The 1153433-nt window shown below is 37.9% G+C and overlaps 4 protein-coding genes across 6 annotated transcripts; 2 read left to right on the top strand and 2 right to left on the bottom strand.

The window, feature by feature from the left end:
• The first annotated feature begins 18089 nt into the window (after positions 1-18089).
• Positions 18090-237618, top strand: LOC150074994 (sodium/potassium-transporting ATPase subunit alpha-like). 2 transcript variants are annotated; one of them, XM_090388740.1, is made up of 21 exons: positions 18090-18219; positions 73247-73390; positions 86621-86680; positions 88008-88211; positions 97779-97892; positions 97978-98230; positions 107434-107702; positions 122662-122860; positions 134567-134678; positions 139243-139375; positions 141492-141684; positions 145944-146119; positions 151558-151694; positions 171093-171310; positions 187200-187301; positions 194281-194435; positions 200802-200896; positions 212672-212846; positions 218821-218951; positions 228164-228265; positions 237158-237617. In XM_090388740.1, exons 1-21 carry the CDS (start codon positions 18196-18198, stop codon positions 237276-237278), a joined length of 3117 nt encoding a protein of 1038 aa, XP_090244866.1. In that variant the 5' UTR covers positions 18090-18195; the 3' UTR covers positions 237279-237617. The 2 variants fall into 2 exon arrangements, with proteins under 2 accessions (XP_090244866.1, XP_090244867.1); XM_090388741.1 differs by lacking the exon at positions 18090-18219 and adding an exon at positions 43778-43918 and having other exon boundaries at positions 237158-237618.
• Positions 237619-244299: 6681 nt separating this feature from the next.
• On the top strand, positions 244300-876441 carry LOC150074993 (sodium/potassium-transporting ATPase subunit alpha-like). 2 transcript variants are annotated; one of them, XM_090388637.1, is made up of 21 exons: positions 244300-244380; positions 402601-402744; positions 432628-432687; positions 454727-454930; positions 482107-482220; positions 482340-482592; positions 485382-485650; positions 499681-499879; positions 506792-506903; positions 550812-550944; positions 565326-565518; positions 597431-597606; positions 610450-610586; positions 650262-650479; positions 736307-736408; positions 760818-760972; positions 809134-809228; positions 821531-821705; positions 832940-833070; positions 857139-857240; positions 875887-876441. In XM_090388637.1, the coding sequence occupies exons 1-21, from the start codon at positions 244348-244350 to the stop codon at positions 876005-876007; spliced, it is 3126 nt and encodes a 1041-aa protein (XP_090244763.1). In that variant the 5' UTR covers positions 244300-244347; the 3' UTR covers positions 876008-876441. The 2 variants fall into 2 exon arrangements, with proteins under 2 accessions (XP_090244763.1, XP_090244762.1); XM_090388636.1 differs by lacking the exon at positions 809134-809228 and adding an exon at positions 808299-808393.
• Positions 876442-900669: 24228 nt separating this feature from the next.
• Positions 900670-992123, bottom strand: LOC150074992 (cell adhesion molecule Dscam1-like). The gene is made up of 18 exons (XM_090389164.1): positions 991907-992123; positions 946417-946755; positions 943734-944033; positions 943203-943457; positions 942801-943082; positions 938827-939090; positions 936249-936587; positions 931528-931824; positions 929208-929393; positions 928169-928264; positions 924735-924746; positions 919360-919451; positions 912986-913169; positions 908311-908451; positions 907242-907272; positions 906725-906888; positions 901444-901644; positions 900670-901292 (listed from the first exon to the last, which is right to left on the bottom strand). Exons 1-18 carry the CDS (start codon positions 991959-991961, stop codon positions 901132-901134), a joined length of 3399 nt encoding a protein of 1132 aa, XP_090245290.1. The 5' UTR covers positions 991962-992123; the 3' UTR covers positions 900670-901131.
• Positions 992124-1069360: 77237 nt separating this feature from the next.
• Positions 1069361-1127525, bottom strand: LOC150074991 (uncharacterized). The gene is made up of 3 exons (XM_090388250.1): positions 1127392-1127525; positions 1077435-1077523; positions 1069361-1071093 (listed from the first exon to the last, which is right to left on the bottom strand). Exons 1-3 carry the CDS (start codon positions 1127394-1127396, stop codon positions 1069610-1069612), a joined length of 1578 nt encoding a protein of 525 aa, XP_090244376.1. The 5' UTR covers positions 1127397-1127525; the 3' UTR covers positions 1069361-1069609.
• Between the last annotated feature and the right edge of the window lie 25908 nt (positions 1127526-1153433).

Below are 1153433 nucleotides of genomic sequence, written 5' to 3'. Positions count from 1 at the left end.
ACACGATGTCAGCAGGACGACAGACGAGGCAACAGGTTGTATTTTCATTTATGACGTGTTTTCAATTTGATTGCGTGCATGAACATTGTGGTTGATTAAAAGCAGCATGTCTGAAGGGCCTGGAAATTATTGATAGATATGAGTAGCTCCTCACATCCAGGAGACAAGTTTGGAACTCTTGCCTTAAGAGCCAGTCTTAGGTCCTCGTAAATGGAGCATTCAAAAAGGATGTGAAAAGAGGCTTCCGGTAGCCCACATCGACAGGAGACCGTATTAGAAAGTCTGAATTGGTCATTTTTTTGTGTTAAGCGAACCACGTCCAGTTAGTATGTAGGAGGTAAACAGTGAGGGTGAAAACCATTTTCTGATGGATGATTGAAGTAGTGTAGTTACGTTAGGAACGACTTTTTTGGTAATGGCTCCTTTTTCGGTAGAATGCCATCTATTCTGCCAGGTGTTGACTAACAAATTCGTATCGGGTTCGTTCAGTTTTGGGATCAGCCTGAGGATTAACAATGATTCCCTGTAATTCCGTAGAAATGCCTCTGTGGATGTAAAAACAAAGACCTCTAAACACAACATGCAGGTCAAGTGGTATAGTGCCCGCAAGAATCCGTAGAGCTGGAGTTGATGCTGGAGTCGGCAAACATGAAGTAGGCAAAGGAGAAAACAACGTTAAATAATGAATAATTTAGTTTGTACAGTTTTAAGTGCAGTACGTCTAAACCAGACTGGCAACTTAGGTTGTAATTGGGATTATGGCAGAATTATAAAATAAATTATAAAATAAAAAAGCATTATAAAATAAGCCAGTAGGGCTTTGGTGTTCAACCCCCTTCCCCGTCTTGTGTGGTAATTCGGAGCAGCATTGCAGTAAAACTCTTAACCTTGACGGACAGATGTTGAATATGTGCAGTAAAGGAAAAGCGGTCATCGATGAAACTCCTAAAAATTTAGTGCAAGGCGAACAACCTGGTGAACAATTTGGTGCTTGGTAAAGATCGTCTCTGAGACAGACTACTTCAAGTTACAAAGGGCTATCCAACGCAGGAGCCATGGCAAGGTAAAATGGAGCTCGCGTACTGGGAACCACCTCTCTGAAAATGTGTGTTTGAAGGAAGATTTAGATCCATATTGATGATCATTAATTAGATGGAAGGTTTCTAGGTAGTTTGAACAACTGGTAGCAATGGATTTCTCCATTACGTTGGAATGAGTAGCAAAAGTAGTTTGCCACTATGTTTAAGAACTGACTGAGCAAATTTCCAAGCAGAAGGAAAAACATCAGTGGAATAAGAAAGTGTAAAAAGACGACACAGAACCAGGAGCAAGCTCAGGATTTACAAGTTTTGAGAACAAGTGGAGAAACGCCAGCTGGAGCCAGAGTTCTCTTGACATCAAATCATTCAGAATTTTTTTTTTTTTTTCTTCTAACATCGTTGTATCGGAAGACCACGGTAGGATGCTAGAAAGTCAGTATATTAATTATTTTTTTATTTATTTCTCTTAATTCTTTATTAAGATTTGTTAAATATGATAAATTGAAGTTCATTTAATGAATTTCATTTCTCCGTGGTTATGTTCCCGAGTCTAATGTACGAGAAGGAACACACGAAGAAACTAATTATGCAAATTAGAGTTAAATAAATTATAATAGTCAAAGCAAACCAAATGACGGAATGAACATATTGAAGGAATCAATTACTGTATTTTTAATTTGATTATTACGGTATATTGGTATTCTTGATTATTACGGTATATTGGTATTCAAACAGCAGAGTCTGAATTTTTCCAAGTACAGTATATTCTAATTGTAGCATTAATTTGCCACTTTAGTTTCGTGGTATATTTAGTATACCATTTTCTACAACAGTCTTAATTACAGAATTTTTTAGTAAATATTCAATGTGGATTTTTGGTGGCGCCTTCAAATTCTTAAACATATACAAAAGACGGTCAGAAAAGAAAAAATAAAGATTCGACAGCACTGACTATACTGTTTTTTATTTCTTGTAAAAGATGGCAAGCTTAACTTCGAGTTAATTAATCAACATTTTGGAAAGTAATTTTTACTTTATGTTAAAAACTGTTTTATGCACCCTCATTAATTAACTGAATATTTTATTAATTTCAATAGATATGTTACTTGCGAGCAACTGACTTGTAGAAAATACTACCGGCTGCAAATGTAAATAATTTTTAGTGCACGGTTCTTGTTTGTTGATTTAAAAAAAAAAAAAACTTATTATCGATTCGTTTTCCATTTTTCCTGGATAAACTACAAAAACAGAACAATACATGACTCTGAGCGAAATTATCTTGTAAACTGTAACCCAATTTATTCAATACACAAACCAAGTCTTCGTTTTGTTTTTGTATTTTTTTTCTCTCAAAAACATTTCTATTATACTTCCTTTTTAATTTCCCGAAGACAACGGTTTCTGTTTTTTCAATCCACGAATCTCAGGTCTTCGCGTATGACGAGATACGTTCACTGTCCCTGAAGTGGAAATTGTACACTCTGTAAAGTGCTGCCATCTGTAGTGCCGGTTTATATTTATAAAGCTAAATTTGTTCGAATGGATTTCGGAAAAATCATTTAATTGGTAGCATGTGGTTATGTCGATATGCAAAATTATTCACAATTGAAATAAAATCAAATATCAACGCAGTAAGTTTATAAAAATGAAATTAAGTATTTACTTAACTATAGAGTAGCCGTTTACTTAGTTGTAGAGTACCAAATAAATGTAACAATTTCTTGATTTAAAAAAAAAAAAAAATGCCATTTCTGTAAAATTGCCAATTTTTGGAAAACAAGATTTAGAGCAGAGTTACTATAGAAGTGGCTGTATCCATAGGTCAGTTCTCTGGGAAAGCAAACCTTATCTTGTTTGGTGGGAGGAGGAATAGACTGAACATGAGAACCTTTCCATATTTCCCTCTGGGATATTTTATTTTTAATAAAAAAAGAATATTATTGCAGATATACAGCTTTGCGGTGCAAGAGCTAAGTAACAGGTTATCTGAGAAAACGTTATCTGTTCGGTTATCTACCGTTTTGGGTTCTAGCTGGTTGTTCATTTTGTTTCGGGGTTTTTTTATTCGTTTGGAAAACTATTTTTAAGCATGCCGAGAATTTCTTCCAAGTAGACGTAACCACTGAGACGAGGGCAATCAAAAGTAGTTATTGGTTGTGGCGCCGAGTTGAGAAACATCACTGTCCCTCTGGATTCTTGTACGGTTGGTACCTAAGAGTAGGTGACTTCTTGAGTTGTCTCTGGTTGATGTGTGGTGCATTAATTGTCTCAGAGATGAGCTTGGCCTACTGGCCAAAATCATCTCTCAAGAAAATTGGCCTTTATTTTTTAAAATCAGATTTAGGTGTACCTACCCCAGAAACGGCCTACAAGCGAGAGTTCTTAATTCTAGTGGTTTTGTATGTGCGTGTCACCAAAAGATACAGTATTATATGGCAAGGAATTTGTGGACACTCCGACCAGATTTCACGGACATACATTAGATTAGGGTAGGTACAGCACTGAACGTGGTTTATAATGATTTTGACTTTTTTGGATTTTTCTAGCAGGGATAAGGAGGTGATTATTCCCTTGTATAAGGCAATGGTTAGGCCACATCTTGAGTACTGTATACAGGTCTGGAGGCCTCATTTCAAGAAGGATGTAGAGCTGCTGGAACTGGTACAGAGAAGGGCAACAAGATTAGTGAATGGAACAAAGGGTTGCTCTTACGAAGAAAGGCTTAAGTTTTGCAAATTACAGAGTCTGGAGACTAGGCACCGGCGAGGTGATCTGATAGAGGTGTATAAGGCTTTGAATGGTTTGAGCATGCTCAATGCCAATGGGATTCTTCATCTTGCTCAGAATAATCACCTCAGAGGGCATAAATTCAAATTGAGGAAGGATGGATGTCGGATAGATGTGCGGAAATTTGCCTTTGGCCAGCGGGTGGTTGGTTGGTGGAACCGACTTCCATCACTTGTTGTTGAAGTTGATAGCCTAAACAAATTTAAAGCTCAACTGGACAGGTATTTCGAACGAACGGAGGGGTGAAATGGGAGTGGTGTGTTTTTTTTTTTTTTTTTTTTGTTGGCTGATGCTGAATAAGCTTTCTTTCTTGCATCATATGCCTCTGCTAATGCTAAGCGAGAGTTCTTAATTCTAGTGGTTTTGTATGTGCGTGTCACCAAAAGATACAGTATTATATGGCAAGGAATTTGTGGACACTCCGACCAGATTTCACGGACATACATTAGATTAGGGTAGGTACAGCACTGAACGTGGTTTATGATGATTTTGACTTTTTTGGATTTCGCGTGGTACATGAGTAGTATTGACTGAAATTTAAATTTGTATCATGGGTGATGCCTAAGTGTGTGTGTGTGTGTGTGTGTGTGGCGTGATTTTTGGTTTAATGAATTTGGCTTCTTCTGAAGATAGATTGTGGGATTAGTTCAAATAGACAGTACTGTATTCTTAACGTTAACATCAACAGTAAACCTTCCAGACAACGGTTAGTGAGGTAACTTTGTAATAATAATAATGTCCTCGTTGGGTTTAATGGACAAATTTTTCTGCCTCCTGAATATCGACCAGCTCCAATTTCAGCACATGTTTTGTTGGACCCATAGCGGTTTTAGATCTAGTTCCACACAGAATCCTTGCTGTAAAGTCGAAACAGCAGCTCCAATCCTTTCAAAATGGCAATATTTATTTAGGATTTTCTTGCATATTTTCACTAAATCTTTTTAAAATAATTAAATGCACTTGGCATAATACTTTAAGAGTTTAATATCTATATAATATCGGTGTTTAGATACACCATAGACACTCTTAAAAAACTACAAAGTAGTTGTTGTGGGCATCATTTGCTCTTTCTCATATTGTGCTCTGCCTTCACGACGAGTTGCCATGATACTGCACTACCTCAAATAAGTAACGCTTCACTAATAGAGAAGACTATTGTTACTTATTCTCAGTGAGTACCACCACCCAGACATGTTTCACGGCTATTGGCTTATCATCAGTGGGTGGGCAGGTACCCTAGTATTGCAGACATGACGACCCAGTTGTGAAGTTAATCGCACAATGAGAGATGCCAAAAGGTGTATAAGATAATATTTATAATATAATTGTGCGATTAACTTCACAACTGGGTCGTCATGTCTGCAATACTAGGGTACCTGCCCACCCACTGATGATAGGCCAATAGCCTTGAAACATGTCTGGGTGGTGGTACTCACTGAGAATAAGTAACAATAGTCTTCTCTATTAGTGAAGCGTTACTTATTTGAGGTAGTGCAGTATCATGGCAACTCGTCGTGAAGGCAGAGCACAATATGAGAAAGAGCAAATGATGCCCACAACAACTAAATCTAATGTAAATTGTGATGATGCATTGTGATGTTTGGGAAACACTACTTGAGAATATAAAGAAGAATTTAATTCGTGAGGTATGTTACTTGATAAATTAATGAAATGTAACGCAATGCGTACCTTACTAACTTTTTATTTTTAGAATTAGAAAAATCAGACAAATCTAGAAATTCAAAATTGTGCTGTTAACCTTTAAGTTCAATTTTATAAAAGGGAAAATCACTTTTCAAGATGTAAGGTTTCATAAAATTGCGCAGAAGGTATAATTGTGCCTTTGCTACCTACCATTGCAAGTTTGTGATCGGTGCAACAAAGTTCTTCATATTTTCATGGTATTTTATCTACGATGGATGGTTCAGAGCATAAGATTTCAAACAAGATGCTCTGACATTTTAATCAAAAATAAATGATTTTGCGATTCTTATGTTTGATTTTGTTTAACGGAGAAATAGAAAACAAAGTTTTCGATGTGTGTTTAGATACATTTAACAGTATTTTAATATGAATTAAGAAATGTCCGAGGTGCAGAATTGTCTTAAGACAATTCTGCACCTCGGACTTAAGACAATTCTTAAGACAATTCTGCAGAATTGTCTTAAGACAATTCTGCACCTTGGACTGGTTATAAAAATGTGTTCCACGGAATCGTGGAGTTTCGAATGGTTCTAAACCATTTCGTGGCCAGAAAAAGCACTAAAAAAAAAATCCGGTTTAGAGAACGACATATTCGATCTTCGCAAGAGGTGAAAATTGGAAAGCGACAGCTCTTGAGGTATATTAATCGAATCATAGTTTATATCAAGAAAATCCGTGACAAAGTAAATTTAGTTTTTCCATTCCTGGAAGAGGCTCTCTTTCTTGGACACTTATTAGGCTCTCCGATACGAACTTATCTTACAGGCAAAGTAGGTCCTGAAGACAAAGCCATCCGTACATATCCTGTCGATATGCGGGACAAAACAGAATAACGGAGAAAGGATGTCTTAGGGTTATGAACCAGAACAGTATTCGAGTCAGTCGTACGACGACAGTTGTTGAAATGTTTGAAGCAGAAGGTAGTCCGGGTGAAAGGATTATTGGCTCCAGCAGAGAAAAGGCTAAGAGAATAATGGGAAACAATAAAATATTGGTAACTGCCACAGTCGATTCTAAATGAACAGCTAGTTGGTCTCTTCGCTGGAAACCGACATACAGCTACCCAGTGGCGGATTTAACACTTGAGAGGCCCCTCCTCTAAATATTTTCGGTACCTCCTCTAAATATTTTCGCATTGTACGCGCACGTTTTTACTATAGCACGCGCTCTAGATTTGGTGTCACGGTTTTAATCATTTTGGTTGAGCAATTCTTTCATACATATTTTAACTAATGTTTAAATGAAAAAAATGGCACAACTAAGCATTAATGATAATACTTCAGATTCACTTAGTTCGCATAAATATTTCATATAATACGTGGGGATATTCGCATAAGAGTTTACTAACTTCTCATATTAAATTATAGTTTTATTCAGTAACGGTAGTAATGATGAGTGTAAAAATTAAAAATGAAACAATTTTACATTTTTTTGAGACCTGAGATTTGAGGCCCCCTCTATTTAAGAAGCCCCAGGCGCGCGCATCGTGCGCCTGTGCGGAAATCCGCCACTGCAACTACCTTTAATCCTTCTTTCCTGAACAGGACGGTTGCGGCCTCGTCACAAGACTGGCTTTTTGTCACTAGCCATAAGCTCTGGAAGGCCAAAGGGTTTTTTTTTTTTTTTTGGGGGGGGTGTTAGTGCAGTAATTTCTACACATACTGGGAGAGAAGAGGTATAAAATTGAGAAGCAGTGAAAGGGAAAACAAAGTATGGTTCATGCTTATCCACGAATGATTTTTTAAACAGTTTATCCAATATGAGTTTTTAATTATTTAAAATTTTGTTATGAAGTTAACTGTTATTAATTCGCCAACATATATAGAGGGGTAACTGGATTATTATTAATTCGTTTTTAACTGAAGTAGAAGTGTTTCCATGGCGACATTATGTTCATATAAAACCATAGATGCTTCTACTTAAGGCTGAAATATTCTCGTCAATACTTTCACTGTTATTATTCTAAAGAATAGCCTGATACAAACTTGAACGTCATATTTGTTAAATATTCAAGTAGAGAAGACTTCTATTGGTTCAAATATAGTGGCTTTCAAAATAATTAAAAAAAAAATTAAAATTAAAAGCTCAAAAAGCAAATAATTCATTTGGGCTTCAAATGAAATATCAAATCCCACAAGTGAGGGGGGTTAAAGGCCTCATAGACCCATTATAGCTTCGAGATTTCACTATCTTCAAATGCTGCCAACAAAAACTCCTCTGCATTTGGCAATAAACCACTGTTTTGTTATAGGCCAGTCGTCCGCTACAGATCTAGGATGGCCCACATATACTCACTAGACTTCAGGTTAGTCAATTCGGGCAACAGAACCTTGATCTTGAAAGCGTTAGAGCCACAACACCAGTTCTTTTTTTGAGTGTAGTAAACTCTCCATTAAAGATAGTCCTCTCTGTCTTCCTGTGCGCTCGTGGTTAGCACACTGGCTACGACAGCTTTCTTCCACATATTTTCTCCATACTGTGGTCGAATGAGTCAATCTAGGGCGGAGGTGTAATTTATTCGGAACGAGTTATTCCGGGTTTTCCTCCCACACATACACGCACATTGACTTAAAAAAAAAAAAAAAAAAACCTCTTATTTATGGACATAACGCACATAGCCTATGTTGATCCCTATATTGAACCTTCTGTTACTCTTTGGAAAAATAAACTGCTTCCTTTAAAAATATTTAAACTACAATGTACACTGAATGAAATACTTTTCAGTATACGTTTCAAATTAGGGACGCCCACTTCATTGAGAGAATTTTCACTTGACTTGTATGACATCCAATTGTTGGTAATATTTTTATAAATATAAAATATACAAATCTTCTTTCGTATCTTGTCAGTAATAAAACATTTTTCTAAAAAAAAATTAATAGCAAAATTATTGGTATCCAAATATTTTATGACATATTTTCCCATTCCTCTTCTTGCAACCTCTCAACGAATTAGCATCCTCCACGCTAGAATCTGTGGATTATACAGACATCTATTGGAAGAAATGCTTACTGCTAGTCAAAAACAAAAAGCAGTATTGTTTGTTGCAACGTACAACTGGTTATGAGTAACCTTGCCAGTGTAGTCTTCGTTGTAAGATGGCTCAGTCTGCTCTCCCCAGCCAAGAAGAGCAGTCGCTCGCATCTTTGACATTAAGATATTATCGCCTACAGGTGAAGAGAATTCCCCTTCTTTCCGTTTCCGTTTTAGTCTCAGCTGGTATGTAACCTCATATTCAACCAAACTCCTTTTTCTAATGGAAAATTTGAAATGGTGCCAAGAATGGTAGAAAACAGTGGAAGATAGACAACGTTCCCAAGCTCTCTGTTCCCACTCCCTCCTTTCTTGCGAGCCATGACGTCACTGACGTCACTAATGATGATAAAAATATGATAGGCTTTTCTTGCGAGCTAAACAAAGAACTCGTTGTACGCTTCTTTCTACATTTTGTTCTGCGCAAATTTAGATTTCCCATAATTGATTATCCTACCAAGCTTTTGGAACTTCTGTTAGTTAATAATAGCGTTTATCACCTGGAATATTCCATCTGGGTGAATGTGCAGCAGAAGACAAAACCCTTAACCCAGAAATCACGAAAATGCAACACAGCAAATGAGAATTTTAGATATTTCTTCCACTATAAATTCAGCTTCAGTATTAAATTTTCAAAACAATCGGACTTCTATCAAGAATAATTGTTTTCCAATCTTAATGGAACGGCTTATTTTTAATTTTGTTTCTGACCCTATATGGCCGTCTCTGGGACGGTCACATAGGGTCAGAGGTATTCATAAGTTAGAGAACACAGAAGATGTAGCAATCAGACAGGTGACTTGTTGCTTCCAAAGAAGTGTGAATAAACTTGGCAAAGTAATTAAATGGTTTATTATACCATTTCTGATTCTTTTGAAAAGTTGTTAAATTTCTCTTTTGAAGAAATGCTCCAATTCTGAGATTGTTTGTTTTATTATAATAATTTTTCTATTTCGCTATTCTATTAATTGCACTTACGAGAATTTTGTAATTTGTGTAATAAAGTAAAATTTTGATGGAAATTTGCTAATTTTTCAATAAAAAATTCCCATTTTAAAAATTATCTATCTCTAAGGTTTATTAGATTTTTATAGAGGAACAGTTGTACTGGAAAAAGAATTCGGTTAAATAGGACGTAATTACTAGATCGTATGTATAGCTTAGCTTAATTTTCAGCACTCACCTCATAGTAATCCGCTTATCTGGTGGAGAGTTTTACCACATAGTGGCTATAGGATTCTAATAACTTACAGGGATTATGGGTTTAAAATTAAGTATAGGACGTAATTTTAATTTGTATTTATTAATATTTTATGACTTCATTATGCCGTCTCCTGTCCTTTATATGTGATATAAAGTTAGGCTTCATTAAGAAAATTATTAATGCCGTCTCCTGTGATATAAAGTTAGCAGCTGCAGAGAAAGTAATCTTCGTAGATGATATCTTGAAAATGGTAAGGTACCGTGAATAATAATAAAATTCTACAACGAATCATAATCAGCAAATACATTAGTGAAGTAAACACTATTACCTGTTGGAAATCTATTAGAAAATTTAGCGCCACCTAAAGGCGAGACTTTATTACGAATTGGAACTCCTGCCGCAACCTAATTTTGGATAAAATAATTATTCCATCGTTTTAAGTTATTGCAGTTCAGATAAAGTGACCCAGCTCTTGTTTTAAGGAGAAAGTTCATTATGCACAGTCATAGTCAGTCAGTAAACGCTTCATGTTTCCGGGCCCCTTGAAGACCCTCGTGTAACGCTTCTGCTGAATCATCGCTTAGCAATGGTTCATTCGATGCACGGTAAGTTTCATGTGCAGTTGGATGGATCGTGACTATCCTTGGCTATTTCGGTGATACTCTTTTACACAGTCACGCGATGGTAATAAATTAACCAAGGAATATTCAGAAAACGTTCCTGTTTCTTTCTCTCCTACTGCCGCTCAGATTTAGCCACATATCCAGGTTACATCTTTAATTTATTATATTTTCATTTCCTTTTTTGCCATTCTTGAATATATTGCACTTTGAAATTTTCTCTTGGAGTCCAGGCCTATCTTTGATCATTCCTTTTTCTAGCCCTTTGAATAAAATTTTTTTTTGGAATTTACACCAAAGATCGGGTTAGAATACGATGAGGAAAGGTAATTATTTATAGCCATAAATGATTCTTAAGCACTGCTAAAAAATAGTTGATATTTCTGTAGATTGGCAAAGTAAATACTTTGCCGTTACCTTATTCCGGAAACGGCAAACGAAGCCAGGGGGTTTCTTGCTAATATACAAGGAGAGTAAGATTTGAGTAAGGTGAGGTGAGGGGTGATTGTCTCAGTTCGACAGACATAGAATTAAAAAAATTACTTAAGTGAATCATTATGAATACATAAATGAATCATGGAATATAAATAAATAAATAGGAGAATGCATAAACAGTCGCATGACTAAAACACAAGGGGAGTGACATTTTAGGAATGAAACGACATAGTATGACAATATTACAAATGCATATGATGAATATAGAAACCGGGAAATAGTCACATGATCAATTGGTCAGGACCTTTCTTTTACTAATCTCGATCTGGTAGTTGTTTGGCAGGATGGTGTACTCACCTTGGACAGTCTGTCCAGGGTGAGGAACATACCTATAGTATTGGAAAGGAACACCCGGTCTACATATTTTATCATGTTCCTAGGTGGCTGCATTGTAGTTTGGTTATGTCGACGGGGTCTGCTGGAAGTTGGGTGGTGAAAGACTATCTCAGCTATGCTAGGAATTTCTATCTTTTTGATTGATGAGTTTTGAAAGGGTAGAAATGTTCATTTTGATTAGTATCAGTTGCCAGGGTACCCAATCTAGATTTTCTTGAAGGGTACTTCTAGAGGTGGTAAACATGGTGTGGGTACTTCTAGAGGTGGTTTCCTAGGTAGTGGTTTAGCCACCTCAGGATCCAGTATTCCACAGTTAGGAACCTCATGAGATTTTCAACTGGCGCGGAAGTCCATACAGGGGAGGCATATAGGGCGATGGAAGAAACGCATCTCACCACATAGCGTGTTACGAGATTAGAGCTTTGTATCCCTGTCAGTTCCTGTTTAACACGCCACAGAGCCCCAAGGGTTTTCTTTCTTGCCTTTGCGAGGTGAGGGGCAAAGGTGAGTTTTTCATCCTATATCATACCTAGGTCTTTGTATTGTTGCATTCTTTGAACAGGATGCCCATTGAGGACAACACTGTTATTCTTCAGCATTTTCATAGTGAATGACATTTGAGCGCTCTTGTTCGGATTCAGGGCAAGTCCATTTAGAAACGAGGCAAAGTCTTCAAGTTGTCTGGAAACATCCTTTGCAATTAACTGTGGATTGCGATCATCACTGGAAGGAATGGACATCTTTAGGTCGTCTGCATATGAAAGGAAATTGTCATGTAGCGCCAGATAGGAGTCAATGGTGGCAGCAAAAAAAGTAAAGCAGAAAGGACTCCACCCTGAGGTAGCCCTCAGGATGTATTTTAGGACTGTATTGTCATGCAAAACTTGTTTGCCCGTTGGTTAGTAGAGCTGAAACTGTATCAAGAAGGGAGGCTCCTGATCACATGGTAGTTATGCAATATTTTAGTAGGGTTTTGATGGAGAGTCTGTCAGATACAGAAGAAATATCCATGAAAATTACATCTACTTGATCTACACTATTCAGAGCGCGTTGTATTCGACCAAAGGTCTCAAGAAGGTTGGTTGTGATTGATCTCCCCTTAAATGTTGAATGAAGGTATGCTGTGCGATGCCTAAAGCAGTGAATACCAAAGTACTTTAAGAGTGCTTTTTCAAAATTTTTTAGGGTGTGGCAACTAATTGAGATGGACCTGTAATCCTTTGCAGCTTTGGGATGTGCCTTTTTAGGAACAGGTTTTGTATAGTACAGCTTCCACATCTGCAGGACGTTGGCGGTTTGCAAGATGTTATTATATGCTTGAAGGAGAAACTTTGTTTGGAAGACTGTTGATGGCCTGAGTGTATTGTATTTGTTCCTCGGACATAGCTAGCATTTACATCTACACTATCTTTTCCCAGATCTTTGAAAGTGTTGAGAGCCCATTCGATAGAGTATGTTTACTTATTATTGTTTCCTTATTTGTTCCGACTCTTCTGTTTGAAGCGAGCCTGTTGTACAGGATTTGCCTGTGAGCTTGAACCTTAGCTCTCAAGCTCCTGCCTGATGGTATATCGTCCTGTTTTGTTCCGAAGGATATTTTCTAGAGGCCCTATAGGTCCTCTGTTTTATTTTGTGAAGAGGGCTTTTAGTTCAGTTGAGAACTACGGCTTTGTCCAGTGGCAGATGCGGACTTCTCTAGCCGCTCCTATTTCAGAAATTTTTTTTTAAGGTGCAACGCAAAGGAGTTAATAATCTCTGTCGACGCAAAGTGTGTGATTGCGTGCCAGTCAACTTATTTCAAATATTGAAGGATATCGGCTTCTTTGATGAACTTGGCGAAGAAAACAATCTTGCGTGTAGATTTGGTAGAGTGCCTTCCGACAGAGGAAGAGTGTATGTTGGTTGGTAGCTCAATAACAATAGGTGAATGGTCCGAAGAGAATTTTATGTGGGAGAGAGCGCTCCTAACTCCGATTATGTTGTGAAATAACATGTCTAGCCGACGGGATCCTCTTGTTTGGTGATGTGTTCCATTATGGCCATATAGGCTCAGAAGTTTCAAAATAGACTACAAGACTGCGATCGCAGATTCTTTACATCTGGAAGAGGCCCGGGTGTGAGTTGAAGGAATTCCTTGCGTTTGTCTGCAGAAAAAGAGAATCAGATTATACAACTAAAGATACAACATAAAGAAATATCACATTACGAAGAGTCGAAGATAAACAGGCTCTCACGGTCAGTTAATTTACAAACTGATTTTTTTTTTACTGATATGCATCAATTTCTTAAAATAAGGAAATAATATTTGTACAATATTAAGACAACTCGCGAATAAACGTAAACATTTGCTAATTATTCTGAATACTGTAGATCTAATTTATTGTAGATCTAAATGTTATTTTGGTCAGAAGTCGAGAAATCTTCAAGCCTCTAGCCCAAAATCTTTATAACAATTAATTATCATAAATACATCAAAAAAATATAACGTTTCACGTCCGCACTTAAGCCTTCTGCAGGGAGGAATCTGTTTGCAATACGGAGGCAATTCAAGTTTTCCCTTAGGGACGGTAAGGTTCTGAGCATGTGAAAGAGAGGCAGTTCCCGATTTTTGAAAGGTTTTGTGTCAGCTTCGTAGTTCTGACATGAAGTGGCAACTTCTGCTTGTAGTTTAACTTTCTGAACAGTACTGGGTGAATAATCCTATAAAAGTATTTTTGATGATACCTCCTGATCTGTGACATGAAATAGATGTTTTATAGTCCATCTGAGCAGTTTTTGAATGGACTGCATATATGGGTGAAAAGCAGATTTGGAAATAAATGTTATTGCTAGATCTCTGTGCTGAGTAACTTGAAGAATGGCTGTCTCTTCAGGGAGAAAGAACTATGATTGCAGGTTTCACGGGGTTGTGGTGGGCGGATAAATTCCAAGTAATAACAAAGGTTACTAAGAGTTCTGCTGATTCTGTTGTTAACGTGCTGATCTGTAGGATTGATAAGAGTAACAATTTATGTCATTAGCATAGTAAAAGCGTATACCCTTTAAAAGTATGTTAAATGAGAAGATTCGCGATTACAACACAAGAGTGATGTCTGATACCACGAGCAGTCTGATTTTGTTTAAGAGTGGCAACCAAATGATTTATGCTCACGGGCAGGTGTACACGGTGGCAGTGCCACCACTGTTTTGAATAAGCCCTGTATAAGCGTAAGAATTATGATTAATTTGAGAATATCTAATTCCGGAATATCTTTGTCAAACAAACAATTCTACCAACTAGACTAAATTGAGGAACTATAGTTCCCTGTACTCGGTGTAACCTTGCGTTGCTTGATGATCAGTAGCCGAATTTTTCATAACCTTAAAAAACATGCGATTATAGACTGCGCCAAAATATTAGCCATATAAGGCAAACGGTTTCAAGAAAATATTTGGAAAATTATCCCACGATTACCAGCAAAATAGTGTCTTCGTGCACAACATTGCGAGCGCAGAACAGTATAATTCTCTAAATATTTCTTCATTATCTTCAGATAAGATTCAATAATTTAATTTAAGCCCGATATTTATTAATCTAAATTTAAAGACCATGAAAATCTGTGGGAGGACACGCTGCTTCTCGATCACTAAAATCGCTTCTGATCACGTGCTTCGACAATTCCACGTGACCTGGGCCATGATAGCATTTCAGTAAGAACTAGTGCGATGAGAACGCCGTCAAAAAGGTCGGAGGAATTTTCTTCTATTTATAGATCGTCGGCTTATTGCCGTGAAGCATTAACGGGAGCACTCCGTCAGTGCCCCAGTGAGATAAGGAGAGCACGTAATGTTCACCTTAAAACTTTAAGCACACACCCGCCACGTGTGCTTAACAGTTTTCTTTGTAATGAGGAAAAGATATTCCGTGTTAATATAATCCTCATCCATCCTGCTAAACAGTTTGGTGTAACTTGTATCATCTTGAGGCAGCCCACTGAATCCAGAAAAACATAACTATTGGTGACTTCACCATAACTTTATTCTTAAACTTCTAATCCATTTTTACAAGTACTATTATTATTTGTGCAATGCGAGGGCCTGTTTCTGTTTGTGTAAATATGCGAGGGCCTGTTTCTGTTAAAATAAGCGGTCGACAACCATTGGCGAGAGCTCTACTCCATTGGCATTTCGCTTTAAACTGAGTGAGATGCATTCGGCAGTTCAATATATATTTATGCGCTGTTATAACGCTCTCTATAGTGTCCCAGTACTTTTGATAAAATAGTGTATACTAGGACACCAGATAACAAAATTTAGAGCTCGAAATACAATAAAGGGGAAAGAAAAAGTAGTGTATTAAATACCAAGGCTGTCTGAAGAGTATAGTAAAATGTTTTTGGGGTGAACCATAACATACGCCTTCCCTACCCACCAGAAAAAAATACAACCTATTACTAGACGCTATATTAAATTTTTTGACAATTGGGTCACTGAACTAAAATAGCTACAATATTTGTATCGATGAACTGCGAGCAGTTAACCAATTTTCTGACTGATTTAACCAAAAAGAGACTCGTTGCTTAGACGAAACCTTATTTTGTTTGGTGTAGAATAAAAGTTGAAAAAATATGGCAAATGAACCAACGAATGGGCCTACTCCAATACGGAACGCAATGAGCAGATGATGATGGCCGGAGGGATTAGTTTAGAGTTCAGGGGATCTGGGTGCAACAATTAATTTTGGGAAAAAGGAGAGTAAGCAGGAGAAGGAATGCTTCTTGCATGGATTGAGGGGCCGTTTTTAGTGTGGTGCTCTTGTGCATTGCATTAATTGCATTTCCTTCCTCCCCTACAAGGATCTGGTTTTTCATTCGGTGTGCAAGAATAAAGATTACAATCACTACTAACCGTTAATCTGTGCGTGTTATAATCACTGTCTTCTCCAAACCGGGTTGGAAAGGTGGGTTCAAATCCCGTCATTGAAAAGAGGAACTTTTACGGGCTTTTTTAGCTAGTGGCCGAGCTAGACAGTTGGAAACTCGGGTTTTACTTCCAGAAAAACAGGCAAATCGACCATAGAAATGCAGAAATTTTGGTAGCAGGATAAGGAGGTGATTATCCCCTCGTATAAGGTAATGGTCAGGCCACACCTTGAGTGCTGCATACAGATCTGGAGGCCTCATTTTAGGAAGGATGTAAAGAACTAGTACAGAGAAAGTCAACAAGACTGGTGAGGGGAATAAAGGGGGGTCTCTTACGAAGAAAGGCTTAAGTTCTGAAAATTGCAGCGTCTGGAGACTAGGCACCTGCGAGGTTATCTTATTGAGGTGTATAAGGCCTTGAATGGGTTGAGCAGGCTCAATGCTGATGGGATTCTTCCTCTTGCTCAGATTACAAACCTCATAAACTGAAATTATGGAAAGACAGTTGTCGAATATATGTGCGGAAATTTGCCTTTAGCCAGCGGGTACTTGATTGCTGGAACAAACTCCCATCTGTCGTTGGGGAAGTTGATAGCTTAAGTAAATTCAAGGAAGAAATGGACAAATTTTTGGAGCGAATGGATGGGTGAAATATGATTAGGTGACTACGTGGGAAAGTACTGCATCAGTGTGCCTTCACGTACGTGTCGTGTTATGCGACTAAATGTATTTTAAAAATCTTAATTTCCAACTTACTCGTAAATTTGGAAATTATGCCACAGAAATAAACTGATAAAATTAAAATTCATCACTTAACCGAGTTTAATTTCAACAGAACGTGAACAGAGAGCCAAATTACTTAGGTGGAATATGTTGTACAGCAGGATCAAGAATACTAATAGTACATTAGTATTCTTGATCGTTATAAATTGTCAATTTAACCCATAAAACTAGAAGCGAATGACGTGACACAGACAAAACATTTTAGCGATGAACTTAAAATTAAGAGTCTTCTTTTATAAATTTTTTATATAACAATAAAATAAATATTTCTTGAAATATTTTGGTTATTAGTTTGAAAGAATAAACCGACTCAATAGAATTAGTTGTGTTTTGAATTTCTATATGGAAATCCAGCTTCGGTAGCTAATGTTGCTCAGTGTGGTTAGGTTATCGCCAATAATAAAGTAATAGTCTATTTTGAACCCCAAATCCATGCCCGAAGATGGATTTCAATATATAAATCCATCCGAAGAAACAGTCATTTTATTAAGTTAACAGGTTGTTTAGGTTTAATTGTATTAATTTATCCTTACATGCCTTGAGATTTAAATGTTTCAAGTGAAAGTGTGTTATATTAAATATTCTCGCTTAAATGTTTTCTTTTCGCTTTTGGTGCACCCATTATAACAGCTCAGTTAACAACTGGTATAATGGGTGCACCAAAATTTAAAGTAAAACTCGTTATTTTCTCTTATATTTTAATGAGTATAACATTAAAGTATAACGGAAAATATAATCTTACATAATATGTGCAATATATAATTTCAATTAAACACATTCACAATTTTGGAAAGGTATAAAATGTCTTCCGCATTTCTTTGGTAAATAAAACCATAAGCTAAGGTTTCGTGGAATTTAAGCCTCCCCCCCCCCCAATTTCCTGAATTAAATATTTACCCTTAAATTCTTAAAGCCCCTCTAGGTAAGAACAATTTCTGCATATGGAACATTCCCCCTCTAGCTTTTTTTTTTCCTGCATGCGGAGCTGAAGTGACTCTTCAGTTTTCAGTTAACCGTGTTGACAACTTCCTAGTGCCTGTGACCCATTATCGTTCTCAAGCATTAAGATCACCATACTATTACTCGCAAACTGCAATAAGTCCTTTCTCGGAATACAGTGACAGCAATAACATACGCAAAGCCTACTGTATGCACGTTCATATGGCCCTTAACTGTTGAGTAACTTACTGGTCTCACAGGATTCGCTCAGCCAGTGATGTCATCAGTTTGCGTAGTGAAGGTTATAAACAGCAACATCGGGTACACACTCTGCTGCTGCTCACATACGGAGCATGTCTGGGAGTGCGAAAGATCAGGTATAGTGTAATAATATTAGTAAGCCAATATTTCTTTCATTTTTAAAGTTATTGGTGTCACTTCGCTTCATGGTTAGAAATCTTAGTAAGCTTCTGGTTGAAGTGTGTGCCGTGTATGAAAATAAAGCGAGAATACATATTAGGATAAATGAGAATGACCTATATGTTTAACCTCTAAAATAGTTTGTAGGAGTTCAGAAATAGCCTGCATTGAAACTAGGGTGAATGAGAAAAATGTCTTAATTTTTGCATTTAATATATTGATCTGAATATTATTAATAGGGGAACATCGCCAAAGAGAGAAATTAGTAATTTTTCGGCTCTTAGAATTCTGTGATTTAATAAAAATCATACAAAGATAATATGAAGTGACTCAATAACAGATTTTGTTTTTGTAACAAGCGACAGAAATCGGAGTGATATATCCAAATATTTGGATAATCATTTTGGGTTTAAACTTGCCTGTTTCAAGTAAATTTTAATTATAAATTACTGTAAAATACAATTTCAGCAGTACGACGGAGTACACTCAAAACTTTGAACTGTTGAAGTATTAAAAAAAATGGGAAATTACTCTTCCTATTAAACTTATTATGAAGTAATGCGGAATACATTAATAAACCTCTGAATAAGAATCCAAACGGCACTATCCTTCTCCCAAAGTGCACTTCATAACCTGTTGAATTGCCCCTTTTACATAAAACAACCATCGTATTTACTGTGATGTGGACGATGCGGTGATTTTTTTTATATTAGACAACCAGAAGGCACGCCTACTTTTGGTTAATTTTTTTCCCTCTCTTCGATAGGGTTTCTACCCTTTTCTTACACTCGAGTGGTACTTCCACCGTACATTGTAAAAGAAATAAAACAACTTAATATGATTGTTCCAGATGAATTTGTGGCTTAAAAATATGTATCCTATAAGTTAACTCAGCATATTTTTTTTTTTCACAAATCTGAGAAGACTGAGTTAGTGAAATGATTCAGAAATCCTGTTCTATAAGATTAATCGCAATTTTTCTCTTTATTAACGTATGACATTAACTCATCGAGCTAACTAACTAATTTGAACATCATGTAGTGGTATTAATACGGTTTTTTTTATCGTATTCTCAAAACGATAGTCTTTCACTCATAACAGGACTTGGAATGGACGAGAACTCACAGGAACACCGTTTCAGTTAGTCTTTACTCATTTGGTAACGCCATTTTAAATTGCCTTTTGTTCTATTATCGTTCCGTTTCTTATAACTTCACTTCCGAACCCTGAATTGTAATTTCCATAAAAGAATTGCGTGCTGTATATTTTAATAGGCTATAAAGCTTCACTCGAAGGTTCGAAATACCCCTAGTAATGAAACTGTAAACAAATTAGTTTCCTAACTGTAGGAAACGAAAATCCGTCAAATAATAAAACAGTTTCAGGTGGCTTCTACAGCTTCAATTATACCAGCTATTAATTTGCTAATTAAGGAAGGAGGAAAACAAACACCTGGAAGAAAACAAAAGAACTGCAAATAACTTCTGTTAGACAAATGAATTTACTGAAATTGTTTAATGAATGAGGCTGCACATATCTCAATATTCTCTATCGATTTGGTTGTATTATGTGGCTAGTGATCCCACAGCAAGACCACCGCTACCATTCAAGCGAGAGAGAGTTCAATGTTGGGTATAAGCGGGAGTAGCAGGAAGGTGATGCGCTCAATAAAAAACTTTCTAGTGAATATATGACAGAAATTACTGAAAATTCTCTCAGCCCATGACAATGGGCTGAGCGCATTTTCAGCCAACTGCAACATACACAGCAGGCAACGAGAACCAGCAATAGTTCAAGCAGTATACGCTAATAAGTATAAGTTTGGTGCTTCCACCGCATAGCCAATCCCCACTACACACACCGACTACCATCTCTTTAATTGTGTGGACCTTGTTTTTGACCTCTGAACTGCTGTCTTCGTGAGAAAAAATTTGCAACTGAAGTTGTACAAGCTGTGATAGTCTAGCTGCAGTTGCTTTACTGACACTGTGTAATCAATCGACTACGAAATCGCACTGCGGGACGGGCATGAACTGTGGTGAAATTACATAAATATTGACTCCTATATTTCGTACAAGCGTTCGACTTTCCTTCTGACATAATGATAAATTGTCCTTCGTCATTTAAAATAATATGGGAAAGAGAAATGTGATCACCCATCCAGACAATTATTAAGGCTAAAAGTTGTGTTGAATGATGCAAGGCAGACTTAGGTCAGTCTACCTTGTATGGAAGTTAAAGACGGGGAGTATAAACAGCCAAGACTAGTGCTAAAAATTGCAGATCGTTTCTACTTTAGTCGAAAAAGAATATCTGATACTGAAATTTATAATAATTCTGTGTTAAAACCATTTGAAGACATCGATATTCAGGAACACATAAGAGTAGACAGGGTAGCGACCTAAAGCATTGATTTTTACATCATTGCTACGCTGTCAAACTAGCTGACAAACATCAACTTCCAGAAGTCTTTACTCACCAAAATTTTAACTCATTTTTACTGACAGGAGTTTTAAATTTGTGCATTGTCTTCGATATTATTATTATTTTTTTGCCACTTGTTAAGGTTAATCTGGTACTGCGTTTATCAGTTGAGATGAATTTAGATGACTCCTGGAGTTCATGATATATATCCAGTAATTTTGAGGTTGTCAGGGATTGTATTGCACCATTGAAGTTAATTATGTGGGCATCTTTGGATTCGGGAGAGATTCATTTGGACTGGAGAAGTGCCAACGTAACACCAATACATAAAGGCGGTACTAAGAGCGAAATAGTTAAGTAACTACAAACTGGTTACTCTGACTTCAGTGGTAGGGAAAATTTTAAACATAATGATTAAGAGTGCAATCCAGGAGCGTATGGCATTCTGAATAACACACATGGTTTTTGTTTTAAGGGAAAATCATGTTTAGCTTACAAGGTAAGTTATTTTGATACAGTTACTAATGAGCTGGACCCCAGGGATCAGTTCTTGGACCACTGTTGTTTCTAATTTTCATAAACGATATCGATGATGACATAGAAGGCTTGATGTCAAAATTTGCAGACTACTTAAAGATTGGTAGAGTGGTTAATGATCAGTACCAAGCAGCACTCCTTTAGGATGACTTGAACAGGCTTGAATAGTCAGAAAAGTAGCAGCTATGTTTTAATACAGCATCCCCAAAATAAATTACACACTTTGTGGCAGGGCCGAGCTGAGCCATTTTAGTACCTGAGGCAAGAATGAAAAATTGTGCCCTATTTCTAATCATGGCAACGTTGGCAATTATTTAATCTTTCTTTTGGCGCCCCTTTAGGCTTTTAATCTGAGGCAAGAGCCTCGTTCGCCTCTATTTCGTCGGGTTGAATTAAAAATAGTAGAAGAAAGGGATCTCGAAGGTCTAATACGGGAAGATATAGTCCATGGTGTTCTATCAATGATTTATCGAATGCTATCCTGTAGAGATAAGGAGGTGATAATCCCACTGTATAAGGCAATTGTAAGACTACATTTGGAATACTGTGTTCAAGTATGGAGACCTCACCTGAAAAAAGGCATTGAGCTTCTTGAAAGGGTCCAAACACGCCCAACAACTTGAATGGTGAGATCGGAAGGATGACGACCGTATGAGGAAAGAGTCCGAATGTGTAGGCTACAGACTTGGCAACTAGGCACCTCAGAGGTGATCTGATTAAAGTTTATAAGGCTCTGAGAGAAGTTAGTAAAATGAAAATGACAATTTTTACTGTTATAGAAAATTCCAGAACTCGGCGGCATAAATTCAAATTACAGGGGAAGAGGCTTAGAGTAGATTGTAGGAAATTTTCTTTTATTAGCGAGTCGTTGGTCGCTGGAACACGTTGCCCTCGCAGGTAGTGGAGACTGACAGTTTGCATAAATTCAAAGGTCAACTGAATAGTTATCTATGTGAAGAGAAGAAAATAATTTGTATTTTCTTATCTGCTCCTTTTTTTTTTTTTTCAGCCAGTGCAGCAAGTCTCTGCCTTCCTTGCACTGTACGGCTATTACTTTATATTTATACACGATTATGTGAAAATCTGCTTAATTTCGAAAGAAACAGCCAATTTCCATCGACAATCTGTTAATTCCCACTGTTTTTTTCTGATAATTCTATCTGTTGCTTGAACCACCACTATCATCACTCTTAATCAATTGCTCTGTGATTCTTGCCGCCTAAAAAAAATTATATATATATATATATATATATATATATATATAATAAGTGTGTGTGTGTGTCCATCCGCTTCTTGCAAGACACTTCCTAATTAGAGAATTCTTTTTATTTCTTTTCCCTATTTTGTCACAACTGCTCTTTCTGTCTTTGAAACTCTGCTTTCTCTAATTAAAAATTTCTGCAGCGAAATCATTTTTCTTTGCGATTTTGACGTTACTAACTCCAACTGGCATAATTCTCTAGTTATACGGACTACGTTACTAAAGACAATGAGGATATTGTCATTTTTAACAATATCCTCATTGTCTTTATACAGCCCGTTCATTTAGTAATTGTATTAACTTACAGTTACAAGGGAGACTCATGCTTTTGATGCACCATTAAAAAAAAAAAAAATGCACTCCTCACTTAAGTACCGATCTGGCTGATTTTTGAATTGATCTAGCAGAATAACAGACTATCCTAACTTTAGACTAACCATAGCCTAAAGTTTTCACCATTTTATCACCAACAACCTTTCAAAGTACATAATTGTTAGTTGTCCTGGATTCTCCAATGGAACCACTATTCTATTTCCTGTCATGTGGCATTATAACTATGCTAAATGGGATGAACTGCTTCCTTGAATTCTTCTTTTACTTGAATCCTATCAATTAAATTATTCGAGTAGGAATAAAATTATTCATTCTTTATTCCAGTCTGAACTTTCTTCCTTTATCTCAATTATGATTTTTTTTCAAAAAAGTGTGCTAATTCTCTCCGGGATTAAGAATATCACCAGCTTCATCTTTTGCTTATACAAAGCGCACAGCATTTATTTGGATTTATCAATAAATCCAAATTTAAAACTGAAAATTAGTATGGGCAAATGATGCAAGAAAGACAGTTCATGCAGCATCAACCAATATATAAATAAATATATCTTATCTTTCCATCCCCTTTAATAACTTGCCTAATTCTTGCATAAATCAATTCAAATTATCCACTTCCACAACACCAGATGGTTAGGCTGCGTGGTTATAATAACTGTCCTCCCAACACCGGGTAGAAAATGATCCGTTAGTGACGCGAGTAACTTTCATGACCTGTATGCCCCCTTAAACTTGAATTTTCGGCCAGTAAAACAGGAAAATCGACCAGAGAAATTCAGAAATTTATGGAATACATTGTACGACACATGGGCATATAAGTTCTTGGGGCGCCTCCGTAGCCAGGTGGGCAGGAGCAGCAGCGCGTAGCACACGCTTCTTAATTAGACCGGGGCCTGTGACCACCAAATACAGAGGATGCGGAAAGGTCAGGGAATGACAACCGCATATCTCCGGAGCAATATGGCCTTGGTTGCTAATGCTCCTAAAAAATAACTAAGTTCTTGGGCAGCACTAATATTTAACGTCTTTGACACCAGAATTGTCCAACAATCAATTCTAGTTTGTTCCAAAAATTACTCGTTGGATGAAAGAATTTCGCACATCTGTCCTGCAGTCATCTTTTTCAATTTAAGTTTAGAAGAAGAAGAAGAAGAACTCTTCATTGCATACAAAATGCACATGTCTCCGTGTGTGCGTTTTCTGATAAAGAGTTAGAATACCATCATTAATTTTCTCGATCAATTTAAAGCCTTAAATACACAAATCAGGTCTCCTCGCAAGCGTGTAGCTACCAAGCGCTGCAATTTGCAAAACTTGTTTTTTTTGTGATAAGAGTACCCTTTTTTGTCGTTGAAATAACCTTGTTATTGTTTTCTGCGCGCATTCCAATTAAAATGAAGAATATCCAATGTACACTCCTTAATATGAGGCTTCCAGACCTGTATTCAGTACTCAAGATGCGGCCTAACCATTGCCTTATAAAAACGAATAATCACCTCCTTGTCCCTGTTGGCAAACTTACTGTATATTATTGAGTTTTTTTTTTTTTTTTTTTTTTTTCATGGAAACCCCAAACACGAGATATATTAAAATCCATGGTATTTAGTACCGTGCGTGGATTGGAGGTTCAGAAGACGAAAGAAGAAGATATTTGTTGACATTAGACTTTAACTTCTGTAGACTGTAATTTTCAGGAAATGCGCATGAAGGAAGGTTGCTCCAGAAAACGGCAGTTGAACGAATAAACGAGGAAGATAAAAAGTTGGTTCTGTGAGGTTGAAGTTGGACAGTAAATGGATGTTGACTGGTGGCGGCACGTGTTCGGACTGTTATGAACAGAGAGAGCGGGAATTATAAAAGCCAATTCAGAAGAACAGTGCCCATGGAAGTATCTATAGAAAAGGCACGCAGCAGAAACAGTACGTCTGAGACAGCGAGTGGAGAGACTCAGAGACGAGTCATTAATTAACTTAACTTCCCTCTTCGGGATGGAATCTAGAAGCCTGACAGGGGTTATGGGAGCACCGCTCCAGATTTGGGAACAATATTCCATGGTAAGGTGGATTTGCGATTTGTACAGAGTTGAACAGCTGTTTGGAAGAAAAGTAACGCCGAGAGCGAAAGAGAAAACCAAGTTTTTTTGGTTGCAGAGGAAGCAATACTTCTAATGTGCTTGTGCCAAGAGAGATTAGAAGTCAGAGTAATCCACAAAAGAGATGTATATCATCTTGCCTAGAAATCGGAGTGTCACCAAAGATAAGCATAGGAGCAGAAGAATCCTTTTGATATAAGACAGGACTGAATTTCAGAAGGATTGAAATCAACTAAGTTGTCGTTGTATTTGCCCCACTGGAGAATTACCTAGAGATCGGCATTTAAGAATTGGTAGCAGATTTTCAAGAAGTCGAAGCTGATTGAGCAGTGCAAGGTTTCTCAAATTGGAAAGCAATGTGCTATTATTAGCTAAACTATGGATAGGATTTCCGGTCAATGGAAGAAGGTCATTAATATACAAGAGGAAAAGAGTGGGAAAAGAACTGAACCTTGGGGAACACCAGCATTAGTGGAGAAGTTAGAAGACAGAGCCATCTACCATCACCCTCAGTGAGCAATCAGAGAGAAAACTGGATAACCAATTACAAAAAACAGTTGGCAAACCATAAGATGGAAGCTTGTTTAGAAGACCTTTAGGCCAAACACGATCGAAAGCCTTTGAGATGTCAAGAGCAACTGCTTGTATTTCACCGAACTTTTCCATTGAATTTGTTCATAAATGGGTAACATAAGCCAAAATATCACAAGTGGATCGACACTGACGGAATCCATACTGGCGATCGTTGATCCGACGGAAGGTTTCTCGGTAGTTTATAAGAGATGGCGGTTAATTGATTTCTCCATTACTTTAGAAATAGTAGAAGTAATTGCAATGGGACAATAATTGGATGGGAGGGATTTATCACCCTTTTTAGGAACTGGCTGGATATGAGCAAATTTCCAAACAGAAGGAAAAACACCTTTGGAATAAGAAAGTGAAAAAAGGCAGCAAAGAACAGGAGTAAGTTCAGGAGCACAGGTTTTGAGAACAAGTGGAGAAATACCATCAACACCTGAAGCTTTCTTAGCATCAATATTCGTGAAAATCCTTCTGACATCCTTTTGACGGAACGCCAAAAGAGGCATTGAATGGAGCGTGTTGGAAATGATGGGAGGTGTTTTGCCAAGATCATTAATACATGAGTTGGAAGGAAAATGGGATGCTAGCAGGTCAGCTTAATCCTTGGCAATAGAACCATCTGGTTTTGACAGAGGTGGGAGCAGAGATGGGCAAAAGTTGCGGCCAATAGCTTTGGCAAGAGACCAGAATGCTCGGCTACCATTAGGGCAAGAAGCAAGTTTTCCACTCTTAGCCTGTTCAAAATCTAGTTTGGACTGATTAATAACTGCTTTACTATTGTAGCGGGCTCTGGTGTAGGCAGGAAATGAAACTGAAGAATTGCAAACAAGCCAATTACAATATGCAACATTCTTCTCTTGAACAGCACTCTTAGCAACCTCACTACACAACTCAGTGAATTTCATCTAGAACTGTACAATTACCCTTAGGGCCTATTCATTTCCCCACGACCTTGAGAATTATACTACCCAATTATTGTTCTGGAATTACTGATACCCGTATTCCAATCCTTGATATTCTTCAGTGTAAAACGTCAATTTCCAACCCATCTGTTTAAGCTTTCTAGCTATTGTTTAAGTAGCATACTTTGATTACTGTCATTTACTATTCTGCCAACCTTTTTATTACTTGAAAGCTTGATATGCTTTCATCAATATTGTTAATAAATACTGTATCTTCGATACTTACCTGGATAACAGTAGGGGCCCATCACTGAGTCCCTTGAGGGACTTTACTAATAGCAGCGCCCATTTATAATCACCCCTGTGTTCCATCACTCGACTATTGCTTTCTCCATAGCAGTAGCTTGCCCATAATACCACACTGCGGTGATTTGTACAGCAGTCTTTCGACGTGTGAAACGTGTCGCGAAGGCTTTATTGAAGTTTAAGCGTATGATATCAAAATTATGTTTGGTATCCAGTTCTTTTTGTTACTGTATCAGATTAGCTAATCAGATTCTTTTTCTTTGTCTATATAAAACACACTCAAAAAGAGTTGAGCATTTCATATACTGTAGTACTCATAATCAAATCCGTTATTACATCTTTCTTAGTTACTTCAGGCCAAGGCAGGAAAACAAAAAGCAATATTACCATAGCCAGGATTTTAAATAGGCGATAGAAAAATATAATGATATTTACAAAAAATAATATGCAATTTAAGCAGATTAAAACAGATTGTTAGAGGTTGCCAATTGATCAGTAAGGAACTGAAATAAGACTGAACAGGATGCAGTTTAAGCAACAAATTTAACATCTTGTTCTTTCTTTGGAAAAGAACGTCCGCAATCTCTTTGGAAAGAGATTGCAGCCTATTTCGAATTGTAAGCCTTGTTAGCAAAGCATCTCATTATTATGAGAATAAATTTGTTCCTGACGTGGTGCATAGTAGAGATTTTTATTGCGTTAAGCCTTCTTATCCTGTAGTTCAGGAACTGAAGTTGCAAACCATTGTTGCAATTCTTCTATACGTGGCTAAACAGGAAAAACTTGTTTTCTAAACCCATTTCGGTTTTCTAAACCCATCCCAGTGCTTCGTGTGCGTTGAGTATACTTTTATATGAACAAATAAAACAAAATACGAAGAAATTTCCTCGTTGTGTGTTTTTCGTAGGTAAAAATGGTGTACATTATTTGGAGTTTATAGGAAGTGTAGAGGACCGACACAGTTTGTTTGAATGCCTGTAGCAGTAACAACCATTTTTAATGAAACTGTTTAAATGTAATTATGATTAAATGAGGTGATTTCTCTCAATTTTCATTAAAAAAAGACAGCTTACTTGAAGGGTACGTAGACGACATGATTGAACTGCCAGGTTGTCTACGGCTATTGAACTAGGCGAGAACTAGTTTTTTAATATACCGGGATGAAAACAAACTTTTCTTTAGAGAAAAAAACTGTTAGGTGAACCAAATTACGAGTGAGATTTGTGAGTATAATGCGCTTTTAATTGTGAAATAGTAATGTTTTAGATCAGCTGACATTGACAGTAGAAACCTTACAACGGAAACCATTTGTGGAATTAGTGATCGTCGTAGGCGATGTTATCTTAAACAAAAAAAATAATTTCTGTTTATACTCCGGGACAATTACATAAGGCCAGAGGAATTCAAGGTAGAGCGAATCCGAGGATATCATTATATTTAGTATTGAGCTTGAACCACGATCACTCAAACGCATATACTCTTCTATCCTTGAGCTTGAGTCGATTTCGTTCAAATTTTCCCCACATGATTACTTATAGAAACTTATTGTACCGAACTAAAATTAAATAGTTAACTTGTAAAAAACATATATAAAAAAAAAACATTTATTGCAAAAATAGTTTACCATTGTAAGTAATATTTACAGCGCCATATTAGTTTTAATTTAAAGCACATTACGTAAAAAAACAAGCTGTAACGTGCTAACAGAAATTAAAGGTTAATTAAGCAGTGTTTTTTTTATTTTTTTTATGTAAACCCCAAACACGAGAGGTATTAGAGCCTATAGTACTTAGTACCGTGCTTGGGTTTGAGGGTGAGAAGACGAAAGAAGATATTTGTTCACATTGGACTTGAACTTCTGTAGATTGTAATTTTCAGGAAATACTTGTGAAGGAAGGTTGTTCCAGAAAACGGCAGTTGAATGAATAAACGAGGAAGATGAAAAGTTGGTTCTGTGGTTTGAAGTTGGACAGTAAATGGATGTTGGCTGGTGGCGGCACGTGTTCCGACTGTTTCGAAAGAGAGAGCGGGAATTATAGAAGCCAATTCAGAAGAACAGTGCCCATGGAAGTATCTGTAGAAGAGGCATGCAGCAGAATAAGTCTGACACAGCGAGTGAGCAGACTCTGTTAGAGATGAATCATCAATTAACCTAACTGCCCTCTTCTGAATGGAATTAAGAATCCTGAGAAAGGTTTTGGGCGTACCACCCCAGATGTTGGAACAATATTCCATGGCAGGGCGGATTTGCGATTTATACAGAGTGAGCAAGAAGAGAGAGAAAGAGAAAACCAAGTTTTTCAGATGCAGAGGAAGCAATATTTGTAATGTGCTTGTGCCAAGAGAGATTAGAAGTCAGGTAATCCCCAAAAGAGATATATCATTTTGCCTAGAAATCGGAGTGTCACTAAAGATAAGCAGAAGAATCCTTTTTGCGAGTATAAGACAAGACTGAGTTTTAGAAGGGTTGAAATAACTAAGTTGTCTTTGCCCCACTGGAGAATTACCTGAAGATCGGCATTTAAGGAATTGGTAGCAGATTTTCGAGAAATTGAAGCTGATTGAGCAGGGCAAGGTTTCTCAAAATGGAAAGAATAATGCAATGTGCTATCATCGGCAAAACTATGGATAGGATTTCTAGTCAATGGAATAAGGTCATTAATATACAAGAGGAAAAGAGTGGGGGAAAGAACTGAACCTTGTGGGACACCGGCATTAGTGGAGAAGTTAGAAGAGAGACAGCCATCTACCATCACCCTCAGTGAGCGATCAGAGAGAAAACTGGATAACCAATTACTAAAAACAGTTGGAAAACCATAAGCTAGAAGCTTGTTTAGAAGACCTTTATTCCAAACACGTTCGAAAACTTTTGAGATGTCAATAGCCAACTACTTGTTGCACCGAAATTTTCCATTGAATTTGTCCATAAATGGGTAACTTAAGCCTGAATATCACCAGTGGATCGACACTGACGGAATCCATACTGGCAATCGTTGACCAGACGGAAGGTTTCTAGGTAGTTTAAAAGTTGGCGGTTAATTGATTTCTCCATTACTTTAGAAAGAGTAGAAGTAATTGCGATGGGAGGTATTTGTCACCCGTTTTAGGAACTGGCTAGATATGAGTAAATTTCCAAGCAGAAGCAAAAACACCTTCGGAATAAGAAAATGAAAAAAGGCGGCAAAGAATAGGAGTAAGTTCAGGAGCACAGTTTTTGAGTACAATTGGAGAAATACCATCGGGATCTGGAGCTTTCTTAACATCAAGATTCGTCAAAATCCTTCTGACATCCTTTTGACGGAAGACGACAGGAGGCATTGAATGGTGGGAGGGGTTTAACCAAGATCATTAATACAGGAGTTGGAAGAAAAATGGGATGCTAGCAGGTCAGCTTTATCCATGGCTGAAGTGACAACAGAACCATCTGGTTTGGACAGAGGCGGGAGCAGAGATGGGCAAAAGTTGCGGCCAATAGCTTTGGCAAGAGACCAGAATGCTCGGCTACCATTAGGATAAGAAGCAAGTTTTCTACTCTTAGCCTATTCAAACTCTGGTTTGGACTGATTAATAACTGTTTTACAATTGTTGCGAGCTCTGGTGTAGGCAGAAAATGAAACTGAAGAATTAGGAACAAGCCAATCACGATATGCAACATTCTTCTCTTGAACAGCCTTAGTACATTTATTGGAAAGCCAAGGTTTAGATAAAGGACGAGATTTTAAAGTGTGTGAAAAAGGATTCCATTCCTGCAAGAATAATTTCATTCACACGATCTGAGCAAACGTTGACATCAGAAGTTTTGAAACAGTAATCCGACCAAGGAAAAGAAGAAAACAAGTCTCGCAGGTCATTCAATTTTTCATTCTTGTAATGCCAAACAATACGAGGTTGGGAATAGCCATGAGATAAAGGCTCCATTTGAGAAGAGACAATCACCAAGTTGTGATCGGAGGTGCCTAAAGGACCTCTCACTTCGACCGTGTACTTAGAAGGATTGTTTGTGAGAAAAAGATCAAGCGTGTTCGCTGTATGATTAGGATTGTCCGGTATTCTTGTGGTAAATGAACAATCTGCGCCAGGTCATTAGTAATTGCAAAAGCCTCAGCATTTCGACCAACTGGGTCGGTGTGACTAGAAAACGGAAGCCAGCTGGAGTTGCGAATATTAAAATCACCAAGGAAAATTACCTCACTGTTAGGAAAGTTGGACTGGAGAAAGTCAAGTTGCAACGAGAGGAAGTCAAAGAGCTCCAAGTGATTATTGGAGTTGGGAGAACGGTAGAGACAACAGATGAATTTGACACAATGAGGTAGAGAGATTTTAAGCCAGAGAAGATCAAAGAGAGGAGATTCCAAATTGCCAAGTCTCTGACAGGGAATATCAGAACGGACATATGCACAAGTACCACCTTTGAGGCGAAAGGATTCATACAGCGGATAATTTGGGCAACTGAGATGAGCAGTAGTTGAATCAACCGATAACTGAGATTCTGTCAGAAAAAGTACATGGGGTTTGGCAGACTGCAAGTGGAAATGGACATCGTTGAGATTAGAATTGAGACCACGTATATTTGTGAAATGAATTAGGAAGTGCTTGGGAGGTTTAGATCTTTTCGCAGATAAGCTTGCTCTATTAGTTTGACAATGTTGTATTCAATAGTAAGAAAAAGTGGGTGGGACATGCTGTATGAAGTAATGAAATTTTTGGATATGGCGTACACATGGTAAGAACATACCCAGATCCTTGACATAACGTGGCCTTGACAATGCTCCCCGCATACACACTACTGTGACTCCCTCCAGTCACTATCTGGCAGAGTAGAGGTAGCAAGATTATACACTAGCTGATCCGGAAGCCTCCTAGTGAGTTACCAATAGGTTCGGTCTGGTGTACTAACTAGCGGCCGGCCTGCGAACACCGTTTTAGAGCTGTACAGTCGAAATGTAAGGAATATTGGATCTCGCCACGATGTTCATCATAACCTCAAGTCATCAATCATACTGCATGATGGAAGAGATAGGGAAGGGTTGACCGGAACTTAGCTCTAGAGACTAAACATGGGTTCCACCACTTCAAGCCTCCAATAAGCAAAGTGGTGGTATTGCACCGGTTGATGAGAGTCATCTACCACCTAGTACTGCCTGGTAACATAGAGGGGTGGCATTCCTCCATGTGGTGTGGGCCCCACATCTCGATCGCTGCTTACGTTGATTCACACCTGGGTGGTCACCCCCCCATGTACTTGTGCATGGAGGTTATACCCAGGATTACTAACAGTCCCACCATCGTGAAGGTGCAGAGGATTTGGCTGTCACAGACCGTCCGGACTTTGCCGAAATTGGGTCCACTTGACTTGAGTGTCACCCGAATATCAGTTCCATCAGCGTTTTAGACTCCCAGGTAGCAAGTACAGCTTGTCTTGCATATCTGAGGGAATGTCTTTGAGAACCTCAAGGACTATTGCGTTAAGCGTTGTTAAATTATATTAATTTTCCTTAGTATTCGTCAAATCCTTGGATGGCGCTGCGACTCTTAATCATCTTCAGTCAGTAACAGAGAATTGTTAATGTTTTTAATTTTCAATTTTTGGTATGTTTTTTTTCAGATTTAGAATTGAAATATTACTCCTTTTAAGTGTATTAATCTCTAGGCAATCATATGCTTACATTCCACGCCCACTGAGATAAGTATATTTTCTGATTAAAGCGAATTTTATCCTATTAGGCTTAACTTGCTTCTAAAAATTATCTTGCGAATTAAACATTCGCAAGATAATTTTTAGTTTATGCCGCTCCGAAATAACTAGTAGGCTTAGTGTTTTTTTTTTTTTTTTTTTTCCTCCTCATTCAAATCTCTTGCCAAAGCCGACAGCCCATGACTGTATCCAGAGTATCAAATTTTTTAGGTGCTTAGCATATATATATATATATATATATATATATATATATATATATACACACACACACACACACACACACTTATTTATACATTATTACTTATTAAATTATGGTACTACTTGGAGCATAGGTTTGTAGTGACCCCAACCAACCCGCTAGTTATATATAAATGTAGCCCTGGTATGGATAGCCTTATATATAACTTAGATACATATCTAAGTTATATATATAATTTATCATCACTATATATAATGTGTGGTTTGTAGAGTAAATAAAGTGTCTGTGAAAATGGAAATGAAAAGTACACAAGGTGCCAGAACTAAGAGTTTAAGGCAGTGGTTTTCAACCGGGGTACCGCAACAACATTCCAGGGGTGCCACGTAATTTCGATTTAAGTTACTTAAACTTATTATTTTTTAAAATTTATATGTTTATTTCATTATAAAAAGGTATACAGTATCTTTTTAATTTTGTGGTGATCTATAATTGATGTTTACTTAGTACCTCTATATAAAGAATAAAATTATTATCTACTGTATATATATAATTTGTATTATGAAATGTAATTTTATAATTATATTATTGTAATAACTATCATATATATATATATATTTTAATATTATATATATATACAGAGAGAGAATCGGATCTAACAGGCAGAAAATTAAGTAGGGGTGCCGCAAAATAAAATAAATGACTTAGGGGTGCCGTTATTAAAAAAAGCTTGAAAACTTTAAGGGATGGTGGAAGTGAAGTAGCGCTTAAACAGATGAAAGAATTTGAAAAACCTGGTGTAAAAATGAACTGGAACTGAGGGGGGGGAAAGGAATATACAAGAAAATAAATAAATAATGAATATAGTTTTATTTATTTATTTTCTTGTATATTCCTTTTCCCCCCCTCAGTCCCAGTTCATTTTTACACTAGGTTTTTCAAATTCTTTCACCTGTTTAACCACTACTCCACTTTCTACTATCCCTTAAACTTCTCTTAGTTCTGGCCTTGTGTGCTTTTCATTTCCATTTTCACAGACACTTTATTCTACAAACCGCACATTATTTATATCCTTTTGCTTCCTCTACTGCTGCACTGCTCGTTTTGGAGCATTAGACGTACTATAACTTTTGTTATTTTCCCTTTTCTGCTTATGTTGCTTCTTAACTGTTATATATATAACCGTCCGTATTTACTTAACAGAGGGACTCGCAATGGACGGAATTTCGTTATGTCGAACAAACAGAAAGAGTTCGGAAATTACTTTTAATCATACAATTTGTATGGAAAAATGAAGTTCATATATTAAAAGTAATTTTAATGCAGTATTATCAGCTTTAAACGGTTCGTGCACACTTCGGGTATTATGCAAGATTCGTGAAAGTGATGCTTGGGAAGAGTTGCATATTTACGAGATGTGGGAATAAAGTTTCCGGACTAGTGCTGTTGCGGTCATGTTTAATGAGTTTGAAAATAAACGGAAGTGATATGTTGTGTGTTCAAACTTCCTATAACAGATGGTGGTACAGAGATTGTCCAGTAACGAAAAGTGAAGTTTCGTTACTAGCGTTACTTTCCCTGTCACGATTGTGCAATGCTGCAACGAACGAATATCGCTTTAAACGGAAAAATCTGCAACGGAAATTTATGAAATATTAACTGTTTATGGTGATGAAACGTTAAGTCCTACCGGTATGTTTGAATGGTAAAAGCGGTTCAAAGACGGACGTGAGAATGACCCAAGAAGTGAGTGTCCGTAGTGCAACCTCTCGAAGTGTGGACAGAGTTGAAAAAGTTCGGGGAGCTGGCAAGGGATTGGCGTTTAACCTGCAGAATGATGGCTGAGGAATTGGATATGAATAAGGAGGCAGATTCGTCAATTCTGCACGTCAATTCATAGAATCAGCAAAATTTCATCGAGACTTGTCAAGACAATCCTAATTTCCTCGACTGTATTGTCACTGGAATGTTAAGTGTTTCAGTACCACCCCAGACGCCAAGCGTCCGAGCATGCAGTGGACATCAAAATCATCACCAAAGCCGAAAAAGTTTTTTTCGTTTACAGAAAACCAGGATCAAAACTAATCTGATCATGATTTTCGACAAACAATGCTGTGATTCCCAAGTGATTTGTATGTACTTGGGGGGGGGGGGGAAGAGTCAATGTTATGTTTTACGTACAGGTACTTCAAAGACAATTGAAGGGCAATTCCGAGCAGCAGGTCCTTGTATGACAATGCCCCCGCCCATCCTGCATTTGTTGGGAAGACATTTCTGACGAAATTGGCATTGTGCAGCTATACTCTGTCAAGCTAGCACCACTGGACTTCATCCTCTTTCCGAAGGTCAAAATTGCCCTCAAAGGAAAGCAATTTCAGGATTTTGAGGATATAAGGAAAAACGTAACCGCCGAACTGAACATTATCTTGTTGGAAACCTTCGCTGACTCTTTTCAGGAACTTTTAGAACGGTGTAATAAGTGTATTCAGTCAGGTGGCAATTACTTTGAATAAAAATAAAATTATTTCTGAGCTCCTTTGTTTTGTGTTATTTTTTATTGCACTAGCCCTGGAACTTTATTTCCACACGAAGTGTGTGGGGGGGGGGGGGAGAGAAAGTGTATGGGAGAAAAATAACTATTATACAGTTATCATTAAACTGAATGGTTAAGTTTAGAGAAAATAAAACTAATACAGTTTCTTTCTTTTTTACTTAGGGGGAAAAGACTTTGTTTCGGGTTTCATAATATATAAAGAATATTGTCACATCCGAAAGAGCAGAAACTAAAACATTTTAATAAATTAGGATACAAAATATTTACAGACAAACCAAACAGGATCTTTTTTCGGGACGATAGTTCCCTTCATCAGCTATATACTGTATGCAGATACGTTCAAATGGAATATCAAATAATGTCGGGTGTGGTAATCTATTAGACAAGTGAAGCGCGTGCACGAGGTTGGTGAATTGAAGGAACATTAAATGGGTTACTGTCAGAATCATACTTATTGCTGAGAATGTGTTCGTCGTATTGCAAGACAACTGCCTCCATAATTTGGTGCATGCCACACATCTGCTGCGATTGAAAACATTATGGCATCTGGTTATATGTAGTGCTTCAAGCCAAGATCACTGGCAGTAGTTGTATGACTGGTCAATGATTTCGACATCATGTCGGGGTCGTTGTTCAGACCAATAGTGTTCCGTGACTGCAGAGTGCCCGGTCAACAGATCGGAGGGTCCTTTCATGCTCTGAGACGCGATTTTGGAATCTTCTACCAGTTTCCCCTATGTTGTTGTTGTTTGGTTTTTAGGAGCATTAGCAACTAAGGCCATATTGCTCCGACCCCACGTAACTACCGAAATCGGGGCAGGTAATACGGTATACAGAATCCCTACATAAAAGGAGGGGATAGGTGTTTTCGCCCTAGAGATGAGTGATCGTAATCCTCTCCTTTTTACGTAGCGGTTCTGTATACCGTTTGTTTGCTGTTTGGTTTTTAGGAACATTAGCAACATGGCCATATTGCTCCGGGGATATGCGGTGGTCATTCCCTGACCTTTCCGCATCCTTCGTATTTGGTGGTCACGGACTCGAACCCCGGTCTAATCAAGAAGCGTGTGCTACGCACTGCTGCTCCTACCCACCTGGCTACGGAGGCGCCCTGTATACCGTATTAACTGCCCAGATTGCGGTAGTTGTTACGTTGGGGAAACTGGTAGAAGACTCCAAGATCGCGTCTCAGAGCATGAAAAGGCCCTCCGATCTGTTGACTGGGCACTCCGCAGCCGCGGAACACTAGTGGCCTGAACAACACTACCTCGACCCCCGACGTGATGTCGAGATTGTTGACCAGTCACACAGCTAACGAGAATGTGGGATGTATACGCATGCCAGCGTTCGGCGTATTGCAAGACAACTTCCTCCATAACTGGGTGCATGTGCACACCTCTGTTGCAATTAAAGACACTGCGGCATCTGGCTTTATGTATTGCTTCTAGCCATGATCATTAGCATTAGTAGAGGCATCCAATGCAAGAAAGCAAGCTTATGCAGCTTACTTTATTTAGGCTGAGCTGGACAGGCATTTGGAACGAAGGAGGGGTGAAATGGAAGGTGTTTGTTTTTTTTTTTTTTTGGCTGATGCTGCATAAGCTTGCTTTCTTGCATCGGATGCCTCTACTAATGCTAATACTAACGATCATGGCTAGAAGCAATACATAAAGCCAGATGCCGCAATGTCTTCGTTGCAACAGACGTGTGCGCATGCACCAGTTGCCTTGCAATATGACGAATGCTGGCATGTGTCCCACGTACGCACACTACATTCTCAGCAGCAAGTGTCTGATTCTGATGTTCCTTCAATATACCAACCTCGTGTACGCGCTCCACTTGTCTAATACATGGTGATCATTGATATTCCATTTGTAACGTATTATTTGTATATATATAGCTGAAGAAGGGACCCATCGTCCCGAAAGCTTATATTTTTTGTATCCTAACTTATTAATGTTTTAGTTTCTGCTCTTTTGGATGTGACAATATTCTTTACATATAATACAGTTTTATTAAGTTTTCTATAAAGGTATAACTTAGTTCTTAATTGATGAGAAGATGACTATATTTACTTTTCATTTCTGTTAATCATACAAAATCGGGGGGGGGGAGGGACATTTAAGAAAAAATTGTCTCGGTAAATCTATTTTAGTAGCTGTTTCTTTTTCGAAAGAAATGCTCTCCATAAGATGGAAAATGCCTGCGATTAACAAGGCAAAAAGGTAAACGCTGTGAACTGCGACTGAGATACTAACACGATAATACTTAGACATAAGTAGCAAGAGAAAAAATAAAATAAATGAACAAATTAAACTGTCAAAAAAATATAGTACAAAATATTTAAAATCAAGCGGTTCCAATGTTGCATTTCGAGCGTAAGATGCAAAGAATTGCACAACTTAAAACCGCACCGATGCATGGGCTTCAGTCCTGCGTATAACCGCAAAGAGCACTGAACTGGTACTGTTGATCTAGTACACAAGAGGACAGCAGGACCACACATGTTTTGCTTTTCATAATATGCTGTTTTATTCATTTATGGGCATGATTTTCGTGAAATCGTTATTTATGTTACGCATGTCCAGAATTTATTAATTTCAGCAGGATATATTTAAATATTTTAAATTATGAGCCTTAATATTGTATCTTTATGAAGAAATTACGAGCTTTATTCTTATTGCAGTATTTTGCTGGAATTAATGTAAGTTCTGAACATCTATACCATTAATATAGATTTGGATAAGAAAACCGTTTAGTTCAAATTGAATATTATTTCATTCTGCATTAGTTCATTCGAAGTTTATAATGTAAGCGGAAATACCGTGAGTGAAAAGTTTACATTTATCTATTAGTGACTATTAATTGAAATGAATTTTTTTCTCTTCATAAAAAATACTTGGTTTATTAGCATTTATTTTCTTTAGCAAATGTGGAAAAGGGTTTTAAAAATTTGGAAAAGTGCATTCTTTTATAAGAATGCACTTTTCCAAATTTATTCAAGAAATTGCGACGTCGCAGAGAGTTGCAACATGTTCAGTGAATTATCTCTGGATGTGGTACTGCATGAATATCCACTTATCTACAGTCAATCTGCATTAAGGTCCATTAAATAAAAGGTGTTTTATGTGTTTCGTGGCGTTTTAAAATGAGTGATTTCAGTGAGCAGCGAATTTGTACCAAGCTTTGTTTTTAATTACGAAAAGTGCAACAGAAACCCATTAAACGCTAAACTAAAGATAACTTTCAAAGAAGATGCTATGTTGTTCACTGGTTCGAAAAGTTAAGAGGGCTGTATGTCCGCCGAAGGTGAGCTATCTCGTCAGACCACATCCAAAAGTTCGAAACTCCACTCTACCCAGGCACTTTCGGCCGATATCTATCTCAACGCTCCTGAAAATCCTGGAAAAAACTATGCTGCCCACCTTAATGAATCAGATTCTTGGAGATAGGCCGCCACAGATCCACCAGAATCCGAAACCGATCCACAGTGACGAACCTCCTTGCAACCACATGTAATATATTTGATCACTATTGGTGATATGCAAAAGATGCAATTTATTGTCCGCCTTTGAACAGCAAGAGGAATTCGCAGTCACGTACCTGGATATTGCAGCTGCCTTTGACGCCATCAACGTGTCAGCGCTCCTCAGATTACTGGAAGACCACTATCTAATCCAAGGTAATATCCTCTGGTTCATAGCATCACTCCTCGATGATAGGCTACTACAAATCGATACCCATGGACAATCGCACAAGAAGGCGATTTCTGCTGGTGTTCCGCAAGGAGGAGTCCTATCTGGCTTATTATTTACAGCTATCATTGCGCCTCTTGTCCGTAACAATGAGAAAATCATCACCTACGCCTATGATATAAAACTTCTAACGCCTATTGCTTCCAACAATCACCTTGAAGCTACAGCAAGCATTAATAATAGTCTCAACGTCACCTCTTACCTCAAACAGTATGGACTCTCGATCAACCCACAAAAAACAAAGCTAATGGTGTTCTCTCTCAGACCAACCCTTACAATAATAACCGCAACACTCGATGGAACTGTAATATCTGCCACTCCTACACACATACGGATTTGGGAATAGTATTTGACCCAAAACTCCGGTTTCATGCTCATGTAGACAAGCTCACTTACAGAGCAGCCTCTCTCCGATGGCTAGCTAAACAACGACTAAATTATGTTAAGGAGCCTCGTTTAATTAAGAAATTCATCAGAACAATAATCTACTCTCCACTCCTCTATGCTGCTGAAGTGTGGGCATCAGCTGCTACTACAATGAAGAAACCAATCCTCGCTACAGAATTCTGGCTACTTAAATGGGCTAACCGGAAAGCTTGTCTCCCACCACAGGACAGAACTACAGCCTTAGCTACTTCACTGGGGATGCAGCGACTGACTGATATCATCGAAATACAACGACTGATAGCTACAGTTAAAATGATCACGGGTCAGATCTCAACACCGTCCATTTGGGATTCGTGTTACTGGCGAATACCGAAGCCAGAACTTCGGTCAACCCCGATGCTCTGCTCGAGGAATCGGAGGCTTCATATCTCAGACCGCTTCCTCCCAAACCAAATGCTACCTGAAGTACAGCACCTCGACGCTGACTTGCATAGGTTTTGCAGCAATAAAACCTACAGGAAAGAAGTGTTAGCAGCTCGCTCCAATCCCAGAATCGAATAAGAAGTTCGTGCGTCCTCCACACCATCTACCAAGCTCTCCTGTGCCACGACAAAATTCGTTTGACAGAAGTGCCATTCATGTATATTAGATATTTTTATTGTAAATACAATTTTTAAATAATAAAATTGTAAATAAGATATTTTTATGTAACTTGTAAATATAGTTAATACTGCGTAATGGGAGGAAGTGTTGTTTACATTTTTAATTTTACAGTGTGCATTATCGATTATCTATTCTGACGTGAGCATCATCTATTATCTATGTGCATTATCTATTAACTAATTATCTATTCTGATGTGAGACGTTGGCCGTGACGGGACAATTGCAACTTCACTTACATCTATTATATACATTGTATTCATTTAGTTGCAATAAAGATTTTCTCTCTCATCTTCGCTCTAGCTACCCTTCAAATTCATTCATTAACTAGTGATTCAGTCACTCGTGAATTGATCAGATTTAACTATCCACAAAGATGCTAGTGAATTTGATACTTCTAATGGGAGCTATCAAGTCTATCTTAACAAGATTTGGGAATGCGAATCCTTTCAACCAAATTTATGCCTCTCAACCTCACTGATCGCAAAGAACCGGTCGCGTGTGGAATCTTCGTCGAAGTGCTGCTAACCCATACTTTTTTCTTCCATCATTACTGATGAGAAATCATGTGTGTATGGTTTATGACTCTGTATCAAAAAAGCCCAATGCTTTCCATGGAATATTCCATCTTTTCCAAAACCTAAAAAAACAAGACTATCTGTCAAACGTGAAAGTTATTCTTATCGTATTTTTTTTCACTCGCAGACTATTGTTCATTATGAATTTGGTCCGCGTGGTCAAACAGTAACCATGAATACTGCAAAAGAGTTCTACGGCGATTGCGCAGTGCTATTCGGAGAAAACGGCCTTCGGCGAATTGACTCTTGGTCATTACAACGTCCTTGTGCACTCGGCGCGTTCCAATCAAGAATTTCTTATGATAAACCCCATCAGTGTGTTCTGCCATCCGCCTTACTAGGCTGATTTAACTCCCTGTGCGTTTGTTTATTTATTTTTTAAAATAAAATTTAAAGCTTACCCCCCCCCCCGAAAGATCACAAATTTGCAACTGCTGAGGAAATTTATTATTTATAGGAATTATTAATAATTCCACAAAAGTAGCCTATCACGTATGCTTCCACAGGTTGCATAAATGCTGGAATCTGTGTCAAGGAGACTACTCCGACGGTGATCTATCAAAATAGCCGGTAAACTTCATTTCCCAAATATTAGTTCAATCCTTGAACTTCTTGATCGCCTCGTATCATTTACAATACCTCAGTGCTGTTCTAGCAGGCTTTCCACACTGTTGAATTTCCTGTTTTTCTTTCTGTATTACAACTCTAGATCCTTTGCATGTTCAACAGTGCTGAATGTGCATATAAATTAAATAATTTTTCTGTTTATACTCCGGGACTACCAAACGGTCAGAATTCACAATATAGACAGAATACAAGAACCAGCACCGTATTTAGCAGTCACGGGCTTCAACCCCGTTCACCCAAGGCACTTGTTCACCCAATACACCCGCACGCATGACCACTCGCCTATATACTGAATTTATCTTCGGATTAACTTGGGACGCAGTAACAATGATCTCTGTCCTGTATGCTCCTAGACTTCTCCATGATTGTTTGGTAACTTGTGAACGTGGTTCCGTTCAGAGGCTGTCGTTCGCTCCTTTGCCATTCAGCCTTCGTATATCTTTTTCTCTTTCTTATCATGTTCCAGATAGAGGTCTCGGGTAACTTGAAAGCCGCTAAAATGTGTTAACACTATCTTCAATTTGGCGCTCGAATAGTTTTCCCCGTTAACTCTCTGAATTCCACGTGGCATGTCAATTGAAAGATGGGAGGAGAAAAAGAGGGGGATACCGAACAAGATGTGTCCCGTAGGTCAGTTTATATCCATGCGGCACCACACTCACTGGTCAAAAAATAATTATAAATCTTATAACGAAAACAGATAATTAAACGTACGGAATCAAATGTAAGTTGTCACATTTTATGATCACAAGTTTTTGGTATCAGATAAATACTGTACTCTTAACTTCGACTTCTTAGTCGATCCGATGATGGACCAAACATGTGATCTTTCTAATTTTTAGAAAGGTATTATTATTGGAGCACATTTTAACAGGAGCCGCGATTGAAAAAAAAAAAAAAAAACACTGGTGTGTCGAATATGATATCTCAAAGTAGACAATGGGTAGAAGACAAAAGGAGAATGCAGTCTTTAAAAGGAAGAAATACGGCAAAAATTCGGTACTCCAAGAACGATACCGTAGGAATTTAAAGTGAATTGTGTGTCAGAAGGTCCACTGTATATAAAATGACTGAAAAAGTCAATTTAGGCGAAGAAAGACTTATTTCCAACCGAACTGTGCGGCAGGAGTAGAAGAAGCTGGGATTTGGTAGTTGTGTGCATATACGAAAACCACTTTTTTTCTGTAAAAAATCGGAAGATTCGACAGGAGTGGTGCCGTCAGGGACAAAGATGTGGTCTGATAAGTCTCGATTTACATTTTGCCCCAATGGCTGGGTGAAAGTGTGGCGTAAAACTTGTGAAGCCAGTTTTAGATCCCGACTGTCTAGTATGCTCCTCTCAAGCGGTTGAAGGCGGTATATTTCTTTTGGTACGGACTGCTCCATACCGCTTGAAGGTCGTGTTACCCCCAGTGAACATCTTTCTTTCGTATCGCCCCAACTTCGCCCTGCATTGCGTCATTTTTACCAGGAATGCGACGAATTTTTTGAAGATAACGTGACTATCTACCGCTCAAAAAAAAATCTCCGAATAGTTCGAGGAAAATTCCGAACATCTACCTTATCTGCCTAATTCTCCAAACCTGAATCCAATTGAGAATATCTGGGATATGTTGAGAGGGCAGTTCAGCTTCGCAGTTCTCTACCAACCACAATACAGCAACTGACAAATATCCTGATGGAAGAATGGTCAAATCAAATCCTTCTTCATTCACCTACTGGAATCTATGCTACCGCTACTGGTGGGGGGGGGGGGCTGTAATTCTAGAAAAAGGTATTGAATAATCATAATAGATACTGAATGAATGTTTCTAATTTTTTTTGCAAGTGGATATATAACGTTCTTCCACACTATTCGCGTTGTCGATATTTTACGTATGCAGTTATCTTAGTGTCCTGATACTTTTGATAACCTGCAATATTTTACGTTCAAACTATTGTTACGTATGATTACAATGCATTTCTACCCAGGTTTTAGATCATGCTATTCAAACTTTCTTTACCTGTGTTAGTAAATAAATCTACCAACTGTACCTTTTCGTTGCGCGCAGTTGACGCTGTTGCACGCTACACTTAAATTAAATATGCATTTCCAGCACGTACATAAGGAAGTTTTTGTGTAATCCGAAACAGTTTCTCTTCCCCATATTCGACGTTTCCATTATTCGAGACAACTAGTATAGAAATTCGTAGTTATATATATATATGTTTTTTTTGTATTCCTTTAGAATAGTTTCAGTCAGTGGTCCTCAAAACGAAAATACGTGATTCTGCTGAGAATGCATTGACAGCTTTGTGAACTATGAACTCCTGCGTGTGTAAAATATACGTATAGCTTTCGAAAGCCGTGCCAGTTACGTATGCTTAATCTAGGATGTGTGCATAGGGAGCTTGGGGGGAGGAGAGTGAAAAGAAAGAAGATAGAGTACTTATTTTATTATTTTTTTTTTACATTTTATAAATGTACATGTTGCTATGTAGGAACTTTTCTTAAGGCACGGAAATGAAACATGAAAGAGTTGAACGAGTTCAAGTGAAAATGATGATTGCACAATCTAAATTGATTTAGAAGAACGTGGCGAAATTACACATGCTCGTTCTGATGAACACTTCCTGCAGGAGAGTTGGGTCACTTGTGCAGTAAACGTTGAGGTGTTTGTATATAGCATTGCTATTTTTTTACTTTCTGCGAGGGATAAAAAAAGAAGTACGCAACTTCGAACCAGACTCTTATCTACTGCGCTAGCCCTGAGGGTACATGCAACAGAAGGTTAGTGTTTTCATAATAATAGAGGGGGGGGATATAATTTATTATTATTATTACCAGCTACAAAACAATAAAACGTGCCTGAGGGTGCAGCCACAGAGCATTATTACACAAGCTTCAAAGCAGAAGCTTGGAGTATACATTTCCAAAGTAAAGAGAAAAGTAAATGTACATAAAAAGAACAGTAAATTGAAATCTACAGATAAAAGTAAATAAATAAAAATAGGACTGATCCTTCCTATTTAAGTGAACAGGTAGGAGTAAGGCAGAGCACTGATATTTCTTCACACACATTACACAATCAGAATCTTAGAACTTGCAAGAAGAATCGATTTTAAAGTTCAGGTAACGGATGAGGTTAGCAATTTCAGTTGCCTCTTGAAGTGTCCAGAGGTGTCAAATATCTCCAGATTTGCTTTGTCGATTGATCTTGCAGTCCTGTTATAGAAGTTGTGGTATCCATAATTTGTTCTTGCATAGGATGGTTTCAGCAGTGGATAGTTTCTTAAAGCTCTGAATATTACGTCAGTGGTGGATCATCATCGCTTTACAATAAAACGGGGATTACCTTCTCAAAGAAGGTAGACTTTGGATAAGTGGCAAAGCTACCTATCCGCCAGGTTTATCACCCAAAGTAGGCACGGGAGGGGAGCCCATTGGTCAATCTTGTTGAGGGCTCTTCCTCCTCGCATACAAAAAGTAATCAGAGCAGTTGGAAAAGGAAGCGAAACAATATTTTTATTTACATATTGCTCAACCAAGAGTGTATTAAAGGTCGGTTTGGCAATTTAAAACACTAAACCTTCGCCTTCAAAAGCGGGATGGTAATGCTTAGAATAATCCCCTCATATATGAAACAAATTAACATTAGTGGGAACAGTAAAATTGATTACATGGTAAAACTGAGATAATGTTGGAACCCAGACCCAACAACATCGTTCATTCAGTTCAAAGATCCAATACCATGCAGACAATACAAAAGGAAAAAAGCAGTAACGCCATTCCAGAACCGAAATAGCAAGTCACCAAAGAAAGATGGTAATCAGGATCAACAGCGATACATCGGAACTGAAAACAAATTGCATAACCACAGAATTTTATATATACAATTTGTGCACGCTACTAGGTAGGTACACCTACCTAGTAGCGTGCTAAGCCTCCTTAGCTTTCAAAACAGCCTGAATTCGTCTAGGCATGGATTGAACAAGATGCTGGAAACGTGCAGGAATGGAGTACCATGCAGACATGCAGTATATCACGCAGTTCCTTGAGATTCGACGGAGGTGTAGACCTGCAGCGAACAGCCCTTTCCAGCTCATCCCAAAGATGTCCAATAAGATTGAGATCTAGGGACTGAGTGGGCCACTGCAGTAAAGAAAAGTCTTATGTTCTTGGAACCATTCCATAAGTGATTCGGGCTTTGTGCACAGGCGCATTATCCTGCTAGAAGTAACCATCTGACTGAGGATAAACTGTCAACATGAACGGATGTACTTGGTCAGCAACGATGTTTAGGTACGGTGTGGCAATCAGACGTGAATGTATGGGTATCAATGAATCCAACGTGTGCCACGGAAACATTCCCCACCACGTTGCACAGTAGTCTTCAGACATGACGGGTCCATGGATTCATGTTGTTTTTGCCAAATTCTGAGCCTTCCATCAACATGATGCACCAGGAACTTTGACTCGTCAGACCAAGCAACTACTTTCCAATCCTCGATAGTCTAGTGCTAGTGTTGCTGTGCCCACAGGAGGCGTGCTCTCTTGTTCTTCATTGATAACAAAGCTACGCGATGTGGCCGTCGGCTGTTGTAGCCCATTCGCAAGTCGGCTGTTGTAGCCCAGTGGTCCGTTGCGATATTTTGTTCTGCGCACTTAGGTTGTATTCTGACGTGATGTGCGACATTGTGGCCAGTCTGTCTACTTGCACAGTTCTAGCCAATCCTCCTCTGACCTCTCTCATCAACAAGCGATTTTCTTCCATAGGTGTGCCGTTGAAAGGATGTTTTCTGTTCATTGCACCATTCTCGATACACCCTTAAAGCTGTGGTGCGTGAAAAGTTCGGGAGAACTGCCGTTTCAGAGATGCTTTGTCCAGCACGTCTTGCACCTACTACCATGCCACGTTCGAAGTCCGTTAGATCACTCCTTTTCCCCATTCTTGCTACGGTTTGTACGCTTAACTGATACTAGAAAAGGTTGTTCTGCTGCATTTTGCAACGTTGGGGGACAAACCATTTGTGTGCACAGACGGGGTGTACCTAATAAAGTGGCAACACAGTATGTTTGACTTTAGCGAAAACAGTGACTGTTATAATTTTCTCTTTTGTTTTTCTTAGTGACCTTAATGTTCAGATCGAAACACAGGAATTCTAAATGGGGTAGTACTATTTGAGTGGCCGATATTTTGTTTCAAGATAGAAGATTAAACGTATCCCTGTTTTCAATGTCATTATAGTTTAGCTTGTTTTCTAGATTCTAGTTTTGAATCTAGGTACATACGATTTCATTCAATGAAATCGTATGCGTCTATTTATGATTAGGCAAGAAACATGTTTTTTGTCATAAGTTTTTTTTTTTTTAAGCTGTTTACTTCATAATTGTGCAAGTTTATTCACCGGAATCATTAGCCTCTGCCTCAAGTTGTTCGCTGCCCGACGTCTGATGTTTTAATGCGGAAGAAGTGGACCCAGAAAATACATTTAAGCATAGGCGGCGAGAGTCAGCAACTAGCCCACCCAGACAAATACTCGCTGGGCCCGCCTTCCCCATTCCTCTTTACTGTAACTTATGACAGTGGTGGAGCTTTCCACACCGTATCCAGGCCAGAGGCAGCTGACCTTTGTCAGTTGCCTCTGGCCTGAATACGGTGTCAAAGCCCCTGCATTTCAGTTTCACATAATGAGCAGCTGTTTTTATTTTAGTATTAATAGTGGCAAATTATGCAAGAAAGGAAGCTAGTTTGTACATCATCTGGCCACTGCTTTCAACGGTTTGAATTTATTCAAACTACAGGCATGGCTAAAGGCAAATTTCGGCACGTCTATCATGTAACAATCCTTTTTCAATTTGAATTTGTCCCTCTCATCGTGTAGTGATTTTTTTATATGCTAGATTTCTTGCTTCTAATACGCATCCTCCTTCTGGGCTTCTAGCACAAAAAAAAAAAACTTCGCTCGTATTTTTCAAAGGCAAAACACCCGGAAGTTTATTCACAGCCATATTATTCTTACAGTAATTTTTTTTTTTTTTTTTACTGGAGTACTCTTGTTATTAGCACGAAAGGATAAGAGACAGTTTTCGCTTAAACTACAAGAACTTCTAATACTGAAACATATATTGGAAAATCAGTACGCCCATCTTGAAATTTGAGTGTAAACAATAACTGATGATCATAAATGAACATTTTGGTCCTCGTACCAAAACTCTCTACAGCAACTAAAAGAACACGCTGAATATAACATAAATCAATTGAAGCTACATGCCAACTGCATTCAAAATTCAACGTTTCACCCTGCTGATATGTCCGATCCTACAACCTTACAATGCGAAAACCCATTCAAAGCAATCAAATTACGCTTGCAATAAACGCAAGGAATTTAAATGCAATCTATATTCCATTTGCGCAAAAAATATAGTATGGATATGGACACGGAGGCTGCATATTAGATTTGAACAGTTATAGGAACTGAAGTCCTCTGTGACAGTATGTTTGTTTCTCTACTTGTCACTCGTTGGGAGAGGTCTAGATTCGATTCCATTCGATGATTACAGAATCCTTTAGAAATTCCTCCAATCGAGGGAATTTCCAATTGCTATAGTAAGCCAAACTCCGGCGGTGACAGTAAGGTTCCCCCCCCCCCATACCTCCTTCAATTACTCTTGGTTTTGTAGCTCGCACAACATGTAAACCGGCCGTGAACATCCACTTGCACAGCCATTCTAAACAACGGACAATATGGTCTAAGTCCCAGAGCTCTTAAACCAATTTGCATAACGGCGAAATTGTTTTAGTTGGTAACTGTACTTTATGAAGACGGTGAAAATGATGTTATTTATTAAAAATAAGTTAGTTTCTTAATATTTTGCGAGGGGTATTTAAAAATAAAAATACATTTAATAGTAAAAACCATGAATTTAAATTATTTTAAGTAGTTTCATATTTAAAATGTACCTTAATTGTGTGTGTGTTTGTGTGTATGTGATAGTTCTCAATTTGCCCCATCGAGTAAAATGTTTTTTTTTTTAAGTACTTGGTGATTTTTCGTTGCTTATGATTAACAGAAAAATTCTTAACAACCTAGACAGTTTCGTTGGATGAGAGCCAACTACAACAGCAGGCGTGACGGAGAACTTCCTCGTGCTTTCTTAGATGGAGGACTTTCTGAGATTATATTCACTTCCCTTTTCTTCGAATCGTTCGTCGATCAGAAATTCAGATTTAGCTGTCTAGAATAAACAGCAATATGAGCTTCCATTAATCATGTTTTTATGTTGCTTTCGGTCGAATCGAGCAATTAGACCCTCCGTCTTTGCTTATTATTATATTGGAAATTCTTTAATTGCAAATACCGATACGTTCAAGGACTTAGGTGTCCTATTTCGATCTGACCTTCATCCTCTTTCCATGTTGATCCTGTAATATCATACTTCCAAACTTCTTGGCTTAATTAAAAGATTCCCTCCATTTTTTAAGAGTGACAATGTTTTTGATTATTGTGATATTTGTTCCCACAACAGGAATATCTTTCTCATAGACTTGAGAATTCAAATGAAATTCATTAAATTCTTTAAGCTTTCCAAATCGCTTTTCCTTTCACTGTCGAAACTATAGAGCTCTTCGTGGTCGCTTCGGAATCGTTCCTCTTCACTCCAGACGACAACTCCACGAGTTTCTTTCTGCCTATAATATCATAAACTCTATTATCGATTCTCCATCTCTTGAACTTTTCACTATACCCCGCTTGAATTCTTGTTAAAAAAAAAAATTTCTCACTGGCTGTACTCAACACTTCTTAAAAGTTAGAGGTTCCGTTTCCTTCAGGTTTTGAATAACCACATTTTGTATATATTGATGAATACTGTTTTGTATTGATTCTCTAATTCTTAGCGTTCTCCCCATTATCTGGGGTCTGCTTGTCCTATGGGTGAGAAGTTTGTAAATAAATAAATAAAATGTTATATTACTGTGAAATATTTTTGGATTTGCCTATTTTCTCAAAAATCTTGCAATTTTATATTTGCGTATTTTCTCAAATAACCTTAAATTGAAAAAAAAAAAAAAAAAAAAAATTCATTTATAGGCACGATTTTCTGATGCCACTTGACCTTTTAACAGATATTTATTTAAAGTATACCCAGTAAAATAAAATAAAATATTTCCAGAAGCTTTCGGAACTCGTGTCCCTTTCTCAACTGACAGAATTTTTTTTTTTTTTTGAATACATTACAAGCAAAGTGTGGCACGTTACTCATTTGTCATTGTTGTAGCACGGACGTGTGCTGCCTTGCGCCAGTGATCATCCATCAATAAAACGGTTGTCTCCAGGATTGGATGTATACGCATGCCTTTCTGGCGATTTAATGCCTTAGGGTTGTTCATTATGTTTAGTGACTCTAGCCATAGGCGGTGGCGAAAGTGTCGCGCGTGGTCCACTATCTCAAAGTCGCGCTTGGGGTCAAGATCGTGGTTGGTAGCCCAAAAATGTTCTGCAAGCGCGGACTGGTCAGTTTCGGCAAGCCGGATTGCTCTGTCGTGTTCCGTGAGGCGATCCTGGAGACGTCTCGATGTCTCACCTACGTAGCAACTGTTACAGGCCCTACAGGTGATACGGTACACTACATTGCTGCGTAAGACAGGTGTGACAGGGGTCTTCACACTGGAGACAAGTGAACGTAGGTTCCTACCTGGTAATTGTACACATTTTATGTTGTAACTTCTCAGGATCTTCGAGATACGTCCTGACACTCCTGGATAGTACGGAATGTAGGCGGATGATATGCCGACTTGCTTCGGAGGTCTTGGGTTGGAAGTAAGTTCTTGTGCCTGTAACAAGCATCTGTTTAGTACATGGGATGGATAACCGCATCTGGTTAAGTCCGCCTTCACACGGGAGATCTCGTTACGTCTAATTGTGTCGGTGCTGGAATGGCTCCAGGCCCTGGAGAACAGGGTGTGGGCAGTGCTATTGAGATGGCTTGGAGCGTGGCCGGACCCGTAGTTGGTGAATTGACCGCACCACATGGGTTTGCGGTATACTGAGGTCTCTAGATGTGGGCCTACGCGATGCACTAGCACGTCCAGAAACGGGAGCGAACCGTCCACCTCTGATTCTACGGTAAACTTGATGAAATTGGATAGAGAGTTGAGGTATTCTAGTAGTACCGTTTCAGAACCACGTGGTATTATGGTAAAAATATCGTCGACATATCTACACCACGTTGTAATAGGTGTAGGTGGGTTCTGGTGTATCTGCTTCTCCAGATCTTCCATGGCGATGTTAGCTACTACGGAACTGACAGGGGCACCCATAGCAGTGCCATGTACTTGTTTGTAGAGTGAGTCTTCAAAGGTGAAGATGCTGCTAGAGAGGCATAGGTTGAGGGCGGTACAGATGTCATCAGTATTGATGACATCTGTACATTTTATTGATGGATGATCACTGGCGCAAGGCAGCACACGTCCGTGCTACAACAATGACGAATGAGTAACGTGCCACACTTTGCTTGTAATGTATTCAAAAAAAAAAAAAAAAAAAAATTCTGTCAGTTGAGAAAGGGACACGAGTTCCGAAAGCTTCTGGAAATATTTTATTTTATTTTATTTTACTGGGTATACTTTAAATAAATATCTGTTAAACTATGGACCCCAGTACTCCAGGCCCATTTGTCACTATTCGATCACTTTATGGCCATAATACCTACAACGATTGTGCACAGTTGCAAAAGTGCTTCCTCTCAATAGCTCGCTACAGGCAACATTTACGCTTCGCCCACAGATGCAAAAGCAATCGAATTATACCTAAAGGGTTCCGATACAAAGCCCCGTTCCACAACTCTCATATGGATCGTGCCTGCTTTAACTTCAGCCTGCGCACGTTAAATTTATGGATATCCCATCTCCACCGTGAAATCAGGAACGCTGACTACAACAAGTCCAGACTGTTACAACATATACAAGGTAAGGTCTCGCCTATTGTATTTACAAACCTTATACATACCATCTGCCATCGGGCTAGTCAGACCTCGGATACCTACCGTTTACGCCAACAGCGCAAGTTCATAAACTTGAGCATAGAAACTAACTCCTTAAAGACGAACACTCGTTCAGACGACACGACTTCTTTCGTCTTGAATCTAAGTAACAAACAACTGTCCAACGAGCAGCTGAGTGTTTTATCAAACGGTATGAAATTCGCCGTTATACCATCGAAACCTCCCATCACACAGCTCGCTATGGGCATAGAAGCCAGTATTACCAACCTTCCCGAAGAAACTGCCAACGAGATCCGATTCAAGACTGCCGCAGTCCTCCGCAACACTCGAAAAACGTGCTCAAACCTCAACCACCGCCAACGTGCCGCCCTGTCATCTATAAGAAAAGACAACTCCATCGTTGTACTTCCTGCGGATAAAGGGCGCCGGACTGTTGTGCTGGACCGATCAGCCTACCGAGAGAAAGCCTTGGCCCTATTACTCGATCCTAACGTATATGAACCTCTACCTGATCCTCCCGTTAAAGTCTTGAAACGTCTGGAAGCAAATGTTAATAAACTTGTCCACGCATGGCTTAAAGATAAGAAGATCCCGACCGCGACTCACCATCTTCTGCGTGCTACTGGCTGCCAACTACCACAATTCTACGGATTACCAAAGATCCATAAACCGGGTATTCCTCTCAGACCTATAGTGTCTTGCTGCAGTGCCCCAACGTATGAACTGTCCAAACACATCGCGAGCCTCCTCTCGCCTCTTATAGGTAATACATCTCACACCGTTAAAAACAGCAGTGAATTCATTAACACCATTAAGGACATTTCAACCCCTGATAACTCTGTCATGGCATCATTTGACGTGGTTTCTTTATTCACCTCGATTCCCGTCCAACAGGCCGTGCACTGCGCCAGAAGGCTCCTCGAGAGCGACTTAAGCCTCCAATCCAGGACGTCACTATCCACTGATGACATCTGTACCGCCCTCAACCTATGCCTCTCTAGCAGCATCTTCACCTTTGAAGACTCACTCTACAAACAAGTACATGGCACTGCTATGGGTGCCCCTGTCAGTTCCGTAGTAGCTAACATCGCCATGGAAGATCTGGAGAAGCAGATACACCAGAACCCACCTACACCTATTACAACGTGGTGTAGATATGTCGACGATATTTTTACCATAATACCACGTGGTTCTGAAACGGTACTACTAGAATACCTCAACTCTCTATCCAATTTCATCAAGTTTACCGTAGAATCAGAGGTGGACGGTTCGCTCCCGTTTCTGGACGTGCTAGTGCATCGCGTAGGCCCACATCTAGAGACCTCAGTATACCGCAAACCCATGTGGTGCGGTCAATTCACCAACTACGGGTCCGGCCACGCTCCAAGCCATCTCAATAGCACTGCCCGCACCCTGTTCTCCAGGGCCTGGAGCCATTCCAGCACCGACACAATTAGACGTAACGAGATCTCCCGTGTGAAGGCGGACTTAACCAGATGCGGTTATCCATCCCATGTACTAAACAGATGCTTGTTACAGGCACAAGAACTTACTTCCAACCCAAGACCTCCGAAGCAAGTCGGCATATCATCCGCCTACATTCCGTACTATCCAGGAGTGTCAGGACGTATCTCGAAGATCCTGAGAAGTTACAACATAAAATGTGTACAATTACCAGGTAGGAACCTACGTTCACTTGTCTCCAGTGTGAAGACCCCTGTCACACCTGTCTTACGCAGCAATGTAGTGTACCGTATCACCTGTAGGGCCTGTAACAGTTGCTACGTAGGTGAGACATCGAGACGTCTCCAGGATCGCCTCACGGAACACGACAGAGCAATCCGGCTTGCCGAAACTGACCAGTCCGCGCTTGCAGAACATTTTTGGGCTACCAACCACGATCTTGACCCCAAGCGCGACTTTGAGATAGTGGACCACGCGCGACACTTTCGCCACCGCCTATGGCTAGAGTCACTAAACATAATGAACAACCCTAAGGCATTAAATCGCCAGAAAGGCATGCGTATACATCCAATCCTGGAGACAACCGTTTTATTGATGGATGATCACTGGCGCAAGGCAGCACACGTCCGTGCTACAACAATGACGAATGAGTAACGTGCCACACTTTGCTTGTAATGTATTCAAAAAAAAAAATTCTGTCAGTTGAGAAAGGGACACGAGTTCCGAAAGCTTCTGGAAATATTTTATTTTATTTTACTGGGTATACTTTAAATAAATATCTGTTAAACTATGGACCCCAGTACTCCAGGCCCATTTGTCACTACTTGACCTTTTGTTACTTACGATCGTATAACCAATAATTGGTTTCAAGCAACCAACTATACAAGTATTGGTTAACGCTGTTTGGCGATATTGGTATTTCTTTAGGTCGCTATAACACTGAAAATTTATGATATGCAATCATATCGTGAATCTTCAGCATTATCCTACTCACTAATATTTTCTTCGTGGACTTATCATAGATGCAACAAGATCTTTTGTCTTTCATCAATGAGATTCTTTTTTTTTTTAATACTGTTATTCCCCATAAAACAATAGAACAGTATTATATTAAATCAGAAATCCTCATGGAATTCCTTGCGTGAAACGTGTCAGGATTTTGATTCTTTTGTTCTTGTGTTTTTAAGAATACCTCTTAAATCTATTATACTTCTTCAAAACCATTCGTGTTTGTCCCTATACTTTCCCTCGAGTTTTGCTTCTAAAAATTATATATCGTTTGAATAGTCATAACAAGGAATCCATTCTGGCATTAACACAATACATTAATTTTAATTATGAAAATTGCGTTGGAATAACCGTATTTATCGCCAAGGTCGCATCCTATTGTGGTGGCGAATGATGCAAGAAAGCAAGTTTTTATACAGCCTCAACAACAACAAAAAAAAAAAAAAAAAAAAAAAAAGACTTGCATTTCACCTATTCATCCCTCCAATAGTTTGTCTAGTTCTTCCTTGAATTTATTCAAGCTATTACCCTCCACAACAGATGGAAGGAAGTTTGTTCCAGTAATGAACTAAAATAATAAATAAATTAATTAATAATAAATAAAAAATAATGTTTATACTCCGGGACAACCGAACGGTCAGAGGAGTTCACAAATAGACAAAATACAAGAAACAGCACCGTATTTAGCAGTCACGGGCTTAAGGCACGTGTACTTATGTACCCGCGCGGCTAACCACTCGGCTACGGCGGCTTTGGCCAAAGGCAAACTTCCTTGAATTTGTGCCCCCTCATGTGTATATGAATGTAGTCTGAGCAAGAAGAAGAATCCCATCAGCATTGAGCTTGCTCAATCCATTCAAAGCCTTAAACGTTTACCTCAATTAAATTACCTCGCAGGTGCCTAGTCTCCAGAATGCTGCAATTTTCAGCCTGAAGCCTTTCTTGGTAAGCGCATACCTTCATTCTCCTCGCCAATCACGTTTCCCTTCTCTGTACTCGTTCTAGCAGCTCTACACCATTCTTAAAATGAGGCCTCCAGACCTGTATGCAGTAACCAAGACGTTACCTGTTCATTAACCTTATACAATGGGGATAATCACCTCCTTATCCCTGCTAGCAAAATTCCTGAAGATCATTGGCACAAAACTCCATGAGCTGTCCTCATGTGGTTTTGTCAATGCATTAAACTTGTACCATAATGTAACACATCTGGCAGCCTGTCTGCATTGCTCAGAGAGTTTCATATCCGACTACACAATTACTCCCAGTTTTTTTTTTCATTTTCCACTAGCTTGAGTGTAGTGCCACACAGTTGATACGTTACTCTGGGGTTACTGTTATCCATATGCGGTACTTCTTAACATTTGCCAATGTTAAACTTTAGTTGCCATTTCTCAGCCTAATTGTGCAACTTTTCTAGATCCGTTGAAGTAATATACCGTCATTCCTGTAATTAACCACCCTGGCAAACTTGGACATTAAGCTTGATATGCCTTCATCAATATCATTAATCAATACAGAAATAACAGTGGGGGACTCCACAAAGAGCAGTGGCCATTGGGTACCACTGTCTTTTCCCACTCAACCGTAATGTAGTACATCAATATAATTGATATTATCCACAAGTAGTATTGTGTGAGACAGAGAAGGTAAATGAATTTCTTCCGATGCATTTTCTTGGTATACGTGATCAAACCGAATCGTGAACAACTTGCTTTTTTTTTTAGTATGTTTTTCAAAATTGACAATAAAATTGAAGTATCTAATATAAATGAGATAAATGATTGCTGGAAATGTTACCTTTTTATATTAAATAAGTAACGAATAATGTAAACGATTTTTAAATAAATGAAATATTCCCGGTAGAAATTTCGTTCTGTGATCGCAGAACTTGAAATTAGCGTAAAAATTGCCTTTCACGTGCATTGTGTTAAGAGTTACGCCAATCTATTGAAATAACAAAGTATCCGTTGTTGATAGGTATACAAAGTTCGTACGCTGTGGAACTAAGTTGATAAAGGCCAAAGGTCCCTGCATGCCTCTTTTTGAATAGATGCATGCTTGATGATTGTGGATATCACAGGTGATATCCATAATCATCAGGCAGTTTATCAAAATTAAAATTGCTCTAATTGTGATTGGCTTCCACATGTAATATTAGTAACACCCTTGGTTTATATTTGTGTAATTACATGTATTTTTTTATAATTAAACTTAAAATTTAGTTTAATTTGATTATTAGCAGCAACATCATTTTATTGAAATGTTGACAGATAAGTGCGCGGAAATCCTCTACATTCAGAGCTCAATTGGGTGCATGCTCCTAGCTGACCTAATAACATTAACCGTATTTTTATTTCCTCTGGTCCAGTAATAGAAATTAATTAAACTTCTTTATTGCTGCAAGTACGGTACATGTACTAGTGACAATAATTCTCATCACGGCCACGAGTTTTACATTATATATGTGATTAAATTGGCAAAAATTACAGTTACATGGGAAATTGAGTTACACAAAATTAAACATGTAAAATGAAATTATAATAATAGGAAAATATAAAGAGGAATTGAACGTCGTAACCCAGTTTGGAGGAATTTATTCCAGTTCCACAGATGTAATCCACTCGAGGAGCATGTGACTGTATTTGTAGTCGGTAGCCATTTTCTGTAGGTTGACTCCAAGACGGAGTAGTGCCTGAATTTTGGGGAGTGCCTGGGCAGGTAGGGAACGGCTACACAGTTGCAACCGGTTGTATTTGAGGATTAGTGTGGACTCCGAACTCAAGGATGGCAGAGGATTGTGCCACTGACAGAAATCCCAGATGTTTAGGGCGTTTATGAGTCCTATGTACATTAAACGCCTGCTGTCAATTAACCTCGGGAGCCTGGGTACATTTAGCCGCTCAGCCATGTCAGTTATTCTCAATTGAGGGGGTCGGCGATGCTTATTTCTGGCCCATTTCAGGGTCCAGTATTCACACGAGAACACCGGTTTTTGAAGTGAGGGCGACGCAGATGCCCAAATTTCAGCAGCGTATAAAATAACCGGATAAACAGTGGCTTGAAGATATCTGGTAGTGGTTGCGGCATCGTTGGAATGAAGTAAGTGTAGCTTTGTTTTCCAGCGTAGAGTGTTAAATCGCTTCCGGAGGTATTTTGTGTGAACATGAAATTTCAGCTTCGGATCAAAATAGACACCGAGATCTTTATGATTGGGATGAGAGTACCCAAAACGGATGGTTGAATTACTGTTGGTTGCTGTTTCAATGAGTAAATCATTATTGCAGATTTTGAAGGGTTAAGTTTTAATCCAAACATCTTCAAGTAAGTTGAAAGAGTGGTCAAGTTCTCTGTGATTGAAGACGTAATTGCCATTGGGTTTGCAGACTGGGATTAAGATAAGAAACTTTATATCTTTGGCATATATTAGAGCATCATCACGGGGACTCATGAAAGGAATTAGAATGGCTGAGAAGAGAAGGCCAGACAGGATGCCACCCTGTGGGACTCCTGCATTGATTTTTCTTGTAAAGTGAGTCTTCATTGTGAGGTGAACACTTCTGTTCCTCAATAAGGCGGTGAAGAAAGCTAGTAGGTCTCCATTAATCCTGAAGAATTACAGAAGACTAAGAAGGGCTGTGACGTCTATGCTGTCAAAAGCAGCTTCAGTATTGGCGTACAGAATAACTAATTCGGATTTAGTTTCGAAGGCTTAAAGAATTGATGTCTGTGCGGCCATGAGGTTTGTTATGGTGGATCTATTTGCGAAATGGAACTGTTTCGGCTTCTGTGGCATCAGCTGTTTATTTAATGAGTACCTTTTCAAGAAGTTTGAGGAGGGTGGAAGAAGTTGAGATTGGTCTGAAATCTTTTAGGTTTGTTGTCGCTTTAACACATTATCTACCCGAAAATACATTTCTCTGAATACTGTGCGTGTATTCAGTGAGGTTAGTTTGTTTGTTACATGACGAAAAAACTGAATTTGCATGAGGAGAAGGCGCCTCCGTAGCCAGGTGGGAAGGAGCAGCAGTGCGTAGCACATGCTTCTTGATTAAACCGGGGTTCGAGCCCGTCACCACCAAATACGGAGGATGCGGAAAGGTCAGGGAATGACCACCGCATATCCCCGGAGCAATATGGCCTTAGTTGCTAATGCTCCTAAAAACCAAAAAAAAAAAACAAACAAAAACAGCATGAGGAGAATAGAGATACCCATGATCCTCCGAGAATGACCTAGTTGAGTTAGTTTGTGGAAAGAAAATACTGTAGTCCATCTTTACTTTTTCACTCATAATAAAGCAGAAAAACCGACCATAGAATACCGTTTACACACAATATGCCGATAACTCATAGCCTTATCTGTTTTGGTAAGTAAGGTTTACTAAGGCTATGAGATATCGGCTTGTTGTATACGTTTCGCATACAACGATTAGTGTATAGGAATCGGAACCTTTGGCGAGTAAGAATCACTGAACGATGTTTTAATTTCACATCAACTGTGCCTTTTTATAATTTATTGCTGTGGAACATATATTTTGCATGGTTACGGTTTGATCTCTGATCCTGTATCATCGCATATGCCAGTGATCTAAGGATCAAAAGAAAACTAAGCACTGCGTTTTGATTTTCTTTTTAATTTGTAATTTTAATTTATAATTTTTTTTTTTATAATTTGTTTAGAAAACTTGTGCTATTATAGTATGTCTGAACGTAACGAATAGAGTATAAGTCATCAGCGAGAATATTCCCGTTTTTTACAAAATTAGAGAGAGAGGGGAAAAAAGAAAGACTGGCATATTTTCCAAGCAGTGACAAAACTACTATACCGCTAGGTCCCCCACCGCGGAGGGGGCACTGGATTTGACATTGCTGTTAGAACATATGTGAGCCTCTGTGAATCTCGCTGGGCTTGCAGGAGTTTTTCTTTGCTGTTTCCATGACAAAGAATAATAATAACTAATCTCTTGTCGCAATCTTCTTTATCCCATAACCTGCTATTTCCATTATTTACTTTTCGAACTTATTTTCGACATTCCCAACAAGCCCTTTACTTCCTGTATTACATTTCATGTTCTCATTCAGCCTCCATCCCTTTACCGGTAGTCTTCGGTATCCTTTTATCTTTCACAACCCAATTCTCGTGTTGCCCTCGTGGGTGGTACAGTTGGTATAATCACCAACGCCCCCACACCTAGCGGAAAATACCCGAGTTCAAATCCTTTCAAAGTTGCAAGGAATTTTTATGGATCTTTTCACAACGTGGCCAAGTTAGTCAAGCAAGGGTAGGGTGGTTTTTCTCCCAGCAAATAGTAATTTGACCACAGAACATGCGCAACTTGGCCTAAGTAGTTGATGCACCTATACCACAACAACAATTCTCATATTAAACAACTTACATTTTATACTGAAAATCGCATTAATGGTCAATTCACTATTGGAGGCGGTGTTTATTGGTTGCTAGGTAATGACAACACTTGAACAAGATATGCCTTAGCACATTATGTATGGGTAATCTGGTTGCACAGTTCGGTAATTTCTGCAGGGCTTGCTACACAAACATGTTTTTGTTGTTTTTTTTAGCAGCCTATGAGCAAATAACCCGTGGATACATAATATATTAACAAAAAGGCCCATGGGTGTCGGTGAACTAATAACTAATAGTACTGTAATGTCAATTTACCTGTCTTAATGAAATAAAATAAATGAATGGATTTAATAGTAAAACAAAACATGTTAGCTAACTCAATGCTAATTCTAACATTTTTAAAATCTCACGAGAAGCTTCGGGGTTGTATGTTCCTTAACTCATTTGAAAAGTAAGCCGGGAGGCCTTAAAATAGCAAGTTGAAAGAAAGGAGGGAGAGGGAAACTGTGGGAAAGTAATCATATAATCGGTTGGGCTCCGGGAATAGCAAACGCCAAGTGCTCAGCGATGTTTCGCGTTTTGTTCATGTTGTACATACAGGCGGAAGTGTTCATCCCCGTGCAACAATATTGCCGGTCTATTTACCCGATAGTCTCCTGAGTTCCTTTATTTTTCCTGGCTTTTAATGAACAACGAAACATGCAATCTATATTGTGGCTCGATAAATCTTTCTGAAAGACTTGAACACACAATTTCATAAACACCCGACCACGAGAATATGGACTTGTTACATGGGGACGGATAGACATATTTAAAATACACGTTCGCAAATACGCGTCAGGCATTTGCAAATGTATCTTACATTTAATTGCAAAATATACATTTATGCAAAAATTAAAAAACAAAACAAAGAACGATACTTTTCTATATGCTTTCTTAGGCTTCATTTCAAACTAGTCGTTCTATCTGTGGTTTTTAACAATGTAGATTATATTATTATTAAATACCCTGATAATAATCAACATAACCGGGTTCAGTTTGATTTTTCTGAGTCACATCCCGGACAGTATGCTTTCATTTGCCAACGCTACATTACCCCAATATCAATGTTTCCTAGAGTGCACCTTTTACTTCTTTTCCTTATTTTTATTAATTTAAAATTTTTTCTTTGTGATAGAACATTAAATTTTAGTCAATAGTCATACAATAGTCAATTTATAATCAAAATACTTATTTCGTATATCTCGTGATATTTGTTGATGCTAATCCATCGCGCTTGCCCATATCCATTTGTGCGTGATTTTTTTGTCCCATTTCCGTTATTTTTCCGGTTAGTGTTTTTCTTTCGAAAATAATAGACTGTGATAGAATAGTACACATTCATGGTAGTAACAAAACCATGAACATCGGTTATGGATATTTACTTGCAGAAATAGCGCACTGCATGATGTGATTTAATATGGAAATATAAGAGTATATAGACTTTTTATTGAAGTGCCAGCGTTTGTTGTTCTCTCTCAACTGCATGTAGTCTTAAAAAATCCTCCCCCCATGCAAGGGGAAGAAGCTGTTGTGAATCTTCACTAAATAACACTTGTTTAAATTGCATATTATTTGTAATAATATGATGTACAAGTTAGTGCAAATGCATCATTTTAGTACGAAGCAACCTACTAAAGTACTTTAAAATTGGAGGCGCCTCCGTATCCAGATGGGAAGGAGCAGCAGTGCGTAGCACACGCTTCTTGATTAAACCGGGGTTTGAGCCTGTCACCACCAAATACGGAGGATGCGGAAAGGTCAGGGAATGACCACCGCATATCCCCGGAGCAATATGGCCTTAGTTGCTAATGCTCCTAAATAACAAACAAAAAACTTTAAAATTGGCATTATTTAAGTATATCTCATTGTAAATACCATCACAACAAGATATTGCCCCATGAACCATGATAGTGCACCACCTCGAATAAATAACTCTTCACCAATGGAGAAGACTATTGTTACTTACTTTTGGCAGATACCACCACAGTTTTTTTTCTTTCTTTATGTAAACCCCAAACACGAGAGGTATTAGAACCTATAGTACTTAGTACTGTCCTTGGGTTGGAGGTTGAGAAGACAAAAGAAGATATTTGTTGACATTGGACTTGAACTTCTGTAGACTGTAATTTTCAGGAAATACGAGGCACCTCCGTAGCCAGGTGGGCAGGAGCGGCAGTGCACACGCATCTTGATTAGACCGGGGTTCGAGCCCGTAACCACCAAATACGGAGGATGCGGAAAGGTCAGGGAATGACCACCGCATATCCCCGGAGCAATATGGCCTTAGTTGCTAATGCTCCAAAAAACCAAACAACTCAACTCAAACTCAGGAAATACGTATGAAGGAAGGTTGTTCCAGAAAACGGCAGTCGAATGAATAAACGAGGAAGACGAAAAGTTGGTTCTGTGAGTTTGAAGTTGGACAGTGAATAGATGTTGGCTGGTGGTGGCACGTGTTCGGACTGTTTTGAAACAGAGGAGGAATTATAGAAGCCAATTCAGAAAAACAGTGCCCATGGAAATATCTATAGAAGAGGCATGTAGCAGAAATAGTACATCTATGAGACAGCGAGTGGAGAGACTCTATTAGAGATGAATCATTAATTAACCTAACTGCCCTCTTCTGAACGGAATTAAGAAGCCTGAGAGACATTTTGGGGGCATCCCCCCAGATGTGGGAACAATATTCCATGGTAGGGCGGATTTGCGATTTGTAAAGAGTGAACAGCTGTTTGGAAGAAAAGTAATGCCCGAGAGCGAAAGAGAAAACTAAGTTTTTTAGATGCAGAGGAAGCAATATTTGTAATGTGCTTGTGCCAAGAGAGATTAGAAGTCAGGATAATCCCCAAAAGAGGTATATCATTTTGCCCAGAAATCGGAGTGTCACCAAAGATAAGCATGGGAGCAGAATAATCCTTTTTGCAAGATATAAGACAAGACTGAGTTTTAGAAGGATTGAAATCAACTAAGTTGTCTTTGCCCCACTGGAGAATTGCCTGGAGATTGGCATTTAAGTTATTGGTAGCAGATTTTCAAGAAGTTGAAGCTGATTGAGCAGGACAAGGTTTCTCAAAATGGAAAGTGGAATGCAATGTGCTATCATCAGCAAAACTATGGATAGGATTTCCAGTCAATGGAAGAAGGTCATTAATATACAAGAGGAAAAGAGTGGGGGAAAGAACTGAACCTTGGGAGACACCGGCATTAGTGGAGAAGTTAGACAGCAGCCATCTACCATCATCCTCATTGAACGATTGGAGAGAAAACTGGTTAACCTATTACAAAAAACAGTTGGCAAACCATAAGATGGAAGCTTGTTTAAAAGACCTTTATGCCAAACACGATCGAAAGCCTTTGAGATGTCAAGAGTAACTGTTTTCATTTCACCGAACTTTGCCATTGAATTAGTCCATAAATGGGTAACATAAGCCAGAATATCACCAGTGGATCAACACTGACGGAATCCATTCTGGCACTCGTTGATCAGACGGAAGGTTTCTAGGTAGTTTAAGAGATGGCTGCTAATTGATATCTCCAGTACTTTAGAAAGAGTAGACGTAATTGCAATGGGACGATAATTGGATGAGAGGAATTTGTCGCCCTTTTTAGGAACTGGCTGGATATGAGCAAATTTCCAAGCAGAAGGAAAAACATCTTTGGAATAAGAAAGTGAAAAAAGGCGGCAAAGAATAGGAATAAGTTCAGGAGCACAGGTTTGGAGAACAAGTGGAGAAATACCATCAGGACCTGGAGCTTTCTTAGCATCAAGATTCGTCAAAATCCATCTGACAAACTTAGCAAGATTATACACTAGCTGATCTGGAAGCCTCCTAGAGAGTTACCAATACATTTGGTCCGGTGTACTAACTAGCAGCCGGCCTGTAAAAAGGTGTGGGATAAAACTGTGTTATCCACATCTCTGGCCCTATTAGACTTTGGAAAGCAAATAGGTAGAAAAAAGTGATAGTAGGAGAGGAAGAAAAAGAAATGACGTTGAAAGAGGAAAGGGGCAGTTTCTCCTCACTCATAAATCCCTCGAATATGCAATGCTTTCCCATTGGGAAGACTGTTGTACCTATTCTCGGTAACCCAGGCAGCATCAAGCTCCTGCAAACGGCTTTTTTCGAGGCTTATTGGCCTCGTCGGTGGGTGTGCAGGTACCCTGGTGTTGCAATGATGACAACCCAGTTACGAACTATGACTCCACAATATGAGAGATGCCTGATGGTGTGTAACTAGTTATTAGACTAGTTAAATGATGCCAATTTTAACTATTTTAGTAGGTTTCTGCTTACTAATATGATGCATTTGCCCTAACTTGTACGTCAGTGAACTTTTACACAACATGAGGCTTTATCCCTAAAATGCTTGCAATCTTGATAACTAGTGCACACCATCAGGCATCTCTTATATTGCAGAGTTATATTTCATAACTGGGTTGTCATCATTGCAAACCAGGGCAGCTGCTCACCCACCGAAAGGTCATTACCATTAGTAGAGGCATATGATGCAAGAAAGCAAGCTTATACACAATCAGCAAAAAAAAAGAAAAAAAAATCCCATTTCACATATCCATTCGCTCTAAAAGTTTGTCCGGTCCTTCCTTGAATTTATTTAAGTTATCAACTTCCACAATGATAGATGGAAGTTTGTTCCAGCAATCAACTACCCACTGGCTAAAGGCAAATTTCCACACATCTATTCTACAACTGTCTTTCCTCAACTTGAATTTATGCCACCTCAGGTTTGTAATCTGAGCAAGAGGAAGAATCCCATCAGCACTGAGCCTGCTCAACCCATTCAAAGCCTTATACACCCTAATCAGATCACCTCGCAGGTGGCTAGTTCCAGATGCTGCAATTTGCAGAATTTAAGCCTTTCTTGGTAAGATCCCTTCATTTCCCTTGCCAATCTTGTTGCCCTTCTCTGTACTTGTTCTAGCAACTTCACATCCTTCCTTAAATAAGGCTTCTAGACCTGTATGGAGTACTCAAGGTGGGGGCTGACCATTGCCTAATACAAAGGGATAATCACCACCTTATCCCTACTAGTAAAATTCCTGTATATCATTGACAAGACAGCATGACCTGCTCTGGCAGTCTGTCTGCACTCTCAGAAAATTTCATATCTGACTGCACAATTACCCCCAGGTCTTTTTCATTCTCTGCCATCCTGAGTGTAGTACCACACAGTTGGTACATTTCTCTGGGGTTACTTCTGCCCATATGCAGTATTTTGATAAATGTCAAAGTACTTTGAAAAATGTTAAACGTCAGTTGTCACTTCTCAGCCCATCTGCCCAACTTTTCTATATCCTGTTGAAGTAGCATGCTGTCATTAACAACCCTGCCAAACTTTGACATTAATCCTGATATGCCTTCATCAATATCATTGATAAATATACAAAACAACAATGGGGCCCAACACCGAACCCTGGAGGAGTCCACTAATAACATTAGTCCACGAAGAGCAGTGTCCATGGATTATAACTCGGTCCTCTTCCACTCAACCATCTTTTTATCCATTATAGCAACTTGCCCTTTCCTAGATCAACTGAATTCGCTATGGCTTGTGTAAAATTGTTCTTACATTTTATAAGAAGAGTTGTTGTTGGTATGAAGTTTAATAACATGGGTTACTGAGGCAAATTTGTGTCAGTTCATAGTTTATTTCGTATATGTTATAGGAAGAGAATGATGTGATTAGTATTTATGTTAGTTAGAATGTTAGACTTCTAAACTTCCTTTACAAAATTCACAGCTTTTCTTTCTGGCCGATTGCATAAATCAGTGAGTTGTTGCCTATTGTACCTTTTTAATTGTAACGATAGGCCCTGTACATTTTTAAAGGCTAATGTTGCCGCCAGACCTGCACAATACATTGCTTGTATTACAAAAATGGGTTAAGATACCACAGAATTTATCCATATTGTTTAAAATTTTAAAAACTGCGAGTTTAAAATCATCATAAATTTTAAACAATTTTTGACAATGAGGTGCATTTGCAAGACATGTTGAAGCTAAGAGGTAACTCTTAGCTTCAGCATGTCTTCCTTCTCTGCTTCCTTGCCTCTTAATGAATGGATTTTCACGAAATTTATAGAAAGTTTTGCTGCTTTTGTTATTAAGCCTCATTAAAATTGGACCAATAAAAATTCCAAAATTAAGCAATTCTGTTTTCATATATATTCTTTGGTTATCCATAGACTGATTAGCCGAAGCACTAGAAACTGGGAGTGTGCTAATTGAAAAATATGGCAGAGGCACAGGAAAGAATTCAAAGTTAGCACTGCTGTTATTAAAGTTAGGTGTTACAAGGGGATAAGGGTTAGAGAGGCCAAATTGGACCTGTTTCTTGTAGTTCTCATTTTCTATCTACAGCATCCCCCTCCCCTTTATTTTATTCAACAGGTTATAAGCTAATTTATAATAATTCACAGTAGATACAAATCCATGGATTATTCAAGATCTAGTGCGTTTTGTTTTTTAATAAAACTGATACTGCAACAGTTCTTTTCATCTACTTCAAGATGCATTGTCTCATCAATGCAGGAATGTGCCAATTTCTGCCAGGTACAACTTTGGGATAGTTATACAGCCACATGAAGACAGCGGGTGTAACTTCATTTCTGGACTTAAAATCTGTACGATATTTGAATATTCTGAATAGACTGTTAGACTGTAACACTAGATAAATGTAACAAGATTAATTAATCTAGGTCAAAGGGTAATGGTAATTCTAAAACGGTTTTCATGGCTGGTCATACGTTGTCAGGAACGTAACTGCTAGAGTGAAGATGGGAAGAGAGTGCGACCACAGTCGAATCCACCAAACAGAGTTTCTATGAGAAGTTCCAAAACTAAATTCGGTCCACATAAATTTCACCTTAAGGGAATCCATTTTATCTCATATTACATTTATGCCCACTTGTTCTTGGTTACGTTTGCAGTTTATATCTCTGAACAGTTAATTCAAGTAGATAAAATTAAAACACTGAAAGCAAAGATCCGTATGTATAAAATATATTAGCCAAATGTGATTTAGTAATAAGAACCCATAACTTTTCGATAATTATTGCCAATAAAATAATAAAAAATAATAATTTTTTTATTTTAAATTATATTTCACATAATTTGTATGTATACAAGTACAGATGAAGTATCCATTTACCTGATATGAATAATTTTCATGTATTTAGATAATGAAATTCTGTTTCTCAGCATAGACCTTTTTTTTTTTTGTTGTTGTGAACATCACACTGACTGTTGAATCAGACTCTTGTTCAATACTGTGTAAGGTTGCATCTAGGGCATTTTTTTTTCTACTACATAAAATTGTAGTTTTGTGTTTGGTCCAATCTCTTTTTTAATATTTCAGTCCTCCTGTTTCTGTCTTGAGGGAGCGGTTAATCCGGTGAATCGGTTAAGGGGCTTCTATTGTGCTTTGAGATGCACTATCCAGCAGTACAATGTTGCTATGCCGCAATGCTACTTCTGCATATTGGATTTGCGAAAGCAACTGAATATCTGCACTTCACACAATACTGGTAATAACCTCTTGGTAAAGCCACAAGTTGTAATAAGGGATCTTTTAGAAGAGCGTGTTTGCACAGCGGATCTTTTGTGGAAAGTTGAGTTACAAGGCAGACAGATGGACGGGTAGGTGGAGCATGTATAACGCAACGTAAAGCACGACCGATTTCTATTAATCTGATCAGTCTTGTCTGAACATCAGAAATGGACACAATTTAGTTGTATGGTCCATCTTCACTCTGTTTATTTAATTAATAAATCAAAAAAAGAAACCCCTGCTGGTGTGTTCATCCTTGTCGACCAGGCTGACAACTGTTTTTGTTTCTTCTGTGCATAAATTACCCCAGTTTTCATACATGGCTTGCGAAATTTCTCTCCACAAAACTGCCTTCCCTTCTCTATTACTGTATTCCTTCGATCTAGTATCGTACAGTGCTGGATGTTTTCAACTTCAGTAATAAATTTTTAAATGTCTAACATGTAGATGATTTATCCACAGAAGATGGATAAGTACTTCTTGTCAGCCATGGTCAACAAGATAGGATGAACCCACCATTGGCAGTGTCTTTTTGATTTATCAATTAAATGAACGCAGAGTGCAGACAGACAGTACATAGTGTTGGGGTCAGGTGCCACCTGTGGTTTCCCACATCTGTGCCATATGTATGCTGTGAAGAAATACAGTACTACTGTAAATGCCACAAAAGTGTTGTGTGTGGAATGTGTAGTATTGTTGGGATCTGTTCTGGCATTTGGCCACAGGATCCCTGGTGGGATCCCACGTTGCCTGCACACATTGCTAGGGGTTAGCCAGGCTGCCCATTATTCTCTGGCTTGTCTCCGCTAGGATTGCCTGAGCTTCCTGGACAAAGACAAAAAAAAAAAAGTAGTCAGGGGAGTACAGAATGTGTACATGACAAAGGGTATAGCTAGAAACATGGAGGATGTAGGCAAAGGCATCCTCCAGGTTATTGATGGAGCAGTAGGCTCCATCAGGTGAAAGGGAACCTCATAGAGGAGCATAGATAAGACACACAGAAAGAGCTGCATTTAAGTCACCATTTGCAAATCAGGTGGCCAGAGGTGGGCAATGATTCCCATGGATGTTAGTTTGTGGTTAATTGATCCTTGTCTGGTAATGAGCAGTGTGACATTGGAGGCAAATTGCTGCTGTGGATAAAGGGGTGGCTGAGGGGGAGAAGACAGAGAGTGGTAATCAATGGACACTGCTCGTCGTGGACTAATGTTATTAGTGGAGTCCCTCAGGGCTCAGTGTTGGGTCCATTATTGTTTTCTGTATTCATAAATGATATTGATGATGGTATATCAAGCTTAATGTTGAAGTTTGCAGACGATACAAAGGCAGGCAGGGTTGTCAAGGACACAACTGACACTATGCTGCTGCAACAGGATCTGGAAAGGTTGAGCAGATGGGCTGAGAGGTGGCAAATGAAGTTTAACATTGACAAATGTAAAGTACTACACATGGGAAACAGCAACCCCAGAGAAACGTATCAACTCTGTGGAACTACACTGACAGTGGTAGAGAATGAAAGGGACCTGGGGGTAGTTGTGCAGGCAGATATGAAGTTCTCTGAGTAGTGCACGGGCTGCAAGAGTAGCTCATGGTGTATTGTCAATGATATATAGGAATTTTTCTAGCAGGGATAAGGAGGTGATTATTCCCTTGTATAAGGCAATGGTCAGGCCACACCTAGAGTACTGTATACAGGTCTGGAGGCCTCATTTCAAGAAGGATGTAGAGCTGCTGGAACGAGTACAGAGAAGGGCAACAAGATTAGTGAATGGAACAAAGGGGTGCTCTTACGAAGAAAGGCTTAAGTTTTGCAAATTAGTGTCTGGAGACTAGGCACCAGCAAGGTGATCTGATAGAGGTGTATAAAGCATCGAATGGTTTGAGCATGCTCAATGCTGATGGAATTCTTCCTCTCGCTCAGAATAATCACCTGAGAGGGCATAAATTCAAATTGAGGAAAGACAGATGTAGGATAGACGTGCGGAAATTTGCCTTTAGCCAGCGAGTGGTTGGTTGGTGGAACAGACTTCCATCCCTTGTCGTGGAAGTTGATAGCCTAAATAAGTTTAAGGCTCAGCTGGACAGGTATTGTGAACGAACAGAGGGGTGAAGTGGAAGTGGTTTTTTTTTTTGTTTTTTTTTTTTTGGCTGATGCTGCATAAGCTTGCTTTCTTGCATCAAATGCCTCTACTAATGCTAATGCTAATGAGGTAGGTGGGATAAAGACCAGGAAAGACCAATTTAGAGACTTGAGAAATACAGCATTCACATCTGGTATAAATTTCTTAGTGATTGGGCCCTTGTCTGTAGCAGTCCATCTGGCCTGCGAGGTCTGAAGTAGTAGGGTGGCAATTTGTTTGTTTTACTGATGGAGTGCCTGAGGATATGCTGATAGACAATAGTGAAAGCCCATCGAATTATCTCCAGATTTAGTGGAAGGATGCCCACAAAAATCTGAAGGGCTGGGGTACTGATCGTGTAGCAATCCCTAGTAATAGTAAGAAGGATGGTGCACTGGATGGTTCCAAGTTTACACTGGTTGTGTATGTAGAGAGCAGCCATGTGAAACCAGACTCCATATCCATATGTTATGAAGGGAAGGAAAATGGATTTATACAGAATGACTTATCCTTTAAGGATGCATCAGTTCAGTTCCCAAGTGAAGTACATGGTTCTTTGGCTTGGTGGTTTCTTTCATTTCCGGCTATACCAAAATGTCTTGGGATTGAACAGAACATTAGCCTGGTTGGATGCATTGCAGGCAAGTAATTAGCCTATGCATTTTATTATAGGATGAGAGGAGACTGTATTACTTCTTATTAGCATTAGTAGAGGCATATGATGCAAGAAAGCAAGCTTATACAGCATCAGCCAAAATAAATACTTCCTACTTCACCCATCCATTCATTCCAAAAGGGTTTTTTTTTTTTTGAGCCTGCTCAAACCATTCAAGGTCTTATACACCTCAATCAGGTCACCATGCAGTTGAATAGTCTCCAGATGCTGCAATTTGCAGAACCTTTCTTGGTAAGAGCAACCCTTTGTTTCTCTCACCAATCCTGTTGCCCTTCTCTGTGCTTGTTCCAGCAGCTCTACATCCTTCCTAAAATGAAGCCTCTAGACCTATATACAGTACTCAAGGTGTGGCCTGACCATTGTGTTATCACCTCATTATCCATGCTAGCAAAATTCCTGTATATCATTGGCCATGAGCTGCTCTGGAATCTTGTTTGCACTGCTCAAAAAACTTCATATTTGACTGCACAATTACTCCCAGGTTTTTTCATTCTCCAATACCCTGAGTGTAGAACTGCACAGTTGGTACTTTACTCTGGGGTTGTTACTACCCATATGCTGTACTTTAAATTTGTTAATGTTAAACTTCAGTTGCCACTTATCAGCCCATGCACAATTTTTCTAGATCTTGTTGCATGTTGTCATTACTTTGAATACAAACCCTGCTAACCTTTGTATCATCTGAAAACTTGGACATTAAGCCTGATATACCTTCCTCAATATCATTACCTTCAGATCTAGCAGAAGGATGCCCACAAGAACCTGAAAGGCTAGTTAATTGTGGTAAATTAGTGGAGACCATGAAATGCAGTGTCCACTGATTTCCATTGTCTTTTCCCACTCAACCATCCCTTTATCCATTGCAGAAACTTGCCCTTAATGCCATACTGCTTCAAATTGTATAGCAATCTTTCATGTGCAACAGTATCTTTTCTGCAACAAATTATTTTTTAGCATCCAGTCGCTTTGTGACCACATTGTAGTATCAAATCAAATTGGTCAGACAAGACTTCCCCTTAACAAACCCATGCTCTATTTGAACTATAACTGCAGTCTTGTCTAGCTGATCCTGCAGTGCTTCTTTAACCAGTGACATCTATTATAGCAGATGCTTGGACAGGTTTCAGAAGCTATAATAAAAAAATAATAATAATAATAAGATAAAAGTAAAATGTTTCACCAATAAATATAAATATTCAAACATAGTGCTGAACTTAACATGCCCTGCATTAAAATATTTATTGCTTGTGAGTTACTGATTGTACAATTAAGTAGTCATCATTAAACAGGCACAATTTAGAAATCACCTTCCTAATTGTGCTTTTAGTCTAGTTATGTTCTTTTTTTTATCTGAGTAACTCTGAAATCCCAACAATATCTGCATTTGTCTTAAAATTCATACTTATTTATACTTATTCATACTTACTTCAAATTCATATTTATTTACTATAATTCAACATTGGTGTACATGAAAATATATGTGCACTCGTAGTTACCCTAACATAACCCATGTATTCACTTGTTTTGTGATGAGTCCTAGCAATTCTTGAAATACCTAGTGCCTAGCACTTAAAATGAGAAGCAGCTTTCAAGGCTGCTGCTCATTCCAATAGAAGTAGTGCAAGAATCATTATCACTGTCACCTCTACCTGTGACTGTTGTTAATCTGTAAGTCTATGTATCCCCTGAAGCTACCAGTTTTCTGACCCATCTAACACTGCCTTGATAGCATCAGCACCCTTTTTCCATTTAAGTGTATCCCATCCCTGTAGAAGCAGTCTCTCTTGTTAACAAGCACAGATCACACTGAGAAAAATTGTACCTCACAAAACCTTGCACAATCTCTCCAGGGCTGGATTGATTGACAAGGCTCCTATCATATACTCCCTCCTGTCATGGCTGGGCAGAATTGCAGACCCCTTCAAATTTAACCCTAACTTGCAACTTTTTTCAACATTGACCTGTACTTGTTAAGCAAGTCTGCAGGTGTCATTAGTGTCACTGTGTCATTAATGTCACTGTGTACAATAATATTTTAAGGGAACCTTTTTGTTCCCTTAAAAAATAAGCCCCTGCCCAAAGTTGATGGCACTGATAAGGTACATTTGTTTTAGATCTCTTGTGGGGTGGGGGGGAGCAGAATTTGTAGTTTTTCTACTAGTTTTTCACTATCAAAAAGCTTCTCAAAGATACCACTCTGCCTTTGTACTATCAGGAAAAATAAATTCCAATATACAGTAATTTGTTTAACATCAGTTTGTTTGTATTCCAGGAGGGAGATGTTGCAAAAATACCCTACATTACAATAAAAAAAAAAAAAAAAAAAAAAAAAAAGCCAAAGGTAATCACATTTTACAATTCTATGAAAGGATGTAGGGAGGTGACAGACTTTCGATGAGTTTGCTGCATATAATATCAGCCAAAATACCCTATGCAGGTCCATTTTCAATTATTATTTCTTAATGAATTTAGCAAGCATAAAGTTGCAAGTGACATTTTTGTCACAATACATATACAGATGGTAATATGGGAATTACAAGTATGTTTGATATTCATAAGAAAAATAAAAATGATAAATGTAATTTGGGGAGAAAAACTTTCTTTTTGCATTTGAGTTATTGAGTTTTCTTATATCGCAAGATTGTATATTTTTTGCATATACAATTGTATATATTTTTACATATACAATTGGAATGAATATTTTGAAATATTTTTTTTGTAAATAGTTGAACTTAGTCTGTGTTGGATCAGGACTGTCTTTTCCATTAGGCACTGTGCTGCCAAAGGCCTATGAAGTTTATGGCTTACAAAAAACATAGGGCCTGAAAAAATATAATTCAAATACAATTTAGTGATTTTTTTTTTTTTTTCTTACAAACTAATATTTAAATACAGATTTCCAAGAGTTTGTATCACAAGTTAGTGCTGGAATAAGTTGTGTACATAACTTCAACACCAAATTTGTACAATGCTTTTGAATTTCTTTGAAAGCAAAAAATTAGATTAAATATAGGGGCATTTCAGTATGTTTGATATAATATAGTGAAATCAAAGAATGAAAAGTAAATAGGCCCTGTAAGCTTTAAGAGACCTCCCTGTATTGGATAATATCAAAGGTTTTGTAGTAAATGCTTCCAAACTTAAATTTGATAGAGATTGATATTTTCACATCTCTATTCTGTCACCAACGTTTTTTTTTTTCTGAAGTTTTAGGCATAATTAAACTTGTTTTTTGTTATAACAAATATTTTTAGTGGCCAACAAGCAGTTACAAAATTTTGAATTGGCAAAAAAAAAAAAAGAAGTAAAACTAATCATTTTATTAGTTTAATTTTTTAATGGGTTAATTCTGCAGCCAGTTGCTTGAGTGGGAGTAGAACTCTTTCATTTCCAGTTGTTATATATGTATATATATTTTTTTTTTTTTTTGCTGAAGCAATTGGTTGCCTTTATGATATATAGTGGTTTTAATATTTAGCACAATTTTTTTTAAATTCTTTAAGTTAAATCATTGTTAAATTTAATCAAGTTAAATCACTGAAATGTTCTCAATTTTTAGATTAATTTAAAATGTTATTAATATTTATTATTATTATTATTAGCCACGTGGTACAAGGAAGCCTGAGGTTTATGCTGCACCAGCCAAAAAAAAATTCCCGAGTTACCCCCCTGTGTGTGTGTGTGTGAGAGAGAGAGAGAGAGAGAGAGAGAGAGAGAGAGAGAGAGAGAGAGAGAGAGAGAGAGAGAGAGATGATGATATCCAGCTCAGGACCCTGGGTTTGCCAAGCCCATACTCACCAGATGTGAGCCCCCGAGGTTTCTATGGGAACATTGAATTATTGAATTATTGCCTTTGTCTTTTCTTTTAGTCTGGACGGTCAAATAGTTATCGTGCTGCAGTTTCATCAAACATGTCCAAAGATGGCAGGGCTGTCACTGATACTAATGCCAAGGGGAAGAAAGGCAAGAAAGGAAAATCTGATCTGGATGAACTCAAACAGGAAGTCACTATGGTAAGCACAATGGCTCTTTTTTAAGTAATTCTTATTAGCATTTATTTCTTGAATTAAAATTGAAAAATTAATGGGGGCAGGGTAGGGGCAACACTCCCATTGACAAACTGTGTATAATTACTGTAACTTTTTTAGAGTAATTATACTTTGAATTTGCTTTAATATTTGAGGTTACTTAAAAAGTAATTGTAAGCATATTATACACACATACACACACAGTGGTACTAATTGGTTGGTTTTATTTGATTAAATTTGGTTAAGTGTTATTATTAACAATCTATTGCTAGTTCAGAATCATGTAGGAGTTAGTAACAAATAGTAATTGATACTTATATTAAGATTTGCTTATTCTTCATTCTGATATCTTGAAGAGTGTATCAGATAATATATGCAAATTATTCTTAATTTGGTAGGGAAAATAAGCAGGATGCAGAACCATTTAAATGGTAAATGTATGACAAATAGTATTATTTAATTCATAAAAGGCCAAATATTGGAAGGTTAGTTAGTATTAGTAATGGCTGCATGGTGCAAGAAAGCCTACGGCTTAGGCTGCACCAGCCAAAAAAAAAACTAATAATTAATAAAAGAAAAGGAAATTAAACCTATCATCCTATGCGTTTCCCCTTACCCGAAGGTACTATCCAGATGACTTTTGAATTTCCCCAAACTGTCAGCCTCTACCACCCATGTAGGCAACTTATTCTTAGTAATTTATTACTTGCTGGCTAAAATAAAACTTCCTGCAGTCCAATCTAAACATCTCTTCCCCCCTCGTAACTTGAATTTATGTCCCCTAGTTCTAGCATCATTTATAATCTTGAAAATTTCGTCCTTATTCATTTTACTGATGCCTCTCAGAGCCTTAAACACCTCAATCAAATCTCCTCTAAGGTGTCTAGTTTCCAAACTCTGCAACCCACATATTCGAAGTCTTTCTTCATAAGGACTTCCTTTTGCCGATCTCACCAGGCGAGTTACCCGTCTTTGCACCCTTTCAAGAAGCTCGATGTCTTTCTTTAGGTGCAAGCTCCATACTTGAACACAGTATTCCAAGTGTGGTCTAACAAAAGCCTTATATAATGGGATTATTACGTCCCTATCTCTACTTGCAAAAGTTCAATAGGACACCATGGGCCTTCCTTGCAACCTGTTTACAATGCTCAGAGAATTTCATGTCTGACCGTATCGTAACACTCAAGTCCTTTTCCTCCAGTACTGGGTTTAGTTGAACTCCACCAAGTGAATAAGTTATTTTGAGATTACTGTTTCCCAGGTGTAATACCTTACACTTTGTTGGATTAAAGCATAGCTGCCATCTTTCTGACCATTCCTGAAGTCTATCTAGGTCTCTCTGAAGCTCAGCTTGACAGTGACTACTCTACCAATTTTAACATCGTCTGCAAATTTAGACATCACGCCCTCTATCCCTTCATCAATGTCGTTTATGAAAATTAAAAACAACAGTGGTCCTAATACTGATTCTTGGAGAACCCCACTCCTTACATCAACCCAATCTGAGGAATAGCCATTTATCACAATCCTCTGCCTCCTGCCCTGAAGCCATCCTGATATCCATCTAAGGATTTTCCCAGTGATTCCAAGCTGTTCCAGCTTATAAAGCAACCACTCATGTGGACTGAGTCAAAAGTTTTGCTGAAATCTAAATAAACAATATCGAAATTATTCCCTAAATCCAGCTCATGAGTGACCCTTTCAAAATAGCAAACCAGATTTGTTAAACATGATTTTCCCTTTACATAACCATGCTGAGTATCTTGAATTTCAATTCTATCCAAATGATTCTGAATTCCACCCTTGATCATTGCCTCCATGATTTTCCCTACCACTGAAGTCAGACTGACAGGTCGATAATTTCCCACTTCACTCTTAGAACCACACTTATGTATGGGAAATACATTGGCACTTTTCCAATCCAACGGAATTTCCCCAGTGTCTAATGATGCTCACATAATTAGCCTCAATGGTTCAATGCACTCACTTGCCGCCTCCCTTAAGATTATAAGGTATATTCCATCAACTCCAGGAGCCTTACTGGCCTATAGGCTCGAAAGTTTTTTTCATTAAATAATCTTGCAAAATTTCAATATCATTAATTACATATTTTTCAACTTCGCTCCCACAATTTCCCATTGCCACAAAAGGTTTTTCTTCTGTAAATATCGATGCAAAATAACTATTGAATTCCTCAAACAGGCCTCTGAGGTTGGGTATATTCATATTGTAGTTTTAAATGTTTCCACCAACCTTGTGTAGAAATAAAACACAACGAAAACTTTAATCTTGATAACTATGTATTTATAATAAATTATATTTGCCTGTATTTACAATAAATTATATTTAACTATACAACTAAAATATATAGAATATACATTTAAAATATACTGGGTTAAGAACAATGCATCTTTAAATACCAGCAGGTTCACGGTACTCATCACGTGTTTCATTTCCCATGTGTTCCGTTCTCTTGTGTTATGGTTCCGGTGTTCTGGTTCCATAGCACAAGACAACCGGTGTTCCGGTTCTCTTGTATTATGGACGATGCTATCATCACCGATCGGGCACATAAGTTCTGGGACCGCAAGTGGCTCGGGAGTTTGCAGATCTGTTCCACAGTGAACATTAATAGAGATAGAGGAACGCGGATCCATCCCCTCTTTGAGGCTATTATCCTCAGAAGGGATGGACGGTTCCATATGACCCACTTCCGGTTCCATAACACAAGAGAACGGAACACATGGGAATGAAACACGTGATGGGTACCGCGAACCTGCTGGTATTTAAAGATGCACTGCAGAACAAAGAAAATACCGCTGAAGAAGGCGGCAGGAGTCTTCGAAAGCTAATGTTTTATCGCTTTTAATTTAGCATATTTTAATGTATTTTATGGTTCTATTGTTCTTAACCCAGTATATTTTAATGTATATTTTATATATTTTAGTTGTATAGTTAAATATAATTTATTGTAAATACAGGCAAATATAATTTATTATAAGTACATAGTTATCAAGATTCCAGTTTTCATTTTCGTTGTGTTTTATTTCTACATAAGGTTGGTGGAAAACATTTAAAACTACAATAACTGTTGAATTCATCTGCAACGGCAGCTGGTGTATTTAATACTATCCCCTTTACCTTACGTAAAGGTCCAATCTGGTTTGTCCTGCTCTTCTTAGCATTTATATATGTAAAGAATTCCTTATCCCCCTCTTCGAGGCGCCTCTTCTTAGCATTTATATATGTAAAGAATTCCTTATCCCCCCCCCCTTTGAGGCATAGTCAGGTGGGCAGGAGCAGCAGTGTGTAGCACATGCTTCTTGATTAGACCGGGGTTCAAGCCTGTGACCACCAAATACGGAGGATGCAGAAAGGTCAGGGAATGACCACCGCATATCCCCAGAGTAATATGGCCCTAGTTGCTAATGCTCCTAAAAACCAAATAACAAACAAACCCCCTCTTTGCTCTGTTTGCTAGCGATTTCTCATAAACTGCCTTTGCCTGTCGAACCTTTTCTGTGGCTCTATTACAGATCATTTTGTAGCTGTTATAGGCTTCAGTACTTTTTATTGCTCTAACTTTTCAATGCCACCTTTTTCTGCTCAAGTAATGTGGCAACTTCACTATTCATCCAACTTGGAACCCTCCTCGTAGAGTTTTTTTATTTTTTTTAATGGTAAATACGCATTCGAGGCATCTGTGACTAATGTTTTAAAAGCATACCACAGTTCATTTGTATTCGTTCTCTGTGCGATATCTACCCAGTTAATAGAGGCTATGTAGCACCTTAAGGCATCGTAATTTCCTTTTTTGAAATTATAACCCATTCCTTTGCCTTTTACTTCTCTGCTCTCTCTCTCTCTTTCTCTTTTCATCATCCACCATAGAACTCAGTGATCACTTCCTACTGCTGGTTCCTCTATTGTCAGCCCTGTAATGTCATCTGATTCATGGGTGATGAGGAGGTCTAGGATATTCTTTTCTCTAGTACTTTCCCTGACATGTTCATACAAATAACAGTGATCTAGTTGATTTAAAAATTTTGATCCCCATGTCGAGTTTCCTTCCCATTTTCTCCATTCAATTAGAGGCAAATTGAAATCGCCCATAATAAGACATTGATGCTTACTTGCCCATTCCACTTGCATGTAGAGGCTTTCGTCATAATCTTCACAACCACATGGTCTGTAGATCACCCCTACTTGCATTATACCTTTGTTTCCAACTATCTCACACCATACAGATTCTGTACTAGCACGTGAAACGTCTGAATCCAGGAAAGCTATCGTCGCACACAGGCTGCTTCTGATAAGAAGCATTACACCACTACCCCCTTATATCTACCCTATCCTTCCTAAATACATTATACAAGCCATACTGAAAGTCATCTCCTCCTATTTCCAGGTGGCACCATGTTTTCGTAAGCCCTATTATGTCCGCATTACTTGTTTTAACCAGCAGTTCGAATTCGCTCATTTTATTGACAACACTTCTAACATTACTATATAAACAATTAAGACTTACTGTTCTTGTATATTTAACAACCCTTGAAGTTTTTTAGGCTCTCTTCCCTGGCATTAGATATTATCTAACGTCAGGGAAGAGATATGTCCAGTTGGGGAAACAGATACAAACTCTTGAGGTATGTGCAAGAGTTACTTTGACCAATATCAGATAAAACGCATGTCAGTATTACCCACATTAAATTGAATGGGTTAAGCACACTGAATTCTGATGCGATCCTTCCACTTGTTCAGATTACGAACCTAAGGGGGCATAAAGGACAGATGTAGAATAGATGTGCGGAAATTTGCCTTTAGCCAGTGGGTGGTTAATTGCTGGAACAAACTTCCATCTGTCGTTGTGGAAGCTGATAGGTTGAATAAATTTAAGGAGGAACTGGACAGGCATTTGGAGGGAATGGTGTGTTTTTTTTGGCTGATGCTGCATAAGCTCATACACTTGCTTTCTTGCATCACATGCCACCACCACTACTACTACATCCCCCTAACTAGCAATTTCCCTGAATCTTTAAGGTATCCTCAATAATACTGGCAAAAACATTTGCGCCACCTTTGTTTAAGTGTATCCCGTCTCTACAAAACAAATTTCTTCTACCTACAAGTGTGGGCCAAGCTGATAGAAATTTCCCCCCAAAAGCCTTGCAGAGCCCTTCAAGTCTTGAGTTAATCCACAAGGCTTTTAACATATAATCCCTCCTATCATGTATGGGCAGAATTGCAGACACATAGACATTGTGGCCTAGCTCACGGCATTTCCTCAGCATGGTCCTGTATTTTTCTAACAAATCGTCAGATCGTGTACATTTAATGTCATTAGTCCCCACATGAATAATAATATTCTCTTTACCCCCCCTTAAAATCTGATAATCTGTTGGTGACATCATTAATAGTTGCTCCCGGCAGACATACCCTGGTTCTACTCCACCTATCCTTATTACAAAAAATATTCCCTGTTTCCCTGATAATAATCTCCTAATAAAACAAAGTCCTTTTGAACCAGAGTAGTTTGCACTTGGTTTTTCTGTTTTGAGGCCCGAATCGGGAGTGCATCACTTTGTAGATTACTGGAGTCTTAAGTCTTTGACTAGCTCCCAGATGCATTATTCTCGAGGGCAAGCACCCGTTTTTTTCAGTGACTCAAATTGTTCCATCAGTGCACCAAATTGTAATTTAAGATCAGTGCACTGCTTACATCAATCACAAAGAAAATAATCTCCAGGTGAGCTATGATTAGTCACCAGGTTGACCTTGGAAAACATTCCACAGGTTCCGCAACGGATTAAATCATGACTCACATGGAAAAGCCAATGGTGATTTACATGTGAGTCACGATACCCTGTGATGTCTGTAAGGTAGATCTCGTAATTACCATTATAAAATTAGCTAAATATCAATGGAAATTAACTTTAAAAAATGATATCTATAATATTATAAAAATCAAACTGTTACAGGAAAACCTATAACAATATAATCCAACAATATACTAAATAAATCAAATATATTTAAAAGCAATAATTAACAGTAATCCAATCCACTAAACTGAAGATCCCTGACGAAGCGTGTCCACTCATCTTGAATGCCAACACTCGAGTGTAATTTTGGAGGGATGCTCAGACTATGTTAATTAGCAGTGCAGACCCATTTGAATGGGATGAGTCTGGCTCTTTAAGGCTAGATAGCCTACTCAGAAAATTGCTGTTCATATTAAATGAGATTCTAAGGTAGTTGGTCAGTGTTGCTATTAGGGAATAACAGAATACACCCAAGTTCTGGAGCATCTAGACAAACTTCAGTGCATAAGGACCAGATATCAGTCGGCTGCACCTCACAGATTTGGCTCTTAGCAGACATAAGAAACAACATTAATAGACAAATGACAGAGTCAGATTTTCATTTACAATGTAATAACCCCTCACTACTTCTCATCTTGTATAGTAGAGGGCTGGCATGATTGGTGGCAATCAGCTGGTCAATTATGATGCATAGGCAGAACTTATTTTTCTAGTGAATGCCAATTCCAGAAATCTTCATTAATTAATATTATAATTCTACAACCAACACCGGTTAAAAAAAAGTTTTAAAAAATTGATGGGTTAATCTTGAGACTAAAAATAAAGTGAATCTATTGCTGTACAAAGATCTTTCTCCAAAATCATATCAGGCATCTTATGGATTCAGTGCCAAGAACATGATGCACCTGGTCATTCATTAATTTGTTCATGGTAGAATAGCTTAAAGTTTTAGATTAATAAAATGTATATTGGTACAGGTATATGAATGTTCATAAGATGAATCCTAATATGACAATTGCAGCAGGCAGTGAACAATACTTTAATAGCTGTGATCAGTAATATAGCAAACTCTTGTAGGCCCTAATGCAAAATTCCATTTTGGGATTTCCTATTATTAATTTCTGTAGTTAAATGAATGTCGGACAATTTGGAATGTCTCCTTTGGCTGGAAGCTCCTATGTATTGCACCAGTTCACAGCACATAAGCTATGCCACTGGCTGATCAAGTAAAAGTTAAGGAGAAGAGTCTGTAAGATTTGAAAATGACTGCATAGCTACTGTGAGGCATTAAAGAACCAAACTTCAACATCATGTATAATGTTTGCCAGGGACATTCCTCCAGTGGTCACAGTTAAAGGAACTGTTACTCTAAAATGCAATTGGAAATGATATTCAGGTCCCACTTGCGAGTCAAGTGAATCAAATTTCAGTAAAGCCCAGTCATTCTGCAACAAACACTTCCCCTGCTTGAACATTCACATTAGTAGAACTGTTTGAGGTATTGCTCAAAACATCAAAGGCAGATATTGTTGGGATATCAGAGATGTGGTGTCACACAGATATAAGGAATGCAGAACTGGAATTTGGGGAGTACAACGTCTACAGAAAGGATAGACTGGATAGGAAGGAACGAGGGGTTATGCTATTAGTTAAGAAATACATAAAATCCAAGGAAGTGAAGCCAGTGGACATCGCTGGACAGTGCAGTGTCGAGTCAGTTTGGTGTGACATAAGCATTGGGAGATCAAAATTGAGAGTAGGAGTGTGCTATAGGCCTAATGACTCTGATGGGTATAATAAGATACTGTACAGGGAAATAGATTGGGCCAGTAAATTAGAGAGTCTTATAATGGGAGATTTTAATTTCCCAGATATTGACTGGAATTTGGGGGCTTGTCACTCACACACTAGCAAGGCTTTTGTGGATTTATTGGATGATTGTTTTCTACATCAGCATGTTCGGGAGGCAACTAGAGGGAGGAATACTCTTAATTTGATTATCAGCAGTGATTCTTCATGCATTAAGAATCTGCAGATAAATGAACCACTAGGTGGCAGTGATCACAGTGTGCTGAAGTGGGATTTACTCAAAGAGGTAACTACCATTAGGGGTAAAGGGAAGGGTTATTGCTTTCGTAAAGGCGACTACGATGGACTGAGACAGTATTTAAATTCTATACAGTGGGAACAACTGATGATATTACCAACAGCAAATGCAAAATGGGAAGCATTCAAAGAACTTATTTTGGAAGCTACTAGGCTTTACATACCAACTAAGAAATATTGTTCAAGGTTTGGGCCTAAATGGATGTCAGATGAACTGATGAGGCATATGGCAGAGAAGAAACATGCATGGGATACATACAAATTAACACATGACACAGAAGCCTATGATAGATACAACTTAATCTGTAATCAAGTTACGAAGGAGGTTAGGCAGGCGAAGGCAGATTACGAGAAATCTTTGGCAAGGGATGTAAAGAAAAACAGCAAAGAGTTCTTTACTTATGTAAACTCTAGAAGGAAGGGGATTAATCAGATTGGTCCACTTGATATCGATGGATCAACTGTTGATGATCCTGCTCAGGTAGCTAACAAACTAAATGAATATTTTGCATCGACATTCACACATGAGGAGTTATTTAGCGAGGGAAAAGCCAGAGGTGTATTCAACTCTAGCAGTAAGCTAGAGAATCTTGTAATAACTGAGAGTAAAGTGGAGGAGAAATTGTTGAAGATAAACACAAGAAAGGCACCCGGGGTGGATGGGATCTATCCATTTATATTAAAGGAGGCAGCAGAGGAAGTAAGCAAACCCTTAGCCATAATTATGAGAGTTTCCTTGGACTCAGAGGACGTACCCACAGACTGGAGATGTGCAAATGTGACCCCAACTCACAAAGGAGGATCAAAGGCTGACACAAGTAATTATAGACCTGTGAGCTTAACGTCTGTTCCAGGAAAATTAATGGAGGCACTGGTTAAAGAAGCACTGCAGGATCATTTAGACAAGACTTCAGTTATAGCTCAGACACAGCATGGTTTTGTTAAGGGGAAGTCTTGCCTGACCAACTTGATTGGATACGATGATGCAGTCACAAAAGAACTGGATGCAGGGAATAACTTTGATATTATATACTTGGATCTTAGAAAGGCGTTTGATACTGTTGCACATGGAAGACTGCTACACAAATTGGAGCAGTGTGACATTGGAGGCAAATTGCTGCTATGGATAAAGGGGTGGTTGAGGGGGAGAAGACAGAGAGTGGTAATCAATGGACACTGCTCATCGTGGACTGAAGTTATTAGTGGAGTCCCTCAGGGCTCAGTGTTGGGTCCATTATTGTTTTCTGTATTTATAAATGATATTGATGATGGTATATCGGGCTTAATGTCCAAGTTTGCAGACGATACAATGGTTGGCAGGGTTGTCAAGGACACTACTGACACTATGCTGCTGCAACAGGATCTGGAAAGGTTGAGCAGATGGGCTGAGAGGTGGCAAATGAAGTTCAACATTGACAAATGTAAAGTACTACACATGGGAAACAGCAACCCCAGAGCAACGTATCAACTCTGTGGTACTACACTGACAGTGGTAGAGAATGAAAGGGACTTGGGGGTGGTTGTGCAGGCAGATATGAAGTTCTCTGAGCAGTGCAGACGGGCTGCAAGAGTAGCTCATGGAGTATTGTCAATGATATACAGGAATTTTTCCAGCAGGGATAAGGAGGTGATTATTCCATTGTATAAGGCGATGGTCAGGCCACACCTAGAGTACTGTATACAGGTCTGGAGGCCTCATTTCAAGAAGGATGTAGAGCTGCTGGAACGAGTACAGAGAAGGGCAACAAGATTAGTGAATGGAACAAAGGGGTGCTCTTACGAAGAAAGGCTTAAGTTTTGCAAATTACAGTGTCTGGAGACTAGGCACCAGCGAGGTGATCTGATAGAGGTGTATAAAGCCTTGAATGGTTTAAGCATGCTCAATGCTGATGGGATTCTTCCTCTAGCTCCGAAAAATCACCTGAGAGGGCATAAATTCAAATTGAGGAAAGACAGATGTAGGATAGACGTGCGGAAATTTGCCTTTAGCCAGTGGGTGGTTGGTTGGTGGAACAGACTTCCATCCCTTGTGGTGGAGGTTGATAGCCTAAATAAGTTTAAGGCTCAGCTGGACAGGTATTTTGAACGAACAGAGGGGTGAAGTGGAAGTGGGGTTTTTTTTTTTTTTTTGGCTGATGCTGCAAAAGCTTGCTTTCTTGCATCAAATGCCTCTACTAATGCTAATGCTAAAGTTTGCAGATGATACAAAGGTTGGCAGGGTTGTCAAGGACACTACTGACACTATGCTGCTGCAACAGGATCTGGAAAGGTTGAGCAGATGGGCTGAGAGGTGGCAAATGAAGTTTAACATTGACAAATGTAAAGTACTACACATGGGAAACAGCAACCCCAGAGCAACGTATCAACTCTGTGGTACTACACTGACAGTGGTAGAGAATGAAAGGGACTTGGGGGTGGTTGTGCAGGCAGATATGAAGTTCTCTGAGCAGTTGATATACAGCAATGGTCAGGCCACACCTAGAGTACTGTATACAGGTCTGGAGGCCTCATTTCAAGAAGGATGTAGAGCTGCTGGAACGAGTACAGAGAAGGGCAACAATATTAGTGAATGGAACAAAGGGGTGCTCTTACGAAGAAAGGCTTAAGTTTTGCAAATTACAGTGTCTGGAGACTAGGCACCAGCGAGGTGATCTGATAGAGGTGTATAAAGCCTTGAATGGTTTAAGCATGCTCAATGCTGATGGGATTCTTCCTCTAGCTCAGAAAAATCACCTGAGAGGGCATAAATTCAAATTGAGGAAAGACAGATGTAGGATAGACGTGAGGAAATTTGCCTTTAGCCAGCAGGTGGTTGGTTGGTGGAACAGACTTCCATCCCTTGTGGTGGAGGTTGATAGCCTAAATAAGTTTAAGGCTCAGCTGGACAGGTATTTGGAACGAACAGAGGGGTGAAGTGGAAGTGGGTTTTTTTTTTTTTTTTTTTTTGGCTGATGCTGCATAAGCTTGCTTTCTTGCATCAAATGCCTCTACTAATGCTAATGTTTTTTTGGGGAAAAGAAATCCTGGAGTCCCTAATAAACAAGGGGTGAGGTTCAATACTAAAAAGACAGTGTTTTGATTCAATATGACATGAAATTTTCCATTCAGTATACATGGTGTGTTAGGAAGGTAGGTTGTGTCCTGTCTATGATTTATAGAGCCTTTGCTTGTGGGGAGCAGGATATCATTATCCTTGTGTACAAAATGATGGTTAGACTTCATTTAGAATATTGTATTAAAGTCTGGAGAATGTACCTAAAATAATAATAATAAAACTTCTATAGAGGATTCAGAGATGCAAGACCAGATTCGTGATGAATGAAAAGTTTTTATACACATATCAAAAACAGCTTACATGGTGAGAACTGCAAAGTTTGATAACAAAGCATCTAAGGGGAGATATGATTGGAGTGATGATTACTTTGTAGGAATAGTATGAATATTATTTTATTTATTTGTTTTTGGCTGATATAGAAAAAGTTTGCTTCCTTACATCATTCAGCCTTACTAAACCAATCAGAAACCTTGGTTCCAAGGCTTTTGATTTTGATTGGCATTCTAAAAAAAAAAAAAAAAAAAGTTTCCATCTTTTTCTGCTTTTTTTTTTTATTTGGGTTGCCATTTTTTTTTTTTTTTCCAACTACTTATTGCAAGTAAATTCAGATTTTTTTTTTTCCCCTCCCTACTCATTTCCTTGATTATTAATGAATTCCTTCCACTGACTGGAGGTTCTGTCCATAGTTTGCTAATGATAGCTCTATACCCTTAAACAAAAAATTATTTTTTGAACAATGCACAGGTAAGGATTTTTTATTATTTTTAATAAGGCTGATGCTGCATAAGATTGTTTTCTTGCATCATATGCTAATACTAAACTTGCTAGTTTAACCAATATTTAACTAATAAATAAATGCTGAGTTGCACTGATTAGTTTATCTGGACAGGTCATTCTTAATGCACATTGCCTTTTGTACACACTAATCCTAATTCCCCTCCCCGAACTCCCATACAGAAATTCTGAAAGATACTGTTTTGCTCTTACTGTTATGAATACTCCTCATATTATTTCCACTGTTTTTTTTATTAATATAATTTTATTAATCTCAAATTAAGTGATGCATACTGACTTTACACTTAATTTGAGCAGTTTCATTTCCATTTAAGGGTAATTTTAAATAAGTTTAAATGTCATTTTTGTTTTATTTCTTAAAATAGAAACAATTATTAACATTCTACATAAATTCTTCACATATTTGGTGTTTGGGACTCAGGTGTTGAAAGAGGAGTGAGTTTTTTGGGAAATTTCATAAAAAAGAAAACTTTGTACATAACTTTAATATGTTGTTATATCCTTATTTTGATGTACTTGTCCAACACAGGAGTCAAATTTGTGAAATATGAAATCATTCAGAATTTAAATTCATAAATAAAACCCATCTCTACATATAGTATTTATTTGGTTCTATCAGATTCTGGATCTGAATTCTAGAAAACCTCTTCGATTTTGAATTTTATAAGTCCAAAATCGGATAACTGTAGTCAGCAGGTGGTCTATTCTTCCAATTTCCAAGCTGTTTTCATGCTGCCATCTGTGGAACTATCTACATTTAGTCAGAAACATGGATAAGAGATGTTTACAACTAACTGTAGACAGTTTATTCAAGACAATTCATATTGCTGAAGGCAGTGGTGTATCCAGGTATCATCGTAATGGGGGGGGATCATGGCGACCAGACTTGGAGTTTTTTTTTAGAACACCTCCTGCGTTCTGTTTCGTTAATTTCAAATTTTTGGTTGGGGGGGGGGGGGCATATGCCCTTTCTGCCCACCTGTGAATATGCCCCTGACTAAAGGAACCTTCAAAATGCAGATCTATGTACATACCCCCACACCCTACATGTGAAACACATAATTGACATATGTACCACTATCATTATGGAGATAATTGTGAAGTGAGCAGGTACTATGGAGTAGAAGACCTGTTTATTACAACCAAGACAGTACATGGCTGGGCTTCATTTTCAAAGTATTCCTGCTCAGTATGATTATGTAGGATATAACATAATTACGAGCCCTTGTAAACCCCTTGCATTTTCCTGATACTATTTATTGCATCACTTATATGCAGTTCAGTTTACTGTCAGAATGTGTTAGTCTTCAGTGCATTTTTTGCCTCCATCTGTTACCATGTGTGAAAGAAATTTTGATACGTTATTCCAAAACACCCTGTGTAACTAAATAAAAATGATTTTAATGAATAAAATTATTAATTAATTTTATCCTAAAATAGGATGAACACACTATTCCAGTTCAAGAGTTGTATAGCAGACTGAAGACAAATCCTGACACAGTAAGTTATGCTAAATGTAATTTTTCTGTGGTTATTAATGTTCATTAGTTAATTTTTTTTTATTAGTGAAATTTTCATTATCGATTGTTCATTAGAATTTAGTTTGTGTAACTGAATATTTATAGGTTTGATCAAAGTTCAGTAGATGATCTTATAATTCTGAATGCATAGTGGCAGTTAAAAGATTGAGCAAGCTTATAGCAACATCTTTTGAGCATGTGCACAGCAAGTTTTAATTTGGTACACTCCAGTCTAACAGAAAGTTGCTTTGGTGAACATTAGTACTCTTTTCTACACATGTAATGATTATGATGAAATTTTGAACATGTGATTGTTACAATAAATTTAAATTTGGAAGGTCAGCTGTGGAAACACATGAAATGATTGTTGTAGTTTACAGCGATATGATACAAAAATGGTTTAAGTGGTTTCAAACAGGGTTTTTTTTTTGCATGAAAATGAAGAATAAAAGCAGTCTTCCAAATTCCAACACTATTAAAATGTCAAAGTCTGTGGCTATTTGAGAAATTAATAAGGAATATTTTTTCATCTGGTTCAGTTCAGGTAATTTTAACCAAGGGTTTAGGTATGAGGTGAGACTGCCAATTTAGTTCCATACATTCTTGCTCAAAATTAAAGACAGCAATTTAAGTCCTTATTTTGGAGTTGTTCAAGCAAACTGTGTCGGATCCTATATTTTTAACAAAAGTAATAACAGGTGATTAGTGTGTATGGATATGACCCAGAGACCAAGGTAAAAGAAAGGTGCAGCAATCAAAATCAGCATGAAAAAATGCAATCAGTATGTGAAAGACATACTGATTGCATATTTTGACAATGAGAGGATGGTGTTATCAGAATTTATTCCGCAAGGTGTTACTGTAATATAGTCTACTACCAAAAAGTTTAAAATTGTTGAGATGCAGTCTGTCATAAATAATCAGAAAATTAGCAATATGGTCAGCTCCTTCATCACAAGTGTGCTGTATTGCAAGTTACTCACCATCCAGCAGGTTTTGATTGAAACTGACATTCCTATCATACTGCACCCACCTCATTTGTCTGATTTGGTACCATGAAAATTTTGCCCATTCCTAAAATTAAAACAGGAAGTGAAAGGAAAACAATTTGAGTTGATTTAAAGAGTCTAGTCTTTCACCTTCTCAACCTTCAACCCATGCGTAGTACTAAGTACTATAGGTTCTAATAGCTCTCGTGCTTGGGGTTCTCATAAAAAAAAAAAAAAAAAATTCTATAATAAAACTTGACTTTTTTTTCTTTTTTTTTTTTGAATTGCTTTACACGCCTTTGTTTATTTATATTACAGGGTTTGACAACACAACGTGCAAAGGAAGTATATGAAAGAGATGGACCTAATGCATTAACTCCCCCTAAAAAGACTCCAGAATGGGTGAAATTTTGTAAGAACCTTTTTGGAGGTTTTGCTCTTCTTCTGTGGATAGGTGCAGTTCTTTGTTTTATTGCATACTCCATTCAGGCAAGCACATTTGAGGAGCCAGCAGATGATAATGTAAGTTTTATCATTCTTAATAAAACTATTATCACCAAATTTATATTATTATAGTAAACCCTCAATTTTATAATCTAATAGGAGAAGAGGTGTCCTTCATTGCAAAACATCCATTAAATCAAATCCCCCCCTTCCCCCCACACACACAACCATTTGTACTCTACGTTATTGAAATTTAAACACGCAGTTAATCTGTTTAAATTTATTAGGAACACTAAATTAAAAAAAAAAAAAAAAAAATTACCTTGACTTTATTGGATGATACATATGGTACATAGTTAGCAGAAGATAATTTACCAGAACCGTAGAGTAGTGCTTGGAAGAACTTTTATTTAGAGTTGGAATTAAGAAGCCAAAGTTTAAATACTAGTGAATCTTCATAGTCAGACTCCTTAAATCTTCATAGTCAGACGCCTTACTTATTTGTAATATCTTGCACAGTTTGGTGTCTTGTTCATGACACATTCCTTACAGATGCAAGATGCGCACACACACTTTTTCTTTTCACCAGTCTTCTTAGGGACTGTAATAATACACTATAAGTGGAGTTATAATAAAGAAATATTATAATAAACAGGACACAAATGAACACTCAGTGCTATGGCAGCAACTGGGATGCTTGCTGTTGTTTGCCATGACTCAAGAGTTCCAGGTTTTGCACAATCAATATACACTCCTGTACCAGCCAACTTTTTTTTTTTTTTTTTGTTCCAAGTTCCCTGTTAAGTTCCAGGTCCTTGGCGCCTCCGTAGCCAGGTGGGAAGGAGCAGCAGTGCGTGGCACATGCTTTCTTGATTAGACCGGGGTTCGAGCCAGTCACCACCAAATACGGAGGATGTGGAAAGGTCAGGGAATGACCACAGCATATTCCCGGAGCAATATGGCCTTAGTTGCTAATGCTCCTAAAAACCAAATAACAACAACAACCCAGGTCCTTTAAATTTAGGTCTGTAAAATTGAGTGTTTACTGTATTATTATATTATAGCCTATCTATTTTCTTTTTTTCCTCATAAAATAATTGGATATAGTTATATATATACTGTAACACTTTGGGTTTTTTTTCCCAAGTTCTAAATTTTTTACATTTTTATGACATTTTTCATTCTATAGAATATTTTTAAATTTAAAATGAAAAATTAGTATAACTAATTAAAGTACAGTATCTGACAATGCTGCAAGAAGTGTATAACAAAAATCAGTTTCTTGAACATAAACAAATAATAAAAAAAAAAATGCTGCAATGAAGAAAGAATACCTTAGTGTGGGTGCAAAAAATATATTTTTTTGATGGGTAATAGTAGTATACTGACTACAACCATTTATTTTATAAAAGGATGCACAACTTAACACTATAATTGCTATCTGTAAATATTACCTGAAGCCGCCTTTGATCACAGTGCTTAAAATAGACTTAAGTTATTTTTAGCATTTTATTATAAGCATTAACATAAGGTAAGTGGCAATGGTGCATAGTGTTGTGCTTATGGTTAATATGCATAAAAGTAATATTTTTGATATCAAAAATTTAAACAACTTTTTTGCTGAGGAAATAAACTGAAGTTTAAAAATTAATTTGCACAATTTAAACAAATGACAGTTCCCCCCCCACCCAAAGTTCCTGTACACTTTCTGCATGCATACTTTTATACACAGTGCACATTTCTGTAGTTTTGTTTGCCTTTGAGAGGTTTGACATGGGCACTACTAGCCTTAAACCATCCATGCTTTGTTTTATTATAATATAATACTGTGTCAGACTTCTTTGTATCATTACTTATTGCAACACTTGTATGACGTGTACTCATGATGGAATTTTTATTTGCTTTGGCCTGATAATCCATCAGAAAATTTTGAAAACTGAAGCGGAATATAATTCTGCCTTTTTTTTAATGGAAGTTTGAACTTCTTTATCAGCATGATTCATAGTTCCCACTATAGTAGGTTTTTTTTTTTTTTTTTTTTTTTGACTAATTTCTTTGCCAATTCAAAACTGGTAAAGTAGATATCAGTGGTTACATTTCAACTTTAATTCAAAAATGGTTCCATTAGTTTTAGGACAACATATTCAGAAAGTTTTGTAGTGCTGTCATGTGCTAGAGGGTTTGGTCTTTTCCTCTTCATGCTGAACAGGCATCTTGAAGAGAACCCCTATACACGTTCGAGACTACCTAAGTGACGTAACAGGGCTTACCATTGAGAAGGTGTACATGAGTGAATTTTAGGGAGGCAGGTCAACTGGACTTCTCCTAAATCTTCTGAAATAGAAAGATATTGGATCCATCAGATCCAGCTAATTGGTGAAGATTAGAGCTGGAAAAAGAATCAGAAAATGTGAATTTAAATATCCTTGGTTTGGCTGAAACAACAAGAAGGAACAAATCACTTATAAGTTTATCAAGTGGAAATCTGCTGTACACCAATGAAAACAGTGAAAGGAGCGAAGGTGGAGTTGGCTTTCTTGTCCATAAAGATATAAAAAACAAATTGGAATTCAAAAGTACATTACCAAGTGTGTCAAGACTGCTACTCAGGATTTCTAAGAGATACAAACTAAAGGTTATAATGATTTATGCACCAACATCGAGCCATGACAATGAAGAGGTTGAAGAAATGTACACTGAAATTGAGTCTTCTAGGTGAGCAGAAAACCCACTACATTATCAGTATGGGGGGGGGGCTTCAACACTAAGGCTGGAAAGGGACAAAATGGCAGAAAGGGGAACTATAGGAAATTTTGGAATTAGTGAAAGACTTGTGGAATTTGCAGAATCTTGAGGAATGTCAGTACTGAACCCTTTTTTTTTTTTCAAGAAAAGGGGGAACAGAAAGTGGACATAGAAGAGCTCAAGTGGATAAACAACAAATGAAATAGACTTCATCCTCATTAACAGAAGATATATTGTGAACGATGTTACTGTCCTGAACAAGGTAAATGTTGGAAGTGATCACAGAATGGTAAGATGTGCACTTGATATTGTAAGAAAAGAAAGGAATTGTAAGAAAAGAAAGGAAAAAACTGACTTGAGTAAATAATACGAAGGTCTTTGAGATAACAGAACAGGAGAAAAACCAGTATGTACTAGAACTTAAGAACAAGTTTGAGCTTCTGCAGGACCAAGATATTGATGAGGAATGTTACAACTTTTTGAAAGTGATAAAGCCCAAGAAACTATAGTTAAAAGGGAAATCCAAAGAAAAAAAAATTAGTCGAGAAAAACTTGTCGTGATGAACCAAAGGCTACAAATGAAGAGTAACATAAACACTCACAAGGACAAAATTGAGTATACTGAGTTATGCAAAGCCATTAGGAAGAGACTCAGAGAGGACATAACATTTAATACAAGAAAAATAGAACAAGCATTAAGGGAAAACAAAGGACTTGTATTAGCAGCCATGAGCAGTAATACAGAAAGACAAATGATACTGAAACTGAAGAATAGTGATGGTGTGCTTATAAATAACGGAGAGGGAGAAGGCATAATTCAAATAGCAGAAGACTACTACAGAGAATTATACAAGGAGTGAGGGAATGTTGCCAGCAGTGGAGAAGATGGATATACCTGATATCCTTCCCAATGAGGTAGAACATGTGTTGAAGAAAATGAAGAATCAGAAAGCTCTGAGGGAAGATCAAGTTACTGTACAGTTGTTAAAATTGGGAAGAAGAGACATGACACACAACCTGGCAAGACTTTTCACAAAATGCGTTATAAAAGGCGTGATGCCTAAGAAGTGGAATAATGCAATCATGATTTTGCTGGTGCCTTCATAGCCAGGTGGGCAGGAGCAGCAGTGCATGGCACATGCTTCTTGATAGACTGGGGTTTGAGCCGTTACCACCACATACAGAGGATGCAGAAAGGGCAGGGAATGACCACCGCATATCCCCGGAGCAATATGGCCTTAGTTGCAAATGCTCCTAAAAACCAAATAGCAAACAAACATTGTTTTGCTGCATAAGAAAGGAGATAAATCAAAAATTGGAAATTATAGACCAATTAGCTTGTTATCCCACATCTACAAGTTGTTCACAAAGGTCATTACTAACAGATTAGAAAGAATACTTGATTGAGAATCAACCGAAAGAGCAGGCTAGCTTTAGGACAATATTCTGAACTATGGATCACCTTCTTGTAATATCACAGCTAACGGAGAAAGCAAATGAATATAAAAAAAGGCATATGATGCAAGAAAGAAAGTTTATACAGCATCAGCCAGAAAAAAAAAAAAAAACCTCATTTCGCCCATCCACTCACTCCAAATGTTTGTCTAGTTCTGCCTTGAATCTATTTAAGATATCAACTTCTACAATGACAGATGGAAGTTAGTCAGCGGGTCATTGATTGCAGTTGACAAAAGGCAAACTTCTGCACTTCTGTCCTACAACTGTGTTTCCTCAATTTGAATTTATGCCCTCTCAGGCGATTATTCTGGGCAAGAGGAAGAATCCCATCAGCATTGAGCATTCTCAAACCATTCAAGGCCTTATACACCTCAATCAGATCTCCAGACACTAATTTGCAAAACTTAAACCTTTCTTCATAACATGGTCTTGGCGCATTATAGCCTTAGTAGCTAGTGCGCCAATAAAATCAAAACCAACCAAATCTTCATAACAGCCTTCCTTGCACATTGGTGCAAGGAAGCCCGAGGCTTATGCTACACCATTATGCCTGGAATTTGTGGATTATGAAAAGGTATTTGACTCCATACAGCATAAGGCAATGTTTCTGTTTCGGGCACTGGAAAGGTAAGGCATAGATACCCCATATATTATGAATTTGAAGAAAATATATGGGAATGCTACCTCCTTCAGTAGACTAGACAAAAACAGTAGCAAATTTAAAACTGAGAAAGGAGTTTGACAAGGAGACATATCTCTGAAGTTGTTTACTGCTGCCCTTGAGGAAGCTTTCAGAAGATTAGATTTGTCACAGAAAAGTCAGTGTGAATGGAGAGTACCTAAACCATTTACGATTTGCAGATGGCATTGTGGTCATAAGCCACAATCCCAAAGAATTAGAGGAAAATCTTTATCAGTTATGCAGAGTTAGTAAGGATTTTGGACTAAAGATGAATATGGCTAAAACAAAAGTAATGATGAACAAGTATGCCACAGAAAGGGATATAATCATTGAAGGAGCAGTAATTGAAAAGGTGGATTCATATACTTATTTGGGACAAGTCATTAGCTGTAATAATGATAATTGGCTGGAAGTCAAGAGAAAATAAATTTCAGATAGATACATTCAGGCATATGATGCAAGAAAGAAAGCTTATACAGCATCAGCCAAAAAAAAAAAAAACCTCTTTTCGCCCATCCACTCACTCCAAATGTTTGTCTAGTTCTGCCTTGAATCTATTTAAGATATCAACTTCTACGACAGATGGAAGTTTGTCAACTGCAATCAACGACCTGCTGACTAAAGGCAAACTTCTGCACTTCTGTCCTACAACTGTCTTTCCTCAATTTGAATTTGTGCCCTCTCAGGCGATTATTCTGGGCAAGAGGAAGAATCCCATCAGCATTGAGCATTCTCAAACCATTCAAGGCCTTATACACCTCAATCAGATCTCCAGACAATGTAATTTGCAAAACTTAAACCTTTCTTCATAACATGGTCTTGGCGCATTATAGCCTTAGTAGCTAGTGCGCCAATAAAATCAAAACCAACCAAATCTTCATAACAGCCTTCCTTGCACATTGGTGCAAGGAAGCCCGAGGCTTATGCTACACCATTATGCCTGGAATTTGTGGATTATGAAAAGGTATTTGACTCCATACAGCATAAGGCAATGTTTCTGTTTCGGGCACTGGAAAGGTAAGGCATAGATACCCCATATATTATGAATTTGAAGAAAATATATGGGAATGCTACCTCCTTCAGTAGACTAGACAAAAACAGTAGCAAATTTAAAACTGAGAAAGGAGTTTGACAAGGAGACATATCTCTGAAGTTGTTTACTGCTGCCCTTGAGGAAGCTTTCAGAAGATTAGATTTGTCACAGAAAAGTCAGTGTGAATGGAGAGTACCTAAACCATTTACGATTTGCAGATGGCATTGTGGTCATAAGCCACAATCCCAAAGAATTAGAGGAAAATCTTTATCAGTTATGCAGAGTTAGTAAGGATTTTGGACTAAAGATGAATATGGCTAAAACAAAAGTAATGATGAACAAGTATGCCACAGAAAGGGATATAATCATTGAAGGAGCAGTAATTGAAAAGGTGGATTCATATACTTATTTGGGACAAGTCATTAGCTGTAATAATGATAATTGGCTGGAAGTCAAGAGAAAATAAATTTCAGATAGATACATTCAGGCATATGATGCAAGAAAGAAAGCTTATACAGCATCAGCCAAAAAAAAAAAAAACCTCTTTTCGCCCATCCACTCACTCCAAATGTTTGTCTAGTTCTGCCTTGAATCTATTTAAGATATCAACTTCTACGACAGATGGAAGTTTGTCAACTGCAATCAACGACCTGCTGACTAAAGGCAAACTTCTGCACTTCTGTCCTACAACTGTCTTTCCTCAATTTGAATTTGTGCCCTCTCAGGCGATTATTCTGGGCAAGAGGAAGAATCCCATCAGCATTGAGCATTCTCAAACCATTCAAGGCCTTATACACCTCAATCAGATCTCCAGACAATGTAATTTGCAAAACTTAAACCTTTCTTCATAACATGGTCTTGGCGCATTATAGCCTTAGTAGCTAGTGCGCCAATAAAATCAAAACCAACCAAATCTTCATAACAGCCTTCCTTGCACATTGGTGCAAGGAAGCCCGAGGCTTATGCTACACCATTATGCCTGGAATTTGTGGATTATGAAAAGGTATTTGACTCCATACAGCATAAGGCAATGTTTCTGTTTCGGGCACTGGAAAGGTAAGGCATAGATACCCCATATATTATGAATTTGAAGAAAATATATGGGAATGCTACCTCCTTCAGTAGACTAGACAAAAACAGTAGCAAATTTAAAACTGAGAAAGGAGTTTGACAAGGAGACATATCTCTGAAGTTGTTTACTGCTGCCCTTGAGGAAGCTTTCAGAAGATTAGATTTGTCACAGAAAAGTCAGTGTGAATGGAGAGTACCTAAACCATTTACGATTTGCAGATGGCATTGTGGTCATAAGCCACAATCCCAAAGAATTAGAGGAAAATCTTTATCAGTTATGCAGAGTTAGTAAGGATTTTGGACTAAAGATGAATATGGCTAAAACAAAAGTAATGATGAACAAGTATGCCACAGAAAGGGATATAATCATTGAAGGAGCAGTAATTGAAAAGGTGGATTCATATACTTATTTGGGACAAGTCATTAGCTGTAATAATGATAATTGGCTGGAAGTCAAGAGAAAATAAATTTCAGATAGATACATTCAGGCATATGATGCAAGAAAGAAAGCTTATACAGCATCAGCCAAAAAAAAAAAAAACCTCTTTTCGCCCATCCACTCACTCCAAATGTTTGTCTAGTTCTGCCTTGAATCTATTTAAGATATCAACTTCTATGACAGATGGAAGTTTGTCAACTGCAATCAACGACCTGCTGACTAAAGGCAAACTTCTGCACTTCTGTCCTACAACTGTCTTTCCTCAATTTGAATTTGTGCCCTCTCAGGCGATTATTCTGGGCAAGAGGAAGAATCCCATCAGCATTGAGCATTCTCAAACCATTCAAGGCCTTATACACCTCAATCAGATCTCCAGACAATGTAATTTGCAAAACTTAAACCTTTCTTCATAACATGGTCTTGGCGCATTATAGCCTTAGTAGCTAGTGCGCCAATAAAATCAAAACCAACCAAATCTTCATAACAGCCTTCCTTGCACATTGGTGCAAGGAAGCCCGAGGCTTATGCTACACCATTATGCCTGGAATTTGTGGATTATGAAAAGGTATTTGACTCCATACAGCATAAGGCAATGTTTCTGTTTCGGGCACTGGAAAGGTAAGGCATAGATACCCCATATATTATGAATTTGAAGAAAATATATGGGAATGCTACCTCCTTCAGTAGACTAGACAAAAACAGTAGCAAATTTAAAACTGAGAAAGGAGTTTGACAAGGAGACATATCTCTGAAGTTGTTTACTGCTGCCCTTGAGGAAGCTTTCAGAAGATTAGATTTGTCACAGAAAAGTCAGTGTGAATGGAGAGTACCTAAACCATTTACGATTTGCAGATGGCATTGTGGTCATAAGCCACAATCCCAAAGAATTAGAGGAAAATCTTTATCAGTTATGCAGAGTTAGTAAGGATTTTGGACTAAAGATGAATATGGCTAAAACAAAAGTAATGATGAACAAGTATGCCACAGAAAGGGATATAATCATTGAAGGAGCAGTAATTGAAAAGGTGGATTCATATACTTATTTGGGACAAGTCATTAGCTGTAATAATGATAATTGGCTGGAAGTCAAGAGAAAATAAATTTCAGATAGATACATTCAGGCATATGATGCAAGAAAGAAAGCTTATACAGCATCAGCCAAAAAAAAAAAAAACCTCTTTTCGCCCATCCACTCACTCCAAATGTTTGTCTAGTTCTGCCTTGAATCTATTTAAGATATCAACTTCTATGACAGATGGAAGTTTGTCAACTGCAATCAACGACCTGCTGACTAAAGGCAAACTTCTGCACTTCTGTCCTACAACTGTCTTTCCTCAATTTGAATTTGTGCCCTCTCAGGCGATTATTCTGGGCAAGAGGAAGAATCCCATCAGCATTGAGCATTCTCAAACCATTCAAGGCCTTATACACCTCAATCAGATCTCCAGACAATGTAATTTGCAAAACTTAAACCTTTCTTCATAACAGCCTTCCTTGCACCAATGTGCAAGGAAGCCCGAGGCTTATGCTACACCAGGAAAAAAAAGTTCCCGAGTTACCCTGAGAGAGAGAGAGAGAGAGAGAGAGAGAGAGAGAGAGAGAGAGAGAGAGAGAGAGAGAGAGAGAGAGAGAGACAAAAGTAGAAGGGAATCACCAAGAAAGAGAAGAATGATGATATCCAGCTCAGGACCCTGGGTGTGCCAAGCACATACTCACCAGATGTGAGCCTCCGGGGTTAAACTCTTTGTTCCATTCACTAACATTTTACCCTTCTCTGTACTTGTTCCAGCAGCTCTACATCCTTCTTAAAATGAGGCCTCCTGACCATTGCCTTATACAAGGGGATAATCACCTCCTTATCCTTGCTAAAAAATTCCTGTATAATTCCTGCTAGAATAAATTCCTGTATAAGTTCATATCATTCCCCTTTAATTCTGTTGTTCCTCATATGGCAACCTATCTTCATGAATAATTTGTCTATGGCTTATTTATCTAGGTACATTGCTACATGCTGTAGTTCACAAAATGTTCAGTGATGTGTATTTTTTCTATTTTAGTTATTATGAAGCTTTTTTTCAAAATGGAATACACACACACACACACACACACACACACACACACACACACACACACACACACACACACACACACACTCATTCATGCAGCTAATGGCCTGTCATATAGAAACTTTTATATTTATTATTTTTTCTATTACAGCTATACTTAGGTATTGTGTTGTCAGTAGTAGTGATTGTGACTGGTTGTTTCTCATATTATCAAGAAGCCAAAAGCTCAAAAATCATGGAATCCTTTAAAAATATGGTACCACAAGTAAGTAGTATTCTTTATTTTTGTAATATGTAATTTAAAGTTTGGCAATTATATTTTAAATCACTTTGAATATTTTTTCCTATAGTATGCTGTTGTTCTTAGAGATGGTGAGAAATTAACACTTCCAGCTGAAGAAGTGGTTGTTGGAGATATAGTAGAAGTAAAAGGTGGGGATCGTATTCCAGCTGATATGAGAGTAATTTCAGCACAATCTCTCAAAGTTGACAATTCATCTCTCACTGGTGAATCAGAGCCACAGACAAGGACACCAGAATCGACCAATGTTAATCCTTTAGAAACAAGAAACTTGTGCTTCTTTTCCACCAACTGTGTAGAAGGTAAGATATAGTTACGTAATATTGATTATTTTATTCCTTTCCTTTATGAAATCATCTTTCTGTATGAAATCAAAATTAGGAGCACAGATTTGCTTGTTCATGTGTCACCATGATCCAATTTTGTTCAATTACCATAAAGAAGGTAAGAATAAATCTAGAAGAGCAGGGTGCTGCCTTAATGCAAACATCAAACTGTTCTGTTCTGTTTTCATATTCTTTCTGTATTCACAGTTTAGTGAAATTTATGAGCAATGCAAGTGGCTGAAAAAAATGCATAATTCCAATAGATGTCTTGCCTTTAATCAGATTGTATTGCCTATCACCAGGCATTGATGAACAGTGTCATAATTTATTTTAAAAGTGGTCATAGTATTAATGACAAGAAAGATTTTAAACATAAATATTCATGTGTAGTCACATTATAAGATTCTGAAATTTTCTACATGAAAATCAGCCTATGTGCTATAAGCATTTTGAGGTAGTGAACAGTTTCCTCCCCACACTGTCACTTCATGAAATTTTGCATTTCCAGGGTAGTGTAAAAGTTCATATTTTGCTTGTATTATATTCAGCTTTTGAATTTGAACTTTTGAACTCAGCTTTTGAACAAATAAAATCTGAAAAAAGGAAATATAATACTTTGATCCTTTAATTTTTTTCTAAAGTCTGCTTTCTTGCATAATTTAGCCATATTAATATTCATTCTTTCCTAATGTCTGAATTTTTCTTCTTTCCTAATGATATTCAATAGATAGGTTTTTTACATTCCTGATAGGTAGATGGACATATTTTTCAGTATTCTCTAAATATAGGTTTCTCATAATTTTGTGCTTTATAGATGTTGCTAGTATTGGCAAAATTATACAAGGAAGCTAGCTTATAGTATTCTGTCATTGATCTATGTAAGCAAAAATAAACTTATTGCATTGCTTCAGTTGAAAGAAATTCCAGTATAGAAATGTAAATTAGACTTCACAACATTATTGGGGATGCTAAATACAAAGTGAGCCTGAGGCCATTCCTGAGGGCTTCAACTATTTCATCAAATAGGTGAAATAATTTGCATATTTAATGCCTGGTGCATTAATATGCAAAAGTGATTATTAGTAAGGGTACAAGAATGCAACTCAACTCTCGTAGTAGTAGTGGAAAATGATGCAAGAAAGCAAGCTTATATATAATCAGCGAAGAAGGGGGTAAGAAAAAAAAAAATACTACACACTTCACCAATCCACGTACTCCAAGAATTTGTCTACTTCTTTGAATTTATTCAAATCATCCACTTCAATAACAACAGATGGAGTCTTCCAGCAATCCTACATCTGCTGGCTGAAGGCAAACTTCTGCACATTTATTCTGCAACCATCCTTCCTCAACTTGAATTCATGTGCCTTCGTGTGTAGTCTCAGCAAGTGGAAGAATACCATTAATATTCAGCTTACTCAATCCATTCAAGACATTTAAACACTTCAAGCAGATCTCCCCACAGGTGCCTGGCCTCAAGATTCTACAATTTTGCAAAACTGAAACCTTTCTAGGTAAAAGCACCCTTTTGTTCCATTAACCAGTTTGTTTGCCCTTCTCTGCACACATCCCAGCAGATCTACATCCTTCCTAAAATGAGGCCTCCAGACGTGTGTAAAATACTCAAGATGTGCTTAACCATGACCTTGTATAAAGGGATAATCACCTCCTTATCCCTGCTAGCAAAGTTTCTGTATATCATTGACGAAACTCCATGAGCTGTCCCGGCAGCGCTGCTCAGAGAATTAATCATCTGACTTCACAATTACCCTTCCCCCAGGTTCTTTCATTTTCCACTACCATGTGAGTGTAGTACCACACACGTGATAAGTTACTCTGGGATTACTTCTACCTATATGTTAAACTTCAACTCAACTGCCATTTTTCAGACCATCAACCCAATTTCCTTTGAACTTCTTGAGTAGTAGCTACAATGGAGTGTACGCACGCACATACATACACACACACACACACACACACACACACACACACACACACACACACACACACACACGTTTTTTTTTTTTTCTTTAATCCAGTCTGAATTGCAATTCGTTGCTAACTACAATGGATTCCTGTTATTTGGGCCACCAGTTAATCGAGGCAGCCATTTATTTGGGGCAATTCTAAAAAAACAGAACCCAATTGAGAAAATAGCCAGGGTTTACTTCGCTTAATTGGGACAACGTATTGTTTAATCGAAGCAGGAGAGAGCACTGGAGATTACCCTACGATTGTCTCCGACCGTACCGCATGGTTTGGTTGGATTTCTGGAGATCGCAACCATAAAACAATAAAAACAATTAGCAGTCACCTGTTTATTGGGCTTTTCTGTTAGAGCAATCTTTCATAAACAGATAATAAACTCGATCTTATTGAATTTGAGATAATACCGACAGCTGGAATTCTGTGGGTTTTTATGGTGATATGTGTTTACACTTGCATGAAATCTTCAATCATAGAAAAAAATTAATTTTCAGAATCTTCTCTTCATTCCTATTTTTAAAGCTTCGTAACTTGTTACTCAGTTCTCACTTGCATGTATCTTGTTACTTGCAATTTGGGTGTGCTGTGTTCTTTGTTATTGATTGCTTATCTTTTTACTGTTTTAAATTTTAACCCCCACCCACAAATGTCAGTGAACAAATATGTCAACTAGTTAGTATGTACATATTACAGTATGTATTAATTACTCCGATTAACACGTATATTCTTCAATTTTCATGTATCATTTAATTTTTTAATTGGTAATGTAATAAAGGGTAAATTTGTGCTTAATATATCTTTACTTTTATAGCCTGTAGATAACATTCCTCCTATCTATTTTCGCTAATTAGAATCGCTGTTTAATAGAATTAAAATTCAATTCACAAACGTGATCACAATGACTGGCGCTTACTACACATCGTATAGTGAACGGTACTTTACTATGATGACTCCATCGTAACGTGACTTTATTGTACAGTGAACCAATTGTAAAGCAGGAGCCCATTGCATTTTTAACTTTTTTTATGTAAAACTTCGGATAATTGGGGCAGCCGCTTAATCAGGCCAAAATGCAATAGTCCCAATTTGTCCCAAATAACCGGAATCGACTGTACTAGTATATTCAAAAGTTCAACTGGAATTCAATAGTACGTCACCAAGGGTGTCAAGACTGTTACTCAGCATTTCTAAGAGGTACAAACTAAACATTATAATAATATGTGCACCAACATAGTCATGATGATGAGGTTGAAGAAATGTGCATATAGTCATGATGAAGAGGTTGAAGAAATGTGCATCGACATTTAGAGACTTCTAGATGAACAGAAAACTAATTACACCATCATTATGAAGAACTTCAATGCTAAAGTTGGAAAGAGACAAAACAGCACAGAAGAGGAAATTTTGAAAGAGGTGAAAGACTTGTGAAATTTGCAGAACCTTGAGGAATGTCAGTAATTAACCCTTTTTTCAAGAAAAGGGTGGACATGGAAGAGCCCAAATGAATTAACAACTAATGAAATTGACATCATCCTCACTAACAGAAGATATATTGTGAATGATTTTACCATCCTGAACAAGGTAAATGTTGGAAGTGATCACAGAATGGTAAGATGCACACCTGATATAGATGTAAGAAAAGAAAGGAAAAAACTGGCTCAAGTAAATAATATGGAGGTCTATGAGATAACAGAAAAGGAGAATAAGCAGTGTGTACTGAAACTTAAGAAAAATTATCTGACGGGATTATCCACTAGGAATTCGTCCCTCCTGGCCAGACCGTCAACACAAAGTTCTACTGTGATGTCCTGAGGTGTTAAGGGAAGCCGTCAGGAGGAAACATCCAGAAAAGTGGCACGCAAAGAGCTTGGTCCTTCATCATGACAACACGCTGGCCCACATTGCTGTGGAACAGTTTTTGGCATCCAACAAAATGACAATTGTCCCCAAAGCCCCTTATTTGCAGAGTTTTTTTGGTGACAATGTGGGAAGAGGACTTGTTTCTCTTCCCAAGAATGAAAATAAAGCTGAAGGGTTGAAGATTTGACAGCATAAAGGTTATACAAACTGAATTGCAGGTGGTGCCGAACATACTTTCGGGATGCATTCAAATTGTTGGAGAAGCACTGGAATCTTTGTTTACGCTCTCAAGGGGACTACTTCGAAAGTGACGAATAAGACCCAGGGTGAGTCTAATTTATTTTATCAATACATTTTGGGAACTATTGGGTAGCACCTCATACATTAGGAAAGGTGTGATGCCTAAGGAGTGGAATAATGCAATAATAATTTTGCTTCATAAGAAAGGAGATAAATCAGAAATTGGATATTATAGACCAATTAGCTTGTTGTCCCACATCTACAAGTTGTTCGCAAATGTCATTACTAACAGATTAGAAAAAATCCTTGACGAGAATCAACCTGGCTTTAGGACAGAATTCTCAACTGTGGATCACCTTCACATAATATCACAGCTAATGGAGAAAGCAAATGAATATAAAACACCATTATACCTAGAATTTGTGAATTATGAAAAGGCATTTGACTCCATACAGCATAAGACAATTTTTTTTTTTTTTTTTTTTTTTTTTTTTTTTCAGGCACTGGAATGACAAGGCATAGACAACCCATACATTGATTTTTAAGAAAATATTAGCATTAGTAGAGGCATTTGATGCAAGAAAGCAAGCTTATGCAGCATCAGCCAAAAAAAAAAAAAAAAAAAAAAACTCACTTCCACTTCACCCCTCTGTTCGTTCCAAATACCTGTCCAGCTGAGCCTTAAACTTATTTAGGCTATTAACCTCCACCACAAGGGACGGAAGTCTGTTCCACCAACCAACCACCCGCTGGCTAAAGGCAAATTTCCGCACGTCTATCCTACATCTGTCTTTCCTCAATTTGAATTTATGCCCTCTCAGGTGATTTTTCGGAGCTAGAGGAAGAATCCCATCAGCATTGAGCATGCTTAAACCATTCAAGGCTTTATACACCTCTATCAGATCACCTCGCTGGTGCCTAGTCTCCAGACACTGTAATTTGCAAAACTTAAGCCTTTCTTCGTAAGAGCACCCCTTTGTTCCATTCACTAATCTTGTTGCCCTTCTCTGTACTCGTTCCAGCAGCTCTACATCCTTCTTGAAATGAGGCCTCCAGACCTGTATACAGTACTCTAGGTGTGGCCTGACCATCGCCTTATACAATGGAATAATCACCTCCTTATCCCTGCTGGAAAAATTCCTGTATATCATTGACAATACTCCATGAGCTACTCTTGCAGCCCGTCTGCACTGCTCAGAGAACTTCATATCTGCCTGCACAACCACCCCCAAGTCCCTTTCATTCTCTACCACTGTCAGTGTAGTACCACAGAGTTGATACGTTGCTCTGGGGTTGCTGTTTCCCATGTGTAGTACTTTACATTTGTCAATGTTAAACTTCATTTGCCACCTCTCAGCCCATCTGCTCAACCTTTCCAGATCCTGTTGCAGCAGCATAGTGTCAGTAGTGTCCTTGACAACCCTGCCAACCTTTGTATCGTCTGCTAACTTGGACATTAAGCTCGATATACCATCATCAATATCATTTATAAATACAGAAAACAATAATGGACCCAACACTGAGCCCTGAGGGACTCCACTAATAACATCAGTCCACGATGAGCAGTGTCCATTGATTACCACTCTGTCTTCTCCCCCTCAACCACCCCTTTATCCATAGCAGCAATTTGCCTCCAATGTCACACTGCTCCAATTTGTGTAGCAGTCTTCCATGTGCAACAGTATCAAATGCCTTTCTAAGATCCAAGTATATAATATCAAAGTAATTCCCTGCATCCAGTTCTTTTGTGACTGCATCATAGTATCCAATCAAGTTGGTCAGGCAAGACTTCCCCTTAACAAAACCATGCTGTGTCTGAGCTATAACTGAAGTCTTGTCTAAATGATCCTGCACTGCTTCTTTAACCAGTGCCTCCATTAATTTTCCTGGAACAGAAGTTAAGCTCACAGGTCTATAATTACTTGTGTCAGCCTTTGATCCTCCTTTGTGAATTGGGGTCACATTTGCACATTTCCAGTCAATGGGTACCTCCCCTGAGTCCAAGGAAGCTCTCATAATTATGGCTAAGGGTTTGCTTACTTCCTTTGCTGCCTCCTTTAATATAACTGGATAGATCCCATCCACCCCGGGTGCCTTTCTTGTGTTTATCTTCAACAGTTTCTCCTCCACTTTACTCCCAGTTATTTCAAGATTCTGTAGCTTACTGCTAGAGTTGAATACACCTCTGGCATTCCCCTCGCTGAATAACTCCTCATGTGTGAATGTCGATGCAAAATATTCATTTAGTTTGTTAGCTACCTGAGCAGGATCATCAACACTTGACCCATCAATATCAAGTGGACCAATCTGATTCATCCCCTTCCTTCTAGAGTTTTCATAAGTAAAGAACTCTTTGCTGTTTTTCTTTGCATCCCTTGCCAAGGATTTCTCGTAATCTGCCTTCGCCTGCCTAACCTCCTTTGTAACTTGGTTGCATATCAACTTGTATCTATCATAGGCTTCTGTGTCATGTGTTAATTTGTATGTATCCCATGCATTTTTCTTCTCTGCCATATGCCTCATTAGTTCATCGGACATCCATTTTGGCCTAAACCTTGAACAATATTTCTTAGTTGGTATGTAAAGCCTAGTAGCTTCCAAGATAAGTTCTTTGAATGCTTCCCATTTTGAATTTGCTGTTGGTAACATCATCAGTTGGTCCCACTGTATAGAATTTAAATACTGTCTCAGTCCATCGTAGTCGCCTTTACGGAAGCAATAACCCTTCTCTTTACCCCTAATGGTAGTTACTTCTTTGAGTAAATCCCACTTCAGCACACTGTGATCACTGCCACCTAGTGGTTCATATATCTGCAGATTCTTAATGCATGAAGAATCACTGCTGATGATCAAATCAAGAGTATTACTCCCTCTAGTTGCCTCCCGAGCATGCTGATGTAGAAAACAATCATCCAATAAATCCACAAAAGCCCTGCTAGTGTGTGAGTAACCAGCCCCCAAATTCCAGTCAATATCTGGGAAATTAAAATCTCCCATTATTAAGACACTCTGATTTACTGGCCCACTCTATTTCCCTGTACAGTTCCTTATTATACTCATCAGAGTCATTAGGCCTATAGCACACTCCTACTCTCAATTTTGATCTCCCAATGTTTATGTCACACCAAACTGACTCCACACTGCACTGTCCAGCGATGTCGACTGGCTTCACTTCCTTGGTTTTTATGTGTTTCTTCACTAATAGCATAACCCCTCCCCCCTTCCTATCCTGTCTATCCTTTCTGTAGACGTTGTACTCCCCAAATTGCAGTTCTGCATCCCTTATATCTGTGTGACACCACGTCTCTGATATCCCAACAATATCTGCCTTTGATGTTTTGAGCAATATCTCAAATTCATCAAATTTATTTACTAAACTCCTAGCATTGGTGTACACGCAAGTATACCTGCACCTGTTTCTATTCTTAGCTACCCTAACACAACCCATGTGTTTACTTGTACCGCAATGGCTCCCAGCAGTCTCTGAAATACCATGCATCTTGTTTTTCAGGCTTCTGCTCATTCTAATAGAAGCAGTGCAAGAATCTCTTTCACCTCTGCCAGTGGCTACTGTCAATCTATTGGTCTTTGTCTCCCCCCAAGCTAGCAGTTTTCCGACCCACCTAACACTGCCTCGATAGCATCAGCAAATATTCTTGCACCCTTTCTATTTAAGTGTATCCCATCCCTGTAGAAGCAATCTCTCCTGTTAACAAGTACAGTCCAGGCTGAAAAAAATTCTACCCCTTGAGCCTTGCACAATCTTTCCAGGGCCGAATTGATCGACAAGGCTCTCATCATATACTCCCTCCTATCGTGTCTGGGCAGAATTGCAGACACTTTCAACTTCAACCCTAATTCTCGGCTTTTGTTCAACAGTGACCTGTACTTGTTAAGTAATTAATGTAAATATATGAGAATACTGCCTCCTTTATTAGACTAGACAAAGACAGCACAAAATTTAAAATTCAGAAAGGAGTTTGACAAGGAGACACTATCTCCGAAGTTGTTTATTGCTGCTCTTGAGGAAGCTTTCAGAAGATTGGACTGGTCGCAGAAAGGAGTCAATGTTGAATGGAGATTACCTAAACCATTTATGATTTGCAGATGACATTGTGATCATAAGCCAAGGTCCCAAAGAATTAGAGAAAAATCTTAATCAGTTATGCAGAGTTAGTAAGGATTTCGGACTAAAGATGAATATGGCTAAAAAGCTAAAACAAAAGTAATGATGAACAAGTATGCCTCAGATATAATCATTGAAGGAGCAGTAATTGAAAAGGTGGATTCATATATTTATCTTGGACAAGCAAAGATAAATATATGAATATCATTATCTGTACTAATGATAAATGGCTGGAAGTCAAGAGAAGAATAAATTTCAGATGGATACCATTCAGGAAATAGTCACATACTGAAGAGCAATATTCTAATTTGTCTGAAACGTAAAATAATGAACCAATGTATATTCCCCACTATGACTTATGGAAGTGAAATTTGGGCACTCGCCAAAAGAATGGACAAGAAGCTGAAAACTACAAAGCAGGTAGAATGGAATGAATTATATTAGGAACCAGATTGTTGGAAGAGAAGAGAACTGAAATGGACTTGGGCAGGGCTCAAAGACATGATGACAGATGGAATAAGAAAATAACAGAATGGTACCCAAGAGGAGCTAAAAGAAAACCTGGAAGTCAACAATTGAGATGGACAGATGAAATTTGCAAGTTTGCAGGTTGTAAATGGATGGCCATTGCACAAAACAGGAGGAACTGGAAAAATGCTAGAGAGGCCTTCATCCTGCAGTGGACTGGTTGTTGGTGATGGCTGTTGATAATGACTAGTATATATTTCATTTTATCTTCTTTTATAGTTTGGAATTATAAATTTACCAATTTTGAACAATAATAATGTCATGTTTTATGACACTAGGTATTTACTCATTTCTGTAACCACCTTTTTCAATTTCCACCTCTAATAGAGCATTTGCATGTGAATTGCATGATTTGCTTGTTTTAATCACTAGTTATATAAAATGCATAGACTTTGACTTCCTTCTTTCTTCACTTTCTAATGCTTTTGTGTTCTTTCAGGTGCTGGCAAAGGTATTGTAGTCAACACTGGTGATCGCACAGTTATGGGTCGTATTGCTAATTTAGCATCAGGACTTGAAATGGGAGATACGCCTATTGCAAGAGAAATTGCTCATTTCATCCATCTAATCACTGGAGTAGCTGTATTCCTGGGACTCAGTTTTTTTCTCATTGCTTTCATACTTGGTTACCATTGGCTTGATGCAGTTATCTTCTTGATTGGAATCATTGTGGCAAATGTTCCTGAAGGTCTCTTAGCCACTGTCACGGTATGTTTTATAGTAAATATAAAGCTATTGGTATTTTTATTATTAATATGGAAGAAGCATAGTTCATTATCCCCAAAAGAGATCTTAATGTTTCAAAACTTCATTTAAAATGTTACGAAGACTTTATTGATAATTTAGAGCATTGTTCAAAAATGGATTACTTCAGGAAACACTAAAAATTGTTTTAAGAAACTATTGTATATTCTGATTTCTGTTTTAGTTTTACATATCACATTTCTGTATGATGGTGATAGGCTAGTATGAAAAATTGAAATGAGACATCCATGATTTGATATAGTCATTTGATATATCATGATTTACATTCAGCTAAAAATAAATTTTTAGTTGTAAATTTGATATAAATTTTATTTATGAAAATATTAACTGATAAATTGCTTGAATAAAATGCAGTTTTCTTAATATAAGAAATTGCCTAGTACTTTTTCTTATACTCTTCTTGTATAAGAAAAACTATGCCACTTATTTACAGTAATCTGACTCCTTATCACTATTTTTCTCACAATTTAGTCTTTAAACTGTAAATATTCAGCTCATCTGCTACTTTTGCTGAGCATTCTATGAATCTTACTTCAATTAATCAAGGATATATCTGATTCACTCTTACTTTTTTTTTTTTCTTTTGTTCATGTATGAGTAGAACTAGTCTCCATTATTAGCTCTTTGTTAGTAATTTCTCATACTCTACTTTTGCTTATCTTTCTCCATCAGTGGTTTTGTACCTGTATATCTAACTGTCCCATCCTTTTTCTTTTGCTCAATTAAACTCGTAAACCCTCTTTTTCCATCCATTTTGACAGCTTTATTTTGGAACTTCACCGTAACAAAGAACCAGTTGCAAAGAACACAAGTCTCTTTCTGCCAGCTTAGGTCATTAAAAACAGCAGTGTTCAAGAAGGTAAAAATAAAGCAATGAGTAAAATTAGAATATTTTGACATTCATGACATGCTGTAATGTCTTAATGGGAATTGTCTTAATGGTAATGTCTCAATGGGAATTGTCTTAATGGTAATGTCTCAATGGGAAACAACGGAAGATTAATGGATGCTTCCAAGGCTGTTTCCTTCCTTTCACGTGGTGGCAATGTCTGTTATACATTAGTCAGACCTAATGATTTGCTGGAGTGTTATTAATGGCTTGTGGAAAAGAGATTTATCTGCGTTTTTCTATATGTTGTTGGACATGATTCCCAATTCTTGTATTGAAATCACCTCTTTCAAAAAAAAAAAAAAAAAAAGTTGTGCAAGGACAGTAGAATTTTAATCCTTTATTACAGCCTTAGGTGCCTATTTTGTTTTAAGTTTTTATTCAATATAAACTCCTCTAGCTTGTTTGTACTGGGGTATTGCTCTTACTTTTTTGGTTGATAATAAATCATTTTATGTATAATCTTCTCTGATGCAACTGAGAGATCTGCATAAAATTGTATTTTCTTCATGTGAGAAATCTTCAGTCAATCCATACAGAAGGTTGGCACGCAGTGTAATTAGTAGTACTTGCTCAGATGACCTTTTCACAATAACTAGCTGAAAAGTAAAATGCTGGCAGCATCCAAGCCAGATAGTATTGCTAATAGAAAAATGAATTCCAATTTTTTTTTATTTATTATTTTATTATTTTTTTATAGCAGAAGAAATCTCTGCCCTTCCTGTTTTGCTTGCCTGTATACAGATGTTGATGACTCTTCTCAAAGTTTTGAATTTCTCACATTTGGATAATGTGAGAATGTTATAATTATAAGTGAATTGCACCAGAAGCATATTTTGAAGCATGTGTATTTCATCGCTTCAAGTAGAAATCTTCATTTCTACTTGAAGTTCTACTACTATAATCAGGAAAAATAAATAAATACATCAGGTAATATGTATACCCATCACTGGCCTACTGGGTAATTTACACAGTTTTTCCCAGGGATAACACAAGAAAATATGGCTTGGATTTTATGCCCATTCTAATTGTGGCAAAGCTCAAATCATTCAAATCCTTATAAATTCAAATTGGATTCAATCAGTCCTCCACAACACATTTGAACATACAACATAAAATTAAAAAAATAATTAAAAAATTTTAAAAAAATAATAAAAACATAAAATATTTAAAATAAGTTTAAAGAAAATCTTTATTTGCTACCATTGGCACAAAGATCAATCAAATGACCCAATAATAGAAAAAAAAAAAAAATTCAAGGGCATGGTAGAAAAAGAAATACCAACCATAAAAATTCTCTCCATATGAAAAAGTTACCGTATTTCCCCATGTATAAGACGCACCTTAATTTTGGAGCCCGAAATTTGAAAAAAAATGTATTACATTAAGTTATTGAACTCAAGTTTTATTCATCATAAAATTCATACAACTCCTCATCACTGTCAAAACTCCCATCCATTAGCTTGTCTTCATCTGTGTCTGATGATGAATCACTGTCTTCATATATTGCCTCGTCCTCGGTTCCATCTATGGCATTTGAAATGCCACACTTCTTAATGACTTGACAACGATCTCAATCTTGATATTATCCCAGGATCTTTTCACCCAGGTACAAACTTCTCCTATAGTTGGTTTCTTCACTCTTCCTGCTAGTGTCAAATTGTCCCCAGAAGACTTCATCCATTGGTTCCATTCGTCTCTCATGGCAGCTTTGAAGGGTTTGTTAATGCTGACATCAAGTGGTTGGAGCTGGGATGTCAAGCCTCCAGATATGACGGCAAGTTTGTTTTTTGCTCTGCAGCAATGTTCTTTGTGTTTTTTGTTATGTATGCCCAGAACTGATCAAGCACCAATAGGGCAGGTTTGCATAAGAGCCCACCTGGTCTCCTGCTCCAAACTTTCTCAAACCAGATCTTCATCCCATCCTGATCCATCCAACCCTTGTCATGAACGTAGAAAATCACTCCTTGAGGAATGTCTTCTTTTTGCGTTTGAAAATCAGCATAGGAGGCAGCTTGGTTCCGTCGGCACAACAAGCTAGAACAACTGTATAATGGCTCTTTTCATGTCCACTTGTCTTCACAGTTACAGTTTTCACCCCCTTCTTATCAACAGTTCTGTTAATTGGGACATCAGCATTAATCTTGCTCAATCCATTCGAACAGGGACTTACAGGCAAGAAAGAGTGGTTTATATTGAATTAATAAATAACTATTCAATAATAGTTAATTTATTAATTCAATATAAACTACAAGTAAGGTGAACATCAAAATTACAATGATGTCCAATTCAGAGTATAAGTTGAGACTATATATTTTGCTTTTATAGTGTTAGTGAATGATGAAACATTAATGATGATAACATTGTATGCACTAATATTAGATAAAGGTGAAATATTTAGATATGACAACTTATTGAAGTTCTCATATCTCAATATTTCTAAGATTTGTTCTGAGTACTCCTCCCCCAGGATTGAAACATTTGATCTAATCTTGCCAATGTGAAAACTAGCCCTATCAAAGCTAAAAAATATTGATAGGAAACAAAATCAAAAACTTATGAGGCGCTTGAACAGCTTCAAAGGATCAGAAATACTAATTTAGTATTTTAATGAAATATGCTCAGTTACTAATTGAAGGAAAATAGGTAATACTTTCAGAGTTTAAAGAGATGATAGTTAGGACTGCAAAGGAAGTATTGTCAGAATGAAAGAACTACTTTGAAGGCCCATTCAACATCAGAACTAACACTGAACTACAGAAAAAACACCTGCAGTCTGTGTTGATCAAATAATTAATCATGAAGATTTTGTACTCAACAAAATTTTGATAGCAATTGCAAATTAAAAAAAAAGCTGACATATTAGTTGTTTTGGATGGTGTTATGGCAAAAACTTTCAAACGTGAAGGTCTTGCTCTTGTTTCCCAACTTAAATCTGTAATTGTCCATCGCATCATTTTTGGTTCCAGAGAGCAATGGAAGAGCGGCTTTATTATTCCAATCCCAAGGAATAGCTAGTCATTTTGAGTTATTAGACTGCGTAGAGTAATTTTATATATATATATAATGATAGTATTAAGAAGCTAAGTAATCATAGAGGATGGAGAGTAACAGTACAAAAAGGAAGATAACATTGATTATGGATCAGGGACACTGCATTAGCAAAACATACCATATAGCCATAATGTTTATATATATATAGTATGTAGAAAGTGTGAAGATTTTTTTTTAATCCTATTGAATCTACAGTATACACCAGAAGTAAGTGAATTCGACAAAAAATTTTCATCAAATTCATATATATGAATTTGATGGTGAATATATATATATTTTTTCACTTCCACAACAACAGATGGAAATTTGTTCATCAATAAACTGGCTAAAGGCAAATTTCCACACACCTCTTCTGCAACCATCCTTCCTCAATTTGAATTTGTGTGTGGTCTCAGCAAGAGGAAGAATCCCATCAGCATTAATCTTGCTCATTACATTCAAAGCATTAAACACCTCAATCTGATCACCTCACAGGTGCCTAGTCTCCAGATGCTGCAGTTTGCAGAACTGAAGCTGCCTTTCTTGATAAGAGCACCCCTTTATTCCACTCACCAATCTTGTTGCCTTTCTCTGTACCCATTCCAGGAGCTCTATATCCTTCCTAAAATGAGGCCTACAGACCTGCATGCAGTATTCAAGATGTGGCCTGCACATTTGCTTATACATTGGGATAATTACCTCCTTATTCCTGTAACAAAGCACCATGAGCTGTCCTGGCACCCTGCCTGCACTGCTCCGAGAACTTCATATCTGACTATACAATTACCCCCTGGTTGTTCATTTTCTACTACCCTGAGTGTAGTAAAAAAAAATTTTCCACAGTTTTTTTTACTACATTCAGTTAGTACATTACTCTGGAATTACTGCTACCCATATGCAGCATTTTACATTCATCAATGTTAAACTTTAACTGCCACTTCTTAGCTCATCTGCCTAATTTTTCTAAATCTTCCTGCAGTAGCTTAGTGGCATTAACCACCCTGCCAACCTTTGCATCGTCAGCAAGCTTAGACTTAAGCCTTACTCATTGATTGCCCCAAATACAGTAGTGACTGACAAACTGTTTACTTCATTTCCCACAATGAATACTCTCTCAGTTTTGCTGACCTCCTGGCAATTTTGCCACACATTGCCAAAATGTTGCCATTATTGGGGTGCGAGAGTACATGTGAACAGACAAAGTTTTTATGGCTGCAGCAAATAGAGAAGTTTTTGCTTTTTTATTGACTTAAATTGGCATATTAATTTATTTTTTAGAGTTACTTTATATTCCTAGTAACAATACTTTAGTTTAAATTGAATTTTGAATTTTTGTCTATTGAAATGCACTGCTTGTTTGATGTTTGTGGAGCAATCAGGAACAGGATATTGCCAACGGGAATGTCTTTGTATGTGCGTGCAATTTAAGGAGTCCGAGGAAATCGGGCACTAACTCGGCATTGTTATGGGCTCATATGAGAGCTTGAAGGACAGGGTGGATGGCCTAGAAGGATTTAAATTGAGGGCCCAACAAGCTCTCAGCTGCCCACATCAATGCCAGAGCATGCACTTGGACATCATGCAACGCAGCAACAACCCCCCCAAGGCAGAATGCACTGGTCCCAAAGGAACTAGTTGTTGTAGGTGACTCTATTGTTGGGGAAACGGGGAACATATTGTGCAAAAAGGATAGATGGAACAGAAACAGGGTATGTCTGCCAGGGGCAAAGGTTGATTACGTTTTAGGGCAGATATCATCCTTTAAGGGCACAAAGGGTGATATTGTTGTACACGTTGGCTGTAATGATATTAAGAGTAGGAGACCGGCAGAATTACTTAACAAGTACAAGACAATGCTGAAAAAAAGCCGTGAGTTAGGGTTGAATTTGAAAGTGTGTGCAATTCTGCCCAGACACAATAGGAGGGAGTATATGATGAGATTCGGCCCTGGAGGGATTGTGCAAGGCTCAAGGGGTAGAATTTTTCTCAGCCTGGTCTGTGCTTGTTAACATGAGAGACTGCTTCTACAGAGATGGGATACACTTAAATAGAGGGTGCAAGAATTTTTGCTGATGCTATCGAGGCAGAGTTAGGTGGGTTGGAAAACTGCTAGCTTGGGGGGCGGATACATGGACTAATAGATTAACAGTAGCGTAGCCGCTGGCAGAGGTAAAAGTGATTCTTGCACTACTTCTATTGAAATGCAATTGAGCAGCAGCCTGGAAAGCAAGGCAATGGGAATTTCCAGGACTGCTGGGAGTCATGGTGGAACAAGAAAATACATGGGCTGTGTTAGGGTAACTAAGAGTAGAAACAGGTGTATGTATACTTGCATGTTCACCAATGCTAGGAGAACAGATAATAAATTCGATGAGCTTGAAGTGCTAGTTAAAATATCAAAGGCAGATATTGTTGGGATATTGGAGACATGGTGTCACACAGACATAAGCAGTGCAGAACTGGAATTTTGGGAGTACATTGTGTACAGAAAGGATAGACAGGAAGGGAGGAGGGGTTATGCTGTTAGTTAAGAAACACGTAAAATCTAAGGAAGTACATCCAATTGATGTTGGTGGACAATGCAATGTTCAGTCTGTTTGGTGTGACATAAGCACTGGGAAAGGAAAAATGAGCGTAAGTGTGTGTGTGTTATAGGCCTAATGAATCTGAGGAGTATAATGAGCAATTGTGCAGAGAAATAGTGGGCCAGTAAATTAGAGTGTCTTATAATGGGGGATTTTAATTTCCCAGATATTGACTGGAATTTATCGGTTGGTCACTCACACACTAGCAAGGCTTTTGTGGATTTATTGGATGATTGTTTTCTACAGCAGTATGTTCGAGAGGCAACTAGAGGGAGTAATACTCTTGATCTGATTATCAGTAATGATTCTTCATGCATCTAGAATCTGCAGCTAAAGGAACCACTAGGTGGCAGTGATCACAGTGTGCTGAAGTGGGGGATTTACTCAAAGAGGTAACTACCATCAGGGGTAAAAGGAAAGGTTTTTGCTTTCGTAAAGGTGACTACGGTGGTCTGAGACAGTATTTAAATTCTATACGGCAGAACCAACTGATGATGTTACCAACAGAAAATTCGTAATCGGAAGCATTCAAAGAATTAATCTTGGAAGCTAATAGGCTTTTCATACCAACAAAGAAATTTTGTTCAAGATTTAGACCTAAATGGATGTTTGTCAGATGAACTAATTAGACATGTGACAGAGAAGAAAAATGCATGGGATACATATAAATTAACATGTGACACAGAAGCCTATGATAGATATAAGCTGGTCTGTAACCAAGTTACAAAGAAGGTTAGGCAGGCGAAGTCAGATTACGAGAAATCTTTGGCAAAGGATGCAAAGAAAAACGGAAAAGAGTTCTTTACTTATGTAAACTGTAGAAGGAAGGGGATGAATCAGATTGGTCCACTTGATACCGATAGTTCAACTGTTGATGATCCTGCTCGGGTAGCTAACAAACTAAATGAATATTTTTCATCAGTATTCACACATGAGTTATTCAGGGAGGGGAATGCCAGAGGTATATTCAACCCTGGCAGTAGACTAGATGATTGTGTAATAACTGAGTAAAGTGGAGGAGAAATTGTTGAAGATAAACACAAGAAAGGCACCTGGGGTGGATGGAATCTATCCAGTTATATTAAAGGAGAGAGCAAAGGAAGTAAGCAAACCCTTAGCCATAATTATGAGAGTTTCCCTGGACTCAGGGGAGGTACCCATGGACTGGAGATGTGCAAATGTGATCCCAATCCACAAAGGAGGATTAAAGGGAGATACAGGTAATTACAGACCTGTTAGTTTAACTTCTGTTCCAGGGAAATTAATGGAGGCACTGGTTAAAGAAGCATTGGAGGATCATGTAGCCAAGACTTCAGTTATAGCTCGGACACAGCATGGGTTTGTTAAGGGGAAGTCTTGTCTGACTAATTTGATTGGATACTATGATGTAGTCACAAAGGGACTGGATGCAAAGAATAACTTTGATATCATATATTTGGATCTTAGAAAAGCCTTTGATACTGTTGCACCTGGAAGACTGCTGCACAAATTGGAGCAGTGTGGCATTGGAGGCAAATTGTTACTGTGGATAAAGGGATGGTTGAGTGCGAGAAGACAGCGAGTGGTAATAAATGGACACTTCTCTTAGTGGACTAATGTTATTAGTGAGTCCCTCAGGGTTCAGTGTTGGTTCATTGTTGTTTTCTGTATTTATAAATGATATTGATGATGGTACATCAGGCTTAATGTCCAAGTTTGCAGATGATACGAAGGTTGGCAGGGTTGTTAATGACAATACACTTCTGCAACAGGATCTAGAAAAGTTGAGCAGATGGGCTGAGAGGTGGCAAATGAAGTTTAACATTGACAAATGTAAAGTACTACATATGGGAAGCAGTAATCCCAGAGTAATGTATCAACTCTGTGGGTACCACACTGACAGTGGTACAGAATGAAAAGAACTTGGGGGTAATTGTGCAGGCAAATATGAAGTTTTCTGAGCAGTGCAGACGGTCTGCAAGAGTAGCTCATGGTGTCTCGTCAATGATATACAGGAATTTTTGTAGCATGGATAAGGAGGTGATTATCCCCTTGTATAAGGCAATGGTCAGACCACATCTTGAGTACTGTATACAGGTCTGGAGGCCTCATTTTAAGAAGGATGTAGAGGTGTTGGAACGGGTACAGAGAAGGGAAACAAGATTAGTGAAGGGAACAAAGGGTTGCTCTTACGAAGAAAGGCTTAAGTTTTGCAAATTACAGTGTCTGGTGGCTAGCCACCTGCGAGGTGATCTGATTGAGGTGTATAAAGCCTTGAATGGTTTGAGCATGGTCAATGCTGATGGGATTCTTTCTCTTACTCAGAATAATCACCTGAGAAGGCATAAATTCAAATTGAGGAAAGACGGTTGTAAGATAGATGTGTGGAAGTTTGCCTTTAGCCAACGGGTGGTTGATTGCTGGAACAAACTTCCATATGTCGTCGTAGAAGTTGATAGCTTAAATAGATTCAAGGCAGAACTTGACAAACATTTGGAGTGAGTGGATGGATGAAATAAGGAGGGGGGGTTGTTTGTTTTTTTTGGCTGATGCTATATAAGTTTGCTTTCTTGCATCATATGCCTTTGCTAATGTTTAGTTTTCTCAAATGGATACAGTGCTGTAATGCAGTGTGAACTTTAATGACATTGATACAGATACATTGTATTTAACCTTACTATAGTTAGCTGCATTATGGCCTTGTTGCCCTTGTGCCATAAAGCCTATAAAAAAAAACAAACAGGCATTAATCCTGATATACCTTCATCAGTATCATTAAAAATATGGGAAAACAATGTGCCCAGCACCAGAGCCTGGGGAACTCCACTAATAACATTAATCCACAAAGAGCAGCATCCATTAATAACTACTCTTTTTTCCTTCTCATCCATCCCTTTATCCATAGCAGTAACTTGTCTTTATGCCACACTGCTCCAATTTATACAGCAATCTGTTAAGTATCAAAAGTATCAAACTTACAAAAAAAGTATTAAAAGTTTTCCTGAACTATCTAAGTTTCTTGCGATGACCGACTAACTGATTAAAATAAATAAATGATATATACATAAGATAAAACAGAGGTAAAATAAGATAAAAGTGTTAAAATATAATATAATAAAAGCGTTAAAATACATAGAAGCTTTCGAAGCAAAGTCTCTCTTCATCAGGTAGTCAGTGAATGGTGTACTTCAGCATATATTGATGGTTACATTAGCAAAAGTCAGCTGGGCATGATTATGTATCATGGGTCTGGTGTCAGTAGAACAGAATTTCATACACGTGATGACTGCCAGTGTTCGTAGTCCTCCAATGCTCCATAGCACTGCAATGTAGTAGATTCTATAATAGGGTATAAGTGAACTCCTCTCGTGCAATTCATAGTACTATTATTGGTAGTTATGTGTAGCGCTTCAAGCCATGAGAGCTGGCGGTAATCACGTGAATAGTCAGCGATTTCAATATCCCTTCAGTGATCAAGATTGTGCTGCTCAACCCAATAATGCCCTGCAACTGCTCAGCATTCAAAATTAGTGGTTCACAGAGCCACCTCATGCTCAGAAACCCAGTCTTTCAATCTTTTACCAGACTCACCTATATAATATCTCCCCCCCCCCCCAATCCGGACACGTAATGCAGTATACAGAACCACTCTGTAGGAAAGGAAGAACAGATGTTTTCGCTTTACAAATAAGACTGTAATTTCCTCCCCGGAAGTTGCACACATTGTATATGATGGAGACACAAAATCCTAACAAGATGTTCCGATATGCCCAGATCATAAGGGATTTAGGCGGTAGAGATAAATTCATTGACGAGAGGAGGATTAGATTGCTCAACAAATTTGTGAGCTTGAAGCTCACATCTATCTAGAACATGAGGTGGATAGCCACAATTTAAAGCTCTGTCCTAATTTTAGAAAACTGCAAGAAGGGTTAGATTGCATAACAAATTTGTTACGCAATCAAACCCTCCTTGCATCAATTAATTTATCTCTATTGCCTACATCCCCTATTATCCAGGCATATCAGAACATCTTGTTATTATTTTTAGGATTTTGTGTCTCCATCATATACAATGTGTGCAACTTCCTGGGAGGAAATTACAGTCGATTTCTAAGGTGAAAACACCTGTTCTTCCTTTCTTATGGGAGGTTCTATATACTGCATTACGTGTCTGGATTGTGGGGGTGTTATGTAGGTGAGTCTGGTAGAAGATCGAAAGACCAGGTTTCTGAGCATGAGGTGGCTCTGCGAACCACTAATTTTGAATGCTCCACAGTCGCCGAGTATTATTGGGTTGAGCAGCACAATCTTGATCCCCGACAAGATATTGAAATTGTAAACTTCATGTGATTATCACCAGCACCCATGGCTTGAAGCAGTGCACATAGCTACCAATAATAGTACTATGAATCACACAAGGGGAGTTCACTTACACCCTATTATAGAATGTACTGTATTGCAGTGCGATGAGCGCTGGCGGTTATCACGTGTACATAATTCTGTTCTACCAACATCAGACTTGTGATACATGATCATGCCCAGCTGACTTTTGCTAATGTAACCATCAGTATATACTGAAGTACATCATTCACCGACTAGCTGATGAAGAGGCACTTTGCTTCAAAAGCTTCTATGCATTTTAATGCTTTCATTATATTTTAACACTTATCTTATTGTATTTTAACGCTTTTATCTTATTTTGTCTCTGTTTTATCTTATGTATATATAATTATTTATTTTAACCAGTTAGTCGGTCGTCTCAAGAAACTTGGATGATATGCAATCCAATGCACAAGGCCTGTTTACTAAAACTTTCCAGAAATCCAAGTATATGATAGCAGAATTATTTTTTTCTTCCAGTTCCACTATTACTGCATCATAGTATCCAGTGAGACAGACAAGATTGTCCCTTAACAAATCGATATTGTAACTGCACTATAATTGCATTCCTGTCTTGATGGTCTATACTTCTTTAACCAATGACTATTGTTTTCCCTGGAATAGAAGTTACGCTAACAGGTCTGTAATTATTTGTCATCATTTGATCTCCCTTTGTGAATTGGGGATACATTTGCACATCTCCAGTCCATGGGACTTATCCTGAATCCAAGGATGCTCTCAAATTATGGCTAAGGATTTGGTTACCTCCTTTGCTGCCTCCCTTAATATAATTGGATGATACCATCCATTCCAGATGCCTTTCTTATGTTTAACTTCATTTCTCTTCCACTTTCCTCTTTGTTATTACAAAATCATTTAAATCAAAATAGTTTAGTTAAATGTTTGCAGCAAAGTGTGTTTATTCTTTAAACACTTTGTACAAATTTTATCATCAACACTACCTATTGAAATGCATGTGATTTTTTTTTTTTTTTTTGCTTTTAGAAAACTTACAAAAATATGGTATTAACTTAGGGTTACAATTATTACTAGCAGAATGTAAACTTTAATTGGGAATGGGGGTTAGATATTTACTTTTTTTTATTTTTTGGTCTGAATTTGAGGGGATTGGACAGTGCAAACCTGAATATATTTAATTTTCTTTTGTTTGTTTGTTTGTATAAATTGTATTAGGATTTTCTGGATTCTTAGTATGACAATACTTAGCCTGGCAATATTTTGTCATTCTTTTAATGGAATGGCAAGAACTAGAAAGAAAAAAAGGAAATTTTTAAATTTTGCGGAAGAAAATCAAAACTATCTCTTCTTCAACTTGTCACTTATTGATGTTGTTTAGAGTATCCTAACCAGCAACCTAATTCAGCATAGAAGTGGCTTTGTCAAAACTAAAATTTTTGTAAAAATTTAAATTAGGATAATTGGAATAGTCTGAGAAATAATTTTTATTAGATGATATGCTGTTAAATCAAATTATGGTTTGATTCCTCCTATAGCAGTAATATTTTTAAGAACATTTGCAAACATAATTGCATTTGTCTTCACTGTCTCTTGATCCATCTGTTAAACCCCCCTTCATGGATTATCCCGATATATCTCATTTTTAGTTTTAAACATTATTTGGAACTACACGAAATATCTCAGGATACAATAATACCCCCAAATTTAGGATTGAAACATATTTTCTCAGGATTTTCTTACGTCTGGCAGCAGATGACTGGCTTTCATTTTACTTATATTTATTTATCGTACAGCAATGTCAGAACAGTAGCGCATATTCCTGTGTCACCAGTAAGCAAAATAAAATTTCCATCCTAAATTCTGAATACTGATAAGCATTAACTAATTAGAAAACTATATTAAAAAATTCGCCGCCCTCTTGAACTGCCACCTGCAAGCAATGCTTATGTCACCTATCCACTTGTGATGGCCATGTGTCAGAATGTAGTTAGTTCATGATTGTTGCTTGTGGTGGGAGGTTACTGCTTGTGCATTCCACTTGATTTTTTAAATTTATTTATATAATGAGTAGTGAAGATGTTTTCTGTTCCTTTCTTTTAGCTCAAGCGCTAATTTATTTTAAAAAATCTGTATAATTTGCAGACTTCTTGGCATACACAAGATAACTCTGGATAGCCGAAATGCATTAATTATTCCTATGTATTTTCTACTAAAAAATTTATAAAAAACACAAAACTATGCAATGAGTATTTGCATGATGTGTACTTTTAATCTGTAAAATAAAAAAAAGTTGATCTGTTATGGCACATTTTCAGGAAAAAAATGTTCTGGGAAGGTGTTAAAGAAAGATATATATCATTTTTTTTTTTTTTGGGTTATCTGAAATTTTATTAAAATCAGGCAAAGAAATCTGGCTTTTTGCTTTTTTTTTTTTCTTTCTTCTTCTTACATATCACATTGGTTATCCATATAATTGTAGCCAACACACTAGATATGTTTGTGCAGCACTGATTGGAGGAATATGACTGATACGAAAACAAAACAAATTCTCAATTGAAACACTGTGCATATTAAAGTGACTATATTTTGTAATTATTTAAGCATTTTGTTATATGCATCTAACCAAAAAGTACTTTTATATATGAATAGTTAGTATTAATGGTAAAGTTAATTATTTAGTTACATTCATCACAAAAAATCAGAACGTTGAATTAATTTAAGAAAAATTAACACAAGGTGTTTAATTACCTGACTTGTTTTATGTATAAGTTGTTTCATAATTTGTTAAAAAATTTACAATTTTATATATAATTTTTATCATTTTAATAACAATGTTTTTTAAATCAGTATAACTTGAAATATAACTGTTATTTGAATTTGTTGTCAAACATATATGTATGCATGTATATAATATACAGTAAACTCTTGATTTAATGGACTAGTAGGGGAGAAGGGGTGTCCGTTAAATCGAATGTAATTTGGGGGGGGGGCATTTTTTATTTTTCTTAATGTAAAAAAAAAAAGCTTTAATACAAGATACAGTACTGTACAATATAAAATTATTTTGCAATTTGGCCTTTGATTTACGGATATCAGAAACAGTTTTTTTTTTTAAGCTGTAAATTTCACAAACACATGCTATTGAGATGCCTTGTTCTAATTTCTCGATTAGCTCTAATTTCTGTGCCACATTTAAGTTCACACGCTTTCTTTTAACTCCTCTATCACTTGATGCCATTTTAAATTGTAAGGATTGCAAAATTATTTAATAAATAAAGTCACAATTCAGAAATCACAGAAAAACTTTGTATACAATCTGACTGCACGATAGCTTGGGGCAGACTGAGACTGAAACAAAGCGAGTCGGTAGACCTGCAGTTTAGTGTCCCGAGTCACGTTCAGCTCACAAGTCACCGCCTGCTCTTCTGTAATCTGGAAAAACAGCTATTTGAACACGTTTTCAGAAAGAATAAAAAATAATTTCCGACTACAATTTCCTGAATTTGATTATAAAAATAAAAGTAGGTAATTATCAAAACAATAATGGAAATAGGTAATTATCAAAACAATAATGGAAATAGGTAATTATTATTAATTTTTAATTAATAATAACACTGAAGTTTTGTATAACCTAAAAAAAATGATATGGTCGAGAATAATATGTACGTTACTGTATTATTATTTGTCCAGTCCATTAAATCTGAAATCCGTTATATCAGGGTCTGTTAAATTGAGGGTTTGCTGTATGTACATATAAAATAAAACTTCAAATCTGGCTGCTTCTGTAATTTTATATTAAAAACAAAAATGTTAATAATAATGTTTGAGTTTACAACAAATAAAAGGTACATCATGGCTGGAAGCTAGGTACTTTAATCTAGAAATTACTCCATAGTCTCACACGTCACTGCTGTTGTTCAATTATTGTAGATTACATACAGCCATAGGAAACTTTATTTTTTTTTCCATAAATATGAAAAAGTTAGATGAGATTTTAATGAGATTTTACATATAATTTATTTTTCAGCTTTTGTTTTTAAATTTTTTTTCTCTAGGTATGTTTAACACTAACAGCCAAAAGAATGGCCTCTAAGAACTGCCTAGTGAAAAATTTGGAAGCTGTAGAAACTCTAGGTTCTACTTCAACCATCTGTTCAGATAAGACTGGTACCTTAACACAAAATAGAATGACTGTAGCTCACATGTGGTTTGATAATCAGATCATTGAGGCCGATACTACTGAAGATCAGTCAGGTTTGTTAGCAGTTGTGATGACTTTAGCATCTTATTTTATGCTAATCTCTATAACTGGTAAAGCAGTGTTTCTCAACCCTATTCATATATATGAAGAAATTGGAGGTCAGCTCTGAAGAGTTAAATCATTACTTAAATATTTTTAACATTTTATTAAATGTGTTAAAATTCTTATGGAAAACTTATAAATCACATACGGTGACAGTTTACAGAGTATATTATTTATAAGTTTTCCATAAGAATTTTCTTGAAATAAAGGTATGTTATATAATTAAAAAGGTTGAGAAACACTGTGGTAGAGAATTTGTTTAGTAAGAGAAATTTTGCAAAATTTATTGTTGCTAATATGAGTGCAATTTATTGTCTTTTCTCATTAAGTATTCTGCTTGTGGTTTTAGAATAGATCTCTTGGATTTCCTTGGCTTCTGCTTCAGTTGCCAATTGGTTTTCCAGTTTGTTATTATTCTTATCCACCTATCATTCTTCATGTCGGCTGTTTGTTTTACCCATTCTTTTTTGTTTTTTGCATCCATTCATTAATAGGTTGAAAAATTTGTTTCCTGATTTCTTTGCTTTTATTTTATCTTTTATTGTTTTATTTTCCTTTTCATTTCTGTAGCTTCATTTATTTGTTTTGTTTTGCTTTATGCTCCTTACATAGCTGCCTACGTTCTGGATTTACAATGTCTTTTTTACTCAATTTGTCCCTTTCTCCATCTCACCATCAAAATATAGTTTGTGACAAGGAGATTCTCACTCTTTTTTTCAGAAACAATTGTACTTTTTTTTTTCTTTTTTTTTTTCTTTTTTTTTTTTTTTTTTTGGCTTAAGTGACTACATTAAAATCAGAATTTTCTAAAAAAAAAAAAAAACTGAATTTCTCCTTATTTTCATTAACAAATTGGCTGTCAGGTGTGCTAATCTACATTGAAAAATAGAAATGCAGGATAAAACCTTGTTTTCTGTAATGAAAACAATGCTGTAACTGTTTATTCATACTTGTATGGTGCAAAAATAATTAATGTTTTTCAATAAGATAACAAAGAAATACAGGTAAAATTTCAGAAGATATATATGAAAGATTTTTCCATGTTTTGTGAAATTTGAAAATTATAATGTGTACTGTATGTAGGTGTGATTTATTTTAGCAGTGGAGAAATGCAATTCAATCAGACATTTCAACAACATGCAGTGCATAGAAAAATGCAGAAACCGTGTGGCATTTCATAGTGACAATGATGTTATACATACCAAATGTTTATTTGCATCTTGTCATAGCACAAAATCTTCCTCCTAAGTTATGCTTGTCATGCAGTTGCCTTGTTCTAAAATGTTTCCCAATTAGTGAAATAACAAAAAAAAAAAAAAAATAGTTGTGGAAGAGCAAGTACAATAGATAACAAATTACATAGATAGGGAAAGAAGCAGTACTTATGGCTCTGAAAAGCAGGCCATTTTCAATTATAACAGATAACATTAATCAAATTGATTTCAAGCTGTATCCTATTTTGGTGGCCTTTCATAATAATAATAAAAAAATAAAAAAAATAAAATAAAAAATCATCATTTGAGAGTAGCTTGGTCTCGATGACAACATTGAAAGCTCTACAGAATACAACATTGGGTTTCTTCTTCTGAGCAACCTGAAAGCATGTAGGGTTCCTTTTAAAAACTGCACTTAGTATTGATAATGCACATTTTATTATTGATAATAAAACTTGGCTCTGTGGTTGTGAAAGAAAAGATCAAGTACTTGGTGGTAGTGGGCTGTCTTTGCTATCTTATTAAGTGAATGAATATTTGATGGAAACTTCTATCTGGAGAGGTGCTAAAAAGTAGGGTGGATTTAAATTGATGTATGCCACTGAAGTAAAAAAATAAATAAATAATTGAAGCATATGTATACGTGTTGGTTGTCTTTGGTGAAATATAACTAGAATGTAGAACAGTGGCAAAAGTTCGACAAAGGTATTTAAAGAAATAAGTTAAAAGTGATGACAAAAAGCCATATGAGTGCATTACCAAATTGAAAAGTACAACAGGCAATCCCTAGTGAGCACCATTGACTCATTCCAAATCCTATTCATGATCCAAAAGAAGAAGTTTTTAAAGAAGACAAATTAATGAACTCTTCAAGAAAACTTCTGGTGAAAGCAATTCTAAACAGGCCAAACAAGCTCATAATTGTCATGTTATCACTTTTGAAGAATGTTTGTTCGTGTTCCTCTCTTTTGCTGATCCTTGAGGAACTCCGAGGACTTTTACTTAGAGAGTAACCATTAATTGCAATCCTCTGCCTTGCAGTCACTGTACAGTCCATCTAAATATGTTATCCATGATCCTATTTCAGCTTATACAGTAACCTCTTATGATAGACTAAGTCAAATTCTTTGCTAGAATCCAAATTAATGTGTTAAAATTATTCTGTACTTCCAACAATTAGTGGTTCTGTCAGTATAACTAACCAGTTTGACTCATTTTTGCTTATCACCTCATGATTTTCCGTACCACTGAACTCAGATTGACTGTCTAATTATCCACTTTGCTCTTAAATCTCAATAATCATCTTTATTGGCAATACATTTTTGCTTCACCAATTCAAAGCAACCTGTAGAGTTCAATGATAATGAGTACTGATGGTGCAATATGCTCTCTCACTTCCTGCCTCAAAGTTACTGTGGAATCTTACTTGGCTTAGGCTGAAAAGTTTTCCTAATAAATATTCTTCTGTAATTGCAGTATTACTAATTTTGTATTGCTGAGTTTGACTTAGATGGCTAGAACAAGCTGTCATCCATTATTGTAAGGGATGGATCGGTGAAAAAAATTTTTTTTTGGCTATCATAGCGCATGCTTTCTTGCATCATATACTAGTTTCTCTTCACAATGATCTTGTCAGACACGCATTTTTGTCTGTCAAGATCAGTGTTATATACACATTCAATTCATTGGCAAAACCAGCTGGATTATGACTTCCCCACCCCATTACACAAGGAGCTGATCTGATTTGTTCCTTCTTAATATTCATCTGTGCGTAAACTGCATCCCTGCTCTTTCCATTTCTGCTTATCAGCCTTTGTTGGCCTAATCTTTCCAGTGGTACCACTACTGATAAAATAAGCTGCTGTAGGCTTCAGTACTTTTCATCATCCTAACTTTCCTTTGCTACCTTTTTCTGCTCTGTTAAGCTGGTTGCATTGTTATTTGTTCATTTTAGTATCCTTCTTACACTGTATTTTCTTAATGGTATATATATTCATTCATGACTTCTTTGATATTGCTTTCAAGTTATTCTGAAAATTTGATGTATTTGCCCTCCCTTCTCCTATTATCTGCCCATTTGATACAGGCAATGTAGCATCTTAAATTAAGTCCTTGAATTAAAACCCAGTTTTGCTGATGGTCACATTCCTGGTATTTTCCCTACTTGCTGATACAAATAACCATCATTTAGTTCATTTAAAAATTTTGCCACCCATGGAAAGTTTCTTTCCCACTTGTAGTTATTAAGAGACAAATTAAAATTATATGTAATAAGGCATTTAGACTTGCTTGCCCATTCCATCTGCAACTAGAGGCCCTTCTCATAATCCTCCTGGTCTGCATAACTTCACTCTCATTTCACATTTGCTTTAATGACACATTGATTTAATGCTGGCACATGTTCCAAAAGTGGGAGAAGTTTCTTTTCATACTTTGGTTCTAGTCCATACTTTGCAAGGTGCAATCATCCTAGGTATCGAGATATCCTAACATTCAAACTGAAATAAAATCATAAAGAAACTAGTGATGCTCTCCCCTAGCAGTGCAAGTACATATATATCTGTCCAAAGAGATACACTCGTCAAAGGAAGAGTGCTGTATCTACAGGAAATGAAATGGAAAAGAACAGACAAGCACCATTTCTTTAGGGAATATCATTATTTGTAAATTCCTGAAGGATCATATTTCAGTCATTGACTACTGTCCAGCAAAACATCAGCAGATGTCTCTATATGGTCTGGTTGCAGAATGTAAGGATTTACATTCTACAACCAGACTAAATTTGAAATACAATCCTTTTTGAATTCATAAATGCAGATGTTGACACTCTTCCTTTGGTGGGTGTGAGGATGCATCTCCTTAGCTGGAGAGTCATGTGTTTTCACTGCTGGGAGTGTGTCAATTTTTTAAAATGATTTTATTTTAATTCAGTTGTTAGAATGTCTCATTATCTAGGTAGCAGAACTGCACCTTAACAAGTATATAACCCTAACTATTGCATTAATTTGCCATATTAGTTTTGTAGTATAATTACTATTCCTTTCTTCCACATTTGCCTCTGAGATTGTTTTCGTAATATAGAGTAAGTACAAAGGACTTATTTCTTTATGTTAACATTTTTAGTTTTGAAGTAGGTCACAAACTATTTTGAAGTAATTTCTGGCAAAGAGTGCAAACAAAATTACATCCTTCATAGGTGTGAAAACCATATGCAGTGGAAAAGTTTTAGATCAGATTGAAAAAGTGATCAGAATAATGGTATAGGGTATAGGGAAAGTTCTTTCCATATACCAATTATTCAGTTTAATATATAAAGAAAAATGCATGATTAGGCAGCAGACTGGATACTGGATTTCCAAAGGCATAAGGTGCTGGTCCCACAGGAAGTATATACTGTCAGTGACTATCATCAAGGAAACAGGAAATATTTTGTGCAAAAAGGATAGGAGGAATAGGACTGAGGTATGTCTACCAGGAGCAAAAGTTAATGATGTAAAACAGTTGTGGAGCACACAGTTGCTTTTACAAAAGACTGGCTCTTAATGTCATATTTGTTTATGTACATGTTGGTATTCTGATGCTATTAGGAATAAACAATCTTAGGATTTACTTCATAAGTACAGAGCAATGTTGAGAAAGAGCTGTGAGTCAGGATTAAATTTGAGTATCTGGATGCAACACTAGCATGTTAGAGAGGTAACAAAATAAAGAAATACTCTTTATCTGCTTATCAGCAGTGACACTTCGTGCATTAAGAATCTCCAGACAAAGGAACCAGTAGGCACTAGTGATCACAGCCTCCAGCCATGGTAGGAGGGAGTACATTAAGAGAGCCTTGTCGATCAGTTTGGTCCTGGAGAAACAGTGCAAGTTTCAAAGAATAGAATTTTTCTCTATATAGTCTGTTTATATTAAACAGAAGAGGCAGAGTTTACAGAGATAGGATACTCTTAAACAGAAACGGTGCATGAATATTTAATATTAATGTAGTGTTAGATAGGCCAGAATACTACTAGTTTGAGGGTGGAAAGATTATGTAGACTGCATAGATAACATTAAGTCAGTTTGGTGTGATATAGCTCTGGAATAACAAAAATTTAAAGTAGTGATATATTAGAGGCCAAATGATTGTGATGATTATAATAAATGGAGAACCAGTAAATCAATGTCTTATGATGGGGATTATAACTTCATGCATATTGACTGGAACTTATGGGTTGGTTATTCATACAGTAGCAGAATTGTTCTGGATTTATTGGATGGCTTTTTCCAATACTAGAATGTTAGAGGCATCAAGAGAAAGCAATACTGGTGATCAGCAGTAACACTTTGTTTCCAGATAAAGGTAGCATTGGTGGGCAGCGATTGTGGTGTACTGATGTGGGATTTATTTAAACATAACTAACTACTGTCAAGGATAAAGGAAAGGATTTTGCTTTCATAAAGATGACTACAGTGGTCTTTGACAGTTTAGATTTTTTCACTGGTTAGGCCAACTTGAAGATCTTAACAGCTGTAAATTTTAAATAGGAAATGTTCAGGAAGTAATCAGTCTAAGCTTTTTATACCAAATAAGAGATTATTCCTGGTTTAGACTTAAATGGATATTAGATGAACTGATGAGACTAGTGACTGAGAAGAAAAATGCATGGGATAATTATTTTAAAATGAAGATTGGTGCAATAAAGCATCATATGTATCATTTTAAGCAATTGCTATTCTATTATTAGCATCATATGTTTAAGAGTGTAAATATTCTATATAATATTGGTGTAAATACACCATAGAAAACTCTTAAATGAAGAACTGTTTGTAGTTTGAAGGGGCATCATTTTATCTGTGTCTCATATTGTGCTCCTCCTTCACAACGAGTTGCTGTGTATTGCACTACCTCGAATAAGTAATGCTTCACCAAAAGAGAAGACTATTGTTACTTAGTCTTCTCTTTTGGTGAAGCATTACTTATTCGAGGTAGTGCAATACATGGCAACTCGTTGTTGAAGGAGGAGCACAATATGAGATACAGATAAAATGATGCCCCTTAGAGTTTTCTATGGTGTATTTACACCAATATTATATAGAATGGGATAATTATATATTATCAGAGGACACCTACTGTAAGTATAATCTAATCTGCATTCAAATGGAGGAATCATGCCAGCAATTATGAAAAATACAGGTCTGGAATGAACAGGCATTGAATAGTACAACAGATTCTCAAAAGTAAATCTGCTGGAATGGGTACAGAGAAGAGCAATGAGATTAATGAGTGAAGAACAAAGTGGTACTCCTGCCAAGAAAGACCAGTTCTGCAAATTGGAGCATCTGGAAACTAGGCACCTGTGAGGAGATCTCATTGTGGTTTATCAGGCTTTAAATGAATTGAGTAAGTTAAAAGCTGATGGCACCATTCTGTTTGATCAGACAACACATATGAGGAGACAATAAATTTAAATTGAAAAAAAGGATGGTTGCAGGCTATATTTTTGGGAATTGGCCTCTTTAGCCAGCAGGCAGTTGATTTTAAGAACAATACACTCCCACCTAGTGTTGTGGAAGTGGATATTTTGACCTAGACAAATTCTTAGAGAGGATGGAGAAGTGATATGGGAAGGGGTTTTTTTTTTTTTTTGTTTCTGATGATGCATAAGCTTGCTTTCTTGTGTAATTTTTCACCATTAATACTAATATTACTAAATCTTTGGCTGAGAATGCAAGAAAAAAATAGTAGCAAAGAAATCTTTGCTTATGTTACCACTAGAAGAAAAAAGAATGAACCACATTGGCCCATAAGATGCTAATGGCATAACTACTGACAGCTGTTGACATTGCTGAAAAACTAAGATTTTGCATCTACATTCTTCGGCAGAGAAACTTTAGGGACATAAATACCGTAGCTGGGAGCCAAATGATTTTGTGATAACTGAGAAAAAAGTGGAAGAGAAAGTGCTGAGGCTAAAAGTAAATAAGCCACCTGAGGCTGACAGAATGTATCCAATTACATTAGAAGATATAGGAAAAGAGATAAACAAATCTTTATCCACAATAATGGGAGCTTCCTTGATTTCAGGGGAGGTCTCTACAAATTGGAGATGTCCAAATATCCCCCCCCCCTATTCAAAGGGGAGGGATCAAAGGGCAAAGTGAGTACTTATAAATCTGTAAACTTGCCTTCTGTTCTCAGAAAAATGGTGTCAGTGGTTAAAGAAGTGCAGGCTCATCATAACAGAAAAAAGCAATACTTTTGATTTGATTTTCAGATTGACACTTCATGCATTAAGAATCTTCAGACAAAGGAACCATTAAGCCATTTGTTCTAACAATTAAGCCAAGTTTACTTCCATGTGATATTGTGGAAGTGGGTTTACTTGTGGCTTTCTGTTTTTTTTTTTTTTTTTTTAATTCTGTTATTTTCTGACTTCTTGCTTCATTTATTTTGCTTATTACTATTCACCTGTTCCTCCTCCCCATCCCATTTTCTCTTATCCAGTTGTATCCTGCACTATCATCTTTTTATGCATTTGACTACTCCAGTAGTCAAATGCATAAAAAGATGATAGACAGGACAGGAAGGCAGGAGGGGTTATGCTGTTAGTTAAGAAACAAAATCTAAGGAAGTGCATCCAATTGATGTTAGTGGACAATGCAATGTTGAGTCTGTTTGGTGTGACATAAGCACTGGGAAAGGAAAAATTAGAGTAGGTGTGTGTTATAGGCCTGATGAGTATAATGAGCAGTTGTGCAGAGAAATAGTGGGCCAGTAAATAGTGTCTTATAATGGGGGATTTTAATTTCCCAGAGATTCACTGGAATTTGTAGGTTGGTCACTCACACACTAGCAAAGCTTTTGTGGATTTATTGGATGATTGTTTTCTACAGCAGCATGTTCGGGAGGCAACTAGAGGGAGTAATAATCTTGATCTTGTTATCAGTAGCGATTCTTCATGCATTAAGAATCTGCAGATAAAGGAACCACTAGGTGGTGGCAGTGATCACAGTGTGCTGAAGTGGGATTTACTCAGAGGTAACTACCATCAGGGGTAAAGGGAAGGGTTTTTGCTTTCATAAAGGTGATTACGGTGGTCTGAGACAGTATTTAAATTCTATATGGTGGGACCAACTGATGATGTTACCAACAGCAAATTCAAAATGGGAAGCATTCAAAGAAATATTATTGGAAGACACTAGAATATTCATACCAACTAAGAAATATTGTTCAATATTTAGGCCTAAACGGATGTCAGATCAACTAATTAGACATGTGGCAGAGAAAACAAATGCATGGGATACATATAAATTAATAGGTAACATAGAAGCCTATGATAGACATAAACTGGTCCGTAACCAGGTCACAAAGTAGTTTAGGCAGGCAAAGGCAGATTACGAGAAATCTTTGGCAAAGGATGCAAACAGAAACAGCAAAGAGTTCTTTACTTATGTAAACTGTAGAAGGAAGGGGATGAATCAGATTTGTCCACTTGATATCAATGGTTCAACTATTGATGATCCTGCTCAGGAGCTAACAAACTAAATGAATATTTTGCATCTACATTCACACATGAGGAGTTATTCAGGGAGGGGAATGCCAGAGGTGTATTAAACTCGGGCAGTAAGCTAGATAATCTTGTAATAACTGAGAGTAAAGTGGAGGAGAAATTTTTGAAGTTAAACGTAAGAAAGGCACCTGGGGTGGATGGAATCTATCCAGTTATATTAAAGGAGGCAGCAAAGGAAGTAAGCAAACCCTTAGCCATAATTATGAGAGCTTCCTTGGAGTCAGGGGAGGTACCAGTGGACTGGAAATGTGCAAATGTGACCCCAATCCACAAAGGAGGATCAAGGAGAGACACGGGTAATTACAGACCTGTTAGTTTAACTTCTGTTCCAGGGAAATTAATATAGGCACTGGTTAAAGAAGCATTGCAGGATCATCTAGACAAGATGTCAGTTATAGCTTGGACACAGCATTGGTTTGTTAAGGGTAAGTCTTGTTTGACCAATTTGATTGGATACTATAATGTAGTCACAAAGGAACTTGATGCAAAGAATAATTTTGATCTCATATATTTGGATCTTAGAAAGGCTTTTGATACTATTGCCCATGGAAGACTGCTGCACAAATTGGAGCAGTGTGGCATTGGAGGCAAATTGCTGCTATGGATAAGGGGATGGCATTCGAGGTAAATTGCTGCTATGGATAAAGGAATGGTTGAGTGGGAGAAGACAGAGTGGTAATCAATGGATACTGCCCTTCATGGATTAATGTTATTATTGGAGTCCCCCAGGGTTCAGTGTTGGTTCCATTGTTATTTTCTGTATTCATCAATAATATTGATGATGGTATATCAGGCTTAATGTCCAAGTTTGCAGACGATACAAAGGTTGGTAGGGTTGTTAATGACAGTAAGTACAGTACACTACTGCAATAGGATCTAGAAAAGTTGAGCAGATGGACTGAGAGGTGACAACTGAAGTTGGACTTTGACAAATGCAAAGTGCTGCATATGGTTATCAGTAACCCCAGTGTAACATACCAACTGTGTGGTACTACACCCAGGGTTGTGGAGAATGAAAAAGACCTGGTGATAATTGTGCAGTCGGATATGAAGTTTTCTGAGTAGTGCAAACAGGGTGCAAGAGTAGCTCATGGGGTCTTGTCAGTGATATATAGGAATTTTGCTTCAGGGATAAGGAGATGATTATCCCCTTGTATAAGGCAGTGGTCAGGCCACACCTTGAGTACAGCATACAGATCTGCAGGCCTCATTTTAGGAAAGATGTAGAGCTGCTGTAATTAGTTCAGAGAAGGGCATTGAAATTAGGGAGTGGAACAAAGGGTTACTGTTACCAGGAAAGACTTAAGTTTTGCAGTTTGCAGAGTCTGGAGACTAGTGAGGTGATCTGATTGAGGTGTATAAGTCTTGAATGGTTTCATCAAGCTCAGTGCTGATGGGATTCTTCCTCTTGCTCAGATTCCGCTCCTGATGGGTATAAATTCAAATTTAGGAAAGAGTTGCAGAATAGGTGTGTGGAATTGCCTTTAGCCAGTGGGTAGTTGATTGCTGGAACAAACGTTTGTCTGTCCTTGTGGAAATTGACAACTTAAATAAATTCAAGGAAGAACTAGACAAACCTTTGGAGCTAAAGCTAATGGATGGGTGAAAGTGAAATGGGAAGGGGTTTTTTCCTGATGCTGTATTCATGCTTTCTTACATCATATGCTTCTACTAATTCTAAATGTTAAATGATGATCAGAGAACTAGTAGCTATGTTTTAATGCTGCTAAATGCAATGTCTTACACTTGGGGAATAGCAACCCACAAATAAATTATACATTTAGTGGGGTTGAATTAAAAACAGAGGAGTAAAAGGACCTTGGAGTTACAGTACAGGCAGATACGAAGTTTTCTGAAGAACGTAAACAGGAAGTCAGGAAAGCCCAAGGTATCCTATCGATGATTTATTGAACACTAACCAGTAGTGACAGGGAGGTCATAATGCCACCTGTGTAAGGCAATTGTATGACCACATTTGGAATACTGTTTTCAGTTATGGAGACTTCATCTGAAAAAAGACATTGAGCTTCTTGAAAGGATCCAAAAACAGGCAACTCTAATGGTGAGATCAACGGTAGGATGACTGTATGAGGAAAGACTCCAATTACATTGACTACAGAGCTTGGCAACCAGGCACCTCTGAGGTGACCTGATTGAGGTTTATAAGTCTCAGGGAGGGATTAGTAAAATGAATGAAGATGGAATTGTCACTGTTATAAAGAATTCCAGAACTAGGGTTCATAAATTCAAACTACAGGGATTTGGGTTTAGATTAGATTGTGAAAGTTTTTTTTCTTTTAGCCAGTGAGTTGTTGATTGCTGGAACAAGTTGCCCTTGCAGGTGGTTGAGGCTGACAGTTTGAATAAATTCAAAGGTCAACTGGATAGTTACCTGTGTGAGAAGAAAGCTTTTTTTTTTTTTTTTTTTTTTTTTTTTGCGAATGCAGCAAAAGCCTGTGGGTTCCTTGCACTGTATGGCAAATACTATTACTGCTGTTACTATTTGAGAAGAACATTGTTTTGGTGATTACTACATTAGCAGCAGCCGACCGGGCTAGCCCGGTGGGTCAAGTACCTGCCTAGCAACCCAAAGGTCGCGGGTTCGAATCTCACCTCGGGCTTGGATCAAAGTACTGCAGCAAAAACCTTGGGAGGTGCATTATGGTCACAGAAGCCGGTGTGCCAACAACTACCAAAAAAAAAAAAAAAAAACATTAGCAGCAATTTTGTAGTGAGTTAAATACTTAATAAACAAATTTTTAAAGTTGTTTGTATGGTATGTGTGTTTATTTCATACATAATCTCATGTATTTTTTCTTTATTTGTGTGATCGTTATTTTGTTATATAAATACTAATTTTTATTTATTTTTTTCCAAAAACAATAAGGAGTGCAGTATGATAAAACATCACCCGGATGGCATTCCCTTTCCCGAGTAGCCTGTCTGTGCAGCAGAGCAGAATTCAAACCTGGGCAGGAAAATATACATATATTAAAAAGGTATCTAAATAATAGTATTATTGACATTTATTTAAATGTATTTTGATGATACTAGTTCTTTACAAGAACTAGTATCATCAGAATAGATACCTTTCGTTGTCAAGTCATTTAAGAAGTGTGGCATTTGAAATGCCATAGATGGAACCGAGGATGAGGCAATATATTAAGACAGTGATTCGTCATCAGTCACAGATGAAGATGAGCTAATGGATGGGAGTTTTGACAGTGATGAGTTGTATGAATTTTATGATGAATAAAAGTTGAGTTCAATAACTTTTATGTAATACATTTTTTTTTTTTTTTTTTTTTTTTTTTTCAAATTTCGGGCCCCAAAATTAAGATGCGTCTTATACATGGGGAAATACGGTAATTGCTTAAAGTAAAATGAGAACAGAAGTTGAGTTAAAAAAAAAAAAAAAAAAAAAAAAAACCCTCCTAAATCCTGAAAATCAACAGATTGCATGAGTTTAATTCTGAACAAAAGGCATAATGATATATTTTAATTTTTCATTATAAGATAAACTAGGAAACATTGCTGAATTATTATGAACTTAATCGATAACTCAGCAACGATGCCAAAATAAAAAGTTTATTTAACAACAAATAAGCAAAGTAAATTAAATAAATCTTAAATTAAGTGTGCCCATGCTTTTGGTCCACCCAGTATATATTAGGTTGATATTTACATAAATCAAAGAAGCTATTCAACTTGATTGTGGCTAGCACTGAGTCATAACTTGAGTTCTGATTCATGCTGTGTATGTTAACCTGACATCTAATTTAAAAAAAACAAAGTGAATATTGTGCAAATGTATTCAGGAACTGACACTGCATTTTAACATTACTGAATTTGTTGCAGCTTGCTTTTGATTATAAGCAGCAAATGGATCCACAATTTTGTATTAAAAACAAAATGTATTTTTCTCTAGAGTGAATCCTCACTCTAGACATAGTAATGCATGAATTTCCCATTTATCTGCAGTCTGTCTGAATTGATGCATGTTGAATAGAAGGCATTTTATGGTTTAGCTGCATTTTAAATTGTCCGATACTACTGATCAATAAATTTGCATCAAATTTTTTATTAAATTAGGAAAATATGCATGTAGAAAAACCCAAGGAAATTAAAAACAGCTTTTCGAGAAGATGCATTGTCCATTGAAGATGTTCCTTTCACTGACTACCCTTCAATTTTATCCTGGCAGCAAGTTTTTGCATGTTAGGATCTTTGCCAACTTGCTACTGCTCATGATCAACATCTTGTTCCATCCATCATTACTGGTGATGACGAATAATGGTTGTATGACTATCACTGAGAAACAAAGCCCCAGTCCCTTCACTTGGAAGACTCTGTTCTCTCCAAGGCAAAAAAAAAAGCAAGACAGTCCCAGTCAAATGTAAAGATCATGCTTATTGTATTTTTTTTTTTAATTGAATGGGATTCTTCATTATGAATTTACCCTGCATGGTCAAACAGTGAACAAGAAATACAGTAGATTCTGGTTATTTGGGACACATCGGGACTAGTGCAATTTGGCCCAATTAAGTGGCTGCCCCAATTATCCAAAGTTTCACGTAAAAAAAGTTAAAAATACAGTGGACCCCGGCTTTACAATTAGTTCACTGTACAATCAAATCATGTTACGATGGAGTCACCATAGTAAAGTACCGTTCACTATATGATGTGTAGTAAGTGCCAGTCATTGTGATCACGTTTGTGAATTGAATTTTAATTCTATTCTAATTAGTGAAAATAGGAGTATTCTATTCTAATTAGCAAAAATAGGAAGAATATTATCCATGAGTTATAAAAGTAAAGATATATTAAGCACAAATTTACCCTTTATTACCTTTCCAATTTAAAAAATTAAATGATACGTGAAAATCGGAATAATTAATACGTACTGTAATATGTACATACTAACTAATTGACATATCTGTTCACTGACATTTGTGGGTGGGGATTAAAATTTAAAAAAGTAAAAAGATAAGCAATCAATAACAAAAACACAGCACATGCACAAATTGCAAGTAACACGATGTGTGCAAGTGAGAATGGAGTAACAAGTTATGAAGCTTTAAAAATAGGAATGAAGAGAAGATTCTGAAAATTAATTTTTTACATGATTGAAGATTTCATGGAAGTGTAAACACATTTCACCGTAATAACCCACAGAATTCCAGCTATCGGTATTATCGCAAATTCAATAAGATTGAGTTTACTATCCGTTTATGATAGATTGCACTAACAGAAAAGCCCAATAAACAGGTGACTGCTAATTGTTTTATGGTTGTGACCTCCAGAAATCTGATCGAACCACGTGGTATGGTCGGAGACAATCGTAGGGTAATTTCCAGTGCTGCAGTCTCCTCTGCCGATTAAACGGCACATTGTCCCAATTAAGCAAAGTAAACGCTGGCTATTTTCTCGATTGGGTTTTTGTTTTTTTTAAGATTTGCCCCAAATAAATGGCAGCCCCAATTAACCGGTGGCACAAATAACCGGAATCCACTGTATTACAAAATAGTTCTATGGTGACTGCGCGATGTTCAAAGAAAACTGACAAAAAAAAGTGGGAATTGGTGCTTTCATCATGATGGAATTTTTCATTCATGAATTTCTTGTGAAACAATCCAACACTGTGGGTGATGGAGTGCATCACCTTATCCACCATACTCACCAGAATTAGTTCCCTGTGATGTTTTGTTTCCCAAGCCAGAAACCTGCTTGTAAAGTCACAGATTTGTGAAAACTAAGAAAATTATTCAGAATGTGACACAGGAATTATGAGCTTTACAAAAATAAGCCTATCAGGAATGTATCTAATAGTTTCAAAAGTGCCAGAATCTCTGTGTGTGTGTAGTCTCAAGGAGATTTCTTCGGAGGCCTATTGGAATAACTGGTATTCATTTCCCAACTATTAATTCACTCTTTGAGCTTCTTGATCCTCTTCTCAAAGGAGGTTGCACTCAATTCTTGTTTATTATTAGTAGTGGCAAATGAAAGCAAGCTAATATGTACCATCCATAAAAAGAAACTACCCCACATCATTTGTTCATTCCCTCTGACAGTTTGTCTAAACCCTTCTCAGATTTATTTAATCTACCCACTTCCACAATACTCAAAAGTATTCACCAACAATTAGTTACTCTAGCAGGAAGAAAATCTTTGCATATCTGCCCCGCACAACCCAATTTCAGTTTAAATTTATTTCCCCTTGTGTGTGTCTTCCAAGAAAGTGTAAGGATGCTATCGGCATTTAGTTTACTTGATTCATTTAAAACCTTTCCTAAACACTTCAGTCATGTCTCCTTGCAGATGCCTAGACTCCAGATGCTACAATTTTCAGAACTGAACTCTTTCTTGGTAAAAGTAACATTTTGTTTTTGTTCCCTTGATTAATCTTGCTGCTCTTCTATGCACCCATTCCAACAGATTATATCCTTCTTAAAATGTGACTACCAGATCCATATGCAGTGCCCAAGGTGCACTGCTACCTTTTGAGGAATAATCGCCTTGTCTCTGCTGGCAGAGTTCTTGTTTATCAATTACAGAACCCATGAGCTAACCTTGAAGCCTGTTTGCACTGCTTAGAAACCATGTCAGATGTACAATTACCCTTAGGTCTTTTTTGTTCTTCACTACCTTTGTCTAAACCCTTTGTCTATACTGTATCTTGTGTATTTAAAATGTTAAACTTCATTTGTTACTTCTGTGCCTATCTGCCTAATTTCATAGGTCTTGCTGGAATAGTGTACCCTAATTCCTGTCATTAACCACTGCCACCAGCAAACCGAGACATTAAGCTTCTCATTAATCTTTTATTTCAGTCCTCCAAGTACAGCAACTTACACTAATCATCAAGCAAGCTGATTAGCGGTCATAAGCTTCCCCTATTTACTTCATTAAATTTGTATATGATAACTAAGATTTTTTTTGCAGTTATCAGCTTGCCTTCTTTTTGGTTTACTTAATCTGTTTTTCATGAGACTTGCAAATTTGAGTGGATTTCATAACATAGTATCTCCCCCCCCCACACACACACACAAACATGTCAAGATAACTTATTTGATATGCATGCCCTCCTCCCAAAGAAAAATTTTCAGCAGTGCATATATAACATCTTTTTTGGAGCAGCAGCCCACAAAGGGTTACCAGGGTTTAGCAGTTAAAAACAATTTTGTGGGAGGGGAGGCTTCTACAATTGATTTAAAAGCCACTGCTTTTATGCCTTAAGAGTCATAATTAACACAGAAGCCTGCTTGCAGCAGATTTCTGGTTGCACTGTTATACCTTGAACCAAGAACAAAAATTATAAAATAAATAATTAGGAAAATTTTTTTTCCTAAAGTACTGATGAATGTTAATGATAAATTTGCTAATTACATAATTCTTAAAATTCAGAATTACATAATTAATTTTATATGAATATAGATAATGAATTTAAGAAATATTCATTATTACTAGTTATTAATGATCATTATGGCAGTGCTAATTTTTATTATTGAATACTGTATTTTATTAATTATATTAAGTTTCTCATTTCTATTCAATATACAATAGGGACTGCACTGGTGATGCATCTGAATCTGCAATTTTAAAATGCATGGAATTGGCTGTTGGTGATGTAGTAGGATATCGTCGACGAAATCCAAAAGTGTGTGAAATTCCTTTTAACTCCACCAATAAATATCATGTAAGTCTTTAACCTTGTGACATTTCCTGCATTTATTTTCGTAGTAATAATTTAAGTTTTCTAGAGTGAAAGAATCAGCTAAAGCTTCTCTATTTCCTATTAGATCTTGAGCCCCACATCTGTTTGCAGCATGACAACTCATATGACAGTTTTATGCATGACAATTTGCTGTATATGCCAATCTGTATGACATTTTGCTCTATATGATAATTTAGTTTTTGACAGTTTGAACAAAAATCAGTGGCTATGAAAATTTTGAGTATGACAATTTGGTGAATTCCATGCAATAATTTGTATGACAAAGCAAGTATTTGTTTTTGTCATACAGCAAAATGTAAATTTTGATGTATGATAAATAAATGCAAATTTTTAACATACTGTGCAGTAAATGGTTAAATTAGTGATCATGATATAGTTCATGTTTTTATATTTAATATTAATTGTACTTTTGTATGACAGTATTATCTAAACAAAATACTGTTTTATTACCACCTCTTGCTCACTCTCTCTTCTTTTTTTCTCTGTCTATTTGTCATGTTTAATATAAAAGTTGATGAACTTTTTGATTGTAACGTGCATATAGAAGTTTTACACTATTCAGCATGGTACCAAAAAGAAAGCTACAGATTATCAGGATTATCAGTAATGGATAAAGTCTGTAAAAGGGCTTCTTCCTAATATGCTCTATATATTTAGAAAATATAGATGCAATTTCAAAACAAGCAGAACACACCTAGTCCCTCAGCAATATAAAACTAATGAGAAGTGCTGGTTATTTAGATGTAGAATGGAGTGTTTAAATGTTTTTTTTTTTTTCAGCCCTTAGAAAAGAACATTCCTTTAAATGAAACACTTATTAGTGAAAAGGCTGAATGAACAACCAATTTGCTAAAGAATCTTAATCGTGGATGACTAGTAAATTTCCAAAAATAAACCATTTCATTTTATGAAACATTTGTGGAGAAAGTTGAAATGTTAGTGAGGAGACCTATAATGGATGCCACAAATTCCTTTGAAATTCTAAATTATTACGTTCCTACTAATATATTCAATGCAGAGACTGGTTTTAAGAGTTTTTGCAATGACACTAACTTTTAAAGGTGATAATTATAGTAAAGAGCATTTAAACCCTTCTTTTAGCAACAACATGAATGGAATATAAAATAAATCTTTGACGGCATAATGCTTCTCAGCTGTAAAAAAAAAAAAAAAAAAAACTCTCCCTACTTCTTGAATCATAAGGATAACAGCTGAAAATTTTCTAAATAGCTGCTTAAGCTAGATCGTATCATAAAAAATAAAACAAAAAAAAATTTATTGATAACTGCACTGCTTCATACAGCTATTCCTACATTAACTGTTTTGTCTACTTTATTCCTCCTACATTAATATCTGCTTTATTTAAACTCCTGGCACTAAACACTACAGCAAAATATCATTCAGAATATTAAGAAAAAATATCACGGTAAGGTCATACAGAAGGGCATTCATGCCATAACATTGGATGACAGAAATGCTCTTGGAATCGTTCTACTGCAGGCTATAAGAATAGCAAGCAAGGTAAAGCATGACATGCTGTTACTGAAACACAAATTCAAATTGTTTCAAGTTAGATTTCCAATAATAAGATGCATATTGTGAAAAGGATGCAAGTGTTCCAAGCAGTAGATGGATGGAACACTTCTGTTCCTGCTTTGGGCATTAATGAAGCAGTTTCATTTGACAGTTTTGTAAATCTTGAATTGTGATGTTAGAATTAGCTAATTCAGAGTCTCTCAGGTATGAACACAAGAACAAGAGTGTGAAATGAGGACTGTGACATGAGGACCATGTTGAAGGAATTAATATATCCACTTGCTAGGAAGCATGGAAATTTATATTTTAAAATAGTTCTACATTTATAAGGTGGTTTTTGTTTATTTTATCAATTTGAGTGGTAAAACAGTATTAGCAAGGTCTACTGTATTTTTAAAGTTTTATTTATAGAGTAAGTTAATTTTAATGTTGAAATTTCAGTAACTCTTTTTTTTATAATCTCACTTCATTGAGACTGTATATAAAAGCATATCTATATGACTTTAAAATATATATTTATTCTTTATTTTTTTGTGTATAGGTGACAATACATGATATAGATGACCCAAATGATCCTGGCTATTTGCTATGCATGAAAGGTGCTCCTGAGCGTATTTTGGAACGGTGCTCAACCATTTTCATTGGTGGAAAAGACAAAATACTTGATGAGGAGTTGAAAGATGCCTTTAATAATGCATATTTAGAATTAGGAGGTCTAGGAGAAAGAGTAATTGGTATTTTATTAAAATTTATATTTATTTATTTTTTTTTTTTTTTTTTGCAAAATAATTTTTGCTGTGCTCTCAGTTAAAGGACTTTTTTCTTTTTTTTTCCAGTAGTTATAAACACATAGCAGAAAGAAAAATCTTCATATATAAAGAAAATGTATTTAATCCAAACATTGCTAATACAGTAAAGTACAATTAAAAAAAATAATAATTAATGTACAGGAAGATGATCCTTTTTTTACCAAATATTATACATATAAAATATGTATGCAAAGAGCAAAAATATGCAAGATTACAAACCTACTTGATTTGCACTACACACAGTATTTGAGACAAAAATATATCAGAACTTTGTGAGATAACCCTTCTCTGTCTGCAACTTTTTGAAGGGTGCTAGATTTTTGAAATGAAATGCAGAATTATAAAGAATAGAGTACAATTTAAAAAAGAAGAAAAGACTTTCATCTGCTGAAACTTCATTTTGTCAGGAACCAAAACTAACTTATGGAAAAAAAAAACTAAGTGATGTAGCACTTTTATATGAAGAGTATAAGGAGATTAAAAATAGAACCAGTGGGGAGATAAGAAAAATAAGAGTATTGGGATAGGTTTCAAAAGAATTAGAACATGATTTCTGTTAGCACAAAAAATAAGATTGAAATCAAATGAATATCATGGGTAAATTATTTTAAAAAATTATATACAAGTGAAGGGCAACAAATATTAGAAAACAAAGAAAATAAGATCAGTGAAGCAGACAGAATTAAATTCTGAAGAAATTAAAGGAATAATAGGAAAACAGAAAAATAGGATAGTACATGTAGAAATAAAATAAGTTATTCAAATATTGAGGAGAAAAGCTGACTATAGAACTAATAGAATTATTGAAACAGATCTTCAAAGAAAAGAACATAAGTGATTGGCAAAAAAATAACCATACCATATATAAAAAAGAGATAAGCAATTGCCAGAAAATTACAGGAGTATCATCCTCACTAACAGAAGATATATCGTGAATCATGTTACCATCCTGAATAAGGTAAATGTTGGAAGTGATCACAGAATGGTAAGATGTACACTTGATATAGATGTAGGAAAGGAAAAAACTGACTCAAGTAAATAATACAAAGGTCTTTCAGATAACAGAAGAGGAGAAAAAGCAGTATGTACTGGAACTTAAGAACAAGTTTGAGCTTCTGCAGACTGCTTAGGACCAAGATATCGACGACGAATACTACAACTTTCTGAAAATGATAAAGCCCAAGAAATCTATAGGGAAAAAGAAATCCAAAGAAGAAAAAATTAGTCAAGAAACACTTGTTATGATGAACCGAAGGCGACAAATGAAGAGCAAGATAAACACTGACAAGGAGAAAATTGAGTATACTGAGTTATACAAAGCCATTAGAAAGAGACTCAGAGAGGACATAAGAAGATTTAACACAAGAAAAGTAGAACAAGCATTAAGGGAAAACAAAGGATTTAAATCAGCAGCCATGAGCAATAATACAGAAAGAAAAATGGTACTGAAACTGAAGAATAGCAATGCTGTACTTATAAATAGCAGAGAAGGCATAATTCAAATAGCAGAAGACTACTATAGAGAATTATACAAGGAGTGAGGGAATGATGCCAGCAGTGGGGAAGATGGATTGCAAATTAGCAACACATATGACATACATGATATTCTTCCTGATGAGGTAGAACATGCATTGATGAAAATGAAGAATCAGAAAGCCCCGGGGGAAGATGAAGTTACTGTAGAGTTGTTAAAATTGGGAGGAAGAGACATAACACAGAAACTGGCAAGGCTCTTCACAAAGTGCATTGGCGCCTCCGTAGCCAGGTGGGAAGGAGCAGCAGTGCACAGCACACGCTTCTTGATTAGACCGGGGTTCGAGCCCGTCACCACCAAATACGGAGGATGCGGAAAGGTCAGGGAATGACCACCGCATATCTCGGAGCAATATGGCCTTAGTTGCTAATGCTCCTAAAAACTAAAATAATAACAACAACAAAGTGCATTAGAAAAGGTGTTATGCCCAAGCAGTGAAATAATGCAATCATAGTTTTGCTGCACAAGAAAGGAGATAAATCAGAAATTGGAAATTATAGACCAATTAGCTTGATATCCCACATCTACAAGTTTTTCACAAGGGTCATTACTAACAGATTAGAAAGAATCCTTGATGAGAATCAACCGAAAGAGCAAGCTGGCTTTAGGACAGGATTCTCAACTATCGATCACCTTCACGTAATATCACAGCTAATGGAGAAAGCAAATGAATATAAAATAGCATTATGCATGGCATTTGTGGATTATGAAAAGCAAATTTAAAATTGAGAAAGGAGTTTGACAAGGAGACACAGTATCTCCGAAGCTGTTTACTGCTGCCCTTGAGGAAGCTTTCAGAAGATTAGACTGGTCGCAAAAAGGAGTCGATGTGAATGGAGAGTAACTAAACCATTTACGATTTGCAGATGACATTGTGGTCATAAGCCACGGTCCCAAAGAATTAGAGGAAAATCTTAATCAGTTATGCAGAGTTAGTAAGGATTTTGGACTAAAGATGAATATGGCTAAAACAAAAGTAATGATGAACAAGTATGACACAGAAAGGGACATAATGATTGAAGGAGCAGTAATTGAAAAAGTGGAGTCATATACTTATCTGGGACAAGTTATTAGCTGTAATAATGATAAATGGCTAGAAGTCAAGAGAAGAATAAATTTTGGATGGAAAACATTCAGGAAATATAGTCACATACTGAAGAGCAATATCCCAGTTTGTCTGAAATGTAAAATAATGAACCAACGTATACTCCCCACCATGACTTACAGAAGTGAAACTTGGGCACTCACCAAAAGAATGGAAGAGAAGCTGAGAACTACACAGCAAAGAATGGAAGGGAAGATGAGAACTACACAGCGAAGAATGGAACGAATTATATTGGGAATCAGACTGTTAGACAAGAAGAAAAACACTTGGATTAGGCAGCAAACTCAAGTAAAGGACATTCTTATCAAAACTAAAGAACTAAAATGGTCTTGGGCAGGACACATAGTCCGAAGACATGATGACAGATGGACTAAGAAAATAACAGAATGGTACCCAAGATGAGCTAGAAGAAAACCTGGAAGACAATGGCAGAGATGGATAGATGAAATTCATGAGTTTGTGGGTAGTAAATGGATGGCCATTGCACAAAACAGAAGGAACTGGAAAGTTGCTGGAGAGGCCTTCATCCTGCAGTGGATTGAAAATGGCTGATGATGATGATGATACAGGAGTATAAATTTATTGAACACTTCATTGAAAAGTATTAAGTATACTTTTCAATATATATACTTGTATACTTACCTTTGTAAGCAAAAGTATACAAATTGTATACAAAAGTATACAATTCAAAAAAAGATATTAGAAAAATTAAATTACCAATTAAGTGATGAGCAGCAAGGATTTAAGTAAAAATATACACTTTAACAACATATGCAGCTGAAACAAGAAATACAATAGCTAAAATAAATAAATGAAACCATAGAAATGAAAACACTAGGGAAAATAACTAAAAAAATACTAGGAGATAAAGTTAAAAATTAGGAAATCAGAAAACAATGTAAAATTCAACCTATAAATGCAAAGTAACAATATCAGGAAAAAACTAACAAAACTGCCCACAGATCAAGGCTAACCAATGCAATCTTTCATTCCATAATGAAGGTTGTCTTCTCAACCTTTGACTCCAAATCTTGCAAAGCTGGTTGCAAGCAAATGGAGTCAAGTGTCTGGCAAAAAGGCCTAGATTACCTAATTTCATGTATATTCCTTCGTTGAAATATTGTATTATCTAGAATAAACTTGTTTTTCATTATTCATTCTGTTGTTTATTCAGACTATTCTCAGCTGCGAGTATCAGTCAGCAATGAGCAACAACTGAGAAATTAAAAAGCGTCTTTAGGCTTAGCAATGGCAAGGTTTGTAGGTTGTGTGTGGTCTGTGGGAGGTACACTAATACAGGAAATGGTCTTCGGCCCAAATGAGTTTGACACCCCGTCTTACAACAATAAAACTTAAATTTTATAAACACTTCCACAATAAAAGCATACCTTCATCATATTGTTTAGTACAATTTCTTTAGTATGGTTTTTATTTTAAATATATAAATTTATTTTTACAAGTTACAACTTCTAGTATGGCATTCCAATAGGAAAAAAAAAAAAAAAAGCCCTGCTTTTATATTTCTAATTGTCTGAATTATTCCAGGATTCTGTGATTTGAAATTACCTGCTGATAAATATCCTCATGGGTATCCTTTTGATGCTGATGAGCAGAACTTTCCATTAGATAATTTACGTTTCATAGGCCTGATTGCAATGATTGATCCTCCACGTGCTGCAGTCCCTGATGCAGTTGCTAAATGTAGAAGTGCTGGCATAAAGGTAAATATTTTATATATACTATATGTTGTGATTATATACAGCATTCCCTTGACTGGTGATTGTAATTGGTTTCATGAAAATGATGATAAACCAAGTTATTATTAATCATGTATACAAAATATGTGATAATATTCTTAATCTGTTCCAAGACCAGCAGAACTTTTTCACAGAAAAAGTGCTTTATAATATAGCATTTCATATTAGTTAGTAAATATTTATGCTAACATTGTTGCAAGATATCCCTCCTCATAAGTCTGATTGCAGAGAGCAAACAGAGCTTTTGAATTGCCATACTGGAAATTCATAAGCTCTGCTCCATGGAAGGATATTGCAATCAATCCCTTCACCTGGTTCCAATGATACAGAATTCTTTTGGACTCTAATGCAATTGCCATAGAATCATCCTGTTCTCTTTCTACTGTTATGTTCAATCATAGACTAACTGTTGCAGTTCCTCAGTGGTGGTCTCCCTTTCATGAGACTGAACCAGGTAAGCATCTTCCCCATCCACTTTAAGTTGTATAGATTGTCCAAAAGAGAGAATTTCTTGAATAATATTAGAATAAACTTTGAAATTCTCAATCTTTCTGGTTAGCTGGACAAAGATTTCTAAAACAACAATTCAGGCAGTGAATTGTGACTTCTTGCCATAACATTTCTTACACCCTCCAGGATATTGAGCTTTGTCTTATAAATTTTATTCAGTGTCATGCCCTTACCACTTGAAGTTGCTTCATGGCATTTCCTAAACACCTTTATATTATGCCTCTTGAAGTTGACTAACACTTAGTATTAATAGTGGAAAATGATGCAGAAAAGCAAACTATGTAGCAGCAGCCATAAAAAAAATCCCATTTCACCTATCCATTCCCTCCAGTTTCTATTTCTTTCTGAATTTATTCAAACTATCCATTTACACAACAATGGATGGAAGCTTGTTCAGGCAATCAACTACCCATTGGCTGAAGACAAATTTCTGCACATCTATTCTGCAACCATCCTATCTCAATTTCAATTTATGCCTCCTAATATTCATAGTCTGAGCAAGAGGAAGAATCCCATTAGCATTGAGCTTACTCAATCCTTTCAAAGCCTTAAATCAGGTCATCTTGCAGGTGCCTAGTGTTCAGATGCTGCAGTTGGCAGAATTGAAGCTTTTTTTGGTAAAAGCACTCCTTTGTCCCACTCACCAATCTTATGAAATCTCGCTGCCTTTCTCAGTACCAAATCCAGCAGCTCTACATCCTGAAGTGAAGCAGCCAGACCTGTATACAGTACTCAAGATGTGACCTAACTATGGCCGTATACAAAAGGATAACACCTCCTTGTCCCTACTAGCAAATGTGCTCACAGATATTGTAGAAATGTTGAAAAATCATAGTAAAATTTTGCCATATAAAGCAATAAACTATCTGCACAATTTACACAACTTTGATTCTTTTTGCTTATGTATACATTGTTTATTAAGCAACAACACAAAGTCAAGTTATTCATTGCATTAAAAAAGTGTAATTTTGCACACCACTGGTAACTGTTCCTCTTTACAGGTGATTGACCTTGTGTTGGAGCTGTTTCATTTAAGAAAGTAGGATAGATACACACGAACACTTTTCCAAGAATTTTTTTAATTTAAACAATACAATACAACTTTACAGTTAACTTTTTAAATTAGATAATAATCGTAGAAATTATTTTTATTATATTAAAAAAAATAACTATTCTAGAAATAGAGAAGAGAAATGGAAAAAATTATAGAGACAGATTACATTTTATCTGTTTGAAACATATTTAACCTGTATGGCCCTGTATTTGAGGCAGTATTTATTTTTGTGTGTTTCTCAGAAATTTAACTTAGTAAAATATATAATATATTTTGGCATTAGCATTAGTAGAGGCATATGATACAAAAAAGCAAGCTTATGCAGCATCAGCCAAAAAAAAAAAAAAAAAAACCGCTCCCATTTCACCCATCCGTTAGTTCGAAATACCCGTCCAGCTGAGCCTTAAATTTATTTAGGCTATCAACTTCCACAACAAGGGATGGAAGTCTGTTCCACCAACCAACTACCCGCTGGCTAAAGGCAAATTTCCGCACATCTATCCTACATCTGTCTTTCCTCAATTTGAATTTATGCCCTCTCAGGTGATTATTCTGAGCAAGAGGGAGAATCCCATCGGCATTGAGCATGCTCAAACCATTCAAGGCTTTATACATCTCTATCAGATCACCTCGCCGGTGCCTAGTCTCCAGACACTGTAATTTGCAAACCTTAAACCTTTCTTTGTAAGAGCAACCCTTTGTTCTATTTACTAATCTTGTTGCCCTTCTCTGTACTTGTTCCATCAGCTCTACATCCTTCTTGAAATGAGGCCTGCACACGTGTATACAGTACTCAATATTGACTTATACAAGGAAATAATCACCTCCTATCCCTGCTAGAAAAATTCCTGTATACCATTGACAAGATGCCATGAGCTACTCTTGCAGCCCGTCTGCACTGTCAGAAAACTTCATATCTGCCTGCACAACCACCCCCAGGTCCCTTTCATTCTCTACCACTGTCAGTGTAGTACCACAGAGTTGATACGTTGTTCTGGGGTTACTCTTTCCCATATGTAGTACTTTACATTTGTCAATGTTGAACTTCATTTGCCACCTCTCAGCCCATCTGCTCAACCTTTCCAGGTCCTGTTGCAGCAGCATAGTGTCAGTAGTGTCCTTGACAACCCTGCCAACCTTTGTATCGTCTGCAAACTTGGACATTAAGCTTGATATACCATCATCAATATCATTTATAAATACAGAAAACAATAATGGACCCAACACTGAACCTTGAGGGACTCCACTAATAACATTAGTCCACGACGAGCAGTGTCCATTGATTACCACTCTGTCTTCTCCTGCTCAATCTCTTTATCCCTAGCAGCAATTGGCCTCCAATGCCACACTGCTCTGACTTGTGCAGCAGTCTTCCATGTGCAACAGTATCAAAAGCCTTTCTAAGATACAAATATATAATATCAAAGTTATTTCCTGCATTCAGTTCTTTTGTGACTGCATCATAGTATCCAACCAAATTGGTCAGGCAAGACTTTCTCTTAACAAAACCATGCTGTGTCCGAGCTATAACTGAAGTCTTGTCTAGATGATCCTGCAGTGCTTCTTTAACCAGTGCCTCCATTAATTTTCCTGGAACAGAAGTTAAACTCACAGGTCTATAATTACTTGTGTCAGCCTTTGATTCTCCTTTGTGAATTGAGGTCACATTTGCACATCTCCAGTCTATGGGTACCTCCCCTGAGTCCAAAGAAGCTCTCATAATTATGGCTAAGGGTTTGCTTACTTCCTGTGCTGCCCTCTTTAATATAACTGGATAGATCCCATCCACCCCGGGTGCCTTTTTTATGTTTATCCTCGACAATTTCTCCTCCACTTTCCTCTCAGTTATTACAAAATCATCCAGCTCACTGCCAGAGTTTATTTCATCTCTGGCATTTCCCTTCCTGAATAACTCATGTGTGAATGTAGATGCAAAATACTCATTTAGTTTGTTAGCCACCTGAGCAGGATCCTCAACTGTTGATCCATCAATATCCAGTGGACCAATCTGATTCATCTCTTTCCTTCTAGAGTTTACATAGGTAAAGAAATCTTTTCTGTTTTTCTTTGCATCTTTTGCCAAGGATTTCTCATAATCTGCCTTTGGCTGCCTAATCTCCTTTGTGACTTAGTTACAGACCAGCTTATATCTATCATAGGCTTCCATGTCACCCATTAATTTATATGTATCCCATGCATTTTTCTTCTCTGCCATATGTCTTATTAGTTCATCTGACATCTATTTAGGCCTAAACCTTGAACAATATTTCTTAGTTGGTATGTAAAGCCTAGTAGCTTCCAAGAGAAGTTCTTTAAATGCGTCCCATTTTGAATTTGCTGTTGGTAACATCATCAGTTGGTTCCACTGTATAGAATTTAAATACTGTCTCAAACCATCATAGTCACCTTTACGAAAGCAAAAACCCTTTCCTTACCTTTTACCTCTTTGAGTAAATCCCACTTCAGCACACTGTGATCACTGCCACCTAGTAGTTCCTTTATCTGCAGATTCTTAATGCATGAAGGATCGCTACTGATAATCAAATCAAGAGTATTACTGCCTCTAGTTGCCTCCCGAACATGCTGATGTAGATTCCAGTTCTGCATTCCTTATATCTATGTGACACCACGTCTCTGATATCCCAACAATATCTGCCTTTGATGTTTTGAGCAATACCTCAAATTCATCAAATTTATTTACCAAACTCCTAGCATTGGTGTACACGCAAGCATACATGCTCCTGTTCCTATTCTTAGCTATCCCCTAACACAACCCATGTGTTTTCTTGTACCGCAATGACTCCCAGCAGTCTCTGAATAACCTGCATCTTGTTTTCCAGGTTGCTGCTCATTCCAATAGAAGCAGTGCAAGAATCACTTTCACCTCTGTTAGTGGCTACTGTTAATCTATTAGTCCTTGTATCCTCCCAAGCTAGCAGTTTTCTGACTCACCTAACACTGCCTCAATAGCATCAGCAAGTATTCTTGCACCCTTTCTATTTAAGTGTATCCCATCCCTGTAGAAGCAGTCTCTCCTGTTAACAAGTGCAGACCAGGCTAAAAAAATTCTACCCCCTTGAGCCTTGCACAATCTTTCCAGGGTCGAATTGATCGACAAGGCTCTCATCATATACTCCCTCCTATTGTGTCTGTGCTGAATTGCAGACATTTTCAAATTCAACCCTAATTTTACTGAGCATTACTACTTCATAAATTTTAAAAAAATATCATGTATACTCCAGAATGACTGCATAGTCGGAGGAGCATTCAGAATAGTAAACACAAGAACATCACCATATTTATTAATCATATAAACTGGAACCACAGTCAATTCAAACATGTGTAATACATGTCATATGTAATACATATGACATGTATTTCATTTGGCTACATGTTTATTCACTATTTATTAATATTATTGTATTTACCTTAAAATTAATGTCATTTGTTCATCTGTGTAGAGCTCCTACATGATGTGATAACTGCTTGGCTGTCACCTACCTATGCAACCTACTGATCAATTTTAGGAAAGACAACTTTTGTTTTAAGGGGAAAAATTATTTCCTCTGTGCGCTAAATTTATTTGCACTGTGTGTTTATTTTTTGTCTGAATTTCTGTGCGTTTCCTTATAAAATCAGTCATTTTTGCCTCACCTAGTTATTTCTATGCAATTGGTATCCTTACTAATTATCCCATAAATATTTGAGTTATTTTATTTTATTTATTTTATATTTTTTTAGCACACCCCTACCCAATGATGCATGTTCATTCTACCATTGTGAAGTAGTTGAGTGGTACATTACCGACTCCTGTAATATGAATGCTGTTTTCTTTTAGGTTATAATGGTGACTGGAGATCATCCCATCACTGCAAAGGCCATTGCAAAATCTGTGGGTATAATTTCAGAAGGTAATGAAACTGTTGAAGATATTTCCATTCGCTTGGACATTCCAATTGAAGAAGTTAACCCAAGGTAATAAGTTAATGTTTTTTTTAATTATTTATTTTAACCTTTGTTGATTATTGGGATAACTTTACTCCTTTTTTTCTTTATAATTTGTTCTTACTTTACTTAAATAATTCTGTTCATTGATGAGTCACTTGCACTGCTTTCTAAGATAATTTTTTCATCATACAGTTTCCTGTTGAATAGGGTGAAAATATATCAGAGTTGTTAATATCTTGTACAAGTTTAAATCCATTTATTTAATGCCTTGAATACTGACTGTTTTTAAAGTAATTTTTAAATCTCTTGAAATCAAACACAGTTTATCATTTTTCCAGTGAAAGAAGTTAATCATCTAAATCAGTTAATTCATGTATAATCAATTGAAGATAGCTTTGATATATGGTTTGGACATAGTGTGCATAGTGTTAGGGTCAGGCACCACCTGTGGTTTTCCACATCTGCACCGTATGTACACTGTGAAGAAATACGGTACTACTGTAAATGCCAGAAAAGTGTTGTATGTGACATTGTGTTAGGATCTGTTGTGTGTCTTGGCATTTGGCCACAGGACCCCACCAGGAGAGATTGCTTCTACAGGGATGAGATTTTTGCACTGCTTCTATTGGAATGAGCAGAAGCCTGAAAAACAAGATGCATGGTATTTCAGAGACTGCTGGGAGTCATTGCGGTACAAGTAAACACATGGGTTGTGTTAGGGTAGCTAAGAATAGAAATAGGTGCATGTATACTTGCGTGTACACCAATGCTAGGAGTTTAGTAAATAAATTTGATGAATTTGAGGTATTGCTCAAAGCATCAAAGGCAGATATTGTTGGGATATCAGAGACTTGGTGTCACACAGATATAAGGAATGCAGAACTGGAATTTGGGGAGTACAACGTCTACAGAAAGGATAGGAAGGGAGGAGGGGTTATGCTATTAGTTAAGAAATACATAAAATCCAAGGAAGTGAAGCCAGTGGACATCGCTGGACAGTGCAGTGTCGAGTCAGTTTGGTGTGACATAAGCATTGGGAGATCAAAATTGAGAGTAGGAGTGTGCTATAGGCCTAATGACTCTGATGAGTATAATAAGAAACTGTACAGGGAAATAGAATGGGCCAGTAAATCAGAGAGTCTTATAATGGGAGACTTTAATTTCCCAGATATTGACTGGAATTTGGGGGCTGGTCACTCACACACTAGCAAGGCTTTTGTGGATTTATTGGATGATTGTCTTCTACATCAGCATGTTCGGGAAGCAACTAGAGGGAGGAATACTCTTGATTTGATTATCAGCAGTGATTCTTCATGCATTAAGAATCTGCAGATAAATGAACCACTAATTGGCAGTGATCACAGTGTGCTGAAGTAGGATTTACTCAAAGAGGTAACTACCATTAGGGGTAAAGGGAAGGGTTATTGCTTTCGTAAAGGCGACTACGATGGACTGAGACAGTATTTAAATTCTATACAGTGGGACCAACTGATGATGTTACCAACAGCAAATGCAATATGGGAAGCATTCCAAGAACTTATCTTGGAAGCTACTAGGCTTTACATACCAACTAAGAAATATTGTTCAAGGTTTAGGCCTAAATGGATGTCAGATGAACTGATGAGGCATATGGCAGAGAAGAAACATGCATGGGATACATACAAATTAACACATGACACAGAAGCCTATGATAGATACAAGTTGATCTGTAACCAAGTTACAAAGGAGGTTAGGCAGGCGGAGGCAGATTACGAGAAATCTTTGGCAAGGGATGCAAAGAAAAACAGCAAAGAGTTCTTTACTTATGTAAACTCTAGAAGGAAGGGGATTAATCAGATTGGTCCACTTGATATCGATGGGTCAACTGTTGATGATGCTGCTCAGGTAGCTAACAAACTAAATGAATATTTTGCATCGACATTCACACATGAGGAGTTATTTAGCGAGGGGAAAGCCAGAGGTGTATTCAACTCTAGCAGTAAGCTAGAGAATCTTGTAATAACTGAGAGTAAAGTGGAGGAGAAATTGTTGAAGATAAACACAAGAAAGGCACCCGGGGTGGATGGGATCTATCCAGTTATATTAAAGGAGGCAGCAGAGGAAGTAAGCAAACCCTTAGCCATAATTATGAGAGCTTCCTTGGACTCAGGGGAGGTACCCACAGACTGGAGATGTGCAAATGTGACCCCAATTCACAAAGGAGGATCAAAGGCTGACACAAGCAATTATAGACCTGTGAGTTTAACTTCTGTTCCAGGAAAATTAATGGAGGCATTAGTTAAAGAAGCACTGCAGGATCATTTAGACAAGACTTCAGTTATAGCTCAGACACAGCATGGTTTTGTTAAGGGGAAGTCTTGCCTGACCAATTTGATTGGATACTATGATGCAGTCACAAAGGAACTGGATGCAGGGAATAACTTTGATATTATATACTTGGATCTTAGAAAGGCTTTTGATACTGTTGCACATGGAAGACTTCTGCACAAATTGGAGCAGTGTGACATTGGAGGCAAATTGCTGCTGTGGATAAAGGGGTGGCTGAGGGGGAGAAGACAGAGAGGTAATCAATGGACACTGCTCATCGTGGACTAATGTTATTAGTGGAGTCCCTCAAGGTTCAGTGTTGGGTCCATTATTGTTTTCTGTATTTATAAATGATATTGATGATGGTATATCAAGCTTAATGTCCAAGTTTGCAGACGATACAAAGGTTGGCAGGGTTGTCAAGGACACTACTGACACTATGCTGCTGCAACAGGACCTGGAAAGGTTGAGCAGATGGGCTGAGAGGTGGCAAATGAAGTTCAACATTGACAAATGTAAAGTACTACATATGGGAAAGAGTAACCCCAGAACAACGTATCAACTCTGTGGTACTACACTGACAGTGGTACAGAATGAAAGGGACCTGGGGGTGGTTGTGCAGGCAGATATGAAGTTCTCTGAGCAGTGCAGACGGGCTGCAAGAGTGGCTCATGGTGTATTGTCGATGATATATAGGAATATTTCTAGCAGGGATAAGGAGGTGATTATTCCCTTGTATAAGGCAATGGTCAGACCACACCTAGACTACTGTATACAGGTCTGGAGGCCTCATTTCAAGAAGGATGTAGAGCTGCTGGAACGAGTACAGAGAAGGGCAACAAGATTAGTGAATGGAACAAAGGGGTGCTCTTACGAAGAAAGGCTTAAGTTTTGCAAATTACAGTGTCTGGAGACTAGGCACCAGCGAGGTGATCTGATAGAGGTGTATAAAGCATTGAATGGTTTGAGCATGCTCAATGCTGATGGGATTCTTCCTCTCGCTCAGAATAATCACCTGAGAGGGCATAAATTCAAATTGAGGAAAGACAGATGTAGGATAGACGTGCGGAAATTTGCCTTTAGCCAGCGAGTGGTTGGTTGGTGGAACAGATTTCCATCCCTTGTCGTGGAAGTTGATAGCCTAAATAAGTTTAAGGCTCAGCTGGACAGGTATTTTGAACGAACAGAGGGGTGAAGTGGAAGTGAGTTTTTTTTTTTTTGGCTGATGCTGCATAAGCTTGCTTTCTTGCATCAAATGCCTCTACTAATGCTAATCTGATTCATGGGTGATGATGAGGTCTAGGATATTCTTTTCTCTAGTACTTTCCCTGACATGTTCATACAAATAACAGTCTAGTTGATTTAAAAATTTTGTTCCCCATGTCGAGTTTCCTTCCCATTTACTCCAATCAATTATAGGCAAATTGAAATCATCCATAATAAGACATTGACGCTTACTTGCCCATTCCATTTGCATGTAGGGATAAGGAGGTGATTCGTCATAATCTTCGCTTTCGTCATAATCTTCGCAATCACCTGGTCTGTAGATTATTCCTACTCACATTATACCTTTGTTTCCAACTATCTCACACCATACAGATTCTATACTAGCACGTGAAACGTCTGAATCCGGGAAAGCTATCATCGCACACAGGCTTTTTCTGATAAGAAGCATTATTCCACTACCTCTTCTATCTACCCTATCCTTCCTAAATACATTATACAAGCCATACTGAAAGTCATCATCTCCTATTTCTAGGTGGCACCATGTTTTCGTAGGCCCTATTATGTCCGCGTTACTTGTTTTAACCAGCAGTTCGAATTCACTCATTTTATTGACCACACTTCTAACATTACTATATAAACAATTAAGACTTACTGTTCTTGTATATTTAACAACCCTAACACAACCGTTGAAGTTTTTTAGGCTCTCTTCCATGGCATTAGCTACCTGCTCACTTGAAACGTTTCTGCTCCCAGAACATCTTGATAATATGTCCAGTTGGGGTAACATAAGAACTCTTGAGGTACGTGCAAGAGTTACTTGGACCAATATTATCAGATAAACGCATGTCAGTATTACCCACATCCCCCCCCCTAACTAGCAGTTTCCCTGAACCTTTAAGGTATCCTCAATAATACTGGCAAAAACTTTTGCACCACCTTTGTTTAAGTGTATCCCGTCTCTACAAAACAAATTCCTTCTACCTACAAGTGTGGGCCATGCTGACAGAAATTTCCCCCCCCCCCCTAAAGCCTTGCAGAGTCCTTCAAGTCTTGAGTTAATCCACATCCACAAGGCTTTTAACATATAATCCCTCCTATCGTGTCTGGGCAGAATTGCAGACACATAGACATTGTGGCCTAGCTCGTGGCATTTCCTCAGCATGGTCCTGTATTTTTCCAATAAATCGTCAGATCGTGTACGTTTAATGTCATTTGTCCCCACATGAATAATAATATTCTCTTTACCCCCCTTAAAATCTGACAGTCTGTTGGTGACATCATTAATAGTTGCTCCCGCCAGACATACCCTGGTTCTACTCCACCTATCCTTATTACAAAAAATATTCCCCGTTTCTCTGACAATGGAGTCTCCTAATAAAACAATGTTCTTTTTAACCAGAGTAGTTTGCACTTGATTTTTCTGTTTTGAGGTCTGAATCGGGTGTGCATCACTTGGTAGATTGCTGGAATCTTGAGTCCCTGACGAGCTCCCCGATGCATTATTCTCGAGGGCAAGCACCCGTTTTTTTCAGTGACTCAAATTGTTCCATCAGTGCACCAAATTGTAATTTAAGATCAGTGCACTCCTTACATCGATCACAAAGAAAAGAATCCCCAGGTGAGCTATGATTAGTCACCAGGTTGACCTTGGAAAACATTCCACAGGTTCTGCAATGGATTAAATCATGACTCGCCCGTAAATCACCATCGGCTATTTCTGTGTGAGTCACGATACCCTGTGAAGTGTTTAAGGCAGATCTCATAACTACCATTATAAAATTAGGCTAAATATCAATGAAAATTAACTTTAAAAAATTAAATGTATAATATTATAAAATCAAGCTGTTACAGGAAAACCTATAACAAAATAATCCAATAATATCTAAATAAATCAAATATTTAAAAGCACCAATCAACAGTAATACAATCCACTTAACTGAAGAGCCCTGACGAAGCGTGTCCGCTGAACTCGACTGCCAACACTAGCATTAAGCATGAAAAACATCGTTGGTCTGTGCTGAGTGAAATGTTATAGGCCTGCTACACAAAAATGCCTTGCTCTTTGTACGAGTAGGACAATCAGACAAGGAGTAAATACAGTAGATTCTCAATTTTCTGGGATAGATGGTAAAAAACAAATCCCAGATAATAGATTTCCCGGTTAATCCAAAAATACAAAAGTCCCCGACATACGTAAGAGATACGTTCCAGGACTTCTTACCTCGTCGAGTTTTACGTAATTTGGGAATGACTAGTAACATATTGCTACTATATTATTATTGACAAATCTGAATTCCGAACGATACTTGTTAATGTTTGGCCATTTTCATACATGCTTATTAGTTTAATTTTCTGATCCAAATCGATGGCTTTCGTTTTGTTGATTGATTTACTCTGTCACTTATTCTCTTAGTCAGCACCATGATAATGGCGAAACTCAAATTTTCTGAAAAGAACTTCACAGGGTTAAGCGGGAAACACACTAGTATCACCTCACGCAAACTCACATTTTACTAAAGCACATTTCTAGAGGTCGCTACCATTAAACAATTTGCACCTTCTGGGTTACTGGGCTTAAAAGTTCATGCATCTAATTATAAACAGGTAGTAAACTCTATCTTATTGCATTTGCGATAATACTGATAGCTGGAATTGTGTGGGTTTTTATGTTATTGTGGTGAAATGTGTCCCCTTCACTGAAATCTTCAGTCATATAAAAAAATAAATAAATTGTAAGAATTTTTCCTATTTTTTTGCTTGTTACTCTGTATCTCACTTGTGCATGCAGTGATCGTCGTTATTGATTCTTATTTTATTTATTTATTATTTTTGTTTGTTTTAAATTTTAGAATCCTAAAATAAAAAAATAAAAAATTGAGTGAAAAAATATTTATGTAAAACATTAGTTGCGTAAGTTGGGGACATACTGTGTCGAAAAATGTTCAGCAACCATATGTAAAAAATATGGCGATAGATAAAAAAACTTACCACGCCCTACTTGCGTGTCCAATACGATGCTTCCCTTTATTTTTTGCGATGTCGATTTTAAGTCTAATACCTTCCCTTTATTTTTTCGATGTTGCATTATGGTTTGGTCATCAATGTTATAATGGTTCATTAGAGATTTAACAGATGCACTGTTTTCAAACTTTTGATTAATTTCAAGTTTTTGTTTAACCGAAAACGCAACTCTTTTGCATTTACCCATAATTTTCGCGATTTCTAAACAAAAAAAAAAATTTTTTACTATAAAAAATTCTGGCACCCCTGACATAAATAACGAAACAAAATTGGTCCTTTTGTGATGTAATAGAACACAACAATCGACGTGATGCACCAAAACAAACTAAACATTTGGTCACTTTTTTTTTTTCCTTTTTTTTTTCCTTTTTTTTGAGCAGTGGGGATTGCAAGATAATACAGGGTGTTCGGAAAGTCACTGTGCACTTATATATTTATTAACAGAAGTGTTTCAATATAGAATACAGGAGGTAAATATAAATGATAATTATAAACAATGTTGAAAGTGACCCCTCTTAGCATCAATACACGCTTGGATCCTTCTTATTTTGTTTCTAAACACTGCTATCAGTTGCTCGCTTGAAATAGACTGAATGAATGCTGTTATCGCTGCTTTCAAGTCATCCAGCATGTGCGGACAAGCTCGATACACTGCAGATTTTGCTGCTCCCCATAGATAAAAGTCTGATGGATTTAGATCTGAGGAGCGTGGGGGCCACACGTCTGTTGAAATAATGCAGTCTCCAAATCATTCCTTTAATAACTGCATAGATCCATGAGATGTGTGGGCAGTAGCACCATCCTGTTGAAACCATGAGTAATTGATTTCATCACTTGTCATCTGACCGATGAAGGTGTGAAGAATCTCCAAACAATAGCACTCGCTGTTTATTGTGTTCTTAAAGAAAATAGGACCAACAATTCGACGTCTGGAAATCGCAACCCACACACCAACCTTGAAATCATGTAGGGGTATTTCGTGCAAAGTGTGAGGATTATTGGATGACCACAATCTTGAATTTTGTGAATTAACATAACCCAAGAGATGGAACCATGCTTTGTCGGTAAAAAAGGTCACATCCAACGCATTAGCTATATTCTCTTCGATAAATCGATTAAACTGTCTGCAATAGCATATTTGTTTTTCGTGATCAGTTGCTTTCAGTTCATGTACGGCCATTATTTTGTATGGTAAGAGCTTTAATTTCTTTCTGACGGCTTTATGAGCAGCTGCTGAGCTAACTTCCGTAATGATTTTGTTGGACTTAGCTCAGCAGCTGATTCCCATCGACCACCCATCGACCACCCAGAAAGGCTGTCAGAAATATCCAATAGTTTCTCCTCTGATAGCTTTTCTGGCCTTCCACAGCGTTTGACGTCATCCACTGCTCCTGTTTCCCGAAACTTATCGACAAGGTTATAAACTGTATTGCAATGTGGAACAGGTGTATCTGGGAATTTGTCAGCAAATCACTGTCGCACCACATCTGTGTATCTACCACCTTCTCAGAATGTGTTCGACAAGCCATACACGTTCTTCAGTTGTTAAAACCATATTGGGATCAAAATCTGAAATATAAACAAAATATGATTAGAAAAGTGCATGGTGACTTTCCGAACATATTGGGATCAAAATTTGAAATATAAACAAAATGTGATTAGAAAAGTGCACAGCGACTTTCCGAACACCCTGTAGGTACACTAATCTCCCAATGACGACTTAATGCCGCTTGTTGCTTATTTATGACTTGCAAAATATCTGTTTATACTTATCCTAGTTATTACTTGAATTTTTTGATTTCTGGCTTTTTTTTTTTTTTAATTTGGAGTCTTGAAGTATTCCGATTAATCCGCTTCCTGGTTAATCGAGAGTCTGCTGTACTGTGATGTCATGATCTGGCCGAAGAGGGGCAGTTTGTTGCCTGGACAAAGAACATAGTTCATAAATCACTGGTAGCCCCCTCCCCAAACTGTCTTGCTTCCACCCTTGCACATCAAACTGGGTTTGTTGAAACAGTTTGATGGGATGTACCTCAGGAACATCCCAACTTCAACTACCTTTATACTAAATTCCCATCGACCACCCAAGAGAAACTAAAACAAATATTTTTGTTGGACCTTAAATTTGCAAACCAGTGAGGGACTTAGATTTTCAGGGACTATGAATAAAAGAGAAAAACAGGCATGGATCAGCTTGTCTGTTGTTGAGAACTTCTTAGGGAACAACAAGGATCCAGACTACAAGAATATAGTTGAAAATGCATTGGCAAACTTCAAGAAGTTGGGCTGCAACATGAGTGTCAAGGTAATTTTTTACACTCCCACAGACTTCTTCTTAGCAAATCTAGGTGTTAGTGAAGAACGAGGTGAAAGGTTTCACCAGGATATTAAAGACATGGCATGAAGTGAACTCTACATGTACATAAAGTGATCACCAACCATGTGCACTTGAATATATTCATACTGCAAGTTGGGTCCCCAAGATTCTCCTCATTGGACCACTGTTATTCAATGTGTTCATCAATAGTCTACCAAATTTTATTAACAATCCTTGTTTAATGTAGTATATTCTTCCAGGTGATGCCAAAATCTGCCCCATTATCAATGTGCAGCTTGATCATCATTGATTACAAACTCTAGACACTATCTCTGGATCCAACTCAGAGGCTCACTTTGAGTTGGTTCCTTCAGTAAAATCCAACAAAATGTCATTCTCTGCTCCCAGTTCTACCTCATTGATCAACTTTCTATTCTTTATAAACTCCATGGTTATTAGCATTAGCATTAGTAGAGGCATATGATGCAAGAAAGCAAGCTTATTCAGCATCAGCCAAAAAAAAAAAAAAAAAAAAAAAAAAAGACACACACCACTCCCATTTCACCCCTCCGTTCGTTCGAAATACCTGTCCAGTTGAGCTTTAAATTTGTTTAGGCTATCAACTTCAACAACAAGTGATGGAAGTCAGTTCCACCAACCAACCACCCGCTGGCCAAAGGCAAATTTCCGCATATCTATCCGACATCCGTCCTTCCTCAATTTGAATTTATGCCCTCTGAGGTGATTATTCTGAGCAAGATGAAGAATCCCATTGGCATTGAGCATGCTCAATGCCAATGGGATTCTTCATCTATCAGATCACCTCGCCGGTGCCTAGTCTCCAAACTCTGTAATTTGCAAAACTTAAGCCTTTCTTCATAAGAGTAACCCTTTGTTCCATTCACTAATCTTGTTGCCCTTCTCTGTACCCGTTCCAGCAGCTCTACATCCTTCTTGAAATGAGGCCTCCAGACCTGTATACAGTACTCAAGATGTGGCCTAACCATTGCCTTATACAAGGGAATAATCACCTCCTTATCCCTGCTAGAAAAATTCCTGTATATCATTGACAAGACACCATGAGCTACTCTTGCAGCTCATCTGCACTGCTCAGAGAACTTCATATCTGCCTGCACAATTACCCCCAGGTCCTTTTCATTCTCCACCACTGTCAGTGTAGTACCGCAGAGTTGATACGTTGCTCTGGGGTTACTTTTTCCCATATGTAGTACTTTACATTTGTCAATGTTAAACTTCATTTGCCACCTCTCAGCCCATCTGTTCAACCTTTCCAGATCCTGTCTGGGGAGATGTGGGAGAAACAAAACAGCATCTCAAAGATCATCTGGGTGAGCACACAAATGCGATAAGAAATGCAAACTATAGTAAATCCGCCGTAGCTGAACATTTCTGGGAGAAGCAACATCAAATCTCCTCAGACGAAGCTGTCATCACTGATCGGGCGCATAGATTTTGGGACCGCAAGTGGCTCGAGAGCTTACGAATTAGTTCTATTGAGAATAATATAAATAGAGATAGGGGCACACGCATTCATTCCCTCTTTGAGGTGGTAATCCTTGGAGGGGATGAACGTTTTTGCCTGAAGTGCTCCCGAGCCACTTCCGCTTCCGACGGGAACAGTATACGTTTACGTGAGATGCACCGCGAACCTGCTGGTATTTAATGATGCACCGCAGAATAGAAGTACACTGTTGAGAAAGAAGGCAGAAGCCTTTGAAAGCTTCAGTTAGTATTTTAGCGCTTTTAACCGAGTATATTTTATTGTATTTTAAATTTGGTATTTGTATTATCACCTTGTATATTTACTGTATATCACAGTTGTCTTATTTTAAAATTGCTATAATATGGTATTTTGTTTTGTTTGTAAATAAATTTATTGTAAATATTAAAATTTTAAGAATTTGGTTTTTCGTCTTTCGGTTTTTACTTCAATGGTTGATGAGAAACACTAAAAAAATTATAGTATGAATATACCCAACCCCAGAGGCCTATTTGAAGAAGTAAGCTAGAGAATCTTGTAATAACTGAGAGTAAAGTGGAGGAGAAATTGTTGAAGATAAACACAAGAAAGGCACCTGGGGTGGATGGGATATATCCAGTTATATTAAAGGAGGCAGCAAAGGAAGTAAGCAAACCCTTCGCCATAATTATGAGAGCTTCCCTGGACTCAGGGGAGGTACCCATGGACTGGAGATGTGCAAATGTGACCCCAATTCACAAAGGAGGATCAAAGGCTGACACAAGTAATTATAGACCTGTGAGTTTAACTTCTGTTCCCAGAAAATTAATGGAGGCACTGGTTAAAGAAGCACTGCAGGATCATCTAGACAAGACTTCAGTTATAGCTCGGACACAGCATGGTTTTGTTAAGGGGAAGTCTTGCCTGACCAATTTGATTGGATACTATGATGCAGTCACAAAAGAACTGGATGCAGGGAATAACTTTGATATTATATACTTGGATCTTAGAAAGGCTTTTGATACTGTTGCACATGGAAGACTGCTGCACAAATTGGAGCAGTGTGGCATTGGAGGCAAATTGCTGGAGGCAAAAGGGGTGGTTGAGGGGGAGAAGACAGAGAGAGTGGTAATCAATGGACACTACTCATCATGGACTAATGTTATTAGTGGAGTCCCTCAGGGTTCAGTATTGGGTCCATTATTGTTTTCTGTATTTATAAATGATATTGATGATGATATATCAAGCTTAATGTCCAAGTTTGCAGACAATACGAAGGTTGGCAGGGTTGTCAAGGACACTACTGACACTATGCTGCTGCAACAGGACCTGGAAAGGTTGAGCAGATGGGCTGAGAGGTGGCAAATGAAGTTTAACATTGACAAATGTAAAGTACTACATATGGGAAACAGCAACCCCAGAGCAACGTATCAACTCTGTGGTACTATATTGACAGTGGTAGAGAATGAAAGGGACCTGGGGGGTGGTTGTGCAGGCAGATATGAAGTTCTCTGAGCAGTGTAGACGGGCTGCAATAGTAGCTTATGGTGTATTGTCAATGATATATAGGAATTTTTCTAGCAGGGATAAGGAGGTGATTATTCCCTTGTATAAGGCAATGGTCAGGCCACACCTACAGTACTGTATACAGGCCTGGAGGCCTCATTTCAAGAAGGATGTAGAGCTGCTGGAATGAGTACAGAGAAGGGCAAAAAGATTAGTGAATGGAACAAAGGGGTGCTCTTATGAAAAAAGGCTTAAGTTTTGCAAATTACAGTGTCTGGAGACTAGGCACCAGCGAGGTGATCTGATAGAGGTGTATAAAGCCTTGAATGGTTTGAGCATGCTCAATGCTGATGGGATTCTTCCTCTTGCTCAGAATAATCACCTGAGAGGGCATAAATTCAAATTGAGGAAAGACAGATGTAGGATAGACGTGCGGAAATTTGCCTTTAGCCAGCGGGTGGTTGGTTGGTGGAACAGACTTCCATCCTTTGTCGTGGAAGTTGATAGCCTAAATAAGTTTAAGGCTCAGCTGGACAGGCATTTTGAACGAACAGAGGAGTGAAGTGGAAGTGGTTATTTTTATTTTTTATTTTTGGCTGATGCTGCATAAGCTTACTTTCTTGCATCAAATGCCTCTACTAATGTTAATGCTAATAGTGATTGCCATCGAACTCAATGGAATTTTTTCCTAATCTTGTGGCACACTGGTTGGGAACCACTGATCTAGACCATCACCAAGATCACAACTTTGTGATGGTCTCTTCTGCAGTGAAGCCACTCTCTCGTGTCCATTCTCAACCTAGTTTCATTTGGCATTATCGGAATTCAGGATGGCATGAATTTCATGATGTTTGTTCTTTTCCTTATTTGGATTGCTGTTTTAAATCCCTCCGAATCATGTCAGTGAAATTAATTTTGTAGAGATGAAATCCTTTATTCCAGATTCCATCCTAAAATTTCATCCTTTATCTAAACCTTTGCTTTCCAAGATAAAAATGTAGATAAGAATTCTTATCTTGAATGTGCTAAGGGCATTCAAGATAAGAATGTTGCATATTGCAACTGGCTTATATCCAAAATATCCCTCTTCATTTGCATGCAAAAAGAATTCTGATTCAAAAGGATGATGGTAATCTTGTTCCAACTCATAGCAGCATACTTAACTTCAGTACCCCTACTATGATGAAAGCTGGTTACCTAAATTGTCACATTCATCCATTTATTCCAAATCCATAGGATTTCTAGAAGTGCAAAATGTGCAAAATGTTTGAACACTTGCAGGCAACATGTCAAGATGCCACAGTTTATCCAAATTGTGTCAAAGGAACACATACAAGCAGACTGCACAGCAATATCTTCCGTCTTCTCGAACTGCAGTGGCAATCACCTAGCCTACTTTAAAACTTGTGAACCTTTTAAATTTGGGAAGAAGATGGAAAAATTTAAAGTTAAACACAGTTGGCCTATCAGAATGCAAAAAAGTAAATAATATCCCAACTAAAGATCTAATATGTCATTACTACCCAAAAGTGACAACTGGCAGCAACCCAAACAGATTCTTCAACCCCACCAAATGTTTCTCTAGCTGACTGTGCTCTCGACAGTGACATAAGAACAACAATTGGTTGACCGAGCTAATAAAACTCCAGTTTGCAACCTAGCTATGGTATCACTACTCTGCAGATAGTCTAAACAGCATTCTAATCCAAATGACTTGGTCTACAGGAAATAAACTGCAACATTCATATGTGGACACAGATGACATAAGTACCAGGATGAATCACTTCTAGAGATCCATGCAGACAAAGAAATGGATATTGGTTATCCAATCTTCCTTAATAAAGAAAAAAAAATAACTGATATCTGTAAAAAAAAAAAAAAACAAAAAAAAAAAAACACCTTCCATCTCTAAAGTTAAATAGTGCAGCACATCTTGCAGTGGAATTGAGAGGTCTCAGATCCAACAAAATGAAATATATGACCTAATTATATGTTATGAGCCTGTAGGCACTTTCTTTCAAGAAACGGACTTGATGCTACAAGTATCCCGTCATTAAATGCTACACTTGTATATCGGTGGGATAGAAACACTGCATCCTCTACTCACAGAGGCCTAGCCATTCTGATAGGTAAAAAAGTTCCCTCTCAGCATATGCCCTTGCAGGTGCCTTTGGAAGATAGAGCTGTTAGAATATCAATAGGAATTTCGATAACCCTTATGTCAATATATTTCTCACCAAATCTGACAGCTTCTTCTAAAGAACTTGATACATTTATATTGCAGTTAAGAATTCTTTTCTGTTTATTAGGCAATTTTAATGGGCATCATCCCTTTTGGGGATCTGCTGGCATGGATAGCAGAGGGCAGATAACTGAATATTTATTAGATAACTAGTCTCACCTTGTTAAATTCTGGCTCACACGCTTATATGAATTTTTCCATAGGAATCATTTCAGCCATATATCTCTCCATGTTCCCCCCCTTTCCATACACAGAGTGGTCAGTGTATGGAAAGGGGGATTATACTTGGCTATCTCTTTCACTGAACAAATTATCTTTTTTCATCCCATTGATAATACTACAGAACATATCAGAATCCAGATATCTGTAGCCCTTGCTGCTATATTGCAGTCCTCTAATGGTTCATGTTATTCCACTGATGATTAGATAAACTAACCAATTGGTGGGATGATGCTTGCAATAACACTAAGCACAACAAGAACAAAGCACGGAACTTGTTTTTTAGATTTAAACCACCATAAACTTCAGCTTACAAGAAACTTAAAACTAGAGCACAACAAAATTAGACACAAAGCAAAAAAAAGAGATAGATATCAGATTGATTTGGAAGAAAATATAACTTAATGGAAAATATCCTCTGATTCACTCTCCAATTTTAAATTGGAATGGACAAGACTTTCTAATCCCAGTGAGACTGTAAATGCCTTAGCTGAAATGTTTTCCAAATTATCTATATCTACAATTACTTCATATGATTCACCCTTACAAAGAATCACAGCAGTAGCAGAAAATTGCAAAATAAATTAACACCAGCCCCACTCTCTTTCTCTCCTCCCCTTATAATCAACTCTTTGCAATACCTGAGTTAAAAGAAACTCTGTATAATACATCTAACAGCCACTGGTACAAATGGGATATAGTACATTGTGCTACAGAAACTAAGCGAAACAACTCTGTCCCTTTTGATTCTTTATAGTTGAATATTCCATAAATTCTTATCCCTCATCCTGGCGACATTCAATTATTGTAGCTAGGGAAAGATCAGTCATCTCCACATAATTAGCAGCCTATTTCACTTGCCAGTGTTTAAGTAAGATATAGAGAAAATGGTACATGAGCAGCTCACATAGGTTCTATTTATATAATCCAAGCACTTTTTTTTTTTTTTTTTTTTTTTTGTCCTCGCTTTTCCCCATTATATATGGGGTCAGCGTTTTTATTGTTTTGGCATGAAATTTTTGCGGCCGGATGCCCTTCCTGATGCCAACCCTCACCCTTTATCCGGGCTGGGGATATGCAGTGGTCATTCCCTGACCTTCTGCATCTTCCGTATTTGGTGGTCACAGGCTCAAACCCCGATCTAATCAAGAAGCATGTGCTACGCACTACTGCTCCTGCCCACCTGGCTACAGAGGCATCTTATATAACTTAAGCACTAATAAATGAAAATCAGTATTATTTCTGACAACACAGATGCTAACTTGACCTTATGATCAAAACTGAAACTAGCATTTCTAATGCATTCATTAGGAATGAGCAATCTAGTCATGGTCAGCCTGGACATAGAAAGAAAAAGCAAGCATTCATGGCAGTACAGGATTCTCAGCAATCTTCACACCCTTGGACTGCAAGGTAATTTGCCACTCCTAATCCAAAGTTTCCTCCAATATAGAAAATTCCAAGTCTGGTATCAAAATGTTATTTGTCAGACTATACTCAGGAAGGTGTTCCACAAATATCAATACTGAGTACTACTTTTTACAATTAGATTAAATGGCACAATGTAAGATATTCCAAATACCATAGAAACCTATGTGTACACAAATTTCCAGGTCATATAAACCAGCTGAGAATATCATTTAAAAAAACTGAATGTCCTCAAAGACAGGACAGGAAGGGAGGAGGGGTTATGCTGTTAGTTAAAAAACACACAAAATCTAAGGAAGTGCATCCAATTAATGTTGGTAGACAATGCAATGTTGAGTCTGTTTGGTGTAACATAACCACTGGGAAAGGAAAAATCAGAATAAGTGCGTGTTATAGGCTTAATGAATCTGATGAGTATAATAAGCAGTTGTGCAGAGAAATAGTGGGCCAGTAAATCAGAGTGTCTTATAATGGGGTATTTTAATTTCCCAGTGATTGGAATTTTTCGGTTGGTCACTCACACTCTAGCAAGCTTTTGTGGATTTATTGGATGATTGTTTTCTATGGCAGCATGTTCAGGAGGCAACTAGAGGGAGTAATACTCTTGATCTGGTTATCAGTAGCAATTCTTCATGCATTAAGAATCTGCAGATAAAGGAACTACTAGGTAGCAGTGATCACAGTGTACTGAAGTGGAATTTACTTAGGGGTACCTACCATCAGGTGTAAAGGGAAAGCTTTTTGCTTTCATAAAGGTGACTATGGTGGTCTGAGACAGTATTTAAATTCTATATACATTGGGACCAATTGATGATGTTACCAACAGCAAATTCAAAATGGGAGGCATTCAAACAAATATTATTGGAAGCTACTAGATTTTCATACCAACTAAGAAATATTGTTCAAGATTTAGGCCTAAATGGATGTCAGATGAACTAATTAGATATGTGGCAGAGAAGAAAAATGCATGGGATACATATAAATTAACAGGTGACACAGAAGCCTGTGATAGATATAAGTTGGTCTGTAACCAAGTCACAAAGGAGGTTAGGCAGGCAAAGACAGATTACGAGAAATCATTGGCAAAGGATACAAAGAAGAACTGCAAAGAGTTCTTTACTTATGTAAACTCTAGAAGGAAGGGGATGAATCAGATTTGTCCACTTGATATCAATGGTTCAACTATTGATGATCCTGCTCAGGAGCTAACAAACTAAATGAATATTTTGCATCTACATTCACACATGAGGAGTTATTCAGGGAGGGGAATGCCAGAGGTGTATTAAACTCGGGCAGTAAGCTAGATAATCTGGTAATAACTGAGAGTAAAGTGGAGGAGAAATTTTTGAAGTTAAACGTAAGAAAGGCACCTGGGGTGGATGGAATCTATCCAGTTATATTAAAGGAGGCAGCAAAGGAAGTAAGCAAACCCGTAGCCATAATTATGAGAGCTTCCTTGGAGTCAGGGGAGGTACCCATGGACTGAAGATGTGCAAATGTGACCCCAATCCACAAAGGAGGATCAAAGGGAGACAGGTAATTACAGACCTGTTAGTTTAACTTCTGTTCCAGGGAAATTAATGGAGGGACTGTTTAAAGAAGCATTGCAGGATCATCTAGACAAGATGTCAGTTATAGCTCGGACACAGCATGGGTTTGTTAAGGGGAAGTCTTGTCTGACCAATTTGATTGGATATTATGATGTAGTCACCATTGTATCTATTGCTGATGAAATCATACTGGCTATGAAATTATATTGGCTTATGTTAGTATCTTTGGAAAAGTTTGAAACTTAAGCAGTTGCTCTTGAAGTTTTCAAGGGTTTTGATTGTCTTTGGCATAAAGGTCTTCTGAACAAGCTCCCATCATGTGGGTTGCCAACTATTCTCTGACCACTCAGTATGATGATAAATGGATCTGTCTTCTAACTTCTCCTCTAATAGTGACAAATGGGCCTGGAGTACTGGGGTCCATAGTTTAACAGATATTTATTTAAAGTATACCCAGTAAAATAAAATAAAATATTTCCGAAAGCTTCTGGAAATATTTTATTTTATTTTATTTTACTGGGTATACTTTAAATAAATATCTGTTCTCCTCTAATGCTATATTTCCCAGGATTCAGTTCTTTCTCCCACTCTTTACCTCTTGTATATTAATGACCTGCTGACTGGAAATCCAGTCCATAGCTTGTTGATGATAGCACATTACATTCCACCTTCCACTTTGAGAAATATTGCCCTGCTCAAATAGCCTCAACTTCTTGAATATCGGCCATCAATTCTTTAAATGTCCATTTTCAGGTAATTCTCCAATGTGACAAAGAAAATGTAGTTAACTTTGATTCTTGGTAAACAGTATCTACTGCAATACTCACCTTTGACACTCGTTTTTAGAAAAGATCACATATCTCTATTATTGAATACTTATACCAAGAGATTATTAATTCTAATCTCTGCTGGCATACATAAAAAAACAATCAGCGTGTGTGCCCTGTATGCACAAAAGTTGTTTTATTTTATGTGAAAACATCTATGGCGGCAATGGTAACAGGTATTAATATCCCATTTAGGGGATAAACACCCTAGGTATATCCACCTAGGAGGACAATGGGCAGGGAAAGCAAATATATTCCTCCCATTTCCCTGACAATAGAGTCACCGACAACAACTAGTGCATTCTGCCTTGGAGTGCCGCTATGTTGCCTGATGTTCAAGTGCCAGCTCTGGCATTGATGTGGGTAGCTGAGAGCTTGATGGGGACCCTCAATTTAAATCCTTTGAGGGGCATCTACCCTGTTCTTCAAGCTCTCATAAAGGCCCATAATGCTGAATTGTTGCTAATTTCCTTATACTCTTTACATCGAGCACCACAAAGATAGCTCCACAAACATCAAGCAAGCAGTACATTTCAAAAGGCTGTGATTCAGAGGACAACCATCACCCTCAGTTCTCTCCTGAGCCACAGCACTTCCACTACCTAGATGTCATAATAATGATGCCTAACATATAAACTTCGGTATATCTTAAAATTAAACTACGTAGTAATGATGCAATTGTGTTAAACAATGTCATGGTTTTATTAATTTTTATTAATCAATTACTAAATCTTTCTTACCATCCAAAGAACAGTACTGTTATTTAACTGTTAGTACTGTCTATTATATTAAAATTAATATAGAATTTACATAATGGTTAACTATTAATTATCTGATGATTAACTCTTGTCCAATTCAAAAATAGTAAAGAAACTTAATAAAATAAAGTTTAAAAGTAAGAATGTGTCATTAAAGTAACAGCAGCTCTATTATTAACTTGGAGTACAGAAAGTATCACAGTATCTGAAAAAAATACAAAATCCTTTAAGAATGACAGTTACACTCTACACTAGTTGGGGTTTTTTTTTTTTTTTTTTTCCCTCTCACTGATTTCCATTTTGTGACTTATCTCTGTATCATGCTGCTAAAAGAACATCTGAGAGAATATTCTTCTGTAATGAATTTTTCAGCCTGAAGCATGGGCTCCTCAGGTGGGAATCTTAATTGTTCTACCCTAAAGCTCTAATGCATTCTCTTGACACTAAAATTTATGTGTGAAAAATGTTTCTAAAATATTTTTAAAAATGAAATTACAGTTCTAGGAAATGGGAATTTAATGTTATTGTTTTCTAATTTCTTAGAGATGCCAAAGCAGCTGTTGTTCATGGAGGTCAACTTCGTGAATTTAGTTCTGTTGAACTAGATGATTTAATTAAATATCATACAGAAATTGTTTTTGCTCGCACATCACCTCAGCAAAAATTAATTATTGTGGAGGGTTGTCAAAGGCAAGGTGCCATTGTGGCTGTAACTGGAGATGGCGTTAATGATTCCCCAGCTCTTAAAAAAGCTGATATAGGTAAAATGGTACATAATTTGCATATACAATGTTTTCACTTTAATTACTTTTTTTGTGTGTGTGTGTGTGTGTGTGTGTGTGTGTGTGTGTGTGTGTGTGTGTGTGTGTGTGTGTTCACTTTTTGTTATTTATTTATTATATTCATGTGTGACAAGCAGGAATTGATTAAGCACATTAAAATGAAGATTACATTTGCTCTATCTTGTGAAAGCACTTGTTAAAATACAAGTAAATTCTGTTTTTATTATGTACAGTATTGATTTTTTATTTAAGAATTAAAATAGTCATTTTAGATGTTGGGCATAGCTGCCTCCTGTACATAGCTTTGAGCAAACTGCATCGATCTCATTGTGGAGGCACTCAGTTATAGATTTTTTTTGGTGTTACACCAGTCTAAATAAAAGGTTCTATTTACATAAAGAAGTACATTTCTATTTTATTTAAAGCTTTATGCCACTACCAAATTTTGATCTTTTTTGAGATCTCACTGGTAAGCAGGTTGGCATTGTGAAGACTTCAACAACTCATTGGTGAGATGGTGCAGTAAGCAAAGCTGACAAGTGGGGGGGGGGGTCAAAAGCCTCAATTTATGAAATCATAAAGTCATTGTACATTCTGGGCATAGCCTCTTTATCTACATACTTGGGAGAAAATTTTGCCACTAAATGGCAAAGTTTTCTTGCAGATTTTCTCTTGATCTCATGTTATGGAGGCACTTTGCCACAAGTCTCCTTGTCATTGCATTACTCTAAATAAAAAGCATGCTCCATTGGAGAAGTATATTGCTTTTTATTTAAAGTAGATGCTAGTAAATTAATAAGAGGAGTTTACCTCAATATAGTACGTGGAACACTTCCGTATGATACCCTCTGGAGGGTATCATACGGAAGTGTTCCACGTACTATATTGAGGTAAACTCCTCTTATTAATTTACTAATATTATTATCAACGTAGAACATATTGAGTATTACAGCTCTGATTCATACTATCTAAAGTAGATGCTTAAAATCCAAACAGTTTTTTATTTTATACACAAAACACTTGGTTGAAGCAAAAGGAGCCATTACAAACCATCAAACCCTCAACTTAACTCAAAGTTGACTGGTCTGCCCAGACCCAGGTTTTGATCCTTTTGGTTTTTTTTTTTTTTTTTTTTTTTGGATTTTAACAGTGGCCAGGGAGGCATTGTGATCTGAACAACTCATTGATGAAATAGCATTAGTAGAAGCATATGATGCAAGAAAGCAAGCTTAAACAGCAATCAGCCAAAAAAAACTTTCCATTTGACACATCCATTTGCTTTAAATGTTTGTCTAGTTCTTCCTTGAATTTATTTAAGCTGTCAACATCCACAATGACAGATGGAAGTTTGTTTCAGCAATCAACCACCCGCTGGCTAAAGGCAAATTTCTGCACATCTATTCTACAACTGTCCTTCCTCAATTTGAATTTTTACCCTCAGGCAATTAATTTGGGCAAGACCAATTCCATCAGCATTGAGCTTGCTCAAAACCATTGCCTTATACACTTCAATCAGATCACCTCACAAATGCTGCAATTTTTAGAACTTAAGCCTTTCTTGGTAAGAGCAACTCTTTGTTTCCCCTCACTAATTTTGTTATCCTTCTCTGTACTCATTCCAGAAGCTCTACATCCTTCCTAAAATGAGGCCTCCAGACCTGTATGCAATACTCATGGCCTTATACAAGGGAATAATCACCTTATCCTTGCTAGAAAAATTTCTGTATATCATTGACCAAACTCCATGAGCTGTCCTGGCACCCTGCCTGTACTGCTCAGAAAGAAAACTTTATCTGACTACACTATAACCCCCAGGTCTTTTTCTGTTTTTAATATTCTGAGTGTGATACTGCACAGTTGGTATATTTGTATTTGTCAATGTATAACTTCATCTGCCACCTATCTGCCTAACTTTTCTAGATCCTATTGCAGTTTCATAGTGTCATTAAGAACCCTGCCAACCTTTATATTATAAGCAAACTTGGACATTGAGCCCGATACAGCTTCATCAATATCATTGATAAATACAGTAAACAATGGGCCCAACACTGAAACCTGGGGACTCCACTAATAACATTGGTCCACAAAGAGTACATTGATTACCACTCTGTCTCCTCCTGCTCACCATCCCTTTATCCATAGCAGCAACTTGCCCTTAATGCCATACTGCTCCAATTTGTACAGCAATCTTTTATGTGCAACAGTAACAAAAGCTTTCCTGAAATCCAAGTATATGTTATAAAATTTTTTTTTTTTTTGCATCCAGTTCCTTTGTGACCACATAGTATCAAATCAAATTGGTCAGAAAGACTTCCCCTTAAAAAAAATCGTGCTGTGTCTGAACTATAACTGCAGTCTTGTCTAGATGATCCGGCAATGCTTCTTTGACCAATGACTCCATTATTTTCCCTGGAACAGAAATTAAGCTAACAGGTCAGTAAATACTCGTGTCTCCCTTTGTGAATTGGGGATACATTTGCACATCTCCAGTCCATGGGGACCCCCCCCCCAAATCCAAAAATGCTTTCATAATAATGTCTAAGGGTTTGCTTACTTCCTTTTCTGCCTCCTTTAATATAACTGGATAGATCCCATCCACCCCAGGTGCCTTTATGTTTAACATCAACAATTTGTCCTCCACTTTGCTCTCAGTTATTACAAAATCATTTCTCCCTGTTAGAGTTTGATAAGCTTCTGGCCTCCACTTCCCTACAGAATTCCTCATGTTTGAATGTAGATGCAAAATACTCATTCAGTTTGTCAGCTGCCTGAGCAGAATCATCATTAATATAAAGTGGACCAATATGATTCATCCCCTTCCTTCTAGAATTTACATCAGTAAACTCTTTACTGTTCTTCTTTGCATCCTTTGCCAAAGATTTTTCATAATCTGCCTTTGCTTGCCCAACTTCCTTTGTGATTTCACTACAGTCTAGCTTATATCTGTTATATTCTTCTGTGTCACTCGATAATTTATATGAATCCCATGTATTTTTCTTCTTTGCCACAAGTGTAATTAGTTCATCTGAGATCCATTTAGGCCTAAACTTTGAACAGTATTTCTTAGTTGGAACAAAAAGCCTCGAGATAATCTTTTAAGATTATCTCAATGAATGATTCCCATTTAAATGCTGTTGGTAATATTATCAGTTGGTCCCACTGTATAGAATTTAAAAACTGTCTGAGGCCGCTGTAGTCAACTTTACAAAAGCAAAAATCCCTTTCCTTTATCTTTGATGATAGCTACATATTTAAATAAATCCCACATCAGTACACTGTGATCACTGCCACCTAGTTGTTCCTTTATCTGCAGATTCTTTAATGCATGAATAATCACTCTGGTTACCTCTTGAACATGCTGCTGTAGAAAACAATCGTCCATTAAATCCACAAAAGTCTTGCTAGTGACCAACCCACAACTTCCAGTCAATATCTGGGAAGTTAAATCCCCATTTTAAGACATTCAGATTTACTGGCCCACTCTATTTCTCTGTTCAGTCATTCATTGTACTCATCAGAGTCATTTGGCCTATAACACACTCCTCTCATTTTTTTCTTTCCCAGTGTTTGTCACACCAAACTGACTAAACAAATCCACAAATGTGATATGCAAGATAAGGTAGTAAGTGAAGTAGTCTTAATTTCAAGGCAAAGCCTCAACCTATGAAAGCTATAAGAAGTCATTGTACATGTCAGTCATAGTGTCTTTCTCTGCACAACTGTGAGTAAACAGGTTTTTTTTTTTTGTGTCAATCTCATTGGCCCTTAGTATTGCTATCCATACTGCTATCCAAAACTGGGTTTGGATAGCAGTATGCATTTTTAAATAAGAAGCAATATACTTCTACATTGGAATAGTGCCTTTTATTTGCCTTTTTCCAAGGCAATATAAGGCAAAGTGCCTTCACAACATGAGATCAATTCTACAAAGTATAAATGTACTACAAAGTATAAATTTATAAATGATATTGATGATGGTATATCAAGCTTAATGTCCAAGTTTGCAGACGATACAAAGGTTGGCAGGGTTGTCAAGGACACTACTGACACTATGCTGCTGCAACAGGATCTGGAAAGGTTGAGCAGATGGGCTGAGAGGTGGCAAATAAAGTTTAACATTGACAAATGTAAAGCACTACACATGGGAAACAGCAACCCCAGAACAACGTATCAACTCTGTGGTACTACACTGACAGTGGTAGAGAAAGAAAGGGACCTGGGGGTGGTTGTACAGACAGATATGAAGTTCTCTGAGCAGTGCAGATGGGCTGCAAGAGTAGCTCATGGTGTATTGTCAATGATATATAGGAATTTTTCTAGCAGGGATAAGGAGGTGATTATTCCCTTGTATAAGGCAATGGTCAGGCCACACCTAGAGTACTGTATACAGGTCTGGAGGCCTCATTTCAAGAAGGATGTAGAGCTGCTGGAACGAGTACAGAGAAGGGCAACAAGATTAGTGAATGGAACAAAGGGGTGCTCTTACGAAGAAAGGCTTAAGTTTTGCGAATTACAGTGTCTGGAGACTAGGCACCAGTGAGGTGATCTGATAGAGGTGTACAAAGCCTTGAATGGTTTGAGCATGCTCAATGCTGATGGGATTCTTCCTCTTGCTCAGAATAACCACCTGAAAGGGCATTAATTCAAATTGAGGAAAGACAGATGTAGGATAGATGTGCGGAAATTTGCCTTTAGCCAGCGGGTGGTTGGTAGGTGGAACAGACTTCCATCCTTTGTCGTGGAAGTTGATAGCCTAAATAAGTTTAAGGCTCAGCTGGACAGGTATTTCGAACGAACAGAGGGGTGAAGTGGAAGTGGTTATTTTTTATTTATTTATTTTACTTTATTTTTTTTTGGCTGATGCTGCATAAGCTTACTTTCTTGCATCAAATGCCTTTACTAATGCTAATGCTAAAGTAGCAACTCATTTTATTCACAGATGTATACAGATGTATGCCCAACATGTACAATGACTTTTTCAAGCTTTCATAACCTAAAGCTTTTGCCCTGAAACTAGATATTATCATTCTTCTCTTTCTTGGTGATTCCCTTTTGATTCTCTCTCTCTCTCTCTCTCTCTCTCTCTCTCTCTCTCTCTCAGGGTAATGTGGGAAATTTTTTTGGCTGGTGCAGCATAAGCTTCAGGCTTCCTTGCACCATATAGCTGGCTAGTAATAATAATATTATTCCAGAGGTGACTTGCAGAGACCAAAAGTAGTAACATCCTGTGTAGTGATGGAGGATACATGTGTCACTGGAAGCAAAGCTCAGATTGTTGATCATTTACATAAGTTTTATAGAATTTTATCTCACTTTTTATCTCTGCTATTAATGAATGCAGATTAGCCTTTGTTTTTATAGAATTTCTGTGGTGATTTTCCTTTGCTTTCAATGCCTGTGTATTCAATTCTATATACACATGTATTCAGGGCTGTTTTTCCTGTTTTTGGGTTTGTTAGTTATTCTGGGGTTGGAAAAACACCAGAATGACATGTGGGAAAAACACTACGCCTCTGTTTGAGACTAGCTAACTTTAATTCAAGTGAAAGTTGTCAGATTCCTCTTGATCATTCTCCATGATCAATCTTTTTAAATTCACATTGAAGAGGCTTAAATAAAGTAGCTAGCATTTTGAGACTTCTAGAAGTCAAAAATATGGATTTCTGAAATCTTTAGGGTGCTATCTCATATGATGGCTGTATTTCTTGTGATTTATTCTACAAGTGGAGATTTGAAAGTCAGACTGTAAAACTGACCATTGTATGAAGACAATTACAGTCAGTCCTCGTATAAAACGATAGTTGTTTCTAGAAATCCTCGTGCAATGCAAAATCGTGCAATATAAATAACAGGCCCTGTGGGAAAAATAGGGTTAGGTGCCAACCACCCAAGATTGAACACACATTTGTAACCAAAACATTACCAAACACAATTTAATCGTAATAAAATACTTACGTATTTTATTACAACTTATGTAATAAAATATTGCTAATGCTTTTGCTTCTATCGTAAGAAAACTTGTTTTTTTGTTTGATTTTCTATCCAAACAGATGACAGCCATTCCATCTCTTCCAATTCTGTGTCTTGATCTAATGGATTTTAATTACACTTTGAGTTGTTCCTGCTATGAAAGTTGTTTTTATTTTCTCTGCATTCTTTCTAATTCTCGGCATTGCCTCATTTAGGCCAGTAGCATGTGCAATATCACATGGTCTTAATTTCACTCAAAGTGTTTCAAAATTTAATATTTTTTCTCTATTAACAGAGACGGACTGGCCATAAGCCTTACGGGGGAAATCCCGGTGGGTCGGTGTGATTTTGGCCGTAAACGCTAGTATGAGGCTGCTACAGATTTTTCTGGGTAAGAATGTTTGACCCAGTCCGCCTCTGTTTATCGATATTGCTTTTCTTTTTCTCTATGAATCTGTAGTGTCTTCACCAGGATGCTTCCTTTTCACACCTTTTAAGTATTTTACTCATTTTTAGGGAATAAAGCACAATTACAAAATGAGGAGGCACGCTTGATATACGTAAACAAAGCTGCGTGCGTGTAGCAACTGAATAAACAACACCGTAAAGGGAGAGACACACTAACGCCTCACTAGCTCACATTTTACTAAAGCACATTTCTGGGGGTTACTACCATAAAACAATAAACACTATTTCCAGCTGCGTTTCTGCTAGTGGAATCTGTTATAAACTGGTAGTAAACTTGATCTAATTGCATTTGCGATAATACCGATAGCTGGAATTGTGTGGGTTTTTATGTTATTATGGCGAAAAGCGATTCCCCTTCACTGATATAAAAAAACATAAATACATTTTCAGAATCTTCTCTTCATTCCTATCGTGTTGTGTTCAGTTGGGGGTGATTCTGCATTCGACTGCCATTTCTTGTAAACACAAAGGCGAATCGTGCATAAGCGAATTCAGTTCGTGTTATATATGATATCGTTCCCCTAATTATAAATCGTGTATGATCGAATTCATGTAGTGTAAACACGTGTTATACGAGGATTGACTTTAGATCCAACCTGGCATACTGCATGGACAGATTCAATATACTGTCTTATGGTGATTTAAATTGGTAATAATGTTTTTGAAAGTTGACTCTGTTCAAAGATATTTAAGAATGTATGCTACAAATGTAAAAGGTTAGTACTGTAATTCTTTGATTGACTTGTCTGTGATATTTGCAATTCAAGTGGATTGCAGAATACTAATAGAGGTTAGTTTTAAAGGAGAAAAATTTGAAAACTTTGTATCATTTCATTCAATTTTTCTGTTACAAGAATCAAGTAACAATTAGAAAGAAACAAAAAAAAAGATTCTGGATTTCATGTGTACCAGAAGTAATAAAAACACAACCAACTTTATTATCCATACATGGTGGGCTCAACTGTTATCGTCATGCTTATAATATCCTGATTTACAATCTCAGTTAGTCATTTATAGAAACACATCAATTACTCAATTTCTTATTTAAAAATTGACTCGTTAAATTCTGGTTAATATCATAAACTTGATTCTTTGTTGAGGCCTTTCAAATGATATATGATTTATCTTTGTAGATGCATAACTTGAAACATATTGTAAACAAACATATGTTCAAGACTAATTCAGATAATATATTATAAAAGATTACCTAGTTTGCACACATGGTGATCAGTTTTGTGAGTGTCTGTGAAGAACAGGTTCAGTGTTGATATTTCTGGCTTCAAATGTGGAATAATTGTGGGATGACACAATAGTTGACATAACCCCAGGGGCTCCCATCTTGTGAGTATGGGCTTGGCACACCCAGAGTCCTGAGCTGGATATCATCATTCTTCTCTTTCTTGGTGATTCCCTTCTGCTTCTCTCTCTCTCAGTGGACAATATGGCCTTAGTTGCTAATGCTCCTAAAAACCAAATAACAAACAAACTCTCAGGGTAACTCGGGGATTTTTTTTTTTGGCTTGTGCAGCATAAGCCTCAAGCTTCCTTGCACCATATGGCTAATAATAATAATATTTAAATGCTCTCATTCTCTCTTGTTACAAGTCTGCCGTGGTTGAACAACCAGCCATGTGGGGTCAACACCTGTAGTGAGTGTCATGTCTCGTCTCCTGATGCAGCACAGTAGCCCAGCTAATCACCCAGTATAATGCAGGAATATCAAGACCAACATCCATATGGACTGTGTTTCAGACATGAGCTCATGTAAGCTATGGCAGTTGATGGCCATCACAGAATAACTTGCTCACTCTGAGACACAAAAACCTTGCATGAACACATCAGCATCAACACGGAACCCCACAAGGCATTCAATGGGTTTTGTTAATACAATACCCACAAAGTAGGAACAGGTGCATGTATTATTGTAGCAGGATAATTAATGATTTTGTAATAACTGAGAGCAAAGTGGAGGAGAAATTGTTGAAGTTAAATGTAAGAAAAGAACCTGGGGTGGATGGGATCTATTCAGTTACATTAAAGGAGATGGCAAAGCAACTAAGCAAACCCTTAGCCATAATTATGAGAGCATCCTTGGACTTGGGAGATTCCCATGGACTGGAGATGTGCAAATGTATCCCCAGTTCACAAAGGGGGATCGAAGGGTGACACGAGTAACTACAGACCAGTTAGTTTAACTTCTGTTCCGGGTAAAATAATGGAGTCATTGGTTAAAGATGCATTGCAAGTTCATCTAGACAAGACTGCAGCAATCATTCAGACACAGCATGGGTTTGTTAAGGGAAAGTCTTGTCTGACAAATTTGATGGGATATTATGATGTGGATACAAAGGAACTGGATGCAAAAAATATTTTGATATCATATATTTGGATTTCAGGAAAGCTTTTGACACTGTTGTGCATGGAAGACTATTGTACAAATTGGAGCAGAATGGTATTAAGGATAAGTTGCAACAATGGATAAAAGGATGGTTAAGTGGGAGAAGACAGAGGGTGGTAATCAATGGGTGCTGCTCTTTGTGGACTAATGTTATTAGTGGAGTCCCACAGGGTTCAGTGTTGGGGCCACTGTTATTTTGTATATTTATCAATGATATTGATGAAGGTATATCAGGCTTAATGTCGAAGTTTGCAGATGATACAAAGGTTGGCAGAGTTGTTAATGACAGTAATGGCAGTGTGCTACTGCAACAGGAGCTAGATAATTTTGGCAGATGGACTAAGAAGTGGCAACTGAAGTTTAACCTTGGCAAATGCAAAGTACTGCATATGGGTAGAAGTAACCCCAGAGAAATGTACCAACTGTGTGGTACTACACTTAAGGTGGTAGAAAATGAAAAAGTCCTGGGAGTAATTGTGCAGTCAGATATGAAGTTTTCTGAGCAATGCAGACAGGCTGCCAGGGCAGGTCATGGGGTTTTGTCAATGATATATAGGAATTTTGCTAGCAGGGAAAAGGAGATTGTCCCTCTGTATAAGGCAATGGTCAGGCCATGCCTTGAGTACTGCGTAAAGGTCTGGAGGCCTCATTTTAGGAAAGATGTAGATTTACTTGAGTGTGTACAGAGAAGGGCAACAAGATTGGTGAGGGGAATGAAGGGATCCTCTTACCAAGAGAGGCTTAAGTTCTGCAAATTGCAGTGGCTGGAGACTAGGCATCTGCGTTGTGATCTGATTGAGGTGTATAAGGTCTTGAATTGGTTGAGCATGCTGAATTCTGATGGGATCCTTCCACTTGTTCAGATTACGAACCTAAGGGGGCAGAAATTCAAATTAAGAAAGGACAGATGTAGAATAGATGTGTGGAAATTTGCCTTTAGCCAGCGGGTGGTTAATTGCTGGAACAAACTTCCATCTGTCGTTGTGGAAGTTGATAGGTTGAATAAATTTAAGGAGTAACTGGACAGGCATTTGGAGGGAATGGTGTGTTTTTTTTTTTTTTTTTTTTTTGGGTGATGCTGCATAAGCTCATATACTTGCTTTCTTGCATCACATGCTGCTACTACTACTTGCATGTACACCAATGATAGGAATATAGTTAATAAATTTGATGAGCTTGAAGTGCTAGTCAAGACATCAAAGGCAGATATTGTTAGGATATCAGAGATGTGGTGTCACACAGATATAAGCAGTGCAGAATTGGAATTTGGGGAGTACACTGTGTACAGAAATGATAGATAGGACAGGAAGGAAGGAGGAGTTATGCTGTCAGTTAAGAAACACAAAATCTAATGAAGTGCATCCAATTAATGTTGGTGGACCAAAAAGACTTATGTCACACCAAAAAGACTCAATGTTGAGTCTTTTTGGTGTGTGACATAAGCACTGGGAAAGGAAAAATGAGAGCAGGTTGTGTTATAGGCCTAATGAATCTGATGAGTATAATGAGCAATTGTGCAGAGAAATAGTGGGCCAGTAAATCAGAATGTCTTATAATGGAGGATTTTAACTTTTCAGATATTGACTGGAACTTGTGGGTTGATCACTCGCACAATAGCAAGACTTTTGTGGATTTATTGGATGACATGTTTTCTACAGCAACATGTTCGAGAGGCAACCAGAGGGAGTAATGCTCTTGTTCTGATTATCAGCAGTGATTATTCATGCATTAAGAATTTGCAGATAAAGGAACCACTGGGTGACAGTGATCACAATGTACTGATGTGGGAATTACTTAAAGATGTAACTACCACCAAGGCTAAAGGGAAGGGCTTTTTCTTTTGTAAAGGTGACTACAGGGGTCTCAGACAGTTTTTTTTTTTTTTTAAATTCTGTACAGTGGGATCAACTGATGATATTACCAATGTTGAATTCTAAATGGGAAGCCTTCAGGGACTTAATTTTGGAGGCTACTAGGCTTTTCATTCCAACTAAGAAATACTGTTCAAGGTTTAATCCTATATAGATGTCAGATGAATTAATGAGGCTCATGGTTGAAAAGAAAAATGTATGGGATGCATATATAGTATCAGGTGACACAGAAGCCTATGGCAGATATAAACTAGTCTGTAATAAAGACACAAAGGAAGTTAGGCAGGTGAAGGCAGATTATAAGATCTCTTCGTCAAAGGATGCAAAGAAAAACAGCAAAGAGTTCTTTACTTAGGGTTTTTTTTTTTTTTTTTATGTGAACCCCAAACACGAGAGGTATTAGAACCTATAGTACTTAGTACTGTGCTTGGGTTGGAGGTTGAGAAGACGAAAGAAGATATTTGTTGACATTGGACATGAACTTCTGTAGATTGTAATTATCAGGAAATACTTATGATGGAAGGTTGTTCCAGAAAACGGCAGTTGAATGAATAAATGAGGAAGATGAAAAGTTGGTTCTGTGGGTTTGAAGTTGGACAGTAAATGAATGTTGGCTGGTGGCGGCACGTGTTTGAACTGCTTTGAAAGAGAGAGCGGGAATTATAGAAGCCAATTCAGAAGAACAGTGTCCATGGAAGCATCTGTAGAAGAGGCATGCAGCAGAAACAGTACACCTATGAGAAAGTGAGTGGAGAGACTCTGTTAGAGATGAATCATTAATTTACCTAACTGCCCTCTTTTGAATGGAATCAAGAAGCTTGAGAGAGGTTTTGGGGGCACCACCCCAGATGTGGGAACAATATTCCATGGCAGGGCGGATTTGCGATTTATACAGAGTGAGCAGCTGTTTGGAAGAAGAGTAATGCCGAGAGCGAAACAGAAAACCAAGTTTTTTAGATGCAGAGGAAGCAATATTTGTAATGTGCTTGTGCCAAGAGAGATTAGAAGTCAGGGTAATCCCCAAAAGAGATATATCATTTTGCCTAGAAATCGGAGTGTCACTAAAGATAAGCATAGGAGCAGAAGAATCCTTTTTGCGAGATATAAGACAAGACTGAGTTTTAGAAGGGTTGAAATCAACTAAATTGTCTTTGCCCCACTGGAGAATTACCTGAAAATCGGCATTTAAGGAATTGGTAGCAGATTTTCGAGAAGTTGAAGCTGATTGAGCAGGACAAGGTTTCTCAAAATGGAAAGTGGAATGCAATGTGCTATCATTGGCAAAACTATGGATAGGATTTCCAGTCAATGGAAGAAGGTCATTAATATACCAGAGGAAAAGAGTGGGGGAAAGAACTGAACCTTGGGGGACACCGGCATTAGTGGAGAAGTTAGAAGACAGAGAGCCATCTATCATCACCTTCAGTGAGCGATCAGAGAGAAAACTGGATAACCAATTACTAAAAACAGTTGGCAAACCATAAGATGGAAGCTTGTTTAGAAGACCTTTATGCCAAACACGATCAAAAGCCTTTGAGATGTCAAGAGCAACTACTTGTGTTTCACCGAAACCTTTCCATTGAATTAGTCCATAAATGGGTAACATAAGCCAGAATATCACCAGTGGATCGACACTGACGGAATCCATACTGGCAATCGTTGATCAGACGGACGGTTTCTAGGTAGTTTAAAAGTTGGCGGTTAATTGATTTCTCCATTACTTTAGAAATAGTAGAAGTAATTGCAATGGGACAATAATTGGATGGGAGGGATTTGTCACCCTTTTTAGGAACTGGCTGGATATGAGCAAATTTCCAAGCAGAAGGAAAAACACCTTTGGAATAAGAAAGTGAAAAAAGGCGGCAAAGAATAGGAGTAAGTTCAGGAGCACAGGTTTTGAGAACAAGGAGAGAAATACCATCAGGACCTGGAGCTTTCTTAGCATCAAGATTCATCAAAATCCTTCTGATATCCTTTTGACGGAAGACCACAGGAGGCATTGAATGGAGTGTGTTGGGAATGGTGGGAGGTGTTTTTCCAAGATCATTAATACATGAGCTGGAAGAAAAATGGGATGCTAGCAGGTCAGCTTTATCCTTGGCTGAAGTGACAACAAAACCATCTGGTTTGGACAGAGGTGGGAGCAGAGATGGGCAAAAGTTGCGGCCAATAGCTTTGGCAAAAGACTAGAATGCTCGGCTACCATTAGGGCAAGAAGCAAGTTTTCTATTCTTAGCCTGTTCAAACTCTAGTTTTGACTGATTAATAACTGCTTTACTATTGTTGCGAGCTTTGGTGTAGGCAGAAAATGAAACTGAAGAATTAGAAACAAGCCAATTACGATATGCAACATTCTTCTCTTGAACAGCCTTAGCACATTTATTGGAAAACCAAGGTTTAGATAAAGGACGAGATTTTAAAATGGAGTGTGGGATAAAGGATTCCATTCCTGCAAGAATAATTTCACTGACACGATCTGAGCAAACGTTGACATCAGAAGTTTTGAAACAGTAATCTGACCGAAGAAAAGAAGTCTCGCAGGTCATCCCATTTTGCATTTTTGTAATGCCAAACAACATGAGGTTGGGAATAGCCATGAGATAAAGTTTCCATTGGAGAAGAGACAATCACCAAGTTGTGATCTGAAGTGCCTAACGGACCTCTCACTTCGACCGTGTACTTAGAAGGGTTGTTTGTGAGAAAAAGATCAAGTGTATTGGCTGTATGATTAGGATTGTCTGGTATTCTTGTAGGTAAATGAACAATCTGTGCTAGGTTATTAGTAATTGCAAAAGCCTCAGCATCTCAACCTTCTGGGTTGGTGTGACTAGAAAACGGAAGCCAGCTGGAGTTGTGAACATTAAAATCACCAAGGAAAATTACCTCACTGTTTGGAAAGTTGGACTGGAGAAAGTCTAGTTGCAAAGAGAGGAAGTCAAAGAGCTCCAAGTGATTAGTGGAGTTGGGAGAACGGTAGAGACAACAGATGAATTTGACACAATGAGGTAGAGAGATTTTAAGCCAGAGAAAGATCAAAGAGAGGGGATTCCAAATTCCCAAGTCTCTGACGGAATATCAGAACAGACATATGCACAAGTACCACCTTTGAGGCGAAAGGAATCATACAGCGAATAATTTGGGCATCTGAGATGAGCAGTAGTTGAATCAACTAACTGAGATTCTGTCAGAAAAAGTACATGGGGTTTGGCAGACTGTAAGTGGAAATAGACATCGTTGAGATTAGAATTGAGACCACATATATTTGTGAAATGAATTAGGAAGTGCTTCTAGGTAAACTCTAGAAGGAAAGGGATGAATCAGATTGGACCACTTAACATAGATGGGTTGGCTGTTGATGATCGTGCTCAGGTAGCTGATAAACTGAATGAGTATTTTGCATCTACATTCACACATGAGGAGTTATTCAATGAGGAGAATGCCAGAAGTTTATCAAACTCTAACAGCGAGCTAAGTGATTTTGTAATAACTGAGAGCAAAGTGGAGATGAAATTGTTGAAGTTAAACATAAGGAAGGCACTTGGGGTGGATGGGATCTATCCAGTTATATTAAAGGAGGCAGCAAAGGAAGTAAGCAAACCCTTAGCCATAATTATGATAGCTTCATTGGACGCAAGGGAGGAACAAAGGGCTATTCTTACCAAGAAAGGCTTAAGTTCTGCAAATTACAGCACCTGGAGAGTAGGCACCTGCTGGGTTATCTGATTGAGGTGTATAAGGCCTTGAATGGGTTGAGCAAGCTGAATGCTAATGGGATGGGATTCTTCCTCTTGCTCAGATTAAGAACCTGAGGGGGCACAGCTTCAAATTGAGAAAAGGCAGTTATAGAATAGATGTGTAGAAATTCACCTTTAGCCAGCAGGTAGTTGATTGGGGGAACAGACTTCCATATTTTGTTGTGGAAGTTGATAGCCTAAATAAATTTAAGGCTGAGCTGAACAGGCATTTGGAACGAATGGAGGTATGAATTGATAAGCTGCTTTCTTGCATCATATGCTAATGCAAAGTCAACTCATTGTATAACAGTGTGCAATTTTATTGCTTAAGCTAGGCAATGCATCGCACCTATGCTAAGTATGATGTGAAGACAGGTTCTCAAAACAATTATGTAACCTGTCTATAGTAGCTGCAGTGATTCTGTTAACAATCCTGATGAGGTAATCATTGGATTTTATGCAATATAAGGGAGAAGGATAATTAAGCTCATGGCCTGACCATGAAAGAAAATAACACAAATTATTTTTCAAAATCTCTGCTACTGTAAACATTTTTTACAAAAATCTTTCAACATTGTTATCCCTTGTTTTTGTAGGCCATGTATTGGATCTCCACCTAAAGTTCAGCATTGCTAATGCTGAACTTTAATATTGTTTTAAAATTCCATCCCTGTCTGGTAATTTTTTTATTAATCTGAACCCAAAGTTCATTCCTAGTTTAATCTTAATCATTCACCTTCCCACAATATGCCTTTCTTCCCATTATAATTTATATTGGCAATAAAGAAAAAAATCATAAAATATTACATTTTATGATTTTTGCTTTATTGCCAAGATAAATTAATAATAATAAAAATATAGCTGTTATCATATATGGTATAAAGTTATTCAAAAAAAAAAAGTAATTTTTATTTTCAAAGTTTCTTTATTAAATGATTATTGGTCCATTTTAATGGGAAAAAATTAAGAATGGTAAAATTCTGTTTGTACCACTTTACTTTTAGCACTGAGATTTTTAATGTATCATATTCTATTTTTCAAAAGTTTTTCCATGTTTAATTTTTCATAGGGATACTACTATGTGGTGAGTCTAAAACCAGTAAATAGACAGTACTTAAATTAGCTATAAAAATTGTTTCTCTTATAGAATTTTTAACCCTGGGCCACTTAGTCATAGACACTCTGAAGGTTTGTTTTTTTTGGGAAGGAAATATCAGAAGGAATGCTGAAAATTGTAGAATTTTTTACCTTGAAGAACCATTTTTATTTTTCCCTTGCCTTCTAATAATTGGTCCACTCCTTCCTTAACCCTTTATTGGTCATATGGGTTGATTAGAAATTTGGCACAATTACTTAAGGGTTAAGATTATGGAATATTATATATTCATCAAGGATTGCTTTCAAACATTCTATTTTTAATTCTTTAGGAGTGGCTATGGGAATTGCAGGAAGTGATGTAAGCAAACAAGCAGCTGATATGATTCTGTTAGATGACAATTTTGCATCAATTGTAACAGGAGTGGAGGAAGGTTAGTATTTTTATACCAGTGGTTCTCAAACTATGAGTTGAAAATATTTTTGTATCAATGGTGGGACACAAATACACTCCACGTGAGATACACTGTAAGTGTCTTAATATTGTACATATTTTTCAAATAAAATTCATACACTTTACCTGGATTCAATTTTTTTCTGTGGAGAGACTTTCTGCTCTCACTGAAAACTAAGGACCAACTACTGAGCCTGTAAGGACTTGTGCTTATACTCATCTTAGAGACAAATACCATTATCCACAATGGATAATGGTATTTATTTAATTGGAAAAAAATTGAATTTTATATTTGTTGATGTTAATTCTGCTTGTGACTTTAGGCTTAACGTTGGTATGGGAAAGAGTTACCAATGCACATCGTTGATGCTAAGGTAAATGTAACAAATGAAAATGCCTACAATCTCTTTAATCTTCTATCTTCCATCTTTGTGAAGTTAACTTTGTTTTTGCATGAACATGGCTATGACTGAAACATAGCCATGTTCATGCTCACTCTCAACAAGAATTCATGTTTGCCTCTCTCTCTCTCTCTCTCTACTATTATACACACATTATTGCAAATGACAGCACCATTGCTCTTGCCTGTAAATAACCCAGAACAATGAAAAATATTGTAAGAGAGAAGAAAGATATAACAGCTGTACAGATATAGCATAGCATGCTCTAATGCTTAGTTTTTTGCTAATTTAAAGTGTTTGCAATGTATTTTTTTTTTTTCACTGAAGTTGATGTTCCTTGCTCTTTTTAAATGCTAATAATGTGGTGTCATTAGAGAAATTCTGTGATATTTTTTACATGAGAGTAACTAAAAAATTAAATGTTTATAGTTGAGACACACAAAATATTTGAAGTACAGTATATGTTCCATTCATGTCTGATATTTTAGTGTGCAAGTTAAACTTTGTATATTTTGAAAACAAACACCTGAAAGGAGATTTTAACCAGAATTCAAATTTTAATGGTAAAGAGGTTAAGAGAAACAGAAAGCACTATTTTCTCTATATGAAATAACAGTTAAGGTTGAGAATCAGGTTGAGAATTTCAGCTCAGCTCATTGCATTGTGATATTTGATGGTAATTTGGAATCAGAAGTATAAGCTTCAGCACAAGTTTTCTGTAAGATTTATCAAGTTTGAGAGATATGAATATTTATTTAATTCCTTTGCAACTTTTGTTATTTTCCATTGAAAGACACTCTTGGAATTAATGACTCCTATTTCTGGATATAAAATGCTAAGCTTTTAGTTAAAATTATTCTGGAATCTGTAATTCTTGCGAGAAAAGGGCAAATCCCAGCTTAGTACTTGAACTGTTTATGTGAATTTTGATATTTAGTCTGTATATATATAACTTTGGTGCATGCAATCAAAAGAATTCAGTGAATCCATTTAAGATTCACTGAATTCTTTTGACTGGACAGACCAGAGTGCCATAGTTTTTCAGATTGAAAAGTAGTAAGTTAATATATTTTAAGAAATGGCTTTGCATGCTCAAATGCAAACAGATGGGACTGAAGGTACTGACATAAGTATATTTGGTGATACAATCACTGAAAAAGAAGGTTCATTAGTACCTTCTTTTTCAGGAAGAAGCCCCAAGTATATGATCAGTTTTTTTTTCACCTTTTTTCTGATATATATAAATAATTGAGTATCATATGTATCCCCTTAAAGGTAATGTTTAAAACATTACATAGGATAAAAAGGTATTCAGTTGATGAAATAGTTTCAATAAATGAAAGATTAATGAGTCAGGTATGACAGATGCACCTAAAAGTGCAAAACAGCATTAAAGGATGCAAGAGTATATATAAGTTTGTATTAATATATTGAATAAGGTGTTTGTAAAATAATAAGAGGAGTTTACCTTAATATAGTACGTAGAACACTTCTGTATGATACTCTCCAGAAATTAAAACGGAAAAAATCAACAACTTACCGGTACATTAGAGTAAAATATAAATAATTAAAAACCAATTTAACACAATTCAAATCAATTTAAAACAATTAAACATCAATTTAACGCAAGTAAAAAGAATCTAACGAAAATATTCAAAACGATTTTCGGAAGGAAAACGATTCTAATTTCATTTTCGTTGCTTTTTAGCCGTTCACTTTTCTTCTACTACTATAGACAAGTATAGAAACACAGTTCCTGATACATGGTCAGGTGTAGTCCCTTGATGAAATATCTGATCATGCATCAATATTTGTTGCAGCTGACATCAGATCAGCCACTTTTGCCTATATTCGACCATTACCTAAATACGTTCCCCCCCCCCCCATATCTGATGACAGCTGTACCACTTTCTATTTTAATTTTTGTTTTATTGGTATTTTGCTGTACTAATTTTTCTTTACAGTTTTCCAACCTTCTATTGGCTTAGTAATTTAGCCCATAATTTTCTTAATTCATCATAACTTTTAGGATATTAACATTCTTTCACCTTTCACATATCTACTACATTTTTTCAACTATCCTCACCCTTCTAGTTACTGGCACTTTGTGTAACATTCATATCCATTTATGCATACCTTACTCAATATATTAATACAAACTTATATATATATATATATATATATATATATATATATATATATATAAATGAGTGTGAGAAAGAGAGAGAGACTTAGATTCTTCTTACTGGACTGACAAAAATGATGGCAATGATTCATTCCTGTTTGTAAGGAAGAGCGAGTCTTTATATTAAACTCATCTGTACTGGGGAGAGACCAATGGTTATGCTGAGCTTATAAGGTCTCTAATAAATAAATTTTCCCATAAACAATTTCTAATGTTTGTTCTACCAGATATTTTCACTGTTGCACAGAAATTAAATGAAACTGCTGCTGAGTGTTATGATCACTTTCTCTGTTTAAAAGGCATGACAATCTTAGATATTGATAGTGTATTTGTCAAAAGACTGTTGTTGCATGGCTTTGTTTTGGGAACAAGTGAGGTTAGAATTGATACTGTAAAGGTGTGTATATGGTATTTAGAAGATCTACTGCAGAGGTAAAAGAGTATAAAGCACATGCTGCTTTAATGCTGTTGCATGTTGCTCATAATTCTTCAAATAGGCCTCAGTGGTTGAAAATGTTAATTTTTTTCACCTGAACTTGTTAACAGGAGAGACTGTTTCTACAGGGATGGGATATACTTAAATAGAAAGGATGAAAGAATATTTGCTGATGCTATCGAGGCAGTGTTAGGTGGGTCGGGAAACTGCTAGCTTGGGGGGATACAAGGACTAATAGATTAACAGTAGCCACTGGCAGAGGTGAAAGTGATTCTTGCACTGCTTCTATTGGAATGAGCAGCAGCCTAGAAAACAAGATGCAGGGTATTTCAGAGACTGCTAGGAGTCATTGTGATACAAGTAAACACATGGGTTGTGTTAGGGTAGCTAAGAATAGGAACAGGTGCATGTATACTTGCGTGTACACCAATGCTAGGAGTTTGGTAAATAAATTTGATGAATTTGAGGTATTGCTCAAAACATCAAAGGCAGATATTGTTGGGATATCAGAGGCGTGGTGTCACACAGATATAAGGAATGCAGAACTGGAATTTGGGGAGTACAATGTGTACAGAAAGGATAGGAAGGGAGGAGGGGTTATGCTATTAGTTAAGAAACATAAAATCCAAGGAAGTGAAGCCAGTCGACATCGCTGGACAGTGCAGTGTCGAGTCAGTTTTGTGTGACTTAATATTGGGAGATCAAAATTGAGAGTAGGAGTGAGCTATAGGCCTAATGACTCTGATGAGTATAATAAGAAACTGTACAGGAAAATAGTGGGCCAGTAAATCAAAGAGTCTTATAATGGGGGATTTTAATTTTCCAGATATTGAATGGAATTTGTGGGTTGGTCACTCATACACTAGCAAGGCTTTTGTGGATTTATTGGGTGATTATTTTCTACATCAGCATGTTCGGAAGGCAACTAGAGGGAGTAGTACTCTTGATCTGATTATCAGTACTGTAGTGATTCTTCATGCATTAAGAATCTGCAGATAAAGGAACCCCTAGGTGGCAGTGATCACAGTGTGCTGAAGTGAGATTTACTCAAAGAGGTAACTACCATTAGGGGTAAAGGGAAGGGTTTTTGCTTTCGTAAAGGCAACTACGATGGTCTGAGACAGTATTTAAATTCTATACAGTGGGACCAACTGATGATGTTGCCAACAGCAAATTCAAAATGGGAAGCATTCAAAGAATTTATCTTGGAAGCTACTAGGCTTTACATACCAACTAAGAAATATTGGCCTAAATGGATGTCAGATGAACTAATGAGACATATGGCAGAGAAGAAAAAGGCATGGGATACATATAAAATAATGGGTGACGTGGAAACCTATGATAGCTATAAGCTGGTCTGTAACCAAGTCACAAAGGAGATTAGGCAGGTAAAGGCAGATTATGAGAAATCCTTGGCAAAGGATGCAAAGAAAAACAGAAAAGAGTTCTTTACCTATGTAAACTCTAGAAGGAAAGGGATGAATCAGATTGGTCCACTGGATATCAATGGTTATATCCAGTGGATTAATCTGATGATCCTGCTCAGGTGGCTAACAAACTAAATGAGTATTTTGCATCTACATTCACACATGAGGAGTTATTCAGGAAGGGAAATGCCAGAGGTGAAGTAAACTTTGGCAATGAGCTGGATGATTTTATAATAACTGAGAGGAAAGTGGAGGAGAAATTGTTGAGGATAAACATAAAAAAGCACCTGGGGTGGATGGCATCTATCCAGTTATATTAAATGAGGGAGCAAAGGAAGTAAACAAACTTTTAGCCATAATTATGAGAGCTTCTTTGGACTCAGGGGTGGTATCCATAGACTGGAGATGTGCAAATGTGACCCCAATTCACAAAGGAGGATCAAAGGCTGACACAAATAATTATAGACCTGTGAGTTTAACTTCTGTTCTAGGAAAATTAATGGAGGCACTGGCTAAAGAAGCACTGCAGGATCATCTAGACAAGACTTCAGTTATAGCTCGGACACAGCATGGTTTTGTTAAGGGAAAGTCTTGCCTGACCAATTTGATTGGATACTATGATTCAGTCACAAAAGAATTGGATGCAGGGAATAACTTTGATATTATATATTTGGATCTTAGAAAGGCTTTTGATACTGCTGCACATGGAATACTGCTGCACAAATTGGAGCAGTGTGGCATTGGAGGCAAATTGCTGCTATGCATAAAGGGATGGTTGAGGGGGAAGAAGACAGTGGTAATCAATGGATACTGCTCATCGTGGACTAATGTTATTAGTGGAGTCCCGCAGGGTTCAGTATTGGGTCTGTTGTTGTTTTCTGTATTTATAAATGATATTGATGATGGTATATCAAGCTTAATGTCCAAGTTTGCAGACAATACAAAGGTTGGCAGGGCTGTTAAGGCACTAATGACAGTATGCTGCTGCAACGGGATCTAGAAAAGTTGAGCAGATGGGCCGAGAGTTGGCAAATGAAAAGTACTACATATGGGAAGCAGCAACCCCAGAGTGCCATATCAACTCTGTGGTACTACACTGACAGTGGTAGAGAATGAAAGGGACCTGGGGGAGTGGTTGTGCAGGCAGATATGAAGTTCTCTGAGCAGTGTAGATGGGCTGCAAGAGTAGCTTATGGTGTATTGTCAATGATATATAGGAATTTTTCTAGCAGGGATAAGGAGGTGATTATCCCCTTGTATAAGGCAATGGTCAGGCCACACCTTGAATACTGTATACAGGTCTGGAGGCCTCATTTTAAGGAGGAGGTAGAGCTGTTGGAATGAGTACAGAGAACGGCAACAAGATTAGTGAATGGAACAAAGGGTTGCTCTTACGAAGAAAGGCTTCAATTTTTCAAATTAGTGTCTGGAGACTAGGCACCTGCAAGGCGATCTGATTGAGGTGCATAAAGCCTTGAATGGTTTCAGCATGCTCAATGCTGATGGAATTCTTCCTCTTGCTCAGAATAATCATTTGAGAGGGCATAAATTCAAATTGAGGAAAGACAGATGTAGGATAAATGTGCGCAAGTTTGCCTTTAGCCAGTGGGTGGTTTGTTGGTGGAACAGACTTCCATCCTTTGTTATGGAAGTTGATACCTAACCTAGCCTAAATAAATTTAAGGCTGAGCTGGACAGGTACTTGGAACGAACAGAGTAGTGAAATGGGAGCAGGTTTTTTTTTTTTTGGCTGATGCTGCATAAGCTTGCTTTCTTGCATCATATTCCTCTACTAATGCTAATTTGCTATATCAAAAGTAGAAAAGCTATTAATAATATGAATGGAAAATCAGATTCAGGAGTGAGTGCCCCTGAGTCTAATGGCCATTCGAGCAAAAGCAGCAAGTGTTTATGAAGACATTAAGGATAAGTACAGCCAATTTCGTGGCAAGCAACGGGTGGTTTAATAGTTTCAAGCATCACACTGGTTTCCAAAACAAAGTATGCGGTGAAATTGCCAGTGTTAATTCTGCAGCTGCAGAGAAATTTTGTGATGTGTTGGAAAAAACCCTTCTAAATCTCTACAGCCCTCAATTTCCGCAGCAGCATTCTTATCAGCTGGAGAGTTAATTCTGGCAACAATTCTCGAAAGGTAAAACTTGCTGACGGTTATGCCTGTCTCCTCTCTCTTTTTAGAATTTTGTACACTTTTGTAATTTTTCCTGCACATGAGATAAAAAAAAAAGAAATGAATAAATAATTCTATTTATATGTTCGTCAAACATTTCTTTTTTGCTTCAAACAAATTCAGCCTGCATAGTTGCAAGTGCTGCATAAGCATTTAGGGAAATTCCAACTTACCTTGAATTCCGTGGAATGCAACCCTCAACATATGTTGGGGAGTGGCTGTAGTTGTATATTTTGTTTCAATAAAATATATAAAATGTATGAATTGTACTAAAATTCTATGAATTCTAAAGCAATTAATTCAAATTTTCTTTTTCTTTTAGGTCGACTAATATTTGACAACCTTAAAAAGTCCATTGCCTATACACTAACTAGTAATATACCTGAAATTACTCCTTTCCTTTTTTTCATTTTGTGTGATGTTCCACTACCACTAGGAACAGTTACAATCCTCTGTATAGATTTAGGAACTGATATGGTAAGTGCGAAGCATGTTGCCACATGTATTACTTTAAAGGTTTTTATTATGAAATAGTTATTTTTAATGCACATAAGCCTGAATAGTAATATTGCACTGTTATTTTTTGTTTGTTATTTGGTTTTTAGGAGCATTAGCAACTAAGACCATATTGCTCCAGGGATATGCGGAAAGGTCATTCCCTGACCTTTCCGCATCCTCCGTATTTGGTGGTCATGGGCTCGAACCCCGGTCTGATCAAGAAGCGTGTGCTACGCACTGCTGCTCCTGCCCACCTGGCTACGGAGACACCTATATTGCGCTGTGTTAATCAGAATGCTATTATTATATTTCAGATTAACATTAAATCTGATATTCAATAGATGATTACCACAAGTCTGTATCCCTTCTTGTGGATCTAATTATTAAAATCAGCTAAACGTTATGTTTTTTTTTTTTTTTTTTCATTTAGATTAAAAGGAAGACTTGACTTTATCTGTTGTTACAGATGAATGTCTGGGGGAATAAAGAATTTCTTCAGAAGTTCCTAAGGAACTTCAGAAGAGAAAATCTTTAATCTAACTGATTAAAACAGTGTTATACTTTCAAACAATACATAATATTAAGTGCTTAGTTTAATAATTAGACTCGCAAGAAGGGACAGAAATGTGTGGTAATCGCCTATTGAATATCAGATTTATTGTTAATTTGAAATATAATAAAATTATTCTGATTAACACAGTGCAATGTTACTATGTGGTCACAAAAGAACTGATTTAATAATTATCAATTCCAGTTTTAGTTGCAAAAAATAGCTTTGAGATCTAAAATTCCAAAAGTATACATCAAATAATGCCCATGTGGAAGGAACTAATGGACTACCAGAAAGGAATAATAGTTGAATTTAATGACATGACCTAGGTAGGCATAAAATAATAAGTGAGAGAAACTTGCTTATGGCTGGTTACCCTCATCTTGCCACCAGAAAATCACCTGTTTGGTGCTGCAAGCAGAAATGCCCACAGGCAAACCTATAATTTTTTTTCAATGACATAAAGCAATGCATGCCATGAAAATTCACGGAAGAGCTCTTCGTTAACCCTCCATAACAATAACAAATGCACACTGTCAATTGGCATGTGGATCCTGTGGTGTTATTAGTTTCTCTCTACACCCATCCAGTCCGGTGTCTTGTTTAGTACATAGAATGGTTACCGTGCTACCTGAGCATGTTTTCCCAACTGTGAATTTAGGTGAACAAAGGTATCTTCGTCTGAGAGTGGTTCTCATGATATGAACTCGGTGTAGTGCAATGGAACAATGAATTTATGCAATATATGGAACCATGAATGCTACATCGTACATTGACTTCCTAGACTGTCCTTTATATTGTGGTAATTTTATGGAAGCAGCCCATACACCTTGCAACATGACACTACTTCCCTGCCACAAAGTAATGATTATAAATGTATGTTTGAATTTATAATCAAACCAAAGAATGCAGGGAAGCAAAACTCATTCTAATCAGCTAAAGTTCAGTACTTAAAATTTTTTAAAAATGTTCAGTACTTAATTCTGTAATTTTACTTTCATTAATTAATAATAATTTCAGTAATTATTAATGAAAGTGCATTTAGAACTTTTCATTTTAAAGAAAGTTCTAAACGCACCAGTTGTGCACTTTTTAAAATTAAGTGCAAAGCATTGTAGTTAGACATACCAAAAAAAATCTCATGTATACCCTGTATGCATGAAAGATGTTTTATGTGTAAACATTTTTGACCACACCTACTAAATTTCAAACTAGAACCGAAATCATGAACAATGCTCACGCCCGCTACTTACTCTACTGAATCGATGTTAGTGATAAATAGGATATACATGCTGCTGCTTACTCTACCGATGGTTTGGGTACCCTCCATTCACATTGACCCCTATCTGTGACCAGTCTAATCTTCTGAAAGCTTCCTCAAGGGCAGCAGTAAACAACTTCGGAGATATTGTGTCTCCTTGTCGAATTCCTTTCACAATTTTAAATTTGCTACTGTCTTTGTCTAGCCTAATAAAGGAGGTAGCATTCTAATATATTTTCTTCAAAATCATAATATATGGGGTATGCCTTGTCTTTCCAGTGCCTGAAACATTGCCTTATGCTGTATCGAGTCAAATACCTTTTATTAATCCACATGCCAGGCATAATGGTGTTTTATATTCATTTGCTTTCTCCATCAGCTGTGATATTACGTGAAGGTGATCCATAGTTGAGAATCCTCTCCTAAAGCCAGCTTGCTCTTTTGGTTGATTCTCATCAAGTATTCTTTCTAATCTGTTAGTAATGACCCTGTGAACAACTTGTAGATGTTGGATAACAAGCTAATTGGTCTATGATTTCCAATTTCTAATTTATCTCCTTTCTTATGTAGCAAAACTATGATTGCATTATCATTCCAACTACTTGGTATGTAGTCTCGCCCTGTATGTTGTCATATTGGTCTCTAGCTTCGCTATTTCACAGTATGCTTCCATGATGTATGAATTCATTTCGATGCTCCACTTCATGGGTTGGCATTTTCTTCCTTCCTGGATGGTCACTAGTGCAGTTTCCCTGGAAGCACTTCCAGTTGGTGGGGCTGTATGGTGCCCTCTTTTTGCGGTAGCAATACGGAATACAGCGGCACTTGCTCCACTGTTTTTCTCGAGAGACTGTCTTTGACTTCAAGCCAACCCCTCTGCCTAAGGCCTCAGTGTGAGTGGCTTTATCCTGCGTGACACTCAATGCAGTATGATTAGTATTTCTCTGCGACATCATCCATCTATGGAGGTGGACCTGTTTAGCTTCAGCTTTGTCCAGTGGTAGTTCTCGGGAGTGACACCAGATGATGCCACAATCTGCCTTAGCTGACACTCCGACATTGGGGTAGGTAATCCACTGGAGCAACTTTCACAATGCTTATTTATTTTAAATTAATTTATCTCTCTATACATTAAAGTTTTCCTCCTAGTGATATTTATTCGAGCCAATGGGAGAAGAGGGCGAGGCAATTAAGTCACTACAAATGCAATTAATTATTGACAACTGGCTCCATAACATTCACCAACCTCGTGCACGTGCTTCCCTGTCTAACATTTGTTGTTTGATTGTAACGTTTTTTATATTTTAATGAATATTTTATATTTGTGAATACAGTAATTTAGTAGTTTGTAAATATTTCAGTGAAATATTTTAGTTCTGCTCTTTGGGATGCAACAATATTCCTCATGCATTATGAAACCCGAAGCAAAAGGCACTTTTCATAAGTGACCTATGTAAACATGGGTAAATAATTACATTGTGATATTTATGCCACCTTGAGAATTTATTCCACGCACTACAAATGCACAGGTAAATAATTACAAAGGTCATTTCCTGATTGGATATCATTCATAGTGACAGTGTTTTTTTTTGCCTGGTGGCACCTGGGGTCTCCCCCAACTCTGCGTTTTTACTCTGTGTAGAATACAATACTCTGTATAAGGCCAGGGTGTGTGTGTTTTATGAAGTATTAGTGTGGGTCATTGTTCATATTGTTTTTGTATTTTAATGTATATTTTATATTTTAAATACAGTAATTTAGTATTTTGTAAATATTTATATAGTTTGTAAATATTTCAGTAAAATATTTTAGGCCTGCTCTTTGGGATGCAACAATATTCCTCATGCATTATGAAACCTGAAGTAAAAGGCACTTTTCCTAAGCACCTACACTTTGCTGCCACTTTATTAGGTACACCTACCTAGTAGCGCATTGAGCCTCCTTCAGCCTACAAAACAACCTGAATTCATCTAGGCATGGATTGAACAAGATGCAGAAAACGTGCAGGAATGGAATACCATGCAGATATTAGTGTATCACACAGTTAGTTCCTTGAGATTCGACGGAGGTGTAGGCCTGGAGTGAACAGTCCTTTCCAGCTCATCCCAAAGATGTTCAATAGGATTGAGATCTGAAGAACTGAGCGGGCCACTGCAGCTCAGAAAAGTCGTCATGTTCCTGGAACCATTCCATAGTGATTCGTCAGACTTCGACTTGTCAGACCAAGCAACTGTTTTCCAATCCTTGATAGTCCAGTGCTGGTGTTGCTGTGCCCATAGGAGGCATGCTCTCTTGTTCTTCATTGATAACAAAGGTACGCGATGTAGCCATTGGCTGTTGTAGCCCATTCGCGACAAAGTGACTAGTGGGCCATTGCGATATTTTATTCTGCACACCAAGGTTGTATTCTGACTTGATGTGCGATATTGTGGCCCGTCTGTTTGCTTGCACAATTCTAGCCATGCTCCTCTGAACTCTCATCAACAAGCGATTTTCTTCCACAGGAGTGTCATTGAGAGGATGTTTTCTGTTCGTTGCTCCATTCTCGACATAAGGCCAGGGTATGTGTTTTGTTTGTTATTTGGTTTTTAGGAGCATTAGCAACTAAGACCATATTTCTCCGGGATATGCGGTGGTCATTCCCTGACCTTTCCACATCCTCCGTATTTGGTGGTGACGGGCTCGAACTCCGGTCTAATCAAGAAGCATGTACTACGCACTGCTGCTTCTGCCCACCTGGCTACGGAGGCACCATATGTGTTTTGTGAACAATACTCTGCATAAGGCCAGGGCGTGTGTTTTGTGAAGTATTAGTGTGGGTTGTTGTTCCTCTGGCCACTTAGCCTGAGGTCCTGAGCCACTAAAATTCCTAGTTTACATCACCACCCTGGGGAGGCTGGCGGGGTGAATCCTGGTGTAGCCTAGGCATCCATGGAGAGCCCAAAAAATATATATATATTGGAAAGGAGATAATGGGGAGATAGGAAGAGGGTGGAATAAAAGGAGTAGAAAACAGAGGGGGAGCAATATTTGAGGCACTCCTGATTTGAAAGGGGAGACAGTGAGAGGAACCCTGGTACAGGATTCCCATCCTGGTCCAGAGGGTGGGAGTTGAAAGTGGGCGGTGGGGTGAGCCACCATGCAAAAGTAGGGGCCACCCAGGGTGGGGGAAGGAGACTCAACCACCCCAGGTGGTAGGAATAAAAGAACACAGGGAAAGAGATTCCTATGGTGGAGTATGCTCTTTGTAGCTCTGTCCCACACTGGCCTGGGGGTTACCCTAATGGCCAGTGTCAGCATCCCACACCATACCAGCTAGGAAAAGCTATAGCATGGCGTCATCTTGGATAACCATGAGGCCCCTGAGGGCCTGCATAGCCATCAGTCTGTTCAGTAAAGAGGGTAAGATAGAGATAGAACATGCAATTAATAACTTTAACTTTCACTCAACATACACACAATTTTACTTTTTATAGTTTTTTCTTATACTTTCTATTTTCTTTTATATATTAGATTAGATATCGATCAGTGCATTTTGACAGGTGTGTCATTTACGTAGAAAATGATTTGACTTACTCCATCATACCTCAGAGCTGTATTGAGTATTACAGCTCTGATTCATACTACCCCTACATATTATTTATATCCCTTGCTTGCCAACCCCCGCATGCACGGGGGTTGGCAAGCAAGGGATAGAGCCCCCTAGTTATTGTGTTCTAATTTATTACTATTATTTTATCGGTCTACCAGCGTGATAGAGCCGCGTTCACTTCTGCCAAGGTGGGACTCAAACCCGGGTCCATCAGGCTGGTAGTCCAGTGTCGTAACCACTGGGCCATCATGCCTCTTTTGTTGTTGTTGTTGTTATTAAGTTGTATTGTATTATTATTAATAATAATAATTTCTCTATTAATAATTTATCAATTTATTAATTAATAATTTATTAATCTTAATTTCTTTATTCTGGATTTTGTTAGCCATCTCAGTTAACAGCTAGCTTTCCTAATAGAACCTTGGATAATAAAGGTCCTACTGTATGCATCAGAAGTAATTTACACTCACTTTGCATTAATAAAGTAATTAAACAAAATGAAATTTAATATGGTAAAAAAAAATTATAATGATGTAAATTACAGAACCTGAATGAATGATTCTATGAGATTGTTATCATATTGTAGTCTTCCCCAAAAACCCTTTCTTTGTTTCAGCTGTCCTTTGTTTCTATACTTTCATTCTCTTATTTCGCTGCCCTTTTTGCTTATACAAAGTATAGAAACAAGTTGTAGTCTTGTGGCATTATTATATTATTTTAAATGTATTAAAAAATGTAATAAGAAAATTGGCTTAACCATGAAATTAAACAATTTATGTTTCATTCATAACCTTATATTGTGGTTATTTTCTTTCAACCAGTTCATTTTTTATAGATTACAATTTATGTATTATGCAATATAAATCATGCTTAATTCATAGCAATGTTAAGAAAGAATTTAATAAAGAACCTACAGAAAATTAAATGAAATATTTTGTACAGGTTCCTGCTATTTCACTTGCATATGAGCATGCAGAAAGTGATATCATGAAACGTCAGCCACGTGATCCTCTAAAAGATAAACTTGTAAATGAAAGGTAAGTATTACCTAGTATTATAAACTGAGTTTTTTTTTTTGTTTTTTTTTTATTAGGGAACATGAAGTAATGTTTAGTTTGTTCACTAATGGAGCTAGGGTTACTATGTATCAATTTCCAGCTGGGATTTTAAATGTTTTCCAGTGGTTTTAAGACATCCTAGCATTTACACTGAGGTTTATTTTATTCCATTTTGGTTGTCTGTGAACAGACACACAGAAACACTTGTATAGATGTGTGATAGACATAAGCATGGGTGAATATGGCCTAAAATACAGCTGTAAAATCAAAAATAAGAATCCAGTTTGGTGCAATTGGCCTTTTGCATTAACTAAAAAGAAAAAAAAAAAAAACATTCACCCAGAAGTAATTGTGATAGAAGGTTGAAATAAACATCATATATTACACTTTTTCAACATAGTCACTAGACAAAATGACACATATATGCTACCTCTCAATACACTTCTGCAGGCCAGTTTTGTAGAAGTCCTCTGACTGTCATTACCAACTTGGCAGCAGAAATCGCCTCATCAGCAGCAAAGTTTATTCTATGAAGAAACTACTTCAGGGCAGGAAAGGGCAAGAAATCTGAGGGTGCAAGGTCAGGGGAATAAGCAAGATGCAGCAATATTTCAAACTTACATTTGTGGGCACGTCTCACTGCAGCATGCAAGGAATTCACAGTAGCATTATAGTGTAACAAGAAAAAACCTTTAGACAGCTTTCACCCATTTTTTTTTTTTTTCGTTTATTGCAGCATGTAGCTTTATGAGGAGATTGGAATAATACTTGTCCATGACAGTAGATCCCTTTTGAAAGTAATCTGTTAGTATTATACTATGCTGATAACAAAAAAAACTGACAGCATCACCTTACCAGCACTTGGTTGCATCATTGCCTTTTGGTGGGGAGTGATTATGTATGCTTCCATTGTTTTGACATTCGTTTAGTTTCAGGATCATGGTGATGGATTCAAGTTTCACCCTTGGTGACCATATATGAAAAAAACTCCTTGTTTTTCCTGGCACAACAACAACATTCCATGTGCACATTGTGCCATTTCCTTCTTCTGGTAAGGAGTCAGAAGCCTGAGAACCCATCTAGCAGACACTTTACTCATATGCAGCTGTTGATGGATGACATTCTCCACAGACCCTATGCTAATTTGGAGCTCTGCAGCTAGTTCTTTTAAATATGGGGACCTTCTAGGATTAATGCCTCAAGTTTTGCAACACTCTTCTGTTACATCAGTTTCTGGGAACCCTGGTATTTCTTTCTCATGTACTGAGGTTCTTCCATATTTGAATTGTTTATACACCAGATATGAAACACATTGTAACCTGGGCAGCCTTCTCCATAAACAACAAACATTTCTTTTGTTTTTTGTTTTGGGTGTTTTCCCTTGCAGAAAGAGGGACCGAATTGCTGTTTTTTTATTCCATTTTATCTTATCCATTATGACAATTCACTTTATTCAGTGCTGCAAAGGAAATAAATGAATTGAGAGATTGAAATCAAAATTTGTATAGTTGCTACAGAGATTTCAAAGTATCAACCAAAAAAAAAAAAAAAATGGTGAATACAAATCTTTTTTTGAGTCCCTCCCCCTTGTATAAGCATTATATGGACAAGACATACTTGGTTTTTGAAAACAATGAAGTTTGGTGATGGTAGCATATGGTATGGGCCTATTTTATCTTGTTCACACTAGGTTCACTAGCTGTTATGGATAAAATCATGAATACAGCTAGCTACTTTGACATTCTGAACCCATCTGCTTTACATGAATTGTGATAATCCTTAGGAGGGTAGCCATATTTGTATCCTGACAATGCTCAGCACCACAAAAAATGTATGTTCTGTGCAATAGTGATTTGAGTTGCATATTGTGGTGAACCTGCCAGTCTAATTGTGAATACCTTTTGGATGTTTTGGAACAACAGCCAAGAGCAAGATTGCTTTCTATTCCAATGCTTCCTATTCCAAGCAGAGAACTGGTTACTTCTTTACATCCAGTGCAGAGTCCATGATATCTTGTTTAAAATAATTGAATCTACTGAATACCAACTACAAGGCTTCACAGAAAAAGACGTGCCAATTTATGCATGTTTTTACACTGTTTCAAACTCCTGTGTTTTTGTTTTGATTTCATTGGTTTTTATGAAGAAATTGGTATTAGTTACAATCCAGAAGGGTGGAGTCTTTTCATAAACATTTGAAAGATGTGTTGCTTCACATTTCCCAAGGATATATACACTTATTGATTCCTGTTGTGTATTCTTTCTGTTCATGCTAAAGAAGACTATACAAATGTGAAGCATGAGTTAGAGAAGATAAAGTATGACCAGTATAAATAGGATGTGGTCATACTTGACTAGTATCCCATTTATACTGTGGACTTTAAGTTGCTTGGGCTCTTTTGGTTTGCAAGGTGGTTTCACTACGTTTTCATGCTTTTTCTGCCTCTGGGGCAGTAGGGCAAGAGAAGAGAATGGTATGCCAGGACAGGTATACACATATAATGTATTAAATAATTCCTCAGTTCCCAGAAAAGTCACTCCATATCAAGCTGGTACTAGTCAAACAGTTTGTTAAAACATGTCATCCTGAGATGACACCTTTAGGTATATACAATCCATATTTCTAAAATTGTTTAATGCAAAAGTGAAAAGTGGCATATTTATAGAAATATTAAGCAGTGGCTCACAAGAGCTGGAGGACAAAATGACTGATGCTGAGCAAAATGTATGGCAGTCTTTTTGCCTTGTAGCGAATGGCTTTCTTGGTAACATTAAGAGTGAAAGTTATAAGGCTAGTTGGCAAGTTTATTGAAAATTACAGAAAAACGATACTTCTGCTTCATTTTTCTGTAACATCATTCAAGCTCCATTACTTGCATGTTCACCTGGATATTTTCAGATCAAACTTAGGCAATGTTTGGGAGGAGCTTCCACCAGGACACAGCCAGTGAAGAAATGGTAACAAGGAAAGTCAAATAGAGCTGAGCTGTGATGGTTAACTCTATCTGGTTCTTGGTTTAGGATGATCATACTGGCCATTATTCATGGACGTTCAGATGACATTTTTCAGTTTTTTTTTTTTTTTACTGAGTAGGATTACTGCTTTTTAATTTGATTTTCTTGTTGTTCACTTGTAACAAAGATTATTGCTCTATTCTGCACAGCTGTTAAACATTGTTAATAAACCTGATATAGACTCAAGCGTTTAGGGCATAAGCCTCAAGCTATGAAGGAGTCTAGACTATGTATAAATATAGTGCAAATGCATCAGGAATACATAGCTATATCTGAATAAATCAGATTATTAATAAAACGGCATCGTTTTAAGTTATATCTCATATTGTGAATACCTTCACAACGAGTTGCCATGATATTGCACTACTTCGAATAAGTAACGCTTCACCTAAGGAGAAGACTAATGTTACTTATTCTCAGATGGATACCACCACCCAGACGGCACCGTTTCAGGGCTATTTGGCCCTTCTTCGGTGGGTGGGTAGGTACCCGAGTGATGCAATGATGGCAAAACAGTTATGAAGTATAACTCCACAATATGAGAGATGCCTGATGGTGTATCATGTATTTAGACTCAAGCGTTTAGGGCATAAGCCTCAAGCTATGAAGGAGTCTAGACTATGTATAAATATAGTGCAAATGCATCAGGAATACATAGCTATATCTGAATAAATCAGATTATTAATAAAACGGCATCGTTTTAAGTTATATCTCATATTGTGAATACCTTCACAACGAGTTGCCATGATATTGCACTACTTCGAATAAGTAACGCTTCACCTAAGGAGAAGACTAATGTTACTTATTCTCAGATGGATACCACCACCCAGACGGCACCGTTTCAGGGCTATTTGGCCCTTCTTCGGTGGGTGGGTAGGTACCCGAGTGATGCAATGATGGCAAAACAGTTATGAAGTATAACTCCACAATATGAGAGATGCCTGATGGTGTATCATGTATTTAGACTCAAGCGTTTAGGGCATAAGCCTCAAGCTATGAAGGAGTCTAGACTATGTATAAATATAGTGCAAATGCATCAGGAATACATAGCTATATCTGAATAAATCAGATTATTAATAAAACGGCATCGTTTTAAGTTATATCTCATATTGTGAATACCTTCACAACGAGTTGCCATGATATTGCACTACTTCGAATAAGTAACGCTTCACCTAAGGAGAAGACTAATGTTACTTATTCTCAGATGGATACCACCACCCAGACGGCACCGTTTCAGGGCTATTTGGCCCTTCTTCTCCCTATTGTGGAGTTATACTTCATAACTGTTTTGCCATCATTGCATCACTCGGGTACCTACCCACCCACCGAAGAAGGGCCAAATAGCCCTGAAACGGTGCCGTCTGGGTGGTGGTATCCATCTGAGAATAAGTAACATTAGTCTTCTCCTTAGGTGAAGCGTTACTTATTCGAAGTAGTGCAATATCATGGCAACTCGTTGTGAAGGTATTCACAATATGAGATATAACTTAAAACGATGCCGTTTTATTAATAATCTGATTTATTCAGATATAGCTATGTATTCCTGATGCATTTGCACTATATTTATACATAGTCTAGACTCCTTCATAGCTTGAGGCTTATGCCCTAAACGCTTGAGTCTAAATACATGATACACCATCAGGCATCTCTCATATTGTGGAGTTATACTTCATAACTGTTTTGCCATCATTGCATCACTCGGGTACCTACCCACCCACCGAAGAAGGGCCAAATAGCCCTGAAACGGTGCCGTCTGGGTGGTGGTATCCATCTGAGAATAAGTAACATTAGTCTTCTCCTTAGGTGAAGCGTTACTTATTCGAAGTAGTGCAATATCATGGCAACTCGTTGTGAAGGTATTCACAATATGAGATATAACTTAAAACGATGCCGTTTTATTAATAATCTGATTTATTCAGATATAGCTATGTATTCCTGATGCATTTGCACTATATTTATACATAGTCTAAACCTGATATAGTATTATTGCATATTTACTCTTTCATTCTGGGAAAACAGATGATGCCATTCAAAAACTAAAATTGTATTTGGAATCAGCATATCCAAATTTATAAAGAAACACTGAGGAATACAGATAGCATTGTACATTTGAAAAAGGCATTTATTCTTCAAAACATTCTTACTTTTGTTCCACTGAATTGTTTATGGACAGAATTAGTCTCTTTTCTTGTGAAAGGCTGCACTGTCACATATTTGCATTTACAGTCATTTGAAAGTTCATTTGAAAGCACTGTTGGAATGCTGTGGAATATAAGATTTAATCAAGCAATTTCTGTTAGTTTTTACACGATATAAATATTCAAATATCAGCATACACACCAATGTTATCAAAAACCTTTCTCAATCTTACCACTATATTTTGCATAGAATGTTCAAGAAAAGCAGCAGAAATACTGCCATTCACTTCCCTGTTAATTTTATCCAGTTCAACAGTTAGTATTAGGCTGTAAAATGCAGGAAAACTAAGCTTTTGTTGCATCAGCCAAAAAAATTTAATTTTTATCAATACAACCTTATATACCTTTTATCATACTCTTCTTACCAGAAGGTACTTGTCCAGTTGCCCCTTAAACTTTACCAGACTGTCAACATCAATGACCTTCAAAGACTTTATTCCAGTGTTTATGGGCACCTCCGCAGCTAGGTGGGCAGGAGCAGCCGTGCGTAACACACGCTTCTTGATTAGACTAGGGTTCAAGCCAGTGACCACCAAATATGGAGGATGTGGAAAGGTCAGGGAATGACCACCACATATCCCCAGAGAAATATGGCCCTTGTTGCTAATGCTCCTCCTAAAAAAAACCAAATAACAATAACAACCAGTGTTTATGCTCCCTGTTTTGTCCTATTTCATTGTGAAAATTCCACACTCATTCAATTTGCTCTCCTCCTCTTAATGTGTTATACACCTTGATCAGATGTCCTCTGAACTGCCTTGTTTCCAAGCTCTGTAACCCACACCTTTGTAATCTCTCTTCATGCAGATGCCATGTTGCTATTTGCACTAGCCAGGTCGCTTGTCTTTGAACTCTATCATGAAGCTGAATTTCTTTTCTCAAATGTAGCGTCCAAATCTGAACACAGTATTCTAGATGCAGTCTCACCATCAGCATGTGTAATGGAACTATAACCACCTTTTCCCTAAATCATTGATAAAACTGCATTTGCATGTTTCAATGTTGCATTTGGTGACATTAAAACATAACTACCATTGCTCTAGTAATCTATGAAGCTTTTTCAAATCTGAAGAACAGCCTGTTTTGCATTGTTTTAACTACCCTTTCAACTAGGGATCTGCTGTCTTTTCAGACACTAGTCTATCTGAATAGATTTCCCCTGCATATAGCATATACACTGCAGAGCTGAATGCTGTATTTTTAGCCTTGAGTCACATAAGAAATCTCAGGTACCAATGGTTTATTTATACACCATAGAATACTTTGAGTGTGTTATTAGGCTTTATCAGCAATGAAATACACTACTCATCCAGTTTTTCTCAATTTCAGCAGAAGATACATTCTCTCTCTCTCTCTCTCTCTCTCTCTCTCTCTCTCTATGAACATGAATTTGATATCTGCTTCTGGTGAATCTATAGCCATATTGGGATTATATGGCTGATACTGCAGCCAAATCAGCAGCTACCACAAATACTCTTAGCTTGTCATTCCTCTATACAGACTTACAGGCAAATAATACAAAATATGTTATAATTCCAATGGCAAGTTCATGGTATGAACAGATTACAAATAAATTACGAGGAAAACTTGAAAAGTTCGTGGACTGAGTTTGAAGGGCTTATTTGAGGGATCTGCTAACATGTAACTTTTCAACATAGTACCCTTTGGGGTCAATACACTGTAGTCACCATTACTGCAATTGATTCGAGTTGTGAAGAAAGTTTTCTCTTTGAACTCCAGGAATGCGTACACTACAGCAAAGACATCAATACCAGTGAGAAAATGGATGCCAGCCAAATCTTTTTTCAAATTAGGAAACAGATGAAAGTTCAGTGGTGTTGAATATGGGGGATGGTCCAAGATTTCAAAACTGCACTCATGCAGTGTAGCCAAGGCAGTGACAGATTTGTGAGCAGACATATTGACCTGGTGGAACAAGACTCCTTTGCTGAGTTTTCCTCACCATTTATCTTTGATGTTTTCATACAAATACCTAAAAAGGTCTGCATAATTATACCCTTGTGATTGTCTTGCCATTCTGAAGTTAATCCACTAGCAACATTTCATTAGCATCCCAAAAAACCAATGCTATCATCTTGTCAGCAGAAGGAATCAACTTTGCTTTCATTGGAGGAAAAGAAGAGCTGTGTTTCCACTGTTTGGATTGCTCCTTTCTCTCTGGCTGAAGTGATGGACCCATATTTCATCCATGGTCACAAACCGTTCAAGGAAATTTGCTGGAGCTGCTTGAAAATGATGCAAATATTCAGTGTTTGCGCATTTTTGATTTACAGTCAACAATGTTGGGTGCTAACTCCCTTTTCAGAGTGAGAACCTGTTATTATCTGGTAGACATTCACCTGATATGCTTAAGAAACTATTACTTGTCAATCACTCATCAGATCATGTACACTGTCAACAAATTCAGAGTGATGGTTGTCGCAGATCTTCCACAGTGTGGATCATCTTCTGGACTCTTCCCCCCCCCTCTCTGAACTTTTTTTTTTTAAACTTCCCTTATATACTATAGCCTGTAATCAAGTAGCCTAGTCTGCACAGGAATTAAAAAGAGGAAATTCTAGCTTGGCTTTGCATAGAAGTTATCTTGCACATTCCTTTATGATTAGGGCTGACAGCCCTTCCTCCCATGTGCAAGCCTTAACACCATTCTTATAATCAGGTGCATTTTAACTAAATGTCCAGTTTTTTGTGCATAAATTTTGTTTTACTGCTTTTAACCATCTAACTGAGCCACATATACTCAATCAGATTTTTTCTGACAGTGACAAATTGTGTTGTACACTTTTTAGTTGTACATTTTTTTTATTATATGTTGTCTAGTCCTTTTGTTTATATATTTTTTGATTTGGTAACCTATTTCTATGTTACCTATCACTTGTTAACCACTTTGAACTTGGTTTGTATACCAAGGCCTGAGATGCCGAGGCATCATAAAACAACAAATCACAGTGGATTTCAATACTATACCCTTTATTCTGGTCTATATAATTCAAGATCAGAAATAAAAGTGGCCTTAAACACAACCTTGAGGGATCCCACTTGGATCCCTCAAGGGCTCCAACCTGGCTCTTTCTGAAGAATGATCATTTTAACAATCTTCTGTCTCCTGTCCTTCAGTCATTCCTTTATCCACTTCAGGATTTTGCCTGCAACCCCAGTAGACTCCAGCTTGGACAGTAACTTCACATGTAGAGCCATGTTAAAATGCATTGCTGAAGTCAAATTATATATGTAAAAACTGTTCCTTGTATTCAACTTCTCTGTGACCACAACATAATAATATATCAGGTTGGTCAAACATGATTTTCTGTTTACAAATCCATATGATTAATTTAGGACACTCTGCTTCCTCAAGATCTTGTGCTAAATCTCTGATCATAGACTCCTGACCTTCTCTGTCACTGAAGTGAAACTAAGTGGTCTGTAGTACTCATCTAATCCTTAGTTCTCCTTTGTGTATTGGAAAGACATTGTCACTTCTTCAGTCCAAGAGACTTAGTCCTAAATCATAATTAACTCCAGAGGTTAATTATGAGATATTTACCTTAATGTATAAACAGTAATATGTATTGGTACATTGACAAGAAAAATACCATCAGTACCTGAGCCTTACCTACTTTCAAGCTCAGTAGTTTTTGTTATTCTCTTGTGTAACTTAATATCACATGTATTACAGTGTCCTGGTATATTAGCACCATATTCCTGCCTGGAAAGGGACTTTCTGCTATAAAATTCAAAACAAAGTATCTTATTTAGCTCACCAGCAGTATCACAATTATCTACAGTTTTCGCTTTCTACTACACATAGATCCTATCTAGTTTACTCTTTTTCCTCTTCATATTTCCAAAATTCACTGGGATCAAATCAGGTTAGGACCACTCTGTTAGCCTTTTATTTCTCTGTTATTTCTCTGTCTGCCACTCCATTCGTCAGGGAAGTTAATAATAAGCCAGTTTCACACAGGGATACTGAAGTGTAGTGGAACACAATTGTAAATAAAAAATAATTTTCTCTACATTTCAGTAATATATGAACTCGGGAAAAACAAAGCTTTGAAGTATAGTTGGGGTATCTTTCTGAATTCATCTTACCTCAAAAGCTACAGGTGGCTAAAAATTCTGTGAAACATCATCCCAACCATGTTGTTACTTTGGGAAGTTTTGTCTCTTTGCTGTTTCATGTGGTAAGTTTACTGTAATGTCTGTTATTTCTGTTAATGAAGTATCCAATAAGGAAAGTGCAAATACTGTAGTCAAATCTGACCAAATAATGGTATCTAAAACATTTTGTCAGTCTTCCAGCCAGGGCTGTTTTTATCATGTTGGTGATTGCAGAGCACTTGGAACTAGGGTTGGGCACCTTTTCTTAGATATGAATATAGAGTTCTCTACTGTGGTTAACTGTATGCATTTTTAAAATTTTTTTTATTTTAGTGAAGTAAATTATTATTAATATTATTTCTAATGATGTGCATTAAAACTTGAGTGTGTATATACTGCGTGTCGGTAAAAGATCTGAATGATTTCATTCAGGGGAAACCTGGCATGGTAGACTTAAGTGCCAGAACAAGAATAATTTCTTATGCTCTTTGTAAACATTAAAATGAAGTGCATATTGGCTACTATGTGCCACTCAAAACATCCCTTCAGAGAAACAGTGAACTAACTTGACTCTCAGTGGAATTCTCTATAATTGGGGCGGCCCAGGACAAGAGCCAGGTAGGCCCATGTGGAAAGACTGCTCTGCCTTGAGCCATCCAAGAATGAAGTTTGCTAACCACATCCTGCAATCAAAATCCTCTGAATAATCCTCCACACTACACTGCAGGTAGTGTGGTTTCAATTGGCGATTTCCACTTTTGGCATGTGTTTTGGAATTTCTCTGGTAATTAAACCTTGTTTTATGCAGATGTGCTGCTAATGGATTTCTTAGGGCTTTCTGAAAAAAAAAAAATCTTTACTATCTTAATTTCTTCATCTGATGAAGTGGGTGGTTGTCTTGAACTGTGCTTTTTATGTCACAGATCCAGTTTGTCAGTTGTTTTTGGTAATGACTTTTAATTATTTCCAGCTTCAACATTGAATTCCTTCCTCATTCAGTTCACCAACATCTCTGAAGAGCTATTACTGACTCCCAGACTTCATACTGGCTGCAGTAATTGCTGTATCACTGATACTCAATTGTTCATCCATCATTTATCTAAAACAAAAAGAAACTATAATCCAGGATTAATTCTATGCATACTAAATACAAATTATATGAGTAAAAGACATTTAACTCCATAAGCAGTTAAATTCTTAGTTTATTTTTTGAATTATGTCTTCATACACTTTAAGTATTAAAACTGTTCCATGCGTAAAATTATCCCTGTGTTCAACCACTGCACAATTCTGCTCTTATTACAATGATGTTTCAGCCCTGACTTTGGAGATGTTTACCAAGTCTTCTAAACAAACTGACATGTCCTATGAAGTGATTGCAACTATCTGCTTCATGGAACATGCCATTCCACCTAAACTTAAACTATCAGGACAAGAGCAAGGTGTGGATAGAAACATCATTATACTAGAACAGAATTGTCTAGTAGTCAGTTGTGGGACTAATTTTACCTACACAGTTTTAACAACTAAAGGTTTAATACCCAGTAACCATGGTTTTAATAGCCAGTAAACTAACACATTTTTTTATCTGACTACTTACACGGGGTTACGTTCTTTTACTCAGTAATTTATACTTAGTATTCATGGAATTAATTGTGCATTTCCAACAATATTTATGATTTAAAATATTTACAATGCTTCCTACAGCAGCATTTTAAATATTTTTCAATCACCCTGTATTATATATCAGACTTCCCTATTGAACGTTTTTGTATAATTTCTAATGTAATTTAAAGATATAATAGTAAAAGCTGTGCACTCTTGTGGAATTAGTTCTCAGTTTTTCTTTTGAGAGATGGCACAGATGCATGTTTACATCTGAAAATTTCAGGATTCAGTGTTGTAAATCTGAATTTGTTGATGATCTTCTTTTAACCTTATCTATATTCTGCAAGAATTTAACTCTTTGACATTTATTTATACCATAACTTGTCTTACATTTACTAAGCACTTGTAATTGATCTTGACCTCAGTTGCACTTTTGCTCATAATAGCCATAGATCAGAAAAAAAAAAAAAAACATTGAATCAGTGTTTCCTTTTTAGTTTCATGGTGTGCTTTACTTCCAAGCTTCTTGCATGTTAAAAACACTGATATTGCCAATCATAAAAATATCAAACATCAAATTCCACATTATGCTAGCTATTTGCTAGCTAAAATAGAGGGATCCCTGATTTTAATTTCAGATGTTATGGTATTTTAATAAATATTATTTTTAAAATAGTTTTTATGAATTCACATTCACATTCCTTTTAGTTTATTGGCAAATATGCCAATAAACTAAAAGGAATGTGATTTTGTTATTTTTTTGGTTAACTTACAAGGCTATAAAATTACAAATAAACCTGCTTTGATTACAGACTAATTTCTATAGCATATGGTCAGATTGGTATGATGCAAGCTGCAGCTGGATTCTATGTCTACTTTGTTATTATGGCAGAAAATGGATTTTGGCCCATGCGCTTACTTGGTTTACGTAGAGAATGGGATTCCAAAGCTGTTAATGATTTAGAAGATTCATATCGTCAAGAATGGGTAAGAAAATTGTCAATGTAGAGCAATATACTTCATTTCTACTTAGAGACTTTCTATTTAAATTAGTCACAGCTTAATTCAGTTAATCTGAGACTATTTCTATTAATTTGACTTACTAAATTAATGATATTTAAAAAAATATTTAAATATCTAATTTAAAGATACACTACAGAATATCTGAAGCTTGCTGTTGTACCTTGTAAAAAGTGAATGCAAGTAGAGTTGCAAATGGATCAGTGTTAAGTTCAGTCTACTTTTAAAATTTGTAACAGAGTTTAATATGTCTTCACAATATGACTTGAACTACAAAGCATAAAATGTATAATCAGTGCTTGAATTGGTTGATGTTCTATCAGCCAAAAAAAAAAAAAAATCTAATTTCACCCATCCACTCGCTCCAAATGTTTGTCTAGTTCTGCTTTGAATCTATTTAAACTATCAACTTCAACAACAACAGATGGAAGTTTGTTCCAGCAATCAACCATCTGCTGGCTAAAGGCAAACTTCCACACATCTACCCTACAACTGTCTTTCCTCAATTTGAATTTATGCCCTCTCAGGCGATTATTCTGAGCAAGAGGAAGAATCCCATCAGCATTGAGCATGCACAAACCATTCAAAGCCTTATACACCTCAATCAGATCATATTGCAGGTGCCTAGCCTCCAGACACTGTAATTTGCAAAACTTAAGCCTTTCTTCATAAGGGCAACCTTTTGTTCCATTTACTAATCTTGTTGCCCTTCTCTGTACTTGTTCCAACATCCTTCTTAAAATGAGGCCTCCAGACCTGTATACAATACTCAAGGTGTGGCCCGACCATTTCCTTATACAAGGGGATAATCACCTCCTTATCCCTGCTAGAAAAATTCCTTTATAACATTGACAAGACACCATGAGCTACTCTTGCAGACTGTCTGCACTGCTCAGAAAACGTCATATCTACCTGCACAATTACCCCCCCCCCAGGTCCTTTTCACTCTCTACCACTGTCAGTATAGTACCACACAGTTGATACATTACTCTGGGGTTACTGCTTTCCATATGCAGTACTTTACATTTGTCAATGTTAAATTTCAGTTGTCACCTCTCAGCCCATCTGCTCAACTTTTCCAGATCCTGTTGCAGCAGCCTACTGTCATTAGTGTCATTAACAACCCTGCCGACCTTCGTATCATCTGCAAACTTGGACATTTAGCCTGATATACAATCATCAATATTATTAATGAATACAGAAAACAATCAACTCCCCACTGGCTGAATTTAAATTTCTGCACATCTGTATTGCAACCATCCTTCCTCAATTTGAATTTATACCTCCCTCACATGTATGTAGTCTGAGCAAGACTAAGGATTCCATCAGCATTGAGCATACTCAATTCATTTAAAGCTTTAAACACCTCAGTCAGATTTCCTAACAGGTGCCTACTCTCCAGAATACAGTAGTGTGTGAAACTGAAGCCTTTCCTGGTAAAAGCACTCTCTTGTTCCCTCACTAACCTTGTTACTTCTCTTTGCACCTGTTCCAACAGATCCACATTCTTCCTCAAATGAGTCTTACAGACCTGTATGCAGTACTCAAGATGTGGCCTAACCATTTCCTTGCACAATAGGTTAATCATTTGCTGATGCTATCGAGGCAGTGTTAGGTGGGTCGGAAAACTGCTAGCTTGGGGGGAGACAAAGACTAACGGATTAACAGTAGCCACTGGCAGAGGTGAAAGAGATTCTTGCACTGCTTCTATTGGAATGAGCAGAAGCCTGAAAAACAAGATGCAGGATATTTCAGAGACTGCTGGAAGTCATTGTGATACAAGTAAACACATGGGTTGTGTTAGGGTAGCTAAGAATAGAAAAAGGTGCATGTATACTTGTGTGTACACCAATGCTAGGAGTTTAGTAAATAAATTTGATGAATTTGAGGTATTACTCAAAACATCAAAGGCAGATATTGTTGGGATATCAGAGACGTGGTGTCACACAGATATAAGGAATGCAGAACTGGAATTTGGGGAGTACAATGTGGATAGAAAGGACAGGAGGGGAGGAGGGGTTATGCTATTAGTTAAAAAACACAAAATCCAAGGAAGTGAAGCCAGTCGACATTGATGGACAGGGCAGTGTCGAGTCAGTTTGGTGTGACATAAGCATAGGTAAATCAAAATTGAGAGTAGGAGTGTGCTATAGGCCTAATGACTCTGATGAGTATAATGAGATACTGTACAGGGAAATAGAATGGGCCAGTAAATCAGAGAGTCTTATAATGGGAGATTTTAATTTCCCAGATATTGACTGGAATTTGTGGGTTGGTCACTCACACACCAGCAGGGCTTTTGTGGATTTATTGGATGATTGTTTTCTACACCAGCATGTTCGGGAGGCAACTAGAGGGAGTAATACTCTTGATCTGATTATCAGTAGTGATTCTTCATGCATTAGGAATCTGCAGATAAAGGGACCACTGGGTGGCAGTGATCACAGTGTGCTGAAGTGGGATTTACTCAAGGAGGTAACTACCATCAGAGGTAAAGGGAAGGGTTTTTGCTTTCGTAAAGGCGACTATGATGGTCTGAGACAGTATTTAAATTCTATACAGTGGGACCAACTGATGATGTTACCAACAGCAAATTCAAAATGGGAAGCATTCAAGGAACTAATCTTGGAAGCTACCAGGCTTTACATACCAACCAAGAAATATTGTTCAAGGTTCAGGCCTAAATGGTTGTCAGATGAATAATGAGACATATGGCAGAGAAGAAAAATGCATGGGATACATACAAATTAATGGGTGACATGGAAGCCTATGATAGATATAAGTTGGTCTGTAACCAAGTCACAAAGGAGATTAGGCAGGCAAAGGCAGATTATGAGAAATCCTTGGCAAAGGATGCAAAGAAAAACAGAAAAGAGTTCTTTACCTATTTAAACTCAAGAAGGAAAGGGATGAATCAGATTGGTCCACTGGATGTTGATGGTTCAACAGTTGAGGATCCAGCTCAGGTGGCAAACAATCTAAACGAGTATTTTGCATCTACATTCACACATGAGGAGTTATTCAGGAAGGGGAATGTCGTAGGTGAAGTAAACATTGGCAGTGGGCAAGATTATTTTCTAATAACTGAGAGGAAAGTGGAGGAGAAATTGTTGAGGATAAACATAAAAAAGGCACCCGGGGTGGATGGGATCTATCCAGTTATATTAAAGGAGGCAGCAAAGGAAGTAAGCAAACCCCTAGCCATAATTACGAGAGCTTCTTTGGACTCAGGGGAGGTACCCATGGACTGGAGATGTGCAAATGTAACCCCAATTCACAAAGGAGGATCAAAGGCTGACACAAGTAATTATAGAACTGTTAGTTTAACTTCGGTTCCAGGAAAATTAATGGAGGCACTGGTTAAAGAAGCACTGCAGGATCATCTGGACAAGAATTCAGTTATAGCTCAGACACAGCATGGGTTTGTTAAGGGCAGGTCTTGTCTGACCAATTTGATTGGATACTATGATGTAGTCACAAAAGAACTGAATGCAGGGAATAACTTTGATATTATATATTTGGATCTTAGAAAGGCTTTTGATACTGTTGCGCATGGAAGACTGCTGCACAAATTGGAGAAGTGTGGCATTGGAGGCAAATTGCTGCTATGGATAAAGGGATGGTTGAGTGGCAGAAGACAGAGAGTGGTAATCAATGGACACTGCTCAACGTGGACTAATGTTATTAGTGGAGTTCCTCAGGGTTCAGTGTTGGGTCCATTGTTGTTTTCTGTATTTATAAATGATATTGATGATGGTGTATCAGGCTTAATGTCCAAGTTTGCAGATGATACCAAGGTTGGCAGGGTTGTTAAGGACACTACTGATACTATGCTGCTGCAACAGGATCTGGAAAGGTTGAGAAGATGGGCTGAGAGGTGGCAAATGAAGTTTAACATTGACAAATGTAAAGTACTACATATGGGAAACAGTAACCCCAGATCAACGTATCAACTCTGTGGTACTACTCTGACAGTGGTAGAGAATGAAAAGGACCTGGGGGTAATTGTGCAGGCAGATATGAAGTTCTCTGAGCAGTGCAGACGAGCTGCAAGAGTAGCTCATGGTGTCTTGTCAATGATATACAGGAATTTTTCAAGCAGGGACAGGGATGTGATTATTCCCTTGTATAAGGCATTGGTCAGGCCACACCTTGAGTACTGTATACAGGTCTGGAGGCCTCATTTCAGGAAGGATGTAGAGCTGCTGGAACGAGTACAGAGAAGGGCAACAAGATTGGTGAATGGAACAAAGGGTTGCTCTTACGAAGAAAGGCTTAAGTTTTGCAAATTACAGAGCCTGGAGACTAGGCATCGGCGAGGTGATCTGATAGAGGTGTATAAGGCTTTGAATGGCTTGAGCATGCTCAATGCCGATGGGATTCTTTCTCTTGCTCAGAATAATCACCTGAGAGGGCATAAATTCAAATTGAGGATGGACGGATGTCGGATAGATGTGCGGAAATTTGCCTTTAGCCAGCGGGCAGTTGGTTTGTGGAATAGACTCCCATCGTTTGTTGTTGAAGTTGATAGCCTAAATAAATTTAAGGCTCAGCTGGACAGGTATTTCGAACGAACGGAGGGGTGAAATGGGAGTAGTGGTTGTTTTCTTTTTTTTTTTTTTTTTGGCTGATGCTGAATAAGCTTGCTTTCTTGCATCATATGCCTCTGCTAATGCTAATTTCCTTATCCCTGCTGGCAAAATTCTAGTATATCTTTGACAGAATCCCAGATATGAAGTTCTGTGAGCAGAACTTCATATCTGACTGCACAATTACTCCCATGTCTTTTTTAATTCTCCACTACTCTGAGTATGATATTACCACACAGTAGTGGTGCATTAAACTGGGATTACTGCTACCCATATGAAGTTGCTTGCATTTGTCAATCTGCCCATCTGCCTAATTTTTCTAGACCTTGTTACAGTAGCACACCTTGATTATTGTAATTAACCATTGTATTGTCTGCAAATTTAGATATTAAGTCTAATGTGCCTTCATCAGTAACATTTAATAAATATAGAATACATGCCCAACATTGATTCCTACGTGACTCCATTAATAACATCTAAGAAGAACAGTATTCATTGATAGCCACTGTCTTTTCCAGCTCGATCATCCCTTTATCCAGAACAGTGAGTGCTCAGCACTCACTAGTAGTGTGTGATTAGAGTGCATGACACATTTTTCATTACCGGTACAATATCTCGAATTCTAACTTTTTAGAATGTTCGAATAGTATGACTGCAACAATACAAGTGTTTGTCAACAATTTCTTTTTTTGTCTCTCATTTTCGTTATGTTCCATTGTTAGGTGCCCCCCCAATAGCTGTGTATGTTGTTTCAACTAAAAGATCAGGTACCTCAGTCGACGCTGTTTTTTTTAGAAACATTTAGATATGTTGAAATTGCAAGTATTCATCTCTTACTTTAGTCATCATAAATCCATTATACCTTGCGTTCCAGCTGAAATTATGAAAATTTATGAATGATCAATAAAATATTTACAATACAAAAGCTCTTAATTCATAATCAATACATATATACAAATCAAAATACCTAAAATAAACGCAAAGGATATTTCACATAAAACCATCTACTGTACATGCTCAGAACATATACCACTTTTTTTTTTATGTTTAGCTTCAACAATTTGTCTTCCCCTTTCCTCTCTGTTATTACAAATTGTTCAGCTCCCTGTTAGAATTTGATACACTTCTGGCATCCTCATCTATAAATTCTTCATTACTAAAAGCAGCACCCCATGCAGGTACCACTCATGGGCAACAGTTTTAAATATGCTGGAGCACTATTATTCTCCCACCAAGTACTAACTTAAGTATTAAAAATGCAATCCTTTATATCATAATGTTATCTGTAATATTCTATAATTGAATTTATAATTATTCCTTTTCCTCTTTTTTTTTTTTTTCTATGCCTACAGACATATTTTAATCGTAAAATTTTGGAATATACTTGCCATACAGCATTCTTTGTGTCCATAATAATTGTGCAGTGGGCTGATCTAATAATCTGTAAGACACGTCGAAACTCTATTGTTCATCAAGGAATGAAGTAAGTTAAGGATTGTTAATTTGATATTCTATTAGCACATTAAAATAAAAAATATTCATTACACAATATTTATTTTTATAAGTAAATAGTATTTGAATATATTGGTCATGCAAACTTTTAAAAAATTTCAGGTTATTGTACTGAAGAAAAATAAAAATATTTCAATATGTGCTTTAGTTTTATAACTAAAAAAAAATCCTCAAATAATGATACACAACTATAAAGAAATCTGTACTTGTCTGTGGTTTCAAAAGAATAATTGTATAGGTATTGTGAAACATTACACTACTCCATAAATCTCTTCTATTTCTGAAAAGAATTTATAAGTGCAGTCTTCTTATGGCCCATGTATATTTATTAAAGGATAACTTTAATAAATATGCAATCCGGCTAAGCAACTTATAAATCAGAATAGTAGTAGACCTCATTGTATTGTAATGTCATCAACTGTATAATCACAGGAGTATTAAAATCTCTAAAAAAAATCATACACTTAAAAACAACCAAGAAAACCTGTTGAGGCTTCTGCATTTTTTGCAAATGAATTTTGCAAAAAAAAAAACATTTACAGTTTTGTAACCCACTGAGTTGAAGTCCTTAGCATTTGACACTTAGGCACAAAAAGGATGTCTTTCCTTTCCTTCCCTTTTCCACTAATCAAATGCATAGAGCAGTAGTGCACAGATTATTCAAGTATGCCAAATTAGTTTATTAAACTAATTTGGATTTGTGTGAATATAATTTGATTTTTGCAATGCTTTTTATTTTGTTAATTTTATACTTTTCCTTGGTTATCAGATTAAAAAAAAAAAAAAAAAAAGCTACATGCTGATATGAAAAATATAAAAAAAACTAATGTAATAAAATAGTACTGCAGTATATGGACTTCACTGAAATACAGATGGTTGCATTTGGTGAGGTTCTGAATATTACTTTTTTTTGTTTAATTTCTTGTTTACTGTGGTTGTTCAAACTTTTTAACTACATATTAGAGCTACCCTGATTTGTTGACCATCACTGGTTGACAGATCCCTAGGAAATCCTACAAACTGAGGCCAACAGTCATCTTTCTATGCAACAAACTATGAAGAGTTCACCATGATTTCCTCTAAGTTTCTAAAAGGTATAAATACTTTAGATATTGATCCCACCCAGGTTTTTAAAAATTCAAAATGTCTGTTTGAATACACTAGTCATATTTTACAAAGCAGATCTTAATTTAAAGCACATAGCCTTTTTTGTTTTCTGAGAAGAGTCCAATGTCCTGTTTGTCTCAACCAGGCTTTCTCTAAAATTGTATATGAACTGAATGATCACTTTGTGTTCCATACTGCATATCAGTTATTCTGTTAATTTTAACATTTTCTTTTTTATGTAAGCCCCCCTTTTTATTGCTCCAAAATAGTCTAAGCCTTACAGAGGAGAAACACTATATATTATAATAAATGTACATTAAATATGAATAAAAAATAGAGTATAATACAACATATATTAAAAAACAAATTGAAATTGAGTGACAAACTTGAAATAATTAAGAAACTAGAAAGTGATGTGAGCAGTGCTGTTCTAATGGAAACATACAACATCAGAAAGTCTACAATTTACGATATAAAAAAAGGCAAAGAATAAAATTCTAGAATTCACAGCCTCATCTGAGCCTTACAATAAAATTGCTGAGAGAAAAAGTTTACATCTGCCAAAATTAGAGAATCTCGATAAAGTGTTGTACGAATGGTTTTGTTAAAATGATCGGAAGGTGTGGCAATTTCTGGGCTGATGCTTATTGCCAAAGGAGCAAATGAATATTGAATCAGAGTGCACATTTAGTGATGGATGGCTTAGGGAATTTCAAGACTCTTCATGGTATTAGACAGTTAGATATTGCTGGAGAAAGACAGTCAGCTGATACACAAGCAACAACAGAATACAGAACAACCATTTGAAAAAATTGTATCTGACTATGACCTTACAGCTGATCAAATTTGTAATGCTGATGAAACAGCAGTTTACTGGAAGTGTTTTCCCACAAAAACTTTGGCTGGAAACCAAGAACGAAATGCAACGGGGTTTAAGCTTAATAAGGAAAGAGTAACTGTTCTTACGTGTGCTAATGCTTCAGGTCAGCATAAAATTAAGCTTTTGGTGATTGGCATATTTCAGCACCCACGGGCCTTTAAAGGAATGGTGCACTTACCTGTGACCTATAAAGTCCAAAAGAATGCTTGGATGGACAGAGATATATTTTGCAATTGGTTTGTTCATGATTTTGTTCCATCAATTCATCAGAACTTGAGAAAATTGGGGAAGCCTGCAAATACAAAGTGCCTGCTACTTCTTGACAACTGTAGGGCCTACCTGCATGAATCAAAATTAGTGTTTGATTGCGGGAATATTTTTGCATGTTACTTGCCACCAAACATAACACCGTTAATTCAACCCATGGATCAAGGAGTCATTAGGAACTTTAAATGTCACTATAAAAATGATTTTATGATGAAAATGATGCATATGAATGTCAACCCTTCAGAATTTCAATGCAGTTTTACAATCAAAGATGCAACATTATCATTCACGACTGCATGGAATTCAGTCAAGCTTGTAACTCTTTTGGCGAAAGTTATGGCCGAACGTGATGTTTGAAGATCTATAATCTGATCGAGATGAAGATTTTGAAGGATTTCACATAAAGCTGAAGGCATCCGAAGTAAAAGAACTGATGGAAACTGTTAAATTATGTACAGAAGACAACACTCTACTCAGACTTAATGCTGATGATATAGAAGAGTGGATATGCATTGAAGATGATGTTGAAGCTGCAGAAACTTTCACTGATCAAGAAATTATTCAAAGCATTATAACTCCTGATAAAGATAGAAAAGAATTATTCAGAAGAATCTGGTGAAGAAAATGACAAAGTTGAAGAAGAAAAGACATCTTGGGCTACTCCATAAAAGTCCATTGAAATGGTTATTAAATTTATGGAACAGAACCATGCTTCATTCTTCAAGACGTCATGCATGCGCACATGGTGCATAAGAATTTTATCACAAAGAAATTAGAGTTGTAAACAAGATGATATATGAAAGTATTTAAAGAAAGCAATAGAAGCGTCAAGCAGTGCAGCAGATAGAGTAGAAGCTGCAAGCATTCCATCCACAAGCAGTGCAACAGATGCAACAGAAATCGTGGAAAAGAACAAATAAATATTTGTTTGTTTTCCAAACTTTATATTTTATATGAAAATGTTTTTTTAATAAACTAAAAACAAATAATTTATATAAAATATGTATCTTCTGATTTCATTTATATACTGTATTTTTCTTTTGCATTGTTCATTTTTAAACCCTTTCAAGTATTACACGCTCCTTTTTTTTTTCTGTGAAAATTGTTTACATCTTTGTTAGATGTTGACTTTATTTTTCTTTAAAACTGTGCATTTCAATATATGAAGCATGCTAATGAATAAACTGTCAAAATTTACCTAGTCATCTCTTCTTTATTCCATCTTAAATTTGAATTTTAAAAATACTGCCTGAGAATTCAGCAAATCTGAAAACCCGGATCGACCCAGCCCCCGAGCAGTCCTGATTTTCGGATTTCTATTGTGTGTGTGTATATATATAGAAAAGATGGAGTTGGTTGCTCTAATACTTTAAAACTACTTGGAAATGGGTGCCATCGAGGGGTGCCGCTAAATTTCTTTCAATTGGCTTAATTTTCTAAATTATTTTAGGAACGTTCCTTCAAAACTACCCTCTTCTTCTTTATCCCTCCCCCATATATATTTTTCTGTTATGTTATTTTATTTGACTAAGTTCTTTTTTACTCTACTGGTTTGTCATGCTACTGTCAAATATCCTATTTTAATTTAGCTTATTATAAGCAACATGTAGTAGTGGATTGTGCTTTTCTGCTGCCACTGATGTTAGCTTTCCTACTATTTTTTTTATATTATTTTAAATATATATTTTATTAATTTCTATCTCTTTATTTAATTTTTGGATTAATTTTATCATTTTATATATATATATATATATATATATATATATAGGTAAGTGGATTGAGCTGCTGAGATACTGGGAAATTTTGGATTGAGCCTCCTGTGTACATAGAGCAGAAAACCTCTTGAATATCACACAAATTTTATAGCTTGCATTTTTTAAATTTGTGTGTTTTTTTTTTATGCATGAACTATTTTGGTCAATATTTGTTTTCCTGATTTATCATGTATTGTGTCTGGGTACAAATGTACATTTGCAGGCTGATTTGCATGTTATAAGAACTGAAAAAGATGGGGTTGGTTGCTCTAATACTTTAAAAATGAATGCCCCTCCCACTTCTATTACATCTGCTTCCTCTACATCTAGGCTATCCATCAACAGATCACACCTATCATGTCCCAATGTGCTTAGCTTCAGATAATCGTTTTTTGAGCACTGTTAAATTAATCATTTACGCATTCATAATTTACATTACTAATTTTTCCTATTCTTATTGCTTAAATTTTTAAATTTAACTATTAAACAAATTTAATAGTTAAATTTGTTGTTTTTCAATTCATGTGGAATGTAACCATTCCTTTTTATTCCATTACTTCAAACATTTGCTGTTTTACGGTTCTGCCAATTGAGGGTTTGCTTGTCCCCAACCTCTATGATCAGTAAAGGGATATACGTGATTAAAAAATATATAAATAAATAAAACAAGGGTCCTCCTTAAACTGTTTCCTTGTCCACTTTGAACTGCCAATCTCACCCTGCTGGTTTTCAAAAGTAAAGTAGCAAAAATAATATTTAAACATTAAATATTATTTAATGCTAATAAATATATTTTAGAGAAATTTGATTTATATAAGGCAAAAGTACCTACATTTAAATAAAAAGAAATCAAGGAACTAGCTGTAATCCTTTGGTAACACAAAGAATTTTATTTAAAAATGAAATATAAAGTTATCCAGCAAGTAACACTAATGTGAGTACAATCTCAGAGCTATATGCACCTAGTTGGGGGGGATACAAGGACTAATAGATTAACAGTAGCCGCTGGCAGAGGTGGAAGTGATTCTTGCACTGCTTCTATTCAAATGAGCAGAAGTCTGAAAAACAAAATGCAGGATATTTCAGAGACTGCTGGGAATCATTGCGTTACAAGTAAACACATGGGTTGTGTTAGGGTAGCTAAGAATAGAAACAGGTGCATGTATACCTGCGTGTACACCAATGCTAGGAGTTTGGTAAATAAATTTGATGAATTTGAGGTATTGCTCAAAACATCAAAGGCAGATATTGTTGGGATATCAAAGACGTGGTGTCACACAGATATAAGTAATGCGGAACTGGAATTTGGGGAATACAATGTATATAGAAAGGATAGACAGGACAGGAGGGGAGGAGGGGTTATGCTGTTAATTAAGAAACACAAAGTCAAAGGAAGTGAAGCCAGTTGACATCGATGGACAGGGCAGTGTCGAGTCAGTTTGGGGTGACATAAGCATAGGGAAATCAAAATTGAGAGTAGGAGTGTGCTATAGGCCTAATGACTCTGATGAGTATAATAATATATTGTACAGGGAAATAGAGTGGGCCAGTAAATCAGAGAGTCTTATAATGGGGGATTTTAATTTCCCAGATATTGACTGGAATTTGTGGGTTGGTCACTCGCACACTAGCAAGGCTTTTGTGGATTTATTGGATGATTGTTTTCTACATCAGCATGTTCGTGAGGCAACAAGAGGGAGCAATACTCTTGATCTGATTATCAGTAGTGATTCTTCATGCATTAAGAACCTGCAGATAAATGAACCACTAGGTGGCAGTGATCACAGTGTGTTGAAGTGGGATTTACTCAAGGAGGTAACTACCATCAGAGGTAAAGGGAAGGGTTTTTGTTTTCGTAAAGGCGACTATGATGGTCTGAGACAGTATTTAAATTCTATACAGTGGGACCAACTGATGATGTTACCAACAGCAAACTCAAAATGGGAAGCATTCAAGGAACTAATCTTGGTGGCTACCAGGCTTTACATACCAACTAAGAAATATTGTTCAAGGTTTAGGCCTAAATGGATGTCAGATGGACTAATGAGACATGTGGCAGAGAAGAAAAATGCATGGGATACATACAAATTAATGGGTGACATGGAAGCCTATGATAGATATAAGTTGGTCTGTAACCAAGTCACAAAGGAGATTAGGCAGGCAAAGGCAGACTACGAAAAATCCTTGGCAAAGGATGCAAAGAAAAACAGGAAGGAGTTCTTTACATACTTGAACTCGAGAAGGAAAGGGATGAATCAGATTGGTCCACTGGATATTGATGGTTCAACAGTTGAGGATCCTGCTCAGGTGGCTAACAATCTAAACGAGTATTTTGCATCTACATTCACGCATGAGGAGTTATTCAGGAAGGAGAATGATGTAGGTAAAGTAAACATTGGCAGTGAGCTGGATGATTTTGTAATAACTGAGAGGAAAGTGGAGGAGAGATTGTTGAGGATAAACATAAAAAAGGCACCTGGGGTGGATGGGATCTATCCAGTTATATTAAAGGAGGCAGCAAAGGAAGTATGCAAACCCCTAGCCATAATTATGAGAGCTTCTTTGGACTCAGGGGAGGTACCCATAGACTGGAGATGTGCAAATGTAACCCCAATTCACAAAGGAGGATCAAAGGCTGACACAAGTAATTATAGACCTGTTAGTTTAACTTCTGTTCCAGGTAAATTAATGGAGGCACTGGTTAAAGAAGCACTGCAGGATCATCTAGACAAGAATTCAGTTATAGCTCAGACGCAGCATGGTTTTGTTAAGGGCAGGTCTTGCCTGACCAATTTGATTGGATACTATGATGTAGTCACAAAAGAACTGGATGCAGGGAATAACTTTGATATTATATATTTGGATCTTAGAAAGGCTTTTGATACTGTTGCACATGGAAGACTGCTGCACAAATTGGAGCAGTGTGGCATTGGAGGCAAATTGCTGCTGTGGATAAGGGGATGGTTGAGTGGCAGAAGACAGAGAGTGGTAATCAGTGGACACTGCTCAACGTGGACTAATGTTATTAGTGGAGTTCCTCAAGGTTCAGTGTTGGGTCCATTGTTGTTTTCGGTGTTTATGAATGATATTGATGATGGGATATCAAGTTTAATGTCTAAGTTTGCAGATGATACAAAGGTTGGCAGGGTCGTTAAGGACACTACTGACGCTATGCTGCTGCAACAGGATCTGGAAAGGTTGAACAGATGGGCTGAGAGGTGGCAAATGAAGTTTAACATTGACAAATGTAAAGTACTACATATGGGTAACAGTAACCCCAGAGCAATGTATCAACTCTGCGGTACTACACTGACAGTGGTGGAGAATGAAAAGGACCTGGGGGTAATTGTGCAGGCAGATATGAAGTTCTCTGAGCAGTGCAGACGAGCTGCAAGAGTAGCTCATGGTGTCTTGACAATGATATACAGGAATTTTTCTAGCAGGGATAAGGAGGTGATTATTCCCTTGTATAAGGCAATGGTTAGGCCACATCTTGAGTACTGTATACAGGTCTGGAGGCCTCATTTCAAGAAGGATGTAGAGCTGCTGGAACAGGTACAGAGAAGGGCAACAAGATTAGTAAATGGAACAAAGGGTTGCTCTTACGAAGAAAGGCTTAAGTTTTGCAAATTACAGAGTCGGGAGACTAGGCACCGGCGAGGTGATCTGATAGAGGTGTATAAGGCTTTGAATGGTTTGAGCATGCTCAATGCCAATGGGATTCTTCATCTTTCTCAGAATAATCACCTCAGAGGGCATAAATTCAAATTGAGGAAGGACGGATGTCAGATAGATGTGCGGAAATTTGCCTTTGGCCAGCGGGTGGTTGGTTGGTGGAACCGACTTCCATCACTTGTTGTTGAAGTTGATAGCCTAAACAAATTTAAATCTCAACTGGACAGGTATTTCGAACGAACGGAGGGGTGAAATGGGAGAGGGTTTTTTTTTTTTTTTTTTGGCTGATGCTTGCTTTCTTGCATCATATGCCTCTACTAATGCTAAAGAACATCTGCTGAGAACATGGAAATTAATAATGAATACAGTAATAGACACTCTTGAAAAACAGACCCTTGCTGCCACAGCTATTTCTGGGAATTTAGACCAAAATATATCTTAAAACATTCCATGCATTCTCTATGGCAGCACCACACCCCCAAAGGCAAATACTTTATTCTGATTTAACCACTTATCACAAAAAAAAATTTAGTTAATGCAGAATAAGAGGTGAGTTGTTTTTGAAGGTGCTTCCAAACCATTGGAATCAAAATTACTATTGAAGTTTGATAACTAAAAACCCTGGAGCTATAACTCTTCAGTCACTTATAGATGAAAGGAATATATGCTCATTTAAGTTATCGTTATTTTATTATAATCAGCTCTTAATTAACTTAAATAACTTGTTGTTTCCAGTATCAGAAATGAATGCCTTTTAAAGACCTGGTAGACCTTCATAAAAGGGATTCATTTTGTGCAAACAGATGATAAAAACTGCTGGGTAAAAATTTCAGAATTTATTGAGCAGTTTTTATCATTAACTTAGTTGTGGAAAATGGGAGACACCTTATGACTAGTGAAAATTTCAGTACAAAACATTGAAAACTGGGAAAAATCCAAGGAAACTGGTTGGTGCATACTCTTGTGTACACCAACGGTCAGAAGAATGATAATTTTACAGCCATACTTCTCTAATTTAACATAAATAATGATGTAGATAGAAATTCAAAACACTAGTGATGAAGATGCTAAAATTGATGAGGTCATCATTGTAATAGGTTTTTTTTTTTTACTAAATTTCACCCTCTTTACTAGTTAATATTTCATAGAGAGTAGGCAGGATAAGAAGAAATTCAAAATTCGTGCTACATACAAAAAAAAAAAAAAAAAAACTTATTAAATGAAATAAGTTATTTTGTTCAGCTTTACTTGATAAGTATATAGTATAAGTAGCTTTTAACTATATCAAAAATTGGTAACGTAAAAAACAGGAATAAAGGATATATATAAAATATGTTGAAATTCAGAGGAAAGGGGGGAGGGGTTCACTTACTGAAAGAAGGCTGAAAATTCTTGATATTCTTGATACATATAACAAGTGTAGATCTTTCCAGTATTACTGCTTGATTCTTTTGACGTAAGCAGATATTTAACTTTTTTCTTTTTTTTTTTTTTTAATAGAAATCATGTGCTAAACTTTGGCTTACTTTTTGAAACATGTCTCGGAGCATTTCTTTGTTATACTCCTGGAATGGATAAAGGTCTTCGAATGTATCCTCTGAAGTAAGTGTGACAGTTTTATTTTTTATTTTATTTGTACTATTATTAGAGTATTTAGTAATTACATAAGGAAAGACAGATAAAGTAAACTAGAATTCCTTTTAATTTTCTTAATTTGGATTAGAAATTTACCCTGTAATTCTGATACTTAATTACTTGAACCACCAGTAATTGCTGCTTTTTTTCCCCATCTTAACTTTATATATACTATTTATGTGGGCATAAAGCATTGTTCATTAACACAGAATTAACAGAACTTATTTATGCACATTAATTTTTATAATAAAATTGACCATTTCAAAATTCTCATCCAGTTAAATTTCATGTTGTTTATTTTTATTTTTTAGAAATATAAAATTTAAATTCTGATCCTGTTAGCTTAATTGAAGCAAGGATGATTAAATCCTATGATTGTAACCAAGGCGAGTGCTCACACACACACACACACACACACACACACACACACACACACACACACACACACACACACACACACACACACACACACTCTCTCTTTCTCTCTCAGCTTTGTAAAAATATACAATTCAACTTCAAAAAAATGCTAGAGTGTAATAGCTGTTAAAGATGACACATATTTGAAGAAAGTAGCAAGAGAAGAAAAAAAGGGCATAAAATATGTACAAAGATTTCTCAACAGAAGCTAAGTGTGTTGTTGCTAATGTTTTATCCTTTCTACTTTAAACTTTTTAGCACAAGATGCATTGAAGGCATATCCACAAGAACTGAAATATATACAGCTATAAATTAGCATTTCATAATTATATATTTTTTTACTAACTTAAATGCAGAGTTGGTTTCAATTGTAATTCGTGTGTATTATATCATCATCGTGATTGTCAGCCAATTTCAATCCACTGCAGGATGAAGGCCTCTCCATCATCTTTCCGGTTCCTTCTGTTTTGTGCACTGGCCATCCATTTACTACCCACGAACTCTTGAATTTCATCTGTCCATCTCTGTTGTTGTCTTCCAGGTTTTCTTTTAGGATTCTCTTGGGTACCATTCTGTTATTTTCTTAGTCCATCTGTCATGTCTTTGAGCAGTGTCCTGCCCAAGTCCATTTTAGTTCCTTAGTTTTGATTTTTTTTTTATCGTATGATGTGAGCAATACACGAAGGAACCAGTTTTTTACTGCTTCCTTTGTGTATCATGGCCGTGAGGTCCAACCAGAGAGTACAGCACCATCAAAATATCCAAGCCTGAGGCGGGATTCAAACCCGCGACCTTTGGGTTGCCAGGCAGGCACTTTACCCACCCAGCTAGATCAGTCGGCTTTAGTTTTGATAAGAATAACCTTTACTTGTGTTTGCTGCCTAATCCATATGTTTCTCTTATCCAATAATTCGTTGGATAAGAGAAACATAATTCGTTCCATTCTTCACTGTGTAGTTTTAAGCTTCTCTTCCATTCTTTTGGTGAGTGCCCACATTTCACTTCCATAAGTCGTGGTGGGGGGGAGTATACATTGGTTCATTATTTTGTTTCAGACAGATTGGGATATTGCTCTTCAGTAAATGAGTATATTTCCTGAAAGCTGTCTATCTGAAATTTATTTTCTCTTGACTTCCAGCCATTTATCATTATTACAACTAATGACTTGACCCAGGTAAGTATATGAATCCACCTTTTCAATTACTGCTCCTTCAATGATTATATTCCTTTCTGTGGCATACTTGTTCCTCATTACTTTTGTTTTAGCCATATTCATCTGTAGTCCAAAATCCTTACTAACTGTGCATAACTGATTAAGGTTTTGATCTAATTCTTCAGGATCATGGTTTATGATCACAATGTCATCTGCAAATAGTAAATGGTTTAGGTACTCTCCATTCACATTGACTTTTCTGTGACCATTCCAGTCTTCTGAAAGCTTCCTCAACAGAGCAGTAAACAATTTCAGAAAAATTGTCTCCCCTTGTCGAGCTCCTCTCTGAATTTTAAATTTGGTACTGTCTTTGTCTAGTATAATAAGGGAGGCAGCGTTCTCATATTAGCTGTGATATGAAGGTGATCCATAGTTGAGAATTCTGTCCTAAAGCCAGCTTGCTCATTCAGTTGATTCTCATCAAGTATTCTTTTCAATCTGTTAGTGATGAGCCTTGTGCACAACTTGTAGATGTGGGACAACCAGCTCTCCAGTTCTTTCTGTTTTGTGCAATGGCCATACATTTACTAACGAACTCTTTAATTTCATCTGTCTATCTCTGTTGTTGACTTCCAGGTTTCCTTTTAGCTGTTCTTGGGTTGGGTAACAGAATATTTTCTTAGTCCATCTGTCACGTCATGTCATACCAATCATATATTGGGAGGTTATATATCCCCACTGTCTTTTTACTTTCATTTCATTTTTTTTTAATTTTGACCAGAAATGCCTTTCATATAAATCTATATTCATTGATTAATTTATTTTTATTTAATTTGCCTTCAATTACACAATCTTGACAAAGGTTTTATTCATCCTTGATCCAGCAGTAGCTGTGCAGGACCTGTCAGATGACTCATGAGAAAAAGTTCTGTGTGTTTTTTGTTCAATGATGAAATCATTTCTTTGTTCAAGTTGTTTTTAAAGCAATATTTTCAGAGTAATTGCATGAAAGAATCAGATGCAACATGGCCATTTTTCCAACTTTTAGTTTCTTTTAGGCACAAAGTTGGAAAGGGGTCATGCTGCACTGAGAAACTAAACACTGAAAAATTGGAGTGTCACAGGTGAAACTCCAATTTTTCAATTGTGTTGAATAATTGCTGTTCTACTTCATTATTTTCCTGGCAGGGTTACTATTAGTTTAGTCTATTTCTTAGAAGTAATAACAAATAAAACCCTATAGATTAAAAATACATAATGTCCATGTTTTTCTAAATCAAGAAAATGCAGAAAGTTATGCTCTAACTTTCTGAATAAAGCATAGTCTTGGCCTTGGTTGGAATAGTTTAGGGCTCCCAGAATAATTAGCCAAAAACAATAAGTGATTGGAAAGAGATGTGACACCACCCTTGAATGGGTTGTTCCTACCCTGCAATTCTTGTAATTATTTTCTTTATCAGTTTGTAAATAAATCCTCCAGTTTTCAGTAGTTTTTTATATACAAAACTATTGAACTTTTTAAATGGCAAGTTATATTCTAATCATTTTACACACACACACACACACACAATTTAAGTTTTATCAATTAAATTGAATTACCTAATAGTTTCATGTTTATATTTTATGATTAATGTTTTAGATTTCATTTTCAGCAGAATTAATAAAGGTTTTTGCTTGTATTCGTAATACAAAAGCAAAACATTTGACCATGTGTGCATGTACAATTTTGAAATTTCATGCTCATCAATTTTCTGCACAGAAGATGAAAGTGACTATTAGTTTCATGTTTATATTTTATGGATATAACTTTTTTCACTTGTAGCAGAATCTTTTTTTTTTTAATTATGTGCAAAAAAGCACAGCATTTTTAAAGTATTTAAATTTTTTATTAAAAACATAAAGTTAGATATAAGTATGGGAATCTATTAAGAAAATATATTATATTGATATACTGTAAGCAGAATTTTAAAAAATCCAAAAACTTTTTTCGATAAATAAAAAAAAAATAAAATAATAAAAAAACATTTGTCACTGTTAGCTGCTGTATGACCCCCATTTCAATAAACAGGAGCATGACCATGACTTGGTTAAGAATTTGTTACTAGTCAGAAAGTGGTTTTCTTTTAGCTGTTCTGCTTCGATTTCATTGGTTTTTGTGAAACTTATCCATTTCTGGCCTGCAACAACTTTACAGTATCCTCAATGTAAGGAATACTGGATTTTGCCATGATGCCCATGATAATTTCAAAAGTCACCACTCTTATACTGCATGATGGAAGAGATTTCATCTTCACTGCCCTGGAGACAAAATATGTGATTTAGCACTTTAAGCTTCTGATAATCAAAGTTGTGATATCACAACAGATGATGAGTCATCTACCACCTAGTATTGCTTGGTGACACAGAGGAGCTGCATTCTTCTGTGATGTGGACACATCTCAACCCATATTTACTTGGTTCGAATCTGCTTAGTTAGATATGAACTACCCATGAACCTTGCATATGGGGGAGTTATATCTAGGATTGCTAACCCCAGGGGCTCATATCTGGTGAGTATGGGCTTGGCACACCCAGGGTCCTGAGCTGGATATCATAATTCTTCTCTTTCTTGGTGATTTCCTTCTACTTTTCTCTCTCTCTCTCTCTCAGGGTAACTCAGAATTTTTTTTGGCTGGTGCAGCATAAGCCTCAGGCTTCCTTGCACCATATGGCTAATAAAATAATAACAGTACAACCATCATGAAGGTACAAGCAGAGGATGTGGTAGTCACAGAACAACCAGACTTCATTTAAATTTGGTCCACTTGATTTACAAGTGGAAATATTAGTTCCATCAGCATTTTAGACTCCCAGGTAGCAAGCTCTGGTAATTATTTTCTGTGATGTCTGTGACAAGCTTCAGGGACCAAAAGTGTAACTAACTTTTAAATCTGTGGATAAAATAAAATATACTATAAAATAAATATTTAAACTATGCACAATAATTAAAACCTGTATAAAATAAAAATTACTCTATTCATTTAAAACTTTAGAAGGTAAAAATCGTATAACACTATATACTGAAATTATAATAAAATAAGTCAGGGTGAGAGCTTTCATCAATTGATATTGTCTTTCTTGGTAACTGATTCTATATCTGCCAGCCTCTTAAATACAGAATCAAGACACAGACACAGCTGTGCAATCTTATGGTGGCATCTGAAGATAGTTAATGATTCCAATTGGAATCTTAAAAACATTTCTAGATGTCGCCATAAATAACCATATGACTGTCTGTGTTTTGTGATTGTGTATATAACAGCTACTAGATATAGAATAAATTGAGGAAAACTATCCATTATTACTCTTTTATCATGGCATAGTTATTTTAGTATATAGTATTTTCCATTTTTAATGTCTGAATTTTAATTGTACATTTTATGCAGATCCTAATTATTGTACATAGTGTAAATATTGATTTTAAAATATTTTATCTGTGGATTTAAATTAAAGAGATTCTTTTTACTTACAGTTTTTGTCAATGTTTTATATAGGGTATTTTTGAAAACTTCTCATTAAACTTTGAGAGTTTGTTCTAATGAGTGACAGATGGAAAAAAAGGGTTGTAATGGATATTATGTCTGGAAACATTTCCTTTCCAAGTTATAGCCCATTGTCTTTTTTTTTTTTTGTGTAGTGAAGATAAGTATGCCTGCGAATAAGTAATTTTGTAAATTTTGTAGGTAAATTTAAATCATTTGCATATCTGACATTTGATAATGTACATGCATGCATGCAAATTTTGGAAGAAATTCATCTACTCCTGAGTAAGGTAACTGTTCTTAAAGTGAGGCATTGGTTTCTCTATTTATCAGGTATACTGAACTTGCCTGTAAGTGACTCATTATTTTCTCTTGTTATTTCCAATCAAAGTGTTATTTTTTACTTTAACTATCAATAATATTTGTCAGAATCAGTGTCCTCCCTGAAATAATTTTGAAAGAAATGCTATAATTTTTAGTGCTTCTTGTAGAAAACACTGAGTTAAAGATATACGTTATACTGTAATGATCACAATGTTAAATTAATTATATCCTTAGCTATATGCAAAAAAATTATCAAAACCTTCAAACTACTTATTTATTGCAATTAAACCCTGCTATTCTTCTGTACTACTGGTTACGCTGAAACTCTGATACAATAGTGGCATGAGTAGCAAGTTGTAACTTACAAAAACACTAGCTAAATTTAAAAAAATAAGCTAACAAATGCTATTAAGCCTATTTAATCTATTTGTAAAGCACAAATTAATATGCTAATTAATCAAAAATACGATAAAAACTGTATAAAAACTTATCTGTTAGCAGGAGCTCAAGAAGTCAACATCCTTACACCTATAATCTCATTCCCAGACCCCCAGATACTATGATGTGGTCACAAAGGAACTGGATCCAAAAAATAATTTTGATATCATATATTTGGATTTTAGGAAAGCTTTTGATACTGTTTCCAATGGATGATTACTGTACAAGTTGGAGCAGTATGGCATTAAGGGCAAGTTGTTGCTATGGATAAAGGGATAGCTAAGCGGGAGAAGATAGTGGTAATTAATGGACACTGCTCTTCACGGACTAATATCATTAGCAGTGTCCCCCAGGGGTCTGTGTTGGACCCATTGCCATTTTCTGTATTTATGAATGATATTGATAAAGGTATATTAGGCATAATGCCTAAGTTTGCAGATGATACGAAGGTTGGTAGGGTTGTTAATGACAGTAAGGACAGTATACTAGTCCAACAGGATCTGGAAAAGTTGAGCAGATGGGCTGAAAGGTAGCAACTGAAGTTTAACACTGACAAATGCAAAGAGCTGTACATGGGTAGCAGTAACCCCAGAGTAACATACCAACTGTGCGGTACTACACTCAGGGTAGTGGAGAATGAAAAAGACCTGGAGGTAATTGTGCAGTCAGATATGAAGTTTTCTGAGCAGTGCAAAAAAGGCTGCAAGGTGATTATCCTCCTTGTGTCAGGCCACACCTTGAATACTGCATACAGGTCTGGAGACCTCATTTTAGGAAAGATGTAGAGCTGCTGGAAGGAGTATAGCAAAGGGCAATGAGATTAGTGAGTGGAACAAAGGGTTGCTGTTACCAAGAAAGGCTTAATATTTGCAAATTACAGTCTGTAGATGAAGCACCTGCGAGAAGATCTGATTGAGGTGTATAAGGCCTTGAATGGTTTGCACAAGCTCAACGCTTATGGGGAATTCTTCCTCTTGCTCAGATTCCATACCTGAGGGGGCATAAATTCAAATGGAGGAAAGACAGTTGTAGAATAGGTTTGGAAATTTGCCTTTAGCCGGTGGGTGGTTGATTGCTGGAGCAAACTTCCAGCTGTCATTGTGGAAGTTGACAGCTTAAATAAGTTCAAGGCTGGAGTGAATGGATGGGTTGGGTGAAACAGAAAGGTTTTTTTTTTTTTTTTTGGCTGATGCTATGTAAGCTTACTTTCTTGCATCATATGCCTCTGCTAATGCTAAATATGTTTAAAAAAAGTCAGATATGTGCTTAAAAAGTTCTCATCACTGCATGTTTTCAAATATTGTAGGTTAAACCAAGACTTTATTGCTGCTAAGTATGGTACAAGTACTAGACACAATAATACTCATTATGGTGACATATGGTCAGGAGTTAAAGCTTCATTTCCTACATTCCCATTTAGACTTTTTTCTTTGAAACTTGGGAGTGGTCTCCGATGAACACTGAAAGGTTTCACCAAGATATGAAAATAGAAAAAATAAAAATGAAGTCCAAATATGTTGGCAGACTACTGTTGGAATCTCATACGAGAGACACCAGTGGACAATGTAATTGGTACTGGCATGTCAAAATGGCACACGTTTCTCATTTGGGGAAAGGCGAATGGGAAAAGCAGCAAAGTCCATAGTCTTTACCAGAAAACATTTGCATCCAAGAATACTTTTGCAGCCATTCATCTAAATCTTTGAGAGAGATGATCTTGTGCTCTTTATGCTTGTTACTACTGAGTAGAAAAGAAACAGAAAAGTACTAAGAGCTGCTTTAGAGGTACAGATGGAGGATACAATCAAGAAGGATCCTGTAACCAGTATGAGATGTATCAGTAGTATTGATTGTTCTACAGTCAACTGTATAGACGATTCATGAAGAGCAACTGTAAACAAATTGATGAATGGGATGAACAGGTATTGTGGGTTTTTTTTTTTTTTTTGGTGATGCTGTATGATCTTGCTTTCTTGTATCATTTGCTACTATTAATACTAAACCTCTATTAATATCATGTGCAGTGAGTGCAGGTACTCTCACAAGATAATTTTCATCCATCATGCTTTGATTAGTGGCTTCTGCAGCAGTGTATTGAACCTTTTCTCCATTTATTGAATGAATCAAAATATGCCATTATGAATTTTCACAATCATCAGGCACAGGAACACCTTCAAGTTATCACTCAGTCTCAACATCAAGTGGTTTCACTGGAACATTTCTACTGGTATCATTGATAAATACCTGACTGGCCCATTTTTTCCCCCTGCCACCAATGCTCACTTGCCAGGATTGCAGATTTTTCTTGAAAAAGGAACTGTCTACATTGCTAGAGCTTCTATTGGAATAATGCCATCAAATGTGGCATCATGAAGTTCCAGCACATTTTAGCCTCATTGCTTGAGAATTTAAATAAGTATTCTCAGTAAGTATCCTGGCTGTTAGATTAGTAGAGTTGGACCAACAGTATGGCCTGCACTCTCTCAGTTTCTTACAAGGAAATCTGAAGACTTGCTTACACTGCCCTGGTTTGTAATGCACAAGTACTAACCATCCATAAAATCTTGGATGGTTATCAAACAATTCAGAACACTGAAAAATTTCAAACCTGTTTCCTCCCACCCCTACCCCATTTCGTGTTTGCAAATCTAATTAAATATATTCAAATTTGTCACAATTTTAGTAAATCCTGATTCTGCTGTTGTTTTGTTTAAATGGCAATGTTAAGTAATAATGTAGTCTTAAAGTTGAGTGGTGAAATGGCATGTTGCCTGTGTACATCTTTATGCTTGAACATGCAGATGTACAGGTATTTGATTAGTGACTGATTCAGGCATGCACTCCAGTAATTCATAGAAGCCACAACAGTTAATGCTGCATGGCCTTTGTTTGAGTGATTTTATTTTTCACTGCAGGTGCTAGGATAACCTTTCTGAGAACTCTTAGAATAATATTATTGATAATGATTGTATTAGCTGTTTTATTTGAATTATGTTCTTCATGCAGGATCAATTGGTGGTTTCCAGCAATTCCTTTCTCCATACTAATTTTTGTCTATGATGAATTAAGAAGGTACATCTTACGGCGCAATCCAGGAGGATGGATAGAACGAGAAACTTATTATTAAATCTGTTGTAATATTAAGTTAAAATCATCTTATGAATATTCTAATACATCATTGCATTTAGACATGTTTTTGTAAATTCACTTTAAAAAATCATCTTTTTTATTATAAAATGTAGATATTTTCTGATGTTTTTATTGGTAACTATGCATTGGAAAGCATAATAGATTTTATAAAAATTTTGCCTGCTTGTAAGTATAGCTCAACATGTAATTAGATATGAGCAATTTATTAAAAAATCAGATTTGAAGATAATAAGTATATAGAATAGCATTCTGAATAAACACTGGCAAACTTTTGATCTGTTCTGGTATTGATTAAAAAAAATTTATATTTTTAAAACCTTTTTCAAACAGTTTGAAAAAAAATGGAAGCATATGGTTGTTACGTCTAATTTTTATATCCACAACTTTTTGTTAGTTGTGGATATAAAAATTTGCATGTTAATATTTTATTTTATTGTAACCTCATGAAATTGAATAACTTTGTACTAGGATGCTTAAAATAATTGGTAACTAATTTGAGCAGGTGATGATCAACAGTTTTTAACTTTGTAATATTATATTGTATCAGGCTTGGAAGTCGTTCAGACTTTTAGACACTCATTTAAAATTGGTAGCAAGTCTGATCATTTATGGTTAGCATAATTTTTTGTATCATGAAATAACAAAATTTTATAATTATGGTTATAATTTCAATGTATTGTACATTATTAATTGACTAAGTATAAAATAAGTTGCACGGAAGGTTACATTAATTAATAAAATAGTTCCTTGTTTAGTCACCAGTTATAATGATTTAAAATTTAAAAAATTAATTTTTGTATGATTTACCTGCATGAAATTGAGTATAGTAGGTGGCATAAAAAGTTAATGATTATTATAAAATTATAGTTAAAGTTATCAAGATTATTATATATCAGGTATACATACTTTATTACCAGGCTTGATGCTTTTATTTATCAAAAATAACATAAATAGCCAAGAGTGACTAAATAGCCAAGAATAATGATGCTACTAAACATTATTTTTAGTATAAAATCGTTCCTTGATACACCATGAAATCTTTGTATAGTAACATCCTCAGGGAGCAACAGAAAAGCAGTGTACTTTTCATTGTGTAGTTCTGCTGTATCTGTTTATACCACACCAAAAATGGTGTGTTTTTTGTTCATAAAAAATAAATAAATATAAAGTGAAAGTGTATTTGAATTATTCTTGCCTCTACTTCTGTCACATTCTGATATTGCCATCACTTAACTTTCAGTGGATGTGGAATAATGCACAGATAGGCTGAGTAAAGTTCACTGCATTTTGATCATCAGTGTATAAAACAGTTTTAATTTTATACTACTATATGCTCAAATGCAGAAGGAAATTCCTCTCCCTACCACTTGGGGAATTCCCATCATAAATAATTCACTATCTTGAAAGTATGCAAGATCCTAAATGGTCATATATTCAATTGAATAAAGAGAGAACTTAGGAAAGAGCTATCCTCTTAGAGTGAAAAAAAAAAAAAAGTACAGTAATCCTTCCTCAACTGTGAGTTGCCAGCTGCACATACGAGATAATGCAGTTTTATATTCATAAATGAAATTTTACAATTCACTTTTTTCTTTTTCAGTATATGCAGTTCAGTCCAGTTTGCTTAAACAAAGAACATGACAGCTGGTGCTCTCACTTCTTGTAGATCAATGGTATGGGTAGTGGGTAGTGCAAAGGGAGGAGATTTGCTTTTATGGCCTATACCCAGTGGCTATCAAACTTTTGTCACTCAAATTACACTATAATCCCAGCAAACCTAAAGAGTGATTGGCATTGGGCTCTGAGTTTTTTTCTAATCTCAGCACCACACCACAGTACCAAGATGTAGTTTGGGAACCACTGCAATCTATCTGCTCTGACTCACTTGTCAGTACCATATAGCATTGCTTGTGAAGTATCACAACCTCCCTATAGTTTTTTGTACTTTTGACTAATATTAAGTGTTTTGTAGACATATTTTGTAACACCTTGAAGATTTCAATGTTTTACCATGTCAAGTGGCATGACCCAGGAGTATAGTAGACATTGTGTGCATGTGTTTTGTAGACATATTTTGTAACACCTTGAAGATTTCAGTGTTTTATCATGTCAAGTGGTATGACCCAGGAGTATAGTAGACACTGTGCATGTGGGCACAAATGTGTAAAAACAAAACAAAACAAAAAATTCTGTTTACATTCTAGCACAACCACTAGGTCAGTGAAATTTACAATTAATAATTATAACGATGAATATAATCATTAACCATATTTAACAATCACATGGGCTTGAATCACAGTCCACTCAAACTCATGCCTCATCACATGTGACTACTCAGCTATGATCTTGTTCCATCATCTTGCTCTTGTCTTTTCCTATGTATTGTTGAACTTAACATTTTTCTTTTCTATAAATAGAAAATTAAGTTTAAATGGGTTTTTCCTCCAATGTGATTCATATATTTTCTGGGGACCTTAATTTTATCCAAATGTGTTATTTCTCAGTTAGCACCTTGTTAACTGATTCTAACTGATTCCTGTAGTGCATTTGAATCATAGAGCCAAGTGAATATTAATCTCTAAAAACTTTTAAATTGTCATGTCATTTAAAATAAAAAATAAATAAGTAACCAACCAAAAAAAAAGTAAGCCTTGTCATAATTGTGGTACACGGCTGATTTTTTGCTGAAAAAGATATTTTAAAATTATTTTATTAAAAACCTCAATTATTTTGGGATAGGCCACTTCAAAATGACTTAGAAGCTAACTTGAGTAAGTGATATCTAGTGGTTTTGGTTGCTAAATGAAATTATATTCTGTTCTAGCATTGTTTTAAAAGAAAAGTAATCTATCACATACCTCCACAAATACAATTTGTGAAGGATGTAGTTTTGAACAAAAATATTCCAGTATGTGTCCTCACAGTCAGATGAACTGTAAATGAAAAGTTTTTAAATGAACTTCATTTCCAATTTGTACCCCATTCCAGTGATTGAAGTTGGTGAAATCTGGGGTAACATTTTTGGCAGTCTTAGAGGTGAGAAAACTAACTGAAATGTGATATCAAATGAAGAATTTCAGAGAAAAATGTTCTTCCTTTCTTCCAAACAAGGTGTGGTGAAATTATTATTGTAATAATGGCAACCAGAGGACTTGTACATACATGGAGAATATCAAAATTACTAAAGACAAAATGAAAATAAATGGCTTGGAAATTATTTTTTAATGGGTTTTTTGGTGCATATCCTGATTTTATTTATGGCTTTTAGTAATTCATTAGAAATTCTCTAGAACAATGTTGCTTAGTCTCCATGACGAACTGATATTTATTGTTTACAATTATTTAAATTTTTAAATTTTTTAAAAGTTTAAATAACAATACAATTTTAATAAAGATTTTAAATATAATAATACAATGAGAAGGAACTGGGATATTTCCCAGAGACACTTAATTTTAAGAAAATAAATATTATTCAGGAAATATGCATAATAAGTGGTTATTTTTAATACCTATATTATTTGAATACTTAATTTTTCAGTTTTATTTGTTGTATCTCTTATCTCAGCTTCATGAAGGCAGAGAATGACTGTAACTATACTAGTACTGTAAACTCCCTCACTAAAATTCTTCCAGAATTTTAGTGAGGGAGTTTACTCTTGTAAATATAACTTGTAAATATTTAGGAATGTGACTAATTATCTTGTGAAGAAATAATATTCTCATAGAAAGCATGAAATCATTTTACCCCTTAACAGAGGTTGTGGGTTAAAGAGAAGTTATAAACAGTTTTTCTTTATATATATTGAGGTGAATTAGATAAGGAAGAAATTGTCGGGTTAAAAACAAATTGTAGTTGATACTGTAGTTAATACTTTTTAGTTAGATTAATATAAATGTTTGAATGGCACGTTGCAGGGTTAACTTGGTCAAAGTACTTGAAATGAAAGCACTTCACCTATGTAAAGTCGAGTCTATTTACCATATTTATTAATAGAATTTAACAAACAATTATGAATACTCAGAAGAGAAAACATCCATGAAATGCATACATTTGTTAGATTCTTTTAATAATAAATTGATTCTAAACTTTACACGGGTGAAGTGCTTTCATATTTCAAGTATTTTTGGGCTACATTTTTAAAAGCAGAAATAAATGGATGTGGCAGGTAGCACCTGTGAGGCAAGACACAAGGTAAACAGTTCCCATCTCAACATTTAGCATCTGATCAGTTAAGCATTAATGTTTAGAATGATTATGAAGTTTTTGGATGCCCATATTATAAAAATTATCTGAAGCTAATAACTGTAACCCAGTACTCAATCTCTCACCTCTCTAAAAACATTTCTGATAATGTAAATTGACTATTGAAAGGACACCTTATTTGGCTTGCATTACAAGGAGAATGTACATTATATTACGTGATAGTTTATTTAATATTTTAATAACTATTAACACTGAAAGTGCATTTTTAGAAAAAGCAGAACAAAAAAAAAAAGCATGGAGAAGCAGAGATTTTTTAAAAATAAAAAAATAAATGTACCATTTTATATTTAGTTGCCAAGACAACTAGATAGTCTTAAACACATTAAGATATGAAATGCTAGGAGGGGGACACATCAGATAAAAATCTTCACAGGTGGGAAGGAAGGGGAGGAAGCATAAATATTAAAAATTATAAAGTTTTCATAAAAATGAATTAGTTTCTACTATTCAAGAGTCCCTTAGCCAGAGTAGTTTGAAGTTTTTTTTTGTTTTTTTCCCCTTTAGTTGGGCCTACTGTTATAGTTACCACTACACTGGGTTTAAAGCATGCCATATTTGGGTTCTCAATTTTGTTGCTCATGGGGGTGGGATGGGGGGGGTTATGTGAAATGTGATAGTTTTATTATATGTTTTTTAGAAAAATTAACTTGCAGTTGTATGGTATAACCACAACTTCTGGCCATGATAAGGTCCTAAACTGGAAAATGGTTAATAGTTATTACAAATTAAATCCTTGTAACTTTTTCCTAAATAAATACATTTTAATAAATATAAATAAATAAATACTTAAAAGTAATCCAAAGAGGGCATTTTGTGTGTATTAAGTTTTTTCCTAATAAATATTTAACTAATTAATTTTTAATTATAAATATCAAAAAATATATATTTTATCCAAAATATGGGTATTACTTTCACTTACCCTATCCAACAAATTGTCAGATTTGTTGTCGGATAATGAAAAAAGACGTGAATTCTGTTATACGATAAAAAAAATTGCACACTGATGTTACTAACTTAAAAATGGAACAATGAAAAATGGGAAGGAGCGAAATCTTTTCTTGGCCTAACTGTTTTCTGGCCCTGCAATAAAACATGGGTTTCTAAACAGTTGAATAATGAAATTTGATTATTTGTAACCAACTTCCTCTTGATCGTGATGCAGCAGCAGCAAACATCATTCGCGAAATGTATTAATATTGTTTTATCCATTACTAACATCAAGAAAATCTGTACGTTGTAATATTTTAATTTCTTTGCTTGACGTGTTTCTCTGTATTTACGCCGAAAGCACACGTTTCGTCCTCTTTAGTTTTTCCCTTCTTTAAAACGGCAAACACGACGTGTATGTTTCCGTAGGTTAATTCTGTTCTTCGGGTTATTCTCTCTTTCAGGTTAGCACTTTCTTTAGTTTTTGCAGAAAATCACTGTAACGAACCTAAAAATATGATAAACGTACACTACTTTTTCATTCAATTTGTAAATCAGCGTTTCCCAACTTTGTTTCCCGCATTCCATAAACGAGTGTGTTCTGTTTGAACTCTTGTTAGTTTACAGACATCCTACGCATATAATCAAATCAATTTTATAATGCGAGTCTTGTAAAGAATAAATTTGTTTACTATGTGCAAAGTTAAATTTAAGCATAAATCATTCCAAAGTTTACGTTTGGAATGATTTTTACCTAATTAAAAACAGTGTTGTCAAGAAAAAAATTATTTTATTTCATTCTAACAATTCGCTCCTCCTTGCACTTCCACACCCTCCCACGTCTCCTCTAGGTCACTGAGTAGCCAATGAAACCGTTGGTCTGAAAACAGAAAAATTTTGACAAATTCTGTCTTTGCTTAATTAACTAACCCACAGCTAAGCATAAGACAGACACCTGCCTCAGACTGAGTCACAGTCTGAGACATTTTTTTTTTAAATTCATAAAGCATTTGCTATTCTGTTAACTAACTTAAAACACACACACAGCTTTTAAAAAAATGTTACTTCCATGGCTTTTGCTTCGAATTTAAGCCGAATTATTTTAAAATTATTGTTAAAACTTGAGTAAATTTGCATAAGCTGGTATATGATTCGAATAGTGGCGCGTCATCCAGTGGATGCAGCAGCACCATGAGCTTAAGGTCACCGGGACCCGAAAGAAATATTTGGATAAAAAATAACATTGCATCAGGGCCCCGAGCTCAATGCAAAAATGAAAAGAAAATAGACAAAAAAAAAATTGAACATTAATGCCCATGCTCATGATTATACGCTACTGGGTATAACATCGGATGATCCATTGCTTGAATATTTTCGCTACTTAAATTGAAAAGCATTTCATGCTTAAAGCAAGAATGTCGCGTTCAGGAATATTTTCAATATCGAGTGTAAATTTTAAGAAACTAATGATCTCTTTCGATCAGTTGTTGCAGTAATCGCGTATGACCTACTTATGACAGTGGGGGGCATTGGTAGTAAACGAGTTCAAATATCAATGAAAACCAGTGCCAAACTGGTTTCCATTGATAATGAGTTCATTAAAAATATCAACTCATTAGTACCATATTCTTGCTATTAATTTCATCAATATATGTGCGACTTATGACTTTTTTATACTTCTATATCTTTCTCCGTATATCTCTATCTCTATTGCGTGCGTCCCCTGTATTCCGTGTCCTTTAACGGAATTGGTGCAGTTAGCTCTCCATAGGGATGACGTCATCGATGTAGTGTACCCGTGATTTATAAGAATCTGCTAGCTGTGTCCGGTATCATTCTGGTGCAGAGGGAGAAAATGGCTGCAACAGAGAACAAACCCGACGACCAGGTTAGTTCATTAAAAATATATTCTTAACATTTACTTTAGCTATATATTAACGCGTTAAAATTATGATTTCTTTTTTCATTCAACTACCTTACTTTATCCATTTCCGAAAAGTGCGTGCTTCTGTTTCAGTAAAATATCTTGTATTATGTAATCAGTTGCATGAATTCTAAGTTAAATACTAAAACGTTTGCTTTTATTCTGTTTTAATATCAACACGCGAAGATTCACTGTGCTTCTGAATTCAGTTGTCTGATTTCGATTTGGATATCGAATAAATTGTTTTATATTAGTAAATAATTACGGCATCAATTTCTCAGCTGTTAATTGCTGCAAAGTAAAAAAACGTAAACTGGGGACTAATACATCCATTACCATGACTCCAGCTTAATATATATATATAGTTAAATGAAATATAAAGAAGGGTGCAAATGTTATAAACTTGGAGAATTTTACGTATGGAGAGGTAGATGAATGTGTATAGAAAATCTTTATTCTGCAGATTTCTCTATATATTTTTTTAAAAAGCTCATTTATGGAATAGAAACTAGCCTATATCTTAAATGCTTGCTTCAATTGTTACAAGACTTTTTTTTTTTTTTAGAGCATTTTAGTATTATCATTTCATTTAATAAAATGAAAATAGAGAATATGGCTCCCATAATCCAAATTATTCATAATTCAATTTCGCATTTCCTTCTTAATTGTTGGGCTAAGAATTTAAAAAATAATAAAAAGTATATATACATATTTCAATAACCGAACCTTCCGCATCGTTCATTCAAAACAAATGTAGAATTCATATTTTTCGAATTGTTACTTTCGCCAGATGACCGATCCGAAATCCATGACAGATTAAATCAAAACTTGAAATTTTCACATTGTTTGGATGTGTTCCAGATGGAATGTAAAATATGTTAATATCTGTATTAGCATTTGTTTACATGAATATATTTCCGTGCTTTGCTCTGTGAAGCTTAGCTGCTTTGCAGAGAAGTCTATTGTGCAGGAAAGTATTTGAGCGAAAATCCAGTGCCCACGTTACCATAAGTATTGGGACGTAAACGTACCCGGTTCAGCACCTGCAATTGCGTTCTCCACTTCAACCAACCACATGTCCTCTTACAATCCTGAACAGCATTACCGGTCTTAGCGTCTCGCTTTATGTGTGGGCGTCTCTCATTCGAAGACGCATCAACTGAAAGAGGAGATATGGCATCGGTATATATTTTTTGTGTGTTGATCTTTACTATTTTGAGAGAGGAAATATTACATAAAGTAGGTCACGCATTAGTTTCCACATCATTGGAGAAAAAATCAGCATCGATAGGTTTTATTCTAATGTTTGAATATTCATAATAAGTCTCTTCATTTCTAGCGTTTATTATTTTGATAGATGATGCATACTGAACAGGGAAATAACAGCTAGGATCTCGTGAAAGAGTTTATACCACATCTTAGTTTATGAATAAAAAATTAGTAATATTACTTAGCGGTTGTTGAATTTTTTTTATTTTATTCCAACAACTCGAATTCCATCTCTGTACATGATTTATTTTCGATTTCCGGAAGAAAGTAACGGTTCTTAAAAGAAACCAAGCATTAATTATGTGGAATTAATGCTTAGTTTCTAGAAACAAAATATGTACAAACGAAGTATTGTTTGTATATATTTTGTTTTATTTATACAAACCAAACAAAAAAATATCGAACAAAATATTTAAATTTTTATTAAACACACACCAGGAAGTGTCGATAAAGGGACACGAAGCCTAAGAAGAGAAATTTGCAAAGGATTAAAAAAAACCTAGTGGTATCTTCGTGGTAACAAATGACTGCAACGTGCACAAGAAGTTAAGTGTTGTTACTGGAACAGTAACAACACTTTATTTAGTAATGTAATTTAGAAACGGATTTGTTATCGAGCCCTATGAATCTGTGAGCCAAATTGACAAATTTTTCAATAAGTAGTTTAGACATTTGTTTTATATCCAAGTAATTACCACAAACCAACAGCCACGTAAAATTAACGATGTTGCTAATTTTTGCTGTTCCTAAGTTCACAGGATCGTCGTTCAGAACGTGTGCTGCGTGCACATTTTTTTTTACCATACATATCCCGACTTGTCTTGCTGTTGAATTTGTTATAAATTTAATATAATTAATGTTATTGTACAAGATGTCATTTTGCTATTACCAGAGGTTCTATCCATTTGCAAGACAACGGAAACTATTGGAAATTATTTATGATCCAAATTCGTACATCCCTGGAAATGTTCTTGTGTAAGACATTTATTTATTGGAGAAGCGTGTGTTAACTTCTGAAATATGGTAAGATTTTGACATAACCATTACCTCCATTAAAAAGATTAAGAAAACGGAAGTGATGTGGCAATCAACATGTCGCAATGATAGCTGGGCTACGTCAGTTTTTTCTAAAAATGTTTCTTAGATCCACTCCTGTAATCTTTCCCAAGATGAGAGGAGTGGATTTTCCATTAACGATTAAAGGAGACCCAAGTATCCTTAACTTCTGTTACACAATATATCATGATCAATATAATTATACAATGGATATATTGTATAAATATAATATATCCATTACGAGGGGTGTAACGATCAATAATTTCTGCTAGTGATGTATTCCGGTGGAACCTTAAAATTTAATAGATTTCCTCGTATTCTACATTACTAATTCATTAGCTGGGTAGAGGGAATGTGCGAAATTAGTGAGATGTAGTGATGTATTCAAAGCTAGCACCATCACTCAACAAAGAAAATCCTTCTTGTATTCTGATTTCATAAAGTTTTGACAAATACGAGAGGAAATTGTAAATGAAATTTGGGAAAATTCCCAGTTTTTTTAGCATTTTCGTTAACTTCATTATTTGGTATACAAACGGGTGCAAATATATTGGATAATTACGGTGAATGCGTAAATACTGTATCTCATAGTATTCAAAAATAAAAATTACTGAAGACAAACTATGTACATGTTAACGTAATCGAAGGATACGTGCACAGGATGGTTATAGTTAAACTTCCCTATACAGAATTTTTGAAGAGCGATATTTTAAAGGGTATACAATTATACCGAGGATGCTGATAACTTACAGAAGAGAGAGAGAGAGAGAGAGAGAGAGAGAGAGAGAGAGAGAGAGAGAGAGAGAGAGAGAGAGAGAGAAAGAAAAAAAAAATCGATAGTCCACCACCACGGACTGTGCTGTTGGTCATATTTTTTCAATGATTCCATGAGATTTTTGGAGAGAGTCCGATCGATCGATGATCGTAAAATCATCGATTTGTTATAGTTTGATTTTCATTTTTTTTATAAAAAAGGGCCAGGTAATATATAAAAAAGTGTTGGATAAAGGTTTGATATATTGATAATATATCTCAAATCTTTTATCCAATATACTGATGAAGAAATATAAAAACTTCAGAACTGTCTAGAGCAGTGGTTTTCAAAGTTTGTTCTGCGCAACCCTAGAGTTCTGCAAAGAAATCCCAAAGGGATTCTTCAAATTTTCCGCTAATTTTTTAACAATCATTTTCTTTAATTTGTACGAATGCAGAACTTTTTAATTTATGGTTAATTATTACTATTTTGAAGATATTAGGAAGTTTCAGATTGGTTTCGCAGAAGATTTAGATCAGCAAAATGGCTCCGTAGCAAAAAAAAAACTAGTTTTAAAAAGCCTTGCTGTGGGGAAGACCTCTGATTTCTGTCTTTCATCCCAATATTTTCAAACTTCGTAACGTTTTCAGTGGCGGTAACGTATCCTCTCTCCACCCATTCGTGCAAGGAATATCAGACAATTTCTTCCGCCATTGTTTGCTGTATTGGCCCCTTCGCGGGGTATAGCACAATGATTATAATTACCGTTCTCCCACACTGGGAGAAAACATTGGAGTTCGAATCCCGTCAGTGGCGCAAGGAATTTTTCGGGTAAATCGACCGAAGAATACACTCATAGAAGCTGCGTTTGATTACGATATGTATGTATTGTCGATTATAGCGTTACTAGCATTCTCACAATGCAGCTTCACGAGGAGAGCATGCGCTGATAAAGTCAGGGACATGTTTCGCACTATATTTGCAACACAAGCTATTACATAGGGAAGTTGCTATTAGCCGCTGTCTACAACTATTCAGTACACCTGCATATTTAGGTCACTTTGGCCCCTGATTGCAGACTATTGAACTGATTGATTATTTTATTTATTTATTTATTTATTTTTTTTTTTTTTTGCAAGTTTCGTTGCATTTCCTTTAATATAGTACATCGTTCTCCGAGCAACCCCTTATATGGAAAGTTTAATTATAACCACTCCATATATATGGCATACATAAAAATCCATAGTATAACATTCTTCCCATTCATAAATGACAAAATTGAAACCAAGTTTATAGAGTGATACACACTCTGACAGTAGGGAAATAGATCTGACCGACCCTATGCAATGTATCAGCAGTTGATACGGGTTGCCGGGAGTTGTACCAGCAGTTGATATGCGTTGCCGGGAGTTGCTTTGTTGCATTCTACTGGATCTTTCATAAAGTCAACTGTGGTTCTTTTTGTGAAAGACAGAAGTTTATTCGAACGAAAAACCGATAAAGGAGACCGGAAAATGTGGTTATGCTGTCCCTGCAAATGAAATTGGAAGTCCAAGCAGCGTATGTCCACAGAGTTGCACAGCCTTGCGACACTATTGATGCAAGGTGGCCATGGAAGAGATCTGCCCATCGTTCTTGAACTCGGGTATAGTATGATATGGAGCGAAAAGCTGCTCTAATACAGTTCACTTCAGGCAATTTCGGAGAATTCCCAGAGTGCATCTTCATAACAGAAAGGAGGAGGTACATTGGACCACTTCGTGTGGTCCAATGTACCTCCATTTCCCACATCCATATTTTTGACAATTTGGGATACTCTGAAACTGAATTTCTCATAACAACACACAACCCCAATCGTGTAGCCACCTGCCTAGAGGACTGGGTTGCATCAAACCGATTTGAAACCTGTGAAACAGCTTTGGGATAAAGTGGAATGTTATATCGAGTACAGCTGACGACTGCGTTGAAAAAATATCAACGAAAAATGTTACTTCCCTATTGCTGTAATTTAATTATAAACATTCAAAGAAGTATCATGATTGTCATTAAACTTGAAAACTAGGCTCACACGTTATAAATTCCAAATAATAACATCAGTTAAAACAAATACTTAAAAATTATTCTGCTAACCTTTACCTTATGTTGTCCAAATACTTTTAAGGGTACTGTACAATATACCAGTATGTCTCCCCCCCCCCACCCTTGGAAACTATTTTTTCATATAATCTAGCAAAACAGGCAAACTGATCAATTCTGGAACCACAGACACAACCACTGTTAAGCGTTATTATCGCTAGAATAGCGCATGCCGTGCTTCGATTCCATTTGATACTGAGCTGTGACACTTTTTACATATTATTTTGTAAAATGACGCTTCGCCACTCGAAACCCGAACTAATTGTGTGGTAAAATGATTTGGTAAGAACAAGGTATTCGTGGTGAATATTCACATTTCATCCACCCGTAACTGTTCAGAAAGTTAATAGGATTTCAATGCGCTAGTTGTGACTGATTGGCTTATTTAAAAATGCTCTCACACATGTATATGTAAATAAATTGTTTAATTATATTTTGTAAGCTAATATTAAAAGTATAGTTCTACTTTTTTAAGTAACTCACCTCACTATCTGTTGTGCTGAATGATCATGAAAAGATAGAGGAAAGAATTTTGAAATTTATGATATATAAGTTCGTTTAAAAAAATCGACCTCACTCATCCTGAAATTCATACCAAGTCGAAGCATATCTGTTTTTTTTTAAACCTAAATAAAACTGATTATTATAAAAACTGAATTTAATTTACTTTACGATGACATATGGAGTTACTTCTTTGAAGATAATTCATCTCGTAGCAATAAAATTGTCCCAAGATGGATTATTATTTTATCTTTGAATTATCTAGAAATTTTATTTTTAGAAGGTAAATTTTATCATTAAAGATAAAATAATGTTACAAAAAATAATTCGTGTTGTGGCAGTTTTATTGCTAAACAGGTGCGCTTCGACTAGTATGAATTTCAGGATGAATAAGGTCTCTGCTTTTGAAGAAAACTTACATCTCATAAGTTTTATCAAATTCTTTCGTCTGTCTTTGTATGATAATCCAACAGATAGTGAGATAAGAAACTAAAAAAACTTATTTTTAATATTAATATTATCATACAGTAACTAGCAGCCATCGGGACGTAATTAATGTCAGTATTATATTTTAATTATGGGGGAAGTAAGTCACTACAAGGAACTTGGTAAAGGTAATTGCATTTTGCCAACAACACACAATTCAAACAATAGGAATGATTCTTATTAAAAAGCAGTAAAATTCTTTGTAGATTCGTTGCGGGGGGGGGGCTTTGAAAATGGAACGGGGAGAGATTTTCGTTGGTTAGTCTCTCCCCCATCATATACGGTTTCTCGTTTTAGCGTACAGTTCACCTTTATTATTTTTCAAGTAACACGAAAGTGGGAACGTCACTTCCTTCCTTTTATTGCCAATAAAATAAGGAGAAAATGTCTTCCACGAAAAATGAACATTCACTGAACTTCTGGAATGTACAGACTACCACTACAAATGATTTATTGCAATGTACTATGATTAGTAGTACATTGTACCAACCGCGAATATTTTTATTAATTAATTTTACTAATTGCCAGTGTACTAAAATTTTGTTTTTTTTCTTATTTCACCTGCCAACGCGAATATACGTCTAGAAGTTATATGTACTTTTTTAAGTTGGATGCCGGAATGCAATATTTCAAATATGATTTCATAATTCTTTTATTAGTATAAAACTGAGCTAAGATGCTCAATACGTTCTACGTTGTATTTCAATATTTGTAGAAGAATAAGAGAAATTTACCTCAATATGATGCGTGGAACACTTCCTAATGACACTCTCCAGCAAATAAACGAATATAAAATTAACGCAAAATGATTACAGTAAAAAAATAATTTAAAGAAGTTAAATGTAAATTTTGAAAAAAAATTTAATTAATTTTATTACTGTAATAATTTTGCGTTAATTTTATATTCGTTCATTTGCTGGAGAGTGTCATTAGGAAGTATTCTACGTATCATATTCAGGAAAATTTTTTTTCTTATTCTTCTACAAACAATTCTTTTATTTGCTTACAAACAATAACATATTTTTTCCTGCTAACAGAAGTTCATTGCCAGTACACATTCCGAGCCTTTGACTGCCTGCTTGCACTGCCAGAGAAACTGCATATTTTCTTGTATCATAACCCCCTAAATTTCTCGTACTAAACCACGTTTAATTTAGCGATCCCCAGTTATCCCTGCAGTTTCTTTCCCCAAATGCAAAACTTTACATTTAGCGCAGTCGGCGTCATTTGCTATCTTTCACACCGTTAGTCGGTTTCTGATGATGCCGCGTATTTTTTAACCGAAAACTGTTTCATTCCACGAAACAGTACAACCGATCACTGAATATATGCCATATATATAAGTACTATAAACTTCCACCTCATGTCCTTAGTTGCCTCGGCAAAAATACTTAAAGAACGCGATAATATACGTGTATATACAATATCCATATAATATGGTTTTCTGCTTTCGAATAATTGATCCGCACAAAATCAGTTATGTATATATATATATATATCAAACATAACTTCAATAAATAGTAAAGAAAACTGCACTTGAAGAGAGAGATCCCGACAGATAATTTTATTTCGATCTGCGATCATGAAATAAGTTTAGCATAGGCACCAGTAACTCCTCTTAGAACATGTCATTTATTTCTAAGCCGTTTTTTTTTTTTTTTTTACACTATTTAATCCATTCAGATTATCGCATTTATCAGTAACCGCTTTCGTGATTTTAAATATTGAATTTCGATATTTAAAATCACGAAATCGGTGATTGGGTAACACTTAAAGCTTTCCATTTATTTTAAAGATCCAGTTTTCTAGAATGGTTGTCGTTGCTAAAATGTGTGCTCTTCAAATAACAACATCCCTCTGCATAGTTTTCGATATTTGTAAACTAATTGATGTTTTTAACACTGATTTCAGAAATATTCGTGTTTTTTTTTTTTTTTTTCTTTCATCACATACCATTTTTCACAAATCACTTTTTATTTATGAAAATGCAAGCACGAGAGGTATTAGAACCTTTAGTACTGTGCATGGGTTGGAGGGTGAGAAGATGAAAAGAGATATTAGACTTGAACTTCTGTAGATTGCAATTTTCAGGAAATACGTATGAAGGAAGGTTGTTCCAGAAAACGGAAGTTGAATGAATAAATGAGGAAGAAGAAAATTTGGTTCTGTAAGTTTGAAGTTGGACAGTAAAAGGATGTTGGTTGGTTGCGGCACGTGTTCGGACTGCTTTGAAAGAGAGAGCGGGAATTATAGAAGGCAATTCAGAAGAACTGTGCCCATGGAAGTATCTATAGAAAACCATGCAGCAGGAACAGAACGTCTGAGACAGAGTGACTCTGTTAGAGATGAGTTATTAATTAACCCAACTATCCTCTTTTGAATGGAATCTAGAAACCTGAGAGGTTTTGGGAGCACCACCCCAGATGTGGGAACGATATTCCATGGTAGGGCGGATTTGTAAAGAGTGAATAGCTGTTTAGAAGAAAAGTAACACCGAGAGCGAAAGAGAAAACCCAGTTTTTAGATGCAGAAAAAGCAATATTTGTAATGTACTGACGCCAAGAGAGATTAGAAATCAGGACAATCCCCAATATAAATGTATGATCTTGACTAGAAATCGGAGTGTCATCGAAGATAAGCATAGGAGCAGAACTTAAATTGGTCATGAATTGTATTGTCGAATGTATTTAGGTGTAAATGTTAAGAATTTGAAAATTAAATCTTCATGTTGGCAGTACTACCTAGTCATATGTTTCTTGACCTTGAGAGCTCCATGCAGCATTTCTGTTTATCAATGTGATCTCAGTTTATTTTTGAGATTATCGTGTCAAACTAATGCTGAAAAGTAAGTAAAATGACTTCACGCAAGCGTTTGAACAATCATCCGAACTTATTTTGTTATATTTGTGAAAGTTATGTAGCCCTCAAGCAAGAGCAAGATTTTACAGAATTTTTAAAAAAAAATGTATATTGTGCTTATTTTGGGGTGAAATTTGGTGACCGAGACAAAAAAAAAAAAAGAAAAAAAAAGGGGGCTCCACATAGTGAAAAGTAAAAATTACATATTAAAATTGTAAAAAGAAGACTATGCCATTTACAATCCGATAATTTGGCTGGAACCTACAAATCCCTGATGACTTACTTTTGCTTAGTTAATCTAGAGGGATACAGTGCAAAGAGTCAGAAAGGGTATGGTGTATCTTAATATTCTATCTGCCATTAGAATAGTTCATGCCCTCCACTTATATTGCAGAATGTAGCAGCAGAGAGTGCTGACAGTGAAGCTTCTGAAGATGAAACTTTAGTTTACATTCCGGGAGACGTTGAGTCCGGCCCTCAACTTTTTTCACAGCATGAACCCAATGATCTGGTAATAGATTTAAATTACCAAAGGAATCTTCAGAACTCCTTAGTTCTAGACTTACATCAAATTCTTTTAGCTCGTGGGACATTTTTTTTATGGTACAGACACAGAGAAATTTTTTTCAGTAATACAAATGAATTAATAAACTATTTAGGAATTAGTTACAGTCCTACACAGTGGAGACTTTTTACTGACTCATCAAAGTGGAGTCTCAAAGGTGTGTTGCTCCACAATGGCAATAAATATGGGTCAATTCCAATAGCTCATTCTGTGCGCTTGAAAGCAACGTATGAGAATTTGAAGAAAACACTGCAGCCGTTATCAATCCACTGCAGGATGGAAGCCTCCTCAACTATTCATGTTGAGGGAAATGGACCATAATCTACTACGCTGTTCCCAGTGCCTGTTGGCACATCAAGTATTTAGCAGTCAGGACTTGAACTCCGGTCTACTCAAAGAGCGTGTGCTACTGCACTCCCGCTCTTGACCACTCGGCACTTGTTGACAAATATTAAGTATAAAGAACATGGTTGGTTGGCCTGTGCTGACTTTAAAGTGAAAGGCGTGTTACTTGAACAGCAATCTGATTAAACAAAAATGCTTCGTGTTTTTTTTTTTTTTTTTGTGTGTGTGGGGGGGGGAGCTGTCGAGCGAGGAGTAAGTGCTAGGATGTCAAGGTTTGACCAGAGAGGCGTAATTTGTCGCTGGTTCAAAGAACATAATTCATAAACCACTGATAGGCCTTAAAACTCCCTCCCTCCAACCTTGCGTATCAAACTGGATTTTATGAAACAGTTTGTGAAAGATTTACTTCAGAAAGGTCCCTACTTCAACTACCTTTGTGCTAAATTCCCATCGATCACCCAAGAGAAGCTAAAACAAGGTGTTTTTGTTGGACTTCAAAATTGCAAACTGATGAGGGACCGAGATTTTGAGAGAACTATGATTAAAAAGAGACACTGATTAACTTCAGATCTATTGTTGAGAACTGCTTAGGGAATAACACGTATCCAGACTACAAGAATATAGTTGAAAATATGATGCCAAACTTCAAGAAGTTGGGCTGCAACATGGTGTGAAGATAATTTTTTTTACACTTCCACATCGACTACTTCCCAGAAAATCCAGGAAGTGTTAATGAGGAACAGGAAAAGCTTTCACCAGGACATTAAAGACATGGAGATGAGGTACCAGCGGAGGTGAATATCAACATCATGGTTAACTATTGCTGAACATTGAAGAGGGACTATGAAGTAAAAGGATCTGAAAGAAGATCAAAGAAACGAAAATTTGACCCATCGTAGATCAGTTTTTTAAAATAGGGATGGGTATTTAGTGGACTTTTCAAAACACCGCCCTTTTTAATAGTGTTTTCGCAATTAAAAAAACAGTATGGTAAAAATAACTATAATTCCAGTGCACAAATTCTGCCAAAATTAATATAAATTAGTGGTGTTAAATTTTGAAAAAACTGAAGTGATGAAAACAAATGGAAGTAGTCTTTGAAATCAGCATTAGAAATTGATTCAGAAACTTTTCTGAGAAAACATTTATTGTAAACTCTACTGACTTGGTTGTCGTGCCGGAGTATAAACAGAAAATTTATTTATTTATTTATTATTTAGTGAATTTTTTTTTTTTTTTCTCGAAATGCAGAGTAGTGTGATCTTTTAATAAAAACACTAATAGCATTAGTATTCGCCATATAGTGCAAGGAAGTCATAGGCTTTTGCTGCACTGGTTAAAAAAAACAAAAAAAAAAAAGTAGATGAGAAAATACTGTGCAAATTTATGCTTCCTTCCTCACACAGGTAGCCAAGTTGTCATTTGAATTTATTCAAACTATCAGCTTCAACTACCTGCGAAGGCAGCTTGTTCAAACAATGACTCACTGGCTAAAAGAAAACTTCTACAATGTAATCTAAACCTCAACCCCTATAATTTTATAAACAAAAAGGTCTATAATTTTAATTTGACCCCTAGTTCTGGAATTTTTTATAACAGTGAGAATTCCACCTTCGTTTATTTTACTAATCGTCAGAGCCATGGGTACCGGCAGGATATTTTGCAAGGTGGTGCATGTGGGAATGAATTATTTGTCCACCAAATTTTCGAATACATGCAATATCTTAATTAAATCAACTTTGCCTGATTTAAATATACAGCCGAGCCAACATTTCGTGTAGAAATTTTGTTTTAATGTTTCAATAAATTAATGAAAATATTAAAAATTGTGTATTACTTCGAAATCCAAATGTGGTGCACTTGCAGCATGCTGACGGCGCCCATGCCCAGAGCCTTATAAACCTCAAACAGGTCACCTCTTTGGTGCCTGGTTGCCAAGCTCTGTAGCCCACATAATCGGAGTCTTTCTCATATGGTCTTCCTCCTGCCGATTTCACCGTTCGAGTTTCTCGTGTTTGGACCCTTTCAAGAACCCCAGTGTCTTTTTTCAGATATTGTCTCCATACTTGAACACTGTTCCAAATGTGGTCTTATAATTGCCTTATACAGTGGGATTATGACCTCCCTATCTCTACGCTATAACGTTCGATAAATCATCGATAGGACACTATTGGCTTTCCTGGCTGCCTGTTTACACTGTTCAGAAAACTTCATATCTGCATGTAGTGCAACTCCCAGATTCCATTTTTCCACTGTTTTTAATTCAAGCCTCCCAAGTGTATAATTTAGTTGTGGGCTGCTGTTCCCCAAGTATAAGACCTTGCATTTAGCAGCATTAAGACAGCTTCCGCTTCTCTGACCGTTTTTGAAGTCTGTTCAGGTCATTTTGAAGGAGTGCTGCTTGGCTCTGATCATTAACGACTCTGCTAATCTGTACATCATCTGCAAATGTCGACATCGCGCCTTTTATCTTTTCGTTGATCTCATTTATGAAAATGAAAATATTTTCATGAGGGACTCGACAGAGCCTCTAGGCGCAAGAACCGATCCTTGAGGGGCTCCTCCTGACGTTACAGCAATCTGAAAAATATCCATTAATCACAACCTTCTGCCCTGCAGCCACCCAGCAATCATCTTAGAATCTTACCAGTAACCCAACCTGTTCAAGCTTAACAGTAAACTCTCATGAGTGACCGATTCAAATGATTTGCTAAATTCAAATAAACTATATCGGAATTGTTCCCTAAATCTAGCTCATGAGTAACTGTTTCAAAATAGCCTACTAAGTTATATAAACATGGTGGTTTTCCTTAACAAAGCCATGTGCGTCCTTCCCAATGCTATATCTATCTAAATATTCCTGGATTGCACTCAATCATTGCATCTAAGATTTTTCCCACCACTGAAGTCAGACTAACTGGTCTGTAGTTACCAAATTCACTCTTAGAATCGCCTTTGTGTATTGGCGATACGTTGGCACTTCTCCAATTCAAAGGAATCTCCCCGGAGTCCAAAGATAACCTCAATGAACTTCAATGGTTCAGTACACTCCCAAAAAACGACAGGATATATGCTATCAACTTCAGGAGCCTTTGTGCTCAAAAGTTTTTCTAATTACGAGATCACTAATTTCATATGGTACAGCCTCTTCTCAGCATGAAGGGTCTTTCGTCAATCAATGAAGACCGATGCAAAGTGTACATCTTCAATTCATCCACAACATCAGCTGGGTTATCTAAGACTTTCCCATATCCAGTGCACAAGAGTCCAATCTGATTCGCTTTTTTCCTTCCTTGTATTCACGTACATGAATTCCTTGTCCCCATTCTTTGCTCTCTTAGCCAATGCTTTCTTTTACGCAGCCTTGGTCTCCGGAACCTCATTTGTGGTACTATTACAGATCATCTTTTACCTGTTGTAGTGTTCAGTACTTTTATTGGTGTGCAACTGTCCCATGCTATAATTTTCAGCTCTGATTGACCAGCTAGCTCCCCCAGTCATCCATTTCGGCATCCTCTTCCTTCAATACTTTCTTAAAGGTACCTACGCGTATCTATACTTTCTTAAAGGTATCTATGGCTTCTGTGATTTTTGCTTTAAAAGTATTCCATAATCCAAATGTATTCGGCAATTCGCCCAATTCATAGCTGCCATATAGCACCTTAAACTGTCAGTCTCATTTTTATAAATAAAATTTCAGAATAAAATAATATTATTTTTTAAGATTTTAGAATAGGATTTTTGTTTCAAAGAGGATATAATCGGGCAATGAAACGCTGAAAATGTTATGCAGAAGCAGGCGGCAGTAGCTAAATTTCATTTAGTACAGCCGTTCGCAATTAGTACACAGCGGACCCCATCGTTTCTTCAACCAATGCATCATGTGATGTATATCAGAAGTTGATCTTCTCAAATAGGTTATTTTTAATCGATTGCTTTTTGTAACACAAAAGACTTGCGTCATGATACAAGGGGGATGGAGGAATCCCTTAAACTCCAAACTAAAGCAGATTAAAGACGTGGCGAATGACGTCAACAGCTTTCACCTCGTCCCTTTGTTCAACCCTCGTATCGTCTTCAGCCGCGCCCATCTGCATGCATTTCCTTGCATGAGTTATTGTTCTTAAAGAGCAACTTATCTTCCGGGGTACAAATTTTAACATGGCAAAATATGGCACACCATGCGCAACACTGCAGTTTTTTATAGTTTCTACTTAAGCTTTCGCTGGCCAGTCGATAAATAGTGATAAAGAATTTCGTGCCACGCTGGTTTCTGTTTTTTTTTAATCCCGCGAAACACGTAAGATTTTATTCTTATTCGATTAGTGCAGATAACATGATAAACTGCTAGTAGATTACAAAAGCTGCAGTTGCAGGCAAATACGTTCGAGTTTTAAAGAAAGAAAACGACCTTATGTAGAGGGAGTATTCCTCAAAGAGATGCAGTAAGATTCTTTTTCATTGCTAAATAGCACACACACACACACACACACACACGTTGTATTGCCAGAACTATCCAGACGTCCCTTAAATTTGGAAAAAAATGAACTATACCCGCCATCCACCGGTCAGGAATAGTTATAAAAGCAGCTGCATTCGCGGAAGTAAGTAGATCAACGAAATACAGTGGATAGATCGAGGCAGTGAGCTTAGGGATTTCCAGTGGGAAGTCATCGTTTGATATATGAGCAATCGATCTGTTCGTTCCAATGCAGCAAAACTACAACACCCTAGATCAACGGTGGCTGACGTAATCGCCAAATGTCATAGTGCTATAACTGAGAAAGGGTATATACTGTTAACCAGGAGTTCAGGGAGTCTACAAGAACTGATATTAACACGATTCTTATGGAGCTGTATGGCAATGGATTGCAGTGCACAGCGTCCACTTGGTTGGTGCACAGTCCATCGCAGTTAGTCCTTGGAATGTCGAAAAGCTGTGACGTGACAAATCACGGCACACGGCCTTTTCAATCTGAAGATAGTGTCTAGCAGAGTCTGGGAGAACATTATTAACCAGTGTGTTCTGCCATCCAGGACCCTGAGCTTATGAGGCCTAAAGGATAAGAGTTTGTGAGCCATTAAGAAAGAGTTGCACCACCCAAACTCGTGATATGCCCTCCTGCGGGAAATCACAATTCAGCAAGAATTGGCAGTCTGCATCTTTGGTATTTAAAAAAATAAAAATGAAATATATGGAAGTGCGTTTTTTGTAATATTTCGCGGAAATTTAAATATCAAAATATATATTAAAGAATAAATTTCATGGTACACGTAACTCTAATAGCACTTGTGCGAGTGCCGTATTACCCAGTAGGCACATGCCTCTGGGCCCACTTTCGTGAGTTGACGTTATATAGAGAGTATTAGGCAACTAAAATCAAAAAGAATAAATAGAAATATCGGTTTTTCTTGTTCTAAAGAATTGAAATAACTGTAATTAATAATATGTATGTATGTGTGTGTGCAATTTTCACACATATATAGTAAGGTAACTATTTCATTTTGTCTATTACCATTTGGCTCCCAATCTTAGAATCCCTGAGGCCTGCTGATTGATTATGAACATTGGTCTTGGTGCCTACAGGTTGTTCTAGAGAGTCTTTCCGCCACTAACTTATTCAGGCGATGCGGTCAGTTGCCTACTGTTCTCTTTCTCTCTCCTACGAAATTACCTTTTGGTGAATTGCTTTCTCCTCGAAATATGACTTTTTTTTTAAACGTGCAATTGAAAATATTTCAGCATTTCTGAAGATTTTTGTTTCACACGCATCCAGTGAATCTTGTGTAGTTATAAGAATTCGTTAAAACTGTTTCAGAACGCTTGTGCCATTCTGAAAATTCTTTAGGAAAACTTTGCTTTTAATTTAATTAAAGGGAAGATATTCGTTCGGTGATTGACTTCCATGAGCAGCAATAACGAATATAAATGGTCTGTTCGATATGCAGAAAGAAATACGAACGTATGCCATTATAATTAAAAAAGGCTTTTTAACGTCCATTTAAAAATTAAATCGAAGAAAACTGCGTTTGACTCAGGTTTGAGCTGAGGTAATTGAATTACCTAGTATCTTTCTCAGCTATTCGAAAAGAGTGTCGGTTACGTCCATATTTTCCTGCTCTTTCGAAAAATTAAAAAAATATATTAATTTACTGGATGACACTTATTTTATTAGATTAAATTAAGTATCATCTAATAAATTAATATCTTTGTTCAGCCGGCAAAGCATGTAAATTTGCCTGGTGGTAAAATATAAAAAATTTCTAGCATTTAAAATAACCATCTCAATTTAAATTAAATGTTTTTGATAATTTTATTTCTCATCTATCCTGATATTAGGATACGATAATTAATTACAAATATGCTCTATCTTGTAATCAGCAGTAAAAATTTGAAGAACTTTTTCTTGTAAGTTTTAACAACCTGTTTAATATTTTTTTTCAATACGTTAATATAATTTCATCATTATGCTGCTGATATAAATTTTATTTAACGTAAGATTTATATAAAATTAAATACATCTTATTAAATAAGATAATTAAGATCGAATATAATCCATGCAATCGTATAGAGTATTATTTAAAAAAAAAAAAAAAGAAAATCAGCATTGGGTTATAATTAATCGGTTATAATTAATTGGGTTATAATTAATCGGCACCACTGTAAACCAGGAAAAACTGGCCGATTGTTATATCGGCATGAAGCTATTAACCCATAAAAGAAGCTACAAGAAAAGTAACTTTAGCGAAAGCTGGGGTTGTTTCGCCGCATACTGGTAAACGATGAATTTCCAGGAAGCGTTGTGTGTGCCTTGTGAAGATATCGAACATAAACGAGCGTGCACGAAACAGGAAACACGTACAATTACGACCAAAGGAAACATCTCGTCATGCAATGATGAGTCTGTTATAGAAAATATTTTCAATGGGTCGTAAGTACTTGTAAAGAAATCAATGCGGAAGTACTTGCAAGAAAATGGACCAAAGTTTTTCCTTAACTGTCGTATAATGACCATCTTGAAAAAAGTTTTGGATATTAGGACAATATATGATATTACATGGCTGAAAATATTTAGAGTCCAGCGTTTGTGTATTTTTGAAAATGCTCTTGAATAAAAGATGGACTGCCTTTTATAAAACAAACGAACCAGGGATAAAGTACACATCAGCCACAAATTCTTACAAAGAATTTTTTTAAGATAAACAAAGCCTATCCGAAGGAACATATTGAAATTACATTTTATTTCTGTACTGGTAATATTTAGTATATTCCGAGGGTTCTCAAATTCACTGCATAAATCTTATATAAAAATAAACGAAACAACTTACGACAAATGAGTTTGTTGCCTTTCTCTTTTAGTTGATTTGTCCTTAGCCACACCAAAATCCAAAATTTATATTCTGTTTAAAAAAAAATCCGAATAAAAATGTTAAAACCTTATTAACTGGAGGACACCTCCCGAGCTGACGGAAGTGTGCTTCCCTGATAAAATTTATCTTTTGAGATCGGAGATTTAGAAGCTGCCCGTGTCTGTTTACCATAAACGCTTCATGCAGTGCTTCCTGTTACTACTTGATTTAACAGCTGCTATGGGGTGGAGGAAAGTACAAGTTTCTTGAACGAACGCGAGACGTAGATCTTTCAAAACGACTAGTTAGAGCTCGATGATGCCAAAACCGCCGTGATTTCTAAATTAATTTTTAATAACACCACGTTTAGTACTCTCCTCGCCAGGCAGAACATGCAAGGCTTCTTCTCAATTACCTACAGCATTAGATCATTAGAATCATCTAGAGATTGATACGGAACTATCTGTTAATTGGAACATACTAGGATTTGCTAAAACCAGAAGGAGAGTAGTAGTAGTACTCATTAACTAAAAATGACCACTATTTGTGTACTCTCTCAGGTTATGAAAGAATACGAATTCTTATATATTACCATACACTGAGTAATCAAAGAATTATAACCACCTCATCTGTAAGGGACTATGCTGCATAGCTCGAGTATATAAAAAGCCGAACAGCTTCGTATGCTACAGCAGTGGTAATTTGCATCTGGTCGTGCAAGTCAAAGTGATAAAGCAGCTCCCGTTGATGACGTGAGGAATTTTTATGGGCTTTTTAACAATGTGGCTGAGTTAGTCGGTCTTAGGCGAGGGTAGCATGGTTTTTTCTCGCCTCACACTCAAAAGTATAAAGTATGATTAATGGCGGTATCCGAACCGTCAGTTAAACTCTGTATGGGGTTCCACAATAGACGACCCAAGGTACACCCCTGATTATTCGTCGACATCGAATGCGCTGGTGTCAACCACACGCCGGTTGAACATTGGAAGACTGAAAACGAGTGTGTGTCGGTTGGATGAGACGAAATACCCGGTGCAACAGCCTACGGACGCCTTCGTGTGTAGCGCCAGCAATACGAGTACAATGGGCCCATCGTGCATGGTACCCACTATCTAGGCAGGTGGCGGTAATTGCTTAATACGGGGCATGGTTTGCTGGAAAGAACTAGGATTCCTTTTGCGTGTGGACCAGCGTTTCACTGGTGGGGGTATATCGATAGCTCTTGTCTGTGCGTGTAGCACAGTGGTATCGTCACCGTCCTCCCCACACCGGATGGAAAAGGCCCGGGTTCGAATCCCCTCAATGACGCGAGGAACTTAATGGGCTTTTTTCACTCCGTGGCTCAGTTAGTCGGTCTCAGGCGTAGATGGCAAGATTTTTTTCGCGGTAACTCTGGTTTTTCGTCCAGCAAAACAGGCAAATCGACCAGTGAACACACGCAATTTACGGACATAATACACAGTGCACGGCAGATGAATTTAATTATTCGGGTGACCTAAAAATAATAGGTTTGTTTTTTGTTATCGGTAGCTCTAAGGAGACTATGTACACTTTGCCATGTTGCATTTTTTCCCGGACAGAAACGGGATCTTCCAAGACTACTCAGTTTATTTTTGAGGTTATCGTGTGTCTTTCCAAAAATGAGTAAAATGTCTTCACAGAAGTGCTTGAAAAATTCGAACTTATTTTGTTGTATTTGTAGAAGTTATGTAGTCCTCAAACACAGACAAGATATCACAGAATTTGTAAAAAAATGTGTATTGTGCTTATGTTAGTGTGGAACTCGTTAAGCAATGGGCTCGACATAAAGTTTTCCGAACCTATGTTGAAACAGTGGGATTGTGGAAAAATGGTAAAAAGAAATATGCCATTTGAAATCCCATAGTTGGGCGAGAACTTACAAATCACTGTGATAACGCTTACTTTTGCTTAGTTAATGTAGAGAGGATACAATGCAAAGAGTAAGAAGGGCATTGTGTATCCTAATATTCCATCTGGCATTATACCAGTCCCACATGGAAATAACCTGCTGATTCCATACCCTCCATACACTTGTATTGCAGAATGTAGCAGCAGAGAATGCTTACAGTGAAGCTTTCGAAGATGAAACTGAAATCTACACTCCTGGAGACATTGAGTCCAACCATCAACTGTTTTCACAGCATGAACTCAATGATCTGGTAAGGGATTTAATACCAACAGAATCTGCAGAACTTCTTGATTCTAGCCTTAAGTGAAAAAATCTAGCACATGAGACGTTTTTCTCATTGTACAGACATAGCGAACAAGAACCAGTCTCCTACTTTTCTGAGGACAATTCTATAGTTTTTTTGCAATAATGTAAATGAATTAATGAACTATTTAGGAATTAGTTACAATCCTACATGGTGAAGACTTTTTATTGACTCATCAAAGAGGGATCCCAAAAGTGTATTGCTCCGCATTGGAAATATGGGTCAATTCCAGTAGCTCACTCTGTGCATTTGAAAGAAACATATGAGAACTTGAAGTTCTTGACAAATGTTAAGTATGAAGAACAGCATGCTTCGTGTTGGCTTTAAAGTGATAGGTATGCTACTTGGACAGCACCTACAAAAATGCCTGCCTGTTTTTTTTTAGAACATTCGGGCTACACAAAAATGCCGTTTTTTTTTTTTTTTTTTTTTGTTTGAGTGGGAGAGTCAGGCAATGGGTAAGCACTGCATTGTCAAGATCTGGCCAATAAGCGGCAATTTGTTGCCTGGATCAAAGAACATAATTCATAAACGACTGGTAGACCCCCAAAAATGCCCTCCTTCCACCCTTGCCTATAAAACTGGATTTGAAGAAACAGTTTGTGAAAGCTTCACCTCAGGTAGGTCTCTGCTTCAACTACCTTTGTACTAAATTCCGTTGATCACCCAAGAGAAGCCAAAACAAGGTATTTTTGTTGGATCTCAAATTCGAAAACTGATGAGTGACTGAGATTTTGAGAGAACTGTGAATAAAAGAGAAAAACAGGCACGAATTAGAACAACTGGAATCTAGACTACAAGAATATAGCTGAAAATATGTTGGAAAACTTCGAGAAGTTGGGCTGCAACAGGTACATTGTGTCAAGGTACATTTTTTTTTTTGCACTTCCACAGCGGAAAATCTAGGAAGTATTAGTGAAGAACAGGTGAGGGGTTTTACCAAGACATTAAACACGTGGAAATGAGGTACCAGTAGAACTGAATGTCAGCATAATGGTCGACTATTGCTGGATGCTGGTGAGGAACTGTGGAGTAGAGGAATGTGCAAGAAAATCGAAGAAACGAAAATTTGATGCATCGTAGATCAGTTTTTAAAAAGAGGTAAGCGTTTAGTTGTCTTTTTAGCCTTACCCTTTTTAATAGTCTATTTAATATATATGCAATAAATACACGTTGAAAACATTTATTAAAAATGACAGTGTAGTAAATAAGTCTCGTAAAAGTAGCATTTGTTGTTATTTCAGCGCACTTCTGCCGAAATTAATAAAAATTTCTGAAAAATTAAATATTCTTTCGCGATTTTCGAATAAACCTGACGTTGAGGGAAACAAACGGGTCATTTTTGAAAATCAGCATAAGAAAATGATTCAGAAACTCTTCTTTTTTTTTTCTGAAAATCCTTCAGCGAATTTTTTTTCAAAATGCAGAGTAGTGTTATCTGTTGACTCCAATTGCAAAAGGTTTCGACTTTGATCATTTCAGGGTGTGGTGAGTCCCTCCCTTTTGAAAGTCTACGCTCAGTGGCCAAAATCCCTTGTATTCCACTAATATTGTTACTTATAGCAGGTTCTTTTATATCTATTCCTGATAAGTGGATCTAATCCCTCTATTTGTTGTTATTTGGTTTTTAGGAGCATTAGCAACTAAGGCCATATTACTCCGGGGATATGCGGTGGTCATTCCCCGACCTTTCCGCATCCTCCGTATTTGGTGGAGCTCACGGGCTCGAACCCCCCCCCCCCCGGTCTAATCAAGAAGCGTGTGCTACGCACTGCTCCTGCCCACCTGGCTACGGAGCCGCAATAATCAATTTAATCCTACTTCCCAGAAGGAAGTAGGATTAGAGTCCCATCAGTGGGCAAATAGACACTGTGAAGATCTAAACACCATCTCACATATTGTGAATATATCTAAAAAAAATTGGGATGCTTGGGGTCTTCAAAATGAGAAGCCCAACAGAATTGGCCAAGTGCCTCCACAATATGGGATCGACACATTAAGTAGCAAACAGTTTTATCACAAAGAGAGAGAGAGAGAGAGAGAGAGAGAGAGAGAAAGAAAGTGTTTCTGGCATGTACATTTATTTCAAAGAACAAGGTGAACGAAACAACCAGTCCACAGTACTGAAGTAAGCTGGATGGTCCCCTCTTGTCCAGCAGTGGACAAGAGGGCCCTTCGAGCCTGATTGTTTATGTATACATTATCGATCTTTCCTATTTTGTGGATTAATAATTAATCATCATATTCAGCTATTATCCATCCACTGCAGGATGAAGGCCTCCTCACGTTTCCGGAAACTGTGGTTTTGTGCTTTCTGTTGCCATTGTACACCAGCAAATTTCTCAGTTTCGTCGATCTACTTCATCTTTGGTGGAGTTTTCTTGGGCGTTTAGAGTCAAGCGGTATCCATTCCAAAATTCGTTTGGTCCATCTATCGTCAGTTCTTCTTCATATGTGACTTGCCCATTTCCATTTTAAGCATTTTGTTCTTTCAATGTGATGTCACAGACCTTGGTTGTTGGCGAATCCATGCACATGTTTTTCGGTCTTTTTTTTTTTTTTTTTTTGGTTATTATCAAAATTCAGCGCTTTGTACTTCTCTGTGACCCTCAGTCTTCATAAAGCTTTGACATTCAATGGCCATGTTTCTGAACCATATGTTAGGACAGGGAGTGTACATTGATCAACAACTTTTCGTTTGAGATAGTGTTAAGTTTGTCTTGAAGACTATATTAACCTTTCCAAATGTTAAATAGATTCCTAATAAAAACTATCAAACATCCACTCCAAGTACTGTTCTTCATCATCCGACACCGCCTGCTAGGGACATATTGAAATATTTCAGAGAAGATGCGTCCTCAACTAAATGAGGTACCAAATAGACCTGCAAGATGTCGTGCTTTGTTTTGAACGCCATTGTCTCCAACTAAGCACATTCCATCATCGCTGCAGTGTATCCATCTGCGAATGGGTTCTTTCCACAAGCCACAGTTGTAAAAAAACTGAGTGAATTCAACTTATTACGTTGGATTTTCCAGTCACTACATCACAATCTAAAAAGTACGCACCTATGAGATAAGGTGTAATGAGCTCTTTGGAATCTACAGCCATCCAGTTTGCAACAACTGTGGGAAGTTTCTGAGTTAAGTTGGAAGCATCCCTGTCGCACGCTTTCGACACCTCATTGAGTCATGCCACGACAAATCCAGGTCGTTTTTAGAGCTAAAGGGAGATGTGTTAGCTATGTGTAAATATCATCCTAGAAAATGATGATTATCGTAGATTTGTGTCTTGAACATTGATTTATAATGTAAGTGTCTAGAAAAAAGATATTATTATCATTTGCTTATAAACTGAAGCGATTAATAGGGAACGCTGGAGAGGAAGAATTTGTAACTGACCTTATAAACCATTGTTGCAGCAAAAGAAAGTAGAAATCAAGGAAACTGAAAGCAAAGGGCTGTGATAAGACTTTGATTAGCCACTTATTTTTGCTTGCGAAGTAAATGGGCTTTCTTAATCTTCTGCTTATAAATAGTCCTGCTAAAAGGGAGGACCAACCAAACAACTGTTATTGGAGAACCATGGCGCCAGTTTCTAAGCACTCTGTCTTAAAGGTTTGCGTTTCATAGTTGTCATAGCAACGAGGCACAACGGAGCGGATCATTCGGCCTTTATATTAGCACAGTAAGTTGGTAGCAGTTAGTTGAATTTCCAGGAACCTACAATACAGAGATGGATGCTTAATTGTCTTGAGTGTAATGAGCCGTTCTTGCTTTGGGTATATCGGTTACACTCTCTTTCCTTTGTTACCCTGTGCACTTCATCACAAGATTGAGTTGTAAAACATTTTAACAAGAGCTGACTGACTATTATTTGATACCCTCAATTGTCTTAATGACATTAAGCAAACACTGTTTGGACACGCATTCTATTTAAACTGCAACTGAAATGACTTATCGCGTATTAAAATCAAGTGTCCTAGAATCTTATTCATTACATCCTTCGACGAAGAAGGATGTAATGAATTAAAATACCATCTAATTTTATTGATTTATTCATTGACTGAGTTCGAGAATATATAGAATATTTAGACAAATTCGCTTATCTCTTAAAAATAAAATCGTAATGAACTCTTGAAATCAGACTGTTGCACAGTGCACATACTGGGTATAGGGCCGTGGGTGTGGCCTGCATGCGAAAAGGTCTCAAATTCTAATGGGGGGGTGGCCCCCTTCAGTACTTCCTATTGGGTGAAAATGCCCATTTATGAAATAGACCTATGTCAAAAAATGAGACCCGAGAAATATAACTTTTTTTTTACAATTGTTCATTCAAACCATTCATAAAGAAAAGCGACCCATTCGAAACAAAATATGCTGTAATCTTGAAATAGATCTTTCTGTTGTTGCCGTGATACCAGAAATAGTTTTAGTTGTACCAAGTGAATTTTAAGAAAATGTTTTTATTTTATCTTAATGTAAAATATTTATTGTATATTCCAAGATGCACAATATCTTGGAATATACAATCAATAAAGGATTGATATTAGATTATATTCTAGTTCTTCCATTTGATATTGAAACAAACAATTTTGAGAAAAGTTTCTGTAGTCCTGAATTTTCGCATAGTTTCCAGTGCAGGCAAAATTTTTGCAGAAAATCAATGTACTGGTACGCTGTTCTTCTACACGCTGAAACAGTTTCGAGATAAATGATGCCAAAATCATTTTTTCTCACGCGAGCAATAATACGGCGAGGTTCGTGATTTCGTCTTTTTCTTGTAAATGATATAAAACTGCTCGTGAAGTCCAAGTATATCAGCGAAGAGGGAAAAAAATTCAATGTACTCGAAAAGAAGAAAAATGAAATCTTCGGCCGAGCAGGAATAATAAAATGGTGTAATATTGTGAGGAACTTCAACACAGACGTCACACAACCTAGATCTCTTCTATAGACTGTATTCATTATCTTGTAATTCCATCTAGAAGTCTACCTGGATGATCTTGGAAGTATTTGCCTTAGAAAATCTTCCAGAACCTTGATTCGTTTGTACCTTAGAGAAGAGAGCAGTAACTCCATTCTAGAAAGTGTAAAAATCTTATAAATCTTAGACAACACAGGAAGCACCGCAGTAAACAAAACTTGTTTTAGCATGTGCTTCAAATGTCCAGCCAATATTTTAACTTTTGTTGTACATCTGAGCCGTGAGCTCTCCACTGAGATTAGATGCTATTAAAAGCTGCTCGATAAGTTCGGCTACCTTAGCTTACATTTTACGAGTATTAAGTTTCTTGTTATTTTATTTTCTTTTTTCGAATTATATCCGATTACAAATCAAAACTGGACTTAAGGAACAAATCATTAATTACAATATTGTAATCATCTTAATTTTGTTTAGGGAAGGAAGACACCAAAATTCTCAGTGCCGAGAAGTTTTGGGATACCTAAATTTTAAGTTACTGTATCAGAATTCCATAGATTATTTTATTTTAGAGATGAATCCTTCAGTCCCTATGTAGACGACAGGATTTCGTTAAAATTATCCTTCAGGATGACGAATTTGTTCAAATGATGTGCAACTTAAGGGATAAAAACTGAACGCTGATTACGGAACAGATCAGAAAAAGGATTCGAACGTAAGTTTCTATCCTGGCGACAGACGAAAGAATCCGAATTAAAATAGAGTAGTTTAAAGAAGCAGACAGATGTGAACATGAACAAACGATGAGGGTGCGGTGTTAATGCGTCACATGGTAGAAGTTGGAGCATAATCGATTTCACGTCAATGCGGGACACGTCTTTTGGTCACCCCAGAGTTCTTCTGCGAGATACTGAATCGATCCCCGGCATTCTGTTTCATATATGTATATAGTTTTCAATGGGTCTGTCACATGTTTGTGTTTCCAAAGAAGAGGTCTGTGTTTCTTAACGTGGATTTTAGACCGGAACTCCTTTGCAGTAACAAGTATGGATGTAGATCACTGTGGAATGAGAAGGTTTATGCAAAACATGAAATTGTTTTTCATCACCTCGTGTTAAGTGTAATCAGTAGTGAAAAAAACATCAATCAAGGATTTTTAGCCATTGATTAAACATATTAGCTATTTTACGTCTTTGGTGAAATGGAATTCCTCAATTTTTATGCGCATGACTCTTTATGATGATAGCCAAACACATTCTGTCAACCGCTTTGACCCTAAAATTCTAAATATATTCATAATTTATTTTTACTGTAAGAGTACAAAAAGGTTTTTACGAACATCTAATTTCTGAAAATTTGTTTTAATTAATTGCTAAAATTTTTATTTTTGAGTAATATACGCTCGTTGCACAGAACCGTGGGAAAACCTCGAAAAGCTGAGCCCTTAAGTGGGCTCAGCTTTTCGAAGAATCCTTTCCTTTTACTGACGAGCAACATTTTACGGACTAATCAGTATTTTTGGCCCCCCCTTCTTATTTTTATGGACTATTTTATTACTTAAATTTTTTTATATTTTGGACTAATGTAGAAAAAATTGGTCAGTTACTGGCTGGCCAAGCGACCATTTAAGCAGTAAAATTATCTGTACACTCTGTCACATTACAGTAAGTATTTTTTCGCTCATTGCATGTAGTTGTTTGCCTTGCCATAAAAGAGCATTTGCCCTTTAATAGGTGACAGCAGTTGTCGCAGATCAATAACTGATGCAGTATGATAACGGCAGCCTCCCGATCGTTGCAAGGACTGACTCCACGTTTCCCCCTCCCTTAAGTCGCATTATTGAACCATGCCGTGACCTGCTGCTCTACTAGTGCCTTCCGATCAATAGAAACGGCGACGCTGATTCTGGAGCCACCCGCATATACTCCGCAACTTCTCTGCCATGGTAACTGTTTCAGAAGTCCTATCCAAGCAGCTGCGCAGAACGGCGGTCATCGGGCCCGACTTAGAGACATACCGACTTCCTGCAGAAATAATTTATGAGCCCTTGAAATAGATTTGAAATAGAAGTCGTTAAGTTTTCGATGAAGCGAAATTGGATTTTGATTTTTGGACTTTTGATTTTGTGCAAGAGTAAATTTTCACATTTTGGGATGTCTTTTGTTTATTCCATTATCAGAAATGCATATATTTTTTTCTCATGTACGCTGCATTACTACAGTAACCCTAGAGCACTGAAATCGGAGTTCTTCATTACACCAAATAAGACAGACAAACAACGCAGTCATAAATGATACATTCATATTCACACACTGGCCAAAAAATACGAACGTTTATTTATGGAATTGGGCCCCATCTGTTTCGAATAATAGCAAATGTGCGGAGCAGTATGAATTCTATAAGGTGTTTTGGTCTAATTGTATCCATTTTTATGGCTCCTGCTGAACGTGCACCGACGATAAGACCTTTTTCAGTCTGATATATCACGCGTATTCCCCATTCTAGGTTTCAGATTACTGCAGTCGAACAGCCTGGGCAGTCTTTATACTCAACGAGGCAACACGTACATTTCCTTAGTTCAGCGATGACTCCACTTCCTCCTTTTGTTATTTTATTATTTTTTCCCGTAATTTCGAACTACAAAAACTCCTCTACTTGAAGGCTTTCGGGATGATGTCTGGTCATACGTGCAGACGGAACGATATGGATGCGATACAAGATGGCATTGATAAGAATATAAAAAGTAAAGTGTATCCGTTACACCTGAAAATGAATTAATCTGAACATGTCTTATGTCCTTAAATTATGTGTTCTCTGGTCGATTTTCCTGTTTTGCCGGACGGATAATTGGAGTTTCGTAGGTGGAGAACCTTGGTATCCACGCCTGGAGACCGACTAACTTAGCCAAGGAGTGAAAAAAGCACCTTAAGTTTCCACCCGGTGTGGGGAGGACGGTGATTATAACCGCTGTTGCAACCGCGCTATTTTGGTAAGGATATAGAACCTTTCTGGACAAATATAGTTCCAGTTCTTTCTCCAATGAAGATCGCGTTCCACGTACGATGGAGGTGAGAAACAGCACCATTATTTGTTATTCTGTTTCTTTAGCATCCTCTCCAGAATTTCTCACAAATGCTCCAGCATTTTGATATGGATTTTGAATGGAACTTGATAATGATGTTGCTCCAATATTAATCCGATTACCGGGTTAATACCACAACGGGTAACTTTTAACCTATAGGGTTCCCTTCAACCGGAACTGATTGCTAAATTACGGAGTCGCCCAGTATCTTGAAGCAATGACACTCCCCTCCAGTGGAATGAGGGATGCCATACCATTCCAGAAATATGCACTCAAATCATCACGGAATAATTTTATATCCTAAACAGTATGCACACACGCGTGTATTTGAAAATATGAGAAGATTCGTTTTTTTGATATACTATACACTAAATAATTATTTAAATCATAAAAGGGTACGTCAGATAACTCTTAAATTGTGAGTACGATATTTAGAATTTGATTTTTATTTATATATTAATATATATTTTTTAAATCTTTCTTTTACAGCACCATTATATTCTTATCAAAATGTTTCCACAAATAAGCTTTTTGTTCCTCTTAATTACAATATATTATATTCTTCTTCAATTATTATTTATCTCCTCTCCCAAATTAAGAATTCTGCTTCTTTGCTTATTATTACTTTAATTACGCAATCATCAATAAAATGAGTTCGCCATTTTTCATTTTAGCTCGCATTACTCTGATTGGTAAAATGTTCTTTTGTTCTCAGTTTTTAATGCTGTCTTCACTTTAGTCAATTATTATCGCTGTAATTATGTCTTTCCTTTATTTTCTTTCTCTTTTTCCATATCTGATGATTTTTTAGGATTACCTCAATTTTTAAGATTTTTAGCTCTATCCTAATTTCTTTTGAAATCAGATTTTGCATTTTTGAACAGTTCTGTGGTTCTATTTAGATCGTAAAAACTTCTATATTGCTCTGGATGCTTATTTGTAGTCACTGTTAAAATACAGATTTTTACAGATCTGATGTTTATCAGAAACGCTACATTAAGATTTTTTTGTGATTCTTATTGGGGTTTAAAAAAGGCAGGTGTCGTACGTCATTAATTCCATTCCTATAACATCAGATTCTCTAATAGATGGCACGTTATGGCCACAGAAGCCAATTCTACTGAACAAAAAAAAACCTTTAATTGAATTAAGCTGGAGAAGTGTTTATAATTATCAAACTTTATGTTGAAAATAAATAATTCTTTACTAAATTGAAACAAGGGCCGTTACGCGATTATATTAATAATAAAACACATTTTCCACCTGAAAAATAGGATTAAGAATTAAGGACTGAGAAACTTTAGTCGTACTTCCGATTATTTGGCTACGTTTCAAGACAATACAACTTCTTGTCTTCAGACCTTACGGTTGTGAAAAACTTAACCACTAAAAAGCCGCTTGTAAGATTTATAATATGATATACTGTACTATAATCTTTTCTGGCCAGTGTCCCGACATGAATAGTCCACGAACATTACAGAAGTACATGCATCACCGGTCGGCCACCCAGGAGTGTCGAAGGATTGGGGGGGGGAGACATTGATCAAGAAGACCGCTTCTATTGACGTAAGTAACCTCAGAACAGTTAGTCGGTCGCTTTGTCTAGAAAAGCCAAGCATGCTCTCCGAAAAGTCTTGCTTTAGTGTTCAACGGACAAAGTTAATGTACAGTGGTGGATGTAATGCCCGAAGGAATTGTCCTCTAGTGGAGTGGAAGGGATTCTTTGGTGCCAATGCTGCGTGTTGTGATTCTGGGAATTACAAAAATCCGAACGAATTTAAGTAAAACGGTGTAATTGGTCCGTTCATTTTCTCTTTGAAGCTCTCGCAAGAGACGAAACCCTTTACGTGGTTTTAAGTTTTCTCCAATAGCCATGTCGATAATCGATATCTGAAAAACGCATCAATCAGAAGCAAATCGAAGTTATTATTACATTTTGACACATACTGAACGACGATAAACAGCAGTAAGTTTATAATCAGTGTGGAATTTGTACGAAAGGAGAGAATATAACTTTTTGCATAATATATGTCAAAATTATTATCAGGAATTCAGTTGATTTCTTCTGCGAATGCAGAAGAAATCAACCGAAGAAGCTGACGTTCAGAGAGATCTGCTTGCTCCCTTGAGCAAGCAGATTTCTCAAGACCTTAATATCGTATTTGTACGATGGAAACGTGACATCAGACTTTCTTTAGATCATGCTTAAGCCATTAATGAAAAGATTGAAGCAACGGACCTAGTGGCGAACCCTGGGGAACGCCCCTCTCCAGAGCAAAGGATCAAAGACGCACGATGTCACGCCTGTCACAAACAGACTCTAAGAGAGAAAAAGAGAGAATCTCTTACCCAAGAAAAACTATCCATTACACCATAAGCCAATGTTCTGAATGTCTTTACAAACTTGTACACCATACAAGATTTATGATCGAATATTTGAATGATTGCTTTCTCCAAATTCTCCTGGGTATTGACTTCATTTTTTTTATTATTATTTACTCACTGCCTCAGTCATTCAATCTGCCGATCGCTTTTTCAGTCACTTCTAATAGAGATAGAAGACTGAAACTTTGTACATATTCCTAATTCGCGAGACAATGCATTCTATAAAGCGGTGTACCATTACATTTCATATATCGGCTGCCTGGATTTATACCTAACCCAGATTTTGGACCTTTTCCACACTTCTTATTTGGTTAGAAGGGTGTAATTATCCTTGATGGCCTATTTAGGCCAATGAGAGTCCGAGGCTAAAAACGAAATGAGATTGTTCCTAATAACATTTCAAGGATTTTACCAAAGTTGCGATGAGGCGTTTTTGTGGCCCTCTCTATAGTCACCCATAATTACTAGAGTAATTATTGGTGAAAAAAAAGCCCACAGGTTCCTCGCGTCATTGAAAAGATTCGAACTTCAGCATTTTCCACCAGGTGTGGGAGGTCCAGGCTACCCCGAAGGCCCTGGGCCATAGGGATTAAAGACTATGGAAGAAGCAAAATTGTTTTTGGTTCTAACAAAAAGAAATTCTGCTTATTTTATGGCGAATAATCTTATTTTTGAAACACATTTCGACATTTATGTCGTACCACCTTTAAACAACAACGCGTTTAATTTACTTCAAGGATGATGAGGGTAAATTAGAAGTGCGCATCTGGGCCGCAGGAATGCCTTTAAATTTCCTAAACAGATATTTATTTATTACCTTAAAGAAATACAAAATATGGCAAAATCTATTTGTGATAAAGTATCGTTGCCTCAATTTAATACCACATTCGTATTCAATTATTAATAAGGCTGGTCGAAAAACAACTACTCAATAATTGAGGTGATCTGAATCGATAGTGAAAAGCCCCCCTCTTCAAATTGCACAGGGCAATTTAGCTACTCGAGGTTTTCATCTAATCTTGGTAAACAAATGTGTCTGTCGCAGTTATTGATCGCAGCCAGATTTGATCTTCTAGATATAGCCTTAACGTTTCCCCCTCAAGGCATTTAAAACTGTCTTCTGTGGAATATCCAGGCATGAGTGACAACCCGAGCACTGAAAATGACTAAACATGACGTTGAAGCAATTTCATAAACAGTTTGGGATATTTTCTCATCTCTGATCGTAAAAATCTTTATCTTTCTTTCTGTCTTCTAAAGAGCCAAGTGAGAAGAACCCGTTTTTTACGAGGGTTAAGGGTAATACGCTTTTCAAATGTTAATCATTTCACAATGGTTAAAATGGCGAATCCAGTTTTCATCCCAACTATCATCAGATTAGTTTGCTTGTTTCATGGCTCGTTGTATGATGATTAACTGATTTCAGCCTAAAATATTTATATTGCATCGTGAGTAGTTATTTTATCTTCCTTTGACAGATACTATTTAATTAAAATGCACTCAATCTACCTTTTTTAAGATATTTTTAAGATAGGGTCTTACCTGATAATCGTTTAGCGCAACATTCACATATTGCTTAAAAGCGAATTAAAATCGCTTTCAGTATTAATTTGGCACCGAAAATCTGAACTAGTTTAATAGCCTAGAAGCCCGTGTCTTCTGAAAACCAATCTCTAATCCCGAATGTTCCGTTCACTGAAGAATATGGAGTTCTCTTGTGAACTGAACACGTGCATGCGTAAGTGTAAAATGTGTTAGCAGTCTGACGGCACCAGGGGTTCCCCCCCCCCCATCTCCACACTGTATACTCTGTTTGTGCATCACAGTACTCTGTGGAGGCCAGAGATTTAAAAGTGTGTGGGGAGTGGAATGTCGTTCTTCTGACCATTTAACTGTTGGGACCCACCGTTGCCCACACTTTGCCACGAGGAGGCAGGTCAGGCACCCAGTAGATTTTTAAGTACTCTGGTAGGCCCTGCCACCTAGTTTCCGAAGATTTCAGTGGCAAAGACCTATAAAAAAATGGCAGCATTGCGGTGAATTTACAGCCGAATTGGGGTATAAAGTGAGATGGAGTTAAATTTTGCGCTAGTTCAATTAAGTTACTTTATGGGCATACTCGGTAAGTTAAGTTTGAGTAGGGGGAGAGAGACTGAAGGATGGGGGGACAATAGGGAAGGCGTCCCCATGAAGATCAGTGGGGACAGGCCCCATCAGGAGAAGAGGGGGAGGGGAAGAGACGGGAATCATCCACTCTCCCCCCCTGCCAGGGGATGGAGATTTAAAGAAACCAGGTTAGGGCACCCGGTTTAGATCGCCAAATGGCAGAAGGTCAGATTCAGGATGTGGTTCTTCCTAACACCCCCAAGTTGGGGGGGGACTTAGAAGGTCATTCCATTAATTGGTATTTATTATTATTAGCCATATGGTGCAGCATAAGCTTGAGGCTTATGCTGAACCGGCCAAAACTTAAAAAAATTCCCGAGTTACCCTGAGAGAAAGAGAGGGAGAAGTAGAAAGAAATTACCAAGGAAGAGAAGAATGATGATATCCAGCTCAGGACCCTGGGTGTGCCAGTCCCATACTCACCAGATGTGAGCCCCTCGGGTGATTTTGTCATACTTCAGTTGTATTTCCAGTTCTCCCATTTGCTAGTTTCGGTTTTGGTGGGGAATCTTGTGCTACTACTTGGCGCATTGTGGGTAGTCAGTTCTGATCCATCAGATATGAGGTTGATTTAGGAAATATCCATCATCAGTGTCGTGTCGCCATAGGCATCCTCCTCTTTGTTCATTGCCTTCTCTATTTAGTAGCGTCAAGTTTAGGTGTCATTTCTGGGTGTTCAGTTAGTAAGGATTTGTTGATAGGGGCACCATTCCCTTACTTAGGTTCCTTGCTGCTCTTTTCTTTCTCATTTGGTGCAGATAGCCGAGTGGTCAGGAGCGGGAGTGCAATAGCACACGCTCTTTGAGTGGACCGGGGTTCAAGCCCCTGACTGCTAAATACGGTCGATCTGCCGACCAGCGTGGCAGATTATGGTCCATTTCCCTCGGCATGAATTGTTGAGGAGGCTTCCATCTCGCATTGGGTTGATACTGGCTGCAGTTTTTATGGTCTGCTTTGTTAATCTCCATGCATGGTTATGCAGCGCAATCAATGCCCTCCTCCTTGCAAAAAATCCTGCACGAACTTACTGAATACTTCTTCCGTGTCCGGTAAAAGGTGTTCCTGGTTACGAAGAAGGTATGTGAATATTACCAGGATGCTTCGGAGATCCTGGTAATATTCACATTCATACACCGATGGGTCAAAACATTGACGAGTCATCGCGTCGTTATGCAAATCGAAGCAACTGCAGGTGAACTACGGCTCGGGTCTGGAGACACGATATAGAAAGCATGTGATACTGAGCTCCGTTAATCAGTATTACCCTTGTTCTTCAGATGGGAAGGCAGCGGACTTAAGCGAGTTTGACAAAGGCCAAATTGTAATGGCCAAACGACTGGGTCAGAGCATATCCGAAACGGCACAGTTGGTGGGATGTTCACTGTCAGCCGTGGTTAGTATCTACCAAAAGTGGTCCGAGGAGGGAAAACCCACGAACCGTTGGACGACCACGGCTCATCGATGCTTGAGGTGGGCGAAGGGTCTCTCGAATGGTACGTGGCGACAGTGGCGCAACTCGCCGGTAATTGGAATGCTGGTGACGGGAGTAATGTGTCACAACACACACTACATCGAATCCTGCTGAAAATGGGGCTGTGTAACCGCAGGCAGCTCCGAGTGCCCACCTTAACCGCGGTTCACCAGCGACAGCGCCTACAATGGGCACGCGAACATCGAAACTGTACCTTGAGTGATTAGAAGAAGGTCGTCTGGTCCGATGAATCACGTTTCCTGTTGTACCATGTGGAGGCCTGGAACGTGTGCGTGTGGAAGTGATGGCGTTTACCTGGGGAAGTGATGGCGCGCCCCTGGATGCACTTTGGGACAAAAACAAGCCGGTGTCATGCTTTGAGCGATGTTCTGCTGGGATACTCTGGGTTTTGTCATCCATGTGCCAGGCACTCTGACGTCTACCACCTACGTAAACATCATTGCTGACTAGGTACACCTTTCATGGTAACGGTCTTCCCCCTCTGGTGGTGGCGTCTTTCAGCAGGATAATGCTCCATGCCACACCGCCCGGATTGTTCGAGACTGGTTTGCGGAACATGAGGAAGATTTCCAGCTATTGCTCTGTCCTCCAAATTCCCCAGACATCAATCCCATCGAGCATCTGTGGCTGTTGGAACAGCAACTCCGATCTGCGGCGTTTCCACCACGGACCTTACAGGAGTTAAAAGATCTGCTGGTTACATGTTGGTACCAGAAGACACATTTAGAAATCTTGTAGCGTCCATGCCTCGCCGGGTACGAGCTGTTTTCGCTGCACGTGGAGGACTAACATCGTATTAGGTAGGTGGTCATAATGTTTTGGTTCATCGGTGTACATTGTGTTGCCAAGTCTCTAACTCTGCATCCACAATTTGGGCCATCTACAATTCTCATATTTAGCTTTGCTTTTATGGCACCATAGCCCGTCAGTAGGTATGTAGTGTGTAATCCTGGGAAGAACCAATGTGGGGTTCTGTGCAGACTCTGCTGACTCGAGGTATGAATTTTCTTGTGATTTCTCCTTTACAGGAGTTAGACCACCTCTCTTGCTATGCCTGCCGCAGGGCACCAGCCGCGTTTTTTCCTGTTACCGATTTTTCGCCGGATTTGTTGTGTACCCTGTGAACGTCTTTTGGATTCCTCTAGAGAGCATGTACATTAGCCCACAACAACCACTTCTTGATCAAGAGGAAGCACGCCCGTCAGGGTCTGTAGGTCATGGGTGCTCACCATACAGCAGGCACGAGTTATAGTTAGTAGAATATTTCTCTGGATGGTGTCAAGAATTCTTTTGTTAACGGTTGTAACTGCCTTGGTAAACCTTCTATGCGAGCGGTAGATTATTGCCAGGATAAAATTCGCTTTGTAGTAGAGTTCCAGAGTTCTTCGATTTAGTCCCCAGTCTCTTCTAGTGATTCTTGCAATCATGGCCGTGTATTTTCTTAGTTTCTCCTTTCAGTTTCCATTTCAAAGTAAAAGAGTAATATAAATGAAGACTGAAAATTTTAAATTTATTCCCATGATCGTTTAGGTGGTAGGCTGCATTATAGAATACCTTTTAGAGTTATCGGGAAGTCACATTAGCGATATTAAAAACAGTGTCGTGAAGTGTACATAATTTTTACGTGTACGCGTGTTTTCTCAAAACCTTAACAATCTCATTACCTCCCACGGTGCTACAGAAACCAACAGGTGCAAAGAGTTGTAGACAAATGGACTCACGACCCCAATAAAAGGGGAAAAAAACCCAAAAAGTGTGGAAACAAAGCCACACACGGGTAACAGAATTGCCTTCTCATTGATATGCGCCATTTTTAACGGGAGATTCAAAGGCACTTAAACTGTATCCTATAGCCAAGGATATACCGTAATAATAATAAATGTCACAACATCCGCAATATGCCTTCACCTGCTCAAGTGTATTATGTTCATGAATTGCATGTGTTTCTTGATCGATCTCTGCAGACCTTGTCATCTACGCCTGAGACCGACTAACTCAGTCACGTAGTGAAAAAAAAATCATAAGTTGCTGGTGTCATTAACGGGATTCGAACCCGGACCTTTTCCACCCGGTGTGGGAAGGACGGTGACAATGCCACTGTTCTACCGCACAGACAATATCCAAGGATGTCTGCATGCAAAGTGTGTTTAGGGTCAAGCGGCACCAGGGGTTTCCCCCATCTCCGTGTAGTTTACATTGTCAGGTGATAAAGTACAATGTAAAGGCCAGAGATTGGCCATTTAGCCGCCAGACCTCTGCTGAGGTCCGACGTTGCCCACCCTTCGCTCCGTGGAGGCAGACCAGGTACCAAGTAGTTAGTTTACTCTGGCAGGTCCTGCCACCTACTTTCCTAAGATTTCAGTAGCGAGGACCTAAAAAAAAAGTGTGGGCGTACGCTAACTTGCAGATATAGAAGGTGGGAAGACTGAAGGCTGGAGGGGGTGGGGAGAAAGACAGAAGTATAGTGTCGATAGTGAAGGCGACTCCAATCAGATGTGGGGCATGGGCATGCCCCACCGGAGTAAAGGAGAGGGCTGGCGAGCAGCGGAGAGGGAAGAGACAGTGAGCCAGGCAAGGGAGCTGGCTCAGATCGCCTGTATGGCTCTGCAGTAGCATTTCTGCTATTTGTTATATCATGGGTAGAAATGTCCAGGCAGATTCCAGCGCCAGGGCTGGCTGTCCATTGTGTATATGTCACTCCCAGAATCGGGTCTCATCAAGGATAATTTTGGTTAGCTAGGTTTCCAGCTGAGCTCAGTGCTCTTTAGTTGTCTGTCAATCGGAGATTTTCACTTACAGTCCCACTGTGTCAGATCAGCGTTTTAGCAATTTCTAGAAAGCAGCTCCGTCTTGGGTAGTTGTCATATTTAAATGTCCATATGGACAGTGTCTTTGCCAGTTGTCCGGTCCGTGGATTTCAAGTTCGGGAAAGAGTCTCTTTAGATTTTCTCTTCTGTTTTAGCCATTCCTGGGGTGGGGTTTCTTCCAAGTAGTTGAGTCCTAATAGGCGGGTATCCGTGTGATCGAGCTTCTCTCTGGATCTGGTTAGGAGCGGAGATTCGTGGTTGCCTTGGTTGTGGTACAGGGAAGGTCCTTCTTCTGCCGAAGAAGTCTTGCGCGTATTTGGTCAGAGCTTTGTAGCTGTATTCCTCTTCCAGTACACGGTCCTCCTGATGTAGTAATACATATTGGGTCTCTGTAATTGAGTCTCTGTCGTCGTATAATTTACAATGGTGAATCAGGCACTCCCACGTTTCTGTCTGTCCATAGTGGCAGAGAGGTGTGTCACTCAGTCCAAAATCTGATAGCTTCTCTCATGGCACCGTGGCCGGTGAGCAAGTATATAGTTAGTAGTCCTGGTGAAAGCCAGTGCGGATATGTTGGGAATACAGAGTGTACTTTTGACACGAATTTTCGGGTAATTGAACCCTTTGGTAAATTTTCCCAACATGTTTGCCAAGTTTGTTGGAGATGCAGGGTTAGTCTCTTCTTTTCTCTTTTGGTGTCATTTGTCAGATCTATCGTAAAGTTCTGGGTAGCAGTTTGAACAACTTCCGAGTCCAGGGGAAGGGCGCCCATGAGGACCTGGAATGCGTGCGTGCTGACTGTATTGCATGCTCTGGGTATAGTGAGCAGAATGTATCGTTGCGTAGTTTCTGACTTTCTTCTGTTTGTTGCGGTTATTGCTTTTGGATCCCAGGCTCTCGATGCATATAGGATGACTAGCCGGAAGATTGTTTTGTGGTAGAGGATGAAGGTCTTCTTTCTCAGGCCCCAGTCTTTGCGAGTTATTCTCGCGAAGAGAGAGGAATATCTTCTTTGTTCCGGATGTAGTTAATGTGGGGGGTAAAAGATAAATTCTTGTCCAGGATGACGCCAAGATACTTTAACTGTGTTGTTAATTTAATTGTGATCCCTTGGATTTTTATTTGGGGGGGGGTCTCCTGATGTCCAGTGCCCCCGAAGTAGTATTGAACTCGTCTTTGTTGGGGATATTGTCAGATTAGTTTGGCTTGTCCATTGTTGCAGGGCAGCAAGCGCCTGGTTTGCGGTGATTTCTGGTTGAGCCCTAGAGTCCTCGGCGAGCATCAGGCGACAAGGTCATCTGCGTAGGCCTGTGTCTTAACATTCCCAATATCGAGGTTTAAGAAGCCGCCCAGGACCACATTCCAAAGAAGTGGGCCTAGGACAGAGCCTTGTAGGCATCCTCTATCTTGAGACTGAGCAGTACGGGGCTGTGACAGTGATGGATCTATTTGACAGGTAGGTAGCAATGCAATTATAAAGATTGGCAGGTTAGCCTCCCGGAGCCTGCCGAGGACGCTTGGCCACCATAGGGTATGAAACACCCCAGCAAAATCCACTGCTAAGACAAGAATGTATTTTCTTTTTGTTGCTGTGGCTGCTTTCATGATGTTTTCCAGGACATCAACAGTTGAGTGTCCTCTCCGGAAACCACACTGGTTTGGAGATTGGAGTCCTGAGTTGGTAGAGTGATTTTCAATCCTGTTCCGCAATAGGTGTTCCAGGAGCTTGCTTAACACTTTAAATAGTGCTATGGGTCGATAGAACCCCGGGAGGTCCTGTCGCTTGGTAGAGTTTTTTAAGATAAGGCGGAGCGCTGCTGCCCTCCATGCGAGGGGGAAGTATCCTTCTTTTAAGCATCTGTTGAATAGAATAGAATAGAATGTTTAATTTTTTTTTTTTTTTTTTTATGAAAACCCCAAACACGAAAGGTATCAAAACCTATAGTACTTAGTACCGTGCATGGGTTGAAGGAGAAGTATGGGGGGGGGGGACGCCGGAAACTTTGCTCTAGAGACTAAACATGGGTTTCAACACTTCAAGCCTCCAATAAGCAAAGTGGTGGTATTTCACCGGTTGATGAAAGTCATCTACCACCTACTATTTGCAGCACGATATACATACAATTAGTCACGTCACGTCACGGCATGGTGGTGCCCGGGGTTTACAAAGCATATTTACAAAAGAGATGCACATGAGAAAAACATAAGTTACATCAGATTATTGGAAGGCAACAAAGCACAGTTTTACATTTCCAGTTCGACGAGGATTCCCTTCTGTATTTTTTATTGTTGACCCTTTTTGGAGGTCCCCGTCGATGGCTTACAGTGAGGGTAGCATTTGCTTTGGCAGGAATCTGCCAGTTAGTACTAGCCGGTTACAGAATGCTAGCAGCTGTGCTGAAGACCGGAAATAAGGGGGAGGAATGCGCCAAGAGCAGTGATCCCAGAACTTCGTCTCTGTAATTTTACCGGTGGCCATCTTGATGGTGAACAGCAGCCTTCTTTCTCCGATGTAGTGACCTGGTCTTGGCGCATTATAGCCTTAGTAGCTAATGCGCCAATAAAATCAAAACCAATCTCCGATGTAGAATCGGAACCTCCCTAGTTGAAGGGCTTCTGCTAACTGCGTTGATCTGAGAGCTGGAGGAAGGTGGAGTTTGCTGTTGGCCCATTTTAGAAGCCATTCGGCAGAGAATATTCTTTTAATGTTGCATTCGGCAGCCGAGGCCCATATCTCTGAAGCATACAGTATTGTCGGGTAAAGGATTGATACGATGTATCTTTTTACCAGTTGTGGGTCGGTGGTGTGGAGCAGCTGTTGTTTGGCGACCCAGCGTAGTGAGTTCAGCCTCGACTGTATGAGGTTTACGTGATCGTTGAAAGATAGTTTGGAGTCGAAAGCGACCCCCCAGATCTTTGTGCGTTTGAACACTTGGAACTGAGGAGCCGTTAAGCACAGGCTCCAACGTTGTTGGGCTGCGCTTTAGTGAATAACTTATTTGTGCCGATTTTAGGGGGTTGATTTGGAGGTTGAAAATATTGAGGTAGTCAGCCATGTCCTGCAGTTTGCTAGTGATTTGCTGAGTGGTTTCGGCTGCCGAGTTGGATGGCGATATCCTAGTAAGGAGCTTGACATCGTCAGCATATGTGATCCAATTGCACTTTTGGTCACAAACGGCACCATGAATGCTGAGAAGAGAATGCCAGACAGGACCTCCCCTTGAGGCACACCGGCAGTTATGTGACGCGTGAAGATCTTTGTTCCGATCTTTAGAATAAGGGTCCTCTTGGATAGGAGAGATTCTAGGAACCAGAGAACATCGCCGCGAAAATTGAAGTAGTTTTCTAAGAGACGTACGAGATTAGGTATATAGATGGCATCAAATGCAGAATGGATGTCAAGATATATAACTGACAATTCCTATCTTTGTTCAAAGGCTTCTAAGATGTGCAGAGTGGTTGTTGCAAGGTTAGTTATAGTTGACCTTCCTGATATCCCATAGTGTATTTGCTGAGGACTGTCACAGAGAATTTGGTGGGTGACAGACGGTAGCTGTGCTTTCTCCAGAATTTTTAGCAATACAGAGGTGCAAGCGATGGGCCTATGATGTTGGCTTGGGCGCGTCGATTGTTGGTGCTTAGGAAGGGGCCAGACAGAGTACCTGTTCCACTTGTGTGAAAAGAAATGAACTTCGAGGCATCTGTTGTATAGGTTGAGGAGTGAATCGAAGATGAAGACGCTTAAGCATTTGATTATGAACTGGGGGATGCCATCGTAACCGTTGGTTGCTGTGAAGGGAGAGTATTAATGGCCTGCATCAGTTGTTGCTTGGAAATTCGGATCGTAGCGAAACTATCAGTGGGATGAGAGTGGTTGAAGAGTGGTAGAGCTGGAGGTTGATTAGAAAATCTGGCAACGTAATTGAGCCAGTCAACTGGGTCGATGTTGCTGGAAGAACTAGGCTTTGTTCTGTAGAATGGTTTTCCCCTTTTTAGGGTTGTTTCGAGGTGCTTCTTAATTGCAGCTGATTTGTTTCTGTTGAATTCGGCCCTGGCTTTGGAGAATGAAATACGGTCTTGGACATCGCCGGAAGCTTTCCATTTGGCGTGTAGTGATTGTTTGTAGTGGAAACTTTGTTTGAGTTGGGGAGTCCACCACACTCTGGAGCACGGAGTAATGGTGACTGTCTTGGTAGCGGTGTGAAGGGCTATGGTATTGATCCATTTGGTCATTAGATCGAATGCTAGGCTCAATTCACATCTATCTAAGATGTTCCATGGGACCGTGGATGTAGCTTCAATGCAGAGTGCTGGATTCAGAAATTTTGGAGCGGTGACCTTTTGCACAGATTTGGTTTTGGGGGTATTGAAATATTTTTTGGGTAGAACTGTAAATATTGGTTGGTGGTCTGATTGAAACATGTCGGCTGTGGTTTCTTCGAGTTGTCATATCGCCGAAGAATAGACTATGTTCAGCAGGTATTGGTCTCTCGTTGGCTAGTAATTAACTTGGAATATTTGGATTGATTGGAGAGATTCTGTGAGCCGACTTTTGAGGTGTTGGGTAGATGGCGGAAGATGGAAGTCTCCACATACGATATGAGTGACTGTTGGGTGTAGATTATTTATTAACCAGTTAGTGGCTTCATCGATAGCCATCATAGGAAAAGATTTAGTATTTGATCGGGAATGGCCTCAGCAGCCATTTTTTACGGTTTCGGGCTCCAGGAGATCCACGCCTGGTGTTTTCTTGTTCCGTAGTTTGGCGGCTGCATTTTCCAGGTCAATCCTGGTGAAAGGCTCCTCTCCTTTTGCCGTGGTGTAGGTACTGTTTTGGCATAGCAGCAGTTGTTTCGGCGTAATTGGGTCCTGGTGTTCCAGAAACATAGCGTCGAAGATGTTATTAATGGAGTCTTTCCACGTCTTGGTATATTCTCCCTGTGGCTTCCTGGTTGCTGGGATAATTTCACCTCATGGTAGCTTGTTCGTGGTCACACGAAAAACCACTCCCCAAGGATCATTGTTTCCTCTTTCAGAGACCAGGTGCTCCCATGCACGCTGCTTCCGTTCCCCGATCTTAGCTGTGTATCGATTTCTGATTGCGCGGTATTGCTCCCGCAGTGCCTCCACTTCAGCAGTAGGCCAGCTGCGCCTGGAGCGTTGGAAGCTTTTCCTGGAGGTGTTCATCTCCTGTCTGAGTTTTTGGAGCTTTGGAGACCACCAGCGGACGGCCTCTGGGATCGGTCATTTCTTTTTGATAGCTCTGTCAGCAGCGTTAGTGATTAGTCTTGTTATTATACTTTGATGTTGATCTAGATTTATTCTATCCGTTTCAAGTGTATTGGCAATCATACGCAGCGTCTCCTGGAACATGGGCAAGTCAGCCTTGTGGATAGCATATCTAAATTGCTTTTGCCTCGGTATTGTTGTTTTGTTTATGGATCGGTTCAAGTTCAACGTGATTGCTCTATGATCAGATGTTGTCCAATCTTCGGTAACCGTCTACAAGGTAATGTGGTCAGCAATAGATCTGGTGGCCAGTGTAATATCTATTGTGGTTTCCCCCATGGTGCTGGAGAAGGTCGGTAGATTATTTGGTCGGTTTAAGATGGTGAAGAAACTGTTTGCGTGGAATTCCTCAAGGCGCTGTCCGTTTATAGCACCACGTCGTTCTTGGGTTTCACTGTGCCATGCAGGTGAGCGACAGTTTAAGTCTGCACCAATAATTATTTTTGCGTTCATGAAGTCTGTACATATGCTCTGCAAATATGTTATGTTATGGTAGGTAAGATATCGTCTCTGGCCTGCAGTAGAGTGAAACCGCTTAGAATTCGCCCAGGACTGTGACAATGTGAGAGCACACCGCTCAAGGGAGACAGTAATTTGTTAGTTTGGTTACCGCGTAGTTAGGGTTTCTTATTAGAACCGCTGCCCAAGGGGTTTCCCCATCTATTTGGGCAATTTTGTAATTCAGGGGGTATTCCCTGACCTCTTTACTGTGGGTGTAGGGCTCCTGTATAAGCAGGATGTCTGTTCTCTTCATCAGCTTTTTTGGTTAGCTGACCTGCTACTGCCTTGGCTCTTTGGGCATTTAGCTGGACGAAATGGACCTGGTTGTTGTTATAGTGTTTAAGACGTGCTGCCCTAGTCCAGTCTTAGTTGGTACATTCCCTTTGCTTTAATATAAACAGGGCACTTATTATCCCTGATTGAATGATCTGTTTGCATTTGTTGGGACTTACAGTTCACGCATGTTGGCGGTTCGGCTTTTTTAGGGCATTCCTTGAATTCGTGGCCCTTTTCTGCGCAGTGGCCACATGTGGGAATGGTTTGAGCACAGGTATGTGTAGTGTGTCCGAATCGGCCATATCTAAAGTACTTGGGGACCGTCACGTGCTCATTGTAGCGATGACCGGCCCAATTTATAAAAACCCTAAACACTATAACGTCTTAAACACTATAACAACAACTAGGTCCATTTCGTCCAGCTAAATGCCCAAAGAGCCAAGGCAGTAGCAGGTCAGCTAACCAAAAAAGCTGATGAAGAGAACAGACATCCTGCTTATACAGGAGCCCTACACCCACAGTCGGTTTATGGTCTTCCATGCTGCTGGCGAGAGTTCTACCACCCAATTTGTGGCAGTCCCTGACCTGGATTTTGTCTGGTACCGTGGTGTTATTAGCGTCGTCGGGTCGACTTCCGGATGATCTTGTTGCAGGTTTCTTATGTAGAATTCTTCCTGGAGTGTGTTAGTTCTTTGTCCGTATCATATATGATGATACTAGGCCCTTTTCTTCTAGGGGCCGCTGCTTCCAGGCCTAGAGTGGGTATTTTCGGGTTTGTTATTATCTTCGGGGCATCTTCTTTGGTCAGGGTTTCTATTATGACCCCAGTGTTTCTCACTTTGCGGACAGATTTTATTCTTGTTGTTTTTAGATCTTCTGCCAGTTTTGTTATTACGGTATTTTTAACCGCCTCGCTTGTGACGTGCTCTTTTGTGAATGTTGGTCGGAGGATGACCACTTTTGGAGTTGGTAATAGCGTTTTGCGCTTGGTTATTGCTGCTGGTGCCCCCTGCGTATTTGTCCTCAGCGCTTGGGCATATGTGGGACCGCGCTGTGGCATTTGGTTTGCCCCACATTCTTTGTATGCTTCTAGACACGTGATGGCTCTTTCGCATTCAAGATGTGTGTTCACTAATATTGTGACTATTTGGGACCTAAGGCTAGCTGATACTCTACTTGCGTTTTCCTTGAACAGATTTTCAAGGATCGTCTTTAGTAACAGGGATTTCTAGTAAACCGTACCCTCCGGCAGGGTAGAATCCAGCGGTGGGTCCTGCTGCTTGGCGTCACTCATTTCCTTCTGTTGACATGCTGTGTCCAAATGCTCTCTCGTCACTGTCTGGGATCCTTTCTTTTTTCTAGTTTTCCTTCCATGTCGACGCCGTCCGGATAAGCGGGAACTGTCCAGATTGGCTGGAAGTGGTTTGTGGAGCCTGCTAGAGCTTAAGATTTGCTAGCAAACGATGTTGGCCACAAGTTCGTAGGCCAATTTGGTGGCTACCACTGAGCCGTTTAAGTTTTCGGCTGGTCCCCCAGTCGTTTGGGAGGGAGACGGCCTGTTATTAAAATGCCCCTAGACGAGTGGGATCATTTCCTTAGGGAAGGGGGGGTATCTGAAGACGGCAAAGACGTGGTAGCATTGAAAACATTGGTAGGCGCACAGGGAAGAAGATAGCTCGTTACCATTTTAAGTCTATGGTGTGGGGAAAGCACAACAGTCATTATTTCTGGTTCAGATAGCACACGATTTTACACAATTCGGTGGTTTACGGTACAGTTTGGTGGAGCGGTCTTTCAGCCCAGTTTTAAACACAGTTTGGGCAACTCCCCAGTCAAGTGTAAACTACTAACTTGGCTTCTGCTTTATATCAGTGCCTCTCTATGGCCCTTCTGCCAGCCACATGGTGACCATTGTAGTCTGACAACAAAGGACACAGATAGAAACCCTGGTAATTTACTAAATTCCCAATAGATAATATAACTAACCTCACCTACGGAATCCTCCAGATAAGTTCTTTCGGGTGGAACACCTTTTTAAACTAATTAGACATTTTAAACACTTAATTTCCGCACAAATTCAGGAGCGCGAAATAACGTGTCCGGTCGTAACGGTAGCCATATTGGCGATCCTGACTTGCATGTAGTATATGCGAGTCACACTGGCCGAAGAAAGGTGCCCTTTCATTTGTCTCTCATAAGTAGCACAGTTGGTAAAATCGCCGTCTTCCCCACATCGGATGAAAAAGGGCTCAGTTCAAATCAAATCGGTGACGTGAGGAATCTTTGTGGGCTTTTACCATAACGTGGTTGAGTTAGTCGGTCTCACGCTAGGGAGCATGGTTTTTTCTCCCGGAAACTCTGATTTTTCGTTCAGCGAACAGCAAATCGACCACAGAACACTCCAATTTACAGACAATATATACGGCGCAATACCCTACAGCAATAACATCATCTCACAAATGAATGGCAAGATGACACTATCCGAATGGATCGCCCACATGTCAAGATTCACCACCCCACAACTCAGTCTTTCCTTGAACTGAATGAAGATAATAAAAAATCAATTAACGAAGCAGATGGTCGTCAACTCTATCCCTGTAAGGGAAACAGCTGGTTCTAATGGCATACCGCATTTTGTGCGGAGGACTCAGTCCCTGCCTTATTAACCGTCTTACCACTATTTTCAGTGCCATACTCAACGAAAGCACCTTTCTGCTGTTTTCAGACGTCAGTCGATGCGACCAGGGGCAACTGCCTTTGGTCGCATAGCCTAAAGTTCCTTGAGAAAGTTTTATCACAGCTTACGCAACTGGCTTCCGCTGCAGTTCCTATGCTGCGAAGAACGGATCTATTGTCTCCAACTAAAATAATTCTTTCTGCCTTTGGAAACAAAGAAACACAGTTCACAAAAGGTACCTTTTTGTTTCTGTAACCTGTCTTTGAAGATATAATACTCAATGCCGAAAAATAGAAGTTGAAAGCTGTTTATTTATAAGGGGATATTTAATTTTTTGAAAATATATGGGAAGGAAAGTTATTCCAGAGAATAGAAGCAAAAGGAACGAATGAGGAATTAAAACAGTTGATTTTGTGAGTTTGTAGTCAGACAAGTGAATATATGTTGACTCGTTGTGGTACGTAATCGAAGGGATTGGAAGTGACTGGGGAATTACAGATACCATTTCAGAAGAATGATGCTCATGGACGTATCTAGAAAAACCAGAGTGAAAAAGAAGACAGTGGAGAGATTTTGTAAAGGATGGGTCATTAATTAGCCTGACTGCCGTCCTTTTGAACAAAATTTAGGAACGTGAGGGAAGTTTTGCGAGTACCACTCCAGCAATGGGAACAATATTCGGCGGACTTGTGACTTGTACAGATGGAGTAGTTACTTAAAAGAAAATTAACGCTGAGAGAGGCAAAAAGTTTTTTTATGCAGAGGAAGCATATTTATGATATGCTAATACCAAGAGAGATTAAAAGTTGCGGTAATGCCTAATAGAGATGTGTGATCTTATACGTGTATCGAAATCCGAGTGTCACTGAAGATGAGCAGTGGACTCCTTTTGATGTGAAAACATCTTTAGCGGCACCTAACAAAATGAGCTGTGAGACAGTTGTGTATTATTGTGGTCAAATATTTGTATTTAAGTGTTCAATGTGTAATAGCCCCAGGGGTTCCCCCCTCTCTGCGTTTGTGTAGCACAGAACTCTGTGAAGGTCAGAGGTTTTCAAAAAGTGCAAGTGTGTGTGTGTAGGGTCTTGTTGTGTTGCTCCTCTGAGCGTTTAGCCCTTAGGCCCTAGTGGAATCCCCGTTGGGAATCAGTCTCATCCCACACTTCTCCCCGAAGAGGCAAGCCACGCATAGAGGGATCGCAGTAAGTACTCTGGCAAGCCCTGCTGCCTAGTGTCCAAAGATTTCAGTGGGAAGCACCTTAAAAAAAAAAAAAAAAAAGGACAAATTAGAGTATGGGTACAAGACTAAGGGGGCAGGGAAGATAGAAGTATGTGGCCAAAAGAGTAGGTGACCCCAAAGTCAGTGGAGGCCCTCCCACCAGGCAAAATTAAGGTGCAGGGCAGGGGAAATGATAGGCATGCAAGGGAGCATGGCGTGGTGGCAGCAGAGCTGCGTGTAATCACATTTGGTTAAGTTCCGGTCCAGTTGAGTAAAGTGCATAAATGGTGGTCGTAGGAAATGGTTCCACCCGAGTTTAATGGTCACATCCCAGCAAGCTACGTCGGGGGACATGATCACTGTCTAGTTAGGATGAAAAGTCCATTTTTATTGAAAGATTCAATTCCAGGTAGCCTGGAAATGACTGAGAGAGGTTTTTACAATCCAATGTCCGAAAGTCTCTGGGTGTATATGTTCAAATCATATCGGTTGGGTCCTATTTAGGTAAGTCAAAACCTAATGTCGCCATGGTCCTTGAATGGTTGGTGACAGAACATCTTAGTGAATTAGGCAGGTGGAAAAGCCAAATAGCCTGATTTCTTTTGGTCATTTGGGTAGTGTTCTCTTGGGTGATCCTTGGGTCATCATTTGTGTGTTACTAGGGTGAGGGATGCTCACACAGGTTGTGTGAGCATCCACAGGAAGAGCTCACTAGAGTTCCAGTGTTTGGGTACTGTTAGGATTGTTATGGAGTAAATGTTCGGCATCTGGTAAGGAGTTCCGTTGCGAAACGATGGAAGGCTTTATACTGGTCTTCATCTTCTGGGAGCCAGTGCTCTTGATTTTTGGGAGAATACCGTATGCGAGTGATTAGCAAGCAACGAATATCTTCACACAGCTTGCATTCAAACATTAAATGTTCCCAGATTTTCTGAAAGGCCGCAGTGACAGAGTGAGTTGTCAATGATTCTGTAAGTGGATAGCTTTGCTTTGATTGCATCTTGTCCTATTAAGAGATATGTTGTGAGCATTCTTAGATAATGCGATGTTAGTTTATTAAACCTCGAGCAAAAAACCAGGTAGGTGAGCTAGGATATACGGTTGAACCTCAGAAATAAAGCGCCTGGTAATTTCGCCCTTAGTTGAGGTGCTCCATCCATCTTTGCTACTGCAGGTGGGTGAAAAGCCACATTTTCTCCAGGCTCCTTGTGTTCGCAGGTCCAATGTAAATTCCTGGAAGGTGGTTGGACAGTTGGTATAGGACGCCACATCGTACTACCTCTAAGCTAATTTGAGTGAGAGGGCACCTGCGGTGACTTGCAGGGCGTGGGTGCCTGTTGTGCAGCAGGCATGGGTTGTGGTGAGTAGGATAGATCTCTGGATGGAATTGAGCTTCTTCTGATTCACTACTGTTGTTGCTTTGTTATACCAGATTGCACTTGCGTAAGTTATGGCCGGGATGAAAACCGCAAGTGTCCGTTTCCTCAGACTCCAGTCCCTCCGAGTGACTCTTGCTACTAGACCTGAGTAGTTTTTGATCTTCTGTTGTATATAACAGAGATGGAGATTGAAGGATAGGTTCTTGTCTAACAGTATGCCCAGGTATTTGAGTTCAATTTTTAGCTTGACTGTTGTTCCTTGGATTTTGAGGCTGCCTAATTCGGTTAAGTGTCCCTCGCAGCAACTAGCAGGTCTTTGTCGGGAGATTGTAAGTTGATTCGAGAATGCCCATTCCTGGGGTTGTTCTAGGGCACTGTTGCCTATGGCCTCTAGCTGGGCCCGATTGTCAGCCGCCAGCATCAGGACAAGATCGTCCACATAGGCTTGCGCTTGCACTTCTCCCAGGTCTGTGGTCAGGTATTCACCCAGGGTAAGGTTCCACAAAAGTGGTCCCAGGACTGAGCCCTGTGGGCAGCCTCTGTGAATTGAATTTCAAACTTTAGCGTAGGGCGCTCTTACAAATATTTATATTGTTGCAATCGTACTGTTCTACAAATGGATTTTTGTAACCTCTTTCAAGCCAAGGGATGTTTTCACATAAAACATCTTTTGTGCATACAGGGTACATACGCAATTTTTTTGTAATAAGAGAGGAATGAGTTTTAGAAGGATTGGTGTTAATTAGTTTTTCTTCGATCTATTGCAGAACTACCCGGAGTTCAATTTTTGCAATGAACCACTCTTTTTCCACTTGGATAATGCTAAGTTAGTTTATTAAATTCTTTTCACCAAATTACAATAAAGTGTTACGAAGGTTCAGGATTCTTGCCGGATCTCATCATCAGATTAGACATGGGCTCTTAACAGCTCTCTCAACTTGGCCCTCATGGATGACACAGTTGGTATAATCTCCGTTCTCCCCGTATCGGGTGGAAAAGACCTGTTTGTTTTTTTGATTTTTTTTTTTTTTGTGTGTTGTGTCTTATGTAAGGCAGCCCCTAAACGTTTGTTCGAATTCCGTCAATGGCGCGAGAAATTTTAATGAGCCTTTTTCACAACGTTGCCGAGTTATACGATCTCAGCGAGGGTAGCACCATATTGTATATTATATACAATATGGCTTAATTTGCTGATGCGTATAAAACCCTACAAGGACTAACCACCTTTCTTTCACCTTTGCTTGTCTAACGAAAACTGCTCCATGCATGGAGCAGCGAAATGCAAGGAAAGCGTTATAAGTGAGATCCTCTCTTTGGAGGCTATTTTTCATATTTCATCAGTAAGTATGCGAAAAGACATGAAAAATTACAGACTGGTTGAGACTCTAAGAGAAGAATCATTAATCATCCTGACTGCCCTGTTTTTAATAAAATCTTGAGAGAACTTTGAGGGGTGTCACCCTTGATGTTGGAACAACATTCCGAGGTAGGCTGGATTTGCTATTTCTACAGAGTGAGTAGTTGTTTAGAAGACACGTTAGAGAGAGAAAAAGGAAGTCCAGGTTTTTTGATGTAGAGGAAGAAATATTTGTGAAGTCCTTTTATTAATATTGATTAGAAGTCCCGTTAATCCCTCACAGATATATGTTAAAACAATGTCAAGGAATATAAGTGTCATAGAAGCAAAGCGTAGGAGCAATGGAATGTTTTTTTATCGAGAAATTAACTGAATTTTAAAAGGGTTGAAGTAAACTAAGTTGCATTTCTCCCCTTTGGAGAATTACCTGTAGATCGGTAGCCCTCGTGGGTAGCACAGTTGGTAAAATCGCTATCATCCCCACACTGGGTGGAAAAGACCACACCTAATAGCAAATGTAACAATAATAGCAAATTTGATGTTGAAAACACAGAAGTCCTCGGTAAGGCATTAATCAGTTGAAATTGAAATCCCTGGCATTGCTGCTGTGATGGTATACTGTATATCACTTTTGTATACAATAAATTTAGTCTTTTCAAGCAAACTTCGGTTTCTCTTTTATAAAAGGCGTGCCTAAGTACTGGTATTTTGATGAGTTGAATATTGTAACACAAAAAGGAGTTTCTTTATTTCTTCATTAGTTTTGTTTTTCCTCCGTAACCTTTAATTAAGTTATCACGCTTTTATTCTATTAATCCCAAAGGCTTCGTAGCGGCTTATAGAACAGGTGTGCAAAGACAGGTTTGAGTGTGTGATGCTTTTATAAGTTCCATGAATTCACAACACTTCTGAAAACTGACTCGAAACTACAGCGATTGAAGAAATAAATAGGCTGTTTGTACGTTCTTTTTCCCTTTTGGTTTATTCCCTAAGTAGCTTAGAAAGTACATATTAATGTGCCGCTGAACAGATCCTTTCTCTCTCTCTTTAAAGTAATCAAACCTTCATACATATGACTTTTAACGATCTCGAATTTCTTTGAAAAGTTTTTTCTTGGAGCTAATTTTAAATGTTGTATGATATTTTCACTATACACCGAAGTAAGCGGTGCACACCTATTTTAGTACACTTCATGTGCATTTGACATTTTATCAGAACTCCTCTTTGTTCTCCTTCTCCGAAGAAATCGAAGATAGCATTACCTACCAGCATCAGGTCTCTGTAACTAGGTATATAGACTGACAGCAGATATCTAGCAGTTATTTAGGGCACATTTATGAAGGTAAAATGGTTAATCGATCTACAAGGATAATAGGGGTCAAGTGGGCGGAAGACTCAGCAATAGTTGAAGTTATGTTTCTATCTGTGTGTACTAAGAATAGCTTGTAACTGAGAAAACGGAGTCAGCTTAACTCGTTCATAGTGGTCAGCACCATCAGATCCATGTAGTAGTGCTTTCAGGAATGTGACAATAATCTCCCCCTACTTTCGCCAAAGTAATCCACCCTCGCAGTAGCTGAATCTCGATCCAATAGCACATGCGCGTAAGGATGTCGAAAAGGCCATCAGGCATGTTCCTTCGCTCTCCCACTTCCGCCATTATGAGGGACACTATTCAACGTTGAAAATGCCGAAGAAACGTTGCTGCCATGTCTTTGAGCTCATAACAAGGCGCGAATAAATTCGTACAAAGTAATTCGGCGATACTTCTAATAAATTGTCCATTGAATGTATAAACGAACGGAAGGAAAACAATAACTCTGCACCATGAAAATTGTGACAGTTGTAGCATTTGTTTAATCTGTATTCGTCACTCGGATGTTAATTCTACCAATATTTCCTCATCTCCATCTGCCGGTGTGTGTCGCTGCAGTTCAGTTCATGTTCATTATTTAAAAGCTAGCACTCAAACCACTAGTTCGGTGTCTAAATATGTATCCATGCATTAAAGAAATATTGCGGTAGAAACAACTTCATCTCTGCAGCGCCATTAGAATGGAGTAGCGGGCACTGTTAGATGGGGCATGGTAGAACAGTTTTCTCTTGTGTAATGGCCCTAAACGCTATGCCATAATTTCAAGATGACAGGTGCGTTTCACCTACATGGCAGTTAGATGTAACTCTGCTTTTCGTGGATATCACTTCTAACCTTTTTTTAATTTCTTTTTTTATTTTATTTTTGCCTTTTTTTGTTTAGGAATTTGTTTGGATTTTGGGCTTTAAATTTTAACGACAAATACGACGAACTGGATTCTGAGTTAAACCATTGGAAGAGAGATTATTTTACACGTAAGTGCATCGTAACTGCTTTTTGTTTTTTAATGTAATGTCAATATTTTAATTAATTTTTGTGTGACTACTGGGGATATTAATAACTATTTTTACTGCATATTACTTCTTTTTTTTTTTTTTGTAATTCTAACGTAAACTTCAGATAAGCGTAATTTTGCATTAGGATTTTTAAAAAAAGCCAGCCTCTAACCTGAATTTTTACTGTTCTTTTTAGTGAGAAATCGGTGTTAGAGGCTGTAACGTATTGGCATCGTTTTAATTACACGTGTCCGAATATTCCGAAACTCAAAACATAATATATATTTTGTATATTAATTATAATATGAAAGCGTATAAACATTTCATTTATAAATCACATGCTGAGGATTTAACATTTATGTTTATTAGATTTATGTTAAGAATTAAAATTTACTCAGATAACACTGGTATGATCACGTACTAAACTTTTTTTTTTTTTTTTTTTTTCTAATGTATTCTTTCTTTTATGTAGTCTGCAAGTGTGGACGCAATATCTTAATTAAAAATAGAAAAAAATTTTAATGACCCTTGCACTTAGGAGAAGTGATCAAAATATGCTGGGGGCTGACTTTGTATCTTGAAATTGCAGCGTCGTGACAAGTTGCGACTTGTCGAAACATGTCCAGACCTCAAGAATTATACACCTTCTCAAATTGCAGCGATTCTGCATCTATTTTCGAATCGCTAACGATTGAATCATTAGCAATTCCAAAAAAGAAGCTTATCAGCAACACTTCCAGAAAAGTTACAGAATCGCTGCAATATGAGACGGTTTGTACGGTGCATATTCAAAGAAGTGTCATCCGAATAGCTGGTAGTCATCATCATCATCATTTCCCAAAAATTAGATCAGTCAAGTCCCTGAACTTTTTGATCACACAGCGTACAGATATACGTTGTGTGATCAAAACCGGTACAGTAACTACTATTATAACTGGTTGCCTTGGTGAAGAAGAACGCTACAGTCGGACATAATCCACCCCTTAAGGTGCCCCTGAAGTTGCACGGCACATAGTAACCCGTTACTATGGGACCAATAAAGAACGTCTCTAGCGGTGGAAAAAAATCTTGGATTTTTATATCACTTTTTACGTTATGGAATACATGAATAATGGATATAAATAACGGGTATATTTATTGCTGGTACTTCTAGTAGTGGCCGGAAAGAGATGAAAAAAATTAATGAAAAAATAAGTTTGAAAACGATATTGAGCAGGCAAATTTTCCATACTTTTTAATGAAGTGAATATTGATAAATTAATTTTAATTTATTGGAACATGCAAGCTTACGTATGTCACTTAGGTACTTTACTAAACCGAAAATCAAAGACCTATTTTAAGTTAGCTGACTTTTGGAAACAACTTAGTGTTCCTTATCTCTGCTAGCAAAATCCCTGTATATCACTGACAAGACCCCAATGACCTTCTCTGGCAGCCTGTCTACACTGCTTTGAAAACTTCATATTGTGCAGTCAGATATGAAGTTTTCTGAGCAGTGTACACAGGTGGCAGAGCAGATTATCGGGTAGTGTCAATGATACACAAATTTTTCTAGCAGGGATAAGGAGGTAATTATTCCACACCTTGAGTGCTGCGTACAGGTCTGGAGGCCTCATTTTAGGAAGGATCTAGAGTTGCTAGAGCGAGTACAGAGGAGGGCAACAAGATTGGCGAGCGGAACAAAGGAGTGCTCTTATCAAGAAAGACTAAGTTCTGCAAATTGCAGCGTCTGGAGACTAAGCACCTGCAAGGTGATCTGATTGAGTTGAATAAGACCTTGAATGCTTTAAGCAAACTCATTGCTGATGGGATTCTTCCTCTTGCTCAGATTACGAACCTGATCGGGCATAAACTCAAATTGAGGAAAGACAGATGTAGAATAGATGTGTGGAAGTTTTCTTTTAGCCAGCGGGTAGTTGATTGCTGGAACAGACTTCTGTGGAAGTTGATAGCTTAAATAAATTCAAGGAAGAAATGAACAAGCTTTTGAAGCGAATGGATGAGTGAAAGGGGAAGTGGTTTTTTTGTTTTATTTTCTTTTTTTTTTTTTGTTTTTGTCTGATGCTCTATAAGCTTGCTTTCTTGAATCATATGCCTCTGCTAATACTAAAGACAACAAATGAAATTCTTCGGGCTGGAGCATGTGCATGATGTCCAACTGCAGAAAAACCTTGACAACTAAAAACAGGTCTATGAATTTTATATTTGGTAAGGTGGTGCACAAGTGATATATGTACACTTGCATGTTTCATTTAATTAATTTACTATTTCATACCACGTAGGCCATTTGCAAATTTTGTAACTTCTGTAGATTTCATACTTTTTTTTTTTTTTTTTTTTTTTGTAATATTTTTCGAGTGCGCATGTCAGTCTGTGTTTGAAGTAATTGACTAGCACTTCTATTTCGAATGAATAATGTTGAGATAATAAGAAATGAATGGCAGAAAAAAAAACAATAGAAGGAATGAAGGTAAAAAAAGTCTTCACTGGGATTGAAGGTGACTTTGCACACTTCCAACACACGCTAGCTTTATCGATCAACCTGCTAGAAGCAAAGAGCATCGACAGTGGATAATTAAAAACTTTTTTAAAGGGCTTGTGGAATGCTAGCAACATGCCTTGTACCTACTACTGTTTTCATATTTGAACCTATTTTTTTTTAAATTTATTTGCTTTTCAAATTTACTTTTTTGAAATTTTTTCTTTTCAAAGAAAACCTTTTCTTTTGGTCATCTTTCTCCACCGTATTCATTGACTGACTTTCTCCTGTGTATAATTTTTCTTTGTTTTGAAAATGAAAATTATTTTTGCGTAAAGATTAACTACTGTATTTAATGACCACCCTTATACAACTTGTAATTAATAATATAGTTTATTAAGCTTATCGCCTAAACCACTATACATTTAAGGTGACGCTTATTTTTGCATGATTTTTTAATATTCCTTTTGGTATAGTTTCCTTTTCAAAAATTATTTATTTTTATAAAATGTGTGTTATTCATCCTCTTCATATAACAAATACACCATATTTTACTAAGATTTAACTCTCACCAAGTATTGCCAATGCGTAGTATTACGAATTATACTTTGGCCACTATGTTTGGCTAAAAATATAGTACTGGAAATGCGCCGAAGTTGAAAATACAGTAATCAGAAATGGGTTGAAACAACACCAGATTGATCTGGCAACCTTACAATTATAGAGGGCAGCAGACAGCAAATTATGCCACATGTATTTCGGACCGAAATTTTTCAGAAATTGAAACTTGTAACTCCTTCTGGAGAGATCTAAATTCGGATCCCGCTGATATTAGAGGTGAATTTCTTAAATACCTCTATAAAAAGCTTGAATATAATCTGCTTTAGCCATAAAGTATTCCGGATTTTGTATTTCTTAGCAAGTACAAATCAGCTTGTGAACACAATACTACAGCCATAGTAAATGCTATTGAAGATGAAGCGCTGAAATATCAGACACTTATTATACCTCCAGGTGGTGTTTGACATTGTGGACATAACTGTAATTCACTTTTACGAAAATCACTTCCTCATTAAGGAAAATATGTTTTATAATTATTTTTCTGTCAAAGAGAACTCTACAGCAGCAGCAAAGAGTGTATACGATAACGTTCACTCTCCAAGTGAACAGAGGTGCCTTGCAAGGAGGAGTACTTTCAGAATTCCTATTCACGGTGATCCTGCTCCCCTCCTTTCGTGACTGTCAACTTCCCATTGGTTTTCTCCGTAATTTAACTCTAAACATTTTCACTATAAATAATTTATCAAATAATTGGGAGACTAGGAGTCAGACAACCATCGTTGATACCATCAATCACGAAAAAGTTTATACGAGTGAAATAGATAAAACTGGGTTCAGTTAATGCAAACCATCGACAAAAATTGCAGTTTATTTTCCTATTCCTCAACCTTCTACTTTAAACTTCATTTTTAATAGTAGAATGTGCCCTATCTTTGAGGTTGGGGTAATCACCGAAGTCTTTCTAATTAGATTTCGTTTAAAAGGCCTTAACTTATTTTGAAAGACAATCTATCTTAGAATGTTCGAAAATTTGGATTTTGGTTGTTGCATAACGTTAGTAAAAAATAAAATAAGTCAGATCCAAACTCTTTTAACCATCTTCCAGGTATAGATAATACTTTTTTTTTTCTTTGCAATGAGCAAAAATGGGTTCCTGTTTGGCTTAAAATTTACCATTGATTTACTTCAACTTTACTTAAATAATCAGTAAAGTGTGTTTAGTGTCAAACGTCAGCAGGGGTTTCTCCCATCTCCGTTGCTCTCATTGTAGGTGTACCAGTTCGCTGGGAAGGTCTGAGATTTAAAAATGTACGGATATTGTATAAGTGTAGTGTTGTGTATCTTTGTTCATCTGGCCATTTAGCCCCTATTCCCCTGATGGGGCCCAATGTTGCCCACACTTGGCCTCGTGGAGGCAGACCTGGTACCCAGTAGTTTGAAATTTTTAATATGGCAGGCGCTGCCACCTAGTTTCCTGAGATTTCAGTTGGTCATGGCCTAGGTAAAAAAAAAAAAAAAAAATGGGGGGGGGGGGAATAACGCTAGAGCCAAATATGGTGAGCGCGGTTGAATTTTATCATGATTAAATTTGAATGTGTGTGTGTGGGGGGGGGGGTGTACGCTAGTGTACAGATAGCGTAGGGGAGGAAGACTAGGGAGGAAAAGACAGAAAGATGGGGATGATGTAGAAGACTACCCCAGGTAGTCAGTGCGGCATGTCCAGGCCTAATCAGAAGGAAAAGAGGGGTGGCAAAGGAAGAGAAGAGACAGGAGGGTCGTCACCTCCCCCCCCCCCAACGCCGGGAAACTTGGAGTAAAAGGAAACTGCGTAAGGGCGCCGGCCCAGATCACCAATGAGGCCTATGTGTAGAGTGGAGCTGCTCTGTCAGGTCATTAGTCGTTCCTGGTACTGCGTCCCGTCCTTGACATCTTCATGTCCAATCTAGCGGTGTCGTTCCTGGGACAGCCAGGTCCTGTCCAAGCAGTGTAGTCGTACTAGTAGTGTGTCAGACATGGTTGGTTTTGGAGCCTAATCCACGTTCCAGACAGTGCAATTGATGAACCCTGGCAGTTGAGGTTTGGTAAGGGAATTGAGTTTGAAGTTTGTCCATGGAAGGAATCCCGTCTTGTGAAATTGTATCTAGTAAATCAGTAGAGTGTAGAGTGCGTTGTGTCAAAACGGCACCAGGGGTTTCCCCCATCTCGCAGAGATGGGGGAAACCCCTGGTGTAGTAAATCAGTAGTAGTATCTTATGTAGGACTGCACCTGAACGGCAGTTCAACTCCGCTAAACCTGTAGTAAATCAGTACAAGGTACAAGGTATTCGTGTAATGATTGCGGCCTCCAGGGTTCCCCCTATATACCGCTGTATCTTCTGTAGTTTATTTATAGCCGGCAAGTGTGTGTAAATGTATGTGTGTATGTTTTAGTGTAGGTTCTGATGGGTGTTGTTTGCCGGCCCTGGAGACTTTGCAGCCTGGAGGCAGGGGGGAAGCCACCTGCATCCAGACTCCCGTACCTTGCCACGAGGAGGCGCTCCAGGGGTTAGTAACCGCAAAGAGGGTTTCCAACCAGTGGTAAACCCGTGAAAGTTATGGGAAGGAGAAGTAGGACAAAGAAAGAAGAGAGATATTCTCTTAAGAAAGGAGCAGAAAACGGTAGGATGAATTAACAACTAAGAACAGAGAGGAAAGTTAGGTTTTCTCCGACTGGAAGAGGAGCCCAACCTCAGCCAGCCAGAGAAAGGAAAACTCAAGAAACAAATTTAATTGTGTCTGAGACACCAAGAAAATAACTTAACTTAACTTAGCATCTAATTACAAAATTTTCCAAAAATTTACAGTGAGAAGACAAGACTTCTGAGAATCCCAGAAGAACTTGTCTGAACAATAGTTGGTAAGAGTTTTAAACAGTTACACTAAATAACAAGCAATCTAATAACCTTCAGTGATTTTGTTAGAACTGCATTTCTAGTATCTTAACACACAATGAGGAAAACTTGAGATTTAACAAGGCTATTAACTCCGAGAGTCATAATAAAATTAAGATCACAATTACATAAAAAGAGGAAGTTGTAATTCTAAACAATAATTTTTTTTTTTTAATCCAAAATTTTGAGTTAAACAGGATGAGCTGTGTTTAGCATCTTTCGTCTTCTAAACACGGAGTTAGCATAGTTACAAAAAGCTGAGAAGGATTCTGATGTTTCCAAAAATTTTGGGAAATCATCTAGGGTGTAAACATTAGTGTCTAACATGAGCTGGTAATGTAAATCTAAATATATGTTGCAATTTAGGACTAAATGTTCCACCGTCTCCTCAGCTCCACAATGACAAAGAGGAGAGGGGACCAGTCCAAACCTAAAAAGGCGGGAGTTAAGGCCGTGACCCGTAAGAAGAAAAGAGGAAAACAGTCCTGGTTGAAGCCAGGAAAGATTCTTAGATTTTACAAAGACTTTAGGAAGGAAGGAGAAAGTAATTCTGCCAAGGGAAGAGTCATCCCAAGAGAGCTGCCACTCATCAAGGGCTAAACTGAGCAGTCGAGAAACTTCAAGGTCGGTAGAGTTATTATAATTATTTTCAAAAACACCAATGGAAGCAGGGGTAAGACGCCTCCTGTGAAATTTAAGAAATGCAAGGATAATTTCTAAATGAATGGGAAGGCGCCCATTCAGAACTAGCAGGGCATCAGTAGAAACAGTTCTACATGCCCTGCTCGTGGCCAAAAGGAAGGATCTTTGCGTCTGTAGAAGAATTTTAATGATGAGAGAGTTTTGAACACGGGAACCCCACGCACCCGCGCCATATGTAACAATTGGGAGGAATATAGATTTGTAGTATAAACCCAATGTTCTAGATTTGAGGTTCCAAAGAGATCTGGCAATGTGAATTAACCAGCCAGTAGTTGATTTAATTTTTACCTTTAGGAATTTGCAGTGTGGAATGAAAGAAAGACGATCATCAATCACCACCCCAAGGTATTTAAATTCACGTACAAGCTTGATTGTCTGGTTGAGAAGCCTCACCACAGGAGGACGATTACGATTTAACAGACCTTTTAAGAGAAGCTGCTTTGTCTTAGATACAGAAATCGAAAGTTTATGAAGTGAGCACCATATGTGTAGATCATCCAAGATGTTGTTAGCCTTTGTTTCAAGCTCAAGGCGAGAATTCCCAGGGATCAGCAGGGCAAGATCATCAGCATAGGCAATATTAACAATATCACCATGAGGGGCATTTAGCCATCCATCAAGGACCACGTTCCAGCAGACTGGGCCAAGAACGGATCCCTGAGGACAACCCCTAGAAACCGGTCTCGAAACCGAGCAGAAGCCCGATGAGACCACAAGGTTCCTATCTTGAAAGTAACTGGAAATAAGGCTATAGATAGGACAGGAAACCTCGGCCCTTCGGAACCTCTCCAGGACGCTCTGCCACCACAAGGTGTCAAAGGCCCCTTTGAAGTCAACGAAGAGACCAAGAACGTATTTTGCAGGAGATGTTCTAACAGTATTTAAAAGAAGATTTATAGCATCTGTAGTTGATCTGCCCTTAGTGAAACCAAACTGGGAAGAAGAGGAGAGATTCCTAGAAACATAGTAGTCTTTAAATCTTGCAACAAGAAGTTTTTCCAGAATTTTCCCAAGAAAAGGAAGAAGAGAGATTGGCCTATAGGAGGAAGGTGAGTCAACGGGTTTAGCCGGACTCTTAATTAGCAGTTTAAGATTGGCAGTCTTCCAACGATCTGGGAAGACACCATAAAGCAAACACGTATTCATTAAGGTAGCAATGAGACAGGGTTTAGTTTTCCAAGTGCGCTTTACGATAGAGACCTCAAGATTGTCAAGCCCAGGACTTTTGCCACAAGAGAAAGGGTTGACCACTGTATCGATTTCCTCAACGGTAAAAGGAGGTTCATTTGAGGGGGCCTTCAAAGGAAAGATGTTGAAGACGAAACAGAGTCTGGTCATTACTTTCGAAGTATCCTGTGGAAGAAGTTCATCTAAAATCGCTTCAATAGATGCAGACCAAGTGAGAGTTTCAGAGGAATTGGGAAGTGAGATTGAATTCTGTGGGGTATGCAGATGTAATTTTGACGCAAGAACTTTGTGAGGTAGGCCCCAGGGATCGTTTTTAATAGTTTTTTCAACTGATCTATCCCATGCAAGAGATTTCTCCTTCCGGATAGTGTTAAAGTAGTTGCTTCTAGCAGCTCTGTAAATTTCAAAGAGCCTATTCAGTTCTGCAGGAGGCCTATCAGACCTTTTGGCCCTATTTAGATCACGTCGAGCAGCCCTGAGAAGACGCCGAAGAGCAGTAAGACTGGCAGTCCACCACGGAACAGAGTTTATGATTCTTTTCCTCTTTACAAAGCTAAGATCAGAGGCCTTGGAAATAAGTTCAGTAATTTTCATTTCCAGAGAATTAGGATCTAAGGTAGTAGTATTTGAAATGAATTCCTCTGTAGCCAGACTGAGGAGATTAGCATCAAAAAGAGACCAATCCGCGTCCTTTGTCCTATAACGAGGGGTATCATGATTAAAACGGGAAGGAGAAGGTCTGAGCGTGGTGACCAGATCAAACGTAATGGGGTGGTGATCGCTACCAGACCAGGAAGGACGAACCAACCAGTTATTAATACCTAAATTAAATGGACGATTAGATATGGTTATGTCAATAAACGATTGTCCCAAGGCATTTGAGAAGGTGGGGGGTTGACCTCTGGTGTTATGGACTATAAGGTTTTTAGAGATGATAAAATCTTCGAGTAACTCACCTTTGGGACAGGATGTGTTACCACCCCACATTGGAGAGTGAGCGTTTGAGTCAGAGGAGATTAAAAGTGGTAAACCCGAAAGCCTAAATAAAAGGTCCTCAAGATAATTAAGGAAAGGTTCAATAGGTTGGGAACACCTCATATAAAGAGAAACAAAAAAGAATAAGCCAAAAGATCCTTCAAGACAAGCACAAGCTGCGAATTTAGAGCATAGGCTTGAAATCTTTGTAACCGTAATCGACGGATCAGCAATGACCAGGGCCGCCCAAACCCTGGTCACCGCAGCACGACCAGCACCAGAAGATTCTGGAATAGACTGCACGATCCGAGACTGAAGTGGGAGACCTTTAACTACGCCCTTAAAGGAGTATGGCTCTTGTAAGGCCAAAACAGAAAACTTATGCAATGAAATCATTCTATATACATCATTAACAACTGCCAGACTACGTTGGCAGTTTAATTGCAATATCTTAACACTAAAATTTACATTATTATTTTGTGTTCTATTCATAGTCAGTTCTTAATTTGGTCTGTTCTTGCGCCCTGAAAAATTCGGGGCAAGTAGTATCTTTGTAGGAATGATTTGCAGGTTTCTTTCTGAGTTTGCAATTTGGACATACGGTCGGAGAGGATTTATCAGGGCACTCAGCAATTTGATGTCCCTGTCTTGCGCAGTGGCCACAAGTATTCTCTTTAGATCTACAGTTCTTGGATGAATGTCCATATCCAAGGCACTTGAAGCATCTGGAGGAGACGACAAAGTCTTTCACGCCATGCACCGCCCATCCGATATAGACTTTGGAGTTTCCACGTAGGAGATGACGTCTAATAAAACCTGAGACCTCCACGACCCAATGCTGGGAGCCCAACAGGCGTGCATTCATCTTGAATCTCAGTTTGATGCTGTTCTTGAAGACTTCCCAAGGAATGTCTGAGTCGCTAAAGTTTTTCTTGAAAAGATCTTGAAGAAACTCCTCCTCGCTAACGTCTTTGTTGATATCGTAAATTATTACCGTTGGGTTGAGTTTCCTAGGAGTGTCCACTGAGAACTTTAGCTCCTCAAGCTTCTTACAAGACTTGAGAAAGTCTAGATCTGCTTTAGATGCGGTCTCGATGATAATGCCGCGTTCGCAAACCTTGCGAACCGCTTTAATTTTAACAGTGCTGAATTCCTCTTTAAATTTGGAAGTGATTTCCTTTTTAACCTCTTCGCTCGTCTTCAGCTCAGAGGACTCCGTGGCGCGCACCAGAATGACATGTTGCGGTTTAGGTTGAGGTCCAGTAGGTGGTGTTGGAGCCAGTGAAGCCGCTTTAGCATAGGTTGGTGTTTCCGAAGGCTTAGGATCCGGGTTTAAAGGAACACCTTCAGGCAGAACCTTGTGGCATTAAATAGCTTTAAATATTTTTGTTCCAGTATGGTAAATATTTCCATCACTTCCAGCTGTGTGGAAGCAGGGATGTTTTCCTCTTTTTTAAGAGTTTCAATTAGGCGATATTTGAGGGCATACACGACGTCGCAACACTCCATCAGCGTTCCCTCGGAGTGATCCAAAGATGTGCACTTTAGAGGCTGGTCCATTGTGGCAACTTTAGAGTTTATTATGCCAGTGGTTTTGTCGGGCATCAGAGAGGTGACTTGAGGAAGATCCAGTGTGGTATCCCCTACAGGGGACATTTTTGAGCTGGTTAGGCATGGAAAGGCCACACTGGTAGATCCCAGGCTCTTGTCACTAGGGCGTGCTGGAGTGGAGGTGACCCTGGTTTGTTTCTTTTTCTTAGGGATATTTCCCTTTGTGAGATTGTCATTCTGGGAGGAAGGATCCTTCTGTTCAGGCCGGATGGTCAGGAGATCTGTACTTAGGACCACTGGTTCAAGCACTTCAGATAGATTTTGCTTCCTGACTTCCGGGGAGAGAGAAGGGGTTCCACTCTCAGAGAAGCAGGACGATGAGGTTGTGGAGTCAAAAAGATTTTGTTTCCTAATTCCAGCTGAAGGTGTACGAACTCCGGGCTCAGAGGAGCAAGACGAGGAAGTGGTTGTGTCGAGATCTTCCATTGCAAAATTTCAGACTGTGTGGGCTTTTCTAAGGAGAATCAGCTAATCACCTCTAAAATGTTTTTTTTTTTTTTTTTTAATGCTGGATAAAAAGCTAAATTTTTAACTGTCAATATCTCGGCCGGTATTGGTCCTACATGGCTAGGATTTGGAGGCTATATGCACGGTGTTTAAAGGATGCTTTCCACCAAACGGACGTATATAACCAAAGTTCTGGTTATTTGTTGACAAGTTATGAGCGATTTTCTTTCTTGGCCACCAGGGGGAGCTGGCGCTGCGTGGGATGACAGAGGAGAAGAAAACAAACCCTATGGTCCAAGCCCGAGATCGATCGGGCCCCTAGGGACTGAGTAATAGCAGTTTCAAAACAGTGTGTTCCAAGCCTTGTTGGCTCCTGTGATATCAGGCCCAGCGACTGTGTCCCTTCAACAAAGGAACATTACAGTAAGATCAATTTAGGCAATATGTGAAACAACATTATATAGCAAAAATATCATCCCACTACTAAATGGTAATCTTTAAAAACATATAAGTACATATACCCTCAGTTTGTAATGTTCCTAATATTTTGCCTTCAAGATACACAAGTTGAACGACGTTGTGGCACTCAAGATGTCCGCTCGTCCAGTTTCTATGGCGTTCGCTCGAAATGGCGGCCTCCGATGGGGGCAGCCATGTTGTATTCCGTTGTCTTGGCAACTGAGGGGAATCGTGATTTAACTGTGGAAGCCCCAGCCAGCGACGTCACAGTGGCTATCTTCTTCGTTCCCGCCCGATCCTTTGTTTGGACTTCGGGGAAGAAGGGCAGTATGACTACTGTTGTTTTGCTAATTTTCCCGTGTGTATGGGCGTTGCCTAAATTTTCATTCTTTCAGGCTGGCTATTGATGCAATTAACATAAGAGTGGTGTCCCCTGCATCACCATCAGCCTCCCAGTGTTCCAAAAGGAGAAGGCACTTGATCTCCACAAGCGTGTGTGAGCAAGTCCAGATCAAAAAAACTTACACTGTCAGTCAAATATTCTATATGAAGTGAAATCTAGGTTTCCATGTTAAAGCTGCGGCTGAAACTTATTTGAACCATTATTTTTGATCGGCTGCAAAAGCGCGAATATTTGACTGGCAGTAACAAAAAATATCTCATCTGACTCACCAAACCTTATTCTACATGAATCCAATATCCAAATGCCAAAATTTTAACTTTTTAACACATTATGAATTCACTTTTCAGGAGCACGTTTAATACATCCGTACGACCGTGGATGCGCCACCTATAGTCGGAGAATTTATTAAAAGAAACTTGGAAGAAGTGGTTAAAGTTTTGGATCCAGATAATACAAAACTGCATAAATTGATCGCACAGGTTCCTATGTCACGCCGTACAACTGAGCGTCGTATTGGTGCAATTAGTAAAAATGTTGAAAATAGTTTGATGTGTGATTTGAAAAATTGTACAGCATTTAGTTTAGCTCTCGACGAGACTACAGACATTCAGGATGTTCCACAATTGGCCGTTTTTGTCCGCTATGTATCTGCAGACGTAAATGTGAAGGGAAAAATGTTAGACCTAGTAGCTCTTATCGAAACAACTCGCGGTATCGATGTTAGAAATGCGCTTGATGAAGTAATGAATAGGTTTGAATTGCCTCGTGATAAACTTGTAAGTGTTGCGACTGACGGAGCGCCTGCAATGGTAGGGAAAAACCAAGGTCTCATTGGTCTTTTAAACAGCGATCCTAAAATTCCACGTTTCTTACCTCTTCACTGCATAATTCACCGCGAGCATCTCATAGCGAAGTACTTCAAATACGAAAATGTGTGGAAGATTGTTTTGCAGATTTTGAATTTAATTAGAACAAATGCCAAAACACATCGTCAATTTAAGAACTTTTTAGAAGAGTTGCGAGGGAATGACGAAACATGTAGTAAATCAGTATAAATTTACTTAAAATATTACTATTAATACTGCCGATCGCATTGTAGGACCTCAGAACGGTCAAACGTTTTGTCAAATAAAATCGCCACTATACTGCAGAAAAATCACTTGAATGGCTCAGTAGTGTATACTCTCTTCCAATCTACTGGGCGATTTGACCTTAGGGACAGCAAAGATTACGCTTCCATACGGATTGCATAGCTGAAAATAATTAATTTCCCAACTGTAGTTAATTTCAGCCATGGAAAATTAAAGTAAAAGAAAGAAAGAAATATTACTGTCTTTGCATACTACCCAATTGATATATTGGCATACCCCCAACATCATTATAATGTTCTTGTTTATACCCCGGCACGACCATCAGATCAGTGGCGTTTACAATAAATCAATCAATACAAATGTTAATCGTATTTAGTAATCACCGGATTGAACCCCGGTCCACTGAAACAGCGTGTGCTACTGCACTCGCGCTCTTGACCACTCGGCTACGTCAGGGCTAAGTCTTGTTAGCGTCTTCCGCTCAAGAAGAAATCTTACAGATCCAGGACAACTTAGGAAAAACCTAAGTAGGTTGTTTCCAGCGACCAAAAGCCAATATCTGAATTATGCTCGAAAGAACTGTGCGATTTACTGCACTAGAATACTATATATGCCAGAAACTATGCATAGAAATATACGCTGTGCTGCCACTTTATTAAGTACACCCCCTGCTGTGCACAAAAATGGTTTGTCTCACAACGTTGGAAGTCACATGACCACAATTGTGGATATATAAATGCAGCAGAACAACCTTTCTAGTATCAGTTAAGCGTACAAACTGTAGCAAGAATGGGAAAAAGGAGTGATATAACGGACTTTGAACATGGCATGGTAGTAGGTGCAAGACGTGCTGGACAAAACATCTCTGAAACGGTAGTTCTCTTGAACTTTTCCCGTACCACAGTTTCAAGGGCATCCAGAATGGTGCAACGAACAGAAAACATCCTCTCAACGGCACTCCTGTGGAAGAAAATCGCTTGTTGAGGAAGAGATCAGAGGAGGATGGCTAGAATTGTGCAAGCAAACAGACGGGCCACAATGTCGCACATCATGTTAGAATACAACTTTTGTGCGCAGAACAAAATATCGCAACGGATCACTAGTTGCACTTTGTCGCGAATGGGAGCCGACGGCCACATCGCGTACCTTTGTTATCAATGAAGAACAAGCGAGCACGCCTCCTGTGGGCACAGCAACACCAGCACTGGACTATCGAGGATTGAAAAACAGTTGCTTGGTCTGACGAGTCGAGGTTCCTGGTGTTTCATGTTGGCGGAAGGCTCAGAATTTGGCGAAAATAACATGAATCCATGGACCCGTCATGTCTGACGACTATTATGCAAGGTGGTGGGGGCAATCTTATGGTGTGGGGAATGTTTTCTTGGCACACGTTGGGTCCATTGAAACCCATAGATTCACGTCTGAATGCCACATCGTACCTAAACATCATTGCTGCCCAAGTGCATCCGTTCATGTTGACAGTTTATCCTCAGTCAGATGGTTACTTCCAGCAGGATAATGCGCCGGTGCACAAAGCCCGAATCACTATGGAATAGTTCGAGGAATTTGACAATGACTTTTCTTTGCTGCAGTGGCCCGCTCAGTTAAGTCCACGGACCTCAATCCTATTGAACATCTTTGGGATGAGCTGGAAAGGGCTGTTCGCTGCGGGCCTACACCTCCGTCGAATCTCAAGGAATTGCGTGACACTCATGTCGGCATGGTACTCCATTCCTGCACAACGTTTTCAGCACCTTATTCAATCCATGCCTAGACGAATTCGGGCTGTTTTGAAGGCTAAAGGAGGTTCAGCACGCTACTAGGTAAGTGTACCTAATAAAGTGGCAGCACAGTGTATGCGAATAGTGTATATTATGTCTATAAATTGTGTGTCTTATCTGGTTAACTTGCCTGTTTTGCTGGATAAAAAACCTGAGTTCTGGGGGGGGGGGCTTACTGTTTACGGTCTAGACCGACTAACTAAACCACGGGCTTTTTCCACGCGATGCGTGGAGAATTATAACCACTGTTCTACCCCGCTAGCAGGTTCTACTCCTGCTAGCAGGAGTAGAACCCGGTTTGGTTTTCGGCTGGATACCCGCATCCTTGACAGGATACGATGATTCTACGTCCTGAAAAGTCTCTTTTATTACCGTTGTGTACTAGGCTATTTTTTGATGAGTATTGCATTTCGGTTACCCTGCACACGTTTTAGCCAGTTGTTCCAGAGACCACCAGTAGAGATCATTAATGGATGCCGGCTGGATAATGCGCATCTTCTGACGTTCGGTTTGCAACCCTCGCTGTAGTTTTTATTGAAAGAAATTAGTAAGTAGGCTGGTATCGCGGAAGGGTTAAAGATAGGCGGATAAACTTCCCTGGAGATTGTGTAGGGGTTGGAAGTAGAGTCCAAGTCCCCTCCATGGAAAAGTGCTGTGGCTGAGTGAGGCGTTTTCAATAGGGCCCGTGGCAGTTCTCGACGTTCTTTACTAAGGGGTGGTGCCCTAACGGAGTCATGATGTATTGGTACACGCTCACTTTCCAATATGCCTATGAGAAGGTTTGTTTTGTTATTTGGTTTTTAGGAGCATTAGCAACTAAGGCCATATTGCTCCGGGATATGCGGTGGTCATTCCCTGACCTTTCCGCATCCTCCGTATTTGGTGGTGACGGGCTCGAACCCCGGTCTAATCAAGAAGCGTGTGCTCCGCACTGCTGCTCCTTCCCACCTGGCTACTGAGGCGCCTTCTATGAGAAGGATCTTTGTGAATCCTTTTATAAAAATAAATGAATAAAAAATTTATTATTTTCGTTTTTCTAGATTTCTGCATTCCTTCTTTCTAAGTCGCTAAAATTTGTTAATTTCGAATTTCTGTGTGATGCACCGAATTGTCGCGCATACACCAAATTGTGGTACTCGGAGTTTTCCGAGTTTAGCCACCAGTTGTGTTTCACCAAATTGTCTCATACAGCGAATGTCATGCTCCTAACTGTTGTACAGCAAATTGTCTTGCAACGAATTGAAAGGGACTGCAGGCGAAGGTAACATGGTTTCCTTTTCAACCAAGTGTGTGGAATGCGGTGATTCTACCAACCGTTACCCGCAAGGGTTGGGCTGTGTGCTGATCGATGGTCAAAGCGGGGATTACATAATATTAAAATTATGTTTTCAGTCACGCATGCAAGTTCCTTTTGATGATCCCAATCCTTTTAATAACAGAGGTTCGTGCTATTAAAATTGTTTGTATGCCTTTTATAAAGTGATCGTTTCAGTTAAAAATAAAATAGTTCCTATAGAAGTTATCTAATAAAATTTATCTGCTGCTACAGGAAATGTTTTCCGAAGATGGCGTAGATATTTCAAGGAATCTGTTAGAACTTCTGATATCACAACTTTATGATGCACGCTGTTTGGATGTTTTCCTTTTCATTGTGCTGCTGGCTTGACCAACGAACAAGGCTGCTGAGAGGAAAGCATCTAAATTTAGTACGTTATCAGTACACCGTACCGTAGAAAATCGAAAACTTAAACATGAACGAATAATGATAAGTGTTGCCAGATAACTCGTTTTCTTCAACCCAGTTATCTGACACACTTCCTCCTTGCATTTCTATGCAACTATTGCGTTTTTCCAGGACTGCGGATCTGTTGTACTTTTAGACAAAGTTTTTGTTAAAGGCCGTCATTCCAACCAATAATTTTGAGCGTTCTGCTAGCCGTGACTTCTTTATCCTTCCCTTGGACCGTCTCGGAGCGCTTGAAGCAGAGTTCGTGCTGACAGAACGTGAATTCTATTTCCACCGAAGCTAATATAATTAAATTGAAGCTAACATAAGCAAACTGTCTTCTAAATAACGCCGTAATATTATACATAATGCAGTACGCAATAAATTTTAGATGAGAACTGCATATTTCATTATTGGTTCAAAATTACCTGCTTTGCACGTGCAATAGAATATTTAATTGCGATATAAGAATATCCGAGCTAAGTAAGTGGGATGTAGTTAAGCAGGAATTTAAATATTTCAATAAGTTCACAGTATGTACAGAATATCCCCTGGGGCTCACATCTGGCGGGCTTGGCACACCCAGGGTGCTGAGCTGGATATCATCATTCTTCTCTTTCTTGGTGATTCCCTTCTACTTCGCTCTCTCAGAAATTTATTTTAGCTAGTGTAGCATAAGCCTCGGGCTTCCTTGCACTATATGGCTAGTAATAAGAATAAGAGTGAATTATCAGCACGAGGGGAGGAGACAAATACTGCCACAGCATCACTATTACTCAAGGAACCTCCACCAGAGGTGTCTCAATGTGTGCGCTGATCGTAGAGCGCAGCACGATCTGCTGTTGTATAAATTAATTAAAAACTGCGGAGGCATAGCTGGGGGTGGGCAAAGACGCAACTGCGAAAGGTGCAGTCCCGAAAATAAATAAATAAATTTTCTGTTTATACTCTGGCACGACAACCAAGTCAGTAGAGTTTACAATAAATCGTCAATACAAATATTTATCGTATTTAGTAGTCACGGGCTTGAACCCCGGTCCACTCAAGGAACGCGTGCTATGCACCCTCGCTCCTGACCACTGGGCTACGTCAGAAAGAGCAAAAAATCGATAGAAAATATAAAAAATAACGAAATACGGCGCGCAATCTTAATGTGCCACATGCTGACTGCCATGTTCATCATAATAAACAGTTTTAGTACAGTATGTGCGTTTCGTTTACTTCTAGCCGGGGAAAATCACAACTCGGGAAATCTGTTACTTCGCCCATGCGCTATTGAACGTTGACATCCCGATTAACCATTTACGAATGTCGTAATTCATTAGCTACTCGTTAACTTTAATGTCACATCTAAGCATCTTCGACATCGCTTAAATTTCGGCCACATAATTGCAGAACAATTTGTGAAAACTTTTTAACGTTTAACTTCTGGAAAGTTGAAGTTCCAGGCAAGGCACATTGATAAAGCACTTGCGTTTTCTGACAGTTCTGACTTGTCTTAGAAGAAAGGGGCAGTGGGATGATAATTCATGCCGATGATTGCTATTTCGAATGGCATTGCGGTTTTTGTATAAAGGACGCGAATTTAAACCGGAATGAAAAATCATTCGCTTGAATAATTTAAAAATCCCGTTAGAATTTGCTGATGAAGGGGCCCATTTAACCCTGAAAGCTTCACGCCGTTTGTTATTAAAAGTTTTTCACTGGATTATACAGTATTTATCTCTTTATGCAATGGAATCCAGTACAACAGGCCATTTATTTTCAAAATTATTTCATTAAATATCGGTCTGATCAAGAAAAAAAAAAAGAGAAATTACGCAGTGAAACGGTTATGTTCTGATACGAAAGAGGAGATTGAAAATGGTTGCAGCAAAGGGACAAAAAGTTTTAAGCTAGTGGCTACAGATAAGTTATTAATAAATAAGCGAACACTTAATAAAATTATTATTATTTTTTTATTTTTTTTTTTTTTTACATACATACATTTTTATTACATATATACACAGATATAAACACTTTCTATTTACAATCGTCGCATTCTGCGTAAAAAAAAAAAAAAAAAAAAACAATTTTAATTATACAGCTTCACTTGCAAGCAATGAAACAATAAAAGATATACTCTGTTTGTGTGTGTATGTATGCGGATGTACTTGTTTTGGGTGGCACCTAGACGTTTAGTCGAACTCCACCTTGGAAAATCTGTGTTGATAGAGAGAGAAACTGTCTACACTCTACAGCGATCAACACCCTGTCAATCACTGCCCATTTCTAAGCATGAGTAGTTGTGCCTGCTTCTATTATCTAGTGCTGCTGCACCAATTTGTCGTCCAGTGGAAGGAGTGCAATACCAAAGGACAGGAGCTCTCAGGCTGCCCAACCCGAGGGGAAAAAAAAAAAAATAATAATAATAATAATAAAAATAAATAAATAAAAAAAAAAAAATAAATAAATAAATAATAGTAATAATAATAAAAAAAAAAAGTTAAAATAAAATAAAAATATGTATAGTTAATACCATTATATACATTGAATGTTGCTACTAATTTAAGAACACAACAGTTAGTTTCTAAGTTAACAGCTGTTTGACCTAGTAAGGTAGAAATATAAGTTCATGAATACATCACTCTACTGTCCACTTCTAGAGTTAGTAAACAAGGTGCGTCATCTTTTAAACACCTTGTCAGAAAAGGATTGGAATGCTGCAAAGCTCTTGGCATCTTGAATCAAAATATCGAGGTTGTCAGTCCTAATAGGTTGAGTGCTGTTAAATAGTTCTTGTCTGAAGTCGTCATAAGCCGGGCAGTAAAGCAGAACATGCCTCCAATCTTCTACAGCCCCACAAAAACACAAAGGGTCAGGTTCAAGTCCAAATTTACACAATTTATCCCGTAGTGAACCATGTCCAGTAATTAAATACGACGTTGTCATAGAAGGATAAAACCATCCCATAACTTTCTTATTTACAGCAAATGTTGCATCTTCAATGAACTCCCTGGTAGTGAGTCCTGTTTCACTGGATTGCCATCTGTATTTCCACTTCTCAGTGAATTTTGTCCAAAGATTAATTTTCTCCTGCCGAATGTCCGTGGCCGGATTACTTGCAATGTCGAGGATTTGAGTTGCCAAACCTTTCTTTAAGTTAGAAATCATGCCTCGGTATGCCACATAAAGGTCAATCGGAATACAACCTGAGATCACTTGTAAAGCATTGGTTGATGTCGTTCTGCAGCATCTGTGTGTTGCCAATATCATCTTTCTCTGCAATGATAAGAGTTTGGCCTTCACTGTGACGTGAGTAACCCTAGGAAACCATATGGCAGCCGCATATACTACAATTGGCAAAAATATAGCCTTATAATATAATGCCAAAGTTTTGTGCTTTATACCCCATTCTGCTCTTGAGAGCCTAATCACATTGGCAGTAAACTTGTTAATCTTTTCAGCTAAGTTCTTTACGTGGGGGATAAAAGAAAATTTGTCATCAATTATGAGACCAAGATATTTATTTTGAGAAACATAAGGAATTTGGACATTGTTAATATGGAGTTTAGGAGGTCTGTTATAATCCAGTTTATTGTTGAAGATCATCATTTTAGTTTTCGTCTGAGAAATTTTTAATTTGTTTATTCTAGACCATTCCAGCAAATCATCCAGGATTTCTTTCCCATATGTTTCTAGCATAAGTCTTGACCTGCCTGGTATGCACAACGCTAAATCGTCGGCAAATGCTATTTTATTGCAAATTTGACTTTCTTTTAGTAACCACTGGTCTAAAACAGAATTCCAGACGAGAGGCCCAAGGACCGAGCCTTGTGGGCATCCTCTGGAGATGAATTTTGAAAATACCAAGTGTTGTGAGATGACTTTTATCTGCCTATTTGAAAAATAAGATCTCATAACCTGATATAGTAAATCATCACATTCTGCCTCTCGAAGTGACCTGAGGGCGCTCTCCCACCAGAGTGTATCGAAAGCGCCCTCAAAGTCGATAAAAACAACCATCATGTATTTTTTGTCTGTAGTTTTGCATAGATTCACCAAATTTCTGATGGCATCTTCAGTGGAGGAGCCTTTTTTAAAGCCGAATTGTGAATTAGAACTCATATTACTTGCAGCCAAAACCTTCTGCATCCTAGGCGCTAATAATCTCTCATAAAGCTTTCCAAGATTTCCTAGAAGGGATATTGGGCGATATGCCTTGGGATCCGTTGCCAATTTTCCAGGCTTTCTGAGCATCTTTACTAACGCAATCTTCCAAAAATTTGGAAAAGTCCCCTCTAATAGGCATTTGTTGAAAACATTCAACAATATATGTGGAAAATATTGGTGAAATCTTTTGATTGCCACATTTTCAACTAAGTCCATTCCAGGACATTTTGACTGATTGATTTTAGAAATTGCAAGTGCAAGTTCATCTAGACTAAATAGTTCTGTGTCATTTGATCCCTTGTAAGATCCGTTAACGAACCTTATGTGAGCTTGTTCGGTTGTGTCTTGCTCTGGGTGATCATCAGGGAAAAGTCTCTCTATAATAGCTTCAACCGTGGAGAGCCAATCAGTAGTCAGACTTCCGTTAGAGTAAACAGACCTATATATCTCAGGAGTTGCAAGTTTGTCACGACAAATTTTGTATATTAATCCCCATGGGTCAGAATTTCCTGTCTGGGACACTAGTTTCTGCCATGAGGATCTTTTGGCTTCCGCAATAGCTTCGAAATATCCCTTACGTAATTGACAATAGACTTCTTTTAGTCGCCTAACGTCTGTTTCTGTTAAGTATCTGTGCCTCTGGAAATTCTTCCTTGCATCTATAACCCGTCTTCTCAAAACAGATAACTGGGGATTCCACCATGGGGTGGAGCCAGGTCTCCTAACTTTCCTTTTAGTGGATTCAGTCAAAGCTCTGTAAAGAGTGTTTTGCACAAAGTAAGCATATTCTACTGCAGATAAACTGTTCAATTGTGCAATTTTATCATCTGAAAATTCTTGTTGCAAGACTTGCTTAAATTTGGTCCAGTTCGTGGTTCTCATAGAGAAGCGGTTTAAATCCTGAAGGTGACCTGAAGAACCTCCATCCGTGCCATTTAATACTAAATCAAAAGTGATAGCACGGTGATCGCTATTGCATACATCCGGGCAGACCATCCAGTTTTTTACATGCTGCGACAAGCATGGAGAGGAAAGGGTGAGGTCTATGTTAGACCGTCCGTGAACGTTCCAAAAGGTTGTTGGCATGGCATGTTTGGAAGATTATGCACATTCCAATGGTTAGTCAATATAAATTCTTCAAACACAGAACCTCTAGCGTCGTTGCGTTCGCTAAACCAAAGTTGAGATTTTGCATTGGAGTCAGTTGAAACCAATATATTTGCACTAGGAAAAGTGCTTAAAATTTCTTCCAAAAGGTGCATTGGTACCTCGATATTATCATTTGGAGCGCAATATAAAGAGACCATGTAGAAGTCTAAAAACTGGGTAGAAATATGGATGCAGGTAGAAAAGGATGTACAAAAACGAGATATGACTGTTACAGTTAGAGCTCCATTAAATACAACAATGGCAGTTTTTGGCTGCTTGGATTCATATGCAACGACTCTAGCTACTAACGGGTATCCAACAACGTGATATAATTTATCCGTTTGTCTATACATCGAGTAGGGCTCCTGAATAGCCAAAATGTCTACTTTATCCTGCAAACATGAAGCTCTTAGTTCATCTGCAACGCAACGTGAACGTTGCGCGTTCACCTGCATTATTTTTAGGAAGTATTTGTTGGTAGATCTATTGTAATTTAGATGGTTTATTTGTGTATTATTCATTAGCAATTTTCAGTCTTGCAAGTTCAGCTGCCTTCTGATATTCTGGGCAGAGTGGATCCCTTACAGAATGTGCATTGTCCCTGTTCCTCCTCTTACAGTTTATACATCTCGGGGGTTGTTCTTTATGGGGGCAATCTGAGTATATATGTCCCCCAGCCGCACAATGACCGCAAGATACAGTCTTGTGGGTGCAAAACTGCGTGTGGTGACCAAATCCCAAGCAACGGAAGCATTTTGTCACTATTGTAAATTTCCTGTATTTATGGGCTGAGAATCCCAAGAAAATTCTATCGTTTTCTAAAATATGTCTAAATAATCTCGGTGAGAGACCTATCACCCAATTTATCACTTTTGTCTTTGTACCGGAGCTAAAACGTAACATCACCTCTTCCTGAATTTCTTCGAAAGTAAAGCCATAATCTTTAAGATTTTTCATAAAGATGTCCTCTACTATTTCTTCCTTAGTCAAATCTCTTGAAACGTCATAAACTAGTAGTGTAGGAAATGTCATTTTTGGTTTGTCCGACTGTAGTCCAACATCTTTGAATGTGGATGATTGTCTAAGCAGCTCTAAATCCTCCTTGTTAGATGTTTCAACGATCACTCCATTATTTCTCACAATTCTGACGTTTTTAATTTTTAAATTTTTATGTTCAGAACGCAGAGATTTGGCTATTACTTCTTTAACCTCCGTCCCCGAGGCCAGCTTGGAGCCGTCCACCGGTCTAAAGATCGCCACATGCTGAGGGGCACTGATTTGTGTTGTGACAGTTTTAGCTTCCATAAGTATCCTATCTCTAGAGTCAGTTATATTATAGTGTTGCTCTCGTTCCACTCTATCTCCTTCAGAATACATCTGCTTCGTTTGTGTCGAGCTGATCCTGACTTTATCGACGTAAGATTGCGGTAAAGGTGGCATCAAACCAGCCTTTCCACTCATGATTTGGTCAAACATATTAGCTCTTACTTGTAGTTCCTCTGTCTTGACTTTTAACTTCTCATTTTGAATTATCAATGACGTGGTAATAGTTTCCATTTCTGCCCAAAAGCTATGGATTATGTTTGAGGCTGCCTTAGTTACTTTATTGGTTTCAGCAGCCATGAAATCACTCAAGTTTTTCCTTATTTTCGTCAAAGCCACCTGCATACTAGCACTATCTGCAAGGCATTCTGCATCAATCGTAAAAACTGGGTCTGTCTTCGACTTATCAGTATTCATTTTTTCCGGACGTTCTTTGTCTTTTATGCCCTTATCCTCAAGAACACCCTGGTTAACCTGAGAAGTAGACGCGTTAAATTCAGAATCGCTTTGTTCAATATTTACACAAGAAGTCGTACTTTCAGCTTCGGTGTCTTTGTCTCCTGACTCAAAACGTATTGTTTTATGAGAAGTGGAGGTAGGTTTAACCCGATCCTGAGCCAGAGGAGGTAAATACTGCTGTGTCAGTTGAGTAACGTGATTAGCGAGGGCGTCCGTAAGCGCGTTAATCAACTCTCCATAGATCACTTGGCCACTCTTATCGCCATTGCCTTTATCAGGATTCAATATAGAGTTTTCTGATGTGGTCAGATTTTCCCTTTGAGAGATGTCTGGGGGTGTAATTCCTACACTTTCCTGATTATCCTGGGTAACTGGACTTTCTGTCTCTTCTCCAGATGTCAATTCTTTAGTTGTCAGATCTGGTTTTGTGTTAGTTCTCGCGCTGCCACGACAAAAATCACAAGACCATTTTAGTCGCCTTTCTTTCTTTAACTTTTTAAATGAGGGACCTAGGCAGACTGTACAAAAATTACGGCTACATGTACAGCATTTAAAGATGGCCTCAGGGTTCTGGTGGCAGATAACGCATTCCTGTGTCATTTTAGAGCTGATGTCCCTTTCAGATTACATACTTTAATTTTAATTTTAACTCGCTTCTACACTTGCCTCTGTGTTACGGTTAAATTTTGCTGTTTGTGAAATTGACAAAGAAACTACTCGGGGTCTACTCTTAATCCTCTTGTCTTTGTTCTTAGTTACTTGCTTCAGGAGGGTTATATCCCTAGGGTATTAACCCTACTCAGTGCGGTGAGTACTTGCTAGTTTAGTGCTTTGCTATTGGCCAGTATACATCAGACCATTCTTATGATTTTTAGTCTTGCATACAAGAAATGACAACAAAATATCGTCCATCTTGGAAAAATTCATTGTCGCAGGCCAAAAAGGGAAAATTATAAAATACTTATCTTTGGCTGGAGCAACGCAGCTGAAATTTCATGCACCAGTAGACAGGCACTTACTGATGACCTCTGTATCACTTAAACGGTCGAGCATTCACTGTAATTCACATAAATCACCTTTAATTAGGAGCACGAAATGCACCAGGTATATAACTAGACGCCACCTGGCGGGGTAGCAATTAATAAAATTATTAAGGATAAACAATGTTTTAGCGCCTCTGCTGGCTGTTATTGGTAATCTGGAGAAAAGAAGCCAGTTGCAGATGCGAATCGCAGTCGCCATTATTGGAGTGAAAAAAAAGTAAGAGAAAGTTTACAGTGATGTGGGGAAAACAACCCAGCAAACAAATTATAGTGTAGTGATTTGAGTAGAGATATTTGGAGACAAGACAGATTTAAAAACAAGAGTAAGTTAAAAGTAAATAATAATCAATTTATTTAATTTTAGATTCATTATTGTCACTAATACGTACTAAGTTTTTCGGCCTTGGGATACGAACTCATGGAAAAAATTCAGTTTTCTCGTCCTTAAGGAAATAAAGCGTAATTTGTTAAAGATTATACAGCAATCTAAATTAAGTTTCCCAATAAATGTAAGAGCCTAAGTTCCACGTGTCTTTCGACTATGCTAAATGATATTTTTGGCATCTTGGAAAAGTTTTGTGGGCTCCAGCTGGATGCGATGTCGAAAATTTCAGCTCTTGCTTTTAGAATAAAGCCACTAGCTGGCTTTTAAAGTACCTCAGGGACGTGTACCACTCTAAAAAGGTAGGCAGGAATCTCCTTTGAGAAGAGAACGAGTCATTCTAAAACTAACAGAGTTCGTCTCAAATCTTTCCGAGTCTTATTTTGAGTAAATGCGAGCCATTCCAGAATTCATAAGAGAAACATTCGGCATTAATGAATACATCATTATTAGCCGTTGAATTAAGTACTGTACATTACGAAGATTGCTAATAATAAGGTCGAATAACGCATGACTTGTACGAGCGAATTAATCAATATCCTACGCCACAGATCAACCCGCAGTTTTTTTTTTTTTTTTTTTTTTTTCGTCAGTCCATTTCCGTTAATAAGTTCGGACGTCCGCGTGCACTTTTTGCGATTACCAGCGCCGCTAATCTGTCTAATAGTATGTAATATCCTAAATACAGCGAATGTTCAAAGCATGCTAATGTAGTGGAAGCGCGCAGATGTAGGACTCTGCAGTTTTAATTAATTTATACAACGTAATGGAAGTGCACGGAGAATTTCCTTTGGATGTATGAGGCCGAAGGTTAATGTTGATCAGAAAACAAAGGGAGAAAGGAAGCCGAGAGTGGCCTGAGTTTTGTTGTTGTCATTACCGTCACCCACTGAGAAGAAAAGAAAAGAAAGTTAGCAAACTTCCCCTTTTTTAAAGAGAAGTTTACTAACCGTAATATAAATAATAATATTACTATATTATTATTTATAATATTATTATATTGTTGTTATGTTATTTCTCCCTGGTTGGGGATTTCGCCCTGTGACCGGTACTGGTATCAAGTGCACAGGGTGGTTGCTATATTTTGTGTTACTGTTTTGTCGTGGAACTCTCTGATTATCCTACAGGTGTTCAGGATTGCGATTTTCTGAAGTTCCTTGTATTTGTTCTCTTGGAGACCTATTGCTGCTAGGCTGTTATGTAAGGTCTTTGGTACCATACGGATGGTTGACACAATGATCCGGATGGTCGTTAGCTGTTGCATATGCCGCATCGCTATGATCACCTGTGTTAGGTCCAAGTACCTGATCTTTTCCTCGTGGATTTTTAGGAGGTTGCCAGTTTTGGGCAACGCTGTGTCAGTCAAATAGGTAACATTTTCCTTCTTGTGGGCAAGGGTTATATCCGGCTTGTTGTGCGGGATTGTCTTGTCGGTTATTATGGCGTGGTCCCAGTACAGCTTGTGGGTTGGGGTCTCTAGTACAGCCTGGGGTCGTGCTTGTAATACAATGCACTTTCTTTGATCAAACTAGTATTTCCTCGCTAGTTTCTGTTGTATTATCCTGACTATCTGGTCGTGTCTGAGTGTACTCCGTCTGGATCACCTTCCATCCTGCGGTGATGTGTTGGATCGTTTCTTGGGTCAGGTGGCATCGTCAACACGTGTCATCTAACACTCCGAGCTCCTTGGCGATGCATTTGCTATAGTTCCTGGTGCTGATTACTTGCGAGTTTCAAGTTTCGGCGATGAGCGGCCCGCTCGTGAGCCATGCATTAAAAGCCATTTTATCTATGTGATCCTGATGGCGATCACTGTACTTGTCTGTCATATCTTCTTTGCCCATCTTTCTAGCTTCGTTTGTTCCATCTGGACAGCAGGGGACTCCTCGCTTAGGTTTATTGGGGTATCCCATTTGTCTATTTTCCTTATGATCTGGTAGAGTGCTGCTGCTGTGTTTTTCTGGAAGTAATCCTTCAGGTTGGCTATCGCCGTCTTCTGTTGCTCGATGAGATCAATCAGGCCCTTCCTCCTTCTTCCCGAGCTATTGTTAATCCCTCCATGGCCAACTTCTTCCCGTGGTGTTGGCTGCTCGTGGTTACCATTGTCCTTGTCTTTCTCATGATATCCTCCAGCTCGGTGTGCAATCTATTATCCCGAAGGAGTATATTAGCAGTGGGGCGGCATAGGTGTTTATGGCTTTAACTGTATTCCCTCCGTTCAGCTTTGCTTTGATCAGGCTTCTGAGTCTTTGTGATGGTATTTTTCGGTCAAGAAGGCCTTGATCTCCTTGTGCTCTAACTGCTGAGCCTGCATCATCCCCAGGTATTTTTAGGTCTTCCCCTCTGTCATGGCTTTGATCTCTTTACCAGTCTGCAGCTTGTAGTGTTTTTCCCCTGCTGCAGTCCGTGGGTCTTGCATTTTTGTCTAGACCAAATTCCATCCTGATATCAATGCTGAATTATTCGGTGATCCGGAGTTTTTACTGGAGTTACTTCTTGGTTCCTGCGTAGAGCTTGATGTCATCCATGTACGTCAAGTGGAGGAGGGTATACAGGTTTTTTCTTCCTCCTTTAAGGTTATATCCATGCTTACTGTTGTTGAGCATGGTGAGTGCTAGACAGAACCACAGTGGGCTCAGGGCATCATCCTGAAAGATTTCTCTCCTGATGGGGTTCGGTCTGTTGTGATGTTCTCGAACTTGATAGTGGTACTCCATTTCGCCATGGTTGCAATTATTATATATAATGTTATTATTTATTTATAATTTTATTATCATTTTATAATAGTCGTAATATTATTTATAATCCTTTAATCGGTTTTTACACCGATATTATGTAGATATAAATAATCCAGTATCGCAATAAATCTGAGGTCAGAATGGACAGCATATTTCATTATTGGAGATAAGATATTTAATTTAACGAAATATACATAAACTACAGTGGGATGTCGATTTTTGGAATTTCGTTTATCCGAACAAATCAAGGAACGAACGGACAATTTCAGCTGTATGAAATACTTTCATACAACTGAGATGGAAACTAATTTTTTTCGGTAAATTTAGGTGTGATAGACTTATGCGCAGTAAGCCACGTGTTTGCTGATGTTCGGGATTCTGTTTGTGTGAAACATTCTTAGAAAGAAATTCAGTTTGCAATGCTGAATTGTGAACAAGAATAGGATTTATTTTTTTGCATTTATTTCATTCTGTATTTCTTTTTGCGTTTATATATCTTCTGTTCTTTAAAAGGTCATTAAAAGTTGGTTTTTAAGTTATACGATGTTAAGTGAGGACTCCCTGTAATCTGCTATTTATATTTGTAGAGGAGTAAACTGTAACACATGCTGTTGCAGAAACAGCAGTGTAGTGTTATCCATCAGTGACAAAACTGGTGCCAGTTTGACGGCTGAATATGGAAATATCTATTTCCGACATTGAAAATCGATATCCCATTGTATACGAATGAATAATATATCGAAATAATATATATCAACCTACCTGCGTTGTCTTCTTTTTACTTTCCTCCTTAGTCATTTCCAGGAAATAGGGGGAATTTCCAGCAGTATGAAAGCTTCTAACTGATAAGTGAAAGTTAATTACAAAAAAATAGTTTCTAGGTCTAATTTTGTTTTCTTTTCCTAATAAATTTTAATATTCGTAGATTTTCCATGAATAATGGTAGATCTGCGATGTTACCTCATATATAGGGGATGGGAGAGAAAACAGATTGACTTATTTTAGCTAATGGAAGTCGACACCTAATGACAATAATGAAACTTTGCCTAACCAGAATTAGGTGTTCCTAATTTTTCATCTGACCTAATAATAATCTCTGCAAATCTCAGGAATTAAAAATATCTGTTAGAGAGGAAATGGATTAATGAGAAGTGATGTCGCATTAATAGGATCGAACTTTAAAGTTAGGTAAATTTGTAACTTGTCACAGCATCATAAAAATATAACAGAATACAGTACAACCAAATAAAATTTACAGTAATAACCTGTGCTAAAAGTTTTAATCTATATTTAGTTATGACTTTTCTAAAAGAGATACGGAGATTTGTATGGAAATTTCAATTTCTGCTTTATCTCCAACCTCCTGGTAAAGATGTCGTGGATGCTTATGGCTCTAACTCAGGAATTAAGAAAAGTAGTGGATTTTACGTGTCTAGAATTTCCCATGAATCCTTCAGGCACTGTTTATTAAGTTTCAAATAAACGTAAAATTAAAAGCTGTACTGTTGATATTAATTGGCGGACATTTTTATTAGCAACTGGCTTCCCTCCCTGGAAGCCAGTTGCTAATAAAAATGATCTGATCTGATCATTTCTGATCGCGTTTTCCTTTATCTGCTCATTCTAGACGCGCCTGTAAACCCCTCCCCCATGGATCAGAAACTGAAAGAATGGGCTATTCGGGTTTTTAAGTCACCACAATATGCAAATGCTCACAAACACGCTTGTACAGGCGCAGTACTTTGAAAGTACTGCTTAAGATTCTGATGCCGTGAAACCAACAATCATGGAGTCCATTAGTTACAGCAATGAAGTAAGCCAGCTCCCTTCCCTTCCCTTCCCCCTCTTGAGGGGTGCGTTGTTCTCATGCATCGACACCTTGGCTGCTTTACTTGTTCCCGCTCTCTGCTAGATTTACCTTGCAGTTGACTTTGAACGACCTCATCGAATAATCTTCCACGCATGCTCGCTGTGAATCCGTCCTCGTAGTGCGGGGTTGTTTTCACCTTAGCAACGAGCAAAATTATTCTGAATTAGGTCAAAGTGCATTAGTTAAAGTATATGCAGTGCCACATTGGAAGATCAGGTTTTCTTCAATTTCTGCTTTATCTCCAGACAGCTAAATGTACAGATAAGATTAATTCTGCATTTGTAATTATTATTATTTTCATAACAATTGACAATTTAATGTTTTCATTTACTCCCAGCAAATTTATGCCTTTATATTATTTTATCCTCGTTAAAAGTCTGTCTGCTTCTACCTGTTCTTATTTTAGTATAGCGTCCAGTAAAGCACTCTTGAAACCGAATGTTTCCCTTGAATGAATGATGTTTGCATGGCTAAAATTTACAGTAAGAACCGATTTTTATTCTGCAAAACAGGTAGCTTTTTTACAAGCGCCTCTGCATACATAAATTTCAACTTAAAATCAAGATATTTCAAAAATTAAGTTTCATACTTTTTCAAACAGGCAAAAACGTGCAGCTGAAGTATGTTGTGTAAATTACTGACATTATTTTTTTTTATTTTCTGAATCTGCAAAAATAATAATAAAAAAATAAGTGAGAGTCCTCCACTTTCTTGCATCATTAAGCCATTATAATACTAACTTTCTTGAACTGGGAATTTTTTTCGTATTTGTACTTGAAGCAGCTTGTAGTGTTGCGACTAGACTAACAAAGCTTGCAACGTTGAAGGGACGAGTTTTGGGGTAGCACAAATGATTTTCTGGAGAAACACAATGTCGATGACTATTCTCGCGCCAAAAATTTTAAAGTTCCAAAAAGCGTGCGAAGTTGTTCCTAACGATCGAAGAGTGATAGCAGAATAACAGAGGGAGGTTGGATAAAGAAAGTATGCGTCTAATTTTAACCATCAATCTTGAAAAGAAGGTGTGCGCGAAGATGGTACCAATAAACGTGATGTGTGACCAACGTCTGAAGCGAGAACAGGCGACCTTCTGGAACAAACTTCAAGCAGAACGAAACTAAATAACATTATTGAAAGGGACGAAGATAGATATTTCAATATAATTATGCCCATCGTTTTCTTTGATTAAAAAGAAAAAAACTACTCAATTTGTTTCCCGAGGACAAACTGTCAGTCAGACGTCTATGAGGCAATTTCCGATGAAAAAAATGATCTTTAGATGGAACATCCTTCCTATTTATCACAACAAGCTGATTATCGATTTCTATTAAAATTTCACTGAAAGAGACATTTGTTTCTGGAGGAAGTCCAGCAAAGTACGTTGAGGACACAATTGATATCAGTAAACGAGATTCAGAAATGCTTCCAGTCGTAGCACAAAGAATGGCTTCGTGTAGAGGTGCCCGAAAGCTGCTGTAAAGAGGACAAAAGTTAATAATTGCTTAGCTCAATTTTAACTCTCAATGCTAAAACTTTCTAGCCACACCTTATATCATAAAGTACAAATTACTTGAACGAATTGTTCTCAGACGGCTGGAAGTCCAAGAGAAGAATAAAAAATTGAAAGTTTTCCTAAGAAGAATATTAATCTATCGCGATTCACAGTAATGGAATTTTGTTTAACCTTTTCAGTGACAGACAACCAAGTACAATACGGCGAATTAACATTGTACTGTGTGTATGTATATATACAAAAAATTAAAAAACAGAATTAGCTAAAAATCCTTTATATTTTAAGGTTTCTAAATTGCGTCGAGTTTTCTTTCCTCCCCCCCCCCCATTTTTAAACGACAGATGGCGCTTTTCAAAAAAAAATTATAACAAATTTTCTTAACATTTCAAAGTGATGTTGCTGCGAAAAAGTCCGGAAGTAATATAAAATGAAATCTGAAACTCCTACCTTGTAGCAGCCGTTCTTCTTACACGCTACCTCACATTATCCCCCTGAGGCTTGGTTGCAGTTGTGATCTTATCGGTCAAATGCTGTTTTTTTTTTTCCCTTCCCCATTCCATCTTATCTAGCTTTCCAACCATAAGAATTTCCAAAGCATGTTTTCTTTAGCAAATCAAATAATAAAGCCTACCCTCTTTTAAAATGCTAAAATGTACTCATTTTATCATTGGGATTTGCGAAGGAGGGAAAAAAAGTACGTTTCAAAAATCATTTATAAATAAAGGCCTCATTACATTCACGTATGAAATTTCCTCTTTCGAAATGTCTGAGTAATTCAGTTTTAATGATGACTTATGAAACAATTTCACGAAATCACGATTACTTTCTTTTCTATCTTGTCCAAAGGTTCATCTTATACAACGTTTGATCACGCTAATGCTCGTCTATTCCTTGGCCCAGAGAAAAACTGCAGCTCAAAATAGACAATCAGGAACGATCGATTTAATTTGTAATGAACGTCAGAAAAATTGTTGCTGTTTTTTTTTTTTTTTTTAATATATATTCTTATATCTACAAAATATGAAGCGGATACGCAGAAACAGAAAACGTTCTAATGCAGTTAAACTGTCCTTGAAGCTTTTTGATTCTTCTAATTTTACTATTCAGAAATTAACGTACCATACTTATAGTTTACATAAACTTAGACGTCAAGAACTTGAGTAGACAGTGTTTAGTAGCTAAAGTGCTTTCGATAAGTGTCATGATTTCAGGCAGCTGAAATGAAAGTTAATAAAATCATAAATTGTACTTTTATTGACGAAGTGCTGAATATACTTATGCAGTATCCGATGCTAGTGACTATAAACTTATAAAATGTCAACGTGACCTACTTGACTTGGGAAGTAATGGCTATTAATTCGAAAATGGATTTCTGAAAAATAGAATTTTAGTACTGTTCGTTCACTGTTTTTTTTAATTCCGACTTAAAAAGCTTACCACAAAATCGCTCGCTCTGCCTTACATCTTCTACTGATATTTCCCTGAAATATATCATTAGAAAAGACAATTTACAAAAATTAAATTATGTAAGTATAACATTGGAGGGGTTGAAATTAATCTGATTTTTCCTCATTTGTACAGAGTTGTCCAGGAATAATAAAGTGACATTTTAGAAGCCTTCCTTAAAATATTACGCATGAGCTATCTTTTAGTAATTTGAAAAAAGTAATTTGAAAATTTAATTTTCAAATGTAATGACTTTTTTCTGAAATATTACACGAAATTCATACACGAGTAGCGTTAGTATATTTTAAAATAACGTACTTGCTTTTAACGTAATCAACCAGGATATTACGTCACTGGAATCCCCAGGCGTCATCTCATTGCGAATATGACGCGTACGAATTTACATTATTTATTTACATATTTAAAAATAACAATAGGACACATTCCAACTCTACCAATGACATGCGCGCCCTCCCAACACACAGGTGTAGAAGAACCATTCAGCGTAAGTTGGAAATATAATAATAAAAGAAACTCGATTTTAAAAAAAAAAAAAATGAATAAAATAAAAGAAAAGCAGCGTAAATTTTGAATAAAGAAGGCTGGGTCTCATTAAGTTTATTTTCGGGCAGCGTGTTGTATACTACTGGAATAAACTGCTTGCAACAGTGGTCGAGGTTGATAGTTTAGTTCGGTGAAATTCAAACCCGAATTCGATAGGCACTATTTTGGCGTCGGGGAAAGTTTTTTAATAATAAATTTATTTTTTGCCAGATACAGCAAATGCCCCAGTCTTTGCTGCCGTTGTTGTTTTTGGCACAAGGGCGTCCTGGGCCTTTTTTTTTTTTTTTTTTTTAGGAGCATTAGCAACTAAGGCCATGTTGCTCCGGGAATATGCGGTGGTCATTTCCTGACCTTTCTGCATCCTCCGTATTTGGTGGTGACAGGCTCGAACCCCGGTCTAATCAAGAAGCGTGTGCTACGCACTGCTGCTCCTTCCCCACTGGCTACGGAGACGCCTGGGCCATATTTGCCTGTTCATGGTTTGAACGCTAAAACTGTATAAATAAATCTTCCATATTATGGTTATTCAGAGACGATGATATAAATTTATGCATTTTAAATATTGAAACAGTTCTTCAAAATTGGCATCATTGCCCAGAATCTGTGACAAAGTTAATGGTACCTGCAAGTTGATTAGAGAGTTAAAGCTGTATTTCTAGTTACTTCACTGTTGAGGACATTCAGTGAGGATTGTTAGCTGGGATTCTTCTTCTTCTTTGGTCCTTAGCTGGCAGCTGGGGGAGGCGGTTGGCCACGCAACCAGTATGCTGCTGTAGGTGCCGCAGGGTTTCGGACTTGCTCTGTGATGTTCTTCCATACCTTACGATCCATGGCTTCAGTCCTGGCCTGGTTAAGGTCGAGACGTCGGCTCTTCAAGTCATCTTCCACTTGCTTGGCCCAAGTTTTCCTAGGCGCGGTCCGTTGGATGCTCCATTGGGTGGGTCGTTGTCTCCAAAGGAGTGTGGATGGTATTCTGTTCGTGCCCATTCTACATACGTGGCCAAACCATCTGAGCCTTCGCTTCTGGATTTGGTCGGAAATGGTTGGTTGCTGTTGGCATCTGGCGCGGATGGTATCATTAGTGATGCGGTCGCGAAGAGAGATGCCCAAGATCTGCCGCAGGCATCGCATTTGGAATACCTCAAGTTTGTTCAAATCTAACTTGAGACAAATCCATGTTTCCGATCCGTAAAGAAGAATGGGCAGGATCAAAGTCCGGAAGAGTCGGATTTTAGTCTTTGTGGAAATGTTGGTCCTCTTCCACAGACACCATTTGAGCGAGGCGAACGCAGTGGCCGCCTGTCCAATTCTGCTGTGGATTTCCATGGTGGATGCAACTTTCTTCTCCTGGACCAGCGACCCAAGGTATTTAAAGTCCTGCACTTGCTCGATCTGGACGCCTTCGAGATAGATGGTGGCTTGCGACCCATCTGTTGTCAGGGCCTTTGTCTTACCAGCATTGATCTTCAAACCGTATGGCCAGGCAATGCGGGCAATGTCGTAGAGGATGTCCGTGGCTTCAGCGTCGTTACCGGCAAGGATAGCACTATCATCAGCAAACATCAGGTCAGTCACATAGTGATCCTTGTCATATTGTATGCCCTGTCTGTTTCTGAATGCTTGCCTCATAATGGCGTCGACCACGATGTTGAAAAGCAACGGGGAGGCTACATCCCCTTGGCGGACTCCAGTTTGGATGGTAAATTCCTCAGATAAATCATTCTGGATGCGCACCTGGCTGGTTAAACCGTTGTATGCAGTTTGGAGGAGTGTGATGACTTTTCGAGGTACATGTTCAACCTCTAGTAGTTTCCATAAGGCAGGCCGGTGGACACAGTCGAAAGCAGACTTAAAGTCAATGAAAACAATGACGGTTCGCTGTCCACACCGGATCCTCTCCTCCATCAGCTGACGAATGGCAAAGATTTGATCACAGCATCCTCGCCCGGGTCTAAATCCTGCCTGTTCTTCTCGACTGGTTTGCTCGCGATGTTTTTGCAGTCTTGACTGGATGATCTTCATAAAGACCTTTCCGATGATGGAAAGGAGGCTGATGCCACGGTAGTTCTTGCAGTCCCGGTTATCACCTTTCTTGTGGATCGGTACGATAATGGCTTTCCTCCATGTTAACGGAATTTGTTCAGTGCACCAGATGGTTTTGAGGAGTGAGTGTAGTCGGCGAAGCAGTACATCTCCCCCGGCTTTGATCGCTTCTGTGGTGACTTGGTCCACTCCTGGTGCCCTGCCATTCTTCAGGGATTGTATGGCTGCTTTCACTTCTTCTACTGTAGGCTCAACATCGACCATGGAGACCTCAGGGGGGTCGATCGAGAGTGCTGTTGCTGGCGGTCCCTGAGGTGGGTCGTGATTATACAAAGTTTTGAAGAATTCACTCCACCGTTGCAGGCGTTCGGATGGTGATCGCACGAAGGTCCCATCAGCATTCTTGATGTTGTCACTAGTCAATTTGGTCTTTCCACTCAGACATCTGAGGGTGCGGTAGAGAGTGCGGTACTCGTTTTTGGATGCCGCCACTTCAAGATCGTCTGCCACTTGGTTCCAGTATGCTTCTCTTTCTGCTGTCATTCTTTGTCGGACTTCTCGGTTTAGCTGCCAGTACCGTTCAAAGTCGACCAACTTTGCCTGTTTCCGTTTGTCCACGAGGTCGAGGCACTCGTCTAGCTGGGATTGGCAGAATGAACACCGAGTGAACACTGTATTTACCTGTAGGAGGGTTCTCTCTTATAAGCAACTACAGATGAGCTGGATGGGAATGACTGATGCAGAGTTGCACTTCTTTTTTTTTATTTATTTACAGGAGTTTATTATTGGTTTGAGTTTGCCACAGTTGAGACCAGTGATTGCTGCATGCTGTTTTAATAATGGATTTGTAGTCTGTGCAGGTCACTTTCAGCTGAGAGGAAGAACCTGTCAGGATGTTTTGGCAGCACGATCTGCACATTCATTAACTGGGATCCCGACATGACCAGGGATCCAGCAGAAGGTGACCGTCTGGTTGGATGTGTGATAGTAAAACATAATGTAGACTGGATCTGTTTCAGGATGGGATGAGAGGCATAAGAAGTGGACTGAATGCTAGTGACCGCACTTTAGGAGTCTGTAAATATCAATGTACGTGAAGTGATGATTGTTTATGTAATCTAGGGCTACTTTTATTACATACAATCCTGCGGTATAGATACAGCATTCGTTGGGAAGGGGTACCGCAACTGAGAAGGTGGAAGAAATTGCTGCAGTACGTACAGCTACATCTGCTTTGGAAACAGCGGTATAGATATGTAGCTTTTCTGAGTTTTCCAAGGTATGTGCTTCGTGTAGCTGCTGACAGTTCAAAAGTTTGCTAGGGAACATTTTCCCCACAGGAGAAAGAAATTGTCACACAGAGGTCACTGACAATGAAATCTATGGCGATTCCGAAGTAGCAGCATCTTGAAAGATAAGTTGGAAGTTAATGTTCTATCTATGCATGTGCTCTTCAAATCGAAGTCCTGCCTGCAAGGCGGTTTTCATTACGTTTATTGTGGTATGGCATGGTATACTGAGGGTTAAACAGGGACTCGCAACTGGGGTGAGATAGAATGCTGTTAATTTTTGTTGCATTTTCTCCTTAAGTGCAGAGGTGGGGGGGGGGGTTCATTTACTTCACTATAGAAAGTGTGGATCGGAGAAGTTCTAAAGATACTGTGCATGATGATATTTAGGCTTATCTTTGCTGAGTTATAGACTGGAGATCCGTAGTCCAAGCGAAACAAACAGAATTAAGATTCTATGGTGATGTAGGAGGGAGTTTCTATCAGCACCCCAGGGCATAGCAGAGACAGCTATATCCTGAGGTGCTGAAAGAAGCTCTTAGGAAGTTCAATTTTTTTAAACAAGCCATTCGAAGATGAGCTATGTGATTAGCAAAATTAAGTTTATTATCCAAGTATAAGCCGAATAAACGAAAGTTGTTAGTAAGAGGAATCAGGTTTTAAATATATTTCTCGATCTGGATGTAGCTTGCATTTTTTACAGAAATGAACTGCAGTCGATTTCTTTTCTGCTAGGGAATAGCCATTCCGTAGCACATATGATTCTATTTTGGCTTGGAAAGTTGAAGTTGCCTTTCAGTGGTATTCACAGTTTGTGATTGACAAGAGATAATGAGGTCGTCAGAAAATACATGTACGATTAAACTGCATTAGTAGTGGCATGTGATGCAAGAAAGCAAGTGTATGAGCTTATGCAGCATCAGCCAAAAAAAAAAAAAAAAAAACTCACACCATTCCCTCCAAATTCCTGTCCAGTTCCTCCTTAAATTTATTCAACCTATCAACTTCCACAACGACAAATGGAAGTTTGTTCCAGCAATTAACCACCCGCTGGCTAAAGGCAAATTTCCGCACATCTATTCTACATCTGTCTGTTTATAATTCTTATTGAAAATAAAGTTGCAGTTAGGATGGTTCCCTGCTGTACGCCATCCTCTTGTTCAAATGAACTGGATAAGTTGTTTAGATACAACCTGAAACTTTCTGTGACTTAGAAAGTTTTGCATTAATTGGGTTAGTGGCTTCTCAGACCAAAAGAATGAAGATCTTGAAGAACACTATAACTCTCCCCCCTTCCTTTCGTCATTTAGCTACTATAACATTAATACTAATTGAACAGCGTTATGATGTGATATTTCAGTACTTTCAAAGCTTTTCAGATTTAGTAGGTCTGAATAATTTAATAAATAATTACAAAAAAAAAAAAAACGCATCAAAAACAGTAGTGGCTTTTTACCTGACAATCAGCCGAATTTCTGAAATTTTAGCTGGTTGTTGTAGAGTTTTAAGCACATCAGCAACTTAGTCCATATTGCACAGTATATAATATTATCTGCAAATTGCGCGTGTTCTGGACAAAGAAACGAGTTTCCCGTAGAAAAAACCAAACTCCTCTCGCTGTGACCGTCTAATTCGTACACGTTGTGAAAAAAAAATCCATAAAAATTCCTCGGGTCATTGACGGGAATCGAGCTCGGGTCTTTTCCATCCTGCGTGGGGAGGACAATAATTATACCAACTGTTCTATCCACGTCCGTATTTTAGCTTGTCATTATATGAAATAAAATTTCATATAATGACATTTCACTGGTAACCTGAATTCATTATTGAACTTGTCCAGTTAGGTATACAAGTATGTTTGCTGTTCATGTGCTCTACAAGTATGTTTGCTGTTCATGTGCTCTCTAATGGCATTAATCATCTGTGACAATTTTCTTCCAGAGACTTTCTTCCTGCTATATGCAGCAGTGCGTAGCACATGCTTCTTGATTAGACCGGGGTTCGAGCCCGTGAGCCACCAAATACGGAGGATGCGGAAAGGTCAAGGAATGACCACCGCATATCCCGGAGCAATATGGCTTTAGTTGCTAATGCTCCTAAAAACCAAAAAAATAACAAATAAATCCTGCTATATTGAAAATTCGCCATGTCCGTTCGAATTTAAAATGCGACACATTTCAAAGCCCGACATCAAAACCAGTTGTACCCAACAGGCCAGGAGCTAAAGTTTCTACTCTTGAAAAACGTCTCTGGAAACTACTGTTTTCTGTTATTAAGTACTTTAACCTCAGTTATGTTTTGCATCTGAAAATGTCAATTGTTATCCGCCTTGCTGACAATTTTATGTGTAGTACTGTATTTCTCCTGTGCCCTCGCGATAGCACAGTTGGTATAATAACCGTCTTCACCACACCGGGTGAAAAATACTCGAGCTCAAATCCTGTCAGTGATGCGAGGAATTTTTATTAACTTTTTCACATGGTGACTGAGTTAGTCAGTCAGTCTCAGGGGAGGGTAGCATGATTTTTTCTCCCGAAAATCAGGTTTTTCGTCCAGCAAAGAGGTAAATCGACTATATATACGGCGCAGTATGGCCTGATTTGCCGTGGTGCCTAAAACAAGCTCTCCTGCAACAACGACGAACAGCTCCAACTCTGAGCATCCGTGGCATAGAACTCAACATCAACCCTCTTCCCCTTCCTCCAAAATCACTCATTCTCATTTAAGCCTCAGCCATTCCAGAAAAGAGAACTGTCCTCGGAACTACATTCCAAGCTTACGCATCAATAATCATACAAGCATAACCCAAATTAAATTTTTATTAGTACGTCGGCTAATTACACTCAAAAATACTGTAATTCCATGAGTTGGCATTAATAGTAACAAATGATACAAAGACAGTTGCCTCTACAGCGTCATATAAAAAAATAATAACTACATCTAAAAACACGCCTGTCCATTTGCTCTAATAATAATATCCGATTATTCTTCAAATTTATTTAAACTGCCGATTTCCACGACAACAGTTGAAGGTTTGTTCTTGTTCCAACGATTAATTTTGCAGTTGTTGATATCAGGCTTAATGCACGAATAATCACTGCTGATAATCAGAATCAAGAGTATTACCCCCTCTGGTTGCCTGTTGAACGTGGAGTTGTAGAAAACAATCATCCAACAAATCCACAAAAGTCTTGCTAGTGTGCGAGTGAACAATCCACAAGTTCCAGTCAATATCTGGGAAATTAAAATCCCCATTATAAGACATTCTGATTTAATGGCCCACTCTATTTCTCTGGACAATTGTTCGTAGTACTCATCAGGGGAGGTCCCCACGGACTGGAGATGTGCAAATGTATCCTCAATTCACAAAGGAGGATCAAAGGGTGACACGAGTAATTACAGACCTTTTAGTTTAACTCCTGTTCCGGGGAAAGTAATGGCTGCACTAGTTAAAGAAGCACTGCAGGATCATCTAGACAACACTGCAGTTATCGTTCAGACACTGCATGGGTTTGTTAAGGAGCAGTCTTCTCTGACCAATTTGATTGGATAATATGATGTGATTACAAGGGAACTAGATGCAAAAAATAATTTTGTTATTATATACCTTGATTTCAGGAAACCTTTTGATACTGTTGCACATGGACGACCACTGTACAAATTGGAGCAGTATGGCATTAAATGTAAGTTGCCACAATGGATAAAAGGGTGATTGAGTGGGAAAACACAGAAAGTGGTAATCAAGGACACTGCTCTTCGTGGACTAATATTAGTGAGTCCCACAGGGTTCAGTGTTAAGCCCATTTTTGTTTTGTATATTTATCAATGATATTGGTGAAGGCATATCAGAGTTAATGTCCAAATTTGCAGATGATACAAAGATTCTACAGGATTGTTAATGACAGTATGCTGATGCAAGAGGATCTAGAAAATTTGGGTGGGCTTAGAAGTGGCAACTGAAGTTTAACATATTGACAAATGCAAAGTACTGCATTTTGGTAGACGTAACCCCAGAGAAACGTACCAACTGTGCTGTACTACACTCAGGGTGGTAAAGAATGAAAAAGACCTGGGGGTAATTGCGCAGTCAAATATGAAGTTTTCTGACAGTGCAGCGGTCCAGAGCAGGTCATGGGTCTTGTCAATGATATACAGAAATTTTGCTAGTAAGGATAAAGAGGTGATTATCCCTTTGTATAAGGTAATAGTCAGCCCCTGCCTTCAGTACTTCATACAGGTCTGGAGGCCTAATTTAATATAGGATATAAAGTTGCTAGAACAAGTACAGAAAATGGCAACAAGATTGGAGAGGGGAACGAAAGGGCCCTCTTACCAAGAAATTCTGGAAATTCCAGCATCTAGAGACTAGGTATCCGCGAGATGATCTGAGTGAGGTGTATAAGGCCTTGAATGGTTTAAGCAGGCTCATTGCCGATGGGATTCTATCACTTGCTCAGATTACAAACTCGAGGGAGCATAAATTCAAAATGAGGAAGAATAGTTGTAGAATATAGAATAGACGTACGGAAATTTGCCTTTAGCCAGCGGGTAAGTTGATTGCTGGAACAATGTGCCATCTGTCGTTGTGGAAGTTGATAGGTTAAATAAATTCAAGGAAGAACTGGACAAACTTCGAGAGCGAATAGTTGTGTGACATGGGGATTTTTTTTTTTTTTTGCTGATAAGCTTGCTTTCACTCTACTAATGCCAAAGCTAATTCCTCTCTGGATTAAAAAAAATTTTCGCACATCTGTCCTGCAGCCATCCCGTTTTCAGTTTAAATTCATTTCCCCTTATGTGTTGTCTGTTGAAAGAATAAAATTTGCATCTCCTAGCGACAGTGGATTCAGCAGAATAAGCCTTGTTGCAGTAAACCCAGTATACATAATAAATTCGCTTCTGAAAGTCAAGTAGTATCAAAGCTTGGTGATGTTCACTTTTGTAAAGATGTCGATGGAAGAATACCATCAATATTTAGTTTATTGAAGCCTTAAACAGATCTCTCAGATGACTAGTTCCAGACTCTCCATTTGCAGAGCTTAATGTTTCTTTTCAAGAGTATCCTTTTACACTCCTGAGTAACCTTTTTCGTTCTTCTCCGCACCTATTTTAACGGATTAACATTTTTCTTAAATTGTGGTTTCCAGACCTATATGCAAGTACTGAAGATGTGCCCAAGCCTTATACAAAGGCATAATCACTTCCTTGTCCCTGTTGGAAAAATTCGCGCCAGAACCTCATCATTGACAGAACCCCCATGAGCTTTCCTAACAGCCTTTCTGCACTTCTCAGAAATTCATGTCAGATTGTACGGTTACCACGTTTTTTTCATTTCTCAAATGCCTTGAGTGTGTTACCTCCCAATTGGTATGTTTTTGGTACCAATCCCGGTTGCTGCTGTTTCGCACTGATAGAAAGATCAGAATATGTCGACAACAGCACGAGTCCATGCATTGTTCACAATGTCAGGTGTGAACAATGCAAACTGATACTGGTAGTGATAGTGTGTAGTGGTTGTGGTAGAGCTATCCATGTTTTGTACAATGTGTCCAGTAATGCCTGGACATTGTAAGTGGATTGTTGTTGCATGGAATGTCCTTTTCCAGTATGTTCCAGACATGCTCAATCGGATGTGTTGGGCTAGCATGGGAGGACGAAGAATCCGTTGTCACTTTTCTGAAACCTGTTAGTAATCTGCCGGGCCGTGTGGCATGGCGCGTTGTCTTGTTGATAGACATCAGAGTTCTTTGGATATACTGCCATCATAAAGGGGTGATCTTGGTCGGCGACAACACAAAGGTACGAGTTCCTGTCCAGTCGTTGATTAACGGTGATAAGAGGACCCAGCACATGCCACAAAAATAGTCCCAATCCATATCGCCACCACCTCCAGTCTGCCGAATACCAACAATGAATTCAGGTGCCAAATGGCCTCAGGTTGCTTTCTTCAAATGTGCATTCGCCCATCAGCATGATGGAGTTGGAAACGGAATTCATCAGACTAGGTGACAGATTTCCACATGTCGGTGGCCCAGTGCTGTGCTGACGTGCCTATGCAAGGTGCAGTTTCTTCCGTCTCACGGGTACCCGTGACGGCCGTCGACTGCCTATACGAGCTAATGTCCGGCGCGCAGTCCATGTGGATATTGTTCTTTGCTATTCCTACGTTGTATTTGGTCGTTAGCTGGGCCACTATGCTGCGTCGTTGCTGTTTCACGAGACGAAACACACAGTGCTCACCGTGGGCCTCGACCACAAGTGGCTTTCCCATGTGTGACCTTTCGTTGGTTGTTCGGCAACCGTTTGAGCTATTCACTGTAGACTGGTGATACCACAGAACGAGAACACTGTGTTGGTTTTTATCGATGTACCATCATTTGCACGCCTTGCCCCACAATAATTCCAGGTTTGAAACCGTAAAGATCTCGACACTGACTCATTCATCCTCACAGACACTCAAAACGTGATCGCCACGTCTGCGAAATGTTATCTTATATCAGCTGATCTTGACTTTGATCCTTCACCAGCGTCACAGGCCAGACCATTCTACATAATGTTGCTAATGCAAAGCCAACTTAGTGTATAATTGTCATGTCACGTGTTGAGGATTGTAAAAGCTACCAGTGTTGGACGTATCCCTCCCCCCAAACAAAATCTCTGGGTGCGCCATTATACGATACCTGTATTCATAATTGCATCTTGTCAGCCTGATTAATATTCGTTCATTAGATGTTGATAAAATGTTACTGATTTTTATAAACACACACACACCAATCTAAACATCTGTTTAGAATATCAATTTTGTAAAATATGGTTTATATCGTACGTCACAAATGAAGAGAAATGGCGGCACTGGTTTTGAGGAGTTCTGACTGCATGCTGCCAAGTCTGCTGCCCAAATGGGCAACAGACTTGGCAGCATACAGTCAGAACGCGAGTTGAAGAGGAAACAAATAGAACTAGAACCGTTCCAGAAAGCGTTTTAGTATAATGTTATATCGCATGTTCATTCGCCAAAAAAGAAGTGCGTCATTACAAGTGAGCTGTTGGAAACGTCGTTCAGCAATAAAAGACATCGAGTAGTGTGCCACCATTCATCTGAAAACTGATAGCGACCATTAATAATCGCAGAACCTGTTGGCAGAAATAGTGAAACTTCCATAGTGGCCGAAGGTAATGTGTGGCAATTAATCATGCTAAGCAGGCCACTCATCAGATGGATGCTCGTGGGTGTGTCATAACCCTGAGAAGTAGTTTCACATAGACTGCGCGGTATCCAGCTTTGTGGTGGTGACATAATGATCCCCGCCCGTTTAACATACGGTTCAACTGATTTTTTGTGCATGGAACCATGAATGCTCAGGATACCACACACACTGTGAGAACTCTGTGAATGGGACGCCCAGCCCTTCGTGTCTGTGTTACGACGACAGTGTCTTTGTTATGCTGATCGGCCAGTACTCAGTGTTTTAGGACTAGACCGTGTTAAACTTTATTTCGCTAGCACAGAATCCAATCTGAATGTAACTCAGCTTTCCAGCGTTTCTCTTGCTTAATTTTGGAATCTTCAGCATTCTTTTCACTCTGATTTCCTTTCACTGCATGTAATTGCTGTAATTTATTAATTAAAATACGCTTATTGAGTAATATATTAAAAATTTCGACGAGTCCGGTGAGTTCGGGACACGTTCTTTCTGTTTGAAAGCCAAATAACTGACTCTGTTGATTTTCAGTTAGTTGTGTACCACACATTTTCTCTTCTCTCTCTTGGTCTTTTTTACATGTTCTTTTTGCCCGAAACAAAGAAAGTTGCGTGTCGTTGCATTTACTATCCAACTTAAAGATAACAAACACAAAGTGCAATGTCCAAGTTATTAAAGCGACAACAGCGTGTTATAAAATAAAATTCATGAATCACTCTTCTGTTCACAGACATTAGTAAGAAGAATGGATGTTATTATCTGTTTATTTATTTTTCTTTTATCACAAATTGATAAAATAGCCTTGTTCAACATTCGAAGTGCATATTACAAAAGGATATTGTTTAGGGGAAACAAATTACTGTATTTTATAATTCCAATCTTACAATGGAATAGTTATTCGTCTTTAATAAAGATATTGCTTTGAATTCCAGATGCCAGGTCTTTACTGACACATGGCATCAAAAGTGCATTATTAATAAAGTATAACCTTCATAAAAATAAGTTCGTATCATTAATTAAATTTAATAATCTGAATAAACGATTTTAACCTAGAAGTTATATTTCAGTCTAAAATTAAAATTAAGTAGTTATCAGAACGGTTGTGAAAGAAATACATACATAATTTTACCGAATAGATTATTGAGAAAAAGTAGATTTTTGTGTTGATACTTGAAGGAAATGAAATAATCTGGATGAATATTTGCCGATTACAATTCTTGCCGTTTAGTCCATCATATGTTCTAGTTCCGGTCTGAATATTTTCAATGGGGGGGGAGACCATGTGGGCTAGGTAAGCGCTAGAATTAGCAGGATGGCCATTATGTTTGAACAAGAGACTTATTACTAGGTATCTCTTAATGATCCTGTCATTTGATACGCTCGCATAACGATGTTATTAATGTCTAGGTGGAAGTTACCATTACTCGAGAATATTACTCTAATATCCAATTGTTCATAATTCTGTCTGGGTTAATATGGATTGTGGTATAATTATAATCGCGTATCCACTTTTTAAGGTCAGCAAGTATCATTATCTGACAAGGGTACTTGTCAGATAATGATGGCGTTGAACATCGTAATCGACTAAGGCCGTAAGCGGTACGAGATCAAAAGAATTTACATTTAAAAAGAAAATGAGACTGCGAAAATAAATAATACAAAATGATAAGCAATTTTAATCTAGCTTGCAAGTACTAACAACAGAAATTTCAAGGAGTTTCAGTTCAAGAAAAAAGAGCGCAAAATAATGCAAATAAATTGAACAAAATTCATATAGTCATGATATAATGTAATAATCATATAAGGAAATAGAGATTTTTTTCCCCAATTTACTCCCAGTAAAAGTATATATTTTAATTTCTGGGGAAGAGTTGACCTTCGGAAGGAATCCAGTCAAATTTTCTCCCGGGGGCTAGCATCTGGTGAGCATGGGCTTGGCTCACCCAGGGTCCTGAGCTGGATATTATCATTCTTCTCTTTCTTGGTGATTTCCTTTTACTTCTCTCTCTCTCTAAATAATAACAAATGACGCAAAGAGTTTTTAAGAACCTTTTCCACAGACAAAGGATACAGGATACAGTAAAACAGGCAAATCGACGAGAATGTATACAGTTTTCAGACAATATATACGGTGCAGTATGGTCTGAATCTAATTAGTCGACTTCCGGTTTTTAATCTCCCAAAACAAGCAGACCAACTTAAAATACTTGAAATTTACAAATGGCCTTAGCTGTCTCTGTTTAAATCCAAACAGCCAACCAAACATTTAATAAATTAAATGAAATAAATATTCTCAAATTATTTTAAATGTGGACTGTTACTTCTTGTGTTCAACCCTGTAATATACAACAATTTTCCAACTTCCTCACCAAAATCCAGAGCCACTGATAAGAAATTACATAACACGGGAAGTGACTGAATTCCCTAGACGGTAGTGTAAGCGTTATCTCAGAAGAAGAAGAAGAAGCAGCATATATACTGTATATAAGAAGAGTGGATACGATTAAGGAAACGATTAGTTAAATATTTTGCATGAGGTATCATGGGACTCAGACAAGGGCACTAAAGGAGGAGGATATTATAAGAATCGTGGAGGTGGCATAAAAGGATGGAATGGACAGGTTTATAAATGAGGGGTGTAGAGGGAGGATAGAAGAAAATCGAAGTATGATCATTAGAAGACGTATCTGAAGGGTAAGAACCTGAGAGGAAAATTGTAATGTTGGATGACTTAACTGGTTCTGGTAGGTATCGAGCTACAATTGGAGATACGAGTGAGTTCTGGCTGTTACGTACTTTTGCCATGTGGCAACGAACGTATGATGATGACTGTGACGTAATAAGATAGCGCCCTAATTTCTTCATATCGTACAGATAATGGAATTTAGTCGTCAGATTTTAATTTTGGAAATATAGTTTAAGAAATCTGTTTTCATTTTTACCCTTTTTTGTTAAATAACTAACATCGTGTGGGAAATAAATGAAAAATGCGTAATCAACGCTTTCAGAACTAAGAACGCAACATTCGTAGTGTTTAAAGCGAAAAGCAAATCGAAATTTAAAATAGTTTATTTACCAGATGTGTTGTGTAGTTGTGAATGCTATGTATCATGTTGGAATAGGAGTAAGAAATTTTTATATAACGTTAGAAACCCTTGGGTAAAGACATTGCCAATTTCCTCGGAATCTTTCCAGAAAACATAAGAGACAATGAAGTGACTATTTCAGAACGGACGTGCTTCAACTCTGGGTTTAATGCTTTTAATAACATCTTAAAATCCATATTTTTATTTCACTTCTAATAATCTCCATAGCGAAGCGGTTTCGAGATAAATTTTACGAAATAGTACGAATTTCGTACTATTTCGAAAAAATAGTACTTAGTACGAATGATACCGAACCACACATGATTAGTTTTGGTATTTGCTTTGCTTTTAAGATTTCTGTTACTTATACTAGGAGGGGGGGGGTTCAAAAAACATTTGTATTCACCCAAGAAGTAGTTGTGATAGAAAGTTGAAACAAACCATGTATTACACTTTTTCATTACACCATGTATACTGAAATTTTTCAGTATACATGGTGTAATACAGACAAAATGACACATTTTTGCTACCTCTCAATACACTTTCGCAGGCCAGTATTGTAGAAGTTCTCTGATTTTCCTTTAAACCACATCACGCAGAAATCACCGCATCATCATCATCAGCAAAGTATTTTCACAAAGAGAGGACTTCGGGGCAGGAAAGAGGAAGAAATCCAGGATGCAAGGTCAAAAGAAGGATGCGGCAATATTTCAAACCGAAATTCCGGGGCACACCTCACTGCAGCATGCGGCGAAGGCGCAGGGACATTATCGTGGAGCAGGCGCACACCTTTTGGCAGTTGTCCCCGTCTTTTTTTCTTTTATAGCAGCATGTACCTTTAGCATTAGTAGTGGCAAATAATTCAAGAAAACAAGCTTATCACTAAATATCACAAAAATGACAAAAATTTGTCATTTCAGTGATATTTGTTGTGTCATTTTACTGATATTTCACGTTTTACTGATATTTTCACATATTACTGATATTTCACATTTTATAGGGCAAATTTAGTCAAAATTATAAGCTAATAAATTTTGACCGGCGCCCTCTTTGTATAACGCCAAGGACAAAAAATGTCAACTATCACTAAAATGACACAATTCGTGTTATTTTAGGGATTTTGCTATATTTTCCCAAATTGACTATATTTCTGTCATATAAAGGGAAAATATAGCTAAAATTGTAATCGAAAAAAAAAATAATAAATTTAGGCCAGTGCAGACTTGAGATAAGATCAAGGCCAAAAAATTTTGAATAACACTAAAATGACACAATTTTTGTAATTTTAGGGATATTTCATATTTTACAGGGGAAATTAGAAGCTAATAAATTTAGGCCGGCGGACTTGATATAACGCCTAGGTCAAAAAATATGAAATATCACTAAAACTACATCATTTGTGTCATTTTAGGGATTTGGCTCTTATGTCTATATTTGACTATATTGCACATTTGTACATATTGGCTATTTTCCACATAATGACAAATATAGCCAAAATTATAAGATAATAAATTTAGACGGCGCAGATTTGAGAACGCCAAATAACAAAAAAATGCGAATAACACTAAAATGACATACATTGTGCGTAATAGTAAATATAGCCAATCTGTGTGAATATAGCTAATATAGTCAATATATACAGTGAAACTTCTCCTAACGGACACCTCTCGTTAACGGACATCTCTCTCTACAACGGACATTTTCAAATTCCCCACTCACCTCTATTGGTTTTAACGTGTTTTCAGCTTCTGTCTAGCGGACATTCTCTGTAACGGACGCGGACAGGCAATCTGCACTGTTTCGTTTAGATTAGCACTTAATTTGATCTCCCCATAACGGACAGCGGGCGAGCTTACGGCCCTTTTTCTAGGAACTTTTCTTCCACGTATTGCCTCAATCGTGTGTTTATTTTCTATTTCCGATTCTCTGAATTTTATCAAGGTTTACGTCGCGGTTCTAAACCCTTTTTCAAGAATTTTAAGGCACGTGTAAAACTTCTGATAAATTCGGTGTGTGCGCAGGGGGCGGGGGAGTTATGGTCGGCCTTTCGTCTTTTCAGTTTCAGTTTTCAGTTTTGTTCAGTGTCGTGTGAAGTGCACGATGTCTTCTCGTAAACATTTAACTTTAAAAAATAAAGTCGAACTCATTAATGCGTATGATCGGCAAAAAAATAGTGTTCGCACTCTCGCTGCAAAATTCAAAATCGTGAAGACGCAGGCAAGCGACATCCTAAAGAAAAAAAAATTAACTGCTCAAACAATTTTGGAAATGAACACGGAAATGATCAGGTTCAAAAATCATTCCCGAAAACTGTTGGACTTCAAATTGACAATGTTATGTATGAGTGGTTTTGTCGCGAACGTGCTAAAAAAATTCCCATTAATAGGCCTATTATTAGGGAAAAGGCTTTGGAGGTTGCGAAATCTATGGGAGTAAATGAGATAAAAGCTTCTGTGGGATGGCTAGACAAGTTCAAAACTCGGTCGGCATAAAATTTCTTGGAAAACCGTAAGTGGTGAAGGTGGATCTGTTGATACTGGGGTTGTAACAGAGTGGACCATCAAACTAGAAGATTTATGTCGTGATTTTGAAGCTAAGGATATTTACAACTGTAACGAAACAGGGTTGTTTTTTAAAGTTCTTCCTGAAAAAACAATGAGTCTAAAAAACGAAAAGTGCCAGGGCGGAAAAATTTCTAAGGAACGCTTGACTGTACTATTGTGTACAAATATGCTGGGAGACTTTGAACAACCTCTTGTTATAGGAAAACCACAAAATCCTCGTTGTTTCAAGGGCATAAAGTTGAATGTTGATTGGAAGTCTAATAAAAAAGCGTGGATGACACGAGATATCATGAGCGAATGGATAAGTCACTTTAACCAAAACATGATTCGTCAAAACAGAAAATTATTCTTTTCATGGATAATGCTGGATCTCACCCGCACATTGAATTGTCCAACATTCAAATCATTTTTCTGCCACAAAACACATCTGCAGAGTGTCAGCCCTTGGATCAAGGGATAATAAAAAATTTTAAACTTCACTACAAAAAACGTGTTTTAAGACATCTCATTGCAAACATGAACGATGTAACATGTGCGAGTGACCTTGCAAAGAAAATCAGCATCCTAGATGCGATTCAATGGATTTCCTCTTCAGTAAACGCAATTAGAAAACAAACTGTCGTGAACTGTTTTGTAAAGTCTGGCTTCTCAAATGCAAAAATTGAAGTTGTAAACAGCAATGTGGAGCACCAAGAAGAACAAGAACTTCATCTATTGATAATGTACGATACTTCAGCAACAAGTGACCCTGGCTACAAAGATATAGACTCCAACCTCACTACAGAAGATGGTGCTATAGATATCAACGACATTATCATCGATATTTTTCAAGAAGTTCCTCATGAGGATGAAGAAATGGAAGGAGGTCATTATGTCGAAGAACATATTAACGACGAACCACCGATGAAAATAGAAGAAGCGCTCATACAAATCAATCGTTTAAAAATGTTTTTCGCCGCTGAAGTATCTTACTGAAGGACTTTCGATGGTTTCTTCACTCCAAACAAATGTTGAAAACAAAATTACCAGCCGGAAAAAGGTGCAGAAGAAAATAAGCGATTACTGTATGTATTTTTCTTAAGATAAAGCCATAATATGCATAGCACAATTGTATGTATATTATTTACAAAAATATTGTGCAAAATCTGTATATATTTTAATTTAATTTTACATTAAACGTTTAACGATTTTTCTTTCTTTTTTTTTTCTCCCTCAGACTTCTCTCTAACGGACACATTTTCGTTCCCCATGACTGTCCGTTAAAGGGAAGTTTCACTGTATATATATATATATATATTTTTTTTTTTTTTTTTTTTTTTTTTTTTTTGTGTTGTGTCTTCGTACGGCGGCACCTAAACGTTAGTCAAACTCCGCCATGGTACACTGTGATGAGTACAGAACTCTGAAGTGGCCAGATACAAGGTGATGATCGCTGCTCCCTAGTAGCTGTGGCCAGATGCAACAGAACTACACACACACCCACTTCGCAGACATACTTCTATATCTGCGAAGTGTGTGTGTGTGTTGTTTTGTTGCATCTGGCCACTAAGTTACTAGGGAGCAGCGATCACCAGGATGGCTGCTCCCTAATACCCGTCCACGCCACGAGGAGACGGGGCAGAACAATACGCTTACTGTCAAACGAAAGGGACAAGGTAAGAATCCCGCATCCACTGTAGGAAAAATCAATTCCAGTAGATGCCAGCAAATCCCGTACCACTGGGAGCCCAACCGGATGGTACCAGCAGATAAAAAAATAAGAAAAATAATTTTTAAAAATAATAAAATAAAAATAATAATACTATTATTATTTTTATTAATATTATTTATTAAAAACAATAATATTAATTAAAATTATTTTTTTTATAATTAAAAATAAATAAAATAAGAATTCTCAAAAAAAGTGATTGGCAAATAATAAAAATAAAAAAATAAGATAAAATAAGAACCGCCAAGACTAATGAATTGAGCAGTGGTCATGTAGCTCTGTGATGGGGTGGCAACCAACAATAGTTGAGTCGTTAGAGAAATCAGTAGCTAAAGTCTGGTTCCCCTTGTTTCATAATAAAATCTCAGGTAGACTTGGCCAGGGTGACACATGACAGAACAGAAGACTCGGTGGAACTGATTCCAGGAAGAGAGGACCAATCTGGGCAAATGTGGCCATAAGAGACAAATATAGCCAAAATTATAAGATAATAAATTTAGACGGCGCAGATTTGAGATAACGCCAAATAACAAAAAAAAAATGCAAATAACACTAAAATGACATAAATCGTGCGTCATTATAATATAGCAATAGTAAATATATCCAATCTGTGTGAATTTAGCCAAATATAGCTATACTTTTTTTCATTCATTTATTTACACACACCGTATCACGTATATTTGTGAAATGGATTAGGAAGAGCTTGGGAGGTTTAGATCTTTTCGCAGATAAGCTTACTCTATAAGTTTGATAATTCATGATATTCAATAGTAAGAAAAAGTAGGTGGGACATGCTGTATGAAGCAATGAAATTTTTGGATATGGCGTACACATGGTAAGAATATACCCAGATCCTTGACATAACGTGGCCTCGACAATGCTCCTCGCATACACACTATGTACATACAATTATATACATTTTCAAGATTTATACATTAATTTATAAACAAGATTTATATACAATTTTAAATATACAGACTCATGTGGGAACATCAGTATATGTGTGTTTTTAGCCTAGGAGCCTGCTGGCTCCTAGGCTAAAAACCCGTCTCCACCTTGTCCTCTGTTTTGGTACAGGAACTCTGTACAGCGGGCCTGGAAAAGTGTAAATGTTTGGGTGAGAGAGAGATGTTTGTGTGTGTTCTGGTTTGTGTCAGGCCACTTTTCCACCAGGGAGCAGCCAACAGCTGGGCAGCTGCTGCCTGGTGTCCAACTCTGGCACTGGAATCCAGGCCTGGGTCTATTATTACCTGTGATGTGCGAAAAGCACTAAATCCGGCACCCACTGGAAATAGTGCAATACCAGTGGGTGCCCGCAATCCCGTTCCCAGGTAGCCCACACCTGGGAGCCAGCAAAAAATTAAAAAAACAATAATAATAATTAATAATAAATAAATAAAAATAAAAATAGTTATAAATAAAATAATAGTAAAATCCTTACTGAAAGAGAAAGAGAGAAAGAAGTTGAGGAGATCATTTAATTACATCCTCTGAGAGCCAGGATCTTAGTTGAAGACGCTTCTTGAAAACATTTGTAGCAAAATCTTGAAGGGCTTTAAAGTTACTGGCACACAAGAATACTGACGTTTTCTTCTGATAACTCTGGAACATAACCAACTAAAGTCTGTCTAAATTGCTCATATTCCGGGAAAAATAAGAGAACGTGTATCAAAGTTTCGAGGTCATTACATGTACAGTATGCATCAGGTTCGAGTCCACGTTCAAAGAGCTTAGCCCGTAAGGAACCGTGTACCGTGAGCAGATAGGAGGTGTACATATTTGGCATGAGTTGATAGCTGGGGATGTTAGGTAGTCAACCTTTTGTATATATTTCCTAGTGATAAGACCAAATTGGCTTTCATCACATCTGCGTTGCCAAATTCCAGTTAATTCACTCCAAATTCTAGCCTTTTCTTGCTTTATGTTATTTGCGAGGTCGGTTATTCCGTACGCTGTGATCGAAAGTCCGTTTTTGAGTTTGTACAATATTCCTCGATAAATGATATAGAGGTCAAGTGGCATTACTCCTCCCAAAACCTGCAAGGCATTGTTAGAAGTAGTTTGTGGAATGTGATGAATGGTAAATAAGACGGATCTTTGCAAGGATATTAGCTTTGTTTTTATCTTGACTTTGGTAACATTTTGATGCCAAATGCTGGCGGCATAAGAAACTACAGGCAAAAAAGATCGTCTTATAATACACTGATAATGTCTTCCTAGTAAGACCCCCATTCTTTCCTAGATCCTAACCACTGACGCAGTAAAATTTTGAATTTTGATCTTGAATTTTGAAACATGCGACTGAAAACTTAATCTATCATCTAATATAACTCCTAAATATTTAGTCTCAGAGACATATGGTATCTGTATGTTATTAAGAAGGATTCTAGGAAGTCTGTTATAGTTGATGTGATTGCTAAAAGTCGTCTTACTTGGTGAAATTTTTAATTTTTTTGTATTCGCCCATGTTACCAAATCGTCAATAATTGGTTGCATACACTCCTCAAGCACGTTTCTGGATCTCCCCTCGATGGCCACCACTAAGTCATCGGCATATGCAATTTTAATTCTAGAACTGCATTCCAGAGGAGAGGCCCCAACACCGATCTTTGAGGGCATCCTCTGGATATAGGGAAACTATATGTCAGGTGCTTTGCAGTTACCTTTACCATACGGTCACTGAAATAAGATCTTAAGACCAATGTACGTATAATCATCACAATTAGCAACTCTTAAGGACTCGAGGGGCCTCTCCCACCAAAGGGAGTCGAAGCATCCTCGAATTCCACAAACACAGCCAAAACACTTTGAAGTAGAATTCCGAGCATAAGTAGTTAAAGCAGATATGGCCTCCTCTGTAAATTTCCCTTTTTTTGAAGCCAAATTGTAGGTTAGAACAAAGTTGTTTCTCAATTAACATCTTATGGAATCTTGGGCTAGAAGTCTTTCAAAGAGTTTTCCGAGATTCGCAAGCAATGAAATTGGTCTGTATGCACGAGGATTGGATGTTGGTTTCCCTGGCTTGTGAAGAATTTTCAGCATAACCAATCTGGGCAAATATAGCCAAAATTATAAGATAATAAATTTAGACAGCGCAGGTTTGAGATAACGCCAAATAACAAAAAAAAAAAAAAAAAAAATGCAAATAACACTAAAATGACATAAATTGTACATCATTATAATATAGTAATAGTAAATATAGCCAATCTGTGTGAATTTAGCGAAATATGCCAATCGACGCCTCCGTAGTCAGGTGGGCAGGAGCAGCAGTGATTAGCACACTCTTCTTGATTAGACTGGGGTTCGAGCCTGTGACCACCAAAATACGGAGGATGCGGAAAGGTCAGGGAATGACCACCGCATATTCCCGGAGCAATATGGCCTTAGTTTCCAATGCTCCTAAAAACCAAAATAACAACAACATCCAATATAGCCAATCTGGGCAAATATGTCCAATATAGTTATATAGCAATATAGTTAAATATAGCCATAAGAGACAAATATAGCCCAAAATTATAAGATAATAAATAATAAATTTAGACGGCGCAGATTTGAGATAATGGCAAATAATAAAAAAATGACATAAATTGTGAGTCATATAATATAGCAGTAGTAAATATAGCAATCTGTGTGAATTTAGCGAAATATAGCCATAAGATATATATATATATATATATATATAGCCAAAATTATAAGATAATAAATTTAGACGGCGCAGATTTGAGATAACTCCAAATAACAAAAAAATGCGAATAACACAAATGACATAAATTGTGCGTAAATGTAGCCAATCGGGGAAAATAATTGTACTGTGTAAATATAGCCAATCTGGGAAAATGTAGCCAATATGGGCAAATGTGGCCATAAGAGACAAATATAGCCAAAATTATTAGATAATAAATTTAGACGGCGCACATTTCAGATAACGCCAAAAATGCGAACTAAAATGGCATAAATTACGTTTAATAATATTATTGCAACAGTAAATATAGCCAATCTGTGTGAATTTAGCCAAATATAGTTATACTATGTAAATATAGCCAATACGGACAAATATAGCCAATCTGGGCAAATATGGCCACAAGAAACAAATACAGCCAAAATTATGATATAATAATAATAATAATAAATTGACGGCACAGATTTGAGATAACGCCAAATAACAAAAAAATGCGAGAACACTAAATGTAGCAATAGTAAATATAGCCAATCTGTGTGAATTTAGCCAAATATAGCCACTCTTGGAAAATATAGCCAATATGGGCAAATATGGCCATTAGAGACAAATATAGCCAAATCCCTAAAATGACACAAACTGTGACATTATAGTGATATTTCCAATTTTTTGTCCTTGGCGTTATCTCAAGTGGACGCCAAATGGTATTATCTCAAGTCTAAATTTATTATTTATTGGCTTATAATTTTGGATATAAAAAAAAAAAACAGAAAAAAAGTAAAGTGCAGCCGTTATCAACCCACTGCAGGATGGAAGCCTCCTCAACAATTCATGCTGAGGGAAATGGACCATAATCGGCCATGCTGGTCCAGTGCGGGTTGGTAGATCGACCGTATTCAGCAGTCAGGGGCTTGAATCCCGGTCTACTCAGAGAGCGTGTGCTACTGCACTCCCGCCCATGACCACTCGGCTACGGAGGCCGTTATATATTCCCCTATAACATTTTATAAGATATATTCCCCTATAACATTTTCACAGTTTTATATAAAATTGTGAAATATCACTAAAATGACACAATTTGTGTCATTTTAGTTATATTTGTTATTCATTTTAGTGATATTTCACAATTTTGGCCTCGGCACTTTCTCAAGTCGGCGGTCTAAATTTATTATTTATTGTATTATAATTTTGGTTATAAAATGTGAAATATCCCAAAAATATTCCTAATTTTAGTGATATATACAAAGCTTGTGTCATTTTAAGGTTATTCACATTTTTTTTGGCCTTTGCGTTATCTCAAGTCGGCGCAGGTCTAAATTTATTATTTATTGGCTTATGATTTTGGCTATATTTGCCCTATATTTAATATTTTCTAAAAAAGTTTTTAAACTATTTCCACTTCGATCTTCGTTATTTATTTCTTCGCTCTTTTTCCGCTGCTGTTTTTTTTTTTTTTTTGTTATAAACAGTATATTGCTTCTATATGTTACATGATCTGTTATTGGCTATTGCTTCGATATGTTACACGATCTGTTGGATATTGCTTTACGTAGCTACTTAGGTTCGTGGTTATCTATTCTTTTTCCTAATCTATTATTTTTATAGTTTTTTTTTTTTCATGAAATTCTCTAGAACTATACTAGAAATGCTCTAGAAACATGAAATAATTCTAGAACTGGAGCGAAATCAATAGGTTTATCTATGCGGGGGTTTTAGAGCTTGCAAGTAAATTGATTCCAATTAACTTTCCTAAAGATGGAATATTCAATTTGAGTAGCTCGCTTTATTCAATAAAATTGAATCTCTATTATAATTGCTTTGCAGTATGAAGGGATGTAGATAATAAGTTTCGAGAGCTGTAATTTTATTCGAATAAACTATTTCCACATAGTGTACGCTGCAGTGTATTATATATATATATATATATATATATATATATATATATATATATATATATATATATATATATATATATATAGAGAGAGAGAGGGGGGTAGGTAGGAAGGAAGGTAGGTAGGTAGATGTACGTTATCTGCATATAGTTTACCCAAATGAAACTGTGTCCAAATAGTGTACATCCTACGTGGCCAATAACATTATTGAGCCTAACATCGTTAACAAAAATGTGTTTTGGGAGGAGAAATATTGTGCGTTATGAGCAAGAAAGTTTGGCCCGTTGTATCTGTTACTATTAACATTTACTAGAGTGGAGCAGTATAATGAGATCAATAAAATTATGGCTGAGATCGTATGAACCTACAATTTTGTTATTAAGTTATTTACGATTAAATTTAAATGTCTCATAATAGTTTAAATGGTCTCGTAACTTTTTAGTTAGAACGGTCCCGTGTACTCCTAAAGAACGATATGGTAGCGAACTCTTGATTTGTTATCATAATTGGAGATTATCATTCTTTTTCACTAGTTTATTATTTTGTGTTCTTTGCGCCTGTACTTCATTTGTTCCGTCAGTTTTTATTTCCCACTATTTGTTTTCTAAAATATGAAGTCGACATTTCATTTTATGTTATCTATTTATAAAACTATATTCTGTGAAAACAAATAGCTTTTATGGTTTTTTGTTTTTTTTTTTTTCTTTTAAGATGGCGACCTTGCAGATGTACTGCAGCTTATAACTATAGCAACTTTACGATTTTTTATGACGGCACACCTGTACCTTTTGACCATTAAACTCCATATATAGAAGTCAACGCACTAAACATAACCGTAAAAAGTCGGACAAAAGTATGCCGTATGCTTTCTCCAACCGCTCATTTGCAACGGTTTCCTAGAGTTTTCCAGGTTTCTTCTTATTCAATTTGCCTTCCTATTTTTGAGAAGCCCTTGGAAACAGCGAGCAAACGAATAACAAGAAACCTGGAAAGCTCAAAATAGAAGTTTGTGATAAGATGACTATAAATTCACCCCATTTATGTATCAAGTTTTATTCAATAAGAAACAAATTCCCTACCCAATGGTAGTAACGATATTTAATAGGAGAATTCGATTAGAATCTATTAAGTAAAGCAAGAATCACAGAGGAGGTGTCCGTATTTAAAGATTATACTGCCTCGCTTACCTTCACTAGATCATGTTTTAATAGCCGTAAAAACTTTTTTAAGGTGATTTTTATTTTAAGGATGGGTACTCTGTACTTAGCCAATCTGAAGATAACCAGGCCACTAAGACAACAAGGACGAATGAAAGATCGATACAGAATAACTCAAGATTTTAATCAAGAAATCCAGGATGCTGATCAATAGCAGTTGCAGAGTTTTTGCTGAGATCATTAATTATATTCAGTAGCTGAGCTTTGTGCACACAAATTTTATCAAGAAATTGACTTGTGTCGACCGCCATGCAGATCTTTAGGGCCATTCTTCAACAGAGCGTGTCTAAGTACCGAATTCGTCCACCACGATAGGTGCTTGGGAACAAAGCTATCATTTGAAGAGTTCTGGCAAAATCCTTTTCCCTAAAATGAATGTATTCCAGTCGCTTTTTTTGTAGCCCTGAAAAGCCTTTCTGCTTTGGGAAAACTGTATTTTAAGATACATTATAATTATAAAACGGAATTATAATTATAAAACGGAAATTATAAAACTTATCCTCATACTTTTTTTGTTGTTAAAAAGAGACTTGACAGTAAGAAATGAAGAGCAGAGTTTCTGAAATAAATTGCTACTAAGATGATACAATTTTTGGGTAACTATGCAAACACTTGTATAGTCACCCAAATAGGTATTGTGTACAGACGTTTTAAAGAACGCTTATAATGATTTATATTCTTTTCTTTCGCATTTTCCATTTATTTTATATTCACTTTCTTGGATAAAGCGTGGTAAACCGATCTGAGAATGACAGCAAACAGCAATTTCCAAATTGATGTTCCATAGGTCTTATATTTTATTTTTGCCTTTACTTAGCTTTGTTCTTATTCTGATCTTATTCATATTTTAAGAGTGTATTTTATTTCAACGTGCCGTAACTTTGTGGCAGAGCTGAGAGAAAACTGTCAAACTGGGAGGAAGTTTATTCCAATGAGATCAATGCTGTATTTTTTGTAGTTTTAAGATTATATTAAACAGTAAGTCCTTTAACTGCTGGGTTTATACAGATATCCTAGAATCTGAACGCTATCCTTTGGAAGATTTAATATTAATAAATGAATTGTCTCGATTATTTAAAATTGTAAATTAGTCCCCCACTTTCAAAAAAAAAAAAAAATGTATGTACAAGTATCATCTTTCTTTTCCAAGCTTTTAAAATTGCGACCCAAGAAATATTTAATATCAGTCGTCCTGAAACGTTTTAAAGAACGTGTGCATGAATTTATATGCTGAAAGATTTTTTCCTCCTTTTTTGTCGTTATATCCGTTGGTGCATGATACTAAAGGGTACCTTAACTGAAAATGTAGTCATCGATCCGAAAACAGAAGTTGTGGATATAAAGTACATTTCTGAAAAATCATTTGAAACTTGTGCCAGAATTTTGATGGAGATCGCTGTGGTCTGTTTGTTGTTGTCCTGCATTATATGGTTTTCAAGCTTGTGATAATGTTCCATAAAAGAGACTTTTTAGATTACTTTCATGCCTACAATCGGTATGCGTTTTTGTTACATCATATTGCATAGCTGCCTCTCGCACACATCCAATTCTAAATCTATACTTCGATTTCCTTTTCCTATATTATCAGTGCCTTTCCTGCCGCCCAATTTTTTTCATTATTTGTGCACTTTTTCATACAAAACAAAACTTGTACCGTGAGGATTCACAACTGTCTCCATTAAGTAGTTAAATAATAAATGACCAATCTCTGAAACAGAAAGCCATTACAATAATCCTGAACTGTCTCAATGCAAAGAAGTTTTCTGATCTTGATGGCATTTCTCCACTGATTCTTAAAATCCGTGCTGCAGAGTTAAGTTCTGTTTTGAGTCTCCTTTTTGCACTACATTATTCCATTGGTGTAGCTTTCGTCATAGCTTTCGGAAATTTGCTCATATCCAGCCCCAGTTCCTAAAAAAGGTGACAAATCTTTTCATTTCAATTATCGTCCTCCACTCTTACCAAAGTAATGGAGAAATCATTCAACCGCCAACTCTTGCACAACCCTGAAACTTTCTAGCTAATTAGCAATCGCGATTATGAATCCCTGTCAGGATCGATCTTTGTTTAAAGTGACATCTTTGCTTATGTTATTCTTCTTTGTACAAATCCCATGAAAACGTTTGGAGAAATCTCGACATTTCTAAATATTTCAATCGTTTGGCTTACAGATCATCTAACAGACTTCCATCTTATGATTTGTTGTCTCTTTTTTGCAATTCAAGTAATCATATCCCCCCCCACCAACCTCACTGTGTATGATGGTAGATGGCTGTCACTCCTAACTTCTCAATTAATGGTGGAGGAGTTCCTGAGGGTTCGTTTTGTTTTATTTATCGTTTTCCTATTGTATATTAATGACTTTTTCCTCTATGAGTAAATCCTGTTTATAGTTCTTCTGATAAGAACAATTCCACCTGCGAGTTCGACGAACCCTGCGGAAATAGCGGCAACTTCTCAGATATCCACCACGAGTTCCTGAAATGCTGATCTGCAAGTAATTCACCAGTGGGGACAACTTAGTTTAATTCGATCCTTCTAAACTCTAGTCCTGGTTTATTTCTCCCAAATAGGACTTTTCTACTTCCGTGCTCAGGTTTCAGTATCTTTTGTATTTGTGGACACGATAAAAAAAAATCCTCGATGCTTAAATATCTCAGCAGAAACCTACGTAAGCCTCAAATAATTTTCAAAAGCATAATTTTTCTGCAAGTAGGAAAAAAAAATATGTGCACAATGTATATCCCTGTAATTACATTTAAAAAAATGCCGAGCCAGAATCGACGCACGAGAATCTTACATCCTTTTCCGATCACGCACCAAACGAAATCACGAATTGGACTCAACAAGGTCACTTATAGACATGCTTGACTGCGTACATAGATGTTCCGGCCAACATAATCGAAATCATAAATAGCTCCCAGATGGAATACGAGTGAGTATGCGTTGATAGATGACAGGAAGAACATCTGAATGCAAGCAAAGCCAACGTTTGAACTTTGGCTTCCTCCATACTTCATTTGCTTCTCTTATTACGTACCCTGACTTTTATTTCAAAAAGCTTGATTTAAAACTACATTTCACAAATAATACTTGTAACTTTAAAAATACAGGTAAAAAGGATTTGGTTAGGTGTTATTTTATACGGGCCTTGCTTTTTTTTTTTTTTTGTCTTATGAAATCTGAGATACGCATTAGATTAGTTTGATGTTTCATATCAGAACTGCAGGACTGAGAAACTTTTTTTCTTACTGAGCGTTAATCTTGCTTACCAACAGTAACAGCAACAGACACTCCAATGGTCAGGACAAACTTTCCCACATTATAAATGAATTACAATAGTCTAAAAGAAAAAGTTTGTTTGTACGGGAGATCGCCGATTTCTTTGATTAAATAATCAGAGTTACTGATTTTTTTTTTTTTTTAAGATTCTTGAAATTTTCTGAGCAGTGCAGACATGGTGCCAGGACAGCTCATGGAGTTTTGGCAATGATATACAGAAACTTTTCTAGCAGGGATAAGGAAGTGATTATCCCTTTGTATAGGGATAATCACTTTGTATAAAGCCATGGTTAGGCCGCATCTTGAATAAATAAAAAAATAAATAAATAAATTTTCTGTTTATACTCCGGGACGACCAAACGGTCAGAGGAGTTTATAAGATACACAGAATACAAGAAACAGCACCGCATTCAGCAGTCAAACCACTAGGCTACTGCGGGCACGCGAGCATCGAAACTGGACCTTGAGAGATTGGAAGAATGTCGTCTTGTCCGATGAATTACGTTTCCTCTTGCAGCATGTGGACGGCCGGGTCGTTTGCTAGCTGGGAAGTGATGGCGCCTGGATGCACCGTGGGACAAAAACAAGCCGGCAATCATTTTATCTAGGTCCTAGCCACCGAAATCTCAGGAAAATAGGTGTCAGCACCTGCCAGAGTAATATATTGACAATTGGTACACCTGGCTAGCCTCCCTGCGGCGACGTATGGAAACGCTGGGTCCCCACTAGGGGCCCAGCGGCTAATAAGTCAGACGAACAATGGGCACAGCTCACTATACAACACATGATCTGCACACTTTTAAATCTCTGGCTTTGACAGCGTACTGTCCTCGATACAATGAACATACGTGGAGATGGGAGACGTCCCTGGTGCCATTAGACCTGAAAATACTTTATACCTAAACATCATTGCTGACCAGGTACACCCTTTCATTGCAACGCCGTCTTCCCTTCAGGTGGTGCCGTCTTTCAGCAGGATAATGTGCCATGCCACACCGCCCGGATTGTTTGAGACTGGTTCGAGGAACATTTCCAGGTATTGCCCTGGTCTCTAAATTCCCCAGACATCAATCCCATCGAGATCTGTGGTTTGTGTTGGAACAGCAACTCCGATCTGCGGCGTCTCAGCCACGGACCTTACAGGAGTTAAAGGATCTGCTGGTTACGTGTTGGTACCAGATACCAGAAGACACATTTAGAAATCGTGTAGCGTCCATGTCTCGCCGGGTACGAGCTGTTTTGGCTTCACGTGGAGGACCAACATCATATTGGGTAGGTGGTCATAATGTTTTGCCTCATCAGTGTATACGCTTGCTTTCTTGCTATTACTACTACTACTACTGCTATTTTATTGGAGAAGTGCGTTACTGGTAATACCACGAAGTTAGTTTAAAGAAAATACACTTTTCCACTTGATAGGTTTTGAATAACATTTATAAGTAAATTTATTGTTTGCACAAAATTTTGACCTAGTCAGTCCAAATTGTCTATATTAATATGGCTGCATTTAAATTCCTTATCGAATGCTGTCATTGGGCCAGGGGTTGGTTCTGCGAATTTCCAATTGGAATAACACTCACATCGGAATCTGAAATTGGTTGTTCCGATTATAAACGATTTCTTTTTTGACGAGTTGTTTATTGTAATTTTCTAAATAAATAAAAAATAAGTTGATTTAACTTTAAGACGAGGTCGGTTGGGTTGTCTAGAAATGTGCAAAACGCGTCACGAGACGCGATTATATCTTATCTATAAATTGCATGTTTTTTACGGTTGGCTTGCTTGCAGAGTTCTTATTGCAAGCAAACGGCTATTGGAGTTTTTACAGGTGTGGCCTAAATTGACAGTTTTGATTCGAATAATTTAGAGCGGAATAATAGCTGGGTTTAAAGCACTGTGAAGGCCAAACTCCGTTTCATTGCACACCATAACATGACAACAGAGAAGTCTCGTAAGCTGTCACATAAAGATGCTGTTGAAAGACCATTAAAATGAGCCCATGATGTAGACGCGTTTATCTGGCGGTACGTAAGAAAACCAGCAGAGTTCGAAGAAAATGTCGTGTGGATAAATATAGACAGAGAAAGTGGCACTAGCAGTTTTTCAAAGGAATAACTACACCTTTTAAAATTGCTGCCTTTGTCTTTGTTCCCAAGTCTGCAGTATATTAATTCATGGTGTGAGTGTGGCAGGTGATCTATTAGACGCTGCCACTGGTAAATGATTGTGATCGTATTTCTCATAATATTGCCACAGGAAGGGAGTGGTTTCCTGTTCTTTATAGCTGCATTTTATTTAAGAACTTATGCGATATATTATTGAAATTATGCTTGGGATCCTCATATTTAACAAAAATATTCTGCAATAAATAAAATTTGGTCTCAGATTATTGTAATGACCTATTGTAATGGATTCCTTGGGTGTGGTAGGCTATCCTGCTTAATGGGATAGGTCGAGAAGAAATTTTTAACATTGGACTTGGATGTCTGAAGGTTGTTATTTTGAGGAACTTCAAATAAGGACGATTGTTCTACAGAATGAATGTAAATGAAGGCCGCCGTAGCCTAGTGGTCAGGTGCATAAGTACACGCACCTTCAGTGACCCGGATTCAAGCCCGTAATTACTGAATACGGTGCTATTTCTTGTATTCTCCCTACCTTGTAAAGTCCTCTGACTGTGTGGTCGTCCCGGAGTATAAACAGAAAATTAATTAATTCATTTAAAGGCGCTGAATTTAAAAGGGGAAAAAAAAGTTAATGCGATGGGTTTGGAGTTGAACTTTAAACCGATGGTGGCTGATTGAGATAGGCTGAGCAGTTACAATTTAGTAAGTTGCAAAGTTTGAGAACATCTATTTAAAAAGTACATAAAAGTTAAGAAGATAATCTTTATTGTACTGTAAAAATACTATACAATAAAGATTTCTTCTTCTTAACTTTTATGTACTTTTTAAATATAACTGAATTTATTCATTAATTATAATTTTTTTCCTAACCCCATTTATGGGGTGCGTGGTACCACAGTGGTATCGTAACCGTCCTCCCCACACCGGGATGGAAAAGGTCCGAGTTCGAATCCCGTCGATGACACGAGGAACTTTAAGAAGTTTTTTCACTCTATGGCTGAGTTAGTCGGTTTCAGGCGTAGATAGCAAGGTTTTCCCCCCAGAAACTGGAGTTTTTTTCGTCCAGCAAAGAGGCAAATCACATTGAATAGCGCTGAAAACTGAACACCGGGAAATTGTTTATTCAAGGTTTTATAAGAATAATGAGAATTAATTTTGAAATATATTAACTATATATTAATTGACCTACTGCCATTCGTTTAAAATTCTAATGACGTTACAGAGCATTTTTCCTCTTTTGACAAACCTTGCACTGCACAAGGAGCCAAAACTGGAAAAAATCATCCCTGGCTCTTTGAGTTTCTCCCGGCTCTGGGCCAGTTTTAATATTTGGGGGACTGTGCGCAACAGAAATTCCCGTAACGCTCATCACTTTAGTTTTGAGAAAGTCGGTTTGAAGAATAATGAATAAAAGAGGGAACTGATGGGTTCTTATCATCCTGCAGAGTAACAGAATGCAACACTTCGCTGTTTCATTCGATTCGAGTTTGCGCAGTTATCCCTTTTAAATTCAATTGAAATTGTGCCCACAGATCAAGTAACTGATGAGTTTGTAGTTGAACTTTAAACCGATGGTGGCTGATTGAGAAAGGCTGAGTAGTTACAATTTTGTAAGTTGCAAAGTTTGAAAAAATATATTTTAGGGCTGTTCAAATAATTTTGGTTAGCCTTGCAGACTACTTATTCCAACGTTCCGCAACATTCTACAACAAGGTAATCTTCATAAAGTTTAGTCTACTGTTCTGCCCTCAAAGTTTATAATTGTGTTATTTGGTTCTTGTCTTATTCGTCAGTGAGAATATTCTTACACCTTCGTTCATTTTACTAATTCCCCTAAGAGCTTTATCGATTTCAATGAAATCCCTTCCCAAGGTGTCTAGCTGCTAAGCTCAGCAAGCACATCTTCTAAACTGTTCCCCACAAGGATGATGCTTAGCACCCTTCATCAATTCAGTTGCCCTCCTTTGTACCTTCTCCAGAAGTTTTGCATCTTTCCTTAGATGCAACCCCCAGACCTGCATGCAATATTCTAAGTGTAGTAGCACCAGCATTATATAGAAAGGGATGACCCTCTCTCTCTCTCTCTCTCTCTCTCTCTCTCTCTCTCTCTCTCTCTCTCTCTCTCTCTCTCTCTCTAAGCCCTAGCGGGTAGCACAGTGGATATAATCACCGTCCCCATCCCCTCCAAGCAGTGGAAAAAAGACCTGAGTTCGAATCCCATCGATGACGAGAGGAATTTTATGGGTCTTTTTCACAATGTGACTGACTTAGTAGATCTCAGGCGAGGGTAACATGTTTTTTTTTCTCTCAGAAACTGGTGTTTTTCGTCTAGACAACAGACAGACCACAGAACATACGCTATTTACAGACATAATATATACAGCGGAATACGGTCTAAGTTATTTTTCGTGAGGCAATTAGAGGGAGAAATACTCTTGGTCTGATTATCAGTAGTGAAACCTGGTGACTGGATTGTCTTCATGGAGTTTCTTGTTGGATCCAATTCCTTGTGTCGGTTCTGAGAATTTTGGAGAACATTACCTTCAACTATTGGATTCTCACTCTGACTAGCGGCTGGAGTGCTGGACCTGATTCATGGTATTTGGTCTAGTCTCTGGTTAGTTGTCTTTTGTGCTGCGATCATGAATACTTCCTTCTGGATTCTAGGGTACTGGACCTGATTCGTGTGTCGGGTCTAGTGCTCTAATGGTTCTATTTTTCCATGGCTGACAGTTGGACATTTGCTGGACAGTATCTGTATTGGGTTTTGAGGTTCAAGTGCTTGTGGAACAGCAAATTAGGAGATATTCAATTTAACTGTGATTTTTGAAGTTTGTAGTTGTGCCATCCAGACTATTGATTATTAGTTTTTTTTTTCCCCTGCTGGCTCCCTGGTATGGGCAACCCGGGGAGTGGGATTGCTGGCACCTACTGGTATTGCACTACCTCCGGTGGGTGCGGCCACTATCATCTCGTGAATTACTCATCTTGCCTTACTGATCTCGTGAATTAGTGATCTGTGACGAGATTATAAAGCAGTTGGATGCAAGACCTTGACGTTATACAGTGAGTGATCTTATGCTAGGTGATCTGATTGAAGTGTATAGGGCCTTGAATGGGATGAGCAAGCTGAATGCTGATGGGATTCTTCCTCTTGCTCAGATTAAGAAATTGAGGGGCATAGATTCAAATTGAGGAAAGACAGTTGTAGAATTGATGTGCGGAAATTTGTCTTTAGCCAGCGGGTAGTTGATTGGTGGAACAGACTTCCATCTTTTGTTGTGGAAGTTGATAGCCTAAATAAATATAAGGCTGAGCTGGATAGGCATTTGGAACGAATGGAGGAGTGAAATGGGAGGGTTTTTTTTTTTTTTTTTGGCTGATGATGCATAAGCTTGCTTTATTGCATCGTATGCTTTACTAATGCTAATGAGTGATCAGTGAATTATGACCATCCCTATGAAACCTGAATGCAACCCGTTGACCACGTGAGGTACGACATTGCGCAGTTAGTCGACCTACCTAGCATAGATAAAGTGTCAGGGGTTTCAGTAGGTAGTAAAATTCCTGATGGGTAAAAGGAAGAATTTATCGGACTTTGATAAAGGACAGATTGTGGGTGCTCAACCAGCTGGTGCCTAAATTTCCCAAACGGCTGAACTGGTGGGGTGTCCGAGAGCCGCCGTAGTTAAAGTGTACCAGGACTGGCGTCAAAATGGTCAAACAACGACCCGGCGAAAAAACTGCAAAGGTCAGCAAAGGTTGATGTTAGAGGTGAGCGCTGGGTCCGACGATTCGTACCGGCGAACAGGCGCAGCACTTTTGAAGAGTTCACTACCCAATACAACATGGGCCAACCCGGAACAATATCTGGCATGACCATGCGTCGCACGCTCGCACGTATGGGCTATACCAGCAGACGACCTCTACGGCATCCTCTCCTAACCAAGGTTCACGTAGTAAAAGACTCGCCTGGTGCAAAGAACTACAAGTTGGACGTTAGAAGACTGGAAGAAGGTGTGCTGGTCGGATGAGTCACGTTATTTACTCCACACCGTGGATGGTCGTGTACGGATTCGGCGTCAACAACATGAGGCTCTTGATCCATCGTGCATGGTATCAAAAGCAGGCCGGTGGAGGCGGTTGTATGGTGTGGGGAATATTTCACTGGCAGGAACTTGGACCCTGGTACATGTGGAACAACGTATCAGTGGTCTCCTGCCGCTAGCCAGAGTGAGAATCCAATAGTTGAAGGCAATGTTCTCCAAAATTCTCAGAACCGACACAAGGAATTGGGTCCAACAAGAAACTCCATGAAGACAATCCAGTCACCACGTTTGCCCCTCAAAGAAAAGCTCTAAGAACAGTTCTTCTTTCAAAAATAGCAGTTGAAAACTAACTCCTGAAATGAATTAAAGCAGTCACTATTTTCAATAAGTAAATGCACTGTATTACACGATAAGCCAGGAATATGTGTCATCAAAGTCTGCCTTTGGTCTTCATACTCCCGACACAAAAAAATTACATGCATCCAAGTCTCCAGTTCGCACATGTACGAACGGATCTGTCTCCTTTTTCATATAATTTGGCCCTAAGTGAGCCATGTCCTGTTAACAAAAAGGAAGTATACATACAAGGCGCAAACCAAATTCCCTTGGACAGCTCTACATGAAACCTTTTGCCACGACCAGAAGCATTTCTGGAACATTTTTATTGTTATCGATGTTAATACTCTCGACGTATCCCGCTGGACTTTCTCCAAAGACTAAAAATGTGTGCTTTTCAGCAAGTTGAGAATATAAAGAAGTCAGACGTATAGACTCTGCCTTGGTACACTGTGATGAATACAGAACTCTGTAAAAGGCCAGAAATGTATATGATATTATGTTTGTGCAGTATGTGTGTTGTTTAGTTGTTTCTGGCCACTTTGCCACCAGGAAAGCTTGCCCAGTGCCCACCTACACCACGGAGAGGTAGGCCACAACTAAGCGCTAAACGTGGTGGACCTCAGGCACTAAAATCATTGTCCCCCCCTCCCACAAAGGGCAAAATCTCGCTCCCACTGGAGGTGGTGCTATACCAGTTAAAATAAAAAAATAATAAAAGTAATTAAAATAAAATTAATAAAATAAATAATAAAAAAATTATAGGATGTCAAAACCACTACTGGTGTCTCATAAGTGATTTCCGACGACAAAAAGTGGAAGAAGCAAAGTTTTGAAAGGCAAAATTAGTCTTGTTTAAAAGATACACGGATTCCTGATTTCGTGAGATTATGCCGCTGATAGAAAAATGGGTTTGACGAAAATCATCATAAATAGAACATGTCAATGGAATGAATATTCTCAGAAGTCTCGACCTCGTAACAGAAACAAAGATCGGAATCAGAAAGATTTAAATTGAGCCAATTTCGCATTTATAGAAGCATGCCCCGCAAGAAGAATATAGATTTGGCGAAAACTATTTCGATTTACTTTTATTGACAAAATTAACATGACTGATAAAAGATTTAGTGACTTGACCCTTAGGGGAGTCAACCCAACGTTGCTTAAGGTCAATCCAACTTTGCTCAGTTCAGCATTATTTTGACATAAGGATATAGAAGACCCTGAGTTTTTCTCTTTTTATATGATTAGTTCGATCAATTTTAATACCGTAAAAGTCAAGGGGAATATTCTTTTTAATTAAAGAGAAAAATCCTCGAAAAACTAAGAATAAGTCATGGAACCAGGTAATACTGGTAAGGGAGAAGTCGGGACAGTTCTACAAGTTTTCGATAAAAATAAACTATGGTGTATTTACACCGATATTATATAGTTAATTATCAAAACCCATAAGGATTATGCCTAGTGCATTTAATTTTCCAAATACATTACCACCACACCCTTCTGGCATCTCTCATAATGTGGATATAACTTCGCAACCGAGATGGCTTATTGTATTACCTACCCGCCCACTGATGACGAAGCCAAAAACTTCGAAACGATCGTTTGGGTGGTGGTACGCTGAAAATAAATAACAGTAGTACTAGAGAAGCGTTATTTATTTGAAGTAATTCAATAGTAGCTATCTTCTTGTTGTGAAGGCAAACCACATTATGAGATACAATTAAAACGATGCCTTCTACACTACAATCGTAGCTCAAATATATGGGTTAACTATGGTGTATTTACACCGATATTATATAGATAAAAATAAAAGAAAACTGCGTTGTATTGTGCATAGCTTAGGGTGCTTACACGTAGAACGCAGGTAGCCACTTACCGGAAACCAGCAGCGTCATAAAGCTGAAGCTTCTCACTGGTTATGAACACATAGAAAGCAGTTGACCAATGCAACTTCTCGGTATGAGATGGGGTAAAGTTTTTGTACTGCTCAACTGCTTTCTGTTGTGTTCATAGCAAGTGATAATTTTCACCTGCATGTCGTTGCTGGTTCCCTGTAAGCGGTTACCTGCGTTCTACGTGTTTATACCGAGAAGTTGCATTGGTCAAATGCTTTCTATGTGTTCATAACCAGTGAGAAGCTTCCGCTTTATGCCGCTGCTGGTTTCCGGTAAGCGGCTACCTGCGTTCTACGTGTAAGCACCCTTACTCTTGAAAGTGGAAAGCCTGGTCCGAGTAAAGCAAGCTGCAGCTGCATATGTGGAAATAGGCTGAATGACAGCCTTGTATACAATAGTTAATGTTTTTTGACCAAGATCCCAGTCATGGTGAGTGATTCTAGTTATTATACCAGCAGATTTTTTTAATTTATTGCGTAATAAAGGATAAATGAGGATAGAAAGTCAGAACTGTTATCTATAACTAATCCAAGATGTTTTAGTGACATAATGAATACTGGAACCATTAAGTTTAATTAAGGGAGGTCTGTTAGCGATAAAGAACTTTAAATACCATCATAGAAGTGTTGTGTATTGAAATTTTTTAGCTTTAGCCCATTCTGATAAGTCCTGTAAGATGTTATTAACTTCAGTTTCTATCTGGGCTCTGGAGTTAGCGTAGCAAAAAAAGAACAAGATCGTCCGCATATACCATTGATTGATAATCGTCGTATTGTTTGAGCAGTCAAATTCCAGATTAGTGAACCTTGTGGGCGACCACGATAAATTTGTTTATAAACATCATGGAAGTTGGAAGCAACACAAATATGTTGCTTCCAGCTTTCAATTGTCTGAAAAATTACTTCTCAAAGTGCTATATAAGTCAAAGAGATAGTTTAAAGATCTAAGACAGGAAATTTCCTCATCCACAACGTGCCATCTCTCATTACATTTGATAGGGACAAAAGGAAAAAAAAAGAATCCAAAGACACTGCCTTCGCCCACGATATGAAAATTCGTCAGAATTAACAAATTTAATAAGAGTATCCGGGCAACTTCTGCCTTCGTGTAATTTAAATTTTTCTTCCATACTTATTATTATTATTTTTTTTTTTCACTTCCTTTCCCTACAGATTTTCCCCTTATTTCAACTTTTAGCAACATTCTTACATTACCCAAATCGATATCCTTTTCGCCACTGTTTCGAACATTTAACGCTCTTTTTTGCTTCCGTCTGAATAATTAGAACATCATTTTGTTTTTTGTGTACTCAAAAATAAGAAAAGGCACCTTCGATCGTTGCTGGATGGCGTTTAACTGTTTCGTTGGAATAGAACAGTAAAATACTTTTATTATACATTGTTTTTTATATTCGTATTCATTGTCAGAGTTTGCCTGTAACAGAACTTCTTCAATCGTAGGCATTTAAAACGGATATCCGCATTCGTGAAACCTCTACATATAAACCCTTACCACTCCCATTTTTCTCTCTTTTATCAGAACACAAAATTAACTATTTAATTATGTGTAATGTGTGTCGCTTTAGCACCATGCGTTGAAAATGAGCATTAATCGATAGCAACATAATCGCGCAACAGCGGTCACAGCTGGAAAATTTCCAAAGTAATTTCTCGTGAGTTATCTGAAAATATATTTGCTCTTCATGGATTTCCGATCCAAATTCGAAGAAAGTTCTTAAAAAAATTTCTTTAAATATCATGTTAGTTGCCTGTAATTATCTTAGAATTACAGTATAATTAATCTAGACCTTTATAGACTGTTTCAAGATAGGTGTGTGTGTGTGTGCCTTTATTATTATTGCTGTTATATTATTTCTCCCCGATTGGGGGTTCCACCCCTTGACGGGTATTGCTATCAAGTACACAGGGTTGTTGTTGTTGTTATGTCTGACGTTACTATTGTCGAGGAACTCTCTGACTATCCTACAGGTGTTCAGGATTGCGACTTTCTGGAGTTCCTTGTAGGTGTTCGCTGGGAGAGTGCTGTTGGGCTGTTATGTAGGATCTTTGGCACCATACCTGTGGTGCCAAAATTTTATTTGATAGGATGATCGGGATAGTCGCTACTTGTTTCATGTGCCACATTGTCTCAGTACAGCTTGGGGGTTGGGGTCTGTAGTACTGCCTGGGGTTGGGGTCTGTAGTACTGCCTGGGGTTCGTACTTGTAGTACGGTACACTTTCTTCGATCAACTGGTATTTCCTTGCTAGCTTCTGATGTATTATCCTGGCTATCTGGTCGTATGAGTATACTCAGTCTGGGGGATCCAACACATCACCTTGCATCCCACGGTGATGTGTTGGATCATTTCTGAGGCCAAGTGGCATCTTTGACAATGTGTCATCGAACACACCCGGGCTCCTTGGCGGTGTATTTTCTATAGTTCCTGTGTTAATTACATGGTCTTGGATGGCGAGCATGAATCCTTCAGTCTCGGGGAAGAGCGTCCCGCTCGTGAGCCATGCATTGGAAGCAATTTTATCTATGTGATATTGATGGAGATCATTGTAGTGTCTGCCATCTTTCTAGCTTCGTTTGTGCCTCCTGGTTGGGGGGGGGGGCACTCCTCGCTTAGGTTGATTGGGATATACCTCTTGTCTATCTTCCTTATGGCTTGCTGGAGTGCTGCTGTGTGTTTCTGGAAGTAATCCTTCATGTCAACTATCGCCTGTCTTGTGTTACTGAATAAGGTCTGTCAGGTCCCTTGCTCCTTCTTTCAGAGCAATTGTCAGTCTCTCCACGGCAGATTTCGGGTGGTGTTGGCGGCTCTTGGCCACCGTAGTCCTTTTCTTTCTCATGATATCCTTCAGTGTTAGTCCTATCTGTGACACCGAAGGTATGTTATCACTGGGGCTGCATAGGTGTTTATGGCTTTAACTTTGTTCCCTCCGTTCAGCTTTGCTTTCAGCAGACTTCTGAGTCTCTGATGGTATTTTTCGGTCAGGCAGGCCTTAATTTCCTTGTTCTGTAACTGCTGAGCCTGCATCATCCCCAAGTATTTCTAGGCCTCTCCCTCTGCAATGACTTCGATCTCTTTACCACTCTGCAGCTGGTAGTTTCTGTTGACTAATTTTCCATGGTGCAATCCGTGGGTCTTGCATTTGTCTAGACCAAATTCCATCCTAATATCATTGCTGAATTTTTCGGTGATCTGGAGTAGTTGCTGGAGGTGCCTCACGGTTCCCGCCTACAGCTTGATGTCATCCATGTACATCAGGTGGGTGAGGGTGTATAGGTTCTTCCTTCCTTCTTTGAGGTTATATCCGTACTTGCTATTGTTGAGCATGGTGGATAGCGGTTTAAGTGCTAGACAGAATTGGCTCAGTGCATCTCCCTGAAAGATTCCTCTCCTGATGTGGATTGGCCTGGTTGTGATGTTTTCGACCTTAGGTGGTACTCCATTTCGCCATCGTTTCTCCTAGGAAGTTTGTCACTATCGCATTGACTATGTAGATGTTCAGAGCCTCTATTAGCCAGCTATGAGGCACGGAGTCGAAGGCGTTGCTGTAATCGATGTAGGCTGTGCAAATGTTGCGGCGTTCTTGTAGGCTTGCTCCATAACCGCGGCATCTATGGTTAATTGCTCCTTGCATAATTTGCTCAGCCGCTTGCATCCCTTCTGCTGTTCGGCCAATATGTTCTGGCTCTCCAAGTGGTCTAATATATTCGGGTTGTGCAGCTGGTCAGGATGCACATCCTGACCAGCTGCATAACCACGAAGGTACTTTGTTGGAAGGCAGGTGATTGGCCTATATTTCGCCGGGTTTCTTGTATCTTCGTCTTTAGGCTTCAGATATGTGATTCCTTGAGTGAGAAACTTCGAGATTGTCTCTGTGTGCCTTATTATTCGGGTGAACTGCTCTCCCAGGTGCTTGTGTGTGTGCAAGTGAGCTTCTTGTACCAGTATTTGAGGACGTTATCTATTCCTGGAGTTCGCCAGTTGTGAGAGATCTTGATTGTCTGTTTTACTTCTTCTTCCCGAATCTTCCACCCCCTCATTTGTTGTATGTCCTTAGTTTTCTTGCGTTCTAGTTTTATCCAGGGGGCTTGGCTGTTATGTCTTACTTCCCTGCTCCATATGTTTCCCCAGATCGTCAATTGTTTTCTGCTCGGGTGGTCCGTTCCCTTCTTTCCCGTCTTCTCTGAGACTCCTGTAGAAGCCTCTTTGGTCCTCATCGAAGGTTCTGTTGTTTATTTTCCTCTGGGAGCTCTCTTTGTATCGGCGTAGTCTCTTGCTGAGTGCAAGGAGGCTCTTCAATGTGTCCTATTCTATGATTTTTTGTCTCATGTTTGCTGTGGACGCTGTCTCTCTTGAGTATGCTCTTCACTTTTCAATTAATTTCTTACTCCTATTGCCCCTTTGGTACTGGGTCAATTGGCCTATCTTCTGCTGAAGTCTTCTTTCCCAAGCTTGCGGTTCCTTCTGTTTTCAGTTCTTCTGCTGCTGGTCTCTCGTTTCTCTTTCATTAATCCTCGTGTGCTGCTACCGCAGCACAATACACGACTGTGTGGATAGCCTCCAGTGTTGCACCATTGCTGTCGAGGTAATGCGGTATTATGTGCCGATTGAGGTGGTCGGTGACTCTCCACAAGGTTCTATTCGGCCTCTGCTCCGGCATCACGTGAGTCTTTATGGGGTCCATTCCTTCAAATTCTGTTAGGGCCTTCTTTCGCTCCTCCTCTATTCTGGATATCATGATCTTGTCTCTTTCCACTTCAGCTGCTGTGGGTTGTATTTCTTCTTGCTCTTCCTCCTCTGGTTCCATATTCTTTATCCTTTGCAGTTGATCGCTCACGCCCTGCTTGATTTTTTCCAAGATTCCAGAAGCTATCAGGTTCTTCATGACAATGGTCCTTCTCTGTTCCGCTGCTCGGTGACCCGAATATCCGGGAATCGTTCCAGCCACTTGGTATGTAGTCTCGCCCTGTAAGTTGGTCTCCAGCTTCGTTATTTCGTAGTATGCTTACATGATGTACGTATTCATTTCGATGCTCCACTTCATACGTTGGCGTTTTCTCCCTTCCTGGGTGGTCACTAGCGCAATTGGCCAGGAAGCACTTCCAGTTGGTGGGGGCTGGATGGTCTTGCCCTTCTCTTGCGGTAGCTATACGGGGGACAGCGCTACTTGCTCCACTGTCTTTCTCGGGAGACCGTCTCTGAATTTTTGAACCGACTCCACTGCCTACGGCCTGAACGCAAGTGACTTTATCCTGCGCCTCACTCGATGCAGTATGATTAATATTTCTCTGCGACATCATCCATCTATGGAGGTGGACCTGTTTAGCTTAGGCTTATAAATTTAATGTTGTAAAAAAATTAATTTAAATTTAATATTATTATTATTATTATTATTATTGCTCTTATATTATTTCTCGGTCAGGGGTTCCACCCCGTGACGGATACAGCTGCGTTCTCGCTGACTATCCTACAGTTGTTCAAGATTGCGAATTTCTGAAGTTCCTTGTATGTGTTCTCGGGGAGACCTATTGCTAGTTTGTTATGTAGGGTCTTTGTCCCAATACCGGTGGTTGACTCAATGATCGGGATGGTCTCTACCTTTTGCATATTATTATTATTATTATTATTATTATTATTATTATTATTTTCGCATGCCTGTTTTCCTAGAATTATCACAGACTGATAATTGCCAGTTAAACAGTATACAACATATGTAATCACTTCGAACAAGCATATAAAGTATAAAAACAAACACTCAACTTTCCGCAACACTTTTTTTACACTTTTTTTCTTAAGCTTTATTAAAAGCTTAAGAATACAATGTAACGTCTTAAAATGTTTAACATTTTCCAACATCAGGTTACCGATTAATTTTGGTAACCTGGTGTCTTTTTTGCATTATCTGGCTAGATAAAAGTGGTACAGAAGACTGTTGACAGTGGACTTGAATTTCTGTTGTTTAATATTTTGGTATGGTTAAATAAGTTGGAAATGACTGCTGCAGAAGCTTGCACTTCTACTAAGTGATATATAACAGTTAGCTAGTAAAGGGAAAGAATGCTGGCTATATTTGGACCACCTTGCAAAGGCGTTTGGGGAAAAAATGGGTGGAAATACCGTTCGGTGTCCATGTAAATATCTGTAGAAAAGGCATTCAGCAGAAACTGAACATCCGTGTGGTAGGGAGTAGAGAGAATTTTTGAAAAATGAATCATTTATTAAAATTTGGCTGCCCTCACTTAATGAGTGATATATTTTTATTTAAGGATGCCTCCCCAGATGTTTGGATCTTAGGATTCTTAGTGTGCAAGTTGTGTCATGAACTATAAATCCATTTGAAGTTTAAAAAAAAAAAAAAAAACACTGGTAAGCTTAGTTACGCGGTTTATCAGAAAAAGAACGCTAAGCCTAGTCATTAAGCAGGATTTATTTCTTGAGACCGTTGCAACTTACAGGGTTTCAGTACTAAGCTCTTTCGCCGCTTTCTGAATTGTGGCATGCATAGTGGCCTGACTACCATACCGTAAAACCTCAGTGCGGTGGGCGGGCTCATAATTTTTCTAATGGCTCCAAAAATGTACAGTTTAAAATTCTTTCTCAGGCTCAAAAAAAAAAAAAAAAAAAAATTCAAAATTGTATACGAACATTTGGCTCGACCATTACGATAACTATTTCTTGAAATGCAACTTGGATTCTTATGATTTCGATCTGGAAAGTTGAAATACGAAATAGAGGAAGCAAAAGTGCTGGATTAATTGGATAAAATACAATTCTTTAAATTTCTTTGAAAGATTTTTCTCGTGTATCAAATTGTTCTCAATTTGATACACGAGAAATATTGTTCTAAAAAGGAAAATCCTTCACTCCACGTATTATTACAAAATTATTGGTACCTGAATTACGAAAAAAATTTCTGCACCTTGTATTTCAATAATCAGTACTGACTTTTCGTTTTTTAGGTAACGGTGTTTCCAAATTTTTGAAAACGGAACCCCAAAACGGACTAGATAAGGTTACTTCAAAAAACAAGTATATTGAACAAACATACTCCTAGTATATACAGGGTGATTCACTACCAGTGCGACAAATTTGCAGGAGGTGTAGGGGGCCAAAGACGAATCGGAATCACATAGCATTGCAGGGTTCGAAATGCCTTCGTCATGCGGTAGAGGACGTTGAACGGAAGGTCGCGTGAACAGCGATCCCGCTAGAAGTCAGCATTTGCGAACCTGTTCCCGAGGCAGTAGGATGTACGAGTATTCAAACGTTGAACTGGCCGACATGCACCTCGCGTATGGAGCTGCGGACTGTAACGGGTGCGCTGCTCTGCGCTTGACCAGGAACGTTTCCCGCACAGGCATGCTCTTCATCATACGATTTTCGCACGTGTGCACAGAAGGTTACGTGAGACTGGTTGTTTCACGAGAGGTACCATGAATCGAGAGGGAACGACGAGGACGCCAGACAATGAGGAGAATGTTCTACGTCTTGCAGAAGGCAATCCGAGTACGAGTACTCGAGCGATAGGCCAACGATTGGTTATTTCCCAATCCACTGTATGGAGGATACTGTCAACAAACCAAATGAGTTCATACCATCTGCAACGCGTCCAATCATTGGAACCTGCGGATTATCCACTCCAGAGGACTTTTGCTACTTGGTTTCTTCAACAGAAACGGTTCGCAAATGCTGACTTCCAGCGGGATCGCCCGTTCAACGTCCTCTACCGCATGACGAAGGCATTTCGGACCCTGCAATGCTATGTGATTCCGGTTCGTCTTTGTGCCCCTTACACCTCCTGCAAGTTTGTCGCACTGGTAGTGAATCACCCTGTATAAAATTTTATTTGCATAAGTTAAGTAAACTATAAAACTTTTGCAATAATATGTCACTTGAAGTGTATTTCTTTCTGGATAAGAATCCGTTTACCTGCGCTGCTCAGCATATCCTGGTTTTGTTAGATTTCTAATATTTTCAAAAATGTGTAGAATATCATTTTTGGACACATCCAACAATGCAGAGAGAGAGAGAGAGAGAGAGAGAGAGAGAGAGAGAGAGAGAGAGAGAGAGAGAGAGAGAGAGAGAGATGAAAAGAAAAGAAAAGAAAAAGTTTAGCAGAATCAGTATATATGAGGAATTGGTTCTCGCTGTTATGGTCTTAGAACTTTGTGCTCTGTTCATCGAAAGCATCAACTACCGAAATATATATGTTAATGAATAATTCAGTAGTTTGGATAAATGCATATTTTGAGTTTACAAAAATACTGTATATGTAAATAATTCGATTGTACCCTAGTTCTGACGCTAAAGAAAAGTTTATTTCTATTCCTTGCCCATAATTTTATTTTATTCTCGTGTTGAAGACATCTAAACATAATTTGCTAGGTAAAACCTAAATGGAATTCGCAAATTGAGAGAATGCGCCAAAGAAGTGTTTAGTGTTCCTTTGAGGCTTTTTTTTGCCATTGTAGACGAGAGAGGAATATGTGTTGGCAATGTGCCAGACATCAGGTTTTTAGAAAAATGCAAGTATCCTATATGGAAGCTCGTGCATCTTTCCCCTTTTCCTTCTCGTCATACTAACCGATGCCGGGACCTACATATCGATCTACGGCGCGCAGAATAATGCAAGAGTGGCTGCTGCTTTGGCCTAGCTCAAATTGACTAAATGTCAAGGGTGACCACAAGAGAAATGCTAGTTCCTTGCCGCGAACAAAGGTAAAATGGCCTTCTCTCTGTTTCAAACTAACAAAAGCGCTATGAAATAATACTCCCACGTTGCAAAACACTCCCATGCAATAGAATCGATGGTTTGGAAGTTAAAAATAGAGTTCAGCAGAATATTAAAATAAAGCTGCGTGCATAAAACTGATTAGCGCGCGCAACGAGTCATTTTGAGAAAATGTGTTTAGCTACCAGTTGGATGCAATTTTATAGAAATCTTTCTGTTTGGTTATGTAAATTCCTTATCCTTGTTCGTGTAAGCAGATAGTTACTTAAATTGCGGTTCTGGGAATGCGTGTGCAACGGATGTAACATTTTAAAACCTTGTGTTCTATTATAAAATTACATGCCACAAGTTAAATGCCACCGGTTTCTTTTTTGTTGTTGTAAATTCGTTGGTATCTTTGTTAAGGTTTAAGCGCAGTTTTCTTTTCAATATCTTCATTATCGTTCCGAGAAATTCTGTTGCCTTTTACTAGATCCCATTACATCGTTCCCAAGCCTAAAAAGACGTCAATACTAACTGCATTTCAGCATTTTTTTTTGTACTTTGCGCATAAATGATGCGCAGATGAAAAGACACAGCGCTTCCTGGTTTCGCAACTTTTTTTTTAAAATAAAAGTAATGATTATTTTTTAATTAATCGAATATACTGAAACAAATCTGGTCACTACCGAAGATACGCAAAAGTATAAATTAAAAATGTATTTAAAAAAATACAGTAAAAATAAAATGCAATGTACAGAAACTTATTATGAGTAGCAATAAAATATAAATGCTAAAAGTGATAAAAATACTAAAATCAATAAGAACATAAACAAAATATACATTAAGATATACATACATGTTTTGTACTTGTAAAAATTAACAAAATAAATAATAATAAATATGGCAATATTTTCAAATCGAGCACGAAATGATACCATTTTTATTTTCTAGATTTTTTGTTCATTATATAAATATACACGGTTTTTTTTTTTTTTTTTTGTTATTTATGCTTTAGCCGCACTCGAGTGTGTGTACGCGTTATGTAACAAATGCGTTCTTTAAGAACGCTTTAAATACACATACTAAGATAAAAAGCCTTCAGAAAAATTCCAAATTAATATGCAAAATAAACACGAAAAATTGTTCCTTCGTAAGATTTCTCTGATCGACAATACTTTTCAGTTCCTCCGATCGAGCGTATTCAATTGCTTTCCACTACTTCAAAGATTTATTACAAAATCTTACGTTTCAAATTAAAGAAAACTTACCAAGTTAGTCTTAAATTCAAACATTTATGTCACAAATAATTACTATCGCAGCTTGTTCTGTGAGATAGTTCACTGTAAAACATTTCCAGTCTTAAATAGAATAATTAAATGCATTGGACTCATGAAAATACTATCATAAAAAAAACTTATGAAAACAAAATACTTTTAATTGAACTTTTGATGAATCACAGAATTAATTGCAGACGGACCATTTCTATATTAATATTTTTCTGGTATGAACCAAATTTTTGTAAACCAGCGGAAAGATCAAGTGTTTTTTTAGATAGCGTGCCCTTTTTCGAGAAAAGGTCCATATCTTTCTCAAAAAAAAAAAAAAAAAAAAAAAAAGACTCCAGCATCATATTGAAGGATGCTGGAGGCTAATTGTGTATATTTAGCCAGTTTATTTTGCAGGATGAAAAAAACCCCGTTTCCCCAGGTGGGGGCGCCGTGCAACCGTCGCCGTAGACTGATTAATTTAGCCATGTTGCAAAAAAAAAAAAAATAAATAAATAAATAAAATAAATAAATAAAACCATAAAAATTGTTCTCATCTTGATGGATTAACTCGGGCCTTTTCTTCATCGTGTGGAAGGGCAGCAATCGTAACCAGCGTGATACCGCGAAGGTAGGGATTAGCAGAAGTTTCAGCTAACGTTTGTCCTTTTCCAAACCTAATTTCTGAAAGATGATTGTAGTTGGAGTTCTGCCTCTTTTATGATTCCTTTTGCGTCATTTTTAGTGATGTAAAATTAAAGGTGAGTTCTTGGGAAAAAAGGTTAAATAAAAGAAGGTTAAAGTTAATTACAGAAAGCGTGCAACGCATTTACCTAATTTTATAAAAATTAATAAACGTTATTAAATTTCAGTATTCCACTCACGGCCTTATTTCAAAATTAGCGATTATAGACAGGCCCATTCACTAAACAAAATTGTGTCCCCATTATTGACAAAACTTAAGTCGTCTATTGGTAGAATTCCTTATAATTCCTTTACAAAACGCATCTGGTATGTTGCTTTGTATTTGAAAATCCAATTCCACACGCGTAATCCTTCTCATTCCTCGAATTGGACTTATTTCGATTTTATAAATTACATCAGTATTGCTTTCAGCCAGCAGAAGTTAGGACCAGCAGTTTGAACCTAATTTTACGCCTAGATAAATAAGACTAGGGCCCGCAATAACTGCTGGTCCAGATTCGTTCCGTTAATTAGATTGTCTGTTGAATGGGGAGAGAGATAGCGGTTGTTTTAGAACATGTACGGTTGTTTTAGAACATCAAAGCTTTTGGAAGGAAGGATTTTGATACTGTTGCACATAAAAGACTGCTGTACAAACTGGAGCAATGTAGCATTAAGGGGAAGTTATTGCTATGGGTAAAGGGAGGGTTGAGTGGGAGAATACAGAGAGTAGTTATCAATGGACACTGCTCTTCGTGGACTAATGTTATTAATGGAGTTCCCCAGGGTTCAGTGCTGCGCCCAATGTTGTTTTCAATATTTATCAATGATATTGATGAAGGTATATTAGGCTTAATGTCTAATTTTGTAGATGATACAGAGGTTGGCAGGGGGATTAACCACAATCATCAGAATGAGCTACTGCAACAAGATCTAGGAAAGTTGCGTCCATGGGCTGAGAAATGGCAGTTGAAGTTTAAATTAACCAACATTGACAAATGCTAGTACTGCACATAGGTAGCAGAAACCTCAGAATAACTTATCAACTGTAAGGTACTATACTCATGATAGTGGAGAATGAAAAATACCTGGGGGTAATTGTGCAGTCAGACATGCAATTCTCTGAGCAGTGCAGACATGTGCCAGGACAGCTCATGAGGTTTTCTCAGTGATATACAGAACCTTTGCTAGCAGGGATAAGGAGGTGATTATCCCTTTGTATAAGGCCATGGTTAGGCCTCATCTTGAGTACAGTATACAGGTCTGGAAGCCTCACTTTAGGAAGGATGTAGACCTTCTTGAACCGGTGCAGAGAAGGTCAACCAGACTGGTGAAGGGAACAGAAGGGTGCTTTTACCTAGAAAGGCTTTAGTCTGCAAATTGTAGCGTCTCGAGAATAGGAGAGACCTGAGTCAGGTGTTTAAAACCTTAAATGGATTGAGTAAGCTGAATGTTAATGGTATCCTTCCAATTTATGAGAAAAATGAGTGGGCATAAATTCAAGTTGAGGAAGGATGGTTGTAGGACAAATATTCGGAAGTTTGCCTTCAGCCAGCGGGTGGTTGATCGTTGAAACAGGCTTCCATTTGTTTTTATAGAAGTGGAAGGGTTGAAAAATTCAAGGAAGAACTAGGCAAATTCTTGGAGGGTGCGGATGGGTGAACTTTTTTTTTTTTTTTTTTTTGATGCAATGATTTGCTTTCTTGCATCATTTGTCATTATTATTACTAGTACTACTACTTTCAGCAAACCATAACACTCTCGATCTTCATGGATTTTGAAAAAAAAAGGAAAAAAAAGTGACGAGTAGAATGCTATATGATATTTGACTTTACGATGATTACTGAAATTCTTCAGATATCTAACTTTGACTAAAGCCAGACCTATTTAAACGAAAATTTTCCCGTATTTTCCTGATGAGAAGCAGCCTTGTTCAGTTTTATACATTACTATTGTTACTACTACTACTACTACCAGTTATTACTACGTGTTATTATTACCTTCAACCAGTTATTATTATTACCGTCAACAAAAAGAAATTTACATTTTGTTTAAAAGATATTTTTTTTCCGTAAGGGCTGACTTATGGGATTCTCTATACGTAGTAACCAATCGTTACCACGGATAACTAGTTTCCATGGCAACGTAAAACATACAGCCGGACTGATCGACGCTCTTAATGCAACGAGTTACATAAGAACTAGTTACGTTTTGCTCTCATAGATATCCGGTTGTTTTGTTAGCATCCAAGCGACTCAGGCGATGAGGCGTTAATGTATGATAGATGAGAAGCATAAGTATCTACAGGAAAAATCTACAAATTAAAAAAAAGGAATCGGTTACGGAAGTTCGATGTATCCATAAGTAGCGTCTGCCCGGTAGAACAGTGTCATCGTCACCGTCCTATCCACACCCGGTGGAAAAGACCCTGGTTCAGATCCTGTCAATCATGCGAGCAACTTTTATGCGTTTTTTTTTTTCACTCTGTGGCTGAGTTAGTCGGTCTCTGGTGTAGATAAGCAAGGTTGTTTTCACTCGGAAACTCGGGTTTTTCGTCCAGCAAAAGCGACACTCCAATTCACGAACATAATACGCTTGGGCAGACGAATGAATATTTCGGGTGGCTCCTAGTGTGACATTTATTTTATTATTATTACTCATAAATAGCTGCTAAGAAATCTGGGTGAAGGTAGAAATAGTATGTAATAGTAAATTATATGAATAAGTGCTTTTTGTGTTTATAACCCATGAGTTAGCGATTTTGATCAAGGAATTGATAGCAGTCCTGTAACATAAGTTATTAGCTTTAGCTACATCGTAGAGTATTATGCTTATTCAACTCGTAATATACTTGAATCTTGTTTATTTTGCAGTACTGTCTATAATATCACTTTTTTCTTCTTATTCACGTTTGTTCAAAAACTTTCACGCTATATCTACAAAAATTTCATTACTAGCCTCCAGCATCTTTGGTGAGGTTGTATATTCCCTAAAATAGCTGAATATTTCTCGAAATATAGCTGCGAAAACAAATAGCGTACATTCTTTTTTGCTATGGCAACCATACAGGGCCGCATCCAGTAACGATAGCAACTTCACGATCCGACACGCACTTGGAAACGGGCAAAATACGTAAAACCAAGTACCGCGCTTCATCTCCGTAGGAAATAATTTAAAGATACAAAAGAATGTTTCTAAAGATTTTCGCTTTTGCATAGCAGTACTGTATATTGGTTCTGGAATGGGGCGTGCAGAAGTATGATTGGCGAAAGCTGTACATTGCTGCACAATATTCCTTTTATATGAACATGCACACTAGCAACAAAAAATATGTGATTATCATTGAATATTGGTTGTTAAGATGCAGCTAAAGTCAGCTTACTTTATTTTCGAATGCTGTATAATTTTTTTTAAGATGATGTAGGATTATTTGTTCAGTGTAAGTAGGATTGATTTCAGTTTTGTCTTTTGATGTTGGTTTTGGCACAAGGGATACAGCGGCCATAGTGACTTTCAAGTTATTAATATAAAAGTTTCAAGTTTGTAAGTTTTTAGACCAGAGAGAACATCCTTATCTTCTTTAGGAAGGAGAATTGATAAGTTCTGGCAGTATGTTTACACTGGTCGGAGAATTTCATGTCTGATGCACAATTACCCCAGGTCTTTTTCATTCTCCACTACTCTGAGTGTAGTACACAGTTCATAAGTTATTTTGGGATTACTGCTACCCATATGTAGTACCTTGCATTTGTCAGTGTTAAACTTCAACTGCCATTTCTCAGCCCATCGACCCAATTTTCCTAGATGTTTTTGCAGTGGCTCATCCAAATTGACCGTCGGTAACTACCCTGCCAGTCTCTGTATCATCCGGAAACTTGGACATTAAACCTGATATACCTTTTGATACTGTCCGAGAGTATCAAAAGCCTTCCTGAAATCTAAGTACAGTGTTGCCGAAGGCGAATATTTGATATAATAGGCATCCTGGCATGCAAATTCCGAGTATCCAATAGAAATTGAGCGTCCATCTTGATAGCCAGTAGGACTTTCATTGATGTTCAGCTCGGTCAGGATGTTCCACAGGCATAGCTTAAACAGGTCAGTGACCTTGCCAGTTTTGATGTTTTTATGGTTATATGTTCTCTTAACCGTGTTTGCAACTTGAACTGGCAAACACCCATTCTTATGAGCTGTTAGTGAGATTAGAGCATCGATAGGATCGTGATACAGGAGGAAGTTGTCAAATGTGATTCGAGTCGAGTTTGTTTTACTTGACAGTTTGAAAAGGTCCACTGCAGGATTTCGTCGCCATGGGAGGGAGGAACAACATTGCCCATTTCCGACATGTTCAAGGACAGTTTATATATGTTAAGCAGCATTGGAGTTACCCCCAGCACTCTGATGTTTACATGTGTTGCATACAGAACTCTGAAGGCCAGATAATGTGGATTAGTGAGTTTTTTTTAATGGAAACCCCAACACGAAAGGTATCAAAACCTATAGTACTTAGTACCGTGCATGGGTTGAAAGAGAAGTATGGGGGGGATGCCGGAAACTTTGCTCAAGAGACTAAACATGGGTTTCACCACTTCAAGCCTCCAATAAGCAAAGGGGTGTTATTGCACCGGTCGATGAGAGTGTGGTGTTGGTCTGTTGTTCATCTGATCATTTAGCTTAGGGGTCCGTGGAACCCCCCCCCCCCCCAGTTTCCACTGGCCCTGTCAGAGCCACACAGGAGTAAGGCAATATCTCTGGCAAAGATAATCCCTGAGTCGCCCGAGCTTTCTGTGAAGGGCCTCAAAAATTGTTAGAGTTGAATGCAGAAAGATAGGCAAAGGGTTGAATGGGAAAGATGAAGGTTAAGCACTGGAGGAGATCAAAATGCATCCACCAGGTGAAGTAGGAGGAGATAGGGAAACCTTAGTGGTGGAAAACGGTGAAGGTTTTCCCATCATACATGTTCAAGAATGGTGTGTTGAGGAGTTGCTTTGTGCGGTAGTGGATTGCTGGTTATTGATGATTATCTTTTTTTATTTCGACTGAATGTAGACGACAGCCAAACCGCTATGTTCAAAACGCAAACTGAAATAGGTCGATAGTAAACTGCATGCACAACACTTGACACCCCGCCAACTCAGTAGATTCCCAGGATTCCTTCTGTGTCTAGACCTAGGTAAGCAGTGATTTAAGGGGAGCACACTTTCTTCAGATGGTAAAAGCTTGTGTGTGATAACTCAGATTGGTAGTGAAAGTTAATTTCCATTTCATCTCTGATCCAGGTTTCAATCAGAAGTACAAAGCCGTGCTCTGCACAGGACAGCAGATCGAATAGGCCACCTAGTTTCCTAGTTTTTAATTTTGACACATGATTTTTTGAATAAAACGGAGGATATTAATTAATTAAACAGATTGAATAATTTATTAATATTAACTGGATAGATACATCGATTAATTTTCATTGTTAATCAATTAAATTGTATTTAAACGTAAATCATACCACAGACAAGAGGAGCAAAGCATTGGACACAAAGTTACAGGGTGCTGTGGCTTGAAAGAGAACCAAAGGGGCGATTCTCCTGCTAATCACGGCCTAACAAAATGTGCAACTTGTGCAATGTTTGGGGTTTCTGGAAGAGAACATGATACAGCCAAGGGAATCTTCAGTGCAGATGTCCTGAGGGGTGTGTTCAGTGCAGAGAGTAAAACAATTAGGTGCCATCTCAGCGTTCTGACGGGCGTTTGTGAGAGTTTGAAGAGTGGGTAGATGCCCTCAAAGGAATTAAAATGGAGGAAAATCAAGATCTCAGCAGCCAAACTCAACGCCAAACATCACTTGTGCATCAGGCAACACAAGGGTAATCTCAAAGGCAGAATGCGTTGGGCCCACAGGAGGTAGTTATTGTTGTTGTCACGGAAACAGGAAATATGTTGTACAAGAAGGATAAGTGGAACAGGATCAGGATATATCTACCAGGGGCAAAAGTAGATGACGTAGAGCAGATATCGTCTTCTATGGGCACAAAAGGTGATATTGTTGTATAGGTAACATTAATGATATTAAGAGTAGATCTTATGAGGCGCCTTCATAGCCAGGTGGGCAAGAGCAGCAGTGCGTAGCACACGCTTCTTGATTAGACCGGGGTTCGAACCCGTGACCACCTAATACGGAGGATGCGGAAAGGTCAGGGAATGACCACCGCATATCCCCGGGGCAATATGGCCTTAGTTGCTAATGCTCCTAAAAAAACCAAATAACAACATATCTTAAAGGTATCTTAAAGGTAAAGTGCAGCCATTATCAACCCACTGCAAGATGGAAGCTTCCTCAACAATTCATGCTGAGGGAAATGGACCATAATCTGCCACGCTGGTCCAGTGCGGGTTGGCAGATCGACCGTATTTATCAGTCAGGGGCTTGAACTCCGGTCTACTCAAAGAGCGTGTACTACTGCACTCCCGCTCCTGCCCACTCGTCTACGGAGGCCGTTATGACAACAGATCTTATGACTTAACAAGTACAGGGCATGTTGGGAAAAAGTCGCGAGTTAGGGTTGAATTTGAAAATGTCTGCAATCTGCCCAGACAGGATAGAAGGACATGTTAAGAGCATTGCCAATCAATTCATTTTTAGCGAGAATGTGCCAGACACATGGGATGGAATTTTGTCCAGCATGGTTTGTGCTTGTTAACAGGAGAGACTGGTTTTACAGGGATAGGATAAATTAAATATAAGGGTGCAAGAATATTATTGGCTGATGCAAGATTAACGAGAACTGCAAGCATAAGTGAGAGATTCTTGCTATGCTTCTATTGAAACATGCAGGAGCCTGAGAGGCAAGGTGTTGGGAATTTCAGACCTGGCATCATGGAACAAAAAATACATGGGTTATATTAGGGTAAGTAAGAGTAAGAACATGTGCTTATATACTTACATGTACACTAGTGCTACGGGCATTGTTAATGAATTTGGTTAATTTGAAGTACTGATTAAGTCGTCAAATGCGGATATTGTAGGGACAGCAGAGACGTGGTGTCACTCGTGGTGTTTTCCCAGTTGACATAGATGATGAGCACAATGTTGAGTCAGTTTGCTGTGATATAAGCATTGGGAAAACAAAATTGAAAGTAGTAGTGTGCTATATAGGCCTAATGACTGTGATGAGTATACCAAGCAGCTATACAGAGATATAGAATGGGCCAGTTAATCGGAATTGTTATTATTGTTGCTCTTATATTATTACTCCCTGATTGGGGGATTCCACTCTGTGACGGGTACTGCTACCAAGTATACAGGGTGGTGGTTGTTATGTCTGGTGTTACTGTTGTTCGAGAAAACCTCTATCCTACAGGTGTTCAGGATTGCGACTTTCTGGAGTTCCTTGTAGGTGTTCTCTGGGAAACCTATTGCTGCTAGGCTGCTATGTAGGGTCTTTGGTCTCCTTGACATCCCCTTGACCTCATGTCTCAGGTTCGTGTACTTCCTAATTTTTTCCTCATGGGTTTTCTGGACATTGCTAGTTTTGGGCACCGCTATGTCAATCAGGTAGATAGCCTTTTCCATCTTGTCCACAAGTGTTATGTCCGGTCTGTTGTGCGCGTTGGTCTTTTCCGTTATTATGGCGCGGTCCCAATACAGCTTGTAGGTTCGGGTCTCTAGTACTGCCTGGGGTTCGTACTTGTAGTATATACTTTCTTTGGTCAACTGGTATTTCCTCGCTAGCTTCTGATGTATTATCCTGGCTACCTGGTCGTGTCTATGAGTGTACTCAGTCTGGGTGTTCACCTTAAACCCCGCGGTGATCTGTTGGATCGTTTCTGAAGCCAGGTGGCATAGTCGACATGTGTCATCTGACATTCCGGGCTCCTTTGCGATGTATTTTCTATAGTTTCTGGTGTTGATTACCTAGTTTTGGATGGCCAGCATGAATCCTTCAGTCTCGGGGAAGAGCGTCCCGCATGCATTGGAAGCAATGTTATCGATGTGATCTTGGTAGAGGTCATTGTAGTGTCTGCCATGGAGTGTCTTCTTTGTCCATCTTTCTAACTTCGTTTCTTGTGCCCTCTGGGCGGGAGGGGGCTCTTCGCTTAGGTTGAGTCGGGTATACCACTTATCTATCTTCCTTATGGCTTGGTGCTGTGTTGTTCTCGAAGTAATCCTTCAGGTTAACTATCGCTGTTTTCTGTTGCTCAATGAGGTCTATCAGGCCCCTTCCTCCCTCTTTCCGAGCTATTGTTAGTCTCTCCACTGCTCACTTTGGGTGGTGTTGGCGGCTCTTGGTCATCATTGTCCTTGTCTTTCGCATGATATCTTCTAGCTCGGTGTTAGTCCAATATATGACCCCGAAGGAGTATGTTAGTGCTGGGACTGCATAGTTGTTTATCGCTTTAACTGTGTTCCCTCCATTCAATTTTGCTTTTAGCAGGCTTCTGAGACTCTGATGATATTTTTCGGTCAAGCACTTCTTGATTTCCTTGTGCTCTAACTGCTGAACCTGCATCATCCCTAGGTATTTGTAGGTCTCTCCTTCTGCCATAGCTTCGATCTCTTTACCAGTCAACAGCTGGTAGTTTCGGCCAACTAATATTCCCTGGTGCAGTGTGTGGGTCTTGCATCATTTGTTTAGACCAAATTACATCCCGATGTCCTTGCTGAATTCTTCGGTGATTTGGAGTAGTTACTGGAGTTGCTTCTCGATTGCCGCGTAGAGCTTGATGTCATTCATGTGCATCAGGTGGGTGAGGGTGTACAGGTTCTTTCTTCCCTCTTTGAGGTTATATCCATACTTGCTGCCGTTAAGCATGGTGGACAGCGGGTTAAGTGCTAGACAGAACCACAGTGAGCTCAGAGCATCTCCCTGAAAGATTCCTCTTCTAATGTGTATTGGCCTGGTTGTGATGTTCTCGACCTTAATGGTGATACTCCATTTCGCCCTTGTTGCTCCTAGGAAGTTTATCACTATCAGATTGACCTTGTAGATCTTCAGGGTCTCTATTAGCCTGCTATGAGGCACGGGGTCGAAGGCCTTGCAGTAATCGATGTAGGCCGTGTATATGTTGCGGTGCTTGTGCTTGCTCCATAACTGCGGCATCTATGTTATTATAACTGCTCCAAAACTGCGGCATTTATTGTTATTGTTATTATTATTATTAATGGCCTTATGGTGTAAGGATACCTGAGGCTTATGCTGCACCAGGGGAAAAAAAATTCTGAATTACCTTTTGTGAGAGAGAGAGAGAGAGAGAGAGAGAGAGAGAGAAGGGAATCACCAAGAGAAGAATGATGATATCCAGCTCAGGACCCTGGATGTGCCAAGCCCATACTCACCAGATGTGAGCCCCTGGATGGGATTTTAATTTTCCAGACGTCAACTGGAATTTGTAGGTTGGTTACTCACACACTAGCAAGACTTTTGTAGATTTCTTGGATAACTTTTCTACCGTAGCATGCTAGAGAGGCAACAAAGCGGATTAATATTGATCTGGTTATCAGTAGTGATTCTTCATGCATTAAGAATCTCCTGTGATTGCTGGGTGGTAGCGATCACAGTTTACTAATGTGAAATTTAATTAAAGAGATAACTACTGTCAAGGGTAAAGAAAATACGAAAGCAATAACTTGTCGTAAAGTGCCAGATTAAGCTCGTATTCAAGAACCACAATATAAACAGCGTGAAACTCTAACAGATATCGATTTGATACTGTAGACAGTGATCACGTTAAGTTAAGTGCAAAATAGCTTCAAAAATGGATGAATTGCTGGATAATGATAATAATTTACGCAATTTCCTCTGAGAATTCAAGATTACTTAGACATACAATCCTATCTAGCCCCTGACCATCAGGAAATCAATGTCTTAAGAGACATTGTGATGGCCTTTTATTCTGAGACATTTGCTGGATAAAAACATGCAGACTGAAACTTTATGCAACGCCGAAAGTAGTCATGCATTACTAATAGGAAGTATGGAATTGCAGAACACAGAAAATCCCCTGATCAACCCTCAGCGGCAACAGGAAGTATTGTTTAGAATCTGAAGAACCTGCAAGAAAATGTAGCGGTTTTGATTGACGAAAACTTAATAATTAAAGTGCAAAACACAGAAATCTCTCAAGGGCTATTCACACTCAAACATTCATCATGAATCTGCATTGAGACTTCAAAGTACACCACATGGCTAGTAAAAACAACAGATTAAATATCACGCTTTAGATGCAACCCGAACAGAAACCCGATAACTGGTCACTGATGGTATTGTCACACTTGAACCAGAGAAAATCGCCATATCTACGTGTACCAAACAGTTCCCAGTGATGATCTCATCAACAAGTGGATACATACCGCAAGCTTAAGAACGTTTTGTCACCCTCGAACACGAAAAAATTGTTAAGCATTCGCATAACAGTACAACTCATTCTTCCCAGAGCTCTATGGCTACGCATAATGACCCCTCATATCAAATTCATACATTAAAAAGGAAGACAGAGGATATATCGAAAAAGGACACTCAGAAGGTAAAGGGCGTAACACTTGCTGGTACTAATTCAGGGGATACGCTCGATGAGGTTGTCGACTGCAGCCTAAACACTCCACAACAAAACCGACGTTAAAGCTATCGCTCCTGCTGGCGACCGACCCAAGGGTAGAGACAACCGAAACATCACCTAAGAAGAAAACCAACCTCTTAATCTCAGTGCTGCATCTTATTTCCCTTCCAAAACTAACAAACATCAGTGAAAAGGTGAAGAATTATTTTTATGGGTTTCTTTCACAAAGTGCTGATTTCGTCGGTCTCAGGCGAGGGTAGATAGTTTTTACTCCAGGAAATTCTTGTTTTTCGTCTACCAAAAAGAAAATCGACCTCAGAACACACAAAATTTACAGACAATATACACGGGGCAACATGACCTTAATCGCCGACGCTTCTAAAATCAAGAACAACAACAATGAAAAAGCGAATACAAAGCATTAGCATTAGTAGAGGCATCTCATGCAAGAAAGCAAGCTTATACAACATCTTATCAAAAGCTTTCCTAAAATCGAAGTATGTGATATCAAAATTATTTTTTGCATTCAGTTCCTTTGTGATCACATCGTAGTATCCAATCAAACTGGTCAGACAAGACTTTCCCTTAACAAACCCATGCTGTGTCTGAATTAGTACTGCAGTCTTAGATGATCCTGCAATGTTTCTTTAACCAGTGACTCTATTATTTTCCCCGGAAGAGAAGTTAAATTAACAGGTCTGTAATTACTCGTGTCACCCTTTGATACTCTTTTGGGAATTAAGGATACATTTGTACATCTTCAGTCCTTGGGGCTGAAGCATCCAAGGATGCTCTCATAATCATGGCTGAGAGTCTGCATACTTCCTCTGCTGTCTCATTTAATATAACTGGATAGATCTCATCCACCCCAGGTGCCTTTTTTATGTTTAAATTCAACAATTTCTCCTCCACTTTGCTCTCAATTATTACAGAATCATTTGGCTCCCAATTAGAGTTTGATAAACTTCTGGCCTCCGCTTCCCTACAGAGTTGGTCATGTGTGAATGTAGATGCAAAATACTCATTCAGATTATCAGCTACCTGAGCAGGATCATCGACAGTCGAACCATCGATATCAAGTGGACAAACCTGATTCATCTCCTTCTAGAGTTTACTTAAGTAAATAAGTCTTTGCTGTTTCTCTTTGCATCCTTTGGCAAAGCTTTCTCGTAATCTGCCTTCGCTTGCCTAACTTCTTTTGTGACTTGATTACAGATCTGTGTCGCCTGATTTATATGCATTCCATGCATTTTCCTTCTCTGTCACGAATCTCATTAGTTCATCTGACATTCATTTAAGCCTAAACCTTGAACAGTATTTCTTAGTTGGTATGGTAGCTTCCAGGATTAATTCCTTGAATGCTTACCATTTAGAATTTGCTTTGGGTAACATCATCAGTTGGTCTCACTGTATGGAATTTAAATACTGTTTGAGACCACCCTAGTCAGCTTTTCGAAAGCAAAAACCCATCCCTTTACCCCGATGGTAAAGTAAAGGATTATTGTAAATCGCACATCACGGGCCTGACGTAGCCCAGTCGTCAGGAGCGAGAGTGCATAGCACGCGTTCCTCGAGTAAACCGGGGTTCAAGCCCGTGACTACTAAATACGATAAATATTTGTATTGACGATTTATTGTAAACTCTACTGACTTGGTTTTCGTGCAGGAGTATAAACAAGAAATTTATTATCAGTACACTGTGTAAAGTAAAACCCATATCAGTACACTGTGATCACTGCCAGCGAGTGTTCCTTTATCTGCAGGTTCTTAATGCATGAATAATCACTGCTGATAATGAGATCAAGATAATGATACTGCTCTATGATCTCATTATCACTGCTGATAATGAGATCATGGTAAACATATGCTTCGATGGTAAAGAAACAGTAACCTGTAACATGTCAGTCAATGTCAAGATTTGTTACATAGACTGATATCTCAATTGCAATATCTCTGACTCGGTAAAATTGATTCCTACTCCTTTACAATGGAAAAATGAAACATTTCTTCTGAAATAGTTAATGGAAAATAAGAAATCCAGAAACTTTCATAAAAGAGTATGCAGAGCTTTTGTTTGCTTCGTTTGTCACCGATTTCCATAAGAACATCGATGAAAAACGGGCTGTTCGAAGTGCTGCGAACTTTCTGAGAATTTAATTAATTTATTATTATTTTTTTAGATGGATTCAATAAATTGCATAAACTTATTTTAACAATCAGTAGAGAGAGAGAGAGAGAGAGAGAGAGAGAGAGAGAGAGAACTGTGTAACTGAATTTTCGTTTGTGGGAGTTGCCTGACTTGAGAGAAAAATTTCTTGGAATTGACTTGCCTGACTCTTCAATTCAAATAATTGACAGTTGTGTTAACCGGAGTTAGCATTTTAGCATTAGCATTAGTAGAGGCATTTGATGCGAGAAAGCAAGCTTATGCAGCATCAGCCAAAAAAAAAAAAAAAAAAAAACCCACTTCCACTTCACCCCTCTTGTTCGTTCAAAATACCTGTCCAGCTGAGCCTTAAACTTATTTAGGCTATCAACTTCCACGACAATTGATGGAAGTTTGTTCCACCAACCAACCACCCGCTGGCTAAAGGCAAATTTCCGCACGTCTATCCTGCGGAAATTTCTACTTTAGAGTTCTACTTTAAAATAAATTCGATGACTATACCATAATGAAATTAAAAGAAAAGGTTTCGGCGCCTGCATCATCCTGCCCAAGTTATGGCCTTGAAAGGGTGCTGAGAATCGTGGTTCTCAGCAGCACCCTTTTAAACACCATCATAATTTTTAGGATGTCATCATCTGAAAAAGTGTGAGAGGCACTGCTCTAGATATGTTTTTTGTTTTAAAACTGGCGTCCACCTTAAAAATTGTCGTGTCTCCTTGTGAAGATGCGATTATATTTTTTGCACCGCCTGTCTTAGTTCTCAGACAGGGGAGTTAGTTTAGTTCTTCTGCTTAAGCGTTGGATATAGTTTTTAAACAGAGATTATATCTTTCTAATCGAGCAAATAACCTAGGTCCTGAAGTAGGCAACTAAAACAGGAACTAGTTCCCAGGCAAACCCGTTCACTTCGACCGGTTCTTTTCGGAACTGCCCATTTCTAGTAAACTTCCGAAATTTAACGAAGTTTCACGAGATCAGCGTCCCTGAGTTGCTAGCGATTATCTGCGATCGGTGACCTTACGTGCTGTGCTAGAATGTTTTGAGATCAGTAATATATTGAGGATCTCGAAACAATTTTTTTTTTTCTTTCTTGACTAATATGAAATATTTTTTTTTCACAGTGCAATATAAACAACAACAAATATCAACGTAGTGCAATATAAACATCAAAATAATTGTTCACAACTTACTTTGTTCAGGCTAGCGAAATCAAATCTGGCAGAAATAACATATTTATTGATTAGCAAAGATTACAAATTTTGTATTTTTCTTTGCGACATCTTCATTGCAGGCAGTGAATCGTTACCTGGATGCCTGATGCACTAATACCCATCAATAAGTCGTTGCTAATTTGAAGCTATTTGATAAATTAATAAAATTAGTCTACGTTTGCAGGTTTAATTTAACCATAATGTTTTAACTTAATATTTTAATTTCTGATTTTTTATTCGCTAGTGTACATGTTTTTTTTTTTTTTTTTAAATGCAAATGCGTTTGTATTTATACTACATATTTTTTCTTCTTGACGGTGGGGGGAGAACTCAGGGGTTCAGCAGGGCTAACCAAAATATGATAATTATTTTTGGTTAACCCCTTCTGACTCAATCTCTACCATATTGCCTTTTTTTTTTTGAGCAGGGGCTGGGAGTTGGATTTGGGCGGTTGATTTGGTATGATTAGTAAAGGAGGCAGAGGGGTTTTATAAATCCTAGGGACATATCTGCAGAAGCCAGTGGGAAGTGAAGAACAATGAAAGATTCCGGGAATGGTATTGGCTTTTATTCCGAAATTGCCTTGGGTGATTGGTGAAAGTTGGAACTGGGAACTAGATTAAGTGTTTTTGGAATTAGTATTACATAAACCTCTGAGCAAATAATTAGGTTTGAAGGGATCTGGAACAGTGATTGTGGGGGAGGGATAAAGATGGAATAGGGTGTGTGTGTGTGAGGGAAGGAAATGAAGAATAATTATTATTAGCCACATGGTGCAAGGAAGCCTGAGGCTAAATGCCGCACCAGCCAAAAAAAATTTCCAAATTACCAAGAGAGAGAGCACAAAAGAGTTGGAAGTAGAAAGGAACCGCCAAGAAAGAGAAGAATGATGATATCTAGCACAGGACCCTGGGTGTGCCAAGCTCATACGAGATGTGAGCCCCTGGGGTTTTTGCCCAGGTTGCCAGTTGGAGTTACTGGAATCTTGATTTGGCCTGTGATATTTGAGATTTCCATATGGAATAGAGTATAGTATGCTGCATCAAAGGTTAATTGTTGAAGCTCAGAAACATTTTATGAACAAAACTTTTTTAAAGGTTCTTTTAGAGTATGAAGCATCTGTTGCTAGAATAATTTTTTTGAGTTTCTGCTGCATGAGTGGAGATTTCGGATTTGTTGATTTTTGCATGTTGGATCTTGTATTCATCTGTTCTTTTTTCTGTTTATCCATAAGATTCTGATATAAATTGAAGTAAGAACATTCTATGTAATATACTGGGCCTCTGGGTTAGATGATGAATGTGGGTTCCTGGAGCACGTTTCAAGAACTGAGTGTCTGCATAGAATGTGAAGATGTCATAGGTTTTTGCTGCTAATTGCTGTGATATATGGGATGATGAGGCAGTCTTTTGGTTTCTCTTTTTATTATTGTTATTATTATTAGCATATGGTGCAAGGAAGCCTGAGGCTTATGCTGCACCAGCCAAAAAAAAAAAAAAATTCTGAATTACTCAGAGAGAGAGAGAGAAGGGAATCACCAAGAAAGAGTGATGATATCCAGCTGAGGACCCTAGGTGTGCCAAGCCCATACTCACCAGACGTGAGCCTCTGGCGTCTCCAGAGAATTGCCAAAAACGTTGATAGTTCTGCTGATGATCCAGTCCATTAAAACTGGTGGGTATAAATTCTTTGTAGCTATTGCCTTTATGGTTGCAGTTTCCTGTTAGAGAGATTCTAGTTGGTTGAAAATTATTAATGCTCTGTTGATGTATGTCTTGACGATAACTATGTTGGTTGAGAAGTGTTGCAAGGATTTGAAGTTCATAATGTCTGTGGACCCGTATACAGGAATACCTCAGACAGTATGGTTAATGTGTTGGAAAAAAACTACTGCACTGACGGAATCAGCATTCAACGGGGAATAGTTTCAGTGGGAAAAATAATGATATGTGGGTATCATAAGGATTTTGTTATATCAGAAATAATTGTGCGATTAGTTAGAAAAAGAATAAATACAAATAATAATGAGCATTAGCATTAGTATTGGCATATGATGCAAGAAAGCAAGCATGCATCATCAGCCAAAAAAAAAAAAAAAACCCTCCCATTTCACTCCTCCATTTGTTCCAAATGCCTGTCCAGCTCAGCCTTAAATTTATTTAGGCTATCAACTTCCACAACAAAAGATCGAAGTCTGTTCCACCAATCAACCACCTGGCTAAAGGCAAATTTCTGCACATCAATTGTCTTTCCTCAATTTGAATCTATGCCCCCTCAGGTTCTTAATCTGCTCAAGAGGAAGAAATCCCATCAGCATTCAGCTTGCTCAACCCATTCAAGGCCTTATACACCTCAATCAGATCACCTCGCAGGTGCCTACTCTCCAGGCGCTGCAATTTGCAGAACTTAAGCCTTTCTTTGTACTCGTTCTAGCAACTCTACATCCTTCCTAAAATGAGACTTCCAGGCCTGTACACAGTACTCTAGGTGTGGTGTGACCATTGCCTTGTACAATGGGATAATCACCTCCCTGTCCCTGCTAGCAAAATTCCTATATATCATTGACAAGACACCATGACCTGCCCTGGCAGCCTGTCTACACTGTTCAGCAAACTTCATATTTGACTGCACAGTTATCCCCAGGTCTTTTTCACTTTCCACTTCCCTGAGTGTAGTACCACAGAGTTGGTACTTTTCTCTTGGGTTATTGCTATCCATATGCAGTACTTTGCATTTGCCAATGTTAAACTTCAGTTGCCACTTCTCAACCCTATTTGCCCAACCTTACAGGTGCCTAGTCTCCAGACATCTGGAGACTAGGCACCTGTGAGGTGATCGATTGAGGTATTTTAGGCTTTTAATGGATTGTTGATTGTAAGAACAAACTTTCGTCTGTTGTTATGGAAATGGGTAGTTTGAATAAATTCATGAACGAACTAAACAAATTATTGGAGGGGATGGACAGGTGATGTGGGAAGTTTTCTTGTTACTCAGAGTATCCAATCAGATTGGATACTCTGAGTAACGAGATTGCCTTTAACAAATCTGTGCTGTGACTACATTATAACTACATTCCTGTCTAGAATGACCTACATTACTTCAATCAGTGGCTCCATTGCTTTCCCCTGCAGCAGAAGTCAGCTTAACAGGTCTATAATTACTCATGTTACCCTTTGAACCCCCATTGTGAATTAGGGATTTATTTGCATATTTCCAAGTGAGTGATATATTCCCTGAATTTGAGTATGCTCTTATCATTATGGCTAAAGATTGACTTACCTCCTTTGTTGCCTCCCTTAATATAATTGTATAGATTCCATCCACCCAAGGTGCCTTTTTTATGTTTGTGTCAATATTTATCTTCCACTTACCTTTCAGTTATCACTGAATCGTTTAGCCCCTGTTAGTTTGATAAACTTCTGGCATCCCCTTCCCCTAAGAATTCCTGATGAGTGGATGTTGATGCAGAATACCTATTTAGCTTATCAGCAACCTTGTCAGTAAGTAGGATCATTAACAGATACACCTTCAAGATCACATGGACCAATGTGATTCAACCCCTTCCTTCTACTGTTAATATAAGTAAAGAAGTTTATAAAGTTTGCTATGTTTCTCTGCATTCCTTCCTAGAGACTTCTTATAATCTGGTTAGCTTGCCTAACTCCTTTGTGACTTGATTTCAGGATAGTTTGTATTGGCCATGGGCTTCTGTATCACAGGATGATTTACATCCAATCCATGTATTTTCCTTCTCCGCCAAGTTTCATCAGTTCATCTGGCATTTAGGTCTAAGCCTTGATTGGTATTTCTTAATTGGTGTGAAAAGCCTAATAGCTTCCCTGAATGCTTCCCATTTAGAATTTTCTGTTGGTAATATCTGTTGTCCCCCACTGAATTGAATTTAAAAACTGTCTGAGACCACTGCAGTCACCTTAAAAAGCTCTTCCCTTGGCTCTTAACAGTAGTTTCTTCTTTAAGTAAATCCCACATCAATACACTGTGGTTGCTGCCACTTAGTGGTTCTTTTGTCTGCAGATTCTTAATGCATGAAGAGTCACTGCTAATAATTAGATCAAGAGTATTGCTTTCTCTCATTACTTCTAACATGCTGTTATAGAAAACAGTCATCCATTAAATTCACGAATTTCTTGCTACTGTGTGAGCAACCAATCTACAAGTTCTAGTCTATATCTGGAAAGTTATAGACAGGAAATCAAACTTTCATTACAAGAAAGTTTGATTTACTGGCCCATTCTGCATGTCTCTACTGTTGTTCATTATATTCATCAGAGCCATTAGATCTGTAACCCACTCCACTCCTCTCATTTTTTGTTTTCCCCAGTGCTTATGTCACACCAAATTGACTAATGTCGCATGTGTTTCTTAATTGAGAGCATAACATAATCCCCCTCCTATCCTGCCTTTACACAATGTGTATTGACAGGAGATTAGTTCAAATTCATCAAAGTTATTTATTATGCTGAGGAGTAAAAACTGGTGCATGTATACACAATTGTGCATGTACAATTGTATACACAATTGTACATGCACAATTGTATACACAATTGTACATGCACCTGTTTTTACTCTCAGTAAACCCAACCCAGCCCATGTGTTTGCTTGTTTTAGGACTGCTCCCCTGCATTCCTTGAATTCTTGCCACCTTGCATATTGGTACTTCACATTATCTACTAAAAGTATGCTCTCTCTCTCTCTCTCTCTCTCTCTCTCTCTCTCTCTCATATCAATTAGTATAAACTAGTTATATAGATTGATACAGTGATCAGTTAATTTCCATAAACTACTTTTGGTTTAGGGAACGTATTGGTTATTTCTTTGTTGTGAGTAATGTGACCCAATCCAATCCAGATAGTGATTTTATGGAACAGTGAAAAAGATTTTTGCAATTTCTGTATATTAGATTTTTAAATTTTGTGAAGAAGATAAAGAAGATACTTAGAAAATCCTGCACTCCAGCAGTGGAAATTTCAAAAATATCTCTAATGCTCACATGCACACACACACCAGAATGATTTATATAGAGTGCATAGAATATCACTGATAGAGAGCATGAACACAGTAAATTGAAGGATACCATCTTTTATTTTCTTTAATTTACGTTTGTTTTAACTTTGCAATAATATGACTGTTGTTTATATTGTTGTAAAGTAAAACAAAAATGCACATTTTGATAAATGAGAACTGAAAATTTGAACATGGTTTACTTTTGAACAATATAGCAAATATGAAATTTTCTGAAATTTCAATCTTTTTTTTTTTGTTAAAATTTTTTCATTACCACAAATTAATAATTAATTAATAAACTAGAATATCCATGGTGAATATTTTGCCAAAACTGTTTCAAAGAAGAAGTAAAGGTTAATATTGAAGTAATTACAGAAACCTTTCCCTTGGCTTCCTTTGCTGCTAGCTAAGGTTATCAGTGGGATGGACTTGGGTAAAAATGCAGTTTGATAATTTTTTGCATGTATGACGATATTATCCTTTTAAAAAAATTACAATTATTGCACAAAAATTATGTGGACCTGGAAACTGGTATCTGAAGTTGCTCATTAGCAAAATAATGCAACTTTGTTGAAAATCTGACACTGAGATTTGTTGATGGTGATGACAGAAAGCTGAGAAATTGTCTTCTCTTCAAATTAAATGGTACATTAGTTTCACTGGGAATTAAATCAATTCTCAGGATTTGAAAATCGGTTGGAAAACTTTTTGGAATTTTTTTCCTTCTCAATTTTACTGCTAAATAAAACCTATTGCAAAAGGAATAAGGTCAACAGCTTGTTTAGTATTTGAATTATTCAAGTTCAGAGCTTGTTCCAGACAGAGGGATAGGCGAACACAAGCAAATTATTATATAGATTGTCATTTGCTATAATTGATTTCATTTTCTACCTCACATTTTTTTTCCTAATCATAAATTTATAGGAGTTTTTCCCACCAGGTCACTGAAAAGTTAATTTAATTTTAATTTATATTTTGTTAAATCATTATTTTTCCTTTTATTATCAGGAAATTTTAACAGAACTTATTTCATTCAATAAACTTTCATAAGAACAACATTTATAATTAAGATTATTAGCAATACTTACAAGTTAGTGCAAATGAATCAGATCTGTTTGCAGCTAACTACTAAATAGTTATAAGATTGGCATCATTATGTATATCTCATATTGTGAATACCTTCACAATGAGTTGCACTACCTCGAATAAGTAACTCTTCACCATAGGAGAAGACTATTGTTACTTATTCTCAGCAGATGCCACCACCCAGATGGCACTGTTTCAGAGCTGATTGGCTCCTCATCAGTGGGTGGTTGATTGGCTCCTCTCCACTGAGAATTAGTAACAGTCTTCCCCTATGGTGAAGAGTTACTTATTCAATGTAGTGCAATATCGTGCCAACTCGTTGTGAAGGTATTCACAATATGAGATATACATAATGATGCCAATCTTATAACTATTTAGTAGTTAGCTGCAAACAGGTCTGATTCATTTGCACTAAGCATAAGCATGTTAATTCGCTATGAACTTGAGGTTTCCCCCTAAAATTCGACATGATTCAGATTATTAGCAATCTAATAATCAGTCGAAACCAGTGACAAGCCTATAATTTGTTATTAACTTAACTTATGGAAGACCGAAAAATAAATTTTTCAGTTGTGGGCATATGAAGTTCTTAAAACAGAACAAACATTTCTCATTAAACCTATTTCATTATTGTTATAGGTACAAATTTACATATTTTTTATTTTCAATGCATAAATTATTATTATTATTATTATTATTAGCTGTATATATGGTGCAAGAAAGCCTGAGGCTTATGCTGCACCACCCAAAAAAAAAAAAATTCCCGAGTTACCCTGAGAGAGAGAGAGAGAGAGAGAGAGAGAGAGAGAGAGAGAAGTAAGAAGGGAATCACCAATAAAGAGAAGAATGATGATATCCAGATCAGGACCCTGGGTATGCCAAAGCCCATACTCACCAGATGTGAGCCCCTGGGTTAATGTTCTGAATATTTTATTAATTTTAATGGCTTCCTTGGTATATACTGATTTTGGCTGGAATCGGTTTATATGGATGATATTTCATGGACTTCTGAACATTTCTGACATTTATCAGACATATTTATCACTCATTAAGGATATTTTGGACATTTTAAGAATATTCTATGGTGTATTATTTGTGCTACTGTTGATATATTTTCCAGTATTGTATTATTATTATTATTATTATTATGTCATATGGTGCAAGGAAGCCTGAGGCTTATGCTGCACCAGCCAAAAAAAAAAAAAAATTTCTGAATCACCAAGGAAGAGAAGAATGATAATACTAAAGAAATATATCTGAAGTTAATTGTTTTAGCAGCTAATTAATAGGGCAAGCTGACCTGTGGATTACAATTTTTCTGATGACCAGTGGTCATCTTTTTAACATGGCTAATTAGTACCATCAAGGCAGCTGTTAGTGTTATACTTCAAAAAAAAAGGGCAATATTGCATCACAGTAAAGAAATTTATTTGCAGTAACGTTGGCATATGTGCTCCAACTCCTTTTCTTGGTGCCTCTGTAGCCAGGTGGAAAGGAGCAGCAGTGTGTAGCACACGTTTCTTGATTAGACCGTGGTTCGAGCCCATCATAACCAAATACGGAGGATGCGGAAAGGTCAGGGAATGACCAACGCATATCAACGGAACAATATGGCCTTAGTTGCTAATGCTCCTAAAAACCAAATAACAATAACTCCTTTTCTTGATTTAATAAAAATTTAAATAATATAATAGTGGAGAACATTGCTCATGCCCAATAATCCATTCCAGTATGTAAGAAGAGAGGAAACAAAAGTAAACTGGTGTTGCAAATATTGTATAGTAAAAGGAAGTATGTCATGTTTTTAATAAGTTTTTAATGTTTTTAATAAACATTAATTTTTAATTAATTAAAACATTAATTAATTAAACAAAAAAACCCAGTTTTTAATGTTTTTAATAAACATTAATAAGTTTATATAGTGTTAATATTTCTTACCATCCATTAATTTATGGTTTTTAACCTTTGAGTATTATTGATATTCTTTATGCTTGCTTAAACTTCATGAGTTAATTTGGTTATTATGAAGTCATGATTTACTCAGCTTCTGCTGTTTACAAAATTAAAATTGCCATATGTGCTCCAACTCTTTTTCTTGATTTAATAAAAATTTAAATCAGTTTGAAGTTTGACACTCCTCCTTTTAATGGCAACACTTCTTGTTACTGCTTGAATACATATAGTAAGAGTATCAACCTTCACCACCCTGTTACATCTCCCTCAAAATTAGTTTGTTTTTTCCACATTTATTTTATTGCTTTAATACAGCAGTGCAGTGTATATAATAGTGATGCTAATCAGTGATAGTGAATCTGTTTATTTAACACTTCCAACACTACTTCACTCCTGATCAAAACATTCAAGAGCTACTCCACCTGGCACACTTGGCCCTCTGTGCGTTTCATGAAAGTTCAGGGCACACCATTATGTATGTTGTGTATTGACCATCTGAAAGGAATCGATAGATTTGGAGAGATGTAAATGATTACAGAGATTTCTTTGTGGTGGGTGATGTGATTTGCCAAAACCATGCATTTGCCAGATGTTTGCATTGTTGAAATATTTGATTACCTGCAATCAAATAAGGTTGCCGTCTTCTAGACTCTCGGGAATTAACATATGAAGATATACAAGAGCCATCGAGTGATGATGAAAAAAAATGGTGGGGAAAATATGGGACTGAAACCAAGGATAACTCTAGCAAATGGGGACAAATTAATGCCATCCCGTTCTAATCTGACTGATCAAGTTCTAGAAATTGATCCTTTCATTGAAGAAAGGAAGCTTTATCTTCACATGGATTGTGAATGATGTGTAAAACCTTGCAAGGAGCTACAAAAGAGATTTTTGAAACAGGGCCACACAGTCAACGCTTCATACCCTTCAAAAATGTCCAGAAGACAACTAGAAGAGCCCCAATGATCATGCAGTGGTCTTCAAAAATACCAAAAGCAACTCTCTCTCTCTCTCTCTCTCTCTCTCTCTCTCTCTCTCTCTCTCTCACTCACTCACTCATTCACTCACACCCTATCTCTTTTCGCCTTTTGGATGACGATCATTCAATTCTGAGATGGCAGTGTTGGGGGAGGAAGAGAGTCCAGAGGACTGCTCTTCATTACCATCATCACATCAGAGTTAAATGAAAATTTTTTACTAATGTAATGACATTTTCAGTAAGTAATATTTTACTTAAAATGTCATTCACATTCATTTTGTTTTATATGTATTATTTTAATTTAGTCAGGAAAAAAAAAAAAAAAATTATATATATATATATATATATATATATATATATATATATATGAACGCTTCCACAGAGTTACTTGTAACCTCTGTTTCCCCATAACTTCTTAAGCTCACCATGAATTTGCATTTGAATTTGCTATTTGTGATTGTGTCAGTAATGAAACCCTTGTAAATGGCAAGGGATTACTTCATCGTCAGCCATTTTCAATCAACTGCAGGATGAAGGCCTCTCCAGCAACTTTCCAGTTCCTTCTGTTTTGAGCACTGGCCATCCATTTACTACACAAAAATTTATGAATTTCATCTATCCATCTCCGCCTTTGTCTTCAAAGTTTTCTTCTAGCTCCTCTTGGGTACCATTCTGTTATTTTCTTAGTGCATCTGTCATCATGTCTTCGAGCTATGTGTCTTGCCCAAGACCATTTTAGTTCTTTAGTTTTGATAAGAATGTCCTTTACTTGAGTTTGCTGCCTAATCCATGTGTTTCTCTTCTTATCTAACAGTCTAATTCCCAATATAATTCGTTCCATTCTTCGCTGTGTAGTTCTCAGCTTCTCTTCCATTCTTTTGGTGAGTGTCCAAGTCTCACTTCCATAAGTCATGGTGGGGAGTATACATTGATTCATTATTTTACGTTTCAGACAAACTGGGATATTGCTCTTCAGTATGTGACTATATTTCCTGAATGCTATCCATCCAAAATTTATTCTTCTCTTGATTTCCAGCCATTTATCATTATTACAGCTAATAACTTGTCCCAGATAAGTATATGACTCCACCTTTTCAATTACTGCTCCTTCAATCATTATTTCCCTTTCTGTGGCATACTTGTTCATCATTACTTTTGTTTTAACCATATTCATCTTTAGTCCAAAATCCTTACTAACTGATTAAGATTTTCCTCTAATTCTTTGGGATCGTGGCTTATGACCACAATGTCATCTGCAAATCGTAAATGGTTTAGGTACTCTCCATTCACATTGACTCCTTTCTGAAAGCTTCCTCAAGGGCAGCAGTAAACAGCTTTGGAGATATTGTGTCTCCTTATCGAACTCCTTTCTCGATTTTAAATTTGCTACTGTCTTTGTCTAGTCTAATAAAGGAGATAGTGTTCTCATATATTTTCTTGAAAATCATAATATGTGGGGTATCTATGCCTTGTCTTTCCAGTGCCCAAAACATTGCCTTATGCTGTATGGAGTCAAATGCCTTTTCATAATCCACAAATGCCAGGCATAATGGTGTTTTATATTCATTTGCTTTCTCCATTAGCTGTGATATTATGTGAAGGTGATCCATAGTTGAGAATCCTCTCCTAAAGCCAGCTTGCTCTTTCGGTTGATTCTCATTAAGTATTCTTTCTAATCTCTTAGTAATGACCCTTGTGAACAACTTGTAGATGTGGGATAACAAGCTAATTGGTCTATAATTTCCAATTTCTGATTTATCTCCTTTCTTATGCAGCAAAACTATGATTGCATTATTCCACTGCTTAGGCGTCACACCTTTTCTAATGCACTTTGTGAAGAGCCTTGCCAGTTTTTGTGTTATTTCTCTTCCTCCCAATTTTAACAACTCTACAGTAACTTCATCTTCCCCCGGGGCTTTCCGATTCTTCATTTTCTTCAATGCATGTTCTACCTCATCAGGAGGAATATCGGGTATGTCGTATGTGTTGCTACTTTGCAATCCATCTTCCCCACTGCTGGTATCATTCCCGCGCTCCTTGTATAATTCTCTATAGTAGTCTTCTGCTATTTGAATTATGCCTTCTCTGCTGTTTATAAGTACACCATCGCTATTCTTCAGTTTCAGTATCATTTGTCTTTCTGTATTACTGCTCATGGCTGCTGATTTAAATCCTTTGTTTTCCCTTAATGCTTGTTCTACTTTTCTTGTGTTAAATCTTCTTATGTCCTCTCTGAGTCTCTTTCTAATGGCTTTGCATAACTCAGTATACTCAATTTTCTCCCTGTCAGTGTTTTTCTTGCTCTTCATTTGTCGTCTTTGGTTCATCATGACAAGTGTTTCTTGACTAATTTTTTCTTCTTTGGATTTCTGTTTCCCTATAGGTTTCTTGGGCTTTATCACTTTCAGAAAGTTGTAATATTCCTCGTCGATATCTTGGTCCTGAGCAGTCTGCAGAAGCTCAAACTTGTTCTTAAGTTCCAGTACATACTGCTTTTTCTCCTCCTCTGTTATTTCAAAGACCTTTGTATTATTTACTCGAGTCAGTTTTTTCCTTTCCTTTCCTACATCTATATCAAGTGTACATCTTACCATTCTGTGATCACTTCCAACATTTACCTTATTCAGGACGGTAACATCATTCACAATATATCTTCTGTTAGTGAGGATGAAGTCGATTTCATTAGTTGTTAATCCATTTGGACTCTTCCATGTCCACTTTCTGTTCACCCTTTTCTTGAAAAAAGTGTTCATTACTGACATTCCTTGAGATTCTGCAAATTCCACAAGTCTTTCACCTCTTTTATTTCTTTCACCAATTCCAAAATTTCCTATAGTTCCTCTTTCTGCGCTGTTTTGCCTTTTTCCAACCTTAGCATTGAAGTCCCCCATAATAATAGTGTAGTGGGTTTTCTGCTCATCAAGAAGACTCTCAATTTCAGTGTACATTTCTTCAACCTCTTCATCATCGTGGCTCGATGTTGGTGCATAAATCATTATAACCTTTAGCTTGTACCTCTTAGAAATCTTGCGTATTAGTCTTGACACCCTTGGTGATGTACTTTTGAATTCCAAAATGTTGTTTTTAAAATCTTTATGGACAAGAAACCCAACTCCACCTTCACTCCTTTTACTGTTTCCATTGGTGTACAGCAGATTTCCACTTGATAAACTTATAAGTGATTCATTTCTTCTTGTTTCAACCAAACCGATGATATTCCAATTCACATTCTCTGATTCCTTTTCCAGCTCTAATATCCTGTCTTCACCGATGAGTGATCATACGTTATAACAGGCCAAGTTCAATTTCCGTGCATGGCAGCCTGGTCGTACCCAGAGATTCTTAGCACCCTCTGCCTCCACTCTGATCCTCTCGCTGCCGTAAGAGGGAGAGTGAAAGCTGCTGGGGACTGAGGGCCATTTGTATTGTTGTGCTCTCATTGCTGGAGGGTTTGGTCTTTTCCTCTTCACGCTGACCAGGCGTCTTGAAGAGAACCACTCTACACGTTGCCACCTAAGTGACGTAACAGGGCTTACCATCGAGAAGGTGTGCATGAGTGGATTTTTTAAAGGGATTACTTAATGCTGTATTAATAAAGTAATAAAAATAATAAAGTAATTGGATTAATTGCTATTTACAATGTACTTAAGGATGTTTCCTGTCCTGAAATTTATATTTTTAATTCAACCTATTTATAGTATGGAAGGTCAGATAGTTATCGGACTGCTGTTACACCCAATGCTCCGAATGATGAGAAAAGCAAGCCAAAGAGACGAAGAACATTACTTAAAGGAAAGAAAAAAAAGGCCGATTTGGATGAGCTCAAACAAGAAGTTTCTATGGTAAGTAATTATAAAAACTTTAGTATGAATCTAAAATAAAACAGATGCTTGTAGCCTGTGAGTCAGGCATACCACATCCAGATTTGATAAAATCAGGTTATTAGATATAAATCATGATAAATAAATAAAAATAAATGTCCACTTATATGCTGGTCAGCTAAGGCCAGAAAAGGTTACATCTTCGTTGTAATTTTATTACAACCAGTATAAAGTGCATCATCTAACAATGGGCAGTGTACAGACTCCATTTATTTATTTTATTTATTTAACTTGCATTTCTTATGAAGGTGGAGGAGAGAGAGAGAGAGAGAGAGAGAGAGAGAGAGAGAGAGAGAGAGAGAGAGAGAGAGAGAGAGAGAGAGATAGCGATATGATTAAATTGGATTACTTTTTTTTAACTGATTATCAGCTCAGTCTAATTAAACTAAAAATAGTTGTGCTTTTGCTTACTCTGAGTAGAATTATTTTATTTTTTTTTTTTAACCATTTAAAGATTCCTCCTGGCAAGAATTGTTCATATTTTGGAGAACTATATTATAAAAAGTAGCAGTTATTGGTCAAGAATGCAGGAGATGTTAGGAACACTCAACTGAAAAGTATTGATCTGACTAAGTTTTTCATCATTACATACTGTGATCTTAAGTATGTAATAACTGATACATATTATAGCAATCAAGATCTTGCATATTAAATAGGAGTGTATTGGTTAAAATCAGTTAAGAAATGCCTGTTTAAAGCTATGGAAAAAACTTATTTGGCCTCAGTTTTAAAGCTTGTTATTTGTTTGTGGTTATCACATTTTAGCAGTTATTTTTCAGTTGTAACATATGAAGGACAATGCTCTTGCTGGTTTTCTAAGGATTGCCAGTGTAATTAGCATTAGTAGAGGCATTTGATGCAAGAAAGCAAACTTATGCAGCATCAGCCAAAAAAAAAAATAATAATAATAAATAAATAAATAAAAAATGACCACTTCCACTTCACGTTCGTTCCACTTCACCCCTCTGTTCGTTCGAAATACCTGTCCAGCTGAGCCTTAAACTTATTTAGGCTATCAACTTCCACGACAAGGGATGGAAGTCTATTCCACCAACCAACCGCCCGCTGGCTAAAGGCAAATTTCCTCACGTCTATCCTACATCTGTCTTTTCTCAATTTGAATTTATGCCCTCTCAGGTGATTATTCTGAGCAAGAGGAAGAATCCCATCAGCATTGAGCATGCTCAAACCATTCAAGGCTTTATACACCTTTATCAGATCACCTCGCTGGTGCCTAGTGCCCAGACATTGTAATTTGCAAAACTTAAGCCTTTCTTCGTAAGAGCACCCCTTTGTTCCATTCACTAATCTTGTTGCCCTTCTCTGTACTCGTTCCAGCATCTCTACATCCTTCTTGAAATGAGGCCTCCAGACCTATATACAGTACTCAAGGTGTGGAATGACCATTCATTGCCTTATGTAAGGGGATAATCACCTCCTTATCCCTGCTAGAAAAATTCTTATATATCATCGACAATACACCATGAGCTACTCTTGCAGCCCTTCTGCACTGCTCAGAAAACTTCATATCTCCCTGCACAACCACCCCCAGGTCCCTTTCATTCTCTACCACTGTCAGTGTAGTACCACAGAGTTGATACATTGCTCTGGGGTTGCTGTTTCCCATATGTAGTACTTTACATTTGTCAATGTTAAACTTCATTTGCCACCTCAAAGCCCATCTGCTCAACCTTTCCAGATCCTGTTGCAGTAGCATAGTGTCAGTAGTGTCCTTGACAACCCTGCCAACCTTCGTATCGTCTGCAAACTTGGACATTAAGCTTGATATACCATCATCAATATCATTTATAAATACAGAAAACAATAATGGACCCAATACTGAACCCTGAGGGACTCCACTAATTAACATTAGTCCACGATGAGCAGTGTCCATTGATTACTCCATTTCCTTGAAGTTTTGCCACAGCTATAGTTAAAAGGATTGTTAAGCGATAGGAGACAGAGAGTAGTCACTAATGCCCACTACTATTCATGGACTAATGTTATGAGTGGGGTCTCATAGGGTTCCATGCTGAACCACTTTACTGTTTTATTATTATTCAGAAAGGAGTTATTCAGGAAGGGGAATGCCAGAGGTGAAGTAAACTCTGGCAGTGAGCTAGATGATTTCGTAATAACTGAGAGGAAAGTGGATGAGAAATTGTTGAGGATAAACATAAAAAAGGTACCTGGGGGGGGGGGATGAGGTCTATCCAGTTATATTAAAGGAGGCAGCAAAGGAAGTAAGCAAACCCTTAGCCACAATTATGAGAGCTTCTTTGGACTCAGGGGAGGTACCTATAGACTGAAGATGTGCAAATGTGACCCCAATTCACAAAGGAGGATCAAAGGCTGACACAAGTAATTATAGACCTGTGAGTTTAACTTCTGTTCCAGGAAAATTAATGGAGGCACTGGTTAAAGAAGCACTGCAGGATCATCTAGATAAGACTTCAGTTATAGCTCAGACACAACATGGCTTTGTTAAGGGAAAGTCTTGCCTGAACAATTTGAGTGGTAATCAATGGACACTGCTCATTAGCATTAGCATTAGTAGAGGCATTTGATGCAAGAAAGCAAGCTTATGCAGCATCAGCCAAAAAAAAAAAAAAAAAAAACCCACTTCCACTTCACCCCTCTGTTCGTTCAAAATACCTGTCCAGCTGAGCCTTAAACTTATTTAGGCTATCAACCTCCACCACAAGGGATGGCAGTCTGTTCCACCAACCAACCACCCGCTGGCTAAAGGCAAATTTCCGCACGTCTATCCTACATCTGTCTTTCCTCAATTTGAATTTATGCCCTCTCAGGTGATTTTTCTGAGCTAGAGGAAGAATCCCATCAGCATTGAGCATGCTTAAACCATTCAAGGCTTTATACACCTCTATCAGATCACCTCGCTGGTGCCTATTCTCCAGACACTGTAATTTGCAAAACTTAAGCCTTTCTTCGTAATAGCACCCCTTTGTTCCATTCACTAATCTTGTTGCCCTTCTCTGTACTCATTCCAGCAGCTCTACATCCTTCTTGAAATGAGGCCTCCAGACCTGTATACAGTACTCTAGGTGTGGCCTGACCATTGCCTTATACAATGGAATAATCACCTCCTTATCCCTGCTGGAAAAATTCCTGTATATCATTGACAATACTCCATGAGCTATTCTTGCAGCCCGTCTGCACTGCTCAGAGAACTTCATATCTGCCTGCACAATCACCCCCAAGTCCCTTTCATTCTCTACCACTGTCAGTGTAGTACCACAGAGTTGATACGTTGCTCTGGGGTTGCTTTTTCCCATGTGTAGTACTTTACATTTGTCAATGTTAAACTTCATTTGCCACCTCTCAGCCCATCTGCTCAACCTTTCCAGATCCTGTTGCAGCAGCATAGTGTCAGTAGTGTTCTTGACAACCCTGCCAACTTTGTATCATCTGCAAACTTGGACATTAAGCTTGATATACCATCATCAATATCATTTATAAATACAGAAAACAATAATGGACCCAACACTGAGCCCTGAGGGACTCCACTAATAACATTAGTCCACGATGAGCAGTGTCCATTGATTACCACTCTCTGTCTTCTCCCCCTCAACCACCCCTTTATCCATAGCAGCAATTTGCCTCCAATGTCACACTGCTCCAATTTGTGTAGCAGTCTTCCATGTGCAACAGTATCAAAAGCCTTTCTAAGATCCAAGTATATAATATCAAAGTTATTCCCTGCATCCAGTTCTTTTGTGACTGCATCATAGTATCCAATTAAGTTGGTCAGGCAAGACTTCCCCTTAACAAAACCATGCTGTGTCTGAGCTATAACTGAAGTCTTATCTAGATGATCCTGCAGTGCTTCTTTAACCAGTGCCTCCATTAATTTTCCTGGAACAGAAGTTAAGCTCACAGGTCTATAATTACTTGTGTCAGCCTTTGATCCTCCTTTGTGAATTGGGGTCACATTTGCACATTTCCAGTCTATGGGTACCTCCCCTGAGTCCAAGGAAGCTCTCATAATTATGGCTAAGGGTTTGCTTACTTCCTTTGCTGCCTCCTTTAATATAACTGGATAGATCCCATCCACCCCGGGTGCCTTTCTTGTGTTTATCTTCAACAGTTTCTCCTCCACTTTACTCCCAGTTATTTCAAGATTCTGTAGCTTACTGCTAGAGTTGAATACACCTCTGGCATTCCCCTTGCTGAATAACTCCTCATGTGTGAATGTCGATGCAAAATATTCATTTAGTTTGTTAGCTACCTGAGCAGGATCATCAACAGTTGACCCATCAATATCAAGTGGACCAATCTGATTCATCCCCTTCCTTCTAGAGTTTACATAAGTAAAGAACTCTTTGCTGTTTTTCTTTGCATCCCTTGCCAAGGATTTCTCGTAATCTGCCTTCGCCTGCCTAACCTCCTTTATAACTTGGTTGCATATCAACTTGTATCTATCATAGGCTTCTGTGTCATGTGTTAATTTGTAAGTATCCCATGCATTTTTCTTCTCTGCCATATGCCTCATTAGTTCATCTGACATCCATTTTGGCCTAAACCTTGAACAATATTTCTTAGTTGGTATGTAAAGCCTAGTAGCTTCCAAGATAAGTTCTTTGAATGCTTCCCATTTTGAATTTGCTGTTGGTAACATCATCAGTTGGTCCCACTGTATAGAATTTAAATACTGTCTCAGTCCATCGTAGTCGCCTTTACGGAAGCAATAACCCTTCCCTTTACCCCTAATGGTAGTTACCTCTTTGAGTAAATCCCACTTCAGCACACTGTGATCACTGCCACCTAGTGGTTCATTTATCTGCAGATTCTTAATGCATGAAGAATCACTGCTTATAATCAAATCAAGAGTATTACTCCCTCTAGTTGCCTCCCGAACATGCTGATGTAGAAAACAATCATCCAATAAATCCACAAAAGCCCTGCTAGTGTGTGAGTAACCAGCCCCCAAATTCCAGTCAATATCTGGGAAATTAAAATCTCCCATTATAAGACTCTCTGATTTACTGGCCCACTCTATTTCCCTGTACAGTTCCTTATTATACTCATCAGAGTCATTAGGCCTATAGCACACTCCTACTCTCAATTTTGATCTCCCAATGCTTATGTCACACCAAACTGACTCAACACTGCACTGTCCAGCGATGTCGACCGGCTTCACTTCCTTGGTTTTTATGTGTTTCTTAACTAATAGCATAACCCCTCCCCCCTTCCTATCCTGTCTATCCTTTCTGTAGACGTTGTACTCCCCAAATTGCATTTCTGCATCCCTTATATCTGTGTGACACCACGTCTCTGATATCCCAACAATATCTGCCTTTGATGTTTTGAGCAATACCTCAAATTCATCAAATTTATTTACTAAACTCCTAGCATTGGTGTACACGCAAGTATACCTGCACCTGTTTCTATTCTTAGCTACCCTAACACAACCCATGTGTTTACTTGTACCGCAATGGCTCCCAGCAGTTTCTGAAATACCATGCATCTTGTTTTTCAGGCTTCTGCTCATTCTAATAGAAGCAGTGCAAGAATCTCTTTCACCTCTGTCAGTGGCTACTGTCAATCTATTGGTCTTTGTCTCCCCCCAAGCTAGCAGTTTTCCGACCCACCTAACACTGCCTCGATAGCATCAGCAAATATTCTTGCACCCTTTCTATTTAAGTGTATCCCATCCCTGTAGAAGCAATCTCTCCTGTTAACAAGTACAGTCCAGGCTGAAAAAAATTCTACCCCTTGAGCCTTGCACAATCTTTCCAGGGCCGAATTGATCGACAAGGCTCTCATCATATACTCCCTCCTATCGTGTCTGGGCAGAATTGCAGACACTTTCAAATTCAACCCTAATTCTCGGCTTTTGTTCAACAGTGACCTGTACTTGTTAAGTAATTCTGTCGGTCTCCTACTCTTAATATTAATATCAATATCATCGTGGACTAATGTTATTAGTGGAGTTCCTCAGGGTTCAGTGTTGGGCCCATTGTTGTTTTCCTTATTTATAAATGATATTGATGATGGTATATCAAGCTAATGTCCAGGTTTGCAGATGATACAAAGGTTGGTAGGGTTGTTAAGGACACTATTGATGCTATGCTGCTGCAACAGGATCTGGAAAGGTTGAGCAGATGGGCTGAGAGGTGGCAAATGAAGTTTAACATTGACAAGTAAATGTAAAGTACTACATATGGGAAACAGTAACCCCAGAGCAACGTATCAACTCTGTGGTACTACACTGACAGTGGTAGAGAATGAAAAGGACCTGGGGGTAATTGTGCAGGCAGATATGAAGTTCTCTGAGCAGTGCAGATGGGCTGCAAGTGTAGCTCATGATGTCTTGTCAATGATATACAGGAATTTTTCTAGCAGGGATAAGGAGGTGATTATCCCCTTATATAAGGCAATGAATGGTCATTCCACACCTTGAGTACTGTATACAGTACTCAAGTAGGCCTCATTTTAAGAAGGATGTAGAGCTGCTGGAATGATTACAGAGAAGGACAACAAGATTAGTGAATGCAACAAAGGATTGCTCTTACAAAGAAAAGGCTTAAGTTTTGCAAATTACAGTGTCTGGAGACTAGGCACCGGCGAGGTGATCTGATAGAGGTGTACAAAGCCTTGAATGGTTTGAGCATGCTGAATGCCAATGGGATTCTTCCTCTTGCTCAGAATAATCACCTGAGAGGGCATAAATACAAATTCAGGAAAGACAGATGTAGGATAGATGTGCAGAAATTTGCCTTTAGCCAGTGGGTAGTTGGTTGGTGGAACAGACTTCCATCCCTTGTTGTGGAAGTTGATAGCCTAAATAAATTTAAGGCTCAGCTGGACAGGTATTTCGAACGAACGGAGGGGTGAAGTGGAAGGGTTTTTTTTTTTTTTTTTTGGCTGATGCTGCATAAGCTTGCTTTCTTGCATCTTATGCCTCTACTAATGCTAATATTTATTAATGATATTGATGTAAGTATTTCAAGTTTATTGTCTAAGTCAGATGGTGATATAAAGGTAAGCACAGTGGTAATAACTTAATTGGATCAACAAGATCTAGGTCAACTAGTAGATTATTCAAAATAAGAACATAACATATCATAGTTGGTATTAAAATCTCCAGATTCAATTTCTACCTACATTGAAGCTTGCAATAGTTGTATAAATGCTAATCAAACTAAACTTCATTAGGCTCATGAGCTAAGAGTAGAAAACTTGCTTCTTCAAATGGTAATTGAGCCTTCTGCCAAAGCCATCAGTTGTAACTGCTGTCCATCTATACCATCTACCTCTATTACATCCTGATGGTTCTATTGCATCCTCTTCTAAATAGAGCTGATGTATTATCATCCTATTTTTCCTAGATCTAATTCTTGCATCAGTGAAACTTGGTAAATCACCTCCTGCCAGATGCATTCCATTTAGTATCATCCATCTTTTTCTGACAAAAAAAACCAGAATAATCCTGATCAATCTTGATGCCCAGAATTTTTCAGGTCCTGACAGCTTTTCTCCACTTGTTCTCAAAACCTGACCTTCAGAGCTTACTCTTGCTGCTTTGTGCTACCTTTTTTACATTCTGTTATTGCACTACTGTTTTTCTCTTCTGCATGGAAATTTGCTCATATCCAGTGATTCATAAAAAAAGTGAGGAATCCCTCCATTCCTCACTATGCTTAACTCCATTTTTCGCTTTGTAGAAATCCATCAGCCACCCTCACTTGTGCTCTCTTGGGTCCTTCCATTAGATTAATGATCACTAGACATTAGGTAACATGCACTAAAAATAGACAAAATATGCAATAAAATATATTAAAATAAGCACCAAAACACTGTTATATGCAATAACATTTTTACATTTATAGAGCTTATTTCAAGTAATTAAATTACAATTTCTTTGTATTCAATATTTAAAATAACAAGTTAATGGAAGTTTTAGAATACATGCAATGTAATTTTATAAATTGAATTTGGAATAACCTTTATCAGAGTAAACAGCAATTAATTATTCGGTGTGGTCTTGTATATAACCCCAGGGGCTCACATCTAGTGAGTATGGGCTTGGCAAAACCAGGGTCCCTGAGCTGGATATCATCATTTTTCTCTTTCTTGGTGATTCCTTTTTACTTCTCTCTCTCTCTCTCTCTCTCTCTCTCTCTCTCTCTCTCTCTCTCTCTCTCTCACTCTCACTCTCACTCTCTCTCAGGGTAACTCAGAAATTTTCTTTTTGGCTGGTGCAGCATAAGCCTCAGGCTTCCTTGTACCATATGGCTAATAATAATAGGAAGCACACAAACCTAAGACAGGAGATCAAAGAGATGTGGCATATGCAACAAGTAACGTCCATCCCGATCATCGTGTCAACCACAGGTATGGTGCCAAAGACCCTACATAGCAGCAATAGGTCTCCCACCAAACACCTACTACAAGGAACTCCAGAAAGTCACAATCCTGAACACCTGTAGGATAGTCAGAGAGTTCCTTGACCAACAGTAACACCCGACATAACAACAACCACTCTGTGTACTTGGTAGCAATACCCATCATGAGGTGGAACCCCCGATCAGGGAGAAATAATATAAGAGTAATAATAATAATATATGTGGTGTGTATTATCCAAAATAATTTTGAAGGCAGAGGTCAGCCTTTCTGCACTGATCGAAAGTGACTCGGCTAAATTTAAAATGGTAAATTTTTTGAAGTCTATTTTAGAAAAGAGTTTGAAAGACTTCAAAAGCTCATCTTTTGATTTCCATAATGAAGTCATATATTTTTATTAAAATCTGGATTTCTATTTTAAAACATCAAATTTACTTATTTTCTCTCCTGTGTTTCCAGGCACAACTAAAATTTTTGCTGAACTTTTTCTGCATCTTCAGTTTCACTGCTCAAAGAAAGACCCCATGTTTCAAGTCTAGTTATAGATTTAGACAGCCAAACAAAGTGAGTCCTGATGAATGGCAAATGTTTCAAACCAAAGATGTGGAAAAAATTGACATAGCAATGCTAATAGCTACGGTATCCAAAGCATCAACAGCAATTTTTATAGAATCTAAAAATTTTGATTCCGTTTCATAAAACAGTACTAAGGCAATTTTTTTCCCTTAGCACTGCCCCTCGATGTTGGCACCTATATGTTGTGAGGGGACCTCCCAGTGATGCTGCTGGGAATCCAAATTAGTATCACTTGGATCCAACGCCCACAGCCTACGTGCCAAACTATCATCATAGGAATCTGGTGCGTTTTCCATGTGCTGCGACCCGTGTAAACTCGGAAAGGGGGATCCTGGTGGTTGAGGGGCCCAGCTTCAACACACCATTTTGGTCCCCTGCTTAAACAAGATGGGTGGTCCTGGAAGGCTTGGCCATGATCAATCAGCTAGTGGGTTTGCCTGCAAGGATCAACCGTGCCAGTGCCATGACCCTACCCTTATGGTCCGAGGGATAGGATTCAGGCTGCCAGTGGTGCAGATATAGTGTCTGGAAAACCCACTCTCGAGCACATTTATTATTTGCCAGGTTGTAGGCATCCCTTTGGGTTCTGTTGTTTATTTTTGTGCAGTGTTGTTTATTTTTGTGCAGGATTCATAGTGTTGTTTATTTTTGTCCAGTGCCCAGGCACTGAACAAAAATAAACAATACTATGAATCCTGATAAAAGTATTTCTTCTGGAGTGCCCTAACACGGTCTCTACCTGAAAACATAAATGTTGACCCCACTAATGTTACTGCGGCAAAAAGACAGAAAACAGAATTGAGATCAGATCTAACATCCCACTATCTGATAATGCACTCTACAAGTGAGAAACCCTTTGGAAAAATATCATCCTTCTTTATCCAGAAGGATCTGGAAGGGTTGCAGGCTCTCCTAAATCTGACAAACGGCTTTGCTCAGGTGACATCCTTGTTGAGACTAGAGGTGACAAACATTCAGAACAGCTCTTCCGAACTACATCTGTGGGGGGAATGCCAATAACAGTCACCCCCCACGACACTGAATTCATCCCATGGTGTCCATGGTGTCATCGTGGAATGGAATGGAATGGAATGGAATCTCCTGGATGTGTCAGAAGAGGAAATTTGTTCTGAATTGAAATCCCTAGGATTGACATCTGTGAAATGAATATTCATGCATGGGGAAGAGAAACTTGTTCCCACAGGAAACATCATCCTAACATTCAATTCACCATTGTCTCCAAATGAAATCAAAGCTGGCTATATTAACTGTCCTGTGCATCCATATGTTCTAAAACCTTTAAGGTGCTTTAAGTGCCAGAAATATTGACACTCACAAATGGCCTGTCTTTGAGCTCCTGCATGCTCTCAATGTGTTGCAAAGAACCATGAAACTCCATGTTCAGCGACAAAACCCACCTGCATTAACTGTCAAGAAGGATGCCCTGCTTACTCGCAAGTATGCCAGAGATGGAAGGAGGGAAAAGAAATTCAGAGACTCAAGGCAGAGCTGAACATATCATATGACAAGCAAGAAAAGCGATGAAACCTATGGTTACAAACGAACTTACCTACACTCAAGGGAGCTGTTCCATTGAAACTCAGACCGAAATGACCATCTCTTCAAAAGAATCATTCACTCCCATCACATGCTACCTGTTAAGTTCATTCCTAAAAAGGGTAACAAATCCCTCCATTCCTCATTGCACTTAACAAACTCCAACAGAAGGACTAACAGCTGCCACTCCTATATCCATACCATCTAATGCTCCACCATTAATAAAAGAAACTGTTGGAGAAAAGAATAAGGAGCCTGAAATATCCCCCAGTACTCAAGAAAAAAATGAATATAGACAGGAAGGAGGTACTGGACAAAACAGTCTTGGAACTCTTTGCGGAAGAAGAAATAGACACAGGACAGTGTCCATACTTCCCCAAAAAGATAACTCCGGGACTGACAAAAGTAAGCCCTCAGCACCTCAGAAGCTGTCTGATAGACCCACCAAGCCAAAATAATGGCTAAATTCTTACAATGGAATTGCCATGGATTTCGGTGAAATACCGATGACATCAAGGCCCTCCTGCAAAATCATGAGCCAGTTTGCTTTTGCTTGCAGGAAACATATTTGAAGGCAAACGAAATCCCATTATTTCATAATATTATGATCATATGTAAGGACAGAACTGAGGATGGACCTGCTCATGGAGGAATTGCCATCCTTGCAGGCAATCAGACCCCATTCCAACCTATACCGCTTTCCACTAACTTATAAGTGGTAGCAGTTCGTCTTACAGTTGGGTTTTTATTAACTATCTGTTAGATTTATTTGCCACCTGGGGCTGACATCTCCCAGAGAGACCTTGATAATCTGATTATGCAGCCATCCCCTGTCCTAATTCTCGGATTTTAATGGACATAATACCCTGTGGGGTAGTAATGACATTAATGGGAGGGGTCGTATCGTAGAGCATATGCTCACTGACAATAACCTCTCCCTTCTAAATATGGGAACACCTTCTTCCACATGCCTATCCGTACGTTTTCTGCCATTGATCTTTCTATCTGCTCCCCTTCTTCCCTTCCTTTCTTTTACTTGGGAGGTGCAGGAGAACCTGTATGGAAGTGATCACTTCCCCATGATAACCATTCTAATTAGTGGGAAACTGTCTTCCTCTTAGGTTACCATGGTGGAAAATTGATCAGGCTGACTGGAATGCCGTTCAAAATCTGGCAAACCTTGACATCACCACAGTCAGTCAGGAGTCTATCAATGATGCAGTTATGTACATCGTAGAAAGTATCGTCCATGCAGCTGCAACAGTAGTTCCAAACACACCCACTCTGTTTCCACCCTTTCCCAAACCATGATGGAATGCTGAAAGCACAGCAGCAAAAAAGGCTAAAAACAAAGCTTGGGGGGATATTCCAAAGATATCCTACCACATCCAACCTTCTAGCCTTTAGACGTGCACATGAGCCAAAGCACGTTGCAGCTGCCATCAGAGTCAAAAGAAATCGTGGATCCGTTTCACATCCTATATTACTCAAACGACCAGCACTAAGGTGGTCTGGGAAAAAATCTGGAAAATGAAGAGAAAATGCACTGTACAACCCTATTGGTCCTGGAACATAATGGATATACTATTGCAGACTCTACTGCAATAATGAATATTCTCTTGGGGAAACTTTTTCAAACATCTGCATTCACACATTTTGCATCTGCATTCACACATGAGTAGTTATTAAAGTTTGAAAATGGCAGAAGGTTATCAAATTGTAGCAGGGTGCTTAATGATTCTGTAATAACTGAGAGCAAAGTGGAGGGTGGTAATCAATGGGGGCTGCTCTTCGTGGATTAATGTTATTAGTGGAGTCCCACAAGGTTCGGTGTTGGGTCCACTGTTGTTTTGTATATTTATCATTGATATTGATGAAGGTATATCAGGCTTAGTGTCGAAGTTTGAAGATGATCCAAGGTTGGCAGGGTTGTTAATGACAGTAATGGCAGTGTGCTACTGCAACAGGATCTAGAAAATTTGGGCAGATGGGCTAAGAAATGGCAACTGAAGTTTAACCTTGACAAATGCAAAGTACTGCATATGGGTAGAAGTAACCCCAGAGAAACGTACCACTGTGTGGTACTACACTTAAGGTGGGAGAAAATGAAAAAGACCTGGGAGTGATTGTGCAGTCAGATATGAAGTTTTCTGAGCAATGCAGACAGGCTGCCAGGGCAGGTCATGGGGTTTTGTCAATGATATATAGGAATTTTGCTAGCAGGGAAAAGGAGGTGATTGTCCCTCTGTATAAGGCAATGGTCAGGCCACGTCTTGAGTACTGCGTACAGGTCTGGAGGCCTCATTTTAGGAAGGATGTAGATTTGCTTGAGCGTGTACAGAGAAGGGCAACAAGATTTGTGAGGGGAATGAAGGGATCGTCCTACCAAGAGAGGCTTAAGTTCTGCAAATTGCAGTGGCTGGAGACTAGACACCTGCGCGGTGATCTGATTGAGGTGTATAAGGCCTTGAATGGGTTGAGCATGCTGAATTCTGATGGGATTCTTCCACTTGTTCAGATTACGAACCTAAGGGGGCATAAATTCAAATTAAGAAAAGACAGATGTAGAATAGATGTGCGGAAATTTGCCTTTAGCCATCGGATGGTTAATTGCTGGAACAAACTTCCATCTGTCATTGTGGAAGTTGATAGGTTAAATAAATTTAAGGAGGAACTGGACAGGCATTTGGAGGGAATGGTGTGATTTTTTTTTTTTTTTTTTTTTGGCTGATGCTGCATAAGCTCATACACTTGCACTCTAGCATTACATGCCACTACTACTACTATCTTAGCAACCTCTTACTCTCCAGAGTTTCTAGTCCTTAAACACAAAACTGACAAACAACCCCTTAATTTTATATCAAAGGGTTTCCACTCGTATAATGGGCCATTTACTAACCATGAGTTTAAAACAGCACTTACCCTTACAAAGGCTATGGTGTTGGACCAGACGACCTCCATTACGAACTGATCAAACACCTTTCACCAAAATTCGTGGACCTTCTGTTCTTCCTGTACAACCGAATCTCCTTGAAGAGTAGTTTTCAGACCCCTGGCACAAGGCAACTATTTTTGCTTTTGCCTAGCCAGGAAAGGATCTTAAATCTCCAAAAAACTATTATCATATTGCTCTGACCAGATGTCTGTGCAAAATATTGGAGAGAATGGTTAACGCTAGTCTCTTATGGTACCTAGATTCAAATGACCTTCTCTCTCGCTTTTGTTGTGACTTCTGCAGGAACAGGTCCACTTTGGACCACTTAAATAGACTGGAAACATCTATTTGAGATGCTTTCCTAAAAAGAGACCACTTGGTGTCCGCTTTCTTTGACATGGAAAAGCATATGACACACCAAAGGAGATTTGTTATTTTAAAAGAACTTTATATTTTCCTTGGTGGTTTTAATGTTCACAACTCCAGCTGGCTTCCGTTTTCTAGTCACACAGACCCAGTTGCTCGAGATGCTGAGGCTTTTGCAATTACTAATGATCTCACACAGATTGTTCATTTACCTACCAGAATACTTAACAATCCTACCCATACAGCCAACATGTTTGATCTTTTTCTCACAAACAACCCTTCTAAGTACATGTTCGAAGTGAGTGAACTTTAGGCACCTCAGATCACAACTTGGTGATTGTCTCTTCTCCAATGGAGCCTTTATCTCATGGCTATTCCCAACCTTGTTGTTGTTTGGCATTACAAGGATGCAAAATGGGATGACCTGCGAGATTTCTTTTCCTTGGTCGGATTACTGTTTCAAAACTTCTGATGTCAGCGTTTGCTCAGATCGTGTCAGTGAAATTATTCTTGTGGGAATGGAATACTTTATATATTCCATACTCCACTTTAAAATCTTGTCCTTTATCTAAATCTTGGTTTTCCAATAAATGTGCTAAGGCTGTTCAAGAGAAGAATGTTGAATATCATAATTGGCTTGTTTCCAATTCTTCAGTTTCATTTTCTGCCTACACCAAAGCTCGCAACAATTGTAAAGCAGTTATTAATCAGTTCAAACTAGATTTTGAACAGGCTAAGAGTATAAAACTTGCTTCTTGCCCTAATGTCAGCCGAGCATTCTAGTCTCTTGCCAAAGCTATTGGCTGCAACTTTTGCCCATCTCTGCTCCCACCTCTGTCAAAACCAGATGGTTCTGTTGTCACTTCAGCCAAGGAAAAAGCTGACTAGCTAGCATCCCATTTTTCTTCCAACTCACATATTAATGATCTTGGTAAAACACCTCCCACCATTGCTAGCACGCTCCATTCAATGCGGCGCCTCCGTAACCAGGTGGGAAGGAGCAGCAGTGCGCAGCACACGTTTCTTGATTTAGACCATGGTTCGAGCCCATCACCACCAAATACGGAGGATGCAGAAAAGTCAGGGAATGACCACCGCATATCCTGGAGCAATATGGCCTTAGTTGCTAATGCTCCTAAAAACCAAATAACAAACAACAAACCATTCAATGTCTCCTGCGGTCTTCCCTCAAAAGAATGTCAGAAGGATTTTGACGAATCTTGATGCTCCAGGTCCTGATGGTATTTCTCCACTTGTTCTCAAAACCTGTGCTCCTGAACTTACTCCTGTTCTTTGCCGCCTTTTTTTACTTTCTTATTCCAAAGGTATTTTTCCTTCTTCTTGGAAATTTGCTCATATCCAGCCAGCTCATGCCCTAAAAAGGGTGACAAATCCCTCCCATTCAATTATTGTCCCATTGCAGTTACTTCTACTCTTTCTAAAGTGATGGAGAAATCAATTAACTGGCAACTCTTAAACTATCCAGAAACTTTCCGTTTGATCAACAATCACTGGTATGGATTCTGTCAGTGTCAATCCACTGGTGATATTCTGGCTTTTGTTACCCATTTATGGACAAATTAAATCGAGAAAAGTTCAGTGAAACACAAGCAGTTGCTCTTGACATCTCAAAGGCTTTTGATCTCGTTTGGCATAAAATTCTTCTAAACAAGCTTCCATTTTTTGGTTTGCCAACTGTTTTTTGTAATTGGTTATCCAGTTCTCTCTCTAATCACTCACTGAGGGTGATGGTATATGACTCTCTATCTTCTAACTTCTCCACTAATGCTGTTGTCCGCCAAGGTTCAGTTCTTTCCCCCACTCTTTTCCTCTTGTGTATTAATGACCTTCTTCCATTGACTGGAAATCCTATCCATAGTTTTGCTGATGATAGCACATTGCATTCCACTTTCCAGTTTAAGAAACCTTGCCCTGCTCAATCAGCTTCAACTTCTCGAATATCCGCAACCAATTCTTTAAATGCAGATCTCCATTGGGGCAAAGGCAACTTAGTTGATTTCAATCCTTCTAAAACTCACTATTGTCTTATATCTTGCAAAAAGGATTCTTCTGCTCCTATGCTTATCTTTGGTGACACTCCGATTTCTAGGCAAGGTGATATATCTCTTCTGGGGATTACCCTGACTTCTAATCTCTCTTGGCACAAGCACGTTACAAATATTGCTTCCTCTACAACTAAAAATGGAAATAGAGTGGGCCAGTACATCAGAGAGTCTTATAATGGGGGATTTAATTTCCCAGATATTGACTGGAATTTGTGGGTTCGTCCCTCACACACTAGCTAGGCTTTTGTGGATTTATTGGATGATTGTTTTCTATATCAGCATGTTCGGGAGGCAACTAGAGGGAGTAATACTCTTGATTTGATTATCAGTAGTGATTCTTCATGCATTAAAAATCTGCAGATAAAGGAACTACTAGGTGGCAGTGATCAGTGTGCTGAAGTGGGATTTACCCAAAGAGGTAACTACCATCAGGGGTAAAGAGAAGGGTTATTGCTTTCGTAAAGGCGACTACGATGGTCTGAGACAGTATTTAAATTCAATACAGTGAGACCAACTGAAGATGTTACCAACAGCAGATTCAAAATGGGAAGCATTCAAAGAACTTATCTTGGAAGCTACTAGGCTTTACATACCAACTAAGAAATATTGTTCAAGGTTTAGGCCTAAATGGATGTCAGATGAACTAATGAGACATATGATAGAAAAGAAAAATGCATGGGATACATATAAATTAACACATGACACAGAAGCCTATGATAGATACAAATTGATCTGTAACCAAGTTACAAAGGAGGTTAGGCAGGCAAAGGCAGATTACGAAAAATCTTTGGCAAGGGATGCAAAGAAAAACAGCAAAGGATTCTTTACTTATGTAAACTCTAGAAGGAAGGGGATGAATCAGATTGGTCCACTTGATATTGATGGGTCAATTTTTGATGATCCTGCTCAGTTAGCTAACAAACTAAATGAATATTTTGCATCGACATTGACACATGAGGAGTTATTCAGCGAGGGGAATGCCAGAGGTGTATTCAACTCTGGCAGTAAGCTAGAGAATCTTGTAATAACTGAGAGTAAAGTGGAGGAGAAATTGTTGAAGATAAACACAATAAAGGCACCTGGGGTGGATGGGATCTATCCAGTTATATTGAAGGAGGCAGCAAAGGAAGTAAGCAAACCCGTAGCCATAATTATGAGAGCTTCATTGGACTCAGGGGAGGTACCCACAGACTGGAGATGTGCAAATGTGACCCTAATTCACAAAGGAGGATCAAAGGCCGACACAAATAATTATAGACCTGTAACTTTAACTTGTGTTCCAGGAAAATTAATGAAGGCACTGGTTAAAGAAGCTGCAGGATCATCTAGACAAGACTTCAGTTAAAGCTCGGACACAGCATGGTTTTGTTAAGGTGGCAGTGATCACGGTGTGCTGAAGTGGGATTTACTCAAAGAGGTAACTACCATCAGGGATAAAGGGAAGGGTTATTGCTTTCGTAAAGGCGTAATTGGTCTTGCCTGACCTATTTGATTGGATACTATGATGCAGTCACAAAAGAACTGGATGCAGGGAATAACTTTGATATTATATACTTGGATCTTAGAAAGGCTTTTGATACTGTTGCACATGGAAGACTGCTGCACAAATTGGAGCAGTGTGACATTGGAGGCAAATTGCTGCTGTGGATAAAGGGGTGGCTGAGGAGGAGAAGACAGAGAGTGGTAATCAATGGACACTGCTCGTCGTGGACTAAAGTTATTAGTGGAATCCCTCAGGGCTCAGTGTTGGGTCATTGTTTTCTGTATTCATAAATGATATTGATGATGGTATATCAAGCTTAATGTCCAACTTTGCAGACGATACAAAGGTTGGCAGGGTTGTCAAGGACACTACTGACATTATGCTGCTGCAACAGGATCTGTAAAGGTTGAGCAGATGGGCTATGAGGTGGCAAATGAAGTTTAACATTGACAAATGTAAACTACTACATATGGGAAACAGCAACTCCCAGAGCAATGTATCAACTTTGTGGTACTACACTGACAGTGGTAGAGAATGAAAAGGACCTGGGGGTAATTGTGCAGGCAGATATGAAGTTCTCTGAGCAGTGCAGATGGGCTGCAAGAGTAGCTCATGGTGTCTTGTCAATGTTATAAAGGAATTTTTCTAGCAGTGATAAGGTGATTATTCCATTGTATAAGGCAATGGTCAGGCCACACCTTGAGTACTGTATACACGTCTGGAGGCCTCATTTCAAGAAGGATGTATAATTGCCAGAACGAGTACAGAGAAGATCAACGAGATTAGTGAATGGAACAAAGGGTTGCTCTTATGAAGAAAAACTTAAGTTTTGCAAATTACAGTGTCTGGAGACTAGGCACCAGCAAGGTGACTGATAGAGGTCGTATAAATAGAGGTCGTATAGAGTGACGTATAAAGTCTTGAATGGTTTGTGCATGCTCCACTCAGATGGGATTCTTCCTCTTGCTCGGAATAATCACCTGAGAGGGCATAAATTGAAATTGAGGAAAGATAGATGTAGGATAGATGTGCGGAAATTTGCCTTTAGCCAGCGAGTAGTTGGTTGGTGGAACAGACTTCCATCCTTTGTTGTGGAAATTGATAGCCTAAATAAATTTAAGGCTCAGCTGGACAGGTATTTAGAACGAACTGGTGGTGAAATGGGAGTCGGTTTTTTTTGGCTGATGCTGCATAAGCTTTCTTTCTTGAATCATATGCCTCTGCTAATGCTAATCTGTCCAGGCCAATTTGATTGACAGCACTCTCATCATATTCTTCCTCCTAATTGTGTCTGGGCAGAATTGCAGATCAACACTTGAAAGTATAACCCTAACTCACAGCATTTTTTAACATTGACCTGTACTTGCTAAGTGATTCTACCGTTCTCCTACTTTTAATGTCATTATTGCCAACGTGTACAACAATTTTTACCTTTTGTGTCCTTAAAAGATGATATCTGCTCTAGAATGTTTTCAACTTTTGCCCCTGGCAGACATACCCTGTCCCTGTTCCACCTCTCTTTTTTGCACAGTATTTTCCTCATTTTTCTGACAATAGAGTCGCTGCAACAACTAGTTTCTGTGGAACCAGCGTATTCTGCCTTGGGATTGCCGATGTGCTCCCTGTTGATGAAGTGCAAGCTCTGACGTTGATGTGGGCAGCTGAGAGCTTGATGTTTTCCCCGATTTAAATCCATTGAGGGCCTTGCACAATCTGTCACCCTCTTATCCAAGCTCTCATAAAGTCCCATAACAACGTTGAGTTGGCATCTTACTTTTTCACATACCTTACATCAAGCACACACAAAGAAATCCCACCTTGGCAATATCTTGTCCCATTTCTGAAAGGTCCCCAAACATTTCACAAGTTGCTTGTTTTTTTAGGCTCTGATGCGTTAGAGAATTGCCCCTCCCTTTGGTTCTTCCCTGAGTGACACCACTCTGTTTACTTTGTGCATGTTGCTTTGCTGCTTTAATGTGGGGCATGATTTCCATTTAAATGCAATTTAATTAATTAACAATAAAAATTAATAAGGTTAATAAATTTAGTTGATTAATTTACTATATTATACTTGACTATACAATACTATACTAAGCTAATGCAGTAATATGTATTCCACTATATAGTTTTACTATATACCTTAGCTATAAGTTCGAGGCATACCGGCGCCTCCGTAGACAGGTGGGCAGGAGCAGCAGTACGTAGCACATGCTTCTTGATTAGACCGGGGTTCGAGCCCGTGACCACCAAATATGGAGGATGCGGAAAGGTTCAGGGAATGACCACCGCATATCCAAGAGCAGGATGGCCTTAGTTGCTAATGCTCCTAAAAACCAAATAACAAACAAACACAAACAAACAACGAAGCATACATTAGCATTAGCATTAGTAGAGGCATTTGATGCAAGAAAGCAAGCTTATGCAGCATCAGCCAAAAAAAAAAAAAAAAAACCCACTACCACTTCACCCCTCTGTTCGTTCAAAATACCTGTCCAGCTGAGCTTTAAACTTATTTAGGCTATCAACCTCCACCACAAGGGATGGAAGTCTGTTCCACCAACCAACCAACCACCCACCCGCTGGCTAAAGGCAAATTTCTGCACGTCTATCCTACATCTGTCTTTCCTCAATTTGAATTTATGCCCTCTCAGGTGATTTTTCTGAGCTAGAGGAAGAATCCCATCAGCATTGAGCATGCTTAAAACATTCAAGGCTTTATACACCTCTCTCAGATCACCTCGCTGGTGCCTAGTCTCCAGACACTGTAATTTGCAAAACTTAAGCCTTTCTTCATAAGAGCACCCCTTTGTTCCATTCACTAATCTTGTTGCCCTTCTCTGTACTCGTTCCAGCAGCTCTACATCCTTCTTGAAATGAGGCCTCCAGACCTGTATACAGTACTCTAGGTGTGGCCTGACCATTGCCTTATACAATGGAATAATCACCTCCTTATCCCTGCTGGAAAAATTCCTGTATATCATTGACAATACTCCATGAGCTATTCTTGCAGCCCGTCTGCACTGCTCAGAGAACTTCATATCTGCCTGCACAATCACCCCCAAGTCCCTTTCATTCTCTACCACTGTCAGTGTAGTACCACAGAGTTGATACGTTGCTCTGGGGTTGCTGTTTCCCATGTGTAGTACTTTACATTTGTCAATGTTAAACTTCATTTGCCACCTCTCAGCCCATCTGCTCAACCTTTCCAGATCCTGTTGCAGCAGCATAGTGTCAGTAGTGTCCTTGACAACCCTGCCAACCTTTGTATCATCTGCAAACTTGGACATTAAGCTTGATATACCATCATCAATATCATTTATAAATACAGAAAACAATAATGGACCCAACACTGAGCCCTGAGGGACTCCACTAATAACATTAGTCCACGAGGAGCAGTGTCCATTGATTACCACTCTCTGTCTTCTCCCCCTCAACCACCCCTTTATCCATAGAAGCAATTTGCGCCAATGTCACACTGCTCCAATTTGTGCAGCAGTCTTCCATGTGCAACAGTATCAAAAGCCTTTCTAAGATCCAAGTATATAATATCAAAGTTATTCCCTGCATCCAGTTCTTTTGTGACTGCATCATAGTATCCAATCAAGTTGGTCAGGCAAGACTTCCTTTTAACAAAACCATGCTGTGTCTGAGCTATAACTGAAGTCTTGTCTAAATGATCCTGCAGTGCTTCTTTAACCAGTGCCTCCATTAATTTTCCTGGAACATAAGTTAAGCTCACAGGTCTATAATTACTTGTGTCAGCCTTTGATCCTCCTTTGTGAATTGGGGTCACATTTGCACATTTCCAGTCTATGGGTACCTCCCCTGAGTCCAAGGAAGCTCTCATAATTATGGCTAAGGGTTTGCTTACTTCCTTTGCTGCCTCCTTTAATATAACTGGATAGATCCCATCCACCCCGGGTGCCTTTCTTGTGTTTATCTTCAACAGTTTCTTCTCCACTTTACTCCCAGTTATTTCAAGATTCTGTAGCTTACTGCTAGAGTTGAATACACCTCTGGCATTCCCCTCGCTGAATAACTCCTCATGTGTGAATGTCGATGCAAAATATTCATTTAGTTTGTTAGCTACCTGAGCAGGATCATCAACAGTTGACCCATCAATATCAAGTGGACCAATCTGATTCATCCCCTTCCTTCTAGAGTTTACATAAGTAAAGAACTCTTTTCTGTTTTTCTTTGCATCCCTTGCCAAGGATTTCTCGTAATCTTCCTTCGCCTGCCTAACCTCCTTTGTAACTTGGTTGCATCAACTTGTATCTATCATAGGCTTCTGTGTCATGTGTTAATTTGTAAGTATCCCATGCATTTTTCTTCTCTGCCATATGCCTCATTAGTTCATCTGACATCCATTTTGGCCTAAACCGTGAACAATATTTCTTAGTTGGTATGTAAAGCCTAGTAGCTTCCAAGATAAGTTCTTTGAATGCTTCCCATTTTGAATTTGCTGTTGGTAACATCATCAGTTGGTCCCACTGTATAGAATTTAAATACTGTCTCAGTCCATCGTAGTCGCCTTTACGGAAGCAATAACCCTTCCCTTTACCCCTAATGGTAGTTACCTCTTTGAGTAAATCCCACTTCAGCACACTGTGATCACTGCCACCTAGTGGTTCATTTATCTGCAGATTCTTAATGCATGAAGAATCACTGCTGTTATCAAGTTGTGCTATACCATAATGATCACAAGTTAAATTAGTTATAAATTTTGCTAAGTACAAAAGATATATGCCTTAAAAGTGGTTAAAACCTTCAAAATATTTATTAAAATTAAAACCGTACTATTCTTCTGTGCTACTGGTTACACTATGATATTCTAGCCAAAACACTGGCACGATAGCATTTTGAGTAGTGAGTTGTAAATTACAAAATCACTGGCTAAATTAAAAAATTAATCTAATGAATGCCACTAAACCTTTTAATCTATTTGTAAAACACAAATTAATATGTTAACTAATCAAAAATTCGATAAAATTTCAAGGAAAACTTCCATTTGCAACAGCTACAGAAGTCTGTCTTTACTAAGTGACATCTGGCAGAGAATTACCAACATTACTTCAAAATGAGCACAATATTTGTTTAAAATGAGTCCTATTTTACAACTGTGAAGTGTGATAATGAACAAGAAAGATGTGCAAATACTAGAAGCAGTGCAAATGAGATTTTTAAGACTATTTTAGGCTTTACAAGACTAGACCATAAAAGAAATTCAGATATTCATGAGATAATGTAGTAGATGACATAAGATAATATCGGAAAAAAGGATCAGTCACATAGAAAGAATGAACCTAAATGGGATTCTGAAATTAGCATTTAACTGCAAACCTGCAGGCAAGAGATATTTGAGCCAACTGAGACAATGATGTCGAGATCAAGACCTCCAGAGCTACAGCAGAACAGGTCTTAAAAATCCTAAGCAGAATGAAGTTCTTGATGATGATTATGATCTTTTGAATTGTACACACTTATTTTTTTATAAAAAATGTTTGAAGGCTGAAGGGAATATTGCTGCTTAGAAAGGCCAAGTATCGATCCTTTGAAAAGTCACTGTTATATTCTCTAGAAGTAAATGACTTGTTTAAAAGTAACTAGGATCAGTTAATTTTTCTTTGCTTTTCCTCTTTTTGGTCACAATGTGCATGCTGGTTAGTCTGAAATTTTTTTTTGTGTAGTGGAACATTTCTGTACTGTTCAAAAGTCACACAAAGAAAAATACTTCAGTCCGTAGCAAAATTTTTTCAGTAACTGGATGGTCCGCAATTCCATCAAGTTTAATATTAGATTTTGAGTTAATGGAAGGTGCCAACTACCTAAAGTTTTATAGCAAAACTGAACTGTTATGGCACACATGCAAAGAATGTACTTTCATCCCGTGCCATTAACAGCAGGAGAGTTAAAGCAAAATGAAAATACAAATTCCTAATTGAAATATTTTTCAGTGCTAACTTTATCACATTTCCAACTTGAACGTCTGACAAACAATCAAATTTCATTGAGCAATCCAGAATTACTAGTTTTGTTATATGCATGAATGATTAAAACAGCCACAATATGCATTTGCATATGCACATAAATATAGGATTAGTATTAGTAGTGGCAAATGATGCAAGGAAGCAAGCTTATTGAGCATCAGCAAAAAAAAAAAAAAAAAAAAAAAATCTATCCATCTCACCCATCCATCTTCTCATAGAATTTGTCTAGTTCTTCCTTGAATTTATTCAAACTATGACTTTAGCATTACTTAACCCCACTGGTTCACATCTGGTGAGTATGGGCTTGGCACACCCAGGGTCCTGAGCTGAATATCATCATTCTTCTCTTATTGGGTGATTCCCTTCTACTTCTCTCTCCCTCTCTCTCTCTCTCTCTCTCTCTCTCTGGGTAACTTTGGAAATCTTTTTTAAGCTGGTGCAGCGTAAGCCTCAGGCTTCTTGCACTATATGGCAAGTAATAATAATAATAATAATAATTAGTAGAGACACATGATACAAGAAAGCAAGCTTATACAGCATCAACCAAAAAAAAAAAAAAAAAAAAACTCTTTCCCATTTCACCCATCCTCCATCTGATCACTCCAAATGTTTATCTAGTTCAGCCTTAAATTTATTTAAGGCTGAACTAGATAAACACTGCTGCTCCTGCCAGGTGGGCAGGAGCAGCAGTGCGTAGCACATGCTTCTTGATTAGACCGGGGTTCGAGCATGTGACCACCAAATACAGAGGATGCGGAAAGGTCAGGGAATGACCATCGCATATCCCCAGAGCAATATGGCCTTAGTTGCTAATACTCCTAAAAACCTAAATAACAAATAACATTTGTCAATGTTAAACTTCAGTTGCCACTTCTCAGCCCATCTACCCATCTTTTTCAGATCCTGTTGCAGCAGCATACTGTCAGTACTGCTATTAACGACCCTGCCAACATTTGTATCATTTGCAAACTTTGACATTAAGCTATATATTCCTTCATCAATATCATTCATAAATATACAAACAACAATGGGCCCAACATCGAACCCTGAGGGATACCACTAATAACATTAGTCCACGTAGAGCAGTACCCATTGATTACATCTTTCTCCCACTCAATCATCCTTTTATCAATTGTAGCAACTTCACCTTAAGGCCATACTGCTCCAATTTGTACAACAGTCTTCCATATGCAAAAGTATCAAAAGGTTTGCTGAAATCCAAGTATATGATATCAAAATTTGCATCCAGTTCCTTTGTGACTACATCATAGTATCCAATCAAATTGGTAAGACAAGACTTCCCCTTAACAAACCCATGCTGTCTGAATTATTACTGCCATCTTGTCTAGATGATTCTGCAATGCTTCTTTAACCAGTGATTCCATTATTTCCCTTGGAACAGAAGTCAAGCTATAATTACTGTCTGTAATTACTCGTGTCACCCCTTGATCCCCTTTGTGAATTGGAGATACATTTGCACATCTCCAGTCTGTGGGGACTTCCCATGAGTCCAAGGATGCTGTCATAATTATGGCTAAGGTTTTGCTTACTTCCTTTGCTGCCTCCTTTAATATAACTGGATAGATCCCATCTACCCCAGGTGCTTTTTTTATGTTTATCTTTAACAATTTCTCCTCCACTTTGCTGTCAGTTATTACAAAATCATTTAACTGTTACTAACTGGCCCTCTCCTCCTTGAATAACTCCTCCTGTGTAAATGTAGATGCAAAATACTCATTTAGTTTGGCAGCTATCTGAGAATGATTATCTACAGTCAAACCATTGATATCAAGTGAACCGATCTGATTCACTCCCCCCCCCCTTCCTTTTAGAGTTTATATAAGTAAAGAAGTCTTTGCTGTTTTTCTTTGCATCCTTTTCCAAAGATTTTTCATAATCTGCCTTCGCTTGCCTAACCTCCTTTGTGACTTGATTACAGACTAGCTTGAATCTATCCTATGCTTCTGTGTTGCCTGACAATTTATGTGCATCCCATGTATTTTTATTCTCTGCCACGAGTCTTATTAGTTCATCTGACATACATTTTGCCTAAACCTAGAGCAGTATTTCTTAGTTGGAACAAAAAGCCTAGTAGCTTCCAAATTTACTTCCTTGAATGTTTCTCATTTAGAATTTGCTGTTGGTAACATCATCAGTTGGTCCCACTGTATAGAACCTAAAAAATCTCTGAGACCACCGTAGTTGCCTTTATGAAAGCAAAAACTCTTCCCTTTATCCCTGATGGTAGTTACATCTTTAAGTAAATCCCACATCAGTACACTGATGTGGGATTTACTTAAAGATGTAACTACCATCACTGGATGTGATCACTGCCATCTAGTGGTTACTTTATCTGCAAATTCTTAATTCATGAATAATCACTGCTGATAATCAGATCAAGTGTGTTATGCCCTCTTGTTGTCTCTCTAACATGCTACTGTAGAAAACAATCATCCAATAAATTCGCAAAAGCCTTGCTAGTGTGCGAGTGACCAAACCGCAAGTTCCAGTCTATATCTGGGAAGTTAAAATCCCCCTTATATCACACAAAACTGATTCAACATTGCACTGTCCATCTATATCAACTGGAAGCACTTCCTTAGATTTTATGTGTTTCTTAACTAACAGCATAACCCCTCCTCCCTTCCTATTCTGTCTGCCCTTTCTGTACACATTGTAATTTCCAAATTCCAATTCTGCATCCCTGATATCTGAATAGCACCACGTCTCTGATATCCCAACAATATCTGTCTTGGATGTCTTAACCATCACTTCAAATTCATCAGATTTATTTATTATTTATTATTACTTCCACAACAATCAACTGCTAACAGTAGGCATCTTTCTGAACATCTACTCTGCAAAATTCCTTTCTCAGGTTGAAATTATGTGCCCTTGTGTGTGTGTGTGTGTTTAGTCTCAGCTAGAGAAAGAATATATATCATCATTGAGCTTACCCAATCCATTCAACACCTTAAACATCTCAATCCGATCTCCTTGCAGGTGCCTAGTGTCCAGACACTGCAATTTGCAAAACTGAAGCCTCTCTTTGTAAGAGCACCCTTCTTGGAAAGATTCTTAGATGGATTGCAAGGGGCTGCAGGGCACAGGACACAGGATTATGATTAATGGATATTGTTGTTCAGATTGATTTAACATCAGAAGTTGGGTTCCCCAGGGATTGGTTCTGGATCACTCTTGTTTTTGACTTTCATAAACAACATTGACAAAGCGGTAGAGGGCATGATGTCAAAATTTGCAGATGTGTAAAGATCGGGAGACTCATTAATGATGAGTGCCATGCAGTGCTCCTTCAAGATGACTTGAACGGGCTTCAGGGATGGTCAGAAAGGTGGCAGCTATGTTTTAATGCAGTAAAATGCAAGGTCTTCCACTTGAGGAATAGCAACCCAAAATAACTTATATATTGGTGGGACTGAATTAAGGAAGGATTGAGGAAGAAAGAGATCTGGGAGTTATAATAAGGATAGATATGAAGTTTTGTGAGCAGTGTAAACAGGCGGCTAGAAAAGCCCATGGTTTGCTATCAATGATTTATCTAACAATCTGCTGTACGGACAGGAAGGCCATAATCCATCCTACTTTATACTCAAGTTTTCAAGTATAGAAAGACATTGAGATTCTTGATTGGGTCCAAGATGAGCAGCTTGCATGGTGAGATCAGCAAAAGGGCAACCATATGATGAGGAAACACTTAAATTCCCTGGGCTAGGAAGCTTGGCAACTAAGTACCTTAGAGCAGACCTGCTTGAGCTTTATAAGGCTCTCTCAGAGCCTTATAAAGCATGAATAATCATATAAGTTACATTTGCCCATTGGAATATTACCTATAGATCAGCATTTAAGGGATTTGAGAAGACAAAGCTTTGTGCAGGGTAGGGTTTCTCAAACTGGTAGGTGGAATGCAAGATGCATCATCAGCAAAACTGCAAATTGGATTTCCAATCAGTGGAAGAGGGTCATTATTATGCAAGAGGAAAAGTGTGGGAGAAAGATCTGAATCTTGGGGAACACCTCCATTAGTAGAGAATTTAGAAGACAGAGACTGCAGAGATCAGTCATGGAAAAAACTGGATATGCAATTGCAAAAAGACAGTTGGCAATTCATAAGATGGGAGCTTGTTTATAAGATGTTTATGCCAAACACAATCAAAAGACTTATAAATGGCAAGATAACTGATTTACAAGTTATTGCAAGCTTTAGTATAGGCCAAAAATGAACCTGGAGATTTGGATGCAAGCCAATTGCTGTATGCAGCATCCTTATCTTGAACAGCCCTGGCACATTTATTGGAGAACCAATTTTAGATAAAAGATGAGATTTTAAAGTGGAATATCGAATAAAGGTTAGCATTCCTACAAGAAGAATAATTTTACTGACAGGGTCTGAGCAAGCACTGATGTCAGAAGATTTCAAACAGCATGTAATCTAACCAATGAAAAGAAGAAGAGAAATCTTGTAGATTATCCCATTTTATAATGCTAAACAGTGCAAGACTGAGAATGGCCATAAGAGAAAGGCTCCTTTGGGAAAGAGATCAACGAGTTCTGTGCTGCTCATTATTTTTTGTTTCTTTTGGATATAGTGGCTATGCATCTTCTGACTTAAAAAAAAATACCAAACATAATGTTTAATTTCTGTTTCCTTGTTCAGTATTTATCCAAATTTTAATGTGTGCACGCACATGCATGTGCACACACACACAATCACGCATGCACAATATCTGAAAATGGTGTATTTCAGAATTATTATACTCAAAACGATCTTGATGCCAAAACTAAGAGGTATAAATATAATATTAAAACAGAAAACATCAAAAATCATTTAGAATTGCCAATAACCATTTACATATGGAAACCTTTTTTTTCTCAACAGTTGCATGGCATTCTTGTCACCAAGATGATTTAGATGAATAATGGAAAAAATCAATATCAAGAGTACTTTAGTGGAAGCTGCTATTTGTCTGTGGATAAGGTGTGTGAAGCAAGTAGCAACACTATGCTTACTAAGAAGCATTAGCAACACTATGCTTCTTAGTAAGCATTAGTAGAGGCACATGATGCAAGAAAGCAAGCTTATACAGCATCAGCCAAAAAAAAAGCCCTTTCCCATTTCACCCATCCGGTCACTCAAAATCTTTGGCTAGTTCAGCCTTAAATTTATTTAAGCTATCAACTTCCACAACAACAACAACAGATTCAAGTCTATGCCAGCAATCAACTATGCCCCTGGCTAAAGGCAAACTTCTGCACATCTATTCTACAATTGTCAGAAATCTATTCTACAATTAAGAACCCTCAGGTTCTTAATCTGAGCAAGAGGAAGAATCCTGTCAGCATTGAGCCTGCTCAATCCATTCAAGTCCTTATACACCTCAATCAGATCACCTCGCAGGTTCCTAGTCTCCAGATGCTGAAATTTGCAGAACTTAAGCCTTTCTTCATAAGAGCACCCCTTTGTTCCCCTCGCCAGTCTTGTTGCCTTTCTCTGTACTCATTCTAGCAACTCTACATCTTTCCTAAAATGAGGCTTCCAGACCTGTATGCAGTAATAAAGGTGTGGCCTGACCATTGCCAAAAAAAATAAGATTATCCCCTTATACAAGGGGATAATCACCTCCTTATCCCTGCCCACAAGATTCCTATATATCATTGGCAAGACCCCATGACCTATTCTGCATCCTGTCTGCACTGTTCAGAAAACTTTTCATTCTCCACTACCCGAGTGTAACACCACCCAGTTGGTGCATTTCTCTAGAGTTACTGCTATCCATATGCAGTACTTTGCATTTTCCAATGTTAAACTTCAGTTGCTGCTTCTCAGCCCATCTGCCCAACTTTTCCAGATCCTGTTCCAGCAGTATACTGTCATTACATTATTAACCCAGCACCAAGATTCTCTGGAACTAGGACTGAATATTTCTGCCTTCAGTTGCTGTTATTTGCTACCCATTGTGTGTATGTGGAAAATAGAGGGGACAGGAATCATCTAATTTAAGCGAGGAAATTCTGTAGTCATAAGACATAAATTCTGTAGTTTATTAGAATATAATTTAATGTCATATATTCTGTAGTTTATTGGAATATAATTTAATATCATATATTCTGTAGTTTATTAGAATATAATTTAATGTTATAATTTAGACAACATTAAACTATATTCTAATAAAAATTCCAGACAATTTCAAAAATTTTATGATAATGGATAACTTGTAATGCATTCTTCAGTTTATTAGAATATAATTTAATGTCATAAATTCTGTAGTTTATTAGAATATAATTAATGTTGTTATGACAACATTAAATTATATTCTAATAAACTGAAGAATGCATTACAAGTTATCCGTTATCATAAAATTTTTGAAACTGTCTGGAATTTTTATTTTCATTATTATTTTTTTATAAGTGAATGGGATGTATACATTTTGACTGTTTATGGATATTAATCTTAACCCCCCCCTTTTTTTTTTTTTTACTCTCCAGGACGAACATAAAATTCCTCTACAAGAACTTTATGCCCGGTTAGGAACGAATCCTGACACAGTAAGTAATTTGTTAAATATACTGGAAATACCCATTTGGGTTATTTTCGGTATATTTGTTTTCAGTATATTTTATTATAGATGTATTTTACCACATAGTACTGAAGGTGTGGCCTGACCATTTTCTTATACAAGGGGGTAATCACCTCCTTATTAGCATTAGTTGAGGCATATGATGGAAGAAAGCAAGCTTTTACAGTATCAGCCAAAAAAAAAAAGCCCTTCCCATTTCACCCATCCAATCACTCCAAATGTTTGTCTAATTTAGCCTTAAATTTATTTCAGCTATCAACTTCCACAACAATAGATGGAAGTCTGTTCCAGCAATCAACTACCCATTGGCTAAAGGCAAACTTCCACATATTTATTTCCTCAATTTGAATCTATGCCCCCTCAGGTTCTTAGTCTGAGCAAGTGGAAGTATCCCTTCAGCATTGAACCTGCTCAAACCATTCAAGGCCTTATGCACCTCAATCAGGTCACCTCGCAGGTGCCTAGTCTCCAGATGCTGCAACTTGTAGAACTTAAGCCTTTCTTCATAAGCGTACCCCTTTGTTCTTCTCACCAATCTTGTTGCCTTTCTCTGTACTTGTTATAGCAACTCTACATCCTTCCTAAAGTGAGGCCTCCAGACCTGTATACGGCCTCCAGACTGTACTCAAGGTTTGGCCTGACCATTGCCTTATACAAAGGGATAATCACCTCCTTGTCTCTGCTAGAAAACTTCTAATATTATCTCTGCCTTTCACCGTAAAAATACACCGTAAAAGTGGAATAAGAATAAAATTTACTTACATGAATCATTTTTACATTACATTACAGTTCAAGCATGTTTGATTATCAAATAATAGGCTTAAAACCTACACTGAAACCTATACATTAGTATTTGCCAGAATCTTGCCACCTGTTGTTTGTGAAGTATTGGTAACCATGAGCTAAGATTTGAGTAGCTGTTATTTGGGATTGAGAGCGAACAGGTGCACAGAAGATATGAGCGAACATTGATGTGATATTATGGTACAAAGGTCTAGAGAAATATTTTTAAAAGCCTGAAATTTTGGAAAGGAGTGGAGCTGGAACTGTGATTCCAAATTTATCACCAAATTTTTGTATTCAGAGGAGAACCAGGGACTATGGAATTGGGCCTGACATTTTTAAATCTAGACCATTGCACAGATCATTCTGTTGAGACACTTAAGTTTACAAATATATGGCTGTTGTTTTTACCTCCCTCTACCACCAATTTTATTCAGCCACTGACTGGATCAAGGCATTATTTGCAACCTAGAGAACATATAGACTCTGCCTAATCAGGTACTTAATCTGCAGTAGAAGGAGGGAACCATAATGGGTTGTCTTGGATTGTATCCGTAATTCTGTTATTATTCGGGACAGTATTACTTCAAATTTAATAATCAAATGCTTCATAAAAAGTGGCTTTGCAGAGAATATTATTGAAAAGCATTGCAATTCATGTTCAGCAAATGATTTTGGTGGCAATGTTGAAGAATGGAGAACTTTGAAGGAGCATATGTTCCTTCAAAGTTCTCCATTAGTAACCCTGAGATATACCCAGGTTACTGAAAGTCACACCAAAGTGAAGGTGTAAGCAGAGGATTTGGCTCTCACAGACCAACCGGATTTAGCCAAAATTTGGTCAACTTGTTTTGAGTGTCATTAGTTCCATCGGCATTTTAGACTCCTGGGTAGCAAGCCCAGCTTGGCATACTTAATAGAATGTCTGTTACAGCCTCAGCAACTGTGTGCTTCTCTAATATCATTACAGTATATTACTTATTTTATGACAATTCTGCTCAGCTTTGCTATTTCTTCTTGGTACTAATATGGTTTTGGTAATAAAGATAGTTGCAAAATACCTATTCAGTCCACTGCTTATTCAGTTGGATTGTTGATTATACCCCACACACACACACACATACACATACACACTGTGATCTTACAAGGGATCTGTTGAATTTACTTTTTGCTTATGTGCATTCATATATTAATAGAAATCCTTTTCCCCCATTCTTAGCTCTCTTCACCACAAAATTTTTAACACTTCACCGTACAGTTTTTCCCACTCAGCTTTTCAAGTCTTGCATCATCATCAGTGTTTCATTGCACATCTGCATATGGTTATCATACAAAGCAGTGTCACACAATTGCCTGTAACTAGCCCATGCTTTTTTTTTTTTTGCTCAATTAAGTCTTTTGTCACCCATTTTTGGCATCTTTCTTTTATAGCTTCTCAGCTGAATGTGTTTGGCCTCTTAAATACATCCCATTATGTATTATTATCAAATATCATATAATAATAACTCCAGTTAATAGAGCTGAAGAAATACCTAAAGTCTGCCATTATCACCCTTCCTGTAATTGATGGTACCATGTTCCAGTTATTCCTGCAATATGAAAATTAGTTGATCTAATCAAGAGCCCAAGTTCACCTATTTTATTTACACCACTCCTAGCATTACTATACAGACATTTAAATTCTTGTGTTTTTTTTGTTTTTTTTTACTACCCTAATACATCCCGTTTAGTTATTTACCTAAGTCTTTCTCTGTGGCATGTAACTGCCAGAGATTTTTGTGTCCAATTCATTCTTTGCATGTATATAGAATTATGAAGTATCCCACAGGTACTCTGGAGAAGAAAGCAAGTATAACTTTTGTTGCTATACTTTATCTGAGTCTTACCAGATACTTCCTATTACCTCCCTCAATTATTAATTTCCCCAAACCCATAAGGTCTTCCCTGTTGGCATCAGCAAAGACCTTTGCACCTCACCTATTCAAGTGAATTCCATTCTTACAAAATCAGTATCTCATATTGTGAATACCTTCACAGTGAGTTGCCATGGTATTGTACTGCCTTGAATAAGTAACACTTCACCAGTGCAGAAGACTATTGTTACTTATGCTCAGCAGATATGCCACCCAGATGACACTACTTTGGTAGATGGCTACTGATGCTATTGCACTAACCTATATGTTAGCAATTCTACCACGTAGCCTGTGATTCTTGCCCTAAAATACTCTATGGTCTATACTACTACTGCGCACCATCGGACATCTCTCATATTGTGGAGTTATACTTCATAACTGGGTTGTCACTATTGCAACACCAGGATACCTGCTCACCCATCGATGAGAAGCCAATAACATTCGAAATGATACAGTCTTGGTGGTGGTATCCACTGAGAATAAGTAACACTTCTCCACTGGTGAAGTGTTATTTATTCAAGGTAGTACAATACCATGACAACTCATTGTGAAGTTATTCACATTATGAGATATAATTAAAATGATGCCAGTTTAACTACTTTGGTAGATGGCTATGAATTAAACTGATGCTATTGTACTGACCTATATATGCTAGTTATTCTACCACCTAGCATGAGGCTCTTTCCCTAAAATACTCTATAGTCATTAGTTCCCTAGTTAGTAGCATCATCAATTTTAGTACCTGAATAGTTAAGCAATTGGAACAAACTTATCTGTGAAAAGAATCAAACCTCCCAAAAACTTTGTAATTCATTTCACAAATATATGTGGTCTCAGTTCTGATCTCACTGGTATCTGTTTCAATCTACATTCTGTCATGCCCCACTTACATTTCTTGGCCTAATCTCAGCTATCAGCTGTCTCAAATACCTCATTCTGATTATTTGTTCTTATTTTTCACTCAGTGATTCTTTCTGATTTAAAGGTGGTACGTATACATATGTCTGTTCCGATATTTCTTATCCGAGACTTCCTTTTCTAGAAACTCCTCTTTTTTGATATGATATGATATTTTTTGATATGAAAGGTTTAAAATCTGCCTTTCTCTGAAGAGATTTTAAACCATAGCTGTCCTAACTGTGAAGTTTTAAGCCTTTACTTCACTTTTCTAACCGTGAAGTAATTTTTCTTGGCAATTGGATTTAGAGCATCAGCTGGTTAAATTTTCTGTTTATATAAACCAATCTAGTAGAGATGATGGGACTTTTGCTGTTACTAATGGCCTCACACAACTTGTTCATTTAGTTTCTAGAATACCAGACTGTTCTTACTATGCAGCTAGCATAATGCTATTAATAAGGGACTAATGTTATTGGGTTAAGAAGTTTTATTACTTCAGTAATTAAGCCACAAAGGGAAATACCTATTACCGCTTGTTATCATTTTGCATATTATTATTTTCTGGCACATTCTTTAAATTATCAGTAATTAACCAAAAAGAAAATCACCATTTGTTGAGTCACAAAAAATGCTCAGTCATATTTTAAAAAAAATAAAAGTATATTAATTTTTGCTGTCCAATTTGCTTTCCCATAGTTTATCAGTATTAATTAAATTGTAGGATAGGGCAGTGGCATGCAAACTTATTTTGCTCGCGACTCCCTTTATTAAATGTAATATTGACGCAACCCCTCAATATAAACCCTGAGGTAGGATGACCAGACTTTTACAGAAGAAAAATGGCAACTTATAAATTATGTAGTAGAAAATTTTATTTGAGAACTGAGAAAGGAATAAAAAAATTGTTTCCTTTTTAATTTACATATTAAACAATTTTCTTCATATTAAACATTTTTTTTATTCTTCAATTAAGATTAAAAAAACAACAAAAAATGAATATTACAAAACAAAACAGTTAATGAGAAGGATGAGCCTGTATAACCGATAATTTTTGGTTCATATTTGGTGCAATATTTGAAATTGCTAACCTGGTGTTATCTTCTGGATCAAGTCTGCAATGCTGTTTTGTTTCTATAGTTGTTAATTTTGAGAAACCAACAACACATAAATATGTAGACCCGAAAGGTAGCAATGCTTGTATCGGCATTTGCGATAGTTCTGGATACTCGTCTCGATGAGAAAGCCAAAATTTTCCACAAGTTGTAGTCTTGAAATGAGCACATAATACTTTGTTAGATGACAGGTTGACAAGATTGCCGAGTAGTAATTTCTTGGCATGAAGAAATTTCAAAAGCAAGGGGATCACAAATCCAATCCAACTTTTTCTGGAGATACATTAAATCATTTAGAAAAATTCTTAATTAGCATTGTTAGGTGGATGGCAATGACATTCCTGCCGACCGGGCTAGCCAGGTGGGTAAAGTGTCTGCCTGGCAACCCAAAGGCCATAGGTTCGATTCCCACCTTGGGCTTGGATCAGAGTATAAAATACAAAAACCTTGGGAGGTGTATTATGCCCACAGAAGCTAATGTGCCAACAACTAACACAAAAAAAAAAAAAAAAGGATATCCCTAAATTGTAAAATGACAATATTATTGCTGTTAACAAAATTAGAAAACCATGGGAACATTCCAGTACTATTATGCTCCAATTCAGTTTTCCAAAGATTAAGCTTCTTTTTGAAAGCTTCTATTTTATCACTGAGTATTAATATGTTTGTTCCCTGTCCTTGAAGACTTTAATTTAAATCATTTACAGAACTTTAATTTAAATCATTTGAAGAACTTTAATTAACTTCAAGTATATCAACAAGGTAACTAATTTTCCAAGCCATTTTTTATTTCTAAACAACTGAGCAAGGTTCTGATTTTTATCCGGTAAAATCGATAAAACTGGATTAAAGGTCTTGTTTGAGGTCAAAAAGACGTCACAAGGCTTTACCACTGGACACAACCACCTCACTTTCATATATAAAGAAGCATTTCATAAGCAAATCCCATTTAATTACAAATTGTAGTGAAAAAGTCTGCTGTTTAAGTTTCTACTTTTAATAAAGTTGATCACACTTACTGCATCTTTCAAAACTTGTGCAAATCAGTTTGCATTTCCTTCAATAATAATGCTTCCCTATGTATAATGCAGTGATTAAAAACTATATTTAGACCAATTTCCTTTACTTTGCATTTTAAACCTTTATTTTCTCCTGTTAATGCAACCACATGATCAGTATAAATCGCAGTACAATTGTTCCATGTTAGATTATTTGTTTGAAAGAAAATATTTACATCAAAACTCTTCTTTACTTCATGAATTCCCCTTGATATTTTCTATTCTTTTTCATTCCTTTTGATTTGGAATATGATGGTTGTACTACACTTGAAATAACGTTAGTGTCCAAATTTTCATATGATATATTTCTTAGCTTATTCCATCACTCCTTGGCTGTTTTGTTCAGATTACCCAATTGTCCATAGTAAAATATATATTCTTTTTCTTTTTTAAAAAACAATGATAATCACAATAAAATGAGCAAAATAAAATGAGTAGAAAAGTAGCAGAAGAATGAAGTAGCAGAAGAAATAAAATGAGTAGAAAAGTAGCAGAAGAATGAAGCAGCAGAAGAAATAAAATGAGTAGAAAAGTAGCAGAAGAATGAAGCAGCAGAAGAAATAAAATGAGTAGAAAAGTAGCAGAAGAATGAAGCAGCAGAAGAAATAAAATGAGTAGAAAAGTAGCATAAGAATGAAGCAGCAGAAGAAATAAAATGAGTAGAAAAGTAGCATAAGAATGAAGCAGCAGAAGAAATAAAATGAGTAGAAAAGTAGCATAAGAATGAAGTAGCAGAAGAAATAAAATGAGTAGAAAAGTAGCAGAATAATGAAAAACACATCCAAGTTGACATGAAAGCACTGAATTTCAAAGCAGAATAAAGCATGTGTGAAACAGACTTGCTATTTACTGTTGTTGTTGTTATTTGGTTTTTAGGAGCATTAGCAACTAAGGCCATATTGCTCTGGGGATATCCTGACCTTTCCGCATCCTCCGTATTTTGGTGGTCATGGGCTCGAACCCCGGTCTGATCAAGAAGCGTGTGCTACGCACTGCTGCTCCTGCCCACCTGGCTATGGAGGCACCGCTATTTACTGCCACCGCATATTCACACCTCCGACCTTTAGGCAATATAGGCAATTTGAGAATTTGTAGGAAGCATGAATTAAACAGATTTCAGTTCAGCAATTGCTGAGTAGTACTTGTCAGTACTACTTTTTTTATAGCTTTGGGAACTCAGCAGTTGAGTAGTACTGAGAATTATTAATACATACCCAGAAGTCACACTATTTGGCTACTTACTGTGTGTCCATAGCCAGTGAGCAAATTAAGACATATTCCCGATGCGGACAATAAGTAACAATGTCACCTTCATCACACCCGTAACAAAATAAAGAGTGGCAGTAGGGTTCATTTGTATCTCAGACTTCATTCGAGTAGTAAGGTCTGTACAGAAAAAATAATTCTATTTAAAAATTGCCGCGACCCCTTTAATTTATCCTGCAACTCCTTTGGGAGTCACGCCCCACAGTTTGTGCACCACTGGGATGTTCACCCTTATAGGATAGGCAATAGCTGAGGCTATTGACCTATCCTATAAAGGAGGACTAATTCAGCTTTTTGAAAGTATTGTTAGATTTCTACTCCAGGTTATCACCAAAGCAAATTAAAACACACACACGTGCACGCACACACTGAGTAGGTGTTTAGATGCCTAGAATTGTTTTTCTGCAGTAAACTCAGGGCTTGAAATGGAAAAATTTAATCTAGAATATTCGTTAATAAAATGTTTTATTTTGCATCATCAATATGTACATGGCATTACCGATGTGTGTATGTTCCAGTCTATTCTAAGCCAGAGTGAACTGCATCTCGAAATAGTCCACTAGGTCTTTATATGGACTTCAAAAGGATTATCAGCTGAAAACCTAGTTAGAATCATTGTACATAACTGTGAAACTGTTTTTATTCTCTCAGCCTTAGAATTTTGTATAGCTTTGGGAATTGTGTTAAAGGAAGATTTCCATTTATAGCCAAGGGACATCTTTAGCAAAACAGGAGACCAAATCTCTGAATTTGAATAACTAGTTAAGTACACTGAGTGGAAATAAATCATGGGATACCTACCTAGTAATGGGTAGGCCTACCTTTCGCCCGGATAAGGGCAGTCACACGGCAAGGCATTGAGTCCACTAGTTCACAGAAGTGTTCTACAGGTATTTCCATCTATGCTTGCTGCACTGTTGTCCGTAATTCCATCGCATTCTGGGTGGAAGATCCAAAGCTTGAACAGACCTTTCCACAGCATCCTAAAGATGCTCCACAGGGTTCATGTCCGGTGAATGGGGAGGCCATTCCATTGTGGTAAAATCTGTTGAATGCTCTTTTAACCATGTTCTTGTCAGCAAAGGTCTGTGGGGAGGTGCATTGTCCTGCTGGAAGAGTCCGTTGCCCTGTGGGTGCATGATGACCGCGAAGGGATGCAGATGATCTGTGAGGATGGATACGTAACCTGGACCATTCAGAGATGCATCTAGACATACCACAGGTCTCAATATGTGCCAGTTGAAAATGCCTAGACCATTACCAACCATGAACAGTTTCTTGTTGATATGATGGGTGCAGAGCTTTGTGCGGTTCTACCAGATACGCACCCTCTTGTTCGCTCAAAATTACTGGAAACAGAACTCATTGGACCAGGCAATCATCCAAGGTCCAGTGCTGATGTTATTTCGCCCAGTTGAGGTGTAGAGTCCTGTGTCATGGTGTTAGCAATGGAGCTCTGGTGGGTTGGCAGCTCCCATAACCTATTGCAGCTAATGACCGCCTGAAGGTATTGGTGGAGACATTTCTAGCACCTTCCTTGTTGAAGTTGGCGGTGATTTGTGCCAATGTTGCTCTCCAGTTGACTGAACAATGCAAGGCAGGCGTCGATGGCCACTTTCATCCACCACCTTTCTCTGCCCACAGTGCTGTCCACAGTAAGATGTTATTCCAGAAATGGTGTATTCCCAATACACTCTTGATACTGTCAAATGGCAACAGTGCAATTTCTGTACCACCTCCGCAATAGAGTGACCCATGCATCAGGCACCCACTATTATACCTCTTTCAAAGTTGGTTAGCTCACAATGTTTATCCATACTGGCATCGAATTACTGTGTACATGAATGCAGTGATGCAGTGTGCCTATATACCTGCCTAGTGGTGAGTTCGTCCTCTAACGAGAGGGGTGACAGTGTTGCATTGCCCAGAAACCAGGTATCCAATGAATTCTGTCCTTTCAGTGTAGTCAGTATACATTGAGTGATCACTGAATTATGACCACACCAATGGAAACTGAATGCTACCCGTTAACCACTTGAGGTATGGCAGTGCACAGTTAGTCGACCTGTGTAGCATAGATAAGGTGTCAGTGGTTCAGTAGGTAATAAAATTCTGAGTGTGATGAGTAAAAGGAAGAATTTATCGGACTTTGATAAAGGACAGATTGTGGGTGCTCGACAAGCTGGTACCTCGATTTCCCACCTAGCTGAACTGATGGGGGTGTTCGAGAGCCGCTGTAGTTAAAAGTGTACCAGGACTAGTGTCAAAATGGTCAAACAACGACGCAACGGCAAAACTGCAAATGTCAGCGAAATGCTGATGTTAGAGGTGAGCACCGGGTCTGACGACTCGTACAGGCGACCAGGCGCAGCACTGTTGAAGAGTTTACTACCCAATACAACATGGGCCAACCTGGAACAATATCTGGCATGACCATGTGTCGCATGCTCGTATGTATGGGTATGGGCTATACCAGCAGACGACCCCTACAGCATCCTCTCCTAACCAAGGTTCATCAGCGTAACAGACTCGCCTGGTGCAAAGAGCATGCAAGTTGGATGTTAGAAGACTGGAAGAAGGTGTGCTGATCCGATGAGTCACGTTATTTACTCCACACCGTGGATGGTCGTGTATGGATTTGGCATCAACATGAGGCTCTTGATCTATCATGCATGGTATCAAAAGTGCAGGCCGGTGGATGCGGTTGTATGGTGTGGGGCATGTTTCACTGGCAGGAACTTGTACCTCTGGTGCATATGGAACAACGTATCATTGGTCTCCACTATCGTCAACTGTTTTCTGACTGTGTACATCCCGCTATGTTACATTTTTTCCTGAATGGCGATGGTATCTTCCAACATGACAATGTGGCAAGCCATTGGGCACTTGTTGTGCAGGGATTGTTTGAGGAACACAGTTCTGACTTCCAGCATATTGATTGGCCTCTGAACTCCTCTGATATGAATCCCATAGAGCACTTGTGGGAGACTATGCAAAGGTGTATCAGGCGTTTGGATACACGAATCACCTCCATACCTACATTGCTGACCGCATTACACACAGCTTGGTTGGCCTTGCCTCCCGAACACTTCCGACATCTTGTTGAATGCCATGTTGGATAGCTACTGTACTGAGGGAAAAAGGAGGATCTATGAAGTATTAGGTAGGTGTTCATAATTCAGTGATAACTATTTTTTATTTTTCTCTTGTTTTGTGATTTTTCAACAGTTGGATTAAAAAAAAAGTCTATAGCTTTCCCAACTTAAGATTGAGATATTTTTAATGCTGCTATAAGACATTTAATGTTTCTTTTTATTCAGCAACTATGAAATAATTTCCATTGTAATCAGGCTCATATGCTTATTGTGCGACATTTGGGAATCTGTTCTTTAAATTATTTTTATAGCATTCTCCACAGAAGGCTTTTCCACAGATAAACAGTGATTTTTTTTTTTTTTTTTTTTTTTGCTATCTTTAACTAGTGCCTCCATTAATTTCCCTGGAACAGAAGTTAAACTAACAGGTCTGTAATTACTCATGTAACTCTTTGATACTCCTTTGTGAATTGGGGTCACATTTGCACATCTCCAGTCTATGGGTACCTCCCTTGAGTCCAAGGAAGCTCTCCTAATTATGCCTGAGGGTTTTCTTACTTCCTTTCTGCCTCCTTTAATATAACTGGATAGATCCCATCCACCGCAGGTTCCTTTCTTATGTTTATTTTCAATTTTCAAATGATAAAAATGTTGGCAGGGTTGTTAATGACACTAACGAGAGTACGCTGCTGCAATGGGATCTAGAAAAGTTGAGCAGATGGGCGGTAGCAACTGAAGTTTAACATTGACAAATGTAAAGTACTACATATGGGAAGCAGTAACCCCAGAGCATGTATCAACTGTGTGGGACTACACTGTGACATAGTGGCATAGTGTTTTGTGAAAGGTGCCACCTGTGGTTTCCCACATCTGCACCATGGTACTTTGTGAAGTACAGAATCTCTGTAAAAGCCAGAAAAAGTGTAATGTCTGGTTTCTGTCAGAGTTGTGTAATGTCTGGTTTATGTTTTGTTGTGTCTCTGGCTGCTTGGCCGCAGAGCCCCTAGTGGGACCCCACATTGCCCGCCACAACCACTGGGAGATGAGCCAGGCTGCCCATTATACCTGGCTGGCCTTTGTCAGGATTGCTTGAGCTTCCTGACAAAGGCCAAGTGGAAAAAAAAAAAGGGAGGTACCTAGAACAGGAGCAATCCGCTCTTTGTGAGGTGAAAACAGGGGTCTGGGAATGGGAGTTAAAGTAACAGGGGAACAGGTGCCCCTGTATGATCACCAGAGACCAGTGGACTCTGTATCGCACACTTAGGAGTTCTCCAGAGTGCCAGCAATCCCGCACCAGAACGGTGCCGGCTGATCCTATCCTATAAGGGGTTTGCAGCAGTATCTCACACTCAATGAGTGCTAGCGGTGTTCCTACTCTTAAAGGATTAGCAAGTTGTCAGGGCTGTGTCCTCTAGCAGAGAAGGAGCTAACCCATGCCAGTCTGATTCAGGCCTTGGGCAGCATAATCCAACGTTGTTCTCATTTCAGCAATCTTGGCTAGCCTCAGTGCGAAGATTTCCTGTGCATACACAGTTAGTGGCCATTGAGCAGCAGCGAGGACTCTTGATTATGTGGATTCCTTTGAATTGCGGTAACAAATTTGATTCTGTTGTTGTCATAGGCAGGGCACTCATACATGAGATGCCCCTTCTCCACAATGGCACCACGGATCTCTTTCAATCCCCATAGCTGTAAGTTTCTGACGGAAGGGACCGTGTCCAGTGATAATAAACATCATGTGCAGACCAGGCGAGAACCAGGGAGGGGGCTCTGGGTGAGTATGGTTTATAGTTGGGAGGAATCGCCTCACGATATGTACTTTTTGCGTGGTTTCCCAGCTCTGTTGCCATATCACTTGTAGGTGTTGGGTGATTCTCCTCTTCTCTATCTTGGGGTCATTTGCTATGAACACCAGCTGAAATAGATTTACTATTTCAGCTGGTGTTCCTTTCCTAAGGTGGTAATATAGGCCTCGCCTGACTACTTCTAGGTAAAGTGGCTGACAACCTGTTAGAACTTGCAAGGCAGGGGTGCTAACAGTGCGGCACACCCTACTAATTGATAGCACCATGAACCTTTGAATTGTATCCAGCTTCTGTTTGTTTTTGCTAGTGTAACTTATCTGTACCAGGTGGAGGCACTGTAGCAAACTATCAGGACATATACTGCTTTGTATATGAGGGTCAGAGCTTTGTGCTTCAGGCCCAACTCGGTTCTGCTCACCCTCTTTATCATGGCGGCATACTTCCAGATTTTGGTGACTAGATTTTTCAGGTGGTTATGGAAAATTGCGGTAACAAATTTGATTCTGTTGTTGTCATAGGCAGGGCACTCATACATGAGATGCCCCCTTCTCCACAATGGCACCACGAGTCTCTTTCAATCCCCATAACTGTAAGTGTCTGACAGAAGGGGCCATGTGCAGACCAGGTGAGAACCAGGGAGGGGGCTCTGGGTGAGTATGGTTTATAGTTGGGAGTAATCGCCTCGTGATATCTACTTTAGTAACAGGTAACAGGGTATTTAACCTCTGTGTACAGTCGGATGGGAGTGAAGTGTAATTTCATCGTAGGTGGTCTTCTAATTTGTAGTTTGCCCTTGACGAGAATGGATTTTGTTTTTTCTGCCGAGATGGTAAGGTTGTGCAAGGCTGCTCAGTTCTGGAGCTTCACAAGCGCTGCATTTGCAATAATTTCCAATTGATTTGCATGCAGACACGACCTAGTGTCTGCATGCACCAACAGGACATGGTCATCCGCAAAGGCCAAGGGCTCAACCCCCCCAAAGTCCAAGCCCAGGAACTCATCCAAGACAACAGACCAGAGGAACGGGCCAAGCACGGAGCCCTGCGGACATCCCAGTGGATGAATCTGGTAACTGTCTGATATTTGTTAGTAACTCGTACTTTTCTGTTGGTTAGATAAGACTTCAAACTGTTATATAGATTTTTAGAAACATTTGATCTTCGAAGAACTTTCGACTGCCACCACAGGCAGTCGAAAGCTCCAGCAAAGTCCACAATATAGCAAGAGAGTACTTGAAAGCTGAGTGCGTATACAGGAAATTTTCTAGCAGTGATAAGGTGATTATCCCCTTGTATAAAGCAATGGTCCGGCCACACCTTGAGTACTGTATACAGGTCTGGAGGCCTCATTTTAAGAAGAATGTACAGCTGCTGGAATGAGTACAGAGAAGGGCAACAAGATTAGTGAATGGAACAAAGGGTTTTTGTTAGGAAGAAAGGTTTAAGTTTTGCAAATTACAGTGTCTGGTCTCTAGGCACCTGCAAGGTGATCTGATTGAGGTGTATAAAGTCTTGAATGGTTTGAGCATGCTCGATGCTGATCTGATTCTTCCTCTTGCTCAGAATAATCGCCTGAAAGGACATAAATTCAAATTGAGGAAGACAGTTGTAGGATAGATGTGCGAAGTTTGCCTTTAGCCAGTGGGTGATTGATTTCTGGAACAAACTTCCATCTGTCGTTGTAGAAGTTGATAGCTTAAATAGATTCAAGGCAGAACTAGACAAACATTTGGTGCTTTTTTTTTTTTTTTTTTTTTTTTTTGGCTGATGCTATCTAAGCTTGCTTTCTTGCTTCATGCACCTTTACTAATGCTAATGACTCTCATAATCTGATTGATTTTAATTATTATATTGTTTCATCAATTTGGTTACTATTAAGAAATAATACAGAACTTTTTATATATATATTTTTTGGTTATATTTTTTTTATGACACGAGAGATATTAGAACCCATAGTACTTAGTACCAGGCATAGGTTGAAAGTTGAGAACATGAAAGAAGATACTTATTGACATTAGACTTGAAATGTCAATAAGATAAGAGTAAAATTAGTTATTAAATTTTAATAACTAATTTTATTATTTTAATAATTTTATTTTTTAATAACTCATTTTATTTTAATTAGTTATTAAAAATTTAGTTATTGTCTCTATTATCTTAAACCATGGCATGCAGTACTACAGGCCCATTTTCCTTTAACATATGTTGTTGTTAATCTTTTTGTAGTGAGAGCCATGTATTTAAAGAAACAATTTTTTTTTTTACTTCAGTAAAAAAATAATTGCAAATCCAATAATTGGTGACTTGAAGCTTCTTTACTACAAGACATGAACAATTAAATTTAATTAGATTGCACTATCCCCATTTCTATTAAATTTTAGATAAGAATAAAACAAACAGATGCTCTGTTCTTATTGCTGAATATTTTTTATTTCTAACAATCCAAATACGGATGATGCGGAAAGGTCAGGGAATGACCACCGCATATCCCGGAGCAATATGGCCTTAGTTGCTAATGCTCCTAAAAACCAAAATAACAACAAAATAACATTTCTAACAATGCAAGCACATTTGTGCAAAACAAAACTAAATGAAGGACAAACGTTTAAGGATATATTGAGGAATAAATGATTTTGTCCCTATTGTGTTGTACTTGCTGGATTGTGTATGCATTGATTCTGCCACAGCGTGTTCTGTTTTTCACCAGATAGACTGTTTGCACGTGCACGCACGCACGCTCACACACACACACACACACACACACACACACACACACACACACACACACACACACACACACACACACACACACACACACACCCCTAAAAATGTTGTAATTTTGTTTTAGCTGAAATTTGATTTGGCCTTCCTTAGAATAAAAACAAATACCTCTATTCTGATGTTTACACTTCACAGGTGTTTTGCCTATTACTACTTCCCCTTGATATTTAGAAACCTAACATGTGTTCATTTCAGTGTATCTTCAAATAAATATTTCTCCATTCTTCATAGAGAAAATAAAGAACATTATGTGGAAAATCACATTGTGATTAGGGACTGACAGGTCAAAGGATTAAAAAAAATATATTTTTTTTTAATTTCATTTCTCAACTTGGTTATATTGAAAATAGCATTAGCATTAGGCACTTGATGCAAGAAAGCAAGCTTATATAACATCAGCCAAAAAAACAAAAATAAAAACACCCTTATTTCACCCATCGACTCGCACCAAATGTTTGTCAAGTTCTGCCTTGAATCTATTTAAGCTATCAACTTCTGCAATGACAGATGGAAGTTTGTTCCAGCAATCAACAACCCGCTGGCTAACGGCAAACTTCTGCACATCTATTCTACAACCGTCTTTCCTCAATTCTGAGCAAGAGGAGGAATCCCATCAGCATTGAGCATGCTCAAACCATTCAAGGCTTTATACACCTCAATCAGATCACCTCGCAGATGCCTAGTCTCCAGACACTGTAATTTGCAAAACTTAAGCCTTTCTTTATAAGAGTTCCATCGTGACTTCCTTTGTTCTTCCAAGAGTTCCTTTGTTCCATTCACTAATCTTGTTGCCCTTCTCTGTACTTGTTCCAACAGCTCTACATCCTTCTTAAAATTAGGCCTCCAGACCTGTATTCAGTACTCAAGGTGTGGCCTGACCATTGCCTTATACAAGGGAATAATCACCTTCTTATCCCTGCTAGAAATATTCCTGTATATCATTGACAAGACACCATAAGCTACTCTTGCAGACCGTCTGCACTGCTCAGAAAGCTTCATATCTGCCTGCACAATTACCCCAGGTCCTTTTCATTCTCTACCACTGTCACAGAGTTGATACGTTACTCTGGAATTACTGCTTCTTATATGTAGTACTTTACATTTGTCAATGTTAAACTTCATTTGCCACATCTCAGCCCATCTGCTCAACTTTTCTAGATCCTGTTGCAGCAGTGTACTCTCATTAGTGTCATTAACAACCCTGCCAACCTTTGTATCGTCTGCAAACTTGGACATTTAGCCTGATATACCATCATAAATATCATTTATAAATACAGAAAACAACAATGGACCCAACACTGAACCCTGAGGGACTCCACTAATAACATTAGTCCACGTTGAGCAGCGTCCATTGATTACCACTCTCTGTCTTCTCCCACTCAACCATCCCTTTATCCATAGCAGCAATTTGCCTCCAATGCCACACTGCTCCAATTTGTCCAGCGGTCTTCCATGTGCAACAATATCAAAGGCTGTTGTAAGATCCAAATATATGATATCAAAGTTATTCTTTGCATCCAGTTCCTTTGTGACTATATCATAGTATCCAATCAAATTTGTCAGACAAGAATTCCCCCTTAACAAACCCATGCTGTGTCTGAGCTATAACTGAAGTCATGTCTAGATGATCCTGCAAAGCTTCTTTAACCAGTGCCTCCATTAATTTCCCTGGAACAGAAGTTAAACTAACAGGTCTGTAATTATCTGAGTCTCCCTTTGATCCTCCTTTGTGGATTGGGGTCACATTTGTACATCTCCAGTCCATGGGTACCTCCCCTGAGTCCAGGGAAGCTCTCATAATTATGGCTAAGGGTTTGCTTACTTGATTTGCTGCCTCCTTTAATATAACTGGATAGATCCCATTCACCCCAGGTGCCTTTCTTGTGTTTATCTTCAACAATTTCTTCTTGACTTTACTCTCAGTTATTAGAAGATTAGCATTAGTAGAGGCATATGATGCATGAAAGCAAGCTTATGCAGCATCAGCCAAAAAAAAAAAAAAAAAAAAGAAACTCCTTCCACTTCACCCCTGCGTTCGTTTGAAATACCTGTCCAGCTGAGCCTTAATTTTATTTAGGCTATCAACTTCCACAACAAGGGATGGAAGTCTGTTCCACCAACCAACTACCCGTTGGCTAAAGGCAAATTTCCGCACATCTATCCTACATCTATCTTTCCTCAATTTGAATTTATGCCATCTCAGGTGATTATTCTGAGCAAGAGGCAGTATCCCATCAACATTGAGCATGCTCAAACCATTCAAGGCTTTGTACACCTCTATCAGATCACCTCGCCAGTGCCTAGTCTCCAGACACTGTAATTTGCAAAACTTAAGCCTTTCTTCGTAAGAGCAACCCCTCATTCCATTCACTAACCTTGTTGCCCTTCTCTGTACGTGTTCTAGCAGCTCTACATCATTCTTGAAATGAGGCCTCCAGACCTGTATACAGTACTCAAGGTGTGGCCTGACCATTGTCACCTCCCTATCCCTGCTAGAAAAATTCCTGTATATGATTGATAAGACACCATGAGCTACTCTTGCAGCCCATCTGCACTGCTCAGAGAACTTCATATCTGCCTGCACAATTACCCCCAGGTCCTTTTCATTCTCTACCACTGTCAGTGTAGTACCACAGAGCTGATACGTTGCTCTGGGGTTGCTGTTTCCCATATGTAATACTTTACATTTGTCAATGTTAAACTTCATTTGCCACCTCTCAGCCCAACTGCTCAACCTTTCCAGATCTTGTTGCAGCAGCATAGCATCAGTAGCATCCTTAACAACCCTGCCAACCTTTGTATCGTCTGCAAACTTGGACATTAAGCTTGATATACCATCATCAATATTATTTATAAATACAGAAAACAACAATGGACCCAACACTGAACCCTGAGGGACTCCACTAATAACATTATTCCACGATGAGCAGTGTCCATTAATTACCACTCTCTGTCTGCTCCCACTCAACTACCCCTTTATCCATAGCAACAATTTGCCACCAATGCCACACTGCTCCAATTTGTGCAGCAGTCTGGCAACAGTATCAAAAGCCTTTCTAAGATCCAAATATATAATATCAAAGTTATTCCCTGCATCCAATTCTTTTGTGACTACATCATAGTATCCAATCAAATTGGTCAGGCAAGACCTTCCCTTAACAAAACCATGCTGTGTCTGAGCTATAACTGAATTCTTGTCAAGATGATCCTGCAGTGCTTCTTTAACCAGTGCTTCCATTAATTTTCCTGGAACAGAAATTAAACTCACAGGTCTATAATTACTTGTGTCAGCCTTTGGTCCTCCTTTGTGAATTGCACATCTCCAGTCTGTTGGTACCTCCCTTGAGTCCAAGGAAGCTCTCATAATTATGGCTAACATTTTGCTTACTTCCTTTGCTGCCTCCTTTAATATAACTGGATAGATCCCATCCACCCCAGGTGCCTTTCTTGTCTTCAATAATTTCTCCTCCACTTTACTCTCAATTATTACAAGATCATCTAGCTCACTTCACCATAGATGAAGTAAAGACTGCCAGTGTTTACTTCATCTATGGCATTCCCCTTCCTGAATAACTCCTCATGTGTGAATGTAGATGCAAAATATTGATTTAGTTTGTTAGCTACATGAGCAGGATCATGAACAGTTGAACCATCGATATCAAATGGACAAATCTGATTCATCCCCTTCCTTCTAGAGTTTACATAAGTAAAGAACTCCTTGCTGTTTTTCTTTGCATCCCTTGCCAAATATTTCTTGTAATCTGCCTTCGCTTGCCTAGCCTCCTTTGTAACTTGATTACAGATCAACTTATATCTGTCATAGGCTTCTGTGTCATATTTTAATTTATATGTATCCCATGCATTTTTCTTCTCTGCCATATGTCTGCTTAGTTCATCTGACATCCATTTAGGCCTGAACCTTGAACAGTATTTCTTAGTTGGTACGTAAAGCCTAGTAGCTTCCAAGATACTAGGTTTTTTTTTTTTTTTTTTGGCTGATGCTGCATAAGCTCATACACATGCTTTCTTGCATCACATGCCGCCACTACTACTACTACTACTATAAGTTCTTTGAATGCTTCCCATTTTGAGTTTGCTGTTGGTAACATCATCAGTTGGTCCCACTGTATAGAATTTAAATACTGTCTCAGACCATCGTAGTTGCCTTTACGAAAGCAATAACCCTTCCCTTTACCCCTGATAGTAGTTACCTCCTTGAGTAAATCCCACTTCAGCACATTGTGATCACTGCCACCTAGTGGTTCCTGTATCTGCAGATTCTTAATGCATGAAGAATCTCTACTGATAATCAAATCAAGAGTATTGCTCCCTTTAGTTGCTTCCCGAACATGCTGATTTAGAAAACAATCATCTAATTAATCCACAAAAGCCTTGCTAGTGTGTGAGTGACCACCCTACAAATTCCAGTAAATATCGGGAAATTAAAATCCCCCATTATAAGACTCTGATTTACTGTCACACTCTATTTCCCTGTACCGTTTCTTATTATACTCATCAGAGTCATTAGGCCTATAGCACACTCCTACTCTCAATTTTGATCTCCCAATGCTTATGTCACACCAAACTGACTCGACACTGCATTGTCCAGCGATGTCGACTGGCTTCACTTCTTTGGATTTTATGTGTTTCTTAACTAATAGTATAATCCCTCCTCCCTTCTTATCCTGTCTATCCTTTCTGTAGACGTTGTACTCCCCAAATTCCAGTTCTGCATTACTTATATCTGTGTGACACCACGTCTCTAATATCCCAACAATATCCGCCTTTGATGCTTTGAGCAATACCTCAAATTCATCAAATTTATTTACCAAACTCCTAGCATTGGTGTACATGCAAGTATACATGCACCTGTTTTTTTTTTCATAGCTACCCTAACACAACCCATGTGTTTACTTTTTACCCCAATGACTCTCAGCAGTCTCTGAAATATCCTGCATCGTATTTTCCAAGCTGCTGCTCATTCCAATAGAAGCAGTGCAAGAATCACTTTCACCTCTGCCAGTGGCTACTGTTAATCTATTAGTCGCTGTATCCACCCAATCTAGCAGTTTTGCGACCCACCTAACACTACCTCGATAGCATCAGCAAACATTCTTGCACCCTTTCTATTTAAGTGTATTCCATCCCTGTAGAAGCAGTCTCTCCTGTTAACAAGTAATCTAGCTTACTTGTTAACAGGAGATTATCTAGCTTACTGCGAGAGTTGAATACACCTCTGGAATTCCCCTCCCTGAATAACTCCTCATGTGTGAATGTCGATGCAAAATATTCATTTAGTTTGTTAGCTACCTGAGCAGGATCATCAACACTTGACCCATCGATATCAAGTGGACCAATCTGATTCATCCCCTTCCTTCTAGCGTTTACATAAGTAAAGAACTCTTTGCTGTTTTTCTTTGCATCCTTTGCCAAAGATTTCTCGTAATCTGCCTCCGGCTACCTAACCTCCTTTGTAACTCGCTTACAAATCAGCTTATATCTATTGTAGGCTTCTGTGTCACATGTTAATTTATATGTATCCCATGCATTTTTCTTCTCTGTCACATGTCTGATTAGTTCATCTGACATCCATTTATGCCTAAATCTTGAACAATATTTATTTGTTGCTATGAAAAGCCTAGTGGCTTCCAAGATTAATTCTTAGAATGCTTCCCATTTAGAATTTTCTGTTGGTTACATCTTCAATTGTTCCACCGTATAGAATTTAAATACTGTCTCAGACCATAGTAGTCACCTTTACAAAAGCAAAAACCCTTCCCTTTACCCATTATGGTAGTTACCACTTTGAGTAAATCCCACTTCGGCACAATGTGATCACTGCCACCTAGTTGTTCCTTTATCTGCAGTTTCTTAATGCATGAAGAATCATTACTCATAATCAGATCAAGAGTATTACTCCCTCTAGTTGCCTCCTGAACATGCTGCTGTAGAAAACAATCATCCAATAAATCCACAAAAGCCTTGCTAGTGTGTGAGTTACCAAACCACAAATTGCAGTAAATATCCGGGAAATTAAAATTCCCCGTTATAAGACACTCTAATTTACTGGCCCACTCTATTTCTCTGCACAATTGCTCATTATACTCGTCAGATTCATTAGGCCTGTAACGCACACACCAACTCAAATTTTTTCTTTCCCAGTGCTTATGTCACACCAAACAGACTCAACATTGCATTGTCTACCAACATCAATTGGATGCACTTCCTTAGATTTTGTGTTTCTTAACTAACAGCATAATCCCTCCTCCCTTCCTGTCCTTCTCTATCCTTTCTGTACACATTGTACTCCCCAAATTCCAGTTCTGCACTTCTTATGTCTGTGTGACACCATGTCTCTGATATCCCAACAATATCTGCCTTTGATGTCTTGACTAGCACTTCAAGCTCATCGAATTTATTAACTATACTCCTAGCATTGGTGTACATGCAAGTATACATGCATTGTTTCTATTCTTAGTTACCCTAATGCAGCCCATGTATTTACTTGTTCCACTCCCAGCAGTCCTGGAAATTCCCATTGCTTTGCTTTCCAGGCTGCTGCTCAATTGCATTTCAATAGAAGTAGTGCAAGAATCACTTTTTACCTCTGCCAGCGGCTATTCTATTAGTCCTTATCCCCCAAGCCTAGCAGTTTTCTGACCCAGCTAACTCTGCCTCGATATCATCAGCAAATATTCTTCCACCCTTTATATTTAAGTGTATCCCATCCCTGTAGAAGCAGTCTCTCCTGTTAACAAGCACAGACCTGGCTGAGAAAAATTCTACCACTTAAAAAAGTAAAGTAAAGTGCAGCCATTATCAACCCACTGCAGGATGGAAGCCTCCTCAACAATTCATGCTGAGGGAAATGGACCATAATCTGCCACGCTGGTCCAATGCGGGTTGGCAGATCGACCGTATTCAGCAGTCAGGGGCTTGAACCCCGGTCTACTCAAAGAGCGTGTGCTACTGCACTCCCGCTCCTGCCCACTCGGCTATGGAGTCTACCACTTGATCCTTGCACAACTCTAGGGCCGAATTGATCGACAAGGCTCTCATCATATACTCCCTCCTATCATGTCTGGGGGGTAGAACTGCGGACACTTTCAAATTCAACCCTGAAGTATTGAGCAGGTAGCTTCTTTCTCATAAAATGATATTGCAGGAAGAATATTTTTAATGTTTTTTTTATTTTGTTTTTTTTCTGTATCTCTTTCAGTAATGCTGAAATTTTATTTTTTATAACATTGATATTGGCATTCTGGATAAAATCACAAAATACATTTTTCTTGTAGGGATTAACCCAGCAACAGGCACGAGAAATAATGGAACGTGATGGACCCAATGCACTCTCTCCACCCAAGAAAACTCCAGAATGGGTTAAATTCTGTAAAAATCTTTTTGGAGGTTTTGCACTTCTTTTGTGGATAGGAGCCACCCTCTGCTTTATTGCCTATTCCATCCAAGCTGGTACTTTTGAAGAACCACCAGATGACAATGTAAGTCTTATTGAAGTCCTTAATTGTTCACTTTAAAATATAAAAGAAATTTTTCTTAATGTGCTTGTTATATGAGAACGTAACCTACTAGTTTTTTTTTTTTTTTTTTTCCAATTTTATGTATCAGATCTGTTTCATAGATCCACCCTGGGTTAAAGCCAAAAGAAGAAGAAGAAGAATAGTAATAGTAGTAGTATTCACCATATAGTGCAAGAAATCTACAGGTTTTTGCTGCATTGGCAAAAAAAAAAAAAAAAAACCACAAACAAACAGATAAGCAAACACAAATTACCTGCTTCCCTCCTCACACAGGTAAGTGTCCAGTAGACCTTTGAATTTATTCCAACTGTCAGCCTCAACTACCTGTGGGGGCAACTTGTTCCAGCTATCAACAACAGGCTGGCTAAAAGAAAACTTCCTACAGTCTAATCTAAACCTCAACACCTGTAATTTGAATTTATGACTCCTTGTTCTGGAATTCTTTATAACAACTTTATCCTATACATTCCTCAGGGCCGAGGCCCATATGCACGAATTCTTTATAACAGTGAGAATATTTATTCTTTATAAACAGTGAGGAAAGACAGATGTAGGATAGACGTACGGAAATTTGCCTTTAGCCAGCGGGTGGTTGGTTGGTGGAACAGACTTCCATCCCTTGTGGTGGAGGTTGATAGCCTAAATAAGCTTAAGGCTCAGCTGGACAGGTATTTTGAACGAACAGAGGGGTGAAGTGGAAGTGGGTTTTTTTTTTTTTTTTGGCTGATGCTGCATAAGCTTGCTTTCTTGCATCAAATGTCTCTACTAATGCTAATGCTAATTCCGCCTTCATTCATTTTACTAATCCCTCTCAGAGCTTTATAAACCTCAGTCAGGTCACCTCTGAGGTACTAAACTCTGTAGCCCACATAATCAAGAGTGTTTCCTCATACAGTCATCCTTCTCACCATTGGTGAGAAGGACAATGCCCAAAGATGGGCATCTCATCATTCGAGTGGCCCATCTTTGGATGCTTTCAAGAAGCTCATTGTCTCTTTTCAGATGCCATCTCCATACTTGAACATGATGTGGTCTATTCCAAATGTGGTCATTTGCACTGTTCAGAAAACTTCATACATGTCCGTATTGTAACTCCCAGATCCCTTTTCCGATCTAATGTTTTTAATTCAGCTCCGCCAAGTGTATAATTTATTTGTGGGTTGCTATTCCCCAAGTACAAGACGGTGCATTTTGCAGTGTTAAAACATAGCTGCCACTTCTCTGACCATCTTTGAAGTCTGTTAAAGTCATCCTGAAGGAGCACTGTTTGGCACTGATCATTAACGACTTTGCCAATCTTTACGTCATCTGCTTGCAAATTTTAACATCATGCTTTCTTTGCCTTTGTTGATGTCATTTATGAAAATGAGAAACAACAGTGGGCCAAAAACCAATCCTTCAGGGACCCAACTCCTGACATTACACCAATCTGAAGAATATTCATTAATCACAATCCTCTGCATTCTGCCCTGCAGCCATCCAGTGATCCATCTTAGAATCTTACCAGTAATCTCAACCTGTTCAAGTTTATAACCTCTCATGAGGGATCTAGTCAAATGCTGTGCTAAAATCCAAATAAACTATGTTGAAATTATTAGATGCTCTCATAATTAACTTCAATGCTTCAATACACTCCCTCACGACTACAGGGTAGGCACCTTCATAGCCAGGTGTGCACGAGTAGCAGTGCATAGCACACGCTTCTTGATTAGACCGGGGTTCGAGCCCATGAGCCACCAAATACGGAGGATGCGGAAAGGTCAGGGAATGACCACCACATATCCCCGGAGCAATATGGCCTTGGTTGCTAATGCTCCTAAAAACCAAATAACAGTACAATAACTACAGGTATATGCCATCAACTCCGGGAGTCTTAGTTTGCCTTTAGGCCTGACATAGCCGAGTGGTCAGGAGCATGAATTCAGTAGCACACGCTCTTTGAGTAGACTGGGGTTCAAGCCCATGACTGCTAAATACAATTAAGAATTTGTATTGATTGATTTATTGTAAACTCCACTGATCTGGTGGTCGTGCCGGAGTATAAGCAACAACTTTTTTTTTTCTTTTTTTTTTATGCTCAAATGTTTTTCTAATAAACAGTCATCTGTAATTATGGCATCACTAATTTCATATGGCTCAGCCTCACATGCACAGCCTCCTCTGAGCATAAAGGGTCTTTCGTCAGTAAAGACAAATGCAAAAGTACCTGTTCAATTCATCCGATCCGCAACTTCAGGTGGGTTGTCTAAGACTCTCAGGGTAATTCTTCCTTGTATTCACACACATGAAAAATTCCTGCTGTAATAGTCCATAAAGTTACTTGCCATTTCCTTGGGCAGGTTGGGTGTTGATTCTCTTGGACTTGCAATAATTCAAATCTGTGATTCAGTTATATTGCTCACTCACTGGCTTTTGCTACTATGTTGAATGTGATTTATTTTGAGGTGACTCAGTGATTTAAGTCACTTTTCTCGGCGAAGGTAAAGAAAGCCTGCATGAGAACGACGAGAAATGTCTGATAGCTTACGCGGAAAATTTAGTTTCGCTATACGGCACTCTAGTGCTGGTCACTTGGTAAACAGAGGTGCCTCCGTAGCCAGGTGGGAAGGAGCAGCAGTGCGTAGCACACACTTCTTGATTAGACCAGAGTTCGAGCCTGTCACCAACAAATACGGAGGATGCGGAAAGGTCAGGGAATGACCACCGCATATCCCGGAGCAATATGGCCTTAGTTGCTAATGCTCCTAAAAACCAAATAACAAACAAATTTGGTAAACAGACGGTAGGTGTTATCAGTCTGGAGCAAAGTCGAGAACGTTATATTGATTGAAAGGTAGGCGTGGCAAATGATGTGCTGATTAGTGTGGGAACACAACACTCGATAACATCAGTTTAGTATCACTTTAGCAGCACGAATGGTAACTTGTCCTAATCGCACATGCCCTAACCTTTTTTCACCATTACAGTATTTCGTAATGGTGAAAAAAGGTCAGGTTACCTCGACTTGAATCCCATGGAATCTTGAACCCCTCCCGAAGTGGAGGGGGTAACCTAACCTTTTATTCTTTAGAATCAGTCATATTTAAAAATACATTCATAAAAAAATAAATTTTTTTATGACTGTATTTTTATTTTCTTGTTCAATAATATGCCCTAGTGGTGAAAAAAGGTCAGGTTACCTCCACTTGAATCCTGTGGGAGCTTGAACCCCTGCCGAAATGGAGGGCGTAACCTAACCTTTTTTTTCTTTAGAATCATGGGTGGACTAGCACATAAGTTATTTATTAACAAATATTAATTTTTTATTACTATACTTTTATTTTTAAAAACACTCATGCGGATACACACGTATCATAATATCAATCAGCACCTTAAAAGATTCATCGCTACTATTACGTGTTCCCCGTTCATTACAAAACTATTATGCACCGTTCTTTACTGGTAAATACACATCATAATGCCAACCAATGACTACACAGTAGCTTGTCATCTGTCGTGCCCACCACCAATCATTTCATCGTTTGCCATACCTACCTGTCATCTGCTCCAGACCTATAACACTTACTGTCTGTTTACTAAGTGAACAGTACTAGAGTGCCGTATCGGGAAACTAATTTTCTGTGTAAGTTATCTGACATTTCTCGTCGTTCTCGTGCAGGCTTTCTTTACCTTAGCCCTTTTCTCTAATGATTTGAAGTGAAATCACCTGATAACTTGTTTTACCAATCATTACTTTGCAGCCCAGAGGTAAAATTGATGAAAGCTTATAAAGTACTTTCTAAATTACTTTTTTAAAAATTAAAAATCATTTAACATGCTTAATGTGCTGGTGCAAATATTTGGAGAATATGAAACATGAAAGAGGTTTGGCAGCATCATCTTGTAATCCAGTGATAGGGTTAGCAAGTAATCTCTCAGTTGTTAAATACTCCTATACTGTACTTACTCAGAAGATGTGAAATGGGATTTCACACTTACTTCTTAAGGGAGAGGTTGGCGAGTACAAAGAACAGGAACCTCTACTTCATGTCAGCATGAAATTTCACACAAGTCTCTAAAAATATTCCAAGGAAAGTCATGAAATTTTTAAATAGATTGGACTGGCTGTTTGATATTTATAGCAATGCGTTTGAAAAAGGGCGAAAACAAGAAAAATACAGAAGTGGATCTAAACCTTTTCCCAGGTACCAACAAAAGGCAAGCTGAAAATTTTTGCCAATTTTACTTTTTCTTCTTGAGCAGTCAAACATACTTTACTTTATATATACTTAGTTCTAGTAAAATTTTGCTATAACAGCAGTTGAGAAAATCCAGAAGGTATATAAATGTTGAAAGAAGTGCGGAAAATTAAGAAAATGTGTTTTATCTTCACTTCTTACCCCAGCCATAATATTGCTCTTTCACTTTATGTTAGTGGTGCAATATGATAGCATTAGCATTAGTAGAGGCATTTGATGCAAGAAAGCAAGCTTATGCAGCATCAGCCAAAAAAAAAAAAAAAAAAAAAAAACTTCACCCCTCTGTTCATTCAAAATACCTGTCCAGCTGAGCCTTAAATTTATTTAGGCTATCAACCTCCACTACAAGGGATGGAAGTCTGTTCCACCAACCAACCACCCGCTGGCTAAAGGCAAATTTCCGCACGTCTATCCTACATCTGTCTTTTCTCAATTTGAATTTATGCCCTCTCAGGTGATTATTCTGAGCTAGAGGAAGAATCACATCAGCATTGAGCATGCTCAAACCATTCAAGGCTTTATACACCTCTATCAGATCACCTCGCTGGTGCCTAGTCTCCAGACATTGTAATTTGCAAAACTTAAGCCTTTCTTCGTAAGAGCACTACTTTGTTCAATTCACTAATCTTGTTGCCCTTCTCTGTACTCGTTCCAGCAGCTCTACATCCTACTTGAAATGAGGCCTCCAGACCTGTATACAGTACTCAAGGTGTGGCCTGACCATTGCCTTATACAAGGGAATAATCACCTCCTTATCCCTGCTAGAAAAATTCCTGTATATCATTGACAAGACACCATGAGCTACTCTTGCAGCCCGTCTGCACTGCTCAGAGAACTTCATATCTGCCTGCACAACCACCCCTAAGTCCCTTTCATTCTCTACCACTGTCAGTGTAGCACCACAGAGTTGATACGTTGCTCTGGGGTTGCTTTTTCCCATGTGTAGTACTTTACATTTGTCAATGTTAAACTTCATTTGCCACCTCTCAGCCCATCTGCTCAACCTTTCCAGATCCTGTTGCAGCAGCATAGTGTCAGTAGTGTCCTTGACAACCCTGCCAACTTTGTATCATCTGCAAATTTGGACATTAAGCTTGATATACCATCATCAATATCATTTATAAATACAGAAAACAATAATGGACCCAACACTGAGCCCTGAGGGACTCCACTAATAACATTAGTCCACGATGAGCAGTGTCCATTGATTACCACTCTCTGTCTTCTCCCCCTCAACCACCCCTTTATCCATAGCAGCAATTTGCCTCCAATGCCACACTGCTCCAATTTGTGTAGCAGTCTTCCATGTGCAACAGTATCAAAAGCCTTTCTAAGATCCAAGTATAATATCAAAGCTATTCCCTGCATCCAGTTCTTTTGTGAACATATCATAGTATCCAATCAAGTTGGTCAGGCAAGACTTCCCCTTAACAAAACCATGCTGTGTCCGAGCTATAACTGAAGTCTTGTCTAAATGATCCTGCAGTGCTTCTTTAACCAGTGCCTCCATTAATTTTCCTGGAACAGAAGTTAAGCTCACAGGTCTATAATTACTTGTGTCAGCCTTTGATCCTCCTTTGTGAATTGGGGTCACATTTGCACATTTCCAGTCTATGTGTACCTCCCCTGAGTCCAAGGAAGCTCTCATAATTATGGCTAAGGTTTGCTTATTTCCTTTGCTGCCTCCTTTAATATAACTGGATAGATCCCATCCACCCCGGGTGCCTTTCTTGTGTTTATCTTCAACAGTTTCTCCTCCACTTTACTCCCAGTTATTTCAAGATTCTGTAGCTTACTGCTAGAGTTGAATACACCTCTGGCATTCCCCTCGCTGAATAACTCCTCATGTGTGAATGTCGATGCAAAATATTCATTTAGTTTGTTAGCTACCTGAGCAGGATCATCAACAGTTGACCCATCAATATCAAGTGGACCAATCTGATTCATCCCCTTTCTTCTAGAGTTTACATAAGTAAAGAACTCTTTGCTGTTTTTCTTTGCATCCCTTGCCAAGGATTTCTCGTAATCTGCCTTCGCCTGCCTAACCTCCTTTGTAACTTGGTTGCATATCAACTTGTATCTATCATAGGCTTCTGTGTCATGTGTTAATTTTAAGTATCCCATGCATTTTTCTTCTCTGCCATATGCCTCATTAGTTCATCTGACATCCATTTTGGCCTAAACCTTGGATAATATTTCTTTGTTGGTATGTAAAGCCTAGTAGCTTCCAAGATAAGTTCTTTGAATGCTTCCCATTTTGAATTTGCTGTTGGTAACATCATCAGTTGGTCCCACTGTATAGAATTTAAATACAGTCTCAGTCCATCGTAGTCGCCTTTACGGAAGCAATAACCCTTCCCTTTACCCCTAATGGTAGTTACCTCTTTGAGTAAATCCCACTTCAGCACACTGTGATCACTGCCACCTAGTGGTTCATTTATCTGCAGATTCTTAATGCATGAAGAATCACTGCTGATAATCAAATCAAGAGTATTACTCCCTCTAGTTGCCTCCCGAACATGCTGATGTAGAAAACAATCATCCAATAAATCCACAAAAGCCCTGCTAGTGTGTGAGTGACCAGCCCCCAAATTCCAGTCAATATCTGGGAAATTAAAATCTCCCATTGTAAGACTCTCTGATTTACTGGCCCACTCTATTTCCCTGTACAGTTTCTTATTATACTCATCAAAGTCATTAGGCCTATAGCACACTCCTACTCTCAATTTTGATCTCCCAATGCTTATGTCACACCAAACTGACTCAACACTGCACTGTCCAGCAATGTTGACTGGCTTCACTTCCTTGGTTTTTATGTGTTTCTTAACTAATAGCATAACCCCTCTCCCCTTCCTATCCTGTCTATCCTTTCTGTAGACATTGTACTGTAGACGTTGAAATAGTTATATATTTTTCAATTAATTAGTTATATATAGAAAAATAGTTATACATTTTTAATTAGTTCAGTTATCTGGGGACAGCGATGAAGTAACCAGAGTGGCACATTACAAAATAAAACATAAAAGGAAGAAAACACGTATGTTATTGTACTGTAAAAACTGATATGTATTTCGTAGTCTTGGTTATTATAGTTGACTTCATTGGTGCAGATCCCTTCACCACTTCTTGTATTCTGTCTTTGTCATTGTGTTCTGTTCACACTGATAAATCAAAATTCCATGCGATATTAGTGTTTGGAAATTTTGATATATCTTTATTATTTTAATTTTCTGATCCAAATCGATCGCTTTCCTTTTCTTGGTAGATTTACTAGTACTGCTGTCACTTACACTGAGTGGACAGAAATCATGGATAATACCTGCCTAGTAACAGATACACTCACCTTTCACTAGACAAGGGCAGTCACATAGCAAGGCATTGAATTTTGTCCACTAGCTCACGAAAGCATTCCACAGGTATTTCCATCCATGTTTGCTGCACCGCCGTCCATAATTCCATCCCATTCCTGGGTGGAGGATCCAAAGCTCGAATGAACCTTTCCACAACATCCCAGAGATTAGCATTAGTAGAGGCATATGATGCAAGGAAGCAAGCTTATGCATCAGCCAAAAAAAAAAAAAAAAAAAAAAACCTTTCATTTCACCCCTCGCATTTGTTCGAAATACCTGTCCAGCTGAGCCTTAAATTTATTTAGGCTATCAACTTCCACAACAAGGGATGGAAGTCTGTTCCACCAACCAACTACCCGCTGGCTAAAGGCAAATTTCCGCACATCTATCCTACATCTGTCTTTCCTCAATTTGAATTTATGCCCTCTCATGTGATTATTCTGAGCAAGTGGCAATATCCCATCAGCATTGAGCATGCTCAAACCATTCAAGGCTTTATACACCTCTATCAGATCACCTTGCTGGTGCCTAGTCCCCAGACACTGTAATTTGCAAAACTTAAGCCTTTTTTCGTAAGAGCAACCCTTCGTTCCGTTCACTAACCTTGTTGCCCTTCTCTGTACTCATTCCAGCAGCTCTACATCCTTCTTGAAATGAGGCCTCCAAACCTGTATATAGTACTCAAGGTGCGGCCTGACCATTGCCTTATACAAGATGCTCCACAGGGTTCATTTCCGATGAACAGGAAGGCCATTCCATTGTGATAAAATCTGTGGGATGCTCCTCGAACCATGTTCTAATCACTACAGCTCTGTTGGGGGTGGGGGAAGTGGTTTGTCCTGCTGGAAGAGTCCATTGCCCTATGGGAGCACGATGACTAAGAAGGAATGCAGATAGTCTGTAAGGATGGACACTTACCTGGAAAATACAGAAATGCCTCTAGAACCAGAGGTCCCGACATATGCCAGTTGAACACGCCCCAGACCATTGCTGACTGTCCACCTGTCTGAATAGTTCCTTGACTTGACGGGTGCATAGCTTTGTGGTTTCTGCCAGCTATGCACCCTCCTGTCTGATTGAATAACAGGAAATGGGACTCCTCGAAAACCAGGAGACCCACCTCCAATCATCCAAGGTCCAGTGCCAATGTTCTTTCACCCAGTTCAGATGTAGAGTCTGTGTCATGATGTTAGCAATGGGGCTCTGGTGGGTCAGCAGCTCCCATAACCTATTGCGGCTAATGAACACCAGATGGTCTTGGTGTTGACGTTTCAGGTACCTCCCTCATGGAAGTCGGCGGTGATTTATTCCACTGTTGTTCTCCAGTTGGCTGAAACAAAATGAGACAGACATTGATGGCCATGTTCATCCACCCATTTCTGTGCCCACGATGAGATGTTATTCCAGAAATGATGTATTCCCAATACACTCTTGATAGTGTCAAACGGGAATACTACAATTTCTGTACCACCTCCACGATAAAGTGATCCACGCTTTGGGCACCCACTATCATCCTTCTTTCAAAGTCAGTTAACTCACGACGTTCATCCATAATGACATCGAATTACCGTCTACGTGACTGCAGTATGCCTATATTCCTGCTAGGCAGTGAGTTCACCCGCTAGCGAGAGGGTTGAGCACCGAGTTTGCCCAGAAACCAGGTATCCCATGATTTCTGTCCTTTCAGTGTATTCTCTTTGTTGGCATTAGAATTAGTTGAGGCATATGATGCAAGAAAGCAAGCTTATACAGCATTAGCCAAAAAAAAAAAAAAAACCCTTTCCATTTCACTCATTCGGTCACTCCAAATGTTTCTCTAGTTCAGCCTTAAATTTATTTAAGTTATCAACTTCCACAACAACATCAGATGTAAGTGTGTTCCAGTAATCAACTACCCGCTGGCTAAAGGCAAATTTCTGCCCATCTATTCTACAACAGTCTTTCCTCAGTTTGAATCTATGCCCCCTCAAGTTCTTAATCTGAGCAAGCGGAAGTATCCCGTCAGCATTGAGCCTGCTCAAACCATTCAAGGCCTTACATACCTCGATCAGATCACCTTGCAGGTGCCTAGTCTCTAGATGCTGCAACTTGCAGAACTTGTCTTTCTTCGTAAGCGCACCACTTTGTTCCTGTCACCAATCTTGTTGCCCTTCTCTGTACTCGTTCTAGCAACTCTACATCCTTCCTAAAGTGAGCCTTTCAGACCTGTATACAGTACTCAAGGCGTGGCCTGACCATTGCCTTATACAAAGTAATAAAAACTTCCTTGTCTCTGCTAGCAAAATTCCTATATATCATTGACAAAACTCCATGACCTGCTCTGGCAGCACTTCTGCACTGCTCACAGCACTTCATATCTGACTGCACAATTACTCCCCCAGGTCTTTTTCATTCTCCACCTCCCTGAGTGTAGTACCGCACAGTTGGTACATTACTCTTTGGTTACTGCTACCCATATGGAGTATGGAGTACTTTGCATTTGTCAATGTTAAATTTCAGTTGCCACTTCTCAGCCAATCTGCCTAAATTTTTTAAATGCAGTTACAGTAACATACTGTCTTTATTGTCATTAACAAATCTGCCAACCTTTGTATCATCTGCAAACTTGGACATTAGTTTGGTCAGACCACAACTAGAGTACTGTATACAGGTCTGGAGGCCTCATTTCAAGAAGGATGTAGAGCTGCTGGAACGAGTACAGAGAAGGGCAACAAGATTAGTGAATGGAACAAAGGGGTGCTCTTACGAAGAAAGGCTTAAGTGTTGCAAATTACAGTGTCTGGAGACTAGGCACCAGCGAGGTGATCTGATAGAGTTGTATAAAGCCTTGAATGGTTTGAGCATGCTCAATGCTGATGGGATTCTTCCTCTAGCTCAGAATAATCACCTGAGAGGGCATAAATTCAAATTGAGGAAAGACAGATGTAGGATAGACGTGCGGAAATTTGCCTTTAGCCAGCGGGTGGTTGGTTGGTGGAACAGACTTCCATCCCTTGTAGTTGAGGTTGATAGCCTAAATAAGTTTAAGGCTCAGCTGGACAGGTATTTTGAACGAACAGAGGGGTGAAGTGGAAGTGGTTTTTTTTTTTCTTTTTTTTTGGCTGATGCTGCATAAGCTTGCTTTCTTGCATCAAATGCCTCTACTAATGCTAATTAAGCCTGATATTACCTTCATCGATATCATTCATAAATACACAAAACTACAATGGGACCAGCACCATAACCTGGTCTTTTTCATTCTCCACATCCCTGAGTGTAGTACCGCACAGTTGGTACGTTACTCTTTGGTTACTGCTACCAATACGGAGTACTTTGCATTTGTCAATGTTAAACTTCAGTTGCCACTTCTCAGCCCATCTGCCTAAATTTTTTAAATTCTGTTGCAGTAACATACTGTCTTTATTGTCATTAACAAATCTGCCAACCTTTGTATCATCTGCAAACTTGGACATTAAACCTGATATTACCTTCATTGATATCATTGATAAATACGAAAACTACAATGGGCCCAGCACCGAACCCTGGGGTCTCCGCTAATAACATTAGTCCGCATAGAGCAATGTCCATTAGCATTAGTAGAGGCATATGATGCAAGAAAGCAAGCTTATGCAGCATCAGCCAAAAAAAAAAAAAAAAAAAAAGCTCCCATTTCATATTTCGTTCCAAATACCTGTCCAGCTCAGCCTTAAATTTATTTAGGCTATCAACTTCCACAACAAAGAATGGAAATCTGTTCCACCAACCAACTATCTGCTGGCTAAAGGCAAACTTCCGCACATCTATCCTACATCTGTCTTTCCTCAATTTGAATTTATCCCTCTCAGATGATTATTCTGAGCAAGAAGAAGAATCCCATCAGCATTGAGCATGCTCAGACCATTCAAGGCTTTATACACCTCAATCAGATCAACTCACAGGTGCCTAGTCTCCAAACACTGTAATCTGCAAAACTTAAGCCTTTCTTCATAAGAGCAACCCTTTGTTCCATTCACTAATCTTGTCGCCCTTCTCTGTACTCGTTCCGGAAATTATACATCCTTCTTGAAATGGAGCCTCCAGACCTGAAGGTGTGGCCTCACCATTGCCTTATACAAGGGAATAATCACCTCCTTATCCCTGCTAGAAAAATTCCTTTATATATCATTGACAAGACACCATGAGCTACTCTTGCAGCCCATCTGCACTGCTCAGAAAACTTCATATCTGCCTGCACAATTACCCCCAGGTCCTTTTCATTCTCTACCACTGTCAGTGTAGTACCACAGAGTTTATATGTTGTGCTGGGGTTATTGTTTCCCATATATATAATTCTTTACATTTGTCAATGTTAATTTCAGTTGCCACCTCTCAGCCCATCTGCTCAACCTTCCCAGATCCTGTTGCAGCAGCATAGTGTCAGTAGTGTTCTTAACAACCCTGCGAACCTTCATATTGTCTGCAAACTTGGACATTAAGCTTGATATACCATCATCAATATCATTTATAAATACAGAAAACAATAATGGACCCAACTCTGAACCCTGAGGGACTCCCCTAATAACATTAGTTCACGATGAGCAGTGTCCATTGATTACCACTCTCTGTCTTCTCCCACTCAACCATCCCTTTATCCATAGCAGCAATTTGTCTCCAGTGCCACACTGCTCCAATTTGTTCAGCAGTCTTCCCTGTGCAACAGTATCAAAAGCCTTTCTAAGATCCAAATATATGATATCAAAGTTAATCCCTGCATCGAGTTCCTTTGTGAACATATCATAGTATCCAATCAAATTGGTCAGGTAAGACTTTCCCTTAATGAAACCATGCTGCGTCCAAGCTATAACTGAAGTCTTGTCTAGATGATACTGCAGTGCTTGTTTAACCAGTACCTCCATTAATTTTCCTGGAACAGAAGTTAAACTCACAGGTCCATAATTCCTTGTGTCGCGCCGACCAGGCTAGCCGGGTGGGTAAAGTTCCTGCCTGGCAACCCAAAGGTCACGGGTTCGAATCCCGCCTCTGGCTTGGATCAGAATACTGCAAAAACTTTGGGAAGTGCATTATGGCCACAGAAGCCGATGTGCCAACAACTAACTAAAAACAAACAAAACAATTACTTGTGTCGCCCTTTGATCCTGCTTTGTGAATTGGGGTCACATTTATTACCACTCTCTGCCATCTCCCATTCAACCATCCCTTTATCCATTGCAGTAACTTTCCCTTAATGCCATACCGCTCCAATTTGTACAGCAGTCTTACATGTGCAACAGTATCAAAAGCTTTCCTGAAATCGAAGTATATGATATCAAAATTATATTTTGCATCATGTTCCTTTGTGATCACGTTGTAGTATTCAATCAAATTGATCAGACAAGACTTCTCCCTAACGAACCCATGCTGTGTCTGAACTATTACTGCTGTCTTGTCTAAGTGATCCTGTATCACCTCTTTAACTAGTTACTCCATTATTTTCCCCAGAACAGAAGTTAAACTAACAGGTCTGTAAATATTTGTGTCACCCTTTGAACACCCTTCGTGAATTGGGGATACGTTTTCGTAACTTCAGTCCACGAGGACCTCCCCTGACTCTAAGGATGCTCTCATAATTATGGCTAATGATTTTCTTACTTCATTTGTCATCTCCTTTAATATAACTGGATAGATTCCATCCACCCCCACGTGCCTTTCTTATGTTTAACTTCAACAATTGTGCACACGTACCCTTTGAAAAACTCTGGAATAGTTACTTAAACCCATAAAGGGTATTTCCTAATGATAAAATTATTCTTAAATTTACTTCCCTTGCTGCCTCCTTCATTATAACTGGATAGATTCCATCTGTCCCAGGTGCCTTTTTTATGTTTAACTTCAACAATTTCTCCTTCACTTTGCTCTCAGTTATTACAAAATCACTTATCTCCCTGTTGCAGTTTGATAAACGTCTGGCATTCCCCTCCTTGAATAACTCCTCATGTGAATGTAGATGCAAAATACTCATTCAGTTTATCAGCTACTTGAGCAGGATCATCAGTAGTTGAACCATCTATATTAAATGGACCAGTCTGATTCATTCCCTTCCTTCTAGTGTTTATATAAGTAAAGAACTCTTTGCTGTTTTTCTTTGCACCCTTTGCCAAAGATTTCTCATAATCTGCCTTTGCCTGCCTAACCTCCTTTGTGACTTGATTACAGACTAGTTTATATCTTGCCGTAAGCTTCTGTGTTGCCTGATAATTTATATGCATCCCATGTATTTTTCTTTTCTGCCCCGAGCCACATTAATTCATCTGATATCCATTTAGGCCTGAACCTGGACCAGTATTTCTTAGTTGGTATGAAAAGCCTAGTAGCCTCCCAGATTAAGTCCCTTAAAGGCTTCCCATTTAGAATTCACCATTAGTAACATCATCAGTTGATCCCACTGTATAGAATTTAAAAATTGTCTGAGACCACTGTAGTCACCTTAATGAAAATAAAAACCCTTCCCTTTACCCTTGATGGTAGTTACATCATTAATAAATTCCACATCAGTACACTGTGATCACTGTCATCTAGTGGTTCCTTTATCCGCAAATTCTTAATGCATGAATAATCACTGCTGATAATCAGATCAAGTGTATTACTTCCTCTGGTTGCCCCTCGAACATGTTGCTGTAGACAACAATCCTCCAATAAATCCACAAAAGGCTTGCTAGCGTACAAGTGACCAATCCACAAGTTCCAGTCAATATCTGGAAAGTTAAAATCCCCTGTTACAAGGCATTCTGATTTACTGGCTCATTCTATTTTTTCTGCACAACTGTTCATTGTACTTATCAGAGTCATTAGACCTATAACCCACACCTGTTCCGATTTCCCCTTTCCCAGTGCTTATGTCACACCATAATCTTCTGACTCAACATTGCATTGTCCACCAATGTCAACTAGATGCACTTCCTTATATTTTATGTTTCTTAACCAACAGCATAACCCTCCTCCCTTACTGTCCTGTCTGTCCTTTCTGTACACATTGTACTTCCCAAATTCCAATTCTGCACTGCTTATATCTGTGTGACACCATGCCTCTGATATCCCAACAGTATCTGCCTTTGATGTCTTGATCAGCACTTCAAATTCATCAATTTTATTTACTCTACGTCTATCATTAGTGTACATGCAAGTATACATGCACTTGTTCTTGCTCTTAGTTACCCTAACACAGCCCATGTATTTACTTGTTCCATGATGACTCCTAGCAGCTCTTGAAGTCCCCAGCAACTTACTCGCTAGGCTGTTGCTCATTACAATAGAAGCAGTACAAGAATCACTTTTAGTCTGTGAATCCCCCCCCAATCTAGCTGTTTTCCAACCTAGCACTGCCTTGATAGCATCAGCAAATATTCTTGCACCCTTTCTATATAAATGTATCCCATCCCTGTAGAAGCAGGCTCTCCTGTATGCAAGCACAGACCACACTGAAAAAAATTCTACCCTGTGAGCCTTGCACAGTCTCTCCAGCGCCGAACTGATTAACAAGGCTCTCATCATGTACTCCCTCCTATCGATTCCAGGCAGAATTCCAAACAATTTCAAATTTAACTCTAACTCGCAACTTTTTTCCAGCATTGCAGATAAATCTGCAGAATTCCTACTCTTAAGATTTTGTTTGTTTGTTATTTGGTTTTTAGGAGCATTAGCAACTAAAGCCATATTGCTCCAGGATATGCGGTGGTCATTCCCTGACCTTTCCGCATCCTCCGTATTTGGTGGTGACGGGCTCGAACCCCGGTCTAATCAAGAAGCGTGTGCTATGCACTGCTGCTCCTTCCCACCTGGCTACTGAGGCACCTACTCTTAAGGTCATTAGTGCCAAAGTGTACAACAATATCACCTTTTGTGCCATTAAAAGATGATATCCATCCTACAATGTCATCAACCTTTGTCCCCGGCAGACCTACCCCGGTCCTGGCACCATTATAACGGTCAAAATGAAATTTTCTGCAAAGAACTTCATAGGGTTAAGGCAGAAACACACTACTGTCACCTTCCACAAGCTCAGATTTTACTAAAGCACATTTCTGGAGGTCATTACTATAAAACTATAAAGACAATTTGCAGTTTCTGGTTTATTGGGCTTTTCTGTTAGTGCAATTCCTCTATCAGATCACCAGCGAGGTGATCTGATAGAGGTGTATAAAGCCTTGAATGGTTTAAGCATGCTCAATGCTGATGGGATTCTTCCTCTAGCTCAGAAAAATCACCTGAGAGGGCATAAATTCAAACTGAGGAAAGACAGATGTAGGATAGACGTGCGGAAATTTGCCTTTAGCCAGCGGGTGGTTGGTTGGTGGAACAGACTTCCATCCCTTGTGGTGGAGGTTGATAGCCTAAATAAGTTTAAGGCTCAGCTGGACAGGTATTTTTAACGAACAGAGGGGTGAAGTGGAAGTGGGTTTTTTTTTTTTTTTTGGCTGATGCTGCATAAGCTTGCTTTCTTGCATCAAATGCCTCTGCTAATGCTAAATGCTAAAATTCATTATAAACGGGTAGTAAACTCAATCTTATTGCATTTGCTGGAATCGATAGCTGGAATATCGATAGCCGGAATTCTGGGGGTTTTTATGTTATTAAGGTTAAATATGTCCCCCTTCACTGAAATTTTCAGTAATAAAAAAACAAATTTTCGGAATCTTCTCCTCATTCCTGTTTTTTTAAGCTTGTTACTGCTTATCTCACTTGTGCAATTTGTGCATGCTGTGTTCATCATTATTGATTGCTTTTTTTTTTTTTTTTTTTTTTTTTTTTTACTGTTTTAAATTTTATAATCCTTAAAAAGAAAAAAAAAATTTATGCAAGTCCGAAGTTACGCAAGTCGGGGACTTACTGTATGGTGAAACACCTCGCAAAGTCCATTTGTTATGGATTGTACATTAAATAATGTCCATTATTTAATATATAACAAATATATATTTGTTATATATTAAATATAACTATATAACAAATTATATAAAACTATATAACAAATTATGATTAGGTGGACATCTTGTAATAGGCTATTTTATATTCAGTGAAACAAATAATAAGAAGAGTAAATTGTTTCAGTATAATAAAAGATATTCTGAACTGAGTACTAACCATATTAAATTACAAATTTTTACTTTTTTTTTTTTTTTTTTTTTGAAGGTGCCGAAAATGTTTAATTATTTTCAGTTTTCTGTCACTGTATGGGAATATTTAATGCTTTGTATTACAGCAACTTTCAACTCAGTGATATTCATACAGCAGTTAACAAGAAAAGGTGGCAGTGATCACAGTGTACTGATGTGGGATTTACTTAAAGATATAAATACCATCGGGGGTAAAGGGGAGGGATTTTACTTTCATAAAGGTGACTATGGTGGTCTCAGATGGTTTTTAAATTCCCTACTGTGAGACCAACTGATGATGTTATCAACATGAAATTCTAAATGGTTAGCATTCAAGAAAGTAATCTTGGAAGCTACTAGACTTTTCATACCAACTAAGAAATACTGTTCAAAATTGACGTCTAAATGGAGGTCAGATGAAGTAATGAGACTCGTGACAGAGAAAAATGCATGGGATACATATAAATTATCAGGTGACACAGAAGCCTATGGTAGATATAAGATACCATCTAAGAAATACTGTTCAAAATTTACGTCTAAATGGAGGTCAGATGAAGTAATGAGACTCGTGACAGAGAAACATGCATGGGATACATATAAATTATCAGGTGACACAGAGGCCTATGGTAGATATAAGATAGTCTGTAATGAAGTCACAAAGGAGGTTACGCAGGCGAAGGCATATTACAAGAAATCATCGGCAAAGGATGCTAAGAAAAACAGCATAGACTTCTTTACTTATGTAAACTATAGAAGGTAGGGGGATGAATTAGATTGGTCCACTTGATATCGATGGTTTGACTGTTGATGGTCCATTCTCAGGTAGCTGACAAACTGAATGAGTATTTTGCATCAACATTTGCACGTGAGGAATTCTGTATGGAAGTGGAGACCAGAATCTTGAAATAACTGGGAGTAAAGTGGAGGAGAAACTGTTGAAGATAAACACAAGAAAGGCACCCGGGGTGGATGGGATCTCTCCAGTTATATTAAAGGAGGCAGCAAAGGAAGTAAGCAAACCCTTAGCCATAATTATGAGAGTTTCCTTGGACTCAGAGGAGGTACCCACAGACTGGAGATGTGCAAATGTGACCCCAACTCACAAAGGAGGATCAAAGGCTGACACAAGTAATTATAGACCTGTGAGCTTAACGTCTGTTCCAGGAAAATTAATGGAGGCACTGGTTAAAGAAGCACTGCAGGATCATTTAGACAAGACTTCAGTTATAGCTCGGACACAGCATGGCTTTGTTAAGGGGAAGTCTTGCCTGACCAATTTGATTGGATACTATGATGCAGTCACAAAAGAACTGGATGCAGGGAATAGCTTTGATATTATATACTTGGATCTTAGAAAGGCTTTTGATACTGTTGCACATGGAAGACTGCTACACAAATTGGAGCAGTGTGACATTGGAGGCAAATTGCTGCTATGGATAAAGGGGTGGTTGAGGGGGAGAAGACAGAGTGGTAATCAATGGACGCTGCTCATCGTGGACTAATGTTATTAGTGGAGTCCCTCAGGGCTCAGTGTTGGGTCCATTATTGTTTTCTGTATTTATAAATGATATTGATGATGGTATATCAAGCTTAATGTCCAAGTTTGCAGACGATACAAAGGTTGGCAGGGTTGTCAAGGACACTACTGACACTATGCTGCTGCAACAGGATCTGGAAAGGTTGAGAATATTTATTTTTGAGGAGTGCAGATGAAAAATGTAAAGTACTACACATGGGAAACAGCAACCCCAGAGCAACGTATCAACTCTGTGGTACTACACTGACAGTGGTAGAGAATGAAAGGGACTTGGGGTGGTTGTGCAGGCAGATATGAAGTTCTCTGAGCAGTGCAGATGGGCTGCAAGAGTAGCTCATGGAGTATTGTCAATGATATACAGGACTTTTTCCAGCAGGGATAAGGAGGTGATTATTCCCTTGTATAAGGCAATGGTCAGGCCACACCTAGAGTACTGTATACAGGCCTCATTTCAAGAAGGATGTAGAGCTGCTGGAACGAGTACAGAGAAGGGCAACAAGATTAGTGAATGGAACAAAGGGGTGCTCTTACGAAGAAAGGCTTAAGTTTTGCAAATTACAGTGTCTGGAGACTAGGCACCAGTGAGGTGATCTGATAGAGGTGTATAAAGCCTTGAATGGTTGAGCATGCTCAATGCTGATGGGATTCTTCCTCTAGCTCAGAATAATCACCTGAGAGGGCATAAATTCAAATTGAGGAAAGACAAATGTAGGATAGACGTGCGGAAATTTGCCTTTAGCCAGCGGGTGGTTGGTTGGTGGAACAGACTTCCATCCCTTGTAGTGGAGGTTGATAGCCTAAATAAGTTTAAGGCACAGCTGGACAGGTATTTTGAACGAACAGAGGGGTGAAGTGGGTTTTTTTTTTTTGGCTGATGCTGCATAAGCTTGCTTTCTTGCATCAAATGCCTCTACTAATGCTAATATATCAGAGAGCAGTAGACATACATGTGATTGGTAGCAGCACTGAGATAACTGACCATGCTATGCTTACAACAACTTGTCTAATGTATTAAGCAGGCAACAGTGTAGCAGTATAGGCACATGGCCAGGAAACAAACATTTTCAGAAGTATATCAAACTCTAACAAGGAGTTAAATGATTGAGTAATAACTGAGAGCAAAGTGGAGGAGAAAATGGTTGGGATCTATCCAGTTATTTTAAGGCAGGTAGCAGAGGAAGTAAGCAAACCATTAGCCATAATTATGAGAGCATCCTTGAATCCAAGAATGCTCTCATAACAGGCTGGAGAAATGCAAATGTATTCCCAATTCACAAAGGGTATCAAAGGGTGACACGAGTAATTACAGACCTGTCAGTTTAACTTCTGTTCCGGGGACAGTAATGGAGTCACTGGTTAAAGAAGCAATGCAGGATCATCTACACAAGACTGCAGCTGTAGTTCAGACATAGCATGGGGTTTGTTAAGGGGAAATCTTGCCTGACTAATTTGATTGGATAGTACAATGTGGTCACAAAGGAACTGGATGCAAAAAATAATTTTGATATCCTATACATATACTTGGATTTCAGGAAAGCTTTTGATACTGTTGCACACAGAAGGCTGCTGTACGAATTGTAGCAGTATGGCATTAAGCAAAAGTTGCTGGTATGGATAAAAGGATAGTTGAGCAGTAGAAGACAGAGAGTGGTAATCAAAGGACTCTTTGTGCACTAAAATTAATGTTAATTAGTGGACCCCCCCCCCCAGAGTTCAGCGTTGGGATCATTGTTTTCTCTGTTAATCAGTGATATTGATGAAGGTATAACAGGCTTAATATCCATGCTTGCAGATGATACAAAGGTTAACAGGGTTGTTACTGACAGTAACAACGGTATGCAGCTGCAACAGGATCTAGAAAAGTTGAACAGTTGGACTGAGAGTTGGCATCTGAAGTTTAACATTGGCAAATGTAAAGTAGTGCATATGGCTAGCAGTAACCCAAGAGTAATGTACCAACTGTGCTCTACTACACTCAGGGTAGTGGAGAATGAAAAAAAGATCTGGAGGTAATTGCGCCATCAGATATAAAGTTTTTAGAGCAGTGCAGATATGCTGCCAGAGCAGATCATGGGGCCTTGTCAATGATATACAGGAACTTTGCTAGCAGGAATAATGAGTTGATTATCCTTTTGTAAGGCAGTGGTCAGGCTGCACGTTGAGTACTGCAGACAGATCTGGCTCATTTTAGGAAGGATGTAGAGCTGCTGGAAAAAGGATTGGTGAAGTTAATCAAGGGGTGCTCTTACCAAGAAAAGCTTGAGTTCTGCAAAATGCAGCATATGGAATCTAGGCACATACAAGGTGATCTGATTGAGGTGTTTAAAGCTTTAAATGGTTTGAGCAAACTCAGTGCTGATGGGATTCTTCCTCTTGCTCAGATTATGCATTCAAGGGGGCATTAATTGAAATTGAGGAAAGACAGTTTCCTCTGCACATCAGCAGAACACATGTGCAGAAATTTGCATTTTTCCAGTGAGTGGTTGATTGCTGGAACTTACTTCCATCTGTCATTGTGGAAGTTGATAGCTTAAATAAATCCAAGGAAGAACTGCTTTTGGAGCTGATGAAGAGGTGAATGGGAAATGTTTGCTGTATAAGCTTGCTTTCTTGCATCATATGCCACTGCTAATGCTAAAGGTACCAGAATTTTTCACAGGTAATCATTCCACTTCTTGACCGTTGACATTGGCAAACTTTGATTGGGAATTCATGTCTCCTTATAGTTTGGATTTAACCCCAGTGAATATCATTTGGTCATGTCAATGAAAGAGAAAATAGAAATTCAAAACAAAGGAAGAAGTCGTTTGTCTTCAATGTGTTCATTGTAAAAAATAACAGTTGACCTTGAGCCATCCTTATAATTGAGATCAATAGTATTCTAGATAACATTATTCAAAAATTAAAATTGTTTTCTGTTGTGCAAATTGCAGCTTCATATGTAATTCCTAATTGGAATTACATATGAAGTTAAAAATAAGCTTAGATGAAATAAAATAACATTATATAATAAAGTTAAATCATGTGTGTGTATATTACAAAAAGTCAAAAAAAGACATTGTTAAGCAAGTAATAGTTTTCGCTATATAGTGCAAGTAAGCCACAGGCATTTGCTATACAGGCCAAAAAAAAAAGATAGGTAACTATCTAGTTGACCTTTGAATTTATTCGAACTGTCAGCCTCAACTACCTGTGAAGATAACTTGTTCCAGCAATCAAGAGAAGAGGTGTTCCAATTTATCCAACACTGTTTATGTTCTTCACAGAGGAACAAAGATCTGACTGAACTACTTCCTTCAACTGTTTCTTAGCTGTATATGCTTGTGAGTATAAGCTTTGTATCTGTATATTTAGTAAGCATTGAGTTGCAATGCTTACTAAATTATGAATATGGGTTATGAAGATAAATAAAGTATGAATATGGATTATTGGATTAAGTGTATGAAGATAAATAAAATATGAATATGGATTATTGGATTAAGTGTATGAAGATAAATAAAATATGAATATGAATTATTGGATTAAGTGTATAAATAAGAGCTGCATACTAAAAATGTTACGAAGAAAACTTTAATAAATGATATTCTGACATATTGGCTCTAGGCCAGGATATCAGACTAACAATACATGATACTAAATAGCAGTGTTCTCCCCAGGACCTATTGAATGGACGTATGGTACTGCTCACCGATCTTGATCAATATTAATTCGAACATACTATGCGATCGAGATCAATGTGACAGGAGCATATAATGTTAAATTATGCAATTAATTTTTGCTCTGGGTCACTTAAGTTACATAAAAAAATATAACAGAAATTTTATGGGGAAAATATTGAAATAGCAGCATTTTGGAACTAATCATTATTTTCTTTAGCATTGGCATTATTCGAGCCATATGATGTAAAAAAGAAAACTAATACAGTAGCAGCCACAAAAAAAGAAAAAAAAATCCTTCCCATTTCACCCATCCATTCACTCCAGAAGTTTGGCCAGAACTTCATTGAATTTATTTATGCTATCAACTTCCACAATGACAATTGAAAGTGTTTTCTGGCAATCAACCACCGACTAGCTAAAGACAAATTTCTGCACATCTATTCTACAACTGGCTTTCCTCAATTTGAATCTATGCCCCCTCGGGTTCTTAATTTGAGCAAGTGGAAGTATCCCGTCAGCATTGAGCCTGCTCAGGCCATTCAAGGCCTTATACACCTCAATCAGATCACCACACAAGTGCCTAGTCTCCAGATGCTGCAACTTGAAGGACTTAAGCCTTTCTTTGTTGGACTTAAGCCTTTCTTGAAGGACTTAAGCCTTTCTTAAGCCATACGTCCAATCTTGTGGCTCTTCTCTGTACTTGTTCCAGCAGCTCTACATCCTTCCTAAAATGAGACCTCCAGACCTGTATGCAGTACTCGAGCCACATCTTGAGTACTGCAGACCTGTATGCAGTACTCAAGATGTGGCTTGACCATTGGCTTATACAAATGGATAATCACGTTCTTATAACTGCTAGCAAAATTCCTGTATATCATTCACAAGATGCAAGGACTTGCACTGGCAGCCTGTCTGCACTGCTCAGAAAACTTCATATCTGACTGCACAATTACCCCCAAGGTCTTTTTCATTCACCACCACCCTGAGTTTAGTCCCACACAGTTGGTACATTTCTCTGGGGTTACTTCTACCCATATGTAGTACTTTGCATTTGTCAGTGTTCAACTAAAATTCAACTGCAATTTTTCAGCCCATCGACGCCATCAAATTTTGTTGCAATAGCTCACCCAGATGAATGTCATTAACCATCTTGCCTGCTTTTTTTTCTCTCTGCAAATATAATGGGCCCAGTACCAAACTTGGGATGGGAGGGGGAGGGGACTTCAGAAGAGCAGTGTCCATTGAATACAGCTCTCTGTCTTCTCCCTCTCAACCATCCCTTTATTTAGAACAGAAACTTGCCTTTATTGCCATGCTGCTCTGATTTGTAGTGCTTCCTGTGTAGCACTATCAAAAGCTCTTCTGAAATCCAGGTGTATGATATCAAAATTATTTTTTGCATTCAGTGCCTTTGTGACCACATCAGTATCTAATCGATTCGTCACTGTATAGAAGACTTCCCCTTAACAAACCCGTGCTGTGTCTGAACTATAGCTGTGTCTTATCTAGATGATCCTGCAATGCTTCTTTAACTAGTGACTCCGTTATTTTCTCTGAACAGAAGTTAAACTAACAGGTCTGTAATTACTCATGTCCCTTTGATCCCATTTTGTGAACCGGAATGCTTTTTTAACTAGTGACTCCATTATTTTCTCTGAACAGAAATTAAACTAACAGGTCTGTAATTACTCATGTCCCCCTTTGATCCACCTTTGTAAATGGGAGATACATTTGCACATCTCCAGTCCAATAGGATCTCCCTGAGTCCAAGGATGTTCTCATAATTAGGGCTAAAGCTTTCCTTACTTTCTTTGCCTCCTACTTCAATATAACTGAATAGATCCCATCCACCCTGGTGCCTTTTTTTAATGTTTAACTTCAACAATTTCTCCTCCACTTTGCTCTTTGTTCTTGCAAAAGTATTTAGCTCCCTGCCAGAGTTTGAAAAACTTCTGCCATTTCCTTCTCTGAATAACTCCTCATGTCTAAATGTAGATGTAAAAAATACTCATTCAGTTTGTCAGCTACCTGAGCAGGATCATCAACAGTTGAACAATTATTATCAAGTGAACCAAGAACCAATCTGATATTATTATTATTATTATTACTAGCCATATAGTGCAAGGGCAAGGAAGCCAGGCTTATGCTGCACCAGCCAAAAAAAAATTCCGAGTTACCCTGAGAAGAGCGAGAGTCAGAAGGGAATTATCAAGAAAGAGAAGAATGATGATATCCAGCTTAGGACCCTGGGTGCACCAAGCCCATATTTACTAGATGTGAGCCTCTGGGGTTAATATTGATATCAAGTGGACCAATCTGATTCACCCACGTTCCTTCTGCAGTTTTCATAAGAAAAGAAAAGAACTCTTTGCTCTTTTTTTTTTTTTTTTTGCCTCTTTTGCCAGACATTTATTGTAATCTGCTTTCACTTGGCTAACCTTCTTTGTGACTTGATTACAGACCAACTTATATCTACCATAGGCTTCTGTGTCACCTGATAATTTTTATGCATCTGATGCATTTTTCTTCAATACCACGAGTCTCATTAGTTCATCTGACATCCATTCAGGCCTAAACCTTGAATAATATTTCTTATTTGTTATGTAAAGCCTCGTAGCTTCCAAAATTAATTCCTTGAATGATTCCAATTTAGAATTTGCTGTTGGTAACGTCATTAGTTGGTCCACAGTATAGAATTTAAAAACTGCCTGAGACCACTTTAGTCTCCTTTATGAAAGCAAAACCCCTTCCCTTTACCCTTGATGTAGTTACATCTTTAAGTGAATCCCATGAGTACACTGTGATCACTGCCACCTAGTGTTTCCTTTATCTGCAAATTCTTAATGCATGATAATGCAATCACTGCTGATAATCAGATCAAGAGTATTGCACTCTCTGGTTGTATCTCGAACATGCTGCTGTAGAAAACAACCATCCTGTAAATCCACAAAAATCTTGCTAGTGTGTGAGTGACCACAAGTTCTAGTCAATATTTGGGAAGTTAAAATCTCCCATTATAAGACATTCTGATTTACTGGCCCACTCTGTTTCTCCGTATAGTTCATTATACTCATCAGAGTCATTAGGTCTATAACATGCTCCTTTTTTCCGCTCTCATTTTTCCTTTCCCAGTGCTTGTTTCAACATTACACTGCCAATGTCAGCTGGATGTACTGCCTTAGATTTTGTGTGTTTTTTAACTAAGAGCATAATCTATCATCCCTTCTTACTTTGTCTATCCTTTCTGTACACATTATACTCCTCAAATTCCAATTCTACATTCCTTATATCTGGGTGACCTCATGTCTCTGATATCCCAACAATATCCTGTGATGTCTTGACCAGCACTCAAAATTCATCAAATTTATTTGCTATACTCCTAACATTGGTGTACATGCAAGTATACATGCACCTGTTTTTATTCTTAGTTACCCTAACACAGCACATGTATTTACTTGTTTCGTGAGGACTCCCACCAGTTCTTGAAATCCCCAGCAACTTGATTTCCAGGCTACTGCTCATTCCAATAGAAGAAGTATAAGAATCACATCCATCTCTGCCTGCAGTTACTGTTAATCTATTAATCTGTGAACCCCCCTCCAAGCTAACAGTTTTCCAACCCACCTAACACTGCCTCGATAGCATCAGCAAATATTCTTGCACCCTTTCTGTTTAAGTGTTTACCATCCCAATAGAAGCAGTCTCTCTTGTTAACAAGCAACAAGCACAAACCATGCTGAGAAAACCTCTGCCCCAATAAGCCTTGCACAATCTCTCCTGAGCCGAAATGATTGACAAGGCTCTAATCATATATTCCTTATCATTTCTGCAGAATTGTAGACTCTTTCAAATTTAACCTTAACTCACTCACAACTTTTTTCCAACATTGACCTGTACTTGTTAAGTAATTCTGCAGATCTCCTATACTTAATGTCATTAGTGCCCATGTGTACAACAGTATCACCTTTTGTGCCCTTAAAAGATGATAGCTGCACTACAATGGCATCAACTTTTGTCCCTGGCAGACATACCCTGGTCTTATTCCACCTATCCTTTTTGCAATATATTTCCTGCTTCCCTGACAATTGAGTCACCGACAGTAACTAGCTTATGTGGAACTAGCGCATTCTGCTCTGAAGTTTTCCGCCCTGCTGCCTGATGCACAAGAGTGAGCTCTGGTGTTGAGTTGGGCAGCTGACTTCTTGATGGACCCCCTTTTTAATTCCTTCAAGGGCATCTACCCTAGACCTCAGACTCTCATAGATGACCATCCAAATGCTGAGTTGGTGCCTAATTTCTTGACACCCTCTGCAAACACACACACACACACACACAAAGACATTCTCCTTGGTAAGGTCATGTCCTGTTCCAGAAAGATTTGCAAACATTTCACATTTTGCGCATTTTTTTTTAGACTGTGATGTGTTGGAGAATCATTCCCTTTGGGTCTCCCCGGAGCCACAGCACTTCTGCTACTTTGTGCTAATTGCTTTCCTGCTCTAGTCTGGCCATGATTTCTGTTTAAATACAATTTAATTAACAATGAAAATTAATAAGATTAATATATTTAATTGATAAATGACAATACTGTACTAAGCTAACAGTTTCCTAATACAGTGCTGCATATTATGCTATTTAGTTTTACATTATACCTTATGCTATCAAGTTTGATATAATGTATCATTATGCTATTCTGTATTGATCTAATATACTACAACAACGGCAGCAAGATTCGAACAGCAAGATTTTACCTATACTAAATAGTAACCTACAGAATCTCTTTCTAAATTCAAAATAAACTAAGGAGGATGATTAGGACTATAAAGTGACTTCTAGAAAAGAAATTAATGTGATAAGTGAATAAAATGGTAAAAATTTATCAAAAAACTTAACGTTTGCTGGAGCTGCAAAATCTTTTCCAATAAGTAGACAGACAAGTTTGAAAAAAAATTTAACCCTAACTTGCGATTTGTTTTCAGTATTGACCTGTACTTGTTAAATAAGTCTGCAGATCTCCTACTCTTAATGTTAGTGCCAACGTGCCCTTAAGGGTCCTCTTTTGTGCCCTTAAGTTAACATAGAGCAGATTATATCTGCTCTCAACATCAACTTTTGCCCCTGGCAGACATACCCTGGTCCTATTCTTTTATAAGATGTAATGAAACTTTTAGAATCTGACTAGAATTTTTTCTTAAACTAATCTTATGATTTAAGATAATGAAAAATAAATTGTTTTTGTTATTTTTTAGCTGTATCTTGGCATTGTATTAGCTGTTGTAGTAATTGTGACAGGCTGTTTCTCTTATTACCAAGAAGCAAGAAGCTCTAAAATTATGGAATCTTTTAAAAACATGGTGCCACAGGTAAGAATTCAATTATAAATCATAGTCACTGTCAAAAATTTATATTAGTAAAAATTTGTGAAGGTTTATAATATAAATATTTTATATTTTGGTAAGTATTATTTTTACTTTAATTTCAGTATGCTACCGTTATTCGTGAAGGTCAGAAGCTCACTATTCCCGCCGAAGGTGTTGTTGCAGGAGATATTGTTGAAGTTAAAGGTGGTGATCGCATTCCAGCAGATATCAGGGTGACGTTAGGACAGGGTTTCAAGGTAGATAATTCTTCTTTGACAGGAGAATCAGAACCGCAGTCCCGATCTGCAGACATGACTAATGAAAATCCTTTAGAAACAAGAAATTTAGCCTTCTTTTCTACAAATTGTGTAGAAGGTATAGTTAATTTTGCTTTCTTTATACATGAGATAAAAAAGAAAATAGCATGTGGTATAAATTTTCTTTCTGTAAATGCACTAAGCCAGACCTAGATGTACTCCTACTCCATATTCTGCCGACCAGGCTAGCCAGGTGGGTAAAGTGCCTGCCTGGCAACCCAAAGGTCGCAGGTTCGAATCCCATTTCGGGCTTGGATCAAAGTACTACAAAAACCTTGGGAGGTGCATTATGGCCACAAAAGCCAATGCGCCAATAACTACCAAAAAAAAAAAACCTCCATATTCTAGATTTAACTTATTTGTAATATTAGGTGAAATCCTTATTACTGCTTGTTTCTATCTTTGCACAGACTATACAGAAGAAACATGGCAGTAGTACCCATTACAGCCTGAATAATCATAGGCAAGGGTTAACAAATAATTAACCAACAAACATAAAATACAAAATATAAAGTTGAATAATAGTAAGGATGCCTAATCATTGCATTACTATTTACTCAAACTATTTACATATTGTATTACATAATTACAGATAGTACACATATACATGTACACAGCATGTAATATTTGCCTTCAAAGTCCTATACTTTCTTTACCAGTGAGGTGGAAAGTTACCATTAGCAAAGGGCATCAATACAATGGTGTCAAAAGGATTAGAGTTCAGCAGGATGTGCTTCTTAGTTGAGTTCACTGAGGATGTTTTTTCAATACCTTGGCTCTTTGGAGAACCTCACAAAATCAAAGTGCAATTGTTGGACCAGGCTAAGCATCTGAGTCAGGATAATCTGTCTGTGGTGTTCAGTTGGAATTTTTTGTGACATAGTTATGGGGCAGCCCTTAGGCCACAGAAGGAGGCCCCAGTGGTAAAGTCCTACATGTGGGGAATGTCAGTCATATCAGAAAGAAGTTTTACAGTAGTTGTTTGCCTGACGTCTCTTATTCTCATTACAAATTTGGAAATACTGATTGCAGTTGTGAGATTGGTGGTGCTGTGACTAGCTCTGTCCCAGTGCTTAAATGCAGTCCATTCAATTCCTAGTGCTTGAATGCTGCCAAAATTACTGTGCAAACAGATGCTTCAGAATAGCGGGGGTAGCAGATCCTCACAGCTCCATCCCCATAAAGAATAGAGCAGTGAATGATGGTTTCTGTCTTTGTTATGCAAAGGGCATCAACATGTAACAGACTCTACTTTGCATTCCATTTCAGCTTCTGCATTCTTGCTGTGATGAGATCAAGGTGATTATTGAATTTGAGTTTTTGGTTAAAAACAACTCCTAAATCAGTGTGCTAAGGGAGATGGGGATACCATCCAGAGATAGATAGAGCTCAGTTTGGTATTGCCTCAGAGAGAGAGAGAGAGAGAGAGAGAGAGAGAGAGAGAGAGAGAGAGAGAGAATACTGTAATGAATTTAGTTGGATTTATCTTCATTCCAAAGGTAACAATGATAGCTGGGTTATAATTTGGGGATCGTGTGTCTGAATGGTTGTCCATAGTTTGATATCATCAGCATAGCTTATGAAGTTTGGCTTTCCTTTCAGGAATGGTAGCAACATAGCAGTAAACAGTAATCCTGACAGCATACCACCTCAAGGTGGTATGCTGTCAGGATTGCCCCTGCTGTTGTAGGTCTAGTGTGACCTATAACAGCAGGGGTAATTTTTTTTGGCCAAATTGCAGTACTCTTTTTGTCAATAGGGATGCTATGAATCCTATTATGTTGCAACAATGTAGCAGCAATGAACACCAGTTTAATGGTTGAATGGCTTACCTCATGCCCTCGCACGTCTCACTGCATGCACAACTCTGTGTCTGTTAAAATAATTTTTATATCTAAAGTTTCCATTCTATTTGTTGATAAAGAGGCACATTCAGCCTCGAAAGCTCCAAGATATAATTAAAGATATATTTTACTGGATACATACGTCATCATTATTTCATTTGCATCCATTCCTGTAGCCCACTCTGGATGCTTAAAAGAAAACTATGAAAATGTTAAGCTTCTTTTGTAAAAAAAATTAGTACAAGCATTATGGTTGGCTATTGTATTGAAATTTTAAAGTTATCCAGGAAACAACTTGGTTGCACAAAAATGCCTTGCTTTCTGTGCGAGTAGGATAGTCAAGCAAGAAGTGAAAATTGAGATGAGAAAGTGTGACCATCAAGACAATCTCTGACACACTGTTCATGAAAACAGTTTGTCCAAGTCCTGAATAAAGAAGAAAATTATTTTAATATGTTTCATGAAATTTCTGTTGCTTGCTTATAAAAATAAAATCAAAGCAGGAATTTTTGTTCAACCTCAAATCCACAAGTTGCTTGAAGAATCTATTAACCAAACTGAAAGAGATACTTGGACTGGCTTTAAATACATGTATGTGTATTGATTATGAGACACTCATGGAGTTCAGAAAATAACCTATTTGTAAAAATACAGAATAAATCAGAAGCACCTCCACCAATATTTTAATTTTTTTTATTTGTAAAAAATTCTGGCATAATAGAGCAAATTTCAAGTAACTGTCAAAATTCCATTAAAAATGCAGTTCAAATAACTTATCAGCAGTAAAACATTAGAGAACTTTTCTTAAAATACAGACTGGTGTTACTCTGCAATGCCTTGGTACTGTGGATGCTGGGTTATTGGAATTGTACTGTAACTTGTTGTTTTTTTATATTGACTCATATTTCATTAAATTCTATTGTAATAATAATGTTTGAAAGCTTCTTATTATGAAAATTTTTATGTTTGCATAATGAAAATATTATTACTATGTCTGATTTAGGTGCTGGTCGTGGGATTGTAATCAATACTGGTGACCGTACTATTATGGGACGTATAGCAAATTTGGCTTCAGGATTGGAAATGGGGGATACACCTATTGCAAGAGAGATTGCTCATTTCATCCATATCATCACTGGTGTAGCAGTGGTTTTGGGAATTACTTTTTTTTTTATAGCCTTCATTCAAGGTTACCATTGGCTTGATGCAGTTATCTTCCTGATTGGTATAATTGTAGCCAATGTACCTGAGGGTCTGTTGGCTACTGTAACTGTAAGTACTATTCTTTTAATTTATGCTTTAAGATTTTGTTTAAAATATATATAAAATATATAATTTATTACATGTTATATGAATATAATCTAGTGAATAGTTATTTGGTTATTACAGAAACAGTGCCAGCAGTCTATATCAGCATTTATCTCTCTATACATTAAAAAGGCTTTCCTCCTAGTGATAGTTATTCAAGCTCTCTATACATTAAAAAGGTTTTCCTCCTAGTGATATTTATTCGAGCCAATGGGAGAAGAGGGCGAGGCAATTACGTCACTGCAAGTGCAATTAATTATTGACAACTGCCTCCATAATGTTCACTAACCTTGTGCACATGTTTCCCTGTCTAATGGAACATTTGATGTTCCATTGTAATGTATTTTGTATATTGATGAATATTGTATATTTGTAAATACAGTAATTTAGTATTTTGTAAATATTTCAGTGAAATATTTTAGTCCTGCTCTTTGGGATGCAACAATATTCCTCATGCATTATGAAACCCGATGCAAAAGGCCTTTTCCTAAGTGACCTATGTAAAAGCAGGTAAATAATTACATTGTGATATTTATTCCACCTTGAGAATTCCATGCACTACAAATGCACAGGTTATTTCCTGATTAGATATCGATCGTAGTGACATAGTGTTTTTTGTCTGGTGGCACCGGGTTTCCCCCAACTCCGTATTTTTACTGTGTAGAATATAATACTCTGCATAAGACCAGGGTGTGTGTTTGGTACAAACACACACCCTGGTCTTATGCATATTCTCTGGTCTTATTGATGTAAGCTGTGTACAGGTATTAGTGTGGATTGCGTTGTTCCTCTGGCCACTTAGCCCCGGAGGCCTGTGGAGAGCCACTAACACCCCCAGTTTCCATCACCGCCCTGGGGAGGCAGGCCAGAACACATTAAGAGAGAAGAAAGCTCTGGCAGGGTGTAGCCTAGGCATCCAAGGAGAGCCCAAAAAAAAAAAAAAAATTATTGTAAAGGAGATAATGGGGAGATAGGAAGAGGGTGGGATAAAAGGAGCAGTGAACGGGGAGGGGGAGGGAATAGTTGAGGCACTCGCCTGATTTGAAAGGGGAGACAATAAGGGGACCCCTGGTACAGGACTAGATGGATGGACACCCATCTTGTCCCAGAGGGGGGGGGGAGTTGAAAGTGGGTGGTAGGGTGAGCCACCACACAAAAGGGAGTAGGGCCACCAAGGGGGAAGGAGACTCAACCACCCCATGTGGGAAGAATAAAAGAACATAGGGAAAGAGATTCCTATGGTGGATTGTGCTTTTTGCAGCTCTGCCCCACACTGGCCTGGGGGTTACCCTAATAGCCAGTGTCAGCATCCCACAGCATGCCAGCTAGGAAAAGCTACAGCATGGTTGTCAGCTTGGATAACCATGAGGCTCCTGAGGGTCTGCATAGCCATCAGTCTGTCCAGTAAAGAGGCTAAGATAGAACATGCAATTAATAATAACTTTCATTCACTCAACATTCACACAATTTTACTTTTTTCAGAGACTGGCTGAAATCAGAGACTGGCCATCAGAGACTGGCTTCTCAGTCTCTGATGGTATAGCTCAGTCAGATGGGCCTTGATTACCTTGTGTTCTAACTGGTGGGCCTGCATCATCCCCAGATATTTGTATGTCTTTCCCTCTGTCATGGCTTTAATCTCTTTACTGGTCTTCAGCTGGTAGTTTTATCTGACTAGATGTCCTTGATGTAATCCATCTCGGCATCTAAGCCAAATTGCATCCTGATGTCAGTGCTAAACTCTTCAGCGATCTTGAGTAACTGTTGGAGTTGATTCTCAGTTATGGCATAGCATTTTTGATGTCACCTATCTACATCAGGTGAGAAAGGTGTTCAGGTTCTTCCTCCCTTCTTTTAGGGTATATCCTCATTTGCTGTTATTGAACAGGGTAGACAGTGGGTTGAGTGCTAGACAGAACCATAGTGGGCTCGGGACATCTTCCTGGAAGATTCCTCTTCTGATGGGTATCGGCCTGGTCTTGATGTTCTTGACCTTGATGGTGGTACTTCATTTTACTATGGTTGCTTCTAGGAAATGTGTCAGTATCAGATTGACTTTGTAGATCTTCAGTGTCTGTATCAGCCAGCTATGAGACATGGAGTCAAAGGTGTTGCAGTAGTTGATGTAAGCTGTGTACAGGTTGTTATTATTATTATAAAAAAAACCCTTTTTCTCCTTTATGGGATTTTTTTGTTACCCCATGACAGGAACTAGTACCAAGTTTTTTTTTTTTTTTTTTTTTTTTTTTTTGGTAGTTGTTGGCGCATAGGCTTCTGTGGCCATAATGCACCTCCCAAGGTTTTTGCAGTACTTTGATCCAAGTCCGAGGCGGGAATCAAACCCGCAACCTTTGGGTTGCCAGACAGGCATTTTACCCACCCGGCTAATACCAAGTGCATAGGATGGTTGGTTGTGTCTGGTTATCATTATTATTACTGTTGGTCGAGGAACTTCCTTACTATCCTACAGCTGTTCAGGATGGTGACTTTCTGGAGTTCCATGTAAGTATTCTTGGGGGCCCATTGCTGCTATGTTCTTATGGGAGGCTCTTTGGCACCATGCCACTGGTTGACTTGGTGATTGGGATAGGCATTGCTTGTTCCATATTATTATTATTATTAAATCTTTTTATTATCTGGAAGGTTTACTACCCACTGATAATAAATCTGTTTATTATCAGTGAGTAGTAAACTCGATCTTATTGCATTTGTGATAATCCCAATAACTTCAATTGTGTGGATTTTTACGTTATTATGGTGAAATGTGTTCCCCTTCACTGAAATCTTCAATCATATAAAAAACAAATTCTCAGAATCTTCTCTTCATTCCTATTTACATATTACAATGATGAAGGGAAAGGGACCAACAGAAAGTGCAAGTGCTGGTAGTGCCAGGAAACGAAACAAAATTGATTTAGAAATGAAGATGAAAATGATTAAGAAGTACGAAGCAGGACAAATTTTGTCATCAATTGCAAGGGAATTATGTCTCACTGCTTCAACAGTGAATACTATTTTAAAGGACAGCGCATGTATAAAATAACATGTTAAAGGAACAATGCACTTAACATCAACAGTGATCACAAAACAGCGTTCGGATGCTATATCGAAGATGGAACAGCTATTAATAATATGGATGGACAATCAGATTCAGAAGCAAATGCCCCTGAGTCCAATGGCCATTCAAGAAAAAGCAACAAGTATTTATAAAGATATTAAGGATAAGAATGGTGAGCCCCAAGCCAAGTTCGTGGTAAGCAACGGGTGATTTAAGAGGTTCAAGCATCGTGCTGGTTTCCAAAACATTAAAGTATGCAATGAAGTCACCAGTGCTGATTCTGCAGTTGCAGAGAAATTTTGTGATGTTTTGGAAAAAAATTATTGATGAAGGCAGCTGTTAAACGCAGCAAATTTTTAACATTGACGAGATTGTTCTGTATTGGTAAAAAATGCCCGATCGAACATACTTGTACATTGCCAAAGAGAAAAAGACAATGCCAGGTTTCAAGGCTTCAAAAGATAAGGCCATGCTCTTGCTTGGGGCTAATGCAGTGGGAGATTACAGATTAATACCTCTGTTTGTGTACCATTCTGGAAATCTTCGTGCATTCAAGGGCATGAATAAAGCCATCCTGCCCGTGCATTTCCGATCGAACCAAAGAGCATGGATAAAAATATCTCTCTTTGAGGATTGGTTTAAATGCTGCTTCATTCCCGTGGTTGAAAAATATTGTAAAGATAACGACAAGGTTTTGCTTCTATTAGATAATGCTCCTGGACATCCTACATATCTAGATGATTTCAATTCGAATGTAAGAGTCATATTTCTAATGCCAAACATGACTTTACTCATTCAATTCAAAAATCTATGGATCACGGTGTTATTTCTAATTTAAAAGCATACTATTTATGCACAACATTTGCACAGGCATTGTCTGCTGTAGATGGTGAGAAAAATTTTATGTTAAGAGACTTGGAAATTGTACAATATTTACCATGGCATCTAAAACATTAATAAGGCCTGGGCGGAAATACTAACAGTTGTTTAATGGTGCATGGAAGAAAATATGCCCACGGCACGTAAAAGGCTTCGAAGGATTTCAAAAAGATGAATCATATGAAGAGGTTACAGATAGGATTGTAAAGGTTCCAGAGCTACTTCAGTTGGAGGTTGATGCCAAAGATGTGGACGAGTTAGAGAAAGAAGAGAAGGAATTATCAAACAAAGAACTTATTGACTTGCAGGCAGCGATTGTGAAAGAAGAAAATGCTGATGAAGCTCAAGATGAACCAAGTGAGGAGCTGAGATGCTTCATCATCAGAGAGAGATAGCAATGTCCTTTCATAAAATTGCATCGGCAATGGTGAGGTTTGAGAAGATGGATCCTGACAGCTAACAATTCTTAAAAGTTAATAGTGGTGAATGATATGCTTGCTTGCTACAAATAAATCTACAATTAAAAGAAAAAAACACTGTCCAGTCATCCATTAATATGTTCTTTTGTAAAGTTGAGCGGCGGACCCCTTCTAAATCTCCACAGCCCTCAACCTCCACTGCGGTGTACTTATCAGCTGAAGACGTCAATTCTGGCAACAATGCTTGAGAGGTAAAACTTACTGACATTATGCCTGTCTCCTTTTTTTTTTTTGTAATTTTATAATTTGGAAATTTTTTAAATTGCATGCTTTTTAAATTTTTCCTGCGCATGAGATAAAAAATTGAATAAATAAAATAAATAATTCTACTCACGTGTTTGTCAAATTTTTCTTTTTTTGATTCAATCAATTCAATGAGTACAGTTGTGAGTGCTGCGCAAGCATGGGGGAAATTCCGACTTACATAGAGTTCCGCAGAACGCATCCATTACGTTAATTTGGGAGTGGCTGTGACTGCTGGCTCGTTCAGATTATTGATGTTTCGAGTTATTGACGTTCAGATTTTCGGCACTCTACTGTATTATCATAGGCTGCCTTCACATTGCGCCTCCGTAGCCAGGCGGGAAGGAGCAGCAGTGCATAGCACACGCTTCTTGATTAGACCGGGGTTCGAGCCCGTCACCACCAAATACGGAGGATGCGGAAAGGTCAGGGAATGACCACCGCATATCCCGGAGCAATATGGCCTTAGTTGCTAATGCTCCTAAAAACCAAATAACAAACAAACATAACAAGCCTTCACATCAAAGAAAATGATTTGCTGCTGATGGCATTCTGGATTCTAAACAGCCTTTCCAGGAGTTTGGTGTTTTCAAGCAGCCTTGGCTTATGAGGGAAGCAGCAGTCGACTAGCTTAGGACAGATGGCCTTTTCAAAAATCTTTAGTAGCGAGCAATCAACAGAAATGGTTCTGAAATTTTATGATCCTTAGGTTGTGACTTTTTCAGGACAGGAGTGACAAAGTGTGCGTGCGCGCGTGCGCGTGTGTGTGTGTGTCCAATCTTGCAGGTACAATGCCTGTCTGAACTGTGTTGTTAAAAGCCTTCGCTAGGGGCTAGACGATGGAAATGTTGCAAACGTCGACGATTAACAAGGGGAAGCCAACTGATTCTACCATAGCTTTATCAGGGAGCTGATTGATCGCATTGTTGAGGTCTTGTTTGCTTAATGTGATATTGCACAGCAAAGTTCAGTGGATACAGAAATTACCCAGAGATTACAGAAATTACAGAGATCTGGGTACAGAAATTACCAGAGGTAATTTCTGTACCCAGATCTCTGTAATTGTACAGAACAATTTCTGTACCCAGAGATTACAGAAATTGTTTACAGAGATTTCTGTACCCAGAAATTACCTCTGGTAATTTCTGTACCCCACTGAACTTTGCTGTGCAGTATTTATCATTCCTTAAACATCACCTTGTCTATGATAGTACTTCTGGGATTTTGCACTGCAGTTCTCTTAGAGGTCATTAACTGCTTTGAGATCCATTAATGCATTTCTTTTTTGCCCTCAGGAAGAAGGTGCAGGACTCTCTTATATAGCTCCTTCTGTAGTTCTATCTTCCACCAGCATCTGTAGGCTCATTGCTTCTGTTGAAATGTCTGCTTTGCTTCACTGTTAAACCACAAAGTTACTTTTTTTTTTTTTGGGATAATAACTCACTTTGAGGCATCGTTTTTAGCTATCATCTTCAACTGTTCTGCAATGAAGTTTAGAACATCACTAGCTGATGTTGCAGGCACTGTTCTAATCTATTATCGCAAGCTGATGGAGAACAAAGTATAGTTTCAAGAATTTTATGAAGTAAGCTCTTATTTGTAAATTTTTTTTGCCCTTTCTTGTTTTATCCCTTCATTAGATAGGTTGGAGGTCACGTCTCTACATACAGCACTCCAAGCAAAACCAAGGTTTGTGATCTTAGTCACATTAAAAGATGTGATACTCATTGGTTTTCAGGTCTTCCAGATTATGAAACAGATCAAGGGCCTGTTTTCCCCTCTAGTTGAACTCAAATGCTCCTCATATCAGCCAGAACTCCTCAGTGTTCCCCGAAGTTTGTCCTTGGCCTTGTCATACTGAGGGCTAGGTATATTAAAATCACCTCATCAGCGTTGGTAGGAGGGGATTTAAGTTAGCTGCAAGCAAAGAGAGTAATTCACTTCTTGTTTCATTTGAAGAATCTGTAGTTAGATACACATCTATAATGGATGACCTGTATAGGAAAACACAACAGATAATGCTTCAAAGTAGATGGTAGAACTTTCACTAACACCTTGTAGTTTCGGGCTGTTCCTATATATTATGGCTACATCTCCTGCTCTTCTGCTCCCTCTACCATTACTGATTCAACTGAAGCCAAAATTTTCAGTTAAGATATTAAACTGCCCAGTACTGAGCTATAGTGAGCTCACAAGAGCCCATTGTTATTTTTTTTTATAAATTGGTGACCCCATTGTTGTATTGATCGTTTATTTTACAGATGAAATCCTTAATTCAATCATTGGGTATCCAGAGCCGGAACTATGGCAGGGGCCCCATCTCCAGCATTTTAATGGCGCAATCGACCAGTTGTGTTATAAGAAATTGCTTCATTTTTGATTTAATTACAGTTGGACCTTTGTTTAACAAACTTCTTTATAGCGAATTTTTTTGAATTTTCCTTGGTAATTACATTTAAAATAGTTTCTGGAGAACAAAGAAATTTCCATATAACGAACTGATTACGAGAGACAACTTTGTATGCATTGTTCCAGTGCCACCTTAAGAATATTCTTAAGGTGATGTTTATCGTTCCCACCTCTAGCCTTTAAGCAATTTAGGCAGTTAGAAAGCATGAATTAAGGGTTAAAGGGATTATCGTTCCGTAATGTTAAGTGGTGCCTGTAAAACCTAAGCAGCCACTTATCCCACCTACGAAGAAGTTGCGGAAGTCAGTATGCATTCCATAGCCAGTCAGAAGATCAAGGTGTATTCCCGATATGGATAATAGCCTCTGGTTAACCTGTATTTTGGTTCCCCTTAACTCCAGAAAGCAGTCATCTGTTTTTCGGGGAACTAAGTGATCCATTCCTTTCAGTAAATTTCTCCTGTCTAAGTTTACATAGCCATGGTACTTGAATATCCAAGTGATTCCGACAGTTTGTACAGTATTCAAAGAACTAGTGACAGTAGCAACTTTGTGGGGGGGGGATGAGGGCAACTGAGACATTAAATAAACTTTCTGAAGATGAAATATAGGCAGATTTTGAGACTATGTCGAGGCTTTCACTGTGAACAAATTGTTCCAAAATACAGGCAATAATTTAAAATAAAAACAAATTGTATGCACTAGTGCGATTTAAGGATGATTGCTAAAGACTTGAAGTGAAAACTATAAGGGTTGGTCATCTGTTTGGGCCACGATGGGCAGCTTTTAGCTTACAAATGGCAATTACGGTTTGGAGGGATTATCTCACTTTGAACAAACATTTTAACATTAGCATTAGTAGAGGCATACGGTGCAAGAAAGCAAGCTTATGCAGCATCAGCCAAAAAAAAAAAAAAAAAAAAAAAAAACACTCCGATTTTCATCCCTCCGTTCGTTCCAAATACCTGTCCAGCTCTGCCTTAAATTTATTTAGCTATCAACTTCCACAACAAAAAGATAAAGGTCTGTTCCACCAATCAACTACCTTTTGCCTTTTGCCTTTACCCGCTGGCTAAAGGCAAACTTCTGCACACCCATCCTACAACTGTCTTTCCTCAGTTTGAATTTATGCCCTCTCAGGTGATTATTCTGAGCAAGAGGAAGAATCCCATCAGCATTGAGCATGCTCAGACCATTCAAGGCTTTATACACCTCGATCAGATCACCTCACAGGTGCCTAGTCTCCAAACCCTGTAATCTGCAAAATTTAAGAATTTCTTCGTAAGAGCAACCCTTCGTTCCATTCATTAATTTTGTTGTCCTTCTCTGTACTCGTTCCAACAGCTCTACATCCTTCTTAAAATGAGGCCTCCAGACCTGTATATAGTACTCAACGTGTGGCCTCACCATTGCCTTATACAAGGGGATAATCACCTCCTTTTCCATGCTAGAAAAATTCCTGTATATCACTTACAAGACAGCATGAGCTACTTTTGCAGACCATCTCAGAAAACTTCATATATGCTTGCACAATTATCCCCAGATCCTTTTCATTCTCTACTACTGTCAGTGTAGTACCACACAGTTGATACGTTACTCTGAGGTTACTGCTTCCCATATAGTACTTTACATTTGTCAATGTTAAACTTCATTTGCCACCTCTCAACCCACCTGCTCAACTTTTCTAGATCCTTTTGCAGAAGTGTACTGTCATTAGTGTCATTATTAATATCTCTGCCAACCTTCATATTGTCTGCAAAATTGGACATTAAGCCTGATATACCATCATCAATATCATTTATAAATACAGAAAACAACAATGGACCCAACACTGAACCCTGAGGGACTCCACTAATAATATTAGTCCACGAAGAGCAATTCCATTGATTACCACTCTCTGACTTCTCCCACTCAACCATCCCTTTATCCATAGCAGCAATTTGCCTCCAATGCCGCACTGCTCCAATTTGTGCAGCAGTCTTCCATGTGCAACAGTATCAATAGCCTTTCTAAAATCCAAATATATGATATCAAAGTTATTCCCTGCATCCAGTTCCTTTGTGACCACATCATAGTATCCAATCAAATTGGTCAGACAAGACTTCCCCTTAACAAACCCATGCTGTGTCCGAGCTATAACTGAAGTCATGTCTAGATGATCCTGCAGTGCTTCTCTATCCAGTGCCTCCATTAATTTCCCTATAACAGAAGTTAAACTTACAGGTCTATAACTACTTTTGTCGCCCTTCCTCCTCAGTTGGGGTCACATTTGCACATCTCCAGTCCATGGGTACCTTTCCTGAGTCCGGGAAAACTCTCATGATTATGGCTAAGGGTTTGCTTACTTCCTTTGCTGCCTTCTTTAATATAACCGGATAGATTCCGTCTGCCCCACGTGCCTTTTTTATGTTTAACTTCAATAATTTCTCCTCCACTTTCCTCTCAGTTATTACAAAATCATCTAGCTCACTGCCAGAATTAATTCACCTCTGGCATTCCCCTCCCTGAATAACTCCCCATGTGTGAATGTAGATGCAAAATACTCATTTAGTTTGTTAGCCACCTGAGCAGGATCATCAACAGTTGAACCATTGATATCCAGTGGACCAATCTGATTCATCCCCTTCCTTATAGAGTTTACATATGTAAAGAATTCTTTGCTTCCTTTGCCAAAAATTTCTCATAATCTGCCTTTGCCTGCCTAACCTCCTTTGTGACTTGGTTACAGATCAGCTTATATCTACCATAGGCTTCCACATCAACCATTAATTTATATGTATTCCATGCATTTTTCTTCTCTGCCATGTCTCATTAGTTCATCTGACATCCATTTAGGCCTTGAACAATATTTCTTAGCCTAGTAGCTTTCAAGATTAATTCTTTGAATACTTCCTATTTTGAATTTGCTTTTGGTAACGTCATCAGTTGGTCCCACCATATGGAATTTAAATACTGTCTCAAACCTCCGTAGTCGCCTTTAAGAAAGCAAAAACCCTTCCCTTTACCCTTGATGGTAGTTACCTCTTTGAGTAAATCCCACTTCAGCCCACTGTGATCACTGCCACCTAGTGGTTCCTTTATCTGCAGATTCTTAATGCATGAAGAATCACTACTGATAATCAGATCAAGAGTATTACTTCCTCTAGTTGCCTCCTTCATTTTGAATCAGAAGATAAATATTTGGGATTATTAAACAGACTTCTAAATCTGGAATTTCTTAATGATTTAGCACTAATGATCGATATCCTTGCAGAAGCTCTCTTACCTTTCAGAAGCTTTACAAAGTCGCAGAATCACTATAGTAAAAGCAGGTAAATTAATTATGCAAACTATCAATGCTATTGTTAATTTGAAAAATTTTGAGGAATTACAAAGCTAAACTTGAGAGCATGTTGAAGTTGAAAGAATTTGAAGGAATCAAAATGGAAAGTAAGAACACATTTAAAAAATTACTTTGTGACAGGTTAACAAACTGCACTGTTTTGTCCTTAAAGTATCAGTTATTAATGCAACAAAATAATTTTAAATTAAATGAGAAAAATAATTATATCATTGACGATTAGGAATTGAAAGAAAGTTTAAACATGTGCTACCCGAAATCGTGGAATATGAAAGAACTTTTGTCTCCATGGCAAGAGGCATGAGAGCCAATGCATGAAAAACAAATAAGAAATTTAATTTTTTTAATAAAATATGAAATAAAAATTTTGTCAAAAACATTTTTTTTGTCAATAATTTTGTCAAAAATTATTCATGTAATGTTTGTTTTTATATTGTAGAATGTTTTGTGGTGGTTTTGTTATTTGTGATATACTTGAAATACTTCATGTTATTTTTTATATCGCAGTATTAAAATTTTATTATGAAAAAAATGTATCCATTATATTTCCCTAGTTGTAAGAAAAAGAATAAAAAAGTGGCTCATGTGCCGACCACGCACGTTAGATGATTTTATGTGAAACATCTTTCACGTTTCTTTTAGGTATTTTGATTTCTATATATTGATTACGAAGTAAAAGAGCTTTTGTATTGAAAATATTATATTGATTATTCACAAATTTCCAGAAGACAAGATACAATGGATTTATGATAACTAAAGTAAGAGACGTATACTTGTGACTGCAACGTATCTAAATGTCTCTGGAAAACAGCATCGATTGAGGTACCCAATCTTGTAGTTGAAACTATATATGCAGCTGTCAGTTGCAGGAAGTATGATTGTGAAGTCATACTATTCAAAAATTCTAAAACGTTAGAACTCGAGATGTACCAGTCACGAAAAATGCATCATGTGCTCTAATCACACTATTAGTGAGTGCTTGGCACAGAGTGGTGTGAGCGTGAGAAGTGCCTCTAGCAGATGACATCCCTTCCGTGACCAATAAGATTTACTCAGTAAGTACCCCCAAGGATGTTTCACATCAAAAAGTTGGCAAAACTGAGCCCATTGTTAAAATATTCATAGCTCATCACTGAAGCTGCCTATTATGCATAAGCCAGGTTTCCTGTAGTAAAACGAAATCAAACTCATCAAGCAGCAGGGAAAATGCAGATAGCTTATTGGTATGCTTATCATATTCTGCATAAAGCATTGAAAGGTGCATTAAAGTTCTTTCATTCCCAGAAATGGTTAATTAAAGGAGCTTTAATCCTGTTTCCAGATGGTCTAACTTATTTTGAGATTAGGTCTTTCTGTCATCAAAGATTCTGACCAAAATACTACATTATACTCAATCAAAATTATTTTTTACATCCAGTTTTTTTGTGACCACGATGTAGTGTCCAATCAAATTGGTCAGGCAAGATTTTCCCTTAACAAACCCATGCTGTGTCTGAACTGTAACTGCAGTCTTGTCTAGATGATTCTGTAGTGCTTCTTTAACCAGTGACTCCATTATTTTCCCCGGAACAGAAGTTAAACTTACAGGTCTTTAATTACTCACATCAACCTTTGATCCCCCTTTGTGAATTGGGATACATTTGCACATCTCCAGTCCGTGGGTACCTCCCATGTTGTAGTAGTAGTAGTGGCATGTGATGCAAGAAAGCAAGTGTATGAGCTTATGCAGCATCAGCCAAAAAAAAAAAAAAAAATCACACTATTCCCTCCAAATGCCTGTCCAGTTCCTCCTTAAATTTATTCAACCTATCAACTTCCACAACGACAGATGGAAGTTTGTTCCAGCAATTAACCATCCGCTGGCTAAAGGCAAATTTCCGCACATCTATTCTACATCTGTCCTTGCTTAATTTGAATGTGTCCAAGGATGCTTTCATAATTATGGCTAAGGGTTTTCTTACTTCCTTTGTCATCTCCTTTAATATAACTGGATAGATTCCATCCACCCCAGGTGCCTTTCTTCAACAATTATGTGCACTTACCCTTTGAAAATCTCTGGAATAGTTACTTAAACCCATAAAGGATATTTCCTAATGATAAAGGGTGCCTCCATAGCTAGGTGGGCAGGAGAAGCAGTGTGTAGCACACGCTTCTTGATTAGACTGGTGTTGGAGCCCGTGCCCACCAAATACGGAGGATGCGGAAAGGTCAGGGAATGACCACCGTATATTCCCGGAGCAATATGGCCTTAGTTGCTAATGCTCCTAAAAACCAAATAACAATCCTAATGATAAAATTATTCTTAAATTTACCTGTTTTGGAGGCCTTAAACACCAATAACATTGAAGACATTCAAACCTTTGAATTTCACAGTCTTTTCACCATTATCAACCTGTCTAATCTGAAAACAGTACCTCAGGAAATATATCAGAAGTAATGTACATTACTTATGATATATTTCCTGAGGTTCTGTATAGTAAAGAATAAGATATAATTAAGTGTAATATCACATAATGGAATAATTTGGTTAATCTTTGTATCTTCAATAATTTCTTCTTTGAGTTCTCTTAGACTTTTCTGACATTTAGGTTGCCTTAACTGTTGGTTTCATTTCTTGTTGATGTGGTTATTAAAGTCTGGCGAATAATTGTTGAGTTAGAGAATGTTTCTGCTCCTGTCAAGTTCAGTGGCTGAGTCTTGAGGACACTACAGAAGTTTGGGGCCCTCGGGGTCAAGGACTTAACTGATTTAGCTTTGCCACTGGGGAGATTGCATAAAAAAGAAATCCAGAACAGTATAAGTATAGTCGGTTTCCTGTAAACTCCCGTGCAGAAAGAGGTCTCTCTCTCTCTGTCTCTCGCAATGAGTACATCAAGGAAGGGTAAGGTGTTATTGTTAATATGGGATGTTTACAACAAAACAGTGGAATGGATGTTATTAATATGGGATAGGAATTTATCTAAATTATCCCTGCCGTAGTTACAGTTTAAGAGCACCTTACTGACAAACTGACCTACAGTTTAGGAATGTGTGTGTGCAGGCAGAAATGATAGTTCTTTTGAATTCTTCCATTAAAACCTTTGCAAGGTGAAAAAAGATTCCCTATGAAGAGGTCCATGGTTAGGAAGAGAAACTCTCTTTGAAACTAAAATTAGCTCCAATAGACATTCAACATGGACCAATCACAATCGTCTTCTACCTTGTAGCTATCATAAGTCACTCTGTGGAGGTGATTACATCATATTTAGGTATTTTACAGTCTAAAAAAATCCATTAAATCCACTGTTGACTGTAATGTATGGTAATCTCCCCTTCTCTTACTTGCTTCTTTCTGTTTCTAGTTTTGGTTTTAATGATATTTATTTAGTATACTATTATTTGGCCTGTACATTAAAGAGCTGCAACCATTGTTTAATAAATTATTTTTGACTTATGCAGAGTAGTGTTCTACTTTTCATACTTATGTATCTTGTTACCTGCATGTAGGAAATTGTCCATAACTCCTATCTCTTAATAAAGTTTTTATAATTATTTTTATAACAAAGTTTTTATAATTATTTAAAATATTATTTGTTTTTGTTCTGTAGGTGTGCCTCACATTAACTGCCAAAAGAATGGCCTCAAAAAACTGTTTGGTAAAAAATCTTGAAGCTGTAGAGACTCTGGGATCTACCTCCACTATCTGTTCAGATAAAACTGGTACATTGACACAGAACAGAATGACTGTAGCACATATGTGGTTTGATAATCAGATAATTGAAGCTGACACCACAGAAGATCAGACTGGTATGTTTAAAAATGCTGTTCACTGCATCCTAGAATAATGTAAAATTGTGTAGGCATGGCATTGGTTAATGCAATTACATCACTACTACACAGTTGACCTTTAAGACAAACTAAAATATGTATGTTAGGCACCATCATTATGTTAGGCTACATCTCATATTGCCCTTACTCACATTGTATATTTACTAAAGCAAGAAGTGCTTCAAGATGGAATTTATTTTTCTTTATTTTCAAAACATTTGTAAGAAAAAAGGAAACAGTAATATACCAGATAACTAATGTGGCAAATTGATGCTTAAATTATTGTTATACTTGGCAAGGTCTGATTCTGCTACATGAGTACCAAGATACCCAATAATATTAGTATTAATAGTTGCAAAAGATGAAAGGATGCAAGCTTATATAGTATCAACAAAAAAACACACAAAAAAAAAAAACTACCTCATCTGTCCATCCTCTCCAATAATTTCTCTAATGCTTTCTTAAATTTATTGAACTCCTGCACTTCCACAACACCAGATGGTAGTTTCTCCAACAATCAATTATTCTCTGACTAAAAGCAAATGTTTGCCCATTTGCAGCCATCTGTCTTCAATTTAAGTTTATGTTCCCGTGCGTGTGTGTGTGTGTGAGAGAGAGAGAGAGAGAGAGAGAGAGAGAGAGAGAGAGAGAGAGAGAGAGAGAGAGAGAGATGCCATTAGCATTTAGTTTACTTGTTTCATTCAAAGCCTTATCTCAATCATTTTTCCTTGCAGGTGCCTAGTTTCCAGATGCTGCAATTTGCAAATCTGGATCTTTCTTGGTAAGAGTACTCTATTATTCCAATTATCACTAATCAGGTTGCTCTTCTTTGTACCTGTTCCAACTGATCCACATCCTTCCTAAAATGAGGCTTACAGACTTGTATGCAGTACTCAAGATTGTTTGTTTGTTATTTGGTTTTTAGGAGCATTAGCAACTAAGGCCATATTGCTCCGGAAATATGCGGTGGCCATTCCCTGACCTTTCGGCATCCTCCGTATTTGGTGGTCATGGGCTTGAACCCCGGTCTAATCAAGAAGCATATGCTATGCACTGCTGCTCCTTCCCACCTGGCTACAGAGGCACGTGCAGTACTCAAGATGTGGCCTCACCATTGCCTTATCCAATGGGATAATCATCTCTTTATTCCTGCTGGAAAAATTCCTGTATAACATGAACAAAACCCAATGGGCTGTCCTAGCAATCTGTGTACACCACTCAGAGGACTTCATATAAGATAGCAATCCACCCTAGATCTCTTTCATTTTGGCGCTTTCATAGCCTTCCATAGGGCAGGAGCAGCAGTGCCTAGCACACGCTTCTTGATTAGACCAGGGTTCGAGCCCGTGACCACCGAATACGGAGGGTGCCTCCGTAGCCAGGTGGGAAGGAGCAGCAGTGCGTAGAACACGCTTCTTGATTAGACCGGGGTTCGAGCCCGTCACCACCAAATATGGAGTATGCGGAAAGGCCAGTGAATGACCACCGCATATCACGGAGCAATATGGCCTTAGTTGCTAATGCTCCTAAAAACCAAATAACAAACAAACAAACCGAATACGGAGGATGTGGAAAGGTCAGGGAATGGCCACCGCATATCCCTGTAGCAATATGGCCTTAGTTGCTAATGCTACTAAAAAACCAAATAACAACAACAACAACATTCTTTCATTTTCTCCACCTTGAGTGGGTAACACCACCCATTTGTTATGTTATTCTAGGATTACTGCTCTCTGTATGCAGAATCTGGCATTTATCAGCATTGAATCTCACTTAACACTTCTCTGCACATCTGCCTAATTTTTCTAGGTCTTGAAATAGTATTCCTTGATTCCACTCATCAACCATTCTACCAACATTTGTATCATCCATAAACTTGGATTTTTTAGTTACACCTTTTCATGTAATTTGGTTACACAGTTAATATGTATGAAACAGTGTGTGAAAGGAAACCTTAGATATAAATACTTAGGTTTTTTTTAAAATAACGATTTATGGTACCTCCAACATTCAATATGTAGATAGCCCGAATGTCAGCTTTGGTCTGCTTCAAGGATTACTATCTTTTTCTTTTGTTTACTTTTTTTACTACAATATTTTTCTGTCAAGCCATTTCTTCCCCCCTCCCACACTCTTGCATATGTGACATTTTTGTAGCCTTGCCAGTTCTGGCTTGTAATGTCAGATTTGTCAATCCATTTTATATATATTTAGCATCCAATTTAAACTTCCTAGGCTATATTAAACATTTTGATTTGTGACAGAACCCTTGAAGACCTGATAACCCATCCTTTTCTTCTTTCACAGGCTTCCATTTCTTGCAAATAATATTATAATCTATTCAAAAGTAATAACCTCCCTTATAAATCACAACTCTAAAAAGAAAGTAACAGATAGACCGAATTCCTTTTTTAGAATAATTTTATTAACTTGTACAGTTAAAAATCAGAAGTCACATCAGGAGTGTTGTCATAAAATGGCTGAATTTGAACTCCTGGTTAGCACTAGCATTAATTGAGGCATATGATGCAAGAAAGGAAGCTTATACAGCATCAGCCAAAAAAAAAAAAAAAAAAAATTAAATAAAAATACTTTCCCATTTCACCCATCTGGTCACTCCAAATGTTTGTCTAGTTCAGCCTTAAATTTATTTAAGCTATCAACTTCCACAACGACAGATGGAAGTCTGTTCCAGCAATCAACTACCCGCTGGCTAAAGGCAAACTTCTGCACATCTATTCTACAATTGTATTACCTCAATTTGAATCTATGCCACCTGAGGTTCTTAATCTGAGCAAGCAGAAGTATCCCATCAGCACTGAGCCTGCTCAAACCATTCAAACCATACACCTCGATCAGATCACCTTGCAGGTGACAGTTTCTGGTTGCTGAAACTTGCAGTACTTAAGCCATTCTTTGTAAGTGCACCCCTTTGTTCCTCTCACCAGTCTTGTTGCCCTTCTCTGTACATGTTCTAGCAACTCTACATCTTTCCTCCAGAACTGTATACAGTACTCAAGGTGTGGCCTTACCATTGCCTTATACAAAGGGATGATCACCTCCTTGTCTCTGCTAGCAAAATTCCTATATATCATTGACAAAACTCCATGACCTGCTCTTGCAGTCCATCTCTACTGCTCAGAGAACTTCATATCTGACTGCACAATTACCCCAGGTCTTTTTCATTCTCCACCTCCCTGAGTGTGTAGTACCACACAATTGGTATGTTTCTCTTGTGTTACTTTTACCCATATGCAGTACTTGACATTTGCCAGCATTAAACTTCAGTTGCGATTTCTCAGCCAATCAGCCTAACTTTTCAAGATCTTGTTGCAGTAGCATACTGTGATTAATGTCATTAACAACCTTGCCAACCTTTGTATCATCTGCAAACTTGATCAAACTTTATCGATATCATTGATAAATACACAAAACAACAATGAGCCTAGCACCAAACTCTGGGGACTCCGCTAATAACATTAGTCCACGTAGAGCAGTGTCCATTTATTACCACACTCTGCCTTCTCCCACTCAACCTTCCCTTTATCCATTGCAGCAACTTGCCCTTAATGCCATCCTGCTCCAATTTGTACAGCAGTCTTCCATGTGTAACAGTATCAAAAGCTTTCCTGAAATCAAAGTATATGAAATCAGAATTATTTTTTGCATCCAGTTCCTTTGTGACCACATCGTATTATCCAGTAAAATTGGTCAGACAAGACTTCCCCTTAACAAACCCATGCTGTATCTGAACTATTACTGCAGTCTTGTCTAGGTGATCCTGTATTACCTCTTTAACCAGTGACTCCATTATTTTCCCTGGAACAGAAATTAAACTAAAAGGTCTATAATTATTTGTGTCACCCTGTTCACCTCCCCCCTTTGTGAATTGGGGATACATTTGCACATGGGGACCTCCCTGAATCTAAGGATGCTCTCATAATTATGGCTAAGGGTTTGCTAACTTCCCTTGCTGCCTCCTTCAATTTAACTGAATAGATTACATCTGCTCCAGGTGCCTTTTTTATGTTTAACTTCAAAAATTTCTCCTCCACTATGCTCTCAGTTATTAAAAAATCACTTAGCTCCCTGTTAGAATTTGATAAACTTCTGGCATTCCCATCCTTGAATAACTCCTCGTGTGTGAATGTAGATGCAAAATACTCATTCAGTTTATCAGCTACTTGAGTCGGATCATCAATAGCCAAACCATCTGTGTTAAGTGGATCAATCTAATTCATCCCCTTCTTTCTAGAGCTTACATAAGTAAAGAAGTCTTTGCTGATTTTTCTTTGTATCCCAGCCAAAGATTTCTTGTAATCTGCTTTCGCCTGCCTAACGTCCTTTATGACTTAATTACAGACTAGCTTATATCTGCCGTAGGCTTCTGTGTCCCCTTGATAATTTATATGCATCCCATACATTTTTCTTCTCTACCACGAGCCTCATTAATTCATATGACATCCATTTAGTCCTAAACCTTGAACAGTATTTCTTAGTTTGTATGAAAAGCCTAGTAGCCTCCAAGATTAATTCCCTGAAGGCTTCCCATTTAGAATTCACCATTGGTAACATCATCAGTTGATCCCACTGTATAGAATTTAAAACTGTCTGACACCACTGTAGTCTCCTTTACGAAAGCAAAAACCCTTCCCTTTACCCTTGATGGTAGTTACATCTTTAAGTAAATCCCACATCAGTAGGCGACTCCATAGCCACGTGGGAAGGAGCAGCAGTGTGTAGCACACACTTCTTGATTAGACCGGGGTTCGAGCCCGTCACCACCAAATACGGAGGATGCGGAAAGGTCAGGGAATGACCACCACATATCCCGGAGCAATATGGCCTTAGTTGCTAATGCTCCTAAAAACCAAATAACAAACAAACCCACATCAATACACTGTGATGTGATCATTGTCACCTAATGGTTCCTTTATCTGCAAATTCTTAATGCATGAATAATCACTGCTGTTAATCAGATCAAGAGTATTACTCCCTCTGGTCGCCCCCTCGAACATGTTACTGTAGAAAACAATCCTCCAATAAATCCACAAAAATGTTGCTAGTGTGCAGGTGATCAGCTCACAAGTTCCAATCAATATCTGGAAAGTTAAAGTAAACTCTTAGTTGACGCTAACTATATCACCTCAAGACAAAGTATACAAACAAATTTTTGGTTTGCCAATGGGATTAAGTTTAATCGGCTTAATATCGGAGGTCTATCTCTCAACAATCAAGCGTATACATTTGACGTGTTTTCTACCCGTATCACATATCATGGGAGGTATTTAGACAATGTCCATGTTATTACTGATAGTGGCACTATCCAAGACATTTTACATTCATTTAATAATATTCATCCCAAATTCAATTCTACATTGGAAAGGGAAAATAAGGTTACTAAGTCATTAAATTTTCTGAATTTCACACTTACTCGGTACTCAAATAAAATCCAATCAAATTTAATTTAATCTATCTTAATCTACCAAGAAACACCATTATGCTTCTGCATTATAATAGCTATCAGCTGTTCACCTACAAGAGGTCTATTAGCTTTAATCAATTTCTCAATGCCTATAAATATTCAAAAACATTTTAGACTCAGAAATACAGATATTAACCAACAGATTCTGAAACAGGGGTTACCCCCTTGCTACTATAAACCGAATTATTATTATTATTATTATTATTATTAGCTATATGGTGCAAGGAAGCCTGAGGCTTATGCCGCACCAGCCAAAAAAAATCCCATGTTACCCTGAGAGAGAGAGAGAGAGAGAGAGAGAGAGAGAGAGAGAGAGAGAGAGAGAGAGAGATCACCAAGAAAGCAAGAAAGAAGAATGATGAATTAGAGTACAAGCTAAGGATAGGATACAAAAAACTACACCAACCAACAATAGTAGTATCAAAAAAAATACTTTATTTCTGTCCCAGACATTGAACAGTGGCCCAAACAGCTTAACACATTCTTTAAAGATACTGAATTTAAGATTGTGGCCAAACCAATATGGAAATTACATGCTATACTGAACAATCGTTCAGTTCTTTCCTCTTTCACAACACAAATAAATGACCTGGTATGTAACATTTCTTGCGGAAATGCAACTCATCTTACCAAGGATCTTTGCAGTTTCCTCTGATTTTTCGTGTTAAACAGCATGTGTTCTTAGTTCGATAATTCAGCAGCGTCAGAATTATCCTTTCATAGCGTTAATGAAAAACATACATTTTTATTCAATGAGGCCAAAATACTTAAGTGTCCAACGTAATTGTACAAGACTATTAATTGCAGAAACTGTCGAAATTAAATTACATGAGAATTTTATTAACGTTTACCAGCCATATCAAATCTCCAATTTGTGGTCTTTTATGTGCATGCGCAAAGAATAATAATATCTATTTAAGATTCTTGCCTTACATGTACTAAGTAATTTTCATTCCTGTGATCATGACATACGGTCGAAAAGCATTGTCAACTTCAGGAAGGAAAATCGTTTTTTAAAATTTACTTTTTAAAACTTTTTAAAATTAAATTTTAATTATTTTTAATTGTGTTTGATTGATTTTTTAATTGTATTCAATTTATTTTTTTACTATAATCATTTTGTCTTAATGTTTTATTCATTTTAATTTCTGAAGAGTATCATACAGAAGTGTTCTACGTATCATATTGAGGTAAATTTCTCTTTTTCTTTTCCAAATATTGAAACAACGTAGAACGTATTGAGCATCGTAGCTCTGGTTTATACTGTATACCTATTATATTATAGTGTTTTTTTTTTTTTTTTTGAAATAGCAGCATTTTGAAACCAAACTATAAAATATTCCTTTTTTTAAACTGAATAAGAAGGTATCCATATTATTAAGTGATTAAATGCAATTTCTCTATAGGTGCTCAATATGACAAAAGTTCTATAGGCTGGAAGTCAATATCCCGAGTGTCTTGTCTTTGTAGTCGTGCTGATTTTAAACCTGGACAAGAAAATGTGCCTATTCTAAAGAGGTAATATAGCTTAATGACATCTTTATCATTTGTTTTATCTTTATAAATGCCTTTATTATGCTTATCACTTTAGTTTGAAGTAATATGAATACTGAAGGAGTTAAAGTAAGAATTAAGTGAAAATGTGAATAAACTAATGAGGCTAGCTGTTTTGTGGTCATGACTTCTTATCTGTGCTAAGCTAATTTCTTAAAATTTATGTAATTTTTGATATATTTTTGCTTCACATTTGTAGTGAAGTTATTTATCTGATTAAATAGGTGAAATTTTTCTTACTTGAGCTGGAAATTAACACAGAAATGATAGTTGAAATAAGAGAGAATTTTGCCGACATTGTGTATATTGCATTGATATAAACACTCTTTAATATACTTTTATCTAATTTGATAGGTATATAATTAATATTTTAAGTGGCACCTCCATAGCCAGGTGGGCAGGAGCAGCAGTGCGTAGCATACGCTTCCTGATTAGACCAGGGTTCGTGCCTGTGACCACCAAAAATGGAGGGTGCGAAGGTTAGGGAATGACCACTGCATATCCCCAGCCCAGATAAAGGGTGAGGGTTGGCATCAGAAAGGGCATCCGGCTGTAAAAATTTCATGCCAAAAACAGTAAAAATGCTGACCTCATATATATAATGGGAAAAAGGCGAGGACAAAAAAAATAATAATAATAAAAATTAATATTTTAAATGTTATTGTACATTCTAAAAACTATAAATTTTAAAGTGTAATTGCTGTAGTAAGTGGTAATAGTGAAGCATTTTTATTGTACTTATGTATTATTTAGTATTATGGTGATAATATTGAGGTATAGTGCTGTAAATTTCAATCTAAAGCCAAGCTGACAGCCCTGATAATACTTTGGCTTGGGGTTTGCCGAGGACAGTTCTCCTATAAATCAGGGTCTTGTCATTTGTGCTGTATTTGACAGGTATGCAGAGCTTACTCTGTGGGGACATAATAGAGCCACAGGAGATGCCTTTATGCTTTTGATGCAAAGAATTTGAGAAGATAAAGTAAACAGTCATAGATAGTGAGTAGCTATTGTCGGTGACTCTGTTGTCAAGAAATGAGAAAATTATTGTGCAAAAGGATAGGTGGACCAAGGTATGTTTTCCAGGGACAAAAGGTGATGACATTGTAGAGCACATGGCACCTTTTAATGTCACAAGAGGTGATATTGTCGTACACTTGGCACTTTGATACATTGGCACTAAAGCTTAAGATTAGGAGATATGAGGACTTACTAAATAAGTACAGAACAATGCTGAGAAAGAGTCACGAGTTAGGGTTCTATGCTAATTTTTTTCAGAATGGTCTGTGCTTGTTAACAGGAGAGACTGCTTCTACAAGAATGAGATACACTTAAGCAGAAAGGGTGCAAACATTTGCTGGGAGGCAGTTTTAGGTGGGTTGGAAAACTGTTAGCTTGGGGTGATACACAGATTAATATAATTAAAATAGTCACAGGCAGAAAAAAAAAGTAATTCTTGCACTGCTTCTACTGGAATGTGCAGCAGCCTGGTAAGCAAAGTGCCAGGAATTTCAGGCTTACTGTGGGTCATCATGGAAGAAGGAAATATCTGGGCTATGTTAGAGTAACTAAGAGTAAGAACAGGTTCAAGTGTACTTGCTGGTCAAGACATCAAATGCAGACATTGCAGGAATATCGGATACTTGGGATGCAGAATTTTAATATGGGGAGTACAATGTATACAAAAAAACCACAGTGTATAGTGTTGCTTGTCAAGTGGCACTGGGGTGGGGGAATCCATGTATACAGAAAGGATGTAGTATAGAGTTTCTTCTCTAGCAGCGCTGTGGGTTCCTCCTACAAACTACGAAGTATACTTTGTGATACAATAAAGACTCTGTAAATGCCAGAGATAGTATTTCGATTGTTGTTCCGCTGGAATTTAGCTAAGAATAGAAACAGGTGCAGGTATACTTGCGTGTACACCAATGCTAGGAGTTTAGTAAATAAATTTGATGAATTTGAGCTATTGCTCAAAACATCAAAGGCAGATATTGTTGGGATATCAGAGACGTGGTGTCACACAGATATAAGGAATGCAGAACTGGAATTTGGGGAGTACAATGTGTATAGAAAGGATAGACAGGACAGGAGGAGAGGAGGGGTTATGCTATTAGTTAAAAAACACATAAAATCCAAGGAAGTGAAGCCAGTCGACATTGATGGACAGGGCAGTGTCGATTCAGTTTGGTGTGACATAAGCATAGGTAAATCAAAATTGAGAGTAGGAGTGTGCTATAGGCCTAATGACTCTGATGAGTATAATAAGATACTGTACAGGGAAATAGAATGGGCCAGTAAATCAGAGAGTCTTATAATGGGGGATTTTAATTTCTTAGATATTGACTGGAATTTGTGGGTTGGTCACTCACACACTAGCAAGGCTTTTGTGGATTTATTGGATGATTGTTTTCTACACCAGCATGTTCGGGAGGCAACTAGTGGGAGTAATACTCTTAATCTGATTATCAGTACTGATTCTTCATGCATTAGGAATCTGCAGATAAAGGAACCACTGGGTGGCAGTGATCACAGTGTGCTGAAGTGGGATTTACTCAAGGAGGTAACTACCATCAGAGGTAAAGGGAAGGGTTTTTGCTTTCGTAAAGGCGACTATGATGGTCTGAGACAGTATTTAAATTCTATACAGTGGGACCAACTGATGATGTTACCAACAGCAAATTCAAAATGGGAAGCATTCAAGGAACTTGGAAGCTACCAGGCTTTACATACCAACCAAGAAATATTGTTCAAGGTTCAGGCCTAAATCGTTGTCAGATGAACTAATGAGACATATGGCAGAGAAGAAAAATGCATGGGATACATACAAATTAATGGGTGACATGGAAGCCTATGATAGATATGTTGGTCTGTAACCAAGTCACAAAGGAGATTAGGCAGGCAAAGGCAGATTATGAGAAATCCTTGGCAAAGGACGCAAAGAAAAACAGAAAAGAGTTCTTTACCTATTTAAACTCAAGAAGGAAAGGGATGAATCAGATTGGTCCACTGGATGTTGATGGTTCAACAGTTGAGGATCCAGCTCAGGTGGCTAACAATCTAAATGAGTATTTTGCATCTACATTCACACATGAGGAGTGATTCAGGAAGGGGAATGTCGTAGGTGAAGTAAACATTGGCAGTGAGCTAGATTATTTTCTAAAAACTGAGAGGAAAGTGGAGGAGAAATTGTTGAGGATAAACATAAAAAAGGCACCCGGGGTGGATGGGATCTATCCAGTTATATTAAAGGAGGCAGCAAAGGAAGTAAGCAAACCCCTAGCCATAATTATGAGAGCTTCTTTGGACTCAGGGGAGGTACCCATGGACTGGAGGTGTGCAAATGTAACCCCAATTCACAAAGGAGGATCAAAGGCTGACACAAGTAATTATAGACCTGTTAGTTTAACTTTGGTTCCAGGAAAATTAATGGAGGCACTGGTTAAAGAAGCACTGCAGGATCATCTGGACAAGAATTCAGTTATAGCTCAGACACAGCATGGTTTTGTTAAGGGCAGGTCTTGTCTGACCAATTTGATTGGATACTATGATGTAGTCACAAAAGAACTGGATGCAGGGAATAACTTTGATATTATATGTTTGGATCTTAGAAAGGCTTTTGATACTGTTGCGCATGGAAGACTGCTGCACAAATTGGAGAAGTGTGGCATTGGAGGCAAATTGCTGCTATGGATAAAGGGATGGTTGAGTGGCAGAAGACAGAGAGTGGTAATCAATGGACACTGCTCAACGTGGACTAATGTTATTAGTGGAGTTCCTCAGGGTTCAGTGTTGGGTCCATTGTTGTTTTCTGTATTTATAAATGATATTGATGATGGTGTATCAGGCTTAATGTCCAAGTTTGCAGACGATACAAAGCTTGGCAGGGTTGTTAAGGACACTACTGATACTATGCTGCTGCAACAGGATCTGGAAAGGTTGAGCAGATGGGCTGAGAGGTGGCAAATGAAGTTTAACATTGACAAATGTAAAGTACTACATATGGGAAACAGTAACCCCAGATCAACGTATCAACTCTGTGGTACTACGCTGACAGTGGTAGAGAATGAAAAGGACCTGGGGGTAATTGTGCAGGCAGATATGAAGTTCTCTGAGCAGTGCAGATGGGCTGCAAGAGTAGCTCATGGTGTCTTGTCAATGATATACAGGAATTTTTCTAGCAGGGACAGGGATGTGATTATTCCCTTGTATAAGGCATTGGTCAGGCCACACCTTGAGTACTGTATACAGGTCTGGGAGGCCTCATTTCAAGAAGGATGTAGAGCTGCTGGAATGAGTACAGAGAAGGGCAACAAGATTAGTGAATGGAACAAAGGGTTGCTCTTACGAAGAAAGGCTTAAGTTTTGCAAATTACAGAGCCTGGAGACTAGGCATCGGCGAGGTGATCTGATAGAGGCGTATAAGGCTTTGAATGGCTTGAGCATGCTCAATGCTGATGGGATTCTTCCTCTTGCTCAGAATAATCACCTGAGAGGGCATAAATTCAAATTGAGGAAGGACGGATGTCGGATAGATGTGCAGAAATTTGCCTTTAGCCAGCAGGCAGTTGGTTTGTGGAATAGACTCCCATCGCTTGTTGTTGAAGTTGATAGCCTAAACAAATTTAAGGCTCAGCTGGATTTCGAACGAACGGAGGGGTCATCATATGCCTCTACCAATGCTAATGCTAATTTAGCCACCAGGGCTCCTAGTGGGACCTCATATTTCTGTCCACAGCCTCAGGGAAGCTGCCGGGTACAGTAGGAGAAAGATTCTGGCAAGGTGAACCCTAGACTGTGTCTGAGCTTGCCAGATATAGTCCAGGGTATATTTACTTGGGGGGGGGGGGTTCCTAGTTAATAAAAAAAACCGTCTAGAAGCGGATGACAGTGGAGGGGGAAGAAGCAGAGAAAAAAGGTTAAGGGCAGATGATAGGAAAGCTATCCACCAAGAAGTAGGAAGTTAAAAGAATAGAAGGGGGGGTCCTGGAAAAAAAATTAAAAGATCTGTGGTGTAGGGTCTACCACATGAAATGTATGGGTGGGAGATGGGGGAGGGGAGTATGTGTAATTGGCAACAAAACACAGAACTAGGGTGCCCTATTTTAAGGAAGGAGATCACACTGAGGACAGTGGTTCTTTATGAATAATCCCACACTGCCCAGACCTGTTGTAGCTGTTGTCAGCATATCTCGCTCCATGCCACAAATTAGAGGAAATGATGTCAGCAATGCAGGGGAGGAGGGTGTTACATGTAGGCTGCCCCCATTGCAGTACAATTTGAAGGGGGCCTGCTAGAACAACACACACACTAAACATTTATTCCTCTCACGTATACAGCTATCAATCATACTGACAATTACACAGTACATACTTTTTTTTTTATAAACTTATTTAGGGGTAGTCTGGTATTTCTAACAGTTCACAATCACTCATTTACCTTGTTTCATCCATCATAACACATTCAGACAGGAATACAGAAAGGACAGACAGGACAGGAAGATGGGGGAGGGGTTATGCTCCTAGTTAACAAGAACATACAATCTAAGGTAGTGCATATGGTTCATATGAGCGTCCAGTGCAACTTTGAGTCAGTTTGGTGTGATATAAGCACTGGGAATATATAAATGAGAGTATGAATGTGTTATAGGCTGAATGACTATGATGAGTACACCAAAAAACTGTACAGAGAAATAGAGTGGGCCAGTAAATCAGAATGTCTTATAAAGGGGGATTTTGACTTTCCATATATTGAATGGAACTTATAGTTGGTTACTCACACACTAGCAGAACTTTTGCTCATCGGTGAAGATAGGATATTAGAACTGGAAAAGAAATTAGAAGATGTGAATTGGAATATCATTGACTTGGCTGAAACAACAAGAAGAAATGAATCACTTATAAGTTTATCAAGTAGAAATTTGTTGTACACAAATGGAAACAGTGAAAAGAGTGAAGGTGGAGTTGGCTTTCTGGTCCATAAAAATATAAAAAACAACATTTTGGAATTCAAAAGTACATCACCAAGGGTGTCAAGACTATTACTCAGGATTTCTAAGAGGTACAAATTAAAGGTTATAATGATATATACACCAACATCGGGCCATGATGATGATGAAGAAGTTGAAGAAATGTACATTGAAACTGAGAAACTTATAACGAACAGAAAATTCACTACACCATTATTATGGGGGACTGCAATCCTAAGATTAGAAAGAGACAAAACAGTGCAGAAAAGGAAACTGTAGGAAATTTTGGAATTGGTGAAAGAAATGAAAAAGTTGAAAGACTTGTGGAATTTGCAGAATCTTGAGGGATGTCAGTAATAAGCACTTTTTTTCAAGAAAAGGGTGAACAGAAACTGGACTTTGAAGAGCCCAAATGGATTAACAACAATGAAATTGACTTCATCCTCACTTACAGAAGATATATTGTGAACAATGATACCATCCTGAACAATGATACCATCAAGGTAAACGTTGGAAGTGATCACAGAATAGTAAGATGCACACTTGATATAGATGTAAGAAAAGAAAAGAAAAACTGACTTGAAAAATAATACAATGGTTTTTAAGATAACAGAAGAGAAAAAGCAGTATGTACTGGGAACTTAAGAACAAGTTGGAGCTTCTGAAGACCTTTCAGGACCAAGATATTGAGGAGGAATACAACAATTTTCTGAGTGATAAAGCCGGAGAAACCTATAGGTAAAAAGAAATCCAAATAAGAAAAACTTAGTCAAGACAACTTGTCACGATGAACCAAAAACGACAAATTAAGAGCAAGATAAAGACAGAACTGATAAGGACAAAATTGAGTTATGCAAAGCCATTAGAAAGAGACTCAAAGAGACTCATAAGAAGATCTAACACAAGAAAAGTAGAACAAGTATTAAGGGAAAACAAAGGACTTAAATCAGCAGTCATGAGCAGTAATACAGAAAGATAAATGGTACTGAAAATGAAGAATAGGGATGGTGTACTTATGAATAGCAGAGAAGGCATAATTCAAATAGCAGAAGACTACTATAAAGAATTATATAAGGAGAAAGGAAATGATGCAAGCAGTGGGGAAGATGGATCACAAATTAGCAACACATACGACATACGCGATATCCTTCTTGATTAGGTATAACGTGCATTGAAGAAAATGAAGAATCAGAAAGCCCCCGGTGAAGATGAAGTTACTGTAAAGTTGTTAAAATTGGGAGGACGAGGACACATGACACAGAACCTGGCAAGACTCTTCACAAAATACATTAGGGAAGGTGTGAAGACTAAGCAATGGAATAATTCTATCATAATTTTGCTGCATAAGAAAGGAAATAAATAAGAAATATTAGCTTGTTGTCCACATCTACAAGTTGTCCACAAGGGTCATTACTAACAGATTAGAAAGAATACTTGACGAGAATCAACCGAAAGAGCAAGCTGGCTTTAGAACAGGATTCTCAACCATGGATCACCTTCACATAATATCAAAGCTAATCGAGAAAGCAAATGAAAATAAAACACCATTATGCCTGGCATTTGTGGATTATGAAAACTAAATTGAGGGGCCCATCAAGCTCTCAGCTGCCCACATCAATGCCAGAGCTTGCACTTGGGCATCGCATGACACAGAGACAACCCCCAAGGCAGAATGCGCTGGTCCCGAAGGAACTAGTAGTTGTTGGTGACTCTATTGTCAGGGAAACGGGGAACATGCTTTGTAAAAAAGATAGGTGGAACAGGACCAGGGTATGTCTGCCAGGGGCAAAGATTTATGACGTTGTAGAGCGAATATCATCTTTTAAGGGCACAAAAGGTGATATAGTTGTACACATTGGCACTAATAATATTAAGAGTAGGAGACTGGCAGAATTACTTAACAAGTACAGGTCACTGTTGAACAAAAGCCGAGAATTAGGGTTGAATTTGAAAGTGTCTGCAATTCTGCCCAGACACGATAGGAGGGAGTATATGATGAGAGCCTTGTCGATCAATTCGGCCCTGGAAAGATTGTGCAAGGCTCAAGGGGTAGAATTTTTTTCAGCCTGGACTGTACTTGTTAACAGGAGAGATTGCTTCTACAGGGATGGGATACACTTAAATAGAAAGGTGCAAGAATATTTGCTGATGCTATCGAGGCAGTGTTAGGTGGGTCGGAAAACTGCTAGCTTGGGGGGACAAAGACCAATAGATTGACAGTAGCCATTGGCAGAGGTGAAAGAGATTCTTGCAATGCTTCTATTAGAATGAGCAGAAGCCTGAAAAACAAGATGCATGGTATTTCAGACTGCTGGGAGACATTGCGGTACAAGTAAACACATGGGTTGTGTTAGGGTAGCTAAGAATAGAAACAGGTGCAGGTATACTTGCGTGTACACCAATGCTAGGAGTTTAGTAAATAAATTTGATGAATTTGAGGTATTGCTCAAAACATCAAAGGCAGATATTGTTGGGATATCAGAGACGTGGTGTCACACAGATATAAGGGATGCAGAACTGCAATTTGGGGAGTACAACGTCTACAGAAAGGATAGACAGGATAGGAAGAGGGGGAGGGGTTATACTATTAGTTAAGAAACACATAAAAACCTAGGAAGTGAAGCCAGTCGACATCGCTGGACAGTGCAGTGTTGAGTCAGTTTGGTGTGACATAAGCATTGGGAGATCAAAATTGAGAGTAGGAGTGTGCTATAGGCCTAATGACTGTGATGAGTATAATAAGGAACTGTACAGGGAAATAGAGTGGGCAAGTAAATCAGAGAGTCTTATAATGGGAGATTTTAATTTCCCAGATATTGACTGGAATTTGGGGGCTGGTTATTCACACACTAGCAGGACTTTTGTGGATTTATTGGATGATTGTTTTCTACATCAGCAGGTTCGTGAGGCAACTAGAGGGAGTAATACTCTTGATTTGATTATCAGCAGTGATTCTTCATGCATTAAGAATCTGCAGATAAATGAACCACTAGGTGGCAGTGATCACAGTGTGCTGAAGTGGGATTTACTCAAAGAGGTAACTACCATTAGGGGTAAAGGGAAGGGTTATTGCTTCCGTAAAGGCGACTACGATGGACTGAGACAGTATTTAAATTCTGTACAGTGGGACCAACTGATGATGTTACCAACAGCAAATTCAAAATGGGAAGCATTCAAAGAACTTATCTTGGAAGCTACTAGGCTTTACATACCAACTAAGAAATATTGTTCAAGGTTTAGGCCAAAATGGATGTCAGATGAACTAATGAGGCATATGGCAGAGAAGAAAAATGCATGGGATACTTACAAATTAACACGCCGACCGGGCTAGCCGAGTGAGTAAAGTACCTGCCCGGCAACCCAAAGGTCGCGGGTTCGATTCCCGCCTCGGGCTTGGATCAAAGTACTGCAAAAAGCTTGGGAGGTGCAATATGGCCACAGAAGCCGATGCGCCAACAACTACCAAATCAAAAAAAAAAAAAAAAAAACAAATTAACACATGACACAGAAGCCTATGATAGATACAAGTTGATATGCAACCAAGTTACAAAGGAGGTTAGGCAGGCGAAGGCAGATTACGAGAAATCCTTGGCAAGGGATGCAAAGAAAAACAGCAAAGAGTTCTTTACTTATGTAAACTCTAGAAGGAAGGGGATGAATCAGATTGGTCCACTTGATATTGATGGGTCAACTGTTGATGATCCTGCTCAGGTAGCTAACAAACTAAATGAATATTTTGCATCGACATTCACACATGAGGAGTTACTCAGCAAGGGGAATGCCAGAGGTGTATTCAACTCTAGCAGTAAGCTACAGAATCTTGAAATAACTGGGAGTAAAGTGGAGAAACTGTTGAAGATAAACACAAGAAAGGCACCCGGGGTGGATGGGATCTATCCAGTCATATTAAAGGAGGCAGCAAAGGAAGTAAGCAAACCCTTAGCCATGATTATGAGAGCTTCCTTGGACTCAGGGGAGGTACCCATAGACTGGAAATGTGCAAATGTGACCCCAATTCACAAAGGAGGATCAAAGGCTGACACAAGTAATTATAGACCTGTGAGCTTAACTTCTGTTCCAGGAAAATTAATGGAGGCACTGGTTAAAGAAGCACTGCAGGATCATTTAGACAAGACTTCAGTTATAGCTCAGACACAGCATGGTTTTGTTAAAAGGAAGTCTTGCCTGACCAACTTGATTGGATACTATGATGCAGTCACAAAAGAACTGGATGCAGAGAATAACTTTGATATTATATACTTGGATCTTAGAAAGGCTTTTGATACTGTTGCACATGGAAGACTGCAACACAAATTAGAGCAGTGTGACATTGGAGGCAAATTGCTGCTATGGATAAAGGGGTGGTTGAGGGGGAGAAGACAGAGAGTGGTAATCAATGGACACTGCTCATCGTGGACTAATGTTATTAGTGGAGTCCCTCAGGGCTCAGTGTTGGGTCCATTATTGTTTTCTGTATTTATAAATGATATTGATGATGGTATATCAGGCTTAATGTCCAAGTTTGCAGACGATACAAAGGTTGGCAGGGTTGTCAAGGACACTACTGACACTATGTTGCTGCAACAGGATCTGGAAAGGTTGGGCAGATGGGCTGAGAGGTGGCAAATGAAGTTTAACATTGACAAATGTAAAGTACTACACATGGGAAAGAGCAACCCCAAAGCAACGTATCAACTCTGTGGTACTACACTGACAGTGGTAGAGAATGAAAGGGACTTGGGGGTGGTTGTGCAGGCAGATATGAAGTTCTCTGAGCAGTGCAGATGGGCTGCAAGAGTAGCTCATGGAGTATTGTCAATGATATACAGGAATTTTTCCAGCAGGGATAAGGAGGTGATTATTCCATTGTATAAGGCGATGGTCAGGCCACACCTAGAGTACTGTATACAGGTCTGGAGGCCTCATTTCAAGAAGGATGTAGAGCTGCTGGAACGAGTACAGAGAAGGGCAACAAGATTAGTGAATGGAACAAAGGGGTGCTCTTACGAAGAAAGGCTTAAGTTTTGCAAATTACAGTGTCTGGAGACTAGGCACCAGTGAGGTGATCTGATAGAGGTGTATAAAGCCTTGAATGGTTTAAGCATGCTCAATGTTGATGGGAATCTTCCTCTAGCTCAGAAAAATCACCTGAGAGGGCATAAATTCAAATTGAGGAAAGACAGATGTAGGATAGACGTGCGGAAATTTGCCTTTAGCCAGCGGGTGGTTGGTTGGTGGAACAGACTTCCATCCCTTGTGGTGGAAGTTGATAGCCTAAATAAGTTTAAGGCTCAGCTGGACAGGTATTTTGAATGAACAGAGGGGTGAAGTGGAAGTGGGTTTTTTTTTTTTTTGGCTGATGCTGCATAAGCTTGCTTTCTTGCATCAAATGCCTCTACTAATGCTAATGCTAATACTTGCGTGTACACCAATGCTAGGAGTTTAGTAAATAAATTTGATGAATTTGAGGTATCGCTCAAAACATCAAAGGCAGATATTGTTGGGATATCAGAGACGTGGTGTCACACAGATATAAGGAATGCAGAACTGGAATTTGGGGACTACAACGTCTACAGAAAGGATAAACAGGATAGGAAGGGAGGAGGGGTTATGCTATCAGTTAAGAAACACATAAAATCAAAGGAAGTGAAGCCAGTCGACATCGCTGGACAGTGCAGTGTCAAGTCAGTTTGATGTGACATAAGCATTGGGAGATCAAAATTGAGAGTAGGAGTGTGCTATAGGCCTAATGACTCTGATGAGTGTAATAAGAAACTGTACAGGGAAATATAGCTCTGAGACAGCATGGGTTTGTTAAGGGGAAGTCTTGTCTGGCCAATTTGATTGGATGCTATGATGCAGTCACAAAAGAACTGGATGCAGGGAAAGCTTTGTTATTATATACTTGGATCTTTAGCATTAGCATTAGTACAGGCATTTGATGCAATAAAGCAATCTTATGCAGCATCAGCCAAAAAAAAAAAACAAATAAATAAATAAAAAAAAATAACCACTTCCACTTCACCAGTCTGTTCGTTCGGAATTCCCGTCCAGCTGAGCTTTAAACTTATTTAGGCTATCAACTTCCACGACAAGGGATGGAAGTCTGATCCACCTACCAAACACCCACTGGCTAAAGCCAAATTTCCGCACATCTATCCTACATCTGTCTTTCCTCAATTTGAATTTATGCCCTCTCAGGTGATTATTCTGAGCAAGAGTAAGAATCCCATCAGCATTGAGCATGCTCAAACCATTCAAGACTTTATACACTTCTATCAGATCACCTCGCCGGTGCCTAGTCTCCAGACACTGTAATTTGCAAAACATAAGCATTTCTTCATAAGAGCACCCCTTTGTTCCATTCACTAATCTTGTTGCCCTTCCCTGTACTCGTTCCAGCATCTGTACATCCTTCTTGATATTGAGGCCTCCAGACCTGTATACAGTACTCTAGGTGCGGTCTGACCATTGCCTTATACAAGGGAATAATCACCTCCTTATCCCTGCTAGAAAAATTTCTATATATCATCGACAATACACCATGAGCTACTCTTGCAGCCCGTCTGCACTGCTTAGAAAACTTCATATCTGCCTGCACAATCACCCCCAGGTACCACAGAGTTGATACGTTGCTCTGGGGTTTCTGTTTCCTATATGTATTACTTTACATTTGTCAATGCTAAACTCCATTTGCACCTCTCAGCCCATCTGCTCAACCTTTCCAGATCCTGTTGCAGCTGGCGCATTATAGCCTTAGTAGCTAATGCGCCAATAAAACCAATCCAATTGCAGCAGCATAGTGTGAGTAGTGTCCTTGACAACCCTGCCAACCTTCGTATCATCTGCAAACTTGTACATTAAGCTTGATATACCAACATCAATATCATTTATAATTACAGAAAACAATAATGGACCCAACACTAAACCCTGAGGGACTCCACTAATAACATTAGTCCACGATGAGCAGTGTCCATTGATTACCACTCTCTGTCTTCTCCCCCCCTCAACCACCCCTTTATCGATAGCAGCAATTTGCCTCCAATGCCACACTGCGCTCCAATTTGTGCAGCAGTCTTCCATGTGCAACAGTATCAAAAGTCTTTCTAAGAGTAGGAGACCGGCGGAATTACTTAACAAGTACAGGTCACTGTTGAAAAAAAGCCGTGAATTAGGGTTAAATTTGAAAGTGTCTGCAATTCTGCCAGGACACGATAGGAGGGAGTATATGATGAGAGTTCTGTTGATCAATTTGGCCCTGGAAGGATTATGCAAGGCTCAAGGGGTAGAATTTTTTTCAGCCTGGTCTGTACTTGTTAACTGGAGAGACTGCTTCTACAGGGATGGGATATACTTAAATAGAAAGGGTGCAAGAATGTTTGCTGATTCTATCGAGGCAGTGTTAGGTGGGTCGGAAAACTGCTAGATTGGGGGATACAGGGACTAATTTAACAGTAGCCACTGGCAGAGGTGAAAGTGATTCTTGCACTGCTTCTATTGGAATGAGCCGCAGCCTGGAAAATAAGATGCAGGATATTTCAGAGACTGCTGGGAATCATTGGGGTACAAATAAACACATAGGTTGTGTTAGGGTAGCTAAGAAAAAGAACAGGTGCATGTATACTTGCGTGTACACCAATGCTAGGAGTTTAGTAAATAAATTTGATGAATTTGAGGTATTGCTCAAAACATCAAAGGCAGATATTGTTGGGATTTCAGAGATGTGGTGTCACACAGAGATAAGTAATGCAGAATTGGAATTTGGGGAGTACAATGTCTACAGAAAGGATAGACAGGATAGGAAGGGAGGAGAGGTTATGCTATTAGTTAAGAAATACATAAAATCCAAGGAAGTGAAGCCAGTCGACATTGCTGGACAGTGCAGTGTCGAGTCAGTTTGGTGTGACATAAGCATTGGGAGATCAAAATTGAGAGTAGGAGTGTGCTATAGGCCTATTGACTCTGATGAGTATAATAAGAAACTGTACAGGGAAATAGAGTGGGCCAGTAAATCAGAGAGTCTTATAATGGAGAATTTTAATTTCCCAGATATTGACTGGAATTTGGGGGCTGGTTACTCACACACTAGCAGGACTTTTGTGGATTTATTGGATGATTGTTTTCTACATCAGCATGTTCTGGAGGCAACTAGAGGGAGTAATACTCTTGATATGATTATCAGTCGTGATTCTTCATGCATTAAGAATCTGCAGGTAAATGAACCACTAGGTGGGAGTGATCACAGTGTGCTGAAGTGGGATTTACTCAAAGAGGTACCTACCATTAGGGGTAAAGGGAAAGGTTATTGCTTTCGTAAAGTCGACTACGATGGACTGAGACAGTATTTAAATTCTATACAGGGGGACCAACTGATGATGTTACCAACAGCAAATTCAAAATGGGAAGCATTCAAAGAACTTATCTTGGACGCTACTAGGCTTTACATACCAACTAAGAAATATTGTTCAAGGTTTAGGCCTAAGTGGATGTCAGATGAACTAATGAGACATATGGCAGAGAAGAAAAATGCATGGGATAGATACAAATTAACATGTGACACAGAGGCCTATGATAGATACAAGTTGATCTGTAACCAAGTTACAAAGGAGGTTAGGCAGATGAAGGCAGATTACGAGAAATCTTTGGTAAGGGATGCAAAGAAAAACAGCAAAGAGTTCTTTACTTATGTAAACTCTAGAAGGAAGGGGATGAATCAGATTGGTCCACTTGATATCGATGGGTCAACTGTTGATGATCCTGCTCAGGTAGCCAACAAACAAAATGAATATTTTGCATCGACATTCACACATGAGTTATTCAGCCAGGGGAATGCCAGAGGTGTATTCAAATCTGGCAGTAAGCTAGAGAATCTTGTAATAACTGAGAGTAAAGTGGAGGAGAAATTGTTAAAGATAAAGACAAGAAAGGCACCTGAGGTGGATGGGATCTATCCAGTTATATTAAAGGAGACAGCAAATGAAGTAAGCAAACCCTTAGCCATAATCATGAGAGCTTCTTTGGACTCAGGGGAAGTACCCATGGACTGGAGATGTGCAAATGTGACCCCAATTCACAAAGGAGGATCAAAGGCTGACACAAGTAATTATAGACCTGTGAGTTTAACTTCTGTTCCTGGAAAATTAATGGAGGCACTGGTTAAAGAAGCACTGCAGGATCATCTAGACAAGACTACAGTTATAGCTCAGACACAGCATGGTTTTGTTAAGGGGAAGTCTTGCCTGACAAATTTGATTGGATACTGTGATGCAGTCACAAAAGAACTGGATGCAGGGAATAACTTTGATATTATATACTTGGATCTTAGAAAGGCTTTTGATACTGTTGCACATGGAAGACTGCTGCACAAATTGGAGCAGTGTGACATTGGAGGCAAATTGCTGCTATGGATAAAGGGGTGGTTGAGGGGGAGAAGACAGAGAGTGGTAATCAGTGGACACTGCTCATCGTGGACTAATGTTATTAGTGGAGTCCCTCAGGGTTCAGTATTGGGTCCATTATTGTTTTCTGTATTTATAAATGATATTGATGATGGTATATCAAGCTTAATGTCCAAGTTTGCAGACGATACGAAGGTTGGCAGGATTGTCAAGGACACTACTGACACTATGCTACTGCAACAGGATCTGGAAAGGTTGAGCAGATGGGCTGAGAGGTGACAAATGAAGTTTAACATTGACGAATGTAAAGTACTACATATGGGAAACAGCAACCCCAGAGCAACGTATCAACTCTGTAGTACTGCACTGACAGTGGTAGAGAATGAAAGGGACCTGGGGATGATTGTGCAGGCAGATATGAAGTTCTCTGAGCAGTGCAGACAGGCCGCAAGAGTAGCCCATGGTGTATTGTCAATGATATATATGAATTTTTGTAGCAGGGATGAGGAGGTGATTATTGTCTTCTATATGGCAATGGTCAGGCCACACCTAGAGTACTGTATACAGGTCTGGAGGCCTCATTTTAAGAAGGATGTAGAGCTGCTGGAACGAGTACAGAGAAGGGCAACAAGAGTAGTGAATGGAATGAAGGGTTGCTCTTATGAAGAAAGGCTTAAATTTTTCAAATTGCACATGGAAGACTGCTGCACAAATTGGAGCAGTGTGGCATTGGAGCAAATTGCTGCTATGGATAAAGGGGTGGTTGAGGGGGAGAAGACAGTGAGTGGTAATCAATGGACACTGCTCATCATGGACTAATGTTATTAGTGGAGTTGCCTAGGTGCCTAGTCTCCAGACTAGGCACCAGTGAGGTGATCTGATAGAGGTGTATAAAGCCTTGTATGGTTTGAGCATGCTCAATGCTGATGGGATTCTTCCTCTTGCTCAGAATTATCACCTGAGAGGGCATAAATTCAAATTGAGAAACACAGATGTAGGATAGATGTGCGGAAATTTGCCTTTAGCCAATGGGTGGTTGGTTGGTGTAACAGACTTCCATCCCTTGTCGTGGAAGTTGATAGCCTAAAGAAATTTAAGGCTCAGCTGAACATTTATTTCGAATGAACAGCGGGGTGAAGTGGAAGTGGTTTTTTTTTTTTTTGGTTGATGATGCATAAGCTTGCTTTCTTGCATCAAATGTCTCTACTAATGCTAATTATGACATCCTTATCTCTACTAGCAATTGTTTGATAAATAATTGGTAGGACTCCGTGGACCTTCCTTGCAACCGGTCTACAATGCTTGGAGAACTTCATATCTGGCTATATTGTAATACCCAAGTACCTTTCCTCCACTACCTGCTTTAGTTCAACTCCACCAAACATATAGGTTATTTTGGGGTTACTATTCCCCAGGTGCAATGCTTTAGACTTTGTTGGATTAAAGCATAGCTGCCATTTTTCTCACCATACCTGAAGTCTATCTAGGTCACTCTGAAGAAGCTCTGCTTGGTGATGATCATTAACTATTCTACCAATCTTTATATAAACTGCAATTTAGACATTACACTCTCTATCCTTTCATCGATGTCATTTATGAAACTCAAGAACAACAGTGGCCCTAATACTGATCCTTGGGGAACCCCACTTCTTACATCAACTCAATCTGAGGAATAACCATTTATCACAACCCTCTGCCTCTGCCTTGAAGCCATCCAGTTATCCATCTAAGGATTTCCCTGTAATTCCAACCTGTACCAACTTATAAAGAAACCACTCATGTGGGACTGAGTCAAATGTTTTGCTGAAATCCAAATAAACAATATCAAAATTATTCCTAAGTCCAGCTGTTGAGTGACCCTGTCAGAACATCTAACCAGATTAGTTAAACATGATTTTCCCTTTACAAAACTATCCTGAGCATCCTTCAGAATTCCATTTTTGTCTAAATGATCCTGAATTCCACTCTTGATCATTGTCTCCATGATTTTCCCTACTATTGAAGTTAGTAAGGAAAATCATTGTCTAACTGGCCAGTAATTTCCCTCTTCACTCTTAGAACTGCCCTTATGTATTGGAGATACATTGGCACTTTTCCAATCCAATGGAATCACTCCCGAGTCCAGTGATGCTCTCATAATTAGCCCCAATGGTTCAATGCACTCACTTGCTACCTCCCTTAAGATTATAGGGTATAAGCCATCAACCCCAGGAGCCTTACTGGCCTATAGGCTCGATCGTTTTGTCATTAAATAAACATGTGAAATTTCAACATCATTAATTACATTTTTCCAACTTCACTCCCATAATATCTCATTGACACAAAGGGTTTTTCTTTTGTAAATATCGATGCAAAGTAACTGTTGAGTTCATCTGCCACTTCAGCTGGGGTATCTAATACTATCCCGCATCTATTACATAAGGGTCCGATCTGGTTTGTCCTTCTCTTCTTTGCATTTATATATGTGAAGAATTCCTTATCCCCCCCCCCTTTGCCAGTGATGTCTGATAATCTGCCTTTGCTAGCCTAACCTTTTCTGTACCGTTATTACAGATCAATTTGTAGTTGTTATAGGCTTCAGCACTTTTTGTTCTATAACTCTTCCATGCTGCCTTTTTCTGCTCAAATAATCTGGCAACTTCCTTAATCATTCAACTTGGAATCTTCCTCGTGGAGTATTTTTTTAATTGTATATAAGCATTCATGGCTTCTGTGATTAATGTTTTAAAGGTATACCATAATTCAATTGTATTTACTCTCTGTGAGATATCTAACCAGTTATTAGCATTAGCATTAGTAGAGGCATTTGATGCAAGAAAGCAAGCTTATGCAGCATCAGCCAAAAAAAAAAAAAAAAAAAACCCCACTTCCACTTCACCCCTCTGTTCGTTCAAAATACCTGTCCAGCTGAGCCTTAAACTTATTTAGGCTATCAACCTCCACCACAAGGGATGGAAGTCTGTTCCACCAACCAACCACCCGCTGGCTAAAGGCAAATTTCCGCACGTCTATCCTACATCTGTCTTTCCTCAATTTGAATTTATGCCCTCTCAGGTGATTTTTCTGAGCTAGAGGAAGAATCCCATCAGCATTGAGCATGCTTAAACCATTCAAGGCTTTATACACCTCTATCAGATCACCTCGCTGGTGCCTAGTCTCCAGACACTGTAATTTGCAAAACTTAAGCCTTTCTTCGTAAGAGCACCCCTTTGTTCCATTCACTAATCTTGTTGCCCTTCTCTGTACTCGTTCCAGCAGCTCTACATCCTTCTTGAAATGAGGCCTCCAGACCTGTATACAGTACTCTAGGTGTGGCCTGACCATCGCCTTATACAATGGAATAATCACCTCCTTATCCCTGCTGGAAAAATTCCTGTATATCATTGACAATACTCCATGAGCTACTCTTGCAGCCTGTTTGCACTGCTCAGAGATCTTCATATCTACCTGCACAACCACCCCCAAGTCCCTTTCATTCTCTACCACTGTCAGTGTAGTACCACAGAGTTGATACGTTGCTCTGGGGTTGCTGTTTCCCATGTGTAGTACTTTACATTTGTCAATGTTAAACTTCATTTGCCACCTCTCAGCCCATCTGCTCAACCTTTCCAGATCCTGTTGCAGCAGCATAGTGTCAGTAGTGTCCTTGACAACCCTGCCAACCTTTGTATCGTCTGCAAACTTGGACATTAAGCCCGATATACCATCATCAATATCATTTATAAATACAGAAAACAATAATGGACCCAACACTGAGCCCTGAGGGACTCCACTAATAACATCAGTCCACGATGAGCAGTGTCCATTGATTACCACTCTCTGTCTTCTCCCCCTCAACCACCCAGATTCAACTTGGAATCTTCCTCGTGGAGTATTTTTTTAATTGTATATAAGCATTCGTGGCTTCTGTGATTAATGTTTTAAAGGTATACCATAATTCAATTGTATTTACTCTCTGTGAGATATCTAACCAGTTAATAGAGGCCATGTAGCATCTTAGGCTGTCGTAATTTCCTTTCCTGAAATTATAACCCATTCCTTTGCCTTTAACTACTGCTACCTCTCTCTCTTCATCGTCCACCATAGAACTCCATGATCACTTCCTGCTACCGGTTCCTGTAATGTCAGCCCTATTATATCATCTGGTTTGTGAGTGGTTTTTTTGATGATGTCTAGAGTATTCTTTACCCTAGTACACTCTCTGACATGTTGATTAAATTAGCAGTCATATAGTTGATTTAAAAATTTTATCCCCCATGTGGACTTTCCTTCCCATTTGCTTCAGTCAATTATGATGAGAGCCTCTACATTTGCATGTAGAGGCTCTCATCATAATCTTTGCAATCACCTGGCCGGTAGATTACTCCCACTGACATTATACCTTTGCTTCCATCTATCTCACACCATACAGATTCTATACTAGCATGCAAAACGTCTGAATCTGGGAAAGCTTTCATCACACTCAGGCTGCTTTTGATAAGAAGCATGACCCCCACCACCCCCTTCTATCTTCCCTATCATTTCTAAATACATTATACATTCTGTACTGAAACTCATCATCCCCTATCTCTGGGTGGCGCCATTTCTGTAAGCCCTATTATGGCAGCATTACTTGTCCTAACTGGCAGTTTAAATTCACTCATTTTATTGATTACACTTTTGGCATTATTGTATAAACAATTAAGACTTAATGTTAAGACAAAAACACTAAGTCTTAATTGTTTATACAATAAAGACACATCCCTTAAATTATTTAAGCTCGCTTCCCTGGCATTAGCTGCTTGCTCATTTGAAACGTTTCTGCCCTCAGTACATCTTGCTAATATGTTCTGTTGCGATAACAAACAAGAACTCTTGAGGTGTGAGATACCAATATTATCAGATAAACGTGTATCTATATTATCCTTGTCCCCCCAAACTAGCATTTTCCCTGAACCTTTAAGGTATCCTCAATAATACTGGCAATAACTCTTACACCTTTGTTTAAATGTATCCCTTCTCTACAAAACAGATTCCTTCTACCTATAAGTGTGGGCCAAGCTGATAGAAATTTCCCCCCTTGCAGAGTACTTCAAGTCTTGAGTTAATCCACAAGGCTTTCAGCATATAATCTCTCCTGTCAAGCCTGGGCAGAATTGCAGACATATTAACATTGTGACCTAACTCAAGGCATTTCTTCAGCATTTCTTCTAATGTAGTAGCAGCAGTAGATGGAGGCATGTGATTAGTATCAGTAATGGCGGCATGGTGCAAAAAAGCCTATGCTGCACCAGCCAAAAAAAAAAAAAAAACGAATAAAACAATGATAAAAAAAAATAATAATAATAATTAATAAAAGAAAAGGAAATTAAACCTATCATCCTATGCACTTCCCTCACCCGAAGGTACTATCCAGATGACCTTTGAATTTCCCCAAACTGTCAGCCTCTACCACCCTCTACCATGTAGGCAACCTATTCCAGTAATTTACAACTCTCTGGCTAAAATAAAACTTCCTGCAGTCCAATCTAAACATTTTCCCCTGTAACTTGAATTTATGTCCCCTAGTTTTAGCATCATTTATAATCTTGAAAATTTCGTCCGCATTCATTTTACTGATGCCTCTCAGAGCCTTAAACACGTCAATCAAATCTCCTCTAAGATGTCTTTCCAAACTCTGCAACCCACATATTCGAAGTCTTTCTTCATAAGGATGATCTTTTGCCGATCTCACCAGGCAAGTTACCCGTCTTTGCACCCTTTCAAGAAGCTTGATGTCTTTCTTTAGGTGCGGTCTCCATACTGGAACACAGTATTCCAAGTGTGGTCTAACAAAAGCCTTATATAATGTGATTATCACATCCCTCTCTCTACTTGTAAAAGTTCGATAGATCATCGATAGGATACCATGGGCCTTCCTTGCAACCTGTTTACAATGCTCACAGAATTTCACATCTAACTGTATCGTAACACCCAAGTCCCTTTCCTCCAGTACTGGGTTTAGTTGAACTCCACCAAGTGAATAAGTTATTTTGGGATTACTGTTTCCCAGGTGTAATACCTTACACTTTGTTGGATTAAAGAATAGCTGCCATTTTTCTGACCATTCCTGAAGTCTCTATCTAGGTCTCTCTGAAGAAGCTTAGCTTGACAGTGATCATTAACTACTCTACCAATTTTAACATCATCTTCTGCAAATTTAGACATCACGCCCTCTATCCCTTCATCGATGTCGTTTATGAAGATTAAAAACAACAGTGGTCCTAATACTGATCCTTGGGGAACCCCACTTCTGACATCAACCAATCTGGGGAATAGCCATTTATCACAACCTTCTGCCTCCTGCCCTGAAGCCATCCTGCTATCCATCTAAGGATTTTCCCAGTGATTCCAATCCGTTCCAGCATATAGAGCAACCGCTCATGTGGGACTGAGTCAAAAGCTTTGCTGAAATCTAAATAAACAATGTCAAAGTTACCCCCAGGGGCTCACATCTGGTGAGTATGGGCTTGGCACACCCAGGGTCCTGAGCTGGATATCATCATTCTTCTCTTTCTTGGTGATTCCCTTCTATTTCTGACCCCCCTCGCTCTCTCTCTCTTCAGTACTTTTTATTGCTCTGTAACTTTTCCATGCGACCTTTTTCTGCTCAAGTAATGTGGCAACTTCACTATTCATCCAACTTGGAACCCTCCTCGTGGAGTATTTTTTTAATGGTAAATACCATTCAAGGCATCTGTGATTGTTTTAAAAGCATACCACAGTTCGATTGTATTCATTCTCTGCGATATCTACCCAGTTAATAGAGGCCATGTAGTACCTTAAGGCATTGTAATTTCCTTTTCTGAAATTAAAACCCATTCCTTTGCCTTTTACTACTGCTACCTCTCTCATCATCATCTTGTAGAACTCTGTGATTACTTCCTGCTACTGGTTCCTCTATGGTCAGCCCTGTTATGTCATCTGATTTATGGGTGATGATGAGGTCTAGGATATTCTTTTCTTTAGTACTTTCCCTGACATGTTGATACAAATAACAGTCATCTAGTTGATTTAAATATTTTTCCCCATGTCGAGTTTCCTTCCCATTTACTCCAATCAGTTAGCGGCAAATTGAAATCACCCATAATAAGACATTGACACTTACTTGCCCATTCCATTTGCATGTAGAGGCTTTTGTCATAATCTTCACAATCGCCTGGTCTGTAGATTACTCCTACTCACATTATATCTTTGTTTCCAACTATCTCACACCATACAGATTCTATACTAGCATGTGAAATGTCTGAATCCGAGAAAGCTATTGTCGCACTCAGGCTGCTTCTGATAAGAAGCATTACCCCACCACCCCTTCTGTCTACCCTTGCTTCCTAAATACATTATGCAAGCCGTACTGAAACTTATCATCCCCAATTTCCAGGTGGCACCACGTCTCCGTAAGCCCTATTATGTCTGCATTACTTGTTTTAACCAGCAGTTCGAGTTTGCTCATTTTATTGATGACACTTCTAACATTACTATATAAACAATTAAGACTTACTGTTCTTGTATATTTAACAACCCTAACACAACCCTTGAAGTCTTTTTAGGCTCTTCCCTGGCATTAGCTACCCACTCACTTGAAACGTTTCTGCCCCCAGAACGTCTAGATAATATGTCCATTTGGGGTAACAGATAAGAACTCTTGAGGTATGTGCAAGAGCTACTTTGACCAATATTATCAGATAAATGCATGTCAGTATTACCCACATCCCCCCCCCCTAACCCTGGACCTTTAAGGTATCCTCAATAATACTGGCAAAAACTTTTGCACCACCTTTATTTAAGTGTATCCCGTCTCTACAAAACAAATTCCTTCTACCTACAAGTGTGGGCCATGCTGATAGAAATTTTCCCCCTAAAGCCTTGCAGAGTCCTTCAAGTCTTGAGTTAATCCACAAGGCTTTTAACATATAATCCCTCCTATCGTGTATTTGAGGCCCAAATCAGGTGTGCATCACTTATTATTATTCTCGAGGGCAAGCACCCATTTTTCAGTGACTCAAATTGTTCCATCAGGGCACCAAATTGTAATTTAAGATCAGTGCACTCCTTACATCGATCACAAAGAAAAGAATCCCCAGGTCAGCTATGATTAGTCACCAGGTCGACCTTGTAAAACATTCCACAGGTTCCATAATGGATTAAATCATGACTCACCCGTAAATCGCCATCAGCTATTTCCATGTGAGTGATGATACCCTGTGACATGTTTAAGGCAGATCTCGTAACTACCATTATAAAATTAGCTAAATATCAATGAAAATTAACTTTTAAAAATTATATCTATAATATTATAAAAATCAAACTGTTACAGGAAAACCTATAACAAAATAATCCAACAATATCAAAATAAATCAAATATTTAAAAGCACTAATCAACAGTAATCTAATCCACTTAACTGTGAGGAGCCGTGATGAAGCGCGCGTCCGCTCGCCTCGAACACCAACACTCGAATGATGCAAGAAAGCAAGCATATTAGCATATGTAGCATCAACCAAAAAAAAAAAAAAAAACCAATTTCAAATATCCATTCCTTCTAAAAGTTTGTCCAGTTCCTCCTTGAATTTATTTAAGCTATCAACTTCCACAATGACAGTTTGAATTTTGTTCCAACAATTAACCACCCACTGGCTAAAGGCAAATTTCTGCACATCTATTCTACAACTGTCTTTCCTCAATTTGAATTTATGTCCCCTCAGGTTCTTATTCTGAGCAAGCAGAAGAATCCCATCAGAATTCAGCTTGCTGAACCCATTCAAGGCCTTATACACCTCAATCAGATCACCTTGCAGGTGCTAGTCCACCTATCCTTATTACAAAAAATATTTCCCAGTGGAGTATCCTAATAAAACTAAGTCCTTTTGAACCAGAGTAGTTTGCACGTGGTTATTTTGTTCTGGGGCACAAATCGGGAGTGCATCACTTGGTAGGTTACTAGACTCTCAAGGGTAAGCACCCATTTTTTCAGTGACTCAGATTGTTCTAGCAATGCACCAAATTTTAACTTAAGATCGGTGCACTCCTTACAAGCTAGGATTATCCACTAGGTTGACCTTGGAAGTAGGGTGATACGTAAAGGGTGATATTGAAGTGGGGTTATACATAAAGAGGTAACTACCATTAAGGGTAAAGGGAAGGGTTTTTGCTTTTGTAAAGAAGACTATAGTCTCAGACAGTTTTTAAATTCTGTACAGTGGGGTCCTCTTACTAAGAATGGCTTAAGTTCTGCAAATTTCAGTGGACCAACAACAAATTCTAAATGTAAAGAATTCAGGGAAATAATTATAGAAGCTAAAAGGCTTTTCATACCAACTAAGAAATACAGTTCAGAGTTTCATCTGACAACCTAAATGGATGTCAGATGAACTGTGGAGATGAGGCAGAGAAGAAAAAATCATAGGATGCATATAAGTTATCAGGCTTTGGAAAGGCTTCCTGATAACTTGTATTACCTAGAAAGACTTCAGTTCTGCAAATTGCAGCATCTCAAGACCAGGCACTTGCTGAGACTACACACATGAGGGGGGCATAAAAGTAAAGTAAAGTGCAGCCATTATCAACCCACTGCAGGATGGAAGCCTCCTCAACAATTCATGCTGAGGGAAATGGACCATAATCTGCCACGCTGGTCCAGTGCGGGTTGGCAGATCGACCGTATTCAGCAGTCAGGGGCTTGAACCTCGGTCTACTCAAGGAGCGTGTGCTACTGCACTCTCGCGCCTGCCCACTCGGCTACGACCTGAGGGGGCCATAAATTCAAGTTAAAGGATGGTTGCAGGATAGATGTGCAGAAGTTTGCCTTCAGCCAGCAGATGTTTGATTGTTGAAGTGAATGGGGTGAATAAATTCATGGGAGAACTAGACAAATTCTTGGAGGGCACAGATGGATGAACTGTGTTTTTTTTTTTTTTTTTTTGTTTGTTTTTGTATTGATGCTATATAAGCATGCTTTTTTGCATGATTTTCCATTAGTACTACTAATAATTATATTTATAAGAGCATCTTTGGATTCAGGGAAGTTCCCTGTGGACTGGAGATGTCTGAATGTATCCTCAGTTTACAAAGAGGGACTTAAAGGGTGACATGAATAATTACAGATTTGTTAGCTTAACTTTTGTTTTCCAGGGAAAATAATGGAGACACCGGTTAAAGAAGAAGTTCAGGACCCTTTAGACAAGAATGCAGTTATACTTCAGTCACAGCATGGGTTACTTAAGGGGAAATGTTGTCTGGCCAGTTTGATTGGTTACTGTAATGTGGTCACAAAGAAACTGGATGCAAACAATAATTGTAATATGATATACTAGTATTTCAGGAAAGCTTTTGGTACTGTTGCACATAATAGACTGCTGTACAAATTTTTTGATACTTTTGCTGCAGCAGTGTAGCATTAAGGCAAGTTACTGCTATGGATAAAGGAATGGTTGAGTAGGAGAAGACAGAGTTGTTTTCAGTGGATACTTCTCTTCATGGATTAAAAAAAAAAAATTTCTTGTTTATACTCTGGCATGGCCACCAGCACCAGGTCAGTAGAATTTACAATAAATCATCAATACAAACGCTAATTGTATTTAGTAGTCATGGGCTTTAACTCTGGTCCACTCAAAGAGCACGTGCTACTGCACACTTTCCCTTAACCACTTGGCTATGTTATCAGTGGAGTGATCTAGGGCTCAGTGCTGAGCCAGTGTTGTTTTCTGTATTTATTAATAATAGACTGCTTTTTTACCCCCCTGTAGTTTAATGAGAATATGTACTTTTTTTTGTAAAGTTAAAACTTTACGTTGCATTTGTTGTTTACATTTTACTTCACGATTGTTGGTCTGGTTTCAGAAAGCAGCACTGTAGCTCTATTTAGTATTAATATATTCCACAATTTGTTTGATGTGAAGAAGGTACATCAGGCTTAATGTCTAATGTTTGCAGATGATATGACGGTTGGCAGGGTGGTAAACAACAGTAATGATGGTATGCTACTGCAAAAAGATCTAAAAAAATTTGTTAGTTGGGCTGAGAAATGGTAATTGAGGTTTAACACTGACAAATGTAAAGTACTGCATGTGGGTAGCAGTAAGCCCTGACCCTTAACATACCAGCTGTGTACTACACTCAGAGTACTGGAAAATGAAGCATACTGGTAGCTAATTGTGCAGTTGATGTCAAATTCTCTGAGTAGTGCAGAAAGGCTGCCAGGACAGCACATGGGTTTTGTCAATGATATACAGGAATTTATTTGTTAGCAGGAATAAGGACGTGATTATTTCATTATATAAGGCAATGGTCGGGCAACACCTTGAGTCTGGAAGCCCCATTTTAGGATGGATGTAAATCTACCATACCTCACGGAGGAAGAACCAGCTAATGCAGTGGCTTCCAGATTAAAGAAAACTCACAAAAATTAAACATTTTTCCTCTTAGAGGAAAAATTAAAAATTATTCCTCTGTGAGATGAAATGAAAATGAGCTATCAGTTGCAATATATTCAATTATAATTTTTGTAAACAACAGCATGCAACATCCTCTTCAAAGTTATGAAATCACACACGTAGAATGGCAAAAACTACTAAAGGCATAATGCAAAGTGTGCCCTAGATTAATTGCATAAAGAAGGGGCACTTATTCAACTTGTTTTCTGTAATTTAATGGGAATATGTACTTCTTTTTTTGTAAAGTTAAAACTTTACATTGCAGTTGTTGATTACATTTTACTTTGCATTTGTTGGTTACATTTTACATTGCATTTGTTTATTACATTTTATTCCCAACTGTTGGGCTAATTTCAGAAAACAGCACTGTAGCTCTATTTAGTATAGATATATTCCACAATTTTTTATTGAAAGAAGCTTATAATGGATTATTAAATTAACAGTAGCCACTGGCAGAGGTGAAATTGATCCTTGCACTGCTTCTATTGAAATACAATTGAGCAGCAGCCTCAATTGCAAGCATTGGAAAGCAATGCAATGGGGATTTCCAGGACGGCTGGGAGTCAGAGTGGAACAAGTAAATACATGGGCTCTGTTAGGGTAACTAAGAGTAGAAATAGGTGCATGTATACTTGCATGTACACCAATGCTAGGAGTATAGTTAATAAATTTGATGAGCTGGAATTGCTAGTCAAGACATCAAAGGCAGATATTGTTGGGATATCAGAGACATGGTGTCACACAGACATAAGCAGTGCAGAATTGGAATTTGGGGAGTAAAATGTGTACAGAAAAGATGACAGAACAGGAGGAGGGGTTATGCTGTTAGTTAAGAAACACATAAAATCGAAGGAAGTGCATCCAATTGATCTTGATGGATAATGCAATGTTGAGTCTGTTTGGTGTGACAAGCACTGGGAAAGGAAAAAAGACAGTAGGTGTTAGCATTAGCATTAGCATTAGCATTAGTAGAGGCATACGATGCAAGAAAGCAAGCTTATTCAGCATCAGCCAAAAAAAAAAAAAAAAAAACCCACTCCCATTTCACCCCTCCGTTCGTTCGAAATACCTGTCCAGTTGAGCTTTAAATTTGTTTAGGCTATCAACTTCAACAACAAGTGATGGAAGTCGGTTCCACCAACCAACCACCCGCTGGCCAAAGGCAAATTTCCGCACATCTATCCGACATCCGTCCTTCCTCAATTTGAATTTATGCCCTCTGAGGTGATTATTCTGAGAAAGATGAAGAATCCCATTTGCATTGAGCATGCTCAAACCATTCAAGGCCTTATACACCTCTATCAGATCACCTCGCCGGTGCCTAGTCTCCAGACTCTGTAATTTGCAAAACTTAAGCCTTTCTTCGTAAGAGCAACCCTTTGTTCCATTTACTAATCTTGTTGCCCTTCTCTGTACCCGTTCCAGCAGCTCTACATCCTTCTTGAAATGAGGCCTCCAGACCTGTATACAGTACTCAAGATGTGGCCTAACCATTGCCTTATACAAGGGAATAATCACCTCCTTATCCCTGCTAGAAAAATTCCTGTATATCATTGACAAGACACCATGAGCTACTCTTGCAGCTCGTCTGCACTGCTCAGAGAACTTCATATCTCCCTGCACAATTACCCCCAGGTCCTTTTCATTCTCCACCACTGTCAGTGCAGTACCGCAGAGTTGATACGTTGCTCTGGGGTTACTGTTTCCCATATGTAGTACTTTACATTTGTCAATGTTAAACTTCATTTGCCACCTCTCAGCCCATCTGTTCAACCTTTCCAGATCCTGTTGCAGCAGCATAGCGTCAGTAGTGTCCTTAACGACCCTGCCAACCTTTGTATCATCTGCAAACTTGGACATTAAACTTGATATCCCATCATCAATATCATTCATAAACACCGAAAACAACAACGGACCCAACACTGAACCTTGAGGAACTCCACTAATAACATTAGTCCACGTTGAGCAGTGTCCATTGATTACCACTCTCTGTCTTCTGCCACTCAACCATCCCCTTATCCATAGTAGCAATTTGCCTCCAATGCCACACTGCTCCAATTTGTGCAGCAGTCTTCCATGTGCAACAGTATCAAAAGCCTTTCTAAGATCCAAATATATAATATCAAAGTTATTCCCTGCATCCAGTTCTTTTGTGACTACATCATAGTATCCAATCAAATTGGTCAGGCAAGACCTGCCCTTAACAAAACCATGCTGCGTCTGAGCTATAACTGAATTCTTGTCTAGATGATCCTGCAGTGCTTCTTTAACCAGTGCCTCCATTAATTTACCTGGAACAGAAGTTAAACTAACAGGTCTATAATTACTTGTGTCAGCCTTTGATCCTCCTTTGTGAATTGGGGTTACATTTGCACATCTCCAGTCTATGGGTACCTCCCCTGAGTCCAAAGAAGCTCTCATAATTATGGCTAGGGGTTTGCATACTTCCTTTGCTGCCTCCTTTAATATAACTGGATAGATCCCATCCACCCCAGGTGCCTTTTTTATGTTTATCCTCAACAATCTCTCCTCCACTTTCCTCTCAGTTATTACAAAATCATCCAGCTCACTGCCAATGTTTACTTTACCTACATCATTCTCCTTCCTGAATAACTCCTCATGCGTGAATGTAGATGCAAAATACTCGTTTAGATTGTTAGCCACCTGAGCAGGATCCTCAACTGTTGAACCATCAATATCCAGTGGACCAATCTGATTCATCCCTTTCCTTCTCGAGTTCAAGTATGTAAAGAACTCTTTTCTGTTTTTCTTTGCATCCTTTGCCAAGGATTTTTCGTAGTCTGCCTTTGCCTGCCTAATCTCCTTTGTGACTTGGTTACAGACCAACTTATATCTATCATAGGCTTCCATGTCACCCATTAATTTATATGTATCCCATGCATTTTTCTTCTCTGCCACATGTCTCATTAGTTCATCTGACAACCATTTAGGCCTAAACCTTGAACAATATTTCTTAGTTGGTATGTAAAGCCTGGTAGCCTCCAAGATTAGTTCCTTGAATGCTTCCCATTTAGAGTTTGCTGTTGGTAACATCATCAGTTGGTCCCACTGTACAGAATTTAAATACTGTCTCAGACCATCATAGTCGCCTTTACGAAAACAAAAACCCTTCCCTTTACCTCTGATGGTAGTTACCTCCTTGAGTAAATCCCACTTCAACACACTGTGATCACTGCCACCTAGTGGTTCATTTATCTGCAGGTTCTTAATGCACGAAGAGTCACTACTGATAATCAGATCAAGAGTATTGCTCCCTCTTGTTGCCTCACGAACATGCTGATGTAGAAAACAATCATCCAATAAATCCACAAAAGCCTTGCTAGTGTGCGAGTGACCAACCCACAAATTCCAGTCAATATCTGGGAAATTAAAATCCCCCATTATAAGACTCTCTGATTTACTGGCCCACTCTATTTCCCTGTACAATATCTTATTATACTCATCAGAGTCATTAGGCCTATAGCACACTCCTACTCTCAATTTTGATTTCCCTATGCTTATGTCACACCAAACTGATTCGGCACTGCCCTGTCCATCGATGTCAACTGGCTTCACTTCCTTGGACTTTATGTGTTTCTTAATTAATAGCATAACCCCTCCTCCCCTCCTGTCCTGTCTATCCTTTCTATACACATTGTATTCCCCAAATTCCAGTTCCGCATTACTTATATCTGTGTGACACCACGTCTCTGATATCCCAACAAGTGTTTGTTATAGGCCTAATGAATCTGATGGGTATAATGAGCAATCATGCAGAGAAATAGTGGGCCAGTAAATCAGAGTATCTTATAATGGGGATTTTAATTTCCTGGATGTGGCACCTCCGTAGCCAGGTGGGAAGGAGCAGCAGTGCATAGCACACACTTCTTGATTAGACCGGGGTTCGAACCCGTCACCACCAAATACGGAGGATGCGGAAAGGTCAGTAAATGACCACCGCATATCCCGGAGCAATATGGCCTTAGTTGCTAATGCTCCTAAAAACCAAATAACAACAACAACATTGACTGGAATTTGTGGGTTGGTCACTCACACACTAGCAAGGCTTTTGTGGATTTATTGGATGATTGTTTTCTACAACAGCATGTTCGGGAGGCAACTAGAGGGAGTAATACCTTTGATTTGATTATCAGTAGTGATTCTTCATCCATTAAGAATCTGCATATAAAGGAACCACTAGGTGGGAGTGATCACAGTGTGCTGAAGTGGGATTTATTCAAAGGGATAAAGGGAAGGGTTTTTGCTTTCGTAAAGGTGACTACTGTGGGACCAACTAATGAAGTTACCAACAGCAAATTCAAAATGGGAAGCATTCAAAGAAATAATCTTGGAAGCTACTAGCCTTTTCATACCAACTAAGAAATATTGTTCAAGATTTAGGCCTAAATAGATGTCAGATGAAATTATTGAACATGTGGCAAAGAATAAAAATGCATGGGGTATGTATAAATTAAGAGTTTATACATATCCCATGCATGGGATATGTATTAATTATGTAAATAAAGAGTTCTCTACTTACGTAATTAACAAGAGTTCTCTACTTATGTAAACTCTAGAAGGAAGGGGATTAATCAGATTGGCCCACTTGATATCGATGGTTCAACTGTTTTTGATCCTGCTCAGATAGCTAACAAACTAAATGAATATTTTGCATCTACATTCACACATAAGGAATTATTCAGGGAGGGGAATGCCAGAAGTGTATTAAAATCTGTCAGATAATCTTGTAATAACTGAGAGTAAAGTGGAGGAGAAATTGTTGAAGATAAACATAAGAAAGGCACCTGGAGTGGATGGAAAATATCCAATTATATTAAAGGAAGTAAGCAAAATTATAGCCATAATTATGAGAGCTTCCTTGGACTTCCTAGGACCCATGGACTGGAAATGTGCAAATGCTCCAATCCACAAAGGAGAATCAAAGGGAGATACAGGTAATTACAGACCTGTTAGTTTAACTTCTGTTCCAGGGAAAATAATGGAGGCACTGGTTAAAGAAGCTTTGCAAGATCATCTAGACAAAATTGCAGTAATAGTTAAGACCCAGCATAAGTTTGTTAAAGGGAGGTCTTGTCTGACCAATTTGATTTGATACTATGATATGGTCACAAAGGAACTGAATGCCAAAAATAATTTTGATATCATATACTTGGATATCAGGAAAGCTTTTGATACTCATGCACATGGAAGACAGCTGTACAAATTTGAGAGGTGGCATTAAGGGTAAGCTGCAATGGATAAAGGGATGGTTGAGTGGGAGACAACAGAGAGTGGTAATCAATGAACACTGCTCTTTGTGGACAAATGTTATTAGTGGATTTCCCCAGGGTTTGGTATTGGGCCCATTGTTGTGTTCAGTATTTATCAATGATATTGATGAAGGTATATCAAGTTTAATGTCCAAGTTTGCAGATGTTACAAAGGTTGGCAAGGTTGTTAACAACAGTAAAGACAGTATATGCTACTCCAACTGGATCTAGATAAGTTGGGAAAATTGGCTGAAGTTTAACATGTGAATGAGACTGAAGTTTAACATTGACAAATGGAGAGTACTGCATATAGAATAACCGAAGAGAAATGTACCAATTGTGTGGTACTACACTCAGGGAAGTCGAAAGTGAAAAAGATGGGGGTAATTGTGCAGTTGAATATGAAGTTCTCTGAGCTGTGCAGACAGGCTGCTAGGGCAGGTCATGGAGTCTTGTCAATGATATATAGGAATTTTGCTAGCAGGGACAGGGAGGTGATTATCCCGTTATACAAAGCAATGGTCAGGCCACACCTGGAGTTCTGTGTACAGGTCTGGAGGCCTCATTTTAGGAAGGGTATAGAGTTTCTAGAACGAGTACAAAGAAGGGCAACAAGATTGGTGAGGGAAACAAAGGGGTGCTCTTACGAAGAAAGGGTTAAGTTCTGCAAATTTCAGCTCCTGGAGTGTAGGCACCTGCAAGATGATCTGATTGAGGTGTATAAAGCCTTGAATGGGTTGAGCAAACTGAATGCTGTTGGGATTCTTCGTCTTGCTTGATAGTTGTAGAATAGATATGCGGAAATTTGCCCAGCTGGTAGTTGATTGGTGAAACAGGCTTCCATCTTTTGTTGCGGAAGCTAATAGCCTAAATAAATTTAAGGCTGAGCTGTACAGGCATTTGGAATGAATGGAGGAGTGAAATGGGAGGTTTTTTTTCCCTTTTTTTTTCTGGCTGATGCTGAATGAGCTCGCTTTCTTGCATCGTATGCCTCTACTAATGCTAATTGTTATTATTATTAGCCATATGGTTCAAAGAAGCCTGAGGCTTCATGCTGCACCAGGCCAAAAAAAATTTCTGAATACCCTGAGAGAGAGAGAGAGAGAGAGAGAGAGAGAGAAAATTAGAGTCAAAACTAGAAGGGAAGGGAATCACCAAGAAAGAAAATAATGATGATATCTAGCTCAGGACCCTGGGTGTGCTAAGCCCATAACTCACCATATGTGAGCTCCCGGGGGTTAAATTTAGTACTAGTAGTATTGAAAATGGCATAAGGAAGCAAGATTTATTTTATTTGAAGAAAATGTATTTTTCAAATTCATTTTAATTAGTGAAAAAAAAAAAAATGACAACACAATGGTTGTACATTATGTTCACTCTTCAGTATATGTGTGTGTGTTTAGTTGTGTAAAAAGCCAACAACAAGGGTAGTTGCATGTTGCGACTCCTCGTGATACAACTGTCATATTATATATATATTTTTTCAAATACAATCAGTTTACATTCATTTCAGAAATACAACTGTGATGTTTTTAGACTAAACCAGGAGATAGGAAACAACTTCTCCATGGATGGGGGGAAGTTGATTTGGCAAAATCTTAATTTAAATGGTAATACTTAGTCCAACTTTAACATTAAATTAAAAAATTTCAACACAAATATGGTAAGGACCCAGACAACAAATAACCTAAAAATAAATGAGATGGAGCCTTTCAATTGAAATATCCTGTAATACAGTAGAGCCACCTTTGGCTTATATAACAGCTTCATCATTCTTGGGTGATACACTCTGAGAGGAAGTGCTCTCTGGGCGATCTTCACACCGAAACAGTTTCATCAGAATGAAGCATTATGTATGTTCGTGTGAGACAGCACCTGGGATTTCTCCCATGAGATTTGTTACTCTACAGCATCTGCCATATTCTACATGTCAGGAATGACACCATATGATGTTTCATACTGGTAACCATGATAGCAGGCTTATACAAGGTTACCTTACCACTGAACTATGCACATCCTACAGATGATCAACATACTGAAAGGTAATCCTGTGACCTCTTAAACTTGCTCCATGCTTTCTACAAAAGATATGCTCAGGAAAAAACTATCTTCTTTATGATTCACAAACTTTTTTTTTTTGGGCAGGTGCAGCAAAAGCCTTTGGCTTCCTTGCACTATGTGGCTATGCTAATGCTAACGCCTTGAATGGTTTGAGCATGCTCAATGCTGATGGGATTCTTTCTCTTGCTCAGAGTAATTGCCTGAAATGGCATAAATTCAAATTGAGGAAAGACAGTTGTAGGATAGATGTGTGGAAGTTTGCCTTTAGCCAGCAGATGGTTGATTACTGGAACAAACTTCCATCTGTCATTGTAGAAGTTGATAGCATAAACAGATTCAAGGCAGAACTAGACAAACATTTGGAGCGAGTGGATGAGTGAAATGAGAAGGGGGTGTGTGTGTTTTTTTTTTTTTTGGCTGATGCTATATAAGCTTGCTTTCTTGCATCATGTACCAGTGCTAATGCTAATTAAGTCTTTCTGAAAATAACTGCAATATCAAATGGAGATTGAAAAAGGAAGATAATGTTTGTGTTCACTAGTTAAATGAAAATAACTCACTACAGCATAGCTAAATAAGAATTTCACCCTGCATAAAAGAGTCTGGTATGTCTCGTGGTCATTATTACCCTCTCAACTCACCGAATAAATATGTCATGGAACAAGTGCTCCTACCACAGAACAGCTGCTGTCAACAGCCATGGTGTCACAGCAGTTGTTTCTTCCCTACCCTTATGGAAGGAGAACTTGGATCAACTATGTAAACACATGCAAACAGATACTTTGTTTCAAATGGCCGATAATGAAGCTTAGAGCAAATAAACTATTTTATTGTGAGATCTCCTGGCATGTTGGCCGTTGAGTGGCCACTGCATGATATGATGATGGCAGGCACAACATAGCAAAAGCTGACTCATGCCATGAGTAAAGATAATAATAAAATTTATTCTCCTTGTTTTAGTTTGAATTTGTGTTTTAGTTTGAATTTGCGCCTGCCCCCTCATTTGTCTGGTCTGAGCAAGAGGAAGAATCCCATCAGTATTCAGCTTGTTCAAACCATTCCATGTGTTATACACCTCAATCAGATCACCTTGCAGGTGCCTAGTCTCCAGATGCTGCAATTTGCAGAACCTAAGCCTTTCTTGGTAAGAGCAACCCTTTTTTCCACTCACTAATCTCGTTGCCCTTCTCTGTACTCATTCCAGCAGCTCTACATCTTTCCTAAAATGAGGCCTCCAGAACTGTAGCAGTACTCAAGGTGCGGCCTGACCATTGCCTCATACAAAGGGATAATCACTTCCTGCTAGAAAAATTACTGTATAACATTGACAAAACTTCATATCTGACTGCACAATTACCTCCAGGTCTTTTTCATTCTCCAGTACCCAAGCGTAGCACCACATAGTTGGCATGTTACTCTGGGGATACGGCTACCCATAAGCAGTACCTTGCATTTGTCAATGTTAAACTTCATTTTCAACTTCTCAGCCCAACTTTTCTAGATCCAGATCCAGTTGCAGTAGCATACTGGCTTTACTGTCATTACAACCTTGCCATCTGCAGACTTTGACATTAAGCCTGATATAGCTTTATCAATATCATTGATGAATGCACAAAACAGCTAAGGACCCAGCACCGAAACCTAGGGAACTCGATTTATAACATTGGTCTATGAAGAGCAGTGTCCATTGTTACCACTTTCTGTCTTCTCCCACTCAACCATCCCTTTATCCATTGTAGCAACTTGCTCTTAATGCCCTGCTGCTCCAATTTGTACAGCAGTCTTCTAGGTGCAACAGTATCAAAAGCTTTCCTGAAATCTGAGTATGGTATCAAAATTATTTTTTGCATCCAGTTCCTTTGTGAGCACATTATACTATCCAATCAAATTGGTCAGACAAGACCTCCATTTAACAAACTCATACTTTGTCTTAACTATTACTGCAGTCTTGTCTAGATGATTCTGCAATGCTTCTTTAACCAATGACTCCATTATTTTCCCTGGAACAGAAGTAAAACTAACAAGTCCATAATTAAACGTGTCACCTGTTGATTTCCTTCGTGAATTAGGGATACATTTGTACATCTCCAGTCCATGCGGTCCTCCCAGAGTCCAAAGATGTTCTCATAATCTTGGGTAAGGGTTTCCTTATTTCCTTTACTACCTCCTTTAATATAACTGGATAGATCCCATCCACCCCCAGGTATCTTTCTTCTGTTTAACTTCAACAATTTGTCAAGTTGAACATTGACAAGTGGAAAGTACTGAATATGGGTAGCAGTAACCTTAGAGAAATGTACCACTGTGTGGTGTTACACTCAGGGTAGTGGAGAATGAAAGAGTCCTGGTGGTAATTGTGCTATCAGATATCAAGTTTTCTCAGCAGTGCAGATAGGCTGCCAGAGCAGATCATGGGGTCTTGTCAATGATATACAGGAATTTTGCTAGCAGGGATAAGGAGGCGATTATCTCCTTGTATAAAGCAATGGTCAGGCCACACCTTGAGTACTGCGTACAGGTCTGGAAGTCTCATTTTAGGAAGGATGTAGAGCTGCTAGAACGAGTACAGAGAGAACCTGTTAGAATGGCAACAAGACTGGTGACGAGAACCGAGGGATGCTCTTATGAAGAAAGGCTTAAGTCCTGCAAATTGCAGCATCTGGAGACTAGGCACCTGAGAGGTGATGTGATTGAGAATTGAATCCTTGTCTGGATTGAACAGGCTCAGTGCTGATGGGATTATTCCCCTTGCTCAGATTACAAATTTGAGCCAGAATAAACTGAAATTGAGGAAAGACAGTTGTTGAATAGATGTGTGGAAACTTCCATCTGCTATTGTGGAAGTTGATAGCTTAAATAAATTCAAGGAAGAAGTGGATGAATGGTTGGGTGAAATGGGAAGTTTTTTTTTTTTTTTTTTGGCTGCTGCTGTGTAAGCTTGCTTTTTTGCATCATGCGCGTTTTCTAATGCTCAAAACGTCTCCTGCACTTTGCTCTCAGTTATTACAAAATCATTTAACTCCCTGTTAGAGTTTGATAAGCTTCTGACCTCTATTTCCTCACAGAATTCCCCATGCATGAATGTAGATGCAAAATACTTATTCAGTTTGTTAGCTACCTGAGCAGAATTGTCAGCAATCGAACCATTTATATGAAGTGAACAATCTGATTTGTCTCACTGCCTTCTAGAGTTTTCATAAATAAAGAAGTCTTTGCTGTTTTTCTTTGCATCCTTTGCCAGAGATTTCTTGTAATATGCCTTCGCTTGGCTAACCACCTTTGTGATCTGATTATACACTATCTTATATCTACCATATGCTTCGGTGTTTCCTGATAATTTTAAGTATCCCATGCATTTATCTTCTCTGCAATGAGTCTCATTAGTTCATCTGATATCCATTTAAACCTAAACCTTGAACAGTATTTCTTATTTGGAAAAAAAAAAAAAAAAAAAAAAACATAATAGCTTTCAATATTACTTCCTTGACTACTTGCCATTTAGAATTTGTTGTTGGTAACATCATCAGTTGGTCCCATTGTATAGAATTTAAAAGCTCTCTGAGACCACTGTAGTCACCTCCATGAAAGCAAAAACACTTTCCTTTATCCTTGATGATAATTACAAATGTACATCTTTGAGTAAATCCGACATTAGTACACTGTGATCACTGTCATCTAGTGGTTCCTGTATCTGCAGATTCTTATTCCATGAATAATTACTGCTGATTATTCATACATTGCCTCTCGAACATGCTACTGTTGAAAACAATCATCCAGTAAATCCACAAAAGTCTTACTAGTGTGCAAGTGACCAATCCTTTCAGGCTATATCTGGGAATTAAAAATCCCCCATGATAAGACAATCTGATTTACTGGCCCTCTCCATTTCTCTGTATAGTTGTTCATTGTACTCATCAGAGTCATTTGGCCTATGAGACATTCCTGCTTTCAGTTTTTCTTTCCAAGTACCGTCTTTTTAATCTTTTTAATCTACATTCCATGATGCCCCTCAGCATGTCAAATTCCGAAACACAACTCTCACAAATCTTAGTTAAATATTTTTCCAATAAAACCCATATTTCCTTTTTAAAAAAATGTCTTTTTCATAATATTATCCCAAAATTTGTCTATATATTTCCTAGTAATACATGTAAAAAATACCCATATATTATCCACCAAACTTGCATTAAAATTTTACAAAAAGAATTACAGAAGAGATATAATAAAAAATATCACTTACTATCCCAAATACACTGATTAAGATTTTGCCTAAAAAGAAATATGACACCACAATCTTGTGTAGATTATACGACATATAATGAAATATGTATAACAGCTGCTATTAAAGATATCGAACTTAGACATAACAGGAAATGGAGAACCCTCACACAGAAACCTCACACCCTCCAAAAATCTTCCACAGTAACCATTTCATCATACCCCTTTTCCCCTTCCGAACTCGCTAGCCTCGATTACGGTTTTAATTTTGCTATCAAAGGTGACCAATATCCATATAAAGAATGTATAATAGAAGTACAAACTAAATTAAATAACGAACCAGATAAATGGCGATTAATACACCAAAGCAATTCAATTCTTAATTCTAGACTTAAATTTCAACCCAACATAAATAAACAACAGTTAAGTAACTTACAAAAAATACGTAACAATCCAAATATTATAGTTCAAAAAGCTGACAAAGGCGATACCATAGTAATAATTAATAAAAATAAATACATAGAAAAAATGGAATCGATACTCTCCGACTCAGAAACATATAAACTAGACAATACATGTAATATTTCTTAACATAAAAATAAACTTGACACTATTCTAAGAAAATTAAGGTCAAACAATGAAATTAACTTACACATCTTACAACAAATTGGCATCTGGAACAACATTTTACCTCCATAAACCCAACCACCCACTATGGCCTATAATATCTTTCATTAAATCAGCCTTCACCAATTTATCTTCTTTCCTAGTTAAAATCATCCCCCCCCCCCACCAGATTTTTGAAATTCAAAGTAAACAACACCTCCCAAACATTTGATAAAATAAAACACATTACAATAACCAACAATGACATAATAGCATCGTTCGATGTAGTCTCATTGTACACTAATGTACATTTTACATTCAACATTACAAACTCTACGTAATTTCTTAACAGATGACAATACCTTATCCAATCGCACTTCCCTTTCAATTAATAGTATGCTAGAACTTACAACCTTTTTATTAGATGCTAGATATTTCCGATTTCTCAATCAGATATACCAGCAAACATACGGACTACCTATGGGATTGGGGATTCAGCCCCCCCTCTCTGAAATTTACCTACCTTCAACAGAAAACTACGTACTACAACCATATCCCCCAGATATAAAATTATTTATAAGATATGCAAATGACATTCTTTTAATAGAACCAAAATCCACAATAGATGATCTCTTCATTAAATTTAACTCAGTTCACAATAGATTAAAATATACCCTAGAACTTGAAGAAAATGGACAAATTAATTTTCTGTACCTCACCATATACAGGGTGTTTCAGTTAAACGTTTCAGAACTTCTAAGAGGGGTAGGGTACATCCTGACAACTCGAAATCATATAGCAATGTGGGGTCGGAAATGCTTTCCTGAAGCGGTGTTGTACACAGAAGCACCATAAAGAAAAGAGACCGTAAGTGAGAAATCGTTTTAATAATACATGAAAAGCATAATACACATATAGCAATGTGGGGTCGGAAATGCTTTCCTGAAGCGGTGTTGTACACAGAAGCACCATAAAGAAAAGAGACCGTAAGTGAGAAATCGTTTTAATAATACATGAAAAGAAGCAAAAGGTACATGGATTAAAGTAAGTGTTCGAAGTTTCTTCCACGGGCTACAATGCACGCCTCACATCTCCGACGAATGGACATCCAAACATTCTGGAATACTCCAGGCGAATTTCGAATTTCTTCGGCAGCTACTGCGATTCTTGCAACCAGCTCCTCAGCATTGTCAACAGGGGTGTCATAAACTAGCGATTTCATATGACCCCAGAAATAAAAATCAAGACATGATAGGTCGGGTGACCGAGCAGGCCAACGCACGGGACCACCACGTCCGATCCACTGTTGACCAAATGTGACATCCAGGTAGTTACGAACATCTCCGCTATAATGGGCAGGGGCTCCATCGTGTTGGAACCACATTGTCTGTTGCGTCGATGCAGAAATCTGTTCATCTCTCAAAAGTTGTCACCCGACCTATCATGTCTTGATTTTTATTTCTGGGGTCATATGAAATCGCTAGTTTATGACACCCCTGTTGACAATGCTGAGGAGCTGGTTGCAAGAATCGCAGTAGCTGCCGAAGAAATTCGCCTGGAGTATTCCAGAATGTTCGGATGTCCATGCGTCGGAGATGTGAGGCGTGCATTGTAGCCTGTGGAAGAAACTTCGAACACATACTTTAATCCATGTACCTTTTGCTTCTTTTCATGTATTATTAAAACGATTTCTCACTTACGGTCTCTTTTCTTTATGGTGCTTCTGTGTACAACACCGCTTCAGGAAAGCATTTCCGACCCCACATTGCTATATGATTTCGAGTTGTCAGGATGTACCCTACCCCTCTTAGAAGTTCTGAAACGTTTAACTGAAACACCCTGTATAGGAATGACACCCAAACTAGGAACAAGAATTTTTTCTTTATTGCATTTTACTACATTTTGATTCGCACCACCCCCTTAACATAAAAAAAGCCGTTCTTTATAATCAGATCTACAGTGCTAATAAATACAGTTCTACACAAAATGATCTTCAATATCTTACAACAAAATTCATATCTAGAAGGTACCCCACTCAATTAATTCAACAAACCATTTTCACCGTTCAAAATAATATTAACAATCCATGAAACACACCTCTAATAATAATTTATGTATTATCCTACCTTACCATAGTACTTTTTGCAGTCAGTTCTGCCGCATATTCAAAGATACAGATATCACCCTCACATTCTCAACTTATAATAAACTTGGTTCATTATTTAATTCATACAAAGATACCATATCAAAAACACAAAAATATCATATCAGCGATTTGAACTATATTATTTACTTAATAAAATGTCAACCTACCTGCAATGCATGTTACATTGGTAGCACAACTTCAAAATTTGTTTCAAAAAACATCAAACACTCGTGCATATTATCACTACAACAGCTTTAGGACAGGCCAAACCAACACAGAACTAGCATCACATGTTCAATCACACAATCACACCCCCTTAGTAGACTCAGCCATTCCCATTATCAAATTAAAATCCAGTTTTAAAATTTTCCAATATGAAGCCCTAGTCATAGAATGGTTCCGCCATCATTCCAATCTCCAAGTATTAAATACTAAACTACCTTACAACATCGCACCGGCTTGGAATCTCGTGCATCTGAGATTTCCACATGTAACCAGGAGCATCACGGGAACTTAGCTTTCTTAAATACATGCATTTACTCTCAACCCATCATTGCCAACTGAAGACGTGAATAACGAAAGCCACTTGTTATGGCTATTGGCCTCCAGTGTTAACCATTTACTTTCAACTTTAATATTGACAACCAAGGACGAAGACGTCCACTTCTACTTCCTTGCGCATATTTTAACTTCTGTTTTTAAAAAACCCCAACTTATTACTCCCAATTTAAATTAAAATTATCATCCACTCTATTCAAACATCAATTGCAGATTATAAAGAAAGGTGAGTACCATAATAAATTAAGCTGTGCTGTCATATTGCTTTCCTAGTACTTATGGCACGCCAAACTGACTCAACATTGCACTGTCCACCCATGTCAACTGAATGCACTTGCTTAGATTTTGTGTGTTTCTTAACTAACAGCATAACCACTCCTCCCTTTTTTTCCTGTCTATCCGTTCTGTACACATTCTACTCTCCAAATTCAAATTCTGTATTCCTTATATCTGTGTGACACCTCATCTCTGATAGCCAAAAAATATATATGCCTTTGATGTCTTGACCAGCACCTCAAATTCATTAAATTTATTTACTATGCTCCTAGTATTGGTGTACATGCAAATATACATGCACCTGTTCTTACCCTTAGTTACCCTAACACAGCCTTATTTACTTGTTTCATGATAACTTTCAGCAGTCCTTGAAATCCCAAGCACCTTGCTTTCCAGGCTGCTGCAAATTCCAGTGGAAGCAGTGCAAGAATCAACTTCACCTCTGCCTGTGGCTATTGTTAATCTGCTATTCTGTGAATCCACCCAAGCTGGCAGTTTTCTGACCCACCTAACACTGCCTCTATAGCATCAGCAAATATTCTTGCACTCTTTCTATTTAAGTGTTTCCCATCCCTGTAGAAACAGTCTCTCCTGTTAAGAAGCACAGACTATGATGAGAAAAATTCCAGCCCATGAGGTACAGTCTCTCCACACCCAAATTGATTGACACGGCTCTCATCAGAGACTACCTGCTATTGTGTTTGGGCAGAATTGCAGACACTTTCAAATTTAACTCTAATTCGCAACTTTTTTTCAACATAGGCCTGCACTTGTAAAGAAAGTATACTTAATATCGTTAGTGCTGACGTGTATTTCTCTTCAAGAAAAATTTTTAAAGTAAAGTGAAATAAGATACCTGGGACTGATGGAATCTGTTAATCCCTCTAATCCAATTATGTTAAAAGAAGTAAGCAAATGTTTAGCCATAAGTAATGAGAGTAACAGGATGTGCAAGTGTCTCTTCTGTTCGCAAGGGGAAATTTTCCCTTCATTGCTTCATACGTAACTTGTTTAACATGTGCACTCCATGAAGTTGCAGTGGAAATGTGTAATTTATTTCCTGATGTCTACCTATTGGTGCCCAGTGGTAAGAAAATTTTTGTGAAAGCTCAATTTATATCTTCATATGTTTGAGGAAATTGCACTTGGACTTGTATTGCCTACTGAATCCCTTCTAACTTATGTCAAGGACATGGAATTCTACAGCACTTTTCTATAAAAAAAAAAAAAAAAAAAAACAGATCATGAAACAACTGCTGCTGAAGGAGTTACAGAAGTGCCATTAGATTACTTGAAAAATCAAATGATATGCTTTGCACACAGTTACTGACAGTGTCTTAACTAGAAAAAGTGAGCCCCCTGAAAATATTTGTTTTAGTAAAAATATAAAATCCTTAAAAATTGCCCTAGAAGCAGCAGCTATGCTAATACCATTTCACCTCTGTTCACTGCAGTTTTGCTTCTGGTGTGCAGCTAGCCAACAATAAACATGCTTTTGTGTGAAAAATATTATTGTTCGTAGACATAGTAAATTTTATTATAAACATAACTAAGAACTGACATTTTTATACAATTAAATGTTTTTCTGTTTCGGGCTGTGGGCCTCCCCCCTTTCATTCGTCGACCTCCAATGCGCCACATTGGCATAGTTATGCCACTGGTTACAGATATTGTAATAGAAATTAGCTGTACACCGAGAGATTAAGGATCATGTATATAATATTTTCATGTATTAATGATTTGTTTAAAATAAATCTATAAATGCTTGATTGGGAGTTTTAGAGAAAATTTTCAATTCTTATTATGCATATCTGCGTGCTTTTTTAAATATTTTAGTACCTAAGCATCCAGATTTTAATTTTACATTGCTAATTTTATTTCTAATTTTAGTTTCAAAATTCATATTTATTTTAATATTACAGAGAATGTACTGGTGATGCATCCGAATCTGCCATCTTGAAATGCATGGAACTTGCAGTTGGAAACGTTGCTGCTTTTCGTCAGAGAAATCCAAAAGTGTGTGAAATACCTTTTAATTCTACTAACAAGTATCACGTAAGTTTCCTGTTAAACTTCTTGAATGAACTTGTACTGAATTGTGACAAAATTAGAATGATTGTAAATAAAATGTAGATTTTAATATTAGCATTAGCAGTGGCAAATGATGCAAAAAAAGCAAATGCCTTTTTGGCTGAAGCTTATACAGCATCAGCCACAAAAAAAAAAAAAAAAACAGGACACCTTCCCCCCATTTTACCTATTCATTCCTTCCAATAGTTTGTCTAGTTATTCCTTGAATTTATTTAAAATTGAAATTTATTCCAACAATCTGCCACCCATTGGCTAATGGCAAACATGTGCCTCTATTCATCAACCATCCTGCCTCAATTTGAATTTGTCTGAGCAAAAGGAAGAATCCCATCAGCATTGAGCTTGCTTAATCCATTCAACCCCTAAAACACCTCAATCATATTACCTTACAGGTGTTTAGTCTCCAGAGCTGCAATTTGCAGAACTGAAGAATTTCTCGGTAAGAGCATCCCTTCATTCCACTCACCAATTTCTGTACTTGTTCTAGCATCTCCACATCTTAACTAAAATAAGGCCTCCTGACCTGTGTGCAGTAGTCAAGATATGGCCTGGCCATTGCCTTATACAATGGGATAATCAGTTACTTATCCCTGCTAGCAAAAGTTCTGTATATCATTGACAAAACCCCATGAGTTGTTGTGTCGGCTTGTCTGCATTCCTCAGAGAAATTCATATCTGACTGCACAATTACCCCAATTCTTTTTCATTTTCCACTACCCTGTGTGTAGTATCACACAGTTGATACCTTACTCTAGGGTTACTGCACCCACATGTAGTACTTTGCATTTGTCAATGTTTAACTGCAATTGCCTTTTCTCAGCCCATCTGCCTGACTTTTATAGATCCTGCTGCACTAGCATAGTCATTACTGTCATTAGCCACCCTGCCTACCTTTGTCTCTTCCGCAAAATTGGAAATTAAGCCTGATATGCCTTCATCAATATCATTGATAAATATAGAAAACAACAATAGGCCCAACACCAAACCATGGGGCACTCCATTAATAACATTAGTTAATAAAGAGCAGTGTCCATTGATTACCATTCTCTGTCTTCTACCATTCAATGATTTTGTAATAAATCCCTTTATCCATAGCAGTAACTTGCCTTTAATGCCATACTGCTCCAATTTGTACAGTAGTCTTTTATGTGCAACAGTATCAAAATCTTTCCTGAAATCCAAGTATATGGTATCAGAATTATTTATTGCATCCAGTTCGTTTGAGACCACATCATAGTAACTGATCAAATTGGTCAAAGAAGATTTCCCCTTTACAAACCCATGATGTGTTTGAAGTATAATTGTGGCCTTTTCTAGATCAGTGCTTCTCAAACTGTCTGCGGTGAAGGACCAGTTTCTTTTATTTCCATTCCATCGCGGACCAATACTTTTGTAAAATACAAATTGTCACGAACCTGGTAACCACACTTTGAGTAGCACTGGTCTGGATGATCATGCATCACTTCTTTTACCAATGACTCCATTATTTTCCCTAGGGCAGAAATTAAACTAACAGGTCTGTAATTACTGATGTCACCTTTTGATCCCCCTTTGTGAATTGGAAATACATTCGCACATCTCCAGTTCTCTGGGACCTCCAAGAATTCTCTCATAATTATGGCTGAATCCATGGATACTCTCATAATTACAGCTAAGGGTTTGCTTACTTTGCTGCCTCCCTTAATACACTAGTGTGCAAAATTTAAGGACCAGTCAGGTTTTCACCTGTAGCTTCTCATAGGAGTGGCCTGGATATGGGAAAAGCATACCAAAGGAACCTCGTGAAGTACAGAAATGATGAAGGAAACAACACCGACACAACAACAGAAACAAAACAGTACAGATGGACTTTATTCAAAAATGTCAACGTAGCACTGGCTGCCATGATACAGATGCATCACTGCCAAAGATGGAACAAAGGGAAGAGGTGGTCCTCAGTAGGAGATATGGCCTCCTCTAATGTTGATGCAGGCTTTGCACTGCCTGTCCATACTTAGAACAGTGTTGTTGATAAGTTCTTTCGGTAACATCGTCCATTCCTCTGTCAGTGCCATCTTCAGCTGGTGAACATTTTCTGGTGGGTGTGGACATGACGCTAGGCATCTCCCCAGAGCTTCCCACATGTGTTTGATGGGATTTAGATCGGTGGAACAGGCAGGTAACGGGCAATCTGTACGAACAATGTCCTCACTTTCCAAAAGCATATCAACAGTTGCAGTGCAATGGGGTGTGGCGTTATCATCCATAAACACCAACTTGGGGCCAATGGCACCTCGGAACAGGCGCACATGAGGAAGGATTACCTCAGTACAGTAGCGTGCACCAGCTACAGTATCCCCTCCCAGTATCTGGAGTTGTGTACATCCATCCAAGATAACGCCTCCCCTGATGAGAACACCTCGACCACCATATCAATCCCTTTCAGTGATGTTTGTGGGGTGATACCGTGTGCCAACCTCTCGCCAGATTAGCTGACATCCAGAATTGCTGCTGAGACTGAATCTACTCTCATCAGTAAAGATTTTGTGGTTGTAACCTTTAGAAATAGTGTTGGTCCTTAAGTTTTGCACACCAGTGTATAACTGGATAGATCCCATCCACCCTGGATGCCTTTCTTATGTTTAACTTCAACAATTTCTCTTCCACTTCCCTCTCATTTATTACAAAATCATTTAGCTCCCTATTAGAGCTTGATAAACTTCTGACATCCCCTTCCCTAAAGTATTCCTGATCTGTGAATGTAGATGCAAAATACTCATTCAGTTTATTAGTAATGTGAGCAGGATCATCAACAGTTGAACCATCAATATTAAGTGAAGCAATCTTTCTCATTTCTCATAATCTGCCTTCACTTGCCTCCTTTGTGACTTGATTACAGGCTAGTTTATATCTACCATAGTCTTCTGTGTCATCCGATAATTTATATGCATCCCATGCACTTTTCTTCTCTGCCACAAGTTTCATCCTGAAAGAGTATTTCTCTTCAGTATACCTTGAAGAGTATTTCTCAGTTGGTATCAAAAGCCTAGTAGCTTCTATGATAAATTCCTTTAATGTTTCCCATTTAGAATTTGCTGATGGTAATATCATCAGTTGGTCCCACTGTATAGAATTTAAAAACTGTTTGAGACTACTATTGTCACCTTTATGAAAGTAAAAACCCTCTCCCTTTACCCTTGATGGTAATTACATCTTTAAGTAAAGCCCAAATCAATACACTGTGATCACTGCCACCTAGTGGTTCTTTTATCTGTAGTTTCCTAATGCATGAATATTTCAGTAATAGTTGATTCTGGATATACATATTTGCAGATAGGCTGTAGGGAAGCTTGTTGTTTGCAGATAGGCTATAGTGAAGCCATAAACTTGTTGTTGCTTGCTATGGTTGTAAGTTTAAACTGCTAGGTGCATCTTGCTCTTGGGTCTGAATTATTTAATGTATATATCCAAGTCTTTATTGAGTGTGTATATTAATTACTAACAAACATCACAGACCAGTTAACAAGCACGGACCAAGCTGAGAAAAATTCTTCCCCTTGAGCCTTGCACAATCTCTCCAGGGCTGAATTTATCAACAAGGTTCCCTATCGTGTCTATGCAGAATTGCAGACACGATAGCACTTTGCAGTAATATGCACACTGTCAACTAACTGTCCTCCACAAACTGAAATAAAAACAGTCTGGAAGTTTAACAAAACTAACTGGAAAAAATATCAAAAACTGGCACATTTCGATATTCAGGCCATTGAGACACTCACCATTGACTCTGCAGTAACTTACATCACTCAGAAAATAATAGCAGGTGCAGAAACCGCCATACCCAGATCATCCACGAAAACCCACTCGCACCCAAAAATATGGTGATAAGAAGCTGGTAGCTATACCAAAAAAGAGAAGAATAAATTTTGGAATTTATTTCGTGAACACCCAACCACACCTAATCTCATATACAGTAAACCCTCGATTTAACAGACCTCTATATAACGGATTTTATGGACTGGACAAATAATAATACAGTAATGTACATATTAATCTCAACCATATTTTTTTTAGGTTATACAAAACTTGTGTTATTATTAATTAAAAATGAATAATAATTACCTATTTTCATTATTGTTTTGATAATTACCTAATTTTATTTTTATAATCAAATTCAAGAAATTGTTTTTTATACTTTCTGAAAACGTGTTCAAATAGCTGTTTTCCCAGATTACAGAGAAGAGCAGGCAGTGACTTGCAAGCTGAATGTGACTTGGGACACTAAACTGCAGGTCTACCGACTCACTTTGTTTCAGTCTCAGTCTGCCTCAAGCTGTTGTGTGGTCAGGTTGTATACAGTGTTTCTGTGATTTCTGAATTGTGACTTTATTTATTAAATAATTTTGTCATTACAATTTAAAATGGCATCAAGTGATAGAGGAGAAAGCATGTGAACTTAAATGTGGCACAGAAATTTGAGCTAATTGAGAAATTAGAACAAGGCATCTCAGTAGCACATGTTTTTGAAATTTACGGCTTAAAAAAATTAACTGTTTCTGATATTCATAAATCAAAGGCCAAATTGCAACATACTTTTATATTGTACAGTACTGTATATTGTATTAAAGCTTTTTTTTTTACATTAAGAACAATAAAAAATGCCCCCCCCCCCAGGTTACATTCGATTGAACAAACTTTCGGCATTAATGGACACTCCTTCTCCCCTATTTGTCCGTTAAATCAAGGGTTTACTGTAGTTCAAGAAAGCAAGAGCTAAAGCTTGTCATATGCTAATCAGCAAAAATGCGACATGGTCCCAATATGCCTCCACTATAAACAGAACCACAGACATCGGAACAGTTTGGACTAAAATTGGAAGAATTAATGGAAAATATCCTCCTATAAGCACTCCGATACTACTACTAAAAGTGAAATAAATCTGAAATCCTCTCAAAATTGCTAATTCATTAGATAAAACATTTGAAACATTCTCATCTGTAACGGCATATGAGCCAACCTTTCAGTCACAAAAAGTACAGGCAGAAAAATATAATCTGAATTTCAAAACTTCATGCCAGCTTTCATATAATGTACCCCTTACCATGACGAAGTTATGCAGTACACTCTTAAGATAAAAAAATAGTGCTTCTGGCCCTGATGAATCTATTATGTTATGTCATATCATTTGAGTGTAGAGTCTCAGTCTGTCCTTCTAAAACTATATAATAAAATCTTTCATGAGGATTACTACCCTACTGGCTGGTGTCATTCTATTGTTTTAGCATTCCCAAAACCAGGAAAGGACCATTCTGATCCAACAAATTACAGACCTATTGCGTTAACTATCTGTATAGGAATAACATTAAAAAATAATTAATGGTTCCTAGAGAGGGAAAACATCCTAAATCAAAATCAATGTGACTTTCGAGAAAGTAGATCAACACTTGACCTCATTGTTGTTGTTGTTGTTATTTGGGTTTTAGGAGCATTAGCAACTAAGGCCATATTGCTCCGTGGATATGCTGTGGTCATTCCCTGACCTTTCCGCATCCTCCGTATTTGGTAGTCACGGGCTCGAACCCCGGTCTGATCAAGAAGCGTGTGCTACGCACTGCTGCTCCTGCCCACCTGGCTACAGAGGCGCCCTTGAATGGTCAAAGCTGAGGGAAACATTTGAAATGCATTTCTCAGGAACGAACACTTAGTGATAATATATCTTGACATCGAAAAAACTTTCAACACAGCCTGCTGAAATGGGATTCTTCACGATCTCTGTGAATCTGGTTTTTGATGTCACCTTCCAAAATTTATCCAGAACTTTTTAAGGCAACAGATCCTTTCAGGCATGATTTTACTTTGCTCTCTCCCAAACATTTGTGCAAGAAGAAGGAGGCCACAGGATTCTGTGCTTAATGCCACGCTCTTCTCCATCAGGATTAATTCAGTTACCAAATGTATTCCTGTACATAGTTGAAACATACCTGTACGCTGACAATCTGGCAATTTCATACCACTCTCAAAATATACATCTAATTGAAAGACAGTCATCTAATTGAAAGACAGTCACTATTAACAAGCTTGTTCAGTGGGCAAAAGATAATGGATATAGACTTTCAAAGCAAAAACCAACAGCAATTCATTTTTGCCGTAAACAGAATTTACATCCCAGCTCAGACTCACAACTTGACTCTCATCCAATTACTTTTCAACATAGTATTAGATTTCTTGGACTAATTCTGGATAAAAAAACTAAGTTTTTTGGAGCATGTTAAATGTATTTGTACAACCTGTCTAAATAAGTTGAATCTCCTTATGGCAATTTCTGCTATGTCATGGGGTGCAGATTAGTACATACTGCTACCTCTACACTGGTCATTAATTAGATTTAGACTAGACTATAGGTCTCCTGTATATGCCTCAGCCAGAGAAAGTGCATTAAAATGTATCCAGTACACTACAATGTTCTCTTAATTTCACTAGGAGCTTTTCATACATTGCCAGTTCAGAGTCTCTGTACGAAAGCACACGAACCACCTCTATTCCTTCATCAGCATGCTTTTCCCACTTCATCCTATATGGCAATATCTATTTCCCACTTCATCCTATATGGCAATATAGATGTTAGCACTGATATGCCACCATGGCAAATACCATTGGCACAGTTGATAAACATTTCCAACAGTGGGGAAACAATGCACTTCCAAATTTCAGTATTAAGCAAATCCATGTGGTTCACTCTTTTCAATTCTCTAGTTTCACCCAAATTTACACTGGTGGTTCCAATACAGACAGTAAAGTTGGTGCAGCTGTAGTTCTACCAAACATTACAATATCTCAGCAGCTCCCTTTGGAGTGCAGCACTTACACCGCAGAACTGTATGCTATCCTGATGGTTTTAGAGAATGTAAAACAGTCCTTACATCCTCAAACCAACATCTATACCGATTCCGACTCTAAAGCGTTTAGGGCATAAGCCTTAAGCTATGGGAGAGTCTAGACTATGTATAAATATAGTGCAAGCACATCAGAAATACATAGCTATATCTGAATAAATCAGAATATTAGTAAAACGGCATCGTTTTAAGTTATATCTCATATTGTGAATACCTTCACAACGAGTTGCCATGATATTGTACTACTTCGAATAAGTAATGCTTCACCTAAGGAGAAGACTAATGTTACTTATTCTCAGGTGGATACCACCACCCAGACGGCACCGTTTCAGGGCTATTTGGCCCTTCTTCAGTGGATGGGTAGGTACCCGAGTGATGCAATGATGGAAAAACAGTTGGAAAAACTATGAAGAAACTGTCAAACTGAACTCACAGTAAAACACCTGATCATTGAGTGTCCATTACACTTGAGAGAATGGCAAATAGCATTCATCTATATTGCTCTAATAAACTTACCTTACAGCAGCTCCTCAGAGACCGACCAGATATTAATGATGTTTTTACTTTCCTGAGAATGATAAACAGATATCATCTGATCTGAATCCTCTTGTTTAATATTTCAAACCTGTACCAAATAAGACTGTAATAGGTGCATTATGGCCTTAGTAGCTCTTTCACCAATAAATGTCTGGATTTTTAAGAGGAAGTCTTGTTTGAACAATTTGATTGGATTACTATGACATGGTTACAAGGTAACTGGAGGCAAAAAGTAATTTTGATATCATATGCAGTGGATTCCTGTTATTTGGGCCACCAGTTAATCGAGGCAGCCGTTTATTTTGGGGAAATCTTAAAAAACAGAACCCAATCGAGAAAATAGCCAGGGTTTACTTTGCTTAATTGGGATATGCCGTTTAATCGGGGCAGGAGACTGCAGCACTGGAGATTACCCTACGATTGTCTCCGACCGAACCACCTGGTACGGTCGGATTTCTGGAGGTCACAACCATAAAGCAATAAAAACAATTAGCAGTCACCTGTTTATTGGGCTTTTCTGTTAGTGCAATCTATCATAAATGGATAGTAAAAAACTTGATCTTATTGAATTTGCGATATTACCGACAGCTGGAATTCTGTGGGTTATTATGGTGAAATGTGTTTACACTTCTATGGAATCTTCAATCAAATAAAAAAATTAATTTTCAGAATCTTCTCTTCATTCCTATTTTTAAAGCTTTGTAACTTGTTACTCCGTTCTCACTTGCAGGTATCATGTTACTTGCAATTTGTGTGTGCCGTGTTCTTTGTTATTTATTGCTTATTTTTTACTGTTTTAAATTTTAACCCCACCCACAAATGTCTGTGAACAGAAATGTCAACTAGTTAGTATGTACATATTACAGTACATATTAATTATTCTGATTATCACGTATATTCTTCCGATTTTCACATATCATTTAATTTTATTAATTGGTAAGGCAATAAAGGGTAAATTTGTGCTTAATATAGCTTTACTTTTATAGCCTGTGGATAATATTCCTCCTATTTTTGCTAATTAGAATCGCTGTTTAATAGAATTAAAATTCAATTCACAAACGTGGTCACAATGACCGGCGCTTACTACACATCATATAGTGAACAGTACTTTACTATGGTGACTCCATCGTAACGTGATTTGATTGTACAGTGAAACCAAAAAGGGGGTCCATCATATTTTTTAACTATTTACGTGAAACTTCGGATAATTGGGGCAGCCGCTTAATCAGGCCAAAATGCACTAGTCCCGATGTGTCCCAAATAACCGGAATCGACTGTACTTGAATTTCAGGAAATCTTTTGATACTGTTGCACATGGAAGACTACTATACAAATTGGAGCGTATGACATTCAGGGCAAGTTGCTACAATGGATAAAATGATGGTTGAGTGGGAGAAGACAGAGAGTGGTAATCAATGGACACTGCTCTTCATGGACTAATATAGTGGTGTTCCCCAGGGTTTGCTGTTGGGCCATTTGTTGTTTTGTATATTTATCAATGATATTGATGAAGGTATATCAAGCTTAATGTCAGAGTTTGGCAGGGTTGTTAATAACAATAATGACAGTATGCTGCTGCAACAGGATCTGGAAAAGTTGGGCAGATGGGCTGAGAAGTGGCAACTGAAGTTTAACATCGACAAATGCAAAGTACTGCACATGGGTAGCAGTAACTCCAGAGAAATGTACCAACTGGGTGGTGTTACACTCAGGTAGCGGAGAATGAAAGCAACCTGGGGGTAATTGTGCAGTCAAATATGAAGTTTTCTGAGCATTGCAGACAAGCTTCCAGAGTAGGTCATGGGGTCTTGTCAATCATATTCAGGAATTTTGCTAGCAAAGGCATAGAGACTGGCTCAAGCAAATGCTAATTGTTTTTACCAGCAGTATTCTTCATTGAGGAAATGCTATGTGAAGGCCATTGCCTCTCGAAAATGTGAAACATGGATGAATTTCGTGCACACCTCTGGAAATGCTAAACCTTGGGATCTTCTATACAAGGTTGTTAGAGGAAAGTCCTTTGATTCTAACATACTTGGCTCAATTGTGACAGACTCCATAGAAACACTGAACTGGCATGATTCAGCAAATGTAGTTTTAGATGCTCTTTTACCATTGGATGATCTTACCTCAGACTCTGCTGTTCATTCTAAAATCTGAGTAGACAATGAATCTTATGTGCCCTCAACAACCACTGAACCTTTTACGTTGGATGAACTACAGGCTGTCTCACATAAAGTTAATGTTTAGAAGTGCCCAGGACTAGATCTTGTAGAAAACAAGATTCATACTAAAATCTACAATGATGATTCAAAGTCTGGAAATGAAGTGGATGCAGCTGCTGTATTCCCTGATACAACTGTTTCTATTTCACTTCCAGTGAAATGCAGTAGTTATACTGTTGAGTTACATGCCATTAAGCTTGCCCTAGAAAATATTTCGCATCTGTTACTCAAAAAAACGTAATATATACTGACTCATGAGTGCTCTTTTAGTTTTGAAAAATGCTGCCTCACCTAACAGTTTTTTTTTTTTTTTATTAAAGCTCATAAGACATGCACTGATAATTTTCATGAGCATCAGCAAATAGTTATCTTCAGTGGTGAGCTATGAATATTTTAACAATGGGAGTGAATATTTTAAAGCGGAAGTGACGTTATCCGCAGATTCCACCAGAGGCACTTCCCATGCTCTCACTACTAGCAGTATGATTAGAATGTGTGACGCATTTTTCGTGATTGGTATATCTCAAGTCGGGTGGATTCAGGGGGTGGACATATGGGGCTTATTACTGCCTTAACCATGCTTTTAGTGAATGTGTAAAATTTTCCTAAATCTATCTAAAAAAAAAAAAGCTGAAAAACCTGGTCATCATGCCTCCCCTTACGATGATAACTGGATACAGTTATCATATAACAAATAACATAAAAACTATCACAAAATATTCCATAATATAAAAACAAATATTACATAAAAAACAAACCTTCTAGAAAACACAAAAATCACAGATTACATGAAAAAAAATTATTACACAAATATTCAAGAAAAATTTATTCTAAAAATTGCCATATGCAATTTACTTTATTAATATTTGTTGTTGATCTTCTGCTTTGCTCAATAGCTGAGCGATGATTACAGAGGAATGATTTGATGTAACGATCCAGATCAAACTGAAGCAATGGTTTTCCATTTAGATGTATGGTCATCATAATCTGCAACATGTTTAATTGTCAACATTATTCATTCACTCAATATTATTCATTACTCTGAAAGCTTGCTCAGCTTCAGCAGTGCTAATCGCAATGGTTTCAAAGATATTTCTGGCTTTCTTAATTGAAAAGGGAATTTCACTTGATATTAAAGATAAACTATCTTTAACAAAATCTCTAAAATCATTAATTTTTATTTCATATTTTATCAGAAAACAAATTTCTTATTCGGTTTTCACCATCTGGCCACCGAGATGAAATTCTTTCATATTCCATGATTTCTGGTAGCATATGTTTAAAATTTCTTTCAGTGGTATCATTATTTTCTTTATTTAATTTAAAATCACTCTCTGTTGCATTAATAACTTATCCCTTAAAGTTAAAACTTGTCACAAGGTAATTTTTTAAATGTGTTCTTACTTTCGAATTTGATTCCCTAAAATTCTTTCTACTTCAACATGCTCTCAATTTTAGCTTCATAATTTCCTTCAGAATTTTTCAAATTAGCAAATAGCATTGCTAGTTCAAATAATTAATTTATCTGCTTTTACCATAGTGATTCTGTAAAGCTTCTGAAAGGTAAGAGAGCTCCTGCAGGATGTTGATCATTAGTGCTAAATGGTTACAAAATTGCAGATTAAAAGTCGATTTAATAATCCAGAATGTTTAACTTCTGATTCAAAATGTTTGCGCAGAGTGGGATAATTCCTCCAACCCACAATTTCTGCCTGCAATCTACATCATGGCCTGAACACATGACCGATCTTTATAGTTTCCACATCAAGTCCTTTAGCAATCATCTTTAATTTGTGCTGGTTTTTTGGAGATTGGTGATATGCATACAGTTTTTTTTTTTTTTTTTTAATTATTGCCTGTATGCCATTAATGTTTAGAACATTTTCTATACAGTAAAAGCCTCAACAAAGTTTCAAAATCTGCCAAATTTCATCTTTATAAAGTTTATATTAATATCTTAGTTGCCTCAATCCCCCTCCCCCATGTTGCTACTTTCACTAGTTCTTTGAATACTGTACAAAATGTTGGAATCACACGGATATTCAGCTACTGTGACCATGTAAATATTGATGGAGAAATTTACTATAAGGCGTAGATCACTCACTTCTCCAAAACACATGTGCCCATTTGTCAGAATAAAGAGGAACCACAACACAGGTTGACCAGGGACTATTATCTGTGTTGAATCTTCTTAATCCTCTGACTGGCTATGGAAAGCATATTGACTAGCGCAACTTCTTGGTATCTGACTGCATATGTTTTATGGACACCACTAACATTGTGAAACAGTAATCCCTTTCACCCTTAATTTGCACTTTCTAATTACCTAAATTGCCTAAAGGCCAGAGGTGACAACAATGCATACAAAGTTGTTTCTCCTAATCCTTTCATTACATGGAAATTTTCTTCGTTCAGCGGAAACCATTTTAAATGTAATTACCAAGAGGAATTCAAAAATATTTGCTATAAAGAAGTTGGTTAAACAGAAGTCCAACTGTAATTAAATCAAAAATGAAGCAATTTTAAAATACATAACTGATTGATTGTGCCATTAAAATGCTGGGGATGGGGCCCCACTTGCCCCACTGTAGTTTCGGCTCTGGATACTCAATAATTGCATTCAGGATTTCATTTGTAAAATAAATTATCATTTCAGCAATGGGCTCGCAAATTTTCAAAAAAAATAACAATGGGCACTCTCGTGCTCACTATAGCCCACCACTGGTTATCTTCTCTTGGATCACTGGCCACACTGCCATTCCAGGAAATGAATGCACAGATTATGCATCCCTCCAGCATAGTTACAACAATATGTAAAATATTCATGGAATAATGGACACATCTATGGATGATGCAGATGCATAATAAATTCCTCAGCTCCCAAATATATGACCTTTCCTATATGGCTAAATAAAATTTAATTGTTTAAAATTACCTATAATTTTTTATACAGATTTCTATAATTCATTCTGTAATCTGTCTGCTAAGGGGAAGAATTATAGACAATTTTTTTAGTAAATTAATAAGAGGAGTTTACCTCAATATAGTACGTGGAACACTTCCGTATGATACCCTCCAGAAATTAAAACGGAAAAAACGAAAAAATCGACAACTTACCGGTACATTAAAGTAAAATATAAATAATTAAAGTAAAATATAAATAATTAAATAATCAATTTAACACAATTCAAAATCAATTCAAAACAATTAAAATTCAAATTAACGCAATTAAAAGAATCTAACGAAAAAATTTCAAAACGATTTTCCTTCCTGAAGCTGACAATGCTTTTCGACCGACTGTCGTGATCACAGGAATGAAAATTACCGAATCAGGCTAAACCTGCAACTTAAATAGTGATTATGTGTCTTCGCGCATGCGCGTAAAGGTCCACGCATTGGAGATCAAATATGGCCGCCGAACATTAACAGAATTCTCGTGTAATTTAATTTCAACGGTTTCTGCAATTAATAGTCGCGTATAATTACGTTGAACGTTAAGTATTTTGGCCTCGTTAAATAAAAAAGTATGTTTTTCGTTAATGGCATGAAAGACTAATTCTGACGCTGCTGAACGAGAAGCACGAACTGAGGCTTCGTGTTGATTTACACGAATATTAAGAGAAAACCGCGTCGAACCCTGATAAGACGAGTCGCAATCACCGCAAGAAATGTTGTCTAGATCATTAATTTGTGTTGCGAACGCGTGTTCGTGCTTCTCGTTCAGCAGCGTCAGAATTAGCCTTTCATGCCATTAACGAAAAACATACTTTTTTATTTAACAAGGCCAAAATACTTAACGTTCAACGTAATTATACGCGACTATTAATTGCAGAAACCGTTGAAATTAAATTACACGAGAATTCTGTTAATGTTCGGCGGCCATATTTGATCTCCGATGCATGGACCTTTACGCGCATGCGCGAAGACACATAATCACTATTTAAGTTGCAGGTTTAGCCTGATTCGGTAATTTTCATTCCTGTGATCACGACAGTCGGTCGAAAAGCATTGTCAGCTTCAGGAAGGAAAATCGTTTTGAAATTTTTTCGTTAGATTCTTTTAATTGCGTTAATTTGAATTTTAATTGTTTTGAATTGATTTTGAATTGTGTTAAATTGATTATTTAATTATTTATATTTTACTTTAATGTACCGGTAAGTTGTCGATTTTTTCGTTTTTTCCGTTTTAATTTCTGGAGGGTATCATATGGAAGTGTTCCACGTACTATATTGAGGTAAACTCCTCTTATTAATTTACTAATATTATTATCAACGTAGAACATATTGAGTATTACAGCTCTGATTCATACTAGACAATTTTTTTATACAAAATTATTGAAAGTTCAGCAAGTTGTTAATCATTGGGACAAGTTGTCTCCATGAAAGGACAAAGACTTCTTGAGAAAATTTAAAAGTCCACTCGATAGGTACCTACAGGAAAAGGAAATGGGAAAACACATAGATAGGTTTTAAAACTAATTAAGTATTCTTAATTTATAAAAATTAATTTTATAATGTGAATTTTTAAAGTTTTATTCCATTGATAAAATTTAAAAATAAAACAAAAATAAACCACCCAAGGTTTCATCCCATTGATAAAAATTGTTTGCTTTCTCTCATTTAGGGGTTTGCATTATTTTATTGATTGGCTATTTCTTATATATGTTTAGGTCATAAAATTCAAGCTTGCTTTCTTTTCCAATTATACATAGGTAACAATTCATGAAACAGAGGATGCCAATGATCCAAGTTATCTGTTGTGTATGAAAGGGGCTCCAGAACGCATTTTAGATCGCTGCTCTTCAATATATATCGCTGGTGAAGAGAAAGTATTAGATGATGAAATGAAAGAAGCCTTCAATAATGCATACTTAGAACTGGGTGGTTTAGGAGAAAGAGTTATTGGTATGAAATGCTCTACTGTTTTTAACTAAGTTTCTATCAAAAATGACAGGCCTGTCAAAATATGCATCAATTTTTGATGTGTTATTTCTTATTTCTTATCCTTTCCCACAGTCCCTTACTTCCATTATTTATTTATTTTTTAATTATTTTTTCTTACACCCACTGCAGTCTTCTATCACCTCATTATCATACAATTTTTTCCACATCATCTTATTTACTATACACTTTTTCCCACCCCACCACTGTTATACAGTTTTTTGAAGTTTTTTTTTTCATCTTACCTGACATTCTCTACCTTCTCACTCTAACCCCTTCAGAATGAAAATAGCTAAAACAGTGTGCAACAATGAAAAATTTTTTCTCAATAGACATATGGTGAACTTCTTTAAAGCTGAATATGCAGCCCATTTTTTGTAGTACAGTCAGTCCTCATATAACACGTGTTTACTCTACACGAATTCAATCATACATGATTTATAAATAGGGGAATGATATCTTATATAACATGAACCGAATTCACTTATGCATGATTCGCCTTTGTGTTTACAAGAAATGGCAGTAGAATGCAGAATCACCCCAACCGAACACAACATGATAGGAATGAAGAGAAGATTCTGAAAATTTATTTGGTTTCTATATCAGTGAAGGGGAAACACATTTCACCATAATAACGTAAAAACCAACACAATTCCAGCTATCGGTATAATCGCAAATGCAATTAGATCGAGTTTACTACCAGTTTATAACAGATTCCACTAGCAGAAATGCAACTGGAAATTGTTTTTATTGTTTTATGGTAGTAACCCCCAGAAATGTGCTTTAGTAAAATATGAGGTGTTAATCTCTGCCTTTACGGTGTTGTTTATTCAGTTGCTACACGCGCACAGCTTTGTTTATATATCAAGCATGCCTCCTCATTTTGTAATTGTGCTTTATTCCCTTAAAATGAGTAAAATACTTGAAAGGTGTGAAAAGGAAGCCTCCTGGTGAAGACACTGCAGATTCAGAGAGAAAAAGAAAAGCAATATTGATAGAGGCGGACTGGGTCAAAAATTCTTAACCGGGAAAATTTATAGTGGCCTCATACTATGGTTTATGGCCAAAATCACACTGGCCTCCAGCCCACCGGGGTTTCCCCGTTAAGGCTTATGGCCAGTCCGCCTCTGTCGATAGAGAAAAAGACCATGTGATATTGCACATGCTACAGGCCTAAATGAGGCAACGCCGAGAATTAGAAAGAATGCAGAGAAAATAAAAACAACTTTCATAGCAGGAATAACTCAAAGTGTAATTAAAATCCATTAGATTAAGACACAAAGAATTGGAAGAGATGGATGGCTGTCATCTGTTTGGATAGAAAATCAAACAAAAAACAAGTTTGCTTACGATAGAAGCAAAAGCATTAGCAATTATTTATTGTGTTTGGTAGTTTTTTGGTTACAAATGTGTGGTTCAGTCTTGGGTGGTCGGCACCTAACCCTATTTTTCCCATAGGGCCTGTTGTTTATATTGCATGATTTTGCATTGCACGAGGGTTTCTAGGAATACAACTATCATGCTATACGAGGACTGACTGTACCCCCATTCACAAGATATTTCTTATTTTAGTTTTCATATACTTAGATTTTGGTTTATCTGTTCATATTAGCAGACTGCTGATTTAGAAATTTTGGAATATGTGTTTTCTATCTTTTGCTGCTGTGGTTAATTTCCTGCAGTTTTCTAGACTGTTCCCTCTCATCTTCTCTGTGCATGTCAGGTGGATATATATAAAGCAAGTGCATAGTTACAAGTGTGTGAATTAACATTGTTACATAGTAGTAAATACATTTATTTTCCATAGTTTTTGGTGTCAGTTGCAGTTGCGCACATTTAAGATGTCGCATCAATGTGATATTTTAAAGCAGTTATTGTTTGTAATGATTACACAATTAAATTTCATAGTTTATAACAACCCAATTTAAAAAAAAAGCAGAACACGAGTTCCGAAAGCTTCTGGAAATATTTTATTTTATTTTATTTTACTGGGTATACTTTAAATAAATATCTGTTAAAAGCAGTTAAACCTTTTGGCTGCAAACTAGGTGATCAAGACAAGAAATGACTCCTCATATATGTTCATATGTGCTTCACATCTGAGAGGCTGGTTTAAAAAATAAATTATCCCTGCCATTCACTGTTCCCATGAAGAGGGAGCTAACAGTCATGTCAAACTGCTATTTTCACACAACTGAAATTGAAGTACATAAGAACAGAAAAAAAAAGTCACAGTGATGAACTATCTGTTCCTCCAGAAAATTGATCGTTAGAAGTGAACACAGATGAACCTATGGAAACAGTCCTTACAATCTCTGAATTAGAATTTGAATGGGCAGGCCCAGAAAAGCCTCATCTCATAACTCAAAGTGAATTAAATGAAAATGCATGATTTAAATCTATCTAAAGCACAGGGAGAATTTTGGGATCTAGACTGAAGGAATGGAATTTACTGCATTAAAACACAACTATATCTGTATTTTCTAAATGACAAAAAAGAACTTTCTTCTATATTTTTCTATGAAAGATTCACTCTGCTACTGTAATGATGTTGATGGACTGCTTGATTTTCTTGAAATAGAACATAAACCAGAAGAATGAAGGAACAGGTAGTTCATTACTGCGACTACTCCATGATGAAAGTATACATTCGTCTATACCAATCAGTCATGAAAGAATCCTATGAGAATACTGAACTTTTTAAAAAAAGTACAGTACAATAAATACACATCCCATCGTTTACAATGTGGCTGCACAAAATATTGTTGCTTTTATGTACAGGTGGGATATTCGAGACAAATCCATTTGTTACAAAACTATGATTTGGTCTCCTATTTATGAATGTTGTACCTAGAAAGAAAAATGTCAACTATAATTCACTAGTTGCTTGAAAAACATTTTTGCCACCACTTCACATAAAGTTGTCTGTTGAATTTCATAAAAGCTATGGACAGAAATGGAGGTGGCTTTCATTATTTAAAACTAAAGTTTCCATGTATTAGTGATGCCAGAATCAAAGGTCTGGAGATCTGCAGTTACTGAAAGATAGACACTTCAAAAAAGTATTGAGTCTTTTAGAACTAGAAGCTTGGAATTCCTTCAAGAAGGTTTGCAAACATTTTTGACAATTTTTTTACAACCTACAAGAATTTCCCCTTTACCCTTCACAGTAGTTACATCTTTAAGTATACCACATTGAAATATTATGATCACTGCTATTAAACAAGAGTATTTCTCTTGCTGCTCCTATAACAAGCTACTGTATGAGTGACCAACCCACAAATTCCAGTCAGTATCTCTAAAGTTCTCCCTCCCCATTAGAAGGCATCATATCTATATATTTGTTCATTATTTGACCCCAGGGGCTCACATCTGGTGAGTATGGGCTTGGCACACCCAGGGTTCTGAGCTGGATATCATCATCATTCTTATCTTTCTTGGTGATTCCCTTCTACTTTTGACTCTCTCTCTCTCTCTCTCTCTCTCTCTCTCTCTCTCTCTCTCTCTCTCTCTCTCTCTCTCTCTCTCTCTCTCTCTCTCTCTCTCTCTCTCTCTCTCTCTCTCTCTCTCTCTCTCTCTCTCTCAGGGTAACTTGGGAATTTTTTTTTTGGCTGGTGCAGCATAAGCCTTAGGCTTCCTTGTGCCATATAGATAATAATAATAATAATAATACTCATTACAGTCATTTTTCATACAGGAGACCCCTACTCTCATAAAAATATACAGTTAGACTTTTTCACAGATAACCTTAGACATGTTAGCAATGAACATGGTGAACACTTTCTTCAACTATATTTTATTCAGTATATTGTTACCTTAGAGGAAAAGTTACCAAGGAAAGTGAAAACTTAATATGTTGAAGGGCTATTGCTGGATCAGAGAGGCTCCTGAGCATTATAAAAGAAAAAGGAAACAAAAAAAAAATACTGTTTTAATGCTATTTATTGTAATACTTGTTGAAAGCATAACCTCTAAATCCATGGGTACTGGCCAATATCTGACTCCAAATTTGAATTCAGCCCATCAAAATTTATTTTTACCATATTTGGAGAGGAAGAAAATGAGAGGCTTAAAAGTTGTTGTTCAGTGTAATTATATCTGTAGTAAATATAAGTATCCAAAAAATGATGGGCATCAAAATATGGATGAATTAGACTAATTTCAAAAAATTTCATTGCCAAATTTCAAAAAACTTATTTTTATTATTTAACAAAACTCATATATAAATGAATATAAATACAAAAACCATTTTCAATATGACCTGTAGTTTGAGTTATAAATTTTTAAAAGTGAGAAAGAATTTTATAATCGCCCTGTATTTAAGGCATTAAAAGATTTGGGACAAACTTCATGCTCTCTTTCTAGAATGATGCAAACCATGGATATGGAATCAAATTAAGGAAAGATAATTATCGATTGAACAGAAAATTTGCGTTCAGTTCAAGAAGCAATTAACAATTAGAACAATTATGTTCTAAAAAAAAAAAAGGTAAAGTGCAGCCATTATCAACCCACTGCAGGATGGAAGCCTCCTCAACAATTCATGCTGGGGAAATGGACCATAATCTGCCACGCTGGTCCGGTGCGGGTTGGCAGATCGACTGTATTCAGCAGTCAGGGGGCTTGAACCCGGTCTACTCAAAGAGCGTGTGCTCCTGCACTCCTGCTCCTGACCCCACGGCCACAGATAAGCCCTATAACTCCCTAAAAGGTCGTTTTTATAGTGTAAATTGTATTAGTTAATTGAATATTAATTCATCATAATTAACTGCAATATACCAATTATTATTAAAGCTGATTACTGAACTGTTGTCTGCATTCATTTTTACTAAATATGGTATTTTCTTAAAACTTGTAAAAATGAAAATTTTGGAAAATTTTTACTAAGCAAAATTATTATGGAAAATTAAATCAGAAATTTTTAAACATTTGAAGAATTTATAATTCACAAAAGAATTATAAAAAAAAGAAGCCTGTTACTTTTTTTGATGGATTTTTACCCTTTTCATGTATTTGGGTATCCCTTTATTCAATTTCCTCAACTTCTCAATCAGAATGCCACAGAATTTTGGCTTTTATAAGATTGGGACAGAAATGCCAAATGGTGCAGCAGCTAATCCGACTATTTTTATATTTTTTTCATGCTGTCATCCATTATAAAACTATCTGAAATTACTTGAAAACATGGATGCGAGATTTTGAAAGAGTTCATATATAAACACACACAAACATTATTTGAAACACTTAAAATTACCTTGAATAATGTGTGTGTATATACAGAGAAAAAAAAAAAGTAGCCACTTGTGGTATTTAGGCACATAACAGATTTAACGCATGTATGTTCTGCACTTCGTGGCTTACAGAACTGAAATTAGAGTATAAGGTTTACCATTTTCTCTATTTATAGGAATACCAGCTGTGACCGAAGAGGAAAGGGTTTCCACAACAAAATATGTGGCTGAGAAAAGTTATTTAGTGAGTGACAAAAAATGGTAGTAGCATTTCACAGGTCTAAAGGATATCTTGTTAGAAAAATATAATAGTAATAAGAGTTTTTAAGGAATAGTACAAGTCAAAAATAACCAGAAATCAGCAGCAGAATTCTGATTGAATGTCTGTACTAAGTGATCACAACAGGCAATAATCACATCTGGTAGATGAAAAATGATTTCAAACAAGACAAGATCAAGGACTGATTTCTGGAGCACATTGTGAAGAGAATTACATAACATGGATATCTGGAGGGGTCCTCCAAAAAAAAGACCATGTTTACAGCTATGCATAAAAAAAAAAGCTGGCTAATATGTGCTGAAAGGTATGGAAACTGGACTGGTGATGATTGGGGAAACTGTGATATGGTATGATGAAACCAAATTTTGCCTATACTCTAATGAGACTGAGTTCACAGAAGAAGCAGTGAGGCATATACAAATATTCTTGATGATCTGGTTATTCATTTTGCTGAATTTGAGAACTCTCATGAACTTGATACTCCTGTATTCCATGATGACAACTGTATGGTTCAGGATCTCTACTGATTTAAACTGGCACAAGAAACAAGAGGGAATGGGGGGGGGGATTTTAAGTAGCTAGCCGAGTCACCAGATTTAAATACTGTAGAGAATGCAATTATCTTGAACGTAAAATGAAAATAGAGCAACAACATCCATGAAACATTAATGAATTGTGGGTCCAATTTCAGAATGAATCAGCCAAAAAAAAAAAAAAAAAAAAGTGACACAACCATTCCCTCTAAATGTTTGTCCAGTTCCTCCTTAAATTTATTTAACCTATCAACTTCCACAATGACAGATGGAAGTTTGTTCCAGCAATTAACCACCCGCTGGCTAAAGGCAAATTTCCACACATCTATTCTACAGCTGTCTTTCCTCAGTTTGAATTTATGTCCCCTTAGGTTGGTAATCTGAACAAGTGGAAGAATCCCATCAGAATTCAGCGTGCTCAACCCATTCAAGGCCTTATACATCTCAATCAGATCACCTCGCAGGTGCCTAGTCTCCAGCTGCTGCAATTTGCAGAACTTAAGCCTCTCTTGGTAAGAGGATCATTTTGTTCCCCTCGCCAGTTTTTGTTGCCCTTCTCTGTACACGCTCAAGCAAATCTATATTGATATAAGCTATTTAAGGGGTTTAGTTGAATTCATGAAGTGAGTAAAGGAGAAGAACATACTAAAGGAGAAGCAATATATTATTAATTAAAAAATTATACAGGTAACTCATTTTTTTATCTGTTGTCTCTGTATATATAAATATTAAGAAACAAATAATATGGCTAAAAAAAAAAATAACAGTAGTGATAAAGGACTGTAGATAGAAACTATTAAATAATAAAATTTAGATGTAAGGCAAATAATTTATGATAAATGACAAAATATCTATGAACCTAAAGTGATAAATTTAAAAGCCACTGAAGAAACTGGCTGAAAATCCAAATGAAAGTGAAGAATAAAATCACAGATTCCTTCAACATAGACACTATGTCTATGTTGAAGGAACAAAACAACAAAGGCAACTTTGGATTTTCATGCTTTTATTGTTTAGTTACAACATTTATAATCTGATTTTTCACTTTCATTTAGATTTTCAGCCAGTCTCTTCAGTGGCTTCTAAATTTATCACTTTAGGTTCTTAAATATTTTTTCCTTTTGCATTTAAATTTTATTATTTTATGGTTTTTGTACTACAGTCATTTATTTCCATCATTGCTGTTGTTTGGCTATATTATTATGATTATTCATTTTTTGATATTTATATTTCTAGTGATGTAGATCACTAGAAATCTGCTGCTGCTTTATCTCCATAGTATTTAATATTTTTTCCAACAATTTACCTGTAGAAAATATATAGTATATATAAAAGAAAAAGGAAGAAAGTGACAAAAATAAGAGCATTTCATTGATATGGCCACTGATAGACAGAAAGAACCCAACAACCATAATAATATAAGTATTGGGACAAAGGATAGTAGTAGTAATGGAGGCATGTGATGCAAGAAAGCAAGTGTATGAGCTTGTGTAGCCTCAGCCAAAAAAACTTCAAACAAAAAAAACAAAAAAAAAAAAAAATAAATAAACTTCCACAACAACAGATGGAAGTTTGTTTTAGCAATTAACCACCCACTGGCTAAAGGCAAATTTCCACACATCTGTTCTACAACTGTCTTTCCTCAATTTGAATTTATGCCCCCTCAGGATTCGTAATCTGAGCAAGTGGAAGAATCCCATCAGAATTTAGCGTGCTCAACCCATTCAAGGCCTTATTCACCTCATTCAGATACCTCGCAGGTACCTAGTCTCCATCTGCTGCAATGCAATTTGCAAAACTTAAGCCTTAAGATACAAAAAAGAGCAAAGAAATATATGGAAAAAAGGTAAAAGAATGAAAAATATCAAAGTATACATAAAAAGAAAAAAAAAGAAAATAGAAAAGTATGTGCCTTAGCGGTCGATGCTTGATAACAATACCAGGGTTGTGCATTATATGACAATATACTTTTCTATGTTATGTATTTTTTGTATTTTATGTAATTTTTTTGTATTTTTATGTGTTTTTATATATGTCATGATTTCTGTCGTTCTTTTACTTTTTTTTTTTTCCATATACAGTGCAACTTCAATATAATGCAGTTGTCAGGCAGCAACTTTAATAATGTTATAAGTGAAGCACATTATAGCTTAAATATTTTACCATTTTTTCCCCAGTTTTTAACATAAATATGCTTTACTTAGTAAATGAATACTTTATTTACTAATGTTTTTTTTGAGTCATCATCATCATCATCATCAGCCATTTTCAATCCACTGCAGGATGAAGGCCTCTCCGGCAACTTTCCAGTTCCTTCTGTTTTGAGCACTAGACATCCATTTACTACCCACAAACTCATGAATTTCATCTATCCATCTCCGCCTTTGTCTTCCAGGTTTTCTTCTAGCTCCTCTTGGATACCATTCTGTTATTTTCTTAGTCCATCTGTCATCATGTCTTCGAGCTATGTGTCCTGCCCAAGACCATTTTAGTTCTTTAGTTTTGATAAGAATGTCCTTTAATTGAGTTTGTTGCCTAATCCATGTGTTTCTCTTCTTATCTAACAGTCTCATTCCTAATATGATTCGTTCCATTCTTCGCTGTGTAGTTCTCAGCTTCTCTTCCATTCTTTTGGTGAGTGCCCAAGTTTCACTTCCATAAGTCATGGTGGGGAGTATACATTGGTTCATTATTTTACGTTTCAGACAAACTGGGATATTGCTCTTCAGTATGTGACTATATTTCCTGAATGCTATCCATCCAATATAATAATGTAATAATGATAAATGACTTCCAGCCATTTATCATTATTACAGCTAATAACTTGTCCCAGATAAGTATATGACTCCACCTTTTCAATTACTGCTCCTTCAATCATTATTTCCTTTCTGTGGCATACTTGTTCATCATTACTTTTGTTTTAGCCATATTCATCTTTAGTCCAAAATCCTTACTAACTGTGCATAACTGATTAAGATTTTCCTCTAATTCTTTGGGATCATGGCTTATGACCACAATGTCATCTGCAAATCGTAAGTGGTTTAGGTACTCTCTGTTCACACTGACTCCTTTCTGCGACCAGTCTAATCTTCTGAAAGCTTCCTCAAGGGCAGCAGTAAACAGCTTCGGAGATATTGTATCTCCTTGTCGAACTCCTTTCTCAATTTTAAATTTCCTACTGTCTTTGTCTAGTCTAATAAAGGAGGTAGCACTCTCGTATATTTTCTTCAAAATCATAATATATGGGGTATCAATGCCTTGTCTTTCCAGTGCCCGAAACATTGCGTTATGCTGTATGGAGTCAAATGCCTTTTCATAATCCACAAATGCCAGGCATAATGGGGTTTTATATTCATTTGCTTTCTCCATTAGCTGTGATATTATGTGAAGGTGATCCATAGTTGAGAATCCTCTCCTAAAGCCAGCTTGCTCTTTCGGTTGATTCTCATTAAGTATTCTTTCTAATCTCTTAGTAATGACCCTTGTGAACAACTTGTAGATGTGGGATAACAAGCTAATTGGTCTATAATTTCCAATTTCTGATTTATCTCCTTTCTTATGCAGCAAAACTATGATTGCGTTATTCCACTGCTTAGGCGTCACACCTTTTCTAATGCACTTTGTGAAGAGCCTTGCCACTTTTTGTGTTATGTCTCTTCCTCCCAATCTTCATCCTGCAGTAACTTCATCTTCTCCCGGGGCTTTCTGATTCTTCATTTTCTTCAATGCATGTTCTACCTCATCAGGAAGAATATTGGGTATGTCGTATGTGTTGCTACTTTGCAATCCATCTTCCCCACTGCTGGCATCATTCCCCTGCTCCTTGTATAATTCTCTATAGTAGTCTTCTGCTATTTGAATTATGCCTTCTCTGCTGTTTATAAGTACACCATCGCTATTCTTCAGTTTCAGTATCATTTGTCTTTCTGTATTACTGCTCATGGCTGCTGATTTAAATCCTTTGTTTTCCCTTAATGCTTGTTCTACTTTTCTTGTGTTAAATCTTCTTATGTCCTCTCTGAGTCTCTTTCTAATGGCTTTGCATAACTCAGTATACTCAACTTTCTCCCTGTCAGTGTTTTTCTTGCTTTTCATTTGTCATCTTCGGTTCATCATGACAAGTGTTTCTTGACTAATTTTTTCTTCTTTGGATTTCTTTTTCCCTATAGGTTTCTTGGGCTTTATCACTTTCAGAAAGTTGTAATATTCCTCATCGATATCTTGGTCCTCAGCAGTCTGCAGAAGCTCATACTTGTTCTTAAGTTCCAGTACATATTGCTTTTTCTCCTCTTCTGTTATCTCAAAGACCTTTGTATTATTTATTCGAGTCAGTTTTTTCCTTTCCTACATCTATATCAAGTGTACATCTTACCATTCTGTGATCACTTCCAACATTTACCTTATTCAGGACGGTAACATCATTCACAATATATCTTCTGTTAGTGAGGATGAAGTCGATTTCATTATTAGTTAATCCATTTGGACTCTTCCATGTCCACTTTCTGTTCACCCTTTTCTTGAAAAAAGTTCTCATTACTGACAGTCCTTGAGATTCTGCAAATTCCACAAGTCTTTCACCTCTTTGATTTCTTTCACCAATTCCAAAATTTCCTATAGTTCCCCTTTCTGCGCTGTTTTGTCTTTTTCCAACCTTAGCATTGAAGTCTCCCATAATAATAGTGTAATGGGTTTTCTGCTCATCTAGAAGACTCTCAATTTCGGTGTACATTTCTTCAACCTCTTCATCATCATGGCTCGATGTTGGTGCATAGATCATTATAATCTTTAGCTGGTATCTCTTAGAAATCTTGAGTATTAGTCTTGACACTTTGTACTTTTGAATTCCAAAATGTTGTTTTTAAAATCTTTATGGACCAGAAACCCAACTCCACCTTCACTCCTTTCACTGTTTCCATTGGTGTACAGCAGATTTCCACTTGATAAACTTATAAGTGATTCATTTCTTCTTCTTGTTTCAGCCAAACCGATGATATTCCAATTCACATTTTCTAATTCCTTTTCCAGCTCCAATATCCTGTCTTCACCGATGAGTGTTCTTACGTTATAACAGGCCAAGTTCAGTTTCCGTGCATGGCAGCCTGGTCGTACCCAGAGATTCTTAGCACCCTCTGCCTCCACTCTGATCCTCTCGCTGCCGTAAGAGGGAGAGTGAAAGCTGCTGGGGACTGAGGGCCATTTGTATTGTTGTGCTCTCATTCTGGAGGGTTTGGTCTTTTCCTCTTCACGCTGACCAGGCGTCTTGAAGAGAACCACTCTACATGTTGCCACCTAAGTGACGTAACAGGGCTTACCATCGAGAAGGTGTGCATGAGTGGATTTTAGGGTGGCAGGCCAACCGGACTTCTCCTAAATCTTCTGTAATAGAGAGATATTGGATCCATCAGTGTTTTAGGCTGAGTGTCTGTTAACACACAGGATACCTGTTCCCCTGTAAGCCCCTCTTTTTTGAGTAGGCAGACTAAAAGACAAAAATTATTAAGGGCTATATTCCCTTTACATTCACTAATAAAAAATGCGGTTATAGACTTAAATTTTATCTATCCATTATGATGCTACTAAAACACTAACTGAAATCGATAAAATGCATTTATTAAACAAAAAATAAAAATACACATACTGACTGTATAAACTGTATATTAAAATAAAATTAAAATGAAATAAAATAGTATATAACAAGAATAAAATGTGATAAAATATAAAATTAAAAGCGCTAAAAAGATGTTTAAAATCGCTAAAAACCACTAAAACAGGAGCTTTCAGCTGCCTTCATCAGCAATAATGGTTACAGGTTATCCGACAATCTATATATGTACAGACATATATGCCCCAGCAGGTCCATGGTCCACTTCTCGTGCATTGGAACCGGAAATGGAACGAACCATTCTAAACCATTCGTCTCTCCTTAGGATAAGGGCTTCTAACAGTAGATGAATGCGACAGCCCTCATCCCTATTAAGACTATAGCATTCAGACCAACATATCCTTAAACTCTCTAACCATTTCCGGTTCCAAAAGCCGTGCGCTGTATCCACGATCACGGCTTCTTTAGCTGTAATGCTATGCCCAGTTTCCCAGGCATGTTCAGCTATGGCTGAACCCACATAATTGGCTGTCTTGAGGGCCCTATCGTGTTCCCCCAGGTGATCACGCAGCCTACGTTTCATTTCCCCCCCCACATAACACTCCCCACAATCCGGACACTCAATTTCATATATGACTTCATTAGCGTCATTACCTGCAATAGGATCCTTGATTGCAGACACTACTGTGTGCAGTCTCCAACCCAGCAGCGGCACACACCATATCTTACACAAATGTAAAATATGGAAAATGGGTTCTGAAATGCCCAGATAGTAGGGAATGTATACAGTGGCAACAGGTGTAAAAGCATCCCTGCGACTGCTACTCATATCTCTTAAAACACCCTTCAATAATGGGGGTAACTGCACGTTACTAGGTCAGTCGTAACACATTTAGTCTCGTCGCCCCTCTCCTCAGATGAAGAGCAGTGGGATCCCCACCCTTCCCATTAAGGCCTTAACCACACTATTTTTGTGGCAACCAGCCTGAACAGTTTTAAAGTGTGTATTGGCCACAACACATAGGTTTTCTATAAACCTTAGTTTTCAAGTGTCAGCCTTCTCTGTGCAGAACACATCTAGGAACGGAAGGCCCCCCCACTCAACCTCCGAGGTGAACTGAATATAGGGTGAACCATTATTCAACCGATTAAGTACTTTTGTTTTGTATCCCCTTTGTATTACCGTGAACATGTTATCAACGTGAAAGAGGTCCACGCCCCATTACGGGCATGGAAGAGGACCATGGACACAGGATGCTCAACCTTTCCCAGAAATGAAAAAACAAAACTAAGCAGACAGAAATCTTCTCAGAATAAATAGTCAGATCATTCTTCCTCAAATAAACCCGACCAATGAACAAATTTCTACAGTGGAACTGCAGAGGATCATGCAGTTGACCTGAATGATTTACTCATACAGACTAATGCAGTAGGCATATGCTTAGAGGAAACATTTTTATCACCAAAAGTTTCTCTCAAATTCAAAAAATATACTATGTTTTGGCAAGACAGGGATTCTGACTCTTCTCCTCGTGCAGGGGTAGTTATTCTTGTCAAAACTAACACAACAAGACATCTTCAACTAGAAACCTCCTTAGAAGTTGTAGCAGTTCGGATAGCAATGGGAATATCATTATCCCTTGCATCTGTTTATATATCACCTAATTATCCTTGTTCTCAGACTGAACTTGACAACCTTTTAACACAACTCCACCTCCTGTCTGTTTACTTGGTGATTTTAACAGTCGCCATCCATTGTGAGGATCTTCCACCATGGATAGGAGAGGCCAATTAATTGAAACATTCCTAGATAACTGTAATCTGACTGTATTAAACACTGGCTCTCCAATTCGTGTTCAACTACCTATAGGTACAACATCTGCCATAGACTTATCCATCTGTTCAGCATCTCTTTTTTTCAAGCATGAAACGGTTAGTGCTGAATGATCCATTCCACAGTGACCATTTTCTTATTATAAGTTCAATTCAAACACAAGTAGAATAGTTTTTTCCACTGGAAAAACTATTCTACTTGTGTCCTACTCAACAAACAGTATGTACAACAACATACTGATGACATAACCAATCACATTACCAGCCATATATTATCGACGACCGAAATTTCCACTCCAAAATCTGATCAGTGCAAACAGGTGCACCAAAACCAGTGGTGGAATGAAGATTACTCCAAAGCGAAAATAGATAAAAACCGTGCTTAGAACCAATTTTGCAAATTCCCAACTACGGCCAACCTAATTGTTTTCAAAAAAACTCAGAGACAGGGCAAGTCAAATTAGAAAAAAAACCAAAACGTGACTCATGGATTAACTTTGCCTCAGTTATTAACAAAAATGCTGACACTCGGATTATCTGGAAAAAATACAAGCACACAGTGGGAAATTTCTAACGTTGCAGTCTCCAATAATACAATGAAATGGGCAGGACTTATCCTCTCCTACTGATATTGCAAATGCTTTAACAGAATCTTTCTATAATATTTCTGCTGCTTCTTCTTATGTGAATCTCCTTTCAATGCATTAAAACTAATGAAGAACGTATTAAATTGAATTTTTCAACTAGTTGCTCACTTCCGTATAACCAGCCCTTCCATATGCAAAAACAGGTCCACTCTCGATTTACTTGTAAAAATTGAATCCAACATTCGTAATGCCTTTGTCAGGAGACATCTAGTGATGGTCAACCTGGATATTTATAAAGCATTTGACACTGCATGGCATCATTAAAGATATGCATCAGTTAGGACTGAGAAGCTACCTCCCTTTAATAATTCGGAACTTTTTAAAATTACGCATATTTCAAGTCCGATATCAAAACATGCTGTCAGCATCTCACATTCAAGAAGAGGATGTCCCACAGGGTTCCATATTGAGTCCAACCTTATTTTCAATTAGGGTCAATGTATATATTGGAAGATCTAAAAATGATTGAAATATACATGCATGCTGATGACCTCACCATATCGTGCCAATCACAAAGTATGAATACTATCGAAAGACAGCTACAAATTGCTCTAACCAGAATTCAATCCTAGACCTTACTAGGCAATGGATACTATCTCGGTGAACAGAAATCCATACTCATTTCTGCAAACTTCAGTCACTTAATCCTGAACCAGAGCTAAAGATAAATAACGTGCCAGTTCCTCTTGCTCACACTGTCTGATTTCTTGGCCTGATATGTAGATAGGAAACTGAACTTTCAAGCACATCTTTGCCTATCTTGGCCTGTCTTCGAACTATCTGTTTTAAAAAGTTGAATATCCTCTGGTGTGTGTCATCCTTGTCATGGGGGGGAGGTGCTGATCGACATACCCTTATCCACCTTTATAGAGCTCTCATCAGGTCTTTCTTGGACTATAGTTCTCCAGTGTATGACTGTGAGAAAAAGTACTTTAGAGCGATTAAACACCACCCAGCACAGTGCTCTGAGAGTTTCTTCAGGGGCTTTTGGAACCTCCCCAGTTCAGAGTCTTTACATCGACACCCATGAACCTCCCTTATATCTTCGCATAAAAACATTACTTCTGCTGTATAGTACAAAAATTTGCAGTCTTACCTCTCATCCTAGTTGGAGATGTCTATACAAAACTGAATGGGAGTCATTTTACAATAGTAAACCAAATGAAAACCAACCTGCTCCACTTAGATTTAAGGAACTGACTCAATCATGGAATATAGAAATCGGTAATATATTTCAGGATATGACACCACCAGATCTACCCTCGACAAATATCTGTGCAATATATGATGACTGTTTTCAACAGTGGTGAAAGAATACTTTATCTCCTCCCAGTATTGCAGTTAATGCAGCTTAATCTCTTTCTCATTCACAGGTGGCCTATGAAATCTATACAGTTGGATCAAAAACTGAGACCGAAGTAAGTGCTGTGGCATTCCCGTCATTCACCACTTCTGTCTCATTACCAGTAGAATGCAGTATCTTCACTGCTGAGCTTTATGCTATAAACTTAGCTCTGGATCACATTATTGAACATCAAATTCCATCTGCTTTAATGTACACTGACTCACTCAGTGCTGTCTCTGCTATAAATAGTAATACCAACTCCTCTCACCCTTTAATAAAACAAATCCATTCTAAATTACTTGCGTTTAATGAGTCAAGTCAAACTGTGACAGTCTGCTGGATTCCAGAGCATTCTGGGATACCCGGATATGAAAAAGCAGATTTTGCAGCCAAACAACCACATACTTCTATTTTACAGACTTGTCAATTTCCATATACTGATTTCAAACCCATCATCCATAAAGCATGTTACAATCGAATGTCAATAATCTTAAGAGGTTATCCAGGAAACAAACTTTACCGAATAAAACTAAATTGAAAGCTGTGGCTCTCCAGGTTCCAGAAAAGCAGATGAGAAGCAATTTTAGGAAGGCTAAGAATCAGGCATACTTGCCTCATACACCTCCATCTATTAACGAATGACAGCACTCCAAAATGCACATCATATCATGTGCAACTGACTATTCATCATTTATTAGTGGACTGTCCTCACCTTCTCAATATCTGCTCAAACAGCTTTAAATCATGTGCTAATGCACAGTCATCACTAACATTATTGCAGATCCTTGGAGATAATCCTAATAAGAACTGTTACCTTCCTTACGAGGTTATTACCATGTTGGCCAAGATATTTGCAGTTCCGGCGAACGCTAAGTTTTTATTTATAATTAGTCGTTTTACTGACTTAATTGACTAAATTATTTTCTATAAGTAGCAGTTTTATAGTTTTAGCCAAGCTTCGTGGTTTATTTTGAAACTAGATAGTGATTTTGAAAGTTAATACTTAGTGTTTGTAGATCTTACTGTTTGCAACTTGCTGCCATTATACAATATGGAATAGTGTAACGTACATCCCGAATTTCATAATGTAAGGTATAACATAAAAATTTATAGTGAAATACGTAGCACTGCATTAGAAATCTGTTAGATTAGTATAGTATTATCAATTAATCATTAAAATTTATTAATCTTATTAAATTTCATTGTTAATAAAATTATATGTAAATGGAATCATGACCCAGAAAAGAGCAGCAAAGCAATGGGCACAAAGTAAGAGGAGTGCTGTGGCCCAGGAGAGAACCAAAGGGAGCAATTCTCCAATGCATCACAGTCTAAAAAAATGTGGAAAATGTGAAATGTTTGCAGATCTTTCTAGAATAGGACATGATCTAGCCAAGGAAGATGTCTTTGTGTGTGCTAGGCGCCGAGACTGTCGAGAAATTAGGCCCCAACTCTGTGTTCTGATGGGAGTCTATGAGATTTTGAGGAGTAGGGTAGATTCCCTCGAAGAAATTAATATAAGGGGCCCGTCAAGCTCTCAGCTGCCCAACTCAATGCCAGAGCTCACTCCTATGCATCAGGCAACAGAGTGGCAATCTCCAAGGCAGAATACGCTGGTCCCACAGGAAGTAGTTATTGTGGGTGACTCTATTGTCAGGGAGATAGGGGAATATATTATGCAAATAGGATAGGTGGAACAGGAACAGGGTATGTCTGCCAGGCGTAAAAGTTTATGTTGATATCATCTTTTAAGGGCACAAAAGGTAATATTGTTGTACACGTTGGCACTAATGACCTTAAGAGTAAGAGATCTGCAGATTACTTAACAAGTACAGGTCAATGCTCAAAAAAAGTTGAGTTAGGGTTAAATTTGAAAGTGTCTGCAATTCTGCCCAGACGCGATAGGAGGGAGTATATGATGAGACCCTTGTTAATCAATTCGGCCCTGGAGTGATTGTGCAAGGCTCATGGAGTAGAATTTTTTCAGCATGGTCTGTGCTTGCTAACAGGAGAGACTGCTTCCACAGGAATGGGATACACTTAAATAGAAAGGGTGCAAGAATATTTGCTGATGCTATCGAGGCAGTGTTAGGTGGGTCAGAAAACTGCTAGCTTAGGGAGATTTACAGACTAAAAGATTAACAATAGCCACAGGCAGAGACAAAACTGATTCTTGCACTGCTTCTGTTGTAATGAGCAGCAGCCTGGAGAGCAGGTTGCTGGGGGTTTCAAGAGCTGCTGAGAGTCATCACGGAACAAGTAAATACTTAGGCTGTGTTGGGGTTTTAATAAGAGTAAGAACAGGCACATGTAAACTTGCAGTACACCAATGCTAGAAGTATAGTAAATAAATTTGATGAATTTGAAGTGCTGATCAAGACATCAAAGGCAGATATTCTGATGATATCAGAGACATGGTGTCACACAGATATAAGCAGTACAGAATTAGAATTTATGGAGTACAATTTGTACAGAAAAAATAGACAGGGTGAGAAGAAGGTTTATGCTGTTAGTTAAGAAACACATAAAATCTAAGGAAGTGTATCCAGGTGACATGGGTGGACAGTGCAATGTTGAGTCTGTTTAGTGTGACATAAATACTGGGAAAGGGAAAATGAGAATAGGAGTGTGTTATAGGCCTAATGACTCTGATGAGTACAACTAACAGTTGTGCAGAGAAATAGAGTAGGCCAGTAAATCAGAATATCCTGTAATAGGAGATTTTAACTTTCCAGATATTGACTGGAACTTATGGGTTCGTCACTCGCACACTAACAACACTTTTGTGGAATTATTGGAAGATTGTTTTCTAAAGCAGCATGTTCAAGGGCAACCTGAGGGAGTAATATTCTTGATCTGATTATCAGCAGTGATTATTCATGCATTAAGAATTTATTAATAAAGGAACCACTAGGTGACAGTGTACTGATGTGCGATTTACTTAAAACATGTAACTACCATTAAGAGTAAAGGGAAGAGTTTTTGTTTTCATAAATGTGACTACAGTGGTCTCACACAGTTTTTAAATTCTATACAGTGGGATCAACTGATGATGTTACCAACGGTGAATTCTAAATGGGAAGCCTTCAGAATTTAATCTTGGAGGCTACTAGGCTTTTCATACCAATCAAGAAATACTGGGCGGGTTCAGGCCTAAATGGATGTCAGATGAACTAATGAGGCTTGTGGCACAGAATAAAATTGCATGGGATACATATAAATTATCAGGTGACACAGAAGCCTACAGCAGATATAAGCTAGTCTGTAATCAAGTCACAAAGGGGGTTAGGCAGGCAAAGACATATTACGAGAAATCTTTGGCAAAGGATGCAAAGAAAAACAACATAAACTTCTTTTCTAATGTAAACTATAGAAGGAAGGGGATGAATCATATTGGTCCACTTGATATTGATGGTTTGACTGTTGATGGTCATGCTCAGAAAGCAAACAAACTGAATGAGTATTTTGCATCTACATTCACACATGAGGAGTTATTCAAGAAGGGGAATGCCAGATGTTTATTAAACTCTAACAGGGAGCTAAGTAATTTTGTAATAACTGACAGCAAAGTGGAGGAGAAAATATCGAAGTTAAACATAAAAAAGGCACCCGGGGCTGATGAAATCTATCCAGTTATATTGAAGGAGGAAGAAAGGAGGAAGGATTGAAGTAAGCAAACCCATAGCCATTATTATGGGAGCATCCTTACAGTCAGGGGAGGTCCCCATGGACTTGAGATGTGCAAATGTATCCTCAGTTCACAAAGGGAGTCCAAAGGGTGACACAAATAATTATAGACCTGTTATTTTAACTTCTGTACCAGGGAAAATAATGGAGTCACTGGTTAAAGAAGTGATACAGGATCACCTAGACAAGGCTGCAGTAATAGTTCAAACACAGCATGGGTTTGTCAAGGGTAGGTCTTGTCTAACCAATTTAATTGGATACTATGATGTGTTCACAAAGGAACTGGATGCAAAAAATAATTTTGATATCCTATTCTTGGATATCAAGAAAGCTTTCGATACTGTTGCGCATGGAAGACTACTGTACAAATTGGAGCAGTATGACATTAAGGGCAAGTTGCTACAAAGGATGGTTGAGTGGGAGAAGTTGAGTTGGAGGTTGAGTGTTGGTCAGTGGGTACTGCTTTATGTGGACTAATGTTATTCGTGGTGTCCCTCAGGGTTCGGTGTGGGCCCATTGTTGTTTTGTATATTTATGAATGATGTTGATGAAGGTATATCAAGCTTAATGTCAAAGTTTGCAGATGAAAGAAAGGTTGGCAGGGTTGTTAATAACAGTAATTACAGTATGCTGCTGCAACGGGATCTGGAAAAGTTGGGTAGATGGTCTGATAAGTGGCAACTAAAGTTTAACATTGATAAAAGCAAAGTACTGCGTATGGATAGCAGTAACCCTAGTGAAATGTACCAACTATGTGGTACTACATTCATGGAGGTGGAGAATGAAAAAACCTGGGGGTAATTGTGCAGTCAGATATGAAGTTCTCTGAACAGCGCAAATAGGCTGCCAGAGTGGGTCATGGAGTTTTGTCAATGATATATAGGAATTTTGCTAGCAGAGACAAGGAGGTGATTATCCCTTTGTTTAAGACTGTGGTCAGGCCACACCTTGAGTACTGTGTCCAGTTCTTGAGGCCACATTTTAGGAAGGATTTAGAGTTGCTTGAACGAGTACAGAGAAGGGCCACAAGATCGGTGAGAGAAACAAAGTGGTGCACTTACGAAGAAAGGCTTAAGTCCTTCAAGTTGCAGTATCTTGAGACGAGACACCTGTGACATGATCTAATTGATGTGTGTATAAGGCCTTGAATGGTTTGAGCTGTCTCAATGCTGACGGATTAAGAACCCTGATGGGGCATAGATTCAAATTTAAGAAAGACAGTTGTAGAATAGATGTGCAGAAGTTTGCCTTTAGCCAGCAGGTAGTTGATTGCTGGAACAGACCTCCATCTGTTGTTGTGGAAGTTGATAGCTTAGATAAATTTAAGGCTGAACTAGACAAACATTTGGAGTGACTTGGATGGATGAAATGGGAAGGGTTTTTTTTTTTTTTTTGGCTGATCCTGTATGAGCTTGCTTTCTTGCATCATATGCCTATGCTAAATAACATAGGAATATACCATAAAATATAACAGGTATTAGAATAAAGTTAGTATTTCCTATTAACCATTAGAAAGATACAATATAGCCCTGGAAGTTGTTAAATCCCAACACAACAACATGCTTTTGCCAACTCTGATATGCACTTCTACAAATCTGTCACAGAATCTATAGGTTGGAAGGTTTTTATTCTCAATATAATTTTTTTTCAGTATGTGCCTTCAGTAGTGCATTTTCTAATTCTTAATAATACGTTGGTCCAGTGCCCTGCTGAGCCATTTTAGTACCTGAGGCAAGAATGAAAAATTGTGCTCTCCCCTAAAATATTAAAAAAAATTTTAATTAAAAAATATATGACTTATTTAAACTACATTTCTGGTATGCATTTGAATAAAAAATTAAAATCGAGGTTATAAAAATGACAACCAGTGAGGCAAAAACCAAGGTGGCTCCACAAATAGCACTTGTGTGCAGAGCTCAGTATCTGTACAGTGGAACGACAAAAATTTTTGTCTTACAAAAGCAAGATTATAAATGGATTGGAATAATCGAGACAAAATCAAAAACATTGGCAGTTATTTAATCTCTCTTTTGGTGCCCCTTTCACATTTTAACTTGAGGCAAGAGCCTCATTTGCCTCGGCTCTGCATTAGTCCATTGGCTGCAGTTTAGACAAGGTATTTGAATGGAAGAAAACAAGCTTCGCACTTGTAAGTTTTGAAATTATCAAGTGAAGGAGGGCAGAGCAGTTATCGACAATCAACGTGATTTTTCTGTTTTCTTTCTTCATCTTTCTATCGAAATTTAACATCCACTGTTCAAAAATTTCGTTTGTCATCCAAGATGTAGTTGTAGTCCGACTGTAACGGCTTTACTCCTTTGAAACATCGAGGTTGTTTACTTTTGCCTGTTACCAAAAGCTTCTGTTATTCGTTGCTTGCCATATTTGCACCAATCAAGATGTCTTTGGTGTCGTAGTCCTCCATGTTTTTAAAAACTGTTACTTTCCAATGGGTAGAGTCTTCTTCAATTACAACTCCATTTTCACCAGAAATAACCTTTTCAAGTAAGCCATGGCACTTTTTAAATTTGTCTAGCCAACCAGAACTGGCTTGGAATGTTTTATGCCCCAGAAAAGATGCGTACTTCATAGCCTTTTCTTTCATCAGTGGCCCTGATATTGGCACAGTTTGATCTTGAATCAACTTCATCTACTTAAAAACTGCTTCATCTACATCTTCACACAGACATAATTATGCATGCTTCCAACTGGGTCTAGTTTCCTCAAACAGTTTGGAAATCGAAACAGTTTTACAGTTGACACACTACTGACAGGGATACCAAATTTTAAAGCGATTTCTTTTTTTTTTTAATGCTCCAATCTATACTATTAAGCACTTCCACCTTTTCACACTACACTCAAGGATTTCCTTAGACGCTGTAAGGTTACTTGCACAGCAGCTAAAACAAAAATGATTTTGGGTCCACTTGTACCTACCCTATAAACAGAGACAAGTGAAATTTAGTGAAAGTATAGATGACTCATTTCTTCAAAACAACAAATGAATTTCCGGGATAAAGGAAAATCACTCTCTCCTAATTCTCTAATAGGATGCTTACAATAGAAAACAAATTACAGGTTTTATAGGTTTTGCTTCTTCTTTTTAGCAATTGCTGACCAACTGCTGGTCAAAGACCTCTCCCAAAACCTTCCATCTTTTTCTATCCCATGCTGTGGTTAGCTAGTTTCCTCCTGCAGTTTTACGGGCACAACTGAATTGTAGAATGTTTTACCTCTTAATTCATAGAATTAATCCCTTTAGCTCTTAACAGCTAAAGGAATTAATTCTTAATCATTTTAGCTCTTATTTCGTGTTTTCTACAGCATCAGCTTTATTGCGTAAAGGCCAGAGGTACGAACAATGCATACCCAGGTCTCCTTAAATCAGTTCATTATATGGAAGCTTTCTATGTTATATGGAAACTATTTTCAATGTAACGACCAAGGGGAAATCAAAAAAGTTCACTATATAGAAAAATTCACTATATGGAAGTTTGTTAAAAAGAGAGGCCCAACTGTACTTCATGAAAACAGCAATCTGTTGATTTCTGTTTTGTTTATATCTGTTTGTTTATAATAGTATAGAGATCAGCATTATTTGTTCTGCATTCACTATGTCACTAGTTTATATTTTGATAATGCTTCTTATCAAAAGCAGCCTGAGTGTGAAAAGAGCTTTTGCTGAGTCTGAAATTAAATCTACCAGCATAGAATCTGTGTGGTAAGAGTTAGTTGGAAGCAAAGGAACAATGATAATAGGAGTAATCTATAGACCAGAAGATTGAGGAAGAATATGATGAGAGTTTTTACATACAGATGGAATGGGCAAGCAAGCGTGAATGTCTTATTATTCTGATGAAAGACTCTTCATGCTGAGAAGAGTTGTAGATTTTCAAGAAATGAATATGAAATGATAATGAAATGAAAATGAATAGATTGATTGGAATAAATGAGAGGGAAACTCATGATGGGGAAAAACATTTTTCAATAAAGTAGGCGAGTAGTATTTGTATTAGCATGTTAGAGAAAGTACTAGGGGTGAGAATATTCTTGACCTCATCATCACTGATGAATCAGATGACATCACAGGGCTTAAAGTACAGGAACCATTGTCAAGAAGTGATCATGCAATCGTCAGTTGAAAGATGAAGAAAGATTTTGCAGTAATTAAAGGTAAAGGCACTGGTTTTAACTTCAGAGGAGGAGACTTTGACAGTTTAATGCACAATTTGGCATCTATGAATTCCACAGATTGCGAAGGGATGAATACATTTCAATTATGGAATACTTTTAAAGCAAAAAAAAATCACAGAAGCCATGAACATGTACATACATTTAAGAAAGTATTGCAGAAGGAGGAGGATGACTGTGCAGCTATCCGGTCAAATACAGCAGGAAAAGATAGCATGGGACAGTTACAGAGTGATGAAACGTACTGATGCCTACAACAAGTGCAAGTTGATCTGTAATAGTACCACTAATAAGGTCATGGAGGCCAAGGTTGTGTATGAGAAAGCATTGGCTAAGAGCAAAGAATGGAGACAAGGAATTTTTCATGTATGGATACAATGAAAAAGAAAATTAATCAGATCGGAACCTTGTGCACTGGGTGTGAGAAAGTCTAAGATAACCCAGCTGATGTTGTGAATGAATTGAATAGGTACTTTGCATTGATCTTTACTGATGAAAGACTCTACAACTCTAGCTGAGAAGAGTATCATAGACCATAACCAGTAATGCAGAAGGCAGAAGGGTTTAATTGTAATAAATAAGTAGTTTGACGGTTTTAATCACTTGTTGGGCATATATTACTATTACTTTTATTACTAGCCATATAGCACAAGCAAGCCTGAGGCTTATGCTGCACCTGCCAAAAAAAATTTCAGAGTTACCCTGAGAGAGAGAGAGAGAGAGAGAGAGAGAGAGAGAGAGAGAGAGAGAGAGAGAGAATCAGAAGTAGAAGGGACTCACCAAGAAGGAAAAGAATGATGATATCCAGCTCAGGACCCTGGGTGTGCCAAGCCCATACTCACTAGATGTGAGCCCCTGGGCTTGTATCTTTTGTATTTAGCTAAGGATATAACTAATTTAACATTGTGATCATTACGGTACAGCGTAACTTGATAGCACATATCTTGAACTTGATAACGTAAGGTATAACATAAGAACTAGATAGCTTAATACATATCACTGCATTAGCTTAGTATAAATTGTCAATTAAATTTATGAACCTTATTAATTTTCATTGTTAATCAATTAAATAGTATTAAATGGAAATCATGCCCCAGGCTACAGCAACAAAGTAACAAGCACAAAGTAGTGGGAGTGCTGAAGCTCAGAGGGAGGAACCAAAGGGGGTAATCCTCCAATGCATCACAGCCTAAAAAAATGCGCAGCTTGTGAAATGTTTGCGGACCTTTCTGGAACAGAACATGATCTAGGTAAGGAGTTTTTGTGTGTGCTAAGTGCAGAGAGTGTCAAGAAATTAGGTGCCAACTCAACGTTCTGATGGGAGTCTATGAGAATTTGAAGAGTACAGTAGATGCCCTTGAAGGAATTAAAATGGGGAATCCATTAAGCTCTCAGATGCCCAATTCAACGCCAGAGCTCATTCTTGTGCATCAGGTGACACAGCGACAACCTTCAGGGCAGAATGTGACAATAACTAACACCAAAGGAGCTAGTTATTTTCCGTGAGTCTATTGTCAGGTAGACGAGAAATATTTGTGCAAAAAAGGATATTTGGAATAGAACCCGGGTATGTTTATTTGTTTTTTATTTGGTTTTTAGGAGCATTAGAAACTAAGGCCATATTGCTCCGGGATATGCGGTGGTCATTCCCTGACCTTTCTGCATCCTCCGTATTTGGTGGTGACGGGCTCGAACCCCGGTCTAATCAAGAAGCGTGTGCCCGGATATGTCTGCCAAGGACAAAAGTAGATGATATTGTAGAGCAGGTATCATCTTTTAAGGGCATAAAGGGTAATATCATACATGTTGGCACACTAATGACATTAAGAGTACGAGAACTTTGGACTTAACAAGTACATGTAAATGTTGAAAAAAATTTGCAAGTTAGGGTCAAATTTGAAAGTGTCTGCAATTCTGCCCAGACACAATAGGAAGAAATGTAGGATGACAGCCCTGGAGAGATTGTGCAAAGCTCATGGGGGTAGGGGAAGAATTTTTCTCAGCGTGGTCTGTGCTTGTTAACAGGAGAGAATGCTTCTACAGGGATGGGATACACTTAAATAGAAAGAGTGCAAGGATATTTGCTGATGCTATCGAGGCAATGTTAAGTGAGTCAGAAAACTGCTAGCTTGGAGGGGGGGAGGAATTCACAGTGGAGAATCAAATTGTGCAGGGGATAATTGGGGATAATTGTGCAGTCAGATATGCACAATTATCCCCAATTACCAATTATCCCCTGCACAAACTGGGGATAATTGTGCAGTCAGATATGAAGTTTTCTGAGCAGTGCAGACAGGCTGCCAGAGCAGTCTTGTCAGTGTTATGTAGACGGGCTGCATGGAGTCTTGTCAATGATATGTACGAATTTTGTTAGCAGAGACAAGGTGATTATCCCCTTGTATAAACAGTCGAGTCACACCTTGAGTACTGCATACAGGTCTGTAGGCTGCATTTTAGGAAGGATGTAGAGTTGCTTGACCGAGTACAGAGAAGGGTAATGAGATTGGTGAATGGAACAAAGGGTTGCTGTTACCGATAAAGGCTTCAATTGTGCAAATTGCAGCATCTGGAGACGAGGCACCTCCAATGTGATCTGATTGAGGTGTATAAGGCATTGAAAGGTTTGAGCAAGTTCATTGTTGATGGAATTCTTCCTCTTGCTCAGATCACTCACTTGACGGAAAATAAATTCAAATTGAGTGAGAAAAGACAGTTGTAGAATTTATGTGTGGAAATTTGTCTTTAGCCAGCAGGTGGTTGATTGCTGGAATAAACTTCTGTCTAAAGGTGACTACGGTGATCTGAGACAGTATTTAAATTCTATAAGGTGGGACCAATTAATGATGTTACCAACAGCAAATTCAAAGTGGGAAGCACATTCAAAGAATTAATCTTGGAAGCTACTAGGCTTTTCATACCAACTAAGAAATATTGTTCAAGATTTAGGCCTAAATGGATGTCAGATGACCTAATTAGACATGTGGCAGAGAAGAAAAATGCATGGGATACATATAAATTAAGAGGTGACACAGAAGCCTATGATAGATATAAGTGGTCTGTAACCAAGTCACAAAGGAGGTTAAGCAGGCAAAGGCAGATTATGAGAAATCTTTGGCAAAGGATGCAAAGAAAAACAGCAAAGAGATTTCTACTTATGTAAACTCTAGAAGGAAGGGGATGAATCAGATTGATCCACTTGATATCGATAGTTCAACTGTTGATAATCTTGCTCAGGTAGCTAACAAACTAAATAAATATTTTGCATCTACATTCACACATGAGGAGTTATTCAGGGAGCGGAATGCCAGAGGTGTATTAAACTCTGGCAGTAAGCCAGATAATCTTGTAATAACTGAGAGTACAGTGGAGGAGATATTGTTGAAGATAAACATAAGAAAGGCACCTGGGGTGGATGGAATCTATCCAGTTATATTAAAGAAGGCAGCAAAGGAAATAAGCAAACCTGTAGCCATAATTATGAGAGCTTCCTTGGACTCAGGGAAGTTACCCATGAACTGGAGATGTGGAAATGTGACCCCAATCCACAAAGGAGGATCAAAGGGAGATATAGGTAATTACAAACCTGTTTAACTTCTGTTCCAGGGAAATTAATTGAGGCACTGGTTAAAGAAGCATTGCAGGATCATCTAGACAAGACTTCAGTTACAGCTCGGACACAGCATGAGTTTTTTAAGGGGAAATCTTGTCTGACCAATTTGATTGGATACTATGATGTAATCACAGAGGATCTGGATGCAAAGAATAATTTTGATATCATATATTTGGATCTTAGCATTAGCATTAGTAGAGGCATATGATGCAAGAAAGCTTATGCAGCATCAGCCAAAAAAAAAAAAAAAAAAAGCTATTGATACTGTTGCACATGGAATACTGCTGCACAAATTGGAGCAGTGTGGCATTGGAGGCAAATTGCTGCTATGGATAAAGGGCTAGTTGAGTGGGAGAAGACAGAGAGTGGTAATCAATGGACACTGCTCTTCATACACTGATGTTATTAGTGGAGTCCCCCAGGGTTCAGTGTTGGATTCATTGTTGTTTTCTGTATTCAATAATGAAATTGATGATGGTATATCAGGCTTAATGTCCAATTTTGCAGACGATACGAAGGTTGGCAAGGTTGTTAATGGCATTAATGAGTGTACGCTGCTGCAAAAGGATCTAGAAAAGTTGAGCAGATGGGCTGAGAGGTGGCAACTGAAGTTTAACATTGACATATACTGCATATGGGAAGCAGTAATCCCAGAGTAATGTATCAACTCTGTTGTACCAAACTGACAGTGGTAGGGAAAGAAAAGGACCTGGGGTAATTGTGCAGGCAGATATGAAGTTTTCTGAGCAGTGCAGACGGTCACAAAGAGTAGCTCATGGTGCCTTGTCAATCATATACACGAATTGTTCTCGCAGGGATAAGGAGGTGATTATCCCTTTGTATAAAGCAATGGTCAGGCCACAACATGAGTACTGTATACAGGTCTGGAGGCCTCATTTTAAGAAGGATGTAGAGCTGTTGGAACGAGTACAGAGAACTGCAACAAGATTAGTGAATGGAACAAAGGGATGCTCTTACGAAGAAAGGCTTAAATTTTGCAAATTACATTGTTTGGAGACTAGGCACCTGCGAGATGGTCTGATTGAGGTGTATAAAGCCTTGAATGGTTTGAGCATGCTCAATGCTGATGGGATTCTTACTCTTGCTCAGACTAATCGCCTGAGAGGGCATAAATGCAAATTGAGGAATGACAGTTGTAGGATAAATGTGTGGAAGTTTGCCTTTAGCCAGCGAGTGTTTAATTACCAGAACAAACTTCCATCTGTCATTGTAGAAGTTGATAGCTTAAACAGATTCAAGGCAGAACTTGACAAACATTTGGAGCGAGTGGATGGGTGAAATGAAAAGGGTGTGTTTTTTTTTTTTTTTTTTTTTTTTGTTTTTAGGTTGATGCTCTATAAGCTTGCTTTCTTGCATTATGTGCCCTCTCTAATGCTAATCTGTCGTATTGGAGGTCAATGCTTAAATAAGTTCAAGGTAGAACTAGACAAACATTTGGAGTGAATGGTGGGTGCAATGGGACGGGTTTTATTTTGACTGATTCTATATAAGCTTGCTTTCTTGCATCATATGCCTCGCCTCTACTGATGTTAATGGTAACAGGCTCAGGCATATGAAATTTTTGACGTTCTAATTACAGACATTTGTTTATTATAAAAACATTTGAGGATAAAAGCAAGTAAGACTCCTGGAGCTGATGGCAAAAACTGTATAGTTTTCAAGTTGAACACGAGGGAGTGTATTGAATCATTGAAGCTAATTATGTGGGTATCTTTGGACTCAGGAGATTCCTGTGGATTGGAGAAGTATCAACATCTCACCAATACATAAAGGCAGTTCTAAAAGAGAAGTCGGTAACTACAGATTGGTTAGTTTACTTCAGTGGTATGAAAAATCTTCGGGACAATGATTAAGAGTGCAATCCAGGGAAACAAAAATAGATGTGGCATTCTGAAGAACACCAAGCATGGTTTTGTTAAGGGAAAATCATATTTAACTAACTTAGTAGGCTATTTTGACACAGTTACTCATGAACTGGACTTAGGAAATTAATTTAGCATTTAGCATTAGTAGAGGCATACCATGCAAGAAAGGAAGCTTATGCGGCACCAGCCAAAAAAAAAAAAAAAACCTCCCATTTCATCCCTCCATTCGTTCCAAATGCCTGTCCAGCTTAGTCTTAAATTTATTTAGTCTATTAGTCAACCCGCTGGCCAAAGGCAAATTTCTGCACATCTATTCTACAACTATCTTTCTGCAATTTGAAACTGTGCCCCCTCAGGTCTCAGCAAGATGAAGAATCCCAACAGCATTCAGTTTGCTCAACCCATTCAAGGCCTTATACACCTCAATCAGATCATCTCGCAGGTGCCTGCACTCCAGGAGCTGAAATTTGCAGAACTTAAGCCTTTCTTTGTAAGAGCACCCCTTTGTTCCCCTCACCAATCTTGTTGCCCTTCTTTGTACTCATTCTAGAAACTCTACACTCTTCCTAAAATGAGGCCTCCAGACCTGTACACAGAACTCCAGGTGTGGCCTGATCATTGTCTTGTATAACAGGATTATCACCTCCCTGTTCCTGCTAGCAAAATTCCTATATATCATTGAGAAGACTCCATGACCTGCCGTGGCAGCCCGTCTGCACTGATCAACGAACTTCATATTTGACTGCACAATTACCCCCAGTTCTTTTTCGCTTTGCACTTCCCTGAGTGTAGTACCACACAGTTGGTACATTTCTCTTCGGTTATTGCTACCCATATGCAGTACTTTACATTTGTCAATGTTAAACTTCATTTACCACTTCTCAGCCCATTTTTCCAACTTTTCTAGATCCAGTTGGAGTAGCATACTATCTTTATTGTCATTATCAACCCTGCCAACCTTTGTATCATCTGCAAACTTGGACACTAGGCATGATATACCTTCATCAATATCATTGATAAATATACAAAACAACAATGGGCCCAAAACTGAACCCCGGGGAACTCCACTAATAACATTTGTCCACGAAGAGCAGTGTCCATTGATTACCACTCTCTGTCGTCTCCCACTCGACCATCCCTTTATCCATTGTAGCAACTTACCCTTAATGCCATGCCCCTCCAGTTTGTTCAGCAGTCTTCCATGTGCAAGAGTATCAGAAGCTTTCCTGAAATCCAAGTATATAATATCAAAATTATTTTTGGCATTCAATTCCTTTGTGACCACATCATAGTATCCAATAAAATTGGTCAGACAAGATCTCCCTTTAAGAAACCCATTCTCTGTCTTAACTATTACTGCAGTCTTGTCTAGATCCTGCAATGCTTCTTTAACCGGTGATTCCATTATTTTCCCCAGAACACAGGTTAAACTAACAGGTCTGTAGTTACTTGTGTCACCTTTTGAATGTCCTTTGTGAATTGGTTATACATTTGCACACCTTCAGTCCATGGGTACCTCCCCTGAGTCCAAGGAAGCTCTCATTTGATATAGTTTATTGGATTTTAGCAAAGAATTTGACTCTGTCCTTCATTAGAGGTTATGGTATCAGCTTGAACAGGTTGAGATTACTGGTAAGATTGTAAGGTGGATTGCTGGGTGGGCTACAAGGCAGAAGGTTGTAATGGATTTTCTTCAAATTGGTGTAACGTCAGGAGTGGGGTCCCTCAAGGATCGGTTCTTGGACCACTGTTATTTCTCATTTTCATAAATGACATTGATAAAGGAATAGAAAGCATGATGTCAAAAGTTGCAGGTGACATAAAGATTGGCAGAGTCATTAATGATCATTGCAAAGCAGCGCTCCTTAAGAATGACTTGAACTGACTTCAGAGATGGTCAGAGAAGTGGCAGCTATGTTTTAATGCTGCTAAATGCAAGGTCTTACACTTGGGTGATAGAAACTCGAAAATAAATTATACACTTGATGGGGTTGAATTAAAAGCATTGTAGGAGGAAAGGGATCTAGGAGTTACAATACAAGCAGATATAAGGTTTTCTGAACTGTGTAAACAGGCAGCCTGGAAAGCCCAATGGTGTTCTGTCAATGATTTATCGAATGTTATTGTGTAGAGATAGGGAGGTCATAATCCCACTGTCTAAGACAATTCTAAGACTACATTTATGGAGTCTTCATCTGAAAAAAGGCATTGCACTTGTTGAAATGGTTAAGGGAAAATCATATTTAACTAACTTAGTAGGCTATGAGAAAAGGCTCCGATTATGTGGGCTGCAGAGCTTGGTAACCAGGCACCTCAAAAGTGACCAGATTGAGGTTTATAAGGCTGTGAAAGGGATTAGTAAAAAGAATTCTCACTGTTATAAAGAATTCCAGAATCAAGGGGTCATAAATTCAAATTACAGGGCTTGAGGTTTAGATTAGATTGTAGGAATTTTTCTTTTCTTTAGTAGGAAGTGAGTCATTGATTGTTGGGAGAAGTTGTCCCCACAGGTAGTTGAGGCTGAAAGTTTGAATAAATTCAGTAGCCAAATGGATAGTTGCCTGTGGAGGTGGTAAGCATGTAATTTGTATTTTTTATCTATTTATTTATTATTTTTATTTATTTATTTTTTGCCAGTGCATCAGAAGCCTGTGGCTTCCTTGCACTATATGGCAAATACTATTACTGTTACAATTTATATACCCTGTTCTCAGAACTTTTTGACCACCTCTGTCATAATTTACCTGCTGCAGCATATGGCATGCATTAATTAGTTTTCATTAATTTGAAAGAAAAGTCTGGGAATGCTACTGAGAAGTGTTGGGACACAGAGTTATGGCTAAAGCTACATTTCTATTAAAAGACTTCTATTTTTTTTTTATTTATAAAAGTTGTCAGGTATGTATACTTATTATCCCAGTACAAATAATGTATTGACAATAAGTAAGAAACCAGTATTTGTAGCTCTGTATGAATTCACTTTTTAAGCCATTTTTTATTTATTTATTTATTATTATTTTTAATTTTACAGGTTTTTGTGAATATGTACTTCCGTCAGATAAGTATCCTCCTGGATATCCTTTCGATCCAGATGAACAGAACTTTCCTTTATCAGGTCTTCGCTTTCTTGGACTAGTCTCCATGATTGATCCACCAAGAGCCGCAGTGCCTGACGCTGTAGCCAAATGCCGAAGTGCTGGCATTAAGGTATAAACATTGTAAGATAAATAAATTTGGTATATTGGCACATTGGTAATTTGGCACATTGATGTACTTAGTGCATAATATTTGTGCTCTTTCTAAAATCTGGTAAAATAAATTTGATATAATTTTGTCTCTTGTGCTGATAACATGACTGGTAATGTTTACAAAAGATCACTCATTTGTATAGATGACCTTTTGCTAATTCTGAAAAGCTTCATAAACCACAGATCGAAACAAATTCTCAAAGCTTATTAAACCTCTGATCAATGTTTAATAAGGCTGTTAGAATGGATAATAAAATGAACCAAGGTGAAATTTCATTAGAGAAGTAAGGCATAAATTCAAAAATAAGAGGAATGAATTCTAAGCAGAACTGTATGAAGCATTCATTAGCAAGTGAGTTGTTAATCATTGGAATAAATAATCCCATGGATAGGTGACGTTGATTGCTTGTGGCATTATGAATTTTTATATGCATGTAGTAGTGGTGTTACTTTATTTCTAAAAGGTATTTGTAACACTTCGTTTCTGATATTTCCAGAACAAAAAAAAAAAAAAAAAACCTTAAAGAAAAAAAATAATTGTGGCAGCTTATTCAAAACTACAATACAGGGGAGCAAATCATCAAAATGCTCCCACCCAACTATATGAATTTCATATACAAATAAAGAAATACTAGGGCAGTAACCATAACAAAATAACATGGGATAGACTTAAAGATATAACTTTTGTCAAGAATAAAGGGAATGGATTTTTGTTTTCGTAAGGCCAGTTACAGTGGTCTTAGATGGATTTTAAATTCCTTTCATTGGGATTGACTGATGATTCTACCAACTGCATATTTTAAATCAGAATCAGTTGGTGAAATCGCGGGAGGTGTTTCATACCAAGGAAACTTTTTATACTAACTTAAAGTTAGTATAAAAAGTGACATCCGTTTAACTCTAAACTAAGGTTTAGAGTTAAACGGATGTCAGTTGAACTTATGAGACTAGTAGCAGAGAAGAGAAATGCATGAGATAATTTTAAGTTAGCAGGGAACATAGAAACCTATTTTATTGCAGACCAGTTTGTTTGCAATCAAGAAACTAAGGGGATTAGACAAGTAAGGCAGATTATGAGAATTCTTTGGCTAAGAATGAAAAGAAAAGTAGCAAAGAATTCTTTTTTTATGTTAATTCTTGAAGGAAAAGGATGAACCCCATTGCCCATTATATATTAATGGTGCAACTGTTGATGATCCTGTTCAGACTATTGGCCAATTAAATAAATATTTTACATCTACATTCATAAAGAAGCTGCAAAAAAGGTGAAGCAAGTAATTACTGACTTGAGAGATTTTCTGTTCCAGAGAAACGAAGTATTAACGAAATATTGAGGGGTAATCATGGATTTGTTAAGGGAAGATCTTGTGTAACCAATCCGATTTGATACTGTGATGCAGTAAAAAAAGGAACTGGATGCAAAAAACAATTTTGGCATAATATATTTAAATATCAGTAAAGCTTTTGACAGTGTTCCACACAAAATATTACTGTATGAATTAGAGCAATATAGCATTAGAGGAAAGTTACTGCTACGAGTAAATGGATGCCTCAGTGGCAAAAGACACAGGTTGATTATAAATTGGACAGTTATTAGTGGAGTTTTTCAGGGTTCAGTGCCAGCCCTCTTACTGTTTTCATTAATTATTAACTATATATATAAAGTGCTTAGCATCATAATACACAGCCATTTCTGAATAAACAGAAAATTTTTAAGGTGGCATCGTTTTGGGTTATATCTCATATTGTGAATACCTTCACAACGAGTTGCCATGATATTGCACTACTTCGAATAAGTAACGCTTCACCTAAGGAGAAGACTAGTGTTACTTATTCTCAGATAGGTACCACCACCCAGACAGCACTGTTTCAGGGCTATTTGGCCCTTCGTCAGTGAGTGGGTAGGTACCCAAGTGATGCAATGATGGCAAAAACAGTTATGAAGTATAACTCCACAATATGAGAGATGCCTGATGGTGTATGATGTATTTAGACTAAGGCGCATTTAGGGCTAGAGCCTCAAGCTGCGAACAAATTTAGACTATGTATATAAAGTGCTTAGCATCATAATACACAGCCATTTCTGAATAAACAGAAAATTTTTAAGGTGGCATCGTTTTGGGTTATATCTCATATTGTGAATACCTTCACAACGAGTTGCCATGATATTGCACTACTTCGAATAAGTAACGCTTCACCTAAGGAGAAGACTAGTGTTACTTATTCTCAGATAGGTACCACCACCCAGACAGCACTGTTTCAGGGCTATTTGGCCCTTCGTCAGTGAGTGGGTAGGTACCCAAGTGATGCAATGATGGCAAAAACAGTTATGAAGTATAACTCCACAATATGAGAGATGCCTGATGGTGTATGATGTATTTAGACTAAGGCGCATTTAGGGCTAGAGCCTCAAGCTGCGAACAAATTTAGACTATTCAGAAATGGCTGTGTATTATGATGCTAAGCACTTTATATACATAGTCTAAATTTGTTCGCAGCTTGAGGCTCTAGCCCTAAATGCGCCTTAGTCTAAATACATCATACACCATCAGGCATCTCTCATATTGTGGAGTTATACTTCATAACTGTTTTTGCCATCATTGCATCACTTGGGTACCTACCCACTCACTGACGAAGGGCCAAATAGCCCTGAAACAGTGCTGTCTGGGTGGTGGTACCTATCTGAGAATAAGTAACACTAGTCTTCTCCTTAGGTGAAGCGTTACTTATTCGAAGTAGTGCAATATCATGGCAACTCGTTGTGAAGGTATTCACAATATGAGATATAACCCAAAACGATGCCACCTTAAAAATTTTCTGTTTATTCAGAAATGGCTGTGTATTATGATGCTAAGCACTTTATATACATAGTCTAAATTTGTTCGCAGCTTGAGGCTCTAGCCCTAAATGCGCCTTAGTTTTTATTAACTATATTGATTAAGGCATATCAAGCATACTGATGAAGGCATATGAAGGCATGTCTAAGTTGCCAGTTGATACAAAGGTTGGCAGGATAGTTAATGGCAGGAATCATGGAATATTACTGCAACAATACCCTGAAAAATTAGGCAAATGTGCTGAGAAGTGGCAATTAAGGTTTAGCATTTGTAAATGTAAGATACTGTATATAGTTGTAGTAATCCCAGAATAGAATACCAGTTAAGTGTTACTACACTCAGGATGATGGAGAACAAAAGGGACTTAAGAGTAATTGTACAGTCAGGCTGAAGTTTTCTGAGCAGTTAAGACAGGCTGCTAGAACAGCTCATGAAATTTTGCTAGCAGGGACAAGGAAATGAATATCCCATTATATAAGGCAGTGATTAGACCATACATCTGTAGTGCCTGCATACAGGTCTGGAAGTCTGATTTTAAGAAGGATGTAGATCTCTTGGAACAGTTGCAAAGAATAGCAATGATATTAGTTCTCTTACTTCTCCATGCAAATGCAATTACTGCAAAATGCACTTGCAAGAAGACCTGATTGGAGTGTTTTTGGCTTTAAATGGATTGAGTAAACTAAACGTTGATGGCATCCTTATTCTTTCTTGGACAGCACACATGTTGGTAGTAGTATTACGAATGATGCAAGAAATCAAGGTTATACAACATCAGCCAAAAAAAAAAAAAGAAATTCCAATTTCATCTATCCATTACCTCCCATAGTTTGTCTATTTATTCCTTGAATTTATTTAAGCTATCAACTTCCACAACAGCAGATGGAAGTTTGTTCCAGCAATCAACCATTTGCTCTCTAAAGGCAAACTTCTGTATATCTATTCTGCAACCATCCTTCCTCAATTTGTACCCCCCTCGTGTGTGTGTGTAGTCTGAGCAAGAGGAAGAAACCCATTAGCATTGAGCTTGTTCAATCCATTCAAAGCAATGCTGCAACTTGCAGAACTTAAGTCTTTCTTCGTAAGAGCATCCCCTTTGTTTCACTCATACCTGGTTCCTGGGCAATGCATTGCTGTCACCCCTCTCGCTATTGCACGAACACACTGCTTGGCAGGTACACTGCATTCACGTAAACGGTAAGTCAATGTCAGTATGGATAAACGTGAGTTAACAGACTTTGAAAGCGGGATGATAGTGGGTGCCCGACACATTGGTCACACTATCATGGTGGTACAGAAATTGCACTATCCCCATTCGACAGTATCAAGGGTGTATCGGGAATGCGCCATTTCCTGAATAACATCTCATTGTGGACAGCGCTGTGGGTAGATAAAGGTGGTGGATGAGCGCAGCTGTTGATGTCTGTCTTGCATTGTTTCAGCCAACTGGAGAGCAATGGTACACCAATCACTACTGACTTCAACAATGGAGGTGTCAAAAACATCTGATGGTCTTGGTGGAGGTGCCTCCACCAAGACCATCAGATGATTATTAGCTGCAGTAGTTTATGAGAACTGCCGACCCACCAGAGTTCCATTGCCAACACTAGAAAAGTCCCGTTTCTAGTTATTTCGAGCAGACAGGAGGATGCATATCGGTGGAACCCGCACAAAGCTATGCACCTGTCATGTCAACAAGGAACTGTTCAGGCAGGTGGATGGTCGGTAATGGTCTGGGCATGTTCAACTAGCACACATTGGAACCTCTGATATGGCTAGATGCATCTGTGAACGGTCTAGGTTATGTGTCCATCCTTGAAGACGATCTGCATCCCTTCATGGTCATCTTGCACCCACAGGGCAATAGACTCTTCCAGCAGGACAATGTGCCTCCCCACATGGCTGGCCGTGGTGACTAGAAAATGGTTCAGAGATCATTCCACAGATTTTACCACCATGGAATAGCCTCCACATTCAATGGATACAAACCCTGTGGAGCATCTTTGGTATGCTATGGAAAGGTCCGTTCAAGCTTTGGATGCTCCACCCAGGAATGCGATGGAATTATGGAAAGTGATGCAGCAAGCATGGATGAAAATACCTGTGGAATGTTTTCGTGAACTAGTGGACTCAGTACGTCACTGTGTGACTGCCCTTATCCGGGCGAAAGATGGGCCTACCCGTTACTAGGTAGGTATCCCATGATTTCTGTTCACTCAGTGTACATCCTTCCTAAAATGAGGCCTCCAGAGCTGCATAGTTGTAGCCTAACCATTGCTTTATACCGTGGGATAATCACCTCCTTATCCCTGCTAGAAAAATTCCTGTATATTATTAGCCATATGGTGCAAGAAAGCCTGAGGCTTATACTGCACCAGCAAAAAAAAAAAAAAAAAAAAAAAAAATTCTGAATTACCCTGAGAGAGAGAGAGAGAAAATCAGAAATAGAAGGGAATCGCCAAGAAAGAGAAGAATGGTGATATCCAGCTCAGGATCCTGGGTGTGCCAAGCTCATCAAATGTGAGCCCCTGGGGTTAAATTTTTTGTAAGAGCACCACTTTGTTCTCCCCACCAATCTCCCTGCCCCTCCCTGTATCCGTTCCAGCAGCTCTACATCCTTTTTAAAATGAGGCCTCCATACCTGCATGCAGCAATCGGGGCGGCCTGACCATTTCCCTACACCAGGGGACAATCACCTCCTTATCCCCACTAGCAAAACTTTCTGTATATCGACAAGACCTCATGAACCATTGTAGAAGCTCATGTGCACTGCTCAGAAAAGTTCACATCTGACTGCGCAACCACACCCAGGTCCCCCCCCCATTCTCCACCACCCTGAGTACAGCACCGCACAAGCCACCACTCCGGGGACACCACCATCCACACGCAACACTTTGCATTTGTATCATCTACAAACTTGAACATTAGGCCCGATACACATTCATCAACACCATTGACAAATGCACAAAACAACATCAGGCCAAACTTCGAACTCCCGTGGACCCCACTAATAACATTAGTCCACAAAGAGCAGTGTCCACCGAACACCACTCCGTCCTCTCCAACCCAACCATCCCCATCCACAGCAGCAACCTGCCCCCAATGCCACACGACTCCAACCCCGTAGAGAGGTCCCCCACGCGCGCAACAGCATCAGCATCAAAACCCCCCCGAAACTCAGGTACATGATACCAAAACTATCCTTTGCACCCAGTTCCTCTGTGACCACATCACAGCATCCAATGAAATTGGTCAGACAAAACTTCCCCTCAACAAACCCATGCTCTGTGTGAGCTATAACTACACTCCTGTCCAGACGACCCTGCAACACCTCCCCAACCAGCAACCCCACCATCGTCCTAAGAACAGAAGTCAAACTAAGAAACCAAGAAGTTCGCAATCACTTATGCCACCCTTTTAATTTTTATTGTATGTAATATTCATTATCAAACAAAAGCTTTTCATCATTATCTGTCAGAACATTTTTTACTGGAATGTTAATCTGGTTGTAGAAAATAGTAATAAATAACTCAGGGGGGGAAGGGAGCCATTAATATCCCCTCCATTGATAGTTTGTCTCATCCTGTTCCAGCACCGTGAGCTAGACACAATTATAAATGTGTAGTACCACATAGGTGGTATATTATTCTGGGGATATTGCTACCCATATACAGTACTTTTCATTTATCAATGTTAAACTTCATTTGCCACTTCTCAGCCCATCTGCCCAACTTTTCCAGATCCTGTTGCAGCAGCATACTGTCATTATTGTTATTAACAACCCTGCCAACACCTTTGTATCATCTGCAAACTTTGACATTGAGCTTGATGTAACTTCATCAATATCATTGATAAATATACAAAACAACAATGGGCCCAACACTGAACCCTGGGGGACACCACTAATAACATTAGTCCACAAAGAGTAGTGTCCATTCATAACCACTCTCTGTCTTCTCCCACTCAGCCATCCTTTTATCTATTGTAGCAATTTGTCCTGAATGCCATACTGTTCCAATTTGTACAGTAGTCTTCCATGTGCAACGGTATCAAAAGATTTCCTGAAATTCAAGTATACGATATCAAAATTACTTTTTGCCTCCAGTTACTTTGTGTCCATGTCTTAGTATCCAATCAAATTGGTCAGACAAGACTTCCCCTTAACATTTCTCTTGGGTTATTGCTACCCATATGCAGTATTTTGCGTTTGTCAGTGTTAAACATTAATAGCTATTTCTTAGCCCTAACTTTTCTCTAACTTTTCTAGTTACTTTTACAGTAGCATACCATCATTACTGCAGTTAATCACCCTGCCAACTGTTGTATCATCAGCAAACTTGGACATTAAGTGTTATACGCATTCGTAATTGTCATTGATAAATATAGAAAACAACAATGGTCCCAACACTAAACCATGGAGAACTCTACTAATTATATTAATCTATGAAGAGCACTGTCCATTGATTGCCACTCTGTCTTTTCCCATTCAACCATTGCTTTACCCAGTTTGACCTTAATGTCACACTGTTCCAATTTGTAAAGCAATCTTTTTGTGCAACAGTATCAAAAGCTTTCCTGAAATCAAAGTATATATCAAAATTATTTTTGTATCCATTCCTTTTTGACCACATTGTAGAATCCAGTCAAATTGTTCAAATAAGATTTCCCTTAAACTCATGCTGTATCTGAAGTATAATTGCAGCTTTGTCTAAATGTTCCTGCATTACTTCTTTAACAATGACTTCATTATTTTCCCTGGAACAGATGTTAAACTAACAGGTCTGTAATTGCTTCTGTCAACCTTTGATCCTCCCCCTTTGTGAATTGGGTTCATTCACATATTGGGGACATTCATACCATTCACATATCTCCAGTCCCCTAAATCTGAGGATGCTCTCATATATAGGGCTAAAGGTTTTGGTCACTTCCTTCACTGCCTCCCCTAATATAATTGCATAGGTCCCACCACCATTACACACACATACAGTTGTCTTTCTTATGTTTAAATTCAGTAGTTTCTCTTCCACTTTCCTCTCGGTTATTATGGAATCATTTAGCACCCTGTTACAGTTTTATCCACTCCCTAAAGAATTCCTCATATGGATGTTGATGCAAATACTCATTCAGTTTGTCAGCACACTGAGCATAATAATCAGCAGTCAAACCATTGATATGAAGTGGACCAATTTGATTCATCCATTTCCTTCTAGTATTTACGTAAGTAAAGAAGTCTTTTCTGTTTTTCTTTTATTGCCAAAGATTTCTCGTTATCTGCATTTGCTTGCGTCACTTCCTTTGTGACTTGGCTCAGGCTACTTTATATCTGCCATAGGCTTCTGTGTCACCTGATAATTTATATGCATCCCATGCATTTTTCTTCTCTGCCATGAGTCTTGTTAGTTCAACAGGCCTCACTTTACGCCTTTAACTTGGAGTATTTCTTAGTTGGTACAAAAGCCTAGTAGCTTCTATGATTAATTCTTTGAATGCTTCCCATTTAGAATTTGCTGATGATGTCATCAGTTGGTCTCCCTGTATAGAATTTAAAAATTGTTTGAGACCACTGTAATTACATTTTCTTTAAGTAAATAATTACATCTTTAAGTAAATCCCACATCAATGCACTGTGGTCACTGTCACCTACTGGTTGTTGTTGTTTGTGGTTTTATGGCTCAAAAACTGCTTTGGCTATATTGTACCCTAGTAGTTCTTTTATCTGCAGATTCTTAATGCATGGATAATCACTGCTGATAATCAGATCACAGTTATTACTCCCTCTTTTTGCTCTCTGACATGCTGCTGTTGTCATACAATAAATCCACAATAAATCCAGTCAATATTTGGGAAGTTAAAATCCCCCATTATAAGGCATTCAAAATTACTGGCCCATCCTGTTTCTCTGTACAGTTCTCTGTTATACTTATCGGAGTCATCGGGCCTATAACACAATCCTATCCTCATTTTTGCTTTCCCAGTGCTTGCAATGAACACATTGCACTGGCCACCTATGTCAACTGGATGCACTGCCTTAAATTTTATGTGCTTCTTAACTAAGAGCATAACCTCTCCCTCTGTGTATCCTTTTTGTACACATTGTACTCTCCATATTCTAGTTCTGCATCCCTTATATCTGATTGACACGACATCTGTGATATCCCAACAATGTCCACATTTGATTCTTGACCAGCACTTTAAATTCATCAGATTTATTTGCTATGCTCCTAGAATTGGTGTACATGCAAGTATACATGCACCTGCTTTACTCTTAATTACCCTAACACAGCCCACGTATTTACTTGTTCCATGATGACTCTCTCTCAGCAATTCTTGAAATTCTTAGTACCTTACTTTCCAGCCTGCTGCTCATTCCAATAGAAGCAGTGCAAGAATCACTTTCACCTCTGCCTATGGCTATTGTTAATCTATTAGTGTGCAGCTATTGTTAATCTATTGGTCTGCATTATCCCACCAAGCTAACCATTTTTTTTAATTCACCTAACACTGCCTCAATAGCATCATCAGTCTTGTGCTCTTTCTGTGTAAGTGTATCCTCATCCCTGTGGAAGTAGTCTCTCTTGCTATCAAGCACAGACTGCACTGAGAAAAAAATCTACCCCACGAGTCTTGCACTGTCTCTCCTTGGCTAAATTTATTGAGAAGTCTCTCATCATATTCTCCCTACTATCATGTATGTGCATAATTGCAAACACTTTCAAATTTAATCCTAATTTGTGATTTTTTTTCAATGTTGCCCTGTACATGTTAAGTAATCTGCAGATCTCATAGTTCCAGCATGTACAGCGGTGTCTCCTTTTGTGCCCTTAAAAGATGATATCTGCTCTACGTCATCAACTTTTGCCTCTGGCAGACTTACTCTGGGCCTATTCCACCTAACCTTTTTGCACAATATGTTTCCTGTTTCCCTGACTGTAGAGTCTCCGACAACAACTACCTCTGTGAGTCCAGTGCATTCTGCCTTGGGGGTTGTCACTGTTTTGCCTGATGATGAAACAAGCTCTGGCATTGATGTTCCCCAATTTAAATTCTCTCATGACATCCACCCTGTTCTTCAAGCTCTTCACCAACTGTTCACCAACTCAGCACCAACAATGTTGAGTTGGTGCCTAATATCCTCATGGGCACCTCCATAGCCAGGTGGGAAAGAGCAGCAGTGCGTAGCACATGCTTCTTGATTAGACCGGGGCTCTAATCTTGATTAGATTCGAGCCTGTCCACCAAATACGGAGGATGCAGAAAGGTCAGGGAATGACCACCGCATATTCCCGGACCAATATGGCCTTAGTTTCTAATGCTCCTAAAAACCAAATAACAAACAACAAACAAACAATATCCTCATACTCCTTACATCGAACACCCACACAAATACCTTTGGCAATATTATGTCCTGTTCCAGATAGGTTCGCAAACATCAAACATGCACAAGTTTATATTATATATATTTTGTATCTCCTATCAAGTAAGTTATACGTATTACACTATATGTAAGTTATTTTTGTTAGTTGTAATGTTACTTTTGTAAGTTCCAGGTAATTTAATAAGATAATAAATTTTTCTAATTAATGCCAACCTATATGATTTGAACTTTTGAGCTACCTATTTGCCACAATTAAAACACCATAATTCCACTACCATGCACTCAATACTCAACAATGGCAGCAAAATTCGAATGTTCTTATCAATACAAAATAATGGCAGGAGAAGTCAAATGTGGTTCCTTAAGCAATTATAAATGATAAGTAAAAAACAAATTCACCAATGTAATTAGAGAATTACAAATAATAACTACACTTCTGATTTTAAATCAAAGTTAAATGCAATAATAGTCCTATACCAATTCACCAGTTATGCAGCAATGATACTGTGCTACCAAGTTTACATTATATGTATTAGGCTATACCATTTTTTTTAGAGTTGTAAGTTGATTATATTATATAATAAAATTAACTAACTAATGCGAACCTACATGATTTGAACTTTGAGGCTACTTATTACCACAATTAAAAAGCTAGAATTTTCCCTACCACTCTATAATACTATAAAATTGAATTATACAAAAACAAAATTTGAATTATACAAAGGTTCTACATATATTAAGTAGTAATCTACAAAATCTCTAGCTAAATTAAAAAATAAACTAAGGAGCATGACTAAAACTATAAAGCTGTTTATGGCATATGATTAAATGACAGTTAGGTCAATATAATGGCAAAACTCTTAAAAAAAAACAACATAATTATCATTTAAGGAGTTGAAAATTCTTTGACTTGCATGTAGATATTGTTGGGACATTGAAAATGTATGGCTGCAAGATCGATGTAGAATTGTATTATTCAGCCAGAAAATAATTGATTGTTGGAACAATCAATTATTTTCAACCACCACCTGCACTTAAAAATGTGTTGTGAAAGTGTTGAATGAATTTAAGGAAGAATTAGACAAATTTTTAGGAATGGATAGTTAAAGTTTTAACTAATACTAAAATCAATTGATGTCTAACAGAAATCCACAAACAGAAAAATATCCCAAATAAACTAATATTTGAAAGCATACTGCACTGTAAACAATTCCATGTCTGTATTTTTATAGACAATATGTATGTTGTCAGCAAAATTTAATTTCTAGCACAATGTGAGCTTTAACAAAAAAAAAAACCTCCTACTTTTACCAAAAAATTAGTTTTCCTCGTGTTGTTTTCCCCAGTGAACTCCTTTTTTGCAAAAGAATCTGTTCTCTTCCTGCTTGCAGTTGTTTGATCTCCTGCATTTTGAAAGTTAAAAGTTGGCAGGTGTGCATTTCTAATATAGTTGAAATGAGACAAGAGTTCATTTCAATCTTAAATCTTTGACAAGTTATTTAAAATCTTTTTTGTGTCCTATTTCTGTATTTTTTTAGTCATTGTAGTCTCTAATAACCTAAACAAAGCATGCCCTCTTTCATCTAATTATTGCCTTACACCATTGATCCACCTTTCTTTTGGTTTCCTTTTGAGCTTAAATATCATTTATTTTTGCTTCAAATAGAGCTTATTCCAAAAAAAATACTTCATTTTTGCCAATTGCAGTGTCGGGAAACTAGATACCTGCAAGAAAAAATCTGATTGAAGTATAATGCTTGAAAGCCAATTAAACTTGTTTCCAAGCATTAGCATTAGTAGAGACATATGATGCAAGAAAGCAAGCTTATTAGAGACATATGATGCAAGAAGCAGCAAAAAAAAAAAAAAAAAAAAACTTCCCATTTCACCCATCCATTTGCTCCAAAAGTTTGTCCAGTTCATCTGTGAATTTATTTAAGCTATCAAATTCCACAGTGATAGATGGGAATTTGTTCCAGCAATCAACTATTCGCTGGCTAAAGGCAAATTTCCGCACATCTGTACTACAACTGTCTTGTGGTTCTAGTCAGGTGGAGAATTCCCACAAGCTTATTTTTAGAGATGTATGGGTCTCCTCCTGGTTAGGTAGACTCATATTTTTCAGTAACCTGTTAGGGAATGTATGAAAATTAAAATATAAGTACCAACTGTACTCTATGTGTTGACCACATAAACTTCATTTATGCAGTCAGCAGATAGTATACACATTCAGCCACTAAAACAATCAGTCAGGATTTTCTTAATGGAGCAGGATTATTATACTGAATGTAGTGCAGTTTTATTGGATGATGCTTGAACTGTTAGCAACCAGCTTCTATCTAGCTGCTACTAGTAGTTTATTGAATATGGATATTCTCTTCAACATCTTCAAAAGCTTTTTAGAAGTTTCACCATTTATTTTGGTCTCTACATTGTGCAAGCCTCGCCATTGCATAATGATTGTTATCCAGCAGGCAATTATTTATTTGAAGTGAGATGTTTTTATTATTTTACATATCTCTTTTCATTTCCTCTGTAAAATAAATTAGTGTCTATAAAAGACTTTTAAATTTAAACTTTATTCTTTTAGGTTATTATGGTGACTGGTGACCATCCAATCACTGCCAAAGCTATTGCAAAAGCTGTTGGTATTATATCTGAAGGAAATGAAACTGTAGACGATATTGCTCAGAGGTTAAATATACCTGTTGAAGATGTGAATCCAAGGTAAGAAAAGCAAAATGAACAAAAAAAAAAAGTAATTCTCTCAGAGATTTTTTTTTTTAACTTTTATATGAAACCTAATTAGCGAATTGATTACCATAGTAACTAGATTACCATATTTCTCGATTAGTGACTGGATTACCATAGTTAGGTGTACAATCAGGTTAACAAAAAGGTTTGTGCAGATTTTTGGGGTAAAATTAAAACATATGGAAAAAAAATTAACAAAATACGTTTTATCGTATGATCCAGAGGGTAGAAGCTTGCAACAGACAGTAACAGCTACAATCCACCAGATTTTCAGCAAAATCTTCTGTTGGTGAAAATCTTCGACGTGTGAGCCTTAATATACCTGGTGATGGTCACAAGATAGTAGCCAATGATTGTTTGATATTTCATAAGCCATATTTCATTACTCATCAAACGTTGGTCCAAAAGTGACTCAACTTTAAACAGTCTCTGGAGTTTGTTTCAATTGTGAGTTTATGTGGAACTACTTGTTTGAATTTGCAGTTGATGCAAATTCAAACAAGTGGTTTAGCATTAGCATTAGTAGAGGCATTTGATGCAAGAAAGCAAGCTTATGCAGCATCAGCCAAAAAAAAAATAAATAAATAAAATAACAATAATAATAATAAAAAATAACCACTTCCACTTCACCCCTCTGTTCGTTCAAAATACCTGTCCAGCTGAGCCTTAAACTTATTCAGGCCATCAACTTCCACGACAAGGGATGGAAGTCTGTTCCACCAACCAACCACCCGCTGGCTAAAGGCAAATTTCCTCACGTCTAACCTACATCTGTCCTTCCTCAATTTGAATTTATGCCCTCTCACGTGATTATTCGGAGCAAGAGGAAGAATCCCATCTGCATTGAGCATGCTCAAACCATTCAAGGCTTTATACACCTCTATCAGATCACCTCGCTGGTGCCTAGTGTCCAGACTCTGTAATTTGCAAAACTTAAGCCTTTCTTCGTAAGAGCACCCCTTTGTTCCATTCACTAATCTTGTTACCCTTCTCTGTACTCGTTCCAGCATCTCTACATCCTTCTTGAAATGAGGCCTCCAGACCTGTATACAGTACTCTAGGTGTGGCCTGACCATTGCCTTATACAATGGAATAATCACCTCCTTATCCCTGCTGGAAAAATTCCTGTATATCATTGACAATACTCCATGAGCTATTCTTGCAGCCCGTCTGCACTGCTCAGAAAACTTCATATCTGCCTGCACAACCACCCCCAGGTCCCTTTCATTCTCTACCACTGTCAGTGTAGTACCACAGAATTGATACGTTGCTCTGGGGTTGCTGTTTCCCATATGTAGTACTTTACATTTGTCAATGTTAAACTTCATTTGCCACCTCTCAGCCAATCTGCTCAACCTTTCCAGATCCTGTTGCAGTAGCATAGTGTCAGTAGTGTCCTTGACAACCCTGCCAACCTTCGTATCATCTGCAAACTTGGACATTAAGCTTGATATACCATCATCAATATCATTTATAAATACAGAAAACAGGTTTTATCACTTATAGTAAATATTTCTGCAAGCATCTAGTTGTTTGACTTGAATCTAAGTCGGTGGTGATCTTCAGTTTGTCACCATCAATAGGCATCAGTCATCTCTCATGGGGTGTATCATCAGGTGACCCATCAACTGAATTATGTTTTTTGAACCATTTTTCAGCTGGATGTTTACTCACTATATCTTCTCCGAATTGCGGTGCATAACTTATGGGCTGCATAGGTAGCATTTCTGTCCGGTTAAATTCATTATGAATTTAACCGGACAAGCTTAAATAACGTAATTGAAGCAGCCATTTTTTTTTCTTCACATTTCACAATTTTATTGAACCATATTTCACACTTGCTAAGCATCAACTGATTCAGTGACATTTAGCATTAGTAGAGGTATATGATGCAAGAAAGCAAGCTTGTATAGCATCAGCCAAAAAGACAAAAAAAGGAGGGAAAAAACCTTCCATTTCACCCATCCGTTCACACCATATCTAATTCAGCCTTGAATTTATTAAAGCTGTGAACTTCCACAGTGACAGATGCAAGTTTGTTCCAGCAATCAACCACCCGCTAGCTAAAGGCAAATTTCTGCACATCTATTCTACAACTGTCTTTCCTCAATTTAAATTTGTGTCCCCTCAGATGCGGAATCTGAGTAAGAGGAAGAATCCCATCAGCATTGAGCTTGCTCAAACCATTCAAGGCTTATACACCTCAGTCAGATCACTAGCAGGTACCTAGTCTCCAGATTCTGCAATTTGCAGAACTTAAGCCTTTCTTGGTAACAGCAATGCTTTGTTCCACTCAGTAATCTCATTGCCCTTTTCTGTACTCGTTCCAGCAGCTCTACACCTTTCAAAAATGAGGCCTCCAGACCTGTATGCAGTACTCAAGGTCAGCGGCTTGACCTTTGTCTTATACAAGGGGTTAATCACCTCCTTATTCTTGCTTGCAAAATTCCTATATATCATTGACAAGACCCCATGAGATATCCTTGCAGCTTGTCTGTACTGCTGAGAAAACTTTGTGTCTGACTGCACAATTACCCCCCAGGTCTTTTTCATTTTCCACTACCCTGAGTGTTTGTAGAGTAACATACCACACAGTTGATACCAATGTGCAGCACTTTGCATTTGTCAATGTTAAACTTCAGTTGCCATCTCTCAGCCTATCTGCTCAACTTTTCCAGATCCTGTTGCAGCAGTGTACCAACCTTACTGTCATTAACAATCCTACCAACATTCATACTGTCTGCAAACCTGGATATTAAGTCTGATATATCTTCATTAATATATTTTTTTTTATGAAAACCCCAAACACCAGAGGTATTAGAACCAATAGCTCTTAGTACCGTGCTTGGGTTGTAGGTTGAGAAGATGAAAGAAGATATTTGTTGACATTAGACTTGAACTTTTGTAGACTGTAATTTTCAGGATATATGTACGATGGAAGGTTGTTCCAAAAAATGGCAGTTGAATGAATAAATGAGGAAGATGAAAAGTTGGTTCTGTGAGTTTGAAGTTGGACAGTAAATGGATGTTGGCTGGTGGCGGCACATGTTCTGACTGTTTTGAAAGAGAGAGCAGGAATTATAGAAGACAATTCAGAAGAACAGTGCCCATGGAAGTATCTTTAGAAAAGGCATGCAGCAGAAACAGTACATCTATGAGACAGCGAGTGGAGAGACTGTTAGAGACGAGTCATTAATTAACCTAACTGCTCTCTTCTAAATGGAATCTAGAAGCCTCAGAGAGACTTTGGGGACACTGCCCCATATGTGGCAACAATATTCCATCGTAGGGCGGATTTGCAATTTGTACAGAGTGAACAGCTGTTTGGAAGAAAAGCAATGCTGAGAGCGAAAGAGAAAACCAAGTTATTTAGATGCAGAGAAAGCAATATTTGTAACGTGCTTGTGCCAAGAGAGATTATGTCAGGATAATCCCCAAAAGAGATATATCATTTTGCATAGAAATTGGAGTGTCACCAAAGATAAGCATAGGAGCAGAAGAATCCTTTTTGCAAGATATAAGACAAGACTGAGTTTTAGAAGGATTGAAATCAAATAAGTTGTCTTTGTCCCACTGGAGATCGACATTTAAGGAATTGGTGGCGGATATTCGAGAAGTTGAAGCTGATTGAGCATGGCAAGGTTTCTCGAAATGGAATGTGGAATGCAATGTGCTATCATTGGCAGAACTATTGATAGGATTTCCAGTCGGTGGAAGAAAGTCATTAATATACAAGAGGAAAAGATGGGGGAAAGAACTGAACCTTGGGGGGACACCAGCATTAGGAAAAGTTTTGAAAAGTTAGAAGACAGAGAGCCATCTACCATCACCCTCAGTAAGCAATCAGAGGGAAAACTGGATAACCAATTACAAAAAACAGTTCGCAAACCATAAGATGATAATTGTTTAGGAGACCTTTATGCCAAACATGATCAAAAGCCTTTGAGATGTCAAGGGCAACTGCTTGTGTTTCCTAAAACTTTTCCATTGAATTTGTCCATAAATGGGTAACATAAGCCAGAATATCAACAGTGGTTTAACACAGACAGAATCCACACTTGCAATTGTTGATCAGACGGAAGGTTTCTAGGTAGTTTAAGAGTTGGCGGTTAATTGATTTCTCCATTACTTTAGAAAGAGTAGAAGTAATTGCAATGAGACGATAATTGGATGGGAGGGATTTTTCACCCTTTTTTAGGAACTGGCTGGATACGAGCAAATTTCCAAGAAGAAGGAAAAACACCTTTGGAATAAGAAAGTGAAAAAAAGCGGCAAAGAAGAGAAGTAAGTTCAGGAGCACAGGTTTTGAGAACAAGTGGAGAAATACCATCAGGACCTGGAGCTTTTTTTTATCATCAAGATTTGTTAAAATCCTTTTGACAGAAGACCATATTGAAGGCACTGAATGGAGCATTTTGGGAATGGTGGGAGGTGTTTTACCAAGATCATTAATACAGCAGTTGGAAGAAAAATGGGATGTTAGCAGGTAAGCTTTATCCTTGGCTGAAGTGACAATAGAACCATCTGGTTTTGACAGAGGTGGGAGCAGAGATGGGCAAAAGTTGCTGTGAGTAAGTAGCCAAGTAAGTAGCTCTAATGGTAGCCGAGCTTTCTGGTCTCTTGCTTTGGCAAGAGACCAGAAAGCTCGGCTACCATTAGAGCAAGAAGCAATTTTTTTACTCTTAGCCTAATCAAAATCTAGTTTGGACTGATTAATAACTGCTTTACAATTGTTGCGAGCTTTGGTGTAGGCAGAAAATGAAACTGAAGAATTGCAAACCAATTACAATATGCAAAGTTCTTCTCTTGAACAGCCTTAGCACATTTATTGGAAAACCAAGGTTTAAATAAAGGACCAGATTTTAAAGTGGAGTGTGGAATAAAAGATTTTGTTCCTACAAGAACTACAAATTTCACTGACACGATCTGAGCAAACGTTGATATCAGAAGTTTTGAAACAGTAATCCGACCAAGGAAAAGAAATCTCGCAAGTCATCCCATTTTGCATTCTTGTAATGCCAAACAATATGAGGTTGGGAATAGCCATGAGATAAAGTCTCCATTGGAGAAGAGACAATCACCAAGCTGTGATTTGAGATGCCTAAAGGACCCTTCACTTCGACCGTTTACTTAGAAGGGTTGTTTTTGAGAAAAAGATCAAGCATGTTGGCTGCATGGTTAGAATTGTCTGGTATTCTTGTAGTTAATTGAACAATCGGTGCAAGGTCATTAGTAATTGCAAAAGCCTCAGCATCTCGACCAGCTGGGTGTGTGTGACTAGAAAACGGAAGCCAGCTGGAGTTGTGAACATTAAAATCACCAAGGAAAATTACCTCACTGTTAGGAAAGTTGGACTGGAGAAAGTCAAGTTGCAAAGAGAGAAAGTCAAAGAGCTCCAAGTGATTAGTGGAGTTGGGAGAATGGTAGAGACAACACATGAATTTGGCACAATATGGTAGAGAGATTTTAAGCCAGAGAAGATCAAAAAGAGGAGATTCCAAATTACCAAGTCTCTGATAGTAAATATCGAAACAGACATATGCACATGTACCACCTCTGAGGCGGAAGGAATCATACTGCGAATAATTTGGGCAACTGAGATGAGCAGTGGTTAAATCAACCGATAACTGAGATTCTGTCAGAAAAAGTACGTGGGGTTTGGCAGACTTCAGGCGAAAATGGACATCATTGAGATTAGAATTGAGACCACTTATATTTGTGAAATGAACTAGGAAGTGTTTGGGAGGTTTAGATCTTTTCGCAGATAAGCTTACTCGATTAGTTTGACAATTCATAGTGTATTCAATAGCAAGAAAAAGTTTGGGGGAGACATGCTGTATGAAGTAATGAAATTTTTGGATATGGCATACATATGGTAAAAATATACCCAGATCCTTGACATAACGTGGCCTTGACAATGCTCTCCGCATACACACTACTCGGGCTCCCTCCAGTCACTATCTGGCAGAGTAGAGGTAGCAAGATTATACTGGATCACTTCCAGTATAATCATCACTCCTGGATCACTAGCTGATCCAGAAGCCTCCTAAAGAGTTACCAGTAGGTTCAGTCCAGTGTACTAACTAGGCTCCGTAGCCAGGTGGGAAGGAGCAGCAGTGCATAGCACACGCTTCTTGATTATACCGGGGTTCGAGCCTGTCACCACCAAATACGGAGGATGCGGAAAGTTCAGGGAATGACCACCGCATATCCAGAAGCAATATGGCCTTAGTTGCTAATGCTCCTAAAAAACCAAATAACAAACTAACTAGTGGCCAGTGTGCAAATACCATTTTAGAGCTGTACCCTCAAAATGTAAGGAAGGTTGGATCTCACCATGATGTTCATCATAACCTCAAGGTGCTTCCATAGCCAGATGGGAAGGAGCAGCAGTGCGTAGCACACGCTTCTTGATTAGACCAGGTTTCGAGCCCCTCACTACCAAATACGGAGGATGCGGAAAGGTCAGGGAATGACCACTGCATATTCCCGGAGCAATATGGCCTTAGTTGCTGATGCCCCTAAAAAAAAAAAAAAAAACCCAAACCATCATAACCTCAAAAGTCATCAGTCGTACTGCAAGGTTGACCAGAACTTAGCTCTGGAGACTAAACATGGGTTCCTCCACTTCAAGCCTCCAATTTGCAAAGTGGTGGTATTTTACCAGTTGATGAGAGTCATCTACCACCTAGTATTGCCTGGTAACATGGAGGGGTGGCATTCTTCCATGTGGTGTGGGTGCCACACCTCTACCCCTGCTTACGTTGCTTCACACTGTAGGTGGTCACCCATAGTTTGCATGTTCATGGAGGTTATACTCAGGGTTACTAACAATCCCACCATCGTGAAGATGCAAGCAGAGGATTTGGCTGTCACAGACCGTCCAGACTTCACCGAAATTGGGTCCACTTGACTTGAACGTCACCCGAATATCAGTTCCATCACCGTTTTAGACTCCCAGGTAGCAAGTACAACTTGTCTGGCATATCTGAGAGAATGTCTGTGACAACCTCAAGGACCATATCAATGATGAATACAGAAAACAACAATGGGCCCTACACATACCCCTGGGGGACCCTACTAATAACATTAGTCCACGAAGAGCAGTGTCCATTGATTACCGCTCTCTGTCTTCTTCCACTCCACCATCCCTTTATCCATAGCAGCAACTTGCCCTTAATGCCATACTTCTCCAACTTGTACAGTAGTTTTCCATGTGCAACATAGAAAACTACTGTACAAGTTGGAGCCATGTGTGACATAAGCTTTCCTGAAATCCAGGTATATGATATCAAAATTATTTTTTTGCACCCAGTTCCTTTGTTACCACATCGTAATATCCAATCAAATTGTTCAGACAAGACTTCCCCTTAACAAACCATGTTGTGTCTGAACTATAACTGCAATCATATCTATCCTGCAGTGCTTCTTTAACCAGTGACTCCATTATTTTCCCCAGAACAGAAGTTAAACTAACAGGTTGGTAATTACCCATGTCACCTTTCGATCTCCCTTTGTAAATTGGGGATACATTTGCACATCTCCAGTCTGTGGGGACCTCCCTTGAGTCGAAGGATGCCCTAACGCACATGGCTAAGGACCTGCTTACTTCCTTTGCTGCCTCCTTTAATATAACTGGATAGATCCCATCCACCCAAGGTGCCTTTCTTATGTTTAACTTCAACAATTTCTCCTCCACTTTGCTCTCAGTTATTACAAAATCACTTAAATCCATGTTAGAGTTTGATAAACGTCTGGCATTCCCGCTCCCTGAATAATTCCTCATGTGTAAATGTAGATACAGAATACTCATTCAGCTTGTCAGCTACCTGAGCAGAACCATCGATATTAAGTGGATCAATCTGATTCACCCCTTCCTTCTAGAGTTTACATAAGTAAAGAAGTCTTTGCTGTTTTTCTTTCCATCCTTTGCCAAATATTTCTCATAATCTGCCTTTGCTTGCCTAACCTCTTTTGTGGCTTGATTATTGATTACAGACCAGCTTATATTAGCATTAGCATTAGTAGAGGCATTTGATGCAAGAAAGCAAGCTTATGCAGCATCAGCCAAAAAAAAAAAAAAAAAAAAAACCACTTCCACTTCACCCCTCTGTTCGTTCAAAATACCTGTCCAGCTGAGCCTTAAACTTATTTAGGCTATCAACCTCCACCACAAGGGATGGGAGTCTGTTCCACCAACCAACCAACCACCCGCTGGCTAAAGGCAAATTTCTGCACGTCTATCCTACATCTGTCTTTCCTCAATTTGAATTTATGCCCTCTCAGGTGATTTTTCTGAGCTAGAGGAAGAATCCCATCAGCATTGAGCGTGCTTAAACCATTCAAGGCTTTATACACTTCTATCAGATCGCCTCGCTGGTGCCTAGTCTCCAGACACTGTAATTTGCAAAACTTAAGCCTTTCTTCGTAAGAGCACCCCTTTGTTCCATTCACTAATCTTGTTGCCCTTCTCTGTACTCGTTCCAGCAGCTCTACATCCTTCTTGAAATGAGGCCTCCAGACCTGTATACAGTACTCTAGGTGTGGCCTGACCATTGCCTTATACAATGGAATAATCACCTCCTTATCCCTGCTGGAAAAATTCCTATATATCATTGACAATACTCCATGAGCTACTCTTGCAGCCCGTCTGCACTGCTCAGAGAACTTCATATCTGCCTGCACAACCACCCCCAAGTCCCTTTCATTCTCTACCACTGTCAGTGTAGTACCACAGAGTTGATATGTTGCTCTGGGGTTGCTGTTTCCCATGTGTAGTACTTTACATTTGTCAATGTTAAACTTCATTGCCACCTCTCAGCCCATCTGCTCAACCTTTCCAGATCCTGTTGCAGCAGCATAGTGTCAGTAGTGTCCTTGACAACCCTGCCAACCTTTGTATCATCTGCAAACTTGGACATTAAGCTTGATATACCATCATCAATATCATTTATAAATACAGAAAACAATAATGGACCCAACACTGAGCCCTGATAGGTGGAACAGGAAACAAGATAGGTGGAACAGGACCAGGGTATGTCTGCCAGGGGCAAAGGTTGATGATGTAGAGCGAATGTCATCTTTTAAGGGCACAAAAGGTGATATAGTTGTACACGTTGGCACTAATAATATTAAGAGTAGGAGACCGGCAGAATTACTTAACAAGTACAGGTCACTGTTGAACAAAAGTAGTAGTAGTAGTAGTAGTAGTAGTAGTGGCACATGATGCAAGAAAGCAAGTGTAGGAGCTTATGCAGCATCAGCCAAAAAAAAAAAAAAAAAAAAAAAAATCATCACGCCATTCCCTCCAAATGCCTGTCCAGTTCCTCCTTAAATTTATTTAACCTATCAACTTCCACAACGACAGATGGAAGTTTGTTCCAGCAATTAACCACCCGCTGGCTAAAGGCAAATTTCCGCACATCTATTCTACATCTGTCCTTTCTTAATTTGAACTTATGTCCCCGTAGGTTCGTAATCTGAACAAGTGGAAGGATCCCATCAGAATTCAGCGTGCTCAACCCATTCAAGGCCTTATAGACCTCAATCAGATCACCGCGCAGGTGCCTAGTCTCCAGCCACTGCAATTTGCAGAACTTAAGCCTCTCTTGGTAAGAGAATCCCTTCATTCCCCTCACCAATCGTGTTGCTCTTCTCTGTACACGCTCAAGCAAATCTACATCCTTCCTAAAATGAGGCCTCCAGACCTGTACGCAGTACTCAAGGCGTGGCCTGACCATTGCCTTATACAGAGGGACAATCACCTCCTTTTCCCTGCTAGCAAAATTCCTATATATCATTGACAAAACCCCATGACCTGCCCTAGCAGCCTGTCTGCATTGCTCAGAAAACTTCATATCTGACTGCACAATTACTCCCAGGTCTTTTTCATTTTCTACCACCTTAAGTGTAGTACCACACAGTTGGTACGTTTCTCTGGGGTTACTTCTACCCATATGCAGTACTTTGCATTTGTCAAGGTTGAACTTCAGTTGCCATTCTTAGCCCATCTGCCCAAATTATCTAGATCCTGTTGCAGTAGCACACTGCCATTACTGTCATTAACAACCCTGCCAACCTTTGTGTCATCTGCAAACTTCGACATTAAGCCTGATATACCTTCATCAATATCATTGATAAATGATATTGATGAAGCCAGAATTAGGGTTGAAAGCCAGAATTAGGGTTGAATTTGAAAGTGTCTGCAATTCTGCCCAGACACGATTGGAGGGAGTATATAATGAGAGCCTTTTCGATCAATTCGGCCCTGGAAAGATTGTGCAAGGCTCAAGGGGTAGAATTTTTTTCAGCCAGCCTGGACTGTACTTGTTAACAGGAGAGATTGCTGCTACAGGGATGGGATACACTTAAATAGAAAGGGTGCAAGAATATTTGCTGATGCTATCGAGGCAGTGTTAGGTGGGTCGGAAAATTGCTAGCTTGGGGGGAGACAAAGACCAATAGATTGACAGTAGCCACTGGCAGAGGTGAAAGAGATTCTTGCACTGCTTCTATTAGAATGAGCAGAAGCCTGAAAAACAAGATGCATATCTACCATAGGCATCTGTTTCTCCTGATAATTTATATGCATTCCATTCATTTTTCTTCTCTGCCGAGAGTCTCATTAATTCATCTGACCTCCATTTAGGCCTAAACTTTGAACAATATTTTTTAGTTGGTATGAAAAGCTTAGTAGCTTCCAAGATTAATTCCTTAAATGCTTCCCATTTAGAATTTCCTGTTGGTAACATCATTAGTTGGTCCACTGTATAGAATTTAAACTCAGTCTGAGGCCACTGTAGCCACCTTTATGAAAGCAAAAACCCTTCCCTTTATCCCTGATGGTAGTTACATCTTTTTAGTAAATCCAACATCATTATACTGTGATCACTGCCATCTAGTGGTTCCTTTATCTGCAGAACCTTAATCATGAATAATCACTGCTGATATCACATCAAGAGTATTACTCCTTCTGGTTGCCTCTCAAACCTGCTGCTGCTGTAGAAAACACTCATCCAATAAATCCACAGAAGTCTTGCTAGTGTGTGAGTGACCAACCCACAAGTTTCAGTCTATAACTGTGAAGTTAAAATCCCCCATTATAAGACAATCTGATTTACTGGCCCACTCTATTTCTCTGTAAAGTTGTTCATTGTACTCATCAGTCATTAGGCCTATATCGTGCTACAACTCTCAATTTTGCTTTCCCAGTGCTTATGTCACGCCAAACTGACTCAATTGCACTGTCCACCTCTGTCAACTGGATGTACTTCCGTTGCTTTTGTGTTTCTTATCTAACAGCATAACCCCCTCCTACCTTCCCGTCCTGTCCTATCTCTCCGTTCTGTACACATTGTGCTCCCAAAATTCCAATTATGCATTTCTTATATCTGTGTGACACCATGTAATGTGTCTGATATCCCAACAATATCTGCATTTGATGTCTTGATCAGCATCTCAGATTCATAATTTGTACTTATAAATTGCACTGATAGATAATTTCCATCTACAAAATGACATGCACATAATTTTTGTCAAAATGTATACCCTGAAAACCTACACAAACGTTTCTTTCCACCCTATAGTTATGCCAACTTGTCGAATCCTTATTGGTTTGAGCAGATGGAATTAAGGAACATACTATTTTTTTTCATTTAATATCAAGCCACCATACAAGTTTATATGACGACTGTTTTCACATATGAATCTCATCCAAAAGTCATTAAAATAAGTTAATAAATAGCCTATGCAGGTGATATTATTATTGTATGAATGTCCATTTAAATTTCTCACTTCAAAAAAAAATTTCAATGATTTATTTATTATGAACCTTATTTTCTGAGAACATGGGTGTTAAAAAAATAACACTTTTGTTCCCAGAAAGCAGAATACATTTATTGTTTCTTCAGTTATTGAAATTAAAATTGGTTTTGAGTAAGCTGAATGTTAATGAAATTCTTCTACTACACACACGTGAGATGGCATAAATTCAAGTTGAGGAAGGATGGTTGCAGTATAGATGTGCAGAAGTTGCCTTCAGACTGCATGTGGTTGATTGTTAGAACAGGCTTCCATCTATTGTTGTAGAAGTGATTGGGTTCAATAAATTCAAGGTAGAACTAGACAAATTCTTGGACAGTATGGATAGGTGAACTGTTTTTTTTTTTTTTTTTTTCCTGATGCTATAGAAGCGTGCTTTCTTGCGTCATTTGCAATTGTTACTACTACTATTTCTAATTAAAATAGCTAGGCATACTAGTTAAGCCCACTTGCCAAATTTCACATTCTTATTGATTTGAGCAGATTAGGAAGCAGAGACAAAATTGATTCTTGAAATGCCTATATTGGGAGATTCAAAAGCCTGGAAACGGAAAGTGTGGGGGATTAGAAGGTCTGCTTGGGGTTGGGGTTTGCATGGAACAAGCAAATATATGGGCTGCATAGAGCACAAGAAGATGTACTTATGCTTGCTTATATTCTAATCTTAGGAGCATAGGAAATAAATTTAATGGAGTTGAAGTATTGGATAAGTTATCAAATGTAGACATTGTAGGAATATTGGAAACATGGAGGATGCAAAATTTTAATACTGTGTGTACAACACCCACTGAAAAGACAGATGGCACTAGTGTGGAGGAGATATGGTTTAGAAGTATATTGATTCTAAAACAATAACATCCAATTGAAATAGGCTGCTAATGTCATGTTGAGTCAGTCTGGGTTCACAAACACTGGAAAAGAAAAATGACAGAGTGACATTATAGTCATCAGACATTATGAACAACATACAGAAAAATTTACAGAATGCACCTGTAAATCAGAATGTGTTTTAATGGGATATTTTAAACTTTCCAAATGTTATTTTGAAATTCTGAGTTGGTCATTCACTCAGTAGGAGAACATCTGGATTTACTCGATGGCTGTTTTCAATACCAGCATGGTTAGAAATGCAGAGTGGCTTGATCTGATTATCACTGGTTGCCCTTCATTTATTAAGAATCTTCAGGTAAAGGAACTACTAGGTGGCAATGATCATGGTGTATTGATGTGGTTGCTACTTAAAGAAATAACTGTTGAGTGATAGAAAGTGATTTTGCTTTTTCAAGAGTAATTGCAATGGTCTTAGAGAGTTTTTAAATACTTTTCAGTTGGATTAACTGATGTTAACATCTACAAATTCTAAATGAAATGTTCCGGAAAGTAATCATAGAAGTTAAGCTGTTTATATCATCAGTTTATCTGGATATCAGTTGTACAGATGTTATGAATGTCATTTGAACTGATGAAACTGGTGGTAGAGAAAAAATTCATGGGATGATTTTAAAGCATCATATAGCAACTGCACAATTGGCTTGTGCACAGGGTGATGTGACCTTGTCATTTGGTCAAGTTTATGCCTGTTCAGTTTTGCCAATAAACGTGACAGATGAGGAACAGTATGGTTCCTTCAAATTTTGTTTCCATCTCAAAAAAACATCAGCTGAAGCATGTGAAATGTTAAAAAAAGCTTATGGTGAATCTACACTTCCATATAGCATGGCCCACAGTTGGTTTAGAATGTTTAAAGATGGATGTGATTCATTCACAAAAATCAACAGTCCTGGTGCTTCAACCATTGCAGTCACCACAGAAACAGTAAACACTCCCACTGGAATCATGAGAGAAGATTGTCGTATAACAGTAAAGCAACTGGCAGAGATTTTGAGAATGTTGGTAGGAAACACACACACACACACACACAGTATTCTCCATGACCATTTGCATATAACACTTGCTTGTATATGCTGGGTTCCAAGACTACTCACACCTGAGCAACTGCAAGTTTTCATGGAGGCGTGTCAGCTGCTGAAATGGATGGTGAGGTTCTGCACAAGGTGATGACAGCAGATGAGACATGACTTCATCATTTCAACCCAGAGAGTAAGCAACAAATCTCTGTTTGGAAATCTACATCATTGCTTACACCAAAAAAAGCAAAAGTTGGCTTCTGTAGGAAATGTTATGGTGATCTCTTTCTTTGACATTCAAGAAATGGTTTACTAGCATGTTGTGCCATATCACATGGCTGTTATGGGATCACACTTTGCAGTATGGTCATTTGTTGCAAACGACCATTTTTTTTTTTTTTTTTTTTTATTAATAATAGCCATATGGTACAAGGAAGCCTGAGGCTTATGCTGCACCAGCCAAAAAAAAATTGAGTACCCTGAGCATTAGCATTAGCATTAGTAGAGGCATTTGATGCAAGAAAGCAAGCTTATGCAGCATCAGCCAAAAAAAAAAAAAAAAAAAAAACCACTTCCACTTCACCCCTCTGTTCGTTCAAAATACCTGTCCAGCTGAGCCTTAAACTTGTTTAGGCTATCAACCTCCACCACAAGGGATGGAAGTCTGTTCCACCAACCAACCACCCGCTGGCTAAAGGCAAATTTCCGTACGTCTATCCTACATCTGTCTTTCCTCAATTTGAATTTATGCCCTCTCAGGTGATTTTTCTGAGCTAGAGGAAGAATCCCATCAGCATTGAGCATGCTTAAACCATTCAAGGCTTTATACACCTCTATCAGATCACCTCGCTGGTGCCTAGTCTCCAGACACTGTAATTTGCAAAACTTAAGCAAAAAACTTACGCAGGTGGGTGGATGCTGCATCACACAATGCGAGCCTGTACTGTCATTGAGTACTCAGCCAGCATTAATGTCAGATGTGTTCCTCATCTGCAGTTCTGACCGTGCACCCTGCAATGTTTTTTTATTTCCAAAGTTAAAGAAGGAGCTGTAAGGAAAATGTTTCTAGTCATCAGAAGAAGTTGTAAAGATATTGGAGGCGATTCTCAAATTTATGTCAAAAAATGGCTTCCACCATGTTTTTGAAGAATGGCAGAGTAAGTGCATTTCATCATATGGGGACTATTTTGAAAAGGACCAACAAAATATGGGTGATTAATACAGTCTTATTAATAATAAATTAATAAGACTGTATGTCACGAAAAAAAAATTATAATCATTCTTTATTGAACAACCCTTGTACATATACCTTATTTATTTTATTTATATTCTATTATATTTTTTCCTTTTACTTACTGTTCTTTTATTCTTTTCCTCTCCCCTTACACTTTATGCATATATATTGCCACACTTAATCTGAAAATGATCTTGAAAGATATATGCATATGCACTTTAATAAACTTAATGTAATACAGGTGACCCCCCGCCCGCTTAGCGCTGATCATGCGTTCTGGAAAAACAGAGCGCTAAGTGAATCCGCGCTAAGCGAGCCCCGAATTCCCATAAGGTAACATATGTATTTGTGAGTTGCGGTCGGTGCCATAGGATATTTCCTAATCAACAATAAGCGGTAGTGAAAAGATATACAAATGTCGGTCAAAATATTTAATATTCAAATATTTGTACTTATAAAATATTCTACATTACATATGTATATAATTATATGGTAACTACTTATGTATCAAAATTAAACTTAAAATTCCAATTAAAATCATGAATTTAATTGATCTAAATTGATTTAATTTAATTATGAAAAATGTGTCGATTTTGGGTTGAACTTTGGCCCTCTTCCAAATAAACTAAAAGGGGTATTAATTTTTAATCTCTCGCAGCGTTACCACCAACAATAAAGTCAATCGATCCTTCGCCACTTTGAAACCTGGCATGTTTTTACTTCTTTCAATATGAAACTTCTTGTAGGCAATCGTTTCCACAAAAGTCCTGCTTCATCTATGTTAAAAACTTGTTGAGAAGTATAACACATAATACCCCTCTTCAATAATTTTAACAAGTTCTTTTTGAAACTTTCGGCTCCTTGATCTGCACTTGCGGCTTCTCCCTGGATTTTAAATCTATTCAACCAGCCCTTACTAGTTTTAAGTGGTTTCACTTTTTTTTTTAGGTGAGTTTTCTTCAGATCATCATATAGGCTAATCTCTCTCTCTCTCTCTCTTTTATTATTTATAATATTTAACTTAACTGAATTCTGCATTGGATATTATCTTCAATAAAATTAGTTAAAGTCTTTCCATTTCAATCCTAATAGCCGGCCTAGCCCTTGTTGCTTGCAGTGGAACAGCTATCTTTCCCACTGCTAAAATTAATTCTTTATTTTTTTTTATAATTGTTCTTACAGTTAAACTTGCAAGTCCTAAATTATGGCACACATCCGCTTGTCTTTGACTGGAATCGATTCGCTTCAAAATGTCTAATTTAATTTTCAAATTCAGTAGTATTTTTCTTACATTTATAGTCTTCGTACTGCGCCCAGACGTTGTTGCTTTTTTATTCTTATTGGCCATTATTAACTCTTCGAAAATGTAACTGCATTGGTTGCATTAATTACGATACAATGTTCAAGTAAACTGTCCATTATGCACGATGTCTAATACTGTACTGAGTGATGACTAGACCTCGGATAAATGCATATAACACAAATATTACATGCAATATACTTGATCATTTTTTAAAATGTTGATCTCGGAACTACGTAACAAGTCACTGTACTGCAATTAAATTAGCGCGAGAGAGAATTTCACTGAGCGTGGGAATATTTCTCAAGTTTGTGTGGGAAACGTTTTAACCGTATTTTTTATATTCATTTTCAAGCTATCGACTCCATCAAATGAAACGATTTCGTTAAATATGCCAAAAAATGCAATCTGTAAAAGAGCGTTATAGTGATCTGTGACAGCGTTATAGTCAGATAATGGTTATAATATAAGAACAGCGTTATAGCGAATCAGCGTAAAGCAAACCGCGTTATAACGGGGGCCTGCTGTAATATTAATATTAAGTGAAGAAATGGTAATTCAGAGTAGTAATATATAGTAAATATAATAATATGTTTACTCTATGAAATATTTAATATATTTACTTTAATATATTTGTATTTCTTGGAAACAATACTTTATTAGTTACATTTCTGAGAAACACAAAATTAAATCATGTCCCAAATATAGAGACACCCAAATTTAATTGTTGAAAATATCATATGCCAGAGGAAGACTGAAAGTAGTTTTGCCATTCGTCTCAAGTCAGATACACCCATGGAGTATGTTGACATTTATTAATGTCCCATGGAGTATGTTGACATTTATTAATGTCCCATGGAGTATGTTGACATTTGAAATAGAGTGAGAGGAAATCATAAAGGTTCTCTTAGTGATCTGACTCAAGAGGTAGTTGCCCTTGTGTCGTTAAGCCAAATATCAACAACAATATCAAGAGGTAGTTGCCATAACTGGGATAAGTCTGTGAAAAACACCGATTTGAAAATACATCGTACAATTGATTACCATGGTTGTGAATCTGCTCATAAGCAGAAGTTGTCATTGACAAACACACATCACTGCATTGCTGGTACAGAGAATGGAAACATTATATATATCATGAATACTCGTGTTATATAGTCCTGATATCAGATAAATGCACCTCATTATGGTGTATACCCAAATAATGGTTTTTCCCAAATTGTATTGCAGCAACAGTGAAATTAATTGGTAATAGTGCTATGGCATGGGCCTGTTTTATGTGGTTTGGACATATTACTGGTCATCATCAATGAAACCATGAATGTAGTATCTGTTGTGATATTCTGAACAATTTTGCCTTACCTACATTGTGACAATTATTTTGAGAGGGGTTATATATGCACTAGATAACGATGCTCTTGTCACAAATCACGATCAGTACAATAGCAGTTTGAGAAGATAAGGTGATGAATATTCTATTCAAAGCTCAGATCTGAATCCAGTTAGTCAACTTTGGAATATTTGATAACAATTTAGAGTTAAGAACAAGATGGCCTCTAGTTAAAGCAGAGCAAGGTACCAGGCTCACACATTAAGAACTTGTAGAAATTAATCCCCCCCTCCCTCATTATTGGGATAATACTTGATAGTAAAAGTTCCTTTTTTTTTTTTTTTTTTATGAAACCCCCCAAACACGAGAGATTTTAGAACCTATAGTACTATGGGTTAAAGGTTGAGCAAATGGAAGAAGATATTTGTTGGCATTAGACCTGAACTTCTGTAGATTGTAATTATCAGGAAATAATTATGAGGGAAGGTTGTTCTAGAAAACAGAAGTTAAATGAATAAATGAGGAGAAGAAAAGTTGGTTCTGTGAGTTTTAAGTCGTACAGTAAAAGGATATTCGGTGGTAACAGCACGTGTTCGGACTGCTTTGAAAGAGAGAGCAGGAATTATAGTTCGTATTAGCCCAACTACCAATAGGCCATACACATCTGACACATCTTTATCTTCTTGCGGGTACTGATCCACCACTGTGTACAAATTGCAACACTCAGCTCACTGTTCAACATGTACTCATTGATTGTCCCAAATACAATAGTGACCGACAAGCTTTGTTTACCTCTTTTTCCAGGACGAACACCTCTTTCAGTATTGCTGACCTCCTGGCAGATACCCCACATGTGATCAAAATTTTTTCATTCTTTAAACAGATACAACTGTACAATGCAGTGTGAACTTCAACATTTATATACATAAACTGTGTATTTAACATCACCATAGTTAGGCGAATTATGGCCTTGCTGCCCTTGTGCCATAAAGCCCATAAACAAACAAACAAACAAACAGAAGCCAATTCAGAAGAAATCTATAAAAAAAATGCATGCAGCAGAAACAGAACGTCTCTGAGACAGAGAGTGGAAACACTCTGTTAGAGATGATTCATTAATTAACCTAACTACCCCCTTCTGAATGGAATCTAGAAGCCTGAGAGAGGTTTCGAGGCACCACCCCAGATGGAGGAACAATATTCCATTGTAGGGTTTTTCAATTTATACAGAGTGAACAGTTGTTTGAAAGAAAAGTAACGGCAAGAGCAAAAGAGAAAACCTGGTTTTTTAGATGCAGAGAAAGCAATATTTGTAATGTGCTTATGCAATGAGAGATTAGAAGTCAGTGTAATAGAAATAGATATATGTCTTGCCTAGAAATTTGAATGTCATCGAAGATAAGCATAGGAGCAGTAGAATCATTTTTGCAAGGTATAAGACAGGAGTTTTAGAAGGATTGAAATAGACTAGGTTATCTTTAACCCAATGGAGAATTACCTGGAGATCAACATTTAAGGAATTAGTAGATATTCAAGAGGTTGAAGTGTTTGAGCACGGCATGGTATCAGCACCAAAAAAAAATCCTATGGATAGGATTTCCAGTCAATGTCATTAACGTACAAGAGGAAAAGAGTAGGGGAAAGAACTGTACCTTGGGGAAGAACTGTACCACCAGCATTAGTGGAGAAGTTAGAAGATGGTAGATGGCCTACCATTTTCTGCATTGAGCGGTCAGAGAGAAAACTGGATACCCAATTACAAAAAACAGTTGGCAAACCATAAGATGGATGCTTGTTTAGAAGATCTTTATGCCAAACACGATCGAAAGCCTTTGAGATGTCAAGAGCAACTGCTTGTGTTTCACCGAACTTTTCCATTGAATTTATCCACAGATGAGTAACATAAGCCAGAATATCACCAGTGGATCGACACTGACAGAATCCATACTAGCAATCATTGATCAGACAGAAAGTTTCTGGATAGTTTAAGAGTTGGCAGTTAATTGATTTCTCCATTACTTTAGAAAGAGTAAAAGTAATTGCAATGGGACAATAGTTGGATGGGAGTGATTTGTCACCCTTTTTAGGAACTGGCAGGATATGAGCAAATTTGCAAGCAGAAGAAAAAACCACCTTTGGAATAAGAAAATGAAAACAAGGCGACACAGAACAGGAGTAAGTTCAGGAGCACAGGCTTTGAGAACAAGTGGAGAAATATAATCAGGACTTGGAGCCTTCATAGCATCAAGATTGTTCAAAATCCTTCAGACATCCCTTTGATGGAAGACCAAAGGAGACATTGAATGGCATGTACTGAGAATGGTGGGAGGTTGTTTACCAAAATTTCCAATACACAATTTGGTAGAAAAATAGGATGCTAGCAGGTCAGCTTTATCCTTGGCTGAAGTGGCAAGGGAACCATCTGGTTTTGACAGAGGTAGGAACAGAGATGGGCAAAAGTTGTGGCCAGTAGCTTTGGCAAGAGACCAGAATGCTCAGCTATCATTTGGGCAAGAAACAAGTTTTCTACTCTTAGCCTGTTTGAAATCTTGATTGAACTGATTAATAACTTGAGGGCTTGAGGGCGAGAGTTTCCTGTACGGACGTGCCTTTCTGCCGCTACTGGAACAGAGAAGTTTTTTCTGATTTATTTTCTGCTTTATTAGTTTAAATTGACATATTAACTTATTTCTAGAGTAGCTTTATATTCCTATTTACGGTACTTAAAGTTAAAGTAACTTAGATAGAGATTTGTAGGTATTACTTAGTATCGGAAAGGGTATCAAATACACGTGTTTACCGTTCATAGACAGCCGCCATTGTTACGTGAACATTAATCAGTAAATCTATTAATCTTGTCGAACTTCATTGGCAATTAAATTGTACTTTTAACTATACATATAACCACATAGGTTACGGAACATAAATAATTAGTAAAAATAAATAATTAATACATAACTTGATACGGAAGTTATATAAAGGGACTTCGTAGATAACACTCGTTACTGAAACGCGACACAGCATATCCGGAATTCGATAGCATTAGCTTTGTATAGTATAGTGCATAATATAATATTGTCAATTATTCAGTAAATCTATTAATCTTGATAAACTTCATTGTCAATTAAATTGTATTTTTAACTCTATAAATATATATAACGACTTAATCGTAACAAATAATTAATACATAACTAGAGTGCTACACGTGATACGGAAGTTGTATAAAGGGAACACTAGATACCGAAAAAAAAAAAAAAAAAAAAACAATATATATATATATATAATATAACTTAAGGATTTAATTTTTGTTTTAATTTTATTGAATTAAATTGGAATCATGACTCTAACCAGAGCAGCAAAGCAAAAGGCTCAAGCTAATGGGAGTGCTGTGGTTCAGGGGAGAACTGAGGGGGCCAGTTGCCCTCTGAATCACAGTCTATTAAAATGCACTGTTTGCTTGATGTTTGCGGAGCAGTTGGGTACGGGACATGATACTGCCAAGGGGGATGTCTTTGTGTGTGCACGATGTAAGGAGTGCAAGGAAATCAGGCGACAACTCAGCGTTGTTATGGGCCTTTATGAGAGCTTGAAGGACAGGGTGGATGCCCTCGAAGGAAATAAATTGAGGGGCCCATCAAGCTCTCAGCTGCCCACATCAACGCCAGAGCTTGCACTTGGTCATCAGGCAACACAGAAGCAGCCCCCTAGGCAGAATGCGCTGGTCCCACAGGAACTAGTAGTTGTTGGTGACTCTATTGTCAGGGAAACGGGGAACATGCTTTGTAAAAAGGATAGGTGGAATAGGACCAGGGTATGTCTGCCAGGGGCAAAGGTTGATGACGTTGTAGAGCGGATATCATCTTTTAAGGGCACAAAAGGTGATATAGTTGTACACGTTGGCACGAATGATATTCAGAGTAGGAGACCGGCGGAATTACTTAGCAAGTACAGGTCACTGCTGAAAAAAAGCCGTGAATTAGGGTTGAACTTGAAAGTGTCTGCAATTCTGCCCAGACACGATAGGAGGGAGTATATGATGAGAGCCTTGTCGATCAATTCGGCCCTGGAGGGATTGTGCAAGGCTCAAGGGGTAGAATTTTTTTCAGCCTGGACTGTACTTGTTAACAGGAGAGATTGCTTCTACAGGGATGGGATACACTTAAATAGAAAGGGTGCAAGAATTTTTGCTGATGCTGTCGAGGCAGTGTTAGGTGGGTCGGAAAACTGCTAGTTGGGGGGGATACAAGGACTAATAGATTAACAGTAGCCACTGGCAGAGGTGGAAGTGATTCTTGCACTGCTTCTATTGATATGAGCAGAAGTCTGAAAAACAAGATGCAGGATATTTCAGAGACTGCTGGTAGTCATTGCGGTACAAGTAAACACATGGGTTGCGTTAGGGTAGCAAAGAATAGAAACAGGTGCATGTATACCTGCGTGTACACCAATGCTAGGAGTTTGGTAAATAAATTTGATGAATTTGAGGTATTGCTCAAAACATCAAAGGCAGATATTGTTGGGATATCAGAGACGTGGTGTCACACAGATATAAGTAATGCGGAACTGGAATTTGGGGAATACAATGTGTATAGAAAGGATAGACAGGACAGGAGGGGAGGAGGGGTTATGCTATTAATTAAGAAACACATAAAGTCCAAGGAAGTGAAGCCAGTTGACATCGATGGACAGGGCAGTGCCGAATCAGTTTGGTGTGACATAAGCATAGGGAAATCAAAATTGAGAGTAGGAGTGTGCTATAGGCCTAATGACTCTGATGAGTATAATAAGATATTGTACAGGGAAATAGAGTGGGCCAGTAAATCAGAGAGTCTTATAATGGGGGATTTTAATTTCCCAGATATTGACTGGAATTTGTGGGTTGGTCACTCGCACACTAGCAAGGCTTTTGTGGATTTATTGGATGATTGTTTTCTACATCAGCATGTTCGTGAGGCAACAAGAGGGAGCAATACTCTTGATCTGATTATCAGTAGTGACTCTTCGTGCATTAAGAACCTGCAGATAAATGAACCACTAGGTGGCAGTGATCACAGTGTGTTGAAGTGGGATTTACTCAAGGAGGTAACTACCATCAGAGGTAAAGGGAAGGGTTTTTGTTTTCGTAAAGGCGACTATGATGGTCTGAGACAGTATTTAAATTCTGTACAGTGGGACCAACTGATGATGTTACCAACAGCAAACTCTAAATGGGAAGCATTCAAGGAACTAATCTTGGAGGCTACCAGGCTTTACATACCAACTAAGAAATATTGTTCAAGGTTTAGGCCTAAATGGTTGTCAGATGAACTAATGAGACATGTGGCAGAGAAGAAAAATGCATGGGATACATATAAATTAATGGGTGACATGGAAGCCTATGATAGATATAAGTTGGTCTGTAACCAAGTCACAAAGGAGATTAGGCAGGCAAAGGCAGACTACGAAAAATCCTTGGCAAAGGATGCAAAGAAAAACAGAAAAGAGTTCTTTACATACTTGAACTCGAGAAGGAAAGGGATGAATCAGATTGGTCCACTGGATATTGATGGTTCAACAGTTGAGGATCCTGCTCAGGTGGCTAACAATCTAAACGAGTATTTTGCATCTACATTCACGCATGAGGAGTTATTCAGGAAGGAGAATGATGTAGGTAAAGTAAACATTGGCAGTGAGCTGGATGATTTTGTAATAACTGAGAGGAAAGTGGAGGAGAGATTGTTGAGGATAAACATAAAAAAGGCACCTGGGGTGGATGGGATCTATCCAGTTATATTAAAGGAGGCAGCAAAGGAAGTATGCAAACCCCTAGCCATAATTATGAGAGCTTCTTTGGACTCAGGGGAGGTACCCATAGACTGGAGATGTGCAAATGTAACCCCAATTCACAAAGGAGGATCAAAGGCTGACACAAGTAATTATAGACCTGTTAGTTTAACTTCTGTTCCAGGTAAATTAATGGAGGCACTGGTTAAAGAAGCACTGCAGGATCATCTAGACAAGAATTCAGTTATAGCTCAGACGCAGCATGGTTTTGTTAAGGGCAGGTCTTGCCTGACCAATTTGATTGGATACTATGATGTAGTCACAAAAGAACTGGATGCAGGGAATAACTTTGATATTATATATTTGGATCTTAGAAAGGCTTTTGATACTGTTGCACATGGAAGACTGCTGCACAAATTGGAGCAGTGTGGCATTGGAGGCAAATTGCTACTATGGATAAGGGGATGGTTGAGTGGCAGAAGACAGAGAGTGGTAATCAATGGACACTGCTCAACGTGGACTAATGTTATTAGTGGAGTTCCTCAAGGTTCAGTGTTGGGTCCGTTGTTGTTTTCGGTGTTTATGAATGATATTGATGATGGGATATCAAGTTTAATGTCCAAGTTTGCAGATGATACAAAGGTTGGCAGGGTCGTTAAGGACACTACTGACGCTATGCTGCTGCAACAGGATCTGGAAAGGTTGAACAGATGGGCTGAGAGGTGGCAAATGAAGTTTAACATTGACAAATGTAAAGTACTACATATGGGAAACAGTAACCCCAGAGCAACGTATCAACTCTGCGGTACTGCACTGACAGTGGTGGAGAATGAAAAGGACCTGGGGGTAATTGTGCAGGGAGATATGAAGTTCTCTGAGCAGTGCAGACGAGCTGCAAGAGTAGCTCATGGTGTCTTGTCAATGATATACAGGAATTTTTCTAGCAGGGATAAGGAGGTGATTATTCCCTTGTATAAGGCAATGGTTAGGCCACATCTTGAGTACTGTATACAGGTCTGGAGGCCTCATTTCAAGAAGGATGTAGAGCTGCTGGAACGGGTACAGAGAAGGGCAACAAGATTAGTAAATGGAACAAAGGGTTGCTCTTACGAAGAAAGGCTTAAGTTTTGCAAATTACAGAGTCTGGAGACTAGGCACCGGCGAGGTGATCTGATAGAGGTGTATAAGGCCTTGAATGGTTTGAGCATGCTCAATGCCAATGGGATTCTTCATCTTTCTCAGAATAATCACCTCAGAGGGCATAAATTCAAATTGAGGAAGGACGGATGTCGGATAGATGTGCGGAAATTTGCCTTTGGCCAGCGGGTGGTTGGTTGGTGGAACCGACTTCCATCACTTGTTGTTGAAGTTGATAGCCTAAACAAATTTAAAGCTCAACTGGACAGGTATTTCGAACGAACGGAGGGGTGAAATGGGAGTGGGTTTTTTTTTTTTTTTTTTTTTTTGGCTGATGCTGAATAAGCTTGCTTTCTTGCATCGTATGCCTCTACTAATGCTAATGCTAATGCTAATGCTAATGCTAACTGCTTTACAATTGTTGTGAGCTTTGGCATAGGCAGAAAATGAAATTGAAGATGTGGAAACAAGCCAATTACGATATGCAGCATTCTTCACTTGAACAGCCTTAGCACATTTATTGGTGTGTGTGTTGGGACAAGTTAGGTGATTATGTATGATATGTTAAATGATATGTTTGATACATTTCACCCAGCACTTAACAACGCCAATCAAGTAAAATTATTTCAGCTGAGAGCCCAACCATCTTCATATTTTTGCTTCATTATAGTATTGCATTGGAAATACTGTAATGAAGCAATATTGCCTTGGAAATATTCAATAACCTTTTACACTCCACTGTCTCCTGTGATGCACCATCATGAAATTTCTCTTCCAGTCCACTGCCCCATAAGACATTCCTTTCTGTTTTCCCAATTTTATAGCTTGTTTTCCCATTCTTCTGGTGTAATTATCGAACTGCCTTCTATTTATATTCATAATAACACTTTCACAAACTAATTGAATGTTTACATTCAGTTGTTAGCAGTTGGTTCTGTAATATTTCTTATTCATAGTTAATGTTTACTGTGTATTTATTCTCTGCCAGATAGTGTTTTAGTCATGGCATCATAGTGAGGATGGTGTTATTTTTGATCCCAATGATATATCTTTCAGCAGTGATGAAAAAATTGATGACAACCTCTCAATGAATGCTGGTGTGGCTTCATCTCATCCAAAAACTTCTTCAAAATGTTGAGGATTGTGGATTTCATTTGTTCACTGACCACTTTTACACTAGTATTTAAGTAGCAGAAGAACTACTATTTAAACTGAATATACACTTAACAGGAATTGTTATGGGAAAGAGGAAGGGTTCCCATTAGAGATCAAGGTGATAAAGAAAATTGAAAAACATAGTCGTTGGTTTCCGAAAGGAGGACACAGTTTGATTCTGGAATGGAAAGACAAAAAGAACTGTACTTATGCTTTCTACTTTCTATGGTACCAACTATGGTCACAACAAGAAAGGTAAAAGAAAGGGAAATCTTACAAATTGAAAAGCCAGTTGCTATTTGTGAATATACAAAAAATGGGAGCAGTAGACAGGGCTGACTATTACTGTGCACGTTATTTGTTCACTCGGAAATCGAAGAAATGGTGGAGAAAGTTATTTTTCTGGCTATTAGAAGTCTTAAATGTGACCAACTTCATATTGATGAAGGCAGCAGATCCATTTCAAAAAACGTTTGTCACAAGCAGTTTCAAAATAAGTTGTTTGTTCAAGTAGTAGGAGATATCAGAAATAGGCCATCAAGTTCAGATTCCAAAGAGAGATTGAATAACTGTCCTAATTTTGTGATGAAACAATTTCAAGTAAGAAAAGAGCAAAGTTTCTGGCACTTCTCCTTCAACATGTGCACGGTACTGTGTACTATAGGTTTTGATACCTTTCGTGTTTGGGGTTTTCATAAAAAAAAAAAAAAAAAAAAAAAAATGAAGAAAGACCATGCAGTATGTAGGGACAGAAAGGTTAGTGGTGGAAGAAAACAGTTTGGTATTGTGAGACATGCTCTAGAAAACAAGGATTGCATCCTGGTGAATGTTTTAAGGAATACCACACACTAAAATCATATAAATTTGTAATGTTTTATCAGTCACTTTTATTATAATAACTCATATAAACTCAAAAATAATGGCTCATATATATGTGAGTTGGAGAGCTTGGAAAATAGGTAACTTAGAGGAGATTTGATCGAGGTGTTTAAGAGGCTCTGAGAGGCATGAGTAAAATGAATGGTGATGAAATTTTCACAGTTATAAATGATTCTAGAACCATAAATTCAAGTTACGGGGGGAGATGTTTAGACTGGATTGCAGGAAGTTTTATTTTAGCCAGCGAGTTATAAATTACTGGAATAAGTTACCTATATGGGTGATTGAGGCTGACAGTTTGAGGAAATTTAAAGGTCAGCTAGATAGTTACCTACAGGAGGAGGGAAATGCATAGGTTGTCTATTTCCTTTTCTTTTTTAATTACTTATTTTTTTTAAATTTTCCTCCTCCTTGTTCTTATAATTATTATTGCTCTTATATTATTTCTACCTGATTTGGGGTTCCACCTCGTGACAGGTATTGCTACCAAGTACATAGGGTGGTTGTTGTTATATCTGCTATTACTGTTGGTCGAGGAACTCTGTGACTATCCTACAGGTGTTCAGGATTGTGACTTTCTGGAGTTCCTTGTAGGTGTTTGCTGGGAGACCTATTCCTGCTAGGCTATTATGTATTGTCTTTGGCACCTGTGGTTGACATGATGATTGGGATGATCATTACTTGTTGCATATGCCACATCTCCTTGATCTCCTGTCTTAGGTTTGTGTACTTCCTAATTTTTTTCCCCTTGGGTTTTCCGCAAGTTACCAGTGTTGGGTACCACTATGTCAATCAGATAGGTAGTCTTTTCCTTCTTGTTCACAAGGGTTATGTCCGGTCTGTTGTGCGGGATTGTGCTATCCGTTATTATGGCCCGGTCCCAGTACAGCTTGTGGGTTGGGGTCTCTAGTACTGTCTGGGGTTCATACTTGTAGTATGGTACACTTTCTTCAATCACCTGGTATTTCCTTGCTAGCTTCTGATGTGATCGCCTTCCATCCTGCGGTGATGTGTTAGATCGTTTCTGAGGCCAGGTGGCACTGTCATGTGTCATCGAACACTCCGTGCTCCTTGGCGATGTATTTTCTATAGTTCCTGGTCTTGGATGGCAAGCATTAATCCTTCAGTCTCGGGGCAGAGTGTCCTGCTCGTGAGCCATGCATTGGAAGTAATTTTATCTATGTGATCTTGATGGAGATCATTGTAGTGTCTGCCATGACGTGTCTTCTCTGCCCATCTTTCTAACTTCGTTTGTGCCTACTGGTTGTGCGGGAGACTCCTTGCTGCTTAGGTTGAGTGGGGTATACTGCTTGTCCATCTTCCTTATGGCCTGCTGGAGTGCTGCTGTGTGTTTCTGGAAGTAATCCTTCAGGTTAACTATTGCTATTTTCTGTTACTCAGTGAGGTCTATCAGGCCCCTTCCTCCTTCTTTCCAGGCAATTGTCAGTCTCTCCATGACAGATTTCGGGTGGTTGTTGGCGGCTCTTGTTCATTATTGCCCCTGTCTTTCTCGTGATATTCTCCAGCTCAGTGTTAGTCTAATCTATTACCCTGAAGGAGTATGTTAGCACTGGGACTGCATAGGTGTTTATGACTTTAACTGTGTTCCCTCTGTTCAGCTTTGCTTTCAACAGGCTTCCGAGTCTCTGATGGTATTTTTCGGTCAGGCAGGCCTTAATTTTGTTGTGCTGTAACTGCTGAGCCTGCATCAACCCCAAGTATTTGTAGGCCTCACCCTCTGCCGTGGCTTCAATCTCTTTACCAGTCTGCAGCTGGTAGTTTCGATTGACTAATTTTCCCTGGTGCAATCCATGGGTCTTGCATTTGTCTAGACCAAATTCCATCCTAATATTGCTGAATTCTTCTGTGATCTGGAGTAGTTGCTGGAGGTGCTTCTCGGTTCCCACATAGAGCTTGATGTTATCCATGTACATCAGGTGGATGAGGGTGTACAGGTTCTTCCTTCCTTCTTTGAGGTTATATCTGTACTTGCTACTGTTGAGCATGGTGGATAGCGGATTAAGTGCTAGACAGAACCACAATGGGCTCAGGGCATCTCCCTGAAAGATTCCTCTCCTGGTGGGGGATTGTCCTGGTTGTGATGTTTTCGAACTTAATGGTGGAACTCTATTTCGCCATTGTTTCTCCTTAGAAGTTTGTCACTATCAGATTGACTTTGTAGCCGACCGGGCTAGCCGAGTGGGTAAAGTACCTGCCCGGCAACCCAAAGGTCGCGGGTTCGATTCCCGCCTCGGGCTTGGATCAAAGTACTGCAAAAACCTTGGGAGGTGCAATATGGCCACAGAAGCCGATGCGCCAACAACTACCAAATCAAAAAAAAAAAAAAAAAAAAAAAAAAAATTGACTTTGTAGATGTCCAGCACCTCTATTAGCCAGCTATGAGGCACTGAGTCAAAGGCCTTGCGGTAATCAATGTAGGCTGTGTACATGTTGTGGCACTTCTTGTAAGCTTGCTCCGTAACTGCAGCATCTATAGTTAATTGCTCCTTGCATCCTTTGCTCAGCCGCTTGCATCCTTTCTGCTGTTCGGCCCATTATATTCTGGCTCTCCAAGTGGTCTGATATCTTCCTGGTTATGCAGCTGGTCAGGATCTTGTACATTGTTGGGAGGTAGGTGATTGGCCTATATTTTGCAGGGTTCCTTGTATCTTCATCTTTAGGCTTCAGATATGTGATTCCTTGAGTGAGAAACTTCTGGATTGTCTCTGAATGCCTTATCATTCAGGTGAACTGCTCTGCCAGGCACTTGTGTGTGCAAGTGAGCTTCTTGTACCAGTAGTTGAGGACATTATCTATTCCTGGAGTTTTCCAGTTGTGAGAGATCTTGATTGTCTGTTTTACTTCTTCCCGAATCTTCGACCCTCTCATTTCTTATATGTCCTTAGTTTTCTTGCGTTCTAGTTCTATCCAGGGGGCTCAGCTGTTATGTCTTACTTCCCTGCTCCATATGTTTCCCCAGAACACCTCAATTGTCTTATGCTCGTGGTCAGTTCCCTTTTTTCCCCATCTTCTCTGAGACTCCTGTAGAAGCCTCTTTGGTCCTCATCGAAGATTCTGTTGTTTATTTTCCTCTGGGAGCTCTCTTTGTATTGGCATAGTCTCTTGCTGAGTGCAAGGAGGTTCTGCTTCAATGTATCCAAGTACTCTCCTATTCGACAACTCCGTAGCCAGGTGGGAAGGAGCAGCAGTGCATAGCACACGTTTCTTGATTAGACCGGGGTTCGAGCCCGTCATCACCAAATACAGAGGATGCGGAAAGGTCAGGGAATGACCACCACATATTCCCGGAGCAATATGTCCTTAGTTGCTAATGCTCCTAAAAACCAAATAATAACATAACATAACATACTCTCCTATTCTTTGATTTTTTTTTGTCTCATGTTTGCTGTGGAAGTTGTCTCTCTTGAGGATGCTCTTCACTTTTCCAATTAATTTCTTACTCCTGTTGCTCCATTGGTACTGGGTCAATTGGCTTATCTTGACTCTTAATTCTTCTAACTTGTGCTGAAGTCTTCTTTCCCAAACTGACGGTTCCTTCTGTTTTCGGTTCTTCTGCTGCTGGCCTCTCATTTCTCTTCCATTAATCCTCGTGGCTGTGTGGATGGCCTCCAGTGTTGCACCATTGCTGTCGAGATAATGCGGTGTTATATGCCGATTTAGGTGGTCTGTGACTCTCCACAAGGTTCTATTCGGCCTCTTCTTCAGTATCACGTGAGTCTTTATGGGGTCCATTCCTTCGAATTCTGTTAGGGCCTTCTTCCACTTGTCCTCTATTCTGGATATCGCGACCTTGTCTCTTTTCACTTCAGCTGCTGTCAGTTGTATTTCTTCTTGCTCGTCCTCCTCTGGTTCGGTGGTGTTATGTTGTTCCTCCTCTGATTCCGTATTCTTTATCCTTTGAAGTTGATCACTCACGTCCTCTATTGGTTTTTTTCCAAGATTGCAGGATTTATCAGGTTCTTTGTGATGATAGTCCTTCTCTGGTCCGCTATTCGCTGTCTGAATATCCAGGAATCGTTCCAGCCACTTAGTATGTAGTCTAGCCCTGTTGTCATTTAGCATTAACATTAGTAGAGGCATTAACATTAGTAGATGCAAGAAAGCAAGCTTATGCAGCATCAGCCAAAAAAAAAAAAAAAAAAAAACACGCTCCCATTTCACCCCTCTGTTCGTTCCAAGTACCTGTCCAGCTCAGCCTTGAATTTATTTAGGCTATCAACTTCCACAACAAAGGATGGAAGTCTGTTCCACCAACCAACCACCCGCTGGCTAAAGGCAAGCTTCCGCACATCTATCCTACATCTGTTTTTCCTCAATTTGAATTTATGCCCTCTCAAATGATTATTCTGAGCAAGAGGAAGAATTCCATCAGCATTGAGCATGCTCAAACCATTCAAGGCTTTATACACCTCAATCAGATCACCTCACAGGTGCCTAGTCTCTAGACACTGTAATTTGCAAAATTTAAGCCTTTCTTCGTAAGATCAACCCTTTGTTCCATTCACTAATCTTGTTGCCCTTCTCTGTATTCATTCCAACAGCTCTACATCCTTCTTAAAATGAGGCCTATAGACCTGTATACAGTACTCAAGGTGTGGAATGAGCATTCATTGCCTTGTATAAGGGGATAATCACCCCCTTATCCCTGCTAGAAAAATTCCTGTATATCATTGACAAGACACTATGAGCTACTCTTGCAGACCATCTGCACTACTCAGAAAACTTCATTTCTGCCTGCACAATTACCCCCAGGTCCTTTTCGTTCTCTGCCACTGTAGTACCACAGAGTTGATAAGTCACTCTGGGCTGCTGCTTCCCATATGTAGTACTTTACATTTGTCAATGTTAAACTTCACTTGCCACCTATCGATCCATCTGCTTAACTTTTCTAGATCCTGTTGCAGCAGCGTACTGTCACCAGTGTCCTTAGCAACCTTGCCAACCTTCGTATCGTCTACAGACTTGGACATTAAGCTTGATATACCATCATCAATATCATTTATAAATACAGAAAACAACAACGGACCCAATACTCAACCCTGAGGGACTCCACTAATAATATTAGTCCATGATGAGCAATGTCCATTGATTACCACTCTCTGTCTTCTCCCACTCAACCATCCCTTTATCCATAGCAGCAATTTGTCTCCAATGCCACACTGCTCTAATTTGTGCAGCAGTATCAAAAGCCTTTCTAAGATCCAAATATATGATATCAAAGATATCAAAGTTATTCCCTGCATCCAGTACCTTTGTGTCCACATCATAGTACACAATCAAATTGGTCAGGCAAGACTTTCCCTTAACAAAACCATGCTGTGTCCGAGCTATAACTGAAGTCTTGTCTAGATGATCCTGCAGTGCTTCTTTAATCAGTGCCTCCATTAATTTTCCTGGAACAGAAGTTAACAGGTCTATAATTACTTTTGTCGCCCTTTGATCCTCCTTTGTGAATTGGGGTCACATTTGCACACTTCCAGTCCATGGGTACCTTTCCGAGAAAACTCTCATGATTATGGCTAAGGGTTTGCTTACTTCCTTTGCTGCCTCCTTTAATATAACTGGATAAATCCCATCCACCCCGGGTGCCTTTTTTATGTTTATCAACAACAATTTCTCTTCCACTTTCCTCTCAGTTATTACAAAATCATCCAGCTCACTGCAAGAGTTTACCTCACCTCTGGCATTCCCCTCCCTGAATAACTCCTCATGAGTGAATGTAGATGCAGAATACTCATTTAGTCTGTTAGCCACATGAGCAGGATCATCAACAGTTGAACCATCAATATCCAGTGGACCAATCTCATTCATTCCTTTCCTTCTAGAGTTTACATAGGTAAAGAACTCTTTGTTGTTTTTCTTTGCATCCTTTGCCAAGGAGTTCTCATAATCTGCCTTTTCCTGCCTAATCTACTTTGTGACTAGGTTACAGACCAACTTATATCTATCATAGGCTTCCATGTTACCCATTAATTTATATGTATCCCATGCATTTTTCTTCTCTGCCACATGTCTCATGAGTTCATCTGACATCCATTTAGGCCTAAACCTTGAACGATATTTCTTAGTTGGTATGTAAAGCCTAGTAGCTTCCAAGATAAATTCTTTGAATGCTTCCCATTTTGGATTTGCTGTTGATAATATCATCAGTAGGTCCCACCATATAGAATTTAAATACTGTCTCAGACCACCGTAGTCATCTTTATGAAAGCAAAAACCCTTACCTTTACCCCTGATGGTAGTTACCTCTTTGAGTAAATTCCACTTCAGCACACTGTGATCACTGCCACCTAATGCAGATTCTTAATGCATGAAGAATCACTACTGATAATCAGATCAAGGGTATTACTCCCTCTAGTTGCCTCCCGAACATGTTGATGTAGAAAACAATCATCCAATAAATCCACAAAAGCCTTGCTACTGTGTGAGTGACCAACCCACAAATTCCAGTCAATATCTGGGAAATTAAAATCCCCCATTATAAGACTCTCTGATTTACTGGCCCACTTTATTTCCCTGTACAGTTCCTTCAGAGTCATTAGGCCTATAACACACTCCTCCTCTCAATTTTGATCTCCCAATGCTTATGTCATACCAAACTGACTCGACACTGCACTGTCCAGCGTTATCGACTGGCTTCACTTCCTTGGATTTTATGTGTTTCTTAACTAATAGTATAACCCCCTCCTCCCTTCCTATCCTGTCTATCCTTTCTGTACCCATTGTACTCTCCAAATTCCAGTTCTGCATTCCTTATATCTGTGTGACACCATGTCTTTGATATCCCAACAATATCTGCCTGTGATTTTCTGAGCAATATCTCAAATTCATCAAATTTATTTTCCAAGCTCCTAGCATTGGTGTACATGCAAGTATACATCACCTGTTCCTATTCTTAGCTACCCTAACACAACCCATTTGTTTACTTGTACCGCAATGACTCCCAGCAGGCTCTGAAATATCCTGCATCTTGTTTTCCAAGCTGCTGCTGATTCCAATAGAAGTAGTGCAAGAATCACTTTCACCTCTGCCAGTGGCTATTGTTGATGTATTAGTCCTTGTATCCCCCCCCCAAGCTAGCAGTTTTCCGACCCACCTAATACTGCCTCGATAGTATCAGCAAATATTCTTGCACCCTTTCTATTTAAATGTATCCCATCCCTGTAGAAGCAGTCTCCTGTTAACAAGTACAGACCATGCTGAAAAAAATTCTACATCTTGAGCCTTGCAAAATATTTCCAGGGCCGAATTGAGGCTCTCATCATATACTCCCTCCTATTGTGTCTGGGCAGAATTGTAGACACTTTCAAATGCAACCTTAATTCATGGCTTTTTTTCAACAGTGACCTGTACTTGATAAGTAATTCTGCCGGTCTCCTACTCTTAATATCATTAGTGCTAACATGTACAATAATATCACCCTTTGTGCCCTTAAAAGATGATATCTGCTCTACAACATCATCAACCTTTGACCCTGGCAGACATACCCTGGTCCTGTTCCACCTATCCTTTTTACATAGCATGTTCCTGTTTCCCTGACAACAGAGTCACCAACAACTGCTAGTTCCTCTGGGACCAGTGCATTCTGCCTTGGGGGTTGCCGCTGTGTTGCGTGATGATCAAGTGCAAGCTCTGGCATTGATGTGGGCAGCTGAGAGCTTGATGGGCCCCTCAATTTAGATCCTTCGAGGGCATCCACCCTGTCCTTCAAGTTCTCATATAGGCCCATAATAACGCTGAGTTGTCGTCTCATTTCCTCACACTCCTTACATTGCACGCACACAAAGACATCCCCCTTGGCAATATCATGTCCCGTACCCAATTGCTCCACAAACATCAAGCAAGTAGTGCATTTTAAAAGACTGTGATTCAGAGGGCAACTGCCCTCCTCAGTTCTCCCCTAAGCCCCAGCACTCCATTTAGCTTGAGCCTTTTGCTTTGCTGCTGTGGTCTGAGTCATGATTCTGATTCAATTTCAATAAAATTTCAATTTCAGTGCAAAATTAGGATTAGCATTAGTAGAGGCATTTGATGCAAGAAAGCAAGCTTATGCAGCATCAGCCAAAAAAAAAAAAAAAAAAAAACCACTTCCACTTCACCCCTCTGTTCGTTCAAAATACCTGTCCAGCTGAGCCTTAAACTTATTTAGGCTATCAACCTCCACCACAAGGGATGGAAGTCTGTTCCACCAACCAACCACCCGCTGGCTAAAGGCAAATTTCCGCACGTCTATCCTACATCTGTCTTTCCTCAATTTGAATTTATGCCCTCTCAGGTGATTTTTCTGAGCTAGAGGAAGAATCCCATCAGCATTGAGCATGCTTAAACCATTCAACGCTTTATACACCTCTATCAGATCACCTCGCTGGTGCCTAGTCTCCAGACACTGTAATTTGCAAAACTTAAGCCTTTCTTCGTAAGAGCACCCCTTTGTTCCATTCACTAATCTTGTTGCCCTTCTCTGTACTCGTTCCAGCAGCTCTACATCCTTCTTGAAATGAGGCCTCCAGGCCTGTATACAGTACTCTAGGTGTGGCCTGACCATCGCCTTATACAATGGAATAATCACCTCCTTATCCCTGCTGGAAAAATTCCTGTATATCATTGACAATACTCCATGAGCTACTCTTGCAGCCCGTCTGCACTGCTCAGAGAACTTCATATCTGCCTGCACAACCACCCCCAAGTCCCTTTCATTCTCTACCACTGTCAGTGTAGTACCACAGAGTTGATACGTTGCTCTGGGGTTGCTGTTTCCCATGTGTAGTACTTTACATTTATCAATGTTAAACTTCATTTGCCACCTCTCAGCCCATCTGCTCAACCTTTCCAGATCCTGTTGCAGCAGCATAGTGTCAGTAGTGTCCTTGACAACCCTGCCAACCTTTGTATCGTCTGCAAACTTGGACATTAAGCCCGATATACCATCATCAATATCATTTATAAATACAGAAAACAATAATGGACCCAACACTGAGCCTTGAGGGACTCCACTAATAACATCAGTCCACGATGAGCAGTGTCCATTGATTACCACTCTCTGTCTTCTCCCCTTCAACCACCCCTTTATCCATAGCAGCAATTTGCCTCCAATATCACACTGCTCCAATTTGTGTAGCAGTCTTCCATGTGCAACAGTATCAAAAGCCTTTCTAAGATCCAAGTATATAATATCAAAGTTATTCCCTGCATCCAGTTCTTTTGTGACTGCATCATAGTATCCAATCACGTTGGTCAGGCAAGACTTCCCCTTAACAAAACCATGCTGTGTCTGAGCTATGACTGAAGTCTTGTCTAAATGATCCTGCAGTGCTTCTATAACCAGTGCCTCCATTAATTTTCCTGGAACAGAAGTTAAGCTCACAGGTCTATAATTACTTGTGTCAGCCTTTGATCCTCCTTTGTGAATTGGGGTCACATTTGCACATTTCCAGTCTATGGGTACCTCCCCTGAGTCCAAGAAAGCTCTCATAATTATGGCTAAGGGTTTGCTTACTTCCTTTGCTGCCTCCTTTAATATAACTGGATAGATCCCATCCACCCCGGGTGCCTTTCTTGTGTTTATCTTCAACAGTTTCTCCTCCACTTTACTCCCAGTTATTTCAAGATTCTGTAGCTTACTGCTAGAGTTGAATACACCTCTGGCATTCCCCTCGCTGAATAACTCCTCATGTGTGAATGTCGATGCAAAATATTCATTTAGTTTGTTAGCTACCTGAGCAGGATCATCAACACTTGACCCATCAATATCAAGTGGACCAATCTGATTCATCCCCTTCCTTCTAGAGTTTACATAAGTAAAGAACTCTTTGCTGTTTTTCTTTGCATCCCTTGCCAAGGATTTCTCGTAATCTGCCTTCGCCTGCCTAACCTCCTTTGTAACTCGGTTGCATATCAACTTGTATCTATCATAGGCTTCTGTGTCGTGTGTTGATTTGTATGTATCCCATGCATTTTTCTTCTCTGCCATATGCCTCATTAGTTCATCTGACATCCATTTTGGCCTAAACCTTGAACAATATTTCTTAGTTGGTATGTAAAGCCTAGTAGCTTCCAAGATAAGTTCTTTGAATGCTTCCCATTTTGAATTTGCTGTTGGTAACATCATCAGTTGGTCCCACTGTATAGAATTTAAATACTGTCTCAGTCCATCGTAGTCGCCTTTACGGAAGCAATAACCCTTCCCTTTACCCCTAATGGTAGTTACCTCTTTGAGTAAATCCCACTTCAGCACACTGTGATCACTGCCACCTAGTGGTTCATTTATCTGCAGATTCTTAATGCATGAAGAATCACTGCTGATAATCAAATCAAGAGTATTACTCCCTCTAGTTGTCTCCCGAACATGCTGATGTAGAAAACAATCATCCAATAAATCCACAAAAGTCCTGCTAGTGTGTGAGTAACCAGCCCCCAAATTCCAGTCAATATCTGGGAAATTAAAATCTCCCATTATAAGACACTCTGATTTACTGGCCCACTCTATTTCCCTGTACAGTTCCTTATTATACTCATCAGAGTCATTAGGCCTATAGCACACTCCTACTCTCAGTTTTGATCTCCCAATGTTTATGTCACACCAAACTGACTCAACACTGCACTGTCCAGCGATGTCGACTGGCTTCACTTCCTTGGTTTTTATGTGTTTCTTAACTAATAACATAACCCCTCCTCCCTTCCTATCCTGTCTATCCTTTCTGTAGACGTTGTACTCCCCAAATTGCAGTTCTGCATCCCTTATATCTGTGTGACACCACGTCTCTGATATCCCAACAATATCTGCCTTCGATGTTTTGAGCAATACCTCAAATTCATCAAATTTATTTACTAAACTCCTAGCATTGGTGTACACGCAAGTATACCTGCACCTGTTTCTATTCTTAGCTACCCTAACACAACCCATGTGTTTACTTGTACCGCAATGGCTCCCAGCAGTCTCTGAAATACCATGCATCTTGTTTTTCAGGCTTCTGCTCATTCTAATAGAAGCAGTGCAAGAATCTCTTTCACCTCTGCCAGTGGCTACTGTCAATCTATTGGTCTTTGTCTCCCCCCAAGCTAGCAGTTTTCCGACCCACCTAACACTGCCTCGATAGCATCAGCAAATATTCTTGCACCCTTTCTATTTAAGTGTATCCCATCCCTGTAGAAGCAATCTCTCCTGTTAACAAGTACAGTCCAGGCTGAAAAAAATTCTACCCCTTGAGCCTTGCACAATCTTTCCAGGGCCGAATTGATCGACAAGGCTCTCATCATATACTCCCTCCTGTCGTGTCTGGGCAGAATTGCAGACACTTTCAAATTCAACCCTAATTCTCGGCTTTTGTTCAACAGTGACCTGTACTTGTTAAGTAATTCTGCCGGTCTCCTACTCTTAATATTATTAGTGCCAACGTGTACAACTATATCACCTTTTGTGCCCTTAAAAGATGATATTCGCTCTACAACGTCATCAACCTTTGCCCCTGGCAGACATACCCTGGTCCTGTTCCACCTATCTTTTTTACAAAGCATGTTCCCCGTTTCCCTGACAATAGAGTCACCAACAACTACTAGTTCCTTCGGGACCAGCGCATTCTGCCTTAGGGGTTGTCTCTGTGTCACGCGATGCCCAAGTGCAAGCTCTGGCGTTGATGTGGGCAGCTGAGAGCTTGATGGGCCCCTCAATTTAGTTTCTTCGAGGGCATCCACCCTGTCCTTCAAGCTCTCATATAGGCCCACAAGAATGCCGAGTTATTGCCTGATATCGTTACACTCCTTGCATCGCGCACACACAAAGACATCCCCCTTGGCAGTATCATGTCCCGTACCCGATTGCTCTGCAAACATCAAGGAAACAGTGCATTTTATAAGGCTGTGAGTCAGAGGACAACTGCCCCCCTCAGTTCTGCTCTGAGCCACAGCACTTCCATTAGCTTGAGCCTTTTGCTTTGCTGCTCTGGTCTGAAATTATAACCCTAAACTTGTATCCCAATGCAGTTGTAACACTATATATCTATATATATTTTTAAGTGTCAAGTATATTATCTTTGAGTTTCTTTATATAAGTTCCGTATCTATTTATGTATTAATTAATTATGTTACATTCGTAAAATCTAAGTCATTATATATATTTAATTAAAAGTACAATTTAATTGACAATGAAGTTCAACAAGATTAATAAATTTACTGATTAATTGATAATATTATATACTATACTATACGAAGCTAACGCTATCTAGTTCGGGATATAACTTTGTATCGTATAACAATGATGGCAAGTTACGAACGGTAAATCTACTGACACTTAAATATTAATTAACTTACAAAATCTCACTGTCTCAATTCAGAGTAAATCAAGGATCTTGCCTAGGTCTATAAGCTACTTACAGAAAATAATTGAATGTAACAATTGGTCAATAAAGCGGCTAACTATAGCTAAAAAACTTCCGGTTCACCGGCTCTGCAAAATTTGTACAACACGTGGATTGGATACCCTTACCGATACTAAGTAATAATCTAGAAAATCTCTGTCTGTGTTAAAATTTAAACTAAGTATCGTAACTAGGAATATAGGGCTACTCTAGAAAATAAGTTAATTTGCCAATTCAAGCCAATTTTAGTTAATAAAACAGAAAAAACTTCTCTATGTTCCTCAGCCTTAACAACTTCATATCGGTCTCCAGCTTCATTATTTCTTAGTATGCTTGCATGATGTACCTATTCATTTTGATGCTCCACTTTCCCCCACTTTCACAGGTGTGACCACACACTGAAATAGTAAACATTCTTCGGTATTTTTCATACATTCATATTTACAGACACATTGTTCAGACTGAAAGAGCATGTACTGTAGCTCTTCAATCCATAGGACATGTGAGAGAGAGAGAGAGAGAGAAAGAGAGCATTCAGTAGTGTCCTCTGTTAACCTTAAGCATTGTAAGGTTAACCTTACAATGCTCATATTAGAGTGAATTAGTTGGGATAGTGTTAAATAATAGTGAAAAGGTATTATTTTGAAAAATAAAATTGAAAAATTGTAAAAAGGTATTTGAAAAACTTTTCAAAACAAGAATTATTTTTTTAAAGAAGAATTTTATATTATTTTATTTTTTCTTTCTAGAGATGCTAAGGCAGCTGTTGTACATGGATCAGAACTTCGTGAATTGACATCTGAACAGTTGGATGATGTACTCCGTTATCATACTGAAATTGTATTTGCTCGCACATCTCCACAGCAGAAGTTAATCATTGTAGAGGGTTGCCAAAGACAAGGAGCAATTGTAGCTGTAACAGGAGATGGTGTTAATGATTCACCTGCTCTGAAAAAAGCTGACATTGGTAGGTAGATAATATGCTCTTCATCTTATATAAATGAAAATGTTGTAATGTAAAAACATTTATAAAACCTTTTTCACGTTAATTTTGTATATAATGTATTGACATTTTATTACTAGTATTACTTGTAACATTTAGAATTACAAGAAGTTTTCTTGAAAACTAATAGAACCAGCTTATATTGCTGTTGAAATTTCTTAAATATAAGACATTCTTTAGTTTCATGGCAGTAGCAACTCAGGGTTTTTTCAAATAATGAAGTACATTATTCTGAAAAAAAAAAAAAAAATTTTAAAGGAAAAGGGCATAATTTTCAATAATTTTCTTATCCAATACTGAATTATAGTACTATTTGTGTTAACATTATGTTAAGTTGATCATGCAGTTGTTGTAAGTTGTTTCCAAACTTTCCTCTTTTAAAAACCTATGAAAACTTTGAAGAAAACATTTAAATGTTATGTTGAGCAACTGGAATTCTTCCCAAATATTAACAAGCTACAAATCTATGATTATTCAGATAAATAGCTAGGAATTTCATGATGGTGGGTAGAGAACGATAAATAAAGTGGATAATAAAGCATTAAGTCTATATAGCATTAAGTATTATTTAACTTTAATATGAATATAACCACACTTGAAGAACAAATTCATCACCCAATAGTGAGAGTTACAATTCTACATAGAGAAAACAACTCCTTTGAATCACATTGAAATGATATCATGGGGGAATTTTATCCCATGAACCTTGCATGATCTCTCAGGAGTTGAATTATTTGTCAAGGCTCTTATCGTGTATTTTCTCCTCTAATGTCTGTGCATAATTCCAGACACTTACAAATTTAATCCAAACCCATAGCTCCTATTCGACATTGCCATATACCTGCTAAATCAATTCTCAGATTGCCCATTCTTGATATTATTAGTAACAGTGTATATAACATCATCCTTTTCACCCTTGAAAAGCAATGACTGTTCTACAGGCCCTGGGTGCTAAGCAATTGTGACCGAGCAATTTCTCTGTGCTTCCAGTGCGATTTCCAAAAAGCAATTTATGATACTTTTACGTTCCTGTCATTAAGAAATCTATTTATTTCATAACCACTCTTGTCAGAAAAGTTAATCTGCCAAGGGCTGAAAGAATCAAAGATAGACTATACCAATACTGACTCTTACAAGATCAGTGCCCCATCATATTATAGAGAGCAGGACGATCACAACCCTTCCTATGCTAAGAAACAAAAGAAAGATACAGACCAGAATATCTGGCCTCACTTCCTTATAATACATTCCTTGACTGACCAGCCAGTCAGCAAGCTCTCTGTTTTTTTGATCCAGAAATGTTTAGAGAATGCTGCTGGTGGATCACCAAAAATGGTTCGCAGACTAAAATCAGGTGACCTGCTTGTTGAAACAACACAATGCAAGCACTCTGAGAAGTTAAGAAGTTACTTAAACACTTGGAGGATCTCCTATAAAAGGGTCACCTCATGCCACCTTAAACTACTCAAACGGAGTTATAACATAATGGGATCTTCTACATGTACAGGGACTCTCCGACTTACATAAGGATTGCGTTCTGCAGAATGCTACGTAAGTCAGATTTTACATGTCGGAATTTCCCCCATGCTTGTGCAGCACTTGCAACTGTGCTCGCTGAATTGATGGAATCAAAAAAGAAATGTTTGATGAACATGTAAATAGAATTATTTATTGTATTTGTTTAAGTTTTTATCTCATTCGGAGGAAAAATTACAAAAGCGTGCAATTTAAAAAAAATTTCAAAATTATAAAATTACAAAAAAAAGAGGAGACAGGCATAGCGTCAGTAAGTTTTACCTCTCGAGCATCGTTCCGAGAGGTGCCTCCGTAGCCAGGTGGGCAGGAGCAGCAGTGCGTAGCACACGCTTCTTGATTAGACCGGGGTTCAAACCCGTGACCACCAAATACGGAGGATGCGGAAAGGTCAGGGAATGACCACCGCATATCCCTGGAGCAATATGGCCTTAGTTGCTAATGCTCCTAAAATCCAAATAACAAACAATCGTTCCGAGAATTGACTTCTTCAGCTGATAAGTATGTCTCTGCAGAGGTTGAGAGCTGTGGAGATTTAGGAGGGGTCAGCTGTTCAATCTTACGAAAGAAAATATTAATGGATGACTGGATGGTGGCTTTTTTCTTTTCATTGTTGATTTCTTTGTAGCATATCATTCACCCCTCTGTTAACTTTTAAGAATCGTTCACTGTCAGGATCCATCTTCTCAAACCTCACCATTGCCGAAGCAATTTCACAAAATGCCATTGCCATCTCTGTGGTGATGAAATGTCTTAGCTCCTCATTTGGTTCATCTTGAGCTTCGTCAGCATTTTTTCTTTCACTATCACTGCCTGCAAGTCAATAAGTTCTTCATTAGATAATTCCTTCTCTTCTTCCTCTATTAACTCCTCCACATCTTTGGCATCAACCTCCAACTGAAGTAGCTCTGCAACCTTTACAGTCTTATCTGTAACCTCTTCATATGATTTGTGAGTAGCACACGCTTCTTGATTAGACCGGGGTTCTAGCCCATGACCACCAAATATGGAGGATATAGAAAGGTCAGGGAATGACCACCGCATATCCCGGAGCAATATGGCCTTAGTTGCTAATGCTCCTAAAAAAAACCAAATAACAAAAATAACTTCATATGATTTGTCTTTTTCAAATCCTTCAAAGCCTTTTATGTGCCGTGGACAAATTTTCTTCCATGCATCATTTAAACAACTTTTAGTAATTTCCGCCTGGGCCTTATTAATGTTTAAGATGCTGTGGTAAATATTGTAAGATTTCCAGAAGTCTCTTAACGTAAAATATTTCTCACCGTCTACCGCAGACAATGTCTGAGCAAATGTTTTGTGTAAATAGTATGCTTTTAAATTTGAAATAACACCCTGATCCATAGACTGGATGAATGAAGTTGTGTTTGGTGGTAGAAATATGACTCTCACATTCGAATTGAAATCATCTAGATGTGAGGGATGTCCAGGAGCATTATCTAATAGAAGCAAAATCTTGAGAGGAACGTCGTTGTCTCTACAATATTTTTCAACCTAGGGTTGAGAAGTGGCAACTGAAGTTTAACATCGAAAAATGCAAAGTACTGCATGTGGGTAAAACAAGCCCAGAGAAACGTACCAACTGTGTGGTACTACACTTAAGGTGGTAGAAAATGAAAAAGACCTGGGAGTAATTGTGCAGTCAGATATGAAGTTTTCTGAACAGTGCAGACAGGCTGCCGCCAGGGCAGGTCATGGGGTTTTTTCAAAGATATATAGGCAAAAAAAAAAAAAAAAAAAAAAAAAAAATTTTGCTAGCAGGGAAAAGGAGGTGATTGTCCCTCTGTATAAGGCAATGGTCAGGCCATGCCTTGAGTACTGCATACAGGTCTGGAGGCCTCATTTTAAGTAGGATGTAGATTTGCTTGAGTGTGTACAGAGAAGGGCAACAAGATTGATGAGGGTAATGAAGAGATCCTCTTACCAAGAGAGGCTTAAGTTCTGCTAATTGCAGCGGCTGGAGACTAGGCACCTGTGAGGTGATCTTATTGAAGTGTGAAAAAAAATTCTGATGGGATTCTTCCACTTGTTCAGATTACAAACCTAATTGGGCATGAATTCAAATTGAGGAAAGTCAGATGTAGAATAAATGTACGGAAATTTGCCTTTAGCCAGCGGGTGGTTAATTGCTGGAACAAACTTCCATTTGTTGTTGTGGTAGTTGATAGGTTAAATAAATTTAAGGAGGAACTGGACAAACATTTAGAGGGATTTGTTTTGTAATTTTTTTTTTTTTTGGCTGATTCTGCATAAGCTCTCATCACTTGCTTTCTTGCATCATATGCCACTACTACTACTACTACTACTATATGTAAAGTCGAAATTCAAATAACTGACATCTTAATTTCATTGTGATCTTTTATCAGTTGGTTCCTGTTTTTTCACTTCAGATTTTTGGGGGAAAAAAGGTTGAAATTGTTCATCCTCGCTTTGAAGTGTGACAGTATTGTGTTCGTTTTCATCGACCACAGTTGCAATACTAGAAGTACTTGCTTCTCATTTTAAAGTTCTTTTTTCAACCACAAACGTATAGTAATTTATTTTAATAATAATATTTCGAAATACTGATAATTATCAAAAAAAAATTTATATGAGGAAGTGAGTTTAGTTATGAGATCAGTTCGCTTCTCCTTTCATTCAACCTGTGTACTCTAGGCTAAATTGCATACAAATGGCAATTAGATTGCTACATTGCTACTTTTTTGTAGATGTTATTACCTCTGCACATACTTCTCTATGCAAAAGTCTGCCAAAATAAAGTGTTTCACTGTCTATTTGATTTGATTTGATTTTGGGTTTACTGGCACAACAGCAACCTAGGCTATAATGCGCCAACCACAATAAATGAGTAGACATATTAAAAGTACAGAAACAAAGGCTAAAATATTAGTTACCCAGGAATATTGGTCACTATATCAGAAAAAGATATGAAAAAAAATATGTATAAGAGCAGTCAACAAGGTATAAAATGTAATAAAAGTATATGTTAACAAAAGAGTACATGTTAAAAAGATGTAAATAAGTTTATCAGTTTTAAATAATTAAAAACAGCTGACATGTGGTCATTGTTAGACTGTAGTCTATTTGATTATTAGTCTATGCCAGTATATTAATAACCGAAAAAAATTATGTTAAAATGATACAAAAGTGGTCTATGCACGAACGTGCAAAATTTATTTATTTTTTTAATTATTAATTACGATTTTTCACGGACCGCTTTTTCACATCTCATGGAACACAGTTTGGGAAACACTGCTTTACAGTGTCCAAACTGTAGGGTCAATCACTCGACTTATTCCAAAGACTGTGAAACATGGAAAAGAGAAAAAATGATTCAGAAGTACAAAACTGAGCATAAAGTTTCCTATCTTGAAGCAAAGAAACAAATATCACCAATTACAGTAACATGCTCATATGCAGCAACTGGCCAACAGCATAAACAAATAGCTACTGTTACCACCACTACCACTGCAGTTCAAACTAATCTTACAGTTCCTCCCAATATCTCTATAGCTGATTGGGCTCACTCAATCTTAGCTTCATCAGTATAATTGATAAATATCATCCGGTAGACGTCTGCCTTCAAGAAACTAACCTAACTCCACAAGTAAACACAGCAGTGAACCATTACGGTACCTACAGACAAGACCAATTTCCTTCCAGTGGAGCTCATGGTGGAGTGGCTATTTTAATCGCTCCAGAATTCCATGTAAACGCCTCCAACTACAAACATCTTTGGAAGTAGTTGCAGTACGAGTCTCAATCCAGTTTACATTCTCACTGGTCTCACTCTACCTTCCCCCAAATCAAAAGATTTCTAGATCTGAATATATGCATATTCAGATCTAGAAGCATTAGTAATCCAGCTTCCACCCCAGTCTGTATTGTGGGAGATTTAAGTGGACACAATCCCCTGTGGGTATCTCGCCACCAAGACAAATGTGGTAAATTGATTGAAAAACTATTGAAAGAACAAAATCTCTCACTCCTTAACACTGAGACATACATCCATTTGTCCACTGGGACAGCCTCTGCAATTGATATCTCCATATGTTCACCCATCCTATATCCACTTATTGAATGGACAATCTTGAATAATCCTCTTAATAGCGGCCATCTCCCTGTGGTCTACAAAATTTTAACAAATGATGTTACACATCACGATGGCCAAAAAAGATGGAGATTCCATAAAGCTGACTGGACAAAATATAGAGCACTTGTGGCAATAGTTGAACAAATAGTCACCACTCAGCCTATAGACAACACATGTCACAAACGAAATTTTAATAACAGCTGAAGCTACAATACCTCGGTCTTCTGGAAAATATCATAAACATGCCACAGCATGGTGGAATTATGAATGCAGTATAGTTAAGAGAAAGAGAAGAATAAGGCTTGGAATCTCTTCCAAAAGTATCCCACCTCCATGAATCTCATAAATTTTTAAAAAGCTAGAGCCAAATAGCACAATTAACAAAAATACAGATTCCCGTTTTATATGGAACAAAATTAGAAAACTTAGTGGGAAATTTCTTTCAGTTCCAACTCCACTAATAAACTGGAATGTACAGGAGATCAATAACCCAAAGGAAATTACGAACATACTTGCAGATACTTTTGCAAATATATATATATATATATCAGCAGAATCAGCATATATCCCATCCTTTCTGAAAATGAAAACTGTAGTTGAAAAACACAAACTAAACTTTAATACCAGCCAAAATCTCCCACATAATCGGCCTTTCAACATAGAAGAATTGCAAAAAATTCTGGCTAAGTCGAGGAAGAGTGCAGCAGGGCGCGATGGGATTCACTATGAAATGATCCAGCAACTTGGTCAAAAATCTCTAAAGGCATTGCTCATACTATACAATAGAATTTATATGGAAAACTATTACCCAAACTCCTGGCATCACTCACTTGTAATTGCCTTTCCTAAAATTGTCAAAGATCATATGATCCCCACAAATTATCAACCAATAGCTCTAACAAGTTGCCTCAGGAAAACCATAGAGAAAATGGTGAAAATGACCAACTAACCTTGTTCTTGAAAACATAAATCAGTATGGCTTTCATAAAAATAGATCATCTCTGGACTCCATTATAAAAGCAGAAGCAAATATTTGCAATGCTTTTCTAAGGAAATGAGCATCTAATTATGATCAGTCACAACATAGAAAAGGCCTTTGACACTACCTGTGGTGATATCGCATTCTGAATGACCTTCATAACATTATTTTGCAAGGTTACTTACCAATTTTAATACAAAATTTTCTGAAGCTCAGAACCTCCCAAGTAAATTATCAAAACAATCTGTCAAACATACTCAAGAAGAAAAAATTCCTCTGGGTTCAGTGCTGAGTGCAACTTTATTTGCAATCAAAATAAATTCTATTACAAAAGACCTACTGAACACAGTTGAAACTTTCCTTTTTGAAGATGATGTTACCATTTTATGCCATTCACAAAACATGAACATGATTGAAATGCAATTACAAAGTGCAGTAATAAAACTAGAATTGTGGACAAAAAAAAAAATGGCCTTACATTTCTATGTAAATTGAAAATGCACCCAGATCCAGAAATAAGACCAGCAAACTAGCTGATATCACTAGCAAATAGTATTTGTTTCCTTGGCCTGACTCACAATAAAAAACTTAACTTTTTGGAACATATCAAATGCCTCCAAACAACCTGTCTAAAAAACCTAAATATTCTTAGAATTCTTTCTGCGATGATGTGGGGGAGCCCCTGTATATAGTTCATGTAGACCAAGTGTCATCAAATGGTTCGATTCCATACATCACAGTGCCTTACGAATTTCCTTAACGGCATACAGAACATCGCCTGTACAAAGCTTATACGGAGGCCCATGAGTCTTCACTATATCTTCGGAGACAAATGCTGCTATTAAACTATGCCACTAAAATCTGAAGCCTTCCTCATCATCCTACTTAGCAGTATCTCTTCAATCCACAGTAGAGAGCCTCTACAACAATAAACCCACAGTAAATAAACCAGCTGGAATACAACTAAAAGAACTAGTTTCAAAATGGGGCCTAAGCTTTGACAATGTATATGAGGATAATAGCATAACTATTCCACCATGGCACACTTTCATGCCTAATCGTGACACTTATTTTCAACAGTGGGAAAAAAGCGCTCTGGCAAATGCCAACATAAAACAGATGCATGCAGCCCACTCATCACAGTTCTCTGAATATTATTATTATTATTATTAGCCATATGGTGCAAGGAGGGCTGAGGCTGAGGCTTATGCTACACCAGCCAAAAAAAATTTCTGAGTTACCCTGTGTGTGTGAGTGAGAGAGAGAGAGAGGTAGAAGGAAATCACCAAGAAAGAGAAGAATGATGATATCCAGCTGAGCACCCTGGGTGTGCCAATCCCATACTCACGAGATGTGAGCATCTTCAATATATACTGACGGCTCTAAAACAGATACGCAAGTGGGTGCTGCAGTGGTCCTTTAACATAATGTCATCTCACAGGTACTCCCAAGTGAATGTAGTAGCTATTTTGCTGAGCTATTCACCATACTAATAGCCTTAAAATACATTGAATCCTTTCCTCTTCTGAAACATCTCATATAGACAGATTCATTAAGTGTAATGCTCTCCAATGAAAGCAGACACCATCACATCCTATCCTTCACCAGATACAAGCCAATCTTGTGAAGCTCAAAAGCAAAAGAAGGCAAGTAAATTTCTGTTGGATCCCAGGACATGCAAGCGTTGATGGCAATGAAAGTGCTGATCGAGCAGCAAAGAATCCTACAAATACACACCTAAGGCTTTACAAAGTTCCACATTCTGACTACAGACCTATCATCAAACATATTCTCAGCACTCAGTGGTTACAAATCTGGAAAAATCAACTGAACAATAAACCTTTTCAAATAAAACATGAACTTCAGCTATGGAATTTGAGTCTCCATAAGAATTATCACAAAGAAGTCATTCTAACAAGACTATGCATTGGACATACACATCTCACACATTTGTACTTACTCATGAAAGTAAATCCTCCAGAATATCTCCACTGTTCTTGTCAACTCACTGTGAAACATTTCCTTATAGAATATTCATGAATATTCGGGATTCCCGACTTTATCACAAATCATAGGCAATAGTTCCAACATTGAAAAGGTATTTCCTTATTTAAAACTAATAGGATATTTCAGCCAGATATAAACCATAATTAAATAATGTTGTCATTGTCACATAATACTAATACATAGGCGCAATATGGCAAAAGTCATTTTTGTGCCAAAAAAAAAATCCAACAACAACTGACTGTTCTACAACATCACTAACCTTTGTCTCTGACAGATGTACCCTGGTTCTGTTCTACCAATCCTTTTTGCACAGTATATATCCCTGACAACAGATTCTGTGACAGTAGCTACTTCCTGTGGGTCTAGTGCTTTCTGCCTTTGGGAATGATACTCTATTATTGGCTGTACAAGAGTAGGCTCTAGCATTGAGTGCTTGATGGGTCACTCATTTCAATTCGTTTGAGGGCATAAACTCTGTTTTTCTAGCTCTCATATTCAGTTATTGGTATGCTGGATTTGAACTTAACTTCTTTACACTCTTCACAACTGAAACACACAAAGGCATCTTCTTTGACTGTATAATATCTGTAAATATGTAAGTAGTGCACTTTTGTAAAGCCGTGATTCATAATGAATCACGGCTTTACAAAAGTGATGAACCCCAGCCAAAACTTTCTACTGTGAACTCTTTGCTTTGCATCTCTAATCTAAGTATGATTTTAAATTTAATTTTAAAAATTAAATTTAAATTAAAAATACCGCACTAAACTCAGATATGCAAATATAATAATAAGGCTACTCTAGTCTCAGGTTATATGATAGTGGTAGATGCTGTGCTATAAAATTATATTATGTTATGAGTTATGTTATAAAATTATATTGTTATGAGTTGTGTTATAAAATTATGTTTGTATTGTTATAAATTACACTTTACAGACTTAATAAAAACACTCCTACAAAATTGCATAAAGGAATATTAAAAGCATCAGTATCTTTCTTTTATTGATGTAATGAACAATCACAGCAGAAAATTCTCTCACACTTTGACTCTTTTTGTTAAGCAATTTCCAAGGCAGAGTAAGAAACAAATTCACTTACTTCATCAGATAAACACAAATACTAAACTTCATTACCAATTTAAAACAAAGAGATAACAAAAACTAATAATTTTTATGTAGTAAAAAAGTCTGCTTAGCAGCTTTCAAAATTGTCAGTAGCTAATGCAGTGAGTGCCCTAGCTAATGTTTATCTATGGCATCCTATACTAGCAAACAATCCTGTGGTTGTATTTTAATATAACATGGGTACGTTAGTGAAATTTAATTTTATTGTAGTATGGACTTAAAGACCTCATACTTTTTAAAAATTTTCTCCTATTTTCCTCCTGTGTATGCAATGTCTAGCTTTATTGAAAGTCAAAAGTTGGTTTTATATATTCTTAACCCCAAGCTGGGCATTGATGAAACTGCAGACAATACTTCAGTAGTTTGCTTTTCTACTCTGTCCACACAGCTGCAACTCCTAACAAAATTTCTCTGCTGTAAATTCCAGAAATCTTGGTTAATAATTATGCAAACAGGAAAAATGCTGGAATCAAGCTATGCCTAATTGTATGTCAAGAAAGTGAAAAAAGATGACATGGAACAGGAGTGAGTTCAAGAGCACAGGTTTTGAGAAAAGTGGAGAAATATGATCAGGACTTTTTTTTTTTTTTTTAATGTAAACCCCAAACACGAGAGGTATTAGAACCTATAGTACTTAGTGCCGTGATTGGGTTGGAGGTTGAGAAGACGAAAGAAGATATTTGTTAACATTGGACTTGAACTTCTGTAGACTGTAATTTTCAGGAAATACGTATGAAGGAAGGTTGTTCCAGAAAACGGCAGTTGAATGAATAAACGAGGAAGATGAAAAGTTGGTTCTGTGAGTTTGAAGTTGGACAGTAAATGGATGTTGGCTGGTGGCGGCACATGTTTGGACCGTTTTGAAAGAGAGAGTGGGAATTATAGAAGCCAATTCAGAAGAACAGTGCCCGTGGAAATATCTATAGAAGAGGCACGCAGCAGAAACAGTAGGTCTATGAGAGAGCGAGTGGAGAGACTCTGTTAGAGATGAATCATTAATTAACTTAACTGCCCTCTTCTGAATGGAATCAAGAAGACTGAGAGAGGTTTTGGGAAACCACCCTAGATGTGGGAAAATATTCCATGGCAGGGCGGATTTGTGATTTATACAGAGTGAGCAGCTGTTTGGAAGAAAAGTAATGCCGAGAGCAAAAGAGAAAACCAAGTTTTTTAGATGCAGAGGAAGCAATATTTGTAATGTGCTTGTGCCAAGAGAGATTAGAAGACAGGGTAATCCCCAAAAGAGATATATCATTTTTCCTAGAAATCAGAATGTCACTAAAGATAAGCATAGGAGCAGAAGAATCCTTTTTGCAAGATATAAGACAAGACTTAGTTTTAGAAGGGTTGAAATCAACTAAGTTGTCTTTGCCCTACTGACGAATTAAGATCGGCATTTACCAGGGCTCGAACCCTGGTCTAATCAAGAAGTGTGTGCTACGCACTGCTGCTCCTGCCCACCTGGCTACGGAGGTGCCAATGAGACTCGTGACAGACAAGAAAAATGCATGGGATGCATATAAATTATCAGGCAACACAGAAGCCTATGCCAGATATAAGCTAGTCTGTAATCAAGTTACAAAGGAGGTTAGGCAGGCAAAGGCAGATTACAAGAAATCTTTGGCAAAAGATGCTAAGAAAAACAGCAAGGATTTCTTTACTTATATAAACTCTAAAAGGAAGGGGATGAATCTGATTGGTCCACTTGATATTGATGGTTCGACTGTTGATGATCCTGCTCAGATAGCAAACAAACTGAATGAGTATTTTGCATCTACATTCACACATGAGGAGTTATTAACGTTTGAAAATGTCACAATTATCAAATTGTAGCAGGGTGCCTAATGATTTTGTAATAACTGAGAGCAGAGCGGAGGAGAAATTGTTGAAGTTAAACTTAAGAAAGGCACCTGGGGTGGATGGAATCTATCCAGTTATATTAAAGGAGGTGGCAAAGGAAGTAAGCAAACCCTTAGCCATAATTATGAGAGCATCCTTGGACTCAGGGGAAGTCCTCATGGACTGGAGATGTGCAAATGTATCTTCAATTCACAAAGGGGGATCGAAGGGTGACACTAGTAATTGCAGACCAGTTAGTAAAATAATGGAGTCACTGGTTAAAGATGCATTTCAGGATCATCTAGACATCTAGGTTTTGAGAACAAGTGGGAAAATATGATCAGGACTTGGAGCCTTCATAACATCAAGCCTCATTAAAATCCTTCTGACATCCTTTTGATGGAAGACCATAGGAGACATTGAATGTAGTGTACTGGAAATGGTGAGAAGTGCTTTCTAAGAACATTAATATATGAGTTGGAATTAAAATATGATGCTTGCAGGTCAGCTTTATCCTTGGCTGAAGTGGCAAAAGAACCATCTAGTTTTGATAGAGGTGGGCTTTGGCAAGAGACCAGAATGCTCATCTACCATTTGGACAAGAAGCAAGTTTTCTGGTTTTAACCTGTTCGAAATCTAGTTTGGACTGATTAATAACTACTTTACAATTGTTGCGAGCTTTGGTGTAGGCAAAAAATGAACCTGGAGATTTGGAAACAAGCCAATTACGATATGCAACATTTTTCTCTTGAACAGCCTTAGCACATTTATTGGAAAACCAAGGATTAGATAAAGGACAAGAATTTAAGGTGGAGTGTGGAATAAAGGATTCCATTCCTATGAGAATAATTTCACTGAAATGATCTGAGCAAATGTTGACATCAGAAGATTTGAAACAGTAGTCCATCAAAATAAAATAAATCTCACAGATCATCGCATTTTACATTCTTGCAATGCCAAACAACATGATGTTGCAATTGGCTATGAGAGAAAGACTCCATTGGAGAAGAAACCATCCAAGTTATGATCTGAGGTGCCTAAAGGACCCCTGACCTTGACCGTGTACTTAGAAGGGTTGTTTGTGAGAAAAAAATCAAGTGAGCTGGCTGCATGGTTAGGGTATTCTGGTAGGTAAGTGCACAGTCTGTGTGAGGTCATTAGTATTTGCAAAAGCCAGCATCCCAACCAGCTGGGTTCATGTGGCTAGAAAAGGGAAACCAGCTGGAGCTGTGAACATTAAAATTACCAAGGAAAATTACCTCACTCTTAGGAAAGTTGGACTGGAGAAAGCCAAGTTTTAAAGAGTGGAAGCCAGTGAATTACAGGTGATTAGTGGGATTGGGAGAATGATAGAGGCAACAGAAGAATTTGACAGAATGTGATAGAGAGACTTTAAGCCAGAGAAGATAGAAAAGAGGAGATTTCACTTTACTAAGTCTCTGACAGGGTATATCAGAATGGACATATGCACAAGTATCACCTTTAAAGCAAAGGCAATCATACAGGAAATAATTCGGACAACTGAGATGAGCAGTGGTTAATTCAACTGATAGCTGGGATTCTGTCAGAAAAACTATATCGGGTTTGGTGTAGACTGTAAGTGGAAATGGGCATCATTGAGGTTAGAACTGAGACCATGTATATTTGTGAAATGAAAGAGGAGGTGTTTGGGAGGTATAGATCTTTTTGCAGATAAGTTTTTTCTATTATTTTGACAATTCATGATGTATTTAGAAGTAAGAAAAGGTGGCATGGACATGCTGTATAAAGTAATGAAATTTTTAGATATGGCAACACATGGCAAGAATATACCCAGCTCCTTGACATAATGTGGCCTCGGCATTTGCTCCCTGCATACACGCTACTCATACTCACTTCAGTCACTATCTGGCAGAGTAGCAGCAGCGATGTTATACACTAACTGATCCCGAAACCTCCTAGAGAGTTACTAATAGCTTCTGTCTAATGGACTATCTAACGGCCAGCCTTCGAACACTGTTTTAAAGCTGTACCCTTGAAATGTAAGGAAGATTGAATTTTGCCAACATGTTGATCATAATCTTAAAAGACATCAATCATATTGCACGATGGAAGAGATGGGGAGGGTTTGCTGGAGCTTTGCTCTGGAGACTGAGCATGGGTTCCACCACTTCAGGCCTATGCAAAGTGGTGGTATTGCTGCTTGATGAAAGTCATCTACCACCTAGTATTGGCTGGTAACACAAAGGGGCTGCATTCCTTCATTGTGGTGTGGGTAGCACACCTTGACATCTTCTCGTTCACACCTGGGTGGTCATCTACAATGTGCTAGGAGCCATATTTCAGGACTTGCACATAGGGGTTATACACAGGACTTATACCCAGGGTTACTAGAGATCATCTTGGATTTGCGCTAAAAGTGTTGGACCCACGATTTCGTGTTTGACAATGCAGAAGTTGAAAATGGTGCCCATTACTAGTTATGATAGCAACCAAAGTCTTTTTGCACAATGAGTTTCCAGAATTTTATGTTTTGCAAACATGCTCTTTAAAATTTAGTGTCAGTTCATTTAATGATCTCAGATGGATAAGGTGAGGATAAATAAATTAAATTGTGTATGTTCATGGGTAAAATTTATGCTGTAGAAAAAAAAAAAATTATATTCATGGGTCAAATTTGGGGTTGGGGGGACCACAAGTTATTTTATGTGTTTCAACTAATTATAGCCTCAGTTGAGAAGAACAGTATGATAGCATTCAATCATGTACCGCCTCACAAATGGAAAATTGATAGGAGCGCAAAAAACCTAAAAATCAAATTTCAAAATTTCTACTTCTCATGATATGAATGGGAACACTCCGCATTTAATTTTGTCAGGAGAGTGAGCATGCTTTTCTCAAAAAATATAATCTCGAGAGACACTATTCCAATCATTCAGTGTCATATGAAGTGGATGGCCAATCTTTCCATGGAGGAAGAAGACGAAGCTCAATTACCATAAACAGCTTGGACATAAAAAAAAGTCAGAATGATCTTCATGCACCAAAACTAAATAATGTACCACATCAGCACACTACCACAACCACCATCATACAATGGAACTGTAGAGGACTTCACAGCAACATTGATAATATTCATGAGCTAATCAGTCATTATCATCCTATGGGTATTTACTTACAAGAGACAAATTTAACACACCTCCGGTATCCCACTCAGTTAAAACTTATACCCTTTTTAGGCAAGACAGAATGGTTACAAATGTTACAGGAGTCCAGGAGCTATACTCCTGGACTCAAGAGTCCTGTGTAAAAACACATTCCTCTTCAAACCATTTAATAGAAACTGTTGTGACACGTATCATGATTGGCATTAGCTTGACATTTGTCTCAGTCTACCTTCCAGCCGACCATCCTTGTATGATGCAGGAACTGGAAGGCCTTGTTCTACAGTGGGCATCATCCATTATGAGGTTCTCCCATCACAGATAGCTGAGGATAAGTTGTTGAAATGCTGCTGGACAGACAGAATTTAACACTATTGAACCGGCTTCAACTAGTGTTCAGTAATGTTAAATTGCATCCATTTTCCTACAGGGTCAACTTCTGTAGTAGATCTCTCAATTTGCCCTCCAATCTTCTTCCCAAGTATTGAATGGAATTAGACTGGGGTTCGAGCCCGTGCCCACCAAATATGGAAGATGCGGAAAGGTCAGGGAATGACCACCGCATATCCCCGGAGCAATATGGCCTTAGTTGCTAATGCTCCTAAAAAAAAAAAATTGAATGGACAGCATTAAATGGACTCTATTTAAAAGTTACAGCTGTCAGTTACACGCTCCGCAAAAACGATAAGTGTTTGCCTTTTATTTACATGATTGTTGTTTTATATTGTACTTAATACGTAGTCATATAGTTATAGTTACACTGGTTATTTTTTATTTTAATTTAGATAAAGAGTTTTTGTGGATTTTACTTACGATAGGTAAAACCGTTATTTTTGTTCGATTTTTGTAGCCATTGTTTTTGTATGTAGGGAATTCAAATTTTTTAATTGAGGTAGCTAGGTAGCTCTAACGCATAATTATATAGTAATACGCTTCACTGTTTCTATTTCATAGTTTCTATTCAAATACTACTGACATTTAATTTATTGATTTTATTAATTTAAACTACCATGCCCCGAACTAGAGCAGCAAAGCAACGGGCACAAAGTGGCAGGAGTGTTGTGACTCGGGGGAGAACTGAGGGGGGCGATTCTCCAACGCGTCACAGCCTAAAAAAATGTGCAGCTTGTGAAATGTTTGCCGAACTCTCTGGAACAGAACATGATATTGCCATGGGGGATGTCTTTGTGTGTGTGCGCGATGTAAGGAGTGTAAGGAAATCAGGCGACAACTCAGCGTTGTTATGGGCCTATATGAGAGTTTGAAGGACAGGGTGGATGCCCTCGAAGGAAATAAATTGAGGGGCCCATCAAGCTCTCAGCTGCCCACATCAATGCCAGAGCTTGCACTTGGTCATCGCGCAACACAGCGGCAAACCCCAAGGCAGAATGCGCTGTTCCCACAGGAACTATTAGTTGTTGGTGACTCTATTGTCAGGGAAACGGGGAACATGCTATGTAAAAAGGATAGGTGGAACAGGACCAGGGTATGTCTGCCAGGGGCAAAGGTTGATGACGTTGTAGAGCGGATATCATCTTTCAAGGGCACAAAAGATGATATAGTTGTACACGTTGGCACTAATGATATTAAGAGTAGGAGACCGGCAGAATTACTCAACAAGTACAGGTCACTGTTGAAAAAAAGCCGAGAATTAGGGTTGCATTTGAAAGTGTCTGCAATTCTGCCCAGACACGATAGGAGGGAGTATATGATGAGAGCCTTGTCGATCAATTTGGCCCTGGAAAGATTGTGCAAGGCTCAAGGGGTAGAATTTTTTTCAGCCTGGACTGTACTTGTTAACAGGAGAGACTGCTTCTACAGGGATGGGATACACTTAAATAGAAAGGGTGCAAGAATATTTGCTGATGCTATCGAGGCAGTGTTAGGTGGGTCGGAAAACTGCTAGCTTGGGGGGATACAAAGACTAATAGTTTAACAGTAACCGCAGGCAGAGGTGAAGGTGATTCTTGCACAACTTCTATTAGAATAAGAAGCGACCTGGAGCGAGGGGTGTTGGGGGTTTCAGGGACGGATGACAGTCATCCTGGAGTAGTTGGGTATATGGGATGTGTTAGGGTAACAAGGAATAGGCATAGGAGCATGTATGCTTGCATGTATACCAATGCTAGAAGTATAGTAAATAAATTTGATGAATTTGAAGTGTTGGTCAAGACATCAAAGGCGGATATTGTTGGGATAGCAGAGACGTGGTGTCACAAAGATATAAGGAATGCAGAAATGGAATTTGGGGAGTACAATGTGTACAGAAAGGATAGACAGGACAGAAAGGGAGGAGGTGTTATGCTGTTAATTAAGAAAAACATAAAATCAAAAGAAGTGCATCCAGTTGATATAGATGGACAGTGCACTGTTGAGTCAGTTTGGTGTGACATAAGCACTGCGAAAGCAAAAATAAGAGTGGGAGTGTGTTATAGGCCTAATGACTCGAATGAGTACAATGAACAATTGTACAGAGAAATAGAGTGGGTCGGTAAATCAGAATGTCTTATAATGGGGGATTTTAACTTCCCAGATATTGACTGGAACTTGTGGGTTGGTCACTCACACACTAGTCAGACTTTTGTGGATTTATTGGATGATTGTTTTCTGCAGCAGCATGTTCGAGAGGCAACCAGAGAAAGTAATACTCTTGATCTGGTTATCAGCAGTGATCATTCGTGTATTAAGAATTTGCAGATAAAGGAACCACTAGGTGGCAGTGATCACAGTGTGCTGAAGTGGGATTTACTCAAAGAGGTAACTACCGTCAGGGGTAAAGGAAAGGGTTTTTGCTTCCGTAAAGGGGAGTACAGTGGTCTCAGACAGTTTTTAAATTCTGTACAGTGGGATCAACTGACGATGTTACAAACAGTAAATTCTAAGTGGGAAGCATTCAAGGAATTAATCGTGGAAGCTACTAGACTTTTCATACCGATGAAGAAATATTGTTCAAGGTTTAGGCCTAAATGGTTATCAAATGAACTAATGAGACTCGTGTCAGAGAAGAAAAATGCATGGGATGCATATAAATTATCAGGCGACGCAGAAGCCTGTAGCAGATATAAGCTAGTCTGTAATCAGGTCACAAAGGAGGTTCGGCAGGCAAAGGCGGATTATGAGAAATCTTTGGCAAAAGATGCTAAGAAAAACAGCAAGGATTTCTTTACTTATATAAACTCTAAAAGGTAGGGGATGAATATGATTGGTCCACTTGACATCGATGGTTCGACTGTTGATGATCCTGCTCAGATAGCAAACAAACTGAATGAGTATTTTGCATCTACATTCACACGTGAGGAATTATTACAGTTTGAAAATGGAAGAAGGTTATCAAATTGTAGCAGTGTGCTTAATGATTTTGTAATAACTGAGAGCAAAGTGGAGGAGAAATTGTTGAAGTTAAACATAAGAAAGGCACCTGGGGTGGATGGGATCTATCCAGTTATATTAAAGGAGGCGGCAAAGCAACTAAGCAAACCCTTAGCCATAATTATGAGAGCATCCTTGGATTCAGGGGAGGTTCCCACGGACTGGAGATGTGCAAATGTATCCCCAATTCACAAAGGAGGTTCGAAGGGTGACACGAGTAATTACAGACCAGTTAGTTTAACTTCTGTTCCGGGTAAAATAATGGAGTCACTGGTTAAAGATGCATTGCAGGATCATCTAGACAAGACTGCAGCAATAATTCAGACACAGCATGGGTTTGTTAAGGGAAAGTCTTGTCTGACAAATTTGATTGGTTATTATGATGTGGTTACAAAGGAACTGGATGCAAAAAATAATTTTGATATCATATACTTGGATTTCAGGAAAGCTTTTGACACTGTTGCGCATGGAAGACTACTGTACAAATTGGAGCAGAATGGTATTAAGGGTAAGTTGCTACAATGGATAAAAGGATGGTTAAGTGGGAGAAGACAGAGGGTGGTAATCAATGGGTGCTGCTCTTCGTGGACTAATGTTATTAGTGGAGTCCCACAGGGTTCGGTGTTGGGTCCACTGTTGTTTTGTATATTTATCAATGATATTGATGAAGGTATATCAGGCTTAATGTCGAAGTTTGCAGATGACACGAAGGTTGGCAGGGTTGTTAATGACAGTAATGGCAGTGTGCTACTGCAACAGGATCTAGATAATTTGGGCAGATGGGCTAAGAAGTGGCAACTGAAGTTTAACCTTGACAAATGCAAAGTACTGCATATGGGTAGAAGTAACCCCAGAGAAACGTACCAACTGTGTGGTACTACACTTAAGGTGGTAGAAAATGAAAAAGACCTGGGAGTAATTGTGCAGTCAGATATGAAGTTTTCTGAGCAATGTAGACAGGCTGCTAGGGCAGGTCATGGGGTTTTGTCAATGATATATAGGAATTTTGCTAGCAGGGAAAAGGAGGTGATTGTCCTTCTGTATAAGGCAATGGTCAGGCCACGCCTTGAGTACTGCGTACAGGTCTGGAGGCCTCATTTTAGGAAGGATGTAGATTTGCTTGAGCGTGCACAGAGAAGAGCAACACGATTGGTGAGGGGAATGAAGGGATCCTCTTACCAAGAGAGGCTTAAGTTCTGCAAATTGCAGTGGCTGGAGACTAGGCACCTGCGCGGTGATCTGATTGAGGTCTATAAGGCCTTGAATGGGTTGAGCATGCTGAATTCTGATGGGATCCTCCCACTTGTTCAGATTACGAACCTACGGGGACATAAGTTCAAATTAAGAAAGGACAGATGTAGAATAGATGTGCGGAAATTTGCCTTTAGCCAGCGGGTGGTTAATTGCTGGAACAAACTTCCATCTGTCGTTGTGGAAGTTGATAGGTTAAATAAATTTAAGTTGGAACTGGACAGGCATTTGGAGGGTATGGTGTGTTTTTTTTTTTTTTTTGGCTGATGCTGCATAAGCTCCTACACTTGCTTTCTTGCATCAAGTGCCACTACTACTACTACTACTATTAGACAATCCTCTGAACAGAGATCATTATCCTATAATATATAGAATTCAAACCTCCCACTCCATAATAACAGATGCCCAAATGAAATGGACAGTTTTCCAGAACAGATTGGACAACATATACCAACTATGTCTCTTTTTGATGATCACTCTATCGAGTCCTATCCTACCGATACTGTTACCAACCATATTACAACCCAAATTCGAACAGCTGCAACAGCTGCCATTCCTCGGGTCTCAAATGAGAAGCCATAGACATATCAAACACTGGTGGAACAGGGAGTGTAACAAAGCCAAAAAAGATAAAAACACAGCATGGAACTTATTCTTCAAATACCCCACCACTACCAATCTTATTAACTATAAGAAGCTTAGAGCTAAAGACCATTACATCTGGTAAAAGGCTAAAAAAGACTTCTGAATAAGATTTTCTTCCTCAATTAGCAAAGATACTGATGTTATAATAATCTGGAAAAAAATAAAGCAGTTAAATGATAAATACCTTGGGTTGCCCTCTCCCCTTCTCTACCCCTGCAGTATTGCAAATGCTTTTAGGAGCTGTGTTTTCTGAATTTTCACATTATGTGTGAAAATTCATAAAATACATATAATCTGCCATTCCAAAAATTAAGGCCATAGTTGAGAAATAAAGCAAGCTTTAAAGCTGACTGTTAACTACCTTACAACCAGCCCCTCACACTTTCTGAACTGCAGGAACTATATCATGCTCAAACATTTAAATCAGAAATCACTATCCTCACTGTTGAAATTTTTCAATAGGATTTTCCCTGAACATACAATTCCTAGCTCCTGGATATCACTCCTGTGTAATAGCAATCCCCAAACCAGGAAAAGATCATTCTTTCCCTCATAACTACAGACTGATTTCACTTACCGGCTGTATAAGTAAAACCCTAGAAAAAAATAATATGCTATCAACTCATCTCGTATCTTGAATCCCAAAATACGATCAAAAGCAATCAGTTTGGCTTTAGGAAAAATAAGTCATCCTTAGGTCTCATAGTAAAGGCTGAATAAAATATCAGAAATGCATTTATTAGAAATCAGTACCTAGTCATGGTATGCCTTGATATAGAGAAAGGCTTTGATATCACATGGTGCTATGGCATCCTAAGAGATTTCCATTCTGCTAATTTGAGAGGTCATTTTCCACATTTTATTCAAAACTTCCTTCAATGTAGGTCCTTCCAAGCTGTTGACAGAATCTCTCTCAAAACTGTATACAAGAAGGAGTTCCACAAGGCTCTCTCTCAGTTTCACGTTATTTACAATATCAATAAACAGTATTACGAACACTGCCGATTCATACTTCTATACTGACAATCATACCATATCCTGTCACTTTCAGAACATGAATCCTATTTCTCAGCTACTATGAGATCCACAGTGGTCAATCCATTACAGAAACAAACCTGGAGCAAATCAGGCTACCAACACAATGTGAGGCATTTGCAAATGTCAATAAACAACATTGAGGATAGCACAAAATGAATACAGATTATCTAACTAGAAATCTATAGCCATACATTTCTGTAACAATTGCAAGCTGAATCCTGAGTCTGAGCTACAGTTAACAAACCATCCTTTGCCAGTAGTAAACAGTCTTCTCAGTCTAATATTTGACAACATGTTAAGCATCTTTCTTTGTGAAAGTATTGCTTTCACAAAGAAAGTGAATATATTCCAGGTCATTTCCATCACAACGTGGAGAGTGCATCGTTTTACTCTGCTCCACTTAATATAGGTCTCTGATTAGATCTTTTCTAGACTATGGAACACCTGTGTATGATTCTGTTAGGGAGGGAGGGAGGGAGGGAGGGAGGGAGAGGGAGAGAGAGAGAGAGAGAGAGAGAGAGAGAGAGAGAGAGAGAGAGAGAGAGAGAGAGAGAGAGAGAGAGCGCGCGCACCTTGGCACGTCTTCCCCAATCCAACATTCTGTACTTAGGATTCATAGATGCATACAGAATGTCTGCAGTTCAAAGTCTGTATGTTGAGTTGCATGTCTCCACCCAATATCAAAAGAAAGAAGTTATTGTTCAACGATACAGCTGAAATCCTCAATTTATATTATTGCAAAACTCTTTAGGATCATAAGCTCTTTAGAATCATGGATTCTGGCTATAATATTGAAACAATACTGCCACTTTCTAGAATCATATACAACGTTCTGCGACATTCAGCAATCTTTTACAGTTTTCTGGAATATCCTCGAATATTTTAGAAATTTTGTTTTTTGATTTTTATACATAATAGAATATAATTTTAACAAAAATTGGTAAACAAGTTTGTTATATTTTAATAAAAACTTGGAAAATTAAGAAAAATGAAACATGACTCCAAAATAGGCGGGAGTGTATATTGCAAAATTGAGCCAGTGTGCTGCCACTACCAAAAATTCTACTATTAATTTTGGTTTGTCTGCTGGTTTTTAAAATTGTTATAATTAGGGTTTGGATTTTTATGTATTATCATGTTCCTTTTTAGTTTACATAAAGGCATGAAACTTAGTGTTAGTGTGTCCATGTTACATGGTCTGGGGATCCTAAAGAAGTGTGTTTGTAATTTCATATTTCATCATATTTTACACATTAGGTCATAATTTCAAAAAAATATCATATATTTTATACTTGTTGACATAAAATTTTCATATTTCGTCTTACAATAATCGACAAATTATTTATCAAATTGGTTTAAAATATATTTATAAAAAACTGTGGGAATTTAGATTTAATCATTTCACATACCAGCATGGGTGGGCATGAACTGCTAAATCCCAAAGTTATTTTGATTGGCTCTTTAGTCACTCACAATGACACCGTTGTGTCATTTTAGCTATAATGACACTGTAGTGTTATTATAGCTAAAATTTTAGCTGACTGACAAAGTGCTATCCTAGCTTTGAAAAATAACCACTCACCTAACAGTTCTTTATTAAACATATAAGACATGAACTGATACATTTCCATGAGAATCAACAAATAGTTATCTTCTTCTGAATCCCAGGCCATACTGGGATTTCAGGAAATAAATGTGCTGATCATGCTGCAGAACTTCTCTCCAACACAACCTTAACAAAGGTTCTGGCCCCGGGTGCCAAGCATTCTGCGGCCAAGTGATTTCTAGTGCATTTCTAAAAGAAATTTCTAAAAAGAGCATTTAAGCAAACAGATTCTATTTTTTGTTTCAAAAACCATTTTCTTGATGTTTATTTGTATATCAGAGTAGCACTTTTGCTCTACAAGAAGTAGGCAGAGGCCCAGAAAGGGGAACCACCTTTCTGTTTCTTTTTTCTATAAATACTAATTTACTAACTCAGCCGCTTGGTCACCTTGTGGCACTGCTCCTGCCTCCCCGTGGTGGGGCCGGGAACCTGGGTGGTAAAGATAAACCCCCAGGGCCAAAAGGAGCCATCGTGGATTCTAACAATTTTGCACCCTTAGAGCTTCCAAGCTCAAGACAAGAATCCTGTCATGATAACAACACTAGTCAACCAAAAAGGCTTCGAACAGGAGTAGAAGCACAGTGTCCAGACATTCCTAATTTTCTGGTGATATACACTCTCTATCCACCCAGCCTGTGGGCAAGTTATCGTCATTTATGATTCAAAGACATCTGGAATCTATTGCAGGATCACCAAAAATGGTGAAGTGACTACAATCAGGAGATCTCCTGATTGAAACAGCAACTTCCAAACATTCTGAGCAGCTATTAAAGACAACAACAACATTTGGTGGGTTGCCAGTATCTGTTACTCCCCACAATACCTTAAATTCATCGAAAGGTGTCATCACAGAATGGGACTTAATTGCAGTGTCTGAGGAGGAATTAGTTCAAGAACTTAGCCATCAAAAGATAATAAGTGCTAAAAGAATTATGACAGAAAAAAAGATGGAAATCTCATTTAAACTCGTTCCATCATTTTATCTTTTAGCACTCCTGATTTGCCATCCTCAGTAAAAGCTGGATATTTAAACTGCCGAATTCACCATACATCCTGAATCCTCTTCGCTGTTTTAAATGCCAGAAATATGGCCACTCACAGCAGGCATGCAGAGGTGATGCCATCTGTCCTATTTGTGGTTCAAAAGATCATACACAAGCAGATTGTTCAGCCACAGTTCCCATTTGCCCCAACTGCAAAAGCAGTCACCCTGCCTTTTCTAAATCATATGAAATATGGAAGACAGGTAGGAAAATTCAAAAATTCAAAATAGAACATAAAGTCACATATCCTGAGACATGCAGACAAATAATGTTGACCCTGCCTAGTCCATCTTATGCCTCTCGCACCCGAAGTTTTCCTAAAATTGCAATTCAAACAGATGTGTCAATACCGCCCGACATCTCGCTAGCTAATTGGATTCAAGCGACTTTATCAACCATTGGAAAAGATAACTCTAATCTAAAACCATCAATGCTATCAACACCCCAATTAGTATCCCAACTGATACTGTGATGGTCTCAAATGACAGAAAAATTGAAACCTACTAAAGACTGTAAGGAAACTGAATCACCCGCCAACACTATGGAAGTGAATACACACCCAAATTATGAAGAACCTATCCTAGAACTCCATGCCAGTGACACTGTGGATACTGGATGACCCTTATTCCCAAAAAAAGACCAGAAAAAATGCCCTGCATACAAAAAACAGTGAAAAACAGTGAATCATCTTCAGCCAAACCAAAATAATGCTTAACATCATACAGTGGAACTGCGGAGGACTAAGCAGCCATTTTGATGACTTAAGGGATTCAATCTCTCAATTCTTGTCACCCCAAGTTTCACTAAAATTCTCAAATTATATGATATACAGATGAGATAGGAGCCCAGAGTCTCCTGCCCATGGAGGAGTAGCCATTTTTGTAAATTCTAACATACCATCCAGACCGATCCAATTAAGAACCACCCTAGAAGCTGTGGTAGCTCGGATTGCAGTGGTATTTCAGTTACCATTGTTTCCATTTATATTCCACCATCTCTACCACTTCTCCATTCAGAACTTCACAACCTCATTACAAAACATGCCAACTCCAATTTGGCTTTTTTGATGACTTTAATGGACACCATCCTTTGTGGGGATCAGCTACAATGGACAGAAGAGGCAAGTTGATTGAGGAATTTGTAAATAATAATGATCTGAATTTATTAAACTGTGGATCTCCTACCTACATCCACCTACCTACAGGATCTACTTCCGAAATTGACTTGTAAATTTGCTCACCATCCATCTTTCCAATCATGACATGGTCTGTATTAACCGATCCTTTTAACAGTGATCACTTTCCAATTATTTGCTCCTTACAAACAGGGGTAACTCTAAATCCTGATCAATGATTCACCTTGAAGTTTAAAAAGGCGAACTGGGATGGCTATTTTGCTCAAATACTTCTAGACAGATTTTACGTTCAAAAAGAACTTATTGATGATGTAAATACTTACATTACCAATCAGATTCTGACTGCCACTAATACCTACATTCCAAAATCCAAGACATATCGCAATCACTGAAATCACTGGTTGAATACAAATTGCTTTATTGCCAAACAGAGGAAAAACCGAGTTTGGAATAATTTCCATAAGAATCCCACCACTAGTAACCTCATTGCTTATAAAAGGCTAAAAGCAAGGCAAATTAGACAGAAAGCGAAACGAGATTCGTGGATTGCTTTTGCCTCAACAATCACAAAAGGCACCGACACATACCTCATTGGAAAAGAATAGCGTTCCATAGCCAGGTGGGCAGGAGCAGCAGTGCATAGCACACGCTTCTTGATTAGACCGGGGTTCGAGCCCATGATCCACCAAATACGGAGGATGCGGAAAGGTCAGGGAATGACCACAGCATATCCCTGGAGCAACATGGCCTTAGTTGCTAATGCTTCTAAAACACTAAATAATAACAACAGCAACAACATCTAAATGGGAAATTCACTCGTCTGCCCTCTCCAATGCTTCATTGGAAAGGAAGACCTATCTACAGCTGAAGAAGTTGCTAATGCACTTGCAGAATCATTTACTACAATCTCTGCTTCTGCCTCCTATGCGTCCACATTTCAGAACACTAAAGCTGATGCAGAACGATATAAAATCAACTTTATCACGCACCGCTCATTCCTGTACAACCAACCATTTACATTAATAGAACTTCAAGAATCATTAAACAGATCTTCAAATAGTGCCACAGGCCCAAATGGAGTTCATTATGTTATGCTGAAGCATTTACTTGAAGAGTTGAGTACCATGTTAATCTTTTATAATCAGATATTCTCCAAAAATGTCTATCCTTCTTCCTGGCATCATTCTTTCATTATTGCTTTACCAAAACCAGGAAAAGATCATTCCTGTGTTGAAAATTATAGGCCACTATCTCTTACGAGATGCATGGGTAAGTTTCAAAAGAATGATTCATACTTGGCTCACTTACATCCTGGATTTCTCAGAAAAGAATGGTTCATACTAGGCTCACTTACATCCTGGATTTCTCAGAATCTCCTTCCAGGTCATCAGTATGGCTTTCGGAAGAATAGATCAATGCTGGACGTGTTTATCAAAGCCTAATCTCCTATCTGCAATGCCTTTGTCATGAAACAGCATCTAGTCATGGTCAACCTAGATCTTGAAAATTCATTTGACACTACATGGTGACATGGGATTATTATGAACCTTTACCATCTGGGACTTAGGGGCCATTTGCCAAAAATAATTCAAAATTTTCTGCAATTGCATTCTTTTCAGGTCCGATATAAAAACATACTCTCTGCATCTCACATTCAGGAAGGAGTCCCGCAGAGGTTTGAATCTTAGTCCAACACTATTTTTAATCCGAGTTAGCAGCATAACACGAGATATCCCAAAAACTGGTGAAACTTACATGTACGCAGATGACCTTACCATTTCCTGTCAGTCTCAAAGTATGAATACCATTGAACAGCAGCTCCAACTTGCCATTACCAAAATACAATTCTGGACTTCATGGAATGGCTTCTGACTATCGGAAAAGAAATGCACTATCACTCACTTTTGCAAGAAATGAGCTCTCTATCCCACTCCAGAACTACAAATAAACAATATTCCAATCCCACTTGTTAGTACCGTTAAATTTCTTGGACTGATATTAGACAGCAAGCTGAACTTCCAAGCTCACGTCTCTTATTTAAGAAATATGTGTCTAAAGCATCTGAATATACTGTGATCAGTCCTGACTATGTCATGGGATGCTGATTGGTATACTCTACTGCATCTCTATAGAACTTTAATCCGTTCATGGCTAGATTATTGTTGTCAAGTATATGATTCTGCGAGGACCACTACTTCACAATGTCTAAATGTTATTCAGGACTGCGTTGAGTGCTTTCAGGACTTCTCCAATCCAAAGTCTTTATATCGAAGCACATGATGCTCCATTACATCTCCATAGGAAATCATTACTGCTTCACTATGCTGCTAAGATCCAGAGTCTTCCATTGCACCCCAGTTGGGAGTATCTTTATAATACTAGGTGGGATTTGTTCTATGAGAGCAAGCTAAATGAAAATAGATCTGCTTGACTCAGGATTAAAGAGCTTTCTCATAGTTGGAATATCCAGTTAAGCGATATTTTTCAGGACGCAACTGCACCTATTCCACCTTGGGCATATGTTTCTGCCTCTCATTATACACACTTTCTGGAGCGGAGGAAGAATACTGTACCTCCCTATAATATCAGGCAGTTGCACTTAGCTCACACAACTCCCATGTCTGTAAAATTGATACTGGCAGATCCAAAACAGCCAGTATGGTTGCTGCTGAAGTTTTTCCTTTTCTTATAGTTAGAACCTCACTACCATTAGCCCGCAGTATCTTCACAGCTGAATTATATGCCATCAAATTAGGACTTCATAAAATTATTGAACTTTCTATCTCACCTGCCATAATTTATACTGACTCCCTCAATGCTGTTTCTGCCATAAGGAAGAATTTCTCATCTTCTCATCCTACATTAAAATACATTCATTCTCAGCTATTTTCCTGAGAATCAGTCAATCAGTTTTTGCTGGATCTCTGGGCATTCTGAGAAATAAAAGTGCAGACCTCGCAGCTAAACATCCTCAACCTGCTCTCCCACAACATCCTCAGATTCCTTACACTGATTATAAGCCTGTTATTTGCAAAGCAAGTTACGACAACTGGTCACAGATTTGAAAAAGAAATATTAACAGCAAACTTTACCAGATAAAAGAAGAACCAAAGCTGTGGTTCTCAGGCTTTCGACAAAATAGACGAGAGGAAGCGGTACTGATACTGGCAAGACTTAGAATTGGACACACTCATCATACCATCTGTTCCTGCAACTGGGAGAAGATCCACCACAGTGTTCATCCTATGACAGCCAACTCGCGGTTAGGCATTTTCTGTTTGATTGTCCTTTATAATTAACCATACGGTCAATCACTTTTCAGTCAGTCTCTAGGCTGAATGTCTCACATGATTTAATTCATATTCTGGGAAATGATGCAAACATAGAAGAACTTATAATATATTTAAAATGTATTGGCCTATTCAGGAATATTTAATTTAACATCTACAGCGTAGATGTTAAATTAAATATTGTATATTTCGACTAAATAAACTATGAGCAGACACGATTTAGCCTCAGTAGCCCTTGTGTTGTTAAGCCAAATACCAAAAACAACAACAACAACAAAGGTTCTAGTCCTGTTTACTGACTATAGATGCAACAATGGACACTTTTTATTTAAAATACAAGTGAACAACAAGCCATTTCAATTCAAACCCGAACCCAATTTTGGACCTCCAGCTTCCTTAAAAAATAGAAAAGAGGAAGTAATTCTAGCAAGAGCTCAAATAGGTCATACTCGCCTCACACATCTGTTTCTACTAACAAGAAACAATCCTTCACAGTGTATGCACTGTTTGAGACAACTCACAATAAAGCATATACTTATTAAATGTACCTCATTCAACAACACTTGATGCTCTGTATTCAGTTTCCTCTCAGATCTACAAGAACCTTATCACTATCCTATATCATTAGGTAGTGGCACAAATTTCTCTGAATTTTTTTATTTCCTGAAACAAATTCATCTGTATGACTGTTTGTGACAGCTTCCTTTGCAGTCATTATCTCTATCCTCAATTACCCTGATAGGTGCAGTATGGCCTAAGTAGCCCTTTCACCAGAAAACATGACAACAACAACAACCAAAGCTAAAGATGCAGTAACATCTGTTATTCATTTGTGCAGTTTCCCAACAGAAGGTCACTCTTTTGAGCTATATGTAGCTCTCTCGATTGCCAAGCATGGCAGTTCATTTTCAAAAGGAGAGTTTATTAAGACTTTCATCTCAGAAATCATGGAGGTCCTGTGCTCCGAAAATATTCAGAAATTCCGTAATGTGAATGTATTACATTCTTAAAACTTTGTAAAGACCCAAACCATGTCCTGTTATATTATGAAAATGAAGTTGTCACAGGTCCTGCAAATTTGCTGTATTTTTTATTTATTTTTTTTTTTTTTTAGGCATAGATCACGGCATTATTGTAATTAAGGAGCTTTCAAATCTTCATAAGTCTGTATAGTACAACCTTGGGGAAAAATCTGTTCAAATAAGTTTCTGAATGGTAGGAAGGTTTTCGGCTTCCCTTTAAAAAATTAACATCTTGCTAGAAATGGTGGATTGGCATTTCATGGCTGCCACACTGAATGCACTGGTCTCATAGCAAGAAAAATGGAGCAGAATTGCAACTCTCTCATCACTCCCTTTTACATAATCTTCTAAGTGGTTCCTCTTTTGAAAAGTTGAAACTGGGGAAGTTACAAATTTCACAATTTTTATTGAACTATCATACTTATCTGCATGGCTGAGGCACTATCACTTCAGACACGTCTTTGACTGTTAGCATTTTAGCATTAGCATTAGTAGAGGCATTTGATGCAAGAAAGCAAGCTTATGCAGCATCAGCCAAAAAAAAAAAAAAAAAAAACACTTCCACTTCACCCCTCTGTTCGTTCGAAATACCTGTCCAGCTGAGCCTTAAACTTATTTAGGCTATCAACTTCCACGCCAAGGGATGGAAGTCTGTTCCACCAACCAACCACCCGCTGGCTAAAGGCAAATTTCCGCACGTCTATCTTACATCTGTCTTTCCGCAATTTGAATTTATGCCCTCTCAGGTGATTATTCTGAGCGAGAGGAAGAATCCCGTCAGCATTGAGCATGCTCAAACCATTCAAAGCTTTATACACCTCTATCAGATCACCTTGCTGGTGCCTAGTCTCCAGATACTGTAATTTGCAAAACTTAAGCCTTTCTTCGTAAGAGCACCCCTTTGTTCCATTCACTAATCTTGTTTCCCTTCTCTGTACTCGTTCCAGCAGCTCTACATCCTTCTTGAAATGAGGCCTCCAGACCTGTATACAGTACTCTAGGTGTGGCCTGACCATTGCTTTATACAAGGGAATAATCACCTCTTTATCTCTGCTAGAAAAATTCCTATATATCATTGACAATACACCATGAGCTACTCTTGCAGCCCGTCTGCACTGCTCAGAGAACTTCATATCTGCCTGCACAACCACCCCCAGGTCCCTTTCATTCTCTACCACTGTCAGTGTAGTACCACAGAGTTGATACGTTGCTCTGGGGTTGCTATTTCCCATGTGTAGTACTTTACATTTGTCAATGTTAAACTTCATTTGCCACCTCTCAGTCCATCTGCTCAACCTTTCCAGATCCTGTTGCAGCAGCATAGTGTCAGTAGTGTCCTTGACAACCCTGCCTACCTTTGTATCGTCTGCAAACTTCAACATTAAGCTTGATATACCATCATCAATATCATTTATGAATACAGAAAACAATAATGGACCCAACACTGAGCCCTGAGGGATTCCACTAATAACTTTAGTCCACGATGAGCAGTGTCCATTGATTACCACTCTCTGTCTTCTCTCCCTCAGCCACCCCTTTATCCACAGCAGCAATTTGCCTCCAATGTCACACTGCTACAATTTGTGCAGCAGTCTTCCATGTGCAACAGTATCAAAAGCCTTTCTAAGATCCAAGTATATAATATCAAAGTTATTCCCTGCATCCAGTTCCTTTTTGACTGCATCATAGTATCCAATCAAATTGGTCAGGCAAGACTTCCCCTTAACAAAACCATGCTGTGTCCGAGCTATAACTGACGTCTTGTCTAAATGATCCTGCAGTGCTTCTTTAACTAGTGCCTCCATTAATTTTCCTGGAACCGAAGTTAAACTAACAGGTCTATAATTACTTGTGTCAGCCTTTGATCCTCCTTTGTGAATTGGGGTTACATTTGCACATCTCCAGTCCATGGGTACCTCCCCTGAGTCCAAGGAAGCTCTCATAATTATGGCTAGGGGTTTGCTTACTTCCTTTGCTGCCTCCTTTAATATATCTGGATAGATCCCATCCACCCCGGGTGCCTTGCTTGTGTTTATCTTCAACAATTTCTCCTCCACTTTACTCTCAGTTATTACAAGATTCTCTAGCTTACTGCTAGAGTTGAATACACCTCTGGCTTTCCCCTCGCTAAATAACTCCTCATGTGTGAATGTCGATGCAAAATATTCATTTAGTTTGTTAGCTACCTGAGCAGGATCATCAACAGTTGACCCATCGATATCAAGTGGACCAATTTGATTCATCCCCTTCCTTCTAGCGTTTACATAAGTAAAGAACTCTTTGCTGTTTTTCTTTGCATCCCTTGCCAAAGATTTCTTGTAATCTGCCTTCACCTGCCTAACCTCCTTTGTAACTTGGTTAGTACAGATCAACTTGTATCTATCATAAGCTTCTATGTCATGTGTTAATTTGTATGTATCCCATGCATGTATCTTCTCTGTTCATCTGACATCCATTTAGGCCTAAATGGATGTCATCCTATTTGTCATTCATTGACCGAGTCTCATGACATTGTAATACACAGGTTGTTCCAGTCCTGGAATGAAATTAAAATGTTCTTGGAGATAAAGAAAAATCTTTCAATTAATTTGTCAAATATATTCTGGTCAATCGATTTGGCAGTTCTAGCTGACATGACATGTTATTGACAAGTTATCTGAATGACTTGAACAAGCTTCTTCAAGGTTGCAGTTGCTTGATCACAGACTTGCATTCAGATGAAAGGCTTTAAAAATGAAATTTTTGCGTTGAGAGCAGGTGAAGAAAGGTAACTTTTTGATCTACCTATGCCTGAGTTCTATTTGTCAGTTGTTGAAGATACATTACAAGACAAAGATAGAAATGGAAATTTTAAGCACTGGTTTTATCACTCTGCTTTGCCTCTTGAAAGAAGCAAAATTAGAATCCACATGGATACATAAGTTATTCAGTATTTGTGATTACAAGGACGAATGGGTGATGAAACATTCCCTTTGGCTGCTCAAAATGATAAATAAGATAACAGGTTTCTTCAGCAGTGTACATTTAGCAGAGATGTTTTGAATATCTTTGTTGTCTGCCAAATTGTATTCTAGAGAAGATTTATTGTAGGAGATTTTTGTTATGAGTTTAGTAGATTATTTTTGGCATTTTTGCTTAATTTCTCTGCTATCTTTTACATTTAAATTCTGGATTTTATAAATAAAAGTATTTTTGCCAAGTTGCTTGCTGTAATATTTTGAAATTTCAATCCTTGTCTTTTCCAGTATGAGTTGTAAATGATAATAATAATAATAAACTTTAAAGTATTTAAGGGCAAAGGCTTCGTGCTACAAGGTAGAATGACTAATATGTAGGTTAGTGCAAATGCATCATTTTAACATATCTATCTACCAAAGTAGTTAAATGAATTAATTAAATTGGCATCATTTTGGTTATATCTCATATTGTGACTGCCTTCACAACGAGTTGCCATGGTATTGTACTACCTCGACTATTGTTTATTCTCAGTAGATACCACCACCCAGACGGCCCCATTTTAAAGCTTGTTGGCTTCTCTTCAGTGGGTGGGCAGGTGCCCTGGTGTTGCAATAGTGACAACCCAGTTATGAAGTATAACTTCACAATATGAGAGATGCCTGATGGTGCGTAGTGATATAGATTATAAAGTATTTAAGGGCAAAGGCCTCGTGCTACGAAGTAGAATGACTAATATATAGGTTAGTGTAAATGTATCATTTTAACATGGCTATCTACCAAAGTAGTTAGATTAATTAATTAAATTGGCATCGTTTTGGTTATATCTGATATTGTGACTGCCTTCACAACAAGTTGCCATAGTATTGTACTACCCACAGAAGAGAAGCCAACAAGCTTTGAAATGGTGCCATCTAGGTGGTGGTATCTGCTGAGAATAAATAACAATAGTCTTCTCCACTGGTGAAGTGTTATTTATTTGAGGGCCCCATTTTAAAGCTTGTTGGCTTCTCTTCAGTGGGTGGGCAGGTGCCCTGGTGTTGCAATAGTGACAACCCAGTTATGAAGTATAACTTCACAATATGAGAGATGCCTGATGGTGCGTAGTGATATAGATTATAAAGTATTTAAGGGCAAAGGCCTCGTGCTACGAAGTAGAATGACTAATATATAGGTTAGTGTAAATGCATCATTTTAACATGGCTATCTACCAAAGTAGTTAGATTAATTAATTAAATTGGCATCGTTTTGGTTATATCTGATATTGTGACTGCCTTCACAACAAGTTGCCATAGTATTGTACTACCCACAGAAGAGAAGCCAACAAGCTTTGAAATGGTGCCATCTAGGTGGTGGTATCTGCTGAGAATAAATAACAATAGTCTTCTCCACTGGTGAAGTGTTATTTATTTGAGGTAGTACAATACCATGGCAACTGATTGTGAGGGCAGTCACAATATGAGATATAACTAAAACGATGCCAATTTAATTAATTCATTTAACTACTTTGGTAGATAGCTATGTTAAAATGATGCATTTGCACATATTAATAATAATAATAAAATTCTTTATTCATAGAAATGTAGGATTCCCACTACAGGCAACCAGAGGAATCTTACAATTAAACTGTGCACATTACATTCAGTACATAAAAAACTACGTGAGTACACAGCAAATATATAAAATACATAGACGGTGCAATATACACAGCTAATATTGGATTAAATAGATTTTATAGTTATTATAATAGATTGATTATACAGAGCTTATATTGCATTATATAGATTTTATAGTTATTACATACAAGCTGCATATACATTGAGACAGTCTGGAAACTTTCTCTGGGAGTTGACTAGTTCTGCTGACAATTGCAGGAATACTGAATGCACTTGATTTGCGCTTTTCTCTTCTGTAGGCAGAATCTCTGGCCCACACATCCAAATCAATGTTTGCAGAGTTCAGCGCACCGATGATGCTGTTCAGAAAGTGCTGCTTAAAGGTCCAGAGCTTCTGCAGGTTAGAACAGAGCACTGGACGGTTTCTGAGGGCTCTACCAGGGATTTTTCAGCCTACGATTTCCCAGATATTAATGAAGTCGAGAGCAGCGGAGCACAGATTAAGCGCCATTGTGAGCTTCCTCGCATATGCCAGGTGCTGGGCTGGGGTGTATCTGAGATTTATGCAGAGCTGTGATTTTGATGTTGGGTAGGTGAGCCCAATTGTTGGCCCACTTTAGGACCCAGAATTCCAGACCTCAGAGCATCTTCAGACTGGACATAGGAGCAGCTGACCAAACTTCAATACCATGACTGATGATAGAACTAAAATAGTAGAGGAGAAATTTTCTGATTGTTTCCTTGTTTTGCACTCTACAGAGATCAAGTTTCATACCCCATAAAGCTCGTAATGCTCTTGACCGCAGTTGCTGTATTTGTTCCTTATACATTAGGTTTTTGTCCATTACCACTCCTAGGAATTTTGCGGCATGAGTGCCAACGAGAACATGCCCCGCAATGGAGGGCTGCAGAGAAGCTGCTGGATTGAGGTCTGCTTGTGCTCTAGGTGAGAAGATGATATATTTGGATTTTCCAGGGTTTGTTTTAAGCCCAAAATAGGTAGCGTATTCACAGACAGAGGAGAGATATTTGTTCAGATGACAGACTTTGATAATTCCTCTGCCTGGTCTGGTGAGGTGTTAGCCGGGCTTGAGAGGTAACATACAATATCATCGGCATAGGCCATAAATGCAGGTATTTCATTCATTAGTGGAATAAATATCGCTGAAAAAAGCAGTGCTGACAACGAATCACTTTGGGGTATACCGATTTTCCACCTGGTTTGTGATGCAGTTATTCCTTTGTTGGAAAGTAAGGCACCTCTTGGTTAGCAGATTCCTGAGTGGCTTCGAGACATTACCCGTGAAACCGTAGTAGTTCTTTGGGAGGCACATAAGTGGCTTAACTTGCACAGAGTCAAAGGCCGCTTTCAGATCCAGAAAAACAGCATACGTGATATAGCCTTGCTCCCAGGCTTGAAGGGTTTCCAAATTCAGAAAGCGGCCTTTGACTCTGTGCAAGTTAAGCCACTTATGTTATCGGCGATCTTTGTGAGAGCGCATAATGTGTATGCCGAGGTCTCTGGGGGCTGACCAGGCTAGCCAGGTGGGTAAAGTGCCTGCCTGGCAAACCAAAGGTCGCGGGTTCGAATCCCGCCTCGGGCTTGGATCAAAGTACTCCAAAAACCTTGGGAAGTGCACTATGGCCACAGAAGCCGATGCCCCAACAACTACCTACCGAGGTCTCTGGGAAAGGATCTGATTGGCAACCACTTTAAACAAGCAAGTCTCCAGGCATTTGAGAAAAGGGGAGAAGATTGAAATAGGCCTATAGTCAGCAGTAGAGGTCGGATTCTGCACCTTTGGAATTGGGAGACTCTATAATTTAGCCAAGCGTTTGGGATGACTCCCTGTTGTAAAATTATGTTAAACAACTTCGTCAGCTCATCGCTGATGAAGTAGGAGGCAACTTTAAGGCAAAAGGTGGGAATAGAGTCACTTCCCATTGATTTCTTATTGGACAGGGTGTTGATGGCCTTGATTAGCTCCTCTTCACCAGTCATGTTAGTGAGATTAGTTATGTCGTAGTGGGCACTGTTCCAGGGGGAGTCCACATCTGCACTGTCTGCTTTGATGAACCGGATTACATGATCGCACCATTCGGCCAGGCCTAACGATTCTGATGACCGGATGTGATTGGCCGACCAGGATCGCTAGCCACACGCTATCCTCTTCTCCATGAATCTTGGATTTCTGTAAACTGTATATGGCTATTGAGTACACTGAGTATGATCTTTCTGTGGGTGATCTCTTGAATTGGGCATGTAGCTGTTGTTTTTCTTTAAACTGGTGCATAAGGATGCTGGACCACCATGGCTTCGAGTGTGGGCAGATGATGCAAACTCTTGACATGGCCACTCTAGCAATGAAAGACAACTATTTATGAAGCCAAAACGCAGCTTCCTCTATATTGATTTCACTGAGAGTTCCCCAGGTGTAGAGCCTAAAGAGATCCATTGCTGTTTCAATTTTTAGATATTTTGATCATATACAGCCTTCCTGATCTTTTCATTCGAATTCGATTGGTTATAGCATTCTTTCAACAGGATGGGAGAAGCTTAAATTGGCCTGTGGTTGGAGGGAAATGCCAAAATAGAACTGATTACAGCTTCGAAATGCCAAAATAGAACTGATTACAGCTTCAACACTCCCATGGCGGGAAAAGATTCTCTGTAATGTGGCTTCTCCGCGAGAGGTGGGGATACAGATGCAATGGATGTTGAGACTCGACAGATCCGAAATTAACTGACCGAGGAGCTTTAATGCAGCTGGCAGGGGCAGGTTGAAGTCTCCAAGAATTATTATTTTCTGGTTGCACTTGATAGAGGTCAGAAGCTAAGCAGAAAAATTAGTAATGCATTGGTCTAAATCATTATCATGTAAGTTTAAATTCTGAAGTTCAGTAGTAGATAAATTTTTGATTTCTTACCTTAATTCATACCTTAATAATATTTGATATGTAAGCAGTTCATATATGTCATGAGTTCATTGCTTGTATTGTTTGTGGCATGTATTTCATGGTCAATGTAGTAGATAATTCTAGCTAAACTGATGATTTTTTTTTTTTTTTGGTGCCAAATATAAGGAGTGTACCAATCTCAAATTAAAACTTAAATGTGAATTATTAGATGAATTCATTATTAGACAAATTCAAGTTCCTGAAGAAATGGGCGCTTGAACTAGAGACAAATAAAAATGGGGACTCGTCACGGACTCAAGTCTACTGACTAGCCAGGTGATACATCCCTGATTTGTGCCTCAGAACAGAATAATACAGTGCATACTGCTCTAGTTCAAGGGAATTTAGTTTTATTGGGAGATTTCATTGTCAGGAAAATAGGTAACTTTTTTTTGTAATAAAGATAGTTGGGTTAGAACTGGGATGGGTGTCTGCTGAGAACAGCAGTTGACGACCCTTAGCAGATTGTCAGTTTTTGAGGGAGATAAAAAGAGTATTATTATGCATGGGAATAATGATATTAATTGCATGTGAACTGAAGATAAATATTGGAAAAATATAGGACCATGCTAGTTAAATGCTATGTTTTGGTTCAGAATATGTCTGTAATTCTGTCTGGGCATGATAGGCAGGACTATATGCTGAAAGAATAAATGATAAACATAAGGGTCTCTGCAAGACTTTTGGAAAAAATAATTTTTCAGTGTGATCTGTCCTAATAGGTAGAAGGAATTTATTTTGTTCATTTTATTTACATTTGAACAAAAGGTCTTTCCAATATCATTGTTTAATATCACTCATATCGTTCATAAATGCTCTTGAAGAGTTAAGGGAAATGGCTAGTTGAGTTGGCTAGAAGTAATATAGGTAAACATTTATGGGATGACATGGGTCAAATTGGTAAGATGTACCAAGAATAGTGATGCAAAAATGTTTCAAACAAATGGAAATCTAATGCTAGGGAAGCAAGCTCAAATAACACCAAAGGGTGTTTCAGGTTAGTAAACTATACCAGTGTACTTATTCTTAACTGTTGTCTAGGAGGATGGATTATCAATAAATTCAGTGAATTCAAACTCTTTGTAGATAACTATTGTGGACATAGAGTTAACAGAAATATGGTGTCACCCAGAAATAGAGAATGACGAATTTCACTATGGTAGGTATAATTCCATTCCATTTAAAGTACCAACCACAACTTAGACCGAAGTCTATTTGTGGATATTTCTTAAATTTTATTAGGCATCAGAAGTTATTAGAACTAAAATAAGTAATTAAAATAAAATAAAATTAAATTAACTCAAACTAACATCAAATCAAATAGAGAATGAGTTGGCCTAAGGAAATATATTATAAAAGATGCCCTCAACCATCCCAATGAGTTGGGCCATCCACTGGGAGGTAAGATGTACCAAGGCCTCTACTATATAGCTGTTCTTAAAATCATCCTCCACTTGAAAACTGTAGAAATATAATCATTAAAATAAGAAAATAGTCTTCTATCAGTAAACCGGACCCACAAACGATTCTAATTTAATACTCCAACTAATCTTTCTAAATAAGATCTCAAGTCAACATAATTGTTGCATTCAAACATAATATGTGCAGAATTCTCAACTTCACAAGTGCAGAGATCATTTAAGGACAGACCTAGCTGACATTATCTTTGAGCAAGCCCATGTCCAGTGATGAGGAATGTGGCATTCAATCCAAATTGGAGCCAAGGTTTTCTTTTCACATCTTATAATATTTACTCTTGGCAAAAACATAAAAGTTTGTGTACCTTTCTGGCTGTTATTCCCATCTAGATTGCCACAAACATATATATATCATTCATCTATCTTTTCTTTTCAACTTTTAAATCAATTCTAGAATACAATCTGTTAACATCAGGGCAAGATGTTATACCCAAAATTTTATTATTATTCTTATTATTCTTACTAAATATCAAAGCTTCATTAGAAACTGTATGAAAAGTGCTAGTTGTACTCAGAAGAGCAAATTGCTGTATTTGCAACAAATATTTTTGAATAACTGAATTTGAATTCTATATACCCAAGTTCCAGAAGCATGGGTCACTATGGGGATAGTAAACAGTTATACAATAAATTGAGAGGGCATCCCCCAATCGACCCTAATCACTCTTCTGAGCTTGGCATACAATAAGCGAATGTTATTCTTTAAAAATTTCACATGCTCTCTAAAGAAAAGTCACTCCTAAGTACAACTGCAAATATCTTGTTGTTCATAAGTATTGAATGAGCATTTGCCTCTAGTTTCAATTAATGATCTTGACTTTCCAAATACCAGAATGACAAGGTCATCAGCATAAGCCACAAATTTTGTCCCCTCAATTTCTTTATTTAAAAACTCATCAAATACAATATCCCAAGTAAAGGGGCCTATCACTGAGCCCTGTGTACAACCTATGTTTACTTCTCTCTTTATCTCATATTTATTCCCTCAATTTCTCTATCAGAAAAATAATTCCTGAAAACTGAAAACAAATTATCTGGACAACCAGTTAACCTTATTCTTGCCTGGGTGCCCTCCCACCAAAGTCTGTCAAAAGCTCCTTTAAAATCAACAAGTAATCCAAGAACATACCACCGACAAACTCCTGAACACTGTGAATAACCTTGTAAATAGTGTCCTCAGTAGACATTCCTTTTTTTTTAAACCAAATTGTTTTTCTAAGGACATATTCTTATTAGTATCATCAAACATCAGTTGACTGATGCACAGTCATTCATACACTTTGACCATGACAGGCAAGAGAGCAATAGGACGGTATGAACTTGTTTCGCCGGGAAACTGATCAGGGCTTTTAATAATCAATTTAAGCAAGGGCAGCCTGCCAAACTTTGGGGATGGTACCCTCAGCAAGATAGGCATTATAAATTTGTAAATACAAATTAGATCTTAAATGAAAAGTTCTTTCGAGAATGTTTGAGAACTTCAGGCCTGTCAAGGCCCAGTGTCTTTCCATCCTTTGCCTGGCAACAGCTTGAGTTAATTTAAAAAAGGTAACATCTTGCTGTGCCAAGTCATTCCGGTCATCACAGTCATAGGAAAAAAGTTCATCCAAGATCCTGCTTACTGAAACACACCAACCAAGAATTTTAACTGCACCACCACTCACAGTACATACATCTCAAAAATGATACTTCTCAGTAATAACTTTAAAAATAGAACTCCGATCCCTAGATCCCTGCACCTCCACAAACTTTTTCCACAAACATAAACCAGTGGATTGACACTGACAGAATCCATATTGACAATCATTGATCAGTTGGAAGGTTTCTAGATAGTTTAGGAGTTGGGGATTAATGGATTTCTCTATTACTTTGGAAAGAGTAGAAGTAAGTGCAATGGGAGGAATTTGTCTTTTTATTTTTTTAAGGAACTGGCTTCATATGAACAAATTTCCAAACATATAAATCCAGAAAAGTCTTGCTACAGTATGACCAAAACCACGAGTTTCACTCCATATCGGAAAGTTAAAATCCCCCATTATGAGACATTTTGATCAGTGGTGTAACTAGAAAAAGTGGGCCCCAATGCAAAGTTTAGTGTGGGTCCCCCCTGAAAATATTTGTTTTGGTTAAAGTGACCAGATCCTTAGTATTCCAATGTGAGACATTGATTTTACAACCCTCCCCCCAAAAATATACACATATATTTTTAAAATTTTTAATATATAAAAAAATATTCACATACAAAATATAAATTAAATACATATACTTCTTTCAACTAAACTTATAAAATAAAATATCGCACTTCTTAAAAAAACAAATACAGTTGTGCCCCTGTATCTGCTTATTCGGTATCCACTGATTCAGTTACCCGCGATTAACCACGGAAAAAAAAAACTTAACATTAATTACTCGTGTGTGCAAATACGATGCTTCCCTTTATTTTTAATGATGTCGATTTTAATGATTTTTTAAATTTAAATCTAATAGCTTCCCTTTATTTTTTGTACAATGTCGATTTTAATGGTTTTAAAATTTAAATCTAATAGCTTCCCTTTATTTTTGACAATGTAGCATATAGCTTGGTCACAAACATTATAAGGACCAGGGTATGTCTGCCAGGGGCAAAGGTTGATGATGTTGTAGAGCGGATATCATCGTTTAAGGGCACAAAAGGTGATATAGTTGTACACTCTGGCACTAATGATATTAAGAATAGGAGACCGGCGGAATTACTTAATGAGTACTGTTGAAAAAAAAAGCTCACTGTTGAAAAAAAGCCGTGAATTAGGGTTGAATTTGAAAGTGTCTGCAATTCTGCCCAGACACGATAGGAGGGAGTGTATATGATGAGAGCCCTGTCGATCAATTCGGCCCTGGAAAGATGGTGCAAGGCTCAAGGGGTAGAATTTTTTTCAGCCTGGTCTGTACTTGTTAACAGGAAAGACTGCTTCTACAGGGATGGGATACACTTAAATAGAAAGGGTGCAAGAATGTTTGCTGATGCTATCGAGGCGGTGTTAGGTGGGTCGGAAAACTGCTTGATTGGGGGGGGATACACAGACTAATAGATTAATAGTAACCACTGGAAGAGGTGAAAGTGATTCTTGCACTGCTTCTATTGGAATGAGCAGCAGCTTGGAAAATAAGATGCAGGATATTTCAGAGACTGCTGGAAGTCATTGGGGTACAAGTAAACACATGGGTTGTGTTAGGGTAGGTAAGAAAAAGAACAGGTGCATGTATACTTGCGTGTACACCAATGCTAGGAGTTTGGTAAATAAATTTGATGAATTTGAGGTATTGCTCAAAACATCAAAGGCAGATATTGTGGGGATTTCAGAAACGTGGTGTTACACAGATATAAGAAATGCAGAACTGGAATTTGGGGAGTATAATGTCTACAGAAAGGATAGACAGGATAGGAAGGGAGGCGGGGTTATGCTATTAGTTAAGACATACATAAAATCCAAAGAAGTGAAGCCAGTCGACATTGCTGGACAGTGCAGTGTTGAGTCAGTTTGGTGTGACCTAAGCATTGGGAGATCAAAATTGAGAGTAAGAGTGTGCTATAGGCCTAATGACTCTGATGAGTATAATAAGAAACTGTACATGGAAATAGAGTGGGCCAGTAAATCAGAGAGTCTTATAATGGGGGATTTTAATTTCACAGATACTGACTGGAATTTGGGGGCTGGTCACTCAAACACTAGCAAGGCTTTTGTTGATTTATTGGATGATTGTTTTCTACATCAGCAGGTTTGGGAGGAAACTAGAGGGAGTAATACTCTTGATTTGATTATCAGTAGTGATTCTTCATGCATTAAGAATCTGCAGGTAAATGAACCACTAGGTGGCAGTGATCACAGTGTGCTGAAGTGGGATTTACTCAAAGAGGTAACTACCATTAGGGGTAAAGGGAAGGGATATTGCTTTCATAAAGGCGACTACAATGGTCTGAGACAGTATTTAAATTCTATACAGTGGGACCAACTGATGATGTTACCAACAGCAAACTCAAAATGGGAAGCATTCAAAGAACTTATCTTGGAAGCTACTAGTCTTTACATACCAACCAAGAAATATTGTTCAAGGTTCAGGCCTAAATGGATGTCAGATGAACTAATGAGACATATGGCAGAGAAGAAAAATGTATGGGATACATAAAAATTAACATGTGACACAGAAGACTATGATAGATATAAGTTGATCCGTAACCAAGTTACAAAGGAGGTTAAGCAGGCGAAAGCAGATTACGAGAAATCTTTGGCAAGGGATGCAAAGAAAAACAGCAAAGAGTTTTTTACTTATGTAAACTCTAGAAGGAAAGGGATGAATCAGATTGGTCCACTTGATATCGATGGTTCAACTGTTCATGATCCTGCTCAGGTAGCTAACAAACTAAATCAATATTTTTTATCTACATTTACACATGAGGAGTTATTCAGGAAGGGGAATGCCATAGATGAAGTAAACACTGGCAGTGAGCTAGATGATCTTGTAATAATTGAGAGTAAAGTGGAGGAGAAATTGTTGAAGATAAATACAAAGGGTACTAGGAAAGTTTTGCAATATGACGCAACAATGAATCACAGGAAGCTGCTTGTTGCTGCATGTTGAGACATATTCATATGTGCATAGTAGCCGCCGCGCCAAGTCGATGGGCTCAGTTATTCATTAGTAGTGAGAGTGTAAAGTGCTTGCGATGGCATTGTGGTCACGAAATGAGATAAGGACAATTTTGCGGTATAATTTCGTGCGTGGTTTAACCATAGACCAGTGCTTAGAAGAAATGACTCTTGCACTAGATGATGATTGTCCACATCATACAACGATATTCAGGTGGTATAGAGAATTCCAAAGGGGAAATTTCACTCTGGAGGATTCTGAGAGACCGGGAAGGCCATAAACGTCAGTTACGGAGGAAAAAGTTACTGCTGTGAGGAAAATGCTTGACGAAAACAGGCGAGTGACCTACCAATAGATAGAGGATACTTTGGGCCTAAATGCACCAGCAATTCGTTCGATTCTGCAAGATCATTTGCACGTGAAGAAACTTTGTTCTCTCTGGGTGCCAGTGACTTGGTGCCGACATGTGACTTGGTGCCGGGAGATGTTAAAAAAGTTTGATAAGGGACAATCTCGGTATGTGAACAACATCGTGACAGGTGATGAGACTTGGCTGTACTATTACGATCTGCCGACCAAGGCTCAAAACAAAGTTTGGGTCTTTGATGATGATGACACACCCATAATTGTCAGAAAATCCTGATCTGTAAAGAAAAAAATGATAGCTGTATTTTTCAAATCGAGTGGAATTGTCGAATGTGTCATTTTGGACATGCAGAAGACAGTCACAGCTAAGTGGTATACTGAACAATGCCTGCCTAAAGTCATTGGATCTATGAAGAACCTGCGGCCAAAGTCAAGAATGGACACCTGGTACCTCCATCACGAAAATGCTCCAGCTCACCGCGCCAAAGCCTGCACCGAATATTTGACCACGACAGGACTGAAACTTCTCGAGCACCCTCCCTACAGTCCAGACCTTGCTCCCTGCGACTTTGCACTGTTCCCGCACGTGAAAATGAAGCTAAAAGGGAGGCGGTTTTCCAGTGATGAGGACCTTCTACGGGCTTGGGAGAACGAGTGTGCTTTACTCCCTAGTGAAACTTGGCAGAACTGATTTAAAGATTGGTTTCGGAGGATGGAGAGGTGTATTGAATGTAGAGGAAATTACTTTGAAAAAATTAAATAAACAAAGCTGTATTGCAAAACTTTCCTAGTACCCTTTGTACAAGAAAGGCACCTGGGGTGGATGGGATTTATCCAGTTATATTAAATTAGGCAGCAAAGGAAGTAAGCAATCCGTTAGCCATAATTATGAGAGCTTCCTTGGACTCAGGGGAGGTACCCACAGACTGGAGATGTGCAAATATAACCCCAATTCACAAAGGAGGATTAAAGGCTAACACAAATAATTACAGCCCTGTGAGTTTAACTTCTGTTCCAGGAAAATTAATGGAAGCACTGGTTAAGGAAGCACTGCAGGATCATCTTGACAAGAATTCAGTTATAGCTCAGACACAGCATGGTTTTGTTAAGGGAAGGTCTTGCCTGACCAATTTGATTGGATTCTATGATGTAGTCACAAAAGAATTAGATGCAGGGAATAACTTTGATATTATATATTTGGATCTTAGAAAGGCTTTTGATACTGTTCCACATGGAAAACTGCTGCACAAATTGGAGCAGTGTGGCATGCATTGGTAGCAAATTGTTGCTATGGATAAAGGGATGGTTGAGTGGCAGAAGACAGAGTGGTAATTAATGGACACTGCTCATCGTGGACTAATGTTATTAGTGGAGTCCCTCAGGGTTCAGTGTTGGGTCCATTGTTGTTTTCTGTATTTATAAATAATATTGATGATGGTATATCAAGCTTAATGTCCAAATTTTCAGACGAGACAGTGGTTGGCAGGATTGTTAAGGATGCTACTGATGCTATGCTGCTGCAACAGGATCTGGAAAGGTTGAGCAGATGGGCTGAGAGGTGGCAAATGAAGTTTAACATTGACAAATGTAAAGTACTACATATGGGAAACAGCAACCCCAGAGCAACGTATCAACTCTGTGGTACTACACTGACAGTGGTAGAGAATGAAAAGGATCTGGGGGTAATTGTGCAGGCAGATATGAAGTTCTCTGAGCAGTGCAGATGGGCTGCTAGAGTAGCTCATTGTGTCTTATCAATGATATACAGGAATTTTTCCAGCAGGGATAGGGAGGTGATTATTCCCTTGTATAAGGCAATGGTCAGGCCGCACCTTGAGTACTGTATACAGGTCTGGAGGCCTCATTTCAAGAAGGATGTAGAGCTGCTGGAACGAGTACAGAGATGGGCAACAAGGTTAGTGAACGGATCAAAAGGTTGCTCTTACGAAGAAAGGCTTTAAGTTTTGCAAATTACAGTGTCAGGAGACTAGGCACCGCCAAGGTGATCTGATAGAGGTGTATAAAGCCTTGAATGGTTTGAGCATGCTCAATGCTGATGGGATACTGCCTCTTGCTCAGAATAATCAACTGAGAGGGCAAAAATTCAAATTGAGGAAAGGCAGATGTAGGATAGATGTGTGGAAATTTGCCTTTAGCCAGCGGGTAGTTGGTTGGTTGGTGGAACAGACTTCCATCCCTTGTTGTGGAAGTTGATAGCCTATATAAATTTAAGGCTCAGCTGGACAGGTATTTCGAACGAACGGAGGGGTGAAGTGGAAGGGTTTTTTTTTTTTTTTGGCTGATGCTGCATAAGCTTGCTTTCTTGCATCATATGTCTCTGCTAATGCTAATGGTTCTTTAGAGATTTAACGGTTGCACCATTTTCAAACTTTCGAATAATTTCAAGTTTTTGTTTAACTTGAAAGCACAACTCTAGGGTTTGCCCATCATTTTCGTGATTTCTAAACAAAAAAAAAAAAAAAAAATCCAACATCCCAGACATAAATAATGAAACAAAATTTGTCCTTTCGCGGTGCGACAGAACACAATAATCGGTATGATGCACTAAATCAAATTAAATATTTGGTTTCTTTTTTTTTTTTGTTTTTTGAGTGGTAGGTGTGAAGACAACGGGGGTTGCATGATAATAGGTATACACTAATCCCCCAATTAAGACTTATAATGCTGTTTCTTGTTCCTTATTTACAACTTGCAAAATATCTGTTTATACCTATTCTAGTTATTACTTGAATTTTATGATTTCTGGTTGATTTTTTTTTCAATTTAAATTTGGAGTCTTGACGTGTTCCGGTTAATCCAATCCCAGTCAATTGAGAGTCCGCTGTACTTTATTTTTACTGTATTTAATGTTGGTAATGTTTTACTGTGTGTTTAATTCATCAATTAAACTTTATTATACGTATGTATGTACAAGAAAATCACGTTATATATGGGATCAGCAGCTTATATCCACTGTTTCAGCCATCCAGAGTAGGTCTTGGAACATATATCCCCCACAGATACAGGGGTCTTACTGTATAGCCTATATACAGGGTGATTTACTACCAGTGCGACAAACTTGCAGGAGGTGTAGGGGGCACAAAGATGAATCGGAATCACATAGCATTGCAGGATCCGAAATGCCTTCGTTATGCGGTAGAGGACGTTGAACGGGAGGTCACGTGAACAGCGATCCCGCCGGAAGTGAGCATTTGCGAACCGGTTCCCAAGGCAGTAGGATGGACGAGTATTCAAACGTTGAACTGGCCAACATGCACCTCGCATATGGAGCTGCGGACTGTAACGGGTGCGCCGCTCTGCGTTTGTACCAGGAACATTTCCAGCACAGGCGTGCTCCTCATCATACGATTTTCGCTCGTGTGCACAGAAGGTTATGTGAGACTGGTTGTTTCACAAGAGGTACCATGAATCGAGAGCAAACGACGAGGATGCCAGACAATGAGGAGAATGTCGATCCGAGTACGAGTACTCGAGCAATAGGCCAACGATTGGGTATTTCCCAATCCACTGTATGGAGGATACTGTCAACAAACCAAATGAGTTCATACCATCTGCAATGCATCCAATCATTCGAGCCTGTGGATTATCCACTCCGGATGACTTTTGCTACTTGGTTTCTTCAACAGAAACGGTTCGCAAATGCTGACTTCCAGTGGGATCACTGTTCACTCAACCTCCCATTCAACATCCTCTACCGCATGACGAAGGCATTTCAGACCCTGCGATGCTATGTGATTCCGATTCATCTTTGTGCCCCCCTACACCTCCTGCAAGTTTGTCGCACTGGTAGTGAATCACCCTGTATATATATATATATATATATATTTTTTTTTTTTTTTTTTTTCACATATATTTGTTTTATTTCACAGAAATACCTATACATGTATTTTTATTATTATTATTTCTGTGAAATAATAATAACAAAAATACATACTTTTAACAATAAAAATGATAAAAATTAAATATATTTTCTATGTAGTGAATTTTTCTTAATAATTTTTCATTATTTGCTATTTCTTCGTAAAAGAAATAGCAAAGACATCCACAACATATTTACCACCGAAAATACTCTTTCCGTTGCACCATTGGTTCCCGGAAAACATAATGCAAATGATTTGCATTGTGTTTTGCCATTAAGTATGGATGGAGGCTACATGTCCAGTTCGGAACATTTTCTGGGACAGTTTGCAATGGGGGAAAATGACTTAAATCCGGGATGTCTGGTCACTTTAGTTTTGGTAAAAATAAAAAATTAACAATACAATGGTAAACGTGTATTTAAAATCTTTATCAGTACAATATAAAAACGAAAATAATATTAAATTCTGTAAATATAAATATGAAAAATAAATTCTGAAAATTAAATGAAGTAATATATTGGTTTATGTGATTTAGAAGGTTTTCGTCTAGATTCCGCCACTTGTTAACCCCTGGCATGATGCCGTGAAGGGTCGTGGTACCTGCATGTACCGATGAACGTTACAATAAAGATCTTATTTATTTGGCATTAGCGAAGTCATTAATTAATTTAGAAATGTCCATTCTTTCAGCTTCTTGTGCTTCTGTGCTGAGCAGTGCTAGCACTGATAGACATTTTTGTTGTCCCATGGTGTTTCTCAAATAATTCTTAATTAATTTAATTTGGAGAAAGAGCGGTCCACAGTTGATGCAGTAATCGAAATTGTCAAAAATGATATCAGTAAGGAGCACATTTCCAAAAAAGTAGCACTCATGTAGTCCTGAAAATTCGCGAATAGTTTTAATTTTTGCAATTTCACTTTTTAGTGACTACACAAAGTAGTAATTGCGTTGAAATTGATTCTGAAAGAAAAGTCACTTTAAAATTTATTTTGCACCTTCTCTGCATTTTTTATAATGGAATTTTCATCCATTTGGATTAATTGAGCTGGAGTAAGAAATGCAAACAAGTCAGAAACTGTATTTAGTCCATGAAACCTTTTGTGCAGTTCCATTGTCACTAAGTCGCACGATAAAAAATGTTAACTTTAAACAACAGTTCTGCATTTTCAAATCGGTAGTCCTCTGTCTGTTCATCAAAATATTTCTTAACAAATCTCCTCCATTTATTTGCAAATTGACAAGGTATACCCCATTTCTGTGCAATAGATGATGCTTACTTGATGATATTTGCAAATTCATTTCTTAATTTTTTCACTTCATTATATGATGTTTCTATGCCCAGTGCAGCTTGACCAATATCCATATTCGTTCTTTGCAAAATGGTTGATGTTGAATTAATACTTCAACAAGATTTTTTCTATCAGTACGGTGGTTAACACAAAATCAAAATTTTCAATATTATTTTTAATCCGGACAAGCTTCCAACTTTTCATTGCTTTTTGATGATTGTATGATAATTTTATTTAATGCCATTAGCATATCGGGAAATCTCAATTTTGTAGCAATTATAGATGCAAGCTGACTAGACCAGTGAGTTGGATTTAATTTCTTTAATACAATATCGCATTCACTTGTAATTTGAGAAAAGTCCCAACAGTTGATTCTGTAGCCAAAAACAGTTGATTCTGAAATAGTTGGATATTTCCTGTACTCCATTTACTGCATCATAACTAGATTGAGATTGTGTGCCGCCAATGTATGTCCAACACATTTGGTTGTAATTCTTTTAGGTGGGATTGTATTCCTGAATATGAGTAATTCCACTCATATTCGGGAGTATATATGAATATGAGTGGTGTTTGCTCATATTCCTGAGCAAACACCACTCATTGTGTTTGCTCCATCGTACCCTTGCCCACGACATTTTGAAAGATCCAAATCATTTGAATTCATGGAGTCGCAAATAAGTGATGCTATTCCAGCAGCTGATCCATCAGTAATGGTGAGAAAACCAAGGAATGTTTCTCTGACACCTATACAGATCTTTTACAATATGGATTTAACACTATACCAAGCTTAGTTGATCATTTTTTGAGATATCTTGTGTTGTATCGGAATGATGGAAAAATATGGGGCTTCTTTAATATCCATAGTTAATTGTTTTCTTAAATGTTCGCCCAAGCATTCAGTAACTTCATTCTGGATTTTGGGACTTAAATAAATAATGCTTCCGGTCGATAAATCCACAACCTGTCTCATAATTGAGTCATATTCTGCTAACAACTTTGCATCTGACAAAAAATCTCCAACATAGGTATCACTTAAATTTTCTTAATGACCCCTTAAAGCTAATGAATTTCTCGACAATTTTAGGATTATTTTAATCACCTGTTCTAATACATTTCTCCAAAAATTACACTGTTCACACAAATTTTCTTCCATAATTCATTCAAGTCCTGTATTTCTTTTCCATGTTTCTTTTGTGATGCATGCTTACAGCTATTTTCATGGTCCTTAATTTTAGTAGACATTTTGTCAATCACTGATACCTTTCGTCCAGTTACATCTAGTTCCAGAAAACATTCAGCATGACTCACAATATATGGAATCCAGTTGTTTGGAGTAGCACAACCATTGCCTGTTCATTTTTAATCCAGATTTAATAGTGGTTGAGTAATATTTTACCGAAAATGATCAGTTTTTGTTATTTTTTGGAAATGGTCCTTTTGGCTTGCAAGCATCGTATTTTATAATAAATGTCTTCAAATCCACTATTAAATTCTCTGGATAGTTTGCAATTCAGTAGGTAATTCTCTTTTTTAAGATTTTCAATATTGATATTTTCAGTTTCTTTCAACGTTGAAAAAAACTTTATTTTCTTCCACAGAAGGAGATTGTCTACTTGAGGATTCTTCTTCAGGTGTGTTTTGAATGCCATTCTCACGCTCAACCTCAATTGATGGCTCTTTTCCCATTTGGTCAGTGTCAAAAGTTGTAGATTGATTTGTTGTTGATGTTAATTCTGTTTCTGGATGGGCAAAATACTAAGTCAATTGTGGAATTTTTTTAACTTCGTTAGAGCTTCTTCTCAGCAGTGCATTTTATTTTGCGCTTAAAAGCACCACTTTTATGCTTTCTCTCCATGGTTAATTCAAAAAATAATTGTAAAATTTGTATACTGAACTAAATAACAAAACACTAACAAAAAACAAAATAACACTGAATATTAGCACACTTCTAGACTTGCAGCACAGCATACTTTGGTTATGTTGTCAGCTGTTATGTAGCAGAATACATCACTCTTAATCTCAATAATTACGCTTTACCACCACTAATGCTGATCTGTTACTGTTTTAAAAATCGATGTGCACCACCATGTAAGTTTCTTTCTTTCTTTACTTTCTCCCCAATCATCTCATAAATGTCATGAGTCATTTATGAGACGATTGAGGAGAAAGTAAACTGCAACCTTTAGATACTTGAGTTTTGGTTTGGATTTAGATTAAACTGAAACAAACAGCATTATCATTAATTGCTTTTCACTTTTTGACACATAGGACTTAGTGACTATTTCTTCACTTTTCTTTATATAAAGAAAAGCAGTTTATATAAATATAACACATTGAGCAGAAATCATGAATCCGCTACCTTAATATGAGAGAAGGTTGGGAGAGGGGTACTAGAGTTCAGAGTTGCATTGCTTTCTACGATGGCTGAATTATTTCCTATGAAACAGGAACTGCGAAGTGGCCAGGGACCTTTTTTTTTTTTTTTTAATTAAGTAAAAATTGTAAATTTTCACTCAATTAAATTTTTTTCTGTTTCGGGCAGGAGGGCAGTGGGCCCCCTTTAGGTCGTGGGCCCCAGTGCACCACACTGGCTGCATTGGCATAGTTACACCACTGATTTTGATATACCGGTCCACTCTTTTTTAAATTTATAAATAAATAATATATTTTTAAATTAATAAATAATCTTTGGGTAGTAATAAATTTTAGTGGGTGAAATTAGTGTGCACATGGACTTCGGGCCTGGTGGTGCCTAACATGTCCATACTGGTCTACTCTATTTGTCTATATAATTGTGCATTATACTCATTACAATCATTTGGCCTATCCATTTACACACTCCTCCTCTCAGTTTTGTTTTCCCACACCAAACTAACTTTCCATGGGCAACCACGTCAACTGTGTGAACTACCTTAGATTCTAAGTGCTTTATAGCCGAGGGTATGATGTGAAAAGTGATCAGATCAAGAGAACTCTTTTCTTTTGTTGCCTCCTTATGTGCTGGCATAAAACTAGTCATTCAATAAATCCAGGGATGGTCTGTTGCTGAGTTAGTAACTAACCCACAAGTTCCAATCACTATCCAGATAGCTAAAATCCCCTATGATAATGAGGGATTTTACTCATTATCATGAGGATTCACTAGCTGACTTCATCTATCTGTATAGTTGTTAGTTAAAGTCATTCCAGTCATTTGACCTATAATATACCTCTACTATAATTTTTGTTGTCATAATTTTTGTTTATGTCATACCTGACTGATTCAACATTCCAGTGGTAAACCATATCAGTTGAATTTGTTGTTTTAGGACTTAACCAAGGCCCCTAACTCCATGGCAGCATAGTCAGCATGATATATCACTGTCTGTCACTTCAGGGGTCTGGGTTCAGTTCCCATCAATGACTGGAGCAATTTCTAAAATCTTTTCAGTTGAGGGTACAACTAACTACAGTTAGTTGATCTCAGGCAGAGGGAGCAGAATTTTCCACCATGAATTATCCTATATTTTTCATCTTGCACAACATGCATATTGACCTATGTACATGCACTTCTACAGACAAAACCATGTATATAGATATAAGTGTATTCTCTGGGACCATTAAAATAATTTATTTATTTTTATTCTTTCTGTACACACTGTGCTCATCATATTCAAATTTTGCATCCTATATATATATATATATATATATATATATAGGATGCTTTATGATATATATATATATATCATCAAGATATTATAGGAATGTCAGAAACGCAGCACCACTATGATATATTTATATCATAGTGGTGCTGTGTTTCTGATATTCCTACAATATCTTGATGATTTAACCAATACACGTCTCTTTTTCAACTTATGCACATTATTATTTTTATAATATCCATGAGATATACAGAGGGTTGTAGCTCTTAATAGGTGTATATATCATGTATTATATTCATGCAGTGTATGGTTGGTTTAATTGATTAATGCAATTCTGTAAAGAAAATTATATTAATTGTGGGGGGAAAAAAAAAAAAAAAAAAAAACTCAGACTTGATGATTTTATGGCTCCTTGTAACAAGTTAAAAAAAATGTTTGCTTCATGCTGTTGATATTTAGAGTGGACTGGTTCCTGACCATTTTGTCAATAAAAAAAATAAAAAATAAAAAAAAAAACCGGGCATGTTTTCAAGTGTTGGATTTGGTTGTAAACCCTTCAAAATTCATGGATTTATATTTCAAAGTATGTTGTATCTGTTTATTTTATTCATAGAGTTTTAATAGTAGTAGTACCTTGAAAATAAATAATAAAGGTAAACTTTCACATAGTTTGAAGTAAAAAGGATTAATGTTAGGAAAACATTGCAGGTTGCTAGGAAGTTGGCCATACAGTTATATTTAAAAAAAATTAATCTGACATGTTAAAATAATGGTAATAAATCACACACACACACACACACACACACACACACACACACACACACACACACACACACACACACACACACACACACACACACTACTGTATGGATATTATACATGTCATAATGCCTTTGTATCTAAATTTAATTGAGCTGTATTTATTGTTACTTTGGTTACAACTCATTTTGTCCAAGTTATTAGAGAATCCATAATGGAAGACAAATATAAAAAGGGAAGGGCTGATAATGAAGGAACATTAGATATTGCAGTCTCAACAGTCAGTTTACTTAAGTGGATAAACAAATTAGGTTGTCTTAAAAATTTCTGTTAATTAAGTCTGCAGGAAACTAAAGGAAGTATGTAAGTTTTTTTCTTTTATTTAGAACCTGAGATAAACGCAATTAGTCCTCAGGTGAGGAATTTCAGTTGAGGAAGTGAATCGCACTAATTGCAGAGGTTTCAAGGTTTGATGAAATTAATGGTATATCTAGCGAGGAATTCCTGTGGTAAAACTTGGCTCTGAGCATTAACAGAAATAGGTAGGATCAGCAAACTATATATTGCACTAGTGAACTAATTACAATATTCTTGTGGGAAAGAGTAGGTGGAAGTTACTATAAAACTAATTAAAATAGCAGAAATCCCATCTTTGTTCTCTTTTGGGAAATATAATAGTTAAAGCACAACTCAGTTTGCTTTGACCATTTTAGAACAAGGATAGAAGTCTGCAGTTTTAATTGGTATTAATTTTTATGGGCATGATGATTCTTAGAGGATCTTTTATTTTATTTTGAAGTTGCTACAAAATAGTTAACTCAGAAAACCTATATAATTGTGTGTGTGTGTGTGTGTGTGTGTGTGTGTGTGTGTGTGTGTGTGTGTGTGTGTGTGTCTAAAAAGAAGGGGGGGAAAGCAAGAAATTCCTCCAAGAGGAGTAATCTCTGTAAGGAATAATGTGCAATTAAGTTATATTACATTTCTTATATATTCATATAATAATTTTCACATTTCTCTAATCTGAGAAATGTTAATTTGTGAGTTCCATATCAGAATTCTTCAGTGACTTCCAGATTTCAACTTCATTGTTATAGCAACTAAATTGTATAGCAATTAACAATGGGCCATTCATTATTCTTGTCCATGTGCAGATTTCCTACTGGGTTATTCTTACCAGTTACCATTTACAATTCACCAGGACCTCATCAACGTGAATGCAGCTTCAATCCTCAAGATAAATAATGATGTTCGAAAGTTCTACACCTTCCTGCTAATTTCATTGCAGACAGTAGTTAGTGGTTTTATATATATATATATATATATATATATATATGCTGAAAAGGACATTTTGTGCAGATTTGAAATCTGTAAAGATTTTTCAAATATAATAGTGTTACAGAGCATAATTTCAGGGAAAGAAAAATAGACAAAGCAAATATCAAATGAATCAATTTTAATAAGAAGGCTATGAAAATTTAATAATGATGAAAAAATAATGTCTCTTCACACCAATCTGAACCATACTGATGAATACAAAGTAATGAAGACAGCCATAAAATAAGGCAAACCTTAAGCTGAAGATATATCATATTTTAGTAGTAATGGCAAAATATGCAAGAAAGCAAACGTGTGTGCACCATCAGTCAAAAGAAAAGAAAAGAAAGAGGAAGACAACACTTTTAGCATTAGCATTAGTAGAGGCATTTGATGCAAGAAAGCAAGCTTATGCAGCATCAGCCAAAAAAAAAAAAAAAAAAAAAACCCACTTCCACTTCACCCCTCTGTTCGTTCAAAATACCTGTCCAGCTGAGCCTTAAACTTATTTAGACTATCAACCTCCACCACAAGGGATGGAAGTCTGTTCCACCAACCAACCACCCGCTGGCTAAAGGCAAATTTCCGCACGTCTATCCTACGTCTGTCTTTCCTCAATTTGAATTTTTGCCCTCTCAGGTGATTTTTCTGAGCTAGAGGAAGAATCCCATCAGCATTGAGCATGCTTAAACCATTCAAGACTTTATACACCTCTATCAGATCACCTCGCTGGTGCCTAGTCTCCAGACACTGTAATTTGCAAAACTTAAGCCTTTCTTCGTAAGAGCACCCCTTTGTTCCATTCACTAATCTTGTTGCTCTTCTCGGTACTCGTTCCAGCAGCTCTACATCCTTCTTGAAATTCCTTCCAATTCCACTTCCCATTTCACCTGTCCATCCCTTCTAACAGGTTATCTAGTTCTTCCCTGAATTTAATCAAACTATCCACCTCTATACCAGATGGGAATTTGTTCCAATGATCAACCACCCTCTGTTGAAAGGAAAATTTCTGCACATCCAACCTACAACCATCCTTAATTTGAATTTATGACCCCACATAGTCTGAGCAAAGGACTTCCATCAGCATTCAGCTTATTAAATCCATTTGAAGCTTTAAACACCTCAATCATATCTCCTTGCAGGTGCCTAGTCCCCTGATGCTGCAATTTGCAAAACTGAAACTTTTCCTGATATGAGCACCCTTTTGCTCCCCTCCCCAATCTCTGCTCCTCTCTGTACTCATTCTAATAGATGAACATCCTTCCTAAAATGAGGCTTTCAGACCTATGAAACACTCAAGATGTGACTGAACTATTGCCATTATACAATGGGATTATCACCTCGTTATCCTTGCTGACAAAATTCCTTGATAAAATCATTGAAAAAAACCCCATGTGCTGTCCTGGCAGCCTGTCTCTACAAGGAACTTCATATCTTACCACCCAGGGCTTTTTCATTCTCCACTGCCACACAACTGATATGTTAATTTTAGGATTTTTTTCATCCTATATGAAGTACCTTGCATTTGTCAATATTAAACTTCATTTGCCACTTCTCAGCCAATCTGCCTAATTTGTGTAGATCTTGTTGCAGTAGCATATCCTAATTACTGAAAATCTTCATATTATCTACAAATTTAGACATTAAGGCTGCTATACCTTCATCAATGTCATTAATAAATAACAACAATGGGCCCAGTACCAAACTCTGGAGGACTCTTGCTAATAATATTATTCTAGGAAGAGCAGTGACCATTGATCTTTAATATAACTAGTGTTCTTTAATATAACTAGATATATCCCATCCACTGCAGGTGCCTTTTTTTCATTTAGCTTCAACAACTTCTCCAACAACTTCCTCTCAGTTATCAGAAAATCATTCAGCTCCTCACCAGAATTTAACTTACTTCTGCTATACCATCCCTAAAAGATTTCTCATATGTCAATGTAGATGCAGAATACCTATTCAATTTGTCTCCAACCTGAGCAGGATCATTGACAGTTTATCCATTCAGCTAGTGGACCAATGGGATAATCAATGATTATCCCATTGGTCCACTGCTGAATGGATTGACAGTGATTCAACTTTCTTCTGTTAACATACGTAAACAGTGAAGATTATACTTTTTCTGCTTACATATGCAAAGAAGTCTTTGTTGCTTTTATTTGCATTCTTTGCCAGCAACTTCTGGTAACCTGCCATACATTGCCTAATCTTTGTGATTGAATGCAGACTCATTTATATCTACTATAGGAATATGCATCACCTGATACTTAATATGCATCCGATGCATTTTCTTCACTGCCATTTAAGTCTATGCCTTGAGCTATATCAGTTAGTTGGTAAACAAACTCTAGTAGTTTACATGGGAACATCCCTGAACGTTACATCTTTAAGTAAATCTCACATCAGTATATTGTGATCGCTACCATCTAGTGGGTCTTTTTTTCTGCAGATTCTTAATGCATGAAGGGTCACTGCTGATAATCAGATTTTATTATTGCTTTCTCTTGTTGCTGCTCTAATGTGCTAGTATATGAAACAATTATACAATAAATCCACAGAATACTTGTTACTGTGTGAATGATCAACCCACAAGGTTCAGTCAATACTTGGAAAATTAAAATTCCCAGTTATAAGACATTCCAATTTCCTGGACCCCCTCTATGTGACTATACAGTTGTTTATTATACTCATCAGAGTCATCTGGCCTATAAAGAACTCCTACCCTCATTTTTGTTTTCCAATTCATTATGTCATATCAACTTTGCACTGGCCACTCATATCCTAGATGGGCTGTCTTAAATTTTATGTACTTCTTAGCTAAGAACATAATCCAGCCCCTCTCCTGTCCTCTCTTAAACTTTCTGTGCACATTGTTCTCCCCATATTCAAACTCCGAATATGGGGGGGAATACTGTAGCTACTTCCCATTTTTATTGAGTGTCCCCACAATATCTTCATTTGATGATTGGATCAGCAAAAACACCATCATCAATATAAGTTAGCATTAGCATTAGTAGAGGCATATGATGCAAGAAAGCAGGCTTATGCACCATCAGCCAAAAAAAATAAAATAATAAAAATAAAAAAAAAAAGGGGAAAAAAAAAAAAAAAAAGAACAAACCCACTTCCACTTCACCCCTCCGTTTGTTCGAAATACCTGTCCAGCTGAGCCTTAAATTTATTTAGGCTATCAACTTCCACAAGGGACAGTAGTCTGTTCCACCAACAAACTACCCGCTGGCTAAAGACAAATATCCGCACATCTATCCTACATCTGTCTTTCGTCAATTTGAATTTATGCCCACTCAGGTGTTTATTCTGCGCAAGAGGAAGAATCCCATCAGCATTGAGCATGCTCAAACCATTCAAGGCTTTATACACCTCTATCAGATCACCTTGCTGGTGCCTAGTCTCCAGACACTGTAATTTGCAAAACTTAAGCCTTTCTTCGTGAGAGCATCCCTTTGTTCCATTCATTTATCTTGTTGCCCTTCTCTGTTCTCTGTTCACTTATCTTGTTCCAGCATCTCTACGTCCTTCTTGAAATGAGGCCTCCAGACCTGTATGCCGTACTCTAGGTGTGGCCCGACCATTGCCTTATACAAGGGAATAATCACCTCCTTATCCCTGTTAGAAAAATTCCTATGTACCACGACAATACACCATGAGCTACTCATGCAGCCCGTCTGCACTGCTCAGAAAACTTTATCTGCCTGCACAACCCCCCCCCCCTAGGTCCCTTTCATTCTCTACCACTGTCAGTGTAGTACCACAGAGTTGATACGTTGCTCCGGGGTTGCTTTTTCCCATGTGTAGTACTTTACATTTGTCAATATTAAATTTCATTTGCCACCTCTCAGCCCGTCTGCTCAACCTTTCCAGATCCTCTTGCAGTAGCATAGTGTCAGTAGTGTCCTTGGCAACCCTGCCAACCTACGTATCGTCTGCAAACTTGGACATTAAGCTTGATATACCATCATCAATATCATTTATAAATACAGAAAACAATAATGGACCCAATACTGAACCCTGAGGGACTCCACTAATAACATTAGTCCACGATGAGCAGTGTCCATTGATTACCACTCTCTGTCTTCTCGCCCTCAACCACCCCCTTTATCCATAGCAGCAATTTGCCTCCAATGCCACACTGCTCCAATTTGTGCAGCAGTCTTCTATGTGCAACAGTATCAAAAGCCTTTCTAAGATCTAAGTATATAATATCAAAGTTATTCCCTGCATCCAGTTCTTTTGTGACTGCATCATAGTATCCAATCAAATTGGTCAGGCAAGACTTCCCCTTAACATAACCATGCTGTGTCTGAGCTATAATTGAAGTCTTGTCTAAATGATACTACAGTGCTTCTTTAACTAGTGCCTCCATTAATTTTCCGTGAACAGAAGTTAAACTAACAGGTCTATAATTACTTGTGTCGCTCTTTGATACTCCTTTGTGAATTGGGGTCACATTTGCACGTCTCCAGTCCATGAGTACTTCCCCTGAGTCCAAGGAAGCTCTCATAATTATAGGTAAGGGTTTGCTTACTTCCTTTGCTGCCTCCTTTAATATAACTGGATAGATCCCATCCACCCCAGGTGCCTGTCTTGTATTTATCTTCAACAATTTCTCCTCCAATTTACTCTCAGTTATTACAAGATTCTCTAGCTCACTGCCAGTCTTTACTTCGTCTATGGCATTCCCCTTCCTGAATAACTCCTCATGTGTAAATGTAGATACAAAATATTGATTTAATTTGTTAGCTACCTGAGCAGGATCATGAACAGTTGAACCATCGATATCAAGTGGACCAATCTGATTCATCTCTTTCCTTCTAGAGTTTACATAAGTAAAGAACTTCTTGCTGTTTTTTTTTGCATCCCTTGCCAAAGATTTCTCGTAATCTGCTTTCGCCTGCTTAACCTCCTTTGTAACTTGGTTACAGATCAACTTATATCTATCATAGTCTTCTGTGTCACATGTTAATTTTTATGTATCCCATACATTTTTCTTCTCTGCCATATGTCTCATTAGTTCATCTGACATCCATTTAGGCCTGAACCTTGAACAATATTTCTTGGTTGGTATGTAAAGACTAGTAGCTTCCAAGATAAGTTCTTTGAATGCTTCCCATTTTGAGTTTGCTGTTGGTAACATCATCAGTTGGTCCCACTGTATAGAATTTAAATACTGTCTCAGACCATTGTAGTCGCCTTTACGAAAGCAATAACCCTTCCCTTTACCCCTAATGGTAGTTACCTCTTTGGGTAAATCCCACTTCAGCACACTGTGATCACTGCCACCTAGTGGTTCATTTACCTGCAGATTCTTAATGCATGAAGAATCACTACTGATAATCAAATCAAGAGTATTACTCCCTCTAGTTGCCTCCCGAATATGCTGATGTAGAAAACAATCATCCAATAAGTCCACAAAAGCCTTGCTAGTGTTTGAGTGACCATCCCTCAAATTCCAGTCAATATCTGTGAAATTAAAATCCCCCATTATAAGACTCTCTGATTTACTGGCCCACTCTATTTCCATGTACAGTTTCTTATTATACTCATCAGAGTCATTAGGCCTATAGCACACTCTTACTCTCAATTTTGATCTCCCAATGCTTATGTCACACCAAACTGACTCGACACTGCACTGTTCAGCAATGTCGACTGGCTTCACTTCTTTGGATTTTATGTATTTCTTAACTAATAGCATAACCCTGCCTCCCTTTCTATCCTGTCTATCCTTTCTGTAGACATTGTACTCCCCAAATTCCAGTTCTGCATTCCTTATATCTGTGTGACACCACGTTTCTGAAATCCCCACAATATCTGCCTTTGATGTTTTGAGCAATACCTCAAATTCATCAAATTTATTTACCAAACTCCTAGCATTGGTGTACACGCAAGTATACATGCACCTGTTCTTTTTCTTACCTACCCTAACACAACCCATGTGTTTACTTGTACCCCAATGACTCCCAGGAGTCACTGAAATATCCTGCATCTTATTTTCCAAGCTGCTGCTCATTCCAATAGAAGCAGTGCAAGAATCACTTTCACCTCTGCCAGTGGTTACTATTAATCTACTAGTCCTTGTATCCCCCTCAATCAAGCAGTTTTCCGACCCACCTAACACTGCCTCGATAGCATCAGCAAACATTCTTGCACCCTTTCTATTTAAGTGTATCCCATCCCTGTAGAAGCGTCTCTCCTGTTAACAAGTACAGACCAGGCTGAAAAAAAATTCTACCCCTTGAGCCTTGCACAATCTTTCCAGGGCCGAATTGATCGACAGGGCTCTCATCATATACTCCCTCCTATCGTGTCTGGGCAGAATTGCAGACACTTTCAAATTCAACCGTAAATCACGGCTTTTTTTCAACAGTGACCTGTACTTGTTAAGTAATTCCGCCGGTCTCCTACTCTTAATATCATTAGTGCCAATGTGTACAATTATGGCTAAGGGTTTGCTTACTTCCTTTGCTGCCTCCTTTAATATAACTGGATAGATCCCATCCACCCCAGGTGCCTTTCTTGTGTTTATCTTCAACAATTTCTCCTCCACTTGACTCTCAGTTATTACAAGTTTCTCTAGCTTACTGTCAGAGTTGAATACGCCTCTAGCATTCCCTTTACTGAATAACTTGTCATGTGTGAATGTCGATGCAAAATATTCATTTAGTTTGTTAGTTACCTGAGCAGGATCATCAACAGTTGACCCATCGATATCAAGTGGACAAATCTGGTTCATCCCCTTCCTTCTAGAGTTTACATAAGTACAGAACTCTTTGCTGTTTTTCTTTGCATCCCTTGCCAAAGATTTTTCGTAATCTGCCTTTGCCTGACTAACCTCCTTTGTAACTTGGTTACAGATCAACTTGTATCTGTCATAGGCTTCTATGTCAGATGTTAATTTGTATGTATCCCATGCATTTTTCTTCTCTGTCAGATATCCGATTCAGACATCCATTTAGGCGTAAACCTTGAATAGTATTTCTTAGTTGGTATGTAAAGCCTAGTAGCTTCCAAGATAAGTTCTTTGAATGCTTCCCATTTTGAATTTGTTGTTGGTAACATCTTCAGTTGGTCCCACTGTATAGAATTTAAATACTGTCTCAGACCATCGTAGTCGCCTTTACGAAAGCAATAACCCTTCCCTTTACCCTTGTTGGTAGTTACCTCTTTGAGGAAATCCCACTTCAGCACACTGTGATCACTGCCACCTAGTGGTTCCTTTATCTGCAGATTCTTAATGCATGAAGAATCACTACTGATAATCAAGTTGATGAATAATGTATAAGTATAGTGCGAAAGCATCAATAAGCCCTAAATGCTTTATAGTTGATGAATAATGTATTAAATATCTGAAGTTTTAAAACTTCAGATATTTAATATACTCTTAGAAAAGTAGTATAACTTTATAAATAAATTTGGTAAATTGTGGACTTAGTTTGGTGGCCAGCTAACTTTCTGTCGTGAGTTGTTTAGACCAAAGTGCTTCATTACAAAATGCCAAAAGTCTGCTGGCTACAAAAAGAATTCATAGATAGCAAGTTGCTGAGTTTCAAGAAACATTTAAGTTAAATTCATTAGACGTTCGAAATAATGGCACCTTCGGGGATTCAAGGTGCCTTTATTTTGATTTTTCCGTTATATAGAAAGTTTTATTTTTAATGTATTTAATGCAGAAATAATGAGGCCAAATAAGAAATAGAGATATCAAGAATGCAATTTTATTAACTGCAAATAACATAAACATGTTGAAAATCCAATGTTATATTCTGCCATTAATACATTTCTGCTCATGACCCGTTCTATTTTCTTTATTATATCAAGTTTAGTCTGCGCATGTAGCACAGTGGTATCATCACCGTCCTCCCCACACTCTGTGGAAAAGTCCTGAGTTTTAATCCCGTTGATTACGTGAGGAACGTTGTTATGCTTTTTTTCACTCTGTGGCTGAGTTAATGGTCAATTACTTCGTAGTCTTGCTTGGAATTGAGGTTGTGGTTGGTCGACCAGTAGTGTTCTCTGACACGCCTCTCTTATGCAGGCTATGTGGTATACCACATAACCTGCAAAGATTGTGACAGCTGCTACATAAGAGAGACCTCGAGATGTCTTCAAGACCGCCTCGCAGAACATGATAGATCGATTCTCCTTGCTGAGACTGACCAGTCCGCAATCGCAGAACACTACTGGTCGATCCACCACGACCTCAATCCCAAGCAAGACTATGAAGTAATTGACCAATCCGAACACTTTCACCACCGCCTCTGGTTAGAGTCACTTAATATATTGTGTAATTTGAGAGCCGTGAACCGCTGCAAAGGCATGACTATACCCCATCTTAGAGGCAACTGTTTTAAGTCTAGATAAACGGTGGAGGCAAAACTACGCATGTCCATGCATCAACAACGAACACCAATTTAATGGTTCAATGGTCTACATCATGCCCTTGCACGACTCACTGCATGCACATCTCTGTGTCCGATAAAATAATTTTTATTGCTAAAGTTTCTCTTCTATTTGTTGATAAAGAGGCACATTCAGCTCGAAAGCTCCAAAGTATAATTAAAGATATTTTACTGGATATATACGTTATCGTTATTTCATACAGTAATCACATCACTTGCCGTTTTCTTTTTTCAGCACTGCAAGACATCTGCGCTGTATGTATACATCCGATCTATGTGCCGTTATTTTTAATGTGTTGTTATTTGGAGTGCAGTTATTTGGGGTGCTGTTATTTTGAATGTGCCTTTATTTGGGGTGCCATTATTTCAACAGTCTACTGTATTATTTAACTTTAATTTAAATAGGAGATTTATCCCAAAAGTAATGCGCAAAAGCCATTAAAGTGAATTTATTTTATATCATAATTTAGACTAAAAACCTTCAATGTAGTCCTCTTACAATTAATTGCTTCCTAGCATTCGGGTAATTTTGAATGGCATTTAACTCTCTGCTGAAGTTAAGAGCTGTCTGATGCATTGGGTCATGACTGTACTCAGTACTTCCAACGCTAAATCTGTGTCCATGCACCCATTTCCTTGAGCTTTGAGAATAGATCATAATCACAAGGACTCGTATCAGTACTATAATGGGTGGGTTAGGTAGTGCTTCCTACTTGTAATTTTTGAAAACTGGCTGCACAGAATGTATGTTATGAGGAATGGCATTGCTATGTAGTACAAGCACATGCAAAGGAGTACAAGCTTCCAACATCTGTGGCTGCTTCTAACAAATTTTCGGGATTGATTTCTGATGATGAAATGCCACATGATAGTCTCCAGTTACTAATCATCTAAGTGGCACATGATTAACAATAATAATACCCCAAATAATCATAGGCCATGATAATTATTTGTTTCACTTTTGATTGCTTCTGGAAACATGTAAAGATGGATGCTGCAATGAGCTGATTGTGACTTCAGTTCAAAGGTCATTGCTTTTTAGAAACTCTTCACCTGCATGCCAGTAACTGCATTGAAATTTCTTTGGTGGTTGCTCATCTGACAGCAAATGTGACACCCATCAGGTTACCTTTGGTTTTTGTAATATCTTAGTTAAAATTTGGTTGACATATGATTTCAGTATTCTAGATTCATTGGCTATTTCTTCACAGCTGAAGAAATAGCCAATGAATTATAATTAATTATTAATGAATTATAATGACTGCCGTGTGTTGTCTGTAGATGTTCTCGATTTCCTTGAGCATTGCTTGTCTTCAACACTGTCTGACCTTACTGAAACCTTTGAGACAAATTTTACATTTGTAAATTGTAAATAGATTGTAAATTGTAGCCTGATTTTATACAGGCTACAATTTACTGTTTACTCACCTCTCACTTCCTGCAACAATTCATAAATTTGAATTGGCATTCAACCACATAGGCCCCAGGTGCCAAGTGTACTGTGGGCAAGCAATCTGAGTGCATCTTCCAAAGAGATATTCAAAGCATTTTCCTATAAAGGAATCATCTTCTATTTAGTTAAACCTTTTTGTTCTTTTAAGCAGATTGGAATAATTACAAAAAACTTGTCCAATTTGATGATCAGATAATTCTGTCCAAATCCACTGAAGATGTTACAGTGTACAACACTGTCCAAATATTAGCAGCTACTGCTGCAGTAGGCACCTCCGTAGCCAGGTGGGAAGGAGCAGCAGTGCGTAGCACATGCTTCTTGATTAGACCGGGGTTCGAGCCCATGACTACCAAATACGGAGGATGCGGAAAGGTCAGGGAATGACCACCGCATATCCTGGAGCAATATGGCCTTCGTTGCTAATGCTCCTAAAAACTAAATAACAAACAACATACTGCTGCAGTGATGTCAAAATCACAAACTAACAGACCTAGAGTCTGCAACCCTTGGTAGAATAGAAATTTCTTCCCTGGCAAATTGCAAAGGTTAAAGCTTGGAATCAATTCTGCAAATGTCCCACTACAGAAAAACTCAAGGAATCCTTACGTAGTTCCTCTAGCAGAACTGCAGGACCTAATGGCATATGGTACACATGCTGCAACACCTAAATGACAAAGCCTTGAACTTCCTATTGCTTTTGTACACCTGGATATTTAGGGAAAAATGACTATCCATTATTATTGTTGCTCCTATATTTATTTCACCGTGATTGGGGGGAGGGGGTGTTCCATCCCATGACTGGTACTGCTACCAAATATGCAGGGTGGTTGTTATCTAGTGTTGCTGTTGGTCTGGGAACTATCTGACTGTCTTACTAGTGTTCAGAATTGCAACTTTCTGGAGTTGTAGGTGTTCTCTGAGCTACCATACCGGTGGTTGACACGATTATCGGGATGGTCATTACGTTTTGCATATGCCACATCTCTTTAATCTTGCATCTTAGGTTTGTGTACTTCTTGATCTTTTCCTCGTGGATTTCCTGGAGATTGCCAGTATTGGGCACTGTTGTGTCAATCAGATAGGTAGCCTTTTCCTTCTTGTCAACAAGGGTTATGTCTAGTCCATTGTGCAGGATTCTCTTGTCCATTATTATGGCATGGTTCCAGTAAAGCTTGTGTGTTGAGGTCTATAGTACTGTTTAGGGTTTGTAATTGTAATACAGCACACTTTCTTTGATCAACTGGTATTTCTTTGCTGCTTCTGATGTATTATTCTAGCTATCTGGTCATGTCTGAGTGTACTCAGTCTGGGTGATCATTCTGCTGTGATGAGTTGGATCGTTTCTGAGGCCATTTGGCACCATCTACATGTGTCATCTGACACTCTGGGCTCCTTGGCAATGTATTTTCTATAGTTTCTGCTATTGATTACCTGATCTTGGATGGTAAGCACGAATCCTTCAGTCTTGGAGAAGAGTTTCATACTCGAGAGCCATGCATTGATAGCCATTTTATCTGTGTAATCTTTAGCATTAGCATTGGTAGAGGCGTATGATGCAAGAAAGCAGACTTATATAACATCAGCAAAAAAAAAAAAAAAAACCTCCTGTTTTACCCATCCATTCACTCCAAAAGTTTGTCTAGTTCAGCCTTGAATTTATTTAAGCTGTCAACTTTTGCAATGACAAACGGAGGTTTGTTCCATCTGTCATTTATGAAGTTTACCTGCTGGCTAAAGGCAAATTTACGCACATCTGTTCTACAATTATCTTTCCTCAATTCGAATTTATGCCCCCCCACCTAGTGCAGAATCTGAGCAAGAGGAAGAATCCCATCAGCATTGAGCTTGCTCAAACTATTCAAGGCATTATACACCTCAATCAGATCGCCTTGCAGGTGCATAGTCTCCAGACACTGTAAATTGCAGAACTTAAGCTTTCTTGGTAATAGCAACCCTGTGTTCCACTCGCTAATCTCGTTACCCTTCTCTGCTCTACAGCAGCTCTACATCTTTCCTAAAATGAGGCCTCCAGACCTGTATGCTGCACCCAAGATGTGGCCTGACTATTGCCTTATACAAGAGGATAATCACCTCCTAATCCCTATATATCATTGACAAGACCCCATGAACTACTCTTGCAGCCTGTCTGCACTGTTCACTTCTCTATTTGCTGGAGCCGTAAAAACTTTGCCTGTTCACATGTACTCTCGCACCCAGAAAAACTCGGTCAGAAAACTTTATATCTCACAACACAATTAACCCCAGGTCTCTTTCATTCTCCACTACCCTGAGTGAGTACCATACAGTTTGTATGTTACTCTGGGGTTACTGCTACCCATATGCAGTACTTTTCATTTGTCAATGTTAAATTTCAGTTAACACCTCTCAGCCTACGTGCTCAACTTTTCTAGATCCTGTTGCAGTAGTAGCAATAGGATCTAGAAATGTAGGACATTACTGTCATTAAGAACCATACCAACATTTGTATCATCTGCATCTTGGACCTTAAGCCCAGTATACCTTCATCAGTATCATTGATAAATACAGAAAACAACAATGGGCCCAATGCTGAACCCTGGGGGGGGGGAGTCCACTAATAACATTGCTCTACAAAGAGCAGCTTCAATTGATTACCACACTCTGTCTTCGCCCACTCAACCATCCCTTTATCCATAGCAGCAACTTGCCCTTAATGCCATACTGCTCTAACTTGTACGGTGTTCAACAGTATGTATCAAAAGTTTTCCTAAATTCAAGTATATGATATCAAAATAATTTTTTGCATCCAGTTCCACTGTGACTACATCATAGTATCCCATCAAACTGGTCGGACAAGACTTCCTCTTAACAAACCCATGCCCTGTAACATAGTAGTTTTGCCTAGATGACCCTGCATTGCTTCCTTAACCAGTGATTCAATTATTTTCCCCTGAACAGAAGTTAAACTAACAGGTCTGTAATTACTCGGGTCACCTTTTGATCCCCTTTGGTTTGGGATAAAGTTTTGCATCTCCAGTCTGTGGTTTCCTACTGTGAGCCCAGGGCTGCCCTCATAATCATGGCTAGGGGCCAGTTTGCTTCCTTTGCTGCCTCCTTTAATATAACTGGATAGATCCTATCCACCCCAGGTGCCTTTCTTATGTTTAACTTCAACAATTTCTCCTCTACTTTGCTCTCAGTTATTACAAAATCATGTAATGCCCTAATGGAGTTTGATAAGCTTCTGGCCTCCACTTCCCTACAGAATTCCTCATGTGTGAATGTAGATGCAAAATACTCATTCAGTTTGTCAGCTGCCTGAGTAGAATCATCAACAATTGAACCATTGTTGAATGGACCAATCTGATTCATCCCCTTTCTGCTAGAGTTTACATAAGTAAAGTCTTTATTGATTTTCTTTGCGTCATTTGCCAAAGATTTATTGTAATCTGCCTTTGCTTGCCTAACCTCATTTGAATTGATTACAGACTATCTTATATCCACCATAGGCATCTGTGTCTTGTGATAATTTATATGCATCCCATGCATTTTTCTTCTCTGCCAGGAGTCTCAGTTCATCTAACATTCATTTAGGTCTAAACCTTGAACAGTATTTCTGAGTTGGTGTGAAAAGCCTGGTACACACGTGTCGAACCTTTTTAAGCATGTGTGCCAAAATTGACTAAATCTCTTAAAAAACTACCCTCACATGCCCCTTGGCAGGTGATATTCAAGACATTTAATCACACTTATTTAATCACACTTTTGTCAATACTTCTCACCACTCAGACTTCAAAGAGATCACTACACGAATACAACTATTTATTGAATGGTGGGATGTCACTACATGCCTGCAGAGAGAGAGAGAGAGAGAGAGAGAGAGAGAGAGAGAGAGAGAGAGAGAGAGGCATATGCAGGTCATGACTCAAGGTGTGTTCCTGGAGTGATGTTTCGAAGTTTGAAATTTTTTTGGGATGTTCTGAATTCCACTTGCCCAAAAAATTTGTATGCGTGCCATGGGTTTGCCACCCCTAGCTTAGTAGTGGCCTAGTAGCTTCCAAGATTAATTCTTTGAATGCTTCTCATTTCAAATTTGCTGTTGGTAACACCATCAGTTGGTTCCACTGTATAGAATTTAAAAACTGTCTCAGACAACTATAGTCACCTTTACGAAAGCAAAAACCCTTCCCTTTACCTATGATGGAAGTTACCTCTTTAATTAAATCCAACATCAACACACTGTGGTCACTGATACCTAGTGGTTCCTTTATCTGCAGATTATTAATGCATGAAGAATCACAACTGATAATCAGGTCAAGAGTATTACTCCCTCTGGTTGCCTCCTTAACATGCTGCTGTAGAAAACCATCATCCAATAAATTCAAAAAAGCCTTACTAGTGTGCGAGTGACCAATTCACAAGTTCCATTCACTATCTGGGAAATTAAAATCTCCCATTATAAGACAATCTGATTTACTGGCCCACTCTATTTTTCTGAACAGTTGTTCAATATACTCATCAGAGTCATTAGGCCTATAACACACTCCTACTCTCCATTTTGCTTTCCCAGTGCTTATGTCACACCAAACTGACTCAACACTGCACTGTCCTGCCATGTCAACTAGTTGCACTTCCTTAGATTTTATGTGTATGTAAATTTTAGTTGTGTATACTTTTGAAAGGTAATCTGTCTGTCAACAGGAACCCAATAATAATAGTCCAATAGTCCAGATAGATGGTAGAAGTCTGCAGTGTGTTAAAAGTGTCATACCTTGGTATAAAAATACAGGAAGTTAGGCTTTGTGGTAAAAGAAAATTTCAATTAAGTCCTACAGTTCTTTTTCAGTTTTATTTGTACAGTAGTTTATTTGATATAAAAGAAGTGAAATTGTTTAAGAAAATAATGCTACTCTATTTATACTTTTCTGTCTTTGTTCCTGTAGGCCAGGGGTCAGCAACCTCGGCTCTTTAACTTTTACCCCACATGAATCACAATTCGAAATGGAGTTAGAGGACTTAAAAATCAAGGACATGTGGAGTGTAAAATGCCTTAAAACTGAAATTCAGGATTTGGAGAGGCAAAGGCTGCCCTTGCAATTCTACACAAATTTACGGCAATAGATGAGTTGAAAATGCAAGACCAAATCGTGTTCAATGCATGGAGTAGCTTACTAGACACGTATATAAATTTGAAAATATTTGCATTTGGACTTCTCTCGGTTTTTGGTTCGACATATTCCTGCTGGCAAATATTTATTATTATTATTAGCCATATGGTGCAAGGAAGCGTGAGGCTTATGCTGCACTAGCCAAAAAAAAAAAAAAAAAAAATTCTGAATTATCGAGAGAGAAAGAAAGTAGAAGGGAATCACCAAGAAAGAGAAGAATGATGATATCCAGCTCAGGACCCTGGTTGTGCCAAGCCCATACTCACCAGATGTGAGCCCATTTTCGAACATGAACTATATTAAAAATAAATCAAGAAACTGTTTGAACAATGCGAGTCTCTCAGCATGTTTAAAGATGAAAATTATGGCATATGTACCTGATGTTGAATGACTAGCTCAAGATGTTCAGCAGCCAAAGTCCTATTCATTCGTACTTAATTGGATGTTTGTTATGTTTTTTCGCTATTAAATAATATTTCAGAATATATATTTTTATAATATAGATATTACAAATTATATAATATATATATTTTTAATAAAACACTTTCCCACTGTATTCCATTTCTTAAAAAAACTCTCCCTCCTCCAGCAGCTCTTCGGATTTTTTTTTTTTTTTTAATTAGATCAAAAATGGCTCTTCACTCAAAAATGGTTGTCAATCCCTGCTGTAGGCCATATTGTTTCTTCTGTGACAATAGAGCTTGGGCTTATTCTCTTTCTTTAATAAAATCAGTAAAATTCAGTTTAACCCATAAAATTCTGTTTTACATGTTAACTTTTAATTTTTGTCAATATAATAACTGAGTGCTTTTCATCTCCCTCCAACTTCAAATTATTGAGTTTGTTGTAACTAAGTGCTCCAGTGGGGGGGGGGGGTGATGAATCTCATTAAGGTATATAAGACTCAGGAAAGGGATAGTAAAATGAATGAAGGTGCAGTTTTCGTGGTTCTAAATGATCCCCAAACTAGATACAAATTAAGAGGGAATAATTATAGATTGAATTGTAGGGTGTTTCCTTTTAACTATTGAATTGGTAATTATCAGAATAAGTTGCCTCCATGTGTAGTTGAAGCTGACAGCATGAAGAAATTGAAATGGTCAGCCGAAATGGTACTTTTATGAGGTGTGAAATATAAGTAGTATGTTATTTTTGCAGAAAAAGCAAAAAAAAAAAGCAAAAGCAGCAGTGCAATACCTGGCAAATACTAAATACATATCTGATTGTGCATCATAGAGACACAGAAATATACAACCTAAAGATTTCAGTTTTTTTTTTTATGAAAAATAAAGGTCAGTGCTTTTCAATCCATAAATTGAAATAGTGTACTTGTCAGACTTATGCATTTACTTTTTCTTTTACAGATCATATCCTTTTCCTATACAGGCTTTACATATGCTACTAGAATTTTATTGTTTTTATATATATTAGGCATTCAATTTGTCGGCATTTCATGAGACTTGAATTGTAACGTATACTTGATAAACCTAGGTGTCTGTGTTTATCAAGTTTTGTGCAATAAGAAACATGTTTTCTCTCATTGCACAAAAAATTGCTCCCTTACATTAGTATAAGCCAAACTTATACTGGACTTAATAAAGTATAAGTCCGGCATATATGGGGGATTAGGGAGTGCTTGAGCATTACTCTTACAGGAGCCTACAATAAACAATGAAATTTGTAATGTGAAGTTAAACTTCTTAGTCACATATTCTTTATGTTCTTTTCTTTGGCTTAATTTGAAAATAATTTTTTTTCACACTTCTTATCAATGAAAACTTATTACTGATATGCTTTAATATTATAAATTATTGAACACAAAAATCATACTCCTTCATAAGTACTCCTTCAGTTGTTGTCTCCTTCATTTGTAGTCTTCTACAAATAACCAATACCTGTTTTAAGGTTAATACATTATGCTTGTTATCACTGACTCTCACATCTGCTTTTTGGATGCCAAATGGAGTGGATAGGTTATGAATATTATTATATAAATAGACTTGCTCAAGTAATAAATACCTTAATAGCGGCAACTGGAGGAAGAAGAACAGACTTCAGTGCCTCTGGTAGCCACGTCTGATGTAATGTAAACTACATACAAAACTTTCTAAAATTTTTTTTAGTTAATTTTTGTGTTTTGTTAAATATTATTTTAATTCAGTACAGTTTTGTAATGTTTAATTATTTAATTATATAATATCCGTGTAAATACACCATAGTTTACCCATAAGTTTAACTACATACGTGGTGTAACAGCATTGTTTAGATTTTATCTCATATTATGGCTACCTTCACGAGATAACAGGTATTGCACTACTTCAAATAAATATCGCTTCTCTAGTAGAGGAGACTACTGTTATTTATTCTCAGTGGGCACCACCACTACCACCACCCAGACATGTTTCGGAGCTTGTTGGCTCACTTCATCAGGGGGCGGGCAGGTAATGCCATCACAGTTGCGAATCATATTGTGGAATTAACTTTGCAACCGTGATGGCATGTCTGCATTACCAGGGTTCCTGCCCACCCACTAATGAGTGAGCCAACAAGCTCCAAAACATGTCTGAGTGGTGGTGCCCACTGAGAATAAATAACAGTAGTCTCCTCTACTAGAGAAGAGATATTTATTTGAAGTAGTGCAATACCTGGTATCTCGTTGTGAAGGTAGCCACAATATGAGATAAAATCTAAATGATATCGTTACACTATGTATGTAGTTAAACTTATGGGTAAACTATGGTGTATTTACACCGATAGTATATAATTAATTTCAACCTGTAACGTATTATGCTTTAGCATTTAGTCTTCAAAATTAATTATTTAATATACACTCTTATTGCTGTTGGTTGGGTATGTGCTGGAGCTATTTTCCTATTTTTTAGATATATTATTATTCAAATTGGATTTCTATTATATTTCAAAATAGATAGACTGTTGGGAAAAAAAAAAAAAAAAAAAGATGCTAGATAAAAAAAAAAAAAAAAAACAGTCACAGTGGTGCATTAACCATACATTGCGCAACATTGTATGAGCTTTCTGGATGGATGGATGGATGGATGGAATTTTAATGTACTTTGTTAATCATGCACAACTAGAAAAGCTTGAAAATTTCTGCAAATCGCGAATCTTCCTAGGGTTGAGGAGGTAATCATGAAAACATTAGTACAGAAAAATTATACTTTTCTTGACACATTACAATTTTAATTGTAATGCATGTTCAGCAGATTACATGGTAATTACAACATAGGTATAACAGACCATTATTTCTAATTATAGCCATATAACAATTGTTTGTTTTATGGGTTAACTTTTAATTTTTTCAATAAAATTTTCTAATTAGTTGCTATCTGCATTTTATTATTTTAAGGAATCACTACTCTCATGTTGTATCAACATGTCAGGGAATAGAGAAAAGAATATCCTAGACCTCATCATCACACATGAATCAGATGACATAACAGGGCTGACAGTAGAGGAACCAGTAGCAGGAAGTGATCACGGAGTTCTACGGTGGATGATGACGAGAGAGGTAGCAGAAGTAAAAGGCAAAGGAATGGGTTTTAATTTCAGAAAAGGAAATTACGATGCCTTAAGGTACTACATGGCCTCTATTAACTGGGTATATATCGCGCTGAGAATGAATACAATTGAACTGTGGTACGCTTTTAAAACATTAATCGCAGATGCCGTGAATGCGTATATACCATTAAAAAAATACTCCACGAGAAGGGTTCCAAGTTGGATGAATAGTGAAGTTGCCACATTACTTGAGCAGAAAAAGGTGGCATGGAAAGGTTACAGAGCAATAAAAAGTACTGAAGCCTATAACAGCTACGAGGTGATCTGTAATAGAGCCACAGAAAAGGTTCGACAGGAAAAGGCAGTTTATGAGAAATCACTAGCAAACAGAGCAAAGAGGGGGGGGATGAAGAATTCTTCACATATATAAATGCCAAGAAGAGCAGGACAAACCAGATCGGACCTTTACGTAAGGGAAAGGGGATAGTATTAAATACACCAGCTGCCGTTGCAGATGAACTCAACAGTTATTTTGCATCGATATTTACAAATGAAAAGCCTTTTGTGGCAATGGGAAATTGTGGGAGCGAAGTTAAAAAATATGTAATTAATGATATTGAAATTTCACAAGATTATTTAATGAAAAAACTTTCCAGCCTACAGACCAGTAAGGCTCCTGGAGTTGATGAAATATACCCTATAATCTTAAGAGAGGTGGCAAGCGAGTGCATTGAACCATTGAGGCTAATTATGCGAGCATCACTAGACTCTGGGGAGATTCCCTTGGATTGGAAAAGTACAAATGTATCTCCCATACATAAGGGTGGCTCTAAAAGTGAAGTTGGAAATTATCGACCTGTCAGTCTGACTTCAGTAGTAGGGAAAATCATGGAGGCAATGATCAAGGGTGGAATTCAGGATCATTTGGATCGAATTTAAATTCTCAAGGATACTCAGCATGGTTTTGTAAAGGGAAAATCATGTTTAACAAATTCTGGTTCGCTATTTCGAAAGGGTCACTCACGAGCTGGATTTAGGGAATAATTTCGACATTGCTTATTTAGATTTCAGCAAAGCTTTTGACTCAGTCCCACATGAGCGGTTGCTTTATAAGCTGGAACAGGTTGGAATCACTGGGAAAATCCTTAGATGGATAGAAGGATGGCTTCAGGGCAGGAGATAGAGGGTTGTGATAAATGGCTATTCCTCAGATTGGGTTGATGTAAGAAGTGGGGTTCCCCAAGGATCAGTATTAGGACCACTGTTGTTTTTAATTTTCATAGACGACATTGATGAAGGGATAGAGGGCGTGATGTCTAAATTTGCAGGTGATTGGTAGAGTAGTTAATGATCACTGTCAAGCTGAGCTTCTTCAGAGAGACCTAGATAGACTTCAAGAATGGTCAGAAAAATGGCAGCTGTGCTTTAATCCAACAAAGTGTAAGGTATTACACCTGGGAAACAGTAATCCCAAAAGAACTTATTCACTTGGTGGAGTTCAACTAAACCCAGTACTGGAGGAAAGGGACTTGGGTGTTACGATACGGTCAGATATGAAATTCTCTGAGCATTGTCAACAGGTTGCAAGGAAGGCCCATGGTGTCCTATCGATGATCTATCGAACTTTTGCAAGTAGAGATAGGGACGTGATAATCCCATTATATAAGGCTTATGTTAGACCACACTTGGAATACTGTGTTCAAGTATGGAGACCGCACCTAAAGGAAAGACATCGAGCTTCTTGAAAGGGTGCAAAGAAGGGTAACTCGCCTGGTGAGATCGGCAGAAGGGTGTCCTTATGAAGAAAGACTTCGAATATGTGGGTTGCAGAGTTTGGAAACTAGACACCTTAGAGGAGATTTGATTGAGGTGTTTAAGGCTCTGAGAGGCATCAGTAAAATGAATGAGGCCAAAATTTTCAAGATTATAAATGATGCTAGAACTAGGGGACATAAATTCAAGTTCCGGGGGGAAATGTTTAGATTGGACTGCAGGAAGTTTTATTTTAGCCAGCAAGTTATAAATTACTGGAATAAGTTGCCTTCATGGGTGGTAGAGGCCGACAGTTTGGGGAAATTCAAAGGTCATCTGGATAGTACATTTGGGTAAGGGAAGCGCATAGGATGATAGGTTTAATTTCCTTTTTATTTATATTTTATTTATTTTTTTATTTATTAATTATTATTATTTAGTTATTTATTTTATTTATTTATTTTTTTTTTTAGTTTTATCATTGTTTTGTTCGGATTTTTTTTTGGCTGGTGCAGCATAAGCCATAGGCTTTCTTGCACCATGCGGCCATTACTAATACTAATACATTATATTTGAAAATGAATTTTCAATTCTCATTCAAATTACAAATGAAATTCAGTATTTTTGTGATATTGAAAAATCTCTGCCTGCATCTCATTGTCTGTTTAAAGACAATGACAAATTCCAACATCAAATAAAAAGACTAATCAGAGTGAAAAAAAAAAAAAAACATAAATGCTGTAAATTAGGTTCTGTTATTAAAAAAAAATATATGAAATAACAGAATTGTTCTTTAATTAAATCAAATAATGGAATTTCCAAAAAATTTAATTGTGATGAAATTACTGTATTTTATGTTATGATAGCATTATTTTCACGTGTGTTACAGGAAACCCTTGATTAGTTCGGTTTTGAACAATGTGGTTTTAATTAGTGTGCAAATTTTTTTGATACTATCCCCTTAATATATGCATTATCAATTTGATTGGTGCGCTGTTTTTTTATTGCGGTGCTTGGCAATTCACGACGGCACCTGAAGCGGCAAATACGTGACATGCACTCACGAGGGTCTTCCAACTTAAATGCATGGGAATTGACTCCAAAACGCTCGACAGCAGCACCCCTTACCACTCTGAAATTGAAATTTGTTCTGGTAACTCATATTCTTGTATAATTTTAGCGTTAACGCAGATATTACATCATCATGCTAAATGTACAATTAATGTAGTTTAAGTAGTACGTGATGTATGTTTGATTCTGTATTATTTTCTGATTTTTCACAATTTGTTCAATTTTAGCGATTCCTGTGTAGCGTTTAGCGAGGATCTGGCGCTAATTTCATCTTGTATGAAAGCTGTGTGAAAGTGCTCCGTAAAGTACTCATGGAGTACTTTACGGAGCAATCCTCAGCAATCCTCAACGAGTGGAGAAGTGCAGGCTTATCGCTCATCCTAACAAAACAATTTTTTTTTAAATTACTTTTCATAGCTATGGACAGGAAAAAGGGTAATAAGCAAAAAGTCATCACTTTGGATACTAAACTTGACATCATTAAGAGATTTGATAATGGCAAAAGCAAAACAAACATAGGTAGGGCACTAGGCTTTGGTGAGTCAACCATACGCGCTGTTTTGAACAAAACAGGTGAGTACCGGGAAAAAGGCAAATTGGCATCTGCATCTTTAAGTATGCAATGCACTAGGAAAAGAAGTCCATTAATGACTGAAATGGAAGATTTGCTTTTTATTTGGTTAGAAGATTATAATCAGAAATGCATTCCTATTGATGGAAATAACATCAAGATTAAAGCTTTGAGCCTTTTTTCTTCATTAAAAGAAAACAAATATCAAGGGGATACTTCAACATTCTCGGCTAGTAAAGGCTGGCTATAAAATTTCAAAGCTCGTTCTGGCATAAAAATTATTAAATTAACAGGTGAAGCAGCCAGTGCCGATAAAGATGCAGCAGCCAAATATCCCATTGAACTGAAGAAAATAATTGAAGAAAATGAGTATGATTATCATCAGATTTTCAATGTCGACGAAACTGGCCTTTTATGGAAAAATATGCCAACGAGAACATTTTTGGCAAGAAAAGAAGCAACCGCACCAGGTCATAAAGCATCCAAAGATAGATTAACACTTCTACTTGGAGGTAACACTGAAGGAGATTGCAAATTGAAACTGATGCTAATTTATTGTACAATGAACCAAAGAGTGTTAAAATGATGTAACAAGCAATCCCCTCCAGTAATTTGGAAATCAAATAAAAGGGCTTGGGTGATAAAGCAATTGTTTGAAGAATGGTTCACTATGCATTTTTGTCCCACAGTCGAAAAATACTGCAAGGCATATAATTTAGATTTCAAAGTTCTTTTAATTTTAGATAATGCCCCTGGGCATCCTACCTCACTCACTAATTTAAATAACAATGTGAAGGTTATATTTCTACCACCAAATGCAACTTCTTTACTCCAGCCAATGGACTAAGGAGTTATTTCTACATTCAAAGCATATTATTTGAGATGAACTTTTGCTCAGGCAATTCAAGCTACAACTGGAGATGACGCAATCACTCTCGATGAATTTTGGAAAAAACACGATATTAAAGAAGCAATTGAGAACATACACAAATTGTGGGAGGAAATGACGAACGGCTGCATGAGAGCAGTCTGGCAAAATCTTTTGCCTGAATGCACAAATGATTTTTGCGGTTTCATTAATCCTGTCAACAAAGTTATTGATGAAATTACTACAATTGGAAAAGACCTCAGCTTTGAGGAAGTAGATTCAGAAAACATTAGAGAATTATTGGAATCACAATCAAAAGACTTAAGTAATGACGATCTTCTTGAAATTGAGCACCAGCATGCATATGAGGAAGAAGACGAAAAGGAAGCAGAAGAAAAGCAAATTGCTCCCAAAGAAATTTCATTCAAAAAACTTGAACTATTTAATACACTTGAAAAAGCAAAAGAACTCATACTAGAGATTGATCCAGATGCAGAGAGAAGCATGAACGTTCATCGAGGGTTAGATAAGCAAATTGATTGTTATCGCAAAATCATGGAGGAAAGGAAGAAAGCTACCACTGTTCAATTGAAGTTAGATAAGTTTTTTTTGCAAAAATTAAAATTTAACTCATACTATCTTTTTTAAAATTTATTCCTTAATAATTTAAGAACTATGCAGTGCATTATAGGTACATATTAGGTAAGAAAAAATATGTTTTTACAATTTTATAATTTTCAAGGATTCATTATAATTATTCCCATTGTTTGTTAAGTTTGATTAGTACGGTTTTAATATGTGCGGTATATTTCAAGGATTCATTAACCGCACTAATCAAGGGTTTCCTGTATTTATATAATTTAATTGTTATTAAAATTAAACTGTTCTCTAAATGAATACTTTTATCCAATTAAAGAATTTTATAATCTTGAATGTATAGGACTGTTCATAACATTGTAGACAACATAAAAACTCATTGTGTGAGCGATTCCAAAACCTTTTTCTGTTTTTTTTTGTTAGCTTGCAGATATTATTTGCTGTATGATTCCTTTCATGTCAAAGGTGGTACTTGTACATATGTCTGCTCTGATATTTTCTGTCAAAGAATTAGTAATTTGGTATCTCCTCGTTTTGATTTTAAAAAGATTTTAAGCCAAAGGGCTTAAAATCTTTCTCAACCCCATTCTGTCTGTAAAATTCATCTGTTACCTCTATCACTCTCCCATTTCCACTAATCACTTGGAACTCTTTGACTTTGGCTGAGAGGTGGCAACTGAAGTTTAACATTGGTAAATGTAAAGTACTGCATATGAGTAGCAGTAACCCCAGAGTAATGTATCAATTGTGTGGTACTACACTCAGGGGTGGAGAGAATGAAAAGGACCTGGGGTAATTGTGCAGTCAGATATGAAGTTTTCAGAGCAGTGCAGACGGCTGCAAAAGTAGCTCATGGTGTCTTGTCAGTGATATATATACAGGAATTTTTCTAGCAGGGATAAGGCTGTGATTATCTCCTTGTATAAGGCAATGGTTGGGCCACACCTTGAGCTCTGTATACAAGTCTGGAGGCCTCACTTTAGGAAGGATGTATAGTTGCTAGAACGGGTACAGAGAGGATTAGTGAATGGAACAAAGGGTTGCTCTTACAAAGAAAGGCTTAAGTTATGCAAATTACAGTATCTGGAGACTAGGCACTTGCAAGGTGATATGATTGAGGTGTATAAGGCCTTGAATGATTTTAGCAAGCGCAGTACTGTTGGGATTCTTCCTCTTGCCCAGATTAATCACCTAAGGGGACATAAATTCAAATTGGGGAAAGACAGTTGTAGAATAGATGTGCAGAAATTTGCCTTTAGCCAGCGGGTGGTTGATTGCTGAAACAAACTTTCATCGTGGAAGTTGACAGCTTAAATAAATTCTAGGCAGAACTAAAACATTTGGAGTGAATGGATGGGTGAAATGGGAAGGGTTTTTTTTTTTTTTTTTTTTTTGATGATGATATATCAAGCTTAATGTCCAAGTTTGCAGATGATACAAAGGTTGGCAGGGTTGTTAAGGACACTACTGATGCTATGCTGCTGCAACAGGATCTGGAAAGGTTGAGCAGATGGGCTGAGAGGTGGCAAATGAAGTTTAACATTGACAAATGTAAAGTGCTACATATGGGAAACAGCAACCCCAGAGCAACATATTAACTCTGTGGTACTACACCGACAGTGGTAGAGAATGAAAAGAAGCTGGGGGTAATTGTGCAGGCAGATATGAAGTTCTCTGAGCAGTGCAGATGGGCTGCAAGAGTAGCTCATGGTGTCTTGTCAATAATATACAGGAATTTTTCTAGCAGGGATAAGGAGGTGATTATTCCCTTGTATAAGGCAATGGCAGGCCACACCTTGAGTACTGTATACAGGTCTGGGGGCCTCATTTCAAGAAGGATGTAGAGCTGCTGGAACGAGTACAGAGAAGTGCAACAAGATTAGTGAATGGAACAAAGGGTTGCTCTTACGAAGAATGGCTTAAGTTTTGCAAATTAGTGTCTGGAGACTAGGCACCGGCAAGGTGATCTGATAGAGGTGTATAAAGCTTTGAATGGTTTGAGCATGCTCAATGCCGATGGGATTCTTCCTCTTGCTCAGAATAATCACCTGAGAGGGCATGAATTCAGATTGAGGAAAGACAGATGTAGGATAGATGTGCAGAAATTTGCCTTTAGCCAGCGAGTAGTTGGTTGGTGGAACAGATATCCATAGGTAAGAATTCATTTACTGTCTGTCTTACAACTCACAAAAGCAACTGAGTTTGAAGAACTTTCATTCTTCCTCATTTATTCCTTAAATTTTGTTTTCTGGAACAACCTCCATTCACATTTATTTCCTGAAATTAAATCTGATGACAACAGATACCGTCTGTCATCTTCTCAACCTTGAACCCATGCATGAAAAGATACTAAGTACTAATACCTGGTACTAAGTTCTAATACCTGTCATAAAAACAAATAAAATATTCTAGTATCTTGTGCAATTTGATATACAGGCAGTTCTCGCTTTACGAGTTCCCGGGTTTGCGAGTTTTTTTTTTCCAAGTATCAAGTATCAACAAAATCGAAAATATGAACATTAATTGCAAAAAATGAATGTTAAACATTTATAAATACCGCATTTCAAACCATGTGCATAGCTACACAATACAGTGTACCCTACTTTACAATATTAATCCGTTACCATCATATCGCAAAAATATCGTAATGTGAATTACTATAACACATTGTGTTTTGGTAATTCATTCCACGACCTCGGAAGTTCAAATTTTCGCTATAAAAAAAAAAAGTGCAGCCATTATCAACCCACTGCAGGATGGAAGCCTCCTCAACAATTCATGCTGAGGGAAATGGACCATAATCTGCCACGCTGGTCCAGTGCGGGTTGGCAGATCGACCGTATTCAGCAGTCAGGGGCTTGAACCCCGGTCTACTCAAAGAGCGTGTGCTACTGCACTCCCGCTCCTGACCACTCAGCTATGAATAAGCCCTATAACTCCCTAAAAGGTCGCTTTTATAGTGTAAATTATATTAGTTACCAATTCAAATCATTAAATGCACTACACTTTCATCGTTATCATATGTTATAAGAACCAACTTTGAATGGCTTTGTGATATTTTTCTAAAGCACATTTCTGGGGGGGTCATGACCATAAAACAATAAAAACAATTTGCACTTTCTAGTTTATTGGGCTTTTCTGTTACTGCAAGCAATTATAAATGTGTAGTAAACTCGATGTTATTGCATTTGTGAAAATACTGATAGCTGGAATTGTGTGGGTTTTTATGTTATCATGGTGAAATGTTTTTGCCCTTTACCGAAATCTTCAATCTTATAAAAAACATAAATTTTCAGAATCTTCTCTTCATTCCTTTTTTGTTTTTTTTTTAAGCTTCGTAAACTTGTTTACTCTGCGCAAATCGTGTTAGTTGCAATTTGTGCGTTCTGTTAAAAAAAAGACGACTCCTTGCGCAACGAGTGCCGAGCGATTGAGTGATCAACAAGTGTGCTTTTAGGCAATGATGATGAATAAACATTTTTTAACATTTGTAAGTCATAAATAATTTCTCTATTATTATAATTTGCTTGATTTTACAATCTTCGTTTTCATTTCTTTCGATAAATCAGTCATTGTTTAAACATAAACTAATTAGCTAACTAATTTCATCGTTGATAACATAACCCCTATTTTTACCATTATGTTTATGGGAAATAAATTCCCGCTTTATGAGTTTTCGCTTTATGAGCGCACGCTAGGAATGAATTAACTCGTAAAGTTGAGAACTACCTGTATATCCAGTCAGTAGTGAAGTTCTTCCTTTATATTATGGAGTGACTTTAACCCAGTGTTGCACAGTTTTATCCCACCTGCCCAGTAAATGCAGGACCTAAAGATAAGCCAAAAGGCGTTAGTGTGAAAAGGTAATAATTTATTAACAATTTAATTGGCAGCTTATTGGCAGAATTACAGCTAGCACAAGAGATGGAAGACAGAACAATTATATATGGAATTTGCAGAAAAAGGAACCACTAGGTGACAGTGATCACGTGTTCTGATATGGGAGTACATGACAGTGTACTGATATGAGACTTACTTAAACATGTAACTACCATCAAGGGTAAAGGGAAGGGAAGGGTTTTTTCTTTCATAAAGGTGACTACATGGTCTCAGACAGATTTTAAATTTTATACAGTGGGATCAACTAATGGGTTAGAAACAGTGAATTCTAAATGGCCTTCAAGAAATTAGTTTTGGAAGCTACTAGGCTTTTCATGCCAACTAAGAAATACTGTTCGAGACAACGTAAATGGATGTCGGCGCCTCCATAGCCAGGTGGGAAGGTTGCAGCAGTGCGTAGTATACGCTTCTTGATTAGACCGGGGTTCGAGCTCATCACCACCAAATATGGAGGATGTGGTAAGGTCAGAGAATGACCACCGCATATCCCGGAGCAATATGGCCTTAGTTGCTAATGCTCCTAAAAACCAAATAACCAACCAACTAACCTAAATGGATGTCAGATGAACTAATGAGGCTTGTGGCTGAGAAAAAAAATGCATGGGATGCATATAAATTATCAGGCGATACAGAAGCCTATAGTAGATATAAGCTAGTCAGTAATCAAATCACAAAGGAGGTTAGACAAGCGAAGGCTGATTATGAGAAACCCTTGGCAAAGGATGCAAAGAAAAACAGCAATGACTTCTTTACTTATGTAAACTCTAGAAGGAAGGGGACGAATCATTGTCCACTTGATATTGATGGTTCTACTGTTGATGATCCTGCTCAGATAGGTGATAACCTGAATGAGTATTTTGCATCTACATACCACACATGAGGAATTCTGTAAAGAAGGGGAAGACAGAAATTTAGTAAACAGGGAACTAAATAATTTTGTAATAACAGGGAATGAAGTGGAGGAGAAATTATTGAAGTTAAATGTAAAAAAGACACCTGGGGTGGATGGGATCTATCCAGTTATATTAAAGGAGGCAGCGAGGGAAGTAAGCAAACCCTTAGCCATAATTATATGAGCATCCTTAGATTCGGGGAGGTCCCCATGGAGTGTAGATGTGCAAATCTATCCCCAATTCACAAAGGGGGTTCAAAGTGTGACACAATTAATTATAGACCCGTTAGTTTAACTTCTGTTTCTGAGAAAATAATGGAGTCACTGGTTAAAGAAGCGTTGCACGATCATCCAGACAAGACTGCAGTATTAGTTCAGACACAGCATGGGTTTGTTAAGGGGAGGACCCCTTATCTTGTCTGACCAATTTGATTGGATACTGCGATGTGGTCACAAAGGAACTGGATGCAAAAAATAATTTTGATATCATATACTTGGATTTCAGGATAGCTGTTGATACCGTTGCACATGGAAGACTGCTGTACAAATTGGAGTGGTATGGCATTAAGGGCAATTTGCTACAGTGGATAAAGAGATAGTTGAGTGGGAGATGACAAAGAGTGTTAATAAATGGACACTGCTGTTCATGGATTAATGTTATTAGTGGAGTCCCCCAGGGTTTGGTGCCGGGCCCATTGTGGTTTTGTGTATTTAACAGTGATATCGATGAAGGTATATCAGGTTTAATGTCCACGTTTGCAGATGATACAAAGGTTGGCAGGGTTGTTAATGACAGTAAAGACAGTATACTACTGCAACAGGATTTAGAAAAGTTAGGCAGATGGGCTGAGAAGTGGCAACTGAAGTTTAACATTGATAAATGCAAAGTACTGCATATGAGTAGCAGTAGCCCAAGAGAAAAGTACCAACTGTATGGTACTATCTGCAGGGAAGTGGAGAATGAAAAAGACCTGGGGGTAATTGTGTCAGATATGAAGTTCTCTGGGCAGTGCAGACACTGCCAGAGCAGGTCATAGTCTTGTTGATGATATATAGGAGTTTTGATAGCAGTGACAAGGAAGTGATTATCCCCTTGTATAAGGCAATGGTCAGGCTACACCTTCAGTACTGCATACAGGTCTGGAGGCCTCATTTGAGGAAGGATGTATAGTTGCTAGAAAGACTACAAAGAAAGGCAATGAGACTGTTGAGTGGAACAAAGGGTTAGCCTTTCTGTTACCCAGAAAGGCTTAAGTTCAGCAATTTGCAGCCTCTGGATACTAGGCACCTGCGAGGTGATGTTATTGAGGTGTATTAGGCTTTGAATGGTTTGAGCAGGCTCAGTGGTGATGGGGTTCTTCCACTTGATTATGAACCTGATTATGAACCTTGCTCAGATTATGAACCTGAGGGGGCATAGCTTAAAATTGAGGAAAGACAGTTGCAGAATAGATATGTAGAAGTTGCCTTTAGCTAGCAGGTAGTTGATTGCTGGAACAGACTTCCATCTGTTGTTGTGGAAGTTGATAGCTTAATTAAATTTAAGGCTGATGTAGACAAACATTTGGAGTGACCAGATAGGTGAAATGGGAAGGTTTTTTTTTTTTTTTTGGTGATGTATAAGCTTGCTTTCTTGCATCATATGCTTAAACTAATCCTAATGCTAATGGGGGGGGGGGTGTAATAAGCCTTAGCTTATTGCTTACTCTCTTGTAACACTTCCAACAGATTGGGGACATACTAATTATATACATATAATGAGAAGGGTGGGAAGTGTTATAAGAGAGTCAGTAATAAGCCTTGAATTACTTACCATCTTATAACACACTCTTTCCTATATATGTTGGGTTAGCTGTTATTCTGCTAGTAAGATACTGTACTAAATTGTTAATAAATTATTGCATTTTCTCACTAAAGCCTTTTGGTCTATCTTTTGGTCCTACAGTTACTTATCAACAGTTAGTAATCAGAAACAGATAGCCTTTTGCTGATTATTATTTATATGCATTGAATGGTGCTAGCTCTTGATAATATACCATTCAGTGTATCATTTTAGTAATAATTTGCAGTATTATATTAATTTTTATTAATCAGCTTTGTTTTTTACTCCAAGAGCTTTTTTAATTTGATTATAGCTCAGGGCATTTGTATTGTTTCTCTTGCAGAATTAGATGAACAAGTTAGTGCAAAAGTACCATTTTAGTTCATAATAAATTACCAAAGTAAATGAAATAGCATCGCTTTTGTTACATGTCATATTGTGAACGCCTTCACAACGAGTCGTCCTGATATTTCACTACCTCAAATAAGCAACCCTTCACCAGTAGAGAAGACTAATGTTACTTATTCTCGGTGGATACTAGTGAGAACTAAAATAATGCTTTGCACTAACTTGTCTATATAGTAAATTTCCCATAATCTGAGGTTTTCAGCCCTAAATCCCTTTTTAGTCTTGCAATATTATTAATCAGCTTAGTATTATTATTAGGCTGGTTAATATTATTCTCCTTTTACTTTATACCTTGAACTTGTCTTGTCTTTTGTTTTAATTATATTTATGCAGCTTATTATATTTTAGTGTAAATTTTCAAGTTATTTTTTAATACTTTCATGGTTTGTTGATTATTTTGGCCATTCTCTCTCTCTCTCTCTCTCTCTCTCTCTCTCTCTCTCTCTCTCTCTCTTAGGATGGCATTGTAGCCAAGTTGCCTGTGGGCAAGTCTGTATGAGTACAGACTTGCCCATTGTCCATCCACATTGCATGTTAAAATCCATATGAATGCCATAAATTTTTTACAATATATACCACAAATTTTCTGCAATATATCTTGTAGTAAATCTTTTGAACTTCTCTGACTTCTTTGAGTACAAACGAATTTTATTTATTTGAAAGAATGGCCAAAGAAAGACCTTAAACATGCAGCTACCCATTAAAATGTAATGATTGAAATCTCTATAAAATTGTGATCTAGCCAGGAATACATGGCATGTGAACATTCACCTGTTATATAATTTTTATAGCTGAAGGCTTAAAGTACTGTCTTTTAATTCATTAAAATGTTATAGCAAAGGCTTATTTCTCAGAACTTACCCCTTAAAATCCATATTATCGTTTAAATATTCCATAAGAAATAAAAGTGAAAGTGTAAAATTAACTAAATGTGTAAAATTAAGTAAGATTAAGATCATGCCCTGGGGAAGAAGAAGAAGTGCACTACTTGTTCCCTGGTTGTCATTTATAAAATTGCATAAAAGGAAATACGATGTAAAATCAATAACCAGCATTAAAATGTTATAGCAAAAGCTTATCTTTCAGTACTTATTGAGTTGGTTGTTGATTATACATTGTATTTCCTTTTATGTAGTTTTATAAACAACAACCAGTTAATTTTTCACTTTTATTTCTTACAGAATTTTAAATGATAATATGGATTTCAAGAGGTAAGTATTGAGAGATAAGCTTTTGCTATAACATTTTAATGTGAACATTCATAATTTCATTCAAATTCATGTCTGCACATGCTCTCACAGACCATTCTAAATAAACATTTTAAATAGAAAATATATTAATTGCAGGAGTTGCTATGGGCATTGCTGGTAGTGATGTAAGCAAACAAGCTGCTGATATGATTCTGTTAGATGACAACTTTGCTTCCATTGTAACTGGTGTAGAAGAAGGTATGTTTATAATAATTCATTTCATATGTATAAGATTATAAAATATCTAAAATTAATATATGATATTATTATAAGTACATGTAAGAAATATTGTTCAAGGTTTAGGCCTAAATGGTTGTCAGATGAACTAATGAGGCATATGGCAGAGAAGAAAAATGCATGGGATACATACAAATTAACACGTGACACGGACGCCTATGATAGATACAAGTTGATCTGTAACCAAGTTACAAAGGAGGTTAGGCAGGCGAAGGCAGATTACGAGAGATCCTTGGCAAGGGATGCAAAGAAAAACAGCAAAGAGTTCTTTACTTATGTAAACTCTAGAAGGAAGGGGATGAATCAGATTGGTCCACTAGAGATCGATGGGTCAACTGTTGATGACCCTGCTCGGGTAGCTAACAAACTAAATAAATATTTTGCATCGACATTCACACATGAGGAGTTATTCAGCGAGGGGAATGCCAGAGGTGTATTCAACTCTAGCAGTAAGCTAGAGAATCTTGTAATAACTGAGAGCAAAGTGGAGGAGAAATTGTTGAAGATAAACACAAGAAAGGCACCTGGGGTGGATGGGATCTATCCAGTTATATTAAAGGAGGCAGCAAAGGAGGTAAGCAAACCCTTAGCCGTAATTATGAGAGCTTCCTTGGACTCAGGGGAGGTACCCATTGACTGGAGATGTGCAAATGTGACCCCAATTCACAAAGGGGGATCAAAGGCTGACACAAGTAATTATAGACCTGTGAGTTTAACTTCTGTTCCCGGAAAATTAATGGAGGCACTGGTGAAAGAAGCACTGCAGGATCATCTAGACAAGACTTCAGTTATAGCTAGGACACAGCATGGTTTTGTTAAGGGGAAGTCTTGCCTGACCAATTTGATTGGATACTATGATGCAGTCACAAAAGAACTGGATGCAGGGAATAACTTTGATATTATATACTTGGATCTTAGAAAGGCTTTTGATACTGTTGCACATGGAAGACTGCTGCACAAATTGGAGCAGTGTGGCATTGGAGGCAAGTTGCTGCTATGGATAAAGGGGTGGTTGAGGGGGAGAAGACAGAGAGTGGTAATCAATGGACACTGCTCACCGTGGACTAATGTTATTAGTGGAGTCCCTCAGGGTTCAGTATTGGGACCTTTATTGTTTTCTGTATTTATAAATGATATTGATAATGGTATATCAGGCTTAATGTCCAAGTTTGCAGACGATACGAAGGTTGGCAGGGTTGTCAAGGACACTACTGACACTATGCTGCTGCAACAGGATTTGGAAAGGTTGAGCAGATGGGCTTCGAGGTGGCAAATGAAGTTTAACATTGACAAATGTAAAGTACTACATATGGGAAACAGCAACCCCAGAGCAACGTATCAACTCTGTGGTACTACACTGACAGTGGTAGAGAATGAAAGGGACCTGGGGGTGGTGGTGCAGGCAGATATGAAGTTCTCTGAGCAGTGCAGACGAGCTGCAAGAGTAGCTCATGGTGTATTGTCAATGATATATAGGAGTTTTTCTAGCAGGGATAAGGAGGTGATTATTCCCTTGTACAAGGCAATGGTCAGGCCACACCTAGAGTACTGTATACAGGCCTGGAGGCCTCATTTCAGGAAGGATGTAGAGCTGCTGGAACAAGTACAGAGAAGGGCAACTAGATTGGTGAATGGGACAAAGGGGTTCTCTTACGAAGAAAGGCTTAAGTTTTGCAAATTACAGTGTCTGGAAACTAGGCACCAGCGGGGTGATCTGATAGAGGTGTACAAAGCCTTGAATGGTTTGAGCATGCTCAATGCTGATGGGATTCTTCCTCTAGCTCAGAAAAATCACCTGAGAGGGCATAAATTCAAATTGAGGAAAGACAGATGTAGGATAGATGTGCGGAAATTTGCCTTTAGCCAGCGGGTGGTTGGTGGGTGGAATAGACTTCCATCCCTTGTCGTGGAAGTTGATAGCCTAAATAAGTTTAAGGCTCAGCTGGACAGGTATTTCGAACGAACAGAGGGGTGAAGTGGAAGTGGTTATTTTTATTTATTTATGTTACTTTTTTTTTTTTTTTTTGGCTGATGCTGCATAAGCTTGCTTTCTTGCATCAAATGCCTCTACTAATGCTAATGCTAAACAAAAACATAAATACAAGGTTACCAAAAGTTTGTAATACTAAAAAAAAAAGAGAAGTAACAGTATTGTTCCTTCTGCAAGGAGCACTGTAGTGGTGTGGGGACCTTCCAGCAATGCTGCTGACCCTCCAGTTTAGTATTATTGGGGTCAAACACTCATAGCTTAGGTTCCAGCTTAACATCATATGAATCCAGTCTTCATTCTTCAAAGTCTCCATGGGTCACAGTACATAGCAAACATGCACTGTGACCCATGGGGACTTTGAAAGGCAGATCCTGGTGGTTGAGATGTTCAGCTTCAACATGCCACTTTATTCCCTGCTTTGACTAGATGAGTGATCCTGGGATGGGTCACCCAGGCTCAATCAATTTGTGGATTTGCCTGTAAGATACAGCTGTGCTTAATCCCTACTCTAATGGTCTAAGGGACAGGATTCAGATTGGTGAATGTGTGGGCACAGCATATATGTACCCCTGGCATCCCTTTGAGCTTTGGTGGATGGGGAGCCTGTACACTGAAAAAAAAATTAAAAACCCTATGAATCCTGATAATCTTCACTTGGGATCAGAGCACAGCACCTACCAGAAAGTAACAAAATAATACAAAATAAAAAAACCAGTACACCAGAACTATCAGGACCTATGTTATGCTTCTCGATAGTTTATTCTTCCACTGGTGAAAAACCCATAGGGAAAATGTCTGGAAGGATTAGGTGGTTCTTCTAAATTGGTTAAATGACTACATTCTAGTGAAATCCTAATATGAACAAAAACTAAACAACTCCTTTGAGCCAGAACTATTGTAAGAATTCCAATCACAGTAGTCCCCTTAAGACACTCTAAGGCATGATATCTGAATGGGATCTCTATGAAATATCTGAACAGACCTGTTCTGAGCTAAAACCACAAGTGGTGACACTTACAAAACAAATTTTCATATATAGGGATGGGAATCTAGTGCCCACTAGAAAGATCATTCTGTTTTTTTTCAATTCGCCAACATCTGTTATCACAGCTGACTATTTTCACTCTCCTGTGTTGCCAAATCCTTTAAGATGCTTTAAGCTTCGGAAATATAGACACTTGCAAATGGTCCCTCATAATGCTTTGCATATGTGCCCAGTGTGGTGCAAATGACCATGAAATCATAGTCTGTTCTGTTTGAATACCTACATATATTATTAACTGCTAAGAAGAGCACTCTGCATACTCTTAACTTGCCAGTGTTGGAAAGAGGAAAAAGAGATATAAAAACTAAAGCCACAGCTGACAGTAGCATGCTAGGAGAGTCAAGAAAAGTGGTAAAAACCTATAAATAGCAGTAAAACTTCATACACTTGCATGAATGCGAGATGTTCCATAGGAACACAGACTAAAATGAGTGTCCCACTTAGTGATCAACTCCTTTTGCACACTATTTATTAAACTCACAAAAACTGGCATAGAAAGAGCACTCCTACTGCACCCTTCTACCCAATGGTAAAGAGAAACTGCAAAAAAAAAATAAAATAATAATAATAATTAAAAAAAAAAAAAAAGAAAAAAACACAGCTTCCTTATGGTTAATGTTGTCAAAAGCACTTTTGAAGTCTAAAGAAAAGACGTTGAATTATGCCTTGGTGTTAGAGGTCACCTTGCAGTTTTGTTTCAAAATTTCTGTCATATTGTGCTTTCCAAGTTTATGTGGATTTACCATTAGTAGTGGCATATGTTGCAAGAAAGCAAGCTTATACAGCATCAGCAAAAAAGAAAAAAAAAACTTCCCATATCACCTATCCATTCCCACCAAAAATTTGTCTACTTCTTACTTGAATTTATTTAAGCTATAAACTTCCACAATGACAGATGGAACTTTGTTCCAGCAATCAACCACTCACTGGCTAAATTTCCACACAAATCTATTCTGCAACCGTCTACACACAAATCTATTTATTTCCACACAAATCTATTTATGCCCCCTCAAGTGCATAATCAAGAAGAAGAATCCTATCAGCATTGAGCTTGCCCAAACCATTCAAAGTCACCTTGATCAAATCACCTCACAGGCGTCTAGTCTATGTGCCACCAGTAAGCGAAATCAAATTTGCCACCCCAAAATATTTGGATTAAAAAATAAAATAAAGCGTAAATAAAATAGCATTCATTTATTAAAAGAGAAAATAATTACAAAATATCTCACATATAATATAATGAAACAACAAGCAAAAATAACAAAATCGTTTTGAAATTCTGGAAATAAACTTTAAATTCTAAATCACAGTAATTGTATTCTATCACAATAATAAAATAAATGGAAAATTATAATTTTTGAAAAAAATTATGCAAATTTATGTTTCCTTGCTTTAAGAAATGCAAATTTATTAATTATTTCATTTATGTTTATTTTTTCCAAAAGATTCGATCGTAAATAATTTTTGATTAATTTTAATTTTGAAAAACTCAGTTCACCTCAGGCAGCTGAAACTGATAAAGTTAGAAAAATTCTTAGTGCAACTGCATTTGGAAAAGTATCTGTAAAATTGTTTTTAAAAATATATTGTAACAATTCAAATAGAGTAATACAGTATTATCTTTAAGGGTAGCGAAGAATAATTTCTTCACACAGCTTAAGTAAGGGTAGTGAAGAAGAATTTAAGGTGCATTAAATATGAATTATTTGTTTCATTCACTGTGTTTGGTTTTTTTTGTCTAACATGCTGTTTGCTCACTCTCATAGCCCAGAATCTGGAAATTACCGTCAGAGGCCCAATTACAATCAGAATTTATGAAGCTAATAATTATAGAGCAATTTTATCAAGTAGGGAATTTGTTTATGACATTGAGTGTACCTTCACAAGGTTCTTTGTGTGTACCGTATTTGGGAAAACTACATCTACATGCACAGACCTGTAGGTCTGTGCATGTAGGCAATATCTGTCATCACTCAAATTTACGCAGACTGGGCCAGATGGCCATTGAGGCAGACTGCACTACACACGCTCCGGTTTGACTGCACAAACTTGGCCTGTGCAGGCAAACTGGGCCATCTATAGGTACCCCAATCCATACGAAATTGGTAGTATTACCGCCAAATTTGGATCCACTAAAACTGCAAATAACAGAGCTTACATCACCAAACCAGCCTCCATGCAATTATTCAGCCACAGAACTCAGTCAACATTCGCATTCACATAATTATAACACTCAAGCACATTCTGCAATAATATTAACAAAACTGAATTCAGGTTATAAACTAATATTAATACCCGAAGCTTTAGCCATTGAATGATTTTCCGACTGAACCTCTCAGGATAACATATAAAATTTCCGGTGTGCGCGCGCCAACCATGCACCACGGGAGCTAGAGTTAACCTTTATAACACTTAGAATTTCTTTCTTGATTAAATGATGACAGAACTGCGACAGTCCAACGTTAGAACTCTTGGTTCTTCTCATTCTTAGTTTCATAATTGTTAATTTTTATGTATGATGATCCAAGTGGAAAGGAGTGCACTTTTTTCCCTTCGTGGAATTTTTTTATATTTTTTAATTTCCCATTTTAATTTCTTCATTATATTTTAACCATAAGGATTAGGAGGTAAGTTTCGTGATATTTATAAGCAATGCTAAAAAACTGAAATCATATAAAGAATCAAAGCTATAAGCGTATGCTAACAAATAAGTTGCACATGGTAACACAAAAAATACTTACCCTGAGAAAAAATTAAAATACAGTAAATAGTATGGTCAGTCCTCGTATAACACGCGTTTACACTACACGAATTCGATCATACACGATTTATAAATAGGGGAATGATGTTGTATATAACACGAACCGAAATTGCTTTTGCATGATTCGTCTTTGTGTTTACAAGAAATGGCAGTCAAACTTGGGAATCACCCAAACTGAAAGAAGAGAAGAGAAGTTTCTGAAAATGTATTTATGTTTTTTCATACGATTGAAGATTTCAGTGAAGTGGAAACACATTTCACCATAATAACATAAAAACCCACATTTGCAGCTATCGGTATTATCTCAAATGCAATTAGATCGAGTTTACTACCTGTTTATAACAGATTGCACCAGCAGGAATGCAACTGGAAATTGTTTTTTTTGTTTTATGATAGTGATCTCCAAAATGTGTTTTAGTAAAATATGAGCTAGCATGAGGGGATAATAGTGTGTTTCTGTCTTTACTGCTTTCTTTATTCAGTTGCTACACTCAGGCAACTTTGTTTATGTGTATCAAGCGTGACTCCTCATTTTTACCCTTTTTATGCTGAAATTGTGTTTTATTCCCTAAAAATTAGGAAAATACTTGAGAAAATGGAGCTTGCTGGTGAAGATACTACAGATTCAGAGAGAAAATGAAAAGCAATACCGATAGACTGTCAAAAATTCTTACTGGAGAAAACTTGTAGCGGCCTCATACAAGTGTTTATGGCCAAAATCACACCGGCCTCTGGCCCACCAGATTTCCCCGGTAAGGCCAGTCTGCCTCTGTCGATAGAGGAAAAAATTGAAATTATGAAACACTTTGAGCGAAATGAAAGAATATGTGATATTGCATGTATCGCTAAATAGAAAATTTTGCTATAAATAAGTTCTTTAATTAAACAGAGGTCCTACTTATATGTGTCAAAGGTTTTTTGGTGCCCTCTTGAATGCCGCTCATAAGCGACGCTTACCTTGCCTACCCACTGTCAGCTACCCTGCCTAGTCTCCAGATGCTGCAATTTGCAGAACTGAAGCCTTTCTTGGTAAGAGCACCCCTTTGTTCCCCTCACTAATCTCATTCGTCCTTCCTTCTACTTATTCAGCAGCTCTACATCCTTCCTAATATGAGGCCTCCAGACTTGTATGCAGTACTCAAGATGTGGCCTAACCATTGCCTTATATAATGGGATAATTACCTCCTTATCTCTCTTAGCAAAATTCCTGTATAACATTGACAAAACCCCATGAGCTGTTCGCAGCCTGTCTGCACTGCTCAGAGAACTTCATATCTGACTGCACAATTACCCAAAGGTCTTTTTCATTCTCCACTACCCAAATGTAGTACCACACAGTTGGTAAGTTACACTGGGGTTACTGCTATCCATATGCAGTACTTTATATTTGTCAATGGTAAAATTCAGGTGCTATTTCTCAGCCCATCTGCTTAATTTTTCTAGATCTGTTGCAGTAGCATACTGTCATTAACAACCCTGCCAACCTTTGTATCATCTGCAGACTTGCAAGCTTGATATACCTTTATCAATATGAAGGTATATTGGGGGAGGGGGGGTGAAGGTGTTTCTCTCTCTCTCTCTCTCTCTCTCTCTCTCTCTCTCTCTCTCTCTCTCTCTCTCTCTCTCTCTCTCTCTCTCTCTCGTGCAATCTTTTTTTGCCATGATCTGTCTTCTGCCACTCAACCATCCCTTTATCCATAGCAACAATTTGCCACCAATGCCACACTGCTCCAATTTGTGCAGCAGTCTTCCCTGTGCAACAGTATCAAAAGCCTTTCTAAGATCCAAATATATAATATCAAAATTATTCCCTGCATCCAATTCTTTTGTGACTACATCATAGTATCCAATAAAATTGGATACAAAACCCTTACAAAACCATGCTTTGTCTGAGCTATAACTGAATTCTTGTCAAGATGATCCTGCAGTGCTTCTTTAACCAGTGCTTCCATTAATTTTCCTGGAATAGAAGTTAAACTCACAGGTCTGTAATTATTTGTGTCAGCCTTTGATCCTCCTTTGTGAATTGGGGTTACATTTGCACATCTCCAGTCTGTGGGTAAAGGAAGCTCTCATAATTATGGCTAACGGATTGCTTACTTTCTTTGCTGCCTCCTTTAATATAACTGGATAGATTCCATCCATCCCAGCTGCCTTTCTTGTATTTATCTTCAACAATTTCTCCTCCACTTTACTCTCAATTATTACAAGATCATCTAGCTCACTGCCAGTGTTTACTTTATCTATGGCATTCCCCTTCCTGAATAACTCCTCATGTGTGAATGTAGATGCAAAATATTGATTTAGTTTATTAGCTAACTGAGCAGGATCATCAACAGTTCAACCATCGATATCAAATGGACCAATCTGATTCATCCCCTTCCTTCTAGAGTTTAAATAAGTAAAGAACTTCTTGCTGTTTTTCTTTGCATCCCTTGCCAAATATTTCTCGTAATCTGCCTTCACCTGCCTAATCTCCTTTGTAACTTGGTTTGTATCTATCAACTATTTTTGGTTTGTATCTATCAGATCAACTTGTATCTATCATAGGCTTCTGTGTCACATGTTAATTTATATGTATCCCATGCATTTTTCTTCTCTGCCATATGTCTCATTAGTTCATCTGACATCCATTTAGGCCTGAACCTTGAACAATATTTCTTAGTTGGTATGTAAAGCCTAGTAGCTTCCAAGATAAGTTCTTTGAATGCTTCCCATTTTGAGTTTGCTGTTGGTAACATCATCAGTTGGTCCCACTGTATAGAATTTAAATACTGTCTCAGACCATCATAGTCGCCTTTACGAAAGCAAAAACCCTTCCCTTTACCTCCGATGGTAGTTACCTCCTTGAGTAAATCCCACTTCAGCACACTGTGATCACTGCCACCTAGTGGTTCCTGTATCTGCAGATTCTTAATGCATGAAGAATCACTACTGATAATCAAATCAAGAGTATTGCTCACTCTAGTTGCCTCCCGAACATGCTGATTTAGAAAACAATCATCCAATAAATCCACAAAAGCCTTGCTAGTGTGTGTGACCAACCCACAAATTCCAGTCAATATCTGGGAAATTAAAATCCCCCATTATGAGACTCTCTGATTTACTGGCCCACGCTATTTCCCTGTACAGTTTCTTATTATACTCATCAGAGTCATTAGGCCTATAGCACACTCCTACTCTCAATTTTGATCTCCCAATGCTTATGTCACACCAAACTGACTTGACACTGCACTGTCCAGCGATGTTGACTGGCTTCACTTCCTTGGATTTTATGTGTTTCTTAACTAATAGCATAACCCCTCCTCCCTTCCTATCCTGTCTATCCTTTCTGTAGACGTTGTACTCCCCAAATTCCAGTTCTGCATTCCTTATATCTGTGTGACACCACGTTTCTGATATCCCAACAATATCCGCCTTTGATGCTTTGAGCAATACCCCAAATTCATCAAATTTATTTACCAAACTCCTAGCATTGGTGTACACGCAAGTATACATGCACCTGTTCTATTTCTTGCTACCCTAACACAACCCATGTGTTCACTTGTACCCCAATGACTCCCAGCAGTCTCTGAAATATCCTGCATCTTATTTTCCTTGCTCAGTTTTTCCGATTGAGCAAGCTGTTAATTATCTGAATTCATTGACAATAGCCAGTGACCTCTGATTGTCTCAGAGGATGGTTTGCCAACATTATTGTTGCAAATGCAACCTTCAACGTGAGGCAGATCTAAAGCTCAGACAAAATTCCATTATAGTATTACCCAATACAAAATTTCTGGGACTTCTATTCAACAAGAAGTTGATATTTCTCCATCATATCTGCGGCCTAACCATGACAGAGTTCATGAGGGACTCTGAATCTCCTACATGCCATTTCACTTATCCCAAGTGGGGAGCAGATCACTGCACTTTACTTCACCTTTATCGTGCACTTGTCCAGTCTAAATTAGATGGCGCGTGCCTTGACTGGAACGGCGTAAACTAAAACCGTACCTGTAAACATTTGTTTTTGAGCCACAACGGAAAAATCTCTGTAACACCTGCCAGACTAACAACCATTCCACAAAGGTGTATGGTGTCCAAAATCTATTCAGTCTTAACATTGTGATAGATAATGATGCCTGGTCACCAAGGTAACTCCCTCCACTCTGGCATGCTCAGCTATCATAATGCAATATCTCCATTAAAAATTGAGAAAATTTCTCAATTCTGTCTATGTGCAACTCCATGCTGCTCATCAGAGATGAATACTCTGACTTCTTGCCTCTCTTTATGGATGCCTCAAAGTCAAAATTATCTGTTGGATCTACTGTCATCTTCCCAGATAACACTGTCTGAGAGGCTTTCCCCACATATGCAGTATATTTACAGGAGTTATATGTAATACAGCTAGTCTTGGTCCACAATAGAACCCACAATACCAAAGGTGTATGGTGTACACAACTTCTTTAAGTGTGTTACAGGCTTGGATGAGATATAGTCCTCATCCAGTCTTGTCCTAACTTTAGCAGATGCTGCACTTTTTTTCTGACTGTTTTCATTTGACATCTGATTCTGCTGGATTCCAAGTCACATTGGAATCAGTGGTAATGATATGGCTGATGCTATTGTCAGATTAGCACAGAAGAGTTACAGACTACAGACAGCTAATACATAATAGATGCCACTCCCAATGGCAACAGTCATGGCATAGACAGGTCATGAAAAGTTATATCAGATTAAACCTGTAATCAAATTCTGGCTAGTCTGAATGGGAAGTCTCCTCATAGGACACATTCATCTTACTCATTCATTTTTGGTGAGGGCTGATTCCTGCATTTGTGAGAACTGCAACATCATGAATGTTATTTATATCTTTTATTACTTTTAGCTGTCTGACCGAGCCCTATACACAGTAAGATACTATCTGACAATGATTGTATTGGTTGGTTTTACTACTTAAAATTGTTTAACTTGTTTAGATTTATACTCTTAATACATGTATACTTTTAATACTTATTTATATATCTTTTATACCTTTCTGACAGATTTTTATCCTTATGCCATCTATAGATACACTCACTTACACAATAGCTTTTGACATAGTGACCAATTTTCATCAGGCACTGAAATCTTTTATAGTCTTTTTATCTTTTACTGATTTTATTCTTTTATCATTTTTATTGCTTCGATTCATTATAGCCTCTGTTGCTGGCATGCCAATAAATCCCAAACTAAACAATGCATGCACATGATCCATCTTTTCAAAAAGAGAAAAACAGTAGTTGAAACATATAAAATCAACTTTGGAACAAAATCAACAGTGTTGTACCAGCTGCTAACAATGTCAGAACTTCAGGAAAGCTTAAAAAAACCAGGCAACACTGCAGCTGTCCTGATAGCATATACTGCCTCATGTTAAAGCAGTTGGATTGGAAAGTCCTGAACTCTCTTACTACTATTCAATCAGATTTCTTGGTGAACACAATAATTGTCATTCAATTATTCTACCAGTTCTTAAACTGGGAACGAATCAGTTGGATCTACACAACAGACTAATCTCACTTACTAGCTGCTTGGGTAAGATTGGTTTTGGTTGTTGGCTCAATGCTGAGCCTTCACAAACAGCAATCAATTTGGTTTTTAGAAAAATAGATCCATTTTGGATTCCATGATTGAGGCCAAAGCAAACATAGAAATTGCTTTCATCAAGAAAGAAACATCTAGTCAAGGTGTCTCTGGACATAAAGCATTTAGCACCCAATGGCATTTTGGCATTCTTTGAGACCCCCTTTGCTTTTGGACTCTGGCGCAGTTTACCATTATTAATTCAGAACTCTCTCCATGATCTAGCCTTTCAGATCCCTTATTAGAGTGTACTTTTTGAAACTCCGTTTCATGAAGAGGGAGTTCTGCAAAGGTCACTCAACACAACTACCCCTTTTCACAATCAGAACACATACCACAACTTTAACCATTCTCAGTACTGTTGAAATGTATCTTCTTGTTGATGATCTCACAGAATGTGCTCCATAGAAAGATAGCTCCAGGTGTCCTTTAATAAAATATAACCATGAATATCACATAATGGCTACCAATTATCTCTAAAGAAGACTTTATTATATATTGTTGCAAGAAAAGCAAAATGCATCTTGAACCAGAATTGAGGTTTTGAAGTCATCGTGTATAACTCATTGACAGTATTTGATTCTGGATCTTCATATTAGGTACTAAACTTAACTTTCTGAAACATATGCAGCATATATATATTATTTCATTGTCAAAAATAAATAAATTTTTTAATATACTCAGTATACTTTCTGCTATGACATGGGGTGCTGATCACTGTACTTTGCTTCATTTGTACCAGACCATAATCCACTCCTGACTGGACTATGTTGAACCAGTATATAGACTTCAAAAAGAAGTCTGTATTGCAAAACCCATTTCTGCATAATGCCCCTAGAATCATGTTATGTGCATACTGAACATCCAAAAACTTATATACACTGTCTTACTATTGATATCCAAACTCCTCTCCATTGATAATTGGTCGTGTCATACCCAAGCACTACATGTTAGACACCACTATAAATATGCTATAGTGGTCTGACCACTATAAATTTTCAGGCCACACCTTGAGTACTGTATACAGGTCTCGAGGCCTCATTTCAAGAAGGATGTAGAGCTGCTGGAATAAGTACAGAGAAGGGCAACAAGATTAGTGAATGGAACAAAGGGTTGCTCTTACGAAGAAAGCTTAAAGTTTTGCAAATTACAGTGTCTGGAGACTAAGCACCGGTGAGGTGATCTGATAGAGGTGTATAAAGCCTTGAATGGTTTGAGCATACTCAGTGCTGATGGGATTCTTCCTCTTGCTCAGAATAATCACCTGAGAGGGTATAAATTCAAATTGAGGAAAGACAGATGTAGGATAGATGTGCAGAAATTTGCCTTTAGCCAGCGGGTAGTTGGTTGGTGGAACAGACTTCCATCTCTTGTTGTGGAAGTTGATAGCCTAAATAAATTTAAGGCTCAGCTGGACAGGTATTTTGAACGAATGGAGGGGTGAAATGGGAGTTGATTTTTTTTTTTTTTTTTTTTTTGCTGATGCTGCATAAGCTGGCTTTCTTGCATCATATGCCTCTACTAATGCTAATGCTCATAAGCCTTTGAGGTAATGGTAGTATTATTGCAAATACAAGATTCCACAACCCTGGGGGCTCACATCTGATGAGTATGGGCTTGGCACACCCAGGGTTCCGTGCTGGATATCATCATTCTTCTCTTTCTTGGTGATTCCCTTCTACTTTTGACTCTCTCTCTCTCTCTCTCTCATGGTAACTAGGGGAACTTTTTTTTTTCCTGGTGCAGCATAAGCCTCAGGCTTCCTTGCACCATGTGGCTATTAATAATAATAATAATAACTGACAGAGTTAACAAACTTCCAGCACAAAATGACAATAGGGTGCCGCATAAGTAATTGGTCTGCATGTGACATTTCAACATCACTGAAAATCCCTGAGTCAAGAGTTGGTGATGTGATCTCCAAATGGAAGAGGACTAGTGCTGAAACCATCATGAAACCATCCAGAAAACCTCTGAACTCTACAGAACATGAGAAGAGGGCCTTGCAGACCCTTCTGCTTGGAATGCAGGTCGATATTGTTTCAGCACACAAAGGCCCTCAGTGAGACGATTAGGATACATGTCAGCACCAGTACAGTGTGCATGGATTGCTGCTGTCATTTAGCCTTCATCAAACTAATTCCAGACTATGTCTAGCTTGGTGTAGGGCCCACTCTTCTGGTGCCTCCATAGCCAGGTGGTCAGGAGCAGCTGTGTGTAGCACATGCTTCTTGATTAGACCGGGGTTTGAGCCCATGACCACCAAATACGGAGGATGCGGAATGGTCAAGGAATGACCTAGCATATCCCCGGAGCAATATGGCCTTAGTTGCTAATACTCCTAAAAACCAAATAACAAACAAACCCACTCTTCCTTGACCCTAGAAAAATGGGAAGTTGTGCTTTGGAGTGGTAAGTCACAGTAAATGGTGTCTGACAGTCATACCTAGGTGTAACAGATACCAAGAAAAAGCTATCTGCTGGACTGTGTCATCCTAACAAGGAAGTTTAGCAGAGGCAAAATCAGCAGGACAACAATCCATGTCATACTACTTGCATTGGCCTGGTTTGAGAACATGAGCATTGAAACGTTTGATGGCTGGCCCAAAGCAATCCTAGACCTTATCTATAGCAATTTTATAGAGAACCTCTGGAATGAATCTGGATCGTGATGCATGTGAGGGGATACTGCCCAAAAAACAGTGCTAAACTGGTCACTGCTTTGAAGGCCAAATGTTGAAAAATACTTAAAAATACACCTCAGTCAGATCACCTTGCAGGTGCCTACTCTCCAGGCACTGCAATTTGCAGAACTTAAGCCTTTCTTGGTAAGAGCACCCCTTTGTTCCCCTCACCAATCTTGTTGCCCTTCTTTGTACTCATTCTAGCAACTCTACATCCTTCCTAAAATGAGGCCTCCAGACCTGTACACAGTACTCTAGGTGTGGCCTGACCATTGCCTTGTATAATAGAACAATTACCTCCCTGTCCCTGCTAGAAAAATTCTTATATATCATTGACAAGACTCCATGACCTGCCCTGGCAGCCTGTCTGCTCAGCAGTGCAGATGGGCTACATATCAGAAGACATTTAGAAAAAGAAAAAAAAAACTGGTGGAGAATTCCATAGAGACTAGAGTCGGTCATAAAAGCAAAACATTTCAGCACACATTTCAATTTTTATATAAATGAAAATTATTTGTAGATATGCAAGTGTCCAAATATTAATTGTAGGGCAGTGTATATAGATGTGCATGATCCTCCACTAGCACTTAGGGGAAAGATGCTTTCCTTTACTTAAAACTTAGCAAAATGTAGCAGAACTTAGGAGCTTTCCATGCCATTCTGTTTGACCTTATTTTTGCAATCCTCCTCCTCTGGTAAAAAAACTATATCAATAAACCTAATGAAAATAAGCCCACAGGAATCAGATTGAAGAAGCTTATACAAAACTGGAATGTCATCCTTGAAAGTATTCCCGACTTATGTAATACTCGACTTACATAAATTAGACTTTATGTAAGTTTTTGCTGGCTGGTGCAAACTGAAAATAATGAAAATTTTGCTCTATAACTAAGCTATTTAACTCTCTAAAAGGTCATTTTTATAATGGAAATTGTATTAGTTTTATATAAATTTATCAAATAAGCACAACACAAAAATTACTTTTAACTAAAGGATGCATACAAAAAATATGTGGCCAACCATTTACAAATGCTAATATTGGCTGAGAGGAAGGGCTACGTGGTCTGGCTGGAGGAACCCCAGAGTAATGTACCAACTCTGCAGTATTACACTCGGGGTAGTGAAGAAGAGAAAAGATTTGGGGATAATTGTGCAGTCAGATAAGAAATTTTCTGAGCAGCCCGCACAGGCTGCCAGAGCAGTCAATAATATTCAGGAATTTTGCTAGCAGTGATAAGGAAGTGATTATCCCTTTGTATAAAGCAATGTTCAGGCCACACCTTGAGCACTGTGTACAGGTCTGGAGGCCTCATTTTAGGAAGGATATTGTGATGCTGGAACAAGTATAGAGAAGAACAATGAGATTGGTCAGAGGAACAAAGGGTTGATCTTACAAGAAAGGCCTAAGTTCTACAAATTGCAGTGTCTAGAGACTAAGCGCCATCGAGGTGATCTGATTGAGATGTATAAGATGAATGGTTTGAGCAAGCTCAGCACTGATGGGATTCTCCATCCCTCTCTCTCTCTCTCTCTCAGATTATGCACCTGAGGGGACATAAATTCTAATTGATGTGTGGAAATTTCCCTTCAGCCAGCGGTTGGTTGATTGCTGGAACAACCTTTCATCTGTCATTGGGGAAGTTGATTGCTTAAATAAATTCAAGAAAGAACTGAATAAACGTTTGGAGTGAATGGCTGGGTGAAATGAGAGGGGTTTTTTTTTTTTTTTTTTGCTGCTGCTGCTGCTGCTGCATGTTGTGTTGTTGTATCATCAGCAGTTGTTACATGCTGCTGTGAAAGAATAAACTTTTTACATGTATTATAGTCTGGGTGGCCCCAAGTGCCAACTGATAGTGACAAGCGATTTTTCTCTGCGACTCATAACGTGATCTTTGAAAGTGATATAGTTCTATTTTTGTTGTGCGATTTTCTTCTGTTTTGTTCACTTAAAGTGGTTCTTTGCTTAAAAAGTCTTTCGTAAGAACCCAGAAAGGGAATCTACCTTTCTTTTTTAGTATTTATATTAAATACTCTCACTCTACTAACCTTAATAACTGCTTGGTCACTGGTGGCACCGCTCCTGCCTCCACGTGGCGGGGCTGGTAATCTGGGAGAAGAAAGCCCTTCTCCCAGGGCTAAAAGGAGTAAACATGGACACTAATGATTTCCCACGATTAGAGCCAAAGAGCTCTCAACATGACAACCCCGAAACTGATCATGACTTCTCATTGTCGAAAAGACTAAAAAAGGATGCAAACAAGCAGGAACCTCCAGCTTTTCTGATCATCCATTCTCTGTCTTCACAACCTGTTAGCAAGCTCTCTCCTTTCATCATACAACGATGCCTTGTAAATGCAGCAGCATCTCCAAAAATTGTGAAACGTCTTCAGTCTGGTGACTTGCTAATAGAGACCTCTCACCCAAGACACTCTGACCTCCTGTTAAAACTTACATCTTTAAGTGGAATTCCAATTCAAGTCACTCCACATAACACACTGAATTCTTCCAAGAGAGTGATCAGTGAATGGGACCTATTGAACATTTCCGAGGAAGAAATAATCCAGGAACTAAAGGATCAAAATGTTACTCAGGCCAAGAGAATTATGATACGAAAAGACGGCACCTTAGTCCCAACACGTAGCATAATTTTAACCTTTAGTTCACCGAATCTACCATCCTCAGTGAAAGCAGGCTGTTTAAACTGTCATGTTCGGCCCTTTATCCCAAACCCTCTACAAATGTCAGAAATTTGGCCACTCTCAGACAGCATGCTGTGGAGATGCAACATGTCCAAACTGCAGTTGCAAAACTCATACTCAATCTGAATGCAAGGCCCAAACTCCGCAGTGTCCTAATTGCAAGGGCAATCATCCAGCTTACTCCAAAGATTGTGATCTCTGGAAGTTAGGAAAAAAAATACAGAACTACAAGACTGAAAATAAAGTATCTTTTCAAGAAGCTAGAAGACAAGTAAAATCAAGTATCTTTTCAAGAAGCTAGAAGACAAGTAAAATCAAGTATTCCAAAAACCACTTACGCTTCGGCTACCCATAGTTTCAAATCAGTAGCATGTCAGACAGAAATGTCAGTCTCTCCCGACAAATTGATTGCCGACTGGGCTCGATCAGTACTATCAACTCAACCTACATCTGAATCACAGTTAGTGGACCAAAGTAATAATACGCCACTCACAGTTCCAACCCAAAACGTAACCCACAGTACAATGGCAGAAAAATTGCATAAATCAGATCCTGTGGAGGTGAAACAGCCAACAAGCATGGATACTGATGATATGCCCAACCAAGAAGATTTTCTTGAATTACATGCAGATGGAGATATGGAGGATAAAAATTATTCAGGATGCCCTAATTTTTCCAGAAAAGAAAAATCTAAATCTGACCGTTACAAATAACCCATGCATAAAAAGTAGACAGATTCATCTTCCTCTTACAAAACCAAATAATGGAACATATTATCCAATGGAACTGTAGAGGTCTTCGCAGTAAGATAGATGATATACATGAATTAATTCAGCACTATAAACCTCTTGCAATATGCTTGCGAGAAACTGATTTGACATCTCTGGTCTCAGTTTCAATCAAAAATTACACTGTATTCAGGCAAGACAGGGCTGACTCCAATAACTCTCGTGGAGGAGTAGCAATACTCGTGGATTCAAGCATCTCTGCCAGACGTATTCCATTACAAACATCCTTAGAAGCCGTTGCCACGCGTGTTGTTGATGGTATTACTCTAACATTGGTTTCCGTTTATCTTCTGCCTAATCATCAATATACTATTCAGGAACTTGAAGATCTTGTTATGCAGTTACCATCACCGTCTCCTAGTAAACAAAACGTTTACTAGGAGACTTTAATGCACATCACCCATTATGGGGTTCCCCCACCTCAGACAGACGAGGTAAGCTTATAGAAATGCTGATCGATAGGCAGAATTTAACATTACTGAATACTGGGTCTCCTACATATGTGCATCTCCCTACGGGCTCAACATCTGCCATAGACCTTTCCATCTGTTCCCCAATCCTCTTTCCAAGTATAGATTGGATATCTCTGAGTGATCCTTACAGTAGCGACCATTTTCCATTAATCTGCAAAATTCAAACATCCTATTCCTTTCCAACAGAAAGTCCAATTAAATGGAAATTTTCAAAGGCTGACTGGGCAAAATACAGATCGCACATCTCATTTGACAAAGATATCATTCAGTCCGGTTCCATCAATAGTGTTACTGAGCACATCACGAATCAAATACTGGCAGCCACATCCGTCGCAATTCCTCAATATCAAGCAAGAAATAGACGAAAAATAAATTACTGGTGGAATGAAGAGTGCAATAATGCAAAAAAAGAGAAAAAAAAAGCATGGAATCTTTTCCACAAATATCCTACCACTTCCAATCTTATTAACTATAAACGGCTCAGAGCTAAAGCTCGCTATATCAGACGCAAAGCAAGAAAATAAACTTGGATTAAATTCGTCTCATCAGTTAATAAAAATACCGATATAAGATTAATCTGGAGAAAAATAAAATGTTTGAACAATAAATTTCTGCCTCTATCCATCCCGCTACTAAACTGGAATGGACAAGAACTCTCTAATTCCACAGAAATATCAAATGCACTGGGAATTGTATTTTCTCTGTTGTCTTCTTGTAATGCTTATGATCAATCATTCCAAAAACATAAAACAGTTGCAGAGAAATCCAGACTGAATTACACTGACAATTCTGCTTTATTTTATAATCAACCATTTACCGTGTTTGAGCTACAGCAATCTCTTATAAACTCAAGAAACAGTGCTGCTGTACCTGATGGGATATATTATATAATTCTCCGAAATCTGGATCAAAGATCACTCTCTTTGCTGTTCATATTTTATAATCAAATTTTTTCTGAACATACCTTCCCAAGCTCCTGGAGTCATTCTTATGTACTACTGATTACAAAACCTGGTAAAGATCATTGTGTTCCTCAAAATTACAGACCGATATCCCTTACCAGCTGTCTCAGAAAAACTCTCTAGAAAATGATACCTCGAGTCTCAAAACTTGATAAATAACAACTAATTCGGTTTCCGGAAAAGCTGTTCCTTATTGGATCTCATGATCAAAGCCGAGACAAATATCAGAAATGCTTTCATCAAAAAGGAACATCTCATCATGGTCTGCCTTGACATTGAGAAAGCCTTTGACACTATGTGGCGTTTTGGCCACGAGAGGTAATTTACCATATTTTATCCACAATTTCCTTCAACGGAGATCCTTTCAAGTTCGTTATCGGGGAACCCTCTCTAAAATCTTTATCCAAGAAGAAGGAATTCCACAAGGGTCTGTTCTCAGCACTACCTTGTTTGCAATGAGAATGAATCATATAATTGAACTCGTTCCGAAAACTGTGGATCCATACCTTTTCACAGACGATCTCTCAGTTTCTTGTCATTCTCAAAACATGCATTACATTGAACGCCAACTTCAAATATCAATGAATTACATCCTGACATGGATGACACAAAATGGTTATAGGCTATCCAGTCAGAAATCTACTGCCATTCACTTCTGCTCCAGACGCAATATGCATCCAGAACCCGAGCTGCACTTGAATAACCATCCTCTTCCCATAACTAATTGTATTCGTCTACTAGGATTGTTCTTTGACAATAAGTTAAATTTCCAAAAGCACATTGAACATCTCCAGACTACTTGTCAAAAAAAACTGAACATACTTAGTCTTATCAGCCACATGGGGAGCAGATCATTACAGCTTGCTTCATTTATATAGAACCATAATCAGATCACGACTGGACTACAGCAGCCTGTCTTCGACTCTGCTAGGGAGAGTGCTTTATCTCACCTCAACCCTGTTCAACATTCAGCTCTCAGAACAGCACTAGGTGCATTCAGAACATCTCCAGTGCAAAGTTTGTATGTTGAAGCTCATGAGCCTCCCCTAAATATCAGGAGAAAGATGCTGCTTCTGAACTATGCAACTAAGATCCAAAACCAGATGACCCATCCTAATTGGTCAATACTTTATAATCCACAGTTTACGACCTTCTATAGAAACAAACCACAGTCAGTTCGGCCTGCTGGTATTAGGCTAAAACAACTAGCAGAAGATTGGGATATACGCTTCAATAAAATCTTGCAAAATCCTATAGATCCCGACCCTCCATGGTCTGTCATCATGCCATCTTGTGACAATTATTTCCGCCAGTGGGGTAAACACTCCCTATCAGATATTAACATCCAACAGCTACACATAGCTCATACTCAACGTTATCCTGACTTCATTAAAATTTGCGCCTCCGTAGCCAGGTGGGAAGGAGCAGCAGTGCGTAGCACACGCTTCTTGATTAGACCGGGGTTCGAGCCCGTCACCACCAAATACGGAGGATGCGGAAAGGTTAAGGAATGACCACCGCATATCCTGGAGCAATATGGCCTTAGTTGCTAATGCTCCTAAAAACCAAACAACAACAACAACAATCATTAAAATTTATAGAGATGGATCGAAGTCTGAGAGTGGAACGGGCGCAGCAGTAGTACTCCCTGATACTATCATTTCTCTGTCTCTCCCAACAGAGTGAAGTAGTTACACGACTGAATTATATGCCATAAAGCTTGCTATAGAACATATTTTCCATATGTCAATTCAAAAGAGCTTAATATACACAGACTCGCAGAATTCCTTATTAGCCTTGCAAAACAACTCCCTGTCTACTCACCCTCTAATAAAGCTGATTAGAACAGAGTTGATACGTCTGAGAGAGCATCATCAAAAGGTTATTTTCTGCTGGAAAAACTGGCCATACTGGAATACCAGGAAATGAAATTGCAGATGATGCTGCCAAACATCCATCGAGAGCAGCCCCAACGAATTTCTTAGTACCGTTCCCAGATTATAAAATTAAGATCCGAAGTATATGTAAAGGTCGATGGACTCTTCAATGGCAAGCACAAATTCATAATAAACTTTTTCAAATTAAACCTGTACCAAAATTATGGGCTTCCAGCCCCATTGCAAACAGACAAGAAGAAGTAATTCTAGCTAGAGCCAGAATCGGCCATACTTGTTTAACTCATTTGTTCCTCCTGTCAGGGAGTGACTCTCCTCAGTGTAACCATTGCCATACACCACTCACAGTCAAACACATACTTCTGGAATGTACTCTGTATAATAATGCTCAACTAGTGTCATTCATTTCTCTGGCAAGCTTAAAGGAACCTTTGTCACTTAGCCATATCATAGGCGAAAAATCAAATCTTGCAGAATTCTTCTCCTTCCTAAAACGAATAGGACTGTATAGCCATTTCTAACTGATTCTACATGAACCAACACAGGCAGTATGAACCACTTTTCTAAGTGCAATATGGCCTAAGTGGCCATTGCACTTAAAACCCCAACAACAACAACAATAGTCTGGGTGTTGCAGAAGACCTGGTACACTGAGTTGTGTTTGGACCATGATAACAACAGAGCCACTAATGTGGCTCTGTTTACACTATAGTGGGTTAACTACTTGTTTAGAGAGAGAGAGAGAGAGAGAGAGAGAGAGAGAGAGAGAGAGAGAGAGAGAGAGAGAGAGAGAGAGAGAGAGAGATCAAAATCTTTTAGTAAATCTTTTAAGACCTCCTTGGGGGAGAGGAGGGGTCTGTGGTTGCCAGTCTCATAAGAACTACTAGGTTTTTTTTTTTATCTATGTCAGTTACTCAAGTTTTATTAGCCAGTATATGAACAAATAATGTTTGTGCCAGGCCCCAGAGTAGAATTTGATTTTGAGGGATCTGAATTCATCACCCTTTGTCAGCCTACCACAGGAATCTTTGTTGCACCACCAGACTGGTCTAGAAAAAGGTATTTTTTTAACTTTATAGTGAAGAAAAGTTGCAATGAATTTCTGAGAATGTGATTATAGGGAACACAAACACAATATGACGTTGGGGAAACTGTTGGCAGCAGTTCACCAAATCTCGTGTAAGGTATGTTTTAAATGCCAAAACCCTGAAAAGTGTGAGATCCACATCTCTATTTGTGCTGTTTCATCAGTGATATAAGAATTTCAGAAACATTTGGAACTTGCAGTGCATTGCTCCAATTTGTTGCATGTATAATGCATTCCCTGACACAAACACACAATTTAAAAAAAAAAAAAAAAAGTAGTAACTGGAATATCTTTACCAAAGTGATCAATACACCAAAAACAACTAACTGACTTTTTGGCCACTCTCTATATGTACACTTATTTATTTCCATTCCTCACCACCACTTGCACTTTTCCTGTTCTAGCTATAAGGAGGTGATTATTCCATTGTATAAGGCAATGGTCAGGCCACACCTAGAGTACTGTATACAGGTCTGGAGGCCTCATTTCAAGAAGGATGTAGAGCTACTGGAACGAGTACAGAGAAGGGCAACAAGATTAGTGAATGGAACAAAGGGGTGCTCTTACGAAGAAAGGCTTAAGTTTTGCAAATTACAGTGTCTGGAGACTAGGCACCAGCGAGGTGATCTGATAGAGGTGTATAAAGCCTTGAATGGTTTAAGCATGCTCAATGCTGATGGGATTCTTCCTCTAGCTCAGAAAAATCACCTGAGAGGGCATAAATTCAAATTGAGGAAAGACAGATGTAGGATAGACGTGCGGAAATTTGCCTTTAGCCAGCGGGTGGTTGGTTGGTGGAACAGACTGCCATCCCTTGTGGTGGAGGTTGATAGCCTAAATAAGTTTAAGGCTCAGCTGGACAGGTATTTTGAACGAACAGAGGGGTGAAGTGGAAGTGGGTTTTTTTTTTTTGGCTGATGCTGCATAAGCTTGCTTTCTTGCATCAAATGCCTCTACTAATGCTAATGCTACATCCAACACATCTCCATTTTGTGCAAAACCAATAAGGATTATAAAAAAATATATATGTTTTATACACTAATAGTCACTTTATTATATACATCTACTCTATTCATGAAATGACATGCTCCATTAGTAGCAGAATCACATGTTATAAAGCAGACATGATACAGTATGTGTGCAGTTCAATGTGAGAATAGGCAAGATGAAAGTTTTAAATAACTTTGAATGTGACATGGTTGTCAGCACTAGTATGAGTATCTTGGAAACTAACCCTGCTAGGGTTTTCTCATACTACTGTGGGTGTATTGAAATAGGTCCATTAACCAAATAACATTCAGCTAATGGCAATCCTGTGATTGGAAACAGCTCAGTAATTCAAGGTGCCACTGGATGGAGGCTGACAATACTCATGCAGGGTAACAGAAAGGGTACAGCCAGTCAGATAACCCACTACAACAGTGGTAACTAGAAAGGCATTTCAGAATGCACAACTTATCATACCATATCTCTGATGGAGAATCAAGGTCAATGACCGAACTAGGTTCCATTCTTTCCCGCGAAAAATCAAGAAAGTGCAGTTACATGCAAAATTTTTTCAGTTCTTCACTGGACAGAGAAGAATTGGAAAAATGTTACATAGTCTAATGAATCCCAATTCCTGCTGCTTCACGTTGATTGGAGGGCCAGAATATGGTGAAAAACAGCATGAGTCTGTGGACCAATCCTGCAAAGTTGTGTCAATGGTGTGGGTAGTTTTTTTTTTTTTTTTTTCTTTTTTTGCATTTTACATTGACATATCAGTGGAACACCATCTGGGAATTATTTCTGACCTGGCACATCCCTTCATGGCTGCAATGTATCTGTCTGAAATGGATTCTTACACAAGATAAGGATCCATTCCTAGAATGCTGTTCTGGGGGATAAAAGGGAGACCTACTTGCTATTAGGTAAGTTTAATAAAGTGACCACTCAGTGTAAGTTTATGATCAATTTGTAAGGATCAATTTATGTGCTATGCAGTATGCTGCACATAGTCATTGCATAGCTATAAATTTATGAAAATATATTGCATTTAGAATATTTTAAAGTATTTTTTAGCAGTAATTCAACAATATGAAGACATCTAATTTTGTGTTATAGTTGAAACTCACTTTATTGCATTTAAAATGATCTGTTAAATGATTAAGTTGTCTTACCTATATTAATTTACTTATTGTTGCAGTTTTGATGTATTTAGTTTATGGCTTTGGTTATAAACTAAATACATCAGAAGAAAGCAATTAAATATAAATAATGTATAATGGTTCATTTTCTTAATATATCATCTCAAATTTTAAAAAGTCAAATTAGATTATAAGATGAACATTTTCTGTGTATATCAGGAACACAAAGTATATAAAAATATTTTATTAGGACGCTTAATTTTTGACAACTTGAAAAAGAGTATTGCCTACACTTTAACCAGTAATATTCCTGAGATCACTCCATTTCTGCTCTTCATTTTGGCTGATGTACCACTGCCACTTGGGACTGTAACCATATTGTGTATTGATTTAGGAACTGATTTGGTAAGTGAAATTATACATCACTGCTTCATAAATAATTTAAAGATAACAAATCAAATGTCTGTTGTAAAGAAAATATTTATCTAAAATGACTTGATTTGTTATATCACTTGTAGCAGTACAGTTTGCAGATTACATGTATTTTCCTATCTATATATTGGTTACTAGACTTCAAAAGTTTCCCTTTTGACACTTTCACTGCTGGCTTTTACGACAACCTATTTTGACCTGGGATTGAGTCAATCTGGATTGGAATGGACATTTTTGGACTCTCTTCTCATCAACCTCCAGTGAAGGTTGTTTGACAAAAAATATTTGGATTTATTCCAAGTGAATTAAAAACAAGTGCTGATTATTTGTGCAAGGAAGCAGTGAATGTATGAAATGCTTCAAGGAAGACATTTGTTGTCAGAAGATGCCTCTTTAGTTGCCATTTGATATTTTGAGATCATATTCTAAATGTAGCTATTACTTAACCATATTTTTTTCTGGTTCAATAGGTAAACAGTCTTCATCTACTGAATAGTATTTGGTAGATGAATCGTTTACCAAATGCTGTACACCTGATTGATTTATAATTACCATATATTGGAGATTTTATTACAGATTCATTGCAGTTTTATTATATATTTTCTTACAAAAGTCTGTGGCTTTCTTCCAAGTACAAGAAAGCCATAGGCTTTTGATGCACTGGCCAAAAAAAAAAAAAAAAAGAGTACATTACAAAATAGACAAATTATGCACTTCCTTTCACTATCCCATTGACCTTTGAATTTCTTCAAATTGTCAGCCTAAACTGCCTGTAGCGGCTACTTGTTCCAGTAATGAACAACTCCCTGGCTAAAAGAAAACTTTCTGTGGTCTAGTCTAAAACCTCTTCCCCTGTAATTTAAATTTATGGCCCTATTTCTGGCACTCTTTATAACAGTTAAAATTTTGCTAATTTTAACTGTTATAAAGTTAAAATTCATTCATTTTACTAACCCCCTTCTTCCAGAGCCTTATAAACCTTATTTAGGTCCCCTTTAAGGTGTCTAGTTGCCAAACTCTGCAGTCCTATATCAAAGTCTTTCCTTGTAATCACCCTTTTTGCCAATCTCACCATGCAAGTTGCACATTTTTAGTCCCTTTCAAGAAGATGGGGGGAGACAAAGACCAATAGATTGACAGTAGCCACTGGCAGAGGTGAAAGAGATTCTTGCACTGCTTCTATTAGAATGAGCAGAAGCCTGAAAAACAAGATGCATGGTATTTCAGAGACTGCTGGGAGCCATTGCGGTACAAGTAAACACATGGGTTGTGTTAGGGTAGCTAAGAATAGAAACAGGTGCAGGTATACTTGCGTGTACACCAATGCTAGGAGTTTAGTAAATAAATTTGATGAATTTGAGGTATTGCTCAAAACATCAAAGGCAGATATTGTTGGGATATCAGAGACGTGGTGTCACACAGATATAAGGGATGCAGAAATGCAATTTGGGGAGTACAACGTCTACAGAAAGGATAGACAGGATAGGAAGGGGGGAGGGGTTATGCTATTAGTTAAGAAACACATAAAAACCAAGGAAGTGAAGCCAGTCGACATCGCTGGACAGTGCAGTGTGGAGTCAGTTTGGTGTGACATAAGCATTGGGAGATCAAAATTGAGAGTAGGAGTGTGCTATAGGCCTAATGACTCTGATGAGTATAATAAGGAACTGTACAGGGAAATAGAGTGGGCCAGTTAATCAGAGAGTCTTATAATGGGAGATTTTAATTTCCCAGATATTGACTGGAATTTGGGGGCTGGTTACTCACACACTAGCAGGGCTTTTGTGGATTTATTGGATGATTGTTTTCTACATCAGCATGTTCGTGAGGCAACTAGAGGGAGTAATACTCTTGATTTGATTATCAGCAGTGATTCTTCATGCATTAAGAATCTGCAGATAAATGAACCACTAGGTGGAAGTGATCACAGTGTGCTGAAGTGGGATTTACTGAAAGAGGTAACTACCATTAGGGGTAAAGGGAAGGGTTATTGCTTCTGTAAAGGCGACTACGATGGACTGAGACAGAATTTAAATTCTATACAGTGGGACCAACTGATGATGTTACCAACAGCAAATTCAAAATGGGAAGCATTCAAAGAACTTATCTTGGAAGCTACTAGGCTTTACATACCAACTAAGAAATATTGTTCAAGGTTTAGGCCAAAATGGATGTCAGATGAACTAATGAGGCATATGGCAGAGAAGAAAAATGCATGGGATACTTACAAATTAACACATGACACAGAAGCCTATGATAGATACAAGTTGATATGCAACCAAGTTACAAAGGAGGTTAGGCAGGCGAAGGCAGATTACGAGAAATCCTTGGCAAGGGATGCAAAGAAAAACAGCAAAGAGTTCTTTACTTATGTAAACTCTAGAAGGAAGGGGATGAATCAGATTGGTCCACTTGATATTGATGGGTCAACTGTTGATGATCCTGCTCAGGTAGCTAACAAACTAAATGAATATTTTGCATCGACATTCACACATGAGGAGTTATTCAGCAAGGGGAATGCCAGAGGTGTATTAAACTCTAGCAGTAAGCTAGAGAATCTTGAAATAACTGGGAGTAAAGTGGAGGAGAAACTGTTGAAGATAAACACAAGAAAGGCACCCAGGGTGGATGGGATCTATCCAGTTATATTAAAGGAGGCAGCAAAGGAAGTAAGCAAACCCTTAGCCATAATTATGAGAGCTTCCTTGGACTCAGGGGAGGTACCCATAGACTGGAAATGTGCAAATGTGACCCCAATTCACAAAGGAGGATCAAAGGCTGACACAAGTAACTATAGACCTGTGAGCTTAACTTCTGTTCCAGGAAAATTAATGGAGGCACTGGTTAAAGAAGCACTGCAGGATCATTTAGACAAGACTTCAGTTATAGCTCAGACACAGCATGGTTTTGTTAAGGGGAAGTCTTGCCTGACCAACTTGATTGGATACTATGATGCAGTCACAAAAGAACTGGATGCAGGGAATAACTTTGATATTATATACTTGGATCTTAGAAAGGCTTTTGATACTGTTGCACATGGAAGACTGCTACACAAATTGGAGCAGTGTGACATTGGAGGCAAATTGCTGCTATGGATAAAGGGGTGGTTGAGGGGGAGAAGACAGAGAGTGGTAATCAATGGACACTGCTCATCGTGGACTAATGTTATTAGTGGAGTCCCTCAGGGCTCAGTGTTGGGTCCATTATTGTTTTCTGTATTTATAAATGATATTGATGATGGTATATCAAGCTTAATGTCCAAGTTTGCAGATGATACAAAGGTTGGCAGGGTTGTCAAGGACACTACTGACACTATGCTTCTGCAACAGGATCCAGAAAGGTTGAGCAGATGGGCTGAGAGGTGGCAAATGAAATTTAACATTGACAAATGTAAAGTACTACACATGGGAAAAAGCAACCCCAGAGCAACGTATCAACTCTGTGGTACTACATTGACAGTGGTAGAGAATGAAAGGGACTTGGGGGTGATTGTGCAGGCAGATATGAAGTTCTATGAGCAGTACAGACGGGCTGCAATAGTAGCTCATGGAGTATTGTCAATAATATACAGGAATTTTTCCAGCAGGGATAAGGAGGTGATTATTCCATTGTATAAGGCAATGGTCAGGCCACACCTAGAGTACTGTATACAGGTCTGGAGGCCTCATTTCAAGAAGGATGTAGAGCTGCTGGAACGAGTACAGAGAAGGGCAACAAGATTAGTGAATGGAACAAAGGGGTGCTCTTACGAAGAAAGGCTTAAGTTTTGCAAATTACAGTGTCTGGAGACTAGGCACCAGCGAGGTGATCTGATAGAGGTGTATAAAGCCTTGAATGGTTTAAGCATGCTCAATGCTGATGGGATTCTTCCTCTAGCTCAGAAAAATCATCTGAGAGGGCATAAATTCAAATTGAGGAAAGACAGATGTAGGATAGACGTGCGGAAATTTGCCTTTAGCCAGCGGGTGGTCGGTTGGTGGAACAGACTGCCATCCCTTGTGGTGGAGGTTGATAGCCTAAATAAGTTTAAGGCTCAGCAGGACAGGTATTTTGAACGAACAGAGGGGTGAAGTGGAAGTGGGTTTTTTTTTTTTTTTTTTTGGCTGATGCTGCATAAGCTTGCTTTCTTGCATCAAATGCCTCTACTAATACTTCCAGCTGGTGTCCATTTTCTAGTCCCACCGACCCAGCTGGTCGAGATGCTGAGGCTTTTGCAATTGCTAATGACCTTGTACAGATTTTTCATTTATCTACTGGACTATTCATATACTGGACAATCCTAACCATATGGCCAACAAGCTTTTTCTCACAAACAACCCTTCTAAGTACACGATCGAAGTGAGTGGTACTTTAGGCACCTCAGACCCCAACTTGATGATTGTCTCTTCTCCAATGGAACCATTATCTCATGGCTATTCCCAACCTCATATTGTTTGGCATTACAAGAATGCAAAATGGGATGACCTGCAAGATTTCTTTTCTTCTTTTCCTTGGTGTAGGATTACTGTTTCAAAACTTCTGATGTCAACGTTTGCTCAGATCGTGTCAGTGAAATTTGTAGTTCTTGTAGGAACAAATTCTTTTATTCTACACTCCACTTTAAAATCTCGTCCTTTATTTAAACCTTGGTTTTCCAATAAATGTGCTAAGGCTGTTCAAGAGATGAACTTCGCATATCGTAATGGGTTTTCAATTCTTCAGTTTCATTTTCTGCCTACACCAAAGCTTGCAACAATTGTAAAGCAGTTATTAATCAGTCCAAACTAGATTTTGAACAGACCAAGAGTAGAAAACTTGCCTCTTGCCCTAATGGTAGCCAAGCATTCTGGTCTCTTGCCAAAGCTATTGGCTGCAACTTTTGCCCATCTCTGCTCCCGTCCCACTTTTCCCATCTCTGTTGTCACTTCAGCCAAGGATAAAGTTGACCTGCTAGCATCCCATTTTTCTTCCAACTCATGTATTAATGATCTTGGGTAAAACACCTCCCACAATTTCCAACACCCTCCGTTCAATGCCTCCTGTGTCTTAAAGATGTCAGAAAGATTTTGATGAATCTTGATGCAAATAAAGCTCCAGGTCCTGATGGTATTTCTCCACATTTTCTCAAAACCTGTGCTCCTGTTCTTTGCCACCTTTTTTCACCTTCTTATTCCAAAGGTGTTTTTCCTTCTGTTTGGAAATTTTGCTCATATCCAGCGAGTTCCTAAGAAGGGTAACAAATCCCTCCCATCCAGTTATCATCCTATTGCAATTACTTCTACTTTTTGTAAAGTAATGGAGAAATCAATTAGCCACCAGCTCTTAAATTACCTAGAAACCTTCCATCTGATCAACTATTGCCAGTATGGATTCCGTCAGTGGTGATCCTCTGGTGATATTCTGGCTTATGTTACTCATTTATGACAAATTCAATGGAAAAGTTTGGTGAAACACAAGCAGTTGCTCTTGACATCTCAAAGGCTTTTGATCACGTTTGGCATAAAGGTCTTCTAAACAAGCTACTTCCATCTTATGGTTTTCCAACTGTTTTTTGTTGTAATTGTTTATCCAGTTTTCTCTCTGATTGCTCACTGAGGGTGATGGTAGATGGCTCTCTGTCTTCTAACTTCTCCACTAATGCTGGTGTCCCCCAAGGTTCAGTTCTTTTCCTCTTGTGTATTAATGACCTTCTTCCATTGACTGGAAATCCTATCCATAGTTTTGCCGATGACAGCACATTGCATTCCATTTTCCAATTTGAGAAACCTTGCCCTGCTCAATCAGCTTCAACTTCTTGAAAATCTGCTACCAATTCCTTAAATGCCAATCTCCAGGTAATTCTCCAGTGGGGCAAAGACAACTTAGTTGATTTCAATCCTTCTAAAACTCAGTCTTGTCTTATATCTTGCAAAAAGGATTATTCTGCTCCCATGCTTATCTTTGGTGACATTCTAATTTCTAGGCAAAATGATATCTCTTTTGGGGATTACCCTGATTTCTAATCTCTCTTGGCACAAGCACATTACAAATATTGCTTCCTCTGCATCTAAAAAACTTGGTTTTCTCTTTTGCTCTTGGCGTTACTTTTCTTCCAAACAGCTGTTCACTCTTTACAAATCGCAAATCCGCCCTACCATGGAATATTGTTCCCAAATCTGGGGGGGGGGATGCCCCCAAAATGTCTCTTGGGCTTCTTAATTCTGTTCAGAAGAGGGCAGTTAGGTTAATTAATGATTCATCTCTAACAGAGTCTCTCCACTCGCTGTCTCATAGATATTCTGTTTCTGCTGCATGCCTTTTCTACAGATACTTCCATGGGCACTGTTCTTCTGAATTGGCTTCTATAATTCCCGCTCTCTCTTTCAAAACAGTCCGAACGCATGCCGCCACCAGCCAACATCCATTTACTGTCCAACTTCAAACTCACAGAACCAACTTTTCATCTTCGTCGTTTATTCATTTAACTGCTGTTTTCTGGAACAATCTTCCTCCATACGTATTTCCTGAAAATTACAGTCTACAGAAGTTCAAGTCTAATGTCAATAAATATCTTCTTTCATCTTCTCAACCTCCAACCCAAGCATGGTACTGAGTACTATAGGTTCTAATACCTCTTGTGTTTGGGGTTTTCATAAAAAAAAAAAAAACAAAAAAAAGGCTGTTTCTAGCCTCCTGCTTACCAAATGTTTCAATTTTGACTTCACATTCTCTCTGCACAACCACCATATAACATAGTTCTATAGTTCTCCAGTTATGTTGAAATTGTTCCCTACATTTAGCTCATGAGTTACTCTATCATGCTTACTAAGTTAGTGGCGCCTCCGTGGCCAGGTGATCAGGAGAAGCAGTGCGTAGCACACGCTTCTTGATTAGTCTGTGGTTCGAGCCCATGACCACCAAATACAGAGGGTGCGGAAAGGTCAGGGAATGACCACTGCATATTCCCGGAGCAATATGGCCTTAGTTGCTAATGCTCCTAAAAACCAAAACAACAACAAAAAAATAACCAAGTTAGTTAAACATGATTTTCTCTTAACAAAACCAATATGTGTGTCCTTTAGAATTCCATCTCTATAAAATGTCCCTGGATTGCACTCTTAATCGTTGCCTTTAAGATTTTCCCTACTACTGAAGCGAAACTAACTAGTCTTTGTTATCAGCTTTGCTCATTGACCCACCTTTATGTATTTGTGATACTTTGGCTCTTCTCCAAATCAAGGGAATCTCTCTCCGGAGTCCAATTATACTTTCATAATTAACATCAGTGGTTTATTGCACTCTCCAGTCACCTCCCTCAAAATTACTGGGTATGTGCCATCAACTCCATGAGCTTTACTTGCCTTTAGGCTCAAATGTTTTTCTGATAAATAATCTTTTGAAATTTCAATATTGCTAATTTCATTCTTTCCAACTTCACTCACACAGCATATCTTCAGCCATGAAGGATCTTTTGTCAACAGAGATAGAGATGGATGCAAAGTACTTATTCAGTTTATCGGCAAGATCAGCTGGATTTTCTAAGACTCTTTTTCCCATCTGTACAACAGTTCAGACATGCTAACCTAATAAGTATGATGGTTGTTCAATAAAGAATGATCATAATTTTTCATGTACAGTTGTACTGCTTCCTATTTCTAGCTGAGCTGCAGAATTTAAGACCAAACCACGCTGCATCACACAGCAACTGCACAGTTGACTTGTGTTCACGGTGCAACCTTGGTGGTCAGTCAAGTTTATGCGTGTTCAGTTTTGCCTGCTGTTTGGGAACAGTATGCTGCTCCCAAATCTTGTTTCCATCTCAAGAAAACAGCTGAAGAAAATGAAACGTTAAAAGAGGCTTATGGTGTATCTGTGCTTCCATATAGCACAGCTCACAGGTGGTTTAGAATGTGTAAAGATGGATGTGCTTCAAAAACTAAAGTTGGTGGTACTTCAGCTCCAACCATGCTGTCACCACAGAAACAATAAACACTACTTCTGTAACTGTGAGAGAAGACCTTTGTATAAGAGTAAGGCAACTAGCAGAAATGAAAATGGTCATTCTCCGTGATCATTTGCATATGACGTGTTTTTGCTTGCTGGGTTCCAAGACTACTCACATCTGAGCAACAGCAAGTTCTCATGTAGCTTTGTCAGTAGCTACAATGGATGGTTACTGAAGATGGTGAGGTTCTGCACAAGGTGATAACAGCAGATGAGATGTGGCTTCATCATTTCAACCCAGAAAGTAAGCAACAAAGCTCTGTTAGAAGTCTACATTATCACCAACACTGAAAAAGCAAAAGTTAGCTTCTTCAGGGAAGGTTATGGTCATTTCTTTTTTTGACATTCAAGGAATGGTTTACCAGCATGTAGTGCCACATCATACAACTGTTATGGGACCTTACTACAGAACTGTACTGCACACTTTGCAGGTTCACGTTCATTATAGACAATCACAACAACTGCACACAGGTGGGTGGATGCTGTATAACAACAATGCAAGGCATCGCATTGCTCATACTGTCATTGAGTACTTAGCCAGCATTAATGTCAGATATGTTCCTCATCTACCTTACAGCCCTGTCCTGCAATTTTTTTTTTTTATTTCCAAAGTTCAAGAAGGGGTTTTTTTTTTTTTTTTTAGGAGCATTAGCAACTAAGGCCATATTGCTCCAGGATATGCGGTGGTCATTCCCTGACCTTTCCATATCCTCCATATTTGGTGGTGACGGACTCAAACCCTGGTCTAATCAAGAAATGTGTGCTACGCACTGCTGCTCCTTCCCACCTGGCTACGGAGGTGCCTCGTTCAAGAAGGAGTTGTGAAGAAAACATTTCCAGTCATCAGAAGTTGCAAAGACAGGAGATTCTCAAATACAAGTCATAAAATGGCTTCCAACATGTTTTTGAAGAATGACAGCAATGTTGGAGTAAGTGCATTTCTTAAAATGGGAAGTACTTTAAAAACTACCATCAAAATATGGATGATTAATAAAGGTATGTTGTCAAAAAGAAAAAAAAAATTAATTATGCTAATTTTTTTTTATTGAAAAGCCCTCATATTTCCCACTTCCACCAGATATACTAATATTTTTTATATCTAGTAATTGACTATTAAATTTTATACTTTTAAATTTTCAGACTTTTGCAAAATCTAGTGATAAGTTGAGGGATTTTTATTCTTGTTTCCATTATAGCCAGTAATATAACTATTTTTGAAATGAGTTGTTTGCAATGTCTCATTCTATAAGTATAGTTTATTTAATGCCAGCTACATTTTTTTTCAAGTCCACTGCTTAATAAAAAAGTTCGCTGAATGATAGAATAACTTTATTTCTCATTGCACAGTATTATATAGTAGATGCTTATATGTCATTCTCTTCAAAATACTTCCCTCTGGCAGCTCACACACTTATTCCAGTTATGGAATAAGTGTGTCATCCTGCCGGTTTCATAAACATTTCAAAATCACCTTTTGGAATCACCTGCAGACACTATGTCATGTTGGAAATTAAATCATCAGTCATGTCAAATTTTTCTCTTTTAATATGTGTGTTTGATTTTGGGCCATCCTTGTTTTTTCTTTACAGGTGCTGGGAAATGTAGTGATTAATGTGGTGATTCAGACCTAATCTTTTGTCTTCTTCAAACGTTTTGGCCAGCCTGTGACCAGTTCAGCTTCCTGATCTTTAAAATAATATCTTTAGTTTATGCCATCTGCATAAATTAAATCTGTTATATTGCATTCCCATTTCACTCTTAACTTTGGTTCTTTTCGTCCTGAAAGAGTGTGTGTGTGTGTGTGTGTGTGTGTGTGTCACTTCATAAAATACAGGAGTTTCCTGATCGGCAAGTCATATCATATTATGGTAGGCAAAATATACTGGTTTATTATTATACATCAAACATAATGATAATTACCTTTTAACAATCTACTGAAATTTTTGAAGGTGCTTACCAAGTTATCTTTTATAATAGGCCAACATCCTCTATCCTGTATCCAACTGGATAGAGGACGTTAGCCTATTATAAATGCATACCTGCTAACTTTTCTAGTTTTATATCCATAAAGGCCTCCATAGCCGAGTGGTCAGGGGTGGGAGTGCAGTAGTGCATGCTCTTTTGAGTAGACTGGGGTTCAAGCCTCTTACTACTAAATCAGTTTGGTGAGTCAGTTTGGTGTGACATAAGCATTGGGAGATCAAAATTGAGAGTAGGAGTGTGCTATAGGCTTAATGACTCTGATGAGTATAATAAGAAACTGTACAGAGAAATAGAGTGGGCCAGTAAATCAGAGAGTCTTGTTATGGGGGATTTTAATTTCCCAGATATTGACTGGAATTTGGGGGCTGGTCACTCACACACTAGCAAGGCTTTTGTGGATTTAGTGGATGATTGTTTTCTACATCAGCATGTTCGGGAGGCAACTAGAGGGAGTAATACTCTTGATTTGATTATCAGTAGTGATTCTTCATGCATTAAGAATCTGCAGATAAATGAACCACTAGGTGGCAGTGATCACAGTGTTCTGAAGTGCAATTTACTCAAAGAGGTAACTACCATTAGGGGTAAAGGGAAGGGGTATTGCTTTCGTAAAGGTGACTACGATGGACTGAGACAGTATTTAAATTCTATACAGTGGGATCAACTGATGATGTTACCAACAGCAAATTCAAAATGGGAAGCATTCAAAGAACTTATCTTGGAAGCTACTAGGCTTTACATGCCAACTAAGATATATTGTTCAAGGTTTAGGCCTAAATGGGTGTCAGATGAACTAATGAGGCATATGGCAGAGAAGAAAAATGCATGGGATACATACAAATTAACACGTGACACAGAAGCCTATGATAGATACAAGTTGATCTGTAACCAAGTTACAAAGGAGGTTAGGCAGGCAAAGGCAGATTACGAGAAATCCTTGGCAAAGGATGCGAAGAAAAACAGCAAAGAGTTCTTTACTTATGTAAACTCTAGAAGGAAGGGGATGAATCAGATTGGTCCACTTGATATCGATGGGTCAACTGTTGATGATCCTGCTCAGGTAGCTAATAAACTAAATGAATATTTTGCATCGACATTCACACATGAGGAGTTATTCAGTGAGGGGAATGCCAGAGGTGTATTCAACTCTGGCAGTAAGCTAGAGAATTTTGTAATAACTGAGAGTAAAGTGGAGGAGAAATTGTTGAAGATAAACACAAGAAAGGCACCTGGGGTGGATGGGATCTATCCAGTTATATTAAAGGAGGCAGCAATGGAAGTAAGCAAACCCTTAGCCATAATTATGAGAGCTTCCTGGGACTCAGGGGAGGTACCCATGGACTGGAGATGTGCAAATGTGACCCCAATTCACAAAGGAGGATCAAAGGTTGACACAATTAATTATAGACCTGTGAGTTTAACTTCTGTTCCAGGAAAATTAATGGAGGCACTGGTTAAAGAAGCACTGCAGGATCATCTAGACAAGACTTCAGTTATAGCTCAGACACAGCATGGTTTTGTTAAGGGAAAGTCTTGCCTGACCAATTTGATTGGATACTATGATGCAGTCACAAAAGAACTGGATGCAGGGAATAACTTTGATATTATATACTTGGATCTTATATTAGATAGTATGAATCAGAGCTGTAATACTCAATATGTTCTACGTTGATAATAATATTAGTAAATTAATAAGAGGAGTTTACCTCAATATAGTACGTGGAACACTTCCGTATGATACCCTCCAGAAATTAAAACGGAAAAAACGAAAAAATCGACAACTTACCGGTACATTAAAGTAAAATATAAATAATTAAAGTAAAATATAAATAATTAAATAATCAATTTAACACAATTCAAAATCAATTCAAAACAATTAAAATTCAAATTAACGCAATTAAAAGAATCTAACGAAAATATTCAAAACGATTTTCCTTCCTGAAGCTGACAATGCTTTTCGACCGACTGTCGTGATCACAGGAATGAAAATTACCGAATCAGGCTAAACCTGCAACTTAAATAGTGATTATGTGTCTTCGCGCATGCGCGTAAAGGTCCACGCATCGGAGATCAAATATGGCCGCCGAACATTAACAGAATTCTCGTGTAATTTAATTTCAACGGTTTCTGCAATTAATAGTCGTGTATAATTACGTTGAACGTTAAGTATTTTGGCCTCGTTAAATAAAAAAGTATGTTTTTCGTTAATGGCATGAAAGGCTAATTCTGACGCTGCTGAACGAGAAGCACGAACAGAGGCTTCGTGTTGATTTACACGGATACTAAGAGAAAACCGCGTGGAACCCTGATAAGACGAGTCGCAATCACCGCAAGAAATGTTGTATACTAGATCATTAATTTGTGTTGCGAACGCCGAAAGAACCGAGCGATTGTTCAGTATAGTGTGTAACTTCCGTATAGGCCTAGCTATAATTTTAAATTCGGTATCTTTAAAGAATCTGTTAAGCTGTTTGTGCCACTGTTCAACATATGGGACAGAAATAAAGTATTTTTTGATATTACTATTGTTGATTGGTGCAGTATTTTGTATCCTATCCTTAGCTTGTACCCTAATTCGATTTATTGTGTTAATGGGATAACCCCTGTTCAAGAATCTGCTAGTTAATATTTGTATTTCTGAGTCTAAAGCAGAATCCGTCGTTGAATATTTATAGGCATTTAGAAATTGATTAAAGATAATCGATCTTTTGTAGGTGAACGGGTGGTAGCTATTATAATGTAGAAGCATACCGGTGTTTGTGGGTTTTCGATAGATGCTAAATTGTATTTTGTTCGAGTCCCGGGTAAGCGTGAAATTTAGAAAGTTTAATGACTTAGTATCCGTATCTTCCCTTTCCAGTGTAAATTTGAGTCTAGAATGAATATTGTTAAACGAATGTAAAATATCTTGGATAGTACTACTATCGGTAATAACTAGAACATCGTCTAAATACCTCCCATAGTATGTGATACGGGGACGAAAAGGTGTCAAATGTATCTGCTCAATCGTTGAGAGATAGATCTCTGACATTAAGCCACTCAGGCTCAAACCCATTGGTAATCCAAAAATTTGTTTGTACACCTTGTCTCGAAAGGTGATGTAGTTAGCCTCAACTAATAGTTTAATTAAGTGAAAAATCTCCTTTATAGGCAGCTTCGTATAATTAATCGGTGTCGAGTTTTTATTTAACATATCCCAAATAATATCTAATGTGTATTCAACGTTTACATTCGTATATAATGATGTAACATCTAATGAGAATAAATTGTCATTGTCGCCGAGTCTACAGTCTTTAAGATTATTAAATAATGTATCGTAATTCTTAATCCCAAATTGTATAACCTGTCTAAAAGGTTTTATAATGTTATATACATGTGTGGCTAAGGCTGAAAATGCCGAGTTCCTGTAGGAAACAATAGGTCGAATCGGAAATCCAGGTTTGTGTAATTTTACCTGACCAAAAAGTGCAGGAATATTGTATGTTCTGGACTTCAATTCCTTCAACTGAACCATAGTAATGTAGTCGTTTTTACGATATGTGGTTAACGTTTTATTGTATTGATTTACCAAATTGGTAAACAGTGTCGGGTCCACTTCACAATAAGTGGAGCTATCAGATACAACTGAATCTAACTTATTAATATAATCATGTTTATCTAGTATTACCACTGTATCTCCTTTATCTGCCCTCTGTATAATAATGTCCTTATTTTCTCGAAGTTCTCGTAAAGCTGAACTGTCATGTGTATTCAATTTAGGAAGTCGTGTTTCATTTATGTTATTCACTACTTGGTTAACTTGTTGAATAAATACATCTTTTTGTGGAACACTACGAAGTCCAAATTCAAAATCAATTACGCATTGTTTTTTTGGCAGCTTTCGAGGTGGTAAATTATAATTTAATCCTTTGGATAAAAGTGAAATCTGGTCCTGCGATAGTGTACACGAGGAAAGATTTGTAATCTGTTGATATGTCGGTTCGTTGGATACTGGGTGAGGGGGTGTTCGTGAACTAGCCGACATATTCTGTGGTAGTGCGTTATGTGTCTGTGGGGGGGATGTCACCCAACTCGTGTGAACTTGGTCGCAAGCTCGCGACAATGTGTTAGAATTCGCATGAACGTGTCTTGAACTATTCGATAATGTTTGCAACTTATTAACGTGTCTGTTTTTTATTTCTGAGGCTTGTGCTTCCCGTCGCAAATCTATGGAGGTCTTCAATACAGACCAATCGTTCGGATGTAGATAATTTTTTAATTTATCGCGAAGCTTCCTAACCTGGGAAAGGTATTTTTGTTTATCCGAATATCGAGATTTTAAGGCAAGCTTAACAATATTACGTGATGTCGCCAGTGATAGTTGTTTTATGCCTGAAATTTTTTGATTTAAATTTACCCTGGCAAACTTCGGAACGATGTTGTTTTGAAGGCAATATTTTAGGAAAGAAATATGGTAACTTTGGGCCGAGTACCTTAGTGTAGATTTAATGTAATTTTGTACCAAGCCATTCAAAAAATCTCCCATAATTGTGTGTATCGATTGTATACTACTGGAGAGACAGGAAGTGAATGAAATAGTCAATAAGAGTTTGAAAATTAATTAGATAGTATGAATCAGAGCTGTAATACTCAATATGTTCTACGTTGATAATAATATTAGTAAATTAATAAGAGGAGTTTACCTCAATATAGTACGTGGAACACTTCCGTATGATACCCTCCAGAAATTAAAACGGAAAAAACGAAAAAATCGACAACTTACCGGTACATTAAAGTAAAATATAAATAATTAAAGTAAAATATAAATAATTAAATAATCAATTTAACACAATTCAAAATCAATTCAAAACAATTAAAATTCAAATTAACGCAATTAAAAGAATCTAACGAAAATATTCAAAACGATTTTCCTTCCTGAAGCTGACAATGCTTTTCGACCGACTGTCGTGATCACAGGAATGAAAATTACCGAATCAGGCTAAACCTGCAACTTAAATAGTGATTATGTGTCTCATGCAACTTAAATAGTGATTATGTGTCTCCTGCAACTTAAATAGTGATTATGTGTCTTACAACTATTAATTGCAGAAACCGTTGAAATTAAATTACACGAGAATTCTGTTAATGTTCGGCGGCCATATTTGATCTCCGATGCGTGGACCTTTACGCGCATGCGCGAAGACACATAATCACTATTTAAGTTGCAGGTTTAGCCTGATTCGGTAATTTTCATTCCTGTGATCACGACAGTCGGTCGAAAAGCATTGTCAGCTTCAGGAAGGAAAATCGTTTTGAATATTTTCGTTAGATTCTTTTAATTGCGTTAATTTGAATTTTAATTGTTTTGAATTGATTTTGAATTGTGTTAAATTGATTATTTAATTATTTATATTTTACTTTAATTATTTATATTTTACTTTAATGTACCGGTAAGTTGTCGATTTTTTCGTTTTTTCCGTTTTAATTTCTGGAGGGTATCATACGGAAGTGTTCCACGTACTATATTGAGGTAAACTCCTCTTATTAATTTACTAATACTTGGATCTTAGAAAAGCTTTTGATACTGTTGCACATGGAAGACTGCTGCACAAATTGGAGCAGTGTGGCATTGGAGGCAAATTGCTGCTATGGATAAAGGGGTGGTTGAGGCGGAGAAGACAGAGAGTAGTAATCAATGGACACTGCTCATCGTGGACTAATGTTATTAGTGGAGTCCCTCAGGGTTCAGTATTGGGTCCTTTATTGTTTTCTGTATTTATGAATGATATTGATGATGGTATATCAAGCTTAATGTTCAAGTTTGCAGACGATACGAAGGTTGGCAGGGTTGTCAAGGACACTACTGACACTATGCTGCTGCAACAGGATCTGGAAAGGTTGAGCAGATGGGCTGAGAGGTGGCAAATGAAGTTTAACATTGACAAATGTAAAGTACTACATATGGGGAAACAGCAACCCCAGAGCAACGTATCAACTCTGTGGTACTACACTGACAGTGGTAGAGAATGAAAGGGATCTGGAGTAATTGTGCAGGCAGATATGAAGTTCTCTGAGCAGTGCAGACGGGCTGCAAGAGTAGCTCATGGTGTATTGTCAATGATATATAGGAATTTTTCTAGCAGGGATAAGGAGGTGATTATTCCCTTGTATAAGGCAATGGTCAGGCCACACCTAGAGTACCTGTATTTCGCCTGGAGACCTCATTTCAAGAAGGATGTAGAGCTGCTGGAACGAGTACAGAGAAGGGCAACAAGATTAGTGAATGGAACAAAGGGGTACTCTTACGAAGAAAGGCTAAAGTTTTGCGAATTACAGTGTCTGGAGACTAGACACCAGCGAGGTGATCTGATAGAGGTGTACAAAGCCTTGAATGGTTTGAGCTGAGCATGCTCAATGCTGATGGGATTCTTCCTCTTGCTCAGAATAATCACCTGAGAGGGCATAAATTCAAATTGAGGAAAGACAGATGTAGGATAGATATGCGGAAATTTGCCTTTAGCCAGCGGGTGGTTGGTAGGTGGAACAGACTTCCATCCCTTGTCGTGGAAGTTGATAGCCTAAATAAGTTTAAGGCTCGGCTGGAAAGGTATTTCGAACGAACAGAGGGGTGAAGTGGAAGTGGTTATTTTTTATTTATTTATTTTACTTTAATTTTTTTGGCTGATGCTGCATAAGCTTGCTTTCTTGCATCAAATGCCTCTACTAATGCTAATTCTAAATATGGTCCCTCTGCCAATGCGCTCTGCCAGATTATGGTCCATTTCCCTCAACATGAATGATTGAGGAGGCTTCCATCCTGCAGCGGATTGACAGTGGCTGCAGTTTACCTCTTTTTTTTTTTTTTTTTTTTTAATCCATAAATGGGTACTATAGGATTTTATATCCAGTTTTATTCAGCTGGCATAGATGAATATTGAAAGATTTCCAGTATTCATTTATCTTTTACAGTTTTCTGACAGTTAATTTATTTTCATGATTTCATCTGAGAGTATTTTTTAAATACAAATATAAGCATATGTGTTATACTTTATTTGTAAATGCAGACTTTAAAGCTACTATCAGATGGCTCTAGCTCTACTCATGTTTCTATAGAATGCAGAATATGTTCACCAAATCATGCATAATTAAACAGTTTTTTTTTTTTTTTTTTGTATTTTTAAACAGTTGCATTGCTTCATATATTAATAACAATATACTGTATGATTATAAAAAAGATATTACAGTATTTCCAAGAATTTAGTGATACATATTCTGGTATGTTCTCTTTATTTCCTAGTGAAAAAAGTAGGTTTGCATTTTGTGCTTTATGCTGATCAAACATAATATTTCAAAAAGTAGGAAAATTGACATCACTAACCACTTGAGGTGTGCAAAACATGTTTTCAACATAAAATAATATTAAAAAGAAGTAAACAATAAAAAAGTTTTTTGATAGAAGTGTAAATTCTGATTTGGATGGTATACAAACAATGCAGCTTTTCCCTTCAATTTTAGTAGAATGCAACCTTCCTATGATTGTAGCAGATCATAATGTTGGTCTCCCTTGTTTAGAAAAATGTTACCTGTCTGTAGGGACAAAAGCAACAGAATAGTCCATTTTCTTTTTCATTTGATGGCAGCAGTGATGCAGATACAAAGATTTTTTGTGAGTGCTTTATATTCCATACCTGCCTTAAAAGATGATTCTGCCAAACAGAATATAGCTTTAGTACTTTCAGAATTTGAATGGGAAATGGCACTGGATACTGTGTGCATTGTACAGCATTCTGTGTGAACAGTGCCTTGTATGCTGTGCCGATTTCACTGTGTGGCATTCTGCAGTGGCTGCTGTTATGACAGGGCAGAAGAAGGGCATTGCAAAAGTAAAAGAAAAGCAAAAGCTCATTGTTATAATATTCATTGCCATTTAACTCATTTGTTATAGAAAAAATTAGAATTTTTGCCATTAAAATTGGATAAAATTCATTTGACTATACATAATTTCTGAGAGAGAAATGCTAAAAGAAAAAAAAAAAAGGCTTCAGAGGAGTACATAAATGCAATGTAGATTTTGAGTATCGAAATTGGGATAATATATGTGGTTAAACTTAAAATACATTTCATTAATCAAGAGAAGAACAGGTATTCCCTGACATGTTGTAGGTAGCAGAAACTATACATGTGAGGAATCATAAAATGAAAGTGGTGATGCAATCTAGGTGTGAGTCCAAGAGCCATATTCATATTAATGAAGAAGACCTACTGGTAAGTCTTTATCAGTAATCTGAATAAAACTGGTAAGCAAATATGTTATCAATAAAACTGATAAATAATTATTTGGGGGGGGGGGGAAGAGAGAGAGAGAGAGAGAGAGAGAGAGAGAGAGATAGATATCTTTATTGCAATCATTCAATTGTAAACATAGCCAAGTTGAATAGCATTGCAAAAGCCCTTCACGGTCATGAGGGTGAGAGTTAGTATTGGCTGGGTCAGTATTGAAATTTTCTAATTTAAACTATAAATAAAAGCCACCGTGGCCAGGGGCAGGCCAGTGTAGTATTGGCTGTGGGTGGCAAAATTTATCAAAAATAGAAAAAGAAACAGGGGGGGGGAAATATATATATATACATTGCTATCAATGAACAAAAAACAAGTGGTAAAAGGAATACTCTATAGAAAATTAGCACATGAATTTTTGACTGCTGAAAAACTATTTCAGTGGTAAAAATCCACCCAAAAAAGATTGTTTTATAATGAACATGAAGATAAAGATGGAATGAAAGAGAAGGCAATTTTAGGATCCACTTTTTTCAACACTTTAGTCAGCATAATCTGGTCACTGAAATACAGGTTTCAGTTGATTGTTAAGCATAACAATTAATTCCAGTTTTTACAAAATTTGAATCATGACACAGAAATAAGGATTAATGGGCTATAACAGTTTTACTGATTTAGAAGTTCTGTTTATAGATAGTGATCAAAAAACATCTCCAGCATCAGTTTATACAAAGGATTATTACAGAAAGTATTTGTGAAACCATTTCAAAGACAGTTATTCTCCACTGAAAATCTTACACTTCATATGCGCAAACAACAGTGGCAAATGATTTTGGCAAAAAGATTTACTTGGATGAAGTGATCCAAAAAATATGCTACTGTTAAGACAGGGAAAGGTTCTTCAAGTGCAAGATATTAATGAGTATGTAATCATTTATGGTACTTGTTTATTAAAGTTAAAGATTCTAATAAATTGAATTTAATAGAATAAACAAAATTATATCAAAAATTTTATTTTTGAACTGTAAAACCTCTTTCTGCTTATATTAGCATTAGCTAATATAGAGGATTAGACTGGGGTTCGAGCCCGTGACCACCAAATATGGAGGATGCGGAAAGGTCGGGGAATGACCACCGCATATCCCCAGAGTAATATGGCCTTAGTTGCTAATGCTCCTAAAAACCAAATAAACAGCTAATATAGAGGCACATGAAGAAATCAAGAAAGCAAGCTTATACAGCATCAGCCAAAGAAAAAAAAAAAAAAAAAAAAAACCCTTCCCATTTCACTGATCCATTCATTCCAAATGCCGACCGGGCTAGCCGAGTGGGTAAAGTACCTGCCCGGCAACCCAAAGGTCGCGGGTTCGATTCCCGCCTCGGGCTTGGATCAAAGTACTGCAAAAACCTTGGGAGGTGCAATATGGCCACAGAAGCCGATGCGCCAATAACTACCAAATCAAAAAAAAAAAAAAAAAAATCATTCCAAATGTTTGTCTAGTTCTGCCTTGAATTTATTTAAGCTATCAACTTCCACAACAACAACAGATAGAAGTTTGCTACAGCAATCAATTACCTGCTGGCTAAGTGCAAACTTCCACACATCTATTCTACAACTGTCTTTCCTCAGTTTGAATCTATGCCCCCTCAGGTTTGTAATCTGAGCAAGAGGAACAATCGGCACCTCCGTAGCCAGGTTGGTAGGAGCAGCAATGCATAGCACACACTTCTTGATTAGACCAGAGTTCGAGCCCGTGACCACCAAATATGGAGGATGCGGAAAACTGCTAGCTTGGGGGGAGACAAAGACTAATGGATTAACAGTAGCCACTGGCAGAGGTGAAACAGATTCTTGCACTGCTTCTATTGGAATGAGCAGAAGCCTGAAAAACAAGATGCAGGATATTTCAGAGACTGCTGGAAGTCATTGCGGTACAAGTAAACACATGGGTTGTGTTAGGATAGCTAAGAATAGAAACAGGTGCATGTATACTTGCGTGTACACCAATGCTAGGAGTTTAGTAAATAAATTTGATGAATTTGAGGTATTGCTCAAAACATCAGAGGCAGATATTGTTGGGATATCAGAGACGTGGTGTCAAACAGATATAAGGAATGCAGAACTGGAATTTGGGGAGTACAATGTGTATAGAAAGGATAGACAGGACAGGAGCGGAGGAGGGGTTATGCTATTAGTTAAAAAACACATAAAATCCAAGGAAGTGAAGCCAGTCGACATTGATGGACAGGGCAGTGTCGAGTCAGTTTGGTGTGACATAAGCATAGGTAAATCAAAATTGAGAGTAGGAGTGTGCTATAGGCCTAATGACTCTGATGAGTATAATAAGATACTGTACAGGGAAATAGAATGGGCCAGTAAATCAGAGAGTCTTATAATGGGGGATTTTAATTTCCCAGATATTGACTGAAATTTGTGGGTTGGTCACTCACACACTAGCAAGGCTTTTGTGGATTTATTGGATGATTGTTTTCTACACCAGCATGTTCGGGAGGCAACTAGAGGGAGTAATACTCTTGATCTGATTATCAGTAGTGATTCTTCATGCATTAGGAATCTGCAGATAAAGGAACCACTGGGTGGCAGTGATCACAGTGTGCTGAAGTGGGATTTACTCAAGGAGGTAACTACTATCAGAGGTAAAGGGAAGGATTTTTGCTTCCGTAAAGGCGACTATGATGGTCTGAGACAGTATTTAAATTCTATACAGTGGGACCAACTGATGATGTTACCAACAGCAAATTCAAAATGGGAAGCCTTCAAGGAACTAATCTTGGAAGCTACCAGGCTTTACATACCAACCAAGAAATATTGTTCAAGGTTCATGCCTAAATGGTTGTCATTTAAACTAATGAGACATATGGCAGAGAAGAAAAATGCATGGGATACATACAAATTAATGGGTGACATGGAAGCCTATGATAGATATAAGTTGGTCTATAACCAAGTCACAAAGGAGATTAGGCAGGCAAAGGCAGATTATGAGAAATCCTTGGCAAAGGATGCAAAGAAAAACAGAAAAGAGTTCTTTACCTATTTAAACTCAAGAAGGAAAGGGATGAATCAGATTGGTCCACTGGATGTTGATGGTTCAACAGTTGAGGATCCAGCTCAGGTGGCTAACAATCTAAACGAGTATTTTGCAAGTACATTCACACATGAGGAGTTATTCAGGAAGGGGAATGCCATAGATGAAGTAAACACTGGCAGTGAGCTAGATGATCTTGTAATAATTGAAATTAAAGTGGAGGAGAAATTGTTGAGGATAAACATAAAAAAGGCACCCGGGGTGGATGGGATCTATCCAGTTATATTAAATGAGGCAGCAAAGGAAGTAAGCAAACCCCTAGCCATAATTATGAGAGCTTCTTTGGACTCAGGGGAGGTACCCATGGACTTGAGATGTGCAAATGTAACCCCAATTCACAAAGGAGGATCAAAGGCTGACACAAGTAATTATAGACCTGTTAGTTTAACTTCGGTTCCAGGAAAATTAATGGAGGCACTGGTTAAAGAAGCACTGCAGGATCATCTGGACAAGAATTCAGTTATAGCACAGACACAGCATGGTTTTGTTAAGGGCAGGTCTTGTCTGACCAATTTGATTGGATACTATGATGTAGTCACAAAAGAACTGGATGCAGGGAATAACTTTGATATTATATATTTGGATCTTAGAAAGGCTTTTGATACTGTTGCGCATGGAAGACTGCTGCACAAATTGGAGAAGTGTGGCATTGGAGGCAAATTGCTGCTATGGATAAAGGGATGGTTGAGTGGCAGAAGACAGAGAGTGGTAATAAATGGACACTGCTCAACGTGGACTAATGTTATTAGTGGAGTTCCTCAGGGTTCAGTGTTGGGTCCATTTTTGTTTTCTGTATTTATAAATGATATTGATGATGGTGTATCAAGCTTAATGTTCAAGTTTGCAGACGATACCAAGGTTGGCAGGGTTGTTAAGGACACTACTGATACTATGCTGCTGCAACAGGATCTGGAAAGGTTGAGCAGATGGGCTGAGAGGTGGCAAATTAAGTTTAACATTGACAAATGTAAAGTACTACATATGGGAAACAGTAACCCCAGATCAACGTATCAACTCTGTGGTACTACGCTGACAGTGGTAGAGAATGAAAAGGACCTGGGGGTAATTGTGCAGGCAGATATGAAGTTCTCTGAGCAGTGCAGACGAGCTGCAAGAGTAGCTCATGGTGTCTTGTCAATGATATACAGGAATTTTTCTAGCAGGAACAGGGATGTGATTATTCCCTTGTATAAGGCATTGGTCAGGCCACTCCTTGAGTACTGTATACAGGTCTGGAGGCCTCATTTGAAGAAGGATGTAGAGCTGCTGGAATGGGTACAGAGAAGGGCAACAAGATTAGTGAATGGAACAAAGAGTTGCTCTTACGAAGAAAGGCTTAAGTTTTGCAAATTACAGAGCCTGGAGACTAGTCATCGGCGAGGTGATCTGATAGAGGTATATAAGGCTTTGAATGGCTTGAGCATGCTCAATGCCGATGGGATTCTTCCTCTTGCTCAGAATAATCACCTGAGAGGGCATAAATTCAAATTGAGGAAGGACGGATGTCGGATAGATGTGCGGAAATTTGCCTTTAGCCAGCGGGCAGTTGGTTTGTGGAATAGACTCCCATCGCTTGTTGTGGAAGTTGATAGCCTAAACAAATTTAAGGCTCAGCTGGACATGTATTTCGAACGAACGGAGGGGTGAAATGGGAGTAGTGGTTGTTTTTTTTTTTTTTTTTTTTTTTTTGGCTGATGCTGAATAAGCTTGCTTTCTTGCATCATATGCCTCTACTAATGCTAATGCTAAGATGATCCTTCGTGCTTCTTTAACCAGTGCCTCCATTAACCAGTGCTCCATTTCCTTGGAACAGAAGTTAAACTAACAGGTCTGTAATTACTTGTTGTTATTTGGTTTTTAAGAGCATTAGCAATCACAGTGATCACATTAGTGATCACAGTGTGCTGAAGTGGGATTTACTGAAAGAGGTAACTACCATTAGGGGTAAAGGGAAGGGTTATTGCTTCCGTAAAGGCGACTACGATGGACTGAGACAGTATTTAAATTCTATACAGTGGGACCAACTGATGATGTTACCAACAGCAAATTCAAAATGGGAAGCATTCAAAGAACTTATCTTGGAAGCTACTAGGCTTTACATACCAACTAAGAAATATTGTTCAAGGTTTAGGCCAAAATGGATGTCAGATGAACTAATGAGGCATATCGCAGAGAAGAAAAATGCATGGGATACTTACAAATTAACACATGACACAGAAGCCTATGATAGATACAAGTTGATATGCAACCAAGTTACAAAGGAGGTTAGGCAGCGAATGGAACAAAGAGTTGCTCTTACGAAGAAAGGCTTAAGTTTTGCAAATTACAGAGCCTGGAGACTAGTCATCGGCGAGGTGGTCTGATAGAGGTATATAAGGCTTTGAATGGCTTGAGCATGCTCAATGCCGATGGGATTCTTCCTCTTGCTCAGAATAATCACCTGAGAGGGCATAAATTCAAATTGAGGAAGGACGGATGTCGGATAGATGTGCGGAAATTTGCCTTTAGCCAGCGGGCAGTTGGTTTGTGGAATAGACTCCCATCGCTTGTTGTGGAAGTTGATAGCCTAAACAAATTTAAGGCTCAGCTGGACATGTATTTCGAACGAACGGAGGGGTGAAATGGGAGTAGTGGTTGTTTTTTTTTTTTTTTTTTTTTTTTGGCTGATGCTGAATAAGCTTGCTTTCTTGCATCATATGCCTCTACTAATGCTAATGCTAAGATGATCCTTCGTGCTTCTTTAACCAGTGCCTCCATTAACCAGTGCTCCATTTCCTTGGAACAGAAGTTAAACTAACAGGTCTGTAATTACTTGTTGTTATTTGGTTTTTAAGAGCATTAGCAATCACAGTGATCACATTAGTGATCACAGTGTGCTGAAGTGGGATTTACTGAAAGAGGTAACTACCATTAGGGGTAAAGGGAAGGGTTATTGCTTCCGTAAAGGCGACTACGATGGACTGAGACAGTATTTAAATTCTATACAGTGGGACCAACTGATGATGTTACCAACAGCAAATTCAAAATGGGAAGCATTCAAAGAACTTATCTTGGAAGCTACTAGGCTTTACATACCAACTAAGAAATATTGTTCAAGGTTTAGGCCAAAATGGATGTCAGATGAACTAATGAGGCATATCGCAGAGAATAAAAATGCATGGGATACTTACAAATTAACACATGACACAGAAGCCTATGATAGATACAAGTTGATATGCAACCAAGTTACAAAGGAGGTTAGGCAGGCGAATGGAACAAAGAGTTGCTCTTACGAAGAAAGGCTTAAGTTTTGCAAATTACAGAGCCTGGAGACTAGTCATCGGCAAGGTGATCTGATAGAGGTATATAAGGCTTTGAATGGCTTGAGCATGCTCAATGCCGATGGGATTCTTCCTCTTGCTCAGAATAATCACCTGAGAGGGCATAAATTCAAATTGAGGAAGGACGGATGTCGGATAGATGTGCGGAAATTTGCCTTCAGCCAGCGGGCAGTTGGTTTGTGGAATAGACTCCCATCGCTTGTTGTGGAAGTTGATAGCCTAAACAAATTTAAGGCTCAGCTGGACATGTATTTCGAACGAACGGAGGGGTGAAATGGGAGTAGTGGTTGTTTTTTTTTTTTTTTTTTTTTTTTTTGGCTGATGCTGAATAAGCTTGCTTTCTTGCATCATATGCCTCTACTAATGCTAATGCTAAGATGATCCTTCGTGCTTCTTTAACCAGTGCCTCCATTAATTTCCTTGGAACAGAAGTTAAACTAACAGGTCTGTAATTACTTGTTGTTATTTGGTTTTTAAGAGCATTAGCATCTAAGGCCATATTGCTCCGGGGATATGCAGTGGTCATTCCCTGACCTTTTTGCATCCTCCATATTTGGTGGTCATGGGCTCGAACCCCAGTCTAATCAAGAAGCGTGTGCTATGCACTGCTGCTCCTGCCCACCTGGCTATGGAGGCACCGTAATTACTTGTGTCGCCCTTTGATCCTCCTTTGTGAATTGGGGTCACATTAGCACATTTCTGGTTCATGAGTATCTCTCTTGAGTCCAAGGAAGCTCTCATAATTATGGCTAAGGGTTCACTTACTTCCTTTGCTGCCTCCTTTAATATAACTGGATAGATTCCATCAACCCCAGGTGCCTTTCTTATGTTTATCTTCAACAATTTCTTCACCACTTTGCTCTCAGTTATTACAAAATCATCTAGCTCACTGCTAGAGTTTAATTCACCTCTGGCATTCACCTCCCTGAATAACTCCTCATGTGTGAATGTAGATGTGAAATACTCATTTAGTTTGTTAGCTACTGAGCAGGATCATCAACAGTTGAACCATCGATATCAAGTGGACCAATCTGATTCATCCCCTTCCTTCTAGAGTTTAAATAAATAAAGACCTCTTTGCTGTTTTTCTTTGCATCCTTTGCCAAAGATTTCACGGCACACATCACATGGCTCCACGGTTGGAATTTTCCATTTGCGCACTGGGACCGGAAATGACTCGGGAGCACGCTAGCTGAAACCATTCATCACATCGAAGCACAACAGTTTCCAGGAGGGGTGTAGACGTACACCCCTATCCCTATTAATAGTATTGCTAGCTGCCCCAATACGTAAGCTCTCAAGCCATTTACGTCCCAGAACCCCTGTAAAAATTTCCCCGGAGGATGCTGTCATCACAGATCATGCACAGGGGTTCTGGGACCGTAAATGGCTTCAGAGTTTGCATATTGGGCCAGCTAGAAATACTATTAATAGGGATAGGGGTGTACGTGTGCACCCCCTCCTAGAAACCGTCATGCTTGGACGTGATGAACGGTTTCAGCTAGTGCGCTCCTGAGCCATTTCCGGTCCCGGTGCGCAAATGGAAAATTTCAACCGTGTGATGTGTGCCATGGATCTGCTATTCAAGGATGTGCCACACAGTAGACATATGCTGCTGAGGAAGGAGACTGCTGCCTCCGAAAGCTACAGCAAATTTTATCGCTTTTAATTTCTAGGTTTTTAGTATATTTTATCAGTGTTGTTTATATTTTTATTGTAAATATATCTATTTTATTTTATACTTATTTTGTTGTAAATAAAGTGTTTTTAGTTACAGTATTAAATTTATTTATCTTCTGGCTGGTGTGAAACTTAATCATCAACATGAATTGTCCCAGCCTTGTAGGCCTATTTAGTGCTAACCTCCTTTGTGACTTGGTTATAAAGGAGGTTACCTATTAATTCGTGTCACCTATTAATTTATGTGTATCCCATGCATTTTTCTTCTCTGCCACTTGTCTCATTAGTTCATCTGACATCCATTTAGGCCTAAACTTTGAAACATTTTTCTTAGTTGGTATGCAAAGCCTAGTAGCTTCCAAAATTAATTATTTGAATGCTTTCCATTTTGAATTTCCTGCTGGTAACATCATCAGTAGGTCCCTCCGTATAGAATTCAAATACTGTTTCAGACCACCATAGTCACCTTTACGGAAGCAAACACCCTTCCCTTTACCCCTAATGGTAGTTACCTCTTTGAGTAAATCCCACTTCAGCACACTGTGATCACTGCCACCTAGTGGTTCCTTTATCTGCACTGCAGATAACTAAGATTATGGAGGATCTACTGCTTATCCAAGAGCCTTATTCCTTTCAGGATAAAGTTCAAAGATATCCTCTAAGTTATAGTATGTTGCAAACTGGTGATAATCCTCAAGCAGCCATTGTGATTCATAATTTAGATTTGGTGACAAGCAGTTGACATCTGTGTGTTTTTCAAATGTTTGCTATGAGGTGAAGGGGCCTTTAGGCTTTATATATTTTGTTGTTGTGCAGTTTAACAATCTGATAACCTCTATAGTGAGTACTTGAAGAGAGAGTAGTGCAATGTTTTGTCTTGTGAGAACATTGTGGTTGGTATAGATTCAAATGCTGGTTATTCACTCTGATGATGGCAGTGTAGATCTCAAAGAGTTTCTACCACTGTGGGGTGGAATGTGGTTAATGATCTGAACCAGCTGGTCACAGATTCTTCCATACATGAGTCATATATTGATGTTATTGCAGCATCTCCTTCAACTTTATGCAGTTTGATAAACTGGAGAGTGCATGATGGCTGGTGTACAAATGATCATAGGTGTGTTACTTTTGATGTTAGTAGAGACTTAGTGATGAGGTCTTGGTTTTTTACTGAGAGATTTAATGTGAAGGTGGCCAATGGTAGGTTAGATTTGATAATATTGTGACTGATAAATTTCAAAATGTGTAGAATTGGTGTACAAAGAATTTAGACCATAAAGTTAAGTTCATTCAGCATGTGTTGATTACAGCTTCAGTTCGGTGCAGTCTCTTTAGGTGCTGTCTCCATACTTGAACGCAGTATTTCAAGTGTAGGCTTACAATTGCCTTATACAGGGATTATGACCTTCCTGTCTTTACAAGCAAATGTTCAATAAATCATTGACAGAACACTATGAACCTCCCTTTCTGTCTTCTATACTGCTCAGAAAACTCCATGGAGAACTTCAGAGAGATCCTTGTGAAGAATAAAATGATGTGCTAGAAGTGTACCATGGTGGACTGAGTATCTTACCAAAAAGAAGAGTTTAATTCATAGTGCTAGGAAGAAAGTACAATGGTTAAGAAAACTGGTCTGTAGATCTTCTGAATGACTCAAAAGAAACATATAGAATTAAGGAAACAGTATAGTCATTTGCATGGGAGCATTTTGTCCAACAGCAGGGCAGCATAAATCCATGGCACTCTGTTTATAAGTTTATAACAGATAAAGTTAGTTTTGATAATGTAATGTGTGTTGCTGGGTAAGATTGTCAGAGAGAGAGAGAGAGACTGTGGATTGTGCTCAATCTGTTGGCATTATTTTAAATGGTTCTTTTTTAAAAGATAATAGTAATGAGAATAGTTACATGCAGAGGGAGATTGTAGATGAAAATATGCTATACCATCCTGAAAGAGCCTTTCTTTCCTGAAGAATTGGAGATGGTAATTAACCTGGTGAAGGCTCCAAGTCTATATTTTCTGGAGGTTCAGATCCCGAAGTACTTTTACCATGTATAAATATTATGCATGTAATAATATGCATTATGTTAAAATTATACTTAATATATATAAATAAAGATAAATAAATAATAAAATAAAATAAACTATGACTCCCTTATCCAGCTGACCTTTGAATATTCCCAATCGGTCAGCCTCGACCATGCCTGTAGGCAACTTATACAAGTAGTCAACCTGCTAGCTAAAAGAAAACTTTCTGCAGTTCAGTCTAAAATTCTTCCCCCATAATTTGAATTTATGGCCTCTAGTTCTGGAATCGTTTATAACAGTGAATACTCCACCCTCATTCATTTTATTTTCTCCTCTCAGAGCATTATTCACTCCAGTTAGATCTATTCTAAGTTGCAAAGTTCTATAAAAAAAAAAGAAGGTAAATTGCAGCCATTATCAACCCACTGCAGGATGGAAGCCTCCTTAACAATTCATGTTGAGGGAAATGGACCATAATCTGCCACGCTGGTCCAGTGCAAGTTGGCAGATCAACTCGCACCGTATTTAGCAGTCAAGGACTTGAACCCTGGTTTACTCAAGGAGCGTGTGCTACTGCACTCCCACTCTGACCACTCAGCTACAGAGGCCTCAAGTTCTATAATACATATTCAAAGTCTTTCCTCATATGGTTATCCTTTTGCCAACCACTCTCACCTGTTCTTTGACCCTTTCAAGAATCTCATTGTCTTTTTTTAGGTGTGGCTTCATACTTGAACACAGTATTTCAAGTACAGGCTTACCTTATACAGGGATTATGACCTCCCTGTCTTTACAAGCAAATGTTCACTAAATCATTGCTAGAACACTATGAGGCTTCCTTGCTGCTGTCCACACTGTTTGTAGAACTTCATGTCTAGCCATGTTATAACTCCGAAAACCCTTTCTTCCTCTATTTATAATTCAGCATAACCAAAATGCATAAGTTATATTGGGGTTGCTATTAGCATTAGCAAAGGCACATGATGCAAGAAAGCAAGCTTATATAGCATCAGCAAAAAAACACCCTTATTTCACCCATCCACTCGCTCCAAATGTTTGTCAAGTGCTGCCTTGAATCTATTTAAGCTATCAACTTCTACAACAGCAGATGGAAGTTTGTTCCAGCAATCAACCACCCACTGGCTAAAGGCAAACTTCTGCATATCTATCCTACAACCATCTTTCCTCAATTTGAATCTATGCCCTCGCAGGCAATTATTCTGAGCAAGAGGTAGGATCCCATCAGAATTGAGCATGCTCAAACCATTCAAGGCTTTATACACCTCAATCAATTAATTCCCCAAGTGTAAGTCCTTGTATTTTGCTAGATTAAAACATAGGTGCCACTTTTCTGTTTGTCCTTAAGTCCATTTAAGTCATCCTGAAGAAATACTGCTTGGTACTGATCACTAACTGCTCTACAAATCTTCACACCATCTGCAAATTTTGATATTACATATTTTATCTCTTCATCAATGTTATTTAAGAAAATCAAAAACAACAGTGATCCCAGTACCAATCTTTGGAGAACCCCACTTCTTACTTTAGTGCAGTCTGAAAAGCGACCATTAATCACAACCTTCTACCTCCTACCCGCAGACACCTTGGGATCCATCTAAGGATTGTTCTTGTGATTCCAATATGTTCCAGCTTATACAATAACCTCTCATGCAGGAGTGAGTCAAATGTTTTGCTAAAATCCAGGCGAACAGTATCAAAATTATCTAAAACTATCAAAAACTCCCACACCTATTACAAGAGGGTTGGATTTGATTTGTCCTTCTCTTCTTTGTTTTCAGAAATGTGAAAAGCTCCTTTCCCTGTTCTTTGTTCTCTTAGTCAGCAATTTCTCATAGTCTCTTACTTTTGCTAGCATAACCTTTTCTGTGATACAATTACAGATGTTTGTAGCCATAATAGGTTTCATTACTTTTCATTGAACTGAGTAAAGCATACAAACTTTATTTGAAAACACATGTAAATTGAGAGAGAAAAAGCAAGAGCTATGGATATATGAATTACAAGATATCACATATAATATCTTTCATATATATATATATATACTGAAAGGACAGAATTCATGGTATACATGGTTCCTGGGCAATTCGATGGTGTCACTCTCCTTGCTAGTAGACGAACCCACAGCTTGGCAGATATATAGGTACACTGCATCACTGCATTCATATAGACAATAATCCAATGTCAGTACGGATAAACATAATGAGTTAACTGACTTTGAAAGAGGAATGATAGTGGGTGCCCGACACATCGGTCACTCTATCGTGAGGGTACAGAAATTGCACTATCCCCATTCAACAGTATCAAGAGTGTATCGGGAATACGCCATTTCCGGAATAACATCTCATTATGGACAGCGCTGTGGGTGGAGAAAGATGGTGGATGAATGTGGCCGTTGACGTCTGTCTTGCATTGTTTCAGCCAACTGGAGAGTGCCAGTTGGCTGAAACAATGCAAGTTTCAACAAATCACCGCCAACTTCAACAAGCGAGGTGCCAGAAACGTCCCCACCAAGACCATCAGGTGATTATTAGCTGCAATAGGTTATGGGAACCACTGACTCACCAGAGTCCCATTGCTAACACCACAACACAGAACTCTATGCCTCAGTGGGAGAAAGAACATCGGCACTGGACCTTGGATGATTGGAGATGGGTTTCCTGGTCCAGTGAGTCCCATTTCCAGTTATTTCAAGTGGATAGGTGTGGGTGTTTATCTGGCAGAAACCACACAAAGATATGCACCCGTCATGTCAAAGAAACTATTCAGGCAGGTGGACAGTCAGTAATGGTCTGGAGTGTGATCAACTGGTGCACATTGGGACTTCTGGTATGTCTAGATGCATCTCTGAAGAGTCCAGGTTATATGTCCATCCTTGCAGACCATCTGCATCCCTTCGAGGTCATTGTGCACCCACAGGGCAATGGACTCTTCTCCATAGAGCCGTGGTGACTAGAACATGGTTCAAAGAGCATTCTGCAGGGCTTACCACCATGGAATGCCCTCCCCATTTGCTGGACTTGAACCCTGTGGAGCATCTTTGGGATGCTGTGGAAAGGTCCATTTGAGCTTTGGATCCTCCACCCAGGAATGCGTTGGAATTATGGAGAGTGGTTCAGCAATCATTGATGGAAATACCTGTGGAATGCTTTCGTGAACTAGTGGACTCAATGCCTCACTGTGTTACTGCCCTTATCTGGATGAAAGGTGGGCCTACTCGTTACTAGGTAGGTATCCCATGATTTCAGTCCACTTAGTATATATATGTGATAGCAATACAGTTGAATAGGTACTAAGAAGCATAAGTAAACAAAAGGGAAAGCAGGAGAGGTAAAGAAGATAAGGTATACAAAGAGATTCCACTTCTTTTGGTTTAAGCCTACCATGTTTGGATTTTGGGTTTTGCTGCAATTTCTCTGGGTTTTAGAATGGCAGAAAAAATTTCATTTGGAGACAAATAGGTATTATTATGTGTTGTTACATACATTTTAATGTAATTTAAAATACTATTAAATACTGGTAGCCCTCAGTTTGCGATGGGGTTCCATTCCTGAAGAAACTGTCACAAAAAGAAATTTGTGTAAAATGAACCCAATTATATAATACTGTATAAGTCAATGGGAAGTCAATGAGTTACGTTCTAGGCTCCTCTCAAAATTGACATAAGTAAACAACATTATTATATTTAAAGCTCTGAAATGAATGCTATGAATGAAAAGTATTTTTATGAATATTCGAATAGTTGAGATTTCCTTTCTTTCTTTCTTTGAGAATCTCAGAATAAGGGCAAATGGATTCCATTACTCTCTTTTTCACTTTGGCACTTTGCTCATGGTCGATCTCACAGAGCTCATCAGTGAGGGTCTCCACAGCTGAATGGATGTGCTGTAAATTGCTTGTATTTATAGATTTTAGAGGAGACTCTTCATCTTTTTCTTTCTCCTCCTCATTTTGTTGGCTTAGTTCTTTAGCCAGTTCTTCCACATCTTCATTGGAAAGCTGATGTCCATGGCTATCCAACAGCTATGCTACATCTGCAACTGTAACCTTGTCCAATCCCGCCTCTTGCGCCAGCCTGCTGTTGTCTTCAACAGTGTTCTCCGCTGGCCCTAATCCTGTGAAGCCATACATAAATTGTGGAAGAAGTTTGCACCACACTGCATTCAAACAGTTCACTGACAATTCCTCCCAGCTGCAGTGATATTATTAATGCCAGCAAATGTCGATGAGTACCAATAATTCTTGATAGTTTTGTCTAACAGTCCAAAACTCTCACCATTTCCATGAAGGTTTGGCGAGGTAATAGGCTTTAAAGTTTGCTATTACCCCCTGGCCAATTGGTTGCAAAACTGAAGTGGTGTTTGGTGGTATGTAAACAACATTGATGTTCAGAGATGTTTCTACTTCAGAAAGATGTGCAGGATGGCCAGTGGCATTGTCCAAGAGAAAAAGAGCTTTGGTTGGTAACTCATTCTCTTGACAAAAACAGCACAGTAGGGCAAAAAGAGTTTGTGTACCAATCTAAGAAGATTTCTTGTGTCACCCAAGCCCTCCTGTTCCATTTCTATAAGACTGGCAATATGTCTTTGTTTAGGCCCTTGAGAGCACGTCTGTCTGTGAATGGTACACGAACACTGGTTTTAATTTTAAAGTGCCAGAGACATTTGCACCAAGCAGAAGTGTTAGCCTGTCTTTTGCAGCCTTGAAACCTGGTGCAGACTGCTCTTCATGGGCAATGAAGATTCATGATGGCAGTTTCTTCCAATAAAGCCCAGTCTCATCAACATTAAAAATGAGATCAGGAGGATAATTACCCTCCTATATGATGACTTGAAAGGAAATGCTCCAGCTGCCTCAGCATCTGCACTTGCTGCCTCGCCACTTAATTCAAGATTTAAATCTCATGAACCATCCCTTGCTACCTAAAATTGTCTCATCACCACCACCTTTTTTCTTAAGATCTTCAAATATTGACTTTGTCTTATCAGTAATAACAGCTTGAGTAAACTGAATGTTTTTTTTTTAATTTTATTTAAGTCATTCACCCACAATGCCAATGATTTCTCTATTTTTTCTAAAAGTTTATTTCTGCTATAACTCACTTGCATTGCACTTACTGTTGTAGCATGTTACATTGACTGTTTTATTTTATCTGCATTTTTCATTATGGTACTTGCAGTCGACAGAGGCAGTTTCATACTTCACACATTAGGACGTGTCTGACCATATTCCATTCTACAAATTATCTCCATCTGGTGGATCAACACTAATGGAATCCATACTGGCAGTCTTTGATGAGATGGAAGGTTTCTAGATAATTTGAGTCAACAGTAAATTTATTTCTCCATTACGTTAGAAAGAGCAGAAGTAAGTGCAATGGGATGATAATTGGATGGGATGGATTTGTCACCCTTCTTAGGAACTGACTGGATATAAGCAACTAAGCAGAAGGGAAAACACCTTCTGCTTAGTTGCTTATTTGGAGATTTGGAATAAGAAAGTGAAAAAAGGTGACACACAACGGGAGTAAGTGCTGGAGGTCAGGTTTTGAGAACAAGTAGAGAAATACCATCAGGACCTGGAGCTTTCTTGGCAACAAGATTGTTCATAATCCTTCTGACATCCTTTTGATGGAAGATCACAGGAGGCATCAAATGGAATGTAATGGGATTATTAGGAAGTGGTTTACCGAGATCATCAGTACATAAGTTAGAAGAAAAGTAGGATGCTAGCAGGTCATCTTTATCATTAGCTGAAATGGCAATAGAACTATCTGGTTTTGACAGAGGTAGGAATAGAGATGGACAGAGTTGTCACCAATATGACCAATTTTGGCAAGAGACCAGAATGCTCAACTACCATTTGGGCAAGAAGCAAGTTTTTTGCTCTTGGCCTTGAAATCTAGTTTAGACTGATTAATAACTGCTTTGCATTTGTTGCGAGCAGATAATGAAGCTGGAGATTTGGATACAAGTTAGTTGCAATGATTAGAGAATATGCCATCCTGTACATTTATTTTCCTTGAAAATTAATCTTCATTGATATTAATTTTTAAGTTTTTTTTATTATTAATCTTTACTGCCCTCAAAATCATTCCTTTCCATATTGTACATTCCATTGGAGAAGAAAAGCCTGCAGATAAAAGTTTACTATTTTTATATAGTTAACTGTACAGTTGAGAAAAACTTTACTCAAGTGTTTGTTTTGGCCCTATTCATTACTTTTACCTTTTTATTTATGAATGTATTAAATATACCCAAGCTATGGGAGACCTGCATTCCTGATTACCATTCCCACCAATGTCTAAAGCACAGCTGGGCATGGCACATACAGGTTTATGTATATTATTCATGTTGTGTACTGTTTAGACCTAAATAGATGACAGATGAATTTATGAGACTAGTGTCATAAAAATGCATGAAAAGATTATAAATTATCAAGGGACATTGACATCTAAGGTAAGTATAAATGAGTCTTCAGTTAAGGCACCAATGGGATTAGGCCAGTTAAGGCAGATCATAAGAAGTCTTTGACTAAGAATGCAAAGAAGAACAGGAAAAAATTCTTTGCTTATGTTAAGACTAGAAGAAAAGGGATACTGATACAATAGATTCATATTTATTGGACTGGTGTCTACTAGATATGATTGCTTAAAAGTTGATGATCCAACATGATACCGACAACCAATAAATATTTTGCATGTATATTCATGTGACAAAAAGTTTTTAGAGATGGGAATATCATAAGAATAACAAATTTAGACTGGCAATAAAACAATTTTGTGATAACTAGGAGGAAAGTCGAAGGGAAATTGTTCAAAATAAAAGCAATGAGACACCTAATAATGACGAAATCTATCCAATTATATTAAAAAATACAACAGAAGAGGTAAGCAAGCCTTTAGACATAATTATGAGAGCATCCTTGGATTCGGGGGAAAGTCCCCATGTGAATGTATCCCCAATTTACATAGGGTGATCGAATGATGACAAAAATAATTACAGACCTGTTAGTTTAACTTCTATTCCAGGTAAAATAACAGAGTCACTGCTTAAATAAGTAATGCAGGGCCATCTAGAGAGGAGTGCAGATATATACAATCCCAGCGGCTCACATCTGGTGAGTATGGGCTTGGCACATCCAGGGTCCTTAGCTGGATATTATCATTCTTCTCTTTCTTGGTGAGTCCCTTCTACTTCTGATTCTCTCAGGGTAACTCGGAAATTTTTTTTTAGCTGGTGCAGCATAAGCCTCAGGCTTCCTTGCACTATGTGGTGGCTGGTAATAATAATAATATTCAGTCGCAGCATGAGTTTCAGGAAAAATCTTGTCAGGCCAGTTTGATTGAATACTATGATGCTGTTACAAAGGAACTAGATGCAAAAAATAATTTTGATATCATATACTTGGATTTGAGGAAAGCTTTCAGTACCGTTGCACACAAAAGACTGCTGTACATATTAGAGCAGTATGGCATTAAGGGCAAGTTACTGCTATGGATAAAGGGATAGCTGAGTGGGAGAAGACAGAGGGTTGTTATCATACACTACTCTTTGTCGACTAATGTTATTAGTGGATTCCTCCAGGGTTTGATGCTGGTCCCATTGTTGTGTTCTGTCTCTATTAATGATATTGGCAGGGTGATTAATGACAGTAATGATGGTATGCTATGTCAACAAGATCTAGAAAAATTAGGCAGATGGGCTAAGAAGCTTAACATTGACAAATGTAAAGTACTGCATATGGGTAGCAGTAATCCCAGAGTAACATATACAGCTGTATGGTACTACACTCTGGGTAGTGGAAAATGAAAAAAGACTTGGGGGTAATTGTGCATTCAGATATGAAGTTCTCTTAGCAGTACAGACAGGCTGCCAGGGCAGCTCATGGGTTTTGGCAAAGATATACAAAAATTTTGCTATCAGGGATAAGGAGGTGATTATTCCATTGTATAAGGTAAAAGGTAATGGTCAGGCCATGTCTTGAGTACGCCATACGTGTCTGAAGGCCTCATTTTACAAAGGATGTAGAGTTGCTGGAATGGGTACAGAGAAGGACAATGGGATGCTCTTACCAAGAAAGGCTTTAGTTCTGCAAATTGCAGAATCTGTAGACTAGACACCTGTGAGGTGATCGGATTGAGGTGTTTAAGGCTTTCAATGGTTTGAGCATGTTCAATGCTAATGGGATCCTTTCTCTTGCTCAGACCATGCACATGAGGGAGGCATAAATTCTAATTGAGGAAGGATGGTTGCAGAGTAGACGTGGCGAAGTTTGCCTTTAGTCAGTGGGTGGTGATTGTGGAACAAACTTTAATCTGTTGTTGTTGTGGTGGAAGTGGATAGCTGAAATAAATTCAAGGAAGAACTAGACCAACTATCGGAGGGGATGGATATGTGAAATGGAAACTTTTCTTTTCTTTTTTTTTTTGCCAATGCTTGCTTTCTTGCATCAATTGTTGACTACTAATACTAAATAAATAAAATACAGTTGTGAATCAAGGTTGCTTGTGACCTTCTCAGGTCGCTTGTGATTAGCCTGAGCATTATTTCTCAAGTTTTAAGCTGCTTAATGTTTTCAGTCCATATGTTAAATTTGTAAGAGTTAATAAATTTTATGGAATAGGAAAAAATTTGTAGAATTTTTGCTTATTGTTTAGGCCTTGCAATTAGTATAATGGCTATAACTGTTATGGGTGCCTCCGTAGCCAGATGGGAAGGAGCAGCAGTGCGTGGCACACACTTCTTGATTAGACTGGGGTTCAAGCCCGTCACCACCAAATACGGAGGTTGCGGAAAGGTCAGGGAATGACCACCGTATATCCCGGAGCAATATGGCCTTAGTTGCTAATGCTCCTAAAAACCAAAATAATAACAAATAACAAAGAACTGCTATTTTTCTATACTGTGTGGAAAAAGGCTTGGTTTTGATTCCTGCTGTATTTAAAAATTTCTACATAATCAGCTAATAAAAATAAATCAGGAGTTCAACAGAATTTTTTTGTTTTTATTAAAAACAATTATTTTATTAATGTAAATCACTTTACATCTGGTTCAGAAATTCCAAAAACTGTGACATTTTCTTCCCATTTATTTCTTTAAAGTTAAATAACATTGTTTTTTATATTTTAACTTCTTATATTCATTCTGCTGATATCTTGTATTTTGTTAAAAAGTTCCATATATTACTTTCTCATTCTTATATTATTGTATTATAGACTATAGAGCATTTTAGGCAAGAGCCTTATTCTACATGGTAGAATAAGGCTCGTATAGGTTAGTACAATAGCATCAGTTTAATTTGTATCCATCTATCAAAGTATTTAAATTGGCTGATTTTAATTATATCTCATCCTTCACAATCCTTCATAACGAGTTGCCATGGTATTGTACTACCTCAAATAAGTAACACTTCAGTGGAGAAGACTACTATTACTTATTCTTGGCGGATACCATCACCCAGATGGCGCCATTTCAAAGCTTATTGGCTTCTCATTGGTGGGTTGGTGGGCAGGTACCCTGGTGTGGTGTTGCAATAGTGACAACCCAGTTATGAAGTATAACTCCACAATATGATGCGTGATGTGCAGTAGTATAGACTATAGAGTATTTTAGGGCAAGCTGCATGGTAGAATAGCTAACTTATAGGTTAGTGCAGAGGTTCCCAAACTTTCTCGGTTCACGGCACCCATAGTGTCCTAGTAATTTTTTCACGGCACCCCTAGGTCAAAAGAAATACCTAACACAGTGGTTGTTGGCCTTTTAATATATATCTAAATAATAATTTTATTCTTTATATAGAGGTACTAAATAAAGATCAATTATAGATCACCACCAAATTAAAAAGATATGGTACAACGGATACCATACACCTTTTTATAAAGAAATAAATATACAAATAAAAAAAAAAATAATAATAATAATAATGATTTTAAGTAACTTAAACTTAAACTCATTGTGAAGGTATTTACAATATGAGATGTAATTAAAACGATGCCAATTTAACTACTTTGGTAGATGGCTACGAATTAAACTGATGCTATTGCACTAACCTATACGTTATTTATTCTACCATGAGGCTCTTGCCCTAAAATACTCTAGTAGTCAATACTACTGCACACTATCAGGCATCTGTCATATTGTGAAGTTATATCTCATAACTGGGTTGCCACTATTGCAACACCAGGGTACCTGCCCACCCACTGATGAGAAACCAGTAAGCTTCAAAACGGTGCTCTCTGAGTGGTGGTATCCACCGAGAATGAGTAACAGTCTTCTCCTCCACTGAAGTGTTACTTATGTGAGGTAGTACAATACCATGGCAACTCATTGTGAAGGTATTCACAATATGAGATATAATTAAAACAATGCCAATTTAAATGCAGGTAATCCTCGTATAACATGGTAGTTTGGTTCCTACAAAATCTCATGTAATGTGAAACTGTGTTATATGGGACTAAGAACCAGTACAAAAAGGGGGGGTTACATTCCAAAAGCTAACAAAAATACGTCATTTTTTTTATAACTATCGGAAACTTAATTTTTATAGTAGTGATAACTTAATATAGCTACATAAGCTCATATGCTTGCTTTCTTGAATCACATGCCTCTATTACTATATTTTAACTTTATTTTTATAATAGTAGTAACTTAAATAGTAATAACTGAACAGACATCTTACCTTACAACCTGTGATACTTATACTTGATATAATGTACGTTCATTTAATTTTCTTCCTCTTTATTGCTGCTAAGCACAATCTTTTCTGCAGCATCTAGATTTTATGTGCCTTCTGCTCTCTTTAAAAGTCACGAACTGCACTCTTCGAAGTCACAATTATTTTTTATGGTCTCAAACAAGCACAAGTTCAATTTATTGTATTTAACTGTATTTTGTTGGGAAATCCTAACCCATGGATCTCCCAACAAAATACAGTACAGTGGACCCCTGCTTTAAATAATACATGAAAGTCGGAAGAATATTTTCCAGTTAGCAAAATCAAAATAAATTTACACTTACATATATAGCTTAATTAATATGTACTGTAATATGTACATACTAATTGATATTTTTGTTCACTGACCTTTTTTTTTTTTTTTTTTGTAAAATTTAAAACAGTAAAAATGATAAGCAATTAATATGCACAAGTTGCAACAAACACTATACGGAGTAATGAGTTTCTGAAAATTTATTTATGTTTTTTATATGATTGAATATTTCATGGAAGGGGAAACACATTTTACTGTAATAACGTAAAAACCCACAGAATTCCAGCTATAGGTATTATTGCAAATGCAATAAGATCGAATTTACTACCTGCTTATAATCGATTACACTAACAGAAAAGACCAGTAAACCGGAAACTGCAAATTGTTTTTATTGTTTTATGGTAGTGACCTCCAGAAATGTGCTTTAGAAAAATATCATGAAGGCAATAACAACTATTGGGTCAACAGCAAGGATTCACAAAAAGGAATGGAAACATTGAAAATTACGTCTAACATAATAGCAGAGTTTCCCAGCACAAAAACTCAAAAATACCATGTTATGCAAGATATCCAGCAATTTTCAAACCGTGTTAGAGGAAAATCTTGTTGTAGAAGTACCGTATTGTGTGAGGATTTCTGTTTATACCATTTCTTCGATAAATTACCATTTCCGTAATTTATCAATCGTGTTAGAGCGAAACCGTGTTGTAGAAGTACTGTATTATATGGTGGTTGTCTGTACTTTGGTAGATGGCTATGAATTAAACTGATGCTATTGCACTAACCTATATAATACAATGTTGTATGTGTTAATGACATACAACATGCTGTTATATTATAGATAATATACATATTATTCATAATATAACAGCATGTTGTATTGTATAAATATTATTAGTGGATACATATCATATAATATCCACTAATGGATATTATATGTAGTTATAAAATACGTATAATATCCATTAGTGACATTGTAATCATTGAGCATTGTGACTTGTTTACCATTCCCATTCTGATCTCTCAGCATTTTTAGCCAAATCAGTTCTTAATTCACTAAGATTTTGTAATCTCTGCTTGTGTCATACTTATACTGTATAGGCCTGCTAGTTAAATTATACTCTTAAACAAAAATATTTTACTGCCTTCTTCATAATAGAAGACAATTTTAACATTTATGCCTAATTTATTTGTCTTTCACCAAGTATGCTAATTAATAAAAATAACAAAAAAATCATATCTGATCAATTTTTGTATCTAAATAAAGTTTATACTATCAGTCTACATATTTCGCAGCAATAAAATGTAAAATTAGGAAACATTTTGAGAAGCTTACATAAATAATGTTTTTCTAAAAATAAAAGAGATTACTGGAAAGCTTCTCAGCAATATCATATTTTTACAAAAAATTAAATTGCAAATTTTTCACTTTTCTCAGATATTAAATTTAAAAAATTAGTAATAGTTTCTCAGTTCCATGCTTACTGCAATATCATTTTAATAAACAAAATTACTAATGAATTTAATCTCTCCTAGAATATTATTAACTGCAGGCATATGATAGTTCTTCTAGGTTTCTCTGTCTGTAAATAAATAGTACATCTCATTTTGCAATACCAAATGGGAAATATTTCATATGGTGCCATATACTTATTTCTCATTAGCTGCCAACCTTGTTTTTTTCTGTAGGCAGCAAAAAACTGAATAAATAATTGTCTCTTTTTTGTTATTTTTTTTTTTTCCAGTTTTCAGCACTGTATTTTTATTTGATAGTAACTTTGTCTCACTGATTTATTTTAGAAAAGGAAGCCAAAAACTTGTAGGGGGCATATTACCGATGATGTTACCAACAGTAAATTCTAAGTGGGAAGCATTCAAGGAATTAATCGTGGATGCTACTAAAAGTTTCATACCTATTAAGAAATATTGTTCAAGGTTTAGGCCTAAATGGTTATCAAATGAACTAATGAGATTCGTGACAGAGAAGAAAAATGCATGGGATGCATATAAATTATCAAGCGACTCAGAAGCCAATGGCAGATATCAGCTAGTCTGTAATCAGGTCACAAAGGAGGTTAGGCAGGCGAAGGCAGATTACGAGAAATTTTTGGCAAAAGATGCTAAGAAAAACAGCAAGGATTTCTTTACTTATATAAACTCTAAAAGGAAGGGGATGAATCTGATTGGTCCACTTGATATCGATGGTTCGACTGTTGATGATCCTGCTCAGATAGCAAACAAACTGAATGAGTATTTTGCATCTACATTCACACATGAGGAGTTATTTAAGGTTTGAAAATGACAGAAGGTTATCAAATTGTAGCAGGGTGCTTAATGATTTTGTAATAACTGAGAGAAAAGTGGAGGAGAAATTGTTGAAGTTAAACATAAGAAAGGCACCTGGGGTAGATGGGATTTATCCAGTTATATTAAGGGAGGCAGTAAAGCAACTAAGTAGACCCTTAGCCATAATTATGAGAGCATCCTTGGACTCAGGGTAGGTCCCCACGGACTGGAGATGTGCAAATGTATCCCCAATTCACAAAGGGGAATCGAAGGGTGATAGTTTAACTTCTGTTCCGAGTAAAATAATGGAGTCACTGGTTAAAGATGCATTGTAGGATCATCTAGACAAGACTGGAGCAATAATTGATACACAGCATGGGTTTGTTAAGGGAAAGTCTTGTCTGACAAATTTGATAGGATATTATGATGTGGTTACACAGGAACTCGATGCAAAAAATAATTTTGATATCATATATTTGGATTTCAATAAAGCTTTTGACACTGTTGCACATGGAAGACTATTGTACAAATTGGAGCAGAATGGTATTAACGGTAAGTTGCTGCAATGGATAAAAGGATGGTTGAGTGAGAGAAGACAGAGGGTGGTAATTAATGGGTACTGCTCTTCGTGGACTAATGTTATTAGTGGAGTCCCACAGGGTTAAGGGGCCATTTTGCTGAATTATACAAAGACACATGTTATCCCTTTCTATCTGACTGACTGCCAACTTTACTAAGCCTGGAATGGATATAAGACTGTTTCTGATCGAATGGTGAGTCCTTGTATGATGGAAGTGTATCTGATAAATTGGCCACATTGTATAAAGAAAAATTTTTATATAAAATTTTATCAATGCTTTTGTTTTTTGTTTTGCTTTATTTATAGAAAATTATAATCCTCTGTGTTGAGTCCTCTGTTGTTTTGTATATTTATCAATGTTATTGATGAAGGTATATCAGGCTTAGTGTCGAAGTTTGCAGATGATACAAAGGTTGGCAGGGTTGTTAATGACAGTAATGGCAGTATGCTACTGCAACAGTATCTAGATAATTTGGGCAGATGGGCTAAGAAGTGGCAACTGAAATTTAACCTTGACAAATACAAAGTACTGCATATGGGTAGAAGTAATCCCTGAGAAATGTACCAACTGTGTGATACTACATTTAAGGTGGTAGAAAATGAAAAAGACCTGGGAGTAATTGTGCAGTCAGATATGAAATTTTCTAAGCAATGCAGACAGGCTGCCAGGGCAGGTCATGGGGTTTTGTCAATGATATATAGGAATTTTTCTAGCAGGTAAAAGGAGGTGATTGTCCCTCTGTATAAGGCAATGGTCAGGCCACGCCTTGAGTACTGCGTACAGCTCTGAAGGTCTCATTTTAGGAAGGATGTAGATTTGCTTGAACGTGTATACAGAAGGACAACAAGATTGGTGAGGGGAATGAAGGGATCCTCTTACCAAGAGAGGCTTAAGTTCTGCAAATTGCAGTGGCTGGAGACTAGGCACCTGCACGGTGATCTGATTGAGGTGTATAAGGCCTTGAATGGGTTGAGTACGCTGAATTCTGATGGGATCCTTCCACTTGTTCAGATTACGAACCTAAGGGGGCATAAATTCAAATTAAGAAAAGACAGATGTAGAATAGATGTGTGGAAATTTGCCTTTAGCCAGCAGGTGGTTAATTGCTGGAACAAACTTCCATCTGTCATTGTGAAAGTTGATAGGTTAAATAAATTTAAGGAGGAATTGGACAGGCATTTGGAGGGAGTGGTGTGATTTTTTTTTTTTTTTTTTTTTGGGCTGATGCTGCATAAGCTCATACATTTGCTTTCTTGCATCACATGCCACTACTACTACTACTATATCAACATAAAGTGAAAGTTAAATAGTTGAATTCTATATATAAGCTCCTTTATTGCCAAAAAAAAACACATGGCATACCCTTTGTACAAATTTGCCAGCATTATTTTAAAAGGCCCTTGCTGAGATTGTTAAAACATACAAAAAGTACATAGTACTGCGCACAAGTAAATAATACGCTTCAAAAGAAAATAAAAATGTAGAATAGTAATAAAATTATATTGCAAAATGCAAGCCCAAATTGCTTTCATTCTAAAAGTTAGGTGATACATTAAAAAAAAAAAGTCTAAAAAGGTATTGTGTTTGGCATCCTGTAAATAACTTGTAGCCAGTAATTATACCTTGTTTAGACTTTTACTATATGGAAGAAGCAGCAAGAATACAGTGGCTCACTTGATATGCCCACTACAAGTCTTTGTCAATAGCATCAACTGTATTTAAAAAAGCATTAGCCACCCCTACAGCTTCATTTTAACAGATACAACAAGCTGTTAAAACAGTAGTCTTAAACAAAGAAGGCATAAATTTTAAAGTAAACAAAGTAGTTGTAAATTACTATTATTTTCCAACAGCTCATCAGATACTTCAGCAACACTACTACCATACCCACACAAAAAAAAAATTTGTGTGAATTTTTTTTTTTTTTTGGCTTGAGCAAGCAAGAAAGCTGCATAAGCTTTCTTGCTTGCTCAAGAAAGCTCACTTGCTTTCTTGCACCACATGCTACTACTACACCCCCAAAGAATGGGTGCTACTAAAATAATAACACAAAAATACATCTTGGTCAAGGAGCCATGCATCCACTCCTCTGAGGATATTGCTTTGGTCATACTTTTTTCTATTCTTAATCTTATTTTTATGTTTATTTTTGTTTTGATATAGGGGTGGTTAGGTTCATAAGAGCAGAATAGCACCTTGCCTTAACTATAACACTATTTAACAGCATTAATTAATTTGTCACATTTATTTTGTTGTTTAAGTGTTTCTTAAAATAGCAATATAACATTGTTTTCATTTCCCATAATAAATTGATATCTATCTATAACTATGGTATGACAGTTTCTAAACAAATATTCAGCGAAGGATCATGCCTCATACCCTTGATGGGGGGTATGATCAAAACATAAAGAGTTGAAGCTACCTCTGATTCATTAAATCGATTTCAGAAACTTAACACAAATAAGCAAATGAGCAAAGCTGCCATCTGCTCATTTGATTAACAAAACAGTAAATAAACATTTGGTAGGGGAATATACTCTGCTAATTTGAAACAGGTATTTGTCTTCTTATATAAAAGCAAATTAGGTAATGTATGCAATGCATTACATTTCAAATGTATGCAATGCATTACATTTCAAATGTATTCAATGGCTTTTCCTCTTACTTAAATTAATATTTTTGTTCTTCTATTTTTATTAAACATATCTCAAGTTTATAAAAAAAATGTAATGCATTACCTGGCCACCTCCGTAGCCAGGTGGGCAGGAGCAGCAGTGCGTAGCACATGCTTCTTGATTAGACTGGGGTTCGAGCCCGTGACCACCAAATACGGAGGATTCAGAAAGGTCAGGGAATGACCACCGCATATCCTGGAGCAATATGGCCTTAGTTGCTAATGCTCCTAAAAACCAAACAACCAACCAACCAACCAACCAACCGTACATTACCTAACTTGCTTTTATATAGGAAGACAAATACCTGTTTCAAATTAGCAGGGTATATTCTCCTACCAAATGTTTACTTATTGTTTTATTTCTTTGAAATGTAAACTTAATTTTCTGTTTTTAAATGAATGAAATTTAATAATTATGCAAATGTATATTTTTGACAAGAAATAGTTCATAAAATATTAAAATAAGTGTGTGTGTGTGTGTGTGTGTGTGTGTGTGTGTGTGTGTGTGTGTGTGTGTGTGTGTGTGTGTGTGTGTGGAAAAAACATTGGGGTCAAAGGAAAGCCAATTGCTATAAACTTTCTGTGTTCATTAAGAAACAGCACAGACCAACTGAACTAATAATATTAGATATTTATAATAGTGAAGAATTTTCTTTTCAAGAATGTTGGCAGCACAATGAAAGTATGGTAGTGTAGCACAGCCACGGTTTATCTCAAGAGATTAGTAATTAGTATATAGTATCAAGGATCAGTCAGTGTTTTTCAAAAATATTCAGAGGGTTGTGTCATTATTCAAATCAGAGCAGACAACCTAGAGAAAATGAACTGTCTCTATTTAGTAGTAAGTTATAGGGAAATATATAAGATCCTTGTAAATCAGCCTTAAGCCAGTTATAGTGCCCAGTGTTCCACAAGAGCACTATATTTATTTATAACTCTGCTTCTGAACATATGGCAACAACTACTTTTTTAAAAAGCTTATTCTCTATGCAATATAATAGCAGTGCAGGTAAATAAAGGTTGTGGTATTATATTTCAATGAAGGCATTGAAATAATGTGAAAAATTGAAGAATCACATCTCTGCATTTCTGTCTTTCTATCTTTGAAAATACTTTGGATCCTCCCACGAAGGTAGACAAAAGTCAGCTGTCAAGGCTTGGGCTTGTGCCCATATTTTAGAGAAGACAATATTATTTATTCACTGGTCATCATAAATTGTTAATATCACTGTAAGTATTATTATTTAAACAAATCATTTCAATGTCTGCATTGAAATATAACTCTGCAGTCTTTAAAATTCTGCTGTGTAGAGTGAAATGTGGCCACAGTGTTGTGATTTAAAGATATACATAATTGGAAGTGTTTCTTTTGGTGTTTGTTGATCAAAGCTATCTCTCACCTAGCGAGAGACCAGTAATCATGAAAAATTGTTACAATGTACCTGAGTTTCAATCAAGTGGCACATTCGCCTTTTGATAATGCTATTTTCTTAAAATGCTATTAGCAAGTTAAGTTGGCCTATGGATAAGAGTATTTTATCTATTTATCTCCTCTCTGATATAAGAGAAGATAAATAAATAAAACTGTATTGATCATCCTAATTATTAGTGTTTTTCTAGCCCAAACTCTGCCATCATGAAAGAAACTTTCTCCCATGATGTCAATGTGTAATTATGTTTCTCTTCTAAAATTGGGATGTTTCAGGATAGAGTTTTGCCATCGGACAGAATGTGTTGTCAGTGTTTTACAGTAAATCTCTTGAAATGAAATCCCATTCAAGAAGTAGCTTTAATATCCTCTTAGTGAATAATAAGTTTCAAATGAAACAGAATAGAGATAGAATTTATTGCTTTATATTTAATAGAGTAAAGCCAGTGATGATTGTATTATATATAGTAAATGATTATATATTAACATTTTGTGATTTTCAGTGGTAACTCCTTAGTTAATTTTTGACAATTTGATTCTCTTGGACTGCATCTTACTCTAAGGCATGAATTCAGAAATGTTATGCTATATAGTATCTTTATATTTAAAAATGTACTGGTATTTTTATTACCAAAGATTAGATTTTCTTAGTCTTCTGTATTCTGTTGCCTATGTATGTATGTATTTTTATCTTATCAATATGATACAAAATTAAAGTTGTGTTTATTTTTAGAATACTGCACATTAATTAAAATTTATGTATATTTTGCTATTCATTTTATTCAACTTACTGATATTTACTTCTGTAATTTTGCTATTGACCTACCTGATGCTACTTACTAACTTAACTTAATTTACTTTACATTTAGCTGGAATGCAGTACATGCGTAGCCAAATTGGTGCTGTACAATTGGTGTTGCATGTGTGTATGAATATCTGTGTTGTGGCTAATTGTGTGTGCTTACTTTCTCTGCCCTTCCTATTATAGGTTCCTGCCATATCTCTGGCATATGAGCATGCTGAATCAGATATAATGAAACGGAGACCTCGTGATCCTAAACATGATAAGCTTGTGAATGAGAGGTAATTTTGAGAGCATAATAATTATTTATATCTTAATCACTGAACTTCAGTCCAATTTTGAACAGAGAGGGAAGGAGAAAAAAATGAGTTGTTAATGCCTGCCAAGTGGAGATTATGCTCCAGATTTAAGCTTTACTGAGATATTTTAAAATTGTTTGAAAAACTGTGCTCAGTACTGGCATTTCATGTACTCAATATTCTCTTGCAACTAGATGTTGTGCTGCTGTATGTTGCCATTAGTGGCAATGAAAAAATGTAAGTCTCTTTGTGTGGTGGCATCACTTGGTGTCGTGACTGCTGATGTCAACAGGTAAATGCTAGATCTAAAATTTCATGGTCATCATTTGCATGGTTTCTTTGTTATCTCTCATGCTTAGCATTTAGTTTAGTCTCTGCTTTTATTGTTTTTAAGTTAAAATCATTTTTCTTCATATAGTGTAACTTGCACCTTGTCTTGCTTTAAATGTCACTTGTCATGTTGAAATATTTAAACGATTGTATTTGCATTCCAGATACTAATTGTTTTATTATACTGTATTATTCTATTTTAGTAACTTAAGCTTTGTTCATAAAAGCATGGATCATCTTCACCCATTTAAAATATTCAAATATATTATTTGTTTTATCTAGCCACTTATGTTAGTAGCTTCCCATCAGTCATATTCACCATCACATTTTCTATTTTATGTTAGTATTTTTTTGTCATAGCACATCATTATCATCCTACCCCATCCCAACAGGTCCCTGCTATCTCCCTTGCTTACGAACAAGCCGAAAGTGACATCATGAAGCGACAGCCACGTGATCCTGCTAAAGACAAATTAGTGAACGAGAGGTATGTTTGACTTGAAAGAGGCATAAAATGATGCCAGTCAGGTAGGGAACGGTGGCTCCTTCTAATTCCATTTGTGGCATTTACTAAATTGTTTAGAAGGAGTCAAAATTATTTATCATGCAGATGCTGGTCACAGTTTACAGTTAGTAGACATTACAACTTTTATCCCCCCATTTATCTTATCTAAATCAGGTAATAATGAATATACTGTTTAATTTTTTTTTTACCAATATCTCTATAAATTAAATTAGGTCATATACTATTTCATTTCTTTCATCATTAAGTATCAACCATGTTGTTATCTGCATATATACTGATTAGCAGTTTATTAGGTACTACATCAACCTAATAATTAATATTTATTGTACATAAAGATACTATACAATATACCCATCATGGCATGCTGCCAGGGGTCTCACATGGATATAAATTTACAAAATAGTGATATTGAGTAACACAATATATAATGTTAATAACAAAATAACAATAATAAATCAATAAAATAAAAATCCATGATCAGATACCATGTGAGCCAGTTCTCCATACATCTAGATAAGAGGATGTGTGGTTCTCAGGTAGAGTAGGACCTAGAGTTTTCCACTGTACACTGGGTAGGGAACAGATCACGTGCTTGCAATAGGATCCTTCTCCTGTACTGCTTATCACAGATGAACTTGTTCAGATCAACATCAAGTGACTCTATCCTTGTTAACATTTCTGAGAGCAAAAATCTCTCAGACATGTGCAGTCTCCCATGGGTCGAGCACAGCTGAGGCATTGCTCGTAGCACAGGAGGGGGGAATTCTCCATCGGATCACATCCCACATGTGGGGGGTGGAGATCTTTCCTGTTAGCATTTTTAAAGTGAAAGTTAAGCGTTTCTCTTCCATCTTCACTGTCAATCGTTCCAGCCTGAGAGCCATGGCCATTGCTGTGGTTCACTGCTGTGGAGGTAACTTAGACTTCCATGTGGCCCATTTCAGTAACCAAAACGCGGCTGCATATAGTGGCTTTAGTGTGGTTTTGGTTGCAGAACCCCAAATTTCTACTCTGTGGAGGACGTGTTGGAAAATGGCAGTCTAGATGTATCTCTTGGTAATGCCTAGGTTCGTGACATAGAGAAGGTGCTGTTTCGCTGTCCAACGATTTTGATTCAATTGCAGGCATAGGTGTTCAAGATGGTGGTTGAACTGCAACTTTGTGTCAAAGATCACCCCTAGGCCATGATGCTTTGCTTTTGATGATTTTTCCTTCATGCGTAGGTTGAATGATTGTTGGTTTGGGCTTCAATGAGAAGACCATGCATGCGGCCTTGTCTGAATTGATCTCCAGACCAAAAAGTTTGAAGTAGATTCCTAGTTGAGTGAGGCTGCTGTTAATTGCATTTACCACATCTTACACGTTATCCGAGTAGTGAGTAGTGAGCATTTTAATAGTGAGTATCTCCTTCTTCAGCCCTTAGAAAAGCCTCATGTTGTCAGGGTATGGATTCCATGAGGAAGTGCCAGAAGAGTTTCACAGAGATGCTGGCCAATCCAGATATAATTACATACTGCAGTTGCTTCCAGTCGGATGGAAATGGATCCCTGTTGCAAACATTCAATCTGTCTCATCTTACAGATGATCAATTGGATTGTGATCCTGTGACTGAGCAGGCCAATGAAGCATTTAAAAGTCACCCTTATGTAATCTCCCTCTGATAGACCTCAATTTGCTGAATTATATAAAGACACATGTTATCCCTTTCTATCTGACTGACTGCCAACTTTACCAAGCCTGGAATGGATATAAGACTGTTTCTGATCGAATGGCAAGTCCTTGTATGATGGAAGTGTATCTGATAAATTGGCCACATTGTATAAAGAAAAATTTTTATATAAAATTTTATCTATGCGTTTGTTTTTTGTTTTGTTTTATTTATAGAAAATTATAATTTGAAGATTCCAAAATCTGGGATAAGACAGTATTAGCCTTATACCAGCAGTTCCGGCCCCGAGTACCAAGCGATTTATAGTGCGATTTTTCTAGTGCTTCTGTTGGGCGAGTACTAGCTTTTTTCATAAACCCTCCTCCACTCGCAACATTACTATTACTGTTTCCCTCAATCATGTCACTGCTTTACCCGCTAGCAATGTTACTGCTAACCTTGCATGCAACTTTACTGCTACCTCCACTAGCAAAGTACTGCTTTTTATTTTTATGATCACTTGGTCACTGGTTGGCACTGCTTCTGCCTCCATGCAGAGAATGAAAAGGACCTGGGGGTAATTGTGCAGGCAGATATGAAGTTCTCTGAGCAGTGCAGACAGGTTGCAAGAGTAGCTCATGGTGTCTTGATATACAGGAATTTTTCTAGCAGGGATAGTAGGGAGGTGATTATTCCCTTGTATAAGGCAATGGTCAGGCCGCACCTTGAGTACTGTATACAGGTCTGGAGGCCTCATTTCAAGAAGCATGTAGAGCTGCTGGAACGAGTACAGAGAAGGGCAACAACGTTAGTGAACAAAACGAAGGGTTGCTCTTACGAAGAAAGGCTTAAGTTTTGCAAATTACAGTGTCTGGAGACTAGACACCAGCAAGGTGATATGATAGAGGTGTACAAAGCCTTGAATGGTTTGAGTATGCTCAATGCTGATGGGATATTGCCTCTTGCTCAGAATAATCACCTGAGAGGGCATAAATTCAAATTGAGGAAAGACAGATGTAGTATAGATGTGTGGAAATTTGCCTTTAGCCAGCGGGTAGTTGGTTGGTGGAACAGACTTCCATCCCTTGTTGTGGAAGTTGATAGCCTAAATAAATTTAAGGCTCAGCTGGACAGGTATTTCGAATGAACGGAGGGGTGAAGTAGAAGGGTTTTTTTTTTTTTTTTTTTTTTGGCTGATGCTGCATAAGCTTGCTTTCTTGCATCATATGCCTCTACTAATGCTAATGTGGTGGGCCAGTAACCTGTGAGAAGGAAACCCCTCTCCCAGGGCTAAAAGGAGAAACAAAGGATTGCGATGAATATCCACCACTAGAGCCAACAGGCTCTCAACATACTAACACCCATAGAAGGGAACATGATCTCAGTCTCCCGAAAAGAAGAGAACAGATCCTAGCAAATCAGAACCACCAGCATTTTCTGATAATGCATTCATTATCCACTCAACTGGTAAGCAATTTATAGAAGAAGAAGAAGAACTATTTATTGCATACAAAACGCACATGCCATACACAATACCCTTCACGGCTACAAGCCAGGGGTTATATCTTCCTTTGTCATTCAAAGATGTCTTGAAAATTCAGCAGGAACACCAAAAATGATAAAACGACTCCAGTCAGGAGATCTATTAATTGAAACCATGCAAGCAAGACACTCTGAACTGTTATTGAAACTGTATCTATAAGCGAAATCCCAATCAAAGTCACGGCGCATAATATACTGAACTCCTCAAAAGGAGTGATAAGTGAGTGGGATTTATTGAACGTCACCGAAGAGGAAATAGTTACGAAAAAAAAGTAACACAAGCAAGGCAAATTATGATTCAGAAGGATGATAAACTAGTTCCAACACGAAGTATTATATTGACTAAATAATACTTTACACCAAATTTACCAAACTCAGTGAAAACAGGCTATCTGCACTGCCGAGTCTGTGCACACATTCCAAATCCCTTAAGATGTTTCAAATGCCAAAAATTCGGTCATTCTCAAACAACATGCAGAGGTGAAATTACATGTCCTAATTGTGGGTCGAAAAATCATTCTAAATTTCCACCATTGTTATATCAAAAAATCATTCACCAATATTTTCACAGAATTAAATTTATTGCTGTGAAATGGTTCATAGCAATGGTTCAAGAAAAACATTCAGAGAAATTTGTTCATATTTTCTACTGGATGACTGTAGAATGGAAGTTTGTGAGGGTGTAATATATATAGAAATTCTAGAATAGGAAGAAGTAGCATTACAAAAAAAAATTGGAGTATACCAATATCTGACCTTTACTAATAGATTATAAAGCTTATTAAATGTACTTTTTTATTTTTTTTTAAAGAAAAATTCATAAATTTTAAATTTGCTTTCAGCCAGTGGGTAGTTGATTGTTGGAACAATCATCCATCTGATGTTATGAAAGTGGTTTGTTTGAATAAATTTAAAGACCTATTAGACAGATTATTAGAGGAGTTGTACAGGTGATGTGGGCAGTGTTTTTTTTTTTTTTTTTTTTTGCCCCTCTGAAACAGTATCTCTCTTGAAGCAATCAAAATCAGTTGATGTTTAGCAGAAAATCCAAACAGAAATCCAGAAACAGAAAAATCCAAGGATCCGAGGTAAAGTAAGCTTTGAAAGTATGCTGTACTGGTAAAGAGTCCTCTGTCTGTATTTAATATAAAATGTGTATATTGTCAGCAAAATTTAATTTTTAGTGCAGTGTGGACCTAATTAAGAAACACTTTAATCCAGTAAATGAGTTCTTGCATCTTACAGAACTAAGCCTTTCTTGGAAAGAATACTTTTTTTTACCCATAACTAATTAATTTTATTACTCTTCTTTGCATCCTTTCCACAGGTTAGGAACTCTCATTTCTAAAAATGAGAGTTCCTAACCTGGTCCTAACATACTGCAATATTCAGTATGTGACCTAACATTGCTTTATACCAGCAGCTGGCAACAGAGAGGTGGACCGAGTCAAAAATTCTTAGCCTCATACTAGTGTTTATGGCCAGAATCACACCCGGCTTCCATTGGCTTCCCACCCACCAGGGTTTCCTCAGTAAGTCTTATGGCTAGTCTGCCTCTGGTGCTGGAAATTAGCAGGCCCATAGGCCTTATTTGTACAGCCAATAAAGGGATATTCAAAAAAAGAACCTATTGGTATGCTGGTTGCCCACTGAAGAAGATCAGGTTTCATTCTTCAATATATTAAACCTTCTTTTGAAAGTCAAAAGCTGCCGACTTTTGACATTTAAAACTTCTTGTTTTCTGCCTACTTAAAATTACCTAATCTCCAGCTTTTTAAAAGTCAAAAGTTGGCAGATTTTGACATTCAAAAGGTTTAATATATTGTCCTCTATTTTTGGAACAATATATTTCCCATTTCCCTGATAATAAAGTCATTAACAATAGCTACTTCTTGTGTGACCAGGCTTTCCATCCTTGGCAGTTCTGCTGTGCTTCTGATGCAATTTGCTTTATGCTGTTTAAAACTTTTGTCAGATTTCCCTGATATAACCATATATTAACAGTTTCATTATTTTCTATTATATTAAGCTAGGTAACTTTGTAAAAAAAAAAAAAAGTGTGCAGTTAGTAGTCAAAATTTGGAAGTGAGAATGCACACACAACATTGTGTGCCCTTTACTTCTGCTAGGAATTCGTGGTATATTTGTTTCTTCAGTCCATAACAATGACTGTTACCCTATTTTAAACACCCAGGTCCTGAGCTGGATATCATCATTCTTCTCTTTCTTGGTGATTCCCTTCTACTTTTGACTCTCTCTCTCTCTCTCTCTCTCTCTCTCTCTCTCTCTCTCTCTCTCTCTCTCTCTCTCTCTCTCTCTCTCTCTCTCTCAGGGTAACTCAGGAACTTTTTTTTTTTTTTTTCCTGGTGCAGCATAAGCCTCAGGCTTCCTTGCACCATATGGCTATTAATAATAATAATAATAATAATATTGCACATAAATTCCATGTTATTTTTACCAAATGGAACTATAGTCCTTTAGCCCTTATCTGGGACTGCTATCACCAGATGACTGATATTTTGTAATATTATTAGTATTAATACTGGAAACACGATGCAAGGAAGTAAATCTTGAGTTACCATCAGGAAAAAATAAATAAATTATATCTCTATTGCTTTCAAAAATTTGTCCACGTCTTCCTTAAATTTCTTCATACTACTCATCTTCACAACATTCGGTGGAAGTTTATTACAATATTTGATTATTCTTTGGCTTTAAATTTAAATTTATGCTTCCTTGTTTGTTTCATCTGAGAAAGGATAAATACCATCAGAATTTAGTTTACTTAAACCTTTTTTAGCTTATACACCTCAAATAGGTCACCATATAGATGCATAGTTTCTAAAAATTGCAATACACAGAACTCCAGTCTTTCAGTCTTTCCTGATTATTATTATTATTATTAGCCATATGGTGTAAGGAAGCCTGAGGCTTATGCTGCACCAGCCAAAAAAAAAATTCCTGAGTTACCCTGAGAGAGAGAGAGAGAGAGAGAGAGAGAGAGAGAGAGAGAGAGAGAGAGAGAGAGAGAGAGAGAGAGAGAGAGAGAGAGAGAGAGAGAAGTCGAAAGGAATCACCAAGAAAGAGAAGAATGATGATATTCAGCTCAGGACCCTGGGTGTGCCAAGCCCATACTCACCAGATGTGAGCCCCTGATAAAAATATCCTTTTGTGTCCCCAGCTAATCTTGTTTCTGTTCTCAGTATTCATGATGTGGCCTAACCTCTGTCTGGCAAACATTCCTCCTGTTTCCTCTGTATCTTTGACAGAACCCCATGGGCTGTTCAAGCAGCTTGCTTACTTGCACTGTTCAGGGAATTTCATCTCAGCCTGTACAAGTGCCCCTAGATTTTTTCTATACTGCGCTACCTTGAATACCCAGAATTTAGTATCATCCTTGGAGAAATTAAGGCAGAAAGGCAAAAAATTAGGCCAGAAAGAGTGCCACCTTATGGAAAATAATAAAATAAACCTTATGGAAAATAATATCTGTGTTTCTTATTAAAAAAACACAGTTTGTTTTTTTAATAGGAAATGAATCATTTGATTGTAAAAGAAGGATTCTGTGGAGAAGAAATTCCTGTATGAAAAAGAGTAGGTTACCTTGCATCTGGGTGGTATACCCAGATGGTATGATATTCTCAGATTACTGCTATCCAAATCTTGCATTTATCAGCTTTTTTTTTTGCATTTAGTCCAGCAGCTAGCAAGCCAAATATAGTTTCTTGTGCAGCAAGAAACTATATTTGGTTTTAAACAGTCACTGATTTCTTAAGGATTTCATTTCTACCAAAGGAAATCTGTATAATAAAAACATGCTTTCTTGTAATTGTTATTTTTTAAAATATTTAAATGAAAATAAAATTTTCATAATATTCACTAAATTTGAATGACAAGTATTTTTGATTCGTTCACACTATAGAGTCAATTCATATATCTGTGTTTATGTTAATTATTGACTATAAACTTAAATACTTAATATTATCACAATATAATAGCGTAGCTTAATTTAATTTATTATTAAATTTATTTATAATATTAAATATTATCAGTATCTGTTATCAGTCTTTTGTATCTGCTAAATATATTTATTATTGCACATTGAGACTTAATTTTTAAGGCTTAAAAAAATATAATATTTGCTAAAATATGTGACACGCACATGCATGATAATAGTTTATGCTTTAAATTACATACATAATTTACCTTTGAAAATGAATTCCTGGACAGTCTTTTCTCCAGTGATTCCTACACACCAATTGTTGTACAAGATTTTGCCATTTCATTGATGAAAATTGCTAAAAACATGACATTAATGTTTTGAATTATTCAAAACATCAACTTTTTCCACGTGCACCAAACAAATCTAAATGCACATGTAGGCTATTTTTTTTTACTAAACAACTAAGCTAGTAGCAAGGTCTTCAGTAGAATTTAATATCATCCTTGGAGAAATTAAGGCAGAAAGGCAAAAAATTTTACCTTTAACCAGCGGGTAGTTCATTGGTGGAACAGATTTCCATCCTTTGTTGTGGAAGTTGATGGCCTAAATAAATTTAAGGCTGAGCTGGACAGGAATTTGGAACGAATGGAGGGGTGAAATGGGAGTGGTTTTTTTTTTTTTTTTTTTGCTGTTGCTGCATAAGCTTGCTTTCTTGCATCATATGCCTCTACTAATGCTAAATTATGGCAGAAAGTGTGCTGCCTTATGGAATTCCTTTCTTATTAAAAAACACTGCTTGTTTTTTAATAAGAAATGAATCATTTGACTATAAAAGAAAGATTCTGTGGAGAAGAAATTCCTGTATGAAAAAGAGCAGGTTACCTTGTATACCACAATTTTTTTTTCAATAGGTAAAGTAGCACTGATGGGGTGAACAGTATCAAATGAAGAAGATACATCAACACAAACCAGGTCAAGTTTACCCTTGCAGTTTGTGGCATCAAATATAAGAAAGGTAATTTCTGGTATATTAGTGAAGATGCACCTTTTTTCCTACAGTGAAGTGAATGTGAGAGAAAGGAGTTAGAATTTGTGAAGTTATAAGTGGCAGAATGGATCTTTGAAACAATTTTAGTTATGAGGAGGATATAGCAGTGTGCTACTACTTTTTTTCAGTTAAACATCTATTAAATAGAGAGACTAACAATTCAAAATGTAACCAAGCTTTTTAACAAAGTTCCGGTTATTATTGCATTAAGATAAGATACTAATTTTTCAGATCAGAAACTTTAAAAAAAAATTTAGATGTAACACTTCTACAAAAAGGATTTACAGTCAAAAACAGACTGATAGGTTAGGAAGGGAGAGGGGTCATTAAACCTGGCTACGTGCTGAAGCCGTGCAAAGAGATAGCAGAGGGAAAAGCAGAACAATAAAATTTTATAAATTTCTCTCTTTTTTTAAAGAGAGAAAAAGTTGAATGGGCATCAGTATATAGATGACAGTTATGTTTCTTGGGAGCTTTCTGTTTTGCCCTAAAGCACTTCCCCTTATAAGAAACAGGAAAGTGTGCACACTCAGTTCATCTTTTTTTTTTTTTTTTTATGTGAACCCCAAACACGAGAGGTATTAGAACCTATAGTACTTGGTACCATGCTTAGGTTGGAGGTTGAGAAGACGAAAGAAGATATTTGTTGACATTGGACTTGAACTTCTGTAGATTATAATTTGCAGGAAATACGTATGAAGGAAGGTTGTTCCAGAAAACGGCAGTTGAATGAATAAATGAGGAAGATGAAAAGTTGGTTCTGTGGATTTGAAGTTGGACAGTAAATGGATGTTGGCTGGTGGCGGCACGTGTTCAGACTGTTTTGAAAGAGAGAGCGGGAATTATAGAAGCAGATTCAGAAGAACAGTGCCCATGGAAGTATCTGTAGAAGAGGCATGCAGCAGAAACAGTGCGTCTATGAGAAAGCGAGTGGAGAGACTCTGTTAGTGATGAATCATTAATTAACCTAACTGCCCTCTTCTGAATAGAATCAAGAAGCCTGAGAGAGGTTTTGGGGGCACCACCCCAGATTTAACCCAGCATTTAGAAATTTTTCTGATGCATGTCACCTCAGAAGCATAGATGTGGCAATGTAAGGCCAATCATTTTGATAGTAGAGGTAAAGAGTCAAAATTGTGAAATGGCTAGATTTAGTCGGGTCATCTATTTTTCTAAATGCCAGTGTACCTTTTAATTATACAACAGACAAATTGCCTGCTGATTCCTAATGGCTGGAGCAATTTTAAAATGAATTAATTGGTCTTGGATAAGAGGTGCAGAGTTTTTGTAATTCTGAAGCTGATTTTTCATCCTATGAAACAAACAGACCATAATATACATAATTTTTACATTTAATGTATTAGATTTAATGTATTGATAATCTCATGGCCTTAACTGCTTTAGCACTTATTTTAAATGACTTGAAACGACCCATGCTAACTGATATAAAGAGAACAACATAGATTTTTATCAAAGAATATAGTAAATACTTCAGTTGGAGACTGACTGCTTGTTTATGGGTTCCTTGGTGCATCAGCTACTTTGGTAAGTGTGGCATTTCATGTTACTAGATATGATTTTTTTTTTTTTTATTGTGTATTATATCTGTAGCAATATATGTTCACAGACCAGTTTGAATTTTGCACAAAATAGAACACTAGAAGAAGAATCTTATTCCTGCCTGTGATCAGCTAACAGCAGCCCTGATTGAAGTTGTCGGAAAGTTCTTTGAATTCTAATGGGATTCTTACCCAGGCCCTTCCCCCCTCAAATGAGTGACAGTTAAGAGTTTAATTTTGCTTAGTTATTTAATTGCTCAAATGTTGTAACAGTTTTTTCCTAGTCAAATCAAACTCTGTAAATGAGATTGGTGAAGGGGACAGAAGAGTGGTCTTTTAAATAACCTGAAATAACCAATGCTAACTGGTATAAAGAGAACATCATAGATTTTTATCAAAACATATAGATATCTGCAATATAGATACATACATAGATACAACAGTTCTGCAAATTGCAACATCTGGATACTAGGCACCTGTAAGGTGATCTGATTGAGGCTTTGAATGGATTCAGCAAGCTCGATGCTGATGGCATTCTTCCTCTTGCTCAGACTAGACACATTTCAATTCAAATTGAGAAATTATAGGCTTCAGTACTTTTTATTGCTTTGTAACTTTTCCATTCTATCTTTTTCTGCTCAAGTAATCTGGCAACTTCATTATTCACCCAACTTGGAATCCTCCTCATGGAGTATTTTTTTAATGCTATATACACATTCAAGGCTTCTGTATTAATGTTTTAAAGGTATACCATAATTCAAGCTTTGAAATTATGGCCTGATCCATTAGTTGGATTAGTGAAGCCATATTTGGAGTTAAAAACATGATTTTTACATTTGGATGGAAATCGTTTACATTGGATGGAAATCATTTCCAGGCTATTCTGTACAGGATAACCGGAAAATTATCTAATAAAAGCAAAATCTTGAAAGGAATGCCTTTTCTTTGCAATATTTCTAGAACTCAGGAATAAACAACTTGAAAATACTAATGGTTACCGAATCCTTAGGCTTTGACTGGAAATAAAGTGGAAGGGTAGCCTTACTCATGCCCTTAAGTGCGCGAGGATTTTCCGAGTGATATATGAGCAGTAGTTTCAGCCTGTAATTACTTGCTGCATTAGCTCCCGGCAAAAGCCTTACTCTATATTTTGCTGCCATGTAACCTGGCATTATCTTTTCCTCTTTAAATATATATGTATGGTCCAGTAGATTCTTGCAGAATAATCCAGTTTCATCAGTATTAAATATTTGTTGTCCTGTATAGCCACCTTCGTCGACAACTTTTTCTAACTCATCTGAAAAATTTTCAGCTGCTTTTGAATCTGCACTAGCAGCTTCACCACTCACTTTTACATTATGGAAAACAGAATTTTGCATCAGGATTATCATATTTCCCCTTAATGTCTTCGTAAAGACTTCCAGCCTTTTGATTGAATCGCCATTAAGCTTATTTGGGAACACTTCTGAAGTGATTTTTCAGCCATATTGTGAGTAACTTTTCCATCTCACAGATAGCCAGAGCATTACTTTTTTTTATTATGGTGGATTTTAATCATGCTGAACCATTCATGTGTTCTTTTATATGTGCACTATACTTCAAAATCATATTCATCGTTGAAGCAGCAGCAAGACCAAATTCATGAGCAATATAAGACTAGCTTTGACCTCCTTCATACTTCTTTATTAGCTTCATTTTCGTTTCTAAGTCAATTTATTTACACTTACAAGGTGTTACTCCTGTCTTTGCCATCATTTGGCTGCTTTCTGTCATTATTAAGGGAGGAAACCAGGTTAAATTCACTGAAAAATTATGAAAAACAGTGAATTATGCCGCCAAGCAGGTATCAGCACACATTGACAACAGCGTTTTGGTGACAATGTTAAACATGAGGAATGAGAAAAACATCATCCCCCCCCCCCCCAAAACCCCCTCAGCAACTCAGTGTTCCACAAACACTTCCAATTGGTCCAAGACAGTGTTGGGGGTCCAGACAATGATCTAATTAAATAGTTCCCCTGCTCCTTCCTCCTGCACTGTCCTTCTTCTCTTTGTGAACCCTGCTCTTTGCAAAAACTGGTAAAAATGGAATATTCCATAAACCAAATGAAGTGCGATAAATGTTCATTACATCGTAGGATTTATGGCTGCCTTGCAGCTGCTACTTTCTCTTATCTCAGCAGGCAATGTATTCATTTACTTATGCACTGATGTTCTGATATGTACTTATGTATGTGTTGTGAAATTTTTAGTTTGTGATTCAAGAAAAAGTTTACAAAAGTCAAATCATCTGTAAGTCTCGGAATGCCTGTACATAGAAAATTCTGGAAATGGAATATAAAAAATGTTATATTAACATTCATAAGTTAAGTCTCACGCTATAAAATTATGGTATAAGAAATATCTGTCTTCGTTGTTCACCTTAGCAAAACATTAGAAATATCCATAAGTTAATCTAAGTTAATCAATATCTTTAAGCATTTCAATATAAATAAAATACTAATACTGTATTTTCTGTTTAAGGTTGATTTCCATTGCATATGGTCAGATTGGTATGATACAAGGAGCAGCAGGTTTTTTTACTTATTTTGTTATCATGGGAGAAAATGGATTTTTTCCCAGTCGTTTGATGGGTTTGCGTAAGGAATGGGATTCTAAAGCCATAAATGATCTTCATGATTCCTATAATCAGGAATGGGTAAGTGGCACATTTAAGCATAATATCACATCTAAATTAAAAATTATCAATATGTATCCCTTGAATTACTTTTATATATGGAAACCAACATTGCAAACTTTTGCAAGGCTAACTGCAAAATGCACTTAGTTTAAGTTAAAAAAAAATATATATGCAAATAAATTACAACTGCTCTATTTGTTGACTTAGATACTTATAAATCATTACAGATATATAATTGTACTCATGTGTAAAGTTATTGCTTATTTATTTCACCCATCATAAAAAAAAAAAAAAATGGGTTTTTTTTTTTTTTTTTTTTTTGGCTGATGCCATATGAGCTTGCTTTCTTGCATCATGTGCCTATGCTAATGCTAATGATTACCTCAAACATGAAAGGTTATTGGAACCTGTAGTATTGTGGATTGAGAAGACAGAAGATACACCTATGCTCACTTAATGTATGCAATGCGTTTGTAGAAAGCTATACATTGTTCAAATGTATACTAACCAAATATTAAATTCCTATATAAATTTATGTAACTTACCAAGATACAGTGGAGGACAAAAAAAAACTGCATCACTTGTGAATTTTGCAAATAATGTGTTTTGTGCTGCATTGTGGGTTGCAGAAATGTTTGAAATGCATTTGCTAGATGGGATATATCTCTGTGAATGAAATCCAATAAAAAGACTCCACCTAATATACCTAATTGCCATAAATATCTTCCCAAAGGGTAAAATGTGTAATTAATGGAAATATGAGAAATCATGCAAATGGCAGTTATGACAACCAAACGTACATTTTATTGCATTTACGTGTACAAACTGAAATGACAAGTTAACATAATAGTATCATATACTGTAAAACAAAATAAGTCCTCAGTATTTTGTTCTTCCTCCTCGAACTGCAATAACAGCTCTACAATGATCTGTCATAGAGTTAATCAACTTCTGGATATACAGTTGCCCAATTTTGTGGTACCGCACCCTTACAATGCTCTCCTGCAGCAGAATCTTACTTGTTGGCTTCTTCTGAGCAATTTTAGATGACATTATGTACCAGCAATTTTCAATAGGGTTCAATTCAACACTGTACTGCCAACATTTCTGAGGTATGACTGCGCTTTAAGGGAGAAAAACAAGGCAAGACATTGGTGTAAGTATGTTTTAAGCCTTGTGAGAAAAGAAGACAAACTTATCATTAAATCTAAATAGCATAAAACTTACCAATTTTGCTGTGTGGCAAGGTGCTGAGTCCTGTTGAAAAATGCAGTTTTGGACGTCTGTGTGGTGATCCCTAATAAGAGGTTTCAGGCTCCTCCACGATAGCAGTGTAGGTTTCTGCATTCACCGTTCCATTAATAAACTTAATTTGCCCCACCCCTTTGCTTGTTATGCATCCCCAGGCCATCTGACTGGCGGAGAATTTTACAGTGTTATGCCTCCAATTTTCGTATTTTGACATACTGCTTCCCATCCAATGCACGCAGGTTGAATTTCGATTGGTCAGAAAAGATGACAGTGTCCCATTGCTCTTTTGTCCGTGAAACATGTGTTTTAGCCCAAGTAAACACTTCTTCCTCATTTGTTGGGTGTTCAAAAAAGACCACATTCCGAAAGACATCTTTGGATAGTTCGTGCACCAGAAGCCATCTCAAAGTCCAGTTTGAGATCGGGAGAACTAGCATGGCGATTACGAAGGCATAGCTGTTTCAAATATTGATCTTGGGAAGGCATAGTCACTCTCTTATGGCCTGATCCAGGTCTTCTCTTCACATCACTGGTTTTACGGTTTAATTTCAGCAATCGGGATACTGTTGACAGGTCACAGCCTATTTTATCAGGGATAGCATGCATAGAAGGCCCTTCCTGGGAAAGAGCAAAAGGTACACTTTTTTTTTCTTAGTGTCAACTGAACATATGGAGCAATGCTCACATCTCTGCAAAACAGAATATTAATGAGCATATATACCCTTCTAATGGTGTAGTTATAGAAACGGCTGATTACAAAGAACCTTACAATTACTGTCTGATGCAATAAAGCTTTATCTGATGTAATACCTATGCCTTACGACGAACAAAATGACTGTAATCAAACAATATCTTATATGTTTCATTACAAATGTTACTTTTTTTAAGGTGATGCAGTTTTTTTTGTCTGCCACTGTATGTACCCTGAGATTTATGAATAATTTGTTAACCTTTTTTTTTTTTAAATTAAATATGAATAATACGGTACTTTGGTTCCTACAAAGTCTCGTGTAATGTGAAACCATGTTATATGGGACTAAGAACCAGTACAAAAAGGTGGATTATGTTCCAAAAGCTAACAAAAATATGCCATATTTTTAATAAATATCAGAAATTTAATTATTATAGTAGTAATAACTTAATATTTTAACTTTATTTTTATAATATTATTAACTTAAATAGTAATAACTGAACAAACATTTTACCTTACAACCAGTGATACTTATATGTGAGATAATGTAGGTTCATTTAATTTTCTTCCTCTTCGTCGCTGCTAAGTACAATCTCTTCTGCAGCATCTAGATTTCGTATACCTTCTGCTCTCTTTAAAAGTCACGAACTGCACTCTTTGAAGTCACAATTATTTTTTATGGTTTTCAAACAAGCACAAGTTCAATAACACAGAACCTAACCCATGGATCTCCCAACAAAATACAGGGGACCCCCCCCTGCTTTAAATGATATGTGAAAATCGGAAGACTATTTTCCAGTTAGCAAAATAAAAATAAATATACGCTTACATACATAGCTTAATTGATACATACTGTAATGTGTACATCTAATTGATATATCTGTTTACTACTTTTTTTCTTTTTTTTTTTTTTTTTTTTTGGTTGTAAAATTTAAAACAGTGAAAATGATAAGCAATTAATAACAGCGAACACAGCACGCACGAGTTGCAACAAACACAATACGGAGTAATGAGTTTCTGAAAATTTATTTATGTTTTTTATATGATTGAATATTTGATGGAAGGGGAAACACATTTCACTGTAATAACGTGAAAACCCACAGAACTCCAGCTATCGGTACTATAGCAAATGCAAGGAGATCGAATTTGCTACCCGTTTATAGTTGATTATACTAACAGAAAAGACCAATAAACTGGAAACTGCAATTTGTTTTATGGTAGTGACCTCCAGAAATGTGCTTTAGAAAAATATCAGGAAGGCAATAACAACTAGTGGATCAACAGCAGGGATTCACAAAAATGAATGGAAACATTGAAATTTACCTCTAACATAATAGCAGGATTTTCCCAGCACTAAAGCTCAAAAATACCTTGTTATGCGAGATTTCCAGAAATTCTCAAACCATGTTGTGCGAGAATTGCCACAATTTATCAATCATGTTAGAGCGAAACCGTGTTGTAGAAGAACTGTTTTTTACGGGGGTTGCCTGTATTTGTAGTTTTGTACAGTTTTGCTTCTTTGGCATACTATCATGTTTTTCTGGTAAATGATTACAGTAATTGTAGTAATTGTACACCTCCTGATGTCTGCTATCATCTGAAATATGAACAGAAAATTTATTTATTTATGAGATTAAAAGCTAATGTGCCTTATAAAGCTGAATGTTAAACTAAATCAAGGGGTTTTGGTTTCACTTTTAATATCATTTTGGCAGCCTTAAGTATGTTACTGATCTGGTTACATGTTCTCAATTTTCATAGTTTAGTGGAACAGTAACTTATAAAAGTGCTTTTTATTATATAGTTTGGATGAGTGAAAAGAGAAAACAAGGTGATGATGTGCATGGTAGTAGAAGGGTGAAAAATAAAATTCTATGTACAAGGGATATTATTCGAGAAGAACCATATCTCAGATTTGCAGCAACTGTCATACAGTTTTGAAAAGGGGTATAATATCCTTATGGCAGTTAGAAAAATTGCTTAAATAAATTCGATGAGCTTGAAGTGCTATTCAAGACATCAAAGGCAGATATTGTTGAGATATCAGAGATATTAGCATTAGTAGAGGCATATGATGCAAGAAAGCAAGCTTATGCAGCATCAGACAAAAAAAAAACCCCTTCCACTTCACCCCTCCGTTCTTCCGAAATACCTGTCCAGCTGAGCCTTAAATTTATTTAGGCTATCAACTTCCACAACAAGGGATGGAAGTCTGTTCCACCAACCAACTACCTGCTGGCTAAAGGCAAATTTCCGCACATCTATCCTACATCTGTCTTTCCTCAATTTGAATTTATGCCCTCTCAGGTGATTATTCTGAGCAAGAGGCAGTATCCCATCAGCATTGAGCATGCTCAAACCATTCAAGGCTTTGTATACCTCTATCAGATCACCTTGCCGGTGCCTAGTCTCCAGACACTGTAATTTGCAAAACTTAAGCCTTTCTTCATAAGAGCAACCCTTCGTTCTGTTCACTAACCTTGTTGCCCTTCTCTGTACTCGTTCCAGCAGCTCTACATCCTTCTTAAAATGAGGCCTCCAGACCTGTATACAGTACTCAAGGTGCGGCCTGACCATTGCCTTATACAAGGGAATAATCACCTCCCTATATTTGCTAGAAAAATTCCTGTATATCATTGATAAGACACCATGAGCTACTCTTGCAGCCCATCTGCACTGCTCAGAGAACTTCATATCTGCCTGCACAATTACCCCCAGGTCCTTTTCTTTCTCTACCACTGTCAGTGTAGTACCACAGAGTTGATACGTTGCTCTGGGGTTGCTGTTTCCCATATGTAGTACTTTACATTTGTCAATGTTAAACTTCATTTGCCACCTCTCAGCCCATCTGCTCAACCTTTCCAGATCCTGTTGCAGCAGCATAGCATCAGTAGTGTCCTTAACATCCTTATGTCTGTGTGACATGGTGTCACACAGACAAAACCAGTGCAGAACTGGAATTTGGGTAGTACAATGTGTACAGAAAGGATAGACAGGACAGAAAGGGAGGAGGAGTTATGCTGTTAGTTAAGAAACACATAAAATCTAAGGAAGTGCCTCCAATTGATATGAGTGGACAATGCAATGTTGAGTCTGTTTAGTGTGACATAAGCACTGAGAAAGGAAAAATGAGAGTAGGTGTGCGTTATAGGCCTAATGAATCTGATGAGTATAATGAGCAATTGTGCAGAAAAATAGAGTGGGCTAGTAAATTAGAGTGTCTTATGGGGGATTTTAATTTCCCAGATATTGACTTGAATTTGTGGGTTGGTCACTCACACACTAGCAAGGCTTTTGTGTATTTATTAGATGATTGTTTTCTACAGCAGCAGCATGTTGGGGAGACAACTAGAGGGAGTGATACTCTTGATCTGATTATCAGTAGTGATTCTTCATGCATCAAGAATCTGCAGATAAAGGAACCACTAGGTGGCAGTGATCACAGTGTGCTGAAGTGGGATTTACTCAAAGAGGTAACTACCATCAAGGGTAAAGGGAAGGGTTTTTGCTTTCGTAACGGTGACTACGGTGGTCTGAGATAGTATTTAAATTCTATACGTTGGACCAACTGATGATGTTAACAACAGCAAATTCAAAATGGGAAGCATTCAAAGAATTAATCTTGGAAGCTACTAGGCTTTTCACACCAACAAAGAAAATATTGTTCAAGATTTAGGCCTAAATGGATGTCAGATGAACTAATTAGACATGTGACAGAGAAGAAAAATGCATGGGATACATAGAAATTAACATGTGATACAGAAGTCTTGATAGATATAAGCTGGTCTGTAACCAAGTTACAAAGGAGGTTAGGCAGGCGAAAGCAGATTACAAAAAATCTTTGGCAAAGGATGCAAAGAAAAACAGCAAAGAATTCTTTACTTATGTAAACTCTAGAAGGAAGGGGATGGAATCAGATTGGTCCACTTGATATCAATGGTTGAACTGTTCATGATCCTGCTCAGGTAGCTAACAAACTAAATCAATATTTTGCATCTACATTCACACATGAGGAGTTATTCAGTGAGGGAAATGCTAGAGGTGTATTCAACTCTGTCAGTAAGCTAGATGATTTTGTAATAATGGGGACTTAGGACCATTTGTTTCATCATGCTGGAGGGTTTGGTCTTTTCCTCTTCACGCTGACCAGGAGTCTTGAAGAGAACCACTGTACACATTCGTTGCCAGCCAAGTGATATAACAGGGCTTACTATCGAGAAGGTGTGCATGAGTGGATTTTAGTGAGGCAGGCCAACCGGACATCTAAATCTGTAATAGAAAGATATTGGATCCATCAGTGTTTTAGACTGAGAACAGGTATTCTGTGATAACACACAAAATACCTGTTCCCCTCTAAGCTCCCATATTATGGTTTGCCAACTGTTTTTTGTAATTGGGTATCCAGTTTTCTCTTTGACTGCTCACCTAGTGAAAGTAGATAGCTCTCTGTCTTCTAACTTCTCCACTAATGCTGGTGTTCCACAAAGTTTAGTTCTTTCTCCCACTCTTTTCCTCTTCTATATTAATAACCTTCTTCCATTGACCAGAAATCCTATGCATAGTTTTATTTATGATAGCACATTGCATTTGACCTTCCAGTTTGAGAAACCTTGCCCTGCACAAAGAGCTTATACTTCTCGAATATCAACTGCCAATTTCTTAAATGCTGATATCCAGGTAATTCTCCAGTAGGGCAAAGATAACTTAGTTGATTTTAATCTTTGTAAAACTCCATTCTGTCTTATATCTCGCAAAAGGGATTCTTCTGCTCCTATGTTTATCTTCGATGACACTCCAATTTCTAGGTAATATCATATATCTCTATTGGGGATTACCCTGACTTCCAATCTCTCTCTTGGCATAAGCATAATTAAAAGCACATTACAAATATTGTAATGCAATATTTGTAATGTTCATCTAAAAAACTGCATCTAAAAAACTGGGTTTTCTCTTTTTCTCTCAACATTACTTTTCTTCCAAACAGCTGTTCACTTGGTAAAAATTACAAACCCATCCTACCATGGAATATTGTTCCCACATCTTTGGTGGCACTCCCAAAACCTTTCTCTCTCAGGCTTCTAGATTCCATTCATAAGAGGGGAGTTAAGTTAATTAATGACTCTTCTCTAACAGAGTCTCCCCACTCTGTGTTTCATAGACATTCTGTTTCTGCTGCATGCCTTTTCTATAGATACTTCCATGGGCAATGTTCTTCTAAATTGGCTTGTATAATTCCTGCTTTCTCTCTCTCTCTCTCTCCCCCAGAGAAAGAGAGAAAATTTAAAAAGTTAATTTTTTACTGAACATACTTTATAAATTCTATTCAAAATTTCAAAAAATGTTATAACATAAAATGTACACATGAAATTATCAGTCACTTCCATTTTATAGTTCATAAAGTCATAAATTCAGCCTGAACACATGCTGCAAGCAGTCAACCTCCTTGTATCGTCCAACTTCAAACTCACAGAACAACTTTTCTTATTCCTCATTTATTCATTCAACTTCTATTTTCTGGAACAACCTTCCTTCATATGTATTTCCTGAAAATTACAATCTACAGAAGTTCAAGTCTAATGTCAACAAATAATTTCTTTCATCTTCTCAACCTTCAACCTATGCACAGTACTAAGTACTATAGGTTCTAATACCTCTTGTGTTTGGGATTTCATAAAAAAAAAAATATATATATATATATATATATATATATATATAAAAATCTTTTTGAATATAAGTGATATTCAGATATATTATTTGGATTTTGATATTTGTGTCTAACTTATTTATTTTAGTTATTGTTTTCTTAAATTATACATTTTTTATTGTCTTTTATGATTTCATCCTTTTTACTATTCTCACATCTTCTAGGCCTGTAAACTTATACTAAGAATACAGGACTGACTTTTAGTAAATTTTCTAAAAAAACATATATGTGTACATATTTTTTAGTATTTATATACTTAATATATATGCAGAAATATATGTGGCTGTACAAATTTGTAATTTAGCACCTTTGTGAATTTATGAACTATGAAACAGAAGTGACTGATAATTTCATGTGTACATTTTATGTTATAACATTTTTTTGAAATTTTGAATAGAATTTATAAAGTACTTTCTGTAAAAAAATTAACTTCTTAAATTTTCAAATTTTTCATTAAAAAATAAATAAAACTGTCATGTAATAATTAATGCAGTCCATTAGTAAAGTGCAGCCATTATCAACCCACTGCAGGACGGAAGCCTCCTCAACAATTCATGCTGAGAGAAATGGACCATAAACTACCACGCTGATCCAGTGTGGGTTGGCAGATCAACCGTATTCAGCAGTCAGGGGCATGAACCCCGGTCTACTCAAAGAGTGTGTGCTACTGCACTCCCGCTCCTGACCACTCGGCTATGAAGGCCTGTTTTTTTTTTTTTTTTTTATTAGTAGAAAGGTCACACATTGTTATACCCCAAGCAAAAAAGGCACATGTGCACCCTGTACACACGAAAGATGTTTTTTGTTAAAACACCTTTCAGTTTGTTTGCTATCTGAGCAAGATCATCAACAGTCAAACCATTGATTGGTCCTTGATATCAATGGTTTGACTGTTGATGATCCTGCTCAGTTAGCAAACAAACTGACTGAGTATTTTGCATCTGCATTCACACATGAGGATTTATTAAGGTTTCAAAATGCCACAAGGTTATCAAGTTGTAACAGGGTGGGTGCTTAATGATTTTGTAATAACTGAAAGCAAAGTGGAGGAGAAATTGTTGAAGTTAAACATAAGAAAAGCACCAGGGGTGGATGGGATCTATCCAGTTATATTAAAGGAGGCGGCAAAGCAACTAAGCAAACCGTTAGCCATAATTATGAGAGCATCCTTGGACTCAGAGGAGGTTCCCACGGCCTGGAGATGTGCAAATGTATCCCCAATTCACAAAGGGCGATCGAAAGGTGACACAAGTAATTACAGACCAGTTAGTTTAACTTCTGTTCTGGGTAAAATAATGGAGTTGCTGGTTAAAGATGCATTGCAGGATCATCTAGAAAAGACTGCAGCAATAATTTAGACACAGCATGGGTTTGTTAAGGGAAAGTCTTGTCTGACAAATTTGATTGGTTATTATGATGTGGTTACAAAGGAACTGGATGCAAAAAATAATTTTGATATCATATACTTGGATTTCAGGAAAGCTTTTGACACTGTTGCGCATGGAAAAGTACTGTACAAATTGGAGCAGAATGGTATTAAGGGTAAGTTGCTACAATGGATAAAAGGATGGTTGAGTGGGAGAAGACAGAGGGTGGTAATCATTGGGTGCTGCTCTTCATGGACTAATGTTATTAGTGGAGTCCCACAGGGTTCGGTTTTGGGACGACTGTTGTTTTTTGTATATTTATCAATGATATTGATGAAGGTATATCAGGCTTAGTATTGAAGTTTGACGATGATACAAAGGTTGGCAGGATTGTTAATGACAGTAATGGCAGTGTGATACTGCAACAGGATCTAGAAAATTTGGGCAGATGGGCTGAGAAGTGGTAAGTGAAGTTTAACATTGAAAAATGCGAAGTACTGCATATGGGTAGAAGTAACCCCAGAGAAACGTACCAACTGTGTGGTACTACAATTATTATTATTATTAGCCATATGGTGCAAGGAAGCCTGAGGCTTATGCTGCACCAGTCAAAAAAAAAAAAAAAAAATCTGAATTACCCTGAGAGACAGACAGAGAGAGAGAGAAGTAGAAGGGAATCACCAAGAAAAGAAGAGAAGAATGATGATATCCAGCTCAAGGTGGTAGAAAATGAAAAAGACCTGGGAGTAATTGTGCAGTCAGATATGAAGTTTTCTGAACAATGCAGACAGGCTGCCAGGGCAGGTCATGGAGTGTTGTCAATGATATACAAGAATTTTTCTAGCAGGGAAAAGGAGGTGATTGTCCCTCTGTATAAGGCAATGGTCAGGCCATGCCTTGAGTACTGCATGCAGGTCTGGAGGCCTCATTTTAGGAAGGATGTAGATTTGCTTGAGCATGTACAGAGAAGGGCAACAAGATTGGTGAGGGGAATGAAGGGGTCGTCTTGCTAAGAAAGGCTTAAGTTCTGCAAATTGCAGTGTCTGGAGACTAGGCACCTGCAAAGTGATCTGATTGAGGTGTATAAGGACGAATGGGTTGAGCACGCTGAATTCTGATGGGATTCTTCTACTTGTTCAGATTATGAACCTAAGGGGGTATAAATTGAAATTGAGGAAGGACAGATGTAGAATAGATGTGCGGAAATTTGCCTTTAGCCAGCGGGTGGTTAATTGCTGGAATAAACTTCCATCTGTCGTTGTGGAAGTTGATAGGTTAAATAAATTTTTTTTTTTTTTTTTTTTTTTTGGCTGATGCTACATAAACTCATACACTTGCTTTATTGTCACATGCCACTACTACTACTACTACCTTTGACGAAAATGTGAAATGGAAGTGACCCAAATTATGTCACTTTCTAAATGATGTTAATGCAATCAGTATCATTGATTCGGTAGAGTAAGTAGATTGATTTGTCAGATTGGGCTCACGCCTGCTTCTTACTCTACCAGATCAACATTAGTGAGTGACTGTATTAGCATCTTTTAGGAAGGGATGTCATTTGTGTCATTTCCGTATGACATTTTTGTTACCAATTGATTTTGTTTCAGTCCAAAAACAAAATAGGTGCCGCCAAAGATGTTTTCACATCATAAACTAAAAAAAAAATTTAAAGTAATTCATGTATCTATCAAGCATAGCATGACCACTTTTATTATAAAGATCTACCAGATCAACATTAGTGAGTGACTGTATTAGCATCTTTTAGGAAGGGATGTCATTTGTGTCATTTCCGTATGACATTTTTGTTACCAATTGATTTTGTTTCAGTCCAAAAACAAAATATGTGCCGCCAAAGATGTTTTCACATCATAAACTAAAAAAAACATTTAAAGTAATTCATGTATCTATCAAGCATAGCATGACCACTTTTATTATAAGAGGGATATGACCACTGCTGCATTAACAACTGCATTGATATTTGTAATAGATATATCAACTTTGATGCTTTTTTTTTAAATCCAAAAAAAAAAAAAATGCATAAAAAATATATGATTCGTAGAGGGCATCAAATTTTGAAATGTTGTTTTATATTTTCCTTTGTTACTTTTGTAGTCCCTCATTGTGGAATTACTGTCTTTTGGGGCAATACATTTTTAATTATTACTATTATACATTTGTATTATACAAGTGGAATGGTTATTAAATTTGCTCAGATATGTGCTCTTTGTAATTTCAGACCTACCATGACCGTAAGATATTAGAATATACCTGTCATACAGCCTTCTTTGTTTCCATTGTGATAGTCCAGTGGGCTGATATCATCATTTGCAAAACACGTCGCAACTCTGTTGTACACCAGGGAATGAAGTAAGTTAAAATACTTTGTTATTGATTTTTAAGGCATGCTGAATTTTCTTATCCATAGTATTTTAGTGCAGTGGTTTGCAATCCTAATGGTGACTTCTGATAACCATTCATACTAATTTTATTGCAAGTAGCACAATAATTATAGCTTAGGATTATTAAATAACAGTAATATGGTAGGTAAATTATCAGGTAGTTAGGAGATTGCAATTTCCCCATCCACGAAGGTAAGGATAGTCTCTGCATTAACAACTACTCTTCTAATTCCATTGTCTCTATTTCTTAAATCATAAAGAACAAGTGATAAACTGTCTTAAAACACAATGCCCAATTCCTTTTTAACAGGCACAAACTTAGCTTTTGGAGTAGGTTCTTATCTAGCTGTTTAGATAATTGAATTAGTACATGTTATTGTTTCCATCTGAAAGCCAAACTAGAGTGTGGTGACCGGATTCTGATGGCCACAACTGTTACAAATATGAGTTTTAAAGTCTAAAATCCAATTTATTTAAAAAACTGCAATACTGAAAGTACATTATATTTAGCATTAGCATTAGTAGAGGCATATGATGCAAGAAAGCAAACTTATATAAAGCAGGAGTGGCCATAGCATGGCTCGTGAGTTGCATGCGGTTCGTGCAGGCTTATGGTGTGGCTGTCATGCTGATATATTTATTTACATCAATATTTTATATATAACACTGATTAAAGTTTAAAAATAATTTTATTTTTTACTTAAACATATTTCTTGTTACAAAGTTTTTATTTCAAAAACATAAAAGAGATAACAAATTTCAGAAAATACTAATTCTGACACAATACTTCACAGAAGATATTTACATGTTAGATTTTCTTGTCAATGCTTTACAGGTGTTGTTCATCTTAGCAGTTAACTGCTTAAGGTTTGGTTGATGACTTGTTAGGGCAGTACGTACAAGCTCATTTAAATGCTCATCAGTCAAAACAGACCGATACTTATTTTTAATAAGTATCGGTATCTCTGCCTTAAATCCCCTATTCTTGTCTTCATATTTAAATTTTACAGACAGCATAAAACTTTGAAGGATCTCACTTAAAAAGAAACTAATAAGCTTCACACATTTTAACAAATTAACGGAAAAAAAACTGATTGAACCACACATGTAAAGTGTTTGTCATAGAGATGCTATGAACAACAGAAGGCGCCATTGGCTCATGGTGACATATTTGTGCATTTTATTATATAGCTCTTACCAATATGCCTTCCACTATTGTGGCTCCCAAAGGTCGTCTAGCTGGTCGCCCCTATTATATAGCATCAGCCAAAAGGAGCAGCAGTGCGTAGCACACGCTTCTTGATTAGACTGGGGTTCGAGCCCGTCAACACCAAATACGGAGGATGCGGAAAGGTCAGGGAATGACCACCGCATATCCCGGAGCAATATGGTCTTAGTTGCTAATGCTCCTGAAAACCAAATAACAACAACAACAACAACATCAGCCAAAAAAAAAAAAAAAACCTCTTCCCATTTTGCCCATCTATTCACTCCAAATGTTTGTCTAGTTCTGGCTTGAACTTATTTAAGTTGCTGACCTCCACTACAACAGATGGAAGGTTGTTCTAACTATACACCAAAGTGAATTTCCGCACATCTATTCAACAATTGTCTTTCCCAATTTGAATTTATATCCTCTCAGGTGAGTAATCTGAGCGAGAGGAAGAATCCCATTAGCATTGAGCTTGCTCAATCCATTCAAGGCCGTATACAAATTAGATCACTTCGCAGATGCCTAGTCTCCAGAAGATACAATTTGCAGAACTTAAGCCTTTCTTGGTAACACCAACCCTTTGTTCCAATCACCAATCTTGTTGCCCTTCTCTGTACTCGTTCCAGCAGCTCTACATCTTTCCTAAAATGAGGCCTCAGACCTGTATACAGTACTCAAGGTGTGGCCTGACCATTGCCTTATACAAGGGAATAATCACCTCCTTATCCCTGCTAGAAAAATTTCTGTATATCATTGACAAGACACCATGAGCTACTTTTGCAGCCCATCTGCACTGCTGAGAGAACTTCATATCTGCCTGCACAATTACCCCCAGGTCCTTTTCATTCTCTACCACTGTCAGTGTAGTACCACAGAGTTGATACATTGCTCTGGGGTTACTGTTTCCCATACGTAGTACTTTACATTTGTCAATGTTAAACCTCATTTGCCACCTCTCAGCCCATCTGCTCAACCCTTCCAGATCCTGTTGCAGCAGCATAGCATCAGTAGTGTCCATAACACCCATGCCAACCTTTGTATCGTCTGCAAACTTGGACATTAAGCTTGATATACCATCATCAATATCATTTATAAATACAGCAAACAACAATTGACCCAAAACTGAACCTTGAGGAACTCCACTAATAACATTAGTCCACAATGAGCAGTGTCCATTGATTACCACTCTCTGTTTTCTCCCCCCCTCAACCATCCCTTTATCCGTAGCAGCAATTTGCCTCCAATGCCACACTACTCCAATTTGGGCAGTCTTCCATGTGCAACAGTATCAAACACCTTTCTAAGATCCAAATATATAATATCAAAGTTATTCCCTGCATCAAAGTTCTTTTGTGACTGCATCATAGTATCCAATCAAATTGGTCAGGCAAGACTTTCCCTTAACAAAACCATGCTGTGTCTGAGCTATAACTGAATTCTTGTCTAGATGATTCTGCAGTGCTTCTTTAACCAGTGCCTCCATTAATTTTCCTTGAACAGAAGTTAAACTCACAGGTCTATAATTACTTGCCATTAGCATTAGTAGAGGCATATAATGCAAGAAAGCAAGCTTATGCAGCATCAGCCAAAAAAAAAAACCCTTCCACTTCACCCCTCCATTCTTCTGAAATACCTGTCCAGCTGAGCCTTAAATTTATTTAGGCTATCAACTTCCACAACAAGGGATGGAAGTCTGTTCCACCAACCAACTACCCACTGGCTAAAGGCAAATTTCTGCACATCTATCCTACATCTGTCTTTCCTCAATTTGAATTTATGCCCTCTCAGGTGATTATTCTGAGCAAGAGGCAGTATCCCATCAGCATAGAGCATGCTCAAACCATTCAAGGCTTTGTACACCTCTATTAGATCACCTCGCCGGTGCCTAGTCTCCAGACACAGTAATTTGCAAAACTTAAGCCTTTCTTCATAAGAGCAACCCTTCGTTCCGTTCACTAACCTTGTTGCCCTTCTTTGTACTCATTCCAGCAGCTCTACATGCTTCTTGAAATGAGGCCTCCAGACCTGTATACAGTACTCAAGGTGCGGCCTGACCATTGCCTTATACAAGGCAATAATCACCTCCCTATCCCTGCTAGAAAAATTCCTATATATCATTGATAAGACACCATGAGCTATTCTTGCAGCCCGTCTGCACTGCTCAGAGAACTTCATATCTGCCTGCACAATTACCCCCAGGTCCTTTTCATTCTCTACCACTGTCAGTGTAGTACCACAGAGTTGATACTTTGCTCTGGGGTTGCTGTTTCCCATATGTAGTACTTTACATTTGTCAATGTTAAACTTCATTTGCCATCCATCTGCTCAACCTTTCCAGATCCTGTTGCAGCAGCATAGCATCAGTAGTGTCCTTAACAACCCTGCCAACCTTTGTATCGTCTGCAAACTTGGACATTAAGCTTGATATACCATCATCAATATCATTTATAAATACAGAAAACAACAATGGACCCAACACTGAAGCCTGAGGGACTCCACTAATAACATTAGTCCACGATGAGCAGTGTCCATTAATTACCACTCTCTGTCTTCTGCCACTCAACCATCCCTTTATCCATAGCAACAAATTGCCACCAATGCCACACTTCTTCAATTTGTGCAGCAGTCTTCCATGTGCAACAATATCAAAAGCCTTTCTAAGATCCAAATATATAATATCAAAGTTATTCCCTGCATCCAATTCTTTTGTGACTACATTATAGTATCCAATCAAATTGGTCAGGCAAGACCCTTCCCTTAACAAAACCATGCTGTGTTTGTGCTATAACTGAATTCTTGTCAAGATGATCCTGCAGTGCTTCTTTAACCAGTGCTTCCATTAATTTTCCTGGAACAGAAGTTAAACTCACAAGTCTATAATTACTTGTGTCAGCCTTTGATCCTCCTTTGTGAATTGGGGTTACATTTGCATGTCTCCAGTCTGTGGGTACCTCCCCTGAGTCCAAGGAAGCTCTCATAATTATGGCTAACTGATTGCTTACTTCCTTTGCTGCCTCCTTTAATATAACTGGATAGATCCCATTCACTCCAGGTGCCTTTCTTGTATTTATATTCAACAATTTCTCCTCCACTTTAATCTCAATTATTACAAGATCATCTAGCTCACTGCCAGTGTTTACTTCATCTATGGCATTCCCCTTCCTGAATAACTCCTCATGTGTGAATGTAGATGCAAAATATTGATTTAGTTTGTTAGCTACCTGAGCAGGATCATGAACAGTTGAACCATTGATATCAAGTGGACCAATCTGATTCATCCCCTTCCTTCTAGAGTTTACATAAGTAAAGAACTCTTTGCTGTTTTTCTTTGCATCCCTTGCCAAAGATTTCTCGTAATCTGCCTTTGCCTGCCTAACCTCCTTTGTAACTTGGTTACAGATCAACTTATATCTATCATAGGCTTGTGTCACATGTTAATTTATATGTATCCCATGCATTTTTCTTCTCTGCCATATGTCTCATTAGTTCATCTGACATCCATTTAGGCCTGAACCTTGAACAATATTTTTTAGTTGGTATGTAAAGCCTAGTAGCTTCCAAAATAAGTTCTTTGAATGCTTCCCATTTTGAATTTGCTGTTGGTAACATCATCAGTTGGTCCCACTGTATAGAATTTAAATACTGTCTCAGACCATCATAGTTGCCTTTACGAAAGCAAAAACCCTTCCCTTTACCCATAATGGTAGTTACCTCTTTGAGTAAATCCCACTTCAGCACACTGTGATCATTACTTCCACTTAGTGGTTCCTTTTTCTGCAGATTCTTAATGCATGAAGAATCACTACTGATAATCAAATCAAGAGTATTGCTCCCTCTAGTTGCCTCCCGAACATGCTGATTTAGAAAACAATCATCCAATAAATCCACAAAAGCCTTGCTAGTGTGTGAGTGACCAACCCACAAATTCCAGTCAATATCTGGGAAATTAAAACCATTATGAGACTCTCTGATTTACTGGCCCACTCTATTTCCCTGTACAGTTTCTTATTATACTCATCAGCGTCATTAGGCCTATAGCACACTCCTACTCTCAATTTTGATCTCCCAGTGCTTATGTCACACCAAACTGACTCGACACTGCACTGTCCAGCGATGTCGACTGGCTTCACTTCCTTGGATTTTATGTGTTTTTTAACTAATAGCATAATCCCTCCTCCCTTCCTTTTAGGCACTAATTAAACACACAATTTATATAGACAAGAAATGTTAAATCAGCAAAAGCGGTGCTTACAGATTAAAATACTTTACGTTTCGTGAACCAGAAAAAAGATTCTGTCTGAACAGCTAACATAGAATAACTGATGAAGGGGTTTCCTGAATGAGGAAGTTGTTTCAAAAATAACCAGACAAACACAGCACTGTTTATTGCTATGTTTGGTTATAAGAGTCAGTTTTGAATGCCTTTGTGATATTTTTCTAAAGCACATATCTGTAGGTCATGACCATAAAACAATAAAAACAATTTGCACTTTTGGGTTTATTGGGCTTTTCTGTTAGTGTAATCTAATTATAAACAGGTAGTAAACTCAATCTTATTGCATTTTCAATAATTCTGACAGCTGGAATTCTGTGGGATTTATGTTATTATGGTGAAATGTATTTCTCCTTCAATGAAATCTTCAATCATGTAAAAAACCTAAATAAATTTTCAAAATCTGCTCTTCTTTCCTATTTTTGAAGCTTTGTAAAAAAAAAATTGTGCAGGTAGCAAAACTCGCCGTGCAATCTAAAATCTAAAATTTTTGCACATATATAACCTCCCAAACTGTGCACTTTTTATTTATTCTATAAATTTGAATTTATTGAGGGTACATTTAATTTTTCTATGTATTCACAATTCATATCAAATATTTCGTTTTTTTTTTACTTGCCTTGCAAGCATGGGATTTACTTGCCTTGCAAGCATAGATGAGGATTATGACTAGTGAAAAGCATCAGTATGCAGAAAAACCATTGACATCAGAATTTTTTTGATGAAACTCGCTACATGATTAATTAAGTTGAAAACAGTCCACATTATGATGTAAAAGTCTTGGTGATGTTAGTGACATCGGAAAAACAGTGCTGTCCTGAAGACAAAAGTCGGGTGGAAACAATCAACTTATTTCCTGGAAGGGGTTGTCATAGCATCTGGTAGGCAGCCTAATGAGATGCAGAGTTATTAGCATTAGCATTAATAGAGGCATTTGATGCAAGAAAGCAAGCTTATTCAGCATCAGCCAAAAAAAAAAAAAAAAAAACACCACTCCCATTTCCCCCCTCCGTTCGCTCGAAATACCTGTCCAGTTGAGCCTTAAATTTGTTTAGGCTATCAACTTCAACAACAAGTGATGGAAGTCGGTTCCACCAACCAACCACCCGCTGGCCAAAGGCAAATTTCCGCACATCTATCCGACATCCGTCCTTCCTCAATTTGAATTTATGCCCTCTGAGCTGATTATTCTGAGCAAGATGAAGAATCCCATTGGCATTGAGCATGCTCAAACTATTCAAAGCCTTATACACCTCTATCAGATCACCTCGCCGGTGCCTAGTCTCCAGACTCTGTAATTTGCAAAACTTAAGCCTTTCTTCGTAAGAGCAACCCTTTGTTCCATTCACTAATCTTGTTGCCCTTCTCTGTACCCGTTCCAGCAGCTCTACATCCTTCTTGAAATGAGGCCTCCAGACCTGTATACAGTACTCAAGATGTGGCCTAACCATTGCCTTATACAAGGGAATAATCACCTCCTTATCCCTGCTAGAAAAATTCCTGTATATCATTGACAAGACACCATGGGCTACTCTTGCAGCTCGTCTGCACTGCTCAGAGAACTTCATATCTGCCTGGAAAATTACCCCCAGGTCCTTTTCATTCTCCACCACTGTCAGTGTAGTACCGCAGAGTTGATACGTTGCTCTGGGGTTACTGTTTCCCATATGTAGTACTTTACATTTGTCAATGTTAAATTTCATTTGCCACCTCTCAGCCCATCTGTTCAACCTTTCCAGATCCTGTTGCAGCAGCATAGCATCAGTGGTGTCCTTAACAACCCTGCCAACCTTTGTATCATCTGCAAACTTGGACATTAAACTTGATATCAAATCATCAATATCATTCATAAACACCGAAAACAACAACGGACCCAACACTGAACCCTGAGGAACTCCACTAATAACATTAGTCCAAGTTGAGCAGTGTCCATTGATTACCACTCTCTGTCTTCTGCCACTCAACCATCCCCTTATCCATAGCAGCAATTTGCCTCCAATGCCACAATGCTCCAATTTGTGCAGCAGTCTTCCATGTGCAACAGTCTCAAAAGCCTTTCTAAGATCCAAATATATAATATCAAAGTTATTCCCTGCATCTAGTTCTTTTGTGACTACATCATAGTATCCAATCAAATTGGTCAGGCAAGACCTGCCCTTAACAAAACCATGCTGCGTCTGAGCTATAACTGAATTCTTGTCTAGATGATCCTGCAGTGCTTCTTTAACCAGTGCCTCCATTAATTTACCTGGAACAGAAGTTAACTAACAGATCTATAATTACTTGTGTCAGCCTTTGATCCTCCTTTGTGAATTGGGGTTACATTTGCACATCTCCAGTCTATGGGTACCTCCCCTGAGTCCAAAGAAGCTCTAATAATTATGGCTAGGGGTTTGCTTACTTCCTTTGCTGCCTCCTTTAATATAACTGGATAGATCCCATCCACCCCAGGTGCCTTTTTTATGTTTATCCTCTACAATCTCTCCTCCACTTTCCTCTCAGTTAGCATTAGCATTAGCATTAGTAGAGGCATTTGATGCAAGAAAGCAAGCTTATGCAGCATCAGCCAAAAAAAAAAAACCACTTCCACTTCACCCCTCTGTTCGTTCAAAATACCTGTCCAGCTGAGCCTTAAACTTATTTAGGCTATCAACCTCCACCACAAGGGATGGAAGTCTGTTCCACCAACCAACCACCCGCTGGCTAAAGGCAAATTTCCGCACGTCTATCCTACATCTGTCTTTCCTCAATTTGAATTTATGCCCTCTCAAGTGATTATTCTGAGCTAGAGGTAGAATCCCATCAGCATTGAGCATGCTTAAACCATTCAAGGCTTTATACACCTCTATCAGATCACCTCGCTGGTGCCTAGTCTCCAGACACTGTAATTTGCAAAACTTAAGCCTTTCTTCATAAGAGCACCCCTTTGTTCCATTCACTAATCTTGTTGCCCTTCTCTGTACTCGTTCCAGCAGCTCTACATCCTTCGTGAAATGAGGCCTCCAGACCTGTATACAGTACTCTAGGTGTGGCCTGACCATCGCCTTATACAATGGAATAATCACCTCCTTATCCCTGCTGGAAAAATTCCTGTATATCATTGACAATACTCCATGAGCTACTCTTGCAGCCCGTCTGCACTGCTCAGAGAACTTCATATCTGCCTGCACAATCACCCCCAAGTCCCTTTCATTCTCTACCACTGTCAGTGTTGTACCATAGAGTTGATACGTTGCTCTGGGGTTGCTGTTTCCCATGTGTAGTACTTTACATTTGTCAATGTTAAACTTCATTTGCCACCTCTCAGCCCATCTGCTCAACCCCTCCAGATCCTGTTGCAGAAGCATAGTGTCAGTAGTGTCCTTGACAACCCTGCCAACCTTTGTATCGTCTGCAAATTTGGACATTAATCCCGATATACCATCATCAATATCATTTATAAATACAGAAAACAATAATGGACCCAACACTGAGCCCTGAGGGACTCCACTAATAACATCAGTCCTCGATGAGCAGTGTCTATTGATTACCACTCTCTGTCTTCTCCCCCTCAACCACCCCTTTATCCATAGCAGCAATTTGCCTCCAATGTCACACTGCTCCAATTTGTGTAGCAGTCTTCCATGTGCAACAGTATCAAAAGCCTTTCTAAGATCCAACTATATAATATCAAAGTTATTCCCTGCATCCAGTTCTTTTGTGACTGCATCATAGTATCCAATCAAGTTGGTCAGGCAAGACTTCCCCTTAACAAAACCATGCTGTGTCTGAGCTATAACTGAAGTCTTGTCTAAATGATCCTGCAGTGCGTCTTTAACCAGTGCCTCCATTAATTTTCCTGGAACAGAAGTCAAGCTCACAGGTCTATAATTACTTGTGTCAGCCTTTGATCCTCCTTTATGAATTGGGGTCACATTTGCACATTTCCAGTCTATGGGTACCTCCCCTGAGTCCAAGGAAGCTCTCATAATTATGGCTAAGGGTTTGCTTACTTCCTTTGCTGCCTCCCTTAATATAACTGGATAGATCCCATCCACCCCGGGTGCCTTTCTTGTGTTTATCTTCAACAGTTTCTCCTCCACTTTACTCCCAGTTATTTCAAGATTCTGTAACTTACTGCTAGAGTTGAATACACCTCTGGCATTCCCCTCGCTGAATAACTCCTCATGTGTGAATGTCGATGCAAAATATTCATTTAGTTTGTTAGCCACCTGAGCAGGATCATCAACACTTGACCCATCAATATCAAGTGGACCACTCTGATTCATCCCTTTCCTTCTAGAGTTTACATAAGTAAAGAACTCTTTGCTGTTTTTCTTTGCATCCCTTGCCAAGGATTTCTCGTAATCTGCCTTCGCCTGCCTAACCTCCTTTGTAACTTGGTTGCATATCAACTTGTATCTATCATAGGCTTCTGTGTCATGTGTTAATTTGTAAGTATCCCATGCCTTTTTCTTCTCTGCCATATGCCTCATTAGTTCATCTGACATCCATTTTGGCCTAAACCTTGAACAATATTTCTTAGTTGGTATGTAAAGCCTAGTAGCTTCCAAGATAAGTTCTTTGAATGCTTCCCATTTTGAATTTGCTGTTGGTAACATCATCAGTTGGTCCCACTGTATAGAATTTAAATACTGTCTCAGTCCATCGTAGTCGCCTTTACGGAAGCAATAACCCTTCCCTTTACCCCTAATGGTAGTTACCTCTTTGAGTAAATCCCACTTCAGCATACTGTGATCACTGCCACCTAGTGGTTCATTTATCTGCAGATTCTTGATGCATGAAGAATCACTGCTGATAATCAAATCAAGAGTATTACTCCCTCTAGTTGCCTCCCGAACATGCTGATGTAGAAAACAATCATCCAATAAATCCACAAAAGCCCTGCTAGTGTGTGAGTATCCAGCCCCCAAATTCCAGTCAATATCTGGGAAATTAAAATCTCCCATTATAAGACACTCTGATTTACTGGCCCACTCTATTTCCCTGTACAGTTCCTTATTATACTCATCAGAGTCATTAGGCCTATAGCACACTCCTACTCTCAATTTTGATCTCCCAATGCTTTTGTCACACCAAACTGACTCCACACTGCACTGTCCAGCGATGTCGACTGGCTTCACCTCCTTGGTTTTTATGTGTTTCTTAACTAATAGCATAACACCTCCCCCCTTCCTATCCTGTCTATCCTTTCTGTAGACGTTGTACTCCCCAAATTGCAGTTCCGCATCCCTTATATCTGTGTGACACCACGTCTCTGATATCCCAACAATACCTGCCTTCGATGTTTTGAGCAATACCTCAAATTCATCAAATTTATTTACTAAACTCCTAGCATTGGTGTACACGCAAGTATACCTGCACCTGTTTCTATTCTTAGCTACCCTAACACAACCCATGTGTTTACTTGTACCACAATGGCTCCCAGCAGTCTCTGAAATACCATGCATCTTGTTTTTCAGGCTTCTGCTCATTCTAATAGAAGCAGTGCAAGAATCTCTTTCACCTCTGCCAGTGGCTACTGTCAATCTATTGGTCTTTACTTTCTAATAACTCTACAGTTATTACAAAATCATCCAGCTCACTGCCAATGTTTACTTTACCTACATCATTCTCCTTCCTGAATAACTCCTCATGCGTGAATGTAGATGCAAAATACTCGTTTAGATTGTTAGCCACCTGAGCCGGATCCTCAACTGTTGAACCATCAATATCCAGTGGACCAATCTGATTCATCCCTTTCCTTCTTGAGTTTAAATAGGTAAAGAACTCTTTTCTGTTTTTCTTTGCATCCTTTGCCAAGGATTTTTCGTAGTCTGCCTTTGCCTGCCTAATCTCCTTTGTGACTTGGTTACAGATCAACTTATATCTATCATAGGCTTCCATGTCACCCATTAATTTGTATGTATCCCATGCATTTTTCTTCTCTGCCACATGTCTCATTAGTTCATCTGACAACCATTTAGGCCAAACCTTGAACAATATTTCTTAGTTGGTATGTAAAGTCTAGTAGCTTCCAAGATAAGTTCTTTGAATGCTTCCCATTTTGAATTTGCTGTTGGTAACATTATCAGTTGGTCCCACTGTATAGAATTTAAATACTGTCTCAGACCATCATAGTCGCCTTTACGAAAACAAAAACCTTTCCCTTTACCTCTGATGGTAGTTACCTCCTTGAGTAAATCCCACTTCAACACACTGTGATCACTGCCACCTAGTGGTTCATTTATCTGCAGATTCTTAATGCATGAAGAATCACTACTGATAATCAGATCAAGAGTATTGCTCCCTCTTGTTGCCTCACGAACATGCTGATGTAGAAAACAATCATCCAATAAATCCACAAAAGCCTTGCTAGTGTGCGAGTGACCAACCCACAAATTGCAGTCAATATCTGGGAAATAAAAATCCCCCATTATAAGACTCTCTGATTTACTGGCCCACTCTATTTCACTGTACAGTATCTTATTATACTCATCAGAGTCATTAGGCCTATAGCACACTACTACTCTCAATTTTGATTTCCCTATGCTTATGTCACACCAAACTGACTCGACACTGCCCTGTCCATCGATGTCGACTGGCTTCACTTCCTTGGACTTTGTGTTTCTTAACTAATAGCATAACCTCTCCTCCCCTCCTGTCCTGTCTATCCTTTCTATACACATTGTATTCCCCAAATTCCAGTTCCGCATTCTTTATATCTGTGTGACACCACGTCTCTGACATCCCAACAATATCTGCCTTTGATGTTTTGAGCAATACCTCAAATTCATCAAATTTATTTACCAAACTCCTAGCATTGGTGTACACGCAGGTATACATGCACCTGTTTCTATTCTTGGCTACCCTAACAGAACCCATGTGTTTACTTGTACCGCAATGACTCCCAGCAGTCTCTGAAATATCCTGCATCTTGTTTTTCAGGCTTCTGCTTATTTCAATAGAAGCAGTGCAAGAATCACTTCCACCTCTGCCAGTGGCTACTGTTAATCTATTAATCCTTGTATCCCCCCAATCTAGCAGTTTTCTGACCCACCTAACTCTGCCTCGACAGCATCAGCAAAAATTCTTGCACCCTTTCTATTTAAGTGTATCCCATCCCTGTAGAAGCAATCTCTCCTGTTAACAAGTACAGTCCAGGCTGAAAAAAATTCTACCCCTAAATCTGTTGGCTTTTCTTTACTGTTCGACAAACACAAAAAGGTCTAAGAACCGCTGATATGCTATTTAAAGAGGATAAATTTTTTTCTTGATTGACCAAGAATATGGAAAATAAGAAATCTTGACCAAAAATAATACGACAAATGTCTTAAAGGGAGTTCCGAGGTCATCAGGGTTTAAAAAGAGCAACATTTTCCTAAATGGAGCGCTAGTTAATAAACTAACTCATTTTCAACAATCAAGCATGTACGTAACATTGCATACGTCCATCTATAATTGCATGGATCCATTCGGCAGAATTTGGGAAATTGTAGAATCCCTCCTTAAAACAATGACATTCGCTATGAACAAAGCGATTGCCACAATTCCCGAAATAATTTTTATAAGAGGAATGTGAGAGGGGAAAAAAAAAAAATCCGATAGTATCCGATTCCATTTAACGAATGACTTTTCCGTCCACGAATAACAAATCAGCAGTGGTTAGAGACCAAAATCCACCTTTCGAGTGATTCAGTGTATAAATCACTCCATACCGCAATGAGGAAATCTGAGGCTCTCAGAAAAATATCTGGATAAAGCAGCTCGTACCATATTGCATCAGTGTATTTTGACTGCGAATTAGAGTGAAATCCTAGACTAGGCATGTCAAACTGGCACCCCGCCCAAATGTTGGCAGCTTTCAGAGGTTAACAGCGTTAAACCCGTATGAAAATGATGGATGGTTATACTTAACTGAGGTATACTAATACTTATAAGATTTAAATATACCTCAATTTAAATATTTAAATTTTAGTATACCTCAGTTATACTTAACTGAGGTATACTAATACTTATAAGATTTAAATAAAATATATGACATACGAACTTTCATAAATGTTGATGGTCCTGAGATTGCATATTTTTGCTGAAGGGTATATATATGAAAATATTTAATATATTTCTCTCAGTAAAACCACTAGGCTGCTGCATGCACACCAGTACGGCTGCGAACTTTTAATGCGGTTCACAAGAACTTCTGAGTTGTACACCTCCCCCTCGTCCTGGACATTTCCGTCCAGCAGCCTAAGTTACTAATCGAAATTCGACTCAATGAATAAGTGAGATAATAAAAAAAATCTGGAATGTTTTCTCGGGTCGTGATCAGTGCTGAAAGTTATTGTTAGAACAGAGTATGCGCATTGTGCAATACTTAAATTGTGAATCAGATATTCTGTCACCTGACCAGAATTTCAAACATTTATCTTACTGGTTAGAAAGAAAGTGTTTCTTTAGATACAGGTCCTTCCGAAGATCTCTTATCTTATCTCCACTTCAAGGTTGCTTACTTATTTCAGTGACAAGGATTCTTGACGCTGAAATTAAGGATAATGGAAATAACGCAAAATGTTAGCCGATATTCTCTTCAATGAACTTACTAAAAATCTATCTGCGAATCCAATAAATATTAAGAAAAAGATTATTTCTCGAAAAACCTTGTTGGATGACCAGGTTGCTTCTTGTCATGATGTATTATGTTGTTGTTGGGTTTTAGGAGCATCAGCGACTAAGGCCATATTGCTCCGTATACTGTCTGTAAATTGCGTGTTCTGAGTTCGATTTTCTGTTTGCTGGACGAAAAACCAGAGTTTTCGAGATTAAAAACCATGCTACCCTCTCCTGAGATCGAATAACTCAGCCACGTTGTGAAAAAGGCCCATAAAATTCTTCAAGTGATCGACGGGACTCGAACTCGGGTCTTTTCCACCCGGTGTTGGGAGGAGGGCGATTCTACCAACTGCTACCCATGATGTTTTACGTAACCTAACTGATAATTCAAATAATCGTGAATGATCTTCATGATTCACGACTATTAATCGTAAATGAAATGCGAAGTCTGCCAATTCACCTAGAAATAATTTATTTTCAATGGTAACGTACACAATTAATCTTATATAAAAAAAAAAACTTGCACTACGACAATTTTATAAATATGGGAAACTAAAAATATTTTTTTACTAAACAAATTCCTTTCTCATTGCTTAACATTTGCTAAAATCAGAAGTTTTTACCTGTGAACAAAGCAGGATTCCCATAAATCAAACAGGCATCATTTTAGAAAATCTTCTTGGATTTGTCCATTATATCAACAGTTATTCTCAACCTAACTTTTTTTTTTTTTTTTTAATAATTTAATTTTGTTCCTCCACTCTTTCTTTTCTGTCCTCCCAGTCTCTATTCTTCAATGTACTGGATTGACCTCATTAATGGGTTGACAACAGGTCTGTAGCCTTTTGGAGCACACCAATACTCTTCTCACTGGCTATTCACCCTATAAAAAAGCAGATTCATATAAGTTATTGTTATTTGGTTTTAGAAGGCCATATTGCTCCAGGTATATGCGGTGGTCATTCCCTGACCTTTCCGCATCCTCCGTATTTGGTGGTCACGAGCTCAAATCAGATTCGTATAAATCCAGATTGTTACCCACTTTCATATACATTAACTACCATATCTTCAATTCTGTGTATACTACTATGTACATCAAGGGTCCCCAACCTACGGCCCATGGGCCAGATCCAGCCCGCCAGATGATTTCATCCAGCCCGAAAGACTATTTCATCCGCCTCGTGAAATTTATTCTATAGAAATCTTTTTTGGTTGCTACATATCGTATATAAGGATATTTTTAATCAAAATATAATGTAAATGCGTTCAAATATTAATTTTGTAACATTGTTGCAACTCTGTGCACTTCCACTTGACAGCAGTGTTTCTTGCGATGTCAGAAATCCCAACGGTGCGAGTGCCCAAGGCTATAAGTTTATAGCCTCGAGTATTTCCGGTGAACACGAGTTGTCAAAAAGTGAAATAGTAAAGTTAAAATAAGCGACTGTTAAAACAATTGCTAAACACTAATCTAAATATTAATCAAGTAAGTATTAGTGAAATAATTGTATGCAATGCATTCTTTACAGTTTGCAATGTAAAGATGAGCACGCGTATTAATCTTTCTCCTGGTCAGCTATTCTCATTCAGACCGTTGTCATCGGGCCGCTGCACCGATTATCATGCGCAACAATTTATTAGTGCTATTTTTATAAATGCATATTATTTTTAATTTTATTTAATTTTAATTTTAGCGAATCAAGATGTCAAGGAAAAGAAAAATTGATTCCAAATGTTGTGTCTTCAATGAACTTTGGTCTATTAATTATTTTTTTATAAGGGACAATAACCAATGTACCTGCCTTATATGTAAGGAAGCAGTTTCTGTGTTGAAAGAATATAATTTGAAATGGCATTATACGACAAAACATGCTTCAACTTACGATAAACTTCAAGGAGAGTTGCGAAACAAGAAATTACAAGAGCTGAGCTTTGATTTCAAGAGGCAACAACTTGTCCCTATTAGACTTAGGAAAGTAATAGTAGGAGTGGAAAAGAAACGGTGTAGAAGAATGAAAGGGACAGTAACTCCTTCAACTCACACCACACAAAAACTCCTCGAATAGGCAACGCTTCCCCGGTGGAGAAGGCTGTTGTTACCTATTCTTGGAAACTCCGGACATTATCAGGCTCCCCCTGGTGCCGTTTCAGGGCTATTTGGCTCTTCTTCGGTGGGTGGGTAGGTACCCAAGTGATGTAATGATGGCAAAACAGTTGTGAAGTATATCTTCACAATATGAGAGATGCCTGATGGTGTATGATATAAGTTAAAACTCTAATGCATTAGGGCTTAAAGCCTCAAGCTGCAAAAGAGATTAGACTATGTGTATTTTAGTGCAATTACATAATTTATACACAGCTAAATAAGATTAGCAAATTTGCAATAGTGGCATCGTTTGTTACATCTCATATTGTGAATACCTTCACAATGAGTTGCCATGACATTGCACTACTTCGAATAAGTAATGCTTCACCCGGAGGAGAAGACTGTTATTACTTATTCTCAGTGGATACCACCACCCAGACGGCACTGTTTCAGGGCTATTTGGCCCTTCTTTGGTGGGTGGGTAGGTATTTGAGTTCTTCTATAATAATTATTATTATTTTAATATTTAATAATATCTTTCCAATTTCATGATATACATAATATAAGTGTGAAAGGTAGACCACTACTGCACAAATTGGAAATGATTTATTCAATGGCATTTGCTTCTTATTGAAGTCAGTCAAAAAAGCAGCAGCTCCCATGCAAATTGTGTATTCTGCCAAAAGTATAGTGAAAGACTAATTTCATGCAGTGGTGCTGGAACTTTGGGAGGAGATTTGAATTGTCTGCCCACCCAGTATTTTTATTGGGTGGAAAAACAATTTGGAGTGACTGTTCCTTCCCTCCCAAAAAAAAAAAAAAAAAAAAATTAGCACTAATCAAGCGTTGAAAAATAAATAGTTGAATCTTAAATCTTAATTGATGAGAAGAAAGTCATAAAAAATATTCTTAAAATATTCATTAAAATGTTCATTAAATATTCATAAAATATTCATTAAAATGTTCATTAAATATTCATAAAAAATATTCTAGTCATATGTCATAAAAATATTCTTGCATACACCAAAAATACTTTTTTATCTTGTTATTTTATTAAGTTTATTTATTTACACATCAGTTGAACCATATTGGAGTGGACTCAAAGACACCAACTGATAAGAGCTAATACTAATGCCTACTTAACTGCACCTGCAATTTTACATAGGTACTTACTGTTTTGTTTTGCTTATTGGTTTCAATAGTTGCATTGTCCATACACGATGGATAAATGGAAGAAAATGAAATTTTTTCAACAATGGAAAAGTAGACAGGATCTGATTTCAGAACAGTACTCGTCTACATTCTTATCTTCTTCTGGCTCAAATCAACAGTGAGCCATTCTACACAAAGAATGACAACAGGTCTGTGTGAAAACTGTGTAGGATTCTGCACAGGGCATGAAACATGGTCAAAAATTGTCAAAATCGGCTGCCAATTCCAAGCACACTGGGACAAAAAAAGAAGTATGCCTAGTCTATTTATGATGAGATAGTGATAAAACTTTCTGTAAATTTTGCAAAGAATCTTATAAATCGAAGTTGATAACATTTTCAACAAAGTTTGAAACTGCTTTCTTGTGCAGTTCTTTTGCTAAGCAGAAGATAACTTTAGAGAAACTTAGAAAAGTAGGATGAAAATCCTGCCATAGAAAACGTAGGATGAAGATGAAAATTAATGTTAAAGCAGATACAAATGATTCCAGTCACTTGCATGATATAACAAAGAAATAGACAAATGCAAGATTATACACTTTACTATGGGGACTGACATGGTAATGAATCCCATCAAAGAATAAGCACCACTTTGAATAATAGCTGAAATAATAGATATTATAAATGAATAATAGATGAAAATAACTAATAAGCACCACTTCTTCAAGAGGATGCCAGCATTTGTCAACTCTAAAAAGAACTGTATTTCAGGCATTGACTGCTATCCAACAGAGTGCCAATGGATGTCATGTCCCTATATGATCCAACCAGATAATAAATAGTGAATAGAACTCAGACTTCAGAAGTAAAAGAGGTACCATGGCTGCTGCCCTATATAGGTTGAATAAGCAAAAATAACAAGCCAAAATGCAAATTTAGCATAAACACAGTCAGTCGACAGATCTAACTTAAATGCTGATAAGTTAACATGAAAGTTAACATGAAAAAAATCAAAATAAACAAATTGCATAATTATATTATACAGTTGCATATAGACAACGTACAAGTTGTCTATATGCAACTGTATCATATTAGTATGCAGCTAATATAATACTCTGAATTAGCACAAATATGCAAAGGCGGCATCGTTTAAGTTATATATCATATTGTGAATACCTTCACAATGAGTTGCCATGATATTGCACTACTTTGAATAAGTAAACGCTTCACCCGAAGGAGAAGACTGTTGTTACTTATTCTCAGCGGATATCACCACCCAGACGGCACCGTTTCAGGGCTATTTTGTATGTGTGGGATAATAACTCTACTATCCACTTGTCCGTATTAGACTTAGAAAAGCAAAAAAGTAGATGGAAAGTAATAGTAGGAGTGGAAGAGGAAAAGAAACGGTGTAGAAGAATGAAAGGGACAGTAACTGCTTCAACTCATACCACTCAAAAACTCAAACTCCTCAAATAGGCAATGCTTTCCCAGTGGGGAAGACTGTTGTTACATATTCTTGGAAACTCCAGACATCATCAGGCTCCCCCTGGTGACTGTTTCACAGGCTATTTGGTCCTTCTTTGGTGGGTGGGTAGGTACCCTAGTGAGGCAATGATGACAAAACAGTTATGAAGTATAACTCCACAATGTGAGAGATGCCTGATGGTGTATAATATAAACTTGCACTAACTTGTACATTGTCAATCTCTCACAGCCTGAGGCTAAAGCCCTTAACACATTTCAGTCTTAATTTATATTATACACCATCAGGCATCTCTCATATTGTGGAGTTATACTTCATAACTGTTTTGTCATCGTTGCATCACTTGGGTACCTACCCACCCACCGAAGAAGGGCCAAATAGACCTGAAACAGCACCAGAGGGAGCCTGATGATGTCCAGATGTTTCCAAGAATAGGTAACAACAGCCTTCTCCACTGGAGAAGCGTTACCTATTCGCGGAGTTTATGAGGTTTTGAGTGGTGTGAGTTGGAGTTACTGTCCCTTTCATTCTTCTACACTGTTTCTTTTCCTCTTGCACTCCTACTATTACTTTCCCTCTACCTTTTTTGCTTTTCTAAGTCTAATAGGGACACGTGGATAGTCGAGTTATTATCCCACACATATACAAAATAGCCCTGAAATGGGGAAGTCTGATGATGTCCAGAGTTTCCAAGAATAGGTAGCAACAGTCTTCCCCACTGGGGAAGCGTTGCCTATTCAAGGAGTTTGAGTGGTGTGAGATGAAGGAGTTACTGTCCTTTTCATTCTTCTACACAATTTATTTTCCTCTACTTTTTTGCTTTTCTAAATCTAATAGGGACAAGTGGATAGTCGAGTTATTATCCCACACATATACAAAATAGCCCTGAAACAGTGCCGTCTGGGTGGTGGTATCCACTGAGAATAAGTAACAACAGTCTTCTCCTTTGGTGAAGCGCTACTTATTCGAAGTAGTGCAATATCATGGCAACTCGTTGTGAAGGTGTTCACAATATGAGATATAACTTAAATGATGCCACCTTTGCATATTTGTGCTAATTCAGAGTTTAGCTGCATACTAATATGATGCGTTTGCACTAACTTGTACATTGTCTAAATCTCTCGCAGTCTGAGGCTAAAGCCCTTAAAACATTTCAGTCTTTACAGTTGCATATATTATGCATTTGAAAGAACCATTATACATTTTTCAAAACTTCCATGAGCTGTCCTGGCAGACAGGCTGCCAGGACAACTCATGCCAACCGGGCTAGCCGGGTGGGTAAAGTCCCTACCTAGCAACCCAAAGGTCGCGGGTTCGAATCCCGCCTCTGGCTTGGACCAAAGTACTGCAAAAACCTTGGGAGGTGCATTATGGCCACAGAAGCCGATGCACCAACAACTACTACTACTACAAAAAAAAAAAAAGGACAACTCATGGGAGTTTTATTAATGATATATATATATATATATATATATATAGAAATTTTGATAGCAGGAATAAGGAGGTGATTATCCCATTGTATGAAGCAGTGGTCAGGCCACATCTTGAGTACTGCATACATGGCTGGAAGTCTCATTTTAGGAAGGATATAGAGCTGCTAGAATGGGTACAGAGAAGGGCAACAAGACTGGTGAGGGGAACAAAGGGCTGCTCTTACCAAGAAAGGCTTCAGTTCTGCAAATTGTAGCATCTGAAGATTAGGCACCTGTGAGGTGATCTGATTGAGGTGTTTATGCATCACTAATGAGATTCTTCCTCTTGCTCAGATTATGTGTATGAGGGGATAAATTCAAATTGAGGAAAGATGATTGTAGAATAGATGTCCAGAAGTTTTCTTTCAGCCAACAAGTGGTTGATTACTGGAACAAGCTTCCATCCATTGTTGTGGAAGTGGATAGTTTGAATTAATTCAAAGAACTAGTCCAATTATTACAGGGGATGGATAGGTGAAATAAGATTTTTTTTTTTTTTTTTTGGCTGATGCTGTATAAGCTTGTTGCTTTCTTGCATCATTTGCTAAAATACTAATTTCCAAAAAAGTGGTGGTCGTTGTTTGGTGGATGTGGGTATGTGTCTCCTTGGACTGGGCATCGTGTATTATTCATGCTGCTGCTGGAGATGAGGATTGCTTTGTTTTGTCTTCTTTATTTTATTATTTTGTTTCATTTTATTTTTGTGTTTGCTTGGTACATTAGGAGCAGAATCACACCCTACTAAGTTCAGCCATAAAAGATGGCAGGAATTTGCTGCATTTTCAATGTTGTTCACTTATTGTTTTATTGCTCATTTTAGAATGTAAAATTGCACTCTTAGAAATGTTTTCTTCTCTTTGGGACCTGTGCATTCAAGGATTGGCTATAAAAGAGCTCTGATGACACAAGCAAATCTAGAATGCTGTGATATGAGAGCAGGAGCAAAGAACATTTTTATATAGTGATTTTTTCACACAAAAAAATTGTCTCATGATATTACTAACAAGATAATTGACATAATGTTTCGTCATTCTCTTGAAAAATAGTTCAGAAAATAAAAAAACAATGCATATTATGCAATTATGGTTGACAAAACTATAAGCTTTTTTCAGTATTTCTAACAAACTGTGTTCTACTTGATACAAGATATTCTATCAAGGTTTGATTTGAACATCTCAGCCTGCCGAGGCCAGTGTTCTGATGGTGCTGCAGCTGTGGCAGGGCTTTTTACTGGGGTTCAAGCTAAATTTTCTGAAGTAAAAAGGAAGCCTAGGGCTTTGCCTGTATAGATTCTCACTCATCATACAAGTTTAATACTTCAATGTGTGATTAAATCTTCCTAGTTACAACAGCATGTTTAACATAAAGAAAAAAAAATGTATTATATTTCTCTGTAACTCTCCAAAAACAGATGCATCACGAGAGAAAAGTAAATCTGCATCCATTCTGTGTCACAAAGTGATTTTTGTCATCATTCTTTAATTAAATGAAAGCCAACTATAACTCTATCTCTCTCTTGTAATTCATGAAAGAAATTTCTGACACAGAATTTGATGGAGGAATAAAAGCTCATAGATGGTGGCGCCTCCGTAGCCAGGTGGGAAGGAGCAGCAATGTGTAGCACACGCTTCTTGATTAGACCTGGGTTCGAGCCCATCACCACCAAATACGGAGGATGCGGGAAGGTCAGGGAATGACCACCGTATATTCCCGGAACAATATGGCCCTAGTTGCTAATGCTCCTAAAATCCAAATAACAACAACAACATCGTAGATGGTTTACATGATGGCTCATAGTTTACATGAGCTCTTTTCATTTTTATTTTCATTGATCATTTATATATTTCAGATATTTTTAAATGAAATATCTGAAGTTGTAAATACTTCTCTAAAAAAGAAAATTTTATCATTTCAGCAAAAAATTTTAATAAAATAATTGAAGTTATGTCACTAACAGTTACAGAAGGATGTAAAAACATAGGTCAGTGAACTTTTCTTTCATGCAGTAATAATGAACTTATTATTGCATTAGAAGAATGCTCCCTGAATATGAGAAAATGATTGTCTCTCTTGAATTCTTAACTCTAAAAGACATTATTGAAAAATATATTTTGAATCAACAGGTACTGCTTTTTCACTGAAAAATTATTTACAACAATAGCAACACAGCAAAGGCTGAGTAATGCAACTATTATCAACATCCACAGAGGGATGGTGTAAAAAATATCGGTCTAAAAACCTCAATGGATAAATTCATAAGTTGAGTGAGACACAAAGCAACAAGATAATCAATACTCATGATACAAAAGTGAAACCAGCTTATAAAGGAGATTTGGATAAAAAGAGAGAGAGGTTAAGGTGACACATACGTATGCTTCTGTATTTTAAAAAAAAAAAAAAATTGTCAGTCCATAAATTTTGGAAATCTGGTCAACTCTATGAAAAACTTATCAAAATAGTTTTTAACCATACTGATAACTTCCACTGAACAATGCAATGTGACCATTATCAACACCCACAAGGATATCATAAAAAAAATCAACCTAGAAACCTTGATGGATAAATTCAGAAGTAGAATGGACACAGGACATTCATCTCATCACAGCACTAATGAAGTACAAGTTATTTTCAGTTTGTTCGTATGTGGTAATGCTCATAATTATGTTTGTGTGGATCATGATCCCTTAGTTGCATTCACAAATAGTGTACTGACATGTGTACTCACAATAGTGTACATTGTCATGTGGCAATTATAGTAGCTACAAGGTGAACCTCACAGCTACCACATTCCCCAAATCATAAAAAAACCACATGTTATGCCACCTACAATTTTATAGGTGGTTTCTCTTTCCTGCCAGAGCACTTGATTTGATTGCACTACGTTCGATTTATTCTTGCTCAATATGTACAAAAGCATGCCAAGCAATTCAGAAGTGCTGAAAGGAACAAAGAAAGAGCATAATGTGGAATTAGCAAGAAAACATAGGCTGCCACAATGAACCATATAATGAACCATGTTCAGTATAATAGTGCACATTTAATGATACCCTTAAATCTCTAAATTTAATTGTATATAGTAAATAGTATATAGATAGTATATTTGAATCATATAGCTACAATAAATTTATCTTGAATGTGATTTGTAGGGAATTACTTGGGCTAGAATTGCTTTTAAAGGAAAAAGGATTTACACTCAAGTGATGAATTTTTGTATTGTTAATTTTACTGTGAAACATTAATTTTATTAATAATTCACTATTTTCACTTTTTTTTCCATATTGTGTTCTCTATTTTTGTTTTATTAATATTCTCCTGCACTTATTTTAATTTTAGGTGAACATTAATTCTATTGTGAGATCAATTTGCAGGCAAATATTGTATTTTTTTAGGAAAAACGTACTACTTAATTTTCAGAAAAATTTGGAAAGAAATATCAAAAAAATTATATACAGTTATCTACAAAATTATTTTTTATATACCACTTATTTTTATTTTTTTTTTTAATTCCCAGTCACGTGCATTTTTGATCTGCAAAATTGTAAGTTAGAGAACAGAACACATAAGGAGAAAAATTGAACATGTGTGATTTGTTATAGAAATTATTTACCAAAAAATATACCATTGCACATTGAAGATTGAAACATATTTCAAAATGTTTTAGTGAATAACCATTGTTTCCTGGATTGCTAGTTTACATTTTGCCCAGTCTACATATCATAGAAGCAGTCATGAAAATTCATATATTCTTCAAAATTTGTTAATTTAGGAATCATGCCCTTAACTTTGGATTGGTGTTTGAAACAGCTTTAGCTGCCTTCCTATCTTACTGCCCAGGAATGGATAAAGGGTTGAAGATGTATCCTCTAAAGTAAGTAATTAAGTTGCTGCAGTGGTGCATTATAATACTGTATATTATATTGGCTAACTGCAGTGCACTTTTATCCAGTACAATAATTCCTGTGTGATTTCTTTGTAACATTGAACAGGCATTATATTTTTAAAGAAATTGACAGATAACAGATTTCTAATTCTAGGAATTGGATAAATATCAGTCAGTATTTTGACTTTTTCTGTGTCTAATCTGTGAAATCGTCAATAAAAACACCATAAAGAATGAAGACTCTTAACTCAGCTTTACTCAACTATCAGTTTGTATGTCTCTAGAAATTTTGGTACTTCTGTATCATATCTATACAAAGGCTCTAGTGAGCTTAGACTGTTAGTCAGTCATTCAATTGGTTAGTCTGTTTATTAGTGAATTTGAAGTGAACTGGTCAGAGTTTTTTCATAATCTAATTTATAAAGCTAAACAAATAAAAATAGATAAAGTAGCTCCAGAAACAAAGGAACCACTATCTAGAAGTGATCATAATATATTGATGTGGGATTTACCTAAAGATATAACTATTATCATGGATAAAGGGAAGGGATTTTGCTTTCATAAAGGTGACTACAATAGACTTACAGTTTTGGGATCAACTGATGATGTTACCAACTGCAAATTCTAAATGAGAAGCATTCATGGAAGTAATCATAGAAGTGCTACTAAGCAGTATTGTTCAAAGTTAGGCCCAAATGGATGAATTGATGAGACTAGTGACAGAGAAATACATGCATTGGATGATTATAAATTATCAGGGAACACAGAAACATACAGTAAATATAAAGTAGTCTGCAATCAAGTCGAAAAAGAGGTTAAATGGGCTAAGGCAGATTATGAGAAATAGCAAATAATTGTTTCTTATGTTAACACTAGAAGGAAAGCAATGAACCACATTGGTCCGCTAGATATGAATTTCATAACTATGATCCTGTTCAAGTTGCTGACAAATTAATGCTGTTAATTAATGACAAATGCTGTTAATGATCCTGTTCAAGTTGCTGACAAACAGAATAAATATTTTGCATCTATATTCACATGTGAAGACGTGTTTAGGGATAGGTATACCAGAACCATACTGACTTTTAACTGAGAACTGAATTTGTGTTAACTGAGAGGAAACTGAAATAAAAATTGTTGAGAGACTAAAAGTAAATAAGACAACTGGGGCTATCTAATTATATTAAAAGAAGCAGTAAAACACGTAAGTAAAACTTTAGCCATAATTATGAGGAAATCCGTAGATTCGGGGAGATTTTTATGGATTGGATATGTACAAATATATTTCGAGTTCACAAAAGGTGAAGTGAGGAATTACAGACCTGTAAGCTTGACTTCTGTTTCAAAGAAAATAATGAAAGCAGTGGTTAAAGAGATATTGCATGATTAACTTGATAGGAATGCAGTTAGACAAAAATGACAGCAGGGATATGTTAAGGGGGGATCTTGTCTGACCAATGTGATTAGATACTATGATGCACTAACAAAAGAACTGGTTGCAAGAAATAATTTTGACATCATATATATAGATTTCAGTAAAGCTGTTCCGCATGAAAGATTTCTGTAGTATGAACCAGAGCTATAATGCTCAATACGTTCTACGTTGATACCAATAGTTGTAAAAAGAATAAGAGAAGTTTACATCAATATGATACGTAGAACACTTCCGTATGATACTCTCCAGAAATTAAAATGAAACAATAAAAAATCGAAAATCTTACATTACAGTAAGAAATGATTAAAATTGAACACAATTAAAAATCAATTTAATGCAAATAAAAAATTAAGTAAAAAATTAATCTAACAAAAAGATTTTAAAAATCGTTTTGCAATCTTTTTGTTAAATTAATTTTTTTTGCATTAAATTGATTTTTAATTGTGTTCAATTTTAATTATTTCTTACTGTAATTAGATAGTATGAATCAGAGCTCAATATGTTCTACGTTGATAGTAATATTAGTAAAATAATAAGAGGAGTATACCTCATTGTAGTGCGTAGAACACTTCCCTATGATACCCTCCAGAAATTAAAACGGAAAAAACGAAAAAATCGACAACTTACCGGTACATTAGAGTAAAATATAAATAATTAAATAATCAATTTAACACAATTCAAATCAATTTAAAACAATTAAAAATCAAATTAACGCAATTAAAAGAATCTAACGAAAATATTCAAAACGATTTTCCTTCCTGAAGCTGACAACGCTTTTCGACCATATGTAGTGATCACAGGAATGAAAATTACCGAATCGGGTTAAACCTGATACTTAAATAGAGATTATTTGTCTTTGCGCATGCGTGTAAAGGTCCACGCATCGGAGATCAAATATGGCCGCCGAACATTAACAGAATTCTCGTGTAATTTCATTTCAACGGTTTCTGCAATTAATAGTCGCGTATAATTACGTTGAACGTTAAGTATTTTGGCTTCGTTAAATAAAAAAGTATGTTTTTCGTTAATGGCATGAAAGGCTAATTCTGACGCTGCTGAACTGAGGCTTCATGCTGATTTACACGAATATTAAGAGAAAATCGGGTTGAACCCCGATAAGACGAGTCGCAATCACAGCAAGAAATGTTGTATACCAGATCATTAATTTGTGTTGCGAATGCTGAAAGAACTGAGCGATTGTTCAGTATAGTGTGTAACTTCCGTATTGGCCTAGCTACAATTTTAAATTCGATATCTTTAAAGAATCTGTTAAGCTGTTTGATTGCGCTAATTTGATTTTTAATTGTTTTAAATTGATTTGAATTGTGTTAAATTGATTATTTAATTATTTATATTTTACTCTAATGTACCGGTAAGTTGTTGTTTTTTTTTTTTTTTCGTTTTTTTGTTTTTTTTTTCCGTTTTAATTTCTGGAGGGTATCATACAGAAGTGTTCTACGCACTACATTGAGGTATACTCCTCTTATTATTTTACTAATATTACTATCAACGTAGAACATATTGAGTAGTACAGCTCTGATTCATACTATCTAATTAAATTTTAAACTCTTATTGACTATTTCATTCACTTCCTGTCTCTCCAGCAGTAAACAATCAATACACATAACTATGGGATATTTTTTGAATGGCTTGGTACAAAATTACATTAAATCTACACTAAGGTACTCGGCCCAAAGTTACCATATTTCTTTTCTAAAATATTGCCTTCAAAACAACATCGTTCTGAAGTTTGCCGGGGTGAATTTAAATCAAAAAATATCAGGCATAAAACAACTAACACTGGCGACATCGCATAATATTGTTAAGCTTGCCTTAAAATCTCGATATTCGAATAAACAAAAATACCTTTCTCAGGTTAGGAAGCTTCGCGATAAATTAAAAAATTATCTACATCCGAACGATTGGTCTGTATTGAAGACCTCCATAGATTTGCGACGGGAAGCACAGGCCTCAGAAATAAAAAACAGACACGTTAATAAGTTGCAAACATTATCGGATAGATCAAGACACGTTCATGCGAATTCTAACACATTGTTGCGGGCTTGTGACCAAGTTCATACGAGTTGGGTGACATCCCCCCCCACAGACACACAACGTGTTACCACAGAATATGTCAGCTAGTTCACGAACACCCCTCACCAATTATCCAACGAAACGACATATCAACAGGTTACAAATCTTTCTTCGTGTACACTATCACAGGATTAGATTTTGCTTTTATCCAAAGGACTAAATTATAATTTACCACCTCGAAAACTGCCTAAAAAACAATGCGTAATTGATATTGAATTTGGACTTCGTAATGTTCCACAAAAAGATGTATTTATTCAACAAGTTAACCAAGTAGTGAAAAACATAAAAGAAACGCGACTTCCTAAATTGAATACACATGACAGTTCAGCTTTACGAGAACTTCGGGGAAATAAGGACATTATTATACAGAGGGCAGATAAAGGAGATACAGTGGTAATACTAGATAAACATGATTATATTAATAAGTTAGATTCAGTTGTGTCAGATACCTCCACTTATCGTGAAGTAGACCTGCCACTGTTTACCAATTTGGTCAATCAATACAATAAGACGTTAACCACGTATCGAAAAAACGACTACATTACTATGGTTCAGTTAAAGGAATTGAAGTCCAGAACATACAATATTCCTGCACTTTTCGGTCAGGTAAAATTACACAAGATTGGATTTCCTATTCGACCTATTGTTTCCTACAGGAACTCGGCATTTTCATCCTTAGTCACACATGTATATAACATTATAAAACCCTTTAGACAGGTAATACAATTTGGGATTAAGAACTACGATACATTATTTAATTAGCTTAAAGACTGTAGGCTCGACGACAATGACAATTTATTCTCACTAGATGTTACCTCATTATATACAAATGTAAACGTTGAATACACATTAGATATTATTTGGGATATGTTAAATAAAAACTCGACACCGATTAATTATACGAAGCTACCTATTAAGGAAATTTTTCACTTAATTAAACTGTTAGTTGAGGCTAACTACATCACCTTTCGAGACAAGGTATACAAACAAATTTTTGGATTACCAATGGGTTTGAGCCTGAGTGGCTTAATGTCAGAGATCTATCTCTCAACGATTGAGCAGATACATTTGACACCTTTTCGAACCCGTGTCACATACTATGGGAGGTATTTAGATGATGTTCTAGTTATTACCGATAGTAATACTATCCAAGACATTTTACATTCGTTTAATAATATTCATTCTAGACTCAAATTTACATTGGAAAGGGAGGATACGGATACTAAGTCATTAAACTTTCTAAATTTCACGCTTACCCGGGACTCGAATAAAATACAATTTAGCATCTATCGAAAACCTACAAACACCGGTATGCTTCTACATTATAATAGCTATCACCCGTTCACCTACAAAAGATCGATTATCTTTAATCAATTTCTTAATGCCTATAAATATTCAACGACAGAATCTGCTTTAGACTCAGAAATACAAATATTAACTAGCAGATTCTTAAACAGGGGTTATTCCATTACCACAATAAACCGAATTAGGGTACAAGCTAAGGATAGGATACAAAATACTACACCAATCAACAATAGTAATATCAAAAAATACTTTATTTCTGTACCATATGTTGAACAGTGGCAAACAGCTTAACAGATTCTTTAAAGATACCGAATTTAAAATTGTAGCTAGGCCAATACGGAAGTTACCCACTATACTGAACAATCGCTCAGTTCTTTCAGCGTTCGCAACACAAATTAATGATCTGGTATACAACATTTCTTGCGGTGATTGCGACTCATCTTATCAGGGTTCAATCCGATTTTCTCTTAATATTCGTGTAAATCAACATGAAGCCTCAGTTCGTGCTTCTCGTTCAGCAGCGTCAGAATTAGCCTTTCATGCCATTAACGAAAAACATACTTTTTTATTTAACGAAGCCAAAATACTTAACATTCAACGTAATTATACGCGACTATTAATTGCAGAAACCGTTGAAATTAAATTACACGAGAATTCTGTTAATGTTCGGCAGCCATATTTGATCTCTGATGCATAGACCTTTACGCGCATGCGCGAAGACAAATAATCTCTATTTAAGTATCAGGTTTAACATGATTCGGTAATTTTCATTCCTGTGATCACTACATATGGTCGAAAAGCGTTGTCAGCTTCAGGAAGGAAAATCGTTTTGAATATTTTCGTTAGATTCTTTTAATTGCATCAATTTGATTTTTAATTGTTTTAAATTGATTTGAATTGTGTTAAATTGATTATTTAATTATTTATATTTTACTCTAATGTACCGGTAAGTTGTCGATTTTTTTCGTTTTTTCCATTTTAATTTCTGGAGGGTATCATAGGGAAGTGTTCTACGCACTACAATGAGGTATACTCCTCTTATTATTTTACTAATTCTTACTGTAATGTAAGATTTTCGATTTTTTAATTGTTTTCATTTTAATTTCTGGAGAGTATCATACGGAAATGTCCTGTGTATCGTATTTAGGTAAACTTCTCTTATTCTTTTACAAATAATGAAATATTTCTGTACATATTGGAGCAGTGTGGCATTAGGGGTAAGTTACTACTATAAATAAAGGGGTGGTTATAAACAGGCACTGTTCTTTCTGCACTTAATATTATTAATGACATCCCTCAGCATTCAGTATTGGGCCCCTTAGTGTTTTCAATATTTATTAATGGTATTGATGAAGGCATATCAAGCTTATTGCCAAAGTTTTCAAGGTGGTTAATGATAGGAATCAGGGTATACTACTGCAACAAGACCTTGAATAACATACTAGTTGGGTGACACCACACTTAAGGTGGTAGAGAATGAAAAAGTCCTAAGGGAAATTGTAGTCTAACATGAAGTTCTCTGAGCAGTGGAGATAGGCTGCTAGGACAACTTGTGGGTTTTGTCAATTAGCATTAGCATTAGCATTAGTAGAGGCATATGATGCAAGAAACAAGCTTATTCAGCATCAGCCAAAAAAAAAAAAAAAAAAAAGCACAACCACTACTCCCATTTCACCCCTCCGTTCGTTCGAAATACCTGTCCAGCTGAGCCTTAAATTTGTTTAGGCTATCAACTTCAACAACAAGTGATAGAAGTCTATTCAACAAACCAACTGCCCGCTGGCTAAAGGCAAATTTCCGCACATCTGTCCGACATCCGTCCTTCCTCAATTTGAATTTATGCCCTCTCAGGTGATTATTCTGAGCAAGAGGAAGAATCCCATTGGCATTGAGCATGCTCAAGCCATTCAAAGCCTTATACTCCTCTATAAGATCACCTCGCTGATGCCTAGTCTCCAGACTCTGTAATTTGCAAAACTTAAGCCTTTCTTCGTAAGAAAGAGCAACCCTTTGTTCCATTCACTAATCTTGTTGCCCTTCTCTGTACTCATTCCAGCAGCTCTACATCCTTCTTGAAATGAGGTCTCCAGACCTGTATACAGTACTCAAGGTGCGGCCTGACCATTGCCTTATACAAGGGAATAATCACATCCCTATCCCTGCTAGAAAAATTCCTGTATATCATTGACAAGACACCGTGAGCTACTCTTGCAGCTTGTCTGCACTGCTCAGAGAACTTCATATCTACCTGCACAATTACCTCCAGGTCTTTTTCATTCTCTACCACTGTCAGCGTAGTACCACAGAGTTGATACGTTGATCTGGGGTTACTGTTTCCCATATGTAGTACTTTACATTTGTCAATGTTAAACTTAATTTGCCACCTCTCAGCCCATCTGCTAAACCTTTCCAGATCCTGTTGCAGCAGCATAGCATCAGTAGTGTCCTTAACAACCCTGCCAACCTTTGTATCGTCTGCAAACTTGGACATTAAGCTTGATATACCATCATCTATATCATTTATAAATACAGAAAACAACAATGGACCCAACACTGAACCCTGAGGAACTCCACTAATAACATTAGTCCACGTTGAGCAGTGTCCATTGATTACCACTCTGTCTTCTGCCACTCAACCATCCCTTTATCCATAGCAGCAATTTGCCTCCAATGCCACACTGCTCCAATTTGTGGAGCAGTCTTCCATGCGCAACAGTATCAAAAGCCTTTCTAAGGCTTTTGATAGAGATATGAACAAATATGTAATATCAAAGTTATTCCCTGCATCCAGTTCTTTTGTGACTACATCATAGTATCCAATCAAATTGGTCAGACAAGACCTGCCCTTAACAAAATCATGCTGTGTCTGAGCTATAACTGAATTCTTGTCCAGATGATCCTGCAGTGCTTCTTTAACCAGTGCCTCCATTAATTTTCCTGGAACCGAAGTTAAACTAACAGATCTATAATTACTTGTGTCAGCCTTTGATCCTCCTTTGTGAATTGGGGTTACATTTGCACATCTCCAGTCTGTGGGTACCTCCCCTGAGTCCAAGGAAGCTCTCATAATTATGGCTAACGGATTGCTTACTTCCTTTGCTGCCTCCTTTAATATAACTGGATAGATCCCATCCACCCCGGGTGCCTTTCTTGTATTTATATTCAACAATTTCTCCTCCACTTTAATTTCAATTATTACAAGATCATCTAGCTCACTGCCAGTGTTTACTTCATCTATGGCATTCCCCTTCCTGAATAACTCCTCATGTGTGAATGTAGATGCAAAATATTGATTTAGTTTGTTAGCTACCTGAGCAGGATCCTCAACTGTTGAACCATCAACATCCAGTGGACCAATCTGATTCATCCCTTTCCTTCTTGAGTTTAAATAGGTAAAGAACTCTTTTCTGTTTTTCTTTGCATCCTTTGCCAAGGAGTTCTCATAATCTGCCTTTGCCTGCCTAATCTCCTTTGTGACTTGGTTACAGACCAACTTATATCAATCATAGGCTTCCATGTCACCCATTAATTTGTATGTATCCCATGCATTTTTCTTCTCTACCATATGTCTCATTAGTTCATCTGACAACCATTTAGGCCTGAACCTTGAACAATATTTCTTGGTTGGTATGTATAGCAATTATATGCAGGAACAAGGAAGTGATTATCTTATTGTATAAAGCAGTGGTTAGGCCACATCTTGAGTACTCTATACGGGTGTGGGAGTCATTTTAAGAAGGCTATGTAACTGTTAGAATGGGTGCAGAGAAGATCAATATCAGAGAAGGATGAAAGACTTCAGTATTGCAGTTTATTGTCAAACAAGTTCATCCAAATGAAGAGCTGAACATTCTAAATGTGTGCTTATGATATTTCCAACTCGTGGAACTTAACAAGTATTAATTTTCTCTCAGTGTAGCAGAGCCTTTCTTATCAGTTTCTTCTTTGCACATGCAGTGTGCAAAGAAGACACCTTAGCAATCTCAATACTGCTGTTTTACAGCAAACATTTTTATTCCTCTAATTTTCTTTCCTATCCTAAACCAAAGAATATTTGCTGATGCTATCGAGGCAGTGTTAGGTGGGTCGGAAAACTGCTAGCTTGGGGGGAGACAAAGACCAATATATTGACAGTAGCCACTGGCAGAGGTGAAAGAGATTCTTGCACTGCTTCTATTAGAATGAGCAGAAGCCTGAAAAACAAGATGCATGGTATTTCAGAGACTGCTGAGAGCCATTGCAGTACAAGTAAACACATGGGTTGTGTTAGGGTAGCTAAGAATAGAAACAGGTGCAGGTATACTTGCGTGTACACCAATGCTAGGAGTTTAGTAAATAAATTTGATGAATTTGAGGTATTGCTCAAAACATCAAAGGCAGATATTGTTGGGATATCAGAGACGTGGTGTCACACAGATATAAGGGATGCAGAACTGCAATTTGGGGAGTACAACGTCTACAGAAAGGATAGACAGGATAGGAAGGGAGGAGGGGTTATGCTATTAGTTAAGAAACACATAAAAACCAAGGAAGTGAAGCCAGTCGACATCGCTGGACAGTGCAGTGTGGAGTCAGTTTGGTGTGACATAAACATTGGGAGATCAAAATTGAGAGTAGGAGTGTGCTATAGGCCTAATGACTCTGATGAGTATAATAAGGAACTGTACAGGGAAATAGAGTGGGCTAGTTAATCAGAGTGTCTTATAATGGGAGATTTTAATTTCCCAGATATTGACCGGAGTTTGGGGGCTGGTTACTCACGCACTAGCAGGACTTTTGTGGATTTATTGGATGATTGTTTTCTACATCAGCATGTTCGGGAAGCAACTAGAGGGAGTAATACTCTTGATTTGATTATCAGCAGTGATTCTTCATGCATTAAGAATCTGCAGATAAATGAACCACTAGGTGGCAGTGATCACAGTGTGCTGAAGTGGGATTTACTCAAAGAGGTAACTACCATTAGGGGTAAAGGGAAGGGTTATTGCTTCCGTAAAGGCGACTACGATGGACTGAGACAGTATTTAAATTCTATACAGTGGGACCAACTGATGATGTTACCAACAGCAAATTCAAAATGGGAAGCATTCAAAGAACTTATCTTGGAAGCTACTAGGCTTTACATACCAACTAAGAAATATTGTTCAAGGTTTAGGCCAAAATGGATGTCAGATGAACTAATGAGGCATATGGCAGAGAAGAAAAATGCATGGGATACATACAAATTAACACATGACACAGAAGCCTATGATAGATACAAGTTGATATGCAACCAAGTTACAAAGGAGGTTAGGCAGGCGAAGGCAGATTACGAGAAATCCTTGGCAAGGGATGCAAAGAAAAACAGCAAAGAATTCTTTACTTATGTAAACTCTAGAAGGAAGGGGATGAATCAGATTGGTCCACTTGATATTGATGGGTCAAGTGTTGATGATCCTGCTCAGGTAGCTAACAAACTAAATGAATATTTTGCATCGACATTCACACATGAAGAGTTATTCAGCGAGGGGAATGCCAGAGGTGTATTCAACTCTAGCAGTAAGCTACAGAATCTTGAAATAACTGGGAGTAAAGTGGAGGAGAAACTGTTGAAGATAAACACAAGAAAGGCACCCGGGGTGGATGGGATCTATCCAGTTATATTAAAGGAGGCAGCAAAGGAAGTAAGCAAACCCTTAGCCATAATTATGAGAGCTTCCTTGGACTCAGGGGAGGTACCCATAGACTGGAAATGTGCAAATGTGACCCCAATTCACAAAGGAGGATCAAAGGCTGACACAAGTAATTATAGACCTGTGAGCTTAACTTCTGTTCCAGGAAAATTAATGGAGGCGCTGGTTAAAGAAGCACTGCAGGATCATTTAGACAAGAATTCAGTTATAGCTCAGACACAGCATGGTTTTGTTAAGGGGATGTCTTGCCTGACCAACTTGATTGGATACTATGATGCAGTCACAAAAGAACTGGATGCAGGGAATAACTTTGATATTACATATTTGTTCATATCTGTATCAAAAGCCTTAGAAAGGCTTTTGATACTGTTGCACATGGAAGACTGCTACACAAATTGGTGCAGTGTGACATTGGAGGCAAATTGCTGCTATGGATAAAGGGGTGGTTGAGGGGGAGAAGACAGAGAGTGGTAATCAATGGACACTGCTCATCGTGGACTGATGTTATTAGTGGAGTCCCTCAGGGCTCAGTGTTGGGTCCATTATTGTTTTCTGTATTTATAAATGATATTGATGATGTTATATCGGGCTTAATGTCCAAGTTTGCAGACGATACAAAGGTTGGCAGGGTTGTCAAGGACACTACTGACACTATGCTGCTGCAACAGGATCTGGAAAGGTTGAGCAGATGGGCTGAGAGGTGGCAAATGAAGTTTAACATTGACAAATGTAAAGTACTACACATGGGAAACAGCAACCCCGGAGCAACGTATCAACTCTGTGGTACTACACTGACAGTGGTAGAGAATGAAAGGGACTTGGGGGTGGTTGTGCAGGCAGATATGAAGTTCTCTGAGCAGTGCAGACGGGCTGCAAGAGTAGCTCATGGAGTATTCTCAATGATATACAGGAATTTTTCCAGCAGGGATAAGGAGGTGATTATTCCATTGTATAAGGCGATGGTCAGGCCACACTTAGAGTACTGTATACAGGTCTGGAGGCCTCATTTCAAGAAGGATGTAGAGCTGCTGGAACGAGTACAGAGAAGGGCAACAAGATTAGTGAATGGAACAAAGGGGTGCTCTTATGAAGAAAGGCTTAAGTTTTGCAAATTACAGTGTCTGGAGACTAGGCACCAGCGAGGTGATCTGATAGAGGTGTATAAAGCCTTGAATGGTTTAAGCATGCTCAATGCTGATGGGATTCTTCCTCTAGCTCAGAAAAATCACCTGAGAGGGCAGAAATTCAAATTGAGGAAAGACAGATGTAGGATAGACGTGCGGAAATTTGCCTTTAGCCAGCGGGTGGTTGGTCGGTGGAACAGACTTCCATCCCTTGTGGTGGAGGTTGATAGCCTAAATAAGTTTAAGGCTCAGCTGGACAGGTATTTTGAACGAACAGAGGGGTGAAGTGGAAGTGGATTTTTTTTTGGCTGATGCTGCATAAGCTTGCTTTCTTGCATCAAATGCCTCTACTAATGCTAATGCTATTTCCTAGCCAGTGGCATAGGAATGCCTTGGCATTGGGGCAGGTGCCAAGGGTGCCAACAGGAGAAGGGCGCCACTGAGAGGCCACATCAGTACAGTGCAAGCTATTTTGACACCCGTGACTAGCTGGCGAAATGGTGCCCCTCAATGATGTCGAATCAAGATGACAGCACAGGGCGGAGTGGAAAGTAATTTTCACACAGTGATCCAAGTTTGCATGCAGCCTTACATACTGCATAGCGTCATAGATCTATTTGCTGGCCAGAATGTAACTTTGAAGGGACCAATCAGGCGATTGCTTCATCAGCGCATGCTCGAATGCATAGTAGTTTGCAATTCACACATTGTGTACAAACTGATTAAGTTATAGTGGTGTTGTGATTGCTGTATAAACAGGTAATCGTGAATATTGTGATTTGTAATTTAAATAAAACAATAAAGACCAAATTAATTATAGACATGCCACCAAAGAAAAAAAGTGGACATCAGTACCGCGTAGAAAGACTGCATAAAGAGGAAATTAGAAAAAAACATTCTGCTAATTTACAAAACTGGCTTACAATAAGCCACTGCAAACCTGAAAGTGACAAAGAAAACAAACATGATTTGAATGAAGATGAAACAAATGATGATGCCACTAAAATGAAAGTCCAAGAAAAAGCTCAAATAATTTAAGTTACTTTAAAAGAATTATAAAGTGTGGACAATAACCAACAACAGTTGGTAGAAGAAAATGATGGCAGCAATAATATTAACATTGAACATGTAAGTCTGAATTTTAATGATCCAACCACATGGAACTTTAATACCCACAAAAACAGATCTCTTATGGTGCAACACGGTCCCGAACGTATAGTGTTAAATATGTATCCTGTCACTAATGGCCGATGTTTCAATAATTCGTGGAAATACAAAAATGAAGGTATTGAAAAAAAAAAAAAAAAAAAATAGAGGAAATGGTTATTTTATTGCAAAAACAAAGATGCAGTATATTGTTTTCCATGCCTCTTATTTGTATCTGGCACAAATAACGTTCCATTTTGTAGCTCAGATGGATTTAAGAATTGGAAACATCTAAATTCAAAGGTTATTTTTCATGAGAATTCATTACAACACATAAACAATTTCACAAAATGGAAATTATTAGAAAAGGATCTTCAAGAAGGTGGACTAGTTGACGATGCTGCACAAGCAGCACTAAGAAGCAAAATTTCGAAATGGCATCATATATTTAAAATAGTATTGAAATGTGTATTGTTCTGTGCTGAAAATAATTTGGCATTTCGTGGACATGCTAGTAATATCAATACTGAAGAAACAAATTGTGGCGTATTTTAAACTTGATAAAATTTGTCAGCCAATTTGACATTGGTTTAAAAAATGCTCTGCAATCGCATATTAAACACCACACTAATTATATATCTCCAGAAATTCAGAATGAATTTATTAATTTGTTAGCAGCAAAAGTACGAAGTGAAATAAAAGAAATCAAAATGGCTAAATAGTATAGTATAATATTTGATAGCACTCCAGATGTATCACACAGAAACCAATTAATGGAAATTATTAGGTATGTAAAATTTTCAGACAATAAATATACAATTGAAGAAATGTTCATTGCTTTTATAAACACAACAGAAAAAACGGGAGAGGGAATTGCATCAGAAATTAAGGAGAAACTAATTCAAGACAGCCTATTAACTGAAAATGTACGTGGGCAAGGCTACGATAATGGTGCCAATGTGTCGGGAAAGTACAAAGGTGTCCAAGCTATATTTCAAAAGGAGAATTCCCTTGCTCGGTATATTGCATGTTGTGTACATAATCTTAATTTGATAGGTGTACATGCAGCTAGCATTAATGCAGATGTTGTCACATTTTTCGGAACTATACCGTCATTGTACAATTTCTTCTCTTCATCCACTAGCAGATGGGAAAAACTATCATCGGTCATAAAAATCAGCCTGAAGAGACATACCGATACAAGATGGTGTTCAAAAGTAAATGCCATACGTGCTGTATATGGACAACTCAAAGAAATTATTTTAATATTAGACCAAATGAAAGATGATTATTTACTTGGTGACGTGTTATCTTTTGCCCGTCAAATGAGTAGTTACAAGTTTATTGTGTTTTTAAGCCTGTGGAATTTGATACTGGAAAGGATAAATAGAGTCAACATATCACTGAAAAAAAAAAAGATCAGGATATTTATCGATCATCCGTATTAATTAAAGGACTTGTAGATTATTTTAAAGATCTAAGAAATAACGAAATTTATAATGTTTTTACTGAAATCGAGGAAACTTGCAAAAAATGAAAATAGTAAGAGTTGAAAAGAGGAAGGAGGCAAAACAAAAGAAAATGTCAGTTGTGTATGCTGAAGATGAATCGTCGAACTTCGATGGAATAAAAATTTCTTTTTTTTCAATAATTGATTCCATTATAATGCAGTTAAATGAAAGATTTGAATCTCTAAAAAAGATGGCAGAAGACTCATTTTTTGACTGGTGAAGCATTCCATTCAGTGACAAGTGAGGATTTAGAAACTAAAGATATTTTATTGTCAGAAAAATATCCTGAAATTAACCAAGACCAATTTAAAATTGAAATTAAATGCTTTAAACACCAAATAATTGAAATATTAGGAAACAAAATTCCTGGTACAATATATCACTTAGATATTTTGAATGTATTGGCTAAATGGGAGTTGCAAGAAACTTATCCAAATATTGAAAGGGCTCTTAAAATATTCCTTACAGTGCCAACAACAGTAGGCACTGAAGAAAGGAGTTTTAGCAAGTTAAAACTTGTTAAGAATTATTTGAGATCGACATCAGGACAAGAATGCACATCACATCTGTCTCCTTTCGATTGAACATGAACTTGCTAGCAAAATAGACTTCGATGAAAGTATCACAAATTTTGCTAACATTAAAGCAAGAAAAATTAAGCTTTGATGTAAGTTAATAATTTTATGTTCCTATATAATAACTTTATGTACCTATCCATATGAATCTGTGATTTTATGTATTTTTTCCTCTAGAAGTATTTCTTATGTATTATTTTGTTATTAAATAAGAGAAGTTTATTTGTTTTACATTATATATGTATACACATATAACCAATGATATTGTTTACGTTTCAACTCAATAAAACAATGATCAAAATTCAGTCGGACTTCTATATAACGAAATTGACGTTCGCTTACAAAAATTCATTAAACAGAAATTTTGATATAAAGAAATATGACCTTTTCAACAATTAAAAATAATTCAACATTCAAAAATATGGTACAATCAGAAGCAAGTGGAATAAATAAATTTTCTAACATTTGAAAACAGTTAATTTGTTAATACATGCATATTAAGAAACAATTTTTTCATTCGTACATTCACTAATTAGGAATTATTTTGCAAAATATTTGGCTATCTTTTGTTGTACACTGGATTTTATTAGTAAATTAATAAGAGGAGTTACCTCAATATAGTACGTGGAACACTTCCGTATGATACCCTCCAGAAATTAAAACGGAAAAAACGAAAAAATCGACAACTTACCGGTACATTAAAGTAAAATATAAATAATTAAAGTAAAATATAAATAATTAAATAATCAATTTAACACAATTCAAAATCAATTCAAAACAATTAAAATTCAAATTAACGCAATTAAAAGAATCTAACGAAAATATTCAAAACGATTTTCTGGATTTTATTGTACATCCAACTGGATTTTATTGTACATCCATCATTAAAAAATGTTCGTATTTTTTTTTATGTTCAGGATAATTTTTTTCACACTGAAGGCCTCAACAAAATTTCAAAAGTTGCCAACATTTCATGTTTAAGTTTAATATCTTTGTTGCCCTCATTTTCTTCATCTTGTCACCAATATTGTCACTAGTTCTTAATTTCATTCTTTTTTTTGAAACTATCCAATGTCTGAGTACTGGGATATTCAACTATTCACTACTATGACCATGTAAACAGGGGAAATATAAGGCAATGTGTGGAAGATTCACTTCCATGAAACAACAGATGACCGCTTTTAGGGATAAATGAAAACCACTCTCTTCTAAATCTCTAACAGGGTGCTTACAATAGAAGCTTGACCAGAGCCTATTGTATGAATGTTTAGCACACCTTGGTCTGCTCACTGGCTATGGATACACAGAAAGTAGTTGACCAGCTTGACTTCTCTGTATGTGGGACAGGTTTTACGGGTCCCACTGAGTTGCAGATGGTAATCTCTTTATCTCTTAATTCGGGTGTAACAACAGCACTATTGCTTGCTTTTGAAGGCCATGGGTGCGAATGATGTGTACCCAGTTAAGTCTGGTAATGCAGTCGTTATATGGAAAATTTTTTTCATTCTACGAACGAAGAAAAAAAAATTTGGTAAAGAATAAAATTCTATTTAGCGAATTCTAAAAAAATTTGGTAAAAAGAAAACATTTATCTCTAAATAGAAAAATTCGCTATAAAGAAGTTTATTAAACAGAGGTCCAACTGTACTTATTATTTATTCTGATTTTACCAATTATCAAAAAGAGGTGCATAGTCACAAATTTGCCAAGGGCACCGAAAACCTAGCTATGCCTCTGTTCCTAGCACTGTATTTTCAGTTGACACAAAGTGCACTTCTTACTAGATAATGTATTTTTATTATTTTTTTATTTTATTCTTTTCCCATTTAAATGCAGAAAATATTGAGGTGATAAGTTACAAAGAAGTGTTGTCTGAATTATTTTATGTATTTTATACAACCATAATCATCCCTTATCAGTGCAGTCTGTAACTTGATACATCCCCATGGACTTTGTACAGTTAGTATAGGGTTAATATAAAAGACATTCATATAATCTTTCCTATCATGGCAGACATAAATACATTTTGCCTCATATTTCATGATCAAGGTTACCAATTTACCAATTTGTTATGCTTCAAGTCATTAGTTCCCAAATGAATAATACACTCTAGTTCCAGCCTAACCTAACCATTTCATCTGTCTATATACTCCCATTTTTAAGATTATGACCCAGAACCAAGCATTCCACAATGAATGATCTAGTCCTGGGATTGCACTCAAGAGAGCATTGACCAACATAGAATTAGACACTTAAATCTTTCCCTCTCTTGAGCGTCCAGTTTTATTTTGCTCTGGGGCATCATCTCATTTCATTTGAGATTCAGTGTTGTCTAACAGGACACAGATTTTTAATTTCATATCATCAAATACTCTGTATACATGTAACATTGAGTACAAGTAAAAATGCCATAATTTCTCATGGTTAAAACAAGTCATGTTAAAATATCCCACTTAAAAATTGAACTGAAATTACAATGATAAATATTGCAGTATACCGAATAAAACAAAAAAATTATAGTTCACAAATTAGTCACCTACTTTTAAAACCAAAACTAATTCTTTAGAAGTTCTGTATTTATGACTACCCAAATACAAATGCTAATACCTAAAATTATTTTAATATATTTAGTACAATACTAATTTTAAGTACAGTGATGTACTGTTTAAAATATATGCTATAATTTTTAATAGAAAATTGCACAGTAATCAGAATTTACCAAATAAAAACATCCAGTTAAGTATACATGTAATTTACTGGGTGAGTTTTTTTGTTCTTAAAGAGCTCACTGTTAAGGTAACGGAATCTCACATTCACTTAAAAAAATGTTTGTTTGTTTTTTGTTGTTTTTTTTTTTTTTGTGGTTATCAATATGCAGGCAATAACCCTTTGAGAATATTAATGAGCTAATCCAAAATGAAAACTGAATAACCCTCATTAATGAGTGCCCATGTTGAGATTATAAAAAATGTTTCATAAACAGTTGTTCAATATTGCACATTGCAAATGCACAACGAAAATCATCTGTGCTTGATCTTCAACAGTGGAAAAAGGCACATTTCTAAACTGTAACAGGTTCCACAACATCAGTTTATCATTTTAAATCACAAATAAACCTTTACTCTAAAGACAGCACCACAAAGGTTCACCAGTGAAGAAAGTAATCCTGTCCTCCCCTGTTCACAACCTTTTGTAGTCTATTCTTGAATGAAATAAGTAGTAAACTTCAAAATTCTCACAAAAATATACTTTTGGAATATTACTAGGCCCAATAATAGTTTTACTGATTTTCAAATTGAATTAAATGCATCATAAACAATATTGATATGCATAAATAAAATAATTAAATTTGATAGTTTCAGTTTATACGTATTGTTTATTAGGCTTAAACTTGGTATTTATCAATTGAGACAATTTCACTACATATAGTTTTAATGTGATTCTTTCTTGAAATATCAATTTGAATTATTAAATCTCTTACACAAATGGGTTCAGAAACAATATTTGAAGACTTAATAGCTCTAAATATTCCTTAGTAATTTTTAAGAACCTTTCACATGGAGGCATGTAAGAAGGGTCAAATTTCTAGGGAGAGAAAGATATCTATCTACCAGTTGAGTACACAAGCAAATGCATGTTCAATTGAATACCAATATCCAGTATTTAGAAATTAGTTAACACAGTTTATTTATAGGTAATAATATAAAATCTGTTACTGTATTATGCTTTACAAATAGTTCTGGATTTCTTATCTTGTTTATTACATTTACAGAATCAACTGGTGGTTACCAGCACTTCCATTTTCACTACTTATTTTTGTCTATGATGAAATCAGGCGCTTTATTTTGAGGCGCAATCCAGGAGGGTGGGTTGAAAGAGAGACTTATTACTAATGTTATAAGAGGCCTAGTCCATCATCTTGCTCTCAAGCAACATCCCATTATTTTCTGATGAGATGTTTTGGGGCTCATTTCATGTGTTCAGCCATCAAGGGTGAGTTTCACTTGACATAGGTTTTTCACCTAGGATAGTATGGTGCTTACATAAGATGCAAAGGATAAGAAGCTTGACAGATAGGATGTATGAATATGGAAGGCATTTTTGAAGCCGCTTACAAATGTTTTGCCACTTTAAAGTTGTCCATTTGGATTTTAACTTTTATGAAAAAGTGCAGAATGTATAATTTCCTATAAAGTGAATGTTTTAATAACAAATCCAATGTTAATTATAAAATTTATATTCCTTTGAGGGGGGGATAATGAGTTAACAGCTCATATAGCATAATTCATGCTTTTTAAAAAAAAAATACATATATATATATAATACACATGTATATTCTTTATTGTGCATTAAAGGTGAGAAGAAAGCAAATAATTGCATATCGCTTAAAGCAGTTAAAATATGTATTGTACAGGATAGTACAGTGGAAAGGTGGGAGAATCGTTAAAATCATTGATAAAATCTTCACGATTATTTGTTTAGATCTCAGGTTTCATCTTTTTTTCCATCCCTTCCCGGTAGTATTTAAAATGGTTTATATCTTTGTTACTTAGTAATGTCATGTTTGTCATGTTTCAAACTGCTGTGCACAGTCTAAAATTTTAGAGAACATTACTTGGTAATAACTACATTTATCACAAACTTTTGTAATATACAGCCATTTCTGTTGAATCTCAGGAAATGTTTATCAGTGTGTGCATATTACTGGACCATATAAAAGGATCTGTTAATACTGCCGAAGTACTTATTTGAACAGCATAAAATATGAGAATGGCAAAGACTGGGTACAAATTCTAATTTGGTAGAGTGAAACAAGAAGAACATGATAATGCATAGGTGAAGTGACTTTATGTGTTTGAGCACTAGAAAATGTCAAACAGCAGGGTATATAATGTAGCAAAACAGTCCAGAGAGTGTAGTGGCATTTCTTCCTTGTAGCCACAGTAGTCCTCAAAAATGTTTCCAAAGCACAGGTAACACACATAACACATCTTTAAATTTTAGGTTACAAAAGCAAAAAAAAAAAAAAAAAAAAAAAAAAAAAAGCCTGAAAAAGAAAAAAAATAGTATTTTAGGAAAGATCTTACCTAGTATAGTCAAAAATGTGAGACTATAATAAAGCACAGCCGATATATTTGCATTTTAGACTGCTGTTTACAGCTGCATTAGTGAGAAAAAGAAATTGACTTCCAGATCAATGACAAAAAATCTATATAGAGAACACAATTATATATAAATACATATAAATATATATATGTATATGTATTTTAGTAGTAGTTTACAAGTGACACTTAAAAGAAAAAAGCAATGTAGTTTAATAGTGAAACGAAGATTATATGAACTTGTGATATGTGTTTGTGTGAAAATAATGTATATTTATGATGTGGATGTATAATTTTCAGTTAAAAATAAAGTGTGAATAATACTGTTTTTGTTTCTTAAATATAAATATCAATTGGAAAGAATATTGCTGCACATAGGTATGGATGCATTTCTGCTGTGATATATTTGTTGTGTTTCTATACCATTATTGACCACAGTCAAGCTGATGTTGATTATAAACATACTCCAGTTGCTTAATTTGCTCATAAAATTGTTTGTGCAGGTATTATTGCAAACTGTGTATCTCCTGTTGAAAATAAAAACATTAAATAACATATATTTACGATAAATTGTTTCAAGATTAAGAATACATATGTCACATGCAGTTTTTATCACTTTTTCTTATTATAAGATAAAAGTAATGCTATTGGCATTATGTGCTGATAACATTTCTTCAATATTTGTCATTATGGATTGCCCAACGTGAATATATGAAACCTATGATTAAAATATGTTCTGTTGGGAAATTTTTGGACTAAAGTTTGGTAGGTGTCAGATATAATATTTGTGTCCATATTTTTGAAGACAGATTTCTTGTAGACAAAATTTCACATTTCTTGTTATGTGCAGCTGTTCATTCTTGAAAAATTTATCTCGCCTTTCTGAATTGAAAGTTATCTTTACCTCATAACACCTTAATTCTGCATAACCGTAAAATGTGATAGTGGTTGCTCTCCAGTTTCTAGCAATATTCTTTAGTAGTTTGCAAGGATAGTACTTTGTTTGGCTTACAACACAAAAATTATTGTGTTGGAAGCCAAACCTGGAGCTTTAAAAGAAACTTATGTAATCTTGGAAACTTATTATGAAAACTTAGGTTCCCTTTTCTGTGACTTTATTGCCTCTGATACCTGTATGAATGCTGTATTTAAAATAAAAAGGCAGTGTTTAACATGCAACTCTTAGCTGCTGACAAGAGATACTGTACCATTCTTGAATTACAAAAGTCTGTGATTCCAATTTAGTATTTTTTTTATGAAAATCCCAAACACAAAAGGTATTCAATCTATTATACTTAGTATGATGCATGGATTAAAAGGTTAGTTCTGTGAGTTTGTAGATGATGTTTCAGGTACACATTTAGACTAGTGGAATTACAGATGCTGCTTCAGAAGAACAGTGACCATAGAAAAGGCATACAGCAGAAACCACACATCTATAGGACAGGTTTTTATAAGGGATGGGTCATTAATCAACCTGACTCCCCTCTTGAATAGAGTCTAGTGCTTGAGAAAGGTTTTGGTACATAATCCCACATGTGAGATGGATTTTTTTTTTTTTACAGCCTTTTGTTCCTTTTCTTTAAGGTAATGGTAAATGCAGTGGTATGCAACCTTTGTTTGCAACCCAAAAACTGTAGACAAAAGAAAGAGAAGAAAGGTGAGCAGGCTTCTAAGCACTGGCTTATCCATAGCCATCTGAAATCAACTAAGTTGATTAGCTTTCAAAGAGTAAGAGCATGAAAAAATAAATGTAAATTTTTAATGAATATTATTCAGCAATTGTTTTTAATCAAACAGAGTGAAAACAATGATGATATGGTGCAGCATCCACTTTTGAAAGCTCTGGTTTTTGCAAAAGAGATTAGAAGTCATTGGTAATTCCCAGTAGCAAGGCGCCTCCATAGCCAGGTGGGAAGGAGTAGCAGTGCATAGCACATGCTTCTTGATTATACCGGGGTTCGAGCCCGTCACCACCAAATATGGAGGATATGGAAAGGTTAGGGAATGACCACCGCATATCCTGGAGCAATATGGCCTTAGTTGCTAATGCTCCTAAAAACCAAATAACAACAACCCAGTAGCAATATACGACCTTGTCTGGAAGTCTCAGTGTGAAATTGCACATGAGATCAGTACGCTCTTTTTTTTTTTTTTTTATAAGAAATAAAAGAAGACTGGGTTTTAGAAATAGTTGTTTTGTTTACCCCATTGGAGAATTACATGGAGATTGGCATACAAGAAGTTGAAGCTGCTTGTGCAGATGAGGTTTCTGATGAAAGGTGGATTGTAGTGTGTTCATTGGCAAAACTGTCAAACACTGAGAAAAAGAACTGAACTTTTGGAGACACCAGCATTAGTCAAGAAGACAGACAGACAGACATACATCTACCACTACCCACAGTGATAAGACTGGCTAACCAGTTGCAAAAACAACAAAGGGTAAGATGGGAACTTGTTTAGACCTTTATGGCAAACAATCAGAAGTCTTGGAAATGTCAAAGACAACGGCTTGAGGTTTATTGAACTATTCCATTGAATTTTGACAAAGATGAGTAACATAAACCAGAGGATTGACACTTTTGGAATCTGTATTGGTAATCACTGATCACATCAGTCCCGGATTATCATATAAGAACATGCTAGGGCACCAGAAAAATGTATGACCGTTTCAATTTGCAATGATGGCAACACTGGTATTTTCCCACATTTTTGGCTTTTCAGCAGCATTTGTATAAATCATCAGAACTTCTATATTGTGTTGCCAACTTTTCCCAGTTTATATGTTATAAAGGCAATTTTATGTGTAGTTAATTCATTGGTTTCATTATTTTTATTTTGATATAAATATAATTATGAACTCAAAGTATATGATAACAATTTTGATGATTACTCCTTATAATGAAAAATATAATTTTATTAAAACTGCTCTATTCATCCAAAAATAATTATATTTTTTATATATCTAAGTATCTGTAATTAGTTTGTAGATGATATTTCATAAAATGAAAAAATAATAAAACATTTTAGTTGTTTTTACTCCTGCAAGGTAAAACTAGTAGAGTATAATCTTCAGTATACATTTCTGATATTTATAATGACTGAACTTATCATATACAAAACATAATATTGAGTTATCACAATGAGTTTTACTGATCTGATGAGTCATGACCATCATTAACATTTTTTTTTTGGCATATTTGTACTTACAAAAACAGAACATTTATTTATTTTAAACTGGAATTAAATGTTTTAGTTTTTGTACCTCCTTTTCTTAGTTTTAATGTCTGTGACCATTGAAAAAATTTTCTTGTATGCTGCACTTGAGGCGCTAATGCTGAAACCTTTTGAGCTAATTTACAAATGTTAGAAAACAAATTTTCCAGAAAAATCTTTCGTATTAGAAATTTCATGCCACATTTCATCGAAAGAATAGGCTTATTCTTTAAACATTCAATTTGATTAGTTCTAAATAAAATGGTAAGACTCTGCATTCAGTCTGAACCAAGTTTATATCTATCTTAAATATTGCATAAAGTATTGAGATTTCTCTTTTTTCTTTGTATACATCAAAATTTAGACAAATTTTAGGATCTATAAATCCAGTCCCTGAGAGAACAAAAATTTGATCCTAATGGTGAATCAATATGTTCTAAGTACTCCTCACACTCTGGACCAGTATACATTTTATCAATTTTGATAAAATTGGTGGGATGCAAAATATTTATTTTCATTAGTTCACTTTTTAGTAAATGTGGTTTTAAGTAATTTGTAGCAATTATTTTGAAAAGTTTCAATAACACTGGTTTAATAAAATGAATGAGTGAAGATTTGCTCTGAAAAAGAGCATTGAATATGTTCATGTAATCCAAAATGTGGGTGAGCTTTAAGCTCTGGATTACACATTGCATCATATATTTCTTTTGCTTTTTTGCCTTTTTTGATCAACACACTCAAGCTGTATATAGTTAAATAGGGCATCCCACATATCTAATATTCTATTTACACAAGGGCATGAGCTAACCATTTAACCACTTTGTTTGACTTGGTTTTAACAGAGATAACTTTAAATGGAAAAAATATTCAACCATATCCTCAATTTATTTTAACACTATTTGCTGGATAGCTAGTGATATTTGTTATAAACTGCTCTACAAAATCTGGCGAGATTGCAGAAGCTGAACTTGATATCAGGGTTGATGTATTTGCCATACATCAGTCCTCAGCAAAACATTTGAACATCCTCTTTAAGTTTTGAGAAAAAGGAATTCTTTGCACCATCACAAGCAATACCCAAAATATTATTCAGCGGGATATTTTTTAAACATTTATTTAGTATAAATGCCTTCGCTGTACAACTTTTAGCATCAAGTTCAATGAGTTCTAATAATCGACAGGTAACTGAACCATTATCTGGCTTTATGTACTGTACTGTACAAGTGCAAGATATTTGTTGCCACTCACTACAAATATGCTAAGGTATTTTTTCTTTTAACATTTCAACAAGTTCAGCAGTTTCAGTTTTAGGCAAAACTGAAATTGTTAATGATAGCTCTACACTTGTCTTTTTTCAGTGTAACTGCCTGAGCAAGCAATTTTGCTCTACAAAGAAGAAATTCTTATTTCAGCAGTTTTAACTTGTTCTTCAAATTTTTTAGCTTTATTAATGTCAGACATTTGTTTATGATCTTTACCATTAACATTCTTGTCTAATTCACTTGTACCAGCTTGAATTTTTATATTGCAGCACTTACAATGAGCTAAATAATCACTACCGTCTAATTTTTCAAACCAACCTTTGTTACAGTCCAGCAACCGCAAATCTTGAAATTTGATGCTTATGCCCTTTATCTATAGGAGACAGTTCACCACAATCATTCAGTACTTTGTTTGCAGTGTAATTTCCAATTTTCTCATTTCTAAATGCATGTATAACAAGTGAAATTACTTTTAAACAAAATATTTACCTAAAACAAGAGTGAACGTTTAATATTAGAAGGAAGATTCAGTCACATGAATGCATGAAAATTCCAGTCTTGTAATAGACCAGGCATTAATCTCTTTTTGTTAAACTGTAAACAATCTTTTACAGACAGGTATATAGTCCATTACCATCAAGTAGTTCACTAAGTCACTTGCATATGACTGAGAGTACACAGGCTGGCACTAGCATTTGTGGCGCCTGTGGAAAAACCTTGTAATGGTGCCTAATACAGAAAAACATCTGCACTCTGCAGAATCATTAAAAGAAAGCACTTAACAAAATAGTTTATTAATAATTCCTAAAATTAGATATTTTCAAAATTTTGAGTTGTAGAACGTTAACAAAAGAATTGCGTAAAAAAACACTCTTTATAGGAGAAGATAATTATAATAAATAGGTATATTAATTTATTAAATTAATAAAGACAATATTATTATTACAAAAGATGCAAATTTAAAAATAATAAATGATAAGCACAAAGATACCTAGCAAATATATTTTCAAAACAGAAAAATATAAAGGGTAACAAATTTTACATAACCTCAATCTTTCTGGCTTTTTACATCTGCAAATTCATTTAAAAGTTCAGAATAATTGATGCTTTCCTATATCTCTTTTTATATAGAAATTACCGCTAGTGCTACTAAACGATCTTGTGTCATTGTCATTCTCATGTAGTTTTTAATTATCATTAATTTTGAGAAACTGCATTCTCCCGAAGCCACAGATGCAGGTAAAGTAAGTAAAAATTTTAATGCAATTATTACATTTGGAAACAAAGAGCCCAATTCATTATTATGCAAATATACCGAGTCTAAAGGGTAATGAATATCAGTGGAAAGAGATACAGCTAGTAATTCTTTGAAAAGCTCAGTCCCATTAATATGTATGCTCACCATCTGTAAGAGATGGTTGTAAATCTATGCAGCATTTGGTTAAATTATCTTTTGACATTTCTCCTAATGCTTTAAAATTATACAAAAACAAACGTGCTACAATGATCTTCCAATAACGTGAATTGTTCTTTGATAGAAGCTATTACTTTATCTAGAACAATGAAGTAAATTTCAACCTTAAATTTGAATGTGGGGTCCTGAATACATTCATTGCATGATTCATAATTGAATTTTTTTTTCAAGCTCTTAGAGGTACAATATCTTTTCAAGTAGCTTCTACGTCTAATGCAGGGGGTGGGCAAATAAAACTTCTGTAAGGTACACATGAGCCAATTTTTTTTTAGCCTTTCGCATTTTTTAGGACAATTAAAATGGTGTATATTGAAAAAATTATTGGTTTATTTTTTCTCTCTATGAAAATATAGTAGTCATTTGTCTACTTTTCTTGAAAGGTGCGATGTTCCAAATCTACCTTTCTCTGTTTATATGGTGTTGCCATCCTAATAAAAAAATATAACCTTTAATAAACATATTCATAGACAAAAAAAATAAATCGGAAATTATAATTTCAAAGATTTTATAAAACCATAATAATCTTAGATTTTCAATTATGCATTGTTGATAGGTTTCAATAAATACCCTAATAAAAAATAAATTGATAAATCCTCTCCAAATTATTTATTTTTATCCACCGATTATCCACTTGCATTGCAATGATAATGGTAACAGTAAGTTGTAATTCTGCAACTTACTCGAGTCATGGCACCTCCATAGCCAGGTGGAAAGGAGCAGCAGTGCGTAGCACACGCTTCTTGATTAGACCAGGATTCGAGCCCGTCACCACCAAATACGAAGGATACGGAAAGGTCAGGGAATGACCACTGCATATTCCTGGAGCAATATGGCCTTTGTTAATGCTCCTAAAAACCAAATAACAAACAAACAACAAACTCGAGTCGTGACATATGGCACAAATTCAAATGAGTCATAGATGTTGGACAATGAAAACGATAAAAACAATTTAATAACAGCAAATATAATAAAAATTACAATAAACAATTTCATATTCATTCTTTGGCAGGCCATTTATTACCCTCATATAACACTGTAGTTAGGTTCCTATAAAACGTTGTGTTGTGCGAAACTGTTTTACAGGACTAAGAAAAAATACAAAAAGGGGGGTTACATTCCAAAAGCTAACAAAAATGCACTATTTCATTAACAAAATGTTAACAAAAACACACCATTCTAGATTTTATGTATCTTCTGCTCTTTAAAAAAAATCAGTATTCTGGTTTTGTTTGCTTTTGCTTGATAAATCTTTGTGAATTTCATCGTATGGAACTAAGCATTTTTGAAGCTCCTTTTTGAACTTGGGGCTCCTTTCATTCAAGAATCTGCATTCAAAAAAATAAGATTCTAATTCTAAAAAGCATACTTCCCGTATGCTTGGAAGTTTAGAATTTTCATCTGCGCTATCATCCTCTGAATTGATTTGGTTTACCTCCAATGCCATTTCCACCAAATCTGCTTTGCCAGCCTCTGTTTCTACTAATTCCTGAACAGTAATCATATCTTTAGTTATTCTTTTTAGGAGCATTGGCGACTAAGCCCATGTTGCTCTGTGTATAAATTGCATATGTCCTGAGGTCGAATTTCTGTTTTGCTGGACGAAAAACCCGTGTTTCCAGGAGAAAAAAACCATGCTACCCTCACCTGAGCCCGACTAACTCAGTCACACTGTGAAAAAGACCCATAAAAATTCCTCCCGTTATTGACAGGATTTGAACTCAGTCTTTTCTGCCCAGTGTGGGGAGGATGGCGAGTCTAACAACTGTGCTACCCATGAGGACTTCAGTAGTCATATCATCAAAACCTTCTCTCCTACCGACTTAGCAAGTTCTACTATCACACCAATTCCGTTTTCTTGCCGGTTCAACCATATATTTTTCCACACGCATTTAATGTTGGCGGTTTACTTCTTTCAGCAATAAAGCTATGATTCTGATACAGTCCACAACTGCGAAATGTTTCCATGCCTCCATTACTTCAATAGATTCAGAATCAATTTTTTCCAAAATCCATTGTAACGATTTTCTGATGTAATGAGTTTGAAAGCTGGATCTTTGCTTTCACTTGATAAATCTTTGTGAATTTGCCTTGATCTAATGGCTGAATGAAAGAAGCTGTATTAACCTAGTACAACTGTGGTAGAAACATAACTTCAACGTTTGGATGGCCTAGTGTTCTATCCAATAGTAATAAACTTTGAAATCTAGATTTTTCTACATGTTCAATAACACAAAACGTAACACAGGGATTTCCCAATAATTTTTTTTATTAGCAGATCAACAGGGGGATTCAAAAAGAGTGGAAATGTTGAAAAATTACATCCATAATTTGAAAGATTTAATTACATCAGGGGTAAAGGAAAGGGTTTTTGCTTCCGTAAAGGTGAGTACAGTGGTCTCAGAAAGTTTTTAAATTCTGTACAGTGGGATCAACTGGCGATGTTACTAACGGTAAATTCTAAGTGGGAAGCATTCAAGGAATTAATCGTGGATGCTACTAAAAGTTTCATACCTATTAAGAAATATTGTTCAAGGTTTAGGCCTAAATGGTTTTCAAATGAACTAATGAGACTCATAACAGAGAAGAAAAATGCATGGGATGCACATAAATTATCAAGCGACTCAGAAGCCTATGGCAGATATATGCTAGTCTGTAATCAGGTCACAAAGGAGGTTAGGCAGATGAAGGCAGATTACGAGAAATTCTTGGCAAAAGATGCTAAGAAAAACAGCAAGGATTTCTTTACTTATATAAACTCTAAAAGGAAGGGGATGAATCTGATTGGTTCACTTGACATCGATGGTTCGACTGTTGATGATCCTGCTCAGATAGCAAACAAACTGAATGAGTATTTTGCATCTACATTCACACATGAGGAATTATTAAGGTTTGAAATGGCAGAAGGTTATCAAATTGTAGGAGGATACTTAATGATTTTGTAATAACTGAGAGCAAAGTGGAGGAGAAATTGTTGAAGTTAAACATAAGAAAAGCACCTGGGGTGGATGGGATCTATCCAGTTATATTAGAGGCGGTGGCAAAGTAATTAACAAACCCTTAGCCATAATTATGAGAGCATCCTTGGACTCGGGAGGTTCCCACGGACTGGAGATGTGCAAATGTATCCCCAATTCACAAAGGGGGATCGAAGGGTGACACGAGTAATTACAGACCAGTTAGTTTAACTTCTGTTCCGGATAAAATAATGGACTCGCTGATTAAAGATGCATTGCAGGATCATCTAGACAAGACTGCAGCAATAATTCAGACACACCATGGGTTTGTTAAGGGAAAGTCTTGTCTGACAAATTTGATGGGATATAATGATGTGGTTACAAAGGAACTGGATGCAAAAAATAATTTTGATATATATTTGGATTTCAGGAAAGCTTTTGACACTGTTGCGCATGGAAGACTATTGTACAAATTGGAGCAGAATGGTATTAAGGGTAAGTGGCTAAAATGGATAAAAGGATGGTTAGGTGGGAGAAGACAGAAGGTGGTAATCAGTGGGTGCTGCTCTTTGTGGACTAATGTTATTAGTGGAGTCCCACAGGGTTCGGTGTTGGGTCCACTGTTGTTTTGTATATTTATCAATGATATTGATGAAGTTTGATAGGATATTATGATGTGGTTACAAAGGAACTGGATGCAAAAAATAATTTTGATATCATATATTTGGATTTGTTTGAAGAAGGTATATCAGGCAGGGTTGTTAATGACAGCAATGGCAGTGTGCTACTGCAACAGGCGCCTCCGTAGCCAGGTGGGAAGGAGCAGCATTGCGTAGCACATGCTTCTTGATTAGACCGGGGTTCGAGCCCGTCACCACCAAATACGGAGGATGTGGAAAGGTCAGGGAATGACCACTGCATATCCTGGAGCAATATGGCCTTAGTTGCTAATGCTCCTAAAAAAAAAAAAAAAAAAAACAAGCTACTGCTACAGGATCTAGATAATTTGAGCAGATGGGCTAAGTGGCAACTGAAGTTTAACTTTGACAAATGCAAAGTACTGCATATGGGTAGAAGTAACACCAGAGAAACGTACCAACTGTGTGTACTACACTTAAGGTGATAGAAAATGAAAAAGACCTGCGAGTAATTGTGCTGTCAGATATGAAGTTTTCTGAACAATGCAGACAGGCTGCCATCAATGATATACAGGAATTTTGCTAGCAGGGAAAAGGAGGTGATTGTCCCTCTGTATAAGGCAATGGTCAGGCTACACCTTGAGTACTGCGTACGGGTCTAGAGGCCTCATTTTAGGAAGGATGTAGATTTGCTTGAGCATGTACAGAGAAGGGCAACAAGATTGGTGAGGTGAGGTGAATGAAGGGATCCTCTTACCAAGAGAGGCTTAAACCTGCAAATTACAGTGGCTGGAGACTAGACACCTGCACGGTGATCTGATTGAGGTGTATAGGGCCTTGAATGGGTTGAGTACACTGAATTCTGATGGGATCCTTCCACTTTTTCAGATTACAAACCTATAAGCTCATACACTTCCTTTCTTGCATCACGTGCCACTACTACTACCTTGTTATGCGAGGTTTGCTGAAATTCTCTAACCGTGTTATAGAAGTAGTGTGTTGTGCAAGGATTACCGCAAGTTATCAATCGTGTTAGAGCAAAACCATGTATTGTGTTATACCGGGGGTTGCCCATCCCTAGTCTAAAGCATTTGCAAGTTTGCTAAAATTTGTATCAGTTTTTCAAACCCTGCATCAGAATGTTTTCCTACTAAAAAAATATTTAGCTTCTTTAAGGAGTCTTAAACATTCTATAACATTTAAACACAGGTTCTGCAAAATCTTGCAAACCATTGTTTTTTCAGGATACCATATCATAACTGTACATATAAATTTTAAAGTTATTATTTTTCTTGCTAGTGACTCTGCTAAATGATGAGACATAGTGGTTTTTTTTTGTTATTTTATGACAACTCTAACAGTGCATCATATATACTATCTAAATGATATCACAATGGTCCAAAAGCATCTATGCGACAACCAGCGTGTTTCAGACAGAGGTTTAAAGTTACTGATGGAACATCTTTTAGTAATGTAGCACACCTAGAATTAGAACCGGAAAAATATACATAAAGATCTTGGTATTAAATGAAGCTATTCTTTCTATTGAGGCTGATACAGAATCATTAATCACTAAATTTTATGAATGATTTGCAAATGTAATGAAAAATGCACATGAATTTAATATTTCATATAAATTTTTTACCTTTCATGTTTGCCTGTGTAGGTCACCTAAAGGTAAATCAAAACTTTCTAATTGTTTTAATATCATTCTCACTAGTCCCAAACTGGTGGTATCATTTGATTGGTATAAAACCCAAAAAATGCTCCCTAATTTAAAATAACAAATCTAATAATAATTCATATTCAAAAAGTTAATACTCAAAAACCAGCCAAGTAATTAAATATTTAATAAGATAAAATAAAATAAAGTATGATGATACAGTAAACTGGACTATTACAATAAGTATTAAAAGAAATAAAATTGGTTAAAACAGATAAAAACTAACAATGCTAAAATCGTTAAAATACCGGAAATACGAAGCTTTCGGAGACAGCTGTCTCCTTTCTCAACAGTGTACTGTTCCTACAATGACACATCCTTAAGTAACAGGCCAATGGTACTCATGTGACTCACCAGGAACATCTCATCAGTACTCTCTATTTGCGCACCGGAAACGGAAGTGACCCGGGAGCGTGCCATGTGGAATCGCCTCAAAGAGGGGATGTAATCGCACACCCCTGTCCCTGTTAATAGTAGACAGGATGAACCGATTCGCAAGCTCTCGAGCCACTTGCGTTCCCAGAACCCATGCGCACAGTCAGTAATGACCGCATCCTCAGGGGAGCTCCGATGCTGCTTCTCCCAGAAATGTTCCGCCACAGCAGACCTAGCATAGTTCGCAGTCTTAATGGCGGGCAAATGTTCCCCCAGACAGTCTTTTAGACATCACCCTGTCTCCCCCACAATCCGGGCACTTAATCTTATAAATTACACTACTGGTGGAATTCTGGGTTACGGGGGTCTTTGACCTGAGACACCACTGTGTGCAACCTCCGCCCCGGAAGCTGCACACAGCGGGTCTGACACTCCCGTAGTGCCCGGATAGTAGGGAATGTAAGCAGTAGCCACTGAGGGAGGTGGTTCCTGGCGACACAAACCAATGTGTCGTAGTCGGTATGTCCATTACAGTTCAGCACAGGCTTATCAACATAAAGATAGCGTAGCCAGGCCACTAATAAATAGGGTTGGTCCCACTGCCGTATCCCCCCCCCGAGGATAGGGAAATGGAAATTAGTAAGATCACACCAGACCTTAGTAAGTGTGGTTACCCCCAGAGGGTCTTGGACAAATATGTTTATAGGACTTGGTCCAATCGCCGGGAACCACCTCTCTCAATGGCTACTGCTTATATTTCCTACTATCTGGGCCTTTCAGAGTGTGTGGCGTGGGCACTACGGGAGTGTCAGACCCGCTGTGTGCAGCTTCTGGGGCGGAGGTTGCACACAGTGGTGTCTCAGGTCAAAGACCCCATAACCCGGGATTCCACCAGTAGTGTAGTTTATGAGATTAAGTGCCTGGATTGTGGGGGAGACATCTAAAAGACCGTCTGGGAGAGCATTTGACTGCCATTAAGACTGCGAACTATGCTAGGTCTGCTGTAGCGGAACATTTCTGGAAGAAGCAGCATCGGATCTCCCCTGAGGATGCGGTCATTACTGACTATGCGCATGGGTTCTGGGAACGCAAGTGGCTCGAGAGCTTGCGAATCGGTTCATCCCGTCATACTATTAACGGGGATAGGGGTGTGCAATTACACCCCCTCTTTGAGGCAATGATCGGTTCCACATGGCACGCTCCCGGTGCACAAATAGAGAGTACTGACGATGTTCATTGTGAGTCACATAAGTACCATGGGCTTGTTACTTAAGGATGTGTCATTGTAGCAACAGTACACTGTTGAGAAAGGAGACAGCTGTCTCCGAAAGCTTCGGATTTCCGGTATTTTAACTGTTTTAACCGATGTTATTTCTTTTAATACTTATTGTAATAGTCCAGTTTACTGTATCATCTTACTTTATTTTATCTTATTAAATATTTAATTACTTGGCTGATGTTTGAGTATTAACCTTTTGAATATGGAATTTCCCAGCCCCATAGGCCTGTTTGAGGATAATAATAATTCATCTGTTTGGTATGACTTTTATCGGGTGTGCAATCTAAAATAATTGAGTAATATTTGGCTTCTAATACCATTTTTAAGATTTTAGTCTGCACCGATTTTGCCAATAAATTAATTAGTTCATTTTGTATTTCTTTACTGAGATAATGAGTAAGATAATGAGTACATGTGGCATTGTCTTTTATTTTTAGTAAATGTTCTGATATGACACTATCAAATTTTCCCATGGTTTCCATTATCATGATGGAATAATTTATCCGATTGACTTGCCAAAAATTGCACAGCAATGATTAGTCTCTCTAAAATACCACACCGATTAATCTTTGGTTTTCACAATGTATAGTTTTTTCTGTTCTAAGACTCTTTCCAAGTTTTAAAAGAGTTTCTATGTTATTTTTTCATGCATTTGTAATGTACTACCTAGATTTTTCCATATTGAATATCCTTTCCTTGGCCAAGTGCAGCTGTCGGAAGAAAATAGTTTACAACAAGAACAATAAACTGCTTCATTTGTTATGGAGTAAACAAGCCAAGATCTTTCAATCATTGAGAACCATCACTTTGAGGGAACTTAAATCTGAATGAGACACTTTCACAGGTCCTTTAAAAAAAGTTGTCTAATATTGTAATTTAAAACATGTGGCCACAAAAATGGATCATTAGGAATTGGAGTAGTAACGCTATTAATAATTACCGATACATCTTTTTCTACATCTTGGAGATTTGTTTTCTATATTCTTGCAAGTATGCAATGGAGAAGTTGAAGGGGAACATTAGTTTCACAAGAAGTTTTATTTGTTGTAGAAATTTTCCTCAATATAAAGCGATCCATAGCTTTTGACTGATTTTTTGTTCTGCTCGTTTTTGAATTTTTTCTTTTCACACTTCCACCTATTATTTCAGGGTAGGTACTGTTTTGAAAAGTTTCGACCAGCTATAAAAAACATTTTGACAAAATTACACAAAAATAATATTGAAATTAATTAATGTATGGCAATTTCAATTTTATAAAAGAAATTTAAATGAAGGTTCTTCTAAAATATTATACATAGTATTTGTGTATGCTTGTTTTAATACTAAATGTAAAACGCAGTAATCTAAAATGTCCTAAGATTTTTCACTATTGCGACATAGAAAAGTAAAGATCTTATCTTTAAATTAAAGAAGCCGGTTAATCACACTTTGCAGCTCAATAAATGCACTTAAGTGAGATGAAAGGAATAGTTTTCTTTGTTAAGATTATTACTATAATTAATACCATGTGAAATTAATAACATATTTAATACAGAAGTTTTCTTTGCTCTGTCAGTGTGAACGATAGGCTTAACTGATTGGGCTGGAAGTGGCCTTAAATTGAAGATATTTCTTCCTAGGTGTGCACAAAGTTGTTAAAATTTAAAAGTTATGAAGTTTTATTTTACAGAATGGGCCAGTTTTGTACTACAAAAAACGAGAATAGTTCAACATTCACTTCTTAGATGTGAGCCACAGAAAGATTTTAACTGTTAAACAAACAATGTCTAAGTTGATAAGGCATTTTTTTGTGATTAATAATTTGCACAATCATGTCCTTTGTTCTGAAAATAATAATAAAACTCTGCTACCAATTGCGAAATTCTCTACTAGTGCTGTCTACCTGAAAAGAAAGAACTCATTTTATCATTATCAACTTCGAGTTTATTTAAGGATTTAGAAGTATGTCACAGTCAAAATGCTACAAGGAAACAAACCTTTTCGTATTTTTGCAAATGTATTCAGCATAATTTTGAAAGACTGATCCTGAATACATTTACACGTATACTGTATGGCTTCACTTCGGACAAATTAATTTAGAACTGAGTTTAAAAACTCTAGCGTTTCTTGTCCTGATAACTACAAATATGGATGTATCTAAATACTTCAGTGAGGCCGCCGTAGCCTAGTGGTCAGGCGCGCGGGTGCATAAGTACACATGCCTTGAGTGACCGGGGTTCAAGCCCGTGACTGCTGAATACGGTACTGTTTCTTGTATTCTGTCTATCTTGTGAACTTCTCTGACTGGTTCTGTTGAACGTACCTTGTGGCAAAGGGGAAACAAGCCTTTTCGTGTTTCTGCAGATGTATTCAGGATCATTTTGAAAGACTGATCCTGAATACATTTACACGTATACTGTATGACTTCACTCCGGACAAATTAATTTTGAACTGAGTTTAAAAACTCTAGCATTTCTTGTCCTGATAACTACAAATATGGATGTATCTGAATACTTCAGTGACAGTATTTTTCCTGATTCTGGAAGATTCAAAATTTGGCAATTTTATTTTAATTAATAAAAATGTAACGATATATATTGATACTACATTTCTTTAGGACAGCTAGAGAAAAACTGCTACCAATTATGGAATTTTTGCAAGAGGTACTGCTACTATAGTTTATTAAACTAATTACCTAAACCACTACACATTTAAGGTGACGTTTCAGACATATTGATGTCATCATCAAACCATGTTTTTAGGGGCCAGATAAGTATAAAGAGTTACAAATTTGAATATATTACAATTACATATAAATCATTTAATTGTGAATAAATAAATCTAAAGTATTAAATTTGAATTACCATCGCAATAGAAAACATATTACATTAAGCGAAACCAAATACATAAAGATTACATTCTTCCTGCTGACAGCAGTTAATTTATAGGTTTAAGACCATTAGCCAATGGTATGGTGCCAAGTTTTCTATCCTGGATTTGGTAGTTCTTGTGTAGGCTGCTTCTCTGAATATCGGACAATTTTCTCCCCTCCCCCCCAGCATGGTCTGATGATGGGTACCAGTATGATGCCTGAATACCTTAAATATATAGTGCTTTAGGCTATTAGGTTAATAAACTATATTATTAATTTCATGTGGTATGTGAGTAACATTAATTATATTAGTATTAGCAATGGCCAACATGGTGCAAAAAAGCTTATGCTGGCCCAGCCAAAAAAAATAAAAATTAATAAGACAACCTATGTGTTTCCCTCTGCCCGTAGATAATTATCCAGCCTCTACCACCCATGTAGGTAACATAACTTATTGCAATCTAGTCTAAACATCTTCCCCCCCCCCCATAACTTGAAATTATGGCCTAGTTCTAGAATCATTTATAGCCATTTAGTAATAATCTTAATGGAAAATAACTACATAGCATCATTCCCTATCTATATTTCTTTCTTAAATAATTGTCCTTAAATGCAAGAGGGTGAGATGTGAATATTTACTGTAATTAAATTTTAAACCATCATACCTCACTCAGCATTAAAGGGGTGATTACCAGAATTTTATGGTCCAACTCATAGTCGGGGATTATGGATTACTGTATTCAGATATTTGTATAATTGTAGATAGTGAAAACCTAACAGTACAATAAATAAAAAATATTTTGGGTAGAGAGAAAGTAGAAATTTCATATTGAATTTAAACGTAAAACATTTAAACGTTTTATTGTGACAATTTTGACCAATTGAGAGTAGTTTTTGATAAATTTGCAAGCAATTCAAATTTAATTGAAAATTTTCCAGAATATAGGAGCATTGGCTCCTTTACGATCATTTAATGTTTTTTTTTTTTTTTTTTTTTTGATAAATGAACTTTATTGAATTAGTTATAGATGATTAAAACGATACTTGAAACTTATGACCTTTGAAGCATCCTATTCGTAATCATTTTTTTAAATGTTTTTAAATGAAGAGCTTGCTTGTCATTTACAGATGACAGCCCACAGTATATTTTTTATTTACTGTAAAATGGGAATTTTACTAGAATAAAACTTGTCTGCTGGCAGTAGGATAACATTAGCATATGGTCAGATGAAAAATATATATATATATGTAGGTTTTGCTTTCAGATAACTAAGAAAACAGACATAACGAAACATCACTGAGTGGGGCACATAAATGTAAACTAGAAGAAAAGAAAAAAAAAACCCAAAAAGTTTGACATTTTTCAAAGCAAACCTGGAGCATTACCCTTTCTCAATAACAAGTATCTCAGATGACTGTTCTAGTAGTAAACATGGAAATAGTGCTTAAAATGACAGAAAGATGTAACTATCAACATATCTGTATCAAAAAGGGATTCACCATCCAAAAATAAATGGCTAACATGGTGGCACCACAATTTGGTAGGAAGAAATCCATCTTTAATGATATGTTGAACCCCAGTTTTTCATAAGTAGTAATGAAATCTTCCATAAGCTGCCAGCTTTAACATTTCAAAATGCTTTCCATGCTGATTTCTTGCTATCACTAAGGCCACATTTGAACTGTTTATCTTTGAAGTCTGTGTGGGCAGCACAGTGATATCATCACCTTCCTCCCCACGCCAGGTGAAAAAGGCTTGGGTTCCATCCCGTCACTGCTGAGAAGAACTTTGATGGGCTTATTTCACTCCCTGGCTGAGTTAGTCAGTCAGAGGCATAGATAGCAAGGTTGTTTTTTTGTCCAGTGAAACAGGCAAATTACAGAAACGATACATATATGGGATTCAGCTCGTTCGTGCGAACCTATTCCTAGAATCTCCCAAGTTCACCAAACTGGTTCCTAAAAGCTGTTTCACACCGAATGCCATGCAAGCTACACTACACCATCCATGTTCACACTGGCAGACACGTACCCTCAGCTATTCTGTTCCTAGTCGTGATGTAGATTTATTGCTACTTACACATTACTAGAATATTGATGAAGATGTTGTCCCTTGGAAAGCTGCCACAATCATGAAATTCCAAGTACTATACAAAAGGCAAAAAATATTTTCAATACAGTTGCTATTAGTTCTGCGGAGGCAGAAAGAGGTTTTTCTAGGATGAATATTATATATTTGGCAAATTTGATGACTAACCTGATTGACCTACCATTGAATTCCTGGAATCCCACTCCATCTGTTCAAGCATGGCTAAGAGTTAACCACACAGCCAATGAAGGCTGTGTGGTTAACTCTTAAATAAAATATGTTTGGTTTTTCTTTTTTACCTTGAAAGGGGGGAGTAAGATGATAGGGAACTGGTTTTTAAAATTTTTGATTCCCACCACTGCATATATGGGTATATCAAAAAATTTTCGGGTAACCCTAATGTAATTGTTTGTCTTTGAAAAGTTGCCTTAATCTTCTCTGTACTAAGTCTTGGGAATTTCTCTTGCAAGTATATGAATGCTGGACCATTCACTTTGAAAGCCTTCACAAAATTTTTCATGAGCCGAAACTTTATTTGGGATCTAACAGAGGTTCAGATGCTACATTCTGGCCAACTACCCCACTCACAGAGAAAGCAATAATACTGTAACCCTTTTTGTAGTCCTAATAAAATGATTACCTTGAAATCACCACATATCTGCCACTAATACTTCTGAATGTTTCTTTTTTATGGATGGCATCATATTTTCATTGTCTAATAACACAGCTTTAAGGCTAATCTTAGAAGCATCTGTATAGTTGTCATTCTTTGGGAATGTTCATTGCTGCCATTAGACCATCTAATTTTGTAATGTCCATACAAACAGTGAGTTCACCTTCTGCTTTATAGAATTTATCATAGTCTTTATTTTGAGTATGAAATGTCAGTTTCACCGAAAGATTCCACTGTTTTAGCCTTGAGGCTACAACAGTCTTCAACTGCCTTCAGTTCAAGATCGTTAAGCTCACTTTCTGTGATTCGAAGGATAAGGGTTTGTACAAAATGGTGGAGCCTCTGATGTTCATCAAAGTGTACAGAAAAATGGTTGGGTAGTACTTTACTGTCATTCCTTTTCTAATAGGATGTAACATACCGAAGTCTGTGATATGATTTGTTGGCTCCATCTATATCATGGGCACAAAACATCCCTTTTGATGAACAGGTAGTGCAGGATATGTGTGGAGCCCAGTTCTTGTCCTGGTTGCCTACTTTAAACCTCAAGTACAAGAAGTCATCCAGACTATTTACAGAGAACAAATCACCCAGTACTTAGCCGTAGTTTAATATAGAGTAACTTGCTAATATGAGACCATCTGTAATTCAAAAAGAAGAGCCAGTCGGCAAATTGTAATGTGATTTTCATGTTCAGCAGCATAGAATTAGTCAAGATTGGGTATTTTTGTAACATTTTATGTGTTGACCAGTGTTATCATTCTTCTGATGTAAATAATAGAGTGAAAGATTGTGGACCAAAAGACTTCCAACTGTATTGGTTTGTTTTCTGATAAATTCTCATGAACCCGATTTGTTTCAGTAGATGGATTCAGTGATTGGTGAAATGCATATGTAATTGAACAATTCAATGTTGATATATTCAACTCAAAGACAGGGTTTTGGTTTGACACAAGAATTGGAGGAACAGAGGAGAACATAAATACTGGAAAAGGCTGTTGGAAGTGTAAGCATGGATTCATATGTTCAGTTGACATCAAGGGGAAAAAAAAAAAAATGTAGCTGTTGCTCTGTCACCAGTATCCTGAAACAAAAGCATTAACTATCCAAAATGGCAGTGAGACACTGTCATCTTTTCTTTCATCAGAAAATGAAAATTGGGTTAGTCTATGCCAGATCTTTGCTGATTTACAGTACATAATATACACGTTTACAGTACATAATTTACAGTACATTACAGTACATAATTTACAGTACATTAACTACACGTTTTACCCTTTGAGAAGATATTTATGGCAATTAGGTATAGTCTTTTTATTGGATTTCAAACATTTCTCAAATTGCAGAGGATAGTTGTATGACAATGGTGCCAATACAGTGGAAGATTTTAGAATTTAACAATTTTGGCAGTGTTTGTGCTGCTCTTCAGCAGAAAGAGGAGAATAGGTCAAGGAAGTTTTCCTCTCTAACCAAGATTCCCAAAATCTAGTTGAATTGTATCCTTCTGGAGTATAATAATACAATGTGTAGTGCACAAACAATTTTTTTTCTCAGCTTTAGAATGGAATCCCTCAGAGAAAACAGACTTGTTCAAATTAATAACTGTTGCAGAATATGAAATTATAGATTTTTAATGTGCTATATTCATTATAAAACCAAGTTGTCAACAAGACCAAGAAATTATTACTACACTAAAAGAAAATAGTAATTTCACTATATCTAAGCAAATGTTAGAGTCAGTGATTGAACCAAGAAGGGTACCACAACTGCTTGACTTTTTTTTTTTTTTTTTATGTAAACCCCAAATACGAGAGGTATTAGAACCTATAGTACTAAGTACTGTGCCTGGAGGTTGAGAAGACGAAAGGAGATATTTGTTGACATTGGACTTGAACTTCTGTAGACTGAAATTTTCAGGAAATACGTATGAAGGAAGGTTGTTCCAGAAAATGGCAGTTGAATGAATAAACGAGGAAGATGAAAAGTTGGTTCTGTGAGTTTGAAGTTGGACAGTAAATGGATGTTGGCAGCAAGGGTTCGGACTGTTTTGAAAGAGAGAGTGGGAATTATAGAAGCCAATTCAGAAGAACAATGCCCATGTAAACATCTGTAGAAGAGGCATGCAGCAGAAACAGTATATCTATGAGATAGCGAGTGGAGAGACTCTGTTAGAGATGAATCATTAATTAACCTAACTGCCCTCTTCTGAATGGAATCAAGAAGCCTGAGAGAGGTTTTGGGGGCACCACCCCAGTTGTGGGAACAATATTCCATGGCAGGGCGGATTTGTGATTTATACAGTGTGCAGCTGTTTGGAAGAAAAGTAATGCCGAGAGCGAAAGAGAAAACAATATTTGTAATGTGCTTGTGCCAAGAGAGATTAGAAGTCAGGGTAATCCCCAAAAGAGATATCATTTGCCTAGAAATTGGAGTGTCACTAAAGATAAGCATAGGAGCAGAAGAATCCTTTTTGCGAGATATAAGACGAGACTGAGTTTTAGAAGGGTTGAAATCAACTAAGTTGTCTTTGCCCCACTGGAGAATTACCTGAATATCAGCATTTAAGGAATTGGTAGCAGATTTTCGAGAAATTGAAGCTGTTGAGCAGGACAAGGTTTCTCAAAATGAAAAGTGGAATGCTATCATCGGCAAAACTATGGATAGGATTTCCAGTCAATGGAAGAAGGTCATTAATATACAAGAGGGAAAGAACTGAACCTTTGGGGACACCTTAGTTAGAAGACAGAGAGAAAACTGGATAACCAATTACTAAAAACAGTTGGCAAACCATAAGATGGAAGCTTGTTTAGAAGACCTTTATGCCAAACACAATCGAAAGCCTTTGAGATGTCAAGAGCAACTACTTGTGTTTTCCCGAACCTTTCCATTGAATTAGTCCATAGCATAAGCCAGAATATCACCAGTGGATCGACACTGATGGAAAGTTTCTAGGTAGTTTAAAATTTGGCGGTTAATTGATTTCTCCATTACTTTAGAAAGAGTAGACGTAATTGCAATGGGAGGGATTTGTCACCCTTTTTAGGAACTGGCTGGATATGAGCAAATTTCCAAGCAGAAGGAAAAACACCTTTGGAATAAGAAAGTGAAAATAGGCGGCAAAGAATAGGAGTAAGTTCAGGAGCACAGGTTTTGAGAACAAGTGGAGAAATACCATTGGGACCTAGATCTTTCTTAGCATCAAGATTCCTCAAAATTCTTCTGACATCCTTTTGATGGAGTATGTTGGGAGGTGTTTTACCAAGATCATTAATACATGAGTTGGAAGAAAAATGGGATGCTAGCAGGTCAGCTTTATCCATGGCCGAAGTGACAACAGACCCATCTGGTTTGGACAGTTGTGACCAATAGTTTTGGCAAGAAGCAAGTTTTCTACTCTTAGCCTGATTAATAACTGCTTTTCAATTGTTGCGAGCTTTGGTGTAGGCAGAAAATGAAACAAGCCAATTACGATATGCAAAATTGTTCTCTTGAACAGCCTTAGCACATTTATTGGAAAAACCAAGGTTTAGATAAAGAACAAGATTTTAAAGTGGAGTATGGGATAAAGGATTCCATTCCTGCAAGAATAATTTCACTGACATGATCTGAGCAAACGTTGACATCAGAAGTTTTGGAACAGTAATCCAGCCAAGGAAAAGAAGTCTCACAGGTTATCCCAAACAACACGAGGTTGGGAATAGCCATGAGATAAAGTTCCAATCACCAAGTTGTGATCTGAAGTGCCTAAAGGACCTCTCACTTCGACCGTAAACTTAGAAGGGTTGTTTGTGAGAAAAAGATCAAGCGTATTGGCTGCACCGGTATTCTTTTAGGTAAATGAACAATCTGTGCAAGGTCATTAGTAATTGCAAAAGCCTCAGCATCTCGACCAGCTGGAGTTGTGAACATTAAAATCACCTCACTGTTAGGAAAGTTGGAGAGCGAGATTTTAAGCCAGGGAAGAGATTCCAGATTGCCAAGTCTCTGACAGGATATATCAGAACGGACATATGCACAAGTACCACCTTTGAGGTGAAAGGAATCATACAGCGAATAATTTGGGCATCTGAGATGAGCAGTAGTTGAATCAACAGATAACTGAGAAAAAGTACATGGGGTTTGGCAGATTGCAAGTGGAAATCGTTGAGATTAGAATTGAGACCATGTATATTTGTGAAATGAATTAGGAAGTGCTTGGGGGTTTAGATCTTTTCGCAGATAAGCTTGCTCTATTAGTTTGACAATGCTCCCTGCATACACACTATCTGACCCGGCAGCCTCCTAGAGAGTTACCAATAGGTTCGGTCTTGTGTACTAACTAGCGGCCGGCCTGCGAACACCGTTTTAGAGACTAAACATGGGTTCCAATAAGCAATGTGGTGGTATTGCACTGGTTGATGAGAGTCATCTACCACCTACTTGCTCATGAGGTCATTAAATTTTCACTTTAGCTAACCAGGAATTCTATATTACAAATTTCCATTTTGTTCTGATAATGCATTACTCTGCTGTGTGAAGGGAAGTATGATTGGTAATGGTTTGCAACTGGTATAAAATCTGTGTGGGTGGGAAAGGAAGTATATTAATTAGATAGACATCTTTAAGGTGGAAAAAAAAAAAGTCTACAGCTTATTTGAATAGGTAAGGATGTCATAGTAGATTAACTGGTGATTTTCTTTGATATAGAAAAATGTACACTTGTATTAGTTGAGCTAGATTTTTGTTTACCATATCTTGTGTTAAGGGAGTGTACTTCTTATTAAAAAAAAAAAAAGTAGTTGTATAGACTACTGTTGTGAAGTCTTTTATTAACAGAGAGCAAAAATGTACATCTGATCATTAAAGCTGGTATAGTAACAGTAAATATAGAACTTTCAAACAGATTCAAGGCACAGATATTACTTACTTTGATGATCTGTAAAGGTTTTATAAAAATAAAGGGATGCTGCTGATAATAATTTACAAGATGGAAATGGCAACTGATGTGTTGAATTCATCTTTTTAAAGAATAATTATTTACATGGCACCTATTTACAATATACATGATCATTCAGAAGGTAATGAGAGAGAGTAGCTATTAGTTGTACATGTGTAAGTTTTCTAATTCCAGAAACCACTCGACTTGAGTCGGTTCTCATTAAGTTCTGAATGAGTGTAATACATGAATTATCTTTAGTTACAAAATTTACAAGAACTGAAGCATCATTCAATTGCTTTCTATCAGTACGTGAATTAAATCTGATACTGGTTGTCTCATCTCTCATGAGCAACAGCGTAATTCTATATACACAGTTTCAACTATAACAAACATGTTTAAATTTACATTTGTGTGAACACTTTTCTTCTGGCAGTAATGAGCTTGTTTTTGGCACCAAGATGATTTAAACAATAATTTCCCTTATCACACGACGTGACCTGGAATTTGGGGTTGAGTATCCACTCTCTAAACTTTCATCAAATGAGAGAGAAATCTGTTGATTTTTTTCCTCGTCTCCCATGGCATAGGGGTCTGGTAATCCACTGACATCGTAGTATGGAGGATCTGCAAGAGAAATAAAAACTGTCATTAACAGGGGAGAAAGGGCAAGTGTGCTAAAATTGTTTCTGTGTGGCCAGCTGGGTGTATTACTGCAACAGAATCTAAAGAATTAATATTGATTATTCAGACAGTAAAAGTTGTTTTAAACACTTACGTAAATGTTCTCTATTTTTCATGTTCATAACTTCTTCATTTAGTGGTTGATAATCTTCTGGATAGAAGTAACTATTAGTCAAGCCACCATCAAAGGGATGATATGTTCCTTCTGGTTGTAGGTCAGATTTTAGCCACATATCTGACTGGTTATCACTTATCATACACTGGTTCAGTTCTCTGTCTTGAGGATATAATAAACCTGTAAAGTTAATCAATATTTTCATTAAGTGTTTGTTAGAGTTAGTTCAAATTTGAAAAAAAAGAAGTCTTAAACCTCATGTATTGTAATTAATTAAGTAGTTTTTTTGGAATACTAAGCTTTGGTTGGCTCCACCATTGATTTTTCTGTTTCCGATGTGTGTACTAGGGTAAAAAAAAAGTAACAATGTCACTCTACTGTGTAGTGAAGAGATGTTTTGATCATATTCTAAAATAGACACGTTAGGATGGAGTATATGATGAGATACACTTAAATAGAAAGGGTGCAAGAATATTATGGAGCAATTAAATACATGGGCTGTGTTAGGGTAACTAAGAGTAAGAACAAGTGCTGATCAAGACATCAAAGGTTGTGATATAAGCAGTGCAAAAAGGATTGGTTATACTGTTAGTTAAGAAACACAATGTTGAGTCTGTTTGGTGTGACATAAGTACTGAGAAAGGAAAAATTAGAGTAGCAGTATGGTATTGGCCTAATGAGTACAATGAACAGTTCTGCAGAGAAATAGAATGGGATAATAAATCAGAATGTCTTGTAGGTTGGACTAATTCAACTTGTGGGTTGGTCACTCGGATGCTAGCAAGACTTGTTTTCTACAGCAACATGTTCGAGGGAGTAATACCCTTCATCTGATAATCAGCAGTGATGATGCATGCATTAGAAATTTGCAGATAAAGGAACCATTAGGTGACAGTGATCTGATGTGGGATTTACTTAAAGTTATAACTACAGCGGTCTCAGACAGTTTTCAAATTCTATATGGAAAGACTTGGAGTCTTTCCATGCCAACTAAGAAATACTGTTCAAGGTTCAGGCCTAAATGGATGCATATAAATTATCAGGTGTGACAGATTACGAGAAATGTTTGGCAAAGGATGCAAAGAGTTCTTTACTTATGTAAAACTTTACTGCCTCTAGAAGGAAGGGGATGAATCAGATTGGTCCACTTAACATAGATGGTTCGACTATTGATGATGATTATGCATCTACATTCACACAAGTTATTCAAGGAGGGGAATGCCAGAAGTTTATCAAATTCTAACAGAGCTAAGTGGAGAAATTGTTGAAGTTAAAAATAAAAAAGCCACCTTGGATAGATGGAATCTATCCAGTTATAATGAAGGAGGCAGCAAACCCTTAGCCATAATTATGAGAGTATCCTTGGGGAAGGTCCCCATGGACTGAAGATGTGCAAATGTATGCCTAATTCACAAAGGGGGATGCAAATAATTATAGACCTGTTAGTTTAACTTCTGTTCCAGAGTCACTAATTAAACAGGTGATACAGGATCACCTAGCCAGGACAGCATGGGTTTGTTAACGGAAATCTTGTGACCAATTTGATATCATATACTTAGATTTCAGGAAAGCTTTTGATACTGTTGCACATGGACTAAATGTTATTAGCGGAGTACCCTAGGGTTCAGTGCTGGGCCCACTGTTGTTTTGTGTATTTATCAATGAAGGTATATCAGGCTTAATGTTGCTACTGCAACAGGATCTAGAAAACTTAGGCAGATGGGCAACTGAAGTTTAACATTGACAAATCCAAAGTACTGCATATCAGTAGCACAAGAGAAACATACCAACAGCGAGTGGAGAGACTCTGTTAGAGATGAATCATTAATTAACCTAACTTCTGTGAGGTGGTGAATGAAAAAGACCTAGGGGTAATTGTGCAGTCAGATAGGCTGCCTGAGCAGATCATGGGGCAATGGTCAGGCCACACCTTGAGTACTGTATACAGGTCTGGAGGCCTCATTTTAGGAAGGGAAAAAAGGGGTGCACTTATGAAGAAAGCAAGTTGCAGCAGCCGAAGACTAGGCACCTGCAAAGTGTGTGAGGCCTTGAATGGTTTGAGCAGGCTCAATCTAGAGGATTGGCTATATCCATCATTCCTAAGATGTTCTGTTCATCCTGTAGGTACCTTGACTATAATGTTAACATCAGTCTTTTTTTATGTAAACCCCAAACATAAAAGGTATTAGAACCTATAGTACTTAGTACCGTGCTTGGGTTGGAGGTTGAGAAGACATTGGACTACTGTAGACTGTAATTTTCAGGAAATACATATGAAGGAAGGTTGTTCCAGAAAATGGCAGTTGAATGAATAAACAAGGAAGATGGAAAGTTGGTTCTGTGAGTTTGAAGTTGGACAGTAAATGGATGTTGGCGGCACGTGTTTGGACTGTTTTGAAAGAGAGAGCAGGAATTATAGAAGAGGCATGCAGCAGAAAAGTCTCTCCACTCGCTATGAGACAGCGAGTGGAGAGACTCTGTTAGAGATGAATCATTAATTAACCTAACTTCTGAATGGAATCAAGAAGCCTGAGAGAGGTTTTGGGGGCACCACCCCAGATGTGGGAACAATATTCCATGGCAGGGCAGATTTGCGATTTATACAGAGTGAGCAAGTGAGTGAGTGAGTTTGGAAGGAAAGTAACACCGGGAGCGAAAACCAAGCTTTTTAGATGCAGAGGAAGCAATATTTGTAATGTGATTGTGCCAAGAGAGATATCATTTTGCCTAGAAATCGGAGTGTCACTAAAGGTAATATTTGGAGCAGAAGAATCCTTTTTGCGAGATATAAAAGGGTTGAAATCAACTAAGTTGTCTTTGCCCCACTGGATAATTACCTGAAGATCGGTGGCAGATTTTTGAGAAGTTGAAGCTGATTGAACAGGACAAGGTTTCTCAAAATGGAAAGTGGAATGCAATGTGCTATCATCGGCAAAACTATGGATAGGATTTCCAGTCAATTAATATACAAGAGGAAAAGAACTGAATCTTTGGAGGATACCTGCATTAGTGGAGAAGTTAAAGACAGAAAGCTATCTACCATCACCCTCAGTGAGAAAACTGGATAACCAATTAATAAAAACAGTTGGCAAACCATAAGATGGAAGCTTATTTAGAAGACCTTTATGCCAAATGCAACCACTTGTGTTTCACCAAACCTTTCCATTGAATTAGTCCATAAATGGGTAACATAAGCCAGAACATCACCAGTGGATCGACACTGATGGAAGGTTTCTAGGTAGTTTAAGAGTTGGCGGTTAATTAATTTCTCCATTACTTCAGAAAGAGTAGAAGTAATTGCAATGGGACGATAATTGGATGGGAGGGATTTGTCACCCTTTTTAGGAACTGGCTGGATATGAGCAAATTTCTAAGCAGAAGGAAAAACATCTTTGGAATAAGAAAGTGAAAAAAGGTGGCAAAGAATAGGAGTAAGTTCAGGAGCACAGGTTTTGGGAACAAGTGGGGAAATACCATCGGGACCTGGAGTTTTCTTAGCATCGATCAGATTCGTCAAAATCCTTCTGACAGAAGACCACAGGAGGCATTGAATGGAGGGAGGTGTTTTACCAAGATCATTAATATATGAGTTGGAAGAAAAATGGGATGCTAACAGGTCAGCTTTATCCTTGGCTGAAGTGACAACAGAAGCATCTGGTTTGGACAGAGGGACAAAAGTTGTGGCCAATAGCTTTGGCAAGGTACCAGAATGCTCAGCTACCATTAGGGCAAGAAGCAAGTTTTCTACTCTTAGCCTGTTCAAACTCTAGTTTGGACTGATTAATAACTGCTTTACAATTGTTGTGAGCTTTGGTGTAGGAAGAAAATGAAACCGGAGAATTACGATATTCTTCTCTTGAACAGCCTTAGCACATTTATTGGAAAAACAAGGTAGATAAAGGAAGAGATTTTAAAGTGGAGTGTGGGTCAAAGGATTCCATTCCTGCAAGAATAATTTCACTGACATGATCTGAGCAAACGTTGACATCAGAAGCTTTGAAACAGTAATCCGACCAAGGAAAAGAAATCTCACAGGTCATCCCATTTTGCATTCTTGTAAAACAATACAAGGCTCCATTGGAAAAGAAATAAAGGCTCCATTGGAAAAGAAACAATCACCAGGTTGTGATCTGAAGTGCCTAAAGGACCTCTCACTTCGATGGGTTGTTTGTGAGAAAAAGATCAAGCGTGTTGGCTGTATGATTAGGATTGTCCGGCATTCTTGTAGGTAAATGAATAATCTGTCAAAGGTCATTAGTAATTGCAAAAGCCTCAGCATCTCGACCAGCTGGAGTTGTGAACATTAAAATCACCAAGGAAAATTGGACTGTAAAGTCAAAGGAGTTCCAAGTGATTAGTGGAGTTGGGAGAATGGTAGAGAGATTTTAAGCCAGAGAAGGTCAGAGAGTAGATTCCAAATTGCCAAATCTCTGACAGGGAATATCAGAATGGACATATGCACAAGTACCACCTTTGAGGCAAAAGGAATCATACAATGAATAATTTGGACATCTGAGATGAGCAGTAGTTGAATCAACCGATAACTGAGATTCCTGAGATTCTGTCAGAAAAAGTACATGGGGTTTGGCAGACTGCAAGTGGAAATGAATTAGGAAGTGCTTGGAAGGTTTAGATCTTTTCACAGATAAGCTTGCTCTATTAGTTTGACAATTCATGGTGTATTCAATAGTAAGAAAAAGTGGTTGGGACATGCTGTATGAAGTAATGAAATTTTTGGATATGGCGTACACATGGTAAGAATATACCCAGATCCTTGACAATGCTCCCCACATACACACTACTTGGACTCCCTCCAGTCACTAGTGATCTGGGTGGTCACCCACCATTGTGCAGGTGCAAGCAGAGGATTTGGCTGTCACAGACCGTCCGGACATCGCCGAATTGGGTCCACTTGAATCGAGTGCCACCCGAATATCAGTTCCATCAGTGTTTTAGACTCCCAGGAAGCAAGTACAGCTTGTCTGGCATATCTGAGAGAATGTCTGTGACAACCTCAAGGACCAAGTCTGCTCAATAACATAGGTGTAAAATGGTTAGTTTCCCATACATTCAATTTGGAAGGAGAAATTTATTTTTTGCACAGAACATAAAAAATCTCCACAAAAGTTGAATTATGGCATGTGTACTGTAGGAGGAAAAGCATTTTAAAAGAACACAGCTCTCCCTCTCTCAATTTCTTTGAAAGTAAGCAAATAAAAAGCCTTGTGTTTCTCAATTACTAGTGAAAACATCAACTTACCTGGTGGTGAAGAATTTGAGATATGTCCATTTACACAGGAAGAATTATCTGATATATTAGCTATATACATTGCAGGTTTTGATAAGCCATCTATGACATTATCTTGCATCTTGTTTATTCCAGCTTCTGGATAATATGGACCTGTCACAGCTTTTGGTCGGACACTGTAAATAAATAGAATACAGGTTAAGTATTGTGTATATAATAACATCAACCAAATACAAAATTCCAGCCCATGGTTTGTATATATTTCTAGGGTGCAAAAAAAAAACCCTGATGACACTCAGCTATGGGATCATGAACTTATTTTGTAATAACTCTCATACTTTTACCATTTTATAAAGTAGTGCTATAGATACCCACTGTCTCCTTTTAATTTTTGTGCATTTATTCCAAGGAAACTATTCTATTATGCATAACTATCCAATGTGAAGTTTATGATAACATGCCTTGAAAGTTGTCTGAATTATCATTCCTCCCACCCCCACATAACAGGTAAAACTGCTATTATACTTACTTTGAAGACTCCATCTCATAATCTTTTTTGCCTGCAACAAAAAAAAAAAAAAAAAAAAAATTCAGTTTAGTTATAATTAAATAATTAGTATATAAATAAGACTCTTCATTTGTCTAGATCTGTGTGGTACAATACTTTAATTCCAATTGTTAGTATAAAAATGTTTCACACTAGTTAATATGCCAGTTATTCAGGATTTATAATAAATAATTCACAGGATAACTTTATATTGCCAATAAGTGTTATCTTCATTGTTATTTATAATAAAACTTCACAAGATAAATAAGAATTTTCTGTTAAGGTGGAGTATACAAATGAAAGAGTAAAATTATGTATTCCTAAAGCCAAGCCAGAAGAATCCTAGAGTGAATAGTCTCCAATTAAGTTACTCAGGGACTAAGCACCTAAGGTTGATGATTTATCCAGTTATAGATAAAAAGAAGTGGTCAAACTTAGAATTCTGAGCAAGTCCTGTTCAGAAGGAAATGAGGTAAAATTAATTTGCAAGAGAGAGGATAAAAAGATATGGTGAAATTCTTCGTGTAACTAAATCCCTTTGAATAAAAGTATCAGGGATGTTACAAACACAGTATCATTTGGTGTCTGTCAAGGAACCACTGCCAGATCTTAAGTTGCAAAATACAGATGGTTATTAAATTCACAATTATGATATCTCCAAAAAAAAAAAAAACACTACTTGAAGGAATTTGTCCATGTAGCACCCTATCATCAGCCAAAACTTTCCTATTAAATGCTGTTGAAATAATATACTTAATTTAATTCAATTTGGAGACTATAGGGTGAATACACTTTGTACTATGTGTGAGCAACTCACACTATTTTTAATATCACTATACAATAGTTCATTGGCATTCTGCTTGTTGCATTACCCTATTTGCAGAACCATAAATTCAATGCAAGAGGCTGTTTGTGTAGATTAGCCAAACTCTTCATGCAATAGAACAACTGATTACATTTTTGAATCCTGTCCAAATTCCTAACAGCAGGATTCAACAGAAAATGCAATTCTCTACACAACATCATAATCCTAAATAACAAAAATGAATACCTTTTTTGCCCTTCTTGCACCAACAGCAACATATAACTATTATCATCAGAATAAGAAACACTGCACCAGCAATAGCAATAATTACAATAAGGTTTTCTGTCGATATTGGTGGCTGGGCTTCTTTCGTACGGGACAGTGAATCTGAAAAAAAAAAAAAAAAAAAACCTTTATTACTTAGGAATTTAATGTTCATCGAGTGTATAATCTCTCATATTGTAACTGAAAAATAATTAGTATATAAATCCATCTGACCATGAACTTTAAATGTGTATTGAGAAGAAAAAAAAATATATACAGTTGAACTTGGTTATAATGAGCAAAAAGCCATAATGATTTTAATTTATACGTATTCCCATAATCACTCACTGTTATAACGAGCATACTACACGGATATACTGAACAAATTTTGGTAACTATACAATAGTGTATTGGCATTCCGCTTGTCATATTACCCTATTTACAGATTCTCTTGAATTCACTGAACCATAAATTTATTTCAGGACTTCTAAGAACTTTGTATGCATATCGTTTTAAAGTAGAATCAATTAGAAATGAACCCTTCCTTCGGAAACATGTCTACTAACAAAAGAAAGTCTCTCAATTCACGAAAAAGTTAGAACATGGTACAAAAAATTCTTTGTTCTCTTCAAGTATATTGACATTATGGAAGAATAAAAGTATTGAATAAAAGGAATAAAGGTAAAGAACATAACTGGAAAAAAAAAAAATATATATATATATATATATTAGAAAGTGTGAGGTTACAAACGTTGAGGAAGCATTGCTTCACCACACAAAGAAGTGCAGGATTTTCAATAGACGGTCCAATCTTGAAAGCTCAAGCGGAAAAATTTGCTAAACAATTTGGACGCAATGATTTTGTGTGTAACAATGGTTGGCTGGATCGATTTAAAAACTCACATAACATTGTTATTGCAAAAAGTAGTGGAGAATCTTGATCTGCAGATCCAATGGCAAATGAATGGATTGACCATGTTTGGGCAGAAATCAGGAAAGATTTCAATGATGAAGAAGAAATTTTTATAATTTAAATTCAAATGGGAAAAAAAAAAATCAAAGGCTCGCATGCACAAATATGACAGGAACTGATAAAAAAAAACCCTGTTTGTTATTGGAAAATTGTTAAAACCTCAGTGTTTCAAAAACATAAGGAAACTTCCTGTGGATTACACTGCAAACAAGAAAGCTTGGATGACTTCAGATATTTTTCGGCAATACATAAATGATTGGAAAAAGGGCTATTCAAAAATAAGAAAAATATTTTATTGTTGATAACTGTCCTGCACATCCCCAACATTAAACTGGTGTTTCTGCCTCCCAATGCAACATAAATTTTACAACCAATGGATGTAGGTGTAATCAAGAGTTCGAAAGGATTTTATAGGAGATGTCTACATCTGATCAGTCAAATTGAACAGAAACTTACTGTCTATATTGATATTGGATGAAATGTTACTTCGACAACCATATTGAATTGCTTCAAGAAAACAATGTTGTAGGTTTTAATACAGATAAAAACTTATTAGCTAGTGATCTTCCTACAAAGATGACAAATGAAAGTGAATCAAAATCAGTGCCGACAATTTCAAGGTGCACTCTTTTTTTTAATGGTAAACTTAAGAAATATCAGAGCGAAATCATTAAAACAAACATCAATTTTAAGATTATAAATGAAGACTAATTGAAATCGTGTTTAGTATTGTAGTTTATACAAGCATATTAAATAATAATGTGCAGGTATATATTTATATTATTTTTTTCTCGAGTTATTGAGAATTTAAAAAAATAGAAGTAGATTTAACTCATCACTGATATAGCGAGTAATGGTTATAATGAGGAAATTTTGTCAGTTCCCTGATGCTTGTTATACCAAGTTCGACTGTATATATAAATATGCATATCATGATGACTTAACGAAGTTTCTATTGTGGCCATAGTAATAATTAAATATAAACACATTATTTCCAAGAATCATAATTTAAAAAAAAAAATTCATTCTCTGTCCTAGAATAAGCACCAGTCTGTGATTTAGCTATAGCTAATTTAGGTTTCTGTTTACCAAACAGCTGCATTTTCATGTGCTTCTTAATTCTTAAACCCAATAACTGCTGTGATTACATAAGACAGAAATTTTCAAGTGAAACTGGATGAAAATGGACTTTTAACATAATGTCCTTCATTTTCTAAAATGACTTAGATAAGCCATCGCCTCCTCATGTTAGAATAATTCTCTGGAAAAATCAACTGTAATGCTACACTGGATGTGTCTCACCATGTTCCATACTGCAGGTATAATCACACTTCACTGGAACATAATTAAAACAAAAGAACAGTTTGATTGAGAAAATAGTTGAATTTTATTGTTAATGCACATAGACAATTATTACCAAAGTAAGTATTTAGATTTGAAAAAAAACTTCTACATACAAAATAACTAATGCTATTTTGGGATTTTGAAAGCATGACTTCCTCTTCTGTTTTTCAGCAGAATCAATTTCACAACCAAATGTTAAGCTACCATACTGATATGATGGCCTGTTCTGGAACTAACTGTTCTCATATGAACATTAAGACCATTTTGTTCCTGCTAGCCAGGAAAGAAAAAGTTCTTTTAACTTTCATAACCTCTTACCACACCAAGAAAGAATTTTTCAGGAGCCATGCTCTGATCTCCTCCTGGTTTATCAAATTAAACTGCATACCTCTGTGTGAGACTGGCTAACTAAAAATCTAGGTATTTGTAAATTTATAAGTGCCAAACCCACACTGATCTTAGCTTTCATATATATATGTGAATATCTTAAAAGCAGAGCATTGCAAGGATGCTGTGATGAAACTACAGTAATCTGCTGAGAAATATTTTGTAAATAGTGAGCAATTTTCCCATACATAAAACATTGCATCACTGACTAAGACCATATTGCACTGCCTCTATTTTGTCACTTTGCTGGTGGAAAAATAAATATTACTAGCATCATTGATGGATTTGAATCTGGGCCTACTTGCAAGAATGCATTTCGTATTATACGTAAACACCACGATGTCCTGGAGTATGTACAAGGTTTTAGACAAGTATGAAATGTAAAAATTGAAGATAACAGGAGAAAGCAATTCAGCCATCTACTTTTTGATAATTTTTTCTAAATTATTATTTTATCCCTAGGGCTGTTGGTCAAAATTTGATGCAAAAAACTTACTTTCATAATATTCTAAAAAAGTACCACACTATATATATTTTTTATTTTTACCAAGAGCAAAGGCTTTTAGATTTTCTTCCCTTGTGATTGACACAGAACAGTTATATTGGTTGCTGCATGAAAGTATTCCAAATCCTTGAACTGCCCTAAAAAATGCAATATTTTAATTTGGCATTACTGTACTCATCACTTTCAAATGCACTCTTCAATGTTAGTGGCAAAAACTGAAACTAAATTCTCTGTAACTGTTTGGATGCCTTTAAATGATTAATTTGGTAAGTAGCGCAGCCTGGGGAGGATAACAATACTATTTTGCACTGCCTACTCCTGTCAGTGACCATCAATGAATGTCACAACAACACTTAGCCAGAAGAGTAGAATGGTATTAAGGGTAAGTTGTTACAATGGATAAAGGGCAACTGAAGTTTAACCTTGACAAATGCAAAGTACTGCATGAAGTAACCCCAGAGAAACGTACCAACTGTGTGGTACTAAATGAAAAAGACCTGGGAGTAATTGTGCAGTCAGATATGAAGTTTTCTGAGCAATGCAGACAGGCTGCCAGGGTTCATGGGGTCATGGGGTTTTGTCAATGATATATAGGAATTTTGCTAGCAGGGAAAAGGAGGTGATTGTCCTTCTGTATATAAGGCAATGGTCAGGCCACGCCTTGAGTACTGCGTACAGCTCTTAAGACCTCATTTTAGGAAGGATGTAGATTTGCTTGAGCGTGTACAGAGAAGGGCAACAAGATTGGTGAGGGGGGAATGAAGGGATCCTCGTACCAAGAGAGGCCTAAGTTCTGCAAATTGCAGTGGCTGGAGACTAGGCACCTGCACGGTGATCTGATTGAGGTGTATAAGGCCTTGAATGGGTTGAGCACGCTGAATTCTGATGGGATCCTTCCACTTGTTCAGATTACGAACCTAAGGGGGCATAAATTCAAATTAAGAAAAGACAGATGTAGAATAGATGTGCGGAAATTTGCCTTTAGCCAGTCACCCACTTTAAGGAGGAACTGGACAGGCATTTGGAGGGAATGGTGTGATTTTTTTTTTTTTTTGGCTGATGCTGCATAAGCTCATACACTTGCTTTCTTGCATCACATGCCACTACTATATATGTTATTCTAATTATTTTCTGCAGATTGTAATTCTACATTGTCTTTACTTATAGCCAAACATACTAAAGTTCTTTTTGGAAGCTCTAAATTAAATATAATTGAGCTTGCTAATTTCACACTGATACTATACTGCATGTTAAGTATCAAGAAGTATATTCACCACAGATAATCTTGAATTATTACTTTGTAACCGCATCTTATCGATGTGGTTAAAAAGCTGTATGTATATAACCTCAGTGACAATATCTAGTTTTCATTTTTTGGTCTGCAACCCTAAATTGATAATTTCGGTACTTACATAAAATAATTACAACAAACATTTCATGATCTTTACCTTCAAATAAATTGGCTAGTCTGGCATCTCCACACCATGAATCATTGCTAAGTAGACACAAAATTACTCTTACATCACTGAACCCTTCTGCTGGTGGCTGAAGATAAACACTTTCTTCATTGCTTGCGATTGGAATTTTCTTTTCATAATTCCATTCTTTATGAGCTGCAGATTTGGCTTGGATCTGAGAGAAAGAATTAAAAACATTACAACTGCCACAAATTCAATTACTGCATACCCATTTATTTAAACTAAAATACATTTTTTTGTTTATTAATCTTTTTGTGAATAAGTTTTGTTTTGAAAAAATTAACTCTTTATACATAAATACTTTTAAATATTAATTTCTTCTATTTTGGCTTTGTTGTTTTTATTGCCTGTATCATTAACTTGGTATATTCTATACATAAAAAGTTAACTTTATAATATTGATGTAAATACACCATACAGTTTACCCATAAGTAGTGTTAAGGCATCGTTTGATTTTATCTCATATTGTGGCTACCTTCACAACGAGATACCAGGTATTGCACTACTGCGAATAAACAACACTTCTCTAATAGAGGAGGCTACTGTTATTTATTCTCAGTGGGCATCACCACCCAGATGGCACTGTTTCGGAGCTTGTTGGCTCACTCATTGGTGGGTGGGCAGGTACCCTGGTAATGCAAACATGCCATCACGGTTGTGGAGTTAATTCCACAATGAGAGATGCCAAATGGTGTAGGTAATAATAATATTTAAAAGACAATGTTTACATTACCAGGGTACCTGCCTATTTATTCCCTGGCTAAAAGAAACAGTAGCCTTGTTTATTCAAAGTTAAACTATGGTGTATTTACCCAATATTATATAGTTAATTTCAACCCATAACATATTATGTCTTCTAAACACAAAAAGTTAAATATCTATTAGAATTCCTCCTGTACAATATTAGCTATAAATAAAATTCTTCACAGCTAATCTTATTATACAATATACTGTCAAAACAACATTTTAAAATTAGTACTAGCCCAAAAAAAAATTAACTATCTGTTTCACTCCCTCCTCGTGGTAGAGTTCAACAGCTTATTCCAGTAATTAATGTGCTGGCTAAAAGAAAACCTGTAATCCAGTCTCAACCTCTTCCCCTGTAATCTCAATCATTTATAATAGTGAAAATCCCACCCCTCAATCAAGTCTTCTCTAAGGTGCCTAGGTTCCAAACTCTGTAGCCCATATATTCAATGTCTTTCCTCGATCTTACTATCTGTACAAGAAATCATCAATAAGGCACCATGAGCATTCCTCATTGTCCATCTACACTACTCAGAGAACTTCAGGTCGGACTATATCCCAAATCTGTTCATATATTCTTCCACAAGACCTTCAATCAGACCTCTCTTTAATGAACTTTTTTGATATCCCCTTGGTCATTACATTGAAAATAGTTTCTGATTTTGAGAGACCTCAGTATGCATTGTTCGCACCTCTGGTCTTCAGGCAATAAAGCTGATACTGTAGAAAGCATTAATCCCTTTAGCTTTTAATAGTTAAAGGCCTTAATTCCATGAATTAAGAGCTAAAACATTTTAAATTTAATGGTGCCTGAGAAAACTGGCCAACCACAGTGCGGGATAGAAAAAGATGGAAGTTTGGGAGAGGCCTTTGCCCATCATTGGGTCAGCAATGGCTAAAAAGAAGTAAAACCTATACACTATGTAAAAATAGTATGGAGAGAATTACACTCTTGGTTGCAAATTAGAAGTCCCACTGGTCAGCTGTCCACAGCCATCGGCAAAGGTTAAGGCATATTCCCAATGTGGGCATTGGCTCTGGTCAACTTATATGTAGATCTACTGTAAGCATCCTATTATAGAATTAGAAGAAAGCGATTTACCTTTATCTCGGAAATTCATCATCCACACTTTCACTTGTCTCTGTTTACATGGTCCCTAATTTCAGCTTTGTTTTAACTGCTGTGCAAGTAACCTTACAGTGTCTAAGAAGAAATCCTTGAGTGTAGATTGCGGCGTTAAAAAAAAACAAGAAATTGCTTTAAAATTTAATGTCCCTGCAGTAGTGTCTCAACCATTCTGAAAAACCCCGTTTCGATTCTCACTGTTCAAGGAAATGAGACCCAGTCAGAAGCATGTGAAATTATGCCTTTGGGAAAATGAAGCAGATTCGAGACCAAAACATGCCGATATCAGGGCTATTAATAAAAGAAAAGGAGTACGCATCGTTTCTAGGGCACAAAACACTCCAAGCCAGTTTGGTTGGTTGGACAAATTTAAAGAGCGTCACGGCTTACACAAAGTTATTTCTGATGAACGTGGAGTTGCAATCGAAGAAGACTATACTCATCGGAAAGAAACTATGCAGCGCTGAGAGTCCAAAGACATTCAACATTGATGAAACATGTCTATTTTTTAAATGTGATAAATGTTTAGGTGGTAAAAATAGTATGGAGAGAATTACACTCTTGGTTGCAAATATAGCTAGTAATGAAAAACTGAAGCTTTTGGTAATAGGCAAAAGTAAATAACCCTGATGTTTCAAAGGAGTAAAGTCATTAGACTACAACAAAAAACCTTGAATGACAAGCAAAATTTTTGAGCAGTGGATTTAAATGTCGATAGAAAGATGATGAAATAAAACAGAAAAATCGTATTGATTGTTGACAACTGCCCACCTTCACTTGGTAATTTCGAAACTTACAAGTGTGAAGCTTGTTTTCTTCCTCTGAATAATTTGTCTTAACTAAGGTTTACAATACCGAGATTCTGGTACTAATTGTCATGATTTATTCACAAAGAATAAATTTATAGAATCGACAACAATAAATCATTAATACTGCTGAATTTGCAAATGATGGATTGTTATACACACAGTACAAATGCAACGGAAACCTGAAAACGTCATGAAACTGTAAGACAAAATCTTACAAATATATTTCTCTTAGTAAGTATAGTACTTAAAGAATAACGAAAACATCATTACGGAAATATTTCCATTAGTGGCAGTAGGCCTGGTAGTGCAATTAAGGAATATGGTGAACAATGATATGTCAGGTGTGGGAGAGTTAAAATCAAAAGCTTCTGAACAATAGTTTAATCCCTCTATTACACCTCTACTTGAGGATGCGGCACAGTGCCAGTATGGAGCAGTTCAAAGGTATTGTGAACAGGTGATTGGGTCAGGTTTAAATTACTTTTTTTATAAGCAAGCTTATGTGAAAACCCCAGAGGGGTTAAAAAAAGTAGTACAGGGGGTGATTATAACTTGCAATCAATTCAATAAATAAAATGCTTGCACCAAAAGAGGGGTTTGTGATTGTTGTTTGGAGGGTTTGCAGACTTCCAGTGGTAATTCTGGGAGCATCCAGCTGTATAGTGAAGGGTTCCTGTGCTAGAAGTTAATCTGGAATTTGAATAACAAGCCAGTCAGATAGTGCCCTGGCTTCTACTACTGCTGTGGTAATTTCCTTCAGTATTAACAGAGAAATGTTCTCAAAATAAGGCAGTACTGGAACAGCTATACAGCAGAGTTCAACTAAGAAGAGAGAAACATCACTGCACTCTGTGGAAGGAACCTGCACAAAGGAATACCACAGTGAAAGAGAAGGAAGGTAAGTTTCCTGAACTGTGTTGTTTTGGAAATGGTACTTAGATAAAGTGGGAGATTATTTTAGAGTAAGGTTGAAGTTAAAAAGAAAATTGATATTGCTAAATTAAGAGAGATTACATGGAATTGTTAGCATTAAGGTAGCAACTTATGGATTGCTGCAGAGAGAGTTGAGATTGTTAATTGAGAGGAATTTTATTGAAATGATAACATGTATTAACAGATTAAATGTAAATGAACACCAGTTATGTAGATTTGTATGATAAATGACTTTTGTTTTATATTTGTGTCATTGCTCTTGAGAAACTTGATAGCTCACATATAATATATATACTTGGGGGGGGGATATCCCTCAGCTCCTGGAAATTCTCATTTTTTAAGCCCCACAAGCAGTCAGGTAGCTTGTGGGGAGCTGCTGTATGAATATCATAAGAATGGCCACTGACAGTGATACTAAGGTATAGGGAAATAAATATTAATAAATAAATAACCCCTCCACAATTTAGATTTGGTTTCCTCACCAAGCTTAACTGTCAGTCCCTTTCTTTCATTAATACGGATATAGTGCCATAAGTCAGAAAGGAAATATTTTTTATTTTTGATAATGGGGGGGGGGGGGGCTAAACTGCAACTCGTCTACGACTATCTCAGTACAAAGCACCAACCAGTGCAGAATCCAAAAGGACGTTTTCTGTCACTAATTAAATATGTACCAAAATTAGATCCAGTTTAGACGATAACACTATTGAGTTTCTTTAAAGCTCACTTTATTGAGACAGATAGTGTAGATGCTTTTTTTTTGTTTTTAGAATAACTGTATGTTTAACAATTTTTGCAATAAAAGTTTGATTTAAAACGAATTCAAGTAATTACCTGTTTTTTCCTTACTTTATTGCAAAAAATGTTTTTTTTTTTGGAATAACGGTATAAGATTTTGCCTGGTATTGTGAGCCCTAGTCTTAACTGCAGCCAATGGACCAAGGCAGTATCAAGAATTTGAAAATGCACTACCGAAGGCACATACTCAGAATAGAAACCAACCAACCAACCTATAGATTCTGTTAGAGATTTGTGGATGTGCATATCAGAGTTAGCAAACATGTGGAGTCAAGGTGTGACAGAAATAACAATTAAGAATTGTTTTGCAAAAATGCTAATTAACAGAGATGAACTACTAGAAGACATTGAGCAATCTTGGGAAGAGTTCCAAGCGAGGTTTGATCAGTGAAGAAATTGTTATTGACGAATTTTTAGGAGTTGATAATGATGTCATAGTAGCTGAATATTCGAGTGACTCCAACATTTTGGAGTGTATTTAAAGAACTAGTGACGATATCGACAATGAGTTGGATGAAAATGAGGACCATATTATTAAACCTTCCAAACAAATGTCAGCAGCATTTGAACCTTTTCATCGAGGTCTTCAGTGGGAAGAAAATATATCTGAGTGTTTAAAGTTTAAACAAATACAAATATTTTTATGAATAGTGTACAACAAAAAAATAGCCAAATATTTTATGACATAATTCTTAAAAATGTACTAATAAATTGTGGGCATCATGTAAGTAATTTCTTAATATGTATACAGGTAACCTTGTATAACACAGTTATTAGGTTCCTGTAAAATGTCGTGTTGTACGAAACAGTGTTATATGGGACTGTTCCAAAAGCTAACAAAAATACACCATTCTGGGTTTGTTTTCTTTTGCTTGATAAACCTTTGTGAATTTCATTGTATGGAACTAAGCAGTTTTGAACTTTGGGCTTCCCTCATTCAAAAAATAAGATTCTAATTGCTCAGCTAACTTTATGCCTTCCCCTATGCTTTTTAGTGTAAAGTTTAGAATTTTCATCTGCGATATCATCATCGAAATTGATTTAATTTTACCTTCGATGCCATTTGCACAAAATCTGCTACGCCGGCTTCTTTTTCTACCAGTAATTCTTGAACATCTTCAGTAATCATATCTTTTTTTATGAGCATCGGCGACTAAGGCCATGTTACTCTGTGTATACTGTCTGTAAATTGCACGTGTCCTGAGGTCGATTTTCTGTCTTTTTCACTTGAAAAATACCCATAAAAATTCCTCCCTTCATCGACAGGATTCGAACTCTGGTGTGGGGAGGAGTGTGATTCTATGAACTGTGCTACCCATGAAGGCTTCAGTAGTTATATCATCAAAACCTTCCCCCTCCTAGCAAGTTCTACTATCGCACTGATCCGTTTTCTACCCATTTGATCATATTTCCTAAATGAACTGACTGTGGCCATACATTTTTTCAAGGGAACAATCGATTTCATTATATAGAGGTCCGACTGTATTTCTTTCCCCCTCCCCAAAAAAACAGATTTTACTACTTATCTTGTGTATAAAATTCAGCGATGAATTTCGCATGGCAGTGGTTAGAGTAAAATTATCAATTTAGAGGTTTTTTTAAAGCTGTAATATCTTCTACATCCATTTAATTTAATTTCATCAACTTTTGAATCTGAATTCCAGTACCTGTAAGCCAAGAATAGCCAACAGGTATCTGAAACTTTGGTAAAAAAAAAGTAGAAGATACAAAATTACATTCCTGTTTTGTTAACATTAAAATCAAACTATTGCAATTTAAGTTGCATCCACTAAGGTCAAATTATACAGAACTAACCTTAAAATAAACACCTAAATCGTGATAACTGTAATTTCTTTTAAACCCACGTTCAATACATAATTCACAATAAAAACTTTAGTCATGCTTCACAAAAATAATGAGACTTGACTTACTTTTGCTATTAGATGCAGTTCAGTTGACTCAACAGAAAAAGTTAAATAATCACTCTCCTTGTCATAATGAGCTTCTCTTGCACGTGGCATGTCTAGATCCAACAAATATTCTGTTAATACAAAGTCTTAAGCTGGTTTCTGATATAAACAAAAAGACACCTGCCAACTTGAACATCATGATAATGTACTACTTAAATATCTGAATGTTTAAGATAAAACCTAAATTTACTTCAGATCAGTAATCTACCATTTCTGACCTTTTCCTTTAATTCATAAAGCCACAAGTTGTATGGATAACAACTGGTTTTCTCCTTACTAAAATGACTTGAAATTATCTTAAAAACACTCTGTTCTCTAGGTGTTTTCAGTTAAAATAAATACACATTCAAAATGCAAGAATTATAGTTGTCTGTGGTCATTAGATAATGTATATAGACACAGCCCTTTTGTTAATTGGTACATCAGCTGTAACAAAACTTCTCTGGCTGCAGAGATCATCCCAAGTGTAAACCAAAATTTAATTTGTTCATGAAACTGTTAAGTTTAAAATGATACCAAATTCAATTTGAATCTGATAGCAAAATTGTGTTTCCTAGGGCTACAATGTACAGGAACTCCCCAACTTATGTAATTTTTTGCCAGCTAGTGCAAACTGAAAAAAATATGGAAACAAATTTTGCATCTGTAGGGATAAATGGAGGTATTGTGAAAATATCTTAATGTGAACCCAATAACACATTGTTTTTCATTCCAAGTCCTTGGAAGTTTAAAATTTCGCTATATTACTAAGCTATTTATCTCTCTAAAAGGTCATATTTAATGGAAATTGCCCTACACTTTCATCATTATCATATGTGCCCATTATAAGAATTAATTTTGAACCACGTTTCTGAAGGTCACAATTAAAAATCAATTTGCACTTCAGATTCTATTATTCAGATATATTCAGATTCACAATCTATTATTATAAATGGGTAGTAAACTAGATTTAATTGCATTTGTGATAATCCCGATAACTGGAATTCTGAGGGTTTTTACATTACAGTATTATGGCGAAATGAGTTCCCCTTCACTGAAATCATATAAAAAACAAATTTTCAGAAACTTCTCTTCATTCCTATTTACATATTGCAATGATGAAGGGAAAGGGACCAAGGGAAAGTGCTGGCAGTGCCAGGAAACAAAACAAAATTGATTGTCTCACTGCTTCAACATTGAATACTATTTTAAAGGACAGTGCGAGTATAAAAAAACATGTCAAAGGATCACTGCACTTAAGATCAACAATGATCACAAAACAGTGTTCAGGTGCTATATCAAAGATGGATGGAAAATCAGATTCAGAAGCAAGTTCCCCTGAGTTTAATGGCCATTCAAGCAAAAAGTATTTATGAAGATATTAAGGGTAAGTACAGCGAACCCCAAGCCAAGTTTGTGGCAAGCAACGGGTGGTTTAATAGGTTCAAGCATCACGCTGGTTTCCAAAACATTAAAGTATGCGGTGAAGTTGCCAGTGCCGATTCTGCAGCTAGAGAGAAATTTTGTGATGTTTTGGAAAAAATTATTGAAGGCGGCTCTTCAATGCAGCAAATTTTTTACTTTGACAAGACTGCTCTGTATTGGAAAAAAAATGCCGGATCAAACATACATTGCCAGGTTTCAAAAGATAGGGCCACGCTCTTGCTTGAGGCTAATGGAGCGGGAGATTACAGATTAACACCACTGCTTGTATACAATTCTGGAAATCCTTATGCATTTAAGGGCATTAATAAAGCTACCCTATCTGTGCATCTCCGATCGAACCAGAGAGCATGGATAACAATACCCCTCTCTCTCTCTGAGGATTGGTTTAAATGCTGCTTCATTCCCAAGGTTGAAAAATATTGTAAAAACAACTTTCCTTTCAAGATTTTGCTTCTGGACATCTTACGCATCTAGATGATTTCAACCACCAAACACTACTTCACTCATCCAACCTATGGATCAGGGTGTTATTTCAAATTTAAAAGCATACTATTTATGCACAATATTTGCTCAGACATTGTGAAAAATTTTACAATATTCACCACGCCATCTTAACCATTAATAAAGCCTGGGCAGAAATTACTAAAATAGTTGTTTAAATGGCATGTGGAAGAAAATATACCCATGGCACATAAAAGGCTTCGAAAAAGATGAATCATATGAAGAGGTTACAGAGCTACTTCAGTTGGAGGTTGTTGCCAAAGACTTGGAGGAGTTAGGAAGAAGAGAAGGAATCATCTAACGAAGAACTTATTGACTTGCAGGCAGCAATAGTGAAAGAAAATGCTGATGAAGCTCAAGATACTTCATCATCATCAGAGAGAGATGGCAATGGCGAAGTTTGAGAAGATGGATCCTGACAGTGAACGATATGCTTGATTGCTACAAAGAAATCTATGATGAAAAGAAAAAAAGCCATTGTCCAGTCATCCATTGATATGTTCTTTCGTAAGGTGAGCAGCCGACTCCTCCTAAATCTCCACAGCGGTGTGCTTATCAGCTGAAGATGCTCAAGAGATAAAACTTACTGATGTTATGCCTGCCTCCTCTCTTTTTTTGTAATTTTTCCTCCACATGAGATAAAAAAATTGAATAATTCTAGTCACATGTTCGTCGAACATTTCGTTTTTGATTCAATCAATTCAGCGAGCGGCTGTACAGTGTTATTTAATGATTTTTAACCATCAAAATAATAAATTTCAAAGAATACCAAGCAGAATTATTGCTTGGTCAATTCATTAAGTGCTGCAACTCTTTAACCTCTTTGAAGCTGCATAGTATAATAAAATTAAGATGCTCTTAATTTCCCATACGAAACAACTTTATAAGAATAACAACAAAGATGTTCATCAAGCTGTACATGATTTTATGACTAAACGTTACCACTGCTATAATATGCGGAACATGAAATAAAATATTTATTATCTTTACAAAGGCAAAAAGTTAATTTCCTGTGTATGTTAAGTGAATGTAACCTGGAAAAGGGGACTTTTGTTTCTCTGACAGTTGGATAATCAATAATTAGGTATCATACCATAAGCATCTTAAGGTTTGGACAAGGGGTGGCTTTTGTCTTTTTTTTTTTCAGGTCCTAATAATTTACAGCACAGGAACATAAACCTACATCAAGTTTCTGAATGGGTAAAATTTTGTGATTCATCTTTCTGTATTGTATTTAATGTTAATTAAACTTAACTGCTTTAATCTTTAAAGATTAAGCAGGAGCAAATTGATGGCATCCTTACTCTTGTTCAAACAACAAGAGTGGGCATAAATTTAAACTGAGGAAGGAATGTTGCATAATAGACGTGTGGAAGTAGATTGTTTGAATAAATTAACTGGACAAATCATTAGAGAAAACGGACAGATGGCACAAGAGGTTTTTTTTTAATGGACTATTATTGAAGAAATTTTGTTAGCAATTGATCAGAAATATCATCATGCCTCTGTTTCCCATTCCCAAAAGAAATATGAATATAGTTACAATAAGTTATTTGTGTAGTCATACTACCTACATGTTTTCTGCTTGTATAGATTTTTTGCCCAAAAACAAGGTTGCTGGTTTTCAGATGTTCTAACAACACCACATTGAGACAATCCAATAACATCATATTAAAAGTATAGCCAATATGGTATTGATCCAAATAATTTAATACATTAACTCAAATTATTTACTAAATTATCAGGTGTGTTTTGAATTACACATACATTCACCTAAAAGGTACAATTAAGTTTTCTACATTTAAAATTATAATTCTTTTTAACCCTCTTCCTTAATACTGCATTACCAGACTCGCAGACATCCTTTTCGATTTCTGATGTTATTGCCATTATATTACTTCTGAATTAAAATCAACACAGAACATCAAAAGTTTTTTTTCCAAAAATTGCAGATTTTAAAGAACTCTTAACTTAAGATGATTTCATTCATCATGGTAAATTCAAAATTACTGTATAATTTAAGTAGTTTTATCATCAGCATTTTCTACTGTTAAAATTATTTTTCATTTTCACTTTTATGGTGTTTGGGCAACTTAGGCCATGATGTCGCAACTCCAAGAATATAAAATAATAGGGTACTGAAGTTGAGGGAGAGATATGGGTAGAATCCCCCCCCCCCGCAAAGTGAATGGGGATTGTAGTCTTATCTGGTTATGCAATCTGTGTAATTTACACAGAGTCATCTGGGTCAATATGGCAATTAACGTTTTAGGGACATACAGTTTTGCCCGATCTTTTTCAAGTACATCCCTACCAGTAAAAGAAAATTTTTTTTGCAGCTGCATTTCTCATTCAAGAATGAAAAATTTGAAAAATTAATTATATTCATGTGTAGAAAATTTAATACAAATTTTCTTAATATTTTTTTCTGCAGGTCAGGTTCAGACCTAACCTGTTAAATATGGTCTGTGGCAGCCATATTTAACAAGCTAGTTAAAATGTTTAGTTTTTAGTCCAGTGAGAAGAGTAGTAACAACTGAGCATCCAAATTTAATGTTACTATTTATGGTTTGGAGAATGACTATACATGATAGTACATATTAAATGGATATTAGCTTTAATATGCTTTTAATATTCCTATAAATAGCTATATTTCTACAGGCCCCCTTCCTGAGAATTCTATACTTTCACAACCCGTTCAGACAACAAGGTACACATAAAGCATATAGAAGCCGACCGGGCTAGCCGAGTGGGTAAAGTACCTGCCCGGCAACCCAAAGGTCGCAGGTTCGATTCCCGCCTCGGGCTTGGATCAGAGTACTGCAAAAACCTTGGGAGGTGCAATATGGCCACAGAAGCCGATGCGCCAACAACTACCAAATCAAAAAAAAAAAAAAAAAAAAAAAAAAGCATATAGAGTGGGGGCACTGTAGCACAATTTTTTATATCAGTTGCACATTTCTTCCCATTATAATTTCAGTGGACCAAAGAGATGAGCAATGCTGTGAACAAGGTTACATGCTTTCAATATGTAAAAGTATGAATTCTTACACCTCATGTATATACACAAATAAATGTGATGTGAAGAATTCTGCTATCTCTCTCTCTACACTGTTTCTACCTTACTTCCAGATAACCCTCATTACATAGCTAGAAATATCAGCAAGGTATTGAAAAACAGTACAACTTTTACATAAGCATTATGTAAAAGTATTGTAATAATTCAAGTATTCATCATAAGGTCAAGATGACTCTACCTGCATAAAGTGTTACAAGTAAAGCCTAGTCTATAAAAATTCAATATGAATTTTTGAACTTGACAACATAAAAAGATAAAAGGTAATCTTGATGAATTATAATCATAATATTTAAGAAAAAAAAGAAATTGTAAAGCAAAATTTGGTGCTTACCTCTTAAATTCACTGTTCAAGAGAAGGGGAAGCAGGGAAAAGAAAGAAAAAAAATATATATATTAAAAAATATACCTACAAATGATAAGATAATCATTAAAGTGAAATTTATTTGTCTTTACTTGAATGAAAAAAAGAGAGATTTCTATATTTGATGACAGTTCAATAAGTCTTTTTTTTCATAAAAATGTCCTGGCATATATTATCCAAACAGTCATTCTCAGGATGAATACCAAATACTTTTTCTACTTGATTTTTACTTGATTAAAAAAAAAAAAAAAAAACCTCTTTGAGTATATGGCAGGAATTATCTTTATGCTAATCAAAAACCAAGATAAATTAACATATTTTGTGTTCATAAAAGCCCATACTTCCTACAGCATGTTCATTTTTTTCACTTATGGAAACTGAAGATGGATTCTGAACTGACCTATAATATTTAGCATAATTAATGCAAAGACAGGCTTATTCAGTAACAAAAAAAAAAAAAAAAACTGGTAACTTTAGAAGATGCCTGGTTCATCCAGGCATCCCCTCCCATGTAGCTGGTAACTTGGTATTTTGATACATCAAAAACAGTACAACTTATGAATTTAATTATTCTCCAGTTCATTTGCATCGTTAGCTGTAAAATATTGTTTCCTTATTTTATCTTATTATACAATATACAATCTCAGAATTTAAAATGGAAACAATCTTATTTTTTAACTATTTCTTGCCTTTTTTCACAAAAAACTGAGTGATAAAGACAGCCACACACCTGCTGTTACAGTTTTTTTGTGCAATAAGATTAGGTGGCAATTTGATCCCACATTTAATGATCCTTTTGACTAAGAGAATTTCATATATCCAGTCTGCACAGAAGGCTGCTGACTATTTTTTTTTTTGTTTTTTTTTTTTTTTTTCAAAATTTAAATACATTTCCTCTAGTCTGTGCTATCTCTGAATTAAAATGATATCCCACAAATCAATTTAGTAAGGCCTTAAATATTACATTTGTTTAAAATTTCAGTCTTGGATCTTATAAGTTATACATGTTTTAACAAAAATATAAGTCAAAAATAAAATTTTTAATTATCAATATTTTCGATTCTGAGTATTTGTTCTCCCTACCCACCATCCTAGATAAGTGGGAGTTCACTGTAAATCTCAAACTCTTTTTCCTGCATTATCACCCCTGCCAAAAAGCACTAGTTAGCCCTAAATCTTAGCTTTGCACGAATGACTCAATATTCAAATGAAAATTTATCCAGTTTTCACAATGAAATATGTTTCCCCCTCCCCCTTTAAATATACTGAAAGAGTGATCAGATGACTAAAGTTGATGAAAATATGAAAAAAAAAAAAAAGATTACAATAAGTTTTATTTGCTGCATCACTGAAAATTGTTTACACAGTTGAAAATTAATATCAGGTGTGACGAACACCTCCTTAAATATAAGCAATGATTGGCACACATTAGGTCATTCCCGGGTCTGTTTCACCTGAGTTTAATCATGTCTCAACTGGGGAAAGAACAGATCTGGTGATCTTGCAGGTTGGAAGAACCAATCTAGCAATTGGGAACACCTACATTATCTGTATTTGCCAAAAACAATAACCAATGCCTCTCTCTCTCTCTTTTCTGACCCACGCACGCACAACAATAATTAGAAGAGGGAGGCAAACAGTTCAATGGGACCCAAGATTGGAGCCCTGCTTCCTGCAATTGATTGTAAACTGTGCGAGAAGTCGCACAGAGTATGGGGAAAAGCACCAGATACACAGGTTCTCTGCCTTTCTCTTTCCATTGTAACCATCATTGATGAACTGTAGATGGCTCCTGTCCAACTCAATCAATAACATTATACTCTCTCTCTCTCTTGAAGTCCATTAGTTGGACAAGCAGAGGAATTTGACTTCTCAACACTATTCTAGGAATATAAAAATTTCAAGTCCATAATTTTTTGCAAACAATCTTATAACTCTTTTAATAGATAATCAAATTCCCTGAAAATTTATTCCTATAATTCCTTTTAACATTACTCTTTGCAGTTGAAACCAACCTTTCAGTTCTATTACAATTCCAAACAACTAAATGTTTGAAGATCAAGAAGAAACTTAAAACAAAAAAAAACACAGATTTGTACATCTTAACACACACAAGCGATAACGAATCTATCATAAGGCCATGACAGCAATTAATCACATCTCCATAGCCCTCTCTTTCATACCATGATATCCAAATTACAATTCTCCCTTTCATAATCTCTTGCCCATCACCTTTAAGTAACCTGTTCCTGTAAATATCTTACACATTACAATTCTAATTTCCTGACCACTTCTCCCATATCACACTTTTACCAGATATCTCTGTACAATTTTAACTCCTCTATATATATATTGATCAATGCTGGGAATGACAACACCATTGTCTAATCCAAGTACAATTAAATCTCTCCAATAAATTCCCATATCATGTTTTTCTAAATCCACAAACAACAGAGAATAAACATTCTTATTCATCTTTCTTTCCATTGCATTCCTCTCCTAGCATTTCCTCTATCCCCCCCCCTCAGTTTTGCTACATATGTAATATGAGACTAATTGTGTTGAAATACATTTCATTGCATTCTTTTTCTTCTCTATTTTACAATAATCATAACATTAGATAAAGTCCTATGGTTGTTTTCCCTTCTCATATGTTATCTGTATACATGTTTTTGTTAGTGCCTTTATCTCTGCATTTCACATTACTTCAAATATTAACACTGAATTTGCATTGATTCCACTGCCTTTCCATTAATGCAGCTCAAACCTCATTTCACCTGAATCTCAACCTTATCTGTTCAACTACTTTCTGCCACATTACCTTACTTCTTAAATTATTTAAAAACTTCATTGTTTCAGACATTGACCCACACCATCCCTTTTGTTATAACTTTCTGTATTTCCTTCTAATTGATCTATCCTTTATTTTTATCTGGTTCTTATCCACATTTTCACTGTTGGCCTTACTTCTCAGTTTTCTAAATTGAATCCTTTCAATCCTTCACTGACATTATTCCTATAATCTTTGACTTCTAATATAAGTTGGTATCTTCCCACATTCTCCAACCTCCTTTTATGATTTTTCAAAGCATGTATTCATCACTTCCAATCTCCATTACCACCAGATAATAATTCATTTTCTCCAATTATTTCCTCTTCATCGCCATTATAAAATCATTAACATATTCAATCTCTTGCACACATTCCCTTACTTCTTCCCTCAACACTAGAATACAGAACCTTATAAGGCAAGATTTTAAAAGTGCACTTCCCCTCAGTCTTGCACTATCCATCTCCATTCTTAAACTGCCATTTTTCCTCATTGTCTTCACATTCCATGTTGCTATCCCTATCTCTTCTTGTCAACCCTCCCCCCATAAAATAAAAAATAATATTTTGCCTACCTTTTGTTTTTGCAGTAATTTCTTCTGAATATGGACTGTACCCTCTTGTGTTGACTGCCAGTACTTTGAATCTATAATTTGTTTCAGACTGAAGACCTATAAAATGGATAATATATAAAAGTTAGTGTATAATTCCCATATAATTATACAGATACCTTTTGATAAACAATAAATATGTACACAAACATTCAAGCCAGAGCAGAGGCTCCAATTTTAGAGGAATACTAACAAAGTACAAAACGGTTACAGCATTGTTCATGAAAGTCACAAGATCTGCACCAGCTTGGGCATTTTGGATCAGTGTAAATAATGAATGCATTAAAAATAATTCAACACAAAACAACTAGCAAATTTCAATTTACAGCTGTTGGCTAACAATACATTCAACCCTTTTTTCATTGGCGCCTCCGTAGCCAGGTGGGAAGGAGCAGCAGTGCATAGCACATGCTTCTTGATTAGACCGGGGTTTGAGCCCGTGATCCACCAAATATGGTGGATGAGGAAAGGTCAGGGAATGACTACCGCATACCCCCCTGGAACAATATGGCCTTAGTTGCTAATGCTCCTAAAAACCAAACAACCTTTTCCGTTCTCAAATGAAGAAGGAAAAAAATCATTTGCACTCTACAATTACTATGCATACTTGGGAGAGGAAATTAAGGTTTAGCATATCCTCCCATTATGAAAAGTTATGAGCTGTAAATAAGAACAAACCAACTGAGTACTAAGTCTATAAACAAAAACGAAACAATCCTGCAAATAGCCCCAAGTTTAATCACTGTGCCAATATCATGTGCCTTTGCTCATTTACTGACTGCCTTATATGTGGTATAAGGCAGTCAGTAAATTCAGAGGCAGTAAACAAGGCCCCCCCTTTTTTTTTAATTACAATAAGAGTCAATCTCAATTTTTCACTGCCACTTGTTTAAGTAATTCTCTGAGATGGAGGTTAAAAACTATTTAAACTGTTTTCCCACTCCAAATTAAGAAGGATATGAAAGTTGATATGATAATAATTAATAAATAAAATATTACACACCTGTTATTTGACATACATTCTGTGAGCGACAACTCTCATTTTTGGATTGTGCAGTCTCAAGATTTATATATGTTACCAAGAATTCTGTATTTACAAAACCACCATTGAATCCTTCCATCCAACCTAGAGTAATTTTATCAGAATTTACATCCAAAACCTTTACTTGGTATGGCCGATCAGGTGCATCTAATGAAATAAAAAAATAAAATATAGTTTTGCATTTGGAATTTCACACATTGCATAAATTATGATATATTTATCTAATGATGTTCCCAACCCCCCTTCCCCAAAAAAAATATCACAAATTAAATAATGAGAGCTTTTGCACCACTAAGCAAAAGCTCTCATTAAAAATTCATAAACAGCAATCTCTAGACATATACAGAATTTTTTTTATATATTTACAAAATGTCATTTATCATTCCCTAAATTCTGTATTTACTAGTTCTAATACTACAGTTAATTTTGTGATATTCAATGATAAAAATACTAAAGATGCTGACCATTTCAGTTGCATCTTTATACATGAGAATACTCATGAAAAACCCAGGAGCAATCCAAGGAGAATTCTGACTGATTTTTGAAGACTGTGTATTAGCAGTAGTAGAGGCATACGATGCAAGTAAGCAAGCTTATGCAGCATCAGCCAAAAAAAATCGCTTCCATTTTACCCCTCCGTTCGTTCTAAATACCTGTCCAGCTCAGTCTCAAATTTATTTAGGCTATCAACTTCCACAACAAAAGATGGAAGTCTGTTCCACCAATCAACTACCCGCTGGCTAAAGGCAAACTTCTGCACATCTATCCTACAACTGTCTTTCCTCAATTTGGATTTGGTGATTTCTCAGTTGATTATTCTGAGCAAGAGAAAGAATCCCATCAGCATTCAGCTTGCTCAAACCATTTAAGGCTTTATACACCTCAATCAGATCACCTCACAGGTGCCTAGTCTCCAGACACTGTAATCTGCAAAACTTAAGCCTTTCTTCGTAAGAGCAACCCTTCGTTCCAACAGTTCTACATCCTTCCTAAAATGAGGCCTCCAAACTTGTATACAGTACTCAAGGAGTAACTTGTCAAGAGATCTTTCTGCATTTCCCGTTTTAGCACTGATAATGACTGTAGATGAAACCCAATTAGAAAAAGTCCATCTCCTCCCCAACTAATTTACAGATTATATTTCAAGTGAACAGCTATGCTGCTCAACCTAGTTCTATAGTGGAGTTTAGGGGTTACATCCTTTGATTTTTTTCATTCACTGACACTTTATGGTTTCTGACAAGATAAGACCTCAGCAGGGGGGGGGGAATCTTCCTCATATAATTTTTATTCAATTTTCAAAAAGGGCTACATGAGTGTCTTAGCAAACACTATGTACTTTCCAAAGTGTTCCTTCTAATTCAATGCTGGCCTACAAGACAGCCAAAACAATCATAAACAAACAGTTCATACTAGGCTTCTAATATATAAGCACCTGAATTCTTAAGATGCTTTAAAGGTTAGTCGACCAATACAACCTCTCTGTTCATCACAGACTGTGAGGAATGCAATACTGCCCAGTTTCATCATGCTGTCTTTTACTTAGTTCTGTCCACTAAAACGAAAATCTCATTGGAATGAATTATTTTTATTTAGAAAATGGCAGGAGAAAAAAAAAAAAAAAAAAAAAAACTTATCCCCTCAAAGGAGAGTTTATAGAAATATCAAAAAGTTACAGCCTGAAATATAAGACTTACTTCTCCATCAAAAACAGCTAATTAATCTCTGATAATAATTAAAAGAAATAAACACTGGTGGAGAAATATGTCAAAAAGACTATACTGTATACCTGTTGTGGACTTACTAGACTTTCCCATTTAACACATTTTCTGCTGGCATGGCATGGACTGAATTCAAAAATCACAGGATTAAGTCAATCTGGATTGGGAAGGGCATAGACATTTTTGGGCTTTCTTCTCACTAAGGCTGAATTGGAAAAACTGTTCGATAAAAATATCCAGTTTTTGTTTTGGCAAATCAGAAGAAAATAGTTCTTCTGATCAGGTGGATTAAAATACCCTTCAAAGTGCATACACATCAAACTAGCAATGATGCATGTTAAATTTTCATCTCCTTATTCCACAATTATATAAATAACTGCAATAAATGTCACTAAAATAAAAATAGCATTGGAATGAATGATGCAATTATCTTTATCTAACATGTGGCAGAAAAAAAAAGTATGTACATGTTTTTATAACAATGGGCCACCTTTTTTGGCATTTAAAATGCAAAAATCACAGAGTGAAACAAGTTCAAATATGCTGCTAAAAAGACTTACCTTTTTTAACAAGTTTTATTATGGTTTTTTTGTCATCTCTAAACTGATTCCATGCTCGACATGTGTATTCACCATAATCTTTTTCCCGGACATCTTTAATAGAAAGTACTCCTGCATAGATATCATCTCCAAGATCAGTTATGTTGGTACCATAATTCTCATTGTCATTCAGAGTACTACCATTTACAAACCAATCAAAATTGGGTTGGGGATAAGCCTGCATTTTGCAGGTTAATACTGCTGTTTCACCAATATCATATGCAACCCTGTTGTAATTATGTCTCACAAGGGGAGAATCTGAAAATAACATTTAACTGCATAAATAAAAAATTTCAACTAGTGATAACTAAAATTATATTTTATATATAAGTATGCTGGCATTTGGAAAGTACATTTTAAATTTACTCTTGAAAACAGACTTAAAAATAAAGAACTCCCAGAGAACTTTGTAATATAATAACAGTTAAAAAGCTATATCAGAATATGCATTTTTAAAGCTATTTTCAACCAGTATAATGCAATGTTTAGCAATAACATAAAAAGAAACAACACCTAGAAGAAGAAGAAGAATTAATGATATATACCATACTATAAAACTTCAATTTTTTTAACCCTTCCAGAAACATGCAAAATAATGCATATATTTCAGTTAATAAGAAAAATAAATTTACTTATGGATAAAAGTAACTAGTAAAACTTTCTAAGGGACTAATGGAATATCATTTCAAATATGAAAGTTGAAAGATAATGTGACAGATAAATAACTAATAAAGCAGTAACACTATTTGTCAGCATAGGTCATGCTTTCCAAATTATCTCCATAGTTTCACTTAGCCATTAGTTTTCTGTCTGTCCATTGACACATTTTACCAATATAGATTTATTCATAAATTTATCTTATAGTTCTTTTTTTTTCATTTAAATGCCTCATAAAAACAACTTAAACGTAATTTCAAATGACAATATTCTTTGGCATGAAGAAATGAGTGTTTTATTGCCTTAAAGTTAATTAACTCCTCATGATAAATGTAGCATTAAATAAAAAAAATGTCTTATTGTTTTATACTTGACAATACTCTTGTTAACTAATGTAGAAGTTATAACAGATACCAAAACTGAATCTGAAATGCTGCCATTAGGTTTCGGTAAACTGTTTAACACGTACCAGGTGGTGATAAAATAAATTTCCCTATTCAGGTCAAGATGGTTAGAGTTAGCCGGTTAGAGTACTGTGAAAATCGATGGGTATGTATGTCATTTAGGGTATGGGGAAGCGATTTGTAGAAAAAAAAAATAGTTCAAATTTCTGCCGCCAGGGGGAAGATGCACAGCACATATGCAAAAGTTGTCATTTACTTCAAGACACGCTGCTTACGCAAATGACATCCTATTAGATAGAAGCAGAAGGGCCAATGCCACCATCAATAACCATTATGGTTCTTACAAAAAGGAACATGCTCTTTTAGTAAAAATGTTCTACCAGAATAATAGTAATGCTAATGCAGACTGTGAGAATATTGGAAATTTAAAGGTTTGCATAAAGGGCCTTTGACATCAGTGGAGCTTCGAAGTGACCACGTATCAGAATGGAGGTAGTGGTGGTTGCAACAGCCTCCAGGTCAGAATGCAAAACACTACCAGTCAGTAGTGCCAGAGATGCGTCAAGAGACTTGAACCTTCCATGGTCTACTGTACGTAAAGTGCTTCAAATAATTTTACGCTGGTTCAGTTCCCATACAAGATTCACGTAGTGCAAGAACTAAAGTCTTGTGAACAGCAACAATGAACAGACTTTGCTCTACGATTACTGGCTCGTATGAAACTTGATGAACAGACTTTGCTCTACGATTACTGGCTCGTATAAAACGATGATACATGGGCTCAAATGATCTTATGGTCCTATGAGGCACATTTCACTCTTCAAGGGGCTGTAAATGCACAAAACTGCCGAATATGGAGAACCTCTCATCCATTTGCTGTGCATGAAAGACCACTACAAAATCCATACGTTATAGCATGGTGTGAATTCACAGCAGTTTATAATCAGACCATTTTTCTTTGAAGAGTATAAACCTCATGGCCTCGTAAGGTTTACGGTAACTAGTGCATGGTACTGTGCTTTTCTAAGAGATTACATATTCCTACTCTGCAAGAAAGGTAATGCTTCAAGACTGTAGTGTTCAAGCAAGGTGGTGCCCCTCCTCACGTTGGTCGACAAGTGAAGGAACGGCTCCATTTAACATTCGGAAATGATCGCATCATTTCTAGAGACTTTCCGCAGTTCTGGCCAGTCTGATCACTAGATCTGAATCCCTGTGATTTCTGGCTATGGGAATACCTGAAAGACAGAGTTTAACATGGCGGCATACAGACACTTGTCGATTTGAAAGCAAGCATTAAAGAGCATGTAGCTAACATCCCCAATAAGATGCTATGCGAAACTGTATCGCACGCAGTCCTCCATTTTCAGAATGTCATCTCAAGTGAAAGAAAGCACATAGAACAATATCTGTAGATTTGTAAGTTCTGATATTAAAATCTAATCCTAAGTTAAGTATTCCATCTCATGTTTACAGTGCCAATCCCTGGTGGTGGAAATTTGAACTAATTTTTTTTTTTTCTACAAATTGCTTCCCCATGCCCTAAATGACATACCCACCGATTTTCACAGTGCTATCTCTAACCGTTTTGACACTAGAGTCTCCTAAATAGGGAAACTTATTTTATAACCACCCGGTATTACTTACATGGAGTGAAATGTTATTTTATTATTTTAGTCAGTCAGATCATTTCTAGTTTTTATGGGAATAAGTTTATATTTATAGTTTAAATTTTACATGATCAGATGATTTTTTTTGCTACTGGATATAAATACTAAATAAAATAAGAGGCATACTAAATTGGACGTTTATCAAAAAAGTTTGTAATTTAATAGCTCTGACAAATTACGTAGATAAACAGTGAATAATTAAACTTACTAAAAAAAATCAGTTAAGAAACTGATCACGAGAATTAATGAACTGAGTACGAGACTTGAACATCATTGGTCTCACTGGAGAATTACATTTGTGCTTACAAGGTGTGTGGTGTGGCAGTGATCAAGGTTCCAGTAAAGGTGTTTCAATTCCATTAATGTGAATAATAAATGATTTTATTATGTTGTAAACGTAATTAGCATCAATATTTATTTGGAACTATTTTTCACATGAAAGGAAAACAAACAACAACAGAACAAAGAAAAATACATCAAGTTTACTGATAATGAATTGTCGTAATGGTGGGTAATAAACTGTAACTTTGATGGAACCCCACAGCTTCGTAGGAATCACTTATTTACACAATCTCTTACTTCTAACAGATAATGAGAGGCATACTAACTTGTCCAAAAATTATTCCTTCTTTTGGATCATCACTTATTTGACTAATAAATGATGGAGTCTTTTCAATAAAAAAGAAAAGTTTATAAATTTTTGTTAAACTCAATACACAAATGGCTACCTTTATGGCCATCATTCACTTGCTTTTGATACTACCATCACTACCTCTCACACTGTAAATAGTAAGGTAGAACCTTCATTATAGTGGAATAGTTAGACTGACAAGGTAAAATATTTCCACCTTTGCACTAATCATTAAAAACAACACCATCCACTGTGTGTGTGTGTTGTTTTAAAGTTGTTGACATAGAATCCTTTTATTTATCACACTATCTATCCATGATTGCTAGTAACAAGCTGCAGTAGTCAAGCAGTCAAATACGAAGTAGTAGTAGTAGTAGTGGCATGTGATGCAAGAAAGCAAGTGTATGAGCTTATGCAGCATCAACCAAAAAAAAAAAAAAAATCACACTATTCGCTCCAAATGCCTGTCCAGTTCCTCCTTAAATTTATTTAACCTATCAACTTCCACAACGACAGATGGAAGTTTGTTCCAGCAATTAACCACCCGCTGGCTAAAGGCAAATTTCTGCACATCTATTCTACATCTGTCTACAAGGGTACAGTACCACATGTTTCAGTTGACTATGGTTCTTGCAGCCATTGTGACTTCTTTAGCAGTACTGTTCTTGTAAACTCCTCTAACCCTATGTGGTCATCCTAGAGTATAAACAGAAAATTTCTGTCTGTAATTTACATTGTTTCAGCTGCATTGTTTGGAAATTAAAAGTTTAAACATAGTTGACTGTAGATGAAGTTCATCATTGCTAGAACAGAATGTGCACTTCTTTTTGGAGTTTGGAAATATGCCTACCTCATTTTATGCAATATTTTCATAGTAAGACTTTCTTACTATGCATCACACAACACCCACTTTTCACATTTCTGTACCATATGTACATAGGATTCCTGTTTTAATGTGCACAAGACATTCATTACACTTGTATTAGTAGCTTAGTTTTCCTCAAGCCCAAAAAAAAAATTGCTCTTTCTGTTGTACCTGTAAAATCTACCACTGCAGCAGCACCAGTGATGGATACAAACACAACTGCAAACCAATGAAAAACACTTTTAATGTATTTGTCTTCATTGTTACATTATTTGTTTTCCTGCTGTATGTAAAGTAAATTATTATAAGTGCCCGAAGCTGAAAGACTACTTTGTAGAGGGAGGAAGTGGATGTATTCCTATGAATAAAAGCAATAAATACAATATGAAAAATAATTATTGTCATTAATCTACTATTATGCAAATTAAAAAGATATTCAACAATTTTTAACTTACGTTGAACTCTTAAAACCATTTCAGAAAGAGCAGACTCTCCAAACCCATTTTCATATTCACAGCTGTATCGACCTCGATCTGCAGGTGAAATACTTCCACCTTTGCGATTAATGCCTTCGAATACAAGGGTGCTTTGTACTGAATAGGCACTACTGTCTTCTATACTGCTGTTTGTCAAAATTTTAAATAAGCCTTGATCCTGTGAGATTTCATGTCCATTCTGCACCCATCTCACACGTGGCTTAGGCTTTCCACGTGAACGACAAGTTATACCGAAACCAGTATCACCATCCTTTCTAACAATTTGAGGACGAAGTGGAACTGTAACCGTTGCTGGCTCTACAAATACAAAAGAACATTATTCCATAGTACACATTTACTGATTTAAATCTTCATGTGACATAGTACTAATTACATATTTACTGTTGTTTTTTTTTTAATAGTGATCTCAGACACAAAAGGTACTGGAACTAGTACTCTAGTAACATTTATAGGTTGAGGAGTGAAAATAGAAGATATCTATTAACTCGGGATTTGAATTTCTGTAGATTATAATTTTCAGGAAATAAGAAAGACTATTCCAAGAATGAAGTAGAAGGGATAAATGAAGAAGAAAAAGAAGTTTTTTGGAGTTGCATAAATGGATGTTGACTGATTTAGAAGAAAGAGGTAGAATTATAGATACTAATTCAGAAGAAAAGTGCCAGGATATATTCTATAGAAAAGGTATTCAAAAAACTAAACATAATGACTTTATAAATGAGGGATCATTAACTAACTGCACCCTTTGGGATATAAAATTTTTAAAAAAATGCATGTCTGATAACAACAGTAAACATAATACACAAACATGAGAATCAAGTCATCTTCACATATAAAATGTTAATATGAAGTACTTGACCACAGTAAGCTATTAATAGTAGTTTACTAGCAGGTTATATGCAGTAATATGCAATTTTGTTGAGAATAATTTCCACAATGAAAGTTGTAAGAATTATTACCAGTCCCTTTTTGACATTTTTTTTAAATATGATTTGAAAATTAATCATAAGAATCAGAGTTATGCATCATTAAAAAAGTACATAGGATACATTAAGGAGGGAAATTCCTTTTTTTTTCTTTAACAAATATTCACAATTAAACATTTTTCTATTAAACTTAAATACCAGTTTATTTAAGTATTTTTCAGAAGACACCATGCATCTTATTAGCCATTACAGAGCAAAATAGTACTGTAGAATTATAATGCTTTTAATTCTTATGACTTATTTTCCCTTATACATTAATGAAAAGGTAAGACTGAATGAACTTTATTGAAAACTTTCATTTATTTGGCATTTAATAAATAAAGGTAATGCCAAAATATTTCTGTTATGAAAATCCTTCACTTGTTAAGGATAAATTTCAGTTCACTATTGACCAGTCTAACTTCAGTGGCAGGAAAAATCATAGAAACAATGACCAAGAGTGAAGTATGATCATTTACATAGAAATAGAATTCTGAAGAAAACACAGTATGGTTTTGTAAAGAAAAAATCATGTTTAAACAATCTGGTTAGTTATTTTGACATTTTTTATTTGGATTTTATCAAAGCATTTGACTGAGTTCCTCATTTATTACATAAGGTTTTGAGATGGACTGGATAAGAGGCAGAGAGTTGTAATTAAAGGTTACCCTTCACATTGGTTTAACGTTAGAAGTGATGTTCCCCAAGGATCAACTTCAGGACTACTGTTGTTTCTAATTTTCATAAATGGCATCGACAAAGGAATAGAGGGCACAATGTCAAAATCTGCAAATATGAAGTTTGGGAGCATGGTTAATGACCAGCACTAAGCAGTGGTTCTTCAGGATAACTTGGATAGGCTTCAAGGATAGTTATAAAAGTGAAATGCACTTGGGGAATAGCACCTCAAAATCAATTACACCATTGGGCTAAATTAAAAACACAGTGAAAGGGATTTAGGAGTTACAATATGGGCAAACATTAAATTCTACAAGCAGTGTACACAGGTGGCAAGGTAAGCCCATGGTGGCCTATCAGATGTTAGCTTATAGAGATAGGGAAGTCATAATCCCACTGTATAAGACTACAGCCTGCACTTGGAATACTGTGTTCAAGTAAACCTAAAAAAAGACAATGAGCTTCTTTAAAGGATCGAAAGGCAATCAACCTACTGGGCAAGAAGATTTGCAAAAGGGCACCTAGATTGAGTTTTTAATGAAGAATGGATTCACCTACTGGGTGATATTATTTGATTAAAAATAATATTAGTCACTTTAGGTCAACTTGTGGATATATGTAGTCATAAAGAACTTGAGCCCAAGCTTTGTCACTGTCACTGAATGGACAACATTGTCCCTAGGCAGTAATATGCAGTGTAGTATTATTTCCTCAAACTATTTCAGTACCTGCATTGAAATACTACCCTGCTTTTTTACTTGATTGCAGTTTCTTTTTATTATTTAGTTGGTGCAGCAAAAACCTGTGGCTTCCTTGCACTACATGACTAATACTAAGACTGCAGGGTAATCATAACAAACTTTATGCATAAAATTATAATTTTTTTCACTTACCATGTACTGTTAAATAAACAGATGAAATTGAACCATGACCATACAGATTCTGTGGTTGACAGTAGTACTGACCCTCCTGGCTCACATGGGCACTAATGATAGTGTAATTAGCAGTTTTACTTAACTCAGCCCGTTCTCCTTCCTTCCACCAACGAAACTCAGGGACTGGCCATCCAGGAGGTCTAGCAGCACATGTTAGGATGACAGGCTGACCAGCAATTGCAATAGGATGGGGAGGATGAATTTCAGTTTCACCTGGTTTATCTATCATAAGAAGATTAAGTTGATTAACTACAGGAGTATATGAACAAATTAATTTAAATTTTAACATCTTTAAGGTCATTTACATTTCACCTGAACTAATAACACAGACTCACAAAACATTATTCAAAGAACAACTGTGATCAAAGGTGCAGCCATAAAGTAGTCACCTTATTGCTGCACAATTTTCTCCTCAAATGCTTTAACTCTCATCAGAGACATAACTAAGGTATGGTAAATGTGGTCCCAGGCACAGATTCATCAAAGGTTCTAAATGAAGTTAAAGACTTAGAACAGCTAATTTACTTTTAAAATATGACTGTTACTGTCTAAATCAATTATTATAAAAACAGCTTTTTACATAAAAAGTGCCATATCATGGATAATAATTATACTTTAATTATTTTATGAAAAAAGCACATTTCTGATATTTAGCCATGGGTGTCAAAAATTCCCTGTTACCTTCCACTTCTCATACAGGATGAGTAATGAGGAATATACACAACTTTAGGATATAATTTCTGATGTTATATCAAAACAGTTCTTCAAATTTTACAATGCTACAAAATGAGAATAAAGCAATGTGGATCTGGTAAGTCTATTTAAAGAATCTCTTTAAATTTTGTTTACAACATTTGGCATAACATGGACTATTTTTCTCCATTTTAAACGCAAAATCTAAAGACAGAATCTAGAGAACTAGGTGGCCAACTTTGTAACTTACTGGCAATTCATCTGCCTGAAAAATGACTGTTGCATAGCTCTGCAAGATTACAAAGTGTTTTGAAAGTTTTTTTGGTGCACCTTCTTCTGTGGTATGTCAATTCATGTGACTATTCCATGGTTTATTATGTAAATGGCTGCACAAGTGTGTGCATTAGAACATACAAACAGACCCACATCTTTATAGGAAATGTTAGCAAGATTTACTAGGTTTTGTACAAAATCTTGTAAACAAATTTTAAAGAATGAATGCTCTTAAAAAACAAACAGCCTGACACACACACATTGCCTTATTATTGTATTCTTGCATTCTCAACTCCATTTATTAAACTGGTAAATTCTGAACAGCCATAATTCCACAACCACTTAGAGTCAGACCCATGTTGATACAACATGTTTTACTCAGAATGGCCTCAGAAATTACATCCTGAATTAGTAACATTCATCAAGACTCCTCCCCACGTGCAATCAACATTTTTAATTAACTCAGCAAAAAAACTAAGTTTCACAAAAGGAATCTGCAATTATGAATATCCCTATTTTGTCCTCTGTGGCAACTTAGTTGGCACAATATACAAAATTTTGAAGCTGAATTTGTCCATTTTTTTAATTTTATATAATAACATATATAAAAATATTTAACTACATAGCTTAATAAACTAAAAAGGCTTGAAAGGTTTATTATTTAGATATTTGTACTAGATATTTGAATATAAATATTTGTACTTAGTTGCTCAGAAAAGTCAATATTTTGTGTGCAGTAACCTGGAGAATAGTCTTAGGGTTTCTGATAAGTTACTGACCTTGCATATTAGCAAAAATTATTTCAAGATATCTTAATTTTTCACTTTGAAAAACATTTCTATTTCTATTTATTTTTTTGTAAAATATTTTTACTATTTCTAAGTATATATATATATATATATATATATATAAACTAAAATAAAATGCATGCCAAACTAAGCAAAATGATAAACTAAACCGGTGAAACAATACAAAAGGGGAAAAAAAAGTGGTGGGGCAGTAGTCAAGACTTCTTGACTACTTTCTCCCCTTTTCTTTTGTATTGTCTCACCAGTTTAGTTTATCATTTCGCTCTACTGGTTTGCCATACTACTGGCATACATTGTATTTTAGTTTATTTCACACAGCATTTAATGGAATGTGCATATATGCTGCCACTGATGTTTGCATTACTAATTTTATATTTATTTTTATCTTTTTTGTTAAACTTTAGATTATAGATACACAGATAAGCCGAATCGTTATTCCAGCGAGTCGTTATGCAAATCGAAGCAACTGCTGGTGAACTACAGCACATGCGCGAGTCAGTACACAGTATAAAAAAACACCTGATAACTGAGCTCCATTAATCGGTTTTACTCTTGTTCTTCAGGTGGGAACGGCAGCAGACTTAAGCAAGTTTGGCAAAGGCCAAACTGTAATGGCCAGATGACTAGTCAGAGCATATTTGAAATGGCATGGCTGGTGGGGCTCACGGTCAGCCATGGTTAGTACCTACCGAAAGTGGTCCAAAGAGAGGAAACCCACGAACTGCCAGCAAGATGTTGGACGACCACGGCTCATCGATGCTTGAGGTGAGCGAATGGTACGTGGCAACAGAAGAGTGACTGTGGCACAACTCGCTGGTAATTGGAATGCTGGTGATGGGAGTAATGTGTCACAACACAGAGTACAGCGAACCCTGCCGAAAATGGAGCTGTGTAGCCGCAGGCCGCTCCAAGTGCCCATGCTAACCACGGTTCACTGGCGACAGTGCCTACAATGGCCATGCGAGCATTGAAACTGGACCTTGAGTGATTGGAAGAAGGTCATCTGGTCTGATGAATCAAGTTTCCTGTTGCACCATGTGGACAGCCAGGTACGTGTGCATCATTTACCTGGGAAAATGATGCCGCCTGGATGCACAATAGAACAAAAACAAGCCAATGGCAGCAGTGTCATGCCTTGAGCAATGTTCTGCTGGGATACCCTGGGTCCAGTCATCCATGTGCTGAATACTCTGACATCTACCACCTACCACATCATTGCAGACTAGATACACCCTTTCATAACAACGGTCTTCCCCTCTGGCAGTGCAGTCTTTCAGCAGGATAATTCGCCATGCCACACTGCCCGGATTGTTCGAGACTGGCTCGCAGGACATGAGGAAGACTTCCACATATTGCCCTGGCCTCCAAATTCCCCAGACATCGATGCCATCGAGCATCTGTGGTTTGTGTTGGAACAGCAACTCTGATCAGCAGTGTTTCAACCACGGGCTTTACAGGCTACCAGATACCACAAGACACATTTAGAAATCTTGTAGCGTCCATGCCTCACCGTGTATGAGCTGTTTTGGCTGCATGTAGAGGACCAACATCATATTAAGTAGGTGGTCATAATGTTTTGGCTCATCGGTGTATATATATTGTATTTGGCTCATCGGTGTATATATATATATATTGTATTTGGCTCATTGGTTTATATATATATATATATATATATATATATATATATACACCAATGACCAAAACATTATGACCACCTACTTAATATGATGTTGATCCTCCACATGCAGCCAAAACAGCAAAACACATATGCTTTTTTTTTTAACAAAATGTAATCTACAGCTATCTGTAAATTACATTTTGTTAAAATGTAATTTACTATAGAACATATCCCATGAACTGCTATGGAACATATCCCATACAGTGCATACAGGACAATGTATATTTAATATACATTGTCCATTTATATTAAAAATAAGTGCTCCCTCATCCCCAAATTTTGAATGTGATTCACAGTATTTTTAAATCTAATCCATAATAAAGATGTGTTTCATTTATGATCCAGTCGACAATGTAATGTGTTCTTCTGACCAAAATGGTTGGAAGCCCTGAATTGAATAAAGAAGTCCTGAATTACAGAAAATAGGAAAATGTAAATCATCTCTAAAAAAAAAAGTAAGAAAAATAGAATATACTTACGTCTCACATTAATAGTAATTGAAGCATTACTGCTAGATTCTCTTTGTAGGGATGATCCACTTGTCCGCAACAACACAGCGGCTTGACAGGTATATCTTCCAGAATCATCAGCAGAAATAGCATCTAGCCTTAAAGTATCACCATTTTGCTGAAAGAATGGATCACCTTCTTTCAACCACTGAAGAAAATGTGGCAATGGATTAGATGCCACATTGCATTTCACTGCCAGTGATTCTCCTAATGAGACTTCCTTCTCAGGTAACAGATTTACCTTAGGACCATCTAAAAAGTAAGATTAAACATGCAGAAATTTATGTAAAAATGATATAAAAGTATTTTTATTGTAATGAATATTTATCAAAAAGAATTAGAGCATTAATTTGCAATATCTGTCAAACTTACATAGTACAGAGAGTTCCAAGTTAGCCTGAGTTGCTTCTCCAACTCCATTATCTGCCATACAAGTATACAGACCACTGTCTTCTGATGTAACTCTAGGAATTGTATGATTGTGTGTATTAGAAAGTAAATGTCCTGATTTAACCCATCGTACTGATCGCACAGGAGGATTAGCTGATACAGAGCAAGTGAGAACAGCATCAGTATCAATCATAACATTGAGGGGGTTATATGGTCCAACAACAACCCTTGGTACATCTGAAAAATAACCCAAGAATTAACCAACAGTTATATTATAAAAAGCAATGTATCTAAACATGCAAATGAATGTGTATCAGAACAGCATCAGAATGAGTAAATATGTATAATGGGTAAATATGTATTTGAAAAATAAATTATACATATTTATGTCACCAATTATTCCAAATATTTTCCTTACTTATGGAAACCATGTGTTAATTAGATGAACACGGTTTCAACTATGTGCAATATTTTCTATGATATCAAAGTAATTATAAGAAACTAAAATCTTACAGTGGACACGAAGAGTGACACTAGCTTCCATACGCATTTCTTCTCGAATAGCACGATTCCAAACGGCACAGCGATAGGTAGCGCCATCATCTTCCATTCGAGGACTGATGGTAAGAATACTTGAAGTAGGCCTATCTCGCGATCCACCTTTCTGCAGCTGACCCTGGAGTGGTATACCTTCTCGGTACCATTGAACTAAAGGATCTGGACTACCTCCTTCGCTCATGCATGTAAGTGCAAAGGTTTCTCCTTCCTTGCCTACAGGATTTGGAGGTGTAATCTGAGGTGGCCCAGGTGGAACTAAGAGAAACAGAATAAACAATGAATTTTGCAATTAATATCAAAGAAGTTAACCTACTTAAATTCTGAAGAGGAGCAGCAAACTTTTGGCAGGTTTCAACCCTATTCAGGGTTGAAAACTGCCAAATTTTATACAAGTTTCAATATTTCAAAGTACCTTTCCACTTTAAAGAAAATAAAATTATTTGAATACAAAATAAAGCTATTTTTGAATGAGTCCAAATATGCTAGGTGCATGCTATTTCAGAGAAGGCTTGAAAATAGACACTGGATAATATGCACTAAAAACTAGTCAAAATATGCAAATGCAAAAAAAATAAGAAAAATGTTACAGCTAAAACATTACATTTACTATCATAATTAATCGAATCATGATTCTGTTATATAATGAAACCTCCCTTTTAGAGAAGAGTCCATTAAGACACTTTTTTGTGGATACTCAACCTTGGGTCCCAGCCAGAAGTATCAGAATTTATTTCTTAGATTATCTCTCCAAAATGCACACTCTCTAATATGGATCTGGATAATTTAATAGGCTGCCTTTTGACATTTTCAAAGGTAATCAATGTGCATACACATTTTCATTTTTTCAACAAGCATTCACTGTGAAGGCTATTACAGTAATACTAATTAGACTTGTGATGGCCATAGATTACTCACAGAGCAAATGGCACAATATGTTGTTAATAAGCAAATCACTGCTGGTAGGGAATATTTACAAACTTATCTGGATCATTCAAACACAGTTCCACCATTGTGCATCTAGCAAAGGCAATAAAACTGCCAAACTGAGAAAGCTGTTTCCAGAATTAAAAATAACAACATAATAGTACTGTAGCAAGTCTGTATACAGAATTCAGTTTGTGATGTGTGCATAAAAAAATGTGTGGGAAGAGCTATAATATGAATCTGGATATAACAATACTAACATTTGCAAATACCAATTAATTTAATGGCAAGACATACTTAATTTACTTTCAATTCCCCCCCCCCCTTCAAGTGTGCTGGGGAGAAGCAAACAAGTATAATATGTATATGCCAAGTTCTGCACCACAAGCTTTCAAAAAAAAAAAAAAAAAAAAAACCTACTAACAGACAATAGATAATAATGACCATCTGCTGGTTGGTGATTTTATTGGCACATTAGCAACTAAGGCTATAATGCACCAAAATCAGGTCTATGACCATCTGCTCATGAGTGTTTTCTGCAATAGAGTATCAACTAAAAACATTACTTTGTGAATAAGGCGCCAGATACAACTCTTAAACTAGGTGATAGAGCATATCTTCAAGTTTTTATTCACCAGCCGAATAAACACATCTTGCAGCACCTGCTGCAGGTAAGTTTTTGAGACTATTTTAATTTGGAGGTCAACCAAAATCAAAAGAGATCTGAAAAAGTTAGTGCAACACTGGTTTATATGAATACAGTACTTCCTTCCAATTTAGATTATAATGTAGAAGTGCGATGCTAGTTTCAAACTTAAATTGCTTCCATAAGAAATGAATATTTTTTTTCAATAAACTGGCTTAATTTCTGCTGCATTAATATGCCTTTTGACTGACTAAAGCTCAAGTTTAGGTGAGGCTTCAAAAGGTGAACATAATAGTACTGTAGCAAGTCTGTATACAGAATTCAGTTTTTTTTGGAAGAACTACCATACTGCTAAGTTTGGGGGGGAGAGACTCATTCAAAATCTTAGATAGGGAAAAGGTTGTTGAATTTGCGATGCCTACAAATAACTTTCTTTTTTTTTTTTTTACCTCCCATAATATAACATTTGCAAATACCAATTAATTTAATGACAAGACATACTTAATTTACTTTCAATCCCCCCTTCAAGGGTGCTGGGGGGAGAAGCAAACAAGTGTAATATGTATATGCCAAGTTCTGCACTATGAGCATAAATTTAGTGGGGAGGGATTCCACCTTTGCAGCTAGATAAAATAAACTAAATAGTGTTCTCAAGAACAGTAACCAAACCAATTTTGTGGGAGAATTTAAAGTTCGGTCAAGAAAAAATAAATATCCCTATAACCAATCAAAATTGAAGCATACTTCTAATACATGCATAATGTGACCATTTAAATTGCACTGTAAAGAACACACTTTTTCTTTTTTTTTTTAATGCATTTTAGCTGCCTCCATGACTGAATTCTTTAAGTCATGGAGTTTAAGTTCCCTTCTTTAAGGATCAAAATAATATCTTTAACAATATAAATCTGATTAAAATACCTATTTTGGATTATTTGTTTGAAAGGAAAAATCTAGCCCATCAATAATGTTTTAGATGCAGTCTGTGAACATAAAAAATGGGCAGAATTGTCCAGGACCAGTAACTTTCAATATTTAAGGTTTATTTTATTATTAAGATGTACTTACTTAAAACTGTTATTACAAAAGCAACATTGTAGATATCTGCTCCACTGCCACCTTCCTTCAGTTTGCATTCAAAATGGCCATTATCCTTATCATACTGAGCCCTTGAAATAACTAGGTCATATCTGCCCTCCTGAGGAGAAAATTCTATAGTGTAGTGAGATTCAAGGGCAACATCTTTAATTGCTGCATTGTCTCTACCATCTCGATTAGTCCTTATCCAGTAATAAAGTGTGTTGCTGGAGGCTAAAGCAGCATGAAAACGACACTGGAGCTTAATGGACTCTCCTTCAACTACATCTCGATTTTCACTAGGTAAAAGCTGTGCCCAACCACATACAACTGAAAATAGAAGAAAATTATAAAGCATTTATAACAAATAAAATGATAATGCACGTAATATTTATTCTAAACTAAAAAGCAAAGTTCATCCTATTTTATCATGCAATTGCTATTATGAATTAATTTTTAAATTTCTATAATTGTTCATAAAAATTTAAGGTGCTTTAAGATTTGATTCCCATTCTTATGAGATAGGTCTAGAGCAGTGCAGAGTTGGAGAGGAGTCTTATCCTCTCCAACTCCAAGGTAATATACATGCTACCCTCCAACACTTATACAGCAGTGATGTGTTGTAAGTGCAATCAATAAAAGTATCAACAGAAAATCATTTATGTCAACATTTAACATTTCCAGAATTTCAGGTCTACCAACTAATGGTTTATTCCACATGAAGCTTAAATAAATTACTAAAACAAAGAAGAAATATTATGTACAGTATTCACTAAACACAGTATATAAGTTACTAAATTCAGAATAATTAATATACACATATACTTCCAAACCCAAATTCAGGGTTAAATTCAGATCACCCTCAATCAAATAGAATTTTTGAACTCTCAGAGTTGGTGAAGAAATATTTTTAATTTTTATTTTAACAGTTATGGGAAAGTGTCATATTAAAGGATTGATAAGAATGCATAATAAACTAAAATGAGGCCCTCTACATATTATGAAGTAAGCAACAATTATTAATTATTAAAAATTTCCTCATTCATTTCACAAATTTACATGGTCCAACCTGAATGGTCCATTATCGCCTAAAGTCTGCCAAGTCCCACTTATATCTCTTCATTTATCAGTATTTTTTTAGAATTAATGCTGAACAAGAGCTGGGAGTTATCATAGCCCTAAATGATTGTTTGACTAGTCTTTTGACTGACTCTTAGTCAGACAGATGTTATTGCTTATTTCATTTCATTTACATACTTCTTTATACATATGTACATAAGTTAACATATTTTATATAATTATGAGTTTTAAAGAATTGAAAAGTGGAATAAAAACAAAACAAGCTCGAAGTGATAGAACAACTTGAAAATGGTGTTCCTGGAAAAAAAAATTGCTGAAGAATTTGGTATTGGCCAACAGACTGTGTCAGATATTAAAAAAACAAAACGAATCTATAAAGGCATTTACTTTAAAATCGATGTTAGGCTAATTTTTATTTGAAAATGCTATTGTTGTTATTTCGTTTTTAGGAGCATTAGCAACTAAGGCCATATTGCTCCAGGGATACGTGGTGGTCATTCCCTGACCTTTCCGCATCCTCCGTATTTGGTGGTCACAGGCTCAAACCCCGGTCTAATCAAGAAGTGTGCACTACGCACTGCGGCTCCTGCCATTATGTTCAAAAACAAGTACAATTTCTGAATCTTCTATCAATGGATAAATGTCTTTTTATAGTTTTTAGATAAAGGCTATAACAGTGATTTTTTTTATTTTCATCAGCACTACCTGTATCATTGAATTTTTCATTTATTTGTCTTTTAGGGCTAAATTTGACTTCACTAATCTGGATGACCTCTTCCCCAATTAATCCAGATTGGCGATGGTTTACTGGTAGGGTAGGGACTGCAACTATAGCTCCCCCATGATAAAAGTAAAGATGTGTTTTTTTTTACTGCTACATGACCATTAAAGCTTAACAATTCCTCAGAACACTGCTTTAGAAACCCCCCCCCCCAAAAATCTGACAATAGACTGTTGGTTTGGCATGATTGTTAAATTGCACAGGAGGGTCCTCTCATCAGTCTTGAGTGTGGGCTACTATGTATGAGACTCCATTTCCAAGCGGTTTGCCCTTGAAAAGATAGGCTTAAGTTCAGTAATGAAACTGCAAATTCTGAATTTCCCTGTGCTCTTTAAACAACCAACCTCTGTCACTTTCTCTGTAGTGGCACAGACCTTGCTGTATGGTTCATCTGCTACCTAAGTCAATTCATAATTCCATTTGATTTTGTCAGTGATCCAGAAATACTGAAATAAAACAATATAATAATCTTGATGATCATCCTATTTTGCATTTTGTAATGCAAAACAATGTTGAGAATGGCTCCATTGGAGAAGAGACCCCACCAAGTTGATCCAAGATGCCAAGAGGACTACTTACCTTGACCATGTACTTTGAAGGGTTATTTGTAAGAAAAAGATAAGGGTGTGTGGTTAGGATTGTCTAGTATTCTGGTAGGTTAATGAACAGTTTGTATGAGGGTCATTAGTAATTGCAATAGCCTCAGTATCTTGACCAGCCATAGCCATGCCTAGAAAACTGAAGCCAGGTATTGTGAACATTAAAATCTCCAAGGAAAATGATCTCTGTGAAGAAAGTTGAGTTTCATAGATAGACAGTCAGAATACGTAAATTTTAAACTTAGGGTAAAACTGCCGACTGGAGAGAAAACAAATATGCCATTGTATGAGACAATGAAATTTGTGAATACATACATGCTGTTTTATGATAGGTCGATGTGTTTAAAAATTAATGGAGACCATTGCTGTGTCATAAATGTCATTGTTTTAATTGCATTATCTTTTGAAATTAGGCACGGGTAAGCTGTTGCATGAAACAGCCATAATAGCACACGCTTCTTTGATTAGACCGGGGTTCGCGCCTGTGCCCACCAAATACGGAGGATGAGGAAAGGTCAGAGAATGACCACCGCATATCCCCGGAGCAATATGGCCTTAGTTGCTAATGCTCCTAAAAACCAAATAACAACAATAGCATTTTCAAATAAAAATTAGCCTAATTTAGTGTTTCGTACATTATTTGAAAAAAAACTTTCCTTCTGTGTGGAACTGTAAATTTATAAATGCATTCAGAAAACCATGAAAATTCATTGGCATCTAAATAATATAAGCCTTGTTGGGTCTTGAAGATACATTCCTACTACCTAACGCACAAGCAAAATAACTGGAATTCACTTTTATATTTTTCCTCCTTGGGCAGAAACAATAAGATGAGCAATACCAATGACAAACATCCTGTTAGAATGATAAAATCGGTCAGCTGACCGTGAATAATTACCGCGTTACCCACTGTAACTAAATTCCCCTCTCTTTGCTGAATGCTCGCATAAACGCTATTATATTATTATTGTAATGCACTTGCGTGCAAGCCCAAATAAAACTAATGCACACTTGAAAAACAGGAAGACAACAGCTTGTCACGCCATCTACTGTATTTTTCGTATACTCGCGTTGCTGTACTGACTATCGTTCCGCTAATTCTGCAGATTAGTCAGTCTTTGGAATTGTGTTGACTTTAACCGATGTATCATTTTTGCCATTTCATTGCCTTCTCTACCTTTCGATATTTGCAAAATATCAACATAGAACGTATGAGCATTACAGCTCTGATTCATACTATCTTCCTTTTGATGTAAGGCCACATTAGATTAGAAGAATTTAAACGATTGCCAGAGAGAAAATATAAGAAAAGCAAGTCTGAATCAACAAATTATGAGAATTCTCAATTGAATGCTGAAACTTCTAAACACTTCCTATCACTTACGATTTGTAGAAAAAAGTACTTTGGTGAAAGTGGAAAACATGCAATTAATGCTATATTACAGTAACAAGACAACACAAGTTGAATATGTGTATGGTACTGTGAATTTGGAAATTAAGAAGGTAGTGTTGGCCTCGAACTGATCCCAGCGCAAAAATGTATATAATACTACATATTACTAGGGAACATTTCCTTATTTGTGCCTAAATAATTAAAAGTTGATGCGGCACGAAATAGGAATTCAGATTTTGTCTATTTTATTGTGCAATACTCAAGTTTAAATTAATACACAATAAGCTTACTACATTTCATCAAAAGTGTGGGTGTGTTGGGAGGGGCTGAGTCCAGATATTTTACAAGATATATCTCTATTAGGGATTACCCTGATCTCTTTTGGCATAAGAACATCACAAATATTGCTTCCTCTGCATATAAAAACCAGATGAGAGATTTCTCTTTCGTTCTCGGCGTTACTTTCTTCTAAACAGTTATCACACTGTACAAATCTCAAATCTGCCGTACCACAGAATATTGTTTACATATCTAGGATGGCACCCCATTCAAAAGAAGACAGTTAGGTCAATAAATGACCCATCTCTTACAAAGTCCTTTTCTATAGAAGGCCACTGTTCTTCTGAATTGGCTTCTATAGCTCCTCTCTCTCTTCCAAACCTGTTAGCATTCTTTTACTCTCCAACTTCAAACTCACCGAACCAGCTTTTCTTCTTCCTTCAGCTTGTGTTTCCTAAAAATTACAGCCTATAGAAATTCAAGTCTAATGTTAACAAGCATATTCAAGATGTATCACTAAGTACTATAGGTTTTAATACCTTCCGCATTTGGCATTTTCAATAAAAATGCCAAATACGGAAATATATATATATGAAAATTTTTCACATATATAAGACATATAAATCACATATATAGATTTGCCTGCTTTGCCATAATGAAAAACCCTCGTCTGACTAACCCAGCTAAGATGCGCAGTTGTGGGAGACCACGGTGGCGTCGCGCCCTAAACATTATGGCGCTAACCCAGCTACGATGTGCAAAAAAAAAAAAAAAAAAAAAAGCCATAAAAATTTCTCCCGTCTTCACAGGATATCGATATTTTTTTCTCTTGATGAGAAGTACAGCTCCTAACCAATGATACCTGCGAAGTTATTGTACAAGATGTTACCCAAGTTTCCGGACTTCCCTTGCCATCTGTGCTGAAAAGGAAGTCTGGATTAATGGTGTGCACTTTGGAGCAACCGACTCCTGTAAAGGAACAGAAAGTGAATTCCTGTTTTACAAACACTACATTTTCTTCCTAATTTTTGCTCCTTTCAATGAACTTTTTATGAAATGAGCTAAGAGCTTTTCGTGATTCAAATGTTGGAAAGGTTAAGAAAACATTTGAAAAAAATCTAAATTTTGCCTAGAACCACATCAAGTGATGTTCCTCTTTCTTTCACTGCCAAGTTGAAGGTGATCTTCTAAGTATCATGAACAGAGGCGCATTTTCATCCTTTCCAGTCCTTCTTTGTTTAAAATAGAAATTTAACTACTATAATCCCATCCTGTAAGTTATGGAGACAGTCTGACAAAGCTGTTTAATTAATGGGAATTCGTGAGTCATCCCTGGCGAAACACAATAGGAAGCAGCTACTGTGTAGCGTGGCTGAAATGTTATTATGAAGCCACCAAGATTAACCTCTACCCCCCATGCCTGAGGGTGGTCAAGTTCAGTTACCAACGATACGAAGATCGTCACACCCTACTGCCCTGTTATTAAGGAGCGAAGGAATGACGGGAAGGAAACAACCCAGGTTAGTTAATTTTGTTAACTGCATGTGTCTTGGTGGATAAAGATCAAGTATTTATCTATTGTTTGAGAGCTGCTTATGCCTAACACATCCAGACTTCAACTGCCATTATTCTTTACTTGGTACAAATTTGGTTTCGAGGCTTAGTAAGATTTAAAAATTATTGCAAATTAACTATAGCTGCTTAATAAAATTCTTAGCTCCCTGGAAATATTTTATCAAAAAAAATGTCAAAATTCTGCAATTTTTAAAAGTTACAAAAGAAGACACCACCATAACTTTTAAATACTACAAACAAAATATGAAAAGCAATTCTTCAAAAAAAAAAAAAAAAAAAAAAAAAAAAAACAATAAACCAGTCTCAAATGGGAAAATTAAAAAACTGCGTCTTTCAATCGGAAATTTCGTATCCGAAGCCAGAATCATATTCCACAATTCATGTTTCCATTACTGTTTAGAAATGTTTTGCGGGTTAACAAATTTTAAGAAATGTACTACTGATAAAGGATTTTTAAAACACTACAGAATCGTACAAGCTACGAATTGTGCTTTCCTTTTAAATAGTTGGTATTTTTTATGCGAAAGCGATCAGCGTCCACCATCTGTAAGGTGGCTCCAATATCTGACAATTCAACGAAAACAAAAGAGCGGGGAAAGAGGTTGGGAGGGATTAAAGCGGAAAGACGTGCTTTTCAAGTACCATCTGTGCAGTTGTGACCTCAAACCTGAAGATTTACCTGAAAACATAACTGCCGTCTCCATGGAGACGGTCAGTTGTGAGCGGCAAACCTGACTTCCAAGAAAAGGAGTAATTTAAGTGAAACAGCCTCGGGAGATGTGGGAGTGCTGTAATTTAGAAGGACCACAGAGATTTCCATTAGTTCACCAACTAGGATCGGCAAACAGCATTTGGCAGGTTTTAAGACCTTGTAGTAACAGATGGTCCATTAGAAGTTTGTAAAAATGACTCCCCCGAACAGACGGGCCTTGTGAGGAGATCCCTCGGGCCAGTTGTAAGGAGATAGGAGTGTATTTTAATGACTGCACCGCATTAGCTGCTTTAAAATGAACTGGAAGAAAGCCAAATTAACCTCAGTATTGTACCGAGGTTCAACCTTAATGGATACCTTTCTTTTTATATTACTTTTTTGTTGTTTAATAAAGTTAAACTTATTTCTGCGAAATCTTTAAAGTTTCCGACAATACTGCACAGCGACAAAGTACAAATTCTCAATACAACATGCCAAATTCACAATTTATTAGTCGATTGCATGTTTTCATTCGTATTTCTATATTAAGTGGTAATAATCTTCTCCGTAAAATACAGTCCTTTTGGGTGTTTTTGTCCCCTCACCTTAGCGCATTCGAAATCCTAGTATCAGCTCCTCCCACTGCAATTGTAGTTTTGTGCCGTAATAAGACTGCAAAAATAAAGGAAATACTTTTTGTATTTGTAACAACAGATTTAATAAAAGTCAACAGACGAAGCTACAGCGACATGCTACCCAGAAACCGGTTCATTCGGATGCTTGCATGCGCAGACAGCGCATTTCCTAAGATACCGAATTCATTTGGCAGAGAAAGTTTCGCTCCAGTTTCTAGTCTCGCATGCTTTTTGTTAGCATTTATTCGCAATGGATATGACAAGTGATTTGTTTAACAAAAAATAAACAAAAGACTTTTCGCCGCTGTCACACGAAGATAAACTGGAAATTAAATGATTTGGCGGACATCTACCCGATTTAAATATCATGGAAAAGCAGCAATATAATGGCAATTGTTTGCAATCTCTCCGAGTATAAAAACTCCTCCCCATCACACGATTGTAGTCGAATTTTAATATTCGTCGATTGAAAAAAGACATAACGTACATTTATATATATAGATAAGGAGCATTGGGTAAAGTATAGTATAAGGAACCAGTTGTCGAAACCATAGGAAAAAATACATACTCCTCATCTATAATATTATTATCTACATTCCTTATAGCTGCTGGGTTCTTTCTACTATTAGTGTAGGAACACAAAGCCATAATCCTTTACCACGTCTATTGATAACATTATATTTTATATATATATATATATATATATATATATATATATATATATATGTATTCATTCGGATATATATACACATGGATTCGAAGGATTGTTTCAAAAAAATCGACGACCCACGGGATGGGAACTACTGTTAGTAAAATATATATAGATATTTTATTATTTTGGCACTAACAGTTGAAATCATCAGAACCAGCTAGTGGTCCGTATACCGCGCTCTATAATAACGAGCATGAAAAGTGTTTTTCCATCGCAGATTTTTTTTTCTCCGTTTCCATAGGACTATTTAGCGCTCCCTATGTAAGCGCGAGGACTGTCTAATCCTTTATGAAAACAGTTGACTTTCGTAATGAGCTACAAACAGTTTCCAATTAGAAGAACTTGTTTCACTTAGGTACCTTTCGTTCTACTTATTTTCCATCATATACGTGCATATGAGCGAGGCACCATTCTCAGTCAAAGCTAACGACTTGCCTCTCAAGACGGGGAGAGTCGTTAAGAGTTCTTAATGGTGCGTGCCACCGGTTGGCTCCTGTCTCCGTTAATGATTGCAGACATGTTCCGCCAATTTGAGGACGCAGGGATGGTGGGGTGGGGGAGAGAACTCGCTTCTTACACCCACTGAAGTTTGCCACCAGTTCAAACCTGTTGCTTTTAATGTCTCTCTTGCAGCTCGCCAGCCATTAGCGGCAGCTGTTTTAGGTGTCCCTATTTCAGCCCGAAGAGCAGCCACACCTACGTCTGCAAGAGATTGACTTAGAAAGGAAAAATAAATTCTTTACGCTTGTAAAAGACGCGTGTTAGCTACAAAGCAATGAACCTGGTAGTGAGACAAATCCTGAAAATTGCAGTAAATGATCAATCAGTCACAAATTAGGTGAAAATCATAAAAATGTCCATCGATGTTAATTAATTTTAATCAAATTGAAAAAAAAAAAAAAAGTGGGGCATCATCTCAGTCATGGATTTTTTGATACTGAAAACGGGCGAACCGGTCGACGGGCAATTAAAATTCTGCGGAACAATTTATCCCCAAGGGAACCCCAACTGAACAAAGCATGAATGAAAAACACACCATGCATTAAAATGTAAAGCCATAACTTTACCATCTAAAAATACTCATAAACAAGAACGGAATGTACTAATGGCCAGCTGGAAGAAACCCCTTTAACCATCGCAATATTTAAAAAAAAAAAAAAAATGATAAAATAAGCTAATGACGACCAAACATATTTAAACTTACAACCTACTGTTTGTAAATCGTGTCCAGTGGCAAGTTTTCCAGGATAGGTTGTAAACGATCCCAGCTATCGTAATCTTGTCAGGCAGGTATTTTTTTTTTTTTTTTTTTTGTTGTTGTCCCAGAACAGCTGGAAGCTATCTATAAGATGTGAGGTATGTTTAGGAAGCTAGTGTAGTCTCTTGATACTGGACAAAGAGTAGCTGTAGCTGACTTCCAGGTTTCTATTTCATATAACCGCCTAGCTTTTCAAATATGATGAATATTAACACATTCATATTCCCATTATTCTTATTTTTTTGTGAGAAAATAATTATGTGGGCAGATTTGTTAGCTCAAACTGCTGAAATTGTTTCGAGTTGCTGCATTAGCTTGTTGAAGTCTGTGAGTAATACATGTACTTAGAGGTGTAGTGCTAAAAAAAAAAAAAATAGTACCGGAACGCTCGTTCTCCAGAAGACTATATGATAACGCCACATCGACTGTACAGTAACTGTATCAGACTTCAGACTCACTATTCATATAAACAACCAGTTCTAGCGTTCAGCTCATGGCGAATCAAAATGCAGTGTTCGCACGCATCACAGTATATCTCATTCGTTGGATCTCTCTATCTAACACATTGTACTTTAGTAAGAAACGTTCACATTTCATTGCGAAATTTATATTTTTGTTTTTAAATAAATTTTTAAAGAAATCTTATTAATTTTAAAGATTACTATTAATACATATTTTTAGTAGCAATGGGTAAAATATATATATCTTCTTCCCCTTTGATTATGCCATTGTTTCATAATATTAGGTGAATAAATTTAATGATTTTCTATTATGACATTTAGAAAAAAGTAACGGAACGTCGTTCCGACCCGAATACACTACTGCATGTACTGTTTATATATATTGAGAACAGTTGGATAAGATGTACTCAGGCGTCTTATGTTTAATAACGGTATGTGGCTATGCCTCGAGTAAAAACTGATGTTGGACGACTTCATATAGCCTTAATAGAGTCGAAGCTCTATATAACGACCGCCCGGGGAATGAGAAAACGGTCGTTATACCTGAAGGGCGTTATATTGATTGTTAATAAAATAGCATTAGGTTAACCAGAAATTGGCCGGCCCAACCGTATAGGACATTACGCGATAAAGAGCTTCGACATTTACCAGTTTCTTGTTGCTCCAAGCAACTGAAAGGTATTATATAAATATCTTTAAATATGGTGATATAAATTCCCCGAGTGTATTGGATTTATTTTATCTGGAAGATAACGTTTTTAATTGCTATATCAAAATATTATTTTATATAAACACATGCTTTTTATTTATTATCAGACCAAGTGTGCCCAACTTTCACTAGGGGGCCAAAGAGATAAAAAAAAATTCTGAACGTCACGCTGTGCAAGAAGAGTTCCTTCCCACCGTTATGAATTTTTAAAAATAGGATTTAATATCTATTGATGAGCATTTATATTTACAGTTTATTTTTCAAATTCGAACATTATTATTATTACGTGACACTAATAATATTCTTCTGGCATGGATAATGGATAAAATTGGAAATATCCAATTTTCACATCTCGAAATCGGAACACAGCGAACTCTGAAAGAAATTTTATTCTTATCATACTTATGTTACTATGTGTATTTTATCAATAAACCTTACAATCCACGTCTACCCTGCCAAAGAGAAAAAAATATAGTAATTTTGCTATATTTTTATGAGTAATTCCTCATAAAAGCCTTCATCTAGTGTCATTCAGTAAATTTAAAAAACTTATGGGGTTGTAAGTGTCATCAAGAGGGCTCCGACCGCCCTTAAACGGCATCGGCTTCTGAATCACTGCTAACCTGTGCAAAACAGTGAAGAACTGAACAGAATCCAGGTTAAAAAAAAAAAAAAAAAAAACAGGAGGTGCTTGAAGAGAGGGGAAGACCGAATGTATTCATGGTGCGAAATGATGCGTACTGCAGTTGCAAGGCTGGCAATGCGTTAAACGCAATTGCCCATCGAAGTGGCTTGCGCGTGCACAAAACACCGGTAGCAATCACGTTGACGGCGAGCAAAAAAAAAAAGCGGTGTGCTAAGCGAAGTGAACAGGGCCAGTTTTTACACGAAGCGTGCCAGTTAAGCTACACTCATCAACATGCCGCAACTGCTCGGTCGTGCCTTCTTAGCTGCACGTTTGGAGAACGTTGCAAAGTAAGAAAATTCGTCACCACAAGATGCCCGACTTAAACAAATGGGGAAGTGTTTAGGACTGTTTTCAGTAACAGCCTTTGACTGTTTAGTCTCGCTGTGTCTTCAACGTCAACATGTCTCGCTACTTGAATAATTAATCATTCGGGGAGATGACAGATATCAATACGTCAGGCGTGTAGCCTCGAAACTGCACTGCTACTTGCATCCGGATCTTATTCCATTTCAATGGCAGACTCGCTTTCCCGGCTTCGAAGATTTATGACACGGGTACAACGCAAACATGCGCGTCTTTAACTACAAAAAGCCTTCCCAAAACTCATTGTACTGGTGGGGGAAATTGCGTGCTGCCGCGTCCATTTCCAATGTTTGCCGATCATAACTTTTGCGATGCTCACTTCTTGCCAATCACAACCCCAGTAGACAGCTGCGTTTACATTTCGGCTTAAAGTGCAGTAAATACGGCCGTTACTTTAAGACGTGAAGGTAATGGGAACCTACCGTACTCCAGACCCATCCCTGGGGTCGTCACTTTCCGAGAAACTACTTTTACTGTTTACTTAAGGATATCTCCCCATCTGTGCATGTATTTACAAAATTTTCAGTATCTATCGTGGCTACCGCGTTACATGTAAGAATCAATGTATCCATCCGCTGGATCACGCAAAGCCCGCACCAAAACCTGAATATCCAGTGAACTTTGATTTAAAAAAATATAAGCAAAGAAATGCTAATCGTGGGAGGAAAATATACAGTATGGGTGTTTTTTTTTTTTTTTTGCTTAATTTTATAAATTTCACGATTATCGGAGTGGTAAGTAAATATAACTGTTTTTATATTTATAAACTGATTAAGCACCAATAGGCAACGTACATGTATTAAATTCGGGTGAATATCTGATTTTATATTTTAAACGCACCAAAGAAAACACATTATACACTACCTTGTTTCTCCCGCTCTTGAAAACGTTTAAAATGAAAAAAAAAAAAAAAAAACTGGGATTCATTTCACAAAATGCTTTGATTGTTATTATTTTATAAATTATGCAGATCTGAGGCATTACACTGCCATCGCCCGGTATTCTCTCGAATGTGCTCCCTCATAAGAGCAATGCCAAAGCTTAAAAGATTTCCGATTAAAAAGATATTAACATAGGTGAATCAAGGGTAACGGTATTTGTTTGATGTCAAACGTTTTAAGATGGACATAAGAGTAGCGCAGAATTCTTGGCCCTAAAGCGCAACTGTGCCTTTTTATTTTTTTTTTATCTTTACCATGTCGTCTCTGTTCTTTGTCAACAAAAATAGTGACTCGTCATATTTCTAAAATATGAACGGATTAAATCTGATCTTACCGCGTGAGATGTCTCATTTGGAATTTCAAATTTACATGTGATCTTAAAAGTCCAAACACTAATTTAAAGTCTCATTAGAAATACAAGTAAAGGGCTTGCTCTTGCCGATATATTTGCATCTACTTTCATACTTATAATACTAACCAACCTTATGTTGCAATTAAGATTTTTCTCTCTCTCTAAACTTAACATCATAATACTGGCTACGCATAAGTAAACAGATGGGTCGCATATTTCTTCTGCTTTTCTTTAAAATCTTAAGCAACCTTGGCCGCAATGATGAAGAACAAAAGACTGCTTTTCCTTTAAGGAAAATTAGGATTCGGTTATATGCCCAAATAAATGAGAATTTGCGATTTATTATTTTCTAAATATTTTTGTTGGAAGATAAAACTAGCCGTTGCTGTGAATCTCAATTTTCCCGCTACATATTAAATACCTGAACTGTCAAAGCTTGCTACAGCCGTAAATCGTATGTCTCGTGTTCGCGTCTCGGTCATGCGGGTACCCACTCAAGTGCTCAGTCGAAGAACAAAGAGCTCTTGTTCCTTTGCCTTCGCGTAGGCTGAATCAAGCCTAACATTAAAGATAAAAGAAAAAAAAGGAAATTCACACCGATATTTGATAGTACAAGTTTCTAGTTGCGGGGTGGCACCTGTATGTCGTCCCCTCAAACACCCTTCCATGCAAATCCATAACTGCACACCACACATTAGAAACAAGGCAGTCTAACAGAGTGCTGACAATTTCCTCAACCAAGCTGGTAGCACTGAGAATTCATTAAATCTAACCGATCTGGAAATCCAAGCCTTTTCATCGAATATTCAGCCGGATTTCAATACACAATTAAAAACGTGGTATTTCTGCAACGAATGCAAGCACATTGCTTTAGTTCAACATGGAGGCTTCGTCACGCTGACTCTGCGGGTGCCACAAATAAAGTGACACTCGCAATAGTCTTGCCTAGAAGTGGGTGTTGGCAGCATTCGCGTTTGGTTCAGGGTTAAAAATAATGATGGAGTTGGAGTCCTGACGGCAGTAAACAAAAGATACGAAGAAGAAAAAGAAAACTAGGTTGGTCTGGTTAAAGAAAGGAGCAGGTTGGTGCGTGTCGTGTAGTATGCTCACGGACACAAAGGAAACGGAGAAGCGAATATAGGTATTGTTCTAAGTTTTCAGCGGTCTTTCTAAATGTCAGGTAGATAATTGAGAAATTTCTCCCTCCCCGTGAACTGGTTTTATCGAGAACGTAATTGCAAATTACGTGATACCCTGGACTAAGTGAACTGTTTCTTTACTGTTAGTTTTCAGGTTAAGTATCGATAGATCAAAAAATGCAATTGTGTTTTGCCTTCCTTTTTTCCAATTAGTAATTTAAAGCATTTGAGATAATTACGCAACCATTCACGAAGTGTGAATAACCAGTCCCATTAAAACTGTCACCCATATCGTTTAAAAAAAAATAATAAACAATGGCTGTGTAATGCACTCAGATTTGTTTCGCATACTCTGAATTTTAGCCCGTGAGCAGTGATCCAATCATTTGCCATTAAGGAATAACTGTTCGCTAATTGAGTGCAAATTCTGCACATTGGAAGGAGGGCTATATACAGAGGCGGATTTAACGGCGGGCGCACCGGGCCCCGACTTCTGAAGGGCCCACGCAAAACCCCAACAAATTAGTTGAACATATTAGTTCAAAACTTTGTGATTATTATTATGCTATTATTAATTATATTATACATATTATATTCAAATTTTATTGGAAATAAAACATTAATAGTACATAATATTTTTTATTTATTTAAAAAAATGGTTAACATGTATTTTTGTTTTCCCTCTCTCTCTCTCTTTTTTAAGGGGCCCAATATTTTCTTCTGCGCCCGGAGCCTCTACCGACCTTAATCCGCTCCTGGCTATATAGGCCTTAATTTGAGGCATGTCCCCCTCTCGCCAAAAACCATGTCTCAAGATGCTGATCGGGAGTCAGGGCATAAAGCAACCGAATCAAAGATGCCAAGAAAAAAAAAAAGCTCCCTTAGAGTAAACTTGACCAGCCTTTCAGAAGACGAATTTTACGATATTAGAAAGTGCCCCTCGCCCTCGACACAAAGAAATAGGAAAATAGTGATAATGGCTCTCTGGAGTAGTCCGCACAGAAGAACAGGAATCGTACAGAAACTCTATATGTGCGAACTCACGTGCTCCAAATTTCAAAATAGGTTTGCATTCATCTCGGCAATTCTTGTACAGAACCATTACTGAGATGCCCTTGCAAATATTCATTTCCCTACCTCCTGACACGGGATGGGTACCCACTTCAACCAGCGTGCTTAGACGACCTCACCGCCAAGTAGGCCTTGGTAGATGCAAGCCAAGCGAAGAACAGAATTAAAGCTGTAGGGCCGTGCACCGCGGTCTCCACTATTGAATGCTGATGAAGCAGACGGCGCCTGCAGTGCATGCAGCGAAGGTAGAATGTCCCGAGGAGAGATGATTAATTCGCCTAAGAAGTGACTCCAGTTTAGTTGCAAGGGGGAGCGGTTAATTGTAAACGTAAATGAGGTAAGCGGTGGGCCCCCTCCTAGAGACAAAGCTGGTTACCTCAACCAATATAATTAGATAGTTATGAAAACGATACATCGTGATCTTTCCCTCATTAGCACGCAGTCATGAAGTGCGGATACACAGCGTGCAATCAAAACACCTTTCAGTTTATTTTGGTTAATTAATTCAATTTGCAACTATTATTACTGCAAGGAGTATCAGGTTTGTCATCCTGCGAGCACACCAACCAAATATCAGTCCAACTGTGTGGGAGCGTCAATAACGTGACACGTTTTATTCGAAAGAGAAGGTACAGAGTCGTGTTTACCTCCTTATAGGTGCACCACGAAAACGGACGCTCTAGTTCCCCACTAAACCTCTACCCTTTGTTGTGCGTACAGTAAACACCAGGTGTTTGGTCCCTCCTGGAGGCGTAATTCATCAAATTATGTAAGTTTCTACACAGCGAATCGGTACCGCTAACCATTTTTTTTTCTCTTGTTACTTCTGCAAAAAATAAGTCTTCTAAAAGCGGTTGATGGAAAAAAAACTGTTTGCAAAAACCTAATTTTAAGCGAATTCTGCAAATTATACCCGGCGGTTAATGGATATTCAAATCTAGTTGTGCACATTTAAACACTCACTTTCTCTGATGTTTCCTGTGTGCCATTTACACTTGTCGTGGGACCAACTACTGGCAGACTATTACACTTTGAAATTGACCGTGACCCCAGTATAATCTGTAAGCTGCTGGTGCTTTGTCATAAGAGGTTAGATAAGAACAAAAGCCAGCGAAAAAAATGCCACCATAATGACCACGGGGTGCTGGTCTTGTCTGACCACCGGTTACGCTTGGGCAGTGGGTCGAGTCTTCGTATTCTATGTAATGCAGGATGTAAGGGGGCTGAGAATCGGCTACCATGACGCGATCTTCATCAGCCAGCGTTTACACACGCCACTAGTTGCTTTCCCTTTCCGGAGACGATGTCATGACTACCACACGAAATAACCATTGTTTCAGGTGCACCGCTGTTAGACCACACGTTATCTTGGTTGGTTGTTTTTCTAGCTCGATGACTTCCTTCACCAACTCCCGGATCCGTAGCTTCGAGTGCAAATCCATAATTTCAATTTTTAGGCTTAAAAAGAAAGCACGCCAGGTAGCCTTGCCTACAGATGAACACCTACAAATAAGTTATAGGGCACACAGTTGTATCGTTGTCATTATTATTTAGGATATTTAGTTAAATAGATGCGGCCCACCCCCCGCTAAAATTTCTCTTAGTGCTTGAAGAGAGAGAAATTTTTGAATTTCATTAAAACCTAACTTTTGATTTCCAACACTAATAGTAGGCACTCAACCAATTTCAATAGCATTTAGTTCAATATAAATAGCGGGAGCAAGGAACTACCCCTCTCTCGCCCGCGCCCGTACCGCAGGAGCTTCTTGGAAACTCAATACACCCAAAAACGGGTGTATTGAATTTTCAGGAAGCCCCACCCTCTCCCGTGTACTGGTCTGTGTGTCCTACGGGTCGGTTTGGGTCTGTGAGGGGGAAACCGGAGTACCCGGAAAAAACCTCACTCCACGGCCTGAGACCGACTAACTCAGAAACCGAGCGGGCAAAGGCCGGAAAAACTTCCTGAATGCCACTGCTGGGATTCGAACCCAGGTCTCTGCACTCGGCGAGCAAGCACGCTACAACTGTGCTACCGTGGACCGCACGAACCTTTGTCAGTAGTTAGGTTATATCTTTACATTTCGATAAAATTTGCGGATACAGGGTAATACGAATGTTATTACTGTCAACTGTTGGATTTTCGTATTTGATTATTAAATTTAATAATATATCCTATATCTAAAATAAAGGTACCCTGTTGATTTATAACATAATAGAATATACGAATTATCGAGCACTTAATAGCTCTCAATTATCAAATATATCTAAAATAAAGGTAATCCGTGTTGATTTATAATATAAATTTAAAAATATATATAAACCGTAAATATAAACGTTGATAATAAATAATAATGTTCTTATGACCACCTGGTTTAAATCGTACATAGATTATTTAAGAACGGAATAACTTAAATTCTAAATGTTCTATTTAAATAAATGACAAATTCTTGTCATTTATTTAAATAGAACATTCTTTCTTGTGTTAAGATACCTTGCTCAAATGCTTCAGATAATCCACAGAACATTTTTATTTTAAAATTGTTGCGTCTAAAGAACAGACATAATGCTTTGCTTAAGTTTGGGAAAAACTCTTTAAACACCGTGATAATCGATGTTGAAATCCCTACTGCGCAGCCTCAGGCTGGCTCAGTGAGGAACTACTAATAAAAAATAGCCTGAACTCCGATCCTGTGGGGAAATCCCTAATTTTTCGACAGGATATACAGTGTCTATAAGTTATTCACCTGATTATGAAGCTCAATTAAATTTTTATTGTAATAGGTATTGTAAAATGGTTTGCACTTAAAAAAGCAACTCGAAGAATTTCTTATCACACAACCGCACTTCAGTAAACTTCCATATGGACATAATAAAAAAATTTGTATGTATTTATTACTTTTATTTGCTGGACACCTTTGATAGCGTGCAGAATGTGAAGACGGTAGCTTATTTCATTCCAAGTGTTTCCGTAGAAGGAAAATGGTCAAATCACCTGGCTGAAGCAATGCGCAACACACCGTTTACCTAGGGACTATCATGCTCGTGTTCACAACTGAGTGGGGACTTTCAGGTCCCCATTTTCGACAATTGTGTCTGTTAACTTTACCAGCGCTTTATTTTCCATAAAGCGCTCATTTCGTTTATACGGTTGAGAATGTAAACAGCAAATCCTTCTCGTTGTGGTTTGTGGTAAGGCTTAATTTACTGGACGATTTACACTTTGTAAGCATACAGTTTCAATCTCTTGAGAAACAATGTTGCCCTGTGCAATGTTATTCACGGTATTTGCAGCTGCAGGCTTTCGGATAAACACTTCCTGAATTTTCGAAACTATCTGCAGATGCATTAAGCCTATTTGCTCCTTTCTCGTGCAGCACACTGCCAATTTCTCGAAATTGTTTCAACCATCGTCTCACTGATTGTTCCATGGATATTTCTGAAATTCCCATTGAAAACGTCTCTTTACAGTCACTAGAGATTTGGTATCCCACAAAACTCACATTGCTTGCTGGGAACAAGGCTGCCAACCGCATGAGAAAAAAAAAAAAGCTCATTGAGTTGCTTTGATACTGCAGCAAACCATTTTAAGATACCTATTACAATAAAATTTTAATCTAGCTTCAAAATCGGGTGAATATAGAGACCCTGAAATTACCCCACATAATTTCAAGGTATCCCCCATTTAAACTTAAAGAGATGTTTAAAGTCGATTTACTTTGTACCCATCTTTTATAAGCCACTTGCAGATTTTTAAAGCATTTATTATTAAACGTAATCGTTCACATTTATTAATTATCAAAGTAACATAAGACACAACGCATGTCCAATACGTTTCGTCTTTTACGAGTACAATCCTGCATAATGGCGATTAAATACTACAGATCTCAAAGCTTCGACTAACAATAAAAAAAACCGCGTGTGTACCCTGTATGTACGAAAGATGTTTCTGACGAAAATCAGAACCGTTTTAAAAATCGAACGAAGCTTGAACCGAAGTCATGAATGATGTAAAGTTTTATGCTCACACCCGCTACTTACTCTACCGAATCAACGTTTGGAAGAGGTTAGCGAAATCTAAGTCATTATAGTCTAATTCCAACAATACAAATACTCGTTAACCTTAACGTAAATGACGTCATCGCAAAATCGTGACAATTGGTTTTACTACAGTAGGTGCCGCCAAAGATGTTTACAAATAACCAAACTGGAAGTTGAGTAGACTAAGAACATATAAAATCTGTTAATATTAAAATACTTGTGGGTCCGGAACATCATTTTCCCCAAGCTTAAAGCACCTGCATAATAAGTTAGTGAAAATGCCTGTTCCAAACTGGATGGGGTAATTTTGGGAACCATATTTTATGTAAAAAGTATCTATCAAATATAATAACTTTGGTCATTTAGTGATGGTAAAATTTCTAGAATAAAATAATTGTATTCGCTAACTATTATTCTCATTTTAAATATTATTTTGTCATAGAAATTCATTGTAAGAGTCAATAAATTTCTGAAATTAGTAATTCTAAATCTGAAATAGATATAGCTTAAGTTGAGAGTGATACCTAATTTCAGTCCAATATATGTGACGGAAGCAAGGAACTACCCCTCTCCCGCGTAGGGATAGTTCCCGTAGGAGAAGTGCCTTGAAAATCTAATACACCCAAAAACGGGTGTATTAAACTTTCAAGCCCCCCCCCCCTCGCGCTGTGTACCCGGTTGTGTTCCGTATGTCGGTTTGGGTCTGTGAGGGGGAAACCGGAGTACCCGGAGAAAACCTCACTCCACGGCCTGAGACCGACTAACTCAGCAACCGAGTGGGCACAAGGCTGAAAAAACTTCCTAAATGCCATTGCTGGGATTCGTCACAAAATACGATGAGTGTGGGGAAGATAACTAGATAAAAAATTACAAGGGACGGAGAAAGGTTCAATTTGCAATTTCTGCGTCCCAGTGAGATGTTTTCCAAGCACATTACGGACTTTAATTAACCTAGGTGTCAAAGTTACGATCGAATAGCATTATTAGTAACTGTATTAGTATTTTTTTTAACTTATTTTTATTAGAACTTCTTTATTAGAAATATCTCCGATTGGCAACAATAGGTATTCCTCTTTTTGTTTGCTTTGTTGTCCTTCAAGATTTTTCTCATACTAGAAGTCTTAGATTCTAGAATAACATTGTCTTGTTTTGACAGACTGTTGTGTAATGTTGGCTGTCTTCTATTTAAGTCATCGGGTTGATTCTGCCAGCACTCCACCCAACCGCTTGTTTCATTTAAATTAATTGTCTCTCATTACTAAATTTAAAGATACGGTACTAAGAATAAGTTGTTGCTCTTGTAGATAAGATTTCGTAAATAAGACATTGTAAATGACTCTGTTAACATTCCAGCAGGTGGAAGCCACGTGTACCACAATGTAACCCCGCATGTGGTAACTCGCACAAGTATGAGTTAACACCCTTCTAGCCTGTGGCTGTTCAGGGGCTGAATCCTCTTGGATTAATAAACTATTCACTCTTTTATTTTCCTTACTCTTCGCTATTATCACTAAGAGATAAAGTGGAAGTAACCATTACTAAATCAGAGGTTCCCAGCAGTGCTGAATGCAGGTCTGCTTTACCGCAAGGGTAAAAAGCCTCTAGGGAGACACCGGAAATGTTTTTACGTGAATGCATTGAACAGGTTGGATGGGAAATAGTAGCTGCGACGGGGTATATGGTATCTCCCAGCAGTGTCTTAACGAAGAAAGTTGGCGACCGATGTTCTGAAAGATCATTCAGACAGCGTCCCATCCTTGAAGCGCTACTCTTGTTATTACCCACCATGATTGCAGCCCTCTTCCCAGTAGATTAATCTGGAGGGGAAGGGGGTATTGCAAAATCCAGTCTAAATTAAGGGAGTGAATTTGGATGAACTGGTACATAAAACCCAAAGGTGCGAGCGGTAACACACCGCAGTGATACCAACGAGTAACCCCCCCCCATCGCCCATTACTTTTTATAGACAAGAGGGGATTTTTCTGATGACAGAGGATGCTCGAATTATACGGTTTGGATGTGACAAATCAGTACCCCATCCACTCGTCCCATTGGGCTTTTTTTAATGCTAGCGTACAGGTAAAGCCTTCATTGTGAGAGGACCCTCGAGAGCACAACCAGCCAAGGGCTTTTTCAGTCTTGCTTCGCTGGTTCTTTTATTGCTTTTTCCTTCCATCAGGATGAGGGAAGGAAGAAAGAATCGCGTCCCTAGAACCCACATGACTCTCAATCACCGTCTGTCGGACTATTACACCTTACGAGCACCGCTTCGTCCCCGCCAAGTTCAGTCGGGGTCACTTTTCCGAGCCTACAAGTGGCAGCTGTGTAAGCTAAGCTGGTCCTTAATACGTCACAATTATCTCCTTGACTGACTCGCTTTTGCTGCAATCCAGACACCGTGCTCCGGAGAGTAGCCAAAGTGCCCAGACTTTTAGAATGGCTCTTTGTTCGCGAGCAACGAGTTCGTCCGCTCCAACAGCTGCGGTCCTCGAACTTTGCACTAAACGGTGTACTAGTGGCGATTTATTATTCTGACGAACACTGCGTCGGAATGCAGAACTGGAGGATCGGTTTCAGCATGATACAACGGACAGTCTTTTCTCCACGCATACAAAGAAAAAAAGCGAGCTCCATCCACTTGAGACGTATGGACTATTAGTGCCTCTGCGACGTCAGTGACGTTGACTACATTTAGGTGAATATGAGCCGTTTCATTATAAACAGAGCACTTTCACGATCAGGTCTACCAGACAAATGGTGCGAATGAGTTATTCCACAATACAAGACGGTGAAAATTAAGAGTATGGTAATTAGACCTTAATTATCCTGAGAGCTGTTATCAAGGGCTTTTGCTCCATATTTCAAAATGTAGTGGGGGTAATTATTGCTGATTTATAGAATGCTTTACATCGCCATCTCTTTGATACTCGGGAAAAAATCCCCCATAAATTGCATGTATTTCGCGAACAGTTCAAAGTCTTGGTGGATGAAAAATCCGAATTTCAGGAAGAAATATCATAAAAAAAAATTAACGTGATAAATGTGCTTCAAATCAAGATTGAATCGAACCCAGGCCTTTTTCTACAAAGTGTGGAAGGACAGTGATAAGTTATAGGGGACACAAAATAAACTGTTTATCTCGGAGATTCATTAGATAAGTACAATTCTATCTTGGGCCACTGGCTACCAGTAGGTGGATGATATAGCAAGAGCAGAGACGATTATAGATAGAGGACAGGTATACAATGTCATTGCAACTGTGGTGATGGATTCATATATCCCAAGAATATCTCATAAAGATGAAAAACCAAGAGCCAATGAAACACATATTGCTGTTGCCAGATATTAATAGTTGACTCCCAAAGGAACTGGAGGCAAAATAGACTTCGCCAGCCCAGTCCAGTTACAAATTAACGTGTCCCAATGACATGATAAGTTCTTGTCATTATCCAAAAAATATTAATTTATTGTATTTCTAATCAAATGTGGCAAAATTTGTAATTTTTATGTTTTGCTGAAACAAAAAATAAAAATGTCACGTTGTATCAGTTGCCGATCCCTACGCAAAAGAACTTTTTCAAGGTGACGTATACTTATTCTATATTAACTAACGCACACAATATTTTGGATCACAGCAACGCAAAATATTTCATTTTACGTCGGGATTTTATCTTTAAAAAATCTCTTCTCGTTTGCAAGAAATTGGTCAGAGAGAGAGCAAAGGTACAGCAAAATGGACACACAATATATACATAAGACAAATGAGAAGTGAAGAGATGAAAGGGGGTGGGTGAATACAAAAGAGAGGAAACTGGACTGCCCTCCTACCCGTCGTTGGGTTCCCTCCATTTGAAAGTCACGTCTTGTGTCTAGGCGGTTGGCCTTTAAATTTTTCTTGGCAGGACTGGAGCAGACATCATTACCTTCAGTTTTCATTTGTCTGACTGCGTGCAATAGATAATAAATAAGTCCGAAGTGGCTGGATGAGGAGGCTCATGTCGGAGAACTCGATCCACCTTTAACAGTATGCATTTGATAATGACGGTTATTTATGATAAAACCAGTGCAGTTTCCTGTGTGGAATACAGATAGTTACCGTCAGTGTGGTTGTAAGCCATGACCCAGTTGAAAGAACAGGTTTCCCTGCCCTTCTTATATCCACTCCCATCTAAATCTAAGAACTGGGTTGACTCTACTGCTTTATCTACAGCACGAAGCCTCCCCAATTCCAAATGGAAGGGGGGGGGGTGTTAACTAAAAAAGCCATGTGACATGTGGTCTACTTCTGTAAGGTCACTCAATCCCAACAAAATAGTTACTTCCGGAAGGGTTTTTGCCCTTTGCACTCCTCCCTCTTTAATTAAGCGTGCAGACAAACGGTTCAATCAAGGCCAAACAAACACGTTTTCCTAATTGTATACATGCAAACCAAGACACGACTTGATACAGTTGAGTCCTCGGTTAACACGACACAGTTTTAATCATCTCTCTCTCTCAGAAACAAATATAGCACATGAAAAGGGAGGGGTTGCTGTAGTGTGCCAGGCCTTTGTTTGGAAGATTCTATTGTTAAAACATGAGCAATGACCTTATTTAGAACTAAGACATAATTGAAAAAGAGGTCGTAGATGGGAACAGGTAATTAATAATACTGAGGAAACTTTTTAATTTACAAAAATGGAAATTTTTAAAAATAGCAATTACATAGCAATCCTCACAGTAGCATAGTGGATAGCGTCATTACTTGCTTTCCCACTTTACTAGCCCATCAAACAGAACCACATTAAAAGAAACATTGTCTTTGAGATCTTAACAAGAAAATTTATACCAATAAACTTAAATTAACTTTAACGGTACGGATGTGGGCTTCATTGAGTCTCCTGCCAGCATAATATTTATAGAATAATCATTTCTTAACGAGACGAAATAGGAGTGAGCGTCCCAACCACTCAAGCGCACCAGTGCACGTGGACCAATTACTTCCTTTCAGTTAAAGGAAATAAAGTTGTCTTTCACAATGAGTAAGTCTCGTAGTGGCGTCAGGCTTGTAGTTAATCAACATGTGAGTTAAGAGCAATCATGGCATTGACTTTCTAATCAACGTTTACGTTTAGAAGAGGACGTTATTGAAGACTGCAATCGATGCTCAATACCGTACCACGTTTCGGAACACATTTGGAAAAAATGCTTCAGTTCAAGCTATGTGGGTTTAAATTGCCAGAATTCAGTTGGAAAGCCTTGCCCAATGACTTATTTATCCTACAACAAGAGATGTCAATTTGACAGTAATTTGGATTTCTCAAGAAATAGCTCAAACTGCTTCATTTCTAAAGATTACACATTTCTACACAAAGTGAACTCGGTGCAGTTTGAAATTGCATCGCAGCAGCTCAAAAACTTCGACGACAATGTAAAGGGAACCCAAACCTTTTATGGATGGTGTGTTACTATATATGTAGTTTAGGCAGATCAAGTTGCTTAGGCAGCGCCAAAGCAACTAAGGTTGTGAGCCGCCAGTATATTGTGACCGTCAATTGCGTGTATTCTGTGGTGAATTCGTCCGCTTGCTGGACAAAAAACCCGAGTTTAAGTAATAAAAAAACAAGCAACCTTCATTTGAGATCGACTAACTCAGCCACGTTGTGAAAAAATACCCATAAAATTTCCTCGCGTCATTGAGGGGATACGAAATCAGATCTTTTCCACCTGGTGTGATTATAACACTTGTGTTACCCTTGAGCGTCAGGAATCGAATAGTATGTGCCTTGATTTTTCACCAGAATAGTAAGTGGAATGAAAAACAACTTACAAAATAGAAAAAGAAAAAAAAAAAAGAAATGTAAATTTAGTGGTGGGATGTTCAAAGCACACAACAGGTAGCTGAGTTGGTAGCTCAACACGCTTGACGTAACATTGATTTTTCATGTGTTTGATCCTGCCGATGCCCAACAGAGAACTTTTCAACTCTTTATCCGGTTTGTCAAAAGGTGGGTGAAGCAGGCTGCCGTTTCACTGCTTCCGTAGTGTGTTTTTTTTATATTTATCTGTACACATTTCAAATTTACGAAGTTTAAAATACGTTTTCTCTAGTCCACCTACCGCTAAGTATGGAAAGATTTCCTCACCTGCTAACGTTGAAACATCATAATTCGTCCATCTACTGACTACTGTATTCGTAGCGCGCAGTAAAGATGTTTATTTTTTTGTTTGTTGTTCTTTGTAGTTTCTAGCAAGCAGTACATATCTTACCCCAGTCATACATAGAAAACTATTCTCCAACAAAGATGAATAAAATCGTTTTTTATACGACGTCTCCTTCATTTAATATTTTGAACTGTATGCCGAAGTTGTTAATTTTCGAGATGGAGAAGAATGATGATCAGCATGATGTTCATCATCAATCTAATTTTGCATGAACTTCATCAAAATTCCACTACACTGGGAAAGGACAGAGAATTCCTGGATACGGAAAGGAGAAAATAATGATGTTTCTATGAAAATGGGTTTTCTCTAGTCCGCCTGCTGCTTGGTGTGGAGAGATTTCCTCACCTTCTCATTACCGTGTCTGGCTCAGTAAGTCACTGTCAGGGGGAACACCATTATCTGATACTGTGACTGTACTTTGCTTAGTACGTGATACGAAATTCTGTAGTGCTGATAGTCAATGTACGTAACCTTCCTGCTCGATGCACAGGGAGTGTTCTGTCCGTTACAGCACACTTTCCTTTGGGAGAGGTTACTGAAGTGTGGCGGCAAGATCTTATCACTGAAATCATACGTAATGGCCGAAGCTGAAGATAGGGGTGGGAAAGGGGGTGTGGAAAGTCATTTGCGATGGATTCAGGTCTCCGACGAAACAAGGTAACGTATATTTATCGAAGGCTTGTGTTACCATGGGATTTCGACCGCATATGAGAAACCTTGTTTCCCTGAAGAAAGTTATTTCCCCGACCTTCGTTTCAGGTTCTAAGAAATATTCTCAGCAGTCGTATTACTTTTAAACTTTGCTACGAGTTCCTTGTAGATAAAGGTTATAAACTAGTACCTTTCCTTCATTATCCATCACTCTTTCCTCTGAAAAGTTATATGCAATACATTGTCGATTTGGGGGGGATGAAACACCAAGCAACCCTCTCCCGTGACCCTCTAATCAGCCGCGCGTGCAAAAGATCCATAAAAGTCGAAGCTCAGCATTTTGCCTACGACGTGGAAAATCAGCCATGATCTTAGTAAACAGAAAACAGAGAACAATGCACTCTGGATTGCAGCGATTTATTTTCCAGTAAAGCATGTTTCTCCAGCCCAGAATAATCGATTTGGAACAGCGTGAAATATTATACGGCCCAAATTCTAGTCCTTTCTAAGTTACCATTTAATTAACATCCTTAGTTCGGCCATAGCTCATAGGTAGCCCGGTTACCAAAGCAATTTGAGAAAGAGGACCACCCACGTACCAACAGGATGAAGCCAGATAACTATTGGGCGTAGGCTCGAAAAGTTCTCCTTAGCTCCACCTAAGACTGCTGCTATGAGGGAGAGCATCGCTACAATAAAACTACAAGATGATTGGCTACAGATGAACAGGTACTCCGATTAGTGAACACAACTTGGAGATGAAGAGTGAGGATTTATGACTGCTCCTGTTAAGATGAGTGTACGTATGCTGTAAGGCGAGAAAACAACTCTAAATTAAATGCAAGTAAAAAAAACAGGGTATGAAACCTAGCCGCGTAGTTTGACATTAACACGTTCCCCAAGTTTAGAACGATAATTTTGAATTGGCCCATATAAATACCTCATTTTTCGCAGTAAAGGGTTAAATATAACTCAACGTTAAGTGAGGTGTAACTTTAGAGTTGGATTTAAAAGCCTTCTTTCTTTTCTAATCGCTCTTATCCACGTGTAAAATGATATTACTCGTAGTAACAGTCAAATATCCACTTCACAGAGCCGCACTTGACATTTTTCCCATGCTTACACAGGCATTAAAAATAGGACACCACTGTTTCTGAACACTACCGGCAATGGTGACAGCAGGACTACAGAGCATAAACAGGCTATTGAGGACTGCCACTTCAGAGGTTCTATGATTTGTTTTTATAAACAGAGGAAACAAGCCTCTTCAGTAGGCTGAGAAGCAATTTTGGACTACAGTATTTGACTCTATCGGTGAACTTAACCAGAGTTTAAGTGAAGTTATTCCTCTGAAAACTGAGGCAAATCAGGTTTGTAGAATGAGCTTCCTCTTCCCCCCACCCAAAAAAAAAAAACTGGTGTAAGTTTCCTGAAATCGCTTTCTGTTTAGCCAGGTGCAAGATGTGTTGAACTGACTAACTCCTCGACTTGGGGGTTTCTTCTTCCAAGCTGATTGAAGCAAAGCAGATATAACATAAGCTTGCCAGATGGCAAGGTTGTATAAAACAGACCTGCATTGGTAAACATGAGAATGTATTGCTGCTCTGATCCTTTCCGCTTTCATCCAAAGACCGCAAACAAACAGTAATTCCCTAGGGCCCGTTACTTAAGACCCTGCTTAAACGGATAATAGAATAGGGGGAAAGCTTCCGTTGTCCGGTTCCTTAAACCAAATTTTAAGACCACTTTCAAGGTGTTTTTGCTTTCCTTCAGGTGGAAGTTGGCTCGAAATAATAACTTCTCGTTTTTATTCACGTTAGGTCTTATTAAAGTGGATTTTGTTGGAATTCTATTTTTAGTCTCCCTGCTTTTGAATTTATAATTAATGCATTTTGGTTTTCTGCTTTCTTGGGATTAATTGTTAATTAATTAATCTGACCAGAGAGAGAGAGACCAATACGAACTAAACAACCTGCTAACACAGAAGAATATATCAACTAAGGTAAATTCAACGAAATTGTCAGTCATTTCATACAACGAAACCAATCACCTAAAATAAAATTTTATCTTACATAAAAAAAAAATAAATGGTATATAAATGTGTTTGTAGCGAATAACTGGAAACATTTCTGAAATTTTTAGATTTACTTTTAAATTAATACTGTATTATTCCCCTCTTCCAAGCTTTGGGTATTCCTGAATAATAAATGCAATAATACAGATAAAGGACTGCATGCGGCATCTGGAGGACAATGCCAGAAACATGATAAAAATAAAACTTAATAAACAATCAGGGTTGTTGTTGCACAAGACCACATCACCAATGGAATTTATAGCTGGTTATTTTTTAATCATAGCTAAACAGAAGCTAAACATAGCTAAACAGAAGGGAGCTGTACGGTCACTATTGACACTGTTTTTAGAACTGGATGGCACAGATTTGATCACTGCTCATTATTTGCAGCAGTCTCTTTTTTTCTTATAAAAGAACGTGTCTATTAAAAGCATACGCTCTCACTAACAAAAAGATACACCCTTGCTAAACGAACAGCTGCTAAAAACTGGCCACAGAACCAATTTTGTTGGTTAGATATCATCAAACGTAGCATAGCATCAAACGTAATCATAATCAAACGCATAACGTGAGGTCGCACTAGTAATTAGTTTACTTACAGGTAATGACACTTCCGAAATTCCCCCCACCATAAAAAGAATGCCTTATTTAAAGCGGGTGAGTTAATATCCCTTAGGGAATTTTCCTTTCTTAGAAATGATAATAACTGTTATCCTGAAGTTTCACGTGCTACATTAGATGGCGCTGTTAATGTTTGCGTCCTAAAACAAGTTTAGAGCATTCAGGCGCACTAGGCTACACAATAAAGTGCCTGAAATTGCGATGGCGTCACCGATAACATTGCACCGGAAAGAAGAATTGAATAGTATGGCGTGATTGGGTGATATTTCATTGACCAGAGATGGGGGGGGGGGGGAAACAACATCAGACGTAACACACGCTAGTACAATTTGGCTGAACCGTGTTCCATATCCGGCTAGATAACATGTCCCTAAGGCAGACAAACTAGTCGGGCTGGGCGGCACCCTTCTCTCGGTTTTCTTTTTCTTCTTACTTATTCTCACTTCTAAGAACAAACCTCTTCTGCGCTTGGAAAAGAGGTGTCTTGCATGAAGGAGACATGCACTGCATGTTTGGATTGGTGCTCAGGTGAGTGCGCATTTGAACACGCATAACAAAAAATAGAAGCCTTAAAAATACAAAAACTGGAATTTTTGGAAAACGAACCTTAAGCAACTAAGAGAAGGCAAGAATTGAGTCGCTGCCATATGAAAAATGTAATTAGTTATTTACAAAGTAATACCTCTGCCGCTTGATACAAATCTCTACTAGAAGTTCAAGAGTTAAACGCGAACAAGTTACAGTTTCTTTACTGGTGCTGGAAAAGACCCCAAAGATCACGAGCACGCAGTCGCGAACTGCAATATAAACCCACATTACAATGAACTGCCAGTTACAACTGAGTTCTTTTGATGGATAACTTTTCAAAATAGTCATACTCGTGTCTGCCTTCCTTCACATTCAAAGCTTTTATCGAGATCAGATTAATAGCACGAGACTAAACTTCCCAATAACGTTATGAAAGGCGTTTAGAATCAAATGATAAATAGTACTGAGTGGAAATGGGCCTACGATCTCAGGATTCATATTTAATATAAACAAGCAGTATTAAATAAATTATCTAATCCATTTTCTCAGCGATACTGCTTATTTATATTAAATAGTACTGAGGTGGCAAGAACTAGCATAATGCTAGCCAAATCCCAAATCCATTAAGAACTCGTTGCTTTATATCTATAAATTTTTGTGACAATTCACTGGGATCCAAATAGAAATTATGAAAGCTGAAATATATCAAGAAGATGGAACTCTATAAAACTTTTGTAGATGATCAATAGACTCAATTGTGTTGATTTCGAACAGATACATGCCTCAGTTTTCAGGAATCATAATCAGAAACCCAGAACTGGGGGGGGGGGGTCTGCATATTTCATACTTTTAATTGGAAGTATGATTATATCCGTAGGATGATTCCTACATACATCCGCGTGCTGTTTACAAGGCTGATGATTAATGTCATGAGTAACCCGTAGCCGAGTGGTCAGCGCAAGGGTGCACTTTGAGTGAAGGGGTTCAAGCCCGTGACTGCTAAATACGGCTGTTTCTTGTATTGTCTCTATCTTGTGAACTACTCAGACTGTATGGTCGTCCCGGAGTATAAACAGAAAATTTATTTCTTCTTAAATTATTAATAAACGCCACTCAAAGTGTACTAGGAGGTCGACATGCCTCATTTCGCCTCCAAAGACATCCCAGATATATGCTTAGTCTGGATAGATGACGCTCCTCACGTTGATGGAATAATTATTCGTCCAACACTGTGACTCAAAGCTTTTTATGCAATTGTAATGGTTTATTTAGAATTTAAAATTTCTTTAAAATTAAAATTGTCTTTAAAATTGAAAATCTTAAATCTGTTCCCTACCAATAAGCAAGTTTAATATATTACTTATGCACCCTTACACTTGACCACTCGGCTACGGCCACGCTTCATTTAATGGTGAGTCAAATTTATAAAAAAAATAATCCACGACCGACTTTACTTTGGACAGCTATGCCAGTGTGAAACCTAATTTTTCTGAAACTAGACGAAGCATTACTGAGCTGGAACACGAAAGTTGCACAGAAGGCATACTATATTGACATGCTGATCAAAATGTTAAAATTTTATGCAGAACTAAAGGTATTCGACACGAAATGGTCCAAATCGAAACAAGGAAAGCAACTCCACACCATGATGAATTTCATCTCTCCCTCTCTCTTGGATCACTGGCCCGATTATATTTCAACTGTGTATATGCATTAAAACAAAATAAGAATAAACAGAACGGTATTCTGGCTAGGTAATAGCGCAAGGCCTAATGGGCATTTTTCGACGCGTGCACTAATAGCAGGGAAAGAAGATTTATCTAAGCTGCCCTATAATTTACGAGTCACAGAGATGATCTGTAGATCAAGCAGACCTCTCTGCACACTGGAAGAACTCTGCGCTTTAGGGCGCAGTTTGTCGCGGTCAAGCTCCGATATTTTTTCTTATACACGGCGGGGCGACCAAGATCCCCTGATGTTCTGCCCGAACACCCACTGCCATTTAATCCCACCAAGGCTACAAAACCCAATCACCATTTTCAAGGTTCAAGTAGAAATAAGTCTCAGGTTATTGGAAAGGTCACGGTTATCTGTTAGCGGCAGAAAGGCCCCACCTAGTGGAACGTGACCGACATTCCGTATACAAGTGGCAGCTGAACAAAAAAAACTGGGTCTAAAATTTTCAGACGCACAGACGCAGCTAACTAGTTGTTTACATTACAGTATTTTCGCCATCGGTTTATGCTGAGTTAGTGAAACACCAGCGGCGTGAAATAGTCCAAATATAAATCATAGTTGAATTATTACAACTACCATGAGATGAAATCGCAGCGCCCTCTTACAATTTTGTGATTTCACGGGCAAAAAATTATCGGGTCGCCCCATAAGTAATGTCGTTTTTTATCCTCAACCTTTGTCCAAATAAAAATACAACTCCATCAAATCAAATATATTTGTAGTCATTGTCTATGGTTTTTCTGCGACATTCCTATGAACACTTTATACAGTTTATAAAGTGTTTATAGGTTCTAAACTGTTTATTTTTAATGTGGAAAATGGCGCTGATAATTCGCAATTTTGGACTGAAGTTAAACATCAAGAAAACAAAACTTACGGTGATCAAGTAAGAAAGAAGTGCGAACAAAAATTACAATTAATAATGAAGAAATTGAAAGGGTTAAAAGTTATCGCTACCTTGGATGTATGCTGAGCGATTACTGGGACCATTCTATTGACGTACGCTCAAGAATTGAACAAGCGAGTGCAGCCTTCCTTAAAATGAAGAATCTTCTATGCCGCAGTGATCTTACGCTTCCTTTAAGAACAAGAATAGTGAGATGTTCTGTCATCCTTTATTGAGCTGAGGCCTGGACACTGGCAAATAAGACCCAGATTAAGTTAAATGCTTTTGAGATGTGGTGTTACAGACGAATGTTATGAGTGTTTATCTGATAAGATAAAGAATGATAAGATCATGAGACGAATGATGATAAAGACAGAAATAACTAACACCATTAAGGAGAGGAACACAAAACATTTAGGGCATATGATGAGGAATGACAATATAAGATGTTGCAATTGGTAATACAGGACAAGTCGAGGGAAAAGAAGGAAATCTTGGTTGGCAAACCTCAGAGTAGTATGATCAGAGTAAAGAGGGTTTGTTTAGAGCTTCTACCTCACGTTCATCCATTGCGAAGATGACAGCCAACTTCTGCAAAGAGACGGCACACTGAAGAAGAATTCGCATTTCCGTGAAGATTTCTTGGAGCTGTTTGGCATTACTGTAATGGTGGGGCATAGTGCCATCCTGCATAAAAGTTCCCGTGAAAACCACGTTCATTAATCTGTGGGAATTTTGTTCATGGAGTCCACCCTTCAGGCTTTACGTACCGTGTTCGAGGGAATATCAGCTAGATGAAATGCACCGCGAGCCACTACATCATCTGAACGATTTTGATCGTCGTTGTTGCTGCACCTAATCAATTCTTTGGATCACTTCTTGGGATGCTGAAGGGCGAGCATTTCTAGGCTTAGGATATAGGTAGCCTCCTTTGAAACGCCTTACAATATTCAATACAGATGTTCTTTGATTCAATTCAATTCAATTTCTATTCTTGTAATAAAGTTTAGTTAAAAACGCGCTTTATTTTCAGGCAACATTTTAAAACAAACTTTTAAACATTTAAAAACAAACAAGAGGTATGAGAAGGCGCGTTGTTCTGATGAAATACACATCAGAGCAACGCGCGATTGGTAGACTTAGGGGGATGGTTCAACGCAATGAAGTTCTTAGTTATTGGCAGGAGACTTCGACTGTGGTGGTTTTACTAGTTTGCAACAGATCAAGATAAACCACATCATGAAACTTACAGCAAAACCTTTGTAGAACCTCTTCGCACTACCTCTTGGCTATAATGAAGCTGATTCTCCATAAAAAAGGTAAAGTGCAGCCATTACCAACCCACTGCAGGATGGAAGCCTCCTCAACAATTCATGCTGAGGGAAATGGACCATAATCCGCCACGCTGGTCTAGGTTGGCAGATCGACCGTATTCAGGGGCTTGAACCCCGGTCTACTCAAAGAGCGTGTGCTATTGCACTCCCGCTCCTGACCACTCGGCTACGATTCTCCATACTAACCCATTTTATGAATGATGTAATAGAACACAATGAGTTTCTGGATTAAGTTCTTCAGCAATTAAATCAGAGTCATCAAGTTTTGCTATAAGCAGGTCATTATCAAAGTGAATTCGGTTCATCATGTCTATCTTCAGAAGGGATGCACTTTATCGTGCATCCCTTCTGAAGATAGGTCTGATCATCACATACAATGAATGGTCAACTTCATTAAGTACACTCACCAATTGGCGAGAGTAGATTCGTCCCCCTTCCTAGCCTGGATTCATCGTAGCACGGACTCAACGAGGTGCCAAAAGTGTGCCACAGGATGCTGGTCCACGTTAACCCAACTGCTTCCCACAGTTGTTGCAAATTGGGTAGTTGCAGATCTCTACTCCGACGAACTCATTTCGCTCATCCCACAGGTATTCAATTGGCTCGAGATCTGGCGACGCAAAGCAGTATGCGGAATTGAACACTGTTTTCTCGAACCCGTTCTGCACAACAATGTATGGTGCATTTTCCTGTAGAAAGAGCCCTCAGTGAAGGAGTGCTCTATTTCATTAAAAGAATAGGTGTACCTAATAAAGTGGTCACTCAGATCTTAATCTTATAGGATGAAAAGAAACACAGAGATGAATAAAAATGTTCAGATTTGTTTTGTGGATGCAGAAAAAAAGTTTAATACGGGAAAAATGGAAAATTAGCATTTAGCATTAGCAGAGGCATTTGATGCAAGAAAGCAAGCTTATGCAGCATCAGCCAAAAAAAAAAAAAAAAAAAAAAAACCACTTCCACTTCACCCCTCTGTTCGTTCAAAATACCTGTCCAGCTGAGCCTTAAACTTATTTAGGCTATCAACCTCCACCACAAGGGATGGAAGTCTGTTCCACCAACCAACCACCAGCTGGCTAAACGCAAATTTCCGCACGTCTATCCTACATCTGTCTTTCCTCAATTTGAATTTATGCCCTTTCAGGTGATTTTTCTGAGCTAGAGGAAGAATCCCATCAGCATTGAGCATGCTTAAACCATTCAAGGCTTTATACACCTCTATCAGATCACCTCGCTGGTGCCTAGTCTCCAGACACTGTAATTTACAAAACTTAAGCCTTTCTTCGTAAGAGCACCCCTTTGTTCCATTCACTAATCTTGTTGCCCTTCTCTGTACTCGTTCCAGCAGCTCTACATCCTTCTTGAAATGAGGCCTCCAAACCTGTATACAGTACTCTAGGTGTGGCCTGACCATTGCCTTGTACAATGGAATAATCACCTCCTTATCCCTGCTGGAAAAATTCCTGTATATCATTGACAATACTCCATGAGCTACTCTTGCAGCCCGTCTGCACTGCTCAGAGAACTTCATATCTGCCTGCACAATCACCCCCAAGTCCCTTTCATTCTCTACCACTGTCAGTGTAGTACCACAGAGTTGATACGTTGCTCTGGGGTTGCTGTTTCCCATGTGTAGTACTTTACATTTGTCAATGTTAAACTTCATTTGCCACCTCTCAGCCCATCTGCTCAACCTTTCCAGATCCTGTTGCAGCAGTGTAGTGTCAGTAGTGTCCTTGACAACCCTGCCAACCTTTGTATCATCTGCAAACTTGGACATTAAGCTTGATATACCATCATCAATATCATTTATAAATACAGAAAACAATAATGGACCCAACACTGAGCCCTGAGGGACTCCACTAATAACATTAGTCCACGATGAGCAGTGTCCATTGATTACCACTCTCTGTCTTCTCCCACTCAACCACCCCTTTATCCATAGCAGCAATTTGCCTCCAATGTCACACTGCTCCAATTTGTGTAGCAGTCTTCCATGTGCAACAGTATCAAAAGCCTTTCTAAGATCCAAGTATATAATATCAAAGTTATTCCCTGCATCCAGTTCTTTTGTGACTGCATCATAGTATCCAATCAAGTTGGTCAGGCAAGACTTCCCCTTAACAAAACCATGCTGTGTCTGAGCTATAACTGAAGTCTTGTCTAAATGATCCTGCAATGCTTCTTTAACCAGTGCCTCCATTAATTTTCCTGGAACAGAAGTTAAGCTCACAGGTCTATAGTTACTTGTGTCAGCCTTTGATCCTCCTTTGTGAATTGGGGTCACATTTGCACATTTCCAGTCTATGGGTACCTCCCCTGAGTCCAAGGAAGCTCTCATAATTATGGCTAAGGGTTTGCTTACTTCCTTTGCTGCCTCCTTTAATATAACTGGATAGATCCCATCCACCCCGGGTGCCTTTCTTGTGTTTATCTTCAACAGTTTCTCCTCCACTTTACTCCCAGTTATTTCAAGATTCTGTAGCTTACTGCTAGAGTTGAATACACCTCTGGCATTCCCCTTGCTGAATAACTGCTCATGTGTAAATGTTAACGAGTTATTGAAAACTATGGGAAGTGATTGAGACAGAGAGGATTGTTATAGGAAATACACTAGAAAAACAGAAATAGGTAGAGGGTGGGGGATTTTACAAAAGGTAAGAGTTAGTAAGATAAGAGATGGGGAGAAAAGAGTGGCAGAGAAAAAAAAAAGTTACAAATAGATAAATGCAGGTAGCTTGACAGTGTGCTAATAATTTTTTATGGGAGAAGTAGGAAATCAGAATTAAAACTGCAATGAATAACACAAAATTTGAGAAGCAGGAAAAATGGATATCGAGTTAAGAACGAAGTTAGTTAAATGTCTAATTGAAACTTTCGCTGATGCGCATGGATTTATTCATTTGATGTATTTCGACTATATTTGCGCAGGTTCCTGGAGTACACATCTCTCAAAGCTGAGACAAGCTAACGATCCATGACAGGATTACTGATTCTACGCAAAGTGAGAGTCTACATCAACACCAACAGAGTCCATTTGAAGAGTCTGAACTTGATTGATCATGTCATTATCGACGAAAGAAAACAAACAAAGCCAAGCAAACTCATACAATACTCGTATTATTGTCTAGCTAGGAATATTATCAGTATTTCTTAATCCACAAAATGGCTTATGGAGGGATTCACTTTTCATCAACATCGTCTAAGTCTTTACACATCTCATATACAGAGAGGGTCAATGCCATTCGATCTTTAAGGCTAGGGAAACGTAATGGAAGGGGGAGAGCTAAGTCCACGTGTCTCCCATTCGACGTTCAATAGAAGCCACCTTGTTACCAACAGGCTGGGCTCTGCAGGCAGGCGGGGGGGATGCTTGCTTCCTTTTTTCACAGGCTCAACATTAAACTTTAATTACAGTTTCTGCTGAAGGCCCAATGGGGTTGCTCATTGCTGCCTGGCGGGGTCGTGGAAGAACCAGTTCTTCGCGTGACCGGAGTCTACAAGACATTAGGAGGGGTCTGCATTGGCGGGCGAACCCCCAAACGGGTCCAGGAGTGGACAGGTCGTTGACTGCTGTCAAGCGGCATCAGTAAATGACTGTAGCAAGCGAAATAAGCGGTTTATCAAGCTGGCGATGCTATAAAAACATACTCAGCGGGCAACTGGAGAAATTTATGGTACTTTAATAAGATGCCCTACTAATATATACCACAGGTAACTTATTGACTACTACGGACAGTAATAGTACAGGTCTGCAGATTCGTTACGCTTTTGGATTAGTATATTCCGTGTTACAGCAGAACTAAACTAAGTAGACGCCAAACTCAAGTCGAAGGCTATTTGGACACACAGGTCTGAATTCAATGAACAGTAGAAGGTATTGTGCGCACGTGCGGGTGTTTAATGTTACAATGAAATATGGCACGAAATTTTAATTTTGTCGCTAAACTTTTAATAAAAACTAAGCATAAAAAAGAAGCAATTGAGAAAATACTTCAAGTTGGAATGGAGGGAGGAAATATAACTGTTCAAGGATTCACCGAGATAGCTAAGGCAATGAAGAGAACAAATTGCGCATATTCTCTGGTCAGTTTTATGGAAAGAAAGCCCTATTTTCTGAGAGGTAAAGGCGCCTCCATAGCCAGGTGGGAAGGAGCAGCAGTGCGTAGCACACGCTTCTTGATTAGACCGGGGTTCGAGCCCGTCACCACCAAATACGGAAGATGCGGAAAGGTCAGGGAATGACCACCGCACCGGAGCAATATGGCCTTAGTTGCTAATGCTCCTAAAAACCAAAACAACAACAACAACAACTGAGAGGTAAACGAAGCAACTGTCACTCGAGACCCACTGACTCGGCCGTGATACGAAGACCCTCCCGTCTCATCAGCTATCTGTACACTTGCAATGAAGGCTCATTCTGTGGTGTGGTGGGATTTGGGGGTGGAGTCTGTAGTAGTACAGAATCACAGTTCTAAAAAGGCTAAGAAACGTGGTCTACCAAAAGGTTTCTGTACCTTGTACTGATCAGTCTCTCAAGTACAAAATATCGAATGCAAAAATAAAAGATTGGCTTCGCTCCAGAATTAACAGACAACTGCAATGGTCGCTCTCTCTCTCTCTCTCTCTCTCTCTCTCTCTCTCTCTCTCTCTCTCTCTCACACACACACACACACACACACACACACACACACACTTGTCCTTCACTCGAGACTGGAAGAGAAAGACGCATGCGCGAGTGCATGTTTACTCGCATATAGCTTTTGTCCTGCCTCCACCCTGACCCAAGGCTGACCGGCCGCGCTTAAATTTTCCAGTTTGGTTTCCCTCCAATTTCTCCCTCTTCTATATATAATACATTTTAATATTAATAATATTTAAATATATATTAAAAGATATTTGTGCTAATTATCCAATAGTGTCAGAATAAAGAATAAAAGTATAGAGCGCACCATTTTCAACAATTTATTACACTTTGATCCCACCTCACTTATTCTCCCTTTGAATTTCGGTGGAAAGCCATATATGCATTGCTTAGCCATGCCTCCTACATATTCAAACTTCAATGACTCAGAAATCCCTCGACATAAACACGCTCTCCTCCTACGAAGTGGAGTATCGATACATCTGCTTCTTATCAGAGTCTGGGGAAGAGAGGCAATGACCTGTTCAATCCCAAAACTCACCCGGAGACTTGCCTCAAGGGAAGAACACGTATTACCGGTCCTTAACAGTTCATCACTATTCGTTATGGAAAAAGACAAGAATATGCTCGTTCAATTGAATAACAAACTATTCCAAGTAAGTATTTAATAACAGACACTCATAAATCCCGGTTTAATTTTGATTAATTAAAGACGCTTTTAATAAGATTCCTCAGGCAAGCGCATACATTAACGACCCAAAAAGTCTTTTAAAGTCATAATATGGCCGCTTATATTCAGGTGTTATTTGAAGCCAGCGAATTAAGAAAATTTTTAAACAACTGCCGAAGTATGAAGGGGAAAACAAAGATTTTTCTGTCCCTAACTTTGTCTTTGGTGGAGGAAGAGGAGATTATAACGTGGAAAGGTTATAACATGGCGAATCGAATACTTCAAAAAACCCTCACAACTCTAAAAAGGTTTACAAAGTTTGTGTGTTACTAATTTATGTGCAACGTATGATGTGGCAGTTATTTAATGAGTGAATTTTATTAAATGCAAATTTGAGTACTTCGAAGTTCTTTTTGTTACCTCTGATGGTTTTGTTGTAAGATTTTGTTGTTTAGCAAGTTTCGCACACGTTTTTCAAACTCGTTTCCTCATTGTAAGAAGGGGAATAAAAAATCTTTTTACCCAAAGGGATTTCTCTTCATTTGTGATACTGTAGGAAGCGACAACCGAGAAAATTCCGTTTGAAGCATGCAGGCTAAAAGGCCAGTCTTAAGTGTCAGCGAGACGAGAAAGAAGGCCTTCCGCCTATTTAGCCAGAGGAAGGACAAGCAGCCTAGGCCAAGGAGGCCAAGTGCACGCTTTTCACGAGGCCGTGCAGTCAAAAGCAGACGCCCGAAGTCCAATATCGCGGAAGTGTGTACCGCGTCTGCAGTGACCACCAGAAGGTAAGGGGGCATTTGTGTTCGGCCCTCTCAACTGCTTTTCATCACTCTTTTTCTTTTATCCACTTTTTTCAGTTGGAAACAAATACGGCTTATCGCTGGATAAAATAATATTATCTGTGTATTCAAATATGCATTTTTTTTTATCAATAAACTTTAAAACCTCTTCTAATCTAACGTGTATTGTTTATTTGATTTTTTTATGAAAATCCCAAAAATGAGAGGATTAGAACCTGTGGTGCTTAGTACCGTGCATGAGTTGAAGGTTGAGAGAAGATGAAAGAAGATATTTGACTTGAACTTCTGTACATTGTAATTTTCAAGAAATACATAGGAAGGAAGGTTGTTCCAGAAAACGGAAGCTGAATGAATGAATAAATAAGGACGAAGAAAAGTTAGTTCCGTGAGTTTGAAGTTGGACAGTAAAAGGATGTTGCAGCACGTGTTCGGACTGATTTGAATGAGAGAGAGCGGGAATTATAGAAGCCAATTCAGAAGAACAGTGCCCATAGAAGTATCTGTAGAAAAGGCATGCAGCAGAAACAGTACGTCTATGAGACAGAGAGTGGAGGGACTCCGTTAGAGATGAGTCATTAACCTAATTGCCATGTTTTGAATGGAATCTGGAAGCCTGGGATAGGTTCTTCTCCAGTTGTGGGAATAATATTCCATGGTAGGATGGATTTGCGATTTGTTACTTTTCTTCCAAACAGCTGTTTGGAAGAAAAGTAACGCCGAGAGCTAGAGAAAACCCAGTTTTTTAGATGCAAAGGAAGCAATATTTGTGATGTGCTTATTTAGAAGTCAGGGTAATCCGCAATAGAGATATATGATCTTGCCTAGAAATCAGAGTGTCATAGAAGATAAGCGTGGGAGCAGAATTATTTTTGAATCTGAAGATCAGCATTTAAGGAATTGGTAGTGGATATTCCGGAAGTTTAAGCTGTTTGTGCAGGACAAGGTTTCTCAAACTGGATTTGTTTGTTATTTGGTTTTTAGGAGCATTAGCAACTAAGGCCATATTGCTCCGGGGATATGCTGTGGTCATTCACTGACCTTTCCGCATCTCCGGGTTTGGTCACGGGCTCGAACCCCGGTCTCATCAAGAAGCATGTGCTAAGCACTGCTGCTCCTGCCCACCTGGCTACGGAGGCGCCTTCTCAAACTGGAAGATGCAGTACAATGTGCTATCATCAGCAGAACTATGGATAGGATTTCCGGTCAATGGAAGAAGAACATTAATATACAATAGGAAAAGAGTGGGAGAAAGAACTGAACCTTGGGGTACACCAGCATTAATGGAGAAGTTAGAAGACAGTGCCATCTACCATCACACGCAGTGGGCCGTCAGAGAGAAAACTGGATACCCAATTACAAAAATCGGTTGGCAAACCATAAGATGGAAGTTTATATAAAAGATCTTTGCCAAACACGATTAAAAGCCCTTGAAATGTCAAGAGCAACTGCTCGATATTGTTAGAAAATTACACGGCTTTTATTTTGTAAATACCCGTGTATAATCAGTATAGGAGCATTGGCTTCGTCCCCCACCTCCTTTTACATGGCAAATAAAAGCTCCCGGCATAAATTTTGTATATGTCGTTAAACTGACCCACATCCCCAACCAACAAAAAAACCCAATAATTTTGGATGCGCAATTGGTACTTAATAATCCGTGTTTATGCAATTCCTATTTTTTAGCAACATTAAGCAAACTGCTACTCGTTCCTTGATTAATCCAAATTAGGTTGAGTCCATTTGAAATGCGTAAGTAGGTTTGCAATTAATTAAATCACTCGTTGCAATTAACTTCCTGTCCTTTTGGGTAGGATGGGGGGGTCGACTCAATCACTCCAGCAACATCTAAGGGTGATGTAATGAGTATCCCAACGCATTCCTGTCTGCAAACGAATGCTTTGCAGGTGACATTAATGATGTTGAAAGGTGAGCCCAGAGTGAGCCAATTAACAACTTTGCAAGACTGTCTAGGCAGACGCTTATACGACATTTGTAGATAAGGGTCATGAATATTACTGAGATTTTGTTTTTCCTCTTTAACAGATTCCTTTTTATTTTTTTAACGCATGAAAATACGCTAGCGTATTTTTCAACATTTTTTTTTTTTAAAAGTTGGAGCGTTACTTTATTCTAAGGAAGCATTTTCAAATTTTGTTTTGTCAATTAACAACTTTGCATTTCCTAACCACTATAATTAAGAAAATAGCTATCTGGTTTAAGGAAATAAATTTAAAATTCATTATTCAAATCTTTTTTATGAAATAAGTGCGGTCAAAAAGTTCTGAGAACGGAATATAAAAGACAGATACAAAATTCTATGTTTGTGTTTTCTATGTTCTATTCTATGTTTATATTTATCCACTATATTCACCCAGAAATTCAATGCGTTTATTGTATTTAATCTGCAAAGAGTTTAATCCTTCGAATTGAGCATCAAACCACGCTTCCACAGTTGCTTTAGCTGTTCATCATCTTTAAAATCAGTTCCATGAAAAGGAGACTTTCTGAACAAATATAAGTCAATTAGGGCTACATCTAGTTTTTAAGGGAGCGGTATAATTGTTCAAATCCATACTCATAAATTTTACGGTGTGCAAACGGCTTTGTGCACGGTGCATTGTCATGAAGAAGCAAAAGCCGATGAACCAACTTTCCTCGTTTATTTTTCCGAATTGCAGCTTTTGACTTTGATATAAGGCTGGTATAATATTGCTGGTATAATATTAGGTACAAGGTAATCAATCAGCAGCCCTGACTGAGGCCAGCACTTTTCCAGCTGATGATTGAATTCGAAATTGTTTTGGGGTTGGAGATCGCTTGTGCTTCCACTGATGCTTTCTAATTTGGATCCAGGATCATAACAAATTAGCCAAGGCACATTGTACCTTGGTTCCTTGGCTAATTTTTTATGTTTATCCATTTGGTGCAAGTCACCAAATGGATAAACATCTAGCTGGATTAACAAGAATTAATTTTAAATTCTCTTTTGATACTCCATCCTCTGACGTTTGTCACGAATGGAACGGTTTCTGGGAACCCATCTTGTGCAAACTTTGGACATTCCCAAATGCTCATGTATTATTAATAAAATGCTTCCTGGGATACGTTAAGTACTTTTTCAAATTCAGACCCTTTAATTCTTGTTTTCTAAAATGTTTTCTTCAACGATGGCAATTGTTTCAAAACTGATTGCTTCCGATTGCCGACCAGACTTGGCTCATCCTTTACTGACTCCCGTCCTTTCTGAACTCTGCCAACCACCTTGCAACAACAGCGTATACTTCGCCACACACTCTAGTCACTCTTTCACGGATTTCTTTAGATTTGGTCAAAAATATGATCACTGAACGATGCTGGATTCGCTGATATTCATGTTGCGTTCTACAAATACCAACAGAATTATTAACTCTCCTGGCACTATATATGACAATCTCGAAGTATAATTCGGCTACTGGGATGGAGAACGAGTTTAACATACATATACACTTTTCAGATATTACCTGTCTTCAAATATATATATATTTATCCCCCCCCCCAATTGTATATATATTTGGATATACAATTAAAAAAATTAATTGTATTAATTGTAATTAAAAAAAAAAGAAAGAAAACTAGCGAACAAGGTCCGGAAACGTGCTGCGAAAACTGTACCTCGTTCCTAGCATCTCCTCAAGTCCTCATTATTTTTTATAAAGACAGTGCCGTATCAGTTTCCTTCTAAGAAGCCTACTGTTTGAGGTCAACGCAACTAATGATTCAATCGGGAGTGCCATGACACAACTGCAGCCAATGATAAACTGTTTTGTCACCGGCCTCAGGACGACGTGCCCACACTTCCGTCCACCTAGTGGATATTTTAAAGACTTCTAAGGCATTTCATGAAATTAGGGTAGATGGCTGCTGGAGATATTTCTTCGTTTAACGATTATGACTCAGGTTCTTTCACAGAGTTGCAATAGAGGGGGAATACATGTTTTGTGTCCAGTGCCCACGCTACCTGTTTTGACATCCAGTGCCAAGGACTGCCGCGCTGCCCCTTCCAAATTTATCGAAGACTGGTTTCAAATCTAAGAATGGAAAATAATGAGATATATAATAATGAGGCAAATCACCTAAATACAGAAGAGCTTTGTGGAAAGTAAGACTTTGATCTTTACCTTCTGGCCATACCTAGGACTGACTACATCCAGTTGTATATATTTCCTGTCCGAGTGCATCTGCTGGGCCCCTCTTTCCTTTTTTTTTATTTTCACTTTTCCCCTCCGTGCTCAACCTGCTATTTACGAACAATCACCCATTCTCCGTGCATTTCTACCGCAGCACCACTAATGGGAAAGGCACGAAGTCAAGCTAGTTGACATAACAATACGGCATCCTGTCGGGCGGCGTGTTACAGTTGCCGACGATTGTCCACATTCTAACACACAAAAAAAGAAACGGTCCTCAGTGCAATCCGACTGCAGTGAGGTTTCATTGGAACCCTAACAACAAGGAGCCATTTACAAGTTGGAAATTTATTTTTGATGTTCATTGGAACAATTGTACAATTAAATATTTTATACCATAATACCCAATACGGGGTGACCCAATTCTCGAGGGTACCTAACGCTCAAGGGGAGACAAAAATTCATAATTTAAAACCTCTTAGGATGCGTTTTCTCTCTCTCTCTCTCTGATTTCTCTTCAAATACGATTTTATTAAAATATATGAATCAGTTTCTTTTGCATAATGGGGACAATCTATATACGGATTGTTATTGAAAGTTAGGCATCAGCATTTGTTGTTTAAAATAATCAAATATTTCCCTCTCTTTTGAAATGGGGGACCCTTTTTTCCTTAGGCAATACTTTCGAACAAGGACATATTTGGGGAGACAAGTGGAAAGATGGTGAAAAGTACTCTTCAACAGCAGTCATTTTCAAGTCGGATAATAACCACCACTATCGACAAAGATTTCTCGGACCCCGTACTAGCTTCAGGCCCTATCGTCGCAATTCATTAACTCCATAGTATAAAGAAAATTATAGGGCCTCTGAGTCCTATAATTTGCTTTGTCTGGCCCCCTTCTCTCAGTGACCTCGATCACTAGACTGTTTAGAATTTGCTATGGTCCGAAGGTTGTCAAGTAATTTTCACGAAGCGGGATATCGGTCCATTCTTCCCATTCCTCGGCACTACCTATCCTCAAGACAAGGGATTTGTTACTGAAAATTAAGTTGTAAATGCTCGATGGAACTAATAAAACAAAACTAGATTAAACATTTTGGTAGCCAAAATCCTCATTGATTGGTGCACAATTACGTGAACAAACAGGGAGTTCAGATAGCTAATATTATCGCAGCAACGATCTATGGTTTTAGGGAAGGCAGAAACTTGGAACAAACATTTCACTAGTTTCCATGGTCTGGTGAGTTTCACACGCTTAACAAGTAACGGATCTCGAACGATCCCTGCAGCTTCCCTCCGGTGATTATATTTTCCCTCATGCGCAAATAAAAAAACACATACACACACACTTTTGCTCACTTCCCGAGGAGTTTATAAAACCACTTGAACTGAGACGATAAGCACAAATAATGAAACGAAGGATGCTGGGAATAAGGGACCTGCAGGTGCCCAGCCGCCAGCTTCCAGTTTCTGCGAGGGGAAAGAGCAGATAGCCATTGCCGATGGCTTGTTAGCGATGTAGTGGTTGAAAATTTTGCTAAAAGAACTTAAGAAAACACAGCTCATCTCAGAACATCTGCTGATATGTTAAATTGGAGATGCTAGACTGTTCCACGGACACAGATCAGTTTCATCGGCACTAGTTGAAAGACGTTTCTGCATAAGCAAAAGGAGATTTCTACAAATCGATCCTCTATGAACAAGAAATCTGTTTCCGAGAACATAGGTCTTTTCTTATATTGGCATGTCAACCATACGATTATTATCGAAGTTTCAGACATTAAAGAACTTCTAAAACTTTATTTGTGGACATTTGAAAAAAAACAAAAAACCACGAGGATAATCTCTGCAGTATGGCGAGTGTCAAAATTCCTTTTCGATTAATAAAAAATAAGCAAAATAATAAATAAATAAATAATTAAAGAAAAACATACATATGACATGATACTTTGCTAAGTCCAGCGTCACTGTTTATTAGCATGTGCACTGTTGTTTTTCTTATATGAGATTGAGAACTGTTCCAACCTCGTCTCGAACTCCTTTAATTAAGGGCATATAATTTATTGTTAGGGACACGACTCTACTGCGAAATTACTGCATTAAAATTGATCTGAAGGTAGATGGATTATTCGCACTCAACTTTTTGGCATCACATATTTCAAGATGTTCGCATTTTGAAAAAAAAAACAAAAGTATAACATCGCAAATTACAATTATTTCTTGCAGGTGGTACATTTAGAAATATCTGACTGCTAAGTTAGAGCCCTTCCAAGTTGACGTTTAAGACGAGAGCGTCTGCAATGACCAAACTAACTCCGCGTTCACCGATCAAGAGGAACCAATTTACGTTCCCTTAAAAAAAAAAAAAAAATCACGGGCATCCAAAAAAACTACTTACATGTCACTATCAGAGACGCGAGAAGCAAATCACTCCTGGTTGTGCGTACCCTCATGATCTCCTAAACTCACAAGATGCGTAAGTGTCCAAAAATGTCTAGTAAGAGATGATTGTCCAATTTCAGAGCGCACTCACTCAAAGCACATGTCCAGCGATCACTCACGAGCAACCTGCGCGTTCTTAGAGCACGAGCCGACAGCCAACGCACGCTTCTCGTGCCGTGACCCACAGTTAATCTGTTGCTCCACCCCAAGCACGACTCGCGACTCTGTTACTCAAAGCGTGTATTCATCCGCCAAATAAAATAGGTCCCTCTTAAATTTCCGCCGAGTGAAATAATGGATAATTTGGCATACGGGTCGTTTGTATACACGTGTAACACAGTATCTACTGCGCTGAACAGTACGTTATAATATGCGTGCAGAGCATGCGCATTTATAAAGCGTTTAATTTTAAATAGCCTTTTGTGATGATGCGGAAGACTCTGAAAGCAGCCGTGACATCACACTGTGGATATTAAGTGCGCCTCATTCGAACATATGGCGAAGATGTAGGGCAACTAAGACGTACACTTTTGGAAAATTATCTTTAGTTGTTTCTATTAAAAACAGGAAAGATGTAACTCGTTTCTTTGATCTCTTTCACTTGACCAATATTAGCTTTTAGCCAATAATACTCAGTATCACAAACACAGTTTAAGATAAAATAGCTGCTCTGAAGGGCGGGGGGGGGGGGATCTTCCATCAGCGACTGGAGCCAAACCAGATTATGAGGAAGAGTTTTAGATTAACCCCCTCTCCATATACAGAAGACTGTATTCTTCTCAACAAATAAATAAACAAGATTTAAATTAGCATCCATGTCACGATATGTGTCCTCTTCCTACACTCCAAACACGATTAGCATCGTTACACCATCAAACTGGTTGTCATGACGATGTACAAGGTCCATCGCCATTGCACAAGTTCAATCGCCCGTGTATTAAATCTAACGAAAACTCTTCGACTGTTCCGAAGATACTTTTGAGCTCCACCCTTCTTTTGTAGGCCCGGAGACTGGAAATGACATATTTCCGCCTTGCTTTGTTCTTAAACTAGTTCACAAGGAAACTTAAGCTGACAAGTAACGCATGGGACTGAATGTTTTATTAGGCGATGGAGAAAGAACAAAGGTAAACTCTCTGCCATATGCAGACTTAACTGGAATGGTATTTGAAATTAGTCTCCTCCCTCAGCAAAAGTAATTTACAATGCGATTTAAAGTACAATATACAGAAAAAAAAAAACCAAAACAAAACAACGCCATGTTTATTTCAGTGGCTATTTACATTTGCATTAACAAGACGCCATTGCTGAATACGGAAGATGGTGAGGCAATCTCTAGATTTCCCCCCAACCAAAAGGCATTTTTTGCTAACATCCCCCTTACGTCGCGCCACCACCCCTCAAACACACGCTGCTGTTTTCCAATCGTAAATTAATCATTGGCCAAACTGAAAAAAAAATATATATATATTGTGATCATTACTCCCAATAATAAAACTCTGTCGGTGGAAATGTGTGCAGAACTTATTAACTGGTGTAATCAGATACTGGTAATGATCACATTTGCCTCCAAGGAAGTGTCATTTTCATTTTTGTCAATAGCTATGTTGAGTACATCTAAGCATGGAAATTTCACGCCATCTCCACGGTTCTTTCAATTTTGGAAACATATCGAAATCTGCTGGACTGATATTTGGACATAGGACCAAACCTTCCAGTTGTATTCCTTCAAAAACTCAATCGCTGTACAGTCCTAGAGGATACACAGTCACGAAGAATCAATGTACCCCCACTTAACAGGTCTGACTGCTTCTTTTGCAGTGCAGATTATAAAAATTTCCTTAGAAAAGAAACATAATATTCTCTATTGACTGTCTGACCTTGTGGAACCGAGGAAATATCTCTAACAAGCAATGACCATTTGTTTCCTTTTTCTTGGCTCCCGTCAAACTTTCTTGGGTCTTGATGATGAAGGACTGTGACCTTCAGCAGAATTTTAGTTCAGGTTAAAAATACCCCAACGATACTTCATAAACTTCAATGATTCGTTATAAAAACGATAGAAATTTTTCCATTGGATAACAACAAAGATAGATGCAATTCACCTTCAGAAGTAGGGTCCCAATGAAACGCAAGTTTTTCCATTCCAAAATGTTCCCTCAAAATTCTATAAACTGTACTGTGGGTAATGCGAAAAGCACATTTTGGATGCCCCCAGCATTGACAACATCCTATACAGCAGGAAGAGAAGAAGAGACCAAAATTACAACTTTACTATCTACAGAAAAACACTTCAAAGCCTAACATGTATTTCATACATGTTCCCCTCCAATACCATGAAGTTCGGCAACATCCTTGAAATAGATCAAAGTAAAATATGTTTTGAAAAGAAAACAAATCCTGGCTGAAACATTCTCCGTGGTTCAATCCTGACGAGCACGAGCGATTCCATGGTTGATTAGCTCTACAAACGAGAAACCCTACGTCATCTGCCTGCAAGGGCCAATTCAGAATGCTGCTTTCTTCCTGGGATGTGCCAATGGCCACTTTTTATGTTGGAGTTCAAAATGGACTTCAGACTTTCTCCTACCAATCTCATTGATCAATTTATATTCATGTTTGTCGAATTGATTTGATCTAATTTACTCATGTTATACATTTATTTTTATTTTGTTTATTTCCATAAATCTCTTATTTTATTATTATTATACACTAATTATTTATCTCTTGAGTTGGTGATTACTGACTTCTCACTAATATAACCCGACTAGCACTTTGCTGTCTAGGGGTGAGATTATGATCTCTAACTGAATAAATAAATAATTTCATGAGCCAGTTTTAAATTTTCTTGCAATAATCCTTGGATGCATTTTTCCGAAAATTTTGTCAATTGTGGCATGTAGAAGCCTTTTAGATCGAGGTTTCTGTCCAGAAAGAGGAATGGCTCAATGGTCAAACGCGAGGTACGGCAGTACATACGTTTCGGATGACCGTGGTTCTATACACTGACTGCTAAATAGTGCTGTTCTTGTATTCTCTTTATCAAGATCTTAAAGAATGGTACGCAAGCCAACCTCTTTCAAAGATTGGCGAATTTCACTTAGGAATTTTCCAAATGCAGTTTCAGTTTTACCAGTGTTCCTTTCTCCTCCTTGGTTAACTGTATTCGCGTGACTGTCATCGTGTCACACGCTTTCAGTTTTCCAGGGTATATTACATTATGTTCAACAAACAAGAAACACACCACTCATTATTATTTCAGAAAGTACTGAGGCTTATGTAGAACTTATTGGTTGACTCTCTCAATTACTTCAAGGTCTGCTCTGCAGCTTTCATAATGATTAAAAAAAAAAACAGGTCCCTGAACATACATAAATTGGTGATTGTGGGGGGGGGGGTGTCTAGACAGATCGCAGTGTCTACATTTTAGGTTTTGTCCATAACGTTGAAGATAAGTTCCTTATAAATCTGGCATGGCAATTGGCGCAATCGAAGTTGACTCACGCTAAAGATAAATGAACGTTTTATTTCAGGTAAGACTGGATATTTAGACGCCTTCAATTATGTGGTATAACAAAAAAAAAATAATAAAAATGAAGTAAAATATTCTCTGTATGAGCGATAACATTCCTCGTCCCCACCCTCTCCACCGACACACACGCGTTCGTTTCTGCTTCCCAATCATTTGTAATAATGAGCAAGTTTGCATGCGATTCCTTCCATGACTGCCTCGAAAGGAAGCTGGCTAGCGTGCATTTACCTAAACGAAGCGCAATACACCCCAAAATCGATTTCGCAACGGAAATTGATTCGAACCCTGTCGGGGTGAGACATGGGAACACGAGTCACTCACTGGGTCACACGCGCGAATGAAATGGAGAAACTCATCACGCAATTCACGAACAAGCACACAAAAGATGGGGAATGACAGAAGAGTGAAATGGAAAGAACTGCCAGAAGTCCCTCGATGACATTGAGAAAAAAGGACACCAAATTTCTCTCGCGAGCTCGCTCTAACCCATGGCAGCACACATCTCCCAGTCGCATCAACGCCACACGGCTAAAAATTATTTACTATCTGCTAAGGATAGAAGACTCTGGTCGCTGCCAGTTTTTTTTAAAACTGAAAGCAGAAAACAAAAAAAAAAAAAAAAAAATAGAATAACATTATTATATCTTAAATATAAGCTTATGTTAGTAATTTTCTTTTTTCAACTAATTCATACCAACTAAAATTAGCAGAAACCCTCACTCAATCCATAGAACTTGTTTAAATAATAATTAAAAAAAAAAAGCAGCGTTTTTTCATAACTATGCTATGATACGTCCACATTATCCCGTTTATTACGTGAGAAAATTTCCTTAATCACATGTTCATATTTTCCACTATCCTGGAAAAACTACTGCAATTTTCAGAAGTTTGAAAGTTTTTCCTCTAGTATAGAGCTAAGATGAAGCTCCGTGCAAAATTTCATTAAATTTGGTCCAGTAGAAGATAAATTAAACTGGAATAAATTTTCGTAACGCTTTTCTCGTGACGGTTTTTCGTTACAAAATTTTTGGAATAACGCCAGCTAAGACGTTTTTAACGTCAAAAAAGTTAAGACTAGATACTTCTGGTTTTTTGAAATGAATGGCTGTGTTTAACATCTTCGTGACATGGATACGAATCATTCAAATACTAAATGTCAAATACACCGCTGGATGATTTCATCGATGAGTCCCAGTATATGTCGGAAGATCAGGTACAGTATCTAAACTAATAGCGCAGAGTACGTGTGAATTAAATGTAACCAATTTTGAAATAAAATTTAGGCCGGAGATGAGCAGTTATTTTTACTCTTAAATCCACCCGAACCTCGACTTCTACTCGAGGATGTCAAGTTAATTCAACCATACAGCAATTTTAATGCACTGTTCTTAAAAATAAGGGCCGGTTCTTTTTAAAATCGACAGGAAATTCTTCAAAGTACTGTTTTTGTAGCTAACCCCCCCCCCCCCCGGTCATGATCCACCAGATGGGAGCCCAACTGGTCACAGAACAGAACCATGAGGTTTTCAGTGTACAAACTAAACTCGTATATCTTCCTTAAGTAATCAATAATATAAACTTTCACATATGCAAATATTATGGCTAAAGCTTCAGCTAGATTACACAGAATTAAAATACACGGAACAATTGATAAGTTCTATTTTGAAAATACCGTGGCTTCATTAAAATTTGATGTGAAAACAACCCATTAATCTTATGAGTGATTTCGTTCATTTCGCAGATGGCGGTAGTTTTCCTTCCGATCGTACATCCCTCTCACATACATATTTACAAGGTAATAAATACAATCTTTTGCGAGGAACTTTCTGTTATCTGGGCCATCACTCTCCACGAATATTGTCTGCCCCGAGCACTGAAAGAAGAAAAAGAAAAGCATATTAAATTGATGTGCCTCCCACGTTTACCTCTTTGTACGTTTCCCTTTCCTTCTGAGCAGGGAAGTTCTCTCCCAACCTGTTTTAAGGTCGAGAGCTCTTGATACGGCAGGGGCCTTTGATTTACATTCTAGGGATGCCATAAAACCGTTTGTATCATCGAACTATACCGCATGTTTAAATTTATAGTTTTGTTGCTCAGTGCGGACATGGAAGAGTTTGTTTATCACGGGCTAACAAACACACAAAGATCACCTTTAAGTTCTTCTTGCTTTTAACAGATTCACTTTCCGTTCTCCAACATCAAATTTTCTTTCATGTTCAGAGATCATAAATGCGTAATCCAAGAATATGACACTCCGAAAATTTTGATGTCGTAGCCGTCAGATTTCTCTTCCACCAAATGTGTTTTAAGGGCACTGAAATTGGTCCTTCGACAAAGCTGTAGGCAGGTTGTTCCATCTAGTACAATTCCCATCATTAACACTCTTTAAACTGGACGATAAACTCCGTCCAGACCAGGGTTCTTCAACCTTTTAAGGCCGACGGCTGCTATTAAAATATTAGAAGCCGAGGGCAAGATCATTTGTAAACTTTAATTCTCGTTTTGTCTTTTTTGTCGTCCACAGGGGATGGTGATTAGTGCACTACGTCGCCACAAGCAAATTCGACGCGGCTGAAGCCAGAACAATCGATAATAACGAAGTTTTGAACTTAAGAATTCGATTTCACAGGCACAAAGGATCTCTCAAAGAAGTGCATGCGAAAGTCGGTCTAGAATAGACACTTTAAAAGCGACTCATGGCCTTCGCAGTTACCTAAAAACAGTTATTCTGATTGGCATTTTTAACTGTTGTAAACGACGCGGTATGAAAACGTGTACACTACTCCAATTACTGGTTTCATTTTGATACGGACGAATTTTATGTACGTTTTAAAATTCAAATTAAAGTAAGAGAAATAATAAAATTCACTTATAAATGTTTAAGTTTTTATAGGCTGCATTCAGAAGTACTTCAGATTGGGATTAAAGCAGCAAGTGTACAGTCAACAAGGTTATGAATAGGGATCGTTCTAATAACATGATAATTGCTTTCATGGTTCCTTTAAAAGCTTGTTCTAGTCACTGGCTCCAAGCTGATACCCTACTATTAGTGATAGTTTGATTAGCCATCTTTGCGTACCAGCTGCCTCGCTCATTTCAGGTGGGACTGAATTAGAGGAGCCAGTGGAAGAGGCCAGACTCAATTTTCTGCACGAGGCAGGTGCTGCTCTAACGGCTGAGGAACCTTAAGGTGTCCATCGTGATGTTTCACTTACAACAAAGCCCTTGTCTTCCTACTTCCTTTCCCTTGACACTGTACCCAAAAACCTGCCCCACGCGAGCACGAGATAACCTCCGATTCCCTAAAGGTAGGAAAAACCGAAAGTACGAGACAGCTGGCGCACGCGCTGGTCTGTCGCGTGCCCGGGAAGGGATATTTAAAATTTTCGATGTCACGTGCCAGTGTTTTCGGACAAGGAACACCTGGAGTCGCCTTGGTGGACAGGGGAGAGCTTTACGCTTATTTCCCCACCTCGTCTTTGTAGAAACTCGGCTATTTACCCTCCGGGCCTCGGAATGGTGGCCTCTATTTGTCCCCCGTGCTTCGCTATGCATGAAGGAGTGCTCTTAACCTAGGAGAGCTACACAACCACCCCGCTGGAAACCTCTCGTCCCCTCAGGTAGTGGCGCACTGATAAAATAGTCTCTTTTGAGCGATATTTCCGGCCCTATGCTATTGGCGGTCATAAGAGAACTTCCTATGGCGCGAGGAAACGGAACATCTGGAATTGCTTGTGAGTCCACCGCAGAACCAACTGAAGCTTTCAGAAGGAGCTATTTATCCCGAGCATGAATAGAAGGCAAAGATGTTGGTGAATTCTGCTCAAGTACTCTTATTCTTGAACCGTAGAGCTAACTACCCACCTTGTGCGGCGTGGGGGGGGGGGAAGACTGTAGGTTAGGGGTACGAGGAAGCGCGTGAATAGAATTAACCTGGTCTTTCACGCCAGCTCTATGTCCACTTGAACTACGGCTTTGTCATTTTTATAAAAAGGGGTTTCTAACTATAAGAGAGGGTGTGTACTCAAAGAAAGGAAACGTGGACATCCTCTTCTTGCCAAATACCAAGAAGGTAGAAGAAAAACACGCGTACATAGAAATAACTTATTTTAATGCAGGTAAAAAAGCTATAACGAAAATATATAAACAAATAATTTAAAATATAAAACAGACAAAGTTTGCTTTATATAAGTTTGTTTTATATAAGATTGTTCTAAAAAAAGTAAATAGATGTTATTCATTACAGACTACAAAAATAATCTTAAGCGGATGAAGACTTGTGTACTAAATCCTATACAAAAATTCAGTAAAGAACAAAACATGGTATTTACTGTGTGTGCGGAAATACAAGTGGGTTTAACGTTCGGTAGATTGAATCGCCATCAAATAGTTTTCCGAGATAATTTTTGTCATATGAATATCAGTTAGGCTTCTTGCCAAACACTTGCATTGCAAAGGCTTTTAGATGCGGCTATTAAACAGGAGGATAAATCTCCTCCCTAATGGCACTGAAAGAGGAAAGGGGCTGTAAAAAAATTCATTTCGCGACACCGATTTACTACTTACGAAAATTAATAAACACATCGAACCTAAATCAGCCTAATCAAAATATGTTGTTTATTTATTAACCAATTAGGAGACTCAGGACCGGTCTTGGAGTTCAGGGGATCCGTCTGCCAAAAATTAACGTTGGGAGAAACTAACAGTAAGGTGTTCTTCCTGTCTGGATCAACGGGGCAAGGCCCCTTTGTTGGAATTTGGGACCCGTTTCAGTCCTGTGACTCAAGGATCAGCAAAGAAGCCACTAACAAGTAAAGTAATGTCTTGCGCATTTCGTTGTATTACAGGTGCATTCAATTATCGAATAGCGTACCTCGGAAGTTAAAGCTTCTTCGACTCTGTGTACAATAAGTGTTTTCCAGAATATTTTATTTATGCAGCAGGTGTTTACTTGGAAGGGGGGAGAATTGGTACAGAAAAGATATCAGTTAACCCTATTGGCATAATATTTGATATGATAGTCGAAAAGAATATAATAATAAAGTCCTGAAATTCTGGAGTGGACCACAGCTGCCATTCCAAATTTATCGCAACGTTTCTGTTGGGTGGAAGGAGGAAAACTGAGGAAGGCTATAGAATCGGAATTGAACCTACTGCCTCCAGGACACCAAAACGTGCAATGTGGTGTGGATCCGACTTTTTCTTTTTGCACAAAATAGCAAGAACTCCAGAAACTTACTTTAATATATATATATATATATATATATATATATATATATATATATTTATATTTATTATATATATATACTAATTATACTATATATATTTATATATTTATAAATATATATATACTATATATATTTATATTTATTATATATATATAATATAATAAATATACTAATATATATTTATATTAGTATATTTATTTATTTATATTTAGATATTATGTAGAAGAAAACTGGGATGGAGATATGGAATCAGAAATAGTTCTAAAAATGATCAGCGTTTATTTAGTTGGTTTGTTGTTTGTTTGTTATTTTGATTTTTAGGAGCATTAGCAACCAAGGCCATATTGCTCCGGGAATATGCGGTGGTCATTCCCTGACCTTTTCCGCATCCTCCGTATTTGGTGGTGACGGGCTCGAACCCCAGTCTAATCAAGAAGCGTGTGCTACGCACTGCTGCTCCGTCCCACATGGCTACGGATGCGCCTTTATTTTGTTGGTCCCTGCAGAAAGGACCCACAAAATAAAAGCTGTTAATTTTACTTAGGCCTGACGTAGCCCAGTGGTCAGGAGCGAGAGTGCATAGCACGCGTTCCTTGAGTGGACCGGGGTTCAAGCCCGTGACTACTAAATACGATAAATATTTGTATTGACGATTTATTGTAAACTCTACTGACTTGGTTGTCGTGCCGGAGTATAAACAGAAAATTTATTTTTACCTGTTCGAGTAATGCCCGAAAGAATATACTTGGGAAGATTGGGATCGGAACTGATCCCAATCTTTCCAAGTACTAATGCTGAAAATTTGATGTCGATCTCATTCCTAAGGCCAAACTGTTTCCATTTTCTATTTATATACTATTTATTTATAGAGATATCTCGAAATTTCACGGTGGGGGGAGTCAAATTACTTCTGGTCCGATTTTATTGAAATTTAGGATGGTTCAACAAATCTTTCTAAAAGACTCAAATATAAGTGGGCTCTTCTCTCCTTAAGGTTTTTGCAAAGACAATCCTAGCGTAACTTATTGAGCTTTGTTTTCATCACAGACCTTGCCACCTTCACAGCCTTATCCCCGGGAGATCTACTATCTCCAATCTCCTTCAAACATTGTTTCACATACAGGAAGCTTTGAATTCTCGAACGCAGCTCGACATAATTTATCTTGACGTTAAATCTGTATATGATAGGATTTCCATCACACCTTTACTTAACATCCTGAAGAACTACTTCAAGATCTCTGATAACCTCCCCTCTGTACTCAAAAAAATTTTGCAGGAAAGACGACTTCTTGTTGAGCACAATGGTCTCTCATGATCCTTAACTATTTTCAGAGGGATTCCACAGGGTAGCGAATTTTCAAAACACGGTATCGTATGCCGACCATTTCAAGCTTTTCATTCTTTCGGATCAGCCGGAGCAAGCGCTCTCTAGCCAAAGAGCTGCAATAAAACAAATCTCTGAGATAAGCGCGGAAAATCTTCCCGGATGACGTTTACAAAAAGGAGAAGAATAATCCCAATGCAAATCTCTATAAATGGACATCAAATTAAACTTGTCAAGTCTCACAAAGACCTAGGCTTGGTCTGAGATTCGAACATGTCTTTTCAGAACTTCAAGGAAGCTAGAAACAAATTCTTCTCAGCCCTTTGGTCAGCTCGACAGGAACTAGTGGATTACCGCAATAGCAAGCTGACAACTAAGTACAGTATATCCGATCTTGGTAGTACCGGTGGCTCTCTACGCACCGGAAATCTGGTCTTCTGCCCCTCCAACCTACCTGCGGCAGTTCTTGGGGAATGAGCTTCTTGGCTTCTTCGATCGCTCAATAGGACTTCAGGACATCTCCTTACTATCTCTAGGGGTATACTACATTCGCTGCATGGAATGATCCCTTGGAAGCAAATCATTACCACTCGCAACATAATTACCCTCTCTAAGCTCATTTCCGGTAAACTAGACGCTCCCAGCATCGATAGCCTCATCATCCTGCCCAAGAATAACAGAAGAATAAGTAATCGGCAAACATCTGTGATCCGACCTGCCCTCAACCAGATCAGCTCGTTCAGTCATATGTTCCCAGCAAACACGATTGGACTTCCCAAAGACTTAAACATCAACCCTGGGGCAATTTGTGTTGACAAAGCCTACAGAACAAACGTTTTTGCAGATACCTATGCTATCTTGCAATTTTAGACCTCCATTTCATCATCGTCCTACGTGGCTTCTGTAATTGAGGATCATCTGTGCACCTTCTCCTGTTCCAGTCAACCTACAGCACATCCTGCCGGCATCCCCGCACTCTGCTTGGACAGACGCTGACTTGAGCATTTATGTCGAACATAATCTGTCCTCGCATCTTTTATATTACTCAATATAGATTTTGTATTGCTATGTTATGGTTTTGTTTACCATCCTAGCATTTGATTGCTGTCTAGGAGTGAATGTAACTTTTACTTTATCTGAATAAAATAAAATTTCATGAAAATCCATCCACTGGGAGCAGTACAATTAAATTATTTTTATTTAATTAATATATTTTCCAACAAGATTTCCAGACCTGAATCCCAGTGATCGTGGACCTCCGGAGAGACAAATATCGAGCCACAATACAACTCTTTCCCCTGAAGATCCCATGAGTTACATTTCTTTGGTGAAACTGCTGCATAGCGTTTGACTTTTCAGAGGAGCCTTGGCATTTATACGACTGCACAATGTAATTTTTCGTGTTGTATTGTAAATTCGCTCGAGTTTCGGTTTTGGATTTAGTGTCACTGCACACTTCTGTTTTTTTTTTTTTTTTTTTTTTAACGCAAAAAAACCCATAAGAAAACTGTTAACAGACACCAGAAATGTCAGAAGGATTTCGCACAGGGTTCCTTGTTCAAGCATGAAACTTAAGTCTATGGGAGCAAATTTCGTTACTATGAAACCCCCTACATACTGTATCTTTGAAGCCAGTCAAATTGCAGAAGCGCCCAACCTTTATGTTCGATGAGGATAATTTCTAATTGAACAATCCGCAAAGAGAATTGCTTTGTATCGACTTTTTAGTATTATATTTTCTACTGATGATTCGTCTATTTAAATTTTAAAAAAATCTGGCTTGTTCACGAATTCCCAAAGTATGAATATTTATTTCCACCACTTTTAACATCTGCGTGCCATTTTCTTCGTCCAGAGACTTCCACATACATTTTTAGAAACTGCATAAAGGATAGACCCTCTCGCATTGTTTTCGAACTGAGCTCCCACTTTAATTACCCTGGAACAGAAGGGGTTACTGTAATCTACAGGTACAGCCTTCCTCGTCGCGGGAGGTCGCCTATAGAAACCCAGTCGGATTATCTCAAATATCTTCCTTAACTCGAGACAAGCGATGGACTTGAACAGCCCAGGGTAAATACCGTGGGTGCGGCACAAACGAAGGAGTTCAGTAATGAGCAAAGGTGACTCTGTTCTGTCTTGGCGACTGTCTGCTTGAAGAAACCGTGACGGGGTTGTCTTTTATCCTCCTGCCGTTAGCGGCCGACTTTTCAATGTGATAAAACGCAGGCGTGTCTGTGGATGAAATGCCCGTCTGCACTGATGGGTGTTGGCTGCCAGCGGCTCTGCAACAACTCACTCAGCCCCTGCTTATTTGACACTGACCCTTCCATTTCTTATCCCCCATACCATCGGGGTCAAGTCCTGAAAAGGCTAAGTCTAGGGTTTGGTTGTTTGTAAGTCAAAATCACCTTAGCGACAACGCTGATCTGTAACCTTCACTTGCTGCTTGAAAGCTGTTGACATACGACATAGGGAAATTAACTCGGGGGTGCGTCGGGTGGGGGGAGAAGGAGAATTTCAAATCTTCCATTATCCAATAAAATTTTGTTCAGATTGCCAAAAGTCTGTTTAGAAATTATTTCGATTATTGAAAATTCTGTTCAGTTCACGCATTGAATTTTAATGTACTGCCCACTTGGTCCTACAATTTCTATAAAAGCGAAGTTAGAATCATAAACAGATTTAGCAGTTTCCATCGTATGACGCAGTTGAGGTAATTAAAAAACAAAGAAAAAAATGGCAAGCGGAAGCTAGTTCCGGGCCAAATGGATTCTTTAGAGTGCACATTGAAAAAAAATGGAGGTTTATAAGAGCCACGAAGGGATTTTTTTCTTTCATTACATATCATTAGCTACTGTGCACAAAAAGAAGGTTGCTGGAACAACAAGTAAACGCTTTCAGTCAAAATACAGCGCCACCTGTTGCTGAATTACAGCCATGCCTGTACTCCGACAGTTCTTTGTCTGGCAAGATTTCTTTCATTTCATTCCCATGCTGAGAAAACGGAGCAAATAGTACTAATAGACGCCTGTTGATTATACCCTGTCACCTTCAAGTCGGGTACTCAGCCAAACAGTCGGGCTGCAAGCGCTCTGTCCGCCATTTTTGTACACAGCGGTTAACTGTCGACTTAATGAACTCCCGTCAATACTTCCTCTATTTCCAGGTACGTTGACATAAAGTAATCGTTGCTATGTCCATGCATACGCCATGGACAAAAAAAAAAAACCACAGATCCGCTCGAAACCTATGAAAAACTGGATAGCTATAATTAATTCCTAATATAAAGTTCCGCCCGCATTTTTCGAAGTTTTTCTCCAGGAAAATGTTTTTATTTTTAAAACATTCATTTCCTGTTTATATAGGATGAAGGGTGAATAGATTTGTTTCTTGGCATCTCACACTCTGGCTGGTGGAACACTGCATTTCATTTCTACAGTCAATTAAATACCATTTGAATTTTGTTAACCGCACCAGTTAATCCAGTTGTATTTCTCTCTTTTTTTTTAATTCCTAACTTGAGGTGGGAAACTTGAGGTGGAAAATATAACTTTTACAGCGTAAAAAAACTTTAAACGAATGAAAAAGAATAAGCGCTATTTATATAAAACAGCAAACAATGTACAGAGGCACCAAAATAAAGTACAGCTTGTAGAAATAACTTTATTTCATAAAGCATCGGCCTCCACTCAAAATGGTACCATTTTTATTTAACTGCATCATTCTTGTCATTATTATTTATATAATGTGTTAATTCTTTGATTTAAATATATTCAAAATAACAACTTCGCATTACAAATGGAAGAATTTAATTATGAGGTATTCTGCTTTAAATTTCAGAAAGTATGTTTTATGTCAGGCCTGCCCTATTTAACTAAGTTCTCCAGTAAAGAAGGCACTAGCTTGGGTCTATTTACCTCTCGTGTATCTTATTATCTGTGGAGTGTTTTGTGGTCGATTTTCCCTGTTTGAGGGATGAAATCTTTCAGTCACGAAGATCCAATTCTACAGTGCTAAGCAGTGTTAGAATCATTAATGACTTACCCATGAATTATGCAAAGTGATGCTTGTGTGTTTGTTACTTCCAGTCACAGTATTGATCTCCGATATCTTGTTGGTACTCTTGTTCCACCTGACTAACGTAACCTCAAAGCTATAGTGGAAGAATATCTAATAATAATAGTGTCGCGTTCACTTTGGCCGATTTCATTTACATGTCATTAATTTCTCTTTAAATGGGCACAAAGGAAAGTGGCATAAAAAAAAAAGGTAAAAACCTCACAGTGCAATTGTACGATGAAGCATCTGTTACAGAACACGAGAGAATTTTCTGTACTGTTCACTGCTTATTCTAAAATGAAATGAGATCTGCTTTTGACTTTATTCGCTACATGTGCCAGGTAAAAAAAAAAGTTGGAGGAAGAAAAAAGGGAGAAGGAATAAAGATTTAAACAAGTTTCCAACTTATGGTCTGCCTTCCGTTTTTTACCACCGGGGTAACCAGTTTCTTCTCTAACCGATCAATACGGCGATGGCTTCTGCCTTCTCAACTAATGCTAGGGCTGCTCAAAAAAAAGTTTCAGTTTTCTGTTTATACTCCAGGATGACCACACCGTCATAGCAGTTCACAAGATAGAAAGAGCGTACTTCCACTTCTGTAAGTTGCATTTTTAAGGAAACACACACGGGGAGGGGGTGGGTTGTTTCAGAGGCCAGAAGTAGAGATTATTAATGGATGGCCGGTTGGGTGATGCGCATCTTCTGACGTTCCATTTACAACCTTTGCCATAGTTTTTATTGAAAGAAGTTGGCAGTAGGCTAGTACGGAGAAGGGCTAAGGGTAGGCGGGTAAGTTCTCTACAGATTATGTAGGTGTCGGAATTGGAGTCCGAGGTCCCTACATGGAAAATCGCTCTAGCGCAGTGAGGCGTTTCAGCAGGGCCGTGGCGATTTTCGAAGTTCCTAAGGTATACGGTACGCCAAAAGACATTTAGTTAGCATGGAAGACGGCAGTTAAAAGAATGTCTAGTTTTGCACCAAGTAACTAAGGTCGTGAGGCGTCTATATATAATACTTCTGAATTGCATATATTGTATTCTCTCTTTGCTTCATAAAAACAATCCGAGTTACTAGGTGGGGGAGGAAACCAACTCATTTTCCTCACCGCATGGTTCCTAACCACAATAATACCTAAAGGACTTAGTATGGAGACAAGATGTAAAGAAATACTTTTCTTTTTTTTTTTTTTTTTTTGGAGTCTTTTGAAATCCATGTTTTTTCAAGTAGCTAAGATTGGTTGGTTGCAGGTTGAGAAGATTGAGGAAGAAAATTATTAAAACAAACTAAAAGAAAGGAAAAAATTAAGATTAACAGTTTCTTTTTCAGGCTACTTCTTGCATTCCTTCTTTCTAAGTCGCCAATATTTTTCTTATTTCCTAAATCTTTTACTTCATTGATTCTGTTTATTTTTTATCCCTGTGTCATTACACTGATCTGTCGCCCGTACACAAAATTGTCGTACTCACCGAATTATCGTAGCCACCAATGGTCTTCCATCAAATTGTCTTGCACCAGTGCACTAATTCGATATGCATCGAATTTTCACATGAACCGAACTGTCGTATAACAAATTGTCTTGCAACGAATTGACGTGGACCCTGTTAGGGCCAAATGCTTGAGAAGAAAATTTATATTTACAGTACCTGTATATATTCTTAAAGTCGTTCCTAACTACAAGGGTTTTCCACCTGACAAGGATTAAAAAAATCCTTCACAAGGACAGTTAAGGTGGGTGTACCTCAGGGTGAGGGTTCTATAGGGCTCCTCTTCTCTGCCGCAATTCCTCCATTCTTATGCCAGCAAACACAAAAAGATTTCGTACTGTTTGCATTAGTAGAAGTATGTCATGCAAGAAAGCAAGCTTATACAGCATCAGCAAAAAAAAAACTTCCCATATCCATTCATTCGCTCCAAATTTTTGTCCAGTTCGGCCTTGAATTTATTTCAGCTGTCAACTTCTACAATGACAGATGAAAGTTTGTTCCAGCAATCAACCACCCGCTGGCTAAAGGCAAATTTCCGCACATCTTTTCTACAACTGACTTTCCTCAATTTGAATTTATGTTCCCTCAGGCGATTAAATATTGATTAATGCTGATGGGATTCTTCAGCATTGATCAATATTTGTTCAATTATCTTGATGTTAAATCTGTATATGATAGGATTTCCATCACATCTTTACTTAACATCCTGAAGAACTACTTCAAGATCTTGAATCATGAATGGAGATAAATTTAATATTGATCTCCGTTCAAAATTAAATAAATGTTCAATGCTGATGGGATTCTTCCTCTGGACTAGAGTAAAAAATCCCATCAGCATTGAACTTGCTCAAACCATTCAGGGCTTTATACACCTCAATTAGATCATCTGGCATGTGCCGGGTCTCCAGAAGCTGCAATTTGCAGCACTTAACCCTTTCTTGGTAACATCAACCTTTTCTTCCACTCATCAATCTCGCTGCCCTTCTCTGTACTTGTTCCAGCAGCTCTATATCCTTCCTAAAATGAGGCCTCCAGACATGTACACAGTACTCAAGGTGTAGCCTGACCATTGCCTTATACAAGGGGATAATCACCTCCTTATCCCTGCTAGCATAATTCCTGTATATCATTGACAAGACACCATGCAGACCTACTCTTGCAGACCGTCTGCACTGCTCAGAAAACTTCATACCTGACTGCACAATTACCCCCAGATCCTTTTCATTCTCCATTACCCTGAGTGTAGTACCACCCAGTTGATACGGTACTCTGGGGTTACTGCTATCCATATGCAGTACTTTACATTTGTCAATGTTAAACTTCAGTTGCCACCTCTCAGACCACCTGCTCAACTTTTCCAGATCCTGTTGCAGTAGGGTACTATCATTACTGTCTTTAACAACCGTATCGTCTGCAAACTTGGACATTAAGCCTGATATACATCCATCAGTATCATTAATGAATACAGAAAACAACAATGGACCCAACACTGAACACTGAGGGATTCCATTAATAACATTAGTCGACGAAAAGCAGTGTCCATTGATTACCATTCTCTGTCTTCTCTCATTCAACCATCCCTTTATCCATAGCAGCAATTTGCCCTTATTGCCATACTACTCCAATTTGTACAGTAGTCTTCCACGTGCAACAGTATCAAAGGCTTTCCTAATATCCAAGTATATGATATCAAAATTATTATTTTTTGCATCCGGTTCCTTTGTGACCACATCATAGTATCCCATTGGATGCTATGAACTGGTCAGACAAAACTTCCCTCTAACAAACACAAGCTGTGTCTAAATTATTACTCCAGTCTTGTCTAGATAATCTTTCAGTACTTCTTTAACCAGTGCTCCATTAATTTCCCTGGAACAGAAGTTAAACTAACAGGTCTATAATTACTTGTGTCACCCTTTGATCCCTCTTTGTGAATTGGAGTCATGTTTGCACAAGGAAGCTCTCATAATTATGGCTAAGGGTTTGCTTACTTCCTTTGCCGCCTCCTTTAATATAACTGGATAGATCCGATCCACCCCAGGTGCCTTTTTTATGTTTATCTTCCAACAATTTCTCCTCAAATTTTCTGTCAGTTATTACAAAATCATTTCGCTCACTACCAAAGTTTAATACACCTCTGGCATTCCCTCCCTGAATAACTGCTCATGTGTGAATGTCGATGCAAAATATTCATTTAGTTTGTTAGCTATCTGAGCAGGATCATCAACAGTTGAATCATCGATATAAAGTGGACCAATCAGATTCATCCCATTCCTTCTACAGTTTACATAAGTAACGAACTCTTTGCTGTATTTCATTGCATCCTTTCCCAAAGATTTCTCGTAATCTGCCTTTGCCTGTCTAACCTCCTTTGTGACTTCATTACAGACCAGCTTATGTCTACCATAGGCGTCTGTGTCACCTGATAATTTACATGTATCCCATGCATTTTTTTCTCTGCCACGTGTCTCGTTAGTTCATCTAACACCCATTTAGACTTAAACCTTGAACAATATTTTTTAGTTGGTATGAAAAGCCTAGTAGCCTTCCAAGATTAATTCTTTGAATGCTTCCCATTTAGAATTTGCTGTTGGTAACATCATCATCAGTTGGCCCACCGTATAGAATTTAAATACTGTCTGAGATCACTGTAGTCACCTTTACGAAAGTAAAAACCCTTCCCTTTACCTCTGATGGTAGTTACCTCTTTAATTAAATCTAACATCAGCACACTGTGGTCACTGCCATCTAGTGGTTCCTTTATCTGCAGATTATTAATGCATGATGAACCACAACTGATAATCAGGTCAAGAGTATTACTTCCTCTGGTTGCCTCCTGAACATGCTGCTCTAGAAAACAATCATCCAATAAATCCACAAAAGCCTTGCTAGTGTGTGAGTGACCAATCCACAAGTTCAGGGCAATATCTGGGAAGTTAAAATCCCCCATTATAAAACACTCTGATTTACTCGCCCACTCTATTTCTCTGTACAATTGTTCATTGTACTCATCAGAGTTATTAGGCCTATAACACACTCCTACTCTCAATTTCGCTTTCTGAGTGCTTATGTTACACCAAACTGACTAAACCCTGCACTGTCCACCCATATTAATTGTATGCCATTCGTTAGATATTATTTATTTCTTTACGAATAACATAGCTGCTCCTCCCTGCCTATCCTGTCCATCCCTTATGTGCATATTGTACTCCCCAAATTCCGATTGTTCATTTCTTATATCTGTGTAACACCAGATCGCTGATCTCCATACAATATCTGCCTTTGATGTTTTGATTAGCACCTCAAATTCATCAAATTTATTTACTAAACTCCTAGCATTGGTGTACACTCAAGCATACATGCGCCTGTTCTTATTCTTAGCTACCCTAACACAGCCCATGTATGAAAGGACAGAATTCATAGGATACCTGATTCCTGGGCAACCCGACGCTGTCACCCCCCCGCTAGTGGACGACCCCACCGCTTGGCAGGTATATAGGTACACTGCATTCACGTAGACGTAGCTAATTCGATGTCAGTATGGATAAACGTCGTGAGTTAACCGACTTCGAAAGAGGGATGATAGTGGGTGCCCGACGCATGGGTCACTTTATCGCATAGGTGGTTCAGAAATTGCACTGTCCCAGTTCGACAGTATCAAGAGTGTATCGGGAATATGCCATTTCCGGATTAACATCTCATCGTGGACAGCGCTGTGGCGGAGAAAGGTTGTGGATGAACGTGGCCGTCAACGTCTGTCTCCCATTGCTTCAGCCAACTGAAGAGTGACAGTGGCACAAATCACCGCCGATTTCAACGAGAGAGGCGCCAGAAACATCTTCACCAGACCATCAGGCGATTATTAGCAGCAATAGGTTACGGGAGCCGCCGATCCACCAGAGTCCCATTGCTAACACAGTACTCTACACCTCAACTAGGCGAAAGAACATCGGTACTGGACTTTGACGATGCATAGCATCGGCACGAAGCTATGCATCGTCATGTCAACAAGGAACTGTTCATGCAGGTAGACGGTCGGTAATGGTCTGGAGCGTGTTCAACTGGCACAGATTAGGACCTCTAGTACGTCTAGACGCATCTCTGAACGGTCCAGGTTACGTGTGCATCTGCATCCCTTCATGGTCATCGTGCACCTACCGGGCAGTGGACTCTTCCAGCAGGACAATGCGCCTATCCACAGAGCTGTGGGGACTAGAACATGGTTCGAAGAGCATTCCGCAGATTTTTACCACCAGGAATGGCCTCCCTGTTCACCGGACATGAATCCTGTGAAGATCTTTGGATGCTGTGGAAAGGTCCGTTCCGAGCTTTGGATCCTCCACCCAGGAATGCGAGGGAATTATGGACAGCAGTGCAACAAGTATAGATGGAAATACCTGTGGAACGCTTTCGTGAACTAGTGGCCGCAATGCCCCGCTATGTGACTGCCGTTATTCGAGCGAAAGTTAGGTCTACCCGTTACTACGTAGGGTATCTCACGATTTCTGTCCAGTCAGTGTATTTACTTATTCCGCATTGACTCCGAGCAGTCTCTGAAATTCCAGGCTGCTGCTCATTCCAATAGAAGCAGTGCAAGAATCACTTTAACCTTTTACAGCGGCTACTGTTAGTCTATTATCGTGTATCTTCCCAAAACTAGTAGTTTTCCGACCCACCTAACACTGCCTGGATAGCAATAGCCAATATTGCTGTCCAGATTTGGTGAGGGGAATGGAGGGATCCTCTTACCAAAAGAGGCTTAAGTTCTGCGAATTGCAGTGGCTGGAGACTAGGCACCTGCGCGGTGATCTGATTGAGGTATATAAGGCCTGGAATGGGTTGAGCACGCTGAATTCTGATGGGATCCTTCCACTTGTTCAGATTACAAACCTAAGGGGGCATAAATTCAAATTAAGAAAGGCCAGATTTAGAGTAGATGTGTGGAAATTTGCCTTTAGCCAGCGGGTGGTTAATTGCTGGAACAAACTTCCATCTGTCGTTGTGGAAATTTATAGGCTAAATAAATTTAAGGAGGAACTGGACAGGCATTTGTAGGGAATGGTGTGATTTTTTTTTTTTTTTTTTGGCTGATGCTGCATAAGCTCATACACTTGCTTTCTTGCATCACATGCCACTACTACTATTCTTGCACCCTTTATATTTAATCGTATTCCATCCCAGTATAAGCAATTTCTCCTGTTAACAAGCACAGACCACGCTGAGAAAAATTCTACCCCTTGAGCCTTGCACAATCTCTCCAGGGACAAAATTATTATCAAGGTTCTCATCATGTACTCCTATCGTGTCTGGGCAGAATTGCAGACATTTTCAAATTCAACCCTAATTCACGGCTTTTTTTCAACGCTGACCTGTACTTGTTAAGTAATTCCGCCGTTCTACTATTCTTAATATCATTAGTTCCAGCATGTACAACAATATCACCTTTTGTGCCCTTAAAAGATGATATCTGCTCTACAGTGTCATCAACTTTTGCCCTTGGCAGACATACTCTGCTCCTGTTCCACCTATCCTTTTTGCACAACATATTCCCCGTTTCTCTGACTATAGAGTCACCGACAACAACTAGTTCCTGTTCTTAGACTGACGATCTGAATCCTCTATAGGATCCACGAGACCAACAGCTCAAAAAGCGCATCTGCCTACATCATCAGCAGCGTACAGAATCTGACAACAGAATTCTCAGCTTCCCCTAAAATAAATCCAACAAAATCTGAATTAATGATATTCACTCAAAAATCACATCCGACCCAGTTGCATCTGGAAATTTAGGAACTCCCATCCCACCAGTAACCAAGCACAGGCATCTTGGAGGTCATATTTGACTCAAAACTCAGTTTTAAACATCACGTTGCAAACATCCGTAGATCCAGGTGGCTTGCCAAGTAACACCTTCGACATATCACAATAAAGTACACTTACCGCTTTGTTCAGCCTTATTATCTATAGAGCTGAAATACAGCGTCTCGAAAAAACAACGCTGAAAACCATCACATCTGATGAATACTGGCCACTGGGATGGATCCTGTATGCTTCAAGATAAGGGAATTACTGAACTTTAGAAAAGTTTCAGAAAGAATCTCTGCCCTCCACTTACTCGCAACAATAAAAATGATAGTGGACGAAATAAATACTCCAAGTTTTTGGCAACTGTATCAATGGAGAATCTCTCCCTTCTAGTCTGTGGCATGGATGCTCAGAAAAGTCGATAAGTTCCTGCCAATGAAAATGCTGTACATCGTACGGAAGATTGATGCTGATTACAAGAAGGTTATTAATGACAAAGCCTACAGAAGGACTATATGGGCTTTGTCAATTCTCGTCATAACGGATTCAAGAAGTATGGTCGCCACGCCAAAGTGGTACAAAGAGTGATGCTGCAATGCCTGAGCGATCCAGCTGATGCCAAGCAAGAATGATATTGTGTATAAAGTAGATCCCGATTCTACTGAAAAAAAAAAGTCTGCTGATCTCGACCTGACCTTCAATGACATTTGGGTTTCTAAGCAAGATCACATGGCTCTGTTAGGGATTATTCTGATTTCTAATCTCATTTCGCATAAACACAGCGCAAATATTTTTACTCTCGGCGTTACTTTTCTTCCTGCCTCTGTACTACAAATCTAAAATCCCAGTATGGCCAAATGATGCAATAAAGCACGCTTTTTCTGCATCAGCAAAAAAAAAAAAAAATGACAGGGGCGCCATTTTGTACAAAATAATGCACAGAACAAAGCAAATACGACACTCAAACATAATGTGACTGACACAGGCACAGCTAAAGACGGAATTACTTTGAAGTAAACGTTACTCACGACCAAACTGCGTGACGTCTCGAACTAGAATGGCGATTGCATCAGCATCAGTGTTGCCAACTGTAGTCAGTTGAAAATAGCTGAGCAGCAATGCAAAAATAGATAAAATCCTATGTTAACAATGAAAAAGAAAAAAAAAAAAAAAAAACTATTTTGTAGCTAAAAGGGAATTTAAACGATTGGTGTATATTCTTCGAAAAATAACTGGGGAGCACGTGCCCCGGTGCACCTACCCTGAATCTGCCACTGATAACAACATAATACGCAATATCTATGCTATTCTCATCCTCATAAGGTAACTGACCAATTCTGCTTTGAAATTAGCCAGACACACGCGCTGGATGCAACTTACTCCAGTGTCCGACAACCCACCGCTCATAGGCGAACTTCTTGTGATCCAATCTTCTGCTGTTATTCCCTGAGATTTTATATATGTCAACTAGTTCTCGTCTCATCTACGAGGAAGAAAATCCTTCCTCATTCGTTTTATTCAACCCGTTCAGTGTTGAGTACACTTCAATCAGATCTTTCCATTAGATATCTAGTTGTAACACTTTTCAGGATACACTGTTCTTCATATATACATCCCCTCATCTTATCTAGTCACTCTTCTTTGAATCGTCTCCAGATATTTTTTTAGGTGCGATCTCCAGACCTCAATACAATGTTCCAAATGCGGTTTGACCACGCCTTGAAAAAAGGAATAATGGCCTTCTTCTCTCTTTATAGGAGAAAAGGTCCTATAAATCATGGAATGGACATCCTGTGACTTATCCTGTTAAAATGCATGAAGAATTTCATGTCAGATTGAATTGTAACAGCTGCCTTTTTTTCCCTTCAATCTCTTTCGGCTCCTCTCCACCTATGCGCAACATATCCGAGTCTTTTTGAAGCAACATGGCTCGCATAGTTAGCCACCCATACCAATTTCAAATCATCAGTAACGTTTGAAAGCCTTCCTTGTATACCCTCGTCGATATCATTTATAAAAATCAAAAATAGGAGGGGCCTAACAATAAATCCTGAGACACTCCATTTGTTACATCGATCCACCTTTAAGACTGACCATTAAACAACCTTTTCTTTCTCTCCTAACTAGCCTGCTTTTCAGCATAGGATCTCACCAGTAACTCCAACTTCTTCCATGGGGAGACGGTATCGAAAGCATTATTAAAGTCTAGGTGTATAATGTCAAAATTGTTACGTGCATCCAACTGCTTAATGACCACATCATAGTAATTTAATAAACTGGCATGACCTCCCCTTAACGAACCTACATTTGGATCTATTCAGGATACCATTCTTGTCCAGTTGGCCCTGAATTGGATCCTTCCTGATCTTCTCCACCAACTCCTCTTTAGCCACCTTTGCCGGCGTCTAATGACGCGCTCGTTAACTAAATCTCCTTTGGAATTTAGACAATTTCTTCCAAGACCTTTGCAAATTCTTCATAATCTTCACCCATCCCAGGTCATTTCATATTTTAAATTTGGAAATTGTTTGAGATGTCTTCTACGAAATTGAGATATTGTTGTACATTTCTTCATAATGTACAACTATGTACACAATATGTATACATAAGTTATTTTTTTGAAAAAAAAAACCTTTCTTAAGAGTTTGTGTTTTCAGTCCCACTATCAAGCGATGGGAGAGTTAATGGTTGCACTCTCTCGCGTGTCAGAGTTATTGTTCGCCCTTAGGGCATGTACGAGTGACGCCCTGGCCAACATCCCCTCGCGTGCTAATCTCCGCTTCGTAGGTCGGAAAGTCTGCGTTAGTAGAAATCCGGAGTTAATTTCCGGCGACTCCTTTATCCTGAAACCTATGAGCTGCGTATTTTTTTATTCCCACGGTGTGTAGCGAAATGGTCTGTAGCATGTGCCTCCGTGTCATAAACTTTCACTAAAGTTATAGGTTTTCATTATTTTACTTCCTTCTGGAAAAAATATGTTTTAGTTCCTGTCTTTCAGCCTGCAATGATAACTTATTATCAGTGCAGGCAAAAAGATTCTGATGTGGTTTGCGCCGAAAGATCATTTAGAACACTATTGATCTGCAGGCTGAAATATTTTTAGGACTTAATTTGCAGGCTGAAAGACACTCGATTAGTTAGAAACTACTTTTGATAGATGGAGTTCCAATGGTAAAAAAATAAGTGTAGTAAATAAGATCGCATGGGCTGAAGGAAGCATAGTGTTTACTTGCAGTGTGTCCAAGAACAAATCATTAAAAATAGATTGGAACGTACCGGTGCATACCAGTCCAATGTTTTATCTGCTACAAACAAGCCACAATTTTAAATGGTGAACTTGTAGATCTATGAAAGAAACCGGTTTATATTTAGCTGCGCAAGGGTGTGTCGTATCAGCTTTAAATAGCAAACAAAAGAATCTTTGGAGTTCGGTAGAAGAAGAAACTCAGAACACCAAGGATGGTCTGTATTACAAACACAAGTCTGGTAGCTGGTGTCCCGCTACTTGAAAAAAATTTGTGCAGATTGAAATAGTCGGAATATTTATGTACGTTCTTGTCTCACCAGTAAAACTCCCCCTAAACAGCAAAGGGCATGCGAGTCGTTCACGGTATAATAGCTTAAAGGCCGCTTGTCAACACCAGAGTATTTGTTATATAATTAAATCCACTTCCTGTGTGGTTATGCCATTAGCTTCTCCCTGACAATGAGGCAGTTCTTACTTTGAATAATGCATTTCACGTAGATGAATTCACAGAAGAATGCGCTTATCAAATTACCGAAGGTATTCTTCTCTGTGGAAGACTGCGGCGTGCATTGTGCCGAAAACCAAGCGAAAGCCCTAATTTGTGTTTCCATAATGAGAACCAGAAGGTCGAGTTGCCCTTTTAATGATTTTACTGTTTTTTTCTGCTCGAAGTGACTTTTTTCTTTCCTCCCTCTCCAGGAACAATCCTTTGGCACAAGAGGATGGCTGTTTTCTTTCTCGAGTTGCTCTTCGGAAGGAAACGTGATCCAGCTGTTAGTAACAGAACCCCTTTGTAATGGAGACTTCTTTGCTCGAACAAAAACATCAATCTCTGTGAGAATGTGACCTCGGGTCGACGGCATATTTCACTATTTCAGTGTGACCCCCACGTAGCCGCCATCAGAAGTACTGTAGGGCAGGAGGGGATCCGAAAACTGGCTTTATTAGCAACTGTAGCGAGTTCAGTTTGGCGAAATGGGAGATGAAGGTAAGAGGAGGAGGGGCGGGCATTTTCTTTTGGAATAAATTGCAGTTTTTCGGTAGTAATGAGATCATCATTTGTGGCAAACGACTTCTAGAAATTGGATACGAGACAAGAGGTGGAAGAGGGTATCGAAATATATATTACGTCAAATAGTTTAGCTAACGATAATGGCACGAAGTTAATTATCAAGTTCTTGACCTTGGTCATATCTCAGGTGATGTGTCCGTAGGTGGTGCGAACTTCGCCATTTATACGAATCGCGTTGACAATTACTTTAATTACGTGTTAAAAGTTTCGCCATTTCAAAAATGGGGAAAATCAACAGTACCCCAAAGGCAAAGGGTATTTTTTTTTTTTTTTTTTTTTTTTGCACCCACATTGGCCAGTTGGAACTATCTGTACGAGAGGAACGTCTTTTTAATGACAATTATAAAATAAAACCTTTTATTAAATACTGAAAGTTTCTTTTGTTGTTGTTGTTGTTGTTATATATAACTTGGTCAGCAAGCTTGTGGGATGGGTACTGTTCGTGTCATTATACGAAGGCTACAGTTCATAACCTAGCAGCCACAATGCGTTACGTAACGAAAATATCTAAAGCGATGGGTGAACGAACCCCCCTAGAATGAAATACTGCGTCACCCCTTATAAATCCACTTTTCACGTCTCTATTAGCGACATTTAATACTTGACAAGTTCAACCAACTTTGAAATTCCGACGTGTGGAAGTAACACTACGCATGACAACCCTGAGTTGACTGAGTGGGGGAGGGGTGGGTGCATTGTACGCTCTTTAAGCCGCTATAGCGTTTTCTTAGGAGAATGTGCATGGTAGAACACGATGAAATTGTGCGCAGTTATTTTTAGATCAGGGGTTTACCCGTACAATTTTTCACTTCTGAATCTAATCACTGTATTTCGGCATTAGTGTGCCATACTGGACACAATGTGTTCCAAATTTACATAAAAAATGTAATTCGGATTACTTATCAGCAGTAAAAACAGAAATTTTCTTTAAAATGCAGTCTGGTAATTAATGGTGCTTATAAATAGAGGGGGAGCGGATCGATTCACCTTTTCATTCGAGGACCAGCTTCAGATTAAAGAATGGATTGCGTCTAGCGTAAAGAAACTGGACAGACTGGAACTGGATATCACAGCGAATCAGTTAATGACGAGTAATAATCGGTTTGCTGAACCTGCGGGTCACAGGTTTTGTGTACGTACGATGGAGAAATAACAAATCTCCAGCAGGGCGTCAGCCCCAAACTGGTGTGTCAGAGGCGCGCGAATCTGTTGCTCATCTGAATGTGAACAAAAAGACTCATTTATTGAGACTCGAGGCAGGATACGACTGACGATAGTTGCCAAGATCTGATTTTCATAAATCAACTCGGACAGAAGCACACAATGAAGTTACTCGAGCAGCAACTGCATTACGAACGGCTGTTGCAATTAGTGATCAAGTTGCCTTCCCCGATAATTCGAGTTCGGGAATCCCAATTAAAAAGGAGCTGAAAGATAATAACTACTATCCGCTGCTGGAACACCATCTTAAGAGCTGCCGGTAGTTAGTAATTAAAATAAGTCCGCTTAGCAGTAGGCTAAGGTGACACCGGACTTGCAACTGATGGCATTCATCGTAACAGCGAAGTTATTGATACTCCAATTTAATAACTACAGTGGCAACTTGAGAAGAAGGTTCACTTCGTCATGTGCTATTTATATACACATTTGTTGAACGGTTTTCGTAAGCAGGAAGTGACGTACTGGTTTGCTTTTTCTTTTTCAAAGTTCACAGAGTGCACATAAATACAGCAGATGAACTGATTTGGATTGTTTGAATCAGCACAAAGGCAACTGAGGCCACGATGTCTGTAAACTAAGTATGTATATTTTACAGCAGAGAGCCGGTCTGGTTTAACTGAAAGAAAAACCGGAGTTTTCTGCAAGTTTTCTGATTGTTAAATACAGTGACATTCTTCTCACTGTATTTAACAATCGTTGTGAAAGTCAATAAAAAATCGAAGGAATTCGAATCTAGTCAATTTTAGGAAGCACAACTTTTATGCACGAACCAAGAACATTTTGATTCTCCCATTCATTCTTCAAACAACGTGGGGGGGGGGGGACATAATATCCAGTGCTTCAGCTACAATATATGGCATATGGATAGCCTATGTGATATGTATATATATATAAAAAAGAATAAATAAATAAAATAATTGTCGAATTGCTATTTGTCCTAAATTAATGAAATTTAGGAAAGCTCACTGAATCATTCTAAAAGAGTGAATTATAAAATTTCATGAAAATGAGTGCCGAGTTATTACATGCGGACGGACAAACAAATAATAACTGCCAGATTTATATCGGCTGATTTTAACGAAATTTGGGATGCTCTACAAACACTGTATTTCTAAAAGAGCTCGGTATAAAATTCATCCAGTAGGAATCAAGTTATTACATTCCGAAGAACAGGCCATGGGTGCAATACGCATATATGCTAATACACCTCAAAATGGTTGATCAGTCGAAATACAGCTTACCAAAAAAGTATCACACGGTGATATAGAGCTTGAATTACTTTCAAAAGTGTTGGTCAAATGACAAAATGCTTTGCATCGAATACCGTTTAATATCAGGATGTTTTCACCGCGTATCCAGTCCTCCCCCTTCAGTAAAGCCAGGTGTTTTTGAAAACAAATTTTTTGCTCGCCTCTGATTCCTTACGTAGGCGCAACGTGAACTCGGAGACATTCGTCAATATTTTGACCCCAAGTGACGTCCGCGGTGGATCACTGGCTGAGAGTAACGGCAGTTGTAGATAATTATCGTCAATCTTGCCGTAATCTGGGCGCAGTCACTCGATGTTCTTACTTATCGCCGATGTCGGAATCGATCCCTCAATAAACTCGCAGCTGCTGCCTGCGCGGGACAATTACGCGGTGGTCTTAATATTTTTTGCCCACCTGTTGTAGGCGAGTTTTCCTCATCTGCAGTCCGCACCTGGCGCCTGTATCGACGCTGGACATTTCGGGGCCCTCCTCCTGTTACAACCTGCAGGCCCGAAAAGTAATCTGTTTTCTCGGCGCAACTCGCTTTAACCTTTCTTCGGAAGCCAACGCCAACGGGCAAACAACACCCCACCGTCTGACGAGCATCTGCCGGCCACCTAGCGTCAAGTGATCTTGTTTTCGAGTGTCGTACATTTTCGCTGGCTGTCGACCGTGAAATTAACTAACCGAGGCTCCCTTACAGTTACGATGCGCAGCCGCGTTATGACCGCAAATCTCCAGACAAACAAAAAAATTACTGAAATAACGAACGAATAACCCACTTAATTAATGTTACGGGATAATTTAATAATAAATTTCTACTAATTTAAATTTAAACAATTTTCTATTAATGTACCTATTAACGGCTTTTGCTTTTAATCTATTTCGGGTTTTTGATATCTGAAACTGAGGTTAGTTAAAATTGAGTATTTTCCCACCTTTTCTCAGTTCGGATGTCGTTCTGACACGCGATGTGTTTCCCCTCTTTCTATAGAATGTATGTTTTCGTGTACAATGGCCGGTTTTCCTGTTTGTGAAAGGATATTAATGTATGGGGGAAAAATTATATTTATTTATGTCAAGATCAGACTTAACATAGTACCGGTTTGCTACTGTGCACTGATCTCATACTGCGTACCCCGTTCACCACGAGGTGCCTCGGTATTATATTATTCTAAACAAAATGGCTTTTATACATTATCTTACACTTATTTTCTCAGGGATAAACTATTTCTTCCTTTCATAAAACAAAGTTTTTATTTACGTTTACTTTCGCATGTGTGCACATTAAAAATCTTTGTCGGGCCAAACCAGATTTCATTAAAATCAGATAAACAGAAATCAAGTAATTATTTATTTTTTCCGTACAATTTGTATTGAAAAAATAAATTCATAGATTAAATGTAGTTTTAATGAAATGTTGTTAGCTTAGACAATCCGTGCACGCTTCGCGTGTATTCTTATACAAGACTCGTGAACATGACGTCACTTGTGAAGAAATACATTTAATATATGTATACTGTATATGTATACAAAGAGAAATGAGATTTAAAAGAAAAGTAATAAGGGAAGAGAGTAATAAATATTATACAGTTGTAATTAAACTAATTGGCTGTTTAAAGAATATAAACTATAGAGTTTTAATCAGTGTTAATAAAAATAAAATTATAATCTTAGCAAGTAATTAATTGGTAAGGAGATAACTCGATGTACCGTTTCTATTTATCACAGAAAATGCCAAAAAAAAAATTAATTTGGGGGGGGGGGGAGACAGAACTCGCCTTATATGTAACGCACTGCGTACATTATTTAACTAACTTGTTTCGTTATTTTTTTTACAAATAACTAATAAGAGCTTTCTCCCTTTAAAAATATTATTTCCTGTGAGTTATGGTGCCCCCGAGATGGTTTTAAAGATGCTTTCCCCAGAGAATACCAGGTGTTCGGGGACCGCATGCTTTTATTCGAAGCATAATTACTACAAATGCTTTAGGACAAGTCTTAAAAAACAAAAATTAACATCGTGTTAAACGTGTTTGCATTTATTAAATCCATTCAAGAATTTATACCATTAGTTCCCACGGGGGGGGGGGGGACTGGAGCCCCACAACTCTTAATGAATGCCTATTAAGGTCGGCTTCTGGGCGGCAAAGCCAGTGTTTCGTCTCATGGTGGTTTATTCCCCCCAAGTTACTTTCTCCCTTTGGCATCTTGGTGTCCCCGACAGCCGATCACAATAACTCACTCATTAGCCACGTCATTTCCTGTCATTTGTAGCTTCAATATTGTTTTAATGGTTCCCCATACGAAGCGCGCATGTCTCAAGTTGTGCATGCCCCGAACTAGTATAATTAGGTTTCATTTTAATTTCCATTTATTGTTATTTATGATGTCTGAAGTACGGGGGGGGGCGAATATTCCGACAGCGGGTTAAAATCGTGACCTATATTAACCGCGGGGCTGTGCATCTCGACACGCTATCCTATCTTTTCCCAGAGAAAAACAAAACACACCAAGAAAAGAATAAATTAATAATTAATACCCATGTATACTATTTTAATGATAAAAGAGATCTGACTGCCAATAGAGCTTTCCAATCGAGATTAACGTGCCGTATTAAAAGGTGCAACAAAGAAACCTAAAAAGAGCTCCAAGTCCAGTCTTAGTACGGCTTCCTCAGATGGAGCAATAACGGTTTTCCATTGGCTATTAATTCTGCGAGACTATTCGATTTTTTTTTATTTATTTAATGGGGTCATTGGTCGGAACTTGGAAGAGCACCAATTTAATTTAATGTAATTTTTTAAAAATCAGTACTGAATTTTACATACCGTTTAGTGATTTATATCTGTAACATGAATACTTGTATTTAATTTCGCAATATGTATCCAACTGTATGGTAGAAGTCTGTATACCAAACAGCTACAACTACGTATGGTTTCAGCATATGATAGAGGTTTTGTTTACTTTTCTACCCTCAGTGCTGGTGTCCACCAAGAGCGTGCGAATTTGATGTCAGAGTGATAGTCTGATGCAGCTGTGGTAGCTATAAAGTTCAGCCAACGTGTTAATATATTATGGTGAGGTCAAAGGTACAATGATCAAGCGCAGGAGGTCCCAAATGTCAATGGGCTACAGTTTTTTTTTTTTTTCACAAATGCAATTAACAATAATATCTTCTTCCTTTCTGAAAGGTCATGCGTATCTAAGTCGTTCGCATGCAGTCATATTTAATTTTTCAATATGTGCATTCTACGTTTTATTTATTATTTTTTTTCACAGAATATATAAAAATACATTGAGAAAACTTTTAACGCCCTTAGATTGGACGGCTATTGATTCGAAATTAAAATGTAGCAACTTCCCAAGGCCACATTAAATAGATTTTGTAAGAACCGTATTTCCTCACCATACTCATCTAGGTCCTTGAATGGGTCTTGGCTATTGTTTCAATTCAGACAATAGCTTTTTGGAAATAATCATTTCAAAAAAGGTTTCTTTGGAAATGATTATTTCCTTCGTTTTGAAATTTTCAGCAATAAGGAAAATGAAAGAAATGTTACTTGAAAGCTTACTGAAAAGTTACTTGATTATCAAGAAAGAGGTGTTTCAAAGACTTTCCTTTCAAACACTTTCCCTTACAGAACGCAAATCATCGCATCCCCTTTCCACACCCCTTACTCTCAAATTAAATCCATATCAGTTAGATGTATAAACAAATTTGAGTTAAAACTGCATATAGGTAAAGTTCCAGAATGTCCAGGTTAGAACTGAATAGATCCATTTGAGGAACTAGTTCCAATTCTGGTTCTACTGTCCAACATTAGTCCATGAATTAATGTCGGACAGTAGAACACATAAATTACGGTTAATTTATCTTCTTTTTTCTTTTCACTATAATGGTTTGACAGAATCACGGGGAGGTAGGAGAAAGAAAGAATAAAACTCCGAAAATGAAATATAAAAACAGCAAAGAAGAAGAAGATACTTTTCATTCATCTTTCCCACACCCCACGTAGAATTTTTTTTTTTTTTATTTCACTACTCGCCACCTTCCCCTCCTCTCCTTCCGGTTTCCGGTTTGAACGGAAGAGAAATAAAGTGCGTCTGGAGATATTTAAAGGTTGAACTTGAGATGCGTATCAACTTTTAAGCAGCCGCCATTTTTAAAATTAAATCAGAAAATTATTATTCATCTTATTTTTTTCGTGTGTTGGGTAAGCGAGAGAGAGAATATCTTTTTGACGTGGATCAAACTTAACAAAACACTTTTTGGAGAGTTCCGATCTGTACAAGGTGAATTAAGGAACGTGCGCGCATAACTGACTACAGCTCCCTCTAGGTTAGCTTTTCAGACATAAATAGTAACAGACCACAGTGTGATACAGTGCATCGGACACAGGATGGAAAATTGATTCATCCTAAGAAGGAATCTTACCAGGAAGAAATTTTCGCTTATTCATCTATCAGATGAATAAGCGAAATAGAAAGATACCAGGGTAGACAAAAAAGGGTTTTCTTCAAAGTGGACTGGAGTAGTTAGTTGGGGGGAAGGGGTCCTTCAGTGATCAGTGCTTGGTTCTCTTTTCCTAAATGATACTGATGAGAAAATACTCGGGAGGTATCAAAATATGCTGAAGACTAAAAGGTCCTGAGGGTGGTAACGTTTAGAATCAGTCTATGTTGCTTAAAAAGGATTTTGATAAACTTAAAGTATAGTCTGAAAAATGACAGCTGAAGTTTAACGCTAACAAATGCAAAGCACTGCACGTGGGGAGCAGAAACAAAGGAGTGATGTACAGATTAGAGGAGAGAGAGAGGAACTAAAATCAAGATGTAAATAGGCGGCAAAAAGGGCCTATGATTAATCGTAATTTTGCAAATACAGAGGAAGTTTCCCTCTTCATAAAACGAAAGTGCAACTACACTTGGTATATTACAGCCGGAAGCCGTATATAAAGAAAGATATAGAACTTCTGCAGAAGGTACAAAGAAGGGAGATTAGATTGGTGAGAGTACTAAGAATTATCCCTGTGAAGAATGACTTGGATGTGGGCTTCAAACCTTAGCAAGTAGATGTCTCCTGATGGAGGGGGATTTGATCGAAGTATTTGATCGAGCCAAGAGGGCTTAGCAAAATAAATGATAGAGGATATTCTCATTGGTCAATGAGACAAGAACCAGAGGACGCAACCGTAAAATCTTAAGGAAAAACAGTAGACTAGCCAGTGGAGCGCAAACGTATTTCGTTCGCGACCCGCTTTATTAAAATATACAATTGACGCGACCCCTCAATGTAAACCCAATAATGGATGACCAAATTTTCAGAGAAGAAAAATGGCATTTTATAAATTATGTAGTATAAAATTTTATTCAAATACTGAGAAAGGAATAAAAAAATTGTCTCCTTTTTTATTCACATATTAAAATAATTGTTTATTTTTTTAATTGAATACAGAAAAAACAAAAAATCAAATTACAAAACAGCAGAATATTTTAGGGCTAAAACCTCAGGTTACGTAGGAAGTTAATTGACGTACAAATTAGTGCAACTGCATCATTTCTGTATGTAGCCACCTACTTAAGGATATCTGATATTGTGAATACCTCATCTTCGTATATAAAAGAAACGTTTCATAAGCGGATCCCAGGACCGTGCATAGGGGCCTCGATGCAAAAGGGGTGAAGGGGCTCGTTTATTTATGTTGAGACTTTGGCTGTTAATGCAGCCCCACTACCAGTACAAATTGCAAATCCGTTGTTCCAATTAGATTATTTGTTTGAAAGAAAATATTTACAACGTCAAAAACCTTCTAACACATCGCTCTTCCTTTCAAAGCTTTGCAAAATATAAAATCCTCCAAAATATTTCCCTCGCAGCAGTATCTGACATATACAATAAGTTGAGCAAGGTCTGAAATATCTGTGGATTCATCTACCTGTATTGCAAAAATCGGACTTTCAATCGATTTAATAAATTAAATTTTACGCTGTCCTGTAGAGGAATGGTTTTTAAATCTTCGCTGTACTTTTCTCGATGCATAATTAAAATCATTTTCATTGCAGCAGGGAGAACAAGAGATTCAGCAATAGTATGTGGTTTCAAATCTTTTCCTATTAAATATGAAACTTCCAACGATGCTCTTAAAGCTTTACAAGGAACTACCGCATGTTTCTTCATGAAATATTTCAGACCTTGCATGGCGTCGGCGTGTCTTTTGAAAAAGGATTCAAAATTTTTCATTAGCTTTGGATGTTTTGTGTGTCTTTTTCATTTAATGTTTCATGCTTTCGTTAGCCAGTTTTTCGTAACATATTGCGCACACAGGATGTTGCTCATCATCAAATTCTTGATATTTTCTATTCTTTTTCATTCCTTTTGATTTGGGATATGATCGCTCTGTACCAGAAATTGGTGGTTGCAGTAAACTTGAAATAATGTTAGTATCCAAATTTTCGTGATATATTTCTTACCCTTTTTAGCTTCTGAAGTACAGCATCTGTAGCAACATTAGTGTCGTCACTCCTCGTCCGTTTTGTTCTGATTACCCAAGTGTCCATGGTGAAATACTATATATATATATATATATATATATATATATATATATATATATATTGTTCTATTCTTAAAAAACAATGATAATATAAAGAGTAGCAGAAGAATGAAAAACATCCGAGTTGACACAAAAGCACCGAATTACGAATCAGAATAAAGCATGCGTGCAACAGACTTGTTATAATTATAACATATATTTACTGCCAACCGCATATTCGTACCACTGGCCTTTAGGCAATTTGAGAATTTGTGCTGTTGGAAGCACGAATTAAGAGCTAAAAGGATTACAGTTCAGTAAGTGTACTGAGAAGTATTAACATATACTGAGAAGTCGCACTAGTCAGCTGCTTTCTGGTGTCAGTGAGTAAATTAAGACGTATTCCCGACACGAACAATAAGAACACCATCTGCGTCACACGTGTGTACCCACCCTAAAAATAAAGAATGGCAGTAAAGTTCATTCGTTCGAGTAGTAAGGTCTCTACGTAGACCTACAGTATCGAAAAAGTAATTTTAACCACAGGTTTTTTTAACTTTTATGTACACAAAAACTGATTTTATTTAAAAATTGCCGCGAGCCCTCTGGGATCGCGCCCCACTGGACTAGACCTTTTGAAGGGACAGCGTTTGTTGAACGTTGTTTACGAGTGTAGCCGAGGCGGAGAGTTTGGCAATATTTAAAACAGAGGTTCCCAAAGTGTGGAGACTTCTTTTATTGTTATTTTATATTTTATTTATTTGTTTATTTTTTTTGTACTACTGGACACATATTTTACACGAGTTCGTGTATTTCATCCAAAATGATAGATATCATTTGGGATGAAAAATCAATGTGTCTGCTTGGCTCTTGCGTGCAATCTCTAGTTTTTCATTATTTCCTATGGGAAAGTGGTTCTCAATTTACGTGTTTTTAATTCACCGCATCTACCTCGTATTTTTAAAAATGTTCCTAGATGAGATTCCGTATCAAATGCATCCATCCTAATACAAGTGGTGGATTCGTATTCTGTAATTAACTTCCAGATGTATTGGTGATAAACTTCCAGTTGTCACCGACACATCGAAGTACATTATCATTCCAAACTAATTATCCGTTGACGTAACATAGTGCATGTAAAACTAGTGAGTGGCACGGTTTGCTAATAAAAGGTTGTTGCACCGTTTCCATATTAATTCACATTTCGAGCTGCTGCGCGAAATGAGCTCGTGACAACGCCAGGGCGGACTCGCGTGACTCACGACATTTGTAGGCAAAGTTAAATTTACAACGGTGATGGCGAGACTGTAATATTCTTTGTGCGCAGGCACTAATACAGAAAAACACATCGATCGCACTCCAACTAGCGATATTATAAAAACACGCTGGCACTACCGGGTCCGGCACACATATGTCAAGGAGGGCAATTAGCGGGGCAAGGCCTGCGTATTGTTGGGGGTTATGGTTCACGACGTACAACAACAACACAGACTCGAAACAAATACGGTTGTTTATTTAGAATATTAGATTGAAAACTAGCCGAAACAGTACAGTAAAAATATGGATGCTGAAAAACCGGCACCCATACAAAATATATATTTAAATTGCATAAATGACCCGGTTGACTGACTTCAGTACACAATATGATGTGTGCATTTAAACCAAGAATGTCGCGTAAAACAAGATTTGTGCCATGTAAGCCGCCATTTTGATTCATGGATGGAAGTGAGCATGACAGCGCCTGCGAGAAATTCTACTTTCCTGACACACCTACAAAAAGAAACACGGTCGGAAACAATGCGCATAACTATCATTTTATGGAAACGGAAGTGATTTAAAATGAAGGAAATGGGAAATTCACAGCGCTGGACACGGATGTGACGTGAGCGGAAATTAATTCAACAAAACTTTGTAAGTTGTGGAAAAAGTTTTTTTTTTTTTTTTTTGTGGAAACTAGAGGGCGTACGTGACTGTTTTCCTGCATTAAGGAACATAATAGCCTGTTCGGTTTCTTTGAACTCGCACGATTTATTAGCTGTGTGAGCGTGTGCGCGCACGTGAAGAAAACGCTTCATCAGAAGAGGAATGAGTTATGAGTTTATTATTTAAAGTACTATAATAAAGTAGTAAATGAACACAAATGTGCGTTCTGAAGGTCGTTTTGTCTGGTGGTAAAGGGATGTTTTCCGAAGGGGAGCCCATATATCTGAATATGAGAATGCCTTCAGGTAAAAAAACATTCTTATATTCGTTGATCAGGATCAAAACTCAGACCTCTTTTTTGTTTGTTTTTTCCTATGGTAGCCTTAAACAGGAAAAGTTATTGGAAACTGCAGTATTCTAGTACCATTTTAGGTCGAAAAGGCGGAAAATGCTCGTTGAACCGCTACAACTTGTAATTTCCAAAGGACACAAGTAGAAGGGATAAAATCGGAGGAGAAGAAATTAGTTCAGTGAATTTGCAGCTGGACAGTGAATGGATGCTGACTGGTTGAGGCACGTGTTCGGACTAGTTTGGAAGAGAAGAGAAATAATAAAAGTCAATTCATAAAAAAATACCCATGGAAGTATCTAAAGGAAAGGCATGCAGCAGGAATTGAACGTTTATGATACAAAGAACGGAGAGATGACCACCCTCTTTTGAATGAAGTCTAGAAGCCTGAGAGAGGTTTTGGGGGAACCGTCCCAGACGTGGGAACAATATTCCATGGTAGAGTGGATTTGAGATTTGTACAGAGTGAGTGGTTGTTTAGAAAGAAATTAACGCGAGAGCGAAAGAGAAAACCTAAATCCGAAAACTTGGGGAAATTTTTTTCCCCAAGAAAGAATAAAGGAGTAGAGTTTCTTTGCTCTAAGGGAGGATTATCTGAAGATCGGGATTTGAGAAATTGGCAATGAGTAATCGAGAAGTTGAAGCTGTCTGTACAAACCGGAAGTGGAATGTAGTGTGCTGTCATCAGCAAAACTATGGATAGGATTTTCACTTAACGGAGGAAGGAAAAGAATGGAAGAAAGAACTGAACATTGGGAAACTGTAGTTTTAGTTGAAAAGTCACGAGGAGGTAACTGCGAATTTTATAGAATAGAATCTGTAATTGCAGTTTGAGCTTTATACAATTAAACCCGTCACGGTGGTGCCAAGGGTTTACAATGCATATTTACATCCATATAGACATTAGAGATACACATAAGAAATACATACATGTTACACAATATACATCCATACATGTATGTGAGCGAATGCATAAATAATTAAATCAAATCATTACGTTAACCATAACCACATACTGATAAGATGTTTCTTTAGACTAAAATAAAATTAGGGTATATAATTAATCAGTTGCTGCGAGGCAACATCAGCAAAAGTGATGTAGAAGATGGTTGTGAAAGGATTAAAAGCACAATTGTCAAGACTGCTGAAGAGTTTTTGGGAAAAAGTCAAAAATGACGCAAAAGAAATGGATGACGAAGAAGATTTTTAGTCTGATGGATCATCGAAGAGCGGTCAAGAACAATCGTTTTGAATACCTACGACAGAATTCACAAACTGATCAAAGCGTTGGAGATCTGTTCAGTGATGTGGTTAGACAGGACGCAATGGGAGACGTAACTGACATGGAAGGGCCAAAGATATTACAATCAGAGGTGCGCTATGCCATCCAACAGGCATCAACTGGAAAAGCTCCTGGTCCAGATGAAGTTGCAACTGAGATGCTCAAACTTAGGAAAGCTTACCGATGTATTAAATAAGGTATACCAAACGGCCTCCGTAGCTGAGTGATCAGTAGCACACGCTCTTTGAGTAGACCGGGGTTCAAGCCCCTGACTGCTGAATACGGTCGATCTGCCAACCCGCAGTGGACCAGCGTGGCAGATTATGGTCCATTTCCCTCAGCATGAATTGTTGAGGAGGCTTCCATCCTGCAGTGGGTTGATAATGGCTGCACTTTACTTTACTATTACCAAACAGGACATATCCCAGATGATTGGCTTAAATCAACTTTTTCTTGACATTTCCTAAGAAAAGTAATCCTAAGTGTTGCTGCGACTTCCGACTAATCAGTCTTATGAGTCATATGCTGAAAATATTACTAACGTTATTCGAAAACTGCATATTCCCTAATGTGAATACGTGATTGGTGATACGCAATGCAGATTCCGCAACGGCCTTGGAACTCCAGATGCACTTTTCTGCATGCAAGTAACTGTTACTACAGAGATGCAGAGACTTAGGACAAGACGTGTATATATGTTTCATTGATTTTGAAAAGGCCTTTGATCGTGTACCAAAGCCCTGTAAGAACAAAATTCTTACACTTATCCTAGCGAAGGTTATGTTATAAATATAATAACATAACAGGAAGAAAAATATATATATATTAAATAATATTATTTACATAGGATGATTTTAAGCTCAGATTGCGATCGCTCTGTACCATACAGTCAAGTAGGGGAGGATTAACGTAACAACGGGGGGGTAGCAGGACGGTACACAAGACAATGGGAGCACTGGAACACTAGTACAAAGGGAGCACCGCAAGGCCAGTTCATGGTCGCATAAACAGAAAGTGAGCAACTCTTTGGAAGAAGAAGAACAAGGGAACCGACTCCCCCTTGTGGAGAGAAAGATTTTAAGAACTAAGAGGGTGAAGAAAACCCTGGATGCGATATACACTATGTAGAAATAGCTAGCCGCTAGATGAAACAGACCGACTCCTTGAGCACTTACTAATTTCAAGGAGCGGTAGAGAAGAAACAGAGGAGACTAATAGCGGTAAGTGAATCGGGAATGATCACAAGGAAATATCTAGAAATTTCTAGACGCCCTGTAGTTCATCGAAGTTGCTGGAAATTTTGTAAATAGGAAGTTACCCCAGGAGAGGGAAGGGCCAAGAAAAACGGAAGAAGTGGGAGAGAGCGAATGAGAATAATGAGATGATGGAGAACGAACGACGATTGGATCAAAATAGAATGAGCGCCTGAAACAAAGAAGAGATGCAAGACAGAAAAGACAGTGAGGAGTTTATTGGGGGAGTTAGGAGTTTTTTGGGAGAGTTGGGAGTTTTGGGAGTGTGGAAGTTTGGAGAGTTCCCGTGGAGATGCCTGAGTGATGTGCGGCTGGAAAGAAATCCCGAGAAGTGCCGGGAGAATCGCCAGAAAGTAGCGGCCAGAGTAATGAGTTGTGGGAGATGCTGTTTAAGAGTTGTTGAAATAGGAAGGAGATAATCCTTGAAAGATGGAAACACCTATGCTGGAGCTGAGTAAAAAGGATCGAAAAGCCTCACCATAGAACGATAAGGAAGAGCTACATAGCCAGGCTTCTTAATAAAGCAGTAAGAAGAGTCCTGATAATCCTATTATGCTTCCCAGTTTCATCGAACTGATCAGACGCCCAAAAAGCAGGCCGGAGCAACTTATTTAATAGCCGTATGTAAAGAAGAGAGAGTTCCTGAACGTAGGAGAATCCCTGTAGATGAACAGCAGTACTTTGCCGATGAATACTTCCAGTTAGAGCCTGATGATGCCCTATGCTGTTGATGATGAGTCGCCCCTGAACTGAGAAAAGGTAGTGTAAAGAGTGATTCCCTAAGTTAATATGTAAGTACGAGATAATAATTTTAAGCTAGATTTGAAGAGAAGGACTTTAGAAAAATGTTTATTTAGTTGATAGTAGATTTGGTATTGATTAGTATAAAAGGAAGAAAAGGGTTCATAGATGTATGTACTTCATCTCAAGGATAAGTTAAAGCAAGGAAGAATTAGATACATGTACTTGAGACTGGTATGTTCTAAGTTAAGATGTAAAGGTGTTCTATGTACTTGAAACGTTACAAGATAATATGATTGAATTATTTTGGAAGGGATAAATTAATGAAAGATTACAGCGGGGATTTATAAATCTAGGACACTATCCATAGAGGTGTTAAGCCCACTGAGGTAATTCCAGTTGGGAAGTTTAACTGTTAGAAAGAAAAAATAATGTTATGAGATGTAACCTAAACCAGAAGGAGAAAAAGCAGAAAGACACGAAGAGACATATTATATCATTTGCTATTAATTTTACATCTTAACACACATATAATGTCAGTTATTAACATTATACCAATTGATGTTGTATGATACAATTCTTTAATGTATATACTGTGAAATAAACAAATTTGTATATGTTTATCATGTGTAGTTTTGAGTCATTCTGAATACTCAGCCAGTCCAGAGGAGACATACACGAACTATTATTCCCCCAGAATCTGTGATCTTCTGTGCAGTATACAAGTCAGGTGTTAACGTGGAGGGGAGGTAAATTAAAGGGGAAATTTAATTGAGAAATACAAAGTTAAAGGAGGTGGGTCTGGAAGGATAACGGGATTTATTATTAAAGAAATAAATAATAAATAAATAATAATAAAAAGAGAAAAAATATTATTACCCCCCCAGAATCTAGCTATCTATTCTCTACTAACCAACCCCCCCACAGCCCCTCATCAACATGTTACAACAGATTGGACTTGATGGTAAAGACATATGCATTATCAAGAATCTTTATTGGAAACAGAGGGCAGTAGTCAGAGTGGAGGACACTGAGACGCAGGAGACCGAGATCAGTAGAGAAGTCAGGCAGGGCTGTATACTCTCACGACTCTTTTCAACATACACTCCGAATATATTTTCAGGGAAGCTTTAGAAGCAGTGAAAAAGGGCATAAAAGTAAACGGCCACATAATAAATATCATTCTGACGATATGGCGTTAATAGCAAGTAGCAAAAGAACTGCAAGAAATGTTGGAAAACATTTCTTGCAGTTCTTTTGAGTAAATCAGCACGTGAAGATCAGGACTTGCATATCAACATACAAAAAACAAAAGTAATGATCGTCAATAGGACTGGAGTCGATGGGACAAATCTTGTTTTAAATGGCAAGAGTATTGAAAGAGTTAAAAGGTTCAAATACCTCGGCTATTTGCTAAATGAAAGTTTAGACCCTGATGAAGAGATCAAGGTCAGAACTGAGATCGCGAGATCCGGTTTCATGAAATATAAATCACTGGTTTCGGAAAAAAAACTTGCACTGGCAACTCGCATGAAGTTTGTTAAGTGCTACGTGTGGCCACTACTTCTGTATGGACTGGAAATCTGGACACTCGGGGCTTCAGCAGTGAAGAGAGTGGAGTCCTTTGAGATGTGGGCATATAGAAGAATGCTGTGGATCCTCTGGACGAAGCGGATGACAAATGAATAGGTGCTACAGATTATAGGACATAATCGGCAACTGATGAGCATCGTGAAAAGACGGAAGGCAAAATACCTGGGCCATATCATGAGAGGAAGGAAGTACAAGCAGGTGATTCTGGAGGGGAAGATGGAAGGGAAGAGAAAAGTTGGCCGAAGGAAAATCTCATGGATGGATAACACAAGAGATGGACGAGAATGGGGTTCGAAGCTAGTCAGATGGGCTGAAGATAGGAGTTCAAAAAAGTGATCGCCGACTTCTCGACCCAGAGAAGGCACCGAAAGAAGAAGAAGAATTAATTAGCAGCAAAGAAAAGAAACAAAACCGCGTGAAAGCGTCTGGAGAAATACTAACATGGTTTTGAGAGACACGGTAAAGAAGTTTAATCGCAAAGTGACTGGTGATGAGACATGGATCAGTTATTATGACCCATAAATATCTCATAAAATGGCTCACACTTGCATCACGTAACTTAAGGCCATTTTTGCAACTACCAGACAATATGTCAGAACTTGCAATTGTGTCGGTGTATTTTTGGACATGTACTCTCCTGCCATCTACCTGCTCACTGAAACTTGAGTGGCTTTACGGTGGCACTGCCATTACGCGACTTAAATGATTAACCGGTGTAATAGTTTACAAAACTTGCTTGTTCAATAAGGTGCTATGGAGGCCACAAATGCAATTTCAAAAAATTATGCTAACGAGTCGGATATGAAAAACTTTGAACGCTAAAGAACGTGGATAACTTTCAATTCAGTGGTTTTCAACAGCTTATGGAAAAGAGGTTAGAAGGGATTGTGATATCCAAAATAAAGAGGGTGGGGAGGAAGGGGTGTGCTGCGAACAGTTGAGAGTTTTGGGGATGCCAAAAGTAGAAGGCCGAGAAACTACAAGTAACTTTGGGAACATATTTATCAAGAGATAATTTGAACAGCCTACTAACTCGATCACCGTGTGAAAAGAAACCTAGAAATGCTCCTACTTTCGTTATCAGGTCTCAGTCGCCTTCTGACAACTTTTGCGTATTCAATGTAACCCCTGATGATTATGGATTTCGATCTTTTGATTGCGTCGACCTGGAAAATATCAAGCCACCAACCCACAAATGATTCTGATGATTCAGATCACTGTCTCTTGTCCTAAGCAGTAGGCAGGGCGGGCTAATCTGAGGTGGAAACCGTTTCTGTTCTATTAAATATACTGTATAAATAAATATAAATTATATGTATATATATATAATTCCAGTTATTGCAATTCATGTGAGAGTGGGTTGGTTTCCAGATACGAAATACTATGCCAAAATTTAAATAACAAAGAAAATTCTTATCCCAGAGAAGATGGAATCGGATTTAAAGAACTAGCCTTAATGAACTCTGCGCAAAGTGATGCGCGCTTTTAAAAAAGTCCTCAGGGTAGACGATGACCCTCCATGTAATTTGAAACTGCTGCTCAGGAGTTTACAGTAAAAGAACTGGCCACGTGCGCAATCTAGTTTGACCGCATTGCCGACGTCTTGATGAGGAAATTTGTATGCGGCAGCGACGGCGTGCGGAATAGCAGCTCAATAGGTTCAAGCATCCCGCTTGGTGCCGTGCGTTACAACCAATTAGCGCGGCCTTTATATTAAATGGCGGGAAAAGAATGCTGACAGACGACACTATTTTTTTTTAGCGGTATCTTTTGATTCCAGTAGTACAGAAGACAATTTTAATACGATGTCACTGTACAGCGATTCCTACTGTACAGTAGTTAATATTTTCAGAAACTACGAAGTGGGGGCCCCGCAGCTCATTGTAGATCATGCGGGAAAGTCGGCTGTAAAAGTTATAACACTCCGGATCAGTCTTACATAACCAGTTTACAGATGGGGTTCTAATTTTCTTCGGCACTGTTCCACCTTCCACTGCTCTCTAAACCCCAGAAGGCGCGCAACTAAAATAATTATCGATCAAGCAGCCGATAGCGGGAGGTCATGATGCACGGCGCGTTGTTCAGCTCTCTGTCTCCTCCCCTGTAATATTTTCAGACATATCCGAAGACAGACGGACGGACATCGGCAGTGACGCTAACTGAAGGCTTTTACGGGGCCTCTCTGCGGATAGATACAATCTTCTTGCACCACTTTTCCCCCTTCCTTATCTTTCCCGGTCCTTTCCTTTCAAGAAATGTTTTATTTACTTAACCAGCAGCAGTTGGGTTTTAGCAGGCAGCAAAAGAGAGAAAAAAAAAAGCACGTTTTATTCCACAGAAACTAGATCCTATCGCAATAATAGTGATGTAGGAAAATGAGTAGATTATTTCTCGATTTCTGAAAGAACATCAACGTTATTAAGAAACGCTTTCTTCAATCTCTGATAACTGTAATTGAGGGAGCTGAGCTCGTGCATTTAAACATGTAGCGAGTCCGCTTTGTCACGAAAATGCTATTGCGATCTCCACTGATGTACAACTCTGAAAGGGTACGCAGTTCAGTAGCTTTCAATGTAGTGTTCCGCTTTCTAAGATTAAGTGAAATGTCTTTATTTATAAGACGTTATATTTCTGAAGAGGAGTGCGACCATAAGATTTGTGCCCCAATTCAACTCGTAGAGTTCTCAAGAGACATTTAGATTCAGTGTTGTAAAAAATTCATTTAAGACGAAGGTCTGTTCTCACGTAGGCAGGAAGTGTACTAGAGAAAGGGAAGGTTCTCTCACTGAGTCAGACTTTGTTTACTGTTAGTATGGCAGGCGAGCACACATACACATAAACACTCGCAGAGGAAATTAAGTTACCATCTGTCTCTTCCGCCATCTTAAAACAAGAAAAAAGGCTGCGTTGATAGCTTAGAGCTCGGCAATAATAATAATAAGAAAAAAGTTGTCTAAAGGGTCGACGTAATTTGACCAGCTGCAGTGGGAAAAAAGTGCCACACCAGTGATTCATCTTTCTGGCCACCTGCGTAATTGGGAAAGCTTACCAGTCGCTCTCACTCTAAACGATCTTTAAAAGTCTACATTGGAATACAAAATATACTTTAACAGATAACAAGGTCAAAACTGTGATAATTGCTTGCAACCATTGCTTTTTGATGGTTTCAAGCACACAAAAGACGTTCCATCTATTAGCATATTAAATAATAAATTGCTGTTAATTTTAAATATTAATAGTAGATAATATTCTTAATTTAATATTCTATTATAGTAAATATTCTTAATTTAATATTCTATTATAGTAAATATTCTTAATTTAATATTCTATTATAGTAAATATTCTTAATGGTAAGTTATATATACGAGGGGGCGGTCAAAAAGTTCTATATAAAATAGATTTATAAATTATAGAAAGTTGTTTTGATAACTACTAACTATTCCATCTTGGGCAGTGTTGGTACCAGAAAATACAGGACAAAAGCCTCAGGAATCATTAATAGTCAATATACAGAAATAGGACAATGGTTGAAATACTTTTTTGCACTCAGTTTTGGGACAACTATGTGGCAGAAGACTTTCTTTATCCTCCAGAAATATGGGCAGAAAAACCTTCATGTGAAACAAGGACGACAAATGGTACGGAATCTTTCAAATTTCAGCATCCCTCATCCCAATATACATCAAGTCTGTAATGTACTTCTGGATATTCAGACTGAAACCGTTCAAAAAACCGTTTAAAGAAAACCTTGAGGAAAGAAACCAAAGAAGGTCGAAATGAATTCATCCTGAAAACATGGGATAATTACACTAATTAAAAAAAAAAAATTGGCTTGTTGTCCTTTAGGAAAATAACTGGACTCGGCTTCCAGGACAGTGAAGTATAATTAAGAAGAATATACAACGGCAGGACGTATTTGTTTTAATTTGTCTACATATTCTTTCATGTAATTTTAAGTTGTTTTAAAGAATTTAAATAATCATATGCTGCGCATAAGTGGCTGTATTTTTAATATTTTTTTAACATAATTCTCTTATTTTGAGAATAAAATCCATTATCTGTCATTTACTACTCGGTCTCATCCTACCGGACTAAGTTAGGATTAAGGATGTTTCCAGCAATGCTTTGTCAATAATTAATTCAACTAAAATAGACTTCTATAATTGTGCTAGTGATATGCAGAAAAACTCAAGATTGACAACGGAGAATAAGTAAATATATATACATTGCTCTTGCTGTTTACTCTGGCTCAATTAAAAAATAATAATAATTGCCCAATCCTATTGTGTTTTCGGATTTAGTTCCTAATCATGAACCGCTGGCTTGGGGAATAATCGCCCAGTTCAACTGTTGTAAGGTGGTTGGCAGAGTTCAAGAGTAAAAGAGTCAGTTGAGGATGATTCAAGGTCTTCTCGGCCATCTGAACTGCACTAATTCTTCTGTTTAGAAAACAGAAGAATCAATGTACCTCCCATTGAGGTATTTTTTCATAAACGCATGAGCATTTGGGAATGTCCAAAGTTTGTGCAAGATGGATTCGAAGAAATCTTTCCATCAAGAATTTAAAATTAATCCCCGCTAATACAGATCGATTTTTATCCCGTTTGGTGACCGGTAATGAAACTTGGCTACATTTTTATGCTCCTAAATCCCAATTAGAAAATGCATGCAGTGGGAGGCTCCAACCTCGAAAAAGTTCCGAACACAATCATCAGTTGGAAATTGTTGGTTTCAGTTTTCTAGAAAGTTGTTAATTGATTTACTTGCATATAAATCGACAACAATAAGGGAATTTTATACCAGCCTTATGCCAAAGTTAAAAGCTACAATTCGGGAAAATAAACGAGAAAAACTGGGTTATCTGGTTTTGCTTCTCCATGGCAATGCATCTGTGCACAAAGTTCGAGTTGCACTGGCAAAAATTTGTGAACGTGGATTTGAACAATTAACCCCCTACCGCCAACCCGTACATCCGAGGTCTGGGCACAAATGACTGATATTTGTTTAGAAAGTGTCATCTTTGCGGAACTAATTTTAAAGATGACGAATAGCTAAAAGCAGCTGTAGAAGACTGATTTAATGTCCAACTTGAAGAATTTTTTTTGAAGGATTAAACTCTGCAAATTTAATACAATAAATGGGGGGGGGGGAAGAATATAGAATTTCTCAGAACTTTCTTTGACCATCCCTCATAAAAATAGTAATAGTAAAAATAATACACAGTTCTGGATTTATGATGTACACTGTACATAACTAAAATTTCGTTGTTGACATTCGCTGTCAACGCTCCCATTGGAAAATGTTAACAAACGGAAATACAGTATAATACACGTATTTCCATTTGAAGAATTGGAAAGAGACCTCAAATTTTTTTTATAATTGCTATATAAAATAGCACGTATTCAAACATTATGCACCAGTTTTCAGTGGTCCTGACATTTCATGTCACGATTAACTACGAATGTGTTCGTATCTGTAAAAAAAATTTGAAAAACTTCTTTTTTGGGTGGGGAGGGGGTTAGTTTAATAAACTATACGTTTTAATGCAATTAAAAAAAAATCTATGGACTTAGCGTGCCAGCGCGTTCCAGTCCATTTCGGGCAATGAACATCAAGAAAAAGATTAGCACCACTGCCCATGGTTCTTTATAATCCTTTTTGTTACCTTGGCCCTAATTCAAAACTCCGTTTATTTTTTATTATTACGTTTTAATACCCCATGTGTTTCATAACATATCATGAGACACTAGCACTTCATACTCCAGTGCGTTTGAAAGTACTGGCTGTGAAAACACGCAGCACTTGACCCCTTTCGCCAAGTGGTGCCAATGCGGCAGTGCGATTAGGAGAATTTTCAGTTTCCTCCGATATTGGAAACTGAAGGGGAAATTGTGAAAAGTTAAGTTAATAAAGAAGAAAAGCACGCTATAATTAAAACTGAAGAAGCGATGGACCGACGATCACGTGCCCTCAACACGTCACTAACGGGATCATGACGCAATACCTGGTTTGCCGCCAAAATTCCGCGCGTATCAGTATACAGTCAGCAAGATTGATGCCCTGTACAGACAGGGCAGGTTACCTTGGCGCTCCACCCAGATGAACCTTCGAAAACACATAATTCTTTTGCTGCCTGACATTAAAAAATCAACTTGATTGTTTTGCGATGCCCATAATTTGTTTTTCAACGATATTTTATTTTATGTCAGTTGTAACATAATGTGATTTATTAAATTTTTTCTAGAAGGGATGTAAGTATTCTAACAAACCCGATGAGGTATGTCAATATTCGAAACTCCATGGAAACTGCAAAAACAGTTATAAAAGTACATGTATAATAAACCCCTCCGACCTATGATTTAAAATCACACTTATTATCGGAACTGTGCAAGCGGTTAATCGGAAATGAAATCTGTTTATTCTGGTGGAAACTTGTAGAAATCCGAAACCAAAAAGTATAACGATGTAACTTTAGAAGAATAAACGTAAATTACGAGCCCTTTGATCTAGATTCGGACCAACGAGTATCTAATCTTACACATCGTCTGCCAGCAGAAGCCATCACAGTCGCCATCTTTCATCTTTGCTTTCTGCTGTGTATGTGTAAATAAAGTGCCTGGAGTCAAGTGCCTCGTGGCACGTATTTCGCTCACGAGACTGCGAATTGTTTAAATTAAGAGGTCTAAGATCAGCTAGGGGATTGCCCCTTTATCCCGAGCTGCATATTTGCAGTTTTCCCTCTGGTGGGCGGACAATGTTTATAACATTCATGCAGCTTAAAGAATTGTGAGAATTTTGAACTCTAGGACCGCAGTTTGGAAAAAAAAAAAAAAAAAAAAGATGGATAGAAAGCTACGCTGATTTTCTCACGTTCTCTTGTTCCGGGCATAGTTTTAAGCTGAGGAAATCTCTTTACATTCAATAATACATACTGCTTGCGCATGGTCAGTGATATCTGATCAACTTAAGATACCCCTCGAGTTTGTAATTATCACAATTTATTTCGCACCAAGCATTAAATTTCCTCTTAACCGGATTGGTCAGTTTTTTGTTGACACTTTATAATATAAAGTAAACTAAAAGTTGACACTTCAAGGTATTTGCTGAAAAGAGTTTGAAATAAATAAAAAACTTGTATAAAGCTAACCACTTGTTTGTTCTCTTCCTTATTTGCTGTTGTGCACGAGCAGCATTAAATATTACTCGCGGGCTTTAATTTCGAAAATAAACAGCTGCTTGCTTAAGGCCATAACTCATACTGAACTAAGGTGACCCACTCAAAGAGACACAAGTGGGTGGAATGTGGGACAATCCAGGAATAATGCATTAAAATGTGTCTCGTTTATAATAAAAAGTGTAACACAAGCTGTAAATACGCCGAGTGCGCTGCCAAATAAAACTAAAAGTTTAAGATTATACGAATGCACGTTCGATCCGGTTACATATCGTTCAAAGATAATTGACACTATTATTATAGTAATAAAGAAATTATATGGGAAATCATTAACACATTTGAGAAATTTTACTCACTGATTATGCTCTACATCTTGTAATGCTGTTCACTCTTCTCGACGCCATGACGTCAGCTCGTGATTTGGCTTAAACTGTTCACGCGATTACTTCTTCTGCATTGTAAATTATTAATAAAAGGGGGAATTACTATCGCTTTTGTAATTCAACGATTTTTATTTAAAAATTACTTAAAGAATAATATAATTATATTAGTTTTTTAATTATTAGCCAGCTATTTTCTTAATTAATTAAATTTTAATAATTATTAAATTAAAATTCATTCAAACATATACGCATTTTCACACGATCGAATTAGTATTATTATCGAATTAAAATTAGCGTGGTTAGCAGTAAAAGCGAGCACACTGTAGTTATGAAGGATATGTTGAATAAGGCATCGATTTTTTATATATGGGACGAGTATATGATTTTTCCGTAATCATGAAATCTCAAATGCCGAAATAAATATCTAAGAAAAGTTTATGGACAATGATTGGAATGGTCAGTCTATTTTTGTCTTTATTAGGTTTACTGTGTTAGAAAGTTGTGTAGCGTCCCTCCCACAACCCCTGTACGTTGTACGCTGGCATCATTCGATTCAAATTCTGCTACTTACTCTTACATCTTTGAAGTACTAAACCAGTTAAGTGCAACACATAGGAGCCTTCTATCTGAATTCTTATCAACGCACACGTAGTTTCACGCATCTAGCGCACGTGGGCCGGGCTAAGAATGCCAGCAATTACTCCGCTATTACAGGTGAATATGTGCCCAAGGTCAGTAGGGGATGAGCAAGTCCTCCATTCCAAAGGAATTTGCCACTTACCTTGTCATCAAAACAACCTGAACACGCATTAGCTTTAACCTTATCACTTTACATTTACGTTATTAGCAAGCGCGCGAAACAAAAATACTAAACTGGAGATTTTTTTTTTTTTTTAAGGATTGCTAAGGACAGTAGTATGAGGCTTCTATGGTTGTTTCGTAACATCTAGCTTTCACTTTTGAAAGCTACATTCACAATCTACCGTGATCATACAGCTGGAGAGCAAGAAACCTTGATGTCCTTATCAGTCTGTTTACTAACATTAATATACACTCAGAGTTTATGAATTTTAAATGACATGACACGGCGGCTAAGTTCCTTAAAAGTAATTTTTGTACTATTTCAACCATCTCAAGTTTTAATTTAGACTAAACTTATGTTCCAAGGTCACGGAAGGACATGAAATTGTTTGGATACACTATTTCTTTATGGATAAATGTAGGGTTCACTTGGAGTAGCTACTTTCAGGTTGGTTTGAGTCAGTCAAGCCAATATACGGATAATTAACTGCTGTCAAGTGACTTGTTGTCTAAACACCATAATCAGAAATCTCAAGTATTCCGCTTTTGTCTTCAGGATTTTGACGAGTTAGAACAGCTCCAGGAATGACCGAGGAAACAGATTCGATGCTGTTACGGCGAGGAGAAAAATTTTAGACTTTCCTTTCGCCACCACTCCCCTTCCTGCTGCAGGGGAACAAAAAACCAACTACACCCAAGCGGCTCCCTGACCGCCCGGATCCACTAGTGATTTATGTTGCCAAAAGGACACACCTTCTGCATTGTTTCAGTTTTAGCTACCGGTAATGAGTAGTTTTCTAAAATACCTGCACTTCTCTTTACATTTAGACTACCCGGTTAGTGTTCTGCATTGGCAACTTTTCAACGTTCCACACCATAATCATGCTTTTATCTAAACTTGAATGAATTTAAATATCTCAAGAGATCAGCGACATTATTTCAAGAAATGATAACATCCAAATATACTGGCGGGTTGATCTTGAAAAATAATCTGTTCTTGTCTTTTTAAATCAAAGATGGCCAAACTAGTTAGCCGGCTACATTCCATGCTACAAAGATGCCTCCGGGGTCGCACCTATAATTTTTCTTCTCGAATCATCGTCGGTTTTTTCACGTTTAAGTTTGCCAGTGAATAGCAGGTGTTAACCTGTACGCAAAAGCAATTAATATTAATTCTGTCTTGTAAGCGTATAACGCTGTTTTTAAACTTGTGGCCCACTAACTGGCTATCCAGTGCTAGATCATTAGTGTCCCTGGGATAGCTAGAACAAGTTTTCAGAATAACGCTCGATGATCATCTCTTAATTACTGAAGCCCAGTTTGGCGCTTTTAACGAACAGGATAAACACTAGTAGCAGTTTGATGATGTGCTACCTCTTCTACGCTTATGAAGTATTTTACTGAATGAAAAAAATTGAAACACGCAAGACGATCGATGTTTCTTTAAAATTCTTATTATAATCACCCGTTATGATTTTAAAGATGTAAAATCGATCATGGTTTCTTCATGAAAATTTATCGGTATTTGAGTTCCGATGATATACGAGAAGTAAAAAAGTTCTGAGAAAACAGGGTATATAAAATGTATTAATAATTACAGAACGAGTTATTTTTATAGCTTAATGTTTTATAAATAACCTGAAAAAATTGTATGTCGGTCGGTGGAAGTGAATGAATATCGAGCATTGTCCAGTAATCAGATTTTCTGTCAAAGATATAGAAATGCTAAATAAATCTACGAAAGAATGTGGCTAAAGTATTTTATGAAGATATTACCCAGTTATGCTACTGCTATAAGGTGGTCGTGTAAGATTCAAAATCTTACAGAATAAAAATAATAATAAGTTGGTTTTTATTAATTAAGAAATAGGAGTTCTTGTTGCTAGTGAATACGAAAGTAATATCGTCTGATTTCAATAATAAGAATTTTTCAGCATGGAATATAAATTTAATGGGTAGTAAGAAATAAAAGCAGAGCCATTAGCCACCAACTTCCGTTATCAGCGGGGAATAAACGTAGAAAACTACTGTAAAGCGGCATGGGTCCAAACAACCACAGACAAATTAAGGTTTATGCTGGGTCGAACTTAGTAGGGACAGTCAGGTCGTAAACAGGAAGTGGTTTTTTGACCAGCACATAAGTTTCCAAATATAGTGCTGTGGTCAGGAGATGTGATTTTCGTGGTTTTAGAACGCTACGGGGACAAAGGCGTTATATGAGAGGAGAGAGTTGTTTTTTGGATAATTGGCAAATAGCAAAGGGCACACAGTATGGGAGAAAATCTTGTAGAATTGTAAAAAGTGGGTGTATGGTAACACGTGCTACTGGGCAGACTGAGTAAGGGGTTTTCTAACAAATGAGAGAAGAAGAAATCCGTAAATAAGTACAGTATAGGATTGGAAGGAGTCACTGAGGATAGGCGTGGCGAAATCGGGAGTAAGATGAAGGAAAAAGGGAGTGAAAGGGTGGCAGACACACACACGAAGTTGAGGTTTTTGTCGTGGTAGGAAATATGAGTTAAGAGCACAAAAAGTTGAGATTTTAGTTAGTGTTAGTGAAATGAGCTGTTCTGTCAGAGTTGAGCAAGTTTTTTGACAAAATTTAGGATGGTATAGTTAGTGTCAGTAAGTTGAGTAGTTGTAGTATAAGTTAGTGTTGGAGAGAAGAAAGGGGATCAAGTTAAGATGTAGCAGTCAGTCAATCCGTCAGTAAGCCAGTAGCGGACAGAGTTTTTTTGAATGAGGGAGTGAAAGGAATAGAGAAAGGTGCCGTAGAGAAAAATTAAAATCGTTGGACAATAAAGGAAGCACGACGTATTGTTAGTAAAGAGCAGTAGACAACTAAAATAGTTGAGAAAGCAAAATACGGTGAAGTTAGCTCATTGTAGGATCTCGCACAATAATTCCGAAGGAATCAACTCCCGTGTTAATAAACAAGATATCTGATGCCCAGGAGATAATGGAGCTGAAGCCGATAGAATCCAGAGCCGGACAGAAGGGAAGACAAACATGCTAAAGGATGGAATGAATTACTTTCAAGGAGCAAAGGAACCCGAGTCCCAGGAAACAAATCAGATAACTCCTGTCAAACCTTCCATGGGTTTGTGAGATGCGTTCAGGATGGAATGGACCTGCTGTTCACCGCGAGAAAGATGAAGGACATGCCGCAGAGCCCTACAAGATAACTAAGTAAGTGATTAGTTCTCTTAAGTATTCTCACCATCACACAAAAGACTGTAGATATCCCGATAGCCGAATTGGTAGAACTTTTAACAGAACACTGTGAGATGTGTATAAGAATTACTGCGCGCCTCCATAGCCAGGTGGGAAGGAGTAGCAGTGCGTAGCACACGCTTCTTGATTAAACTGGGGTTCGAGCCCATCACCACCAAATACGGAGGATGCGGAAAGGTCAGGGAATGACCACCGCATATCCCCGGAGCAATATGGCCTTAGTTGCTAATGCTCCTAAAAACCAAACAACAAACATAAGAATTACTAGTTGTAAGGACAGGTTATTTTAGGATATGTGCTGAAGGACATTAGCCAAGGCAAGTTAATAAATATATAAATAATTTTGGAAGCGAATACATATATATAAAATATTTGAAGTAATTGATGCCTTGTTTATAATTGCTTAATAGGCTACAATTAAATATTTTTTGATGGGAATTAGAAGTGAGTGATACCTGTTCATAATCATCGTAATAAGTAAATGAATAAGTATTGAATTTTGTAAAGGAATAGAAAGGGATTGATATTTTGTTATTAATGGTCTTAAATGATGCAGGATTGAATATACGCAGAAGGGAATTGAACGAGAATGGTATTTGTTATTAATGGTTTTAACTGATGCATGATTAAGATATATATATATATATAAGAAGATGAGACTAGATTATGTTGTCATATGTTTGGGTTTAATAATTTTGGTTTTGATGTATTCATGTAAATATGTAAAATAAACTGAATTTTATATTTTGTGAAAAATAACCTTTGTGTGTTTTTTTTTGTTGTTCCGAGTACCAGCCTATCCGAAGGGAATTAAATACACCTAAGAGCTTTTCCCCTGAACCAAAAATTTTCTGTGAAGTTAATAGTCAGATGCGCAAGTGGGGAGTTATTTTAAAGGGGAACTAATCACAAGGGGATAGATAAAAATATATAAGAAAAAGGATATACAAAAATAAATAAAATAAAAAAAAAATTCCCACAGTCGGTAGATTTTAAAAGAGGCCAGGAGTCAAAGATGAGGCAAGGTATGGTCGGCAATCTGAAGCAATCAATTCTGAAAAAAATGCTATAATTGAAGAAAATAATCAGCAAACAGAAGGATTACAGCGTGACTTTTAAAAGTACTTAAGAGCATTTGTATAAATGCAAGATGAGTTCCCGAAAGATGAGTTTTGCAAGATGAGTTCCCGAAAACTTTCCATTCATGATAAATATCAGAGGGTGGAGTCATTAAAAGAGAATTTAGAGTTGGTGACTGGTAATGAAACTTGGCTACATTTTTATGATCCTGAATCAAAATTAGAAAAAGCATGTAGTGGAAGCCCAAGGGATCTACAACCTTGAAAAAGTTTTGAACCGAACCATCATTGAACCCTGATATATGGCCAATTTGTATTTATTTCTGTATTTATGTCTAGCTCTGCGTTTTTATGCTGTATTTGTATTGCTTTTGTATTTGTGATCGGTATTTTGTAGCCTTTTGTATTTGTTCGCTGTATTTTTGTAGCCTTTTGAATTTGTTCGCGGTATTTTGTAGCCTTTTGAATTTGTAAACTGTATTTTGTAGGATTTTGTATTTGTTCGCTGTACATATCTTTTCTCTAACTGCTATATGTGAACCCCTGGCGCTCGTCGCCGTGATGGGACATTGTGCTGTAACTCTACTTCACAATAAAGATTTATTTATTTATCAGTTAGAAAAATGTTCGTTCCAGAAACAATCCCAGAATACTCTAAAAAGAAGGGGCTAAAGCAGTGTTCTGGCAAATGATTCAGCTTTAATTATCACGGAACAAAATAATTACCATTATTTTCATCATGGCGGAGGTTACAGACCCTTTAGCTCTTACCCGAGGCTTCCCCTGGTTGGATAAAATTTTCTGGGACACAAAAGAATTGTTGCTAAACCTTGCACCTAAAACCACATTAACTAGGGAATCTTATGCTACCTTTCTACCAAAGTTAAAAGTTGCAATTTGGAAAAAAGGCAAGAAATATGCACCCATGCAAAAGCCCACGATAATGCACCCATGCAAAAGCCCACGTTGCACAGGCTAAACATGAACGTATTTTTGAATAATTAATCCCCCTTCGAGTGCAAATCTGGCCCCGAAGTGTATTATTTCTTCGGAAAAGTTTATGGATTAAAATCAGAGGACCAGTACAGTGTGTTTAAAATAGAGCGTCATCAATTTCAGCATAAAGTTTCAAAAGACCCACTTATTTATTTTAACTAGTATATTTTAAACTCGCAGACAACTGCTCATGATGCCGGTGATGTGTGAATAGTTTGAAAACTATAGCTGTAGCCTACGCCTTGTATCTGTTTGTGAAAAACAACTACGTGTTGAATTTCTGTCAAAAGTAACATTAAACTTCCGTATCAGATGACCACATTCTGAGGCCAACTTCAAAGGAGCAACGAAATCTGTTCTAAGAGTTTTGAAAACGTCATTATGATCGGTGTCACTTAAAATGAAGCCGTATATAGTGCCGCCATCTAGTAGGAGTTCAGTAAAATATTTTGGATATAGATAGAAGTTAGCAAAAGCTACCAGCTAAATTAATTTTTCCGGAGGATCCAGTTTCATTATTTTTTTTTGTCCTCTACATTATATCAGATCTCAAAATTTATTTGATATTGTTCTCCACGACACTATTGTCTTTTAGCTACATGTCACTCGTTTGTAGAAATCAATTTAAATCCTGTCGGAGATTGGAGGAATTCTTAAAGGCTTCTTCAATAAACTGTACGCTAAAACCGTCACATCACTCAACCAACTTAAGCATATAATTGAGAACATCGTAAGTGACATTATTTTAAAAGAAAAATACTGTTATGCATGATTTTTAAATCCAGTATACATGCAAATATATTAATAACTATTTTTTAATATAAGGATAATGGATTATTGTCCACCGTAAAAAAAAAAAAAAAAAAAAAAAATAGAAGCTCTGTTTTATCCTCAAGGTTCTCAGAACCATTGTCTCCATGACAATGGTTCTGTGAACTATTTTCACAAGTTATATGGACCACAAGTAGAGAAACACTTCTTTAAGGCTTTAAAAGTTGTCTGAGACTATTCATTACATATCTGATGCAAATAAATAGACTCAGTTCGATCATATAACATCTCACAGCATTTATTAAACAACTCACTTCATTCCAGTCTTAAACATCACCTCCAAATTATGTTTAACTATGAATGACGCAGGTGTTTTGGTCTAGCAGACATTCTATGAGAATTGTCTTGTCTGCACTGCCATTATTAATAGGATCCAGACAGCCAACAGCTGTATATTTGAACGAGGTATTATTCAAGTGGAAATATTTGAGAATCTCAGTTCGGTCTTTACTTGCCTGTATTATAGCCAAGGGATATTACGTTGTTCGCTTAATCTCCTATATTCACGAACAGGACAGAAAGCTTAAAAAAAAGTCTAAATTTTTTACATCCAATATTGTAAAAAAAATAAATAAATAAACAAATAGGTAATAAATAAATAAAACCATTAAAACCTACTTGGTCCTTTTCTAATTCTGTTAAACAGAATTTGAAAATTACTTTAGGTCTTTAGTCTCTACTTAAACAAAAAACATTGAAATCACAGTTTAGAGATACGAAAAAAATTCATTAACTACAACTGGTTAATGAATTTCTGGTTAATTTAAAAGTTAATTAACTGGAGGTCTTCGATTTTGTTTTACTAGTTCCTAAGTCTGCCGTATTTTGTTAATTACGTCTTCAATATATTTTTTATTCAACCTGGCTAAATTGCTGCAGGTTTAGTTTTACAAAGCAAGATAAAATAGCCCGCTAAAAGGTGTTAATTGAGTCATCCCATCATTACGTAGACTCCTAATACTCGAGCATCCCCTGGTAGACACATGCATCACATACATTTCATTTTATTTAAAAAAGAAATGAACTTTACACAAAGAAAGCACAGTTCCCCCTATTAATGTAATTAGGTGGAATGAATCGACCAATAAATCTGTTTTCCTCCTTAGAGGGAAAAACAAAGGAAACCCAATTTGCACTGTGTAATTAGCGACTAATTTTGGTTAGCACTCGTTGCATTGCCTTTCTTTACCTCTAAACAGTTTCATAACGTATCCCCCTCAGAAGAGTTCTAGCTAAATTATGTCCTAGGCAGGGGTTACAGCAAAATTTTTTTTTTTTCCAAACGAAACTGCAAATGCGGCTTTTCAGACCAATATTTATTCATTTTTACCTGATTTTACTAATAAAGACTTCAGTTCTAGTTATAAACAAAAGACTTCAAGTTTTTTATTGTTGTTTAGAAAAATTTAACTATGTAATAAAATATTTTAGTGATTAGGACGATGTTTTGTAATAAAAAAAAAACAAAACAAACTAACATTATTTAATATCGTATCGGAAAGCCACAAAATGGATTTTTTTAACCTTTATACTGTGTAGCGTAAAAATAATAAAATTCATTGAACCAATAATGCACGCTACAATTTTAAGAGTTCTCACTAGATGTCACCACATGCATTGAAGATAATTGTTCAGATTGTGGAAAAATAAGCGCATTAATTCAGCATAATATTCAGTTTCCTTTCTTGACAACGACGTGCCATTCATTTATTAATTTAAAAGTGCCATAAAAGTAGACTGTAGGATTTTTTTGTGTCTTGCTCACTCAAATGGCAGTAGTAGACAATCAATCACGTAATCCAGGTGACGCATGCGCTTTAGGCGCAGCTCCAATAAGTGAAATCATTACTTCGTGAGAATCAGAAAATACTTGATGTTGAATTTCTGTCTGAGACAATTATGATCCAAGTGGATCACAGATGCGGTAGAGGCTGATTATAAAGGTCAAAAATGATATTCTAGTTCAGCAGCCAGTTTATTTCGTTCATTTGTTTTTCTAAAAGAATCAAGGAACAGTTAGAAGTGGGGGAGGGGAAGACCTACTTCTCACTTTGACCGCGTGTATATGAAATAATAAAAGCACACATGAAAGCTTTTATAGTACTGGTCCAACTGTTATCGTTGTGCTTATAATATCTTCGATTTACAACGTGAATTAGTTTTGCGCAAACGCATTAATTCCCCAATTTCGTGTTTAAAAAGGAACTCATTAAATTCTAGTTACTACCAGAAATTCGATTGCTGGTTGAGACTTTTCGGATGATATGTGATTTATTTTTGTAGATGCAAAACTGGAGGTCGATATCATAAACAAACATATATTGAAGAACGGTTTTGATAAGGAATGATAGATTGTTTACATTTGTTTAGAACTATGTTACTGATCTGTTTTTTAAAAGCTCCAATTCAAGTGAACAGAAAATACGAGCGAAAAGCAACAGCTTTTATGCGCGAACTTTTCGTTATATTCAGAGCTTCACTCCAGCTACAACATAAGGTATGTGGTTGGCTCATCTGATATGTATGAAATGAAATGAATGAATGAATAAATAAATAAATAATAATTTCAGGAATGTAAAATTTCATGAAAATTCACGCACTAGTAGTCGAGTTATTACGTGCGGACGGACGGACGGGGGGGGGAAACAATAATAAAATAATAATAATAATAAAAATAATAATTATTATTGCCGGATTTCTATTGCTCCGAATTTAATGAAATATGGAATGCCTCAAGAAATCTTTCTAAAAGATCCAAATATAAAATTTTATGAAAAGCTTCTACTGGGAATCGAATTGTTACGTGAGGTCAGATAGACGGGCGGACATGGTGAAGACAATAGGCGCATTATATACAGGGTGTCCAAAAAAATGTATACACACTTTATCAGCCCATAACTCAGTAACATTTTTTTTGTTTTTCAGTTGCAAGTTGGTGGTGAAGAAGAAGACCAGACTTATATTTGAACAACGGAAATTTGTGTTGAAGTGGTATTGGAAGTCAGAAAATATCAACGAACTCCAGAGACAGTTTAGGGTGAATACCACACTTGAACCACGAACATATCTCACTATTTCGCGTATTCGTGATAAGTTTGAAGCGGATGGCATTGCGCAAAATGTACACAGGCAACGATTAGGAAGACCTCGCACATCCACGAGATCACAAGAGGTGCTGAAACTTTTCTGACAAATACCAAGGAAATCTGTCCGACAAGCTGCTCGCGAAACGCCAATCCCCAAATCCAGCGTGCATAACATTTTAAAGCGTGCAATGGAAAATGTACGTTCCAAGATTAGTGCAGACCCTGAACGAAGATGATCCTGATCATAGGGTTGAATTTTCCGAACTGTTTTTAAGAAAATCTGCAGAGGACGCTGTGTTTGCCAGAAGATCGTTTGGAGTGAAGAGGCAACATTCAAATTGAATGGTACAATTAATCTCCACAATTGTTCGTAATGGGCAATCGAGAATGAACATTACTGAGAAACAACATTTGAATTTACTGGGCATTACAATCTTTCTTAATAAGAGCAACAACAGTATTAAACCTATAATGAAACATGCTTTAAATATATCCGCGATCTTCCTTGTCCAGTTGAGTATCCATCAAAATTTACCACGGCATTTTGCTTGGGATTGATTGGACCATTCTTTTTTGATGCAACTGTTACTGATGCTGTTTACCTCAACTTGCCTCAGGAATCAATCGTCCCACACATTCGTGAGCTATTTGAGGATGATCATGAATTTTATTTTCAACATGATGGGGCACCTCCCAATTTTCATCGCGATATTAGGGCTTATCTGGATGAAACTTCCCAAACAGATGGATTGGACGAAGAGACAGTGTTGAGTTCCTTCCGTGTTCACCAAATCTAACCCTGTTGGATTTTTATTTATGGGGATACCTCAAAGATAAAGTTTATGCCACAAAACCAAAAACAATCGCTGAATTACGGCAAGCTATTGAAGCAGAATGTGCAGCAATGTCAAGAGATATCTTAGATGATACATGCACTTCAGTTTCTCGACGATGTCAACAATGTCTGGATGAGAATGGAGGACACTTGCGTTAATATATTTTTTTCCTCACATTTTTGATTCATAAAATATAAGGAGTAAAAGCTTAGGCGCTATCATTGTACCTATTAAAATTAAATTAAATTTTATTTAGACGAATCTCTCTTCTTTCTGATAAGGTAAGTAAGTGAAATTGGTAACACCAACCTGTGCGTGTCTCAAAGAAGCACAATTGCGGAGGAATTTGATGAAACCTTTCTATGATCTTTTTAAAACCAGCTTCCGAAAAGTATGAGGCATATTGAATTATTGGAAGAACCATCATCTTATATATCTTAATCATACTATTCCTGTCGAGATTCCTTTAATAAGACTTAGGGACATGGAAGCTTTCTTAATAAGAGCAACAACAGTATTAAACACCTATAATGAAACACGCTATGAATATATCCGCGATCTTCCTTGTCCAGTTGAGTATCCATCAAAATTTACCACGGTCTTTTGCTTCCATTAACAATATTTGGTATACAACAAGAAAATCTATGCATTAAGAATACATAAAATTTTATTATGTGGTGATTTATTGCCGAAGCTATAAAAAGAGACGTAAGAATTTAAAATTTCCAAGAATTATCTATTTATTTCAATGAATATTTTAACCAGTGAAACAGAATTCGAATCCGAAATACTGCACTTATACCAACATAGCATTTTGGAGGATGGATTGCCCATCCAGTTACTCCCCAACATTTATCGTTCTTGTGTATAGCAGTATGTAAATAGAGATCTGTTACATCTTCCGTCATCATAAGAGTAAAGCAAGAATCTGAAGTGGAATAGGGGCGGCTCTTAGTGTTTACAGTACTCCATCTAACCTCATTCTTGCAATAATGAAGTTATTGGACGAATCCTCTAAACTCCTTCCGTCAAAACAAATTTCTCTCTGGCCATCAAAAAATAGCTGATCGCTTTTGGAGTGTGGGGGGCTTGTCACAAACAATATCTCGCCTGACATTTTCTATGCAAGTTTGTGGTTTGAATACTTGCTGAGGTTTATCTCCTCAGTTATGATAAACGAATTGACCAAAGCTTATTTTGGAATAAAAACCATACAGCGTGGTAATTGGTCTCACAATTTATGCATCCACTTCTTGAAGGCCATACAGTAATGCCCAGAAATAAATGCGTAGGACGACTAGGCTTTCGTGTTACGTATACGAACTTCGGTATAGTTGTAAGCGTTCTTTGTTCTCCGCTGATGGATGAGTGTCGATGTGTCAGAAATTATGAATAGAGTCCAGTGCTGTTTGAAAATTACGTATATTGTCCTGTATCGGTATGGGACAGCGCTTTTCATAAGCGTGGTTGAATACTCAAAGTTAAACCAACTTCAGCATTCTCTGTTGGGTGCTCTTGGAGATACTGCATCCCATTAAAATATGCTAGTTTCCTTAAGAAAATTACATCGCAGTTTATGGAACACAGATTACTTGTGATGCGTTGAACCTGTCTTACTGAAGCAAAGCGAAATCGTTTATATATTTATACGTATTCATTTATTATTAAAAATGATGGGCATAAATTCGTACTACGAATTATACAGTAAATGTAATTAGTTACAGAACGTGTCTACTTAACGAAGAGCAAATACTGTGTCTGAAGAGCAGACAGTAAAATTGCGTAATATAATATAATATTTAATTTGTGAAGCCCCTGAATTATTCGTACCATAGTTTGGAACAATAAGGGCGAAGGAATCTTGCTATGCATTTATTTACTCGATCAAACTGAGCTTAACTCGGTAATATTTAAGCAAAACTCGGGAGTTGGTCTTAGCACAAAAGGGATTTACCTGCCAGACTATTGAGCATAGTTGAGGGAGGACTTGCTTCAGGAAGTTCTACAAGCTATGGTTGTCAGCTTTTATCGCCGATGGTAGTGGATTTGTTGGAAGTACGACGCTTCATGTAAGGTTAAGGAAGCCACCATACGGGATCAGATTCTGGACCCGAATGCCATGAATTGAGCAGAATGTAATGCACCAGAATGTCTGATTTATGGATCAGACTTCGAGAAGGTATTTAAGGTAAACCAAAACTTCTCGATGGGAAAATGCCAACATTACACTGATGCACCTATTTTATGTTTTTTTCAGCCATTTTTGTTCTAAACCCTTGAAAACCGTTAGAAAATGCTGTTTACGGTAAAGAGACTGGACCCGTGAAACGTGGTTCCAGGCTCTTTATCGAGTTCATCATGTGTTAACGAATTTTTAAGGTTGCTTTCTTCGCACGAATCCAATTTCCTCTAAAACTTGGCAGCCACGTACGTCCACAAAATTTCTTTTTCTCTCACTAAATAAGTATACTGCTTGTAGCTAACCGTCTTAGGCAACCGCTCGTGGATGCAAATGAATGGGAATTAGTGATAACGTGTTTGAAATTACGAATAGAGGGCAGTTCTGTTTAACAATCACGTCTGTTGCCCTCTATGGACGTTTATCACGAGTGTGGTTGAATATTTGGGACTGTCCACTGCAGGTTTGGATTTTCCATAGGTCAAAGGTTTATGGGAAGAAGTCATGCCTGTCCTTCGAAACAGGACCTGAATTTGATGAAGTGCGTTATCGGGGGCGCCTATTATCTTATTCGGTTTCATGGATCTGAATTAATGAAAATTCAGATCATGTAAATTATGTATTATTTAAATTATGTTAATAAACGTAATTTACACTTCACAGAGGTTAACAAGCAGCCTACTGGGGGGGGGGGGGATTAAACCTCATCGACCTCACATTTTAATCTTCAAAATGTGTTACTGATTAAGATATAGAGGCTTTCTTTAAGTCTGATCACCAGCCAGTATCTCTATCTTGGTTTCTAGAGGCAGCCAACTTCAATCTTCCAATGGACAAAACAGTCAGATATGTTACAAAACCAGAATATCTTAACACTCAACTTTGTGTAGGAGCTGTTCCTCCATCCCCTGGAATGTGCTCATTGACCTTAGCCTTGCTGTCACACTTATGTCCGACTGGATTTGCTGCCACTGGATTTGTTGTGCTGACTCCCCACTCCCGATCCTGGTGGACACCCAGCTTTAATTACTGATTCAAAGGGAAACAAGAATACATAGGAAGTTATCGAATGACAGTTAAGACAGAATCGTCTTTTTCTGAGCCACAGCTCTGTTTAAATGGGAAAAGTGGGAGCCATTCAGTGTTGCTGAATGGCTCCCACTTTTCTGAAAAAATCTGAGAAAAGGGAGGCCATTTTACGATGCTCGTCATAGCTACTCCAGTCAAACCCTCAATCATGAAAAATGTTCTTATTCCCAACTACAAGCAAATGACTACTAGATATCCCTCGGGCTTTCTTGAGACCATTCAAATTACGAAACGGCAGATAATTCAAGCCACCAATGCTCTTCTGGCATCTGTTACTGCCAGGGAGGATGGGATTCAACAAATGATCTTTTCAAAGATCATTTTCACTTCTGGGATGATATGCTCTGCTTTACTGAATTTCTGCTCTGGAAGAGAACACTATTTTTGCATCTAAATCACAAGTCCTTTCTTACAATATCACTGCTAGAGTGCTGCAAGGAGGCGTCTTATCCAGTGTCCTGTTTATTGCTGTCATTGCGCCTCATATCTCCGTCAGGGATGCTGTTGTGTTTTAGGAGCATCAGCGACTAAGGCCATATTACCCCGTGTATATTGTCTGTAAATTGCTTATGTTCTGTGGTCGATTTTCTGTTTGCTGGACGAAAAACCCTGCTGAGTTATTCAGTCTCAGACGAGGGTCTGAGACCGACTAACTCAGCCACGTTTTAAAAAAAGCCCATAAAAATTCCTCACGTCATCGACGGGACTCCAATTCCACCCCTTTCCACCCGGCGTGGGGAAGACGGCGATTCTACCAATTGTGCTACCCACGAGGGCCCACTAGGGATGGTTTACTCTGCTATGCAGATGACGTCAAACTGCTGACACAAGTCAAGTGTCAAAACCAAACAGCTCTCAAATAGAATCAATTCACAACTCAGAGACATTGAAATGTACTTGGCGAGATTCAACCCTCAAATTAATCCAGAGAAATCTATACAGGTACTGTACTCCTTTAAACTAGTGCCGACACGACTGAATGTTTCGCTTGGAGGGGTCGCTATATCCAACATGTTCTTCCACACCGACTTAGGAGTTTTATTTGGCCATCGAATGTCATTTAACAGCCAGACAGACAAAATCATTGTTAAAAATTATTCGACTCGGGATCTCAAAGCACCAATTGCTACGCTTTCGAGATCTCGCTATTCTCAAGAGATTCATCATCTCCACATTTGGGCCTCAGTCGCACCTTCCAACCTTAAGCGCCTGTACACCGCTGAATACTAGCTCTTGAAATGGTCCAATGTCAAGCTACATCTTCCTTTCCCCCCCACTGGCATTACAACTACCGCCATGGTACAAGCGCTTCAGGATCTTAAGTCCATAATCATGGACCTCTGATCCTGAAATATGTTTTCTTTATTTTATATACATTTACTTGAATATAACATACGTTGTTTATCTTAATACAAACATTAAACGTAGATATTTTATGCTTATAAATATTATACGTTGCTCTTCGGATCCTTTTTAGTTCTTTTTTTAATACTGGGAGTTCAATGCGGTGTGTAGAGTTCTATTTGGGACATTACGGAGATTCAGGGCCAACAAAGTCTTTCCTTAGAGATTTGAGACATTACGTCGACACCTTTTCAATGCCCTCATTTTGTTTTTCATATATTTCCCGGTCTGTTTGTCTCATGTTTGGATTCTGTTTTCCCATCGGACTTATTCATAAAGCCATGCTGAGGACAAAGGTAACAGATTATAGCACAGCTTATGGTCTCAGGGTACTAGACTATCCCTCGGAGACTACCACCGCCACCGTACTATTAGTGTCTGGTTTCTAATATTCGCCTCATTGCTACCGACATTTGTGTACTAGACAGCCTATCTTTAGCCACTGCTACAAACGAAAAATAGCTGTAATTACTTAGCTCGCCGAGTTTCCCTCATAGGGATCTCTCCCGCCCTATTGATTTCCTCTTGGATACGCACAAGCAAACATCCAGATGTAATTACCAAGTACAGGGATTACCACCGATAAACACTTTCTTCCATCACACAAACAACTTACGGCACATGCAAAAGACCGAGAATGCAAGGAGTGCAATTACCATCAAATTGGTAACCGGATAAGTGCTACAAAAACAAAAATCATCTATTTGTGGGTAAAATGTGGGGTAATTTTAACAGTTTTTAAGAATGGAGTTGTTTAGACAAAATACGGAGGGGAGGAGCTGAACTCATAAGTCCTAAATATATTTCCCGTACGTTGCGTGCATTCTATATGTTTTCGGGATGAAAAATCACAACTTCCACTCTACAGAATCTATTTCACGAAGGCCAATTCTTAGATAAGAGGTTCAAAATAGTTTAGATTTTAATTTGAATACGTTGAGAATGTAAAAGAATATTTATCGCAATTATGCGCAGTAGACAGAGGTAATATTCTGACATTTCAAAGTGGCAGCTTCGTTATATAAAAATATAATAATACCACAATTTTATTTGTTGCCTTTACGTTTTCTCGTTTCAGTAAATTATGAAGGATGTTATTTAACTAATAGAGGTACGACCAACGGCTTACAAATGAAATTTTAAAAAAGAAAAGAATTCATAGTTGAAGAAAAAAATAAATGTATGTTTCTGAAGATATAAAATTAGCAGCGAAAGTCTTTGACAGTGACATTGACGCTAATTTGTCTGAAGACAACTTAATGCAATTTTTAAAGTTCGCCAAAGCAGAGATTTTATGAAAATAAAATATAAAAACTTGTTGGCAGTTGAGAGTCATTTCCAAATAATAAAACAATAATATTTTCATCGCTGTTTTGTGAGGAAATAATAGCGGAAAAAGATCCCTTTTTATCTTTTAAGAAGATTCAAAAATGATTGTGTTTCGCTACTTTGAGATGGTTGATTTGGACACACTGGTTTTGTCCATAATTGAGACTGAAAACTCGGAAAGATCACTTGTCTTCCCCATGACTAGATTCACCAAAAAAGCCACAGGAATGTGTACAGTATTTATCTGATACCAAGGAACTTGTGATCATACCACGTGGCAACTTACATTTGCATATCGTATTTAACTTTCTGTTGATGGCATTTACAAAGTGTTTTAATGTTTTGGCCATGAGTGTAGTAGAAAATGCTGTTCCAGAAAATATAGAAATCTCGTTTTCATTTGACTTCCCCTCGCAAAGCTGCTAATCTCCTGCAATAACCACACCATGGGATGAAAAATCCCATGGTGTGGTTATTGCGTTTGTTTGTCTAAGTTGTGGTTTTTCATCCCGATAGATTTCGCTTCCAGAATAAGAAGTATAAAAGCTTCTTTGTATTCTTTTTATAAACATTTAAACTTACATTCATTTCACTCAAGAACTTTCAGAATACAAACTTTTAAAGTGAAGCATAAAAATACTGAAACACTCAGAATTCAAAGTAATAAACAATATTAAAGTTTTTTTTATGTAATGTGATACTTATTATTCCGAGAAGCGAATAAAAAACTTATATTTCATGTTTTCACGTTAATTAAAAAAAAAAAAAAAACGCATTTTTAATCCTTTTTTAAAACTCCAAAATGTGTTTCGTAAGAAATCATTATTTTTGTTCTAAGTTTGCATTTATCCAAATAAATTGCACTTTATTGTAAAATTCGTTTTGATTTTGCTCCAAAGCAACTAAGACTATAAGATAGTGTACTGAGTTAGACAATTAAATGTTTAGCTGTTTGATGATAACAAAACGGAATTTCCTGGACATAAAAATTCCATTTTGTTCGGGTAGCAAATTTACCTTGTTAAAACTGTTTTCTGCTGATATCAAGTGTTATTGAGGTTATGTTAACTATTTCCGTCTATTCTTGGAAGAAATAGGAATCTTTGGGAGAGGAAAAGATCACGCAAAAGCTTTCAATTGGTACATTGAATTCCTCCTTTGGAAATCTAACAGCAGTAAAAATATAGCTGAGATTAATGTGACAATAGCATTCTGGGCATCAGAGTAGTGGATGATAATTCCTTTCTTCTTTTTTAGAGTGTGATGGCGACTCTGATAAAGCAGTAGCAACTGATGGTGTATTTGTATAGTGCCCGCAAGATGATTCTGAGATTGAAACAGAGTGTAAGATTCAAAAATCTTACAGAATAAAAAGAATAAGAAGTTTGTTTTTATTAATTAAGAAATAGGAATTCTTGCTGCTAGTGAATAAGAAAGTAATATCGTCTGAGTTCAATAATAGGATTTTTCAGCATGGAATATAAATTTAATGAGTGGCAAGTAATAAAAGCAGAGCCATTAGACATCAACTTCCGTTATAAGCGGGGAAAAACTACTGTAAAGCGGCATGGGTCCAACAGCAACAGACAAATTAAGCTTTATGCGGGGTCGAACCTAGTAGGTCGTCAACAGGAAGTGGGTTCTTAAAGAGCACACAAGTTTCCAAAGATAGATGCTGTGGTTACTAATGTCATTTTTTGTGGTTTTGGAATGTTATGGAGACAAGCCGTTATATGAGAGGAGAAGAGTTGTTTTCTGGATGTTCGGCAAACATCAAAGGGCACACCGGATGGCAGCAGATCCAGCAGGTTGTAAAAAGGGGAGTATTGATCACGTGCTACTGGGCCGGCGGAATAAGAGTTTTCCAACAAATGGAATGAAAAAAAAATCGGAAGTAGATATAGGATTGGAAGGAGTCACTGAGAATAGGCGTGGCGAAATCGGGAGTAAGATGAAGGAAAAAGGCAGTGAAAGGATGGAAAAGGGGCACAAAGTTGAGATTTTGGCGATGTGAGTTAAAATGGTTTAGGAGACAGAGTTGAGGTTTTAGTCGGTGTTTCTGAAGATGAGAAGGAGAGTTTTTCCTTGAGTGAAGGAGTGGGTAGAGAGAGGGAGAGGGATGATTTTAAGAAAGTAAGTCGGGCAGTCCAGATGTGTAAAGAAGTGTACAAAAGTATAGGACAGTGTAGTACTGTAGCGTAGTGTAGTGTTCTGGGAATCGAGTAGTGAGAAAAAATAAAGGGGAAAGGAAGTGTCGATAGCAAGTGCTTGTGAAAAGTAAGTGGACGAGGAGAAAGGGGAACATAGTCAATGTTAGCTCTTTGGAAAGTCTAGGAGTTGGGAAGAAATAGTGAAAGACAAAACGAGTCTCTCACAAGAAAAAGGTAAATCAAATCTGCCGTTAAAGATCAAGATTCCTGAAATCTTGGAAGGCAAAGTGCTGAACCGGATGGAATCGGAACATCGACCGACATGAGAGTAGCCATTCTGGAACAGAAGAAGTGCATCAAGCTGGCTGAATAAATGAAGCCGAAATCTACCTGGCAGCCCTACTACCCGTGCCAAATTCTTCGAAGATAGTAAGACGCCGCCCCAGACAGTGAAGGTAAGCAGTACCTAACCGGAAAGACGAAAGGTGACGCCCCGCAGAGTTCTACAAGTAAGTGGCTAGATTGTAGTAGTACCTTCACACACACAAAGAACTGTAGGAACCCCGAAATTTGATTAGCAGGACTTTTAAAAAAAAATACTGTGAGATATGTACTAGAAATATCTAATTGTAAAGATAGTTTAGAGAAGAATCAGGAAGGAAAGACATTAACAAAAAGGGGAAATTTATTGTATATATATATATATGATATTTTGGAAGGGAATAGTAAAGGATCGATATTTGTTATTTTGGTTTTAATATACTAGGATTAAACATATGTAGAAAGGGATAGAATGGAATTGATATTTCTTACTAATGGTATTTAAATGATGCAGGATTAAATATACCTAGAAAGGAAGGGATTGATATCAGCTATAACCTTTGTGTGTTTTTTGTTGTTCTGAGTACCAGCCTATCCGAAGGGAATTAAATACATCTAAGAGCTTTTCCCCTTGAACTTCGAATTTTCTGTGAAGTTAATAGTCAGATGCGCAAGTGGGGAGTTATTCTAAAGAGGATCTAATCACAAGGGGATAGATAAAAATATATATAGAAAAAGGTATACAAATATATGTAATAAATAAGTTTCTTAAAATCCCCACCCCCCACACGAGTAGTCGGGAATGAGCAGGACGATATAGACAGATGCCTATCGCCTTAAATTTAGATTGGGGAACATCTATCGATGCAGTCTTCTACCAAATTTTCCGCAAAAGGTACAACCCCATCTGGCTTCTTGTAATTTTCTTAATTTTATGACTTCGTAAAAATCATTGGCATTCTTGATTAAAATAAAGTTTTAAAGGTTGGGAAAAAACTTTGATCCAACGGTTGATATGCATGTGTTGCGGCTGGGAAAACACAGAATTATTATATCGTTTTATTACATCTTCCTACTCGCTGAATCGTCTTCCTAACCATCTTGATTGCATTGGAAATCGCAAAACCCACTCGAAAAGCCGAGAGCATTCATTCCTCTAGATGGCTGGCCACCATCTTCGAGCGGCTTTCATTAAGAAACAATCTCTTTAGGAAGTGGAAGGACTCTGAAGATGTCATGGATAGAGTAGCTTTCTCACGCTAGAGTAATATTCAACCTCCATAAGTATTCTACTATTAAATTGCGCATTCTAGTATCCCTGTAGAAAGAAATGTATTTTTTTCCCTCTCGCGGGTTTTCCAGTTTAACTGAACATTTAGAGGTTGGATGCGCGGCGTTGTCTATTAAAACTATTTCGACATCCCTCTGATGCTCCAAATGCTTTTGATTTTCTGTAAATCCTTTTTTTTCCCACTCTTCAGTCAACCGTTTCAAATGCTCTCCCACCAAAAGCCTTCACGGCTCACGGACGGCCTTCATCTGTCCGGGGTGGGGGGGGAGTCAACTTTCACTAACCTAGTCTCCACCACTTTGAAGATCTTGGAACTTTTGAAGAGAAAGCAGAGGAGGTGATCACGCAAATTGACAATCAGGCTGTGTTTGACTCTATCAAGTCCATCCACCAAGTCATCTTCTTTAATTTTATTTTGATGCACACATGGAGATTGCCTTCGGCTTCTCCACGGAATTCTGCAGAACAAAAAGATTATCCTCAAAACAAGAGATTCAGCTAAAGTTAGGAGCATTAACGTTGGTGTCTCAAAAGAGGACCTTCTCTCACCAGTCTGCCCATTGCTGTCCTAGTCCCATTTGTCAATAGACTTAATTTTATAACCTATGCATGATGTCAAGATATTCATTAATCCATCCACAGAATGATTCTCTTCAAATTAACGTCAATATTAAGCAAAAGCTGGTTGAATTATGAATTATCTCTCTCCTTTCATCTTTATTGTGTACAAAAGGCTGTATACAAAGTACCCTTCACAACAGGAATGCCAGGGGCTTCACATTGGCTGGTGGACAAAGGCCTTGAGGACGGGGCCCACCTCGAAGTTCGGGTTCATCCCCCAGGGCCAACAATATAATAAGTTTCAGTTAAATTATTCACAATATATTCATGAAAATATTAAACAGTATTTTTGACATTATATACAGACATCCTTTTTTAAATTTATTATACAGCAACATTACTGTGCAGTTTGCATGGTTGAGTTTAGGTCATCAAGGATCTCTCACCGGTATTTACGATCCTTGACAAATTTGTAGAGGTCGCCTTCGATTGCTTGGACTGTGATAAGCATCTGCTTGGGGAGAAAGCGGTAGCTAAGGGCTAGCCTATTATGGTTGGCTATAAGTGTTGGAGCTGACTTCAATCCGGGTTGAGGAATTTTCCAGCTGCACAGTTCCCATATGTTTGACTCCTAGATTATTCCAGTGGTCATTTTGGCAGTTAATGTGAGGCGTCATTCCATTATAAGGTTTGGCAGTCGGGCAAATTTCAGTGCGGTTGCCATTGCAGTTGTTCTTTGCTGGGGTGGACGATGATGTTTATGTGTGATCCAACGAAGGAGCCAGTATTCGGAGAAGTACACACGCTTGATATTCGTGGGGGCTGCAGATGCCCATATTTCTGAGGCGTATAACACGACGGAGTATACAGAGGTGTATACGTACCGCCGAGTCACATCCAGATCTTTTACGTTAAGTAGTTGTTGTTCGGTAATCCACCGCATTTTGCAGAATTTTGTTGTGAGCTTGTCAATGTGGGGCTTGAAGGTCAGTTTGCAATTGAAGACGACTCCCAAGTCCGTATGTGTATTTACCACTGGAAGGAGAATGCCATCTAGAGAAGCTTGGACTTCAGTTGGTTGGTGCTTCAAACAAAAGGCAATTTGGGCTGATTTTGCAGGATTAATAAGTAGTCCAAATTGATGAAGATAGGATTCTAAGTCGTGTAGGTTTCGATTGATCTTTTCATTAATTTTTGAGATATGTTCGGCCGGGTTAATCTGGGTGTGTAGCTTAATATCGTCAGCATAGCAGATCATGTCTTCTCTCTCTTGAACAAACGGAATAATGACTGCAGTAAATAATGCTCCAGAGAGGACTCCGCCCTGGGGAACTCCCGCAGTGACTTTTCTTGAGATTATATCTTGATGCGCTGTAAGAACAATGATTCTGTCTGATAGCAGGTAGTAGATAGTCTGTTGAGTTGATCGACAGATTAACTCAACAGACTATCTGCTGAGTTGATCTGTCGGCTAAAGGTGCGCTTACCTTCCTTGCTGTTTCTATTAATATTAATTGAATAACTCCAGTTAGCCTCAGGTGTTCCTTTTAGTTTTAACAAGAATTCATTATCAGAATTCTTCTTTTTAGCATTAACAATTTCGCTCTCAGTTATTAGAAAATCGTTTAGTTTAGAATATTTCTGCTTCCCCCCATCCTTAAATACTTCTTTAACGCATGAATGTAGACTCAGTAGCTTCTACCAGTACTTCCCCGAATGCTTTCCATTTAAATAGCGAATTTTATACTGATGACATTACCAACAGCGAGTTGGTAACTGTTGGTCCCACTGAACAGAATTTTAAAAACTGTCTTGAGACCAGTGTAGTCATCTTTACGAAAGCAAAAGCCCTTCCCTTAACAATAGTTACATCTTTAAACAAATTCTAAATCAATACACTGTGGTCATGATCACTTCCATCTAATAGTTCTTTTATCGGCAGATTCTTAAATGCATGAAGATTACTGATGATAATAAGATCAAGAGTGTTGCTTTATCTCGCTGCGTCCAAGCTCTTGTAGGCACTTGAAATCATAATATTTTGGCGCTAAGTCAGATTTATACATACACCATATTGTGAAGTTTTGTGTGTGTGCAACTCTTCCTTAAAATCCGATGGTACTGAAGCTGCTAAGTCTCGTTCTTTAACAATTATCATTTCCTGTTTGATAATATTTCTTGCATACTTGATGAGGAATATTTTCAAACAGAAGGAATATTGACTGCCAGCAGAAAATTCCGTCCATTTCTTCATTCTTCTACCCAGATGTTTCTCACTTAGTTGCTTTTGGAGCTTCCATTTGGTGTTGAATACGAGTCATTTGGAACACCACATGGAATCGCCAAAAGCAACTAAAGCGTCAGTATCTCGTGTTGTAAATTGCATGTATTCTCTGGACCATTTGCCAGTTTGTTGGATGAAAAACCCGAGATTCAGAGAGAAAAAACATCCAACTCTCGTCCGAGACCGGTTAACTTATCCACGTTGAGAAAAAAAAAGCCAATAATTCCTTACGGCATTGAATTAAAATCTGGTCCTTTCGTTCTCCGTGACAGTATAGTGGCTTCGCCACCTGTCACTGACAACGAAAGGCCCAGATTCGAACGAGGGGGGGGAAGAGAGAGAGAGAGAGAGAGTAGGGTTTCCTCCCTCTGAGTTATTCCAAGTTTTTCGGTCCGCATAACACTTCCACTTAATAGTTCTATTAGGTGGAAGTGTTAACCAAATTCCAGGAGTGCCTGGATACTTCTCGCAATACAGTGAGTTCCTTTGGCTAATAACCTCAGACTTATTGAGATCATCCCTTCAACCTGAGGACTCGATTAATTTTACCACAGACTTCAATCAGCTAATCAAAATATTCGAACTTGATCAATTCCCAATCCTAATAATGTAAAATTACATTTTCTTTTTATACCAAGTTCTAAGCAAGTTCAGGCTCGCTGTGCCATTAATTTCTACCAGAGGTAAATGGCACAACGATCCCTAGTATCATCGTGACCTTTGAATAAGTTTTATTCAAATTATTATTTAAAGTACACTGGAACTTGTTAATATATTGGCTGTAGAAGCGTGTTCAAGGGTGAGAAATCAGGGAATTCCTCCAGTCGTCAACGGGAATCGAACCCAGAACTTCCCAAAGAGTCGTACACGACGTATCGAGCCTAGAGTGGGACAAACGGGGTAATTGTCCCCACTGAATTAAAACCAGGAGCGAAAAATAATAAAATAACGTATATGTACGTTAATTTTTAAAAATTTTCAACTATTGAAACACGGGTGAATGTGACGCACACTTTGCACGTACCCTTCCTCCCCTTACGTACTAAAATTCAACTAGTAATTTTAGTTCGAGAAACCACATACTTGTCTGCTATTCGCATTTATCAGAATTTGCATAATTATGTAGGCATTCAGGGGGTTTAATCTCCACTAGTAAATAATTAAAGACGCCAAAAAAGCACCTTTTTTAACCACCCTGTGTTATAATGAAATACTTAATTGGGTAAGACAATTAATGCTTCATTAAGCGCCATCTGTAGGATTGAAGCTCTGCTAACAGTTCAATTGTTGCATCTACACTCAAAACAACGCATATTTCAGTAAAATTATAAATATATTTGCATATCACACGGTACCTGAAATAATTGAGTATTTACAACTCAAAAACCTTGAAATTTCTTTCTTTTGCATTGCTGGGCAGTCACGTCCATAATTCCTTAACGTTGTCCACTAATTTGTCCACAACTGACCACCCTCACGAAAGAAAACACTTGGGTAAGAAAGGAAGCCAACTACTTTCCAAACTCGAAGCATTCACTACAATCAAACTGCAGTTTTAGAATGTGCGCATGCGCTGCACTCTGAGGGTTGTCACAAACGTAAAATCAACCGAATTTGAACGCAGCGTTAGATAGATAAGTAGCGTTGAATCGAAAATGTATTAAGAGGGAATAAAACGAAAGAATTCTATAGACAGCATTACTAAAATTAGTTCTACGGGTATTAAATAAGAAATTGTACAAAGTTAACAGAAAGAGCAAGGCTACAATTACGTTTAGAATTAAAATAATGAAATTTGGGACGTTTTATTCGTTAATTGGTTTTCAGCATCCATAATCCTCATGGAATTTTGAGGGGGGGGGAAATCCCTCAACTGTAATTACTAATTTTCTTACCGCGTGTTTATTTTCAAATATAGCCATGAAGGAACATTGAGGCGCCATGTTTGATGTGATTGGTGTCTGAAGTACCGTTATCATAACGCATATTCAGATTTCATAAATGCACCGCTCGACAAAATTAACAGAACAAAATGTGTTTCGTGAATATTTTATTGTGAACAGTACCACCGAAGGTGAATATTTGGTATAATACGCATCCAGGCATGCAAATTCCGACTATCCAATAGAAATGGATCTATCACCTTACAGGGCCGCACATTATGCAAATTATTAAACACGGGTTGCGACCACATCACTTCCTTCCTGTTTTCTTTAGCTTGCTCAGTGGGACAGCCACATCTGCATTATTCAGGATGGCAAGTCATCGACCTTTAGATGATTCTTTGAGATGCTGTTGGACGACTTGAAGCCGGACCGTCGCAGAGAGGTTGCCCGTTGGCTCAGTATGTCACGCAGTGTCGTCTCGGTACTATGTGGCATCGAGGACTGGCAACACGTGATTTACTCTTGCCCAATCTACCAAGAAGTGTCAACTACATCTCATCAATTTGCTCCTTGAAATGAACATGATTTAATTGCAAATAAGCAAACTTTTTGAAATCTTCCAAGAATTTGCAAAAGAAATCTTTAACAGATGGTGCCAGCTAACTTGCTGTTTTCTTTCTTCCCTATTTCTTCATCTTCTGCTGTCTTGTCTCCTGTGTGAAAGGGTATGTGTGCCCTGATGCCCGCTTGCCGCACCAGGTTCTTTGAATAGTTTCAAACTCGCTTTGGACATTCAATGCGTGACTGTCGAGGTTAACCACTGTACATGTGGCCTACCACTCCACTCCGTGGTGTAGTCGGACACTGGGCACGCCTTCCTGGTGACAAAATAGGCAGATAAAACTAATCAAGACAACAACACACACTGCACAAACATTTCTGGCACATTTTTTTTCGACATTGCCGTTCACCTGACGTCCAGATGCCACTCCACATAAGATACTATACATGTATATGGAAGCAATTTCAGGAGAGGAACCATCACAAAAAAAAGCTGGCCAAGATTTTGCGACGGCTACGCCAAAAAGAACAGACCACTATCTGGGATCTAACAAACAGCAAGACAAAACCCTACGATGTCCTGTCATCAACCGTCTCTTGAAGTTGCTGTAGCCACAAGTGAAAACATTTCCAACTGGACTGCGCTAAGAAGGCTCAATTCAAGTGGGCTCTACGCAAGGAAGCCAGTGGTTCGAATTCCATTAACCCCAGACCATCACAGAGCTGGTCAAAATTGGTACCATGAACAAGTGACTTGGAGCCCTCACAAATCAGTACAGTTCTGTTCTCTGATGAGTACCGTTTTAGTCTACAAACATTCTAGACGTTATTTCATCTCGATACAAGGAGGAATGCGGTACCATCCCTCCAACACCAGAGGAAGGGAACTTACGGTGGAGACGGGGAAGCCAGTAGTTTGAAAAGTGGTCAGCATCCCTCTTCATGATTCTGATAGAGGGTACCGTAACTGCTCAGAGGTACCGAAAACAGATCCTCGAACCCTATGTGCGACTTTTTAGGGGTGCGGTTGGCCCAGACTTTCTTTCCGTGCACAACACCCCTCTGCACATAGAGCTGAAGTGGTGGAGGAGTATTTTGAACTGAAGGTATCCAACGACTGTAGTGGCTGGCACGATCACCAGACTTAAATCCGATCAAATATGTGTGAGTTGCTCTTGGGTTTCGCATTGCACGACAGCCAACTCATCGGTCACTTGATGAGCTAAGGTCTGTGCTGGTGGAAGAATGGGATTTTTGTCACAGAATCTTATAGATATCCTTACATCGAGCATTGTTTACCGTTATGAGTACTGGTTAGCCATTGGAGAGTACAAATAATTTATTTGTGTATTGTTTTGTATAAGTATGGTACACTGCATTGATCAAAGGACAGTATGCCGAACAGAAAGTAAGCATTATTTATTCAAACAATACGTTTCCTTGGTCCGAATCCGTGCTAATAATACTTCCAAATAACAGATTATTTCTAATATTTTAATAAAACTAAAGAGCAAAAAGGGGGCGATAAAATTTGGTCAACTGAAAGGCACCCGAAAGGTTAAGAATTATTGGTCTCTTGCAGAATTTCTGAAACTGTGGTCCAAGGATCCTCGGGATCCATGAGATATACCAGGAGGTTCGTGTATTATGTCTGAAATTTCTTATAAAAATTTAAAAACCTGTGAGAATCTATTTAGCAGGAATGTTTCCAAGGACCCCACAAATTTAACAGAATTCTTTTTAGTTTGGGGATCCGTGAAAATTTTTCAAACTAAAAGGGAGTTCTTATGTCACTGGAGGGAGTATTGTGTAAGCGGTGGGGGGGGGGGGGGGAAGACGCTGTCGAGGCCAAGTTAAATATTTTAAAAGAAATATTTAACAAAATAATCGCTGTGCAAATAAACAAAGTTGGGATGATTAATCCGGGATGAAAGTTGGATTACGCATGCCACCTGTTTTCTAGAAATGTAATGAATCGCGCAGCTCAGTAAATGGGTTCTGTCAATTGTTCTTTGTGATAAGCACACTGAAAAGGGTCAGATTTTTAAAGTTTATTTACTATTTGAGTTAGATACATCTGTATAATGGACATATTTCACGAGCATCTGATATTCAGTGCCCTGACGTGGTTTAAATGTTTTGCCATTTTTTGACAGTCAGCGATTAGTTCTTCAGCTTTGTTCTGTAAAACTGGCCAATACATATACACACATTGTCCTGTCGTTCACAGTGGTCGAAAGAAAAACGAAAAAAGAAAATAAAAAGAAAAGAAACGAAACTATTGGCTAACGTCTACCAAAATGTAGGAATATGTTTTTGGATTCCTTCCTGTGTGGTCGACTGTATCCTCGGTATTCCTGTTCAGGAATTTCTTTGGTAAGAAGGGCTGAGTTTACATCTGAAAAAGGGTTTTGACCTGTAACCTCAAGTTCTATCATTTCAGGATAGCCGAATTCTTCGAGTGGTTTCGTTCTGATGAGTTCATAGCGTGGTTCAGTTAGAAGGCTTTCCAGCGTGTCATCGACATTCCTCTTCACACGTCTCTTTTCAGTTTCGTTAGGCTTGTGAGGATCTTGATCTCCGTTGGTAGCGTTTTTTGAATGCCTGGATGCAATTGCGTTTCTCGATTCGGAACCATCCCCGGATTCATATTCGCTCGATCTCTTATTGATGTGACGAAAGAGCGTTGCATTTTCATCGTTTAATTCTGGATCATCATTGCTTTCAGGAGAAGATTTTTTCCCGAAGTGAATCATTGCGTGAGAACCTCTTGGAGCCGGTGATCTTTTACCGAAATGAATCATGGAATGAGCTCGCTTATCGTCGTCAAATCTTTTACCGAAGTACATCATGGCATGACCTCCTCTATTCTGCCTATCGAGTAGATACTTTCCAAGTTGTAAAGCTGTGGGATAGCTTTCAGATACTTCGTCATATAAACCTTCGGCACCATCCGCATCCATTCTCTTTCCAAAGTACATCATGGAATGACCTCTGCTTTGTCTGTCGGGCAAAAACTCTCCAAAATGTAACGTCGCTGGGTCGATCTCGGCAGCTTCCTCATCCAGTCCGTATAAATCTTCGGTGCCATCCTCATCTGTTCTCTTACCAAAGTGGATCATTGCGTGAGGACGCCGCTTCGCACTGGCGTAGTTCGTTATCAAGTCGTCCGTGTTTTCTTCGGAGAATCCGTCTCTTTTTCCAAAGTGAATCATCGCATGTGCCCTTTTTCCGCCTTCCCTTTCTTTCGCATCGCTGATGGGCGAACTTCCCATTATAAATTGTGGCACCAATCCATCAACGGCTTCTCTCTTTCCAAAGTGTATCATCGAATGACCTCTGCCGGAGTCGCGCTTGCCAAAGTGAATGATGTGATGAGCTCGTTTCATTTGATCGGCATCGGGGTAGGCTACGAGCGGAAGTAACAGAGATTGGTCGATGGCGTCTTGGTCAGCGAAACGTTTACCGAAATGCATCAGCGCGTGAGATGCTCGTTTGTCCTCGTCCATATCTTGCCTTTTACCGAAACGCATGATGTTATGACCTCTCTTCCACGAACTCTCTTGGCTTCTTTGTAAATACTGAAGAAGTTCCGGAATGTTGTCTTGTTCTGTACGTTTACCGAAGAAAAGTCGGTGGTGTTGAGTTCGTCCCCTTTCGTTTCCTTTCTTGTCGAGTTCGGAGATGTAGGGCCTCTTACCGAAGCGGAGAATGTTGTGAGCTCGTTTCATTTCTTCTTGTATGTTGTCGGATATAGAGGACGGCGAATCTGAAAGAAAGAGCAATCAAAATTAAGAAGTCATTCAGAAGGAAGATTTATATTCATTCAATTACACCAATTACGCAAGCAATGAGATCTCTTTTTGTGGTGGTGGGGGGGGGGACATTTGAACCTTAATTACTTAAAGCAGCAATAATCCAAACTATGGCTGGTCCAAGTAGTGACCGGCTGCAATCTATTATGCCCATCACCGGTTTTAAATAAATCTTAAAACTCAACTTGGCAATGGAGATCTCTTTGCTATTAGAATCTTAGTAAACTTGAAAACGCATGTTGAAGAAACATCTTAAATACAAAAACAGTAAAACTACATAATAGTTCATTTATAAAACAAAAAGAAAATTAATATAATTAATCGTATTAAGGTTTATAATAGACAGTGAAATAAATTAGATTCAAAATAGATCTGATTCTAGGAGGCACCCGGATTGTACATTTTTCGCCTCTCCCATCCTTAAGATTCAGCTCATTTGGACAGGATTTATCCTGACTTATTTCTTCTCCTTTTGGCCGAGGTTGTTCTTCATTTTAAATCAATGATTTTAAGAGAGCGTTTTTTAAATTTAAGATTCATTCAATCGGATTTAAATGTTTGAGATTTTTCTGCAGTCGTTCCTTCTTACTCATCCCCTTGCAGATGAGCTGTTTTGGTTGTCTCACCGGATCGCGCTGATTATCCATGAACAAAATTTGCATTTTGTCTTCTCGTTCAAGACCTAGGTGGCGTACCGAACTAATTCGATTATTTAAATCGAAGCAGGTTAGTTTGGAGTCAAAAGAAAGGTCTTTAATGAAATGTGTTGCTATTTTTATGGAGAAGTTGTGTAATATTTGATTATCGAGGAACTACGTTAATTTAATGGTGAAATTCAGTTTTTTCGCCAAATTCTATTGATGTAAAGTATCAGGATACTATACTTTTAGTCAATTGGTGATGTCTTTTGGAGTAAAACGATCTGGTCAAACGAGAGTTAAGCCAAAAGAGTATGAGACTCTTGAAAACAAGATGAACTTCACAGGACACTGGAAGAGACTTCTGCTGTCCCATGCTCAAATAATGAGTATTTGTCCCGATTTTTTCTTCTTCATGAAGAGTAAATATTCTGTTAAATGCCAAGTATTGGATATTATATTGACTGACAAGGAATTGTCAAGTTCACTCTTCTGTCAAGTTAGGACGCTAATTTGTGGAACTTACTTTATTGCATATTAAGGCCACGGATTATGGGAACTCTGCTGTGGGATAAGAACCATGAAATTTTGATGGTTCTCCTCCCACAGCCATAGCTGATCGTCCGTGCTGATATTGGAACCGTAAATGGCTGGAGAGCTTGAGAATTTGTTCTTCTGAGCCTAGTACCATTAATAGTCTTAACTTGAGTCTTGTTTGGTTGCGTCCAACCATTAGTCAGGTTTTTTGTTGGTTCTCAGGTCTGGGAAACTGGGAGCAGGATTGCTGGCATCTACCGGTATTGCACTACTTCCAGTGGGTGCGGGATTTGTGCACAATTGCACTTACAGGATTAAATATACCCAGGCACGAGTACCACAACTGGTGGCGAAGTGGCCTGATCCTAACAGACGTTTCGCAGAGGTTCTGCGCCGTAACAGGTGAACAAGCTGGAGATGTGCGCATGTCTAGGAGCCACCTTCGATACCAGGACACATACACCCCACTACTAGAGACAGGGGAATTCGTATTCATTCCCTCTTTGAAACCATAATTCTGGAGTGGATGAACGGTTCAACGCTCCCGAGGCATTTCCGTGTACTTGTGGAGGATACTGCCCACGCTCCTACGATAACACGTGCTGCGAGCAGTGATCCTGCAGTTATTTAAGAATGTACTGTGACAAGTTGTTTTTATCGCTCTTAATTCTGTGTAGTGTAATTTCTGTTATTTTAACTTTTATTTTTATCAAATTTATTGTATAATCAGTGTATTTTATTTAATCATTTTTTATTTTAATAAAGTTTCAGTTATACGGGTGGTGTGTTGCACTCTACTTATGAGTCAAGTGGAACTTTCTTCATCAACACGAAACTGACCCTCAAATCCTTATTTATTTTTTGGTCCTCTCTTCAATTGTAAACCTCCCAAACTCCTAGTGCCCAAGGTACCATTTTCTATTGCTTTGTATGTATTTCATATAATTGGTATTTTAGGAAGATTTCTTCAAATTTGTTGGCTTTTGTAACATGTGGTATAATGTTGTGGATGTCTAGAACCACAGGCCGAGTATGAAAAATCATTAGCAAAGATACTTATTGGATGGTGGAAGTGAGTTCAATTCTGTATGAATGCAAAGTAGCAGAAATAAATTCTATAAGGCTTCCAGAAAAGTCAAACGGGTAGTACAGTAGGAAATCCAGGCTGGAATACAATCAGTTCTACTGAAAACGGCAGAAAATTAGTGTACCCAAACATTAGTAATGTTAAGGAAGTCCCTGTAGATTCAGGAATTATTCCCTGGTACTAATGGTGCCAGTCCCTAAGGGAGAAGGTGAAGGAATGATGGCCAATTATAGACCAGCGAGTATGGCTTCTGTGGTTGATAAGATCATGGTTAGACATAATACTGGACAAGAATGGCATTTTAAAATGAGTCTCAGAGTGGTTTCGAGAAGGATATCTTGCCTAGTTTGGTAAATTACCATGACGAGGTTATAAAGCAGCCGGAGGTTATTGGATAACAGGGACAATCTATCAGTGAATGGGGGGTATGTTTGAAGGGTGGTTATGAAAGGTATTCTTCACAGTGGACTGGAAAAAAAAGTAGGATGCCACAAGGATACGTGCTCAAACTTCTCTTCCTAAACGATATTGAGGAAATGCGGAGCAGCTGTCAAAGCTTAAAGACAGATTGCCAGTCTGTAATAAAAAATGAAAGCTGGAGTTTAATGCATTCAATTGTAGCTTGGAACACGGGTAGAGGAATTAAAGGATGTATTGAATAAGAAAGATAGGAAATTCAACAAGCTCTTTTTGAGGATGGGGAATGAGAGTTTCTTTTTCAGACAGATGCAGGATAAGTTCGCTTCTTTGTACCATCATTCCATTTTAATATTAATGTCATTGAAGGGATCTTAAGGAATCAGAATGCTCTTATTTGGGTGGGGAAATTAGCCATATTTTCAGAAAACAAAGATGATATTGTTAGACACGTAACGACGATATTAAGACGGGACTGTTCTTATAAAGATGGAACACGCTGGAGGAGAAAAAGATTGAAGAATATTTGCTGATTAGGTTTTTACATTCTTGCGCTGATTCGAACTATTGGGTTATATGCAACCAATCTTTCTTCATATAGTTGCCCTTTTGCCGATTTCATCATGCGAGCTGCCTGTCGTTGGACCCTTTCAAGCAGCTCAATGCCTTTTTTTCCAGATGACGTCTCCATACTTGGACACAGTGTTCCAAATGTGGTCTTACAGTTGGATTATGACCTCCCTCAATACAGGCTATTCAATAAATCATTGATAGGACACCATGTACTTTCCTTACCGCCTGTTTACATGGTCAGAAAATTTCATATATATACCCATATCGTAACTCCAAGATGCCTTTCTTTCTCTGTTTTTAATTCACCCCCACCCCATCAAGTACATAAGTTACTTGGGGTTGCTATTCCCCAAGTTTAAGACACTGAATTTTGCTACATTAAAACAGAGCTGTCATTCTTGACGCCTGTTCAAGTCATCTTGAAGGAATCCTGCTTGACCCTGATCATTAATGACTCTTCCAATCTTTACATCGCATTATCTGCAAATTTTTACATCACGCCCTCTATCCCTTCATCGATGTCCTTTATGATAATCAGAAACAACAGTGGTCCAAGAACCGATTTCTGGGAAACCCACTTCTAACATTACACTAACTAAAGAACATCCATTGATCACAACCTGTCTTCTGCCATCCTGTGATCCATCTTAGAATCTTTCTATTAGTTCCAACATGTTCCAGCTTATACAGTAACTCTGATAATGGACGGACTCAAATGTCGAATTAAAACCAAATAAACTATGTCGAAATTGTTCCCTACATCCAGCTCAAATAGCCTATTAAGTTAGATAAACATGATTTTCCATTAACAATTATGATTCTTAATCATTGCCTCCAAGATTTTCCCTACCATTAAAGACTAACCGGTATATAGTTACCGGTGTCTTCAATGGTAGGGAACTGTTGGCACTTATCCAATCCAAAGGAATCTCTCCCGAGTCCAATGATTCTCTGATAATCTCAATGGTTCAATAAACCCTCTGCCCGCTTTCCACAAAATTACTGGGTAATTCTAACACAGGGATTAGTGACAATGGCTATAAGGCTCTGTAGGATATGGAAAGTAAGGAACAGTTGCTGTGCAATGTCCAAGTAGAAAATTCTTGGAGATAGTACTTCTGTAAGCAACAGCATGGGTATATTAGAGTTAAAACAAATATAAAAAGAAACGTCTTTGCGTATTGAGCTTAATTTTAACAACTACAAATGCTGCTGGATTTCAAGGAAGATAATTTGGTAACTAATTCGCTTTCTATATCAAATAAGAGATATTATTCAAGGTGGATATCAAAAGAACTGATGATGATCCTAGTGGCAGAAATGGAAGTTGAACGAGATGATTACAAATTACTAGAAGATTCCGAATTCCAGAGTATAATTACTCGTTATAAGTTTAACTTCTGTACGAGGGAAGATTGCCGAATTCTGATAATAAGGAACCAATCACTGAGTGGAACAAAGTCACTGCGTGGCTTTGTTAAGAGGAAAATCATGTCTGATTAATCTGATTAGTATTATTTACCGTGTTTTTTAAATTTCAAATAATCAAAATAAATAATATAAAACAGAATATTTATAATAATCCCATTCCCAGAGCATCCAGTTCTGCTATGGATAAAGCCACACTGAATTGCCTCTCGTTGGGAGGCAACTTATTCCAGTGCTCGACTCGACAACCCGCAGCTCATTAGGCTTCTGTTATATCTTGAGAATTTCTCTTGAGAATCTGTGTCCACCGGCTCTGGTCTGGACTGCAAAGGAGAAATCATCTTCAGCGCTTTCTGCATCTCAGCCAGATTTCCTCTTAGATATCTGGTCGTCAGATTTTGCAGTCCACACCTTCTGTTCTTAGTGCATCGATTTCCAATCATCATAAATCCCGTCGGCTTTCTTTGAACCCCTCATTAGAAGTTCTACGTCCTGTTTTTTTAGGTCTGGTCTCTGGTCCTGAATACAGTATTCAAAATGGGGGCTAACCATCGCCTTGTAAAGGAGGATAATGATGTTCTTCAACCTACTAGCAATAACCTTATAATCAGAAGCATTATTATCTCCTCTTAACAAGCCCATGCTAAAATATATTGACGATACCATTCTTATCGAGATAGCACCAAAAGACATCCTTCACAGCAGAAGTTAAATACACTGGCCTACAATTACCAAACTTCTCTTTTAGTACCATCTTTGCAGACTAGGAACACGTTAAATATTTGTAACAAAGCTACAGAATGATTGCTTGAGCACCTTGTCGAAGTATGGACACCCCACATTGAGGTACATCAATAGAGGGACTCTATTTGATAGAAATAGGGAGTCACTGGACACCTGTCTTCCTTCTTTCCTCAATTCAAAAGATAACATCAGTCTGAAAAGTACCATCACCTTCAAACGACTTCTTGGAACTCGTAGACAAATATGGAGACATGCAACAAAGATCCTTGAATCTAAATGTTTAATTATGTCCTCAGATAACGGTGGGTTGACACAGATCAACTCTGTTTACAGTCATCTAAGTTACTGAGTTCATGTGACAAGGTCAACTCGATATTGTCATAATCACTATCTAAACAACTGAAGTCAACTGCTTCTTAATGAGCTCAGAGCCCCTTCCTGTTTTCCCTGCTCTTACAGTCCATCAATTCAGCTTGCATAATGTTGACTTGGATCACCGAAACGTTGCCGGATATGAGATTGACATCTATCGTAGGCAGAACACTCTGAAACAGCGTCTGACAATGGTTCCAGGGCATATTTACTTTCCTAATTGATAGCGCATGAAGACGATGGAGGGTTGCGCACAATCGCTTGGCTGCAGATCCGTAAGTTTTAAGATAAATGAGGGAATAAAACGGTCCAGCCATCGTTTAATCATGTGGTCACACGACCTTGACAACAGATGACACATGAGTTTGTACCGAGAAGATGCAAACTATCGAGAGAAGCTTAACTACCCCAATACATTTTATGTACAGGATGCAGCGGGGTTTTAAATAGCGAGATGATGTCTTATTTGTCAAAGAGAAATGTTAAATCAGCATTTTACCTTGGGTTTCTTGTCCAGCCGGTGTATTCCAAACTGCACCAATCACGCACATCAGGATTACCGGTAACACCGAGATGTTGATGTCTGACCTGCAACATTCAAAGATACGCAGTCTTATTTATACGAGCATAATTATTCACAGAAGAGAAACGCGTTTGTTATGGTAAGAGGGAGTTCGCAATCATAACAACTGATGGTGATGTGTTTTGTTTAAATGGCAATCTCAGATGATCAAATATACTCATGTGCATAAGTTAAGGAACATTCTTAGAAATACTTCATCACCACTTATCCACTTAAATAAAACTATGCGCACAACATACGCTGCCTTACCATTAATATCCAGACACCCCTCCACGGATGGAAAAAGAGGTCCTATGCATGCAACACGTCATTTGCACATTGGGCTTCGAACAAACAATTTTCCATCAAAACTTTATGACCACATCCATATTGGAGCAATTAACTGTTCCTACCTAGGAAAGGGACTTATCTGGTACCGGTTGAAGGTTGGCAGCTATGATTGAAACTGCGAATCTTCTTGGAGTGCTGTAGTTAAGTTGATTCAAGAGTGGACGAATAGCAGCAGTTGCAAGCCGATAGACGATAAAGAGTGGAACAGCTGACCATGGACTTTAACTAGAGGACAACCAGCGGTGTTTCCAAGCCCATGATCCAAGCAAGCCTTCTACGTATGGGACGCCCATGTTTATGGCCATCCATTGCCAACGACGCCTAAAATTTGCATTTGAACGGCATCATTCGACCGCTGACGACTGGAAAAAAGTTGTGGACAGTAGATGGAGGATCTGCCTGTTTCTGTTGGACAAGGACATCGGAATAATTCCTCTCAGCAGTTAGTAGCCGTAAGGAATTATTCCGATGTCCTTGTCCAACAGAAACAGGCAGATGGCAGCAGTGTTTGGTATGGGTGGATGCTTTCCTGGAAAATTTCTGCAGCCTTCTAAATGCTCCTCCTTCATGGTTGTCTTCACGGATGACACATGTGTGTTCCAGCGGGATAATTCGCTCTGCCGCGTTGCCGGTATTATTAAAGAGTGGTTTGCCGAACCGGAAAGTGACTTCCAGGAGCTACCTAGGCCGCCGAATTTGCTTGATATGAAATCCAATAGGACATCTCTGGGATTACGTGGATCGACAGATTCGGCTTTTGGAACTCCCACCACGTAATAATCCAGACAACATGGTAGACGAGAACATAGTCACTATTAGGTAGATGGTCATAATGTTTTGACTGGACAGTATATTTAACAGTGTTCGGAAATTTATGTCACACGTTCAGTGTGTTCGATGTATCTTCCACGATGTATCTTCCAAGTTTATCAATAATGTGGCAGTCGGATTAAGGTGCAAAGAACATGCTTCGATGTTTCCTCCTAATGAAAAAAACTTCATTTCATCTTCAATCGCTTTCTCCAGCTCAAGAATGATTTGTGGATTCTTCTAAAACAATTTGTCTTTGAGATAACACGGATGAGTTAAAAATCACGTGGCTTTAAATCAGATGACGTTGGGACCAACGCCAGTCCTTTGTCATACACCTCAGGCCATTGGTTATAAACGACCCTGTTGTCAAAAATGTCATCCAGGAACTCAAGGACAACTCCTGCAGTATTTAATGTGGCCAACGAAATCTTCAAACCTTTCTCTAAACAGCAATAATGTTGTTGGTCTGAAAAACACCAAGCTTGCGAAATTGCAAACAAAAGAAACAGTATGATTTAAAATTCAGCCCGTACAAGGATTAATAAGGGAACAATTCTCACACTCGAACCTTCAAGGTTATATTTATATATGGAACACCTTTCTCCAGTTTTTTTTCGCATACAACCTAAAGGTGGAATTCGTCTTACTTCCTTATCTTTTGCACATTAGTGTATTTAGTGAAATGTGAAAACATCTATCAGTTAATACATAATAACCAAGTTCTAAAATAACTGTAGAACTAATTCAGTTTAAAATATATTTTAATGTATTAAAAGTTAAAAACAATCGGTTGTTAAGAAACAGCTAAGTTTGAGATTTTTAAATTCAGCAGATCAAAGATCTGACATGGTGGCAGTTTAATAATATAAGCGTCATGTTTCAAGGCATTTTATCTCAGACAAAGAATTTATACTTAAAAAAACACAGCTAGAATATTCTTAAGTAAGTTGGGATGGAGAAAAGCAGGGCCCAAAAAGGAGAACAGTTTATCAACTTGCAAGATGTGAATTTAAGTTTGACAACTGCATGTTCCGAGGCATGGATAAGTCTGATGAGATCCCACAACCACGTCTATTCCCAGATGTATGTGGAAGAGAAAAGAGAAGACCATAACCTATGAAACAACTTGTGTGGGTAGCAGATGGTGAAGGATAATCAAATAAAAGAAAAAATATTTTATTCGCCTACCAGAGGATTCTCTTTTCAGATATTAACAGAAGTGGCCACATTCCTGCAATCAATACCCCAACGCGTATAAAGTAAGGGTCGTGCATTAGTGGATTTCCGAGGGGGGGCTTCCTACTACAGACATTTATGCGTTACTGCATCTTTATCCACTGGAGTGACCGTGCTCGATAAGAAAATAAACTGCTGTATTTCTCTCTTTCTGATGGACATATTTTTCCACGTTTACTGGAACAGCTATTCCTTTGTGAACTGTCAAAAGATCTTTCGCAGTTTCCTCTTATGTGCTGGGTCCCAATGGAATGACAAGCAGCGTGAAGGATGCCACAGATCTACTGGATGTTCTGAGTGATAAACTTAAAGCGTGAATATTCTCTGGCTGTTGTAGTTCGAAGGAAAGAAGAAGAGAGTGTTCAATATTTATTTTTCGAAAATGCACGTTATTCTGAGTTAGCTGTCAAACCCGCATCTTCTTGAAGAACGCTTTTTTCAGCATTCATTTTGTGATGTAAGTAACCACAGAATGTGGCCAATAGTTTGGAGATTATTCATGTCGTATCTAGTGTCATTCGATTGTACTGAATGTAGAAGCATCCAAAGAACTGTGAACAGATGCAACTGAGACCAAAAATGTAAAGGTTCGGATCGAGGTTTCGAGATGATCGTCGCTTAACGATGGAAAAATTAATTTCTACATTTAACGCGGGAATATCACAAAGCCCAGTACATCCACCATGCGAAAAACACTACAATGAATGCGACCTGGAAGTGGGAGACCTTAATGGTGGGCGCTGATCAAGGACAGCAACCAGAAGATGTGAAAGTGTGGTTTGAAGAACACGAGGAAGGCTTTATGCATTCGTCCTGGCCTGCCCAACATCTCAGTCCACTGAACGGCTGTAAGATGAACTGGAAAGGCGTGCTCCTCAGCAGAAACCTTTGCCCAGGTCAATCCTTGAATTGAGGATTTTTTTTACACGAATTGTCCAATGTTCCACGCGTCAGCTTTCAACATCTTACTCCACGCCACTTTATTAGTTCATGGTCCTAATAAAGTGGCTAAGCAGTGCATTTTCAATTGGGGAAGGAGGAACTTTCATGGGTTTTCCACATTACGGATAAGTTAGCCGTTCTTCAAGGATTGCGTGGTTTTTCATCCCGAAAACCAGCCAACCGAAGTCTAAACGCGCAAATTTACAAGACACAATATAAGGATGATTCGTGGATTTAATTTTTTCGGAGTAATTTCTAAATAAATCAGAAAGTTTTCGCTAAACTTTGGTATTTCGTATAATACATTGTATTTGTCCACAACTGAATTTCAAATATATTAAGGCCGATTTCCTTTTAAATCTTTGTAAAGTAAATCTCCTGGTGGCTGTAGAATTGTTTGTTTCTAGGTCTGGCATTTTCATTGGTCTAATTTCCATTTACCTTTGAATTCACTTTCATTTCGTGTCCATATGTGACGGTGCCCGAGCAAAGTGAATAGTTCATCCACGTGGAAGAAAGCACTGGAGAAACTGTAATCTCTTCCCCCACATCATCCCCAACTCAGCGCAATTATAAATCATGACAGAAACATAATTATGCTAATAATTTGACGCTAATTAGAGCATTTGAAATAATGGGAAGAACGCTTTTGGAAAACCACATGAATAATCGCTTTGTGCTCACAACAACCCTTAGTTTTATCGGTGGGTGTTTACAGCGTTTCCTTCAAAATGAGTGGCCACTCCACATTTATAAATTACCTAATTATATCTTTATAAACAATCAAGGACTAACGGTAATAGTTAACTTTGGAAGATAATTATTTAAATTAACCAAACATCGTGAAGCTATAACCTTCAGAAGAAAGAAATCTAAAATGCTTTTGAGCCAACTTAAACGGTTAGGTTGCTCAACATACTTTTCACCCTCCCCATTAATATACGATGATAAGCAAGGATTGTCTTTAGGGTAATAAATATTTCGTTTCATTCTCATGGAAATGACAGAAAAGAATAGATTGAAATGAGGGTGCCATCTTGAATGTTAAGATAAGGAAACCAAGGCTTGGGAACCGTGAATTGAATGCTATTAAATATTTATATAATGCTGTGGCTTCTTTCCTTTAACCCAATACTGAAACAAGAAGATAATCTTCAAATGTTAGGAGGTTAAAGTTAAAATAAACTTGTCCCAGCTAATGGAAGCGGTTAAGTCTTATAATGTGTGTTCACCAATTTCGTTTCCTTTTCATTGCTGTAGATCAAAGCTTTTTCATGCTTCTCGTAATGGTGTCTTTGATGGCAAAGTCTCGAGAGAGAGAGCCACTTTCGATTAGCCCACAGGGTTATATTCGTACACATAAAACTGATCTGCAGTGTCTCCTGTGGTCAGATTTGGAGAAACGTTCTCCCCTGAAGTCTGACTTTGAAAAGGCCAATCACCTTTTGATGTCTTTTTAAGTAAATTTCTACGTACAGGCTCCGATGAAATTTCCAAGATTTTCATCCAAGGATTTTTATAACGTGCTCCGATGAAATCAAAGAATAATATCCAAGGATTTTCATCCAAGGATTTTTATACGTGCTCCAATGAAATCAAAGAATAATATCCAAGGATTTTTAACAGCGGATATTTAGTGACATTTTTTGAAAAGTAAGACGTGCCAGAAAATAAACGATTTCGCACAGTTTACGGTTCTGTGGGCCACATGAAAAGAAGGTCAGAGGTTGCCACTTGGTCATCATGTTGTCTGAATAGACAGTTATCTAATATGCTACAGAAAAGTACGATATCACCTCTGAGTTACTTGTCGAGCGATTAATCCAACTGTAATATGTGAAACTCTTTTAAGTTCAGCTGCAAGGCGATTAATATCTTTCTGTAAACAGGGATGATAGACCTGCACGCGATTCTCTAGTTGCAACAGCGAGTTCTCTTTGGTTACAGTCCCCGTAATTTCGGGTGTTTTGAAAGTAAGAACGCTTCTCAAGTAATCTATTTGTTTCTTGGATGAGTTTCTCTGATTATGCGGGTCCGTGATCAGAGAAAGGCAAGCAGTTATCGATTATTCGAGACTTTGCAGAAATGGCAATTTTCAAGAGGTATTATAACTACATAAGATTAGGTATTATAAAAGACAGATTATTTGATCTTGTGCTGTTAAGATATTAATTATTGTATTTGGGAAAATATAATCGGATTCCTGCTGTATGGCTTCTTTATGATGGCAGCTTTTGACCAAATAAATCTTCTTAGTCATGTTGGAATTGGAGAAATTGTTATTTTAATGTCTTTTGTTTCAGTGTCCAAGAACAGGCCCAACTTCAGCTGAGAAACCTTCGTTAGTAAAAGCATAATCGAGTGGCGAAATCTTGGTTTTAGCAATCCACTGGTTGCATTTCCTGCAATGAACGGTATAACTGTTCTGTTCACCCGATAGATTGAAGTCCAATCAACGATCAAATAAAATTTCTTAATCTTTTATGATATTTCTTTAAAAAGTACTACAACTTAAATGCGCTCTTGAAAATATACAAAGATTTATGCACAAATAAACTTTTATTGTAATTAATAATGTAGCAAAGTAAATATGGTTGGATGTTCACCATGACCATCCATGACCTCTTGAAATGAGGACAGAGTTGCAAAAGTTCGGGAAATTGCGGCAAGAGATCGTCGTTTGACCTTCAGAACGATAACTTATGAGTTGGATATGAATAAGGAGACGATTCGTCTAATTTTTCATGAAGATTTAGGGAAAAGGAAGGTCTGTGCAAAATTTTTGTTGCACAAACTCACGATGAGCAGAAGCAATGAAGAGTGTCATCATTCGAAGATTTCATCTAGACTTATTAAGAAAATTCTAATTTTCTCGACTGTATTGTCGTTGGAGATGAGCGCTGGATGTTTCAGTACGATCCAGAGACAAAGCATCAGGCATTCAGTGAACTTCAAAGTCATCACCAACTCCCAAAAGAAGTCGAAGATCAAGATCATATTTTTGGACAAACAGACGTGATTCCCAAAGAATTTGTACTTAAATGGGAGAAACTCAATGCTGCGTTCTATAGTCTTTGAATACAGGTGCTTCTTCAAAGACTATTGAGGAGCATTTCCCGGGCGAGGCCACAATTTCGAAAGGCAGCCGGTTCTTGTTGCACAATGCCTCTTTCTATTCCGCACTTGTTATGAAACAGCAATGTATACAGATAATCCACCCTACTCTCCTGATCAGTGGACTTCTTCCTCTTTCCCAAGGTGAAAACTGTTCTCAATGGAAAAAGATTTCAGGATGTTGAGGACGTAAAGTGGAAAAAGCCCATAAAAGTTTCTCAAGTCATTGACGCGATTCTAACCTGAACCTTTGCACCCGGTGTGAGGAGGACAAAAGCACAGCGATTACAACCACTGTGCTACCTTCGAGACTACTGGTACTGTTTGCGTAGTATTTGGGTAAGGAGCCACCCGTGGTTCCCACAAACAGCTGAAAGGATGGGTCTTTAAACTATCTGTTAACTTCTTCGCGATCGATGAAATGGAGAGCCTGCGCCACTGATTTTTTATTGAAGGAATAAGTAAAGAAGCGAGAGTAAATTTCTGGTAAATAAGTTAGTAAATTCTACGCTATAGATTAAATAAGTGTGCATTGGCATCCTCTGAAGAAAAGCACCAAACACCTTAAATTAAAAGCAGCACCAAAGCGTCTCAGGGAACTTTTAATATGCATGCATTGAACTCAGGTTTCATTATTTGTTTCTTAGGGTCTTCAGTTTTTGTCATCCGAATATTTTACCATAAATTGAACTCTCCAAAATTCCTTTAAAATTCGTTTAAAGTCCAATGCAAATTCCCCCACACAGTAATTATAATCACAATCGAAGCTTCTGTCAAATAGAAAACTCGGAAACAAACTTTTCTCAAAAGGTTTCCGAATATAAGGAATGATAAATGTGAATTTTCAACTGAGAAAATACTTGTGTGGAATTAGTCAAGGTTTTGTTCTGCCCCAAAGAGCAGTTCTCCAGAGATATTTATCACGATGTCCTCGACAAAATCCAAAAGTACTCATTATATACCCATATTATTATACGTTACACTCCATGGCTAAGGATTTAATCGTAAGAATAACGAAATGCTTGATAAGCTATAAAAGTTCTTTTCTACACTTAAATAATTCATCTTAGAAAAACCCGGTGAATTCAAGAGGAAGTATTTTTGAACTGTGTTCTCCATTTTGCATGCCTCGGTGGGTTCACTTAGCCTGTGGAAATAAAGGTTCATTAATCTTTGATCTGATGCTCTGAGCAAGGATTGTTAGCAAGTTACTCCCCCGCGTTAATTTACTTCGATCACATGGTAGGGAAAACCGCAATGTCGCTTTGGGCTGTCTCACTCGATTGACAAATATTGATGGCATTTATTAAACGTACCAAATCATTTGCATGTTTAATAAAGCACGAAGTTCTATTTGATTGGAAAGCCCTTGTGCATTGCAAACAGCGGTCTGCTTATTAATCCAATTCTTTCTATCCGTTCAAATATTTTTCTTAGTCTCAGTTCACATCTACAAAGTACAGCTTTAATTTTAATGCGGTTTACTCAATAAATTTAAATCTCTAATATACTAATAGTTCTTCGCAGTGGATCTCAACTATTAGTTTATATTAGGACTGTCACATGATCAACCCGTGACGTTACATACGTCAAAATGACCTTGAACGTGGCCTACTAGAATCAAGGCCATCCCACGAATGGTGCTTCGCGATCAGATTTACATTTTAAATTAGTTTTAGCAGTAATCCATCTCAATTGGTAATTGGTTCCTTAAGAAACAAATAAGAAAATTGTTTCACTCCCAATTGATGATATCATCAATTGGGAGTGAATTTGATGAAGATGATATCATCATCTGCTTTAAAGACACGAGAGCTAAATATCCAGAGTCTGGTCCACAGACAAAAAACCAACAACAAGCGTTGTTCCTTTGTGGATATGCATAAGTGGTTAAAGAGATGGGAGATTTTATCTCATGGCAAAATATATAATGGCCTTAGTTCACAGAATGAATACTGTCTTGAAGTTCCATCGCTGAATTCCTGGCAGCAACAGAGGGCGGAAACTTCCCTCAGGCTGTACATCTTCAAGAATCTGGTTACTTTTCCAAGGGTAAAGTTCCAGGGGTAAGTTAAAAAGGAGAAGATGGAGATACCACCGATATTGACCATCTTGTCTTCCACCGTCACAGTAGTCCCCGCACATGCGTGGATGTGCTCAGAATGCAGTGATGTACGTATACATTCCTCTCAGATGACCACATCTCGAAGTGGCTTTAGGATCATCTTCATGCTCACAATACATAAAGGACAATACATATATATGTATGGATATTTTGAGAACTTGATGATCTCACCTCTACAACTTTACCACCGCTGATAAACCCAACGCGGAGTATCAGTGCGTACCACGCATGTTGTTACTAGCACTGATAATTACAGTAGACACACCACATCACAATATTAATCAGGGTAATTTAATTTCACGACGAGTAACCAAGAAGCACCAATCATGTGTTGACTAAGTTTAAACACTTTCATAACACCACAGCCTCGTGGAAGATAAGATCTGCTTATTGAACTCATCAGCGTCAAGTGAAATTATGTCGAGGAACTGATGGTAGTAACCGAGGCTGACAACATCTGATTATGGTCAAATTCCATAAGGCTCGAAGCGATTAAAGAAATCGGTTAATGAAGACAATTACAAGTTGCATTAACTTCCTTCTAATAGAAGTTTATCGTGTGCTCCGGTAGGAGTGAGAAAAACCATCTGCTCGCTGTTAATTTTTAAAATCTTTATCCAAAATCATGGCTAATAACTGCTGATACAACAGCATCAAATACACAAAGGAAAACATGTGTTTCCAATAAACATTTCTTTAATTATACTTACAGACGCTTTTTTATTGGGATGAATTCAATTAATAGTGAACATTCCACAGACAGGACCACCAAATTAAAACAAAAGAGAATGGAAGGTCTGGCAGTCTATCTTAAGCTATTGCTATAATTGATCGGAATATATGGAAGCATTTTAAGTGTCTGAATCCTGTCTGCCTCTAATTGCAACAGCTAATACGTATCTTAAATCTTAAAGTATCTTAATGCGTTTGTCGGCACAATTTTTCCTTGGTCCTGGCAGACACAGCAATTGGAAATGAATGGGGTTCAAGGATTTAAATTCGATAGAATTAAATGGAAAAGGATGTTAGACACATTAAAAGCTGGCCTCTGTCTAGCTGAGACACGGACTGCTTTCATTGGAGATTAAACAAGCCTGAGAAATATTCAAACGATGCTCTAAGTGTTTATATAAGATGCGATCTGCGAGAGAAGTAGAATCTTAGAAATTAATTTTATTTTGGATTCATAACTTATGCTTTCTTTCCACTACATCCAGTAATTTCTGCAACAACTTTTAATATTGTTCAAAAGTTACGTAAGATGAAGGAATACGACCATATGTAGTGTTTTACACTGCTAGGACAAAATATTAGAAGCCCTATCCAACTTGCATTGGCAAGATGCAAATGAAATACAAGATGGTGAGCCAGAGAGTGAATATTACCCTCATAAACCCTGCTCTTGATATATCCTTATAATTATAAGTCTAAATGATAAGGATCAGGAGAAGGAGGTGGCCACGTATTGACAAAATGCGAGGAAATCATGTTGGCCTCATCATATGTAGCCCGAAGTAACTATTTTATGAGAAGTGTGTGGTGAAGCATAAAATCAATTGTCCAAACATCTTCTTCCTTGACGGGTAGAATGACTAGGTGTAGGAGATCAAGGTAATCCCTCCCCATAAATGTACAAGTTTTAGTATTAGAAATCGAACAACCTTGAAGAAGAAACGTCCAGTTATGAAGTTGGGTGTGAATTCGTATGACAACCGATCCATAAGACGATTGAGGATCACGTGAAGTAAATGGTATGGTACGTGGATTTTTGTAAGAAGAGCACTGCGGGGAGAATCGAAGAACGTTCCGGAGTCGCCCTTGGAATATATCTTTCTCTACACCTCTTGGACTATGGATGATTAGAAACAAATATTTGACTGTGAATCCTGATTTCCAATCTTTTGCATAGAAGAGGAGCATGTTCTCATGTTAGATTCCCTACCATTATTATAGAAAATAACCGAGGGGTGAGCCCCCGGGGAGAGAAAATTGAATAAATTTAAGTTTGCTAAGAATTTCTTCGAATTATTACAAATATGAATTTTTTTCTAATACTAGGCTGTAATAACTAATTTTTTATTTTATTTTTTTTATTGTACCAGGCGTTCTCTTCCAAATTATGGCATCCCATCATATATTACAATACCATACTTACAATATTACAAATACAATTTACACTATCTTAGAATGCTCATGTTTTGTCGGTCAAAGATATCTGGAAAATAGTGCAGAAAAATCCAGCCCTTGAAGGACGAGGGAAACACGAGGGGACTAACCGAGTCAATGTAAATAGGAATGTAGTTTCCTACTCCTGTTATCCCTAATAACAAGGTGGATACGTGAATATTATTATTACAACTTAAAGAAAAACATTTTCCAATACCGGAGAGGATGCTTCTCTGCAATACTCAAGTATCTCACAGGGAAGCCAATTGTTCGACTTGTAGAAAATTTTGGTCATCCTGTACAAGCGATTTTAGTGCTCCCTCCACAAACTAAAGAACTCATTAAAAGGTCAATAATTTTTTATCTTATCTTCTATTTTCTTATGATTAAATTATTTTATTTTAATTATAAAATCACAGATGTGAAAAATAAAATTTTGAAAATTTATTTTTCACTTCTGTAGATGGTTTTCGGCTAATCCCCCCGCTATTTATAGGCTGGCCCACTTAATCAGTGGCACGTGAGAGCGAGTATTCATAAACTTTACCGCCGATACGTTTCTGCATCGACCGATTTATCCGCATTAGAATTGGTCCATAAATTCCACCGCTCATTCGATAACACTCCTTTTTGATTCGTTAAATTTCTTACTCCTTGTTGATTTCCTTAATAACCTTTTTTGTCGCGAATAGAAATCTTCCCATTTTGCTGGGGCGGTAACTGAAGTTGGCTCCGAAAGAGATCCGCTTTATTGCTAGCATTTATCGAGGGCGTCTTAGCGGAGAACAAATGACACTCCAACTTAACGATGCTCTTAAAGGCGAGGCTAGAATTTCTCACGCTGAACTCTGCTTGTTCTCAGATATACGCAATTTCTCCGCGCCTCTCGGCACCGACAGAACGTGTAAAAGTTGCCGCTATTTCGCCTCTCGGTACGTGGCGAAATAATAGTAACTTTTACACGTGCGTTACAATTTACTCGAAATAGAAAAAACTCGCAGCCAACTAAACACATATTTTGGCATCCTTTAACAACTTAAACTATGGAATGTGTTCAGACAGTTATTACGAAAGCTAGCCTTATATATTTGATGACCTCACTGAATATGCTGCTTGACCTTCCGAAAATATCATTAATATTATAAACAGGTTATTAAAAATATATACAAAGGATGCTTTTTGTTTCTACTACGCCATCAAAATTCAAACGAGTTTATATAAGGCAATTTTTTTATTATAGTGCATTACTAGCCTCCCCAGTATGCTAGAGAAAAAAAGTTACATTTCTAAGTGAATTATAGACAGAAATCCAACGGCCTCCTAAGTACCATTCTTCTTACAAAATTATCCATCTATTGTTATATTGGTTAAAGAAACACATGGAAAACTCTTCGACTCTTATTTGCAGGGTCATTATCTTCACGCATTTCCTGAAAGAACACCGCAGCATCCAGTTTTTTTCAGTTTCTTAAAGTTGATTTTCCAATTAAGGAATTATTAAAGAATCTACTATCAAATTTCTTTTAATTTTTTACTCCAATGGGAATAAAGGATTACGAAATCTTCCCTTTGCATCATGAACTTCTGGTATCAATTTCATCTATCTTTGCACTGAGATAAAACTAGTTATATATTGGACAAAATTTGATCCTAATGGTTTTAGCGTCTCGGAATAGGTCATAGCAGTCAACAAGAGTCACCACCCAGCCTCGTTCATTCTGCGTTCCAGTATATTCATTGCTGATTGCACGAGTGGCTTACAGACCATAAAGAGACCATTGCTCTCATAAGTGGTTTCGAAGAGAACATTTTTAATGGTTACTCCAAATTCGAAAGGTTGCTGAAATCTATGGTAGCCTAGTACCTATGGATTAAGCTTTCAGAAATCAGAGGAAACTTGAAACTGGACTCGTATTCTATAGGTGTTTGCCCAAGGAGAAATGTTGTTCCAAAAAAAAAAAGAAGTAGAAGAGATAATTGAAAAGGAAGATAATATTCGGCGTATCTCAACTCTAAACGAATGTCGATTAGTTGAGGTACACGTTCGGATTGGTTTTGAAGAAAGAGATGAACATACGGATGCTAATTTAGAATAATATTGTCCATGGAAATTGACAATATTATTATTGAAAAATTACACACAGAAACAAAGGGAAGCTATTCATAAATGTGGAGTTATTATCAAGGAATGAAACTGTGGTTTAAAATTTAAACCGCCTATCTAGAGACCCTCTCTAGAATCCAGTAGATAAACTGGATTGGTACCTAGATTTTGCTTACTCCATTTTGGAGAATTATTTCCATAAGTTGAATTTTCCCTTATTACTCTGCTCCCAAAACATCTACAAATAGAACGTAAGCCGGTATTTGAGAGCTCATCAATTTTTCAGAATCTTTCGCTGGAAAGTCAAAAAGGATGTAGCGAGTTGCAGGTTGAAGACCTCCCTGCTATATGGCATATGTGAATAAATAAATAAATTGAAAACAGAGTTTGCCAAAGCTGTGCCCGCCTTAGTTTGTGAAGTCGCCCACGCTGACTTTTCAACTTTGAAAAAAGAGAAAAAAATTACTTTTTAAACTGAAGTCAGCGCACAGCATCACTGTCTTACATACCAGCGCTAACAATAAGAAACGCGTGTTCTAAATAAAATTATACAACTTAAGACTGATGGGTGGTGGGGGGAATCCTCCTAAACGTTTGGAATCAAAGCGTATGTTCAAGAATGGCTTATAGCTCTTTTTTTCTTAAAATTTCTTAAATTCTGACGATGTCACTCACTCCAGAAAAATAGAATCAACTCCAGATCTTGATTGAACCATCATCGTGTAACGCTAAACAATGTGGCACTATTTTTCTTCAGTAGATCGTCTCACATGAACTCTACGCTTGGATCAAAAAATTCCAAATTTGGATTCATCTGTCCATATTACGTTTTTCCACTCTTCAGTTGTTCAATGTTGAAGCAGAAAATGAAACGTGATTCCAAACTTTTAGGTGAAAGTGTATATTCATAAATAAACAAAGCTTCAGAACGAAAGGATTGTAAAGTGCAGAGTGAACCCGAGAATAATCACCAGTTTTTATTATTCGCAGGAGCTACAGTATAATTTGAGGATTTCAAAACACATATAAACAGCAATAAAATCATCATCAGTCAATAGGATTTGGTCATACTTATATTTTATTAATTATTTCCAGTTTATACACTGTCAAATCAAAACATTATGACCACCTATCTAACAGTGGACATATCCTCCTCTTGGCGCCAGTACTGCCGCCACAACGCGAAGCACGGACTCGTCTGGACGTTGCAAGAGGTACGTTGTACCAAGACGTCAAGATTGCGTCCCGTAGATCAGCTATCAGAGAATTTCAAGTGGTGGAAGATCCAAACGCCGGATATGTCGATTCACGTCCGCTCATGGAACGTACAAGTTCAGTTGGGCTTGTCCAAGAAGTCCACTCTTGGAACATACAAGTTGGAATAATAAAAGTCCAGTTTCAACAAGTCTCCTCTGATTTCTGAACGCTCAATCCATCGGGACCAGTGGCACTAGGCTACCGTAGATTTCAGTAACTTCAGCGTATATTCGTATATTTTAGAGTAATACCAGGGTGTGAGGTTTTAAGATGTGGGATCTAAAGAGAAATTTTTAGAAATGCCAAGATTTATGTGGAAAACTATAACTGGAGGAGCAAATAGAAATTCGGCTCCTTGATGCTACAATCGGCAATTGTAGTATCAAGGAGCCACAAATAGGGATTAAGAGAGAGAGAGAGAGAGAGAGAGAGAGAGAGAGAGAGAGAGAGAGAGAGAGAGAGAGAGAGAGAGAGAGTTATGTTTTGAAAATATTCTTCCATACAGCATCCTTGAGGAAAGAAACGCCTCAGTTCTATCATTTTCTAAAGTGATGGTATAGTGGGGCACGTCTCCTTTTCATTTTGTGGTCATGGGTTCGATTACGCAGGAGCGTTTTGTTTACGTCATATTTTTTATTTCTAAGGAAATACCATTGAATTCCAGAGAAGTTCTTTTGGTTATAAAGATTATAATCGAAAGAGCAACTACTCGTGAAAGTTTAAGATCTTGGCTCCTATAAAATAAATCTGTTTCTAAGCTAATCTGTTTCCGAACTGCAGTAAACACAAATGGTATTTGATGCAACTGGCGTCAGTGTTCATCATATATTTCTTTGAGAAAAATCTGATCACATCGATCAAGTCTTAGAAACTGCAAGACAGTCCCAAGGACTACTTCCAGCTGTGGAAAGAAGCAAGTCATCGATTTGGAGTAAAAAAAACCATTCTCAATCAATGCGGTTGATGATATGTTAGAAGGAAACTTATATAGATTTATTCTGATAAGAATTCATGAAATAAACGAAACACGAGAGTATGAGTACCGACTTTCTTCCTTGTGAAGGAATAATTTACCTTTTCAACGTATTCATTGATTTTTAATAACACATGGAACAGAATATAGTCAAATGAATGTCTAGAAACAAAACAAACCTAATGTCATGTAGTAAAAAAACAAAAAATCATCCTATATTCAGAGAAAGGCAAATTTAAATTCAGAGATTTTTTTAACAGAGAAGGAGAAAAAAGTATCTGATTGCAAAATCATTGGAGTTTATTTCAACCGAAACTGAAAATCAATCGACAATATCTTTGTTGCATTATTCAAAGCAAACTGAAAATGAAATCAAAGCTTTGTGTCTGGAAAAATACTGGATTATCCAATTAAAATGTAAATCAGTCCGCAATACAAAAATTTACCAAAAAACGAAAGCAGATTCAATTAAAACTATCAGAGAATGTGCTGGATGTGTCCACCTTACTGGTTACAAAGTTGTCCCTTTAGAGACAGATGTTTCTAAAGGGATAAGTTTTATAGAATAAGCAGGCAGCAGAATCTTTTGTTTAAACAAACAAAGGATGAAACATGGCACACAATTCGAAAGGTGCTCTGGCAAATGGAATTCTTACTTGAACAGTTTTAGAGATGAGTGGCGTGGTACTTGGATATACTGAAAGCATCTTAAAGGAGTAATGTGATATTGAAAATATTTCATTCACAATAAATTATCAGAATTTAATTAGAAACTAAAACAACCCCTCAAATTTGGACACCTCTAAATCCAAGGGGCAGCTGTTTTTATCTCCAACGCTCGGTAAAATAAAAAAAAAAACAGAATTAGTGATTAACACGGCAATACCACGCATCAATCCATACTTTCGTTTCCTTTTGACAGAGATTATCACTTAAGTTGCTTACATCCCAGAAGGCCATAAATCATTAACGTTACGATCAGCTTTCTGCCTGATATCGATTGCACAGCGCGCGCTAGTTTCAAGAGCAGATCGAGCAATTCTTTGATACTGCGGGAGCTCCTAGGTTTTAATTGTTTCGTTTCTTTTGTCTAAGGAGGAAGAGGAAAATCTTTTTTATTTTTAAAAATTATATTTCTGCAGTTTGGAGGCCACCGAAAGCAGAAAAGTAAGAACGTGGACAGCAGAGTGTTTCAAGAAAGAGGTCAGAGGTTATGACCACTTATTATAGCGGGAATTTTAATTTTAAAAAGCGTGGCCAAGTTAGTCGGTCTCGGACAATCTCCCAAAAATTCAGGTTTTTTCATTAGTAAAGTGATAATTGAATAGTCATTGAGATATTTAAATGAATTTTTGATACTGATGTGAGATGAAACTATCATGATATCTTCCAAAATTGATTTAATTTTAATTTCCAAAATGATTTTAGAGGTATCGCAGGTGGCCAATGTTTAAGAGGGCTAGAAATATTCCAGGCAAGCATTCTGACAATCCAGGCTTCACTCAACTATAAATAGATCTGGAGCTGTTCGCTATCAAAATCTAATCATGTCTGCGTAGGCAAGGATGTATTAAGTGCGCGTGCCGGTGTTAGCTACTCCAAAAAAGGTAGCTTTAGTCATCTTATACAGATGAGTGCAAGGAGAGCAAGTAAGAATGCGGCGACCACCCACAGGATTACACGTTGCCATGTTTGCTCTTGTAATTAAGAGAAAATATTAATAAATGTACGTCGTTCACTTGTGAGATTAACAAAAAATATTCAAGGGCAGTTCTCGAGAATGCTTCACGAGTTTGCGTGACACAATCACGTTAGCGAGAGATTACGACACTGTTGAAAAAGAAAAAGATTACAAGTTGCTGAAAACTTTTATTAAAGGTGCACGAAGACAAACACCGAGCAATGAAGGGCGTATATTAAGGAAGCCTACTTGGCTGTAAGACATCTCTGCCTTGCGATAAAGCGAAGATTAGAATAGCTGCCTCACAGATATGCACAGCTGATGTCTGTCAGAGATATAGTCATTTTCATTTTTTATATAACCCCAAGCTACTCAATGAATGTTTTTTTATGGCGATTCTGTAGTTTAGAAGATATTCATCAGAGAGATTAAAAGGTGCTTTCATTCACTTTCAGTTCCAAATTATTATGGCTACTTTGTGAATAGATTTGCACGTGTTTATTTTAACCAAGGTTGTATACTTAGTTGTGTTTAGTTTTAAAAACCAATGGTAGGGTGAAAGTGTGGTGTGAACCTCACGAATCTATGTATCCAGACTCTCTCGGGTCTACCACTCAAGCGGCTGGAGGAGATACCATGGTATGGTACGGACCGGATTCGCTCATACCGTTAGAAGACTGTGTTACCGCTAGTATTTTTACTCGGATTAGGATGGATTAGTTGAAGCCGACAACGCACTATCCACAATACAAAATTGTGTTGACTGGTTCGAGGAACACTCCCAAGATTTTCGATATCCATCCTGGCAGCCTAATTCTCCAGATCTGAATCCAATTGAAAATGTCTGGGATATGCTGGAAAAGGGCAGTTCAACTTTGCAGTTCCCTACCAACCATAAAACCGACTACGAACCAAGTGCCACGGTAGTCGGCCCGTCTGGAAGATTACCATGGCAATGTAAATCCTGTGTCGGGCCAACAACATTGGAAATCCGGTGGTCACAAATACCTCGTTGATGAGAGAGAGGCCTATGGAGGCTGACAGAGTTGTGCAGGGTAAAAGAAAGGCTATACTCAGTTAAAGAACAATCCAGTATACCAGTGTTAACCAAAGAAGAATTTAAGAAAGTACCATGTCATGCATGGGATATCGTAGCCGATACAGAACCAGGTTCCATAGTGGACTCAGGAACGTCAACACTGCACAAAAGAGGATTACAAAAATTGCCAAATCTGACAAATCCCGGTTCCGGCTGTTTAACGCTGATGAGAGGACGAGGATATGGAACTGCGGGGAATAACTGTGTCAAAATGGACCAGTATCCCTGTGGCACGCTATCGACAACTTGTTCAGTTCATACCACAACAAATCCAGGCTGTTCTTAGGGCTGAAAGAAGACCTAATAAAATGGCATTCAGTGTAAATATAAAATTACATGTTTAAATTATTTTTTAAGTGCAAGTTTCATCTACTACAACGTTGGAGTATTGACAGTATTGAGTAAAAGACGTTTTAACCTTGGCTGACTTCAATTTTCAAGTCAAAGTCCACGTAGTGTTCTTGTATTTGTCAATGATGCATTTATTCATGACTGGCGGCATCTTTGTATAGCAGAAGCAGTTTCTCTATTAGCATATCGAACCTTCGGTGGTAAAACTTTCGAATTACTCCCTTCCACGTCAACAGACTGGTTCCATACCTTTACTTCAGCCAATCATAGAACGCTTGCTCTGTCGAAAATGGGGATTTGATGAAACCGTGGATAAATTATAGATGTAAGTGCCACTGTTGAGGATAATAGGTCTTCGCGATTCCTTCAGTGTAGTGAACAATCACAATCACTGGCGTTTAGAGTGATACGAGGGATGCGATGGCAGCTGGATTCTTTTTCTGGTCAGAAAACATCTGAACGCACAAAGGGCATTATGTTAATGGCGATCAAATTTCTTTGTGACAATTTGGGTAGAATTTATACACACTATCTAGAATTCTTTGAGGTTCCAGCCTCCTTCCTAGTGTAGTCTTTTCGTTTTTTTTTGCGAATTAAACGAAGCAAACGAAGAGTAGAATATTCTACTCTTCGCGTTTCAATAGTTTTTTTTGGGAATTTTTAAATAATAGTTATTATTTAATAGAAGTGATATTTCCTCATTGGAGAGGTATTTAATGAAAAAGAAAACACCAGTCTTAACAACTGGAAGCATCACAATATGGGTAATAATGATTATCCAAAGAGATTATTTTATAAGAAAACTTCACCCAAGAAAGGCAAATATTCTCGCTGCTTCTTTCTTGACTTTTTCGGAGTTTGGTAATCAGTAGTTCGACTGGCAGATGATTAACAAACTGCCAAGGAAGGCCACTGATGGGGCTTGGAAAAAACAAAGCTGAAACACTGAATAATGCCACAGACGGGGTGGGTCGATGGAAAGTTTGGTACTAACCCAAGCAATGACAAGCATGAAGAGAACTTTCCAAGGTATATCGAATTTTACTTTGAATAATTCAAGTGTGTCCAGAATCATGTTGTCCGCATATCTTTTCTTGTATATAGATGCCTTTGAGATACGTCTCAGTGTTTGTGCAGTTGGTTCCCCTAATATATATTTGATCAACTAAACAGGGTGTCCTTGAAAGGTTTGATAAAGATGCCTTCAATACGTTTTATACTTTTTATCTGAGATTATGAATAAGAAAAATAACACGAGGGAGGCGAAGCATTTTCTATGGTTTAGTAATATTAAAATGAGTTGCAATAATTTCAAAATTTAAAATATTAGTTCAGCTTCATAAACTAGAAAGTTTAAGTATAATGAAAGGAAACTTCACCGCAGTACACCAGAGCATCACAAGAAAGCCACAATACTGTCAATGTTAAATTTCGGAAGGAAAATCTTTCCCTCATCAGATCGCATACGTTACCAGAAAGAGCCTCGTGACATCAAAGACAACATTAACTACTATGAAATGTTTTTTTATCCAAACAGGATTAAAATTACTTAGATTTAAGTGGTGAATATAGAAGAACTAAGTTATCCATCAATACTCAGTCATCATCAGCCATTTTCAATCCACTGCAGGATGAAGGCCTCACCAGCCGCTTTCCAATTCCTTCTGTTTTGTGCAATGGCCATCTATTTACCACCCACGAACTCGTGAATTTCAGCTGTCCATCTCCGTTGTTGTGTTCCAGGTTTTCTTTTAGCTCCTCTTGGGTACCAGAGAGGTCCATCTACCAGTCCATCGGTCATCATGTCTTCGAGCTGTGTCCTGCCCAAGTCCATTTCAGTTCTTTAGTTTTGATAAGAATGTCCTTTGCTTGAGTTTGCTGCCGAATCCATGTGTTTCTCTTCTCATCCAACTGTCTGATTCCTAATATAATTCATTCCATCCTTTGCTGTGTAGTTCTCAGCTTCTCTTCCATTCTTTTGGTGAGTGCCCAAGTTCCACTTACTTCCATAAGTCATGGTGGGGAGTATACCTTGGTTCATTATTTTACGTTTCAGACAAATTGGGATATTTCTCTTCAGTATGTGACTATATTTCCTGGATGCTATCCATCGGAAATTAATTTTCTCTTGACTCTTCTCTTCTCTTGACAATAGTATGCTATAGTAGAACATCGGAAAGATGGTAAACCGCTGAACGAAGATAACATTATAGAAGTGTTGGGAAAACACCACAGTCTACAAAGAAATCCACAGCACTGTATGCCAAAGAATCATCCGAGACACCTAAGATGAGACTATTTTCTTTCACTTAAACAAATCTCAACAATGATGCTAGTTTTGGCAGGATATTATCAAAGTATGATAAGATAGATCCAGGACACTTTGAGAAAAATGGTAAATTCAGGTATAGCTGCTATTTTTATTGCGGAAAGGAGATTGAACAGGGACGTTTTCAACTTTAGCTTCCTTAGAGAAATTCGAAAGAAACTTCTTTTTAAAAGGAAGATTTTTTAAGATCAGTTTATCTTTTTTTTAAAAGCTGCATGAAGTGCGCTGTCCAACAGCAGTAACTACGTAAGAAAGGAAATATTCTGAAGGTACTTTAGGTGTAAAATGAGCTGCAAACTTCGATTTGGCAACAGTAAGGCCAGCTGGTTTCTAGCTAAATACATACGTTTTAGCACGGAAAAGGATTCTGCAGCTACTCAGAACATCCCTATGCGTGCCTAGAAATTTTTTTATAAAAGGTTAAGAGGCAAGAAAAACTAGTTCAAGGTTACTTCATAACATTTATCGTAAAATGACAGTATTCGGAAATACTTCGTAATTTTATTAAACTCTGATATGAGACTATAAGAATCTGCTGAGACTATAAAAGGATTCGATCCCGCAGCCTCTCACTTTCTTATGAAACAAGTTATAATACTGTATCGGACATTAAGACTATCTAAGATGCGTGAATTGACCAATAATCCATTACTTCGCGCTGAGCTATTAAAATCAGAGGAATATCAAGGAAGTGTTTGATTTTCATTTACATTCTCCTCCATCTTTAAAGATCTTATTATAACACGTTTTCAAAGGGTTTTCAGAAAGTTTTTCTTCCTTTTCTAATCAGCCTCCACCGCCCTCCTAAACTTTATTCATATATTCAGTCTCTAAATACACTTCTTTTGACGAGAGATGTTAACCCATCTTCAAAGGAACCAGAAAAGATGCAGCGAATTAATTATTAAAATTTTATCAAGGATCAAAGAGGACCAATCCCTCAAATATGTCTTATGTTAATCAAGTTTTAATGCAACTCAGACCACGGGAAATATTCCAAATCCACCACAGGTTAAATGCCACGTGCTTAACAAGTTTCAAAGGTCTTGAAATCAAAGTTGGTTCTGTGGATTTCATTCTGCGTATCTCTGCGATTCTTTTTCTATACTCCGTTTTGCTACTCTTCTTAAGTTTATTTCCCTCTGCTGCTATATTTGCATATGCTTTTAGAGAAAAAAGAGGAGGGAGAAGGATTCGCTCGCTGTTTGTATTAGAAGACCACCGAATATTATTATAGCGTATTTCGATTGCATAAGATAAATATTTAAATGTGGTTGCATTTCTGAAGAAAGCACTGACAATGGAGCAAACTTGCGGAGAAATAACATGCACTCGGAAGAACACACTTAGGAGAGAAACCCCCAGCAAACAAAAATCAAAAGAACGCTACATAAATAAAATATGTTCCAGATAACGCCAATATCTGATTATTTAATACTTAAGACAATGTGGAACGTCTCACCATGGACTAAGTCTGTGCTGGTGGCACAGTAATTATAATCATTGATTATAATCATTGATGAGATTCGAACTCAGGTCTTTTCCACCCGGTATGGTGAGGGCAGTGATTATACCAATGCTATCGACGATGGCACAGGTGCCTTCGAGGAGGATAAGGCACGTTGCCGATATTGTTGGAGAGCGGTTGGCCATAACGAAAGTGACTTCTAATTACTAACTTGGAAGACAAATTTGCCATACGAATCCCATAGAAGATCTCTGGGATTACGTGGATCGACAGATCCGGCGTTTGGATCCTCCACCACGGACTATTGCAAATTTACAGGATTCAGTTCTGAAGAAGTGGTAAGAAGACATACCCACTATTAGGTGGTTAGAATAGTCAAGCAACTACTGGAAACTGACCATCACAGCAAGATCTGAAACACTCCAGAACTTCTCAATCAGCAGTATCGGTTCTTTTTAATCTGACAATAAGTTTACTTGAGAAAAAATTGGTACAAGGTTGAATTTTTTGAAGTTTTTGGGGTGGGAGAAGGTTATTTAGGAGAAGATAGGAGAATGAACCTACAGCTGTAAAGCAATCTTGCCTTCTGTAGTTAGTTTGACTGCATGGGACGAAGATATTTGCCGAAATGCTGGGGATAGGTTGCATTATAGTTTAACTTTCGCATTCTCAAAACATGACGTTGTTTAAAGAACAAAATTTCTCAAGAGCGTTCAAGAATTTATGGATCCCTCGTTGTGAATACATTAATGAAGACGCTCTGCATAAACAGTAATGTCTTTGAGCATCCATGTACTTCTACTTAAGGGTTCACTTATTTAATCTTCTCGGCAGCTAAGCATTTTAATATTTCAAATCGTTTATTAGCCGTTTCTCCCAAAATGAGGTGTTTCAATTCGGTAGGATCCTTTGAAGTAATAATTTATAAGATGTAAAACCTAAGAGAGTGGTTGCATTACGTGGGAGGAGAGTCGCGGCTTCTCTTTTGTGCCCGGGAGTGGCTTATTTCCAAAGCGCGTGATATTTTCACTCTAAAAGCCTGCCATACCTAAAGCAAGTAATCTATCTTGATAGGCGCTTCTAACTGATTATTAATATCTGCGCAACATCCTCCAAAAACTTCCCAATACTTATCAGCAGTAAATTACCTTTCTAAGAAATATAGTTTGCTATTTACGAAGGTAATTTTATGATTACCTCGCATATGACCTCGACGAATGCAAGCGATCCCCCCCCCCCTATAATGAAGAAAGATATTCTCATTCGAAGCATAAGAAAGCGATTGCCCGAATTTCTCTTATGTTTAGCATCCATTTTCTGAAGTCGAGTTTATAAAATGTTGGCTCAATGAACTGGAAATATATGAGCGGATCAGTAAGTAATGCACGATTACTCACGCGCGTGCATAAGGAAGAGCAGGGGGAGGGAATTTATAGTGCACACTTGTTGTAATACTAATTGCCCATTAACGCACCTAATGTCATTTTTCTAGTGTTTTTAGATCTGAAGATATGGATGGACAAAGTGGCAGCCACTCCTGGGCAACGGTGTCAGATGGACTTCCTCTTCAAATTGGGTGATCAATCGACACATCTATCCACCGAAAACACCTAGCAGTCTATGGGGGACTAGACAATTTCGTAATGTCCAGAGGGGCTCCAACGGAGAAGGCGATTTCGATATCAAGGACAAACCAAGAGCAGGAAGACTAACGTCTCTCACAGACAGAGAAAACGGACTCATTGACCAGCTCATTCGAGATGACAGGCGCGTAACCACCAAACAATGTTAAAGGGAAGTGTTTTAACCATCATCAATAGACTTGGGTACAGAAAAATCTATTCTAGTTGGGTTCCGAATCTGCTCACATAAGAGGGAGATGATGGCTAGGAAGAAAGAGATCTGTGGGCAGATTCGGAACCCAAGAGAGCAGATTTTTCTGTACATGTGATGAAACATGGCTCTTACATTATGATCCACAAACCAAACGACAACCCATGAAATGGACACACCCGACATCACCAGTAAACAAAAAGCCAAAGCTTTCCAAATCATCGACAAAACTTATGCCCACTTTTTTCTGGGATCGAAATGTCAATTTTTATCGATTTCTTGGCAAGTGGAACAACCATCAACAAAGAAAGATATTGCTTGTCTCTGGAAAAGCTTAATCGAGCTGCGAAAAAGCAAAAGACCTGAACTGAATCCGCAGGACATCTAGTTTTATCAGGACAACGCAAGGCCGCGCATAGCACAAGATGAGCTGGAGTGGATTTTTGTTTTGCAGACTGAAGGCATATCTGAATGGTAAGGGGTTTGAGGGACATGGAACTCATTTCATTCTAAACCACCTGCCAACTGTGCTATACAGGGTGTTTCAAAAATGATGGTCAATAATTTAAAGGTGAAGAGTACAAACTAAAATAAACAAAAAAAGTCCCAGTGCATCGGGACTGGGACTGGAACTTCGGGCCTCAAATGAACCGTTTCCGAGATCCGCCACTGACTATGGGAGCACTCGTTAAGCAAAAAGCTGTGAATCCTACATAAGATAATACATTTTTAATTTTTGGTTTCAACACCACAGGATTTTACAGATGTTACTCCTTCAACCTGACGCTGCAATCCCTCAACTGTGTTGATGTCAGAAGTGTACACCAAGCTTTTTACATGATTCCAGATACAAAAATCCATAGGATTTAATTCTGGTAATCTGGGGACCACATTACAGGCCCATCTCTACCTATCCACCGTTGACCATACCTTCTAGTTAGATACCGAGTCACAACTTGAGCAAAATGTGCCGGTGCACCATCATGCATAAACCACATGTTCTGGTATTGCTGAAGTGGAACGTTATCATCATCAAAGGGGTCTGGAAGGGCATTCTACAGGAACTGAAGATACAGCTCTCCTGTTTGGCAGAAAGAGGTTAGATGTCGTGAATTGCATTAGGATTTTCGTCAGACCAAACGTGACAGTTATTGTTCAGGACACACTGTTGTTGCATCCACTGACAGAAGTTCACTCTGGGAGGGTAGTCTGTATTGCTGAGACTTGTGCACGCTGGATATGGTAGGTGTACAGTAACTGGCGATGTAAAATTCGCCCACACACTGCTATGACTCAGTACACGCTCTTGCAGAGCAACCCTCCTTGTCGAAATTCCTGGATTTTGTTCTGTTCTTTCTAACACCCTTTCCTCAACATCAGGTGTTATGCTTATGGGCTTATCTTCTCGTCCTCCATGTGCGAAGCGCCCATGTTCTCTAAGGCGTTGATGTACCCTGATGAATGTGCGCCTGTTTGGTCTTAAATGAAAAATCTTAACCAATGTTAAGATGGGAAGTGCTGTTCCATCTATCATATAATCCACCTTTTCCCTTTCTGGCTTTCATCTGTTTAACCTTTCGAAGAACGTCAACTGCCTTACTTTCAAAACAGCCCTCCTACTATTCTTAGAAAATAAATTTAATGTCGTGGTTTTATTCTAAGATTTATTGACGTTTTCGCTTTCATTACAATGTCTTATTTTCTTCCGATGAATTACTAGCAATCTTTTACATCCGGACATCGATCCATTTCTGCTACATCATTCTACATCTCGAAATAATTGCAATTATTATCTCGTAGGATGCAGCCATTTCATTATATTCACAATCATAAGAAAATAACTCTTCTCAAAGGTCATTTAAATTATATTCGCTATTTAGCTTTCCCCCTATCACATTTAGCAGGGGTACAAAAATAACAAGACCAGAAGGATCTGGTTTCACCCTTTCTGATAAACTATTTATCTTTGCGCTTCAATTTCGTTGTAAACCTTTAAGGCCATAATTCGAAATTAAGTTCGAAGAGGATTCTTATTTTCTTGGTATCAAATTTCTTGTTCATCTTACCCTTTTACTTAACTTTCCAATAACTCTTTGAAACAAGATTCTCGAGCTAAAGTCTTGATATTTACATGTTGTAAGCTGCCTTTAAACTGAAGTTTTCTTTTGATGGAATCTACTTTCTGGACATTGTTCAATGACAACTTGACTGGCAGTTTTTCATTAGGGCATGCCACCCTCTTCTCGCAGAGAATAGTTCAGGGTGCAGTCGAGGCAGTTGTGTTGTTTGTTGTGATAGTAACTGCGAAAAAGGACCGCATCATTTTCCACTCCGGTTTAAATAAACCTTGCAAATGGAAGCGTGTACTGGAAAAGCTAATTAAGCATCTTTCGATGATGGAAGACTTTTTTTTTTTGGACCAAGTACGATGAATGAAATGCGTGAAATCTAACAGATGGAATAAACAAGGAGGATTCCATCGGAAAGAGCAAATCATTTGTGATATTAATTATTGGAGGGAGGATAATGCGAGGGCAATCTAATTATGTTGTGGTATATTTAATAATAACAGGCTGATGAGTAAATTATTTGGAGATCTTTTTCGAAGTATTCACTTAAAAAATTGAGGACAATTAGCGGACTCAATACGAAACCTTTTAGCGGTGATAAAAGTTGATGGAATGGTCGTTGGTGTTGCGCATTTTGTTTAGAAACTGTGAAAGGATTGGATAGAAAAATTTCCGCTTTTGTGAACAAGAAGAAAGATGCAGGAGCGTTCTGCTGTCTAATAAGGAGAGTTTTGTACATCACCTATATGGAAATTACTAGAAAAGATTTTAGGATGTCTTAAAAAAGTACATCCCGAAGACGTGGAAGCAAAGGCACTCCAATATTCCTAATAATACACCGTCAAAGAGAGTGAATCCAGAATTAAAAAGTGCTTTTAATTTTCGCTCGTTTGAAATATCATTTGGAGAAATGGGATTGTCTCATCACGAGCGTCTTTTGTATTCGAAGGTTGTCTCGAGGGCTCGCTATGATTTATTCATTCTGAGAAAAGTTACCGAAACTTCAATTCCCAGGCAGACATTTCAAACAAAGGGATAAAATACATTAAAGATGCTCGAGAAAATTACAAATTATAAAAGAATGTTTAAAAGCACGTGTCTACCGGAAAATGTGGTAATGTTAAGTAAATAAATCAATATTTCTTTGAATACGTTGCCCAACAGTTAACCGGAAAAAATGAGATTTATTATATGGAGTCAAACAAGAAACTAATGTTAAGCTAATGAAGCCCATTTGGATCGATAGGCTTAGCTTTTCCGACAGCGATTGACAAGAAGGAAACGTTTGTCAGCACCCCATTCAGATGCTGCTGTTAAGAAGATTATATCGTGATCACTGTGCATCGTCAGTAATTCTTACGGAGAAATAGAATGGTCAGCAGGATTTGTGGCATGAACTCCACGATGGTTTCTTTTAAAACAATCGATGTACAGCCAAGTGGAAAAGAGATTAAGAAAAAAAGTTTCTTGACGTCATCAAACTTAAATTCCTGTTGATTTAAGGGGATCGCTTGTGGAATTTGTTCTGTAGGACGATGTTGTCTTGAATAAAAATCAACGGGATCCAGATTTGGTGACCACGAGGCCATTTCATTGTAGCATCTTGACCAGGATTCATCCATCGTACTAGTAATGGTTATTCAGGTTGAAAGGATCAGAAGAAGAGTTTGCACTGCTGCTCAGACCTGTGAATTGAACAGCCCCCTGTAAAAAGCATCCTTTTGTTGTCAGGACATGTAAAATTAAAGATGGAATTCTGAATCAACTTATAAAGATGTTTTTTTTCATCTGTAATTCTTTTCCATTTTATATTTGCAATTTTTCCAGTTTTCAGAATATAAATTGAAGGATATTAGCTATTTATTACAGCGCACTATTAATCTGCTCGCAATGTTTGTTCAGAACAGTCGAATGCGTCACAGGGAACGAGCGAATAGAAAATCCATCATGTATTTTCAAGTTCTAAAAAAAACAAAACAATAATTCTCATTACATAAACGTAATAAGATATTGCAGTACCATGACATTTCGTATCGTAATTTCTGTTTACATCTATTTTCATTTCCTTAGCAGGATGACTCCAAAAAGAAGACGAAGAATATGCACTAATGAAGATCTGTAGGATGGGATCAGTGTGATTATTTTGTGAAAAATCAGCGCGAGCCTTCAAGTGACAGGCGATCAACTGTACAAAACAAAAATAGTTAGCTCCACTTCTTTTTTTTTACCATCGCGTGTCCATAGCAACAACATCACCGCTGAAGGGCGCTTGGAGTTGTTTTCCCGATAGGACAAATTCTAAGATTTCAAAAAAATCTTAAAGATGTACTGCAATATACGCTACATTACCAAATTATTCGAACACTGGTTGAAGTTTATCAACGTCTGGATTGGTCTTTGGAGCGAATGATGTCCTGGAAAAACAATCAGCCTCTGATTAGCCTTGCAGTGCTGAAAGAATTGGTTGACTATCTCTTGAGAGGACATTGCACATAAGGTTTTAAATAAACAATTATCTTCTTCCTTCTCTTTTTTGTAATTCAACCTACAAAATTTTTATTGGATGCTTGGAATGAATCAAGGGGGTTGATTTATTGCATACTGAAACAGGATATGAACGCCTTTATAAAATGCCTGTTACATATCCGGCCAGCTAAACATTCTGCACCTTGCATCTTCTCTCGCAATTAGTTAATCATATTAAAAGAATCCGAGTCCACCACAAACGAACTATTTATCAGTATTTGTACGCATCAAAATTCTCAAGATTCTTCGATACCGAAGAAAGAAAAATGAATCATGAATATGTGTTTATCCGGCGTGCATTTGAAATGAATTACCACAACCCATTACTGCCGTTAATTTGAAGTTTCCCTTTTTTTTAACGCGGTTCACAGTAGAAACAGATGTAAGATTTAATTACTTTTTAAAGTATCATTTTGCGACTGCCATAATTCATACAAAAGCAGACATAACGCGCAATGTTGACGTTTTTTTATGACTCCATTATACAGTGACAGTTATTAAAACTAATGACTGTTGAAATTACAACCGAATAACGCGTCTCATTAAAAGTAACAGCGACACCTGCTTTTTTTAACGTGAGACAAAGTATTTTTTATTCGTTAATGGTTGGGGTATTAATTCTTATAATTCTAGTAAACTAAAACATCAAAACTGGGGCGTATTTTCGACAGCAAAAATAAAAGAAAACAAATCACAGAAAAGTTGGTTGGATTGGTAGAATAAACAGTCCAATTTTCCCTACTTTTAGAAGCTCGTAATTTTAACTCTTTGAATACATACTGAATAGTTGGGACATGTTCATTGTCTTTGTAAAAGAGGGATGCATACATTGAGTTGGCTTTGCATCAGCAACACCTACTTAATACCACGCCGGGCCATCTTTTGCCCGTACACGTCTTGGCACAAACTCCACAAGGTACTGCACGGTGTTCTGTGGTAGTGGCACAAATATCCAGTAATGCCCGCATATTGTCATCTGGATATTAGCCGTTCCCGAATTCGCAAACCCTCCATATCCTGTGGAATTCTGGATACTGTCCTCAGATAGCACTTCGGATATGGAAAACAGAAAGTTCTGGTTTGGGATTTGCTCATCAGGTGGATTATTATGTCGCTAAGCTTTGTCAATGTCATAAAGGAAACTAAGGTCTGTTCTTTAGCGATCAAAGACGTCTTTATCAATTGGTTTTGAAATTTTAGAGATTTTTGGAAATTTTCTCTATAGGATTGAGGTCAGGGCCTGGGCTGGCCAATCCAACTTTTCTACTCTTATTTTCTCAAACTACCTTGCTACCACACGAGCGGCATTATGATATGGAGGATTGTCCTGTTGTCCTGACAGGTCTTCCCCAATGTGCTCACAACTTAGGTAATGCGTCATTGTCCAGGACATTTAGATAGACCTCAACATTCACGGTTTTGTCCAAAACAACCAATGGTCTCAGGCCAAACCATGAAAAGCAGCCTCAATCGGTACGATACAGTAATTACCTCACACAGGCACGACCACCAGACTGGCAGCGCAGCTAGTAACTCGAAGAACAGTTGCTTAACAGTAGTCTACGTTCCAAGAAGAGAGAGAGAGGGTGTTACACCAAATTAGATGGTATCTGGAATTAGTCGGGATGATCAGTGGTTTGTGAAAGGCTGCCCGAACGTGGTGACCAATGTCATGCAGCGTCCTGCGCACTGCTGACACGTATCCCAATCGTCTTACTGAGGACCTGAGTTCCGAAAGGACGATTCTTTGCGGGGATTGTCCTGTCACGTTCCGTCATTTGCAGATCACATCGATCTCAGAATCTTTACTGCCTTTGAAATGTCACGTACAGATGAACTACTTATGCAGCACCTTATTATCAGTCCGCACTGCAAGTTTGTTAACTCTATCAATCTGAGAACTTTGCATTCTTAATCGTACTATGACAGGATGGTTTTCTCAGTCATTTGATCTACGAAGATTTGCCCGCTAGCGCTATTGTGTTTCAATTCTGTGCACTATAAATAGCGATGTTGTATTAACTTATCAACCAGAAAGAATGAAATCTGTTCTGCCGGATGATGGATGATGAACTCACAGCGCAGATTCTACCGAGGTCTATAAAAGCTCCTTTATATGCTTTCGGAAAAAAATGAGAGATTCTTTCAAATTCGCGAATCCTTACATAATTGAGTCTCCTGGGAACTCTTTAGTCTGGAAGTGGAGTCTAACTGTCTACTGTCCTTTTTGTTCGCCTAATTCTCGAATCTTCTTGATAAAACGAGCGACTGCTAACTCAGGAGGCTAACAGAACTTTACCGACCTTATCAAAACATTTCTAAGGAACTGTTCGTAATGTTGCGACATCCCTTCTTTCCGGTTAACGCTAGCCCAATTACAATGAGTGTAATCAATTTACCCACATGCGATTTATTTGCAGAATTCTTTATGACAAGCTCCACTGCCGAAAACCAAACAGTAAACTGTTTGTCTGATCAATATTTTGTTACGCTTGTGATGATACTAAACGTGGATTTATGTTCTGCATTTTTAATCCTTTGAGTTTGTAGAGGAGACTGCTGGAAGTAAATTATTATTATTATCACAAGTGATTGCTTTCACCTCTTTTAAACAACCGACCGACCAGCTAGAAGGGTGTATAAAAATGCAAGAATCGCAATATTTACAATACAATATTTAGAAAACATGTTGAATATTTACAAAACTTTTTTACAATATTTACAAAACATATTTACAAAACATGTTTACAATATTTACAGAAGTGCAAATAATTTACAGTATTATTTACAGACTGTAATTATCGACAACATTAGAAGAGGAAATTATTCACATTTAAAAGATATCCAACAGTTATTTTATATTGGTCATTCCATCCTATTTATAAACTTCAAGTTCCTAGCTTCTTTCTAGTTCAAGCTTCTTTCTAGTTCGAAGTTCTCTCTAGTTCAAGCTTCTTTCTAGTTCAAGCTTTTTTCTAGTTCGAGTTTCTTTCTAGTTCAAGCTTCTCTCTAGATCAAGCTTCTTTCAAGTTCGGGCTTCTTTCTAGTTCAATCTTCTGTCTAGTTCGAGCTTCTTTCTAATTCGAGTTTCTTTCTAGTTCAAGTTTCTTTCTAGTTCCAGCTTCTTTCTAGTTCGAGCTTCTTTCTAGTTCGAGCTTCTTTCTAGTTCAAGCTGCTTTCTAGTTCGATCTTCTTTCTAGTTCAAGCTGCTTTCTAGTTCAAGCTTTTTTCTGGTTCGAGCTTCTTTCTAATTCAAGTTCCTTTCTAGTGCGAGCTCCTTTCTAATTCGAGTTTCTTTCTAGTTCAAGTTTCTTTGTAGTGCGAGCTTCTTTCTAGTTCGAGCTTCTTTATACTTCTATAGTTCAAGCAAACTGCACGCTTCAGAGAGGCTGTTCACTCTGTACTGCTTGCCTTCAGAGTATTTCACAGGGTCTATTGCCAATGAATTGAAAAGGGTGACTGCGTTGTTCGGAAAGAAGTTCTTCAGACAGCACAGGTTGGACAGTGTGGAATGAAACGGTAAGTAGGGGTTGTCATTACTGGGTCCAGTACGTGGAGTAGCGATAACTCCATGAAGACTGGGGGCGTCAATCACACCGGTACGCATCTGAGACAGAAGAAGAATATTCCGGGATGCAATGCGAACTTAAATATCACGGAGTGATATTTAAGTTGGTATATAAAACAGCCCTCGGGACAGAAGGTGAATGCGTTGCCCTTGACCCTGTTCATCCATCGCATTACACGGCACTCGACTGTGAGGAATCTTTATATGTACAACGTTGGGGCAGAAGACCAGATTGGTGATGCATATAGTGCGATAGGTTGTAGGTACCGCTGGACGTATTCTCCGACTACATCGAAGTTGAGTAACCCCGTCAGTTCTTGTCGAATTGCCCACATCGCCGAGAAAGTATTCGTTTTCATAATCGAAAAATGGTTCTGAAAAGTGAGGCCCTCGTCTCTTTTTTGTAAATGTAATTTGGGCTGATTTAGATATGTTTAGCTCCAGACCTATCTACAGCAGATAGATTACAGGGCTGTTGATCAGGACGGCGACTGGCTGATTTATCGGGAGGGTTTGTTCAGGGTCTTTTAATTTTATATATAATTTGAGGTCATCTGCATATGATGAGAAATCAGTGTACCTTGCGAGGAAAGGTTCAATGGCGGCGGCGAACAACAAACCGGACAGAACAACTCCCTGCAGTACTCCTCGCGGTATAACACGCTCCTGTTGGAAGGATGAGGTTGATGGTTTTTAACAGGCTTCCTGTAAATTTACAGAATGTAGATGAGAGCGGGAATTGAGAGCTTGTCATAAGCAGATGAGATGATAAATTGAATGCCAGTTAGCCAAAAAATATGTTCCTTGTCAAAATCGGAATGTTATTCGAGGAATAATATCCTCAACAATCTTCTTATTCGATGTATTTTCTAATATTCAAGTAGGCCAGTGATATCTTACACCTTTCAAAGCTCGCAGATTAATTTTGTTCTTCACCATGTTCAAGCAAGTGGCAACGCAAGATTTGATTCCGTTTTATATGTTAATTTCTTAAACTGAGTGGGGGGAACAAGCGCCAAAATTACGCTCCAAGGTCCGCCCACGGGGAAATCCGTGGACCATCCAGCAAGAAAAGATATACAGTAGTAGAACCAACGCGTGTAGAACGATGTTTACGAACGCAGAACTAATCCAGTGGGTTAAAACTACGAAAGGGTGTTCAAATTTCAGTTAAAACTTCGATCTTAACAAAAACAGGATTATCAGAGCAGAGTGCAAAGTAATTAAGGGTCGAATAACACCGATTGTTTGCCTTCCTACGCACACGAAGAGAGATTACAGATGGGAGCCACGGATGTGTTCTGAACGTTACAGCAGAAGTGCCTTGAAATTGAATCCACTGGATGTTTCCATTCACTTGATTTAGTCACTGACCAATTTGGTCCATCGTATCTTCGGCTGGTTCAAGCTGTCAATACTGATGCATATTTTTTTGGTACTTAATGAATACTAACCTCTGGACCAACCAACAATAACAACGTATTGGTTATGACTGTTTTATTCTGAAAATATTTCTTATTCTGTTTCTAACATTTACAATTGTTTTCTCAAATATATACAGTAGTGGCCAAAAAACACAAAAACTTGAAAATGTTTATTTAAAACTCATCAATAGAGATAACACTTGACTATATTCATAAGAAAGTTAATTTCTACTATAATACATAAACAGAGATTGTAATTATTGTCTGACGATGATTGCAGGCACAAAGGTGTGTACAGAGTCAACTTATCTTACCTATCCAGTTGACTATCTTCCTACAATCTAATCTAAACCTCAATCCCTGTAATTTATGAATGCCAGTTCCGCAATTGTTTAGAACAATGAGAATCCCATCTTCATTTATTTTACTAATCCCTCTCAGAGCCTTGTAAATCTCAATCAGGTTACCTCCGAGGTGCTTGGTTGCCAAGCTCTGTAGTCAATGTAATTGGAGTCTTTCTGCCGATCTCATCATTCGAGTTGCCCGTCTTTGAACCCTTTCAAGAAACTCAATATCTTTTTTCAGATGAGGTCTTCATACTTGAACACAGTATTCCAAATGGTTGTTTTACAATTGCCTTATGTAGTGGGATTATGACCTCCCTATCTCTACAGGATAGCTTTCGATAAATCATTGAATTTACATCATGGACTTTCCTGGCCGCATGTTTACACTGCTCCGAAAACTTCATATCTGCCCGTATTGTAACTTCCAGATCCCTTCCTTCCTGCTTTTTTCCTGTTTGGAATTGAACCCCACCAAGTGTATAATTTATTTGTGAGTTGCTGTTCCCCAAGCATTAAAACATAGCTGCCACTTCTCTGACTGTCTTTGAGGCCTGTTCAAGTCATCTTGCTTGGCACTGATCATTAACGACTCTACTAATCTTTATGTCATCTGCAAATTTTGACATCACGCCTTCTATCCCTTCATCGATGTCATTTATGAAAATGTGAAACAACAGTGGTCCAAAAACCAATCCTTGAGGGACCCTTCCTGACGTTACACCAACTTGCAGTATATCCATTAATCACAATCCTTTGCCTTGTGCCCTGCAGCCACCCATCTTAGAATCTTACCATTTCCCAATCTGTTCTAGCTTATACAATAACCTCTCATGAGGGACCGAGTCAAATGCTTTCCCAAAATCCAAATAAACTATCTAAATCCAGCTCATGAGTAACTGTGTCAAAACAGCCTACTAAATTAGTTAAACCCTTAACAAAGCCATTTTGTGTGTCCTTCAGAATATCATATCTGTTTAAATATCCTTGGATTGCACTCTAAGATTTTTTTCCTGTTGATTTTTGCTTTAAAAGTATTCGCCATTCCTCAGCAATCCACCCAGTTCACAGATGTCATATAGCGCCTTAAACTGTCAAAGTCCCCTCTTCTGAAGTTAAAGCCTTTACCTTTAACTACTGCAACGTCTTTCTTCATCTTCCAGCTGACGATTTCATAAAAGCCATAAAGGTACCAAATGTGGTACTAAAAAGAAGAGTATAAAAGGTGGTCGCAGACAAGGTGTCCACGTAAATTTTAAAACAGACTTAGAACAAGATCTGTTTAGACCTTGTCTGTTTGAACAAAGTTTAGGCCTGGTTGATCTTCTTTGAACAAGATAACCGAGGGCTGTTTTAAAGGAAGGTAATGGATAAAGAACAGGTATTTTTGTGAGGAGATAATCGTTAAAAGTAGTCTTTCTAACCAAGTAGTTCAGGTAAAAATAGAAAAATAAGACAAGCTTTGGAAAACCACAAAAACAAAGCGGGAAGGATTAAAAAAACTTTCCTTATTAAAACTTGAGAAGAAATCGAAGATTATTTTCATCAAAACAGAATCACGTGATCGCCTCAGCTATTAGCGAAAGGAGATCCCAAAGGGGTGAGCTGTTTTACCACAAGGGACAGCATCGCTAAGTTGAAGCACATAATCCAGAACCAGTGGGAATTCAAAAGTCTTCTACCAACTCATTTTATCGATTACTCCAAGCTTCTAAAAATCGCAAATTTAAGAATTTTTTCGAGGGTAGTCGGGGTAATCTTAAGTTACTTTCAACGTATGAAGGCAACAGAAAAGGGTCTAAATGACATTGAATAGAATGAAGCCGGGGACCTTCTATACATGGTGAAAGAAAGAAGAAATCACCCACTTCGGTATCCACAAGGGCATTTCCCGTTCAGGTTGGTGCTTAGGGATGCTGCACATCACTTCCACTGCCAAAGAAAGAAATCGAAGAATTAGTGATCTAAAGACGTGTTCTGCAAACCACAGAAGCACTCTAATGAAAGTACTTTTGCCACAGAAGTAACGAGCGTGAGATAATCTTGAGGAGATTATCCTCTAAGACTTCAGGACAAAAGTAGGGGATGGAGGATGCCGAGATGGACAGATGGAATTAAGTCATTCGCCGGTTGGGAGAGAGATAAGAGGCTTAGCAAGAGACAGATTTTTGGGAATAATTCATCGTGTAAGTCGCGAGCCAGAGAGCCACTGCATTGTGTCTGAAAATAGACAAAGACAAAGATGGACGAATTAACCGGGCTGGATGAAAAATCACAATATAATTGTTATATTTCAATCTAGGAGCATTTAATCCTTTATTAAAGAATAAATGGGGGTAGGGGTTGTTAAGGTGTAGATGGAGAATATAATAGAGTGTTTTTAATTGAAAAATATTTCTTTGAAAGAGTTATGTACCCTTTTTTTGCCATCGAAAGAACTAACGTGTCTTAGATTATATTATCAGAAGGATTTTCAATCGCTAGCATACTGGAGGGCGTTTAGAAAGCCCGCATTCTACTCATTAAATATTTATCTCTGAATATTTAGAGCACGGGCTTTGTGTTAATAAATTACTCCTTCACTAACAAGATAAGCACTGCGCAAGTCTCTCAACCCATTAGATAACAGATGGAAAAAAATGCAATTATGGAATTCAACCCGTTTATGAAAAACAGTAAATACCAGAATACTTGAACCGTACCTCCCAATAAGCCTTGCATTAACCAAACCCTTGGTGACAGGGTCATTTCGCTTCACTGAGGGAAAGTGTACAGCGAGTCTGCATATAGTATGCAAGGAATGTGATCCACGATGTGTGTATAATGATCTGACGTTAATCCAAAAGTCCCAACTTAAATCTTTTAAGTCATACATTACAGAATTTAGACTGTAATGTATCTGATACTGGTTCTCACATGGCTTTGCTGGATTTAACGTTCGGTGCCAACTTCCCTGTGATTCTACTGTCGCATTAAGTGGGATAGCGTGGCAGACAAACCACCTTCTGGTGATGGACTCAGTTATCTACAATGCGTGTATAGTAGTCGACGAGCGACACAAATATGTGGACAACTGGTTGATATTTTAGCCTCTTCCTTGATATTTTGTATTATATTATGGGGAAAAGCAATTGTGTTATAATTTTCTAGAAGTTTCTTTTGATCAAAATTACATCTGCTCGATGGCAGTCGAAAAATGTCAGAAGTTAAACCAGTTTCTGAAATTTAATGTCTTGATAAATCGCCTTTATGGTCGACTGCTTCTCAAGTCTACAGTTCTGTTTCTGGCCTGCTACTGAAAAAATGTAAACTTCGTCCATCTTTTAAATAAATGGCAAAGTTCAGAGACTTCCAAGATTCTTTATAACCTGAAACCTCTGCAGGAATGTGTATTTAAATCAAAGAACTGAGATTTCGTTTGACATTCAAAGGCATACTTAACGCCCTCCGTAGTAGATGATAAAATCTTAGCCTTATTTCATAACACCATGAAAATAAAGGCAAGTAGACATTGATTGCGATCTTCAGTTAATCTATTTTATGTTTAACATCACTGAATTGTGACCACCCCATTCGTAATGGATTATGCCACGAAGCTCGCAGTATAAAAAGCTGAACAACCTCCCAAGAGACACCCTCCCCTCACCGCCTATTACCATCGATGGCCAATTCTGTGGCGTAGACAACACACTGGAGGACTCGAAAAGAGCATGATGAGCAGATGAGTCCAAATACCTGTGGCAACACGGCGAAAGACGCCATCATGGGTGGCTCAAGCAACACAAGTCCATGGACCATGGTGCTCACTATCCAGGTAGGTGGCGATGGTTGCTTAAAATGAGGCATGTTCTGTGGGAAAGAACTAGGATCCCTGGTGCGCACGGACCAACGTTTCACTGGTATGGTCTACTGGAAGCTCTTAGGAGACCGTGTTCACCCTGCCATGTTTCATTTTTCCGAACAGAAACAGGATCTTCCAAGACTATAATATGACATGTCATTGGACCCATATGCACGAGTGGTTCGAGGAACACAGTGAAGATATTGCCCATCTGGATTGGCTTAAGCACCAAGTACAAGATCCTAGGAAAAGCCTTTAAAAAATCGAAAATTCGTATTTTTCCAGGAATAAAACGCACACTTCTCAATAGTGTACTCCATTTTGTTTATATAATTTAATGGCAAGCAAACTTACCAATGCGAGCCCAGAACTCCTAAAAATACAGGTATTCAAAATATAAAGATAGAGCGGCCATTAATTTCAAGTTATTGCTGCTCCATCCAATGGAGTACGCTGTGGAGATGAAGAACATCTGGTGCAGAGAGAGAAATTCAGTGTTTTCCTTCAGCATCCTTACTGACCACTGGTATTCAATTTGCCCGATAATAGAAGATCTTCAGGCAGTGGAAGGAGTGTTTTCATTTGCAGCGCGTTTCTTTTTGTTATACGTAATTAGTATCACGTGAATCTCCAGGGCTGTCGCAGCCTGGCATTCGACATCGAGGTATTCTTTTATTTGTAAGGAGATCATCACTTATGTCTTCCTTATTTGCTTCCATCTATTTCCCACAATATTCCATCGGCTGATTAATAATGCACGTCAGATATTGATTTCAGTCACGCGCCGAACGCAGACACTTGAAACGCGATATTAAAATAGGACAACGTCTACTTTCGATTAAATTTATAAATGCGTCTTAGCTGTTAACTTTATGAGATACATCAGGGCTTGGTAGCCTAGTAATTGTGTGTTGCAGAGAGCAACATCTTTCTCTTTCTCCATCAGAAGCGTTCATCAGCTCCATGTTTGCGGACAATCAATTCTATTCTCGTTAGATTTAGCAAAAAGATTTCTCCTTCCTCCCCGCAACAGACTTCATCCGCTCAATTCGTTCTGAATTAGCTCGCGCAGAGAGTACACACTCTTCTCCCCCCGCTATTGTATTGTCGTCAGCATCAGGAACGGGCCAAAAAAAATAGGAGAAGTGATCTGCGTCATCCGACACTGCATCTTATCCGTTTATTTCAAACAAGCTGATGGAGTCAGTTTCGCTCGCTTTACCACAAGTGAAACAGCACTTTAAACACTTCTGACATCACCAACTTTGACATAATAGGCATCCTGGCATGCAAATTCGGAGTATCTACCACCTTACGAGTATCCAACGATCTACAACCTTACAGAGCAGCCTATTAAAACACGGGTTGAGACCACATCACTTCTTTCCTGTCTTCAGATGGCTCTCCATCTGAAGTCATCATCGTTTAGATGATTCTTCAGATGGAGGGCCGTTGGATGACTTGAAGCCGGGCAGTCGCAGGCAAGTTGGCTTAATGTGTCGTCTCGGCACCATGGAAGCAGATTCGAGAGACAGGAACCATTACAAGAAGAGCTGGCCAAGGTCGCCCGAAGGGTATCTTAACTAGAAGGGGACTGCTGTGTGACTCTAACAGTAAAACGGAACCCTACGATGTCCTGTCACCAACTGTCCGTTGAGGTTTCTGCGGCCAGAGGTAATAATATTTCCAATCAGACTGCGAATTCAAGAAGGCTCAATTCCAGTTTGGAAGCTAATGGTTTTTTGTCCCATTAAACCCAAACTACCACAGAGCTCGTCGAACCTGGTGTCACGAATATGTGACTTGGAGCCTTAACAAATGGAGTACAGTTCTGTTTTCTGATGAGTCTCCTTTTAGCCTACAAATAGATTCTAGGCGTTATTTCATCTGGTGACAACGAGGAATGCGGTACCATCCCTCTAACATCAGAGAAAGGAGTGGGGAGCTCTTGAGCGTCTCATTGCACGCCTACAGCCAACTCCTCGGTCATTTGGCTGATGGAACAGAGATTTGTTGCCATAGAATCTTATAGACACCCTTACTGCCCTCTTTCAAATAGAGTCCAGAAGCCCGAGAGCAGTTATAGGGACACTGTCCCAGATGTGCAAATGGGAGGGCTGAATAGATTTCCAGGGTGAATAGCTGTTCATAAGAAAAGTTACACAGAGACCGAAAGAGAAAACCTAGTTTTAGATGTAGAGGAGGCAATATTTATGACATGGTTATGCTTTTTTGCGAGATATAAGACAAGGCTGAGTTTTAGAAGGATTGAAATCAACTAAGATATCTTTGCCCCACTGGAAAATTACCTGGAGTTCAGCATTTAAGGAATCGGTAGCGGATATTCGAGAAGAATATTCGGCAATGTGATTTCATCAGCAAAACTGTAGATAGAATATCCAGTCAATGGAAGAAGGTCATTAATATACAAGTTGAAAAGAGTGGGAGAAAGAGCTGAACTTTGGGGAACACCAACATTAGTGGAGAAGTCAGAACAAAGAGCGTCATTTATCATCACCCGCAGTCAGAGAGAAAACCGGATACCCAATTACAAAAAACAGTTGGCAAACCATAAGATGGAAGTTCATTTACAAGGTGTTTATTGCAAACACGATCAAAAGCCAAAGAAACGTCAAGAGCAACTGCTTGAATTTCACCAAACTTTTCCACTGAATTTGTCCACAGATGGGTAACCTGAGCCAGTGGATCGATACTGACGAAATCCGTACTGTCGATCATTGATCAGATGGAAGGTTGACCAATAGAAGGTTATACCGGAATTTAGCTGGTAGGAACAAAGAGTAATCAACATTAGTGGATCTTGTTGTAATTATTCTCTGAATCAGCTATGGGATAAACTTTATTTTGGCAGACATATTTATTATTAATCATTGAACAGAATAACCAGTTAAATCCCATAAGACAAACTCGAAACAGTATTTTTCGCCATAATTCTGTTCCATCGTCCATTTCCTCAAAGTAGAGAAGGGAGAAATGCCCTAAGGGAGCCACAAGACAGTAAAACCGATCTTAAAGTGAAGCGCAGTACTTAATATGTCGGATGAAACGCGTATTGACATTTGAAATGAGAAAATTCGAGCCACAGAATTCCTCATCGAACGCTGGAAACCGTGGTTGGCAATTTTAGGACTTTTGATACTCCTCGATGGCTGTCTCGCTTCTCATTTTATTGTAGCTTCTCCTTTGAGACTTTGGCCTTGGAAAACTGCCGCAAGGTCAGCTTATGTTTCATAACTCACAACTGTATATCGCGAGTCCCCTTTTGGTCGTAGGGCAATTCTAGGCTCGCCCTTGATGGCACCGATGGGACTTCACTAACTTTCACAGTTTCAATTTTGCTAGATAAAGTTACAGTTTATTTCACAGCTGACCTTTCGGATGTAGTAATTTAATGCACCAGAAAAGGGCCACTTCCTTGTAGATCATCTACTAGCAAAAGTGGGCGCGTGTTACTCCTGTTTTAATACTCGCAGTGAAATGCTAACCGCGAAACCTCTGTCGTAGGCAAAGAAATTAGCCTTCTCAAGAAAACTCTGCATCCTCTTCTTTCATAAGAAGATGCAGAGCAGTTTTAAAATGTATTCTACATATTAGGGTTCAGTTGATAGTCCTTAAAAACGAATAAGCAATTCTTACTCCTTAATAGGTTAATAGTCCTCTGCTTCTTCAATATTTGGGAGATACCAAAATTTACTTAGCTACCGACATGCGGTGCCCGTTGATAAGGATGTCATCCGTCTTACATTAAACGCGTCCGCCATTTTATTTAATATTTGCCTTTCAGTATTTGGAAAAGAGTCTATCAAGTCCTGATCATAACGTTCCTTTGGGCGTTCTACCATCAGAATTTTGTCTAATTGGTTTCCAGTATTCGCGATATACAATTGTCGCATTCTTGGGTGGAGGATGCAAAGTTCGAACGGACCCTTCCACAGCATTCCAAAGAAGCTCCACAGGGTTCATATCCGGTGAACGAGGAGGCCATTCCTGGTGGTAAAATCTGTGGAATGCTTTTCGAACCATGTTGCAGTCACCACCTGTGGGGGAGGCGCATTTTCCTGCTGGAACAATCCATTGCCCTGTGGGTGCACGATAACCATAAAGGGATGCAGATGGTCTGCAAGGATGGACTCGTAACCCGAACCGTTCAGAGGTGCGTCTAGACGTACCAGAGGTCCCAACGTGTTCCAGTTGAACACTCCCTAGACCATTACCGACCGTCCACCTGTTTAAATAGTTCCAGTTCCTTGTTGACATGACGGGTGCATAGCTTCGTGCGGTTTCTGTCAGATACGCACCCTCCCATCCGCTCGAAATAACTGGAAACGGGACTCATCGGACCAGGAGACCGGTCTCTAATCATCCATGGTCCAGTACTGATGTTCTTTCGTCCAGGTGAGGCGTAGAGTCCTGTGTCGTGGTGTTAGCAATGGGACTCTGGTTCTCTCCCATAACCTATTGCGACTAATGATCACCTGATGGTTCATCCACCACCTTTCTCCACCCATAGCGCTGTCCACGATGAGATGTTATTCGGAGAATGGCATATTCCTGATACACTCTTGATACTGTGGAACGGGGATAGTGCAATTTTGACGCATGGTTCACGCTATGAACCATGCGTCGAGCACCAACCATCATCCCTCTTTCAAAGTCAGTTAAGTCACGACGTTTATCCATACTGACATCGATTTACTGTCTACGTGAATGCAGCGTACCTGACAAGTGGTGGGTTCGTCCACTAACGAGAGGGGTGACAGCGCGCGTTCCTCAGGAACCAGGTATCCCGTGAATTAAGGGAACTCGCTGAAGGCAGGTGCCTGTTCTCACAGTAAAGCAAGAACCACCACCGAGCTGTTCCATTTATGGTCTTAGCACTCCTGCTATCGATTCTCTAATTTTTTGTACAGTCCTGTACATCTCAATATTCCATGATTTTTTGAATGTTATTCTTTTTAAACGCACGGTCCAGTAAATGTGGATGAAACACGGTTGGGAATAAATTATTTCTTCGATAAGACTTTGCAGATTAAGGTCAATCGGCGTGTCTCTATATAACGAGTTAACTTCTTCGTTCATTCATTCTAGAATTACGCGCAGTTATGCAATGAGCACTTTAAGCACATAAAAACTAAAAACCCCACCTGTTGACGCTCTAATGGAAGGATTTTGATTTAGTAAAGGGGTGGTTTCATTTCAATATCGGGGCCAGGCTGATGGATAAGCGCAGATAATGACTCTTTTGCGAGACCTAAAAGAAATGTTACTTTCTAGCTTCCAGCAAACCTGAAAGACAGGGAAGGATCAACACGCCACCTGCTGGTAATATAAGAAAAGCCTTGCCCCGTATATTAATAGTTAACTACATCAGTAAATCACAAGCAGACCAACATCACGTTGTCAAGAGTGTAATTAATCTAAGAAATGAAGTCTCCTTCCACGTGGAGGGACCTTAAATCAATTTGCATGTACGCGGATTGTGTGAGTTAATTGGCTGGCTCCTTTGTATCACTGAAATATATTAATGAATGGACCAGTTTCTTATTTTTACAGTGGGAAACTTAATTACTAAGACACAAGATAAAGACTTGCCAGAGGAGAAACGTTTATACCATCTAAGGCGCGTGTTTTGTCTGTCACCACTTCCGGGAAAACAGAGCGGACGCAAAGAATCGAACTGACACAAACTCGCATCATTTTAATACATTTAGCGTGGGGGCTCTGCAGTTAGTCTTAAGACATTTCCTAGCTGGCTTGTATTTAGCCTTCTTGGACAACAGTACTGCAGTCTGTACTCCATGGTCACCAATAAAGTAGGAGCACAAATTCTGAATAATCGCTGCTTCGAAATTTGGCAAAGGTATAGTAAGACGGATTAAAATTTCCCTTTATATATTGTTGTCAGATTTCTATATATAAGCTCCATGGTCCTTAATAGAGTGACCAGGCAGTGTAATAATAATAAAACTCTTCCTCTCAAGACGGATTTATGGTCGGAGCTTAACTTTTGTACATCAGTGTATAAAAATTCTTGTATTAGTAGATGCAAGTCTTTTTTAGCCAAAATGATTAATACAGCTTTCGTCATAAGAATAGAACACCATGAAAGTTGGGTTTTTTCTTTTTCTGAAGTCCAGATATGCAGTTTATTAAGTAATCGGATTTGCTTTTGTTTGTCTAAGAACAGTTCATGCGCTCATCTTGCGCACACCTTTACATAACTGCCTATAAAAAGCAAAAGTACATAAGAAAACCATAAAATTTTACATACAGTGCTCTAAACAGATCGGTGTTAAATGCCTACAAAATTTAAACCCGGTATTCTTAACTTCGCAGGAACAAAAACTAAGCCTGAAAATCAGCATAAGTTTTCATAACTTTCAGACAAGAGAACGTATAAATTAGACAAGACATTTCTAAGCATAATTAACATTTTTTTTATGTAAACCCCAAACACGAGAGGTATTAGAACCTATAGTACTTAGAACCGTGCTTGGGTTGAAGGTTGAGAAGACGAAAGAAGATATTTGTTGACATTGGACTTGAACTTCTGTAGATTGTAATTTTCAGGAAATACGTATGAAGGAAGGTTGTTCCAGAAAACGGCAGTTGAATGAATAAATGAGGAAGATGAAAAGTTGGCTCTGTGAGTTTGAAGTTGGACGGTAAATGGATGTTGGCTGGTGGCTGCACGTGTTCGGACTGATTTGAAAGAGAGAGAAGGAATTATAGAAGCCAATTCAGAAGAACAGTGCCCATGGAAGTATCTGTAGAAGAGGCATGCAGCAGAAGCAGTGCGTCTATGAGACAGCGAGTAGACAGACTCTGTTAAAGATGAATCATTAATTAACCTAACTGCCCTCTTCTGAATGGAACCAAGAAGCCTGAGAGAGGTTTTGGGGGCACCACCCCACATGTGGGAACAATATTCCATGGCAGGGCGGATTTGTGATTTGGAAGAAAAGTAACGCGGAGAGCGAAAGACAAAACCAAGTTTTTTAGATGCAGAGGAAGCAATATTTGTAATGTGCTTGTGCCAAGAGAGATTAGAAGTCAGGGTAATCCCCAAAAGAGAGATATCATTTTGCCTAGAAATCGGAGTGTCACCAAAGATAAGAATGGGAGTAGAAGAATCCTTTTTGCAAGATATAAGACAAGACTGAGTTTTAGAAAGGTTGAAATCAACTAAGTTCTCTTTGCGCCACTGGAGAATTACCTGAAGATCGGCATTTAAGGAATTGGTAACAGATTTTCGAGACGTTGAAGCTGATTGAGCAGGACAAGGTTTCTCAAAATGGAAAGTGGAATGCAATGTGCTATCATCAGCAAAACTGTGGATAGGATTTCCAGTCAATGGAAGAAGGTCATTAATATACAAGAGGAAAAGAGTGGGAGAAAGAACTAAATCTTGGGGAACACCAGCATTAGTGGAGAAGTTAGAAGACAGAGAGCCATGTACCATCACCCTCAGTTAGCGATCAGAGAGAAAATTGGATAATCAATTACAAAAAAACAGTTGGCAAACCATAAGATGGAAGCTTTTTTAGAAGACCTTTATGCCAAACACGATCAAAAGCCTTTGAGATGTCAAGAGCAACTACTTGTGTTTCACCGAACCTTTCCATTGAATTAGTCCATAAATGGGTAACATAAGCCAGAATATCTCCAGTGGATCGACACTGACGGAATCCATACTGGCGATCGTTGATCACATGGAAGATTTTTAGTTTAAGAGTTGGCGGTTAATTGATTTCTCCATTACTTTAGAAAGAGTAGAAGTAATTGCAATGGGACGATAATTGGATGGGAGGGATTTGTCACCCTTTTTAGGAACTGGCTGTATATGAGCAAATTTCCAAGCAGAAGGAAAAACATCTTTGGAATAAGAAAGCGAAAAAAGTGGCAAAGAATAGGAGTAAGTTCAGGAACACAGGTTTTGAGAACAAGTGGAGAAATACTATCGGGACCTGGAGCTTTCTTAGCATCAAGATTCATCAAAATCCTTTTGACGGAAGACCACAGGAGGCATTGAATGGAGCGTGTTGGGAATGGTGGGAGGTGTTTTACCAAGATCATTAATACATGAGCTCGAAGAAAAATGGGATGCTAGCAGGTCATCTTTATCCTTGACTGAAGTGACAACAGAACCATCTGGTTTGGACAGAGGTGGTAGCAGAGATGGGCAAAAGTTGCGGCCAATAGCTTTGGCAAGAAACCAGAATGCTCGGCTACCATTAGGGCAAGAAGCAAGTTTTCTACTCTTAGCCTGTTCAAACTCTAGTTTGGACTGATTAATAACTGCTTTACAATTGTTGCGAGCTTTGGTGTAGGCAGAAAATGAAACAGGAGAATTAGAAACAAGCCAATTACGATATGCAAAATTCTTCTCTTGAACAGCCTTAGCACATTTATTGGAAAACCAAGGTTTAGATAAAGGACGAGATTTTAAAGTGGAGTGTGGGATAAAAGATTCCATTCCTGCAAGAATAATTTCACTGACACGATCTAACAAATATTTACCTCAGAAGATTTAAACAGTAATCCGACCATGGAAAAGAAGGAAAGAAGTCTCTCAGGTCATCCCATTTTGCATTCTTATAATGCCAAACAACACGAGGCTGGGAATAGCCATGAGATAAAGGCTCCATTGGAGAAGAGATCACCAAGTTGTGATCTGAAGTGCCTAAAGGACCTCTCACTTCGACCGTGTACTTAGAAGGGTTGTTTGTGAGAAAAAGATCAAGCGTTATTGGCTGTATGGTTAGAATTGTCTGGTAATCTTGTAGGTAAATGAACAATCTATGCAAGGTCATTAGTAATTGCAAAAGCCTCAGCATCTCGACCAGCTGGGTTCGTGTGACTAGAAAACGGAAGCCAGCTGGAGTTGTGAAGAATAAAATCACCAAGGAAAATTACCTCACTGTTAGGAAAGTTGGACTGGAGAAAGTCAAGTTGCAAAGAGAGGAAGTCAAAGAGCTCCAAGTGATTAGTGGAGTTGGGAGAACGGTAGAGACAACAGATGAATTTGACACAATGAAGTAGAGAGATTTTAAGCCAGAGAAGATCGAAAAGAGGAGATTCCAAATTACCAATTCTCTGATAGTGAATATCGGAACCTTTGAGGCGAAAGGAATCATACAGCGAATAATTTTGGCAACTGAGATGAGCAGTAGTTGAGTCAACAGATAACTAAGATTCTGTGAGAAAAGTACATGGGATTTGGCAGACTGCAAGTGGAAATGGACATAGTTGAGATTAGAATTGAGACCACGTATATTTGTGAAATGAATTAGGAAGTGTTTGGGAGGTTTAGATCTTTTCGCAAATAAGCTTGCTCTATTAGTTTGACAATTCATGGTGTATTTAATAGTAAGAAAAAGTGAGGGGGAGGGGAGGGGACATGTTGTATGAAGTAATGAAATTTTTGGATATGGCGTACACATGGTAAGAATATACCCAGATCCTTGACATAACGTGGCCTCGACAATGCTCCCCGCATACACACTACTCGGTCTCCTTCCAGTCACTATCTGGCAGAGTAGAGGTAGCAAGATTAACACTAGCTGATCCGGAAGCCTCCTAGAGAGTTACCAATAGGTTCGGTCCGGTGTACTAACTAGCGGCCGGCCTGCGAACACCGTTTTAGAGCTGAACCCTCGAAATGTAAGGAAGTTTGGATATCGACACGATGTTCATCATAACCTCAAAAGTCATCAATCATACTGCATGATGGAAGAGATGGGGAAGGGTTGACCGGAACTTAGCCCTAGAAACTAAACATGTGTTCCACCACTTCAAGCCTCCAATAAGCAAAGTGGTGGTATTGCACCGGTTGATGAGAGTCATCTACCACCTAGATGACTCTCATCAACCTACATTATCCAATCAGGACTTAAGCCTTTGTCCATATACACTTCCATCCATTAATCAAGAGGAATTATATTAATGTCTTCAATTGAGAACTGAAGACAATGTATCTTTCACACGTATCCCTCTCTCTATCTACTTTTGTGCCACCTCTTTCACAAACAGCCAGTGCCAAAAATAGCGAAAAAAATTCATTCCAGTGCAGTTGCTGGTCCATTTCACTTACCTCTTCTCTTTCAAAACTAATGGAGAAATACATTAATCAACTCCTAAACTATCTTGAAACCTTCCACCTGATCAATGAATTCCGTTAGCGTCGATCAAATGATTTATTGGCTTAGTAATATTTGGACAGTTTGATGAAACTCAATCAACTGCCCTTGACATTTCAAAGGCTTTTTGATTGTGTTTCGTATAAAGGTCTTCTAAATAAGCTTCCATCTTATGGATCGCAACTGGGTATCCAGTTTTCTCTTTGACCGCTCACTGGGTGATGGTAGACCGCTGTCTGTCTTCTATCTTCTCCGCCAATGCGCCAAGGTTTAGTTCTTCTTTCTCCATGTATATTAATGACCTTCTTCCATTGACCGGAAATCCTATCCATAGTTTGGCTGATGCTAGCACATTGCATTCCAGTTTGAGAAAACTTGCCCTGTGGTGATCAGGTAATTCTCCAGTGGGGTACAGATAACTTAGTTGATTTAAATCCTTCTGAAACTCAGAAATGTCTTATATCCCTCAAAAGGATTCTTCCGCTCCTGTGTATCTTGGATGACACTCAGATTTCTAGATCGCTTATCTCTATTGATGATTACGCTGACTTGTAATCTCTGTTGGCTTAAGCACATCACAAATATTTCTTCTTCTTCTTTTGCATCTAAAAAAAAAACTTGGTTTTCTGTTTAGCTCTTGGTGTGATTCTTCTTCTCATTTTTCTTTCTCTCTCTGTAAAAATCTCAGATCAATCCTCCTTACCATGGAAGGGTTGTCAATAGTATTCTATTTTCTAAATACAATAATTATTATTTGACTGCAAAGAATGTCCAAGAAATAGAACAGTGAAAAGGACCCCTTCGATTATTTCCTTATGATAGTTTCCAGAGAAAGCAATTCAATCATCCGATGAAATTATTGCCCACCCTAAGAAGTCAGACAGAAAATAAATATCGTAATGTAAGAGAAGAACGAATTCGGACACTAATGATCCTTTATAAATTGGGTACCAAAAAAGCTCGGAGTTGAAGAAGTGGCCATTACTGTTAATGTCAAAGCCATTAGGACACTATTGGCATTTTATTTAATGGGAACAGGAATGCGGAATCTAAGAAGAGGCTCTTTCTCTGCAACAGGATAGTTTAAGGTTTTTAGGCTACGCTACGCTATTTATTGTTTAATTTTCTTTAATCAGTCTAAGGCAGGTAAAAAGACCATGACACATCCACGCTGTATTAATTTAAGCGTCGGATTTTGGATGCATTTTTTTATGTCCACGAGTATACACATGATGAATGAATGCAATCACGCTGTTTTTAATTAGCACCATTCCAAGTATCCGGTGTGTCGTGCTTATGAATTGTATGTTCTAAGGTTGGTTTGTCTCGTTGGCTTTGAGGATTGAAAAAACCGAAATTTAGGCACTCTAATGAGAAAGATTACATTTGAAGTGGACCTGACCTTTCGTTATTTATTAATTATTAAAGCGCAGAAATGCCCTTCAATTTAGGCAGAGATGAAGGGAATTTTTACTAAAAAAATAGCGAAGTTCTATTGGTCTGATTTTGATGAAATTTTGGACGGATCCATACATTTTTCTAAATGACTCAGATTTAAAATTTCATTGATTTCTGCCCACTGGGAATCCAGTTGCTATATGAGGACGGACGGACAGATAGACAGGTCCTTTAGCATTTGCAAACGGGCCCGAAAAGGAGCCATTGAATCATACGACCAAATTACCACAGAACTATCTGAAGACCAGATGGTTCTAAATGAAAATTGTAATTAATTTTAAATTCGTATCGCAATAGATTATATCTTAGGAAAATATGGGGAAGTTTATCTATAAATATTAAGATAGGGCTTTGGATATTTTGTTATTTTTGGACTTGTGATATCAAAAATGACGATATTTTATAAGAATGGCTTTCACTAACTAATTATATAAATAGATCTTAATTTTTTTTACTTAATAACTCTTCTTATTATAAATAGATCTTAAATGTATTTTAGAAACTCACGATAAAGATATAATTCACACTAAAAAGCAATCATGAATGGCAAATCCACTTCTGGTGGATCCAAAGAATTTAAGGAATCCTAAATTAAGTTTTCACACACGCTGGACAATGACACTGAACTCGGCATTGGGAAAACAATACGTGCATCTACTTACAGCATGGTTTTCTCTTGCAGACTCCTTTCTTGCTTCTCAAGATGGTCCGGAAACGTGCTCCGAAGATGCGGATCTGTTCGGTTTCGTCAGTTCTCGGGTTGATGGCTGTCGCCACTCAAAGAACGGCTCATAGGCTACTATTCCTGACTTTAACAACGATTGATCTTTAAATAAGACCTCCTTTTAACGCGTATTAACGCGCCTCGGAGGGAAGCACGGGCGCTCGCGGATCAGCGACTGTAGATCGTCTGTGATGTCTCGAGAAAGGGCCACATGCACAGATGATGTTTGCAACGGCGATACGCTGCCACCCCTTAAGTAGGCTCGCCCCCCGTACAGCAATGCCAGAAACTCGCGCGGTTGCTTGGTGACGTCAGGACAGACGGCCACCGGAGATGAGTTTCCATTCGTTCCACGCCAGGGCATGCTCAGAGTAACTTTCGGAAAGTATCGAAGAAAACAAACGCTGGGAACTTTGTATGTAGGTGTTTGCGCGCGCGAAAGTGTGGGTAGAAATGCCGCCGTTCATTGGTGGTCTGAGGAGAATGTCATTGGGACAGTGAGATTACCTGGCACGAGATAGGGCAGCGTGCAAAGTAATAATTCATATAGCGGTCGTAAAACCTTCATAATTAGCCGAAAGCGGACTGTAGTGCGTAATACCCGTTGTTCATGCTAATGAGGTTTAAGTGATGGCACTTGTGGATGCTTCTCGGGGTCCGTTTTAATACGCGCAAGTTTTAAGCGATGTCACCGTTGGTGTTTGTTCAACTGAGATTCCAACTGTTTGTGAAAGCCTCGTTTATCCTTCCTTCCACGATGAAACAGTTACTACTTCTCTGTTTATCTTTCTATCTCTCTAATCTATCTATCGTGCTTTTCTGTAAGAGGTAACAGTTTTCGCGACTTATCTGTGGCCAGACATCGTCAATTTACTGCACCCCAAGACGCTGCGAAGCGGAATAAAAAGGCGACGCCGGCGGTTCTCTCCTTTCCGCAATCGATTAGCCAGGAATCTCCGCCAGCACGAGAACCATGCATAAAAACTGAAATATTGTCTCGTCCGCAAGCAGGGTTGCCCACAAAACATGAATACGGCAAATGACTGTTGGGTTTATTCTTTTAAAAACGATCGACTCGTCTCACGTCCGTGCTTTTTGGTATCCCCCTGAGTGATTTCGCCAGAAATAGTTTTCCAACCTACGTCTCCATAAAGAGTTATTTATTAAACGTGCAAAGTCGTGAATATCACACGCATACAAAGAACAGAGAGAGACAGAGAGAGAGAGAGAGAGAGAGAGAGGGAAATACAACAACTGGTATTAGTTCCTGAAAACAAACACGCAAACATCTTCACATGTCTCGTGACAGGCGGGCGGTTATAATCAATGAACGAATTTGGAAGAACCAACGAGTGCTGGCAACTGTATGTTGAGCTCCACAGTCTCTGACGCGCGACATTAATAGAACAAGACTTGATGTCTGTCTCAATGGCGAGAAGAAATTGAAATGTAAGTCATTCATTAGGTGTTTGTTGGGCTGCCAACTTCTTTTGCTAATAAACATGCCACTCTACTGCCAATCACAAAGACAAGATCGCTTTTGATTGGCTCTTGATTAAATTTATGGATTAGAAAGCACGAATTTTGATGACCCTTGTCTCTGACTCTTACGAAAAATAGTTCGTGACCAAAAACTGTGCTCTCAGCCACGGTGGTATGAGTTTTACCAACAAGTGTCAATTAGCAACCACAGGATGAAAATTCATATTTATAATTGACAACGGGCTGATAATAATAAACTTTACAAGACTTTGACGTTTATGAAATCCTTCCTAACTTCATCAGAGGCAACCACAATTAACCCATGCTGCATTACAACGAATGGTCACCAACAAAGAACATTACAACTGTAATGAACTCGCTGGAAAAGAGATAAAACGCAGGGCTCTAGTCTTAATCTGCAATGTCTTAATAAGAGAAAAGAAAGATATAACTATGGCACAAGTTTGTGCCATGATCGTTGTACAAAACAACTTCTGGAAAGTACTGAAATACACGCTGGAAACTTTGTATGTAGGTGTTGCACGCGGTGCGCAGGTAGAAATGTCAATGTTCATTGATGGCCGGTGGCCAAGACCTACTTATTAAGAGTCCCTTAAGTCAAATCTTCAAAAGAAATCCAGATCGCCTTGGGCTTGTCCGTGTTCAGCATAAATATTGAGGATCGTTGAAATAAAGGTGACATCTGCGCATAGAATTGTCTCGTGACGTCTAAGGAAGACATATCAAAAATTCTGATTATGTTTTGCCGCTGTGGATTCAGAGAGTACATATTTTTCTTTTATTGAAATGATGGCGTCTAAGGAAACATAGTTTTCTTAACTTTGACTGAATTATAAAGCTTAAGACTTTATAATCTAACCAGCATCAGAAGAAGTGGAGCCAGAAGTAAGTCATTATCTTCTTAAGTCATTATGTTCTCCTGGTTCCGCTTTCTGATTTGCATACACGGCCGAAGGTGCCAATAAATGACAGATACAATCCGAAGCTCAATGGTAACTCTTTTTTAAATTGTGTTCATGAAAAGAGATAATGTGGCTTTAATACAGCTGGGAATCACTGGTGACTTTCTTCCTTTTTTTATACGAGAATATTTATGAAAGGAACAAAGAGGGATATTTAGATGGAAATATTCCGGAACGATCCATTAACGTTTGGACGGATGCTTCTAAAGGTTGAATGCCAGTTCTGTGCATGGCTGGAATGAATTAAAAGAAAGATCTTTCTAAATCGCAAAATGTGGATCAAACTAAACTGAACAAGGTAAGGGAAGTTGCCTTAATTTGCTCAGATTAGTGTTAAAGATATGAAGGCATGGTATATGTGTATTCTAATGGCGGGTTTGTCCTCCTGCGTTGAAAAATCGACATTTCCTGTGAAGAGAGAGAGATAAACGAGTCGTACCGCTGTCCTTACTTTGTCCAGACAGAGTAGCTGATGGGGAGGGAGGGAGGAGGATCTGCGGATTAAAGCAGTTATTTAAAGACTTGAAGATGTTCAGAGAAAAAGAAGATATGTTCAAGTCTAAGCCGGAATGGCCTGCACTTATCAAAGAAGTAAAGACATTCGATCGACAAGTCCGGAAAGAACAAAGCATTGAAGAAATCAATGACTTGTGCACCTAAGTTGTAGGTAATGGGAACAAAAGTGCAAAGTCTTGGATAATAAATGGGGAGTTCGTAAGATGAATGTCAACAGGGATTAGAGGAGTTATAATTTAGAGGTAATGGAATTCTCAGGTTGTAAGTATGCCATCATTAGTTTTTTTTATGGCTCTGTGTTCTCTGAGAGTTGGCATTGCATTTCCGGATGCTGTATAACATCTGATGAGTCCTATTCAAGGTCACACTCAGAGGGATAATTTATAAGTCTTCAGGGAGGAGCTATTCATAATTGCCATACCTTTATATAAATGCGTTCATTGCAAAGAATGGATATTAGACCTAGTCCTAATAAAAAGATTCCTTCTCTGGAGTTAACAGAGAAGGAATCTTTTTATTAGATAATAAAAAGATTCCTTCAAAATTCCATAATAATTCTTCCCGTCATCTATGGGACTCGAACTCGGGTCTTTTCCACCCGGTGTGGGGAAGATGGCGATGCTACCAGCTGTGTTACCCAGGAAGGCCTCAATTCCAGGGACATTCTATAAAAGTGGTCCAAATCCAGAGAGAATGGAGGCCATGGAAGATGAAGCATTTCCCTGTCTTTGGAACATTTTCAAACGCCTGCAAGGAGCTAACACAACCTTTTTTTCACCTTTCCTGCTCTACCCGATAATTTCGCTGACAGACTTGCGCTTCGAATACTAAAAGAATCCCTCTAAGATCAGAGATACTACACTTGTTGAGTTCTTTTAAGACGCTGACCAAATCGGACGTGCACGGTTAAATACACAAATAAATAAAATATAATTTAAATACAATAAATAAATCGCTGTGTTGAAAATAAATGCAATTAAAATACTAAATTAAGTTAATTCGAATAAAGCCAATAGAGATAAAACATACACTGAAACTACGATATTCCAGAATCTTCCGGTTTTTCAATAATGAGGGTTTTAGTTTTAATACGAGAGAAAAGAAGAGGTAGGGGGAGGGTTATTTGTGCTCTCAAGTGGCTAAACAGCACGCACAAAAAAGTTAAAGTTATATCGTGCTTTAATTAGGCAATTCGAGTACCTGGGTTTGCATTCCCTTGTAGAAATTCCTTTGCTGCCTTCTCCCTTAACGAGATCGTTTTTTTTTCACAGAATAAATTATCGGTCCACAATAACTGTTTTATTATAAACGTAGTAAATAGAATACTTTGTTTTTCTTTAATGAAAATAAAGTGTACTCCCATTCCAGTACCATTCAAGTCTGTCTTTATTTCCTCTTAGTTCTTCAGAACGAAGTACTTGTTTCACTATCTTTAATTAGTTCCCCGAAGTTTATTAATTCTTTGAATTCGAACATTTTTAATTTGCTTATTTTTGAGGTACTCCTATTGCTTTTCATGATAATAAATTCGATTAACCGTTTGCTCTCAAGTCCCGATTTATGATTAAAGATGTTTAGATTACAAACCTACTTTAGCACAGAAGTTATGTACTCTAATTATCTTAAAGTCGGATTACGTAGGCATGTAAAGATTAATTTTATTTCTTCTAATTTACCTGCGAATTAGGGTTTTGATATTTGAAAAAGCAGTTGCTGGTCAAATGGTCAATTTGAATAAATAATCCTTGATATAACTATTGATACACATCACACTAGGATGCACGCAATGCTCCAGGAAGATTTATGGATTGGACATAACTATTTATAAACAATTGGACGCACGCAATGTTCCAGGAAGATTTATGGATAGGGAAACAATTGGACATAACTATTTTGAATTCCTTTCGGAAGCTCAGAAGGCTTCTATACAAGAACCCTTATGTTCTAAAGTCAATCTTAGGGTTGGGACAGCAAATATGACACTGCAGAAATAGCCAAAGTGGACAATTCTTTTCATCAATAACTTAAAAGTGATCAGCACATATTTCTATAACAGACTTAGTGTTCAAGCAAGTGGTACGGTAACAGGTACTGCTGTTATGTATAATTGATACAATCACCTTTACCACCGTTACCAGACATTCTGGGAAATAGACCACCGATTTAAGGTTTCTTTGCATCCAAATCATTCCAAAGGCGAAATCAGTTATACTGATTTCACCTTTGGAATGATTGAATCTACTTTCACCCGTGACGGTATCAACAACACCTGTAACTCTCATAGGTGCTCAGACGAAAATCCACATTCCACTGTAGAAACAAATTTTCAACATCGTTTCTCTGTAAATGTGTGGTGCAGTATCATCGACAATCAGTTGATTGGGCCTGTTGTGTTACAAAATCGTCTTATAGGGTCCATTTACCTAGAATATCTGCAAAACGGACTTCCACTATTATTGGAGGACACTGTACTTTGAACATGACGGAATTCCTGCACATTATACCCGTCTGGTGATACAATATCTAAATCGAACTTTCCCTGAACGATGGATCGGCCACGGTGGTCCCGTTCATTGGCCAACAAGGTCTCCAGACCTCCCTTCGTTAGATTTTTTGTTTGTGGGGTTGGATGAAAAGTGCAGTATACAAAGAAAAGGTGAATGCAAGAGACCAATTGCTTGCTCGTATTTTGGATACTGCTGGCTTCATAAAGGAACGCCAAGACGACCTCAGAAGAACAACACGTCATATTACCCCAAGAGTTGCAAAGTGCGTTGAGGTTGGCGGTGGGATTTTCGAACAGTTATTGTGGACTGTAAAAAAATTGTCAATTATTTGTGTTTTGTATCATTCAAAAAGTCAATAAATAGAAACAAGTCATTTATCGTTCTTTAATACCTCTCCATAATGGCTTTGTGCATGCTAGTTTCAAACAGCTGTATCTCCGTATCCATTGAGAATTGGACACATGTTTAAATGAACTTTTTTACTCAGAATAATCGATACTATAACCTCCAAAAGTATTCACTATTCCTCCTGAATCACCCTGTATAACGGAGGTGCAGAGAGTAATAGAAAGCCATTGCATCCAAAACATTCTAGGTGCCAAAACAGAACAGGTCTAATACGTACAAAAGATTAGCACCGTTCCTTCGACAGAAGCTTGCATTATCGGCATTCAACTGCACAGCGAAACTTTGGTTAGGATAAAATGCTTTGTACTGAGTTAATTAGAGCTCTGACTCGACAGTTTAAGAATTGAACTGTCAAGTGAGTAATTACCCGGAGTATTTTTAAAAACATTTAATAGATACTCCGGTGTACATGGACTCCCACATAATCTTCTTTTTTGGGTGTTATAAAATTAATAAAACAATACAAATTTTACTTAAAAAACGTCCTCTCATCTACAGCGTTGGTTATGCTTCAGTTGTTATTATTATTATTATTATCTGTTTATTTCCAGAAGGAAACCACCCCGGGACGGCAAAGTGCCAGGAGGGGGGTGCAAGTACATATCAGGGTGCAAGCACATTTCGCTTTTACTCACAATTCTTTGGTACTTTGCTACAATTCCCGCCGTTTTTACACGATAGCATAAGCTTAGTGTCGTATAGTGCATAATATAATATTGTCAATTAATCAGTAAATCTATTAATCTTGATAAACTTTATTGTCAATTAAATTGTACTTTTAACTCTATATATATATATATATATATATATATATATATATAACGACTTAATCGTAACAAATAATTAATACATAACTATAGTGGTGCACGTGATACGGAAGTTGTATAAAGGGAACTCGTAGAAAACACTAGATACCGAAGAAATATATATATAACATAACTGTTTTGGGATATAACTTAAGGATTTAATTTTTGTTTTGAATTTTATAGAATTAAATCGGAATCATGACTCTGACCAGAGCAGCAAAGCAAAAGGCTCAAGCTAATGGGAGTGCTGTGGTTCAGGGGAGAACTGAGGGGGGCAGTTGCCCTCTGAATCACAGTCTATTAAAATGCACTGTTTGCTTGATGTTTGCGGAGCAGTCGGGTATGGGACATGATACTGCCAAGGGGGATGTCTTTGTGTGTGCACGATGTAAGGAGTGCAAGGAAATCAGGCGACAACTCAGCGTTGTTATGGACCTTTATGAGAGCTTGAAGGACAGGGTGGATGCCCTCGAAGGTAATAAATTGAGGGCCCATCAAGCTCTCAGCCGCCCACATCAACGCCAGAGCTTGCACTTGGTCATCAGGCAACACAGAAGCAGCCCCCTAGGCAGAATGCGCTGGTCCCACAGGAACTAGTAGTTGTTGGTGACTCTATTGTCAGGGAAACGGGGAACATGCTTTGTAAAAAGGATAGGTGGAATAGGACCAGGGTATGTCTGCCAGGGGCAAAGGTTGATGACGTTGTAGAGCGGATATCATCTTTTAAGGGCACAAAGGGTGATATAGTTGTACACGTTGGCACTAATGATATTAAGAGTAGGAGACCGGCGGAATTACTTAGCAAGTACAGGTCACTGTTGAAAAAAAGCCGTGAATTAGGGTTGAACTTGAAAGTGTCTGCAATTCTGCCCAGACACGATAGGAGGGAGTATATGATGAGAGCCTTGTCGATCAATTCGGCCCTGGAGGGATTGTGCAAGGCTCAAGGGGTAGAATTTTTTTCAGCCTGGACTGTACTTGTTAACAGGAGAGATTGCTTCTACAGGGATGGGATACACTTAAATAGAAAGGGTGCAAGAATTTTTGCTGATGCTGTCGAAGCAGTGTTAGGTGGGTCGGAAAACTGCTAGTTGGGGGGGATACAAGGACTAATAGATTAACAGTAGCCAGTGGCAGAGGTGGAAGTGATTCTTGCACTGCTTCTATTGAAATGAGCAGAAGTCTGAAAAACAAGATGCAGGATATTTCAGAGACTGCTGGTAGTCATTGCGGTACAAGTAAACACATGGGTTGTGTTAGAGTAGCTAAGAATAGAAACAGGTGCATGTATACCTGCGTGTACACCAATGCTAGGAGTTTGGTAAATAAATTTGATGAATTTGAGGTATTGCTCAAAACATCAAAGGCAGATATTGTTGGGATATCAGAGACGTGGTGTCACACAGATATAAGTAATGCGGAACTGGAATTTGGGGAATACAATGTGTATAGAAAGGATAGACAGGACAGGAGGGGAGGAGGGGTTATGCTATTAATTAAGATACACATAAAGTCCAAGGAAGTGAAGCCAGTCGACATCGATGGACAGGGCAGTGTCGAGTCAGTTTGGTGTGACATAAGCATAGGGAGATCAAAATTGAGAGTAGGAGGGTGCTATAGGCCTAATGACTCTGATGAGTATAATAAGATATTGTACAGGGAAATAGAGTGGGCCAGTAAATCAGAGAGTCTTATAATGGGGGACTTTAATTTCCCAGATATTGACTGGAATTTGTGGGTTGGTCACTCGCACACTAGCAAGGCTTTTGTGGATTTATTGGATGATTGTTTTCTACATCAGCATGTTCGTGAGGCAACAAGAGGGAGCAATACTCTTGATCTGATTATCAGTAGTGATTCTTCATGCATTAAGAATCTGCAGATAAATTAACCACTAGGTGGCAGTGATCACAGTGTGTTGAAGTGGGATTTACTCAAGGAGGTAACTACCATCAGAGGTAAAGGGAAGGGTTTTTGTTTTCGTAAAGGCGACTATGATGGTCTGAGACAGTATTTAAATTCTATACAGTGGGACCAACTGATGATGTTACCAACAGCAAACTCAAAATGGGAAGCATTCAAGGAACTAATCTTGGAGGCTACCAGGCTTTACATACCAACTAAGAAATATTGTTCAAGGTTTAGGCCTAAATGGTTGTCAGATGAACTAATGAGACATATGGCAGAGAAGAAAAATGCATGGGATACATACAAATTAATGGGTGACATGGAAGCCTATGATAGATATAAGTTGGTCTGTAACCAAGTCACAAAGGAGATTAGGCAGGCAAAGGCAGACTATGAAAAATCCTTGGCAAAGGATGCAAAGAAAAACAGAAAAGAGTTCTTTACATACTTGAACTCGAAAAGGAAAGGGATGAATCAGATTGGTCCACTGGATATTGATGGTTCAACAGTTGAGGATCCTGCTCAGGTGGCTAACAATCTAAACGAGTATTTTGCATCTACATTCACGCATGAGGAGTTATTCAGGAAGGAGAATGATGTAGGTAAAGTAAACATTGGCAGTGAGCTGGATGATTTTGTAATAACTGAGAGGAAAGTGGAGGAGAGATTGTTGAGGATAAACATAAAAAAGGCACCTGGGGTGGATGGGATCTATCCCGTTATATTAAAGGAGGCAGCAAAGGAAGTATGCAAACCCCTAGCCATAATTATGAGAGCTTCTTTGGACTCAGGGGAGGTACCCATAGACTGGAGATGTGCAAATGTAACCCCAATTCACAAAGGCTGACACAAGTAATTATAGACCTGTGAGTTTAACTTCTGTTCCAGGTAAATTAATGGAGGCACTGGTTAAAGAAGCACTGCAGGATCATCTAGACAAGAATTCAGTTATAGCTCAGACGCAGCATGGTTTTGTTAAGGGCAGGTCTTGCCTGACCAATTTGATTGGATACTATGATGTAGTCACAAAAGAACTGGATGCAGGGAATAACTTTGATATTATATATTTGGATCTTAGAAAGGCTTTTGATACTGTTGCACATGGAAGACTGCTGCACAAATTGGAGCAGTGTGGCATTGGAGGCAAATTGCTGCTATGGATAAGGGGATGGTTGAGTAGCAGAAGACAGAGAGTGGTAATCAATGGACACTGCTCAACGTGGACTAATGTTATTAGTGGAGTTCCTCAAGGTTCAGTGTTGGGTCCGTTGTTGTTTTCGGTGTTTATGAATGATATTGATGATGGGATATCAAGTTTAATGTCCAAGTTTGCAGATGATACAAAGGTTGGCAGGGTCGTTAAGGACAATACTGACGCTATGCTGCTGCAACAGGATCTGGAAAGGTTGAACAGATGGGCTGAGAGGTGGCAAATGAGGTTTAACATCGACAAATGTAAAGTGCTGCATATGGGAAACAGTAACCCCAGAGCAACGTATCAACTCTGCGGTACTACACTGACAGTGGTGGAGAATGAAAAGGACCTGGGGGTAATTGTGCAGGCAGATATGAAGTTCTCTGAGCAGTGCAGACAAGCTGCAAGAGTAGCTCATGGTGTCTTGTCAATGATATACAGGAATTTTTCTAGCAGGGATAAGGAGGTGATTATTCCCTTGTATAAGGCAATGGTAAGGCCACATCTTGAGTACTGTATACAGGTCTGGAGGCCTCATTTCAAGAAGGATGTAGAGCTGCTGGAACGGGTACAGAGAAGGGCAACAAGATTAGTAAATGGAACAAAGGGTTGCTCTTACGAAGAAAGGCTTAAGTTTTGCAAATTACAGAGTTTGGAGACTAGGCACCGGCGAGGTGATCTGATAGAGGTGTATAAGGCTTTGAATGGTTTGAGCATGCTCAATGCCAATGGGATTCTTCATCTTTCTCAGAATAATCACCTCAGAGGGCATAAATTCAAATTGAGGAAGGACGGATGTCGGATAGATGTGCGGAAATTTGCCTTTGGCCAGCGGGTGGTTGGTTGGTGGAACCGACTTCCATCACTTGTTGTTGAAGTTGATAGCCTAAACAAATTTAAAGCTCAACTGGACAGGTATTTCGAACGAACGGAGGGGTGAAATGGGAGTGGGTTTTTTTTTTTTTTTTTGGCTGATGCTGAATAAGCTTGCTTTCTTGCATCATATGCCTCTGCTAATGCTAATGCTAATTCATATTTCGGTAAGTCTGTACGAATTCTGGAAGATCTCTTTCCGGTATGTTGGATCCTCACAGTTTTTCGGCATCTCTGTGTATCTTTGGAGTAAAACAATTTTGCTGTATTTGATGGGAAGAATCTTTGAAGGCTACTAAGGTTGTTCAGGATTGGACGCATGATGATTTCCTCCTCAGCAACGTCTAGCAGTGGCACGTGTACAGTGGGATAAACTGACGATGTTACCAACAGTAAATTATAAGTGGGAAGCATTCAAGGAATTAATCGTGGAAGCTACTAGACTTTATATACCGATTAAGAAATATTGTTCAAGGTTTAGGCCTAAATGGTTTTCAAATGAACTAATGAGACTCGTAACAGAGAAGAAAAATGCATGGGATGCATATAAATTGTCAAGCGACTCAGAAGCCTGTGGCAGATATAAGTTAATCTGTAATCAGGTCACAAAGGAGGTTAGGCAGGCGAAGGCAGATTACGAGAAATCCCTGGCAAAAGATGCTAAGAAAAACAGCAAGGATTTCTTTACTTATATAAACTCTAAAAGGAACGGGATGAATCTGATTGGTCCACTTCACATCGATGGTTCGACAGTTGAGGATCTTGCTCAGATAGCAAACAAACTGAATGAGTATTTTGCATCTACATTCACACATGAGGATTTATTAAGGTTTCAAAATGCCACAAGGTTATCAATTTGTAACAGGGTGGGTGCTTCATGATTTTGTAATAACTGAAAGCAAAGTGGAGGAGAAATTGTTGAAGTTAAACATAAGAAAAGCACCAGGGGTGGATGGGGGTCTATCCAGTTATATTAAAGGAGGCGGCAAAGCAACTAAGCAAACCCTTAGCCATAATTATGAGAGCATCCTTGGACTCAGGGGCGGTTCCCACGGCCTGGAGATGTGCAAATGTATCCCCAATTCACAAAGGGGGATCGAAGGCTGACACGAGTAATTACAGACCAGTTAGTTTAACTTCTGTTCCGGGTAAAATAATGGAGTTTGTTAAGGAAAAGTCTTGTCTGACAAATTTGATAGGATATTATGATGTGGTTACAAAGGAACTGGATGCAAAAAATAATTTTGATATATATTTGGATTTCAGGAAAGCTTTTGACACTGTTGCGCATGGAAGACTATTGTACAAATTGGAGCAGAATGGTATTAAGGGTAAGTGGCTAAAATGGATAAAAGGATGGTTAGGTGGGAGAAGACAGAAGGTGGTAATCAGTGGGTGCTGCTCTTTGTGGACTAATGTTATTAGTGGAGTCCCACAGGGTTCGGTGTTAGGTCCACTGTTGTTTTGTATATTTATCAATGATATTGATGAAGGTATATCAGGCTTAGTGTCGAAGTTTGCAGATGATACAAAGGTTGGCAGGGTTGTTAATGGCAGTAATGGCAGTGTGCTACTGCAACAGGATCTAGATAATTTGGGCAGATGGGCTAAGAAGTGACAACTGAAGTTTAACCTTGACAAATGCAAAGTACTGCATATGGGTAGAAGTAACCCCGAGAAACGTACCAACTGTGTGGTACTACGCTTAAGGTGGCAGAAAATGAAAAAGACCTGGGAGTAATTGTGCAGGCAGATATGAAGTTTTCTGAGCAATGCAGACAGGCTGCCAGGGCAGGTCATGGGATTTTTCAATGATATATAAGAATTTTGCTAGCAAAAGGAGGTGATTGTCCCCCTGTATAAGGCAATAGTCAGGCCACGCCTTGAGTACTGCGTACAGGTCTGGAGGCCTCATTTTAGGAAGGATGTAGATTTACTTGAGCGTGTACAGAGAAGGGCAACAAGATTTGTGAGGGGAATGAAGGGATTCTCTTACCAAGAGAGGCTTAAGTTATGCAAATTGCAGTGGCTGGAGACTAGGCACCTGCGCAGTGATCTGATTGAGGTATATAAGGCCTTGAATGGATTGAGCACGCTGAATTCTGATGCGATCCTTCCACTTGTTCAGATTACGAACCTAAAGGGGCATAAATTCAAGTTAAGAAAGGACAGAATAGATGTGCTGAAATTTGCCTTTAGCCAGCGGGTGGTTAATTGCTGGAACAAACTTCCATCTGTCGATGTGGAAGTTGATAGGTTAAATAAATTTAAGGAGGAACTGGACAGGCATTTGGAGGGAATGGTGTGATTTTTTTTTTGGCTGATGCTGCATAAGCTCATACACTTGCTTTCTTGCATCACATGCCACTACTACTACTACTACTACGTGGTTTGACTAGAATATTATCCAGGGCTGGAGCATCCACTCTGCCTGTGAGCATCTGTGTGTGTTCCTGTTAATTGTCCTCTGTATCCAGGGTGTGATGTTAAGGTTTGAGTAGAGAATGGCCTTTGAGATAGTAAAAGGGTGGCCAGCAACTCTGTTAAGCCATCGCTAGAACCAGTACTCGATTCAAGGATGGACTTATAATGTGAATCAGGAGCTGAAGACCAGATTTGCGAGGCATACATTGCAATTGGCAGGGCACACATTAAAATGTTCTTGGTCGCTAGCTGAGGATCCCTAATTCCTACCAGTTCCTGTCTAGTAGTCCATAAAGCAGCGAATATTTTTGTCTTCATATGGGCGAAGTGTTGAGCATAGGTGAGTCTGTCATCCCACTTAAGACCCAGGTCCAGGTGAGGGTGCACTTTTTCCACACTAGATCCGTTCACAGAGCTCGAGATGTCATTTTTATTCTGCTTGTAAGTTATGGTCATTTGGGCAGACTTCTGTGCATTAATACGGAGCCCGCTGCAATCCAGGTAGCTCTCAAATTCTCGGATTGTGCTATTTGCCATCTGGCAAATACCTTCTGCTGATTCATGGTCTTTGGAAGTGATGAAGAATTTTACATCGTCAGCATATGTTATAAAATTGTAGTACCGTGCAAGAAACGGCTCCAGGGCTGCCGCGAAGAGGGTAGCCGAAAGAACTCCCCCCCCCCCGTGGCACTCCTCGCGAGATAGTAAAGCAAGATTGTAGCTTTTGGTGCTTAACAATAAGTTTTCTGTGTTCTAGCAGGCTGCTTATTATAGTTAACAAATTTCCTCTTACATTAAAATAATTCATTAAAATCGCAATGAGCGCTGGAATTGAGACGTAGTCGTAGGCTGCGGAGATATCCAAAAAAATAATATCAATTTGTTTCTTCTCATTTAGTGCTTTCTACATGCGAAAATGGTTTCCAGTAAGTTTGTTACTGTTGATCTCCTCGAAATGACTGAGTGCAAATGTGGTGGTTTATGGCTGAAGCAGTGTTGATTGATGGTGGGAAGCAGTGCTTTTTCGAATACCTTCTGTAGGGTGCAACTAACAGAAGTTGGTCTGTAATCCGTAACCAATTTTGGGTGTTTAATCTTTGGTATTGGGGTTACAATGTAATTTTTCCAAGCCTGCGGCAAAACTCCTGATTTGATGATTTCCTGATAGATGTGCAGTAATAAATCTATTATAAATGGGCTACTTATTTTAAGGATGAACATTGGAAATTTGTCTGGTCCAACAGTGGTCTTATTGGGCAGATCGTTGATTGATTTCATTACGCTCTCTTTGGTGATTTGTATTTCACTCAATGGAGGTCTTGTTGGTTCCACTCTTGCCGAATAGTTTCGCTTGTTTAAATCTTTCAGGAATTCAAAAATTTTGTTACCATTATCAGTGTTCTCAATTTGATTCAGTCCATGCAGGTTACTAAAAGTGTTATTAGCCCATTCCTTGAAAATGCATTCGCTCATATTCTCTGTGCTATTTCTATTGCTAGTAATTCTTTTTTCTCGTTTTAGTTTGTTATGAACAACACTGCAGTGTGACTGTCGTTTTGCTTTGATAAAATGTGCCCTTTCCTTCTTATAACGAACGTGATCGGCGGAATGACCCGTTCTTTGCCATTTTCTATACAGTTTTTGCTTCCTGAGGAAACTTGCTTTCAGTTGTGGGTTAAACCATTCTTTTGTTCTCTCAGATATTTTGATTTCTTTTGCTGCTCCTTCCAATGCTGTTTAGTATAGCTTTTTAGTGATCATTTCTAAAGTTTCGTCTACTGGCTTTTCTTGCAGGTCATTCCAGTTGTAACTAGTCAGGTGACTGAGAATGACTTCTGCATTAATATACTTCACGGAGAAAAGATACTTACTTTGCTTTTCCCAATTCGTGTGGTTACCCTGCATGTATTTATGTATATTCAGTGCTGCTTCTATTTCAATGGGATTGTGGTCCGACTTAAATTTTATGAAGTTTTGCGTTAGCCTTATGTCTAAGGAACTGTGATACAACAGGTCAAGTTGCTGCATTCCCCTTGTCACTGGTGTGGGAAGCTGCGTTAAGTGCAATGCACCCAATGTAGCATCCAGCTCTTTTTTGGCCTCCCTGTGTTTCGGAAGAGGCAAATTAAAATCTTCCGCCATTATTGTGTCGACTGATGGCTTTAAATTTGCAGCAAGCCAAGCATAGAGTTCGTCGTTTCTTGTCTCCTTTGTGTGCTCCGGTGGGAGGTATATGATGCATAACTGCATTTTCACGTGCTTTTTTGAAAAGGTAACTCAAATCCCTTCAAAATTATTTGAATTGGTTGTTCGTTCTCTTATAGGCTGGTATTTATTTTGATAGCAAATTATAACTCCCCCTCCTCGTCCATCTGTTCTTCCGGTTCCCACACATTTGTAGTTTGCTGCCGCAGTTAGCCGACCTAACTGTTTTCAATTTCCCAACCAGGTTTCGATTAAGCAAATGAAATCCAGGTCCTCGTACATCATCATCGTTTGTAAGGTGTGGAGCTTATTTGAGATGCTCCTCACGTTCTGTGCAAACAAATGGATATGATGTTCTGCATCCCCAGCTGGGGGTAATTTTTTGATTGCTATTGAGCCCGATTCCTTGCATCATTTTTAACCAGTGGTCTGGCCCATCTGTCTCTGTAGGGCTTGACTAAGGTACCTACTGGCCAGGCGCTTACGTCTTGTAGGCAAGTTGCTTTATCTGGTGGACAAGAGATTATAAAGGAGGAGTAAGCTGGGTGTCTTTTTTTTCACTTGCTTTACTTCCACAGTTATCCCATGTCCGCCCTCACAAATGGCTTTAATGTTTCTGGGCTGTGTTGCGGGCCCCAGCCTTGATACAAAAATTTGCTCTCTGGTTGCAACCGAAGTAATGTTGTAGATTTCAGAAAATCGTTTATTTGTTTCAGGTGTGTTACAGGAAGACACGTTAATACTGTCTCTGTGAACTGGATTACGTCGTCGGCCGTCCTCGGCGAGAGTAGGCATGAAATTTTGGGATGGGCGGGTTTTTCTACCCACAAAAGTGGTATGCTTTTTAGGTAGCTTAGCAATGTGCACATAAGTGAGTGGGTTTGTAGGAACATGATCTGAGGGGGAAGATGTAACTCTGGCGTTCGTACTCTCGGAATACATGCATGCCCCAATCATTTCAGTGGATTCCTGTTGTCCTAATATTTCTGAGACTTCTTTATTTTGGTTTTGACTTTTCCTAGTGGAATGTGTGAAGCCATTTCCTAAAGTTTCACTGGGTTTCGAGCTATTGCTGGCGAGGTCCTGCTGCAAACATACAGTTCGCGGCTGGGCTTGAAATTCCCATATTATTTGGCTGTATCGTTCTGATGTTTTCCCCCCGAATTCAATTCGTTTCTTGTCTTCTGTTTGTGATTTTCAATGCTTTCTATCCTCATGTACAATCCATGCATATCACTTCTAGTTTTCTTTGGGTAGCTCCGCTTCGCATAGCAAGTTTCGTCGGCTATAGGGGCCGCTGAGCCACTTTGTGCAACGAGGACTGATTCAAAGAATCCTAGCTTTTCCTCCAGTCGTTTAAGGGTGTGCAATATTCTACTGTTTTGTTCTTTGAGAAGAAAATTCTCTTCCTGCAGTTCCTGTAGCATTTTATGTACAGGGATGAAATTGCTTGCTAGGTTTTCGGCGTATTTCACAGCCTGCATTGAAAAGGGGCTGATGCAGTCTGCAAGGATATCCTTTAATTTCGCACACGAGACATATTCTTTAAGGTTCTCTTCCTGCCTTTCATTCGGGCTATGATTGCTCCTCTGTCTAGCGAAACCCCCCTTCAGAGGGTTTATCGCAAATATCGCATCCCAAGGTTTCAAAAATTGATCCTTCAGGATGGCCCAAAATACCATTTCCAAGGTCAGTCTGCGAGAGGATTACTCTTGTTGCTTGTTCAAGGTCGTTAATCTGTTCTTCGCAAGAATCTTCACAAATGACTTCATTAGGTAATTCTTCATTATTTTTCCCTGTTTGTTGCCTACAAGCGTCACATTCAAACTTGCGTTTTCTAGTTTTGTTTAATCTCTTAATATCGACAAAAGTACAATCAGGCTTATTGCAATAGTTTTTGTGACAAGTAACGCATTTAATTATGAAGTCATCATTCGTCAGACATATGCAGCAAGTAAGCGGCACGGCTGATGCGCTGAAATCTGTCATTATGAAATGCAAACGGGAGCCGGAATTTCAGTAATTTCGAGGCAGGTAGTCTTTAGTACAACAAGATAGCGCACTTCTATCGTTCGATGACTAGCCGATGAAATATGCAGGTGGAAGTGGGGGAGGTTTAATCCCTAACTTTGTCACCGCTTGACCTTGTTCAGAGCTTAAGTGCCGTATTGCCTTAAGCAGAATATTGCTATGTTCCGCTGCACTGAATCACTATAAACCGACCGTTCGTTTCAACTATTACCCGAAGTATGAATGCTTAAAATCAAGATTAAACATATTACCTATTCAGGCTTCCATTAATAGACACTATATGCAGATTCCACTTCTCATAAGCTCTCTGTCAATATGCAGTTCATTTATGATCCTTTCAGGTTAACTTAGGTATTTGAGTATTTTTAGGAGCACATAATTCAGTAACTCACTGACCTTCGCCACCTAGAGTTTGTATGCATTTTTTATATTTTCAATTCTTTGTAAGTTCGGTATTAGTTAGTTGCGCATAAATACCTATTTAATGAACTATACCCTCAGATGTAGTTTTAATTAGAATTAGCATTAGTAGAGGCACATGATGCCATAAAGCAAGTTTAAAGAATATCAGCCAAAAAACAAAAAACCTTCCCATTTCCCCCATCTGGCCACTCCAAATGTTTATTTAGTTCTGCCTTGAATCTATTTAAGCTATCAACTTCTATAACGACAGATGGAAGTTTGTTTCAGCAATCAACACTCGCTTGCTAAAGGCAAATTTCTGCACATCTATTCTACAACTGTCTTTCCTCAATTTGAATTAATGTTCCTTCAGGCGATTAATTTGTGAAGAGGAAGAGTCCCACCAGCATTGAACTTGCTGAAACCATTCAAGGCCTTATACATCTCAATTAGATCACCTCGCAAGTGCCTAGTCTCCAGAGACGTTGCAATTTGCAGAACTTAAGCTTTTCTTGGTAAGAGCATTCTTTTGTTCCCCTCACCAATATCGTTGCCCTTCTTCTGTACTCGTTCCATCAGCTCTACATCTTTCCTAAAATGAGAAAGGATGTGGAGCTGCTGTATATAGTACTCAAGTTGTGGCCCGACCATTGCCTTACACAAGGGGATAATCACCTCCTTCTCCTTGCTAGCAAAATTCCTATATATCATTGACAAGACACCATCCAGATCCTTTTTCTTCTCTACTACATTCACTGTAGTACCACACAGTTGATACGTTTCTCTGGGTTTACTGCTGTCCACATGCTGTACCTTACATTTGTCAATGTTAAACTTCAGTTGCCATCTCAGCCCATCTCCTCAACTTTTTTAGATCCTGTTGCAGGAGGTACTGCTATTAGTGTCATTAACAACCCTGCCAACCTTCGTATCGTCTGCAAACTTAGATATTAAGCCTGATATACCTTCATAAATATCATTAATAATTACAGAAAAGAACAATGGGACCAATGAACCCCGGGGGAGTCCACTAATAACATTAGTGGACTCCCCCGGGGTTCCCATTCAACCATCTCCCATTCAACCACCCCTTTATCCATTGTAGCAACTTGCCTTAATGCCATACTGCTCCAATTTGTACAGCAGTCTTCCATGTGCAACAGTATCAAAAGCTTTCCTGATATCCAAATATAGGACATCAAAATTATTCTTTGCATCCAGTTCCTTTGTGACCACATCATAGTATCTAATAAAATTGATCAGAGAAGACTTCCCCTTAACAAACCCATGCTGCGTCCGTTTTATTTAAATAGACACCTTTTTTTTTTAGTTAATTTTATGAGTTAATCCCTCTCTTTTCTAATAAATTAAATGTTTATTAAACTAAATAAATAGAAACACATTATCAGAATTTTTTCGCAAAGACTAAATTGTGAACACTGCAGCCAAAATTAACCGATTTATACGTTTTCAAAAATTTGCTTTAAAAAAGTTAAACTTTGTTTAATATCAAACCTCGGGCATTAGAAATCTCAGATGGCGCTTCATTTGTTGCCATCGTAACTAAATTGAACGCGTCAAACTCAAACTGCAACGCATAATCGCATTCCTAAAGTAAAGGAGGCGCGTGCTATAAAGTGCAAATATGGCTGATTCTACACTGTTTGCGGTACACTCAAGCTGTTCAAGAGTAAGTATTAGCTGTCTTAATTAATATTTAAACTGATTTGTGAAAAAAAAAAAATGAATTAGCAGCGCTGGCAAATTGCGACTCAGTTATGGACAACCTGAAGAATTTATTTAGACAAATATTTTTGCAGGTAGTCGAAAATTAAATTCTTTGGCTACTAAAATCAAACTATAATTCAAACAAAATTTTGAAAAAAAATTGTAGTATTTCGTCTTATAATTAAGGCGAAGAATGTTACAGATATTAGGTATTTATTAAAAACCATTTTTTTAAATGTAGGAGTATTTTCATTTTCAATGGGTTTCCTCTACCTACAAGTTATTTTTTTAGTGGTAATTTTTTTTCCGCAGGTGTCTTGGTCAGTTAAACCTGGAGCTGTCATGCACTCCCGTACTCCACTATCCATGCCCTCCTAAGTCTTCCTTTTCTCCTTCTTCCTGGTGGAATCCATTCCAGGATTGAATATTTGAATATTTCTTGCATCCACTTGGAATCATTTTAAACGATTCTCTTCAATAGTAACAATTATATCATTTTTCACCTCCCTGTTTTCGTTCCGTTTTCTGTCTCTTCTTGAAGTTCTTGCTGAGCTTCTCCAAATATCCATTTCTGTGGAAAGCATTTTGTTTCCCCTTGGTTTATTCAAAGTTCAGGTCTCTGCTCTCTATAATAAAACACTTTGTACTCGTACATAGAACGGAATTTAACATGCCAATAGCCTTTCTGCCATCTGCAATTCTCTTATTGATCTCTGATTGGAATGATCCGTCCCTTTGTAAGATTGATCCAAAGTATTTCAATTTATCGATTTGGGAACCTTCGATGTTTACAATGTGTCCTGATTGTGACGACAACATTTCAGTCTCGCTAAAATTGATTTTTAGACCCCACCGTTTATATTCCTCTAATAGTTTACGACATGCGTAGTCTGCATCTTCTATATCTTGTACAATCGCCACCTGATCATCTACAAAAAGTAAGTGAATACAGATGTTCTTATTTATCGGTAATCCCATTTTATTGCATTTTTGACCAGGTTCTCAGACAGATGTCTATGTAAATTTTAAACAGTGTTGGTGACTTGCAACCCTTGTAATACGCCTTTTGAAGCATGGAATTCAGGTGACAAAGCCGATCCCACTTTAAGTCTGCATCTATAATTCCTGTAAATTGTCTTAATAATGTTAATTGATTGTCCAGCAATACCTGCCTCTTTCAGTACTTCCCGTAAGAGTTTTCTTGGATCACTGTCATATGCCTTTTCAGATCAATGAAAAGCATAAAAATTTCTTTTCTTTTTGAGTGACATTTTTCAAGGATATGTCATACTGTTCAGATATGGTCTATACATGACCTCCCGGATGAAAAACCACTTTGTTCTTCCGACACCTCGATTGGAGCTTCCAAATGGTTCCTAAACCATTTTCCAAGAATCTTTAAAAGTGGATTCAGGACGCATATTCCTCTGTAATTTGAACAACTTTTCCGATCGCCCTTCTTAAAAAATTATATAATGTATCTTGTCATTTCTTACGGTATTTCTTCTCCTCTCAGTATACCATTTAACAGTTTTTGCATGGGTAACGCATAAACAACATCTTCATACTCTTAGACATTTAGTCAATAAATATATTAAGAATTATTTATGTTGGTTGAGGTATACCTTGCTTGCGTACAGCCATGCAACATAAATTGTCATATCCCTTACATATGGATTTTTTGAAGTACAACTTCTAACGTTTAGCAGTACACATTCTCAAATATTTTCCATTAATTCCAGTATTGTAATGATTCATTATATATATCATAAAAAAAAAAAAAAATTCAACCTCCAACCAACGCGTGGCAACAAACATAATATCCAACTACAATACATTGCATATGCAAATTGCCAGATTTCTATTGGTCGAATTTTAATTAAAAATTGGAATAGTTCCATAGATCTTTTTAAAAGGCTCAAATATAAAATTTCATGAAAATCCATTCAGTGGAAGTTGAGTTCTTACATGCAGACGGACAACCGGATATCGTGAAGACAAGAAGCACATGCATTATGCATATATCCTAACAGTCTAAAAACGCCTATGTCAGGATTAAATCAAAAATTGAATACATTAAAAATTATAGGCAAACTACATATCAATGTACACTCGGTGATCACTGAATTGTGACCAACCCATCCATAATGGGCTGTGCCGCATAGCTTCCAGTACAAAAGGTCGAACAGCTTCGTACCCCAGAGCAGAGGAAATTTGCAAGTAAAGGTTATAAAGCAGCAGTTATGGGACAGACAGTAAAGATATCACGGAGTTTAAAAAGGGCATGATTGTTGGAGTTCGTGCGTCGGGTACTTCCATATCAGAAATGGAACGTCTTGTCGGTACTTCTGGCACTTTTTAGCAAAGCATTTGCCATATACGGCCTCAGTGGGCAGTGATGATATCTAGCTCTGAATTCGGAGACATTGGTGTGTTGAAAGCAGTGGGGATTAGATTCCCATCTCTCAGTACAATATTTGTTATACAGCTGTCACTCCTTCAGGTTTCAATTCAGGGCAGATTTTGATCTTAGACACTTCGAAAAGATCCCGTTCTGAGTTGAGATCGGTGTTTTATGAGGTGTAACTACGATTAGAATTTCCCACAATTGATGTGGCCCTTTGTCACTTCCAATCTCTTCCAGGATATTGTCAGAAAGAACTGTTTGGCTGATCTGGGGAAGTCTTCCAACCCTTCTAAACCTTTCTGACAAGATAATGTCACTTCAGGAAAGAAATTCAGAACCGAAGTCTTATCACTTCGATATCTGATAATTTATCAGATATCGAAGTGGCATGATTTTCTGTTGCCGACTTTGCTAGGGACCCAGAAGATGGATTTACATTATTAAGAGTCAAAAGAGTTTTTATATGCATTCGGGATTGGAACGAGAGGACTACAGAAGGATCATACTCGCAGCTCCACCATCCTGAATTCTGCCCCTCGGACTTGAGGGTAGGGACTTCAGTTCAACACAGGTGATTGATCCTAGAAGATCCAAAAAATGCCCCTGATTCGACAAGTAGTTTACAATATCGAAATAAAATGCTAATTTTAAACCTGTCACATAATATTAGAAAGATCTGTTTACTTATTCTAATATAACATATAGCATAAGTTCCAAATAGCGAGTGGGTCCAACTTTAGCTGTCACAACAGCATGGATTCGCCTTGGAAAGAATTCAATGAGGTGTTGAAAGCATACTATAGAAATGCTGATCCATCTTGATTCAACTGATTTCTACAGTGGATTGGACTTGTCCTCATTTTGAATCTTCATAATGGACCTACAATTGGCAACCGAATCCTAGGAAATCACAACCTTATGTTGGAACTTTATAGTGTCAGATACCTTCATGGTATTGCATTGTGATATGGACATTAGATTGAGAACGAATTGACTCTACACGAGGGAATCTGAGATAATTGTACATAAATATTGTTAGTGGTACAGCATTGTAAATAGGTTGCGGGTTTACTGGGAAAGCTGGCTGGGACCGCATAGAACAATAAATAAAAAAAAAAGTTATCGCAAACTGTTCCTGTATAGTTTCGGATCTCTACTAAAAGAGCTTTTTCTACCTTATCCCACAAGTGTTCGATTGAATTGAGATCTCGTGACTACAGAGGTCACCACAGTAGGCTGAATTCACTGTCATTTTCCTGGAACTAGGAACATGAGAGCGAATGAGCATTATCCTGTTGGAAAAACCCAGATGGTACGTAGAATCCACGAATGGATGTGCTTGGTTGAAAACAATTTCCAGATAACCTATGGCATCAAACCTTTGCTCCACTGGTACTAAAGTGAAGTGCGAAAACGCCTACTAACACCATTACACCATCTGCACCACTGGCACCTGGCAGGCGGATCAATGGATTGATATTTTCGCTATATTCTAGCCCTCTCATACAGCATCGTCAAACCAAGCAACGTTTATCCAATCCTGTACTGTCCAGCGTTTCGGAGCCCACTTTAACGGTACATTTTTATTTTTTGTTGACAAGGGTGGTACTCTTGTTTGATCGTCAGCTGACAAACTATCTATGGCAAAGTACGACGAGCAGTGCAATCTCAAATGCCTCTTTGACTACCACAGTTGGTAGTCAAGATGTATAATACTGATTATCTGACTTACAACTGTTATTATTATATAAGAGAAAAAACGTAAGATTAACAGGTGAAGCATCTAGAATTACAAATATGGGCGGAAGGGGGGGCGCCGCTTAGCATGGAGATCAGTCAGGCGCGGTTTAACGGGATAGATGAAAGGGGTGGCAAGACTGATCGAATGAGAGCACAATGGAGGAGACGTTTGGAGTTTGGAGAGAGAGAGAGTGAAAATACTGTATATATGAGAAATAGAGAAAAAATAGAAAGATTTAATGAATCAATTAATAAAAAGTGAAGGTAAAATAAGTATTAAAATTAAATATCAATATAAGATAAGTTGAAAACAAACGTTGCAAGTAACGATAACTGGAAAATAAATTTAATTTATTAAGACTGCATATAGGAAGTAACAGAGTAGACAGTACAGTAGTAACTGAACGACAGAGGTGGCCCCTACGAACTGCTGTTGTTGTTATATGGGGGTTTTAGGCGCATCAGCAACTTAAGACACATTGCACCGAATATAAAATGTCATAAACTGCGTGTGTTCTGCGGTCGATTTTCTGTTTGCTAGACGAAAATCGACTATCCAACTGATCTTTGAATTTACCAAACTGTCAGCCTCTACCACCCATGTAGGTAACTTATTCCAGTAATTTTTGGCTAAAATAAAACTTCCTGCAATCCAGTCTAAACATCTACTCCCATAACTTGAAATTATTACCCCTAGTTCTAGAATCATTTACACTGGTTTGCAAAACTTAAGGACCAGTCAGGCTTTCACCTGTAGCTTCTCATAGGAAAAACATACCAAAAGAACCTCGTGAGGTACAGAAATGAAGGAAACAACACTGACACAACAACGGAAACAAAACGGTACAGAGGTTCTTTATTAAAAAATGTCAACATAGCATTGGCTGCCATGATACAGATATGCAGATAGGCACTGCCAAAGATGGAACAAAGGGAAGAGGTGGTCCTCAGTAGGAGATATGGCCACCCCTAATGTCGATGCAGGCTTTGCACCCCTGCCCATTTAGAACAATATTTTGATAAGTTCTTGCGGTAACATCGTCCATTCCTCTGTCAGCGCCATCTTTAGCTGGTGAACATTTTCTGGTGTGTGTGGGCGTGCCGCTAGGCGTCTCCCCAGAGCGTCCCATATGTGTTAGATGGGATTTAGATCGGTGGAATGGGCAAGCCAATCCATACGAACAATGTCCTCACTTTCCAAAAGCAAGCATATCAACAGTTGCAGTGCAATGGAGTGTGGCGTTATCATTCATAAACACGAACTCGGTGCCAATGGTACCAAGGAACAGACGCACATGTGGATGGATTACCTCAGAACAGTAACGTGCACCGGTTACAGTACCAGTATCTGGAGTTATGTACGTCCATCCAAGATAACGCCTCCCTGGACGAGAACACCTCAACCACCATATCGATCCCTTTCCGTGATGTTTGCGGGGTGATACCGTGTGCCAACCTCTGCCATATTAATTGACGTCCAGAATCGCCGCTGAGACTGAATCTACTCTCATCAGTAAAGAGTATCTTACCCCGTTGCGCTGCTGTCCAGTCCTTGTGTTCGATGCACCACTGTAAACGGTGTCTCCGATGGGCAGGTGTTAAAGGGACACAGCGTACTGGCCGTCGGGCAAACAGTCCACCTTTGTGGAGTCACCTGGCCACAGTAAACCGCGATATCCTGCGTCCTGTGCTCGTAAGCAGCTGATTTGCAATGGATCCCGCTGTCTGGTGTTGGTCCCTCTTGGCCTGTAGGTGTATATAGCGGTCATTATTGGGTTGTTTTTCGTGGACAAATTTTTCGTTGTTCTGAAGGCCGACCACGCAAATGAGACGATGCTATGGGCGATACCGAACTCTGCAGCCACACTCCTAGCACTTCGACCTTCCTCGAGCTTCCTAATTATTCGATCCAGATATTGTCTACTGGCCATTTCGTTGTCTGTAGCACTGTATGAAACCAATCGAACGTCTGTAGCAATCGTGCTCACCATTCGGTAATTCACACATAACTTCTGAACTGCTGCTTTTATCTGTTTATGTGAGCCCTCTCATCACGATTCAAATTTTTGCTTGTGCACCAGCTCGCTACTGAACGGCCACAGTTATGAAAATCGCCACAGGCTATTTGATTTTGTGATTGTAACCTTTAGAAATAGTGTTGGTCCTGAAGTTTTGCACACCAGTGTATAACCGTGAAAATTTCGTCCTCATTCATTTTACTTATGCATCTCAGCGCCTTAAACACCTCAATCAAGTCTCTTCGAAGGTGCCTAGTCTCCAAGCTCTGCAACCCACATATTCGAAGTCTTTTCTCATATTTCTCCCTTTTGCCATACGCTTCAGTACTTTTTATTGCCCTATAAAT

Source organism: Mastigoproctus giganteus, chromosome 14, assembly GCF_048544385.1.
Source record: "Mastigoproctus giganteus isolate SK-2022 chromosome 14, ASM4854438v1, whole genome shotgun sequence".
In the NCBI taxonomy this organism is placed as follows: domain Eukaryota; kingdom Metazoa; phylum Arthropoda; class Arachnida; order Uropygi; family Thelyphonidae; genus Mastigoproctus; species Mastigoproctus giganteus.
This window is presented reverse-complemented; position numbering and strand designations above follow the sequence as displayed.

Coding starts and splice junctions, on each gene's coding strand:
- LOC150074994 (XM_090388740.1), top strand. CDS start 18,196: ATGTCTGGGAGTGCGAAAGATCAG. Junction 194,436..200,801: donor TAGATTTAGGAACTGATATG/GTAAGTGCGAAG, acceptor TATTTTGTACAG/GTTCCTGCTATTTCACTTGC. Junction 218,952..228,163: donor ATTGTTCATCAAGGAATGAA/GTAAGTTAAGGA, acceptor TTTTTTTAATAG/AAATCATGTGCTAAACTTTG.
- LOC150074993 (XM_090388637.1), top strand. CDS start 244,348: ATGGCTGCAACAGAGAACAAACCCGACGACCAG. Junction 402,745..432,627: donor TCAAACAAGAAGTTTCTATG/GTAAGTAATTAT, acceptor TTTACTCTCCAG/GACGAACATAAAATTCCTCT. Junction 809,229..821,530: donor GACAAATTAGTGAACGAGAG/GTATGTTTGACT, acceptor TTTCTGTTTAAG/GTTGATTTCCATTGCATATG.
- LOC150074992 (XM_090389164.1), bottom strand. CDS start 991,961: ATGAGGGTACGCACAACCAGGAGTGATTTGCTTCTCGCGTCTCTGATA. Junction 939,091..942,800: donor AATTACTATTAATGTGAGAC/GTAAGTATATTC, acceptor TTCTTATGATAG/ATAAACCAGGTGAAACTGAA. Junction 901,645..906,724: donor CTCAAATTCTTCACCACCAG/GTAAGTTGATGT, acceptor TTAACTTTACAG/GTTTATTATATCCTCAAGAC.
- LOC150074991 (XM_090388250.1), bottom strand. Junction 1,071,094..1,077,434: donor GGCTGGACAAGAAACCCAAG/GTAAAATGCTGA, acceptor TCTTTCTTTCAG/ATTCGCCGTCCTCTATATCC.